The 1153433-nt window shown below is 40.7% G+C and overlaps 7 protein-coding genes, 2 long non-coding RNA genes, 3 other non-coding genes and 2 pseudogenes across 39 annotated transcripts; 7 read left to right on the top strand and 7 right to left on the bottom strand.

Annotated features, from left to right (window-relative positions):
• Positions 1 to 15932: 15932 nt before the first annotated feature.
• On the bottom strand, positions 15933 to 75677 carry Usp46 (ubiquitin specific peptidase 46). The gene is given in 10 exon segments (XM_047566705.1): positions 15933 to 19316; positions 20333 to 20411; positions 24140 to 24337; positions 26513 to 26561; positions 26564 to 26595; positions 33471 to 33547; positions 46719 to 46948; positions 48301 to 48514; positions 51491 to 51571; positions 75478 to 75677. Coding segments are annotated over 10 exon segments (1098 nt in total). The 5' UTR covers positions 75514 to 75677; the 3' UTR covers positions 15933 to 19214.
• Positions 75678 to 96986: 21309 nt separating this feature from the next.
• Positions 96987 to 100480, top strand: LOC124994602 (uncharacterized). Its single transcript, XR_007110522.1, has 3 exons — positions 96987 to 97195; positions 97477 to 97617; positions 99691 to 100480. It is a non-coding gene; the product is annotated as an uncharacterized LOC124994602 (long non-coding RNA).
• Positions 97887 to 98008, top strand: LOC124995172 (small nucleolar RNA SNORA26). Its single transcript, XR_007110647.1, has one exon. It is a non-coding gene; the product is annotated as a small nucleolar RNA SNORA26 (small nucleolar RNA).
• An 18860-nt stretch (positions 100481 to 119340) lies between the features above and the next one.
• Positions 119341 to 119468, bottom strand: LOC124995173 (small nucleolar RNA SNORA26). Its single transcript, XR_007110648.1, has one exon. It is a non-coding gene; the product is annotated as a small nucleolar RNA SNORA26 (small nucleolar RNA).
• Positions 119469 to 132319: 12851 nt separating this feature from the next.
• Positions 132320 to 140815, top strand: LOC124994659 (MAP/microtubule affinity-regulating kinase 3-like; annotated as a pseudogene).
• Positions 140816 to 218185: 77370 nt separating this feature from the next.
• On the top strand, positions 218186 to 222815 carry Rasl11b (RAS like family 11 member B). Its single transcript, XM_047566651.1, has 4 exons — positions 218186 to 218505; positions 219099 to 219155; positions 220432 to 220508; positions 221306 to 222815. The coding sequence occupies exons 1-4, from the start codon at positions 218364 to 218366 to the stop codon at positions 221774 to 221776; spliced, it is 747 nt and encodes a 248-aa protein (XP_047422607.1). The 5' UTR covers positions 218186 to 218363; the 3' UTR covers positions 221777 to 222815.
• A 5781-nt stretch (positions 222816 to 228596) lies between these two features.
• Scfd2 (sec1 family domain containing 2) lies at positions 228597 to 601335 on the bottom strand. The gene is made up of 9 exons (XM_047567173.1): positions 600390 to 601335; positions 587977 to 588145; positions 567513 to 567640; positions 541892 to 542067; positions 455535 to 455784; positions 268241 to 268386; positions 255361 to 255495; positions 239233 to 239352; positions 228597 to 229018 (listed from the first exon to the last, which is right to left on the bottom strand). Exons 1-9 carry the CDS (start codon positions 601225 to 601227, stop codon positions 228926 to 228928), a joined length of 2055 nt encoding a protein of 684 aa, XP_047423129.1. The 5' UTR covers positions 601228 to 601335; the 3' UTR covers positions 228597 to 228925.
• Positions 386574 to 387153, bottom strand: LOC124994881 (transmembrane protein 68-like; annotated as a pseudogene).
• Positions 574034 to 574114, bottom strand: Trnai-uau (transfer RNA isoleucine (anticodon UAU)). The gene has a single exon. It is a non-coding gene; the product is annotated as a tRNA-Ile (tRNA).
• Positions 601336 to 610825: 9490 nt separating the features above from the next.
• On the top strand, positions 610826 to 681011 carry Fip1l1 (factor interacting with PAPOLA and CPSF1). 22 transcript variants are annotated; one of them, XM_047567421.1, is made up of 19 exons: positions 610830 to 611167; positions 612307 to 612351; positions 612443 to 612482; positions 615979 to 616036; positions 617149 to 617252; positions 622170 to 622234; positions 622942 to 623049; positions 623432 to 623562; positions 623852 to 623920; positions 629700 to 629809; positions 635985 to 636092; positions 647108 to 647201; positions 649206 to 649362; positions 659744 to 659770; positions 661744 to 661798; positions 662737 to 662792; positions 670825 to 671038; positions 676958 to 677095; positions 677809 to 681011. In XM_047567421.1, exons 1-19 carry the CDS (start codon positions 611083 to 611085, stop codon positions 677954 to 677956), a joined length of 1812 nt encoding a protein of 603 aa, XP_047423377.1. In that variant the 5' UTR covers positions 610830 to 611082; the 3' UTR covers positions 677957 to 681011. The 22 variants fall into 22 exon arrangements, with proteins under 22 accessions (XP_047423396.1, XP_047423400.1, XP_047423398.1 ...); XM_047567440.1 differs by lacking the exon at positions 670825 to 671038 and having other exon boundaries at positions 610826 to 611167; XM_047567428.1 differs by lacking the exon at positions 635985 to 636092 and having other exon boundaries at positions 610829 to 611167.
• Lnx1 (ligand of numb-protein X 1) lies at positions 678743 to 842507 on the bottom strand. Of its 5 annotated transcripts, XM_047567418.1 has the most exons (14): positions 842444 to 842500; positions 809129 to 809196; positions 786830 to 786953; positions 777246 to 777389; positions 768650 to 769129; positions 716085 to 716326; positions 715445 to 715597; positions 711783 to 711985; positions 708767 to 709138; positions 696904 to 697038; positions 693710 to 693887; positions 691992 to 692220; positions 679882 to 680040; positions 678743 to 679495 (listed from the first exon to the last, which is right to left on the bottom strand). In XM_047567418.1, the coding sequence occupies exons 5-14, from the start codon at positions 769039 to 769041 to the stop codon at positions 679360 to 679362; spliced, it is 2199 nt and encodes a 732-aa protein (XP_047423374.1). In that variant the 5' UTR covers positions 769042 to 769129; positions 777246 to 777389; positions 786830 to 786953; positions 809129 to 809196; positions 842444 to 842500; the 3' UTR covers positions 678743 to 679359. The 5 variants fall into 5 exon arrangements, with proteins under 5 accessions (XP_047423374.1, XP_047423372.1, XP_047423375.1 ...); XM_047567416.1 differs by lacking the exon at positions 777246 to 777389; XM_047567419.1 differs by lacking the exons at positions 679882 to 680040; positions 777246 to 777389 and having other exon boundaries at positions 842444 to 842507.
• Positions 793397 to 799916, top strand: LOC124995030 (uncharacterized). 2 transcript variants are annotated; one of them, XR_007110599.1, is made up of 3 exons: positions 793397 to 793534; positions 796207 to 796285; positions 798115 to 799916. It is a non-coding gene; the product is annotated as an uncharacterized LOC124995030 (long non-coding RNA). The 2 variants fall into 2 exon arrangements; XR_007110598.1 differs by lacking the exon at positions 793397 to 793534 and adding an exon at positions 795517 to 795623.
• Positions 842508 to 1012893: 170386 nt separating the features above from the next.
• LOC124994291 (40S ribosomal protein S2-like) lies at positions 1012894 to 1013526 on the top strand. Its single transcript, XM_047566042.1, has 2 exons — positions 1012894 to 1013073; positions 1013119 to 1013526. The coding sequence occupies exons 1-2, from the start codon at positions 1012894 to 1012896 to the stop codon at positions 1013524 to 1013526; spliced, it is 588 nt and encodes a 195-aa protein (XP_047421998.1).
• A 97460-nt stretch (positions 1013527 to 1110986) lies between these two features.
• On the bottom strand, positions 1110987 to 1152651 carry Chic2 (cysteine rich hydrophobic domain 2). 2 transcript variants are annotated; one of them, XM_047567447.1, is made up of 6 exons: positions 1152180 to 1152651; positions 1135921 to 1135975; positions 1135718 to 1135789; positions 1116323 to 1116379; positions 1116097 to 1116156; positions 1110987 to 1112775 (listed from the first exon to the last, which is right to left on the bottom strand). In XM_047567447.1, exons 1-6 carry the CDS (start codon positions 1152296 to 1152298, stop codon positions 1112725 to 1112727), a joined length of 414 nt encoding a protein of 137 aa, XP_047423403.1. In that variant the 5' UTR covers positions 1152299 to 1152651; the 3' UTR covers positions 1110987 to 1112724. The 2 variants fall into 2 exon arrangements, with proteins under 2 accessions (XP_047423403.1, XP_047423402.1); XM_047567446.1 differs by having other exon boundaries at positions 1135634 to 1135789; positions 1152180 to 1152645.
• Positions 1152652 to 1153433: the final 782 nt, after the last annotated feature.

Below are 1153433 nucleotides of genomic sequence, written 5' to 3'. Positions count from 1 at the left end.
GTGGTGACACATGTCTGTAATCTCAATGGCTCCCAAGGCTAAGGCCGGAGGATTGCAAGTTCAAAGGCAGCCTCAGCAACTCAGTGAGACCCTAAGCAACTTAGCAAGACCCTGTCTCAAAATTAAAAAATAACAAAGGGCTGGGGATGGGGCTCAGTGGTTAAGCTCCCCTGGGTTCAACACCTGGTACCAAAATAACAACACCAAAGTGTTTTATCTGGGTGCAGTGGCATGCTCCTGTAGTCCCAGCTACTCAGGAGGCTGAGGCAGGAGATGGCTTGAGCCTAGGAGTTCAAAGACAGCCTGGGCAACATGGCAAGATGTCATCTCAAGAAAAATAAAATAAGTTATTACAAAACATTTTAAAACAAAAGATAAACATGTTTTTGATTGGAACCGGGGAAACCAAGGGCATTTCCATATAAAAGAGGACAGGAGGAGAACACCAAATGGCCCAGGGATGGGGCCACCAAATTACTACAAATTTGGAGCAGCCTGTGCAGCTGGGGCACCTTTAGGGGATGGACAGGAGCCCAGAAGGGTGCCTTCCCTTGGGGCCCTGCTGAGTGTCCTCCAGGCCCTGAAAGAGGCTAGTGCCCACGACGTGGGCCTCTGTAAGCATGGATGCCCCTGGCTGAGCCCTGCACCTGCTTGCTAACGAGTCTTGTGTCACGAGAGACCCTCTGTCTTTGCAGAGTGCAGAAGCAGCACTTGTGGAGAAAATGCTGACCGGATTACACACCAGCAGCATAATCAGTCCTGGGCAACCCTCTCTCAAGGCCCAAAGTGCAGCAAAGGAGGACTTGAGGACAGCAGCTCTTTCTGCTCTTTCCTTGGTTGGACACGACAGCATCCATCTGTGTCCAACACCCACTCTGTAGATTTTATTTCCCTAAAAGAAAAAAGATACTGAATAGCTACCTTTAAAATCAGTCTGTAGAACAGACTTCTCCTGATCCAAAGAGGCAATCTTACCCAAGAGTTTTTACCCAAGAGTAAAAGAATTAAGCTACAGGATGTTAACACAGTCTCTTTTTTGTTTGTTTACATATTTATTTTTTAAATTTTTTATTCTAATTAGTTGTACATGACAGTAGGATGCATGTATACATTTTGATAGATCATATATAAATGGAGTATGAATTCTCATTTTTCTGATTGTACATATTGTAGGATCACATCAGTCATGCAGTCATACGTGTACATGAGGTAATGTCTGTTTCACTCTACTATCCTTCCTTCCCCCAAACCCTTTCCCCTCCCTTCACTCCCTTCTACCTAGAGTATTCTTCCCTAGCTCCCCCCTCCATTATTGTGAATTAGCATTGCCTTTGTTTTTTGGGGGGATTGACTATTTCACTTAGCATGATATTCTCCAACTCCATCCGTTTACCAGCAAATGCTATAATTTCCTTCTTCTTTAAGGCTGAGTAATATTCCATTGTGTATATATACCACATTTTCTTTATCCATTCATCTGTTGAAGGGCACCTAGGTTGGTTCCATAGTTTAACTACCGTGAATTAAGCTGCTATAAACATTGATGTGGTTGTGTCACTATAGAATGACAATTTTAAGTCCTTTGGGTATAAACTGAGTAGTGGGATAGCTGGGTCAAATGGTGGTTCCATTCCAAGTTCTCTGAGGAATCTCCATGCTGCTTTCCATAGTGGTTGTACCAATTTTCATTCCCATCAGCAACATATGAGTCAGTTTACATATTTAACTTAATTGTTTTGACTGGGGAATTTTCTCTACATTTTCTTTACCAGGAAAATTACTTTTTCTTTTTTTTTTTTTTTTCTTTTTTTCTTTTTTGACTTTGGAGGGGAAAACTCTAGCTGCTTTCAAAATTTTACAAAACAAAACAAAACAGCACAAACATTTAAAAAGTGCTCATGAGGTAGTGAACAAATAGCCACAACATTCAGAGATGCAATCTCTGGCTTATTTTATCTTAGATTGCCTTGTATTGCAACTAATCGTATTTCACATTCTATCTGATGAGTTTGATGGGAAGATATTTGAAGCAGACAGTGAATCTTTTCAGTATTCTCCAATATACTCTGCCAAGTGCCTCTGCACAGTCACAAGCAATAACTTTGGGAATGAGTGAAGGAACAGTGAAACGAATGGCCAGGCTGGTTCACTGCAATCACAGTAGGACCAACTAGGCTTTCCCTTTTTTACTTTAATTAAAATCTTCTGGGGGTGGGGTATGGAAGGGAAGATTTGGAGAAGACTGAAGAAGGAAGATGGTAGGTGCATGGCACTTGAGCCCACCCTCCTCCTTCCCCTGCCCTTGGCAGACATTAATAATCAATTACAGGACTCTTGCTGGGGGTTGATTGGATCTCAGATGCCAAGTTCAATCAATCTGCCGCGGCTGCCCTAAGTGCTATGTAAAGAAGGATCCATTCACCTCCTGCGTGTTAGATCCGGATTTTTCAAAGCAACCATTTTGAACCACTTTCAGGCAGAAGAGCGGAGTCATTATCCACTGCATCAGAGGAATGCCTGCCGAGTGGCGAGGCGCACAGCTTGGCCGTCCAGACTTCACCGACCTCGGCTGGTGAGCCTCTGGGCTGGATGCGCTGGACGCTGCCGGGCGGCCGGGATCACCCGCGGGAGCCCGCGGGAGGAGCGCGCCCAGCCCCAGCGAGCCACAGTCTCTTTTAAAAAAAATGTCTTTAAATAATCCAGGCAGCTTCACCCTTTCCTATTTTGAATTGGTGAGTTAGTGGAGGGCTGGACTGGCAGTGCCGGGTTCAGCTAGCCCAGCCTACTAGTAACAAGTCAATACTGACGAATAACAGCTGATACTTTCTGACCACTCACATTCCAGTGCTGAATGTAGGCACCGTCACTGTGTTCAGTGACAGGCCTCATCTTATGACACACTTGTCTCATTTCATTCTCACAGCACTTGGACATAGGTGCTGTTATTATCCCCATTTTGCAGACGAGGAAGCTGAGAATGACCAGGTACACACAGCTGGTAAATGGCAGAGGCAACATTTAAATTTGTTATTTGTATTTCAAACCCTGTGCTCTTAACTTGTGTGTTATTTGGGGGAAAAGATCTATTCTTTCAGGTGAACAAAGCTTGGTTATATACCAACTCATCATTTGTGCTTATATTTGTCTTTTAAAAAATTTTTTTTTGTTTACAGACTGCATTTTGATTCATTGTACACAAATGGGGTACATCATTTCATTTCTATGGTTGTGCACGATGTAGATTCATACCATTCGTGTAATCATACATGTGCATAGGGTAATGATGTCTGTCTCAGTCCACCATTTTTTATACCCCCTTCCCTCTCATTTCCTTCTACATAATCTAAAGTTCCTTCATTCTTCTCTCACCCCCTATCCCCCTACCCGCTTTAGGTATTATCATCCACTTATCAGGGAAAACATTCAGCCTTTGGTTTTTTGGGGATTGATTTATTTCACTTAGCATGATATTCTCCAATTCCATACATTTATCTGCAAATGCCATAATATACTTCTTCTTTATGACTGAATAATATTCCATTGTGTATATTTACCACAGTTTCTTTATTCATTCATCTGTTGAAGGGCATCTAGTCTGGTTCCACAATCTAGCTATTGTGACTTGAGCTGCTATAAACATTGATGTGGCTACCTTACTGTAGTATGCTAATTTAAGTTTTTTGGGTATAAACCAAGGAGTGGGATAACTGGGTGAAAAGGTGGGTCCATTCCAAGTTTTCTGAGGAATCTCCACAATGCTTTCCAGAGTGGCTGCACCAATTTGCAATCCAACAGCAATGAACGAGTGTGCCTTTTCCCCCACATCCATGCCAACATTTATTATTGTTTGTTTGTGTTCTTGATAATCGCCATTCTAATTGGAGTAAGATGAAATCTTAGAGTTGCTTTAATTTGCATTTCTCTAATTACTAGAGATGTTGAAGACTTTGTGTTTATATTTTGCATCAGGGTGCCTGGATGGCCACCAGAACGAAGCTCCCCAAAAGGATTCACAGAAAAGCCCAGCATTCGGTTTTCCAGTCTCTAGATGGGAGAGGCCGTGAAAGAACGTATCTCACCAAATTGTTGCAGGAACCCAACAAGATCATTCATAAAAGTGCTTAGCTCACCCTCTGGCATACAGTAAGGGCTCAGCATATGTGTAGTAAGAGCAGCTAATATCAGCAAAACCGTACCCGGCAACATATCAGTTAGAATAGTTTACCAGCTGTTTTCTCAGCTATTTTTGCCACTGACCAAAAGACCTGCCGAGATTCTTACTTGGTGCTCACCGTTTCAGAGGTCTCAGTCCATAGAAGGCCACGTCCGCTGCTCTGGGCCCAAGGTGCAGCGGAGCATCCTGGCAGAAGTGCGCAGCAGAGGAAAGCCGCTCAGAAGAGGGCAATAAGGAGGTAGAGAGAGAGTTCCACTCACCAGGGACAAAATATGAACCCTAGGCACTGTCCTCCAGCCACACCCACCTGCCTCTACTGACCACCCAGTTCATCCCTGTTCCCAGATTAATCCACCAGTTAGGTCACAACTCTCGCAATCTAATCACTTCACCTCTGAATGTACTTGCATTGTCCACACATGAGCTTTTGGGGGACACTCATATCTAACCCATAACCCCCGTGCAGATCGGAAACACCCAGCAGGGACTCTGAGTGGGGCACTCTTGATGGAAGACAAGACAGAAGAGGGTCCTGGCCCCTTGGGAGCGCAGAGTGAGCCAGGGGTGAACAGGGACACAGCCCGGGCAGGTGAGGGCGGCTCCCTGCCAGGGGCTCCTGAAAGGACGAGATGGCAGAGACAGCCCCGCTCAGGCTGGAGGAGCCGCAGGCACAGAGTCCTGCCAGGTGGCGGCCTCACTTGGTATCAGCTCAAAGCCCCAAACCCTCCACGTGTGGGGAGGGAAGCAGAAGAGGGCGGCGCAGGGCCTCGGTCCCTCCCTCCCACGGAGCTTCCTTAGTGAAGCGAAGTTCAGATGAGCTCCACGCCAGCTCCTGAGAGAAAAAACGAGCCATGCCAGGGCCGCACCGGGGGCCCGACGCCGCTGGGCCACTGTCGGGCTGCGTCCCGGATCGTTCCATTAGAATCTCACCGTTTACATACCCTCGGTTGCTCAGTGTGCTGTGAACCAGACTTTAACCCACCGAAAACCCCAACGGAGGTGACCCGGAAGGTTGACTTATCTATATGAAGATCTCAAAAATGAACCCCCCCCCCCCATTTTGGCTTTTTGAAAAGAATTCTGGATATGGCAAAGCAGCTGTGTAACAAAGAGGGGAGAGGGGAGAGGGGAGAGGGGAGAGGGGAGAGGGGAGAGGGGAGAGGGGAGAGGGGAGAGGGGAGAGGGGAGAGGGGAGAGGGGAGGAGACACTATTTGAAACCAGGCTCTTGTGTATGCTTGAACTTTCTGAATCTCACATTATGAGAACAAAATTCAGATGTAAACTGGATGCTGAGCCTGTTACTGTGACCCATAACCCTCAATTTCAGAGTTTCATGTTCATTGAACGGCCTCAATGTTCTCATTAAGTAACTTTATAAAATCCCATATAAAAGGAATGTGCACTAATAAAATGCCATATAAAATAGCATCACCTAAAATAAAATAAACACCATACATATGTTCCATAAGTCCTACAAAAGGTTGCCCCGATCACTTGGACACTGGGGTGGGTAGGGTGAAATTCTAGATATGAGACCCACTTCTGTCCCCCCACTGCCTGCTGAGACCACCTTCCTCTTTCCCGCCCAGCCTCCTGTGCTTCTCTGAGATGCTGTCTGCAGACTCCCAGGAGAGGGGACGATTCAAAGAGCTAAAACGGAGCTCTCATCCCCTTCCTGCTGCCAGGGTGACCACAGTGACCCTGCTTCAGTGCCAGGACACTCACCACCAGCCCTCCAGACAGGACCAGCTCAGAAGGCCACGAAAGCCAGTCTGGCTAAGGAGGCAGGGCTTCTTCCCCTCCTCCCAGCGTGCAGAGTTCAGGCCGTACCAGGAGCTCCTGACGCACTCTGCCATTCTTTACTCTAGTTCATGGGTCAGTGAAGCCTGCTGATGACAAGCCGCGAGGGAAAACACCCTGGCAAGACTGCAGACAGCCAGAACAGAGCTGGCCCCATCCCTTGGGGAAAATTCCAGAAAAGGAAGCGGGGAGATGGAAAGGTGAAAACTTAGAAGAGAAAGTCAGACAGCTGGAGAAGTTTTCAGTTTTGCTTACATGTACCTAAGGCCACATCCTATAATCCATATTAGTCACCGAGAGCCTTTATCTTCATTATAATTTTCAAAATAAATGTGGTGGCTCCCGACACTGCAGACTCACTGCCATCGCATTTCAGACTACCTGGCCATCAGACAAGTGAAAGCCATTTCAAAAGTGCCATCTCTGAGTCACGAAGCGCTTCCACATTTACGGATGGCATATCATTTCAAGGGAGAGGGGTGATGGAGTAAGTGGCTAATCCCTACAGCTGGTTGTCAGCCTGGACTGAATTAGCACCTCATACCTCATCCTTGACGGGTCAGGGATCCTGCACCGTTGAAGGAAGGCTCGCGCTCTGTGTGGCTTTCCTGTCCCATCTGAAGATCAGTCTGAAAGGAGGTGGGCCGTAGCAGGCGCCAAGCCGAGTCATTCCTCGGTCCTCTCTCTACTCTTGCACATTTTTAAAATTCCCTGTCACAAAGAGTTTAAAAAAAAAAAAAAAAAAGATATCTGCCTTTCCTGAGATCTATTTTTAAAATAAATCCCATCGGGCAGCCTCATCTTGATCTAAGTGCAACATAAATCGCTCACAAACAAGTCCTGCCCAAACCCAGCCTTTCTCCCACTTCTCTCGAGCTCTGCTCTGCATGTTTTCTTTGCTGGACATTCTCACACTTCCACGAGTCACTTCCTCACAGCTCCTGTCCTCAGAACGTCATTGCAGACTTTGGGTCCGATACTTAACTCCCCCATCGATGCAAATAAGGAAGAGAAAAATTCTGAGCTTCGTATACAGTCCTATTACATAGCCTGCAGTGTGGAGTCAGCAGAAACGACTAGAAATAAATGTCTTTAGCCAACATGACGGGGGAGTGCTCCAAAATGCAAAATAATTTTCCAGAAAATTTAAAGCAGTAAATAAGCCCCTATTTCTGTATTACTCTTGGGAAGGTCTTAGAGTTTTTGTTGACAAAAATCAACAGCTGTTCCAAGATTTGTAACCAAAACTTGAAGAGCAGAAACGAAACCCAGTATTTGCTCTTGGGTAGGACTATGAGGACTAAGACCATGTTCTGTCACCTGAGTTGCCTTGCAGGGGACCCTCTCTTCATACCTCCCCAAATAGGAAAGGGGCTCTCAGACCTTACACGTAGACCCTTCCATCAACTTCCCAAAAATGTCATTTTCTTCCCTTCCTCCTCCTTCTTTCTTCCTGCCAACTGTGTGACATTAAGGAGCTAAACAGAAGCTGGACAACTGACTTCTGGTCTCCTGCCGCGGGTTCCGGCACCATTGCCTGTGCCCCAATCGTGTATCGGTTTTCCTGGTCGCCTTCTGGATACGGAGCTTCAGAGGTGAACAGGTGGCTCTTCATAGAGCTCAGTTCCTTCACCCCCTTTGAAGATCCCTTGTTCCACTGACCCATTTTACAGAAAGATGAGGACCCATGTGACTTCAGCCTTGGCTCGAATTCAAGATAATCATTGGCAAGTTTTGGTTTTTGTTTTATCTTTACAAAAACCCATGGACACATGGAATCAACACGGATGCCCCTTAACAGGTGAATGGATTAAGAAATCGTGGTGTATACACAGTGGAGTTTTATTCAGCCATAAAGAAGAATGAAACTAAGGCATTTGCTGGTAAATGGATGGAAATGGAGAATAACGTGCTAAGTGAAATAAGCCAGACTCAGAGACTCAAGGGTCAAAAGTGTTCTGTCACATGTAGAAGTTAGAGGAAAATAAAGGAAAGGAGGGCAGGATGGGATATCATAAAGCTATAGGGAAGATCAGTAGAGTAGAAGGAGATTGAGAGGAAGAGAGGAGGGATGGGGAAGGGGAGGAAATGCAGAATGAATTTTAAAAATCATGCTACGTGCACATATAAACATACCACAGGGAAATTCACCTTTATGTGTAAGTGGAAAGGACCAAACAAAGATGAATAAATAGGTGAGAGAAAGGAAGATCAGGAGAGTAGAGGGGGGAGAATGGGGGAGGGGGAAGTAGAACAGGAAGTGAAACTGATTTCCATGCATGTACGAATTTGTTGAGATGAGCCCAACTACTGTATGTAACTATGATGCTCTAATAAAAAAGAGAAAGTTTAAAAATGCAGTTCTACTTTCCTTCTGCCCACTCCTTTAAAAAAACATGAATAATGTATATAAATAAAAGACTTACACAGCAGCTCTTTTTTCCCATTTAAAAAAATTTGTTCTTTTTAGATACACATGATAGTAAAGTGTATTTTGACATATTATACATACATGGAGTACAAATTTTCTAATTAGGATCCCATTCTTGTGGTTGTACATGATGATGTACTGGTCGTGCAGTCATATATGGACAGAGGAATTCATTCTATTGTCTTTCCTATTCCCATCCTTCTTTCCTTCCCTTCATTCCCTTTTGTCTAATCCAATGAACTTCTAGTCTTCCCCCCACACTTGTTGTGTGTTATCATCTGAATACCAGAGAGAACACATGACTTTTGGTTTTCAGGGATTGGCTTATGTCACCTAGCATGATAGTCTTCAGATCCATCCATTTACTAGCAAAAGTCATAAAGTCATTCTTTTTTATGACTGAGTAATATTCCATTGTGTATACATACACAGTTTCTTTATCCATTCATCTGTTGAATGACACCCAGCTTGGTTCCATAGCTTAGTTATTGTGAGTTGAGCTGTTATAAACATTGATGTAGCTGCATCACTGTAGTATGTTGATTTTAAGTCCTTTGGAATAGCTGGGTCAAATGGTGGTTCCATTCCAAGTTTTCTGAGGACTCTCCATACTGCTTTCCAGAGTGGTTGCACCAATTTGCAGTCCCACCAGCAATGGATGAGTGTACCTTTTCCCCCACATTCTCACCAACATTTATTGTTGCTTGTATTCTTGATAATCGCCATTCTTACTGGAGTGAGATGGAACTCAGTGTAGTTTTAATTTGCATTTCTCTAATTGCTAGAGCAGTTGAACATTGTCATGTATTTGTTGACCATTCATTTTTCTTTTGAGAAGTGTCTCTTCAGTTCCTTCGTCCATTTATTGACTGGGTTCCTTGTGGTTTGGAGTTAAGTGTTTTGAGCTCTTCATATACGCTGGTGCAGGTGGCAAAGCTGTGCTCGGCAACTCTTCTGAGAAAAAGCAGGGTGTTCCAGGCCATTCCCACTAGAGGGCACCAGACCCTGTGCTAGAGTCCTGTCACCTCTGCGGCCACCGGCCTTCTCCACCCCTCACTGTCCCCCTCTCCACCCCCAGCCCTGAATTTCTGGAAAGTTCTCTGGCACACAAAACAAGATCCAGCAGAACTTGGACGTCATCCGTTGGAGCAAACCAGAATTCCTGAAATAGAAATATCAGCAGAGCTCAGACCCTGCCTGGAAGGGGGTCCTGACACCTCGAGGGACGCGGCTCTGCAGACAGACCTGAGGAAAATGGAAGTCCAGACTTCCCCAAAGTTGGAAGTCTCTCTTGGCTTCCAGACCAACACTGCCAACCCTTGGTCAGGAGTGGCTGTAGATCAATGTTAGGTTCCGCGACACTAATTACAAAACCTTTGTTTGTGCGTAAGGCACCTTCCCTTCTACCCAGGAAGAGGTTTGCGGTCCAGCACGCTCCTGTCTGGAGCAGACCACCAGCGAAAAGACTGCGTGGTGTTCACTGCAACAGGGGCCGCACGCCACCCACCGTGAGGCGGAGGACGGGGCCTTGGCCGGGTGCAGGGAGGGGTTGGGGTGCAGGGCTTGCTCAGGATCGGACTGTCAGGCGGTGGGACAATCCCTACATTGCCGAGGCCGGATGAGAGTGAAGCTAAGGTGGCAACCTGTCAAACAGCAGCGGTCACTCAGACCACGGACAGGCAGGAGGGGCGAGTTTGGCATCTTACGTTCACACCGCGCAGACCTTATGAGTCGATAAGATGATGGAGTGGGCATGTTTTTGGTCTCACTTCATCATGGTCACAACATGACCTTGTCTGAGGCTGGTGTGTTTGTGAGATTGTGTTGAGAAAACCCACCACCCAGCTCCGAGCGCCAGGCAGTTCCGGACAACATCCAAGGTGCGGCCGGCTCAGGCTTTTCCCGCCTCTCTTGAGTCTGTCCTCATGCCTGCGGGATGTCATGGAAGCGGCTAAAGCAGTGCAGGTGGCACCCAGGAGTTCTGGGTGATTTGAGTAAGTAGAGATCACATGCTTAGCATTGTTTTGCAATTGTGTCTGACTCTCCCTTGAAGTCCTGGGGAGAAGGGCCCCTTCAGCAAAGGCCACCTGTTAGCATCCCACCCCAGCACCTGTGCCGAACGTCTGAAATTCTATCAGAGATCAAGTGGGGTAACAACAGTAGGTTGCAAAATGGTAGGGAGACGAGTGGAATAGAAGAAGGAAATCCGGGAAGGAGGAGGGAAGGAAAGGCAGTGGACTGAAACTGACCAAATTATACTGCATGCACACAGGTGTGTATAACAATGAATCCCACTAATGCGGAAAATCATAACACACCAATGTAAAAAGCTTTAACAAAGACGCATCAAGGAAAGAAACCCTCAGACCAATATCCCTGATGATAGATGCAAAAATTCTCAATAAAATTCTGACAAATCACATACAAAACATATTAAAAAGATAGTGCACCATAATCAAGTGGGGTTCATCCCAGGGATGCAAGGCTAGTTCAGCATCTGGAAATCAATAAACGTAATTCATCACATCAACAGACTTAAACATCAAATGATTATCTCAATAGACTCAGAAAAAGCATTGGACAAAATACAGCACCTCTTCCTGTTCAAAACACTAGAAAAACTAGGGATAGCAGGAACACACCTCAACATCACAAAGGCTATCCATGCTAACCCAAGGCCAACATCATTCTAAACGGAGAAACTGAAAGCCTTCCCTGTAAGAACTGGATCAAGACAAGGAGGCCCCTTTTCACCACTTTTATTCAACATCATCCTTGAAACTCTAGCCAGAGCAATTAGACAGAAGAAAGAAATTAAAGGGATATGAATAGGAAAAGAAGAACTCAAACTATCACTATTTGTTAATGACGTGATTCTACCTTTAGAAGATCCAAAAAGTTCCACCAGAAAACTTCTAGAACTAATCAATGAATTCAGCCAAGTAGCAGGATATAAAATCAACACCCATTAATCAAACACATTCCTATACACCACTGACAAATCCACTGAAAGAGAAATTAGGAAAACCACCCCATTCTCAATAGCCTTAAAAACAAAAAATACTTGGGAATCAGTCTAACAAAAGAAGTGAGAGACTTCTACAATGAAAAGTACAGAACACTAAAGAAAGAAACTGTAGAAGACCTTAGAAGATGGAAAGATCTCCCATGCTCCTGGATAGGCAGAATTAACATTGTCAAAATGGTCATTCTATCAAAAGTGTTATACACCAATGCAATTCCTATTAAAACCCCAATGACATTCTTCACAGAAATAGGAGACACAATCATGAAATTCATTTGGAAAAAATAAGAGATCCAGAATAGCTAAAGCAGTCCTTAGCAAGAAGAGTGAAGCAGGAGGCATCACAATACCAGGCCTTAAATTATATTACAGAGCAACAGTAACACAAACGGCATAGTATTGTCACCAAAACAGAATACATAGACCAATGATACAGAATAGAAGACACAGAGACAAACTCACATAAATACATTATCTCATACTAGACAAAGGAGCCAAAAACATACCTTGGAGAAAAGATAGCCTCTTCAACAAATGGTGCTGGGAAAACTGGAAATCCATACATAGAAAAATGAAATTAAACCCCTCTTACCCTGTACAAAAATCAACTGAAAGTGGATCAAGAACAGAGACCCTGGACTAGAACAGAGACCCTGTGCCCAAATCTCCACCACGTCAGCTTAGGAACTGACACCTTAACAAGACCCCCAACGTGCCAAAGAAACAATCAATAGTGTGAATAGAGAGTCTACAGAATGGGAGAAAATCTTTACCACATGCACCTCAGATAGAGCATTAATGTCCAGGATATATAAGAACTCAAAAAGCTTAACACCAAAGAAAACAAATAACCCAACCAATAAATGGGCAAAGGAACTGAACAGACACTTCATAGAAGAGGGTATACAATCGATCAACAGAATGTTCATATGAAAAAATGTTCAATATCTCTAGCAATTAGAAAAATGCAAATCAAAACCACACTGAGATTTCATCTCACTCCAGTCTATGACAATCATCAAGAATACAAACAACAACAAATGTTGGTGAGGATGTGGGGGAGAAGGTTCACATATACATTGCTGGTGGGACTGCAAATTGGTGCAACTACTCTGGAAAGCAGCATGGAGATTCCTCAGAAATCTTGGAATGGAACCACCATTTGATCCAGTCATCCCACTTCTAGGTTTATACCCAAAGGACTTAAAATCAGCATATTACAGTGCTGCAGTGAATATTTACAGCAGCTTACTTCACAATAGCTAACCTATGCAACCAACCTAGATGCCCTTCAACAGATGAATGGATAAAGAAACTGTGGTGTATATATATATATATACATATATACATACACAGTGGTATATTACTCAGCCTGAAAAAGAATGAAAGTATGGCATTTGCTAGTAAATGGATAAAACTGGAGAATATTATGCTAAATGAAATAAACTAATCCCAAAGAACCAAAGACTGAATGTTTTCACTGATGTGTATGCTAATTCACAATGTGTGGTGAGAATAGAGATATTTTGGACTAGACAGAGGGGAGTAAAATGAGGAGAGGGAGAATGGGGGTAGGAAAGACAGCAGAAGGAATTGGATATCACAACCCTATGTACATATATGGTTATATGACCAGTATGATTCTACATCACATACAATCAGACAAATGAGAAGTTAAGCTCCACTTATGTATGATGTGTCAGAATGCATTCTACTGCCACGTATAACTAGAAAAAATAAAAAATAAATTAAAAGTTTTAAAAGAATCTGTAGGTTGCTCATCAGCTGGGGGCACTTATGAGGTTGACCTGGGCTCCACCTAGCCACCAATGTCAAATGCACAGACTGGACCAGGTGTTGAAAGGAGATCCAAGGTTAGAAGCTAAGCAGGGAGTCTTGAACACATTCTCCTCCGCTTGCCCCTCTGAGATTCACACTCCCCCTTTTCTTCTACATTCTGTCCAGGTTCCCATCTAAGAACAGGCTTCACAGTGAATTCAGACTTCATAAACCATTAGGTTCTTCAGATGGCATATGACTTAAAGTCCAGGTCAACTAATGAATGTCCTGGAAATTACAGCCTTCGCCTCTACTTCCACGTAGCCTCCTATGTACAAGGTGGCCCAGAAAACATGCCCAGGCTGCCAATTACAGCTGTGCCGTTCTCTAGGCTTCGGGGCAGCAGACAAAATATATGCAGAAGCAATTTCTTTTTAAGGCATTTCAAACAATTTATTCTATGAAAGAGGGAAAGGCCAAGAGAGCCTTTTTTCTTTTTTTTTTTTCACGCAGGTTTCCTAACTCACAAAAAACAAAACAATAAAATCTTTCTAATCTCCTCAGATTGGAAAGACAGCAATTCTCAACCTGGAGATGATCTCTGAAGTGCAGAGACCTCGTCTGCTGCGAGGTAGTGAGGCTCACTCTGAAATTTTTCTTGTTGATTTTTAGTTGTCTTGGCACAAAGTTCTCTCTGGCAAGACCCCTTAACAAAGACTCTGAAATATGGTGGCGGTTGAGTTGGCTCACGGGAGGACTTGGTTACAGATATTGAAATGGTGACTTCAACCATGATGGTATCTTGCTTCCAGCCAAGTCAGATCCAAGTCTTAGTTTTCATCCACAAGCCCCATCATGAAGAGGTGAGGACAAAACAGGACTGCAAGCTACATTTGCCTACCTCCCTCCTCAAGCAGAGCTTCTGTGGAATCCTATGCCACCTTCCATACAGCCTATATGCTCACTGTCGAGAGAGGAGATGGTGCAAGATGTCGCTGTGTAATTTATTCCTTGAATGTGAATGACATTCCAAAGTTGGCATTAAATACTTTATTATAATCACATGGGAAATGGACACAAAATTAGAAATCCTTTTTTTTTTTTTTTTTTTTTACAAAATCCAATGTCATTTCTGTCTCTGGTCTCTCACAACCACAAAGAATTCATCTTTCATTTATTTGTAAGGTCCTCATGTTTGGTTCAAAGCACCTTAAATCAGACGGGCACATAAAACTGCAAACACAGGTGGTTAAGCCGGTAAAATCACCAGTCACGTGGCTTCGAGCCGCTTGGGCCCTGATTTATTTTGGGAGTCTGGATAGGTTCTATTCGGTAGTAAACAATTTGTTAGAAATGACATATTTGATTCATAAAATCCACAGTTAGGATCTTCAACACACTGGTTCCTTTATCATGTGAATTAAACAGAAAAGCACTCAAGCCCCTTGCTACAACCTAATGGATTTATTGTCGTTTTAAAAATTGTGTTATCCATAGAAGGAGCTAGAAGGCAGGCTAGCACAGCACGAAAAGCAGGCGGGGGACAAAGCGGGGGTCCTAAGGAAGAAAGGAAGAGGCCCGCTCTGTGCACCACTTTTACCTTGGTGTCCTGAGGGTGACAGGCCTATTCTATAAATGCCACTTGACAGGTGGAGAAAATGAGGTCCAACAAAGCACATTCCCAGGGTCTTTTCTTTTGGCCTTCCTGGCAGACTTTCTCCAAAGCGTCCGTTCCTGGTCAGCCATGTTCAACTGTGTCCACCCCAAAATAGGATGGACAGGAACCAAGAAACCCACCACTGAACACCACAGTCCCTGGTGTTGTACCTCCATAAATGGGCCCAGGAAGGTATCCAGATGACAACCTCCAGTCCACGCATGCCCCGCTGGGAAAAGCAGCCCTCTGTGTGCTCACCGTAGCTTCCCTCTGCGGCCGCCTGGCAGGGACCTGTATGTGCTGCCTTCTGGTGGGCAGTGGTGTGCATCCAGCGGGGGGTTCTCCCCTCACAGGCCAAGCAGCCCAGGGCCAGACCCTACTGCCACCTAGAAGCCAGAGGCTTACAGAGCCCCAGAGCTGAAGCTACTTCCTTATTTCAGGAATGGATCTTTCATTTCATAATGGAAAATCCCAAAGAATCCACTGTGATGTCTAATTAGCTACCCCTAAATTCTATTCACTGATTTTTCCCAATGTGATGTTCCCCAGTTGTCAGCTTCTAGATTAATTCTGCTGATCTTTCTCACTCAAAACATGGTGCATTATTTCTAGAACACTGATTTTTCTCAACCTTGACAGTAGCACTGCCTTTATATAGTACAGTGACCAGAATCTTCTTTACATTTCTACTGTTTGAAAATTAAGTTTGCAACGATTCCCTGGACTCAAGGCCTGCCACTGACTCACATCTGGTAAGAGGGACTTCAGGCCCACGTGTGTAACAGTACCCGGATGTAATTCTCTAGGAAGAGAATTTCCTATTTTATTTATTTATTTATTCTTTTGCAAACAGTTTTAGAGGCAGGGCGTAAAATGATTGAAATTTCACGAGATTGACATTATTGCTTAAAGTGCTTAAATTGGTTACACTAAAAATAAAAGGTCAAGATTATTTTAAACAAAAACTACAAGTCTTCCTTTTCTTTTTTAAGCAACAAAATCAAGTGAATGCCACACAAATACAATAACTATTTTGGTTATACAGAAATGGAAGCCAAAAATAAATTAATGTGATACTAGAAAACAAATTTAATTATGCAGAAAAATAGGAAATAGTTTTCTCCGACCCATGCCATTTACATGAGTTAATCGCAACAGTGCCAATAAATGCCTTGACCGTATAATAGCAAAAGAGGGCAAAACATTTAGTGCACAGTATTTTAATACACGTGAATATACAAAGTTGATCAAAATGCAATGTTCAAAGATAAAATCCATCTGTAATAAAGCTACACTCCAATATCTAAAATAAGTCCTAAGCGCCAGTTAGAACACGGTTCTCTGTTAGGCTGTCCATGAAACTAAGGGTATTCATGAAAATAAATGCATAGGACCATTTCTGTCATTTTTTTCCACTTCAGTTTAAATGCAAAGTATACCAGGCCATAAAACCAAATGGCTGGCTTCCTATTCAGCCAACACCCTGATCACGTTGTTCCTTACACTTCATGCCAGTCCCCTTTGCAATGCCCTGGAATAGAAGATGCAGCGACAGAACAGGACTGGCTGTCAGCATTTTACCAAAATTTGCTTTTTTTAAAAAAAAAAGACTTTTGCCTACTGTACCATAATCTGCGCACTAAACTAGTCAGTGACCAATACAGCAAATAGGTCTTTCTATTTTTTTTAAAGTGTACAACACTGTAACTTCTGTTTGGACACCCAGCAGCGAGGGAAACGCAGCAGGCCTCCTCACACCTGCTGCAAGAGGACACACGGACACCCTGGCCGTGGAGAGAATACTGCTGAGCCTTTGTGCTATCACTGGGACCCTGGAATGGCCTCACGCATCCCACACCATTCTCTGCATTACGCCTGGAAGGAGGGGATAAAAAATAATAAGTGTTTGCAAGCTATGGTCTTTCCGCAGAGAGAAATGACTGGGTGGGGGGACGTAGCTGCCTAGGTTTTTGTTTTGCTTATTGAGACGAAGAGGTAAGAAATTACCATTGAGTTCTAAATATTAAGAAACTGGATGGAGTGTTGAGAGAGAAGCGTGTTTTGTTTCCTTCCGATCTTTTCTGCATCACACAACCATCTGAATGTCTGTGCAACAGTTTCCATATTTTAATTCCCAAAACGTACTCATGAACACTGAATTGTAACTGACTTTGTCTAGTCAAAGCAATCATTCCAATTAAATCACTGGGAAAAACTCTTTACACATTTTTTTAAAAAGTGAAAAATGTATTGAACCTATGACTTACTATTTATTACTCCTATAGAATTCCAATTGAAACATTTTTGTCTAATAAATTGGCTTCAAGAGTTGTTTCAAAGGTAATTTTAATAGTTTTTTTTTTTATGAATCACTTCCAAATATATTAGAGATCAACCATCATTTTCTTAAACTTTGTAACTTGCAGTCAAGTATATGGACTCTCTATAGTACAAACTTTTCCCTATATCAACCACCTTCAATTGGAAAGAGCCTCTTCTTAAAGAATCAAGACTCACCTCCCAGGTAAGTGATCACTGCATATGTTTCATGGAGGAAAAGAAAAGACAAAGTATTCATAAACATGAATTTGCCTCTAATCAAGGCAAGGTACATTTTCATCACTTGTATAAAACAATAACATGAAGATCACCCTGTTTTGTGTTCTCCAGTGAAGAGTAAAACATTTCACTTCAAGCATGAACAAATGAAGTGTTGGCATGCTTCAGTTCTGAGCAATAAACAGTTCAAGATATTTCAAAAATAAGAAATCCAGTTTTCATCTAGATAAAGTGCTATCCTTTTCATTGTTGCAAAATGGCCACTAACATTTTCAATTTCAGTTTTAGTTCACATTATGCCAAGAGTTTGCATGTTTGTTCTCCGATGGATTAGGTAACAAAAAATAACATGTTCACAGTATATTAAAGTGTATGGAAGTCAACCGACTTCCCAAAGGAAGCCATGATGTCTGACTCGTATTTGTAGGAAACCAGAAACCAGTTCAACAGCAAAACACCAAATTGACCCTTTTAATATAAGGTACCCATACTCAAATGCTCTAATAAATACGTAACGAGTGAAAAAAAAAGTAAAAGTAACTATAGTGAGATGAGGTTCTTCCAAAAAAAAAATCTCTGTCTTGTCAAGCATTCTAGGAGTCTGAGTCAGAGAAACAGCCGCCCTCTTGTCCACTCCTCCACCTGCCCACTAACACGTCCACGGACCCCCTCGCACCCCAGCTAACTGCAGCGCCCCTCCAGGGAGGGTTCTCTGTTTCTGCCCTGACTTGCCAGTGCCTCGGTAAACAGACAGAACATGTTTCTAAAAAATTTGGCTGTACAGAGCGGCTGATGGTTGCGAAGGCGCAGTGCTTTTGTGACTCCAGAGACGGAAGGACGGCGGTGCTGGCTGGCTGGCTAAGGAGAGATGTGCCAGAGGCCGTCAACACGGTGTCTCAGCCTTGAGACCACAGACTGAAGCGCCAGCAGGGCTGGAGAGATAGCTTGAAAAACTGAGCAGTGCCAGATACAGGATAAATACGACGCAGGACCTTAGAAAAGAAATGTCACCAAAAATTAACAGCATCGAGTTATTTTCCTGAAACTTGGTTTTGGTAGAAAGATAAGAAAAGCAACTTTTCACTGTCCACAGAAACTCCTTCCTCTTGGCTTTGCCTGCCCTGAGCTCTGTAACTGCTTAGCCCCTGGAATTCTGACAGCTAGGTAAGCACAGCCCGGTGCAGACGCTAGCCACCACGAACAGCTCCTCGTCACCCTGTGCCACGCGGAGGATGATGTTTAGTATCGAGGTTACTCACTTTTAAACATTTAAACAATTCCACTTGTACAAACTTAAAGCTATAGTTGCAGCCCTAAAAGGTGAACATCTACCCAACTCTTCTGTCCTTCTGTCAGAAAAGAGGCAGATAAGCTAGAAAGGGGTAGCAATGCTTCCAGGGAAAGTTAAAGGAATGCATTGGAAGGAGACCCCAGAAGCCGTTTAGGAAGTTTAGCAAACACTGAAAATAGACTGTGGCATTCATGGGAAATGCCACTGTAACTCAGCAGACATAGCTGAGTGGCATAGCACTCACCCGAATCCTAAAATTAGCAACTGTTATTCATATAAATCTTACTACAATCTGATTGCAGTTAATTCTACCTCAGACCAAAATAAAACCAAGAGTAGTGCTGCATGTAAAAAACCAACAGGAGAAAGTTTAACAGCCAGATCACTGAGTGGTAACGTTAGTGGGCCGCCGGGGAAGGAGGAGGTCTGCAGGGGAAATGGGTAATAGTGCTTTGAACAGTTTCCCCTGCTTGAATTAGTCCCACAGTTCCTTAAGTTTATTCTCTTGACTGATAGAATAAAATATATCCAGATTCTGAATTTTTTGATATATCTGACGTCAGGCCATAGAATTCTTCAATAGCTTGAGCATCTATTTTCTGCAACAAAGGAAAAATAAAACAAAGCAATTATTTACCATGATTTCTGGGGAAAGAAAACACTAATGGAACATATAGTTAAATATAAGAAACATTAGTTGTTATGAAATCACAATTTGTTTTTTTTTTTTTTTTTTTTTTTGGTACCAGGGATTGAACCCAAGGTTGCTTAATCACTCAGTCATATACCCATTCCTTTCTTTGGTTTTGAGACAAGGTCTCGCTAAGTTGCTTAGGGCCCTACTAAGTTGCTGAATTTCTGAAACAATCTGGAACTTCTGATAGCCAATGGATCATTCCACAGACTTGACAGAAAGGATATATTCATAAATTGCAAGTCACCAGGGAAGAGTGTCACGTATTCATTCATCAACAAATATACATGAACACCCTTTGAAGAAGTCAGCAATTCTGTCTTTCAGATGGTAAACTGGAGGGTCTGGGAATAACTTTAATTCATTCAGACCACCAGAGTTAATTTCTTTTAGTTTAGTGGATTAAAACAGACCATGTCATTAAGTGTAGAGTTCACTCCAGCTAGTATTTCTTTACAACAAAACCAATATATGAAATGCTTTGTTGTAATACAGATTTCTAGATCCAACAGACTGAAAAAAATCATACACATTTTAAACAATAATCAAAACAAGAAGAATTTTTTATTAAAAAAGAATTTCAATAGGACTCTGAAGTCTATTACTTGCCCTGTACCTGAGAGCAATTTAGACATGGTAGGAAACAAGAAGCATATGTCCTTGTAACTTATGGTGACACAGACAGAGAGGCTACATCTGTGGCATCAGGTAATAAGAACATAATAGCAACAAGTCCGCTATCCATATCCTCCTCCCTTTCCATGAAGAATGGGGATCAGCATAACTTAGTTTTGAAAGAAATTTAAGTTTTCAAAACAGATTATGGACAAGCAGGCCTATTTTAGAAAATACCCATACACGTGCATCCCCCCAGGTCCCATCTGTACCCTTTGCCTACTGGAGAACAATCCGCATACCAACCTCTACAATGTCGTCATCAAACAAAAGCCAGAAGCCATGACTTTTCACAATAGTAATATAATGCCCACGGTTAGGACCACTGGAAAAGAACAAACAAAAGAAAGTCACCAGATAAACGTTTACTTCTACATACAACTCTGCTTTGCTCTTTATGAGCAGAGTCTCACTAGGAAAAAACTAAGGTCATCAGGATAAAGAACTTGGTACAGGCAGGTTCAGGGGCAGGCACCTACAGGCCCAGCTATGCAGGAGGCTGAGGCAGGAGGACTGCTTGAGCCCATAAGTTGAGGTCAGCCTGGGTAACAAAGACTCTATCTTAAATAATAATGGTAATAATAATAAAGAAAAAAGTATTGCTTTGTCTACATCCACAATTCATGGAGGAGCACCTGGTAAGACAACCCAAAAATATACAAAGGGAATATGCTCTAAGGACTTGGATTCTGGGGGTGGGGGTCGGGGGTAGATAGGCTTTCAGATCCACAAGTATTAACAAAGAGTTTCTGTCTACCTGCCATGTGCCAGGTCCTGTTCTGGCTGTCAGGGAGAAAAACAGTGAGCAAAACCAAGTCCCACTTTCTTGGGACTGGGTGCTATGGTTTAAATGTGTCTCTGAAAGTTCATGTTAGAAACTTAACCCCCGGGCCGGGGATGTAGCTCAGTGGGTAGAGCGCTTGCCTCACATGCACAAGGCCCTGGGGTCAATCCCCAGCACTACCAAAAAAAAAAAAAAGAAAGAAACAAACTTAACCCCCAATGCTACAAGAGTTGAGAGGAGGGACCTTTAAAGGTAACTCTGCTATTTCGACAGCAGTTTGCTATGAAAACAAGATCAGCCCCTTCTCCCCCGCTGCAGACCTATCTATGTGATGCCTTCCGCCATGACAGTGTGGCATGAAGGCCCTCACCGGATGCAGCCCCTGGGCCTCGGACTTCCCAGCCTCCAGAGCCATGAGCCAAATAAACTTCTACTGCACATGAACTGTGATGCTCTGCTAGAGTAGCCCTGAAGGGACTGAGGTGCTGGGTACTGGGGGAACAGGCAGCAAACAGCCAGCAGTTAATGCATGTCAGGCGGTGATCAGCACACTGAGGAGGAGTCGGGGTGACTGGCCAGTGAGGACTGAGGGCAGGCGTTCCTGGCTAACAAGCAGTGAACGGAGGTCTCGCTGACAATGTGAGATTTGAGCAGAAGCAAATTTCCTTGAAGGAAACAGGGGTGGGGTCATGTGGCTGCATGATGGCAGTTTCAAGACTGGGAGATACCAAGCACAAAGGCCTGGGGCGGGGAGAGCCTTGGAGAGCACAGCGGCTGGAGCCAAACGAGGCCCGGGAGGACAGAGGAGACAACCAGTGAAGGGCACAGGGGCAGCGGTGCAGGACACATGGGGCATCATGGCTAAGAGTTCCGACTCAGGGCTGCGTGAGTTAGGAAGACAACTGGCACTTCTGAGGAGCAGGGCGATCTGAGTTAAGCCTTAGAAAGATGCTGAGGAACCGTAACACGTGGTAACAAGTGCTAAGATAGAAAGGTTGACGGTGAGCGCTGCGGCGGGAGTAGAAAGAACAACGGCTACATGAGATTTGCATCGTGAGGGGATTTTCATTCTAAATCTAGAGGTGTTTCCCAATGCACCCCTGAAGTTGAAAAGCTGAATCCCTCCACTCCTTTAACCACAAAAATGCTGCCAACAGTTCTGTCCCGTCTCTCAGCCTCATCCAGACACGCCTTCCCTCTCCCTCTGAGCTCCCGCCCACTGGACCTCTGTCCCCCCAGTGAGGCCTTTGTGCTTGCTGACCCTGCCTGAAGTGACTCTCTCCCATTTGTATTCTTGGTCTACTCTGTCCTTGGCTCTGCTTGAATGCTGCGTCCTATGATGGATGTCACCCGCCACTGTACCTGAAGAGGCGTCTGGCATTACTTGCCCCCATCTCCCTACTTATTCCTCACAGCACTCATCAAAACCATAAACGATCCCCAGAGGTTTGCTTTTTGGTGGTGTGGGCTCACTTCTCATGATCTGTCTTTCCCCCGGGACCCTATGCTTCATGAAGGCAGGCTCCTCAGGTCCTGGCAGGGAACCCAGGCCAGGGCCAGCCCTAGGAAAGCGCCTGCCAACAGGGGAGGAGTTTAAAGCATCCTAGTGGAAGCATGTGTGACTCGGCACCCACTCCCCTTGTTGCCACGGCTGCTTGGTCCTTTGTATCTCCATTACAGACAGGGATGACCCCAGAACCCAGCTCCCACAAGTCCCCCAAGCCCTCAAATGGGCCTCTGCCTTGCTCTGACCAGTGCTCCCAGGGATCAACACTGGGCACCCACAGAGACCCCAGCTGAAGGTGTCCACGTGCCCTGCATCTGAGTGCTTGTTTCCCCAGCCTCCCCGGCACAACTTGCAGGTCCACACTGTCCCCACCACAATGCCCCCCGCCACCAGGCTCCATCCCACCCAAGACCTCCCCCAGCTCTCCACAATGCAGACTCTCCCCAGCGATCAGTGACTGAAACCCTCTGTTCTTCAAAAGAATAGCTGCTAGAACTATTCTCCAGAAGAACACAAAGCTGGCTCATAACTGTCACTAGATCTAAATCACAGAGAGGTAAGAACGTATGAAGTTAACATGCTCAGAAACACAGGGCGCCTCAGATGTGAAGCTGCACTCTGAGCCCACTCACCCTAGCAGAGTGGAAGACGGACCAGCCCTTTCCCCGCACCATGACAGTCTCCCCTGGGAAATGGTTTGCTCAAGACGTACCATTGAGGCGGGTGGAGAGAGACTGGCTCTGTGACATGCCCCAAACTAAAGGGATGGCAAACTGGCAGATTCTCAAAATACTTTTCCCTGCTTATACCAAATTATAGAATAAAAACTATTTGTCTAAAAAACCTTCATCAAAACACTTTACTTCTCCATTTCTAGAAGCCTTCTCTTTTCTGATTGTATGCTTATTGGAGAATGTGGGGGAAAGACTTTAAATCGTCTAAAGAACATTTTTAAGGTTTTTTTTTTTTTTTTTTTGTACTGGGAATTGAACTCAGGGGCACTAAACTACCGAGTCACATCCTCAGTCCTTTTTTGTATTTTATTTAGAGATGGTCTCACTGAGTGTCTCGATTTTGCTGAGGCTGGCTTTGAACTCATGATCCTCCTGCCTCAGCCTCTAGAGCCACTGGGATTACAGGCCTATGCCACTACACCCAGTTAAGAATAGATTTTTAATCACTCCAAATGAGACAATATTATTAAATCTGATCTCTTGCTTCTAGTCTTTATTATATATAAGATATATTCTTATATCTTACAGTACTTTTGAGTGCATGTAATAGATATAATCTGGCTTTTTAAAAAATTACAATCATAGCATAAACTTTATTTTTCCATGTTATTTTAAATTTATCATAAGCATCACTGCTATCCAATGAAGACTTATTAAATCATGTCCTTTATTATAGAACAATTGGATTATCATTATTGTGATGCTATTTATGTGGATCTGTAGGTATGTTTACATAGTTAGGCACCATGTGATACGTCAATCGGTGACAGGTCACACATACAACAATGGTCCCTTAAGACTATATTGCCTGTACCAATGTGTAGGAGTATACTCTTCAGTGTCCACACAACAATGAACCATTTCTCAGAACACAACCCCACAGTTTAAATGACAGTAGTCTTTTTTTTTTTGAGGTGAGCAAAAAGTATGGATCACATTCCCAAAAGTGCTGAGCACTACAGCCCAGCACGAGATGACAAAGAGCCCCTGTGTTTATCACGGGCACCTGCTTCCTAGCCCACCTTTACCTGCCACAGTGAACCACCACGGCCACCAGGTCATACATGCGGTCCAGGTTCACGGCATCGCTGGAGGTGTTGAAGAGCCGGAGTTCCAGGGGGAAGACCACCCGGTAAGACAGCTTGGTGTACCTGTGGAGCTGCTCCATGTACTTGAACCGCTTTAGGTGCAGAGCCAAAATCATGGGCAGCTTTTTTACCCTCATCCTACGAAAGAGAAAATCAGTCGTACCCAATAACTGCTAGGGAATGAGAGCAGGCTGTGGCCTGTACAAACCTAAGGGGGTTTCCAGCACACTCCAAACTGGCAAAAACCAAACAGTTCACAGGAAGAAAAGTATCCAGCTGATGAGACTGACCTATGCTAATCCTTGGCCCATGAAGCAGTGTCTCAACAGTGTATCTCTATTTGGTGGAAGTAGATGCTTCTGAATTTAGGCACTAATAAAAACACCATGTGCAATTATTCTGTCACCGTCCCCTGCCTCCCAGAGTGTAATGTATTTGGACAATCCTGCCCCCCACCTGAGATACAGACAGAGGGGCTGAGAGCTCTTGAGAAAAGGAAGTTGGGAAGAGGAAAAGAAGGGATCAACTCCAGGTTCTGAAAGGATGCTTCTGGGTATCGGGTATAAAGGGGGCCAGACTTATGCTTGTCATCTTGGGTAAGTCCATCCCCTTCTGTGGATCTCAGTTTCCTCCATGTGCGTTAGCACACAGAAGTTTTGAGAAATCCTGCATTAAAGTAACTGGTTTGTTTGTTCTGGTTTGTTTGAAGCAGCATGTCTCCCACTCACATAAACACAGAAAGCCTTTTTTGATCATTAGCATTCCCCAACGGTCACAGCAGTAACAGCTTAATAGATAGCACTGCTGGAAGGGAGGGGCTTGGTTACCTTCCAGGTCCCCCATGTCATGAGTGTGCTGAATCAGGGTCAGTGTTGTTCAGCTTTGCACACTTTCAATGCATATTGTTTGAAAAGAAGAAATTGAGTCTATTGAGGAATCAGTTAAGGTAAAACCTGTTCGTAAAAATAAGCAAAATAAAAACATCAGTAGAAAAAGAAGAACTATGGGGAACCCTTCCTTTATAGGAACATATGACATTTTAATACATCAAGGGCCACTGGGCATGGTGGCACATGCCTGTGATCTTCGGAACTCTGGAAGCAGAGGCAGGACTGCAAGTTTCAGGCCAGCCTCAGCAACTTAGTGAGGTCCTAAGCAACTTAGTGAGGCCCAGTCTCAAAATTAAAAAATTAAATAAAAAGAGCAAGAGATGTAGCTCAGTGGTAAAGTGCCCCAATTACTGGTACAGGGGTAAAAAAAAACCTGCGGGGCTGAACAGCAATCTCCTTCATGCCTTTTGCCTTAGAAGACTGAGAAGATGGGAAGCAGAGACAAGTTCCCTGTCCACTGCCAGAGATCTACCTACCACTTCCACTGCTGCCCATGACACTGAGGGACCTTTTGTAAGTTTAATGCAATGAGCAAAGATGTTCACGTCTGGGTGGAGGGTTGGGGAGACTGCCAGAGAAATGATTTCAATCTTGACCCAGACCCCCAACGGTTTTAAACAGAAGTATTGGGCACCTGCGACCTACCTTGGAAACTCCAAAACCACCAGGAAGAAACACTTTAACTCACAGGCCGGGGTGTAGCTAGAGCACCTGCCTAGCATGTACCAGACCTGGGATTGATCCCCAGCACACTAATAACAACAATGACAACAACAATAATAATAATAATAGTGAATTTAACTTGTAGTAAAGCTTCATTGGATGACTAAAACATTGAGCATCTTAGCCTCAGGGGACAGATAATGGGGAACTGGTTATCACAGAGAGTCCAGAAACCATAACTGGCAGGTGCTGGCAAAAAGATGGGAACTGTGGGTTCTATATTACTTAGGAAAGCAACAATTCTCTCACCGCCTATCTCTGTAACTGATGTGTTCTCGATTCCCTCACAACTTCTTATTAAATGACGAGTTTTTAAAAAAATCCCTATAAATAAGAAGTACCAATGTCTAAGTAATACTAACAACAATAATATCAGGTGTCTACTACGCTATGTACTGTGTGCTAAACATATTGTATCATTTATCTTTAATCCTAAAAGGACAGGGATTATACCTGATCCCCACCTGTGTACCCAGCATACTATCTGGCACACTGTAGCGCTCAATACTGGTGGAACGTATGACTGGATAAAAGAGCAATCGGACAGACAGCTCTCCAAGCCAGCCCTCCTGTCCGCGTTCCCTGGTGAGGAAGGCAGCTGAATAGCTCCATGAAGCCCAGACTCAAAACCTGAGCCGAGTGCCCCCAGCCGGTTCCTCCCACGTCAGAAAGTCACTTCGGAGCTGAAGCCTTGACGTACCTTTTCTGGGCCTCCTGTTTGCTGCAACACGTTTCACAATAATATTTTGTTCACTGCACAGCGTTTCTGTGTTGCTGAAGTCTCTGGAGAGAAAAATATTTTCATCTTTTAAAAAGTCCAAACAGGTTGGGGATGTAGCTCAGTGGCAGAGCGTTCGCCTAACATGCGTGAAGGCCTGGGTTCCATCCCTGACACCGGAAAAGAAAAAGTCCAATGTACTTGGCATTCTACATTTTACACCCCTCTATCACCTGCAGAGTGACTTTTAGGTGAAAGCAGGGAAAACAGTAGTCAGAGAAGATCCCTCATAACAGCAGGGGCCAGTGTGCCATATTACAGCATGTCTACTGGGCTGTGTTGATGACTTCACCATGAGACTTTAAAATACAACTTTATTTAATGGAACATAGATATAAACTAGGGTCGTCAACAGGTTCAGGAAAAAAAGACCGAAAAAAAGACCAAAAAAAAAAAAAAAAAAAACCACCTCAGGACTGAACAGAGAATACCTGTAAGCTAGAAATTGAAAATTGTAATGGAAAACTACTACCCATAGTAAAAGCCCACCCTACCAGTCATCAGGTCTGAAAAAGGCAATCACATAAAATAAAAGATGCAGTAAATAGCAGTGAATAAAGAGAGGGTCAACACTTTCAAAGACCACTACAGTAAAGACAGTGGAATTTAAACCACATGTAACTTCCCTTACGCTGAACTAAGGAAAGCCCCAGTTATCAGGAAGCGACTGCCTTCCACCCACCCCTGCTCCCCACCGCTGCCCTACACCCAAGGGGAGAAAATCTCCAGCCTGCCTACTTTTGAGAACAAAAGTCATTGTGTCTGCTCTCTGTGTATTCATCTTATCACAAGGTTTTACTCTGCTACTTAAGAGTTTTCATTTTTTAAATGTCACGGCCTTTCATTCTTTTCTGGTCGAGATTCTACTTAACATTTTTGTGATCTGTTTCAAAAGACTAAAAAAGAACATCCAGAATATAATAATACTCTATGGTTTTGAAAATGCTTGTGACATTTCCTTATTCAGAGTGTCCTACCTCCAGAATGATCAGATTTTATTAAACCAGAAAATGGCATTTAAATGGGTGTTAATGACTCTACACAGAATAAATCAAAGGAAAACACAGATTGCTCATTCCTTCTATTCCCAGATTAAATAATAGTCCTCCAGATTAGGTCCTGGGGATTCACAGAGAATAACTGCCCTCATAACTCACAGTCTAAGACAGCCATGTGCAAATGAGTCATTGATCACATGAAATGCTTGATGTGGCTGAGACATAAAGCAGTGCACATGGGCTGGACCTTGTGGCGCACACCTGAGATCCCAGTGATGCAGGAGGCTGAGGCAGGAGGATCACAAGTTCAAGGCCAGCCTCAGCAACTTAGCAAGGCCCTAAGTAGCAATGAGACCCTGTTTCAAAATAAAAGGGTTGGGGATGTGGCTCAGTGGTAAGGCACCTCTGGGGTTCAATTCCTAGTACCCTCCCCCCAAAAAGGAATCACAACAAGCAACACACACAGTTCCTCTGCCTGCACCACTGGGGAGGAAGTCAACTCCCTGCCACGGCTACACGCTGTCATCAGAGCACACTGCTCTTCTGACCTCTTTGCCTCAGCCACTGGAGCCTCGGGCTGCGCTTATTTAGCCTTGCTGTTTCCTCAGCACCCAGAGCTCTCCTCCGAGGCCTGCATGGCTGGCTGTCCAGAGCTCAGTCTCACATCCCCCTTTGGAGAGGACCTCTCTGACCACCCAGCCCCTGCCATGTGGCTGTCTGGTTTTCTTCAGCCCATCTGAAACCGTCCTCCTGTTCACCTGGTCTCTTGCCTCTCCTGTAAGCAGGCAATGGCTTTGTACCACACACTGTCATATCCCTGGCCTGACCCATAATGGCACTTGATAATAGTTAGTGGCCAAATAATGAACAACAATGATAGACACAGAAATAAAGTTCAGGGAAAAGCACAGAAAAAGGAGTAATGAACACGGCTGGAGAGATGCAGGCCATCTCCCCAACGGGTAAAGGCCAAGTCAGGTTCCCGCAGAGGGAACGTGTGTGCGCCAGGGCTCAAGAGTGAAGGAACGCCACAGCGCAGAGGAAGGGGCGGGGGGCACAGAGGCAACGCGTGGACACAGATGGGCGTGGCCAGAATGGCCTCTGCCGTGAGTAGCAGTCCCCAGGACACAACCACGAGGCTGGCGTGGACCCCGTGGCTCTGCAGCCCACCAACCGTTCTCAGAAAGGAAGACACAATTAGACAGCACTTTGGAGAAATGCCACTTTGGACAGAAGGACTAGAGGGGGGTCGAAAGGCAGGGAAACCATTCAGAAGGCAATTAGAGTCAACTTCCAGATTTCAAGCACTTAGTTCATAAACAGACTCAAAATTAGCTGAATGAAGACTTCAGTTGAGTCACTGCTGTGAAACTGTGCTTCAGCTGCACGGGGCGGGCTGGAGTGGGCAGCAGGAGGCGAGGCCAGGCCTCAGTGAGGTTCCTGTCCACGGAACACCTCCCACAGACAAGCCGCTGTATCAGAACAGCCAAGGAAGCTCAGCAAAGATAAGGAAATAAACACTTTCTATCCTCATGTCTCCAAAAATGTTCTTTGTAGGCCCAGATAGGTAGAGGTTAGTGCAGGATAAGCCTCCCTGATCCCCACATCCTTAAGACTTCTGGGTCCAAGCGTTTCTGATAAGGGAGGCTCGACCTGTACTAATTTAAAGACCCAATTTACAAACCATCACCATCGTGCCCACTGCCACCAAAGACACGGTGACACTCTCATGGTATTTGAGTTGAGAAATGGAAAATGAGGACCATTCAGGAAAAGGGGCTGATAAGCAGTAAACCAGGGCAGAAGAGGTCTATCGGTCTAGGCCGATGGGTGCCAGAAGCAAAGTGAGCAACAGAGATGAAGGGTGTCTCCAGGAGAAAGTAAAGGGGAGGCAGACGGTAGGGCGCTCTTTGATACACTACCAGAGCTCAGAGAAGGTGGTGGGGCACCAAGCTCTTCGCATTTCTTCCAACAGAGTTATAGTAGCAAACATTATTTAAAGATAGACTTTAGGAACAAATCTATTAAGAAATGCACACCTTAATGAAGGAAACTATAAAACCTTATGGAAACACACACAAGAATTGATTAAATGGAGAAAGACCACGTTCCCACGTGGGAAGGCTCTCCTCTATCGCACAGACAGCTACCATGTCCAACTTCACAGGTCTATATTTGATACAGTCTCTGTTAAATTCTTAACTAATTCAACATGATAGTTCGAAAACTCATTTGGACAAAAGAAATTCTCCATCAGTGCTTTCTGATCATTTTCACATCAGGACCCACGAGGAACTGCATAAGCGTGAGAAGCACACTGAGGTAAACCTATGTGGATGCTCCGACCGTGGGCCGGGGGCTCTGCCGGTGCTGAGCTCTGCGCACCTCCCTGGAGTTGAGGGAACCATCACACCCCTGCAACCCTGTTCCCTGCCACTAGGAAGCTTCGCTCTAAATTCTAGAGCATGTGGGGATTGTTCACAAATCCCAATACTCAAAGCCCCCACTCCTGTGCCTTTTCACACATGCACCCCGATCAAATACCTGAGAATTTCTCCAGGTAAAACCTAGACAGGCATTGCTGTTCAAACTCCCCCAACCTCCAGTGTGCTGCCCCGGCTGAGAACAGCTGTTCCCACACGGCCCAAATGTCAGCAGGCATCTAAACACCCTGGGGAATCTTGTCAAGACACAGATTCTGATTGAGTCTTGGTGGGGACCTGAGATTCTGCATTTCTAACGAGATCCCAGGTGGTATCCAGGGTGCTAGTCTGTGGACCTCTGAGTAGCAAGGAACTAGAGCAGAGTTTCTGACTTGGCGGTATCTGAATCACCAGAATATGTTTTTAAAGATAGCGGTCCAGATTCCCTGAAGTTCTTGAACATGGTCTGGGCCTCTAGTTTTACCAGCTTTCCCAGTTGATTCTGAGATACCCTAACCTTTGAGAAGTACTAATTCAAGGGTTAGAACAATTTTTAAGAAAGAAATCTATAAGAAGGGTTATGTGTCAGATACTATGAAATACTATGTATCAATAATAACCAAATTGGAAACAGAAGCAAGAAACCAATAGATAAGCAATGGGAATGCATTGTATGTCAGAGAAGTTTCTCAAAATAAGTGGGAAAGGAATTTCTTTCAATGAATATTAATTTTTCAAATAGAAAGGGCTTCGGGACAATTACAAGGCTGCTTTCCTCGAACACAGGGCTCACGTCCTGACACTGAGAATTTTTAAGGGAGGGAAACAGAGGAAGTGGAAGGTGATTTTGGGGCACTGAACATTTTAAAGAGAAAAGTGCGTTTCTGTGATGGAGCCACAGGGAAGGAAGAAGGCATTCAATAGGAAGACAAAAACTACCAAAAGGCCTGCAAGGATCATGCAGAGGGCTTACCTTGTCTAAAACACAGAACTGAGATTCGAAATATCAGAATTATAGCTCTGCCAGAGCTGAATTTAAAGCTTCTTTAGATCTGTATCCTGAATTTAACCACTGTTTACACCATTTCTCTGCGGCTAAAGTTCAGTGAAAATACACTGTAATCTGTCACCTAAACCCCTTCTGAAAGGAGGTAGCAGGGATCTTTCATTCGGATCCCATACTTTTATTTATTTATTTATACTTTTGGCACTGGAGATTGAACCCAGGAACACTTTCCCACTGAGCTATATCCCCAACCCTTTCTTTTCTTTCTTTCTTTCTTTAATTCTTTTTATTTCTTTTTCTTTTCTTTGAGACAGGGTCTAAATTGCTGAGGCTGGCCTTGGACTCGAGATTCTCATGCCTCAGTTTCCCAAGTTGCTGGGATTACTAGTGTGCCCCACCATGCTCAGCAAATCCCACAATTTTAGTTTGATTTATTTTAAAAAGTTATTCAAATAACTTGAAAGACAAAAATAACACATCATAAGAGATATGTAGACATCTCAAGAAAATTTACAAGGCTAACTTTAAAGACAAATGGGGAAAAATATAAACCAAATAAAATCCTTACAGAGACCAAGAAAGATCAACATCATTCCTTCTCGTTAGTCTCAAAGACGGAAAAAGTTAAAGAGCCGGCTCGAATTACAAATGTGCTGGTGGGAATTCCTCTGGTGGACAGGCTGGAAGCGGCCCCAGAATTCTTAACGGTGAATGGCAGCAGCAGGCAGCTTCTCTCAAGGTGTACATGTGTGGGTAGACAAGACGAGACCGTCAAGGTCAAGGGTACCCTCTGTCAGGACACCAGCCTGAACGGCCCACTCAGACGTGGATCTGGCAATGTTTAGAAGGCATTTGGTGGCTCCTGCACACTCACCCATCCCAGCTGCGACCCTTCCGAGCGCCTCTGCCCTGCCTTCATCAGGCACGCAGGACCAACACATTCGTTTCCAGGAAAAGAAAGCACAGACGCAAGTCTGGGATAATTTCTTTACAACACAGCTCCCCAAAGGTCGAAATCAGGACTACCCACCTCGTCCTTAGCTTATCTCAAAGGGACAGACACTGCCTCTTGCCCTTTGGAACAGCCCAAGATTTCCCAGAAGGGAAAGGAACAGTCAACCTGCCCATTCCCAAACTGCCTCCAAGAGGGAGAATGGGCAGATAACGCCTCCCCCAGCCCCTCATCCGCCAATGTCCGTTCAGCCTGTGGTCATGAAACCTCGGGATATGGAAGTGCCTTCTTCCCCACAGGAAGGCTGGGAGCACGTGCCTGAACACCACCAGGCGGAAGAAAGAGAGGCCCCCAAGCACCACGCAGCAGGACAGCACACTCCCGGACACCTGGGCCTGCGGAGTCAGGGGCTGGACACCACCCTGCAGGGAGCTGTCCGCGGGGGCGAGGACCCTCTGTGCCCTGGTAACAGGAAGTGATCAGTCCCGGCTCCCAACCCGCCGCTCTTCTCAGCTGGGGGTGGCGACTCTGACCTGGAAGATGGCTTTCTACCAGGCAACCAGCACAGCAAGTCCCTTGAACCTATTCTAAAAGGTTCCGGGGAACCCAAGTTTCTGAAAGAACAGTCCTGTCACCTGAGCCTTACTGACACAGACCGACAGTGCCTTCTGACGACACTGAAAAGGCTGTGGCACTCTGCACGGGAGGCCCACCCTGGACACTCAGTCTACACAGGCACCTTGGCCTCAGCCACTCCCTGGGCTACGCGCTTGCTTCCATGCACCGGCCATCACCTGTGCGCCCACTAGAAGAGTGTAAGGGCCGCGGAAGCAGGAGCCTGCGGTGACAGTCACCCCTCTGTCCCCACGTCCACAACAGGGCCGGGCAAACTGCAAGCACCCACGTCCTCTTGTGCAAAGGGTGTGGGGAGTGAGAATCTTGTCTGCACAGCAACTCTGAACACATTTCAATACACGAGTCAATAGGCATAGGGACAGTGCTCCTGGACTAGCACACCCACCCTGGGCTCTCAGTGCTAACGAGGGAGGACTCCGTGAGTGACCTCCACAGAATACTAAAAAGGTGGGGGAGAAGGCAATCCTTCACTGGTTCTCAAGGGGCATGATTTTTTAAATAACAGAAGAGATTATCTTAAAAAAAGCAAGAGTAACGATAGGCATCTGTAGCACTTATTAACTTATTTACATAAGTGAGTGTATGAGAAAGAGACTGAAGAAAGCCAAAAGTGTACCTCCGCTAAAGATCGCAATTTTACTTTTTAAATTTAATAACTGATGACTTCTACCTGATCCTCTCTCTGCTCATAAGACTCTTCTCAGGACACATTTACTTATTTTGAATCTCTCTTTGGAAAGAAGAAACAGAAAATAATAGGATTACACTGGTTTAAGAGCAAGGAAGATTAAGTCCTGAAAATACAGGATCGTATTTCTCCATTTATTTACTAGCCTCAAAACACAGGCAGAACTCACGAGGTTACCTCAGACAGTGGGTAATGGAAGTGTTCTGCTCCACATCAACAGAAAGGTCAAGAAAGTCTTCATCTTTGCTACTAACCTAAAGGAAAGGAAGAAAAAGAAAAAGAAAAATGTATTAGGCACAAAGTACACAGCAGACACTGTAGTCAAAACTGTGCCCACACACAGAAGATCCGACGCCATCCCCGCAGTAAGCCACAGGTGGCGACACACACTCACTGCCAGCAGTCACCTCCAAACCACCTGATCTAGAGAAAACCCGATTCTCAGGTCAACCCCATCCCTACCACAATTAATCTTTAATAATTAAAACTCAACCAGATCTCTCTTCCTCCCCAGACGTCTGCCCCATTGTTTCAACACAGGAAGTACCAGAAAAACATCCGAAGAGCCTGCCCGGAGAATGACGCAAATGGAAAAAGGAGGAGACCTGGAAAACTTCCTACTCAGGTAATCGCCCCTCCTTTTTTTTTTTTTTTTTTTTTTCAATTTTTAAATTTGTTTTAATTAGTTATACATGACAGTAGAATGCACTTTGATACATCGTACATAATGCAGTATAACCGCTCATTTTTCTACATGATATAGAATCCCACCAGTCATATAGTTATACATGTACATAGGGTAGTACTGTCAGATTCATTCTGCTGTCCTTCCCATCCTCATATCCCTTCCCTGCCCTTCACTCACCTGTCCCTAATCTAAAGTAACTCTATTCTTCCCTAGCACCTTCCCATTGTGAATTAGCATCTGCATATCAGAAAATCTTTGGCATTTGGTTTTTTGGGGATTGGCTTATTTCACTTAGCATGATATTCTCCAGCTCCATTCATTTACCAGAAAATGCCATCATTTCATTCTTCTTCAAGGCTGAGTAATATTCCATTGTGTATATATGTGTGTGTGTGTATGTATATATGTGTGTGTGTGTGTGTGTGTGTGTGTGTGTGTGTGTATATATACACATACATACATACATATATACCACATTTTTCTATCCATTCATCTATTGAAGGGCATCTAGGTTGGCCCATTAGTTTAGCTACTGTGAGTTGAGCTGCTAAAAACATTGATGTGGCTGCATCACTGTAATATGCTGATTTTAAGTTCTTTGGGTGTAAACCAAGGGATGGGATAGCTGGGTCAAATGGTGGTTCCATTCCAAGCTTTCTGAGGAATCTCCATATTGCTTTCTATAATGGTTGCACCAATTTGCATTCCCACTAGCAATGTATGAGTATACCTTTTCCCCCACATCCTTGCCAACACTAATTGTTGCTTGTATTCTTGATTGCCATTCTGACTGGAGTGAGATGGATTTGCATTTCTCTAATTGCTAGAGACGTTGAACGTTTTTTCACGTTTGTTGATTGATTGTATGTCTTCTGTGAAGTATCTGTTCAGTTTCTTTGCCCATTTATTGATTGGGTTATTGGTTTTTTGGTGTTGAGTTTTTTGAGTTCTTTATATTTCCTGGAAGACTAATGCTATATCTGAGGTGCATGTGGTTAAGATTTTCTCCAACTCTGTAGGCTCTCTCTTCATGCTACTGATTGTTTACTGAGAAGCTTTTTGATTTGCTTCCATTCCATTTATTGATTCTTGACCTTACTTCTTGTGCTTTAGGAGTCTTGTTAAGGAAGCCAGTTTCTAAGCCTTGTGAAGATTTGGGTCTACTTCTTTTCCTATTAGGCGCAGGGTCTCTGTTCTAGTGCCTAAGTCTTTGATCCACTCTGAGTTGAGTTTTGTGCAGGGTGAGAGAGAGAGGTTTCATTTCATTTTGTCACACGTGAATTTCCGGTTTTCCCAGCACCATCTGTTGAACAGGCCATCTTTTCTCTGGTGAGTCAGTCGCCCCTTCTTTAAGTTGCTTCACCTTCTGCCAGTCTCCTGAACTCGCGCCCTGCCTCCTGCGCCTCACCGTTCAGGTTCTGGAGAGCCACGCCAACCACATGCTCGTCGTCTGCAGAGCCCTGTGCTGTCTATGGCAAGGGTCAGCCCTAGAGCTGGCCTGGAGCTCCAGCCCACGCAGCGCGCCCTGCTGAGCCCTGCAGGGGCTGAGCCAGCACACAGGCCCCAGCTGCTTCTCGGCCTCCACAGGTCACGCCACACCAGTTCTGAATCTCGTTCTTATTGAACTGTCTCTCCCTTACTTAAATGAGAAATTCCGAAGACTGGCTTCCGTAATAACCAAGATCTTGGCATACCAACATGCCTCAGATACGACACACCCAGATAACCACAGACTCAAGGCAGGCAGCCGAAAGCGCTGGAGAATGAGCACAAGCAGCAGATGGGGACACGCTCTGAGGAAGAATGATGGCCTAAGTTCACAGTTCTACCCCAGGCAGGGACATGGGGCCTGTTGGGGGAAATGTAGTCTTTCTGATCCGGGAGCCAGAAGTCTAAATCTGAGCAATGACATCCACTGGAAAGAAGGGATCGAGTCCAAGATGGTACAAAGGGATAGAGTCTAAGATGGTATGAAGGGATCGAGTCCAAGATGGTAAGAAGGGATCCAGTCCAAGATGGTATGAAGGGATCGAGTCCAAGATGGTACGAAGGGGAAGAGTCCAAGATGGTAAGAAGGGATCGAGTCCAATATGGTATGAAGGGGAAGAGTCCAAGATGGTAAGAAGGGATCGAGTCCAAGATGGTATCACCAACTTTGCCCACGTCTGGTTGACCACACCCCTGGCTCAGCACGAGTACAAAGCAGGTCAGCTGGGGGACATCTGACCCATGGCTTGAGCCACCCAATAAGCAGAACTTGTGGTTTGAGTCAAGATACTTCCTGCTAAAACTAAAGGCACTCAATACTCATTGAAGAAAAATAATAGAATCCAGAGTCTCTGTAATTAACAGTCTCCACGTCCTGAACAAGATCCAAACGTACAATATGCAAAGAACCAAGAAAATGGAAGAAATTCTTAAAAGAAAATCAAGTGAGGCCAATCCTAGGATAACCCAGATGTTGAGATTAGTAGATGGGGAGTTTTAAAGAAGCTATTATAACTATCTTTGGTAAAGTGAAAGAAAACACACTCATAAATAAATCAAAAACTATAAAATCCTGGAAGAAAAACAAAAACAATTTAAAAAAAAAAAGAATCAAATGGAAATTCCAGAACTGGAAAACAAAACACAATGGAAACTTAATGGCAGCAAAATGGAAGTGACAGGAAAGAGCAAGTGAACTAGAAGACAGATCAATAGAAATTATCTACTAAAATAATAAAGAAAAAACATCACAGTAAAAATTAGCAAATAGGGGCCTTTTTTAAAAATAATATTGTACATACAGAGTTCTAGAAGAAGAGAGAATAGAACAGGCTAACTATTTGAAAAAATAATGACTAAACAGTTCCCAAATTTGATGAAATACATAAATTACTAGATTCAAGGTACTCAAGATAAATCCAAAAATAAAAACAAGATAAATACAAAGAAGGCAGCCAAGGAACATCAGAGGCACATTGCTGAAATCCAAAGATAAAAGGCAAATCTTAACCATCAAGAAAAAAGGGGGGCTGGGGGTATAGCTCAGTTGGTAGAGTGCTACCCTTGCAAGCACAAGGTCCTGGGTTCAATTCCCAGCACCACGTGAAAAAAAAAAAAGGGTGACTTCATAGAAGAGAGCGATTCCATTGGCAGCTGACCTCTTAGAACCACGGCAGCCAGAAAAGTCTGAACAACACCTTTAACAGAACCTTCTATATCCCAATAACAAATTCTTCAAAAATAAGGCACAAAGAAAAAACTCATTACTGAAAATTTCTGCACTATAAGAAAAAACTAAGGGAAGTTCCTCCAGCCAAAGAAACTCAGATCCTCAAACAAGAATGAAGAAAGCTGGGTGTGGTGGCACACACCTGAAATCCCAGTGCCTCGGGAGGCTGAGGCAGGAGGATCATGAGTTCAAAGCCAGCCTCAGCAAGTGAGGCTTTAAGCAACTCAGTGAGACCCTGTCTCTAAGTAACATATCAAATAGGGCTAGGGATGTGGCTCGGTGGTTCAGCACCCTGGGTTCAATCTCTAGCAACAGGGCTGGGGCAGGGGAGGAGGATGAGGAGCATCCAAATGGTAAACAGATGTATGAACACAAAAGATGTGAGTTTTCAGTTTTTGTTTGTTTGGAGGGGGTTGGGGGCTTTTATCCTCTTATTTTACTTTTTTATAATATTTATGCCTCTTTAAAGAAAAGATGATCGTCCTGTGGGGTTCACACCATGCATAAACGTGATACGTATAACTAGTACAACATAAAGAACAGGGAAGGTGAGGGCAGAGGATGTGCTCCTACACATTGACAGGCCTTCTGCACTTGATGTGGAAGAGCAGCATTATCAATGGCGGACTGTGAAAAGTGAAGACTGTGGATCGTGATCTCTAGCACAACCACGAAACTTACGATGTGCACACACACAGGAAATACTGAGAACAGAGGCAAAGAGAAAAAGTCATAAGGAACTGTAAAAACATATATATTCCAATAATCCAGAAAGAAAAAGCATAAAAAGAGAAGAGAAATCTGAGAGAACAAGTAATAAAATGGTAGTAGCCCCACGCCCAAATATGTCAATAATTATAGCAAATATTAATGAATTGATAATTCCAAATAAAGATATAAATTGATGAATGGACTTGTTTTTTAAAAAGGCTAGACCAAGGGGCTGGGGAGATAGCTCAGTTGGTAGAGTGCTTGCCTCTGAATCACAAAGCCCTGGGTTTAATCCCCAGCACCGCAAAAAAAAAAAAAAAAAAAAAAAAAAAAAAGGCTAGACTGATTACATGCTGTCCAAAAGAGCTAAACTTTAAATATAAAAATACAGGTTGAAAATAAATGGTTGGGAAAAAAAATACAAAGACATGCAAAGAATGAGAATAAGTACATAAAGGGTTATATTATTATCACATAAAATAGATTTTAAGACAAAGTTATAAGAATAAAAGAAAACATTTTCTAATGATAAAAGGGTCAATTTATTAGCAGAATATAACAGGAAGGCTCCTCACAACAGAGTGTAAAAAATACACGAGGCTACACAGTATCCAACAATAAAAAGGAAAGAACTACTGACACAGGATCCTCCAAAAAGTCATGCAGATGAACAAAGTCAAGACCCAAAAGACCACATGTTCTCTGATTCCATGCACATCAAACATGCAGAAAAGGCAGACCCCTGAGGCAGAGAGCAGATTCGTGGCGGGCTGGTGCAGGGGATAGGGATCAAATGCTAGATCCAAGAGCTCTGTCTCACTGGTGTGATGGAGATGTGCAAACCCAGGAGATGGTGATGGTTACACAACACAGCAAGTCACTAAAAGATCGCTGAAGAGATGAATCTCACGGTGTATAAGTTGTCCCTCAACAAAGTCACTTTTTAAAAGTTTAAAAATTCATGAAGCAAAAATTGACAGAATTAGAAGAAATAAGACAATCCCACACAGTTAGATATTTTAACAGCCTTTTCTCAGCAGCTGACAGAAAAGCTGGGTGGGGGGAGATAGCCAAAGACATCAAAGATCTGAATAACTTTATCGACTGCCATATCTGACCAATAAAGGATATTACACCCAACAACTACATAATACACATTTTATTCAATTCAGGGGTTTTTGATAGGGGAAATTTTACAGTGAGTGAACCATGCCCATAATCCTAGCACCTGGGGAGGCTAAGGCAGGAGGATCTCAAGTTCAAGGGCAGTCTTACCAAATTAGTGAGACCCTCAGCAACTCAGCAAGAACTTGTCTGAAAATTAAAAAAAAAAAGGACTGGGGATATAACTCAGTGGTCAAGTGCCCCTGGGTGGGCTCCTTAGCAAAGGAGGGGGCAGGGGCAGGTGGAAAAGGGAACTAATTTTGCTTTAAGGGAACACTTAGCAATGTCTGGAAACATATTCCATTGTCACATCTTGGCAGATGCCACTGGCATCTAGTGGGCAGAAGACCCGGATGTTGCTAAATATCCTAATGCCTAGGACAACCCCCTCCCCAACAACAAAGAATTATCTGAGCCAAAATGTCAATATTCTGAGGGTGGAAGACCCTGTTTTCAAGGGCATATGGTAATCTACCAGGAAAGACCATGTGTAGAACACAAAATATATCTCAGTAAATTTTAAATAACTGAAAGGATACTAAATATATTCATTCTCTAACCACAACAGAATTAGAAATCAATGCCATCAGGACATCTAGGAAAATCTACAATATTTGGAAATAAAGAGCATACTTTTAATTACTGTGTGGGTAAAGGGAAAAAAATCACAAGAGAAATTAGAAACTATTGGAACTGATGGCAAAGAAAATATAACCTCAAAATGTGTGATATGCAGTTAAAGCAGTAAAGGGAAATTTAGAGTTTTATATATGTATGTTAATAAATGGAAGAGCAAGGACCATCTTTTCTATTTCAATGGTTCTATCTCTAGTATCTAAATAACTTCCAGTCTTTAGTAAATGCCCAATAAATATTTACTACATGAAAAAATAACTGAACAAAAGATGTCTAAATATGAGCAGAGGCATCTGAGTGGCAGAAATACAAATGATTTTTTTACATTCTTGTTTTAAATAAACCATGAGTTATTCTATTTTTTAATTAGTAATTTATTTGTTTATTTATTTTTACCTAAATGGACCTTCTCTGGGAGAAAACACAAGGATTATAGCCAACTGGAATCATACAGAAGTTAGCTAGCACCGCTTTGTAATGAAAAACATCACGAAAATTTTAAAAAAAAATTGTCCTACTAGGTGTAAATCTTTTTCTCTAATAATGGTTTCAGGAAGAGAGAGAAAAGGTAAAAATCTCATTCACTAGCTGAAGAAAGTTACTGTACCTTTCTCAATTGCAAATGCAAACTACTTCTAGATTTAGAGAGGTGAGAAAGTGCTACTCAGGTGAATCCACCCGGCGGGAACAGCCTTCCTCTCTGGACTTTTCCCTTTCCCTGCCCCAGAGTGTCAATCAGAAGCAATGAGTGATCCAATTTTTTTTGGGTATGGGGGGGTTGTCTTTCTCTCTCCTAAGAAAACTGCCAGAAAAAAAAAAAAAATGTTCTTCCTACATGCAGAGATTTGATCTCGGGGAAGATACAGCTTGTCTCCAAGGAAACATATATCACTAGGAGACTCCAATACTCTCAGCAAGAACAGGCCACATCTTATTCTCCTTCTTCCCCCCATTCCGGGCATGGAGTTCCCCTCCCACCCAAACATTCCAGTTTAAAAGGGACAGAAGAGACCCTACTTGCTCTTCATTTTAAAATAATTAATTAGAAATCAGTTAACAGAACAAATGAATGTACAGAACATACACATAAATCATGAGTTTTGCCAAATTCTTGAATGATTTTAAGTTATATTCAAATGTGCTTCTCAATCTCTGGATTCCCTTCCTGAGTTGGTGACAAGGTTCCACTCTGCTCAGCTGTGAACTAACAGCGTACTGGCTAGAGGTGGTACCAAAGGGTTGGCTGAAAAAGGAGGCCGCTATCTCCTATCTGAAACCCTGGGCCGGGGACTCTCCCCTGGACAGGAGATGGCAGCTCCGTGCATCACCCCGCTCCACTCTTGTGCCTGTGAAGGCCTCAGATGCCCTATCAGATCAGTTTGAACCTCTGCAAACAAAGCGATAAGGAGCTGCAAATTGGTGCTTGGAATGGCAGTTCCTTCAATAACATTTTGGCTTCAGCAACAAATGTAAATGGGTCTGAAAGTCATGGAGAAGCACTGAGGAATCGCAGATGTACAGAGCAAAAACTCGGCTTAAATAAAAGAGGAAAAAATTAACAACAAAATTAAATTCCAACTAGCCTAATAAATCTTAGGAAGCAAACAAAGGATAGATCAGGGAGCACTTAGCTACGGTGGAAAATCCCCAAGCCCCAATTCTTAAGTGCCTTTATCAAGGTTATCTGGAAAAGTCAGCACGGAATTACCCCCTTAAAATAGTTTCTCCAAATCTATTGCAGAAAGAAACCGTTTGTCTCCATAAATCCCTTGGCTGACATTTGCACTGCAATCATGAGCAGTGTTCACAAAGGGTGAGACCCTGGGGGCAAAATCATTGCTTTCTGAAAACCTAAAGACTGGCACAGGGTTTCCCACAAATGGAGGAAAAAGAGGCTGAGGAGGGACACAGCACAGCATCCCCAGGGGCTAATTTGCTGCTCAGGATCTAGGGCAGTTTAGTCCCACAGAGATATTTCACAGCTGTGGGTCTGGTCGATTCTGACTGAAGCTCTGTCTGCTGCTGCCTGCCACAGGCAAGGACCATCCTCAAAGGGACCTCCCTCAAAGAGGGCTCTAGGTCCCTCACCTCTGACGGAAAACTTGTCACAGTGGCTTTTCCTTAACACCAAGTCCTCTGCATTGTACAACAGGAACAGCCCTCGGGCAATGTGTTTTCTTAGAAAGCAGAAGGCTTTCTAACAACTAGAGCTTTCTAAAAACGGAATGCATCCTTGGGAGATTGAGTTCCCAGCCTCTGGATGGGGTCCATCGGATGCTGATGACCAACTGGCTGGGACATCACAGAAGGGACTGGGACGCTGGCAGAAGAAGGATTAGATGACTCCCAGGATCCCAGCCAGGAAGGACCTAAGAAAATGGAGGGAATGATACAAGTAACTTCAGGGAGGAAAAAAGTACTCTTGCCTCTAATCATCTAATCATTTCAGGGTGGAAAAAATATATATATAATATTTTAAGATTGTCCCATTCTCCAGAAAAACACAGCCACACACCCTCAAATACTTTCACAGACCAACTACAAACAGTTAGAATTCCATTTTAACAAATATTATGGTACCATTCACAGTTTTTGGAGGAATCCTCTGGCCCAGGCTTCCCGGTCCATGGTAACCCTCCAGGAAATAGCAAGCCAGGTAATAGCTTTGCAGAACAAACATTTGAGGATGCAATAGTGCATTTGTTGGGATTGGCTGCTGACTTGTTCATAGACAAAAGAGAAACTAAGCCAATCATCAGGGTCTTCTTGAAAATCTACAAGGAATACTGCCAAGTTAAAACTGCGAAGACAACCAAAGACAACCCCCACGCAAAAAAAAAAAAAAAAAAAAGACAAACAAAAAGGATTCGACCAGCGTGGTGCAGATTTCCTGGTTACAAATGTAGAAACTTGATGCCCCACTGTTCTGGTATCTGTATCATGAGCTCAGAGTAGACTGTACTATTCCTTCGCAGCATTTTGTGATTGTAATTACATAACCAATTATCCATTTGTCATTAACATGTCTGCATAGTGGAACTTCCAGAAAGGCAAGGCTCTCACTGTATCCTCAGTGTCTTCTACCTTTACACAGAAGATACAGGAAAAATTTTTTTTTTTTTTTTTTTTTTTTACTAAATAAGATACAGTTACTAGATTAGCAAAAAGGACATGTGAAAATATTGGGACAAACGAAGATGTGGAAAAATGAGAGTGCTCACGTGCTGGGTGTGTAAACTGGTATAACTGCTTTAAGAATCTGACACTTTCTAATGATATCAATAATACGCATATGATATAAACGCGTAAGTCTACTTCCATGTACACATCCTAAAGAAACTGAGTTTATGAGCACCAGGGCTTATATATCACAAAGTTCATAGTAGCATTGTTGATAATTGACCCAAACTGGAAAGAACCAAATACCCATCAACACTAAAGTGGATTAGTACACAGCGGTACATTCATTCAGCAGAATACTACATGCAAAGACAATGAATGAATAAAAGCATCATACAAAATGCAAATGAATCTCATGAGGGATATTGAGCAAAAGAAACCAAGAGACAAAGGCTACCGGGGGTAGCAGCAGGGTGGGGAGGGGAAGGTTGAGGATGTAGCTCAGTGGTAGAGTGCTTGCCTAGCAGGTATGAGGCCCTGTGGGGTTCAAACACCAGCACTCCTCCCCCCAAAAAAAGGTGGGGAGGCTCCATGGTCATTCATAGACACAATAAAACAAGCCATACATATATTTAAAGGATGTAAGGTAGGTAATGAGTTCTAGCAAACATCTGACAGATCAAACTGCGTACAAACTCTTCCAAAGAAAATAAAGAACTTATTTCATAAGGATGTTGATTCCAAAAACAGTACACTATGAGAAAGGAAAAATTCAAATCAATTTCACTAATAAAACACAATTACAAAAATCCTAAAAAAAAAAAAAAAAAAAAAAAAAAAAAAAAAAAAAATTGGCTTTCAAAATCTAACCATGTACATAAAAGATAAAAACCGAGTTTGGTTTATTATAAAAATATAAGGCGGGGCCAACACCAGATAATCTCTTAAAGTAACTTACCACCGCTTTAGAAACAATTTGGCACTACCTAGTTAAACCGGAAGCTCTATGACTCAGCAACTCCATGCCAGACAGGGCTACCCCAGAAGCACTTTGCCCATGTGCACCAGGAGACTTGTACAAGAAGGTCTGTAGCAGCACTGTCAGTAAGTCAAATACCATACACAACATAAAAGCCTGGAAAAATAAACTGTGGTGTGTTCCTACAACAGTATACTGCACAATGATGAAAATGAATGAACCACACTGCACACAGGAAATGGCTGAATCTTCCCATGACAAAAGCAAGTTCAGAAGAATAGGACTCCATCTATAAAAAAGTCATAAACATGCACAGTTAAATTTCTAGCAATAAACATGCGTATGTGGATAAAACCATCAAGAAAAAAACAAATACTAATACAAAATTGAAAATAGTGGGTTGAGAAAAAAATTAAATTGCAAAGAAGCACTTGGAAGACTTCAGAGTTATTGATAGTGTTCCATTTCTTACTCCAGATGTCAGGTATGTGGGTATTTCTTTATTCTTTAAAATGATGCTACAACCTTCCCATACAAGTCTTCTTGTGCACACGGTTAAAAGTCTCGCTGGGATATCCCCTTGGGAATGGACTTCTAGGTAGATGTGGCAGAAACACACTGCCATTTTACTACATGTTAAATAACACCACAAGGATGTTTCTATAGTGTGGAATATTCTATAGGACAACCAACCTGATTTCTTCAACAAATTAATTGCAAGGGGAGAAAAAGAGGAAGGTGAAGGCAAGTTGTAGATTAGGATGCTTACTGACCAAATGCAAAGTATGGACCATGTTTGAATTGTGATTTGAATTAACCAACTGATAAAAAAAAATCATAATCAAAGAAACTTGAGTGCTGAGTGAATAATGATAAAAAGAAATTCTTTTTAGGTATGATAACGGTATTGTACATTTGTTTTTAAATAAAAACACTTCTTTCCTTCATAGATACATGCAAATAACAAAGAAATTACAAATGAAATGTTAATTGAACTTTGCTTAAAAATAAACCCATTTGATCAGGGAGGAGGTGTATGAAAAGAGAGAAGATCAACATGGGCCAAAGTATTAGCAATCACTGATCCTGAACACTTGGGATTTATTAAGCTATTCTTTTATATTCATTTGAATTTTACTAGAATAGAAAGTATAAAGGGACAGAGAGAGGAATGGGAGAGAGAGAAGAGGAAAGAAGGGGATGGGAAGATCTCTAGATTAATATGTGAAGAATATTTGAGCAGGATATATTTTTAAATGTTCAAGTGGTTATCTTTGAGCTAATGTAATCACAATTTTTAGAAAATGTTACACATTTATTGTCTCTGCATGGGAAGATTACTAGTACTTTTCAGTCTCCATTTGTTTAGCTATGGTTTCTAATTGTTTCCACAATGACATCAGAATCTTGATTCAAGAACTGTTGAGAAGAACATTAGAAAGATTGCCAAAAACAAAAGTCTTCACTCCTTACACAGATGCTGATGTCTGAATCCACATTTCTTAACCATTTTGGGGTCACAACTTGTAAAGGACTACATGTTTAATCCTCCCAAGATTGATGTTGAAACCCTAAATCCCTAAAGTGATGGCATCTGGAAGTGGAGTCTTTGGGTTGTAGGGTGGTACCCTTGTGATGGGATTGGTGTCATTATAAAGAAGAGACAGGAGAACTTGCTTCCTCACTCTCTACCATGCGAGGACATGACAAGAAGGCAGCCATCTCCAACCTAGAAAGAGAGCCCTCACCACAACCAGACCATGCTGGTGCCCTGATCTCAGACTTTCAGACTCCACAACTGTGAGAAACTAATTTTCGTTGCTTAAGTCACCCATTACAGCATTGTGTCATAGCAGCCTGACCAGACTAACAGGTACTTACAGAATCTGTTGAAAGCACCTGTCTCTCTTCCCCACGAAATGCACAATCATACACTTTTTTTTAGAAAATATCAAGAAACTCTGAGACCCCTAATGAACCCATAGACTTTCTATGTTGTGTATGGATATTATGTGCCAAGCATAATTCTAAGTGCTTTATAAGTACTGATTCATTTAATTCTCCCAGCAGCCTGTAAGACAGTCTCTCTCTCTCTCTCTCTCTCTCTCTCTCTCTCTCTCTCTCTCTTCTCTCTCTCTCTCTCTCTCTCTCTCTCTCTCTCTGACTCACTCATAATCCCCAATTTAGAGATAAGGAGACAGAAGAGGATTAATTTGCACAGGGTTTCATGGCTACAGAATGTCAGAGCCAGTATTTAAACTCAGGCAGCCTGGATCCAGAACTGGACTCTTAAATGTCAATACATGAGGCCACTCACGAAGCTTAAATATAACAAGCAAATATGCCATTCTGTATCATGCTCTGAAGAACATGTTTTCAAATCCAATTAGCATTAAGTACCTATCATGTGCCGGACCTTTCCAAACATATAAGCTCACCCAATCCTCGAAACAGTTCTGTGAGTGACTCACCTCATCTACCCAGTTTACTGTTGCAGAAATTTTCTATTCTGGAAAAATAGGAGTCGATCTTCTGACTTCAAGCCCACTGAACCACAGCTGATTCACTTTAAATTGGGGCAATGGGCTGATCCAAATCACACATGACCAAAATCTTTTTAAGATAAATGTGATCCAATTCACTAGTGTGATTTTTAGACCCTCAAATTTATCCATGGCACAAAGCAATCCAGCATTGCAAAAGATCTGCCTCATCACTGCATTAGCTAGCCGAGACATCTTGGATGGATCCATGCTTCTAAAAGTTTGCACTTCAGTTTCATATTCACGAGTAAGTGTGTCCAAATATGCGAAAGGGAACTGCTAGTTCTATAGCAGCATGGTGCACTCACGCACAGCACCACCCATCCATGTGCATAAGCAAGTTTCATAAGAGCACCCTAATACTTACAGTTTCACAGTTCAAGCATCGGGTTTCATTGGTGAGCGTTCCCTGAAAAATCTCGTGGACCCAGGTGAGTTCCGGTTTATTATTCTCTGCAGGTTCATTCATGTTGCCATTTTTTAATTTCCCATTTTGTTTTTCCTGTTTCTTTTCTTCCTGCAGGATGTCCGCAATAGTGTTCAGCAAATAATTTAAAAATTCGTGAGCATCCTGCTGCATGTAGTTATCAAAGAGATCTGGAAAAGAGAAGGTCATTATTTCCATCTCTGGTTCTTGAAAAGCAAACAGAGATACACCAGTTTTACATGTCATACTTTCATTTTTATATTGAAAGGGTGGGCAGGTAAGGAATACAAATATACTCATCTCTATCATGTGGCTTCCATGGGTAAATTACAAAAGTTTTGTTCATCTCCATTTTCTGCTGCCACCAAGAACAAATTTCCCCTGGCTCCCTACAGTCACGTATGTAAAAAGTAAGCAAAATTTTTATTTGTTCTGTAGAAAAACAGACATTACCTGACAATATGTTTGCTAAAATACCAATTATCAACATGATATGATTGTAATGGTCAATTATTCATTGGGTAATTTCTTCAGGACCCTGTAATCTCTTCCCCAAAAGCATATTAAGCCATAGGCTAGCCAGGAAGCAGCTTAAATGTAACACATAAGGGAGATGAGGAATATGTGTGAGCGCATTATCTGATAGTCTTCCAAAACCAAATTACAAATGACTCCAGAAGACTCCTGCCGTTCCCTGCTATCAGGACAATTCACCAAGAGATGACTGCAGCTATGAAACTCCACTATTAATCATGTTCACAACTGGACTGCAAGCGCTGCCTTCCTTCTCTCCCTGAATTACTTTTATTCTAGTACATATAAACAACAGCTTCAAAAGACAGCAATCAAAGTGAACAAGGCTTTGTAAAATAAACATCTGATTAACCATGCAAGTCTGTTGGAGGAAAGCAGAATCTGGGACAAACACAAGTTGCCCAGACAAATAATTCCCTAGTCAAAAATATTATTAGTGCAAAACATCCACCAAAAAAGAGGAGATAGAAAAATCAGGGGATAGCAGCACATTTTTATCATATAGATATTGACTGGATATCCTTTAATTATCCTCGGCAAATTAAAATGAAAGGTATTATCTTCAAAACAGCAGAGCCTCTGATTAGGTAATATGCTCGTAACTTTATCACTTGTGACGAGTTTAGAAAATAGTACTATTTTATTCAATTATTGCATCAGCCTGTTTCATCTGATGAGTATCCCACTTAGAAGGCTGCCATGGACCCTCTTCCTCTTACAAAGATTCCACCCAGAATGGAGTAAATTAAAAAAAAAAAAAAAAAAAAAAAATTCTAACATGGGATGGGTCTCAATGTTTAAGCATATTTTCAATCCAGTTTTGTGTTAAGAGAAGAAATGACTTTTCTTCAAAAATAATATTTGAATAGTTGATGGTACTTATATTTTCCCTTTAAAAACAAAGTCGGCTCTTCATCATTAGGATGCACAGAACTGTCAGCATCCCTTATTCTAGAGCCTTAAATCCTGCACTCCCACGCCGACTCACCGTTCTCCTTCCTCAACCTTGAAATGAACTTCTTTGGTGGGATGACGCCGACCTTCTTCTTCTGCGTGGCGATGCTGTGGAAGAGGTCTGCCAGGCACGTCAGCAGGTTTTCCTTCTTTTTTTGCTGGGCCTTGTATGCCAACACATTCTCACGGAACGGCCGGCAGAAATACAAGGCCTGAAGCACGGAGTTACAGTAGCATGTGTTTCCAAACTGCCAAAGGACAAGAGGGGTGGCTCAAGTCACTGTCTGAGGAAAGCCAGCTCTGGAACAGGAGGAGAGAAGGAGAAGGCCAGAACCCACGAACCCACCCAGACTTCCCTGCATCAGAGCCCACCTGACCAATAGGGAAAGGAATCAAAGTGTACAGAAGTCGCCCCCTTATCTGTGGTTTGCCAGCCACGGTTTCACCTGCCTGGAGTCAACCACAGGCCATAAATATTAAATGTGAAATGACAGAAATAAATGACGTGTCAGTTTTCAATCATGAACCATTCTGAGTCATGTCATGAAACCTGACAGGTCCTGTGCCATCCTGCCCAGATCGTGGGCCATCCTTCTGCCCAGTGTGTCCACGCTGTATATGCTACCAGCCCAAACGTCACTCAGAAGCCATCTCAGTTACCAGCCCAACTGTACCACAGAGTTTGTGTTCCAGGAACCCTCATTTTACTTAATAATGCTTCCAAACCCATTTCTAAGAAACAAGCAGTGATGCAGTACGCTGTTTTAACCGTTCTATTAGAACATTGTTATTATAAATTAAACTTTATCACAGGTATATATGTGTAGAAAACAACATAGTACATGTCTGGTACTACCCATGGTTTCAGGCACCAACAGGGGTCCTGGAACAGATCCCCCACAGATAACGAGAGACTACTATATACAATTCTGGTGCTTCTCTAACCCATAAAAATCTCTAAAATGATAATAAGGACTCTGTCTATATAAAGAGTCTAATGAGACCCTCTGGTGCTTAGAAAAAGAGAAGGAAAAAAATCTACATAATATGCAGACCAAGAAAAGCAGCTGGCCAGATAAAAGATGCCACATTGCAACACATCAAAACTCTCATGACAGGGAATCTGAAAACCCAAATCAAAAAGAAATGGAGGCACTAGGAACCACCTGCCCAGCTGAATCAGCCTTAACTGAATGGGGGCTTGTTTTCCTCCTTCGAGAGTCCAGTGCCCGTGCCCACTGCCTCAGACCACAATGCCTCACTTCAGAGCAGCGGAGGCAAAGAGGTGTCTCCTAAAGCCAACCTCCCAGCTTCCACCTCTTACCTTCTAAATTACCCTCCCTCTTGTTTCTTCCCAGGTGGCAGTTGACCCAGTACAGTATCGCCCAAGTCCCAGTCTCCTATAATCAGATTAGGACCCACACAGTGATATTTTATACCTCTCAAAATCACACTGAGCTTATGATTACAGAGAGGACAATCATCATCTCACTGGGTTCCCAGTGACTAAGTCCAACTCTGTGGGAGAACACGGCTGAGACCATCACTTCAGAATTGCTCCTACAAAGTGAAATAAGCAGGAAAAAAGACCCTGAGGAGATAACAAGATCAACAGCTCAGAGTGCAAAGTGCAGTGGAAGACTCAGTGGGGCACAGACACCTTCTCAGGACTGGCTGTTGGCTCGGGTCCTCCACCTGAGAGTCGGACGGAGGCTCTGCCACCCTTCATGACATCTCCAAGAGAGCTGAGGTAGAACGTTTCCTACTTTTATATATTTTAATCTGCTTTGACACAATTATATAACAGAAGACGAACCTTTTACAGAGACGTTGGAACCACCATAAATTACCACATGAGGGATCATAAATGAAGCAAGTAATAAGTACAGAGGACACAGCTCTTCCACAAACTAGGAAGGGGCCTTAATTCTTTTTTCCTCCGCAGTCTGCATTTGTATTTTCCTTAGCCAGGGCAGAGTTCCCATGACTTGAATAACCATCTTCACAGAACTAAGCAGAGGCCCTGGGCACAAAGGCTAAAAAAATTGTAGTAAAATTAGAAGTCAGTATTTCACCCACACAATGCCCTATATTCCAGTGCTTTATTTATCCTTCTGCCTTCTATTCTTTCCTCTCTACTCGGTGTTTCACTTTTACCCAGACATTCTTCAATGCTTGGCCCTGATCCCGTGAACAACTCCTGGGAAAGAAAAGGGGCTAAAATTTACCAAGTGTCCACAACATGCCTCAGTCTCATCTCAGGGTCTGACATAGAAACTGATTCATCCTTTTCCCAACTGGGTAGAAACCATTATTATCCCCGCTTTACAAATGGGGAAATGCAGGTTCAGATCACACCGCTAGAGACCAGCAGAGGCAGAATTCCAACCCAGGTCTGTACTGCCCTGGAACAACTGTTCTTTCTGTTATATCCCAGGCTGCCTTTACTTGCAGAGAATATTTCCAGCCTACCCTAACACCGACTAGACCTGGGCACTGACAGCCTAGGTGCTGAGCAGTTGTTCCAGAAAACCGTGTGTTTATTAGTTAACACTTGACATCACTTCAAACTTCCATCCCAGAGAGTCAGGATCGGGCGAGGAAGGAAGCTCACGAGGGTGGGTAACATTGCCTTGCTCCTTGCTTGTCATCAAGCTACTGAGGAAGCAGAGCCTGGAAGTCCAGTCAGACACAAGGAGCTTCTGCAGAGTGCAAGGGAAGTAAGGCCAAGCAATTCTGAGCAACACGTGCTGGTTCTTCCTCACAGCTGCTGCTGTTCCTGGCACTCTACAGGTTACATTATGGGCTGGTCACTGCTGATGAGACGGTGACAGTGTCAGAACTCCGGTTATACTGATACACACAGAAACAAAGTCCGCCTGGAGAGCTCGCCCCACAATAAAGGAGGACATGCAAAAGAAGATTTGGCTACAAAGGCTAACGAAATCACCAGGAGATTATGTGTGCAAAGGAAATCCCTCAAAGTACAGGGCAGGGGGCATTCGAATCTGACCCAATAATGTCGTAATTAAATCCTTTTTTCTGGGACAGTTAATTTAAAACTTCCAAAAATAGATTAAAATGCCCCCTCTCCAACATGCGTCACTTCCACTAACTAAAGCACATTGACAATTATTTAAAAATTGGTAATGAGGAAGATGGCAGCAGAGTTGCATCAGGTACTCTAAAACAATTGATAAAAATAGTACACTTTAAATACTTACATTGACCAATCCGAAGTAGTGCTCATTGATTGGAAACTGCTCTGGACCAATGTCTTTTTCCAGAGCAGAGGCATTGGTGCCCTAAAAGAAAAAATAACAAAAGCTCTGTTGCATGTGAAATACACAAGAAAACAAGATGAAACTTAAGCTGTCTGCTACAGAGACAAGCCTCTCCTCCCCTGGTCGACAGGCTGGGGATGTTTGTGCTGAAAGAAAAGGTGTCAGAAGAAGACAGCAGGTTCGGTAGTGATGTCGCCTCTATTCTTCTTCATCTACTCAGCCCTGTTCTATGTGGCTCCCGTCATCCTCCACCAGGAAAGGAGGTGTGAGACAGGCCAATGAGCAGACTATTGCTAAGAACTTCTGAATAAAACATCATCATTCTAGACGGCTTGCCGAGGCTTTTAAAAACATGGCACGGAGGAATATATTACCACTTTCAAAGTCAAGTTCTTCGTTTTGATGAGGATTTACTGTATGCCCACTGAGCCAGACTCTGGTCTCGGTCTAGCATCGATAAGAGAGGGGAGAACAAAACGGACGCAGTGCCTGATTTCATGGAGGACCCACTTTGGTAGATGAAGACGGCCCGAGACACAAAGCGAGCACTGGACAGTTCATTAGGAGTGTGGTGCACTGGAGGCGAACACCAGCAAGTGTAATGGAGAACAAGCAGGAAGCAGGGATGGGAGGGCGGGGAGGGGGAGGAGAGGCATATGGCAGCAGAGGATGGAGAGCTGCACCTTCAAGGAGAGGTCAGGGAGGACACCTAGAGGGCAATGCCCCCAAAGAATATCATGAATACTGGAGAAATACAATTTGAAAACTAACAGTCCTCAGACGCATCAAATTGGTAAGCCAGGAGACCCTCTAGCATGGGAATAATAACAGCTACTGGTTACTCCCAGCGTGTACCAGGGACACTGCTGTTCATCCTTACAGCTATCTGACAGATGAGGCACTAATATGACTGCACTTAACAGACAAAGAACTTAAAACTCAGAAGGGCTGAAGAATCCGTCACAAGTCCAGTGAGGAAGTGGTAGAGCCACGGGGTAAAATCAGGAGTCACACTCAGAAGCCCCTGACCTTAAACAAATGCTACACAGGTTGATCCTACCTGGCAAAACACTGACCCAGCTCCACTAAGGGACAGTCACTGGCAATGGATTATCATTACTCCCCAAGGCCTGAATGCGTCTGCTGGGATTAGGAAGTGACCGAGTTCACTCCAATACGGTAAGTGCAGTGGCCCCTCATAATCTGCGAGGACTGGTTCCAGGACTCCCGCACAGATGCTTATATCCCTCCTATAAAATAATGTACTATTATCACACAATCTACCCACATCCTCCTGTATACTTTAAATCATCTCTAGATTATTTATACCTACCACAACGTAAGTACTACATAAACAGTCACTGCACTGTATTGTCTAGAGAATAACAAACAAGCAAAGAAAAAGGATTGTACGTGTTCAGTACAGATGAAACTTTCTTTTGCAATTGTTGACCTGTGGTTGACTGAATCCATGGAAGTCGAGCTCATGGATGTGAAGGACCAGTTGAAGTTTGAGGAATGATTTGGATCAAACTCCATTTGTTCTTCCTTAACTCTGTAGCCTTCTTAAATTCTCAGGCTATCACTTAAGACTCTGCTCACAGAAACTCAAAGAGCTGAATACAGACAGATAGATAAAAAGATAACACTTTTGTTGTTGTTGTTGTTGTTGTTTGGTACTGGGGATTGAACTCAGGGGTCCTTAACCTCGGAGCCACATCCCCAGCCCTTTTTATTTTTTATTTTGAGACAGGGTCTCTCTAAGTTGCTTAGGGCCTCCCTAAGTTGCTGAGGTTGGCTTTGAACTTGTGATTTGCCTGCCTTGGTCTCCCGAGCCACTGGATTACAGACCTGCACTGTGGTGCCCAGCTAAAAAGACATATTTTATTATAAAAACAATTTAAAATCTGCTACTACTACTTATTCTTAACTCATAATTAGCATCTCTCACAGGAAGAAATGGCCAAAAAGTAGGCTGAGAACTAGTGAAAATGGCCACTAGGCACCAAGAAAACATTAAATGCAAAAGAAAAAAAAGAAAACTAAGCAAAAGGAACAGTAACCCCTCCCCACCAATATCCTGTTTCCACTTGGTTTCTAGGTCCTTATTGCTGTCCCACCAATCTAAGTTCCTTCACCCATCATCTGAGAATGAGTGATGTGACTTTGAGTTTAATCTTCATTTGTGGTAAGGTACTTTCAATATCTTTCCTTCTTTTGTGTCTGTGTGCGCGCGCGCGCGCGCGCGCGCGCGTGTGTGTGTGTGTGTGTGTGTGTGTGTGTGAGAGAGAGAGAGAGAGAGAGAAGAGAGAGAGAGAGAGACTGACTAATGTAATGCCTCTTACAAGGCAAAATTTTTGAAATAACATTAAATTATGGCAGGATTTTATGGTACAGACAAAAATCACTAAAAAGTTTCAGTTAAGTTACCCTTCGATCATAATCCAATGTAAATAATGTGCATTAAATATACCCACAGCCATTTTTCAAGAAAAATTAGAATATATGGCTTAGAGCCCAGGAGAAACATCAGATACAAAAATACAGAAATATAGCACATAGAGATAGATCTCATTAAATCTTTATGAAAAAAAGTAATATATTTAAGTTAATGCATGATTTTTGCTAGTTGTTAAGTCTTAGGCTGTGTCTGCTCTTTTCTACCTATCTTATATTTTCCCATGTGCCAGGATGGGGACTCCTCCTGAGGGGAGAGTCCCAGGGGACAGCTCGTGGGGGCGGGGCAGTATGCTGGAGCACCACCCACAGCACAGCACAGCCCAGCCCAGGAAGACAGTGAGTGGCAATGTCCGGTGAAGCCTGCCTCTTCCCTGAGGGCAACCCTTCCTCTCCATCCCGCAGGTCAACCTCGACCATTCTCTCGTCTAACATACAAGAGTCTGGAAAGGTGAGGAGAAGCTGGCAGGGCCTGATCTTTGGTGCTGCCCCAGACCACTACACCCTCCCCTTCCTTGTCAAAATGTCCCCCTTCGTGAGGTCCATGCCTCCCACCAACTCCCTCCTTGTCCTTGTCTTGACCATGGAAGACCACCCCCAACTCATGGAGACATGCTCTGGATAGGTCTCCCAAAGACATACCTTGGACCTGGCCACCATCCTGAAATCCTCATCTCTCTTCAGCTGCCTCTGTCCACCCAAGCACAGCTCTGCACACTGACTTTAAGTCCCATCACGGCCACATTTACACCTCACGGAACTTTCACTCCTCTACTTTCTTATTCAGCTTCATCTATGGCTTAGGATTTCAAGTGCCCTTCTAAATCCTCCGTACCCTACCCTTTGACCACACCACCCAGCAGAAAACCAACCCAGTCTGAATCAATCATCTGCCTGCTCTAAACATACACCAGACAAATGTGAGATAGGAGAGGGAAAAAAAATCAAATATCGCTGATCTGACACACTGGAGCTCCAGATCCCAAGATCCCGACGCGCCCCGGGCCGTACTGCTCTCACACATTCCCCCACCACTCCGTAATGACAACTTCCAATGTTCCCCACGCTCCTCAGAACTTCAGCATCCCCCTGACCCCTCTCAACAGGAAAAAAAAAAAAAGAATTTTTTAACCAGCAGACAGGGCAGGGACTCCCTTAACCTGCGACTCACAAACCACATGCTTCTTGTTAACATTAGTGATGTCTCTCTTGCCTGCGGCTCTCTCCTTTTGGTTAGGGTCCATCTCATCAGAATTTAAACGCCCTTCAGCACCTCCCACATCAACCGCTATCCCCACCCTGGGACCACCTTGTTCCCACCTCTCCTACAGCACCCCACCAACTGTCCCTTCTGAAGCACATGCAGATGAACCAGAGGGTCACTAAGATTTGTGAGGTGGGGAGATGGGGGGTGAGGATAAAGCTGTGTTGCTGGAGTTGAGTGATGGGTCTGGGGAGGTCGCTACTCTACCATTGATACTTTTACAGTAGAGCCATGCATCGCTTAAACATGGAGACACGTTCTGAGCAATACAGCATTTCAAGTTCCTTGTGTGAACCAGAGTGCACTCACACAAGCCTAGATAGATGGTAGCAGATAGATGGTACCGCCTAAGGCAAAACTGGGCTGTGTGATATATACACATGGAACAGCCTATTACTCCTAGGGCCCTGATGAACCAAACACCATGAGAGTCAACCAAGCACAAGAGAAAATGGCACAATCAAGAGAGAACACTGCTCTCCTCAGACACCCACATCCCATCCCAGAACCTACGACAATGCTGCTTTACATGGCAAGAGGGGCTTTGCAGGTCTGAGTAAGGATCTTGAGATGCAATCTTATCCTGGATTTTCCGTTTGGGACCAGCATGAACCCAAGTACCCTTATAGGAAGGAGGCAGGAGGAGATGAGTCAGTGAGGAGAGGTAACAGTGAAATCAGAGGCCAGACAGAGACTGAAGATGCTATACTGCTGGCCCTGGAGATGGAAGAAGAGGCCATGAGCCAAGGAATGCAGGCAGCCTGATGAAACTGGAAAAGAGAAGGAAGCAGGTTCTCCCTGGAGCCTTGGGAAGGTGCATAACTCAGTCATGCCTGATTGTAGGGGACTTCTGACCTCCAGAACTATAAGATAACCAAGTTATGTCTTTTTAAGCTACTAAGTTTATATCATCCTTTCACAGCAGAATAGGAAATCAGTTCACCTCCTTCCCCATCTTCTACTCACTCTTCACAGTATTGTGTGTCTCCCTTACATATTCCAATTGTTATTAACAATAACAATTATTTCACTTGCTATAGGAATAACAATTGTTATTGAAATAACAATTGTTAATTAATAATAATGATTCCAATGAACAATTCCATAATTGTTAACATCTGCCCTGTCCCCTAAGCTATATACCTCAAAGAAGCAAAGATCGCCTCTGACCTGCCCAATACTGCATTCCCAGTGGCAGGCACACAGTAGGCCCACAATACGTGCAGACTGGATGCGTTGCTGGATGAATGCACAGGTGCAGATGGTTAGGGCTGAGCAGCTGTGAGCTGTCACGTGACAATGTGGACATGGCTGTGTGTGTTCTCCCTCCGGAATTCCAGGAGGCATCAGTGGTACCCTCCGGCACTTTCCATTCTCCCTTCCCTCTTGCAAATGAATTCCAGGAACTGGTTTCCAGGATACGGAACATGACTGATATTGACATTTGGAACCAAACTCTTGCCTCACATGCAAGTATTTTCCTTTGGTAAAATAAATCTTTTTACATCTTCAACAGAAATTAAATGTAAATGTCTGCATGATAAAATGGCAGGATGGGGAATGTCTAAGGAGATGATGATGATGATGGTGAGTGCTTGAAGATTAATTAGGCAGTGTCAATCAATTTTAAATGACCACATCCTTCAACTCTCTAATTCTTTAATTTATACTACATATATACTCATAGAGGTGGAAAGAGATACAGAGGCTGTTGCAAAGGCCCAAATAATGTAAGCTGGCTTCGGCGAGACGAGTGTCTGTCTCTTTCATGCAAGTGTTTAAGAGAATGTGGTGCCAGGGACTCAGGCTCCTCTTACCTTGTTGCTCTGCCATCTTCTAGAATCAGCTTCTAGCTTTGGAACCAAGAGGGCTGCTCCAGCTCCCACCACCAGAAGAGCCCTGCCAGGAGGGAGCAGACTACTCCTTCCCTTTTGAGGATGCTCCTGGCTGCTGCACACATTACCTTTGCTTACACCTCGCTGGCCAGAATCTATTCTAATCACGTGGCCACACTTAGGGCAATGGAACGTGGCAGAGGTGGTCTTTACCTAAGCACCTATGACCAGTTAAAATGTCTGTTACACTAGAAGTGAAAAATGGATGTTGAGGGGACAATCAGCAGTCAACGTGTCAGACAGTCCTAGTAGCAAGGTCTGTAACAGGAAAAATGAGAAGTATCTCATACTGGCTAAATAATTATAGTAATTCATGTGATGGAATCCCGGAGAGGTATTTTGAAAAGTTAAGTTGCTCTATAGGCACTGCTATGAAAATCTGCCCAGGATGCAGTGATAACCATGGTGTAGAGCAACGACAATGTGCACAGGACAATCCTGAAAATGTCATTCATTCCATCAACAGTGCTTTGTGCCCACTTTGTGCCCAGTACTGTTCTATATGCGAGGAACACAGGATGAAACAACAGATCAGACCACTGGATTGAACACCTACATCTAATGACAATTCCCCAAGGAACACTTGAGAAATTGTTACATTTTTTTTTGTGATTTTTCTTTGTGAGGCTTTTGTTTTTGTTTTTTGGAGACAGGGTCTTGTTATTGCCCAGGTTGCCCTAAAACTCCTGATCTCAAGTGATCCTCCTGCCTTAGCCTCCTGAGAAGTGGGACTACAGGTGTGCGCCACCATGTCCAGCTAACGCTTGAGAAAGGATTACCAAGAGAGGTCAGGGTCAGGGAGTGGCTGGGAGGTGAGCAGGTCATGAGGGGCTTTCCTTCTTATCATTTCAACTCTCTAAACTTTTTACTGAGCATGTATTATTTTTATACTGACTTTTTTTTTAATTTGGTTAAACCAATGCCCTGTGGACCGGTCACCTAAGGCTCACAGCCCGCGTCTAGGGTTGCCTCTGCCCTTTTGTTTCTTGCCAGTATTTATTTGCCTTTGACTTCAGCCACCTTGCCGAGCTTGGAAGTTAGTTTTCCTGGCTGACAGCTGAGTCGCTGATATCCGGCCTGCCTGTTCCAAAGTGCAGCAGAGGGGATGAGGCGGAATGGGAAACACCATCCCACCACATAAACTGCACGGTGCACCAGGAGCCCGGAGCCGCACTCCTACTGTCGTACCTAGAACAGTGGCACTGAAGGCTAACAGGAGGCCCTGGATGGCACTGTTATATGATCAGATGCTGAACAAAGAACAGACCCGTGCGGGTAAATCACAGGGCCTGGGATTACAAGAAGCAAAGTTCTTCTTTCCATCAGTTTAAAAAAAAAAAAAAAAGTGGTAACCTTTGAAAAACAATTGCAGCCAACTTTATTAAAAATAGAATCTGAGCTGGGACAAGTTCCAACAAGAAGACTATAAAGTCAGCTTTTCAAAGCACCTCTGAAAGCGATTCTGTGTGCTGAGGGTGCTACCAACACACAAAAGAAACAACAACAAAGACCCAGGAAGGATGAGTCACAATGCACACGGTGGGGACCCAGAGCAATTTCTTCATAAAACAATTTTTAAAAGCAACTTATAAGGAAAACAAGTTAGAATTTCTTCCTTGGGGGGCAAAATGGAGAAAGAGTCTTGCCCAAGAGAGGAAAATAACGGGAACAATGGTGTGACAAGGTCTGTAAAAACCATAGAGAGCACAGCCACAACACGCAGAGGGGAGACAAAACACAGACGCCAGGAAGATCCTTGGAGATCAGACACCCACCCAACACCTCCCAAGGTAGCTCCTGCATCTGCTTCTCAGGGCACTAAGCCTCTCTGTCACATTTATACCAAGAGAGGCCACAGAGAACATGTGAAGATGATATCTACACACAAAGAGAACAGGTCATTAGTTATAAACAGAAATCAAACAAAAATGACAGGAGCCAGGCACAGTGGTGCATGCCTGTAATCCCAGGGGCTCGGGAGGCTGAGGCAGGAGGATCATGAGTCCACAGCCAGCCTCAGCAAAAGCAAGGCCCTAAGCAAGTCAATGAGACTCTGTCTCTAAATAAATTATAAAAAGGGCTGGGGATGTGGCTCAGTGGTTAAACACCCTGGGTTCAATATCTGGTACCAAAAAAAAAGAGCAGGAGTGGTGAACTCTGCCGCTAACACCACATCTTTAAATCTACGTTCAAAAACTACTTATCAACCACATTTTCAAAGTACAGTGATGCATAAAGGACTAGTGTCCGAAAGCGCTGGTGTTCCTGGCCTTGCCATGGCAAAGGTCTCTCCACAGTCTCATGGAGAAAGTGAAGCACAAAGGAATTGATGCAGCCCAAGGTAGGGGGATGGGTCAGGAACCACCTGCAGGGCTCAAGGATGGGAAGGGGGAAGGGGCCCTGGGGCCTCAGATGTAATTAATAACAACAGATGGCTCATAAACAGCAGGTACTGCATCCCAACCCTTTTCTAAGGAATTTCTGCATATTTTACTCATTTTAATCCTCATACCATTCCCAAGGGATGTGCCATTATGTCCCTATTTTAAAGATAGGGACACAGAGGCACAGGGAGGGTAGGCAACCTTATTCTAGCTCACACAGCTAATTAGTAGCAGACCCGTGCTCCAACTCACACAATCCGGTCACAGTGTGTCCCCAGCCACTCCTGGCTGTGTTTCACTGGAACACAGCCTCTCACGCGTTAAGCCTCTCCTTGCGACCACAAAGACTAAACTAAACTAAAGCGGGGGCCACAAAACAAAGAAGGGGTTGCAGTGTTGTGCAGGGGCACCCCCTAAAACATTTTAGATGAGAACACACACATCCTCTTCCAGAACCTCTCTACAGAAGGCTGCAACCTAACGGGAACACACAACAGGCTGGGAGTAGGGGAGTCAGGACATGTCAGAGGAGGTTTTGTTTTGTTTTGTTTTGTTTTCCAAAATTGTTTCAAAGGCTGTGAGTTTTTATCTAGCCAAACAAGAAAAGAAAATAATGTTACATTTTAAGAGTTTTCTGCTAAAAAGCAAAGCTAAATTCTAAGGAGTGAACCAGTCTACAACTAATAACGGAATACAGAGAAAACTTGATTCCCTAACGTCTAAATTCTTGTATAGAAACGGACAATAATAAAACAAAAACAATAGGACACAGAGGGAGAAATTACTCTCATATGCAGAACAAAATATATTGCCATTTCAATATAGTTCATCTCTATCACTGGGGTCACTGGGGGACAGAGGGCAGCGGGGAGAATTGGAGTAAATTATAAGAGGGAAAAAGTATGGTTGTTTTTTTTGTTTTTTTTTTAATCCAAAGAAAGCTGCAGAGTATCTGACATGCCTTTAAAAGATACAAATGCAGACTGTAATGCTGAGTCTCTAGGTTCGAACTGTCCAGGCCAGGGCTCCTGCCCCTCGGCGGTCCCCTATCTGGGGCACCCTCCCTCTCCGGCTGTTCCTCCTCACCATGTGGCTTCAATGTCACTTCATCCCTGGCCCTCCCCTCTCACGGAATGCTGCCTGCTGCTTCAGAGCCCTTATCACAATGGGTAACACCATAATTGTTTGTGATTATTTAACATCTGTCTTCTCAGTCAACCACAGATCTGCAAATTACAGCCCACGGGTCAGATGTGACCCGCTGTTCTTGGACATCAAGGTTCGCTGGAACACAGCCCTGATCATTCATCTACCATTGCAACTGCTTTCACAATACAGCAGAAGAGTGGCATGGTTGTGATGGATATATTATGGCCCACGAAACCTAAAACGTTTACTGTCCAGCCTTTTGTAGACAAGCTGGCCAGCCCCACACTAGCCCATAGAGTGTATAATCCCTACAGGGCCATTATGTCTGACTCAGGTGCCAGCACCTCGTAAGTGCCTTGTGTGTAGAAAGAACTTGATAAAGTTGCTGACTGAATAAACTCCGGAAAGGGGAAGGATAAGCAGCAGATGCCACTCATCATCATTCAGAGAACTTCACATTCGTATATTCATTTAATCCCACTAACCCAAAGCAGATTACTCTTCATCTCCCCGTTCTACACATAAAAAATGGACGGAAGCTGTGAAGGCCACTCATCCACTTAAGGCCGAGCCAAGATTCAAACCTAGGTGGCTCAGATCCAGAATCTGAGCCCTCTACCACGCGTCAGGAGAGAGGATGCTTTCATTCACAATTTTAGTCATTCCTTAGCTGCAGGTGCAGGGCCCAGGCAGAGAGCCAGGCCTGGTTCTGAGCACTTACCCTTTGGCTGCTAGCTACCACATATTACCTAACCACCGGCACATCCCAGTGCGGTTACGGATGCCCGTCCTGCTGAGTTAGCAGACAGGTCACTCCAGAGCTCCTGTCCCACGGAGCAGCCCTGAACATAACCCACCCTTCCTGACAGGTCACTGATGTGGGCTCACCATCCCCACTTCACAAGTGAGGGAAAGGGGGTCAATGGAGTTTAGTACCTTGCCAAGGTTAAGTTAGCATGAGGCAGGGGTCACTGGCCACTGTTACTCTACAGCCCCAATCCCTGGCTGAATGGCAGTTCTTCTCTAGGCTTTAACAGGGGGCCAGTTGTCACAAGATGGTAAAGGGCATTTCATTCTGCACTGTGACAACATGCATTTCTACCCTTTATGATATTGAACGGGGGAAAAACGACTCAGGAAAAAACGTCCACATGACTTGACTTAATAATTGTAACATGGCAGCTAAATGTCTGCTATTGAAGAAGGTTGACCCAGGGATACTGACAGCATAATGGCCCGACATTATTAAAGGAAGGAAGGAAAGAACAGTATGGACCTGCTACAGGCTCTGTCGGCTGAGACCACTTTCCACACATTTAGAGACAGTACTCTGAAGTCTTCATAGAGGTCAACTTCAACTTAAGAACAGAACAAAGACTCACTCCCCTGGGTTCACGTGTCTGGTTTCTTTCTTTGTTTTGTTGTTAGTTTTTTGTTTTTTTTTTTTTTTTTTGCACCAGGGATTGAACCCAAGGTCACTTAACCACTGAGCCACATGACCAGTCCTTTTTATTTTGAGACAGGGCCTGGCTACTTGCTAAGGCTGACGCTGAACTTGCGATCCTCCTGCCTCAGCCTCATGGGAGTTGCTGGGATGTGCCATGGCCCCCAGTCCCAGGTCTGTTTTCTAGCTGAGGGCAGAGGAGGAGGAAAGGGTCACCCTTGACACAGAACACAGTGAGCCAGAAACAAGAACCACATTCTTTGCCCAGTGTTTCACAAAGTTACCAAGACGTCTTCTCCATAAGCTCTTCTCTTAAGCCCCTGCTTTACCTAGAGGTTCTCTTCCCTTCACTTTCTGGAAAGGCCACGCGGTGGGCATGGGATCCTGACAAGCCCAGGTCAAAGAAGCCAGAGCTGTGCATTTTCCTAGAGCGATTTCGCCCTCCTACCTCCCCATCACCCAGTCCCCCCATCCAAGCTCAAGGCCTCATCAATAAAAACCACAACTCCAGGGCTGGATTTGTGGCTCTGTGGTAGAGCGTTTGCCTAGCATGTGTGAGGCACTGGGTTTGATTCTCAGCACCGCATGCAAATAAATAAATAAAGGTTCATTGACAACTAATTAAAAAAAAAAAAAAAAAAAAAGCAACTCAACCCCAGCTCCCACTCACACAGCATCCCCCTCCCCCACAGCATAGGGAGAACTAACAGACTCACTGTGCCTGAATGTGTTTGATGGCACCCCTGCCCTTGGGAGCCATGCCAGTGTGGATCAGTATCACACCCTCAGAGATAAAACAAAAACATCCTGGAATGTACTAATTGTGAAATAGAAATATAAACTTCTGCACTTTCTCCCCCTACCCACATGGGGTTGCAAAGGGACAGGAAGTGAGCAGAGACCTTCTCAGGAGCAGGAACGCTACCCAAAGCATTAACACTCCGCCTGGAGCGCAGGTCCACAAACGGCAACGTCTAGATAATGAGTGGACAGAGCAATTTTGTATCTGTCAAGTTTAGTAACAAAAAAATTGAGGTCTGTGTTTTATTTATCTTTGGATTTTTTAATTCCACTTTGCTCCTGGATCCTTTTTTATTGCATTTTACAAAAGGATTGCTTGTAGGTGGAAAATAAAAATAAAGGTCCTTCCCTGCAGACTGAAAATAGCTGCCAACAGCAAAACATTTAAATGATATTGAGTTTATTTCTTAAACCTGTGATAGATGCTCAAGTTCACTTCTAATAAGAGACATACAAACTGAAAATACACCAAGACACCATCTTTCCCCCAACCAGCAAGGCTATGGGTAACACATTGCACACGCTCCCAGTGGCCGGCAAAGTGGAACAACCCCTCAAAGTCACACCCGCCAGCCTAGCTCTAGAAAGTCAGTTGACAGATACACTCCCACATATGCACCATGATGCACAAAGTCACTCCTTGAAGCCTTGTTTGTAAAAACCAGACTGGAAAACTAACTACATGCCCAGTCTGTGGGGCCTGGTTAAGTGAATTCAATACATTCAACCTGAATATCCCACAGCTATTAAAAAAGAATGAGGTGCTTGCCACAGGCTCACCTCCAAGATACAAAAACACGGTCACATGAGGACAGACTCAGATATATTATACATTCTACTTGTGTTTTCAAAAACTAGTAGAAAAATATAAACATATTTGCTTGTATATGCATAAGATCTCTCTAAATGGAGAAACATAACACACTGTAAATATTGGTAGATGCCAGAGACATGAATTAGATGATGGGTCTATTTTCAACACAAATCTTTTTGCACATTGTGAAATTCCTGCCATGTGAAGGCATATTACCTATTCAAAAAAATTTACTTAAAAACTTATAAGAGGGGCTGGGGTTGTGGCTCAGTGGTAGAGGGCTCGCCTAGCACGCATGAGGCACTGGGTTCAATCCTCCTCAGCAGCACATAATAAAATAATTATGTCCACCTACAACTAAAAATATTTTTTTATAAATTAAAAAAGAAAGTGAGGTTAGCACTCCATGTATTTCTCAGTTAGAAACGCCTGTGTTCACCAAATAACACCAAGAGGAATGATTCAATATACCTTTCACCACACTGTGAGCCCTCACAGATTAGGTAAAGAAAAACATCATATTACAAAAGCTCAGTCACGCACCATCCACACTGTGCCCTCCAGTGATACGTAGGCCAGAAATCACAGCTTCTTCCTTCTGTGCCCTCTCCCCAGCCCCGGTGGGTCTTCCTTGATTGGAGTCCTCATGTCTCACCACTACTCCCAGCAGGAACGGTTCTTATTTCATAGGTCCAGAAAGGTCTAGGTGACCTGCTCAATGTCACAGAACCAGAAAGCCACTGGAACCAGGGAGTTCCTAGCTCAGGGCTCTGACCACTACACTGTTTCTAGGCCTCAAACTGAGCACTAACCGATTCCACTGAAGCCCACAATAATCCAGGGAAGAAAGTTCTCTCATCACCCACGGGTGTGGATGACAAGGGTGTCTTTGAGAGGCAACATCAGTCTCTCACACCCTGCCACAGCATGTGGAAACCGTAACTAGACCCCACCAACTGCTGGCCTGTCTCCTGAGAAGTTCTCCAACCAGACTGGCGGTCTGCAATGCAGCTTAACAGGCAGTTACCTGAACCACCATAAAGAACCTCTATCCAAGTGAACGTCTCACCAACTATGGGCCCTGAATCCCAGGGAGAGGAAGACAACCTTAGGTGGCACAGGGATGAACATTTTTAACTTTAGCACTTATGTTTTCGATCTGTACCAGAAAAGTGCTAATCTAGCTCACTGAACCCATCATATTATAATTTTAGCAAAGAAGGAGGTCAAATTAAAACAAAGTGAACAGATTTAAGGACAACTATTAAGTAAATAAGTTCAGGTGAAAAACAGAGTGGAAACCTTGAAGCACAAAACTGGCATTTGAGAGTCAATGACCTAAGGAATTGGATCCATCCCATATTCTCTCTCTAGAGAAAAAGAAGCCTAGACTAACAGGTTCCCCAACCCCAGCATACAATGCAACTAGTTCTGAATGTCATTTTATTTGTTTTTAATAAAAAGGATCACACCATGTTGCCCAGGCTGGCCTTGAACTCCTGGGCTCAAGCAATCCTGACTCAGCCTCCCAAGTAGCTTGGACTACACAGCACACAACACCTCACCTGGCTATATAAATTTGCTCTCTCTTCTCCACACCACATTGCCTCTTTCAGATCAACGAGTCAGTATCCCCAGTTACCAAAGCATCCCCAAAACTTGCATTTATATGACAATGTCCTATGGTGGATTATTATGGTGACTCTTAGCTCTAGTTTGCCCTGAATAGTTTTGATTACACCTAGTATCTTGTTATTTTGAGCATCCCCCTTTTCACTTTAAGATGTGCCTGACTTGGGGAATAAATTACAGAGTCTCCCTATGATCCTGCTACTGTGTAGAAGTGATTAGGAGAGAGCCAGGGGCCTCTCTAGCCCTATTTCTCTAATACCCCCAAAACAGTAAGAAGGAACCCCCCTCTTCAGCTCTGTAGCACCTACAGCCAGAACCAAAGCAAGTGGGAGAGTTTTGCTTCTGCTTCCCTAAAGGCAGATAAAGTGCCCCACTCAATGCAGACAGCAGGTCAAAATGAGATTTCCTTGGATCCTGCAATGCCAACAGCTTTGCGCTTTCAGCAAATTGAAGGAAAATATTAAACCACTACAAAAATGAGAATTATTATGAGAAGTAGCATGCATGATGGTCTCACAGCTCAGAGTGCTTCCATGAACAAGAGCTCCTTTGATGCTCAAAAAACAGTTATGAGAAAAATAAAAAATAAAAAACAGTTATGAGGTGAGGAAGGTACTTCATTGTTTGCTTTTGCTATAAAGTGATGAAGAGGTACACTCTGAGATTTACCAAGCAGGATTCCAAATTCCAAACTCCTCCACTCTACAACTATCCAGAAGAAAATAATTATTTCATTTCGTACCCACCCCTGGCATCTTGCTGCTCAAATGAGCTCCCCAAACCAGCAGCATGCCCATCACCTGAGAGGTGGTTAGAAATGGCAGATCTCAGCCCCATCCCAAAGCTCCTGGATCAGAATACACAATTTCATGAGATCTTTAAATAATTCTATGAACAACACAGTTGGAGGAGCACCACTTGACTACAAGGCAATATTTCCATTACACAAGACCACAACTCTTTATTCACCTATCGGCAATGATTTATTGAACATCTACCACATATGTGCTAGGCACCCTGCTGCCCTCTGGAAAATCAACAACAAATAAGACGAATATAGCTCCTGCTCTCATGGAGTTGTCAGTCACATATGATGGCTTCTCAGCTTCATGTGCTCATCAGAATCAACTGTGGCACTAAAACATACAAACACAGACACACACACTCAGGTCTCTAACACCTACTCCAAATTACCTACACCTACATATAGTCAGAAACTATGAGACTGGGGCCCTTTAGATACTGTATATCAAATAAGTCCCCACTGATAGAAACACTTTGCAGAGTAATTTGAAAATATCTAATATATTAGTTCACTTCCCATTGATATAACAAAATGCCCAGGGTTGGGTAACTTACATAGAAAAAAGGTTTGTTTAGCTCACAGTTGTAGAAGATGAAAGTCCAAAGAGCATGGCACAGACTCTGGCGAAGGCCACAATGCCCAGTAAAGCGGTAGATGCGTATAGCCTAAGAGCAGCACTTCTACTTCCAGAGCTATGTCCTGGAGAAAGGAAGGCATATGTGCAAAGATGTCAGGAACAAGAACACTCACTGCAGTACTGTTTCCAGAAGAGAATGTTTAAGTAGCTATCAGATTATCCCTAAACGAGGGAACAAGCAAACCATGGTCATAAAGCAGTAAGAATGAATAAACTAGATCTCTGTGTCAAAATAATCTCAAATATAGTTGTGGGGAAAAAGAAAAAGCCACAAAAGGTCACTCGCAAGCTTTGATACACTGCTTATGGATTCACAAAGCCTAAGACATGTATGGTGGACACCATGCCAACCTCGTGAAAATAGTCTGTTCTGGGAGAAGCAGTGAGGAAACAGGGCAGTGGGGGGCGTTTCCAAGGGATTACATCTAAAAGGTTTTCAAAAAAGCAACCAGCTATGGCTAAATTTCAATATCTGTTAAATCTGAAGGGTGGGTATTTGGCTATATAATATATATTACATAATTTTTTCCATACTTTTTTTGAGTGTTGATGTTTTATGATATAATTACTTTTTTAAGTTTCTTTTAGAAGCTTCACAGGTGATGTGATCTATTGCCAGAGCTCAGACTCTGTTCTACAAGCATAAATTAAAACTGTGCTATTTAATATTTGGAAATAAATCTACAGAATGGCCTCAATCTATAGCTCTTGGAAGTTAAATTACTACCTTAAGTAATTTTACATTGACATAAAGAAAACTTTCGCATGGCAGGTAGTTTTGATAAGCAATGCTTTTTAAGAGGCCAAGGCAAACAAGGAAAATAATATTTCTCAAAGTGTGGTCCTCATGTCTCCTGTAACAGAGTGTGTGGAAGAAGGAACGCGAAGCAGGAAGGAAGAGTTATTTAAAATCCTGATTCCAGGATTCTACCTTGGACCCACTTAATCAAAATCTCTAGGGAGAGAATTCCAGAGTCTGAATTTTTAATAAGGGAATGCACATCATTCTTTGATACATCCAAGGCCCACTAAACATTTTTTTTTCTTTTTGTGGCAGTGCAGGGTTGGGGATCAAACCCAGGTCCTTTTGCATGCGAGGCAAGCACTCTACCAACTGAGCTATATCCCCAGTCAATACAAAGTATTTTTAAAGCTGCTGTAAACCATACTTTTAAATCCATGTGTGCTAGGGTTGTAGTTCCAGGGTTGCCTGGCATGTGTGAGGCCCTGGGTTCGATCCTCAGTACTGCACATAAATAAATAAATAAAATAAAACCATGTAGTTCTGTATTCAATAAGGTAACATTCACCATACTCTGACAATTACAATAAAGTACAATATTTTCCAAATATTCAAGACGGTAATTCCAACAGGACAGTCAAGCAAATCCTGATAAAAACTGGTTTCCTGTATAGTGTACTTAACCTAAAGGGCCACGAATTGTATTTTGGGAAGAAGAGCATATGTGGACTTTCTAAAAGAACTTCAAAAAGCAACCGGGTAAACAGGAAGATTCCACAAGTCCAGCCTTGATGCTGTGCTCAACGGAAGAGGCCCCTGACACAATTTTCACCAAAGCCAATTTCAATCAAAGCAATGGGACTTGAATGCAAAAATGTATCCCAAGTTCTCTCTCAACACTCAGGACATACGATCTGCCATCTTTCTGCTACAAGTTTTCAACACTCCAGGGTGACCTTCTGTTATCCATTATTCCTTCAAACTCTATCTTCTTATTCCTTCCTTCCTTTCCTGACTCTTGCTTTGTCCCATGTTCTTCCTCTTCATTGTCCCATTACCTGTGTTCAGACAGAAGCAACGCTGCAATCCTGACTCCCCAACCCTGAAGACTGCTCCGAGCTCCTGAGCTGCAAACAACCCAGCACAACAAACACATGAAGAGACGTTCCACCTCACCAGAAAACAGGAAAGTGCAAGTTTAAGCCCCAAAGACGCAATTTTACACCCAAAATGCCACGTCTAACAATATCAAGTGTCTGCAAGCACCTGGAACAACTGGAACCCTACAAATGCTGCTGGCTGGAGTGCAAACTGGTGCAACTGCTTTGGAGAGCAATCTCGCAACCTATTAAAGTGAAAGATGCCCACTTCCTTTGACCCAGTAACTCCCTCCAAGGAATACAACACAGAAATTTTAAACATCCAGACAGGGAGAATAAATTCACAACCATTCACGACCCTAAAACAGCACAAATGAAAACATATATGCCTAAGTGACTATCAACAATATAATGAACATACTGTAGCACATTCATATGAAGAAACATTATACAGCTGTTAAATAAACTATAATCGCATGTATCTTAATGGATAAATCTCAAAATCATAAACAATAAAAAAAGATTAGTTCAGTGATTCTCCTGAATAGTAAAATGTAAAAACACATGATAAAACACCAAATTCATAATAGTGGTCACTCTGGAAGAAAGTCAATGAATGGGGAAGGGCAGGAGGTTTTAATTATATTTGTAATATTTCATTCCTTCACTGGGTGGGGAATATACATGTGTTCACCCTGTTAATCTACATACTTTTCTGGATGCCTAAAATTGACCTCCACCCAGAAAAGGAATCTCACATCTGAGCTACCTTAAAACATTCAGAGGTTCTGAAAGTGGCATCAGGACTCCATGGGTAGGAACTATATTGGACCAATGTGGGAAGGGAAGCTTTCGGAACCAACAGGGTACGCCCCCCACCCCACCTCATGATCTTAAGATTATCCACAGCAAATAATCATTCTCTGAGCTGTGGTAAAATTCCATGAGAGGAGTTATATATTCCCAAAACTCTAACCCACAATCCCACAACAGAGACAGTCCAGAAAGCCTTTAGTGCCAGCGCTGGAGGTTGATAGAGAATTTTTTTATTTCAAAGTTTTTACTGGTTCACTGTTGGGTGGCCCTTTCTCTCAAAAAGACAAATAAGGCCTCTCAAACTCATAGACTAGCATTTGGTTGCACCACAACTGAAGGTTTATTACAAGAAGTTGCATTAAAATATGCAGACCAGAAAAGTTAACTAGACTAAACTTCACCAACTTTTACAACTTTTCAGTCAGTTTGCTTTGAGCTGGCTTTGTGGGTAGGCTACAAATAAAACCACCAAGAAGTACCTTTCTGACGATACTACCAAAGTTAATACCAACACAAAACCTCAACCAGCTTTAATAACTAGAAAGACTAGGCTGGGGAGGGAGAAAAAATAATACAACACAAACATACCCAAATGCCAAATTGGTGAAAAATAAATAAATAGGTTTTATGGTGTGGGTAAACTGAAACACAAAGTTAATATCCACAAAAGGCATTACAATCTTTAATTCTCCCTAAATGCGGGCATTCAATTTTGTTTTTTCCCTAGGATTCCAAGAAAAACAAAGAAAAATGTGCAGACCTAACTGTCAGGTCTTGACCTAACAAACTCCAGCAGATTAGACCTGTGGGGCCAGAAGAGCGGAATTTTTTTTCTTTAAACATTAACATACCTCACCTCAAGCTGCATTTTGAAAAACTCAACAATATAACGATTCCTAGTTGATACATTAGACTAAATTCATGGTTGCCAATTACCCTTGAGAATGGAAATGAATAACAAAAGGCAAGCTATCCTTTCTCCAAACTATGAGATTGACACATATTTTATTAGACTTTTCCAGGAAATTTGTATCGAATGAATAGGGGATAACATTTAAACCAAATCAGGAATGTCTGTATTTGGGAGAAATGTAATTTGATTACAAAACAAGGTTTGAGCCTTTACATGACACCAGGCATGAAATAAGTCATGCAACTTTTTATTTGGTTAATTAAAAAAAAAAAAAAAAAAAAAAAAAAAAAAAAAAAGCCTTTTAAAGGCACTCTAAAGGGCTGGGGAGATAGCTCAGTTGGTAGAGTGCTTGGCTTGCAAGCACAAGGCCCTGGGTTCGATCCCCAGCACTGCAAAAAATAAAATAAAATAAAGGCACTCTAAAACTGCAGAATGCTTGCCTGAGGTAAGAAGTTGACTTACAAGGATAAAAACTATATTTATAAAAATCCTCTACGTTTGTTTCAATTTTTGCTACTTATTAACTTTTTTATTTTTATTTTACTAGGGATTGAATTCAGACTGAATTTATCACTGAGCTGGGTTCCTGGCCATTTTTTAATTTTTCATTTTGAGACAGGGTCTCGCTAAGTTGCTGAAGCTGGCCTTGAACTTGGCATACGCCTGCCTCAGCCTCGGGAGTCACTGGGATGACAGGTTTGCGCCACCCCCCTGGCTCAAAATTTTCCTAATTTTAAGGTCACTTTATTTAAAAAAAAAAAAAAAATCAAACCTAACACTCAAACTGGTGTCAAATATTATCCTGGGGTTGTTCCATGGATGCTAAAATGCTGATAAGTTCAACAGGTTTTAAGTATGGTAGGTACTCATGATGTTGCTAACCAATTAAGAGGTGAATTTTTATAAAGACTTTTTGAAAAAATACTACTAAGATTTTTGTGACCAAAACATGTATGTGTGTGTGTAGTGTATGTGTCAGCTTTACAAGATGAGAAAAAAAAAGGTGCCTAGAAATACAATTTACCCAATGCCAGTATTAGATTCTTGTTTAACTGGAAAGATACTCAACAGTACAGCTTCCAGTTCTAACTCACAGTGACTATAAAAGTGTCTTCCTACAAAAGCCACAAGTAGAAAGTGTATCAATATTAAAGAAACGCCCCATTATATAAATTGGTCTTTCTATTGTCCTGCTTTGGGGATTTTGTTCAGCTTTATCTGTATGAATATCACACTGTATTAGAACTGTTTTATCTTTACCAATATTATGCCCACGAGATAAGGATCAGCTGGGCCCCTTAGAGACAGGGACTCCCCATGAGATAAGGATCAGCATAGTTCCTTGGAGACAAGGACTCCCCTCGTTCAATTATTAAGCTCTTTCATGTAGTATGTGCCAACACTAACACAGCAGGTACTCAAGAGATGGCCATTTATAGGTACAAAACTTGTAATCTATTTGATACATGGCATTTCCTCCAAAGCATACCATACAGCACTATTAACGAATGACATAAGGATGAGACGATTAAGCCAATTTGCATTGGTACAAGTCACATTTCATTTCTCCTAACAAATGCTTTCTCTTTAGAAAATTCCTCAAACAGAACACTCAAAACAAAACAAAAAGCAAAAAAAAAAAACAAAAACTTCCATTTAGGGCCATAAAAATATATAGGAAGTTAAATCCATTGGTCTGGACAAAAATCAGAGGATTATCAACAGGGGACATTTCCTCATGCTTGGTAGCAGCTAGAGCATTTTCAAAATTACAACACACCAGCCAAACAAGCTTTCCTATCTCCGAACCAGACACTGCTGTTTGGCCACACTGACTTGCACTAAGCAAGTTGATCAAGAATTACTATGGTGGGAATTCATATGGAAGAAGTAAAGGGAACCACCATTAAATTCCCAAAGGACAATAAGGCTTCAATGGGCTGGGAGGCAAGAGCAGAAATGAGGATATTTTCCATGTTCTCTATATCTTAAACTGGCACAAGAGTATAGGGAGAAGAGGTGGTATTCAGCTCAGTCACAGGAGGATTTGCTTTGTTTTGTTTCTGCTCTGCTGGGTCCTCTCTTCTCTGGTGGAAGAAACAAGTCCACTTTTCAGTGCTTCGTCTTTGGTCTGTTTGTCTCACCCACAAGGATGGTATCTCAACACCCTTTTGGGACACACATCCACCTGTTTAAAATATGCCAAATGGCCTGCTTTAAAAAAAAAAAAAAATGCAGTCCCCACTGGTTCTTACTACAACTACTCAAATTGGTGGGACCAAATACCATTAGGCATGGAAGGATCAGGAAGAGCACCCAGTGAGCAGCCCAACAGTAAGGCAAGGCCCAGAAAAGACCTACCTGGAAACAATTCATCTCTGAGTGAAGAGTCTAAAGAGAGGTCCAGTGAACATTTATGTCTGCTTGGGTGAAAAGACAGCAGTCTCATCACCAAGCCTTCTCCTCTGGAAATGAGTCTGGGAGGGGCTGATGTGACCTGAGCAGCCTTTTGTAAGGGGCGGGACTAATAATTCCCACCTGGGCCTTTGTGTACTGCCACAGAGCTTGCATAAGAGAATGTGTGGGTTGTTTATATTAGTGGTTGCTTCCATCCAGTAGGAGGAGGCATAATCTCCAGTCCCTTTCACAACTGAAGGTAAAACACAATGCAAAAGATTTGGACAATGACAGCTAGTCCTCTGAGTACTTGCTATGTACTCACTCATGAACCCCAGCAACTCACTTAAAGCACCTGTCCAGTGAGATGATAACCATCACCACACTTTTTGTATAGATTAAGAAGGCAAAACAGAGGGCAACCTGCTCAAGGGCAAGACAGGGAGTAACCGGCTCAAGGACAAGACAGGCAGCAACTGGCTCAAGGACAAAAGACAGGCAGCAACCTGCTCAAGGACAAGACAGAGGGCAACCTGTTCAAGAACACAAAGCTTTCACAGGTTAGAAGCAGGACTTGCACCCAGAAGTCTGACTTTGGAGCCCAAACTCTTCATCACTTGTTCAAGATGTAGTATCCAAACAGAAGGATAAAATGTTCTGTTTATGAATTACCAGGCACTCGCTTCACCCAGTGATCCTAAACTTGGTAGCTTTTTAAGTGACCACAGGAGGTGTCAACACTGACCACAGTACTGGCCTGCTTCTCTCATGTTCTCCCAGGCAGCTTGTCTCACTGGCTGAGTTCCAAGGAAAACAGGTTGTGACATTCTGCCCAGGTGTGCCAAGGAGCCCCTGATGCACTGAGGGGGGGAAACAATACGGAGGCTGGCTTCCTCTTGGGACATGCTGGCTCTCAAAGTTTCCAGCCTGCTTCAATATGGAAAGGTGTCACCACAAACAAGCAGGACAGGAACACTACCAAGAGCAGGGACCCTGTAGGCCTGAGGCCACCCCAGCAGGCCCAAAGGACAGCATTCAAGCTGCTGTGGTTTCACAGTCTCCTCAGGTGCTGGTTGCAGCAGAGAGACACTGAGAAGAAAAGCATCCCTTCTCACTGCACCAGGCAACGTTAATGCCACTCGACAGGAAGAAGCAGGAAACCTGTCTCCTTGTGGAGAAAGGAAGGAAAAAGAGGAAATGGAAAAAGCCTCCAGGAGCCACCCACATTATCCAACTCGCCCTGCATCAACCCCAGGCAGCTATCACTTTGGGAAGCCCCAGCCTTTGCTCTGCTGGCTGTGGCAATAGCCTTGCCCAATGGCGCTGAAAGCTGAAGCCAGAACTGGTGGGTCTCACTTGCACCCCTGAGCTAACACAGGGTTCCTTAATGATCCTCTGCCATGTGTTGATCTTGTATAACAGAATTTGGGGCAGAAGATTGAAATACGTGATGGAGGAAGGACACCTTACCCCAAGGCTTCTCAATCAAGCCTCCTCGGATGCTTTCAGAGGTCAACATTGCCAGTTTCAAGAGAGGTTTTCCCCAAACTGCCACTAAAAGACCATGTGTTCCCACTTGGAGAGGGCTGGGAAGAATTTTGGAGAGTGCAAGCAAAGCACACACCCTGAGCTGGAGATTGGCTCAGTGGCAGTGTGTCTGCCTAGAGTTCAGGAGGCCTTGGATTTCATTCTCAGCACCAAAAAAAAAAAAAATCCAACCAATAAAATCTTCACACCATGCACAAGGGGGGGGGGGGCGGGGCGGGGACCTTACCCCAAGCTGAGCTTCCTAAGGTTCTGACAAGTTAGGGTGCCAGCAGGGTACTCCCTGGGTACCTAAACTGGAGGTTGTTCCTACAGAAACTGAAACGGAGGGGAAAGCAATGGGAGATTCCCAAATTAAAGTGACCACTAGATCAAAGACCCAGGCCCCATTAGAGCCCAGTGATATCCCTTCGCGGTGTCCATGCCCACCAGCCTCCTCTGGATCTACAGTGAATGGGACACCATGGAGACCTCCTCCACACCCACCGTCCCCACCTTTGGGGCCCACAAATGCTACTGCCAAAGAACTTTGCCCCTCGTTCACAGGTAGGGAAACTGAGGTATCCAGAACAAATGACCATGCTTTCCTAAACCAGGCTGAAGTTCAGCTCTCTAACCACAATTTTGCACTTTTTTTTTTTTTAAAGCTTATTACATTTCAAATTTCTCCAGATACACCAACTGTCCTTACAAAATGAATTGTGAATTCAATCGAAGGACTAAACTCAAAATGAGATGAGGGCAGTGAGGGAGTCCAACACGGGCTAATTTACTGCAAAGGATGGGGGACCCCTACTCCCAGCTCAGCCCCACTCCCCTCCCCGGGGACCTCGAGCGCGGCCACCTCCCCGCCAGCGGCTTCCACCGCAACGGGAGGGCGGGGGCAGAGCGGAGGGCCCTGGGTTCGGCGGGCGGGCCCTTGGTGACGGGGCGGGGGGCTCGGGCGCCTCCCCCGCTGCTCGTGTGGCCGCCGGCCCGCCCAGCCCGGGGGCCGGGAACTTCTGACCGCGCCGACCGGACCCACCGCCCCCTCGTCCCCACCCTGCCGCTGCCAGGCGTGTGTGCGGCTCGGCTTTCCCTTTCTTTGCCTCGCCGCGCCTCGGGTGCGACCCCCGAGGCGGCGGCCACTCACCATATTACAGATGGAGGCGATGTTTCGGACAGTCATTAGTCTAAAGGTTGCAGCGATCCCGCACCGCCATCTTTACAAGGTGAAAACAGGACTGTCCATGGTGGAGCGCGCAGGAGGCCGGGCGGCGGCGAGGCGGCCTGGGGTCCGGCTTTCAGTTTGGCTGGGAGAGGGAGGCCGGGAGGGAGGAGGCGGCGGCGGGAGGGCGGGGAGGGCGGGGAGGCAGGCCGAGGGGCGGGGAGTGGCGGAGCGAGGGAGCCTGGGCCGCGGCCGGCGCGCGGGAGGAGGGGCGGCAGCGCCGCGGGAGTCCGCCGGCCGCTCCGAGCGCTCCGCCGCGCGCCCCGCCGGCCCGCGCCTCGCTCCCGCCCGGCCTCGGCCTTCGGCTTTTCCTTTGGATGCCCAGCGCCGCTCTGGCCGGAACGCGGGGCCTGGCCGGTGGTCGCGCAGCCGCACCCCGCGGCCCCCAGGGCGGACCTCAGCTACAACACAGCGGTGGCCCTCTGCCTTCCTCCCGTGGCGTCCTCGGGAGCCAGTGACCGCTCTAGACGTTGGCCACTGACCGACCCGGGCTGAGGAAACGGGGACCCCAGCCTAGGGCACGCGCGCCACGGAGAGGGCCGGCAGGGACACCCACCGCTCTCAGCCTGAGCCCTGTCTCTCTGCCTTATCTCTGTGCACCCCCCACCGTTGCCCAGTATCCCCTGGGTATTGTTTTTTGGTTTTGTTTTTGTTTTTTTGGGTGCGGGGTGAACATGAGAAGTAGGGGTGATTACGTCCAACTTTTAGTTTTCCCTCAGGGTTCCAGCCAGATGGCACCCGCGGGAATCCAAGAAGTAAAATGGGGTCAGGACATAGGAGTGGCCAGAAAGCCCTGGCCAGCAGCCGGCCAGCAGCTGCCTGGTAAAGGGTGCCCGGAAAGGAAAGCAATCCAGCCTGGGCAGAGGCCAGTCTGGACAGAGGCAGCAGTGCATTCAGGCAGTTTGCGACATTAGTAGGTATAAAGGAAAAGTCGTGGTTCTGGCCAAGTACAAAGACGAGTGGAAAGAAGAACAAAACTTGAACGCATCCTCCAGGAAAACATAATCTCTAGTTTTTGAGATGGGTGATGTTTCCCGTTATTCGCATTTCCCTCATAGAAAGTCATGCCTGCGGGCTCCAAGTGTAAATTTGTACACCACTTAGCAGCTAAGTTCATGTGAATTGAAAGAAACCATTTCTGGTCGTGAGAAACAACGCTACACCCAAGGTTGCAGTTCAGTGCTATCAATGAAGAAAGTTTGTAGGAGTGAAACACATGATAAATTCCCAAATCAATATATTTAATGACAAATTGAGTTAGAAGAGAAATTCATATAATTGAAGACAGCTTCTGTATAGCCAAGGGTAATGTTTTGGGTGGGAAGTGGTGTTACACACTTAAGATTTAAGAGTCGTTAATTGCTAATACCCCTGGGACCTGTAGTGGAAATAGAAGACAACACTGCAGACTGGAGATTTGGGGGGCCATGTCAGCACAGTTCTTTTCAATGGATATAGCATTGATATTAATGTTAATATCATTAAGCATTAATATTCCTGCTTAAGTCATCCAACCTAAATGTAATTTCTAAATAAATCCTGATGATAATAATAGCCAACTTTCATTTCTAACCATCATCAGTCTTGCTGTGCTTTCCATTCATGATCTCCTTCACTTGCCACCATGAGTCTATCAGGCGGTAGACACTATTACTTCCTGTTGCAGATCTCTAACACAGGTTTAAAGAATCAAGCATCCTGCCTACTTCTGTGTTACCCAAATATTACAGATGAAGCTAGTGTGCTAACCTAGGTTGGGCACCATTGATTGAGGAGGAGATGGCAAAACACCCAAACTATGATCAATCAGGGTACTGAGGCCCAGAAAAATATGAAGATTTGATAAATGTCACATGATAAGTTCAGGAGCAACCTCAAGGCTAACACTCAGGCCTCTGGCTTCAGTTTCACGGAAGGTCCTCTGTAAAGGCATTAATTCAAAGCTTTAAATGAAATGGAAATTTTACACCAGGATAAGATTTCAGTTTTCTCCCAACATTGGTACATGGATTGCAAAGTCCACTGGTTTGAAAAGACCATTAACACAATGAAAATTGAATAGCATCTGATTACTGAGTGCTACCTCAGCAAGTTAAAGGGTCCTTCTGCATGCCTTTCACAGCCTACAGCCTAAACCGAAGTGTTCGATATACACAACCAGATTAAAACTGGGGTAGTAAGTTACATACACAACAAATCAATTGAACATGGCTGAGCTTGTCCAACTCATGAATGATTAAATACATTTTACACTTGCACGGGGCTGGTATTCACGGGTCTTAACTAGAGAAGGGCTTAAGTTGAAGAATTATAATCTTAGCTTGGCTCAGTGAGGAAACATTATTCAGAGGGGATGAGAGGTAACATCTTGAAAATGTTGACAAGCTGATGAGAGAACTTTGAGGAAAACTGTCCCACATACAGAGAGCAGCTTGTATGAAGGTATAGAATTTAGGACTGGGAAAGGAAGGCAAATGGAAGGACAGGTTATGGGCTAAAACTAAGTAGCCTAAATTTGAGGGAGGCATTCTCTCCAGGTGGTGTGCCCCTGAGTACACAAAGTGTGGTCCTTGAACCAGCAGCCCTGGCATTAGCTGGAATGCTCTTCGATGCACAGACTCTGTTCCCATCCCAGACCTAAATCACCAATCAGTTTCTGCTTAAAAGCGTGAGGAGCAGGCTGGGGTTGTGGCTCAGTGGTAGAGTGCTCGCCTAGCACGTGTGAAGCACTGGGTTGGATCCTCAGCACCACATAAAAATAAATAAAGATATTATGTCCCTCTACTACTAAAAAATATATTAAAAAAAAAAAAGTGTGAAGAGTATTGCTTCAGCCAAGCATTTGTGGTGGAATGCTGTTTCTGCAGGCCCAACAATCATTATCCTTCTTCTAGTAACTGCTCCGGGATTCTACTCTGGGGAATGTTCCCTCCCTGGCTCTCGGAACTTAGGGTTTAGGTGTGTCTGACCTGGTCCCTGACTCCAGAGGAAGGCACATGACCAGACTCAGCCATTGAGAGTACTCCATGACTCAGTGACTGATTGGTTTGGTAAAGAGGATGTAATAATAAGCTGAACCAGTGAGAGTCAGTCCTGGGACTTTTGAGGAAAGAATTGCTCCCCTTCCTGAGTTTACTGAACTGATCGTATGTAAATCTAGAGCTGATGTCTTTCCATTGCCTGAAAATAAAGCCAGCACAGGAAAAAGGAGCCAACAGACAGAAGAGAGATCCTAATATCATTTACCCAGTTGCTGCCAGATCTAACTCCTGGACTTTTCAGTAACTCAAGCCAGTAAAGTCTTTGTTTTCTTTGGCCAGTTCCAACTGGGCATCTGCTACTCACCACTAAAAGAATCCTAACTCACCAGTGCCTCCCTGTCCCTGATATTCATTCTGAACTCATGATGGTCCCGTTCCTCTCTTCTGTACCCTCTAAACCAAACTTTCAAGTTTTGCCTCCTCCATTAGGCCTTCCCAGAGCGCCCCCAACACTCATACTTTCCCTGCCCCTACCAATGAACCTGTCCATCCGGATGGCCACTGGTGTTATACTTCCCTGTTGTCAACAGTTTTGCATCTGCCTCCCTCCTTTTTGCTCTCACACACTCAGTCTTTAGGTGTCCCCTAAGGTGCATGCCTTTGTGTTATGTTCTTATAGTACTGTCCATCCTCCCAAAATGGAACTCATTTGTAAATATGCTTATGCCACATAGCACAGAATGGAGAGCAAGGGTGGTTAAGCAGGAGACGATGGTGTCAGGCTGTCAGGATCACCTGTGTGACTGGATAAGTTTCTTAACCGCTCTATGCCTCAGTCTCCTTCTCTATAAAGTGAAGACAATTAAGAGTACCCCTCAGAGTCTCATTTCACTGTTTTCTGTAAAGTACAAAGAACTTGCATGGCATATACTAACAACTACTATCTGAGAGCCATTAATATCGTGCATGGGGTTATTTGATGAATGCCTGTTTCCAACTCCTCATCAGACATGAAGTAAGAAACAGGTCTGGTTTTGCTCCCTATACTACACCTAAAGAACCAGGGCATTGTCCACAGGAGCAGCCAATAAACTGAATATTAAATATTTGGGCAAGCATCTCTTTCCTAGTTGTCTGGAAGCTCCTGGAGGGGCGCAAGCTAGTCTTATTAATTTTTTTAAAACCTCATGCAGTCTCAAACACCATGTCTGGCACAGTAAACTCTTTCCTTTCTCCTTACTGCCAAATAGGCTATTGCAGCTCATTTGATATGCAAGTGTTAGTAAATGGTGGCTCTCTGACGGGGAAAAAAGGTTTTGCTGGCTGTAGACTTGAGCTTAGTTACCAAACTGATTTCTGTGAATTATATTTCAATTCCATACAGAACAGACGACCTTTTTCCTTAATCAGCAGGTAACCAATAGACATTAAAGACACACTCTGAGCTAGAACCTGCAAAAGGCATTGGAGATCCCCAGATAAAACAAGGCACTCCCAACACCACACTGCTGGGTTTCTGATGCAGTTTTCTTCCACATTGTTTATGAACATTTTTGCTAATTTTTATATGCTCTTAGTATTAAATAAGGATAACTTTGGAGTAGATCGTCACATTAGACTCTCTCCCATGGAGAAATTAAATCTAAAATCATGGTGTAGATGCATGGTTATATTTGTAGGTAGTCGAGATTCCCTAAGCCTTTGAAATAATTGGTTTATTTTGAAGAACTAATTGAAAAGGTCACGGAAGGATTTTTAAACTAGGTTGGGACATGATGAGATTTTTATTTGGTAATACATGTCGATTAGCTGAAAGAACAGTTTACTCTACTTGGCTACGCTATAGGAAAGAAGGACAGCAGAAGTCCGCTAGGCCATTGAGAAGTCTAAGACTCCCAGAACTGTTGGCAGCCCGGATTTACAGGGGTGGCTGTGGGAAGAAAGACAAGTGGACAGACTGAACACAGGTTTTTGAAGACAGTCAGCTGAATTTGTTGTTGACTGGAATGAGGGACAAGGACAAGTCCAAGGTTTCTACTGGAATGTAGACAATGTCTTTTTTGCTTGTTTGTTTTGTTTTTTGTTCGTATGATAGGGAATGCTTCTAGAGGAGGCTCAGGCATATGTGATTAGGGAGAAGTGAGATTGGCTTTAAAGTTGCTGACTTTGAGATAACCATGAAATAGTTATATTGATTAAACCCTTGACCATACAAATCTAAGGTTCCGAAGAAAAGTCTGAACTGAACAAATGAATCTAAGAGTAATTACTATACAGAAGATAATGGAGGACAGGCAATTGTGGATGAAATTGCCCAGGGAGAATGTATAGAGTGAGAATAGACAAGGGGGTGGTCATGGAGGGCTCCCCATGCAAGGATCAGGAAGAAGAGTCAGTGAAAACTAAGAGTGCTTCCAAAGTAGTTGAACCCCCCCCAAACATACCAAAAAAAAACAAAAAACAAAAAAACCCCACACACATAACATCGTAAAAGCCAAAGAGTATTTGAAGATACAGTAAGTGGTCAAATGTTTGCAGCTACAAAATTGAGGATGGTAAATAAGAATCGTGACAATGGTCAGTTCTTGAACAAAGTTTTAAGATGCATTTAATCCTTTTGACAATTCTATGAAAGAGGTTATATTAAATTCCCCATTTGAAAGGAGAGAAAGTGGAGACTCAGAGTTCAAGTAAATTGCCCAGAGTCATGTGCACATCATCTCTGAAGAGAACTTTGAATCCCATTACGGGCAGTCTAGGTGGAAGTGTTACGATAGAATGGCTATGAGAGTAAATGAAAACGAGATAGGATGACCCAAAGATGCTTGCCTCTGAAGGAAAGGAGTGGGAGAGAGTAGACAATAGAAGAGCTCAAAAGAACCTCCAGTGAGGGGCTTTCTGCCCACCTCTTCACCGTTGAAGTTAAACCTTACTCTCCCTTCAGACCCCCAGGCCTGCAGGCTCACAATGCCCCCACCTCTCCCTTCTGCTTCAGTCCACTCATTCCTCAGAGCTCACTTCACAGGAAGGCTTCCCAGCCTCATCTTCTCCAGTCAAGTTCTAGTCAAAGGTTTTTTGTTTGTTTGTTTGTTTGTTTGTTTTTTAAATAATTCTTTAGAAACCTTGAAAACCTGGCACAGTGCAAGGCACCTACTCGGAATGTTCCCAGATACTCAGCAAGTCATTACCGTACCTGAAATACTTGATAAAAACCCTCATACTCACCATCTTGCTTTCCTGGTGGTTTTCTCTCTCCAGGTTCTGGTCTGAATTAAATAGAACTGGCGCCCTCAGGGGTGTGACAGGGTGGAGCTCCGTAAATAAGACCAAGTGAGGAAATTGAAACAAGTGAGCTTCCCTAGCAATGAGATTTCCTAGAGAAGTTTGGCCATAAAATAAGGACAGATCCCAGAAAGAAGCTTGAAGGAGGTGAGGAAATCAGTGGGTTTGTCCATTTATATGTTCCTTTTATCAAAATGATTAGGTAGGGAGGCCCTGCGTTTGTCATTAAAAAGTGAGGGGCAAGTAGCAGTGAAGCTCAATGGGGGCACTTATTAGATGTGGGTAGTGGGGCAGGCAGAGCAAGGGCTCAGGAACTTAGAAGGGTAAAGTTTCTTCTGTTAGGTTGTGGAAATTGACAGGAGAGGTCTTCCATCTTCTCAGTAGAGCAGGTGAGAATATATTTCCTCCATTAGCCCCCAAAGGATTTGACTCTTCTGTTCACTGCTAGAGCCCTCGGAACTGCAGGCACATAGAAGAAGTGTTTGTTGAATGAGAATATGATTAAAAGAGGGTAAGACCAGAAGAAGGCTAAGCAAAGACCATAGGTTAGTTAAGGGGAATAATTGTTCTAAACAGATTTAGAACAGGCTTTCTTTTGGGGCATTTACATTCCTTCCATGTCCACAAACATTATTTAAAATTAAAAAAAAAAAAATTCTTTCTTCTCGCCAGATTTTACCCTGCCCTTGTGTAAGCTTTAAGGATAACCTAGGGCCGGGTCTGCTGTGCACACCTGTAATCCCAGAGACTCAGGAGGCTCAGACAGAAGGATCGTGAGTTCAAAGCCAGCCTCAGCAAAGGCGAGGCACTGAGCAGCTCAGTGACACCCTGTCTCTAAATAAAATAGAAAATAGGGCTGAGGACCTTGGATCAGTGGTTGAGTGCCCCTGAGTTCAATCCCCAGGACCCCCTCCCCCCAAAAAAGGATAACCCAGGACCACCTGGGAGAGCAAGACCTCAAGTGGCACCTGCTGTGAAACTTCTGCCTCAGAGGAGCAGCACCTGTCATTCTCTTTGGTCTACGACTTTTAAAGCTATCTTATGGCTAAGTATGAAAATCTCAATTTTTCTGTTTTAACGTTTTTAATTAAAACGTAAGTACTGAAAAATACATAAAACTTAATTGAATTATGTTAAAGCAGACAGACCTGTGTAATCACCATCCTGGTGAAGGCACAGAACACGCCCAGCATCACTGGAACCCCTCACCCCCACACACTCTCTCAATCACTCTCCCTTTCACCTGGGGCAGCCCTATCCTGACTTCTAACACTCTGGTCCAGGTTTTGTTTTGTTTTGTTTTGTTTTGTTTTGTTTTGTTTTGTTTTGTTTTGTTTTTGGTACTGGGAATTTAACCCAGGGACAATTTACCACTGAGCTACATCCTCAGCCCTTTTTAATTTTCATTTTGAAACAGGGTCTTGCTACGTTGCTGAATCTGACCTCAAACTTATGATCCTCCTGCCTCAGTTTCCCAAATTCCTGGGATTATAGGCATGTGCCACCATGTCCAGTTCATAGTCCTTTTCTCTCTCTCTCTCTCTCTCTCTCTCTCTCTCTCTCTCTGAGGTTTTATATAAATGAAATCTTGCAGTGTGTGCTCTTGTGTGTGTCTTCTGTTTCTCAAGATCATGTTTTTGAGATTCAGCCAGGTTATTTAAAAAAGCTACAGTTCTGGGTCCCGGGGTATGATTCAATGATAGAGTGCTTGCTTAGCATGCCGGAGGTTCTGGGTTTGATCCTCAGCACTGTAAAAAAAAAAAAAGAAAGAAAGAAAGAAAAAAATAATAATGGGCAAAGAAATAGTTAGAAATTATAAGCAATAACAGAGAAACAGCCAACTTTTAAAAAATTAAATATAAACTATAATGTTTGAATGTTCGATCAGATTTATCTAATTCAATCAATTTAGAACCCAAAGAGATCAACTAATTAAGATCCTAACCAGTTACAGACAGAGCCAGAACTAGAAGTCTGGTCTAAATACCCAGAGCCTTTTATAGCATCCCAGAATTTTATTCCACATACTTTTCTGAAGTCTAAAATTTCTCTTTAAACTCAATTTAACTTTGCAAAGTTCAGATTAATTTTGTAAATGCCCTTAGCTAACCATACAAAAGACCATTCTCTCCATATGTTGTAGTCATATAGCCCCGCTCCCTTTCCCTGACTAATCAGGAGGCAACTCGACCCTGAAACCCAATCCTAACGTGACATGCTATCTGACAACTGCTCCTCAGAAAGACCAAAGTGATCTGACTAAATCCCCCCTGCTTTCTTTGCCAGCAAGTCAAGGCTTGGAGTTTCATAGAGCGATCTGTGTAAATACTCAGGTCTCTTTCCCTCTGAGGATTCAAGAGGGGGGAACCACTCAGTAATGCGATCATTTTCTTGTAGGAAGATGTCACCATTGGCCCATAATCAATATAGCATGGAATTTGAGCTATGGCTCTGCACTGATCCATATACATCTGCCCAGAGCTGCTGGTGACAAATGGCTCACAACTGCAGAAGCCTGGCCTCTGGCTACTAACCAGAATAAGGCTGATTTGTCCCTCTAACGTTCATGGTTTGAATCTCCACTAACAGCTTCTGCAAACCAGTCATGACTCTGACTTTCATCTCTCATCTTGATTTGGCAAGTGTAAGTCCTCTTCTATTTTATGGTGGTATTAATTTAAGGTACTATATCATCCCCGCCATCAAAAGCTCCAAAGTAGTGGCCCACAGACACGTTTAGTTTAACTGTCACTGTTTATAAAATATGTTTGAAATAATGCCAACATTTGAAGTCCAGAAAGTTCACATAAAAATTCAGATTTGTCATATTCTCTTAACCATCAAAAACTTTAGCCACTCAGGGTCCACCTTTCTGGTATGGTCAGGAGTATCTGAGTGGGAAATGACCTCCTTTAGTGGGGACGTGTCTCCCTAGTTCACCAGCCTCTTTATTCCTTTATGCTACCTTCCTGGCCACCATAGGCATTTCAGTTTACAACCTCTGCCCTAATCCAATAGTCTCAAGTCAGGGTTCTGACTGGAGACAACAAAGCCAAGACACAGGCAACAACTTGAAGAATCTCACAAGAAGCCGAATATAATTGTCTCCCCTGCAGGGCCCTGCTGGATTGCCCAATGCTGTCCTTTGCCATGCCCTTTCTATGAGCTGGATGTTGGCATAACACAAAGTTGACTGGCATATAACAGGGCTGCATTCATCCAGAGAGATCAGCGTCTTCTGTTATGTACCATGAACCTGATTCCCATCCCCCCTTCCCAAGTACGTTTTCTCAGCAGAAAAATGCTGAGAGATGTAGTTTAGCTTTCTCTAATCTGCAAGAAATTCAATTGACCAGATCTGCAAGTTTGAATCCTTTTTTAAAAAACATCTATATTTTTCCCCTGTGAGTCAGTGCATTCAACAATGTTATTTAAAATTCAATAACTAAAGACAAATGAAATTATAAAAATGAATCATCACTTTATGGAAAACCAACTAAACTAATATTTTGTTTGAATGTCAAGCATTAGGAAACTTGAATAAAATATGGAAAGTGTGTTCCCTAGGGAAGATGAGCAATGCAAAAACAGAATGGATGACAACATCGATAATTGATATTTCAAATACTGATGGCACTTCATGTCCAGATAGTAGAGGAGCTGTGTTATCTGATGACATGATACAGATCATGCAGGGGAGGTCTCAGGGGCCAGGCAGACAGCAGCTGTGTAGAATCTGAGGCTGTGGATATAAGCAACACTTTCTCTGGCAACTCACAGGGGAAATTAGTTTATCCCCATATTGTACAGGATTTACAGGTAAAAGCTTCTGAGAGGTCAAGGTCCAGTGGGTAGTCGGAACCCAGTCATCTCCATCACCATGCAGCACTTCAGGGAGTCCAGCACTGCACGGTAATACTCTCATCTGTTGGGTCCTTCTTACAGGACCTAACCTGTCCACCCTGCCTTCTCTGAATCATCAGTGGTTGATCTTTGAGGTCATTTTGGAATAACTACTCAATGTGCATCCTCTCAGTCATTTATTCCTGAATTCTGATAAGGTTGCCCCATAAGCTGTCCATTCCACAGCCATTTTAGAAATCCCCAGGCAGTGTCAAAAATTCAGATTCCAGCCAGGCGCGATAGCCCATGCCTGTAATCACAACAGCTCAAGGAGGCTGAGGCAGGAGGATCCTAAATTCAAAGCCAGTCTCAGCAACTTAGTGAGATCCTAAGTAACTTAGGGAGACCCTGTCTCAAAAATCAAAAATAAAATGGGCTGGGGATGTGGCTCAGTTGTTAAGTGCCTCTGGGTTCAATCCCTGGTAACAAACAAACAAACAAAACAAAAAATCAGATTCCAGGGCTCCAAGAGGACTGAATCTGTTATGACTTAGGAATTAAACACTTCCTTTCAGTGATTCCTAAGTAAATCCCTTCCAGAAAAAGTCAAAATTCACTTTTCTTTTTCTGAAACCCATTTTTTTTCCCCTTGAAGTCCAAAAAAGTATTAATAGTTTTCCCTATGCCACATTACCTTTTTCTATAATTGCTTAATAAGGTGCATGGATCTGGTAAATGGAACTCCAATTGCAGCTTTGGGAGACTTTAAAAGACCCTAAAAAGCACTGCTCATCTAATAAGTGAACACAGATGCTTTTCATGAAATTAGGGAAAAGCAGGTGACAAAATGCATTATTTAAATGATGAAAATGTGTTGAAGCAAGAATGATTGTGCTTTGTTATGACGTATTTTTAGAGAAAAAGCTGTCTTACACCTTGTTCTTGCTTACCTTAAAGAAAATGGCTTCAGGTTCAGAATTCATATTTCCCTATCAAAAAGCATTCTCATTAATCTAGTCCATGTGTAAATTTAGAGGTCAATATCTTAAAGCTGTATATGCCATAATCTCATTCTTAGGGGCCATTCCACTTTCATTTCCTTTAAAGCTAAATCTGGCTACTCACTCACTGCAGGGTGACTGATATTCATCCACACACAAAAATTTTCTTGGCCATCATTTCTTCAAATGTCTATCTTCATCCCACAAGATACTAGTCAGGGGAGTAACTTAGGCCCTTTTTAGTATCTCTAAAAGTAGTATCCCCAACCCTATTTTTAAAAGTCTTCGTCAGTGACCTACCAGTTGCTCTTATGACATTTCCTATGAAATACCAAGTGTCATTAAAATCAAGATGTAAGGGGCTGAAGTTGTAGCTTAGTGGTAGAGCGCTTGTGTGAGGCACTGGGTTCGATTCGCAGCACCACATATAACTAAGAAAAATAAAGGTCCATTGACAGCTAAAAAAAAGATTTAAGGACACCTAGGCAGTGTTTCTGAAATTGTGTTCTGGTGTGTTTCTCTAAACTGTGTTCAGAATCCACTGATGTGTGTTAAACTTGCAGATTCCTGGGCCTGCTCTCAAGCCTATGAAACTCTTGGTGACATGGCCTGAAACTCTGCACCTTTGGCAAGCATGCCAGAGGATTTATTCCACAAAATGAAGTTTGACAATGAAGTCTTCAAAACATGAATTTTCAGCTGGGCATGGTGGTGCACACCTGTAATTCCAGCATCTTGGGAGCTGAGGCAGGAGGATCACACATTAAGGCAGTTTAGCATTTTGGCGAGGTCCTAAGCAACTTAGGGAGACCCTGTGTAAAAAAAAAAAAAAATCATAAACAAACAATAACAAAACAACAGCAACAACAAAACCCTTGAAGTTTCTCCCAAGTCTATGAGAAAAATAGGGAAGAGGAAAATAAGAACAGTATCAGGAAGGAGCAGTCAGACAAATCTTCCATGTGCACTCTAGGATAACTTACCTGATTTTTCAAAGACAAAGTCTTGTCCATCAACTGATGAATGGTTAATGCTACATATCTATACAGTGTTATGCATCTTAAAATGGACTGGAGTAGTGCATGACACTACACTAATGTTAACCCTTAAAAACATTAGTCTCAAGTGAAAAAAAGTCAGATACAAAATGCCATATCTTGTGTGATTCCATTGACATGAAAAGCCCAGAATAGGCAAATTCACAGAGACAGAAAATGTGGACACCAAGAGCTACGGTCTCTTTTTGGAGTAAAATGTTGAATGTGAAAATATTTTGAAATTAGATAATGGTGATGATTATGCAAAACTTGATGACTAATAAAAACCACCAATTTGTGCACTTAAAAGGGTGACTTTTACGGTACCTGGCTTATAAAAAAAAACTGTAAAACAAACAAAAATATATAGTACCTAAATTTATCTCAAAAATTGCTATTAAAAAAAAGTAAAAGGCCAAGTGTGGTAGTGCAGGCCTGTAGTCCCAGTGACTCAGGGGGCTGAAACAAGAGAGTTCCAAGTTCAAGGCCAACCTCAGCAACTTAGCAAGACACTGTCTCAAAATAAAATATAAAAAGGACTGTGGATGTCATCAGTGGTAAAGCACTCCTGGGTTCAATACCCAGTACCAAAAAAAAAAAGAAAAAAGTCATTTGCCAGGTGCTGTGGCGCACACCTGTAATCCCAGTGGCTTGGGAGGCTGAGGAAGGAGAATCCCGAGATCAAAGCGAGCCTCGGCAATGGGGGGGCGCTAAGCAACTCAGTGAGACCCTGTCTCTAAATAAAATACAAAATAGGGCTGAGGATGTGGCTCAGTGGTTAAGTACCCCTGGGTTCAATTCCTGGTACCAAAAAAGAAAAGAAGGTCATTTTACTGGACTAAAAGAGGCTTAAAAGAAACTTAAGCAACATAGTAAGTCTATGAGTAGTCCTTATTTGAATCCCAATTGAAACAAACAAACTGAAAAATGACATTTTAAGACAATGGAAGAATTTGAATATAAACTTGGAATTATTGTTTATTTTCTTAGTAATCATGCTGGCATTGTTGCCAGGTATAATTGTGTCTTTTCTTTTGAGATGAATATCAAAATATTTAAGGGTGAAGTGACATGACATTTGAGATTTGTTTTAAAATACTTTGACTGAAAAAGAGTGTTAGATAGAACAAATATAAAAAATAAATCATGGTTGATGATTGTTGGCTGGAAGATAAATATGCAGGAACTTGTCAAACTCTATTTTTGTATAGGCTTGGAAATTTTCACAATAAAAAGTTAGGAATAAAGGAACTCTGGGTTTTCTGACCACCTTAATTTGTTTTGATTCCAAGAATTTCAATTGTACCATTGAACACCAGTAACCTAACAATGAGTTTGAAGGGCAAATATTAGTAGGAAAAAGCTCAAGGAGAGAATTTTGAATTCCTCCACTAACTGGGGAAAATTGATGGACAAAATAGGAAAGGTACTGGGCTCCAAGTTTCTTCGTCTTCTTTTAAAAGGAGAAAGATTATTCAAATTCCCTCCTCAAAAGCCACTTGAAATTCTATAAGGATGAAATTATGTTAACCAAATAGTTAGTTAATACTCTGAGCAACCTGTTGTTTTCTCATCATCAAAATAAGTTTGTATTTTGATGTGTTAGATTTAATATTTTATCCATGGAGAGCTTTCTATGGTGATATGTTGTTTCTAGAACCTACTCTTAACTCTTGGTTGATTAATCTGCCTTAAAAATATATTGCATGTATGTCTATATATTTCTATAATTCAATGCTGAATGTTTGGCCAGGGAGTTAATCTGAATTACACTTTTTTTTTTTTTTTTAAATGCTTTATATTGAGCCCTGGGCCTCATGCATGCTAGGCTTTACCACTGAGCTATACCCCTGGCCCTATACTAATATCTTCCTTATACTAATACCTTCTCATTTGTTTTCAGTCACTCGTTTCAGGATCACAGTAGAGTGTGGCCTATATGCTTCATAATCAGAATCTAATTCTCTTTCCAAATGTTTCCTGACCTGACAGAGAACCCTTTTGCCACATGATAATTAGTACTTGGAAAGAAATTTTGTTTCATTTGAGTTTAAGCATGTTGCTAGCTATCACCTTGATGAGGCACCAAAAATCTTGGATACATGGAAGTTTGAGAGATCAAAAATATTCCTTTTTAGATTATTAATATTGAAGCGGTTGATTTTTACAGTGCCCTCTTTATGAGATCCATGGAGGAAATGTCTTTCAGGAATATGTTTCTCTTGAGTGTCTGATTTGTTTCTGATTTTGCATTGACTGCCAGGCAGGTCAGAGAAAATGTGTGGCCTTCTTCCAGCAAGCGTACCTCATGGGTTTTATTGTGTGTACTGATCCTGTACTCCATCTTATTTTCCCTGCACTTCAACTTTCTCACCTTTTTTTTTTTTTTCTTTTTCTTTTTGAGATGGAGTCTCATTAAGTTGTCCAGGCTAACCAGTACTTTCTCCCTCTAAAGCATCTGAGCAGATGTGAAATTTGAATTTCACTTTCTTTATTTGCATGGGCCCTACTGAGGGACTGAAAGGGGATCCCCCACTATGCCTACATCATTGTGTATGTTGGTAAAAGACAAAAAAGTATGATGTTTTGCATTGTTGTTCTTAAGAAGAACCACCCAAATTGGCCTCATCAGGTCTGGGTGCACTCTGTCATCCAAATCACATTGTATCTCTGGAGCGACCAATGCATGGTGAGCCAATAGTATTAGATTGATAAATGGACACAAACTTGTAAATGTGGTTCTGCCTGTACAAAAGGCCCACTTATAACACTGATGAGCCACCTTCGTTCTAAAATAAAGAATGTCAATTTTCTTCTGGTCTGCCTTTAGAATTGAATTAATGCTTGCCCAATGAACAAAAAATGCTTCCTTTACCTTGCTACTCAATGAAATTTCGCAATACCCTATCAATTTTGTAGATTAGTTGCTATGTAGGATACAAACCATGTTTTGGCCCCTGGCTATGTTGCCTTCTGTGTTCATACTGGCTGGTGGCTTTTTGTGACCTGATCCTATGATCAGAACCTACTGTTTCCACAACTGAGTCTACTAAGCTCTGGGGAATTTCTATCCCACAAATCAGCAAAACACATTTTGACATGAATTTAAAGTTACCTCTCTAGGTGATTGTATTTTTTTTTTTCAGTGAAGAAAAAATTGCCAAAACTTAGAAAAAGAAGAATTATAATAGCCAATATACAAAAACATTGGTCTTGGTAGAGTAATTGATGGAACAAGTTCATGATACTTAGGGCCAAATAAGATGCACTCAAGTCACTAACATGTCCAGATAACTCTGCAGGTGTCTCTAATGATTCCAGGTAACCTTCTCAGTACACCTAATGCCCCCTTTCAGTCTCCAGCCATAGCTAGGAACTCAGGCAGGGGATGAAGAGGAGGTTATTGTCATTCTGTTAGGATCCTGTGTGTGGGTTGGTAGGGAGGACACACTATAGAACAGGGAAAACATCCAAGGCTGATCATCCCGCTTCCTTCTGCTCTTAAAGGCTCAGTGATCGCCAATGCTACAGCTGCCACTGGCTCTTGATGAGATGAGAGTGTTATGAACAAGGATGGGAGGTACGGGCTCTACTTTCTTGAAAATACTGTATTTTATCCTCATATCATATTCTTGCAATGACAGATGCTCCCAGACTTACGATGGAGTTCTGTCCCCAATCAGCCCATCTTAAGCTGAAAATACTTCCAGCCGAAAGTGCATTTAGTATGCCTAACATCCTACCTTAGCCTAACCTGTCGTAAACATGCTCAGAACACTTGCATGAACTTAAAATTAGTCAAAATCATCTAATGCAAAGCTGATTTTATATTAAAGTATTGAAGAGCTCATGAAATATACTGAATACTGTGCTGAAAGGAAAAAACTGAATGGATGCATGGGTCCTCCGAGCATGGTTTCTACTGTGTGCATGTTACTTCACCATCATAAACTGAAAATCCAAAGTCTAACCATTGTAAGTTGGGGACCATCTGTACTTACAAAAGACTAAAATAGCCTTTATTTTGTTTTCTGTAATGTAAGTGGCTATATAAATAATGTATGTGCAGTGTCAAGGATATAAAGAAAAGTAAATAGACATGAAATCAAACCACCTTAAAAAAACTACCAGTGACATTGTAGCAACCACCTATTCACACACACACACACACGTATGTATATTACATATTTTATATTACACAGTATTTAGTATATTACATTTACATAGTGTGTGTGAGTGTACATATATATGGATACACATTGATACATATGTGTATTACAAGATACATGTGGTTTTATAATAGATGTTTTCTCAGCCTCACTCCTTCTTGAACACACTTCATTCCTTGTCCTCTAGATAACTACAGAAAGAACATGGCCTGGGGCTGCTACGCACGGTGGTGCATACCTGTAATCCCAGCGGCTGGGGAGGCTGAGGCAGGAAGATCATGAGTTCAAAGCCAGCCTCAGCAACTCAGCAAGGACCTAAGAAACTCAATGAGATCCTATCTCTAAGTAAAATACAAAAAAGGGCTGGGGATGACTCAGAGGTTAAGTGCCCTGAATTCAATCCCTGATACCAAAAACAAAACAAAACAAAACAACACCAAAAAAAACCAAACATGATTAGATGCTGGAGTTACGGAGGGAAGGAGAGATGAAGGGCAGCTCAAAGAGAGCAGCACTGGTGAAGGCAAGGAAGCTTTAGAACTTCAGAGCAGGGCTTCTTGAAACTTTATTGAGTTTACACACCACTCAGGGATTTTGTTGAAATGCAAATTCTGAATTTGCAGATCTGGGATGAGGTCAATGATTCGGCATTTCCAGCAAGCCTTCAGGTGAAACCCATGGACTACACTTTGTGAAGAAGGGATATAAATTGTAAATTACTGTGCTGTTCAATATAGTATCAACCAGTCACATACTACCATTTAAATTTAGTTAAGTGTAAATGAAATTAAAAATTCAGTTCTTATCTTGTGCTAGTTACATTTCAAGTACTCAACTGTCACTTGTGGCTACCATATTGGACAGCACAGACAGAACATTCCCATCATCGCAGACAGTTGTTCTGGACAGCGCTGGTGACAGTCAGGAAGCTGCGATTAGCTCAGCGTGGCTGCATCCTAAAGAGGTGTGTGGGAAGGGGGAGATGACAGAAAGACACGGGAGTTGGTCTGTTCCTGATGACAGTGAAGAACCAGTCAGAATTGCTAATGGCGATGATGACAATGTGGAAGAATTACCAGGAGAGGGAAGACTAACTCCAGTGGCCAGAACAAAGATCATGGAGTTAGAACTAAAAAACAGGCAGGGCATGGAGAGAAGAGGAAGATCCATGAATGGGCAATAGAAAGAATTGACTGACTGGAAGAGGATGAGTAAAAAGGAGACCAAGAGCTGAGGAAGAGCCAGAGTGTGGGACTAAGAATCTTTGTTGTCAGATTTATTTATTTATTTGTTTGTTTATTTATTTATTTATTTATTTATTTATTTATTTATAAACAGCATCTCATTCTGTCACCCAGACTGGCTTCAACCTTCAGGATGCAAATGATCCTTTTGTCTCAAGAACAAAGTTATTTATGAAGACAGAGGACACAAAAGGGACATGTAGGGGTGAATGAAGGCAGTGAACTCCATTTGAGGCAGGCTTACTTTGTGGAGTCTCTGAGACATCCAGATGACAACACTTGAAGGGCTTCTGAGTATATGGGACTCTGGTGTGGGGTGGTGGGAGGCAGGTAGACTGAGACCCAGGATTGGAATTCCAGAACTGCCATTGTATGGCATGGAAAAGTCACTCAAGTCCTCTTAAAATGATGATAATGGCATTTTTATGTAAAGAGCTAAATTCCATGAATAGCTCCTAAGTGCTCATTCCTTATTGCTAACATTCTTATCTCTCTTGCATAATTGCTTTAAGAATTAGAGATAACGTGTCTAAAATGTCTGGCACTCAGTACATGACTTTTATTACTGTAACACCTGGGAAGTTTGATCAGTCAGAATATACAGAGTGAAAAGAAGGAAACTGAGGAAGAACACAGCCACAAAATACAAAGGATGGCTACAGACAGATGTTAGAGGAACACCAGGGAACATGGACTCCGCAACTCAGAGGCAAGAGAAGTCAAAGAGGAAGTGGACTATTGGGTCATATACGGGAAAAGCTGGGTAAGTAAAGGACCATTGGATTTGGTCACTAGGAGGTAAACTTAGCAGTTTCAGGGAGACAGGAAGAAAGTCGAACTATGCAAGGTTGAGGAGTGAGCAGGGCTGAGGTGATGGAAACATGTAGACACTGTATTTTCTGAAGGTTGGTTAGGAAGAGGAAGAGCATGTATGGTACCTGGCAACTGGGGACATGTGATGGTGGTAAGGGGTATTCAGCTTCAAAGACAATGTATACACGCAGGTGAGCTAGAAGCCAGAGAGAAGTGAGAGGAGACAATAAGAGTAACGGGCGAGTCTGAGGGGGTGACAGGGATGGAGCCCAGAGCTCAGGGGTAGGGAATAACAGTCATCAAGGGGAGATGTACCTATTTTTTGAGCTAAGACGTTGGGGGACTATGAAGCCAGTGCATCCCCAGCAGGACTGTCAGTGCCTTTCTATCTGTGCTTTCCTATCTGGAATCCTATTCCTCTAGGTCTTTGTTTCACTTCTGACAGGTTAAATTTGGACAGATTAAATTCTCTTGAATAATCAGGCCCAATCATACACTGAATTGATCGGTTCCCTTTAAACTGTACTATGAGCACTTTTAATACCAAATACAGATTATCCTTAACTTAACTCAAAAGCCACTTACATGGATTTTGTGCCATCATTCTTGGTACAATTAACAAACTACCAGGGCCTCCTGCAGGTCTGGCCCCAAGCTACTCTTTTTTTTTTTTTTTTAATTTATTTTTATTGTAAACAAATGGGATACATGTTGTTTCTGTTTGTACATGGAAAACGGCATACCATTTGCGTAATCATACATTTACATAGGATGATGTTGTTTGATTCATTCTGTTATTTTTTCCTTCCCCTCCACCCCTCACACCCCTCTTTTCACTCTATACAGTCCTTCCTTCCTCCATTCTTGCCTCCCTCCCACCCCCCATTATGTGTCATCATCCACTTATCAGTGAGATCATTCGTCCTTTGGTTTTTTGAGATTGGCTTATCTCACTTAGCATGATATTCTCCAATTTCATCCATTTGCCTGCAAATGCCATAATTTTATTCTTCTTTATGGCTGAGTAATATTCCATTGTATATATATATATATATATATATATATATATATATATATATCACAGTTTCTTTATCCATTCATCAATTGAAGGACATCTAGGTTGGTTCTACAATCTGGCTATTGTGAACCGAGCAGCTATGAACATTGATGTGGCTGTATCTCTGTAGTATGCTGATTTTAAGTCCTTTGGGTATAGGCCAAGGAGTGGGATAACTGGGTCAAATGGTGGTTCCATTCCAAGTTTTCTAAGGAATCTCCACACTGCTTTCCAGAGTGGCTGTACTAATTTGCATTCCCACCAGCAATGTATGAGTGTACCTTTTTCCCCACATCCTCGCCAACACCTATTGTTGCTTGTATTCTTGATAATCACCATTCTAATTGGGGTGAGATGGAATCTTAGTGTAGTTTTGATTTACATTTCTCTTATTACTAGAGATGTTGAACATTTTTTCATATATCTGTTGATTGCTTGTAGATCTTCTTCTGTGAAGTGTCTGTTCATATCCTTAGCCCATTTGTTGATTGGGTTATTTGTATTCTTCGTGTAGAGTTTTTTGAGTTCTTTATTTATTTTGGAAATTAGTGCTCTATCTGAAGTATGAGTGGCAAAGATATTCTCCCACTCTGTAGGCTCTCTCTTCACATTGCTGATAGTTTCCTTTGCTCAAAGAAAGCTTTTTAGTTTGAATCTATCCCAGTTGTTGATTCTTGCTTTTATTTCCTGTGCTATGGGAGTCCTGTTAAGGAAGTCTGATCCTAAGCCAAGAAGTTGAAGATTTGGACCTACTTTTTCTTCTATAAGATGCAGGGTTTCTGGTCTGATTTCGAGGTCCTTGATCCATTTTGAGTTTAGTTTCGTGCATGGTGAGAGATAGGGGTTTAGTTTCATTCTGTTGCATATGGATTTCCAGTTTTCCCAGCACCATTTGTTGAAGAGGCTATCTTTTCTCCATTGCATATTTTTGGCACCTTTGTCTAGTATGAGAAAATTGTATTTATTTGGGTTTGTGTCCGTGTCCTCTATTCTGTACCATTGATCCACCTTTCTATTTTGGTACCAATACCATGCCATTTTTGTTACTATTGCTTTGTAGTATAGTTGAAGTTCTAGTATTGGGATACCCCCTGTTTCATTCTTCCTGCTAAGGATTGCTTTAGCCACTCTTATCTCAGTCCACACTTCTCCTTAAGTGAAATATTTTGGAATTTTTAAACAGCTCAAGCATTTTTCTGTTCTACCTTAGAGCTCTGGGCAAGTTGTTCTTTCTGCCGTTAGACAGTCAACCCCACCAGAGCTGCCTATCTTGATCAGTCAATCAAAAGAAGGTCAGTTTTTGGTTTCCCTTCCTACCCCAACTCCCACACGTGTGTGTGTGTGTGTGTGTGTGTGTGTGTGTGTGTAATATAGTGTTTGAAGAGCTCTGTGTTCAGACTGCTTGGGTTCAAATCCCACAAACACCAATTGCTAGCTGCTCTCTGAACTTGGGTAAGTTGCTTAATATATCCATTACTGCCCATACAATTTGGGGATGATAAAAGATATTTTGAAGATTAAATTTCTTAATAGATGGTAGACAGTAGCTCTCATTTTAGCATATACTCTAATTTTATTTGCCAAATTTGAGTCTGCCACCTTGAGAATGCTTGTAATGCTCACCTCACCCCCTGCTGATTAGTCTACTCGGTGAGCATTGTAAATGAACGAACAGGGAGCACAAGCCTCTCCGGGTTTAGGAGAGGTCAGGGGTGAGCCTGTTGAACCAGACATAGTTGAGCCCTGAACACACTCTGGGCTGGTGTAGTTCTAGGAGCGGGAAGCGCAGGGCTGTGTCCCAGCACTGAAGTAACAAGGGAGGCCTCCGCAGCCAAGTATCCCGGGAAGACACGTGGGTCTGAGAGAACCAGAGCCCCCACTGCCGAGGACTGATGGGGAACCTGATGCGCACGGTTCCCTCCCCAGGGATGCCTGAGGCTCTAAGAAGGCTATTCTGCTCAAGGTCTGCTCTTTCTACAGCCTCTGCAAGAGCCAGAGAAAGACCCCGGCCCCCTGAAGCTCCCGGCAGCCAATGGCCAGGCCCGCCCCAACTCGCCCCGGCCGCGACTTCCTGGGGATTGGCCGCCCACCCCGCGGCCCTCCTCCCCGCCCGCCCCTGCCCAGAGCCTTCCTGGGGATTGGCTGCCTGCTCCGCCGCCCTCCTGGTCTTTGCGCCTGGCGCGGGCCCCGGCCTTTCTGTCCCAAGGAGTTGATCGGTGAGTGTCTGTGGCCTCTGGCCTCCAGCTGCTAGAATGTTCTGTCCGTCCACAGGCTGGGTTGGGGCTGGGCTTGCCCCGCGTCCCCTCAAGCTTTGCCCGCCCCGAGCTCCGCTGCTCCCGGCGGCCAGAATGCAGGGGTAGAGCAGCTCTCGGCGGCCCGCGGGGCGGGCGGCCGTGTCCGTCCCGGGGCCGCGCGAGACACAGGCGCCGCGCGCAGCCACGTGGAGGTTCCCGGGGAGGACCCGACACCGTAACAAGTTTGCGCTTTGCTTCCGCAGGCTGATCCGCCGCTACTTTGTAGCGGGTCGCGGGGCAGGGCCTTTACCGCTGCAGAAAGAACCCCGACCCGGGCTGACCTTGGGCCCTGGGACGTTGTCCCTGACGTCTCAAAGATGCAGCGACCTCGGTTATAAGCGCAGGTACGTCCGTGTGCTTGAGTGAAATGTAAAGACCCAGTCCACAGGCACGAGGCCAATGGCGAACAGGGTGCTCAGGCCCGTTGGTTTTTGGTGCAGAGGCCGGAAACTGGCATTCCCTTAACAGAAAGGAAATTTTCTTTCACGTGCTCACTCAGTCCAACAACTGCCTCTAATGGGTATTCAGACTCGTTAAACCACTGAGACCCACCAGGCAGTACCCAGAGAAGAGCTAACAAAACAAACAAAACTCTCCCAAATCGCCCTTTCCTGTGCCCTTTTAAGGTTGATGCAGTGCTTTAAGAGGCTAACACAGAAGGGTAAAGGAAAGCTCCATAAAACCCAGAGAAGAGACTGCTAAACTCTTCTTTGGATCCTGTCTGGAGTTACAGATGAACTAGAAGAAATTTCGTTACAGTTTTAAATATCTTTATGATGTCTTTATGCAATTAATAGAACAAGTAATATATTTCTAAACTTTAATATCTTCAGGCATGCTTGGGGATACCAGATAGTATTGTCAAGTAGACGTCACAGTTTTGAGATGAGACTAGATTCTTCACTTGGCCAATTTTAAAGAATAAAGTTCATAGACAATTTGTTGTCTAAAGCTTGGTCCAGGATGCCAATCCAATAACCACGACATGGTTTTGAGAAAAAGGAAAAGAAATTTTATTGCTAGCAAGGGAGAAACAACTCCTGTCCCAGAAGCTGTGATTCTGCCCAGCAGCAGGAACTGAGGGCTTTTAAAAAGGTGATTGAAAGACTATGTTTCACCAGCTCTCTGCATGGAGTTATAATTCACTTGTTAATTTGGGAGATAGTCATTTCTGAGATCTTCTGGTACCATCCCCAAAATTGGATTACTTCATTCCTATGGTGGGTGCGTGCTCAAGAACAGAAAACTCTACCTAAAATGGGGAAGAAATGTAATCCTGTTTCCCCTGAGATTAGGTAGGGAGAGAGGAAGAGAAAGAAAGATGTCCATTCTAAAAATAATTTGCAGTGGCAGAACAGCAAGGGTTATATTCAAAGCATAAAGTAGACCACTGTTACATACAGAACACAGAGAGAACTGCCACCATGCTGGAGGTGGCCTGATAGCTGAAAAACCCAATTGGTGTGCCAGCTTTTGAGTTTATGGTTCTGGATAGAGCCTGGAGCAAAATATATGTAAAATAGGCATTGAAAAAGTACCAAAGTATCTTCCCATCCAGGTTACCCCACCTTCCTTCCTGTAACTTCCATTTGGGTTCACCCCTGAAAAGATAGAAAAAGCCTGCACTTGGGTAAATATGAGGCTTTTCCCAAACTGTCCTCAACCCCTCAGAAAAGCCGCAGAGTGTTTTCGTCCCTTATTTTGTCTGTAAAGGCCAGGTGGCCAACCCCCCTTCCCCTAGTGGTCAGGCTGACCCAAAAGCAAACTTTGCTGATACAAAAGTGAACTTAAAAATAACGACCACCCTCCTCTCGGTGGTCAGAGTGACCCAGAACTTAAAATAACATGTTTTGTGTGCAATTTTTTATGTTAACCAATCAAAAAGAGTACTGTAAAACTGCTTGCCTTTCATTATAAAAACCCTGCTAAACATGGACTCGGGCCTCTTAGCGTCACCAGTTACCGAGTGCGCGGAGGACCAGGCTTGAGCTTGCTAATAAATGACTCTTTGTTGCTCACATTGATCGTGGTCTCTGGTGGTCTCTGATCTGGTCTCTGGAAGGTGGGCACAACACCCCCACCTTCCCCTTTCCACCTCTGGGACAAAGGAATTGGCGGGAGGTGTTCCCACTGGGGAGTCTCAGGGCCTTTGACATCTGAAATAGGCCTTGATGGTGGTTATTAATGTCTAGTGGTTAATCTCCAGGTGTGGTTCCTGTGTTTGAATAAAACTGACCATTGATATTGTGATTTAGATACATTTTCTTTGAAGGTGGAAAAAAAAATCCAAAAGAGTAGAACAGTATACATAATGCTTGTCCTGGAAATTCATTGAGAAAAAAATGGAAAAAAAAAAAAAAAAACCTAAAAGACATTTGTTTAAAAGGTTATTTAAAAAGTTTCCATTCTTTTTATAGGTCAAAAACAAGTCAAGCCATTGAAGCTGGGATGCTCTAATGCTGGTATTTCAACGAATTAACTGGCAACACCGATTACTCTACAGTTAGGAAAATGCCTCTAAGGAAGTAAAATATTTTACATGTAATAACTGTATCTGTGCCCTGCCACAGGAGTTAAGAGCAGTAGGACTGTGACAGGACAATGTGGCATGTGCTTCATGTACCCCTTTCACTTAATTTTCTCAACTGAGGTAGGTACTATTCTGCCATTTTACAGATGAAAAAATGGGTTAGGTGGGGACTTGTCACCTGAGTAACTCTGAACAAAGAACTTCACATTTGTAACTTGTGACTGTGTAACTAGTGAGATCCCTTGAGATGTGGTGTTCCTGTATAACAGTAAAAACATCTAAAGAGATCGTGCCAGTTTGTGGGGGAAAGGGCCACAAAAGAGCTGTTAAAAATATACACTCTTTAACAGTATTTAATTACATTAAACCTAGTTTCCCACAAAGGGAGCATATGTCAGCATGTTAGGTGTTTCTGATGTATGTACCGTGATAAGGTATATAAAAGGGGGTTTTAAAGGACACGATGGTACTAGATGACTAAAATATATAAATGTTAGATGGCAGTGGGGAAGGGCATGTGATGATCTGCAAAGATGCATGGAGCCCACTCTATTACTAGAACAAACTCATTCCTAGTAATCAATTTACTTGTCCAACAATGGATTTTTTTTTTAAGTAGCCTGTTTGCCAGTTTACAAATAACTCATTTTCCAGAAACTTTAAATAAAGGTATTTAATATTTACTTTGGAGTCATTAATGCTTCTAACATTGTCTGACTTTACTAAGATTTATTTTTATGTTCCATATTATACTCTAAAGTCTGGTCTCATAAAAGTTCTTCAGGAATTTATTCAGCAAACCTGTTTGCTGGACATAATTGCTGGGAAGGGTGGTGAGTATACATGCATGCACCAAGTGGAAGGCATTTATAATTTCAGATAGGGCTGGCCAGTGAAGGGCTGTGTAGACCTGAAGGAGGAGGGATGAGGGAGGTACCAGCAGGATATATATTTAGAGGGAAAGTCCAAAGGCTTTGGGGAAGGATGTGTTTAAAAGTTTGTATGAAAAATTTAGCTGTAGAGGAGTGCCCTTATTGGGAGAAGGTCATGTTTTCACCTTTGTCTGACCAACCATTCCTCCTCCCACATAAGTGCTGCTTATCTGAATTTCTATAGCAGCCTATAATGGTCTTACAGCATTTGGAACTGTACATGGTATAGTTACATCTATACTAAACTCTGCCCCTTACTTCATAGCCCTGGACTAGTAGAGGTGAAGTTTATCTAGATTCCTACCATATGTGTAGGTTCTAGTTAAGTGCCTGGCATATTCAAATAATTTAACTTGGCTCTTGAGTCCATCGTGACAAATACAAGGAGCAGCAACATTCTTAATTCACTGTGTTGAATTATATATGGCATTCAAGTGAGCGGTTTAAAGCCACCTGTTCATAGGAATAGCAGTGTTAAGAGCCTAGGTTCAAATCCCTACATGTGATCTTGCATGTTATTTCTTGATCTCAGTATAACCTGGTAAATCCTTGTATGAAAATTGAGTCATCATGCATGGTGTGTATAACTGCTTGGTCAGTAGTAAGTACTCAGTAAATTTTATACTGGTAATCATTTTTATAATGTATGGTCATTAAATGAGAAAGTCACAATGCTGGTATTTAGTATTTGTATAATACTAGAATAGCTTTGGTCTTCAAATAAATCAATGTTTAGCTAGGAGCTAAGTACCGTTCTGAGTTTTAGGAGCACATTAGTAAACAAAGTAGGTAATAGTGGTTGTGACCATATAACTCATTGCCTACATTTCAAGTTCCCTGTAACTATGTGGCTACACACACCAATAGAGTAGATTTCCATTGCTGCAGAGTTTAACTGGTAGATTATATAGTGTAGAGATTACATAGCATAGCTACCTTGTTTCTCAGAAAATATCAGAACCTAGAAAGTGTGGTAGGCTGAATTAACAGTTTCCAAAGATACCAGATGCTAATCTCTGGAACCTGAAAATGTTAACTGGTTTGTAGATAGGATTAGATTAAAGGTTTTTGGATGGGGAGATGATCCTGGATAATCCTAGTGGGCCCTAAATGCAATCACAAAGCCTGTGTTGGCTTTCATCACTGTGACCAAAATACCCTACAGCTTAGAAGAAGAAGAGTTTACTTTGGACTTGGGGTTTCAGAAGTTCAGTTCATGATAAGCCAGTTTCATCACTATGGGCGCAGGGTGAGGCAGAATGTCGTGACCAGGAAGCAGGGAAGGATAATGTACCCTCCTAGGGCATACCCCCAGTGACCCACCTCCAGCCATGCCATACCTGCCTATGGATGACACCCAGTCAGCCCATTCCAAATAGGATGGACTGATTAGGTTCCAACTCAATCTATTCATTTTACCTCTGAATATTCCAGGATGACAGGAGCTGGGGGGGGGGGGTCCCTCATAAGGGAGATCATACATATAGGTGGCAGTCATGAAGACAAAGCAGATGTTTATAAAGATGCTGGCCTTGGAGTGAGGCAGCCATCAGGCTGGAAGATACAAGGAACACATTCCCCATTCCCCACTGTACCCTCCTGAGGCAGCATGCACATGCTTTCACAGTTTTGATCTTCAGAAGGGAGTGAATTAATCTGTTTCAAGCCACCAAGTTTGTGGTAATTTGCTATAGCAACCACAGATAACTTAATACAGAACGAAAGCTTAAGATTACAAACATTGCTGGGATTAAAACCACACCAGAGTGCCTCCAAGACTATTGGTAGTTGTGCCTTGTGAAAGGGTGGAAATAGAGCTTATCTATTCACTGGCCAATTTTTGAAAAGCCATGTGCAGTGAAGAATTTAAAATTTAGACTAATGAGATAAACGTGGCTAAAATGCAGAATAAGAAGTACATCAAAAACCAATTCTTGGTTTATTGGAATGTCATTCATGTATGCTTTTAATAAATCTAATTTAAACAGTTTAAAATACTAAGTTAAAGATTTTAGTAATGGAAACTAGATAATAGGAAAAACACTGGCAATATAATTTTTTCTTTGTGGGCCATATAGTTTGGTCAGCAGTATCCCAAAGGTGACATAAACCATTAAATTTTTTTCCATAAACTCTAACTGGTTTGGAAGTTTAAAAACAAATTTGTAGTGTACTAATAAAACTAACCTGGTCATTGATCACAGGGCTGACTTAACTCCTTTATATTGCAAGAATACTAATGATGGGAGACCACACTTAAACACCAGTATAGTAGAGACCAAAAAGGAAATTGGGGCAAAGAATATAAATTTCTGAAAGAAGTTCATACTCGTTGAACTCAAATTTTACTCTAATGGGAAGGAACAGCCCATGATTGAACGAGCTCCTTAAATATTAAGGGGTAAACGTACTGAAATTTTTTTTTATATTTAAAAAAAAATGATTTTCAGTTGTAGATGGACACAATACCTTTATTTTTATGTGGTGCTGAGGACTGAACTCAATGCCTCACATGTGCTAGGCAAGCACTCTACCGCTGAGCTATACAAACCCAGCCCTCTGAAATTCTTTTTGCATTATTTTCTTCGCTTATCAGAAATCCTTCTATCTGAAACCATTTTTCACCTATTTAGGAAAGCTACCCTTTAATGAGTGCATTTACAGCTGAAGCTTAGGGTATGACCAGCTACACTCAGTAATAAAGAAAATGTGAAGGTTGAAACAGTCCCTTTTTGTGGATGAAGACTATATATGAACTGTAGTAATGCCTTATGAAAACTCAACCCATGAAATTTGCGTAATTTAAGAAGGCAGGATCCAATACACTGACCTCTATTTATTTGCCTACCTTTTATACCAAATTTCATACCTGAACAGTTTATATAAAAATCTATTTAAAACAAATTTAGAGCTGGGCATGTGGTGCACGCCTTTATTCCCAGCTGCTCTCCAGACTCAGGAAGGATTAAACATGCCAGGGTAGCCTCAGCAACTTGGTGAGATCCTGTGAAACAATCAACAACAAAAGCATCAATGACTTCCATCCCCAGTACCATTTAGAGAAAGAATTAAAAAAAAAAAAAAAAAAAAAATTCAGATTATATAGAGATTAGAAAGTTTTGTAAATAAGGTCCTGATTTTTTCAGGGGTGGGGAGTACAAATGAAGAGTATGTTTTTACTTAAACTGCTTACTGTTCAGTCTAGTTGTTGCTGATGGAATTGAATTCCTGTTTCTACTACCTCCCACCTCAAAAAGAAGTTTCATTATAAATCTGAATATTTCTGCTTAAACATGGCTACTCGTACTCCTGAGATGTTTCCAAATAGTGTAAGTGCCCAGTCTGCAGGTAGCCTAGGGTCATTCACATGAGCTCACCTTGAAAAAGAGTAGCAATATCTGCGGTAGTTTGCTAGGCCCTTCCTAAAGGATATCTAGCCCAGCTGGGGTTACAGGGGTGTGCGAACATACCAGCTGGGGTATGTTCACACACCCCTGTAACCCCAGCTATGCAGGAGGCTAAGGCAGGAGGGTCTCAAGTTCAAGACAAACCTGCACAATTTAGGAAGACCCTGTCTCAGAGAGGGCTGGGGTGTAGCAATGGTAGAGTGCTTGCCTGGCATGTGCAAAGCCCTGGGTTTGCATCCCTAGAGCCACAGTAAATAAATAAGCATCTAGTCCCATGCTCCACTTTGTTACACCAGTTCGACAGGCTTCATGTTGCTTAAATCACATGTCTACAAAGCTAGTGAAAAGTATTTGAAGACACTAGCTTGCTGCTCCAAGACCAACAGATGGACTGTGTCCTAAACATATACCCAAGTGGCAGATTCCTGTGAAGCTGTTTTGGCTAAGCTTCCCCAAGATCATCAACCACAACAGCATGAAAAATAATATTCCCAGAAATTACTCATGTGCAAGTTTTCTTTCAGAATGAGTTTAATTATTTGTTTAACTTTTCAGTCATTTTTCTCATTTAGTTGACTATTTGAGCAAATCAAATTTCTGACCCAGGAAATTTTATGACCCTGTGTATTCATGGTTTCTGTGGGTGACTGGGTGACCACTTTGTGCGTCATCATGGATATTATTCTTGCTCTTTGTGTGTGTGTGTGTGTGTGTGTATGTGTAAATGGGGATTGAACCCAGGGGTTCTATGCCACTAAGTTATATCCCAGCCATTCTTTTTTTTTTTTTTTTTTTCACTTCACATATTTATCATTTTTTAAAATTATTTTATTTGTTCTAATTAGTTGTACATGACAGTAGAATGCCAGCCACTCTTATTTTTCATTTTGAGACTAGGTCCTCCCTAGCTCACCCAGGCTGGCTTTGAACTTGTAATCTTCCTGCCTTAGACTCCTGAGCTCCTAGGACTGTGCCTGGCTTATCCCTACCTTCTTTAAATCTTTTGTGCCAGTCAAAAATACTTGTTCTTCATGTCTTTTTTTTTGGTATTATGGATTGAACCCAGCAGTGCTTAACCACTGAGCCATATCCCCAGACCTTTTTAAAATATTTTATTAGAGACAGTGTCTTGCTGAGACTGACTCTGAATTCATGATCCTCCTGCCTCAGCCTCCAGAGCTGCTGGGATTACAGGCATGTGCCACCATGTCCGGCTGCTCTTGACATCTTTTTGTAAGCACAGACTACATTTAACAATTCAAGTGTCTCAATTGCAGATTTATTTAACTTTTATACTACTTAATATGAATTTTTTGCTTTCAATTATGAGTTCATTTTTTATAGTGAAAAAAGATAGTTCTATTCACACCTACTAACAAAGTTGTTGGCAACTTTGAAAGCACTATTGTGGTCAGATGAAATGTTATAATTTATCCTGGCAACAGCTGCTCCACAAATTTTCACAAGGTATACATGAAAATAGTAAAAGTTTCAGCAGAAGAGCACAAATAATCTTCAACAAAAGAGTACTAATCCTTGGAGCTGATGAAGGCTTCACCACCATGTTATTTCAGATTGAATGTCTTCTGTTTTCCAACCTTCAAAAGGATAAATTGGCATTTTCTCACTTATCAAATGAATAGGAAGCACATTCATTATATGTAGGCAACATACTTTACCCCCAAAAGAAACTAAGATGATAAAAACACATCCTAAAAACATAAATTCTCCTTTGTCTGGGCTATATATTTAGAATGAAATTAGGATTTTTGTCCTATTGGTATTGACAGGGAGTCTCAAATAAAAGATATCAAAATAATTTATTTCAAAATATATAATAAGAAAATGGATCTTGATGTCTCTGGTCTGTATAACATAACATAATATGTATGGTTGTGTCCCTAGGAACATAAATATTGTTCCCCAAATTCATCCTGCAAATACTGCTTAGTGTATATAGAGTTGAAAACAACACACATATGTTGAAAAATAGCATCTTTCAAATTTTAAATAGATATTTCACTTAGTTCTCAAAGTTTGAAAAGATTTTCACAAATTAAGACTGTACAATACACATGCTACAATTAGTTAAAACAAGCTTTTCCAGTGTTTGGATGTGACTTTAGATTATATCTACTAAGGTTTTGTTTTGTTTTATTTTTGGTGTGCATGTTGAAATACACAGAACATAAAATGTATCCTTTAACCATATTTAAGGATAGGATTCTTTGGTATTATGTATACACACAATTTTGTGCAACCACTACCACGATTCATTCCTAGAAGTTTTTGATCATTCCAAACAGAAATTTTTAATCATTAAGGAATAACTCCTTATTTCTCCCTCCCCCAACTCTAGTCCCCACTATTTTGCTATCTCTGTAAATTTTACTACTCTAAGAACCTCATGTAAGTGAAATCATATAGTATTTGTCTGGTTTATTTTATTGAGTACGTTGTAAGTTTCACCCATGTTGTCACATTTGTCAGAATTTTCCTCTTTTTCAAGGTCGAATAATGTTCCATTGTATGTGTATACCATATTTTGTTTATCCATTCATTTGTTGATGGACATTTGGATAATTTCCTCCTGGCTACTGTAAATGTAACTATGTAATTAGTGTGCAAGTATCTGTTTGGATCTCTGCTTTCAATTCTTTGGGTATGTACCAAGAATTGAAATTGTTGGATTACATAATTCTACTTTTAACTTTTCAGGGAACCATCAAACTTTTTTTTTTTTTTTTTTTTTTTTTTTACAGCACCTCCACTTCTTTACTTTTCCACTAGCAATGTACAAGGGTTCCAATTTCTTTCTATCCTCATGGGCACCTGTTATTTTCTTATGAAACTTCACAATCTTACACTAATACTTAGGGTATTACTTATAAGATACTTAGAGATGATTTTGAGTTGTTGCCAAATGCATGAATTTACTACATAGTTTCTTTACTGGAGGAATCTGCATTAGGACTACTTTGCATTGGAAAAGCACTTCAAACTATGTTACTGGAACACACTTGAACATCTTTACATTGGCAAAGAAAGCAACAGCTACAAAGAGGTTGGGAACAGAAGGCCACCAATTAAATAATTTAGGCAGTGAATCCCCATTAGCATGGTAACATACTGTACTGCAAGTACTAAAAAGTGTGCTATAATAGAACCGCAAGCTCACCATAACGTTTCATCCAAATATCCCTTTCAGCTCCTTTAGCTGAAGTGAGCTTAGTACCTGGCACAGCCTAATCGGGTTGCTCTACCACTACAGGTTCCTTCCGCCAAGTGGCAGCAGAGTCGCTATGGCCCCAGCGGAGAAGGCAGGTGAGCGCCAGGTAAAGACCAAGCTCCGGCCGCGCCTCACCTTGGTCTCAGGTCCAGGGTTTGAGAGGCGGCTCGTCGCGGTCCTTAGCCACGCCTATCTCCCCTCGAGGGCTCTCAGCTCAAGATCCGAAGCCAGTGCAGAGGTGTCAGAGGCACCATAGACCAGAAAACACCTAGGGCTACAAGACCAAGAGGCCCGGGTTGGGACTAAGACGTGCACCCTCGCGAGAGTTTGACACCTCTCCCCCCACCCTCCGCAGGTCGCGAGAATCCTGCGCGGCGCGTCTACCAATCACCGGGCGGAAGCGGTCCTCGGTGCACGTAATTGGTTAAGGAAGGGGAAGCTCGCGCTCCATTGGCCGCTTTTCCGGCTCCGACTCCACCCCTCGGCCTAAATCCCCGCCCTTTCCGCAAGTCCACGGGTTAGTGGAGAAGGTGGGTAGAAGAAGTGTCAACACGTTCCTTTGGTTCCTTATGCTCCTGGCCACCAGAATGGAGTCCCCTAGTGGAGTCCCTCACTCCTGGTACCTTAAACCTAATCCACGCCCAGATTCTGAAACGTGCAGTCTCCTTCCTAACTCCCGCTTTCCATCCTGCGTTCTATGCTGACCTAGTCCTAATCAGGGAGGTGGTTTTTACTTGTGCTTGGGGGGAAGGCAGAATCGCCTGAACTTTGTCAAATCGAGGTAGTTCTCTTCTTGCTATCAATACCTTATATTTTGCTATGTAGAGTAAACAGTATTATTTGGAGAGACAAGGATCACTACTAAGTTCCCTTAACTTGATAAATCATCAAAATAACCTCAACGAAATAGAACTGCTATCATTCCCATTTCTCAAACAAGAAAACAGATGGGAAATTTATTTATCTATCCGAATCCTGTTGTTTGTTCTGTAAATATCCACTGTACTCTGTCCTTTTCATCCCTATCGCTCTTGCTTTAATTCAAGCCTTCATAATTGCTTGCCTGGATTACTTCTATAAACAGCTTGGTTACTCCTCTCCTGGCCATCCTCTATTAATCTTCCCAATGCAAATCTGATCCCATCTCTCAAATCATTTTTCTCAGGTCTCTCAAATGTGAAATCCTCCTGTGGCCCCTTTTTGCTTACAAATTCTGGCAGAGACCAATTCTTATTAAAATACAACACACCTACAGGTAAGTGCACCATCACGAATGCACTCGGCTGATATCCTGATCACACTTATGCAACCAGTAACTAGCTCATGCAACAGAAAACAGTTACATTCCAGAACTAAACCCTCCCCTTCACCAAAAGGTGACTACTATCCTGACTTTTTAAGAACATAGGGTAGTATCCCTGCATTTGCACACTATGTGAGTGGAACCATTTTAACATTTAATCTTTTGTTCTTGGTTTCTTTAACTAACTATTATGTTCATGAGGTTGTCCCACATTTTTTTTTTTAGTATAGTCTGTTCATGTGAATGCTGTCTTGGATTTCATTGTGTGAATATACAATTTATTTATCCAGCCAAATTTGATAGTGATTCCCTTGGAGTAGTCAACATTTTGGAGCTATTAAAACTATTGCTGTCAGGCACAGTGGCACACATCCATAATCCCAGCAACTGGGCAGGCTGAGGCAGGAGGATGGCAAGTTCAAGACCAGTCTCAGCAATTTAGTGAGTCCCTAAAACAACTTAGCAAGATTGTATCTCAAAATAAGAAAATAAAAAGGGCTATGTACGTAGCTTAGTTGTAAAAGTACCCCCCGGGTTCAATCCCCAGTACCAAATAAATTGCAGTAAACACTAGTATATCTTTTGATGAACATGGTGAATAATGAATGTATTCCTGTTGGGTATAAACCTAGAAATGGAATTCTTGGATCAGAGGTTGTATACCATGTTCAAATTTAGTAGATATGTTAAAAGTTTTCCAAAATGTTTACATCTATTTTTGCTCCTTTCAGCACGTTTCAGTTGTTCACTCTTTTCATCACCACTTGGTTTTCCATTTAAAATTTTTCTTATCTGTTCTTTTTAATTATACATGAGAGTAGAATGTATTTTGACATATCATACATACATGGAGTATAACTTCCCATTCTTGTGGTTCTACATGGTGTGGAGTTACCACTGGTCGCACATTCATATATGAACATAGGAAAGTTATGTCTGATTGATTCTACTGTCTTTCCTATTTCCCTCCTCCCTCTCTTCCCATCATTCCTCTTTGTCTAATCCAGTGAACTTCTGTTGATTCTCCATTTTGATCATTTTGGTGGGTGATAATTGAGTCTCATGTCATTTTAATTTGCCTCTCCCTGATGACTGATGAAGTTGAGCATCTTTTCATCTATTTGTTGACTATTTAGAAAAATCTTTATAAAGTGTCTGTTAAAATCTTTGCCCATTTTTCAAAATGTCTTTTTTGTATTTTCCTAACATTTGATTATAAAAAAAATCTCGAATATTGAGTGAAGTTTAGAGAATTTTGCACAATAAACACCCTAAAACATATCACATAACATATCACATAACTGTGCACACCTCTAATCCCAGTGACTCAGGAGGCTGAGAAAGGAGGATCGTGAATTCAAAGTCAGCCTCAGCAATTTAGCAAGGCCCTACGCAACTTAGTTAGACCCTGTCTCTAAATAAAGTATAAAAAGGGACTGGGACTATAGCTCAGTGTACCCTTGGATTCAATCCCCAGTACAAAAACAAAAAACACCACATAGATTCTTCCATTAATATTTTATAAAACTTGCTTTATGACAGTTCTTTTTCTCTATCCATCTTAATGTTGTATTTCAAATTAAATTGCAGATAGTGATATATATATATTTAGCTTTCTAAATACTTTAGCATCTTTATCACTAACTAGAAATCAGTAGCTAAGGTTTCTTTCCATTTAAAATGTACATGAAATAAATATACAAATCTTCAGTGTACATTTGCTGAGTTTCAACAAATGTATTTACTTGTGTAACCCAAATTCTATTAAATAAATTCCATACCATCACCTTGGAAGGTCCTTCATGCTGCCTCCTATTTCTACTCTCTCAAGGCAACTGTATGCTGATCTTTTCCACCACTGTCGGTCAGTTTTGCCTGTTTCAAAATTTCATACAACTGGAGTCACACAGAACATCCTTTTGCGTAACATTCCTCTCAGCACACTGTTTTGAGATTTATCCACGTTTTGTACATGTCATTAATGCCTTCCTTTTCATTTCTGAGGAGTATTCCATTGGACAAATATACCACAGGTTGTTCATCTGCTACAAGTGCATTTTTAAAAAATCACTTTATTGAGATATGATTACTTCACTAAATTGTATATACCCAATGTACACAACTTGATGAGTTTGGAGATAATTATATACTCTTGAAACTATCAGCACAATCTCTGCCATAAACATATCTATCATCTCCAAGAGTTTCCTCCTGCCCCCATGTGTTTACATATATGTGTACACACATATGTGTATATATTGCATACATCTCTCACTCTGGGTTCCATTTCATCCTTTCGTTTTAATTCAAAAATATATTTTATTAGGTTAACAGCTTTTTATCAGCATAGAGAAGGATACAAGTTCTAGAAGATTCTAAACATTTTGTCAAAGTGATAGCAAATCTAATATACATAATATTTATATTTATATAAATTATAAATATGATGACATGTCAGTTTTAGTGTGTAAAATTATTATACTAATGTATCACTTCATTCTTTTAATGTTATCTTTTGAGGGAAAACTTTCTTATTTATAGAGGTGGGTCCAGATACTTTTTTTTTTCTATGTAGATAGTCGATCTAGCAAGTTTAATTTAAAAGATCACTTTCCTACTTGTTGTTATTGTAAGAAAAATGCAGCTCAATTTGGGTCCCAAGGCAGCTCAGATCCTTGAATCCAGGGGAGCAAGCACTCTGGGGTGCCAAGTCTGAGTCTCGGCCCAATGAATGCACCCAGAAAACCACTCTGGATGCAGGAACTCACACAAGAGTTTTTATTAGGCGGATGACCAGAATGTGTGCTCTCAGTGCTGGGAGAGAGAGGGAGAAAATAGCAAAGAAGCTTCTCTTAAGTAGTGGAATTTTGTGGGCTAACAATCATGGAGCCAATTGCTGACGAGGAAGTTCGTGGATTAACCATAGGACCAATGGCTGCTGAGAATATTTGCAGGTTGACGAGTAGACCAATGGCTGGCTAGGATGTTCACAGACTGATGATCAGGGTTGTAAAATGGTGTGTGTCGTGGCGGGCCAGAATAACGGCGGCAGCAAAATGGTAGATCTGATGCCAATAGTTATAAATCAAGTGATAATATGTGACATATTTCTCAATTCAACTGTTTCATCAGGTGGTTTGCATATCTTTACACCAATACCACACTGTCCCCATTACTATGGCTTAACTGTAAGCCTTGATAGTGTATCAGTGAACTGAATTTTTAATTTAAATCTTAATAGCCATATGGCTATCAGCTACCAGATTGGACAGTACAGATTTAGAATATTTCCGTTTTCATAGAAAGCTCTATTGGATAACACTACTATTGGTCTTTGGCAGCCAATACCAGAGTTTAATGTTAGGCTGCTCTTCAAAAATATCTATGTAAATTCTTTTTAAAAGGAATTTGGGACATGCTTCCCATAGATAGGTAAGATACCCAATTCTTTCAACCTTGAACTTTTAGAACTGAACTTGAACTCTTAGAAATGAAAATACTGTTTCCCATGTGGGAGAAGGTAGTACCTTGGAAAACATTTTTATTGATCAGACAAGATGAAATATGTAGCCCCACATCATAGGAAAAGATTCCTGAGGAAGCCAGGCTTAGTGGCACATGCCTGTAATTCCACAGACTTGGGAGGCTGAGGCAGGAGTTTGAGACCAGTCTCACCAGTTTAGTGAGACCCTATCTTAAAATAAAAAATAAAAATAAAATAAAAAGTAAAAAGGGCTGAGAATGTAGCTCAGTGTGGAGCACCTCTGGGTTTACTCCCCAGTATCAAAATAATAAAATAAAAAATAAAATAAAATAATAAAATATTCCTGAGATAATATAGTAGCCAACAGCCATAGGTCTAATTAAATTTTCAGTTTTTTTAAACAGTAGACTAAATAATGGTCTCTAAATATGTCCATACCCTAATTCCTGGAATCTTATGTGGCAAAAAGGACTTTGCAAATGTAATTAAACTAAGAAACTTGAGATGGAGAGATTATCCTGGATTATTTGGGTAGGCCTTAAAAGTTACTGATAGTGTTCTTACAGAAAGGAGACAGAAGGAGATTTGACTACAGAATAGAAGGCAGCAATGTGATCACTGAAGCCAGTGGCCATGCTGCTTGGCTCTGAAGATGGAGGAAGGGGCCTCCAGCTCAGGAATGCATGGAATGCTGCTCTACTATCTGGGAAAGGCAAAGAAACAGAATGTCCCCTAACCTCCAGAGGGAGAATGGCCTAGCTTACACCTGATGTTGGCCCAGTGAAACTGGTTTTGAATTTCTGGCCTCCAGAATTGGAAAAGAATAAACATGTATTGCTTTGATAAGTTCTAAGCTTTCAATTAATCAATTTAATAAAATGAATTAATTATTTCAAAGTTACCAGAAGTGGTACATTGTTTATATTCAATTTATGTTTTTATAGGTGGTCCACATCTGGGAATATGGGACATAATGGGTTAAGTCACCTTGTATTCATTTGCTGTAGTACCACAGGAAATTAAAGCACTCAGTAGCACTAGCCACATTTGAAGGGTATAATTTCAGACAGTACAGTTCTAGAGTCTTCTACTTGAAAGAGCACCATATGTGATCTTTGGCAAGATCTCTTGGACTCTACATCTTTAGGAATTTAGACATTGTGAAAAAAAATTTGCTACACTCACCCAACTTGAATTTGTCATATAACTGTTTTGCATGGGATAACCTCAGGACTACAGTAATGCAAGACCATTCTTTGAAACTACGATTCACTCCTTTTCACCAGTCGAGACCAATAAATGGCATCATTTTTCTCATGAAAACTGGAATCAAAAAGAGATGTTTCATTTCAGTTCATTCTTTGGAACACCAAAACATTGTCAAGTCAAATGCAAATCATACTTCTTTTGATAAATTCATCAATTAATAAGAAATAATGACTCTAATGTCCTAGCTTTGTTTGGTGTGCACATGTGAGGTCCAAAGATACTAGGGTGAACAAGACTCACCTCTAATCTACTTCAAAAGGTCCCACACAGGGACTGGGGTAGGGCACTTATCAACAATGCTTAAGGTCCTGAGTTCAGTTCCCAGCACAGAAAAACAAACAAGCAAACAAAGGCTCCACCCACAAAGGCCTTCAGAGCAGCACACTGCAGATCCAGCTCCAGGCCCACTTGTCTGCATGTGTAAGGGTTTTATAGCAGCTAACAGTTGTTAGCAAAGTGCAAGCACTATCTTCCTCAAAAACGCAGGACTGCCCGCTTCCAGCCCCATACGCAAACTGCTGTAGTTACTACTACAACACCCTATATCAATGCTCTAAGATTTAGCTGGGAAAGGAGGCTTGGGGCCTGCCCACTGGCATACTTTTAAAAAATATTTTGTGTTAAAATACACATAACAAAATTTATCGTCTTCACCATTTTTAAGAGTACAGTTTTGTGGAACTAAATACATACATGATGTTGTGCAATTACCACCACGATTCATTTCTAGAAGTTTTTCATCATCTCAAACTGAAACTCTATACCCACTGAACCAAAACTCCTTATGTCCCCTGCCCTCCATTGTCTTCTTGTCTCTGTGGATTTGACTATTCTAGCTAACTCAAATAAGGGGGATTATACAGTATTGTCTTTTTTGTGTCTCGCTTATTTTACTCGGCATGTTTTTCAACAACATTTTCATTCATGTTATAGCATGTGTCAGAATCCCCCTCCTTTTTAAGGCTAAACGATAGTCTATTGTATGTATATATCACACTTTGTTTACCCATTCATTTGTCGATGGACATCTGGGTTTCCTCCTTTTGCCTATAATGAATAATACTGCAATGAACCTTAATATACACACTGGTATATTTTATTAGTAGGCTACACAAACCTCTAAACCGGAATTTACACAATATGGAAAATAGGTTTAAAGTCTCTCCTAAATAGTAGTTATAAAATCTGGCCAAACATTAGAATTACCAGGGGTTTAAAAAAAGTTCCTTGTATTCATGCTGTACCCCAGACCAATTACATTAGAGTACCTGGGAGAGGGACCCAAGCATCAGTATCATTTGTAAATCTTACTGATAATTTCCAATGTGCAGTCAAGTTTGAGAATTAGTGCCCCAAATAAATGCCTGGTAAATACCATTTCATCTAAGGCTCATTTTCTTTCCATATAATCTTTAAATCACACTTAAGTTTCCCATATCTTCAAATCCAATTAAACTGAATCAATTCATTTTAATTTTTTGGCGGCAAGGGTACCAGGGATTGAACTCAGGGGCACTCGACCACTGAGCCACATCCCCAGCCCTATTTTGTATTTTACTTAGAGACAGGGTCTCACTGAGTTGCTTAGGGCCTTGCTAAGTTGCTGAGGCTGGCTTTGAACTTACGATCCTCCTGCCTCAGCCTCCCCAGCCACTGGGATTACAGGTGTGTGCCACCACGCCCAACCTGAGTCAAATTAATTTTCATATTTTCAAGATCTTCAGCTAAAGCACTTACACTTATAATTTGAGATAAGGGAGAAAAATCTCAGGTCTGCCTACATTGTTAAGGAAAAGTTTGCTTCTGTCAGGTGAGAGTACATGTAAGTCTGGAGGCATGGCTCAATGATAGAGTGCTTGCCTAGAAAGTGCAAGGCCCTGTGTTTGATCCCAGCACCACGGGTCGGGGGGGGGGGGGTGTTTTATTCAACTCATGAAACTGTAATCACATTTTCTTTAATAACTAATTCTAACACAATTAGTATTTAATATTGCTTTGAAAATTTCATGCCAGTGTACTTGTATACAAAAAAGAAGAAAAGTACCAGTATTTGTAGGTGATGTAATCGATACACTTAGAAAATCCAAAGAAATCAGCTAACATTTTCCTGAAGGTACAAAAATAAGTTAAAAAACAGATAAAAGTCAATAAAATCCTCATATGACCAGCTAAAAAATCACTTGTAATTTATAACAGTCACAAAAACTTAATTATTTGAAAGAACAAAAAGAATGCTGCTTACATTTATTTGTTTAATTGTAAAACATACTGGACAGTGCTTCAGAGAATGGCCTGTAGAACTGGCTGCTTCAGGAGTCATGCCAACTTCCACCATTTGGCATCTGTGAGAACTTGGAGAGTTACTTGACCTGTCTGTCTTACTTTAGCTGGAAGCTGAAGAAAGTAATGGTACCTACCTAATGGTGTTGGAAAGCTTACATGTGTTAAAAGTATAAAGTGCTTAGAACAAATACATTTCAGTGCTAGCTCTTAGGTTTATTACTGGGAGTTTTTTGAGAAAGGAGTTAAATATATAGAGAGCTATAGCATATTCTTGAATAGAGTGAGTTTATAGGCCTAAAGGATGAAGGAAGACAGAAAAGAAACAAGCTTTGGATGGCTGAATGCATAAGAAGTAAGTTCTGAAGCTTGAGACTAAATATTTTATATGACTCTTTTCTCTACTTAATTTACTTAATCTTAATCTACTTAATTTACAACTGCATGAAAGGATATAAAGTTTTTATATTAATACAATTGTGGTTAAATATAGAGAATGCTAAATGTAATATTAAGTGAAAATATTTATAAATATTCACATGGAAAAATAAATGAATTTAAATATAAAAGAATACCTGAAAAGAGAAGAGCTATTATTAGCTTTTATAGTCTATTGTGCCATAATACAGAATAATAGTGCTACTGAAAATTTTTACTCCAATAAATAAGAATTCAGAAACATGGCTCCAATTTTAAAAATAATAAAACAGAAAACATGAATGTACAAGGTTTCTTAAATCAAAGGAATAAAGAAAACTAACATATATTTTAATAATCAGATAGAAATTAGAACAATAGTCCAAAGACAAGAAATTAAACATAAAAGTTTAAATTAATTAGGAAACTATTAGGAAAGAATTTTTTAAAAATATAGCAATGGAAGAAAAGTCAACTTCTTTCTTTTATAGAGTTCAGTAGAGAAAGACTAGGACATCTGAATATTACACATATGCACACATGTGCATGTACACGCACACACACACCCCCAAACACACAAACACTGCAATTTTAATTATCTGTAAAATGGAAAACAAAAGCATCATAAGAGAATTGGAAGTTTTAAAAATCAAGATGACAAAAAATCAATCCACCCACCTTCTATCCTTCTATATCTGGATCGTAGTGTTTACATGAATCTACATGTGACAAAATGACAGAACTGTGGAACACTGCCACACATCTCAATGTCAGTTTTCCACTTCCATGGGGAGAATGTGGCTGAAGAGTACATGGAATTTATGATTTTTGCAACTTTCTTTGAAACTTAATTCAGAATAAAAATTCTTTTTTTTTTTCATGGGGGGTTTGGTTTGGGGTTTGAACTCAGGGGCACTTTACCACTGAGCCACACCCCCAGCCCTTTTTAATTTTTAGTTTTGAGAAGATCTCACTAAGTTGCTTAGGGTCTCAAACTTGGGATCCTCCTGCTTCAATCTCTTGATTTCCTTGGATTACAGGCTTGTACTATTGTACCAAGCTCAGAATAAAATATTTTTTAAATGTCATTTTAAAGCCTCAAATTAAATATGTGTGTGTCTGCATGCATGCATATATATATAATGTATATATATATATATATATATATGTACACACACCATGTATATATAAAATAAAAAATATATGGTGTGTGTGTACATACATAATTGTCTTGGTTCTCCCCACAATGGATTTTTTTGACAGTATTAATATTAGAATGAATAAACCTACCTTTAAGAATGTCCCCAGAATACTATTTTTTATGTAACTTGAAATAATTGTTATGAAATTTATAATTTGCTATAATGTTTATTAGTTTGTTTATATTCAACTTTTAAAAAGGAGGTGGACATCTCACTGCCATTCCTTCTATATAATCACATTCATTAGCTTCTAACTTACTCTTCCAGTTTTCTATGCCAATGGATATGTATATAGATTTTTTCTTACTTTCTCCTTTTTTATGAACTTACCACAAAACCAGATAGAATGAAGTATTCGGTACAATAAATACTTCCTCTACATTGTCCCTACCATTCTAGTCTCATTTGCTGCCCATGGTGGTAAGCTGGCTCCACTCACATCAAATGCCCTGTTAAGGCTAAACTACATTGTTCATGGGAAGTTAGGATAGCACAGATCATCTGCTTTAAATGGTTTGCAGCTTCCTCTCTAAGGGAAATAAAAAGTTACAGTCAGTTCTTAAATGTATAGGATGACTGTCCAAAGCTTATTCTTCAACACACGTTCAAAGGGCGAAATCCTTGTGTGTATGCATTGGATTTTCCCACCTTCAAACAAATGGAGGATTCTAAATTACCTTATCTATTTGAACATACTCTTGTCTATCCAGAAAATCTAGACAGTGTTGCTGGGAGGAAAACTTCTACTAACTTAGGTTCCAGTGGTTGGGGTTCTAAAAAAAAGATTAACAGATTAATAAGAAAGAGATTTATTATACATGCATGTGAAAGCATTGTACATGGAGTATTTTTCTGAATGGCCAGAGATGAGGGGTATGTGTGTTAAGGCTTCAGAGGGAAAGTATGGAAGGGTCAGAAAAGGCTTATTTTTACATTTAAATTCCTCCAGAGGTCCCCACATTCAGTTTCCTCCCTTACAGGATGCTCCCTCTGAGGAGGCTACAACAGCTGAGTTCTCAGAAAGGCTGAGATACACATCAAAGTTTAGACAAAACTTTTTTTTTCTTTTTTCTGCAGCTGCTGTTTGTTCAGATGGACTAAGTAGACATTAGGCCATTCCCAAGTGTTAGGCCCTTTACTCTCCCATCTGAAAATGGACACAAAGTTTCATAGACAAGGAGCTGGTTCCATTGCTGTAGAGAGAAGACTGGTTAAAGGTTGAGAGTTAAGTCATCAATGAAAGACAAGAACAGATTAGAACAAGGATGAATAAGCAGAAAAGAACAAACAGGAACACATAGACCGGTGTTCCACAGAAACAGTCTCCTGTTCCTGAAACAGCCAACTAAATGATTGTGCCTCATTTATTTGATGTAGAATGTACACTGTAGAATGGACATTACTCCTGCCTTATTTACATAGAAGTGTCACCATTTGCCAATAATTGCACAAGCTCTTCTGTGTTGGTGTATGTGGTTAGTGTATATAGGTCACAATTTTGGAATACAGAGGTTACTCTGTTAACTTTAGATTGATAGACTTCCAAAGTTTGCACAGTGACATGGAACACTCGTTCCATTACTTTGTAAATGTTTAGAATTGTTTTCTCTGGATCATTGTTTCCAAACCTGGAAAAAGTGTCCATATTGTTGAATGACTTTGTGATCAGTGGGTGGATTGTTTATGATGTTTATGATTGTTTATGTTGGGTGCAACTACGGTGGTGTTTCTTTATGCATGAAGGATCCCAAATTTGTAACCTGGCTAGCATTGAAGGTGGGATATCTTCTGGGAAAGTAACAGCTATCCAAGTCCTCATTGCCCTGACCATTTATTTGGTGGGAGCCCTTCATGTACCTTATTGCAGCATAAAGATACCAAAGTTGTTAATGGATAAGGTCAGAGTGGATACTATGATCCACAAAGTGGATAAATTTGAATCTATCACTTATGCTCTAAGTTATGTAAAAATATCACGAAGTTTCTTAAATTGTACGAAATTTTTTTCTGGTTCAGCTGTGACACCGGTCAAAATCCAAAGAGGAGTTTTGCAATCTTTTCTCTGGGTTTTTACCTGTTTGTGTCAATCTTTAAAGTACACAGGAAAAGGCGATTTGTGAGTTTTCTAATTTTTAAGGGCATGTCCAATTAGGGCCACGGTACCAAGCTCCTGGGAATCCTCCCCCGCCTTTGGCCACGAGCTGGCAATCTGGGTCAATTCATTTCACCAAAGGACAGGCACATAGCTGCGCTTAGAATTGAGGTTGCTGACCTCCACAAACGTTAGACACAAATTCCAGGGGTCCAGGGTCATCCTGGGTCAGGGTTCTTGAGGAAGCAAAGCGCAAACTCGTTACTGTGTCAGCCCTCCCGGGGGAACTTCCGTGTGGCTGGGCGCAGCGCTGGTGTCCCGCGCGGTCCCGGGACTGATAGGGTCACCCGCCCCCCGGGCCGCCAAGAGATGCTCTTCCTCTACGTTCTGACCGCCGGAGCAAAGCTCGAGGGGGCGTGCGGCGAGCCCAGCCCCTACCCGGTCCGCGGACCGACAGGGCATACCCCCAGCCGGAGGCCGGAGACACCGCCTGTTCTGCAGGTGAAAATGAGACCCGCGAGCCACTCAGGCCGCGGAGCCCAGGAAGGCAACGTGGAGCGTGGCCGAGACGCGGGGCTGGGGCGGGGCGGGCGGCGCGAGCAGCCAATCCCCGGAAAGACTGGGAGGGCGTGTCACGGCGGGCGGGGCCGCGGCCCGAGCAACCAATCCCCGGGAAGTCTCCAGCCGGGCGGGACTGACCCGGCCATTGGCTGCCGAAGGCTCAGCCCGCTGGGATTCTTCTGGCCCCTACGGTAGCTGGAGAAGTAGTGCACCTTGCACCGAGAATCCTTCTTGGAACTTCGAGCATCCCAGGCTAAAGAACCGGATTGATCAGGCTGCTCACCAGTCTTTGTGGATATGTCTTTAAACACCAAGCACACGTGATGACAGGGTGGTGAAAGCAGGTGCAGGAACATTTGCCAACTATAAAAGCAATACTCTAAAAATTCTGTATACATGTTTCTGTAGAATACGGACTACCCCATTTCTCACTATGCTTACTTGATTGACTTCTCTTTTCCTTCCTCTCCCTGCCAATTAAATTTACATTCTCCCCAAGCCATTTTTACCCAGTAAAATATGTATATTTCTTCACAGTGTAGTTGAGTAAAGCCAGAGATGAGGGGAACCACGGTTGTGAAATAAAGTAAAATAAATGCCCATTCCTCAGGAGCAACAGCCTCATATTGGGATGTGTTAGTTCATTTACAGAATCAATATATATGGTGAGAACCTACCACATGCAAAACAATGTAAATGGACCTGGGAGTAAATAGACAAAAATCCAAAACAGACCTTTCTCTTGTGGAGCTTTCAATCTAGTAGACAGAACAAACATGAATACAAGATTCATTTAAAAATGTAAAATTATTACTTAACTAGAGCTAAAATGGAGGTGTCAAGGTCCCTGTGTAAGGTTGGAAGGGATGATGAAGCAGAACATTAAAGATTCATATATGGGAGAAGGGCACAGTGATGCACACCTGTAATCCCAGAGACTCCAGGAGGATCACAAAGTCAAATCCAGCTTCCACAACTTAAGAAGACCCTGTGTTAAAATAAAGAATGAAAAGGCCTAAGGATGTGGTTCAAGTCCCAGTACCAAAAAAAAAAAAAAAAAAAAAAAAAGGTGTATATGAGGCAAAGAAGAGGAACTCGTGGTCTAGTTCCAGGCAGAGGCAAGAGCCTGTACAGAACATGTGCTCCAGGAAGGAGTTCAGTCCATTCCTCCAAGAGTAGGATGTCTGCTGTGACCACAGCACAAAAGCCAAGGGATTAGGTAGGAAAAAAGAAAAAACAAAAAAACTGGGCTGCAGGGGGGTTGTGGCCAGAGATGCTGGAGGCTATCAGATCATGCTGGACCTCGTAGACCTTACTAAAAATGCCCACAGATCAGCTACTAAGGAGGCAGAGGCAATAGGGTTGCAAGATGGAGGCTAGCCTGGTCAACTTAAAGGACTGAGGATGCATTTCAGTGGTAGAGTGTCCTGTGTTAAATCCCCAGTCCCCACCCCAACACATACACAAGCCCATAAATGATGCTCATTAATAACGTGTTGTAGAAATGATGTCCATAAAAAGTTGGCGTTTGCCAGATGAGCATGTGTTGGTGTTACTATATTATGTAATAGTAGCCAGTCGTCACAGTTTTTACATTCTCTGGACTCCTTCGGCTGCTCTATGTAGGTTTTTTATTCAATCCTCCAACTCCCTATCCAGTAACCAAGATTAAATTCCTCATTTTGCCTCTGAGGACCTGCAGCAACCTGCATAGTTGAACCCCAGAAATCAGCAAAGGGCAATGAGGGATTATGAAACACACACACACTGGGAAAACTGGAAATCCATATGCAACAGAATGAAACTAAACCCCTATCTCTCACCCTGCACAAAAATCAACTCAAAATGGATCAAGGACCTCAGAATCAGACCAGAGACCCTGCATCTTAGAGAAGAAAAAGTAGGTCCAAATCTTCAACTTCTTGGCTTAGGATCAGACTTCCTTAACAGGACTCCCAAATAAGAGCAAGAATCAATAACTGGGATATATTCATACTAAGTAGCTTTCTCTCAGCAAAGGAAACTATCAGCAATGTGAAGAGAGAACCTACAGAGTGGGAGAATATCTTTGCCACTCATACTTCAGATAAAGCACTAATTTCCAGAATATATAAAGAACTCAAAAAACTCTACACGAAGAATACAAATAACCCAATCAACAAATGGGCTAAGGATATGAACAGACACTTCACAGAAGATCTACAAGCAATCAACAGATATATGAAAAAATGTTCAGCATCTCTAGTAATAAGAGAAATGCAAATCAAAACTACATTAAGATTCCATCTCACTCCCATTAGAATGGCGATTATCAAGAATACAAGCAACAATAGTTGTTGGCGAGGATGTGGGGAAAAAGGTACACTCATACATTGCTGGTGGGAATGCAAATTAGTGCAGCCACTCTGGAAAGCAGTGTGGAGATTCCTCAGAAAGCTTGGAATGGAACTACCATTTGACCCAGCTATCCCACTCCTTGGCCTATACCCAAAGAACTTAAAATCAGCATACTACAGAGATACAGCCACATCAATGTTCATAGTTGCTAAATTCACAATAGCCAGATTGTGGAACCAACCTAGATGTCCTTCAATTGATGAATGGATAAACAAACTGTGGTATATATATATATATATATATATATATATATCTCACAGTTTCTTTATCTTTATATATATATACACAATGGACTATTACTCAGCCATAAAGAAGAATAAAATTATGGCATTTGCAGGCAAATGGATGAAATTGGAGAATATCATGCTAAGTGAGATAAGCCAATCTCAAAAAACCAAAGGACGAATGATCTCACTGATAAGCGGATGATGACACAGAATGGGAGGTGGGAGGGGGGCAAGAATGGAGGAAGGAGGGACTGTATAGAGGGAAAAGAGGGGTGGGGGAAAGGGAAAAAATAACAGAATGAATCAAACAACTTTACCCTATGTAAATTTATGATTACACAAACGGTATGCCTTTATCCATGTACAAACAGAGAAACAACATGTATCCCATTTGTTTACAATAAAAAAAAAGAAACACACACACACACACACACACACACACACACACACACACATTAAGATAAAAGGCTGGGATCAGGTGGGATCAGCTCTCTGCTGGAGAAGCAGTGTCTAAAGCGTTGGTCCAGCAAGTTTATTTATCAAGAAGTAAAGGACTATAGAGGCATTTGTTCTTTTTTAAAAAAAATTGTTTATTTTTACAGACTGCATTTTGATTCATTGTACACAAATGGGGTACAACTTTTCATTTCTATGGTTGTACATCTTTATATACTGTACACTAGGAAGTTACAGGCAAGAAACATACTTGTAGCTATTTCACTGCTGCAGTGCTTGGAGCTTCCTGAAGCACTTCAGGAAACCCATTGTCTAAAGCTACTGTTAAGCAGGAAGACTTAGAAGCAGCAGAGTGGGTGAAACACTCAATTGTCTTGTCATACTCAAAATTCCTCTCTCCGGGGAGCGAGGTACCTGAGATCAAGATCCAGACTGGTAAGACTCTTGCCCAGAGCCTCGTTGCTATCACTATAGCAGCTGGGCATCCTGTACCCATACAGAGGAACATTCCCAGGCAGCGGGTGTGCCACAGCCATGAAGCAATCAGGGATCCCCAATCTCAGTTGTAGCCCTCCACAAGGACCCATGTATTGCTAGTATTTTGGGAAGAACTTTGATTCCCTAGTCTAATAGAAGAGGTGACTGGTGAGCATATCAGGCATTTAAGCGCATTCAATGAGTGTAGAAGCTAGAGGCTCCAGTTCCATTCTGAACACTTGCACACGTGTGTGCACAAATGTCAGGGGCAGGCTCTGAGGGCCCCAGAGCCGCACCGTGGCCTGATCTCTAAGATGGCGCCTGGCAGCTTGCCAGACATAGCTGCACTCGTAAACAAGTTTTAGGAAGTAACTCTGGTTGGCTGTTGTACACGAGGCGATCCTGGTATCTGCCTGGAGACTGTTCCTTGATAGGCTGACTTTCCTGGTAGTCTACTCTCTGATAGGCTGATGTTCTCAATATAAGTCTGAGACTTGTGGAATAAAGCGCCTTTTTGGTTCCTGTGATGAGGAAGAGCGTATGTGTTGTGATTGTCCCCGCAGGCGGTGGGCGATCATATACAAACACATTTAGGAAATCTGCAATGGCAAGATGATAGACAGAATGACAGCATGGAATTTCAATTTCTGTATCTTTGAAGGTGTTTTTCTTAAATTTTTTTTTTTTTTTTTTTTTTTTTTTTAGTTGCAGATGGACAGAATGTCTTCAAGTGTTTATTTTTATGTGGTGCTAAGGATTGAACCCAGTGCCTCAAGTGTGCTAGTAAGCGCTCTGATACCAAGCTATAGCCCCAACCCCTGAAGGGCTTTTCTTTAAAAGTGATTGTGGACTCTTCTCCTTCTTCCTCTTCTTTGGGTCTGTCCAGGCTTGACTGAAACCTCCAGGACTGTGAGCTAAAGCAACCTTTTTCTCTCTCCTTTTAAAATTGTTTGTTCTATTTAGTTATACATGACAGCAGAATGCAGTTTGATACATGTACACAGATGGAGTACAACTTTTCATTTCTTTGGTTGTGCATGATGTAGAGTCACAGCATTCATGTAATTATACATGTGCATAGGATAATGATGTGTATCATTCACCATCTTTCATTGCCCCTGCCCCCTCCCCTTCCCTCATTTCCCTCTACACAATCCAACTTTCCTCCATACTTCTCTTACCCCCCCAACCCCTTGGTTATGTATCAGTATCCGCTTATCAGAGAAAACAATAGACCTTTGATGTTTTGGGATTGGCTTATTTCACTTAGCATGATATTCTCTAACTCCATTCATTTACCTGCAAAAGCCATAATTTTATTCTTTATGGCTGAGTAATATTCCATTGTATATATATATATACTACAGTTTCTTTATCCTTTCATCTATTGAAGGGCATCTAGTTTTGTCCCACAATCTATCTATTGTGAATTGAGCTGCTATAAACATTGATGTAGCTGTGTCACTGTAGTATGCTGATTTTAAGTCCTTTGGGTATAAAACGAGAAGTGGGATAGTTGGGTCAAATGGTGGGTCCATTCCAAGTTTTCTGAGGAATCTCCATACTACTTTCCAGAGTGGCTGAACCAATTTGCAATCCCACCATCAATGCATGAAGTGTACCTTTTCCCCCACATCCTTGCCAACACCTACTGTTTCTTGTATTCTTGATAATAGCCATTCTAATTGGAGTGAGATGGAATCTTGGGGTAGTTTTGATTTGCATTTCTCTTATTACTAGAGATGTTGAACATTTTTTTCACATATTTGTTGATCGCTTGTATATCTTCTTCCATAAAGTGTCTGCTCAGTTTCTTAGCCCATTAATTGATTGGGTTATTTGTATTTTTGGTGTAAAGATTTTTGCGTTCTTTATAAATTTTGGAGATTAGCACTCTAAATGAAGTGCGTGTGGTAAAGATTTTCTCCCATTCTGTTAGGTTCTCTTCATATTACTGATTGTTTCCTTTCCTGAGAAAAAGATTTTAAGTTTGAATCCATCCCATTTATTGATTCTTGCTTTATTTCTTGTACTTTAGGAATCTTGTTAAGTCAGGTCCTAAGCTGACATGATGAAGATTTGGGCCTACTTTTTCTTCTGTTTGGTACAGGGTCTCTGGTCTAATTCCTAGGTCCTTGATTCATTTTGAGCTGAGTTTTGTGCAGGGTGAGAGACAAGGGTTTAATTAATTGCATTTTGCTGCATATGGATTTCCAGTTTTCCCAGCATCATTTGTTGAAGAGACTACATTTTCTCCATTGTATGTTTTTAGCACCTTTGTCTAGTATGAGATAACTGTATTTATGTGGGTTTATCTCTGTGTCTTCTATTCTGTACCATTGGTCTACCTGTCTATTTTGGTGCCAATACCATGCTGTTTTTGTTACTATTGCTCTGTAGTATAGTTTAAGGTCTGGTATTGTAATACCTCACTCTTCCTGCTAAGGATTGTTTTGACTATTCTGAGTCTCTTATTTTTCCAAATGAATTTCATGATTGTGTCCTCTATTTCTAAGAGTTACATCATTGGAATTTTAATAGGAATTGCATTAAATTTGTATAGCACTTTTGGTAGTATGGCCATTTTGACAATATTAATTCTGCCTACCCAAGAGCATGGGAGATCTTTTGATCTTAAGTTTTCTTTAATTTCTTTCTTTAGTGTTCTGTAGTTTTCACTGTAGAAGTCTTTCACCTCTTTTTGTTAGATTGATCCCCAAGTATTTTATTTTATTCTATTTTTTGAGGCTATTGTGAATGGCATAGTTTTCCTAATTTCTCTTTCAGAGGAATCATCAGTTACGAATAGAAATGCATTAGATTTATGAGAGTTGATTTTATATCCTACTACTTTACTGAATTCATTTATTAATCTTAGAAGTTTTCTGGTGGAATTTTTTGGATCTTCTAAATATAGAATCATGTTGTTAGCAAATAGTGATAGTTTGAGTTTTCCTTTTCCTATTTGTATTCCTTTAATTTCTTTGGTCTGTCTAATTGCTCTGGCTAGAATTTCAAGGACAATGTTGAATAGAAGTGGTGAAAGAGGGTGTCCCTGTCTTGTTCCAGTTTTTAGGGGGAATGTTTTTAGTTTTTCTCCATTTAGAAAGATGTTGGCCATGGGCTTAGCATAGATAGCCTTTATAATGTTGAGGTATGGTCCTACTATCCCTAATTTTTCTAGTGTTTTAAGCATGAAGAGGTGCTGTATTTTATTAAATGCTTTTTTTCTGCATCTATTGAAATGATCATGTGATCTTAACTTTAAGTTTATTTATGTGATTAATTACATTTATTGACTTCTGGATGTTGAACCAAACTTGCACCCCGACTTGGTTATGTTGCACTATCTTTTAAATATGTTTTTGTATGGGATTTGGCAGAATTTTGTTAAGAATTTTTGCATCTATGTTCATCAGGGATATTGGACTGAACATTTCTTTCCTTAATGTGTCTTTGTCTGGTTTTGGTATCAGGGTGACACTAGCTTCATAGAATGAACTTGGAAGGGTTCCCCCTCCTTTTCTATTTCATGGAATATTTTGAGGAGTATTGGTTCTTTGAAGGTCTTGCAGAAATTGACTAAGAATCCATCTGGTCCTGGGTTTTTCTTGGTTGGTAGGCTTTTGATGGCTTCTTCTATTTCATTGCTTGAAATTGATCTGTTTAAATGTATGTCCTGGTTCTATTTGGGAGGATCATATTTCTAGAAATTTGTCAATGTTTTCAAGATTTTCTATTTTGTTGGAGTATAGATTTTCAAAATAGCTTCTAATTATGTTTTCTATTTCAATAGTGTCTGTCATGATATTTCCTTTTTCATCACAAATTTTAGTGATTTGAGTTTTCTCTCTCCTCTTTGTTAGTGTGGCTAAGGGTTTATCAATTTTGTTTATTTTTCCAAAGAACTAACTTTTGTTATGTCAATTTTTTCAATTGTTTCTTTTGTTTCAATTTCATTGATTTCAGCTCTGATTTTAATTATTTCCTGTCTTCTACTACTTTTGGTGTTGATCTGTTCTTTTCCTAGGGCTTTGAAATGTAATGTTAGGTCATTTATTTGTTGATTTTAAAAATTATTTTATTGAATGAGTTCAATGCAATGAATTTTCCTCTTAGTACTGTTTTCATAGTGTACCAGAGATTTTGATATTTTGTGTTAGTGTCCTTGTTTACCTCTAAGAATTTTTTTTTTAATCTCCTCCTGGATGTCTTCTGCTATCCATGCATCATTCAATAGTGTATTATTTAGTCTCCAGGTGTTGGAGTAGTTTCTCTTTTTTATTTTATCATTGATTTCAAATTTCATTCCAATATGATCTGATAGAATACAAGGTAATATCTCTATTTTTTTGTATCTGCTAAGAGTTGCTTTGTGGCATAACATATGGTCTATTTTAGAGAAGGATCCATGTGCTGCTGAGAAACAGTGTATTTACTTGTTGATGGATGGAATATTCTATATGTGTCTGTTAAATCTAAATTATTGATGGTATTATTGATGGTATTATTATTGATGGTTTCTTTGTTCAGTTTTTGTTTGGAAGATCTAGCCAGTGGTGAGAGAGGTATGTTAAAGTCACCCCATATTATTGTGTTGTGGTTCATTTGATTCCTGAAATTGAGAAGGGTTTGTTTGGCGTACATAGATTCTCCATTGTTTGTAGCATAAATATTTATGATTGTTATGTCTTATTGATTTATGATTCCCTCAAACAGTACGAAATGTCCCTCCTTATCCCTTCTGACTAACTTTTGCTTGAAGCCAACTTTATCTGATATCAGGATAGAAATCCCTGCTTTTTTACTGAGTCTATGTGCGTGATATGTTTTTTCACATCTTTTCATTTTTAGTCTGTGGATATCTTTTCCTATGAGATGAGTCTCTTGTAGGCAGCATATTGTTGGGTCTTTTTTTAAAAATTTAATCTGTCAGTCTTTGTTTTTTGATTAATAAATTTAGGCCATTAATGTTCAGGGTTACTATCGTGATATGATTTGTATTCCCAGTCATTTAGGCTTATTTTTGGTCTTTAACTTGACTTGGTTTCTCCTTTGATTGGATTTCCTTGAGTTCCTCCCTTTACTGACTTTCATTGTCATTTTTTATTTCCTCCTCATGGAATATTGTGCTGAGAATGTTCTATAGTATAGGCTTTCTATTTAATTTTATTTATTTATTTATTTATTTATTTTTTGGTGCTGGGGATTGAACCCAGGGCCCGTGCTTGTAAGGCGAACACTCTACCAACTGAGTTATCTTCCCAGCCCTAGGTTTTCTATTTGTAAATTCTTTTAACTTTTTTTTTTTTTTACCATGGAAGGATTTTATTTTGTCATCAAATCTGAAGGTTAGTTTTGCTGGATATAAGATTCTTGGTTGGCATCCATTTTCTTTCAAAGTTTGGTATATATTGTTCCAGGACCTTCTAGCTTTTAGGCTCTGGGTTAAGAAATCTGCTGATATCCATATTGGTTTCCCCCTATGTGTAATCTGATCCTTTTCTCTTACAGTCTTTAAAATTCTATCTTTATTTTGTATGCTGGGCATTTTCATTATAATGTGCCTTGCTCTGGATCTGTTGTAATTTTGTACATTTGGTGTCCTGTAGGTCTCTTATATTTAATTTTCCATTTCATTCTTCAGGTTTGGGAAATTATTTCATTGTAGAGATTTTCATTCCTTTGGTTTGTAACTCTGTGGCTTCCTCTATCCCATTAATTCTTCAATTTGGTCTTTTCATGTTATACTATAATTCTTGGAGGTTCTGTTCATGATTTCTTACCATCTTCTCTAGTCAACTATATTTTTAAGGTTAAATATTTTGTCTTCATTGTCTGATATTCTGTCTTCCAAGTTATCTAGTCTGTTGGTGATGCTTTCTACTGAGTTTTGTATTTGGTTTATTGTTTCCTTCATTTCAAAGATTTGTGTTTGGTTTTCTTCAGAATCTCTATCTCTTTATTAAAATGATCTTTTGCTTCCTGCAGTTGCTCTTTTACCTGTTTATTGGAGTGATCATTTATTGCTTGCATTTGTTGCTCTCTTATATCATCCTTTACTTTGTGGATCATTTTAATCATGTTCATTCTGAAATCCTTTTCTGACATTTTTTCTACCATGCTGTCAATGGATTCTATCAGTATAGCATCTTGGTTTGTTTGGGGTACTTTCTTCCCCTTTTTTTCATGTTGTTTGTGTATCTTCCCTTCTAGCAGTGCAGATCTGAGTTATTACAGTTTCCCCCTATAGGTTTATAGTGTCCCTGCAGGTTTCTAATACCTCACCTCTAAGGGGGAGATCAATATTAACAGTACTCAATACAAACAATATGCAGTCTTAAACCAAATAGCCCCTATTAATACATTAAATTTATTGTCATAATAAACAAATGATGAGTTTGATTATTAATTTATAGCATAAACAATAGGTTTGCAATAAGGTCTATAATTTCAAATGGTGGACAGAGAGGATGGGGGAGGGGTGTAGGATGTAATGTTAATGAGGTAAGAAGTGAGAATATAGAGGTACTAGATCATAGACAGAGTGAATGCAGAACCAAAGGAAGTTGGTTGTTAGCATGAGAAAAGGGAGAAAGAGACTCCAAGAAAGCAGATAAATAAGAGGAAAATAGAGTGAGAAAAATTTTAAAAAGGAAAAATAAAACTTAAAAATAAAAAAAAAAATCTATAACAAAATTGTAATATACTATTCGAACTTCCTGGTCTTCAGTAACCTGATGCATGAAAGGTACTTGATTTCAAAGATGATTGAAATGTGAGAGTGGGAAATGAAGGAAGGAAAGAGAAAAAAAAAGTGGGGAAAAGAAAAAGAAAGTCTGGAAGGAAATTTTAACAATTGTTTCTGTTGGAGTTCAGTATTCTCTCTGCCTCCCTTCTCTTCTGATAGGCAGGGTTGTCTGGAGTTGGCTGGCGACTCCACCCTCAGGACGGTGACAGTTACCAAGGTGGGAGGATTAGACTTGGAGGCAGGACTCCTGGGGGCAGGGTGTAGCAATTGCCAGTCCCTCTGGAAGACTGCACCACTGGACTCCCCATGGGGGTCCACTCGTGTGACATAGGAGCCTGGTCTTAGCCCCTGTCCTCACTTGCGGATCCCATAATTCCTTGTCTCTAAATTGTATCTCTCCTGTGCCTGGCTTTTCACCTTCCCAATCAGGAGCCTCTCTCCCTGGAGGTCCTGAGGACTGAGCACCAGGACCTATGTACCTATCTGGGAAAATTGTTCTGTATTCGGCAAATCAGGACCAGGCGTTGAGAGCTGAGGGTAGTCACATAGCTGCAGGCACTGGGCCGGTTGTTGTCCAGGAGGTGGTTGGGAGACTGGGGACTGAGGAGCTGGAGGACCCTGTTGGTCACTAAACTGGTGGGACCAGGCTGATGTTGGGTCCCAGCAAGTGCTCCCGAGTTGTCTCTGGATCCCCGAGGGTGCCGGGCTGGTTGGCTGGATGAACTGGGATCAAGATGCCCTCACACCTTTTCCCCACCTACTGATCCCTTGCAAGTCTCTCTCCTCCCTCTGCAGCAAGATGGTGGCTATTAGCACACCTAGCAGAGAAACCTCAGAAGCAACCAAGCCTGTAGGGCCCTTGGTGATGATCTTTCCTGACCTGGCTGATATCCCTGGATGTTAGTGGCCATGTCCCAAGTTGGTGGCAGCAGCAATGGCTAAGCTGTAGGTACCTTGATAATGACCTTCTAGTCTCTGGCCAGTGTCCCATAATGGAAGCTGCCCCAACTAAAGATCAGGAATAATCCAAGATGGGGACAGAGGTGTCCCAAAACCGGTGGTAGATGGGGAGCTGCAGCTTGGTGGCAGCATCCTGCACAGAGCAGGGCCCGGCTGTGGAGGTTCACCAAAAACCTCTTCCCTTGTAAGTTAATTATTTTAGGCATTTCACTAGAGCAACAGCTGACTAACAGAATCCAATTCTTTCTTCAATATAGGGTTCTATGGCATTGTTCTCTAGACACCTAAACTGCTCAGTTATGGTTAGTCTTACATAATCTTATGTAGACTAGTTAAGGCATTGTTTCTGTGGGTTATGTGGGATCTTGGTGTTCAAAGTGGAAGCTCAAACAAATCAGATGTTTTGTCTGTGTTTCTTGTTAATAGCTAAACAATCACTTTTGAGCAGAGTCTAAATATTGTGGGATTTGTGTTATGGACATTTGACATGAAAAAAAATCTATATTGTTGGAACTTGATATGAACCCATAGGCTGAACCCAGAAGTTTTGATCCCAGCATTGTATATAACCATTCCTTATGCAGTCAGTACCTTTATGACTGCATTGACTGCATAGCAGATTTTAGAATGTGAATCTTGGAAATGAGTAGACCTAGAACCGCTCCTTATTTGCTTTCTGCTTTTAGAGTTACCCAAAAGGGTAATTTTAACCTGGGCAAGCATCTTTTGTTGTGGATGGCATTTGAGATTTTTTTTTATTTTATTTTTTTATATTTTTTTGCAGTGCTGGGGATTGAACCCAGGGCCTTGTGCTTGCAAGGCAGGCACTCTACCAACCGAGTTATATCCCCAGCCCACTGAGATTATTTTTGATAACCTTTTATCTCCAACTCTTTCCTTGTTTCCCCTTCCCTTGCCCAGCCCTTATATACCCTAAGCCTGCCAGAGGTACCCATAGGCTTTTATTAGCTTGGCTAGTTGAGTAGATTTAGGAGTTTATTTTTTTCTTCTGTTAAATCATCAGAAGACATGGAAGATACTCAATGATAAACTTGCACATGCCACACACACTTCACATGGAGGTGGGCGACAAGAAGTCACCTCCCACACCGGGCACTCTGGAGCGTAGTGTAGAAACTGCTTAGCTTCCTATGTGGATGAGCAGCCTCACATCAGAAACTACAGACTGTTGAAAACGATTGGCAAGGGGAACTTTGCAAAAGTGGCATTGGCCCGACACACATCCTTACAGGCAGAGAGATTGCAATAAAAATAATTGACAAAACTCAGTTGAATCCAAGAAGTCTATAAAAGCTCTTCAGAGAAATAAGAATAATGAAGGTTTTAAATCATCCAAACAGTGAAGTTGCTTGAAGTTATTGAAACTAAAAAAAACAAAAACAAAAACAACAACTCTACTTAATCATGGAGTACGCAAGTGGAGGTAAGGTATTTGAATATTTAGTTGCATGTGGAAGAATGATGGAAAAAGAAGCAAGAGCTAAATTTAGACAGATCCTGTCTGCAGTACAGTATTGCCATCAAAAGTTGATCATTCACAGAGCCCTCAAGGCTGAAAATCTGTTGTTAGGTGTGGAAATGAACATTAAAATAGCAGATTTTGGTTTCAGCAATGGGTCCACTCTTGGCAGTAAACTAGACAGGTTTTGTGGTGGTCCTCCATATGCACCCCAGAGCTCTTCCGGGGCAAGAGGTAGGATGGGCTGGAGGTCCGTGTGTGGAGTCTTGGCATTATTCTGTACACCCTGGTCATAGGGTCGGTTCCCTTTGACAGGCAAAATCTGAGGGAACTTGGTGTTACAAGGGAAATATATAACCTCTTTCTACATGTCCACAAACTGAGAAAACTTTCTCAAATGCTTCCTGGTGCCAAACCCAACGAACAGAGTCACTCTAGAGCAAATCATGAAGGACAGGTGGATCAACACAGGGCATGAGGAGGATGAACTTAAGCCCTTTGTTGAACCAGAACTGGACATCTCAGATCAGAATCTACAGATGTCGTGGTAGGACTGGGATATTCACAGGAAGAAATTCAAGAATCTCTCAGTAAACGAGATACGATGAAATCACAGCTGCATACTTGTTGGGGGAAAAATCCTGCAGAGGTGCGGCCAAGCAGGGACCTCACCATCACCCGCCAGTCTCCTCACCACAAGGTGCAGAGAAGCGGAGACGTACAGGGGCCATGCTGGCCCGCCCATTCCTTCAGCTGTGGCATACTGGAAGAGGAGTCACACCAGCACTGCAGAGGGTGGCCTCAAAGAAGACGGAATTCCCTCCAGGAAATCAGATGGCAGTGCTGTGGGAGGAAACAGAATTGCTCCAGCCAGTCCCACGCTTGGCAATGCACGTAATTCCAACAGGGTGGGTGTTCCTGAACCAGAAAAGCCCCGCTGTCCCCAGAAGTGGCACAGCATCTGCAGGAATGACCCAACGGATACCCGCGTGTGCAACTGAGAGAACCACGTGACATTCAGTGATCTGAAATGGCAAGAACAGCACCATTCTTTTATTTTTTAATTTATTTTTATTGTAAACAAATGGGATACATGGTGTTTCTGTTTGTACATGGAAAACAGCATACCATTTGTGTAATCATACATTTACATACGGTAATGATGTTTGATTCATTCTGTTATTGTTTTCCTTCCCCCGACCTCTCCCACCCCTCTTTTCCCTCTATACAGTCCCTCCTTCCTCCATTCTTACCCCTCCCCATCCCCCGTTATGTGTCATCATCCGCTTATCAGTGAGATCATTAGTCCTTTGGTTTTTTGAGACTGGCTTATCTCAGCATGATATTCACCAACTTCATCCATTTGCCTGCAAATGCCATAATTTTATTCTTCTTTATGGCTGAGTAATATTCCATTGTATATATATATACCATAGTTTCTTTATCAATTCACCAATTGAAGGACATCTAGGTTGGTTCCACAATCTGGCTATTGTGAATTTAGCAACTATGAACATTGATGTGGCTGTATCTCTGTATTATGCTGATTTTAAGTTCTTTGGGTATAGGCTGAGGAGTGGGATACCTGGGTCAAATGGTCGGTCCATTTTAAGTTTTCTAAGGAATCTCCACACTGCTTTCCAGAGTGGCTGCACTGATTTGCAGCCCCACCAGCAATGTATGAGTGTACCTTTTTCCCCACATCCTCGCCAACAACTATTGTTACTTGTATTCTTGATAATCACCATTCTAATTGGCGTGAGATGGAATCTTAGGGTAGTTTTGATTTGCATTTCTCTTATCACTAGAGATGTTGAACATTTTTTCATACGTCTATTGATTGCTTGTAGATCTTCTGTGAAGTGTCTGTTCATATCCTTAGCCCGTTTGTTGATTGGGTTATTTGTATTCTTCATGTAGAGTTTTTTGAGTTCTTTATATATTTTGGAAATTAGTGCTCTATCTGAAGTATGAGTGGCAAAGATTTTCTCCCACTCTGTAGGCTCTCTCTTTGCATTGCTGATAGTTTCCTTTGCTGAGAGAAAGCTCTTTAGTTTGAATCTATCCCAGTTATTGATTCTTGCTTTTATTTCCTGTGCTATGGGAGTCCTGTTAAGGAAGTCTGATCCTAAGCCAAGAAGTTGAAGATTTGGACCTACTTTTTCTTCTATAAGATGCAGAGTCTCTGGTCTGATTTCAAGGTCCTTGATCCATTGTGAGTTGATTTTTGTGCAGGGTGAGAGATAGGGGTTTAGTTTCATTCTGTTGCATATGGATTTCTAGTTTTCTCAGCACCATTTGTTGAAGAGGCTATCTTTTCTCCATTGCCAATTTTTTGGCACCTTTGTCTAGTATGAGAAAATTGTATTTATTTGGGTTTGTGTCCATGTCCTCTATTCTGTACCATTTTGGTGCCAATACCATGCCGTTTTTGTTACTATTGCTTTGTAGTATAGTTGAAGCTCTGGTATTGCGATACCCCCTGTTTCATTCTTCCTGCTAAGGATTGCTTTAGCTATTCTGGGTTTCTTATTCTTCCAGATGAATTTCAAGATTACTTGCTCTATTTCTGTAAGGTACATCATTGGGATTTTAATTGGAATTGCATTGAATCTGTATAGCACTTGTGGTAGTATGGCCATTTTGACAATATTAATTCTGCCTATCCAAGAACATGGGAGATCTTTCTATCTTCTAAGGTCTTCCTCATTTCTTTCTTCAAGTTTTGTAGTTTTCATTGTAGAGATCTTTTACCTCTTTGGTTAGATTGATTTCCAAGTATTTTATTTATTTATTTATTTATTTATTTATTTATTTTTGAGGCTATTGCAAATGGAGTTGTTTTCCTCATTTTCCTTTCAGATGTTCCATTGCTTGCGTATAAAAATGCTTTAGATTTATGCATGTTGATTTTATAGCCTGCTATTTTGCTGAATTCATTGATGAGATCTAGAAGTTTTCTGGAGGAGATTTTTGGATCATTTAAATATAGAATCATGTCATCAGCAAATAGTGACAGCTTAAGTTCCTCTTTTCCTATTCATATCCCTTTAATTTCTTTAGTCTATCTAATTGTTCTGGTTAGAGTTTTGAGGACAATGTTGAATAGCAGTGGTGAAAGAGTACATCCCTGTCTTGTTCTCATTTTTAAAGGGAATGGTTTCAGTTTTTCTCCATTAAGAATGATGTTGGCCATGGGCTTAGCATAAATAGCCTTTAAAATGTTCAGGTATGTTCCTACTATCCCTATTTTTTCTAGTGTTTTGAGCATGAAGGGGTGTTGTATTTTGTCAAACGCTTTTTCTGCATTAATTGAAATAACCATATGATTCTTATCCTTAAGTCTATTGACATGATGGATTACGTTTATTGATTTATGAATGTTGAACCATCCTTGCATTCCAGGGATGAACCGCACTTGATCATGGTGCACAATTTTCGTAATACGTTTTTGGATACGGTTTGCCAATATTTTGTTAAGGAGCTTTGCATCTATATTCACCAAGGATATTGGTCTAAAATTTTCTTTCCTTGATGTGTCTTTTCCTGGTTTGGGTATGAGGGTGATATTTAGGTTCATAGAATGAGTTTGGTAGAGTACCCTCCTTTTCTATTTCCTGGAATACTTTGAGAAGTATTGGAATGAGTTCTTCTTTGAAGGTCTTGTAGAACTAGGCTGAGAATCTGTCTGGTCCTGGGCATTTCTTGGATGGTAGGTTTTTAATGGCTTCTTCTATTTCATTGCTTGATATTGACCTGTTTAAATTGTGTATGTCCTCCTGGTTCAGTTTGGGAGGAGCATATGTCTCTAGAAATTTGTCAATGTCTTCGGTAGTTTCTATTTTGTTGGAATACAGATTTTTGAAGTAGCTTCTCATTATGTTATGTATCTCAGTGGTGTCTGTCATGATATTTCCTTTTTCATCACGAATTTTAGTAATTTGAGTTTTCTCTCTCCTTCTCTCTGTTAGTGCGGCTAAGGGTTTGTCTATTTTGTTTACTTTTTCAAAGAACCAACTTTTTGTTTTGTCAATTTTTTGAATTGTTTCTTTTGTTTCAATTTCATTGATTTCAGCTCTGATTTTAATTATTTCCTGTCTTCTACTACTTTTGCTGTTATTCTGTTCTTCTTTTTCTAGGGCTTTCAGCTGTAATATTAGGTCATTTAGTTGTTGACTTTTCATTCTTTTCTGGAATGCGCTCCATGCAATGAATTTTCCTCTTAGTACTGCTTTCATAGTGTCCCAGAGATTTTGATATGTCGTATCATCGTTCTCATTGACCTTTAAGAATTTTTTTATCTCCTCCCTGATGTTTTCTGTTATCCATGCATCATTCAAGAGCATATTATTTAGTCTCCAGGTGTTGGAGTAATTTCTCTTTTTTATTTTGTCATTGATTTCTACTCTCAGTCCATTATGATCTGATAGAACACAAGGCAGTATCTCTATTTTTTTGCATTTCCTAAGGGCTGCTTTGTGGCATAACATATGGTCTATTTTCGAGAAGGTTCCATGTGCTGCTGAGAAGAAAGTGAATCCGCTCGTTGATGGATGGAATATTCTATATATGTCTATTAAGTCTAGGTTATTGATTGTGTTATTGAGTTCTATGGTTTCTTTGGTTGGTTTTTGTTTGGAAGATCTATCTAGTGGTGACCGTGGTGTGTTAAAGTCACCCAGAATTACTGTGTTGTGGTCTATTTGATTCCTGAAATTGAGAAGGATTTGTTTGATGTACAGGGATGCACCATTGTTTGGGGCATAAATATTTACTATCGTTATCTTCCTGATTTATGGTTCTCTTAAGCAGTATAAAATGTCCTTCTTTATCCCCTCTGACTAACTTTGGCTTGAAGTCCACTTTATCTGATATAAGGATGGAAACCCCCGCTTTTTTACTGAGTCCATGTGTGTGGTAGGTTTTTTCCCATCCTTTCACCTTTAGTCTGTGGATGTCTTTTTCTATGGGATGAGTCTCTTGTAGGCAGCATATTGTTGGGTCTTTCTTTTTAATCCATTCTGCCAGTCTATGTCTTTTGATTGATGAGTTTAGGCCTTTAACATTCAGGTTTATTATTGAGATACGATTTGTATTCCCAGTGACTTGGGCTTATTTTTGGTTTTTAAGTTGGCTTGGTGTCTCCTTTGAGTGGTTTTTCTCTAAGGTAGTTGGCTTGGTTTCTCCTTTGAGTGGTTTTTCTCTAAGGTAGTTCATCCCTTTGCTGACCTACATTGTTGTTTTTCATTTCCTCCTCATGGAACATTTTATTGAGAACATTCTGTAGCACAGGCTTTCTATTTGTAAATTCTTTTAACTTTTGTTTATCGTGGAAGGATTTTATTTCATCTTCAAATCTGAAAGTTAGTTTTGCTGGGTATAGGATTCTTGGTTGGCAACCATGTTCTTTCAGAGCTTGAAATATGTTGTTCTAATACCTTCTAGCTTTTAGAGTCTGGGTTGAGACTTTTAGAGTCTGCTGCTATCTGTATTGTTTTCCCCCTATATGTAATCTGATGTTTTTCTCTCACGGCCTTCAAAATCCTATCTTTATTTTGAATGTTAGGTATTTTCATTATAATGTGCCTTGGTGTGGATCTGTTGTGATTTTGTGCATTTGGTGTTCTGTAAGCCTCTTGTGTTTGATTTTCCATTTCATTCTTCAGGTTTGGGAAATTTTCTGATATTATTTCATTGAATAGTTTGTTCATTCCTTTGGGTTGTATCTCTGTGCCTTCCTCAATCCCAATAATTCTTAAATTTGGTCTTTTCATGATGTCCCATAGTTCTTGGATATTCTGTTCATGATTTCTTACCATCTTCTCTGTTTGAGCAACTTTATTTTCAAGATTAAGTATTTTGTCTTCATTGTCTGAGGTTCTGTCTTCCAAGTAGTCTAGTCTTTTGGTGATGTTTTCCATTGAGTTTTTAATTTGGTTTATTGTTTCCTTCATTTCAAGGATTTCCTTTTTTTTTTTAGAATCTCTATCTCTTTGTTGAAATGATCTTTTGCTTCCTGCAGTCTACAGTTGCTCTTTCAGCTTATTGGTATTATCATTCATTGCCTGCATTTGCTCTCTTATCTCATCCTTTGCTTCGCGAATCATCTTAATCATGTATAATCTGAAGTCCTTTTCTGACATTTCTTCTAACATACTGTCATTGGATTCTATTAATATAGAATCTAGATTTGTTTGCATCATTTTCTTCCCTTTTTTTTTTTTTTTTTTTTCATGTTGTTCATGTATCTTCCCCTCTAGCAGTGCAGATCTGGGGTATTGCAGATTTCCCCCATAGGCTTATAGTGGCCCTATAGGTTTCCAAAACCTTTTCTTTAAGGGGAGATCAATATTAGCAGTGCCCAATTCAGACACTATGCAATCCTAGACCAAATAGCCCCTATGAGGACAATAACAATATTGTCATAATAAATAGAATGAGTTAAAATATTATCTTCAGTAAAACAAACAGATTTGCAATAAGGTCTGCAGTTTCTAATGGAGGACAAAGAGGATGCAGAGGGATGTAGGATGTAGCTGTTAACTGGATAAGAGAAGAATATACAGAAGTTCTAGATAATAGAAAGGGTGAGAGTGTAATCAAAAGAAATTGGATGTTAGCATGCAAAAAAGGGAGAAAGAGACTCTGAGGGAACAGGTAAACAAAAGGAAAAGAGAGCAAGAAAAGTAAAGAAATAAAAAATTAAAATTTTTTAATAAGGAGAAAAAAGAAAATCTACAGTATAATGGTCATATAGTAATGAAACCTCCCAGAGTTCAGTAGCCTGATGCTTGAGAGGTACCTGACAATGAACTTTAAGCCTCCAGTAGGTGTCTCAGGATGGGATTTGCCCCACCCAAAGATCGGAGTTATGGCTTCCAGGATTATCCAAGATGGCCACTCTGGCTTCCAAATGTGTTGGCAAATGGGGAGCTGCAGCTCAGGGTGTGGACGTGGGCAGCTGTAGGTCCTGGAGGTGGGGTGCGGATGGTCAGGTAGGGGTCCTGAAGGTCAGGCGTTTGGTGTGGTTGCGGAATCCTGGAGGCCGGGTGTAGTCTGTCTGGGGTCCTGGTGATAGGGCACAGTCAGTTGGTCTGGGGGTCCTGGTGGCAGGGAGCAGTCAGTCAGTGTGAGGGCCCCAGAGGCAGGGAGTGATCGGTTGGGTTAAGGGATCCTGGAGATGGAGCTCAGTCTGGCCAGGGGTTCTATGGGGCCTGGCTGTTGTCTCAAAATGGCAGCAGCCACGTGTAACCAAACCTGCAGGTACTGTGACAGTGAACTTCCAGGCAACAGCAGGCAGCTGGTGCTCCACTGGCGGTTGGCAATCAGTTTGCTGACTGTTGTCAGACAATCAGGAGGTGAACCTCCTCTGCTGGGTGATGGATAGGTGTAAGGCAGGGGATGGACAGGCGAGAGGCAGGCAAATGGCGGATGATGGCAGACTGCAGGTGATCACAGTAGACAAATGGGGTAAACAGCAGGGGATCCATAAGCACAAAAACTGCCTCACCAAGAACACAGCACCATTCTTGATCAAGAACTCCAGTTGCTTCAACCCACAGAATCAGTAGTGCCACCACCTGGCCGAATCTTCTTCCGGAGAGGCACTGGTCCTAGCACTTTCCACTGCCAGCTTTGGGAACGGCCAACCAAAGCGTGCCAGGGCCTCCTGCCTCGCCCAGCTTGTCCCACGAAGCTACGCCACTGCCCCAGGCTCAAAGTGGAGGTGCCAACTCATCTTTTTCATAGTCGCAACGTCTCTGCTGAGCAAAAGGTCAAGAACAAAGAAGAAAAACTTCACTCTCCGCGCTTCACCTGGAGCATGAAAACCCTAGTCCCACGGATCCCAGTGACATGATGGGGAAATCCGCCAAGTGCTGGATGCCCATAGCTGCCTCTATGAACGGACAGAGCTCTTCCCGCTCTAGCCCGCCGGTGGTACCGGTTCGCAGAGAACCCGGTGCGGAGGGAGATGGAGGTGTGGACACGCCCAGACTCTCGGATCGGGTTGGGTCCAAGCGGAAATCAGGGACATCCGGAGCTCTGGAAAAGATTGCTGCCAAAATTGCCAATGAGCTAAAGCTGTAACCCAGTCATTATGGTGTAAATTAAGTAGCAATTTAAAGTGCTTTCCCCGAACACTGATGGAAACGTATAGAATAATATTTAGGCAATAACGTCTGCATCTTCTAAATCATGACAGTAAAGTCTGAGGACAGACGCACGCCTGGGAGCGGAAGCCGGCCTTTTCTCGGAATGCACGTGTGACCCTGTGCCTCTGTCTGGTTTCCATTGCCCCGGGGTCAGCGTGTGACACCGTCTGCGTGGGTCTCCTTGCTGGTGTGAGTGGAAGGTGAGTGTGCAAGGAGTGTGCGTGGGCATCTCCTTACTCTGCAGCCACCTTTGTTACCAGTACCTCTGTGGGAGATCATTTGGTGCTAAAACATTACAATTGCCAAGGAGCAAAATACTGAATTACTGCTAAGAGTTAATCCTTAAGACTAGTTGATAATTAACACAGGTTGACAGTTCATGCCTGTGGTTTTGTGTTTGTTGCTTTGTGTGTTTAAGTGCAAAAGTTTTAAATTTATAGTTGCGAACATTGCATGTGTGTGTTTTTCTAAGTGATTTCACAAGATAATTAAAAATTCAGTTTTTCTTAGTAAAAACAAGTGATTGTGGGATGGAATTTATTATGATCCTTTAAAATTCAGAATTATTTTAAGGCAGCCATATTGGAAGTTGCATATTGACCTACTGAACCTAAATAAGAGAACTTTCTCTCTCACAGCCCTGACATATTGGACTTTAACTATTCCTTTTTTCTTTTTTTAAAGGTTTCTTAAAATGATTGTTATCCATTATGCTTAGCATCCAATGTATTCTTTGAGACCACTCTCTAAATCATATTTTTATGATTCACTAGCCTGATTAGCATAAAGCATCCAGTTGAAAGTAGAGTTGAAGTGAACTATTTAATTCTACTAAAGAAAACTTAGGAAAGAGATAGACCTGCTGCTTCTCTAACACGATTTTAATGAGACTGCTTGAGTTGAGTACTGTTCTGCATAAGTAAGGATGCAAATCCCTTGAGGTTCTATTTCTGACTCTTCCAGAGGCTTTGCTATTATTCCCAGAGCAAGAGGGAACCTGTCACTATTTTTTTCCATCTGCAAAGTGCAGGCTATGCTTTCAGATTTTTTCATAGGAGTAGCAGGACTAATGAGCACCACAAATGACCTTGGCCTATTTTGTGATTGCATATGCATCCCCTATTGCCATATTTTCATAAGAAATGAGAATTCGCTAATTTTTTTTTTCCTGATGATTTAATATAAGGCTAAAACTTTAAAATCTGGAATGTGTAATTGATCAGCTGTGCTTCAAAATTCAGTTTCTAAATTTAAACAAGAGGAAAATAAGATAAATCTTTCAAGTGAGAATCAAAACCATAAGAAGGAAATGAACAGTTGCCTCACACATGGAGGTCTATTTCTTTTTCTTTCTCAGGAAGGTACTGTTTATTTTCAGTAAAATTAGCAAGAATATCTGAAATGCATTATTAAATCTTAAGTTGAATGAAACTGGGCTGAGAATGTAGCTTTGTGGTAGAGCGTGTGCAAGGCTCTGTGCTCAATCCCCAGCATCATACAACACACACACACACACACACACACACACATACACACTTTTTTTTAAATGTAAACACATGGGGTACAACTTGTTTCTCTGGTTGTACATGAAGTAGAGGCATACCATTTGTGTAATTATACATTTGCGTAGGGTAATGGTGTTTGATTCATTCTGTTATTTTTTCCCTTCCCCCACTCCTCCCACCCCTCTTTTCCCTCTATACAATCCCTCCTTCCTCCATTCTTGCCTCCCTCCCACCCCCCATTATGTATCATCATCCGCTTATCAGTGAGATCATTCGCCCTTTGGTTTTTTTGAGATTGGCTTATCTCACTTAGCATGATATTCTCCAATTTCATCCATTTGCCTGCAAATGCCATAATTTTATTATTTTTTATGGCTGAGTAATATTCCATTGTATATATATACCACAGTTTCTTTATCCATTCATCAATTGAAGGATATCTAGGTTGGTTCCACAATCTGGTTATTGTGAATTGAGCAGATATGAACATTGATGTGACTGTATCTCTGTAGTGTGCTGATTTTAAGTCCTTTGGGTATAGGCCAAGGAGTGGAATAGCTGGGTCAAATGGTGGTTCCATTCCAAGTTTTCTAAGGAATCTCCACACTGCTTTCCCAAGTGTCTGCACTAATTTGCAGCCTCACCAGCAACGTACAAGTGTACCTTTTTCCCCACATCCTCGCCAACACCTATTGTTGCTTGTATTCTTGATAATTGCCATACACACTTTTTAAAAAAGCAATTTGCTGTCTTCATGGGAATTTACTTGGGAAGATTATAGCAATTCATTTTAGAATGACTCTTGATCACACAGAGATCTTTCCATCAATCCTAATACACTTTTTCTTTTGTTCGTTTGTTTGTTTCTTTTTTTTTTTTTTTTTTTTTTTTTTTGTGGTACTGGGGATTGAACCAGGGCCTTGTTCGTGATAGGCAAGTACTCTACTACTGAGCTATACTCCTAACCCAAGAAATACAATTAAACTTGATTTATCGGGGCTCCAGGTAGTCAGAAGATTCTTGTATTGACTTGTCTTAGTGCATTTTCTGTTATTAAAACAGAATACTAGAGACTGGGAAATTTTCAGAGAAAAAAGGTTCATTTTGGCTCGAAGTTCTGGAGGCTAGAAAGGCGTGACTATCTGGTGGGTCTCTGGTGAGTGCTGCTCCATGCATGGTAGAAAAGCAGAAGGGAAGTGGGTACAAGCAGAAGAGCACATATGTAAGAGAAAAAGACTAAAACCTCATGAGGGAAGGTGCCAGGCTCGCTTTATAACAACCCACTGTTGAGTAACTAACTCAGTCTCTCCGGAAAGACATGACCCCATTCCTGAGGGCAATGACTGATCATCTCCAAAGACCCTACCGCCCAATACTGCTACATTGGAAATCCAATTCAACATGAGTTTTGGTGGGGACAAACCATAGTCAAACCATAGAACCATCCTCGGTGGCTGTTACTGTCCTATATGACTGTGAGAGAGCTCAGTTCTTACTTCAGCAATTGGGTGAGGCGGACATGATAATCGTACTTGTTTTTGAAAGACAGAGTCCAAGTCAGAATCACAGGGAATAAAATCAACCACTTCAAAATGTCGAGCTGGTTAGTGGGCAGTGCTTCATTCCTCATCCCTGCAGTTTCCAAGTGAACAAGTGTCCAACAGAATAACATGCTTGGCTCACCTCTGCTCCTTCCTTATTGCTTCCCAGGGAAGGAGGAACATCTCTGCCTGGCGAGTTTGAAGAGTGAACCAAATGGAGGGCAGCCAGGTCTCTGAGGCCTGCTGACCTGCAAGAGCTTTGGGGAATTCTGTTTTCTGTACCTGAGTCCATTCAACATACTTGCTTGGTGCTTCTTGCCATCTGCTATGAATATTCACTCTTTGGATCCTGGGATAAAGTTTATATAAAGCACAAAGGCTACCTCTATTCATAAAATCCCTCAAATCAATTCACCTCATTTCAGTAACTCAGAGGAGAAATCACCCTTTTCATGGATGCTGATTGTTTTAGTTCACTTTTTTTTGCTGCTGTGACAAAAAGACCAGACAAGAACAATTGTAGAGGAGGTAATGTTTATTTGGGGGCTCAAGTTTTCAGAGGTCTTAATCCATAGAAGGCTGCCTCCATTGCTTGGGGCTTGAGATGAGGCAGAATATCATGGTGGAAAAGTGTGGTGAAGGGAACCAACTCACAGGTGGTCAGGAAGCAGAGAGAGCTAAACTCGGCTTACAAAATATGTACCCCAAAGGCGTACCCCCAGTGACCCACCTCCTCCAGTCATACCCTACCTACCCACAGTTACCACCCAGTTAATCCTACCAGGGGATTAATTCACTGATTGGGTTAAAGTTGTCATTACCCAATCTTTTCACCTTTCACATATGAGCCTTTGGGGGACACCTCATACCCAAACCATAACACTGATATTCAGATAAAATTAGAAATCTGTCTTTTGCTCTTGCTTGGGTCCTTCTGTTCTCTTGATGGTTGTAGAAGTCAGAGTGAGTGGGAACAATGAAACATTTTTACTTTGTACCTTGCCAGCTGATATTTGTATTGAGACAGCGGTATGAGGATGTACTACTCTTAGGCCTAGCACCGTAGCTAATACTTATTTAATACTAAACAAATATTTGTTGACTTAATGAATCATCAAATTCAAAGTTGAATTGAAAATGTTGAAAAGCAATTTTAAGGGGTTTCATAATCCCCTTTAATCAGTTTCCCGTAACAGTAGGTGACTTCAGGGGTCTTATCAAGCTCCTTTTGGAAGACACCCTCATGGAGGCTGCTATGGTTCAGATAAGTGGCTCCCAAAAGCCCATGTGTTAAAGGCTTGGCTCTTGGGGTGGGAGCTGGTGGAATCTTTAGAAGGTGAGTCTTAATGAAAAGTCCTTGGGACATTGGGTTGTACCCTCTAACAAGGCTGTAGCACTACAGTTTCTTCCTCTTCCTTTCTTTGTCTTCTGGTCATGAAATGAGGTGCTCCTGGCAGAACGTGCTGCCTCACAAGAGGTTTGAAGGATGGGGTCCCTGGATCATGGCCTGGAACATCCAAAACCATGAGCTTTAATACCCTTTTATACCTTTTTCTCTGAGGTATTTGCCTCAGGTATTTTGTTATAATGACAGAAAACTAACACAGAGGCCGTGAGTATTCAGTATTTGTCACACAAAAGAGGTCATTACCACATAAATTTAGATCTCACACACATTCTCACACTACATAAGTAGAGACTTTGGATGGGAATAGTTTAAAAAGTTAGAGACCATCCTGGACTTTGATTGCAAAGAAAATGATGTCACCATTCTGAGACCAGAAGCTCTAGCCTGTGTCCCATAAAGGCTGCCACATTATGGTCCATTTAGCTGTTAGCTGTGCTTCACAGGTTCCTTTTGACTAAATATACATTTTCTAATTTCTTGGAGTTTTCACAACAGAAATGGCAACTGTCTACCTTGCTCCAGCTCCCTGCCACTCTCCTCCAATTGTTCATCTCCTTTCCTCGACTTCTGAGGACTCGTCATGAGCTGCCTGGGTGAAGTGTGGTCTGCACATCCCTTCATGCACTTTATCAGATGATAGGTGCTTAGTGAGCACTGACTATATACTGCCCCTGAGTTTTGTGCCTGTGGATACGATGATTGAAGCATGGTTCTAACTCTTGGGAGCTCATGGATAAAGACCTCACAGGAAGTGATGCAGTCGGGGCAACATCAGGCTTTGGGGAGAAGGAAATGGGGCAGGGAGCCAACCAACCTGGGAAGATTCCAGGAGCAAGACTGCCTTCTTCAGATTTGTGTGCCCCATAAGCACATCCGTTTATGAGGTGGAATTCAGAGCCATGAATACATCCTATACTCAGACCAAAAGGCTTTGGGAAGCTGAGCATGTTCCTGGGAGAGAAGAGTTATACATGGGCTCTGGAAAGGAAGGAAAGTTCAACAGACATTACAGAAAACATCAGGAGTTTAGGATTTTGGGCTTGGAAAGATAATTTATACATTTTTTCAGTGGGGACTTGTTGGTATCCTTTTAAACTTAGTCTTAGGGAATCATGGTTAAGTGGGGGAAAGGTCCATTGACTAAAATTCCTTTTAACACATCAGGAAAATTGTGTGTGTGTGTGTGTGTGTGTGTGTGTGTGTGCATGTGTGTGTGTTTGTGTGTGTGTGTTTGTGTATGCTGTAGGTATTGTTACCATCTTTCTGAGAAGGTTTGTGGTTTCCTAACAAGCTTCCACATCATAAAACACGCACTTGTATAGACAAGTTGAGGAAAAAGCCTGATTGACATTAATCTCAAATGTATTGCTGGGAAGGTCTTTTTGTTTGGACTGTCTTTGAAGTGAAGATCAGAGGTGATTCTTTGTCACCCACAAAACTTTGATGTTTGCCTGCATACCACTCACAGCCAGGATGTAAACACCAACATATACCTGCAAATCCACAATCAGTTTATGATTAGGTGGGAAATTTGTTAAGAAGACCTTAATTTGTTATTGTTCAGTTGTAACTTTGAAATGTGCCTAGGAATCCTGGAGGGAAAGTTAGCTCCAGAGCAGAAGCATTAACATCTATTAACAAAGTCTACTTAAAAAAATAAAAAAACAGTTTAACCGACTGCAAATGAATGCATCAAAGTGACAAAGAAAGGATTTGCTCTAGTACAGTTGGGGGTGGGGAGTCAGGATGTGAGTCTCACTGCTGGGCATACTGGACTAAGCCTGGGGTTTTGGAAGAGGACAAGCTCAGCTTTGAATTGGGTTCTGTCAATTATTAAGTGTGTGTCCTCAAGGAAATTACATCTTCTCCAGGGTCCTTATAAATAAAATTAAGATAATAATATTACTGTTAAGATTAAGTGAAATTACACATTTAAGGTGCTTAATATATAAGTAGATGCCTTAAGTGGTAGATATGGGATCTTGAGCACAATAGTCATTCCACAAAATTTTCATTCTTGATGTGGCATGAGTTTTAAATGTATAAAAATGTCCCAAAAACCTTACCTTACCCAGCTCTTCCTGATATGATATTGCCTTCTGTCCTTCCTGATTGCCATAGAAAGTCAAAGATAGCAGAATAGACTTTTCAAAGAATATGTTTAAGACCTGGTAGAGAACCCAAGCTCCAAACCTCAGTATTCCATACAGCCCTACAGTTTTCTTACATTATATTAACAAATGCATGGATGATTTGTGGTTATCATTAGCTCTTTCTTACAAATACTGTCCTCTCTTTAGTTAAGCCTGACATATACAAAAGGAGGTGAAAGTAGTGCCTATTCTTTAATCAATCGAATGGTCCTCCAATCTGTAAGAAAAGACCTATTGTGCCATGAAGCTTCAAGAGAAAGGAATGGGGGATTGATGGAGAAAAACCGCTGCCCAAACCATTGGAATAAGCGCGCGCACACACACACACATCCAAATATTCATCCATCTATCCATCTATCCTTCCACCCATCCACACACCCACTCACACATCTGTCCACCTGTCCACTAACAGGGAGGACACAGTGATACCCCACCTCATAGAGTTTACCTCCTGAGGATCCTTGAGGTGACTAATTTGCCAGCTAGATTGCCTTCATGTCAGATAAGCAAAAGGACAGCATTTTATCCCAAACATATGCCCCTTCTAAAAATTTGGAAAAAATGTAAATAAATGAAGAAAAGTATAATCATCTTTAACCTATTTCCTTGAGTTCATCAATTTGGGGGCGGGTACTGGGATTGAACTCAGGGGCACTCGACCACGAGCCACATCCCCAGCCTGATTTTGTATTTTGTTTAAAGACAGGGTCTCACTGAGTTGCTTAGTGCCTCACCTTTGCTGAGGCAGCTTTGAACTCGTGATCCTCCTGCCTCAGCCTCCCGAGCCTCTGGGATTATAGGCGTGCACCACTGTGCCTGGCTATCACGAACATTTTGATGTATCTCCTTGAGATTGTGTGTGCATGTATCTAACAGTGAAAGCATGCAATACCTATTTTGTCTGGTTTTAGTATTCACTCAATATTATATCATAGGCAGTTTTATATGCTTTTAAAGATGTTTAAAATATGATTTTCTGTGGTTGCATGATGTTCCATTCTATGGAGCTATAAAATTAATTTCTCCTAAACACTTAGACTTTTCTCCTTTTATGTTTTGCTACTGTAATTAATACTGCAATGACATCTTTAAACTTAAACCAAAAATTGTTCCCAAATCTCCAATTTTTTTCTTAGGAGAGATTTTTAGAAGCGCAAGTTTCTAAATCAATGAACATGGAAGTTTTGTGGCTTTTCCAAATTGCTATCAGAATGGAAAAGATTCCATTAAGGAACATCTGGATAAATTAAGCAAGAGTTGGGTTCAGTGGTTTTGGTGGTTTGCATTAATCACACTGACATTCCTATCTGAATGACGGTGTCTTCTTATAGGTCAGTTCTTGGACACAAGCTTTTTAAATGGTGGGTTTGAGAGGGTGACTCTGAGCGCTGCTACATACTGTGAACACTGTTTGAGTGTTTCTATTTCTCCTTTTCTTTCTGCTCACCTCTCCCATTTCCTCTTACCCTTCTCACACACAGCTTTTCAAGCCCCACCCCAACCCCTACTCCTCCATGTAATGCCAGCAACCCATGTTAACAAGCTGGTAGGCATCCTTTCATAAGCTTCCTCATGCTCACAAATCAGATGGACATTTGTATACACACACACACACACACACACATCTTATTACTTCACAGAAATCACATTCATTACACTCTTCCCCATAGAAGAGAGATAAATAGGAAGCAGTGTCTCTGATGGTGAGTTTAGCTGTGACTTTCTGGCCATCACCGAGGCAGTCCACTTAGAACCACCTGCTCCAGTCCTTTCAGTAATAGGTGCTTTGCTACAGTTTGGATCTTGAGCGTACCCCAAAGGCCTGTGGACAAAGGCGTGCCCCTGGGGTGGTACTACCGGGAGCGGTGGAGCCTTTTTGGAGGTGGGGTATAGTGGGAGATCTTCAGGTCGTTGGGGGCGTGCCCTTAAAGGAGACAGTGGGACCTCAGCACCTTCCAAGAGACGGAAACCCTAGAACAAGAGGGATCAACAGTGGTACCCTAGTCTGAGACCAAGGCTTCTGGAAACTCCTTCTAGAATAACTGGCAGAGTTTGCTTTGGAAGAGTGAAGAAGTGAGAGTTTGGTATCCTGAGATGATCAAAGCAGCAATCAAGAACCCATTCAAGACGAGTGGAGCTTGCATCTGCATCTGTTTCCTTGTTCTTCCAACTTTTATTCCATCCAAGCCACCATCTTATTGGGTGGTGCTGGCCATGCTGAGGGAGGGGCTCCACTTAGTTCACTATCCCACATTCCCGTCATTCCTAGACACACCCTTGCTGACACACCCAGAAACCTCTTAATCATTGGTATCTCTTAATCCAATCAAGTCGACAATTCAAATTAACCATTGCAGCCTCCAAAATTGAGAAAATACATTTCTGTTGTCTAAGCTGCTCAGTCTGTGGCATTTTACTAGTCAGCCCTAGAAAACTAACAGAAATGGGTAAACAATTGAATCAGTATTATTTATTAATCATTTTCCCTCCTTGAATTGAAATGCCATTTGATCAAGTATAAATTTGTATATATTATATATAATATATATAAATATGTTATATGTATTTATATATTATATAATATATACTTTGTGTGCAATACATAAATTATATTATAATATACATGACACATATAGTAAATATAAGATAAGTATTTTATATATTTGTATATATACACACATATAGTTATCAATTTATGAATTTTCTGTTCTATTCTTCCGTGTGTTTTTTCTTGTGTCTATACCATTTTATTGGTTTTATGGTATGCTACCCCCCACCTCTGTTCTTTCTTCCTTCACCACATGGGTAACTCTTTGAAAAATATCATCTTCTCCTGAAACACATGCATGTAGGTAGAAAGACCAAATAACACAATACAGCTTGTAATTAAAGCAGAAGCTTCTTTCCACCCCAGGAGTATGCTGATGACTAACAATTGACTCTCTCAAAAAGACAGCCAGCCTTGGTTGACAGTGCTTTCTCTGTGCCAGGTGTGCACACGCCCACTGTGGCTGGTTTTGAGCTGCCTCAGCAGGGAGCTGGAGGCATGTGCGATGCAGGAACCGGCCAGCTCCAGTTCAGCGCTGCCAGTTCCCGAGCCCCTTTTGCAAGCTTTTTAAAGCTGACTTTCTGATACTCACATTCATATCTTAAAGTTTTGCTTACATTATTAATTCCTGGTGTCTAAATGTTAGGCATCACCTATTGATTGGAAGATGGGATATCATCAAGTGTCTTTTCTATCTCCATCCTCTTACTTCCTCTCCCCGGGAAAGTTCCATCATGACTTTGTTTACGTGAATATTCAATATTTATTTTATTATAATTACCTTTTTATATGCCCAAATACATACCTTTGTAATGTGGTTATTATGGTTATATGCTACTTGCTCAGTCAAGGAATTTATAATTAAATGTCTTTTTGTAATTTTTTATTGTTGTTGTCATGCATTTTTAGATTTTTTTAATAACTCCTAATTAATTAATTAATTAATTAATTTTGTGTGGTGCTGAGGATCGAACCCAGTCAGTCCCTCACACGTGTTAGGCAAGTGCTCTACCACTGAGTTACAACCCCAGCTCCTTGTCATACATTTTAAAAACTTTTCTTTTCTTTTGGTGATTCAGTTTCCTCTCTCTATCCTGTTTCTCCCAGACTCTCCAAGAGTAAAACCCTATGTAAAGCAAAGCTGTGACCCTCAAAAGCTGTGATTTAGTGAAAATGTAAACTGGTATACTTGCTTTTGAGGCTACAAATAAAGACTGTTTCTCCTATTTTTTCTGGGTAGAAAAAATACAATTTTTTTTCAAGTGAAAATTACAACACTCCAATATATGACTCTGTGCTACCAGTGCAATCAGGGAAAACCCCAGGGTTAGAACTCAAAATAATATATACTGGTCACAGGTTGCAAATGCCTTTTGGCATGTGGCCAAGACAATTTCAAAACCACTCAGGAGGAAAGCATCAACTCAGGTCAGTCAGGATTTCTACTGATCAAGTGCAACAAAACAGAGGCTCATGAGAAAACATTAGCAAGCACAAGAAAAGGACTCATCATGAATGAAAGTCAGCAAGAAAAAAAATTAGATTCTCAAGGATTTAATATGCTGGAATTATTTGCTACAGAATATTATGCATAGTAAGCTTAAAGAAACAAAAGCTGGAAGTTAAAAATGAGAAAGGGACAGAAACATTTATAAAAAATTAAACTTGTTTGAGAAAGCAAAACAAAACAAAATGAATAGGACTCCAGAAAAACAATAATCACTGAAATTATACTCAATCCCTTTTCTGAAGATTTCCTGCCCCTTCATCTAATGGAGATGGGGATCTTCCCAATGCCAGGGCTGCCCATGTCCCTCCCACTGCTCTGCTCCCCTGAACTTGCAGATAATTTAAAATGTTCTCTTTGCTCTCATGTTGCTCTTTCTCCCTCTTCCCTAGAAACCTCCCGCTTCTTGTTTTAATTAGTTTTCCCCACCTTACTGCCCTTGGTAGCTGATGTCTTCTGTGGTTAAACATGGTTTGAGGGTGTCCCCTAGGGGTTTCCGTGTTGACAGTTCAGTGTGGTTGTACTGAAATGGTGGAACTTTTAAGGGGTACAGTCTAGTGCAAGGTGTTTGGGTTATTGGGGGAATCACCTTATGAAGAGATTAAGGTCATTCTCATGAGACCTTGAGTTAGTACTCAAGAAAGGTGTCATAAAAGAGTAAGTCTGGGCTGGGATGTAGCTCAGTGGTGGAGTGCTTTCCTAGCAAGCACAAGACTCTGAGTTAAAGCCACATATTCACCCAAAAATCAGTGGGCCTGGCCTTTTCCTTGCTCTCTGGTTTCCTTGCCATGTGGTCTCTCCCCCTTGCATATACTCCTTCCTTGATGTCTTCTGCAGGGGAATTTCACCAGAGCCTATACCAAGATGTCTGAACTTTCAGCTTCCAAAACCTCTTCTCTTTTTCTTCCTTTCTTTTTCTTTTCTTTCCGTTCCTCCCTTCCTCTCTCTCTCTCCCTCCCCTCCCCTCTCCTCCCCTCCCCTCCCCTCCTCTCCCCTCCCCTCCCCTCCTGTCCCCTTCCCTTCCCTTCCCTTCCCTATACCAGGGTTGAACTCAGAGGTATTTAACTACTGAGCCACATCCCCAGTCCATTTTTGTTTGTTCGTTTTTGAAAAAAGGGTCTAACTAAGTTCCTTGGGGTCTCAAAATACTAGCATTTGTTTGATAATTTCATATATAGCCATCTTTGTTGAATTTGAGGTTTTTCTTAGCAATGAATAATTTAGTAAAACATTGTTTTAGATGTAATCAAAATAACAAAGTGTAAGAAAGAACTGACTTCAATCAGACTTGGATAGTATGAAAATGAAAAATTTTTGCTGTGTATCTACTAAGGTAAAATATTTGAATGTCAAGGTTGAAAAACACCTTTTTTCAGTGTTCTTGTGAGGTTGGCTCTATCGTTCCTTGAAAAAATGACTATCATTTGCTGACTAGTTTTCAGAGTCAACATTTCCATAACAGGGTTTCTCTGTGTAGTCTCTGAACGTGTTTCTGATTGACATCAGAGCTCTCATCTGCATACTGTGTTCCTTTCCCTATGTTGTAATAATGTGGCACTCACTCCCAGATTGAGTTTCCTGTTTTTTCTGTAACAGTGAATTCACTTTACTCTAAATTGATGAGTGTCTCAAGTACATAAATCAGAGTATCTATGACCTCTATCAAGAGGCTCCAATCTGATTTAAAGTCAGTTGTCCTTTCTTACGCCTAATTATTTTGATCACATCTAAAATAATATTTTATTAAGCCATACATTGCTTTAAAACAACCCTGAAACAAAGTGAATAAAGATGTCTATCTAATATTACAAATGCTGATATTCTGAGGACCCCTAGGTCAGTATTCATTTTTGCTTAGGTATTTTTTATTTTGCATTACTGTAGAGCCCATTTAAGTATGTTTATTATAATTGTTGTTTTGGTATAAGACAAAACTCTAGTTACTTTAAGGGAAGAAGGTCAAAAGAGTTAGTTATTCCAAGGAAAGAATTTGCCATAAAGGTTTAGAAAATTCTTCATGTTGGAGGTGAATTTTGACTTTTGGGCATTGGCAAATTTGTGTCCAATATCCTTTCTATTTTTAATCCCCACAATTACCAAATACTACTTCTCAAAGTGATTGGAGAAAGACAGTTTCTCCATCATATCCCAAGTTTCCACAGACTCATGGGTCTCTAATTTAGCAGACTTCTTGTTTTTTCATTGATGTTTTGTCCAATGCTGAAGTTTTAACCATAATAGGATAATACATCTTTCATGTCTCAAAGATTGATTTTCCCATCTAACCTAGGATTATCTTGGCTCTTCCTAAATGTTCATCCTATGTAAATATTAAACTCAGTTTGTCAAGTTCCCCCCAAAAATCTTATTGGTAATTGAATTGAGATGACACTGTGTTATTGATTAATAGAGAGAAAGAAAAGCTTTGGAACAATATAATTGTTTGATGATTTGATAAAGACTGCCCATAAGAAAACATTTGAACATGGTATCTTTTGTGGGAAGGGAGAGATTTAAAATTCTTTCACATTTATAAGTTCTAGAAGATTTTTTTTTTTCCTCCTTTTTACTGTCAAGCATCTAAACTATCTTTCTGTTTGGGGAATTTCCTATTACATGACTCTTGCCAGAAAACTGGGCTTGTCTTCCAATATGATGGTTGAAATGATCAAACACCTGCTTTCCTCTGCCAGTATATATCTATGACAGGGAAATATGCTGTATGATCGGCTACGAGAACTTCTTGTATAGAATTTAAAATCTGGAACACATTAGCAAAGAATCAAGGACATTTGACTTTAACATTTTTTTCATGTGGCAGTGTTACAAGAAATAGTGTTACGTGTCTAGGGACAACAATGTCTAGTGGTATCGTGATGCCTTCTCCAATTACTGTGTAACTTTACCTTTGAATTTTTAAAAAGATTTATTGCTGCATTCAATAAACTAATATTTTTCTTTGACTCTTTGCATATATATTTATAACGAAGATTGGCTGGTGTCTTTATGCATTTTCTGCTGCCATAACAGAATGCCACAGACTGGGTAATTTATAAGCATTAAGAAGTTTATTTGGCTCACAGTGCTGCAGGCTAAGAAGTCCCAGAGCATAATACCGGCATCTGGCAAGGGCCTTCTTGCTGCGTCATAGCCTGGCAGAAGGACAAGAGACAACGTGTAAGACAGAAATTGGAATGAGCTCATTCTTTTTACCAGAAACCCATTTCCATGACAACTAAGCTACTCCTGCTATTAACAGCATAAATCCAGGAGGGCAGAACCCTCTTGGCCTCATCACCTATTAAAGACCCCCACCCCTTAATACCATTACAATAGCAATTACATTTCAACCTGAGTGTTGGAGGGAACCTTCAAATCATAGCAACTGAATTTTTCTTTTGACTAACCAACCTTTCCTTTGTTAAAATAGTCATATCTGTGTAACTAAAATGATTTTTACCATAGTGCAATTCATTGATGATGGTTCTTGCCATCTAGTGGCGTCCAAGATCCTGGCTGAAAGGTTTTACCAGGGCTGGTGGGAGCCATGGAGGGTTCTTCCTCTCTGGAGTAAGGAGTAGTGAGTGGCATGCCCTTTAATTTGAGGTTGAGCAGGTGGAGGCAAGTGTTCCTTGTTGGTCTTGTTCCTAAGGAGTTTTTCTTTTTCATAAAAAATTTGACTTTTTATTTTCATTTCTTCTTTATATTTTTCATTCCTTAGCATTTCCCCCGCAGGGAGTAGAGTCTTGCTTGCTCTTCTAATCCAAGCTTCCCATTCTGTTGGGATATCTCCTCCTTCACAGTCTATTTCTTTTTTATTTGCTGCTTTTGCAATCCTTTTCTCTTGAATAGTTTGTCAGTTTCAGAGTCTCAGTCCATAGATGGCCAACTCCACGGCTCAGTCCATAGAAACTTTTTTGAGTTTTTGTAACAAGCCAAAATAAATTTTGGTGCTTGAACAAGAGACCGGAGTAACAGAGTATGCTCTTAAGATCCTTTCACATGCTGGAAAAATTTCTCTCATTTAAATAAAATTCTTTTTAATTTTTTATGTGTTCTTTTTAGTTATACGTGCCAGTAGAGTGTACTTGACATACCATACATACATGGAGTAGAACCTCGCGTTCTTGTGGTTGTACATGATGTGGAGTTTCACTGGTCGTATATTCATATATGAACATAGGAAAGTTACGTTCAATTCATTCTACTGCCTTTCCTATTCCCATTTCCCCTCCCTTACATTCATTACCCTTTGAATTTTCTCTCATTTTAACAAGGGAAAAACCATTTTAATAACTTGCTCACACACGAGAGTCCCTCAAAAAGTGTGAGACTCAAAGAAGGATCAGATAATTGAAACTTATATAGCACCCTGAACTATGGAAAGGTGGGGCTTCTGGATGAATTTTAGAATTTCATATTTCCTAGAAAACCATCCCATGTTATACAAGTTTTCTATTCTATTGTCATAACTTTGTTCAAATAATACCATTTCTTCATCCCTAGCATATCTGTAGTTATGATTTATTTTCTGCCCTAAAACTGTTTATTTAGGTTTAAAAATAATAATAATCAGTGCTGCCCGAGGTTTATTTCTTTTATTGCTCTTTTCAATAACAAGTTTTGTGTTTGGTCGGTCACCTCTACTGAGTGACGTCCAGTTGGAGAGTTTCTTGGCTTGGAGTGGATGCCTGCTTCCTGCTGTAACCTCTAATACTCCACACGCTTTTTCTGGCATCTGGGGAACCAATGGTTTAGCAGACTTTTGGCTCCCACATCAGGCAAATTCCAGCTGTCTGCCTGCATAGGGTCTCTTGCTCTGCTTCTCAGTCCTTCAGGGGTATTAAAAACAGCCCTGAAGCCTGTAATTCAATCTGTCTGATGGCTACATGGGTTTAACCCCTGCTTATCTGCCCGGCTGTGATGACCTCTTTATGTTTGCTCCTGGAGATACTATTTTCCTACTTTTGAATAGAGGTATGTGTTTTAAATATTTTTTCAGAACACATTTGGTCCATCATTTCTAATTGTTTAAAGTAGGATAAAGATTTCTTTTTCCATCTGTCATCTGGACTAGAGGTCACCCATCTGTGTCTGTGTGTATGTGTCTATGCATTTGTGAGTATGTGTGGGTATGTATGTTGCTTACATACTGAGTTATTACTTTTGCTCTCATTTTTCAGAATTCTCTTGATTAAGAATGTATCCATTTGTCCTCTTTCACCACTTCTGTTCAACATTGTCCTTGAAACTCTAGTCAGAGCAATCAGACAGATGAAAGAAATTAAAGGGGTTCAAATAGGAAAAGAAGAACTCAAAACTATCACTATTTGCTGATGACATGATTCTTGATTTAGAAGATCAAAAAAATTCCACTAGAAAACTTCTAGAACTCATAAATGAATTCAGCAAAGTAGCAGGATATAAAATCAATACCCATAAATCAAATGCATTTCTATACATCAGTGTTGAATCCACTGCAAGAGAAATTGGGAAATCTACCCCATTCATAATAGCTTCAAAAAAAATACTTGGGAATCAATATAAATAAGAGGTGAAAGACCTCTACAATGAAAACTACAGAACATTAAAGAAAGAAATTGAAGAAGACCTTAAAAGATGGAAAGATCTCCCATGCTCTTGGATAGGCAGAAATAATATTGTCAAAATGGCCATACCACTAAAAACACTATACAGATTCAATGCAATTCCTATTAAAATTCCAATGACATACCTCATAGAAATAGAGAAAGCAATCATGAAATTCATTTTGAAGAATAAGAGACTCAGAATGACCAAAGCAATCCTTAGCAGGAAGAGTGAAGCAGGTGGTATCCCAATACCAGAACTTAAACTATACTACAGAGCAGTAGTAACAAAAGTGGCATGGTACTGGCACCAAAATAGGCTGGTAGACCAAAGGTACAGAATAGGAGACATGGAGACAAACCCACATAAATACATTATCTCATACTAGACAAAGGTGCCAAAAATATACATTGGAGGAAAGATACCCTATTCAACAAATGGTGCTGGGAAAACTGGAATTCATAACTAACAAAGTGAAATTAAACCTCTCACCCTGCACAAAACTCAGTTCAAAGTGGATTAAAGACTTAAGCACTAGAACAGAGACCCTGCACCAGTCCCAAGGGGCTGGGGAGATAGCTCAGTCAGTAGAGTGTTTGCCTTGTAAGCACAAGGCCCTGGGTTCAATCCCAGCACCCCCCAAAAAAAAAAAAAAAGTAGGCCCAAATCTTCATCATGTCGGCTTAGGACCTGACTTCCTTAACAAGACTCCAAGAGCTCAAGAAGTAAAATTAAAAATTGATAAATGGGATGGGTTCAAACTAAAAAACTTCTTCTCAGCAAAGGAAACAATCAATAACATGAAGAGAGAGCCTACAGAATGGGAGAAAATCTTTATCACATGCATCTCAAATAGAGCATTAATCTCCAGGATATATAAAGAACTCAAAAAACTTAACACCAAAAATATAAAGAGCCTAATCAATAAATGGGCTAAGGAACTTCAAAGAAGAAGAAATACAATCAATCAACAAACATATGAAAAAATGTTCCTCATATCTTGCAATTAGAGAAATGCAAATCAAAAGTACTCTAAGATTTCATCTCACTCCAGTTAGAATGGTAATTATCAAAAATATAAGCAACAATAAGTGTTGGCAAGGATGTGGGGAAAAAGGTATACTCATACATTATTGGTGGAACTGCAGATTGGTGCAAACAATTTGGAAAGCATTATGGAGATTCCTAAGAAAACTTGGAACGGAACCACCATTTGACCCAGCTATCCCACTCCTTAGTTTATACCCAAAGGACTTAAAATCAGCATACTATAGGGACACAGCCACATCAATGTTTATAGCAGCTCAATTCACAATAGCTAAACTACAGAACCAACCTAGATGCCCTTCAATAGATGAATGGATAAAGAAAATGTGGTACATATACACAATGGAATATTAATCAGCCTTAAAGAAGAATGAAATTATGGCATTTGCAGATAAATGGATGGAACTAGAGAATATCATGCTAAGTGAAATAAACCAATCCCAAAAAACCAAATGTCAAATGTTTTCTCTGATAATTGAGTACTGATCCATAGTCGGGGGTGGGTAGGGAAGAATGAAGGAATTTTGGATTATGCAGAGGGGAGTGAGGGAAGGGGTGGGGCAGTGGGGATACGAAGGATGAGAAAATGAGACAGACATTATTACCCCATATACATGTATGAAAAAATTTTCAAAAAATAAATCAAAAAAAGAAGAAGAATGTATTCCTGACTTAGCCCTGAGGAGCAGATAGATGTTACTAGGTGGTGAACTTCATCTTTGATGACCTTCCTCTGCAGCCCCACAAGCACCTCCCAGACAAAGGTCCTCACATGGAGCTGAGAAGGATCCTGTCCTGGAGGATGCTTCTGCACAGCTTCTCCAATAACTGCAAGAAGACTGTCAGGGTCTGTCCTGGAGGAACACGAGGCTCAAGAGTGATTGTGATAGAGTGCAGAGACATGTTTGGGTAGCCCTAGGATGGCAGCTGGCGTTGAGCCAAGAGGTGGCGCATAATTAGTGTTAACACTGTGTGATCTACTTTTGCCTGATTAGTTAATGTCTCCTCTGCGCTAGTGGTCAACAGATGTTCCTCATTCTTTCTTAATTGGTACTGTGGCGCATGCTGCAACCGTGCTACTTAATCCTAAGCTGATTGGCTGCCTTAGGTATATAAGACACACACCTATAGGAAGCACCTCTGATAAGCAGCACCTCTGACAGATCGCAGAACGCGGGGATCGCAGATGGCAGAATGGAGAACTAAAGCCACACCTCTAGGTCGCAGTTTGTAGGATGCAGGCCGCATGCCGCCTGCCGCACCTCCAAGAAGCGACCCACCTTTAAGAAGCAGTAGACCTTTCATAATCGTAGCCTCTCTGAAAGAGTAGAATCCTCCAAAATTAAGCAAAGTCTCTTTTCCTCTAAGCAAAGTCTCTTTTCCTCTAAGCAAAGTCTTTCTTCCTCTCAAAGCCTCTCTTCCTCTAAAACTAAAAGTAAGCAAAGCCTCTCTTCCTCTATAAACTAGCGAACAAACAAACAAGCAAGGAAGTAGCCCAGATAAAGATAATAGAAGTAGTTCAGTTCCAGTCCACCTCCGATAAATTACCGCGAGATTGTTGCTGCGGTCGGCAACAATAGAGAGTCTAACAAAGTGAAGTGTTCTCACTCTCCCGTTCTCTTCTTCCCTTGTCTTGCCTGTGTCTGGTCAACTTTGCCCCTTCTCCCTCTCTATGCTAGTATCTTTGCCTTTAGGATTTAAATTGGAGAGAATGGGTATGAGTGACAGAAGGGTAGAAGGGAGAGAGGAAAGAGAAGGCTTCCAAGAAAGAGAGGAGCATCCAGAGATCCAGAGGATTCATTTCAAGCAGGACCATCTAAAGCAGGAAGTTAGAGCGCTGAGACCATGGGTACGAATCGGATTCCTTCACTGTCCTTCCAAAATACAATTAATAACTAGAATTGCTTTATAACTACCTGGTTTCTTCACTTTTTTCTTTTAATGTGCTTAAGATTTAATTCAGCAATGTAAGTCCAGTGAGCAAATAGACACACCAGAGAAATGGGGCAGTTTCTGTTGCAAACACAATGTCCACATAAATGATATGCACATGAAATGTGTGACATTTATGTGATTTGGTATTTACTAATTTTGAAATCCGGGTAGTAAAGTAGTTTGTGTGGTATGATTCCTTTTATTAGCTATATTCTGAAACATTAACAGTGAGAGGCATTACAGAATATGTATTTTAAATGTAATTCCATTATACATATAAAGATGGCTGACTATTCCCTGCTTCTTAAACTTAGAGTTGTCACTTGGACCCAATTGCCCAATCAGGGACTAAATTTGCTAACCTTCAGATTAGGACATATAGCTAATTCTTACCAGAGGAATGTGAACAGAACTGATGTGTCACTTCTGGGGTAGGACTTTTAAGAAACAGGATTTGCTCTGTGTGTGTGTGTGTGTGTGTGCGCACGCGCGCGCGCACTCCCCTCTGCCTTCTGTTAGCTGGTTGCAGAGAACCCCAAGACAACGGGGCTATGGGACTGCAACTTGGAAGGGACTCAGGTCCCTAAATGACAATGTGGAGGAACGGCCATTGACTGAGAAAAAGTACCTTTTCTTTTCTTTTTTCTTGTGCTGGTGAGGGAACCCAGGGCCTTGTACATACTAGGCAAACACTCTACCACTGAACTACATCCCAGGCCAAGAATACCTTCTCAAACATTACATAAGCAAGAAATAAATTTGTTTTGCCATGTCATGGATATGTGGGGATTATTCGTTAGAGCAGCTAGTGTTATCCTATCTAATACAAATAATGCACATTGACCAACAATTACCATTTTTATTTTCTTCTTTTTATTCATATGTGCTTTTTATAAAATAATAAAAGTAACATTTGTAGGATTCCAAATTCTAGGTATAGCAAGGAATATCCTTACTGGTTTTTAGCTTTCAATACTCATATCATCTACATAAAGCTGGAGGGATCCATCGAGGAAGATGGCAGATTGATGAACTGCCTCTGAACATTTACTTCCTTTCATATGGAATCCGATATGAGAGAGTCATCTACGAGTTCCTAAGTTATTACTGCGCCAGAAGGACCAAGCAGTGTCAAAGATTCTTGGTCTATGTTGGTTACTACCAATTTTACTTTTCCTGTAGTTGAATGACATTTTAGGCATAGTAATTATGCATGACCATGGGGCAACTGATGACAAAGCACTTCTAAGGCCATAAGGATGATGTGCCTATTCTTTATCATGATATTTTGCATAAACAAAGGAAGCTGAATTTAATGCCTGATTGGTTAAAAAGAATTGCAGGTTTTTAGAAAAGCTGCATAGTGCTTTGAGGTTTTTTTGTTTGTTTTTGTTTTTTGGTACTGGGAATTGAACCAGGGGTGCTTAATCACCGAGACACATCCCCAGTCCTTTTTACTTTTTATTTTGAGACAGGGTCTCCCTAAGTTGTTTAGGGCCTCACTAAATTGCTGAGGCTGGCTTTGAACTTGACAATTCTCCAGTTTCAGCCTCCAGAGCTGCTGGGATTACAGGTGTGCACCACAGCATTCACCTGCTTTGGCCTTCATTTCAATGAGTTCTACTGTAGTGTCTTATCCCACAACTCCTAACAAAAAGCAGTAAGAGAGTCCAAAGGCAAACTCACTTAGCTGCCAGGCTCTGTGAGATCTCTGAGGAATTCCACCAACCACATGGTGCAAAGGTTTTAGTGGGTTTAAACTTTCACCAAGCCAGGCGTGGTGGTGCATGCCTGTAATCCTGGTGACTTGCAAGGCTGAGGCAGGAGGATCTGAGTTCAAAGCCAGCCTCAGCAACAGTGCGGTGCTAAGCAACGCAGTGAGACCCTGTCTCTAAATAAAATACAAAATAGGGCTGGGGATGTGGCTCAGTGGTTGAGTGCCCTGAGTTCAATTCTCAGTACCCCTGCTCCCCAGAAAAAAAAAACCTCATCTAAAATTAAAAAGTAGGTGAAAGAAAGATTTATAATTACTGGGAGTACCAGAAGAAATCAGAACAGTTTAATTGTTTGAAGTGAGAATTAAAGCATGCAAGGGAGCGGGGAGGGGAACAGGAAAGACAGTGGAATGAATTGGACATAACTTTCTATGCTCCTATTTGAATATATGACCACTGAAAGTTCACAGCATGCACAACCACAAGAATGGGTCCTAATTAGGATGTTATATTCCATACATGTCAAAATACACTCTACTGTCGTGTGTATCTAAAAAGAACAAATTAGAAAAATGAAAAAAAAAAAAAAAGAATTAAAGCATGCAATGAAAATTTGGGGAAAGAGTTTAGTTTTAAATATAGGGAAATATTTATTTCCATGGGCAATATCAGAGAAAATAATGGTCAGATGTCGTTTCTCATGGGCCAATGATCACCGTGTTCTCTTGTTTAGCATCTGAATGCGAACAGAACCAGATCTTTGTGGACTGAGGCTTTATGTCAAATGAATAATTTACCTACTGTCTGGCTGGGTCTACACAAAACCAAAATATCTAGATAAGGAGTGTAAAGCTATAAAAATGCCAAATGAAACCAGGGTTTTTGATGTTTCCAAATATCTAAGTGTTTGTACAGATGTTTCCAAATATGTAGATGTAGATGTCGTCTGTTTAGTTGACAAAACTCAGATGAGTACTGGACATTTTATTTATAGCATAGCTATTTTTAGTACAAAATTCTATCAATGTTTAGTAATAGATGATAAAGTAATTGCTTCAAGTTCTTGACCCCAGGAAATACCATGTATTCGGAGAAGGCTTTGGAAAGCCTTGTGTCCTTCCACGTTTCTTTTCCCTAAGTGTTAGGGCTGAACCCAGGGCTGTATGCATGCTAGAAGTGCCCCGCCACTCGGCTCGAGCCCCGCCCATTCTTCTAGGCTTCTATGGGTACCAGTTCTCCCAGCGCTTGAAAATCAGTAAGTCCCTAAATAGCCCTGAATTACGACTGCACCAGAGAGGCAGTGGTATGCCAAAGATGTGGAGAAGTTGGTGTGGGCTAGTGGACAGACTACTGCCCTGCCTCCAGCAGGTTCTCAGCAAGTACATGAGAAAATCTGTCAATCAAAAGAGAATGTTCACAGACTCCCTTTATCACATCTGCCTCCTTGTGAGCATCAGAAGAATTCATCAGAAAACATTTCCCAGGCTCCTATCTAAAACGAATCTTTGCATTTTGTATTCCAACCCCTCCCCTCTCGTTTGCTCAAAATGTTCTCCTAGCAGTTCTCTCCTCTGCATTGGCAAGTTTCCTCTTATCTTCAGGACCCTCCCCCTAAGCATGCACACATTCCTTAACACACACACACACACACACACACACACACACACACACAGAGAGTACCGTATTTTAATTATACTGCCTCAGCCGGCTACTGTCACATTTTAGAGCAACACTTTCAAGATCTGCCTGCACTCAGTCTCCAAGCTGTCTCCTCTCACTCTCCCTTTAACCTGCTCTGCATAGGCTTGGTCCTGTCTCCTCCATTAGGCCTGCTTTCAGCAGCTGACACTGCTCAACCGACCCATCCATTCTTGGTCCTCATCTTCACCTGATCTGTCTCTCTCTTTGTCTTATTTTTGGGATGCTAGGATCAAGCCCAGGGCCTCCTGCATGCTGGGCAAGTGCTGTGTCACTGAGCTACACCCCAGGCCACTTGATCTCTTTCTTAGTAGTACGTGACACCCTGGATCACCCTGTCCTTGATCTGCTTTCTTCTCCACTTTCTTCTTTCTTTCATTTCTAGGACATCAGATTCTCTTCCTTTTCCACTCCCATTAAAACGTACAGCTTTTTGGTTTCCTTTGCTGTTTTTTTCCTCTCCCTCCAAACTTTTAAAGTTAGATTATCCACAAGTTTAGTCATTGATCCTTTTTTCTGCTGTAGCTAAGTGAATTTTCTTGGAGATTATATTTAATCTCAAAGTGTTACCATCTGAATATTTGTGTCTCCCAAACATATATGCTGAAAACTTAATTCCCAATGTGATGGTATTAGAGGGGGGGTCCTTGGGATGTGATTAGGTCACAAAGGCAGAACCTTCATGAATGGGATTGGTGCCTTTGTAATAGAAGTCCCAGAGAGCTCTTGCCTTAGTTCATTTTCTGTTACTATAACAAAAAATCTGGGGCTGGGTACCTTATAAAGAAAAGAGGCTCATATGGCTCATAGTTTTGAAGGTTCAAAAGCATGGTCCCAGCATTTGCTTGGCTTTGTGAGGGTCTCTCAGCAGATGGTATCACAATGGCAGGAGCTTTGGTGGAAGAGACCATATGGGGATAGGGAAGCAAGTGAGGAGCAGGCTTTCTCTTTTTGTAACCACCCTCTCTTATAGGAGCCAATTGACTTTATAAGACTAGCATTAATCCTCCTGAGGGTGGAGCCCCCAGGGCCTAATTACCTTCCACTGGGCCCCATCTCTTAAAGGATCCACCACCTCCCACCACCACCACAATAGTGATCAAGCTTCCAACATAGATGGTTTAGGGGACATAGTCAACCCGCATCCAGCAGCTCTCTCCCCCCTGTCTGCCATGTGAGGACGCTGTGAGATGTTTATACATGAAGGAAGGATTCTCAGCAGACACTGGCTCTGCTGCTGTCTTGACCTTGGATTTCTAGTTTCCAGAACATGAGAGATAAGCTTTTGTTGTTTGTAATCAACCCAGTTTAAGGTATTTTGTTCTGGTAGCCAAAAGAGAGTAAGCCTTATAGTTCGAAAGATTCCATGCCTATGCCAACAACTCCTGAATTTATATTTGATTCTAGCCCTCTCTCCCAGTTAGGTGGAAGTTTGTCCACCTAACTGTCTTCTTGCTGTCTCCACTTGGATGTCTCCTGGATGATATGAACCCATAGTCCCCCATCAGTTAAAGGCAACTCCCTCCTTCCCAGTGCTCATATCAAAAGCCATGAGGCAAATCCCTGCCTCCTGAGCCCCACATCCAGGTCTCACTTCCCAGAAACCCTATAGGTGCTACTTCAAACACCCAGCCTCTGGGTGCTTTTGGCCGCCTTCACTACTTGCGGCCTAGTTGGAGTCTCCATCACCTCTCGCTGCAGATGTCTCTAGTCGGGCTCCCTGTTTCTACCCTTGCTTCCTATAGTCTATCTGAGACAGTGGGATTTTTAGAAAACATGAGTATGGTCGGTCGTGTTCCTGCCCTGTCAGAATCTTGAGGTAGCGCCTCCCTCCACCCAGAGCAAAGGGCCCCGAGTGAGCTGCACCGCTCCGGTTCTCTCCAGCCCCTGGTGATGGGGCCTCCTCCCCTCCAGCCAGGCTCGCGCCTGCTTACAGCCACTCTCCTGCTATCTCGAGTCCCACTCCTTCACCGCTTCAAGTCTTTGCTCATCTGTCACCTTCTCACTGGCACCTGCTCTGATGGCTCCTCTTAAAATTCCACCCTATGCCCCCTAAATTCTTGAAAGTCCTTATTCTGCTCTGTTTCTTTTTCTAATCTCCTGTACAGTTACTTGTTTTTGATGTGCATTATCTGTCTCTTCCCTCCCCCACCAGGATGGGGACTCCATGAGGACCAGGATCTTCCTCTGTTTTTTTCACTGAGTATTCCAAGTGCCAAGAACAGAGCCTGGCACACAGAGGACACTCAATAAATATTTGTGCAGTGAACTGAATCAATGAGTGGAAGAACCTGGTAGTAAGATTCTCCTGACGACAATGATGGTGATTAATTTTATTGAGCACCTACAATATGCCATTCAAAGGCCTTAGTCTTTCGTCTTATTTAATCCCCACAAGCCAAATGATAAATTTATTTCCCCTATTTTTTAGAAAAGAAGTCTGAGAAACAGAAAATTTCTATAATTTGCCCCAGGTTAAGTGACTGGAGAGTGGCAAAGCCAAAATTTGAACCCAGAGCTGCATGTTCAACTTCCCTGCCTTTTTTTTTTTTTTTTTTTGTGGTGCTGGGGATTGAACCCAGGGCCTTGTGCTTGCAAGGCAAGCACTCTACCAACTGAGCTATATCCCCAGCCCCTCCCTGCTATTCTTTCTGTCTTTTTTTTTTTTAATTTTTTTTAGTTGTTGATGGACTTTTATTTTACTTATTTATTTTTTATGTGGTGCTGAGGATTGAACCCAGTGCCTGACACGTGCTAGGCAAGCACTCTACCACTGAGCTACAAACCCAGCCCCTGTCTTTCTTGTTTCTTTTTGATACTAGGGATTAAACCCAGGAGCACTTTACCACTAAGCTACATCCCCAGTCAGTTTAATTTTTTAATTTTGACACAGAGTCTCCCTAATTGTTTAGGGCCTTGCCAAATTTCTGAGGTTGGCCTTGAACTTGCAATTCTTCTGCCTCAGTTTCCCGAGTTGCTGGGATTATAGGTGTGCACCACTGCACCCGGCTTCCCCTTATGGGTATACATATCTGGAGTGAGCATGTATGGGTACAACCTTCTGGAGGTAATTTGGCTGTAGTATGAGGAGCTTTACACAAAGTTATGCTCATACCCTTTATTCTAGAGAACTGATCATGGATATACACATGGGTCTATCTACACTATCGTTTGTTATAACAAACAAGCAGGCAAGCAAATAAAAAGCCAGAAAACCTAAGTGGTGCATAGGAGGGAACTGATGTAAAAAAGAAAATCATGGTTCATTTAGTAGAAAACTATATACCAATGATAAGGAGGGCTTAAAGGATTGTACAATGACACGGGAAAGACTCTTACTCACAGGTTAAGCAGAAGTGACAATAATAGCAAAACAGCATAAAGTTGGGTACATTTATAATCCTATGGTTTAAAATATCACATTATTCTTATGACTTCCTAATTAAAAAACACATCATTTATGCATTAAAAATAACAGAAAGAAGGGGCTGGGGAGATAGCTTAGTTGGTAAAGTGTTTGCCTTGCAAGCACAAGGCCATGGGTTCGATTCCCAGCACCCCCCCCCCAAAAAAAAAAAAAAAAAGACAGAAAGAGCCAAGTGTGGTAGTGCATGCCTATAATCCTAGCAGTTCAGGAGGCTGAGGCAGGAGAATTACGAGTTCAAAGCCAGCCTCAACAATTTAGCCAGACCCTAAGCAACTCAGTGAGACCTTGTCTCTAACTAAAATATAATAACAACTACGACAAAAAAATGCAGACTGGAGGTGTGTTAAGTGCCCCTGAGTTCAATCCCTGGTACCAAAAAAAAAAAAAAAAAAGACTAAATAGACTGAAAGAATGATACTAAAAAATTCATAACTGTTTTGATGTTGCAGTAGAAGTGATTTTTTCTCTCCTTCATAAATTTCTGTGTAACTGTATAATGACAGAAAGTTATTTTTAAGTGTCCTTTCTTCATCATTAATATATGCTTTTCCACTTATCAGATATATTTATAAGGTTTATGACAAAATCATACATACTTGGATAGCTGATATGAAAGATTAGATCCCAATGCAAAACTGAATGATTGTAAGTTAGAATGCAATAATTGTATTTCCTCCATCCCAGGCTAAAATAGTGGCACTGTATTATCTGGTAAGCTGCACTGAGCCATTTCATTTAAGCATGCTAAGTTTTTGCGGTTTCAATACATCTAGCTTTTTCTTCCCTCTTTCTTTTTGGAGATGTGCCAAAGGTAAGTGCTACATTCTACTTCTCTTTGGAGCATGTGGTTCTTGACAAGAGAGCAGTTAAGTATCTCATTCCATTATGGCCCAGAGCACCTGAGAAGTTGTTTCGAGAACTCTGTAAATAAAATGCATTTACACTGTGTTGTTGCATTAAGAAATTACTGTATTAAATAGCACATTCCTAAGCAAGTACTTACATATAAGTTGATTCTTTTAACTCGATTCCTGGGGAATTCTCTTCTTCACTCGGAAAACATCGCTGCTTTCCCCCACTTTTTTTTTCCTGATTATAAGCCCTTCTGAGAACTGTCAGAAATCTACTTGGTACAAACAAGTACTGTGGGGTTTCTTAACACCCACAATAAGGATAATGCCAGAATGATTCGTTAGCTTACTAAACAAAGAAAGAACAGGATGCGTTTAAATTTGCTCATGGAACAACTTGAAAGATCCCAAAAGGTTAAAGTTCCCCGATTAAGAGTCATGCAGCTTGAAATTGCTTTTTAAATATATAATTTCTGAGGCCCAGATAGAATCTTAGCATTCTTGTGGCTTTAGAGGTGAACTGTTTCAAAGGCTCGGGAATGAATTAGTACAGAGGCTGCGGAGAGCGTGGAAGAGCTGGCAGAGGTGCCGCGCTGGAGGGAACACACACGGCCACTCGTGCGTCACTCACGCTGGTGGGACTGTTCTCGCAGCCCCCAGGGAACTCGAGAACAGGAGGAGGACCCAGATGCCTGCCACCGGGAGTACATTCGGCACAGACCAACGTGGCCGGGAGGGGGGGGGGGCGGGAAGACTGACAAAATACCTGAGAAAAACAACCTAAAGGGGGGAGATTTATTTTGGTTCATCAGAGGTCACTTGGCTCCATGTTCTGGCCTGTGCTGAGGCAGGACATCATGGGGGGGAGGGCGTGGTGGAGCAGAGCTGCTCACCTCATGGTGGCCAGGAAGGAGGAGAGAGGGAGGGGAGGGGAGGGGAGAGGGGAGGGAGGGTGAAGGACAAGGGCGCACCCCATTCCCATGGACTAGGTCCCCCCACAGTTTCCACCGCCTCCAGGAGTCTCTCCAGCCATGAGTCCATCAGTGGATTCAGCCTTTGATAAGGTCGGAGCCCTCGCGATCCCCATTCCTGAGCATTGCCACACTGGGGACCAACCTCAACACGTGAGCCTCTGGGGGACACTGTGTGAAAACCATGACGGCCTCCCACCTCAAAACTAGAGAAGTGACCGCAGGCCTGAATTCCGTGTCTGGAACACAGGATGGGCGTGGACGGGGAGGGGCGCTGACCTCGGAGCAGCCCCGCCAACACAGGGCTAAGAGGAGAGTCATTCACGGGGGGATCCTGGGGACCGGCCACCAGGAGCAAAACACCCAAAACCCCGGGCCAGGGCTGGAAGCAAGTGGCCGCCCACCAGAGCTTTTCCACGCCTGCGCTCTTACCTCCCCGGTGCCGGTGCCGTCAGGACCTCTGCTCTTCTCTCTCCAGGCCTTTCCTCCCCCAGTGTCTCTGCAACTGTGGAAATGGCCCCCTGGTGGATCCTCACCAGGGTCATGAGCTGTAGGGAGCATTTGGACCAGACAGCCTGGGTTCCAGTCCCCCGAGGGCAGGGAGGGCCACCACTGTCCTCCCAGGAGGCTGCCGGAGACGGGCATTTCCGCTGCTCTGCTGGGCCTGATCACACCCATTTCTACTCCGGGGCAAGTGACCTATGCTAGGTCACTCAGCTAAGGCCTGGCCGCAGTGGGACTTAAAGTCAATTCCACTTTTCTCCCAAACTCCGATTTTCTTAATTCTACCATAATGCCACATTTGAGTTCTCGTCCTAATAGAAAATGTTTAAAATTTTCCATGAAATGTGAGTTGGAGGCCGTTACTCAGGCAGAAGCTGGTTTTAGAAATCCTGGTTTTTAGGTTTTCTCCTTCTTTCTCCCTCCTCCATTGTCTGTTCTTTGCTCCCCTCTACTCCTCTCTCTCCCTTTATCTATCCTATCCTATTCTATATCCCACTCCATTCTATTCACCTTTTCTTTCTTCCAGTCTTAAGGGAAGCCTTAGCCTCCATTCCTTAACATCTGGCCATCCACGTCTCCGATGTGGACAACTGAACTTTCCTCATCATATAGGTCAAGCATGGCCTCAATGCAAGTCCCCTGGATCCTGGTCCCCTGTCTGACCTGGAACCACCCACGCCATCCTATGGGGAAGTGCTGTGCCAGGCCCCGTGTTCATGGGCACATATTAAAGGCTGTCTGAAAACCTAGAAGGCGGTGGCACTGAGGACGCCAGCCCCTAGGGTGCCCCCACTTACACCCTCCGACCCACCGTGCCCTTTCTGGATCTTACTTTTTTACCATGTGAAGAGAAAATGAAGAAGGATGTTCAGATGAACGGATGAGGCAGTGGGCCCTTCCCTGGGGACCCTGGGTAAAGCAATTGGAAATGGAGCACACGCTTTGAAAAGGTGTTCTAGTTTCAAGTCTGGAGTTCTCCAGTGGACACAAGTGTGATCTGGGGCTTCTTCACAGAAACGATTACTGTGGGAACAAGAGAGGAAATTGAAGGTTATAACGGAGGCCTGTGGAGCGGAAGCGTGAGGGAAGGAGGAAGACCTGGTTCTCCTTAGGGGTCTGTGCTCCCCGCTCCCCACCCCAGGTGGGCAGAGCAAGTGCCACAGGCTTCTGGCCTCCTCTGGATGCTCAGGGTGGCTGCCTTTGGTGCCCAAATCTGCCAGAATCTATTATGAAACACCTGAGCCATAAAACAGAGGGGCTGAGGTTCAGGAAAGCCCACTCAGTCACTTACCAATAAATTAGCAGGAGCCCACTGGTGGATCAAAGGGTACAGTCAATCCGGAGGCGGTAATATCCACATGTGTGTGAAGACACTTTACTTCGTATCTTCATCAGATTCAGCGTTGCCTCCTCCAGGAAGCCTGTGCTGACTGCTCCCCACAAGGTCTCCAGGGTGGGGCGGTTCTTCCTCAGTCAGTATTCACTCACATAGCCAGCAGCACACCGACCTGTCAGGCTCTCTTCATCCATCCATCTCCACCTGCCCGAGAGCTCCCTGAGGCTAGGGGCCTGACATGGCGTAGGCCTTCAAGATTTGTGATCCTCCTTGGAACTGAGCCACCTAAAGACTTCAGGAAGTGAAGGTAGAGTTGTCAGTGGTTGTGTTCAAGGGCCAGGGAGCCAGACATCCTGGGGCTGGATCCTGCTACCGACCCATGGTAACTGTGGGGTTTTCGGCCTCAGTTTCTTCATCTGTCACATGGAGGTGTGATTGACCCCTGCCTCTTTACAGAATGTTGAACTAGCTGCTTATTTTAAGAGATTGGCTCAAAGTCATCCACTAGGCTGAGCAGGCAGCCCATGAAACGTAGTTCATCTTACATATTATTAGGTAGAGAAAGATTTTTGGAGCAAGAACAAACGGACTCTAGTTCAGTCCCTGCCTTTGCCTTGAATCCAGGTTTTAGAGACCGACTCATCCTAAATCCCGCTTCTCTCTGTGTGACCCGTGGCATGTCCAGCTTTCCTGGAAACTACATTCCGGTCATTAGTTTCAGCTGGCTGACCTGTGACCAGAGGACTCAAGGGCTTGTAGTAGGTTGCAGAGTTACAGCATGGATGTTGGAAAGATGGAACAATGTTTATTTCCTGGGTGCTTCCAGATCTCTACAGAATTCTCAGAATTAACCTCCCCCTAAAAATGATCACTCATTCCCACCCGCTGCTCATTCTTCTTACTATTAGTACCTCGTTAGTTCTCGAAACTCATGAGATGGACAGGATAGCCTCTGTCTTATAGCAAAGCGGCTGAGGGCCCAGAGAAGTTAAGTGAATTGTCATGACTGCCTAATGCGTCATGGCACTTGAAACTCTCGAAAGTGAAACCCGGTGTACTCTTTCACAACACAGTTTAGCAATGTAAGAAATAATCCCCTTCTTTAAAACCCTCCAGTACCAGAGCAGAGACTGTTGGTTTATCCACTCTCCCTTTCTTAATTAATAACAAAGCATCCAGCTTTTAAGGAGGCTCACGGGCACCTGGGACCAAGACTCCATCCCCAACCTCCCTAGCAGACAGTTAGAGGTATGTAATTAAACGGTGGCCAGTGAGCGAAAGTGGAAATGATGTATCCTGAACGAGAGAAAACACCCCTCTTCCCCCTTCCTGCCAACTGCCGTGTGGATGTGGTGGCTGCCCCTCAAGCAGCCACGCTGGACCATGAGTAGGGGGCCCACTGTGCTGAGGATGGCAGAGGAAAGAAGATGCTAGATTCCCGGTGCCGTGACTGGACACTCCAGTCTCTGTTGGGTTGCACAACACCGAGTTCATGTGAAGAAGAGATGGATTTCTACCTCCTTATACATCTGTCACTTTTAGGTGAACCTAACTTACAGGAAACATGTGATTTCTGTTGTACTGAGAAAAAAAAAAATTGCAGCTCCTGGGTTAGGGCTGCCCCAGCCCTGGCTTCTTCTCTATCCTCACCCCGCACCCATCTTTCTTTGGTCCCTGCATCTTTAGCCCACTCTCCTTTTCTCTCACATACTGTTCCTTCCACCTGGAATGCTGTTCACCTGGGTAACTCCTGCTCATCCCTGGGGTCCATCTGCAAGCTCACTCCTCATGGAGGTGTTCATGACCAAAGCTCCTTTTGTTCATTTTCTTTCCTGTTGTTGTTGTTGTTGTTCTTCTTCTTTTTTTTTTTTTTTAATAGCACCTGGGTTTTCAATGTGGAAACACACATTTCATTGGAGCTTATTTGCTTAATGCCTCCTAGACGTTAGCTCTAACTTCTGAAAGGCCTCACCACTGTTCCCCTGGCCATACATAATGCCCACCGGTGGCGGACTGTGGTCCCACCCATGTGCCCTTCTGCGCCCACCTCCTTGAATCTGGGCAGATCTGGTGATGACTGTCACTCATAGATTGTGGCATAAGTACCCTGTACCTGTTCTAGGGATGGTCTTTCGCTGGCCTGGGAGCTTCAGCTTCCACCTTTGGAAGTTAGCTGCCATGTGAGAAGTGCAAGTGTCCAGATGCGTCTGTGCTGCGTGAAGCCCAAGCCAAGTGGAGATGGCCTGGGGGTGAGGACACCACGCGGACAGGGAGAATCCAGGGAGCACTGAGGTGCTGGCCCGGGAGGGAGCCCTCTTGGGTGTCCAGCCTGGATGAGCCCTTGGCTGACTCCAGCCCAGCTGTGATCTGACTGCAGTCACTTGAGACCCCAAGCAGAACCTCCGAGCTGATCTCAGCCAAAGCACAAAGCTGTGTGCAGGAATCCTAAATTGCTCTTAAAAGCCGTTTTGTTTTGAGGTGGTTTGTTATGCCGCGGTCAATACCGTGAACATTAGCAGAGGAGATGGTTGGTAAGTCCCTGTCCCGTGAACGAGTAAATGAGTAATGACTGATTTTATTCTCAACCTTCTTGACTGCTGGAAGCTAAGGTGCACAGTCATCCTGAGACAGACCTAGCACTGGAATATCTTCCAGGGTAGAGATTTGGCCTGGGCCACCCCGCCTCATGGAGTCCTGTGATTTAAACCTTGCAAGACAAATGCCAGAAGAAGAGCAGGTCTGGGAGTTGAGGGTACAATATGGCGGACAGTGTTGGGGACATCAGCAGGTTGTCACCAGCCTCTTTGCTTATTGTGGTGTGTGTAATTTTCAAGTGACTGTAAACTCAGCTGGAGTATCTGAACAAAAGTTTAGAAGGGCAAAAGTAAGGAAGGACAAAGATGCAAAGGGACAGAGAGGTGAGCGTGCGGGGGGGGGGGTCACAGGCAATTTGAAGTATTCTCTCCCTTTTGCTCATCTGTAACGTCTAAGTACCCTTCAAAATATGTCTTACCATTTTGCCAAAAATAAGAAACAAATTAGTATTTAAGGACTTTGCAGAAGGCCAATACCACCAAGCAAACTGAAATAAAGACAAAACAATAAGACAAAATCCCAGGCACCAAAATCACATTTTCTTCCTCAAAGTTAAAATAAAACCACAGTATGATCCAGGAGTCCCGTGCACAGCCGGGTTCACCTCAAAGGAATGAAATCAGTATGTCAAGGAGTCGTGTCATTCAAGTTTGCTGTCAAGTCACTCAAAATAGCTAAGCTGTGGAAATGACCTTGTTAGTGTTCATCAACAGAAGACTGGATAGAGAAAATGTGGTCCATGTATGCAGATGACTACTAGTCAGTATTGGAAAAGAAGAAACACCTGTCATTTTTGACACCATGGGTGAGGCTAGAGGATGCGGTGCCAAGCCAGATAAGTCCAGAAATACAAACACTGCATGAACTCACCTACTTGGGGACACTGAAACACTGAAGTCACAAAAGCAGAGAGTGGCCCCTGGTTACCTGGGCTGGAGGGGACCTGACTGGGAAAGCGGCGATTGGTCACGTGGTACAAAGCTTCAGTTAGATCCCAGGAGTAAGTTTTAGTCATCTATTGTGTGGCACAGTGACAAATGTTAATAATGCTGTGCTATTTATTTCCAAATTGCCAAAAGGAGATTTTAGCTGAAGAAATCTTAGGTATGTGACGTGATGGAGATGAGAGCTTGATTTAATCATTCCACTATGTATAGGTTTATTAGAATGTCACATTTTATCCCATAAAAGATATAAAATTATTAGTTGTTCAGTTAAAAATAAAATTAAAATATCATTAAAAATGATATTCTCAAATTTTTTTTTCCGATCTTTTTTTGAAGGCCATTATATTGGGAAATAAACAAGTAAGTGTATCCCAAAGTAGCTTTAAAGGTCGGATAAGCATATAAATGGGCGTCAGGGAGGGGCGACGGGAGCCTGTTCCCGTCTTTGTTACCCATGGGGTATTTGCTCGGCTCAGGCCATCCATGTCCCCATCTAGCGTCTCAGCTCACCATATCCTCCGATTTATAATTATCCAACGTCGAGTTGCTCTTTGGAAACTATTTTCAGTCATTATGCTCACTGAGGTGATTAATTACACCTTATTAAGAGACCAATATATAATCTCTGGAAGTCTAACCTTTCTAACTCGGGGGGTGGGTAGCGATTTTCAACTCAGTCAGCCTGGGAGCCATTTAACTCTGAATCACCCACAGGGATCCTCCCCACGTAGGCAGCTCAGGATTTGGAAATCTGATGAGACAAAGATGAAAGAAACAAAAAAGCAGGAAAAAACAGTTTGGGAAGGGAATAACTCTACGTGTCCACTGAGGACTCCCAGGACTCTCTATAGGGTGAGTTTACAACAACCTAATCTCATTGTATTCTATAGGCACTTAGTAACTTCTTGTCCCTGGCTCTCTGTCACATATGGCATCCGTTCAGCAAGACTTTAATGAGCATCTGCTACATGCCCAGCATTGTTCTAGGTCCAGATTCTTCTGGTACTTCAATGCGTGAATCAGACGGAAATCCCTTTACTTCTGAAGCTTTCGTTCTGGTGGAAGGGATGCATAAGAGCAAGCCCCTTACATAAGCAAATAACAGAGTGTGTTAGCAGGTGATAAGCACTGTGGAATTAAAAAGGAGAATTAGAGAAATGCAGATTAAAACCACTCTAAGATTTTATCTAACTCCTATTAGAATGGCCATCATCAAGAACATAAGCAACAATAGATGTTGGTGAGAGTGTGGGGAAAAAGCACACTTACTTATACATTGTTGGTGGGGCTGCAAATTGGTGCAGCCGCTCTGGAAAGCAGTGTGGAGAATCCTCAGAAAACTTGGAATGGACCCACCATTTGACCCAGCTCTCCCACTCCTTGGTTTATACCCAATGAACTTAAAATCAGCTACTACAGTGATGCAGTCACATCAATGTTCATAGCAGCTCAGTTCACAATAGCTAGATTGTGGAACCAACCTAGATGCCCCTCAACAGAGGAATGGATAAAGAAACTGTGGTATATATACACAATGGAATATTACTCAGTCATAAAGAAGAATAAAATTATGGCGTTTGCTAAATGTATGGAGTTGGAAAATATCATGCTAAGTGAAATAAGCCAATCCCAAAACACTAAAGGTCAAATTTTTTCTGATAAGTGGATGATGATACATAATGGGAGGGGTTGGCAGGGGGGCAAGAGAAGAATGAAGGATCTTTGGATGGTGTAGAGGAAAATAGGGTGGGAGGAGTTGGGGGGAGGAAAGAATAGACTTAGACAGACAGTACTACCCTATGTACATGCATGATTACATGAATGGTATGACTACATCGTGCGCAACCATAGAAATGAAAAGTTGTGCCCCATTTTTGTACAATGAATCCAAATGCAGTCTGTAAAAATGATTAAAAATTACAAAAAAGTATAAAAAATGTAGAATAGGGTAAAGGGCATGGAGGACGTGTGTGTGTGTGTGTGTGTGTGTGTGTGTGTGCGCGTGTGCATGTGTGTGTGTGTGCATGTATGTGTGTTCAGTTTTGCAATTATTAACTGTGTTCAGTCAATTATTAACTGTCTCCCCCACCAAGAGATATATCCAAGTGGTAATTTCGGGAACCTGTAAAAGTGACCTTATTTGAAAAAAGGGTCCTTGCATACATAATTAAAGGTTTAAAGCTTTGAACATCCTGGATTATCCAGGTGGACCTTGAATCTGAGTTACACAGCCCCTAGCTAAGGGGAACTACAGCCACCGGAAACTGGAAAAAGCTGGAAGAAGCTGGGAAAGTCTCCCTGCAGCATGTGCGGGAGTGTGGCTCTTCCAGTGCCTTGACTTGGGCTTTTGGCTCCCTGGATAGTAAGAGAATAAACGTCTGTGGTTTTGAAACTACCAAGTTAGGGGTCATTTGTCTCTGCAGCCCTGAACATCTAACACAGGGGGTCAGAGTAGGTCTCGTGGAAAGGTGACATTTGGCGGGGTCTTAAGGAGTTGTGTGTGTTCTAGTGTGAGGAGTGACGCCTGACACAGAGGCCAGCAGCTGGAGCAGGAGGGCGGGAGGGACAGGAGCGAGGGGGCTGGGACGGAGAAGTAGCAGCAGGACAGGGGAGGTGGCTGGGGCCTGCTGGGCCTCTCGGGGAGTAACAGCGCCTGGGAGCTCACCCTGCAAGTGCTGCAGCAGGGCACCTGATGCGTGTCCAGCCCCGCGGGTCGTGGGTCCTTCACCTGCCCAACTCTGCCATCCCTCAGGAGGACGCCCTAGGCAGGTTTCGCTTCCCTGACTCCGTGGATGGAGAACTGTGTCATTACCACGGTGCATAATGAGAGCGTGTCGGGCTGGGCCAGGGGCTGTTCCCTCTGCCCCGAAGCCCACACTTCGTCCATCTCATCCCACAACCTTGCGAGCAGAGGCACAGCAAGGATGCAATGACCTGGGCACCAGTGACGAGTGACACCGGTTACCCTGCCACTTGCAGCCATCGTAACAGCAAGCTCTTACCCTGAGCTGCCGTGTACGACCTCATCTTATCTTCCCCAAGCCCCGGGAGGGAGGGGCCATTGGGATGCTCCCCACTTTGCCGATGAAGAATCCCAAACCAGTCACATGACTGGTAAGTGATGGCCGTGGACCCAGGCTCCGACCAAGGCAGCTGGCTCTGGAGCATGCGCAGCCCTGACCACCGACTGTCTTCTCATTTACTCAGCGATATTTGGTGAGCATAGGCAGAACCATTGCTCCCCCCAAAATGTCCAAATCCTCATCCTGGAACCTGTGACTATGCTAGTCTCCCTGACAAAAAGGGCCCTGCGGGTGTGATTGCATCAAACCGGGACTGTCCCACGGAACGCCCACTGTTTACATGATTCCTTCAAAGTGAAGTCTTCCAGGCTGCGCGACAGGTGCTCCATGGGAAGGAGGGTCCCAGAGGCCACGTGAGAAGGCTCACCCCCTGAGCTGCTAGCTTTGGGAAGGGGCGAAGGGCCTGAGCTCAGCACAGTGGGCAGCCGTCTGGAGCAGGAAAGGCAGGAAAATGGGTTCTTCCCAGCAGCCCTCAAAGGAAGGCCACCCCGCAGACCCTGCGGTCTCAGTCCCATGGGATTGTGGGGCTTCTGACCTGCAGGAGCTTCAGGCAGCAGGTTCAAGATGTTTTCAGCCTTCGTGTTGTGGTCATTTTTGCCTCCATGGAAAATAAATATGAGCACCTACTATGTGGCATCACTGCTGTGGACACCAAGGACACAGGAACGAGAATGACACTGTGGGACAAACCAGAAGCTTGTGAAAATGGGGGAGAGAAGCCCTGTGAGGCGGAGGGTCCTCGGAAATCCCTTCTCCCTGCAGCCCGAGTCCTGGAGAGGGGAAGGTTGCACCCCCTGCCAGAGCTTCCCCAACCAAGTGGGCACCTGCCTGCCCTCTGCAGGGCCAGGCCCTGGGGAGACCCTCGTGTCGCTCAGCTTGGGCTCCTTGTCCTCTGCCTGCAGAGCAGCACCCGCGGGGCCGTAGGCCGCCGGTGTGGAGTCCCAGGAGGCCGATGGAGACCCCCCTCCATTTGCTTCTCATGTCCCCCCCTTGCTCTGGGACAGCGAAGGGTTGATGAGTCTTGAGCGTGGACTCTTGTTTCAAGCAGTCTTGAGTCTGAATTTCAGCTCCTCACTCCTTGACTTCTAAGCCCATCTCCGCCTCTTCAAAATGGGCAAATGGACACACAATTTACAACTGCAAAGCTTTTGTGAAGAATCACTGTATCTATTGCTGCTGAAGAAGGAGGAGCTGCCGAGGGACAGCACTGGTTTCTCCATATTATCAGTGGTTGCTGAACTGACCCTGAGGTTTCTTACCTGTTGACTGTTGAGCCAATTGAGAAATGTGCTTTTTGCTTTAAAAAAATAAAAATAAAAAGTCCATGTGAATGTATAATAGTGATCCCTGGAGGCCGGGAAGGGTGGGGTGGAGGTGGTAAGAGGAGATTGGGTATTGGAGTCAGACAACCATAGAAAAAATAAGTTTCTGCCTTCCGCAGCACAGTGGGTGACTGTAGTTCACAAGGACCTATTACATATTTTATGAAAAACTGGAAGAGAGAAGCACTTGACCTTTAAACACGAAGAAATGATAAGGAGGTGGAAATGTGAATTGTTCTGATTTAATCAGTCCATGCTATATGCATGTTTTGAAATATCACAGGATTCCTCATTAATAGATACAATTATTACATACTAATAAAAATAAATCAAATTTTAAAACGTAGTTGGCCTCAGAGCACTGTTTGATTTTTAAGTTACTCATAACTGAAAGCGTTCCTAGGAGATACAATGAGCCTGCATTTAATATTCCCTTACCAGAACTTAACTTCCCCATGGAGTTAAATTCGATTCTTTCCACTATAAATGAATTCTTTTCCCTCTTCTTCAGTCTCAGTGGAGAAGGAAGCTTGTTGGTCCCCAATCTTTGTGTAGTTCAAGCTGTTAGACATGAGGTGGCTCTTGTCAAGGGTTCAACTTGCTTCCTCCAGGCAGATTGTGGGACCTATTTGCCTGACGTTAGCGGTGAGGGCCAGAATGTCGCTGCTTTGCCAGAACTCCTGGTGGCCTGCTTTGCCATGGCACAGACTGAGATGCCAAGAACAGGGAGGGTCAGCCACCCCCGCCAAGGTGGGCAGGTGGCTCGCGTCCTGCCACTGTCTTTCTTGGCCACGCCGAGCTGTCTGTCCTTGAGCCTTCACAGACCCACTCCTCACAGGGCCTGTGTGTCTGCGTAATTCTACCAGAAGGAAAGGGGCAGGAAAACGCAGGTCTGCCTCAGCCCCAGTGCCTGCGACAACTGATTTATGTGTCAACTCAGCTAGGCCCAGGTAATGTGGTCCAACCTTACACTGGGCCTTTCTGTTGGGTATTTGGGGATGAGATTAACATTTAAATCAGTGGACGGGGTAAAGCAGATTGTCCTCCACGGTGCCGGTGGGCCCATCCAATCAGGAGAAGGCCTGCCTGAATAGAACAAAAGGCTGACCTTCGAGCAAGAGGGACTTGCAGAGTGAGGGCTTGCAGACTTGAACTGCATCATTGGCTCCTGGCTGGCTGGGCAGCCTGCTAGACAATCTTGGCAGAATCTGGACTTGCCAACCTCTGTGATTGTGTGAACTAATTCTTTAAAATCTCTCAATCTTACCTGCCCTTCCCCTGCCACCTCCATGTAGAGAGCAGTTCCACTCTTATGGTTTGGATGTGAGGTGTCTCCCAAAAGTTCACATGTGAGACAATGCAGGAAGGTTTAGAGGAGAAATGATGTGGTCATGACAGCCTGAACTCAGTCCGTGAATTAGTCCTCTGAGAGGGATTAACTGAGTGGTGACTGAAGGCGGGTTCGCGTGGCTGGAGGAGGTGGGTCACTGGAGTCTGTCTTTGGGGGTGTATATTTTGCATCTGGCAAGTGCAGTCTCTCTTTGCTTCCTGAGTATCATGTGAGCTGCTTCCTTCTACTACATTCTTCTGCCACTCACTCACCTCGAGCCCCGAGGAATGGAGCTGGCCATTTGTGGATGGAGACCTCTGAAACCATGAGCCCTCCTTAAAATTGATTTTTTCAAGTCTTTTGGTGACTGCAGCAAAAAACTGACCAAAACACCCCCCTTTTCTGTGGGTGTACATTCCAAGGTCCCAGTGGGTATATGAAACCTTGAGCAGTACTGAGTGAATACAAAATCCTCATTGCTCCCAGAGTCCTCTGGATACCCAACTCTGCAGATGCTTAAGACCCTTAAATACGATGGCATAGTATTGGAATATAGCCTATGCGCATGCTCACAGATGTTTTAAATTATTTCTAGAATATTTAAAATACCTAATGCAAGGCAAATGCTATGCAAATAGTTGTTATGCTGCATTGTTTAGAGAATAATGATGAGAAGAAAGTCTATGTATGTTCAGTAAAGATGTAATTTTTCCCCCCATATTTTCATTCCCCCACTGGTTGAATGCACAGATGTGGAAACCCAAGAACACGTAGGACTGACTGAACTATATATTTTTTCCTATACATTAACCTACAATAAACTTTCATTTACAAAATAGGTATAGCAAGAGATTAACAATAATTACTCACAATAAAATTGCACAATTGTAATAATGCTGTAATAAAAGTTATGTGAATATGGCCTTTCTCTTTCTCCCCAAATATCTTACACTATACTCATCCTTCCTCTCGTGATGGTATTGAGATGCTACAATGCCTGTGTGATGAGACAAAGTGAAGTGAATGACAGAGACACTGTGATGTAGCATTAGGCTGAACATAAAGGTTACTTGAACATAAGCACTCTGATACTGTAGGAGTTGATCTGATAACTCAATATAGCTACTAAATGACAAATGAATGGGTGGGTAGCATATACAGTGTGGATACACTGGACAAAGGGGATTCACATCCTGGAAGGATGAAGCCCAATGGTGTGAGGTTTCATTACACTACTCAGAACAGAGTGCAATTTAAAATTTATGAATTGTTCATTTCTGGAATTTTCCATTTAATACTTTCAGATCATAGTTAACCAGAGGTCACTGAAAGTTCAGAAAATCTGAGTTGTTGGTAAGGGGAACTACTATGTATGCTTCTCCAGATAATATATGTATATATATTCTATATCTCCAGAGAACTCTGAAAATTATAATGACCTAAACCAATTTTCTGTTTCATTTTAACTTTATATTATGGCAGTTTATAAAATATACAGTAACAGACAAAATAATATTACAACCCCACAAGTTCCTAGCACTCAGCTTGACCAATAATTAATTTGTGACCCTTCTTTTTTTTTATGTTATATGCCTACCCACTTAACTACCTCCTTTATTATTTTGAAGATAAACCAGACATCAACACCTCATCTACACACTTTTTAGTGTATATCTCTAGAAGTTAATGGCTCTTAAAAATATAAACATAAGATCCTTAGCACACTTAAAAATAAAAACAATTCCTTGTAATTATCAAATATTTAGCCATACTCAAATTTCTACCACTTATCTTTTTGAAATTGGTTATATTATGCATTGTTTTTTTAAATATTCATACAAAAGTAGCATGTACTTATTGAAGAACTTTTGGAAAACAATGAAAAAGCACACAGAGTAAAAATCAGAACCACCAACAACTGCCGATGGCAGCCTCTGTGGTGTCATTGTACCAGTAGAAGAAGAGTCTTTCTGGTAGGCACAGCTTGTGCCAAGGTGCCAGTCACTGGTTCCCTCCAATGGATGCCACCGTGCCTGCACAAACTGGGCCGTTGAATGCTCATGGCCCGAGTGTTCCATCGGGATTTATATTTTGGAGTACAGCCTTCCAGATTTTGTTAGACATATACATAATTTTTGCATAATCGTTTTCATACCATACATTCTGGTTTGTAAGCAACTCTTTTCATTTAGTAGCACAACATCTTCCCATGTCATGGAATTTGCTTCCAAAGTGTGACTTTCTATGCCCATGTGGGGGTGCATGGTACGGCCAGACAACAATAGGCTTAAGCAAGGGCCCATCGTTTAGACTCACTCCCCGGGGAGTGCAATGCCTGTCTTAGTCAGACAAAACACAGGCGAGAACGTTGTGTCCTTCTCCATAGAACGTTCAAACAGGCAGGGAAATTTCTGCACGTGCATTGCATGATCATGAGGTTTTAAATTGGTTCCACCTGTTGGTTTGGAAAGAAACTAGAGGTATGGTTCCATTTAGTTCAATCCATGCCTTGAGGGGTCACAAGGGTGGGGGACTGTCCCCCGACATGTTTAGATTCTTAGCAAAAAGCAGACAGGCAAGAAAAAATGGAACACACTTATTAGGACAGTTATACCAAACTTATGTAAACAGGAGATCTGGATTTGGGAGACCAACCTAGGCTGATGCGTGAGGTTGACAGAAGGCAGCAAGGGTAGGGGTTCTCTCTGACTAGCACTGCTGGGTGGTAGGGCACCAGCTCAGTCATTCCTGGATGCAAAACCACCTAATTGCCTTGTGGGAAGCATCATCACAGACTCAAGGAGCTGGCTAATGGATTCTCGGAAAATTGCCAGCTCATAATCTCCATCTCTTGAGAACTAGGATAAACACTGAGGTCAGTTGCAAAGCATCCATTTGCCCAAATCCACAGTCCAAAGTCAGCCAAATCCCCAGCCAGTGTTTCCTAGGCTGGCTCTTATCATCTTTACTGAGTCCACAAAACTAAATGACTCAGTTTAATGGAGTCACTGGGACAGGGTGAGGTCATAGGGCAAATGTAAACCAGGAATTCCTAACCCCAGAGGCCACTCCAATTTTGGTGCCTTGAAACCCCTCCTATGAGAAGGTCACTTACATGCCAATCATCAGAATTGTATAGGACAGTCTAAAGAAGGATTAAGGGAGGCTGGGGATGTAGTTCAGTGGTAGAGTCTTTGCCTAGCATGCAGGAGGCCCTGGGTTGGAGTCCCAGAACCATCAAAAATAAATAAATAAATAAATAAATAAATAAATAAATAAATAAATAAATAAAAATAAAAATGATTAAGGGGTAAAATCTCTGATTGTGCATGAATATACAAATACATTTTGATAAGAAGCCCACGTCACTGGGCCTTGATTGAGTTTGAGGGGAAGAGCACCAGATTCTCCTCAAAGATGACTGGCACACTGAACATGGGCTTCTAGGTACTCTTGAATCCCAACCCCATATGGGGCCATCGTCTCTCATGCTTCCCAAAAAACTGCATTCTCTTCTAAAATGTCACTCAGTTCTTGTATCAGAAATGCTATAGGAAAAAAAAAGAAAAAAAAATAATCAAACATCATTGCCCTATGTAAACGTATGATTACACAAATGGTATGCCTTGACTCCATGTACAAATAGAGAAACAACATGTATTCCATTTGTATACAATAATAAAAAAATTAAAAAATTTAAAAAAAAAAAGAAATGCTATAGGATGGGATATGAGCTTCCTAGGATATCTGTAATAAAATGGCATAAAATAACAGAAATTTCTTCTCTCAGAGTTCCTGATGTTCAGAATCTGAAATCAAGGTGTTGGCAGGGCTGTGCCCCCTCCAGACACTTGGGGAGGGTCCTTTCTTGCCTCTTCTAGTGGCTTCATCGAGGTGTTCCTTGGCTGCCGGTGACCTGACTCTAATTTCTTTCTCTATCTTCCTGTGGCCCTCTTCCCTCTGTGTCCAGATTTCTGTCTTATTGTAGGGACTCCAGTCGTAGTGGAGTAGGGTCCACCTGGATGACCTCATCTCAACTTAATTATGTCTGCAAAGACCCTATTTCCACATGAGGTCAAATTCACAAGTACAAGGGTTAGGACTCCATATCTTTTGGGAGGACACAATGCAATCTATAATAGTTGGAAAGTCAAAAGATCCAAATCACCGATGCCTCGTGATCCTGAGCCATCACTTACCATTCCTGGGGCTCAGTTTCCCTCATCTGTCCTCACAGGCACCCACATGGCCTGCAGAGTCAGAGCTGTTGGAATAAGAGACCAAGTTCTTTCAGATTAGTCAGAGCATAGAGTCACAAGGAAAGGGACGCCAGGCTTGGAGCAGCAGCACAACCCTGAGAGGCAACACCAGGACAGTGTGGAGGGGGCCATGCAAGGGGCTTCCATCCTGGCAGACTGGGTCTGCCAAGTTGAGCATGAAGGGCACCAGGATTCCTCTGCAGGCCCTGGCAAGTCCCCTGGTGATGCCAGCAACCAGGTCATAAACTAAAGAGAAACCAGCCACTTTGCTATGTGACTCTTCCTTGGTCCCACAGGCTGTCCAGTTCTTGGGCAGCATTCAGGATAATCAGTCCCAAGGTCCCATGAGTGGTCAACTGCCCTTGGCTTCCAGAACTCATCATGAAACTGGCACTCGCAGGTGAGACCCAGTTGGCTTGGACAACAAGTGTACTCAGCCCAGACTAAATACGGCTCGCCTGGGCCCTGCTGACGTGTGGGGACAGACAGGGGGCACGTGGGCAAAGTCAGCGAGTGGGTGAGTGGGTTTCAGCTCTGGGTGAGACTGAGGGGACTTGACATGTTATTGAATCGAGGGCCGCAGAAGGTGAAGCCTGGGTCGCCACACATTCCAGGAATGCGGATGTAACGCTCTGGGTGTATCTGAGGCTGACAGGGTTTGACAGTCCCCATCTGGGAACAATAACAGTGAACTGCAGGCCAGGCCCTGCAGCGGCTGCTGCCTCCCTCCAGCTCTGCCTCCTTCACTCTTCCCTGCACCCCAGTGAGGGGACAGTGGAGAGAGAGGGAGTGTCCCCCCTCCACGTTGCCGTCCTGGGCTGCAGGCGGGAGGCCTGCAGGAGGCAGGGCGGGACGGCCTTCCCGAATGCTTGCCATTCCAGGAGCAGCGGGCTGAGGACGGTCGGCTTCCCTCCCTGGGAGACCTGAGAGGAATGCCACGGGGAGGCAATTTGGGATGCCAACTGATCACCCAGCCGGCCGCTGAGTCTCCTAGCTTCAGGTGGCAGGGAGGGGGGTGGCCATGTGTTTATGTCGCGTTTAATACCTCGGGCTTTCTCTGTGCTCAGGGGGGAGGGGGCTTTCATCTGTGAAGTTCAAAGCACCATTCAAAAGCTAATCCTCACTCTGATCTGAATCTGAATTGTGTAACTAAACTGATTACAAGTTTGGTGAATCGGGGTGCTGCGCCCCTTGGACAGATTTCCGCATACTTTGCTTGGGGCCAGGCAGTGAGGTGGGGGCTGGCTTATGGTACGGAGCAGGAGCAGGAGCAGGAAGGAACTCAGAGACCGCGCGGCACCGCGCGACATCGCCTGTTTCATAGGTGTGACTGTGCGTATTGGATGTGAGAAGGCATACGTGTGACTCCCAGTCCCTCCCGGAGCCCCAGAACAACACCTCTGACTGCTTCCTGGGCATCTCTACTGGCTCTTGGAACCAGCCTGCCAGACTGCCCCCTGACCCTGCTCCCTCCTGCAGCACTGCCCCTAGACCCCACCAACTGCTGGGACCCTGCCCTGGGCATTCGGGAGCCCTCATTCCTGTCTTTTTGACTCTGCCCCTTCCCGTAAGGACAGGCCACCCAGAGCCCAGGCCAAGCACTCTGTCCATGCTTATATTCCAGGAACTCAGGATTTTCTCCCTAATAGCTCTGAGCTTCTCCCAAGTCCCTTGCAGGTCTCAGCTTCTGAAGGGCACCATGTGCTGCCACCTCTAGGGTGGAGGGCAGGGACATTACAAGACTGGGATGCCACACGCCAGGCTCCTCACGGTGCAGGTGGCCATATTTAGGCCAGTGGCTTCCATCTGTGGCAAAAGGTTCTGGCCTAACCCCCGTGTTACCCAGCACCACAACGTATAATCCAGAGTTTTTAAAGTCAGAAACTGACCATCATGTTTGGAGCTCTCCTGTCATCCCAGGTAGATCCTTCTTGTGAATCTGTCACCAAGATCCCTGAATGCCACCTGGAGAATAGCCCTTGTATGCATCCCCTTCTCTCCATCCAAACTGCCCCTGCCTCTCTTCTGGCCTCTTCAGCAAAGCAGCTGCTCCACACCTGCCCCCCTTCAATTTGTTCTCTGCACTGGGACCAGAATGATCTCTTATCCTCTGATCTTGTGATTTCTTTGTTGTTCATGATCTGAATAACCAGTACTTGACCTTCAGCTCTCAACTTGTAGGTCAAGGACCTGCCAGGGAGCTGCCAGGGAGCTTCCTCTGGGGACCTTCAGCAGCTCCCACAGTGAATGTGAATTTTCTACAATGTCCAGTAGACTGTGAGCTGTGCGGGACTGTGGCATTGTTGGTTCTTGAGGCCACGACACCTAGTATGATGTCTTGGGCAAGTTAGATGCTTGACAAATATTTGTTGGATGAGGATCCAGAGAGACAGTGTCCCTGCTAGGTCAGAGGCAGACTAGTGGACCAGCCAGGTAACTTCTCAGACCACCAGTCTTTGGGAGTATTTGGATATTGCTGTGAAGCCAAAGCACCCTTGGAAATGTACTGGGTTCATTAGTGTCTCATCACCATGACCAAAATACCTGATGAGAACAACTTAGATGAGGAAAGGTTTATTTTGGCTTATGATTTTAGAAGTTTCAGTCCCTGGCTGGCTGACTCCATTGCTCTGGGCCTGAGGTGAGGCAGAATATCATGGCCAAAGAGCATGTCAGAGGAAAGTGTAAGCTCAGGGGCACGGCTAGCGGCCAAATAAAATCCGACAGGGACAGAAAGCGGCCGAAGCAAGCTTTATTGGAATTTGGGTCTCAGGCGAAATTCCCAGCCCCCCAGGGTACAGGTCAGGGTAGGGAGCCGGAGAAAATTGCACATGGCCCTGGCTGCCCAGGGTCTTTATAGGCTGGAATGGGCGGGGGTCCTGTGAGTGACAGGTGGAGGTAAGGGTCAGTGGAGTTTTCCTGCCCGTTTGATTGGTCACCGTGTGGCACGCTGCCCTTTGCCTCAGTTGCTCCGCTCTCCCTTGTATAGTTGCCCACATTCCGACCTAACAGAAAGCTGCTCAGCTTGTAAGAGGAGTTCACTTGATGCTTTGACTATATCCCTTGTCGCTTTGAAACTTATGTTTTTTTCTTTTTCCCAACTTTTCCCTGAATTTCTCCTTGATCTTCTTTTTCCCTAACCTTTTCCTCCCTGATCTTCTTTTCCCTGACCTTCTCCTTCCTGATCTCTCTTCCCTAATCTCATTTTCTCTGAATCACCTTTTAAAATCCCTCTGTTCCCCATGATGGGCCACAACCTTTGGGACAGGAGTCCCTGTGTTTGCCTTTGCTAGCAAAGCAATTAAGCTTTTTTTTCCTGTTTCTCAAAACCATGTCCTTGTTACTGGATTGGCACTGGGGACATGGACTGAGCTTTTGGCAAGCTAGTTAAGGAGAGAGAGAGAGAGAGAGAGAGAGAGAGAGAGAGAGAGAGAGAGAGGCACCAGGACCAGGATACATTCCCTGAGGGCACACCTGCCGTGAGCTACCTCCTCCAACTATGCCCCACCTGCCTAGAGTCTCCAACACTTCCCAGTAGTCCATTCAAATTATTAATCCATCAAAGGGACTAATCGACCGATGAGATCAGACTTCACAATCCAATCACTTCCCCAAAGCCCGACCTCTGAACGTTGCCGCACTGGGGACCAAGATTTCAACACATGAGCTCTTGCAGGACATTCCAGATGAAACCATAGCACAGACCAACGTGGAACTAACTCTGTTTGCCAGAATTCCCCTCCAGGGAGTGGTATAACACGGTGGGGGAAAGTCATTTGACATTCTCTGGGAAATATCTGAGTCACAAGGATATTAAATACAGTGAGTTATAAAGTGCTTTTTGCTAGGTGGCTGTGCGAACTTGGGGCAGATCAGTTGTTCAGGACGGCACAACAGAGGCTGGGCTGCTCCTCACAGCCCCGCTCCCCACTTGCTCAAATCACCCTCATCGTCTCCCAGGTAGCACCACCTCCTCTGCAGCTAGGTGCAGTTATGTGTCTGAGCTCTGCCTGTTGAAAGGGAAGCAGATTTGATGTGGAACTTTTGAGAAGGTTCTGTACAGGGGAGTGTGAATCTTCTTTGCTCTTCCTTGGTTGCCTGGAACATGAAAGCAACGGCTGGAGCTCCTGGCAGCCATGTTAGATCATGAAGAAACCATGACGAATGGATGCAACGAATTAAGCGTGAACCAGAGGGCACAGTCCCGCGCACCCAGTGTCTCCTAGGAGCTTCCCATGACCAGCTCCCTCCATCTTGGCAAGATGCGCCCAGTGCTGCCCGACAGTGATCAGCAAAGCAAATTCAAACACAAACAAGACCCTGCAGATGCAGAGACTTTCTCAGAAGTTTGGGCCTTTTCATTTGTTGTGAAGCCTGTTTTCTGGAACAAGTTAGTGATGGTTTCCTTGAAAGGGTAGATGCAGACACTACCCAGGATGCTCAGGGCACTCTGTACCGTTCTTCCAGGGCTCCAGGGTGCAAGGGAGAAGTGGGGAGCGAGGAACATCATTCTTCTGGGGGAAAAGGAACAAGGGGAGCCAGAGCCGCAGAGGTGGAACTTTCTCCCATGACATCCTGCTTCCGATGGCACCCATCATATGACCTTGATTTCCCAACATGTGACCTTGATCCCTGTCCATGGATGTGACCTCCTGAAGTGCTCCTGTGGACTTGTGACCAGACTGGGAGTCAGGAATGAGGTGCAGTTCACCGACTGCCATGGAAAGAAGAGCGTCTCCAAGGGCAGGAGCCAGGAGGCTCTGAGGGCAAAGATCACTCAGCTGGGTGGCCCTGAGTCCACTCAGTCTTCGTAATAATTCATAATAATAATAGCAGCAACTAAGAACTGTATTATTACCATGCTGTGCAATATTTTAACTTATTTTCTGACAGATACCCTGCTTTGTGCCTTGCACACTTCAACTCCTATAATTCTCACGACAACCTCAGGGTCATCCTGATCTCCAGTTTAGAGTTGAGGAGACTGAGGCACCAGCAGATTACACACAGGCCCAAAATCACCCGTTGGTTCATGGAAGAGCTGAAGGGGAGGATCCCCCAGTTAAGAGGTTTTTCCTGCCATATCCCAAGTGCTTTAGAAAAGGTGTCAAAGTCCGAGTTCCTTCTGAAGGGCACTCATTTTCTTCAGTGTCTCTGGGTGAGGGGTGCGTGCCCTTTTGCATGGGACCAGAGAAAGGCCTCAGTGTCAGGCTGGAGTCTCATGTAGGGTTGAGGGACAGGATCCCAGAAGTGGAGACAGCTTCACTTCCTTCCCCTGCTCTGTCTTTGTCTCCTCTTCCAGGAGGACCTTGAGGGGCAACTCAGCCAATGACATCCCCGGGGTGGTTTGGGTAGATGACCTTTAAATACGGAAACCTGGGGACAGGTGAAACTTTAAACAACAGGTGCACTGATAAAAATCTGGTGCTCATTTTTACAAACAGAATCCTGTTTGAAAGGCACAAGGTGTGTGTGTGTGTGTGTGTGTGTGTGTGTGTGGGCGCGCGCGCGCGCACACGCGCGCAGCTTGACTGTGGTGGGTCTTAGTGACTCATTTACAAAACCTGTTAGCAACTATCAGTCCCCTGCTCTAACTTCCTTGAATACGTTGGGTTTTGATACAAGTGTATTTCAATCTGAATGTCTCTGTATTTATAACTCTGAAATATAATCTGATGTTCTGAGGTGGAGGGTTCTAGAAATTATGACTCTACCTGAGGTCCTACCACAGGTAAGTGCTCAAGGGCTGAGAATAGATGTGGCCGCACCATTGGGACCATGGCTAGTGGGGTGGCCAGAGTCCAAGCACGCTTCACTGGACGGGCATTTTGGACCCCTTCTCTCTCTCTTTTAAAATCCTCGCTCTCAATGAGATCTCAGATCTTTGAATGGCGTCTTTTCTCTTAGTACCCCCTGGCACTTCCACCTGGATGTCCAAAGGGTATCACGAACTCAGTGTGTCCAAAATGGAACTCCCAACTGCCTTCTTGGAATGTCTCATCCCTGCTTCCCTTCTCAGTGCATGGAAACCGTCTTTCTACATCTCAGGACTCAAGCCCTGGAACTATCCTTGACTTCTTTCTCTCCTACTCAACAGTCAGCCTTTCAGAATCCTAAGGCCTCCATTTTCTACATGTTTCTAGAATTCAGCCTCTCTTCACCACTCCCACTGCCGCTGCTCTGGTGCAAGTCGCCATCTCCCCCTTGGGTCATTGCCATCACCCATGTCCACTCTTGGCTCCATTGGTCTACTTGTGACATGGTAGCTAGAATAAACTTGCTAAATAAAAGCGAGGTCACATCAACCCTCTGCTCAGAACCTTCCATTGTTTCCTCAACTCCTGGTCGGAAACCACGGTCCTGGCTGCAAGTGCCCTTGTGATGGGCTTCCCTCTCTTCCCACTGCATTGCAGACTTCACCTTCTACTCTGTCCCCCGCCATGACTCTGCTGCAGCCTCTTGCTCTTTTGTTGAGATGCCGGATCAAATATCATGGCAGAACTTTTGCACTTGCCAATTTCCACTTCCAGCAACTCCTTTTCCTCCATCACCTCCCCCTGACCTTGGTCACACAAGAAGCTCCCTCACTTCCTCTAGATTACTTCGCAAAAGCCCCCTTCTCAGTGAAGTCTCCCTGACCGAATATTCCATCTAACATTTTATCTTCCCCAGCACTTGGTACCTCCATTCCTCCTGAGGTAGATGCAGCCGTTGTCCCTTCTAGATTCTTTTCCAGCCAGTACACCCAGCCCACTGAGTCACCCACCCCACTTCTGTCTCAGTGAAATGATGAAGTAAGCAAAAGGAATTTATTCATCTGCATCCAGGTGTGAGGAAAGGTAGGAGGTGGGAGACATCAGAAGAGGCTGTTCTTCCTTGTTGGACCAGAGGTCAGAAAGTGTAATAGAGCTGGGAATGGCCACAGGCAGAGGGAAAAGCCCTTGTCTGGGTTATAACCCTGCCAAAGCAAGCTGAGAGCCACTGCCTGACTCATGCTAATGGTTAATTTTGGCAGTGTCCAGCAGGTGCCTTTAGGGCTGTGCTCCTGCCAGGCCATTCTGCCATTTCCCAGGAGCAATTCAAGGGCTAGAGACATGGAATCAGGCCGTTCAACTGAGGCCCAAATCTCAGAGGTTCCGCACTGTTGACTGGTCAATGACCTAGTTATCTCTCTGGGCTTGGTTTCTGGTCCATAAACATTCTTTGGTTTTCAATGATAGACAGTTTTTAAATACTGCTTTTCATGTGCCAGAAACCCAGCGAGGTACCAGGATCTTACATGGGCGCACATACTTTTACGGAGGAGGAAACAGAGGTACAGAGGCCTTCAGCAGCCCAAGATTGCAGAATTAGTTGGTGGGAAACAAGAGCAATAGGAAAAGTCTTTAGCAGAAAGGCTCCTATCAGGGTGGACAAGCTGCAACCATTTCCACTCTGCTTAAATTTGCTTCCAGCAAGAGCTGATTGGTCTAGTTCAGGTCATGTGACTCCCCCTTGGACCAAATGAAGAAAAATGACACACTATTTATCTTTTGCCTCACAAGCGATCATCCCCAAACTTAGTTGCTTAAGAAAGTAGTGAACATTTATTACATCATGGTTTCTGTGGTCCAAGAATTCAGGAGCAGCTTGGCAGGGTGATTCTGGATTTGGGTCTCCCAAGAGTTTTGGCAAACTGTTGACTGGAGTTGCTGTCATCTAAAGTCTTGACTGGGGCTCCTCACACATCTCTAATCATTCCCTGCTTCAAACGCAGTTTGCTTCGAAGATGTCCCACTCAACGTAGCTGAGTAGTTGGTACTGATTGTTGGCCAGAGGCCTCAGTTCCTTACTGTTTGGCTTTCTCCAGGGGACTTCTTGAGATCCTCATGACATGGCAGTTAGCTCCCCAAGGTCAGTGATCCAAGACAGAAGAAAGAGGACACTGCCTGTCTTTTATGACATTTGTCACTATTTCTATGATTTCTTTCTGGTTATGCAGGTCACATCTGTTCGATGTGGATGGGAGCATTCAAGTGTGTTAATACCAGAAGGGTTCATTCGTGGCGTCTTTGAAACCAGTTAACACATTTCTTAAAAAGAAAGAAAACAGAATATGTTTAGGAGGAGGGAAAAGATATTGTAAAACTAAACCAAAACAACACACACACACGCACACACACACACACACACACACACTTGCAGAAAAAACTTGTTTTCTACAAGTAAAAAGGGAAACTAATAGTATCTACTTCCTAGTGTTGTCCAGAGAATTAATAGTTGGCTGAATCCTTGGCACATCACAGGCAATAAACAGCTCTTGGTTGTGGTTGTGGTGTTATCTATATGCTAGTCACCTTCTGGACGCATAACATTTACCCCGTCGGGTTCCACCTGCGCTTTGCCGTACTTGGCATCTGCGATCACTTGCCACTGACTCCATCACCCAGAGCCCACCCGCCCTGCACTCACAGACTCTGTTTCCCACCCCCTTCCTCCCACCTGTCCCACTTTGCTGCCTTTTTTCCTGGCAATTTGTGAGCTACTCCATGTTGTCTTTTTTCTCTTTGAGTCTTTGTCTCCATGATTTCTCATCTTCCCCTTCACTATTTCTTCCTGTGACTAAATGGTTTAAATTGTCACCTGGAATTCTATCTGCGCCCAGATGTTAACAGGTCTTAAAAGGGAGAAGCCCTAAAATGCTTCCCTGTTCCCCTGGGTGGATGCAGGTAGGCTTGCCCAGGTAAAGCATGATCATTGTTACTCTACTCTCTACCATTAAAACATCATTTTATAGTTTACAAAATACTCTCAATTTTATCAAGTGGCAAAATCTTGTCTGGTAACGAACGGAGTAAAATCTGTTTAAATTCTAAAATCTTGCTGAAGTGCATGAAGTTGAATTCTTAGAAGTGTATCCCAAGGGGCCGGCTTGTCTGGTCCTATGGAACTTGCTCTCCCCTAGATCTGCTTTTTAAAGTTATTTATTTATTTGGTACCAAGGATTGAACCCAGGGGCACTTAGCCACTGAGCCCCATTCCCAGCCCTTTTTTTAAAATTATTTTTTATTTTAAGACAGGATCTCACTAAGTTGCTTAGGGCCCTGCTAAGTTGCTGAGGTGGCTTTGAACTTGAGGAATCCTCCTGTGAGCTGATGGGATTACAGGTGTGCTCCACCACTCCCAGCTTAGATCTAAAATCGTGCACGTCCCACTCCAAGAATCAGTGGCTTGCAAGATAGGCAGAACATGCTATTCATTCATTCAATTCTTTTTTTTTTTTTTTTGCCAACTTTTATATTTATTCATACTTTTTTTTTTATTTTTATAGATGGCATTTTGATTCATTGTACACAAATGGGGAACATCTTTTCGTTTCTATGGTTGTACATGATGTAGATTTATACTGTTCCTGTAATCATACATGTACATAGGGTAATGATGTCTGTCTCAGTCCACCAACTTCATACCCCCACCCCCTCCACCCTCTCATTTCCCTTTACATAACCTAAAGTTCCACCATTCTTCTCTCACCCCCCATTATATATCATCATTCACTTATTGGGGAAAACATTCAGCCTTTGGTTTTTTGGGGATTGGCTTATTTCACTTAGCATGATATTCTCCAATTCCATTCATTTATCTGCAAATGCCATAATATTATTCTTCTTTATGGCTGAATAGTATTCCATTGTGTATATATACCACTGTTTCTTTATCCATTCATCTATTGAAGGGCACCTAGGTTGGTTCCACAATCAAGCTATTGTGAATTGAGCTGCTATAAACATTGAAGTGACTGTGTTACTGTAGTAGTATGCTAATTTTAAGTCCTTTGGGTATAAACCAAGGAGTGCCCAAACAATAAATGGACCAAGGAACTGGACAGACACTTTACAGAAGAAGATATACAGGTGATTAATAAATACATGAAAAAGTGTTCAACATCTCTAGTAATTAGAGAAATGCATATGAAAAAACTCTAAGATTTCATTCAATTATTTTCAGTGAACATCACTAAAGAATCTCCTAGGGCCACATTCTGTGCTAGGTCCTGGGGACGCATCAGTGAATTCAGCAGACTCCGCTTCTGTCCTCACAGAGCCTAGAGTTTGCAGGACTAAGGGATGGTTGTTAGTGGGGGGAGTGAAAGTGATGCCGCCGTTTATGGGTGACGAGTTCTGCTCCTTCTAATGTTGAAGATTGAACACTAGAGAAGCACGCCAAGGCAAGCAGGTTAAGCAGGTTTTATTTAAAGGTAATAATACAGACTTGTCCCTTGTCCCGGCAGGAAGAAGGGGGCCATGGCTGATGTTCTAAAGTCCCCAGAAGTGAGCGCACCCTCCATCTTTTACAGGTTAAAGTCTCTTTTGTTCTCCAGTTCTCTCCCCCTTATCTCTCCTTCCTGCCCACTAGGCCTGGTTTTGCATAAAGTGAGAAGCATGGACAGGGGGAGGGCCAAGGTGATTCAGGCAGGTGAGGGCCCAGGGGGCATTAATTAGCAGCTCCTTGCTTGCAGTCCTTGATAAAGGCAGGTAAATTTGGTCATCAATGGGCTCCGGAGATCCTTGACATTCCATTCTCCCAGGGACAGTCTCCAACTTCCAGAGGCAGATGGCTTCATGGCTTCATTTCCTCAAATTGACCCGATCCCCTATTTCTACACTAACTACCTGTCCTTAATTCTGGCTTCATTAAAGAAACATTAAGCCAATAATTACCCAAATACTTCATTCTGTGGTTTAATTCTGATTGTAGCAGAGGAAAGGGCACAGGGTGACAGAGGAGTGTTTTACAGAATATCTGACCTGATCACTCTGCCCATTGGCCCCAACTTGCCCTGGACCAGGCCTGGACTGACCTCTGCACTCTGTTTCCCACACTCCCAGGCCAGCTCTCTTCCTGCTTGGTTTGGTCAATGACAGGCTGCGGGACAGGGCAAAGGGATAAAAGCCCAGATCCTTCTGTCCCCTCCTCCCTGCCTTGAAAGCTGCCTTCTCTAGGGCTCCTCCTTGTCCCCAGCTCCCACCCGGCAGGCCTGCTTTCTTGGTTTCTACGAGGCTCTGCTGTCCCTTCTCCTTTTGTCCCCCGCCCTGGGGTAATGACAACTCCTGCCGCTGCCAATTCCAGGTTGTCTCACCATCCTGTTTGGCCTCTTCTATCACCTGCGTGATACATTCCCTGGAATAAGTTCCTGTTTTATACACCAAGTGGCTTGTTTTCCTAGTTGGACTCAGACGACTGTAATTACCCTCTGTATTTTTAAACCCCAGCCACACCTTTGCAGCAGTGCCTGTGTCTGGTGTGGAGCTGGGCTGTGACCTTCTCACAGACGGTGCCTGGCTGTGCCTCATCTTAGGTCACCGCAAAAGTATGCGGCCCAGGGCCGTAGGCAGGAATGGCAGGCACACTGAATAGAAAGAACTCGGGTGGGACGGGGACCGGGAGAGCTACAGGAATGCCTTCACTTCTGAGATGAGGAACCATCCCAGGACCCCAGTTTCCTGATTCCGAGCCCTTTCCTCTTGGGACTCACCTGGTGCTTTCAGAGTCCCACCCATTAACCAAACCCATGAAATCGTTCCAAGCTCTCCTGGCTTCATGGTGAATTCACCAAGAATTATTTGTCCACCACAGTCTGTAACTCCCACCCTGAATGCATTACGGTTTCTGTTAGTGTCTGGGGTGCATTGAGGAGACACAGGGTGCTGTTATTTCAGTAGAGCAGATTTCCCAAGTCCAAAGGATCAGCTAGTAGCGGGACTGAGACTGAGGGGCAGGAAAGGGGTGACAGTCCTAGATTCGTCTCCCCGATGCAATCACCCATTGCACCAAGGAGCAGTGCCTTGGATTTCCCTGTGATGTGTTCCCTTGGTCTGGAATCGCTGCCGGAGCCCAAGGGAGGATAAGGACCAGTCAGCATTTTCTACCGGATACAAATGTTTCTCTCATTTAGCTCTCTGCATAGAAAGCCTGACCTCCTTAGAAATGGCAGCCAGAAAAATCCACACTCCTCATAATCCTACAATTTCCCACTAATCAGATGTCTAGACAAGAATAGTCTCTGCCCCCTTTCCTGTTTGCAAATCTGCCTTGACAAGTCATATCCTCTGACAATACCATTAAAATGTTCTTTATTTGCTCTGTGAGCCTTCTGAGACTTGATTGCTGGAAATGCTATCAGGTCCTGGATCAACTCAATTCTCTTAAAATCACGCTTTGATATTCCTCTGCTTAAATTTCATTCTCTGGAGAGGAGCTCTGTTAACAAGGCAATTAGCATCGCTTTGAATATAGTAGGGTACTGTGGGGTTTGAGGCCAGATGGCCCTGTGAGCCAAACCTGACTCAGGGTTACAGTGACTTTGGAGAGAAAGCCATTCTGTCTGTAGCTTGAGCCTGTTTAGACAACACAATGTGCTTCTTTGGTGAGGAAAATGTGTGAGAGAAGTTTGAATTTCCATCTATCTGTTAGAGACCAGGAGAGACTGCCATTGGATTTCTCCCCCTTGGTAGGCTAACTTTATCTACCAAGGGTTGCAAAATCATATCGTGAAGCTTAAAGCAAGATCTAACTTATATATTTTAAAATTAGCACTAGAATAATGGAAATCAAGAGCTGCCAGAGAATGAACACCCTGGCTTCTTGTTTGAGGGACTGGGGAATCCAGACATTGTTAGCCAGACCTGGCCACCTCCACCTTCCCCCAACTCTACCCGACTCTCCAGTAACGTCATCGGGAACTGGACCCTGCAGTCACAGACCGGGAGGATGGTGTAGCTCTCATGGCGGAAAACGGCCGCAGCAACTTCCTTCCACAATTAAAAAAGAGTGTGCTCTGAAAAGTAGCATAAGCCTGTGGTGCAGTAGGCCCCATTCCACAGTTTTGCTTTCCGCAGTTTTAGTTATCCATGGTCAAGCACAATCCGAAAAGATTAAATGGAAAATTCCAGAAATAAACAATTCATAAGTTTTAAATAACTTTTTAAAATAAGATGTTGTTAAAATGTTCTATTTTTATTATTATTGCGGTTAATCTCTCACTGTGCCTAATTAATACATTAAACTCAATAATAGGTGTGTCTATAGGAAGAAAGCATAGTGGAGGGTTGATCATGATCCATGATTTTGGGCATTCACTGGTATCTTGAAAAGTATCTCTCACACAAACGGAGGACTATATATTATAACCTGGCCTATACTGAAAAGATCTGATGTAAATTTTTAAAAATTCACAGTGAAAAGATGGCTCTTGTCAATCGCTTTAGGCCCACCCATCCTTCTTGGCACTTTAGCTGTGGATGAGTGGCTCATTTGTCCAGCCCTTGCCCAAGTTGGTGAGGGGGTCCTGTCCCCTTTACCTGGTCTGCTCTGGTCCCTCGCTGAGCTCTTTTGTCTTCCCTTGTCACCCCACCCCTCAAGTGGGACACCCCTTCCTGAGGCTCTTCAGGAGAAAGCTGAGGCAGATTCTAGTCTACAATGACCGGGCTAAAGTGAGTGGCCAGGCAGCATCCTGTGGCAGGCTCCACCCCTGAAGTCCAGGAGAGAGGAATTCAGGACCCCTGAGGCCTGGGGAGGTGGTCACACAGAAATTATCAAGTTTTCAAGGGCATTAAAATGATCTTTGGGCTATTTTTAGAAATCATCCCAAGAAGATATGTTCTGAAGTAGATTACAGACAGATCATAGTCTGCATTTGGATTTCCAGGTCAAACTTTTTTTTCCCCATCATCTTCTGGGTTTTGGGTACCAAGAGAGCAGGCTGTCATATACACACAGACTTTTATTTTTAAAATTTATTTATTTATTTTATTGGTGCATTATAATTGTATACATTGATGGGATTTGTTCTTACATATTCATTCATGCACATAACATAATTATATAACTTGGTCATTATCACTCCCTAGCATTTCCCCCTCCCCCTTGCCTCCCCCACTTTGGTCCCTTTTCTTTACCCAGCCATTTATTTATCTCACTTTCTGATTTAGTTTTTTTTTTTTTTTTAACTGCTCTAAACTAACATTTAATTTTAACACCTCAGTGATGATAGCCCTGGAAAATAGTCTCCCTCCACACCCAGCAGGCTTTGAACTCTAGTAATTTCAGGTATAAATAACAATGGCATGTTAGAGAATTGTCCAAAGATCCAATAACATCACAAAGGAAAAACTGTGTCTCAGTTTCTCTCTAGAAAGGGAAATGTCTTTTTTCTGAATGGTAGGGCTTTAGGCAAATTTCGTATATTGGTAAATTTGCTTGAAATAATCAAATGCTGTCTGGGAGGCAGCTCTGGTCAAGGCTTTTGGCCAGAGAGTCCTGCATTTGAACCTGGGCTGGCCGTCCCTCCACTCCGTAGTAGTGTGACCTGGGCTGTTTGACCTCCATCAGCCTCCATCAACCTTTGAAATGGAGAGAAGGTCCATGGTGAATAAGGTCCCAGTGAGAGAAACAAGAGCCACCGTGAGGAGCCGCTCTGGAGTCATTCACTGGGGCTCTTCTCCAGGGACAGACAACATGACCTGCCTGAACCCCAAGGTCACTCTCCTCCCTCAGCTTCCCTATTAGCAAATCCATGAAGGAGCCCAGTCATGAGGAACCCCCAAATAAAAACATGAATTATTAATTTATAAATAAAATAATAAAATAAATATGAATATTTATTTCTGGAATTTTCCATTTAATCTTTTCAGACCGCACTTGGCCCTGGATAACTACAGGCACTCAATACAAGTAGATCAGCGCCCTGTTTCTGATCCCTTGGAAGCACAGGGCTGATGGAGAGGACTGGCTGCATTCCTTGTTTCTCTTTCCCTTTTAATTTTGTCTCAGTAGAATGGGAACCAGGGAGGGAGCCAGGGCCCCCGACCTCACAAAGGGCCAGTGTCTGTGGGCTTGGCGTTGTCTGGAAGGCCCATTAGACTGACAGGGGGTCCTGCCAAGTTTTCATATGGTTTTCATATCAGCCGGCTTGTTTTGACTCCTGCGAGCTTTCTCACCACAATCCTTCTGGCAGGAAAGAAGCAGAGGCATTCTGAAGCAAAGGCTGCAATTGCAGAGGCAACGAAGGGACAAAGAGAAGAAAACACCTCCAGGGCTGTGCAGGATCCCCCAAGCTGTCCCCTCCAGGGGCTGTCTCCTCCCTCCCCTTCCAAGGCTCCCGGCCTCGGGCATGTGTTGGCCTCTGAAGGACTCAGGCTCCTTCAGTCATGTCTGCTCTTCCTTCCCAGAGGACGGGCAGGAGAATTTGGCAGACAAACAAAAGCCATTATCAGCGTCTGGTCTGGCGGAGGCAGCAGCATTTGGGGCAGTCCGCAGGCTCTGGGGGGACCGTGTGGGTGGGGCCCTTCATCAGCTACCCTTGGACAACTGCACTCCAGGTCATGTCCAATTTGGGCAACTGGTTTCCAGACATAAAGATGGTTGGAGCAGTTCAGGCTGTTTCTAGGTGCTGTGTGAATGGAGTAGACTCTAGATGGAGCTTGAGGGTACTTTGTAGCAAAAATAATAATGATAACAATTAATTATTAATTTAAAAAATAGTTTTTGAGCTCCTACTTCAAGCCCGGTACTTTAGTGGTCCCAAATGAAACAAAGAGGCCTTGCCAAGGCTTATTGTGATGGCACCGATGCAAAGCACTTTTCGAGTGTTATGTTAATTAATTTGCTTATGTGCTTTGTGAAGCAGATATCATAATTTCTCCCACTCTTCAAATGAGGAAACAGCCTCGGAAAGATATCTTGCCCAAAATAACATTATAGAATGGGAGCCACAGTTGGGTGGTGGGCTAGAAAATGAAGCCGGGACCCTCCCAACATTGTAGAGCTGTGCCCGAGACACCTACCAAGATCTCTGCTCATGCAGACGCATCTCACCTGGGAAGATGTGCAGTAGAGGCCTGTGAAATCCTCACTGTACACACAACGTCCTGCTGGGCTCTCAGGCTGTTGCCCTATAACCTGTACAGCTTTCACTTCTACCAAGAGAAGGGGGTGGGGTGGGGGGCAAATTCTCAGCCCAAAGCACATCAGCTGGAGCCTGGACTCCCGTCTTGCGACCTCATCTTGTTCTGAGACTAAGCCATCCACTCAGCCAAGCTCCTCCTCCACTAAGGCCCTGGCCTGCACCTCTGTCCGGAGCTGCAGTTCCTCTCAACTGAGGCTCCTGCATGGATCTGCTGAAAGGGATGGGAGGGAGCAGAGAGCCATGAGGTTCGGGCAGGTCATGCCATCTGTCCATGAATGAGTCAGTGGGTCTATGTGGTGGGAAATGCGAGGAGACTACTTATGGACTTTCAGTCCTCAGGTCAATTATCCGGCTTCAGGGAAAAGGGAGAACACCATCTCTGTTGCCCTCCTTGTCCACTCTGGACACTGCATCTTTACCATAATTCGGTTGTGACCAACAACTCCTTGGGCTCAGTTTTGAACCCTCTCCCTCTGACCGACGCCTTCCACTTTGCCAGGACAGTCGTTAGGAGGAGTTATGGGAGGAAAGTCATTCCTAAGCAAGTAAAAGTCCCCCAAACCTCCAGAAAGTATGAATAATTTCCTAAGTGGATTTTTATTGAAACCGCTCATTTAAAATGTGAAGACTTCAGGTACAAAAGTCATTTGTAAAATAAAGTTGTTTGTAGAAAGTATGAACGTCAGGTTCAAGGTTTTCTGGCTAGGTTTTCCCAAGAGACATGCAAAAAATATATCCTGTAGGGTACTGCGTTACCAATCCTCGCTCCCCTCAAAAACACAGTTTAATAACCACAGGTAGGGCTGGGGAGATAGCTCAGTTGGTAGAGTGCTTGCCTTGCAAGCACAAGGCCCTGAGTTCGATCCCCAGGACCGCAAAAAAACAACAACAATAACCACAGGTAAGTGAAGGAAGTGTGTAAAACACTAAACACACAGAAGCAAGGAGTGGTGTGCATTTTAAAAAATATATATCTATCTGTTCTCAGCAGACAAAGAAGAACTGATGGGTAGGAACAATGGTTCCTTAATATCCACCTCCCTTACTCTGATTAAGCCAATCTTTGAGTCATTAAGAAAAGCCAGAAAACTTAGTTTAACATAGTGGCTTTCTACTCTTAGTCATAAAAATATTTATTATCTGATAATAATTATCAGATAATAGGATAGTTATTTATTAGATGACAGAACAAATGCAAGAATGAATATGAAAATGTTTCTGAAATGTACAAAGCACTGTACAAAAGTGTTGCCATTGCTAAAATTATCAGATTCATACAATGCATCTTCTTTATTAATCTATAAATTATTATGATTTAATATATGTCTTAAGGAATATACAGCCTTTGAGTCATTCTTGGTTTAATACTACAAATAGCAATTGCAGACAGAGAAATAATCACATAATCTTTTGTAGACAAGATCCAGTGCTAAAATATGGAGTTTCTAAAGTAGCACAGGACTCTACTAACTCAGTATTTATTCATTCTTATTCTTTTTGTAAATGTGGCATGTAACATTTCAGAGAAGCTGACATCATGAAAAGGCAACATGATACCTAAAGGTACTTCTAAAGGATCAAGTAATCCACTTCCTAGACTCACCTAAGAAATGTGAAAGGAGGCACATTAAAATAGCCAAACCCTGCATTTTAAGAAAAGAGAAAGTTAAGGGCTGCCAGTGTGGCTCAGTGATGGAGCACATGCCTAGTATGTGAGGCCCTGGGTTCAATTCCCAGCATTAGAGAGAGAGAGAAAGAAAGAGAGATATTAAATCCAAGCCTCTCCATCAGCTGCCCAACCTTACTCGTCTTTTCATCTCATGAGAACATCTGCTTTTGACTGCAAGGTCTCTGTAAACTCAATGCTTTTAGTTAAGACTCTGTGGGAAAAGTTACAATATACTTTTTACATGCATTTTATATGCACTTTAAAAAAATCTTTCTGTAGGTGATTGTAAAAGGAGAAAAAAATGGGAAGATATTCATAGTTCTTTCCATACTGCTTTGTACCTTAAAAAAAAAATTCTTTGGAGTCTTCTTATGTATCTTTTTCTGAATGTACTCTATGAGAAAAACAGCTGATAATAATGATAATGACACTGTTTTCTTCTTGTTTTAAATACATAAATTACATGAGGCAAATGCTAAGTTATGAGTTGCTATGATGTTACATACATGCATACAATATAGATATGGGATAGAAATAAAACATAAATAGTATACCTATTCTAAATAATATACCTATTCACAAATATGACCCAAGTTACCCTTGCCTAAATTCTCATTCTGGAAATGATTTTTATTTTTTTCTGCCCAAAACAGGAATAGCTGTAGAAAAAAAATCTTTAATTAAAATCACAGTTCTGCCACTCACCAGCTGGGTGCCCTGGTCACATTATTTAATCCCAGACTCAGTTTCCTCATTAGTAAAATGAGGGAAATGACACTCATCTTGCAGGTTCTTGAGAGGATCACAAAAAAAAAAAAAAAAAAAAAAATGCAGAGAAAGCCCCGGTCAAGTGGCAATTTCTCAAGACGTGGTAAAATGCCTATATTCCCTTATAAGCAGAGAATACACTGTTTTGAAACATTTAAGAAGCTTACAAAGTATCTGCTCAGAGCTAAGGTTAATGCCTTACTTAACATTCTTTGTAATTTGAATTAGCACACTAGAGGAAGCACCTAGTTAAAAAAAAAAAAAAGAATGAAAGGATATCTCATCATTCCATTGACCAGTTTCTTAAAACTAAGCAGGTTTTGAGATCTGTCTTGATCAGCTCCTTTCTGTTGAGGTCACCCCTTGGGAAGCCTTATAGAGATGTCTTTCCTGGCTGCTGCCATGTTGAAACCATGTCTGCGGAGTTCCCTCATTGGACACTTGATCCTGGAGATGGCCAGTGGAAGCCAGAGGAGCCATTTTGAACAATGGGGAATGTTTACCAAGTATAAAGTACTGGGAGAAGCAAACACCGAGTGCTCCAGGGACATTGCATACGTAGCCTTAGATGCTAAGTCACACAAAGAGGATGGATAGAAAATTCTGCAAGTGAGCTAAAAGGTCCTGTCTCAAGAGAAGACTCCCCAAGTTCTGCTTAACTGGGTGAAAGATCTTGGTTAAGGAAGACACTACAGAATGCCTCTTTAAAAAAAATTTTTTTAGAGCATTATAATTATACATAGTATTTGGGTTTATTTTGACAAAATCCTACATGCAAGGATTTGATTTCAATCTCCCTCCCCCATTCCCCTTCCCCTTCCCTCCTCCCTCCCTCTGTTCTCTCTGCTCTCCTCTATTGATGAGAATTCCTCTTTTTATTTTGAGTTTATTTTGAGTAGTAAGAAAGGATCAAAGGGATTAAAGTAGTGAGCAAGCATAGTTTGGGTAACTTCCAGAAACGATCACTCTGTGGTCACAACTGTTGCTCAGAGGACCACCCTGTGAATGGCCACCGAGGTACCACAGCTGCGGAGCATCCATGGTAGTGTCATGGAGCTGAGGGTTGGAGTGCATCCACAAACACAAGAGAGTCTCTGCTTACCCTCCCTAGAAGTCCAGTTGTCCGCGATAAAATGAAAATGTCTCCAGGCGGTCTTGCCACTCCTCCATCCCTGGGTCTCCTCCACCCCTTAGCTGAACAGGTTCTTCTCCCTACACCAGAGGCACCACTCGTTAGTGCGTAGCATCCGAGGGCCATACTGAGGCTGAAACTGTCTCCAACGATGACCCAAAGACTATAGGACTCAACTGTGGGCTGGAGACAGCAAAGAGCGGACTTCACTGCTGAATCAGCTTCTCTATGGAAATCTCTTTTATGTTCCTAATAATCAGACATCTGCTGTGACGTCACAGCCAGCGTAATGCCATAGCTATCAGTGTGATGCTAGTCTCAGCTTCCCCACAGCATCTTCATGCTCCCTGGGCGCCAGGTTTGTGGCTGTTCAGCAAATCCTGCAGCCAACAAGAAGGGAAAGTCACCGTTTTGCAGAAAATAGGGCAAGGTAGTTGGTAAATTTTTACTGACTTCACTTTTCTCACTCAAGTAAGTGTTTAATGAGGTCAAGAAAAAGGTGTCATCACAGGTTGGAAATTATTTCCCACCATCGGCCTTCCAGAGGGAGCAAAGCCATCTCATTATCCATTTCACCGCACAGGCTCGAGAGTCGTGCTCCCGGCCACTTCGGATGTTTGGTCTCTCTCCAAATGGGCTGAGCCCTCCGCAGGGAAGGAAGGCCGCCCCCCTGGAGCTTTGTAGAGGAATCCGCCATCTGTCTATAAATGTATAAATGTGTTTTAATCTCTCTCTCTCTCTCTCTCTCTGTGAAAGATCTGCCTTCAACTTCTCTCACATCTACTCTGAGTGGAAGGATGTGAATGAGTGGACACAAACAAGCATTGTCCAGTCCCTGGTGTCTACAGGATCTGGCCGGAGCCTCGTGCATGCCTGTCCTGTGCTCTTCAGCCATTCTATGTTCTTCCAGCCCACAGTCTTGCTGGCTGGCAGGTTCCTATCTTGGACTCATCTCGGAACCTATATGCAGCTGCACTACAACATATATTAAGCCTGCAGTCCAGGCCACCCTGATCAGCAGCTCCAAGAACTTTGTTCATATTTATTCTACATGGTGTTCCAGAGGTTCCCTTTATATAGAAAACAATGTAAATGGGGCTCCCTGCAACTAAGTGATTGCACTTTATATATTTTGTTGATGAATAGATGAATGAATGAATGAATGAACGAATGAAATTCTGGCTGAACATGCTTTCTCTTCTTGGGCAGGAAAGGAAAAGTTTTTCCTTTTCATTAAGTTGTCTGGTCTAGCTTGCCTTTTCTTAATACAAACCTAACACATAGTAGACACTCCATAAATAGTGCCTGGAAGGTATCAGCCTCTAGGTTTTCTGTTCCCATGATCATCTGCTTTTCACTTAGACAATTTGGCTGTTTATTGGAGTTTCTGGACAAGACCACTTATGCAGACACCATCCTTCTTCTCCAGATGAGTGGCTACCCAGGGTTGGCCCTTCCCCCTAATCCCATCTCCCCTTTTCTCCTGCTTGATCCCACAGGTGGACTTTCGCTTCTGGAACATTGCTATGGTTGGAAACTTCTGAAACTCATGTCAAATTTTGATCCCCAGCATAAAGGCATTGAGAGGTGGCAGACCCCAAAATGTGGTTGGGCAGTTAGGGGATCAGTGCCTTTTCCACAAGGGTCCCCACTCTCTCCAAGCTGGATGGATTACAGCGAGAGCAGGTCGTAATAAAGCAAGGCCGCCTTTCTCGTGTTGTCTCTTCCTTGTGGGCCAGCCTGACCTTCCACTTTTCTACCACGTTATGTTGCAGCATGAAGCCTTTATCAAAAGGTGCCACCTTCCCTGGGACTTCCCAGCCTCCAGAACCATGTGCTTTCCTTTATAAATTCTCCAGTCTCAGGTATTCTGTTAACAACAACAGAAAGCAGATTAAGACAAAAGGGACTAAGCTCAGTAGTTTTAGTTTCCTTGTTTTCCAAGAAAAAACAAACATCAAAATTGGTCCATGGTTCAAGTCAACCTTTGAATAGTGGCCTGTTTCTGATGTTAGCCAAGGTCACAATATTTCTTCTCTTAATTCCTTATTTCCTTCTATCCCTGTGCTTCTAGTGGATTCTGGAGTGCACCTGTCTTGCAGATGGACTCTGAAAGGGGTGTCTTTTAGTCAGCTTTTCTGTTGCTGTGAACAAAAGATCTGACAAGAATAATTAGTGGAGGAAGAGTTTATTTGGTAGCTACAGTTTCAGAGGTCTGAGTCTGTAGACAGCTGACTCCATTCTTTGGGGCCCAAGATGAGGTAGAACATCATGGCAGAAATGAGGTAGGGAAAATCCACTCAGAACGTGGCCATCAAGAAGCAGAGAGAGTGCCACTGAGCAAGGACAAAATCTATACCCCAAAGGCATGCCCCCAATAACCCACCTCCTCCAGCCACACCCTACCTGCCTACAGTTACCACACAGTTAATCTCCATCAGGGGATTAATGCATGATTAAGACTCTCATAACCCAATCGTTTCACCTCTACACTTTCTTGCATTGTCTTGCACATGACCTTTTGGGGGACACCTCATATCTGTACCTGCAGCTGACTGCAGTGAGAGCTTTCTTGCATGTGGCCATCTTGGGCTCACCACTGAGTCTGGGTACTAGCAGTCACTGAGATTCAAGCCTGAACATGCTAGCTCCCAGCTGCCAAGTCCTTCCATAATCTGGTTACATCTTATGCATTGGGTTCAAGTTCCTTCTGTCCTAACACAATTCCTTCTGTCTACACGCCTTTCCACTCCCACCACAATGACACATCTGTTCCTCTTTCAAATTAACACTCTCATCAAATCTCATCCACCCTTCGAGGTCCAGCTCAATTTCCAGCCCCCAAGAAGGTTCCTATGGCCTCTCTAGCACTTATTGATCTTCCTCTTTCTCCTTAAATATAGGCGACTGATCCATTTTCATGGATCACAATGTATAATTCATTCTTTCCTCTGTAACCCTGCCTTCCTCAGTAGATTATAAATTTCCCGAGGACAGGGATCATGTCAAATTACTTCACTGACTTCCACATCGGCACCTATGCACATAGTAATTTAAACAAAACACCCGACTGACCCTATGTTATAGTTAAAAAACCTAATATTTGTCGGGTATCTTTCCTGGGAAAAATTTATTTTCTTAACTTTTGAAAAATCATCAACTTTTTTGAATGTTTAGCATTGCCGTGATGAGGACAGTCAAAGGTAAGTGTATTTGTTAGGGAATGAACTTTCTGCCCAAGTCAGAAGAATGAACCATCTACCCACGACAGAAATAGAATCCTGTCCTCCAAACCCCAGCTGGAGCCCGTTACCTCAACATAATCGTCACATGGACAGGACATATGAAGCAATTGAAGGTTCTGTTGATGATTAAACACTCAGGTGGAGCGGTGGCATTTGTCAACAGCCACCAGCGTTCAGCAAATGTGCTCCACGTCATTGAGCACTGGCCCTATTGTGAAGCATTATTCCTATTCTGAATGGGGCTGGCATTATGTAATAGAAGGACATAAAGTAGAAAAAGCAAAACACTAAGACATACATAAATGCCACTTTTCCTTTTCTAAGCACCTTGCAGGATGTCTAGCTTATGGTTGGAATTAGATTGAATTGGGACTTTTGGTCAAAATGAAGAGGTGATTGGACTGAATGCTTAAGTTAAATTCAAAAGTGACACTCTTTCTCCCCTCCTCCACTGGGAACAGGCAGAGACTTGGTTGAGTGACTTTTCTAGGCAACTGGCCCTAAACTTCCTATTCTCTGACTCTGAATTACATCAGGGTCCAGCTGCTGTTCTGTAGCTGTGATCCACTCAGCTCTAGGGGGAAATACAGAAAAAGTGATTTTTAACAATTTCAGGGCACACACACACACACACAACACACACACACACACACACACACACACACACACACACACACAGAGGCTCTGGGACACCAGCCTCCTTTCCAACCTGCTCTTCATCCTTGCATTTCACACATTCCATTCCAAATACAAACCTCCTCCAACGTGCGAGTCTCAGAAAAGATAAAAAGGGGGAGATCAAGGCTAAGGATAAAGGGCACTTTGCTGGGGGTCGCTAGACAGAGGGGCCTATTGAGAAGTGGGCAGCAGATTCTGAACTGTGGGTCCCTGGAGCCAGACTGTCTGGGTTCAGATGTCGTCCTTCCCACCTCCTAGCTGTGTCATCCCAAGCAAAGGCCTAAGGTCTCTGAACCTGGCTCTATCTCTGTAACCAGGGATGGCAACAGCATCTCTCAGTCTTGGTTTTTTGTGGCAATTAAATGAGTCATCTCACATGGAGCGCTTATCATGGTACCAGGCACACGTTCTGTGCTTCATGGGTATTAGCATCCCAGGGGGAGGTGCCCACAGGACAAAGTGAACTATAAGAAACTGTATCTGCCAGTTTCTGCACTGACCTTACTGTCACTCATGGATTTTTATGGCGGGCACGTGCTAGGAGTAGAGAATGCAGAGGTGGAGGCGATTGTGCAGGGCCTGCCTGTGTGGTTATGGTTCAGCACATGAACTCAGTCGAAGATGCTCTTAGCAGGAGGTGCCTCGCCCTGGGCGCTTGGTGAGCAGCACAGGGCCTGGCCCACAGGAAGGAATCAGTACCACCTCCCCCCTGAGGGAGGCTTCTCACAGATGTCCTTGACTCACTTTGCACTTTCATTCCACAGTCAACCACTCACCAAAATCCTAAGTAGACCCACCATCTTGGCTTCTTGAGATGCGCCCTCTCTCTGCTTCCCACACAGAGAACATTGATGCCTGAACCATAAGCTCCAGACTCCCATTTTCTCCTTTCAGCTGCTCTTTGGGTTCTTGCTGGAGCATTGTTAGCAGATGTCTCCCGCCTGCTCTGCTCTCCTCGCACCTTCCCCACCACTGCCCTGCCGTTCCGTGTCTTGCCCCCGATTCTGGGCCAGTGACCTTACTTCTATCTGTCTGAGACCCCAACTGGCCATCAGCAGCATTCTCTCCAAGCTCGCCACTAGGCAATCAATTCAACCCATCCTCTTCCTCCTTCTGCAGACTGAGGAGAATGAGTCAAGACCAGGCCAGTGTGAGGGCAGCCTGAGAACCCTCTGCCCCTCCAGCCTCTGCTGTAGCTTCCTCAGACTCTCTCCACAAGCTGCTCAATGCCCACAAGATGCTCAGATTCATTCATTCATTCTTTTGCTTACAAACATCCATTAAGAGCTAACCTGTGTGCTATGTCCTAACTGCTACCCTAGGTTCTTGGGACAGAGCCATCAACAAAATAAAATCTATACCTGTGTGGAGCTCTCAGTATAGTGTGGGGAGTTGGAAATAAACAACCAAGCAAATGATGTAGCATGTTGCATGGTAAGTGATCAGCCTGTGTCTGTGGTTCTGCATCTGAGGATTCAACCAAGTGAGAATCAAATATTTAGGAAAAACTTGTATCTGTACTGAACATGTGAAGATTTTTTCTTGTAATTATTTCCTTAACATTACAGAATAAGAGCTATTTACATAGTATTTGCATTGTATAAATTGTTTTAAGTTAACTAGAGATGTTTAAAATATATGGGAGGATGTACTTCAGGTTAGATGCGACTACTACACCTTTTTATATAAGGGAGTTGAGCATCCATGGATTTGGGTGTCTTTGGGGTATCCTGGAACCCATGAATACTAAGGGACAACTGTACAACAAGTTTGAACCATGAGTCAAGTGGTCCTGGGCCTATGTGAGCTGGTGACCAAAGCTGGAGGGAAATAGAGAGGTAGCTCATGCAGGAAAGGGGCTTCGAAGAGTCAGACCAATTCATAATGGCGAGGGAGAAGCTGTTCAATTTCCTGCTATTTAAACAAATTTGTTGAGAACTTCTGGAGCCAGCTGCTGGACAGTACAACAGCCTAGATATTGCTCTCCACAGTGTTCTGAGGCCTGGTGTGTGCTGTAACCTAAAAACACAATGGAACGGGTTGATAGTGCTGTGCAGTCCAAAAGTAATCATTCCATCTCTTGCTTGGGGATAGGGAGCAGAGGAATGCCCTGGCTCTTGGCTCCACTGCGAGTTTTTGGCAAATGAATACAAGAAAAGTCTTCAGCACGGTCTTTCCTCCTATCTCCTCATCTAGGCCCAGGTAATGAGGAATTTGGGAGAGGACTTGATGAGCTATAAATACGCTGCCTCCCAACCACAGATTAAAGGACAATGCAGGCTGGAAAAATAGCTCTTGGCTTCCCTCTCATCACGAAGATGTAAAAGCATTAAACGTGCATAATTTACAGGGCTCTTTCATATGATAGGTCTCATTGGATTTTTAATATATAGAGTGATACAAAATCTATCATAATTTATTTACCATTGAGTTAAACAGATCTTCCTGTTAGCATGAGGCACACGTTCACTGCAAAAATAAACAAATTTTGTTGTTGTTATTTGCTTTTAAGGTTTGTTAAGAATTATCTCAAGTGACCCTGAAGTTTTCCAATTTTGTAAGGTCCTGAGGTGGATAGCTTTACATTCTAACTGAATTAATAATAATTACTAATGGGATTCACACAATGTTCCCACAGAGATGTCCCTGAATACCAACCTTCATACTCCTGATACTTGGAATATGTGATTCCTCCACCAGCTGCATCGTGCCATGTGCAATTTCTATCTTGGGGTCAACTTGTCTCTTTATATAGAAACCATTGCCTTGTCAAATTAAGTAAGTACATGAGTCATTTGTGCATTTCCTAAAAACTATTACATCAAATTTTTTCTTATCTGCTACCTATTTTATTTTTTCATCAGAAGGAAAACATACTAACAATGCAAATATCATGGTGAAAACCCTAAACATCGGTGGCCTACTGCTAAATGAAAGAGTTTCTGGGTGGTGATTGAATTTCATCCTTGTCTAAGAAATGATTGCATCTTCCTTTGCATCATCACCAACCAAGTAACTTACACACCTCTGTGAACTTGAGGCTGAATGTGTATACTTCACATTGTGACTGTGATCATTTGGACACTAGGGAATGGTCTGAGATGGTAGCATTAATTAGGGTTTAGAAGGGTTCCGATGGTTACTATAATTCTGAGAGCCAGATAAAGCAACGACAATCATGTCTTTGGTGCAAAACAAGACTCTGCTTGTTTTGTAGATATAGTGTGAAATGGGGGAAGTGACACTTGTTCTTTCCTGGATCATAGGTGGATATTCATGAAAAGTTCTGATTTCTTTTTACTTCAGATCATTATGCTAAGGAGCTGAGGTTTTGGGAAGAGGACACCGTCTACAAAGACAATAAGAATTCCTACAGTGTCCTTAGATGGCTTTTTCTATATTCCCAGGGGCAGTAAGAGGACAAATATTAGGTGTGTCCAATCTACTTAGGAATTTGAGACCAAAGGGAGGATGGACTAAACAATTGACTTAATTGTTGGGATTTTTATGAACCTTTTCTTCCTGTTATCTTCTGATCACAAAATCTCGTCAAGTATATCAAGAGTGCCACTCCTGTGGACCCATCGGCCAATATTCATTGCTTTCTGCTCTTTTATTCTCTGGAAAAATGAAGGGTTAGCAAAAGGAAAGAAAGAAAGAAAGAAAGAAAGAAAGAAAGAAAGAGAGAGAGAGAGAGAGAGAGAGAGAGAAGAGAAGAGAGAAGAGAAGATAAGAAAGAAAGAAAGAAAGAAAGAAAGAAAGAAAGAAAGAAAAGAAAAACAGAGCAGGTGAACATGCTTGCACCGTTCTTGCTGGACAAAAGAAGATAATGATTCAACAGAATACTCTCACTGTCTACTTGACATATTATTAGACTTTTCATTTAACTAAGGGAACTCCTAAAAATGGCTTTATTAATAATGAAGTAATGTCAGTTCCTGACATTTTTCAATGTTTCAAAGGCATTGGGAAAAAAGGCACTGAGATTTTTCCTACTCCTAAGTGAAAACACAGTGGAAACTCATTAGTTGTTCCAAATATTGTTGAAAACTTGAGTTTATTCTGAGATATTGTCATCAGATTCCTTACAAATGGGTGATCTGTGTTCCCAGGAAAATGACTTGGGCTATTAAGACTTAAGTCATTAGAGTAGAAGAAAACCTCAGATTTTGCCCTAAATGAAAAAGAGAATTACTTTCATCTTTTCTTTATTATTACATTGAAATAGAGCAAGAGAGCAGAGGAAACCTTCCAGAAGAGGAGAGATAAAATCTGATAGAGTAACAAGGGAATATAACCATGCAACACTAGTTCTTCTTTCTTCCTGAGTGTGGAAGGAGGACTTGTGACCCTGTTTTGCTACCATGGAAACCACCAAGGTATGTGGAGGGTCCATTCCAGGCCCATCCTCCCCCTTTTGGAACTTAGGATCCCACTTTTTTCAAAGTTAAAATTTTGTAGTCAGGAGGTGATCTTTCTAGTGGCAAGAGGGGTGTGTGTGTGTCTTCTTTTATTTAGTTGAGTTCCTTAGCTCCTACTTTGCCTTTTAAACTTAGGAATTCTGGCTGACTTTCAGTCCAGACTTGACCAGAAGGAAGGTTGTCAATTTAAAGCAAAACCCCTGAGCACACTCCATGTCCCCAGAGCTCTCTGGTGTGGAATGTGTAGGCCTGTGCGATGTCGAACACACGCTTCATGCAGTCACTGGGTCTCTGCCGTGCTTCATTATATCAGTCCTGTCACTATTTGTACACTCAGAGATTTCTTTGAAGATAAGTTTTCTCAAAATGAAATTCTTCCCCTCTTTCATTCACAGGCTATTCCCAAGCCATCATTTCTTTGAATTAAAAAAAAAAAAATTCTGAATGTTAAAGCTTTTATTGCAAATCTTCCTCAACACAGATGCAGGGACCACGCCTCCCATGCATCCCATGTCCAGGCAGCTACGGTTCTGGAGTCCCTTCCAAATGCTGTAGATAGCAAAGCAAAAATGGACCAGGCATTTGGGAAGCTGTCAGCATGCCAAAGTCTGTCTTTCTGGAAGGAGGCGATGGGAGAGAAGATGTGTGGATGGTTTGGGGTTCCACCACAGAAATGCTCTGGACAAAGTTGGACAATCTCAAAGCAGGAATATTGTATGAGGGGTTCAAAACCTCAGGGGAAGAGTTGGAAGAGATACCCTATGATATCTTTTTATTTTACTAAAAAGGAAAAATAAAAAAGAATTAGACTTTTTTTTTTTTAAGAGAAGTTTTTGGTTTACCACAAAAATGAGAGAAAGAGACAGAGAATTCCCATATACCTTCCCCCAATTTCCTCCACACCACAACGGGATATTTGTCATAATCAATGAATCTCATTGACACATCATCATTACTCAAAGTCTATAGTCTACATTAAGCTTCTCTCTGAGTGCTGTATATTCCATGGTTTTGGACAAATGTATGACATGTGTCCACCACTACAGTATCATATGGAGTAACTTCACTGCCCTAGAAGTCCTCTGTGCTACACCTGTGTGTCTCTCCTTCCCCTTCACTGCAGGCAACCACTGACCTTTTTACTGACTATAGTTATGTCTTTTCCAGAATGTCACATAGTAGAATCATCTCTACATAGCCTTTTCAAACTGGCTTCTTCCACTTGGAATATTGCTTGTCTGGATGGACTAATGGCCTCAATTATAGGTTTTTATCCACAAAGGTGAAAAAAAAGGATGCAACAGCCTAATATCTGTAATGTCAACTGAAGAGAGATGGCTGAGCTGCAGAGTTCTGAGCGAGGGGCGTAGCTGATGCTAGGGACCCATCCTAGTGTGGCAGGATGTATAAGTGACAGTACAAGTGACAATGACCCATTGTGAACCAGTTGGTTCTTAAAAGGGACTGTGTTGACTCCTATGACTGGGGTAAATCTGAATTTTCAGGAAAGACTGGATATAGAGCCAGGAAATATGCCATTTGGGTTCTGTTCTTTTTGCCTCTTGGTTTTGCCACTTTCTGGCCTGGTCTCATTCTCAGGTATACTCACCCATGAGGTAGCCAAGATGCACCCTGGAACTGCAAGTTCACCTTCTACCAGCTGATTAACACCCAGCCAAACTTCAGGGAGGTATTTCATTGGACCAACCATGAATGAACTCGGGTTGCCGATCAGTACCAGCCACTGGAATGAGAACTGGGACTGCCACATCACCACTCACCAACATGGAAGCGGAGCAGGGAGCATGCCTAAAGGAAAATTGGGATGTACTTATTGAAAGAATGGAAAAGGATTCTGAGCAAGTGAAATCAAAAGATGTTCCCCGTGCCAGAGCATGAGAAAGCAGTAGAAAAAATGGATTCAATACACATGACATAAAAGCAATTGAAAATGTCCACGTCCTCAAACATCCACTTAAAAAAAAAAAAAACCCTCTTTATAGTCTTTTTAAATGTTTCACAGGACACAGTCTTTCCTGTTCTGGGCCTATGTGTTCTTCGGGCTGCTGGAGAAGAGTGGAGGAAATGGTGGGTTCATACTGGGCTTCCTTTCTACCCATTTCTATTGTGTTGTTGAGAGCTAGAAAGTGAAACATGACATTTCCCAGACTTCCTTGCAGCTAGGGTCATGGGTACAAGTTAATTCCATTCAGCAAAGGTGCTCAGAGAAGTTCTACGAGGAAAAAGCCAGGAGGAAGGCAGCTTTCTGTTGCTTGGTTGCTTTCTGCTGCCAGGGACAGTTGCGGAGATCTTGGGCTTTTCTGTAGCAGCTTCTGATGTGCAGTTTCTAGTTTGGTGGATTTTGAGAGACAGCAGCAGAGGCAGCCTGCAGAGTCCCCTGATTGTGGAAGAAGTAGCAGTTCTTAAGCACTGCTCTGGGGACCATGAGCAAAGAGCCTGTTATTTGTGCCCCTCCAACATTGAAAGCACGGCATTTGCTGTGTTTTTGTTGTTGTTTGTTTTCTCTCCCCCCCCCTTAATTTATTAAATCTGTTCTGTTTAAAATAGTCAAAGAGGTATTTGCTATATTCAAGTGGGCATAAGTCTTGAAAAACAACAATAACAAAAATATGTCCAGTCCTTGTTGAAGGCCTATATGCTCAGATGGGTGCACTGTGAGCAGCCCTCAGTGAGAGGAGCAAAGCGGCAGCTCATTTGGCTTCCATGGGGTACGTTCCCGTGGACGAAGGAGGATCATGTCCACTTCTTGGACCTCTTCTGTCAATATGCATGTCTCTATTTAAAATTCACCTGGGCTCTTCTTCCCATTTGCCCATTGGGAACTATTCTTTGTTCCTTGAATTTGTTCTTATGATGCAAGTGAGCTCTTTGCTTTATTCACTCATCCTTTCATTTCACAGTCTACAGATATTTACTGAGTATCTTCTGTCTATTGGCAAGGGATGTTTTTTCTATCAAATAGCCCACCCAGACCACCCTCCCCGACTCCTGGTCCCTGAAACAACCTTGCAAATCCACGTAGGCTTGTACGTAATACACAACCTTGCAACTCCTCAGACACCTTTTACACATGCCTCCTCGATTGCCACAATCCAGGCGTTCAGCCCTATAAGTCCTGGGTTTCTCCTATCAAAGCATTCTCTCACGCTCTATTGAGATTACTTGGGCACTTGTTTCCCAGGCTAAATGTAATTGTCATGATGGCAAAGATGTGTCTTCCTTGTTGCCTGTGTAGACCCAAGACTCATGGGCATGCTTATGGCTCAGGGGTTCAACAAATATTTACTGAATTTATATTCTGGTATCCTAAGTGCTTCTGGACACTGAATTATCTCTGGAAGCTCTCAGGGCAGAGGTCAGTTCTAATTAACCAAGGAGGTGATAGAAACTCCAGATGCTAAATTTTGTTTTTGAGGCAAAATCAAAACCTGGAAAACCATTTATTTTTTTCCTCCTGAAATCACTCAAGATTTAATCCCCCATCCTCATCTCTTTTATTTCCACCAGAGAGACGGGGATGGGGGAGGGAGAGAGAAAAGAAAAAAGAAAAAGAGAGAGAAGTTTAAACCTCTCTGTAGCTTTGTACCACAGGATACCATCTCATTGTGAATATCCTGGTTATTTTAAATATTTTTGATGGAACATGTTAACAGGCAGAACTGAGGCACTAAAGTTTGCTAAGCAGCAGTGGAAAACTGTCACTGAAAGGGATGATAGAAGTGTTGTGAAAGCAAAATGAGATTTTAAAATGCAAAATCCCTTTCCTACAGCTCTCAATAAATACCAGTTCTCCTGCCCTGTCTCCTTCCTTTTCTTTTATTAATTCTTTGAATTTCCAAGAAGGAATAGCACTGTGTCATCAACTGAGATAGGTGGGCTGTATGGTAGATGCTTGGAATTTAAATAGAAATCTTTTCTTTTTTCAATCTTTCTTTCCTTCCTTTCTTTCCTGTGTTCTTTAAAGTACAGCCAGATCATTTAAACCTAAAATAAGAATACCAAATTCAGCCTTTGTGATGCAGACAGAAAAATCATAGGCTTGGTATAGTTTCACAGTAATGAAAATCAAGCCCCAGAAGTTAAAATGATTCAAAATTCCTCTTGACAACTTTTGTCTTGTCCCGGGGGAAGGGGGGATGAAAAGCAGTTAAACAAATACTGTAGACTACATAATTATTTTACCATGTAAACATGATAGAATTGCAAACTTTTTTTGGGGGTGGGGTTTAAAAGTACATGGTTACCTGTAATTACGGTCTTGCTAAGTTTGATTTTATAGACCAGCAAAACTCAAGTTTGATTTAAACCACACAGAAAGACATGATGCATCTTGGAAATGTTCTTTTTCTTTCTGACTCAAATGGCTGCTCTTATTTCACTCTAGTGATTTCCCTGGAAGTGAACCTTTTATTATGGTTATTGCTAATGTTGTGTGTCTGGCTAATTAAGTTGCCTATCCTAGAAGGCTTGCTACCAAAGCAGTTTATCTTTTTTTTTTTCCAAAGACATAGACAAAGGTTTATTTAGGAAGTAGATACACATTCAAGGGAGAATGTGGGCTGTCTTGAGAGTGAGAAACCTTTGGAATAAAGCAAGGAATACACATTTAAGGGACAATGAGAGCTATCTCCAGAGAGGAGAAAGGGAAACAGCATTATTATCTTTTTATTTCCCTTAAATTCCTGCAAACCTTTAAACTATTAGAGACAAGAGTTCATCACCGTCTTCACTGGGTCAGGTTGGTAAATTCTGCCAAATACCTGGTCGGTTAAATCCAGGGTGGAATGGGGTTAAACTAGATGCCTGAGGTGAAGATAAGGGAATTGGTTTCTTACTTTTACATTTAAATCTTTAATGTGGATATACACAAAGTCACAGAATTTGTTGTAACGAGCTCGAGGATAAAAGACTCTGGGACTTCTGAGTTCCAGAAAAATTCGAAGGAGGGTGTGGGGTGTATGGCAGTGAACAGCCGGGAGACTGGTGATGTATTCTGCAGTCAGTTCCAGTTACAGAAGGTTGCTTGGAGGAGGAATTTGGCTCGCCATTGAAGATGCATTTCCCTGATGAGAATGGAAGGGCCGGAGCTGGATTTTATGAGTGCAGGACCCACACCTCCCTTGGCATCAAGCCACTTCCAATTAACTTGTGGTGTCTTGTGCCCAGAGACTAAGTACAGACCCTTTCTGGTTTCTGCCTCTGTTTCTGGATACAGAGTTGGTATCCACAGACACTGCATGTGGGGTAACTGTTTTCTTACCATTTCACAGCTCCTGAAGGAGGTGTGATGTGTGTAAGGCGCTAGAAAGCCTGTTCTATAATTTCTTCTTGATTTGCCTCTGGTGGTGCAGTACATGCGCTCCACCGTGTGTGTGTGTGTGTGTGTGTGTGTGTGTGTGTGTTCACGTGAGCTTGCGGGATCATCAAGAACCAGAGAACGTGGATCTAGAGCAAATTGGGCGATTCTATTTTGCCTCCAAGACAAATGCTACATTTTACGGGGGTGGGAGTAGGGGTCTTTGTCAATTATTGCATTTGTGGCTAAAATTTATGATCCAGGATGCCACTCATCCGTCAGTGCAAGCACTCCCCAAATTAGGAAGCCCTGCAGGAGAATGCGAGGGAGGTCCAGTTCCTAAAGGCTCACACCCACGAGGACCTAGACTGCTCTGAGCAGGTTCCCTAGGCAGCTACAGCGGTCAATTAGTCTCCTGGACGCTGGGAGCGGACGGGTGGGCTCGCGGGCTCAGGGCAGATGCCTGGGAATGCCCTTGGAAGTTTGGGGTCGCGGGTGCCCCACCAGGCAGACTACAGGATACTCCCACGCAGCCGCCGGGCCCAGCACGTTACCCAGAGTGCGAGATGCCCGCAACCCCGCAGCCACAGCAGCTGCCCCAAGCGGGCGCCGCTGGACCCACCCCGGCGCTCGCCATTGGCTGAGCGGTGGGCTCCGGCCTACACGTTGTTCTCCTCGCGCCGGCGGCCCGCTTTGGCCCGCGCCTCACGGGGCCCAGGCACAGGCTCCAGGCACTCGCCCCGGCGCGGAGAGAATGGAGCGGCGCTGTGGGCGGGGCCTTGAGCAGAGCGCCCAGGGATTGGGCGCGGGGGGCGAGGGCGGGGCCTGCCCTGGAGAAAACCAAGGGCGCGCAGCCGGGGCGCAGTCCTAGCTCAGAGCTTCAGCTCTCTCGACTTGGTGCCCGGTTCCCTGCATTTCTTATTTTTTTCTTCTACACCGCGAAGCACCCCATCCGTGCCCACTCCTGTGCTGCGCCCTTCTACCGCCCAGCAAGTCCGGTTCCGCACGCGTGGTTGCAGCCCCGGCTGGAGCGGCGATGCGCCTCATCCAGAACATGTGCACCATAGCCGAGTACCCTGCCCCCGGCAGTGCCTCCGCTGCCGATTGCTGCCTAGGGGCCGCCGGCCGCCGACTGGTCAAGATCGCCGTGGTGGGAGCCAGCGGCGTGGGCAAGACCGGTGAGTCCTCGCGTTCAGGGGTTGGGGGGCTCGTAGTTCCGGAGTAGGACGTGGGAGACCCGTGCAGAGAGGTGGGAGCTGCAACTGGACCGCTCTCCCGCGGTCCCTTCGGGGTGGATCTCAGACATCATCGCTTCCACCCTACAGCTTCAACAGATGAGGGTGACTGGGGTCCAGACTGGCCAGATGATTTCCCGGCCACTACCAGCACAGCACAACGGGGGTTAGAACTTTGGGGTTTTGAGCCTCGGGTGATGTCTAGCATAGAAAGGGAAGTTAGTGAACATAATCCCTCCCAGAGGTCTCTAAAATTAGGGGAACATTCGCTTCTGGAAGGCTTAGGTGTGGCTGAGCTGGACTCAGAGGAGGGGGGGTGGGCCACAAGACCCAGCTGGCGAGCCGTAATTCATCAGGCATTCTACCCCTTCGTTGTGTCTGTCTGGAAGAAGGGTCAAGGAAGTACAGGGTGGGAATTTCCTTCGGTGGGCGTCTGTGACTTTCTCTGGGGGAGTTGTTTTCCAGGTGGCAGTGGGGTGGAGACCCACCCAACTTCCAGGGTTAACCCTCTTTCTTTTCTCTTCTTTGACCCGCAGCTCTGGTGGTCCGGTTCCTCACCAAACGATTCATTGGTGACTACGAAAGAAATGCAGGTAAGGAAATGTGTTGAGGAAGAGGCTGTCAGGAATACCGCAGTGCCTCCCAGGCAGGTTCCTTCAGAGTGACAGTCTGAGGGCATCAGGATCCTGCCACTTCCAACTCTGCATGGCACTCCATGTCCCCCCACCAAAAAAAAAAAAAAAAAACCCCAAAACAAACCTGCCATCTGGCCTCATTCCATTCCAGGCCCATTCATCATTTTATCAAGTGCCTGAAAGTATTCCCCTTGGTATGTTTTAACTATAGGGACCCCAGTTGGAAGCACCCTTTGTACTCCAGGGCCTCTCCCTTCAAAACCCGCCTGCAAAAGTCATAAAAAACATTGGCCAGCTCCTCCCCCGCCCCTCTTCCTCTCTGCTGGCTGCCTTTCAGAGGTGACCTTTTAAAGCAAAGGCCAAAGGAGAGCAGTTGTAAACCTAAAGTTCTCTTAACAAAGAAAAACAACTAGATGGTAGAGTTTTAGAAGGAGAGTTCCTGAATAAATGAGAGGACAAATTTTTCAATCCCTATGATTAAGAATAGCCCCTGGGAGGCTTAAGGGCTTTCTACCTATGCTCTTTTAGCAAATTGCTTAAGTCCATAGAGCCTATGGAGTACCTATAGGGGATTATTTGAAATGAATTATATAGGCCATCCCAAGATAAGACATGGTAGCTTTCTGCTTTGATGTAGAGTTGATTATCATTGTGCCACATTTTTATTACATTTGATGTTAGCTGTACATTAACTAACCATAGTTGTTTACTAAGCCATTGTATCTCATGGTCAAAATATAAACTTATTGTCAAAGAATGGTAACATATTAAAACAGAAATTCCACAAAGGCTGAGCAAGAAAATGTTCTTTAAGGAAATATTCTAGGGCTGGGTATGTAATTCATTGGTAGAGTGCTTGCCTAGCATGTGTAAGGCCTTAGGTTCTTCTCCTCAACAACACACACACACACATGTGAATATATTTTCATGTGTGTACATATATTTTCCCCTAAGTATGGAAATTCCATTTAAAGTTAAACACATTTCCAGCATTCACAAACTTTGCCCTGGTTTTAGTAAATCAATTAACACAGGGTTAAAATTGCAGTTTGTCTTTAAAAAAAAAAGCAAAACCTGAAGTAAGTTCATTACATACAAATAAACTGTATCTTCTTTTTGTGCTTTGGAATAGGTTACCTTTCTTTTTCTTAACATCAAATAAAGAAGCCAATAATGTTTTAAAAGTTGCACGTGAAGGAAGAACATACTCTTTTTTTTTTGTTTGCCATCATAGGTAATCTCTATACCAGACAAGTCCAGATAGAAGGTGAAACCCTGGCGATTCAAGTTCAGGATACTCCGGGTATTCAGGTGAGAAGCATTGAGACTTACTGGGTCAAAGGGGAGCTTAACTGTGGAATTGTTCCGTTGTTCTCAGAGTATCTCAAGCTGGAGGAGGAGAAGACTTGGGGAGTCAGGTCTAGACTTTTACATGTTGTTTGACACATTAATTGTATCTGGCTCTTGGTCAGTATTAGCCTGGCCGAATTTGGGAGATTTGGGTAAGAGGCAGGATCCTTCTCTTAGGAGGATTCAACACAGCAGGAAAGACTAAACCAAGCACTTGAAATTGGCAGTGATTCCTTGCTATGGTTTAAAAGGTCAGTTTTTACATATGTGTCTTTGGCATTAAAAACCAAATATCTAGGTATAGTCTCAAATACTTGGAATCACTTTAATATTGTGAAAAGCTACTCTATAGACAAAAGAGCTAGTGGGGTTTTTTTTCTTTCTTTTTTTTTTTTTTTTTTTTCCCTCTCCCAAACTGGGCAGTTATCCAGGTTTAAATGCTTCCAGCTCCTATCTTTACTTCCCCAGACTTACTGTCTAGCCAGTTAATTTCCCATTTTGTGCAACTACAAAGTCTCTCTGCATGGAGTTCTCTGCAGGTCAATTTTCCACTTGAGTGTGGTGAGCTGCACTGTTATTTATTCCAACTCTGTGCAGCTGGATCAACATATTGTCAAGAAAGCTGAAGTGTGTGGGGATCTAACTCGTTTATGACCCGCAGCCCAGCACTACCGTGAAGGGCTCTTTTGAATTTGCTGTCCTTCCGAGCCCGGGCTCTGCACTCCCATTCACCCGCTACTACTGTCCCTCTCTTCCAGGTCCACGAGAATGGGCTGAGTTGCAACGAACAGCTGAACCGGTGCATTCGCTGGGCAGATGCCGTGGTGATTGTTTTCTCTATCACTGACCACAAGAGCTATGAACTCATTGGCCAGCTCCACCAGCACGTCCAGCAGCTCCACCTGGGCACCCGGCTGCCTGTGGTGGTCGTGGCCAACAAAGCTGACCTGTTGCACATCAAGCAGGTTGACCCTCAGCTTGGACTACAGCTGGCCAGTATGCTGGGCTGCTCCTTCTATGAAGTGTCCGTCAGTGAAAATTACAATGATGTCTACAATGCTTTCCACGTCCTGTGCAAAGAAGTGAGTCACAAACAGCAGCCCAGCAGCACGCCCGAGAAGCGAAGAACCTCTCTCATTCCCAGGCCCAAGTCACCAAACATGCAGGACCTGAAGAGGAGGTTCAAGCAAGCGCTGTCTGCCAAAGTGAGGACTGTCACCTCCGTCTGAAGCAGGCCACTCAAGGGGATTTGGTCTTCCTGGGAAGAGGACCTGAGGTTCTTCCAGTGCAGGAATGTTGGATGCTGGCGGTAGTTCATGGTTCCAGAAAGGGCTGGAGCAGAGGTGCCCAGAGGGCCTATGGAACTGCTGCAGAAAAGGAAGTGTTTGGAGCAGGGGGACAGGAGGACAGATGGATGAGGCTTGAGTGAGCCCACTCTGAATATGTGACATACTGTGTCTTTTCCTTTCGATTGAAGAGGGGCGCAGACTCGCTTTGGTTTTTGTTCTTTGCCTTATAAATGATGGTCAGTTGTAGTTTCACCAAATATATTGATGTGATTAATGATGGGAAGGAAAGAACAAATTAAGCTTTCATAGCCCCCCCTTTTTTTTTTCCTTCTCTGCCCCCCAACCCCTTTTTCCTACCAGGAGAAGAATTGCTTTTCTTTGATCAGTGTGTTTTGCATTTTTGGAACTCCGTTCCTTAGAGAATACCTTTCAAACCTGAAGGATACCCAGATTTCCTTCTTTAAGAACAAGGAGGAACCCCGTCTCCCGCCACACACACACACACACACACACACACACACGTGGAGTTTATGGGCCAACATGTTCTGTGTACAGTGGAAGCTCTGGTTTTCAGGAAGGTGCTGGCTTTCCTGACACGGGATGAGTGTGCCTGGCTGGACATGCGTTGAATAGCTGTGAACTCAAAAAACTGAACCCCAAACTGACGAATTGTGAGACTGTGTAGTTTGTTTTTTAACTGTTGCTTGAGGTACAGAAACCAAAAGACAAAAAACGTGTCAATTGATTTTGGTGTGATTTGAGTAAGTGGCTCATGGCAATGATGTTGGGTTGCTTCCTAGGCCTGGCTGAGTCGTGGCTGTGGGTGGCTAACACACAAAACATTATGTTACAGAGTGACCAGATGCAGTGGCTGCCCACCAAATCCCCTACACAGATGCACTTTAAAAAGCCACTCCTGCTTTGGCTTAAACTGTAATTAATTTATTTTATGTACAATAAATCTGATTTTAAAAGAGTAGACATCTGAATTGGTCTTTATTGAAATTTTAACCTTCTGCTCTTCAGACAAAACATGACTCAGTATCTTCTATTTCTCGGGCATGTTGGATCAGGCTTTACATCTTTCAGGGTTATCTCTTAAGTCTCCCAATAAACCACTGAGGTCATTCATTGGGTTGCCTTTTATGAGTATCTCCATTTTATAGATGATGAAATTTCGACTTACAGAACAAGTTGGACAAGTGAAGGACCACAAGCTGTGAGTGTTGTGAACTGCAATTTGTTAGCCGCTTTACTCTCCAGAGTAGCATCTATCTATCTATCTATCCATTGTCTTCATGGTCCTCCAGGTAAACCTAAGATAAATGCCTGCCTGCGAGAACCCGGCAGCAAATCCTCGAGGGCGTGAATGCTTCTACACAAGATCAGTGCTCCTCCATGCGGTTTGGTAAACCTCTTTGGGTGTGCAGTTCTAAGACATCCACTTTATCCTCCTTGGAAAGCTCACAGCCACCAATTTAGGGCTGCTCAGAGCCACTTCCACAGAGCTTTGCTGCCAGTGGGTGTGCTGTGACCACCTGGGCCCGGAAGCCCTTTTCATTCATGCCAGTGAGGTGAGCTGCCTTTGTTGGTGAACACTCACACCTTCTCTTTGAGTCGTGCTTTCACATACCTATTCTTGTTCGATCCTCAGGGTAACCCTGTGAGAAGGGCAGGGGAGGTGATGACACCATTTTGCTGATGAGAAAAATGGGCTCTGAGTTTTGAGCGGTGTCCTCAGGTTCACACAAAGACCTGAATCCATGTCTTCTGTCTATATTCAATGTTCTCATGACATTGCTGCATAGGTTGGGTGGTGGGGTCAGGGGAAGCAGCCATTGTGAATAGCTATTGGGGTCTAGTTTGACGTGGACCTAGACTTTCAAGTCTGTTTTCCCAGGGGAAAAAATCTGACTGATCTTGACATTGATGCTCCGGTGATGCTCCAACACTTCCTTATGTTCAGGGCAAATTTTATACTTGGGGGTCTCATTTCACCTCAAGGGTGCATATGTTGGGGGCAGGGAGGGAAAAGTTTCCAGGAGGAGACTAAAAGCATCCCAGTACAAAGGCCAGCAACCTCTGACTAGAGTCCACTCCCTTTATTTGTACTCATTCTGCGTGGTTGTGTTAACTGTGACCAGCGAGTGGGAGGTTCATCTGAATATTCTTTCCCATGGTCTCTTCCCCAGGTTCTGGAATGAAAGGAGGTAAGAGTTTACCTGTGGGTGGCTTTCTGTGGCAAATGTGCCCTTGCATTGGTCACTGCCACACTGCTTCCCCTTCCTTTCCACCAGCTCCCCACCTCTGTACGCATCTTGCTGACCTCTGCTCCGGCGCTGGGCGCAAGCTACACCTCTGCACCGCTGGCCTTGAGCCTCACTTCCTCACACCTGCTCAGGCCTGGGTCTCACATGTCACCTGCATCTTCCACCTTTAGTCCATCCAGAGGGATAAAGTGGTTTGTCTCAGGCTACTGGAGTGGGGAATGGGGAACAGAGACAGAAATAGACAGAGTCCCAGCTAGAAACCACCCAAGGCCTAGTTCTGCCACCATCTCAGGCTGACTTGACTATAGTTGTGGAATACACCATGTTTTCTTTTCTGAATTTGGCCTCATGTTTCATTATCTTTCTTGTCTCTTTTGTTATTAGTGTTGGTTCTCATCATTTTATCCCCTCTCTAAAATTTTCTAAACTATAAACACCTGGCGCTGCAAATCAGCCCTTTCCCTCCTGGGGCAGGAAAATCCCTCCTTTGCCCCTTGGCAATGGAAGTCAGGATGTGGATGTGTCTGGGTGTGGGGCAGAACAGAAGGGGAAGGAATTCAAATTTATTGCACATTTATAACATGCCACGTTACACATGGTCTCTTGTAATTTTCTGAAGAATCCTGAGGAAGGTAATATCACTTCCATTTTAAAGATGAGAAAACTGAGGCTCACAGATGACCCACTTGAGGACCACACAGATAGTGACAATGATTGTTTCCACTGTGTTTATTGAAAAATCTATTTGCTGGGCATGGTGGGAGTTTTGAGATAATGAACATTTTCTACAATTCCACCATCCATCTTTAGTTTCTTCTCCACAAGAAAAAATGGGAGGCTCAGAAGAACCAAGTAACCAGCCAGGCTCTGAAGCGGCAGATCCAGGAATCCTTCCAGATTCTTCTGATGCCACGACTTAAGCCCTGAGATGGCACACTAGTCCCAGGTTCTTGAGTCAGACGCCACCAGGGACCTGCCCTCCCACTCTGGCCTCCGTTCTGGGCCTGGGCCTGCTTCCTTGCCTCCCTTCTGCTGCTGGCTCCTCCCCAGCCCAGCCCCCACTAGGGGCTAGGCCACATCTGCTGTTGCCATCAGCCAGCTGCTGCTGGCCTCCAGCCCCCCTTGGTAATAAAGATGTTCAGGCGGGAGAGGGGGTGCGGCCACGCAGCCCGTCTGTCTTAGAACCAACTGGACCCACGTCTGTCGTGATGTCTGGCTTTCAAGTTTCCTCCCTGCCTCAAATCAAAACCATTCGCAGCCTCTGCGGCAGGCCAAGCCCTGGCTGTGCAGTCAAGGGGAGGCTGATTTGCCAGCCTGGCCAGCTCTTAACCCCAAGGTTTAGGAGCTAGGGGTGTGTTTACAGAGAGAGCCTTGTTTAGGAGAAAATGGATTTCAACATTCATCTTACACCCCAAGAGGGGAAAAAACAAATCTACTTTCTGGGCAAATGAACAAGCTTGTGGGCAAATCCCCACAAAGAAGTCGTTGGGAAACTGGGATCCAGTCTTGTCGGAGGGGAGATGGGACAACTCAGAAGCCTCTGTAGAGAACTCACGACAGGCCCAGGACCGGATAGGTGAAGGGCCATGGTCCAGAAGGAATCATGGAGTTTGTCTGGTTACAATAAATAATCCATGAAAACTGATGTTGTCAGCACTCCCTTTCAGATCTAAAGAGAAGATTCCAGAAAGTTCTTACTGTCCTTATTACTCCTGAATTTGAGGAGAGAACTGGATTACCCTTATTGCTGATGGTACAAGACCCCAGCCACCCCATGCCTCCTTCTCACATAGTCTGAAAACCCCTATCATCTTGTTTTGTCTCCTTAAATTCCTTTGAAAACAGAGATGGCGCTTCTTGATGTTTCTTGGGCAGGATGAAGACAATGTTTGTAATACTGGATTATTTGTTGTTGAGATTCGGTTTCTGGTAACCAGGGTAAAATAAATAATAGTGGTCTTGAGGGGGAGCTTGATGGAATTGTTTGTTATTAAATGCGGCTGCAATGCAGGCTGTAATGTATTTGCATAGGCCGGGCCCTGGGGACCTGCTAGGCTGAGGAGTTCTGGAGCTGTGCCAGACCCTTGGCTGTGCCGCTGTGTTTGCAGAAGAGCTCCAGAAAGAGGCTCACAGAAGCAGAAGTCAATGACTACAAAGTATTTACACCTTTATCTGCTGTGTTTATAAAAAGTGGCCTGTGAGGTCCTTGGCAGGAGATTTGCATATTTATGCTTGCTTTGACTCTGGTCAGCCAGTTCAGGTGGTGAACACTCATGCCAGGCCTGAGAGATGAGAACAGCACTACCACTCAGCTCTGCGTTTCAAGTCACCTTCGGGTGGCTGACATGGGTGGGTGATCCCCGCAGAAGGTGACGTAGGGTAGAGGACACGGGGATAAGTAGAAAGGAGACATGCCCGACAACACAAGAGTAGCCATAATTTAAAGTCCAGATTTAAAGGTCACCTTCACATACCCTGATCACAAACAGCACTATTAAATCAATTATTAGACCTTATCCACAGGCACACCAATACTCTGCTGTGTTCACATAGCAGAACAAAGAAGAAAAAGAATACCCTGTTCTGATAATGGTCAAAATGGCAGTAAATGACCCCGACTAGCAGAAGTCAACATGCCCAGTTACCCACACAAAGGAGAACTAAAAACACCCTCTTAGGTCATGTCCCTGTGCCATCGATCCTACAAGTGTAATGCGCCTGGCTAAGATGGCGCCAGCGCGTTCCTCTCTCACCTGGGTTCTACCCGTCTCTCAGAGCGTGAACTTCTTTCTTTCTCTCAATAAATTCAGTATGTGCCTCACTTTGACCTGTCCTTACATTCCTTTCTGTGACAACATCAAGCACCCTCATGGCCTGAGTGGAGGTCTACCTCCCTTTTGGGGATCCCCTGGGACTGGATCCCCAGTGACAAAGGGACACTTTTGGATGAGGGTGACATGGTAAATCAGGATGTCAATCTCAGATTCTCCATGACTATCTCTTAACTACTGTTAGTGATGGAGAGAGTACTATTGGAGACAGATGGGCCCGCCCGAGTGCTCAGACATTAATCACTGACCGTGGTGACTCTAGTGAAAGAGCTTACCACGTGCCACACTCCTGCAAGAACTCTTTTAACTCTGACCACAACCCAATGTAGTAGGTCCCATCGTCCTCCGATGTCATTGTCAACTAAGGCCAGGAAAAGTGAACCACTATGTGGAAGAAGTGAGATTGGAATGTAGCCATGAGATTGGGCTGCCAATACTGTTGTCAAGGTTATGTAGTCTTGGAAATGCACTGGACCAAGATAGCCTCCAGTTTTCATCTCAGGAGTACTTTCAAGCTTTTTTGGGGGGCGGGGCGGGGGGTGTGTTAGGGGCACTCGACTTCTGAGCCACATCCCCAGCCCTATTTTGTGTTTTGTTTAGGGACAGGGTCTCCCTGAGTTGCTTAGCGCCTCGCTTTTGCTGAGGCTGGCTTTGAACTCATGATCCTCCTGCCTCAGCCTCCTGAGCTGCTGGGATTACAGGTTGCACCACCGTGCCCAGCTCTTCCTCATTCTCACTGAAGACTTTTAGACTAGCAGGATAAAAAATAAATATATGAGATTTCTTACATTTTGTACCAACAAAGAACTAGAGTAAGGTGGAAGGCATACTTGGGCAAGAAAATGAACATCCATTTCATGAAAACCCAGCTTTGATTACATCTTGGAATAATTTCCAACTTTATAGTTAATTTTTTTTTTTTATTGTAGGCCTTTTACAGAGAACTAAAATCAGAGGAATGAGTGTCATGGTCTAGTTTTATTTCCTCCACCTGTTTAATCCACGCTAGTAACTTTTTCACTTTTTTCTACTTGTTTCAAACATCTTTTAGAGATGGCAGAAATTTCCATCGATTACACCTATAAATGTCTGGGTGCAGGGTTTTTAAAAAATTTTTCTTTTATTTTTCCCTAGGGTTCTCATATAATCTCACCAGGTGGGTCTGTGTTTTTCTGCTGTGGCCAGAAAGAAATTTTAAACTTACAGAAAAGATCTGTATTTCAATAGCAACTTGAAGCCACAAGGTCATGGGGTTGAGGTCTCCATCTAGACTCCGGGCTGAGATCTCCTCACTGGAGCTTCCTCTAGAGGGAGGGAACCTCTAGGCCAGGACAGGACTCCAGTCCCCTCTCTCCCACTGCTGTTCTAAGGCGCTGGCAGCTCTGCCCAGCCAGCAGGCAGGAACAATGTGGGCCTTTGTTAGGCAGCGTGATTTACAGCACACACAGGGACCAGCGCTGCCCCAGCGCCACCCCTCCCTCCCGCCTTTGCAGAATTGTTTCAGATCAGGGGAGACAGAGCCTCAGACTCTTCTGCAGTATTCCCTCCTCCGTTATGTAATCTCAAAGAAAAGTGAACTTTCCTCACGCCCATGATTCTAAAGTGCGCCTAACTTTTTCTTGGCCAGCGTCAGATCAAAAGACTCATTGTCATCCACCAATCCTTACCAACAGGCTTTTATTCAGAATTAATGAACTTACAGAAAGAATCACAAATAAAGAGTTAAGGATAAGTGGAAATTATCACCATTAGGTCAGCTAAAGAGAACTTAACACTTTTAGAAAAATGAAAAAAAAAAAAGATTTAAAAAAAGACATGAGCAATCCAAATAAAGTAAGTCATTGCTCAGTTATCAGGACTCTTCCAGCAGAATGTGGTCATACCCACAATTAGCAACAGGGATGCTGGTTTTGGAGGCATATCTGGAATGGGGACAGACGAAGTATTGGTATTTCCAGCTTGGGTAGGTCTTATCTTCTTAGCAGATGTCAGAAACCTAGGTCTGGATGTAGTCGATCAGTTGCAAATAACAACTCGGGAATGTTAAGTGGCTTCAGGAGTCTCGTGGACAGTAGGATCACCTAATAACAGGAAGGGCAAACACACCGCAGGAAATTAGGAAAGTCAATGCTGGGCTATCAGATGATGAGAAATAAAAATGCAACGCATGTCTTTGGAGGGGACGCGGAGAGAACCTTGAAGAAGAGGGCAGAGGGTGACAGGTGGACCACCTGGTGCTAGCGTCCTAAATGGAAGGAGGGATGCAGTCTGGGGAAGGTGGCCTGTGGGACAGCTGGGCTGTGTCTACTAGACCTTAACCAACTGTGCACCCAGAACAGCTAAGAGGAACCCTGGGGCACAGGAGCCGCTGAGCCCCCACCTTGCTGCTGAATTGAATGGGCTCTCATGGCCACTTTGCCATGCAGTAATTTGACCTCAGTATCAAGACTTCTCCCAGTTTCAGGGAGTCTTTGCTCCTCGAGGGGAGCAGAAGAAGGCATACCCAAGGTGGGAGATGCTGTTGTTGGGGATGACAATGACAATTCTATTAATTTCTCAGTATCACAAGCCAAGTGGTTTAATAACCGAAATCTCCTGTCTCACAGCGCTGGAGACTAGAAGTCCAAGATCAAGGTGTTGGCAGGGCTGGTTCCTTCTAAGGGCTGCAGGGAGAATCGGGTCGGTGCTTTTTCTCACTTCCCTGTGTTTTCACATGTTCTTCCCTCTATTTGTTTCTGCCACTGTGTCCAAACTTCCCTTTCTATCTGGACACACTCATTGAATTGAAACCCATGGGAAAAGTCTCATTTTACTCAATCATCTGCAAAGACTATATTTCCAAATAAGGTCACATTCACAGGTCTTAGGGGACAGGGTTAGAATTTCAGTATCTCTTTTTTAGGGGGAAACATAATTCAACCTGTAATAATCATGATGATGCTCACAGCTGATGTTCATTAGTTCTTATGCTGCACTAGGTCCTGAGGACTCTCTCTGATCTCCATTTAATCCTCCCCACACTCCTATGGAATAGTTGTATTATTCCTATTTTGTAGATGATAAAAACAAAGAACACAAAGGTTAAGTAGCTTTTCCAGGACACATGTATGTGGGTTAGTCGGGAGCAGCTGAGACCCTGGCTCTACGTATCATCCAGGTTCTGGGCATGGCTGCTTTGCTCCTCTTGTTCACATGGACCTTTGGGCTCTGTGGCTCCTTGTTGGGTGATGCTTCCAGCTCCCTCGGCCTGGACTTCACTCTAGGGTGGCTTTCTCTCTGGAACACAGGGAGAGCCTGTTCCCAGGTTGGGTGAGGGGTGTGGTATGCTTGGTAAGTGCTCAGTGAGGTTTTGCCCAGGCAGGTGCTGTACACCCCCTGGATAAGGAGGTGACTGTGGGAAATGGAGGGGGTGGTACTAGAGTTGGAATTCCACCAGCCAGCACCTGAGTGAAGGAGATTCCAGGGTGGCGGCATGGCTGGCTTCACCTGGTGATACTGCCTGGCCCTGCTACTTTGGAGGGGAGCAAGTTGGCCTGGACACTTCCCTGTCCCTTCCTCCCATCCCCCACAGTTGTCCCCACTCCACCGCTCACATTAGTGAAGTAACCAGCTCCCATTTCAACTGGTTCACCGATGAAAAACAAAGTCTACATTCCTATATGGAGGAAAAGTGGAAGAAACTAAGGGAAGAAAGGAGAAAAAGAGGTCTTTCATCATTTTCTTGTTAAAGAAACAACTTTAAACCGTCTAATAAAGTTTTGTCACTTTTTTTTTTTAAAGAAAAAAACACTAGTTATTGAAAGCATGCATTTTACTTGTTCATGAAAGAAAACTATTTAAAATAATATGTGGCTAGTGTCTCATGACTGAGTCGTATTTGGGCAGGAAATAAACAAGGAATTTGTGGTTCCCATTTTTCCTTGAAAGCAGGCAAAGAGTGTTTGAGACCTTGAGCGAATATTAGCATCTCCTTATCACCCTCACACGTGGCTTGGACACTGTGGGCCTGGAGAGGGTCTCTACTCATCCCAGGTCCGCACCAGACCTGGCAGGTTGAGTGGTAATGGCAGCTCGCAGGCCAGAGCCCACTGCAGACCAGAGTGGATCCCAGCTCCACCGCAGATAGGCTAGACATCCTCTGGAAAGTCACCTACTTCAAGCCTCCTCGCCTCGGCTGTCACACGAGGAAAAGAACGGCCTGAGCTCCCAGGATTGTCATGGGATTACATAAGCTTGTGCGTGGAGAGCACAGGAAGTGCTTGGCAAGTGTCAGCTGCTGTTTTACTTTTTTTTTTTTGATTGGGACACAGACCTCCTTTTGAATATTATGTAAGCTAAGAACTCTCTAGAAAAATACACATAAGTTCATACATAATATTTCAAATGCAGTTTTAGGAGAGGTTCATAGACTCCTAGGGAATCGCAGAACACAGTTAGAAAGCCTGTTTAAAAATGCACACATAAAGGCAAAAATTCTTTGCACACTCTCTGGAAGCAGAGTCTTCTGAGGTAAGAAAGGCCGGTAATGGTTAATATACCAAACGGCCTCACTGCCCCCCGGTGACTTGCCAGTCCCACCACACCGCCAGCCCCTGCCTTCTTTGGTTCCAAGGCAAAGCCGGTAGATTTCTCACAGGTGTGAGGGCTACAGCGAGTCTCCAAGGTGACAAAGTTTGCTGACAGGATTGAGGAACTTGGAGATTCAGTTGATATCAACATTTTAAGAGCAGCAATAACTGAACCCAAAGAATCTATCCGTCTCAGGTGGCATGCTGGGCTCCTGACCGTGGCCAACAGAGACTGTGGATTCACTTTCTACCACTGAGCTGGCACACAAAGACCAGGTTCCCCCCATAAACAAGCAGGTATTTACATAGTACCTCAGGCAATAGCTTTGTGAGTGCCACACCAGTGTCTGTGGCCTGCTCTGTGCAGAAGTGAAAAGAAACAGGTGGAAAACAGAGGTAGCTCATGAAGTAGATTAGGTGGCCTCTGAAGATGGGAGAAAGCTGGTTGAGCCCAAGGATTCTTCCTGGGAGGAGAGAGGTTAAGGGCACAAGTTTAGGAGCTTCCAATTGACCCTGGAGAAGTTGTTTCATCACTCAGAGCCTCAGTTTCCTCATCTGTAAGGTCTGAATAATGCTATTTACCTTGTATGATTTTCACAAGGATCAAATGTGAACATCTGTGTCAAACATTTAACACAGTGCAGACTCTGGAGGGGCCTAAGATGGTAGTTGCTATTACTACCTTCATCACATTGCCAGCATTGCTATCCTCACTATTTGCTTCCTCTGCTGCTCTCCCTGTGTAGCCCCTGCAGTCACTGAGGAGGTGGAGTTGCCAGAACCTTCTTCTCCACCAAGTGTAAATCTGAGGGTATTACTCACACGCTTAAAATCCCTCCCGCTTCCTCGCTGCCCTTTGATAAGCCCAGCTCTCCGGAGAGCATTGCAGGCCTTCAGAATCTGCTCATGGCTCAGCTCTCCACACCACACCCCTGCCTCCACACCCCTCACCATCAGTCCCATGTTCCAGCCACCCTAAACTATTAGCAGTTTTGTAACTGGCTTTCGGGGACAATTTAAAAAATCTGGAACAGAGTTTCCCTACTCTTTGCCTGAAGACATCTCCGTTGTCCTTCACTTTGCTGAGGTGACACCGCCTCCAGAAAGCCTTCCCAGACTACCCTCCCCCAAGACTGTGTCCCTGTGGTGGTTTATAGCTCACAGCTTTCTCCATTTCCTTCACTGGGCTCTGTCACTGCTTCTTAGCACGGGGCCTTGACTTAGTGAGTTCATAAAGAATTGATGAACAGAATCCAGGCAGCAAAGGAGGCAGGGAGTTCAGCAACGGTCAACAGGAAGGTTTTCCCTCAGAGAAGCTCTCGGAAAAGATGCTCCAACGGCTCTGGGCTTCACATGAGTTCAACAAAAGCCTACTTGTCTAAAATTCCTATCTGAAGAGCAAGCCGGGTCACACGGCTACCAGCCACACGTAGTATGACAGCAATCCTCAAGTACATCTTAGGCATTTTTGACATTCAGACTGCTTTTGAGCATTTTCAGGTTTTTTTCTAGTTTATTCAACGAAAACCATTTCTGCATAAATAGACTCCAAATGGGGAAAGAAAAAAGACATTCAAAAATAAAAAAGAAAATGCTCAGAAGAGCCTGAGACGGGCTATCAGATGACACCTGGGTTTTTAAAACTGTGGCCATCAAGTGTGTGATAGGAGGCAAATCAAACATGACCTCCAGTGTCCTTTCAGAGGTCGCCTGCTCTCAGGCAGTGAGAGCACTAATGCAAACCCCAGGAGGCCCCCGTCTGGGCCACCAAGCCACTCCTGTCCTGAGGTGTCTACTCCCTTTTTGTCCTTGCCCCTCTTCTCCTCCGCCTCCCCCTCCCCCTTCCCCTCCTCGTTCTTCTTTTTGGTGAGTTCTGCTCTTCTCACCTCAGGCCTGGGCACAGCTGCAGGGGTGGGAGTCTTCCTCACAGGCCAACAGAGCACGGGATAGCCACCCACCACACCCATCCTGTGCCACCCAAGCCTGGGTGACACCTCCCACAAGAAATACCAGCAGGCTGCAGATGGACTGACTGTACACCCTAACAGCAGAGACTGGGTGTTTAGCAGAGACGACACATTTTTTTAAGAGCTGAAATTACACCATAGCTGCAGGGCATCTACGATTTAGGTGTCACCAAGTGTGGCCAGCAGCAGGCAGTTCCATGGTGGAGTGCTGGGACATGGAGATCATTCATCAACAGGCATCTGGGACCAAGCAGAAATCTGACATAAAACACAAATGTGTTGGCTGCCCGAGCCAGGGACGGGGGACACCAGGCACCCCAGCAGCCTCTGGGCCCCCTGCTCCAGCTGCCCTGCTTCAGCACCAGGAGCACCAGGCCTCAGGAGACACCCCGCCCACTTGCTTGTGCCACTCTCCTGTCCCCAGTCCCCGATGTAATTTGCAGGTGCCAGCATCTTGCTGTTCTATTTCTGCTGAATGCGGAGGAAGCAGGGACGTCTAGGATTTGGAGCTCATAACCCTCTGATTTCTAACACCAGGAATCAAAAGAAGCAGGGAGTGATTTTGTTTTCTTCCTTTCTCTTTCTTTTCTTGAGAGATTTTTTTCCCTCAAAAGTAACGCACACAGGCACAGGCGCCAATATGCATATTCATCGACTTGAAGAACTGTTTTTCGAGCGCGTGCCATATTGGAGGCATCTCTCATGCTTCTTGCGTGTGCACACACACCCCCCCACACACTCACACACCTGTCTTAAGTGTAAAAGGATTTGATCTTCACACCAGTGCAACAATGGGTTTTCTGTTCTGGAAAATGCCTTGTAAACCATTTGATCTGCTTTCTCCTTGTCCGGAAGCTCGGTGTGCTGTGCTTCAGGACCCCAAGAGCTCGGAAGCACGAGATTCAGGTCATCCTTTCCCCCTTCTGAGTTTTTGTTGTTGGCGGTGGTGGTGCTAAATTCACTCACCTCCCTCCCTGAGGCTTCTCATCAATTTAAAAATAACCGGGAAGGTTTTAGAGCAGGGTTTCATTCTCCTTGAACCCCAAAAGTTGCGTGCAAATTTGTGAGTATTTGCATATTTCTGGACCTACTTTTTGTTCTTCCCCTACTACTGAGCCACACCTCCAGCCCTTTTTATTATTATTATTGTTTTACTTTGAGACACGGTCTCGCTAGGTTGCTTAGGCGGTCTTCACACTGGTGATCCTTTTGCCTCAGAGTCCTGAGTAGCGGGGATTATACGGATAAAACACTGTCCTGACCTTGGATCTACTTTTTTAAAAAATACGATTATTATGTCCTCACTCAATACTCAACTCTGGACATGTAGCGCTGCGTGGAGGTGGGGTGGGTGGCAGGCATGAGCCGCCTTGCAGGGTAGCAGGTGGCTGGGTCTGGTTGGCCGCAGGGCCTTCCTCTTTTTCCTGAGCTGGCTGCTCTCTGTTTTCCAGGAGGGTCCCTCCCTGTCATTTTCGTCTCACAATCACAGGTTTCTGGACTTGCTGCCACCGCCCTGCTGGGGATCTCAGGTGACCAGAGCTGTCTGGCCACAGAACCCCACAGCAGGCAGCCAGTGAGTGAGGAGACAGGGGCTGGTGCTTGGCTGGGGAGACTCCAGCCTGGTTCTTGTGGCTGTTTGGGGTGTGTTGGGGGAGTTGCTCTCCTCAGTGAGGTTAAGGAGGGGGGACTTTTTTGTAGCCAGGAAAAAGGACCTTTTCCAGCTTCCTCTTTCTCTCATCAGCACGTGCCCAACGACCACAGACAGTGAGCGCCAAGCAAACATGCCCATTTTAGTCCATCAGTCCTGGGACCTGCAGGAGGGAATGTGTTTCTGGTTCCCTACGCTTCAAGCTGTCCTTGTCACTCTTTGTGAGAGTGAGTTTGTTCCTGCGGGTGCCTTACAAGAATCCTATGGGCTTCCTTTGAATAGCTGATCCCTGAATGCTCTCCTCCCACAGGAACCTGTGCCATCTAAAGGAAGCTCCTCCTCTGTTTCCCCACAGTACCCACCTGCATCCTCTGCATGCTCACCATGAGCTGCAGACCCTGCCTCTTGTCAGTCACCCCCTGGTAGGATGGCACTTTTGAGAAAGCAGGAATGTATTTAGCTTGACCATTGCTCACCCTTAGCATAAACAGTGCTTGGCACAGAGTAGATGCTCAATAAACGTTTGTTGAGTGATCAGTTAATCTAATTTAGTAGAAATGATTTTAGGTTTCTACATTTAGGTCCAAAAAGCACCCACAAAGATATAGAATAGGAAAGATATGGATTAATAGCAATAGACTCAGACATGAAGTGATTTTAGTTGTCCATACTCTCATATGAATCAATATGTTGGCATGATTTGTATAGTCTGTTCCAGAAATTCTACTTTTCTCTTATGCTACAATAATATGAGAAGTTTCTAATGTTCAGTGTTGGACATTCAATGAACATGCATGAATGTCCACTAAGTGGCAGATCCTGTTTGAAGTACTGGAAATTAATAGTTAAAAAAGGCAAAGTCATGAGGCTGGAAGAGAAGAGATGTGTAAAGGAAGAGAAGCCCCAAAGGGAGGCAGGGTGAGATCTCAAGGGTAGGGATGGGGAGGAGGTGGCCCCATGTCCTCTGTACTGATCAGTCCACACCAAGCAGATGGTGTTTTCAGTTCCAATTGTGTGTGAGGGAGGGAGACAAAATGAGGCTGATGACAGAGCCACAATCACCAGGGGCTTCAGGTCCATGTCACAGTGTGCCAGTGAGGTGGCTGTAGGAACTGAAGAGGAGACCTGGGGTGGAGGGGCGCCAGCTTTGCAGGTTGGCGGAACTGTCAAGGGGAAGAGGGAAGAGCCTTATTTGCCGTGAAGTTCTGTGTGGCCCCAGAGCTGGACCCTGCACTGCTGAGTGAGCGCTCTGGGAGGCTGATGGGGCTGCGTTTGGCGGAGGCCAGCCTCGACTCAGGCAGGCTGCAGTGGGCGAGGCGCAAGTCCTCACCCCTGGAGACAGAGGACAGCAGGCGAGATGCTAAAGGCAGAACAGAGGCGCCAGCTCCAAGACTCATGTTACACTGAGGATCACATCCGAGCTGCTCTCCTGGCGGCTGGCCGTGCCTGTGATGGCCTACTGGTGACTGGATCCTGCAGGATCGCCCCTAGTTGCACGCACCCTTGACGGAAGTCTGAGTCCACACAGATCAAGGAGCTGGTCTGCACGTCATTGTGCGATGCTCAGCCGGCCAGGCCCGATTTCCAAGGTGCTTCCAAAAGCAGGAAACAAGTCTGCACTGGTTGCCAGGCCAGGGCAGCTGTGCGTCTGTCAGGGGTAGGAGAGGGAGATGCCAACACCCAGTGATCCCCTGCTTTCTCGAGCGCGGAGAGGAGGACACTGTGATAAATGACTCAGCCCCCTTGAGGCCCTGGGAATTTTCCCAGGGCCTAGTAGCTCTTTGGGGAGCTTTGGGCACAAAGCACAAGTCGCAAGCAGTCGAAGCTGCTCCTTAAGCCCAAAATTCTCTAAGAAGCTCTCTGGGCAGAAGACTGGGCACGGGATCAGATTGCAGCAAAGCCCGTGGAGATTGGGGCTGTGTTGCCCAACTCGGGCCGCAGGGCTTTGAAGACGCCTGCATTTATCCTTTCACAGTGGGGTTACCGTGTCTGCAGGCTGTTACAAGGCATCCTTGTTTTGGAGAGCTAAGAATTGGGTTCATGGAGTCAGGGACAATGAGAAGGGTACTTTCTGATTTTTTTTTAAATACGTTTTTCAAAAAGGCAACTGCTCATTAAAGAGATCCTTAACATTGCTGACAGAGAGGGTCCTAAATGAGGCAGAATTTACCAATTTATCAGAAGTTTCACCAGCTATGACCCATCACAGGGTATAGTAATGACAGCAGGAATGGTCACAGCCAATGCCTGGTCACTCCTCTGCTCAAGTACCTGGGTACCCAGTTCCCAGCTTCTCTAGTTGATTGTCTGGACACCAACAGGGAGCAGGCCTACTTGACTTTGCCAAGTGGCCCAGTCACTCAACACAGACTGCTCCATCATGCCAGATCTCCTGGAGTCCATACGTCCATCAAGCCACAGGGGTTACTGAGTTCCTGCTCTATGCTCAGGTCTGCAGGGCCCCTGATTTTGTCTTTAGGGAATTCATGTTTGGTTGAGGAGACCAGGCCGGCCAATATGAAGCAGTGTGAGCAGGGCTTCCTTGCACACTGTGGATTTTGGATGCCAGCAGAGATGCAGGAAGGGCTGGGAGCAACGGCAGGACAACACAGAAGGGCAGAACAGGGGCTCCGTGGCTGGCTGCGTGGCCCCTGCCAGCAGGGCGTTGATGCAGCACACAGACACGGTAGGTCTCAGGCAGCCAGCACTGGGTTGCCTGAAGCACTGCACCTCTGTTTTGCTTTCTGCAAGCCCAGCTTGCATTGCCCAGCTGTGTGTAGAGGTGCCACAAAGCTGTGACCTCCAAATGTCAAGAAGATAACGCCCCTGGAAGCAAGTCCCAATCAGAGATGGGAGTCCAGGGGAAGCATCCAGGCCCCCTGTCTTCTGATGTGACGATGCTAAGGCATGTCATACACCACCCCTTGGGGCCCCAGGAGGACTGCACCTCAGTTGTGCTCAGTATAACCAGCCCAGTAGTTCAATTTGCTTGGGCTTTCCTCCCCTCCTCTCCTCCTTTCCTCACCCCCTCACTGCTAGTTCTTGGGATCATCTCCCAAGTGAACCAGCAGCTCTTGTGGCCCTGTCCCAGCATGTGTTTGGGAACCCGCTAGGGCGAGGGTTTAAACCTCACCAAGTTACTGGCACTGCGTCCCCGGTCAGACTGGAGCCTGTAGAGGCTGGGGCGCTCCTTTTCTGGAAAGCTCTTTCCTGGGCCATGAACCTCAAATCCTCCTCCAGAGCAGGGTGGTGACTGCTCAGAAAGGGCAGATAATAACCGAGGCCACCAGTGCTGCCAGCCGCCAGCCAGGCACTGTGTCAGAAGCACATTCTGAAACTGGATCTGATTTGAAGCTAACCCACCCAGTTTCCTAAATGAGAAAACAGGACCTTCCTCTCACAGGTCCCTTGGCTAGTCAAAGGCAGAGGCAGGATTGGAACTTATGCCTGTTAAATCGAAAGGTCTATTCCGAACCTAGGGGCTGCAGGAAGGGGCAGCCTTCCTGTTTGGGGAATGGGCTGGGACCTGGCAGGAGGTATAAAGGAGAGAGCTACACACTAGTCATTGTCTTGACGATGTCTTGACCCCTAATGGTCACAGTTGGGAGGAGGTCTCTGGACCCCTCAATTACAGGGAGCCTAGAAAGCAGGGCAAATTCTTGAGTGACTGAGCACTGACTGGAGAATCGAAGTGCTGAGGAGTGACGATAGCAACACCTTGGCCTTGGAGCCCAGAGGTAGGAAGGATGGGGCCAGGAGAGCTCCCCTCCTCTCCTCACTGCACCCCACCCACTCTCGCCCACTTGGGGAGCAATTTACTCAAACAACACAGATTCAATTTAGGATGAGTTTGCCTGGTGTGGGAATTAATCTGTCACACGGGACTCTATCAAAGTCCTCTACTATGGGGAACAAACGCCATCCAGAGGGGTTGGGTCTGGCCAGGAGGCTGGCCGATCTTGGGAGGGCAGGAAAACGTGCTGAGGGCAGCAGAGGTGGGAAGAAGGAAGGCAGGATGCAGAGGGAAGCAGGCTGGAGGAGGAGCCCGGGACCCCTGCCGGCCCCCCACTCCTGTCTCTGGACTTTTGTTCTCATCACCCATGACTTCGTACCTGGGATCCTGGCTTCAGGGAAGCCACAAGGTCCTTGACCATTTTGGCTTCAGAGACTGTGATGCCACCCACCACGAAGAGGATCAGGAGGGGGTGGTCGCTGGGATGAGGCCGGCTCACCTGCAAAACAGAAGACCAGCAGAGTCAGCTGGTGGCTGCAGGACTGCCACGCTCGTCATGCAGACGGGACTTGGAGAGATTGTGATTTATTAGCCATCAGGTGGGCTAGTGCTTAGTGACTTCACTGACCAGGAAAAATGCATAACCTGGCACCCTATCACATCCATTTAAAGACTTTACCAAAAGAAAAGTTCCAGGAACTGGCGGCTACCAAACGCAGGGAAGGCCGAGGGACAGCACGCTATTCTCCTCGGTGCCGTTCAGGTCCCAGTGCACACTTGCTTCTCTTCTCTGTTGCGTGCGTACTTCCCTCAGAGCAGGCCCCACGGCCTGCGGCTACCACACTTTCGTATTTGTTTCCTGCTGGCTGTCTCCTGGACTAGAACAGAGACCTGCAGGGAGGCCCCTTACCTACCTGCTCTGTGCGACTCCCATGCACCTAGCTTATGGCTCAGAACGGGTGCTTACAAGTGTCTGTGTGTTAATCAGCAGTCAGAACTCTCGGCAGGTGGGGGAGCGGAGGTGCACAAAGAGGGAGGCGCCTGGGGACACCCTTAAGGACAGCAGACTAGCACAGACCTTTACTTCTTCAAACCAGCCTTGGTGGAGAATCCACACTGCATGGAACCTACATCAGATGCTACAGAGAATTCTTCTGGATTATATATGATTTCGCCAATGAAGCCAAGTATTATTTACCCTAAAATGAGAACGACTCTCAACAACCACTCAGGAAATGCAAGATGACCTATGGTCAGACTTAGCAAAATGACACGCAGTGGACAATAGGGGTTCCTAAGAATTGTGTTTTGAGTCCTATCTGGAAGTCCGAGTGGAACAACTGAGGAGTGGGCAGGAGGAATGGTGGGAGCCAAGGTCTGGAGCCAAGTGGTCATCAGACAGGTGGAGCAGCCAGGGCCCAGCCAGGATGGAGCCTGCCTGAAGGCACGGACGGAGGCGGGAGTGTGTTCACGCACTGGTGCTCACAGACACACAGGCTCTGCGGGCCTTGGAGCGTCCCAGGGGCACAGGGTGGGCAGTGGGGCACCAGGAAGCCTTGCTCTCCCCGCTCCCTGCTCCTTGCTCAGCTGGGTTCTGCTGCCTCCTTGCTTGCTTAAAGACACCTGCTTCTTAATATCTTATTTTAAAAACTCTTAAAAGGATAACATATTAAGTATCCCAAGTTACATAACTTACTTCTTGGATTCTGCAGAGGAAACTCATGGTGGGAAGGAAGAAAGAAAGGAAGGAAGGAATAAAAGAAGGAAGGAGGGAGGGAGGGAAGAAAGAGGCTGGGGGAAATTCTACAGGTCTTCAAAATAGGTAGTGGTGAATGTTGGAAAAAGTTAAAAAGCCTTTCATCTTTAGGAAAAGCCTGTCAACTCCTCACCCTCCTCTAGCATCCCCCCCTGTCTTTCTCCTTCCCTTTGACCTCTTTTCATTTGTTGACCTCTTTCTTCGAATCTACCACCCATACACCCACTTGGACCCTGCTGTTGTCAGGCTATCCTCCAGAATTGTTCTCACTGAAGTCACTAATGGCCATTATATCGTAGGAGTCAATGGGCACTTCTTTGTCTTTATCTAACATCTGTGGCATTTGTCACAATTAATGAGACTCTTTTTGGCTACCATGATACACTCTCTTGGTCTCTCCTCTTTCTTCCTCCCTCCCTCCCTCCCTCCCTTCCTTCTCTCTCTCTCTCTCTCTCTCTCGTTGGAGACGGCGCAGGGCCTCACCCATGCTAGGCCATTGCTCTACCACTGAGCAGCATCCCCAGCTCCTACTCTTTTTTCTTCTCAGATAAATTTCGACACTGCTTAGGGCTCCATCCTTGGCCTCTCACTCTTCTCACTCAACATCATCCTGAGGGACCTCATCTTCTCACCTGCCTTGGACAGTCTTTTATATACTTCCTAAATTTGTCTTCAGCTCAAACCTCTCTATGATCCTTGGACCTTGCCACCTGGGTGCCTCCCTGGCTTCAGATTTGATGTGTAGTCTTCCCTCCAATCCCATCCTTCTCTTGAATCTGTAACCAAATGCCACTTTCACAGTCACTTGAGCAGACACAGGGGAGCCATCTTGGACTTTGCTGTGGCTTTCGCCTCCCAGGTTGAGTCCTGTCCTTTCTGCTCCTCGCAGTCATTGATATCCCTTGGACTCACAGCACCGCTGACACCTTCACTAGGTGACTGTCCTGGCCTTCTGCTTGGTCTCTCAGTTCCTGGTCTGGACATTCTGCATTCATTCCCTTCATTTCTGCCTAGTAATCTTTCTAACGTGCCAATATTTAGTGCTGAGTATAGTGAGCACTATGCTACTCGTGTGCATTCTCTTGTTATAATTCTCAAAATACCTTTAGAAGTCAAATACAACTATCAGTGTATTTTGCAGATGAAAAGGTGGAAGTAATGAAATTATAGAGCCAGGGCTACATCCTAAACACCACTCAGCTTGTCACATGCTCAGATTCTCTGCACAGTTTCATGGCCATGAGGATAAAATTCAAACTCACTTACATGCCTCAGTTTATAAGGCTCACATCACATGGCTATGGTTTAAGTTTCTATTTCCTCTCCTCCACCTTTTTTTTTTCTTTCCTGGAGTCATTCACTGTGACTTGTACCATGGCTTGATGCTTGGTTATTTCCATTTTTTTGAATACTTTGCTGAACATGTGACATTTTATTGAATATAGGCACCAGAAAGTGCATTTGTCACAAGTGTATAATTTCATTTATCGTCATGAAGTAAATAAACCTGCATGTCCAGCACTTAGATCAAGAAGTAAGACCGGTACCTCAAGCCCCCTCCTGACACCGCCTCTCGGAGGGTAACCACCACCCTGACTTCTAAAGCTCTACGTGGTACTTTGATTCTTTTGCTCAACTATACGCCTGGGAGGTTGTCAACTGCAGTCCGTGGGTACTGGTAAGGCCACACCAGTGACTTTCAGCCTCTCTCTAAGCCCATTAAACAGTTTGCGTGTCACCATGTCATATTATCTCAGGTAGCGTTCAGCCTCCTCATGTGGAGTCCCTCATCCCTCTTGGCCTCCTCTCTTCTATTTTCTCTTAAAAGCGTCCCGTCCTCTGAGAAGTTCTCCCCAGGCATCTTTCCACCTCTGCCCATGATTCCTGACAGCCGCCTCTGTCTTGGCCTTGGAAAACCACACTGCTGCCCTGACATACTGTCTCCCCCGGACTCTGAGCTCCTGACGGGCAGGAACTGTGCACATTTACCTCGAAATTTCAGGGCTGAGCATAGTACCGAGCACATGGAAACATCCAGGAAGTGTTACATGAATAAAACAGAGAAAGAACAAATGCATGGGATGCACAGGTTAATAGGAGAGGCCCTTCTTATCCTAGAAAACTCTTATAAAGTGTTTAACTCATGGTTCTTCTGGCTGAAAACTGACCCTGAGATTCCTCCAAGCCCCACAAACAACTGTTGTTTTTCAATCCTGGGACAGAAACACAATTGACTCCAGAGATTCAGCATGGTACAATATGCTCCCCGTGACATATGCTTTCCATGAGAGTCTGGAATCTGTAGTACATGGCAAAAATCTTGGAAAGATGTATTGAAAGATGAAAAGGGGAAAAAGAAATGAACAGCAACAACAAAGAGCAATTCCCTGGAGGAGTGGAGGGAATGTTGGCTTTGTACAAATAAGTGGGTCTAATTAATGCATGTTGCTGTTTGCTCTTTGGGTTTCAGTTTAGATTTTTGTTTTGATACCAGACTTTCTCCTCAGACCATGTCAGGTCAGCAGGCTATTGGGAACTGGAGCCTCTTCCATCCGAATGACACATTCTTCATTAGCAGCTGTACATGGCTGGGTCCCATTTGTTAGTTGGTTCATGGTGTGACACACTTTGAAGATGAAAGATTTAAGCATCATTTCTGCCATCACACATGCACAGTAATAAAGAAAGTCAGTGTCTCTGCGCTTTCCTTTTCCAAAACCTTTGCCAGTTGTGACTCTAAGACAGCAGCTCTGGCCAGAGAAGATGGTTTCCTTCCATGTTGCATTGCTGCCTTTCCGCAGAGGCTATGAGGCGCTCTTCGCAGGTGTGGACCCTGAGGGAGCTCTTTGATGTCTAACTAGCTTCCACGGCTGGGCTGGTCAACAGGGTTTGCTTCTGGTTTCTGGGAGCTCTCCAGGAGCCCTGGGAATTCTGTTGTCACTTCCCCGACATGGTGTTCCTTTATTCAGTTTCTCTCAATCTGTGACTCACTTGTCCCTAGAACAAAGAAGGTCAGGTCCTCAATTCTCCAGAAATGGGCAGTGCCTTGTAGAGGCAGAAACAGAAGCGTGGGCCATAAAGACTCTGAAAAGACCCAGGCTGACTTTGAAGATGGCCCTTGACAAGGGCTTTTCTTCCAAAGGTGTTAGTAACATTGCCACCACTGCCACCAGATAGTTCAAGTCCAACGCTGAGCTTCTTGGTCATTTTTTGTCCATCCAACAAATATTGTTGAGGGCCAGATGCTGCTTGAAGTATCAGGGATTCAGCAATACACCAAACAGGGAAGAATCCTGGTGTCACAGAATGTTTTAGTGTTGGGATGAGGGGTGGGGTGAAAATTAAATAAGTAAACTGGTAAGTGAAGAAGGTGATAAATGCTATGGAGAAAATGAGGAGTGGGGAAGCACTATTCTAGGCAATTTAGAATCTATGAAGTAGGCAGAAGCCCCATTTTACAAAGAGAGACACTGAAGCTTAAAGGGTGATATGATTTAATTCAAGGTCACCAAACTAATATGCTGTAGGATTGAGACTGAAATTCAAGTTTATCTCTGTGCAGAGATATAAATGTCCTCCTTTGCAATCCACACACTGCCATTTATAAACCAATTATTCAAACTGAAAGTTAGTTCCTTAGAAACATTATCCAATTAGCAGGTCCCTGTGGACTTACTCATTCAGTCACATTGCAAAAGGTTGCCATGCTATTATGCCACTCTGCTCTTGATCTTGTCCTCTGCTGTATTTGCTGTAGTAGATGGCTTCCTCCTTCCTGAAACTTCTCCCATGCCCTCCACTTTCTAAGCCCTTCTAGGTTCCTTGCCTCCTCCCTGAGCTCTCCTTAGATGCTCGTCTCTTGCTCCACTTGCTCCATTACACACTGTACTCCCACCTGGTCTGGTCTCCTATATTAGTCAGTTTTTTTTGTTTTTGTTTTTTTGGTTTTTTTGTCATTGTGATCAACATACCTGACAAGAACAACTTAGAAGTGGAAAAGTTTATTTGGGTCAGTTTCAGAGGTTCGGTTCATGGTCAGCTGACTTTACTGTTCAGGGTTCAAGGAACATCATGGCAGAAAGGCATAGTGGAGGAAAGCTGTTCAACACAAGGCAGTCAGAAATCTAAGAGGGGTGGGGTGCACCAGGGACATACCCCCAGTGACCTACTTCCTCCAACTATGCCCCTCCTGCCTATAGTTACTACCTACTAATCCACTCAAATCACAAATCCATCAAGTGGAAATAATCCTCTAATTAGGTTACAGCTATCATCATCTAATCATCTAACCTCCTGCATTAGCACAGGAGCTTTTAGGGAACACCTCATATCTAAGTCATAACACCTCCAGTTCCTGCTCTTTTCTCCACGTCCTCCATGGGTACCCTAAGCCTGTGTACAGGTCAATGCCTCACACAATCTAAGGTTCCAGCTTGCTACTATTGGCCTCTGCCAGGCCACAGAGCTGTCTCCCAAGACCCTAAGCTGTATAAGCCAAAATGAAGTTACCTTCTCCATTTCCTGATTTCCAAAAGAGACAATGTTAACCATGTCCTCTGGTCACTCCAGACCAAGCAAATGGCCCTAGACAACTTCCTCTCACTTCCTGCCACATTTAATCCTTGCGCAGTCCTATGGAATCTCTCAGGGCTTCACCCCTGCCCCCTCATTCCCTCGACCCTGACCTTGGATCCTCATCTTCTCACCTCCCTTCCCCACCTGATGCTAGGTGGGTCCTTCTTTCTCTTTCTCTCAATGCTGCCAGGGCAATCTTCATGAAATGAAAAGTTGTTGCATATTCCTAAAAAACTGTCAATGTCACTTCATTGTTCATTGTTCCAAACCTCCAGCCCTTGTTGATCTAGCTTCTGTTTATCTCAGTCTTCATGTTCTTCTACTGCCTATGTGCCACCTTGGCTCTAGGCACTTGGAACTAAAGCAATGCCCCCTCCCATGGCAGTTCCTCACCTTGTTCCTGACTCCTATTGGTCTGACAAAACTCAGCGTTCCTGGGAAGCTTCCCTGATCCTGGTCGAGCCACTCCTCTGCGCTCTCACATCACCTTCCCTACACCACTCCTCTTTCCTCCCTACAGTCCTCAGTTTTCTTGCCCATTTCCCCAACAAACCATAAGAAACACGACCTAGCTGTGCTGTGGGGCATAGTCCAACCCATGCCTTCTTGTGACTGGCACACAGCAGAGGATCTCAAGACTTATTCACTGCCAGACAAAGCAAAGCATCAAATTTTTGTTTTTGCTTAATGATTTGTATTAAACATCTACCCCACTAGAACTTATGGAACACATTTAGCTAGTGTTAGACATAAATTAACCTCATCTCATAGAATGTAGCATAATTAAGAATAAAATATAAATAATAGTTATAAATAATGTGGCAAAGAGGAACTCCAGAACTTGTACTCATTTAATCAATAAACTTAAATGCTGAGATGGTTTCCTCTTGTCAGAAATGCTGCTAAGTATGATAGACTTAAGCCAATAGTTTCTCTCTCTAACTGTTTCTCTTGTGTGATTAAGAAGGAGATGGACTAGATGATTTCCAAGGTATGTTGAGCTCTCAAGGTCAAGGATCTGACATCAAAATTCACCTGAAGTCCAGTATTTCATTCTTCATTCCAAAGCGTTACTGACACCTGCCCTAGGTCTCTCTCCAGTCCACCAGACAATACCCCCCATCTGCAGGCTGGAGCAGTGTAGTTACAATGTGATCCTGCTGCCCCAGTCATGGTTGATGGGTCATGAATGGAGCCCAGAACCAGGCTGGACCTTTTCTTGAGAATCCTGAAACAGATGAGGCTCAAAGCTAGGTTCTCAAGAAAAACAAAGCCATGGGATGGCTGCTCAGCCATTCATTCAGCTACTACTATTTTTAAAAAAAATTTTTAGTTGTAGATGGATACAATATTTTATTTATTTATTTTTATGTGGTACTGAGGACGGAACCCAGTGCCTCACACTTGCTAGGCAAGTTCTCTACCACTGAGCCATAACCCCCAACCCCAGCTAGTACTATTGAGCATCTAAAATATGCTGGTCACTATCCAGCTTCTCTTACAGGGCACGCGAGTCTCAGACTACCTACTGTCTTCATGGTTTTTCAGTTCTTGGTCCCAGTCCTTCCTGAGGTCCACTGAATTGCTGTGCTTAGGACAGCCCTTCATCCTCATAGTAAATTGCCCTTTCTTGGATTAAGTTGCCACAATTTGTTGGCATATTAATTGCAAATGAAAAAGTTTCAAATGTAATGTTCTCACCACCACCAGTTTTTCAGGGCCTGCCTGAGCAGTCATTCATTTCCCCTTGTGGGTCTTTTTCTGTTACCACCTGGGGCAATGGGACTATTGTATCAACTCAAATACAAGACCCAGAGGTAAGCATTGGTGGCTTCCATGAGCTTTTTCATGAATCTCTTATTTTTTCCAGTTAAACATGACCACATAAGAAATGAAACAATAGCAACAGAAACTACAACTTTTAGTTCTAGATGGACACAATATCTCTATTTATTTACTTTTATGTGGTGCTGAGGATGGAACCCAGTGCCTCACACTTGCTAGGCAAGTGCTTTACCACTGAGCCACAACCCAGGTACCCACTTAAAGAGTACACAGGAAAGGAGGTGGAAGGGCCTCATGCAGTTGCATTAGATAAAACCCACCCTCCTCATGCTGATTCCAGCAGAGAACACATCTTGACAAATCATGTCCTCTAGTCAAAACAAGCTGAGGTCCAGACACATGGAGTAGATATAAAATATATTGTTTTCAGGAGACTGAACTCCAACCCACAAATTCCAGAAATGCACTTTAAAAGTGCTGCCTATTAGACATGCCAGTTTTAAATTAAATTAATGTGAGTATAAGGAATGTTTTGATTTATTTATTAGATTGCTATCAAGCTTCCCTCTAAAGCACTCAAGGTGCTCTGTGCAGAACTATATATAGAGAGAGCTGGGCTGCTTAAGGCCCTTCAGAGTTCTTCCTGCCCCATAGGAACCCTGTGGGCTTCCCTGGCTGCCCTCTGAAGTTGGCAGCCATATGGGGTGAGCCACCATCTATCCCCTGGCTGAGAAGTGCATCAGGCAGACCCAAACACTTTCTCAGAGCTGTAGGAAGAGCGACCTAGTGGGCATCCTTGCTTTTCTGCCCTGCCCAGCTGGTCTGGTTTACCTATAGGACTCCATGGAGCACATTTTGAGGAAAGTTCGGCAGCTCCATTTTTTAGCAGTTGATTTTGTACTTTTTTTTTTTTCTTCTCTTAGATTATATTAAAAAACATCCTGGACAAACAGCAAGTTGGCCTTCATCATCAAAACCTTTCTGGGCTCACTGATTTTGAGGTCAGGTTAGAAGTATGAATGATATTAATGTCTTCTAGATTGGAGAAAAAACTCCCAGTTGGAGGGTCAAGCAGGTATGGATTTAATGGCGTGCAGAATGTGTTTCTCAAAAGTGATCATGACCATGTTTCTGTTCCTCATGCTCTTGGTCCTTTTTCATCTCTTCTTGAACTTGGGTGGGCATTTGTGACTATCTTGCTACTGGAAGTGATGCAGCATGACTTTGAATGCTGCGTCATAAAACAGTACACCTCCCACTTGGCTGTCCCTCTTTGGATGCTTGCCTCTGGAACACAGCTGCCATGTGTGAAAAAGTCCATCAAAGAGGCCTGTAGGTAGAGGGACCAAGGCCCCCAGCACACATGCATGGTCGAGCTACCAACAGCCACTCAGCACCAACTTAGTGACCATGCAAATGAGTCATTGTCCCAGGAAAGTGCATCCTGAGCTCTGCCCAGAGTGCAGACTCGTGAACATAATGAATGGTTCATATTATTAGTCAATGTTTTGGGATGACTTCTTAAGAGACAGGAGATAATCAGAACAAGTGGGATGACAGCTTTCTCTTGACGCTCTGATTTACACAAGAAGGCAGTGCAAAGAGAGGTTCCACGAGTTGTAATATGACATAAATGAAGTTCTGACTTCAGTAGGGTGGACTCCAGCTGCCTTGGCTTCCCTGCTCATGGTGGATTTGTTTGATGCAGATGCAGTGAATTTTTTGATGCAGTGGATTTGTTTGATCTTAGACACAGGCATTTTTTCATAAAATGCCTATGGAAATGTACACAAATAAACTGGTTCTGGGAGCCACTTCTAAGTGTCTGGAATGGAGACCTTCATCCGCCCAAGGAGCTGAGGCTGCCAACAGCAGCAGCAGAGCTGGCAGACAGCTCTTGTCCTCTCCCAGCACATGGGGACTACACTGCTGAAGCGTTCCGGGCAGCCAGGGTCCTAAGTCATCTTGGCTTTTCCTCTGTGTTCTGTGTGGCTAGGTTCTTCTCCTGTGGCCTCTAGGTCTCAACTCATCTTGCATAGTACTGTACAGTATTTCATGGGAGAAATAGTGTCCCCCAAGACTGAGGAGGTTACTTCCAGCAGACACAATAAAAGAAGGGCACTCAACTTTTACATGGCTTTTTGGCAACAGCAAATTGCTAGTAAAATTTGCAATGCTTGAGACCTTCTTTGGGAATGAGGTGTCCTATTCTGCTCTGATCTATCCTATCCTATTCTATCCTATCCTATCCTATCCTATCCTATCCTATCCTATCCTATTCTTTTCTGTTCTTCTATTCTAATTTATTTCATAGTAGGCATTGAACCCAGGGGTGCTTTGCCATTGAGCTACATCCTTGGTCCTCTTTACAATTTTTTGTTTCGAGACAGTGTTTTGCTAAGTTGCCCATACTTGTGATCCTTCTGCCTCAGTCTCCAGAGTCACTGGGATTACAGGCAAGCACTACTGTGCCCAGCTCTTCTCTTCTACTGAATCACCACGCACTCAACAGTTTGGCTGTGTGTACAAAATGCCTGAGTATCAGCTGTTTTCAGAGATACAAAGATGCTCTAGGTGGCTGCTTTTTCAAGAGTTACAGCCTGACAGGGATCACAAATTTGTGAGACATCAGCAAACACTTACCTAGCACTTACTATAGGCTGTGTACTGTTCTGACTTCTGTGTATGTAGTCACTCATTTGATTCTAATAATGGCCCTATAAAGTTGGTGCTATTACTATCCCCATCTTATAAACAGGGAACCTCAAGCTCAAAGAGACTAACTGATGTGCCCAATGCCACAGAGCTGGGGGGCCCAAGTTCTAAGGCATGATCAGACTTCAGATGTGTCACATGACTCTATTGTAAACTAAAAAAAAGAGGCTAAACAGAAAAGAAATTTCTCAGATCTCCCTTGGTATCACTTATTGTCCATCTGACCACTCTTAAGAACTTTTTCCTCTTGATTCACCTAATTTCCCTAGCAAGTAAGCCCCATTGTTTCTGTTCTGTTTTCCAAGGAGGCAAAGAAGTTGGGAGAAATAGCTTTCTATGCTGTTGTTGTAGAAAGGGGATGAGACTGTTATCTGTTTTTGATAGGGGTGGAGGTGGTGGCCTCTGTCTCTGCTGTATACATGGTGGGAGTGTGATGAGCTCTGCTTGGGGTTATGTAACAAGGACCCAGTGACCATCTTTACCTTGCCTAGTGGCCACTGGGAAGGAGGACAGGGTTTCCACTGAGGGTCACTGGAGTTGATGGATAAGGCTGCTACCTTCTATACATAGCTTGTGAAATTATTGAAATGTAGCTTTGGACTTCAGAGCTATATAGTACTCCCCACTTAACTGACCTTTTGCTTTCCTTTTTTCAATTACCTAAGGTCAATTGCAGACTAAAAATATAAACTGGAAAATTCCAGAAACAATTTGGAAATATAAAACTGCACGCTGTTTTGAGCAGTGTGATGAAATTTTATCCTGTCCTTCTCTGCCCTACCCAGATATGAATTGTTCCTTTGTCCAGCATACCTACACTGTAGATACTACCCACCATTAGTCACTTAGCAGCCATATTGCTTATCAGACCAACTGTGGCAATATCATACTGCTTGTGTTCAAAACCTTTATTTTATTTAATTATGACCCCAAATCACAAGAATAGTTATCCTGGCAATTCCAATATGCCAAAAAGAAGCCTAGAAGTACTTCTCTCAATGGAAAAAGTGGAAGTTCTTGATTTAATAAGAAATGAAAACAAACAATTGCATGCTGACTTTGCTAAGATGAATGGTAAGAGCCAATCTACCCATGGAATTGTGAAGAAGAAAAAAGAAATCAGTGCTAGTTTTATTGTCACACTATAAACTGAAGAAGTTATGGCTATAGTGCATGATATGTGTTTAGTTAGGATGCATTATGTACGTAGAGGAAAAAACAGTCCATGAAGGGTTTGGTACCATCCATGGTTTTGGGGATTCATAGGAGTCTTGGAATTCCTCAATGAACTAATGGAGTTGGAAAGAGGAATCAGTGAGTTAAAAATGTGCCGCTTTCTGAGAGAAAATTATAACAGGACTGCTCTCACCTCTCTCCCACCTTTAGTGAGCACCAGTTATGGTTTAGATATGAGGTGTCCTCCAAAAGCTCACGGGTGTGACAATAAAAGAACATTTAGAGGCAGAATGATTAGATTCTGAGAGGTGTCACCTAATCAGTGCATTAACCCCCTGATAGGGATAAACTGGGCGGTAACTGCCCTATTCTTCCGCCATGCTGTTCTGCCTCAACTTAGGTTCAAAGCGGTGGAGTTGGCCATCTCTGGACTGAGACCTCTGAGAGTATGAGCAAGAAGTAAACTTTCCCTCCTTTAAAATAGTTTTAGCTGGGTTTTTGGTCATGGTGGTGAAAAAGCTGACTATAACACAGGCCTACGCGAGTGCCAAGTGCTGAGAAGGCAGAACGCAGTGTGCCTGGATCAGCCTTCCATGCTCCCAGCCGGAGCTGCTGCATTCTCAGTGTGACTTAGAAACACACTTACGTCATGAATGTGGCATACATCAGCTACCAGGTTGTGCTGTTTTACCTCATTAAATGCAACAAACTCTGATCTAGTCTATTCTACTCCTTTCATTAAAATAAAATGCTGATTACAACCCATTGAATCTGTGTCTTGTTCTGTTAATGTGCAATGGACCAAGTTGTGCTGAACACTAATCTGAAGAAAAACATTAATCTGGAGAAAGAAAGTTAACGTGTGATTACAACGCAAGGTGTGAGTGTAGCCACAGGAGTGTGTTCAGAGGCACAGAGCCCTGAAGAAGACACGTGTTCCTTCTCTTCCTGGCCGTGAGGGCAGCCACGTGCCTCCCGTGGGACTCACCGAGGCCCTGTTTCCCAGCACATCTCTCGCTGGTTTCTCAGTCTTCCTTGTCTTCTGCACAGTCCACAGATACTGCCTCTGGGTCACCCCACACTGACATCACTCATGAGCACCTCTAAGTACAGACACAGGGCAGGAACAGGCCAGCAGCTTGGATCCCTTCCCGCTGAAGCTGCATTTCTAGAATTCTCCCACTTGTACAATAGTACCCTGGGCACGCGAAGGGTTCCACATGGATGATTTTGTTTCACCAGCTCTGCCTCTTTTCCTCCTGGCTCAGCACTGGGGAATCTTGAGTGAGAAGGTGGGAGAAGATTCCAGAGGGACAGAACAGGGCGGCAAGTGACAAGAAAGACATGAGTGATATCTGCTGGCTATTGATCCAGAAAGAAGATGCCACGTGCACAGGCGACTCAACTGCAATGCACGCATTCATCCTCCTGGGTTGCACCACCCATGAGCCAGGGCCACGTCCCAGAGGAGACAGGGTGCCCGGAGACACTGGCTGTTGGAGAGACCGACTCAGCATAGACTTTATTCATCAGCTGCCTGGGCACTGGAAAGGGAAAGCATTCGAGCTTGTGAGTAATCCTGAAGAAAACCAGGATTAATAACATATGGATATTTAACTTCCAAAAAAATGCCTGGCAGTATCCTAGAGCCAAGAAATGTGGCTAGGAGCCTGGGCTTTGGAATAAGAGTGACTTAGGGACAAATCCTGGTGTCGCCACTTCCTTTGTGCCCTTTGGAAAGCACCTGAGGCAGAGGGAAGTGAGACACAACCCAGTGGCTGCAGCTCACTTGTATTGCTTGGCCTTCTGGGTCTCAGTGTCCTCACTGGTGAGCCAGGGATAGTGAGAGGACCCACCCCTACGGGTTGTCATGAGGATTAATACGAGAAAGGAAGGAACACACTGATCACAGGTTACCTTTATAGCTTGGTGGTAATAAGAAATGGAAAACAGGACAAAGGAGACTGGCAAACCACCACGGCCATGTGAGACTGCATCGTACATCCCCCTCTTTCCAAGGGCCTTAAAGTGGAATGGAGTCTCCACTCCCATCCACTGTAGTGGGTGGCTTCACCTCCATTACAAAGAAGTGTCTCCTTGAGAAATTAGGGGTTCCTCAAAACCCCTACTGGCTGCAAGTTTATCGTAATTATATCCACATCCTGAACATACAGGCCATAATAGCTTTCTTTACTGAGCTGTATGAAATGACAGGAAAATCCTGCCTTAGAGGCCTAATTAGAAATAAAACAAAATGATTCCTCCTTGGGGTACAGGGGTGGCAAGGGCTTTCTGACTAGCCCAGGGAGATTCTCCCCAGCCCAGGTGGACAGATGCCTTCCCAGAGCTGAGGACTGAGCACTGGATACTGACGCTGCTGGGAAAACAGGGTGATCTTCCTCCTCCTCCTCCTCCTTCTCCTCCTGCTCTTTTATCTTTTAACGTGTGTGGTACTGGGGATAGAACCCAGGACCTCACACACACTAGGCAAGCACTCTACCACTGAGCTACATCCCAGGTCCTTTTTATTTTATTTTGAGACCAGGTCTCACTAAGTTTCTGAGGTTGGTCTCAAACATGTGGTCCTCCTGTCTCAGCTTCCTGAGTAGCCGGGATGGCAGGTGCCACTGTGCCCAGCTCTGAGTCCTTCTTCCTAATCCACTTTGTGGAAACCTTCCTCTGATGTCAGCCTCCAGCTGCCAGGGTGTTTCTGCATGAACCCTGGCAATGGGGTTTTGACTGGAGAACTTAGGAAAGAGGGGCTCAGAAAGTGCCATTTCCCAGGGCTGGCCCAGGACGGTTCTAAACTCCCTCCTCGGCAAAGTGCATTTAGCACAGTGGAGCTTCTGATCACAGGGAGACATAGAAAACTAGAGTTTAAAGGGGAACTTTACAATGCGACATCTCCTGGATGCTCCATTTCATGAACAGTGTTGGAAAATGCATGGGGAAGTTCCTCCCACAGCACAATTGTGGAGCCTGCTTCTGTCCACGGTCACCTCTGAAAGGTACAGAGCCCATTAGCAGGTAAACCCATGTGATCCAGTTTTTCCCAAACATATGTGATCGTGGAATCCTTTTTTGCTAACAGAGGGACATCACTGGACGAGTAGAGTCAGGGTCTCCTCTCACCCGAAACTCGCCTCTTAGAGTGCAGGTGGTCAAACCGCCAGCTGAATCCTCAGTCAGACCCCTTCCTTCAGGGCCCAACTGCACCACAAGAGGCGGAGCCTATCGGGGAAAGGACACAGAGGACACTGGACCATCCTCAGGCCTTACTGACCAGGACCTGAAACTCCACACTTGTTATTTAGTCTCTCTTCAGAGGTGAAGGTGAGGAAGAGAGTGGTGAAGAGGAGAAGGTGGGAAACCATGTTTAGCCTGGAAGTTTCTGAACAAATTAGACTCCACAAAGGGCTACTTAGGATAGGAAGCTGCTCAGCGACTCTGGACTTACTGACACTCAGTACAGAAGCCCACAGATACTTTTAAGAAGCTGATCTGCATTGCTTCATAAGGAAAAGGAAAAAAAAGAAAAAAGAAAGAGGAGGAGGAGGACCTGTAGGAGTTGGAAAGTGCACCAGCCAGACATTGCAACGGAAGTTGCTGGTAATTGGGACCAGCAGCGCTGAGCCCTGTGTGTCTGCTCCAGCCGTTACTGCTTGGTTCAGTCTGATTGTCTGGCGTCTGTCCTTGGGCTTTTGGAATGGACTGTTTTTCTGGACTACGCATTTATTGAACTCTGAAAGGCCAGATCTTCTGTGGAGATTAATTCATGATTTCAAAGACTTTTTGAAACTGGCAAAACATTCTGTTATTTCCAAAAGTTATTACCACTGAAATCCTGGCATAGCCTGGGAGGTCAGTCTGTAATCTTGTTTAGATTCTTTTAAATTTAGAAACTTTATAGTGGTATAAAAATAGAAGCCATTTGTGTACTTTTCCTCCTTTCATCCCGGCTTCAAGGGCTGTTCAATCATTCTGACCCACCCCAGATATGAGCCAGGAGTTCTAGCACTTGTCACCTAGGATCTGCTAGACCTAAACACAAGTCATTCGCAAATGAGTTTTGGGGTGATGGTAGTCACAGGACTGTGCAGAGTTGCTCGTTATCCTATAAAGTGAGTTCTAGAATTAAGAGCAAAGGATTGTCACTCAGCCTGGTGAACAGCATAAGGATTTGTGGTTAAGTGAAAACATGGGCCACAAGGAGAGAAGGTTCCAGTGCTGTTCCCCCGCTGCGGGGAGTGGCTGGTGTGCACCACTTAGGCTGCACCAGGCGGTAAGAAATGACAGGGCTCAGGTCAGGACAAGCTGTATGAGGCTGCGAGGTTGGGCTGCTCATACCCAAAAGGTAAACAAAGACTGCCCTGATTTTAGAAGAGCTAAAATATAGACCGTAATCTGCGTGGCACTGGCCAGGACTATTGGGTGCCACAGTTTCGCGCCCAGCAAAGGGAATGTTCTTCCTCTCAGGATTACCTCTTCATGGTTGCTTACCTTCATGAACATGCTAAATCCAGTTTTAAGGAGATCAGTGAGGCCTGAAGACATGTGCTCAATATCCACAGGATCTGGCTTCTCAGGATTAAAGATTTCTTCCACGACCTGCTTCAACAATGGCTTATAGGTTGCCTGGAAAGAAAAATATTGTGCTGTAAGCGAAAGCACTTGTTTGGTTTGTCTGGAGAAAGGACACCTTTATCTGCATGGAGAGAAGCAAAGCAAATTTATTTTGATACTCAGCAATGGGGCTGTGTGTGTGTGTGTGTGTGTGTGTGTGTGTGTATGTGAAGACAATTAAATAACATGGAGTTTTTTGATATTCTCACCCCCAATTCCCTAGCACTATGTTCTGCCTCTTATATCCGCTTCTACAAGCAAATCTCTCTACCAGAGTTACAATCACAATTTGACTAATTGTTCAATCTTTTTTTTAGGGGGGCGCGGAGGCGGTGTACCAGAGGTGCTTAACCACTGAGCCACATCCCCAGCCCTTTTTATTTTTATTTTGAGACAGGGTCTGGCTAAGTTGCTTAGGGCCTTGCTAAGTTGCTGAGGCTGGCCTTGAACTTGTGATTCTCCTGTCTCAGCCTGGCTTCCATCTAGATTCAAAGTGACAATTTTATGTGTGAAGAATGCTGGAAAGCAAAGTCCTGGCATTTGATATAAATATGAAGATGGTTTCCAGTTTTTTCCTACATATTTTTAGAATTATGTTCCCCTCTGCTAGGAACTCGAATGTTTATTGACGATGTGTTGTCAACATCCAAGTTTACAGCAATGCCTTTTCAATTCCAAGCTTTGGCCAGAAAATGAAGTTCAAGATGACAAAATGAATCTGACCGAGGTCAGGGCAGAAAGCAGGCCACAGAGCACTACAGGAATTCCAGTAGAATAAGGGTAACGTTAGTTTATAACTCCTAGAGTTTGATAAACGATGCTTTCCTCTTCTCTGACCTGAATAACCCGTCCTATTTAGGTTGCATTTGGAGGCAGCTGTCTCATTGCTGTGCTTGCTGAGCAGCTCATTCCTAAGATTTTCCCCCTCTCTTTCTTAAGTTCTCGCTGGAAGTTCTCCTGTGTCTTCCGTTTCCATTAGCTGGGCCGCCTTCCTCCTGGTGTTGTTGATGCCTTTGTTGCTCAGCTCACATCTGGCACAGCATTTGGCAAATGCAGATGTGGGGCAAAGGCAGAAGAAACGTCTCCCCTCCATGCCCTCTCTGATCCACGGAAAGCCACCTTCTAACGGGGCACTGTCGGGTGCAGTCTGACTTGAAATCTGTTTTTCTCTTTGCACTGGCCAAATATGTGGCCTGCCTGTAGCTGTGGTCATGGGTATTTCATGTATCAACCTCATCCCTGTCTTCATCTTGTTTTTTTAAAACACATTTTAAATTTATTTTTCCTTTATTTCAATTCTCTGGAAATATCTTAGAAATAAAATAATATACAGATCATTAACATTAAAAATATCCATTTATCTGGAATATAGTTGGTTTATTCCTCATGAATAAGATGCAGGGAAAAGCAGTGTCTGCTCAGTTGAGGATACCACCTTCTACCTTTTGGATGTTTATTAGTCAAGCAGACCATTGTGTGCCTAAAGAGTCCAAGATGAAATAAATGATCACGAAGGGAAAGTGCTGAAAAAGAACATTGATAAGATAGGAATCTACATAAAGCTATGGATCAACCTTGTTAATAACAAGAGAAATTTTAATTAAAGCTATACCAAAATAGTTTTTTTTTTTTTTTTTAAACTTAGGCAAATATTCAAAAGTTAGAAAACACACACTTTGGATCAGACCCTCAGGTCACAAGCACTCTCCGACCTTGCTGGTTGGAGGGTAAATTGTTGCATTCAACATGAAGAACAATTTGTCAATACCCATCGAAACCACAGATGCATCTGATCTAGCGATCCCACTTGCAGAAGTTCATTTGTTGGACATGTTCATGTATGCAAGTGAGATCCAAAACAGGCTGTTTATCGTTTGAAATAGCAAAAGACAAGAAACCACCAGGGTGCTCATCACCAGGGAGCTGCTGAAAGAGTGAGGTACATCTACAGGAGGAAATGGGTGCACATGACGGGGGGACCTCTGTGTTGAGGTGGCCGAAATGGGTGCAGAATCTGTGTGACAGAAAAGGGCACGATGAGCCACACTGTATGGTGGGCTTGCATTTGTGCACAGTGACAGGAAGAACGCAACAGTTTCTATTTGCTAAATATGCAAAAATAAACTGGTGTAATTTGTGCAAACTACAACCAGCCATGTCATGGGTACCAGACACAGGAAGAAGGGAGGACTTTTCATTGTATTTTTTTTTAAGTATAGTTTAAAACACCACTATAAATAATAAAAAACAATCACCTCCTATTCTTTATAAATTAATAAATTATTTATGCATGGGAAGGAGATTAGGGTAAAGCACACTGAAATATTAATTAGGGCTATTTTATTTCTGGGCTTAGGAAGTACGAGGTATTTATTTCTTATTTTTCCTAATTTAAAGGTCTACTTTTACTTTTTTTAAATTTTAATATTATTTCTTTTCCTCAAGTTGAGTTTTTTAAATATATTTTTTAGTTGTAGGTGGACACAATATCTTTATTTTGTTTTTAGGTGGTGCTGAGGATCCAACCCAGGGCCTCACGCATCCTAGGAGAGCTCTCTACTGCTGAGATGCAACCCCAGGCCTCTACTTCTTGATTTATAAAATAATCCAACAAACATCGTTCTAAAGGTTAAAGCCCTTGGAGTGGCCTCTGAGTTCTGCAAATACTCTTTCTGGAGTAAATTGTCTTGGGAGCATTTTTATCATCTTAGTCCTTTGGGATATTATTCCCTTTAACTTAAATTTTAATCTCTTTAAAGCTTCTTCCCAAGGAGAAGGAATCAAATATTAAATTCTTCTTTCTTAGCAATAGATTCCAATTTTCACTCAGCCTCATTATTAGACTATCTTCTCCAGCCTTCTTTGCAGTGGAGTGTGGCTGTGTCCCCAAGTTCTAAGCAATGAGATATAAGTAGAAGAATCATGTGGGACTTTCAGAAGTCTTCTTTTAAAAATGGAAACATGCTTTTCTCTTCTTTCCCTGTTCTGCTTCCTGGAATGTGGAAGCGATGCCTGGAGCTCCAGCAGCCATCTTGGAAAACAGGACTTTTCCTTAGAGATGGAGCAGAGAGCTGGAGAAACCTTGGGCAGTGATGATTTCTAGAGCTTCCATAACCGTAACACAGACAGGCTAAATAAGGACCTACTTTACAGAGCAAACAAAACTGGGTGTTTGAGCTACTGTTTTTCAGATTCCTGCCATTGAACTGAATAAATTTCTGATACAAAGCATGAAGGGAAATAGAGACATAAAAGGCCATTCTTTACTTCTAGGAGCTTATAGTTATTTGTTTTATTAGCCTATATAAAAATTGGCTATAAAAAGTCACTTAAAGAAATACACAGACTGTCATATTTTAGAAAGAAGAAAATATACTTCCCAATGAGCACACACACACACACAAATGTTTGCTGTTTTTCATAGGATGCACCTTTTGCAAGGAAGAAAGCGATTCTGACATCAGCTCAGATGGTGGACAAAGGTGGCTCTGTAAACCAAGCTAAGACACTACACTCTGCTCTCCTCTGTGTCAGGCACAGTATGTCCAGGATGACAGGATTGTCCTCAGGGCTCCAGAGGCCCCAAGGTAGACTGGAGTAGCAGGCAAGAAGCCCCCCTCGCTCCGCTTTGGGCTGGACTTTGGGGAATGAAGTACCCTGAGCACGTCACACACCCACAGAGCTGGGTTCTCCCCATAGGGTGGGGCGAGCAGAGATTTGGAATGCTGTTCCTTTAACACCTTAGTTCTTGAGGTTTAGTGGAGAATGCTGGAAGTCTTTTTTATATTATTTTTTAAAAAAATAATAGGTGAACAATTATTTAGAATGAGAAAATAAGTAACAATTTAAAATACCATTATGGTTTAGATGTGGTCTCCCCCAAAAGCTCACGTGTGAGACAATGCAAGAAGGTTTGGAGGAGAAATGATTGGAACATATCATTAACCTAATCAGTGAATTAATCCCTGATGGAGTTAACTGAGTGGTAACTGGAGGCAGGTGGGGTGTGGCTGGGGGAAGTGGTTCACTGGGGGGCATAGCTATGGGGTCTATATTTTAATCCAGAGAGTGGAGTCTCTCTCTGCTCTCTGATCATGATGTGAGCTTCTTCCCTCCATCACACTCTCCCGCCATGATGTTCTGCCTCACCTTGAGTCCCGAGGAATGGAGCTGGCCTTCTATGGACTAAGACCTCTGAAACTATGAGCCCTCAAATAAACTTTTCCTCCTCTACAATTGTGCTGGTCAGGCCTTTTAGACACAGCAGAGAAAAAGATGACTAAAACAAACACAAAAAAAGAAATAGATAAAAAAACATATCACATAATCCAGAAAAAGAAATGTTTTTATTAACTGCGTGATGTGCCCTATAATACTCACTTCTTACATTTTTAGCTGCATTCTCTCTGGTTATTTATTTATTTAGTTAGTTTGTACTGGGAATTGAACCCAGGGGCACTCTACTGTTTTTTATTTTGAGACAGGGTCTTGCTAAGTTGCTGAGGCTGGCCTCAACTTGTAATCCTCTGGCCTCAGCCTCCCAAGTTGCTGGGATTATAGGTGTATACCACTGCACCCAATTGATTATCATTTTATATGACAACAATTTTAAGATATAATTTTTCTACAGAGATGTGATAGTTGTTGAGCTCTTGTCTCTCCACTTTTAATGTTCCCTTTTAGACTCAGTTCCGTGAAGCTGGTTGTTGACTGCAAACCACATTTGTGCATAGCCAATGGGGTATGTTAGTCTCTGTCTATAGGGGGCACTAGAGGGAGCCCGGAAGGCAAGAAGAGCAAGCAGGGTGGCTTCTCCCTGAGGCTGTTTTGCCTGACGGCATCACCCTGGCCAGGGCTGCTGACCAGTAGAAGTTGAGCTTCTTCTGGGCTTTCACGTCTTATGTTCCAGTAAATTACGTTTCTTGTTTAATCCATTTGGAACCTTTTTCTTTTTTTCTATTTTTACTTGTGACCCAAAGCATAGTAAATAATAGAAGTATTACTCATTTAAAGAGAAATTGATAGCTTTTGTCATCTAATGCTTAGAAAAAAAAAACCCACTAAAGTTTCTATTAAAACAACTACGTACAAAATGACTAAGCAATACTGTGTTTAAACAGCACAATTTGGGAACGGCTTTCTCGGTACAAAGCACTGCCTGTCTTATGCCTTATTAGGAAATACATCTGAACTTTTTCCAGTTAGGGTTTTAATATGTGAACCTTTGACTCCTTAATTTCAGCCACTTAGTTTGAATTGTTCTGATCCCCAAATCACGTTTGAAATCTGATTGGAATGAACTGCCTCGGCAGCGGCTTTTCAGAAGAGAACCTGGCTGTCACGAAGTTGTCTACTTAGCCAGGAGCTACCCACCTCTCAGCAAAGGGCCATGCGGAAGTTGAAGGGGAGAGGGTTGTCACTTCTCTAGAACCTACTGAAAGTTTTTCTCACAGGTTAGAAAGGGCCAGAGGGCAGATCAGTCACGTAGTTGGCTTCAACATTAAGAGGGTCAACCACAGTCATTTAAATTTTCCTAATCAAACACTCCCTAGCAGTTCACCTTTTTGGGAGGAAGGAGAGGAATTAAAAATTCAGACAATTTGTTCTTTCCTTTTCTCTTTGGTCATTCATTCCTTGCTTCCTTCACATCCTGTTTGAGTGGGTTGGGGTGGTCTTTGCTCTACACAACCCTTCGGAGACCCCACCACTGCCACCGAGTGACTCCAGCACTCGCTGAGGCACTGGAATCCCACACTGGAGACTTCACATCTCATCAGCAGATGATGACAGAGAGGGAGAGAGAGAGAGGGACAGAGAGAGCGGAGGAGGATTTAGAGAGAGATTCTATAGGCCCAGCCTGAAAATGTGTCACTTCTATCCATAGTTCATTGGCCAGAATTAGTCACACCTCCACATTTACCTACTAGGGAATCTGGAAAACGTACTCTCACTGTGAGCCCAGGACAAGGAAATGGAGTTTGGGGAACACAGTATTGTCTCTGCCACAGATACACTGTAAATTTTGAATGCAATATTAATATAATTATTTCCTTAACAATTGGCATGGTGCATGTGTGAGCAAAGGATCATTAAACCTTTTTTCCCTTCTGCCTAGGAATTTGACCTTTGGTTAACTTTCTAGCTGTTTCCTTGGAAACCTGATAAAGAAAGAATGTCAAACTATGTAGCCAGGCGAGAGTGCTTATGACAAAAATGACCCTGGCTTAGTGAACTGCGTTAGACTGGGAGAACTACAAATATTTGATAGAAAGCTAGAGTTCTGGGCTCCCGAGTACGAGGACTTGAATAATACTGGGGTGTGTCCCTTGGAGGAGCACTGGAGGCTATGCCCATGGACTCGCTGCTGAGAAGTGAGCTTCTGTACAACATGAGGTCTTAAAGCCAGGGGACTCCTCACCCACCCTCCTGAACCTAGTCCCCTCACTCCTGAACGGTCACCTCAGGACCAGACCACATTGCTCCTTCCTTGTCAGCTGCATGGCCTGCTTCATACTTCACGGGTGGTCACAAGGACTGCTTCAGGGAAGAAGACACCTGGTGCTCCTCCGATAGCAAGCTCTGTTCTAGTCCTAGGCAGACTGGTGCCGTGGGGTTATGACCACAGAGCCAACTTATCTGTAAGGCACAGGACCCATAGACCCTCAGGCTCACATTACTTTTCAGGGTTCATGAAAATGTCTTTATTTTTTTTATATCAAAAGGGAAAAAAAGAACTTTTAGGTCAAAATAATGTTTTGATATGAAATATTAATATATTTTCCTTTATATCAGTATAATTATACTGTATGTTTTAACATTTCTTGTTTTTATAGTGGAAGGAGCCCACAAAGACAAAAGTGGCCAGGGCCCATGGAGGTCATCACGTGGCCCTGCCTGCTGGTCTCACGAGGCTGAAGGTCTGGTGGAGCCTAGAGAGATGCTCTGCGAATGGTACAGGTGACACAGTCAAAGCTGCACAGCACTGACCTTATATCAGAAGCTCTTTTCTTCCCATTCTTTAAATAAGTAGTATATCCTCAAGAACTAACTGGACTAGTAAAAAGGCCATATTTAGGACTGGGGACACAGCTCAGTGGTTCAGGCGTAGAGTGCCTACCTGGCATGCACAAGGACCTGGGACTTATCACCAGGATCACAAAAAAATATATATAAAAACTAAAAATAAAAAAATCATAAAAATAAAAACTAAAAAGTAAACAGAAGATGCCATATTTAAGCAAAAGATGAAAAATAAAATACTCATGCCAATGTCCTGGATTAATCTTGTAGTGGAGATAAGTAAGGTGTGGTTACATCTAGAAGACTTTCATTGCCTGGGATAAGGTCCAGCGACAGACATTATACATAATAGTCTAACTCTAGTATCTTCCAGAATTTGGTGCACTTTAAACATGGTCCAGGATAACCGTTTCTAAGGAAACCTGAATTGTTGCCATGGCCCCCCCTCCTGTCAAGCGGGCCGCTGACCTGCCCGGCTAGACGTGCTGGCACGGGGCCTCCCTCAGTCTTGCTCCCGCAGAGGCTTGCTTCTCCCTCTTCCACAGAACTGACTCTGAACACCAACTTCTCATGGAAACTAGACTCGTAGAGGGTATTCATTTTGTTTCAATCCAAGAATGCCGAGGGAAACATCTGTTTGAAACTGCCTGTGACTATTCCATGGTTTATTTATTTTTATTTTTTGCTATACTATGACCTATTATCTTCTCCTTTCATCTTGTTAATGGAAATTGTTTTTCCATTAAATCAATGTTTCACTTGTTTATCTGTTCATTCATCCATTCATCCATCCAGCCCATCCTTCTATATCAAAGATTATTTAAAAAAAATTTGAATGTAGTCCTTTCAACTTCAATACGAAGCAACCAAAGTCTAAAGATATTAAAGAAATGTGCTTGAGTTTACAGGGCCAGTTAGAAGTAGATGTCAGGACAGGGCCACACTTCCTGGCCCTCAGTTTAGTCATGTCCCACGCTGATTCTTTCCAAAAAGCCAGTTATCAGGTCTGGGTTTAGGTAGGTAGAATTGGAAGAAGGAATCACAATTAGCCTGGGACATGAGCCGCTGCCAGGGCTGGGAGTGCCCATGAAAGAGAGGGACCTGAAGACTGTTCAAAGCTGTATTTTTCACCAGGCCCAAGAGGAATCAAACTTCCTGGGCACTGCTGGTTCTAAATGCTCCCGTTCAGCATGCCAGAGGCACAAGAGACAACACACATCTGTGCAGAGCTTCTCTGCTCTTGGAGACTTACGCCAAGGCCCACGCAAGAGCCGGTGACATTTTGTCAGAAAGGCCTCATGAGCTCCTTGCCCCCAGACATCTGCTGATGAGCTCCTGATGCTGCAGCTGAGGAACATGGGCTAGAAGTCCTGTGGCACCGGCACTGTGGGAGCCGGGGCTTCACTGGCCACGATGGACCCACAAACACGACCTTTTCAGACAAGTGGTGTTAGTCCTAAACAGCAGTAGCGGTCAGCTTCAGGTGACCCTGCATAGCTCTCATCCTGTCAAGGGAAAGATGGATGCTGCAGAGACAACCAAGAGACGGCTCTTCCGCTCGGCATTTTTTGTGGCTGTCACTGCAAATGTTTATGTAACAGTGATTATGTGTCAGATGCTGTCCTGAGAGTTTTGTATGTATTAACTTACCAAATCATTAGAGCATCTTTTTTCAGAGGGGGAACCAGGCATAGAGAGGTGAGGTGACCGGTCTAAAGTCACTTGGTTACAGGGCACAGCTGGTCTGTGAACACAGGTGCTCTGGCTCTAAAATCTGCTGTTAATCTCTGTGCTAACCTCCTTATGAGGAAGAATTGAGAACATATGAAGTAGCATTCTGGGTAAGACCCCCACTCTGGCATCCATCCACCTAACTACCTGCTCACCCAGTGGGGGCAGCACTGAGCTAGGCCCTGTGGACCCGTGGCGGGCAAGCACAGAGGCCGCTTCCAGCTTTCGGCATGTGCTTCAAGTCAGGAGCTTCAGCAGCAGCCTCCTCATCCCCACCACCCCACTCCCTGACGGTGGCGAGGTCCTGGCTCCCCGGGAGTGCCCGGTCTGGCCATGCACTGAACTTATTTCTGGAGGCCCAGTGCAGATCTCACTTCCCTGGCTCTTCCAGAGCTTTGGTGATCCCTTGTAGCAAACCCCTTCTCCTTCGAATGGCTGGAGTGCTGTCTGCTTCCTGCTCCTGAACCATGGTGGACACGTGTTCCTAATAGGACAATAGATGAAGATAAAATAAGACGCCCCTCCAGCGCCAGTGGGGAAAACAGGACTAACTCCGAGAGTTAGCACGTGTGCATCGGGGCAGGAGAGAGGGCACTGGGAGGGAACCTGAGGTGGCAGGGGTCCCAAGACCCAGGGAAGAGAGCCCAGAGCGCAGCACAGGGCAGACCTGGAACAGGAGCCGACGGTCAGACCAGGTGCAGTGCTTTCCTGGGTGTGCTGGGGAGCCCAGGGCATCTCAACTAGATTCTGCAGAGACAGCACAGACTGGATAGAAAGCACACATTTCTCCTGCAGCCCTGGGGTTGAGGACCAAATTGGGAGAAAAGACAGAGAGAAAATTCCCAGCCAAGTCCCATCTTTAAAAGTAGACCCAGCACTTTCTATCCCAATTCATCCTGTGGTCTGTAATAAAGAGGTAAGTATTCCACAGAAGAAGCACCTAACAAATATTTATTAAGCACCTGCTATGTGTCAGACACCTCTCCAGGCACTGAGGATAAGCAGTGAGCAAAACAGATCAAAAGTCCTGTGCTCACAGGACTTATGTCTGTAATTTAAAATTTTTTAAAATTTTAAAATAATTGAAGAGCCAAACAGGTAAAAATGATCCATAATCCCATGAAAAGGTTTTGCTCTAGATGTTTAAATATAAAGCAAGAAGTCAGTGTTCTTCCTTGCCTATTCAACTCTCCACATTCCCTAGAAGGGCTCTATTATAATTTTTTCCAAAATTTAAAAACTTATTAAACATACATACTCATATATACTTTTAATTTTATTATATCTTCACAAAATAGGATAATGCTTTACAGAATGATTCATTATGCTTTTTCTCCATCTAATCAATCAGAATCTGTTGCAGTTGAACTTCCCCAAGCAGCAGACCTTGAGAGATTCCACATGGCCCTGCCCAGCACACCCAGCTTGATCCCATTCATTTTATGACTGTACAGTATTTCACTGTGTGTTCGTAGCATTATTTCTTTAATTATTTATTTTTTTAATTTTTTACAGACTGCATTTTCATTCGTTGTACACAAATGAGGTACATCATTTGGTTTCTATGATTGTGCATGATGTAGATTCATACCATTCATGTAATCATACATGTACATAGGGTAATGTTGTCTGTCTCATTCCATGATTTTTCATACCCCCCCATTTCCTTCTACATAATCTAAAGTTCCTATATTCTTCTCTCACTTCACACCCCGCCACCCCATCATTCACTTATCAGGGAAAAATTCAGCCTTTGGTTTTTTGAGATTGGCTTATTTCTCTTAGCATGATATTATCCACCTCCATCCATTTACCTGCAAATGCCATAATATTATTCTTCTTTATGGCTGAATAATATTCCATTGTGTATATATACCACAGTTTCTTTATCCATTCCTCTGTTGAAGGGCATCTAGGTTGGTTCCATAATCTAGCTAGGTGATTAATAAATATATGAAAAAGTGTGCAACATCTCTAGTAATTAGAGAAATGCAAATTAAAACAACTCTAAGATTTTATCTAACTCCAATTAGAATGGCTATTATCAAGAACACAAATAATAATAGATGTTGGTATGGATCTGGGGGAAAAGGCACACTTGTACATTGCTGGTGGAGTTGCAAATTGGTGCAGCCTCTGGAAAGCAGTGTGGAGAATCCTCAGAAAACTTGGAACAGACCCACCTTTTGACCCCGTTATCCCACTTGTCAGTTTATACCCAAAGGACTTAAAATTAGCATACCACAGTAACACAGCACATCATTGTTTGTAGCAGCGTTATTTATTTAATACGCACATTATCCCACCCCTCCCCACTTCCTCCTAATGACTGTGTAGAGTCTTTGGTGATCATGTTGATGTTACTGAATCACTATAACGAGAAATAGATGCAATGGGGGAAACTTCATTTTCTAAAGGCCATGACAGCAGGACAGGGTTCTGAGGCCTGAAGGACTGGCAGCAGGGAGATCAATCTGGGCTGCTCATCTTTGTCCTTATCACACTCAAAGTTTATAGCTAATGCATGTTTATGTGAAAGAAGCTGGCCAAATCACTCACCATGATGAGCATAAAATGGAAAAGACCTCATTAAGTTAGTGGCTCATTTCCTCTTTGCTGACTAGAGCAGCCATTTGCTTCTTGACATCTTTGGTCTAAACTTTATCATACATTACCAGTTCTATCATTTAAAATATTGCTGATTTGTTTTTAAAATGACAAACCTACATGTGATTAGTAACCTGAGTGATTGTGTTTTCTGGCAGCGCTATCCTTGGATCTTTGTTTCTAAGTCAGGTGCTAGTTTCTATGGTCTTTAGTATCTTGGCAGGTGATTTTGGATGCCCATCAGCACCCAGTCAATACTTCCAGAACCTCCACGAGAACCATGGTACAGTGGAGCAGGAGGTTTCATGTTGGCTGCAAAGACCCAGCATCTGCCTCTGGCCACTGTGTAGCAGTGGTAAGTCACCTGGCTTTCTTGGATCTTGGGATGAGGTCTCTGGCTTACTTATGGGAATCAAAGGAAAAACTAAGTGCAGAGTGCTTTCCAAGCATCGGCTGCTGTTGGAACACACGGGGGAGAATCAGGATTGTGCTAGGCTGTCATGGGGAGGTTAGCTTGTCTATGTGCCCCTTACAGAGTTGACACTCAGAGGCTCATCTTATCACTGTGACACAGTTCTCACTAATAGCACATTCAACTCTCTAAGAAGGTTTAACAAATGCAGTGGAAGATGGAGGAGAAGATTCCCACAGTCAAAATTCATGATCTTTTCCATCAGAAACATCTCTTCTTCCCTGGAAGCTCATGCGTGGCCACCAGAAACCTCAGTTCTGTCTCTCTCCTTGTCCAGCAAGACTTCCCATGCTCCCTGGCTGCAGCCTTCTTTCACTCTTGACCTCCCCTCTGGCTCTTTCCATGCATTCCCCTCACTGGGTTTCCTAGAGCTCTTACCATTTCAGTACTGGCTTCTCATACTGTCTTCATACTCAATGGTCAAAACATTCTTCTGAGGTCCCTGACTCTCCCCAGGACAGCCTTGGGAGGGTTTTCATAGTAGTGTTTGCCCTTCACAAACTTCTTTTTCCTTGCCATACTACTTTTAGGTATTTTTATTATTATGATTGATCAAAATGTTTATAGACTGCTTAAATCCAGAAACTTAGGAATCATCTAAGGCCAGTTCTTCATTTGGTACCTATAGTGATTGGGTCCTAAAGAAGCCAAGAGACTTGCCTAAAGTGTACAATAAGCCTGTCACCGACCCCCAATTAAAAAGCTGTGGGTGACTCTCAATCCAGTGCTCATCCTATTGCATAGGGTACAAGTGAATTAAGAGACTTTCAGAGTCAGTGGAACCCCAAGCCCAGAACTAAAAGGGAACAGAAGTTCATCTAGAAAGAATCCCTCCTCTTGGAAGTTAAATGAAAGCTTTCCGTATAGTTGTAGGCTTTAAATCCTCAAAGTGCAACCAATTAGTCACCTTAGGACACATGTACTTGCCTGGTGGCTGTGATTCCCAGGGACACACACAGACTTAAACTGTTTCATGAGACTCCGAGCTCCGGCAGCGTCCCGAAGAGTGCTGAAGAGCTCGTCCACAGCAATTTTGGATTTGTGAAATGTCAGGTTAATTGCAGAGTCACAGCCTGTAACAATCCAGAAATATTTTCTTAGGTGAGCAAATTCTTAAATTAAGTTTTCCTCATGACAGCTGGAGCCTGATAACACAGTTGGGAATTTTTTAAGCCCCAATTTTGCCCTGGCTGCTCACCAACTGGGCTGTTTCAATCACCCATGAGCGATGAAACATATTGATTCTAAATGCCTCTGACAGAAGCGGTGCTCAGAATTGCCTGGGGTCGCAGCCGCTGGCTTCAGCCCCTAGACTACAGAGGTTTCATAGAAAGAAGCTCCCTAGGGGCTTCACTCTGCAGAACACAGCTTTGGGAACGTATGAGGAGACACAAAGGAAAATATAAGAGACCCCTTATGAGGCTCCCTTGCTTGAATTCCACCAACAGTTTCCATAAAGTCAGACAGAAAGACTGAAAAAGATAATAGAGTTGCTCCAATAGCAGAACTTGCTGGGATGGGCATCTGTCTGATGTGCTAACAAAGCATAAGGCATATTTCAAAAGGCAGCCATTCAGAGCTGATGGGACACAAAGGGGGCCTCACAAGAGTATTCTGGGCAACCATTCTATTTCTTTTTGAATTCGATGGACTCATTCTCTACTTTGTTAGAAGCTCATTCAGGAGAGAAAAAAATCAAGAATAAGACAGAAATTTAAAAAATAAAGATTAAAAATGTGTATTCTTGACCCTCCTAAATACATCAGATGAGCATTAACTCATTACTTCTCACATGGCCCTGGTGAGGTACGAGCTATTATTTTCTTCATCATAAGGATGAGGCAGCTGGGGTGCAGGTTAGGTAACCTGCCCATAAACAGACATTATCCAAACCCTGTCCATATCTACTGTGTCACCCTGTAGTTTTGGCAAACATTCATGTCTGCACATCCGTCTGTCTGTGTCTGTCCCTCTCGTCTTTGTCTCTCGTTCTTCCTATTTGGGGTTTTCTCTGGTTGTAAGCATGTCAAACCTGCACAGGGGCAGGCTGCAAGTGCTAGACAGTCCAGATGCACAGACATAACTCTGCTTTCTCATCCCTAGTGGGACACTTTTGAACTGTGGTCTCCACAGCCTTTCTGAGGGGCTCAGCCACCCACAGCGGCAATTCATTCAAGAACATCCCCTTGACCTTCCTTCCTTCCTTCCTTCCTTCCTTCCTTCCTTCCTTCCTTCCTTCCTCCCTCCCTCCCTCCCTCCCTCCCTCCCTCCCTCCCTTTCTCTCTTCCCTGCTCACTGTGCTCCGGGGCTAGCTTTCCAAATGCAGTAACTTCACTCAAATCCTTGTCTCAGGACTCCAAAGCCTATACTGCAATTGCACCCAGGCAGGCTGCACCTGGAGCTGTCCTTGTCATTGTTGCTTGATAGTAGCTTTATTAAAATGTAAGTCACTCCCCATTTAGAGTGTACAATCCAATAGCTTTTAGTATAAAACCATCACCCCCACAATCAATATTAGAACAGCTTCTATCACCCCAACAAGAAACTATTTAAAAAAAATCAAAGTATAGTTGTGCCAGTCCATTTTCAGCAATAAATCCTGATTTTTCCTTACTACTGCCACCTGGCAGCCACCAGAGTGCTTTCTGTCTCTATGAATTTACCAATTCTGAACATTTCATATAAATAGAATCATAGAATATGTGACATTTTATTACTGGCTTCTTGCATTTACTGTGTTTTCAGGGTTCATCTAAGTTGTACCATTTTATCAGTGCTTGATTTCTTTTTATTGCCTACCAATATTTCATTGTGTGAATACACTGAATTTTATATACCCATTCTTCAATTAGTGGACATTTGGGTTCCTTCTACCTTTTGGTTATTACAAATAATGCTGCTATTTTGCATGTACACATTTTTGAGTGGATACACATTTTCTCTTGGGTATATGTCTAGAAGTAGAATTGCTGTGTTGAACTTTTTGAAGAACTGCAGACTGTTTTCCAAAGTGAACTGCACTATTTGACATTCCCACCAGCAGTGTAAGATGGTTTAACTTTCTCCACTAATGCGAATTATGTATTTCCTTGATTACAGCTATCCTACTGAGTATGAAGTGAGGAGACACTTGTTGATCTTGAACAGATAACTTGTTTTTAGGGAGAAAAGATAGAATCAAACAAGTTTAAACTTAAAAGGAAAGTTTCTAACATTCATAGAAGCATTCAAAAGAAAACAACTCCATCAGGGTAGGAAGGTAGCACATGAGTAGCTGAGTCCATACTCTTAATTACTGTGACATTATATACAATAACTTTCAAAGATGGGCAAAAGTCCTCTGACTAATCTTTGTCTCCTTGCTTCCAGAAAACATCTGACTCATTGCTATTTTAAAAAGAATCAATGTATAGTTGTGCCAGTCCATTTTCTATTGTTATAACAAAATACCAGAGACTGAATACTTTATAAAGAAAAAAGGTTTACTTAGTTCATAGTTTTGGGTTGAAAATTCAAGATTTGGTGAACCCCTCTGTTCAGTCTCTGACAAGAAGCCTCTTAGCTACATCACAACATGGCAGATGGCATCACGGTGGAGAATGTATGAGAGAGAGAGATGACATGGTGAGATGGAAAGCCAGAGAATGAGGAGAGGCCAGTATTATTCTTTTGACAACAACTTGCTATTTTGAAAATGAACTCTCTGAAAAACCAGCATTAATGCCTTCCAGAGGTAGTACTCCCAATAACCTAATCACCTTCTGCTAGGTTTCACCTTTATGCAATTTTACCACCACTTGTATCACCACATTGAAAACCAATCTTCCAACACATGATCCTGGAGGACAACCCACACCCAAACCATAGCCCAGTTAGAGAAAGGCTCCCTGTGTTCAATAGACCCTACACACTGGGACCTATGAACTTCAAGTGGTGGAAGGGAGTCAACCGATGGAGGGAATTCAGGGGTTCACATGTACTCACTCCCTGGAACCCAATGCCAAACTTTGTGGGAAGGAGCAAGTGTGCAGTTTTCTAAGGAACACGTTTATAACTTGCTCCTGATTCCTAGTGACGTTCATTACCAAGAAAGGCTCAGATCTGCAGGTATAGACCATTGAACACTATACTATACTTGTCCTTGGTAAGACACAATAATTTGTGTGTCAGGTGCTAATCAACCAGAAATTCCAGAAGGGCATGGATTCTCACTCAATCAAGAGCTTTCTTTTTATAATTTTTCACACTGAATCATTTAAGATGTGAGAAATTATAGCAATGAGTCTAGAAGATTTAGATTATATATTACTTTCATAAATAACAAAAGGCACAAAAATAAGAAAGAAAATGCTACTATTCTAAGTATTATGCAAAGTGTTAACTCCTCTAAAAGATAACCTATCTAATAGACTAACATTTTTTATTTAAATCAATTCACTTTCTATAGACCTGAAAAATTAATCCAATTTTCCATATGGTTTTTTAAAATTTTTTAGAAAGAGAGGAGTATATTTATCCATTAAGCTGAGTGTCATAGATTATTTACTGAAAATTCTAGATTAGACATAGAACTTGTAAATTGTACATTGAAATTAAGCAAAAGCAAAAATTAAGGTCAAGTGTAGAGCAGGTTGTTTGACAGAAGTATTTCTAGATTACTGGTGAATTGAGCTCAAATGAATCCAACAGAAAAATAAAAAACTGCCAAATTGCTGGAAGGAAAACAAAGAAGTCCAAAATTGACCAATTGAAAAATAGTCAAGGATGTCCATTGTTCAAACCAACCAAACCAGGTTGACTTCTGTCCAAACTCTAACTCATCTGTTATCCCCAAAGAAGTGTGTGTATTTGGGGGACACTAGGTAAAGAGGATTTGTTTTTTATCAGTCTTCAGGCATTTTTCTACTTTTATTTCTCTTCACTAGAAAAGTTATTTACATTTATTTATCCAAACCCTATATTGAAAGTTACACATGTAAACTCTTTAGAAATATGGTCAGAGAAGATAAATGTCTTGTGGGAAATCACATATTGCTATCACTGGAAGGGCCAGAGTCCAGATTGTCCCTGACGGTGGATCTGAGCTCTCCATGTACACCACCTCCCACCATGCAAAGTCTCGTCCATGAATGGTGTTCAAGTTCATGTTGAAATTAATATATAAGAGGGGATGTGGATACAAGAGCTATGAAGTGGGATGAGTTATTATCTGAGATGATAGTAATCCCTATGATCACAGATCACTTACTCTATGCCAGGAACTAGTCTAACAGATTTACACAGCTTAGCGTGTTTAACCTCCACAGAAACCCATCATGGTGGTACCGTTGTCATTCCCATTTTGCAGATGGAGAAAATAAGTCATAGAGAAGTACCACAAGGTCATTCCACGAATCAATGGTAGACCTGAGATTCCAATCCTTGCAGGCCCACTCCAAAGGTGATCCTGTTAACCTCCACTACTCACTGCTGTCTCTCAGATGTTTTAAGATCACATTATAAAAAATTGATAGTAGCCAGGTGCAGCAGTGGCTTGGGAGGCTGAGGCAGGAGGTTGGCAAGTTCAAATCCAGCCTCAGCAAAAATGAGGCACTAAGCATCTCAGTTGGACCCTGTCTCTAAATAAAATATAAAATAGGGCTAGGGATGTGGCTCAGTGGTCGAGTGCCCCTGAGTTCAATTCCTGGTACCAAAAACAAAAAACAAAAAACAAAAAAACAACCCAATAGTATGCTTTCTTTTTTTTAATAAAACATTTAATTCACCCATAGGCTGAAGGAGTGGTAAATGTCTTTCTTCCAGGGAAGACCTGGGCCTGCCCCCAGGGTAGATGCTAACTGGTGGTTCCGGTGGAGACCCTGGCCCTTCTCTCTTGGCCACTCAAGGTGTGAGGTTTCCCAGGCCTGGCTGTGCAGGCTCCTTTGAATCTTTGCTCTGTAAGGTGCTGTATTCAGTTACTCCTAATAAGCCCCTGACAGCCTTCTTTATTAAGCCAGTTCCTGAGATAATGGCATTTTGTAAGGGTACTCTTAAGAGCACAATTCCAGTGAATTCTATTTAATCCACTTAGTTAAATAGGTACTAAAACAGAAGCTGATCCTAGCCCTTAGCTAAGCATGCTCTGTGTACTTTAGTTGCGGGCCTCTTGATAAGGGAGGCCCCAATCCCTAGGGTGTCCCTGTTTTCTTCCAAAATGGGGGGATGACTCATGCCTGCAGTTTCTTTCTCTGGGTGGCCTGGGCATCTCTTGGGCAGGGGTCCGGTTACTCCTCAGAGTAACAAAGTAGGGCTCCTGTGTCAGGCCCACCCTCCCTGCACCCCCTCCGACCGTCCTCCATCTGTTCAAGCCTCCTGCCTTCAGCGGAGGCGGGGCAGTGGTTTCCATGGCGCTGCACACTGCGGGTCCCCCAGCTTCAGCCACCACGATGTTAAAATGGAAAACCGGCTAAATCGCTTAGCGGTCCTCTTGGGTGGCTGCAATCAAGCTCTGCTCCTTCCTCTCGTCGGCTGGGATCTTCTACTCTGTTTGAAACAGGCTTGGAGCTTTCTGGTTCTTGGGACATCTTTTCACGAAACCTGGTTTCCTGGTTTGATTTTATTCCTTATGTATTCAAGAATGAAGCAAATAAAACATCTTGTGAGGGAGGCTGCTTCAGTCTGGACTGGAGCTGAAGTATTTCTTATCTAAGCCTTACACGCACACGCGCACGCACACACACACACACACACACACACACACACACACACAGGGCACGATCACTTGCGTGGCTGGATGTGTTGAGGAGCAGGGGCATGGCTAGATTAGGATTGAAATGTTTCCCTACTTACTGATATTATTCTCCTCCCAGTTCTCAAAGTCTTTCGGGCCCCCAATAACTTTGGAAAAAGCCAGTGTCAAAAAATAGACTGTAAGCCAAGAGTCAAGAGGCCTGGTCACGAGGCCATTTTCCCTTCTGGCCCAAGGTTGCTCTTCTTGTCCTTCTACTGGTCTGGAGTTGAGAGCACAGGCCACTTTCTTGTTTGTCCCCTGCCTGCTGCCTCTCTGCAAGCCACAGGGGGCCCACCTTGATGGGTCAGTTAGAGAAAAGATCTGCTAGGGGGTCTGACATGGCTGGAGAGGGCAGAGCATTAGGAGGTCACGACCCGCCTCATCCATCCAGCAGCGTGACAATGCCTTTTCTTTCTTTTGAAATGATTGTTTTTAAAATGGAGTTTTGTTTCTCAGGGATTTCATTAAACGTTTGGCAAATGAAAAAATTAAATAAAATAAAAACCAAGTAGACTTTAGCAAGTGGTGTCACATCTGAGATGGTCTAATGATGTGACTGCATGAAATGATTTCTGAGTCTCGTGTTCCTGTCACGTGCATAAGGCAAACAACGGAGGGAGCTCTCCAAGTGTTCTTGGGGAGGACAGGAGACTGGGAAAGTTATATAAAGGGGAGCACAAAAAATCAATTTCCCATGCATGTATCCATATCCATCCACCCATCCATCTCTATATACATATAAATATGTGTATGAATTTATTTTAAATTGAAACATAAAAGTCCTCTCATTCAGTAATCCTTTGATGAAAGGCAAAGGTCTTTTCTTTGAGTATTGTTTGCTGATTGCAGTTGTTTTTTAACAACATGCAGGATGTACCTTGTAGGATTTCTGATACACCATGTACTCCGTTCAAAGTATAACAGGCAGTTAAAGAAACCTCCAGTATAATCGGAGGGCAGAGTTGTTCTAGATTTTATTGTCTTTTGTAAAATCTTCAATCCTTTGTAGTTGCCTTTTTTACACCTAATCTGAAAGGTTTATTTTGCTTGTTTGTTTTTGTGGTGCTGAGGCCCAGGGCCTCACACATGGTAGGCCAGTGTTCTACCACTGAGCTACATCCCCAGCCCACAAAAGCATTTTTAAAAAGTGACTCATCTTTACTGGGTCTTTCGAAAACATTCAATTAAGTTTGTCACTAAAAATTTTCTTTCTGAATTTATATTTTATCACTATGTGAAAACATTTAATTAAATTTTGCAATTTAGTAAGTAGCATAACTAGCACAAGCAGGTTTGGGGACAAATGTAGCAGACTATTAAGAAGTAACTAACTGGGACGAGCAGACATGCATGGGCACACAGAGATGGCTTCAGAACCATGAGGGGGTCAGAGTTTTGGCATTAGTCATATTTTATAGAAGGATTACAGACATTATTTCGGTGACTGGGTTATGTGAAGGCATGTTAGGATACAAGAAATATGTGTGTGGGTGCATACAAATTTATATTTATTATATATATTTTTACAAAGGAAAAAAATCTAAACAAGTTCCTGAGGTTCCGTGTTTATACTATCCAGACAGTCTTAGCTATATCATCAATCTCATGCTTAATGACCTGGTGTGAGTTTTGAGTTCCTCTAATAAAAAAGAATTGTAATCTAAGTTGTCAGATTTCAGGTGGTACAGAACCCATTTTCTCCTTCATTGTAGAGGCCCTGAGCAACACCACATGGAAGGGGCTCCTCCGCAGGGGTGGAGTAATATTATGGTTTAGATATGAGATGCCCCCAAAGCTCATGTGTGAGACAATACAAGAGGATTTAGAGGTGAAATGATTGGGTTATGAGGCCTTAACCTAATTAGTGCATTAATCGGTGATAGTTGATTGGTTAACTGGGTGGTAACTGTAGGCAGGTAGGGTGTGGCTAGAGGAGGCGGGTCATTGGGGGCGTGCCTTTGGAGTATATATTTTGTTCATGGGGAAGGGAGTCTCTCTCTTTGCTTTCTAGTGCCATGTTTCCAGTTGCTTTCCTCCACCACACTCTTCTGCCACACCTCAGACCCTGAGGAATGGAGTCAGCCATCTATGGACTGAGACCTCGGAAACCATGAACCCCAAAATACACTTGTCCTCCTCTAATTGTTCTTGTCAGGTCTTTTGGTCGCAGCAGCGAAAAAGCTGACTAAAAAAGTCATGACATGAATATGCTCGAATAGGTGTATGAGGTAGTCTAACAAAATCTGCTCCAGAAATACCAAAGTGAGGCCACAATGGGTCCAAGACAGGTAGGCACCCACGGAGGCCGACTACTCCCGGAAGTCTCTACATAAGCCTCCCCTCTGGCTCTTGCCCATACTGGTCCAACAGCCCCATGGGTTTGCTGAATCCTGCTCTGTGGCCTGTAATCTCTTATCCTGAGCTTCAGTTGTTGCCTGAGTAACAACGGAGGAAAGCAGACAGAAAGAGGGACGAGCTCCAGTGGAAGCAAGACTCTGAGCTCTCTTCTGCTGAACTCTCGCTGCTGGTCCCTAGCACAGCACCTGGCCCACTACACAGTTCTTAACTAAATGAATGGGGAAAATAGAGAGGTAATAGGAAAAATAGTGGAATCAGAGTAAGCATCTGTGAAGCAACAGCACTGATTTTCTTGGTAATAAAGTTTATCTTGATGATAAACTACCTCTGCAGGAAATTTCAAACAAAGAGCTCCCAGCTGGTTTTGAGCAATTGCAGCTTCCATGGGGAAACAGATCAACTCCCAAAAAGGCTACCAGAGAAGAGCAACCTCAATTGGCTGATGAATTCTCTTTGTCTTTTCACACAAAAAATGAAACCACACATGGCTTAGGAATATATACCTATGTGACAAAACTGTTTTAAAAAGAAGAGAGAATGACAAATACAAACTTCAGAGCGGTAGTTACCTTTGGACAGAATGGGGGTAGGGATGTATTTAAGCAAAAGGACAAGACAGGGTGGTGGGTCCATGGGTGTTTATTATATAATTATGCTTCTTAACATATATGTCACCTAATCTTTTATATGTACCAGCTTTCATCTTAAAAATATAACAAAAACCAGTTCCACTGCTTTCTAAGCCTCCAGCAAATTCAGCTTTTTAAAATAGATGATTAAAGGAACAAATGACAGCTGAAATCTATTATTACTAGGCAGGTTTGGGATGTGTGGAGGACATGGGAAGACTTGTACGTTCAGGAGAGAATGTGACATGCCGCATGCAGCTGCCCAAGCTCGGAGGCTTTTGAGAAGAAAACATGTAGGAGGAAGAAGGAAGGAAACTGTCAAACACATGCTTTGGAACCTGCCCATTTTTCAGGGTAGCTTTCCCCGGCAGGGTGCAAGGTCAAGTTGTCAGGCCCAGAAAGCAGAAATCCTGTCTGGGGTATAGGCAGAAGTGTCAAGGAGGCAGCAAATCAGATGATCCTAGATCATCACAAAGCAATGAAATAACCCCAACTATTTCTAAAAATTTCCTCTGAGATAATTCTGAGAGATCTCTCCCAAGTGCTTCTTCTGACTCTCATAAAGGAAAGATGCTTGCTTTTTCCTAAGATTTTATGTGACTAAATAAGGATGCCTTGAGAACTTAATAGATGATGTGATACTGTATCACACAAATTAATACAATTTCATGTTAGTCATTCTGTTGTCTATTAAACTAATCTAAATACACTGTAGACAAAGAGATACTGATGTTCCCCATTCAGAGTAATTGAAATAGGTACAATGTTTGAGGCTATTTCTTTAAAAAGGTAGGCATTGGATTTTTGATCAGTTACATAATCTTCTGTTATTGGGCTCTTACCATGGGAAAATCAGATCTCTTTCATATCACTTTGACTTTGGGCTACGTTCCCAGTCATGAAACCTGCCATACAGCCACTTACACAGAGCATGTGTTCACAAATCTCACCATGCCTGAGGAGGCCCAGGAATGGGCACCTACCATAATCACAGCCAATGACTCCAACTGGCAGATCTCATTGTAAGAGCTTCCTAAAAAGTTGCTTGTTTTTGTTCTATTAAATTAATTCTACTGAATTACAAACTTGCCATTTATACTATAATAAATCCCCTTTCAAAGTGTGCTGACATTTCTGCTGGGTCTGAAGAGCTCAATATGGTTTGCCGACTCTCAGAGCTGCCCTGACAGGTTACCTGGATCTGGTTGTTTTCAAAAGCTTCCAGGTGGCAGAGCACTGGCAGCTAGGAACACAATGATAAATTGTTACTGTTGACTTCCCTTTCTGAACTAGGAGAAGACAAGGCACACAGAGGAATCATCACACCCTGCCCACAAGTAAGCACAACTGGCAATTTTTATGTCAAATTTTGCTTACTTATTTTTTTGGTAGGTGGGGGTGGTTGCTACAAAAGACAAAGCTGCAACAAAGAGAACACAGGATGGACAAAAACAGGGTAGGAAAAATGTAATCTGCTTATTTTATTGTTCTCTGAATTGGGAAGAGTCTACCAATCCTTCAATTACAGCAGGGAATAGTATTTCCCCAGTGCAAAGTTTCAGAGCCCATGGGCCAGTCCAGCAGGTCAGAGAGAAGGAAATGGAAGCCCAGATGCTCCTCCCATGGATGGTCCTTCCCAGACCTACTGGAGGCTGATCCTGCCAGCCCTCCAGAAAGCATATCTGATGTACCACTTCTTACAACCAGCTTGGTGCCGTTTTACTCTACATACTCTGATCCTCCTTGTTTTCTATCACAAGGATGTGTGTGTGTGTGTGTGTGTGTGTGTGTGTGTGTGTGTGTTTGCATTGATGGGGAGAATAGGAGTGCATTTTGGTGACTCTGATCAGCTGCAGCTGCAGCAGAAGCTCCAGAGTTCCCCAAAAAGACCACATGGAGGCCTTTCTGCAGGTGCAGGTCAAAAAGGAAGCTGTGAAGAACCACAGCAAGGTACACTGTTTCTGTTCTGGTTGATTCTTAGCCCATTTCCAGTCTTGTTACTGGTTTGAAAAGCCCATTGCACATGAAGTAAAAGAGATAAGGTTGTACTTTACTTAAGAAATGCCAATGAAAGTGGAATTAAGAGTGTGCAAATAATATGGTGTCATTTCTGGCTATGATGTGCTGCTGGGAAATGCTGTTACCAGGTTTCAATGAATACTTCCCTCTGAGTTATGCTTGTCTGCAAATTACACAAACCTGCATTACGCTAATTGTCCATTTGTAGAAAAGGGTGAAATCAGAAGTTCAAATCATGGCATATTTAAAAGCTTTTCAAATTACTGTCTGGCTGTCTCCAGCTCTTGTTCTCACTGTCATTTGGAAGATTTCTTTAAAACCCTTTGTTTTCCATTATGTTTCTTGAGCTGCAGCTCCCCTGAACTTGTTATGGGATTCTGGAAGCACAGGGGGACAGCAGAGTCTTTTTCCCTCCATATTTTGCGGGGAAGGAGAGGTGGTTAATAATATGGGATCATTTTCTGATCTATTTGGGAAAAAGGGAAGAATAAAAGGGAAGCTTATTGGCCTAAAGTTTCTTTCATCCCTTTTGTTTCTTAGAAGAATAGAAGAGCAAATGGCGTTTATTTTTCTTCCAGCAGCAGACAGATCAAATGAGGCCTCTCCCTCTCCCCTCCCCCGGGCACCCGGGTCCCTCTGCCTCACTCTAAGGTTCCCTGCACCTGTTGTTGTAAATCTCCATTGAACCGAGCCAGCATTGCTGTGCCTGAAATTCAAGCTCTCACTAAATGAGGCCCCATATCTATCACTTCTCTGTATTTTCTTTTGGAGGTAGCGTGGATTAGTGTGTAGGTTAGCCACGCCTGATTCAGAGATGGGATGCAGTCCAGGCAGGGCTGCTAATGGGCCTGTGGCAAGAGGAGGGCAAAAATCTCTCTTTGAAACAAGGAAGAACCTTGAGATGGACCCTGAAAACAAAGGCAGAGAAATCAAGGAAAGCTCCCAGGCGCGGCTGGGAGCTCAGGGCTCAGAGCGCACTCCGGTCATTGCCCAGCGGTTAGGATTTGGAAGGGGCAGGATAGACAGCACAGCTCGCCCTGCTTCCCTGCCTTGAGGAGTGAGCCAGGGCCCCCTGTCTGCAGCCTTCTGGGGACTCCGTACCTGGCCTAACTATAGCCTAGACAGGCTCCACGCAGCTTTTACCCGTTTCCCTCAACCTTTGCTGGAGATAACTGAAATGAATCCCCTGGTCTACAGGTGATTTAAATTCTGTCTGGAGAGATAACTTAATCACAAAGATGTAGGGTATCTAGCCTTTCACTTGCTTCTGAGCAGGGACAGTTTTAAGCCCACGGCTATTTTTACCATTGCTCTGTGGAGGTGATGAGGATGACCGTGAGCAAGCCAGGCTGGGCAGAGCTCTTCCCTTGGGCAGGATGGACAGGAGGGGTTAAGATACAGAGCCAGCTCTGTGATCTGAGGGCAGCCCAGAGAGGGCTCCGCTTCTCACAGCCCTGAAAGGGCGAGTGGAGTGAATTAGTTGAGAAATAAAGACTGCCAAAAGGTTAGAATTTCTTCTGGGCCTCCACTGTGCAGAGAGAGAGAAAAAAAAAAAAAAAAAACAACAACAACAACTAACCCAGAAGGGCCACCTAGGTGACATAGGGATTCTCTCCACACCAGCATATCACTTCCTTTCTGGACCCAGCACTTGCCTTCATCCTAGTGAAACTGTCCCTAGAGCTCAGACCCAACCTTAATGAACAGCCATATCCCCTTTACCCAAGGTTGCCACAATGGTTTCATTGTGAGCTCATAAAATGAGCCAGGACTCAAGCCCGCAACAGGTTTGGCGCCGCATGCAGGGCCAGGCACCCAGGAGGTGGTCAATAAATGTGACTACATTCAAAACATGGAATTATTCTGGAAGCAAAACAAGACAAAAAAATCCCTCCATGGAAATAGCTGGCTATGGCTTCTGGCTCCAGATTTCCAGAGGCCATTGCCCTGTCTGGTTTGCCTCAGAGCCATCAAGACAGGAGGGTCTGGAAGATGCACCAACTAGAAATGCACCTCCAGGGACTTCTGCAAAGCTTCCCACAGGCACAGTAAACATGTACTGAGCGCCTACTGTGTGCTGAGCATGCTAGTTGGGTTATCTCACTGTATTTCACAGAATCTAGATTAAGAAAGCACTAGAGAAGTTGTGCACTTCTCAGGAGACTGAGGCAGGAGGATTCCAAGTTCAAGGCCAACCTCAGCAACTTAGTGAGGCCCTGTCTCAAAATTAAAAAATTAAAAAGGTATGAGGATGTAGCTCAGTGTTAAAGTACCTCTGGGTTCAATCTCCAGTACCAAAAAAAAAAAGGACTAAAGGAATAAGGTAAGATAAAAAAAGTTCCAAGGGTTTTCATAGTAATATGATTTATAGTAAAAAATGGAAAATAATGAAATATCCATCAATGAGAAGATAAAAATGAATGTGTTTGATCTATTATTGATCAAGAGATGCTAGATTAACTGACAAGAGTAGGCTGCTGAGCAGAATATACAGTACATATGCTAAATAGTAATGTATCTTATCTTGTACACACACACCCAGATGTATTCATTTGTATATACAAGTACAGACTAATTTATTACAAACCATTATACTTATTATTCTGGACTTTCTGAAGTGATAGAAGTATTCTGTTTCTGTGTTGCCTAATACAAGTAGTCACTAGCCATATATGGCTATTAAGCTCTTGAAATGTGGCTGGTGTTTCTGGTGATCTCAATTTTAAGTTACATTTCACTTTAGTTAATTCAAACAGCCACATTTAGCTAGTGGCTACTGCGACCTACAGCACAACAGTAGAACATAAACCCAGGGAGAACAAAGACCTTTGTTTAAACACTGATGCATCTGAACCTTCTAAAATAGTGCCTGTGCTTGAAATGTGGTAGGTGCACAATAAATCACTGTTAAACAGTCACCTCCTAAGGGACCGTACGTGTGAATTGGAGGAGGCTTGCACTTTCTTCCTTATGTACCTCTGTTCCATTTTGATTTTTTAAAGAAGCATTTATTTCAGCATTAAGAAAAAAATAAAGACATGCCACCTCTGAAAAGCAATATACATCGATCTCCTTTTATTTTTCATGGCTGACCAAAGTACCACTGGCTCTGGCAGGTGGGAGAGAGGCTGGTGTGGCGTGATTTACACCTGGGTGCCCGGTCGACTTGCTCCCAGCGAACGTGCCCGGGAGTGGCAGCTCCACTCACTTCACCTATGAGCCTGGCAGAAGCCTCGGCCTCGGTTTCATTTTTCAGTCTTCAGTGCAGGCTTCAGGGTTTCCACAGCTCTCCGCAAGGTCAAGAGCGGAGGCTATATTTCCAGTGGGGAAGAAAACCTGACAGAAAATACTGTGTGGTTAAAGTGCGGGGTCAGGCACATTCCTCTCTGTTGTTTACAAGGCCAGTCGCGGGCCTGATTTATCACCTTTTGAAGTCAGTGTCTCCGTGGTGGGATCCTGAGGTACCTCTGCTCTTCGCCTACACGGCTGTCTGGCCTGTCTGCTGAGTCCCACCCACCACCCCTCAGTTGCTCCCAAGGCACAGGGATGCCACTGCGTGACCTCCAGCTCTGGCCGCCCCTCTGGCTCCCGTCCTATCTGCTCTTCTCCCTCCAAGTCTGACGCAGGAAGCTGACTCGGGAGCACTCTGCCACTCCGCCTCCTTCAGCTTGCAGACGCTGTCTGCCACATCTGTGTTTCCCAAACTTGGGTCATTTCTTAGTCACTGTCCCTTCTGCAACTCCTATGGACTGTCTGTCCCATCACTTACTCAGTCTGTTCCTGTAGGTTGATTTTAAACCAACTTGTCTACTGATTAGTTGGCTAATACATATTTACTGAGTGCTAACTACATGCTGGGCACTGGAGGCTTGGTGCCTGCACTTAGTAGAAGCGTAGTGTAAGTATAGCATCCTGTACTCTGAGGGGGGAAAACAGACGCCTGCACGTCAATATACAAACAAATTAATCATAAGGTTATTGGAAATAAGTACCCGGGAGAAAAATGGAGGTAGATATTTAAGAGATGGCAAAAAATTGGGCCTATAGGAGAAGGTGGCATCTTAGCAGAGACCTTGAAAAGAGTAGGCACACCCTGCAGATACCTAGGAGAAAGCTTTCCAGGCAGACAGAAAGCAGTGCAAAGGCCCTGAGGTAAGAACATACTTGGACTTAGAGGGTTCCAGGAGAGCAAAAAGGCTAAGTGGCTGGTGGAAGTGGAAAGGTCCCAGAGGAGCTCAGAGAGGTAGGCAGGGCCTCCTATAGCGTCCACCTAGAAGCCGGAGAAGGAGAGCGCACACAGGTGAAGATGGGAAGTATGGCATGCCCACAAGTCTGGTACCTTATAAGGCCGACCAGTGGCTGGAGAGAGTGGACTGTGGGCCCAGAGAATAGCAGGCCACCTGGAAGAGGCTGAAGTATAGTGCACACAAGCTCTGAATTTCATGTGCCCAAACCTTTCCAACATCTCCCCCATCCCTTCCTGACAGTAAGAACACAATGAAACTCAGTGAGGCAAAAGCTACATTAAATAACATGACAATCATCCAAATGGCCGTAGGAGAAAGCTGGCACATTAGTAAAAGGCTTTATCATCATCCGCCTCTGCTGTGAGAGGCTCAATATTGCAATGGCAGAGTCACCAACTGAGGGTGCGAAGGGAGGACAAGTCAGTGAGGCCCAAGGCTGACTGGCATTGCTACCGGAATTTGCTTGAAAGTGAGCTGGCGAGTGACAGGGAGGAAACCCTCAGCTAAAGGGGTCAGGGGCGGGTTCCCTCTGGATCCTGAAAATTCAAGATGGGTCAAGTAGCTTGCTCTTGTTACTCCAAGAAAGAATCAAGGATTAAACTGCTTTTTAAATTGCACAAGGTGAGAGCTCATGCACTGATCCATTCAGCATCTGCCTGCTGAGCACCTCCGGCCTGGCACTGTTCTGTACACCACACAGACCGGCAAACAAAACACAAAAATTTATACTTGCACCCAACTCTCTTTGTGCTTCTCCAATGAGCCTAAGACTGATAACAGGTAACATTTATTGAACACTTTCTACATGCCAAATACTAGTCTAAGTTCTTGATATATGTTGATTCATTTAATCCTCAGAACTGTCCTATGAAATAGGTGCTGTAATCATCCCCATTATACAGAAGAGAAAAACGAGGCACAGAGAGATTGAGTAACTTACTCAAGGCCACACAGCCAATTAATGGCAGACCATTATTTGAACCTAGGTCATCTAGACCCAGTACCCAGACTCTAAACTGTTATATTTATCACAACAGGAAAACAATAAACAAACACCTGAAGGACTATAAAAAGTATAGCACAAATATAATAAAACAGTTCAAATTTAAACAGTCTAGACAGAAAGATCAGTCTAAACTGTGATAGACTTAAGTTATGGATTATTTAGAAGATATGTACATTATTACATATTTACTTCATTATTTGCAAGAGATCCTAGGGCTCATCTGTAAGATACTAACAAGCATAGAAGTCTGCTTCCTGAACACTTAAGACTGGATTTCTGCAAAGTGCCCCTCACTAACCACACACCCTCATAGCACTAAAGTGCTTAGTTCCCTCCAGAGGCTAATCATGCCATTACAGCCTTCTTGGTTTTACTCATGTGTGCAACAAGCCTCACTTGATCTTGGTGAAATTAATTTAAATTAAGATTTCACTTCCAGGTCTGCTCATCTCCAATGCCGCCAGGGTGGTCACTGGTGTTTAACAGTATCCTGGGTCGCCTCTTCCTGGTGCATGGTAGATTTTCATGCTTTCCCATGTGAGAAGGACCATGGATTGGGCAGGAAAATATGAGTGGCAGTGACAGGTGCCATATCTAGTAGAAATCTTTCAAGGCCAGTATGGAGTTTACTTACTTCCTCATCCACCTGCCTTTGTGCCTATGGAAGCCAGGAGGCCTCTGGCTGTCTGGCTGGGTCCCTACAAATTGAGGGGGACACAGGACACAGAGAAGAATAATTGTTATGGTTGAGATATGAGATGTGCCCCTAAAGTTCATGTGTGAGACAACGCAAGGATTTCCCGAGGTGAAACGATTAGATTATGAGAGGTGTGACCTAATAGGTGGATTAATTCACTAATAGATTGACTGGGTGGTGACCGCAGACAGGGAGGTATGGCTGGAGAGGCTACTGGGGAGTTGATATTCTGTCATTGGTGAGCAGAGCTCTCCCCTTCCTGTTGCCATGTCCTGAGCTGCTCTTTCTCCATGTCCTTCTGCCATGATGTTCCGCCTAAGCCTGGGCCGGGAGCTATGGGCTTACGGGGACTGAACCTCTGAATCCATGAACCAAAATAAACCTTCCTCTTCTGCATTGACCTTGTCAGGTCTTTTGGTCACAGCAACAAAAAGCTGACTAAAACTCCAATCACTGCTGTGGTGCACCACAGTGGGCTCTCTGCGTCTGGAGGTTCTGGAGCAATGGGTTCAACCGACTGCGGAGAGAAAATTCTTAGGAAAAAAAATCGCATCCATATGTAACATGTATAGACTTTTTTCTTGTCATTATTTCTGGATAATACAGTACAGCAACTAATTACAAAGCATTTGTATCATAGTAGGTATTATAAATAATCCAGAGGAAATGTAAAGTATATAGGGGAATGTGTGTAGGTTATATGCAAATACTTTACCATTTTATATAAGGGACTTACTTGGACATTTGAGTATTTTGGTACCTGTGGGGGTCCTGGATCTCGAGAGACGACTGTACTGAGATTCTAGGGTTGTTTGTTATTAGCTCATCCTAACCAACACAAACACCAGTCCTCCAAATTCTAGATCAAAGTGGGAGAAAATGAATAAAGAATCTACATAGTTAACTGGAAAGGAAATGAAAACCTTAAATGACCCTTACTGTATTTTAGATAAGTACATGTTATTCACACCTAATCTTGGTAACACTGAGAAGCAGGTATTATCTCCATTTTATACTGAGGAAACTGAGGTTCAGAGAGGGAAGGGAACTTAGTTAAAGTCACACAGCTAGTTAAGTGACAGAAATGAGTTTAAATCCAGGTCTGCCAGAATCTGGTGATTATGCTATGCTGTCTCTAAAAAAGCATAGTAACTAGATTACTCCAAGGACCAAACACAGGAATGCCAGGAGGCAGGGGCATCCCGACGGAGTCCCCCAGCTGTGGACAACATACTTACTAGTTGTCAGGCACTGGGGTGGGATAACCAGCGCACGGAGCAGCTATGCTGACGAGTTGGTGGTGCTCTAGGCCGCAGTCAAGCACAGCTTCAGTGTGGCCTGAGAAGAGCTATCTTGCTTTGGCAGAGACTGGGTGGGACTTAGGAACACACTCCAAGGCACAGAAGGAAGGATAAAGGAACAGTTCAGGAGAGAGGGGAAACCAGGAAAGCAACGAGAAATAATGGCGAAATAAAGAAGTCCCATCGACGTCATTCTCGTCCTGTGCAGATGTGCACGCATTTGGTAAGAATGTGCCACATGCCTTGCCCCGGCACACTCAGCTAGGGAGGCATGCTGCTACTGCTTGATGACATCAAAGCCACCCGTGAAAGCCAAGTGCAGCTCCGCCCTGTCGTCCCCAGCCCTCTGTCCAGCTGGCTTAGGAATTCTCACCAAGCAGGCAGCACACACTCCCTAAGGGACTGACAGGCTTTTATTTGCTGGTCTTCCTGCTCATTTATAACTTTGTCATATTCTCCACAACTTGGACAGTGTCCGATGTGCCTCAGTCACTCAATAAATGTTGATTGGTCACTGCACAGACAGTGCAGAGGGTGGAGTTAGAGAAGTGTCTCAGAAAACTGAGAGGCTGCTGAATACCACTAGGTCTGATGTCCCTGACCACCAAGTAATGGACCCCAGAGTGGCTCAGGTTGGTTCGATTACCCTCAGTGAGGGTGGGCTGGGGCACCATGGAGATGTTGCAAAGTGTGTGCTAGTTCGAAAGCAGTTGAAAGGGCTGATTCCAGAGTCAATAGTATCCGAGGAACAGGGACATGATCTAGAGAGACATGAACATCTTGGTTGGAGGTTCTGATTTAGAAGAGATGGAATCATGTGATTATTAGAAGCAAGGCCTCTGGAGTCTAGGAGACTGGAACAATACCCTGTTCTCTCCAGCACTAGCTGGCCAAGTCACCTAGCTTCTCTGGGTTTCATCAATGCATTATGGGTGATAACAGTACTTCTTACATAGGGTTGTTCAGGGTGCAGATAAGTTACGTGGGAAGACCTTGAAGTGGTGCCTGACCCTCAGGGAAAGCAGCTTTGTTAGGTTACCTTTAGGTGGCACTCTCAATGAGTTACACCTTGGTTGAGAACAGAAGGTAGGGGGCCTAAGGGACAAGGAGAAAGCATTCCACTCCAATGAATATGACTCAAAGCAAGTGGGCCAGTGTGTCAATTGACATTGGGAATGTTTAAGCCATCCTGAGCATGTTGACATGAGAATATCCTCATCAAAATTGGATTTTCCTGTGTAGCAAAACATAAAGATGGCTAAGGATTTAACTTATATAAATCTACCCTGCAAGAAAAGAAAGCACACAAAGCAAGTATTAAGCAAAAGAGAATTGGGCATTATCTGAATATGCATTCCCCTCCTGCTACTAGAGAAATCTAAAATGCTACAGGATAATTCAAATGAAAGAAAGGTGTGGGAGTAGCCCAACAATTCTAGATGGTGTCCCGGGCACAGCAGGCTGGGACAACCGCAGCTCCTCCACACTAGCCATCAAGACTATGCCTCATGGAATGTACTGAATTCTAAATATCTCACATGAAAGAAATCCCATTAGTAACTCACGGCTTTAAAAAATCCCTGTTGAAGATAGGCATTAAGCTTATGCTAGGGACATGGCTCAGTCCATTTCATGTGACTATAATAGAGTACCTGAGACGTGGTAATTTATAAAAAACAGAAACTTATTTCCTCATAGTTCTGGAGGGTAGGAAGTCCAAGATCAAGGTGTCAGCATCTGGTTTGGACCTTCTTGCTGTGTCCTCATGTGGCAGAGGTCAGAAGAGCAAGAGAACTCACTGCCTCCATCAGGCCCCTTTATAAGGACCTTCTACTCAGGAGGGAAAGTGCTCCTGGCCATATAACCTCTGACAGGCCCAGCTCCTAACATGGTCCCACTGGTAACACCTGAACTTCGGAGGGTCAAACCACAACATCTATGTGATGGCTCTGTGTGATCCATCTGTTTCCTGTTCTCCCCGCCCTTCAATGCACCTAAAATAGAACCACATGGAGGGCTGAATTCAAACACATGGTCTACTTTTATTTTTAGCCCACTAAGAACATTTTATTTACTAAAGAATCTAATAAAATGAAAGCCTAAAACATAAAAGCACCTGGATATCTAAATGTCAAAGGTACAAACAATTATTTAGCAGATAAACCCTTAGAAATTGAAAAGGATAATAAGTACTAAAAATATTCTCCATAGACTTTATTTAATGATAGATAACACTAGTAATTTTAAACCCATTCTGTCTCCTTTAGTTGTGTCTGAATTTATATAGTTTTGCATAATTACTATAAGTATTATCTCTTAAAACTTATTTTATGTCAATGTAGAACAAGACTGAGAACTCTCATTCTTTAATCATACAAATGACATATTAGTACTGACTTTAAAAAAGATTTTCACCCTGCAATAATATTGAGTTCCACGCCAGCAGGCCTGTGGCTGGGGGAGAGGAGATTAGAAATGTGACAGCTTTCCTAACAACCATGTCTTAGAAATGTTAAGCTCCTCATGCCCTGTGCACTTAAGGAAGAGACCACAGGACAAAAAAGAATGATAACTGCATTATTCTACTCAGAGTCCGCGTCAGAGAACTGTGCGGCACTGCAAAGGGATGGCTGTCAGGACCCCGACTGCCTATATCTGCTGTTTTAAAGACACATTTATCATCTGAAGATTGCCCTCAAGAACAACATTGGCTGGCCTTCCTTACGTGTCTTAGTTAACCAACATTATGGATGAGTTATTTCAACTTTCTGATCTAGTTTTAAATACATTTCCATTGACTGGCAGTGTCTCCTAAGGCTTAAACAGAAACGTCCCTCTGAGCACAGTGACAGTGAGGCGAGGTAACCTCCAGGCCCAGTGGTGGGCAGGGGAGGAAGGTGGCCACTGTAGATGTCCCTTTCTGCAGTAACTCAACGTCTTTGGCTCCCCCAAGGGAATCAAAGCTCCTCGTGGTCACCCTGACTGTGGATGTTTCTTGACCACCTCGTCTCTCCTGAATCTCATTCCCTCAAGGGACTGTGTATTCCTGCCCCCAGGTAATCTCATCGACAATCTCAGTACTCAAGAGCTGGAAGGAACCATGGAGGTCATCCGATGGTTTCATGTTGCACACCGACATTTTGTTATTGTTGTTGTTAGTGAAGGTTGCTTTGCACAGGGTCAGTGCTTAATTAAAAGGGACTTGTTTTCCTGAAGGAAATTTCCAGGCATTAATGTAGTAGGAAGAATATTTTTCAGAAGTCATTGTCTCTTGTCGTCTCATCAAGGAATAGTCACCCCACCACCCTGACATCTAGCACAAAGCTGTTTGCTGTATTAGTCACCTATCTTGTACTCACATTGGGCTCTGGAGGCAGGACTGACTTGAGGCTACGTCAAGGCCTATTTAGTGCAGACTTAACCGTGACCATATGGGTGGACAAAGCATCCTCTGTGTGTGCGTGCATGCATTAATATGACAATTCTTAAAAGCCACTAGAATTAAATTCAAATGCAATATAGTTTTTTTTAGCATTAACATTTTAAAGCTTAATAATATCAAGTGTTTATAATAAATTGGTGGAAATGTAGCTTAGTAAAATCAATTTGGAAAGCAATACAGTGGCGTGAATTAAAACTATAAATGTGCAGGCCCTTTAACCTAGGAATTCTACTTTTAGGAATCTACCTTAGAAATAATCATACAAGAGCACAAAGAAACATGTAGAAGGGTGGTCACTGTGCATGGGATTGCAGTTGACAATAACTAGAAACAGTTCTAAACAGCACCAATGCACAATGATTAAATTAACAACATGGACTATTATGTAGCCAATAAAAATATCTGTATGGGGAAATCTGAAAAGAACTCTAACATATATTAAGTCAGAAAAGCAAGCCGCAGAACTATATGTAGAATATCATGCTAGATTTGCTTTAAAAAGCCTTATATATACTTTTACTGGGCTTGATGGTGCATGCCTATCATCCCAGCAATTCAGGAGACTGAGGTACTTAGCAACTCAGCGAGACTCTGTCTCTAAATAAAACATAAAAAGGGGCTGAGAATGTTGCCCAGTGGTTAAGCACCCCTGGATTCAATCCCCTGTACTACTACTACTAATAATAATACTTTTAAAAAGACATACTTTTAAGCATTCCTTTGCATATACATTTGTGCATACTTAAAAAAGTGTGGAAGACTGTATCCAATTGATGACAGGGGTTACTTAGGGAAAGAAGAATGGAATAAGTAAAGAGGGGACATTGAGAGAGACTTGGCTTTTATCTATATTATCTAAATGTTGGTCAAGGAGAATAAATCCACATATTCAAGCATTATGAAACTCACTTAACTATATGCTTAACTTACTTTTCTTTAAGGAACCTATCCCAGGAAATCCAGCTGCCTTATTTCTAGGGCTCTATCCTCCATTTAAGATTTTCTACCCTCAAATAATCTCTCCATAAACACAAAAATTTAGAGCCTAGTCTGGCTAAATCGTCCTATATCCTCTTTGTCATGGAAAAAAGTGGGAATGTAACACTGATCTTTACACAAATGTTTCTTTTTCCATCAGTGCTCAGTGTTAATCCATGGGAAATGTGTTCTTCTCTGCTAAGTCAAGGGGGAAACTCCAATTCGAAAAAAACAGCACCATCACCAATAAACAAAAGCAAAGGGACAGGATTCCTTATCAGCAGAAAGGTACAGCTCCCACTAGAACATGACCTTCTCACAGCCTCTAGTGACCAGAGAGCTCTAGGTGTACTTTCCAAGTTATGTAAAATAACACATTTCAAATGGAATGATTCTTCTACTGACTTTAAATTTAACTCTTTTTTTTTCTCTCCAAACTTTAAGTTATGGAAGGATTGATGAGGATTGTAATACTCCTTTCTCTTCTTTAAGAAAGAATAAAGAGAGTGAGTTTTGTACAACAAACTTCTGTGTATGGGGATCTGATTCTTATTCTTAAATTAATGATATTTTAAAAGAAAATCCTGCATCCTTTAAAAAATCATCTTCTAGCTCTTATAGTCTTAGGAGAAAATAAAAGTTGTGAACTTGGAATAATTCACAACAGTGGAGAAATGAAATAGGTTACTTGTAAAAAGAAAACTATCATAGATGGCTAACAGAGGACCTCTTGGATTGGTACCTGGGATCTGTATCTTTAGCATCATGGTCAGGTCTGAAAGTTAGCCTGCTATCTTTTCCTTCTTGGTGCAAATGCATCTTCTGAAGCTGTGATTATCAGCAATAGGTTAATCTCAGAAGGTCAAAAATATTCTCAAATTCTCATAGTAAAAAATTTAAAAGTTTTTCAATTTCCATTTAAAAATAAGTATATCCCATTGAGTAATTTTAAAAGGATGGGGAATGCCGTGTTTCAAAATTACCCAAGCATTACAACTCTAAAAAGGTTGGGGATATTTGACCCCCACTTACTTCTCTTAAAAAACACGTTTGGGGGCTGGGATTGTGGCTTAGTGGTAGAGCGCTTGCCTAGCATGGGTGAGGCACTGGGTTCTAGTCTCAGCACCACATACAAATGAATACATAAAAATTCATCAACAACTAATAAAAATATTTTTAAAAGTTTGTCTATACCTCAAATTCATATTCCTTCTTGATCAGGGAGGAGTATTGTTCTCATAAATCTTTCTACAGTTGGAAATACAAATGCTTTAACCATGACAATGACTTTGATGAAGGTCATGAACAATCATTACCATTTTTATCTCCTCAACTAAAAATATTACTTATGTTTCTATTGTTTTTCATAACATAGCTACTTAGTTTAATTTCTATAAAATCTTCAGAGTTAAAAGAAATAGGCTTTCATCCTTTAAAAATTCTCATTTTCCAGTGTTGGAGCCATTGAGGATAAAGGATTGGCGTTATTACCCAGGGACTGTTTTTCTTTGAATCTTAGGTATTTATGGTTGGAGAGCTGGGAGAGGCAGGAAAGTACACATCAGAAGGGTAATAATCTTTGGAATGAAATTGGTTGGGCACGTCAAATTCAGCAGACTTGAAGACACTATTGTTTCTCCTGATGCTATTTCTGAACCTCTTCTCTTGCTGATGCTTCCCAGCTGGTGTAGCCCTGCACTGAGCCTGGGTAAATGTGAGCACTCTCATTCAGGCCACCTTGGGATTCCAGCTGCTGGGCAGTGCTGGCTCTCGCCCTGTTCTTACAGGTGTTTTTCTACCTAATTACATATATTTGATCACTCGGCTTGAAAAAAAAAATCTTGGCAAATTATATTACAATCATTTCTCCTTTTAGCTCACCATTGAGAAAACTATATGCTGTAATGAACCTGAGGTTCAGTCACAGATGGTCATTCCAGGAAGCTTCAAATTCACAGAGACACTGCCAGGCAGAAGCCAGGAGTCAATTCATTGTTCAGACCAAGTTCTGGCCTTCACATGCCTGTGACAGATGAAACTCAAGTTCCATCAGGGATTACTACTGTAAAGAAGTATCAGTTCTCTTCAAATTAGTCTATTAATTTTAGAAGAATTTCAATGAAGGTCACAAAGTAAGGAGTATGTATGTAATTTAAAAAATTGATTCTAAACATTTATGGGAGAGTTTGGGACTAACAATAACCAATGCATATTTGAAGATTAACAGTCATTAAACATATAAGGTAATTAAGACAGTATGGTACTGACACAGAGAGAGACAAAGAGATGAATAAAACCAAACAGAGGGTCTATTAACAGTTCCAGGCATATATGTAAAATTGATATTCAGAAAAGATGGCACTGAAATTCCATGGGGAAAGGGTGAACTACTGATCAAGTAGTGTTTAAACAAAACCAATACAAAATTTCATCCTGGTTGTGGCTCAGTGGTGGAGTGCCTTGAACATGTGAGACACCAGGTTCAATCCTAAGCACCATAAAAGAAAACATAAATAAATTTTAAAAAGGTATTGTGTAAAAAAAATTCATCCCTACTTTACAAAGTACACGGGAAAAAATTTTTGATGCATTAAGACCTACAAGCAAATAACCCAAAACTTAAACCAATTTAAAAGAATTTAAGGAAACCATGAACAAAGTGAAAAGACAAACCTAAGTTAGTCTAAGACACTTGTAACATAGAAACAAATGAAGAAATCAATAAAAAAATCAATAGGAAAATGATAATCTTCTGAGTAGACAGGTAAAGAATTCAAACAGGCAAATCACAGAATGAATGGGGCAAACTACAAGTAACACATATAAATTTTTTTAAACACAGATTCAGGGAAATGAGAATGATACACATGTAAAGCCTGATGCTATCCAACCCTTTGGGGACAGACAGCAATGGCTAGGAACTTAGTTTGAGAGTGCTGTATTGCAGAGAAAAACTGGGAGAGGAAATGGGACAAGGGGCATTATGTCCCTAGAACATGCAGGGCTTTCTGACTCACTTTCTGTTCCTTCTTTACCTCCCTGGAGCATGGTTCCTAATATGCAGAGTCACAGCAGTCTCAGCACCCCCACAAAAGTCTCTCACCCCTACAAGATCAAAATATGACTGATACACCTGTGGTACGACAGAAGAAATAGGTGAGGTTCAGTAAGAGGACCTGGATTTATAGTAGCAGAACTTTGGAAAGACTTTTAAACTGCAAGCCTCAGTTTCCCCTGAAAGATCTACAGTGGCGATGAGCTAATGGAACTGCAGCTTAAACCCTACACAGTGTAAGTCAGTGCCAATATCTGCTACTAGTGATGACCCGCCAATCTCTTCACTGCAACCAGTGGCTCACGCGTGGGAATACCATGATGATTTCCAACTCCTACTTCTATGTGTGAAGTATGCATCCCAGAGATGCAGTCACCAGCATAAGCAGCCAACAGAACAGGCTGGAGCCTTTCTTTTTCCTGCCAGTGTGTAACTTCATGGGGGTGGACAGGCTGAATTTAAATCAACAGGCGGGTTGATTCTTTTTGTGTCTATTTCCAGAATGGTAATATATATTCTCTTTCTTCCATATCCTGCCTTCTATTTTCTTCTCCCTACACAGGCACTTTGAATACCAATTTATTAAAAGAAGGCATCTTAAGAGATGGCTTAAAAAGACTCTTGCATCATCAGACTGAATTAGAATTCTGAGCAAAAAGGCTTCTTATGAAACAGCATGGACAGCCAGAAGACTGGACCTTGACAGATGTTGCAGGGCCACTAACTCTCTGTGAGACTGGGACCACATGACTTTGCTGGTGCTCTATATTCTCAGGACAAGTTCATTAGGACAATAAAATATCCTCAGAATACTAGTTGACTACATACACACACACACACACACACACACACACACACACACATCTAATACTTCTGTTCATATATTAGCAGTAGGATCTTTTCCAGTATGTACATAATGAAAATCTGGTGCCAGGTTCAGAACCAGGAAGCCAGGGAGTGTGTAGGGCTGCTCTTCATGGGTGCATTGCATTAGTCTCTGACAACTATTTGTATCTGCAGCTGTCTCTGAAAGCAGCCACTTTCCTTTTTGAAGTCCAAAGTTCACCCCTTTCCTTTCTGACTTAATCAACAGGTGTTCTCTCATGAATGCTTTTCTGCATGAACTGTCTTTTTTCAGGGTTCTTTGCAGACCGAGTTTTTTCTACAAGATCACTGACAGGCATGGATAAATAAATCTCTCCCAGCCACTGGCTCTGCTCTGAGAATTGCAGTCTGTTGTGCTCACCTTAGTCTCCTCTTTTCTCACTCCTTGGAAGATGCATGGGTATAGGGGTGACCTGGAAGGACCAGACCCAAATGCTTCATGGAAATAGTGATACCCCAAATCTTTTATCCTTTGATTTTATCCAGACCTATACCACCAAATCACTGGAGTGGGCAAGATGTCATTGAGCCTTGGTGCAGAATCCAGGAGGGTAATGGGAAGTGAAGCCTGGCATTGTGGCACATGCTGGGCGTGCTGTGTAAAGCTGCTCTGGGCAGAGGGGGTGGGCAGATGGGACGGCAAACACATATGTATGCCCAACAGGACAGCAGGCGCTAGCAGACAGGGGATGAGGCAGATAAAGATGCCTTTAGATTAAATTTGGGGCACAGAACAAAGAGGTTACCCTGAGCGCATGAGCACGGCGGGATAATACTTAAAGTATTAACGGACTGCTCACACATGCATGGATGCACCTTTCTTTTGACCTTACAACCCATAACTTCTCTTAGATGTTGAGTTACAAAGTGATGTCCTGAGGATATTGAGGAGAGTGAAAGAGACAAGTCAGGCTTCTTGTCCCTGAGACTAGAGAAATGTCCCTGAGCTGTGGATGGTGTGGAATTGAATGTGGTTGGGGTGAAAGGAGAGGAAAAATGATGGGGACACAAAGCGTAACAAATGTTACAGGCTCCTAAAGAGGAGGCCACACTCTCTATACATCTTTTCAGCAAAGGTTTGGGAGAGAGAGAAATTGTGAATACATTTGTAGGTCTATAGATCAAAGGAGTCTATGCTTCACTTCTTGGTGACTCAGAGAAGAAATGACTGTGAGACATGTCACATGAGGTCACAGTATTTTCCATGGCTCAGCAGTGCCTGTGGCCCAGGGTGGCATGGTTGCAGATGAAACCTGGAAGAAACTCTGAGGACCCTGGGACCCACTTGCTCAAAGACTGCAGAACCAAACGGAATTCAAGAGACTCCAAGAGACAGTGAACTGGCTTTGAACAAGTCTTCCAAATAGGAGCCGGGTCACCCACCACGACCCTCCAGGCTGATAGTGGAAGACCAATGGGACAAAGGTTTTCTTGGGGAAACTGTCAGAAACAGATACCAGCTCTTTGTAGACTTGGCTTCCAGAATGCAGAAAAAAATGGTGGGGGCCCTAGACTTGCTAGAGAGGAAGTTTCTACAACCCAGGGAAATAGGAACCCAACATAAAAATTCAAGAAGTTAGAGAAAAATATTTAAGGTTGCATTTTCTATATACCTAAACATTTATCCTGAGACCAGGGTTCACCACACGGGTAAAAATTAACCTATAAAAGGTGAGTCTAGTTTATGATGAACTCACTCTAAGAAGAGGTTTTGACTGACTTATTATTTGTTCACTCTCTCCTCTCCTTCATTTCTTCCCTTCTTATTTGACTCACCAAATAGCCAGGAACCAAATAGCACTGTTTTACCCTAACTATCTGTTTTCTTCCCTCAAGATTTAGAATTTATCTTGCAGTGGGAGAAGAAGGGAGGGACAGAAACAGGACATTGACAACTAGATCTAATGCGGTGCAGTAAGGTGTGGCAACATGAATACTGTGGCCTAGGAGCAGAGGAGGGCTGTTCATCTGACAATGGGAGGTCTTTGAAAATGGATAGCTCTTGCCTGGTCAATCAGAATCCTTAAGAAGACTCACTAACAATCCGAAAACCACAATCTACTCAGTAATTCTGAAAATTTGGGGAGATTTACTATGGTGGAAACATCATCTGCACACAGAGTATCCATGTGACCCATCTTGCCCTGCCCCTTGCAGTTAGGAGAAGTCACGTGATTAATTCTTGTCAAGAGGCTATATGAAGTGACACCCCAAGAGATGGTACAATAGCCTCCAGCACAGCTCCTGTCCTTCTCCACCATGGTGTCTGTGCAGGCCTCTGGATGTGCAGCTGTGAGTCCAAGCCTCCATCAGGCCAGGTCCCACTTGCTCAAAGACTGCAGAACCAAACGGAATTCAAGAGACTCCAAGAGACAGTGAACTGGCTTTGAACAAGTCTTCCAAACAGGGTCACCCACCAGGACCCTCCAGGCTGATAGTGGAAGACCAATGGGACAAAGGTTTTCTTGGGGAAACTGTCAGAAACAGATACCAGCTCTTTGTAGACTTGGCTTCCAGAATGCAGAAAAAAATGGTGGGGGCCCTAGACTTGCTAGGAACAAAAGCTCCACTAAGCCACACTGCACATGTAAAAAGAGCAAGGCATAAGTCTGTAATTGGATTGAGTCTTTGGACTTTTGGGGTTAATTCGTTAATGCAGCAAAACTTAGAGTATCCTGACGGATGATAAAATGTATTCCAACATTGTTCAGAGGAGAGGGTGCTCTCAGGTCCTAGGTGACCAGTATTTTAAGAGCAAACTCCTAAAAGAAATGGTGGAGTGACAGGGAGTATAATGAAATCTGGACAAAAAGTAACAGCTGGAGTTGGGTTCAGATGCCAGGCTGAGAAAGAGAAGCCTGAAACGGAGCCAGGAGACAGCAGCAAAGCAGGAAAGCCACTTCTTACCTCGGCCTGTCTAAGTAATGACCAGATGCCATTCCCTACTCCCACCCCTGCCACTTCCCTGCCCCAGATGTGCACCCCACATGGGGTGCAGGCAGTGACACATGCCACAGCCAGGGATCTCTTGAGGGCTTATCTGAATACAGCTGCTGTCCCCTGTAGCCCTCTGTAGTCTCCTCCAAGGCAATGAGCAACTAGGGTTTGCATCTTTGGGAAAGGCTGACAACTGCAGAGAGAGAAGTACTACAAACACCTTAAACAAGACCAGTTACTCTGGAATAAAGTTTGTCTCCTCCCTCTCCCAAATAATAGGCTTTAAAAGCATTTTCATTATAACCTCAATGGCTATTTCAACAGTATCTTTTGAAATGCGTGGCAGCCACATATGGAACCAGAGAGGTGACTCAAGCAGCAGGTTGCTGAAGGCGTTTTCCTTTCCTGATACCTAATTCCTGATTTAGGAGGAACAGGAAGGACGAGAACTTTGCAATCTGTTGGTGATAAGGGCACACATGCTGAAACAGTCCCACAGAGAAACGACAGTTCTTTCACTCCCCCAAACATTAAATGCACCCTATTTTTTTCCCAGATAACAATATAAATCTTTATGGAACCTAACTATTCCCTGGAAATGTCACCAAAGAGTAAGAAATTGGTAATAAAATAACAACCAGCATCTTGAAACCTGTAAATGTATGTTTTCACTAGCTACAGAATGGGGGAATAGTGTCAGCAACTTTACTGTCCCACAGGGCCAACAGCTTACTCTACTGGTTAGGTTGAATGCAAAGGCTTGTTGGAAAGTAACAGCAAGTGAGTAAGAGTAACAAGAAGGACAGGGTGACAACCACAACCGCTGCGTTAGCTGAGCATTTACAAAGTGCTGGGAGCAATATAAAACTAAAGAGGCCTTTAAACAACAGCAGCAACAACCCACAAAGTACTGTGTGCTCCATGTATTTCCACCCTTGGTCCTCACAGGAGCCTTTGAGGGACTTACTATTATTGTCTCCACCTACAATTTACCTACAGAAGTTTCCAAAGCTAGACTAGTACAGAATGTGCACCCAGCTGAGTGTCACACCTGCAGATTGGCTGTCAGTCGATGCCATTGACCATGACTTGGAGTAAGAGGACAGCCAGCCTCAAGCACAACAAATGGAAGGAAGGAAGCTCTACAACATCCACCACATGAAGAGAGTCACAGGCAGTACTGGTCACGGGCCTGCCAGGTCCGCGTCCCCAAGCTGAGTGTGGGCAACACCCGGGGGTGACTGGTGCATCTCATCACCCCACACCTGGGCGCTGGAGCAGGGACAGGCAAGGCTCGGCAATGCCACATGACTGAGCCTCCCAGGGAATCATGGCCATTTGTTTGTCTGTAGGTGGCAGTCACGTGTGTGGCCTAAGAAAGTCCTTTCCCCTGTCAGGGGTGGAGACTGCTGATTTTCAGCCATTTCTGAACTACCAAAACAGCAATTTCAATATGGTTCAAATGAATATTTTCAAGTTCAGATTATAAAGATAAATTCTCAGAAGAGCGGAACCATAGCCACCTGCCCCGAGTCCCTGCCACTGAAGAGTACTGTCTGATGGTGACAGAAGCCTGGTTGATTGTCAGGACATGAGAGAAGCTCCCTGCTAGGTCATAGCGTTCTGTGTCCGGTGCTGCTCTGAGTGCTCCTCATAAGCCTCACGCCAACCCCACAGCATTGGGATTTAGCATGTCCCCTGCCATTAGGGAGCAGAGGCACAGAGAGGTAAGGCATCTTGCCTGGGGTAACACAGCTAGTAGGTGGCACAACCAGGATTCAAACACAGACAGCTGGATGCAGGAGTCGGTCGGGTCTTAGCCACTAGACCACAGGCAAACACTTGAGTAGGCAGTAAGTGCTCACCTGTCCTTCATTAGAGACTGCTAATAGCATCAATCAAATGTCCCTGCCCAGCCTTCTCATTTGGGGGATATTGTGCTTTTGTCGTTGAGTTGGTTTTTCGAGATAAACTCTAACATAGGTCCATTAGTAATTCTCTACTTGACGATGAACTTCCCTAGATACGTTGCCAGCTCCCTCCTGACACTCATGGAGCTCCTCACACTTTAAAAATCTTCTTCATATTCATCTTTGCATTCGCTCCTCACAGTCCAATTTCATATATTTCACCCTAATACCCATGGGCGAACAGATCTAAAGCCCAGAAAAGCAGCATAAAAAGAAAGAAGCAGTCTAGCAAAAACTGTAAGGGTGAGTCTGAGGGAAAGTAAATAAAATAACCATGACTCACACAGCTGCATCAGCATCAAAGAAATGCATAAATTAAGTCCAGGATCTAATTATGTCCTCCAAGCACAAACCCTGGCTCAAGGGGTGGTGGGCTTGCAGATGTACACACTGACTAGGAAGTGGGAAGAGGAGGGATTCTTCAGGGCCATGAAAGATAGATGGAAGGGACTCTGCCCCAACCCCCAAGCCACGCATGGTGCGTACTCCTCTTTCATCTGCTGCTTTTCTGCCTGTTCCATTTGATCCATAAAGTAACCTCACCCACCCGCCCTCCTGCTCCTGACGTCAAGCCTTCTCCCACACTCTACCGTATTCCTGAGACTTTCCTCGCTTCATCTGGTGGCCACTTTCCTCCCGCCCTTTGAGCTTCACCTTCCAACTCCTCTTGCACAAAGGCAACTGGAAAGGGAGCGAAAGGGGTCGACTTTTCACCTTGGGCACTGTTGTTCCAGAGTGTTCCCTCTGATCTTGGATGGGATGGGAGGGCTCGGGAAAGGGGTTTCCAGGACTGCTCTCTGCTTAGGTAACTAAGGCACAAAGAGGTTAAATGATTTGTTTCAGGGACAGCATCAGTAAGCAACAGAGCTACAAGTCCAACCAGGCAGTCAGACTCCAAAGACCTGCTCTTAGGCTTCTTCAGAACACCCATGAAAACTCTCATTTTTCCATAACTGTGTTGTAGGACATTCATATGAAGACGCTGGCAAGTCGGGCATAATGGAGCATACCTATAATCCCAGCAACTTGGAAGGCTCAGGCAGGAGGACTGCAAGTTTGAGGCCAACCTCAGCAACATAGCAAGTCTCTGTCTCAAGCTAATATTACTACTACTACTACTACTGCTAATAATAATAATAATAATAGACTAGGCACATAGCTCAGTGGTAAAGAGACCCAGGGTTCAATCCCTGGTTAAAAACAAAACAAAACAAAACAATACCCCAAAACAAAGAGACTGAGAAAAGACCAGGGCAGCTGATTTACCTCTTCGATTTGTAACAGGAAAAAATAATACATTTATATACACCAAAATAGAAAACCATGCTTTCCCATGAAGGTACTAATGGAAAGGCAGTGGTCACTAGTGATGATTTGGGGATGAGAAAAATATCCCTTGCACTGACTGAGATGGAGACCTGTAATTCAAGGAAAAGCAGCTCTTTGGCTGTACAAATATTTCCCAGGACCATGTCACCCTGAACTGCTGCAACAGGCCAGGTACCTGCCACTGTGATTGGCAGTGCGATGAGGACTTCACGACAGGCACTGACATTTGCTGGTGAAGTGAAGGCTGCAGTGGGTTCAAATCCTCCTTCCAGTCTCAGGCCTGAGATACCACAGGAAGGGCCTTGGAATAATCTTCCACAGTAGGAGCTCTAAGTATGGAAGAAGCCCAAGATCACTTCTGGAGCTTAAAGAACTATCATCCTTGCAGCATGGCCACCTCCCTACAGCAGGCCAGCATTGCCTGTCACATTTAGAAGGAAAATCTCCATCTGCTTGGAGACTGGAAGGGACATATGGCTGAAGGGCCAGAGGATAGTGTAGTGGCTTCATAAAAGAGACCACAGCAGAAGTCAAGGGGACTACATTAGGTAGAATTCTTATTGCAGGTGACAGAAATCCAGCTTAAATCATCCTAAGGAAAAGAGGGGAATGTACTGGCTCAAGCAACCAAGCCAAGGGAAGGACAGGTGGCCAGGTAGGTCCTGGCACACTGAAATTAGACCCTGGGTCCTCCCAGGCCCTTTCTTCTCTTTTCTCTTCTCTCTGGGGATCGGCTTACTTCTCGTACACACTGGTGTTTTCCATGCTGCCTGCAGTTCTCATGAGCATATCTTCCCAGCTTCATGGTTAAGAAATAATGTGCTTCCTTTCATGTCAATTAGTAAAGTCCTAGACAAGAAATCCAGATGGCCAAGTTCAGTAGCCAAAAAGGTGAGGCAGTGTGATAGATAGCCCCACTAAAATCTAATGGAGAGAGACAGAGTGGTTCCCCATGAAGAAGCCTCAGGAAGCGGGGTGTAGGGTAGGTGATATCAAGATGCCCAACAAAGGATCTTCAGTCCTGAGCCTCAAACCTCTGCAGTATGGGGGAACGCTGCCCCAGGGTGAGTAGCCAGAGGTTGGCCAAGGTGGAAGAGACAATGTGCTGGAATTTTAGCAAAATTCAGCTGGAGGTCAGAATGAATACTTCTTCATAACCCAGGTCTTCAAAGTTTTGGGGAACTCCTAGGGTCTGGGGAAATTGAATTCACAGGAGACAGGAGAGCAAGTGGATCAGAGATACCCCAAGAGCCTCTAAACTACCCTGGGTTGCATATTCAAAGGCTGCATTCCAGAGGAAGTAGGCTTGCAAACAAAAGGGTTGTGAATGTAAGGGACAGGTGGGGGCCCAGCACCTCCACCTGAGCCAGGAAGAGCTGCTCTGACAGCTGGCCTGGGATGCACAGCTGGGTCCGCAAGTGCTGGGTGTGTGATTCTACTTACATCAATAACCGGGGCACACCGAATAAACATCAGATGAACATGAAAGCTGTAACATCTGGGGAACTGTCACCATCTGCCACTCTGAGAGGCACATTTAAAGAATCAGCAGGAGAGGAGCAGTATGTGGTCTGACTTAAAAAAAAAAAAATGTTGGCAGCTGCTGCCAGCTATCAGTTGCTGAGAATAGCAGTGGTTCTTCCTGACGTGGCAGTTTATGGGCTCTCACAAATCCCGGGTGACCCCTCACAAAGGCTGAGGCCCACATACCACACGGCTCCAATGGCCATCACTCACCAAGCGCATTCACCAGGTTTTGTTCTCATCTCTTCCGCTGCTTCACAATGGCAAGCACACCAGGCCCCAAAACCAGAGAAAAAGAGAGGGGAGGCTACTCATGGAGATGTCAGCAAAAGAATTCTCCCTGCTGTCTGACTTCGACTCGGTCCACATTTCATTTTGTCTACAGAGATGAGACTTAAACCTACAACTCCAAGTGCTGGGCCAGGTGGCCCAGGTTTAGATGAAAATCTAACCTACTGGAGGAATGTGTTTACATCAGACCAAGGTTATATCGACGTCTTCATTTGTTAATATAAATCTAAGCTAGCCACTGCAAGCAGGACTCAGAGGGCTGTTTTTACCAACTGGCTAGCTGGTGCAGTTTTTAAGGGAGTCCCATTAAACCCCACACACGGCCTCCTTGTGTAGCAGAACAGTGAAGGGGATTATGATCCAATGGCCATCTCCAGGCACTCCTCAGAACACAGGCTCATTGTACACAGAAATCGAGTCAGACACAAAGGAAAAAAGGTTCATTTTCTCTTATTGCATTCAAATTGTTCCTTTAGACTGGGCACGGCTACTTTTACTCCCCAAGGTGGGGAGGAAAAACAATGACACTTTAAGTCCAATTAGAAAATACACCCAGCACACACATTTGATCCCAGTCTTTATAACAAGGTCATGAACTTGGGCTTACATATTAAAATCTGACTAGGCTAAGAGACCCTTTTGTCAATACTGCAAAGTGGGCTCTATGTGTGTGTTTATTTATGGTCAGGAAGGAGACTAATTGGGCTCTTATTCCAATTCTGTCACCAACCGGTACTTTTCTCACTTCTTAATAGAGGAAGGGAAGGTGCTGGACAAGGTAGTTTTCCAAGGTTCTTTTCAGAAGTAACATTCTACAACATGATAGCATTTTTAAAGACTTACTTACATTGTTATATCATGTACATGTATGAATACCTAACAGTGAAACTCATTCCCCAGTGTTGTCCCTTTCCCTCACCTTGGTCCTTTTCCTCTACTCTATGATCTCCTTCTGATTTTCTTGAGATTTCCCCCTGCCCTACACCTTTCATTTCCTTGTTTCTTTCTAGTTTCCACATCTGAGAGAAAACATATGACCCTTGACTTTCTGAGTTTGGCTTATTTTGCTTAGCATAATGTTCTCAAGTTTCATCTATTTTCCTGCAAATGACATAATTTCATTATTCTTTATGGTTTAATAAAACTCCATATATATATGTTTATACATATATGTATATACTACATTTTCTTTATCTATTCATTCACTGATGAACATCTAGGCTGGTGCCACAATTAAACTATTGTGAATTGTGCTGCTATGAACATGAGTATCATGTTTCACTATAGTATGCTTTCTTTTTCTTTTCCATATTTTTATTGGTGCATTATAGTTGTACATAATGGTGGGATTTATTGTTATATATTCATTCATGCACATAATATAATGATATAATTTGGCCAATATCATTCCCCTATTTTCCCTTTCCTTCTCCTCTTCCCTCCCTTGGTCCCTTTCCTCTACTCTACTGATCTCCTTTGGATTTTCATGAGCTCCCTACCTCCTACCTTTCTTTTCCTTTTTCCTTTCTAGCTTCTATATATGAGAGAAAACATAGAACCCTTGACCTTCTGAGTTTGGCTTATTTTGCTTAACATAATGTTTTCAAATTCCATCCATTTTCCTAAAAATAACATAATTTCATTTTTCCTATGTGTCTGAATAAAACTTCATTGTGTACATATACCACATTTTCTTTATCCATGCATCCACTGATGGACAACTAACTAGGCTGGTTCCGTAGTTTGACTCTTGTGAATTGGGCTGCTATAAACACAGGCGTGCATGTATCACTATCGTATGACTTTGATTCTTCAGGATAGACACCAAGGAATGGTTAGCTGGGTCATACAGTGGTCTTTGAGGACCTCCCTGCTGATTTCCACAGTGGTTGTACTATTTACAATCCCGCATGGTGGCCTTTTCTATGTGCGTGAGGAATACTCATAACTGGCCTTTCACTGCAATTTCCCCTCCGCTCCCCCAAACTGACTTCGTTCTGCTTATCGCCAGTCTAACATCTCTGTGTCTGCAGGTGATGGACTTCCTCATAGCCACCACAGGCTCAAGGAAAGAGTCAAATTTCCCAGGAGGGAGTCTCTAACTTGGGACCAGTTGAGTCGTACATCAGTCACCCACTGCCAGAATGGCAGGAGGAGATGTGTGGCCAGGGCTGAGAAGAGGAGTCTTTGTACTTCTTGCTCCCAGAAACACCTTACATTCCATCCCAAATGGTATCCATGCCTTCTGGAAAACTACAGGTAAGTACAGTTCAAGCAGGGAGCTAATTTACTATATATAACAAGAAGCTGATAATCATACTTCAGTACTAAACTGAATTTATTTATTAGGCAACATGCAAAGTACTTTACATGTATTATATGTAATCCTATTAATAACTCTTGGAAATAAGTAACATTATTTTTCTGATATACAGTAAAACACTAAGGATTAGAGAGGTAAAGTAACTTCAAGAGGTCTCAGGGTTTGGTGGTGGTCAAGTTGGCACTGGGATCCAGACATTCTCACTTGAGTCCACATTCTTAATCACAGCTCTATAAGAGGCAAGAGCAAAGTTCTGGATGGGGTGTCAGGAGACCTCCATAGTAAGTCTTAGTCTAATGGCTGTGTGATGTCCAACAGGTCATTTTACAACTGTTAACTGCAGTTGCTTGGTATCTGATAACACGAAGTTGGACTATATCAGTGTTTCCTGGAATTTGGCGTACAGAGCACTCTTGCCAGAATCACCAGATCTGAACTCTACTCCAGATCTACAAAATCAGAAATCCTGGGTAAACAGATTTCTGAATAAGAACCCAGGTGATTTTTAAGCATTAAAGTCTGAAATAACACTATATGTGATTCATAAATCCAGCTCTATTAGAATGGACCAAAGTTTCCTTTGGTAAGAGACTCTTCAAGAAGATAAGCTTTACTTTTTCATTGGGCCCAAAGTTAATCCTGAAATATCTAGAATATTCTTTTTTTTGTGGGGGGGGAGGTTCTGGGGCTTAAACTCAGGGGTACTCAACCACTGAGCTACATCTCTAGCCCTGTTTTTTATTTTATTTAGAGACAGGATCTCACTGAGTTGCTTAGCTTCTCGATTTTGTTGAGGTTGGCTTTGAACTTGTGATCATCCTGTCTCAGCCTCCTGAGCCACTGGGATTACAGGCTTTGCCACCATACCCGGCTTAGAATATTCTTTAGATCAGCTTTATACAACACAAAGATTTTGCTTCTTACCCGAGAGACTAATTCTTCATTCTTTAAAGGGTTGAACCATACCAAACAAATTCCTCCCATTTAAAAGGAATGCAAAAACAAGATGACATGACCTTAGCTGAAAGAATTTTCTTAAAGTTGTTTTGCAAATAGAAGTGAATAAACATATGGAACTAGTTACTGAGGAAAGGGTCACTGGATCAGAGACTATTGACAACACATATGGGAGAGGGGTGCATTCCAAATTGAAACACACACACACACACACACACACACACACACACACACAAAACAGGTAAAATTAGGCTGCAAGTGAACAATGTGAGAGCAAATAGATCATGTCACCTTTGACCATGGTCTTGACTTTTTCTCCTAGTTTATGTTGCTGTTGTCTCCTGAAAATGCCCCCTTCACCCCTTTGTCTTCATTCTTTCCTTTTGGTCTATTTATTTTTGTCCCTCCATGCTGAAACTGAGGTCAAGAGGGATAAAATAACCTGCACCCTGTGCTCCTTGTAATTTCATCATCATACTGCCTGACACGTAAGGATGCAAAGTCTCCTCAACAGAGACCTTGACCCTGACTAGCAAGGTGGTCAAAGGCCTGCATCAACCCTGCAGCCACCAGACCCAGGGGCTGCCTCCTGATCCATTTCACAGAGACCCACTCTTCCTTTACCCCCGCATTCATCCCTCTTCCTCAAACACACACACAGACACACACGCGCGCCCACACACCTGCGCGTGTACGCACAAAAGTCATCCTCGACCTTAAAAATTTATCATGTATCAATGATGTAAAATAAGTCCCAGAATCTATGAGCAAAACAATATTGTAAAGATAAATAAGATGTGGTCTCTGCCTTTAAGGATCTTAGCCCCTAGTTTTAGAGTAGAGTAGGAGGGCTAAAGGAAGTACGTGTGGTTGGAGTTCACGTCATAGTGAGCAGTCTGGTCACAAAATGGGCTTCTGAGGGAAAGGGGACCTGAGGCTGGACTTGAAGGAGAGACCAAGGTTCAGGAAGAGGCGATGACTGCATCCATTCCCTTTTCTATTGATAACTGCACTCTGATTTTCATTGAACTTACCCTTAGCTCTTGTGATTCAGGTGGGGCTGGACTTGACATTGCTGACTGAAGCATCCTATCTGGTCACTTGAAGGATTCAAAACAAGCCATATTTGCTTAAACCACAGGCAAAGAGAAGCTCCCCTTTATCTGGGGTTTCCCATTCAGAGGAACTAACCTCAGGGCTATTGGTGGTCATTTTGCTACAGCCTGCAGAGGGGAGACCTAAAAGGGAAACCAACATAGAGGAAAGAGGAACCAAGATGGAGATAGACTCAGAGGACAAAGATAGAGGGAACCAGATGTATCCCTGGATCTTTTAATATGAGCTGTTTGTTTTACCTTGATTTTTGGTTGTTGTGAAATGGTCTTCCCCACAGTTTGATGGTTGTAGGTGAGATGAAGGTGACGTGATTAAGAAAAAGCACAGTTGGACTGGGGAGTGTGGAAGAGGTCATTCTCTTTGGTCACCTCTCAAAAAGTGGCTGTCCTCCATCCATGGTTTTCTTATTTGAAGTAAGATGTTTGAATGATAGTTGTGTTAATACTCTAATGAGACAGTTTAGGGGATACAGCACGACCATGAGCTAGCCTGAGAAAGCAGTCAGAAGTGTGTGTACTTGCCTCCTTCCCTCCTTTAATCAACCACAGGAAACCTGCCTCACCTGGGCTAGTTCTCCCAGGCAATGGTATCTGGCTGTCTCTGAAATGAAGTCTAATCCCTTATCCTCAGGACAGTTTACCCAATATTTTACTATCCTCATCACTGTGAATTTTTCTTTTCCAAATTAATTATCTCCATGGTTGGCATAGCTGAAGTTCTGAGCTTGGATGAGATTCCAAAAGGAGAGAATAGCAGGAAGGACCAAGGCCTGAATCCACACAGAAGTGACTTGTTTACACGTGGCTCATTGATTGCCTTCTTTCTCCTCCCCTAGCCCAACTCCTGCAAATACTGTTTTTTTTTGTTTTTTTTTTTTTTTTGTTGTTGTTTCTTTTTTCTTTTTCTTTTTAGATCAAGAAGTTCCTAAACAAACACAAGGAAGTGTGTTTTACCAAGATGACTGACTCTCCAGAAGTACTCCATTACTACTAGGGCACTTTAATTACCCTTATTAAAAAGAACAAAAGTATTTCCCTAAGTTTGCAACTTGCTATGAGGAATGTCCTGGTTGCTAATAAAAACAAACAAAAATCCCCCAAACAGACAAAAACAAAAAACGAATGAGATTACTATGAAACTATGTGGGGTCATTGGTTTTTTTAATTGAAAAAAAAAAAAAAAAGTATTCTCCCCATCATCATTCTTCCTGCTGTTGTTTTCTTCTGATGCAACATGAGATTGGAGAAACAGTGACATAATTTTGGGTCACTCACCCTTCCTGTTTTAAAAATGTTTCCATACACTTAATTCTTTTGCATTAAGAATTTGCTAAAAGGTCCTTGAACTGCCTTCTCTTCCCTGTTTCTCAGAGCCAGGTTCTCAAAGTCACCCAATCAATCTATCTTTCTCAGAGCACCATGTCCTAGACTTGGTTGTCTTCTTCTCCTCATTCTTCTTCTCCTTTCCTCTTCCTGCTTTTTTAACCACTTCTCATGTTCCTTATCCAAAACTGAACTACTGCAAAAAATATAAGTATCTGAGGCTGTTACAAATTTAACTGTCTCTCCAACAGGGTCTGGGGATGTGGCTCAGTGGTAGAGTACTTTCCTAGCATGTTCTAGGAAGTTGTAGTCCCTGGGTTCAATCTCCACCATACACAAAAAACTCTTTATCAGATGAATTAAAATTCCTTCTCTTCTAGCTCTGATGATCTATTTGGTTTTTTCAGGCAGAGGGGAAGGGAACTTCTTTGAGACAGGTGTCTCTTCTACAACTCCAATTAGCAGCAATCAGTCCCCCTCTCTCAGTCTCAGATTTAGGGCAAGAGAGGGTAGAAGGGAGATGAACATGATCCAGGCACAATATATTCATGTATGGAAATGGCACAGTAAAAGCCATTAATTTGTATAATTACTATGTGCAAATAATCATAATAAAAATAAACATTTTGTAGACAAATAAAATAATATGCAACAAAAAACAGATACGGGGGTGAGAAAATTTTGCATTCTGATCTCATCATAAATTGGACATGACAAGCATCAGTAACTGGAACTTGAAAGTTCCATGTTGAGTAGCTATCTGAATGATTAATCAAACTCATGGAAATCAAGAGATATTTAAGAAAAATTAGACCTGGGTGTGAAAGATTAGTCATATATTTGTCCTTCCCACATTACATTATTCTTTTGTGATTGAGAGAAAGAATAATGTAGAGATTTTATTGAATTATTTCCACGGAAAAGCTCAATGTTGGATTAATTAAAACCAACACATCTTTCCCTAGATCGGGTCACTTAGCAATATTCTGGGCACCAATTTTAGAAATGGAAAGCCTCCAAGTTGTTATGTTCCAAGATTTTTAAGTTAATTAGTACAGAGAAATTATTTTTATCTATGCATCATGTAAAGATTCAAAAACTAGGTCAGGCTTTTTTCTGTCTGCTAGTTGCTTTAAGTTCTGGACTAGTTAAAGGCACAGGAGCTTAGCAGAAGGGTGAAAATGTATATATCACCAGATTGGGTTGGTTCAGAGTTAATTTCAGTAGTTAGTAGGGATTGCTAACTGCTTTGACCATCAGGTGCAAAACTGACAAATTAGAAAAAGGGAATCTCTTATTATACTATTTGGGACCTCATATTTTCTGGAAACCAACATCTTTTTCAATGGCCTCTACAGTCCCCTGGTCATGTCCATCCCTGCTCCTAGGTACAATTTGTAAGAGTTGTAGGCTGAGTGGCTTGGGTTTTCATTTCACTTAATGAATGGTTCAAAGCTAAACAAAATCATTTGCAATATGAAGACAATAATATCAGCTACTATAATCTACCTCAGAGTGTCATGAGAACATGGAGGATTCCATGTTGGAGGACTCAGAGGTCACAGAAAAAATGAACTCAGAATCAGAAGGGATCCTTGAGTCTTTTAATACCAAACTCCCATCCAATTTAGTTAGTGGTCCAGTCTTCACTTGATTACTTCTAAGGAAGGGACAATTGAAATAGGATGGTTTCAGATAAGCATTTGAAATAACCCATGTTAACTTGGTCTGTAATTTAGAAAATGTACCAGTGGAGATTCCATTCCACAATGGAAAATACCTCACAGAAGCTGAGAAGAGTTACAGAGATGACCTAAATTACATGATTCCTGATCCCAAATGCAGAATTTATGGTGATTCATAGACATAAAACAAAAGATTCACATAATAACCAAAGTTGCACAAAGACACATACACAAGTGTTATTCCCTGATATAACTCTTTGCTCAAAAAGCATTTATTGAATACCTACTATCAGATATAAACATCATGGCTGCTGGAGACCGAACTGGAGAATATCAGAAATTTTCATGCTTCTATCCATGCCATTTCTGCATCCTGGTGCATGTCTTTCTTTTTGTGGGAGCCATATTGAAAACACCCTAATTAGTTAAGTAGATTATAGAGGCTCAAGAGGGTCCTGATATTGATACCTTCTCTAGCATATTACCAAACTTCTTAGATTTCTTAACACTAGGGCACACTATTTGCTGATTTCCTACCTCAGTCCAGGCCTCACGGCCCTTTGGCAGTCCCATCCCAGTGCTCATAATCTCTTAATTTGCATAATCTCTTAATTTGGACCTGTAAGTTAGTCATACTAGTGTTCATTCTGTCCACACTGTGCCATGTTTTCCTATATCCTCCACAATTTCCTTGCCTTTTTATCTCATCAGTAGGTCAGAACCTGTGCTTGCCCAATTTCTATAGTACTGCGTAAATTTCAAAATGGTGTCAGCATTACTGATATGTCAGCTCCTGGCAGGAGTGCAGCAGGGCACACATTGGGTTATTCTCTGCCCACTTCTGTTCTTCCAGTCCTCCTCTAGTGCCCTCTGCTGTAGCCAGCATGCCTGGCTGGATCAGGCCTGTAAGCAAACCATATATGTGGCCAAAACTGCTCTGATTTGATTTCATCTGGTTTGACAGCTGTTATAAAAGGACTGTGGAAACTCACGATTCATTCTTCCCTGGTTATGGCAGGAAGATCATAATTTGATTCCTTCTTCTGTCATGTACTGCTCATAATATTTTATTGTAGTTTCTTCGTATGATATTCTGTGGTAATAATGCTACTGCTATTATGGGAATTAAAAAAACAACATAGATAAACATGCCAAATACAGAACTTTGTGAGTGTTAAAAATGTGTTAAACTTGGATTCAACTTATAAAGGCTTTCTAGGGACTTTTAGGGATGAGAATTCTAAGTGGCACAATCCTATAAAAATGACATCTGAATGATTTATGGCATTGACACCTGACAGTTCCATTCTGACATATTTGGGTTCTCAGACTTCATGGACATACCACACTACCAGGATTCTGGGGCCTAGGCCTCATGCCCTGCTTGGTACCACTCTGTCCATTCCTAAATTGTCAGAGTTGTTTTGCTTTAAGGAAATGTCCAAAGATGCAGGTTTTGTAATTTTACCTATTTGAAATTGGAAACAATCTCAAGTGATTATGTCTGTTTTTGTGCCTTCCTCCTACACAGGTACAAAATGGGATCAGTGGAAGCACAGGTCCATGACCACCTGGATCCTTTTCCAACCAGGGCCAGTGATCATCTGTTTCCTTACCACTGTGACCAGTCTTCTAAATCCTCAAGTCCCTTTCCTCCTTGTCACATTACTATCCAAATCACATTTATAATCTCTGTTCTCAGGTTTATAATGATTTCTCCAAAAATCACAACTATCCTTTACTCTAGTTAAAGTAGCTTCAAGTCTTTCCATCTTCTGCATATTTATTTTTTTAAATAAATTTTATTTTGTAGAATAATTTCAGATTCATAAAAAAAGTAAGTGGGAGAATTGAGGAGATGCTGATCAAAGAAAGCAACATTTCAGTTAGATAGGAGGAGTAAATACAAGGAGTTGTACAATAGATATTGTATAATCTATTGTACATGATATCTACAACATGTACAACATGTTGACTACAGTTAGTAACAAAGTCTTGTACTTGAAACTTGAATATTGCTGAATATAGATTTTTTCAACACACACACACACACACACACGCGTGCGCTAAATATGCAAGGTAATGAATATGCCAGCTTGATTTAATAATTTCATAACAAATACACTACTTATATATTTATATACCATATATATGCTATATACTATAAATATATACAATTTTATGTCAGTTAAAAATAATTATAAATTGGGAGTGGTGGTGCATGCCTATATTCCCAGTTATTTGGGAAGCTGAGGCAGGAAGATCAAGTGTTTAAAGTCAGCCTGGGCAACTTAGCCAGACCCTGTTTCAAAATAAAAATTTAAGTAAGGTCTGAGATGTAGCTCAGTGGTAAATGACCCTGATTTCAATCCCCAGTACCTTTCCCAAATTTAAAAACTGTAAAGATAGGCTAGATGCAGTGGTGCACACCTGTAATCCCAGCAGCTCAGAAACTGAGGCAGGAAGATTGTAAGTTCAAAGCGAGCCTCAGCAACTTAGTGAGGCCCTAAGTAACTCAGGAAGACCCTGTCTCTAAATAAAATATTAAAAAAAAAAAAAAAAAGGCTGGGGATGTGGCTCAGTGGTTAAGTGCTCCTGGGTTCAATCTCTGGTAGAAAAAAAATTGTAAAGATGTTACAGAGATTTCTCATATACCTTTGTAAGCAGTTTCTCCTACTACGGTACATTTGTTACTTTTAATGAATGAACCAACTTTGATACTTGATTTTAACTAAAGTCTATACTTCATACAGACTTTGTTATTTCTAAAAAAATTGTGGTAAAAATATGTAACATAAAATCTACCATATTAAAAATTCTAAGTGTACAATTCAGTGCATTGAGCACATTCACAGTGCTGTACAACCATTACTGCCATTCATCTCCAGAACTACTTCCATCTTGAAAAATTAAAATTCTTCCCATTGAACAATGATCCCTGTCAACCCCTGACCCCATCCTTCTGGCAGCCATCACTCTAATTTCTGTCTCTATGGGTTTGAGTACTCTAGGTACCTTAAGTAAGTATAGTCACATGGTATTTTGTCCTTTCATGACTGGCATGAGTGCAAGATTCACCCATTCAGCCGACTTTGAAAAGGCGTGTTCCTGCACATGCTAGATCTTCTACCATGCCTTCACTCTTCCTTCTAACAGATTATCCACCCCAGAGTCTGGCCTCTTCTACATGGAAATTCAGCTAGCTTTTAGTTCTGGGACTTCCCTAAATCTCATTTAGAATCTGAGACCTAAGAATCCCTCCTAGATGATAGTTTTGTTTTATTTTATTGTGATTATTTTTTGAGATGAGTTTCTTACTAAGTTGACCAGAATGGACTGGAACTTGTGATCTTCCTACCTCAGTCTTCCAAATGGCTGGAATTATGGGTGTGTGCCACTGTGCTCAGCCTAAACTACATCTTTAAAATGCTAACTAATGGCAGTCCTTGTTCTAAGCAATTTTACACATACTGTTTTATTTAATCTTCACAACGTCCTTGAGAGGTAGGGACCATCTTATGCAATTCCATTTCACAGATGAGGAATCACAAGCAGAGGCAGGTTAAAGAATTTATGAGAGCAATATGGGGCAGTCCTGCAATCAGAGTCCAGGCAGCTCCAAGCATCCTGTGCTCTCTGTTAGTTCCTGCTGGTCCTGGCTTTCCATCAACGAGGGAACAAGTTCAGTTCTCTGTACTCCTAACATATCCCAAATAAACTCACTTCTTCATCAAATTACAGCTACGTCTGATTCCTCTTGGAAATCCTCTCTGTCAGTTTGGGTCTGGGGGTGCCAGGTTTTCCTGAGCTATGCCTGAGCTTGCACAGCCTGCTGAACCCTGCCCTTGTCCAACTGGGCCCTGCATGAGTCCACCCCTTGCCCTTTCCCCTCCCTATTCCACTCCTATCAGTGTTGAGCCCCATCCCAGCTCTAACATACCTTCAGTCAGGGTCCTCTAGGTCATTCATTTCTTAATGTAATTATTTAACTACAGGCCAGGTGACTTTTGTGTCCCATTAACAATTTACTGAATAATCTAGAAGGTTGGCAATACACAATAATTCAATCCAAAAGTCACAGTGGTCCTATGACCTGGACATGGACCACTGTGTGCCAGGTATAGAGCTAGGGCTGAACATACAGGTGTGTCACTCAGCTATGCAGACAGGGCTGCTGCTTGGCATTTTAAATGCTGGACACAGCATTCTCAGTAAAAGGCATGAAGTCAGAAGCAGCAGCAGGGAGAAGATGGGGTGCTTAGGATGACACCTTGCATTTAAAAGGAAGCAAATCAGAACATGAGGCACATTTAGTTATATTATGGAATTGTGCTGTTAGTGCCTGATTTTCTGATCTGTGGCCAGAGGGCAAACAGGTGATCAGATGTGTGTGCCTGTGTATGAATAGCATTGATGCAGTTGCAGCTAGCTGACATGGAATATAGAGTCTACGATAAATTCTACACTGCAACAGAGGAGGGCTGAGCAGAGGGGGTCGAGAAGCTAGCCACAGGACGGTGAGCATGACAACACTCTGAGTTATATTCCATCACTGCAAGGCAGAATTGGACAGGGCAAGAAGGAAGCTACTAGTCTGGGGACTGGAAGCACGCTGTGTGTGTGTGTGTGTGTGAGAGAGAGAGAGAGAGAGGGAGTGAGAAAGAGAGAGAGAGAGAGAGAAGCAGGGAACGTGCACATAAGAGATTTCGTGTGCAGGCAACCAAACGTTACTCAGGGATGGTGCCATAAGACATTCACACACGTGTTCTAAAATCACGTAGACGCTCACTGCTTCTGTGAGTAGGAAATGGTTTAGTGAATTATGGTTCATGATAGAATGTAACACATTTATGGGATCATAAAGGGCATTCTGAATGTCCATCTCCTCCTTCCAGGCACACGGTAGACGTCCAACTGTATTCCCTGCAGTTGACCTGGTGGTGTGATTTCTCGGGCTGGTGGAAAGCGGGCTGAGATCATGGGTACTGTTCCAGGCAGAGTTTTAAACAGTCTGTCTGTAATTTGCTGTTTCTTCTCCGGCGGCTGCAGTGATTGCAGAAGGGTGTGTGGGGATGGGGCCGGGCCTCTTGAGAGCAGGAGTGACTGACAAGCAGAGCCCTCTGCCGACCTGAGTTAGAGATGCAGAGTGAGTGAGAAGTGAATGTAGGTGTGGTAGGCCTCTCAGACTTGAGGGTTAGCCACGAACACGAGCTGTGAGCACCATTGGGGAAAACATGAATAGTTGTGAGCCTGGTCTAGAAGACAACATGCACAAGTGAAAATCATTGTTAGGCGGGGCCAGGTGGTGCACACCTGTGATCCCAGCAACTCGGGAGGCTAAGGCAGGAGAATCGAGCCAAGCCTTAATACATTAGCAAGGCTCTAAGCAACTTAGACTCTGCCTCAAAATAAAAAATAAAGAGCTTGGGATGTAGCTGAGGAACACAGTCCCCCCTGGATTCAACCCCCAGTTCTGGAGGAAAAAAAAATCAGTTAGAATTTCTAAAATGGGCACTTTCCTTTAATATGGCCGTATTTTCCCATTTAAAGTGTTTTTAAAGGCTCGAGAGCTGTAGGGATATGAAAAACAACTGGAATGGTTTCTAAGATTCTATTCAGGTGCAAATTTGAACTTAAGGTAGAGGCTACAGTGAAGAAAGTCGTGGAGGAAGCTTCCAGCCATGGCTGCAGAAGTGTACTACTGTTTAAATGAAGAGCTCCCACCTGGCCGGGAGGGTCGCTCTAACAAACCAAATGTGTTAGGGGAGGCATTTCCCTTGTCTTCCAGGGCCAAGCAGAAAATGCCTTCCTTGGAAGTCATAAGAAATTGTAGCTCTCCTCTCCCTGGCTCTTTCTCTAATCACAAGTGTCATCTAAACTCAGATGGCCACTTCCCAGGGCTTCACCACCGCCTGAAATCACAGCAAGTCCAGCAGAAGGAAAAGGCAGCTGGACCACAAATTGAAAAGACAAAGCTTGATGACCCTCAGAGAAAGCTGGGCTCAGTGGAGCCACTGGGCCAACGCACCCCTAGCATGTAAGGAACTGGCATTCCTAAGGACCCAAACACTTGAGAAATGTGACACCTTGTCACTTTACAAGCACTGGATGCCTCACTGTGGTTATCAGGCAGGGAGCTTCATTCATAGGTGAACCCAGAGCCTACAGCGCATCCCAGCTCTGTTGTATACTCCCACTGGAAGGGATGACAGTTGAGATTTTAGCATAAATCCTAACAGGCAGCCTTGATTTGAATCCTGGCTCTGCCATTTACTAGCTGGGTAACCATGGACAAATTACTTTACCTCTCTGTGCTTTAATTTTCTTATCTGAAAAATGGGGGTAATAATGGCACCTGCTTCTTAAGGTTGCTGGAGGAGTAAAGGAGTCCTATCTGTAAAGTCCCAGCATGGAGCCTCACACACATAAGCACTGTGGCAGGACAGCTCCTATTGCTACTATCATTCTTACCCAAGGCCCTGGAACTCCCTTGAAGTGGCAGCTTTATTTTGAACTGTTGCCCCCAAAGGAGAGTTAATGCTGCATACTGCCCTTGGCAGTAGAGAGAATCTTAAGGGGCTGTACGTAAGTTATGATTCTTGGAAAAAATTCACTATTTTTGTATGATATTCATAGCATTATTAAGTGTCTGAAGGGGCCACTTACACTTGACTGCATTCTGTGGAAGAAATTCTGTGCTATTATAGTACCGTTTATGAAAGGGAACATCTGCTAAGGGACTCCTTCCTAACAATAATAAGGGTCTACCCATATTCTAGGCTAAGGTAGAGCGGTTCAGGTACAGAGGTCACAACCCTTTCCCTTTCACAAGGCTGGGGAGGTGAGAACTTTGTGGGAAGAGACAAAACAGCGTTATCAAAGAATAATGGCTGTGGCCAGCAGGGGCGCTTTGGGACCAACTGATCTCACAGGGCCAGACTATAGACCAGAAAAAAGACAGGATGTCTAGCAAGGAAAGACTGAAAAAGAGGGTGTCCGCTTTGCTTCTAGATTATTCCATCCAGTTAAAGATAGAAGGATTGGGGCAGACCCTGTTCAGGAATGATGATTACATGACTGGTTAGTTTCTCTTGTTCTGTGGTTATTAGGAAGATGAATATATACTGAACAGGAAAACGGATATAGAGGAATTATTGGGACCCACACAGCCCTGCTCCTGATTCAGGTGTATGTGTAAGAAGCACAGAAGCCAGCACCTTCCATGAATTCTTACAGCCTGCCAAGGATAGACAGGCACACAAGCTGTGTGTGGCAGATGAGAAAACGCTCAAGCAAGGGTGTTTGACGTGCTGCTGGGCAGAAGCCTGAAGTCATGTAGGAGATGAAAGGGGCTTGATTTTAAACTAAGATTCAGGGTGACTTCTTTACCTGCTTATTTTCTGTCTGTACCCAATAGCTCTATGGAATCAAGAGCTGCACTAAACAGGCCATTTGGTTCACTGCTGTATCTCCAGCCTTAGGGCAGTGGTTGGCACATAGGGAAAGCTCAGTAATTCCTCTTGAGAAGGGCGAACAAAGGACTGAAAGAAGTATTGTGGAGAGGGAAGCAGGAAAGCCAATGTTAACCAGGGGAGAAATAGAATCAGGAGCCTTGGGGCCAAAAGAGCTAACTTAGAGGTTGGTTCCAAAAGGTATAAAAGGTCAAGGCTGAGGCAACACTGAAAGTACCTGTGGAGCAAGAGAGCGTCCTCATAGATAGACAACTCCACCGGAGCCCTGGCCACTGTTCTCCCTGAAATCTGGTCCTACTCCCAGATGACCCTCTAGACACTGCTAAGGAACATTCTCAACAGAATCTGGGAGAAAGGCTACATTATACATATATCTGAACTCAACCTTCCCATGTGGAAAATGGGGTGATACATCTTTCAGGGAGGATCAAATGCAAGAACGTACGTGAAACACCTGGCACAGCACTTGGTGTGCCTTTAGGCCCCCCCAAAACAGTAGCTATTAATCTTGTTTTAATGATATCAAATTGTACAGATGGTTTATTTCTTTAAAATTTGTTTTTAGATTGTTTTTGTAATCATTGGATGCTTATTTTGATTCATTGTTTTAGAAAAATAAAAGGGCATATTTTGCTTTAAAATAAGAAAACAAACAGAAGGAAGAAGCAGCAGTGGATAAACGTGGTAGGGACATGAATCGTGGGGAGCATGTGTGTTTCTGGAGCGGGTCTTGGAATATGACCAAGGCATCCACTGCTCTCTGATTCGAGGAAAACAACACTAAAAATGTGACATTTGAAAAATAAGTGTCACACTCAGAGTGAAGCAGGGACAACAATTTCTTTTCCCAAGAAATATGTGTTTCCAACCTCTGTAAACTATCAAACTGGCTGTTTTTCTTTGAAAGTAGTTAAAAGTAAGATAAAGTAGAAAAATGTATTACTGGATTCAAAAGAGCTAAGGAAATCATCTGGTAACACACCACCTGCCTATTCCTGGAGATGGAGACTTCTCCCAAGCTGGCGGGTGTGACCCACACCCCCAGTGTGTAGGCTTGCCAGGGACATATGCAATGACACAACCCACATTTCCTTTCTATCTCTTCAATTTTCAGGATGTTCAGAAGTTGTCATTACAAAAAGATACATACATGAATTGTTGATTTTTTCTTGTGTGTCATTAAACCTTTACACTCACATGCCCTAAAATGAGGTACTTCAAACGTACATTAGCACAATGAAGCACTCTCTCATCATCAATAGATTTCATTTATATGCACTTAAAGGTGCATCCAAATCCACTTCAAAGATGCCCTGAGTGACTGAAACCATTAATTCAGAAATAACAAGGTCAGTCTTGCCAGACAGAAAACTGCCATAGTAAAAAAACCAGAATAGGATTATAACTCCTGTCCGGGCACTGAACTCTCATGCCTCAGAGTATGTTGTTATTGGCAACACACAGTCAGTTCCAATTATTTGCACTCATAAGAGGAAGAGACACATACTTAATGGAAAGAAAATGGCTAATCTAAAATCATGTTTATTTTTCCTTTGAAAAGAAATTAGAGACACTTATTTAGAAACAGAATAATCTGGTTCCCATCCCCCGTGCCTCCCTTTAATGCCCCCACCCAGGCCAGAAACCTGGAGTGGATAGGACTTCTCCCTTTCCTTTGTTGTCCTGACCCACACACTCTTGGTTCCTCAGTACCAATCACTGTCCTCTCTGCTCTCCACATCTAGGTTTTCAGCATTCCCAGATTACTTCTTGTGTTCTGCTCAGATCCATGACACACCACAGGTCCCAAGGCACTGTTTATACAGACTACAAAATGGAGGGCCTCTCCTGGAGTGGGGATATGACAGACTAGCCCTCAGCCTTCCCTCACTCTGCCCTCATAGTCATCTTTTAAAATGCAAATATGGTTACGGTGCTCTATTTCTTAAATCCTCAAAAAGAGATTAAAATGGTGATGTTGAAGATGATAATAAGACCAGGTCCCTGTCCTCGACCCCAATTGAGAATTTTACATGTTTTAACTTGTTTAGTTTTCACAACTGTCCGGTGTGTCAGCACTATAATTATTCCCATTTTACAGATGAAAAGTGAGGTTCAGATTTGTTGGGTAATTTGCCAAGATCATGTAGTTTCTGTGGCTCCTTTTCTCTTAAAGGCAGAAAAGCATAGAGCAGGGCTCAGGAGGAGGCCAACCTAGGCTGGTGTCTCCCCAGCTGTGCAAAGATTGCATGAGTTATATCATGTAAAGAGGATTTAGTGAGGTCTCAATAAAGTTAGCTAATAATGTCATTATTTGTTTTTTAGGACACAGTTCAAACTTTATGGAGCACATGTGGATCATACCAGGTGCTTTGTGACATGGCACCTGTCTCTTTACAGCTTTGTCTCTGTCCACAGGCCCTCTTGAACTCCAGCTATTTCCAGAAAACACTGCTGCTGCACTTACTGTTTCTCTGTATACCTGACTCCTCTCTCCTCCTCTTGAAATGTTTTTTTCTTTGCCAGGTAAATACCATTCATCCATAATGCTCTGCCTGGTCCTCCATACTGACAGAAGAACTTAGTTGGCCCAGAGCTCATAGAACCTTCTCTTATTACTTTACCCAGTTTCTCACAAGATTTTTTAATTTTTCTGGCATATGGACCTTCCTGCTAGACTGTGAACCTTTTGAGAGGTTCTACTTATTATTTAGCCTATACTTGGTATGGTGCCTGGCATCTGGTAGATACTCAGTGAAGTGCAGAAACTGGATAGGATTGGTATAAAGAAGGCTCAGTTTCTAAATAAACCTATTTCAAACTTCACCTTTGTTTTTATGGTACACTGCTTTAAGAGCATCTACTTAGTTATTATCTGTGATAGGCAATGGAAGAATTCTGGTCTGAGAATCTGAGGATCTAAGATTGGAATCTTGACAACACTGTCTTGCTGATGAGAACAGTATAAATCCTGAAAATGCACTTTTAATAAAAGATGGTTAGAATTCCAGTTTGGATACGTGCCCACATGTAAATTCTGCATTTGGATAGAAACTAGTGAGAGAGCATCTTTCTATGAAAGATGAAGACTCCTGCCTGCTATAATTGTAGGCTTTAAGACTTGTTGCATGGTATAAACATTCTCTATTAATTGAAAACATTACTGGTTAACATATACATCTCAATTTCAAAGTACTGTATATTCCTGTACCATACTTGGAAAATATTTTTCCATTGGGCTTGTGGCTAACCTCTCATATTATTTCAGGATCAGTGCATGGTAGAGGTTCATTAAAAGACAAATTCAAGAGAACTGCTGATTTTCAAGGGAAACAGAAAGGTCATTCCTGGAAAGGAATAGCTCCCTATTTCAGAGAGGAAGAAACCAAGGCTCAGAAGATTAAGTGAATTCTCCAAATCAAATCACCTTCAGGCATAATCGATAGCACATAAGAAGGTCCTGAGTGAGAAAGAATGTGGAGCGGGTACAGGGAGAGGCAGGAGAGATGGACAGATTTGGGGGCTGCCATCAGGGGTGTGGGCTGCATTCTGACATAGTTGAAGGGTTTCACACAAGGAAACACTAGGTTCTGATCTAAGTTTTCAAATACAAATATAGGATCACACTGCTGCTAGGAGGGGAAAGGCCAGCTGGAGGCTCTTAAAGTTGTGCAGGTATGAGATTATGGGGTCCAGCTGAGAATGTGATGACTGAATTGGAAAGAAGGGATGGATCTGAGATACATTTTAGAATTGGAATCAAAAGGATTTGTGGGAGGTAAGAAAGAAGGAAGGATCAAAGATGAATTTTATGTTTCTGGCTTGGACAGATGGTGTTTCTGTTTATGAGATTGGAAGATACAAGTACAAGGAATGAAGATGCTGGCTTTGGACATGGTTATGGGAGGCTGGAAATGGAAAGAGTGCAGCAGAGGTTGAGATGCGTGGTACCTGACCCTGAGTAGGCATGATGGTGGTGATGTTATCACCATCAGTGCGCCCATCACTACCACCCATGGAGAGGTACAAAGGCCAAGGGGACAGGTCTGCATGATGATAGAGTTTGGACAAAAGCCAGTTTGTGACAGGCACCTTTATTAGTGAACTGATGCAAATGTCTCAAATGCTCAGTATAAAATGGCATTCATTGAAATGATATGGTTTTGAAGACTCTTTTTATAACTAGTCAGAAGCATGCTTTGGATTACAACTAGTACTGATCTAAAGCTTGCAAATAATTTGTTACTAAATTTTTCCACTCTTCCAAAGTAAACAGCTTTGATTCATAATAAATAAAAAATAGCTCATCAGCATAAATACTAGCATTTCTATTTGGTTATTATTTAGATGATATCTATTCTTTAAAAATGGATACATTTACAACATAGTTCTAAAAGTGTCCCTCACTGTCAATGCAAAAGTGTCTTTCATTTTTTCACTGTTATCTTAAGAGAACACACCTTTCCCACCTCCCCAAATCCCTCCTTTCCGGAACATCTTGATTTTGGGCAGGTTAAATGCTTGGCATTCCTCTACTGCTCTCTACTGTTCAAAATCACTCAGCAGTCAGATACATGTGCACACAGCAATGCATTGGGGAAAAAGTAGCAACCTTTATTTTCTCTATCTATACTTCAACCAAATTTATTTTAGAGAGATGTACATGACAGAAATAGTCAAGATAATGGTCCACATGGGACAATAAATACTTTAAGAAAATACATCTTTATGGAATTCCACTGGGCATTATTTATGGTCACTATTCCCTACTCTCTCAGACAGGGTATTTTTATCAAGCTCCAATGTGAACTTGCTTTATTGTGATGGCTTTTGACAGTGTTATGGTTCAACCTACACAAGATATTGTTTTAATCCTTCAACCTAAGGATTGAAACTCTGCATGTTTGCCAGAGTCTATGAAAGTTCATGAATAAAGGACTAAAAGGCATGATAACTCTTTGCATAGCCACTAAGGATACCAGATCCTAGAAAACCAAAGTTGAATGTTCAATATATACATCTGCCATTTTCGATGCCTATAGAATTGGTTTCAATAATGGATGCACCTAAAAGCACAATATGGCAGAGATTTGTAATAATACTTATGACTCTTCTTTTGTGTTAAATGATTTAAAGTGGCAGGGGGAGTCACATTTTAAAGCAGGCAAAATAATTTCAAAACTGTAGTTGTGTGTGTACTTGTTTATACAAATGTTCGAAGGCAATGTATTTACTATAGCTGGAAATTTATCTGGAATTTTAGTGGAAATTTATCTCAAATGCCAAGATCTAAATTAAACTGCTTTGACAATCTACATTTTCTAGAAAATTGTTATTTTTTTAAATTTACCAAATAAAGTGACTCATAGGAGGTCTGTGCTCAGTTCCAAGAGCTGAGGGCTCGATTTCCTTGATCCTTTCAATAATCTGTCTATTTTAAATTACAAAACCTAATAGTTCCTATGTTTAAGACTTTGAAACCCATCTAGATCATGAAAATGGTGACCTCTGCTGGAAAAAATCAAGAGAAACTGGAGGCATAAACCCTATCCTTTGTTTCTCGTTTGGTTTCATTATCTGGAATGTGAAAAAAAGAACCATTTGCTTGCTTTTGGAGTAAATCTAGTATCCTTGCCTGCCAGAAGCAGACTCTCTAATTAAGACTGATGCTCCATCTGGTCTCTTCTGTCCTGGGGAATTTAGACTGTTTTGTGGGACATCTCTTTACCCAAGAGAAAGTCTCACCCCAATTATTGATTTCTCATTGTTCGCTTCCTTCCCTTCCTCCATCTCTACCTCTCTCTCTCCCCCTTCCTATCTTCCTTGGTGCATATGGATTACTGGAATTTAAAACTAAAACAAGTCACAGAGTTTGATTTTAATCTGGGAAGACATGTTACATTCCTGCAATCAGATTCTGGGATAATCCCTGTATCCTTGCTATTCACTTTTTAATCTGAGTTGCTTTCAATGGGTTTCTCTTCCTTAATATCAAATATTAAGACAAGATATGTTTAAAATTGTCATTTTAACAAATTCTGGGGGAGAGATATCTTACATAAAATAACCTATGATATTCTGCTAGCATTTCAAATTCTCTTAAAAGAAATATCATCTATTATATTTGATTTTGCTTGATTGACTTTAGAAAAGTCGGTTATTTTTCTTTTTAAAAATTATTACTTTATTCTTTATGGCTGAGTAATATATTGTACAAATTTATGAGTACAGAGTGATAATTTGATATAGTATCTAGTATAGAATGTATCTAGTATAGAATGATCAAGTCAGTATAGTTAGTGTTTCCAACTTCTTAAACATTTAAGAATTTTTTCATTTACATATAATAATATGTATGAGGTACAGAGTGATATTTTAATATGTATATACAGTATGCACTGATCAAATCAGGGTAATTAATGTTTCCATCTTCTTATCATTACTTTGGGTTTGAAGCCTTTAAGTCCCTCTCAGTTATTCAGAAAATATACAATAAGTCATTATAAACTCTAATCCCCAGCTGTTCTGGAGAGTGCTAAAATCCATCACTTCTACCTACCTATGTTGGGGTGACTATTTTTCAAGCCCCCACTCTGCTTCCTCCCCACCTTCCCAGCCTCCAGTAGTCACTATTATACATTTTGGTTGATGTTTAAAAAAACATCCACATATGAGAAAGAACATCAAGTATTCGCCTTTCTGATTCTGACTTACTTTACTTAACATAATGTCCTCCAGTTCCATCTACTTTGCTACAAATGATAGAACATTACTCTTTTTTATGGCTGAATAAGATTCTACTATATATATTCTACTATATTTATATATATATAAAATCACATTTCCTTTATTCATCCATGAAGGGCATTGTTTAGGTTGATTTCCTATCTTAGCTGTTGTGTTGCAGTAAACCTGGGCATACAGGTATCTCTGTGGTATGCTGATTTAAAGGCCTTTGTAAATATGATCAGAAGTGGGATAGCTGGGTCATATGTGGATCTAATTTTTAGTTTCTTGAGGAACCTTCATACTATTCTCCATAGTGCCTATACCAATTTATATTGTTATCAACAATATATAAGAGTTTCCTTTTCCCCACACCCTTACCAGTCTTTCCTTGTTCTCTTATTGGTGGAGTAAATAGGATTATCTGTTTACCACTTCTGTGCAAAGCAGCTGTGGTCCTTGAGTCCATGGAAGAGAATGTAGGTGAATGGTGGAGCATTCTAAAAGCAGTTGGTCTCAGTCCCACTGGGCCAGGTTCCCAAACAGAAAGCCAGTGATTTGTTGTAAATATGACCCCTGGGGATGAATTACTCCAAAGGCACTTTTTGTGTAAGACTCTAACTTTGAAAAGGCAGACACTGTGTCATACATGTTCATATTGAAATATAAAAAAAGAACACGTATGATACTAAAATCACTGATTAAAAAAAAAGGTGAAGAATTTGAGTGTTGGCTTGTCCTGCTGCTTTATAAAATAATGACCTCAGCACTCTGTGTCAAAGACACCATTGCCAAGGGTACTGTTCGAACACTCCTATGAGTATCTAATCCCCTTTTATTTCTTTGTCAGAGAACCAAAAAGTGCCATAGGGTGATTGACACTGGAACCAAATGCTTCCCAATGGAACTGAACTGGTAGAAGCGCTTACAAAGGTTTAAGTTGCTCTGAAACCAGGGTCCCTTGAGGACATAAATGACCTAAGAGTGACTATCATATGATAGAATAAATGCGAAACAGTTTATAAGCTGTGATTCCTAAACAAGTCTGAGTAGTTCTTCTTGTGGTTGATCACCAGTGACAAACCCTTCGGTCAGCAGAGGCCTAAAGTCATCTATCATTCTGATATAAAGGGAGAGGGGCTTGTGCAATGTTTAACCTCAGCTTCCAAGTATTTGAATTTGAGTCCTCTTTTCTTCATGGGCTGTCTTCAACTTTCCAAAACAGCTTTAATGAAATGCAGCTGGATTTCTGTACCATTCCCAATAACGTAGGAGATGGGGGAAATTATTTTTGCTTACTTGCCCACACCTTTTATAAGGCAAAGTGCAAATGAACTATCAAAACCTTCTGAAACTTATTAAGCTGAATTCTGTCGCCAGTAACACATTTTATAACTTAAAAAAAAAAAAGCTATGGGGAATTTTGAGCAGGACATGGGTACTTAAAAACACAACCCACTCATTTAATTGGGAACCAGACAACTAAGCCTCAGACGATTTAAGTTTTAAAATTTCTCCTGGGGTTTTAAGGGTATTGATCATAAAATACTTAATATTGTTCGAGTGCGTGACTGCTTCCTGGCATCAGGAGTAATCCTTGCCTTGCTCTTATACAGCTCAGAGAGCTGTACAAAATATTCAGCATGCATTAGTGAAAAACATATGAACATCCAGTATTCTTCAGAGTAAAGTTTTGGGAACCTTCCTACTGAAGCAAAGTCATTTTAGTTATTTCCAATAAATATTTATTTCATTTGGCATGGTGCTTAGCTCCATATTTTATTAATTAGTCTTATGTTTCATCCTAAATATTAAAATAGAAGCCTTTCAAGTTACTAAGGATCCCAAATGCTTTTCTAATGAAATGCTAATTTCATATTGGTGACTTTGGGGATTTGGGTGTTGATAAATTTGAGGGTGTTTTGGAGAGGTGTCTACTGCCATGTAGCAGCATATTATAAAACCATGACAGTTTTATTCTATTAAGAAATCACACCCTCAAAGGTGTCTGGAAAACTTCCTTTAGAAGACTGTGAAATGCCAGATGTAAATTTTTTTCATTAAAAAATTTAGTTTAGGAACACAAACATCAAATGTTTATGATTTTAGAAGACCCAAGTATCAGTCTGGAATTCTGGGTCAAAGACAGCAGGTTAGGGTCAAGTTAGGTTTAAAAAAGTCTCTCCAAATATGTAACAGATGATGCTCCGCAATTCCAATTATGTTCACCTATTCTAGAACAAAGCCCTAAACACACTTGGGAATTTCCAATCAGATAAGCAAAACACCAAGGAGAGGCAGGGCTGTATGTGGAGATTTTAAAGGTTCTGAAGAGATCTCCAAGGAGTAACTTCACCTAAAGCACTGAAGAAACAGAAGTGGCATGTAGTTCTACACATTCTGCTTTTGCTCTTCTCCTTCTTGACATTGTGGTGGTGGGGACACACCCAAGCAGATCTTATTTCAGTGACCTTCCTTGGGTAAGTGGGTGTCTGGGGCTGAAGGCAGAACTAGATTCCTTCTGTAGCTGATCCTCTTTGCAACCCTAGAGGATACTATACACCTTCTTCCCCTTCTCTCCCTTTCTTGGCTACACAAAGGAAAATAAACTAAGGTTTTCTTAAGGCTGTTGGTCATATGTAAAGTTTTAAGCTTCTTTTACGTTCTACTTTGAATATCAGGGGCAAGTTCTGTGCTAAAGATCTCACTCTACAACTTCCATTGCTAACCATGAAGACCCTGAACATGGCATGAGTGAATAAGTGTTTTCTTAGCCACCGTCATGGGATTGCAGAAGTACCTAATTTAAAAATTTATGTCTCTAGACTACAAGGAAGAGTTCAGTATTTATGGGAAGAGAAGCAAAATCAAAATTCTAAACTATATGAAATTGTCAACACTTGGACATTTTTTACCTATGAAATAGAAATTTCATATGGCTCAATGTAATGTTTTGTGAGAATTTAGAGTTTGATATATAGTGTCTTGTAATTTTTAGTTGCAAACTAACCAGAGTTTGAAAGGATTTTTAAATGAATGATCTCTGTATTGCTCCCTTTCCCCCTTCATTGTGCCTCCACAATGCAGTTGAGTAAACTCCCATTTTCTATAGGCTGTTCCTCTCCCCAAACTTTCCTCTTCATGACAATGCTTTTTTAGACCTTGCTCTCCTTTTGCTCTCCTTTTCTTGGAGTCTGCAGAGCACAGGTTCGTATAAGAGTTTCTTTTTCAGGAGAGTTCACAGGAAGGTGAGCCATCTCACCTGAGACGGGGAACACTGGAGATTGGCAATCTGCCTTCCTCAGCAGCACCTCTTGGAAATTAGAATAATTGATAAGTTTGTCACTGAACTAACTCCAAGTCATTGTACTTCTGCTCACATTCACTTACCTTTATCCTTCATTTACTTAAACTATTTTTTGTGCTTATTTTACTGTTAACTGAGGTGATGGTATATGCAACTAGCTGCCATCCACAAAGATAAACAACAGACAAAACACGATGCAATGCCCTCTCATCAACAGCTGCAATAACTGGAATACCATTTCTCTCCGCAGAGGGACCTGCAGCTGAGAAATCAGGAGCATTGGGGTATCTCAGAATATCCTCCCAAGGTTCGTTTAGAAGAGCCAGGTGCAACACCTACCAAGACCAGAGAGTGGGATGTCGCTCACAATAGCGGCATTCCTGCCCTGCCTCCGCTTCTGCTTTCTGAACTCTAGCCTTGCAGAAGTCAGATGCTGCAGTTTTCTCAGCTGTGGGAGGAAGAAGAGAACCCTTAAGGGAGGGAAGAGAGAAGCAGCCAGTCACAACTCCCTCTTCACCTGTTGGGGGGCAGAGCTGGAGAACTCAACTGCAACGCGGCTCAAAGCCCGACTACCACAAGGATGGACGTACAAACTATGAACTCGGGACCATTTGCATTTTCTAAGTGTGACCAGAAAACTATGGACCAGAAAGCATAGATTAGCATAATTATCCATTTCTCAAATATCCATTCTAGATTAAGGAAAGAATCAGGCCCATTGAATAATTTAAAATAACAGTGAGAAATCAAGTAAGTTGGTTTATGATTTGATCTCATGAGCCACATTTGTGCAATGCACAGGTTCCATATTAAGGAGGCCTCTATGATCTTGTGGCTCTGGAAAGGATGTAAATTCAGAGGATCAAGAACAGGGGAAAATGGCTGCTGCTAATTCTCAGGTTTTTGAACATTATAAAATCAGGCTTCAACCTATGTAATACTTTATGTTTTTAAAAGCTGCCTTGCCCTAATTTTTACCTTAATGTTGAGATACATAATAAGACATTTCTGAGGGATGCCACACCTTCATTTTAATAACATTTCATGATGTCTGTGGCTGAATTTATTCTCTTTGTCAGTATATCCATTTAGGTACACCCACTCAGAGGCAATAGAGGATACATGTCCCCTTACTTATATGATAAATTCACTCCAAAATACTTTCTTGTTTATTCTCCTTGAATTAATCTTGCTCTCTTCCCCCTTTTAAAAAATGCATTAATACATTTTCTTTTTGTGGAGAGAGGTACTGGGTATTGAACCCAGAGTGCTTTACCACTGAGTCACATCCCCAGCTCTTTTAATTTTTTTATCTTGAGACAGGGTCTTGCTAAGTTGCTTAGGACCGTGCTACGTTACTAAGGCTGGCCTCAAACTTGTCATCCTCCTGCTTTAGTCTCCCGAGTTGCTGGGATTATAGGTATATATTACCACACCTGGCAATACTTTTTCTTGATTATAAGCATTGCTGTTCATTACATATTTGAATACTTACTATGATTTGATTTACTTTTTTCCAACTTTATGAGGTGTAAAAGTGAAACACGTTCAGTAGTGATTGCATTTTGCATTCTGATCTTTTCCTGGACTAGTGATGCTCAGTCTGATACTGTCTTGGGATGCTGGGCAGTGGCAGCGACCTGCAGCTCCTAGGCAGCCATGGATTATGAAGGGAAAGAACAGAAACTCTACAATGTGCTGAGTTACTCAGTGATGATGTTTGGTAGACTAATTGCAATAACATTTTCCCACTTAGGGTATCTCCAATTTTGATGCATTCACCAGGATGTAACCCCATTGAAAGTTGAAGAGCACTAAGTATTTGATATATTTTTATCTCTAATAATCACAATAATCCCAGGGGGGAAGGAGAAGAATCCCTGTTACAGGAGAAATTGGGACCTTAGAGAGTCTAAGTTAGTTGCTCCAAATGATAAAGTTAACACACCAAGAAGCCCAGTCTTTGACCTGGTGTCTCCAGTCCCTATTCTGTTTGTTTCTGAAGGATGAAGAGAAGGGGCAGGCATTTTAAGAGAAAAAGAGGAAACCTGAATGACACCTGTAGTAATGTGAATGATTCATGGATTGTTTGGTTACTCCTTTAATGTCTTTTTGTGAAATAAACACCTATGTATTGATCTGAAAGGGATGTTATGAGACCAGCATGGCACTATTGATAATGCATACTGAGGAGAGATAATATAAATAAACTGTCTTATTAACAGCATAACTTCCGTTTTGTCTTTATCCACAGGGGGATTTCCAATATCACATATAATACATATTACACAATATAATATCATGCTGTAGTGTTTCAGCATTTGAAATATTTGAAATATTCTAACTTAGGAATTCAACTTGTGATAAAGACCCTAAGTTTCCCTAATGTGTATGCTTCAAATAAAATGCAAAAAAAAAAAAAAAAAAAAGGACAAAAATGCCATGGAATGCTTCCGGAAATGCCTGCAGCAGAGTAATTTCTATCAGAGAAACCCTTTGCTTCTTTGTCAGATGTAGTCTAATGATGTGTGTTTTCCATTTTTTGACGTTGAATTATATCCACCCTGATTTCTGTCTTCATTTTTAAAATTCTCCTTTCTTCCCAATCTTCCCAGTACATTCTGTTTTTTCAAAACCCTGATTTTCTGGTGGGTGATTCATGGTACCCTCTGTGCCCTCTGGACGCCCCCTCCCTGGGCTCTCTGCTCTGCGTCTCGGGTGGGCGCTCGCCTCCCCCGTTTTCCTTCTCTGACTCTCCACCTCTGCCTTGACTCTGCACATTCTGGCATCGCCTCCCTCCTCCTCTCCCTCTTATCCTTCATGCCTGCTTCAACTTTTGCTCATTATTTCTGCATGTGTAAATAGGTGGAGGTGATCCATCGTTTATCTGAATGCTCTCAGATAATCTCCCGTGGCATGGTGTGGACAGTAGTTAACTATGGCAGGCAAATCTAACATGCTCATTTATTATCCTCCTGGAAGGAGTGCTGAAGCAGGAGTCAAAATGAAAGAGACATCCTAACATGATTCAGTGGCTTCTGAAGGACAAACCAGCTATAATAAGAAAGCTGTCTTCTTACATTTAAGGTTGACTGCAAACATGCTTCTAATGAGACTAAAGTGCTGTAATGATAAGTGAGGACCTGGCAGATACCAACCCCCACATGCTCAATGTATTTCATTAGCTTGTTTCACCATTACTATGAATAATAACTTGTTACTGTGCACTTCCAGTATGCCAACCTGTTATTAATCCTTTTTAACTATTTAAAGTGAATTATCTATCAAGAATACAAGTAATAATAAATGTTTTTGAGGATTTGGGGAAAAGGGTACACTCATACATTGCTGGTGGGACTGAAAATTAGTGTAACTATTCTACAAAGCAGTATGGAGATTCCTCAGAAAACTTGGAGTGTGACCTAGCTGTACCACTCCTCGGTTTATACCCAAAGGACTTAAAATCAGCATACAACAGTGATACAGCCACATCAATGTTTATAGCAGCTCAATTCACAATAGATAAGCTTTGGAACCAACCTAGGTGCCCTCAACAGATGAATGGATAATGTTGTATATACGCCCCCAAGGAATATTACTCAGCCATAAAGAAGAATGAAATTATGGCATTTGCCAGTAAATGGAAGGAACTGGAGACTACCATGCTAAGTGAAACAAGCCAATCCCAAAAAACTAAAGTTGGAATGTTTTCTCTGATATGCAGATGCTAATATACAATAAGGGGCAGGGGAGGGAAGAATAAAAGTACATTGAATTAGACAAAGGGGAATGAAGGGAAGGGAGAGGGAATGGGAATAGGAAAGACAGTACAATGAATCGGACATAACTTTCCTATGTTCATATATGAATACATGATCCGTGTAACTCCACATCATGTACAACCACAAGAATGGGTAGTTATACTCCATGAATGTATAATATGTCAAAATACATGTACTGTCATGTATAACTAAAAAGAACAAATAAAAAAATAAAGAAGGTGAATTATCCAGTCGGAGATTCCTCATAGGGTTGCACAGTTTGTGTAATGCATTAAGTCCCAGCAGGGAAGACAGCTGAGGTGGCCCACCAACCTGTAGGTATTCTCACTGTTCAGATGCAAAACATGAGGCACAGATGGGTTAGGTAACTTGACCTAGTGGAAGAATCATGCAAATTACCAAGTTAAAACAGTCTGTTTGAATATAAATGACAATAGCAAATGTATACTATATTGTCCCTCAGCAAAGCATAAACAAATTGAGGGAAGATACTGTGTCTATGTTACTCATTTTTGTAGCCAATGGTGTCTTAGAATGAATGACAAAAAAAGAGTAGAAGTCATGAAACATCTAAAGGATTGGTTTTTCTAACAAAAGAGAAATACAGAGATCCTGGAGAAACTGATCACTATAGTAGCTCTTAAGCATGAGCTTCATCTTTACTTCCATCAGAAAGAGGGCTGAGGAGGAGGAAGTACGTGAGCCTGGGCAGACCCACCTGAACTTGCAGCAGACTGGGCTGCAGGTGGACATGCAGGGCAGGTGGCTGGTGTGCACAATCGGGAGATCATGCTGGTCAGGGGTAGAGCAGGGTAGGAAAGGGGCGAGGGAGGTTGGTAAGGCTACTAGAGAGCATCCTGCAGGGCCAAAGAGGGGCCGAGTAGACGTGGTCCGTAGGAAAGCGTATTTACAGCAGTGTAGGGAGGCTCAGGAGCTAGGTGACTGGTGTCCGGAATGCTTGGGAGAGGTAAGTTTAATAACAACAGCAGCTTTGCACTGATTATTTGTCAGGTTCTGTCTGAAGCACTTTTTGGGCATTATCTAATTCCAACCTCACCAAAAACCTCTGGGATTGTACTGTTACTCCTCCTGTTTAAAAGAAGGAATTGTAACTACGTAAACTGTCAAGGACTTAAGGGCAACAGGAGGCAGACTATGGATTCATTCCAACATCTGCTGATTTGAGAGTCCACATTCTTGTCTTCCCTCCTTGGGCAGAGAGATTTGGGTTCAAGAGAAGAACTCTTGAAGTACAGACAAAGGATGGAAGGCTCCTGAACTTGGAGGATCAGGGAAATTACGCAGGTTTTGAGGAGGGGCTCAGCTTTGGGGAGCAAGACTGGTACCTCAAAATAAAGCTCCAGTGAAAGTCAGGGCAGAGGAGGTGATCACCAGAAAGGCTGGTTACAAGCTCCACATGGAACAGCCTTAAGATGTTTGCATGTTGCTCTACCCAACTACCCACAGAGGGAAGTGCTTATAATTCTAAGAACAGGATCACTTCTGGAACCTGCAGTGGAACCTGGCCTTGGAAAGGGGGTGGCCTGTGCAGGCAAGGAGCCATTTTGTCATTAAAATTTTGAGTTCAGATTGTTCTATCTCCCAACTTTGGTCCCAAAGCTATCTCAAACACTTTTGGAATGAGGTGGAGTCTAAACCTAAAAAATGTACATCTGCATAGTGAATACATTTCCCCCAGGCAACCTAAAAAAATGTGTGTTTTTTCTTTTAATTGGACATTGTATTTATGTGCTGCAACTAAGTCATCCAAATACCTTTAGTGACTCACTAGGATGCATATTTAAAAGCAGCTCTATGTGTTGGTCTCCGGTGTGTTTGAAGGCTCCATGTAATTTTTTTTTAACACGTGCTTCTTCTGTCCTCAAGATGACTACTTTAAGAATGAAGAAACAGACAGTGGCAAGGGGCTGGCACACACGGACTGTCTGATGAAAACAAAATGCCACTCCACAGATGCTGGGGGAAAGTTGGCAATATTGCTGGAGCTCCACCCCAAGTTTCCAGACTATGATGATAAAAACGTCTATAAAATTAATTGAAATCATAGTAACTGTCTAGGACAGGTACTTTTCTTTTGACACTGAAATTATTCATAGACTGCTTTGTACTTGGCAATCATTACCCTCAGGGAAAAACATTGGAGATAGAACTGTGGGAGATAATTGGGAAATGTTGAAAAGATGACCAGCATGGGGGTAAGGAACTGCAGGCCTTGGTGGCTGTGCCAGAGTGAGGGAATACGGCCCACATGCACCTTGCCTGCCCTGCATTGATCCTCCTGCGGCTGCACCAACCCTAGACAACTGCGGGGCCACTGTGGTCAGAGGGGCAGCCCCCCAGAGCCAGGAGTGGGTCACTCAGGAGCCACTCCTGTGGCATTCTCAGGCCAGCAGCTTTCCTGAATGGTTGGCAGAAAAGATTTAAAAATACCCTGAGGCCTGTGGATCACAGACAGGGTGCCTGAGGAAGCCCCGGGGTTCTGGGCCAGTTTTGCATGAACTGTGATTAAATCTAGGGAGTTCTTTGTATCTTTTTCACGTTGCTTTTTTCCTTCACATTTCTACCAAGCCTTCACATTTCACCAGCAGCTTACGTTATGACCACCCTGAAATTATAAGGGAAGGTGGGAAGAATAAGGGACCTAGTGCCAGAGAACTAGATTGTACCTCTGGTTCTGCTAGCACTTTGGGCAAGCGCCTTGAACTTTCTGGTATCAGAGTTTTCCTTGGTCAAAGATAGAGAGTGGACTGCAAGAGCCAGTGCTCGGGGAGGAATCTGGAGATCATCTGGCCTCTTGGGCACAAGGACCACCTTTTAGAGATGAGGAGAGCAAGGCGTCAAGTAGCCACATGCTCCCCTGGTCAAAGCTTGTGGCCACTGAAGTCCTGTTTGCTGTGGGATGCCACAGAACAGTCTGACACAACTCCTGCTCTCATTGTTTATGAAGCAAAGATGCTCACTCATTAACAATAGGAAAGAATGAGTCTCTACATCCGTATAATGTCATAAAGTATATTTATTGTCATCATCCTCATCATCATCTCATAAAAAAATAAAACCTTTACAAATGCCTACTGTGTTAATGATATCACCAACATCTGTTGCTGGAGAAGTTAATTTACTTATAAATGATAACTTCTGTAAGAAAGGAAGCAAACTGATACCATATCGTAATTACTGTGTTTACTTGCATTTCTTCCTCTAGATTTGGTTTCTTTCTTTTTTTTTTTTTAGGTTTTGTTTCTTAAGAGCAAGAACTAACTCCTACCTCCTTTCTATTTGATTAGCACTGGCCTGGCCTTAGTAAGACAGAAAGAGAAATAAAGTTCAGAGATAGTGTCAAAACATTCCATCTCTTTTCTCACCACTTCCAAAATGATTTTTGTTGGAACCTCTATTGAAGCTCTGCTTATTTTTGAGGAAGTAGAGTCTCTCTCAACCCATCTCCAACCAAAGGGCCATGGAGCAGGTGGCAGAGGGGAAAGGAGAGAGGGAAGGGGTTTAAGGAAGTCTGAGCTGGGAAGGCAGGTGTTGTATGTGACCATTGTGTTCCCCTGTAGTGTCATCGCCCATGCACCAGCTCTGAGGTTGCCACTCCTGCCCAACCTGGGAGGACTTGGTGGTCCTGGCAGCAAGGGGACTGAGCTGGGTTCTCGCTCAGTGCCACCCTGAGCCAGAGTGATATCTATTCTAAACAGCATTAAACAATGGCTGGATCCTGGGGCTGCCTTTCAAGTCACTGTCTTCCTCTAGATCTAGTTTAAAGTGAATAAGGCCAGACGACAGTCCCCTCTGATAGAGGAAGCCTTTGTTCACTCACATCCCAAGTCAGACAAGGACCAAAATTCTAATTAGAAATTTTCATGCTGAAAGAGACAGAGGGATCCGTTCCAAGCCTCTAGCCTCTGGAACTAGAGCGAGGTCTCAGACACTTGATGTGCGACGATAACGGAGTAATGATAAAAACCCTCCAGCTGGAGCAGCCTCCCCTCACGCTCTCTGGGGCCCCATCCCTGTTTCCTGTGCGGTGCATATTGGAAACACATTGGAGCTATTTCCCCCTTTAAAATGCTGTCTTATGTTTCAGCTTTCAAGATGTCCCAGCTTCTGCATCACAGCATCTTCACAAACCAACTCAATGTGTTTCATGTTCGCATGCAGAGGGCTTCCCTCCCTGCCCCTTCTACGGAATAAAAGGAAGATGCTGATTTCAGGGATAAGTAGTTCTAGGGGCAGAATCTGGGGTGAGAAGAGGGAGAAAAAAATGGAATTCTACCTTAGCCCATCTCATCTTGGAAAACCAGAACTCTGTGAATTATTTATGATTCTCCTGACCCTCACAGCAATGCAGGCTGTGGTTCTTGCCAAGAACAAATTAGGCTGTCTGCATCTATTGCTCCTCCCAATCCAGAAGATCTTGTTTGAGGAAGAAGCAAGGTCAGCAGCCAGGACAGAGGATCAGCCCAAGAGAGGGAGAAGATAAGGCTGCATTCCAGGGCTTCTACTGGAAACATGACTCTTTGGGAGTACAGCAAATCTTTTTTTCAAAATCCAGAATGAGTACTTGGTTGCATTTTTAAGTCTAAAATGCTCAGAATACCAGTGTCATCAGGCACATTTCAAATGTCTGACTTTCATCTTGCTTTGGGGTCATGCATGATTCCAAGCAGGCTGTTAAAGAGGTTCAGGGACCTTGACCTTCCCCCAAACCCAGGGTCCCTCTCTATCCTGCAACACTAGGACTGCATCCCACTGAGCCCACCTCAGAACCTTCCCCTGGGCTCTTGTCTGTGTACAGTCCGTTGCTATTGTTGGCTCCATATGTAGCATCTGAAGGGAGCTCCAGGCTTCCCTCCTCCCACTCGGCCCCTGAGGGAAGCCCGCTGGAGTGGGTTGAAGGGATGAGTGCTCTTGGGGAAACAGGGTGGGCCCTGTTTGGTAGGGGTCATTGGAACTTTCTGTGGCAGGAATAAACAGACAAAATGCCTTCTGTGGTGTGCTCTCTTCTCTTCCCAGAAGCAGGTGCAGAAAGGTGGGCCTCTTGCTTAAGTGTGGCCCACCTTGAAGCAGAACCACGGGGCAGGAGGTCTGCAGTAGAGAAGGAAGTGAGTGCTAGTCCAGCCTTCAGAGAAAGGCTCTCTAAGAGCTCTTGTCATTCTCTTTTGGACCTTAACAATGCTAAAATATCACAAAGGTCAACCCCAGGGCCTAGGGAAGAGGTCCCTTAACCTGGTTGGGAAGAAGGCCTTAAGTTACAAGAGACCTCAATGCATCTGTGTGGTATAATCCACTCACCAGCACAGACAACTGGGGTGAGACAACCTTCCATCCACATTCTAGGTGGTCCCTGAGTTATAAGGTGGCAGAGAAAGGTGCCATGAGGACGAACCCTCATCTGGTGCAAAAAAATACCAACCAAATATACACTTCCTATGATTTCCCTCTGAAATTTAATTTGAGGGTATTTGGATTAGCGATAAAGAGTTAATACATGGAATAGATTCTTAAGAAATTGACTATTACTTTCCAGAACAAATATGATCCTTTGAGAGTGTTAGTGAGTAAGATCCTTGGGGACCTGCTCTCATGAATTGACCAGGATGACACAGAATTATCTCAGCTCTCTGTGCCTGAAGTCTGTTCACACTGCTCTATTGCTTTGATGCCCTTGTTTCAGAATCAGGACAACAGAGAATTCAATCCAATACAGGCATGAATTACCATGATTCCAAAATTAATAAAGGATGAATTAATGCCTTTATATTCCATTTAATAATTTTTATCAGATTGCAGGATAATTCCATTCCTCCTGACCAAAGGGAGAGAATAACTAAAATGGTAGGAGAAGGGGAGGTGACACTAATCTGAAGGAACTGTGGGAGGTCTCTACACAAATGGGGACATTATTTTTGTTGTGGTTTCTACCTTCATGACAAATTTATCAAAACAAATAGGACTGAGACATTCCACATTCAACACAGCTGACTGTAGCTGACAGAAAACATTCTTCTCTCTGGACCCCTGTGGTGAGGGGTTGGGACACCATACTATAGAGTGGGAGGGTTCTTGTTCCCTGGCAACCTTTGTGGGTCTAACACTCTGCTCTGGTCCCGGAACACAGGTGCCTTGGGGTGAAGCCTGGTGCCCTGCTGCAGTCCTGCAGGCTCTGTCCCAGAACCCATCCAGCTTCCCCTCTCTACTTTCCCATGGTACAGAAGCTGAGGCTGGCCCTGAAGCTCCTTCCTCACAGGGCTGGTGCAGATGATCTCTGCTACTCAGAAAATTCTTGTCTCTTTCCCCTTTATCTTGCTGGCTCCTGCTTACACACTGGGTCCAGTTTGGGCATCACTTCATCCAGAAAGCCGTCTCTGGAGTCTTAGCTGTGCTACCACTGAAGAGATCTTAATCACAGTTGTACCTTTCCCTCATACATGGTGCTAAGCAACTGTATTTTTTATGGTGACCCATGGTGTCTGTAAGTCATTGATTTTGATTTCCTTCCTAGGTGGAAGGCCCAAGACATGCCAGGGCTGTACTTGAAACCATGTGCCATTCTCTCTCTCAAAAGGAGAGCTGGGCCTGGATGCAGAGGTGCACACCTGTAATCCCAGCTACTCGGGAAGCTGAGGCAGGAGGATTGCAAGTTGGAGGCCAGCTTGGGCATCTCAGTGAGATCCTGTGTCAAAATAAAAAAATAAAAAGGGGCTGGGGCTGCATCTCAGTGGAAGAGTGGTTGACTAGGATTCACGAGGCCCTGGGTTTTATCCTCAGTACTGTAAACATAAAAGAGCAGATGGCTTGCAGTGAGTGTAAACCACAGAGTTGGGGGGTGACTTATTAGATTGGCATGCCTGGGTGTCAGAAGAATAAAAGGCCTCTGCTGTCTGTACACAGTGGCCCCACTGCTTGTGTATAGTTCTGGCCGGGAACAATTGGTTTACCGGCTTCCTTTGTCAAGGCAGGTATGGGGCTACAGCCCCTCAGCTGCTATATCTGGCTTTCACCTGTTGCAAATCAGGAGAACTTTTACGATTAACCTGGCACTTAGATAATAAAGGAAACACTGATCCCACAGTAGTGATTTTGCCTCTAAATCACTTACATATATAGGAAAGGAGAAAGTTATTTGACCCAAGATATCAGAAATACAAATGATTTAGCTTGATTTAGCTCATTGCTGGTTAAACCTGGAAAAATCTCCATTTCATATCCCTGCAGTTCTACGCTTCAGGTCTGCCTTTATGATGCCATTCTTAGGTAAGCTATGACCTTCTGAAATCACCTGAAGAGAGGCCCATGTGTGGCCTCATGATCTGCATAGTTCAGCAGGTTGTTGTTGAGAGGCTCAGTAGTGTCCAGGAGGAATTCCTTTCTGTCCTCTCTGATCCCTCCTGGACTATGCTGGGCAGTGAGAGGGATAGCAGTCTCTGATCTCCTGGGACCCTGGGTGGCCTCCTGTGTGGCCTATTTACCTATGTGTTCCTGCAAGCATTGGAGACTGCATTTGTCTAAACTCCCATTGCCCCCAGCATCAAGCACAGTGCTTGGGTATAGCTGATGCTCAAAAAGTGTTGATGGGATGTTGGAGGAGACAGCAACTGTGAGGTCATGTGCTTTCATAGGGGGCTCCCTTTGGTGGTCAGGCTGTGCAGATTCCAGGATGGGAAAGGCTAGAAGAGTGTCACGTCTAGATGGCCTATGGGCAGCCAGGTGGTAGTATGTGCCTGAGTTCTGTCAGAGGCCCCAAACAGATTTTGCCCCCAATATCTAAATACCAAAAGATTTTTTTCCATGCATGGGGATTTCCAACATCTCTTGAAAAATCAGATTTTGCATCACTGAGCCCTCATTCCATCTTGGCATCAGGGACTCCCTTTAGTTGGAACAGTCTCCAATCCTCAAACCTTTTGTGTTTATACTATCCATGTGGCTCCCTGTGGCATCTGAATTTGCCTCTGTTCCACTAAAGGACAGGTTAGAAAGCCACCCAGATGTGTGTGGAGGAGCAAGGGGAATCTTAATTTGAGCCCAGAGTCTCAAAGTCCCCAGGACAGAACACCAAACTCCTCAACATCGAGTCTTGGCCTATTTTTCAGGCAGTCCGTTGCTCCTGGTCCTGGCAGTATGTATTCTCGTGCAGGGCTGGGAGGTTTTGCCAGCCGAGAAAAGCAAAGCTCCCTTGTGGGAAGGAAAACTAGCGGTTGTAGAACTGTTATGTGAATATAGTGACCATTTGACATATGTTTGCCGAATGATAAATTTCTCCTCAAACACAAAAATAGACAAAATATTCATATCGAATCATTTTCTCATTGACTTTCTTTGAATTGGAGAGATGCTACTATATTGGGACAATAACACTAAAATTTAATTATGTTGGACCCAGAGGGAAAGAGAACTCTAGAGCCTTCCTCTGAAGAGATAATGTTCCTTCTTGAGTTGCATAACTGAAGCACTAAAAACTGACGTCCACAAAGGCCTTTGTATCTAATCAGGGCACTCCTTGAATTCAAAGCCTCCAGCAGTTCCCCACTACTTCCAACTAGATTTGACATAAAAGACCTTTTGGAATCAGTCCCATCCTACCTTCCAAGTCACCCCTCCCAAATCCTTCCATCCCCCCATCACACACACACAGAACCCTCAGCAACCTGTAGCCTTGAATGTACCATGTTCTCTGACACCTCTACACCTTGTCCACCTGGAAAACTACTCATTCCTCAAGAAACCACTCCTCCAGGGTCCATCATAAATGTCAAGGGAGAGGGAGGTGGTTGAGGGCCCTTGAGCACTTTGTTGACATCTTGCCCTGAACTCTGAGTCCAGGGCTATACTCTAATCTTCTTAGATTAGGGCATTTTGTTAGCTCACAGTAGGAATCCAATATGTATTTTTATCATATGAATAAATTTTGCAATGCCATTAAAGTGAAAGAACAATGGAAAAGAGAAACATGAAAATCATTCTCTACCCCAAGATGAATATGCATATTCTTTATTTCCTATGTCTGGAAACCAACTATGATTCCTAAGCTGCATTTCATTGCAAAGGCTGAGAATGCCTAGTAATTTATTCTGTATCAGTTAAAATTATCATTAAAAGAGTCTTCCGAGTTTTTCCACATATTTAACAAATGCCAAAATTACAGATGGGCACATTATTTAGTAACTTTATAGGAGTCTCCCCTCATCCTTGGTTTTACTTTGTAGTTTCAGTTATCTGCAGCCAACTATGGTCCAAAAAATTCCAGAAATAAACAATTCATAAATTTTAAGTTGTATACTATTCTTGGAAGCATGATGAAATCTCACTTTATCTTGCTCCATCCCACCTGGGATGTGAACCATCCATTTGTGCAGTGTATCCATGCAGTATACAGTACGTGCCCAGTAGTCACTTCATAGCTATCTCAGTATTCAGATCAACTGTCTAGCTGTCGCAGTGCTTGTGTTCAAGAAACATTTACATAGTAGAATAGTGCTGTAACACAATGCTGTCTTTCATTTCATTTTATATCATCACACAGGTATTGCATTATCTGACAGAATCACAAGAAAGGTGAATAGAGTACAAGAAGGTATTTTGAGAGACAGAGACCACAATCACATAATTATATCACAGCTCATTGTTATAACTGTTCTATTTTATTATTGTTGTTAATCTCTTACTGTGCCTAATTGATCAGTTAAACTTTATTTTAGGTATGTATTATACATAGGGAAAACATAGTTTCAGGCATCCACTGGGGATCTTATAATATATATCTATGGATTAGGGGAGATTACTATCATGTAGCACCACAGACATATATAAAAGATGATATAGTAAAACATTTTCTACCTCCTTAGTTGATAGATAAAGAAACTGAAGCCTTAAGAACAGGTCTGAGAAACCAAGGGCATAGTCCACCATGCACAAGGCCCTGGGTTCAATCCCTAGCACCACACATACACAAAGATAAATGTAAAAAATCAATAATAAAAAAAGAACAGGTCCGAGGTCATGCAGCTAGCTGACAGAAGAACTAAGACCAAAATTGAGTTGTAAAATTGAGTGTTCCAGAATGATCTAGAATTCTTCGATCATTGCAGCACTTAATCAAGAAGAGTGAATCACACATTATAATAAATGCTGCTTTCTTTGTATTAAAAAATGAGCATTTTTGATACTTCTCAAATATAACCCTTTGCTATAGTGACCAACCTCACTGCAGTTGTGCAGTGTGGTGCTGTGGCCACCTTCTCTTGTTGGGAGGGAGCACATGGTGGTAGAGGAGACTACAGCTGTCTCCCTCAAAGGGCTGTGCTGCAGTGGTAATTTATGTGTGTAAATTGTTGCTTTCTGTACTAGGACAGTCAAGAGCATGCATAGGGAGGGCAAATTAACCCTAATTACTCTAAGGAGTTTACTCTAAAGTCATTCTACTTTCCTGCCTATTACTGAATTGTTTTTCTACCATTTTATTCCTCTTTCTTTACTTGGCTTAAGTTTTGCTTTTTTTGCAATGGAGAAAAAAGATAAAATTTTGATCTTTATATTTTTGTAGAAGGAGTAAAGGATGTTGAAGAATATGCCCTTCATTACAATAATAGAAACAAACTAGTTTTTCAGAGGGTAAATTAGTAAGATTTCTAAAAGTTTAGCAATTTAATCTTTTAATAATGAAACAGGTTTATGGGGCAATAGTATAATAAAAACTATATAAAGTATAATTAAAAAATACACCCCAAATTGACTTAAATTCATATGTACTTATGTGTATGGCAATGTATGCATATGTAGGTATATTCAAGGAGAAAAGAGAGTTGACCTTTATTGGGCAACAAGCACTGTTCCAGATACTTCATAACATCTCACGTAATTCTCACGGTAAATTTATGAGAAATGATCATGTCATTTTACAGATGAGGAACTGAGGGTGTAAGTGTTTATGTAATTGGCCCAAGCCAACATAAGAAGCAAGCTGCAAAGCTATAACTTGAATCCAAGGCATCAGCCGATAAAGTTGTTTCCATTCTATGTTCATAAGTGGACTTGCAGTTGATGGGATCATGGAATAATTTGACAGCTCGGTCACGGCTATCAAGAAGGGCAGGAGGGGAAGAGGAAGGCCAGGATGGTGTGGTTCAACAAAGGGAGAATCAGAGAGGCACTAAGAGGCTGTTTGTGAAAAATCTATGTTTAATGGGGAGCTGGGAGGGGCTTGGGGGTGGTGTTACAAAGAATGCTGACTCTTTAAGTGTAAGAAGCTAGATTTCCAAGTCAAACAGGGAGCCAGAGGTGAGGACAGTAGGGGAAGGCAGATTTGCCTGATGGTCTTGGAAGGGATGCCACTGCTGGGCAGTGTCAACTGCTGCTCCGACATGGTGTCCTGGACAGTGTAACTTTCCTCCTGGTAACAACTACAATCACGAACACCACCATTACCAGTCTTGCAGTTATTTAGCATCTGATTCAACGCAACCCTTCTTGAGTGCTTCCTAATGAGCCTCAATACGGTTTTAAACAATGGGTCTAAAGGTACAGGCAGAAGGACAATCCCTACCTTCTGGAACTTACAGATACTTAAACAAGTATATGAACAGATAAATCCCTGCTTTCGAGGACTTAAAGACCGGTTAAACACACACAGACAGATCTGAAGATGTCCCCTTGGCTTCCTTTCCCTCCCTTCCTTTGTCCTGTAGGCAGGCACTGTCTTTAGTACAGTAAGGAAGACCTCCCTCCTTATGAGTCTTAGGTTCTAGAGGTGGCTAACCATGTATAGGTGTTTACATGTAAATTCAAATTAATTAAATTACAAAATTTGTTCCTCAGTTGCACTAGCCACATTTTAAGTGCTCCACAGGAACATCTGGACAGTGCTACTATACTGGATAATGTAGATGCAGCACATTTCCATCACCACAGAAAGTTCTGTTAGCTCTGGTTCTTCAGAGTCTAGCACTGAGCCTGGTAATAAGCACTATTAAATAGTTGTCAAATGTTATAATAGTATGATAAGTACTGTAACAACATGTCCCAGTATGGAAATAGTAGAGAAGAAGAAGTACTTTAAGTACTCAAGATAAGTACTTAAATAGGAGTACTTTGCTTACGTACCCAGAGGAGAGATGATTGGTGCTAGGATTTGAATCTGATATACATCTGGTCAATAGAGGCATCCTGAACCATTCTAAGGGGACAGTAGCAAAGGATTCCTTCCAAAGCTGAATCACAACTTTAATGATAGCACTGGTCAGATGCTTCTGGATGAGTGAGCTGGAAAGTGAGGAAGGAGAAAGGGCACAATGATAGCTTTCAAATCCCTAAGGAATTCTCATTAGGAGGAAGTCAACAAAACACAAGCCTCCTTATTTTAGGAAATAAACACTTTGCAATAAATGTCTGAAACTGTCCTGGTTCTTAAGTATTACTATGATCTTCAAAATGAATGCTCTGTGAGGCCTTCCTTTTAATCAGCAAATATGCTAGTCAGAGCCATCTATAAAAAGAAGCAGTATTTAGGTGGCCATTCCTCAGCCACAGAAGGAAGCCGAGTAACAACACACGCACGCTATGTGGTCTGCGGGAGACCTCTGGGGTCTGATTCAGAATAGCTCTCGTCTAGAGCTGTCCAATCTAGTGGCTATCCCAGTGACATGAGAACCAGAAGATTGGTGAGTATGCAAAGGAGACGTAAACAAGTGCCGCAGGGAGGCCAGGTTAGGCTGACTTCAGTGACCAGTGTCTGCTGACCAGAGACATGAAGGTAATTATCTTGCATAAAGATGACCTGGTGGATGGCCACCCACCCACTGTCACTGTAGTCAGAATCCGTCCTATAACTAATGTTTAGATAGTACATGTCAGGCATTGTTTAGTTCATTAAGTTCCTACAACGACCCTACAATAGGGGTACAATTATGATCCCTTCTGACAGGTGAAAGAACTGTCACAGAGGATAAGTAACTTGCCCATGGTCATATAACCACATAAGTAGTCAATCTGGAATTTGAAAGCATTGACCATATGATGTGTGGTTGGGGACAGATGGGTCAAGGAGGGAGGGTAAGATGGTGAGAGGATTCAATACATAGGTACATGGTCAGAGGCATTCTAGAAACTTTCCAGGGTGATTTCCCTGCCTGGCACCGTGTGGACAAGCTGTGCGCTGTGTAAGTGAGGAGGATGGGGAGGTAGGGAAACTGCTCACAGTTGCGGGTATTTTTAGGAGCTAAGCATCTCTCTCACCCATTGGGAAGCTCACTATTCTTAAGAGAAATGGGGATTTCTATTCTTAACCTTGGCCACGACTCCACTCCCCAAGTCCATGGAGACCAAGGCAATAGATGTTGAAGAGATCGGCAAGTTCTGTACTTTTCCACGAAGTCCTAAGAGGATGAACACCATTTACCCACCACTGCTGATCTCTGCAGATGGGAAGTCCCTGGCATGCCTCCTGGAGGTCAAGCCCGGGACCCTGTTCAGCAAGACCGAGAGCTCCAAGTGTTAGCCACCTCTGTACCATAATCACCGGCAGGCATTCATGAAGAGGAGTTTATGCGCTCTCCCTAAGCTCTTCATGTTCCTTCCCTTCAGGTTGGCAGATTGCCCACTACAAATACATTGGTCACCTGGCTTGGGAAAGATGATTCACTTTCTTAATTGCATTTATTTCATCCAAGGTCCTTGAGTTCCATAAGAAAGGGAAAAGCTATAAAAGGATGGAATAATAAACTTAACCATCAGAGACCCAAAAAAATCACATTAAAAAAATAAGGCTTATGTGCACTTAATAGCAAGCTTCTTAGTTGTGAGTTATAGAACCATCCAGATTCTGCTGAAAATTCTCAATTGTGTGTGCATATGCAAACATAAAAGGCAGGGCATTCTGCTGTCCACTTCACAGTAACGACAGCCACACCTGCCTTTGAATACTCTCTACTTTGTGCTATATACTCCATCCCACACTCCAGGAGGAATGAGGGGGTGGGTGGGCTCCTGGGACAACCTTTCCCTCCCCAATCCTGCCTCTTTTTCAACACTCACTGCCTCACACCATGATCCACCTCGGGGGCCATCGGGTCTCCCCCATGTGTCCTACAGTCCTGTGTACACCTGACACCCAAAGTTCCCCATCATTCCTCACCACACCTGCTCCCAATTTGGGCTCTGCACATCCCTACTTGCCTTCACCTACCTCTGTCCAAGTTCCAAATCTCCGTGCCTGCTGGGATTCATGTCCATGGGGAAAACCTCTGTGTCCTCAACTTCTTTGGAACTTCCCTTCACCTTCATGCTTACCCCAAAAGCAGCCTCTCCCTTCTTACAGCACCCCCAATCAGTGGGTCTTCTCTCCCCCAAGGTTCATACCATAGTGTCTTTCACTAGGCAGCAGAGGCAGCACTGCCAACAGCCGTGAGGGTTCAGGGATGTTCCTGGATTTCACATTTGGCTTTACGAGTAGACTGTTTTAAGGACAAGGATACCCTCACATCCTTAGGGAGTTACCTAATCTACCTTAGCTAACTAAGCAAATCATTTTCTTCAAATCCATTAGTTTTTACCAAGTATCTTATCTGTGCTAGGTGTCAAGGCAATTTAAAAATATAGACTGTGGAGTTAATGTGGGGAATGACTAAGGGCATGTGAGTGGTTTCCAAAAGACCATATGTCAAAATTATTCTCATGCACGAATCTCAGACTTGATGCCACCAGAAGTCAGGAAGGAGCAGGGATGGAGAGACAGCCTGGTGAATCCTTCATTAGTGAACAGCATGCATCCCACTTGAACAGGGCGGTGGCTGCTAATCTCTGGCCAATTGTGTCGTGGCCTCTGGATGCCAACAGTCAGATTTTTTTCTAGGAATGCCAGAAATGCAGATTTTAAAGTAAAACAAAAATTTTTAGTGGTAACTGGTAATTTGAAATTTTAAAAACTGTGAAAAATAGCTTGGTATTGTGTTGAGTATGAATTCTGGAGTTAGACTCTCTAGGTTTAAATTCTAGCTCCAGTACTTGCTCTGGGTGTATAGGGAACAATTTATCTAACTTTTCTCTATGTCAGTATTTGTATCTGTAAAATAGAGATGATAATAGTTCCCACCTCCCAACTCTACAGTCTGCTAGCCAGGACCTCGAGGTACTCCGTAAAAGTTTGGTAACTGCCAATCATCTGCCAAATGTCAGGCTGCCAACTGCAACCTCCACTCATTAGCCACCCTTCCTACACACCTGTGAAACACCAGCTGTAAGCACCAGGAGCATTGGTTTTAGTGCATTTAAGTCAGTATACAAGAGAATACTTTGAGATGCATAAAAGAGGGGCATTTTGTAAGACTTAGGAGATCTCAGAAATAGATTCATGTGGAACAGAGAAACTTCCTTAAGAACGTGAATTTGAGCTGTTCTCTAATGAACGGTGCTATTGGCTAGAAAGCAAAAAAGAACAGAAGGAAGGTAGGTACATTAGTTAAAGCCTCTACAGGAAACAGATGACACATTCAAACTGAGTAATTTGAGGAGAATTTAATAAAGGACTATTTAAATACGTGTGCAGGGTTTAAGGAAACTAACAAGCAGAGGTTCAGTACTCCAGGAGTAGCCATAGGCCAGGCCTCGGTCTGAAGAGCCAATGTAAAGAAGAGTCACAACACAGAGAAAGCAGCTCAAAGGATGGGTGGCCTCATTCTCCTACTAAAATCTATAGCTGGTAACTCTCCTTTAGCTAATCCCAACAGAAGCCACAGGACAAGGGAGCCCATGGTGCAGTCCACACAGGATAACAGCCTTCCTTTCCTCCCCTTCCCCATTCCCGCACAAAGCAGAGTCCAGAAGAATGGGGAGAGAAGAACCAGCACGAAGAGAGATGAAGCATAAGGCGAACGAGAAAGTTGGTCTGAGCCTCGATTATTTAATCTACCATATTCATTTGCTCTTCCTTAAGTCCAATAAGTAACAGGAAAAACACTTTCCAATGTTGGAAGGACATTGTGGCTGTGTAAACATGTTTGGAAAGGTAGGGAAGTAAGAGAAAGATGGAAGTCAGCCAACGGGTCAGGAAACAGAGGTGCATGTATAAGACATTTTCCAAATATTAGTGAAAAGTATCTGGAGGTGTCGGGGGAGACCCAACACAAGTATAAAACTTGAACTTAAATGCCTAGCCAGGTTTTTGGAGACAAGCTATAGAAAGTAGCTGATACTGTTTTAATGGGCATGAACTCAAACTTCATGGAATATAACCAGCTTCGAAATCCAAGAGAAGTATTTTCCAATTCTGTATCTCACCTTCATGCAGAACTATCTACTTGATTTAGTCAAAACTTAAATAAATCCTTTATGTACTTTTTCCTTCAATGGTGCAAAAAAGATATGTGATCCTGACAGAATAATCTACACACTCATGTGAAGAGCTGGGTCTAATAGCAGCTTCAAAGCACTGTGTGCATGATAATTTTAGATTGTCAGCTTTTCCTCCCAACTTACCTTTGATAAACCTGTCACCATCTATAAATGGATATAAACTACTACTCTTTTTCTTCTAGTACCGGCTCTAGAGCAACATATTTCACCAAGTTAGATGGTGCTTCTTCTATCTTGGACTTACTTTCTTCCGTGGACCTTAAAGATTTTGGAGTCCAATTTTCCCAAAAGCACTGTCAAAGTCCTCACAGAAACTAAATGAACAAAGGATTCCAAGGTGAAACAAGTTGGGGAAATGCTGGTTGAGACCTACCAAGTTGACCAAGTTATCTTTAAGGCGTACATAGTATTCAGAGGTCTTCAAACTTGCTAAAGAGTACCTTTTTATTCAGCAAGCACCTTATAGGACAGGTCTGTTGCTGAATATCCCATGGAATCTGGATTACTAAAGAAGAAAGTGGGGTCCAAAGGAGTGGAATGTTTGCCTGAAGACGTCACAATGATTGTGGCTTTCGTCTGCTTGTAGTGATACTGAGATTTAACGTGGACCTTACGCGTAAGTTTCCTTTACAGGCACAAGGAAGTTCGGCCTCCCTTCCTACAGACTGAAGAATCCCAGCTGTTTTGTTTTTTCCCAATATGGCAGCTGTTCTCATCACCATCCCTCCCGGCTCCCCATTTTACTTGCATTTCTCAGAATCTTGCCTGATTCTATCTTTTCTGAGGAACAAGGCCAGGAACAGCATGCACATTCCAGGTGGGAACATGAGATGGCTCTGTACACGTTTTTGGTCTGGGGTCCTGCACCTTTCCCAGGGACCCCAGCATTCCATCGGCCTGTGGGAGCTCAGTGTTCACTGTGCTTTCTTAGGCTACAAGGACAGCCTCGAGAGCATCATCTTCTAGTCGGGGTTTATGTCTCATTTCCTCCCCTAGATTAGGCTACAGACTATCTTATCCTACCTTGTATCTCCACAGTATCCATCCTCCCCCATGATTATAAGTTTCCAAAAGTTTTGCCCTTGCTTTGTTGAGTTGATATTTTAGAAGTTTCTTCCCTAGGTATTACCCTGCTCTGGTCTCAAAGAAAACACATTTGTCACATTTCTGTCTCCCTCATAAGATCTTCTTAATGTTTATACCTGACAGTTAACTTTACCTCCTAATTTACAGTTACTTTGTTTAAATTACTTAAAGTTGTTTTGTATAAATTGGTTATGGGGGGGTGCTGGTTCTGCTACCTAAGTATGACAGATTTATATCCAATTAGAGATTGCCTTTAAAACGAATGATGGCTTTTACACAATAGCAAAGATGTTGGCAACGAAAGGCACAGTCAGGAGAACACACAGACTTCTGCTCACTGTCAAGGCTGACTGCGGAGTCCAGCTGCTCCTTACACTACAGCAACAAGGACAGAACATTCTTGGCAGGAATACCTGTCCTTGTGGGCAAGTTGCCTCTATTCAGACCTCCCAGTACTCAGCACAGTTCTGGGCTCACAGTAGATGCTCAATAAACATGCTTCATGGAAGCATGAGTGAATAAAGAATGAACAAGAGAACAGAGAAACAATATGGAAAAGAATCATCTTAGGTGTGGGATTGGTCTCAGCTCACAAGCAAAATTTTTGGTTTCTTTTACTCCTTTTCATGTTCTTTGGGATCCAACCCTTCAACACATGTTTTTATACTCTGAGGACATTCCTCAGATCCCAAATACAGCAGGGGGTAGTCCAGTCAGTCATGTCCTTAGCATAATGAAAAATTAACATTTTTGCACCTCTTTTGTTCCAAGGAGAACCGATGCCATAAAAACATTAGTGGCAAACCCTGAAAAATGCCTTTAGGAAACAAAGGTTCCTATAGAGTACCTGGAAAAAGTACTCAGTTCAAATACTGTTCTAAAGCACTAAATACGTCTGCTTTAATATTTTACACTTCAACTATTTTTCAAAAAGCAAAAAACAAAACAAAACAAAAACAACAACAACAACAAAAACCCCAACACCAGGCAAAAAGACAGCAGAAAACTGCTGGCCAATTCATGGAACAATTGTCATATTCTGTATATGTTTCTATGAGGATACTGTTACAGGGATGTGCTCACAATAAAACCTTCATCCTAAATCTCTGTGCACCTTATGAATTTCACTCCATCTTAGTTTTTTTTTCCCAAAGAAGTCCCTCAGGTTCCTTTAATAATACCAGTAAAAACCTCCAGCCTCCCACAGCTGCAGAGGTTTACTGTCCTGAGAGATTTTCGATGTTACAATTCATGCTTCCAATCAAAACAGTGACAGAGTTGACATGATTTACCCAGAAGAAGGACTTGATTAGGGACCAGTACACTACCAAGCAACTATTAAACAACTACAGGGAATTTTTCATATGCAATAGTTTCTTTGTTCACAACAAAAACAAGCCAGAAAGAATTTCTGAAGTGGAAGCTTGTTTTTAAGGGTCCTTGAGTGCACTGCTCACAGTTGGGTGAAGCAGGCTTCACCTATGAGATGCACTGGCTCCTTAAATGACTCCGACCTTCTCTGTTCAAATGGAAACCAACTGCACTTCTAAAGAGTAACAAGAACACCCATCCGGGAGGTCAAAACTGGGCTGGGAGACACCTCACTGTGCAATGTTTCAAGCTTCTTTCTCTGGGTTACGAGTCTGATCTGCAGTGTATCATCAGTGACAACCTGTGGCCCGGAATTTAATTCCTTGATGCTTTCATAACATTATCATTTCTTCCTCCCTAGAAGGACAAATAAGCAAATAATATGCTGCATTAGAGACTGAAATGGATATTGATTTGCATAGAGAGAAGATTCTGGGAAGACAAATGCAGGGATTTTCCACCGAGAATAATTAATTTTGGAAAACCGGTTTTAGACTTTTTAAAAAATCTTTTAATTTAAACGGCTTAACTCCTTCTTTAGGATAATTTGAAAAGAGTCCATCCCCCACTCACTGCCTACAAATTTCCAAAAACAACAGTTAAAAAAAAGTCCTGGCAGAAGTCAAAGGGTCAATGGATCCCAAATAGCTTTCAGGTTCAAGTATGCAGCATAAACAATGAGAAAAGCCCGGCCTTGTTATCATGAGTCACCCCTTGACAAGAGATTCCAAACCATAAAATTGAACAACTGCATATGTAGCCCTCTTGAACTGCCTGACTTACAAATCTCAGGGGGGCAAATCTGAAATTTGGAGAGGCCGGGATCTCATTAGCATAAACATAAACACACACACACACACACACACACACACACACACACAGAGCAGAGGCGGGGAGGTGGATGCCAAGACTGCTGTGATGCCGGCCAAGTATGCTGGTCCTCCGTAAGGTGCTCCCTAATTCCAGAAGAACCCAGGGCTATATGATGTCTGGTCTGGGCAGAGGCCACACGAATGGGCTGTTTGAGGTAATTCTCCTTAAAACAAGATTTGAAAAAGAATCTTTTCTTGTTGTCTTTTTCTTTCATTTCTTTGTTCACATAGGATAGAATCTTTGCACCTCTCGACCCTGCTTCCTTTTCTTAGCATTTCAGAAGAGAGGAACTTGTGTTGCTCTCGTACTGCTCACAAGCACGCTCCAGCCAGTTGGCAAAAAAGGCATCTGCATTTATGGAGTTAATTGACTTCTTATTAATTTTGCTCAGATTCTCTCTTCTACTTCCCTCTCCCTTCTTTTTCTCCTTTTTTATTTTTTCAAGAGAGAAAAAGCTAATGAAAACCATGTTTATGTGCTCAAAGGCACAGAGGAAATTCATTACTCTGAGGAATAGCACACTCCACAAGTGAAATGAAAGTAATCTTATTTATGACAGGAAGGGGCCCCCACTAGACTGAACTGCGCCACACCGAGATGACCGCATAGGAAGGAGGCTGCGTTGCTCCCGCGCCACTTCCAAACAGCAGCCTCGCTGACAGTACGTGCCGAGCTTCTGCCTTTGAGAACGGGTGGCAAATCCAGAAGAACAGCCATCTCAGATATGAGGAAAGAAAACCTGTTCAGAATGGATCATTCTTCCCACCTTTCACTATCTTCCTGGGACTCCTTTTCACTAAATTTCAAAAAGACACCACATCAAACTGTCAGTGCGCAACTTTTATCCCGGTAAACACAGCAGTACTAGTCTCTAACTAGATGAGTTTTTTTCCCTGCAAATTCATGAGCCTGTGTGAACAAGTGCTGGAACTCCTTAAATAACTCACTTCAAATGTCCACTTGTGCCTTTGTGACCAAGTCTCCCTTTCCTTTTTGAAAATTCCAACAGTGGTCTATTTCCCTTTTTACTATTTGACCTTTTTCCATGTGACTTTTTTATCTCATTCTTTCAGTTAGTCAACAAAATTCTTGTGCACTAAAGTCTGCACAGTGAAGAGACCGTCTTTTCACTTTTTCTTCTAGACAACTCGAGTACTCTCTAGAATCTTGGTTAACGTTAGTGGGACCTTGGCAGTGATAAGATGGTTTTGTAGTGTTTGTAATGCGGCTCCTGAGGATGACTTTTGCTGGAGGATCCTCTATGATCATCAGACCCACCCCTCATTTATAGATAGGAAACAGGCTCCAGGGAAGATCCTGGACTGCATATCTTCCTTTTTATTTCAGAGGATACACTTTTTTATACTCCAAGAAAGTTTCAATGTTTACCACTGAGAAAAGATATTGTGAGTTCTACACAGTGACTGTTCCTCTATGTTCTCAACTATGTAAAGAGTGCTTTTCTTTTTCTTCAGCATAAAATAAAAGGCTCTGTGAAAAATATCTGGTATTTTGAAGTAACATATAGAGAGGCTGCGTCACACAGCCAATGGTAATTATAGTAATTATCTAATTTGATCAACACATCTTTGCTAAGCTCTGAGGTACCAAGCAAGGGTTAGGAGAAAGGCCCTGGAGGAAAACAGACACACCCCCTTTTCCATGTGTAGGGGAGATTAGGGACACACTGTGTCACATTATGGTGTGGTAAATGCCATGATGCAGAACTGCCAGGCCACTGTGAGAGAAGAGGCTTCCTCCAGGATGAAGGGAGGAGTGGGTCTGGACAGAGTGGCAGTGATGCAGCAGGCAGAGGGAATAGCTTGCGAAAGGTCTGGAAAAGAAAGTTTCAGAATTTTTATAAAGTCAATGTCAGTGATCCACATTAGAGGAGGTAAGAGAGGAATTACAGTCAGAGTCTGGTTTCTACTGGCCACACCTAAAATCCAAGCGTTCCTTCCTGGCCTTGCCCAAGTTAACACTTTTAGCTTGGTATGTCACATTTTTTTGTGGCTATTCTCCCCTCACCCCAGACACTACCCTCAGTTCAGTGCCGCAGCACCCAGGTGATCCACTCACTTTGGGAGGGCCCCAAAGTCAACATGCTGCATTTATCAAGCACCTCACATGACTGCTCTCCCCACGCGTACACTCAGCCCTCTGTGTGCATCTTCCTTCACTAAGGCCCAGATCACATGACAGTAGGGTGCCCTAGGTTCCCCTGGAGGTGCAGGAAGAACTATTTTATCCATTTTCATAACTGAGCATAATGCCAAGCACATAGTAGAAGATGTGTAAATGTTTATTGAACTAATTCATGAGTTTAGTGGGACACAATTCAATTCTCAAAACAGGTAAAAATGTACCTTTTTTTTTTTTAAAAGTATCCTGGGGACAGAAAGAGGAGGCACTATGGACTGAAATGGAGCAAATTAAATTCTGTGCATGTATAATTATGCCAAAGTGAATATAACTATTATGCATAATTATATATACTATACTGCACTAATCAAACCACTTTAAAAAATGTAAAAACTTTAAAAAGTATCCTATACAATGTATTTTATGTGGACGGTAAAGGAGCAATTGAACATGGTTAGGGATCCCTATCCTATGAAAATGAGCATAACTCAGCACTCCTTGATGTTTGGGTACACAGGCCTATTTTTGCTCTGAGCCCACAGTGTCCACTAGAAAATGTTACTGGTGTATTACTGGATGGCAGATATTTTGAATAAAAAGTAGACATTATAAGCTAATGATTTAGCAAAATAAACCAAAAGTCAGCAAGTCAGGAGGGAGAAGAGAGGAACTATGTTAAAATGTCCAGTTTTGTTACAGGGTCTGTTATTCGCTACCTCAGTTTCTCATTAGGCAAACTTCACTATATTTACGGCAATTTTAAGAGTAAACACAGAATAGCACAGTATAAAAACTAACCATATGCTTGGATGGTCAGGACTCAGGCCACGATTATGGATGTTACGTCTCTGATCTACCACCGTTGGTCCTTAAGCACCCATCATTCATCCAGCATTGCTGGGGACCTACTGTATGCCAGGCACTGGGATGTGCGTTGGGAATACAGAGGTGAGCAAGACAACAGTTCTGCCCTGAAGGAATTTATAGTAAGGGAGCCCAACAAAAAGTCATAACTAGCCCAACCTTTGGAAGAGGCAGCAGGAGAGCCAGGCAGGCTTCCCCAGAGTGGCCATATCTCTCAGGTGTCTGTGGTCAACATCGGGCGGGTCAGATAAGGCCTAGGCGGATCAGCACGCGTCTCCCATCACCATTAGAAAAATAGTCCCCGAGTCCTGGGCATGTTCCAGAGTGGTAACACAGCTCCACGTGCTCAACACTTGGTGTTCAGGCTACACTGGCAGGCAGAACATTTATTAAAACACATTCTTCTTTTAAAAACGTGTTAAGGTTGGTGAGGGGAGGAATGAGGAGCAAATTGGTGAACAGTTTGGAAGCTTTGACTTCCTTGTGCAGTAACCTGTTCTGGCCACAAAGAGGCACTCTGGATTAAAGAATGAGCGGGCGTCTCTTTCCCAGCAACTTCTGCGAGGGACTTTGAGCGAAACATGGGTTTATCTAACATCAGAAGGCCAGCAGCTTTTGTAGGAAGGCAGATGTTTGTCCAGCACAAAGTACAGATGTTTTTGACTGAAGTTCCAACATAAGTCTTATTTATGAAGGAAGAATTAAATGAAAGTGGAGACGGAGTTTTTTCCTAAAGCTAAAAATAACCGTTTGTTTTTTTTTTAACCCAGTTACCTGGGGGTTGTGGGTTACGCGGGGGAATAAACTAAACTAAAACATGAAACAACAATAACAACAAAAACTCTCACAAGTTAAGACAAAGCTCAGGGAATAATGAGAACTTTTATGAAAAGGACACACTGCTGGAAGCAGCTCTGATAATATTCCCCTTGGCATTGGTATTGGATGATCCTATTCAAACAGGAATCTTCCTTAACCTTCATGTTGAACTAGCCAATAATCTCATGTTTGTAACATTACAGTCAGTTGCCATGGAAATAAATTTGTTGTCACAAACTCAGTTTTTTGGTTACAACTTCTGGATCATACAGGAGCACAAAGCAAGAAAATCCTATCTATCCTGTGCTAACATTTTTATTTTTGAAGGTTCAAGCAGATTTAGGAAAACTGAACAAACTGCATACTATTATAGTATGAATTTTTAAAGTCTTCCAAATCTTTATGCAAATTTTTAAAACTTCAGAGCATTAAGATTTTTATTTAGCTGCAATTCCTGAGCTCTTTAACCATGAGTAAGCACTCTGAATATTCTTTGTACTATACAAAATAAGTGAATTGTGCTAGAGATGAGTAAGAGGATATAATCAGAAGATAAGTGAAAGAAAACTTATATTTTTCATTGTTTTAGTTTTAAACTGCATTTGCATGATTAAAAAAAAAAAAAAGGCTCCTAGAGGACTTGAAAAACCATGAATCCTAAGATTTCCCAAGTATTTCTGGACATTAAAAAATGACCAAAATATCTTCCTCCTGCTCCCTATCCTCATTCCTTCCCCTAAAAGAGAAGCAAAAGTTCTTGCTATAATAATCATATTGGGTGGGCACCATTGACTAATTATAACACAATAGGCTATTTTCTGCTTCCTAAAAATAAGGAGGGCAATTATCCAGTGATGGGGGTGTTATGCAATGGTACCACATGGACCACACTTCACCCACTAGAAATCAACGTGGAAAACATTTAAATCACATATGAAAAACTAGAGAGAGTGAATGAAAACAAGTTAAGTAAAAACACGCTGTGTGAAAGAGCGAGGTAGCTTGCCCAAATTTCTGATGGTGAGTGATCTGTTTTATATCTGTACTTAACATGAAGGATGAAATAGTAAGTGCTGCATGGGTTGTACAAACCTATATAAAATCTTCAAACAATATTTGATGGAACTTCATCTTGGAAACGTTAACCACTTAGATTCCATCAGAATATAGCACTTTAAGATAACCAACATTAGTAAGATAATGTTCTTTTAAAATTAATTTGCAGAAAAAATAGTGGGCTATTTGTTGTAGTATAAAGAACACTGGGCTGGGAATCAGGAGATGATTAAGATCAGCTGTTCAAGTGTAAGTTTTGTTCCGTGGGGAGGTCACTTTATCTCCCTGGTGGGTATCTGTCTGGCTCTTATCTGTAAAATGAAGGGGTAGAACTGATGATTTTTAAGGCCTTTTCCAGCTCTATTGGTTCAAGATTTTAATTGTTACAACCAAACTCTTAAAGTTGTATTGTACCAACATGGCAAAGAAAACCAGCTGAGAGTTACAGGATGAAGGCTGGGGAGGCAGCTGGCTAAAGGAAAATTTTAAAATAATTTTTATATACAATCCATCCTTTACTCAAATCACCAATAATCAAGGCACTAGTGTTCGGATCACGTCCCATTCCTCCTGCATTTCTCTGTCCATTGAGTCTCCCAGTTTACGGGAACATTACTCAAGCCCTCTCCTCCCAACACTCCTCCCCAGCTGGGTGACCTGGCTTTCTGCTTCTCCAAGAAGCAGAGGTTATGAGATGGAGCCTTCCAGTGCTCCTACCTCTCATCTTCCGACCTCTGCTCCTATGCCCACATGCTCTCCTTCCCTCCTGTGTCTATGGATAAACTGCCCCTGCTGCCAATGAAAATCAAAGTCAGACAATGTCACTTCTCTATTCAAAATCTTCTGTGACCTACTTTTCATGCAGAGTCAAAGCAAAAGTTCCTATGAAGGCCAACTAGTTCTACCTACCCTGAGCTTTGCCATCTCTCCTCCAGATCCTCCTCACTCATTCTAACCTCCTGACTGTTGTTCCTGGATGAGACTCAGCTAGCTACTGCTTGAAGGCCTGGGCATTTTTTTTCCCTACACCTAGTAAGGGGAAGAAAAAATTCCAAAGCTTCATGTCCCTGACCCCTCCATGTCTGTTCAGATGTAACCTTCAAGGAGACCTCTCCTGACTTTGACATATAAAATAGTATACCCCTAACCCACTCCATACCTTCCCTGCCAATTCTCCCTGCTCTCTCTCCAAAGCTCTCACCAGCATGGGAAGTACCACAGGCTTCTTCACTGTCTTCCACTCCAGAATGTAAGCTCCATGATGGCAAAACTTTATTTTTTTTTTTTAACTGATTCAGCCCAGCAAATAAATGATCTGATTAATTTCTGTGACATTATTAGGCATTTAAGAAAAGTTGGTGAAAATTTGATATTGTAGAATAAACTAAGCATTATTAACTATTATAAATTTGTTGTCTACAGGTTACTAAAATGGAAACGGAAAAAGGTAGCACCTGTATACCTAGAGAAAGGTAGGTCTAAATCTTTGAGCAACTCAGTGTTGCTCTGAATAACATGTGATCCAAAATAAGGCAAAAACAATGCTTCTGACAAGCATCGTTCCTGACGGCAATAATCCAATGCTCTCACACTTCAGAGGCCAATTTCCTTCTGGTGATTTCTCCTCAATTCATCCTGAGTAGACAAAATCACTCAAGTCAGAGTGATTTATATTCAGTCAATCAATTTTCTGTCATCAGGAAAACTGCACTAGGCCTATGAAGTGCAGTTTTCACGCTTGGAGTTCCCTTTATTGTTAGATATTTCTGGGAAATGTACCAACCCTGGGGACCAAAGAGCATCGTTTGGGATGCTGAGGATGTCTAAATATAACAAACTCATACCAGCCCGATTTTGCTTATTAAGAATAATGTAAGGCATGTGCTCATGCAGGGCACATTTGAGATAGCTGTGTCTATTCTTTTTAGCCTTTAGACTGAGGATGGTCACAATGAGGTTTGTTGTAATAGCTACGGTACTTGTAATGACCAGATACCAAGCAGAGTACTCCATGTAGCTATAGAGACCAGAAAACATCCAATTTCTACTTGGTAAGTAAAGAATAATACTCAATGCTGAAATGATTTTGGTAAGTCAGGCCCTCTTACATCTAGATGGTGGGAATAAATGGTAGCAAATATCCTGGAGCTAAAATGGGACCCATAGTCATCAGGAGCCTTAAGGATTATAACCTTTGACCTCATAGTTCCGTTTCCAGGACTTTATCCTAAGGAAGTAATCAAAGATAAGGACAAATATTTAGGCACAAGGATGTTCAAAAGCTGGAAACAACTGAAATGTATAAAAATAGAAAAATGCTTAAATAAATAATAGTAAATCTTAGAATATAATGCAACTATTAAAAATAAATTTTGAAAAACAAATAACTCAGGAAATACCCCTGATATAAAGGTTAATTTGTATTTAAAGCCTTATTTGTGTGTGTGTATATATATATGTGTATATATATTTTTATAATTTGTATATATTTATATACACATTCCTATGAGCTGAAAGAGACTTACAAAAATATTTAGAGTGATTATATGTAGATGATGGGATTAAAGTTAATTTAAAATTTTTATCTTCATAATCTTCAACCATATGTAGATATTGCTTAATTACCATTGGCCTGATTATAAAAGGATACATTGCTTCATGATCAGGAGAAGAACGATGAAGTAAAAATTCTACTTGGATTCAAAGCGATCGGACAACCTTGACCCTTGATAAATGTATGATTATATCAGTGTTGCTAAAATCCTCTCACTTTCTCAGGCATATTACTTTTGTCAAAAAAATCACTTCCAAACAAAAGATACAAAGTTATACAGCTGTACTACTCGGCTGCCTGCCCCCATCTTCCGGGTGGGTTCTCTGGTAGTCACTCATTGATTTAATTTAGATTAATATGGTGGGTCTTAGGTGACTGCTCTGCTGTGGATCCCAAGCAATGCTAATTATTATCATAAAGAACATGCTAGTCAGGAGGTTTAAGATTCAGGCGCAGAAAACTCTGCCTATGTTTCTGTTACTTGGTTCACCAAATTACAAGGGTCTGGCAGTCAGTAGGAAAGACTCCAAACACAAAGATCGGCGCTAGGCTGCTAAGATCTTGCTGACCCCACCTCAGAGCCAAGAATTGCAATGCTGTTTTCTCCTCCCACGCCAAAATCATTAGCAATCAGCTTGTCCTGGTTGATTCTTTTACATCTATCTTTGAATAGGTAATAGCTCTTCCGGTGCCCACGCACTAAATTAGCATGTCATTTCATGACTTTTCTTCATTGTAAAGACCTTTAATGTATCAGTACAGCACTGTATTTGCTAAAGTTAATTCATATTAATTAGATGGTATTCTCTTTTAAATCAGACTTCTGAAAGTCATATGGTCCAGAGGGGATGTGAAAGCCAGTTACACACATCTGGGGACTAAATGGTTCACTGTTCCAAAACAATTTTGCAATAGAAAAACTATTCAGAGCCTGTTTAGTAACTTATTAGAAATAATTTTCAGACAGCATCAAAAGCCCAGATACAGAGAAAGGTGAGGGCACTGTTAGAACCTATCCTTTGTCTTTCCTCTCCCCATCTAGTCAGTCACTAAATCCTGATGATTCAAATTGCTACTGTGGACCTGGAGTATGTCTTGTGGTAAAGTACTTGCCTAGTATAAATGAGGACCTGAGGTCAGTCACCAGCCCTGGAAAAAACAAAACAAAACAAAGTACCTCTAGTATCTCTATCTGCCATAGAGTGGTGCCCAGAACAAGTATTCCTGAGACATGATTCCAGATCCTAGAGACTAAGTAGCTAGGTCACTGGGGTACTTTCCTCTTCTTCCTAGGCCCATGAGAGTCCCTGTTTCCAGCCTCTCCTTCCAGTAGGAAGGGCCCTGTGACTGGCTGTGGGTGCCCGTGACATGAACACTGTCACACCTAGCCCTAAAAACCTGCCTGGTACTGTGGTGGAAGCAGGCAGTACAGAAGATGAAGGCTGGGTTCTGGGTTATGCTTGCATGAGGTTAATTCTGAGGACCTGCCACAGCCCTTTGACGAAAATTTGGTGTGAGGGTCTTAATGCCAGGGCAGATGGTTTGCTTTAGTACAAGTCAAAATTCTGTCCCAGGCATTCCTTCCAGAATTGCTGCTGCAGCCACCTCATCATTTTTCCCTAAATTGTCCAAGCCAGCCTCAAAGTGGTAACTCTTTTAAAAGTCCTATATTCTTTTAGAAATAATAAGCATATGCATCTCTCAGATGATATACTCATGAAGTAAAATTTTCAATTAAAGCAGAAAGCCATTTTAGAATGACAAGCATGAATTGAGATCCTTTAATTAATGATGGTCAGCTGTTAAATGTCTGAAGCCAGTTTTAAATGATACTGAAGAGCTTCAAATATCTGTCAGTTTTTAAAAAAAAATTTCAATTGTTTTTAAGCTTTTTCTTTAAAAAGACATCCTAAAATCCAAAACACTGAACTTCCTAATCCTAACTTTTTACGAAACCTTTTTAACTACCATGTTTTTTATAATAAAAACTTTCAACATATTTTAGTTTTGAAGGCTGTGTTTAAAACTATGGAAATCACTAATTTTTTTCTAAACTTGCAAATCACTTCCTGAACGGAAACTTGCTGTATATTATGAACTTTAAAAGATGCAATGGCTTTTCTCCTTTGAAGCCTTTATAGTCTAGTGGGAGAGGGAAATACAAATAAATAACAGCAATACAACGTGGTATGAGGTAAGTTCTCCAGGGGCACACAGAGGGTGAGGGTGTTGGGAAAAGCTCCTTGGAGAAGGTGACATTTGAGATCTGTCAGGATTTGAAGATGTGGGGAGAACAAAGGAAGAGATGGATGGGAAGAGCCTTGTTGGACTTTTTGACTGAAATTTTTCCAGTATTTTTTTTTCTTTTATGTACTTCAGTAAAATCTTGTTTTGTTCACATAAACAGTGCCAACAGATGAACATGGTAGTTGTTTTCTGTAGTGCTACACTTGGCCTAGAGGCCATAAGACAGAATCCAGGTGACACTCTATGATGACTGGTGCCAAGCCAGCAGATGGAAAACATTACTGGGCTCATTCTACCCCAATGACTGGATGCCAGCATCCCCATGTGAAAAATGAGGACGGGGGTCACAGGTCCATGCATCATAGAGCATGATGGTTAATGCCACTGGGGATGTTGTCAAGTGATTTGTGTGATTGTCGGAAGCCCTTCTACTATGCTCTCTTGTTATTTAAACTTTGGGAGAAGGGAAAATATTGTCTCTAGTAGGTTGGAAAAGGAAACTGAACTATGTAAGGATGTCAAGTGCAAGTTAACTACTGAGAGATGCATGTGAAAAGGAAAAAACATTGAAAAAAATTTTTTTCTCACTGGGACATGGACTTTTAAAGTTGATAGTGAGGAGGAATATGACAAGCACAATATCTTTCTCTTCTCTACCCATAAGTCAGTCCTGAAAACATGCTGGAGTCCATAAGGTCAGAGCCTCAAAGGCCAATAGAGACCAATATTCAATCAGATAGCAGGTACAGAAAAACCCCTGTGTTCTGCTTATTCTTCCCTATTTTCCAAAAAATCTGTATATTATATATATGTATCTATAATGTCATAAATAGCTCTTTATCTTCTTCCATCTAACAAACTGGATGTCAGAAAAAAATAATAATTGGGAGAATGGCTTAACAGAGAAAGGTTAGGCCTTGGAGTTAGAGGTCAGGTTTTGAGTTCCAAATCTGCATGACCTTGGCAAGTTCAAACTTTTTCCTCATATCCAGAGAGGGGATTAATTATTGCAAAACTACCTCATATGGTAATTTAAAGATCAAACTAGAAATGAGATAGTACTTAAGAGACTCGCTGGTCAACTAGAAAAAAGTACAAGGAGGGTTAAGTTTTTCTTCTTAAATAATAACAACAAAATAATAATTGTAAACTATATGTATGTAGAACTTTTGACATTTTTATTTATTGCCTTATCCACAGTGCCTGGCACAGTGCCTGGCAAAGAGCTGGTGTGTGAGAACTACTTATCATATAAATAAACAAATGGGCCTAAGGTAAATCTATAGATTAAGTAGTGCTTTTACAGGCTTTTTTTGAGAACCAACCAAAAGGCAAAAGAAAGCCACATTCAACCTCTGAGTACATCAGTTAACTGATTTAATTTATGGTGCCCATGGGTAGTTCTATCTTCTTGAGACTTTTGTACATTGAGAGTTCAATAAATATTTAGACTCAGGGGTTATGGGTTTAAATGTAGAGTTAGACTTCAGGGAAGAAAATCCTTTCCTGAGAAACTATATCTAATTTTGAATTGCTAGTTCACTTTCCTGTATCTCATTCCTTCCTTCTGATTTGAATTTTCTCCCCCAAAGATGAATATTGCTGGCACGAGAAGTTGAAATCTGCAGTTGAATTATGACTCAGATTCCAACACTGTACTTGGAAAAATTAGAACATTAGCTTCCAAAAGCATACTTTGGGAAAATGAATCTGGATCCATGTGAACTCTATAAATTATTGCTATAGCCATAGGAAGTACCAAGAATCCAGGAAGCACAGGGTCTACTTTGAGGGTATAATCTAGGTGGGCAGGATGCTATGACATTAGTCCCCACTCCTTTTCTAAGATCCCAAATTCTAACCAATCTTAGTTCCTTCTTTTCATTGACTGCTAGGAAGCTCTGTGATGAATCTATACCTATTTCAACCCTAAAGGACTTTATGGACTTTACTTTATGGCTTTCATCTTATGCTTTATAATTACATTCAGTGGTCTTCTTTATCATGCCTTTAGCTGACTTTTATTTTCTATCTTATTTTCTTCTTGCCTTGGTATTATCATTGATTTTATAGTTTGTTTCTCTACAAACCACTTTGGATCTCTTTTGAAATGAGACATATTATTAATAAATACAAGTCCAAGGGCCAATCTGGGAGGTTTCTAAGAGTGGACAGCAGCCCTGAATGTGAACTCTGCCCAACTGGTTGTGGCATATGCTTACCATGTGAGGATAATCATTTAAGGGGCAACTTCATCCTACATTGGGAATGCCTATTTGGATGGAAGATTGGGGGTGAGAGGGAATCCCTGTTGATGAAAATCCAGAGTTCTAGAGACACTGTAAATTAAGTTAATCTGAGGCTGGCTTGGAATGTAAACTCCACAATCAGCTCTGGCCTTTTTGCTGGGCCTCCGGAACCAACCAACCAATGGAAACCTGATTTTCTCTGTGTGTCTGCTGCCATTAAATACTTGTGGTTGTGTTTCTAAAACCCTAATGGCAAATCAGTCATCATAAGGAAGGCTGAAAATTCACATACCTCCCCAACATGAAGGACTCTAGGCTAAATTTTTGTCCCAGAAAAGTCCTCCAAAGAGTTGATGGTTGGTCAATCTTTTCTTATTTAAAACAAACGACAACAAATGCTGAAAACCCAAGGTTCTTTATCTAGCTTGTTTCAGGTAACAGATAAACAGACAGGATTTAAAGTCCTGTTTTTAAAAACAGTATGATTGACTTGGAGGAAGATACTGAAGGCAAGGTCTGGGGGAGGGGAAACAATATGGAATTGGCAATCAGTAAACATTTGATGCATGAATGGTTAGATGAATAAATGGTAGGCCAAGACACTATCAGTAGTTTAAAGATTTTTGGTTTGGCCTGTTTTGAAGCCTGGCTATGTAAAGTCAAATTGGGACCACTATTTTTGCTGAAATAAGATAAATAAATAAACAAACAAACAAAATTATTATTGTTCCCAGCAATCACTGGTAGTATTTTCATTAAAAGGCTAATTTGAAATACCTCACAGCCATTTCCTTTGGCATCAGACACTCCAAATAAGTTGTTAGCTGACCCTTGGGATGATGTTCCTGTGAAAGAGTTCCATTGTCCCTTTAACTGTCCTGTAACAACCTCAATAATCACACACTGGTCCAGATTATCCCAGGGCCCAAGCAATTTGAAGAAAGCAGTCTTTGGTATGATTTCTGAATTTCTCCAGAATATCAGCTTAGACTCTGCTAATATGCACTACTCTTGGCCCACCAGTTACACTATGCCTTTATCTGGTCATTGCTAAATGGGGCACATGTGATTAATCCAACCTGTGAGCATATCATAGCCCTGCTATGGGGTTTTGCTGAAAGCTTCTATTATTACAGCTAGGAATAAAAAGAATGGAACGAAAGAAGAGGAGAGAATGGAAGGGAAGGTGGTTTAGTCCTTCTGGGTGGTCACCTCTGAAATAGAAAACTGTACTTGCACAAATCCTCAAATCATATTTATGCACTTAAAAATGTCTTTATTTCCAAGTTCTAGATGAAGCACAGATGGGGATATCCATTTTACAACAAAATGAGAAAAATCAACAGTAAAGCAAACATTTCTGTTAATCCATAAAACTTTTTTTAGCTTAATTGATACCAAATAGCATAGATACTTCAAAACCAAGAAACACATCAAAAAAACCTGAATATTCTGTGTTACTAAGGAAGAATGCCTAGTAAGTTCAATTTAAAGACGATCCTGAGAGTAGGCAGAGAGCTCATTCCCAATTTCTATCATTTTAAAGTACAAATTTCTCTACTTAAGTTAGTCCTTTTCACTTTTAGGCTTTCTCAGTATATTCTATCATGATACCACCTATTATCCAAGAGCAGAATATTCAATACAAATGCTAAAGACTCAAGTCAAAAAGAGAAATAAAAAGCTACTTAATTCATGCAGGAAAAACAACCACACTGAAGTTCTTTGAAGACAAGGACCTTGTCTTACCTCTGATGGCCCACGTGGCCTCCTGCTGAGCACCATGGTGGACACAAAGCATTTATTTAATGGGAGGCATGTCACTGATCTTCTGGATTGAATTTGAAATAAAATTTGTCAAAAATCTAACTTTTGTTAAATATATGCATAAATCTAATATACTTGATTTGCACAAGGCCAATTTCACAGATTAAAATTTTCAAGAAATCTTTTCACTTAGACTGAATTATATTCTTAAAATCTTTAAATAAAATAGATGGAATACATGACTAATGTTTTAATTTTCTTTTTGCCCCTGCACAGAAAATATTTCACAACATTTTACAAAAAAAACATTGCTATTAGAAAAAAAAAAAATTCAAAAAAAACCCCAAACCAGAATTCCTTCTGTTAATCTGTTACTATTTTATCACAATGTCCCCTTACCACCCCCCACAAACTGTTTAAGTTGCCCCTGGGTTCCCCTTAGAGATACCAGGGAATTCTCTGCTTTGAGGAATAGAATAAAGGGGTCTTTAAACCCCCTTAAATATCATCCAATCCAAGTTCTTCCTTTATAGGAAAAGGAAACTTGCCCAGAGTCCACTGCCAATCAGAGGCATAACTGAAGTTCCACAGTGCCAGAACTGTCACTGTGCTTCCAATGACGAGCACGATACCTGGTGCACAGCAGTCATTCAGTAGATACAGTTGGATAAAAAGATAATTTTACACGAGCTAAAAAGCCTGCCTTGGTTCCTAGTCCAGGCCTTCCACAGCACTATGGACAAGCCACCAGACCAGTTTTGCAGCGATACACTGAATGAAACATAATGATACCTGGGTCCACTGCCAGTGTTAAATTAACCTCTTGTCAGTTGGTATACACTGGGATTAAGTTACAGTGAGACCTCTACAAGTTCATACTAGCTTATCGTTGTGTTGCTATTTGCTAACCTCTGAGTTCTAAGTGATCACACTAGTATTCAGATCCTTTTGGATGTCTGAAATACTTTATAACTTTTAGGCAACTAGAGTAGTCATGACCGCTACTACTTGAAGGTCACTGGAATAGGGTGTAGTACAGGGTGAGTGGAAGAAACTCAATGAGATGCAAACTTAAACCACTGGGCAGTGGGGAAAATCAAAAAAATGGAGAATACAAATTCCAAAGCTGAAAGTGATTACTAAACTCTTGCAGATTTTTCCTACTAGTAAAAGTGTGAAGTTTCAAAATAACTCCTCTGGTCAAATTAGACATGTGTGTTTTGAAATAGCAATGAATCAACTGTCACCCTAATAATCTGACAGAATTAACAAAGACCAATGTAAGAGATTCCCTTAATTCCTAACTAACTACACCCTCAGTGAGAGGACCAGTTACTATCTGAACCAGCCTCGTCTAGAACCATAGGCTTCTCTCCCTGGAGTGTTCCAAACTCAAGAGCTCTGAAAACACTTCTCTCAGTCTACCCTGTTCTTCCCATTCTTGTAGGCCTTGTTTGTCTGCCCTCTTCACAGTCTGCTCAGCTGCCCAGCCCCACGTCTCTCCATTGTGATTGAGCACTCAGAAGTCATTCACAGAAAAGGTCCGGCCCAGTTTTTAAATGTCCTGGGCAGTGATGTTGGAAAAGTGGGCCAGCAAGCCTGTGTTGGTTTCCTGGCAGGCATGGATAGGGTGACTAAAGAGGTCTTGCCCAGCCCCAACACCTATAATTCCATGTACTCTCTTAGTATGTGCCACTCTGGCAATTCTGTAAATTCCTCACCCAGAAGTCTCAGGTGTTGGGGTGATTTGTCGAAGAATATGAATAGTAGATATACATATATTTAAAGAAAAGTAAGTAAATTTTTGTGCCAATTCAGATTTCATTATTTTCTTCTTTCTGGATAGACTAGTGGTAGCAAGCATTAAGGTTTTAAGAAAAACACAAGAGAAATGCTTGAAGTGTTATCTATTAGCTTCTTTTTTGGAAAATTAGACAAAAAACTATCACTATTTTATTGATAAAAAATATCATTGCACCTTGGTAAAGCTAGAGATCATACAATATTTTTTTGTGAATCATATTATAGTATTACTTACCTGATCTGTGGATATACATTCTCTGTCCAACACAGAGAGGGCCTATGTCATAGTCTTCTACGATTCCCTCATAACATGGCTCAGTGATGCATGCTGAATATAGAGGAAAGAGAAGAATGGGAAGGAGAATGGGAAGGATGGAGGGGGAAGGTAGAAGGAAGAAAGCTCTTTCCCAGCGTTCTAAGTTTTCCTTCCTCAAGCATTTAATGAGGTAAAGATTAAAGGGGAGTGACTGCTTGACTCTTTTCTAGTTTGCTGAAGTAACTTTTTTTCTGAATTCTACCACAGAGTTGATTCAGTCACTTGACAAAATGTCCTTAGGGCTTATGAGGGTTGGGAAGGTCCAGTGTAAAAAGTTGGCAAACTGGAGAGGAAATACAGGTGGGTAGGTATGTTATTTTCTGAACCATTTCATTGATAAATGTATGCTACATGTATTTTACACCTTGCTTTGACATCCTGCTGTTTGAAACCCAAAATATGTCAGTTTATAATACTCTGTTCCAATACAAGAAAAAAAGGTAAGAACTTCATAACAAAAGGAATTCTATTTTATTATTCAGGGCTTAAACAAATATCAAATGTTTTTGAGCTATAAATTTTTTCCTTTTGATGTGGGGTGTGTGTGTGTGTGTGTGTGTGTGTGAGTAAAGGAAAATCATTCTATAATTTTACACTTTACCTATTAGGAAGAATCTGGAAAAGTTTAACACCAATCTTCATCTTTGGAAAAATCCTACCAAAAATATTTAAACTCAAGTGCACACACATTGCTTTTCATTAACTTTGTTCTTCACGCCCTGTTCAACTCCAGCGAATACGTGTCCTATTCAATTGTTGTAAATGACAAGAAGAAAACAAGGCAAAGCCTTTTGGTAAGCATGGCCCAGAGAATAGGATATAAGCCCTAGTATTTTCTTCTGTATCCTTTGGAACATCTTGTGTGTGCACTGTACTTTGGAGACCTGCTCCTTAATTCAAGTTTTCATGACTTGATTTTAATTACAAAATGCCTTCACTATAACTTTATTATTCTATAAACAAGAACATCATCTGAATGGGATTTGGTAGCTTCCTTTCTTGGAAAAAATTTTGAAGCAATATGGTAGAGCTTTAAAATTCATAACTCTGGAACAGAATGAAATGTTCACATATATGAGGAACTGATTTTGATAAATACACAAAGGCAGCTCAATGGAGAAAGGAAAATCTTTACAACAAAAATCTTTACAACAAAGGGTGCTGATATTATTGGATGTCTTTAAGCAAAAAAAAAAAAAATCCTAATCAATACCTTATACCTTACATGAAAATTAACTATAAATTGATCATAGATCTGAATGTAAATGTAAGAGCTAAAACTGTAAAATGTATAGAAGAAAGTACAGGAGAAAAATCTTGGAGGTTTTAGGTTCTGCAAAAATTTCTTAACTGACATTAGAGCCATAATCCATTTAAATGATGAATTGGATATCATAGCATTTAGAAGATGCAGTTGAGAGAACAAAATGGCAAATGTAGTATGAGAGAAAATATTTGCAAAACTCTGAGAGCCATGATAAAGAACTTGTATCAAAAAATATATATACATAAAACTCAATAAGAAAACAATCCAGTGAGGAAATGAGAAAAATGGTCTATAAGATGGTATAGATACTTCAGAAAAAAAATCTGGTAGTTTTTATAAAATCAAATATACTTACTATGTGACCCAGTAATCCCAATCTTGGGCCTTTACACAAATGAAATTAAAGCTTATATTCACATAAAATCCTGTTCATAAATATTTATAATGAATTTACTTATAATTTCAACAACTGGAAACAACTCAAATGTCCTTCATTAGTATTGGGTAAATTAATTGGCATCTCTACACAATGAAAGACTGCTCAACAATAAAAGTAAATGGACAACTGACACACAACACTAGTGGATCTCAAATGCATTATGCATAGTGAAGGAAGCCATATTCAAAAGGTCGTTCTGTATTATTCCATTTTTATGATATTATGGAAAAGGCAAGATTTTAAGAATAGAAAACAAAACAATGGCAAGGGCTGATAGTGGGAGAAGGACGACCACAAAGGTACAGTATGGGGAGACTTTTGGATGGGAGTTCTATATCTGGATTGTGGTGGTCACATGATTGTGTTCATTCTTGGAACTTTATACCAAAAAGTAAAGTTTACTATATATAAATTAAAATGAATAACAATATTTCATGTAAATACCTAACAATTGAGGACCATTCAAAAGAATTATGAGAAGAAGGAATGAAATATTCCTGTCCAAGATGAATAGACTTGTATTCACTTGCAAGAAAAGATGTCTAAGAGAAAGGTGAGTCATAGAAGTTTAGGCATATGGTGAGTCCATTTGAAGGAATATATGCACATGTATGTTAGTAATTGTATAGGAAAAATTTGTAAACATATTCTCTAAATAGGGAGAAATTTTCTAAAAAATTGGATGTTAAGGGATTTTCATTTTCCATGATTTATCTATTATTATAATATATGGAGTTTTAAAAAAAATTTTATAACACAAAAGTATAAAGATATAACATCTTCTATCTCAAACTGGAGATATGCAGGTATTTTTCAATAAAAACAGAATTTAACTGATTTCATGCCAGTCACTTAAAAATGTGTTTTAGCAATAATTCAAAATGGAAGCTTGATTTTAAGAGTCAGATTTGAAAGTAAGATTGGCAGTTTCCCCTTGAGCCAGCATTTGTATGTCATTTAATGAAACCAACTTGAGAGTACATTATGGAAACATTTGGGTTGCCAATCAGTAATTGCCTGCCAAGTTTAAAAGAATGTTTTATGTAACCAATGAAAAACACAAACCAATCTGAGACCTATCCTGTAAGCACAGGTGCATGTAAAAGCACCGCTTGTACAGCCCCTAAGTCTTTTTGGACACTTAGGTTTTCTTGGATTTGAAGTTGTCTTTTCACACAAAAATGTCTAATCCTTTAAAATCACATTCATCCACTCCAGGCCAGAGAACTCATCCTGGTCAAGGCCAAGGAAAAAGATCTACAATAAACATGACAACAATCCAGCAATGAATGTAATGTCACGGTTCAACCAAACCCTGGGAAATAAAGATCTTGGATATTTTCTTGGAACACTACACTTTCTTGTAAGCCAGAATATGGAAGTTTTTATTAAGACTGCATTCAATGAAAATAAAATGGTGGTGCAGCAGATCTTTTTAAGAGTGTTGGCCAATGTTAGACTGTAAATGTAATATTTTTGAAAATTAATTGAAAACACAAATTGACTCTAGAAGAGCCACATGGTTCCCAGAATTTTTCTTAATAAGAACAGCATGTTATAGAGATACTTCTGAAAAGAAAAAAATGAATACAAGTCTAGAAAAAGTCATGTTTTCTGATTTACTAAGCTATTTACTGGCATTCACTAGAATCCAGTGAGAGAACTCCACCTCCCTACAGTTGACAAATCCTTTCATGAGTCTCAAGAGGGTTCCATGGACCAGAGAGCCTTCCCAAACGAAATAATGTGGCCCAGCCTCAACTGAAAAGGCAACTGCATCTTCTTGGATACAATTCTTCAGATTCATAATTGGGCTTCTGTATGTTTCCTTAACAAATATTCACTGAAGAGCTTGTTTTAAACTGTTGTCATTGTAAGGCAGTCTGGTTTTGATGAAAACAGAACTGTTTCACATAGCAAACGTGCCTTTTGTCTGAAGCCTCTGAGCCTTGTCCATTACCAGTTTCACTCTTAAGTATAACAGGACATGGGAAAAGAACCCAGAAAAACACCAGGTTCTTAACCAAAAAATATAAATATGTAACTTTAATATTGACAAAAATCTTTTCTAGATTCTCTCTCAAGATGGTAGGTTGGTTGGAATTTGACATTTTTTTTCTCTAATTACACCTTAATTTTATAAGATGGGGTTCCTTCAACTCAAAATGTAATTTACTACATTGCAATATAATGAAATAATCTGAGATTCTATGTTTCATATGGAAGCTTGCTAGTATATAAGGTGGAAAGTATGTAGCTATGTCTAGCACAAATAATGTACTTTTCTTCGACTGCTTTTGTGGTGGAAAATTTCTAAAAAAGCTCTCAATTATACAATGATAACAATCCCTATTGTTTGGGTTTTCTCTAGTCTGTGCAAACTTCAGTCATAAGAGTTCTTAGGCCTCTTAGGAGCAGGTTCCCAGCATTGCCAATAAATACTGTACTTTTTAAGTGATTTAGACCTTACTGATAAATTTTATAAAAGATCTTTATCAAGAGATTATATTATATTATTATATTAATATAATAATTAATTTTGAAAACAGAGTTTAAAACATTTAAACTTGTTGGTATAAAATCTTTGTGAGTGAGATAAAACCCTTGCTGAACTTAAATAAATGCTCAGGTTTTAGATGTTTACTCATTTCCCTTATTTGGTGAAGGGAGTTAAAAAAAAAAAAGTAAACCACAGGGTCTACTCAGTCTATAAATCTGCTATTAGACATATGCTGTGCGTATTTTCATAAAGACTTTTATTATGTGGTCTGCACGCAGCATAGCCATGCCAGATGGGTGGACTGGAATATAAAACACGTCTCTTAGAAGAAGCTATTATTGGGTCAGTAATGTGCTAATTAAAAGGGCTTATGCAACCATCTGTGGGATCCCCAATGGCAGAGGCTTATTTCTAGAACTGTCCATGCTGCTGCACCCTATGTTGCCTCCTATAGTTTGGGATGCCTGAGACATTCTCACTGATGGTGATTGGAATAAAGTGTCGGAGAACCTGGTGGATTCATAAGGTGTTTTTATATATGATGAGGATTTCTAATCATTGCATATAACTTGGTAGACTTTAAGAGTTTTTATAGGTTTTGTTGTTGTTGTTGCTTTAACAACAATTCTATGCAGAATGCATCAACATCACATTATCTATTTACCACTCCATGTGAAACAGCATTTAAATCAGGAGATGTGCTGTCTGGTGTGAGTAAATAAGTGAATAATTTGCACAACCCAGTCTCCATGTGTAAGTGCAAGAATTTAGTTTTGCAAGAGTATTGGGTGAAGATAAGAGTAACAAAGAAAATGAGCCACACTGTCTTTGCCTTTGAAAATAAAAGAGGTCACTTTGTACATGTGGTTTAGGGTTGGTTTGATATAACTCTTAAGAAATATATAATTGTTGCTTCAAAATCCCTGTTTCACTATTTTAGTGGTAGCACAATTACTTATAATTGTTGGTGCTGAAATACTTAGTTTTATTCTTGTCAGGCATTCCATAGCATAGCCTTATTTCCCAGGGTCTACTCGGCTCTTCAATTTTATTATCCACTATCCTTAGAAGTTTCCTTATTTTTTATATATGTCCTATTTTCAGTATAACAGCATGGTGCATAAATGTTCCACTTTGTTAAGACAAGCTGCAGGATAAATAGGCTCTGTCAAAAAGATAAAGCATATCTCAACATACTTAAGAGCCCAGACCTGGTCTCATGGGTCTAATTAAAGCATGGACACAGTACTTTAGCAGAGCTTGACTATGCTTCCGATGGATGATTTCTGGGCCCTTTAGTAATTCACAACTCTGATGTGGCTTGCTAAGCCAGTCTTGATGGGGACTGCTACATGGCTTTTCTCTCATTCTGAATACATCATGATGGTAGAAGTACCAATTTCCCAACCCAAATCTGGAAGTGCATGAAGCCATTACATTGGTTTCAACAATCTGACATCATATCTCTTATTATGTGTGTAAATAAGGTTTCTTTAAAAAAATAAAAAGCCACAACAACAATGTGCTCTCATTCCCACCGGGCCACAATAAGCCAGAGTGGAGGGAGATGCCAGTCCTTGTGATATGACTTGGCTTGATTCAACACACCATGTTTTTTGCCTTTCAAGATCCAACAGAAAATAAAAGGAGATATGTACTAGCATTCCTGAAACTTTAAGGCAGGATCTAAATATCTTCATAAATAAATAAAATAAAGTGTACAGGAAAACATATATGGAAAAGTTTAGGTATCAGATAAAATATTCTCTGAAAATATATTATACTTCCATGTATTAAATTACTCTCCTCTTCATTTTGTCTCAGTCCATATTTTCCATCTGAGTGTTAGTCCACTGCATTTTACTTCCCTCTATTTATGCAAATGTTAGATTTCCCAAAATAGCAACACATTGGAGCCTGAGAATCCTTGGAGCTTATCTCCTTTCTTGGAGCAACCTCTTGTGCTTTCTTCTTGGTACCATGCTGTTGCCATCCAAATGGGACCCCTGGTTTGTCATGGAGCAAGGTTGGGCTGAACAGTCACAGTCAGAGGTAACATGTCTTGCTCTGTCTTTTGAGGTAGAAAAATCAGAAAGCATCTAGACTTTATAAGTTAGAACAGTAATGGGGCCCCAGCACTGTTTCTAAAAATAAATTCCACTTCACCATTTCTGACCATGGCAGAAGGTTTGGCGACCAACAAAACACAATTATGTTAAACATTAATCAAGGAGCTTCTTATTAAACAAAGCAGGAGTGAGAGGAAAGGAGGCTAGGAAAACATCTCCATAAAGCTCTGCTTCAAAGTGCTGAAGGCAACCCCAGATCAGATGGAACCAGGAAAGGCGCTGTGGGGAATCAGAAGAAGCCCACATCAGTGAAGAGTGCAGTAAAAGTGATGGCTGTGAGCCAAAAGGAGGCAGGAAGCAGATGGCAGTGAAATTAAAGTGTCATGATCAGGCTGGAGCTCTTAGGTGGCTGTCAACTAACAAATATAAATGATTAGGGAGATTTGACATGGAAGAAACAGTATTGGGAAGAAAACCCAGCCATGTGTAACTCTAAATGATTGTTGACTGAGTTGCTGTGAACTTTCGTGCATTTGTAAATAAAAATCACTTAAATTTCGGAAATATGAAGTGAAGAAAGGATAATTACTTGGAAAAAATTTCTAGATAATTATATCAAAACATGAGGATTAGAGTAGGATAAACATGTTAAACTGTGTTCAAGGTCTCATCTTGTTGAACACAAAGACAGTTGGCAAAACAATATTATTTTTAATATCATCCACTTTTGTATATAACATATTACATATATGACATATGTTATATATATGCTATACATATATAATATATATTTATAAGTGAAAAAGCTTTGTTAGAATACATACCAGATATTTCAAGTAGTAAATGGGAATAGAAAACATCTGTGTATTTGTGTAGTATTGGAAAACTAAAAAAAAATGAATGCCTTTAAAAACTTTTTTCAAATAAAAACTTATAAAAACGTAAAAAAAATTTCCCATAATATATTTGCAAAATAAGGACTCTCTCTTATTTTTGGACATTGATATGAAGCTGGGGAGGGCACTGGTCTTGGCCATTTCCTCCCGAATCTCCTCTAACAGGCAATCTTTACTCCTGAATTCCCCTGTCAGACCTGCCCAGGGTCTGAGGTCCTCCCTCCCTGACAGCCTTTCACAGTTGTTGGATGACATCATGGCTGATGATCTCCCTGCTCCATTCTGCTCTCCCCCGTTGGACACACCCCACAGGCACTCTTCCTCCTCCTTTTGAGAACACCTCTCTCATCCCTACCCTGGAATCCATTGCGAAGCCTTTTCTACTTTTCAAATCATGATTCTCTCCTGATATTATAGACTGTGTAGGAAGCAGGTGTGTGATCCAAGCTGCGTCTATTAGCATTGTAGCCTATCATAAATTCTCCCCTGTCCTCTCTTCTTTTTGAGATTATAAGCTGTTTATTTTTAAAAAATTGTTATTGGTGACCATCCCTCTTTATGCTGTGTACACTAGCTCGAGTAGGTTTCTAAGACTTGTAACCACATTTCCTAACTACTACATTTAATGATCAGTTTTCTCACTTCTAGTATACTTACGTAATGTACTTTATTTTATGGAAAGTCCTGAAAGGCACACTGAAAAGAAAGTATCTATAAAGAAAGTACTATTTTCCAGTGATTTTCATCATAAAAAGACAAGGTTGGGGGCTGGGGAGATAGCTCAGTCCGTAGAGTGCTTGCCTTGTAAGCACAAGGCCCTGGGTTCGATCCCCAGCTCCAAAAAAAAAAAAAAAAAGACAAGGTTACACTTTTAAAAACTTTGATCCCAATGAAAGAGGGCAGTGTTAGGTTTGGGAAAAAGTACTGATTTGGAGCCTGAAGACCTGGTTTTAAATTCCAGGTATGCCACTACCTGGTTATATGACACTGGGAAAGCCAAGTTACTATTCTGGGACCTAACTTGGTGATTTTTAAAATGTGTGGATTTTAGACTAATTTATTTCTAAGGTTCCTGCAATCCTATAATTCTAGATCTGCTTAGGGCTGTTTTGCCAAAGACTATGACAGTGAATAAAATGTACGATGTGTTCAATAAACATTTTTAGCTTGAATAAATTAGTAAGTCATTAGAAACTTCAAGCATATTTTTGAGTATTTAGAAGTAAATAAATGAAAATTTTTAATCTTGTAGACAAAGGAAATGACTTCTTTTTCTGTCTCCTTAAACTCTTCTGTAGTTTCTGGGATTTTGCTTTCTTCCCTCACCAGCATTTTAACTCCTCCTAGAAGCACCCTCTCCTTGTCACTAATTCCTCCTGCCAAACCCAAACTCAAGATAAGCTCCTTCTCCTATCCTCCTGTCCTGTATCTGAAATGCTGAGTGACAGGCATTAAAAAGTACCATGCAAGTATTGGTACCAAAATAGACAGGTAGATCAATGGTACAGAATAGAGGACACGGACACAAACCCAAATAAATACAATTTTCTCATACTAGCAAAGGGGTCAAAAATATGCAATGGAGAAAAGATAGCCTCTTCAACAAATGGTGCTGGAAAACTGGAAATCCATATGCAACAGAATGAAACTAAACCCCTATCTCTCACCCTGCACAAAAATCAACTCAAAATGGATCAAGGACCTTGAAATCAGACCAGAGACCCTGCATCTTAGAGAAGAAAAAGTAAGTCCAAATCTTCAACTTGTTGACTTAGGGTCAGACTTCCTTAAAAGGACTCCCATAGAACAAGAAATAAAAGCAAGAATCAATAACTAGGACAGATTCAAACTAAAGAGCTTTCTCTCAGCAAAGGAAACTATCAGCAATGCAAAGAGAGAGCCTACAGAGTGAGAGAAAATCTTTGCCACTCATACTTCAGATAGAGCACTAATTTCCAGAATATATAAAGAACTCAAAAAACTCTACACCAAGAATACAAATAACCCAATCAACAAATGGGTTAAGGATATGAACAGGCACTTCACAGAAGAAGATCTACAAGCAAATCAACAAACATATGAAAAAATGTTTACCATCTTTAGTAATAAGAGAAATGCAAATCAAAACTACACTAAGATTCCATCTCACCCCAATTAGAATGGCGATTATCAAGAATACAAGCAACAATAGTTGTTGGAGAGGATGTGGGGAAAAAGGTACACTCATACATTGCTGGTGGGGCTGCAAATTAGTGCAGCCGCTCTGGAAAGCAGTGTGGAGATTCCTCAGAAAGCTTGGAATGGACCCACCATTTGACCCAGCTATCCCACTCCTTGGCCTATACCCAAAGGACTTAAAATCAGCTACAGAGATACAGACACAACAATATTCATAGCTGCTCAATTCACAATAGCCAGAGTGTGGAACCAACCTAGATGTCTTTCAATTGATGAATGGATAAAGAAACTGTGGTATATATATACAATGGAATATTACTCAGCTATAAAAAATAATAAAATTATGGCATTTGCAGGCAAATGGATGAAATTGGACAATATCATGCTAAGTGAGATAAGCCAATCTCAAAAAACCAAAGGACGAATGATCTTGCTGATAAGTGGGTAATGACACATAATGGGGGCTGGGAGGGGGGCAAGAATGGTGGAAGGAGGGACTGTATAGAGGGAAAAGAGGGGTGGGAGGGGTGGGGGGAAGGAAAAAACAACAGAATGAATCAAACATCATTATCCTATGTAAATGTATGATTACGCAAATGGTATGCTGTTACTCCATGTACAAACAGAAACAACATGTATCCCATTTGTTTACAATAAAAATAAATGTAAAAAAAAAGAAAAAAAAGTACCATGCAATAATAATATATTTTGTACATGTTTATTTGTGTTCATCTCCACTAGTATAACATAGGCCTATGAAACCATGGATATTTATTTCATTCGCTGCTGTTTCTGCAGTGTTTAGAACATGGTGCTTCATAGGTACTTAATAAATGCTTGTTGACTGAAAGAAAGAAAAGTCATTGTGAATATGGGTTTGAACCATTTGGGGTAGAGACATAAATGTGTGGATTTTGAATGGGAAATAAAGAATGCCAGGAGAGGGGTGGGGCACTTGTCATTTTTAAAAAGAATAGAAGCAATCTAGCATATCCCTGAAAAGGTGAAGGAAGGAGCCAACTTTCATTTACTAAGGTCCCTGGGTTTGGCTCTTGGCTTGAACACAGGCCAGATCCACCATCACACCACCCACACCCACTATCCCTGCCTGAGGCAGAGACCAGGAGGTGCAAGGCCCTGGGGAAGGAGCAGTCCTGGTGAGTTTGAGGGACTTACAGAAGCTTGTGTAGCTCAAGACGACTGAGCAGGGTAAGACTAGGAGGAAGTGAGATCTGAGAGGTTATGCATCTTGTGGGCCCCTAAGGCCACTGGGAGACTTTGGTTTTTATGCTGAGGTTGTAAGTTACTGAGGGCTTTTCAAATAGAGGACTGATAATGTTCTATGTATGTTTTGAAAGGGCAATTTTGGTTGCTATGATAAGAAAAGATTATAGGAGAGCAAAAGCAGGAGCAGGGAGACCAGTCTGGAGATAATACAGTTACGCCTGTTCGCCTGTTCGACAGATGTTCCACAGTCTGTCCAAAGCCACCGAGCCAAAGTCGAACCCACGCTATCCTTCCCAGATTTACTTCTTCATCTATTTGTTACACCTTTAAAAAATAGCACCACTCAACACCCCGCTGCCTAAACCAGAAGCCATTTACAACTGACACATATTCCATTGGCTCTCCCCCAGGTACCTCTTGGAAGCCATCCCTTCCTCTTACCAATGCAAAGGCCCTCTTCAGCACTGTCCTGAACACAGCAGTATCCTCCTGCAGGGTCTTCTTTCCAGTGTTGCTCTCAGCACAGTGACTTTCCCAAACCCAAAGGTGACCACATGAGTCTCCAGCTTCATTCTTAAAAGAATAAAATCTGTTCTGCTTAGCAGGACATGCAACGCCCTTCAGGAAGTAGCTCTTGTCTAGCTGTGCAGACTCAGTCCTCGCTTCCTGCTCTCATGTGTCCTCCTATCCCTAATCATAGAAGTTGTGACACAGTAGGTCCTAGATTTCACTCTTCCTCCCCCTCCTCCTCCTTGCTTATCTTTCTAAATTTTGGCAAAATTCTCTCAGTGCCTCAGATGAAGCAATGATTAAAGTCAGAAGGTCCTATAGTGTTATGCTACAGTTCTGTCTCTGACTTACAGAATGAATCGATTGGGAGACAGGAGTACTTCTGTTTCTTTTTACCAGCCCTAATTTGCATTCACCTGCCTCCTTACCCCAATTCCCACCTCCTCTCCCCTCAAAAGAAAAATTGCCTTAAGTCTGGGGTGAGCTGAGGAACTTACAGTCACCTGATACAAACTAATTTTAATAAAAATGTACTAAAAATAAACAATGCTACTATAATAAAATATTCCGTAAATCTGCACCTGCTTTCAGTGGATAGTAGCAGGAGAAGCGCCACGCTGCTCTTGGAGACAGCGTGGTGCCCCAACACGTCACGGCAGCCAAGTGAGCTTCACAGATATTCAGGCTACCCAGAGAAAAATTCAGGCACATTTAGAGCATTTTATTTTTTCCTCTGTACTAAGTTTTATTAATATTGTTGCTTTGACTGCATGTACTCAACTGGAATTCATTAACATTTGTTTTATATTACAGACTTTTAGTTATTAGTATTCAATGTAATATGGTACTGTTATTTGCTTTTCTAACCCCATAGGAACACCACAGGCAGGGGCACCTCATTTGTCAATGTAATTTGTGTTTTCTGGCTATGTACTATTATGCCAAGGCCAATACATTTCTTATTAGATATGTAAGTCAGATTTAAAGTGTAATTTTGAGTGTTTGTAACATATTACTGTATATCTAGAACTTGGGTTTCACACACTATACAAATATGTTATATATACAAATATCTTTTTCATTCTCTGCGTAATGAAACATTTAAAATTTTATTTTCTCCCAAATTTCCTTATAAAATCACATTGCTTCTTATAGTCTGTGGCTATCTGGCTTAAGTTCCTATCAGTTTAGAAAAAAAATTAATATGCCTTAAAATGCTCTTCCAAGGGAATTCTCTCATAGTCAACATCTACATCTTAAGAAGTTAAATAACTATCCATGGAATTAAAAAACTTCATAGCTTTATACATCTGGAAGGTCCCTCAGATCACTTAGCTGAATACTCATTTTAAAGATGAGGGAACTAAAGATCAGAGAGCTCAAGCATGTCTCCAAAGGCTGCATAGTCATTAAGGTACAGAGGTTGAACCAGAAACCAACTCTCTGGATCTTTAGTTTTGTTTTCATTTTTCATCTACTGTGAGGTTGAAAAATCAATACTTAAAAATCATTTCAGTACAAATTTTTAGTGTTTATAATTTGAGGATGGGGCACAAATTATTCTAAAACATGTATCATTTTTTAAACTGTACAGGTTATTATTTTGATACCCAGAAAAACCACTAAAACAGAACAAGTTCCAGAAAGTAATGTTCCAACTAGAAATTTCTGGTTTTAATGGTACCTGACAGTCCATTTCAACAATGTTGTGTGTTATAGCAATAATGTATATAGTAATTACTTCCCCAAGTTTTGATTTTTCATATTTCATTCAATAATTACTTGAGTGACTACAACATTCTAAGAATTGTTCTACAACTTGAAGAGAATGAAAAGAGAAAGAGAAATTCCCTGCTCCCCTTCTATCCTCAAAAGTATAAAAACATAATTCTCTCCCAAACATTTTCTCATAGATCGCTTCCTCTTGCTTATTAACTGTCTGCTCCTCATCATACTCCCGCCTCGTCTGCACACATCCCAACTAGTGCACACACATGCACACACAAGCCAATACTTCTACCGTCTCACAATTTTGAAATTCAGAAATTTCCTACTGTTGGCCTTGTGGTTCTACTTAGGTTGTTTCTACCCCAAAAAAGCCATGGAGGACACAATTATTTCTTCTCAAGAACTCTATAAGACTTGCTTTGCTATTTTGTTTTCCTTGGCATGATGAGGTTAAAACTTTTTTGGAATAGGAATCTCCAGGTGGGTAACTCCTGGGATTTAAAATGATGGTGTTTTGCAGAGGCTTCTGTTTCTAAAAAAGCGACTGTCCCCAGGCCTGACAGGCCTCCTGCCCCAAGCAGTCACAAAGCGGGAAGCGTGCGCTGTTTGGTGATGGCTGAATACGGCTCAGGCACTCATTCAGCCTTTCCATAGACCCAGGACTTCTGGGGTAAGGTAACTTGAAAATACTTCACATGCTCTCTAATTAAACCTTAGTGGCTCACTTTAACCTTTACAGTGTTGTTTTGACCTAAAAAAGAAAAAGATAAAAATACGCTATCAAAACATTAATTTGGGAAGTCTTTTTTTAGGTTGCAGAGTGAATCAGGTAAATAGTAAGTGAGAATTAGAAAACATGTCCCAAAGACTAAGTGCAATAGAATGGTTTCCTTGCTTTCAATGCAGGTCAGTTTATTTGACACAGACTACATCACAGGCTTATTTCCATGTGAAAAGGCATTTTCTTCTTGGGAACAAATTTAGACCTTTGAGAGTCTAGAGTTTATCAAGAAGGGCAAAAAGCATAATTATGATGCCAAGAACTGTAACTTTGTCTGGCACTCACAATCTTAATGTGAGTGGATGAGGAGAAGAAATGTATGACTTGGGGGAAGATTGGTAGTAATAATAACAGCAGCAATAACTGCAAACACCTGCACAGTGCATTCCACGTACCAAAACGTTTCATAGCCTGGTCTGAAACATTTCATCCTCAGAACAATCCTGATGGTAGGTCTACAGACTGCAAGCTCCCACTGCAGAGCTGGGATTCAAGGCTGGGAAGCTTGAATTCCTGGTGCTCTAAACCATGATGCTGACCCCTCATTGCCATTACACACTGCTACCTCCTAAATGACAAAATGCCATGTAAATGTGAGCAGGGAAGCCGCAGGGTATGGTGGACAGGGAAATGCATGGGTTGGAATCATGGATCTTGCTTGACTCTGCCCCTTGCACCAAGCTGTCTCATCTGAGGTTTTTGGATAATAAGATCTATGCTGACCTCCTGCCAGAAAATTTCATAAAATATTTTAGAAAACAACCATAAAATATTTCTTTAGAAAAGTAGCATACAAAATGATCTATACAAACCGTGTAAAAATGCACAAGCAAAATGTTCTTTTTTTCACCTGAGGGATTATGGGTCATTTTGTTGTTTTCTTTTAGGTCATTTTTGTTTTCTTTTGGCATTTCGATACTTTAAAACTTTCTTCATTTGACATGTTTTCATTCATGTCTTTACTCACTCAGCAAATGTTTATTTTTGCTGTATTGTATAGAGATTAAAAAAGAAAAAAAAATTAGAAGATATTCTAATGTATGTACGAAAATCCACAAATATTCTAATATGACATGTAAACATAGTTGTATAAAGTAAGTAAACAATTTTTCCTTTAAAATTCTATCTTTACTATTGTTTCTATGGCTACTTTTAAAATCAGAAAATTTTAAAAGTCTTAAAAATACCATTGAGTACTTACGAGAAGCAAGATCTTCCGGGAGATACTTTATTCTCCCCAGTAATGGTTAACAAATGAAATGTCAATTAGACATTTTCAAAATGGCATGTGAGGCAGTCACTGGCTTTCTACTGGCTCCAGATTAAGTGGCGGCAATGCTTGCCAGCAATAGTCTGGCTAAATAGCTGATGTGATTAACTGGATTGAGACAGATAGTAGAGAGGCCATGAGGAACATTTCAAGATGACAATGAACTCAGAATTGGATTAGATTATTCGACTTCAATAATACAGATAACATCTCCATGTCTGGAACTGAAAATTACTACCCATCCACTGGAGCCTGAGAGTTTTACATACAGTGGTGGGAGGTTAAGAAGGAAGAACAAAAACCAGGAAAAGCCACACAGATAAAGCACCTGACTGCTGACACCATCACTGGCCTCACTCCAATCCACTCTCAGCAGTGAGATCAGTGTTTTGTAAAACACAGATATGGTCGTGTTACTCCTCGGTTGAGACCCCTTCAGTGGCTTTCCCTGCTTTATTACCCCCAGATGTTTTATTTTCATGGCCCACTAGACCCTGGGTTGTCTGGCTGCAGCCTCCTTCTCTTTGGGCTTTGGCCGTGTTTCCTTCCAGTTCTAGAAACCCAGTGCACCCTCTCTTGCTTGCTCTAAAAGCTGCCTATGACTGGCTTGATTTTCTGTCATCTGTTAGGTGACAGCTTATCCACATTTGCTTAGAGGGACCTCCTCTGAACACTTCTTCACTACATCAGGGCTCCTGATATGTGCACTCTCATACCATCTGGTCTTTAGAGCCTTTATTACAATTTTACAATTAAATGTTTATTTGTGTGATTATTATATCAGTTTCTGTCTCCTGGTTAACCTGCAAGATCCATGTAGTCAGAGATCACATCCATCTTGTTCTTTGCTCTGTTCCTTATGCCTGGTTCAGTGGAGGTACTAATGAAGACTTACTGAATAAAAGAATGAATACATGTCATTTGCAAAAAGTAAGACCAACTTTAGTACATTTCATGTTCCTATGACTGACTGGTGAGATGCAGCCCCTTATATTTTTCTTCCTGGTACTTGGAAGACATTTGTCAGCCTCCCTTCCAGCTGTGCTCTGGGGTATACAGATGTGCTCTGACCTACAAAACACAGGAGTGATGCGAGCTCCTTCCAGACCTGGCAACAGAACATCCGGTCCAATCTTCTGTACCACTCTGATCCCCAGCACTGTGGTGGGAGGCTGAAGACTCCAAGCTGTGAGACCCCCTAGGGCCAGGAGCCCATGCCCCCGAGTTACCTCTTGAAGAGGCATCACCTAAAAACACCATGTTTCACTTACGTGATAAAATAAAATTTTATTAGGGCAAGCTGCTTTAATTTGGGTTTTTATTACAGTATGGTTAGTTACACTTACTAGTATAATTGCTGGGATCACTAATGTGCTTCTCCACCTGGATGTAAAGCTAAGCTCGTAGCACTGAGGTAGACCACTGAGGTTTCAGTGTTCACCTGCCTAAAGTTAAAATCCTGACATTTACCCCAAAGAAGACTGATTAAAGAAGAAAGTAACGTTTTTTATTTAGTTCTCCTGGGTGCTTCCTCACATCTTAGTCAAAGGGGAGGAAGTTCTCAAAGTCTAGGATGCAAGGAAGGTAAAATATACAGAAAATATCTAAACACGTCAAAAAACGAGATGAGGATGGGAGAATAATGGCCCCTCACCAGAGCTCATTGTCCTGGTGGGCCCAAATCTGGGGCTCAGATCCCCAAGACCGGCTCCCTCTCCTTTCATGGAAGTACAACAGGGAATCTAGTTTAAAAAGGCATAACGTATCATATAACTCCCCTCCTTAAGCCCTTCAGAGGTTTCTTTGACCTTTGTAATAAAATCCAAGATCCTCACATGATCATATAATCGTCTCTGTCCCTGCCTTCTACTCTGTCTCCTCTTCTTCTTCATCCCACATACACCTACTCTTTCAGCTTCTGGAATTTCCACCTTTACAACCTCTGAATATGCTGTTCCTTCTGGTTAATTCCCACCTAGTCTTCAGTTCTCAGCTTGTCAGGCACTTCTTTAAGAAAGGATTTCCCAATCTCTAGAATAGGACACAATCTTGACTGATTGCTCACTACAAATTTCTTGTCACATGTCCCAAAATCTGGCACTAGTAAGTTTTCAAAAATCATTTAAGGGCTGGAGATATAGCTCAGTTGGTAGAGTGTTTGCCTTGCAAGCACAAGGTCCTGGGTTCAATCCCCAGCGCCGCAAAAAAAAAAAAAAAATCATTTAATTGATGGGATGGAATCAAACTAAACTAAAAAGCTTCTTCTCAGCAAAGGAAACAATCAATAACATGAAGAGAGAGCCTACAGAATGGAAGAAAATCTTTACCACATGTACCTCAGATAATCTCTAGGATATATAAATAACCCCCAAAAACTAATACCATAAAAACAAATAACCCAATCAATAAATGGGCTAAGGAACTGAACAGACACTTATAGAAGAAGAAATACAATCAATCAACAAATAAATGAAAAAATGTTCAATATCTCTAGCAATTAGAGAAATGCAAATTAAAACTTCACTGAGATTCCATATCACTCTAATAGGAATGGCAATTATGAAGAATATAAGCAACAATAAATGTTGATGAGGGTGTGGAGAAAAAGGTACACTCATACATTGATGGTGGAATTACAAAATGGTGCAATCACTCTGGAAAGCAGTAGGGAGATTCCTCAGAAAACTTGGAATGGAACCATCATTTGACCCAGTTATCCCACTCCTTGCTATATACCCAAAGGACTTAAAATCAGTATACTACAGTGATACAGCCACATCAATGTTTACAGCAGCTCAATTCACAATAGCTAAGCTATGGAACCAACCTAGATGTCTTTCAATAGATGAATGAATAAAGAAAATGTGGTGTATATACACACTGGAATACCACTCTGCCATAAAGAAGAATGAAATTATGGCAATTGCTTATAAATGGAAGGAGCTGGAGAATATTATGCTAAGCAAAATAAGCCAATCCCAAAGAACCGTAGGCTGAATGTTTTCTCTGATATGCGGATGCTAATTTACAATAAGGAGTGGAGTTCTAGGGAAGAATAGAGGTACTGTGGATTAGACAGAGGGGAGTGAAGGGAGGGTAGGGGATATGGGGCTAGGAAGGATAGTAGAATGAATCGGACATTATTACCCTATGTGCATATGTGATTACGGACCAGTGTGAATCTACATCATGTACAACCAGGAAAATGAGAAGTTATACTCCATTTATGTATAATGTGTCAAAATGCATACTACTGTCATATATAACTGATTAGAACAAATAAAAAAATAATTGATGAGTTAGAAAGCCATGGGAGTCTAAAGAGTAACAAATAACTGAAATACTCTTGAACAGAACTTTATGGTCTTCAATGTTCTAGCTAATGACAGATCCTTACTCCTTTAGGTAGGACCATGGGACAATCCCCAGCTATATTCCACATGATAACTGGGACTTATACAATGAACATTTTGTAAAGAGGACTAAAATGAAAATGAATAAAAAGTACATTCTTGGTTTACTTTCAGGTAACTAAAGGTCAACATGTGAAGGAAAAAAAAATTAGTCACAAGCGGTCCTAGAGAGATCTTCATATGATACAATGTTACAAAACAAAGCTTCAGCTACGTGCAACATCATGAATGGGTTTCACATGAAATAATGAAGGAAAGAAGCTGGAGAGCACATATTGTATAATTCCAGTTATTTGAAGTTCAAAACTGTCAAAATTAATATACGGTGATAGAGGTCGGAAGGATGGTTACCTCTGAAGGATGTGGAAGAGGGCTGCTGTGTAGTTGGGAAGGTTGTATGTACATGTGAGCGCATACATATGGAAACTTCATTAGGCTGCACACCATGATCTGCATTTTACTGTTTGAAAGTAGAAACTGCAATGGCTCTCACAGTTGGGGACAAAGCCTAAATTGCAAGTCATACAAAACTCTTGTTATCCAGACCCCTAGATGTCCTCATCTCAATTCCTGATGCCCCACATTCACACACAGTGCTCCAGTCACACAGTTCTCATCCATTGCCACCTTCATGATTTTGTGTTCATTCTTCTCTCTGACTGGAGAGGAATAGGCCTGCTATCCACCTGACACCTTCCTACCCACCAGGTGTGCTAGTCAGCATCATAGTACTATAACAAAATACTTGAGATGGCTTAAAATGAGGAAAGCCTTATTTTGGGTCATGGTTTCAGAGTTTTCAGTGCATGGTTGGTCAGCCCAGTTGCTTTGGGGCCTGTGGAGAGGCAGTACCTCATGGCGGTAGTGTGTGACAGATGCTGCTCACTTCATGGTGGCTAGGAAGTCAAAAGGAGTGGGAGAGGGAAGAGAATGTAGGACCCCAATGACCCCTTCAAGTGCACACCCCCATGTGACCAGAAAACTTCAAAGTAGTTAAGTTAAAACTTAACTTCAAGAACCCATACATTTATCATAAATTATTAAGAATTTACAAATGAAATACGATCATTTTCTGATTAGGCATGTAGCAAGTTACTAATTAAATGTGACACAACAGATTGTAAAACAATTGACAATTTAAATACACAAGTTCTAAGAAAGATGCTTACCAACATGATTTTTAAAAATACTTATAGAATCTATAAAATGTAGAAGACAGCACCATAGACACAAACATATTAATACAGATATATTAAATCAACTTCTAGTTGACCTTTTGTTTTTTATGAAAATATTCTAACAAAGCACTCATAATGTTTCCTGAAATTCTTTGGTGTTTATCAATCAAAGCTTGAACAGCATTCTTTGTCTTTTCAGCTAATTCTTCTGCTGTTCTCTTTGGATCACGTGGAATGGGATCATCTAAATAGGTTTGTAACGTCACTGGAAAACCATCATACATTGGAGCAAACAGATAACGGAATTTTTCATAAAGCCACCTAAATAAACTTGCTCCTCTAAGTGATCTACATTCTTCTTGAATATTTTGTGTAAATATAGGAATAATGGGCACTTTTGTATCATCAATTGTAACCTGCGCAAAGGTTTTTTGATTACCCCATATGATGTTGTAGTTTTCATCACTAAGCTGGGCTTCTTGAACTCCACCTGACGAAATAGCTAATAAGGGACCACTCTTCAGAATTTCAACACATTTTTCTCTTGGTCCATGTAGAGCACAAAATACATCAAGTAATAAACTAAACCCTGGAATTTTAAAGACAAAGTGATCAGTTACTACTTAGCAAGTTCTATCTTTGTGGATAAAAATTTTAGCCATGAAGTAGTAAAAAAACCTATGGGAATAATTACATGATAAAAAATTGTAACTGCTGGTCCTTCCTTTGGTAATTTTTCCATCCCATGAACTGCATAACCAGCACCATCCTGATTTTCTGGCTTTCTCATGTAATTAGCCATGCCAAACTGCCGCAGGTTCATCCCACAGAGTTGCCACTGTTTTTCCTGCACCATCCCATAAATTATGAGAATAAGCTCTTTTAATATGTTTTCCCTCTTATACATGTACAAGAAAATAAGAGTAAGGTAGAGAAGAAAGATAGTTAAATAAGGAAGTATTAAAAGAATTAGTGGTATAAAAACCTCAAGAAATAGTTTGCAAAATTCATATAGCCCTCCAGTTGCTCCACACCAAACCATTCTTCGAGTATGTGAATCAGGTCATGTAGGGTATAGAATCCCGTACTGAAGCACAGGTTTGTTTTTTGTCTTTCATTTTTCTTTAGGTGAAAATGACAAAATTCTATCCCTGTCTTCACTGCCACAGCAGGTCTTTAATTTTGACACAGAAATTACATAAATATCTTCTCCCAAGCTTCAGTGTATATATTCTCAGACGGGGAAAGATAGGGGCGGCTCGCCTTCACCTTCCAGCCGCAGCAGGAATTCAGAGGCTCAACAGCGAGGTGACAGGGACAGATTCTCAGGGCCAGTTTCCCATAAGCAATCAGTGAGGAGGAAGTCCTGGCGGCACTGGCCTCCCCTGCGTAGTTTTCATTCCTCTTCTAATTTACAACAACTGGCACTCTGTATTATAGTGGAATTTTTAGATGTCTGCTTTCCCCAAGCTTCTAGAAGGCAGAATCTTGCATAAATTAGCTCTGTATCCTGAGCTCCTGGCCTAGTGCCCATCAAAGAGAAGGTGCCTGACAAATATTTGTCGAACTTGAATAGAAAAAAAAAAAAAATAGAGATATAATGCGTGACAAAGACTATATTACAGTTTTAAAAATGTTTGATTTAAAGAAACAAATCTTTTAGAGCATAAGAAGCTGAAGACAGGCAAATCAAAATGAATAGCTTAGGAGGCTTGGGTTGTGGCTCAGTGGTAGAGTGCTTGCCTAGCACCTATGAGGCCCTGGGTTCGATCCTCAGCAGCACATAAAAATAAAATAAAGGTATTGTGTCCACCTACAACTAAAATAAATATATATATGATGTTAAAAAATGAATAGCCTAATTACCAAAAATAAGTTTTTTTAAAAAATTTAAAGTCCAACTTTAAAAAAGATAAATAGGTTAAATTTAATAGGAAGATAAACAACAATGATTGCAATTATGGAGTCTATGTTGGTGGGCGTAGGACATGAGATAGGATATTCACAGCAATAATAGTGATAACAGCTAATTGTGGTATCCAACATTGATTGAGTGCTATTTACTAGAAATTTGCATTCATTATCTGATTTAATCTTAACAGTAACCCACTGAAGGTCTGCCATTATTCTCTGTTTTATCAGTTTGGAAACTGATCCAAGAGGGTAACTTGTTGGAGGCACACAGATAGGATGTGGTAGAATTCAGATCTAAACCAGGCCCATGACACTTCAGAGCCGGGGCAGAGGGACTATGGCAAGGATCCCTCTCAAAAGAGCCTCTTGGAGCCCGCATCATGGTGGATGACAAGTAGAAAAGGGACACAGCCTGTTTCCCCTGTGTCTACCCATAGAATTTAAACCTCCACCACTACTAGAGAGCTACCCCTGGGAAAGAGTGCCTCAGAGACCCAAGGGTTTGGAAAGTAGCCTCAAAACAGGCCCATTACGAAACCACATGTGGCACTGTGTAGTGATTTCCTGTAAGGTATTCATCTTAGTACACATTAGGACACAACAGAACCACCCTGGAGGAACCCACAGGATGAAAGATCTGAAGAAATAGCTACTGGTGTCCACGTGCAAAAAAAAAAAAGATTGATGGGAAGAAAGAAAACACCAGAACTCACCAGTCTTATGACAGATACATGGGTCCTATAGCAATCCACAACAAACATTCTGGTAAACGCCCTGGCACAGCAAATACCATCTGGTTTATTTTGGGCAGATCTTGGGTATAGTATATTTGGTGTGGCTTCCTAGGGTTTTGGGTATTGGAGAATGTGTCCATTTTCTTCGTCTCCCTCCTGACTGGCTGAAGTGAAAATCATCTCTCTGGCCAAAGCAGACCACCATGGGGAGAACCACCAGCCTCACGGAGGCTCTTCATGTGGTTTGTTCCTAGCCACAACACTTAACTGAAAAGGATGTGTAATGACGGGCCCCAAAATGAACATGTGTATCGCTGGCACTTTTACCAATCATGTTGCCAGATTTTTTTTTATATGTTATTCCTCAAGGTAGCTTCCAAAACCAACATTTCCAGGGTGTCCTGCTACTCTGTAATATAACTAAGTTTTTTTTCAGGTCATAGGGGAAGGCAAACAGACACATTTTTTACATTGACAGGTCTAAAAAAATAACAATGCACAGCCTGTACTATACAATAGGGCCTTGTATTTTTACAGCTAAGCTGCATTAAAATATAGTGAGTGGATCTAGACTAAATCAATTTAATGACCTCAGGTGAGGACCCAGGGGGATGTCCATTCTTACAGCAAGTTCCGACCATTCAGCCTCAGCCACAGTTTAGCACTGGGCCCCATCAACATCTCTAAAATGTTAATGTGAAATGTGTATGTTTTACCTCTTAGAGAAAGGACAGTTCCTGGACTTAAAGAAAGAGCCGATTTTATATGCAAATGCTAATTCTATTTTAACCACAACAAATGGGCTTAATCAAACATTTTATAAGCATTATTCAGTCAGAATGCAGAATCATACATGATGTACATTTTGGGCAACAACAAGTAGTGTAAACCACCATGACAGGAACTTCGAGATTGGATTCTCCATAATATAATGTGTGTTTCTTTTTAATTTGGCTTTTCTAGTAAGGAACCATTTCTGGCTACCAATAATTCATGTTTCAATACTTTCCCCCATATTCTGCAGTTTTAGATTCTTACATACACTACATTACAGTAATGATGGGGAAGGAGAGGGGACATTTAGTGGGGAAGACTATAAAGAATAGAGAAGGAAGGGTAATGAGGACATAGACGGAAATACTGGGAAAGGGGGCAAAGTCAAGTACAGCTAACCAACAATATCAGGGACAGGGCACTTGCTACCAAGGCAGGGGGCAGATGTGATATGCCATTTAGAAGGAAGGTCACTGGAGGTTTTTCGTTCATTTTTCAAATGTGGTAGAACATAAAAATGAAGCCATAAATACCTTGTGCTGTGTTAGCAGCCTAAAAGTAATCAATACTAATATTGAGCAGCTTCAGGGCAATGCAGAAACTAGCAGGAACTTGATGTCAGCTCAGAGTGGAGACTGCTAATGGCTAGAAAATTACTCAATAGTCTCCATCCAAACCATCCCAGAATTCAACAAGAAGAAAGTCATTCATCCTCAGCAGACAACTTTCCAGTGTAAATAGTACTATCAGATAAAACCTGACCAACCAATTTATTATTAACTTAGCTAATTAGAAATATAAATTATTTTAACATTCTACCATAAATAATGCTCAGTCAGGTAGCAGTAGTAATTTTAGTACCATTATAGTTCTATTATGTTTATTTTTAAAAGAATCCTATTTCACTTATAAGTCATATTTTATAAGTATATTTCCACAAAATTGTGAGGGGCAAAGAAGGTGATTCATTTGTGTTAACGAAAGAATGTCATATTCAGCAAAACAATGTTTAAAAATATTCATTTGATTGTAATAATTTTTTATTTTTATTGATTTATTTTCATGGTACTGGGCGTTGAACCCAGAGCCTTGCACACAGTATGCAAATACTCTACCATTGAGCTCCATCTCCAACCTAACACAACGTTTTTAATAGATGAACCAATCATACAACTTCATAGACAGCTGACTGTGTCTTCAGTTCAAATACATACTAGGCCCCAGGAAAAATGGCAGAAGTTTAGCACCAAAATCTTCATAGCAGTAGTGTCATCTGGGGAGCTTCAGAATTCTGCTAGTCCCAGGTCACACCCCAGGCTAAGGACATCAGAGACGGTGGAAGTGAGACCAGGCTCCACTAGTTTTAAAGTTCCCCAGGTGATTCCAATTTGCAGTCAAAGTTCACAACAGTTGTCAAAAAGGAAAGTAAAATCACCTCCAACGATCTGTCCTTAACTGAATCTTTTGGATCTTTTAAGTCTGGATCAATTGCTTAGGAAACAATAGTGAGAACTTTTAGTTAAGTGTGTAAGACTGAATATATAAGCTCATATCTGTTTATTTTCCAGCCCCTAAACTGCCAGTGAAGCAGTAAAAATGTTACTAACCCACGAGGACAAAGAAATTGGGAAGGAGGTGAACTTGATTCAAGGTAGACTTGGAAGAGAGAGAGCACACAGACAGTGGTAAGTGACTTAGAGATGAGGAAGCCACCATGTGGCATGCAATTGAGTGCCACAGCATCTCAGAAATGACCAGGACAACTGTGGGTCAGGGTACATAGTAGAGCTCAGTGGGAAAAGTGGTTGAAAGTTTGTATAGGAGCAATTTAGTGCTTTGGATTTCTTCCTCAATCAATTTCAGCGAGGTGACTGATCTCTCCCTCACCTCCAAGGAATAGGTAGATCCTAAATAAAATGAAACAGAAAGCTACCAAAACCAAGGACCCCAGAAACAGAAGAGGTTTGTGTTGGTTAAACCCTGCCCCCCACAACTGTGCAAAGGAAGTGTCTCAGCCCCTTTTAACAAATCGGAAACACACAGCTAACATCATAGGGGAAAAACAATTCCTTTCCAAGGCAATCGAGTGACTCCATGCCTGAATTTAACTGCAGGTTCTTTGACAACTTACAGCGGGGTGGAGGGGATATATTTTTCTGTCTTCTAGAATTTTATTTCCTAATTAAAAATATAGAGGGTTGCAAAAAAAAAAAAAAAAAAAGATACCTAGTACAGGACTTTTTTATGCTACAAATAATGAGAAATTCCCCAAAACTTTGTTTATATGGGTTTTATCTACTGCTGTTTAGACGTTAAACCTAAAAATAACATGTAACAAAACCATTACATGTTAACAAAGTTACATATTTTTATATCTTTAAAAACCATATTTTCAAAAACAACAAAAATAGTGAATGGCATTGTTTCAAATTTTTTGCTCAATAGAAGGCAGGTAGCTTCTCTTATTTCCTTTTAGATTTAGTCTGTTGTGATATCACCCCTCAAGCAGTCACTATGCACCTCACGAAAATAAGAACCAGAAAGGCAGACTATGTACAGTCATGTCACTTAACTCTGGGGATGCATTCTGAGAAATGTGTCCTTAGGTGTCTTGTCCATTATGTGTACATCATAAGTATATTTACACAAACCTAGATGGTTCAGGTCCATCTCTGGATGCTACCTCTTAATACAAACAAGAGGCATGGTGAACATGGTATTTGTGAGGCTGCTGGCAGTGTAGCACAGTATGCTACCGTTCAGTAAACAACTTTTAATAAGTAGAAGTACACCCTAAAATGATGATAGAAAGTATAGTATAGTAAATAGCTAAACCAGAAGTCTTGATGATCATGTGTACAGTTCAAGAACTGCTGCTGTACTGGTTCACACACACAGAAGGAACTGGGAATTCAGAATTTATCCTACGATTACTTTTGAATAGCAAAAATATATTGCATTATATTTTGGTTAAAAGCATTAACCAAGTACTTCTTTGTAAATAGCATATAATATAAATATATACTAAATTATACAAATAGAAAATTTAAAAATTTAAAATGCATTATTATTTTTATAAGCCTGTTTCATCATTTTTTTATTTAAAATGTGCTAAGAACTTTAAAAGAATCAGAACTTTCTTGAGTTCTACATCTGTTAGCAGAGAAAAACATAATATTGAACATTTTGTCATTTCTAATACTAATGGCTAATATTTTTGAGCCCTTCTCTGTGCCTGGACTGTTCCAAATGCTTTCTACTTGTTCCCCCACTGAGTCCTCACAATGGTGCGAGGGGGTGGTACTGAAGACCAGAGAGGGTCAAATAACTTGCCCAAGGCAGGACTGTTAGCATTTGGACCCAGGCAGAGTCTAACCAGTGCCCCTGCTCCAAACCACAAGTGAATAACTAATCCTCCTCTCCTGCTTGGCAGAATACAATGCAAATAAGGAGAGGGAAAACACAAATCAGAAAGGCTTTTAAGATTATGTTGGGCCCATAATGTAGCTGGGGGTCTATGATTCTGCCTTCTGTTGCCTTTACATTGTGGGTTCCTTCAGGGCAGAGTTCTGCTTACTGCAGTTGTGTTATTTATTCATTTGGAAAATAACACCCTATGTGTGAAGTGCTTCAGGGTTGGGAGATCAGATGGTAGTTTTTAAGGACTTTTTTCCCTGGGGAGGTATGTCACAAGAAATTCTCATAAAGGCAATATGTCCCCCATCTTCATTATGCAAATCTGATTGCCTTAGTCTTCCTTCAGTAACTTATAAAAAACTGTGACATTAGTATACAAGTTGGTACAAAAAGGGAAAATAGGTCACTTTCCCAAAGCCCACAGAGGGCTTTGTGGACAGAGGGCTGATGTTATTATATCCAGATGTGGTACCAGTCTTTAGTCCAGGGAGGTAGCAAGGTACTATTAGGTGATTTAAAATATATATTACTATTGTAATTATACGAGATAGTATGCAAAACCATAATAATAATAGTAATAGTAGTAATAATAGGAAGAGGATGAGGAGATGGAAGAGGAGAAGATGGAAGAGGAGGAAGAGGAGGATGAGGAAGAGAAGGAAGAGGAGAAGGAGGAAGAGGAGGAGGAGAGGAGGAAGAGTCACCGCTCATGGGAAAAGTTATGTTTGCAGCAGAACTATTATTACTTCCTGGTAGACCAGAGCTGATTTGGAAATTGTTCTTTACATTTCTGCTCAAACTGATATCCTAGTTATCAGAGAAGCAAAGGAAGAGTTACAGGTATTTTTCCTGAAGTATCACAACACATCTACTAGCTAAACATTTTTCTTCAGCTGGGGAACTCAGGAGTGAAGAGACCAGTACTCTGATGAACAAAACCAGGACCTCTTCCTACTTGTGCAAACTTTTTAAAGCTTACTCAAACTTTACAACTTTTATCACATAATAATATAAATATTTAATACAAGGGTAAAATTGTGACTCAACAGTAACACACAGAAAAGTATTTTTACTTCAAGTGAAAGATGCAGATCACATCTTTGATTCAACATAAGAAAACCTGGATTTTGAATACCTTCCTGGGATTTAGTCTCTTGGGTAACAAAAGCTGGCATGATTACATGTAGCCCATATAATTTAATAGGTACACAATGATATGAAAACACCACTAAAATGTGAAATGACCTTGCCCTACCAAAAAAATCTTTCATTTTGTAATTTCCTGAGTTCTTTTCACATTGAGATGTCAAAGTTGAAGTTTTAATTTTAAAAAATATATGTTCACAGTTAAAATACCTAAGATAAGGTCCCACTCATAAAAATAACAGTTTAACATACACTTGTTAATAACATGGTAAAGATTTATTTAACAGTTTCATATTCTTCACTATTGGAAATATGATCGGGAATAATTCTTTTGTTAGGCTTTAATTTTTATTTATAAGTACTGATCTCATGGCACTCAACTTCAACGATGAAAACTGTTTTATCTATTTTTACATTAGAAATTCTAACCTTCCTAAAAAAATAAACAAAGCAATTATTCTATATACAATTTATCCTTCAATGTAACAGTTCTCCAAAGGCAGTAAGAAAAGCATATTTTCTTAGAGGAAATGTATCCTAAAATACATTTAAAATAAAAATTCTGATTTTAGAGTGAGATAAAAAGGGAAGGAAGAAGAGGGGCCTGATTTCACTTTCATAAATTCAAATACTATTATCTCCTTTAATAGGTAATAAGCTCCAGGCATCAGGCTGGATTTCCTATCATTTGAGGCTTATTATGAAGAAAATTGGTCTCATGCCTCCTTTCTTTCCTTCCTCCCTTCCTTTCTTTTTCCTCCCTCTTTCTCTTCTATCTCTCTCTTTCCCCTCCTACAGAAGTTTGCTGTTTATATGAAATATCAGTGTCGACTCGTTTACTTTCATTCTTTGGAAGTGGCTCCCAACACATCCATTTTTTATTGAACACCTGAACGCAACAGGGAAGCTGCTTCTTATTGTTAGAAGATTCTAACAATATCTTGTTACTGGAAATGGCCTTTTGGAAATTGGAAATGGGGGACACAGAATTCATTACTTGGGTGAATATCCTGAAGACATGATAGAGCTCACTTATGCCTTATTTTCAAAACTACAAGCCACATTAATAACTTTCTGAAACAACCTTTGAAATCCTGACAACAATCCAAATAACCGTCCTAGCTCTCTGAAGGTCTTTGAAAGAGAGGAAGGGGCAGTAAGGGGTAATGTTTGAGGGTTAGGCTCTGTTACTCAATAAGCCCCATCCGAAGATACACTAATGCAATAAAGTGGGGAACATTTTTTATCTGGAAAAAGATATAATCACAGTCTTAAAATATATTCTTTCAAAGTCTGAATTCCAGCTCCATCACTTACTATTTATGAGCCTTTAGACAAGTTTACTAACTTACTTGAGCTTCAATTTCCTCATTGGAAAACACAGGCATAAAAAAGGCAATGATTTCACAGGGTTCAGTGAGGCAATTCATGTAAGGTGTTCAGTTTAGTGTCTGTCACACAGAAAGGATTCAATCAATCATGATTTATAATTAACAATGCTCTTAGTGTTTTCTTTTGGGACACCCATGATTTTCCATTAGAATGCATGATTCTACAAGTTTACTTATGAAAGCATGTTTCTTTTTAGAAAAGATTCAATTAGGTTTTCCAACAGTCACAGCAGTTAAAATTTAATCAGAAAAATACAGAAAATACCTTGAAAGTAATAAGAATACCTTCAGCAGAAGCTCATCCCAGCAGAATAATTACTACACAGATGAAAGGCATGTAACTAGCAGTGGTCAAAGATCATGGATAGCAGTTAGCACAATAAATTCAATACAGCTTTCATGTGTTAGGAATATTTATACTGTATATAAATTACTTCAAGGATACAGACTAGGGAAGTAACCTGGGGAAAAGGATAAGAGAGAAAAAACTTTGTATAAATTTGAAAGGAAATCTGGAAAAAATAATGAATACTTCTACTGTAAGAACACTCACTACACAAATAAGAAGTCAGATGTCAGATCAGGAGAGAGCCTAGAAACCTCCTCAATACTGCTGAGAAACTATCATAGCAACCACAAAAACACTCCGCCTCATCTAATAGAATATATTATTTTTCTTAAACTATAGTCATATTTCAAGACATTAAATACTTATTGTTTTTATATTATTAATATCACACCTCAAAGTATAGTCATAGCATATTTTATGTTAACATTATTCAATAGCATCACTATTCTAGTTCAGAAAGTTTTATTTTAAAAGAAAGAATATATGATAATTTTCTATTTGGTTTCTGGTACCTATCTTATCAAAGTAAGAGTTTGTTTTCTTTTTAACTTAAAAAAAATTAAATACGCATAATGCTTCCTGTTGCCATTCTACTACCATACTATGGTTCATTTTTTAACACATGCACAGTATAATCCTCAATTTGCAGAGGTGAATCAGATTGCTAACTGAAGGTTTTGAAAAGGAAATGATCAACCGAGTCCTTGAATAAGTATCCCATATGTTTCATATCCATATTCTTACTACTTTATTCACTGAACACCTTTCACAGAATAAAACTTTAAGGAACATAAACTTGTGGCAAGAGAAGACAGAATATTCTGAAATTATGCTTTGAAATAAAATCATTTCCTTAACACCAGGAGATTTAATGCTACCATTTCACCATGAAAATAATCACAGATGAATGTTCTGACCAGGACTAATTATCTTTGAAGTTCCCTAAGTTCAAGAAAAATGGTACTTGACAAAATTTTACCTTATCAAAAGGTTACATAGAAAACAACTTGTGGGCAAAGCCCAATCTTTTTCGGTTAATATCTAAAGTCAAGCTGTAACCTTAAGCAAAATTTAAAAGTATACAAAAATCATGTTAGGACAACCTAAATTTGAGAGTTTGACCTTTCATCCTTATTTTACAGTTAGCAAGATGATGGAATAACTTCTGGGTGACAGTAGGCATTTAGTAATCAGAATCAGAATAGTCATTGTGTGTGCTTTTTTCCTTGTGATTGTTTTATGACATGTGTTCAAATTCTGTAGCAAAAATTGCAGCTGTAAAAACAAATTTTATAGCTGATACAGAACACCCAAAATAAATATAATAAGCTCAGAAGAACATTTGCTTGCACCTGGATGAGTCCTGTGGGCTGTTTGGATGTTGGAACATTAAAAATTGAAGACTGTTCAGTGATCTGGGAGCCCCCATCCAATCAACAATATTAAACAGAGGCTTAGCACATGCTGTTCCTACTGCCTGGAAAACCTTTTGCTCCCTCTGCCTAGTTCACGCCAACTCATCCTTCGTCTTGGCTGATGTGCTATTTCCTTGGGGGCAAGGTATCTGACTTGCCAGATTCAAACCTTCCCAGTACTGCATGTACCTTTTCTCCACAGCACTTGCCCCAGTTCCAACTTCACATTATAAAGTGTGTTTATTGGCTCAGTTCTCTCCCATTCAACTGCAAGCCTCAGGAGGGAAAGGGCCATGAGTGTGTTCTCACCATTGCAGCCCCAGAAACTAGGGCAGAACTGGGCACATACTTCAACATGTGTTTATGAAGGATGACAGAGACAGGGAGAAGTCATTATTACTTAGCTAGTTATTACTGGTCAGTTAGGTAATGATGATGATCAGCCTTCTACCTCAGAACCAAGCCCAGGAGAGTGGCGTACCATCCACTGATCTTCCTTGGTTTCCTTCTAACTTATATCTCCTTCCCCTTAAAGCATCTTGCTGCAGGGAACACGGATGGAGAAAGAGAAGTCGGGACTGGCGTGGAGATCTCCGTCCCTTCCATCTTGGCCTTCTAGCTCTTGCATTTATCCCAAACATGCTTTACCCTCCTGGACCTCACACCTTGCTTTTGGGCAATACAATTAGTACTGGTACTCACATTTCAATAAGGGCTCTCTGGGGGCAGGGTCATAACCCAAAGAGTGGCTTCACAGCACTGCAGCAGCCTTACAGAATGGGCCTGGGTACGGGGCACAGCAAAACCCCCAGGGTCCGCACCAACATGCAGGCATTCAGGGGTAAAGAGACTGCTTGGTCCTTGACTAGGAAAGGGGCAAGGGCTGACAGAGGCCAGGAGGAGCCGGCCAGGAGAAACAGCAGGAGGAAGCAGCCCTCAGAGTACGCAGCCAGTCCTGTTCTTCCAGAGGACAGTCAGAATCATCTGGCTCCTAAGTTCTGCTCTGTGGCCTGTTCAAACTCAAGTGTTACTATGTGTTTCCTGACACAAGCCGATTGTGAAGAAATTAAAGATGGCCAAAGCAGTGCAAATGTAAAGGGGCTTTTAAATTTTTCATTAATAGGCTTTTTTTTTTTTAAAGAGAAGTTTTAGTCTCACGGAAAAACTCAGCAGAAAGTACAGAGAATTTCCATATGCTGTCCTTCTACCAGTTTCACAGTGTCTAAAGTATCTTTTCAAAAGATAAAAATGTATCTGCCAAAAATAAAATGTTCTAAAATATGTCCCTTTTCTTTTCCAATTAACTGGTAAATTTTCTATTTTAGTTAGAAAATAAGCACTAATTAACTTATTTTAAATGACTTAATTTTTAATTTATTTTAGTTTATTTAAAAGAGAGAGGAAGGAACATAATCCTCCTAGTGAAAGGTAACTTAAATACAATATTTTTCCTATATATATTGTTAAAATTTTAAGTACAAAAATAAGATAATACTCTACATATTAAACAGATGATAGTTATCCATTTAAAAGAATATCCTGACCACCTTTGCACTTCATTAATTAGTCTTCAATGCCATTTTTAAAGGCAGCATAATATTCCACCATGGAGACCCATACCTTTAACCTGTATCTCTGAGCTTAAGACATTCAATATTTATGTGTGAAACTACAAGTATCTATTTTCCCCAATTCATTCTCTTATACATCTATAAAGAACACCACTTCATAGGGTGGGAAAATGAACACAGGGAAACAGTAGATAATTTATTTCAATCTTTATACAAGATCCTAGTGTTGGCAAGGCAGGAGAGAAGAACAGCTCTTCCTATGACCCTGGTTTAACTTAAGACGGATGTGTAGGGTCCAAGGCCAGCAAAGCAATAAATAGGTTTTGGCAGCTCACTCTCTCTACCTTGAGTAGTATTACAGTGTGCCATTGGAGTGGGTCATTTAGAACAGGAAGCCAGGGACACTGTGTGGTGTTCTCCCAGGGCAAATTCACAGATACCTCATAGAAGGCCTTGGCAGGATTCTCAGTAGGCACAGAGAAGCATAGAAGTGGCTTTATCTTTGAGTCTCCAACTCAGCTGAAGGATTCACTAGGGAATCCAGAGAAAGGGAACGCCTGGGCTTGGGTTAAAAGAGCTGGTTTATTCTTGCTTGTACAGTGCACAAAAGCTTTACTGATCTGCCCAGCAGTCATCTGCTAATCTCACACCTTAGGATAAGTAATACCCACACATCCTCATTAACACTGAGTCCTCAACTCTGAAGGGAAGGATATTGGGGAGGCAGAATTTCTAATTCACATTGAATTGAGTTTCTATATTTTCACATCTTAAGACAATTCAGCGTAGCTATTGCAATTCAGCCCATGCAGGCAAAGCAAAGAAGCCTCATCAACAAAAGCAGCTGTATATCATGTTTCCCAAACACTACGCTTCAAAATCACAGTAGTCACTTGGGAGGTGTACAATTTTACCTAAGTGGCTGTTTTATTTTTAGAAGACAGAACTGTATGGTGAGGAAAAATTGCTACCTTTATTTATTGATTTTCTTATAACTTTTCTCCAAAATGGAAAAAACTTGCTAGCGAGTTTTTCTCCTTAGTAATAAAAGTAATGCAACATGATACTGTAAAAATCCATAGATTTTAAAAAAGAAACTCCCCAAAGTAAAAAAAAAAAAAAAGAAAGAAAGAAAGAAAGAAAGAAACTCCTTTAACCCCATTATCCAAAGATAGCTGCTATTAGAAGGTTGGGTAGCTGGTGTACATTGCTAGAGACTGTTTTCTTTCTGACACTTAAATATTTGAAAAAAACATTAGACACATTTATTTTGTAATCTTCTTTTCCACTTTAACATCTTACATATATATCTTCCTGTGTCAATCAAAATTGATTTTTTATAGCTGCAAAATTAACTGTTATTAATACTTGCAAAAGAACTGACATATTTTTTCTTCAGCAATTACATTAGTAAAACCACTTAAGGGGAGTTATGTGTTTCATGTTGACATCTGACTATTTTCTGAAGAGGGAAATTTCTTAGTAGACATTAATTAAAATAAATAACCCAACCATTTATAGCTACAAATTTGTGTATAAACAAAGAAGACTATGTACAATAAAAACAAAAATAAAACAATTAAAATGTCTAAAAACAATTTATTTTCTTAGTATTTGTTTTTATCAGTTGTTTACTTTTGAAATGAATTAAATGAGAATTTTTGAGATTTTATGTATTGTTCAACATGTGTTACTTAAAACATGAAAATTAAAAGATCAGATGCTTTGTACAAAGCAAGAGTATTAAAAGCAAAAATGCAATTAAACTAAGAAAAAAGTTCACTGGACTATATTAATTTGAAATTAAATTATTAGGAAAAGCAAAAGTCAATTAATTCTCAAAAGGAACCTTGATTGGTATCCAAAATGATGAAAGAAGAAAAGGGTGTAGATAAATTTTTAAATTGTTTGAGAATCTTTTAAATAATAGATCATAAGTAGAGTCCATGAAAAAGAAGTCTTTGACTTATGATGTGTGAAGCAATTGATTTAACATGGCAAATTAAAATAATAAGCAATTATTATGAAATGATATCTAAGCTGTGCACATGGCAGCACCAAATCTGCACTGCCTGACTGGTTACCTCCTACCCATCTTCTACGGCACAATAGTAGATGACCTAGAAAGATGCTTTTCATCTATAGGTTTACATACTAAAAATGACTGACTCCACTTTGGAACTATGCTTCTGTTTTCATGTTTATAAATTATAAATACCTCATCAAGATTTTGGTAAAAGCCATATATATATGTTTTCTCTTTTCAAAATATATATCCATATTATTGAAGACATCCAAGATTGTCCTGTTTGCCACTCTCCCTTCCTGCTTAATTGTGGGACTCTTAGAATAAAGACTACATCTCTTAGTTGTGCTTCTGGCTAGACGAGCCATATGACTAACTTTTGGCCAATGAAATACAAGCATAAGTGCTGTTACTTCCAGGAAGTGTTCTTAAACATGGTCTTCTTTCACTCCTGCCCGCCTGTGTCCTCTTTTTTTTTTTTTTTTCCTGTTGTAGCATTTTGTTTTTTTCATTTTTTCCCATTTTTTATTTGTTCTTTTTAGTTATATATGACAGTAGAATGTATTTTGATGTATTGTACATATATGGGGTATAATTTCCCATTGTTGTGGTTGTACATGTTTGGAGTTACACCGGTCGCATATTATATGAACATAGGAAAGTCATGGTCTTTCCTATTCCCATCCACCCTCCTTTTCCTTCATTCCCCTTCGTCTAATCTAATGAACTTCTGTGTCCTCTTTATTGCTGAATTGAATGTAGATATGACAACCTGGAGCTTGAGCTACTTTGGAATATGAGAAGGAAGTCATAAGTTCAGTAAAGCAAAACAAGAAAACAGAAGGAGTTTGGTTCCCTAATAATTACTGAACTGTCAAGCTTGGTTTAGATGGTTTATCTTGAGTTTGAATGTTTGAAAGGGAAATGAACTTACATTTCATGAAGCCACAGTTACTTTTGGTGCTCTGTCACTTATTGCTGAACTGGAGATCAACAGATGCCGATGTAAACAAATGTTTGCATATAATTGAAGGGGGTATGTGTCTGTGGACCCCAAATTTAGACTATTATTTTAGGAATATGCATAGGATACACTGAGCACCACTAGTATCTGCTCCTTAATTAGCAATTTTTTCATATCCACTTTATATCTTGATCTTCATAATCATCGATGAAGTAAACATTGTTTAAAATGTCATTTGTTTATTAATTTAAAAACAAACAAAAATCCTAAAGCTCAACATATATCTCTTGTCCAAAGTTAAAAATGGAGTGAAAACTATAATCAAGGTGAAGGATTCCAAATCCCATGCTATATCATTTCTAATAACTGTAGTACATGTATAGGTATGCCCTTCTTTAACAAAAAAATAATTCTTAAAAACATGTAAGAAAGGCAAATGCATACAACTTAACTGTAGGAATTATGTTGAAAAAGAGAGTTTCTATTCTCATGTAACTAAAAGGGAAGTGTAGGGATTATAAAGCTTTTAATTATATCAAAATTGTTTCTAATTTTTGGCATCAGATAGTAATACAATTTTCACATTATTTAAAACACAAAAAGCAAATTTTGCTTAATGTACAATGCTTCAATATCACCCCCAAAAACCTTTCTATGAGTGTCACAGGCTGGTAACCAAGCCTTGAGCATATAGGCCCTTGGGGAATATTTAAGATCCAAACCATAATAAGAATGCTTGAGAATTACATGAGATAGTACATGTACTATGCTTAACCAGGACCTGTCACACAGTAAGTAGTGAAATTTTTTGTATTAGATGGATCCAAGACCAATAATCCATAGGCTGGGCTGAGTTAGTCAGATTTTATTTCTTGGGAATTTGAAATTGGGATGTAAATGAGTTGGTTAGCTGTGGAGAAGTGAAGTGTAAGATTGTGTAGAATACAAACAATTCTACATATGATACTCCAATGCCCTGAGTGACTGGGTTTATCAAGAAGCAGAAGCCAAGAAAGGAGAAAATGATGCTGGTCTGTAAAGGGGACAGGCACATACCAAAGTGTTTGTGTACTGTCCAGAAAGAGACTGCCTGAATGAGACTAAAAAAGGTTAGAGCTCTCCTTAAGATTGGCTGCACTTCCTGCAACTGGATTCCAGAACATTCTCCATTATTCTTTATCATCAGTACCCTTTCTCTTGATCTGGTTTGGGATTCTAATCCTTGTTGTTTTAGTCATCCCTTCTGCTAAATATTCAGACATGGGAGGAAGAAAAAGTCACATCTGAGATGACTACCAACACCTTCCTTAATGACTTCTTGGTAAAAGTCAGTCCTACTGGGGCTCCTTTTAGGCAAATTCATCAGGTATAACAAATCAAACTGGATTCTCTGGTGGTCATTGGAGCACTAGTGGAAAGGGATATTTCTTTGTTTCAAAAATTACATTTGATATCACATTTTACTTAATGGGGTTATGTTGTTCTTCACATTTATTTCATCTTAAAATCTGAGAGAGACTCAGTTTCTTTCTGAAGGTACTCTGCATTCTTATTACATAATGCAAAATCATTTCTTAAACCTTTATAAATGGAATCATCTCTATTGACTCTAGCAGCTTCCCAGTTATTCTCACTGTCAAGTAATAATAATCTGAATATAAATGTAGAAGGGTATATAATCACTTCCTACATTGTATGCTTTTAATGATTCTATTTTTACATATTATGGATTCTTAAAATAGGATTCACTTGTGCGCACATACGCATGACAGAAATATATGTGTTATTTTCCCCTCTGTAAATGTACAAAGATGTGAAAGTTATTCATTTTCTATTACTTGGATAAAGTGAATTTCCTGTGTCTAATAAGGCTGATTGGGTCTCTATAATTTACCTGTGCTTTGTTTTGTGCCTAGTGGTAAATCCTGGCTGAATGAGGCTGGCATTCCAAGCATTCCAAATGCTGCTTACCCTAGGAACTACATTTGGATTGTCCCTCTGAAAATGAGATCCAGATGCTGAAAAAAGGAGAAAACATTATTTTTCTTGCCAAAAGACTTGTAGATATGTGTGGACAAAATGACATATACGTGTAGGGATTATTTATAAGAAAAAAATAAGAGAAGCAGTTATACAGCAAATGGTAAAATTTCTTAGTGACATTGAATGAAGTCTGAGCCTCAATAGCATTGTTCTCTTCAGTCTTAATTTTCTTGCATTACAAGAGAAAGCCTCTATGACAGTTATAACTTTTCACAAGGACAAATGAACTGGTTACTCTAACCACTTTAATTCTTTTCTAAAGAAATCTTTTATACAATAAAAACATTCAGTTATTTTCTTTTAGTTGAAACAAAAAAAAAAAAAAAAAAAACACCCAATCTTATAAAGTAGGTGTTCTCTACAGCATCAAGGTTGATGAAAACCATCCCCTTGAACAGGAAGTTCGGAAGACAGAATGGCAGGCAAGAGCTGACCCATCTGTGTGGAAACATGTCACCATCTTGCAAGGCCAAAACCACTGACAAGAGCACACCATTATTTATGAGAAGCCTCTGCTCCCTGGCTCTTGTCAGGCTCATTCCCAAGCCGCTGCTGGGCTGAGCAAGTGTGCTGATATCTGCCTGGCCTTGTGTCCTCTTTACTGTCAGGAGCAGAGGTGCTAGTGAAATGTTAAGAGGAAAATGAGGTGGATGGACCAATCACTGGCAGAAGAAGGCATTTAAAAAGCTGTGAGTTAAAAAGGACCTGCCAACTCTGAGCATTTAAATACAATTCTCCATCCAATTTAATGAACCTTCAAATGGTGATGAGCAAGGGGCTCAGGCTTCTCAGCAGCATTTCACTACACCGGCCCAGAGGAGGCTGCTGGCCACACCAGGGTTTGTCCAATGTTTATCTCATTTCCTTTTTTTTTTTTTTTTTTTTTATTGAGAACAAATTATTTCTTCATTCTGCACCAGAATAGAATAGGCTTGATAATAGCATTAATTTTAATTCATGAGAAGTTATTTTGTATATTACTTAGTCTGCCAAGAAAAGGTTGCAGAGTCTAGTTCAATTGTAAGATGCATCTCATCTGAGCATCCAGTGGCATGTTATAAAACTTACACTGTTCTTATGAGAAAGAACCTTCCTTTGTTCTTCTGAAGAAATCTAGTTCTACAGTTGAGGCTACATGTGTAGGTAATCAGCCTAAGAATGACCACATTTAATTTTAGATTGCACAGTGTGGCAGGAAAATAACAACAAAAATAGAAAAGATAGATAGAGGTGAAGGAGGCTGAGAAGTCCTATGATCTGCCATATAAAAATGAAAGAACCAGGACATCTGGTGGTATAATTCAATCTGACTTTGAAGGCCTTAGAATGTGGGGATGAGGAGGTAGGGCAGGGAGAGGCAGGACTGACCACCTTAAATATGAGTCTTAGTCTAAAAGTCAAAGAACTAAGAGCTGACCATCCTTCTCAAACAGAGTTTTGTTTTTTTTTTTTTCTTTCTATTCAGGCCCTTGATGAATTGGCTGGTGCCTACCCTCACTGGTGAAGAAGATTTTTATTACTTAGTCTTCCAATTCAAAAGCTAATCTCATCTTCAAACAACTGCACAAGCACATCCAAAAATATTGTTTTATCAACTCCCTGAGCATCTTTATCCCATCAGGTTAACACAAAATAAACCATCATGCTGAATTAAGATGGAACAGTATAAGGTGTAAATCAAGTAAGAATACAGCATTGCCATGGATCTGAAACAGGTTTCCACCAGGTAGCATACAATTAGGCACCTATAATACCTAGGCAGAGGGGTCAAGGTAAACACAAAACTGAGAGTTTATTGACCTCAGTGTTGTCCCTGCTTTCTAAAATCTACTCTTTCTTCATCAGGAGGAATTCTGATCTGGGCTAGAATCAAAGTGCAGGGGAGAGATTATCACAGTGCATGTGATCATCCTAATGTGCAAAGGGTTTTCAAATAACATGAATTCAAATTGAAATGTTAGAGTATTCAAAGTACCTAATAATGATTACTATATGGCTCTTGGTACAAGAATCATTAGATCCTCACTAAATGCTTATATTCCATTTATATCTTGTTTTATCACTTGTATTTATTATCCAATTTCAAATTCTCAACCAAAAAGATAAGAAAGTCATTCTCTCCATTGCAAATCACCATGGGCTAAGACCATAAGATGGATATATGGCATATACAGATACATATTTGTGCTACATAGAAAACATAAATAAGAAGATTTATATACATAAATACACATTTTAACATATACATAAAGAAATTCCTTTCTTCACATGGGAATAGTTATGTATTCCTGTTGCATAACACATATAGACAGATGGTAAAGATTAACATATTTGTTTAAAGGTAACACCAGTGAAGCTTTGCCTTTGGAAAAAAAGACCATCACATAGACCAAGTATTTTAAGAATGAAAATTTTCCCTTCCTACCCATTTCTTTTGACAATTTCTTCTCAGTCTGCTAATTCTGAGTTCTCATTTCATGTTTAGATTTATAAGAAGTATGAACATTTTTAATAACCAGGTTCAGTCTGTGTTTAAGGGTAAAACAAACATTTTGTAGATAACGGATTAATAATATCACCTCAGTTTTCAGTCTCCACTCAAGAACCTAAGATTTTTCTAGTTCAAAAGGCCTTAGAGAAGACACTCAAACAAAACTTTTAACTTTCTTGTATTATAGGATATTTTAGTACAATTAGAATATGTTATGGCAACAGAAAGCAATTAAATTATACACTATAATATAAATATTGAAGAAACTCAGAGTTTCAAATGAAAATAACATGTAGAAACAAATTTTAAATGTCAGATTAAGTTTCCACTTACTCCTTCAAACCATCCAAAGTGACAGAAAAGAATCTATGGGTAGGAACCCTGATAGAACTTTCTCTGGCCCACAAAGAAATGAAGGAAGGCAATCATTCTTAATACTCACTGTTCAAAAAGGACAGGGAAGGGGTGTGGGAAGCCTTCCTTTAACCTCTGAGAACTATTTTTATGCAATTAGGAGATATGTCAACAACCGGATTTCAAAACCTCAAAATAAACATACCATTGGGGTGCACTGGCAATGATATTTTAATATAAATAGCTCTTTAGGGAATAGAAAAGTTAATCTGGTATGGCTAACCACTCCACAAAGGCATTGGAAGCAAACACACAATACAAAATCACCATGTTTCATCACATCCAAGACTCCATCAATTGTACATTATGTCTCAAAGACTAAAATTTGAAAAAAAAAATGCATATTAAAATAGATAAAATATAGCAAGTATGTGATAACACCAGTTTTAGGGATTATCTAGTGTATTATTTCAATTACTTGTTTCAAACTGTAGTCTATTTCCTAATGTCCTGTAAATGCAAGACATAATTAAATCTATGCTTAAACACACTTGAAGCAGAATTTCAGGCAATTATCTTACTATGTGGGTTAAAAAAGACTAGGTGATCTCTGTATAATCTATCATATAAACTCTGAGAGGAATACTTTTCTGTCATACATAACTCATACTCTTAAGCATTTTTACCTTTTAATAAGACTTTAGGGGGAAACTCTGGGTGTGTATTCATTGCTATATTGGATTACGTGTTTTGTTGTTAATTGATTTTTATAGGCTCCCTGTGCTGATTTTTCTTTTCTTTTAAAAATATATTTAACTTCTTTTTTTCTTTTGTTTTCTTTTGCTCTGTGCTGATTTTAAAAATTGAGACAATTTACATATGATAAAATTCACCACTTTAAATTATGAAATTCAGTGAATTTATCATATTCACAAAGTTGTACAGCTGTCACCACTATCTAATTCCAGAATGCTTAAATCACCCTTTAAAGAAACCCAGACCCATCGGAGTCATTCCTTCCCCCTTCCCGCCTTCCTCCCCTCCTCTCCATTCCTCTGCCAACCCCTGGCAACCACTAATCTTTCTGTCTCTATAGATTTGCCCATTCTGGACATTTAATATAAATGAAATCATACGATATGTGGCTTTTTTGTGTGTCTGGCTTCTTTCATTCAGCATAATGTTTTCAAGGTTCATCTATGTTGTAGCATGTGTTGATACTTTATCAATTTTCTTATATTGATATAATACATTTTGCTAAACTATTCACCAGCTGATGAAATTTGGGTTGTAGCTAATTTGGAGCTTTTTTGATTAATAAAAATGGAACAGTCATCAGTAGGACTCCTGAAGCTTGAGAAAGAATACCAAGAATTAATAAATGGGACAGCATCCAATTAAAAACTTCTGCACAGCAAAGGAAACAATTAAGAGAGAACCTGAATGGGAAAAAATCTTTACTATCTACTCTTCTGACAAAGAATTTATATCCAAAATAGATAAAGAGCTTAAAGAACACCCCCCAAAACCCAATTAATAAACCCAATTAATAAATGGGCAAGTGAACTAAACAGACACTTCTCAAAATAAGAAATAAAAATGGCCAACAAATTTATGAAAAAATGATCAACACCTTGAGCAATTAGAAAAATACAAAACTACACTGAGATTTCATCTCACTCCAGTTAGAATGGCACCATCAATAATTTTTAAAAAGGAATACAAACAATAATAAATGTTGGAGAGGATTTGGAGAAAAAGGAACATTTTCACACTGTCGTGGGATTATAAATTAGTGTGGAGATTCCTCAAAAGACTAGGAATGTAACCACCATATAATCTAGCTATACCACTCCTTGGTATTCATCCTAAAGAACTAAAAGTCAGCATACTATAGTGATACATGCATATCTATGTTTACAGCAGCATAATTCACAGTAGTCAAACTATGGAACCAGACTAGGTAACTATCAATGAATGATTGGATAAAAAAAAATGTGGTTTATACACACAGTGGAGTTGTATTCAGTCATAAAGAATGAGATTATGTTATTTGCCAGAAAATGGATGGAAGTTAAAAACATTAAGTTAAGTGAAATAAGCCAAACTCAGAAAGTCAAGGATCACGTGTTTTCTCTAATATGTGGAAGATAAAGAAGAAAAAGGAAAACAAACACGGGGTGGGGGATCTCATGAAAATCTAAGGGAGATCAGTAGAGTAGAAGAAAGGGACCAGACAAGGAGAAGGAGAGACAAAGAACAAATAATTGGGAATGATATTAGCCAAATTATATTATTATATTGTGTACATGTATGAATATGTAACAATGCAGACCACCATTATGTACAATTATAGTGCACCAAAAATAAGAAAAGAGAATGGGACATTCATGTACAAGTTTTGTGTGTACATACACCCTCAATGCTCTTGGGTATAGAAGTGGGTTGCTGGGTTAACACCTTAGAGTAGAATCACTAGGTCATATGGTAACTCCGAGTTCAAATTTTCTGAGGAATTGCCAAACCATTTTCCAAAGTGGTTGCAGTATTTTATATTCCCACCAATGATGCACGAAGGTTCTAATTTCTCCAAATCATCATCAATATGTGTTATTGTCCCCCCATTATTATAGCTATTGCTATAGGTATGAAATGATTCTTATTGTGATTTTGATTTACATTTCCCTATAGGTTAATGAAGTTGATCATTTTTTCATGCACTTATGGTCATCATTCTTGGAGAATGAATGCATCCAACTTGGCTAAGGGATGCCAAGAGAACTGATGAAACATTATTTCTATGAATTTATTTGCAGAAGAGATAAGCATTTGAATTAGTAGATTGAGTGGAAAGATGTCCTCACAGTGGGGTTGACCATGATCCTATTCACTGAGGACCTGAACAGAACAAAAAGCACAAGAAGACCAAATTTAGTCTGTGCTCAAACTGGGACATCCATCTTTTACCCGGGGACATCAGTGCTCCTGGTTCTAAGGCTTTCAGACTCAGGTTAGGGTTTAAAACCATTGGCTCACCTGGTTCTAGGCCTTGAGGTTTAGACAGGCTCATTTTTTTGGTTTTCTTGAACCTCCAGCTTATGGACCAGAGAGTGTGGAATTCCTTTATAACTGCTTGAGTCAATTCTTTTTTTTTTAATTTTTACAGACTGCATTTTGATTCATTGTACACAAATGGGGTCATCTTTTCACTTCTATGGCTGTGTACAACGTAGAATCATACCATTCGTGTAATCATGCATATACATGGGGTAATGATGTCTGTCTCATTCCACCATTTTTCATACCCCTCCCTCTCATTTCCCTCCACATAAAGTTTCTCCATTCTTCTCTTACCCCCAGCCTCCCACCCCCATTATATATCATCATCCACTTATCAGGGAAAACATTCAGCCTTTGATTTTGGGGGATTGGCTTATTTCACACAGCATGATATTCTCCAATTCCATCCATTTATCTGCAATTGCCATAATATTATTCTTCTTTATGACTTGAGTCAATTCTTTATAATAAATCTGTCTGTCTCAGTATATACATTCTATTGGTTCTATTTCTCTGGAGAACCCTGACTAGTACAGATTTTGGTACTGGCAGTGGAGTGCTGCTATAATAAACACCTAAAAATGTAGAAGCAACTTTGGAACTGGGTAATGGGTAGAACCTGGAAACATTTTGAGGTGCATGCTAGAAAAAGGCTAGATTATCAGGAACAAAAAAACTATAAAAATGATCCTGGGGAGGGCCCAGAAAGGAAAAGAGAAGAGCTATAGAGAAAGCCTCAATTTCCTTAGAGAATACTGAATGAATTGTGAACAGAATGTTGGTAGAAATATATGGATTATGCGGAGCTGTTCTGGTGAGGTCTCAGGCCAAAAGGAAGAAGTTATTGAAATCTATAGGAAAGTCCATCCTTACAAAATGGCAAAAAATTTGGGGAGATATGGTTCATGTTCCACTAGTTTATGGACAGTGGAACTTTTGAGCAATGTATATTACAGGCATACCTCATTATATTGCACATCACAGACACTGTTTTTTACAGACTGAAGGCTTGAGGCAAACAAATATTGAGCCAATATATCAGTGCCAATGCTATTTTTTCCAATAGCATTTATTCATTTCTTGTCTTTGTTACACATTTTTGTAACTTTCACAACATTTCAAACTTTTATGGTGATCCCTGATGTAATTGTTTTGCAGTGCCACAGATCATACCCACATACAGTAGAGAATTTTATTGATAAATTAGCGTGTTCTGCCTGCTCAGTCAACCAGCCATTCCCCTGTCTCTTTCCCTCTTCACAGGCCTTCCTATTCCCTGAGATAAAGCACTATTGAAATTAGGCCAGTTAACCCTACAATGCCTCTAAGTGTTCAAGTGAAAGGAAGAGTCACTTATCTCTCCCTTTAAATCAGAAGCTAGAAATGATTTAGCTGGCAAGAAAGGCATGTTGAAAGCCAAGATAGGCTAAAAACTAGACTTCTTGTGCCAGAGAATTAGCCAAATTGTTAATTCAGAGAAAAAGTTCTTGAAGGAAATTAAAAATGCTATTCCAGTGAACCAATAAATGATAAAAAAAAAAAAAAAAAAAGCAAAATAGTCCTATTGCTGATAGGGAGAAAGTAGTAGCGGTCTGCAGGGAAGATCAACAAGCTACAACATTCTCTTGAGCCAAAGCCTAATTCAGAGCAAGGTCCTAACTCTCTTCAATTCTGTAAAAGGCTGAAAGAAGTGAAGAAGCTGCAGAAGAAAATTCTGAAACTAGTAGAAATTGGTTCATGAGGTTTAAGAAAAGAAGCCACCTCCACAACATTCAAGTGCAATGTAAAGCAGCAAGTGCTCCTATAGAAACTGCAGTAAAATTTCCAGAAGATCCAAATAAGATATTGATAAAGGTGGCTACACTGACCAACAATTTTTCAATGTAGAATGAGAAGCCTTATGTTGAAGATGTCAGCTAGGGCTTTCATAATCAGACAGGAAAAGTCAATGCCTAGCTTTAAAGTTTCAAAGACAGGCTGGCTCCCTTATTAAGGGTTAAATGCAGTTCGGGACTTTAAGTTGAATCCAATCCACATATACCATTCTAAAACTTCTGGGTCCTGAAGAATTACACTATCCCTACTCTGCCTGTGTGCAAAGCCTGGATGGCAGCACATCTGCTCACAATATGGCTTACTGGATATTTTAAGCCCACTGCTCAGGGGAAAAAAAAAAGATTCCTTTCAAAATATCACTGCTCACTGACAATGCACCTGGTCACCCAAGAGCTCTGACAGAGCTGTACAATGATGTCATATTTCCATGCTGTAATATACCTCAAAAGGTGAGAGCTACTGTGGGCAGTTAGTTCTCTGATCAATCTCAGCAAAGTAAACTGAAAACCTTCTAGAAAAGATTAGCTTTTCCAGATGCCATTAAGAACTTTAGTAATTCATGTGAGGAGGCCAAAATATCAACATGAACAAGAGTTTGGAAAAAGGTGATTCCAACCCTCATGGATAACTTTGAGGGATTTAAACTACAGTTGTGTTAGGAACAACAAAAGAATTAGAATTTGTATTAGTCAGTTTTCATCACTGTTTAAAAAATACCTAAGAAAAACAACTTAAAAGAGGAAAGATTTATTTTGGCACACAGTTCCAAAGGCTTCAGTCCATTGTCAGAAGGCTCCATTGCTTTGGGCTTGAAGCGAGGCAGAACCTCAAGGCAGAAGGGTGTGGTGGAGGTACGCTACTCAGCTGATGGCAGCTGGGAAGGAAAGAGAGAGTGAGACAGAAACAGAGACAGAGAAAAGAAGGGGCCAGGAAAAATGCATAGTACCTGAAGGCATGCCCCCAAGGACCTACTCCTTCCAACCAGGTTCCACCTCCTACAGTTCCCACCATAGTCCATTCAGCTATGACTATTTGCATGGATTACTTCATTTATGAGGTCAGAGCCCTCATAATCCAATCACTTCCCTAAATCCCCATTCTGGTCATTGCTGCATTGGGAACCAAGACTTCAATGCATGAATCTTTGGGGAACACAACATATCCAAACCATAAGAAAATTGGAAGTAGAGGCTGAAGATGTGACTGAATTGCTATAATTTCATATAAAATTTTAATGAATGAGGAGTTGCTCCTTTTTTTAATATTTTATTTTTATGTGGTGCTGAGGATCAAACCCAGAGCCCCACACATGCTAGGTAAGCGCTACCACTGAGCCACAACCCAAGGGTCCAGGAGTTGCTTCTTATAGATGAACAAAGTGGTTTCTGGAGAGGCAATCCACTGGAGTCTGTAAAGACACTATTGAAATGACAAGAAAGTATTTAAAATAGCACATAAAATTAATTTATAAAGCAGTGGTAGGGTTTGAGAGACTTGACTCCAATTTTGAAAAAAGCTATACTCTGGGTAAACTGCTATCAAATAGCATCATATGATAGAGAAATATCTCTCATGAAAGGAAGAGTCAATCAAAGTGGCAAATTTCATTATTGTCTTATTCTGTGAAATTGTCACAGTATTCAAATTGTCACAGTGTCAATATTGAATATTGAACCCCAATATTCAATAACCATTACCTTGCTCAGATAGCAACCAACAACACTGAGACAAAACCCCACACCAGCAAAAAGATTATGACTAGCTGAAGGGTCAGATGATTGTTAACATTTTTTTTTTTTGTAATAAAGCATTCTTTAATTAAGGTAGTACATTTTTAAGACAGTGCTATTGCATTCTTAATAGACTACTGTATAATGTAAACTTTAATATGTATTGGGAAACAAATCCATGTGACTCATGTTATTGCAATATTCACTTTATTGTGGTGATCTGGAACTGAACCTGCGATATCTCCAAGTATGTTTGTATTTAGCAAAACCTGTTTCAAAGCAAAGAACTGAAAATGAGGCTTGGCTCTTTCTCACTGTTTATAGTAAAATGAAAGAAAAGGGAAATGCTTAAAGATGAAAAGCAAAAGGAAGTGGAACATTAAGATTTGCAAAATTCTCAACCTATCTCACTGCAAAAAACAACAAAAACAAAAAACAGACAAACAAACAAACAAACAAAAACCCAAGAAAACAAAGGGTGTGGTCAAGGAACCACTTGATAAGATTGTGGATCAGTCATCTCAACAGAAGCCAAGAGTGACGACAGAAGAATGACACTGAGTAGATTCAGAGATCATCAGGATGCCTCCTTGATTTCAGAAGGATGTGTATTGAGGGGGCCAGATGACCTCCATCCAAAATTGTGAGGATAGGGCTGCCCAAAACAATGAGGGCATAGATACCTAACCCTCTGGGTCCCAAGCCCTTTCTGGCAAGGCTGCACAGGCAGGATCGTACCCAGTAGCTCTGCTGTATAGTGGATCTGGAAGATAGTGCATCAGTCCAAAGGAAATGGTTGTTGAGCTGTAAGATCTCAAGGAGTTTGCCTTGTAGTCTGAACCTATTTAGGATCCATCACCCTTTTCTTCTTTCCTATTTCTCCCTTTTGGTAGAATGTCTATTATATACCTGTCCCACCATTTTGTTTTGGAAACATAATTTGTTTGGTTTCACAAGTTTACTGCTTAAGAGAAATTTGCCTGAAGATGAATCATACCTTGAAATGTTGCCCCTACCTGATTTAGATATTTAGGTGACAATTTGGATTTTAGACTTTAGAATTGGTGCTGGGTGAATTAAAATTTCTGGGTCTGTTTTGTAAGTGAGGACATGAAGCAGGTGGGGCAGTGGCAGATGCTAGATTAGCTGTGTGTCCTCCCGTAAGTCATGTACTGAGGTTCTAATCCATGATGCTGTGGTGGTAGAAGGTGAAGCCTTTGGTAGGTGATTAGGTAGGTGAATGGGATAAGTGCTCTTATAAAAGAAATCCTGGAGAGTTTCCTTAGCCCTTCCACCTTGTGATGATTCAGCAAGCAGGTGCCATCTGTGAACTTGAGAGCAGGCCCCCAGGGGACACTGAATCTGCCCACACTGTGACCTAGGACTTCCCAGCCTCCAGAACTGTGAGAAAAATTTTTTTCTGCTATTTATATACCACTTAGTCTTTGGCTTGCCCATGTTAAATTGTAGTATCTACCGTTCTGTTGAGTTATAAGAGTTCTGTACTAGACCATTATCAGATATATGACTTGCAATATTTTAAGCATTCACCTTTGTGCCACTGTCCTTTGAAGCAAAAAAGTTTTCAATTTTGATGAAATCAAATTGTGCTTCCCTTCCCAACCCCTAGTTCTGGAGGTTGAATCCAGGGGCACTCTACCACTTTGGGCACACCCCCAGCACTTTTTATTTTTCATTTTGAGACAGGGCTTCACTAAATTGCTGAGGTTGGCTTTGAACTTGCAATCTTCCTGCCTCAACCTCTTGAGTCACAGAGATTATAGGTGTGTGCTATCATGCCCAGCAAATTATGCTTATTTTTGAAATCAAAAAATTCTTTATGCAATTTGTCATTATGAAAAAAGTAACTAAAAATAAAAATATAGGGCTTTTAAGTTATTCACCTGACAAATAACTGACTAATAAAGCAGCCTATAATTTCTCTACTGGCACAAAAGGGATAAGTTCTCTGTTTAATTCTATAGTTGTAAAAGAGATATCTATGAAGTAACAAATTAAAAATTTCATATTCAGAAGATTAATTCATTTTTTCATAAGATCATAAGTCATTTATAATATAAGTATGTATATGTGTGGGTGTACATGTTTGTGTGTGGATATATATATGAAAATTGCTTAGAAAGGCATTAAAATAAATCTGATTGAGCCATCTTTAGATAACCTATCTGTTTAACCAATTTCCATATTTTTAAATTAGTTTTGGAATCTAATTAGCATTTTAACTAAGTGCCAATATTAATCCACAGAACATCTTTGCTTGGCATCATTTCTAAGGTTGTAAAGATATACAAACATATTTCCCCTATGACATTTCAGAACATGCTTAACCATTAAAATAAAATTAATTTAAAGATATCTGTGCCAATATGTATGATATATTTGTTTATTCTACAGAGAGCTCTAACAGTCAGAGTTTCACTTTGGTAGTTATAAACTATGCTATAGTGACTTCCAAGCACTGTACTGTTTTGCAATGAAAAACAAGTTGGAGAAGCTTTGAAGGTTTTTCAAGAAACTGTGATGTCTGGGTGGCAAGTGGGATTTTGCTAGGCCCAAGGGACATTGTGAAACTGTCTTCCAGACCATCTGTTGCTTTGTATCTACAATTCTTCTGGAAGCCAGTCAAAAAGAGGATGACAAGTGAAAACTCTTTTGGCAACAAAATAAAAAATAAGAAACTGAAAACAAACATCTCCCCATAAACATTTGGACTTTCTGCTCGATCCAAATCACACGTGGCAATGCTTTCTAGAAGATACACATGTTGAACTCAGCTGACAATGCTGTAAGAGATACCACAGAGAATGAAAAGTAACCAGCATTGGCGCCTTATCCAGAAGCAGGAAGCAGCAGGTCTGTTTTTCCTTTCAAGACAGAAGCTCCTTGAGGGCAGAGATGAAACCTTCCACATTAGGTATTCTTAGGACCTCAGTGCTAGGTAAATAAATATGTGAAAAGAGGGTACAGGAAAGAATCATAAGATCTGGATAGGAAAGAAATGAGCTTGCATGAGAAGTTTCTACAGTTTGTGATTTGGGATGAGAAAGATAACTGACTACACAGTGGTATTCCAGAATGAGATCTTTAATAACTATTCCTTCACTTACTCAGCAAGTACTTGTTAATCTAAAAGGAATAGTCTTACATAATGAGAATACAGCTATCAACAAAACAGATCAAATCTCTGCCCTCATGAAGCTTACAATTAAAGGCTAGTAATTATGGAGCACTGAGGTGGGCTAAGCATTTTACTCAGGGCTCCATATGTCTTATCTCCTCTGATCCTCACATCAACCCCATGTCACTTCCCAATTTACAGATGGACAATTGAAGTCCAGGAACCAGTCCAGGACTCAGACACAGGCCTATCTAAGCACTCTGTCTCTTATCTTCACTACTGTACAAGCCATCACTGACTCAACATGTCAACCCCAAGGCCACACTCATAACTGCTGTGCCATACTGCTTAATTTTGGGTGTGAATTATACAAATAGGTATTATGATCTTAAAATATATTATAAATTGTGGTCATTAATAGATGAGAGGGAATTTCCAGGTTTGTAAAGCTTAAATCCAAGGGTTCAAAGAAGGCAACTTTGTACCTCTGATGATTGTTGAAAGGGCAAGGTTAAGAAACATAAAGTTGAAAGAGATGTTCAGGAGGATGGGGAGCTCAAAGCTAGTCTCAGGAAAAGCAAGGTGCTAAGTAACTCAGTGAGACCCTGTCTCTAAATAAAATGCAAAATAGAGCTGGGGATGTGGCTCAGTGGTTGAGCGACCCTGAGTTTGATCCCTGCTACCAAAAAAAAAAAAAAAGAAAAATCTTCATAATGGGAGAGAATAATGTTATGAGTTTTTCTGATACAGAAGGAAGCTCTCTCCCATTGAAAGGTAAGAATTAACTCTTAGTACAGAGGAAACTATGTAAAAAAAGAATTCTGGTAGAGTGGTGCAGAAGACTCAAAAGTCTAACTAACAAGAAATTAAGAATATAAAGCCTTAAAAAAATCATTTGGATATATATTATCTCTGATTATCTTCCCCTAATTCAGACTTTGGAAAATACCTTATAGAAATACTAACGTAATCCTCTAGGGATATCTACATAAATCTTATTGCTAAATAAAAATAATGATTTACTTTTCCATAAAATGTCAATTTTGTTCCAACCTCAATGGTTCAAATTTAGGACATGTAAAGACCCTCCTGAGTGCAGAGGCTACAACTTTTGTAAAAATTGCTTTGGCATACCTGAGGGTTTCTGAGAAGAGAGATGTACTCTTACATCTGGGCTATGAAAGAATGCTAAGCTATGGAGTCTAATGCTCTTAACTCCATTTTAGCAATGTCACATCTTGCATGTTAAGACATTGTAGGTCATATTCATTTTCCATTTACAATAACTTGGAGCTCTGTCTTTAAAAAATTCTTTTAGTTTACATTCTGCTGGGATATCAAAACTTTTAAAAGGTATACTGATTCTGTAATTAAAGAAATAACAAATCTTCCAGAGTCAAAATCAACATAATTGCAGGTTTTTAGGCAAGAGGGGAATAAAAGGAGACATCAAAATTAGAATATTATTCATGCAAAATAATTCCACTTAATCAAAGCCACATTAGAAATTATCACATTAATAGGCCATATTACAGCCCATGCTTGTGATTCATTTCATTTAATAAATATTTACACAATACTACATGCTAGGCCTTGTGCTGGAAGCATATATACACAGACACAATAACAAAATCTCAGCCTTTGTTAAATTTACAAGATGGCTGATAGAACACATGATATGACACATCATAAAAAGCTCCCTTGTTTTAAAAACATCTTAAAAGGGAAATGATCTTAATTTTGCTGGTTGAACTGTAAAATGAAACAGCAACACTGGGAAATACTTTGGCAATTTCCATAAGAAATAATCATATTCTTATCTGACAACCCAGCAATTACACTCTCATTCATTTATCCTAGAGGACTGAAAATTTACATTCACACAAAAAACTGAAATGAATATTCACAGCAGCCTTGTTTGTAATAGCCCAGAATTGGAAATAATCCACACATCCATCAATAAATGAATAGTTAAACAAACTGTGGTGTATATATGCCATAAAGCTCTACTCAGCACTGAAAAGGATAGACACGGGATGCCAAAGGAACTGTTGGAACATGACACAACTTTAATAGATCTCAACAGCATTTGAGGAAAAAAGCCAATCTCAAAAGGTCATTTACCATATGATTTCATATAAATAATATTCTTGAAATGACAAAATTATAGAAAGAAGATTAATGGTTGCCATGAAGTAAGAAAAATGAAAATAAAAATATAGTATGTGAGATAGCAATAAGTATTATGATAAAAAATAAAGGAAATAAAAAAAATAAATAAAGCCAAGGGCTGATTTGGGGACAAGGAGTTATTGCTATTTTGTGTAAGCTATTCAGTAAGACTGCTCTGAAGGAAGAAAGAGAGTAGGCCAAGCGGTTCTGAGGAAGAAAAGATAAATAAGATTTACATTTAACAAAAAGAATGGGGAAAATTTTTTATAAAAAGAATGGGGAAGAAAGATACATGTATTTGTGTGTGTGTGTGTGTGTGTTTGTGTGTGAATTATTTATGCAAGGAAATGTAAGATACTGAGTTATCTGGTGTCTCCAAGAAGCATAATGGGGGTGGTAGAGCTAGGCAAGTTGGTTGGAAGGAAACCATTTCAACTGTATGTAATTTTTAAACTTTGAACTATGGGACTAAAAATGAATAGCATTGAAAATATCTTTATATTTGAAATAGATTATTTATATACTAATATAAATAAGGGGAAAACATGAGAGAATTAGAAAATTTGGCTTTAGTGGGGATATAACTTTAGACAAGCCACATGTCCCTTTTTGTGGTAGGGGTAGGAAATATAACTCAGGGATACTTTACCACTGAGCCACATCCCCAGCCCTTTTTAAAATTTTTTATCTTGAGACAGGGTCTTGCTAAGTTGCTTAGGGCCTAAGTTGCTGAGACTGGCCTTAGACTTGCAATTCTCCTACCTAAACCTTCATGAGTCTCAACTTTTTCATTTGTAAATGGGACTCTTGTAGAGTAGCTTTACTTTTAACTTAAATTAATCTCTGTTATGCTTTGCATTCAATCCCCTGTTTATTCAAGCATGTGGTTTGTATTAGTTTGCTAGGGATCCCATAATAATTACCACAGACTGGGTGGCTTAAACAAGAGAAATTTATTTTCTCACAATTCTGGAGTCTAGAAGTCTGAGATCCAGGTGTTGATAGGGTTGCTTTTTGTAAGGCCTCTCCCCTTGGCTTGCAGATGGCCATCTTCTTCCTGTGTGTTCACATGGTCTTTCCTCGGTGTGTATCTGCATCCTAATCTTTTCATACATGGATACTAGTCATATTGGATTAGGGCCTACCCTAATGACCTCATTCCATTTAAAATTAACCTCCTTAAGGACACAATCCTCAAATAAAATCACATTCTGAGGTACTGGGTGTCAGTGCTTTCACATATGAATTTGGGAGGGTTGCAATTCAGTTCACAACTTGGCTCTAGCAACTCTGCTCTTTTGTTCCAACATCATCAATTTTTTTACTCTCTAACAAATCATTTCTTTTTCTTTTATTTCCTTTAGGTACAGTACTGAGGATTGGGCTTGGGGTGCTCTATCACTGAGCTGCAACCCCAGAACTTTTTTATTTTGAGATAGGTTCTCATTAAGTTGTCCAGGCTGGCCTCACACTTGTCATTTCCCTGCCTCAGTCTCCCAAATTACTGTGATTACAAGCATGTACCACCATTCCTGGCCAAGAGATCATTTATATTAGCATAAAAATATGTTTTTATTTATCTTATATATATGTCATATATATATGATAAGAGAAAAAAATATATATATATACACATATTCCACTTTCCCCTTACAACCACCTTATTTCTTAGGTCTCCTTTACAGCCTAAGTCTTTCAAACAGGTGTTTATAGTCAATGTCTCACATACTTGTTTTCTAACTATTAAATGCAGTCTCACAAAGCTTTGTCCCTTTGCTCCACTGAAACCGTTATTGCATATGTCAGCAATGAACTTTATGTTGCATAATACAGTGGTCAAAAATCAGTCCTTATCTTCTTAGCAGCATCATTCATATATTTTAACTTGGCTTTAAAGATTACATATTCTTTGGTGAGGAGGGTGTGCTGGGGATTGAACCCAGGGATGCTTTACCACTAAGTCACATCCCCCAATCCTTTCTATTTTTTGTTTTGAGAGAGGGCCTTGCTAAGTTGCTGAGGCCGACCTCAGACTTGCAATCCTCTGCTTCATCCTCTGGAGTCACTGGGATTCTAGGCATGTGCCATTGCCCAGCAAGATAACATATTTGATTGGGCTTTCCTTCTACCTCACTGATTTCTCTTTCTCATCTTCCACTGTTGGTTCCTTTATTCTCCCCTTCCAGTTCATGTCAGTCTCTGATCTTGCTTTCTGTCTCTAACTATTCTCACCACCTTGGTGATATTATTCAGTCTCATGACCTTACATAACATCTACATTCCAACAGGCCCTTCAATTTCAGCCTTGGATATCCAAAAGATATGTCAATCTCAGCATGACCAAGGAGAATTGATGCTTTTCCTTCAAAAACTACTTATATACAGCCTCCTTCACCCTAGCTGAGTGTAACTCCAATCCTTCTAGTTGCTCAGATCAAAAGCCTTAGGGTCTCATTGACAGCTTTCTTTCCTTTATGCTGTATATCTAATCCCTATCCAATCTTTAGGGTATAACCCTCAAAACAAATACAGAAACTTGTCTCTTTGAACATCCTTTACCACCACGGTCCGGGCTCTACCACCTCTCACTCACAGCACTCTGAAAGCCTCCCCAGAGCTCATGCTTCTGCTCCTGTTCTCCTCTCCAGTCTCTCTTCAACAGATGCACAATATGATCCTATAAAAATGTCAGATGTGACTTTTCTTCTTAAAATGCCCTAATGCCTCTACATTTCACTAAGAGTTAAAATCATAGCCCTATAAATGGCTCACAGACTTCATGGTATGCCATTATCTTCCCCTTATTTTGCTCATTCTATTCCTTAAACTTTCCTGACTCATCCCTGCCTTAGAAGCTTTGTTTTAGGCCTTCCTTCTTCCCGGAAAGTTCTACCCCCAGAGAGCCACTTGGTTACTCCCTAAACCCTCTGAAATCATTTTTCTAATCTCATCTTCTCAATGAACTCTTCCTGGCACTTCTCTTTAATACTGCCCATCTGTGTGTACACATGTGTGTGCACTGCATATGAGCACACATACATGCTCTCCTGATTTCCTTAACTCTATACTATTAGTTCTTTCTATAGTCTCAACTCCCTTAAACTACCGTACTACTACTTTTCCCTGTGTCCCCTCTCATCTTATAATACACCTTGTCATTTACTCATCTATCCATACACGTTATGCTTATTTCTTCTTAAGTTTCTCCTTCCGCTGAACTGTAGGCTCTATGCGGGTAGGGATCCTTGCCTGTGTTGTTTATTGCTATACCCCAGGCACCTCAGTTAGTGCTCAAAAACTTTTTAAGTAAATGAACACAAATAGCAATATGATTGCTTCTTTCACTTGTACCACTCCTATTAATGTTAAATACATGAATAGTAAAAAATTACAAATCTTCACTAGTTTTCCAAAATTACTAAGGTCATCTACAGGACTATTTCTGCAATCTCTTTTTCCACCTGGGATCATAAAATTTCACAAAGCCGAGAATTGAAATAGAAAAGAGTAAGTTATCATTACATTCCTCTTACCTTGTGCCCACTAAGCATACATTTGTTAGCTCTTTATCTCACTAAATATCCTTTAATGGGTGTTAATCTATTAAGGGGTATTGCTACTTAATAAAATAAAAGGATTTGTTAGTAAAAGATGTATGAATGTCATAAAATACTGGACAAGACACTGAATTGAATCTCTTTCTACTTCAGTGGACATAGAAAGTATGGGGCTGATAATGTAGTTTAGTGGCAGAGTACTCGACTACCAAGCACAACCCGAAGCACAGGAAGGAAAGAAGGGAGGGTGTGGGGAGACAGAGAGAAAGAGAGAAAGGTAAAGGGGAATAACTAGTTTGGAAATACCAATAAATTATTAACCCAACAAAGGAAACCAGAAAGGATATGGATATCAGGGAACTACTGAAAAATAATAATAATAACAATGCTCTGATATCTGTTATTTTAATAACCAGAACCCTTAGCTTTCACTCCAGTAGTGAAATGTACAACCTGGCTTAGGCAAGTTATTTAGCATGCCTCAGTTTCCTCACTTGTTCAATGCAGATAATAGCAACTACTTACTAGGGCTTCTATGAAGAATAATACATTGTTTGAAATAGTGTCTGGGTTTTAGTCCTCTATTATTATTATTGTTTTGAAAGCACTTGCAATGCTGATGATTTGAATGTTATCTGTAACCTTTTTGTATTGACATTTCTCTTACAAAGACTGTTCATTCACACTCTTCATTTCAGCACCTTTAAGTAAAGGTGCTGACTTCTGATTTCACTTTGGCTCTCATAAAACTCATGTCAAACTATGTAAAAGGAGGCATATGTGCTTGAAAATTATTTTAATTACTTCATACTATTATTTCTGGAAAGTCATTGCTATTGGGAGAACTTTATATTTTTATACAAACCTACATAGATACTTTTCTACATGTTTTAGGACTAGTACATGAACAATACAATCATGGTTTTTCCTATTGTGTTTCACTTATACTGAAAAGTCTGTTTTGGGCAAAAGTAAATAAAATTAAAGACTATCAGAAACTTTTTTAAAAAAAAGTAATAGAGCCTGGTACAGAAGTGTACAACAAATATTGTCTATTATTATTACCTATTAAATTCCAAAAATATTAACATTTTAGTGATGGCTTTGAAGTTGTTAAGAATCAGAAGTACCATCACAGTTAAGAAAGGTGAAATGAATTACACAAGCAAATAAATAAAAGTGCACATACACATGTGTGTAGTGAGAGAGATGGTTTCTTAATCTGATCAGTTCATCCATGCTAGATAGCAAAATTTAATTGCCTTCAATAAATTAGGTGTTGAAAGGTTATTAGAACTATATTATATTATAAAAAAGATGCTTTTATAGGTATTTTGACAAAACATCTGTGAGAACAGGATCTGGATAAGGGATAAATGGATGGAATGAAAAACCAGGTGCACAAGGCTCCCTATAGAACCACATATGACCTCAGTCCAAACTCAGCAAGAAGATGAGAGTGAGTTTCTGATTTTACTTCAGCATTATTCTAAAAATTTGTGGGGTTTTTTTTTGTTTTTTTTTTGTTGTTTTTTTTTTTTTTGGTATTTTTAGTATCTATGTTTGGTAGTGAGTGCAAGGCATACCATTGCTAAAAGTGAATTATAAAAAAAAAAATAGTTTGCAAGTTTTCTTAAATCTCATGACTATGCAAATATTCAGAACTTTTGCATAAATAATCACCATCCCTAATCTGTGCTTCAGAATGAATCATGCAACTCCACAGCTGTGAGATTAGGTATAGAAAAAAAAGATCTCTACTTTTGGCACAACTTCAAATGCCTAAAAGGTGACAGAAAAATGTCAAATACAAAGATTACACTGAAGTACTACAGCTCCTGTGGACAGGAAGAAAACTACCAGTACTTTGTGTATGGCAAAATACTTAACCTACTTCACCTCTGGAAAGGTTGGCTCGCAAAAACTCAGAACCAGTAACTATTTGGGTTTGCAGAAGTCACTCCTATGTTATTGAAGAGTTGTGCTTCCATATGCTGATGCACCTTTAAGGAGACTGGGGCCTTTCTCTGGTCCTGTTCCTCCCTTTGATCCCATCAAAACATTTCTGTTGCATTAATCCAAAGAGCAACCCACAGAGTTTCCAGAATGATATTCTCATTTGATAGCAGTTGTTCTTTTAAGTTCTAGATAATGAAGGGTTTCTGTAGATTCCAGCTCACAGAACATGTGTGAAGTTTTAAACTTATCTACTGATGCAAAGGATGTTACTCATGGAAGAAATATCTTTGAGGCTAGCACAGAGTCTGGATGTACTGAGATAGTTTGAAATGACAAAAAGAATGTACTATGCAATGATTTTAAATGGAAATTTTTAAAAACTTACAATGGTAGAGAAAACCCTATTTGCAATGACATAGAAAAAGAGATAATATTTAGAAATAAACTTTAAAAGTTCCAAAATACGTGACTAAAACACTCATGTAAAATACAAATGCAGACTTAAATGGATGAAAAGACATTTCTGGTTCCAGTCAGGATGTCTCAGCATCGATAAAAGATGTTTGTTATCATTAAGCCAATACATAATTTTGTGAAATCCTAACTTAAAAAGAAAAAAAACCCACCTTTTTCCCTGCCTCCTGGAAAAAGGCAAATTGATTTTACTACATCTTTGCTTCATACAAAAAAATAACCAAACCAGAGTATTTAGGAAAACAATGACAAGGAAGAGTTGTGAAGAAGGAATATCCATACCAGAAACATTAAAACCTACTAAAAACTCTCTATAACTAAAATGGTATTGTCCTGGAGCACAAAGAGATACACAGACCAGTGAAACAAAAATCCTAAATCCAGAAAGAGAGCTAACTGCAGATGGAAGTTATTCTAGTATTCTAGTATATAATACAGGTACATCTTAAAATGCAGGGCCAAAGTAGAACTTTTTTTTTTTTTTAATACAGGGGATTGAACTTAGGGGCACTTCACAACTGAGCCACATCCCCAGGATTTTTTAATATTTTAATATTTTATTTAGAGACAGGGTCTTGCTGAGTTTTTACAGCCTCTCTAAGTTTCTGAGGCTGACTTTGAACTCCTGATCCTAGACTTTATAACAAAAGGTGATGAGACAACTGAATAGCTATTTGGAAAAAGAAATTTTTATCCATTTCTCATGCCAACCATAAAAATGAACTCCAAATTGATCTGATATTCTAAAAATACAACTATATAATTAATTTTAAATAACTAACTTACTCTATAACCTGAAGGTAGAAACATTTTCTAATTCACAGTTAAAAGTCAGATATAATTTTTTATATTTCACTATCAAAATAATGAATAGCAAAATATAGGCAAAGTCATAAGGCAAATTTTAAAAAATTACAAATATAGCATAAAGAACTAATGTCCCAAATTTATAAATAACTTTAAAATTTTGATGAAAAAGAGACCAAAAGTACTATAGAAAAATGAACAACATGAATAGATAATTCACATAAAAGATTAAAAATTACTTTAAAAGATGAAAATATATTCAACTTCGCTTAAAAGAGAAATCCATAATATAATTACATCAAAATACAATTTTCACTCAGCATATTGGCAGAAAAAAAAAGGATTGATAATACAGTCTGTTGGTGAGACTGAAGGAAGACAAGCCCTCTCGCGTGTGACCAGTGAGAAGGCAGAAGTTTACAACTATGCAGAGGCATTTCTCAATAATAAAACTACACACATTAACCTTTACCCCACATATCATGACTACAATGACCAACTTAGAAATTTACCTTGATAACATACCTTCAACACATATGTACAATATTCTTCATTAGATCATTATTTGGAACCATAAATATTAAAAAATATCTAAATTTCAAACATAGGATGTGATTGAATAAACTCACACAATGGAAAACTAGGTAGATGTAAGAAAGAATAAGAAAGTTCTCTGTAAACTGATACGGAATAACTTCCAGGATATATTATTCATTTTAAAAAGTTTCAGAAAAAATAGTAAACAGAGTTTGGTACTTTTTATATAAGAAGAAATAAGACACCATAAATTTCTCTTATTATTTTTGCAAAAAAGAAACACAGAAATAATGGATCACAAACCAATGAAACTGGTTACCTACAAAGGGATGAGGTGATAGGAACACAGGATAGAGAAGTGAGTGACATTTGTGATTGTACCTTTTTATACAGTTTTAAATATGGAAGAATGTTACTCTTTTACATATTGGAAAAAATATATAATTAAATCAATAAGCATAGGTGAAAACCCTAAAGTTGAAATACATACAAAGTGAATCCTGACTGAATAATAACCACATTGGGAAAGATGGGTCGGGGAAAGAACTAATCCAAGTAACATTAGAATGTAATGCTTTGATTAATACCCTCAGTCTAGGGGGAGGAAATCTCCAAGTAAATCTTAAACTATTTTTAGTAGAGTTTTTTTGGGGAGTGGGGATGACAAGGTACTGGGGATTAAATCCAGAGGTACTTTACCACTGTGCTACATCCCCAGTCCTTTTTACTTTTAAGACAGGGCCTCACTAAATTGCTGAGGCTGACCTTGAACTTGCAATCCTCTTGTCTCAGCCTAAACAGTTCCCTAATATGAAGACGAACAACTAACATCACCAAATATCCTATATACATACACACACACACACACACACAAGCTCTGACCTTGGGAATCAATGGGAGAAAGTTTGATAAGAAGCACAGTATTTGTATGGTCTCAAAATAAATAACTTTGAACTGCCTATTATTCCCAAGGGAGAACAGTAACTTTATAATAGGAACAAACTAGACAACATCTTGACCATGTGATCAAAATTAACAACACAAATGAAGAGGGTGGCTCTGGATACATATCCTGGGAGGCCACAACTTCACTTATGTGCTCTTCCAGGTGAGATGAGGGTGAATCTAAGCAATTTAATAAATGGATGATGGTGGGAGCCAGGTTTGTTTATTGTTAGTGTTCAGATATATAAGGAGATGAGGCTATGATCCATCCATCCACATAGGTAATGGATTACAGTTGGAGATATCAGTATAACTAATGTATGGCTTAATCTGGAGACAGATGGTTTCATAAAGAAATATTTTAGATATGTGCACTGACATGGGTCTGATCATATATATATTTGCTGTATAAGCTAAGAGGATCTAAAAGGGCAAAGACTTCCTAGTAGTAACAAACATATTTAGCTCTTGATCTTGATTTCCAATACTCTTCAGTGAAAGGAAACAGGCCTTCTTGAATAAATAGCTGATTCTAGGACTAGGGCAGGAAATATACAAGATGAGTCTAGATCATTTTGTTGTTCTGGAAGGAAGGAAGGGAGGAAGGGAGGAAGGAAGGAAGGAAGGAAGGAAGGAAGGGAGGGAGGGAGGGAGGGAGGGAGGGAGGGAGGGAGGGAGGGAGGAAGGAAGGAAGGAAGGAAGGAATGTAGGTTGGGAAGGAGGGAGGGAGGGAAAGAGCAGGGAGGAGGAGAGGAAGATCCATAAGGTGGAGAACACAGAAACTGACAAAGACCTCAAAAAGCCAAAGATAGAATATTAGGAACAACAAAAAGAAGTATGGGATTATAACCCAAAGTATAGAACTATAAAATATAAATGCCCATTAGTCTATAGTAAAATAAATAAATAAGAAAACCTCTTGTGTAGAAAAACTCCAAACAACTTATGTAAATATTTTGTGATCAAGGAGGCAGAGCATAACTCTAACTTATTAGTGTGGGCTCCACATAATGACTTCCTTCCAAAGAGTGCAGTATGTAAAGGGGAAGGAAGAATAAGTGTTTCATGGAGAAACCTGAAAACAGGAGTCTAGCAAGTATCAATGCCACATTGATACTACATACCCTTGATACAATGCAACATAAGGATACATGATGACAAAATGTAACATGGTCCTGGAGCAGAAAAAAGGATATTAGTTAAGTATTAAGGAAATGTAGAAAAATTAAAGACTGTTGTTAAAAAAATATATCAATATCTGTTACTCATAGCAAATGTGCCACACTAAAGTATGATGTTATTAATACGTAAAACTAGACTTAACAAGTTTGAGAACTCTGTATTAGCTTTGCAATTTTTCTGTAAATGCAAAACCATTCTAAAAAATAAAGTTTATTTAAAACAAAAACAAAATCCACGCCAGCTGAACAGTTTGTGCTAATCACTACTGCAGAATATTAACACATAACAAAGACCACCTGGCATTTCCTCACAGTTCCCTTCTCATAGCTCATGGGGTCATCCAGCATAGCATAATTAGAGATTTAGTGGTAAAAAAGGAAATAAGGCAGAATATGACCAATAAGACATATTGTTACTGAATTTTCTGATACATATAATTTCAGTTCTTTTAATCAAAATCTTATTTGGAATTATTCTAAATTATACTTATCTCTGGTTTTTTTGTTATCTTTCAAGCAAAATTTTGTGATGCTTAGAAAGGCAAAAATTAGAACAAACTGTATACTAAAGATTACTAGGTAGGAAAGATATTCTGGATCATAAAGTCCTGGAAACCAAGATAGTCTTTGGACATATAACTGAGAAACAAAAAGGACATTAATTGTATAAGTTGAATTTTTGTTCTTCCATCACCACCCATAGCAATATTGTTAATTTTACCATTTAAAATTTTTAATATTTGATTTGGGTTTCTGACTGTGTTATCTGAAATTTTTTATTACAGATTATATTTCAAGACCCTTGTGTTTCAGTTTATCATGCTGAAATCTATGTGCTATAAAAAGGTTAAGATAAAACACCATTCATCCTTCTTTTCTTGGATGTATTAGGAAGTAACTGTGTGCTTAACACCATGATGAGTGCATTTGAGAAAAATACAAGTATAAAAAATGAGTTCCTCAATGTCAAGAGGGAACAGACTACAAAGGGGAGTAGGGGGTTAATCTAAGACAGATGGGCTTAAAACAGCCACAGTGAATGCAGGTCATTTAGTACTGGTGGACAGAGACTGAGGAAGGTTCATGAACCAGTGGATACCGAGCTAGACCTGGAATTTTATGTCAACAGAGAAGATGGAATGGGGCTATTACACAACAATTTTAAAGACTATATTCTGAATCACTTTGCCATATTGCCCCAAAATTGATGTCACTCAGGAAGTGTTTGATGATCAAATGGATTGATGAAGAAAGAAAAAGAGAACAGAGAATAAGAAAGGAGAAGGGATGCAATGAGGAAGGAATAGGGGTCAACTAAACTCTCTAAGGTACTTTAACCAATCCTAACATATCTTATAATACAAAAGACTCTAGCCCTGAGTATAAATCAATTCAAATTGGAAGCATTTAAATATGATTTTCAATTTTTAGTTTAATTTCACATCAGTATAAAGTCACCTGGGATTTGCTGTGCAGCTGGCATGGCTCTAAGGTGAACAAATGACAGTGAGTCATGACATCTGCCATCAAAGGGTCTGCAAGTTCCATCTGAGCCAAGGCAGAGCTGTGAAAATTTGCACCCTTTCTCTATTCCAGGCACATACAATAGACTTCAAAATATTGTGCTGAAGTAGTGCAACAGAGCGCAAGTCTTGGAACTCTTGGAACCAGGCTCAGATTTGAATCCCTACTTTGGCATTTAGAAGCCAAGCTCTGTTCTTTCTCCAAGTTTTGGTTTCCTCACTCAGAAGAGATGGCTCATAAGTTTCACATAAGATCCTGACCAATCTCTAAGCCCTGCTTCTCTAATCTACCCACTTCTCTCAACTGTCACTGCCTAAATCAAGTCTCCATCTTCTCTAGCTGTACTAGGACCACAGCTTCCCCATCAACCTACCCTTATTCATTCTTCATCCTGCCCACTCCTATCTATTCACACCAGCCATGGCATCCTATCCAAAATACACGCCTGATTCTCACTCCACTTAAACCCTCTTATTGACTTCCTGTAACTCTTAGGACAAATGCCCAATCTCTAAACTAGCTCCCAAGGCCTGCGGCCAGGGTTATCACTTCAGTCACATTTGCCATGTCATCTTCTTACCACCCCAATTCTTTGTCTCCTGCTTCAGAATTCAACTCAAACATTGCCTCCTAAGGAAACCTTCCCTGACCTCAGGACCTGCCTGGCAGATTTTAGTGCTGCTCTCCCCAAATTTTTCATTTTCCTCCTTCACAGGAAGAATGGTAGGACTACACATTTCATAGCCCAATTTAATTGGGACCATGACCTTATTGTGGCCCCTGAGGGATAAGCAGAAGCTACCTTGACACATCTTGGCAGGAAGTTTAATCACCAGTCCTGTTTACCTTGCTCTTCCCTTCCCCTATGGAGAATAGTCATGGGTTAGTGACTGCTCTGTCCATATGTGCTGGAGTGAGGAGGATGAAAATAGCAGTGGAGAACAGAGCTCTCGGCCCTTCTGATGGTCATGTAGGACAAGCCAGAAATAAGTTTTTATTATTTCAAGCCACTGAAATTTTGAGGTTGTTATACCAAAACAATCTATCCCATCCTAATTGGTAGTCTTCAGTGAGAGATTTCACTAGACGGCTCTCTCCACTAACAGTCTCCTCTGCAATACTTCTCACAACTGTGCTCACATAAAGGTATGTGAGTCGTTTGTTCAATGACTCCTCCTGCTAGAAGAATATAACCTACGAACAGGATTTGCCTGTTTACTTCTAGAGCTGTAGGAACTATCATAGCACCTGACACAATTCTCACTAAAGGTTGGACAAAGGAACAAATTCATTCCATGACATAATGTATATATAAAACAAATTTAGAAAGATTTCAGTAATAATGAGGTATTATTTCTCCTTGCTTTTGTTATTATTGTTGCATAACAACAACAAAAAATTAATTAGAGGCACCTCAGTGTAATGATTAAGAACTAGACTCTGAAATCAAATTCTCCAGGTATTTGAATATTGGTTCTACCACTTATTAAACTGTGTGACTTCAGTCAAGTTACTTCAACTTTCAATTCTTCATTTCCTCTTCTGTAAAGTATGGGACAATAATTGTATATACTTATCAGAATGTCATGGGCAGTGAATAAATTTTTAGTACATCTAAAACTATACTTGTACACACTTAGTACTATGTGTCTGCTAAATGCATGCACATGCATATGCGCACGTGTGTGCACATACACACATGGCATACATAATTATGAACATAAAAATGTGTGTTTAGGGTTTTTGTTGAACTATATACCCAGACTCCTTCAAAGTAGATGCATAGGGAGGTTCTGGGTAAGATGAAGTCAGCATACTCTAATTTTTGTCTTCCACTAAATTCAACTACATGATTTGGACAGAATATATAAGCTCAGTATGATAAAGAACAGACTTTAAAGTCTCATCAAACTTGTGATGAGTATACCATTTCTTCCCTTCTGTTTACCCCAGTCTGTACTCAATGAAACCAAAATGCAAATTAAATTTGATTTTGGATTTCACATCAGAACCATAAGGCCAGAGGAAATGGAACTTTTCTAAAGTGCTAAAAGAATATACATTCAGTGAAAATAGTCTTCATAATTGAAGGTGAAATCCATATTTTTCAGATAAAAGAAAAAAGAATTCATTGACAACAGACTTGTTTTTAAAAGAATTGCTTTAGAAAGTTATTCAGAGAGAAGGGAAATGAAGTCAGGGAGAAAGCTGTAACATTAGAAATTAAGGCAGAACAACAGACATGGTAAATATCCCAGCAAATATAATAAATTATTATAGGCAGATCTTTAAAATATATTCGATAATTGAAATAAAAATGTATATTAATGAACAGAATTTAAATGTAAATACAAATAATATATAAAAGAATTACAACATAAAAGAACTTCAGTAATGTTTCTACATTATACTTGTAGTAGTAAAATATTGACTGTCAGCAGACCATGCTAAGTATGTGTATGATAATCCCTAGCAATAAACCAAAAAATACTATACAAAGAGATAAAATTGAATGCACAATATAAAAGTTAAAATGAAATACTAAAAAATGTTCAAAAAACCTAAGACCAGTCAGGAAACAGAAAATAGAAGAATGAAAAAATGAAATAAACAAAAATAATAAAATAGACCTTAATCCAAACATTTCAATAATTACAACAAATGTAAATGGTCTATACATACAAAGTTAAAATACAAAGATAGTAGACTGGGTAAGGAAAACTAAAAGTACTTTAGGTACAAACTGGAGCACAAGAAGAAGAAAATAGGCAGTATAATTAGGAGACTTAAGAACTAACTATCTCATTCAAGAAAAAACTGAAAAAAGATGATAAGACTAACCCATAGATGAAAAGATTAGGACAGAATATCTTTAAATTTTTTTAAATATACAGTAAGAACCTGCTCTTTAGTCAAGGTCAGGTCTATCCTAGAAGCTTTCACACTCATGGAAGTGGTAGAAGATTTACTTTCTTCCTGATTCCTAGTGGACAAAATTAATGATAGAGACACCATGACATATCTCCAATCACCATTAGAATACAAAAAGAGAGAGGGCAGACTTATCCTCTCATTGGAGGTATCTTTCCTAAAGCTGAACCCATACTGAAGTTGTAGGGATGCTATGGAAGGAACTCGGGGAAAGCAAAGCCAGTCATATTACCACTGTAATCTTGTATTTTATTACTGATGATTGGATATGGGGCTGACAGGTTATTTCCACTTTGAACTTCCAATGTTAAAAAATTTCCCTGACATATTTACATATATCCATATATCTCACATATGTGTGTGTGTGTGTGTGTGTGTGTGTGTATAGTATAGCAAGAAAAGATAGTAAAATTCTCTTCAGTAGGTTTGTACTACCTATAAAAAGATCTAAAAAAAGAATTTCTGTTCCAGGACAAAAATAAATGCCTCAGAAATTTTTCATTACTTCTTATGACATAAAGGATATATTTCATTTAAATCTGGCCAATATTTATCTTCTGTTTTTATTTCTTTTGGGTACCTACATCTCTTTCATTCTAGCCATGAGCATTGGGAGGGCTAATTACCCCTTTGACTCAGGATAAAGATGTGACATTGGCCTGATCAGTCAGAACTCTGCATTCCAAGGCCATGAGTTTGGTTAAAAAATGGGAACATCAGTTACCATGGCTCCTTAGAACAGAAGCCAGGCATAGTGGTGTACTCTTTTAATCCCAGCAGCTTGGGAGGCTGAGGCAGGAGGATCACGAGTTCATAGCCAGCCTTAGCAACTTAGTGAGGTTGTAAAGCAACACAGTGAGACCCTTTCTCAAAATAAAAATCTGTTTTACATATTAAAAAGATAGTGCACCATGATCAAGTGGGTTTCATCCCAGGGATGCAAGGTTGGTTCAACATCAGGAAATCAATAAATGTCACTCACCATATCAATAGACTTAAAGTCAAGAATCACATGATTATTTCAATAGATGCAGAAAAAGCATTTGATAAAATACAGCACCCCTTCATGCTCAAAACACTAGAAAAAATAGGGATAGTGGGAACATTCCTTAACATTGTAAAGGCCATCTATGCTAAGCCCATGGCTAATATCATTCTAAATGGTGAAAAACTGAAAGGATTCCCCCTAAAAACTGGAACAAGGCAGGGATGCCCTCTTTCACCACTTTTTTTCAATATCGTCCTTGAAACTCTAGCCAGAGTAATTAGACAGACCAAAGAAATTAAAGGGATACGAATAAGAAAAGAAGAACTCAAACTAACACTATCTGCTGATGATATGATTATATACTTAGAGGAACCAGGAAATTCCACCAGAAAACTTTTAGATCTCATAAGTTAATTCAGTAAAGTAGCGGGATATAAGATCAATGCACATAAATCTAAGGCATTTTTATACATAAGTCAAGAATCTTCAGAAAGAGAATTTAGGAAAACTACCCCATTCACAATAGCATCGAAAAAAATAAAATACTTGGGAATCAATCTCACAAAAGAGGTGAAAGACCTCTACAATGAGAACTACAGAACACTAAAGAAAGAAATTAAAGAAAACCTCAGAAGATGGAAAGATCTCCCATGATCTTGGATAGGAAGAATTAATATTGTCAAAATGGCCATACTACCAAAAGTTCTATACAGATTCAATGCAATTCCAATTAAAATCCCAATGATGGACCTTACAGAAATAGAGCAAGCAATTATGAAATTCATCTGGAAGAATAAAAAACCCAGAATAGCTAAAGCAATCCTTGGCAGAAAGAGTGAAGCAGGGGGTATCGCAATACCAGATCTTCAACTCTACTACAAAGCAATAGTAACAAAAACGGCATGGTATTGGTACCAAAATAGACAGGTAGATCAATGGTACAGAATAGAGGACACAGACACAAACCCACATAAATACAATTTTCTCATACTAGACAAAGGGGCCAAAAATATGCAATGGAGAAAAGATAACCTCTTCAACAAATGGTGCTGGGAGAATTGGAAATCCATATGCAACAGAATGAAACTAAACCCATATCTCTCACCATGCACGAAACTAAACTCAAAATGGATTAAGGACCTCGGAATCAGACCAGAGACCTTGCATCTTATAGAAGTAAAAGTAGGTCCAGAGCTTCAATATGTCGGCTTAGGACCAGACTTCCTCAACAGGACTCCCATAGCACAAGAAATAAAAGCAAGAATCAATAACTGGGATAGATTCAAACTAAAAAGCTTTCTCTCAGCAAAGGAAACTATCAGCAATGCGAAGAAAGAGCCTACAGAATGGGAGAAAATCTTTGCCACTCATACTTCAGATAGAGCACTAATCTCCAGAATCTATAAAGAACTCAAAAAACTCTACAGCAAGAATGCAAATAATCCAATCGACAAATGGGCTAAGGAAATAAATAGACACTTCACAGAAGAAGATCTACAAGCAATCAACAAACATATGGAAAAATGTTCAACATCTCTAGTAATAAGAGAAATGCAAATCAAAACCACCCTAAGATTCCATCTCACCCCAATTAGAATGGCGATTATCAAGAATACAAGCAACAACAGGTGTTGGTGAGGATGTGGGGAGAAAGGTACTCTCATACATTGCTGGTGGGGCTGCAAATTAGTGCAGCCACTCTGGAAAGTAGTGTGGAGACTCCTTAGAAAACTTGGAATGGAACCACCATTTGACCCAGCTATCCCACTCCTTGGCCTATACCCAAAGGACTTAAAATCAGCATATTACAGAGATACAGCCACATCAATGTTCATAGCTGCTCAGTTCACAATAGCCAGATTGTGGAACCAACCTAGATGTCCTTCAATTGACGAATGGATAAAGAAAATGTGGTATATATATACAATGGAATATTACTCAGCCATAAAGAATGATAAAATTATGGCATTTGCAGGCAAATGGATGAAATTGGAGAATATCATGCTAAGTGAGACAAGCCAATCTCAAAAAACCAAAGGACGAATGATATCGCTAATAAGTGGATGATGACACATAATGGGGGGTGAGAGGGGTTAGTGTTAGGGTTAGAGTTAGGGTTAGGGAGGGGGGCAAGAATGAAGGAAGGAAGGACTGTATAGAGGGAAAAGAGGGGTGGGAGGGGTGGGGGGAAAGGGAAAAAATAACAGAATGAATCAAACAACATTACCCTATGTAAATTTATGATTACACTAATGGTATGCCTTTACGCCATGTACAAACAGAGAAACAACATGTATCCCATTTGTTTACAATAAAAAAAAAGTACAAAACTAAAAAAAAAAAAAAAATCTGTTTTAAGGGGTGGGGGATCTGGGGATGTAGCTCAGGGGTTAAGTGTCCCTGGGTTTAATCTCCAGTACAAAAAAAAAAAAAAAGGAAATGCTGGGGAGTGATATTGGCCAATTACATTATATTGTGTACATTTATGAATATGTAATAACAAACTCAATCAATATGTACAACTATAATGCACAAATAAAGGAGGAAATAAAATAATTAATAAAATTAAAATATGGTTAAAAAAGGAAGAAGAATAATTATTAATACTAGGACTCTTATTCAAGCAACCAGGAGTGAAATAGCTTTAGTTTTAACTTGTATATGAACCTGAAGGATATATAAGAGTTAGGATAGGCTACATTATGTTATACTAAAATGCTTAAACCGCAATGACTTAAAGCAACAAAAGTTACCCTTCACACTATGTGTCCATCATGGATCAGCAGGGAAACATTCCACTAAATGAAGACACTCAGGAACTTCACTCTTGGAGGCTCTATCTTGACACATGCTCCCGCAATTGTCAAGGTAGGAGAAGAGTGAAAAATGCACTGATTCCTAAAAGTCCTGCTCAGAAGCAACACATGCCTCAGGGCACAGCTTATTAGTAAAATCAAATCACATTGCCACACCTTGCTCCAGGAAACAGAGGAGCATAATTCTACCAAGTACCCAAGAAGAGGGAATGCTGGCAAACATACTTGATGAACTACTAACAGTTACACAGGATCTATTACATAGGAGAATACTGGTGGAGGTGGGAAAGATGGAGTTCTGATATTTCTGGGCGTCAGAATCCAGCTGTGCCTAAAGCTGGATGTACTTGAACTATTCAGTTATGTGAACATATTAACTCCCTTTTCTGTTCAGTTCACTTGAATTTGCTTTCTTATCTAACAACTAAAAGAACCCTAAGTCACATACTTCCCAATGAATAACAGAGCTAGCACAGTATTTTGGTGTTTTGAGGAAAATGGTAGAAGGCAGACAGAGGTTAACCGATCACTGAAATACCAACAGATCATTAAGTAACCACAGAGCCTCTAGGTACCACCAATTTGTCAAAGATAACCTGAAATTCTGTAGGGAATAAAAGTTGAAGCTGTTGGGGAAAAAAAATTGCATTAATTCTTTTTTTATTTTTTAAAAAAAATTTTACAGACTGCATTTTGATTTGATTGTACACAAATGGGGTACATCATTTCATTTCTGTGGTATGTTGCATTAATTCTAACTGCACCTAGACCAAGTGTCTGCATCTTAGCTCAGAGATCCTGAGAAATAACCATGGAAAGGAGGGGTTTTCATTCTTCACAGAGGTGAGTAGCACTCTCCCCTAGAACCGAAGCCACAGAACCCAAGGGAACCCCAGACTGTGTTGACTGCTCCTGTGACCCAAGGAGAGCTGACACAAGAGGGACTGTACTTCAACTCGCCACTTCCAATGATCTAGACAACTGGTCTCAGAAAAATTTTTGAAGTCTTGATTCCTGTAAGGTTTACTCCAAAGTATCCATCAACTCAAGAAGGGACATATCCTTGTCCCACATAGCTTTGAATTGAACTTGGGTTCAAGTTCTGCCTTTGCCACCTCTCTACTGGACGTTTTTGGAAAGTTCCTTAACTTACGAGCCTCAGGTTCCTCATCTGGGCAGTGGGGCCAATAGCACCTACCACCATTACTCAGAGGTAAGAAGTGATTTTAGAAAAAGGTAAAGTGTTCTATATAAGCCGGAGCATCAAACATGCCTCCAGCTTGTTTCCTTTCCTGTGCTACTATCAGGTTTTTTTTCTGGAGGTGAGGAAGGGGAGGCTGCTGGTGTGCAGAGAGACTAGGAGTTTTGTGTATATTAGAGAAAGAATGGGTCAAGCTACAAGATCTGGAAAGTTCAAGACTAAGTTTACTAACCATGGTTTGTACTTTTATAAAACTTTCTTTAACACAGTTTTTGATATGCTCAAACATCATAGGCAATTTTGTATAAATGGTATCACAACAAAGAACTTCTTCAAACAGCAAGAAAATGGGAGTAATCTAGATCTATTTTTCCATCTAATCAGACTGATGGAGATTATAAATAAATAAAACATCAAGACAAGGTAGCCCTTGAATGAAAAATCTTAGATTTTTTTTTTCTTAAGGAAAAATTCCCAGAAAAAGCACATTGGATTTTCATTACAATTAAGTTATACTCAATTCACCTAAAACCCACATTTATTGAGTATTTACTATATGCCAGATACTATGCAGTATAAGACATAATTACAAATAGTAATGTCTTTACTAAGACAATCTCTTTGAGCCAAGAGCAGTGGTGCATGCCTGTAATTCCAGCAGCTTCGGAGACTGAGGCAGGAGAATCAGGAATTCAAAGGTAGCTGCAGCAACTTAGTGAGGTCCTAAACAACTAAGTGAGGCCCTGTCTCTAAATAAAATATAGAAAGGGTTGAGGATGTGGCTCAGTGATTAAGCATCCATGGGTTCAATCCTCAGTACCAAAAAAAAAAGACGATCTCTGGGGGCAGGTACTTTTTCTAGCTTTATGCTATCCCCAGAACCTCCTCCCACCTGTACACGGCAGATGCTCAGTAAACAAGGAACGGCTGATGAATGATCAGCTCAAGAAGCTCGTGGTCTCCTGGGAGTTAAAAGTAAATAACATCTGTCAAAATGGTGACTGCATTTCTTCACTTAAGTAGTTACTGATTAGATCGAGAGCTGTAGTGGTCAATTTAATTTGAAGGGAGATAGGATCACAAAAAGAGGTCATTTGAATATTCTATCAGGAAAAAAAATGTGCTAAGAAAGCACTTTGAGAGCATGAGATCCCATAGTTAGAATAACAGAATATTCTTCCAGGTTCTGCCTAGTGTAAGGTGTGGGAGACAGCACACTATTGACTGAAAGCCTACTGTGGGCAGGCTCCTCCTCCTCTCTATGAGTGTGGTGCTCCACATTCCTGACTCCCAGAGTGGGAACTGAGAGGCCAGCATTGCCCACACAGCAGAACTGGCAGTGACATATTCAATTCTGACTCTGGAAGGCTTCTCTCACACTCCCTTCTGCCATTTAGCCCCACATATTTCTTCCTATAGCCTGCAAGGCATCCACTTTTTTTTTTTTTTTTTTTTTTTTTTAATGGAAAACTTTTGATTCAGTGGAAGTCATATCATGAGGTACACAAGTCACTCTGGGAGTCAATTCTAATTCCGATTGAATGCACTGTTTCTTGTGTAGAGACTTAAAAGGAGACTTTAAATAACTAGAAAACAAGAGGTCAATATGAACATTTTCTTTACAATGTTGACCCTGAATCAAGTGTCCATTCAAAATAAGTAAGGAGTGGATCAGAGAGAGGTGGCAATGAGGTCAGCAAAAACAAATTCTGGGACTCGATGGGTAAGAAAAAAAGTAAGTCTCCTTAAAGTTAGCATATGTTGTTCGCCAGTGTTTGGGGTAGGCAAGTCTTACACCTCAAGTATGCTTTTACCTCAGAACTTTGTATAATCCTCTGCGTAAAACAGATATGCTGAGGTATTTAACAACACAGAGGAAACCCAGAAAACCCAGGGCCAATCAGCAGTGACATCACACAGCATTCCAAAGCTGGCCTCTCACGGCAAGGGGCAGAGGCAGAAACCAGAGCTTTGCTTTCCTTTAGCAATCAGGGGCTAGAGAGTGTTGGGGTTTTAAAGAGTCATTAATTTGGGAGGATAACCACCTTCCTTCAGCCTCATCTTTGGTCCATAACCAGGAAAGTAATGGACTACTTGAATGCATGCCTGAAGGGCTCTTACTTTGTCATATCAAACTTGAACATACATCACAGGAGATGAACATATCCAATATTTTTACAGTCTGATGACAAAGGACTTTGCAATTCTCAAAATAATAAATGCATGTAAGAGAAACCTAGCATACCTTAATATATGCAATTTTATTTGTCAAGTATACCTCAATAAATTCAGGGGAAAAAAGAGAGACAGAAAAAGTTCTTAGTAGCTACATTATACATTATACATCTATAATTATAATTATACATCTATAATTTAAGGCAGATATCACTACTGCAATCATGACCCCACTATCATGACTGCCATTTACTGAGGGTTCACAATGTGCCAGGCATTGTTCAACAATGCTATCTCCCGCACCCAGAGGATACCTGTTTTGGAGATGAGAAAATTAAGCCAGACATATGATACAACCTACTCATGGCCATAATACAAAAAAATAGCAAACCCAGGATTCAATGCCAGGCAATCTAAGGAGCCCCAGTTCTGAACCACTGTGGTAAGAGCAGTATTAACTTTTATGTTGACTGGTAGGGCAGGGCCCTGGTGTTATTAACAAAACAAAGGTTCCAAGTTCCACCAAAGTCCTCTGGGGCCCAGAGGCACAGAGGTCCCTGGGAGAAATAGATAGCATCAGGTTAGAGAAACTGTGCAGCCCAGCTGAATCCAGGAGGACATTTGCTTGGATGAAAAGAAAGAAAATTTGTTGAAATTTTATAAGGTCACCAAAGTTTAATGTCCCCAAAAGGGCTTTGGGATACAGTGGCCAAGGTATCTCATCACAAAATAAAAATAAAATCCTGTTTTTCATGGAAATGGAAAATTGCTAGTTGTTATCCAAACACTGCATGTATTTAAAGAACGTCATTAATATTCCCAAACTGCCCCATTATGTCTCCTCTTCCAGCCAAACGAATGACCCTGAGTCCCCAAGCACTCAGGGGTTCTAGTCGTAGATTCATTTATTTAACAGATGTTTGCCAAGTGGCACATCCTGTGCTTGATACATTGCTGGGCCTCTGAGGACACTCATGGCTGTGTAGATCTCGAGTTCCTGTTTGCAAAAAAGTGACAGAATATTAAGTGAACCATTTCCAAATTGGTCAGAACTGCTGTTCTTTGTATTCCTCCGTTCCACTAACAGGAAGGTGGAGGGAGCACACTGCAGTGATAGTAAAGCAGAGGCCACCAATTGCACGGTGCCAGGGACCACAGGTATACTGGAGAATAAATCAAGGGACAGATTCTGGGGCAGGGTGGGAAGCACAGACTGCTTCTAAGAGACAGCCAGCACCCAGCTACAATCATTCCCACATTTTAAAGGAAAAATAAGTAAGTGCATTAATTAATTAAAATCCAGCTATTCATGAGAATCTCTCTATTCTTCAAGTTGGTCTTTGGATTGAAAGTTAACCTGAACACTGTGTAGGCCAAGCAAAACAAGGCTCAGAACAGCGAAGGCTTTGTGGTTGTGAGTCTAGGATCCAGTTTGCTTTTGAGGTGTAGAAGAGAAATTCTGTCAGAATCTGGAGAATGCTGGTGTGCACCACTCCTTCAGGTCCCTTCCAAATTCACAAAAGAAGTGACCCTGTGATTACTGGCACAGCTTTCAGAAGATTGTGCTCACCCTCACAGTGATGGACTGCAAAGACAAGGTTTGTGCCATCTTGACTCCGGGTACAGCAAGTGACAGTCCAGCCAGTTGTCTTGTATGACATGATAAGAAAGTGCATGTGACTACAATGAGTAGAGCTATATTGCCAGTGTGGTGTTTAAAAAGCAGGCATTAATCAATAATACCTGCATGAGCAGCTACCAAGGTAACTCACTTTTCTTCTTTTCCAAAACGAGTGCTTCCTTCTTAGATGTCAGTGCCATCATCACATTGTGTTATCAATTTAAACTCAATTTTACCTACTGGGATCACCTAAAGAATCACTTCCCAAGGGTCACAGACTTTGGTGCTAAATAAAAAGGACTGAGGGGAAAAAATCCTGGCCTCTGACCTCTGAACCCTGACATGCTGCCAACTCCAGTTTCAGCTCACTCACCATGAAAGGGAAGGAAGAGTAAGAAGAGTTCTTATTTTGGCAGGAGCTTTAGCCACTAAACAACTCCATCACAACAAACAATGAGAGACAAACAGAACAAACAGATGAGCAGGAACTGCTGGAGTGGTTCAGCCCAGAACCAGCCTGCAAGACAGCGTGGAGATGAAGCGGCCTGGCCTCGACTCCACCGGCTTAGGGTTGAATTCTCGCTGTTGAGCCTAATAGTAGTGTACATTAGATACATCAAGTAATCTTCTATAAAACCAGTGAATTAAATGAGGTAAAACACACAGGGCATTTTATAGGCTCCCACTAAATGGTGGTTCTACCTTTTCTGTTTTGTTTTGATTTGTTTATAGTGCTGGGGATTGACCCCAAGGTCTTATGCATGCTAGGCATGTCAGGCAAGTGCTAGCTTACTAAGCTACACTCCTCAGCCTTACTTATTTTTTATATTATTATGGTAAATGTGTAACTTATTCATATAAGAAAATTGAGACTTATTTCTTCACTGTGAGATTATTCACAATGTATCTATAATTTACATCTAATACTCTCCTCCAATACTCATCCAATGAAACTGCTATAGAAGGACTACTTTGCTGACTCACTGTCCATCCAAAATTATCACCACAATCCACATTTTCAATGAAGAGTACAATGCTGGGTATCTATCATCTAGATGCCAGTTGATTCATTTTCATTTCCACCACTGTTGTAAGGTATGCTTCCTTCCTCTTCCTTCCTTTACCATTCCTACCCTATCCCAACCTGATAAGTAGATACAAAGACATAATCTTCTAAAGAAATAGAAAACAACATGCACAAACACTTGACCACTAAGTTTAAGCAATACTAGTCTAAGTGAAAGACAAAAAGATTAGGCTGCGTACTAGGACAGCTATCTTTCCCCATTTCCAGCACTGAAAAAAAAAAAAAATCTGGTTGCATAAAAATATCAAAGCACAAAACAACTGTGTCACTGTGTCATTAATGACTGATATTTGTTTTCACTGCATGAAATATTTTCCTAAATATTTTTCAAATAACAGTTTCAAAACTCTGTTTCATAGCTTGTGGCTTCCTTTGATGTTCCATTTTCTTCTCCAATCAACCTTTTTATTCTACAAAGTCAAGTCCCTCTGGTAAACTTGAAACATATTTGCCCTGTTGCAGAGAGTCAGAGCAAACTCAGAAACTTGAGTGACAGCTTCCTTCTTATTCTCTCTTTCTTTTGACTAATAGTCATGAAGAGCCTACTATGTGCCTCCAGACAAGGTTGGTTTTTGAGGAATCATGGTGAGCAAAACTCATGGAGTTTGTGGTCTGGGAGGGAAGGCAGTCACTAACTGAATTATCACACAGCTATATAATAAACCGTGTTCACTTTAAAACATATAGTGGTGTTAGAGCTGGTCTGCAGTGTCAGAGACTGGCCTGAGGAGCTGTGACTTGGGCTGAGCTCTGAAGGGTTAAGTGAGCTGGGCTGGGGAGGTGACTGCAGGGAGCTGCTTGTGCAAAGACCTCAGGACTGAAGGGAGCATAATATATTTAAGGAAATGAAAAGTCTGTGATTAGAACAAAGCGAACGGAAGAATAAAATGGCCTGAGAGTGAGAAGGTGACCATGGGAAAACGACATTCTGCTGCTCTGAAAAGTCCAGTGCAGAAGGGCGTGTCACTTTGGTCTAGACACAGAGGACCCAGTGGGTGTAGCAGTGTTTGGTAACTGTTCATGGCTCCTCCCTACCCTGGAGAGTAATGACCCAGATATTTTTCAGCCTGATCATGTGCATTTTTGCTATTATTTTAGGCAAAATATTGATTTTTTTTCACTGCCAAATTGAAAAACAAGAGCAATGTCCTAAAAAAATAAGCCACTAAAAAAGTCAGTATCTGGGCTGGGCTATATAGCTTAGTGGTAAAGCATGTGCTAGCATGTACAAGGCTCTGAACTTGATTCTCTGTACCACACATACGCGTGCATGCACACACACACACATGCACAGAGTCAATATATGTATGTTCTCAGAATATTTTATGATTTTTCACACATTGAATCTGAGTTTCAAAAAATTTAGCAAGATTTGGCTCAAGAAATAACTGAAAAGATAATAACAATAAGGAAGTAATTAAGGAACTGATATTTTGACTTATCTTTGCATAAGCCCTACCCAAAACCTCCCAACAAAAATACCCTAGTGGCTTTTGTTCTGTTCTAAACTCTGTGTAGGGGCTGTTCAGATATATAACAGCTTCAACACCTCCATCCTAGTATCTGGCAGGGCTGCTGCTCTGAAATGCTATAATCACCCTAAAGTCAAAAGCCATTAAAAAAAATGTCCATTCCTACAATAAAAGGTTTGTACTCATCTCCGATGATGTCATTTTGTCTGGACTCCTACATTCCCAAGGAGAACAACTTGAAATCATCAGGAAGAGTGTGCAAACTCCCCAAGTGTCGGTCATAAGGTGTGGTATGTGCAAGCTTTCTGATTTCTTTTAGGTATGAGATTATGAAAGGAAGAATGGTGAAGTGGAATAGTAGGCAAGAGATTAAAACTTAAAGAAACAATTACAGACTAAATTTATACTTTGGAATCAGTTTCTGGGAATCAAATTGAAGGCATTCTACATTATTTAATATACAAAAAAAATGTGTTTCACTTCTTGTTCATGAAAGAGATGACCAAAATACTACAAACTACACAAGTGTTATTGTTTACTTGGTACACTGTTTCTATAATTTTACAGAAAAGATCTGCATCTCCAGTTAAAAACACATTTTAACTGTGAAGAAACTATTCCTGGCCAAAGATTAAATTTCTCGAAAGGCAGGGATTTGTACAGAAAAGGAACCCCAAATCCTACACCACTAGATGAAAAGAACTGTTCAGATTTAGCTGTTATTTTTCTCACCACAACAACAAAAATAAGGAAATAGTCTGTAATTTTAGAGTATAGTTTGAATAAAACCACAGTTTCTAAAATTAAAGCCCTAAACCATTCTGCATTTTAGAAAATGTAAATTGTTAATGAACACTGTACCATATCAGTTTCCTGTTCCAATTGGCTCTCTGTTAGGTTGGCAGCAACTCAAGAGCCTGAAGAAGAGGTGCAGGCATATGTTTTGTGTTTTAAAAAAAGAAAAGAGGAGGGGAAAAGAAGGGGGCTTCATTTTATAAACACTTGAGTGAAAATTACCATTCCATTTGGGACCAATTCTATCCAGGTGTTAAGAAGGAATAAACAGGCAACACATGAAGGCAGGAAAAGTCAGGTTTCTATGGGAATTGTGTTCTTGGTTACACTTAAAACTAAATTTCAAAATACAAATCCATATCACTGAGGTTGCACATAAACATTCTCCTTTCAGTTTTTTAAAATGTTCATTTTCCATTTTCATATCACATAAGAACCTTTTAGTGTCTTTTTTATTGTTTGTTCTATTTAGTTATTCGTGACAGCAGAATGCGTTTTGATTCATTGTACACAAATGGAGTACAACTTTTCATTTCTCTGGTTGTACAGGACGTAGATTCACACCACTCGTGTAGTCATACATGTACACAGGGAAATGATGTCTGTCTCATCTCCCCATCTTTCCTTCCCCTTCCCTTCTCCCCTCCTCTCATTTCCCTGAAAGAATGAATGAATATTGGACTATTGTGTCTTTTAAAACATTTATTTTTTCTGCTGCAATTTTAGGCTTAATAGTTTGTTATCTAAATGTTTTTCCACCCATCCAAGATCCTAATGATCCTCCTTTTGGGGTTAGAGAAACCTCATTATTCTCTAATTAAGTGTAATTTTACTTTGCAAGAATAAGGTCTCTTGGAACTTGGGACACAGATGTTGGGACACCAACATTCTCAACGACTTCCTTTCCATTGCTAGTTTTGTGATCTTTATGTTGATAATACAGTTAGGCATATATATGTGCATATCTATATAGATATATAGATATATATCTCCTAGGCACTATGACCTTAGTAGATCAATTGCAAAACAAAGTCCCACTTGAAACCTTCATCTAGGAATACATCTGGGATATCTCTACTTACCAATTGATTTTGTACCAAATATGCATTAAAATAACAACAGCCATTTTCTCTGTAGTGAGTTTAGAGGTATTTTTAAATTTTATTCTGTTCCTATTAAACGGCAAAAGATCTTTCAAGTATTCTAGCAAGTATGTCTTCTGTAATCAGGAAAAAGTTAATTATAAATATTTTTAAGGAATATGTAACACTCCTGCATGGAGTTTTAAATTTTATCTAAAGGAGAATCCCTGACCTTCTAAAACTTACATTGCCAGAAGTACACAAAGTTACACACAGCCATCACAGGCACAATTTCAGCACCTTGAGGGTTGAGAGGCAATCACAAGGTGAAAGCACCCTTAGGTCTAAGAATTATTTTAACTGACAATTGCTCTGACACTGTTTTCTAAGACGCTGTCTAGAGAAAATCCTAGACAATTATTTTCAGGGATGCAAACATCAATTCTTCAAGCAGTTAATCAGGTGTCAGTGGTAATTTCTTCCATTTATAGGCAAAACAACAAATTCAAGAGAGGAAAGAAAAGAAAGTACATTTTTTAAAACATAAAGATACAAACCTGGTTTATTAGTGAATGTTCTTAGCATGGACATACCTAGTTTTTCTATGTCAATAACTCCTAACTCCTTCTTTTGTGGAATCATTCTAACTCTCATTCTATGTAACAAAGATGGGACTGTCAATTACAGTACTAACCGCAAGGCCCATTTCTCCAAATTCCAGACCTCACTGTCCCTTCACCTTTTACACACACACACCACACACAGTCTGACCACATGACTTGGCTTTGCCCAAAGGTACCCCATCCCCTGCAATGTGACTGAAAGCCAGTCAGCTTCCTTTCTTGGGATTGAAAAAGAGCACTCCTTTTCATGGGTTGCTATTCTGTAATGACATAAGCCAGGAGTGGCTGGGAGGTTATGAGAGGTCATACTGAGGCGGTTGTGATAGGAAAGAATGGGGCCAATACCTAAAAGGAAGAAAAGTTTACAAGATGCAGAGTCCTGATCACATTGTTGCTCCTCTCCCCGCTCTTATGTATAGCTCCCCCCCACTTCCTCTCTCTCTCTCTTTCTACTTCCCAAATAGGTAAATAAAAATGCAAACCCCAACCAGGAAAACATGTATCAAAAGTTTTAAATCCAAGTGCCCTGACTTGAAATCATTAAGCATAAAATAAACGATTCAGTACAACAAAAAAGGAAAAGCACATAGCAATAATTAATAAGATGAAACTTACATGTAGGCCCTACATTATTCTGTTTCCAAATGTTCTACAATGAGAATGTATGATTATAATAACCAAGAAAAATCTTAAATGCATTAATATATAAAAGTAAATTTGAGAATGTTAGCCTGATAACAGAATGCAGGATAAATCCAGGGGAGGTGGTCATGGGCCAACATGCATCTGGGAATAAGGGAGCACCTTTGGAGAGATGTGAAAGTATCTCAAAGGAAACAAAAAGGGGCTGCAAGGAGCAGTCAATGACTAGGGGGTGAAGCTGAGTCAATGGTTCCATTGCTTCTCTCCAGAAATGATGCTGGAATCCCTGAAATGACAGAATGCATGGGAGAAGAGCTGATTTGAAAGTGGGGGAAAGTATACATTGATTCTGGTAAAAATTAAAAAGCATATGGAGCTAGAATGGTAAACAAAGACGATACTTAAGATTGCCTAGTACAAGAACCTCTTTTTATGATGAGGATACTGAGGCAGCAACTAGCTAAGTGACTAACTTGTGAGTTACAGAATGACAGGCATATTTACAAGTATAAATTGGACCTTCTCCTCCCCACTGTGTTTTTTTCAGTCACATAATCCAATTTCTCCTACTTGATTCTCAGCTATGTGTTCAAGAAAACTACCCGTGTATGCCATACATTCCATTTCTTCTTACACAATTGAGAAATGTATACATTTAATATATAGTTAATAAGAATCAGTAATGACTAATCTCTTAAAGAATTAGATAATCACATTCACAATTAAAGTCATAGGTCTTTCAACAATGGAGAATATGTTCTGAGAAATGTTAACACTGAGCAATTTCACCATAGTGTGAATTTATATAAATCTACATGGTACAGTTCAATCACTCAACATGACCTCTTGATGCAATCAAGAAACACAGTAAACAAAAGATGGGATTGCATGGGACCACCATCACACATGAGATCCACTGTTAACTGAAACCTTGGTGTGTGGTGTGTGACATTGTTGGCACTGTGTGCAGACATGAAAATTAGTGACATGGACATTATGTCACAAGCATTTGTGCAAATATAAACATGAGTACGAGAAGATCTGTTCTAGTGTATTAGTTAAGAATGATTGTTTTTTATGATATACCATGGAAAAATGAAATATTTGAGAAAGTAATATGTAGGGATCTCTTAACACATTAGCACAATTGCTTTACAAGTTTATTAAGTTACCTTAATAAGCAGCTCAAAATTTCTTTCTACATAGCTTAAGATATATTTTAAATATGTACTAAACATTTGAAACTTCATTTGATATAGATGTTTAGTAATATGTGCTGTGGTTAACTATTTTAATATGTTGGATAGTAAAACGAAATGTAACAGTTCCAACATTTCTCAGGGGAGTGATTTAGGGCAGACATATGTTCTTCATCAGAGTTTCCAGCAGAAATCTTAGAAATCAAGAGAAAAAATAGACCCTATTATACCAAACAGTGTTGCAAACTACAACAGAAAACAAAAGCCTTCAGAGATGTTTTGTTTTGGCAGGCCTGAAACAAGAAATCTGAAACACTAGAAATAAAGGTTATGTAGGTTCCTTCACAGAAAAATCTAATATCAGCATGCCATAATAAATGGGACTCACAAATCTGAACCAAGAAATGAGGTGAAATCTTCTGAAATAAATCTTTTTCCACATTTTGAAGTCTTCCTTCAGGTGAGTAGGTGGATTCTACTGTCATAGTTTTATGCACTGTCACCTACTGTCACAAGCTAAAGTTTCCACTCAAGTGTGGGTAATATAAAGGTTGGTGCTGAACTTTTAGGATCACTCTTCCTGTTACCATAGTAACATCCTTGTTGTTGCCAGGCCAGGAGGTATGCTTAAGGTTTAAGGAATAACTTCTCAAGGGATAAACTTCTGAAATCTTGAAAATTGTGTTGTAGTGATAGTACCCTTAGGGGCAGAAATACGTAGAAATGCATATTCTGAAATTTGATGAATGACGGAGGGAAAATTGTGAGAGGAAGGAAAAATACAGAGGCGATAGTAAAAGATGACTACAAGGAGAAATTCTTATTAACTCCTCATTTTTTATAATTCTCTGTTTGGAAGTACTTCATAATTTATTAAGAAGTCTAACTTTCTACAAGACGATGAAAAAATACCTGGTCCAGAGTGAAAACTGTTTTGTTTGAAAGCATACCTCCTCTAACATAATAAACAGAATGTCAATGCCCTGTGCTAACAGAGATGAAGGCTTTTATAATCAAATAGCAGTTATAAATAGCAATAAAGGTTTTATAGGGCCTAAGTTTACCTGAATTTTTCAAAAACAAAAGATGCACTGTCATAAGCAAATGATTGCAAATAGGCTTTTACTGTTCACTGAAGAATGTGGCTTTGTTTTTCATGGATACGAGCATATATGTGTTTTCCACTGAAAAGTAGACCTGAAAATGTCATGAGCTTCCTTCCACGGCCCAGAGAAAAACTGACCCTTGACTCCTTTCTCATTCACAGCTTATGAGAAGACTCCTTTGTGAGATTTCCACTAGGGCATGCAAGAGAACCCCAGCTGAAGCTCACTGAACTATGCCTAGCTTAAGTGTCCTTAAGAACAGTATCTTCTCTCTACTGATGGGCACCTAGTTTGTTTCTCCATCTTGGTTGCTGTCCATAAAGCTGCAATGAACACCAGAGAGCCAACATCTTTGAGGCAATGGAATATTATTCAGCCTTAAAAATGAAATCCAGCAACGGTAACAACATGGGTGAATCTGCAGATATTACTAAATGAAATAAGCCAGTCATAAAAGGACAAATACTGCAGGATTCCACTTACATGAGGTATCTAAAATGGGCAAATGTGTACAATGAAAGAGTGGAATGATGATTGCCAGTGATTTGGGAGGGAGTTAAATGGAGATAAATCAATGGGCATAAAGTGTCCATTACACAAGATAGAAATATTCTAGAGATCTGTTGAATAATAGTGTGCCTATGGTTAACAGTATCAGACTGTAACTAGAAAATTTGTTAAGAGGGTAGATCTCATATGTGTACTTACCACAATGAAATAAAAATTTTAAAAGAAAAGTGCTTTCTAAACTGAACTCACCTTCCTCATTTGTTAATATGTTGTTGATTTAAAATAAGGCAATGAAAGGAAACAATCAAGAACATGAACAAAGAGCCTATAGAATGGGAGAAAATCTTTGCACCTGCACCTCAGTTAGAGCATTAATCTCCAGGATATATAAAGAACTCAAAAAACTAACACACACACACACACACACACACACACACACACAAAACCCAGTGTATAAGTGGGAAAAGGAATTGAACAGGCACTTGACAGAAGGAGAAATATTATCAGTCAACAAATATATGAAAAAATGTTCAACTCTCAGCAATTAGAGAAATGCAAATTAACACTACACTGAGATTCCATCTTACTCCAGTCAGAATGGCAATTACCAAGAATACAAGTAACAATAAACATTAGCGAGGATGTGGGGGAAAAGGTAAGTTCATACATTGCTGGTGGGACTGAAAATTTGTGAAACCATTCTGGAAAGCAGTATGGAGATTCCTCAGAAAACTTTGAATGGAACCACCAATTGACCCAGTTATTCCACTCCTCCATATATACCCAAAGGACTTAAAATCAGCATACTATAATGATGCAGGCTCATCCATGTTTACCACAGCTCAATTCACAATAGGTAAACTATGGAACCAACCTAGGCGCCCTTCAACAGATGAATAAAGAAAATGTGATGCGCACACACACACACACACACACACACACACCATGGAATATTATTCCGCTTTAAAGAAGAATAAAATTATGGAATATAGTGGTAAATGGATGGAACTAGAGACTATCATGTTAAGTGAAATAAACCAATTCCAAAAACCAAAGGCCAAATGTTTTCTCTGATATACAGATGCTAATTTACAATAAGGGAGGAGAAAGGGAAGAATAGAAATTCCATTGATCAGACAAAGGGGAATGAAGGGAAGAGAATAGGAAAGTCAGTAGAATGATCATATATGAATACACGACCCATGTAATTCCACATCATGTACAAACTCAAGAACAGGAAGTTATACTCCGTGAATGTATAATATGTCAAAATATTCTGTCACATATATCTAAAGAGAATAAAAAATAAATAAAACAAGGCAATGGACAAGTGAGATAGAATAGAGAAGAAAAACTTTAATAAACAAAATGCTTTGAAGTCAAAAATTTTGAAGCCTTTTAAATGACTTTTAGAAATCATGGTCAAGCATAAACATAATTTATACATTTTATGCAAATCAATGAGGAGTTTTTTTATTATTCCAATTAAGAGTATCAGGAGTCCCCATGTCATTATTTTATGGCAAAATTTTGGGTATTATAAAGCAAAGGAAACATAATTACAGATCTATCTAGAAAATATTAACTTCACAGAACTACACTGAACCACACCCTCAAGTCCCCTTTCCTTTGCTTTCTCATGGAACTATAGCACATCATTTCATCCATCTGGGATCTTTCAGATTTCTAGTAAGTTCTGAGCTAGAGATTCAGTTACAGATTCAAAAATCATTCCTCTTTAATCAATATTAGAGCAGGGTCTCCAACATAAAAATTGTGAACTTCAAGCCCACAAGTCGAACCCTGTTCAGCCTCAGTGCACTCAAGCATCTTCATCGTCTGTGCATACCCCCAGGCGAAAGGTGTGAGATACTATCAGAATAATAATCACCTACTTACAACCCCACATGGACCCCAAATTAGTTCACACGCATATCACCATTTTACTCTCTGTAAAATTGCAAGCAGTCAATAGGCACCTATGTTTAGTGTCAAGTTCAAGATGAGTGATTTGCCCACAAACATGCAACACAGCTAGGAAACAGCAGAGCCTGGACTTTCAATCAAAGATCCAAATCCTACATTTTTTTCTGATAGATCTCCCTGTATGATGACATTCCAAAGCCCATACAGACCTTTAAAAATAGCATTTGATTTCATTCTCTGAAGTTCAAATGGTTTTCCTTTGTTTTCTCTTGTGACTGCCCTGCAAACATTAACGTATACAGAAACTGATACTCTCTTTGAACTTGGCAGAACTGAGAAAGCATAACATTAATCAGCATATTTAGGCTGTACCACTTTTCTTTTTACAGCTCCCCACTCCCAACCTCCCGAGAGCTAATCCTTGCTGTTTTGTGTGAGTAGGAAAAAAATAAAAAGGATTTTGCCCACCACTTTACAAATATCCCCAAAAGTATATTATAAAGAGAACAGATTAAAAAGAAAATAGTGTGCTACCGTTGACCGACATGCTATAGTTTTGGTTTTGCCAGTCACAATTTCTTATTGTCCTTTCCACCCAAAGAAAGAAAAGAGCAAAATGGAAGAGACTGTCAAAAATAAATTACATAATGATCAGGAAAAAAAAAAGGAACTATGAATTTTAAAAACAGGACAATTATTGTCAAAAGATCTTAAAATCAACAGAATTTAAATTTTCTATTTCTGTTTCAAAAAACTAGACAATCAATAGATTTCAATGGCTAGAAATAATATTTCAATTTCTTTTTAACAATGCAGACATGAAGAGGATTCATGTATGAAAATAGGGAGGTATGGAAAACATCTACAAGTACCTAATATAGACAGATAAAAAAGCACAGGCAATCTCCAAAATATGAATCAGAATATTAATTCTCTGTTCAGATACTAAGAACCTGATGGAACAGTTGAGCAAACATGGCATAGAACAACATATGTACCCAACCATGAGTTACAGAATATGGTAGCTTCAATGGTTACAATGATCTTATTCTTGCAAAGCTCATGTGGGTTCATGCTTAAACACCCGGGCTTCATATCCAGCATACCTGGGTTCAAATTCTAGTTCTATCAGTTAGCAGCCAAATGATGACAACATGCTTGAGTTTTTAGTACAGAAAAAGTTACTTTCTTGATCCTATCAACAGTCAAGAGGTAAAACTGGAACATCACATAAAAAGGAGAGTACTTGTATTGATTATTTGTTTTCAAAAATTCTTTTTAACAAAATTTTCATCAACCACAAAATATGCACAAAGCATAAAATAAATTCTGCCACTAATAACAAGAAAGTCAAGAATATACACTGGAATAACAAGCTCAACATTGTAGGCAAGTTCCTCATAAAAGCCAGGTTAACCTACCTAGTGTCAGGACATGCTGAGCACATTTGGAAGGTAATTCAATTCTTCCAATACGTATTGAGATATCCCTGCTATTTTACAAAACTGAACCACCTGTACTATGCTATTACTTTTTATCCTGAGATGTAGCTTACACATTCTCCATATCCATCTTAACTGTAAATATAAACCCTTCTTTTTAGAACATAAGGCTTCCCAACATATTTAGTAAGGGGAATATCCACATTGGCCATGTAAAAGTCTGTCTTCAGAAATAAAGTCCTGTTGGTGTTCACAGAGGCTGATAAACACGTATATATGTGTACGCACACGCACGCATGCATTAGAGTGGTTAGTTCACTTGTGCTTAAGTTTAAGTAACACAACTTCTCCACCCTGTTTAAACTGTACACCCAAATTTAATCTAGGCAAAAATGTATATTTAATATTATAAAATATCTCTAAAATTTAAGGATATTAAAATTTACACAAATTCTTGTTTTTTAATCTTCAACTCTGAGCTTACAAAAATTTTCCTAACATAAACATGAATGCACAGAAGTGTTTTAAAAACAAGAAAATGCAATATCCTGAGCAACCATAAATAAAGAAACTAATAACGAATGTACTGTTGGGTCAATGAACACCTTGAATGAATACTCTTACAGCATGACTTTAGTTCCAAAAATAACATAGTAACATATAAATGTTATAAAAATCTATCCAAATGACCTCAGTTCAACCATACTATCCTTGTTGTCTGTTTCTGAAATTATGCTCTTAAGAATAACTTCCAATTACATTCACCTAGTATTCAAATTTAATTTAAATTAAAGCTCTGTTCTAAGTACTGTACAAGCCATATTAAATCTTCCTAAGTTAATATTCATTTATAGCCAAACAAACACATGTAGTCACATATAATGCTATACTTAATGAAATGGAAACAAATTCCACAAGTTTTGCTTAAGTAGATTTGAAGCTGGCCAACAGTCCCTATACTAAGCAAGGAAATGTTTCATTTCTGTGGAAACTTTTCCATCTCATCAGGGTTTCACTTTCCATAACCAACCACAGGAAAGGTTAGCAGTGGGCACAGAGTAAAGCACATATGCAAGGGACACCAAGGTTTACACCACACAGTCTGCTTCTGAGAAGTCTGGAAGCTCTCCCAGGGAGGCCCAACAGAGGACAAGGTGAAAGCTGGAAGATGTTCAATCTGCCTCAGGTGAGCCTTCCTGAATGGAGGGTCTTTATACACCTGAACATAAACACACACACACACACACATACACACACACACACACAAAGGGAAATTTGCTATGTTTTTAAAGTACTTACGTTTTACATGTAAGTTTTAATAACTTCTTATTCTCAGACTTGGGCTCAATCCATAGGAATGGAAATATGTTTTATACAAAATATAAATGACTACATTGAATTTGACACAACATAACACAAATGGATGTTTTTATGAGTTGTATAATAGGTCTTGTTGAAAGTAAAAACAGATTTTATGATATCTCATTATATATTTCTCCAAAACTGGCATAGACATCTTACTGGAATGTTAAGGCATCATTTTGGATAATACCAATTAATTCAAATTGAAATGAAATATGAAAAGGCAAAATATAAGACTACTCGTAAAAATGGCAATTTTCAATTCTGTAACACTGTGTAACATCTTTAAAAAACAGTGTCAAGTTTGAAATGACAATCTCAAGGAGAACATGCAATAGAAACCCTGTGTATAAAATGTGCTACATTTTCCTTTTTCCTTAAAGACAACAGTATCCTCATAAGGAATATGAAATCTGACATGCATTTAGAAAGAAAGCCATTTCACTACCACAAATGCAAAAGAAAAACACCACAGTGAAAACCTGACCTTATAGGTGGCTAGCATTCATCAGGCTCAAGGGATTCTGAATGATGCCAATGGAGATGCTTAAATCCTCTTCTTGAAGTAGCCTTCACTTTAAATCTGTTTTCTGTATCATTGGCGTTTATGTTTAAAAACCTTGTCAAACACTCACCTGTGATTTTTTGAAGCAAAGGTGACAACTCGGACTCCTCACAAAAGACCTGAGCCAATGCTTTCTTCACTTTTTCTTCAGTATCTCCCAGGTCTTTGTCCACAACAAATTCTCCAGTGACAGAATAAATATATATAAGGAGGATCAGCAGCTCCTCAGGGTTATAGTCATCATTGGTCCTCTGGGTTGAAGGCTTAATCATGGGCAGCAGTTGACTTAATACAGTAGATATTGATGATTCCCCAATGCTCTGAAATAGAAAGTGATAATAGAAAAATATATCAATCTCATACAAAGACATAATTTATGCATCACTTTAGTGCAAAATTAACTTGCAAACAAGACTATGATATTCACTGACCACATTATTTTTTATTTCTGTTTATTTGTCCTGGAGAGAATATTCCAAGAAGTTTGGTATAAGAGTTTTTGTTTTATGAGAACTAGTTTGTAAAATGGCTGGCTACTATTGCTTAAACAAATAGGAATCCACTAATATTTAAAATAACATGTTAAGTACTCAGACACTTCAAATTTTAAATAATAATAATATATTGTAAAATCATGTGATTTGTTAAAAAATTAACAAATATGGCAGATCTATATACCCAAATGAATGCTGACCCTCCTTCGAAGAATCACCTTTTTATTCTTCTTAATATTCTCTGTGTTGGCAAATATTGGTCAGAATATTTACAACATCAAAGTCATTTTCTGCTAAATCTTATTAATAGGATAAAGGAACAAACTGGGTAATGTCACTTAAGGCTCTAGATTTATTTGAGTGAAGGTGAAGGTAGTACACATTAAAATTTAAAAAAAAATATTTTATCTCTCCATCAACTATTTGAGTGATTATTTTAGCAGAGAATTCTCAAATTCTTTGCATGTGATTATAGCATTGCATTACTAGAGTAACTACATAACTCCCAAGCAACTAAACTCATTTCTAACATAAATTTTTGGTGAAAAGACAAATTCTCATTTTAAACAGCATAATTAAACATGAATAGACAAATTCTCATCTTAATGTAATTTAATAATTTAATAATAATTTAATTTCACTTATAATATAAAATAGCCCCATAAAATGAAATTCCACTATTGAATTTACATTTCAATCAGGGGCCAAATTATCACAACTTGCAACTTACATTATCCATTCGCAAATTTAAAAAGCTAAAGAAGTAAAATATACAGTGCAGGAGCCAATGGTAAGGGACCTCAGGAGTGAGCGTGGGTCATGTTCATGCGTGCGTCACGTTCATGCGTGCATGTACGTGCAACCACAAAATAGTGGCATAGGTCCAGCCATGTGAAGAAGAGAGCATGAGGATAGGGAAAGACCTGCAGAAACTCTCAAGAGAAAGTTAACAGCAAACAGCTGAATGTTGTCCATACTGGAATGAGCACCCAAATGAGCTTTTCTATTCATTTCTACACCTGGACAAATCTGGATAGATCATGTTGAGGTCAAGGTTGACAATTATATTTTGTATACACACACACATACACAGAGAAAAACAGCTGTTGCCATTTATTTCCACTAAAAGTCTTGGATGTTCATGGTGTACCGCACAAAAATAAAATGCTAAGTCTTTGGACTGGATAAGGTAAAAATGGAAAAGAACAGAGATTTTACTGGCACTTGGTGACAGGAATGATTTACCAAGTATAAACAAATACACTCCTCACAAGTAACAGGGCCGAAAGGCTTGGAGGCATTCTAAGACTGTCCCATAGCCCGTATCTAGAGAGGAAACCTCAGAGGTTCTTTCTTTGCTTTACTAGCTGCCAAAAGTAATTTAAACAAAAGGAGCCATATGGTTGGCCTGTTCAAAGAGGGCCACGGAGGCTGCCGCTTGCATTTTTGCTTTTCACTCTGTTACCAACTCCTTGGATGTCGATGGGCAATTTCCTTCATTGCCTTATGTCCAATTTCTAAAACTCAGGTAAATACCAAAAGAATGGAACCTATAAGAGCCCTATGGTTCTCTCCCCAGAGTAGAAAGTTTTTCTAAAAGAACACTGTAAAAAGTAAATCAAGGTAAGATAATCATAATCATCTGCAAACTTTCACACACTAACATCTGACCTTCTGGACTTCATTTTCAAGTCACTGGCCTATGATAGGTGCCAGAGAATAGAATCCCCCATTAGTGACACTCTAGTAGACTTATATTGTACACACCAATTTCAAACTTACATTTGAAATCTGCTTAATGCAACCCCAGAAACCAAAAATTAAGTTGAACACAAAGCCAAGACTACAAACCAGTTACAAAGAGGCATGAAGTATGGTAGGAAAAAAAAAAAAAAGATTCCATTTCAGAAAGCCAGATTCAATCCTGATTGTTTCATTAACTAGTTCCTTAACCTCTTAGGATCTCTTCATTTCTAAAATGGCATGATCTGACTAGAGAATAGTAGAGCAATGAGTGACATTTTGCCCAGGCCTTCATTTTCATTTTCTTCTCTCCTGCTTCTTTTTCACTTTACCATTGGTAGTAGATGGAAGCAATTTGTACTTTTACTGTTCACTACTCAGCAAAATTTAAATGCTCAACAAAGAAAAGTTTTATCATAGATGTTGATGAACAAATTCAGAAACAGTTATTGGTACATGTGTAACATGGATTGGCATATATACATGTGTTTCCTAATTTTGTCCACTGAGATGATCTGAAAGTCATGGAACCTCAGTAGCAATGAGCAATCTGGTAGTCAGACTTTGATTTCTAATATCGTTCTCCAAGAAAAGAAACAAAGGATCTCCAGAAAAATGTCTGATTCCAGAGATGAGGCAGGGAAAATATGAGATGAACCAACTTTAGAACCAGAAGTCAAGGAAGTACTCTAAAAACAAAAGAACCAAAACCTGTCAAAAAGACACAGGAACCAACTAAAAGACTTCCCAGTGACCAAAGGTGGGAAGATTTGAACATTTAATAAATGAAGTAGGGCTGGGGTTGTAGCTCAGTGGTAGAGCACTTGCCTAGCATGTGTAAGGCACTGGGTTCAATTCTTGGCACCACATATAAATAAGTAAAATAAAAGTCCATTAACAACTAAAAAATATTTTAAAAAATAAATGAAGTAGTATTTGTGCATAACCTAAAGTATACAGTAGACATGCATCAATCCATATCAATATAAATAATTGAATTAATAAGTATAAATGTGGAGAAAAGCCTTCCTTTAAGAACTCCAAATTACTTATGTAGGTACTCTCCCCCTCAGGAAGTACGGCTTATTTCTCCCCATCAACTGTATATGTACTTAGTCACTTGCTTCTAAATAAGAGAGTAGAGAAATGACAAAAGCAAAATAACTTGACTTTATCTAGGAGAACAAGGTTAATATAACCAGTGATATCATATTACCATCCCTAACAATGGACTTCACTTTTGTAATATTCTTTCCCCAGACCCATAACCCCAGTCCAACCATGACAAAAACATCAGACAAATCCCAACTGACTACACTGTATAAAATGCCTGACTACACTCCTCAAAATTGTCAAGATCATGAAAAATAAGGATCAGTTGAAAAACTGTCACACAGCAGATGAGACTAAGCAACCATAACTACTAGATTTAATGTGGTATACTGGATGGGATACTAGATCAGCGATAAAAGGAGTTCAGGGAAAAATTAATGAAATCTGAAAAATTTCGAGTTTATAGTTGATATTAATATAACCATATGTTGGTTCCATAGTTTTAATAAATATACCACAGCAATAGATTTGCTTCATCAGGTTGTTCTGAAGATGTAATGATAAAAGCACGCAGTACAGTGCTTGGCACAAAGCCTCTTGTAAATATAAACTACGATTACTATGCGTACCACCACGTACTGCCCATGGGCTCCTTTCTTACCCAGCTGACCTGGTCAAGATGGTTGATGAAGGAACAGCACACCTTCTAGGAATAGAAAGTTGTCTCAAAGGAGGGAAAGACAGCCTACAAATACTGGGTTTGAAACCACAACTTGGAACTGAACTGGAGCCCTTAGTTAAAGGTCAAAGGAAATACAAACATTATTAAATACCACCACTGAAACAGAGAAGCACAACAAACCACGACCAAAATGAGGGAAAAATGGCTTCTTTGTAAAGTACCTGGGATGAAGTTTCTCAGTCACTTTTATATAAATGGGCTTCCCAGGAGTAGGGAACTAGAGCTGAGTCTAGAGTGACAAAATCTTTTGTTTATCTGCAGTCTGGGGCTCCTGTTATTCTTGAATCAGTCCCCAATACCGCTACACAAAAGCCCTCTGTAAAATGTGTGTTGTTTTTAGAAAAGCTGACTTTTTGGTTGAATTAAAACACCTCTGAGAAGTCAAGAGTCAGTCTCTGTTCTGGCATGAGCAGCATACTCCATATGACTGCAGGGCAGGCCAGGCCAGGCTGGCCCCACACCTGTTTCTCTGAGGCCAGAACTGGAGACAGTCAGTGAAGCTCCAAGCCACTCCAAGCCATAGTTACAGAACCTATCTTTGAAATACCTCCCAGCCATGGTGTCCCAGGTATATGGGATGTTGCCAATAAGGACCCAAGAAAGTACTCAAGACCTTTCTGCCCCAAAGCATCACTTGCCTCAAAACTTGTCACAAGGCTTGAAACTCCTATAACTAAAACCAGTCTCTTTCTTTGGGCAATGGGCTTATTTTATACACTCCAGCAAAATGCTAAACTGTAAATTAGTATGTGAGATAATTTTGGATGTACTCATACATCAACAAATACTTCAATACATATATATTGTGCACACAGTATGTTCCAGAGCCTGTGCTATGCTCCAGTAGTACAAGAACAAAGCAAGACACAAGATTTAAGGAGCTCACTGGTGAGTGGTGGTAGGAATCAACTGCTGTGACAGTCTTAGAAATAAGTTATTTAACAGAGGTGCGCATTTAGTTTAGAAACACACCTAAATCCTGGAAGAGGTGCACCTCAGCCAAGTCTTAAGATAGCATCTAATACTAGGGAAGATCAAGGCTCTAAGAAATGAGCAGTAGAATGGGATCCTCCCTTCATTCCTTTGACAAATATTCAATATGCAGTTACTAAAACTGTATAATAATTACGGTCCTCAAAGAAGCCCATGCCCCAGGCCCTAGAATCTGTAAATATGTTACTCAATATGGCAAAAGGGACTTTGCAGATGTGATTAGAGCTACAGATCTTGAGATGGGGAGATAAACCTGTATCATGTGAGTGGGTCCAAACTAATCACATGAATTCTTAAAATAGAGAACCTTTCCCTGCTGTAGTCAGAGAGAGATGTGATGATAAAGGGTTAGAAAGATGCAGCGTTGCTGGCTTTGATGGAGGAAAGAGACCACAAGTCAACGGAGGCAAGTGGCCTGTGGAAGCTGGAAAGGGCAAAGAAACAACCTCTGAAAAGGAATACATCCCTGATAAGGTCTTCATGCTAATCCAGTAAGACCTCCAGAACTGTAATGTAAAGGATGTCTGCTGTCTTAAGCCACGAGGTTTGTGATCATTGGCTGGAGTTTCAGTAGGAAATTAGTACCAGTGGTTTGTGTGAGGTAGGGTGTGAGTGACTGCACCAGAACACTTGAATGTTTGTCCCCTCCAAAACTCAAGCTGAAATTTAATTGCCATTTAAAAAGTACTAAGAGATGGATCCTTCAGAGGGGTCCTCCTTTGGTAGTGGTGTTTGTGTCACTATAAAAGGGTGAGTTCTGTCATCTCTTGTTCACCTTGGCCCTTTGACCTTCCACCAGAGGATGATGTAGCAAGAAGGCCCTTGCCACACGCAAACACCTTGATACAGACTTTCCAGATTCTAGAACTATGGACCAAAATATTCTATTCATTATTAATTACCCTTGAGTGACCTAGTATAGCAGCACAAAACAAACCATGACACAAGGCTCAATATATACTTGTCAAATGGCTGCATGAACAAACAAGAGCAAGTATGAACAGGACCTCAGTGGTACTTCTTCCTTCTGTACCACTAGAGCCAGTGAGTACCTTCAGAGATGTGATAGAAAGGGAAGGCTTCGAGACACTTCAAATTTAAAACTTGCTACTTACCAATTTTGCCTACAACTACTCAGTTCAAAACCACGTAGTCTCGTAAGCTAGCATTCATCAGATCCAGAATGATCCCATAGGACAGTGGTTTTCCCAGTGAGGCCTTTAGACCCCTGAGATACCCAAGACCCTTTCAACAGGTCCATGAGGTCAAAATTATTCTTATAATACTAAGACTTTCTTTGTCTTTTCCATTGTGTGGACACTTGTATTAATAGTACAAAAGCATGGTGGGTAAAATTGACAGTAACTTAACAAAGATCAAGTCTGCAGATAAGAAGTATGCTGTTGCTGTACTCTCCACCACTCTGCTATGTACTCACAATTAGAATTAAAATTCTAAAAAAAGATGGCTTCACTGAAGAACTTAAGTTTCACTAAAGAGTGTCCCTGATGACAGTAAAAATTGTTAATCTTAAGGACTCTCACTCCTTAAACATCTCTTTCATATTCTGTGACAAAAAAGGAAACCATGTATGAAGCACACTTTGCTGCATATTACTGTACAGTGGTTACCTCTAAAAAAAAGCCTTGGTGTAACTGTCTGACTTGTGAACTGAATTCACTGCTTCTCTCCTGCAAAACCACCATTACCTGAAAGAATGATGGACAAAGTGTGATTGTTAAGATCTGGGTATTTGGCAAACATGTTCCCAAAATTGAGCAAAGTGAGCCTGTTCCTTCAACAAAAACAACTGATGCCTTTATTGTCAATGTCAAAACTCTGTCTTTTAAGCAAAAATTGGAATGTTGGGAACTTGTATCTGTCATTGCCAGATTCTCTTTTCTTAAAGGCTTTTCTGATAACATCGGTTGTGACATGAAAATGTGATATTTTTGAACTGTATAATAAAGTGTATCAACAGTCAGAAGATCTATAAAATTCAATTGACCAATGCTTTCCAAATGACCAATTCATAATGTAAGAAGGTAAGGCACAGGAGAAAGATCCATCCAAAATAAAGGTAAGCCAGTGTATCTGAAGTAAAAGAGGGGGCTGGGATATAGCTCAGTTGGTAGAGTGCTTGCCTTGCATGCACAAGGCCCTGGGTTCAATCCTTAGCAACACACACACACACACACACACACACACACACACACACAACTAAATAAATAAATAAATAAATAAGTGAAAGAGTAAAAAAAGCTCATTCATGGTTTCCAGTTCCACATGACAACTTACCTTTAAGAGATCACTATGTGTAGAGTCTAGATATGGTATCAAAAAAGAATATCCACAAACATCTGAAAAAGCTATCAAAATATTCTTCCCTTTTCCAACTATGTAACTGCACAAGTCTGGATTTTTTTCATGTACTTCAACCAAAACAACATATGGCAGCATATTGAATGAGGAAGCAAATGCAAGAAGTCAGCTGTTTTCTCTCAATAAGACATTTAAAAGATTTTCAAAAACATAAACCAATGCCACACTTGCTTATTGTCTTTTGTTTTGGAAAAAGTTACTTTTCATAAAATGTTATTTATATTAGCATATACATGACTTATTAATTTGTAAAGGAATAAAATGATACTTTTAATTTTTTATTTTAATTTCTAATTTATATATTCATATTAATATTTAATAATTTCAGGATGTTACATCTTAAAGGGAAAGTTCGTTATTTTCTACTTCCCATAGGTGAACTGTAGAAAATATGGTGGCAAACCAGCTTCAACTATGTTCTTAGAGAGGAAGGCCAAGCAACAAGATAGAGGGAAGATAAGTTCCTACACCAGGACTTCTCCAAATTTAATGTGCATATGTATTACCTGGGGCTCTTGTTAAATTCATTAGGTCTGGGATGGGCCCTGAGTACCGTGAACTTCTCACAGTTTTCCAAATTGATGTCTATGCTGCTGGTCCATGGACCATATTCTCAGTAGCATCTGGACTGGACCACCCAACTATTTCTAGACCAAAGAATGAAAGTGAAATAAACTATCCTGTTTGAGGCACTGCATGCATTCTTTTGATATAGAACACTTTAACACTAACTAATAGAATTCATAAGTGCATTATCTCTAGTCAAATTTTTCCTTTGTTCCCAACCCAACAATTTATTAGACTTTTCCATTATATATCTTACCTGCAAATTTCATTCACAGTGTCTAAAACTGAAATCAATATTCATATTCTAAAATTAGATCTTCATTCTGTATAACTTATATTATCATTTGGTACCTTTATTCTTCCAGCTGGTCAGGTCAGAAATTTGAACTTTTCCAGTATCTCCCTTATCCCTCCCACATGAAGTGATGATTTTAATATCCATCCTCTCTTTTCCATCCCTTCTCCTACCACCAAAGTTGCCAACTGTCATTACCTCTAGTCATGATTTACCTTATTTTAAAACAAAAATCTGATCAATTTGGATTTATTAGTGACAATAAAGGCCTCCTGATAAAGCCCTTACCAGAGATACAGACATTCCTTTTACCTTCGTGGTCCTCATCCATCAGCAATCCTCTCTTCATAGATTCCAATTCAGCTTTCTTAACTATTTCCATTTGTCCCTGTGCATTTGCATAGGCTTATCTCCCTGCCTGGGAATGTTCTGCCTCTTCCCCACCTGGTCTCAAGAGTCAACTAAAGTATTATCCTCTCTGACCTTCCCTTTTTTGATTAATGTGTCCAGTTAAGATATAAAAGAAAAGAAAAATAAGCAAGTATGGCATTGGTTTATGTTTTTTAAAATCTTGTTCAGAGAGGCTAATCTCACAATACTAATGTTTTCCAAGTTTAATCCCCTCAAGGAACAAATTGACATTCTGGGTCCAAGGAACAAATTATTCTGTGGCAGTGAGGTTTAGTGAAATCCTCATGGCCACAAAAATAGATTCCACAAACTCTCTTCCACTGCCAATGCCACTAGAGGAAAAATGTGGGATATTTATACAATGGAATACTATGTAGCCATGAGAACGAATGATCTACAATTTCACAAAACAAGAAAATGGATGCATCTAATGGATACAATGTTGAATGAAAATGTTAGAAAAAAAATAACATATTATATAATACCATTTGTTTAAACTATCAAAACCAGGGGAAAATAATCTATGTTTTTAGAAATCTCTACCCCATGGGAAGAGGGAGTAACTGTGAGGCAGCAAAAGGGGCTTCCAGGGTAGCTGGTAATCTTCCAGGCTGATCACGGTGCTGATTACACAGCTGTCTTCAGTTAGTAAAAATTCACTGAGCTGTACTTTTCTATATTATATTTTACTTCAATAAAAAGTTTTTAAAATACCATTATACCAGGCCATATTTCCTGTGTCCTGGGAAGAACAGAGCTATCTACTTAGAGTTCTTATTACAGATTAGCATTTATCCAAAGCAAGAGCAGGAAAACATAAGAAGCTTACAGGATTCATCAAATAATCTCATGGGCTGCACATACCTTTGGCTAGGGGGACAGGGAAAGGTCCTGATTTCAGAGAGCGATGGAAAGAACAATTTTAGAGGCTGTTCAGTTTAAAATGCACATATGTTTCAGGGGGAATATAAACTTTTTTGTAATGTTTTTCCCCATCTCTTGGGAAATGATGTTATGCTGTGCTTCAAACGGAAGTGCCAAGTTTAAGAGGCTGTGTTCTGTAAACAGGCCAGTGGGGCCTTAAGTCGCATGAAATGAGGGACAAGTGACTTCTGCGAGCAGAACAGAACACCACAGGGAGTTGGGAACTGTGCATGCAACAAAACCGCCAGCCATTTGTCTTTATCTGGCCACCTTTAATGATTTAAGAGCTCTTGTTGTCATGTTATCATCAATCAATGACAATGATGGAGCAGCCTCTAAAATCCAGAGTTTTTAAAATGCAACTATCCGTGACCTAAATTTCCTGTGGTTCTGTTGGCCCCAGGTTAGGCCTGTTTGTCTATCATCAAGGGAGCCAATATAAATAATAAAAACAGGTCAATGCCGGGCCTTCCAAAGCTTCTACAAAAATTTAAAAAAACTAAATCACATTTCTCCAATCAGTGCCTATGTACGATGCCCACTCTTTGCTGGAACTAGTGTAGATTCTGCCCCTAATAACAAAATATTCCACAAAATGTGTACATTATCTTAAAACCTGTTTTGTTTTGCTTTTCTTCTTTCCTTGCTTGCTTTTTTCTTTAAAATTTGGCCACGCAACAATTTTGCAACTCTTAGCAGGCAACAGAAATGATGTCATTTTGCTGACTTTATAAAAGGAGCTACATTGCTGGCAAATTAGGAGTGACAGAAGACAAAAATACAAATTTTAGCTCTTTTAATGGAGAATGTGATAGCTTGTTCCCAAGTCCTTGCTAGAATTTCACTTCCAGAATCCACACAGCAAAGCAAAGACTACCAAATGGTTTCTGAGGAGGGAAAAAACGGCCAGTAAAAAACACCAGTGTAAAAGTTGTCTGTGCAAACCAGTTATCTTAAGTGCTGTTCCAGCACATTTCATATCATTCACTGGGAAAGTAGAAAAGGGCACTTCAATGGCCAAGGCCTCAGGCTCCTTTCTGAGAGTGACCAGCAACACAGAAATGCTACTCAGCAACAAAATGCAACTCAGAAACCTGCCAGCTCAGCAGAGCTGGAACAAGGTCCTGTAGTCCCCGCTACCACTGCCCCGGAAATGTTCCAGGCAGAATATCTTCAGGCTGAATCAGTCTAGTAAGAAGAAATTCTGAAATGTTCTCTCCTCCAGAGGGCAAGTGTGGACAAAGACCTGAAAGGGAGAATGGAGACCCAACGGCAAAAACCATAAAGACAGTAAAGTTGTCTTTGGTGGTCTTCCCATTTTCTGACTTTGGTTCTCTCTGTCCCCACCCAGAACTCACTGACTTCTTCCTATAAGCAAATAAAGCATTCCTCCTCCAAGAGATGAATGACAAGGTGGACAAACTCATCCAAAAAAGTATGAATTTAAAAAGAGGAGAGAGGGCTGTGGTTGTGGTTCAGTAGTAGAGCACTTGCACTAGCACATGTGAGGCACTGGGTTTGATCCTCAGCACCACATAAAAATAAATAAATAAAATAAAGGTATTGTGTTCATCTACAACTAAAAAGAATATTTAAAAAGGAGATGTTGTACATTTTTTCTATATTTGTTGATTATCTTTTTTAATTTATTTTTGTTGTTGTAGATGGACACAATACCTTTATTTTCAACATCTCTAGCAATTAGAGAAATGCAAATCAAAACTACTCTAAGATTTCATCTCACTGCAATCAGAATGGCAATTATCAAGAATACAAGCAACAATAAATGTTGATGAGGATGTAGGGGGAAAAAGTACATTCACGCATTGCTGGTGGGAATGCAAATTGGTGCAATCATTATGGAGAACATTATGGAGATTCCTCAGAAAACTTGTAATGGAACCACCATTTGACCAGTTATCCCACTCCTGGTTTATATCCAAAGTACTTAAAATCAGCATACTACATTGATGAAGCCACATCAATGTTTACAGAAGCTCAATTCACAATAGCTAAACTATGGAACCAACCTAGACGCCCTTCAACAGATGAATGGATAAAGAAAATGTGATATATATATATATATATATATATATATATATATATATATATATATCTTATGTGTGTGTGTGTATATATATATATATATATATATACACACACACACATAAGATGGAATATTACTCAGCTTTAAAGAAGAATGAAATTCTGGCATTTGCTGGTAAATGGATGGAGTTAGACAATATTATGCTAAGTGAAATAAACCAAACCTAAAAAACCAAAGGCCAAATGTTTTTGGCCTTTGTTTTCTCTGATAAGTGGTTGATGATACATAATAAGGTGGGTTAGAGAAGAATAGAGGTACTTTAAATTAGGTGGAGGGGAGTGAAGAGAGGGGAAGGGATTAAGAAGGATAGTAGCGTGAAACAGACATTATTACCTCATATACATATATGACTGCATGACCAATGTGATCCTACAATATATATAATCAGAAAAATGAGAAATTATACTCCATTTACATATGACTTATCAAAATGCATAAATGCATTCTATTGTCATATATAACTAATTAGAACAAATAAAAAATTTTTAAGAAGAGGGAGAGAAAGAACTTAAGAGGATGTGGAGCTAACTCCTCAATGGTTACACCCCTGCTTCAATGGTAGTGGGGCAGCAATTTGGCATAGAAAGTCTTTCTGGATCTACCTCAAATCACATTTTATAGAAATTAACTGAAGAGTACTTATTACTGTTCTCCTCTTTTAAAAATGCACTGATATAGATTGAGAAGGTAAGCATCTCATTTTCTTGTAATATGAAAGCTACAATTCAGTTCCACTATGCCTCTTAGCCATAGCAAAGCATTTAACATCTCTGAGTCTCGAGTTCTTGGTACAAAATAGGACAATACCTCAGACCTCACTGTGCTGTCATGGAATATAAAGAGATGAGCTTAAATTTTAAAGTGTTATATTTTCTTTTATAACTACATTTATTACTATTTTATGAACTTCTCTCCAAAAAGATGTTTCTATGTAGAGAGAGATGGGTGAACCAGATATATTTGCTTGCCCCTCAAGATTCACTAGCCTGCTGCCCTCCAGCTGTCCAACCAAGCCTTGGCCATTTGTTCAGTGGAGTCTGAGCCACTGCTGCCCTGCCTCACCCAGCACTGCTGAATCTAGACTTCCCTGGGGACAATTTTGACATGGTTACATCATGCCCACCACTGTGCAAGCTATAGCAACTCCACACCAAAATCTAACCCAGCTGGCTCTCTGGAGGCTATGGATTCCTTCATGACCACCTAGCAGAACCAGAGGACACCATCTGGAAGTAAGCGTGGTTGACATTCTTTGTGATAAACTTTAAGAACAACGAGAGACAAGAGACAGAATAGAACTGGCAGATAAAATCCTCCCCTAGACTCCCCCCTGCTACTTCAAGCAGTAACAGTGCTGTCTAGTCTTCTTCAGGTTGCCCCATGATTGAATAACTAGTGCTGTTTCTTGTGAAATGATGACCAGTGTAGTAATGTATCCTCGGTATTTGCTTTCCTTTCTTCCCCATCAACTTTCCTTTTCCCCTTACTCTTGTTATTCCAGGATTCCATCCCATCTCCTTTAAAGCATTATTATACAAAGTTTGCCTCAGATTCTGTTCCTAAGAAAATGGGACAAAAACGGGGGGATCCAAGATGGCGGACTAGAGGGAGGCTGCGTTCCTTGTCACTCCGTAACTCCGGTTTCAAGCAGAGGATATCTGATTCTTGGTGAGGCAGTTTTTGCTGCTTATCGATTACCTGGTGTTTACCCCATTTGTTTGCTGTGATCACCTGCAGTCTGCCAGCATATGGACGCCTTTTTCGAGTGCAGATTGCTCACAGTCAGGAGCCTATCATCCACCATTTGCCTGTCTCTCGCCTGTACATCGCCTGCCTTACACCTATCAATCACCCAACACATGAAGTTCACCTCCCGATCGTCCGACAATAGTCAGCAAACTGATCGCCGACTGCCAGTGGAGCACCAGCTGCCTGCTGTTGCCTGGAAGTTCACTGTGACAGTACCAGCAGGTTTGAGTACACGTGGCTGCCGCCATTTTGAGACAACAGCCAGGCCCCATAGGACCCCTGGAAGGACTGATTGAGCCCCGTCTCCAGAATCCCTCAGTACGACCGATCACTCCCAGACCGACTGATTGCACCCAGCCTCCAGGATCCCACAACCACACCAAACACACCAGACCTCCAGGACCCCTGCCTGACCAACCGCATCCCACCTTCAGGACCTCCAGCTGACCACGTCCACACCCTGAGCTGCAGCTCCCCATTTGCCAACACATTTCGAAGCCAGAGCAGCCATCTTGGATAATCATGGAAGCCGTAGCTATGATCTTTAGGTGGGGCAAATCCCATCTTGAGATGCCTGCTGGAGGCTTGGAGCTCATTGTCAGGTACCTCTCAAGCATCAGGCTACTGAACTCTGGGAGGTTTCATTACTATATGACTGTTATACTGCAGATTTTCTTTTTTCTCCTCATAGAAAACATTTAAGTTTTTATTTCTTTACTTTTCTTGCTCTCTTTTCCTTTTGTTTACCTGTTCCCTCAGAGTCTCTTTCTCCCTTTTTTGCAAGCTAACATCCAATTTCTTTTGATTACACTCTCACCCTTTCTATTATCTAGAACTTCTGTATGTTCTTTTCTTATCCCATTAACAGCCACATTCTACATTCATCTGCATCCTCTTTGTCCTCCATTAGAAACTACAGACCTTATTGCAAATCTGTTTGTTTTATCAAAGATAATATTTTAACTCATTCTATTTATTATGACAATTTTGTTATTGTCCTCATAGGAGCTATTTGGTCTAGGATTGCATAGTGTCTGAATTGGGCACTACTAATATTGATCTCCCCTTAAAGAAAGGGTTTTGGAAACCTATAGGGCCACTATAAGCCTACAGGGGGAAATCTGCAATACCCCAGATCTGCACTGCTAGAGGGGAAGATACATGAACAACATGAAAAAACAAGGGAAGAAAATGATCCAAACAAATCTAGATTCTATATTAATAGAATCCAATGACAGTATGTTAGAAGAAATGTCAGAAAAGAACTTCAGATTAAACATGAGTAAGATGATTCACGAAGCAAAGGATGAGATAAGAGAGCAAAGGCAGGCAAAGAATGATAATACCAATAAGCTGAAAGAGCACCTGCAGGAAGCAAAAGATCATTTCAAAAAAAAGATAGAGATTCTCAAAAAAAAAAAAAAAAAAACAAACAAACAAACAAACGGAAATCCTTGAAATGAAGAAAACAATAAACCAAATAAAAAACTCAATAAAAAGCATCACCAAAAGACTAGACCACTTGGAAGACAGAACCTCAGACAATGAAGACAAAATATTTAATCTTGAAAATAAGTTGCCCAAACAGAGAAGATGCTAAGAAATCATGAACAAGAATCTCCAAGAACTATGGGACATCATGAAAAGACCAAATTTAAGAATTATTGGGATTGAGGAAGGCACAGAGATACAAACCAAAGGAATGAACAACCTATTCAATGAAATAATATCAGAAAATTTCCCAAGCCTGAAGAATGAAATGGAAAATCAAATACGAGAGGCTTACAGAACACCAAATGCACAAAATCACAACAGATCCATACCAAGGCAAATTATAATGAAAATGCCTAACATTCAAAATAAAGATAGGATTTTGAAGGCCGTGAGAGAAAAGCATCAGATTACATATAGGGGGAGACCAATACGGATAGCAGCTGACTTCTCAACCCAGATTCTAAAAGCTAGAAGGGCCTGGAACAATGTATTTCAAGCTCTGAAAGAACATGGTTGCCAACCAAGAATCCTATACCCAGCAAAACTAACCTTCAGATTTGAAGATGAAATAAAATCCTTCCATGATAAACAAAAATTAAGAGAATTTGCAAATAGAAAACCTGCGCTACAGAATGTTCTCAACAAAAAATTCCATGAGGAGGAAATGAAAAACAACAATAGAGGTGAGCAAAGGGGAGGAACTACCTTAGAGAAAAACCACTCAAAAAGAAACCAAGCCAACTTAAAAACCAAAAATAAGCCAAATGACTGGGAATAAAAATCATATCTCAATAATAACCCTGAACATTAATGGCCTAAACTCAAAAGACATAGACTGGCAGAATGGATTAAAAAGAAAGACCCAACAATATGCTGCCTACAAGGACTCATCTCATAGAAAAAGACATCCACAGACTAAAGGTGAAAGGATGGGAAAAAACCTACCACGCACATGGACTCAGTAAAAAAGCTGGAGTTTCCATCCTTATATCAGATAAAGTGGACCTCAAGCGAAAGTTAGTCAGAAGGGATAAAGAAGGACATTTCATACTGCTTAAGAGAACCATAAATCAGGAAGACATAATGATAGTAAATATTTATGCCCCAAACAATGGTGCATTCCTATACATCAAACAAATTCTTCTCAATTTCAGGAATCACATAGACCACAACAAAATAATTCTGGGTGACTTTAATGCACCGCTGTCATTAGATAGATCTTCCAAACTAAAACCAACCAAAGAAACCATAGAACTCAATAACACAATCAATAACCTAGACTTAACAGACATATATAGAATATTCCATCCATCAACAAGCGGATTCACTTTCTTCTCGGCAGCACATGGAACCTTCTCGAAAATAGACAATATGTTATGCCACAAAGCAGCCTTTAGGAAATGCAAAAAAATACAGATACTACCTTGTATTCTATCAGATCATAATGGACTGAGAGTAGAAATCAATGACAAAACAAAAAAAAAAGAAATTACTCCAACACCTGGAGACTAAATAATGTGCTATTGAATGAAACATGGATAACAGAAAACATCAGGGAGGAGATAAAAAATTCTTAGAGGTCAATGAGAATGACGATACAACATATCAAAATCTCTGGAACACTATGAAAGCGGTACTGACAGGAAAATTCATTGCATGGAGCACATTCCAGAAAAGAATGAAAAGTCAACAACTAAATGACCTAACATTACGGCTCAAAGCCCTAGAAAAAGAAGAACAGAATAACAGCAAAAATAGTAGAAGACAGGAAATAATTAAAATCAGAACTGCAATCAATGAAATTGAAACAAAAGAAACAATTCAAAAATTGTCAAAACAAAAAGTTGGTTCTTTGAGAAAGTAAACAAAATAAACAAACCCTTAGCCACTCTAACAAAGAGAAGGAGAGAGAAAACTCAAATTACTAAAATTCATGATGGAAAAGGAAATATCACGACAGATACCACTGAGATACATAACATAATTAGAAGCTACTTTGAAAATCTGTATTCCAACAAAATAGAATCTACCGAAGATATTGACATTTTCTAGAGACATATGCTCCTCCCAAACTAAACCAGGAGTACATACACAATTTAAACAGATCGATATCAAGCAATGAAATAGAAGAAGCCATTAAAAACCTACCATCCAGGAAAGGCCCAGGACCAGATGAATTCTCAGCCGAGTTCTACAAGACCTTCAAAGAAGATCTCATTCAATACTTCTCAAAGTATTCCAGGAAATAGAAAAAGAGGGTACCCTACCAAACTCATTCTATGAAACTAATATCACCCTCATACCCAAACCAGGAAAAGACACATCAAGGAAAGAAAATTTTAGACCAATATCCTTGATGAATATAGATGCAAAGATCCTTAACAAAATATTGGCAAACCGTATAAACCGTATCCAAAAGCATATTAAGAAAATCGTGCACCATGATCAAGTGGGGTTCATCCCTGGAATGCAAGGATGGTTTAACATCTGTAAATCAATAAATGTAATCCATCATGTCAATAGACTTAAAGATAAGAATCATATGATTATTTCAATTGATGCAGAAAAAGCGTTTGACAAAATACAACACCCCTTCATGCTCAAAACACTAGAAAAAAATAGGGATAGTAGGAACATACCTGAACATTGTAAAGGCTATTTATGCTAAGCCCATGGCCAACATCATTCTTAATGGAGAAAAACTGAAACCATTCCCTTTAAAAATGGGGACAAGACAGGGATGTCCTCTTTCTCCACCTCTATTCAACATTGTCCTCGAAACTCTAGCCAAAGCAATTAGGCAGACTAAAGAAATTAAAGGGTTACGAATAGGAAAAGAGGAACTTAAGCTGTCACTGTTGCTGATGACATGATTCTATATTTAGAGGATCCAAAAAACTCCTCCAGAACACTTCTAGACCTCATCAATGAATTCAGAAAAATAGCAGGCTATAAAATCAACACACATAAATCTAAAGCATTTTTTTTTTATTGTGAACAAATGGGATACATGTTCTTTCTCTGTTTGTACATAGAGTAAAGGCATACCATTTGTGTAATCATACGTTTACATAGGGTGATGTTGGTTGATTCATTCTGTTATTTTTTTCCCCTTCCCCCACCCCTCCCATCCCTCTTTTCCCTCTATACAGTCCTTCCTTCCCCCATTCTTGCCCCCCTCCCTAACCCTCACTCTAACCCTAAAACTAACCCCTCCATGCCCCATTATGTATCTTCATCCACTTATCAGCGAGATCATTCTTCCTTTGGTTTTTTGAGATTGGCTTATCTCACTTAGCATGATATTCTCCAATTTCGTCCATTTGCTTGCAAATGCCATAATTTTATCATTCTTTATGGCTGAGTAATATTCCATTGTATATATATGCCACAGTTTCTTTATCCATTCATCAACTGAAGGGCATCTAGGTTGGTTCCACAATCTGCCTATGGTGAATTGAGCAGCAATGAACATTGATGTGGCTGTATCTCTGTAGTATGCTGATTTTAAGTCCTTTGGGTATAGGCCAAGGAGTGGGATAGCTGGGTCAAATGGTAGTTCCATTCCAAGTTTTTTAAGGAATCTCCATACTGCCTTCCAGAGTGGTTGCACTAATTTGCAACCCCACCAGCAATGTATGAGTGTACCTTTTTCACCACATCCTCGCCAACACCTGTTGTTGCTTGTGTTCTTGATAATCGCCATTCTGATTGGGGTGAGATGGAATCTTAGGGTGGTTTTGATTTGCATTTCTTTTATTACTAGAGATGTTGAACATTTTTCCATATGTTTGTTGATTGTTTGTAGGTCTTCTTCTGTGAAGTGTCTGTTCATTTCCTTAGACCATTTGTCGATTGGATTATTTGTAGTCTTGGTGTTGAGTTTTTTGAGTTCTTTATAGATTCTGGAGATTAGTGCTCTATCTGAAGTATGAGTGGCAAAGATTTTCTCCCACTCTGTAGGCTCTTTCTTCACATTGCTGATAGTTTCCTTTGCTGAGAGAAAGCTTTTTAGTTTGAATCTATCCCAGTTGTTGATTCTTGCTTTTATTTCTTGTGCTATGGGAGTCCTGTTGAGAAAGTCTGGTCCTAAGCCGACATGTTGAAGATCTGGACCTACTTTTTCTTCTATAAGATGCAGGGTGTCTGGTCTGATTCCGAGGTCCTTAATCCATTTTGAGTTTAGTTTTGTACACGGTGAGAGATATGGGTTTATTTTCATTTTGTTGCATATAGATTTCCAATTTTCCCAGCACCATTTATTGAAGAGGCTATCTTTTCTCCATTGCATATTTTTGGCCCCTTTGTCTAGTATGAGGAAATTATATTTGTTTGGGTTTGTGTCCGTGTCCTCTATTCTGTACCATTGATCTACCTGTCTATTTTGGTACCAATACCATGCCGTTTTTGTTACTATTGCTTTGTAGTACAGTTGAAGTTCAGGTATTGCAATACCCCCTGCTTCATTTTTCCTGCAAAGGATTGCTTTAGCAATTCTGGGTTTCTTATTCTTCCAGATGAATTTCATGATTGCTTGTTCTACTTCTGTAAGGTACATCATTGGGATTTTAATTGGAATTGCATTGAATCTGTATAGCACTTTAGGTAGTATGGCCATTTTGACAATATTAATTCTGTCTATCCAGGAACATGGGAGATCTTTCCATCTTCTAAGGTGTTCCTTAATTTCTTTCTTTAGTGTTCTGTAGTTCTCATTGTAGAGGTCTTTCACCTCTTTTGTGAGATTGATTCCCAAGTATTTTATTTTTTTCGAGGCTATTGTGAATGGAGTAGTTTTCCTAACTTCTCTTTCTGAAGATTCATCACTTATGTATAAAAATGCATTGGATTTATGAGCATTGATCTTATATCCTGCTACTTTACTGAATTCACTTATGAGTTCTAAGAGTTTTCTGGTGGAATTTCCTGGTTCCTCTAAGTATATAATCATATCATCAGCAAATAGGGATAGTTTGAGTTCTTCTTTTCCAATTCGTATCCCTTTAATTTCTTTGGTCTGTCTAATTGCTCTGGCTAGAGTTTCAAGGACGATATTGAATAGGAGTGGTGAGAGAGGGCATCCCTGCCTTGTTCCAGATTTTAGGGGGAATGCTTTCAGTTTTTCACCATTAAGAATAATATTAGCCATGGGCTTAGCATAGATGGCCTTTACAATGTTAAGGAACGTTCCCACTATCCCTATTTTTTCTAGTGTTTTGAGCATGAAGGGGTGCTGTATTTTATCAAATGCTTTTTCTGCATCTATTGAAATAATCATGTGATTCTTGACTTTAAGTCTGTTGATATGGTGAATTACATTTATTGATTTCCTGATGTTGAACCAACCTTGCATCCCTGGGATGAAACCCACTTGATCATGGTGCACTATCTTTTTAATACATTTTTGTATGCGATTTGCTAAAATTTTGTTGAGAATTTTTGCGTCGATGTTCATTAAGGATATTGGTCTGAAATTTTCTTTCCTCGATGTGTCTCTGTCTGGTTTAGGTATCAGGGTGATATTGGCTTCGTAGAATGAGTTTGGGAGGGTTCCCTCCTCTTCTATTTCATGGAATACTTTGAAAAGTATTGGAATGAGCTCTTCTTTAAAGGTTTTGTAGAACTCGGCTGAGAAACCATCAGGTCCTGGACTTTTCTTTGTTGGTAGGCTTTTGATGACTTCTTCTATTTCATTACTTGAAATTGGTCTATTTAAATTGTGTATGTCCTCCTCGTTTAGTTTAGGCAATTCATAGGTCTCTAGAAACTTGTTGATGTCTTCGAAATTTTCTATTTTGTTGGAATATAGATTTTCAAAATAGCTTCTAATTATGTTTTGTATTTCAATCGTGTCTGTTGTGATATTTCCTTGTTCATTCCGAATTTTGGTGATTTGGGTTTTCTCTCGTCTTCTCTTTGTTAGTGTGGCTAAAGGTTTATCAATTTTGTTTATTTTTTCGAAGAACCAACTATTTATTTTGTCAATTTTTTGTATTGTTTCTTTCGTTTCAATTTCGTTGATTTCAGCTCTGAGTTTAACTATTTCCTGTCTTCTACTACTTTTGGTGTTGGTCTGTTCTTCTTTTTCTAGGGCTTTGAGCTGTAGTGTTAGGTCATTTATTTTTTGAGTTTTACTTCTTTTATTAAATGCGCTCCATGAAATAAATCTTCCTCTAAGTACCGCTTTCATAGTGTCCCAGAGATTTTGATACGATGTTTCTTTGTTCTCGTTTACCTCTAAGAATTTTTTAATTTCCTTCCTAATATCTTCTGTTATCCATTCCTCATATAATAGTATATTGTTTAATCTCCAGGTGTTGGAGTAATTTCTGTTTTTTGCTCTTTCATTTATTTCTAGTTTCAATCCATTATGGTCTGATAAAATACAAGGAAGTGTCTCTATCTTCTTGTATTTGCTAACATTAGCTTTGTGGCATAATATATGGTCTATTTTAGAGAAGGATCCATGTGCTGCTGAGAAGAAAGTGTATTCACTCTTCGTTGGATGGTATATTCTATAAATGTCTGTTAAGTCTAAATTATTGATTGTGTTATTGAGATCTATGGTTTCTTTGTTCAATTTTTGTTTGGAAGATCTGTCCAGTGGTGAGAGAGGCGTGTTAAAATCACCTAGTATTATTGTATTGTGGTCTATTTGATTTCTGAGATTGAGAAGGATTTGTTTGACATACATGGGTGAGCCACTGTTTGGGGCATAGATATTTATGATTGTTATGTCTTGCTGATTTATGGTTCCCTTAAGCATTATGAAATGTCCTTCTTTATCCCTTCTGATTAACTTTGGCTTGAAGTCCACTTTATCTGAAATGAGGATGGATACCCCAGCTTTTCTGCTGGGTCCATGTGCATGGTAAGTTTTTTCCCATCCTTTCACCTTTAGTCTATGGGTATCTCTTTCTAAGAGATGAGTCTCTTGCAGGCAACATATTGTTGGATCTTTCTTTTTTATCCAATCTGCCAGTCTATGTCTTTTGATTGATGAATTCAGGCCGTTAATATTCAGGGTTATTATTGAGATATGATTTGTATTCCCGGTCATTTGACTCATTTTATTGATTTATTTGCTTATTTTTGACACAACTTGGTTCCTCTTTATTTGAGAGTTCCTTTAGGATATCTCCTCCCTTTGCTGATTTGCTTCTTTGTTTTTCATATCTTCTTCATGGAATATTTTGCTGAGAATGTTCTGTAATGCTGGCTTTCTTTTTGTATATTCTTTTAGCTTTTGTTTATCATGGAAGGATTTTATTTCGTCATCAAATCTGAAGGTAAGTTTTGCTGGGTATAAGATTCTTGGTTGGCATCCATTTTCTTTTAGGGCTTGAAAAATGTTATTCCAGGCCCTTCTAGCTTTTAGGGTCTGGATTGAAAAATCTGCTGATATCTGTATTGGTTTCCCCCTGAATGTAATTTGGTTCTTTTCTCTCACAGCCTTTAAGATTCTGTCTTTATTTTGTATGTTAGGTATTTTCATTATAATGTGCCTTGGTGTGGGTCTGTTGTAATTTTGTGTATTTGGAATCCTGTAAGCCTCTTGAACTTGATTTTCCATTTCGTTCTTCAGATTTGGGAAATTTTCTGAAATTATCTCATTGAATAGGTTGTTCATTCCTTTGGTTTGTTTCTCTAAGCCTTCCTCAATCCCAATAATTCTCAAATTTGGCCTTTTCATGATATCCCATAGTTCTTGAAGATTCTGTTCATGATTTCTTACCATCTTCTCTGTTTGTTCGACTTTGTTTTCGAGGTTAAATATTTTGTCTTCAATATCTGAGGTTCTGTCTTCCAGGTGTTCTATCCTATTGGTTGTGCTTTCTATGGAGTTCTTAATTTGGTTTATTGTTTCCTTCATTTCAAGGATTTCTGTTTGGTTTTTTTTCAATATCTCTAACTCTTTATTGAAATGGTCTTTTGCTTCCTGTATTTGCTCTTTTAACTGTCTATTGGTGCATTCATTCAATGCCTGCATTTGCTCTTTCATTTCATCGTTTGCTTCCCTTATCATGTTGATTATGTACATTCTGAACTCCCTTTCTGACATTTCTTCTGCCATGCTGTCATTGGATTTTATTGATATAACATCCAGATTTGTTTGAGGCATTTTCTTCCCTTGTTTTCTCATATTGTTCAGGTATCAGTGGACTGCAGAGATGTTGCAGATTTCCTCTATTGACTTATAATGTCCCTGAAGATTGCTAGTGTATCCCCTCTTATCCTTCAGTAGCCTGAAGTCTTAGAGGAAGTTGATACTTCGGTGTTCCCCTAGGTAGCTGCCTCTCTAGGGGTGGTGGTCTTCAGGTGGGGTATATTCCCTGCTAGAGGGCAGAGGTGCCTCTACTTGTTGACCAATGGTCATCCAATGGGGAACTAGACTGCGGGCTGAGGCACTGCCTGTTTGGGCCTGTGTCTCTGGTTTTACCGTCTTTGTGGGAAAACCTCACTCGGCGGGGAAGACCCACCGGGTGGGGAGGTCTCGCTAGTCAGTTCCCCTCCTAGAGGTTCCCCTCAGTCCACAACTACCACCTGGGCAGGGCAGCCTTCCCAAGCAATGTTTCCAGGGGCCTGGACCTACCTCCTGGGCTTAGGAGCCCTGCCCTTTGCAGACGAGTCTCCTTAGGTGGCCCCTCCTCAGAGAAGCTGCCCGAAGTCCTGGAACCTTCGCTCCACCCCTCAGCTGGTCTCTGTGTAGCTCTCCTGGGCCTGGGAGCCTCACCCTTCGTAGACGAGTCTCCTTAGGTTGTCCCTTCTTAGAGAAGCTGCCTGAAGTCCTAGAACCTTCACTTCGCCCCTCAGCTTGTCTCTGTGTAGTTCATTCAAGAAAAGGTGCCTAGGTCCCTGGACCGGACCTTGCTATGCACCTAATCGCCTGGCTATGCGACCCGCCCTCTGACCAGTCACTTGGAGCCTCGTACATATGTTCCAAGCCCCAGTGACCCGTCGCTCGTCTCTTCCTCCAGACAGCCACCCGGTGCTCTGTGTGGGCGCTTGGAGACCAAGCCACTCACTGCGTACCTCCACCTCCTCTGGGCAGTCCCCTCCCCGTTGCTCAGGCGGTTGCTGGATCCAAACAACTCGCCGCCTGGGCAGGGCAGCCTTCGCAGGCAACGTTCTCTTTCTCTGGCAGCCGCTGGAGCCCTGGCAGATCGCTTCAAAACCAAACGGTGTGTCGCACAACCTCCTTTGCAAAGTTCCCGGCTTTCTGAGTTCACTGCTCCAGCAGGGGAGGTGTGTCTTGCCGCCTGGGCAGGGCAGCCTTCACAGGCAACGTTCCCAGGGGCCCAGACCTCCCTCCTGGGCTTGGGAGCCTCACCCTTCGCAGACGAGTCTCCTTAGGTTAGAGAATCTGCCCGCGGTCCTGGAAACTTCAATCCGCCATTTTTCGCTCCGCTTCGCTGTCCGTGTTTTCCGCTCCGGCGGGGGAGGGGGCGTCTCGCCGAGTCACTCTACTTCACAAAGTTCTCTGTGTTCCGGGGCTACTGCCCCATCGGGGACGCCTCCCCTATGGGAGAAACTCACCCGGCGGCTTTGAGTTGGTCCCAAGTCACTATCTCCTCTTTTGAATCTTGAGTCCTGGAGCAACATGAAATGCAGCCGCCCTCTAGTCCGCCATCTTGAACCTTCTCTCCTCTAAAGCATTTTTATACACAAGCGACGAAACAACTGAAAGGGAAATGAGGAAAACAACTCCATTTGCAATAGCCTCAAAAAAAATAAAATACTTGGGAATCAATCTAACCAAAGAGGTAGAAGATCTCTACAATGAAAACTACAAAACATTGAAGAAAGAAATTGAGGAAGACCTTAGAAGATGGAAATATCCCATGTTCTTGGATAGGCAGAATTAATATTGTCAAAATGGCCATACTACCAAAAGTACTATACAGATTCAATGCAATTCCAATTAAAATCCCAATGATGGACCTTACAGAAATAGAGCAAACAATTATGAAATTCATCTGGAAGAATAAGAAACCCAGAATAGCTAAAACAATCATTAGCAGGAAGAATGAAGCAGGGGGCATTGCAATACCAGAACTTCAACTATACTACAAAGCAATAGAAACAAAAACAGCATGGTATTGGTACCAAAATAGACAGGTAGATCAATGGTACAGAATAGAGGACACGGACACAAACCCACATAAATACAATTTTCTCATACTAGACAAAGGGGCCAAAAATATGCAATGGAGAAAAGATAGCCTCTTCAACAAATGGTGCTGGGAAAACTGGAAATCCATATGCAACAGAATGAAACCAAACCCCTATCTCTCACCCTTCACAAAAATCAACTCACAATGGATCAAGGACCTCAAAATCAGACCAGAGACCTTGCATTTCATAGAAGAAAAAGTAGGTCCAAATCTTCACCTTATTGGCTTAGGATCAGACTTCCTTAATAGGACTGCCATAGCACAAGAAATAAAAGCAAGAATCAACAACTGGGATAGATTCAAACTAAAAAGCTTTCTCTCAGCAAAGGAAACTATCAGCAATGCAAAGAGAGAGCCTACAGAGTGGGAGAATATCTTTGCCACTCATACTTCAGATAGAGCACTAATTTCCAGAATATATAAAGAACTCAAAAAACTCTACACCAAGAATACAAATAACCCAATCAACAAATGGGCTAAGGATATGAACAGATGCTTCACAGAAGAAGATCTACAAGCAATCAACAAACATATGAAAAAATGTTCACCATCTTTAGTAATAAGAGAAATGCAAATCAAAACTACACTAAGATTCCATCTCACCCCAATTAGAATGGCGATTATCAAGAATACAAGCAACAATGTGTTGGAGAGGATGTGGGGAAAAAGGTACACTCATATATTGCTGGTGGGGATGCAAATTAGTGCAGCAACTCTGGAAAGCAGTGTGGAGATTCCTCAGAAAACTTGGAATGGACCCACCATTTGACCCAGCTATCCCACTCCTCGGCCTATACCCAAAAGACTTAAAATCAACATACTACAGAGATACAGCCACATCAATGCTCATAGCTGCTCAATTCACAATAGCCAGACTGTGGAACCAACCTAGATGTCCTTCAATTGATGAATGGATAAAGAAACTGTGGTATATATATATACAATGGAATATTACTCAGCTATAGAATAATAAAATCATGGCATTTGCAGGCAAATGGATGAAATTGGAGAATATCATGCTAAGTGAGATATGCCAATCTCAAAAATCCAAAAGGCAAATGATCTCACTGATAAGCGGATGATGACACATAATGGGGGGTGGGAGGGGGGCAAGAATGGAGGAAGGAGGGACTGTATGGAGGGAAAAGAGGGGTGGGAGGGGTGGGAGGGAAGGAAAAAATAACAGAATGAATCAAATATCATTACCCTATGTAGATGTATGATTATGCAAATGGTATGCTGTTACTCCATGTACAATCAGAAACAACATGTATCCCATTTGTTTACAATAAAAATAAATTTAAAAAAAAAGAAAATGGGACAAAAATACATAGGCTACAAAGCTGAGTGAGGCAAGAAGAAGGATCCTAGTACCTCTGAACTGTTTGATTTTGAGTATGGGTGTGTGCGTTTGTCTGTAACTATCTACTTGTATGAATTTTGAAATAGACAATCTTGAGGACAAAGGAACTCTCTGCCTGCACTTATGTAATTAATGGAAAAAATAGTGCTCAGTGTGATATGAAAGGATCTAATTATCGTTTTAAGTCTGATGGAGATTTAATTATTGTTAAAAGATCTAATTATTGTTTTAAGTCTGAGGGAGAGCTATGGAGTGTACTCTGCACACTGACCTGCATGGTCCTGCATGATCAGCCCTGTCTCCCTTTATCTTAAACCACTCTCACTCCCCACTCCTTCCCTTCTGTTTGCTCCAGACACACTGCCATTCACCCAGTCCCCCTTCTCTTCTTTATATTTCTTCATAAAAATTTCCACCATCTTACTTTCTATATGTGTTATTTATTGACTTCATTTATTGTCTGTCTCATCACTCTAAAATGCACGGGAAGGTCAAGATTGTTTCCCATTTTGTTCACTATTTTATATCCAGTGTCTAAAATGTACCCAATACATAGTAGGAACTCAGTATTTGTTGAATGAATGGATGACTGATTAAGTGAAGTCTTTGGTGATTTTCTCCAAGTCATCTTTTCTCAGATGTACTTTTAAAATATTGGGGTAAATATATATATATGTGTGTGTGTGTGTATGTATATGATTTACCATCTTGATTTTGTTTTGTTTTCCTTGAAAGATCTTTTTTTTATTAGTGCCTTATAGTTATACATAGTAATTGGATTCATTCTGACAAAATCACACATGCATGGACTTGACTTTACTTTAGTCCCTGGTGGCCCTGCTTTCCCTCTCCTCCCTTCCCATTTTCCTTCCTCTATTCATCTTCCTTTTACTCATGTATTTATTTAATTTTAATTGGTGCCTCACAGATATAAAGGTGGAATTCACTATAGTATATTTATGCATGCGCATGGAGTATGCATTCCACATTTCCTCCCCTTTCTCATCCCTGCTCCCTCCCTCTTGATCTATTTCTTCAACTCCACTGATCTTCCCTATATTTTTATGATATGAGACGTGCCCTACCCTTTTTCCCCCCTTATTTTGTTCTAGCTTCAGCATATAAAACATTCAACCCTTAATTTTCTGTTTCTGGTTTATTTCACTTAGCATGATGCTTTCCAGTTCTATCCATTTACTGGCAAATGCCATAATATCATTATTCTTTATGACTAAAACTCCATTGTATGTATATATGAATGAATGGATATACATCGCATTTTATTAATTCATTCATCTATTGATAGGCACCTGGGCTGGTTCCATAACTTGACTGTTGTGAATTGTGCTGCTATAAACATTGATGTGACTGTGTCACTATAGTATGCTGATTTTATTTCTTTTGGACAAATACCGAGGAGTGGGATGGTGGTCCTATGGTGGTTCCATTTCTAATTTTTTGAGTAATCTTCTTACTGCTTTCCAGAGTGGTACAGTCCCACCAACAATGTACAAATGTACCTTTTTCACCACATCCTCACCAACATTACTATTTATTATTATTTGTATTCTTGATAGCTGCCATTCTGACCAGAGATGAAATCTTAGTAAAGTTTTCATTTGCATTTCCCTAATTGCTAAAGATGTTGAATATTTTTTTCACATATTTGTTGAACATTTGTGTTTCTTTAAGAAATGTCTGTTTAGTTCTTTGTCAACTTATTGATTGGATTATTTGTTTTTTAAGTACTAAACTCTTTGAGTTCTTTATATATTCTCAATAGTAATCCCCTCTCAGAGGAGTAGCTGGCAAAGATTTCTCCTATTCTGTAAGCTCTCTCTTAATACTCTTGTTTCCTCTGTTGTGCAGAAGTTTTTTAATTTGATGGCATCCTACTTATTGCTTCTTGGTTTTATTCCTTGAGCTTTAGGGGTCTTTTTAAGGAAGCTGATGTCTGCACCAATTTGATATTTTTTAAGTGCACAGTCTCTCTGTAAATTGAACTACTCTACCTCCCTTATAGAAGTGAAAATAAATTTTTTCTCTTGTAACTTATGGTTTATTCCACTTAGCCTAGTGTCTTCTAGGTTCTTTCATGTTATAGAATGTGTCAGAATTTCATTCCTTTTTAAAGTCAAATTATATCCCATTGTATGTATATAACATAATGCTTATGTGTTCATTTGCCAATGAACATTTAGGTTGTTTCTTCTTTTTCATGAATAATGCTTCTATGGATATTGGTGGTTCAGATGACTTTCACTAAAAAAAACAGAATGAAACATCAGAGATCATGACATCCAATCCTTGCCAATATATCAATTCCCTTTCTTTGCCAGAGTGATGAAAGGGAACAAAATCTATGAAAAAGGCTGATTGCTGAATAGAAATCATTAACTCTGCATTGGTACTATCTGGTACACTACTGTCCTTTTTCCTTTATGTGTTCTTGGCACCTCTGTCAAAAGTCAATTGATAGGCCGGACATGGTAGTGCCCAAACCAGTAATCCCAGTGACTTGGGAGGCTGAGGCCGGAGGATTGTGAGTTCAAAGTAATTTAACAAGACCCTAAGCAACAGCAACTTAGCAGGACACTGTCTCAAAATAAAGTGCTGGGGATGTGGCTCAGTGGTTAAGCACCCCTGCATTCAATCTCTGGTACCAAAAAAAAGAGTCAATTGATAGAAATGCGTGGATTTATTTCTATGTTTTCTAACTAAAGATATCTGACATGATTTTATTCCTCTTCAACTTGTCTAGAGTTTGTTGTTGCCTAACACAATCTATCCTGGAGAATATTCCATATGCAGTTGAGATTATTCTGTTACTGTTGGATAGAATGTCTTGTACATGTCTGTTAGTCCATTGGTCTAAAGAATGATTCACATCCAATGTTTCTTCATCATTTTCCATGTGTATAATCTGCCAATTGTAGAAAATCTGGCAGTAAAGACTCCTACAATTATTGTTCTACAATCTATCTTTCCCTTCAGATCCTTTAATATTCCCTGTATATATTTAGGTCTCCAGTGTTGGGTGCATATACACTTATACTAACTACATCCTTTTGGTGAACTGACCCTTTTTACCATTGAATAATACCCTTATGACCTAAAGTCTATTTTGTCTAAACATAGCTACCTTTTTTCCAACACTTCACTTTCAAATTATGTGTGTTGTTATGTGTGAGGTTAATTTGTTGTAGGCAGTTTTTTTTTTTTTTTTCCCATTCATTCAGCTAATCTGTGTGGTTTCTTTAGGAATTTAATCCATTTACATTCAAAATATTTGTGGACAGGCAAGGACTTACTACTCCATTTTGTAATTTGCTTTCTGATTGTTTTGTGGATACTTCCTCTTTTTCTGTCTTACTATCTTTTTTTTTTTTTTTAAGGATTTGCCAGTATTTTATTTCTGCATGATATCTGAAGTCTGAAAAAGTAAGAATAACTAAACAAGTTCCAGAGACTCTGGACAATTTAGGAGAAGAAAAAATAATAATTGGAAAAATATTTATTCTCTAAAGGGAAAAGTAAGGCATTCAAATATATATGTACAATATATGCATAGTCACAAAAAAACATATATTAAAGGTTATTCTCCAAAGGTGCTTGTCTCTGGTATGATTTTTTAATTAATTTATTTATTTATTTATTTTGCTTAACATATAGATCTTTATTATGTCTTAAGAAGCTGGAGATCTGATATCACCAGGCCAACATTCATAGTGAACAAGCCCCTGGGGGAACATTTGCTCTTCTCTCTGGAGCATTTCCCTGGGTCTGCCTGGTTCTCTCCTCTCTTATTTCACACTCAGCGCCCCCCCCCACCCCCGACTTCTCTCAAAGACCTCTTGGCCCAAAGCACTGGCATTTACCATGGCCAAGTCGAGTACTAACAAGGCTCTTCATTTGGAATCCCTTTCCCAATGTTTGGTCCAAAAATAAATCATGCCCCTCTCCTTAGGGAATCTAGAAAGCAGTGGAAGAGACAGGGCAGCATCTACATCATTCGATCTAGCCTTACGTGAGGTCCCTAAATCTTCTTGCCCTCTTTAGCATAGTCAACATTTGCTAGTAATCAATCTTATACTTTCATTTCCTTGATAAATCCCATTTTGTCCCATCATCCCAGATTTGGAATACCTATAAAGACTTAAACATAATATATAATGGGGTTGGGGAGTGGGGGGTGAGAGAAGAATGGCACTTTAGATTATGTAGAGGGAAATGGAGGGGCAGGGTATGAAAAATGGTGGAATGAGACAGACATCATTACCCTATGTACATGTATGATTACACGAATGGTATGAATCTACATCATGCACAACCATAGAAATGAAATAACGTATCCCATTTGTGTACAATGAATTAAAATGCAGTCTGTAAAAATAAAAAATAATTTAAAAAAGATATTAATAGTAATCAATATGATTAATAAAATAATTATAATTGTTTTATATAATTCTATTATACATATATAATATATTATAACATGGTGTGATATATAGTAATATTATATAATTATATATTATACAAAATGTGTACATTATATATACACATATATATAATACATAATTCTATATATTATGTTTAAGTTTTTACAGGTATTCCATATCTGATGGTTTTCTGTACTACTATGCTTTGAATTCTTTGTATGTATGTTTTGTGATCTACTATAGATTTTTGTTTTATAGTTATTACTATGGATTTGGGTGTGGTGAATCTTCAAGGACTCATGCATTGGAAGTTTGGTCTCTAACGTAGCAATGTTGGAAGATGGCAGAATCTTTAGGAGATAGGCTTAAACTGGGGGCATTAACTTTGAAAGGGATTCATGTATTTCTCATGGAATACTGGTTAGTTCCTATAACAATGTGTTGTTACAAAAGAGTGAGCCTGACTCCTGAATTCCTTTCTGTGTTCCTGTCTCGACATATAATCTCTCCCTCACACATGCACTCTTATCATAGGCCATCTGCCATGCTGCAGTATAGTCAGAAGACCCTCACTAAAGCCAGCAAATGCCAGTGCCATGCTCTTAAACCTCCAAAACTTGTGACCTAAATGAAACTCTTTTGTTTCTAAAGTACTCAATCTCAGGTAATTTGTTATAGCAACAGAAAATAAGCTAATGTAGTTAATATGAGGCTTACATAAGCCATTTTATAGTTATGTTATTTAATCTGATCTGTATTTGATCAAATACAACAATTCTACACTTTCATTAAGTATCCTATACACAGACATACAAGTAAACCATATAGACGACTCAGATCCTAGTGACTTTAATAGTGGAATTATAAAGAATATACATTTGAAATGTTCAAAGAAATAAAAGATGAAAACAAAATAATTAAGGGAAGAAGAGACTAACAAAAATAAACAGAAGTTAAAAAGAAAAGATTAAGTTTTTAAAAGTGAAAAATAAAATATTTGAAATAAAAACTCAAATACTGACTTCAAATATAAAATAGAAAAATAATATAATAGGTGATAAATCTGAAGATATTAACAAAATTATGGCAAAGGAAGAAAAGACAAAAAAACGCAAAAATGAATATTAAGAGGTCTAATACATACTTAATTGGATTCCAAAATTTTTAAAAAAATATTTTTTAGTTGTTAATGGACCTTTATTTTTATGAAGTGCTGAGAATTGAACCCAGTGCCTCACACATGCTAGGCGAACACTCTACCACTGAGTCACAACCCCAGCTCCCTGGAATTTTTTAAATGGAGAAACTAATGTCATTTGCTTGTAAATAGATGGAACTGGAGAAGAACATGCTAGGTAAAATTAACTAGACTCAGAAAGTTGAGGATTTTCTCTCATATACAGAAGCTAGAGAGAATAAAGGAATAAAAAAGGATCTTATGAAAATAGAAGGGAGAATAATAGAGGAAGAATATACAGGTGGAGTAGGGGAAGAAAAGGGAAGTACTGAGGAAAGAAATCAATCAGATTATGCCATGTGTGTATGAATATATCATAATGAATCCCACTTTTATGTATGCTTATGACGCACCAGTTAAAATAAATAAATAGAATGAAGATCAGTAGAGGAAGGTAATCAGGGGGAGGGAGAAGAGGAGAGAAAGGGGAAGATTAGAGAATAAAATTAAGTAGATTATGTTATGTGCATGTATCAGTATGTCACAGTGAACCCTGACAGTACTGATGCACTATAAACAAAAACATAACAAAATGGAGAAAAAACATACACTGGATGAGATAATGTATGAGAATTTTCCAGAACTGATGAAAAACATAAATCTACAGACACAGGATATACAATATATGCCAAGCAGGGCAAAGGTAGAGAAATCCAGAATTAGACATAAAATTGTGAAATTGAAAAACACACACTTACACACACAAATCTGAAAATCAAACAAAAATGGATCACATACAAAGGAATTGGCATTATACTGACAACAGATGTCTCAACAGTAACAACATAAGTTGGATATAGTAAAATAAAAAGTGAAAGTACTAATCATCGTTGTTCGCTTAGCTCCTATTATAGTGCTAAGCATATTCTAAAGAACCCAGAAAATACTGGTAGAATAAATTAAATCTGTTCTCCATCTCTACTTCAATCAAATGATTAAATTAGGCATTGGGAAGAATAAAGTGAGAATCCCATTAATGAAATCTGAAAATGGCTTAGTTCCTCAGGTTGATAAGAGTCCTAGGGTTGGTGGCAGGTTACACAGTCACTTACAAAGTGAAAAACATCTGCTAATATAAAACACTAAGTCCCCACACCCCCACACCTTTCTCTGTGTCCTCAGTCGAAAGAAATGCCTTTCAGTCAGTACAGTTAGCCTTTGAGTCAGTACAGGGTTTTTTTTGTTTATAAAAAAAGATTCATATCATCCATGAAAATGTTTCTACCCATGCAGGCAGCATAGACCACTTTTTGCATGTTTGTGACAGATGAATGTATCATGTTGACTACAGAAAGTCTTGCTCAGTTCCAACTTCAGTTTACTTTGGGGTTTCATATTCTGCTGACTACAGACAAAACTTTTTCCCCCAACAATGGTTGCATATTTTAGCCATCCCCATAGAATTCCACAGGAACCTGAATTGAAATACAGGAATTCAGAAGGTACTCTAACAAACAGCAAAAATTTCAAATCACTTTCAGAGTTAATAACTTTTTCACTGAAGTAAAAGGCAAATATTATTGGAAAAGAAATACATTTTATTTTTTTAAAACCATGTAATATGATATATTTCAGCTTGGTTTGAATTTTTTAATTTCCTGTTTTTAGAAATGAAGAAATTGGATGTATAAATTCACTTGAGACAAAATTGTAATATTTTCCAAGTTATTCAAATATAACCAAAAATAGCCAGGCATGATGGTACAAGCCTGTAATCCCAATGACTCAGGAGGCTAAGACAGGAGGACAGTAAATCCAAGGCCAGCCTCAGCAACTTAGTAAGACGCTGTCTCAAAATAAAAAATAAAAAGGATTGAGGATGTGGCTCGATGGTTAAGAACTCCTGGGTTCAATTCCCGGTACAAAATAAAAAGAAACAAAATAGCAAAAATACTACTAAATTTAAAAATTTACTTGCACATGAAATAAGACTAATTATTTTCATCTGCAAGTAATTCAATGAGTTTGTATGATTACTGTGTAGTTCTGAAATCTTCACATTCTCTGTAGCATTGATTTAGACTGAAATTAACTCCTAAATTAACTGAAATACTACCATGAATCAGATACATATTTGTTACTATTTATGCCCTGTTTTTCTCAAAAAGATGTAAAGCAAAAAAGATCAATGACTGGTTTAGAACACTTTGGCATCCTTAAATTTGCCTCCATGAACTATTTTATCAGATTGCATAACTATATGCCCTAAGAGTTTCAAAAAAATGGAAAAGCACTAATCTAACAGGTAAGACAACTATCCCTTTTAGTGACTTTGGATTTATCACTAAAGTTCTCTCCTCAGGTATGAAATGGAAGCACGGCCAAGAGACTCCTCAAGGTTCCTGGTTCTAGCTTTATAGTCACATAAAAACCATGGAATCTTTATACCTTCCAAGTTCCTGAATTTCTTCTTTATTCATTAAAGATCCAACGCCAAAACTGTGAATTTATAATTATGACTACTATTTTTCTCCTGTTCCATTCTTCAGATCTACCTGACACATAGTTGCCCACTTTCAATTTTTTCCTATTCAAATAATTTTTTTTCACTTTCTTTCATAAAACAGGTTCATTCAATTGGGAAACAGCACTCAATGCTGAGATAATAATGGAATGCACTGAGATAAAATTGTGTAATTAAATACTTAGATTTACAAAGTAACACAGTCAGACAGAAACACATCAACCTATAAATAACTTCTTCCAAAAGTTGTAATTTAAATCATAGAATATATTTTACCAAGTCTATATATACTAGAGATATTTTTAAATTAGTAATGCTTGAAAATACAGATAATATTCAAAGGAAAATTAATTTTGTGAAGTGGTAAGACATGATACATAGTTTAAACACATTGTTAAATTCTCCTTAAATAGCTTGGGGTTTGGCTGGGCACTGTGGCATATGCCTGTAATCCCAGCAACTTGGGAGGCTAAAGCAGGAGGATCATGAGTTCAAAGTCAGCCTCAGCAACGTAGCAAGACCCTGTCTCAAAATAAAACATAAAAAATGAGCTGGGATGTGGTTCAGTGGTTAAACGTCCCTGGTTTCAATACCTGGTACAAAAAAAAAAAAAAAAAATCTATCTATATCCATCTACCTACCTGGGGAGGGAATGGGATCATCACCTGGCCAGCAAACCAGTAAGCCAACACAGAAATGCTCCACTTCCACCAAACACTAAAGCAGCTCTGCTTCCTCCCACAAGCTTAGAGGAAGGAACTGGACAGGGAAGGAGCAACTGCCATGGCAAGCGAACAGGCCTCCAAGGAACAAAACCTTCTAGACCACTGTACTGAATGCCCTGTCACTTAGGTGGGTCAGAGAGAAACAACTTCAACTATATTGACTTAATGAAACAAAAGTTGTTCTTCCATTTCTATTTCTTGCCTCCTCTGCCCCAACCCCTCTCTTTTTGGGAAGGGGGTCTGACTTTGCTGCCTCAGCCTCCTGAACAGCTGGACTACAGACAAGCACCACCACACATGGCTCTTACTTCCTTTTTGTTAGCTTTTCCTCCCTCCTCTTCCTTCTCTATACCATTCATTCTTAACATTTATTTAACCAGCATGTGTTCAGGCACTGTGTGACAGACAGAGGTGATATAGTAGTGAGTGAACAAGGTTATTTCCTAACATAGCTTAGTGTCAGGGACCAAGAAGAAGTTCTCATTCTGAGAACGTTCTGACCTTTACGATAAGCAGCAGCGCCCCTCCCCCCTCCTGGCTGATAGTTCTGACAATATGGTGCCTATGGCGCTGTCCCTGCTTCTCTTCCGGGATTTCACCTTCCCGCGGGCGCGAACTTGCACCCTATCAGGAGCCCAATAGAAGAACACAGCCAACCAGCCTGCACCTCGTCATACCCCTCATTCCCTCAGGATATAAATACCTGTGTGAACAATAAAAATTTGCAGCTTGATCAGAATTCCTGTCTTGCTGTCACTCCCTGTGTCTCTTTGTCCCTTTCATTCCTTCTCTCTTAGATTCGCCGTCCCTGTTGATGTCCCGCGGGCCGGGACAGCTTAGAGTCCAGTGGGAGATAATAACACAGACAATTTATAAAACAGAGGTTAGTCCTAAGATGGCAACAGCATTCCTGGTGTTTTGGTAAAATACAATGGGGTCACCCAATCCAAAATTGGAGTATCAGGTAAAGAAAGTTTCTTAGAGAAAGTAAAGACCATGTAGGAGTTAGAAGCAAGAGAGGCAGAGAATAAGAAAGGAGAAGAAATTATAATTTTCTTTTGGAAGTCAAAGTAAATGGAGCAGAATTTATTTTTTTATCTTAGAAAATGAAAATTAACATTTAGCAGAATTATAGTGAGAACATTCCTTTGCAGCCTTATGAAATTTTCCATCTTCCTTGCATTTTGGTTATTAGGATGATGACTACTACTTAGTAGGTGTGAGTCAATGCCTTTAGGAATGAAGTTGTACTAGTTTCTGATTCTGCATCTTTTAAGTGGCCTGAAAGTATAAGAGGCTACCTGCTCTTGGTTTCATATCTACATATTTTCATATCAAAGAAACATAGAACAGTTCATCTGAACATGCATAACAGTTAATCCAAGAAAGAATTAACAATTCTATCAGCATTGCTTGATTTAGCAAATGCCTTTCAAAAACTGCAGAATTAACTAGGAAAAGTGACCTGCTCCGAAGAAATATCAGTCAACATATGCAATTTATGTCCCTGACTTATAATAGTGTAACTAGTATTAAGAGTTATTTTAGTAGAGACTTTTCCTTGTGCCCAAATTCTTAATTTTCCTTACTCAATAAAATAACTACTTCTTTAGCTTGGCATGTGGCCACCTAGAAAACAAACGTACATTTCCCAGCCTCTCTGACAATAGGTGTGGCCACATAACCAAGGTCTGGTCAGTGGGATGGTGAGATGTGGTGATATGTGCAACTTCTTAGTCACGATCTTACAGGGAATGTGCCATGCCCATCATTTCCTCTCTGTCCCAAATTTTAACCTGTGGAATAAGGAGATGGCTGTAAGCTAGAATAGCTATTTGGGACCACAAAATGTAAACAATGTGTACATTAGAACAATGAAGCCAGGATTAAGGACAGGTAGTTAGTATAGAAATAGGGGATCGGGTCAAATCGAGGAAATGAAGCCATGAAGCCATCTGCCTCTGGAAGTGGGAGACTGCCCCTGGAAGAATGGAATGTCAAGGATCTCCAGAGCCCATTGATTACCAAATTTACCTGCCTTTATCAAGGACTGCAAGCAAGGAGCTGCTAATTAATGCCCCCTGGGCCCTTACCTGCCTGAATCACCTTGGCCCTCCCCCTGTCCATGGCTTCTCACTTTATGCAAAACCAGGCCTAGTGGGCAGGAAGGAGAGATAAGGGGGAGAGAACTGGAGAACAAAAGAGACTTTAACCTATAAAAGATGGAGGGTGCGCTCACTTCTGGGGACTTTAGAACATCAGCCATGGCCCCCTTCTTCCTGCCGGGACAAGGGACAAGTCTGTATTATTACCTTTAAATAAAATCTGCTTAATATGCTTGCCTTGGCGTGCTTCTCTAGTGTTCAATCTTCAACATTAGAAGGAGCAGAACTCGTCACCGGTAAACGGCGGTATCAACAATAGTAGCTGGGATCCTATCACCAAGAAGTTGTATTACTAGCCCTAGACTACTGACAGATTTTTACAATGAAAGAAAATAAAATGTGTACTTTGTTTATGCCTACTTTATTATAACAGCCTAAGATGTGCCCTAACTAACTGAATCACTTTCTGTCCTGTTTCTAAAGGCCTTTCTAGATGGATGGTGAGTTACTCATAAGCAAGCTTTTGGCAAGAAGGAACCAAATTCATCAATCTCTCACTTTTGTACTTATTGTCAAATGCCAATAGTGCTATGTAGAAAGAAAACTCCTTGTTTGTTAGCAAGAGTCCTTGTGAAAGCTTGTGAACGTTTTTCTTGCTCTAATAGAGGTTGGCTACCTAGAAACAACCTCTCTAGCCACTATGATATGTTGACTTTCCTGGAGAACAAGCATTTTCTTTTTAAATGGATTCAGTTTGATGGATTTGACTCATTTTTTTCATTAAAACAAAAACAGAGAGAGACAGCGAGGAGAAAGCATTTAAAAAAAAACAAATGAAATATAAAAATGTCCTTTCCAAACAGGAGCCATTGAACATTACCAGTAGCTAACTGACTATCATACACAGTAGAATAATAAGAAAAATATTCTTTACTTACTTCATGCCATAAGGGCTGACTCAGTGGGACATACAACCCAAAGGGAAATACAGACGGCAATGAATTTCTCTTGAAATGACAGACCTTTGCAATATTAAATTAACTTAATAAGTTCACACATATATAAACTATATTACAAGACATCATATCTTACTCCTTTAAGTAGTAATGAACCATAGCAATTTTGACCTACTATAATATTTTTGTACCAGCAAACCAACAGCATGGCTTCCTTAAAAATGATGGTCTGAAGAGGAAACTAACATTTTAAGTATCTTACAAAAGTAACTCCCAACTACTTTGTTTTTTTTTTTTAATTTGTCCTAATTAGTTATACATAACAGTGGAATGCATTTTGTCACATCATACATAAATGGAGTATAACTTCTCATTCTTCTGGTTGTATATGATGTAGATTCACACTGGTCATGTAATCATATATGCACATAGGGTAATAATGTCTGATTCATTCTACTATCCTTCCTAGCCCCATGCCCCTTCCCCTCCATTCACTCCCTCTTTCTAATCCAAAGTATCTCTATTCTTCCCCAGCCCCTAACTTATTGTGAATTAGCATCCACATATCATAGGAAACATTCAGCCTTTGGTTTTTTGGGATTGGCTTATTTTGTTTAGCATGATAGTCTCCAACTCCATCCATTTACCAGCAAATGCCATAATTTCATTCTTCTTTAAAACTGAGTAATATTCCATTGTGTATATATACCACATTTTCTTTATCCATTCATCTGTTGAAGGACATGTAGGTTGGTTCCATAGTTATTGTGAATTGAGCTGCTATAAACATTGATGTGGCTGTGTCACTGTAGAATGCTGACTTTAAGTCCTTTGAGTGTAAAACAAGGAGTGGGATAACTGGGTCAAATGATGGTTCCATTCCAAGTTTTCTGAGAAATCTCTATACTGCTTTCCATAGTGGTTGCACCAATTTGCAGTCCCACCAGCAATGTGTGAGTGTACATTTTTCCTCACATCCTCACTATCATTTATTTCTTCCAGTTACTTTTTGAATTACAGTAACCTATATCTTTATTTCAAGTGATACTATATTTGGCAAAATGTCTTGGCAAATTAAGTTTTTGAGATTTAAAAGTTTTAGTTGACCTCATAGAGAAAGTGGGGGAAAGCTTCCCAGGAAGATCCAGGACTGTGCTAGATTCTATGGACACCAGGATGACCGCATTATCCCCATCGGAAAGAATTAAAAATCTAATGGAAGGAACAGAGGAACAGGCTTTCAAACCCAGCCATAAGGCAGTGTGGTGTCTTTCCTAACAGGTCTATATAGGAGCACAGACGACATATCAGTTCTGTCTAGTGAGAAGATGGAAATCTCCACAGAGGAGGTGAGTTAAAAAACAGGTCTTGAGGCTTTATATATGCATCTTCAAGAATAAAGGAAGGGTACAGGGACCAGGGCAAAGGTTCTCAGCCTGAAGCTACTATCCCTTTAGAGGGCATCTGAAACTGGGGGCAAAATATATTTGGTTGACACAATGACTAAGGAGCACTATAGGCACTCATGGGTGGAAGAAAGTGTGGCCAGGGGCACTAAATATCTTTCAGTGCCCTAGACAATCCCACAGAACAATGAACTGTGCATTCCAAGTGCCAGAGGACAGAGCATATGGGGTTAGATGGTGTGAAAGGAGAAGCCTCTCCAAAGTGGCCTTTACAATTCTCCTCCTCTCTCTCCAATACCCAGCCTTCGCTTTCAGGGCACCATCACATGGCGGTACACCATATATCAAGGGGACACCATTCAAATAAAAAACATCACAGATTCATATAGGGATTGTGGCAGTTTTCAGGCAGAAATACTGGCATGTCTGGAGGAAGGAGTCTATCCTCACTCCTATAAACGTATCACATGAACTAGTAGCAGTCCTGTGGCTTTTCCTCTCCAACTCCACAACTATCCAAGGAAAACTGGCCTAGTGGGGGAGAAAGTGATGGTTCTGATGGGTATGTACAGAAAGGAGAAGAACAAGGAGATGGTCCACTTTCTTACTGCGACCCATCTAATGAACCATCAATGTTAAAGATCACCAAGGGCTGCAAATAACATCCAGTTCACCAACATTGCTCTTCCCCATGAACCTACTCTCTCTCGAGCCCTGGTGACTTCTGTTTTCAAGGTTTAATGGAGAAGTGCTTACAGTCATCATCCATTTGACCTTGTCAGTACTTCTCTCAAAATTCATTCTGGGCTCCAAGCTTCCTGCTTCCTGATCTCTGATGCTGACTACTGTTCCCTGTCAAGGGGTCTACCTCTAGTTAGGAGGGACCTCCAGACACCCAAATCAGCCAGTAACAAAGACACAAAACATGGTTTTCAAATATTCTATTCACTGCCTGAATTAAAGTAGAATTACTCCGATTTATCATTTTGGGCAACTATTTTAATTGCTGAATAATAAAAGGCACATGTACATATACACACATCCCTGTGCATGAAGATATTTAAAATTAACTATTATTATAATCTGTAACTGAGATTGTCAGATTTTCTTAATTAAACTTCTAAGGTTAATGAATAATTTTCAAAATAAAAGCATGCTATATAAAATTTGATAAAACTGGCTCCAAGTTAATTAAATTCATTTTCCTTCAGTAATAACCTGCCCTCCTTCAAACACAACATAAATAGCTTCATAAAAGAAAGGCAGAAAGCCATGAAGCATACAAAACAGCAACTACTAACATAGAAGATCAAGAGATACTCTGATCTGTAAGTAGGAATCTACAATGGGGGACTTACTCGGCAATCAGAGCACTTTTCAAGATTTTATTGTGATCATGAAAATAAACACTTAACTTAGCTTTTGACTGCACGCCTGTCACATCCCACACACTTTACATGTATTAACTCATTTGATCTTAACAGCCATGTGATAGGGCTCTATTTTTCTCCCCATTATATAGTCTGATTTTTCCCATCCTTCAAGGTCCTTCCTTAATTATTCCCACCTTCCCCATAAGCTCAAAATCTTTTCTACCTCTCCTTTCTCCACTCTGTTATGTTTATCTCTTTTAGAGAAGTTATCATGGTTCACCCTAAGACTCCTTCTGCATGTCTCTCTCTTTCCATTACCTCACAAGTTTCTGGAAAGGCTGACGACTCTACCTTATTAATTTATTCATGCCTGCAGTGCCTAGCAGAGATTCTTGCACAAAGAACAGCCCAGAAAATGTTTGTTGAACTAACACTAGCATTATTATGGGAAAAAGAAGAAAGGAATTTAGCTGCAGCTTTAAAAACAAAGAAAGAGTAATGAATAAAAAGCAACAAGCAATTATTCTCTGTCTGCACACCAGAGAACAAGAGATCCCAGAGATTATGGGATAAAATATTTAAATATGAGGTAAGCTTTAAATCATAATTATAATGAAAGAAAATACAGGTGAATGTTTATATAATCTTATGTGGGAGGCCAAAACATGACACTAAAAGCAAAATCAAGAAAGAGAGGAATTAAATAAATGATCAAGAGAGCCAATTCTGAGTCAGACCATAGGGATTCAATACCCAACTTGGTGTTCGTAGAGTCAGTTTCTTCTTCAGTAAAGTAAGGGTGATAACAGTACCTGACACACGCAGTGGCAGGGTGGAACGAATGAGATAATGACTATGAAGTTCTTAACCCAATGCCTGACGTAATGTCTTCCATAAATTCTTAAAAACAAGCTAATGAAGGAAGAGCTAGATCTGACTGTATAAAAAGAACATCTATGTCCTACAATAACAATAAATAAATACCAAAGGAAAAACATGAAAAAGATTAATATTCTAAATATAGGAATAGATTTTTCAAAATAACAAGATGAAAATTCCAATAGAAAAAAGAAAAAGAGAGACAAAAATAGGAAAGAAGAATGTAGAATTTCAAAGAATATTAATATGTAAATGAAATAATAAAACATTAAAAAAATCCATGTTATTTAAGTAATTAGAATGCATTAGTTAAGGTTTTTGCTTGTTCATTTTTTTTCCATTTTGCATATTAAATTAGCTATGTGATATGGTATAAAGCAATGAGCATGCTTCTAGAACTTTGTATAGAATTTAAATTGGCATATTTCCAAGACATATTAAATTGGCATATTTTACCAATAACCACCAACAGCCTTAAAATGTACAAACCTTTGGGCTAGGAAATCTAGGCATTTATACCAAGGAAATAATCATTTATTTAGAAGATATAAACTGTAAACTTCTTTATAAGAGTGAAAAACTGGACAAAATCTAGTGATCCAACAAGAATAGTCTATAAATTATAGCACCTTTACCAAACTGTAAATGCTATGATCTTGTGGAAGATACATAATGCCATTAATTAAAAAGCAAATTATAAAATAGCATTATCATATGGTTCCTTTTTCATTAAAACAACAATAACAAAATGTGACTAGGTTAAAGAGTGTATATATACATACACATAAAAATATCTGAAAGAAAACACATCAAAATACTAACAATAATTATCTCTAGGCAATAAAATAACAACATTTCCTAAATTTTTTGAAAAATATATTTTTATAATTAAGAAAATCATAAAAATGACCTTTTCCAAAAAGAAAAACTAAATGTTAGGAGATACCTGTGAGTCATCCAGATACCCCTGACAATAGAACATATCTTCAATGGCGGCTGCACTACCCTTCTTATAAAAGGCATATGGTAATGCGCTTCTGCCCACAGGTCATATGGGTAAATAAGCAGTGTAAGTAATCAATGGAAAGTTCAACTAAAGACTAAAAACAACTATTCAAGGGGACATCCTATGCTTCATGGCTAAATGGCATGAAAAAAAAAGAAAACTACACAGTGCTAGATACAGTTAAAACCTTAATCTCATGCTTACTCAGCAGCAAAAAGAAAAAAACAAAACCAAACATTAATTATCTAAGATTTAGTGATCTGTATGGTTATAGTTCCAGAAAGACTTCCAGTGTGTTTATCTATGCTGTAACTCATTTGCTTTCCACAAATTTAAAGGAACCTCTTGGTTAACAGTTCAAATGTTTGGTCACAGTCAAGGGGGAAAAAAATCCATTTGAACCTCCTCAGAAATAAAGCAAAAGGCAAACATTCTCATGTTTCCAAAATGGCACATATACACATGTGCACACATGGGTGTGCACATGAGCACACACGTGTGTTTTATGGTTTTCCAACTTCATAATAAAGCCAGTGTGAATACAGCACATTTAGCCCCATCCACCCCGTATGACAAGGAAGGAGCAGGCACAGCCCTGTGTTACCAGACTGTACATTCATGAATGCTTACAAAGACTACTGAACAAAGGTCCAAAAAGTAAAGCGCTGTGAGAGCCATAGCATTGTAGTATTGACAGCAGCTTACTAACTCATGCCTTTTTAAACCAATGAGACAAGAGATATGCTTAAGGATCCTTAACATCATCTAATAAAATAAATGTTGAATATAAAACACCAGGGAAAAAATGGACTAAGTAAATAACTGCTTAAATTGTCCATTCATTGTCTATCCCAGGTACAGTGATCACATGTTTTATCCTGCCCAACATCCATTGTCTCTACTCTGGATATAACACCCAGTTTTCCTTTGGAGAACTACCTATTACATTTTGGCTCATATGGTAAATGTCACCTCATTTTCTAACTTCAGGAGTTGATATGAATGGTCATGCAATAAATTCATTCCCCAAGATAGAATGAATATTCATGGGGCACATGGACTTGAACTATTCTTTAAGTTCTTGGGAAAGAAGCAAATACCTTCTGAGTTCTATGCTGGGAACATATAAGCCTATTACTGTTGGAGACCTCTTTGTTACCACTTAGGAAGAGTCTATCAAAAACTGAAAGTAACAAAGAAGGAAAGAGAACTAAAAACAAACTCCTAATAAGTCTTTTTTAAAATCTGGATTCAATCATGTCTGAAGCTGTTAATGACCATTTGATTTAAATTTCTGTCACATGAAACCAAAAGGAGGCAATAAATATGGGAGTAAAGGAGGTTGGAGATTGTCTCTTTTCTCCCCAATTTATCTACCTGTCTTAGTCAGTTTGGGCTGCTACACAAATCCCACAGAGTGGGTGACTTAAACAATACGCTTTTCTTTCTCACAGTTCTAGAGGCTAGAGAGTCTAACATCAGGGTGCTAGCATGGTCAGGTTCTGGTGGAGCCCTCTTTCTGGTTTATAGAATTTGCTTCCTTTTTGTTGTATTCTCCTGTGGGAGAGAATCTTGTGAGCATGCACATGTGATCTCTTTGGCCTCTTTATAAGGGAAAAAATTCCATCATGAGAACCCCACCCTCAAGACCTCATCTACACTTATTTACCTCTCAAAGGTCCACCTCCAAGTACTATCACATGGGCAGGGAAACAGGTAGAGCTTCAGGATATGAATTTGGGAGGGCCACATTCAATTGATAACATTACCCAAATTGTTTTTAGATACACAAACAAAAGTAGTTTGGAAGAGGTTATTTTATGCTACCTCCAAGAAGATCCACATTGCCTTCATTATAGCAGAACACATCACTAGAATGTTGGCTACATCCTTAAGTGCATTTTGCTGCTTACCCTAAAGACTAGTTTAGTGCCTATTCAGACACCACTCAAGAAATATTTGCTGAAAAATGAAAATGCAAATTAACTTTTCCATTGACACTTTCAACACAAACTAAACAATAAGATGAAGGATAAAATAAATGTATCAGCAACATGATACAAACATACAAAGAAGGGGTTCAAATTCTATATGGAAAACCAGAAATTCTAGAGTCACATTCCAATTTTTAATCAGTCTGAATCCCTACTCTTACATTCAACTTATCTCCTCATCTTCTCTTTAACTCGACCTTCAACAAGCACAAACTACTTTACTAATGGGAAATAATCTCCCTAATAATTGGTCTCTTCTATTCAACTACCTGAAGAAACAGCTCTGAAATGTTGGTAGAGACACACACCCCTCTGTGTGTGTGTGTGTGTGTGTGTGTGTGTGTGTGTGTGTGTCTGTGCGTGCGTGCGTGCACGCGTTATGTATGTGTCCTTGTCATTGCTAACCAGGCTCCAAGGAGCTGTCTGGCCTCACGTGTTCTCCCCTGCTTTGCCCCAGCCACATGTCCTCCAGGTTCATTAAAAATACTTGGCATCTCTCACATCAAGCTTTTGCTATGCATCTGCACACAGATGTCCTACGTAGCTTACTCTATCTTTGCCCAAAAGTCATCTTCTCGGTGAGGCTTTCTTGACCATCCTATTTACAACTGCAAACATCTTCACCTCTAACTTCCCATTGAATAGGCTTTACCACTTCTATAACAATTCACGTACTGATTTTCATGATTTTTCTATCTCCTCACACTGAGGGTAAAATCTATGAAAGCAGAGATTTCAGTCTGTGTTTTGTTCTCTGTTGAAAATCAATGCCAAGGAAATAATAGATATTGAATAAATGAATGAAGGGCCATGAAACATGATAACTACAACTGGACTGGATCATGAATGCTCTGATCAATATAAATATTTTATAATCCAGTGAACTACAGATTATGACTATGAACTCTTACAGAAGTTAAAACCAGAAAATTGCTATAAATGCATTTAAAGCCAGACTTGCTATAAAACTCTTCCTGACATTACAGAAATTAAGACATAAAATCATTCAAGAAATATGTTAGTGAAGAAAAACTATACTGATAATCAGCATAAGGTTTACACTTACTTTGCTTAGATCTAGAACAATATTAAATATAAAAATGTGTAATATTCATTTGCAGAAAGATCAAGTCTGAAAATATTAATAAACCATATTTTCTTAGCCAAGTCAATCTAATGTTATATGGCCTCATATATAAATTAAATCAGGTACCATTAAATCAGGAAGACATTTTGCGACTCCACAGAGATTTTTCCAGTGGAAAACCCTAATCAGAAAGGAGTTTCCTGGGTGTAAAATTTCTAATGTCCCCTGCCTGTAGCCTTCCCTGTTCCTCCAGGGTTCTCCTCCTGTGCTGCCTTCCACTCAATGGCCTTCCTTCCATCACAGATGGATGGAAAGATTAGCTCTACCCTGACTGCCCCAAGTACCTAATCAGAGGAAGATTAATGCTTATGTCAGGGAACCTAAGCCGCAGGTCCTGGGAGCAAAACGTTTTATTTAATAATAAGAGTATTTTAAAATTAGGAAATTTCCCATTAAAAAAGCTCAAACTTCCATCTTCTCTTTAAAAAATTTGCAAATTCAAGCAACACTGAAGCTAAACAGCTGCATATAAAGAAGAGCTAAAAACTAATTGCCCCCTTGAGATGAAAACTCCTGATCTCAAGTTCACTGCTGTCCTCATGGCTCCCTACTCTCTTACATCTTGATTTCATTGCCTACCTGCCTGGCTGGGGAAGAGCCCTGCCCTACAAGGTCCATTTTAGTTCCTTATTGCTCATCAGCATGATCAGGACACGTCCTGCATCCTGTTGTGGGTTTCACTAAACTCCTGCCCCTTTTACATTAGATTTTAATCTCACTGAAGAGTAACATGAAATCAAGGTCAGAACTGAACTGTCTTCTTCTCCTACTGACTCTGACTGTGTGACTATGTGCAAGTTACTCAATCTCTCTCCCCTAATCTATGAATGAGGATGGCAATTCCTCTCTGCTTTCTTCACAGATTTGTTGTGATGTTTAAATGGGTAATAGATATGAAATGCTCTGCAGAGAAAACGTATAAGTGCTAATCTTTGGATAGTATTGCATATTTTAAAAATATTATAAAACGACAGCACCTGATATAAATCTTTAAGGGTGGTACATTGAGAAAGTTTGATTATCTATTGGTTAATTGCATAAAAAATTATCAAGCATTATATTACATACAGAGGATACATAAAATATTCATATTAAAAGTGATTTCTTTATTTTACAAAAATAGTAAGCATAAATAACATCTAATTTGTCAGTGCTAAACTGGGAAATGACTAAATTTCCTGAGAACTAAAAATAAGTTTAAGGTCAAACAAGTTCAGCTAAATAGGTTTTCAGGAAAAATATACACAACCAAAAAAATCTATCTAGGAATGAAAAAGGAAAGAAATGAGCAAGAAAAGTCTGTAAAGGAAACAAAGAGGAATGCTGATATTAAAATACGTGTAATGAGCTGAGATTCCTACTACCTCTAAAGAGACCCCAACAGGATTTGTTAAGTGGTTAACCAGCTTTAAGATCCCAGACAGTCAAGGTTGCTGTGATTATCTGTTACAAAGAAACAGACCTTCAGAGTACAAGTATTTTCTAGTAACAGTAACAAAAAGACAAAAATAATCTAAGAAGTCCTTGAGGCTTCCTGTCACTACATCCATCACTTAAATCTACGGACGTTGGTAAATTGGGATTCAAAATTAATCAAAATGGTGCACAGGTCATTGGTCAGGTTTATTTAGTCATCAAAAAAGCTGGCCTAATTAACCAAATGGATTTTGAAAAATGTCTTTTCTGGAAACCTTCACCTCATCAACAAAGGGAACTTTGAAGACTAAACAAAACCAAGAGCAGTTACTCCTGTGCTGCACTCTACTTAATTTCAGATCTCCGTTTAAGGTGGGGGAAAAGGACAATAGGGTACATGTTGGGATTTATTTTGCTTGTCTTTTTAAAAATATAGAACCTTAAGTATGCTTTTATTTCTACTGTTTCAAACAAATATTATTCTTATCAAAGGAAAACAAGGTCCATAGGATTTGATGCAAATAGAACAGAGTGAACTATAATGAAAGCAACATCCTCCTACCTCAGACCTCCCCAAGTCTGCTCCTACTTCTCAGAGGAAATCATTTTTGTTGATTATTGGTTTGGCTTTCTCTGAAGATTCAGCAACATCAAGTGATGTGTCATAATTATACCACTTATTTTATAAATCACACTTTTCACTATGATAAATTACAATTTAGGTTACTTGTATTCCTGCCTCACACATATAATTCACACATATGTATACAACATATATTTATATTACAGCTTTGGTTTCTCTATTGATTAGCTTCTTAATTTTAAACACTGAAAATATTGTTACATCTTTGTTTCTTCTTCAATCAACTAGACCATACTTCTTATCCCACAGGTTTTGTTAACCAGCTCTCTATTGCTGTGACAAAGTACCTGAGAAAATCAACATAAAGGAGGAAAAGTTCATTTTGGCTTGTGGTTTCAGAGGTTTAAGTTCATGGTCACTCGATTCCATTGTTTCTGGGCCTGGGGTGAGGCAGAACATCATGAAGGAGAGCAAAGCTGCTCATCTCATGGCAGTCAGAAAGTAACACAAGAGAGGAAGGGGCAGGGGCCCAATGAACTCTTCAAAGGCACACCCCCAGTGACCTACTTCCTCCTACTAGCCCCACCTCCCGACTGCACCACCAGCTGGAGACCAAGCCTTCAACATGGGAGCCTTTGGGTACATTCCAGATCCAAAGTACAACACAGGTAAACAAACTAACAAAAGGAGAGTTTTCTCCTCCTCTTCCTCTACCTCCTCTCACTTCTAATACCACTTTAGCTCATACCTCAGATATTTTTTTCTTTTGGTCCATGCTTATGCCAACCATGAAAAGAAGAAACTCACTATTATCTATCACAACCATTTTGGAACTTATAATAACATAAGTTATGGCTGGTGATGCATTTGTGCCTCACTTCTTTTAATTAATGAAATTAAATTTACTGAAATTTATTAATGCATAAAGAACAGCACCTGATATAAATTTTTAAGAATCTTTCCTGTTTTCTTTTAGCACAAAATACAGTGGAATGAGTCAAAAAAGGACCAAAAAATGAGTAATGTAATTACACGAGGTTTGGAGGGTTTTTTAAGAAAATACTATATGATGAAGACTAACTGCTGCTATTCATTATATTCTTTTCTTCATGTTGCAGATGAACATGGGTCAAATTTCTCAATGACCTAAATTTTAATCAAGGTAGTAGTAGTTAGAAATGATTAAGAACTCTTTTGCCTTCAACTTAAGGTCAGTGTGTATCTTTGAAATAAGAGACCTTCCACGCCCAGTAAAATTCTACCATTAGAAAATATTACAGATTTAGGGTAACTTAATTGTTTGGAGGGATAGATCACAGACTACCTGCAGAAAAACAGGATTACATCATAATCCTCTGCCTCCTTGACCAAATAAATAGTTATCTTTGTCACTACCTAATGACCTCTGACACAAGCTACCTTATATCCCCTGAGCCTCCAGCCCAGTATACAACAGAAAAGAGTCCATTCTCAAATTCAGGGTCCTAATATGGGTATCATGGCTAATTAAAAGTCTATGAACCTTGCTGGGTATGCTATTATTCCAGCAACCTAGGAAGACGAGGAAGGAAGATTGTAAGTTTGAGGCCGGCCTCAGCATTTAATAAGTTTGTCTCAAAATAAAAAATAAAAAGGGCTGGGTATGTTGCCCAATGGTACAGTACCCCTGGGTTAAATCCCCAGTACCAAAAAAAAAAGTCCATGGATCTCAATGGGTCAGCATTGGACATTAACAGGATTATAGATTACAGATGTGATGCAGAAATCTCATGTGACATTAAAAACAGAAAAATGAACCTGTACTATGTAGTGATAAAAAAGGCCAAGAGCTTGGGCTGAACAATTGGTTACCATGATCACTGCCACACACAGAGGTGTGACTTGAGCATGTGATCCAAGACTTGGCATACCAATTTACTCATTTAAAAATTGAGTTATTTTAAAATGATGTATGTAAAGCACTTAACACAGTACACAGTTATTTATAAAAACCTCACATAGGCGACCCACTAGTGTTGTTGGTCAGAAAGCCTTAGTTTGACTTGACCAATTTTTTAATGTTGAACTATATCTTCCACCTCTGCACACCTGATAAGGTCAAATGAATGACTTGCCTTTTCAGAAATCTGCCTTTACCTCTAAAATCCATCAGGGCAAATAGGCCTGGTAGGCAAATAGCCTTAGATGATCCTTCTTTGAGCTGCACTTCCTGAGACTTTAACCCCCACAGTCTTCCTGCAGGTCCTAGTTTCATGTGGTGTCTCTCAAATACTTTCAACATGTCACTTCTTATAGTCAACCTTTACTTTTAAGGTACATTTGGAAGTGACTAAGAATGCTAAAAACAGATGTGCTATCTTTCAGATAGACTGAAGAAATCCTAAGAAAATACTGATTAGGAACTACCTGGATTGTAACTAACATCCATTAAATAGTAGCTACTATTAACAAGCCCAAATAAAACAGGTTTTGGTGCACTGTTAGACAGATTTGGGGGCAAAGGAAAGTATATTTCTATGGAAATTTTTAAGATACTACAAATGAGATAAAACTAAATGAGAAGAAAACAGAAATTTAGTTCAGAGACCTAAATTCACCATATGTGAAATATCAAATAAATAGCTCCTCTAATCTCAAATGGTAATCTTTCCTTTCAGCCTTTCTCATTTTATTGGACCAAATATTTCAAGCCTCATCTGGGTTCTATTACATTCCCAAAGACAATATGATATCTAGGCTAGTGTTTATATATAAAAATCATTTTAAATCAGAGGATGATATAAACTGATAGCCAGGTTCCATTATCCTCATGACTTTTTATAATTATATTTTCTTTTAAAATCCTGAGTTGATCATTTTCTCCTTCGGCACAGAGTTTTTTGGCTCTACTCTTGATGCCAACTTAGTCTCATCGTGAAAATAAATTAAAAGTAGGTGGTCTGGTTAGTTTTCACAGTGCTACATTTTAATCAGGCAAAGAATTGAAGAAGACGATTGTAGAATTGCTGGCATAGCTTCAAACAACAGCACATGCTGTCCGTTTTACTCACAATGAAAAAGCTCTTCAAGAGATTTCGATAAAGGTTTCCCTCCTACTTGCAGTCCACATTTGTAATGTTTATATAAGTGGGGGATATAAATCTTTCTCCAATGAACCCCATGGTTTTTAAGGCAGACTTCTTGTTATAAACTGCCTGTTTCCGATTTGCCTGCCTAAGCAAGCCAGGCAAAGCCCATTCGCCAGAGACTGGAACTAATTTAATGTGCTCCAGGTTTAAGCCCCTGGCCTCTGCGCCTTTACAGGGAGATTTTACACAGTGGATTACTGCTGACTTTAACAATGATTCATATGATAAGTGGCTTTCGATTTGTTTTTTAATGTCAGAAAATATGCATTGGCAAAAGAAATGTCATGAAAATCATTTTTTAAAAGCAATACCCATAAAAGAAGAAAGAAAGAATTCAACTTTCCCCCAAAATAAAAGGCAGTCTAAATGTTTTTCATGCCAAAGGCTTGTTTGCATGAATTTATAGTTTGACTCAATGCAAAACAATACAAAGTTGTTTACAGTTACATTTAAGATTGGATGAATTCCAAGATATGATTGGTTGAATCGATATACTTTACAAGATTTGTTATCTGTTATTAAAAATATCAAAGCCACACTGACGATAGACAAAAGCATCATTCTTCATCCAGCCTCAAAAATTCAATGCTTTTTTCAAAGATGCAAAATTCCTTGAAACCAGCACTAATTAAAGCAAAAACACATTCACAAAATTTTGAGTAAAATCCATCACCCCCAAGCATGTCAGGAGAAGAAAGTTTCCTCTGGTTTAACTCAAAGGAACAGAGTAGCAAAACATTAAAAACAAACAAACAAACAAAAAACCCTAAAAAACAAAAGTGTGTACTCTGCTATTATTCTAGATTTCTTTTTTTAAGGGAACTGAACTGCTCTTCCAAACATACTTTTAAATGCCAAATGTAATGAGATATACTTGTCCCCAGTGGGTTGGTTTCTGTTTTCCCCTTGATGTTCCCCTGGAAGGGCCACACAAAGCCTTACAGTAGGGGGCAGTATTGTAACATCATGCTCACACTTGAAAGGACCAAGGCCAGATTAAAGGAGGAAAGAAGGGCCATTATTCTTTATTAAGATTTAACTGTGCTGGCATAATCACCCTCATTTATTACAAAATTTCAGGTTTTCCCCTAAAGCCCAAACTACTTTTTCACCGCCTACCTATTATAATTAGATGTCTTAAATTATACAAAAAGCAAATTTTTTAGTTAAAAAAATACTTAAATATCTGAGACATGCTGATTGTTGTTTAGCAGTGGAAAGAGAACTATTTACTAAATGCCATATTTCAAAGCATGAAAACTTTTCCAATTGCAAATATCCAGATGTTCTTTATTGTAAATACAATATCACATTGGGAGATGGTTAAAAATTGAATGAATGAATATTTCACCTGGGTATAAAATGAAATACACAGCTAGTTTGTAAACACAAGCCAGTGTACCTCATGCTAATTAGATGTTAATTTCAAAAACATGGGGTTAAAAAAAATATTTACAAGTGCAAGGATGTCTTCATATTTTCCACAGATAAACTTTTTCTTTCCATCTGCCTAGGATAGTTCTTGGCTGGTGTATTAGGAAGTATGGAAACTGAAACTGTTTGTACTGAATGCTTGGCTTCTAATACTTACAGAGCTTTGGGATTTGCAGAGAAAAAAAAATAAAAAAAAAAAACAAAGTCTTTGCCAGGTCCCAAGAATAAAAGCTATAAAGATATATTATTATAATTTTCTTAACATACTTAATGGTAATCTATATGAATTTCTCTTGATTACTAAAAATTTGAGTGATTGAAACTTTTATTTAATACTTGAAAGTTTCAAAGTTACTAACAACTAATTATTTGACTTTAGAACAATCAAACATCCTACAGACTTAGCAAGTTTTATGTTTGTCTTCAATTTGAATTCAAAGCTTTATTTGCTTACTTGCTTTAAGAGACTAGGGTGTTATAAATTCAAATGAGTTTTTTTTAATTTCATAATTCTAATACAAAATTGAATATAATTGTTTACAGATACATAGGCTGATATTTTTAAATGTGTAAAAGGAGATGCTAAGAATACCAAAACTGTTCAAAAATCTTAAGAAACCAGCAAGAATTTATAAAATCATATCTAAATAATCTCAATTTTAATTCAGTAAGTTCTTCTTACTATGGTACACTCCATCCATTTGTGTAAGTTGTTTTGGTGGTGAGGGTTTCTCGGTTTTATGATGTGTGGTGTGTGGGGGCATGCACACTGTGTGCATAGTGTTTGTTTAAAGATACTACGAGACCCTACTATACTGCAACTTGGAGAACAGGATCACCTATACGCCTTTTCCCCAAAGTTTTCTCAATTGTGCTGATAGGCTCTTTTTCAAGACTTAACAGAAACACTGGGCCTGTAATTACCACCACATTTCCCTCAAATTGAGCTAAACATTTAACTTGCCAGATGGTACATAATTCTTCATAATTATTGCAAGAAAAGAACTTGTGACAGTTGCAACAAAGAAATTGGCTAATGGAAGAGCAGCAGGTATGCATGTCCCTGAAACATCTGTTTGAAACTCTGGGTCATTTGAAGAGTTTGTAAAAGGATCCCATCTTCTAATTAGTTTCTCACCAACCAAAATATCACTGTCAAGATTGTTTGAGGGGCCAAGGTTCTTCCGCAGCACAGCTGATGTAACTGCTCTGTCCCTCCAAGGGCAAGCACTTGTTTTATCTCTGGATGATGGCATTTGTGAAGAAAAAGAAGGCAGCATTTTCTCCTGACAATGACACATTTACTTTATTATTGAACTCATTTCCCTATCACCTATAGTCCAAAAGCTTCCTAACACACTATATAAATGCTGACTTTCTTGCCTCTCCTCCTTTTTTATGTACCTGATGAATGAGTGAGGAGATGATCACAAACAAGGTATGAGCTTTGGATTAAATGGCATAAGAAATCAATTTTGCCTTTGTCCTTGGTTCCTGGCAAAAAATCCCCCAAACCCTGAAGAATTTCCTGAGAGATAGAAATGTCTTATTATTTATAACAAGCCCCTTTTGATCACACCTGAGTTTAGGCTAAATGATGGCTTCTTGTGAGGTCCCTAGATGGTGTCAGGATGGGGCTAGTCACTGGAAAGACCAAGTAATTAGAAGGCTGGAACTTTCAGCTCCATCCCCTAGTCTAGCAGGAGGAGAGTAGAGCTGGAGATTGGGCTCTACAAAAACTCTTGAACAAGATTTCAAGAACTTCTTGGACATGAGGGCGAACTGCTGCAACATCTCAAACTGGCTGCAACATCTGTCACCCCACTAGTCGCCAGGATTGATTCAGCTGATCTGGCTGGCTAGGTGGGTGTCCATTTTCTCCCTCGACACTCCATGTACACCCTCCCAAAGTTTCATGATCAGTTTAAGAGGACAAAGAGGTCACTCTTCCCCAATAGAACTGTTCTTTGGTCAGGGGTATAGGAGTAGCTCTGCTCTCTGCTAGAGCCTCCAAATAAGTTCTCATGACCTCTGCCTTGTGCACACATAAACTTGCTTAAGGGTGGCCTGATGAGGGGAATAGAAATTCACCACCCCCAAACCATGCCCTATTCACCTTTTTCACTTTCCTGAGTTGTATCCTTTATTTAAAAGCTGGTAAACTTAAGTATTTTCCTAGATTTTGTAAGTTATGTTAGCAAATTATTGAACTTGAGGAGGGTGTCCTGGGAATCCCCCAATTTATAAATTGGTCAGAATAAGGGGGTGGCCAATGACCTGACAACTAGCATCAAAGAAGAGGCCTCTTGTGGGTCTGAGACCCTTAAACTTGTGAGATCAACACTAATGCCAGGTAAGTAGCACCAGAGATGAATCAAATTATTGAATACTTGGTGTCCAGAGAATTGGATCAGTGCCTGGTATGAGAAAATATCATTCTGGCACACATTTCCTGAGTAGGAATGGGTTAAAGCCAGGCCCTCTCCCACATGACTGATAACATGAGTATGTTAGTCAGCTTGGACCATACCAAAATACCATAGTTTGGTGGTTTGAAAACAGAAGTTTTATTTTTTCAAAGTTGTAGTGGATGGAAGTTTGAGATCAGGGTACCAATATGATCAGGTTCTGGTGAGTGTTTTTCTTGTTTTTCCTGACTGGCAGATAGCTAACTTCTTTCAGTGTTCTCAGTATAGGGGGCAGGGGGACACAAGTGCTTCGGTATCTCTTAGAAGAGAGAGAGGAGCGTCACATCCTTATGACTTCATCTAAACCTAACTACCTCTCAAAGGCTCCATCTCTAAATATTGTCACTTTGGGGATTAGAACTTCAGCAGGAATTTGGGGGAGATATAGTTCAGTGTATAGTGCTAAGGCTATTGGCCAAAATCAGAAATACAGCTTAAAATCAGGAATAATTCCTCCGAGGGGTGGGTGTTTATTCTGCACCTGAATCAAAGACACTGAATGAACCCTGGAGTCAGGATAATATAGGCTTGTGTTAATCCCTACTGAGCAACTTCTGTTCTTCTTCCCATCCCTCCACCTCCAAACTTACCCTCAACAAAAAACTCACTGTAGAATACATGAAGTAGCACAAGTAGGAATCTCTGGAAACTACTATTAAAGTGGATTGCAAATGAAAAAAATTACTGTGGCATCTTGATATAATCATATTTGAAAGGAAAGTATAAGCACTGTCACCATGACTAATAACAGAGACTTTTCCTCTACTTATGGTAAAAGCAATAATTTGTTTCCTGTTTGGAAAGTAAGAAGATGGAATCACTCTGCTAATAACCAAAAGAAGTTTTTCTCCACAAAGTTGAGTCTCTGGTTTAGGCAAAATGGGTTAAGATCAGATCCTCACTGCTTATTTATTGAGAAGTAAATGTAGATAAAAGTACATTCTATCTTAATGGCATTTAATCTACATTTGACCTGTACAGCCTCTAATTACTCAATCTGAACACATACACATGCTCAATGAGCTCACTTTAGTCACTCAATTCTGTATACATTTAATTTTTCACAAATTCATCATAAACATGTAAGTTCACTTTCCATGTCAAAAGCTTAAAAATTTAGAAAAGGGTGAATATTTTAGAGAAAACAAAATTGACATTATCATTTATAAATAATGATAATTGAATTTCAAAAGGAGAATCATCAGATAGTCCATCAAATTTGCATTTGACTCCAGTGAGATAGATATAATAGAAGATTTGCAAGAAAGATTATCAATTTTAGAAAGATAAAAGGAATTCAGCATTAAGATGGCAAACTGAATGCATATACATAAATATAGTCACTCAAATATCCCTACTAAAATCACCAAAAAGAACAAGGTTTTATTCTTTTTTTTAATATATTTTTGTTTTTAGTTGTAGGTGGACATGATACCTTTATTTTTATTTTTATGTGTGCTTAGGATAGAACCCAGGGCCTCACGCATACTAGGTGAGCCCTCCACCACAGAGCCACAATCTCAGCCCAATGTTTCTTTATTCTTATTTTTTAATAAGTATTCTTTATTCTTTATATTTTTTAATAAGTAAGTCCATAAATACAAAGAAATCTGGAGAGGATATTATAGAAACAAAATTTTAGATGCTGGAAATTTAATGGATAAGTGCTAAAGGACTTAGAAGAACCAAAAAAGCCAATTTCTAGCTAATAGAAAAGGTGAGAAACAACCCTATTTAAACTAAAGAACCCTCACAGGCTCAGGAAATGGCAGCAAGAGGTTCCTCTGAAGTTAGAAGGGAATTGGGGTAAATTAAGAGTTAAAGGGACAAAGTTGTCTGAGAATCAGCTGATCCCTAAGTCTCTCCAACTCTCCTTGACACTCAGAAACTACCTCTCTCTTACTTTGACAGCACACCAAGGGTTAATTCTCTAGAGACTATAAGAAAATTGCATTTTAGGGGTTTCTTTCTTTTTTTTTTTTTTTTTTTTTTTTTGGGTGCTGGGGATCGAACCCAGGGCCTTGTGCTTACAAGGCAAGCACTCTACCAACTGAGCTATCTCCCCAGCCCCTAGAAAATTGCATTTTAGTCTAGGGATTGTTTGTCAAAAACTTAACTGAAGATACACTAAAACCTGGATACTGACACTACTTTCCCTTTCTTCCACATGAATCCCCAAAGATGCTGGAAATTGGAAGAGCACTCTTTGGGGGACTATTTTTATCTCAGGAGGAAAACCCTAACACTGATTTTGATGGCATTATGGTTTAGATATGAGGAGTTCCCCAAAAGCTCATGTGTTAAGATAATGTAAGAAAGTTTAAAGGTGAAATGATTGGGTTATGAGAGCCTTAACTTAATCAATGCATCTACCCACTTGTCTGGATTAACTGGGTGGTAACTGTAGGAAGGTAGAGTATGGCTGGAAGATGCAGGTTACTGGGGGCATTCCTTTGGGTTTTGTATTTTACCCCTGGTGAGCACAGTACTCTCTTTGCTTCCTGATTGGCATGTCCTGAGCCACTTTCCTCCTCCACACCATTCTGCCATGATGTTCTGCCTCACCGAGAGCCCAGAGCTATGGAGTAGGCCATCTATGGACTGAGACCTCCGAAATCCTGAGTGCCAAATAAACCACCCGCTTCACCACCTTCCAGTCCTGCTAAAATTTTTCTTGTCAGCTCTCAGGTCATAGTGACCAAAAAGCTGACTAAAACAGATGGTTCACCAACAAACAACTCATCTGATCACCTACAGTAAGCCTCAAATCCATAAGACCACAGAAAGTTCAATTTGTTCAATCAGCTTTTTTGGCTTCTACTCCTAATTCTTACCACCAGGGATTATACAGATCTGAAAAAAAGTTTCTAACATAGAAACTGAAAAATAAACACCTTAAATTAAAAAAAAAAAAAAAGCAATGTAGAAAAATGATGCAGGAGAAAAAAAATGTCAAAAATAATTACATCCTTGAAACAAGGAGAAAATGTCATATTCATAAAAAGTGATGCTATTGTAAAAAATAATATTCAGAGTACAGACATATGCACACATAAACACCCTCCCAAAAATCTGTGTGTGCACATGTGTGGTGATAGGCCTCACTCATGCTAGGCAAGTGCTTTACCACTGAGTTATACAATCAGCTCTAAGGACTCTTAAAATTAAAAACATAAGAGCAAAAATAAAATTAAAAGCTTAGAAGACAAAATTGAAGACATCTCCCAGAAGAGCAAAAAGAAAACAAACAAAAGCAATAGAAACTAGGGGAAGAAAAAAAATTTAAAAATTAGATGATCAGTTAAGGAGGTGAAATCCAATTAATAGGAATTTAAGAAACAGAAAATAGAAAAAATGGAGAAAGTGAATTTCACACACACAATCAACACAATCAAGAAATTTTCCCAGAATGAGAGAATATGCAATTCTATAATGAAATAATACCCAGCAAAATAGATGAAACTACGCCTACAGCCTGCTACATAATTATAAAATTGCAGAAAACTGGCAACAAATGCAAGACCTATAACTTCCCATAGAGGGAGAAAAAAATGTGTTAAAAAGGATTCGACATCAGAACAGATTCAGGCATCTCAAAAGCAATCCCGGAAGCAAGAAAACAATGGAGCAATGTTTTAAAATTCCAGAGGAAAATTATTTCTGAGTTGGAATTCTTTACTCGAATTATCAAGATCTGAAAGGGTATATTCCTCTTTTTCTCAGGAAATTACTAGACAGTGTTCTTCATAAAAATTGGGGAGAAATTAAGATAAAGGAAGATATGGATGGAAAAAACAGGGGATCCAACAGAAGGAAGAAGAAAAAGGAATCTGCAAATAGAGAAGAAAGAATATCTGATTACAACTGTACACTAGGCATATAAGATAAGCCGTTCAGACTGGACCCAGGGGACAGGCATGATGAAGGCTGTCATCACCACTGTACCCTTTACCACTCTGCTGTCTGTTCAACCTGCCAAATGACTAAAGGATGTGCTCTACTGAATCAAGGGAGTAAACCAGGAAAGAAAAGTGATCCAAGAAAATATGACTCAATTCCAGGAAAAATGCAATTGAGATTTGAAGGATGAGAGCAAAGAATGATAATGCCCAGGATGAGAACTAGGCAGAGACAGAAAGAGAACAGAGGTTAAAATCAGAAACAAAAGCAGAACAGGACTCTTAAAACCCTGTCCCTAACGTGATTAATATTATGGAAAATTATAGAACCAACAAGAGAGAAAAAGACTACTTAAAGATGTCCCTAAAATTACTACTAGATATAAGGCAAATAAGGCAGTTATTAATTCAAGAAAAATAGAACACAAAAATATAAGCAGAATCATAGTGTATTACAAAGCTCAACTGAATAATATTTACATGGTCATTACTAACACTAATTATTAACATCGGTTCTCCAAAACACAGCTCAAATTTCAATTTCAATTGTCTAGGGATGTTAACAGGGAGTAACTGTTAAAAGTATAAACTTCACTGCTAACTCTTCAATCCACAAATTACTGCACAAAACCCAGGTATGCATCAAGATCAGTGACTGTGTCACTTCTTTCAAGGTTGGTAGTGACTGGTCACTGCCCATCTGTTATCCAGGTCAGACAGAGACAGCAAAGTGTGTAACTGTGTGGCCTCAGTATCTCTCAGTGATGAGCCCCTATGACATTTTTACCAAAAACAAAAACAAAAACAAAAAAACACTGAAAGGGGAAATTGGTCAATGAAGATCAAAGTATAGCAAATAAAAAGTGATATCACTAACAGTGAAACACAAATAGAATACAATTGAGAGAGTGAAGGCACACTCATCCACATAAAAGAAGAAATTGGTTGTAATGAAGAGGATGAAGAGGTTTCAGAGAAGAAAATGCAGGCAAAAAGATCTCAGATGGAAGCCAATCCCAAGAAACCAAAGGTCGAATGTTCTCTTTGATATGCAGATGCTCACACACAATAAGTGGTGGTGGGGACAGAAGTTCATTGGATTAGATAAAGAGAATGAAGGGAAGGGGGAGGATGGGAATAGGAAAGACAGGGAATGACTGGACATAATTTTCCTATGTTCATATATGAATACACGACCAGTGTAACTCTACATCATGTGCAACCAGAATGGGAAGTTGTACTCCATGTATGTATATCCAAGTATGTATATGTCAAAACACACTCTACTATCATATATATCTAAAAAGAATTAACTGAATAAATAAATAAAAATCTCACTTCAATGTCTCAGAGACATTCACAGCCTTACAGTGTAAAGGATAGAATGTTGTAATACTAATTTCCCCATATAAGTACATTCAAGAGTCAATAAGTTTTTAATGTTTTGACAAAAAAAATTTAAATGGAACAATTATAATTTTCACATTGATTATTAACATCACTGTATACATTTTCAGTTAACAGTCCTCGCTATAGTCAAAGTGAAGACTGTATTTGATTTTTAAAACTGTATGTATGTATTATTTTGGCAGATTAATAACACCTGGAAAAGTCTAGGAATTTAATATACTTTTGAAAAAAAAAAGTATTAAGACAGGGCTGGGGTTGTGGCTTACTGGTAGAGTACTTGCTGGGCATGTGTGAGGTGTTAGGTTTGATTCTTGGCACCAAATATAAATAAATAAATAAAAGAAAGGCCCCACCACCACCACCATTTTTTTTTAAGAAAAAAAAGTATGAAGACAGGAAGGAAGGAAAAAAAAGTGCTAACATTTCGAACTGTTGTACTGATAAAACCAATAATCCTTAATGTCCAGAAAGGGCCAAATCTGAAGAGATCCTGGACCAATGAAAACATGTCTCAGTAGTTTCAAAATCAATATTAGAAATGTTAAGTACCAGCCAGTTGTGGTGGTGAATGCCTCCAGCAACTCGGGAGGCAGAGGTAGCAGGATCAGGAGTTCATAGCCAGTCTCAACCAATTAGCAAGACCCTGTCTCAAAAAAAGGGGCGGGGGACCTGCCTGGGGATGTAGCTCAGTGGTTAAGCTCCCTACCCCAGGTTTAATTCCAGTACAAAAAATAAAACAGCAAAAAAGAAAATTTTAAGTACTTATATCTGGAAAGAACTGCTTTTTACATATCTCGTATAAAATGAAAATTCTCACATTGAAAAAACAGCTTATCAGTGCAGTTAAAAGTGGACAATTTAGATATAACAACAATGTTTTCACAGGCATTTGTTGAATAATTCAGTATATGCCATACGCTTTCCTACAAATTATTTGTTAACATGCTGAACAATATTGTGACACTGCTGTTTATATAGTCAGTCCTCCATAACCAGTTTCCAAATCCAAGGATTCAACCAACTGTAAATTGAAAATTTTCAAAAAAATTCCAGAAAGTTCTAAAAAGTAACACTCAAATTTGCCACTCATTGTGCACTAGGCTGAATCCATGCTAATGAGGTGCTATGCAGGCACACTCTGTGGTAACCCCTGCCATTTATGAGTGTGCCTGTACTCAGTATGCATGGAATTTTTTTCCTGTTATTGCTCTCTAAAAATACAGTATAACTGTATTCACGTAACATTTATATTGTATCAGGTATTATAAATAATCTATGGATGATTTAAAATATATAGGAGGATACACATAAATTATATACAAATACTACACTATTTTATGTAAGTGACTTGAGCATTCCAGATTTTTTGTGTCCTAGGGCAGTCCTGGAACTCATCCCCAGGAGATACCGAAGGATGACTAGACTTTAGATGAGGTGGTGGCAGCCAACACTTCCCCTTTGAGTAACTGTCAGACTTTTGGCTAATATTTGTGTTCAGTATATTCCTGGAGAACTGAAAGCTGGAGCAGGAAAAGGTGATGGTTCTCCTTAAAGACCCAGAGGAGGGTCAACACTAACCATCAGTTCTTCCCTGAATGTAAGAATGTAGTGCTAACAGAAGGGTCAGAAATCATTGATATTGAACAAACTTCATTATGTGGCCTCTGATTCATTAATTCATTGATACGTGTCTACTTGCATATTCAATTAACAAGTTTTCACAGAATATCTCCAATGACCCAGACACTGTGAAGAATGATAAAATTATGGCATTTGCAGGCAAATGGATGAAATTGGAGAATATCATGCTAAGTGAGATAAGCCAATCTCAAAAAACTAAAGGACGAATGATCTCGCTGATAAGCGGATGAGGACATATAATGGGGGGTGGGAGGGGTTAGCATTAGGTTTAGGGTTAGGTTTAGGGTTAGGGATAAGGAATGTGGTAAGAATGAAGGAAAGAAGGACGGTATAGAGGGAAAAGAGGGGTGGGAAGGGTGGGGGGGAAGGGAAAAAAATAGTGAATCAAACATCATTGCCCTATGTAAACGTATGATTACACAAATGGTATGCCTTGACTCCATGTACAAATAGAGAAACAACATGTATCCCATTTGTATACAATAATAATAAAATTTTTTAAAAATCATAAAAAAAAGACTAAGAAATATGACAAGACATGCTCTCTGTCCTCAAGAAACTACACCATAAGAAAGCAAAACACCTGTGTCTTTAGAGACCATATATTATTTTGAAAGTAACTTTAAGGTCTTACTCCATTTTTTTAAAATACAAAATTGAAAAGAGTAGATGATGCACTTTGAGTGTGGCTTATGCAAAGAAGAGAATGAGGAATGCCAATCAGCAAATGGTTACCTAAAGACAACCTGGCACTATATTAAAAGATTGGGTAAGCCCAGCACAGTGGCTCACACCTGTAGTCCCAAATACTCAGAAGGTATAGGAGGAGGACCACAAGTTCAAGGCCAGCCTGGGCAACTTAGCAAGACACTGCCTTAAAAGCAACAAAAGTAAAAAGGGCTGGAGATGTAGCTCAGAGGTAGAATTCTCCTGGGTTCAATCCCCAGTTCCACCAAAAAAGAGGAAAAAAAGAACAAAAAGAGAAAAGAAGGGGGGGGGGTGACAGGAGAGAAGGGGATGGGGTGAGAGAGAGAAAGGGAGAATTATGGATGAATAAATGGATAAATCATATACATTACACATTTTCAAAATGTTGATGCATGTATGCATGTATCTTTTTGGTGCTTCTCTCTTTTGAATTGCTTTCCAGTTAACCTGCCCCTGACCACTGTGGATACCTTCAGAAAGTAGGATCACTCATCTCAATTAACCCTTTTGCTATTTTCATAAAATCTTGAGTAAAAAATCCCTCCCAGAGAGACATCTGTATTGTAGACTCCATTTGCTTCTAATGCTTGGTGTTCTGGTCCCTAAACTGTAGATAGCTAGAAGAACAAGTGTGTGAAGGTGGAAAAAGCAATGGGTTAATACCTAAGTGTGGTTGGGAAGCTTTGCTTTGGCCAAGAGTTCTCAAACTGTGGTCAGGGAACCACTTAGGGACTTTTCCAGGGGGTCCATGAGGCCAAAATGATTTTCATAATAATGCTAATACATTATTTGCCTTTTTCATTCTGATGCTCTCAGGAGCATATAGTGAGGTTTTCCAGAAGCTCTGAGAGTGTAATAAAACAAATGATTGAATGCAGAAGTGGGCAGGAGAATCCAGCTGTCTTCTATTAAGCCAGGCATTAAAGAGATTTGTAAAATATAAAACAATGCCATTCTTCTCACTAAATATTCATGTTTTGAAAATTGTAATTATTTTCATTAAATAATATATTCATGTTAGGCATACATAAGATATTTTAATGAATAACATTTATTCTTATAATATTTAATGATAAAAATTTTTTAAAGTTCTGCTTTAATTTCTAAAATGATTAATATCAGTAGATATAAGTCATATAAACAAAAGCTCCTTGGCATTCAGAACAATTTTCAAGAACATAAAGGGGTTCTATGACCAAAATGCTTGAGATCCACTGAATTAAACCATATACTGACAAGTCAAAAACGCCAATTAAGGATTATGAATGTTAGGTTTATCAAGGACAATTTCTACCTAGGATTTTACTATTTCACTTTTGCTTTTCCTTTCCCTCTTCAGTTGCCTTATTATTATTATTATTTTTTTTTTGGATAATATATTCTCCAGCCAAATTCCCTCCAGCTGTAGTTTAGAGTACTCAGTCAAGCACCTGTTCCTTCTATTGGAAAATAGTTTCTGAACTTAATACACTTCACTGTTGAGAAACCATTCCCTTCCTCTCAAAATAAAATGCTCCTTTCCTTCCCCAAAGTTGGTTAAGTTAACCACATAGAATAGCCTGTAAAGGACCAGGACTGGCAAGAGTCAAAACAATATAAATGTGGGACATATGTTTAGTTAGGTTGGTGTACTCTTCAGCAGATCCAAGCTGACCCAAACATGAAGCAATCACCTGGCTGGCGAGTATTTGCTCATCTCCCTTCCCAAACCAACAACACAGTCCAGGACAGGCTGCAGACAGTGTCCAAATCAAAAGAGGGAAAGGAGCTATTGCACATGAATAGAGAACAGCACAATAAAACATTAAGGAGACATCTAGGGAGTGAGGGAGTGTGGGGGGGGTGGTAGGGGGATCAGATTTAAGTATAGGAGAACTGTTCATATTATAAGTGGGCTTTTAGAGTAGTTCTTGTGATATGACTGTTTCAAGAGACAAAATGATCTCATGTAATGGTAGCAATTTTCAAAAGGAAACCAAATGAATCATTCAAATCCTACTTCCCAAGTGAACCTTAATTCATTTACAATAATAACATCACTACGTTTGGTTTGGTTTGTTTTTTAGCCAGTACATTTTATTTCTTTTCTATCTTGTTAGCAAACAAAGTTGATTTTTTAAAAATTCTACACATGAGAGAAAACCAAATAGTTAACTAGGTGTAGGCAGAAAGGCAGCCAAGGGACATGTTCAGCTTATATGCACCAGAATGGCTTGTTCTACTTAAAATATGGAAACACTTCAGTAATAATGATAAATGAAGTGCGTATAAACACATATGGCACATATAAATACCTTCCAGCAATGATAATTACATTAAAATTATTTAGTAGGCTTAGTATAAAAAGCATTATAAAGTTTATATATAAAGCCAACCCAACTGCATATAAAATTTTAGATATGATTATCTCTAGCATAAGCATAAAGACACGAGTAAAGACAGAAATCAAGATCACTATCCTTTTAAGTTTTATTGCTGCAGGTGTATAGGGAAAAAAATCCCCTTGATGATACACAGCACCAAAACAAGACCTCTAAAAGCCACTTTGGAATAGAGGAAGAAAAAATGCCTCTGACTTAATTCATTTCTCTTCAAGGATGTGAATTTGATACAAAGAAGGATCTGAAATTGAAACCAGAGTGAGCATGACCTCCAAAGCCTATCTGCTTTCAGTCAACCTTGGTTTAAAAAAAAAAAAAAAGATCTTTTTGTAAAAACTTTTAAGAGTTCATATACAAAAACTTCATGCTAGTTCAGGCTAAAATACACTTAAGATATTCAGACAAATATCAAAGCATAAAAGAGTAACAGGGAATTTAACTTCAAATTTTCTCATTTATCCAACTAATAATGTCTTGTTTTTAAGGTCTAGTATTATTTTATAACATAGTAAGATCAAATATAAATGAAAATAATAATAGTGGTTACTATGACCACCAGAGCCTACAAGGCCTCAAACTTTGCCCAGACATTCTTCCCCCCACACCTCCAAACGCAGCTCCTCCACTTAGCACACAACCCAGCAGTGGCCTCCAACCTGCATGGGGATTTTGTCCTTCCTGCTGTCTCTTTCTAGAGCATATTGTTTCTTTATTTCCATTGCTCTGGGCCTAGGTAAGCCAGAACATCATGACAAAAGTTTGGAGAGGAGGAATATAGCTCAGAACATGGCAATCAGAAAGTTCCCACTGGGGACAAAATATCAACCTCCAAAGTCACACTCCCAGTGACCCCCCTTCTCCAGCCATACCCTACATGCCTATGGTGTTACCACCTTGTTAATCCACTGTTTAGGTTACAACTCTCATAATCTAATTGTTTCACCTCTGAACATTATTGCATTGTCTCGCACATGAGTTTTTGGGGGACATCACATATCCACACCATAAAAAGAACATTAAGTTAAACAAAATAAGCCAAACTCAGAAAGTGAAAGGTCCTATGTTTTCTTTCATATGTGAAAGCTAGAGGGGAAAAAGAAAAAGAAAGGTGTGCGTGTGTAGGGGTCTCCTGAAAATCAAAGGGAGATGGATTGGTAGAGTACAGCAAAGAGACCAAGGGGAGGAGGAGCAGAGGGAAAGGAGAAATACTGGTGAGTGATACTGGCAAAATTATACTGTTACATCGTAAGCATCTACAAACATGTAATAACGAATTCCCCCATTATGTACAACTATAATACAGCAATAAAAACATGAAAAAAGAGTAAGGTCGTATTAATCACTGCAGACTCTCTTCAAAGAAAAGAGGAAATAAAATAGTATCACATTAGACTGATAAACTAAGGAGCAAAGAATTTAAAGACTGAAAATCAGTCCCTTTGATTCCAATCAGAGTTCTATTGAGACTAACTTGCATGTCTTTAATTTTGCCAAGATCTCTCCTTATAATAAAAATTGTAAAATTAAATTAGAACCCCACTCAGTCCATGTCTTATGAATTAAAAGACCTTGCTAATAATTTTTTCTTGACAATACTACCACAGTCTGGAATGATAACATTACCCCATCTCTAACTCCTTTTTCAATGGTGATTTGCAATATGAATTTCAATCTAATGGATATTATCCAGATTGTCGTGATTTTTTTATGATTGCACTGATTGCTTAGCTATTTTTTACTTACTACCCATATAAATTTCAAATCAAGATTTATTATACTATATGAGAAAATCAATTTCAGATTAAAATAGCACATCCAGAAGACAAAGTGGAGGAAAATAATACCAGATTAATTTTGCTGGAAGATGGTAATGGGGAATGAGGAGCAGGGAGAAAGTGGAAGCTCTGTACCTCAGGCAACACTTCCAGGGCTTCCAGCAAGCACCATGGGAAGCCACCAAAAGAGGCAGCAGAGGAACCACAACAGAAAACTCTGCTCAGCCACACATGGAACTGATTCTGCTATGTCTCTTTGTTCCTGGGGTACCTGACATTACTTTGAAAGAGTCAAATTTCAATATCAGCAAGTTCCCTAACCATATTGTTTTCTCATTAGGAGCATTACTAAAACAGCTTTTCACAGCATTGCTTAACACGTTGAAAATCTGTTCCTATACAAGCATCTCATCTGGATTATGTCTTTCCCCTCAGACCCTTTTGTTTTTTAACACAGGAAAATGTACAAATTTTAATCTGTTCTAAAACAATGAGAGAAGCAACAATGACTCAGTGAGTTAAGGAAAAAAAGGAATATAAATCTCAGTATTGAAACCTGGAATCCTGGTTGTGTCCCCGCCACAGTATTTAGCCAACCTAGAGAAAACCACTGTATACGTATACACTTCAACATTCTTCTCAAGGCTTATACTAAAGAAATTATATTTAAATGATGCAAATGTACCACTATGAGTAGTTGCCAAAAGGCTATTATTTTTATGAATAGGAGAGTGGATAGTAATGATAAGTTTAAAAAATATTGTTACAAACTTTTGTTAATAAAATCTGGAACTCACTTTTTTTATTTGAATTTTTTGCTTAATAACTTATTGTGATAACTACTTCAATGACAGTTCTGGAGGAAGGAAAAAAAAAAAAAGACTTGGAACTTCAACACCAATTAAATTCGTTAAAAGTTGAAGAGTTTTTCCAAATAGCATTTCCCCCCTATAATATTAATTCCAAATGATTTTCCCAGTACAAGTCAGTACTAGTTCTGGTTACCATATTTAATCATGATTTCAGAGATATGTCAAAACATCAAAGAAATATCATCACAAGTAATATGCTAGGAGAAAAGATCTGGTGCCAAAAAGTTTAAAGCCCTAATTTGTATTGTGTCCTATCTGGTTATTGTTATCTTTGCAAAGTAATATAACTTCAGCTTTATGCATTTAATTTGGGACCCAGATATTTGCAGACACGGGCAGTAGCAGATTCTACAGAAATATATTTATACAGTCCCTCAAAAGAAGTTTTGTTTTCTTCCCCCCAAAAGAGCATGGACTGGTCACCAGATGTGGAGCCCATATGGCACATGAACACAAGAGCCCTGGGACAGTAAGAATGGAGCTAATAAGCTCAACAGGCAGGAGCAACCATTCTAAGATGATGGACAAATGGTTGCCTCAATTGACTTTCTGGAAAAAAAATATAAATCACATTATTTTTAAACCTAGAAATATGCCTTGGCTAGTCATTTCTCCAACTCTATCATTTTTTTAGTTTGAAAGAAAATTTATCCACATGTAGTTTATTACATGGTCTGAATTCTGTCTTTTTCACATGAAATTTGTGTTAAAAGAAAGTAAACTGAATCAGGAATAGATAGGAAGATTGCTTTAACTGGTGAAGAGTTAAATTTTATTTGCTTGAACTTTCAAGGATCTGTTACAGCAAATCAGTTACTAAGGCTTGTATATTCTGTTCCTGTCTTAACTTTTTAATTCAATCCTTCCTCACAAACTGTCAGCCCTTTCTCCACAGAGGCGTACCTTAAAAACCCAGCCACAGTAAAAGATCCTATGGCCTACTGTGTGCTATCAGGACTGTGCCTTTGTGTATGTGGTCCTTACTACCCTGCATGTCTTTCCTAACCACCCTAACTAGAAGGAGGTCTCCTCCTTCAAACCATAGTTTAAGTGTTAACTACTAATGGAAAATGTGTTTGGCTTGCCTACCCCAAATTATGTCTTTTTAACAACATTTAAAATGAGCCACTGAAAATAAATTCACCAATACCTTTCTATTGGTGAAGGGAACAAAGGTAAATACTGATGGCAGATGACATTTATAGAGGTCTCTATGCCAGACACCATGTTAATTGTCTCATGAAAATATCATTCAAGGTTATAGAAATGATATTTTAAAAGTTCTTGCGAATGTGTAAAAAAAATACATTACAGATCCTGCAGAAACACAAAGGAAAAAAACCACTCATTTCAGCTGAGGTAGGATGAAGATGGTGACAATTTCTTCACTCCTCTCCCTTGGGAAATGAAATTTAATTTTTTTTCCCCTTTGTTCTGGGGTGGTCTCTAGAAATGCTGGAATTTCCAAGGTCAAGTTATAAGAAGTTTTGCAGTTTTTGCCAATTCCTCCAAATCAATTTCTCTGGGACACTTGGCCTCTACTTGAGAAGTCTGACTACCCTGAGGCTGCCATGATAGAAAGGCCACTGTAGGTCCTCCAGCCAACTCCACCCTTCTGTTCCCTAGGTATCCCAAACAGGGGCAAGCCATCTTGGGTCCTCCCTCCACCAAGTTACCTCAGTAGATGTCATGGGAAGCATCTACTGATGCCCAGGTGAGTCCTGTCTGAATTCTGACCACACAAAATCATGAATATGACAAAACTCTTGCTTTAAGTCACTAAGTTTTGGGGTAATTTGCCGTACAGCAGTATATACCTGGAAAACCTATTGCTCATGAAAAACTATAATAATCATTTTGATGTGTTATCCAGTGTTTCTACTAATTCTTTCTAAGTACCTAACCTCCCTCTACTATCTTCATGTTTTTAATTATTTAACAGAGTTGAGTTCATCGTATATATGCACTTTTGTTTTTCACATCCATACAAATAAACTGTTTTTCCGTTAACATAACATTTCTCATCATTAAAAATGTTCTTCTAGTGCCCAACTTGACCACATTCATTCTGTTGAATTATTTTATTTTTCTTACCCATACATGTCATATACATCAATCTTTGTCTTCATGGAAAATGCTGTTTCCATTTTGTTTTCACATTAACACAACAAAACAACTTACAAAAAACAAAGACTACGTGATCCTACACAGACTAACTAGTAAAAGGAAATATTGTACTCTCTTGTAAAAACACAATAAAAATTTCCAAAAAAAAAATCACATGAATAGATAACAAGAGAAATAGCTCCATGAGTCAAGGTGGCAATCTATCAATTTTTAACACATGTTTTCCCCTGGAATAGACTTTTTTGGGGGAATTTTATTTTGCTCATTTACTATTTTTTTAAAATAACTTTAATTGGAAGATTTTTTAAAAAATGTTTGCTACATGTGTGTTAGGGAAGGCTCCTGTTAAAAATATATTGTGTGACCAATATGTCACTGCCCAGCTGTTTTGTTTTTTGGGGTTTTTTTTTTTTTTTTTTTTTTTTTTTGCACAAATATAAAATGACATGTCACTCTAAAACACTTCCATAATGTTTGTAAAATGACACCACACCACCAGACTGCAAGTTATAAGCTAGTACAGCTCCCATGGCAAGCAGTGCTCAGAGCACCCACACATGGTCCTCCTCAGGAGCGCCCCTCTGTGGAGCTCTGTATCATTACATGGTCATCACTTCAGGCATCGGCAAGCTTTGGAAAGAAAAATCCAGACCACTCAGCACTTCACACTTCTGCTGTCAGCTCCTTAACTCAGAAGTAAAAAGTGACAAAGGAAACTGCCAAGGCACACACATGCACTCAGACACTTAGGTAAGCCAGATTCAGCCACAGTCCTTGTATCCCTGGCCAGAAAGGCACTGGAATATTTCTTGAAATATTCCTCCAATTTTTGAACATTAACAGCCCTTGGCCAATACAAAGCAAAACAAAACACCTCAATAAATAACTCACCTTAGCTAACCTTTGAGAATAGGAAAAAATGGAAAACAGGAGAAGTCTATGCCCACACTCAAACCTATAGTCTAGCCTCAGACTCACTAATGTTAGGCTAAATTCTAACATCCTCAGAATCACTATATCAGAAGTGTGCCAGGTATTCAGCCATCAAGGGACAGGCCACATTCATACTTAAGAATTCAGAATGCTTAAAAGAGGAAAAAAAAAAATCTCAACAACCTTTAGGGTGACCAGCATGGTACAAACAGAGAGAGGGAATGGCTCAGATGGAACATGGGATCAGGGCAGGGACACATACTCCGTTATTATTTCCCTTTTGGTCAAGCAAACTGGAATGGGTATTCTTCTTGTTTTCCCCCAAATGAACACACCCACATTTACTTCAGTCCCTGGCATAAAGTCTGTATTTGAAACTTTTTTGGTTGACCGGCAAAACACTTAGAACCAAAATTGTTAGCCTTGAATTTACTTTGCCTGATTACTAACTCTGACTTCCAGCTGGAATAACACATGATATCATTGCTTCTAGGGCAAGCCCAGTTTAAAAGCAATAGTTCACATAGCCTATACATTTGGCTCTCACTTTCTAATCAGGTGCTTGGCACAAATTCACCTAACTTCAAATCTGGCAATGTGCCCATCCTGGGTAAAGGAATAAGAAGTTCATGGGTATTAACTTCTCAATTTTTCCATTTGTCTCTCTACTTTATTATTCAGAAATACAATATTTTAATGTGTTAGAGAAGAATGATACTAAAATATTCTGCATAAAACAGTAAAATTGAGATGATAAATATTAAGAAATGTGTAAGCCTCATAAAGTTCAAGTAAAAGCTTGCTAAGGAGTGAAACTTAAGATAAAAATATAACTTAAATACCAAACATTTTTAATGAAAATTTTATTTTTAATTGGTGCATTACAATTATACATAAAAGTAGAATTCATTGTAATATGTTCATACATGCACATGACATAGCTTGGTTAATTTCATTTTGCTGTTCCTTCCTTTTCCCTTCCCTCCTCCTTTCCCCTCATTCACTTTCCTCTACTTCACTGTTCTCTCTTCTACTTTCATGAGATCCCTCCCCTTTTAAAAAATTCCTTATTTCTTTCTAGCTTCTGCACGTAACAGAAAACATTCAACCCATGATGTTCTGCATCTGGATTCTTGCACTCAGCATGATACTCTCCAGTTCTATCCATTTATCAGCAAATGACATTTCATTCTTCTTTATGACTGAATAAAACTCCATTGTGTATTTATACCACAATGTCTTTATCTGATCATCTATTGGGGGACAGTTAGACTAGTTCCATAGCTTGGCTACCGTAAACTGTATTGCTACAAACATTAGTATGCACATATCACTACGGTATGCTGATTTTATTTCTTTTGGATAAATACCAAGGGATGGGACAGCTGGGTCATTACATGAGTTCATTCCAGTTGTATTAACATGCAGTTCCACCAATAATGTGTAAGTATACCTTGTTCTCTGCATCCTAACCAGCATGTATTATTATTTGTATTTTTGATGATTGCCAATGAATACTAAACATGTAGGAAACATTGCATTTTAGTGATCCTGGTACTCATAAAATCATCAATTTAAACACATATAAATTTGAACTTTTATTAATGAGTTATATAGACCCTTTAATGTTTTGAGAACTTTTTTTTCCTCATACATGAGAACAAGTATGAAAGTGGCCAACAGCCATTCTGATACCTTCCCCCAGGACAATTATTCCACTAATGCATAGTAGTGAAGGGGCTGGCTTGAGCATCAGACAGACTTGGCTTTGGCTTTTAACCTGGCTCTGATAATAGCAGGAGAATCATGGTCAAATTCATAGCCTGTTCAACCTCTGCTAGGAAGTTCACAAGTTCAAATCAGCAATTTAAGAAATGTATTTAAGAAAAATGGTTGATCAGAATCTCAGACTTTCTCTCAGGGACAATAATATTGATACAGAACTTAGGTACTCAGACCAACCTACAAGATCCTGTTTGGGCTTGTACTAATGTGCCTGTCTGTAATCCACATTACAAAATAAGTCACATACATGTGCAAAAGATATTATATGTTTCCATTTTATAACATCGCTGTCCAGAAGACAGAACATGCTCAAGATATGGCTATTACATTGATTAGAACAGAACGATTTCTTTTGGAAAGGTTTTTCAAAGTTTTCCTTACACATTTGGATATGACACCTCTTGCAAAGAATTAGAGGACAGAGGCTTCCCTGGACAGGAGAGAAAGTGATTGGAAGATTTATGTTTCTGAGAACTAGTAATGTTTATTAATTCTCATACCTATAAATGAGAAAGTGCCCCCCAGGTATTCTGAATTGCAAAAAAAAAAAGGGGGGGGGGCAAAAGTCCTGTCACTTAATAAGAATCTAATCATGTGAGAAATTCAAGAACAAATATGTTAGGCTATTCAGATTTCTTTAATTCCTAACATTCATCTGCAACTCTTCTCAATGAATTTGTCTGGAAATTTTAAAAATTCCAACAATTTAGTATTGTACTAAGATAAATAAATCTTCATACAGTATGAAGATGCACACCTATACTGTATAAACATACAGAGAGAAGTAAAACTAGGTGATGGAATGTCAGGTCTGTGAGCCAATACGTCTCAAAATCAGACAACCTTCTCCCAGTCACAGGCAAACCTTGGCCAGGCCAGACCTCCAATGAAGGCACAGGACAGACTGACCACCCCCTGCTCCCAGCTCACTCTAAGTGGAGAAGGAAGCAGTAGCTGCTACGCAGTGAGAGCAGATCCTAACCCTGGAGAGTGGTTCAGGGCCCCTCCAAGAATAAAAGCAGAGTTGAGCCTACCCAACCATCCCCAAATTACCAGCCAGACAAAACACCTCTGTTGCTAGGAGAGGCAAAAGTGTGCTTAGGAAACCCTTCGTCATGGAAATCAGGAAAGGAAGAAGGTTGTTTCGCTCCAATACTTGCCTCTGCAGTAATTTTGGAGCAGTTTTGTGAAAAGGAACTTTCACAATTTGCCTTCTTAGGAAAAATCCTATCAAAATGTCTCCCTCATCTATAAAGAGTACCCAGGTCTGGCTTAGGAAATCAACTTTTTCTGCCTCTTCCCTCACCTTTTTTTTTTTTTTTTTTCTTCCCATGGGATATTACAGATGTGTTTGCAAGTGACAGCACACCATGGTGTTGAATGACTGAATACCAAGGTCCTTGTCCACAGAAAAGTAACTGGTGAAAACTTCCCAGAAAACTCAATCCTAATTATAAATAAATATTCAAATACAGGACCTCATAAAGGGATGGTGAAGTCAGGAGTGGCACAAAAATGAGCTATTTTATTTTCAAGCCAAGCCAAATGACTTCAGAGCTAATAACAGCATTAGAGAACTCAGAAGATAAAACCCACCAAATTGTTATAGAACAAGCAGACACAGTATTATTTAGTTTGGGTGAATTTAGTTTGTTTTAGAAAGAGGTAATCTAAAATTTAATATATTTTAAAAATGAATCCTACCTGTTAAAAATGACTTTGGCAACTAATAAAATAGCATGGCCTATTTTTCATTGCAAAGAGAGATAAAACTTAAAACTAAAGCAATATTATACCTGGATTATCTTGAGTGGCTTTATATTTCACTTATAATTTAAAATCATTTTCCAAGTTGTATTTTTTCATGCAAAATATAAATTGTTCCTAAAGAAATAACTGGAAATGGATAATACATATATATTTAGAAAGCATGTGCTTTAGGAAGAATAAACATAGCTGCTTCCTTTACTCCATAGTCTGCTAGCATTTTATAACCACAGTAAATAATACTATACTCCATAAAAGTTTTTTCCTGTTACAATTAGCATAGAAAATCAGCTATACATTGCAGGTTTAAAGAAAAGCAATGCTGACCATTATCAAACAGTAAATATAAAAAGACAGTAACCTTTTTCAAAATGACAGACTCCTTCTTCCTCAATAAATTTTAATTTAGGAAAACAATATTAAGGTGAGAATGTTATTAAAGAATTACTCACATAAAATAAGTTGGCATTTTTAATATTTTTGGCTTGGATAAAAAATAAATAATAATAATTACCATTTATTGAGCAATTGCTATTTGCCAGGCACTGAAACTTAGGGATGCAGACATGATTTCACTCAACCCTGAAATAACTCTGTGAGGTAGGTGAGGAAATAAATTCAAAGGCTTTTGCCAACAAATTTTGTAAATCTGTACTCTTAGAAAGCAAAGTTATGGGAACAAGAAGTTCTGATGTGCTATTGCATAGTAGGGTGACTGTAGGTAATAATAATTTACTGTTTCAAAATGTTAGAAGAAAGGATTTTGAAAGTTTTCACCATCAGGAAATGATAAATGAGGAGACATGTTTAACTTGATTTAAGTATTATGTAATTTATATATGTATCAAAATATCACATTATCCCATCAATATACAGTTGTATGATTTTATGTATTCATTAAAGATAAATTTAATTTAAATAAACTAAAAAATCAATATGATGCCCTAATTATAAACTTAAAAAATAAAAGTAATTTAAAAGAAAAAACAAAGCAAAGCTGCTGTGGGAACACATTCATTATTAACATCATAAATGTATCTGTGTTCAGCTAAACTTGTTCCTTTTTGAAACAGAAACACAGTGATTTGATAATTAGCACACACATACCCAATGCCTAAAATACTGTCTGTGTATTGGACATTGAAGGTAAAAGAGAAAAAAAGAATCATGAACATACTTTATTTCCTTTGGCTTTTAAAAATTTATTCTCCACTAGTAAATATTGGATTTTTTCATAGAGCTCCTCCTTTGAACATATAAAACATATAAAATGCTATTTAATAAAATTCCTAAGTCAACCACTTCTAGGAATCTAAGTCAAATGGGAGTCTTATGAACAGCTCTACTGCTAACTCGCATGAGATCACCAGAATCGTTGACCCACGAGCTAGCAGTGAGTAGAAGAGATTCTGCAACACGTTTTGAATTGTAGATTTCCAAGACCAATTTCTTTTTCTTAGCCAAGTTTGCCTGTAAGGTTACTTAGGCCATAAAGTCAACACTGAGCTTTCAGTGATGGAGGCCTGGTAGAAAGTAGTAAAAATTAGTCTCCAAAGAAATAAACAATTCTCAACATTGGCTGAGATTTCTCAGTGACTCTCAAGCCCTTGGGAAAAGCTAAATGTTGCCCTCATGCTCAAAATAAACTCAAAAGCTCCATTTTCTAACCAAAGTCTGTAAAAGGGACAGCCGACCATATATTATGACCTGTTGCACTAATGGATGAGTATATACTATATAAAATAAGCATGCTCATAAACAAAGAGCAATTATAATAGCCAGTTTATGAGTTTGCCTATGCTAAAACCCTAACTTCCAAGGACCCAGAAATGACTAACATAGTGCTAGCCAGGGTAATATGCAATTATGATGAAAGTAGAGTCTTAGTATTTTAAATGTTTACTTCTTTTCCCCAGTCCTTTTTTTTCTTTCTTATTTATTTATTTATTTTGCTGGAAGACACCAAATACTGTGGTTACATCTGATAGTCTAACAGCCTAATAGGGAACAAAAGATTCTGAATGTTAAATTAGAAATATTAAAATACTAAGATTTTGTCAGATTCCTTCAGAAACCTCTCATAAGTTGTCAGAATATCTTTCTTAGGAGAAAAATTCTATCTAGTCTTGTTTAGAAGCACTTTTATTTGGTTTGGGAGCTAACTTCTCTCACTTTGGAGCTACATTCTCCAGGGGCAGGCAGCAGTAGAACAAAGGGTATGTGTCCACCTGGTAGGGCAAGGGTCAGGAGGGAGGTCAAACAAGTGGCTTAAAGCAGGTTATCAGAGCAAAGAGGATGTCCATAGGGAGAGGCAACCAAGCCTAGTGCAAGAGACCAGAGCCAAAGCTAGTGAGGAGGTCTTCTATGCACAGGTGTGCCAGGGCCTAGTGTGGGATACTGAAACACAAGAGGATGGAGGGGACATCCACATGGAGGATGGGGCAGTGTACAAGAACCTGAGCAAGGTGAGGAAGGTGTCCACATGACTACTAGGGACCAAGAGTGGTAAAGAAGACATCTGGAGAGAGGGTCAGAGAGATGGGGCTGTGCAGCAGCAGCCCTGCTTGGCTTATCAGAATCAGAAGGTCTCCATGCAGAGGCTGGGGGACAGCAACATCCCAAGACAGAGTGGCAGAGCCTAAGCAGGTGAGAACATCCAAGCAGGGGAGCAGTGATGGCAGTGGCCTGATGCACAGTGCCAGCCGTTACAGAGTAAGCAGTGCATCTGTGCTGTGGGAGCACGATGGGGGCTTGGTGTGGGGCTGGAATCTGAGAGGGAGGCGGAGGCAGGGGCAGCACAGCGAGACCGCAGAGCTCCAGCAAGGACAGAACGGCATCAGTGCAGAGGTTTCAAAGGGGCACCTCTGTGTGGAGCGAACCAGGCCATCTATGTGCTTGGCCACCAGCTGGAGCAGAGAAAGCGAGCCCAGGTAAGGAGAGGGCATCCACGGGAGCTGGCAGCAGTTCTAATGCAAGACTGGTTACACACAGCAGGAGTTAATAACTCAATATGTTGAGGATAATGGGAGACAGTTTCCTCAGAGAACCTGAGAATTAGTGAATGAAGATGAGGTTTGGAAAAGAAAACCGGAATGAACCCTGTGATACTAGATTAGAATCATGATATTACTACGAACTCATGTTTTACAATAGTGATATAGATAGAAAAAAAATATAAAGAATAATTGATGAATTCACAATTATGAGACATTTAAAAATACCTGTTAGAAGAAAGTCAAGGATATAAAGAATTAAAGAAATTATAGTTCTGACTCACCCATGCAATTTTTAATAATGATTTATGTTATTATAAATAATAGCAACAAAACAATAAAGATACTTCCTCAGGAATATTCTACTTTGAAGCAACTGATAATTTCTTTCTTAAAAAAAAATCTCATCAGCCCAGATGTCCATTGACTGATGAATGGATAAAGTAAATGTGGTACATATATACAATGGAATTTTATCCAACCATAAAGAATGAAATTATGCCATTTACAGGAAAATGGATGGAACTGGAGAGCATCACATTAAACAAAAAAAGCCAGACTCAGAAAGTCAAGTACGATATGTTGTATTTCATATGTGGAAGCTAGAGGGAAAAAAAGAAAAAGAAAAAAAGAATGGGGTACATTATTTAGGTATAAGGAAGCCCATTAGGGTAGAGAAAGAGGATCAGGGCAGGGAGGAGAGGAGAGTAAAGGGAGTAACTGAGGAGAGAAATCCATCTAATGATTTGATATGCATGTACCCCTGTATTACAATAAAACCCACAATTCTCTATTATTAATATGCACCAATAAAAATAGATAAGAAATAATATTATAATAAATAATAAAAATTCCAGAGAACAGAAAAAGTTAAATTCATCCTGATTTTACTAAAGTGCTATAACTTTTTTTCAAAACCAGACAATGGCAACACAATTTTTAAAAAGCATATGCTTATTTCACCTATGAGCACAAATTTAAATAGTTTAGGAAATTATTAGAAACTAAATCTAGCAGTGTTTGTGTGTGTGTGTGTGTGTGTGTGTGTGTGTGTGTTGTGTGTGTGTGTGAGAGAGAGAGAGAGAGAGAGAGAGAGAGAGAGAGAGAGAGAGAGACCAGGAATACAATGAGGATTATTTAACATTTAAAATTTAAGTATAAATCATCACATTAACAGATTAAGGGAGGGTAATGAAATAGTCATTTAAAATTTCCAAATCTACATAACATAAAGTTTGATACTGGTTGAATTAACAAACACAAAAACCTCAGCAAGCTGGAATTAGAATGGAATTTCCTTAGCCTGATGAAAAAGAAAACAAAACCTCAGGAAATATAATACCTAATCATAAAATCCTGGAGCATTTCTTTAAAGTCAGGAACAAGATGAAGATGCCTAACATCACTACCGTTTTTTAACAGTGGCCTAGTATTCCTGATCAATGTACTCAAGTAAGAAAGTGGTAGCAAAAGTGGAAAGGAAAAAAATGAAACTGCCATTATTTGCTTGTGATATTATTGCCTACATGAAAGATCTAAAAAAATAAATGAAGAACAGCAAGAAATAAGGAAACAAGTTTGTTGGGATCATAATCACTATTCAATAGCTGAACTATTCCTCTATGCCAGCTATCAACTTCAGAAAACTGAATTTTAAAAAATCAAATTCAAGATAGCATTAAAGTCTTTAGAATATCCATGCACAAATCTCAAAAATCTCTTTTACAGAGAAAAGCATAACACTGGACATTTGGACTCAAAATCCCTGACCAATAAAATAGACTAGAAACTGAAAACTATAACAATCTACTTTACATGGCATCTTAATACCTTATGTATCAATGGGGGAAAGATGTGTTGGCTAAAAAATAACAGAACATCAACTAAAATGACTTAAATATTAGAATAATCATTGTTATGGTTTGGATAAAGGTGCCCCCCCAACCACTCTAGGTGCCCTTCAACAGATGAATGTATAAAGAAAATGTGGTACACATACGCAATGGAATATTACTCAGCCTCAAAGAATGAAATTATACCTTTTGCCAATAAATGGTTGGAACTAGAGAATATCATGCTAAGTGAAATAAGCCAATCCAGAAGAACCAAAGGTCAAATGTTTTCTCTGATATGTGGATGCTAATTTGCAATAAGGGGTTTGGGGGCTAGTGAAGAATAGAGGTACTTTGAATTAGTGATAGGGGAGTGGAGGGGATGTGGGGTAAGAAGGAGAGTAGAATGAATTGGATGTTATTACCCTATGTGCATATATGATTACACAACCCATGCTAACTCTATATCATGTACAACCAGAAGAATGAAAAGCCATACTCCACTTATGTATGATGTGTCAAAATGCATGTACTGTCATATATAACTAATTAGAATAAATTTTTCAAAAGACTGAAAAGAAAAAGTTGGTAGGCACGAAGTTACAATTAGATCAGAGCTAGAAGTTCTAGGGTGTATTGCATTACAGGGTGACTGTAAACAACAGTAACATGCTATACATTTTGAAAAGTTGGAAGAAAGGATTTTGAAAATTTATACCATCATGAAATAACAAATGTTTGAAGAGCTAGATTATGTTTAATCTGATATAAACATTACACAATCATACATGTATCAAAACAAAACATCACATTTTACCACATTAATATGTACAATTTTAATGTTTAATGTATCAGTTAAAATTAATTTAATTTTTTAAAAAACTTTACTCAAGGGCTGGGGATGTAGCTCAGTTGGTAGAGTGCTTGCCTTGCAAGCACAAGGCCCTGGGTTCAATCCCCAGTACCGTGGGGGGGAAAAAAAAACTTTACTCAAATGAGAGAAAAGCCAATCTTGCTATCTTGTTTATACAAGTAAAACTTTTAAAATAAAAAAAAGGTGCCCCCAAAAGCTCCTCTGTGAGCACAAGGTGTAATGATTAGATTATGAGAGCTGTGGCATCATCATTGGGTTCATCTATTTGATGGGGTGATCATTTGGAAGGACTAACTGGGTGGTAACTGTGGGCAAGTGGGACATGGCTAGAGGAGGTGGGTCCCTGAGGTGTTCTCTTGAAGATGTGTCTTGTCCTCTGTCTTCTTCTGTTTCCTGACTGCCAGAAATGAAGCAGCTTCCCTCCACCACCCCTTCTGCCATAGTGTTCTGCCTCATCTCAGGTCAAGGAGGTGGCTGACCATGGACAAAAACCTCTGAAACCAGAGCCCAAAATAAGCTTTCCTCTTCTACATTGTCCTTGTCAGATATTTTTGTCATAGAGACCAAACACAATTATCATCTCACAGGGCAAGATATTTTGAAGTAAGGCTCAAAGCCATCATTGAGGACCCAGACTCTGTTCTGTCTTCCTCAGGATACTAGTGAGCTTCCCTTATTATCAAAAAGTGTGTAAAGTGTTACAAACATATATTAGAAGACAGAAAAAGTGACTTGCTTCTGCATTGCATATCTTTTCTATCCAGGCAAGAGAAAACCCTCTTTACAAACACCTCCATTGAACTTCCCTTTGCCTCTTTTTGGCTAGAACTGCTAAATCAATTACCAAGAATGGAAATAAGAACAAAGTAATCTGAGATCAATCAGGATTTGCCTGAACCATGTGGGAAATGGAAATTGAAATAAAATTGGTATTCTGCCAACATGAGAAAGAGAAAAATGACTATTAGAAAAGTAAACTATGGGCTTTTCTCTCCCCCTGACTCACTTTCTTTCTCCTCCTCACTTTCCACTCTCTCTCTAGTGCGCACCCTTTCTCTTTCCCTTTCTTTTCCTCTCATTTTCTCTCTTACCCTGCAGGTTTGCTTAATAAACTCCCTTATGTGATTTCCCGTGTCCAGCGTGGTTTTCGTGGGATTCCTTAATTGGTGCTGTGACTCGGGATGGGTCCTTCCACTGCCTCTTAGGCAAGTGGAACCCCATCTGACGTCCCAGTGCCCCCGGACACGGCCCCACCTTCCATTTGCACGGATGCTCAGCTTTTTGCATGCAACACTGGATTTCAGATTGGTGAGTTCCCTTAGACAGGTCCCTACTCTAGACCACTTAAACACACCTCTGCTGACCTGAGAAGCGACCGTCAAGTGTCCGGGGCCCTCGAGGCAGCTGAGGTGTGGGGGTACCACCAGCCACAACTTTTATAGTTATGGCTGGCCCCGTAACTTTTTTAAATCATTTGAATTAAAAGTATTTGGATCCAAATGTTTAACATCAATTTTTCTAGGACTTTTCTTCCACAGGAAAGAGACGGCAAATACTGTTGGTACACTTGTCTGATCTGGTATCTTGGATTTTTTTACACTAGTCTGATATCTTGGTTTTTTTTTTTTACAATAAGATGAGTGAATTAGAGTTGACATGTATGGGATTACTCAAAAGTGTTTGTTAGAGACATCTGATTAATTTACAAAGTTATTCCATGGGGTAACATACTTAAAACCATTATTCTTTGTATATTAAATGTGTTCATATTTTCCAGGTATACAAGCCTTTAAAGCAGAAAATTTATCAAGCTGCTATTCTCCAAATTAAACTTGTCTGTAATGGTAATTTTAAACTCATCATTTAATGTTGTATTATAAGACCTGTCATCAATAGGGTATATGTAAAATTTGTTACACTGAGATAAAAGAAATTTAAATGTAAATGTATTTCTAAAAATTAGAGCTGATTTGTTCAAAGGTTAATATCATGAAACATGAAAGCATTTTGCCACTTTGCCACACAAAAGTAAAGTTAAAAGTTCTCTCAGCCTTTCTTTAATTCATGTTTTAGATATAATGTTATATAAAGATTGCTGACATAACTCTTTAGATCTGCATTTCCATCAGAGAACAGAGCTCCATCTGATCTCAGCTTAATCTTCAAAATCTTTGTATATAAACCTTTATTTTCTAATATTCCTTTGCCCCTCACTGAACTTGAGAATTTGGTCATGCTGGTCATGGTAAAAGAGAAAAAATTAGCTTCAGGATTAGAACATTTTACCCAAGATTTGTGAAAAGCCCCACCTTACCTGAGATAAGGCTCTGCCTCACAACCCTGCTGCACATTAGAATGGCTCCAAAGTAAGCCAGACTTTAACTCATTTAAAGTTGTGTTCAAAAGTTTGATGTTTGTTGTAAAGATTACTGTGATCTCAAACAAGGGATATAATGAATAACGCAGCCAAAATTCAAGATAGCTATTGCACAAACTGAATGTTTTACTGTTGTTGATTCCATTTTGTATTTTCCTTGTAAACTCTGTTGCCTGATTAATATTTTGCAGAAGTACACCGTAGATTAACTTTGAAATAAATAGTAAGCCATCACTTATAGGACAGATAATGTAGACCCCAATTAGATAAAAGGGGGTAAATAACTGTAAAGTTATAGACATTGAAGTTAAAGCCCAGTAATCTTACTTTATGACTGGTGAGACTGGCTTGCTTGATGGTTAAGATCAAAATTAGAGATTGAAATTAAATACAGAGGTCAAGAAAAGTCCATATTTGGGTCTTGCCCTCAAAGTCAGCCTGAACCCAGGGAACAAGAGGACTTCTCTAAGGAGCTTTGCAACTCTGGGTAGGTCACACAACCTCCTGATCAAGGAGATAGATGAGGCCACTAGAGGATGAAAAGCCACTCAGTGTACCTGCTGCAGAGGAGGGTCAAGGAAAAAGGGAGACATCCCTGGTGCTTCCAAGGGAAGCCACCTCATCAAGGAGACCCTGCCTAACAGAGAGCACTAACACTAAGGCTCTCAAGTTCTCTATGAGTGACCCCTATGGGAACTCAGCTGACTCTTTAACAGACAGGAACAGGTCCCTTTAACCAGCTTGATCTTAAACACCTAGCAAAACAGTTAAAACCAAAACATAGCCATTCTTGGGCATTTAAAAGAAATAATAGTTAAATGTAACTTAAGAAGTATACTTGTGTTAGCCCACTAGAATAAAGACTAAAAGCAACAAAAGAAAGATTCTTAGGCAAATGTGCCTGATAACTATCAAGAGAAACTGCCAGAATCAGAAGTTTTTAGTAAGTTTAAGGCCTACAGACACAGGTAGGCTTAATCTATGTTTGCTAGTATCTCTACTAAATGTTGTGTTTACATTCCTGATAACCTGGACAATGTTAACGTTCCCAAATAAAGGCCTTGTCCTCTAGTCAGTTTAAGGCCTACCGCCAGCATTTGCTAGGCTTTGTTATGGGAACAACTCAGTTCTTCCACCCCTTGGTGAGGAATTATTGACTTCTGTCATCTTTATGATATTCATTGGCATGTTCCAGATTCTGCAACATTTATATTGTATTAATCTCATTTCAGTACTCATGTCTTCTTGTTCTTCTCTCATAGAAGCACCCACCCCCAGATGCCTTTACAACCTGCTCTTCCCAGCCAGACTTCTACCATGGACCCCTGTATTAACCCGATTTCTAAAAAGGGAACTCCAAACTGCTTGCCTCATGCTGCCCCCTTCCAGCTCAAAGAAGCCAGATCGGTCATCACCCCCTTTCCCTAAAGCAGTAAAGGGGTTAAGCCAGAATTGGGTACAGGCAGTTAGTGTAGAAATTGGGGATCAGTTAAATCAAGGAAATGAAGTCTATGAAAGCCATCTGCCTCTGGAAGTCTGGAAGACGAGCACTGCCCCTGGGAGAATGGACTTTTTACATCTCACCTGCAAAACCAGCCCTAGTCACTTAGGCAGGAAGGAGAGATAAGGTGGGAAAGAACTGGAGAACAAAAGATTTTCTTATAAAAATAGAAATAGGGGAATGTAATACAAAGCAGCTCCCCCGCCCTTTCCATTGCATCACAACCTAGCTTGTCAGTCTGAAAGCTGCTCTCCCCGTCCTTTCCAGTGCAGCCATTTTCCCTGCATCCCAACTACTGTCAGTCTGTGAACATCCTAGCTAGCTATTGGTTCATCAGTCAGCTTGCAAGTATCCTTCTCCGTTATTGGTCCCCTGTTAGCCTGGTGGAATTCTTAAAGATAGCTTCACCCCATTTTTCTTTCTTGCTTTTCTCTCCCTCTGACTCACTTTCTTTCTCCTCCTCGCTTTCCACTCTCTCTCTAGTGTGCGCCCTTTCTCTTTCCCTTTCTTTTCCTCTCATTTTCTCTCTTACCCTGCAGGGAGACACTCTGTTTGCTTAATAAACTCCCTTATGTGAAAAAAAAAAAAAAAAAAGGAAAGTAAACTACAATATTATGGAGTAATCCATAAATAGTATAAGATTAGGCTATCTATATGGAAGACAAAAAATAGGTACTATTTATACCATGAATAAAAATAAATTCTAGATGGATTAAAAATTCAAATGTCAAGAATAGAGGTTAATCTTTAGTGGAAATTACCAAACAATATACTTAGAAATTAGAGGTAGAAAAGGATTAATAATGTAAAACATAAACACAAACCATAGAGGATAATATTTTTAATTAAACTATGTTAAAATTTAAAACTTTTATATAATAAAATAAACAAGAATTAAAGTCGAAAGACAACAATCTGAGAGAAGTATTTACATAATATAAACTTTAAAAAGTCTAACATATAGGATATCTAAAAACAGCTTTTCTGTGACCCAAAAGATAAAAATTGGCATAATACAAGAATGAATGATTCATAGTAGATGAAAATTAAATGGTAACATAAAATATAAGATGATCAGCCTCATCAGTAAAGAACTGCAAATCTATACAAAGAGACAGTGATGAACAACCATAAAAATGGTTTATTTTTATTCATATCATTTTTTTTTTTTTTTTTTTTTTGGTGCTGGGGATCGAACCCAGGGCCTTGTGCTTACAAGGCAAGCACTCTACCAACTGAGCTATCTCCCCAGCCCTCATATCATTTTTTATTCATATACATGAGTATGTGTACACTCACACACAAACACACAAGTTGAAGAGCTTAACTAAAAAACATCAAGGTGGATTAGATAAATAAATTGTATATTCATGGCAAACAAACTAGATCTTTAAGTAAAGTGCATTGGATTATCTTAAAAATAAAATATTCAAAGGAAAAAGCAAGTAGTTCAGGGATATTTATAGTAGTATATCACTTAGGTAAAATAAAACCCATAACACAATATTCTGTGTTATTCATGAAAAGTAAATACTTATAAAAATATAAAAGCAAAGAATAGAACTTGTGATTACCTCTGGGAAAAGTAAATGGAGAATTAAATTAGAGAAGGGGTCAGTAACAAGATGCCTCAACTTTATCTCTAGTTGTATTTCTTTAATGAAACAGATAAAAGATAAATATTTTTCAATGGTAAATACACTGAGTCTATATAGAGTCCATAGACATTTGTCCTTTCATGTAAGTTTATATTGTAAAGTACTTTATATTTAACAATGTTATAATTTTTAAAGCACACTATAATTTATACTTTATAATATAAAAATATATCTTTTAAAAAAATTTTCCTCCACATATGAATCTCTGCACAAACATTACAAATGGAGTTCATCTCTCTTCATCTTTTGCTAAACATCACTAAGGCACATGCTCTATGTTGCTTAAAGATTAGAGATTAAGTAGTATCTGAAAAAATGCAAATAGCAGTACTATTTTAAAGGAAAAATGGGAAGGATTGAATAAAGATGCCATGAAGATCAAGAAAGGTCCAAGTGGTATAAAATTGAAAAGAAGTTTCCCAAGGTGAATCAAACACTCAAAAAATATTCTTAGTATTGAGAAGTCAAAGATGTAACTGTCAAAAAAAATTTAGAAATAGGGCTGGTAAAAGTTTCTACTCAAATTTTAATTTGGAGGTACTTATTGAATGTGATACAGCACATATGTCAACAATACATTACTAAGACTATAATACACATCAAAGTTTTCCCTGTAAGTCAAAAGCTCCCATAGCAACATACCTGGAGAAGGAGCCTTTCAAAAGCTAGAAAGTTGTCCCACTTGACTGTCTGCGGGTGTTTCAAAGTTTGAACTGTGGCCAGCCCAAGCTGTAGGAGTCCACAATGATTCCTTAGAGCTTTGAGATTGTTCTTGAAGAGTTGAATATAGGATGTGAGCTGCCCTGGCGTGACTCTCCCTGGAGAAACATAATAATTAATCAGTGTATCCTGTTCTGAGAGTAGGAATAACAATGAGAAGATGCCATGAAAAATACCATTGTCCTATATTTGCACAGAACTTCAGAATTGACTGCACACCTTCCTAAACTGTTGTAATTCTTCCAACAGCGGCAACAGCAAAGATGTTACCTGCATTTTGCAAGTAAGAAAACAGATGTTAAGAGACCTAACCAAGGTCGTATTGCCAACAGAATGCATTTTAAAATCCTGTGATATCCTGTAAACAAGTTTTCAAATAAATATCAGGTTTATGTGACTATAGCTAAAACTTCGGAGTACCACTCCATGACACATGATATAGGAATCCAGGAGGCAAAAAGGTCACATTCCTAATCATGTGTATAACAGAAAATAAGAAAATAAATATGTTCTATCTGTAGCTTAAGTTTTATCATTGTTATCAGTGGATTCATAAAATACTCATGAGGATAAAAGCTGTCTGTTACATGGAACGAAAATGTGTGGAGAAACTGGATGGCAAAAACACTAGATAATGAAATACTGGGAAAAGGGTTTGGTATGACATGTAGCACATTTGCTACACTGGCCACCCAGATGTAGAATAAGAGAATCCAACCTCATAAAAGGTTAGAGACTGTACAAGATGCACATAGACACACAAGTGCACACACGATTTGTTAATTCATTCCCCCAGAGCCCCTAAGTCCAACTTCTGCCCACAGCAGTCTTTGACTGACTACTCATTGCCACTCTTCAATCTGTTAAACTTCATCCCTACCATTCACTGGTGCTGTGCACAGAGCCTCTGGGCACCAGATTCCCACCATCGGGCATAAAGAAGGCAATGGGGTCAACATAGCTGCAACTCACGCAAATCATTCCTACACATTTTACCCACCTCCTGCTTATGGGCTGTTTTGTGATACTGAAATTCAAGTATGTTTACTTGTTATTTCCAAATACTTGGCAATGACGCCACCTGCATTTATCTATCACTGTACAGTTTACACAGTGCTTTTGACTCTCATAGCAACTCCAAGAGCAAACAAAGCATGTACTCATCTATTAATCCCACTGGAGGCCCTGGTAGCTTAGTATCTTACAGAGTTAAACAGCAGACATCAATTAATAAGTGGTTTTTGCTAAAGAGCATTATACATAAAAAATAAAGATCTGTCACAAGCAACTTGATAGCTGACTGCATGTCCTTGTATATTTTCATTAGTTTTTTGAAGAGATTAAGAATTTCAAATTTCCTTATTGCCAATTGATCAAGGCAAGCATTTGAAGAAAAAGAACACCGTGAATAAAAGATAGGGAGGTGGGTCTCACTAGTATTTTTGGTCCTTTGTCAAAGCATGAATTTATTCCTGATTCTCAAAGGAGCAAGCTGATAACTTGCTTTCTCAGGTCAAATAGAAAAAAGCCTCCATACTTTGTTTTCTCACTCAGCTTTATTAAAGTATTGTTTACCTATAGTAAAAGTTGCCCTTTTCTGGTACACAGTTCTATGAATTTTGACAAGTGCATACAGTTGGGTAACCACTACTACAATCAAGATATAAAATATTTCTATTGCTTCAAAAAGTTTGCTTTTTTTGTAGTCAATTCCCTCTCATCTGTACTCCTTGCTAAACATTTATCTGCCTTTATCCAATTTCTGCTGTCAAGTTTTGCCTTTGTTGAATGTCATATAAATGGAATCACATAGTCTGTAGCCATTTGAGTCTGGCTTTATTCACTTTAGTGTAATACATTTAGATTCATCCATGTTGTTGCTTGGATTAACAGTTTGCTCCTTTTTCTTTCTAAATAATATTTCATTGTATGGTCATACCACAGTTTAGCCATTTATTTACCCATTTACCAGTTACAGATCATTTGGGCTATTTACAACTTTTAGCAATTATGGATAAAACCTTCATGAACATCTGTGTACATGTTTTCACGTATATATTTATATGTGCAAGTTTTCATTTTTCTTGGGTACATTTCTACCAGTGGGTTTCTAGGTCAAATATTTAAGTGTATCTTAACTATAAGAAACTGGCAAACTGAGCTTCAAAGTGTACTGTCTCTACATTCTCACGCACTTGGTATTGTCACTTTCATTTTAGCTATTCTAATAAGTATATAGTAGTATCTCATTGTGTTTTTAATTTGCATTTTCCTAATGACTAATGGTGTTGAAAATCTTTTGTGTGCTTAATTGACATCCTATATGTTTTCAGGTAACATGTCTGTTTAAATCTTTTGCCCATTTCTCAATTAAGTTGTTTAGTTTTCTTATCGATGAATTTTAAGTGTCTTTCATTAATTAATTGATTCAACATGTATTTTTGCTCTTGCTGATAGGAATCAACCCAAGAACATACCAAAAAATCCCCATCCTTGTGGAAAGACAAATGAGTATTTGACACTCTCATAATTAATTCAGCCTATTCCATGCTATTTTCTCTTACATGACAGCCTTTTGTGTAAATGATTAACATTTTCTTGCAATGATATCCTCTGACAGTTACTAAATATGCAGAAAATTTACACAAAATGGGTTCAAATCTTAAGACTGCCAGAAGCTTCATTTATTTGTTTATACACTGTGCTGCAAGTGACTGCAGTGTGGCTCCTGAACACACAGAGTACAGCCCATCCGTAGAGGCACTCATCTAACAACCACACAAATAATGACTTAATCATGATGGGATTAGTGCTGCTAAGATTAAAAAAAAAAAACCTCTGGGCAGTACGAAAAACTATATGTGAAAACTGCCTGCCTCTCAAACCCCATCTTCTCAACTGAAAGAGGAAGAGTGAGACTCAAAACACAAACAATTCACTTGTAATATAAATGTTTTAGAAAGACTATAGGAAATGGAAATCACCAAAACAAAAGTCATCAGAGGATCTGTTTATATTTTATTATAATAAACCATATGTTGTTTTGGTTTTTTTATTGTTGTTGTTATTGTTTTTGTGTGTTTTAGGAATCAAACCCAGGGTCCTGCACATGCTAGGCAAGCTCCCTAGTACCAGCCATATCCCCAGCCCCACCATATGTACATTTTAAAGGGAAGAGAGTCTTCAGTTAAAAAACATAGACAAACTTTGCATTGTTAGCATTTCCTGCCTAAGAATCAGACTCTTATGTAATGCCACCTTCCCACATAAGACATGTGATCTAAAGAAACAAAATGGGTATATTTCATAATAGGAAATGCCAACAGCAAAACACTGTGACTCCTGCACTTCTCTACCATTCCTGCTCTATTTTGTTCCCTTTGCACAGTACATCCTTTTCACACAAACACACCTCTAACAATTCACTAGATATGTCATGAAAGCAGATTTTCCTCTTAAAAATTTAAAACATGCTAACTGAAATTTAACAAAAAATGTATTTCACAGAGATGCCTTAAAATATAGGCTGTGACATTTTCAAAATTTTAGTTTAATCATAAACTTACCCAAAAAATAGAAATCAGTGAATTGGCTACCAAAAAATGTTGTAGTAAGATTAATGACTTGAATAGAGATTCTTAGTTAACATCAACTAAAACAATGAGCGACTAGAACCAGGTGTTGAAAAGTAAAGGGCAGAATATTTATCCATACCTTACTTTAAAAAAAAGGAAAAAATTAACTTGTCAGGCAGATTTATATGGTGGTTTTAAAATGTCAACCCAGAAGGCTTTGCAACACATTTTTAAGAGCTATAAAAAAAAGGATTATTTTATATATCAAGGCTGCATAATACTAACTTTTTGAAAAGTGACAATTTCACATTTGAAAAGTGGTTTTCAAGTAAGAAATGTTATTGGGCTTTATTGTTCTTATTTTTTTCATTTTAAAGAAAGAAGTTTCTGATTTCAATTTAGTTAAGAGAAAAACACAAAGCTTACCACCAATTCTATAATTAAAAAAAATAATTATTAAAATATTAAAATATAATTATCTTTTAGAGGAAAGGGTATAGATCTGGAAAATAAAAGAATTTAGTATTGTATTTTAATATTCTCTATAACCAACCCTTCCAATATTGAATTCAGTTAAATTCAAATGCATTATGGAGATTATTTTTCCCATTACTGCATACACAACAAATTATAGTTTATTCAACCTGTTTTGTGACTTAGTAAGATGAAGTAAATCTTAATTATCTACATATGTATAATTCTTTATTGCCATTTTTAAAATAAAGGGTATTTTGTTAGTGCCATGTTTGATTTAATCCCATAAGTGTTGTGGTGGGAGCAAGTAATCACCAACAAAAATTTTGTCTAAAATAATACATTTAGCTATTTAAAAAAAAAAAACTCTTGATATAAGAAATAACCATATTGTCATTGCATATTTTTCATTCATCATATTCCCACAAACATGAATGAAAACCCAATGTGTGCAATTTGAATAAAGAGACTTTATATTATTAAGACACTCATCCCCAGAAATCAAATATTGGCATTTCATTTTTCTCCTTCTCAATCTAATGTGATAAAAACAAAGCATATGGAAATATTTAAATGTAATATGCTCTTCTAAGACTGGTTTATTATTTCATACACAATTGGCAAACATAAATAATGTTAGCATTTCACAAAAGTTACACCTGTTGATTTGTGATTTTTCCCCATTATTTTAATATTTTGTATCACCAAATAACAGCAACTGAACACAAAGTAAATGAGCACAGGTGGATTCTGCAAGCCACAAAAGAAACAGTACTGCATGAAAGTGCCCATTCATTCCCAGCTCTTCCTCTTGGCTCTGCAGGCCCCATACCCTTACTTAAAATGTTTCCTGTTTGATTTGCCCTGATCTTCAGTTCATTTTGCTTTTGCTTCTATAACTAAACAACCTCAGCTCCTCTCACACCACCTTACAATGAGCTACCTTCAACTCTTTCGCTCACATCAAGTCCTACATTTGCTCTAACATTCATGTATAGAAATTGACTATGTACTAGAATTTTTATTAAGATTTTTGTTGCTTTTGTTAATGTTCTGATTTTTGAATAGGCTGCTGCCAATGATATATTTTTTTCTGATCATGAGCCTTGATACCTAGTATGTGATTTTGCAAAACACAAATTTTCCCTTCCAAAGGAGGCAACTCTATTAAAATTAAATTAAATTCACTGCACCATTACAGAAAATTTGAGTGTTAATTCAACAGTTAAAAAAGAGAGACAGAATTTTGTATATGAAGAATGGTTTACGAGTTTTGTAAATAATGTACAAAAGGCTCAAAAAGCTACCCTGAGCACATGTGTTTACATCTACTCCTCAGTAGATCCCACCAGAATGATCCACTAGAATCATAGAAAGTCATAAAAGGGGTAGGAACACATACTAACCAAAGGATCATGACACAGCCCAAAAGCAGACAAAAGAGTTTAACACACCTGTTCATTATCTTTATAACTTACATTATATGCCAGAGTTTCCTTTTTTGCTGTCAACCACAGAAAGTATCATATGTCTGTTCAAATTCTAAGAGGATATTAAGTCCCGTATCCTTCCCTTTACTTCTTTTTCCCCCTTTCATCTTTTAAATCTTCTTTGTTTTACATTTACCTGTCCCAAATTGGTAGCGTTTACATTTTATTCCATAACCATAATTTAGAATTATCTGCTCTTGCTATATTGGATTCTAAAAGTTCAAACTCAATTTATACTATTTACATCATTGTAAAGTATGTAACTTCACAATAAAGCTCTGATTACATTCACTTATTCACATAAGAAGATTTTGTTTGTTCTTAGAATGCCCAATCATGTTTTCTGTTCTTTTGCATTTTTATTATCTTTAAAGCTTTAAACTCTTCTAATCTCAAATACACTATCCTATCTTTGGATTTCATGCTTTTCCCCACTCCCTGAATACACCATTGTGGCAGATTGTTCTCTAGGCCTATCTGTATAACCATCAGCCAGAATTCCTTCATTGCTCTCTTTAGTTGGGTCTCTGGTTTCTTTAAGTCGACAATTTTTCTATCTTAATGAACCATGTTGTTTTGGTGAATATCCTTAAGGTGAATGGAAAGCAAAGTATTTTCTGTCAGAAGATTATTTTTTCCTGCCCTCACAGTTCATGACAGTGTATCTGGATCTAGAATACTTTTTTTTTTTTTTTTTTTAAAGGCGAGAATCTGTTTTACTGGAAAGAGAGGCAGTGAGGTGCACAAGATAAAGCATGAATCTTGGTTAACTAACAAGATTTAAACATTCCACAATGTGTACGCACATTCAAAACACTGTGCTATACATGATACATATATACAATTTAAGCTATCATTTAAAAAATAAATTTTAAGTAATCTCAAAACAAAAAGAAATCAGACTTGAGTGTAAGATATCTTGGAACAACTGCCTAGATTATTCTTCTTTGCGGGATGGTGCTGGGGATTGAACCCAGGGACACATCTCCAGCCCTTTTCTAAAAATTAAAAAAAAAAAAAAATTTGAGACAGAGTCTTGCTAAGTTGCTTAGGTCTCACTAATTTTATGAGGCTGACTTTGAACTTACCTCAGCCTCCCAAACTGCTGGGATTAGGACTGAAAATAATGCATTGTTTCATTGTCTCTCACATTGAGGATTGCTAATGAGAAATGGTGTTGCCTCATTCTTGTTTTATCTGCAGATGGGCTTCTCTTTTCCATCTTGGGGCCTTTGGGATTTTCTCATTCTTTAGTATCTGGGGAATCAGTGATTGTGTTTATTTAGAGTTTTTAAAAATTCTTTATAGTCACTTCTCAGTAAGACTATTTTATTTGAAATGTTTTCTTCACATCTAGGGAAACTCACATTTTTTCTTTGCTAATTTCCTATCCTCCACTTCCTCTCTCTGAAACTTCTAATAGGTTTTTGGCCTCCTGAATTCATTCTGTATATCTTTAATCTTCTTTATTCCTCCCATCTTTTCAATGTCCTCCTCTTTCTTCCTACATTTTAGATTTTCAGGATTTATCTTTAAACTTTTGCTGAATATTTTATTTCCACAATGATATCTTTAATTTCTAAGAGCTCTTTTAAAAAAGAAAAAGCAGCTTTACTGAAATATAACTCATATACCATACAATTCACCCTAAAAATGTACAATTCAGTGGGTTTTGGTATATTCATGAGTTGGACAACTGTCAATGCTACATAATTTTGGAACATTTTTATTACTTCAAAAAAAAAACCCATACCCAAATGAAAAAGTATTATTCATAATGAAAAAGTATTATTCATATTAGAATACTCATACCCAAATGAAAAAGTACCATTAATATTAGAATATAACCTGAGCAGAACATCCATCTGGGAGACATCACTGAATTTAGTTATACCAAGAAACAGAGAAGCAATAGAAATGAGAATAATCAAGTAGTAATAATTGAGCTCTGGCTTTTTTTTTTTTGTATAGTAGAACTATTATTATGTATTTTTAATCTAATGAAATATAAATTTCTGAAAGTCAAAAGAGGAATGTAAGTGTACTAATCGATGAAACAAAAATCATCATTATCATCATCATCATCTGCTGCAACCCCCATAAAAGACTTTACCTGGACCCTGCATCAAAGAGGAAGTCAACTTTCCAGAACATGAGCTCCAAAATCAGAAGCCTCAGGTATAAAGGAGTTGGTAAGTGTGAAACATAATATGCAAACAATAAAGCATATAAATCTTAACTACAGAGTTCAAATCATTTTTACTTATGTCTGTCCATATAATCACCTCCTGGATCAAGGTGTAGCACATATCCAGCACCCTAGGAAACTCCCTCGAATGTTTATCCAGTCAACAATCCCCAAAAGGTTAATTAGTACTTTGATCTCTATTACAATAGATCATATTTTGTCTGCTTTTGAACTTCATTTTAATGCAATTCTACATTATGTACTCACTTGCACCTGGCTTCATTTACCCCACATTATCCAAAATCCTTTTTGTTATATGTTTTATTGCTCTACATGACTATACTAGTTTCTTTATCCATTCTGCTGTTTATATTTATAGTTTGGAGACATTATAAATAATAATATGAACATTCTAATCCATGTCTTTTGGTGAACATAAGCACTCATTTCTACTGGATACACACCCAAGCATGGAACTGCTGGGTAAGTGAATATTAAGCTTTAGATGATACGTACAGTAGTTTCCCATGGCTGAACCAAAATCCTCATCTACTTAAAATTTTATTTGATATAACACAACTTAACATGATTTTTAAAATACATATAAGATTTAAAATGAAGCATAACTATATAATTAAGTTTCCTCATAGTATTTTTATGCTGGGTAGCCAAATTCTAATAAGAGGGAGAGAGAAAAATGAGAATGGAAACCACATTACCATACTATTAGCATGTACCTTGGTTTTGTTTTCTCATTTTAGTTCATTTTTTAAAATTTACTTTCTTACTAATTATATAGACAGATAATGAAAGGCAAAATTTAATTTAATTAAAAAGTTACTCCAAAAAGCAGGTGGTGGGGGTAGTGGAATGAAAGAATTATATGTTCACTTTTTTACATATATTATCAACTGAGTTTTTGATAAGCTTGAGCTAGTGTTATTTTTAAAATAATCTCTTGGCTCTAAAACAAAGTAACGTCTGTTTCATGTAGAGTGGACAGATATTTATTTTTCTCTGGGAAATTTGACTTTATTACTATCACTGATTTGTGCAATGGGTAAAGCATGGTCTTTCAACAGATAAAGAAATAGAGTAATAGTAACTGCCTGTTTCTCACTTCAGTTGAGGCCAAAGGGTAAAGAAATATGGTTAACATACAGGTGGAAAGATTTAGGTCAGACCTGGGGGGAAAAATCCTGATCATGATGACTATGAGACATTGAAACAAGTTATTAAAGGGGAAAAGGGGAAGAAATTACAAACCTTCCCCACAGGGATTTGAAGGGCAGTATACACAGCCATCTGTATAGTGAAACTTGGATAAAGCCCAGTTGTGAATTAATGTCCATTTTTATAACACCATAAATATTGAGGAAAGTTTTCTGGAATGTCCTTTAAGTAGGATATGATTCTTATTACACAAATTTTTTAGCTCTACGACCATTACAATAATAGTAGAAGAAGAAACTAATGTGAAAAGAACATTTTAATTACATAAATCAATTTAATTCCATGGGTCCAAAATTGAGAAATCTGCTACATGCTCTATTTCCAGGCTATTATGGAATAAAGTAACTATTGCAGGATCAGGGGTTACAAACAAAAAATAAACAGCTCTCCCTGAAGTTATACAGAACAGTGAAATATAAAATCACCAGAAACATTTATGGTTTGGCTTTCTATGGAAATGTAGCCTTCCTGAAGCTAAGTTAAACACTGGTTCGACGTTTATAAACCAAGCAGAGAGCAAAGAAGAGAAGAAATAGATCCTCCTGTTTATCCAGGGGCAGAACACCAAGTTGCCAGAGAAGAAGCATTTCTTTGAGGGGTCCACTCTGACTTGGAAAGGAATTTCTGCTCTTAAAGGAGAATCTCCCACCCTGTAGCCTTAGACCTTCTCACCACATCATGCTTTCAGAATTTTAACTCCTGCCCATATCATCACATTCAGGATCCCTTATGTTGAGAAAGCATAAGAGGATCAATAAGCAAGATGGCCAACTAGAGGTGCCCAATGCTTGCCCCCTCCTCCCTGGCCCAGAGAAGGATCAATATAATGAATAAACAACTGCTCTCTGAAGAGAGTGACTAAATAGAGACTACTGGAGTACAGTACAGGAAGGAAGCAGCAAAAATCCTGTAAGCACAAAACTCAGGATGGCCACATAGAGAAGGGAAGGAAACATTTCATCTCTGTTGCCCTAAGCCCCAGTCTGAACTAGAAGGGTCTCCTCCCTACAGAAAAAAATGGTATCCAGGAGGTTCCCAGCTGTTCCTGTTACTCCCAGACACTTGCTGTCTCAACTACTGAAGAATCCTGCAGGCCTCACAGGCCCCGAGCTCAGCTTAGGAGCTGCCTGGAACTGCCCGTAGTGGAGTGCAGATCACACTCCTCCAGGAAAGTTCATATTGTGTCCTGCTCACAGTGGCTCAAGCCATCCTGCTCCAAAGGACCGTAGCCACTGCGTCCCGTCATCCCTAAGGCTCTGCCATCACTGCACCATGTATGCACATGTGGCAGAGCACCATTTCATGGCCAAGCTGTCATTTTCAATAGTAGACAGTTTCAAAGAAGTACAGCCCTGTCCCCTGCAAGACCAGCCTCCCAGAGACCTGCAGCCTTAGTCCAGCACAGCAGTTGTGTCCCCCAGAACCTGAAAGGATGTGGGGTGCTTCTCCTCATGGAAACAGATCCTTGTCCAAGCTGTGCCACTCACCCTCTGGTCCAAACAGCTGCAAAGCCCTTCTTCTTGGATCTGGACTAGTCCTCCAGTCTGAACTAACGAGGAGCTCAGCACTCCGGGTAGTACAGCTATCATTTCATTTCCTCTGTTCCTTCCCTTGTCAGAGCACAAGACACAGCTGGACCCTGCCATTCTGGGTTTTTCGTGCTGCTACACCCAGTCTCAGTGCCAGACTCACTTCTGGTCCCATCGCCATGGGGTCTATAGCTACAACTATGTGGCACCCCTCTCCTTGTGCTCCACTTACCACTGCGCCCTACTGGCTCCAGAGCCCAAATTGTAGCTGTGCCCTGCTACCCTAGGTCCAAGCCTCTGGAACATTCCTTCTTCCCCAGAGTTATTCCAGTGCTGTTCCCTGACCCCCAGGATCAGAGTCACAACTACACCCCTCTCTCCTATGCCCCAGCTACAAGAGAATGCCCCAAAGTCACAGTCCCCAGTTTTGTGGAAAAGCTGCATCCACCCATGTATCAGAAATTGGACCTGTGCCCACACTGCAAGTATCCCAGTACTTCAGCAAGACACTAATCCCAGGGCCCCGTGTCAGAGTAGCTCTAACCTTCTATGCCCTGGAACACAGCACTACTGTGGCTGCATGTGGGTTACATCAGACTTGACACCAAGAAAGGTCCCCTCAGTTAAGTCACCCCTCCATGGGAAAAAGAGAATTGGAATACCCCAAAAATCCTTGCTGCTGAGAAGTCTAAGAATCTACCCTGCCACTCCTGCTGCCAAAAACTCCTACAGTCTGGGCCACTAGGGCACCTATAGTCATTGCTGACATTGACCCCAGCTGAAGAAGATGCATGAAGACAATTCTACTGTGTCCACCTGGAATCAGAACCAAAACAACCTACCAAAAGACAGTCTAGGACCTAGCTACTGGGGAAAGTCTCTATGAAAGCCATTCTATCTTTGGAAGGGGAAATTCTTCCATTAGATGCACAGGTACCAACACAGAGGCATAAGAAACATGTAAAAGTGAAGATGCCACCCAAGGAACATAATACTTTTCCAGTAATGGTTCCAAAGAAAAGGAAATTCGCAATTCCTAAAAAGAAATTATAAATAATGATCTCTATGGAAACTAAGAAACTCAGTGAAATACAAGAGCATACAGAGAGGTAATTTAATCAAATCAGAAAAATAATTCATGATCTGAATAAGAAATTCAACAGATAAATATTATCAAAAAAAAAAAAAACCAACTGAAATCTTGGAGCTGAAAAATGTGATGAATGAAATAAAAAATAGAATTTCAACAGCAGACTAAATCAAACATAAGAGGTATTTGTCAAGTTAAAAATAGACCTTTTGAAATAATCCAGTCAGAGGAAACAAAAAAAAAATACAATGAAAGAGTGAAGAAAGTCTACAGGACTTATTGAACAGTATTAAGAGAACAAATATTATGAAATTATGTTATTTTTAGAGGTAGAAGAGATGGAGGAAGGTACAGAAAATTTATTTAATGAAATATTGCTAAAAACACCTCAAGACATGGGGAGAGATATGAACTCTTCATCCAGGTCAATGAAGGTCACCCAAAAAATCCTCATGGAGCACATTATAATCAAAATATCAAAAGTCAAAGAGAAAATGTCTTTTCTTTTTTTGTGGTGCTGGAATGGAACCCTGGGCCTCATGCAGGCCAGGCAAGCTCTCTGCCACCGAGCCACACGCCAGCCCCAAAGGGAGAATTTTAAGAGAGGCAAAAGAAAGCATTGAGTGACTTACAGAGGAATTCCACTAGATTATTAGTGGATTTCTCTGAAGAAACTCTGCAGGCCACAAGAGAATATTCAAAATGCTGAAAGAAGAAAAACCTGCCAGCTAATAAAACTATATCCAGCAATGAAGATGAAATAAAGTCTTTCTCAAACAAGAAAATCTAGAGAATTCCTTACCACTAGATCTGCCTCAAAAGAAATGCTTAAGTTCTTCAACTAGAAATGAAAGGACAATAATTACTATTATGAAAATAAAGAACATTATAAAACTCATGAGAAGTAAATTCATAGTCAAATTCAGAATACTCCATCACTGTAAAAGTGGTGTTTAATCTTTCAAATCTCTAGAACAACATTAAAATTCTCAAAAATAATTATAGGGACAATAAGTTATTAAGGAAAATACCACATAAAAACATGTTATTGTGACAGTATACAAGCTCTGGGGTGGTGGTGGGGTAAAAGTCTAGAGCATTTGTATGTGATCAAAGTTAAATTTTTATGAGCTTAAAATAGACCATTTTTACAATACAATGTCTTATGTTAGGTAATCACACAGGAAAAAAAACTACAACAGATACGCAAACAAGAAAAAGAAAGAAATCAAAGCTTAGCAGTGTAGAAAACCACCAAACTGCAAAGGTAAACAGCAAGTGAGGAAGAACAGAACAAAGTGTCTACACAACAAACAGAAAACAATAAAATAGAAAGACTAAATTCTTACCTATCAATAATAACCTCAAATGTAAATGGTATTAAAGTCTCTAATCCAAAGACAGAGTAGTTGAGTGGATTTAAAGAAAAAAAAAATGATTCAACTATATGCTGCCTACAAGAGACCCATTTTAGCTTTAAGCACACACATAGACTGAAAGTGATGGGAAAAAGGAAGATATTCCATGCAAGTAGTAACCAAAAGAGAGCAAGAGTTGCTATATCTAGGTAAAATAGTATTCGAGTCTAAACTGTTGCCAAAGACAAAGAAGGGCATTATATTTACTTACAAAGGGGTCAGTTAATCAAAAGGACATAACAGTTGTAAATACATATGTGCCCAATATCAAAGAACCTAAATATATAGTATAAAAAGAAAATATTAATAAATCTGAAGAGAGAGACAGGTTCTAATACAATAATAGTAGGAGACTTCAATACCCCGTTTTCATCAATGAATAGGTCAACCAGACAGAAAATAAATGAGAAAATACTAGAATTGAACTAAATGTTAGACTAAATGGAGTTAACAAGTGTTTGGTGACAAAGGGATAAAGAAAATGTACACATATGCATGCTAGTACACAATAGAATATTATTCAGTCTTGAAAAAGGAGATCCTGTCATTTGCCACAACATAGATGAAAGTGAAGGACAATATACTGAATGAAATAAGCCAGACAGAAAAAACATTGCATTATATAAATTATATAAAGATTCCTCTTTTTAAAGAACAGATATACAGAAATAGAGACTTAAACAATGGTTACCAGGAGCAGGTTTAGGGAGAGGAAATAGGAGGAAATAGGTCAAAGAATACAAAACAGTATATATTTACAATGAGCAAGTCTAGAAATATAATGTATAATATAAAGACTATAGTTAATAAAATTTTATTATATTAGAGATTCTTGTTAAAGAAGAGTTTGGTTCTTTTATCACAAAGAAGTAACCATATAAGAAATATATTCAGTTGGTTCATTATACTAATGACTTAACTATCCATATATTCCTATAATGTCATCTTGTAAACCTCAAACATACATAAAAAATCATTATTTTTTTTAAAAAAAGACAATAAGAAGAGATAGAAAAAAGAAACATCTATTTAAAGGTACAGAGCAAGAGGTTAGATGCTAAAGGAACATTAGAAATTCAGATTCCCATTTATAGATGAAGAAATAAAGAAACAGAATCAATATAAGTTCTGCTATAGGTAATGGAGTATAGATGAAGCATTATTTAACAATCTTAAGACTGTCTTTTTCTCTAGATTCTCTTCTTCCTCATATCTCCTAAATGAATATATTCCTTAGGACGCTGCATTCAGCCCTCTTACTCAGTCTATCATCTCACTTGGATCAAACTTATATGATATGTATTTCCTTCAGAAATTCATAACTTAGGTTTCAACATAATCAACTAATTCAAATCTCTACTTTCACTTTTGGAAACCATTACTCCAGTCACACATTTCCCAACTAAGGGAACAATTTCTACAGATGGAATGATACCACCCCTAGATCTGATCTGGTAGAATATTCTTCATATTCAGCTGCATGACTTTTGGTCATTATTTTCATATTCACCCAGAAGATAATAATTTCATCATGCGATATCCTCATTTTACTCAATATCTTGAATTCTTCACAAATGCTACATTTCACATAAGATTTAACAAGTACTAGAGTCCTTCCTTTGTAGATAAATTCAGCAAAGTTAAAAAAATCTGTTCATTTGAAAACAAGAAATTTTACATGTTTTCCACTTATTACAAAGACCTAATACATAGTAAGAACACATAATGTTTTTTGAACAATGGAAAATAGCCTGTCACCTCAAACTCTGAATAGCATCTAGAGAAGAGTTCGACAACTTTCTTTTTATATTCAATTGATTCCACTGATCTCTAGGAAATTGTACCAATCTAAACCCCAGAAAATATTACCTGCTTTTAATAATGGTTCTCAAAGACACTCTACAAACCCCTGGGTTCCTAAGATACTTTCTAGCAAAGACAAACAATCTTCATAATAATACTGAAGTTTTATTTGATTTTGCTTCTACATTATTTGGTGGGTGAAAGTGCTGATGCTTAGCACAAATGAAAGCACCAAATTATACAAGTAGCCAGCATCACTTCCAAATGACCTTCATGAAACTGTAAATGTTATTACTTTTATCAAATATGAACCCTTAAGAGGATATTAATATTCTGTATAAATAAATGAGAAATATGCAAAGCAGACTTCTGGTGCATACTGAAATATAACAGCTATCTTGAAAGAAAGTTCTGGTATGGTCACTTGAGTCATGAACTTAACTGGGCATTTTTCATGCCAAACAGAAGAAAAAACTAGAAGACATGTTCTTCAGACATCTCCTTAAACATGAATAAAGTAAGCCCGTCACTTTGAGGAAAACTACTGACATTTTACATTGCCAATGACAAAAGGCAATTTTGGGCATGAAAAACTAGAATTTTGGAAAACTTGTATTTGTTGCTGCATCTATATATTCCTAATACTCAAAGATTTTTCTAATGATCAGTGGTAATATCAATAAATATGATTTTATTATATTGTATAATATGTGTCAGCATTTGGAAAATTGATATAATTTAGGTAAACCAATATTTTCCAAGAGACTAAATACATGAAAATACAAAATAATGTGTGTAAATGATTCACTCCAAGTGCAAGAGAGATGAATGGATTTTTTTTATTAGAGTTTTATAGTTACACATAGTAGTTGGGTTCATCCTGACAAACTCATATGTGCCTGAAGATGGACTTCAGTTCAGGATCTCCCCTCTTCCCTCCCATCCTCCTTACTCTCTCCCATTCTCCTTCCTCTACTAGACTTCCTTTCGCCTATTAATTTGTATTTGATTGATTCTTTATGTTATTCTATCCTTCCCTCCCCCTTTCCTTTATTTTACGCAAGCTTCTGCATATGAGAGAAAACATTTGACTGTTGAGTTTCTGAGTCTGGCTAATTTCACTTGGCATGATATTCTCCATTTCCATTCATTTGCCAGCAAATGCCATAATTTCATTCTTTTTAATGGCTGAGTAGGACTCCATTGTGGGTGTGTATATCACAATTTCTTAATCCATTCATCTATTGACAGATGCCTGATTTAGCTATTATGAATTTTGTGGCTAAAAGTATTGATGTTGCTGTGTTGCTGTAAAATGCTAATCTTAGGTCTTTTGGGGAAACACAGAGGAGTGAGATATCTGGGTCATATGGTGATTCCATCCCTAGTTTTTTGAGGAATCTCCATATGGTTTTCCAGAGGGGTTGTACTAGTCTTCAGTCCCACCAACAATGTACAAGTGTTCCTTTTTCCCCACAACCTTGCTAGCATTTGTTGTTCATATTTTTGATCACTGACATTCTGACTAGATTGAGATGAATCTTAGTGTTGTTTTGATTTGCATTTCCCCGATTGTTAAAGATGTTGAACATTTTTTCATATATTTGTAGGACATTTGTGTTTCTTCTTTTGAGAAGTTTCTGTTTACTTCTTTTGCCCATTTATTGATTTGGGTTTTTTTGGGGGGGGTAATTTTTTTGAGTTCTTTATATATATTCTGAATAGTTAATCCCCTATTGCAGGAGTAGCTGGTCAAGATTTTATCCCATTCTGTAGGCTCTCTCTTCATATTTTCAATTGTTTCCTTTGCTGCTCAAAAGCTTTTTAGTTTGATGGCATCTCACTTATTGCTTCTTGTTATTTTTTTCTTGCACTTTGGGGGTCTTATTAAGGAAGTCCTTAATAAGCACCTATAAGATGGAGTGTTGACCCTACATTTTCTTCTAGCAGTTGTGAAGTTTCTGATCTAATTCCTAAGTCTTTTATCCATTTCAATTTAAGTTTTTTTGCAGGGTGAGAGATGTGGGTCTAATTTCATTTTTCTACATAGAGCATCCAATTTTCCCAGCATTTGTTAAAAAGGATATCTTTTTAACATTTGTTTAAAAGACTGTCTTTTCTCCAAAATATATTTTTGGCAGCTGTGTCAAATATCAGATGGCTATGGATATAAGGATTTGTCTCTCTGTCTTCTATTCTGTTCCACTGGTTTTCATGTCTTTTTTGATGCCAATACCATGCTGATTTTGCTGCTATAGCTCTGTAGTATAATTTCAGATCAGATATTGTGATACCTCCTGTTTCACTTTTCTTGCTTAGTATTGCTTTGTGTATACTAGGTCTTTTATTCTTCAAAGTGAATTTAAGATTATTTTTTCTATTTCTGTAAAGAATGCCATTGGTATTTTGATAGGGACTGGAGATGAATGGATTTTAATGTAACAAAGTATGGGAAAAAATCAAAGATGTTTTTATATTCCAAACTTCAACTACCCTATAAGAAACTACCTTTTGTAAAATTAGTGTAATATCAGAGAGTGTCTATGATTTTCTGAAAAGGTTTTTAAAATACTGTTCGAACTATTTATCTTTCTATTTTTTCTTCATATGTTTCATCCAAAATGATATAGCACAGTAGATTGCATAAAGAGACAGATGTGAGGATGAAGACAGTCGTATTCTGTTAAGCTAGACATTAGAGATATGCAAACATGTGCAATGCTGCCGTTCCGCTCACTACTTTAGAAAACAGGTTTTTTAACAAAAATGTTAATAGGTAATGGTTTATTATCTTTATACAAATTAATACATATTTCTTAATTTCTAATATGATATTAATACATATTTGTTCATTTCTAATGTGATATTTTCTACCTATACATCCATTCATTCATCTATCCCATACAAATCAATAGATATAATCCACATAAACAAAAGCCTCAATAATTCCTCAATAATTTTTTTAAAAATTGTAAGGGGGTTCTGAGAGCAATAGTTTGAGAACATATGTTCTAAATCAATATTGCACTTGGTTTCCACAGGAGAGTAATAGAAAAAGCAACCCATTAAATAGATAACAAATCTTGACACTGTTAATTAAAAAATTTATTTATTCATTTCATAAATATATACTGGGCATACAGCAAGTTCAAGGTCCTGTGTTAAGTACAAAAAAAAAAAAAAAACCTAAGAAGCATAGGGAAGGGTTCCAAACCCCAACTACTCAGTCTGGTGGTAACTGCTGTAATAGCAGTACAAACAAAAACAGTACTGACAGGAATATAAAATGTCCAGTGTCTCCAGTATATACAATACTAGAGATGATGATATGGGCTCAGAGATAAAATGGAGAAAATATTGGGAAAAAATTATAAAGTCCAGGAGACTGAGTTGTAGGAAATCAGTGTTCTTGTTTTGGAGGCGGAGTGAAAGTAGGGTAAGGCTTTAAGATTAGTAGCAGTCATTAACGAGCATCTATATGCAAGGCACATCCAAGGATACAAAGACATCGACAGTCTTCTAGAAAACTAGAAGTAAGGAAGAGAAGAGACTTGAAACAACTAGGAAGAGGAAGCTGTCAAAAGAACAGAGACATATGAGGACAATAGGAAAAAAGTCCAAGGAAGAAGATATGAATAGATGGTACAGTGACATCAAGAGGAAAAAGAAAGTAAAATTGTAAACATAAACAATAACACATATAACTTAAAATAGAAATATTAATTGTTTTTTAATTCCCCACCATACTTACCACCAATCCATTCACTGAACCAACAAGTATTAAGCCACCCACTATGTACCAAGTTCTTCAAATGGCCAATAAAGAACATGACATAAGGTTTTGGATTGACAAAATTTAACTATATTACAGTGCAGCAACTGCTAAGAAAGCATCAATAAAAGAGCTGTGGGTCCTAAGCAGTCAGAGCAATTCAGCCTACAATGCAGGGGGTGAAAAGCAGGGAAGGAAGGATTAGCTATAGCTCCACAGAGACAGTGACAACTGTACCAGGTCATGAAAAATAAGATGGGTTTTAACAGAAACAGCAAAGATGTGCATTTGTGTTTGTGTCTGTGTATGCATGCACCAGGGACCATGTGTGGAAAATGAGTGTTCACAGAGTCAAGGTGGTGGCAGGAAAGAGCACTCTCAAGCAATGAAAATGAGCAGCTCTTAACAAAGAGACTTCTTACAAGAGTGGAAGCTGGGGGAGTCCACAGTGTTAGTGAAAACCAACCAGGGAAGGGCAGAGGAATGCAACCAACTGCATCCTGGCAGGAAAGAGACCCGGCAAACAAGACCTTCACCCCACTGATAGGCAAAGGACAGGCGAGGCTTAAGGCAGCCCATAAAGGTCAGCCTCCAGAGTCACAGGTAGAAAAGGATGCAGAGTGGAGTTAGAGGGACAAGCAAATCAAAGCCAGCAGAGACCTGGATCTGCAAAAGCCCATTTTGGGAATGGGGGGAAGAGTGGAGGTTGAGGCCAAGAGGCTCAAAAGCAGAAATTTTTCATAAATGGCATGCTTTAGGGTTTGTACACTATCTTGAGCCAATGGGGACCCCTGGAAGGGTTATAAGCAGGGGGATGGCATGATCATATCTGCATTTGTAGCTCTTTAGATGCCACCCCACACCCAAAGCATCAGATTCTATGTCTAGAAAGAGTCCTAATACAAAAGTCAGATAGACTCAGGTTTGTATCAGGGCTCATTTGCTGGGTGACTATCACACAGGGCTCAGCCAGAGGCAGTAAACACACCAGCTTTTGAACAGAGAAAATCTAATACACAAACCTCTTAAGTGGGGAACTGAAAAGATGAAAAAACTGCAGGGTATAATGGAGGTAACAGCTGTAGGAAGCAGTCATTACCACTAGTGGAGAAAGAGAGAAAGGCTGGGCTGGGCTGGGCTGGGCTGGGCTGGGCTGGGCTGGGCTGGCACCTCTGAGGTGTGGATGCCACGAAGCTGTGTGGTGGTGGAGCTGCAAACTGGATTCAGCTGCCGCCACAGGAAGGCCAGACCAAGGCTGTGGAGAAGTACTGTTGGCGTGACCCAAGCAGAGTCTCCGGCAAGCAGTCAGGAAGGCCCAAGTTGCTTCTTTACCCTGGAGCTTCGCAGCTTCCTCTACGCTCTTTATTGGCACAGTGTAACAGTGAGCCAGCCAGAAGAACAGAAGTGTACTCTGCACAGTCCCAGCCCCACAGCATGGCGCACAAGGGGATCAAGAGACAAAAACTTAACAACTGGCACAATAATCCTGGAAAAGGGAGTCACCCTTCTCGTTCTCTTTTCCTCATTGGTGAAATTGGAGTGAAACATGAGTACCAAATTCACAAAATTTGGGGGAATATTAAGTGAACTATGCAAAACTTCTGTTATAGCACCTGAAACAAAGTAACTACTTGATAAAATTTAATTCCCTTCCCCATTCCCAAAACTGGGGTAACAACTAGAACATTAAGAATGAATGAGAATTGATAATCTGTGTGTGTTCTACAAGGCATCCAGATTTTCTCATCTTTGTAAGTCACTAATATCACATTGCATGTTGTTCTTACTAGGTTTTAACCTACCCTTTTTGCAAAGTTTGCCAATCTCCCCATTTCCCCATCTGTATTTTCCTTTATCTTTCTCTTTTACAATGTCGCTCACACACACAAAATGTGCATGCATACATGCTCCCCTTAACTCAGACAAAATTCTCCACAATGTCAGCAAAAGACATAAATGTAATTAAAACACAGCTGTGATCCAGCCAGAACTGGGCTAAGTCAAGTACCAAAACCAGGAAGCAGAATACTCTCAATAATGTTGGGGGGGGGGACATATATCAAAAAAATTTTAGAGTGTTTTGATTTATTGCTGTTTTTCAAAGCCAGTTGAAATTGCTAAATGTTAAAGGTTGGAAACAACAGCAAGCAAGGCATTGGTAGGAAACAAAAATCACTGATCCTATCTGGAATTGATTAAGAATAGGGGAAGGCCAAGACAGCATCTTTGTTCAGCTGAGAGGTTAACAAACTAGAGCTTTGCTAGTGGTTCAGAACTAGAGGCAGCCATGATGGTACAAGATGGGCAGGCCTGTTGTTTCACAAATGGTTCAAAGACTTCATCACAGTTAATTTGGAAAACAGAAAATCATGGTGAATAAATGGGCTGACACTAAGGTTCCACAGAACTAGGAAAGCAAATTAAGAAGTATCACAGCACAGTGGGTCAGATTATGATCTGGAAATGCAGCTCAAGAGATTTTTCTATAAGAGTGTGGGCCACAGAGGCAAGGGAACCCCTAATACAGTCAAGGTGAGGTGGGGAAGAAGTGACGGTATGAATGGAGTTAGAAGAAGATAATCATAACTAAGGTGAAAGTGGAAAAACTATTTAGAACTCTGCATAAAGAAAGACTCCGTAAACCAGCTGCCAGGGCACATACCTGTAATCCTAGCTACGCTGGAGGCTGAGATAGGAGGATTACAAGTGTGAAGTCAGACTGGGAAATGGTAAGACCCTATCTCGGAAAAAAGAAAGAAAGAAAGAAAGAAAGAAAGAAAGAAAGAAAGACAGAGTGTGTTAAAAGAAGGTAAAAATTCAAATACTCAGCATAAAGCCTAGAAAATGGCAAGTTAAGAAAATGAATGAGCACATTTCTTTCAAAGAAAGGAGAAGTCATTTAACTTAATGAAGATTTTCCCACAGACAGCACACTAATTCCAATGTGCTTCAAAGTGTTAAGTACCACTAGGATCTGATCTTGCATTCTCCATCGCTTTCCTGGACATATATATTTCCTCCATTTTATGGATAAATAAATATGTTTGTCTAATAAGTGGCAGACCTGCGATTCAACCCTGATGGAATTAACTTTGTACTCCATCAAAATCAGGAGAGCCAAAAGTCACAGAAAACATACAAATACAAGAAAGAAGCAATAACCTAAAAGATGGATGATGTAAAGAAGTCAAGAAGAAAAAAGACTGAGAAAAAAATGTCCTTAATTTCAGTGGTCTGGGAGATTTTTCAGTAAAAAAGTGTCAGCACCTAGACTACACTAGATTAATAAACAATAAAATAACAAAAAAACAGGCATCAATAGAGAATACTCTCAAGAATCACAGCTGTTAAAGAAAGGACAGTATTATTAAGAGATCTGTTTCACTTCAGCTCTAACAAGATATTTCTGCCACAATTTATACACTGGGGAATGAGTCCCTTCTTCAGAGAGCTGTAGGACAGACTGCTGAAGATCTCTTGACCACCATGACCACCATGGTACTCCAGAGAAAAAAGTCTCTGCAAATGTATCAGAGTTCAAGACAGGCATCTTCTACTCATTTCTTCTCTAAGTGGTCATTTTGAACTCAAACAGATTCTTAGCATGTACTTGTTTCTTACTTGCAGAATATATTTTTCATTATAAAAGCCAGTAGGAAAAATACAATTCACTCTCAGTGTTTAAAAAAAAAAATCACTCTTCTGAAACATACTGCTTAACTGACAATTTAATAACAAGCTCTTAGAAAGATGGCATATGTTTATATGTGCAATGATAAAATGAATTTTATTTATTTTACCAAATAAACTTTTATCATTTAAGAGAATGATGTTTATTTCTCTTGGTGCTCATAATGTTTTAATATGAACTTACCTTGTACTGAGAAACTTTATATTTAAGATCTGAGGTTTCAGTCGTGAGATCCTTTCTCATTGAATTTACACAAGAGAATCCTTCGTCTAGAATTAAAGTCTGTTTAATGTCTCAAAAATACCAGAAGCCTCTATTGGAGTCAGAAAAATTTATACTTCGGTAAGATTTATAGAAGGGGATGGAAGGACAGCGCATAATTTAAAGTGCATTTCATAGTATTTCCTAGTTTTAAATGCTGCTAGGCAAAGCATTTCAGTCATTAAGAGAACAAAGCATGATTTTTTTAATGATAAGCTGAATGATAGGGAGTTTTCAAAATTCAATGTCATTATGACTAAAACTTCCAGCTCTTTTTCTTACTTGCATGGCTATATACCTGTTTATATATGGAAATGAGACACTCAAGAAATTCTGGCTAGTGATACTAAGCAGAAATATGAAGCAGAAATAGCCACACAGTATTATTTCTTACTTAATTATAGTTGGCACAAAGATAGCATATGAGCCAATCTTGCTAACAATCACATAGTTGTTTCTTTCTTTCTTCCTCTGGGCTCCCTCTCTCATGTACCGAGTTTTCAGATAAAGAAAACCATTCTACCTAATACTGGGGGGCCGGCAGAAAATGCAAACATTGACATTTTATTTCCTCATGGGGTAACTGTCTTTTTTAAAATTTCTGGTTCTTTACAAAAGTAAAGTTTCTTGATTTTTTGAGGGTCTTGCACTGAACCGTAAGAACTGATTTATGCTCTGTGATAGCATCGTAAGGTTATGTCACTGAAACACAACGTAAACTAACTTTATTGTTAAGGCCCCTTGTGCATTCCTACTCTTGTTGATTCACAACATAAACCAGTTCTTATTTCAACATGTTCATGAAAAAGGAACTCTAGAAAGTAAATACATGTTAGTAATGTATACCTAAGACTGGAAAGAAAAGAGGGAAAGAAGGAAAAAAAGAAGAGAGGGAAGAAAAAAAGGAAGGAGGGAGGGAATTAAAATTGGTAGCCAAATGCCAGAATGATTTCAAAACAGAAACTTTATTTTTACCCCAAACAATATGTAGGACTTCTGGTATTGGTTATATGGAATTAGCATGATTTTATAAATAAAGAGCATATCCTCTGCAGTCAGAAGGCTTGGATTTGAATTCCAGCCCTAGTCCTTATCAGATGTATGATCTTGAGTGACTTAATTTTTCTGTTTGTTTCCCCATCTGAAAAATGGGATATGTGAGTTGTTCCTACCTCACAGAAATTATTGTAATGATTAAATAAGACTACACGTGTAAATAATTAAAAACTCTGGCACATTGTAAATACTCAATAAATGTTAATTATTATTTTCATTTTTCTTATCATCACTATGTTCTTTAAAGTTCTCACATATAGTCACTAATACACTAAAAGTCATGATTGCATTTTTATGTTATGACCTTATAACTTTTTTCTTCTTAGGTTCATCCACATTGTTCTATTTCCAAATTTTTTTTTTCTATTTGAACCTGATAGTTTGACTTTGTATCATAATTAAGAACTTAGGCTACATACCATGAAAGAAGTTTGCAGACTCCTCAAAAAACTATCAATAGATCTACCATACTATCCAGTTATTCTACTCCTAGGTATCTACCCAAAGGAAATGATATCAGTGTGAGAGACATATACCTGTATACCCACATTTATTGCAGCAGTATTCACAATAGCCAAGGTATGATGCCCATCAACCATGTTGATCAGGCTAGATGCCCATCAACAGATGAGTGGATTAAAAAAAATACATGTATATAGACACAATGGAATGTTATTCAGCTATTAAGAAGAATGAAATCGTGTCATTTGGATGAACTGGAGGTTATCATGATTAAGCAAAATTAGGCCAGACATAGAAAGGTATCACATTTTATTGAAAAATAGAAGACAGGCCAGGCGCAGTGGCACACACCTGTAATCCCAATGGCTAGGGAGGCTGAGGCAGGAGGATTGGGAGTTCGAAACCAGCCTCAGCAAAAGTTAGGCACTAAGCAACTCAGTGAGAGCCTGTCTCTAAGTAAAATACAAAATAGGGCTGGGGATGTGGTTAAGTGTTTGAGTGCTCCTGAGTTCAATCTCCAGAAAACCTCCCCACAAAAAAAAAAAAAAAAGAGAGAAAACAGACTATCAATGTACTAGTATTTAGTAGGTACCAAAAAGCAGATTATAAGAAACTGTATTTTTAAAATAATCAATTTTTGCAAGTTTCCAGAAATAAATTCTACCTATTAAACCAGAATGAATAACCATATTTAAATATTTTCTTATTAAAATTATTTAATATATTTTTTAAATCAAAGAAAAGTTAAAAGCCAAATTTCTTTTCTAAAATAAAATATTGCTTCTGTGCTTTTTTGACTTTTTGATCAAAGGAAAAAATAATATTTAAAACAAATTTCAGCTGGGGATGTAGCTCAGTGGTAGAGCACCAGAGTGCACAAGGCCTTAAACTCAATCTCCAATATCACAAAAACAGATTAATTAATGAATTAATAATGTTGAAAAAACTTAAATTTCATCATAGCCATAGTCTTCCAAAGACAAAGTTGGATGTTAAACAGGGAGAGAGAAACATGCAGTATGTGATCCATGGTGAAGAAGTTACATTCACGTGACTGGACAAAGCAGACTGCTCTTAGGGTGAGGGGCAGAGATGGAACACTTCTGTCTGCTCAGTTGCTTTTTCAGTATAATAATTCATTATTAATTCAAAACCAATGAAAGAACTTTCATCTACCATAAGTGGACAGGGGAGCAAAAAGGGAGTAAGGGTGGAATAGAATTAAAGGAAGATAGTACAGACTGATTTTGATAGTTTAAGATCAGTTAAGAAACTAAAAGAATCATTCTTTGTAAGCAAGAACTTGCCTCAAGTTCCCAAGCAGAGTTTAAGAAAAGTCATCAATGCCAAGTCCAAGGGCAGTATACACATATTTCCTCCCTATTCTTTCACCAGTTCACAAGTGTATTCGATACTTTCACCTAGATTCTACATTGGCTAGACTGGTCCACAGTTCAGAGCAGGCTTACAGAAGCTTCTTGGGTGGAGTAGAAAGGCTTACCCATACTCATCTTGATTGGCAGGTTTTCTCTGCTTGCTGCTTCCACTAGATGTCTCCGAACTTCCATCACTGCCTCTTTAAGCTTGGTGTTCAGTAAGGCTTCCCACAGAGCTTTTGCAGCTGTGTCACTGAAGTAGAACCACAAAAAGAGCTTCAGAAAAATTTCTACCAGAAAATGTAAAGGGTTGAAAGCACTTTTGAGCATTAAAACAGTTTTTCTTACTGAAAGGCTTGTTAAGATTAGGGTTCAATAAGGAATATCTAATTTGTTTAATTGGCACAAAATATTGAGAAATTAAGGAGATAATAAAATCAAGACAAAAAAGGAAAGAAAAGCTATATTGTGCCATGAGATGCATGGGAAATTACATAAAAATTTTTTTTTGAGATTTTTTTGTTTGGAAGTGCTTCAGACTATAATTCAACATTGCTAGAATAACAAAAATATTAAGCAAGTCAAAATTAAATATTTGTCTAAAAATGATTTATCAGTGATTATAACAGTGTATCAATTTGAGATAACATACTTTTCTGAGAAATACAAAGCAATCAACAATGAGAATTCCTGTTCAAAAATTACTCAATAGACTTCCTAATTAGTAGGCTTCCTACTGAATGAAAATCAGGACTGACAGCACTAAGAAACCATGGGCTGAAGTATTCCACTTTGGGCCTTAGGTTGGAAGGATGGCCCATAGAGAAGCCTTTACAATTAACTGTTGATAACTGCTCGAAGCACTGCATTATGCAGGGTCTCATCTGGGCTCACTTCCCCAATGGCCCTCTGTCTTACCCAACATGCCTCGTCTAAATTATAAATGAGTACAGTGTTCTTTCCGGAAGATATCTGCCATGTAGCCAAGTATACACATTTGTAGTAACATTTTCAAAACAGAATATAAAGAAACAAAGATGACTTTTGTCCCTTTCTAAGGACTTCTTCCTCTACTAACTTTCCTACTATCCAGTTAGCACTATTTTGAAAATGAATGCATTTTTTAAATTTTTGTTTTAAAAGTTTATCTATTAAGAAATTAATTTAGCTTTAAAGTTATACCTAATAAAATGCATCTTTCAAGTTTGAATTTGAGCTAGAATGATGAAATTTTATAATTTAGCACTGATTTTTATGCCTGGCACACAATAATCTTTCCTTAAACAGTAATTGCTTTATTATCATCTATTTTCCCATAGGGAAATGACAGCACTATTCAACATACTTTTGTTTTAATCTAATCAAAACTTTCATCATGATAACTCTTTTGATGGTTAATCTCGGTTGTCAACCTGACTAGACTGAAAGATGACTAGAAAATTAGTAAAGCATACTTCTGGGTGTGTCTTTGAGGGTGTTTCCAGAAACAATTGGCATGTGGGTCAGTCAAACGAGGGAAGAAGACCAACCCTGAATGTGGGCAATATCATCAGATAGAGTGGGGGCCCAGATGGAACAAAAAGTAAAGGAGGTGGTAAATTGGTCACAAGCACGAGCTAGGTTCTTCTTGAGCAGTTGTAGCTTTTCCTGCTGCCATCAAACATCAGCCTCCAGGTTCTTCAGCCTTCGGATGTGAACTCACACCAGCAATTCTCCAGGGAGTTTCCAGACCTTCAGCCTGGACCAAGGATGCATCATTGATCTCTCCTGTTCTGAGGCTTCTGATTTCTTAGACAGAGAAGTTACAAGTTTTCCTAACTCTCCAGCTTATAGATGGACATTGCAGGACTAGCATGCAGGACAATCTAATAAACCCCCCCTTTATAATGATATATCCATTCTGTTGGTTCTGCTCATTTAGAAAACCCTGACTAATACAACCCTGCATCTATTACTAAAAGTAATTTAAGTGAGCAAGTAAACTACCTGACAAGCTTGGTATCTGGTTGGGATTTAGATTCTAAAAACAAGCTTTCAATGATTTAGTCTAAAAGAAATTTTTAAAAAAAGGTGTGATAAGAGTCATGATCAACACTTGCATAGATCTTTATGCAAATCTAATCCTGTCTGGGAGGACAGGGGCTAAAGGAAGGATTCCAACTGGAAATATGATGAGCAGGTACAACAAAACACAAGCTCCAAAAGCAGCTGAGGAAGGAAGTTATAACTCAACTGAGGAAGGAAAAGGGTAAAGAAAGGCTGGAAAGAAAATATAAAATTTTAGTCACAAGAGAAAGAGGGGCATTTTGGAATATACAAAGTCCTAGGACTGTTTTGTTCTATGCCAAGATACAAGGGGAGGGGCAGAAGAAGTAAGGGCAAGAGAAGGATGGAGTCATACTATGAGGGTCTTGTATGTTTTGCCAGGTCTTTTGACTCCAATCTGTGATAGGACACCAAGGAGTTTGTAATCAATTTCACACTATAAGAACAACAACATAGCTTAGCAGTTTTGAACATAGTCTTTATCATAATTCAAAAGTAGGTCTATTTGCTATGGGGTTTTCAGAAGACACAGAATTTTTCTAAAGCTCCACAGGGAACAGAAAATCACCTTAGAGTTCTGAGGGGTTAAGTTTCACTCCCCAGTTTCCCTAACTTATGGTCCATAATCATACCTTACTTTTATTCTCAAAAGGACCTCTCCATAGACCACAGAGCTTTCTCAGAGAATCTCCCCAGAGTAGCATGTCACTACCCCTCTCCCTTCCATAAGACTATGTATCTCTCTAATATAGTTTGTCTCCAAGATCACAGTGGGTTAAGTAATGCTGTGGTTGACCCATTAAATTAGTAGTGTAGAATTAAAACATGGGCTCCGGAGTCCAACCATTCTCCTTTTCCCACTCCAAATATATGACCTCCTATATCATCCTCCCAAGAACAGGGAGCATTCTTCCTGAAAACATCCCTTTATTCCCTGGTATTTGCTGACATGTCACTTCATCAGAGAGGTCCCCCACTGCTCTAGATAAAAGAGTGATGAAGCCCATCCCACTACCTTATCCTAGCACTCTCTGGCCTCCTCGCTTGGCTTTACTGCTCTATATGATCCTTACTACCATTGGACTTACGTGTGTTTCCATGTTTATTTGTTTGTTGCATATCTTCCTAATAAAAGGTGAGACCCTTCTGGGAAGTCAGGGATTTTAACTCATGGCTAATTTCCCACTACCTAGAATGAGGCAGACCTGTGTAAAGTATACTCAATAAATAGTGAATAAATGATACTTGCTAATTATGTACCTTTGTGCACATAATTCTTTCTCAGTTTTCTCATCTATGGAGAGGAAAGTAACAATAGTAACTTCATAGAGTTGTTGTAAATAGTAAATAAAATAATGTACCTAAAGCAACTCCTGATTCACAATAAATGTCAAATAGTTGTGCGGTTGCCACTATGGTTGTTACTATTACTGTTGTTATGGATGATATGGTCTTATTTTAAATTCAGTATGCTCAAGTCTTAGCAATATATTGTGCAAATTCACTTAATTTCATTGATTATTTTTATTCATAAGACCCTGATTAATGTGCATACATTATACTAAAAGTCACTAGGGGCTTGTACTTTCTGCCTCTTGTCTATTAAAACATTTTAGAAGAAACAAATAGGCCCCATGATCTCTAACACTGACACAGACAGGGCACATTTCCTTGAAGATTGTTTTGTTTGTGTAAATAATTCTTACTATCCAGAATTATGACTGACTTCCCAATGTCTATTTCCTGTCCTAAACAGTTTCCTAAACATCATACTAACCTCCACATCACACACAGTCATTTTAAGTTGACCTAATGAACATTCGTGAACTTAATCCAGGTTCTCTGAATGACTGATACTGAAGACAATCGAAGCCATACTAACTGGTATCTCTTCTGTCCCCCGCAAAAACTTCTTCACATTACTCTTTTACTGCCACATGGTGGTTCAGACACACACTCCTAGGTGGGTAGCTGAGTTAAATGTGAGAGTTAAGTCGCTATCTTTCTCTAATATGATCTTAAAATTTGATCCAATAGGCAACATTTCACATTATTGGTGTTTCACATGAAATTGATTCCTGATGCAGAATTTTATAAGTCCAGAAAAGGTCACTGAAATCCATACTATAATCATATAAGTGGATTTTATGTAATCCTCTCCAACTGTGCCAAACTTTTTATCTAATGAGGAAATAAGCAAAACCCTGAGAGAGCTTTACCTGATAGAATGGAAGAGAGTAAAAAGTGAAGATCTAGATGAAGTAATGAAGCAGGTAAAGCTCTCTCAGGATTTTGTATTTTTTGTTTTGAATAATATCATACTGTTTCCCTTTTAGTCATCACTAGTCACTGTCACTTTGTTATACAATGCTAATTATTTTCCACTTTTATTCAGCTTTCTTTTTTTTAAACATTCAGCTTTTTCCTGTTTCCCTCCAAACAAAAACTTTGCTGAATTTTCAAACATTCTACTTACATATCATTTATATAACTGAAAAGGCAAAAAAAAAAAAAGTCTAAATTGCTTAGAGGTAATAATTTCAATCTAGCTTTTATTTTATGTTCATTATAAACCTAGGAAAGAGAGTAAGGGAAATATCCTTTAGTGACCCATAAACTGAGACTAAAAAAAAAAATCACTTGCCTAACATCTCATTATTAATAAAAATACTTCAATAGAGCTCAAGTTCACCACTGGAAGTGCCAAAGGGCTGTTTTGGTCACTTTGGATAATTCAGTTAATCTTCCTGGGACTTTACATCTCTTCATAGGTGTAACTCATTATAGTTTTCATCCACTGAGAGCTCACTAAGTCATAGGCAATATGACTACTTTATCTCATTAAATAATCATCTCCCAATATATGTATCATTGATCCCATTTCATAAATGACAAAGTTGGTTCTTAAAGACATGAAATAATGTGTCCAAAGTACACAGTCAATAAGTTAGGATTTGAACCCAGGTCCCTATAAACACCAAAATTCATATATTTACCATGATTCTATACTATCCTGTAATATAAAGACTTGAACTAAAATGCGAATGTCTGAATGTTTGGGTTCTTTGGGTCCCAAACTTTATATATAAGGTGTCCATTATGTCCTAGAAGTTCACATGTGTGAATCTGCCTAACTTTACAAAGCTCAGCAAAAGATGGGTAGATATCTCACACTGCTTTTATTAAAACCCTTTTTCTTTTTCACAAAGCTAGTGACATTAATAAAAAGAATTAACAAAAGAATATTCCCAATAGCTCTGTAGAATGTGAACCAAACAATTTTCTACCTTCTTCTGTTTTTAAAGTTATATTTTTCAAAAAGATAAACTTAATTCATTGCAGTTACTGGAACATAATTTTATTTGTTATAATGGATTCCCTGAAGTATACAATAATAAAGTACTATATTTGCTCTATAAAAAATTCACTATATTACTATGAAATGCAATTAGTTTCTATATTGTCAATAACTACATCCAGTACCAAATACATACTAAATGCAAGTCTTTTTGAGAAACTGATTATGTTGTATCCTTAGAAATCAAACTATTTTTGATTTTCATCTTTGAAGATGACAAACCAATAACATACACATAATTATAAACTGCTAAAAGTTGTTTTTTAAGTCTTTTGAGAGACTTCTCTATATGATGATATGGCCATTTCAGGTCATTCCTGACTTTTTATTCACCAGTCTTGCTCAACTCTTAATGAAATCTTAGAAGTTGCCTTGGTTCGGCATGTATGAAATGTCAAATGCAATCCACTAGAAACAAACAGGAAATACTCATCACCAAATAAAACATAAAGCAGACAGCAATTTTTAAAAGGTGGCCAAATGATGAATCACGGTACTACTTCAGTCAACTGGAAAGCATACAATTAGGAGACCGATGAAGAAATGTGAATGCACACCTTCATCTTGTGACTAAACTCAGAGAAATAGCTTTTTCATGGCATGCACGGGAAGCTAAGCTTACTCACAGGATTTCTAATGACAGTGACAGTATTCCAACAGAAACACAATGACAAAAAAACATTTTCAACTAATTTTAAACAGAAAGCAAGCTGAGTCATTGTTTTATACAGCAGGGAATAACAGCTTCCATCAGTAGTAAGCTTAATAGCTCTTAAGGTAGTTTTGTCCATTAAATTACTCATCTTTCCTCTTAACTACTTTTTTAAACAATTACTTCATTTTTAAGAAACTTATCCATTAGGCAAAATTAATATTGTCAAAATGGTCATATTACCAAAAGCAATATACAAATTCAGTGTAATCCCTATCTAAATGCTAATGACATTCTTCACAGAACTAGAAAAAAAATAGTCCTAAAATTCATTCAAGAGAATAAGAGATTCAGAATAGCCAAAGAAATCCTGAGCATGTTCAAAGTTTAAGTCTTTACCTAGAGGAGAAGTAAGAGTCACTGAAAGAATTTCCCAGGGCAGCAACTAGAATCAGATTTACTATTACTTGTACAGCTTAGTGAATACATGCACTTCCTGGCCAGTGAATATAATCTATCAGGGTTTTTCCTCTAGATGGTTCTTCTTTGGGGTTTTGTTCATTTCGTTAACAAATATTTTTTTTTTTTTTTTTGGGTGCTGGGGATCGAACCCAGGGCCTTGTGCTTATAAGGCAAGCACTCTACCGACTGAGCTATCTCCCCAGCCCCAACAAATATTTATTAAATGCCTACTATGCGCCAGGCACTGTTCTTGGGACTGGAATACAGCAGTGAGCAAAAAAAACATAAAACCACTGCTGTCACATGTAATCCATGTACCGGAGTTTATTTTCAGCATGCGATAAACAGAAATCTTGAGGAATTGAGATCTTCCAAGGTTCCTTAGAAATTATCTCATCTACCTTCTTTCTGAGAAGGAAACTGTGACCATGATAGACTGAGTACCTTCAAGGTCATAAAGTTTTGATGAAAGACACCATACCAATATAAAATTATCAAAAACCATACAGAAGCCCAGCACGGTGGCACATGCCTGTAATCCCAGTGGCTCAGGAGGCTGAGGCAGGAAGGGCAAGTTTAAAGCCAGTCTCAGCAAAAGTGAGGTACTATGAAACTCAAGAGAGATCCTGTCTCTAAATAAAATACAAAATAGGGTTGAGGATGTGGCTCAGTGGTCAAGTGCCCCTGAGTTCAATCTCCAGTCCCCTCCCTCCCCGCCAAAAAAACTGCACAGACGCCACTCAAGGACACACACACACGTACACAATCATCAACAGAAACAGCCTTTCATATGTGGTTCAGTAATTGAAAGGAAAAGAACTATTTTAAGTATAACAAATTTTTGTATTCACTGTCACATTTGTTAAAATGTCTCCATAACTATCAAATACATTGTCAAAAGAGAAAAGAGCAATTAAAAATGTAAAATATAAAAATCTCACTGTAGTAACATTTTGGGAAGAAGCAGAATACAATAAAAAAGCCTGAACCTTCACACACAGAGTTCATTCTTTGGAGAAGTCATTTCTATCTACCTTTCAGGTCTCATTTATACTATAGGAAAGTAACTTTCACCAATTCATTCAGTAAGAATAAAGCACTATACTAATTTAATCTGTATTGTTCTAACTGGGGGAAAGGATGTTATTTCAAAAGCATGAATAAATGTCTATTATCAACATTTAATTAGCATAATAAGCTTGTGAATTATATGCTTTTGGTTTGGTATCCAAAATTTTAAAGATGTTCTAAAAGAATGCAGGCTCCTTCTGCATTAGCCTATAGCTAAGAGAAAATCCATCTGTGTGATTGGTTCCAGATTATAAATGGAATGTCTTTAACAGTATCAAAATCACAACCACGTGTTCAGAAAACTAAATAAAATTCAGTATAAACACCAGATTTATGTTTGGAACAGTAAAAGAACAATCTCCCATTGATATGTAATCAAGGTTTCATCTCTTTCCAATATATACTCAGTTTCATCATTTCTTCCTTCAATATGAGGTTTTCATTCAGCACTGTCACAGGCCTGTGAAACCTCTTACAAAGTAGATCAAAACATAACAATATATGAAATGTTTAGCCATCGTGTAAAATAATTAAGGCTAATTGGACTTCATCTCAGGGCAAATAAACTTTTTCAGTCCTATTCCTACTCCCTACCAGTTCATTAAGGAAAATCAACACAACTCATTAATAATGTCCTCTTAGCAAATAATAAAGTGTAGGATAGACTATACTTCATATGGATTTCTAATCTAAATGGTTTAACTCAGTAGGAGGATGTTAAATCACTAACACTACTAGCTTACTTGAAAAAAACACACAATCACTTTCTGCCTCCAAAAGATTTACTTTGAGTTCCTGCAGGTCACCTCCCTAACCCACTCCAAAGGCCAGCACTAGCTCCACTGAGAAACCCAACTCTAGACGCAATTGGTTACATCTCTGTGTTTGGCGCACATTCAAGACATGGAAAGTTAAGGATTAATTCACGTGTCAAAGAACTCTAAGAAGTGACAGTTTTATAGTGACTCAGAAGAAAACTCATCTGCCTGCTTTACCCATCACTTCACTCCATGAAGAAGGGTCATTTGAACATCACCATAACCTATTGTTCTATTAAATATACAGTGGTTCCAGGCTCTATCACTCTGTTGGGCAATACCATTGTACCTAAACACACATATATATGAAACTTCAAAGCTACTAAATTGGGAAAAGTTGATTTGTCAAAATTATTAAAGTCTTGATTTTTCCCTCATTGGTATTGTTTGGGTTTTGGTTCAAGTGGATTATGAATTTGTGTTGCTCCTATTATATACTACCTTAATGCCCATAGATTTTTTGTTAATGTCATGCCACCTCCCTGAATACTTTAGGAGTACTGGGGTTAATAGAAATACAATTCTGAGAAGAGCATAATATACAGTAGATCTTTCACTAAGAGGGGTTAGAAAAGAGGATTTATTTTGAAGTTTTATTTGGGCAGCAAGTACATTATTTTTGCTTATTATAAGGATGAAGTAGAGCTTGGAGAAGCTAAATTATTCACTTTAAAGTCTTTTTGGCTTTAAATAAGATAAATAATTGTGTGTGCATTCATGTTTGTTTTGTGTGGTAAAATAACAGGACATTGTTTGACCCATAAAAAAGGAATGAGCTCTGTGTTGTTTAATTTCTCTATTCCACAATAGCCAAGTCTGAGAACCACTTCAAAAAGCTCAAAGAATAAGGAATTAAGATGAATCTTCAAGTTTCTTCCCGGGTTCTTGTAGTGAAAATTGCCCTACTAGTAAAGGAGATTCAAGGCAAAAATCCAAAATGAAAGGATAATAGGCACACACGTCTGGAACATCTTCTGTGAGGAAAAGCAAAATTCAGAGGCCGGAAACAACTAACACTCATTTTCGTTTAATCTCTGGCCTAGCAGCACATCACCCTCTAAAAATCTCTTTAATATAGTTCTAAAATGTACTTGAGATTTATTTTAAACAGTATGGCAAGACATAAAGACACAAAAATGACTGTCAGGAAGAAAGAAATTTTTATAGTCACAGATCCCTTGAAACAAGAGGCATGCCAGGCCACGCAGGGCCATGCCAGGTCACGTGGGGAGCCCGGGGCTGGGGAGGAGGCAGAGGAGAGGACGCAAGGTAGGACACAGAAGCATGCCTTCATGTGGTTTAGTGTCCGGTGTGGTTCAGTGTTTAGAGTTTAGAGTAATTTCAGTGGGCTCTAGGGAATAGGGGCTATACCCCAGTTGTTTGGTACCTAACCCTGGGGACATTAGAGCAGGGAAACATTGGCCTGGAGTACAACACCCCAGAGGAGGAGGTGGGTGCGCCTGGATTGGTTAGATCGCACATGAAAGGCACATATTCAGGCTGGCTGTTTGCTTTCTCTAGGACCCAGATCAGAGCATCAAGAATACAGAAAATAGGAGAAAACTGTTAATATGAATACTGATACTAATTAACTATGTATGAATAAATACAGCCTGGGAAAGTAGGTAAGTGGAAACTGTGGCAGATGAGAAAGGTCTCTGACTCATCTCAATGACAGATATGACCCCCCAACCAGCAATCAGGGCCTCTTCTTCAACCCTACTGGACCTTGCAATGCCCCTTTCTCACTAGAGAAACTAAATTTCTCTCTCACTTTTTCTGTCTCTGATATTCACTTTCCTTAAGTACCTGATAAAACCTAGAAAAGTAGTGTGTGTGTGTGTGTGTGTGTGTGTGTGTGTGTGTGCGCGCGCGCGCTCATATATGTGTGGCAATAAAAGAAGACTCATTGCCTTTCCAGGGGAAACAGATGACAAAACCCCTCAACATAGTACATTCCTAGAAGGATGTATATCTCGGAGTTGTGACCTAGCAAAACATAAATGATTAACAAAAATAATTAATGTACTGTTCAATCATATCACGAAGAATTAGGAGAAAAGGAGAAAAAGGTGAAGGAGTAGGAAAATAGAAGAAAGAGACAGAACTAACTGATCTTCAAGAGTTACAATCTAGATCAGCATTAAACCAAGAGGGTTCTAGACTCATTTTGCCAATTCCAAAATGTCTTGAATAAATAAACTAGATAAAAGGGATTTTGGAAGGCACCTTGTGAGACTCACTGATAACAAAGCTTTCAATAAATAAGTAAATAAATCTGAAATCCCAAAGGGAACACACGTGCTCTGAAGGAACTGTGCAAGGCATTTGACTTATTTTTATCTTGGGTCTTACTGAATAAGATAGGATGGACGGATAGTAAAACAGGCAGGCAGTTAGGGCAATGGCCCCCCAAAAGGCTTCTCTAAATGTAAAGGCCATGAAATTAACCTGTATAAACGTTCCAAACATTCCAGTCAATTCTTTTGTCCTGGAGAGGCAAAAAAAAAGGGGAGCAGGCAAGACCTGAGTGAAGGCTACAGATTCACAGTCTAAAGGGGCACAACCAATCAGAAGGTCATGGGCTGAACCAAAAGCCTTAATTAACACTTTCCCAATATCTGTTTAACACAGATGTAGACCAATAGACTTGGCTCTTTTCCAGTACCTGATTAGTATAGATTTTATAACCATATTCACCCCTAGACTAGTACACTTAGGTGGCAACCTGCTATTAGGTTCCCTCTCACCAGTGAAAGTGCCACTTCTTTTCTTCTCACTTAAATAAATAGTACTCTTATGCTCCCTCTTCATTGTCTGTGGATTTCATGCTTTGAATGTTCAGTGAGCTGCTGGGGTCTGCTGCAATACTGGGGGCATACCTGCCACTGAGACCTGCAGCATACCACTGCTATAGTAGCGGAAAGAATTCAGCTTTGCCAACTGTGATCCATGGAGATGACACCAACAGGCATTTCCCTGCTCTGATTAGCTGATAACACTAAAATGGGCTTTCTCAGCTGCAGAAGCCTATGACTTAGGCAAATTCCCTCTGGCAATTACAGCAGCAAAAGAAGAGAATCTGATTTCGTCTGTAACTCCATATATTGCTGGCATTATTATAACCAATTTTCAGATGAGGAGGCTGAGATTCAGAGAGCATAGGTAACAGTAACACTTCAAACAATACTTGTTAAGAGCCTTTCAGGATACTGAAGTGCATGACTGATAACTCCTTCCCAAAATCAATCCTGGAGGAACTAAAGATAAAAACACCAAAGAAAGAAATTAATGAAAACCTTAGAAGATGGAAAGATCTCCCATTTTCTTGGATAGGCAGAATTAATATTGTCAAAATGGCCATTCTACAAAAGGCACTACACAGATTCAATGCAATTCCAATTAAAATCCCAATGACATTCCTCATAGAAATAGAGAAAGCAATCATGAACTTCATCTGGAAGAACAAGAGACCTCAAATAGCCAAAACAATCCTGAATAGAAAAAGTGAAACAGGAGGTATCACAATACCAGACATTAAACTATACTACAGAGCAATAGTAACAAAAACAGCATGGTATTGGCACCAAAATAGACAGGTAGATCAATGGTACAGAATAGAAGACAGAGATGAACCCACATAAATATAGTTTTCTCATACTAGACAAAGGTGCCAAAAACATACCATGGAGAAAAGAACCTTTTCAACAAATGGTGCTGGGAAAACTGGAAATCCATATGCAGTAAAATGAAATTAAACCTCTATCTCTCACTCTGCACAAAACTCAACTCAAAATGGATCAAGAACATAGGAATTAGACTAGAGACCCTGCACCAAATAGAAGAAAAAGTAGGCCTGAATTTTCATCATGTTGGTTTAGGATCAGACTTCCTTAACATGACTCCTAAAGTGCAAGAAATGAAAGCGAGGATCAATAAATGGGATGAATTCAAACTAAAAAGCTTTTTCTCAGCAAAGGATACAATCAATAATGCGAAAAGAGAACCTACAGAGTGGGAGAAAATCTTTTCCACGGGCACTTCAGATAGAGCACTCATCTCCAAAATTTAAAAAGAACTTAAAGAACTTTACACCAAAATTACAAAGAACCCAATCAATAAATGGGCTAAGGAACTGGACAGACACTTTACAGAAGATACACAGGCAATTAACAAATACATAAAAAGGTGTTCAACATCTCTAGTAACTAGAGAAATGCAAATTTAAATCACCTTAAGATTTCATCTTACTCCAGTCAGAATAGCTATTATCAAGAACACATGCAATAATAGAAGTTGGCATGGATGTGGGGATAAAGGCACATTTGTACATTGCTGGTGGAGTTTCAAATTGGTGCAACCAGTCTGGAAAGTAGTATGGAGATTCCTCAGAAAAATTGGAATGGACCCACCATTTGACCCAGTTATCCCACTCCTTGGTTTATACCCAAAGGACTTAAAATCATCATACTACAGTAATGAAGCCACATCAATGTTTATAGCAGCTCAATTCACAATAGCTAGATTGTGGAATCAACCTAGATGCTCTTCAATAGATGAATGGATAAAGAAACTAGTATATATGCACAATGGAGTATTATTCAGCCATAAAGAAGAATAAAATTATGGCATTTGCAGGTAAATAGATGGGATTGGAGAATATCATGCTAAGTAAAATAAGCCAATTCCAAAAAAACTAAAGGCCAAATGTTTTCTCTGAAAAGTCGATGATACATAATGGGGGTGGGTGAGTGGGGGGAAAAGAAGAATGGAGGAACTTAGGATTAAGTAGAGGGAAATGAGAAGGGGGAGGGGGCAGGGGTATGAAAGATGGTGGAATGAGACAGACATCATTACCCTATGTATATGGATGATTACACAAATGGTATGAATCTACGTCATGTACAACCATAGAAAGGAAAAGTTTTACCCTGTTTGTGTACAATGAGTCAAAATGCAGTCTGTAAAAATAAAGAAAAAAAGAAACAAAAAGAAAATCACCTCAAAAAAACAAGACAAAAACACCAAGATAAGGAAAAGTCTATAAAAAAGCAGCAAACCATGACCAAGCTAAGTTTATGCCAAATATGTGAGAAAAAATAAGACAAGGATGACCAACCTTTACTCTTGTTCAACATCATGTGCAACAATATAAGAGAAATCAGCTTTTCATTGCTAAGAAAATATGATTTTAAAATCACATTTTCAGTTTTATCAAACATCAACAACCAAATTCTCAAAAATTCAAAACGTAAGTCAACTTTAAATGTTATGAAATTAATACCCTAATCTATAGCTTCCTAAACATGCAGTTGACAAGTTGATTTTCCCAAATCCATAGAACTGATCAATTTTCATTACTCTGTATTTATATTAATATAAACCAGAAAAAATATATAAGTAGCACATGAAACCCATGACTATACAATACACAGCTATCATTTCTTAGAATAAGGTTAAAAAACCACCAACCAAACAGAAACTTACTTTCTTTACAAGTTAGTCCTAACCAAACAAAAGCTCCTTCCTCATTTAGTTCCAATAGGTGGTGCTTCAAAAGAGAGGTGTCCTGATGGAGCATCAGAGGTTGAGTGTCAAGCAGTCCAACAAAATCTAGTATGGAGTGCCAAAGCCAGAGAGGTAGGGAGGAATCTTCAGGGGGAGGGTTGTCTGCAGGGTGCAGGGTGTGGGAATCCAAGCAAGAGAGAGGCATCTTCGTGAAGGGCTCAAGGGGCCTGCTGGGAGTGTCAGAGCATAACCAGGATGAGGAGGACTCCATGTGGAGTAGTGGGTAGCAGCAGTTTGACTCAGGGAGGCAGAACCCATGTGGGACAAGAAAGGTATCCATGACTCAGATGTCCAAAATGAAGCAGAATGGGGAGGACACTCACACCAGGAGTATGTGTACAAGGGCAGTGAGAGCCCAGAACAGGTGTCCACCTGAGAGGGGTAAGGAGGGGTGTAATGCCAGGGCAGGCCATCCCAGAGTATCAGAACGTGAATGGCACAAAGGAATCTCCAGGCAGTGTGGGGCGGCTGCTGAGGCTGTCAGAGACTAGGAGTAAGACTGGGAGTTAGACTCTGTGTAAGGACAGAGCACTTACACAGAAGAGAGGAAGAAGCAGTGCCCATGATAGTCGACTGGTTAAACACAGGGTACTGAGCAAATAAGTAAATATGTTGAGGGGAAGCAGAGTCAACTTACTGGTCAAGAAAGGAATTACATATACAGAAAGCAAAAACTTAATGAATCCTTGTGATACTGGCTTGAAACTGAAGTATTATTGTGAACTCATGATGTTACTCAGAAATCAACGTGTGTGTGTGTGTGTGTGTGTGTGTGTGTGTGTGTGTATGAATTCCTTAACTGTGTTTACTGTAAGGACCTGGAAACAGCAACACTCCAAAAGCAGCAAGTACACTGAGCACCCAGATCTTGGTTTCTAAATAGAGTTCTCCACTAAAAGGAGAAATGACTGGTTCCAGGACTATAAAGGAAAAGTACAAATGTACCTGAACTATCTGATGCCAGAAAGTAAGGGAATACTCAAGGTTAATGACGATATATCAAAAGGACACAGAAGAACGGGCCCTGTAGTGTATGGCTTGTTTCCCCTGATAACCCTGTGACTGGGAGCAGCGGCTCTCTGCCACTGCCTCACATCACAACAGAGTATCTTACCACATATCATTAGCCCGGGAAAAGATCAAAATTCCAAATTCAAAGTATAGTTTCTGCTGATTGTATATTGTTTTCACATCATGGTAAAGTCAAAATGTTTCAAGTGTTTAAAGAAAAGAAATGTCAACCCAGAATCCCATTGAAAGGTTCACTCAAGAGTGATGGGAAATCAAAATATTCTCAAATGAATAAAAGCTAAGTGGTTTGTTTCCAGTGGACCTACTGTAAATAAATGGTTAAAGGAAATTCTTTAAACAGAAAAGAAATTAGAAGTCTTGAGACGTCAGGAAGGAAGAAAGAACACAATAAGCAAAAATAAAGGTAAACACAATAAGCTTTCCTTCTGAGCTTTCTAAACTGATGGTGGAAACAAACTTACAAAAATGTCTGATGAGATTCAAAATGTATGTAGAGGAAATATTTAAGATAATTTTAAGTGTGGAAGGGTAAAGGAAAATAAGAGGTAAGATTTGTACACTTCTCTCAGATAAAATGACAACACCAATAGATCATGAGGCTATAATATATGTAAATATGTACATATTATGTGCAAATATAGTGTGTGTATATGTACATATATATATGTAGCAATTCTACATATCAAGTGCAATTCTAAAACATGCTCAAGTAACTTACAGGAAAGCTAGATAAAATAAATAGAAATGAAAAACAGTGGATAAAAAGAACACAAGAACAAGGGCAGACTCAAGTCCTAACATAAAGACAGTTCCACTAAATGCAAGCTGTTTAAATACCTTAATTAAAGACAGAGATCAACAAAATGGATTAAAAAATATGACCCAATCATGTTGTAACACATTTAAGTTCTCAATTTCACATTTGCATTGGCAGTAACTTCAACTGCAATTACAAACAGCCTATTATGAAAATTATATTAGCAATAAATTTTTATTATGAAGGTTTATATCATAGTTAGAAAGTTGCTTTTTAAAAGATTATTCCACTGCAGGCATATTTGTTGCCAAATACCCATCTGTTTTGCATTTTAGTACTAAGTTTTTTATTCTCACTCTGGTGTCATTGAGAAGTTTCTGGAGAGTTGTCAGAGGTAGTAGAGGTTACTGCTATTTTGATGGACATACAGTATATTCTAAGAAAACTGACTTGTTTCAATTCCTTCTTTGCAGAGGAATTCATTGGTCCAATCAAGTCTTCCAAGCAACTGAAAAACTACCACCTTCTACCAGTTACTGCTTTATGCCATTTGTTTTGGTCAGTTTTTCACTGCCATGACTAAAAGACCCAGCCAGAACAGCAGAGAAGGAAAGGTTTATTTAGGGGCTCATGGTTTCAGAGGTCTCAGTAATAAGAAGCTGACTCCATTTTTCATGGCTCAAGGTGAGGCAAGATATCATGACTAAAGAGTGTGGGGGAGGGAAGCAGCTCATGCCATGATCAGAAAGCAGAGAGATTTCACTTGCCAAATACAAATACATAAACCAAAGTCACACCCGAATTCCTACCTCCTCCAGCCACACCCTACCACTTTAGTTCCACTCAGTTAATCCCTATCTGGGGATTAATTCACAGATTGGGTTAAAACTCTTACAACCCAATCATTTCTCCTCTGAACCTTCTTGCATTGTCTCACAGGTGAGTTTTTAGGAGATACCTCACATCCAAATCATAACACCATTTTTGCTTATAATTTTCTCACCACCTCTTTTTTTGGGGGGGGGAGTGTTCGGGGGATCGAACCTAGGGCCTTGTGCTTACAAGGCAAGCACTCTACCAACTGAGCTATCTCCCCAGCCCCACCACCTATCTCTTTATCATACACAACCTCACTTTCAGTCTCACTATTTCATCAAACTTTTCTCATTTTCTTCTTTATTCAGATCCCTCTAGAACTCATCTTTGAGATTTGTGACCACACTGTCATCTTTAGATGGCACTCAGAGTACATTGTCTATGATTACACTTGTTCCTAAACTATTGAGAAGAAAAGAACACAAATGGAGACAAAGAATTATAAGAGAACACACATAAATGAACATAGTCTAAGTGCTCAGAGGCAGAACTGAGTCACAGCAGAGGCTCAGTTAGGATGAACCTTTATTTTAAAGGCAAAAAGAGGCTTAGAAGTCATTTAAAGCAACGTCCTCATTTTATAGATGAAATAATGAGGTATAGAAAATGTTCCAGGATTACAAATGACAGGAAAAAAGCAATTTAATTTAATTTAATTTGGTTTAAACAATAATGTATGCACCCACATAATATGAGCTCCGAGAGTATGGGGGAATCCCATAGTGTTCTTTGCAGCAATCTTGATCATGTTACCTTCCATGGGTTAGCATCAACTTCTGGGCACGAGCAAGATGGTAGCAGCAGTTTCAGGATTCACATGAGAGTCCTGTGGGGTTGGGGGAGTATAGCAATAGGAGGTTCTGTTTCTTGAGTCATTTTTAAGAAGCAAAGAAACTAATTTATACTTCCACCAATAGTATAAAAGTGTTCCTTTTCTCCACATCTTCAGCATTTATTATCTTTTTTTTTTTTTTGGCACAGGGGATTGAACCCAGGGGGTTTGACCACTGAACCACATCCCCAGTCCTTTTTTGTTTTATTTAGAGACAGGGTCTGAGTTGCTTAAGGACTTGCTAAATTGGTGAGGCTGGCTTTGAATTCGCAATCCTCCTATCTCAGCCTCCCAAGGGATTATGGGCATGGGCCATTGACCCCGGCCTTGTTTGTATTCTTGATGGTTGCCATTCTGACTGAAGCAAGATGAAATCTCACTGTAGTTTTGATTAACATTTCCCTAAATGCTAATGATGTTGAACATTCTTTCATATATTTGTTGGTCATTTGTATTTGTTCTTTTGAGAAGTGTCTAATTAATTTGCCCATTTAATAATTGGGTTTTTCTTTTTGAGTTCTTTATATATTCTGAATATTAATCCTCTGCCAAAAGAGCTGCTAGCAAAGATTTTCTCCCTTTCGGTAGGCTTTCTCTTCACATTTTCAATAGGTTTTTGCGGGGATAGGAGGTTGGAAATTAGTAGAACCACTATGGAAATCAGCATGAAGTTCCTCAAAAGACTAGGCATGGAACCACCATATGACCCACTATACCACTCACTCCTCAGCATTTATCTTAAAGAATTAAAGTCAACATACTATAGTGATACTTGCATACCCTTGCTTAAAGCATCACAATTCATAATAACCAAACTATGGAACCAGACTAGGTGTTCATCAACAGATGAATGGATAAAGAAAATGTATGTATACACAATGGAGTTTTATTTAGCCATAAAGAAAAATGAAATGTCATTTTCAGGAAAATGGATGGAATTAGAGACCACTATGCCAAGCAAAATAAGTCAAACCCCAGAAGATCAAAGATCAATGTTTTCTCTAACATGCAGAGCTAGAGAGGAAAAAGGCAAAGAAAGGTGGAAGAGGATCCATGAAAATCAAAGGGAGATCAGTAGAGTAGAGGAAAGGGACCAGGGGGATGGAGAAGGGGAAGAAAATTAGAAATACTGAGGAATGATATTACATTGTTATATTGTGTGTATATGTGAATATATAACAAATCACATCATTATATACAATTATAACATACCAATAAAAAAAGGGAAAAAAGAAGCAAAGAAATCTGAGCAAGTCCTAATAAGACTCTCTATTGTCATCTGCCCATTTCTACAGCAATCATTGGCAAGGGATCTGGGACTTCAAGACTGACCTGGCTGACACTTGAACTAAGCTTAAGATAGAATGAGTGCTAGACAATCAAGATCAAATAAACTGGCCATATCAAAACATTGGTTATAGATCTCAGAGATACCTTTATTCTAACATTTGTCTTACCATACTCCTAAGAATTTGTGTCTTTTCCTGTTCATTAAAAATGATGGATTCAACACTTCTCTCTTTTTGCAAACTTCTCTAGGGAGCTTACTTACTCTTTTTCTATAGTTGAAAGTGGTGCCCCCATTTCTAGCTCTGTCCCTATACCACTTAATATGTGACTTAATGTCTCTTTGCCTCAGTTTCCTTACATATAAATTCTAATGGAATAACACCTACCACATTGGGTTACTGTGAAACTGAAAATGACTCCCCAAATATAAGATGCCTATGGTCTCTCTTCTCTAAACCCATCACTACAGACCCTGACAACATGGTTTCTATACCTGTGTTCATACTAGTCTCCTCCTCTCTTCTATGCCCCTCAAGACATAATCAATTCAAGCATCACCCTTTCCACAGGCCCAGACTGCCCCTACAAACACTACGTTATCCTGATACTTCACTTATAGGAATTATAATTTATAGCACAAATTAGTCTTGATTTCATATCATTTTGGTTTTTTTTTCTTCTTATACCTGGGATAAATCATGATTCCAAATAAGAGAAGGGTTCCTTGAAGGCTAGAATGATCCTTGATATACCTTTATGTCTTTCATATTACTTAGCTGAAAATAAGACTCATAGTAAGTCCTTAATGTTTAACTTCTGAAAAACTCTCTGAATAGTGATAACTATTTACAACCACGGTTATTTCTAGGTTTGTGTAGCTGCAAACCCTTGGCCTATGCTTTTACTGTATGTACAAGCATTAAAAAAAAAAAAAAAAAAAAAGACAAAGTCAGCCAGGGTGCAGTAGCACACATTTGTAATTCTAGCTACTTCAGAAGCGGAAGCAGGAGGATCACAAGTTTGAGGAAGCCTGAGCCATTTACTGAGTTTCAAATTAATTACATATATGATAGAAAATTCCAAATGTTTCTATTACTGTTATTAAGCTTTAAAACTATTATGCCAAAAGATTCTGTCTTATTTAAAAACAGAAATAAAAGAAACAGTCTTCTATGCCTTTTTCCCTTTTGGTACAATTTTTAAAACAATTCTTTTGAGAATAAGAATGATTCTGATAAGAATTGTTGATGAAGGACAAAGTGAAGAATGTGACTACCACATTTTTTTATTGTTGTTTCTGGAGAAAAGTTCTTTTATTTCTGAAATACTATATGATTTCAAGTATTCCATGTTTTTTCTTTCATTTCTTTAAGCATTTAAAAACATAAACCTATAAACAAAAACTTGTCCAATTGATGGCCAAGAGCATAAAATTTACATATTAAAAGATGGCACAGGTTCATAGCTGTATATGTTGCTTTTTAGTCATATGGGAAAAGCAAGTGGGAAAAAAAATTGAGGAAGCCTCGTCTCAATTCCATGTGAAACTACCTAGGAAATGGAGATACATCGACTGATTCAATTGACAGTGGGAACAAGTTTATATCATCTCCAAGTGGCACACCTATAAAATGCCATATTTTCTGGCTAATTGTTATGTTTAATGGGTGTGGTTATTTTTAAGTTAAAAATGTTTTTTGCTAAGGTTATCCATTATGAATTTTTCAACTAGACCAATTCGTCATTGTTTCTTTGTACATGGATACTCAGTTGAGGATAAGAAGAAAGGGAAAAGGGAGAACAAAAGAACAAAACTACATATCTTACTTGGTTTGTGCAAGACAGCCTGGTGCAATCACATTCTGGTTCTCCTCCCCATGCTGGAGTGCAGTGAGCTCTACCATATTAACCATCACGTCATTCGTGTGACCTGGAAGTTGTGGAAGTACGGAAATGATCTTCTCTACTAAGTTATCTCCATGATGTCCAACAGCTCCTGTTTGAGCAGAAAGAAAATGTAAATTCATAAACTGGAAGGAAAAAGTTAATTGGATAAATGCTTTATAATATCTCTTCAATAAAAAATAGTCATTTTTAGTTTCTGCTATACAAATCAGTTACATAAACCTAGTATTTGCCCTTTGTAATACTTATCACATTAATTACCTCATTAATTTGTGCCTCGTGAGGACAGGCATCACATCTTCTTTGATTACTTCTATTTCCCTAGCACCAGCCCCGTGCTACATATATCAGGTATCCATAGTATTTGCTGAACAAATTTTCAGCATACAGTAGTCAGTTAACTAAGTATCATAGATGATGCTACCCTGAAAATTTAAAGCTGTATTTTATTTTTATTGACAAAGACACTAAAATCCAGGACTTGGGAACCTCCACTATAACCTCATCTTCATAATGGCAAAGGCCCTGTTTATCTAGTTCACCAGTATCCACCATGTCTAACATGGAAATTGGTAGCTAATTGTCTCACTAAATATTTGTTGGATAAAGGAAAGAATAAATAAGCAAATGATAACAGCTAGCAATGATGCAACGTTTGTTGAATGTTTTCTGTTCTAGGTACTCAACTTTCCATGTATTAATTTTATTAATGAATGAAATAACTCAAATTAAAACTCAAGACTAATAACACAGGTCAGTGCTTTTTCTGTGAAACCAAATTATCTTTCCAAAAGTCATCACTGTTTGAAAGACATTATTCCATCAAGGGGTGGGACTTGTCATTCATTTCAAATCAAATAATATTTTGCTTCCTAATGTCATTTTTTGCCCAGTCATATTAATGGAACAGAAAAACTAGATAGGAAAGCCCAAACCAGGAACCCAAGGTATTATCACCATTCCCATCTTCATGACGACAGCTAATACTTATTGAGGGCTTATGATGTACCAGATGATAAGTTCCATACTATACATTTACTGTTCACTTAATTCTTAGAACAACTCTAATATGTAGGTATTATCATGCTCAGTTACATAACAGAAGATTAATTTAAATCACCTTGTCAAGATTAAGTAAATAATTAACTTGTTAATTACAAAGCAAGAATTCAAACCCAGGAGTCAGATAATTCCAAAATCCATGTTCTTCATTAAAAAAAAAAAAAATAGCCTCAGAGAAGTAACTTAAGATAGAGCCAGCATGAGTGTTTCTAAGGTAACTCTTGCTGTTAAAGAACAGAGTTCTTGTATTATCAGTAGAGTATTTATTTATTGAGGGCAGAAGGAACCATGTCTTATGTATGTTGCTGTAGTTTAGGGTCATTTCCCCAACAGTCAGACTAAGAGCTTCTTGTTAAATACCAGGTGAATGTGTAATTACGAGAAGCCCTGGGATCCAAAGAGGTGTCAGAAGTGTCTAAGTGAATTATGTCTTTAAGACCAAAATGGAGATATTGCCTCATAACATCATAAACATCTATCTGTCTCCACTAGTTTCATCCTCACTTACTGAAAACTTTTATAAATATCCACTTATCATCAAAATAACTTTTCTTTGAAACTGATACCCAAATTCTGATCTCTTCTCCCACGCTATACTTAATTTTTCCTCTTTTATTATAAACAGATGGTATAAATGGGTGTTCTATGTGTGCTCTTTCTTTCCCAACGTCTTTAGCCTCACAATCTGATGTCACTCAGTCCTCCTTCCAATCCGTACTTAGGGACCTTGGCAATTCTCAGTTCATTAAACCCTCTGCAAATTGAAACTGTTGATACTCTTGAACTTTTCTGAAGATGAGAAGTCCAGATATAAAATGCTTGTATTTTTCTTAAGCTTTAATAGCTATTAAATTTATGTGACCAAAACATTACATCCTAAATGATCACAAGTAAAGAAAAAGGGTTTTTTGTTTGTTTCTTTGTTTTGGGTACCAAGGATTGAACTCAGGGGTACTCAACCACTGAGCCACATCTCCAGTCCTATTTTGTTTTTATTCAGAGGCAGGGTCTGAGTTGCTTAGCAACTCAATGTTGCTGAGGCTGGTTTTGAACTCATGATATACCTGCCTCAGCCTCCAGAGCAGCTGGGACTACAGGCATTCGCCACAACACCCTGCTTGTTTGAGTGCTTGTTTGTTTGTTTTTTTTGTACCAGAGATTGAACCCAGGGGTGCTTAATTACTGAGACACATCCCCAATCCTTCTATTTTCATTTCAGATAGGGTCTTAGTTAAATTGTTGAGGCTGTCTTTGAATTTATGGTACTCCTGCCTCAGCCTCCAGAGCCACTGGGATTAAGGTGTGAACCACCATGCCCAGCTGAGAAAAAGCTTTCTTAACTTGTGAAATATTTATTGAAGCAGTTCTTAAATTGAGATTTTAATTCTATTGTATTTATGCAGAATTTCTAAACTTCCTGTGGTGAATATATATCCCTGTTGTAATAAGAATAAAAAATATATTGTGTGTACACACACACACACACACACACACACACACTTACATGCACATAAATATCCTAAAATCTTAACTAGATATATATTTAGATGGTAAGATTATGGTTGATGTAAATTCTACCAAAATTTGATTTCTCCCCAATATTTGCTACAAAGAGCACAAGAGTCACCTAATTTAAAAAATTTATGTTCCATAAAAACTGTTCAAAATATCACATCACAGGAATACCAAAATGATGGTCTGACCTGACTATGATGACTCTACTGCTATTTTATGAGTACTGTTTCTCGCATGTCCAGCTCAACACTCGTTTTCAAAATTCAGTTAGTGCCATTTTCATGACTTAAATATGAACTAAGTATTTGTGCCTATCAATGTCTTCAGCATCTCCTTTTATAAAATGAACAACATGTCCAGAGTTTCATTACACTTACATTTTCAGGGAACTTAATTTTTCCTTTATTAGAGAAAATTAAAAATATTTTTTGAGATACTCTAGAGTAAAAGTCAACCAGAACCCAGTTATTTCTTCCCTGTTTGAATCTCATCAATAGCAATGTGGTCCCTAGTCTGAGTTAAGAATGGTTTAATTCCCAATGCCATCTTTTCCAAGGAAATGTAAATAAAAAATAGACACATGGGCTCAAGTGGTTCCTTCCTCCACTAGGTTTATTCTTGTTTTGGTTGGTTGTTTTGTGTGTGTGTGTGTGCTACTCTTTTACTAATCTGAAAACTCAGAATTGGTGCAACTGACACTAAAGTATCTTTGAACCCCAGGATTTGAGATCCTACATTAATAAGTTACTGCTTTAGGATCAACTTTTTAGTTAACAGTATCAGAAAAATACCAGTCTTGTGGATCATAATGTGAATACCAATATTAGTGTCATTAGAAAGTATGCAACATCTTCACTTGCCTCTACTTATAAAGCATAAAGTAAGAACTGGGGAGCCTTGTGGAGTGCAGTGGCACACACCTGTAATCCCAGAAGGATCATGAGTTCAAATGCAGCCTCAGCAAAAGTGAGGCACTAAGCAACTCAGTGAGACCCTGTCTCTAAATAAAATATGAAATAGGGCTGGGGAAGTGGCTCAGTGGTCCAGTGCCCCTTAATTCAATCCCCAGTACAAAAAAAAAATTCATAACAGCTCAATCACACTGTAGTGAAGCTCAACAGATAAAAAGGCAACAGCAGTCATTTCTACATCTCACAAACAGGATTTTTTGGGGGGGTTGTGCCCATTAGTCCTTTCTGATGAGACAGAACTGCTACCATATATTGAGAGTCTATCTTAATCCCCACACTTCTTACATACCTGAGTCTGTATAACATAAATCCGATCATGCCACATCACAGCTCAAAAACCTCCAAGTGGTTTCCCAGTGCTCTTTGACATTTATTCTAAATCCTCCTTTTGACCTATAGTGCATTCCCTCTGCCCATCTCTCCAGCTTCATCTCTTATCACTGTTCCCCTGAATCACAATACTTCAGCTACACTGGCTTCCCAACGCTCCTCAAACATGTCAAACATGCGCCCACCTCAGGCCCTTTACACTTGCCATTCCCTGGGTCTAGCCAAAGATAACTACCTGACCTGCTTACTCTCTTATTTTAGCCCCTGCTCAAATGTCACATCCTCAAAGAAGACTTCCTTAACAATGTTATCTAAAATGGAAATGCCATCATAATAATCTCTAATCTCTTACCCAGCATATTAGTTGTATTTTGCTGTATAACATATTACTCCAAAACTTAGCACCTTAAAACAAAATTTATTTATTTCACAGTCTCTATGTACCCAGAAATTCAGAGTAGCTTAACTGGATTCTCACTCAGAATCTGTCATAAAATTGCCATCAATATGTCAGCTGGGGCTGTGGACATCTGAACACTTGACTGGGGATAGAGGATCCACTTCCAGATGACTCACTCAAGTAACTATGGCTAGGAGGCCTCGGCTCCTTACTAGCTGGTGGAAGGAGCTCACAACATGGCTGCTAGCTTCTCCCAGAGAAAGTGATACAAGAAAATAAAGCAAGGAGGGAGCCACAATGCCTTTGTGATCTGGACTTAGAATATATACACTGGCATCTCTACCAGTGTTAATCTGAGGGGGCGAGTGAGTCACTAAATCCAGAAAATGCTAAAGGAGTAGGCAATTTAAGCTCTATTTCTTGAAAGAAGATATATCAACCAGTAGGCCATTTAAACTGTTACACCTAGCTTCATTATTCTTCATATCCTTTGTTACTACCTAATATTATATAGCAGTTTGTTTTTCATATTCTTCCCCTAACAAAATCTAAGCTTCATAAATGTAAGAACTTTGATATTTTAGCATTATTTCTCCTATTCCTCAAGAAATGATGTTCGACGCATTTTATATATAAGAATGATTTCATGTCCTTTCCAAAGGTTGACATTTTCTCTTTATTACAAATGAGAAAACTCTTCAAAGGCTCAATGAGGACCATACAGGCAAGTTAAGTCCCTAAGCCAGGAAATGAGGTTATATGGTATAAATTTAATGTCTGCAACCTAGTTAGTGCCTGTGTGGCCTTCCAATTGTGCCTCAGACCTATGCTTATTTTAAACAGTACCATCTAAACTCTAAAATTGAAGATATTAGTTGGTTAGTTTACATTTGTGGAAAAGTAGATGGGGAAGAAAAAATTCAGTTACTTTTTAAGTTGATGCTTCAATGAGGAACACTGGAGTTAACAACTATGCTTAGTATCTGAAGCTGCCCACTTTTGGGCACCAAATCAGTACCCTCTCTACTATCCAGGACAGGGATTCTGAAACTCCCCACAGTCACACAAATGAGCGAGTTCATGGGCACAGGCTCTGGAGCAAACTGTCAAGGTTCAAATTCTGCCCATACTACTTACTAGCTGTGTGATCTTCTACAAGTTACTAAACTCCTCTATGCTTCAGTTTTTCCATCGGTAAAATGGAGATCACTATAATACTTACCTTAAAAAAATATAGTGAAGATAGTAGGTGTTTACATATGAAAAGTACCGAAAAAAACTGTATATTCTCAAATATTAGCAATTATCAATAGTATCAAATTTCAATACTTTAATGGTTAGATAACTATATCTTAAAGAAACAATACCTCAGAATATCATAATCCCAGGATCAAAAACCACTTACTGAATTGAAAGTTAATCTTTAATTGAAAGACTTTGATTTAAAAGTTCATATGAAGCTAAAATTCAGAAAAATTGGAGAAAAAAATTTAATTCCCAGAATTACTACCCCTGCCTACCTTTTGATTCTGAACTTGAAGACTATTAACAAAGCACTCTCTCTAGCCGATCTCAAGAGCCAGACTCTAACTTCTAGAAATTCATGAATCAAGACTTCCTTTTAATTGTGTCTGGAAACAAACCAGAAGCCAGAACAGACAACAGAATGCTGTTTAAGTTCTCTGTGTAAATACGCCTGAAGTCCAAGTACATAAGCTCCCGGGTAGCCTGGACATGGTCAAAGTAAGGCAGAATCAAAGGGACAGAGAAATATGTGGCCACTTACTTCCCAGCAATGTTAACAAACGTTCCACATGCTCTAAGTCCTGAGAGTTTGTCAACTGCTTCAGGAGGGCAAGGACCTTGTCTGTTTCCCTAACACCCAGAACAGTGCTTATCACAGAGTAGGCACTCAATATATATTTACTGACAAAATTAGATGAAGTCATATAACTTTCAGCAAAGATGATGCCAGAAAGAAGAGAAAAAAAAACTTGTCCATTTTGTAAACATGGTATTAACATTCAAATATTTATTACTTATTTGAGGTTTTTTTGGTACTACCAATTTCACATCTGAGTATGTAAACCTTCAAATGGTAAATTATCAATGATAACAATTAACCACATAAGTTTGTATATAAATTAACATCTAAATTAAAGACAATGTTTATTTCCTTTTGGTCTTTATAGGAAATTACTATAGTGGTTTAAACTGAAATTCCAGCTGAACTCAGTAGTGCATGCCTGTAATCCCAGTGGCTCAGGAGTCTGAGGAAAGAGGATCACAGTTCAAAGCCAACCTCAGCAACTTAGCAAGGTCCTAAGCTACTTAGCAAGACCCTGCTTCAAAATAAAAATTTAAAGGACTGGGATGTGTCTCAGTGGTTAAGCACCCCTGGGTTAAATTCCTGATATATATTTTAAAAATCCAATTTGAGACAGTCTAATAATTTTTGAATGATTTCTTTATTTTTAGAAACCGTTAGTATAATTTTTTTGTTTGCAGCAGCTATCACTAGCTAAACCCCAACCTAAGCCATAATCTGATGTAATAATCCTTACCAAACCTTTATAATGACTTTTTTGTTACACTGACCGTCTGGAGCTCCCCAGCTCCCTGAGCCTGTTACATCCAGCAGGGTGGATCAGTAAGAAGTTTTACCCAGTACTCAGCACTTTTGCAGGACCAGCAGCATCCACACCAGCACACTCCTAGACCCTGTCACTTGCTTCCACTAGGCAACGGTATTAGGTGATTGTGGTCTCAGAAAGCATAGAATTTCTTTACTCAAGAGTAAAGAAGTATTTTAACATTTAAACAATAGAATTTATAGTAGTTATTTGCCAATTGAAAATATGCCCTGTATATTACTAATATAGAATCATCATACTATGTTGAAACATCTTTGCACCAAATGAATCTTTTAGCTGATCATTTGAAAGATAGTTTGGGTGGTTAACCAAAAGATATCTATTAAAAAGGACTTCAATTTAAAAGGTATTAGGTGTTATGGTTTGAATATGAGACATTCCCTGAAAGCTCATATATAAGACAATGCAGTAATGTTCAGAGATGAAATGATTAGATTATGAGAGTTGTAACCTAATCAGTGGATTGATCCATTTGATGGATTAACAATTTGAATGGCTTAATGGGTGACAACTACAGGCAGGTAAAGCAAGGCTGAAGGATACAGGTCACTGTGGGCATGGCCTTGAGGAATATATTACCACTGGCTCCTTGTACTCAAGCTCTCTCTGCTTCCTACCTCTGAGGAGCTGAGCAGCTCTCCTTCACCATGTCCTTCCACCATAATGTTCTGCCTTACCTCAGGGCCAGTCAGTTGGCTGACCAAGGACTGAACTTCTGAAACTGTAAGCCAAAATAAAGCTTTCCTCCTCCAAGTTGTTCTTGTCAGGACACAGTAATAATAATACTGATAAACTCTCAGGACTTGAAACATATGGAATGTTTGTTAAAACTGCTGGGAAGTGAGTGGCCACATATTTGTCTGTCCCTTTGATTCTGCCTTACTTTGACCATGTCCAGGCTACCCAGGAGCTTAGGTACTCAGGCTTCAGGCATATTTACACAGAGAATTTAAACAGATGAGGACACAGTAATAATAATAAACTGGCCCAAATTAGAATCTACCCTCCAAAGTCTACTCTCCTTTAGTCAGTAATAATCCCAATCTCTTCTCAGGAGCATATAACATAATTTTAAAAAGAGAAATAGATCACAGATATTTCCTGGCTATGTTATACCAAAAGGAGATTGATTTCAGAGGGACCACACACACTGGGCCCCAGCAACACCCTTTATCTCGCTCCGGCTTCATTATTTCACCAGGCCATTGCTACTGCCACCTACCACCACACACAGATGACCTCACCCTATTCAGGAGATTCCCTCTCATCCTCATTCATGCCCCAGTACCCCCTGGCCCTACCCAGTGCCCTGCTCCCTGTGGGGCACTGACCTTGCTCAGTCCCACCTAAATGCTTTTGAACTTCATCATTCAAGAGCTATGATGGAAACATACACAGTATAGTTTTAATGTATTTGGAAAATAGCTTAGCTAATTCTTGAAGGTTCACTCATTGCTTTATCATCACACGTTGTATAATTCTTTCAGTATTCTCTTAAGATTAATAACTTTCTAGTATCTCCTAGATCCTTGACAGAGTGGTTGAATTCTTCTTTCTCCTTTCAATTGCTGCCTTGAATCTACACAGAAAAACCTCCAATTTGGTCCCTTAGAGCAACGCCCCTTTCAATACTGAATATTGTTTCACATGATTTCATGTACCTAATATTTCCACCCATATCACCCTGCCTAACTAGGTAACTTCACTAACTTAAAAGACACTCTGGAAGTGAGATAACTAGCAGAAGGAACCTTAATAAATGTACAGAAAGTGAGAACTTCACACTAACAACACTCACAACTCTCACTTTGATAATTCAAAAAAAACAAAAGATGCTGAACTTGGACATTTGTAGAAATACCGATGCAGTATTTTCACACCCTGATAGCTACTTAATGTTTATACTTTTGTCCAGTAAGAAACAAATTTTGAGCCTTAATTTCTTTGTTGTGAACTTACCTAACTTGTGAGAACATCAAACGAGGTAATGTGAAAGTGATTTTTATCCATAAAATACTCACATGAATATGACTAGTTACTATCACTATTTACTTTCTCAAGTTTTACTATGTGCCCAAACTACAAAATCAAAAAATATCAAGAATATGTACATCTTAGTGCATACCATTGTATCTGTGGGTGTGACTCAAAAATCTCAAAAGCAAATAGAACGTGTGCTACCTTGTATGAAAGTCTAGTTGGTAGCAACCTTTAATCCACTCTTTCATTCATCATTCAATAGATATTTATTGAATTCCTACCATTTCCAAAGTTCTCTTCTGAATGCTGGTAAATAAACTATAAATAACATAGAGCCCTTCCCGAAACAAGCTCCCATTCAGGAGGGAGGAGACAGGCAATAATCAATGGGCAGTGTCAGGCAGTAGAAAAAGCCATGACAAACAAAGCATGGTGAAAGGGTTACAGAGGATAAAACAAGTGGTCAGAGAAGGCCTCTGAGGAGCAGGCATTTGATCAGAGACTCAAAGAAAGTGAGGTACAAAATCATGTGGATACCTGAAAGAACACTCCAGGCAGATACGCAGAGGAACTTCAAAGACCCCGAGACTGGGACATGCTTGGCATGTCTGAAGAGCGACAAGTTGGATGGTGTACCTGGAGGGTAGTGTGTGAGGGGAGATTAGAGAGAAGGCATGACACATGTGGTCTTGAAAACAATGGTAAAGATAATAAATGTAATAGTAGGTGTAATAGGAGGCTATGTCAGGACTACAGGCAAACAAATCACATGCCAAATTTATGCATTGATTACACAAAAAACTGGCTTCTTGGGCTACTTATCTGTGTATTTTTAAATTTTTAGACATTTTAAATTATTTGTTTACTTTTCTAGTACTTCTTTGAGTTTCAAAAAAAGGAGCACTGATATTTGAACACTGGACTTGCTGATGTAGAAATCACTGGGGGCCTTGACAAAGTGTCTGGGAAGTACTGGAAAATAAAAACCTAATTTAAGGGGAATCAAGAGAAAATTGGAGCAGATGATTGTGGAGACAGCAAGTATATAAACTCTTTCAAGTCTATTATAAAATGAAGCAAAAAAAAAATCCCAAAATGGAACTGAAGTTGGAGAAGCACTCAAGGGTCAAAGGAGATGCTCTATCTTGTTTGGATGGTGAAAATTCAGAGAAGAGGAAAAACTGATGATCTAGATAAGGGATATTTTACAAAGGTAAATTTATGAAAAGTAAAACCAGAGAGGATCCACATAGGTGAAAAAGTTGATGTTTGTAGGAGGGACAGTACATTCCTTTTTTTACTAATGGAAGAGGGGGATTAAAGCCAGTGGCACTTTATCACTGAGCTACAACCCCAGCACTTTTTGTTTTGAGACATGTCTCACTAAATTGCTGAGGCTCATCTCAAACTTACCATCCTCCTGCCTTGGCTTCCCAATTAGCTGGGATTATAGGTATGCACCTATGCACTTGGCTACTTGCCTTTTTAATGTGAAGGAAGGAAAGAAAAGTACATGGGTACAGATATAGAAAAGGTGATAGAGGGTTGGGATGTAGCTCAGCAGAAAAGCGTTTGCCTTGCATTCACAAAGTCTTAGGTTCAATCCCTAGTTCAAAAAAAATATATATATATATATGTAAGTATATAAAAAGAACCCCACCAAAAAATAAATAAATAAGAAACGATGGTAGATTTGGTGATAGAAGATAAAAGATAAGGAAGTTTTATGATGCTTCTGTTTTCTCAGAGATACTACAATCAAAAAAGTTGAGGGTGAGTGTGGAGAAGGAGATCTAGAAGCTTGCCTTGGAGAAAGTATGAAATGATTGCTATTACATGGTAGTTTTGTCTTTCTATGGGTCCTTATTTTCTCTTTCTTGACTGCTTTATGCTATCGCTTTTCCAGGGCAGAAGCTATGCTTACTTCATTTGTTCTATATGTGGAAAAAAAAGCATGTGCAAGGATTAGATATCAAAGACAAAAAGAAGTCATTGCTATGATGCTAGACAGTCAGAGTACTGGATTCTTAGGAGGAAATGCAAAAATATACAAATTTCCTGATTAATTATGAAATAAGTCACAGTTTTTGGCATAAAGGAATAGGTATATAAACATATATACCATTCATTAAAAATCTTAACAAGCATAGACTCATCAAGTATTATATTTTTAATCCTCTATGAGTTCTATTATGTTACAATCATTTAAATTACAAATATTTAAATTACAGTGACACATTGAACACCTGGCTTTCCCAGTCACATAATTAAATTTCCACCTCAGTACTACCATTACTTCCCATTTTATGATCTGAAAATTCATTTTATTAAGGTAAAACTCAAATACATGTATTATTGTTTATATAACTTCCTTCAACCTTTTTACTTACCTACTAAAGGGAATGCTTACCAATGTTAGTTTCCCAAGTATTCTTCCTGAACTTGGATGTGGCTAGCATTTACTACTAGTAGCATTTTATCTACCTAATCACAGAACAATAAAGCTAACCTTTGAAAATAAATGCACATGTCAAGTATCACAAAGTTTTTCCTTCACCATTTTCAAGGTTACATTTGCTCCTGTGTGTATAAACATTTAATACATTATTATGATTTGAGACTATGTACCCCATTGTCAGTGGAATGTAAACTAAAAACAAGAGCCAGGAGTGGTGGTGTACTCCTGTGATTCCACTTACTCAGAAGGCTGAGGCAAGATGATCACAAGCTCAAAGCCAGTCTCAGCATTAGTGAGACCCTATCTCAAAAAAAAATAAAAGAGATAAGAATGTGGCTCAGTGGTTAAGAACCCCTGGTATCAATTCCCAGTACCAAAACCAAAATCAAAACTAAGAACAAATCAATAAATACCTGAAAATATTTTATAACTTTTGTTTCATCTTATTTACTAGGGATATTTATGGTTAGTGTCAACTTTAGCATTTATTTAAAGAAAACTAAACCTCAACTGTCTATGATAATTTCAGTTTTGTTTTATAGTTTTCCTTTCCCTGGGTCATATAACACTTCCCCAAAAGATCAGAGTCCTCTTATGAAGGATTTTTGTAAATGTTGGCATCTTCAAATATGAGAAAGCTTCCAGGTGGACAATTCTCCATGTTAGCATAATTCCACATTCCAGTCTCATGGGCTAGAGGCAGTTGTTTTGTTTAATATGGCAATGCATATTGAGGCTATGTTTACCCATTACGCACTCAACAAATTGTATTGTAATTGCTAACTTTCTTTTCTTGATCTCCCTTCTAAACTAAACTCTAAACTCTGTGAAATCAAGGACTGTGTCCATTTAGGTCATCTTTGTATCCTCAACCTCACATACAGTAAGAGGTCAATAAAACATGCTGAATCAATGAAAGTTCCTGCACTGTGGAGAGTGAATAACTCTGTGGCAATGCTACTTACCTGTGAGATCCAGAGTTCTATCCACAAAGACCACAGATGCCCTGCCTGTAGCATTCTTCCTTCTGTTCTTGGCAGGCGCATAATTGGCCAGATCTGCAGCGATGACCCGACTGAGGGAACCCACAGCAAAACATTCTTCACGTACCCCTAAATGCTCACACAGGGAACTGAGACCTGATACCAGGCACCTGATCTGCAGCAGCAGGTTTGGGGTCAGGGTAGAGGCATCCACCTCACCCAGGCTTCCCAGCCTCCTCTTGTCTGGTCTGGCACTATTAAGGAGATGTACATCCTGGGGTAGCAGTGGGAAAAGAGAAGCAAAGGCCGGAGTTAAAGCAAGGTATGGAGCAGCAGGGGCGAGCAACAATGGGACGTGCAGCACCTCCGCCGTGTAGTTCATGTTTCCCATCCACTCACACAGCTTCTCCTCCAGTTGCTCGAACACTGGATGCTGCCCCTCTAGCTCGGCCGCTGCAGCCGCTGGGACATGGTTAGCCGTGAGGTGAACTGCGTGGCTCACTGCTGTGACCACCACACAATACTGGAAGTGACTGCGGCATATTATGTCTCTTATAGTCTCCACAGTCCGACCTTTCAGCAGGCAGCTCAACACAAAAACTGCCTTGGGCTGCTTGACTCCACCACCAACTGCATCAGGCTCGAACTCCCTCAGCTGACACGCAGGACCACCCACCGCCTCAAGGAGCCGCATGGATCCACAGCCCCAGTGCAGGCTCTCGGCGCAGGCAGCGTCCAGGTAGACCACAGCCCGTTTGACTTTGGCCAGCACCTGCTCCCAGCCTTGCTGGGTGAAGGACAGCACGCCCAGGGCGCTCATGGTCGGAATTCTCAGACTCGTGGAAACTCGGGTGCAGGAACTTCTGGCAGAATTCACAGCTTCCGGAAATGGGGTGTCCTGAGACTTTGACAGTCAACACAGTACACGTGGTCCTGTCTCTGACGTGCCTGGTGACCGCGCACTGTGATGACGTAGAACCAAGCACTGATTGGCTAGTTAGGGGAGGAAGGGTGGGCGGGACTGGGAAGAAGGGGGCGGGGCTCCATGGCTCCGGGCTGCCACGAAAGTTCCGGAGAAGAAAAGAAAAAGAACTGAACTGCGCTACCTTTGTCCCCCTCTCTGTCTGCTCAAGTTATATTTCCGTGCTCCCTGAGAAGTCTTAGGAATAATAAAACCTAAACTGGAGTTTAATATCTTCCTCGGATATGCACACATCTTTGAAATTACAGCCACTTTCCCCATTTAAACTCTGAGAAGCAGAGAACAAAAACAACTGCTGTGTGATAATTAGTAGCTTATAGATTGCTACCACATGTATTATCGCACACAAGCCTCTTAATAAACTCACTGTTCTCAATTTCCCTTTCTCCATCTTTCCTCCCACATCTCATTGTCTCTAAATCTTGATGTGCTTCAAAACTCCTAGAAACTAGCTTCTCCTCTCCATCCTTGCTATCACCTCAGTTTGGGCATCATCACTCACCTGGACTAACACAATGATCACTTCCTGGTTTTCCATCCCTTCCCCCTTCGATTCAGGTTTCTTCCTAATAAACTAAGGTGGTCCTTCCATTTTACTGCTTAAAAACTTTACCTGGTCCAGTTGCTTACAGGATATATATACAGACTCCTCAAAAATTACCAAAATCCTTCATAATTTCTCAATTTCTCTGCATTTACTCCCAGCCTGGAACATTGTGTACCTGTACAACAAAAATCAACAGATTGAACTCAGAGCGTTTCATGGGCTCAGTTTGTTCAACCAATACTTATAAAGCACCTAAGTGAAATCCCTGTGCCAAACTTCGAAGATGAAATGGTTAATAAATCATGTGATTCACAAAGAATTTTCACCTGGTAAACTCTTACCCAAAATAACCATTCCAATTATGGAATGGTTATGGAATGGTTATGAAGTCTTTTGGTAGAAATTGATTGTTCACCTCTGGATTTTAGAAAAATAGGTTAGTCACCAGCAACAACTACCCTGTCCTCTTCTAAGTCTGCTAAGTACTTGCAATATCACTGGGTTAGGGTTAGTTTTAACATACCTATTTTCCTTAACATATCTATTCTATGAGATTGTGCACTAGAGACCAAGGAATCCCCCAGATTAGAAAATAGCAGGTTCTACAAGTGTTTGATGAGTTTCAATTAATACCCATATAATATTCAGCAAACTTTTAATGAACATGTACAATATTCAGGATATAAAGGGAAATAAGCTACATCCTTGTCTTCAAAAGAATTAAAATGAAATAAAAGAACTCATACCAAGTGCAATAAAATGTCATGGAAGCAGGCTGGGGAGATAGCTCAGGGGGTAGAGTGCTTGCCTTGCAAGCACAAGGCCCTGGGTTCAATCCCCAGTACTGCCAAAAAAAAAAAAAAAAAAAAAGTCACAGAAGCAACGATTTAAAAAATATACATAGGAGTTACTAGGTAGGCAAACAAATTCTGATTGAGTGAAAGAAAAAGGGAAGTGGTCAGAAGAAGTTTCACATATAACATGAGTTTTTAGTCATCTTCAAAGAAACCAGGTGTTTAGCAGGTGGACAGGATGGGGAGGACCATTCCTGGCAGTCCAGGCAGAAAGTGCAACATGAATAAAGTTGTAGAGGCATGAAACAGTAAAATGTGTTCTTTGGAACTACAAACAGGTTATTTTAGCTGTAGTGCATTGCATGAAGGTCTAAGAAAAAACACAAACAAAGAACTAGCAAAGGAACAGACAAGATCATGGAGCATCTTATTTTCTATTCTAAATAGTAGCAGCCAATTGGAAACTATTGAAGTCTTTTGGTAGAAATTGCTCCTTCGCCTCTGGATTTTAGAAAAATAGGTTAGTCACCAGCAACAACTATAGGTAAGCATTGGTAGGGATAATAATAAAAGAATGGCAGTGTGGTATATAAAGAGAGGTTTAAAAAATAGTGCCAAAAGGCTTGGTGAGTAACTGGCAGAAAGGAGGACACAGAAGGAGAATTTTATGTTAGCACCCAGTTTTCTGGGTGAATCACTGGTAAATGGCAGGGACTTATATTTGTAAAACCAAAACAGCAGCAGATTGGGGAATAAATATGCCGAATTCAATTGGGACATGTTTTTGATTCACTATGGGAGCATATCACAAAATTTACCATATTAGCTGTTTTAATGTGTACAGTTCAGTGGCATTAAATAATTCACACTGTTGTGTAACTAATGTCCAGAACTTTTTATCTTGCAAAACTGAAATCCTGTACACTTTAGACAGTTCATTTCCTCTCCAACTTCTGGCAACCTTCACTCTGTTTCCACGAGTTGACTACTCTAGACACATCATATAAGTGGAATTGTACGGTATTTGTTTTGTCATGATTAACTTTGTACGGTATTTGTTTTGTCATGATTAACTTATTCTAGTTAGCATAATGTCCTCTGTGTTCATCTATGTTGTAACATGGGAATTTCCATCCTTTTAAAAATTGATTTTGTGGTATGTATTTATAGTACCTATCCATTCACCGGTCAGTGGACATTTGAGTTGCTTCCACCTTTCAGTTATTGTTACTAATACCACTCTGAATGTGTGTACAAATTTCTGAGATCCTGTTTTCAATTCTTTTGTGTATACATCTAGAAGGGAAATTGCTGAATCATACAATAATCCTATTTTTAATGTTTCAAAGAAACATTAGCTCTGTTGTCCATAGTATCTGCAACATTTTATATTTCCAATGACAACATACACACAAGGGTTCCAGTTTCTTCACATTCTTTCCAACACTTGATATTTTCTGTTACTTTTAAAGTGGTCATCCCAATAGATACAGAGGCATATTGTTATTTTGGGTTTGTGTGTGTGTGTGTGTGTGTGTGTGTGTGTGTGTATGCCAGGGATTGAACTCAAGGGGCACTCGCCCACTGAGTCACATTCCCAGCCCTATTTGGTATTTTATTTAGAGACAGGGTCTCACTGAGTTGTGTAACACCTTGCTTTTGCTAAGACTGGCTCTGAACCCTTGATCGTCCTGTCTCAGGCTCCCAAGCCTCTGGGATTACAGGTGTGTGTGCCACTGCACCTGGTGGCATATTGTTTTGAAGGTATGTGGGTGGACATCTGGGTAGAAACATCTAGTAAATCATTGGGTAAATGATTCTGGTATTTGGGGAGGCATAATGGTATGCTTGAGATAGCTTTAAGAGAGCATGAAAAAGAGAGATAATGAAATGATAGAATTCTGAGCAAGCTTTTTGGGTGGGCAGAAGTCCAGTCTGCGTACAAAACCATGGGGGAGATGTGTTTCAAGGATAGAGGCAAGGGTCAGAGAAGAGGAAAGGGAGATGGAATCTGAAAAGAATCCGCAGGATTTGAACCTGTGCAGGAAAAAAATTACAGACACGATGGGGGAACAGCAGGGGTGCAGAATGAGTCACTGGATTGGACAAACAGTGCCTAGGAACAATTTCTATAAGGTTGGACCAATGAGGGGGTTTGATGAGGAAGGAACAAAAAAGAATACGAAGTGAGGGTCAAAGAAAGTAGCCCAGCCTCTAAAATTCAGAGATTTTTATAAGATCTAGGGCATGGCCCTGAATGAATGTGAACTGAAGTGACTGAATCATGAAGATTGTTGAATGGTGAAATTACAGAAGGTCAAAAACCACAAGATGAATAATCCATTCAAGTCAGTCATTATGATATCAAGTGACAGAGGAAAAGAAGACTTTTCCCCATATTACATCCCCACATCATCTGTAAACAAGGAGCGTTGATAGGGGTATGGGATAGAGGTGGTGAGTGTGGAGTTATGAGCTGGAAAGGAGGATTTTCACAGGGAAGTGGAACCTCAGTGGTCTGGTAGTGATCCACAGAGACAGGAAGATTGCAAAACTCTCTCCAGGCTCCATGGTACAATCAGGCAAAAGATAATGGTGGGCATGTAGTATAGAAAGATGAGAAATTATGTCCTTGTGAGTAAATTGGATAATTGAATCTCAGTTTAAGTGAAAAGTAGGGTCATCTCTCTGCTAAATGTTTTCTTTCTTCTTTCTCTTCTTTTTTGGGTGCTCTACCATTTTGGCCACACCTCTATTTACCCCCAGATCCTTTCTATTAAAATATAAGATTATTGGTATGCACATAAAATGGAACAGAGGTAAAGACTGAGTTAAATGCAGAGTTGGGAATCAGGTCTGCAAGAACTGGAGAGAAATAAGCACAGAAATTGTCTCAGTTCAGGCTGCTAAAGCAGAAATGCCATACACTGGATGACTTGAGCAATAGAGATTTCTCACAGTCCTGACGTGAAGGCTGGGAAGTCCAAGATCAGGTTGCTAGGATGGACCAGTTTTGGTGCGAGACCTCTTCCTGGTTCACAGGTGGTTGTCTTTGAGCCATGTCCTCATGTTGTACACAACAGAGAAAAAGGGAGCAAGCTCTCCTGTGTCATGAAGGACATGATTTTCCTCCCCCTCAAGGAGGGCTTATTTTCTTCCCAAAGCCCTTCTTCCAACACCAGCATATTGGGAATTAAAGGGTTTCAACACAAACATTTTTTTGGTGGGTGCGGGGACACATACATTCAGTCCATAATAGAGATGTGAGGGAATGACACTAAAAAGTTGACAAAAGATGACGAAGAATGAGGGGAGAGGGGAGATTCCTAAAAGTTGCTTAATGCATAGCACGTATAGACACGTGAAACTTGAGGAGCTACCAGACCATGAAGGAGCTTGTAGGCCACAAGGATTTGCATTTGGATTTGCACTTGACATGTCAGAGGAAGCCACTGAAGGTTTTGTGTTACCTGAATTTCATTATAGTGGAGATGAAGAGAGGGCAGATTTGGGATATATTTTATAAGAAGAGCTAATAGGCCTTGCTAATGAATTGTACAGAGTGAGAGGGACAGATGAGAAAAAAAAGGAAGGAAAGGAAAAAGAATGATTCTTTGGGTTTGTGTTGACATCACTATTTGGATAGTGATTACTAATACAAAGAAGGGTGTTTTAGTTACTTTTTTCTGTTGCTTTGGCCAAAAGACCTAACAAGAACAATTAGAGGAGAAAAAGTTTATTTGGGGGCTCACAGTTTCAGAGGACTCGGTCTAGCCAACTCCATTCCTTGGGCTCCAGGCTCCAGGTGAAGCTGAACATCAGAGCAGAAGAGCCCGGCAGAGGGAAACAGGCCAAGCCATCACAGCAGGATGCACAGAGAGACTCTGCTCACCAGATACAAAATATATACCCAAAGCCACACCCACCAAGACCCCGGCTCCTCCAATCACAACCCACCTGCTTTCAATTACCACCCAGTTACTCCCTATCAGGGGATTAATTTACTGACTGGATTAAGGCTCTCATAACCAAATTATTTTACCTGTAAGCCTTTTTGCATTGTCTCACACATGAGTTTTTGGGAGACACCTCATATCTACGCCATAATAATAGGGAAGCCTGAGGAATATGGGAATAGGGTAAGACAAGCTTGGGAAGGGAATTCACAAATTCTGTTCTGGGCATAAGTTTGAAATGCCCATTAAATATCCAGAAGATTCATCTGATGAAATAGTTGGGTGATGCTGAGTGTCCTGAGCTTAAGAAATGAAAACTGCAGGTAAGGATTCAGGAGTCTTCGGCTCCCAATGATGTAGGTGGTATTAAAAGTCATGTAACTGGATAAAATGTCCTTGACAGGCAGGGTAGGCAGAAAAGAACCCCCCCAACAAAAGTGCTTTCTTAATTTCAGATGTTATGGTGGGAGTAGAATAAATTCCTGCTAACATGATCTGCTCAAGACCATCACAACTACCTTATTAAAATGTGAGTAGTACTTCTCTGTTCAAAATAGTCAGCAATTACTTCCCATTCCTAATAAAATCAAATGTATTTCTCTTCACCTTATTTCTAGGTCCTCCATAAGCATGATCAGTGCTTGGCTTAAAGATTCACATATCCCTTTCCGTGTGATGGACATTGTGAGAGAGGATCTGGTGACTGCACAGATAAAAGAAAATCGTTCTCATCCTTAAAGGGCACACATAGTTTACATTAACAGTATAGATGTGAATAGGAGACAACAGAACTCTCTAGAAACAACTAGCAATACAAAGGGTAAGTTAAAGGATGTTAAGATGCAGAGGAGGATGTCTTACTGGGGTTAATTCATCACTGAAGTACCAAAAAGAGGAAAGCTCTTCATATTTGTAATTATTCTGGTTGGTCAAAGAAGGAAAGACCTAGAAAACTAAATAAAAACAAACACCAACCAAAAAAGGCCTAACCCATAACATGACACTTCCTGACCTCTAATTGGTCAATTGCTTTGATGTCTGCAACCTCAATTAACTTTGTTATCCTTTCAAGAACAGGCTATAAAACATCAATTTAATAGATCATTTTACTGACATGTAAACTAAATAATATTGAAATTTAAGTGACATATCTAAAGTTGGCAGCAAATAGAACAGTTGTCTTCACATGCCATATCCATGCAAAACACCTTTTTGAGTACTGCACTTCCACGTGCTGGCTACTGAGTAAGACCTTTTTATTTAATTTTCAACTCTTGTCATCCATTTAATCATTTTAATGAAGCATTCCTTGAGAGTACTTTTCAGAGATAGATACACTGAAACTGAGTATTATCATCATTATTTATTTATTTATTGAGATGGAGGGTCTTTCGATGTTGCCCAGGTTCAACTTGTGGGCCCTAGTGGTTCTCCCTTCTCAGCCTCCGAGTAGCTGTGATTACAAACAGGCACCACAATGCCTGGTTTATTATTTTTGCCAAGAAATAACATCACAAAAAAGAAAATAAAATAGTAACCAATATAATCAGAATAAAAATCACAATACTACTATTGTGGTTTGATAAGATTATAATGTATGATGTGGGAGGAAGTATATAAACTATCTCCAACTACTTATCTTTGAATACCCCCCACCTCTCCCTGCCCCCCACCTCTCCCTGCCCCCGACCTCAGTGAGTAAGGAAATAAAGACACCTTTAACTAAGGAAGCATAGTCATGCCAGAATCCCAGTTTGGAAGCAAGGAAGGAAGAGGCCTTTTATTTAAAAGTGGTTATTAGTGATTTATGGGCTTCTTTGCATGTAGATATGTTCATTTTCAAAGCTAAGTTCAAATGCTAACCTCTACCATGAAGGTGATCTCATGCATCAATTATTCCTCGCCAATTCTTCAGTTCAGTTGAAGCAATGCCTTGAAGGGCAAGCTGCTTTCAGGCAGCTGGAAGAAAAAGCCCCTCAGCAAAAGGCAATTGGGTGTCCCATGAAATCACCAGTCATTAGAGATTTTTAGAATAATAAAGAAAACCTTCATTCCATTTCTTTCAGCAAAGCCAAGAAGATTCATTTGGTGTTTTGCACCATGTGAGAAATGAAGCAACAAACAAGATGCCCTGTTTGAGGGAGGATTTGGTCTAGTGAAGAGTTTGAGAAAAACAGATATGTAGTCAAATAATTACTGTACAATGTGATCAACCTATGCCATAGAAGCAGCACAAGGTCTAGAAGGATGAACTCTGCCCTACATATTCCCCAATACCACTGGTCTCATCTACATTTTGTTATCATTTCAATCCGGGTACATTTGTGTTCTATGAACATGCAAAGAATTCTTCTACCTCAGGACCTTTGCACTTCCTAATTCCTCTGTTAATCTATTCACCCAGGAATCCACAGGGCTTATATCAAGTCTTAATGCAGGACCCTACACTTACATCATCTCATTAGTATGGCTTTTTCTGACCACGTGATACAAAATTGCACTCCATTCTTCTTCATCACATTTCTCTGGACCCTCTTATAGCTTATTCTTCATGATCTTAATATTTTTGTTGTTGTTGTTGTCTCTCTTAAAAGAATGAAAGTTCCACCAAAGGAAGGACTTCCTTTTCTCTTTTTCTTTTTCTTTTTTAACTCTCTGCTATAACTATGTAGTTTTAAAGAGTTCGTGACCCTCAATAGACTTTCCACAAATATTGATTGCATAAATAAATAAATGGGAATAGATGAAGTAGGATTCAGGAAAGATTTTACAAAGGTAATTATACTTCAACAGACTTTAGAAGAATGCAAGGAATTGCTCTCAACAAAGTAGATAGAGGTGTGTTCAAAGATAAGGAGAATTAAAACCACATGGCTTGTTTAGACAACAGAAGATGGTGTGGTATTGGTGGGGTGTAAACACTTCCACATTTTCCTTGAGGGAAAGTTAATTGCTTACCACCCTCTGTTTTTCTCAATAAAGAGAGCTTTTTAAGGGCAATCCTGTTTTACTCATGTATTCATTTTCCACCATCTTAGAGTAGGCATTCAATGTGAAATAAAGAACAATATTTATTCATTAGAGAACATATAAATGTCCATTCATTGATTTATACAATCAAAATGGATTTCTTTCTGTTGAAAAATGAGTACCCACCCAAAACTTGTAGTAATAAAGGAATCTTATAAATATCTAGTTCAGCTTTCCCACTTTGTAGGTTGATTACCCAAAGTCACACATCTAACTAGTTAAGAACTGGAACTGTATTTTTAACCCATCCAATATCATCTTTTCCTTGGAAGGTGTGTTCTGAAAAGTGACCTGAAAATCTGGCATTATCTATTAAAATATAAACTACCCATACTTATGATTTAGCTTGGTGAAACACTTGAACAAACCCGGAAGAAACAAGGAATCTTCATTGTAGGATTTCATTTGGCAAAGATTTGAATGCAATCATGTGCATCAATAGCGAAGTAGCCATATTTACTTTGTGAAAGCCATGCTACAGATTTTTAGAGCATTAAAAAGGGACATATATTAAATATACTAAAATTAAAAAGATCTCCAAAACCCTGGTAAGTTTAAAAAAAAAAAAAAGCAAGTCGCAGAATTGTAGAGTACTATGACTTTTAAGACTCAACTTCAAGTTCTCCCAAGACACCTAAAGTAAATGTACAAAAAATTTCAGAACAATGTACACCAAACGCAAGGGTGACATCTGAAGTTGAGGGTGGTGGATGAGGTGGTCTTCGACATCAACGAGAATGTATTGTTCATGATAATTCTGCTTTGACTGGCTTTTAAAATTAATTTTTCGAGACACCGAGTGTAGATGATTTCTTCTCTAATGAGCAAGAGGGGCCCGACCCGCGACGATTCGGTATCCTGCCTGCACCATATCAAGAATGAGACAGTCTGGCCTTCAGCGAGACTTAAAGAACTAAATGCGAGGTCAGAGCCGGCAGCAGCAGCCGCGGAGGGAAACAATGCTGCTGCAAAAGCCCAAGGCGATTGGAGGGAAGGCGGGGGGAGGGGAGCCCAGCAGACGCAGGACGCCGGCGAGAAAGCCACGCCGAGGGCGCCGCGGGACTAGTCGGGGCGGGGCCGACTACACTGCGCATGCCCAACCGGGCCCAGGTGCCGCGGCCACGGAAGCCCGGCCACCTAGAGACGCCGCGCCGCTGGGGTGCCGCTGCGCGTGCGCAGACGGGCCGGCGCAGGAATCTTCATCTTTGCCGCCTTCGCCACCGCCTTCCCTGGATTTGAGTCTCGTGCTTTTTTGGTTCGCTCACCGTCGGGTTCGCGCCCGCCTCGCGCCCCGGGACAGCGAATCTGGGGAAGGGGTTGGAGGGGGCTGTTGATCGCCGTCTTTAAGTTGTGCGCGGGGGCCGCCATGTCGGCCGGCGAGGTCGAGCGCCTAGTGTCGGAGCTGAGCGGCGGCACCGGAGGGGATGAGGAGGAAGAGTGGCTATATGGCGGTACGGAACTTCCTGTCCCTGTCTCTCTCCCGGTTCTCTCGGGCCTCCCCTCTCGGCCGGCAAAAGGCCGGCGTCCCGGTCTCTCGCGCCGCCGCCGTGAGCCTCGCTCGGATCCCGTCGGGCCTCCCTAGGCCGAGCGCGGCGTGCGCGCCCCCCGCCCCCCTCCGCGCAGCCCTGGTCCGGCTTCCCCTCCGCCCCTCCCGCGGTGGTGGAGGACTGGGGGCCCGGGCCCAGCTCGGCTGCGAGCCCCGCTCGTCTTCCTCTTCCCCGGCTTCCAGGCCGCTTCGCCTCCGCGCCCTTTATTCTTGATTTTCCCATCGATTTTGAGATGGGTTGGGTGCATCTCTTCTTGCCCGGTGGTCACAGGGTGCCCTTCCTGTCCTTTGCTTTCAGAAACAGTCATTCTGTAATAATAGCTAAATAAAGTTAATGCTGTGAAACTAACGTCTTGTTTCTTGATGGTCAGTTTGTATGGAATGCACCTGCAAGGGTACCTCCTTGTCTGAAAGTCGTGCTTTAAAATTATTAATTAAGAGACAGGAAAAAAAGAGATGGAATGAATACATTATGGCCCATAAAGAAAACCCTGATTGTCTCCAGTGTTAAGGTGAAGTTTTTGTTTTATAAGAGACTACTTTTTAACCCATATCATAGAAGTACCTCATGACCCTTGGGTTTATAATTTCCGGCGTCATCTCATGTATTTTTTCTAATCAAAATAATGCTTCTGGTAATTTTTGAAGGGCACTTATTTAACATCTGATTTTAAACTTTCATTAAGTCATATTCCTTCTTGTCTGTTAGTGACTCCAGATTTGAAACTTAGTAGTTGTTCCTTGACTAAAACGTAAATTCCCTATTGTTTTAGAAGAGTGTAATAAATCTGCATGTTGGGCACCATGCAGCTCCTCAGTGACAACTTTGATAAACTTGTAAAAAAAAGGTTCATTATCTTTGGTTGAGATATTTAGCATTAATACTCTGAAATGTGAATGTGTGGAATTTCATTTATGAAGATCTGGAAATCTTCAGTACCTCTTAAGCTCATTTTTATAGCAGTAAAGTCTGATTTTTTTTTCCATAAAAGACATATCTTGTTTAGTAATTATAAGGTGATCTAACTTTGGATATGCTTATAGGCCCATGGGACGTGCATGTGCACAGTGATTTGGCAAAGGACCTAGGTTAGTGCTTGTGATGATCACTTCAGATTTTCATAATACTGCTTTCTTTAAGTTTGGTTTATTTATTCATTTTATTTATTTCATTTGGTAGACGAAAATGAAGTTGAAAGGCCTGAAGAAGAAAATGCCAGGTTAGTGAAATTTCCTGCTGATGCTTGTACAGATTGTGTGCTAAAGTGATTCTGTAAACAAATTGTCAAGATTGTTGTGATCATTGGCTTGACTATGACATTTTGATTGAAGGTTGGAGGATATTCAAGACCTACTGTTATACTTCAAGACCTAGTCCTATACTAATTCCCTCTTATTTGCTAGTAGCTTACAGGATAGTTTTTTAAGTTAGGATTTGACTACTTTTGACTTAAGTAACTTTTAAGTGAGCTTAATAGGGGTGTATACAGCATAATCTCTGCACTACTGAGGAAAATACCATAAATTTAAATAAGGAAACCATGAAAATTATTGCTTTACTTTTTAAAAATTTTCAATGCTTTATTTAAGTGCAATATAGAATTAACTAATTTTTGGAAAGGTTGATTTCCTTTGTTAAGTTATCAAAAAGGTAGAGATAACCTTTGTAGAATATATAAGGGGAATGAGAAATTTACTTTAAATTTCAGAGCAACTCAGACATACAGGGTACATGGGTATGCTAACTTTACTCTGACCAGATACCTTAGTATTCTAAATAAAGGAGAGAATCGTTTTAAAAAGAGCACTTAAGGAATATTTGGGTTTTAAAAAGGGAGGAAATAACTATACCCAGTAGGATGACTATAAACAAAAAGGTAAAGTAAGTGTTGGTGAGGATGTGAAGAAATAGGAATCCTCATTGTTCCTTATTGGAATACCTCTGGGGAGATTGTAAAATGGTAGTTACTTTGACAGTCTAATGGTTTCCTCAGTGAAACAACAAATTACCAAAGGATCTAGCATTTCCACTCAGAAGTGAAAATATACATCCACACAAAAACATGCATGTGAGTGTTCTTAATTCTTCCACTGTAGTCAAAAATTGGAATATGGTGTACCCATATAATGAAATACTGTTTGGTGCAGCAAAAAGAAATGAACTATTGATTATGTGTTATAACAGAAGAATATCATTTGTATGAAACATGCTAATTGTAAAAAAAAGCCACTTAGGACAACATGTTACATGATTCCTTTCATATACGTTCAGAATTAGCAGATCCAGAGACAGGAAGATTAATGGTTGTATGCTGGAGGAAACTGGAGAGCAACTGCTGATACATAGAATATTTCTTTTGAGGGTCCATGTACATGTTGTAGAATTAGATAGTTACGGTGGTTGCACTGTGAATAAAATGTTAAAATCCATATAATTGTATCCTTTAAGTGGATAAATGTGAATTACATCTCAATAAAGCTGCATAACAAAAAAAAATGGATAGAGAAGTGGAAGTGGAAATAGGAAGAGCAGAAATTAGTTTTTCCTTACCCAAATATACCCCTATATTATTTATTTCATTAATTTGTTCTGTGAAATTTAATCATTTAGTTTTGAAATTTATGTATTCAGCTCAATTTCAAAACCTATTTTCAACCACAAAGTTGGGATTAATGTATAGTTATAAAAGTGATTAAATATTTAATTGGTTAAGAAATTTGTTGATTATTGGGTATAGAGCTGTAATCAAATATAATCTTTATACCATTGGTTTTTGTTAGTTCTTAGCTATAATTCTCAAAATTTGCTTTCTTATTAAACTTTAATTCTCTAGTATATAGCTTGTTAACATTTATCGAAAGAATCCTTCTACTTAATCTTAGTGTCACTGTCATAAGTTATTCATATTCCTTGTTAAATAAAACTTCCTTTGGAGAACTATTGCTTGGTACATCCCTGCATTGCTCTACCTAGGTTTCTGCTATTGCAGTTTGCCTCTGCTTCTTTGTGACCAGTTCACTGCTGAAGCCTCTGTCCTTAAACTATTGCGTTACACTGTCTCTGGTTCTGTCAGTGTTTAATCTATCCAAGTTTTAACTGAATTTAGTATACTGTTTTGTGACTTAAAAAAGCAATTGAGGGTTTCTCTCCTGTGCATGCGCACACACACATACATACACCAGGAAAAAAGTAAAATTTATATCTGGCTATTTAGAAATTTATTTAAGCAGGAAGTGAATATATTAATGAATTATAATAGAAATTTATTTTTCCTTTTTTGAGGTACCAGGGATTGAACCCAGGCCCCTGCACATACTTAGGAAACGTTCTATCACTGACCCATATCCCCAGTGCCCTGAAATTTGTCTTCTTGAGTTAAGCATTAGGAGGAGGAAAGTGTAACAGTTTTCAGTTTCTATTCTTTGCTTTGCTTTAGTAAGGGATAGTGTTCTAAAATGCCACTGTAAAGGTTAAATTGACTTATAGAAGCTGCTTGAGAAAGAACAAAGTTTAGATGAGCTAACCCAAATGTAATGAAAAGAACTAAACTAAGTCAACATCTGGAAGCTTTTCTTAGAAATGATACTAATTTTTTTCTGGGATTTGGGCCAAACCATTTCATTGCTTTGTGCTTCAGTTTTCCTATCTATGAAGTGAAGTATTGGGTAATTCTCACTGTTGAAATCATAATTATTAAAAATATAAGAAACCAATTACACTATAGTACTAAAAGTATTATTTGTTGATTAATGGCCATCTTGAGTCTCTTGACAATGTGTTTGATTGTTACATTGTATATAGTTTTTGTTGTGAAAGAACAGGACTGTTAATATCACATTGGAGGATTGTCTTACATGAAGATTAATTTTTAAAATTTTACTTTTTTTTTAATATAACAAAAGAGATATCCAAGATTGATGAAATAGGTAACCAGGCAGAAGTATATTATGTTAATTGAATACTAAGATAATGCTGTATCACAAATCTGAATTTCATGGACATGAAGGAAAAGGAGAAATTGTTAAATAGCTCTTGGCAGTTATGATAGTACCTTGCACATGAAATGTGCTTTAAAGATTTATGATAAAAGGAAAGTTGATTAAGTGTGCTGCATATTTTTGAATGTTAAAACTTGAATCTATCCCATCATCAGATTGTAAGTCATTAACAAATTATGGAGGCATTTCCATTCTCCTACTTCAGTTTTTCTTCACTTTGGTGGTTGTGATGCAGGGATTAAACCCAGGACTTTATGCTTGCTAGACTAAACATTCTACCACTAAACTACACCCCCTAGCCCTTTAATTGCTGAGTGCTTGTTTTATGCAAGGTATTAGGAATAATCAGGAATAAGACAGGCAGAGTTTACCATCCTTATTCTTACCATCCATTGGAGACATTGATTTGGCAAAATTTATCAAGCGTAGTGTAAAAATATTAGTATAGCTGGGTGTGGTGGCGCACACTATAATCCCAGCGTCTTGGGAGACTGAGGCAGAAGAATGCAAGTTCAAAGCCAGCCTCAGCAAAAGTGAGGTGCTAAGCACTCGGTGAGACCCTGGCTCTAAATAAAATACAAAATACGGCTGGGGATGTAGCTCAGTGGTTGAGTGTCCCTGAGTTCAATCCCTGGTCCTCCCCACCGCCCCCCCCAAAAAAATTAGTGTAATCTGTCTGTACTTGAAGTATCTCATGTGTACTTATTTTGTCTGTAGTGCTAATCCTCCATCGGGAATTGAAGATGAAGCTGCTGAAAATGGCGTACCAAAACCGGTAACATAATTCAGTTACTCTCCTGTTTAAAATTTTTATCAATAACTTCACAATTGACTTAAAAATAAGGCCAACATTTAACATAATGTGCAGTATCCTGTGTGATTTGGCCCTTCCTTACATCTCCTACTTCATCTGGTACCATCAGAAGCACATGTAGGAGTTAATGAGGGGGAGAATAAATAGTGGGAAGAGACTTCAGAGGAAATATAACATGCAGAAAGGTTTGATGGCTATTGTTTTCAAAGAACCGAATAGTCATAGACCAACTGAACAGATTGTAGTTTGATTTTCTTTTTCTTTTTTAAATTAGCTTATTTTTTTTGGCAGTGCTGGAGATTGAACTAAGGGCCTCACACATGCTAGGTATGCACTTCACCACTGAGCCAAATGCCCAGCCACATAGTTTTGATTTTCAAAGCAAACATTGAGTCTCACAACCTAAGTTTAACTATTACGAGTTTTTAGCAGTTCTTTTTTTTTTTTTTCCATAGAGGTGATAGACCCTGACTTCATGCCTATGAAATTGGAATATTTTGCTTGGGTGATATGCTTATTTACTGTTACGTAATGATGTACATAGTAACCTTTTAGAGCCATAGTAAAATCTTCATAAATGAACCCACTTTAACTCAGAGAGGTTTAAGGATTCTCAGGCAAGAACTCTTCTAGGTATAAATGAATGCCAAGAGTAATTCAGCTGTTCCTTAACTATTTGGTACTTTTTAAGCTTGACACTGAATTTTAAAAAATTGTTTTCCTTTTATTCATATTTTTGTCAATAATGCTTTTTTAAAAATAATTTCGTGGATCCCTTATATTGCCTTAGATCCTTTTATAAGAGGGGCAGTCATAAATAGTAAAACAAAACAAAAAAATGAGGTGTTATTTACCAAGAGAAGGTGATGCTGAAAAAAAGACATTGGGTAGAACATCAAAGTTATTTATAAATGAATCAAAATATAGGTAGCAGCTCTATGAGCTTGTAACTTTTTTCTCTAAAACTATATCTCAAACAAGATGGTTTTATTTGTAGTCATTAAAAAAATAATAAAATAGAAAAATTTTGAAATAGCTTATTCCATGTGTTTTATTTTTTGTGTTGGTTATAGAAAGTGACTGAGACTGAAGATGATAGTGATAGTGACAGCGATGATGACGAGGATGATGTTCATGTCACTATAGGAGATATTAAAACAGGAGCACCACAGTATGGGTAAGTCATTTTAATTAGCTAATATTTACGTGAAAGCGGAGTAGCTAAGATACTGTGATCATATCAAATTGTCAGTGGTTGATTTCATTGTTTTACGTTTTCTATCTTAATGTAATATGAAAGAACACCTGTTACAATTTTACTATGCAGATATTTCTTTCCTAAAGGTAAAGTTAGTTAGTTAAATGGAAGTAGTTTTGATTCATGCATTTAAAGTATTTTCATAAAACAATTGAATGCTATGAATATTTCAGTTAGAATTGGAAAACCTTAAATTGTAATTTGCCTCTAATTCTTTTATTACTTATCCAAATCGTAATTTAGTTTTAAATTTTTGTCTAGTAAAAACAATATCAAATGTATTTCTTTTTGTTCAGATTATTTTTCAAATTATCCATTAGGCCAGTGCGTTGGTGTCAAGTTTTATACTTCATAAACTGGACCAAGTAAATGACTGTTTATGATTCATTGAGCACATAGAAATCTGAAAGGGCTGAAAGGGAATGCTTTAAAGTATAGATTGAGATTCAGTTGTGGTGGTAGAATTAAAGTCACTGTTTTTTTGTTTTTCATATTGGTTGTATATTATGATTACTAAAGCTTGTGCATTGGATGCATAAAATAACCTCATTAATTTTACTGTAGTTTATTAAACAGGGTTATCTGGAATCCATCAATATATCTATATACTTCTTACTACTCCATTTCTTCAGTAGAGCCATTTTTTACAAAATTATTAATTTCAGGAATCTTGGATGTTGAAATTCAGTAATTGTCATAGTCAGCTTTGCATTATGATAATGGGTATCCATTTGGTTTAAAAATCTTAGCAACTTTTTAGCAAACAGGGTAGAGAAGAGGCTCAATCTCTTATATTGGTGAAAATTCTTAATGTGCTCTTCATTCCAACTTGGGAAAGTAAATAATTACTTTTGGATTGTAATACAATACTAGTAGGTCTTCCAGTAGGCTTTTACCATTTGAGTTGTGATAATCATTGCATGTGTAGCAGATTTTGTTATATTGACTTATTTTAAAATATTGACTTATTTTTAAGTTTCAGGGAATTTAAAGCAAATGGCAATTTTTAAAATGTGATCAGTTTCTTTTTAGTAGGAATTGCATGCAAATGTTAAATGTACGTGTATTTTCATAGTACTTTTATCTGAACTTTATTACAGCACTTTTTAGTGTCATGAATTAATAGTTATGCTTGTATATGTTCATCACTTTTAGACTCTCAACTCATTTAGAGTAGAAATTATGGTCTATGGATTTTCCTTTTCCTCACATTGCCTTACATATAGTAAGTATTCAGTAGATGTTTATCGAATAAATTGACAACTGTAGATTTTTTTCCCCCTGCAACATTTGATAATGAAAATTTTAAAATATTCAAAAACCTGAAGGGAGGAATTGACCTTTGTATACTCACCCATCACCCAGATTGTACTATCTGCGCTTTGCAATGTTTACATTAACTCATGTGTGTGTCTGCCCTTACCTTTATCTGTTTGTTAGTCCATCTATTTTAATGCATTTCAAAAGTAATTTACAGGCCTTTTTGAAGAATGTAGTTTGCTTAATTTCAGTATCTGGAGATATTATAAATTGAAAGTTAAGCCAGTTTAGTATTTCTTGAACACAAATTGCCCTTTAAATTTGCTTCTGAAAATTCTGTGCACAAAGTATTATTTTCTCACTGACTTTCTTTCAGTTTTCAAGGGAAATATCTCCAGATGCTAAAATGGAACAAAGTAGAAAGTACAAAAATAGCATTTTTTTAAAATATAAAAGCAACCAACCTTCTATAAAAAAATAGCATTTTTTAAGGTAACATGTTTTTTTTTACAAGTTCATTTTACATATAAAGTTTAAATCTCAAAAGTAGAATAATTTATCTTACATGGGGAAGTAGTTTGTTAGCTATCTCTGAGTCATCTATTCATTTATTCAGTAAACTTTTTAAAGACATAATTTGGCATTGTATAAAGTAGCATAGAAAGTGTGCCTACATTAAACCATCAGTGGTTGATTGCATTGTTTTTACATATTCTATCTTAGTCATTATACAAAAAACTCTTGTTAAAGTTTCACCATGAAAATTTTTCTTTCCTAAAGATAAGGTTAACTATTTAGGTATAGTTACAAGGAAACAACAATTTTTGATTTCTGAACTTATTAACTGGTGATGGAAATACAAAAGTTAGTAGGTTTTTGTTTTTAGAAGTAGGGAGGAAGTCAGTAAGTAAGCAAATACTTTCAGTGCAACATGATGCTAAAATAGAAGCACATAACAATGATTTGAAAGCTTTGAGAGGAGAGTTGCTGAAAGCCCACAGGTGTTGAAGAGATGATCCTAGATGTAACATTTGAACTTACTTGAGTGATTCTTGATAAGTCTTAGAGGGCACTGCTAATAAAATAGACATAGTAGAAGCATGGCTTAGAGGAACTACATGGTTGGAAGATAAGGAAAGGGATGGTTGAAACAGCTTATGGAAGGAATTAGGATACCTTACCCTTACGAAGCCTGTAAAGGTTTTTAGGCAGGACACAGATTATGTGAAAAGATAAATCTGAGTAGCAGTAGTTGGGATGGATTTGATAAGAACTTTGCTAATATACTCGTATTTGTCCAGGTGAGATGATAACTTTTAATTAAGCCAGCAGCAGTAGTATAGAGATGAATAGGAAAACAAAGTATATTTGAGTGAGTACTAAAGTAACGTGGTTTATTGGTTGGTTGTGAATAAAGAAGAGACTATTGACTTAGTGATTTAAAGGTTTTTAGAGTAGTTAATTAAGGGCATATGGGAGGAGCAGGTTGAAATACTTTCATTTGACATTTATTTTAAAGTTTCTTGAGAAAATGCAAGCCCATTAGATCCAGCATTTGGTGTAGCCTGAGACTTGTGGGAGAAGGGACATGTGTAGATTATTTAAGTGCAGTTTTCCATATAGTTAAGCTCCTCTGCACTCAATGTCTAAAAGGCTTGGTGGCTTAATAAAGAAAAGTGATGTTTTAAGAGGCAGAAAAAGGAATGAAGTTGCTGAGTAAGAAACAAAGAAGTTCATTTATTGAACACTTATGGGTAAGCCATTTATAAATGTTTATCCTGTAGCAAACCTATTAGAGGACAGTTTAAAGATAATCCTTGATATTTGTGCACTAGTCTTTCAAACTAGAACTTGTGTTCATCATACCGTGTATATATATGGTCATAAATATACATATATATATACACACACACATCATATATATTCCTAAGAAGCCTTCACTGTGCTGAACTTAGGTTGTTGAAATGTAAGCATCATGAAAACTGAAACCATGTTTGTCTAGCTCCTCATTTTCCCTCCTTAACCTAAAAACATGTTGGACTTATTTTCATGCTCAGTAGACATTTTTTAAATGAATTGATCAGTCCAAGAAGATTAAACATTGCTAGTTGGTAATAATATTGCTTGAGAGTAACAATTTAATTTGGGCTACTTTATGCTTTATGCGCTTATCCCAGTGGAACTATAATTGTTTGATACAATTATTTGTATATTTTATTGCCTTTGCACTTTTTTTAAAGTAAAAAACCAAAAATGACAGTGGTAATCTAACTGAACCTAAGTTCCATAAATTGAATAAATTGGAGACAAAAGATACAGGTAGTTATTAGGCAGATAAAAAGCAATGAATCATCCAGTCTACTTGACTCACCAAGAAAACTGTGAACTCAACCTTACATAAAATTTATAAAAGGTTTATGGGGTCTAAGTGACTTGGCCAAAATTATACATCTAGTAGTTGACAAAACTTGTATTTGAACATGGGTTAGTCTGACTTGTTGTTTTACCACATGTATTAGGCTACATTTTAAAAAGTGCTGTTCAATAATTTTTTTGAAATGTATGTATTCATATAACCACAGCCTAGATCAACATATGAAATGTTACGAGTATGCCAGAAATTTTCCCCTTGTTCCATTTCAATTGTTAACTATATACCACCAACAGATACTTTTTTGGTACCAGGGAGTGAACTCAAGGGTTCTTAACCACTAAGCCACACCCCAGCCCTTTTTATTTATTTTTTGGGGATGGTGTACCAGAGATTGATCTCAGGGGCACTCAACCACTGAGCCACGGCACCAGCCCTATTTTGTATTTTACGTAGAGACAGGGTCTCACTGAATTGCTTAGTGCCTCACTTTTGCTGAGGCTGGCTTTGAATTCAGGATCCTCCTTTAATCCTCCTATCTCAGCCTCCTGAGCCTCTGGAATTATAGGCATGTGCCACCATGCCTGGCCATACTCATTTTTAAATTTCATATAAATACATTTTTTAAAAAATATTTTTTAGTTGTCAGTGATCCTTTATTTATATGTGGTGCTGAGAATCAAACCCCCTGCCTCACACATGCCAGGCAAGCATTCTACAGCTGAGCCACAACCTCAACCCAAATGCATTCATTTTTATGAACAAAATACATAGGCATTTGAAAGAGGTTTTGTCAGTAGCGTAAAATGTGGGAAGCACTAAAGACCACTGGGTTTAGGAACAAGGTGGAAAAATTTTAGTCTAGCAGGATTGCTATATGTTGAATAAGTAGGAGGCAAGAGAGTGAAACAAAGACATATAAACTATTCTTTCTTCCCAGCCAAATTTCTGGTAAAGTTTGCAACAATGGGATGTCGACTTAGTGTTAGGGAAACTTTAGAGATGGAAACAGATCAAATTTGTACAACATAGTTGTCTTTTATCTTTTGTTAAGCAGGTGACAGAATTTTTATATTAGTGTGGAGTGTTTTCTAAAACGTGTGAGTCAGTTTCAGTCTATTTACTATGTGGGTACATAACATTAAATATCTTATTGGTTTGTGTACTTTCTCAGTATAATATTTATTTATTTATTTATTTTTTAGGAGTTATGGTACAGCACCTGTAAATCTTAATATCAAGACAGGGGGAAGAGTTTATGGAACTACAGGTAAAATTTTTATTTGCAGTTGCATCAATAGGAAAAAAGGCTCATATCTTAAATAGGTCATAAGTAGATTTTAATAGCTCTCTTTTTTAAAAAAAATTTTTTTCTTAAGTTGTCTTTTTTCTTTAGTTGATCTTTTATTTTACTTATATGTGGTGCTGAGAATTGAACCCAGGGCCTCACACATGTGAGGCAAGTGCTGTGCCACTGAGTCACAACCCCAGCCACTGTAATAGTTCTTTTAATGAACAGTGTTTAACTATGTTTCACAGACATTTGCAAACTTTTTCTGTAAAGGGCCAGATAGCAAACATTTTAGGCTGTTCTAACCATATAGTTTGCATTTATTTTTTCTTTGATTTATTTTACAGGCTTTAGCAAAAGTAAAACTTTTCTTCACTCCTAGGCTATTCAAAAGCAGTGATTTCAAAATGGACATTTATGTTATGTTACTTCCTATTGTCGTAGTAATCCCTTATAAGTAATATGTCCCTAATCTTTCCATTCAGTTAATTGTATAGTTACACCATAGAGCTTGAGGTCCTCTACTTTTATTTATGGTGAACATTATTCTAATGTTTGTTTGGAACCTTCACCAGTTTTTTTGTGCCAAGAGTACAGAAAGGTGTCAGTGTTTTCTCTTGGTCTGTGGTATCTCCCACCTTCTTGGTAATGTAGTTCCTTTACCATTTTGTCTTTCTGTGAAATAGGAACAAAGGTCAAAGGGGTAGACCTTGATGCACCTGGAAGCATTAATGGAGTTCCACTCTTGGAGGTAGATTTGGATTCTTTTGAAGATAAACCATGGCGGAAACCTGGTAAGATTATTGTGGATTATATAAATTTCAAAAAATTTATAGTTTGATGTTATCAGAAACATATTTTTGAGCATCAACTTAGGTTATTTTTCTTTCAAGGTAATTTTTTTGTCTTAAGCAAATGATGAGTAATAAGGACTTGTATTATTAAATCTTTCTGTGGTCCTGAATAACTAAATGTTGACTTGCATAATTATTATAGTGCCATTTCTAAAGGAAATAATTTTGATCAAAATGTTCTGTAGTTCTTGTTTTGTGGCAGTAATTGTGAGAACTAATATAATTAGAAGGGGTGGTACTTTTATGTTTTAGTAGTTCATTGTATTTTTGATGCTGTATAGCATTTAAATATTTGCATACTAAAAGTACATATTGTCTTTAGGTGCTGATCTTTCTGATTACTTTAATTATGGGTTCAATGAAGATACTTGGAAAGCTTACTGTGAAAAACAAAAGAGGATACGAATGGGACTTGAAGTTATACCAGTTACTTCTACTACAAATAAAATTACGGTAATTAGTAAATATTCCAGAATATGCCTGCCTGTTTTTACTGGCCCACTTTTACTCCCCAAATAAGTCACGTTTTCCCTATAAAGGTGGTTAAATGTTACATGATAATTTAAAATTTTCATTCTTTTCACTGTTTGTTTTTTTCTCTTCCTTTTCAGAGTTTCTTAATAATGATTATTTTATGTTCTTAGTTTCAAGTCACAAATGAGCCACAGCTAGTTTGTCTTTATATGGCCTATCAATTAAAACTTGTGTGGTATCTTAATGGGGAATATGTTATTTAACTTAGGCCGAAGACTGTACTATGGAAGTTACACCAGGTGCAGAGATCCAAGATGGCAGATTCAATCTTTTTAAGGTGAATTTTAGTAAATTATCCTTGGTTGCTCTCATTTTTTGTTCTTGAGTCTGCTCCATACCACTACTGAAGGGTCAGATTTAAAGTAGAAATAGCTATCTTTTTTCCCAAACCTTCAGCTTCCTGGTGACTTACAAATTTGCTGATTGTTTTATCTCCACTTTTGCAAGCATGTGAATTTTTAGCCTATCATACTAACAAATGCCGAGTTAAACTATTCTTTGCTATATGTTGTGGTTTTATTTTGAGTACAGCACGTTTATTTGTAGGAGATAAAAGTTGATGATTACAGTTTAAGCTGTCATTGTAGCTTATGCTCTAATTTTTATCAGCAGAATTGGAAGCTTATTTTTTCTAATTTTCTTTAAAAAAAAAAAAAAGGTAAGAATGGTGGTATGTTTTCTATCTGTATGACACTGAAATCAGTGTAATGTCTCTTGTACATCAAAATGTTTTCAAGAATTTTACACATTTTCTGAGAGTCTCTAAGACCCCACATTGCTCTGATTTTTAAAATTAACACTTACAAGGAGTTAAAGTAACACTTATGTGAGGAACTTGAAGGTTGATATTACCACTTTAGGTATCAAGTCTGACTTCTGGCTTCTCCATGCCATGGTATGATCATACACCCAGTTTAAAAGTTAATATATTTTCATACTTGAAATTTGGTTGGGTAGTCTTCTCTTTCTTTCCCTTAATATTTGATTCTTACATTGAGTGACAGTGGGATGAAGATTGGGAGTGACTTTTAGACTGGGAAAAATACTCATGGAACTTTTGTGGTCTGCATATGTGGAACTCTGCCCCTTTTGGGACTGCAGCCCTGTCCACCAAAATACTGCCTTATGCAATACATGTGCTATACCCGCAGATGTAGCCGCTCTGCTGGACACAGTTCTGTATAGAGAATTAAATTTTAAATTTACATCCTACTATGGGTAAGTATTTAGTTCTTGTTCTGTTGTAAATATTTTGAAAGTACTTGATAAGGTCTTCCATATTTTAAAGGGTCATCAGGTTCTTTTTGGTGACATTGTCTACTTAGGCGTTGAGTATTTTGTTGTACTTGATTATGATGATGAAATAGAAAAGTTGTCTTAACTCATTTGTTTGCAGTGGTGTTTTTTTTTTATTCTAACAGAAATGAGACTTGTAATAAACTCAGCTTCTGTGTACTTTTTCATTTTCTTTTACAGTAGACTTTTAAAAACAGTAAAAACTCAGGGGTTGGCTCTTACGGATGGTAACCTGCTGTTATATTTTTAACAGGATATGTTTGTGTTTATGATTTTTTTTTTTTTAATTCTGAGTAGTATGTTTTCTTTAAGTTGGTTTTTGATGTTATTTTTGGCTTCTGACTTGGACTTTTCTCAGATGTTTATTGATTGTTGGCCATTCACTTCAGAGTGGGCTACTAAAAGTTGATTGAAAGTTCCTATAGGATTAAGCTTTTTTCACATTAGTATCTTTAGGTTGTTTGCTTTTTCCCCCTTCTTTTTGTGGTAATAAGATTTTTTAAAGAAGGCATTCTAGTATTGTGCCTAGAGGGTATATGCCTGGCTGATTCAAATCTTGTGGGAACTGAAGTTTTCAGTTTCTGAACCTTTTGGGGTCTGCCATATCTGATCAATATGTCTTTGCTTTCTCTTAGCAACTCAGGATTCAGCTTTCTGTTCTGTTCAGTTAGTTACTATTTCCCTCATCTGTTTTCAAAGTTTTAAATGTCATTGCTCTCCCAAATTTTTTGTTCTTGTGAATTGAAACAATATTGTGATCATTTATGACTTTGCCCTTTTCCTTTATTCACCCTACCTTATTTGGTAAATGTTTTGCTAGGTTATTAAAATTTTTTGATAGTTATAATTTTGAATAGTTATATAATCATTTAAGTATACCACTATTTTCTTAAGTCTCTTCTTTTAAATATTGTTCACATTAAACTTTTATAAATGCTGCTGTGATGGACTGATGAAAAATTCAAAAAACAATTCCCAAACTGTTGATACTTGGGTAGCATCATTTGACTGAATATTTAACTTTTCTAGTTCATAGATTTTAATTGTTTTGTTTATATTTCAAGATCTGGTATGGATTTGTTTTTAGAAAAACAGTCATAGTGCATTTTAAACTATTAGGTCATATGAAATAATAATTTCATTATATTCTGGTTAGACATGTTTTGAGTCTGTGTAATCCTGAGTGGTGGGTCTGAAGATTAATAAGTGGATAATGATAATTCAGTTTGATGAGAAAGTTTGCTAAAATGTGAGGATTTTCAGAATTGTATCATATGATGAGTATATTATGAAGAAATTAAGGATAAAAGAAAAGTTAGGAAGCATAAGAAATTTTTGTTTTAAAAAATCTGCCCTGCCTGACGTCCTATCTTTCTCGCCTATTATAATTTTTTTTTCTGTGCTGCCCTCCATTTTTCTCTCTTGTACCCTCTCCCACCTCTCTTTCTCAGCCTTCTCTCAATGGGGTCATAATAGACATAGGTGCCATTGTCTTGTAGTTTATCTGTCTTAATGGGAAAAATAATAATACCAAAGATTATATACATTTGTGTGTGTGTGTGTGTGCGCGCGCGCGCGCGCGCACGCACTCACTCACGCACACACATGTGATGCATGTGCTTGAATTGGACTCAGGGAAACTACCACTGACCTACATCCCTGGTGCTCCTCCTCCTCTTTTTTCTTTTTTTTTTTTGAGCCCCGGTCTGAGTAAGTTGCTCAGGCTGGTCTTGAACTTGTGATCTCCTGCCTCAGCCAAAATTACTTTGGTTATAAACTCCATGTCTTTTGAAGGATTTAGAAGAAGTGACATTTAAGCTAAGTTCCAAAGTCAGATATTTATTGAGTTGTTATTGCATACCAGATATTGGTCTCTAGGTACTTAAGATACACATTTGTTATACATAGCCCATGTCTTCAGAGATCCTGTAAACTGGCAACAGACAGTAATCATAAAATAAGATACTTTCAGGTAATGATACCAGTGAGAAATTCTATGGGAAAAAGTGATAGAGATTGGGAATGGTGAGGGAAGGCCACTCTAATGAGCAAATTTGAATGACAGTAGTCCTCCCATATCTGCAGGAATATGCTACAAGACTTCTTGGATCCTTTGATAAAGTTTCCTATTCATACCCTTGATAAAATTTAATGTATTAATTAGGCAGAGCCAGACAATAATAAAATAGAACAATTATAACAATATATTGTGATAAAAATTATGTGAATGACCTCTCAAAATATCTCACTGTACTGTATATCTTAGTAACTTCAGCATACTTGTATTTTCTTTCCTTACTAAATCTAGAACATTTACTTTTTTATTTAACGGAAGCATATTACAGCTTCTCTTTGCATATCCAACTTGCCAGCATCACTACTCTTGCTCTTAGGGACTATTATTGAGTAAAGTAAACATTAGGAACATGAGAAGTGTGATACCACCACAGTTGATCCAGTGTTCCAGATAGGTAAATTGTTAATATACAAGTAGCATAGACAGTGTGGATGTACTGGACAAAGGGATATTCATATCCTAGATAGGATGAAGTTAGAATGTTCAGGATTTTATCTACTGTCATTGCATAGTTTACAAATTATTTAATTTTGGAATTTTTTATTTAATATTTTTGGACTGCTTTTAACCAGTGGTAAATGAAAATACAGAAAGTGAAACCATAGATAAGGGATTGGGAAACTGCTGTTCTTGATTAGAAGGAGAAAGTCATGAGTTCTGTAGAGAGGGCATTCCAAACAGAAGGAACATCTAGTGTAAAAACCCTTACAGAGTAGTAACTTATATGAAAAAGGACTATGCCCATTATCAGTGGGCATAGTAAAGATGATTTGGGGAAGAATAGAGGAAAACAATGTCAGAGTAGTAGACAGGGCCCTTACTATGTAGTCCTTGTAGGCTGCCAGGTCTTTGATCCCCCCCACCCCCCACTTGCGATAGGAAGCTTGGGCAATTTGGGGCAGTGAAGAGACAGGAGTTGACTTAAACTTGAATTTTAATTGCTTTGGCTGTATATGGAGGATGGATTTTAGAGAGGTAAAAGTGGAGAGAGAATTTCATTTAGCAGAATGACTGAGATTGTATTGGTGGGTTGACTTGGGTTTTAGGAGGAGTCTTTATAATAAATGGTGGGATTTTGTATATGTTTGAAAGGTAAAGTTGACATATTATATGCTGACATCGTTAATACTTAGTGGTGTTTTGTTTTCCTTGAGAAATTTAGTACACATTAGAAACATTTATTTATATGAGGAAGACTCAGAGAGGATCAGATAGGGGAAAATCAAAAGTTCTTTGACCAAGCATCTTCAAGATGTCAATTAGACAAGTAAGATGTTGGATATAAATTATTGTGTTCATTGGGAACATAATGTCAAGTCTGAGTATTCCTGATGTCCCTAGACAGAGCATTGTTATATTTTTAATGTTCCCATAGCATCTTTTTCCTATATTTTTCATAGCATTTATCGTATTACATATTTCTAGGTCTTTTTGTCCCTGAGGTTTGAGATACTATTGTATCTCTCTCTGATGTCTCAGCTTCTGGTACATAGTAGATACTTGGTGGTTAGTAAGTGGTGAATGAATTATGTTTAGTTTTCCAGTCACCAAAACCTGTCAGTTTTACCTGTCTCTATCAAATGTATTTCAGTTGTTCTGCCTCCATTGCCTTAGTGCTGATCCTTATCGCCTTAGGATCAGTGCATTTTAAATAGATGTGCTGGGCACTAACTAATATAATTAATAAGTGGTCTAACTGTAATGGCTTAAAAACAAGGTTTTTTTTTTTTTTCACATAATTAATGACTTCTGGAATCAAATGAATTGTTCAAATATAGTAGAGTCAAATATCTGAGATTCTCTTGGCCTTTACCTTTGGGAAAGGAGAGCGATGCTGAATTTAGATAGAATAAGGACCATAGAATGGGCCTAAAATATAGTGTGATGTTACTTAAGTGCAGGACAACTTTGTTTAAATTATCAATTTAATGATGATTTTAAGATAGAAGTTGAGATAAAAGCAAAAGAGCATAAACATCAGTCTAGAGGAGTATGACTAGAATGTATTCAGAGGATCTGATAGGAGCAGAAAACAGGAGTAGACAAATCTTTGACAAATAATAGATTACATGAACACTTGGTTTGGAAATTAGTATAGAGATTGAAGAGTTATGAAGGAGACAGAAAATTGACATTAAGCTTTTAGATCTACAGAACTGGCAGATGGTGGTACTGATAATGGTGATGGGAAAATGGGAGAAATGGTATGGATTAGGGGCAGAGTATTTGTATTCATGTTGCAGTGAGTTTAAATAGAAAATGGGCAGAATGGCTAAAATGACCAAAATTGTTTTAGATGAGGGGAGTGAACACAGATGGAAAAACTTCTTTAAGACCTTTCTTGAACTCTGACAGATGGAGTCATAACTGAGTATTTTGGACTCATCTGTATAGATCAGAAACAATTTGTCAAAGTTCCAAGAGTTTTAATTTATTGAGCATCTAAGTGACAAAGTTAACATTTTAGTAGTTGTAACATTTTGATCCCATAATCCATCTTGATGCCTTTCACCTAAGACTAATTTAAAATAAGTTAATATTAATAAGAATTTAGCCATAAATAATTTTTTATATATAACTTCAAATAAAATGTATGAACTTATTTAACATCTTATTTTTCATATTAAATAAACAAGCTAATGTTCTTGATTTTTTTTTTTTTTTTTTTTTTTTTTTTTTAAAGGTACAGCAGGGCAGAACTGGAAATTCAGAGAAAGAAACAGCACTTCCATCTACAAAAGCTGAGTTTACTTCTCCTCCGTCTTTGTTCAAGACTGGACTCCCACCAAGCAGGTTAGTAAGACAGTTGTAACTCAATTATTTTAAGGCATTGGTGTCTTTTATATTGTATTTGTGCTGTAGTAAGTATGAAGTTAATTTCCCAGTGTTCTACCAACAAAAACTAAAACTTTGTACTTTTGTACAAAATGAATTCTTTGTGAAAATGTAGTCTGGGTGCTGTTGCATCTGGAAGAAGAAGAAAGAAACCCTGGGTAAGCAAGGAATGAAGCACAGTATGTAGTTATATGAAGATGGTAATCTTATACTCATTAAAAGTGGTAACGATCTTGCTGTTGTCTGTGCATACTATTCTTTAAGATTTATTTGACTTCCTACATCTAAGTGTTTTGCTGATCTTAGTAAAAGAGGTGGTAGTAATGTCAGTCTGAACAATCTTTCAAATTAAAACCATTTTTTCTTTTGATTTTATGTGGTAATACCTAATTTTGTGTTCACAAAGTACTAGATCTAACAGGCAAACATGCTGGAAAATGTCCTTTTTTACTCAGTTGTGATAAATGCTTATCTGTTTCCCCATTACAAGGAAAAGGGCAAAGGATAGGCTAAGTCTTTAGAAGTTTGATGATGACGGTAGTTTAATCTTGGGTTAGATAAAAAGTGACTGAAGTCTGATCCTGAAACAGGTGAACCCTGCAATTTCTAGTTCTCAGCCAAGTTATGTACCTATTGCGTTACTTGTTTAAATTTATTTTGTACAGTATTGTTTTTATTCTATAATTTTTTATTGTCATATATTATACTTCATAATATATCAGTACAGGAAGAAACCTTGTAGGAGCATATAGTTTAACCCTTAGGTAAAGATTCTTGATTTTAGCCAAAATTAGTTGTCAGAAAGTGAACCAAGATTTTTTATCAGTTGCCTTAGACACATCCGATTGTGATTATAAACTAAATGCAATCTCATAAAATGATAAGAACTTGGGATATTGATTTTTTTAATACATAGTATTCCTTTTTTTAAGGGATCAACTATTATTCATTGAGTTTATGATGTTTTGTAGTATAGTTAAAGAGCTTGGAATTGGAATTACACTTCAAGAGTAATTACACTTCTGGCTCTGAAACTTAATAGTTGTGTGTCTTTGGGTAAGCTCCCTTATTGTGTTAGGCTTGAATTTCTTAATCTCCAAAATATAGTAATAGCACTTCCCTCACCGTATAGTTGTATATGTTTAATGGATTCATTTATGTAAAGTATTTCAGAATAGTGGTCGGTATGTAGATGATACTCTGTTGATGTGTGCTGCATAATTAAACTATTTAAAAACCAGTATCAGGTTTTCTGTATATTGCTTTTTGTTTGTTGTTTAACTTTGGGTCAGATTATATATGACCTTGTCCTATTATAAGAACTTTAGCTTTTCCTATCATTGAAATAAATGGGGAGCCATTGTCAAATTTTGAATGGAGCAATAAGATAATCTGATTTAGGTATTAAGTCTCAGTTGAGTTGCTTTACTTTGAACATCCTATAGAGTGATTAAGAGAGGAAATGGTCCAATTGGGAAGTTATAGCAATTATCTAAGTATGAGAGAGTGATGATTTGGACTAACATGATAGTGGTGGAGATGGTGAGAAGTGATCACATACTGGATATATTTCAAAAGGTACACCAGTAACCTATCTTGTTGGATTTAGTATAGATCTTAGAGAAAAAGAAGTCAAGCATGAATACAGGGTTTTTGCTGTACTTAACGCAAGTGGAATGATGGAGTCATAGTTACTGAAACAGAAAAGATTACAGGAGGAATGACTTCAGAAGGGGAAGACTTTAAGAGTTCAGTTTAGGGCGTAATAAAATTGAGATGCCTATTCAGCATACAAATGGAAATCTGAGTGGGATTTTGGAAATGTGGATCTGGAGTACAGGGGAAGAGTATTGGCTAGAGATACCAATTTGAGATGAACGCTGTTTAGTATTAAATGAAGCTGTGAAATGGAATTAGACTATAAAAGAATTATCAATAGAGAGTAAGAGAACAGAGCCTTGAGGTATTCCTTGCAGGTCAGAAGAATTAGGGAAGTCAGCAAGAAGAGACAAGGAGGATTGACTAGTGAAGTATAAGAAAACCCATTGTATGTCTTAAGGGTGTGTTTTAAAAAGGAAGGATCAACTACCAAACATTAATTATTGATTGGTCAAGAAGATGAAGATTGAGAATAACTATTAAATTTTCAAATGTGAAGGCCATTGGTGATCCTGTCTGGGATCCTTTCAGTGATGTAAAGATTAAAGACTAGAATGGGTTTAAGAAAGAATGGGAGGAGGGGAGTTAGAAAAAAAAAAATTCTGAAAAAATTTTCAAGACTAATTTTTTGGTGGGGGCCAGGGCCAAGAACAGTATCTGGAGGGAGGTGTGGAGTCAGGAGGTTTTTTCATGGTGAAAGAAATTGAAGCATTTTGTACACTTAGGGTTAAGTTACTAGAGGAGAAATTGATGATGCAACAAGCGAGAAGCGGGCAGTTGTTGTAAAACAGTGTCCTTAATAAGACCAGAGGGGATAGGATGTAACATTGACATGCTGAGGTTATCCTTAAAGGAGGAACGTGGACAATGCACAATTCAGTCATAGTAACAGGAGAGAATGTAGGCTCAGGGGCCTGGTGTATGTAGGTAGGTGGATAATGGAAATGGGAAGTTTTTCTCTCATCCTTTTCAAGTATGTGTTGAAGAGTACCTAGAGTTTTTAACAAGAGTGTAGATTATACCGGGTAAACGTGTACTGAATAGAGATGGAGACAGTAAGGACATATGGATAAGAAGAGATGGGAGAAAACAAATGGGCAAGGAACAATAATAACTAGGTAAAGGAAGAATGGAAAAATTAGCGGACCCATCCCTACTAAAGAAAAGATGAATAATTATCTCTGCAACCCTTAGTAACAAAAAATACCTAGCATGTGAATGCTGTTACTTTTGCGTATAAAGGACACGACTTACTAGGAAAAATTGTTCACTGGATTCATCTTCATTTGACCAAAAGGATACTTCTTAGTCAGTGTGAAATTATGAAAAATTATGGATTTTTAAAAAAATTAATATAATTTTCATTCATTTTATTTGGGGAGATTGGGTAAAATCTCTGGAAGTAAAATTTTATTGACTTTAGGGAGAAGAGAATAACATCATGTATTAAAATATAATAGAGGCTACAAAATAGGTATTTGAGTAATGAGCTATTCTATTGATGTAATCACTATATTTCCATTGCTAAAATCTTAGATTGTCTTATGGATTTACAGATGTTTGTATGTTTGCACAGAACCTTTTTAAAGAACATTTTTTGTACCTCACTTGAAGAAGACTGAGGTTCTAATTTCCTATACTGCCCAGCAAATTGTTACACTTAAAATGGTAGTATTTACTATATCAGAAATTCTGCTTCATCTTTAAAAGGTTTTTTATTATTTACCTTTTTTGAAGTACATACATACAGAAAAGAGACATTATCAATTTACAGCTTGATAAGTTTTAACAAACTGAACATACCCATGAAAATCATTACATGGATTGATAAATGGAACATTACCATTCTCCTAAAATTCCCATTTTGCCTACTTCATTTGTTGTTTTTATTTTCTTAATGTTTGATTTTGACAAAAATTCAGACTTCCAAAGAGTTGGAAGAAACATAACAAAAAATTTCCATATGTACTAACATGTTGTACATTATTTGCGCTATAACTTCTCAGAAACATTTTTCTTTCTGAACAATTTGCATGTTAATTGTTACCTTTATTTCCCTCTACCCTTAAATATTTTGCTGTTTTTCTTAAGAGCAAGGACATTGTTACATAAATCATAGGGCACAGTTATCAAAATGAGAAAAATCTAATAATAATTTTATCGATATAGGTTGTAAGTTTTACCAATTATTCCACTAAATCCTTTATTGCAGTTCTTTTCTTTCCTTCTGGATTTAGCCTGGGATCATTCATTATATTTAATTCTTTTGACTCTATTTACAAATCTGGAAAATCTGCTCAGCCTTTCATTGTATATATTGTGGCATTGAATTTTAGAAGAGTACAATTCAGTTGATTTGCAGATGATCCTTCAGTCTGAGTTTGCCTAATGTTTCCTCATTATTAGATTTAGGCTTTGCTTTTGGCACAGTAGTAATATGTAAGTGAGGTTCTGTCCTCAGTGCATCACCTGGAGATACATGATATTACTTTGTCCCATTATTTTATTAGTGATAATAACTATTCACTTACCTTGTGGGTGGCATCCTTCAGATTTCTGCACTGCAAAGTTGATGTTTCCCCCTTTGTACTTAATAATTTTGTGGGGAAACTAGGTGTAAATACCTCATTCTTTTACAAACTTCCCAAGAATTTTGGCATCCATCAATGGGTTTTACTTAAGTTACTACTATATTGACTGCGAAATAGTGGTTACAAATGATTATCTAACTGTATTTCTCTTCATATTTATTAGTTGGAATTCTACTTTGAAAATGAGGTTTCTCATCTACCTCACTTATTATCGCTTAGATTTATTAATTCTTATGTGTGATAGAGAATGTATGTGTGGTTTATAAATAGGGCTTATTTGTGTATGTGGTGTATAAAGCATATGAATGATTTATATGTACTCTAATTCATTTTGATGGTCAAATTGTACCAAACTAGGTCAGTGGGAGCTCTCTGCAAATCGGCTTCTGTAACTTTTTGACGTGTTACTATCTTCTCTTTTTTTTAAATTCTTTATTATTTGGCATTACCAAGTTATTCCAGGCATATCTTGTACTCTCCCTGCTTTTTCCCAAGAAGCAGCCCTTTCTTGAAGGCACTCTGGTACCTCTTAGTGGGAAATGGTAATTAAAAAATAAGATCAGAGTGCCAGCTATGTTCATTGTACTGGAGTATCATTATTTCCAGGCCTTTTCAGCACCCAGAGGGAAAAAAATTTCAATATGGAATTGTCATATATATGTTCTTTTTGCAAGAGTTTAATCTCAAAATTATGTTTCTTTTACATTCAGTTCAACACCACAGTTCCTAATTCCCTTCTCTTCATTATACCTTGTTACATCTTCTTTTTCTCATGGAGAGAACTTAATTCTCAAAAGCTTTATAAATACTTATTTGATTGATCTTCAAATACACATAAAATGGATTCAGAACCTCTACACTTACATTACAAAAAGCAAACCCAATAAATAGAGTTCAAGATTTGTTTGCATTTCCTTTTTTTTTTTTTAATTTTAGATTAAAGGTGCATAGTCAAAATATTGTGTTCAAAAGTTTCCTTCAGTGGTTATTTAAAATATAATTTGTTTCATTATATCCGTTTTCACTTTTAGCACTTCTTTTTTCCCATGGCTACTGATGATAATTTTATTTTTTGCTTGTGTTAAATATTAAAAACTGTTTCAAAGGCAAGGGTATCCAAAGGTATATAAATACTTGGTCATTCTTGTTTTATTCTTGTGAGATTTCATTTCATTTTGTTTCTGATTTGTTTTTCCTGTGTCTTTTTTTGCATAGAAAAGTAGATATATAAGTATATATATTTTTCTGGTTTCTTTGCATGAGCATTTTATTAATCTCTTAAAGGATTATCAAGAGTGTAAATAGCTAAACTTTTTATGGGTTATGTCACTGGGGCTAAAATTAACTTTGGAATTTTACTTTGAAATGGAATTTTAATAGAATATATGTAGTGTATAGGTTTTTATGAAAATAATTACAGTGTTATTCTTAACTGATTCCACTAACAATACCTATATCTGTTACTGAAAAATGTAGGGAAAAGAAATACCAAAATTTTGAATAAGATTTTGTGAAACTGCAGAAATTAATGTTATTAATTCATAGTCACAGAAATTTATTTCTTGATAATGTATTTTAACCTGAACTAAGTGCTTGGTACTTTTTATATTTCTACATTTTGACATCATACTATGTTGAATATTTCTAAAAATATTCTAAAGTTTATAATATATTGATAACACATCTGTATTTAAATGTCACTAATCTTAGTACCACACAGGTATATTATATGACTTGAAAAGAATGATACTATAGGAACATGTTAAAGAACTTGAGAAAAAGCATGTCAAGGGGGAAAAGGAAAAAAGAAAAAGAAAAAACAGAACAAGGGGGGTCAGAGACAACAATATATAAGAAAAAACATAGAAAATTTATCTCACCAGAAACAGCACCTCTTCTCAGTCTCAGACAAGTACTGCCTCCAGAAAAGCCAATTCAAGCGTTGGGAAGTGGCAGGATCGATATGGGAGGGCCGAATCACCTGATCTAAGGTAAGGCTATTTTTAAACATTGGATACTCCCTGATGTTTAGATCATCAGTGTTGTTTTGTCTCATTAGTAAGATAACAAATTTTGATTAGTCTGTACCACATTTTTACCCCCTATATTATGTTCTTTCAGAGTATAGTTAAGAGTTTTTCACTTACCTTATTAATGAAGACCTAGCATGTGTCTTGCCACTCATTCTTCTGGCTTTTTATAATACGTAATAAATTGCATTAAATCACATTAATGGGTGGTCAGTAAATATTTTTCTTTCCCCCTTGCTGCAGGTTATCTCTTCTTTTTCATATCATGTCCTATTAAAACATTCCCAGGTGTTTTTTACTACCTATAGAATAAAATCTAACCTTTGTGACAGTATTTAGGACCTGTAAAATTTGACTGTACTTAATTTTTTCAATCTTTTTACCAAACAATAGTGTATAAACCTGTTATTCCAGTAAGTGGGTCTATCATCTGTCCTGGCATGTACTATTTCCCTTATTGTTACGCTTTGACTCATGGTTTACTTCCACAGAATTTTGGTTTGTTTTCTAAATTTTATAGTTATAAAACATACAAGCTTAGCAGAAATTATCATTTCTCTAGGCATGTAAAATAAAATAACTTTATTCCTAAGGAATATAATGAGAAGCAACTGTTAGGATGTGAAAATGCATTGCCAATAGTAATCGGTCTGAGAGATTATGCTTCAATGCCTGACCTGAAAATAAAGACCAAGATGGCTTCCAACTGTAATCTTAGAAGTTTTAAATAACTGTTGTATTGTAAGGGTAATTTTACTGTTTTGTTTTTGTTACAGAATTTTAGACTTTACTCCTATACAGCTTGTTTTTTAGAGTACTTTAAAAACTTATAAATATATATCTTATGATGATGCCTTTGATCATAATACCTTAAAAAAAGCAAAAGGAAGAAACATTGTCAAAATCTGATTTCTTAAATTTTTTTTTCTATGGAGTCTTAATTATAAATTCCCCATGAGTTATAAGAATTTCTAGTCAGTTTACTTTAATAGAATTTCTTGTTAGGATAGAATAAACTTAGATATTGTCAAAATAGATACTCCTCTCAGTAAAAAAAATTTTGACACTATAAAGAATATTCAAACTATAATAACTAATACAGAAAAAAATGTGTTATCTGTATTTTCAGATTAGTGTTGCTTTAGCAGGTTACAGAATGAAAGTTTATCTTATTTTAAGAGTATTCATGACTGTCTCATATGTGTTGTATACTATAACTTTATCTGTCACTAAAATTCTACTTGAGAAATTTCAAGAGCTATCTTGAGTAAAGAAAACTTTTAACAAATGTGGACTAAAATGCATGAACTTTTTCATACTTGATGTCTCTATGGAATCCAAAATTTTAATACACACTAATCATATAATTTCTCTATTACTAACCTGATTTAGTGCATGGAGAAATACTTGGAATTGTCTTTAAAGTGGTCAGTAACATGAACAACCTATTTAATAGATAGTAAGAATTTTAATTATAAATCCATTATTATGCTACTATTGATAAAGAGCCATCTTTGTATATAAAGATTAGCTAATTTTCTTAACTATCTCATGGCTAAGTTTTGGATTTAGATCTTAAGTATAGTTTTTATCTAACTCCCTTTGTGAATTAAATAGTTCCTGAAGTCTCTTATTTCTTCATTCCCATGTGTGTAAAATGGTGGGGGCTAGGCTATGTAATCTGGATTGCCTGCCTATTCCTATGGTCCTTAAATTCTTTTATTTTCTGGTTAGTCCCTGGTTTACAGTGGAATAGGAGAATTTGCCCTGATTCACAGGTAGTTAAACAACACAACCTGGGCTAGAATCCCTTCAGTGTAGGCAAGTTAATCTTTGTGGGCAGTATCATAGGAATACAGGACATTAGTTTTAAAAACTTGGTATTTGTTCGTTTTGCACCATTGTTTTAACATCTAAAATTCCTTTTATATCAATCATTTACTTAGAATTTTAAAAAAATTATTTTGCTTTTGATATAATACTTTATTTCTTGAAGTAAAATGGCTGGTTTATAGGGAGAATATTAGTTCTCCTACCTAAAAATAATGCATCTCAGTTCTTAAACTTTCCCTGTACTCCCTTCTTCCCCTAAAAATGATGCTTTGGAAACACAGAAAACTCTCCATTCTGCCATTCTGACTTGGTGATTATCTTGGGAAATATATGTAATAGGAAAGTGGACACTATTTTCATACTTTTGAAAATTCCAAAGATAAATTCCCTAGGTAAGAACTTATTTTCTCTCTTTAAACATTCATTGTGTGCATTTGTATGTAGAGTGTGTATACACACACACACCTACTGTTAAAATGGAAAACTAGATTCCAGCTCTTGTTTTTTTTCTGTTTTTTTTTTGGTACCACGGTTTGAACCCAGGGGGACTTAACCACTGAGCCACATGTCTGCCCCTTTTTAAAATATTTTAGTTGTAGATAGACATTATACCTTTATTTATTTTTTTGCAGTGCTGAGCTATGCCCCTAACTCCCTTTCTATTTTTTATATGAAAACAGGGTCTTCCTAAGTTGCTTAGGGTCTCGCCAAGTTGCTGAGGCTGGCCTTGAACTTGGCATCCTCCTGCCTTAGCCTCCAGAATTGCTGGGATTACAGGAGTGTGCCACCATGCCCAGCTCAGCTCTTGTATTTAATGTTTTTGAGAAGTGTGGACTTTGAGGCATTTTTTAAATCTGAAGGTTGAAATTCTTTTAATAAGCTACTATATTTGAAGCCTTGGACTTCTAGCCTCACACTAATAACTCTTAATTTGTAAAAGAATGTTTTTCAAACATTTCAAATGGTATTCTTTAAGCTAATTCTGTATAACAATGGCATATTATTGGTATAAGTTTGCTTCATAAATTCAAATTTGTAAGACTTAGGAAACCAATTAGTAAGAAGATTTGAAGCAGTTTTAGTAATCACAGAAAATTGGAATTCATATTATTCATTGATTGTTGGCTATCACCTACCCTAATATCCAGTTTATTTCTGAATTTCCATTTTATAGTACCCAATTCTTCTTCTTTTAGATAATGAGTTTCAGATTCTGGTTTTTGTTTTTTAAGTTTATGTTCTTATATCAGAATACTTTTTAACTGATTCAGATTCTTCAATGGAGATTACTAAAAATTGCTTTTAAATGTTGAATCACTAATATATTGAAACCTGCTTGTACCTTGTATAATAGAGAAGCACAGAACTTGTAATAAAACTGGATGTTTAATGCACATTATACCTAAAAATCACTTCTTCTGTTCATACATAGCTGCTTTTATGCGTTGATGAGACAGACCTTAGGGTACTTGAGCACTGTGCATGCTGCTATAATTTATAGCATGTAGGATTTTGTGTGATTGGATTGTGAAGGCCTTTGTTATTTTTTAAAAAGTTTCTTGGAGAGCTGTGATTTTTCACTGTCACTGATACATTTTAAAGCATGAATTTAAGCATAAATATTGCAGGTAAAACTTTATTGCAAGTTCTTTACAAAAATGAATAAACTTGATTGCATTAATGAACAGTTTTATGCCCTGCAGTGAGTCAGTTTGAGCATATTTCATCTTTAAGCATTCAAAGCCTTTAGTTGTAAATAGAGCTTAAAAAATAACTTAATTTTTCACAAATTCAGGCCCCAGAAAGTTAGTGTGGAAAATATTGTTTTCTGGAAGAAGGGGAAGGGCATACTAAGTTGGGAAAGTCGCAGTGGAGTTGGGTATATAGAAACTGAATCCTGTTGCTGTAACTTTAGTATGCAAAAGAGCCTTTTGGCACTTCATAAAAATGAAGTAAGTTGAATTTATGCCTCATTTGCAGTCTTTTTGTAAAGATTAAATAACTTCTAAGCTTGTGAAAGCACCTACTTTAAGGCTCATAAGATAAAGTTAGGCACCCAGTTAGTGTTGGTTCTGCTTGGTTCTCTGATTTTTTCTTTTTTCTATTTTGAAATGATTGTAAATTTTTTGTGTAAATTCATTTTGTAATTGGTTCTTTTTAGTTATAACATAAGAATTCATTTTGACATGATTATAAAAGTATGGAATATAATTTTCTCTAATTCAGTCCTCAGTACTTCCCCTTTTCCTTCCTTTCTCCTTTTCCCTCTTCCTTTTCCTCTACTGATTTTTTTGCTATTTACTTAATTTTTTTAAAATCAGTGTCTTTTGGATATACATAATTATGAAATTCACTGTGGTGTATTCATATATGTACATGGGAAAGTTAGGTCAGATTCATTCTGTTCTTCACTTGTCCTGTCTTTCCCCTCTTCTTCTCAATCCCCTTCCTCTACTGCACTAATCCTTCTTCCATTTTGATTGAATCCTCTCCCTGCTTTTCTTGTTTTGAACTAGCTTCCACATATCAGAGAAAATATTTGACCTATGACTTCCTAGGTCTGACTTTTTCACTTAGCATGATAATCTCCAGTTCATCCATTTCCTGGCAAATGCCATAATTTTATTCTTCTTTATGACTGAGTAATACTCATTGTGCATATATACCATGTTTTCTTTGTTCATTCATCTGTTGACGGTAACAGGCTGGTTCCATAGCTTGGCTATTGTGAATCTTGCTGCTATAAACATGGATGTGACTGTGTCCCTGTAGTATGCTGATTTTAGATCTTTTGGATATATACCAAATAGTGGGTACTGGGGATTGAACCTTGGGCATACTACCACTGAGCTACATTTTCAGCCCTTTTTAGTTTTTATTTTGAGATAGAGTCTCACTTAGTTGTCCAGGCTGTTGTGGAATTTTAGATCTCTGTCTTACCCTCCTGTGTTGCTGGTTTACAGGCATGTGCCACCATACCTGGTGATCTTGTTTTTATCCCAGGCTTTATCCATCTCTTTAAAACTGGTGCTTAGAAAAAATAAATTACACATCCTTAAGATAGTTTTGAATTCTGTGATTTGTTATTTGGAAGTATGTTATTTTTCTAGTTAGGATTTTTTTTTAATAAATCCATCTGAACACTAGAATATATTAAATTTTCTTTACAAATGTGTGCACTGTAGAGAAAATTGTACTTGTGAAAGCAGAACACAAGCACAGATATAGAAGCAATATTATGTCAGTTCACAAAAAAAGATAAGTATAAAATATGTAATGAGTTATGTCCTTAATTAATAGATCTTGATAGTATGGCTTTGTATTTATTGGGCAGGGCAGTAAAGCATTAAATATTAATTTTCAACAACTACTTTAAATTCCTTCAAGAGGAGAATCAAATATCTGTAGGTCTCTTCTTTGAACGTGCCCTTTATGTTGTAGTGTTCACTTTGGCTGTATGTTGAAATTACTTGGGAGACCTCAAAAAAAGTATTGATGCTTAGGCCCTGTTTTAAATGGTGTGGTGTGCACTCTGGGCATCAGGATTCTTTTTTTTTTTTTTTCCCCCTCCATATTTTATTGGTGCATTATAGTTGTACATAATGATCAGATTTGTTTTTACATATTTGTACTCACACACAATATAACAGTTTGGCCAGTATCACCCCTAGCACTTCCCCACCATCTATGCTTCCCACCCCTTGTATTTCCTCTACGAATCTCCCTTTGCTTTCCATTAGATCTGCCCCCTTTTTCTTGTCCTTTTTGTCTCTAACTTATGTATATCAGAAAACATAAGTTCCTTGACCTTCTGAGTTTGACTTTGCTTAGCATAATGGTTTCCGGTTCCATGCATTTTCCTACCAGTGACATCATTTCATTTTTCTTATGGCTGAATAAAACTTTTGTGTATATATACTACATTTTCTTTATCCATTTGTGTGTTGATGCTCACCTACGCTGGTTCTATAGTGTGTCTATTGTGAATTGTGCTGCTGTAAATAAACATGGGTATGCTTATATCACTACAGTATGACTTTAATTCTTTAGGATAAATACCAAGGAGTGATATAATTGGGTCTTATGGTGGCTCCGTGCCTAGTGTTTTGAGAAACCTCCATAATGATTTCCATAGTGGTTGTACTAATTTACAATTCCAACAGTGTAAAAAGCGTTCCTTTTTCTGCACGTCCTCTCAACATGTATTTCTATTCTTGATGACTTCCATTCTGATTGGTGTGAGATGGAAATCTCCATGTAGTATTAATTTGCATTATACTAATTGCTAATGATGTTGAACTTTTTTTCATATATTTGTTGGCCATTTGTATTTCTTCATTTGAGAAGTGTCTTTGTAATTCATTTGGGTATCAGGATTCTATGAATAATTCTGATGTACAGGCAAAATTGAGAATCATTTTAATGTAAAGTCTTTTTTTAATATTTTTTAGTTGTTGATGGACCTTTATTTATTTTTATTTATTTATTTGTATGTGGTGCTGAGAATCGAACTCAGTGCCTCACACATTCTAGGCAAGTGCTGTACCACTGAGCCATAACCCCTAGCTGGGCATAAACATTAAGATCAAATGCTGGCTAGGCATTTTGGATTTTGAAATAAAATGATAGATTAGCTATGATAAACTGGCATAGCATTTTATAACCTGTAGAATTGTTTATGGGCTTTTCACTTAATTTATATTCTCTGCTTTTTGAAAGTCTTTTGTTGGTAACCACTGTCAGGTGAATTATGCTGCAGAGTGATAAATATTATCTAAGCAGTGTGATATTTGTTTGCCCAGTAGAAATTCTATGTGTAAAAATATTTTCCCCACATCCTTCTTGACTCATACTTTTTCCTCCATCTAAAATATCCTTCCTTCTCATTGTCTGACTCCATCCTGTCTTTCAAAGCTCATTGCTTTCCTTAAAAAAGATGCTTAAAAAGATGTTATACCAATTTCTGTGCAAAACTGTACAGCCATCTCTTTAGATACATGATCTAATTTAGACATCATGCCAAATATATCTGTCTTTAACTTGGTGATATGAAATCACTACATTCTAGTTTTTTCCCTAGAGAATAGACCTCTGAACTGTCTGCCACCCAATTCTTATTAGAAATTCTACTATGAGAAAAATAGATTTCCATAGAATATGTGATTTATCCATTCTTTTAAGATAGTGATTCTGAACTTTTCCTTAAAGCAATAACCTGTTTGAAATTTTGCTGCAAATTGTGGTCTCTTGTTTGAAACTTACATGTATACACATGCATTTATTTAGGTTCAGGGTCTCTTGATCCTCATTAGAGAACATGTGTGCTAGTTAGGAACTTTTGCTCCCAAAAATATAATTAAATCTTAAATCAAGCCTGATCATTAAGAGGGATAAATACTCAGACCACATTGTTTTGCTTGCTTTTATTAACTTGTGTGTTGTTATGCTCTGCATAGCATTGAGGAACATTTTGAGAAATAGTTCTGAAATTCTTCGCTTTTGTTTTTTGTTGTAATATTGGAAACTTTGTCTTTATTTCAGAACTTTTTTAGAGCATGAGGTTACAATCCATTAGTGGGTTATGAAGTCAATTTGGAAGTTCCAACCAGTATTTACTGGTTTTATATTTATTTTGCTTTTTTCCTGTTATATGAAAGTGTTTGCATAATTAGATTAGATTTTTATGTTTTGTTTTTATCTTTATAGTATGCATCATTTTATGAAACTTTTGCTTTAGGTTTTATGTAATATGTTCTGAATTGCCACGCAAAATGTATTTTTTACTGTATTTTGTGATCAACAATGTTTAAAATCTTGCACTCTCATACTTTCTCTTCAATGGACTCAAAGACCAAAGTTTTTCTCCTTATTATCATCTATATGGGAATAATAATAGTTATTATGAGGAATAAATATATGTGCTCCTTCTAGAACAGTGCTTATCTGACACATAGCAAGTGCTTAATAAAGACTGCTATTGCCAGGAAAAGCAATCGTCAGAGGAAATGGTTTGTTTTTATCTTGTGTACATTAAAAACTTTTGTATAAATAATGTTCTTTGCTTTGACTGCTGAAAATAAGTAGCTCAGAAATCAAATTATGGCAAAAGATTAGAAATTAACCTTTTTACTATCTTTGCTTCGCCCCTAGTTTTCTGTTGAAAAATTTTGTTGCCTCTCTGCAAGCAACCCTTTAACCTTTCTGAGACATCAGAACCATTAATATTTGACATTTAAATTTTATTTTATTATAATTTTAGAGATATTTTCATATTTACCTGTTCCAGGAGGGAAGCTCTGTGAACTTTCATTACCTATATAATCCATAGACTTAGATATCTAGTATAGTCAGTTTCTGTCTGTCTCAAGTTTTTACTGGATGGTTGAGTTCAGTTTAGAGAAGAGAATTGTAGCATTAGCTAAACTACCTTATTGAACTAGTTAGTAGGCCCAATACAACCTGTAGTACGTGGAACTTTTAAGTTACAGATTTTCTCATAGTGAAGCTCTACTAAATGTTTTTATGCAATTGAAATAAAAAGCTGTCCTTCAAGAACTGTCATAGAGGGCTGATGATATAGCTCAGTAGTAGAAGTCTTGCATAGCATGTCCAGGATTCTATCCCTAGCATCAGAAAGGGGGGAAAAATACTTACATGGAATAATACAGTTCATTATTGTTTTTCAAAATGTAACGTGAGAATAACATCAAATTTTTAAATTATTTGTGCTAAATATTATGGTTTTTTTTTGGTCAGTTAAGTATATCCTGTGTTTCTGTCATAAGACATATCTGAGTAAATTTCATTTCTCATTGATTTAAGGTAAATCTGAATGGTAAAAATGCCTGCGCAAAGAGGTCTTAATGAAAATGTATGAAATTGAAATTTTATGAATTTCCCACTAGGAATATACATTTCTTAAGAATACTTTCTCAGCGGTATGTTATTAGAAATAGTATATGCCATTTTGAATCTTTAGTGATCAGTTCATTTAAAGCTGAAAAAACTAATTGGACTTTTCTGACCATATTTAAGGTAAACTTTAAGGTGAATATTCTTGTCTGTCCCAGGCTTTTTGAAAACCTAAGGCCCTTAAAGATCAGTGGTAAAAAGATCACTTGTCAAAGCATTACCCCTTAACAGATAAGTTAGAGTCTTATGTCTAGCTTTAATTTTCATTACTTTTAACAACTTGGAGAATTCCAATCTAAATTGTAAACCCAAACACAATTGGAAGAATTTGAACTTGATGGGAGTAAATTTAAAAGTGGAAAGAGAACAAATCCTGCAATTGGGAGTAGCAAAGAATAGGAAATGAAACAGTACAGTAGATAAACAAATTTTGACAATGAAATCTAGGTAACATGGTGAAGGAAATCCTGGCTTAGCACACACCTGTAACTTAGAGTATGTTAGAATGTGAGAGGTATGTGTATCAGAGGACTGATATGATACAAAGTCATCGTGGGCATAGGTTTTTAATTATTCTAAGTGTTGGTACAAAAATTCGAGAACTTTTTCTTTTGTCTTGGGGGTGCTTGGATTTTCCCTGTATGTGAATGTTAGTGTGGTTTCCCAGTTATATTGGAGGATATAAGTTAAGTGAAATCACTCCTGGCTTTTGAGATCACGAGGGAACCTAGGAAGTTAGTGATCCAGGTGTAAAATTAGAAAGGCTAAACTTGTTTAAAATTTTATTTAAAGTTGTAGAGAAGGGAAGACTTAAGTTGGCAGGAAATAGTATTGACTATGTACTCCTCATTTCGACTCTGGTTATATACTTGTAGTAATAAGGTTGTCATTTTTATGAGTAAAAAAAATATTTGGAGTATTTTAAGGTTCACTTGAGATAGACTTTCGCTAATCCATTTTTTCCAGAAAAGTTTTAAATTTCCCAAATGTGAATGATCTGCTAGAAGGAAATATATCTCAAAGGAAAAGATCTTTTAGGCATTGAGATCAGAAAGATTTCAGGTTTGAAAGTTAGTTTTGCCTTTTAATTATTACTTAATGACTTCACTCTCAACACCAACTTCATCACATATAACTTGTACAAAAATTTTAAGTTGAGGATTTTTGTGAGGTTAGGTATAACAGGTTAGGTATTCAATAAAATAGTAACTGTTGTTTATTATTAATCATTTTAGGAAACCAATCTGGTAATTGTGGAATAGTCTATGGTATTTTAATTGCTTCACTTCTAAAATATTTCAAAGGTGGAATTGTTTAGATCTGAACAATGAAGAGAAATTCTACTTTGGACTCACTTCTCATTGCCTATTTCTACAAGTGATTTCTCTGTCTTGTTAGGCATATATACTTTTAAAAAAAATTGTTCTAATTAGTTATATATGACAGTAGAATGCATTTTGACACATCATACATAAATGGAGTACAACTTCTCTTTTTTCTAGTTATATATGATGTGGAATTACACTGGTTATATAGTCATATATGCACATAGGCATTATGCTTTTACCTTCAACTACACAGTAGCTTTTTGACATTATTTTAATTTAAAAAGTTTAACTTACTAGGTTTCCTATTAAATTTACAGCATTGTTTTGTGGTAGACTATTTTCCCACATACTCACTTATTTAAACTTTAAAGGGATTATAAATAGAACTAAAGATAGGGCAGACTTTTAAGTGTTTAAGTTTTTCTATTTAAAGCCAAATTATCACAAGTGAAAAACTGGTTTTCTATTTATGTTTTCTAATGCTTGTAATATATTATTAGGGAAAAATACCCTGCTGTTTTGAAATGAGCATTATTTCTTTTAAACCCTTTTTTAGGAAACTTTAAAAGTTGGTATGATGGAATTAGGATATTCATTAGACAATTTTTAATTAAGTTTGTCAAGCATTTGCTATCTGATCCAGTTCCTTGACCATAAATTCAGGTAGAGACTTAAACAATAATAAATTTAGAAGAAAAACTATACAAGGATTTAAAATAGAACGTTATGGTCATTGCTGGGTGTGTTGGTTCTAGTTTATTAATAAAACATTTTTTATCACAGTAGAAAGTAGCGAAATCTAATTCTGTGAAATTCACTTTTTAAGTTTTATTCTTAATAGTTTTATTATTTTCCAAACATATAATTAGTTGAAACTAAGTTGATTTAATTTTTATGTTACAGGAGATTACCTGGAGCAATTGATGTAATTGGTCAGACTATAACAATTAGCCGAGTAGAAGGGAGGCGACGGGCAAATGAAAACAGCAACATACAGGTTTAGTATTTCAAAATCAATTATATTTTAACTGAGGGAGTATAACTGTATGCTAATTTAATTTATTTGGTGAAATTCATAATGTTGTGCTATGTTGGATGCCTTAGATTCTACAAGGAGATTGAAAATGTGGAACTATCTACCCTTATAATTATTACAGAGGCTTTTCCATGTAGAATTTATAATTGCTGGATCTTTCTAGTAAGGTTTTTCTTTTTCCTTGTTATAAACAATATCTGTATATTCACTGATTAAAACGTTGGGAAAAATTGATAATTTTGTCACCTAAATGTTGCATTTCACATTCTGGTATACCTCTTTCTTATTATTAAGCAAAATTGGGATGCTATTGTGATTTTATTTTTGTGTATTTTTCATCTAAAATTAGTTTTATTTTTCCATATTGATCTTAAAAATAGAATTTAAGATCTTTTTATGAAAGCTTCATTGTATATGCCATAATTAATTTCATATGACATTTCTGAGGAAGTAGTTTCTTTGTTTCCAAGTGGAAGTAAAAGGAGATGAGTTATGAGTAAATTGACAAATAATGTTAAAACTTCAGTAACTGAGACTGCCAGTTTTTCAGCGTAGCTATACTTTTTCATTATTTGTTAGTTTTTTTAACACCTTAAAAAATGTCCAAAGTGTTATGAATTTTAATCTAATTAATTATGTAAGATACTCTTTTTAATATCTTTAAAGGTAATTATTTCTGAAGTGGAAAGAGGCCTCTTTCTTCTGCCATTAAAATACCATGATTTCTTAAAATAATTCTGTACCCTATTTTACAAAATATAAAATTACTGTATTTAAATATCCAGAAACTTCACAAAAGAGGGATTATATGTTTAAATGATATGGTTTTGTTAACCAAGATTCAAGAAATGTAAATTCAATATAAAACATAAACATACAAAAATTGCTATTTTCCAAATCTATTTGCACCTCAGAAACCCTTAGGCAACTTGTTAAGTGTCCAAATTTCTAGGTGCCATTTTGCTTGCTATTGTATTTCAGTAGGTTTAGAGTGCTTCTGATGGTGCATGTTCCTTACCTGTTCACACAGCTTAGCATTTTGCCAACACTGCTTAGTTTTTTAGGAATGAACCTTAGTTATTAAAGTTATAGGGCTTACATGAAAAGGTAATTTACTTTTACCGACTGAACTCTGTTACTTGTAACCTATATGGATGCTTTGTTTTGCAATCTGGTAGGTAATGATAGGCCCTAGTATGGTGAAATTCTGACCTGCTGCTATGTTAATGATGGCTGATTGTTTCCTTAATTCTAATCTTTTAACTTTTACCTTTGGTTGGGTAGCACATATACTTGCTACATTGTGTTTATAAAGTACTTGTTTCTTGTTTGGAATGTTTTTATTAATTGTTTCTTATTAAAAGTTTTCTTTGGCCCATTGCGGTGGTGTGCCTATATTCCCAGTGACGTGGGAGGCTGAGACATGAGGATTGCAAGTTTAAAGCCAGCCTCAGCAAAAGTGAGGTGCTAATAAGCAACTCAGTGAGATTCTGTCTCTAAATAAAATACAAAATAAGGCTGAAGATGTGACTCAGTGGTCGAGTGTCCCTGAAGTCAATCCCCAGTACCTGCCCCCAGCCCCCAAAAAAAGATTTCTTGGTAATAATCTACTTAGGAAGCTTATTAAAGCCTAGTAAAGGCTTTAAATGTGAACCTTTGAAAAAGCATTTTGTGTGAGTGAAACACATGTTACAAATGCATATCACACACAGAATTATTACCCCCCAAACATACATATATATAAATTAAACTTTATTTCTGGTCAAAGAGGGAGGAGTCTTTTTTTTTTGCGGTACCAGGGATCGAACTCAGGGCCTTGTGCTTGTGAGGCAAGCACTCTACCAGCTGAGCTATCTCCCCAGCCCCTAAACTTTATTTCTTAAGTTAAATGAAATTAATTTACTAAAATTAATCTTAGATAAGAATATTTACTCATCTTTCTAATGAACTATGCTCTAATTTTAGGTCCTTTCTGAAAGATCTGCTACTGAAGTAGACAACAATTTTAGCAAACCACCTCCATTTTTCCCTCCAGGAGCTCCTCCCACCCACCTTCCACCTCCTCCATTTCTTCCACCTCCTCCAACTGTCAGCACTGCTCCACCTCTGATTCCACCACCAGGTAAATAGCAAAAAGGCATTTGACTTTGAAAGGAAAATAACCTATGAGTGTTTCTTTCGAGTTCACAGTGAAAATATATATCTGAAAAGAATGTCTTAATTGATTGAATTAATAAATGTATTTAACAGATTCACTCTGAAACAGATTCTGTGTGTGTGTGTGTGTGTGTGTGTGTGTGTATGTCTTGCTATTTCAGCATAGCAGAAACAATATTCTAAAATAGAGAAGAACATTCAGATACTGAAATTGACCCCAAAATATAGTAATCCCCATACTAAAGTTGCTAATAGTGTATGTTTAAATCCATACTGAATTGTAAACCAGATCTTAACTTGTTTTGAAAAAATTTTAAAGATACTTTCACAATTGGTGTAGGTCCAAAAAATTATATATTCCTGTGAAGAGATTGCAATTAAAATTTGTCTGGTAGTCTTCTTTTTTTGCATGTTGGTTTCCTTTTCGGAGACTGCTACTAGGTGCCAGGTACCTGGTATTTCCTACTTTTGAACAGAAAAGTAATTTTAATTTTTTATCATATTTTTAGCTGCTTTAGATTAGTAAAAACTGCTTCAGTAGTACTAGAGAAAACTTTTATAATCCCCAAGTTTCACATTTATTTATATTTTTGATCTTTCATCCAGTGATTTGTCTAAGTTTCTTTCCAGTAAGTTTCAGTATTTTTTCCTTTTAGCCAACTTTATTGATCAAGTTTGATTAATACTATAATTACATTCTTCTTATGGAGAGTGCCAGTATTAAATGATAACAGTGCTTATCCTAATCAAAATTACATGGCAACATGTATTAGAATTTGCTTTCTATTAGTAAAATCAGTTTGTATAGACAGAGTAATATACTTCCATTCACTTTACATTTGCCAGAGAGCTGTCTTTTCCTTAAGATACTAATTATGATCAGAGTGTAGAGTCAAAGGGTTTGAATAGTCCTTCCTTAATATTCTTCCCTTAACCTCTAAATATCAGCATCCTCTCATCACTTTTGATTTCCATCACCTCAACCCTCAGAAAAGTTGAGAAAATAATACAAAAAAGATTCGTGGCTTTTAGAGAATCTCTTGTCTCAGAATAGAGGAAAAGAAGACCAGGATAGGTTAGATGTGCTTGCTGTAGGCAACTTAATTTCTTGAGTTCATGACTCTCTTATTTTAACAACTAAATTGAGGTTAGACAGTTGTGAATTGAGATTGGACCTATGGTTCTTGGGTCTTTACTGTGCTGAGAACTAACCAAATGAAAAGGGGACTTGGGTGATTCATAGTGAAGACTTAATGTGATTCATAAATGAATCTTTTGTCCTCTGAAAAAAAGAGATAAAGTGTATAGTTTTTTAATGTATTTGATAAGATGAAAAATGATTAATATTTATGATAATGGTCCTTTTTTGAATTGCTTTATAATCGTAAACTTTGGGTACTAAGGGTGATTTGAAAATAATTTTCTTTAAAAATTTTTATTTTAATAAAATTCTACACATTTGTGGGTACAGCATGATGTTTCACTCAATTTATATTGTGGAATGATTTTGAACTATTGAACACAGCCATCACTTTATATATTGATAGTGTGGTATGAACATTTAAAAATGTAGCAATTTTAAAACACATTTATTAATTAGTCATCATTCTATACAGTAGGTCTCTAAAACTAATACTTCCTGTGTGACTGATACTTTGTACTCCTTGAACAGCTTCTCCCATTTTCCACCCTTGTCCCAGCTTCTGGTAACCTCCATTCTACTCTCTGCTTCTATGAGTTCAACTATTTTTAGATTTCACATATAAGTGAGATAATGCATATTCGTCTGTGCCTGGCTTATTTCACTAAGCATTGTGTTCTGCAGGTTCGTGCGTATTGTAACAAATGATACAATGGAAGAATTTTTCTTATTTACTAGCTAATGGTTTGTCTTCAGATGGCTATCATTTTTAAATGTTCAATACTAGCTATTTAAGTAGGAGAAAAGTGTTTAAGAATTAGTGAAAAATAAATACTTTGCTAGTATTAGAATATTCAGTAGCTTTCCGTAGGATATTGCTGATAGGCGTTGACATTATCTGGTAGTTTACTTTTTTTCCAAATTGGTAAAATCACTCATTTCTTTGCCATTTAATCTGTTTATAAGAATAATAAATCTTTGAATAATGTTTAGTTAACTGATGACATTATCCTATAGAGTACCATTATCTTTTTGTTGCTTAGTCTTTTTTATTTCCTGAATGTTAATTCTCAGTTCCATGCTTCCTATCCAGATTTTCACTGATGCTTATTTTTGGATTATGTTTCCCGGCAGTCTTGACAGTGTTTAAGGAGTACAGATTCAAGTTGAATTCTAATGTTTATTTACATAGTAACATGCTGGAGGTGGAGAGAATACCAAGTTTATTAAAACTGAATATTGGTTAGTTGAGACTATCTGAATTACTCCTTATTTTTACTAGAGCATGAGCTGTTGGAGAGAATATAGACTATCATTTTCATCTGTTTTTCTCTCAGTGCTAGTCATAATGTCTTGTGTACACATCACATTCCCTAAATGTTAGCTAATTGAGTTAACAAATTTAATTTTTACATAACACCAGAGATGATTTTCAGTCAACAGTTAGTACATTAAGTCCAAATTTGCACTGGCTCTCAACAGCAGCATGGCTGCATAGGTAAATACCAGCTGAATGTAGGCCTGCTGAAAGCAAGTTGCCCTGGGCCACAAAAGCACATGAATATACCATGTTCTGTAGTTTGTTGTCATTTAAATCACCTTTAGGCTAACAAGCAGCCAATGAAAGAAAGCTGTGACTTAAGAGTCTTTTTAAAAGTATTATCTTAGAACTGTGGTTGTTACTCAGTGGCAGAATGCTCATGTAGCACATGTGAGGCTTTGGGTTTGATCCTTAGCACCACATTTTTAAAAAATCAATAAAAATAAAGGTATTATGTCCACCATCAACTAAGAAATGTATTAAAATATATTACCTTAAAGGATACTCCATTTTTCTTACAGAAACCCTGAGTTTCCTTTTTTGGTTTCTTTAGAAATATTGAAAAGGAAAAAATTTGGTGAGGAGGTGATATCAGGGATTGAATCTAGAGAGGTTTAACCACTAAGTGACATCCCCAGTCCTTTTTATTTTTTATTTTGAGACAGGGTTTGGCTAAGTTGCTGAGGCTGGCTTTGAACTTGTGATCCTCCTGCCTCAGCCTTCTGAGTAGCTGTACTTATAGGCGTGTACCACCCATTAGTGGAAAAAGTTCTTTGAGAAATGATTTAAATGTATTTTAATGTTAACTTTGTTAACATTAGATTTCTAATGCATAACTTTTTAAGACTAAAGTTTTATATGTGATAAGATATACAGTAATAGTATATGACGTCCATATTTTAGTTTGCTGCCAGTTTTGTTTTGTTTTTATAAGTAGCGTGACTCTACATGCAAGTTTGCCTGGAATAGACCTACCTTACACCTATCCCAGCATAATTATCACTGTTAATTCTCAAACTTGCCCTCATTTGGAGGATAAAATTTATGGTCAACTCCGCTTGGAGGTTTACAGTTTATAGCTTGTGACATAACAAAATAGTTCTTAACAATTGAGATGAGGAGATAATTCTCACCCAAGATTTTTACTGTCAAATAGTTGACAGATGTATTGCCTTCTGTCCACATAAGCACATATCAGCAAACATGTGAAACCTTATTAATAAACAGGGGGACAAAGTATTTCTGGCCACAATAGATTTATAGGAAGATTAGAGGAGATTTTGTATTAGAGTACAACAAAGATGAAAAGACTTTTGAAAATGCAAAAGTATTTAATATGGTTCCTTGCAGCCATACTGACAGTGGCTTGAAAATAATTACTGGCAAATCATGATATTCTGTTATTTTCATTTTCTAGTGAACCAGAAAATAGACCCAGTTAATGTTTTTTTTTTCTTTTTTTCAGAAACACATTAGAGCAATTTCATGCTTTTTTTTTTTTCTGAGTAATAATAGAAATAATAGCTAGTTACCACTGAATGCATACTTTCGAAGGCACTGTTTTGAATATTAGCTCATTTGATTCTAGAACAGTTACTCTGATTTTATAGATAAGTAAACTGGGGCTTAGTGAATTTAAGTAATAGCTAGAAATAGAACCAGAATAGAACCAGAATTCTAATCCAGGCAATTTGCAAGAAAGACTATTTTCTTTCTTAACTATGTTGAAATGGATTAGTACCTCTCAAGAAAACTATTATTGGCTTATGTGTATTCACAGCAATAATGTGTCTGAGGGACACCCCCCACGCTCCTTCCCCAAGCATTTCCCTGAGTCAGAATGCTTTCATATGTATTTCTGGGTAGGGAAATGACCAGGAATTATTATTATTTTTTAATCCAGTTAACTAAAGTTTTATTGTTTGTCTGATTTATATTAATAAGTCTAAGCCTAACTGAATAAGCCAGTTTTAAATTCTTGTTCATTAGAAGAAATGTTATAAAACTGGAAAAATTGATACTATAGGCTAGGTGATCTGGTTTATGTTGTTAATTTTAACTATTATAAGTGTGCAGGTCATTGTGTAACCATCACCCATCATCCTAAAACTTTTTCATCATCCCTGACAAATATTTTACCTTTTAAGCAATAGCTTTCCCAGGGTCCAATCCTCAACCACTGTTAACCTGTATTCTACTTTCCGGTCTCTGTGAATTTGTTTATTCTAGGTACCTTATGTAAGTTGAATCATAGCAATGTTTATTCATCTGTGTCTGGTTTGTTTTGTTTCTAAAATAAAAGAATTTTCATGATTTGAACTAACTTTATAGTAGGCTTATAATGTAGGCTTTTAAATGTTAACTTACTTTAGTGTTGTATTATCTTTGTTTTTCATAATGAAGTATGTTGAAAGATAGAAGTCGAGGTTAATTTGATTCATTTTTTGTTGTTGTTGCATTAACTAATATTAAGACTGTTCTATAGGTCTTGAGAACAATTGAAATGGAGCCCAAGAGTAGAATTCTTATGAGTTGTAAAAGACTCTTTATAGCTCAACTACTCTGAACAACAATTTATCCCTGCTTGAAAAGCTGGACGTGGGATTTACTTGTTTATGTAGATTTCAAATACAAAAAAATTCTACATTTTAGAAGGAAGTTGATTCCTTCATAAAAGACTATTGTCATGTAGATCAGTATATTACCTAGTCATTGAATACTGCTAATTGTATGAAGTTAAAATTTTTATGCCTTAAATATCTTGATTTTGGGTTCATCATCAAAGGTCTGCATTCTCTTTATGTGATTTCTTTGTTTTCTCTAGTTCTTTAACACTATTAGCATTTCTTAAACTTTGGTCACATACTCTTAGAACTCTTAAAAATTACTGCAGACCCCAAAGACCTTCTATTTATACATGTTATATCTTTTTTTAAATTACAAATTAAAACTGAGAAATTAAGGTATTTATTAATCAATATAAAAATACTTATAGCCTGTATGTTAAAGAACTTTTTTATGAAAAAAGTAGTAATTTTTTCCCTATAACAGTGAAAAGCCTCTGATGAGAAGTGGTGGTTGGTTTTAAACTTTTGTAAATCTCTTACTATGTAACTTTTTAGAAAAAGTGAGAACTATTTGTGCATTCAGTCTATAATGATATCGCAAATTCTGTAGCCTTTGGAAAATTTGACTATATTTATAAGAGAATAAACATAAAGAAAATATATTAGTATTTTTATGAAAGTAGTTTTGACCTTAGGAAGATGTCAGAGACCCCCTGGGAATGCCTGGACAAAACTTAGGGAAGTGCTGCTTTGGCAGAAGGTTGGCTTATATTAGATGAATGTTATCAACACTCTTTGAGTTTTGTCCTTTTAATTGAGAAGTTGTTTTCTGGATGTAGCATTCATTAAACTATGGTGTGGTAGCTTTTGGTGATACTGAACAGATTTCATATTAATTGGCACTGTTTGCCAAAAATATACACATTTTCCAGAAGTACTTTTAAAAAAGAATTTCTTCAAATCTTTGAGAACTGTACTCATTTTCTCTTTTGTTGTGTTTAAACAAGAGTAAAAACAAAAGCCAGTCTGCCATTTTTAGTTAACTCAAAAGTAGGGAATGATGCTGATTATATGTAAATAAATAGTATTTTCTGAAACAATTAAAATTAATTTAAATGTAAATTTCAAGGGGATTAAAAGCCTCTTTAGGATGTTGGTTTTTAACTGTCTTTTTCCCCCATGGAAAAAGACCCCCTTATGATCGTTATAGTTTGTCCATTTTAAAATATAAAATTATTTTACTTTTTTGATATGCTCGTGACTTTTTGGTACTTTAAGTTTTGTGACCACAGCATTAAGAAATTGTTTATAGTACTTTACATTTGATATATTTTTTTAAAGGTAGATAGTAGTTTGTGTGTGTGTGTGTGTGTGTGTCTAATTTTTAAAATCATGATACATAGAAAAGCATTTCTTATAGAAGGTGGTAGCTAGTCTACAGCCATACCACCCTGAATATGCCCAATCTTGTCTGACAGAAAGTGGTATTTAAAAAATTTCATAAACCTGACTTTTCACTCAACTTCTTTGTGCAAACTTTCTGAACTTGATGACTTTGAAGTAAAAATTGTGGCTTTAAGGGATGAGAGTTTTCTACTCCTTGCACTATAGTACTGACGGTATTTGGAATTCACTAGTGAGAAATAGGAAGCAGAATTCACATAATTTTGCCATTTTTTTCTTCCTTTTGAACTTAATAAAGAGAAGATAGTTATTATATTGGTTGCTACAGCATGAATTACCCCAAAATGTAGTGACTTAAAACAACATAGAGGTGTTACCAGTTTTTCTGGGTCAGGAATCTAGGAGTAGTACAGAGGTTTTCTGCTTCATGGTCTCTCGGACCTCTCAGTCATCTCTGAAGATTTGACTAAAGCACTGTTCTTATAGCTTACGCACTTGTTTATTAAAAGGACTCAGTTTTTTCTAGGTAGTTGGGATGAGAGGGTTTCAGTTCTTGCCATCTGTGGCCTTTCCAGCATGACATCTTACTTCATTAAAGCTTGCAAGCCAAGCTGAGATGGCAATAGAAAGAGTGCCATCAAAATAGAAGCCACTGTCTTTTATAATCTAGTCATGGAAGTGATATCCTATCATTTTTGCTATATTTATATATTTCATTTGTTAGAAATAAGTCAACGTTCAGCATATGCTCAAAGGAAAGGGCTTGAATATCAGTGGTTATACAAAAGAGAGTATAGCAGGAAGCAGAGATCATTGAGAGCTGTATTATAAGTTGACTGTCACTTAAAAAGTTGATGATGAAATACATAGAGAATGAACTTATATTAGACAATCTTTGTTCAGTTTGGTATGGGAGTTGTGGGGAGAAACTGCAGAGTTCATTTTAATTTTGTGGGAATTTTTAGTATTGGTAAATTCTTCCTAATACTATGTTTAACAGGAATACTGCTTTTTCGTTTCCTTGCCCCAGTTCCTCAAGAAGGATTTCAGGTTTTCACCCCCTAATATCACATGTATATGCTTTTGGTTTAGCAACAATTTGTAATAGAATATATTTAATATATTTAATCTGTTTTGAGTTTCTCAGCAGTGAAATTAGAGACGTTTAGAATCTAATCTGCTGTTTCTCAAATTATGGTCCCAGGCCAGCAACATGATCATCTCCTGGAAAATCTGTGGGGATCCAAATTTTCTGGTCCCACCCTAGACCTCCAAAATCAGAAATTCTAGGAAAAGAGCTCAGCAGTCTTTCCAGGTGATTCTGGTACAGGTTGTGATTTCAGTACAACTAATCTATTCATTCTATTAGAGTTTGAATTACTTTTCCAAAAGACTTTGGTTAGTACTAAGAACCTTACTTTTACTACTTTCCAGGAAAGGGAAATAAGCCTGCCCAGGAAAGTTAACATTTTTTTCCTACTTATTTTACAGATAAAGGATATAGAAAAGAAACTAAGTACTTGACTTTTTCAAGTCCATTAGCTAGACTAGGCAGTTTGTGTTGGCCAGGATGGTAGAGGTGTTGAAAGGAGAGAGTGCAGGAATTTTTGAGATGCATTTCCTCTTCCTTACATTATTTGTCTTTTAACAAAAATGAAATACTAAATAGCTATTTTTAAATGAAAATTTTATTTGCCCAATATTGTGTCAGATAGTAAAATTTTTTAGTTGTAGTTTGAAAGTGTATTTGATGGTTGTTAAGGAATTGGTTGTGTAATGTTTTAACTTTATAGTCCTGTTTCAATGAACATTTACCAGTAGGCATTGAAATATAATCTTAGGTGAAACAGAACTCTTTCTAGTTCCCATGCCAACTTTCTGATGTATATAGGTATTTTTCTTTGAAACATCTATATAAAGCATGATTTTTCTTTGTACTTAGTTCCAGTTCACTTCTTAAAAAATCTGTCCTATGATACTAGTGTTGTAAGATTAAACTGAAAGGCAAACTAATTTTAACTTCCTTAATTGTACATTTAATTTGGTTGTATGTCTTTCATCTTTGTTTTATGGAAATGTTACAAAATTTGAATGTTTTTGAGGACTGAATCTTGAAGGGGCTAACTAGTGATTTCTTGGTTTTTCACATGAATTCACATTTTAGTAAACTGTAGTAAGCACTAACTGAAGTGATACATGCTGTCATGCTGTTCATATATTCATTTAGGTAAAGTTATTAGGTTTAAAGTATCACAAAGTAGATGACTGAGTTTCATCATATAGACTTTTCTCTTACATACCAAAGAAAGTAAATCATGTTTTTAGGTGGGGAAACTAGGTAAAATAGTGAAGTGCAGTAGTGTTCTATAAAATCTGTACTGTTCTAAAGAGAATTATGTAATAGTATATATTAAGAGCACTTGATGCTTTGTCGTCCTTTATTTTCCATTTAAGTTTGGAATCTGGTATTCTGTTAGCTTGTTATTGTCTGCTGAATTCTTTTAGCTTAGTGATTTGGGAATAGCAAGGTAACCTCAGGATGGATGAGAATTGTCATTAACTGTGGGTTAGTTTGGCATATTTGTGGAAGCCTAATGATTTTTGAAACATGGCTGCTTTACCTGACATTTTTAGTCTTGTTGATTTTGTAAGCTTAGCATATTCTTTGATTGCATAGGTGGTTGAATCATGTGCTTCAGTCTGTATTTTAAGGCCATTTGCTGTTTTAATATCTTTTTCATATGAACCTATTATTCTGATAAAACATGGGTATCCCAACATTTTAAACTAAACTATTAGCAGGTTTCCATTTTCAATAAAACATCTGAAAGTGATTCTGTTTTCATTTTTTTGCATGCATTTATTTAATGAATTAGATTCCCCCCCATCTTTTTGACTAATTTTGATATAGTTTTTAAGATGAAATTTAGTAAACCAGTCCAATTGTGTTGAACTTATCTGTGGTATAAAGCTTTTCATGAAAAAGTTGTTTTAAAAATTTTCCTGTATTCCTACTTAGAAATCTGTTATTTTTCTTTAACTGAAAGTAGTTACAATTTTGCATGCCACACAAATTGCCTTTCTTGTATCTCTTAAATTTAAAATGCAGAATTTAATTTTAGTTCTTAGTAAATAAATTTTACATTAGGATTTAAGGGCACACTTGACCAATGTAAACTGAGAATGTTCATATACAATTTATTAAAGTTTATAATGTGTGCAAATAATGAGTTAGAATCACTGTATTTGCTGACACTGGTAGACGTAAATCATCCACATTTATTTTAATGTGCCCGTATATACATATATATACATGTACATATATTCCCTTGCTATACCCCTTTTAATATTTCTGCAAATCAAGAAAAATATTAAATATTGCCCCACTCTGCCAAAAATAATGAAACATTGTATAGTAAAAAATGATGTCTCATCGACTTTTTATTTCATTCATTTGAATGACCCACATTGAGCTTTACAAAAGTAAATAATATCCATAATCATCAGAGTTGCTTACACTACCTGTAGTATTAAAGAAGCTCACCAGTTTCCCTACTAAAATGTTAAGGTACTGAGATCAGACATTGATTATCAAATTTAGTTAGAATTAATATTTTGGAGTTTGGTATTTGTGTATGCACAAGGGTGCATTTTAACTTACTCCTAATTTCATTTGTGATTACAGCTAGTGGGGGATATCTTGTTATCAAGTTGGTAGAATGGGTTTTCATCAGGGAGTTGGATGTTATACTGAATTGTTGGTCTGCAAGAAAACAGAACGCTTCTCTTGAGTGACTAAGCCAGGATAATGAGGCAAGGGGTTTTATTTCAAAGTTTGTTTTGGTGATGGCATAAATACATAACAGGTTCTGAAATCCAGTTACTATATTAAATTTCATCACTTGTTTTTTAGGTATTCCAATAACTGTACCACCTCCAGGTAAAACTTTTTTCATGTTTTCTCCATCATTGTTAATGAACATGAAATTTCAAGCTTATAGGAGGGACAGTGTCGATGCAGTTAGAATATGAATAGGCCTATTGGGATTTCAAGGTCCTATTTTCAGCTCTGCCTTTGCTTCATTCCCGTTTTAAGATACTTAGTTTTCTTATACCTACTTGTCTTACCCATTTCTATAGAAATAGAGATTCTGAGAAAATTCTCACCTTATCAATTGGTGAAGAAAACAGTATGGGATATAAATAAAATTTTTATTTAAAGTCTTTTTAGATCAATTAAATTTTTATACGATATAGTGACTATAAGAGAAGAGAAAAATAATTTATCTTGACTTTTTCATGGTTTCTGATTTCTTTACCCTGGTGGCAAAACTCAGTATCATGAGAAAATATGTTCTGAATCACAGAGCAATTAGTTGGATTGTTAACTGGTCAGTTGGTCGTTCTTAGAGTGGTGATTCATTGTTCATTGTTAGAATGGTATGGTCTTTAGGAGTAGTGCAGTTTTTTTGTTTGTTTTTTCTTTTCGTCAGATATTTCTTTTTTATTTTGTGATAGCAAACCCTATTAGCAAGCATGTTAATAAGTCCAGTGTTTTAAAAGAAAATGACAGGTGATAATGCTTGGATCTAAATTCAGAATGGCCTGAATAAATGGAAGTAGCGAAGTTTAGATTGCACAGGGTAGTATATGTGATAGAGTCACTGACTGTGTGTGAATGTGGCTAAAAAAGACTTATCAGAAATCAAAGGATTTGATGTGTCCTTTTAGTTTAAAAGGCAATGTGGTTGTGAGGCTGTGTAACATAGGATTGTGGACTCGAGGACTAATGTGATAATTGCTAACTTGCTTATGTTGATAATTCATAGAGGAGTTATAGATCCTAAAACTGTACACAGTGGAAAGCATGATAAACTTGGAAATATTTTGAATCAGGACTAAAAAGATTTAAATGGAACTTTGAGAAGGGATAAGAAAACAGGGATTCATTTTTACTTAGACTACTAAAAAGGAGGCTTAATGGAAGAGTTTTCAAATATGTAGAAGGTAATAGATAATATGACAGTGGAATACTTGTCCTCATCAGGACAGCAGATGTATTGTGTGAGGGATTTAAATTATATAATCTAATGAATTTCCTAATAGTGAGAGTTGTTAAAACTTGGAAGGAATTGGTATCATAAGTTGTGGAATCTTAAAGTCTTTGTTGTGATGCTATATTGCCTATCTGAATTTGAAAGTGTAGAGTAGATTAACTGTTAAAATCCCTTTTAGCCATATTCTATGGTATTTCACTTAAGCATTACGAATTATTGAGAATGCAGACCTCATGATATAAAAGGTGCAAATTATTGTCCTCCAAACAAATCCAAAAACTCCATTATGTGCCTTTCTTTGTAAAGTAATTTGTTGGGGTTGTGCTATTTAAAACATTTTATGGCGGATATTCTCAGCTTTGAGCAGTTATATTTACTGGTAAGATTTTATTTATAAGTTACACATTTTTAAGGGAATTTTTATACATCTAGAACTCAAGATTTTTTTAAAAGAGGTAAATGCTGTTTTATTTGCTTTTCTTCTAAAATATTTCAAGTATAACATATCTGATGGCAACACTACTACTGTTTTTTATATGGAAAAGGTAAGGCATTGAGACTAACTCTCATACTCACAAAATGGGCTGTGTGTGGTGCTGAAAATAAGACCGGGTGTCCTGACTCCCAGTTTGTGTTCTGTGTTAGGCCAGACTGTATATTGAAATTTGTATTGCTCCAAAAATCTGTTTATAAGTTTAAGCTCCATTTTTTTTTTCTGTCCATTTAAACATAGAGAAGCACGTTTATGTCCCCAGAGAAATTTAGTGATACTCAGCAACTTTGTTTTTCTCTTTACATTAAACATACATTGTTAATTTTTTTAAAAATTTTTTTGTCTTATGATTGAATGTTTCAGGTTTTCCTCCTCCACCAGGTGCTCCTCCTCCATCTCTTATACCAACAATAGAAAGGTAAATCACTGTGAATACTGTAAATTTTTTATCATTGTGGTAGCCTTTTGACAGAAGAATCACATACATATATCTTGGTAATATAGTCAAAGATAATTTTATGAACATAGCACCTGCCTTTTAACAACCGACAAATCTCGTTAATTACTTTTATATAAGACATTAGCCTGTTGTCAAAATAGGGCAAAGAAAACGAAATCATAATATTTTGAAGTAATATCTTTGGTTTTTGATGCATGGGTTAAAGAAATCACTAGATTGTTAAAAACTTGGGTATTTTTGCGAAATAGAATTTACTAGAAATCATGAGTAATACATATCTCTTACATAGTTTATGTCATCTGGAATGCTGACATAAATTCTCATGGGTGGCAATATTGTGTTTAACAGCAGAGGGTTAAACAGTTTTATTTTATAACTTTGAAATCACAGTGTTGTCAGGCAATTTTCATAACCTTTTTGAGACTTAGTTTCACTTTTTACCATAGCGGTTGATAAAGATTAAAGCTCCAGCACAATTCTTAGTAGATAGGAATCACTTCCAGATGAAATCTGTTATTTCTACTGTATGCTCACCTAGCGTGCACAAGGCCCTGGAGTCAATGCAAATACTGCAAAACAAAAAATAGGCATTAGGTTTAATATTTTTGAGGTTAAAAGCCTGTGTTTAAGTATTTAAAAATAAAATTACAGCACTGTCATTTATCACAGTTGAATAAAAGTTTTGCCAGGCACTGGGGTTTATGCCTGTATTCTGAGCTATTCAGGAGGCTGAGGCATAGGATTTCTTGAGCCTAGGAGGTGGAACCATTCTAGGCAACATAGCGTGACCCTGTTTCATAAATGTTATAATTCTACCTTGCTGTTTTTCCATTTGTACCAAACTAGTCAAACTAATTTGCAACAGACATAAAAATACATTTTTTTTCCCTCAACAGCGGACATTCTTCTGGTTATGATAGCCGTTCTGCACGTGCATTTCCATATGGCAATGGTAAGTTATTAGTTACCCAGATTCATATTCATAATTAGTCGCCCAGATTCAACTTGAATCAATAAAGTACATAAATATTTGAGACAATAAAAATGTGTTTCTGTGGTTTAAAATAACATCTTAAAGAGCAGTGAAAAAAATATTAACTGAAGAAATAACTAGGTTAAACATCTGCCAGGTTACTTAACAAAATAATTTTTCTTTATTTGTTGCTTATACTTTTAAAGATTAGTAAATAGTAGCATAAGAGATATTTGCTAATTTGTCTCATATTCCTTGTCTGTCTGAGTCATAGCATCTAACTAATGCACTTATTTTCTCCCCACTACTTTAATTTTTTTTATAAATAATCTATAATTTCTCTTTTTTGTTCACTTGTAACTATCCATTCCAAATTTTTTTGATAGCACTTTTATTCATTTATTTTTAAAATGCTGTGCATTATACTAAATTTTAAGGCTACAGCGAGACATGGTGGTTACTTTCATCAAATTGATAGACTAGAAATGAAATAGCTTATTGACAGAGAAGTATTCTTGGGAGTTCAGTGGAGGGGTCTTGCTTTCCAGAGGGGTGGAGCAATAGATGATTTGACTTCCATGTAGTTCAAAGATAGGGGATGTGAGAACATAGTAGGCTTCATGTGGGGATGTACAAGCATATCTGAGAGATGATACAGGTTTGATTCTAGACCATTGTTATAAAACAAATGTTGCTATAAAATCACACAGTTTTTGGTTTCCTAGAGCATGTAAAAATAATGTTTACACTGTAGCAAGTCTATTATTTGTTCAATAGCATTATGCTTAAAAGAACCTTAATTTAAAAATACTTTATTGCTTAAAAAAGAAAGGAAAAAAAATTATCTGAGCCTCTGTTGGTGCAGGGTCTTGACTCAAGGATGATTCCTGCTGTTGGTAGTTGGTGAAGGTTGGGGTGACTCTGGCATTTTCTTAAAATTAGACAACAGGGATTAATTTAGTATTCCTTTCGTGAAAAAAAAATCTCTAGCTTATGATGCTGTTTGATAGCACTTTACTCACAGTAGGACTTCCTTTGAAATTGGAGTCAGTCATCACTAACCCTGCTGCCGCCTTCTCAACTAAATCTATGTACTATTCTAGATCCTTTGTTATTTCAACAGTGTTCACAACATCATCACCAGGAGTAGATGCCATCTCAAGGATCAACTTTCTGTACTTCTGCATAAGGAATGGTTCCTCATGCATTAAAGATTTTTGGTGAGGTTACAGCAATTTCATCATATCTTCATTCTTTGTTTCTAATTTAATTCTCTTGCTATATTCATATCTGCAGTTATTTTCTTCACTGAAGTCTTGAACCTCTCACAATCTTCCATTGAGGTTGGAATCAACTTCTTTCAGTCTTCAGTAATGTTAATATTTTGATCTAACCAATAAATCACAAGTTTTCTTAATGGCATCTACAATGGTGAATCCTTTCCAGAAGATTTTCAGTTTATTTTGCCCAGAGCCATCAAACAAATCACTTTGGCAGTTACAGCCTTAGGAAATGCATTTCTTAAATAAGACTTGAAAGTTAGAATCACCCCCTTTAATCCACACGGAATGGAAGTTTTGTAAGCAACATGAATTTCTTTGTGAGTCACCATCAGAACTCTTGGGTAACCGCATGCATTATCATCAGTGATTGAGAGAAATATTTTCTAAGCAATAGGTCTTTATAGTGGGATTAAAATAATCAATAAACCATGTTATAAACAGATTGCTGCCATGCAACCTTTGTTGTTACATTTATAGAGCCCGGACAAAGTAGGGTTAGTGTAATTCTTGGACCCTAAGATATCCGGAATGGTAAATGAGCATTGACTTCAACTTAAGTCACCAGCCACATTAGCCCTTATTAAAGAACCAGCCTGTCCTTTGAAACTTGGAAGGCAGGCATTGGTTTGTTCTCTGCAACTATGAAAATTCTTGATGACATCTTCCATTAGTAGGCTGTTTTTAGTTTACGTTGAAAATCTATTGTTGAGTGTAGCCACCTTCATCAACTGTTGTAGCTAGATGTTCTGGATAACTTGCTGCAACTTTTGCATCAGCACTTGACACAACACCTTGCACTTACATGTTATGAAGATGACTTTTTTCCTTTTTATTCTTTTTTTCATTAAACCTCATGTATCAACCTCTGCTAGCTTTAAGCTTATCTTCTGCATCTCCTTCACCTCTTTCAGCCTCTGTAGAAATGAAGAGAGTTAGGTCCTAGCTATAGGTAAGACTTTGACTTAAGGAAGTATTATAGATGGTTTGATATTCTATCCAGACCACTAAAACTTGCTCCTTATCAGCAGTAAGACTAAAACTTCTATATTTGTGTGTTTATTAGAGTAGCACTTTTATTTTCCTGTAGGAACTTTACCTTTGTATTTATAATGATGATATTTTCTGGTATAAGAAGCCTAACTTTTGACCTAAGCTTTCTGTGTGTGTTGTTTTTCAAGTTTAATTATTTCTAGCTTTTAATTTGAGAGACCTGTGACTCATTCCTTTACTTGAACACTTAGAGGCCAATTTAGTATTAAGTGGCCCGATTTCAATATTTTGTCCTGGGAAATAGAAGAGAGCAAGATAGAGTAGCTGGTCAGTTGAGCAGACAGAACACATGTTTATTGATTAATTTTGTCTTATTGATGCAGTTTGGTGCCTCAGAACAATTACAATAGTAACAAAAGATCATTGATCACAGTTCCCGATCATTAGAAATAATGATAATTAAAAAGTTTGAAATATTTTGAGACTTACCAAAGTGCAACAGAGACATCAAGTGAGCTCATGCTGTTGGGAAAATGGTGCCAGTAGACTTGCTTAATGGAGGAGGGTTACCACAAATCTTCAATTTGAAAAAATACCCACAAAGCACAGTAAAGCAAAGTTCAATAAAACAAGCTTTGCCTGTATGGCCATGTTGTGGAACTTGGACCTTTTTTAGAGGATCATGAGAAACCAGTTTTAAAATTCCTTTCTGCCTATTTCCTGTGAGAATATTGTGGATTTATAGGGTGTGTATTAAGGTTGGGATGATAGTGTTGCCTTCTTGGATTGGGAGGAAAATTAGAAGTTGTTGAGTGTGAAGGTAAAGTAGGGTAAAATAATTTTGTCTACATAGTTCTTAGTTAGGATGACTCCTCTCTAACAAAAGACAGATATATCTCATGTAACATAAGATATCCAGGAAATGAGAATCTCAGAGAGGTGACTTTTAAAAAAAAATGTGGCATAGATTGGCATCTACAACAAAAAATAGGAAAATTTTAGGGAAGTGACAAGACAAAGGAGCCAGTGTTGGGCAGTCTATGAATAAATAGTAGATAAAGGCTGGTTGGTCAAGTTTGTTATGTTGTTTATTTTGGTGTATTCTTCAGTGTGGTAAGGGCTTAAAGATATCTTTAGATGAGGGTCTTGGTAGAGAGGGTAAGAAGAGCACCTGTGCCTTTTGTAAATTTTATACACTTTCTAAGCAAATGCGGCAGGACAAAGAACTTTTCTTTTATCTGCTTCTTATTTGCATTCAGATCAAAATCATTCTTAAACCCATTTATCATTACCTCTCTCCTTTTTCCCACAGTTTTACAGTTTTTGTTCCTCTTTATTTACATGCTTGGCCTCAGTTTCATGTGCCATTAACGCTACTGTGTAGAATATTAGTACATCTTTGTTTTGTTTGGCTGGACATCTACTTAAAACATTTACATTCTGTCCTGCAACCTCAATTACCTGCACTCTAACAGATTTTTTATTCTAAAAGCTAAGAAATAAACAACGTTTACATTGGTATGGCTGTGTAAACTTTGGGCACTGCAGAGATAAATTTAACACCTAAGCCCCTCAAAGGATCTATATCCTATGGCAAGTATGTAAACTCAAATTACCATCTTTTTCTTATACTTCATCAGTTGTATAGAGTCATACTACATCTTGGTTTGGTTCATAGTTGTATCATAACTTTCTCTACCTCAAGTACCAAAAGATATTTTTTAATGCCTTTAGCTTTTCAAAAAAGTTTTAAGTTTTGTTTTTCAAATGTAAGTTCTTAAACCATCTGGAATTAATTTCTGCCTCTGGTATTAAAGATTTAATTGTCCCAGCATCATTTATTGAATAATCCTTTGAGGGCCCTACAGTGTCATCTTCATATATCAGATTTCCAAGTATGTATGAATCTGTTTGGGAGCTCTTTAGACTACTTAATTAATTTGACTAGCTGTCTGCTAATAATGCCATAACCTCTTAATTATAAATTTCATAATCTGATATCTGGTGCAGCAAAATTTATCTATCTTATTCTGCTTCGTAAGTATTGTACTTTTACATATGCACTTTGGAATCAAGCTTTACAAGTTCCTCGAAAATCTCTCTTGTGGTTTTGATTAATAACTAACATTTATATAGTGTTCTTTGTAACACTGTTCTAAGCAATTTGTTTATATTAACTTGTATAGTCCTGACAGCCTTTTAAGTAGATAATAGTCGATAATACTGTTATCTTCATATTACATAAGAGGAAATCAAACACTAGATTAATTTCCCTCAAACCACACATCAAATGGCAGTGAGAATTTGAATTGATAAAACCTGACTTCAGAGTTCTTGTTTTTACTATACCATACTAGAATCACATTGTGCTATAGATCAGTCTGTGTGGACTCCAAACCTCTGCAGAACCGCATGTATCCCTGAACGAGGACTCCCTTCATTTATAGAGATCTTAATGTGTTTTGATAAGCAACTATAATTATATCCATACACTTGCATATTTTGGGTTAGATATAGTCCTTAGGTACTTAATACAATGTTGCTGCTATACGTGGTATATACATGTTCTATTTATGTTTGCTTGAATTTAGTAGTAGAGTTGGTTATTTTTTATATTTATCTTGTAGCTATTTACATTGCTGAACTGTCACTAAATCTCACTAAATCTGTCTATTCAGACAGTGTGACCTGCAGATAATGACAGTTTTCTCTTCAGTTACCTATTTCCTTACCTTCACCCTCCTATTTTTTCTTTTATTTCTTTTTTTCATTTATTTTTAATTATTGTTAATAGTAGTAGTAGCAGTAGTAGTAGTTGTGGAAGTATTTGACTTTTGTTGTTCTCTTGTTCTGACCAGGACCCTCCATATAATGTTGAAGTACTGGAAATAAAATTATCCTTTTTCTTTTTAAAGGGAATACTTCTAGATTTTTACGATCATGTTTTTAATGGAACCGTATATCAGATTAAGAAAATTCCCATCCTCTGCTACTTTTCCAAGGGCTTTAAACTGTGAATGCGTAGATGTTGAATTGCATCAAGTGTTTTTTGAGATTATTGTAATGGTTTTTCTTCTCTGATCTGTTAATGTGGGAAATTAAATTTCTACATTTTTCTAGTACTAAACTACTGTTGATTGCTATGATTAACCTAACTTGGTCATGATTGATTATCTTCTTTTAAATAAGCAGTAATTGTTTCCTAATTTTTTTTGAAATTTTTTTTTTAGTTGTCAATGGACTTTTTATTTTTTTTTTGTATGTGGTACTGAGTATTGAACCTAGGGCCTCACACCTACCAGGCAAGTGCTGTACCAGTGAACCACAATTCCAGCCCCTGCAAATATTTATTTAGAATTTTGGCATCTAAATTCGTTGAAAACTGACCTACAATTTTTCTTTATTTGTATAAAGGTATACAAGCCACATGGAAAAAGTTAGAAAATAATCTTTTTTTTCCCTTTGTTTTCTGGAAATTTGGATGACATATTGTAATAATCTATACCTTATAAATTATTAGAATTCATCTGTAAAGGCTATTTGGTCTTATGGGAAGATTTTAAATTACTGATTTCAATGTCTTTTAAAGTTATGAGATTATTCAAGATTTCTTTTTCTTCTTGAGTCACTTTTGTTTGCTAAAGTATTTTGTTTTGTTTTTGTAGGGACCCATTTCAGCCAAGTTTTACACAGTGCATTGTAATAAAATATATAATGTTCTCTTTATTGTTTAATCTCTGCAATATGTAGTTGGTAGTCCCTTTTTGGTTCCAGTATTGTTTATATGTCCTTTTTAATCTTGCTAAGTGATTATCATGCTTTGTCTAGTCTTTAGAAACCAACTTCTAGCTATTTACTTTTACGTGGTGACTTTCTACTTATTCGATTTCAATTCACTAGTTCCCTTCTTTTGGATTATTTTGTTCTTTTTTTAAGTTTGTAGGTTGGAAGCTTAGCTCACTAATTTTCAGTCTTTTCTAATAGTGTTTCAAGACTAGATTTCCTTCTAGAATAGTTCATATTCCTAAACTTTCTATAGATTTTTATTTATTTATTTATTTATTTTGCCTTAGGTTAAGTTTCTAGCAGTTTATATTTAGGAAGTTTTTTGACCCATGAGTTACCAGAAATGTGTTTTTAATTTGTAGTGTATGGATGTTTACCCATAACTTTTTTAGATTTCACTTTTAACATAAATGGCACGGTAGTCAGAGAACATGGTGTCTATCATTCTTATCCTATGCATATATATTTTAAAAGTTCCTAGGTGCTTGACAACAAGTACTTCTTGTTATGGGCAGTATCCTATGTTAAATTCATTAATTCAACCTTGTAAACAATGTGTTGCTAAGATCTTCCCTATCTGGACAGATTTTTTTTTTTTTTTTTGTCTGCTTACCTAATTGTCAATAATCAAAAAATTATCTCCCATGGGTTTTCCTATTTTAGCATTCATTCTAAAATTTAAGGTGATTCTGTTAGAACAAATTTAAACTTTCAGGAATCTTTTTAGTGAATTGCATTTTTCATCCTCATGTAATCATTTTTTTCTTTCTCAGATGATTTTTTAATGAATCTGCTTTATCATTAATATAGTTACTCATCTGGGAGATTCAAGTATTTTAATAATTTCCTTGTTTTTTCTTCCATCTTTTTCCTTTCAACCTTTCTGTGTGTTTCTGTTATGTTCAGGATATAGTTAGACTTTTTAAAAGTAAAAATCAACAGTCTTTGTCTTTGAACTGATGAATTCCGTTCCTTTTTAATCATTGTGATATTGAAATATTTGAACTTGTTTCCTTGCTCCCATTCTTTCCAAGTCTTTTTGAATTGCCTGAGTTTTTTGTTAAATGTTTTAATTCCATTTTTTTCCCACTGTTTTGAAATTATAAATTTTTTCTATTTCTTTAGTGGTTCCTCTTGAAATTTATTATGCATAAATGATAGCTGAATTCCCTTCTTCATCAATACAGAGACCTTAGGACACCCTTCTAACTTACATCCTATTGTGATTCATTGTTTTAATTTTATTCTTTAAAAATACTCTACTATTGATTAGTTTATTTTATTTGCTTATATGATTAGCATTTATTTGTTCAACCATTTCTTCCTTTGATCTTGCAGCTCTCTAGAGTAACTTTCCTTTTTCTCATTGTCTTGGATCTTTGTTATTTACCCTTTTTCATAGTTTCTGATAGTATATCTTGTTTTCTTGAAGTCTTTTAATACCTTTTTTTGTTTATAAATACCATTGTTTTATTCTTAAAGTATAATTTTGTTGAGTATATCTTTGTAGATTGATAATTATTTTCCCTCAAAACTTTGAAGAGGTCCCAGTGTATTCTGTTTCCACTTTTTACATTGAGAAGTTTGTGGTTTAATTCTGATTCCTATTTATCTCGCCAAATGAAGGGTCTTTAAGATTTATTAGATCTTTTTAGATTTGTTGCTAGATTTTCATTCAATATTGGGGGTATTTGCCATCTGATATTTTTCTTTACTGTATATAAAATAAAAAAAAATTAGGACTGGGGATATAGCTCAGTTGGTAGAGTGCTTGCAAGGCCCTGGGTTCAGTCCCCAGCACTGCATGCATGCATGCATAAATAAATAAAATAAATTAAAAAATAGTGACACAGTTTTGGTGGGAGGGTTTTTTTTTTTCTTTTGTCTTTTCGTTTTTCAAGTACCATAACTTTTGTTTTTAATTACAATGATTTTTCTCTTTTGTTTTTTAGTTGCCTTTCCCCATCTTACTGGTTCTGCTCCTTCATGGCCTAGTCTTGTGGACACCACCAAGCAATGGGACTATTATGCAAGAAGAGAAAAAGACCGAGATAGAGAAAGAGACAGAGACAGAGAGCGAGATCGTGATCGGGACAGAGAACGAGAACGCACCAGAGAGAGGGAGAGAGAGCGTGATCATAGTCCTACACCAAGTGTTTTCAACAGGTTTGTTGGGTGTGCCTGAGTTTGTTCATGCATGTTTCATTTAAACTTTCAAATTAATATATGGGGTAAAGAAATGAATTCCATTTAACTTGGAGAAGGGATGCTTGAAAAGTTCTTAAGAATAAGCCATTTTAAAAATCATGTCTGTTTCATTCTTAGAGGCTTCCCATTACCTAGAGCAGCAATCTTCAAATTTATTTGTTCACTTATCCCTTAAAAGAGTTTCATACCTCCTTGCAAATTTAGATCTTACCATCTGAAATTTTAGTTTAAATAGTTGACAGTGTAGATATGATTTCCAGTGTATTATAAATGTTAATATTTAAAAATAAAAGTGTCACTCTTTTTTAAATATGTCCAGTGGATTTAAAATATTGTGGTTTTGCCAAACACTGTCATCCTTTTTTTTTGGGGGGGGGGGGTGCTAGAGATCGAACCTAGGGACTTGTGCGTGCAAGGCAAGCACTCTACCAACTGAGCTGTATCCCCAGCCCAGCCTCCATTTTTTAAAATGAATAAGTAGATTTTCCTTAATAATTGGAAATTTACCGTGGTAGTTTTTTTTTTTTTTTTTTTTTTATTGTGCTTGAATTTTCACTTCTGTGACATTTTTCCCAAAGAATGTTTAGTCTTGAAAAGTTTTAAATTGATTATCCTGTCTTTTCTGCAGTACATGTGTGTAAATTAAAATGTTTAAAGAAACTTATTTAATAACCTGAGTATCTTACCCGAGTATCTGAAATGGTTTTTCAAAAATTTATCCTGATTTTAATTATCGCGTTTTTATAAGTAAATATAATGAAAATATGTCCCATAAATGTGATGGAAGAACTTTTCCTCAACCCCAATTAATATATGTATCCATGGATGAATATTATTATTGTTAATGAATAAATGGTCTTTCCTTAGGTAACTTCTTTTGATATATAGAGGTAAGCACTGAGAAGTCTTGTTTACATATATTAGGCTCAATCTATTTCAGTGTGACCTCATCTGAACTTGATTATCTGGGCAAATACCTTTTTTCTAAATAAGGTCATATTTACAGATAACCAGAGATTAGGATTTGAACATATTTTTCTAGGGGTTGCAGTTCAACCCCATACATATGGTTGGTAACTAAAGTCTTTTGATTTCTCAGTTTCTTTTAAGAACACCAAAAGTGGCAAGACTTATTAAAAGACTACCAGTTATACTTGTTACTCTTTCATATACTTGTTACCCTTTGAGACACTGTAACTTGTTTAACTTAGAAAAGGTTGGGAAAACCAAAGTACTACTAATTTCAGTACATAATTGCTAAAATATTGTTAAAAAGGAAAGCAGTGGTATATGTGTTAAAGATTTATTTTCATGCAGACCTTGGAACTGCACATTTTCCTCATTCCATTTATGGAAAAGGGCTGTCTTGCAGCTTGATTGGCAATAGACATTTCTCACTGTCAAGCCAGACAACCAGTTCACGATTTCTGTCAGAACAAAGTCGGGTTTCGTTTTTCTGTTCAGATAAATGAGTTAGTCTGTGTTCTGAACACAGTTGTCACAGAGCCCAAAATAAGAAGCTGAGTTACCAACACTTACTTTGCTTTGCTTTGCTTTTCTGGGGCTATCATCCATAAGGATTTTTCCTTAATTTGTGTAGAGGAAATTATTATGACTTGCTTCACTACTCTACAATGTATATGAATTTAACTCAGGACATAAGCCAAAATACTCCATTTTTGTACTACTTTGTCATTGACAGGAAGAGCCAAAGTCCTATGGAAGTTTTATGGTTCCTTAAATAACATAGTTCTTACTGAGGCTGATTTTTTAAGCCATGGTGGTTTCTGTGTCCTGTTCCAGTGTATAATGGTAAAATTGGTGAAAGAAATATCTTTCTTTTCTAAAAGGAGAAGATGGTAATAGAGAAGTGGTTAATATCTTTAGGCAATTCTGATTTAGGAAGGAATAAATACTGACAGGATCTGGAAATTGATTTTCTAAAAATTTTTTTGCCATCGAAAATAATTTGTATGCTGATGGGGTAGTACTACCATATTCCACTGGTCTAAAGAATAAATGTTGAAATTCTTTTTTAGGATACACACATCACTTTATAATCTGACCTCAGTGCATCCTTGAATGTTCTAACTTAGATTCTCTCACAAGACAATACATTGTTTCTAGCTATACTTTATGATGTTCCTTTCTTTTAAGCCTCAGAAGCTTCTTTCTCTTCAAATAGGTCATGCCTTTTATCTTCTCTGTGTTGCATTGAACTTTAGACACAATTATTTACTTCACATGTTCCCTATGAACTTTATTTTCTTTAAAACATGCCTTTTGTTAAGGCCCCTTTAAGGGCATTAACCACCATTTTTCATTTCTCTATCCTAAGCACTGTGTATATTAATGCCTGGCACATAGTGAATGTAAGTGAATAAATGTCTTACAATATAATACAGTAGAGAAAGAAAAATTTTTTAAAAATTGTTTTACCTAGACAAATTTTGAAATGAATGAATTATCAACCATTGTCACACTCAAAGCATTAATTTGTCGTTTTTCTTATTAACATACCAGTGTAAAATGAAGTAAGTGAAAGATAACTTTTTCATGCTCTTTTTATGGGTAAGATAAATATAAAGTATTAAGGTATATAAATTTTAATTTTGGATAAAACAAAGCAATTTATCAATTCAGGGTGTAAATTTATGCCAAATTTAGGCAGTATTTGTTCTTACTAGATGTGTTTATATAATTGTACACTTTTCTATCCAAAAAGATCCTTAGAGATGATCTAGTCTGTCTCAACTTGACAGACAAGGTAACGGAAGCATAGAGAAATAGATATAATAGTAGAACTTACTATCTACTAGAGAGGTGGGTTGAAATAATTAAAATCCTTACAGTATTAAAATAAGGTAGTAAAAAAAATCTGTAATTTTTCATTACCCCTTTTTCTCTCTTTTCATTTCATTTTTTAAAAATATAATGCATTCTTTCATTCATGTAACTGACATTTTGAGTCCCTGTTCTAAGGTCAAAGCAGTACCATGTGCCAAAGATACAGAAATAGTCATACATTATCCTTAAAAATAATGCTTAATGTAAAACTGACTAGGACTGGTTGTTAGCTTAAAAATTTACATAAAAAGAATGTTCAAAAAAGAACTGAAAAGGAATTCTTAATCTCTTTTCCTGCCTTTGACTCCTGATAACAATCTGACTTACACACAATTGAGAGTATGATTCTCTTAAGGTAAAGCACATTGCTTTCCAGAAAGCTGAGTCATTTCTAATATAGTTTGAACAATATATTTGAGAAGCAATTTTACCTCTAAAATGTACATGTTCAGAAGTAAGGAACTTCGTGCAGAAACTTAACAGGAAAGAAGATTGAAATGAATTGCATTGGTAGAACTTATGTATTTTTTTTGCATAAATACACAGTATTTTTTGAAGATTTGAGAATAAGTTATTTGACTTTTTGATTTCAAATATACACTTTTTTTTTTTTTCAAAACTTGTGTTAATAATAGTTAAATCATGTTTGAGTTTCAAGTTGCTGAGCCGTAGGGAATTAGAAGTCAGTGTTTACCTAAATTTGACTAAAAGTTTAAGGCCAGAAAGGCGAAAGGCAGGGGAATTTTGTACGTTCTAAATCATTCTAGGTAAAAAATTATCCTCTGCAAAATCCAGGGTATATTAAAGTAAAAGTTATTTGTTTCTGAAGACTGACAGAAATATCTAAAATGCAGTGTGGTGTGTAGATGTGTTGCATTGCAAATTACAGGGTCATTCTTTTGAAAATTATAGACCAGTTTTGACATCTGTTTTTTAGGCAGCTTAATTGTGGGCCAGAAAGGATGTTTAAAATGGCTGTAATGATTTCCAGGCCCAGAGAAATCTTTGTGCTGTAGCCTCTTATCGGAAAAGGGATGAAAGTAGGAGGGTCTTCATATTTTACCTATAGGACCAACTCCCCACCATCTATTGTGAGGTTCCCATCATAGAGCTGCCTTCATAATCTAAAGACTGTAAAGCTAACTAACAGGAGTTGGTTTTAGGGTAGGAGGGAAAAGAGATGGTTACAAATGACAAATTATGAGATAACTGACCTTAATTGTTTTTTGTAAATCTAGTTGGAATCATTACAAAAACAGCCTTATTATGTTCATTGGCTGTGGTGCTAGTTTTTCTACTTCAGAGATGAGCAATTATTACAGGGTCAGTAACATTTATTAAAAAAAAATACCTTCTGAAAAATTAACCATTAAATTTACTAATGACTCCCATTTATTGATTGCCAACTCTTATACCAAGCACTTTGTTGTTAAATGTGCAGAAATTCTGAAAATGATTATTGCCAATTTTACAAATGAGAAAAACCAAGGTTTTAGAGAGTTTTAAGTTACAGCCTGGGTCACTCATATAGTAATTGCTAGTCAGGATGTGATCTGGGTATACTCTTCCCTACCCTCATGGCATGTTGCCTTTTAGTTGACATGTTTCCACCTTCCAAGTACAAAGTACATATTTATACTTAGGAAAAAATAGATGCGTTTATGTATGTATATAGGCGTATGTGTATAATGTACATTTTCTGTTGTTTTTATAAAACATTTTTAAAATATATTCCAAATAATTTGGTAGCAGTATGCTTTGGCATTAAACACAGCTTTACTGGATCATTACTTTGCTGGGAGAACCCAGATGACTTGTTCTTTTATACGGCTTATACTTTGACGTGATTTTATTACACCTACTCAGATTCTTGAATATTGCAGTGCTTCATGCAGATTAATAGTTCGTATTAAACATATTTCTACAAACCAAAATTCTTTAACACAGTGTTCTAAAAGACAAATTTACTAGAAAGATTGGTGGAGTAGAGGAATGGGGTTGAAGGGGAGGGAGGAGGGATGGGATAAGGGAAGAACAGTGGAATGAATCTTACCTACCTAACTTTGCTATGTACATATTTGAATGTACCACAGCGAATCTCACCATTCTGCATATCCACAAGACAGTTTTTAAAGTGTAAGTAAATAGCAGAAAAATGAGTAGGGGGAAGGGAGAAAGGGAGGGAAAGGGGAAGTACTGGGGACTGAATTAGGACAAATTATATTCCATGCTTTTATAAGTATGTCAAAATGAATCCCAATGTTTTGTATAACTAAAATGAACCAATAAAACTTTTAAAAACATAAATTTATTTAATGTGAGAGAATTTACTGGTATTATGTTGTAGAAAGTTATGATTTCTATGCCATCCTCCCCCAATACTTGAAGGATAAGAGAAAGATGGAGAGATGAATGTCAGTTAAAAGACATGAAAGGAGCGACAGATCTGGGGAGGAAAAGAAAAACCACTCTCTTAACTCCCACCATCAGTTCCAGTTTCCAGTTTGTGAATTCTGTTCAAAATTAAAAAAAAAAAAAAAAAATTGAAGCTGTAGTTTACACTTATGTAATTGGCATTATTAGTCATGTGCACCCCAACTCCCAGAGTTATAGTATGAAATAATGGGATGTCAGAGTGCAGGTATTTCCAGTCTTCATGCATTCTCTGTGGGTGTTATAGAAGTTGGTTTGATGTCTCTGTTTTTCATATTTGTACTTCCCCACGAGTTGAATGTACTTCAAATAATTGATAAGCCAAAGTTTTAAGATCTGCTTTCTATCATGTAGCCATAGTGAACCATATATTTTTAGAATCTTCATTGTGTGTCCAAGACTTTACAAATAATGTAGGAATTTTTATTGGAAATCTGATATATACAAATAGGCTTTTAATTCTAAAAGGAGCAAAAGAAAATAAAGCTTGCTGATTAAAATTTAAAGGAGTTACAGTTCCCATTTTTTTAAATAAATATAGTCATGAAGAATATATAGTCCCAGTGTTAAGAAAACTTGTTTGCATTTCTGTTGCAGTGATGAAGAGCGATACAGATACAGGGAATATGCAGAAAGAGGCTATGAGCGTCACAGAGCAAGTCGAGAGAAAGAAGAACGACATAGAGAAAGACGACACAGAGAGAAAGAGGAAACACGACACAAGTCATCTCGCAGGTAGTGAATTACTTTGAAGCCAAGATACAAACTGATTTGACTTCAAAAAGTAAAAGCAGACATTTCCAAATACCCAGTAGAATATATGTTTCTATTTGGAAGATTCAGAATAATCTGTTGAAATACTTGTTTCCTCATGAGCTTCAACAAAGATTTTTAAATCTTAATAAGACTATATTTAGTAACCAAAATCCATAATGCCCATGCAATAAAAAATTTTGGTTTATGAGAGATTTTGGTTTATTACGTTATCTCATTTGGAGAGGGGAATTTTTGGTTTATGAAACAATCCTTAATAGTAAGTATAATTAAACAAAACAATGTTTGTTTTAAAGAAAAAATTCAGGACTTGTAGTTAAAAAAAAATCATTTTAAAATTATCATTTGCTGAAAATTGGCCCTATAACATTGTACTTCTATTTTGATAAAGTGCTGCCATTCCCAATTTCTATTTAGTCTTTCAGAATAAAGTAAATGGGCCTAAGAATCTGGGAAATTACTGGTAAAAATGACCTTATAATATATTCTCTGCATGAAAGTCTCATAAAAACTGATTTCTCTGCAAAATGTGTTTAAGAGTAAAAGAAGGGGTTAAATTATCTTAAACTGAGTTTGGTCTTGAGAATTTTACTAAAATGGGTTTTTTTTTTTTTTTTGGTCACTGCTTATGTATTTAAACATTTTAAATTACAACAAACTTTCTTTTTCTTTAGTAATAGTAGACGTCGCCATGAAAGTGAAGAAGGAGACAGTCACAGGAGACACAAGCACAAAAAATCTAAAAGAAGCAAAGAAGGAAAAGAGGCTGGTAGTGAGCCTGCCCCTGAACAGGAGAGCACTGAAGCTGCACCTGCGGAGTAGGCGCACTTTTCGTCTCTTGTGTATATTAGTACCAGAAATAGAAACTATAAATCTTGTTATTTTTCTGGATAATGTTTAAGAAATTTACCTTTAATCTTGTTCTGTTAGTATGGAAAGTTAACTTTTTTTCCCAAAATAAAAGAGTGAATTTTTCATGTTAAGTTAAAAATCTTTGTCTTGTAATATTTAAAAAAAATAAATAAAAGACAGCAATGACTTTATATTGAATGAGTCACTTAGCAGGGGATTTAAAGAGCTTTCTTTAGCTGTGCACATACACAGTAGCTAAGGCTGGTCAAGGATCTACCTTGGCCACAGGCTTCTTAGAAATCCACCACTAGTCTAATTAGAGGTTGCACTGCAAAAGGCATCAAAAGGCCCCTCTGAGTCTTTAACATACTGCTGTGGCAGTCCTGCTTAAGCATACTAAAAGAACTTGTACACATTTTTTTATATCATAATTTTTGATAACAAGTTTTCAGTGTTATAAATTTGTGTCCATGGTAAAACTAAATGGGATACTTTTATATCCAAATTAATAAAATCTAGAAGGCATTTGGGTGACCTGTAAAGTAACTTTTTCTCTGTAGTTTTTAGCAGGCACATGTATAGACACTCTTCACTGTGACACAAAGTTGAATTGCCTCATGGTCAGCTCTGAGCCAGGGTCTAGCTGTTTCACCTTTCTTGAGGTGTTTTCCAAGACTTATTGGTAAAGTAGCATGTGGAGTTTTTTATACCATTACTAATTATATTGTGAATAAAAATAATCTTCATGATGGGAGATTTAGATTAGTCATTTCTTGTTAAAACTAAGAAAACAAAAGTTTATAACTGAGCATTTTAGGGATAACCATAAAAGTTATTATGTCAATTGCGGTAACAACTTGGTGTTTCAAGAATGAATTACTAGAATCTTTTAAATGGTGATAATGAAAGTAAACAATACAATCACATACAAATACGACTATAATTTTTGAAAAATATTTTATTTCTCATTTGATGAAATAAATGTTTCTCAGCAATGCATTTTTTTAAAAAAAATCCTCTGGCTTTTAAATTAAAAATCCCCATATGTACTCTGGTATATAAGTATATACCAGATTTTTTATTTAAATCACTGACTTGAATTCAGTGGGTCATATAAACCATTTTAGTTGGACTTTTTAATTGAATGTAAAAATAGAAACTTAAAGTGGTAATGAGAAATCTTTCACACTGAATAAAAACTATTAATAGTAGTTTTTATTTTGAGAATATTCTCTGAGGTGTAACTGGCTTTCATTAGATCATACTTTTCTTGACATTTTTACAATGTATTCTTTAAATATAAAAGTTGATAAATATATTGTTTCAACTTAGCCTGTGTGTGATTTTTGTTTTTCTGAGGCCCATCATTGATTTTATAAAAAAGTGCCAGGCCAAGAAACAATAGTGAGGGTAATTCTTCCTTTAAGTTCTTTCAGCATCCTTGCCAAGCAAGCATGTATCATGCCTGATGTACTTCTACCATTGACAGCAAGAAGAATATCACCACATCTAAAACAAAACAAAATAAGATACATTATTAACATTTTAGTCCATTGCTAAAGTAGTTTTTGTTTGTCCTAGTTTTTGCTACATTTTAATTACATATTACTTCTAAATTGAGGATTTTCCCCCTCCTCTCTTAAATTCTCCAAACTCACTATTCATTCAGCTGTGTTAGAAGGGATGCTAAAAGTATAGGAAGTTGCAGTACTGGGACCAAGAGGGGTGTGTAATTTTGGATTTCTGAGAAGTTAAATGCTACACAATGTTTAATTTCTTATACCCTCCCCCACAAAAAGTACAGTACCTACATACATTGTTTCAAATGGGGCCAAACTTTTGCATGTAGAAAACAAAATATTTGAGTAAGTTTCTTGATAAGTAGTGGTTATTACCTAATTCTTCCATCATTGTATGCTGGTGTTCCTTCAACAATGGATTTGATAAAAAAAGGTTTGTTTCCATTGTATTCTTCATAACCTCCTACAATGCAGAAGCCCAGGCTTCCAGCTGTGTTTCTTCGTAATACAACATCTTTACAGTTATATAAGTACCTGAAATAGAATGTAATCAGTGTATCTGCACAGTTAAAACTTTTAACTGTTAAAAATTATTGTGATTTCATCTCCCATTCCTTTTATTGGCTTTTTTTAAGGCCACGTAGCACTGGAGAGGCCCCATTCAAATTCTGTCATAGCTCAGTCACCTTCATGCTGTAAGCCAGCTTTTTAAATTGATCTTCTGTTTTCCATAGCTGAAGGCCCTTAAAAAAATGACATCACCTATTGTGTTCAGTCTTTATGTCTTCTGGGAAAGATAATCATAAGCCTGACAAGTTTGTGCATTAGCAAAAAGTTGAGTATGCCTGAACCCTTATTGATAAAATGAAACATTCTTGTGAATATCTTAATTTTATCTACTTGTGGATGTAAATTTTTAATGAAGGCAAAAATCCTTTGAATAAACAATGATTATCAATGAAGAAAATTTTAAACCTAAACTAATGAAGTTGTGGAATTTTCTTGATCTTTGAAAAATATTAGTTTATACTAATTTAAGCTCCGAAGCATGCAGGCATGAAATGAAATAGAGGCACATTTAAAGATTGTAAGAACAAATCATATTGGAGGAAAAACAACCTGGCATAAACTGAATTAGAAGTTATAAAAGGAATGGGAGAAGGAAAGACCACACCTCTTCTGTAAATGAGTAGAATCCTCAAAATAGAAAATGAAATTAAAGAGAATCTTTTGCTATTCAATGGTCATCAGATCAGTGTTCACATAGGTGCTGGCCAGGTGCAAACTGTTCCAGTTACCATAGAGACAGAGGTGTGTCAGGAGCTACAGTTTACTCTGAAACTCCCCTTGTCTACCTTGTGTAGCTGTAGTTCCAGAACTGGTCTGACAGGAAATTAGCATTTTCATTTTGATAAAAATCAAGATATGACTGTTTTGTTTATAAATTGTACCTTAAAATATTCATTAACTGCTTTTTGACAACCAATAAAAAGTCTCTTGTGAAATATTTAGTGATTTTGGTCATTACATGTGCTACTGACCTTGTTTGTCAATGTAACATGACACTTCATGATGTTGCTGACTTTCAGAGGCTTTGGGGTTTGTTTGGATACCTTTAGAATGTGCTAAAATTTAACACCATACCCAGTTTTGATTTGTATCCATTGTCATACAACATTTACAGTAATTCATTTTTCTTCACCAAGATGATTGCAAAAAGTATGAATTTCATACAGTGAGAAAGATACCTTATATTTCTGCTGTAAAATATTTGCTCTGTTTTGTAGTAAACCTTGATGTCAAGTAGCCAGTTCATCCTATAGGAGCTGTGGTCTTTGGATACACATTTTACATAATGGTCAGTGCTCAGTACAAAGCAGGTAATTGCCCGTTCCCCAAACCACTAGCATTATACTCTCACCTGGGAGGCTATGTGTGTAATTTTGGGGAGAAAGCAAGCTCAGAAGCATGCAGGCATGAAGTAAATGGAAGTTGAGGCATACTTAAAGATTTTAAGGATAATTCATAGTGAAGGAAAAGCAAACGGATGATTCCAAAAAACCTTGGATGCTTCTTTTCAAAAGTCATGAACTAGTATTTGTCTTAACATTTCCCAGTTGTGATTCTTTAAAATATATAAATGGGTGCATAGACCACTACTTAAAACTAGTGTTTCTCATTCTTTTGATTGCTGCTTGTGGTTGGTTTGGTTTTGTTTGTTTTTTCATTAACTATTTCCTGGGAACTTACCTGACCCTTAATACTTTATTTCACACAAAAAAAACTATAAACAACCATCTGAAACTTACATGTTCTGGTGTAAAAATTTTTAACACACTTAATAAAGTGTGTTTATTTTCCTAGACTCATTACAAAGCAGGTATCTCCTTGGGTCATCTTTGGGATGTTTGATATTTGGATATTGCCATTCTCTAGATACTGGGAGCATATTGGTGAATAAAACAGACTACTGCAGCATCCATCCAAGTACATACCAGTGTTACAAGTTTTGTTGTATTTACAGGGTTTTCTTTTGTGTTGTCTAGTACTTAACCTTTGTTGTAGCGACAAGAGCTCAAAATGTTAAGCCCTTTCAAGGTCAGGCCTTAGTTGGTACTTACTGGGCGTTGTTTTCTTATGTCGCATTATTTCACTTCCCAGTGGAAAATCTGGCAGCAGCTGTTTTTTTTTTTTTTTATTTTTTAGTGTGTGTGTGTGTGTGTGTGTGTGTGTGTGTATACATATATTTAGTTGTGGATGAGCCTTTATTTTTATGTGGTGCTGAGAATTGAATCCAGTGCCTCACACATGCTAGGCAAGTGCTCTACCATGGAGCCACACCCCAGCCCTCTGGCAGCTGTTTTTGATCAGTGGTCTTTGGGATTAAGTGACTTAAATCATCTGAGTATAAATGTGAACTTTTTTCCTATTCTGAACTCATTCGCTAAATTTAGGCTTAAGACGTGTCATAGTATGAGGAATAACAAGATCTTTGGTCATTCTTTCCCAGTGAGAAAATATGGTCACCTCAAATATAAATTCAGCTCTATTGAATAAGTTGAATATGGGGAAGTGTTAAGTTGCTTGGCCTGGGTAATACTTATTGCCTAGTCTGGGGAATACTAACAAAACTGGCTAGCCTCTTGACTTAAGAACACACTGGTTAGCATTAGAAAACAAGTCCATTAACCAAAGCTTATTGTAAGATCAGTGTATTTGTCACTAGTTTGAATTTTAAAACTTTTCTCATGGGGTTAGAATAGCAGAGGTTGGAAAGAGAGTGAATGAAGGATATTTGGAGCTTGTCCTGAGTGCAGAAAATTGAATCTATAACCAGTATTTGTCCTTTAACAAAAGGGTTGCCTTGTAATTTTTCTAGCCCTGTTTATCCAGAAAGGTTTTAACTTTTTAGCTCGAATTTGCAGGTAACCATTACTGTTAACTCAGTGAATTCAAGTGTGCAGTACAGAGCTTTCTATTATGATTAACTTACCCCAGCTTCTCAAACAGCTACGTCTCAGCCAGTGGTGAAGGACCACCTTTTTTTTAAATTTCTAGTTTATTGAAGATGAGTACTTTAAGTATAATGAAAAGTAATAGCTCATATTTTTATTATATTCAAATATAAAACTGTTTCAAGGAATCTGAATTACAAAAACAGTGGTTCACTTAAAGTGTTTATAGATATACACATGAAGTCTCAAGTTTTCAAATCTGAGTATTTCAATGAAATTGACACAGGGGCACTAAAATAGGTTGGAAATAATCTAGAGCTTATATGTTAATATATTATTGTTATATGCTATTCTTAGACATACATGACAATAGAGTGTATTTTGACATATTGTACATACATGGAGTATAATTTACTCTAATTAGGATCCCATTCTGTTATATGCTATATTTTACGTTTTTATAGGTGTTCCACATGTGGGACAATTGGACAGAAAAGGTCAACGTATACAATCATTGTTACAACTTTTTGTTAACTCAGTTATTTTCCGAAAGTTTTGAGAGAGATAGTACCCATATTGAATGCCTGTGTGCACATCTGGAACAAATGTGTACAGCATTTTATGTGAGGTTACCTAATGACTAGGCAACCATCTTGAGGATGGTGCTATTTGCAGTAGATAAAGGATATTCAAACTATTTTTTTACTATTATGGTAGAAAAATGAATCTCAGATACATTCATGAGAACAAAGAAAAAAAATCTAAAGCAATTTTAGTAAAATTGGATTTTAAAGTTGGAAAGCAGGTGAAAATTTAACTTCAGAATTCATCTTTATCCAATGCTAGTTGTTATAACAGTTTATTTTAAAAAGTTAGTTTTATCTCATTGTGAATTCTAGATTCATGAATTTCCTTTGTGTCAGTTTTCTGAAAATCTATAATTATCAAATCCATAAGATGTTTGGTAATAACTTTATGCCGATGTGCAATATTAGAACTTACCTTGCCACCTCACTGATAATTGCTATTAAATTACATCATGACAATTTATGGAAACTATTCTAAGCTTTTTTCATTTTGCCCTTTGATCTTACTGGCCATTGAAAACTATCTTGAATTTCTTCCTTGCAGGAAATATTGAGCTCAGTAAAAATACCAAAGATAATCTGGCAAATAATAAAGTTTGACTATCCAGTTTACATCTTTAAAAGGTGGGACTAAACTGACTTCTTAGCTTGCAGAAAAAAAAAATATTCAATCTCTCGTCTAAACATTTTTGAAAGAACTTTTCTTTATAACCCTCTTATTCAAAATGTGATAACTGTTCTTTATGATTAGTTTCCTTATTTCATAATAAAGAGTAAACTAGAATCTAATGCATTATTAGCCTTTACAGAGCTCACAGTTGTTACCATATCCCTGAGCACATTGTTCAGTTCAGCTGATATCTTTTTCTCATAGCAGATTTTCTCCAAGGAAGCACTGTATCAAGTTACATTAATTCAGGTGCAGGTTCTTTAATCTGGGTAAAGACTGCAGAAAGTTTGCCAATCAGAGCATTTGCACCAGCAAAACATACTCCTGCCTCAAATGTAATCATCCAGTTTGCTGACAAAAATAAACCTTTGATAGTGTTGTATGGTTCAGTTAGTTGTGTTTGTTGCCAAAGAACTTAAAAAAGAATTTTCATGTCACAATCATGTTTAAATTGTACATCTACTAAAAGATTTGCCACCATAGTAATACCTATGCACCAATTAAGTTAAAATGAAACATATGTTGCTGGCTTTATTTTTCTATAAGTTGATTTTCCCTATCATTAGTCCCAGAAAATGCTACTTTTTTTTTTTTTTGACCACAGACTTACCCACTGTTTCCAAGCAAACTCTATAGTCTTCACGGATTCCTCAACAATGTATTATATTTATTTAAACCTCATAACTCAACATACTACTTCATTAAGGAAGTCTATGAAGTATTGTCTGTATATGACATAGTAGTATCTGCTCCTCCTCACTGGTACTAGAGGATTGAATCCAGGGCCTCACACATACTAGGCAAGTGCTGTACCACTGAGCTGCACCCCAGTCCCTGGATCCTGACTTTTTAATTTAATACTTTTTCTTTCAAAATTTATTTTGGTTTTGAACTAATTTTGTGTATAAGTGGCATTTATTTATTTCATTGCTTCATCAGCCAACACTTCTTTGTAAGTGGTTTCGCCATGTTGCTAACGATCTCAGGTACAAAATTAAAGTTCCATAGATAAGTAAAAGCAGTATGAATTTTGCCTTTATTTAAAAAAAAAATCACTTGAATCATTTGAAATCACTTTTTACCATTTATTTTCAGAAAAGGTATGCCTTGTCTTAACAAAAATCCAGTGAAATATGATTCACAATAAATAGGAAATTTATTTCCCTAATCTGGCTCATAATATTAAAACATTTAAAACATCTTTGATTTTTAAAAAATTTCAATGATTGCAAAATTAGAATCATCATCTCACAGATTTTTGTAAGATTTGGTAACAACTGAAAAAGTGATTTTAAAGGTGCTGTTGGTAGTATTGAAGGGTCCTGTTTTGCATAACTAGTATGCCACTTGCACAAGTTAACTCACCAATCATGTTCAAGATGAGTTTGCTGATCATATGCCAGAATAATGTAGTCATGTCATTTGCTGTAACATTTCCAAATGACCTCAATTTCTGTTCTTATCACAGATCAATAATATAGTTTGTGTATCAGCACTGGTTTCACCCACTGCTCTAGATAGTTTTTGAAGATGTAAAATGCATAAGAAATACTACATGTTTCTTTAAAAAGTTACTTTTAAGGAAAATGTTAGGCTAAGATTCTGCCTACACAGGAGGATAAAATTTTAAATTCTTTGTTAAATTTTACTGTAGTATCTTTCCATCCTTATTTGTATCATTACCAGTAATGACTACCCCCAAATCTCCTTTCAAGTATTCCACACTGATCCCCCTCTGATCTTTCCAAGCTGTTTACTTAGTGCCCCATTCTAACATGTTTGACATTATTGTCTAGGTGGTGAAGGAAGGTCTCTAAAGAGGTGCCCTTTAGTCCATCACCTGAACCCCAAGAAGCAGGTAGCCATGTAAAGCATGGCCGAGTATTTCAGGAAGGGAGAGCCTGAGAATTGAGCTTTAATTATTTAAAAAATTGAGCCAGTGCCCAAAAACATTATTCTTTAGTAAATTAATCAGATTAATGAACTAGACATTATTACTTTATAAAATACTTTATAAAAAATGCATGGGAAACAAACTAAACTCCAAAGTAACACAACCATGAAGATAGGTGCTGCTACAAGGTTGTCTCCAACTTCTGATGATTCTTTGAGTCCCTACTCAGCATTGTCCTCCAGTTCCTCCTTCCCCTGACCAAAATCTACTTCTCACACCTCTATCCCCTTGCTCACATAGACACATAGTCCTTTTGGTTGTTGCTGGTCTGTGCCAGATCTGTTCTTATAAGCTTTTGTGTTAACTGATCTCCCTGTCTGAAATACACTGCCATGCTTCGCTGTTCCGCTGATGGACTACGTGGCATCCCGAAGCCTTTTCTTAACAGCCTAGACAAAAGTAGGAAACAGTCAAGATTCAACTAAATATCTGTTAAAATGGGTCACTAAGTAAATGATCTGGGAAGTTCTGATCCCCATCAGAGTGAAATGCTTGAAAGGAGATCTGGAGGTAGTCAGACAATAAGGTTGTGATAAAGACAGGACCATGATGCTGGAAACTACAAAAAATAAAGCAAGAAAGGACTCTAACATGCCCATTGAATTAATCCATCAGCGGGTCCTTGGTGATATTGATGAGTTCAGTTTTGTGGCAAAAGTGGGAGAGAAGTTAGATGCATTGAGTTGAGTGAATGAAGACAGAAGTGGATTTATTTCACTTTTAAAGAACTTTTCCAGCTAGAAGAAAAGACAAAGCTGGAGGGTTATGAGATGCCTGGGATTACTAAACATGGTGACGAACATTTTGAACTGGTGAAAAAACAGCAAAGAGGAAGAGACTGAAACCCACAGAAAGAGATGATCTCTGAGAAGGCAGGAGGACAAAATCAGAGCACCACTGTTAGGAGAAGGGCTTCCTTTTTCACAGTTCCAGGACAGAAAAAGGGAAACTGGATGAGGACTAGATACAGCAGGAGGTATGAAGACAGAAAGTTAGTCCAGGAGCAGGATGTTAGTTTGCAAAGTAGAAGGTGAATGTATCTGTTGGGAAGAAAAGGTCAGGTAGAGATGCTGGAGGTGTAAGTTGCACCAAGTACTTGGGACATAGATGCTGAGGAGACCAAGAAGAACTGACAAGAAAAACATTATAAGACACTTGCCAGCATTGTGGACCCACCTGAAGGTGGTGATCATGAATTTAAAGGGTGTCAGTTATTTGACGTTCACCCACAGTGTCCTGATACCTAACTGTAGGTTTGGAGAAAATGTATGCCATTAGATAATTCTGTGGTTTTACCAGGCAGATGGTCCAAAAGGGTACTGCATCAGAAAGTGGAAAATACTGATTTAAAAAAAAAAGATGATTGCAGTGAATGCCCACATCTAAGTCCAATGGATATTTTCCTGTTCTTTAATTGCTTGTTCCTTCTTGGTATCCTTCAAGGGTCCCCTTTCCCCAGTCCCCTACTTAATAGACCTCAATATTCCCTCAGTCCTTACCCTATCCCATCTGTATATTGATCCTGCCCCAATCTATCTTTATCTTAGACTTTCCTCCAAAGTCTGGTCCCAAAGTGTGTGCCTTTCAGGGAGTCAGAAGATAAAAATAATTTTCATAATAATAGACATGATTTTCCTTTTTCACTCTGATTTTCTCATGAGCACACAAATGGTATTTTCCAGAGATCACATGGTGGGTGATACAACAAGAGACTGAACACAGAAGAAAATACAAAATTCCAGTTATCTATTACACCAAGCATTAGAGAGGTCTTCAAGTATCATAAAATAATGCCACTCTCACCAATTTTTTAGAAGATATTTTTCTCATAAAAGTTGTTATTTATATTAACATGATATATCATTTTAAATGATTTTAAATATTCCTTAGACTAATTTGTAGTAAGGTAAATATGAGATACAGATAAATGAAAACTTTAAGAAGTATAAAAACTTTTGAAGTATGCAGACAAGGAACATTTGAGAATTGCTACCTAGACATTTAGCAAACTTGTATGTCCCACTGGTATCTCAAACTCAATGTGTCCAGAACAACTACTATTCCCATTCTTTCTTAATGTGACAAAATAATTGCACTACAAAGAGTATCAGCCAAAGTATCACAACCAGCCAAAGCCTAGACATGCAAGCACAGCCAGCCAGGATCAGCAGCGCCATCCAAATGACCCAAGAACAGAGTGCAAGTGCATGTGCACACCAACCAACCTACCCCAGGCCAGAGGAGCCCCCAGACTAACTGATCAGCGAAATGATTCTCCTATGCTACAGAGGTTTTGCAGCACAACTGTGAAAACAATTGCTATTTCCTGCTCTCCTGTTTTCGTCATATGGTCCAACCAGACAACACAGACCATCCACTCCTCACTTCCCAAGCAATCGTTAGTGATAACTTTTACAATTCATAATTTTAAATAATTTATGATAACATTTTGTTGTCTATTTCATTTGGTTTAGAATAAAGTTCATGAAGGCCATTCCTAGTATATAGTACGTTACTTCATTTTCTCATTCAACAAATGTTTACTAAGCACAGTCACTTAAAGACCTTTAGGAATATTAAGCATTCTTTTCTTAATGGGAGGTTCCCCTCATTATTATAGCAAATGTATTAAAATGTATTTCATATCCCATATTAAATATAGATAGGTCTGGACAGGTATTAAAAATACTTCAGTAATTTTGCTCCTGAAATGATTCAGCCATGAATAACTCATTTGATTTTTGATTGATTATGACTTACCAACAATCATCCCATAGGGGAGGTGATGGGGCGGGGGAAATGACAAGAAATTGGAGGCCTAAACTGTGAGCAATGATAAAAATTATACAGACTCTTCTGGTGCTATTATATGAAACACCAGGTAAATGACCAAGCCTGTGTCATTTGAATTCCTCTAGAATTGGCTTTATGGTAGAGGGAAAAAAATGACATAACTCAAATTATTAAAGCTAAATATAGGCTTACCTTCCTATTGGGGATGTTCCCTAAACTTATTAGTGTACAGAGCTTAAAATCATAGAGTCCAAAATAAAACTGCCTAGTTCAACTTGAAGCTCTGCCTGTTAATAGCCATGCAGCTGAACAACTTCCTTAACCACTCTGAACTTAGTTTAGGTTTAATGTCAGGATGCTCCAATACCTAACTCACAGAACTGATGTGTTGTCAGTGGGTGAAAATGTAAACATGACACTCTTAGAAGAGTGCCTGGCATACAGGAAGCATTAGCCACTGTGCCTCTTCGTTACTACTCCACAGCATGGCCGTGCCTGACGATGTCACTGTTTCATAACCTAATATGAAATACTTTTGTCTAAAAAAAAAAAAAAACCTGATATCTGCTGCTTTGCTAGTTAATATAGAAAATTCTGATTAAAATGCTTTAAGAGTTTCAGAAGACTAAAAGGTTAAATTCCTAGGCAAGAGGAGAAATGAGTTAAGGCATATTTTTATCACACTAGTTCAGATGAAAGCATGAATTGAAAGTCTTCCAGATGTGGGTCATGGGCCTTGAGAGCCAGCAAAGAATAAATCAGAAAGCTGTCCGTGTTTTCCGTATTGCCTCCTATTGGATGGAGGATGACAACTTGTGTAGCTGGGAGCCTGCACCTGGAGCTACTACCCAGCGGTCACTGGCACGCAGTGCTCTCTCCACAAAGGCACTATTGATTATGCACACTGCTTTGAGCTGTATCTCTCACTTTTACTCTCTCTGCCACCACCTGTATCTACACCAGTGGCTCAGCACAGGCACCTGTAGCTCAGTGTGCCAACACCACCCTCTTCTCACACTCTGTATATTTTGTCTTTGGCTTGGCTATATCATGACAGGATGGCAATGGTTTTCCCAATTCAAGACCTGCTGAATGCTGTTTTTCTTCATGGCTAGAAAGCCTTAGGGAACTGTCTGAACTATACATTAGGGAAAACAGGTATGTAAGAGTACATATGCTATCACTCTGTGTGTGTGTGTGTGTGTGTGTGTGTGTGTGTGTTGTATACATATATACACGGGCCAGACTCAGCATACCACCTGTATTTGTTAAGAAAGCTTTATTAGAACACAGAGCCTTTCACTTACAGATTAAATATGGCTGCTCTTCAGCTACAACAGCAGAATGGAGGCATTCAAAGAGACTATATGGCCCTCAAAGCCTAAACTCTCTGGCTTTTTTCAGAGTCTGCCAGCCTCTAGCAGAGGCTCTCTCTTGGAAAAATTCACAAGAAATTGGTAACACTGATCACCTCTGTTGAGTGGATCTGAGAGGACCAGGGCGGGAGAGAGACCCACCGTCCACTCTTCGAACCCTCTGAGTTTTGTACTGTTTATTATATTAGTGCAGGGACAGGCAGGAATGGAGCAAGTGAAGAATCTCCAGGGTGCTGGAAGTCAGTGCTGTACGCTGGCATTAGAACGCATTTCCCTTCGGCTCGCCTCTAAGAGGAAATGAGCAGATCCAGATCCAGCCTTAATCCAAGGCCAAATGACAGAAAGCAAAGGACAGCAGGCCATCCCTGAACGGTGCTTGGAGAGAAAAGCAGCCCACACTGCCCTGCTTTACATGAATGAACAACGAGAGACCTCGATTACATGACAAAATCACTTTCAAACAGAAACTAAATCATGACTAAGATTCAAGTTTCAGAAACATTTTTAGAAATAAAATTCTATTTGAAGTATTACTCTCTTCTTCCACTCAGCTTCAGCTATAAAATGTTTCAAGATTTTTAAACAGCATCAATACCCGATTTTCAACTTTTTAAATCATTTTTTAAAAAGTATACTCTTTTAAAAATAATATATCGAATAGTGAAGGCTCAAAGAGAAATCTAGGTCAGTTTGTATTTGAGACAGGGAGGTTTTTTGGTTTGTTTGTTTGTTTGTTTATGAAAGGGACCTATCTCCACTCTCAAGAAAAACATTCTTTCACTCATCTAATCCTGTGCCCATAGGTCATCTTCAGCAACTCCAGTATTTAATATGTAATGTTTAAGTCACACATTGGGAATTGGTAAGTAGTCTTCTGAAAGTCAGTATTTACTCTCTGATGCAGGTGAGCAAACACCAATTTATCTGTCCTTTGCATATTTAATTTCTGAACAGAGCCATTTAGTGGGGGTGTCCCAAGCCCTTCACTATGTGAGACGACTTCATACTTCACTGAAGCATTCCATTTACATCCCACTAAAATGACAACCCAAAACTTCTAAAAACCTTCCCAGGAACAGGCACTAAGAAGGGCACAAACTGAGAAGCATCCCTGACCAGCACTGCCTTCTGGGCAAAGGCTAAGTGTTCTGCTGTGTGGCTTTACGTTTCCCGGGGTTTGTGTATTCCCATGGCCAAATGAGAGAGGCAGTGGCAAAACCACAGTCAGCCTCCATACAAGTTCCTGGAGCTGCCAATAGCAGATTAGGCAAAGGTGAAAATTCCCCTGGACAGAGGCAGCTCAGCTCCCAGGTGTGTGAACACAGGCTTGATGTCCATCCCCTCTTGCCTGACTGCTGAGCTCCTTGCTGCATGAACAACGTATATAGCTGTACATGGCTCCTCTGCAAATCTTCAGTGTCAGTGCCTAACCATGTTTGTGTGTCCAGATCTGTGCTCCTGCCTTAGGATCCTATGTGCATGTTCAGTAACCAACAGGAAGACAGAATTATTTCAAACAGTCCCATAACCAAGACTGGGTCTCATTAGGATGCTCGTGCCATGAATCAGCCCAAGAGAGTAAAAACAGTGGTTTAAGAAATGTACTCATTTTCTCCCACGCCCCCAGAGGGATGTCACATTGAAACTCACCGTGGTAATTCCAGCCACATGACCCAGGATGGGGCCCAGTCGCCAGGGGGGGTCATGTTGTGGTTAGAGTCTAGGGCTGCTGGGCTGCTGCCGTCTTCTGCGGGCTCCTGTTCTTTGACTTCCAAGGCTCTGAGTACCACGGAGGAGGATGTGCTTTTCAATAAGGCAACTGCCTCGCTCCGGCTGACTTCCGTGAGTTCAGTCCCATTGACACTCAACAAAATGTCACCTGATGGTCAGACAAGCAGAAGCCATCCTTAGCGAGTGCCAACAGGACCCGTCTGCTTCAAGTACACAGGGGCAAGGACGCGGGAAGGCAGAGGGCGAGGCGTGTTTCATTAGTCCCTGGCCTTGACCTGAGGCCGTCCTCACAGAGCAAACGCCGGTGAGCTGCGCGGGCGTGCTCATGTGCTCTGGGAAGTGTTTGGGGTTTTCTAAAGCATAGCTATTGGTGTTTTTAGCTTTCACCTTAATAATGAAAGAAGGGAGATAGAATAGCTTTATTCACTTCTCAATCAAAAAACCCCTACTTTTCACTCCTTTTTGTTTGTTTTTAGCACAAAATGGGAGCACTTGGCAAAAGCCCTAGCAATTCACGGAAACTGGCTCGGAGCCCAAGCCCAATAAATATGGATAGACCAGATGGTTAAGAAACTACCCCTGATGGTGCTGGCAGAGGACCCAGAGCAGCTAAGAGCCCTTTTGCTTAAAGTACCTACTGTGTGCAGGACTATCTCCATACACTCTAGCTCGCACTCCTTCAGTGATTTGCTTGTCCGACTACATCATTCCACACACAGGCACTTGCAGAAAAGCAAGAGAAATTCAAATACGTCCTCTATCGTCATTTTCTATTCTTTCATCTCTCCTGTTTTTTTGCTTCCCTGTAGATTATCTTTTATTCATGCAGAATAACCACAGCAGGAGTAAACAGGCAGGAACATGCAGATAGGAAAGACCTGGAGTCCTTGCTGACACAGGACAAAGCATCATAGGGTGGCCAGTTAAGGTCTTTGACACGCCATACCCCGTGGCTCTCAGGTTGAGCAACTGGTCTTCAGAAACTTCACATATCGTCTCTTGAATCCAAACTCTTAAAGGTGGAATTGTTCATCCACCTAAGCTAACCCTCCATGGGTACTGACAATACTGTTACCCCTATATACTGGTAGAAGTAATTTTGGCACTATTTACTTAAAGTAGCCCAGGAAATGTGTGATTAAAAGAGTGAAAAACTTTTCTCCAATGGGAAAGCACCTAGAGTGATACCACTGAATCAAAATCCATCAAATAATTTCTCCTCTCCAACCCATAAAATGGAACAATTCATGAATTAGTTTCGTCACAGGATCTCTCCAACAAAGAACCACTTAGAATGAGCAGAATCGAATTATACCCTAGAAGCAACTGGCTCATAACTGCAGCACTGCCTGCTAGTTCCTGGCACAGTCTGGCGGTTCTAGCTTTACCAGCAGACTAGCCGGCCCATATCAACCCCCAAGGACTAAGGAGTGAACCCTGGTCGGCAGCTATGGTTAAACTAATCATGGTCAGCCGGTAACTGATGTCCTAGCCAGATCCCTCTCACCTTCTCTTCATAATTCTTTTTTTCTTTTTTTGTCTTGGTAATTCTTGAAAGAGTTGTTTAACCCAGCAAGCTGCTAACTTCCTCTTAATGCTCTGCCACCCCAGTGTCTCGATCGTCTTGACTTTTTTACCTGTTTTGATTCTCCCATCTCTGCTTATGACTCCTCCAGGTTCAACGCTGATGACGTAGATAGGCAAGTCCCATTCCCTGTGCGATGCTCCCCCTGCAACGGTCATGCCCAGAGAGTCACTGGGGTCTTTTCGGACATTTACCACCTTCTCGTGACAGGTGGCTGCAGGATGGAAGGGCTGAGGGCACAGACAGAAAAAGATGGTGCATGTGTTCACAAGGGGGTTGTCTACAAGCAAAAATGACCAAAGTTGTAGACATTATGCAGATAGATCAACATGATGGTGGTCCTTGGTATCACAGAGACAGACACACAGAAAGAACTGTCCTTCTGCAACCTCTACAGCAGGTATGTGATCCCAAACTCTACAGGTGAACTCAGGGAGAGTTTACATTTGGAAAAGTAATAGTAAAAATGGGAGAAGGAACAGGTTGGAGACCAGGGGAGAAATCTGAGGGATACAGAGTTAACTGCATCTAAAATTGGTCAAATGAGTCCCCCATTCCTGATTATGAATCAACATTTCAAAAACCCTTATCCTTGAGGAATATCAGGAATGTTTCGTAAATTGAAAAATGAATGACCCTGACTTCTCTCTTCCTCAGTGCTTACTGGACAGCCCTGCCTGCACTGAGCCAAGAGATAATTAGCTGATCATCGAGGAATTCAACACGAGGAACAGAAGGAACACCACAAATAAGAAACTTCAGTCAAAACATAAAAAACTAAGCCATATATGTCCACATACGTCCATGTTTCCTGCATCTCTGACAGACATTTGCTTTTCCAACCAGAGAAAGTTTCTTGACAGTGATGGAAAAAAACCTCAAGTCTCTCCAAAATTCCTTGACACGCAGTTTCCGATTTTGGGTAGGGGAGGAGGAAAGTATGATGAAAATAATCTTTTATTTTTCTTTTCTCCCCACTCTTCCCTCTCTACTTTGAAGACCTCAGAATGTTCCTTAATGCTTAAAAAAATGATGAAATATTTCAAGCTGATTAAAAATAATCATACTGCCCAATACATGGGCCGCCAAGTATTTATCACTCAGGCTATACAAAATAAATATATTTTAGAATATTTGCTTTGGATTTTTTTTTTTTTATACCGGGGATTGAATTCAGGGGCACTTGACCACTGAGCCACATCCTGAGCTCTATTTTGTATTTCATTTAGAGACAGGGTCTCACTGAGTTGCTTGGCACCTCGCTTTTGCTGAGGATGGTTTTGAACTCGCAATCCTCCTGCCTCAGTTTCTGGAGCTGCTGGGATTACAGGCATGCTCCATGGTGTCTGGCCTAAATTTTTAAAATAAAATTTTAGACACCTAAAAAATGTATTCAGAATAACATCATAACCTACCACGCACCCTGCAACTCAAGGTGAAAAGCGAATATTCCACATATGGCTAACGGGCCTGAGCGCCCCTGGTCACACGCCCTTTCCTCTCCCACAGAGGTCACCCCGTGCCTATCATTCCTTGACTTTCCAATGGGTCAAAAGCTTTTCTGTTCCATAAATCCTGGTTTGCCTTCTTTGGTATGTCTTTGAATCATTTAAGCTCCTATTTTCAAAATGCCACACTGTTTCCTAAATCAAACAGAACTTGAGTCAGAACATAAAAAAAATTAAGCCACCCAACAAGCCATATGTGTCTCAGTTTTACATTAAATATACCACTCTTTTTGAGAGGACATTTCAGAAGGCAGAGAGGACTCTGATGAAAAGAACGACGGTTTCCCAGCAGGCCAGTGTGGACGTGTTTCCAGGAATTCAGACACAGGACAGAGGGTATGGCAAAGCGGGCAGACCGTCCTGGCCTTGCTGTGGCTCGTGGCAGGTGGCGGGGACCTCACCACTAGTGGTTTCACGAGGTAGAATGTAACATATTCTACTTAATTCAACTACGATCAGTTAATTAGATAAAAGCTTTAGTTAATTAAGCCAATACACCAGTTCTCCATCATAAAAACTGTCAGTTTGATTTAAACATGTTTGCAGTATTTATTAGCAAGAAGATGTCAGGGAGTCCTCATCTAGAAAATGTTTATGAAGACTGTATTTGGTCTGTCTAGGTTTCTTATTATAAACATGGAATTTAAGGATTCGTGGGGCATGGCTGGCTAGAGATTGGGGAGGAAGGTATAAGATCTTATAGTCTCTGTAACAATATAAAGCAATCATGCTCCTTAATTAAAATTTTGAATATTGTTTCTGCATACATTGCTCAAAAACTGAACTTTTGGATATATATGTGTGTCTACATAAATATTGAAATACATATGTACACACATACACACACACACACACACACACACACATATATATATATATATATATATATTTTTTTTTTTTTAAAGTTAGAAGTGATATATTGAAATGAGATACCAGGGGTCATGACTGAAAGAAGCTCACTGTCATCACACTATAATACCAAAGCTCTTGGACTCTTAATTTTGGACTCAGCAAGGTTCTTGTTGTCTTGACACGCACCCAAATGGAGAGGGGCTGCCTCTCACAGAAGCTACAGAGAGCAGTACAAGTTGGGTTGAGTCACCTCACTTGAAGGGAGGCTGCAGGCTGGTGGCCTGAAAGATTCCACCCACAGATGCATTCTGCTTGATCCAGGATATTTTTAAGATTTTTCTGATTTTGAATGTACCAAGATAAGACATGTTCTCTGGCCCACCCCAATCCCCACCACTCCCTAATGTTCCATGAACTTCAAGTGTTTAAATTATCTTCCTGGTTCTGTTGTAAGACACAAACATATTTAAAATAGCAGGGAAATAATTACTTTCATTTCCAGGCAGACCGGGAAACCTAAAAACCAGAAACCAAGCAAACCTCTTGTTTCATTTCAAAGTAAATGGAAAACAGTCCTTAAACAGAGTGACTCTTGGTAAAAACAAGACATGTATTTGGCTTAGACTAGAAATTGGGTCCCCACATGAGGTCTGTAAGAGCAGGTTTTAAAACTCTCCCAGCACTTTCCTTGCTCCTGCTCAGATAGGAGACACCTGTCATCTCATCGAGTCTGTTGATGGGACTTTGGCCCTTAAGTTTTACAAGCATTACAATGTTTCTTCAAGTGACAAAGTCCAGAGGTGACACTTAGAAATATGAAAGTGTGCAGCTTTCCCAGGAAACAGCTCCTTGCAGGAGCAGTGGACACGCTCCGGCTGGGCCTCACCTTAGGAGTATTGCTCCTCTCGCCTGGGTCTGGGGACCAGTTGCCATTGCTGATCCAGCTGGCTTCCTGAAAGATATCTGGGCTGTGCTGTCGAGTCTGGCGGGACACGACGAGGTGAACGCGCCTTTCACTGGCCTGGGCGAGAAGATACAGCTGTTAGCCACTCTCGGAGCTCATGTGCACAGCACCTGGAGCCAGCCACTGACCAGGATGTGACTTTGGTTGTACCTCTCTTTATGGGAAAAGATATTTCTAGTATTCTTTTATTAATGTCAGTTCATATCCTGCAAGAACATGAGTTATTTCCTTGAACCTTAATCCAGGTAAAGCACATTGTTCCAGGGGAATCCTAGGGAAGACCTATGCAAATCTTTAAAGAGATGTCATCAGATGGTGCTAGTTTGTTTTTAACCAATGGCTCTACTGCATACAAGCCATGTTCAAAGTCATTTCTGGATAGAATAAAGTGCTCAGTATAACAGAAGCCCAGACAAAAGGTCTAAGATCAAAGGTAAATGGTAAAGAAAAAGAAATGGTATCAGTGACAGCAGCCCTGTCATGCAGGAAGGGAAATCTTGTGTCTGAGAGTCTTTGGGTGTTGAAAAGGTTGGGAACTTCAGATATGCAGAGAGGACTAGTTAGGTTCTAATACGGCCTGGTCCACTGTCTTGATTCTTTATTTTTTGTGCAACTCCCACTAATTCTGCCTACAGGTCCTCTCTGCTACGTACGTTGATATATTGGACGGAGCATTCAGAATAGCAAAAGATTCCTTATTGGAAAGGTCCATTGCCCATGGTAAATGTACAAATTGGCTTTCTGCCACAGATCAGTTTCATGCGGGTCTGATAGAGAGGAGCCTTATCCCAGACTTGCTGACCCCTGAGGTTTCAGATCTGCAGGACAGACAGACTAGGCCTTAGACCTGTGAGACTTACAGAAATAGTGCTCCCTCATTGGCCCAAGCTGAAGTGGCCTGCTGATCTCCCCTGTCACTTCAGTAAAAGTTGACAATGGGAGGGATGTGGCTAGAGTTGATTAGAGAGGTCTGCAAGAAAGACCAGGTGGGACAAGGAAGATGGAGAAAAGACAAGTAAGGTTTGGAGGTTCCTCTCTGTTCCCTCCCTTGACCATTAACCCAACAGAAGAGGACACTGGTCCGCCTGCCTCCTTCCTTCACAGGTATGGTTATGGGGCCATGGGAACTTGAGGTCATAAAAGGAAAGCATGGAAAATCCCTGCTCTTCTCCATTAGCTCGGATGATGGGAGTTGGAATACTAGTTTCCTGCCCACCATGGGTTCCATGTTTATTCCTACCAAATTTCATACACTTAAATCCTAACCAACAAGATGATGGTATTATCATGTGGCCACTTTGGGAAGGGAATTGGTGCCATTATAAAAGGGGACTGTGGGAGCCTGCTCTGCCACCCAAGTGAGGATGCAGCACCTTGATCTTCAGAACTGTGAGAAATAACTTCCTGTTGTTTTTAAGCCACCTGGTTTAGTGTACTTTGTTATGGACTAAGACACTGCCTCTCTTCATTCCTTCCCAGGGCACAAAACCCAACCCACCTCTCAGGAACCAAGCCCTTGTTTTTCAAACTTTAATCAATATGAACCCAAGCCAATGAAATCATCCGCACGGTTGTCTAACACTGATCAGTCCAAATCGTCATGACTTTGCATTCTTATATTAATAAATATCTCTTCTCAAGGTTTCTGCATAACTCAGGGGTCATCAGTTGGGTGGCTGTAAATGAGGTGGAATTTTTAAGATAAAATTGCTAAAGCTCAATTAGTATGTTGAATGTCAATATCACAATGGATGGTCTTCCAGGTAAGTTAATTCATTTCATATGGATTTAGAAAATCCAGGTAGGTATGGTAGTATCCACTGTAATACCAGTGACTCAGGAGGCTGAGGCAGGAGGGTCACATGTTCAAGTCCAGCCTCAGCAACTCAGGAAGGTCCTAAGCAACTCATCGAGACCCTGTCTGTAAATAAAGTATAAAAAAGGACTGTGGATGTGGCTCAGGGTTGGGGAAGGGAGTAAGGAAAGGAGGAAGGAAGGTTGGAAGGAAGGAAGGAAGGAAGGAAGGAAGGAAGGAAGGAAGGATGGAAGGAAGGAAGGAAGGAAGGAAGGTAGGAAGGAAGGAAGGAAGGAAGGAAGGAAGGAAGGAAGGAAGAAAATCCTACAAAAAATGGGGCCTCAAAACTAAGTTTGAGTCCTTAGCCGGCTCCTTTGCCCAGCCGAGCCAGCTCCTGTCCTGCCTAGTCACTGCCTACATGCCCTCCCTTTGTTTGCCTGCCCATCTTGCATTCCCTGGTGTTTCTCATCACTTATAAAGCCTGTGTCAGAAGAGAACAAAAATAACAAGCCCAGGAAATAATCATGAAGATGCTGACACACAGAACTGTACAGTATTAGCCAACTGCATTCAATCTTTGGAATAATAGCTGGGTCTCTTTGGCCTGCAAGCCTGGCTTATCCTAATAAGGCTATCTTTGGGAACTCTGAGGCAAAAATCACTAAAAGATAAGCAGCAGCAAACATTCAGGTCAAAACTTCAATCACTGAGCCTGAACTTGCTCTTATCTTCAGGGAAATTCTGCTGTGGCGTAGGATCTCTGCAGCTCGTTGGTCTCTAGGCCCACATACCATCCCATGTTCACCCTGGACAAGGAGCAGTCGCATGATCTAAGCACCTCATTAGAATCGAGAACATTTGAGACTTACGTGTCGGGTCGGCTTACCAGGCAAAATCAGAATGGCCAAGGAGCAGCCTGCGAGAGTTATTCAATTCACATTTTCGAACACAGATTTCTCACTGTGTTTGCAAATGCTGGCTCTGGTATTAAGTTGTTGGCAGGACTAACGCTCCAACAAATAACTCTAGTATCAATTTACTTGGAAATAAATTCTCTGTGAGGCTGGATCTGTGGCTTTTACCAGCCACCTTGTAAATTGCTCACAGGGAGACTATTCGAGGCACTTTCTTTGGTAGTGTTTGAAGATAGAAGGTGGAAAATGGGCTAATGTGTTTGTCCTGGCTCTTAATTCTCAGGAGCAGCTGGATTAGGGTAAAGAAATGGCCCAGCCCCAAAGAGTCCTTTCTTTTTTTCCCTCCACTAGTGGGAATGTGATGTGAGTATAGAAGAGCGACCAGGAGCAGAACAGAAAGACTGAAGGAGAATGGTTTTTTTTTTTTTTTTTTTTTTGTACTAGAGATTGAACCCAGGGGCACTTAATCACTGAGTCACATCCCCAGCCCTTTTCTTTTCTGTATTTTATTTACAGACAGGATCTCATTGAGTTACTTAGAGCTTCCCTAAGTTGCTGAGGCTGGCTTTGAATTTGAGATCCTCCTGCCTCAGCCTCCTGAGCCCCTGGGATTACAGAAGTGTGTCCCTGGGCTCGAAAGGAGAATGATTCTGGATTTGATACCTACAAAATATGTACCAGGAGGACAGGTGTAGTGGACCTGTTATTTTAATGATAAAGAATGGCTAGAGAGCCAGTGAAGAGGTCAGGCAGAGCAAAAGCTGACAGATCATCCGCACAGGGAGGTGTCAGCCTCTCAACTGGCCAAGGGCTTCACTATTCATGTGTAAAGGAGAATAGGAGATTAGACAGATGTGCTTTCAGTGCTTTTTTCTTTTTATGGATGCTCAAATAAAAGATGCTAAGTAAACTGTATCTAATTTGTGTGATTTCATTCATTGTCTTTCTTCTGCTAGCTTTATAAACTTTCCTTTAAAAAAAAAACTTTCAAGTTAAGAGTCACTACCTTCCCCCCACAGTGCTGCAGGGCATTGTTCTATGCACACCCTATGGGAAGATCCAAGCTGAGGGTCGGGCCTCAGGACTGTGTTGCTCTGAGTAGGTGGAACAGGCGCACAGTTCCCTGTATAGGTCCACAGGAGGTACACCGACTGCAGGACTCCCTCACACAGGCAAGCTACTGCAGGAGTGGGACTTACAGGGTCTGCTGCCTAGAGAGCTGGTCTCCATGAATGTTCCATCCATTACTATCAGAGGTTTTAACGATCTTCTTAAAAAAAAAAAAAAAAAATTCATTCTGCATTCCCCAATGGCTTCTTTTCCAAAAATTCCAGAATGAGACCATCTGGCTCAACTGATATTCAACATAAGCTGGTGGGTTGGGTCTTTCTATGCTGTCTGGCTGCCCCTTTTAGCTTCGCTCCCAGCAAATGTTTAAGTATCATGCTCAGCTCATCCATCTGTGCACACAGAGCCCTGGGGAAGTGGGGAGCATGGATTCAACTAGAAAGTCACAGATCTGCATCATCTAGTCTGACATTTTCCCTCTAGCCCAGGGTTCAATTCCCTTACAACTTTCCTTCCAGTTGTGGCGCAGCTCATGAGTCAATGCCCCCAGGGACAGGAAGTTCACTGTGTGCCCATTTTAGACAGGACTAATTAGACAATTTGTCTTCAGGTTAACCTTAAACTTGTCTTTCTGTCCCTTGCCATTGGTTAGGCCCTATAGGATAACCCCGAATTAATTTCCACGTGACAACCCCATTTCAAGACAGCTCTCATTGTCCTTTCTTAGCTCTTCTCCTTTCCAGGTCAACTCTTTATCCTTCCTCCAATATTTAATGTTTTCAAGTCATCTCAAAAACCTGGTGAACGTTGGACTCTAATTATAAAGTTAGGTGGAGGTGAGGGATATGTAGAACTGGAGTTCTAGTCTGACCAGCATAGTAGGGTCTTTTTGCTGATGGGCCAGCTGCACAGGGGACCTTGTTGATGGAACTCCCATTTTGCATAGAGGATTGTCTCTATGTTTCATGGGACCAAGAACTCCATAGATGCCTGTCTTGATAATTTTTGATTAATTCAAAGATGACAGACAGGTCTGCACCACAGAACACATTCTAGCCTCACAGCCTACCTCTGACCCGTGGACGGTACACAGACCTTACACGGCAGTACAGACCGCTAGAGGCCTCAGACCCAAATGATAAACTAGAAAAACAACAAAGTCACCAACCATTCCTGTTGATTCAATTGCATATACATACTACACAACAAGGTGTGGGAACCAAGTCCTTACCCTTACCCTTCTCTCCAGAGAGCAAAAGAGCTTCTGGGGTGGGGGGAGTCCTTCTCATTGAGCAAAACATTGGGGGGCTTCAGAAATGTAACTCCAGAATAAGCTAATGGTATGTGGCAAGTTGATACTCCCTATAAAATGAGCATGGTGGAACCAAATCTGGTATGTGTGGATTATTTCACTATTGAAAATTTTAGCATCTAGCACAGGGCTTGGCACATTATAGAGGGAATTGAATGACTTCTGCTGCAGCTCTTTCAGTGAATGAAAAGCAATTAGAGTTTGGGCGAGAAGAAAGGAAATTAAGGAGGTTTGAGGAAAAGTGGGGATCTTTGGGTTTGACCAGGGTAGAAACAGAGAATTAGGAGAGCAATTTGGTTTATTTTTCCCACTGTACCACAGCTCACCCTTACATTCTCAGAAACACACATCTTTGAGGTGAAAAGAAATTAATGATGATGGAAATACAGATGGTGACTTACTCAGGGTTATACAGATGTCAGTGGCAAACTCAAGATAAGTATTTAGTTCCTGATTTGCTGAATTTGCTGATTGTTGAGTTAATAGAGTGAATCTAGTCCTCTGCCCCAAAAGCCATTTCTTTTCCAGTGTCTAGAGGTTACTTGCAGGATTAATTCTGTTCCATGGTTTAAAAAAAAAAAAATGCATGTGGCCACTAGGCAGTGGAGCACACCTAGAATCCCAGCTACACAGGAGGCTGAGGCAGGAGGATCAAAAGTTTGAGGCTAGCCTGGGCAACTTAGTGAGACCCTGTCTCAAAATAAAATAATTTTAAAAGTGTTATGGATGCAGCCCAGTGGTAGAGTGCCCCTGGGTTCAGTCCCTGGTATTACAAAAAGCAAAACAAAAATATGCATGCGGAGGTTGTGTGTGTTGGAGAAAGGGTAGTGAATTGTCAAGATATCTTGTCGTTCACAGTGTATAGCTGTGCCTAAGAGTTGCACTTATAAAATTCTGCGTTGAAAAGTTGTACAACTTACCAGGTCATAATTTCTTAAAAACACATGGAATTTGGAGCTGTATATAAAAATCATTTGGACCTTGAGAATTTGGCTCAAGGAGATTTAAGAATCTATGTATAGTTTAGTCTATGTGTATTAAATTTACTACAGTACCATGGAAAGACAATTTAAGTAGGGATTGGATTCCATATTAGCTGGGCTGATCTGTAAAAATCACACACAGACCTATCAGGTCTTATTTCACTGGTGGTTCTTACTGGCTCCATGGGACTTGAATGTTTAAATTACCACAAAAGTTCTGCATTTTTTTTTCCAGGTACACAGCAGAACTCATGAGCTGGAATGGTGGATTTAGAACAAACCTAGGTAATACGATAGGGCATTACTTGCCTTCTGGCTTTGTCTAAGACCCCGCTGCATTCTTTTTAAAAATCTGAAGTGCCTGGTTGTCAGTTCTTCTTTGATGAAATAACTTTCCATTTAAATATTAACTCTCCCGAGGAACAAAAAGCACACATCAGTATTAATGAAAACCCCTTGTTTTATCATCTCTACTAAGAATTTTTTTCAGCATCTGCATCAAGTCTGGGGTTGTCCAAAAGCAAAACCCACAAGAGGGATGTGCGAATTTGAAATGCACAATTACCTTCTTTCTTTATTAATTATATATATAAGTTATATTTATTTTTTAAATAAATATGTGCACACAAATTTAGAATTGCCAAGGAATGAAAGCATCCCCAAATAGGCATACCTCTCAGAATAAAAGCCTCCCATGCAAATGGGCTGGATGTGTGCAGATCCTCAGTTTGGGATGTTGAGACCTCTGTTCTTCCTTGTGTCTCAAAGCTTTAGTCCATTATTTCTTTGTTCTTTATTTTGGTATGACATCAAACATTCCCTAAAACACTGTCTCTTCTATACAGTTACTCCAATAAGAGTGCTCAAAACACTTGATAAATTAACAACAGTGAAAAATCAAGTTGTACTCACTAAGTCAACTGTTCCGTGTTGGAAGTTTCTGTCTCTTTAAGGGTTATCTTCTCCGTGGGCCTGACCATCTGTCTAACACTAGGGTCTGGTTAACCCAGGCTGCTGCTGAATAAGCTGAGGTCAGGGCTCAACATATGTAAAGCTGGTCAGATTTAAAACAGTTGCGGCCTCTCTGTAATAACTCTTCCCTGAAGTAATGCAGAAAAAAGCAGAATGTGGGGTACTGTGGGAGAGAACATGGTCAAGAGGACATGTTGTCTGGGAATTTCTCTGTGAGGCAAATGTGATTCATGGAGTAGACACAGGAGGGCTGCAGAGCCAAGGACTGGGTGGAAATCTGAGTCTCAACCTTTGAAGGGTATTTAGTTTAATCCCCCCAGCCTGGTGTGTGTTACAAGTATCACATAAATAAAACCCACTCTTTAGAAACAGCAAGAGATTGCTTAGCTGAGTTTTTCCAGCATTCTATTTTTTTTTCATGTCTTTTCCAACTGACTTTGCCCTAGTTTTTTTTTTTTTTTTTTTAAAGAAAAGTTTTTCCTGCTTATAAAGCACATTGGCTTTGTTTAGTAAGCAAAAGAATCTTTTAGGAATTCCCACTGTTAGGCAAGATTTTATTTCATAAATTAACTTTCTCAGGGAATTTTTTTTTACTCTTCTGTTATTAATCTACAGAAGTAAAATGCCATATGCAATCAAAATTTTTCCAAATAACATGAGTAAGAGTTTTTCTTTTGCTGATTGCGAAGTACAGTTGGCAATAGATCATCGGAATGTAAGTTCACTGATTGACCTGCAGAGGGTGCTAACAAAGGTGACATGAAAAAAAAAAAAAAAAAAAAAAAAAGACGAAACCCAAAAACAAACATTGATGATCTCCTAAAAGTTCTTGTTTTGAGAGAAAAAAAAAAAAAAAAAAAAAAGAAAGAAAGAAAATCATGCTAAGAATGGAGTTTCTTCATGGAAAAAATAAAACAGACTCTTTTTCATGCATAAATGTTTCTACATGGTCTATTTTCTGTTCTCACCTACTGGCTTATGCAGACTAGAGGCCACGCATTTCAGACTGACTTATGCTTAAGATCAGAGTCAAGAACATGTTCCAAGCACTGTGAGACCAGCAACTGCATCTGTCTGGTTCATCACTATAGAGCACATCTCTGGGTACATAGAAGCTTCTCAAACAGTAATGAATGAACAAATTTGAGGAGAGATTATATCTTAGGGACAAATAGCATGTAAAAGTAGATGCACTGCTTGTTCTTGTTCACTGGTAAATGGTTTAACAAGTCCTCGTGAGGTGGAATTAATGTGCAAAATATATCTTATATATATGTACATGTTTATAATTTGACTTCACTTTTTAATTCAACAAGATTTACAAACCACAAGTAAATGTTTATTTATTTATTATTTTTTTGTGCCAGGGATTGAACTCAGGGGCACTCAATCACTGAACCACATCCCCAGGTCATTTTTGAATTTTATTTAGAGACAGGGTCTCACTGAGTTGGTTAGTGCTCACTAATTTTGCTGAGGCTGGCTTTGAACTCATAATGCTCCTGCCTCAGCCTTCCAAGCTGCTGGGATTACAGGTGTGTGCCACCATGCCTGGCAGTAAATGCTTATTGAATGCCTGCTCTTTCCAGGCATTGTGCTAAGTGCTTGGGATACAATGCTCCACCATATTTTATCATCTTAGCCTGGCAGGTAATCATAAAACAGCTGGTAGATGGCGGATTCTGTGTGTGCATGGGTACACTATTTTAAGCAAGATTGTTAGGGAAGGCCTCTCTGAGAAGAGACTCGACTGAGGTATGGGAGTGAGTTAGATGGATATGAATCTTCTACAGAAGACTCTTCCAGGCAGAGGGACAGCAAGAACTTAAGCCCTGAGGTGGAAGACTTCTCAAAATGTGGGCAGAGTAGGAAGAAGGCAATGTAGCTGAAAAATGGTTAAGTAGGTGGAGAACACCAGAAATTCTCCCCTTTGCTTAAGAAATGAATTTGGAGAGAGAACTGAAGACCAGAGTATGTATGTCTCTGCCAGCCATGCCAAGGATTTGTAATTTTAACCTAATTATCTGGAGAAGGCCCGAAGGCTCAGGGCAGGAGAGTGGCGCAGCAGGGCTGACTTTGTAAAGCAGTCATTCTTCCATGGAGTGTGGAAGCAAGGAGGCAGCGGCCCAGACTGATGTGGATGGCAGCCTGGCTGATGGAGGCCATGGAGGTGGTGAGAAATGGACTGGGAGAGAAAGACGCTCAAGTACATGAAGACTCCTTTTTTCTGAGTGACTGGATAACTGGTGTCATTTCTAGAGACTGGGAAGGAGGAAGAGGCGAAGGTTTGGCCATGGTGGAGTATGGAGAAGCGAAGGGATCAGTTTCGGACATTACTTTTGAGATGCCTTTAGACATTCACTTTAGATACCAAGTAGGCTTGTAGATAAGTAAGGGTGGTGGTCACACAAGTAAGCTGGGGCCAGGCAATATGAATTCTGGAGTAAACCCAGAGAGGATATGCCTCTGGTAACTCTGCTTTTTCCTCTCTGCCTCCTCCACAGGTACGAGCTCAGGCCCTCTTTAGCAAGTGAACATCCATCCAGGAGGCTGAGCATCACCTTGGACCTGGGGCTCCCACCAAGAGCCACAGCTCAGGGCCCAGCACCAGGTGTGCTTCCTGCCCTCACACGCAGAGGGAGTAGGACAAGTCCCCATGCACCCTCTGCCTGCCCAGGTTTAAACTGACACAAATACAATGTACTGCTCAGTTCTCTTGGAAGAAGAGGGATAAGTACATGCACGACAGTGACCAGAGTTGCCAACCCCTGGAAGACGTCTACAAGTGGGTGCCAAGGTGGGAAGGAAAGATGTGTGCTCGATGGTCAAGTCCTGAGGCAGCGCTGGACCCTGCAGGGTTCAGTACCTGCTGCTGACTGTCTACCTCTCTAAGGACAGATCTTTCTGAAAGATCACATCACCTTCCTTCCTAGGACCATCGAGTGATAGTCCATGGCTTTGGGGATATTCTTGGCCTTAACATGGCTCATAATACTGTGACCTGCCACTTCTGCCTTGTGTATTGCTGCTGTTTTATACACACAGTATGCTCCAGGTATTAGCCATTTCCCTAATGGGATATGAGGGAAATGTTCTTTTGTGTTGTGTCTTATTGGGAAGACCTTCAGGTTTATCCACCTAGAGAACTCCTGCCTATTCCTGAAAGCCCCAAGATCTCCTCTGCCATGAAGAGTTCATCTCAGCAGAGATCTTTCTTCTGCACCAGCAGGATTTAATTTCTCTACTGCAGAACTCTCACACCATATGTCAGTCATTAAGGGAAAGTCCACCCCCGTTTGAGAGTGGGCTCCTTGGGGAGAGCAACACCTGTCTGTTCTCTGCACCTAACCCAGGGCCAGGTAAGCGGTGGAAATGTAATACATGTTTGATAGGTGAGGGGAATAATTGAGGTTAGAGCACAAGAGCTCAGAAAATATCTGTCCCTTTAAGAATAAAACTGTGAGTTCAGACAACATTATTGAGACACCCAACTGTCTGCAGGAACCCCCAGAAAATTATACTGAGTGAGAAAAACCAATCACAAAAGCTTATACGCTGTATGATTCTGTTTATGTAAAATTTTTAAAATTCAAAATTACAGAAATGGAGAACAGATGAGCAGTTGCCAAGGGTGAAGGAGGAGGCAGGGTAGGAGGGTAGTAGGTGTGGCTATAAAAGGGTCACTTTTTTTTTTTTTTTTTTTTTGGTATCAGGGATTGAACTCAGGGGCACTCAACCACTGAGACACATCCCCAGCCCTATTCTGAGTTTTATTTAGAGACAGGGTCTCACTGAATTGCTTAGCATCTTGCTTTTGCTGAGGCTGACTTTGAACTCATGATCCTCCTGCCTCAGCCTGCCGAGTCGCTGGGATTACAGGTGTGTACCACCATGCCTGGCTAAAAGAGTCACTTTTATAAGGATCTTTGTGGGGATGGAAATATTCTGCATCCTGATATGTCAACATTAGCACCCTTGTGATACTGCATGCCATTTTTGCAAGATGTTAACACTGGGGAAAAGAGAAATGTGTATAAGGGATTCCTCTGTGTTGCTTTTTACAACAATTCAGAATTATTGTGTTTTTTATTAATCCAAAATTATCTCAAAATAAAAAATTTATTTAAAAAAAAGAAGAGAAAGAAAATTCCATGATGACCCAGCCACAGTCCATAAGATGCACACTAGTGATGAATGAAATCACATCGATCAGATAAGTGCATTAAACCATGTTAGTCTATTGCAAACTCTTTTTGCCCAGAAGATGAAGAATTTGAACAGCTCTCTCATTAGGACACTACTTCTAAGTTCATAGTCAAGGCTCCCATGAGCTTTCTAGGTCACCTGGCCTTAGCTTCGCCAACCCATTGTACTCTGTCCATAAGGTCCCACAGCTTCTTGAGGGAGTTAATACCGTAGGCTGTCTTGGAGGTGTCCAGAGGTATCTGAATGACTCCTGGGTCTGCGTCTAGCTTTGGATACATGGTGACTGGACCTTGCTAACCTTCAGTGACCTTAACCTCGAGAGGTTGCAACGCACAGCCACCTGTGTTCCGCTGTAGCGGGAGCAACACATGGGAGTGTACAACCCGAGACACAGCAGTTGCTCGCATAAGGTTCTTACCTGGGTGGAAGCCTTGTCAACCCTGTCCCTTCCGTCTAGACTGCCTGAAAGGAAGGCCCCGTGGGCCCTGGTGATGAGAGCTCCTGCTCACGCTGGGGGCTTCTGACTGTGACCCACCTGAATCAGATGAGCCGCGCTTTCCGGGCTGCCATATCGGAGGTCGTGTCCATTGATGGCCAGCACGCGGTCGTTCTCCTCCAGCTGGCCGTCTCGGTCCGCCACGCCGCCATCCAGCACGTTAAAGATGAACACCCCAGGTTCGTCCACCTTGCGCACCAGTTTTATTCCCAGCTGCTCCTCGGGGCTACTTTTGTTGAGAATCACGTGGAAACTGTCATCCCGAGGTCCATAGGTATCCAACACGTGTCCGTTGCTCCTGCTCCGGAACTTCTGCTCCCGCAGCACGGTGAGCCGCAGCGCCCGGCATGGCTGTCGCAGGAGACGCAGGGCGTAGTTGTGGGGGACGTTGCTGATGTCCATTCCGTTGACCTGGTAGAGTGGAGCATCTGCAGTCAACAACCCCTGCCATGAACCTGACTAAGAGGCCCAGGCTCGCCTGTGCAGGACCCTGCGTGAGATCCCCAGCCCCGCTCAAAGTAAAGAAGTAAAATGCCCAGGTCCTCAGAAGACCCGGGTGCTGTTCCCCTCGAGACTTCCCAGCTCTCTCCCCTTATCCTGTGTCCAAACATCCCCGTCCTCCTCTGTGACTGGACACCCTCTGTCTGCAAACTTGTCATCACACAGGCTGCACATTTATTTACAGAATCCCAACCTTCATTTCTGTTTTCTGCCAACTTTTCTAGCTGGTAGGAGGGGAGGAAGGAAGAAAAAGTAGGAAATGACAAAAGAAGAAAGGAATCTTTCCATCCAGCTCAGTCAAATGATTACGTAACCAAACTCTTGTTCTTTTTTGTGGTACTGGGGACAGAACCCAGGGCCTCATGCATGCTAAGGACGCTACTGCTGAACTCCACCCATAGCTCCAAACAATTACATTAATGGTCATTCAAACCAAGTTGAGTTCACATTTTCTTTTCAAAATTCTTCAATTGGATTGTTCTCCCTGGGACCCAGGATGCCCACACAGGAACTCCTTTTCCCATCACTGTGTGTGTGTGTGTGTGTGTGTGTGTGTGTGTGAGTGTAGGGGGGCTATATAAGCCTGAATGTGTGTGCATACGTATGGTTGCAAGTGACAAAATATGTGTGAAAGAAAGAATGTGCACATGTGCACGAGGGTCTGTGTGTGTGTGTGTGTGTGAGACAGAGCGTTGTGTGTCTAAGTGGTGTGCATGAGTGTGCTTCCAAGTGCATGAGTGTGGTAATGAGAGTGATAACGTGTGTGTGAGTGTATGTGAAGGTATTAAGGTGGTCATCTTGCCTGTGTTCCTCACCCCCCAAAAAAGGTTGGCGGGGGGGTCCCCATGTAATTTCAAACACACCAATGTGAAAGGAAGTTTTTGGGCTCTCTTACTACAGGCTAGATCACCTCACTTGCTACTTAAGTGTCGTTAAGCATGGCCCTTTCGTTTGTGTCTCTCCTGCTGTTGGTGCTGCAGCAGGCTTTCTGGTTTTAATTACTCCAGCTACGCAGGCCCCTCCTGGGGGCTGCAGCCCCTAGCCTGAAGTACCGCTCTGGAAGGAAACAATTCACAGCAGCCCTGCACTCGGATCTTGGCAGGGGGTGGGGGCCCACGAAGGAGCAAAGACCTTCTTGAATTTTAGAGTTTGGTAAGATTTCTTGTACTTGCAGCCAATTATTAGAGGCGCCTGGGAAGAAGCTTCAAAAGGACCTTCCTGAGGGACAGTCACCAGTTCTCTGCTGTGTCTCCAGAGAGGAGCAGGAGCTCCCCATGCAAACACAGGCCACCGCCTTTGTCCAAGCACAGGTAAGCAGAGTATGGGGCCTGCTTCCCCCATTACACCCAGGCCGAGAGGTCAAGGTTCCCTGAGAAGAGTGCTGGCAGCCCTATTGCCTGCAAGTGCCAGCTGAAGACCACAAGAATCAAAACGCTTTATTATGCAACCCTCCCGGGCAGCATAGTTTCCACCAGAATGGGGAGGCAGCCGCACAGAGCGTCACAGATTGCACTGCGGGCCGCCCCCTGAGGTTGTGTCCCACCTCAGAGGCCACTGGGAATGTCAGCATTTCTGCAATAACTGCTTTAAATTATTCCTCCTCTTATTCCAATTAGTTTGCCAAACAAACAGCTCACGATGTGATAGGAGCTTGTCCCTTAGCAACCTGGAAGGGGTGGGATGACACTGTTATCTGAGTATCGGGAAATATACGAGCAGGGAGGGATTTCTTGTCACTTCTGGCACATGTTTGACTTCTGTCTGATAAACAACTCTTACTTCATCCTTTCTCTTCTTCTGAATATTCCTCCTTGAAATCCTTCTCCGCACCCAAGCCTTGGTGGACAGTATGCCTAAGACAACTTACTCCTCCATCTGTCTTCCCTGCAATGTCTCAGTTGGTAGAAGTCGCTGAGGGATTGCTTTTATTTTCATGGAGAACCATTAAACCATAGAAAATTTACTTTAGAAGAATATCTGAATGTGATTAGATAAAACACAAAATGTTCCATTAATCTGCTCTAAAAACAATTTAAGAAAATAAATGTTCCAGTTTTATATTATTTAAATGCAGGAGGAGAAGGAAGGGGAAGAAGAAAAAACAAACACACAAACAAACAAACAAAAAAACGGTAGGAGGGAAAAGGAAGAGGGGAGAGAAAGTGATAGAGACAATATAGTATAGAAACAGAAATATTTATAAACCGGAAGGGGGAAGAGAGTGAGAGTGAAAGACTTTCTCAATTATTAAATCTCACATGAAGTTATTACAAAAAACTATGGAAAATGAATGTCCACATTTATTCTACTATTTTCCCCTCATCCATTCGTTCATCCATCCATCCACCCACCTACCCATCCACCCATCCATCCACCCACCCGTCCATCTGTCTGTCCATCCATCCATCAACCCACCTGTACATTTATTCATCCATCTACCCATCCATCCATTCGTTCATCCATCCATCCACCCACCCACCCGTCCATCCATCATCTTCTCTGAAGGGTTTTTATAGTAAGGACCTTATCACAGCCCCACAGCCACAGTCTCTACCTTGAGGATGATGTCTCCTGGCAACAGCCGGCCATCTCTAGCGATCACTCCATCACGATAAATGTGTTGGATAATGATATGGACCAGTGGGGTTTCACTGCCTCCCACAAGCCTGATGGAGAGGCTTTCGTTGGGATCCACTCGATTGATCTTGATGCTGGTAATTTCACCATCTGGAATCAGGTGATACAGCCTTGGAAAGACTGAAATGGGCAAAGATAGTATTTATTTAAGACACCTTCCCACTGGGCATTTCCAACCCCTCTTCTTGCCAAACTAAACTGATCATTGTTTCTCTCGTGCGTGTTTTCCACTTTTGCAGCCTTGGTGCCAGGGTGAGTTTCTCTGCTGGAATGCTTTTCATCCTGGACCCAAACCCAATTTTCCTTCAAGGCTACATGAAATGATCCCTTCCAATTACATTCTACCCTGATCCCGCTATCCCTTGCTTTCTCTAAACATACCAATGCCATATTTCTTATGGCATTCAACCTTTTATTATTGTTATTCATGCCCATTTCTTATATCCCCCACTTGACACTAAAATCCTTGAGGGCCTGATTTCTGGCTTCTCCATGGTTCTGTGGAAAGATCTCTGCAGGCAAGAGTCTTTTGCTGATATTTACAGGGTGAACAGCAATGGATAAGTGAATGAATGAACGTCTTTACGGAATGGACTGCAGTTTATCTAAAATGGATTGCAGTTTCTGTACTTGCTAATTCAGGGACAAAAATAAAATAAACCTGCTCTTCTGCCTTCTTCCATCATTTTAAGGATTCTTTCCCCTGAAGACCCTGCTTTTTAGGGTTGGGGAATCCGCAGTCCTCTCTGTCAGATGCCACTGTCAATAGTGAAAGTCTTAAGACCGATTCATATGTAAGAAGAGTCCAAGGCTTAGCAAGTGGCTTCTGGAGGTTCATCTCTGAGCTGCCTCAATGGAGTCAGAGCTAACACAAGATTCAAAGATTATGTAGGCTGGTGTTTCCAAACTTATTTTTTTAGCTGAAGCATCTGCTCATCCCATGAAAACTTTCATAGTTCCCTCTCACCTCCCATCTCCCATCCTGTTGTGACCAGGTAGAGAGAAATAGCTGTGATGGTGGCTGTGTAGTTTTTTCTGCTCCTTAACTTTTTCAAGTGCAGAAAGGGGAAGGAACCCACTAGTTGGAGGCTGCAAAGTCAGGCGATCCTCAGAGCCAGGGCCCAACCCAGGGTTCCTGATGACTGCTGATTGCCTCCCTCGGGCTTCCAGCTATTCACAGCCAGGCAAGAGGCCACAGGGACTTGTCCTATAGATTGATAACCAAGCAGTTCACAGTGGGGCACAGTTTTCCATTTCAGTTTGAATTGAAGTATGAGAAGGAGAAACAAGTAAGTATTAGGACCCAGCCACCTGGTCAGGTGGGCAGAGTGACTCCCCTGAGTAGCCTGAGCCTGAAGTTAGGATGCAGAAGGATGAGAAGCTTCTGTCTCCTGCAGCTGCTCACAGCTGCCCTTACCCTGAGACCCTCCTTTAATATTGCCATCTGGAAAGATGGAACATTGTGGACCTGGTTCTAGATAATTCATTCTTTGTGACTATTTTTGAAATCTATGACTTCAGTCCATTTTTTTCTAATGAACTTGACTCAGGAACCATATAGAAAAAAGAAATCACAGTTATTTACAAGTATTACAGAGCATGGTTAACAAGGTAATTTAGTGGCCAGAGCAAGCCTGAGACATTGTAAATGTGTGCCCTTAAACTCCGCTCAGATTTAATTTAATGGAAGTGACTGGCTTTGCTATAAAGCAGCCAGTGGCTGTCTTAATCTGTCAGTTCTGGTGCTAACATTACTTGGGTGATTGAATTCAATCAATGTTTCAGTTACTCTGATTCCATTAGGTAGTCTACACCACAGCATCTGTCAGAACATGTCTAGGAACAAGGGAATGGAGAGTTTTCTTAAAAAATTATTTTGAGCAAAGAAAGATTTGGAAATAATCATCAAAGCTGCTGATCCTCCCTCCCACATCCCCCTCCCTTGATACCTCATTCCCAACAGAGTTACAAAAACCATACTCCCAAACTTAAACTGCTCAAAGATGTCTGCTTTCATAGTCTGAAAGGACAGGCCCAGTCACACTTATAAATGATGTTAATTAGAGCCACACCAACAAGGCTCTAGTGACTACAATGCACTAAAGTCATTTCTGAACTGTCAAAATTGCATCAGTCTGGAAAGAAAAGAATTTGTTCAAAATTGCATGCTAACTGGAGGATTAAAGCACTTGACAATTATTATTGTTTACAATGAGTTCACTGTATGGTGGCACCGAGCTTAGCAATTAGAATGGGTATTTTTAGTTCTTGTAATAGTAGCAGTATGGTGAGGGAAAGAGGTAAAGTACTTACAGGACTGTAATAGGCTCAGAGTAGTTACAGGGCGCACAAGCGTACACACACACACACACACACACACACACACACACACACAGAGAAACAGAGAGTGAGACAGAGAGAGACACAGAGAGAACACACACAGAGAGGTGATCCTAAGTAGCAAAGAGTGGGTTTAAGACACTTCCTCAAGAATTTTCTGAGGACATAGTAAATAAAGTGGTTTGGGCTCAACCTCTCAACCCCCAGGAGTGAAGGGCAGGATAAGCTGGTGGTTAACAGAGTAGTTCCTGGAGCCAGAGGGCCTGAGTTAAAATCCTAGTTCTGCCATTTCATTTTTCATCTGGGTGACTCTGGGTTAGTTGCTTAATCTCTCTGGGGCTCAGTTTCCTCATCTGTAAAATGGGAATGATAATCCTCATCTCTTAGCATTGTTGTGACATTTAAATGGCTTAGGACACTACCTGGAACATGGAGCTCAGCTTTTATTTAAAAAACTATTACTATTACTATGCTAAGCTTGTAAAATGAAATGAGAAAAATTAGTAAGACATTATTTCTTCAACTCCATTTATACTGGCAAAACCACATAGGATCTAATATCTAATAACTTTCTTGGGTTTTCTTTTCTTTTCTTTTTTTACTGGGGATCGAACCCACAGCCTTGTGCTTGCAAGGCAAGCACTCTACCAACTGAGCTATCTCTCCAGCCCCTCTAAAACTTTCTGTGCATGGATTCTAGCACCATATTCAAAGTTCAGCAAGATGATATGGAACAAGCTAAGTAAACTCTCTGTGCCTCAGTTGCCTTCATCTCTAAACCAGGGATAAATAGTAACTTCCTCATGGTGTGGAGGACTGAGGAAATGCATGCAAAACACTCAGAACAGCACCTTGTACATAGTTGTAATGAGAACAAATAAATATATCATTTGCTGTTACTGTGTGGCAGCACTATTTCAAATGATTTCCATTTATTAACTATACTTATCATTCTTTCGATGCATTCAGCTAGCTCCTTTTTTAAAAAAAGAATTTAACCTTTATTTTGTTCATTTGTTTTTATGTGGTGCTGAGATCAGAACCCAGTGTCTCACCTGTGCTAGGCAAGTGCTCTACCACTGAGCCACAACGCCAGCCCTCAGCTGGCTCCTAAAGGAAAGGGATCTGACACCCTTTCCCTCATCTGTAAAAAAGGAGAGCATTCGTTTCTGACTTTAGTTACAAGAGAAGGACATGGACGCCCAGCCCATGTCCAGCCTTCTGGGGGTCTTCACTTACCTTCAGGGGCATTGGGATTTTCAGGATGTTCCCTGCCCTGGTCTGCTTGGTTGGCAACTGCACTCCCACTCTTTGTCCTTCGAAGAACGCTCAAAGCTCGATTAATTTTTTTAAAAGATCTACTTCGAATAGTGGACCGCTCAAAGGGCCGAGCTGAGGAAAAGTGAGATGCGAGGAACTGTAGTTAATAGAAATCTTCTTCCCTGTACACATCTGATAAGATCCATTACAACCTAACCAGCGATTACCCCTAGGTAGAATTTGTTTACCTCTACTTTCTAAATTTTCTACAGTGAAATATATGTAGCTTGTTTTAAAATCAGCTCTCCCCCGAGGGATAAACTGAATGTAACAGCACTTTTCTGGAGCAGGCAGGGAAGGCCCTGGCACGGTGGGAGTGATAAATCATCTAGTCTCCCTTCACCCCCTTTCACCAAGTCAGAGTACACAGTTTTAATGACCTGAGATGCTCATGGTTTCATTTCACTTTGGAGAATTGGACATTGAGTGGCTGCCAAAACTACCAGAACCATTTCCCTTAAAAAAACATTTCCAGAACTTTCCACCGTGAGTATTCCGCAGAGGGCAATCCCAAGGCAGGCCAAGAGCCCATTCCCCGACACCCACCCATTTGACTCACCCCTAGTTCGGTTGCTCCGGCCAGAGTCAGAGGGACTGTTTGCTGGCTGGCTGTCCTCGGCCGTCGACACGTAGGCAGGGTTGTCTAGGCCAGGCTCGTCCAGCATTAAGGAGATGGTGGCAGCTGCAGAGTCCTCTGGGGAGAGCGCCGTTGCTGTGAGGCTGGCGCAGCCGTCCGGGTAGCCATCTTGCGAGCGCCTCTTCCTGTCTTTGGTCAGACCATAGTGGGAGGCACCTTTACAGCTGAGACAAGACCAGCAGGGAGGTCAGAAAGGCGTCCGCTCTGCGCCATTGTTCAGTCGGGCCTCTTCAAACACACATGCCTGCCCTATGTCCCCTTCCCTTTTCACATGTAGGTACTCGATATACAACATTGCCACCAAATGGATTAATGACCCGAGAAAACAGAAGATGCTTATTGCATTCTCCTGATGTAGCCTCCACACTGGTTGCTGGAATGCAAATCTGTGAAAGTTGTGATGTCTACATGACTAGCCTTTGAGGATGGTGATCTTTAGCTGTTTGGACTTGGTAAGTCCTTCTTACTGGTATTTATTTTGACCATGAAGGCTCTTAGTCATACTCTCACTCCTTTCTTTTGGGTTTTGCTCCCACAGTATTGAACACACATACAAAGCTCCTCCCAGAATCCATATTTAACTGCCCATGGAAACAAAAGCACCATTGCCACAAAGCCACAGGAGTTTACTCAGCATCACTATTCTCTAGGGACAGGCTTGGTGGCTTCCATCTCTGCCTCTGGGTTGGTCTCCAAGGACCTCCCTTATTGCTCAGAGAGGCCAGGACCAGGGGATGTTATGAACTGGAAAATGTCATTCATGGTCACATCTTCTAACATTGGGAGAATAAAACAGCTTTTTATTTTTATTTTTTTTTTTTTTAACAAAAACATATTTGTTTCTGTTCATTCACCATCCATACATGTGAAAAAAACAAACTAACTTCGTAAGACCAGTCATTGATGTAATAGGGAGAAGTAGAAAAAGAGGATACTAAAGCTGGGGAGGTCAAGCTTTGAACTGATCTAGGCTCATATTTTGCCATGACTGCATTTCTGTTGTCACTGGCAAAGTCATTTCAGCTGACAGGAAAGGCTTTCATCAGGAAATGATGGTGCTTTAACTATCTCATTGCACTGTGGTGAGGGTAGACAGCTCCCATAGTTGTAAAAACAGAAATCATACCTGTGAACTCCTTTAAGATGTGGCCTCTTCCATGTATTAGACATGCTAATTAGAAGTCATTCTGATCAATTCATCATACAAAACCCTATATGATTATTTAAAATAGACCCTTGTGATCCTATAGGAAATGATGCTTCACATTCTTGAAAAGGAATAGAATCAAATGTTGGCCTATAGTTGCTCTGCATGCATGATGTACCCTATCCTTAGAACCACAGAACTGGCAGGATGGAAGGTCCTATTGTCTGGATCAGAATCCTTGCCCTGAAATTTTCTAAACTGAAGGGATGTGGGAAATTTCTTTTAACCTGGTTAAACTTTCTAATCTACACTTACTTCTTGGTATAAGGTTTGGTTGATACTGTTTGGTCAAGAATTTAGTACCTTGCTAGGTACACAGTAAATGTGAATTGTAGTCCTTTCCATTATCCAGCTATTTTAAGATGCTCATTTTTTTTTTCATATTGTAACAAGTGTGATTGATGAGGGTGAAGTGTTTGTTGCCAAGCAGCAGTCAGGACATGGATGTCACTGATTGAGCGTGGCCCACACAATCACTGTCTTGTCATTGGCATTGTGTTTGCTTCACTCTTGGCACTACACCCCTGAGATTAACTGCCACTTAAATGTCTTAGAAAAGCTACATTTTGAATCAGCATTGAAATGAAAAGCTACTGTACGTATAGAAAGTCTCAGAAACAGAGCAAAGGGGTATACATTTGATATTGGTGAAGCAAATATTCATCCTCAGCAAGTCTGTAATTCCCTATTTTCTTGCCAAGGAATAAGCAAATGCTTTATTTGCTTAGAAAGACACCTCCAAGGAGATGAAGAGTGCTGTTACATTTCATTACTGGGATCATCAAAAAGGATCGCCTATGTCATATCAAGCAACACAATGCAGGCAGCGGAAGTTGCCAAATCTGCCTAAATGGATTTCAGAACACAAGAGTCTGTTGTGAACAATCCTGTCACCATGGGAACAAACATCTTTAAAGATGTTTCAAGACCATTGAAACAGTGGAACATTTTAAAATTTCTTTTTCTTCTAAGACTTTCAATATGATGTTTCTTAGAATCAGAAGCATCTTAGCAGTGATGAAATGTGATTTTAATCTTAATAGAAAAGGACTAGGATTATACAACCCCGTACCCTCATCTTCTAGAAGAGAAAGGCTGGTCCAAAGCCAGCTCATACCACTCATGCCGCCCACCTGGGAAGAGTTCAAGCTCCCTGCTTGAGTCGTGAGATTTTATCATACTGACCAGCTACTTTGGCTTGAAAATATTCTGCTTAAAAATAGCAAAGTAGTTGATATGGGAAATTCAAAAACTGGAGGAAACATTGTGTGATGGAAAAAATAGAAGCCAGTGTGCATTTGAGCAGCTCCCAAGTCATAAATACATGAGTGGAACACTTCTATGCAGGCCAGCAATATTTGGTCAGCAAGGCACGGGAAGGAAGTTCCTAGACTGCTTAGCGGATCTGGAAACAGCCTTTCTTTTTGGGGGGCAACAGTTGCCTTTGACCATGTGCCCTGCCAGAGCAGGAAATTAATTTTCCAATTGGATGAAAGGCTGGCAAAGGCACAAGCATGCTTTTCTTGGGGAGGGACATGGCATATTCCAGGGAAAGAAAGTGGCATCTTATTCTTCTGCCTGATCACTGAAGAGGGGTGAGGCATTTTTTAAAAGTTCTGAATCCTCAAGAATTATGCCATTAAAACACCACTGCTGTTTCAAATACCTGGGGTTCCAGGAAAGGAAAACTTCATACAATTGGCAAGAAGCTTCCCTTTGGCCCTGTGTCATAGCTGTCTTTACAAAGGCTGGGGAGGATGCAGAATTTAGAGTGAAACAGACTCATATGCTTTGTGTAAAAAAAAAAAAAAAAAAAACTTGTTTAAGCAACTCATCCTTGTGTATTGTTAGCTTGCTCCAGACTCTTGGCTAAGCCGGAATCTGAGGCACAGAGTGATGGATGGAGGGAGCAGCTTTGTACTTACTAATTATCTCTTTCGTAGTGACTAATATTGGGGCTTCTTGATTTACAGGCACAAAAGAGGGAAGAAGAGGGGAAGAGCTGATTATCATTGGCCAGTTCAGGAACATACTGTGAGCCCTGGGTTGTGTTCAAAGCAAGCAGGATTTATGCTCTCTTTCAGTTATCCTGAGCGCTAAGTACTCTCAGGTGGTGATGGCTCTGAACTTGAAGGATGAACACAAGGAACACAGAAAACCACTTTCCAACCAAACCACAAACTTTGGCTGTTTGAACATCCATTAAAACAAGCAATTCTATGGAGTGTTGGGGGGCAGCGAGCTCCTTTATCAAAGCAAGCAGAGGCAGATCAGGAAAATGCTAACCCTGGGTAGAGTGAGATTTTTGTCTCTTTGGGGGGAAGAAAATTCTACAAAATTCCTTGGTCTGTGAATTCACTGTTAAAGAAAGTTAGACGTGAAGCAGGACAGACCCCAGACACAATTCACAGATGTCCTGAAGGACGTCCTCTACAGAGTTGGGTCAACAGCGCAGCAGCAGTTGGTTTGCAGGGAATGGCGAACTGCTGATGGTGAACTTATCCGCATGTGACAGAGGAGCAAGAGTTGTCCACAAGAAAGTGACCCTCAATACCTTCATCATCATTGTCAGGGCAACTACCCAACCTCCCCTCCGTCTAACTTCTACACTCTCTCTCGGTTCACTTCGGTACCAGATAAACCACTAGTGTGCTCCTCTCTTGGAGTTCATTAATCACCCACTCTGATCTTCCTTTAAACCTGAGCTTGCAAACTCATGTGCTTTGAGAACAGGAGGGAGGAGGGGCGGGGCGGGGACCATGGTGGGCGGTGCTGTCGGGAGTTGGACCCAGTGGCTACCATAGAGCTTTGCTGATTATAGCCTTACAAAGGCCAGTCCAGTGCTGCTGGAGCAAGCAATTTGGATACGAAAAAACATTTTTTTTTTAATGTGAAATCTCTTGATTTTTAAATGTTGGCCACAAATTCAAGAATTTTAAAAATACTGCGTGGTTCAAACAAAACATATATAGGAGAGATCTATCTCCAAGAGATGGTGCATTCTAATCTCTGGTAATAAGAAAAAATGGCCATGTGGTTAGCAATGCTGCCCTCCTCCTCCTCTGCCCCCAGTCTCTTTCCCTCCCACCTGTGTGAGGTATGTGGGTGAGGTGTGTGTGTGTGAGGTGTGTGTGTGAGGTGTGTGTGTGAGGTGTGTGTGTGAGGTGTGTGTGTGGTGTGGGTGAGGTGTGTGTGTGTGTGTGAGGTGTGCGGGTGTATGAGGTGTGTGTGTGAGGTGTGTGTGTGTGAGGTGTGTGGGTGAGATGTGTGCATGAGATGTGTGTGTGAGGTGTGTGAGGTATGTGTGAAGTGTGTGTGTGAGGTGTGTGTGTGTGTGAGGTGTGTGTGTGAGGTATGTGTGTGTGTGAGGTGTGTGGGTAGGATGTGTGTGTGAGGTGTGTGTGGAGTGTGTGTGTGAGGTGTGTGTGTGTGTGTGAGGTGTGTGTGAGGTGTGTGAGGTGTGTGAGGTGTGTGTGTGTGAGGTGTGTGTGTGAGGTGTGTGTGAGGTGTGTGTGTGAGGTGTGTGTGTGTGAGGTGTGTGTGTGAGGTGTGTGTGTGTGTGTGTGAGGTGTGTGTGTGAGGTGTGTGTGTGAGGTGTGTGAGGTGTGTGAGGTGTGTGTGTGGGGGGGTGAGATGTTGTAGAGGTGAGATGTCCCCTGAGGACAGCATCCCTTTCATTACCTGCCCCACCCTATTTCCAATCCAGTTTGGAGAATTTGGAGATCGAAGTTTCACTCACAAGAGGACTAACAGCTTGCCGGAAGCTAGTTTTTAACTGAAAAGGGAGAGATTCACCCCTTATGGAGGTACACTGTCTTTCCTTTTGGCAGTGGAACCAGGATTAGGACACCGGAGAGAAGCCAGTTTCCCTGTACAGAGCCGAGTGCGAGGCTTTTGCTGCTCCACGGAACAGGACGAGTGATTCTGAAATGCTGCTCCAAGTGGGGTCCCCTCTACCCGGAAGGGAAATGGTGTCACAGGAGGGAGATGGTGGCTGGGAGAGAGCAGCGGCTCTCCTTTGTGTTCTTGGGAAGGCAACAGCGAAATAGGCTGTGGAAGGCTCAGGAACTCAGGGTGCTAGGGCCCAGAGTCTTTGTCAGGGTGCTGGTGACCCCAGAGACTGAGATGGGCCTCAGTGTGCTCAGCCCTCAATTCCTTCTCTGGGCCACTGCCTTCACCCTAGTCCTCTTGCATCACACCTTCTCCTGACCCCGTTTCCTGTCCCAAGTCTACGTCCCTCATTGCCCACCATCGAGTGCACTGTAACCACACCAACACCATTTCTTTTGCTCATGGACTTCCCATGGAAATGTTTCCCACTGCTGTTGGGTTTGGGTCCCACCTCATGCTGACATGTGGGCCTTTCCTGATCCATCGAGTTGTTCTACAGAGTCTGTCAACCCAGAAGGAGGTTGGCAAGAGGAAGTGAGCATCGTCCATCTCCCATCTTGGAGTATGCGCTGTGCTTTACGAATGTGGCCTTGATTAACCCTCCCACCTATCCTGAGGCATTGGTTGTACCACCTCTCTCCACAGATGAGGATATGGAAGACAGAGGGAGAAGAGCCTGGTCCAAGGCCACAGCAAGCAGCTGGGATCTGAATCCAGACTGCGGGTTCCGAGTTTTCTCCCCCAGCCTCTGGCCCAGAGCTTCCCCAGGACTCCAGATTATTTATCAAAGCACCCACTGCACATCTGCACCTTGACATCTAAAAGGGATCTTCAAATAACACACACACCCTGACCCTCCCTGCCACACCTGCTCTTCCCACATCATCCTTATTTTATTAAATAGCACCTTATATCCTTCCATTGTTCAGGTCCCAAATCTTAGGCTTGTCCTTGATTCCTTCTCTCTCTTGACACCCAAATACAATCCAGCAAGAGATATTCAGAACTTGCTAAGTTGCTGAGGCTGGCTTTGAACTCATGATCCTCCTACCTCAGCCTCCCGAGGTGCTTGGATTACAGGTGTGCGTCACCACTCCTGGCTCTATCTATAATTTGTGAGTGAAAGAATGACTTTCCCTAATACGAGAATTAACTCTGGCTCCTAGACTGTAGAGAGAATCACATGTTGCACAATCCTGATCCAAAATGCTGAAAAATCTGAAGCATTGTCAGCAATGTCCCAAGTGAAACATTTCAAATCTGAAACGTGATGGCTTCCAGTCAAAAGTGCATGAACTAAAAATACTGTATAAAATTGCCCTTGAGCTATATGTATGAAGTGTATATGAAACAAATGAATTTTGTGTTTAGCCTTAGGTCTCCTCCCCAAGATGTCTAATTATGTATACGAAAATATGCCAAAATACTAAAAATCTGAAATCCAAAACACTTCTGGTCCCAAGCATTTTGGATAAAGGACTCTCAACCTGTATCTTAATTGACTAGTTATGTTCATCAGATGACTCGGGCCAGTTTTGCTTCTACCCAGATGAAGCGCCCCCTTGGCCGGTATAGCCTCAGTGTGAAGACTGCACCCCATCACTGTGGTACACAGCCTCTTTAAGCTGAGGGTCCTAAGTCATGAATGAGGCATGAGAACCAGGTGTAAGACGCTGACCTTCTTAGAGGAACATTTACTTGAACAATTAGTCCCAGCACATTAATTTTTATTTATTTTTTTGGTGCTGGGGATTGAACCCAGGGCCTTGTGCATGCGAGGTAGGCACTCTACCAACTGAGCTATATCCCCAGCCCGCACATTAATTTTTAAAATTATTTGAGGAACAATATTTTAAAGCCTAAACTACACCATCCAAACAACAAGTTTAATGACTCCAAATTCCAAATGCAAAAACGATTACTGTACCCAAAATCTGTGATAGGAGAGCATTTCACAGAGAGATTGGAATTTATTAGTCTACAATTAAGCCCATGGAGTCAAACTCTAAAAATGCAGGATCTCTCTCTTTAGGACCGAGGTGCCTTCCCCAGCCTGGTGCTTGGGAAGAACAGGCTCCTAGATTCCCATGTCTTTCGCGGCTGCTGGTTAAGACACATCAACTCTGCTAACTGGTTAGCTCTGGGCAACCACAAGGCTCTGAGTAAACATTTGTTGAATTGAACTGAGTAACAGTCACCCTTTTCGTGTTCTGTTTGTTGAAATTACCACGTTGGGGATTTCAGGCTGCTCCCACACGGCCCTGATAACACATAATTACTTGTGGGTGATTGTGATACTGATGGGCATCTCCCTTTCCCTCAGGAAGATCAACATTTCCCTTTTCATTTCCATACACTCCAATCCAAGGCCAGAGAGAGGGGGGCCGTGGGGGTGGGGAGGTAGAATTATTTTTCAGTTGGTCTTTCTTTTGTTCGCATACTTCCCTAAAAACTTTAATAGGAATTTATTTGATCTGGGTTTTAGAACCTTGTACTAAAGAGTAATTTTGCCATATACCATCCCCTTTGATGTGTTATGCTGGTACAGTGGGGATTTTTTAGAGTAATACCAAAATATAATTTTTTATTCAATGAATGCTTATGGAGAGCCTCCTCAGAGAGATGTACAGTGGAGTGGAAAAAGCACAGGCTTTCAAATTTAAAACATCTAGGTGGGAATCCTAGGTCTGCCGTCAACTAGCTCTGCAAATTTGGGCAAGTTCTTCAGGCCCTTTGCACCTCATTTCCCATATATAGAATGGGCACAATAATTTTTATTTACCATGAGGTTTAAAGCTTCATTAAAATTGCCTAGCGTGTGGTAGCAACTCATTAAGCAGAAACTAGTGTAATTATTATGCCTCAAGGCATATTCTTAGGCTGCATCTTCTTGCATTTCTTTTGGCTAAGAATATTAGGTAGAGTCATTCTTCCATGTTCAGATGGCTTTTTGTCCCCCTTTGGTTATAATCTGTGTTCCCTGGGATAGACCCACATGGCTACTTACACAGGTGCCAGAAACTGTACATGAAAACACCTCCAGCATTTGTGGTAGTCAGGGGTGACCTGTCAGTTAATAAGTAGAAGAGGTCATCCGCTGGGCAAACTCTTCAGGGGTCAGCTTAGTTCCTGAGTACCAGCTAGATTCTGAGCAGCCTCTGTGCTGGAGAACCAGTGTGCCTCTTATGTCACCCCAGCCACACACACTGCCTTCCCTCACTAGCCCCTTTCTTCTGCCTCCAAGTCACTGGAGCGGGGGAGATGTCCCCAGTGGGCAAATGTTCCTAGTTCTTCCAACCACCCCTGTTTCACTAGCTAACAAACGCCAGAACACCAGAAAGGGAAAATTCTAAACAACCTGGAAAGATGAGTGGACCCAATGCCAAGTCAGGGGCAGCCGGATCCCATCTCTTAGCTTGGTGGGAAGAGGGGTGGAAGGGGCAATGTGCCCTCAGGGTAGAGTTCACTCAGGTGACAAATGGACCAATGCCAACCTAAGCAAGCACACTTAGCTCAGTTTTGCCAAGATACCGATGTTTGCAATGGGAGGAATCATCCAGTGCTGGGCAGGCATGAGAAAATGTTGGCCAGTCTCTGAACAGGGCCAGTTTCTATCTTGGAAGGTAGAAGAGAGGGAAAGAGGAAGTGAACATTCTTCCAGCTAATGTTAAGGGCTATCTTTTTCGGTCTCTATTTTCTATTAGTTTACAGAATTAGTATCTGTAAGAATCTGCTATTCCATCTGTTATGGTTTGGATGTGTGGCCCAAAAGCTCACTTGTCAGACAATGCAAGAAGATTTGGAGGAGAAATGATTGGGTCATAGCCTTAACCTTATCAGTGAATTAACTCCTGATGGGATTAACTGAGTGGTAACTGGAGGCAGGTGGGGTGTGGCTGGAGGAAGCCATTAACTGGGGGCGTGGCTATGGGGTATATATTTGTATCTGGAAAGTGGGTTCTCTTTCTGCCTTCTGATCCTCATGTGAGCTGCTTCTTTCTGCCACATTCTTCTGCCATGTTGTTCTGCCTCATGTGGAGACCCGAGGAATAAAGCTGGCTGTCTGTGGATTGAGACCTCTGAAACCGTGAGCCCTTAAATATATTTTTCCTCCTCTACTATTGTGCCGGTCAGATCTTTTACTCACAGCGACAAAAAAATAAAAAACTGAGTAAAACACTATCTCTTAATCTTTCAGATCTCAACCCACAAATCAATGACAACATAGTCATCTAACATTTACTATCATCTATGAGCTAAACCCTGTTTTACACACCGGATGTAGTAATCCATCCAATCCTCACACCATCCATACGAAGGAGATTCTGCTACACACCCACTTGGCCTGTGAGAAATCAAGGCACAGAGATGAAGTAACTTTCCCAGGGTTAAGTGACAAGTGGAAGGTCTGGGGTTTGAACCAAGGCAGGCAGCATTTAACTGGGCATGCACCTCAAGATGGTAAGATGCTCTGCAGCCTGGTGGCTGATAATTGGGAGGTGACTGCAACGTGGGAGGCAGAGAAAAAGCAAGGAAAATTCGAAGCAGGCTATTTTGGACACTTTGCTTTTGATATTGTTTGTTGCCAATTACTGAGTGACTGCTGTGGGGGACACAGGTAGCACCTGCTGTCAAGCATAGCCTGTTCTTATCAAGTTGGCATCTTGGGGCCTGGGGTGACAGGCATGAGCAGGCTGTGACCATCATGCTGCCTGTGCCTTCACTCCGGCCCTGTCATCAGGGCCACTTGCCAGTGGAGCATGCTTGCTAGGTCCCCATATGCCCTCCAACTTGTTTTCTCATTGCCATTTTTCCTCTCCAAAAATAACCTAATTATCTCTGGGAACAGGCATGGCCTCTGAAGCCTAGAGGTGGAGCCTTGGAAGGATCCTTGTCTCCGTGGGGAGGACCAGCAGGCACCTTCGTGTGATTTATCCATTCCACCTCTAGAGGGCGCCCTTTAGTCCAGGCTTTCGCATATTCCTACGCACTAATAACAGCATCTGCCATGGTTGTAAATAATGAGGAGAGGAGGCAGAGGTGACCATCACACTGGCTGGTATACTATTCTCTCCCCCCGCCCTCTTTGGGACCAGGGATTGAAACCCAGGGGCACTTCACCACTGAGTTATGTTCCCAACCCTTTTATGTGTTTTATTAGAGACAGGGCCTCGCTAAGTTGCTGAGACAGGTTTGGAACTCGCGATCCTCCTGCCTCAGCCTCCTGAGTTGCTGCGATTACAGGCATGAGTCACCACACCCAGCTCTCTCCTTTTAATTACAGTGCTCATCACTGTAACCAAATGAGCTGTCTCCTCTGACACTTGATCTTTATCAGCAGGCATAGTACTGGGTTTATCCTAGTTAACTGCCCAATTTTATAGGTGTGGAAAAACGAGGCTCAAAGAGGTTATGTAATTTACCCCAGATGACACAATATTAAAGCAAAAGCTGAAAGTTAGACACAGCTCTGACTGGGATTTTAATGCAGATTTAAATTCTCTACATATCTGTCAGGTCACAACTAATACACACATAGGCCTTAACCTGGGTCAGGTTGGCCTTTACCCAGTTAATTCTTCCAACAGCAATCTAATGACGTAGGCATGATTATTACCCCCATTTTGCAGATTTGAAACAACACATAGGTTAACTTGTCCAGGGTCAAATAGTTAGCATCTAGGGCGACTAGCAGTACTGGACCTGGTTTTTTAAAGGCAGATTTTCAGTTTTAAAATTGGTCAGTGCCAGGCAAAACAAATGAAACCCCTGAAGGGTTTGCCCAGCGGATGACCTCTTCTACTTATTAACTGACAGGTCACCCCTGACTACCACAAATGCTGGAGGTGTTTTTATGTACGGTTTCTGGTACCTGTGTAAGTGGCCATGTGGGTCTATCCCAAGGAACACAGATTATAACCAAAGGGGGACAAAAAGCCATCTGCACATGGAAGAATGACTCTACCTTTTAAGTGGCAGAGACAGAGTTTGGCCTCAGGGTTGTGACTCTGAATAAGACACTCTTAATTATGATGCTGCAGTACCTCTTCTTCCTTTCCCTCTATTATTGCCCAAAGATTTCACAGAAGCAGAAACCGGCTCTGGAGGGGCCCTCCTGCACCTCCCAGCATAGGCTCCTGAGCTGCTCTCTTAGATGGCTCCCAAATTGCCATCCCCAAACTGCTGCCTCAGTGCGGCCCCTCCCGGCAACCCTGGCTAGTCCAAACCTTACGCAATTCCAGAGCTTCCCGCAACTGAAGGATCGACCCCCCTGTTCAGTTTAGGACGAGCTAAGCTGATAGCCAGGAGTGCCTGATAAATACCAGTGCTGCTCCCTGGGCTGAGGCTGAAGAATTCCAAAGGCGAAACCAGATGTGAGGTTGACAGTGGTTAATGAGGGAAGGTGGAGGGCTTGGGCACAGTCCACATGCCAGGTCCATTCCTCACAGAGACGTCAGAGTAGTTTATCCGTTCTGTGAGTCTCTGACATCTTTGGGGTCACTGAGTTCTTTCCCTAGACACTTTGCGGGAGGGGAGCAGATAATTCCCATGCTACAGATGATTTGAGTTTTCTGTCAGCTGCCATGGATGCATTCAGGTATGTAGGTGTGGGGGGCAGTAAGCTGCTGCTTCTTCTTCTTTTTTTTTTTTTTCTTTTTGCATTGTTTTCTTGTATCTTTATTCACTGGATAAAATGAATAAAGTGTTTATCATTTATTATTTTGTCACCGAGACATAATGTACCATAGCATCTGTGCAAATGCACACATTGAGGCACGTGCTTCTAAGAGTTAGAGCATTTTACCCAAGTTGTCAGGGAATTTTGTTGCTATGTAAGGACAAGATGAATCTTTTATCTATAGATGCTTTCAAAAGAGACCCATCTCTTAGAAGATGCAGAATCAAAATACAAATATTGAGGATGTCCCCACATCTCTGCCATGTCCTTCAATGTTATAGTTTGAGTATTTGTTTTAGTTTTCGGTTATCTTCTGATCCTGTTATCCTTATTTAGCAGGTATCTCTCATATCTTTTATACAATCATGACACATCAGAGCAATATACTAAGGCAATTCTAACCCAGCAACATCTTGGCATGACTTTAACTTCAAGAAAATATAGATTTATGATAAAATGGAGCCTATTTAATGTATGTATGTGTGTGTGGCCCTAGTCAGTAAAGAGCTATTTAATTTTCTACAAAATATCCCCCCCCCCATTTCTTTATTGGTGCAGTCTGCTTCTTTTGAGTTAACTTTTGTTCCCTGCCATTTCTGGTTCCATTCCGAGTGATTCTACTTAATTTTTTTTTTTTTTTGAACTGGGGATTGAACTCAGTCACACTCAATCACTGAGCCACATCCCCAATGCTATTTTGTATTTTATTCAGAAACAGGGTCTCACTAAGTTGCTTAGTACCTCCCTTTTGCTGAGGCTGGCTTCGAACTTGCTATCCTCCTGCCTCAGCCTCCCGAGCTGCTGGGATTAGAGGTGTTCATCACTGTGCCCGGCCTCTACTCTCTACTTAATTTTAAAACACTTGCAAATGACAAAAGCCTAGCTCAGATCAACTGTGGTTTCCATTTCAGGATTGCTCAGGAAGGGTTTTTAGGGTAACCGGAAAGGGTGTCCAGGTGCCTTTATGGTTGGTGTTTTGTTTTTGTTTTTAAAGCCCTCATGTTTCTGTAAGGTCTGTACCATCCCAGGGGCTGCTCAGAGTCTGTCACAGTCCCTGTGATGGAGGGAGATGGAGGAGATGGAGGTGTGGAGGAAGGTGGTATGGCCCTCGAGTGGAAAACATTCCCAGACATATAAAAACATTTCCTTCAGTCCTCCAAGAGCATTCCATTGCACTCCTAGAATAACCATGAAATGCCAGAGTTTGTCCAAACCCTTTCAGGGCTGGGTGTCACAGACTCCTACATGCACTACCTGACACTCGGATATGGAAAAATTGTGTTCTTCCTCCTCTGTGTTTGAGAACATGTCACGCAAAGAGAGGCGGCTCTTTTTGCCAAATCTTTTCGCATGAAACAAAAATCCTATATTCCCATTTTGTTTGCTAAATGAGCTTCCTCCTCCCTTTTAATCTATTCAATGCAAACAACCTTCCTCCTTCTGGAAATCATATTTTATTTTTTCTTCAACACTGTGTTATGTAAGTGGCGGGAGCAGAGCCATGCTTCTCCCGTTTGCAGGAAATGCCAACTCATGTTGACTTGCTGGATAACTGACAACCTCTTCTTTCTCCATCCTTCTTCATTTCTCCACCGTTTGGCTACTGCCCTGCTCAGTTCCTTTCGTTGGGCACAGTCACTGCACTACATGGGCTTCTTTCAGTCAGGCACAGCAATAAACGGTCGCTCCTCACCTCAAATCCATCTCTACCACAGGCCTTTGCCCAGGCTGGCTTCCCACCACAGTGGCCACCATCCAAGTCCTACCCCTTTATCCAAGGCCTGCCTCACATCTCGCTTTCTCCCACTGAAGCTTCACAGTACGCCTGTCCCCCCTTATCACCTGGGGATAGGATCCAAGACCCCCAGTGGATGCCTGAAACTGCAGATGGTACTGAATCCTACATATATTATGCTTTTTCCTATACATACATGCCTATGATAAAGTTCGAATTGTAAATCAGGATTGGTAGAAGATTAACAACAACTAAACACAGAACAGTTGTAACAACCTGTTGTGATGAAGGTAACATGATTGTGGTCTCTCTAAATCTTATTGTATTGTACTCACCCATCTTCTTTTTGTTAACCATGGGTAACTAAAACTTTGGAAAGCAAAACGTGGATAAGGGGTGGGGGACTGCTGTAATCTCTCTCTTCTGTGAACTCATTCATTCATTCATTCATTCATTCATTTTTTTTTTTTTTTTTTGTATTTTATTCAGAAACAGGATCTTTACTGAGTTGCTTAGCGTCTTACTGTTGCTAAGGCTGGCTTTGAACTCTGGGATTACAAGAGTGTGTGCCACCCCTCCTGCTAGCACTTCTTACTTTCTAACAAGTATCTATTAGTTACTTATTTATTGTCTCCCACTTAAGAATTGGAAGCTTCCTAAAGATTGTCTCATTCATTGATGTGCCCGGGCCCATAGTACTGGACCTTCAGTGCTTATTAAACATTTGTTGAATAAATTAATGAACAAATTCTGGACGGATGCAGAGCAGAGAGCCTAAACAGTTTGGGAACTCACGAACCAAAGGAGAAACCCTGCAGATCCACATATCCTGGCACCACATGAGGATCCACTCCAGGGCTGCTCTGCTGATCCAGTTCCAGATAGAACTCTGTGGCTGGGGATTGAACCCAGGGGTGCTCAAGTACTAAGCTACATCCTCACACCTTTTTGTTTTGAGATAGGGTCTTGCTAAATTGCCGAGGTTGGCTTCAAACTTCCAATCCTCCTGGCTTAACCTCCCAAGTTGCAGGTATGACAGCTCATTCGTTCATTCTACAATTCATTTGTTTCAGGGTTAAACCCAGGGCCTCATGCATGCTAGACAAGCACTCTAACCCTGATCTACATTTGTAGTCCTTTCTTATATTTAATTTTTTTGGGGGGTGGTACCGGGGATTGAACTCAGGGGCACTTTGCCACTGGGCCACATCCCCAGCCTTGTTCTTTATTTTATTTAGCGACAGGGTCTCACTGGGTTGCTTAGTGCCTCACTTTTGCTGAGGCTGGCTTTGACTTCACGATCCTCCTTCCTTAGTATCCGGAGCTGCTGAGATTACAGGTGTGTGTCACTGTGCCTGGCCTTATATTTAATTTTGAGACAGGGTCTTACTGCATTGATGGGACTGGCTAATGAATTGCCATCCTGCTGCCTCGGCCTCCCAAGTAGCTGGAATTATAGGTATGTGCCACCACACCTGGCTTATTTCATAAATATTCAAATGACTACAAAAATCTACCAAATGTAGGGCACAGATTAGGTGCTCCTAAGATTCTACCCCTGTAGAAGTTAGTAATCTAGCATAGGAGTAAAACAGGCAGATAAACAAGGACAATGGGAACTACATAGTCGTCTGCCTCCACGGGTTCTGCATCCATGAACTGCACCAACTGTGAATATATATATTCAGGAAGAAGATTCCAAAATGTTCTGAAAAGCAAACTTGAATTTTCCACGTGCTAAGCACTACACTGAATCCACTGGAATGAACTACAGGCATACCCTGCTACACCTGCCCCCTGCCATGTCAAAGGTCAAACTCCCTGAGACCATGTCCTGTATGTCTTCACTCATGCTTGTAGTATTGTTTACATGGAAACTATTCATAAAACACTTCCTCGGTTTTATGAGAATCAAATAGAAATAGCTCCTTTTGTTCTGATTTCAAAACTGAGGTTCAGGGAAGACATTTTTGAAAATACAGAAAAATAAAAAGAAAATAAAAATAATTCGTAAATCCACCCCCAAATAAAATTGCTGCTATTCTATCAATATTTAGTCTTTCAATCTTTTTACATGTTGACAGAAGCACTAGAAGTTGACTTCTCATAGTTTCATTTATTTGCATGATATAGTTAAGATACAACCAGGCAAATGACCCATCAAGAGGAGCTGATATGATCACACAATATTTAAATAAATGGGTTTCTATGGCTTAAAACAGCCACATTAAGGGGTTTTATTTTTTTCCGTTTTCTTACATGATTAAAACTTTCAGATGAAGTCTACTGGAGCTTCTGTCAGATCTAACTATAAGCCTGAGACCTGTGCAGGGACGCTGGTGATGCTTGATGTGCAGCATGTCTCAGTGAACACTTGTTCAATGATGATGCAGGAATATTTCAGTAACTAAGTTCTTGATTCCAATTACTGATGTAAAAATTAGTCACTCTATTCCTGGTTCAGAACCTCACTTAAGAATTGAAATAATTTAGCGTGGCATAGTGGCATAGACCTGTAATCCCAGTGGCTTGAGAGGCTGAGGCAGGAGGATTGCAAGTTCAGAGCCAGCCTCAGCAATTTAGTGAGGCCCTGAGCAACTTAGTGAGACCCTGTCTCAAAATAAAAAATAAAAAGGGCTGGGGATGTGGCTCACTGGTTAAGCATCCCTGGATTCAATCCCTGGTATCAAGAAAAAAAATTGAAATAATTTTTAAAAACACCCTCCACTTTTTAACAACCTCATTTACTTTCACACTCACTTCTACACATACACTCCGAACCATGCACACTAAGGTTATAAAATTCTCAAGGGAGGTAAATGTCTTAAAGTACTACTTTCCTACCACACGTCTCCATGATTTCTGATCAGCGGAGTGGAGGGTTTGCACAACTGGTGAAGCTTGTGCCTCTACTACAGACTCTTCAAAACTCAGTGTCCAGTTTTGAGTCCTATTACTCCGAACCCTAAACATGGCCATACCTACTATTTTCTCTCACTTGTGGGCTAAAAGGTTGCCTTTTAGGTCTCAAGTCCTTTGATTCTTTTTTTTTCTTTCACTTCTCTAGAAATTTAATAGCCTTGTGGAAAAGAAAGCAAAGAACAGAAAAAAGAAAAAAATATATATAAAGTGAAACACAAACTCTGGCCATCTGCCAACCTCTCAATTTATCATTCAACTTATTTATAACTAAAATCTATCACCAGAGAATGCACTGAAATCAATAGGGTCAAACATTTCAATCTGTCCCATTTTTCCAGAAGGAGTAAACAGTATCCCCAGATTTATTAGGGTGCCATAGACTTCCAAGTTGCTTCAGTTGAGCTTTTGCCCATCTGCCAAAAATGGAAACAGGAGATGGGAATGTGAAGCTGCAGGGGATTAGTGCAGTGAGCAAAGACGCAGTCTCCATATGATGGAATTTGGAGCTAACATCCTTGGCATCTGAACTTTCCCAGATACTGGAAAATTTTATTAAGATATTGGGCATTTCATTTACTATGAGTTGTTTATCGTAATATAACTGCACAGATTTCCAGCTACATTAAAGAACAGGACCCTCTAGGAATGTCCCAAGGAGACCCCAATCCAGGTTTGGGTTTATGTTCCTGACAAAGAGTAAGTAGAGCATTGCTCTAGACACTCAAGTTTATCTTGTGAATCTTGGAAATGATTATCTCAAGTTGTGTTGAGTTTTCAAATATAAATATGCACATTTCATACAAACCCAGGTAGTGCTCTATGGGAAAGGGATTTTCTGATTCATAGGTTAACTTGGAAGTATAGGTTGTGCATCTCCAAATGAAGACAGGCCCAGGTACATTTCAGAAATCACTCTGCATCTGGGTAGTTTAAGATACTTGAGACAGTTCCCAGGCCCCCTTACTTTGCTCATTTTTCCTAACATACTCAGTGAGGGCTCCATCTCATTATTCCCCGCCTTCCTGCTTGCCTGGCAGTGAGAGTGTCTTGTTAACTACAGGAGAGGACTGAGTTAAGATCCACGCTGAGAACGGACATTCAGAAGACGGTTTTTTTTCCATTGACTTAACTGTCATCTGGCTAGTCAGCCTATTCTTAAATTGACCATCAATTCAATGACGTAAGACTGCTATTTCACATAAGTTTTCTTCCCCCAGAACACCAGGAGATTTGGATTCCTCGTCTACTCTCTTAATGTTCATGGTATGGATGTGTTTTCAGAAGATACAGTTTGATAAGCAACAGTCCTATGGTGTAAATTAAAGTGTTCTGTTTTTCTGTTCTGAAGACATAGTCAACAGGCTTTCACTGGATAGCACTATGGTCATGATCTCGTTGAGATTATGATGAATTTGAAGAGCTAGTGATCAAGAGTGGAGGTTACCTGTCCTAAAAATAAATAAAGAGCCAATGAAAGCGATGGCAATGACAGCAGACAAGACCCTCAGGGGAAAAAACATTTGTTAAGCCCTATACTCTCATCTCATGTGGTATTTATCACATTTAATGCTCACCACCAAATCCAAGGACCAACATGGTGCTGCTTTTCATTTAACAAATAAAAAAATAGATTCAGAGAAGTTAAGAAGGTCACCCAACATCACACAGCAGGAAGGATTTTCCTTGAAGACTCAATTTTAATACAACTAGTAAATGGTAGACAAGAAATGAAAAACAAGCCAGAGTGATGGCAAGCCCATATCAGTCAATGTCATCAGTCAATGTCACCTCTTGGGCTCATCAATTCTTAGAAAGCGAACTACATTTCTGAGGAGACCACAAGTAAGATTTAAGCAAAATAATATAGTTGAGCAACTTGGGTCCTGCATATAGGAGCCCAGTTGAGGAGCTGAGGGGACTGATATCTAGTCAGTGCCCTGCTTCCCAAGACGTGTGCCAGTAGGGGATATATTTACCAAGAGGAATGGGCCCTTTCTTTGCAAAAAAGCTCTGTCCATGCCAAGGTATCCTTTTTCCAATTTCCATGTGATTTGAAGGAGGCTTTGCATGGAAGAAGCCTTATAATGTACAACTGGGGATTTGTGCGTGGTTTTAGAAGCTTCCAGAAAACTCCTGTGTACTGGATAGGTAGTAATCTACAGTTATTAGCCCCCTGCAACCACAGAGCCTTCTAATACTTACACACCCTGGTTCTTTGGTTCCACTCTCATTTAGAACTCCTGAAGCTACTCAGCATGGACTAGCTTCCTCCAATTACAGATTTTTAAAACTTCTTAACAGCTCTGCTACTTATTCAAAGTCCCTTAATTCTGCTTTTGTTTTTCTATGGTTTCAGCCCAACCCACCTTATCTAGTTAACCACACAGATCAAAAGAACACTGGCCCGGCCCCCTGTCTGCAATTCTGGCTCTCTGGTGGCCTCAACAGATCTCAGAACTACTTCTGTCCCTCAGTCAACAAAGTTCACTGGCCGTGATCCACCATGTGGTGAGAACTGTCAATCAGGCTGGTGGAGACAGAGAGCTCAAAACTGCCATTTCAAGGACTCAAAACTGCTTAAAGCTAGGCTACTCAGTCATAGAAAGTTCTTGGATGGAAAATATGGCCATCAATGCTACTGAGCTGTGGCTGCAATGGCCTGCCTTGCTAGGGAGAGACTCCTGGGGCAGGGACGGAGCTGTGGGGAGACCGGGAGGGGGCCACTGGCAAGCTGGACTGCTAGTTAAAATAATGAAGTTCTTTGTGAGCTCAGCCCCAGTTTTGGGAAATACCACCTGAGCAGTGCCAGCCCGTTTCTTGTCATTTAATAAAAAGGGCAATTTGCAAATTGGACCCTGCAAATTGCCAGTATCTATCTAATTATTGCTTAATCAAAATAATTACTTGGTTATTGGCCCTCCATTTTTGAAAATGCAGGCTATTTATCTGGAAGCTGCCTAAAGGAAAAGAATTATAGCCATTCCTAATTTATGAGAGTTCAAATTAGAGTTTGGACTTTATGATGGTGTAAAAACCATATGCATTAAGGAGAAACCGTACTTTGGGTTTTGAAGTTTGATCTCTTCCTGGGTTCTCCATCCATATGTGGTACCATCTTCTCTTGAGATGCTAGGTGGCGGCAGCAAGTCTCTGCTCCAGTGGGCCACATGACCACAGAGGGACACAATGGACACTCTACTGCTAAGCAAGGACACATAGGGTTTTGGCCGTCACCAATGCATTCCCAATTTACAATGGGTTTCTCAGGATGTAACTCCATCATAATTTGAGAAGTATCTGAATAGCATGTTTGGGGGATTATTTTAGAAAACAAAAAAACATTTAACAATTTCCACTAATATACATCGCAGTCAACAAGAGACCTCTTCCTGTTGGTAATATGAACAAACCAAAACGCCCTCACCAGACAATTGCTTCAGTGGACACGTTCTTATGTAGTCATCTCCATGTTCACATAAATCTTACATAAAATTATGTGTATTGGTTAGTACATCAACAAGACATAACAGCTACTTCTGAACTATCTCCCTAATTCTGAATTCTGTGTCTGAATTTCTAATCAATTAAGTCACCAACCCTTGAAATGCAACTTAACATCCCGATGATTACCTTTTAAAGAAATATTAAAGCCCAATGAAATTGTTGGCCCAGATGCTGGTAAAGAGAGTCTGAAGGAATCCACAGCTTCTCACAGAGGTGCTTGCCTCTGGTCACACCAGCTACCTGCCCTGCTCTGGACACCAGCAGCCACCATCTTGGTGCTTCTCCATCTGCTCTTTGAAATGCCCCTTTCCTTGTCATTGCCCAACAAAACTCTCCCTTTCTATCTTCAAGATCCAGCTCAAGAGTCAGCTTTTAAAATCTTTCCTTTAACACCAGAGTAGAAGTTCAGCAGGCTCTCCACATCTGCAGGTTTAACTCATCTGGTGTTGAGAACACTCAGAAAAATAATGCATCTGGATAGAACACGACAGACTATTTTTCTTGTCATTATTCCCTAATCGATACAGTGTAGCAACTATTGACATAGCATTTACATTGTGTTAAGTATTGCTGGTAACCTAGGTATGAGAGAAATGGAAAGATGTATATGAACTGTGTACAAATATTATGCCATTTCATAGAAGGGCCTTGAGCAGCCTCATATTTCGGTATCTTAAGGAGGTCCTGGAACAAATCCCTCACAGATACTGAGGGACAACTATATTTTCTGTTTTTGAGTCTTTTAACCTCTGGTATTTACCAGTTGTGAATTTGTCCATCTTGCCACTTAAACTCTCAACCTCTTATTGGTAAAAACGGTATCTTACAATTTTTATATCTGCAGCAGATGACTTCACAGAAGGCTCATGGAGTTTGTAGAATGAACTAAAATACAGAGCAAAGGACTGGGAGCGTAGCTCAGGGCGAGCACTTGCCTAGCATGTGCCAGGCCTGGGTTCAATTCCCAGTACCAAAACCAAAATAAAATAAAAAGACAAAAAAAAAAAAAAAAATCGAGGGCAAATTCCTTTTTGTAAGTATGCAACCATCATTCTAAAGTAATAGAAAATGAAACCTAAATGAGGAGTGGGGAAATGCATGAATTAGACACCAAATACATGCTAGATCAAATAAGTTTTCAGACTCTTTTTTTCCCCCAAAGACAATAAATAAACAAACAAACCCAAACAGTGTTTATAGACATTAACCATGTCACTAAGAATTTAAAAACAGTTCTGTCTTGTCGGCACCAAGATCAACTTCATTTCATCCTGGTAAACTGATATAAAAATTTCAGTGAATGGATAGTTTTCCATCTATATGTTCAATGAATTAGCTAATTGCCAGGTTCAAGGTATAAATAAGCTATTTTTCCAAGTCGAGGCTTGCTTACTTATCCGCTGCATTACTTTCTTCTAGTCTGGGAATTCTTCTGCCAGACGTGTTTTCCTAACGTGCAGTGGCGCTCACTATCCAACAGCTCACGACCCTTCCGAGCGGGGCTGAAATCCTCATGCCCAGACCCAGTTTCCACCAGCCTCCTTCTGACTCCTCCTCACACAGGCTGTGGCCCGGGGCCACTCATGGCCCCACTGGTTCCTGTCAATGTGCTGCAGCCCTTTTCACACACCGTTTTCATGCACAGGAAATGCTTCCATCCACACATTCCCTGGTTTCCTTGCATTCCTCAGCAATGTCACCTTCACTCAGCAAAGCCTGAATTTTGTGTCTTCACTGGATCAGTGGCAAAGCCTGCACCCACATGTCTAAAGGGCCAGGTGGACCGGGCCATAGTGAGCCTTGGCAGGGGCAAGGGGGAACCCAGGGCACTGAACTCTGTGAGGACAGAACTCTGCAAAAGCTGCTCCCTCACAGACTGATTTGGTATCTTCCCCAAAAAACAAGGGAGGAAGAGGAAGGATTCTAGTCTCAATTCCAGGGCAAAATACATTTTAGTCCTTCCCCCACCTCCCAGTACTGGGAATTGAACCCAGGGTGCTCTATCCCTGAGCTACACCCTCAGCCCTTTTTATTTTTTATTTTGAGACTGGGTATCTCTAAGATGCCCAGGTTGGACTTGAACTTGCCGTCCTCCTGCCTCAGCTGCCCGAGTTGCTGGGATTAGAGATCTGCTCCACCACGCCCAGCGAAGTTCACTTTTTCATTCATTCATTCAACCCCAAAATATTAATTTTGATCCTACTATGTGCTGAGTCCTGGGAATAAAGTCTTATATTTTCTAAGTTTATCTAACACTTGGGATTCCAGATTGTTTATGTTCAATCGTCTTTCCTATCTGTTTCCCTAAAACAATCCAGAATAGTTGCTGAGCTTTTTCTGTCTGTCTACTAGGTACGTTTGCCCTTTGAAAACTTCTCATGACCCACTTGGAGGTACTGTCAGTCAATCATGTGGGCTTGCTTAGGGGTGATATCCAAAATATTTAAAAAGCAAGTGTAGCCTGGACAGAAACTAGTGAGAGCAGATAACTGATCAAATTTGGCTTGAAAGGACTGACTTTGTCAACCCCTGCTTCATCCTCCTTGGAGGAAGGAGGTGGGTAGAGCATGTGATAGAATCTAGCCAATCAGGACATCCAAAGAGATTTGGTTCAGGATTGACAAGTGACAGACATTGATTCAGAGTTGGAACCATTTAGAGTTGTCTCTCAATATCCTGGGACCTGGTTCTAGGGCCTCCCTCTGAAACCAAAATCCATGGATGCTCAAGTCCCTTATATAGAAAGGCATACTATTTGCACATAACCTATTATCCTTCCATATAGTTTATTTTTATTTATTTATTTTTGGGTACTGGGAATTGAACTCAGGGGCACTCAACCACTGAGACACATCCCCAGCCCTATTTTGTATCTTATTTAGAGGCAGGGTCTCACTGAGTTGCTTAGCACCTCAATTTTGCTGAGGCTGGCTTTGAACTCACAGTCCTCCTGTCTCAGCCCACCTAGTCACTGGGATTACAGGCATGTGCCACGGTGCCTGGCTTCCATATACTTTAAATCATGTCTGGACTACTTTATAATTCCTAATATAATGTAAATGCTATGGAGATAGTTGTTCTACTATATTGATTAGGGAATATAAAACAAGCAAAAAGTTCAATACAGATATGATTTTTTTCCCATATAGTTTTGATCTATACTTGGTTGAATCTGTGAATTCAGAACCCCTGAATATGGATGGCTAACTGTATGTTTCATTGGTGGGAAAGAAAACCAGCCTGTGAGGTGGCAAGGGAGAGCCACGCTGATGGATTCCAGGAACCAGTGATGTCTAGATTTTCAGTCTGTAAGACATGCTGTCTTTGCTGGTTCATTGGCGTCTGCAGCTTAAGAGTCCCGCCCAATACACACTCATGTGCACACACACACACACACACACACACACACACATACACACTAGCACAAGAAAACTTAAAACACCAAAACTTAGACAATGCACTGACACAATCTAGGAGATGGGGGTGCCAGAGCTGTATGTAGAAACCCCACAGCTACACTGCCTCATGAAATAGGACAGATGACAACTGATGGGGTGGGTGGGGAGAGAAAAGAAGGTTTTCCTTCCATGCCCCTCTCGGCTCCCTGGTCCTGAGACCTAGGCAGAGTTTACCAGTTAAAAAATGGAAATGTGGGAGCTGATTTTTAAGAGAGTATACTAAGTCATTGCATTCACACTTTCAGACTCATGCAGAGACGGTATGCCCACGGAACAAGAGAATGAAAAGACACAGGGAAGAGAGGCAACAATGGCACTACATCCTGGAAGGGACAGTCTGCCAATAAGACACAAAGCTACCGTCCTTGTTGGACAGGACCGATCGCGGGACCGATTGCGGGACCGATGCGGGGAGGCTCTGGGAGAAAAGTAGGCATGATGCTAACAGCTTCCACACGTCATGAGTGCACAGAGCCCACGAGAACCAGGAGGCTGTGGCAGCACAAGCGCCACCTCAGTAAGCAAGACGTTCCCTGCAGAGGTCCTGCCACACAAGGGGATGAATGGGGCTTCACTGATGCAGCAGCTGTGGGCCAGAGGCCACATTAGCCCTGTTTTCAAGTGCATGATTGGCCAGGGAAATGGACACACACACTACCGGGACAAACAGTCTCAAAAGGGCTTCCCTCATTTATAGATGGGCAAAGAGAACATGATTTACATGGGGCCCGTGAAAAAGTGCTGCAAAGACTAGGCGAAAATGTAGTGCACACAACAGGGAGTCTCAATAGAGAGACCTCAATACAGAGAACTTTCTACTTTTCAAAGAAATGCAAGAGGTCAAGGCTGGCATGTTTAATTGAGCCGAAATCACATACTTCCCTCCATCCAAAAATGTTCTAAGCTGATTGCAATTACAAAAAACATTTGCCTTCATATACAAAAACTAGCAAACAACAATAGTTGTGTTAGAGTGATGTGGTTACAGATGCTTGCAATCTGCTTTACAAGCATTAAGACTAGATCATGTTTTAAAATATACAGAAAAATCATAAGTACTGTTAAGAGAGACTAGTGACAACTGAAAAATAATTGTAACACATATAATCAAACAATTGATAACTTTAGCATATAAAAAGTATATTAAAAATTTCCCCCCAAAGCCACTGAAGACAACTAAGAAATATTGAAGAAATGGAGATGGAAAAATTTGTGCTGGACAATCTCTAAAGCCCCTGAAAATCTTATAGTTCTGTGCCTCAGCCTGGCTCAGACATGTGTCCTTCTCATACACTACACCCAGAGTTCCCTGGAAGAGACCCGCAGAGACAGGCAGTGGTCAGGACAATATTTAGTTTTAGAAGTTTTTAGTATAAATTATTTTAGTTTGAAACTAGTTGTTAGGTTTTGCCAGCTCTGATGCTTCTCCGCCATGTAAACATATAAGCTCAGGGAGAACATAAAGGGAGGCCTAGGCGCTCATAATCATCATGTAAACTGTGAACGAGGATTCAATGTGAGACTGAAAAGCCCCACGTTTGTAATACGTTTGAACGGAGTTGCTGTAAAGCCATGATTTTTACACTTCATTTTTCTTGACATTGAACCATAATTAATGCTTGGAGTTCTGAGAGGGATCTTGGGACCCTTAGATCTTCGGGTGTTGTTACTCTTTACTCTATCACAACATCCTGGTGATGTATTTATTTCTCTCTTCAGGAACGTTTAGGGGACACAGTATGGCTGCTTTGCAGACTAGAAACCACTTTCTGCCTCAGTTGTTCTCTTTGTTGGAAAGGAGTTCACCAGCTCTGGTACTGTTATAAGAAACTCACAAGTCAAAAGCATCTATTCAGTTTTCCAATGAGGAACAAGTAAAGACATTATTTCTAAGTAGAACGGTGCAATGAGTTATATCCTAAAGAAAGGGATGGATCAACAATACAAATACCATCAATATATTCAGTGTCCCCTTCAAGAAAGCACCTGATGATATAAGTCCATCAGTTGTAATAGCCGGAATTGCCAAGGGGACTGACAGATGGGAAGCCCTTGAGCTGCGAGGCTGCACCCAGGTTTATTTTAGACAAAATGGTCATTTTCCATAACAAGTCACACAGAAAGCCCTTCCCTATTGAACGAAGCAGCCCTTCCACGCGCAGTCCTTTGATAGTGCCATAGAATATTCTCCTCACTCCAGTTGGAAAATAACATCCCCAGTATGACCATTTAGAGAGGAAGTTCCAACCGCAGGAGACAGACTAAACAACAGAATTCCTGAAAGCACTGGAATCACTCATGCTAGAAAGGCAGACATCAGATTCGGCTTTGCTAGTGCCCAGCTTCCACCAGACAGCAGGGAGATGAGTTCCTACTACAGGAGGCCTCATCTGCAGGGGGAATCAGGTCCAGCCTTCCTTCAGGGAACATTCTGACTGTCCAGGTGTCATCTGTACCTACTGGGCTGAGTCCTTCTGAGCCCTTTTGTATCCAAAAGGTCCCAGCAGGGGTGTCTATTTAGTTGTTGTGGGGTTATGTAACAACAGCATGGGCATTACCTCCAAAAGGCCCCCATCATGAAGCACATGTGCTTCCTAGATCCAAGAGCAGCCCACTTAGCAGCAGATAGCATGGTCTTGTTCACTGGGTCAGTGAATTGCCTTCTATGTAGCTCGGAGGGCCTGGCCTGGGAAGGACAAAGTGCTGTTAACCCTAGAGATGGCCACAGAAGTGGAGCAGAAGCACATGGGGCACTGAAAAGGAAGAAAAGGTCCAGTGGTATGAAAAAGGCCTTGCTGCAGGAGCTGATTAAAAACAGAATCTGGGCCCTCCTCCCCCCTTAGGGATTAGAATCCCTAAGACAGGGACCTCTGAAAATGTCCAGAGACTTTTCTGATTACCACCATTTGGGAGAATGCTACTGGCCTCTACCCAGAGGCCAAGGATGCTGCTAAACATCCCACAGTGATCAGGAGAACCCCTATCCCTACCCCAGAACAAAAAATTACATGGTCCAAAATGTCAGCAGGGCCAAGGCTGCCTGCTAGGGAGGAGAGGGAGACCAAGCATCTGTGGTTTTACTAGTTTCCCAGGGCACACTGAGGTTTGAGATCTCTGCCCATGCCTTGGAACCAGCAGTCAGATCAGGGTGAGGGCCATGCTGGTGGGCAGCTGTGTCCATGGCAAAAGCATTAGCCCAAAAGACAGTCATGGCCTACTTTACAAATGTACCCATGGAGGACTTTCACGATGGAACTGCATGCGTAAGTTAGCATCCGGTCCAGTTATCCCAAGCACTGCACCAGCGTAGGCTGAACGACTCAGAGATGTCAACTTCACTGCTGATTTTCCCACCAGTGCTTCAACAGTCTTGCTTTAAACTGGCTCTTGGAGAGCATGTGTGGGTCTTCAAGTGCACCATGCTTCTGGGGAGGGCCTATCTCCAGCCTCCATTATCACTAGCTGATAATGGAAGAGGGTAGAGAATTCTAGACTCTGCATTTCGGTCACTTGGCATGCAATGCAACAGAAGAAAAAGATGTGAAAATGTTTAATAGAAACATCTTAACGGTCTTCTAATGCTCAAGAAAGTACATGTCAAGAGCCAATAATGCACGGTCTCTTTTGGTGTCCCTAATCATCAATCATGTTCTCTGGTCAGGCTAGATAGCTGGGGGCCTCAGTGTCCTTGCCCATTGTAAGGTTTAACTCACAAATCATCACAAGGATCACTGAGAGAATGTTGCGGAGACAACCTTTTAAGAAATTACAATGAAAAGAAATGACTGCTTAGAAGCAGAAGAAACTGACACCTTAGCATTAATGGGTTAAAAAGAAAATGTTTTCCTGTTGATGATAGGAGGTATTTATCCTTTTCTTGGAATAATTATAAACTTCAGGGCTGGAAGGACTCAGGAGAGACAAAGAAGCAGATTTTTCTTTCTGCATTGGAATTTAAAGTTTTAGATTTTTTTATTTTAAAGGAGCAAAAAAGCTATAACCACAGTCATGTGAGATCCACCAATATTGCTATTTCCATTATAAACTAACTCTGTTTCTTGGGGTTATGTGGACCCCCTAAACAACTGAGAACCCCCTAAACAACTGTTTGGGGGGCTTCCGCATGACTCTTTTTGCTCTTTGTACCAATTCTACTGTAATGGTTGTCTTTCTCCTGCACTGTTATGATTTCCAGGACATATTTGCATTTTTTTCTTTAAATTTTTATGTGCATTTATTTGATGGTGAATTTATCCCTGTGCCACAAGTTTCTGTTTCTTCAGTTTCTTTTGGGAAATCTTTTTCTTGTATGATTCTCCTTTTCAGGTTTAGCAACAATTCTTCCTTTTCAGTAGGATCATCTCAACATGGCAAGGAGAGCTTCTGTATGGGATATTCCGTGAGTTCCGTAAGTACGGCAGTACATCTTGGCTCCTTTTTTCACCTGGATATGCTCAAATGACCAGAAAATGTACACCTAAACTCTAACGTTCAGCATTCTCTCTGTGCTCTTAAGCATGTGCTGCAAAAAATTCAGTGCTCTTTTATGGCCACTGACCCCATTCGGATCGCTATTTAGCCTGGGCACACCCGCCAACTCCACATTGTAAAGCCAGAATGGCGCACATTGCTTCTTTGAAATGACATCTTTCAGATACTGGTGACTTTTTGAATATGCATACCTTGATGGTCTGGGCCTCTGGATTTGTGTGATTTTATGGAATATTCTGGGTCCAGAGAGTAGCAAACCATTTTCACAGGTGATCTCAAGACATCTACAGGCAGACAAACCTAAACCTTAATGTTGCCACAAATGAAATATTACCCCTTGGCCCAAAATAACAAACTGTTTTCCTCTGCTTCCCTACAAGGGCAGACGAGAAGTCAATCTGGTAAAACAAACGGGCTCATTTTGTTGTAATGAAATTGAACATTAGTTATTTTTATGATGACTTTTATCAATCTACTCCATTAATGAAAACTTGAAAGCACAGTATTAATGTGCTCGGAGGTAAATGTTACCATCAGTTATGAAAACCAACCCAATCCCTTGATATAGGTTGAAATGAAATGTGGGGGTGAGAGCCACGGAGATGGGTTGGGTTTGCTTGGCTCACGCTCAGCCTGGTCGTGGAATCAGCTCCCCAACCCCTGCACTATATGTGTGCCAAGTACTTCCTACTCAGTCACCCCTTTCCTCCTTCCTCCATCCTGCCTCCCTCCCGGCCTTCTCATTCATCTATTGGTTCAGTTCAAGAACAGAAGGGGCTGGGCCTCACCTTCTTCTGCCTCTGGTACCGAACCTGACAACTGCTGACAAAGGCACCGTCACACCCACTGTACTGATGGGGAAGCTGAGATACCGAAGCGGTACACTTAGTCAAGGTCAGTACTTTTGCGAGTCTCTAGACCTCACCAAGTCAGTCTTGTGGTTAATCACTTGACCCTGACTTGATGTCAGTAAGTATTTTGCAGCACCCTATGCTGCCTTACCAGTGTTTTATTGGTTATTACACTTAACAGGGCAGCACTGTTTTCTTTAATTAAGCAGGAGGACATGGGTAGAGAGTAACCAAGGTCATTTCTACGTAAACATAAGGCCCTCTAGGAATGCACCTCCTGTATTCTCAAGGGTCAGTCAGTCTCAGTGGGAATTCCATGGGAAATGCCTACTCATTTCTTCCAATGACCAAAGCTCAGACAAATGGACAGATTTCACTACACAACTCCTTTGGAAGAGGCCTCTAACACAAAGGCCACAGTCACCAGAGGTGTCCCTGAGGAATTTGTAAAAAAGAAAAACACAAAAACAACCATAGTAAAGTACCCAGAAGAGGTACAGGGTGGAACAGTGCCCAGGCCACAAGCAACTCCTGGCTACAAAGGTTTTCTCTTTATCCTCGACCTTCGTCCTAGAACACGGTGTGTTCTAAAAAGGCACACGACAAAAAGGAGTTGGGCAGCCCTGAAGTACCAACTCTGGGTTAGATCTCAGGGCCACTATGTTCTCAGTCTGGGACTTCCATTCCCACATCACTTCTTTATAAAAAGATTTACAGATACCCAAGTGACACAGCTTCCTCCAATGAGTGTTCTCACTGCCTCCCCAGAGTCTTTGATCACTGGGAGGAAGCCCAGCATGTTCATGACAAGTCATTCCTTTGTGTGTCTGTAATTAGTTGATTCTCTTCCTCTTCTTAATTCTACACCTACTGATGTATCACTTGGTTAAACAATAACACAAAAGCTGTGATCAATTACATTCATTATAGTATGCTCTAAATATTAGCATTGATGTGGAATTTCTGCTCCCGTCCCAGGATCTTTCTTTTTCTCTGTAGGTAGCAAAATCCAAATACCCCTAACATGGTGATAACAGTGGTCAGTTTCTCATTACTCAGGAAAATATGCCTTTTTGTTTATTTTCATAGCCCGAGTCACTATACACGCTGAAAGGTGAAAGGACGCACCTCTAGAACTGTATTCTTTGCATCTTAGGTTGGTAGTGGGGAAGGTATACTGATTTTCTTGTCAAAGTTCATTAGCCTGAAAACATATGATAACATATTAAAAAAGGAGGTGAGCAGACAACTGGCATGAACATCTGGCACCCAGATGAGTCAAACACCCATCAAATTATAAAGGAAGGAACTACCATTATGCCTATATGTACTTTTTTTTGGTACCAGGGATTGAACCCAGGGGCATTTAAAACACTGAGCCACATCCCCAGTCTTTTTTAAATTTTATTTAGAGATGGGCTCTTGCTGAGTTGCTTAGGGCCTTGCTAAATTGCTGAGGCTGGCTTGGAACTTGCGATCCTCCTGTCTCAGCCTCCTGGGCCACTGGGATTACAGGGGTGTGTCCCACACCCACCCTATATGTACTCCGATAATGGTGAATAGCACCCTTGAAGACCTCCTGTGTGATCAATCTAATCTGTTGTCTGAGGGCTGAGTTCTCTGCTCCGAGTCTAGCCCTGTTCTGGGTGGAGGAGGGAAGGAGGTTCGAGTGTGTCTATCCCAAATGGTTGGACACAGATTCCTTGGGAAACATTGATTAGTTTTATTCCTTCCTTGTTAACATAAACACAAACATAGAATGAGTAGTTACAAGGGAGAGGGACATGGTCACTTTTATTCATTAGTATTCTCTCATTCCATTACATGAAACCAACTTTGCACCAAACACCAGGCTCTACTACTAGAATTGTGAGGCTCTTGGTGTTGCCTGGGGCCCATGCAGGTGGCCAGCCCTGGGGACTTCCTCTGCACTACCTGTCATTGACCTGCCCCCGAGTCTCGCTGCAGCCTCCCCAACTGAACCCTGTAACACCAGGGAAGGGAATGGCTTTGCCACTGACATCCAAGAGGGCAGCTTTCCACCAGTTGCTCTTCTTCCACCTAAACACACCGTCTGCTCTATCCAGTTGCTTGTTTTCAGGAGGCAATGTGGGGGGGCCAGGGGAGCTGCGCCTGCACCTCCCTTATGGAAGTCAGAGTGTCCTAAGGCTGGGTAGCCTGGCTGCTGTCAGTAGTTGCTTCTTGAATTATTCTCATTCTGAATATGAGATTGTAGAGGACAGAGTAGGTAAGGAAATGTGCGTCGCATTTAGTTTCAATCAGTCATTGGCTAAATTATAAATGCCTTATTCATTCATTTATTTATTTATTTCTGTGGTGCGGGGGATGGAACCCAGTGTCTTGTGCATGCTAGGCAAGTGCTCTACCACTGACCTTTGGCCACAGCTCCTAAAATGCCTTATTTAAAGACAAAAATTGATAATCACAAAAATGTCCTCAAAAATCCACTCCCACCCAGAACACAGGAAGGGTGCATGTGTCACACACAGGGTGGGCTTTTGGATTGCTCCTAGGGATGGGACCGCACGCCCTTCCACTAGACTGGCCAGGAAGCCCCCGGGTGGAGCAGGACCTCTTTGGCAAGCCAGGTCTGGGGCAGCGTCTTCTGCTACCTAGAACAACTTTCTTGTAAAGCTCTGCCACATCTGGAGCTCCACCACCTCCAGGGGAACACAGGCAGGAGGCACAGGTGGGGTGCGAGATTGGAACCCCAGGCTTCTTCTCGGCATGAACTGGGGTCATCTCTGAAAAAAAAACTTCAGAAACAATGAATCTGGGCCAGCCCTAAATTTTGGAAAAGTCAGAATCGATCAGCTTGCTCTGTCAGATGGCTTCAGTCTGGTGTCATGGCATGTGTTTGGTTAAAACCTCTTCCCTGAGTAGCCTGAGTCTCACTTGATGCATCTGTGATTCAAAAGCTTGATTCAAAGAGCCTTCAGACACAGGTGTTCAGCTCACTGGGGACACTGCGCACCAACTCAAAATGCAGCAGCCATTAGTGTCTGCTCTCATTATTTTCATGGCCAGGAAAGGCTAAACACGGACACATCGGAACAAGAACTCTTTTTGAAAAAAAAAAAATGGTAATCGAAGACCCTCAACAGGGACAACATGTTCTGCCCTTCTGGAAGTAATCAGAAGGAGCAAGCCAAGCAGCCGATTAATGTTCTTACAGTCTTGCACGGCCAAGTGCAAGAGATCCGAAGGGTTGAAGGGGATCCAGAAAGAGGACAAAATCAACTTGGTTCCACTGAAAGTGGAGTCAGGTCCAAGGGCTTAATATGTTTTAAGGGTTTTTGTTTTTGTTTTACTTCAACTAAGTTAGATTTCCTGACAAAATCTGATCAGTATGTAATCATCCTGCTACATCAAAGAGGTTCACGGTGCTTTACATCAGCCATCCACGGGGCTGCGAGGCCCCCTGCCAAGTGGAGCTGCCAGATGCCCAAGGCCAAGGTCTGGACTGAAGAAACGTCCATGTGTCTCCTTCCTTGAAGATCCCTAGCAAGGGTTCCTACCCTTCTGGTCCTTTAATCACACAGAACCTGAGAAGTGGGAGTTATTTTACCCTGTGCCTATAAGAATAATAACAAAGTATATAGATATTTGCCCACTGAGTTCTGTCTGGGTTATTAAAATGCTCAAATATTTCCCAATCTTTCTCTTTCCAATGACTTGTTTATTTGTAAGATTATTAGTACTTTGAAAATATTTTAAAAGTATAAAGTTTCTACCCTACTAACATGAGCACATGATTTATAAGACTATTCTTTCATTTGCAGAAAATGATCTAGTTCTCACTTGCTGGGTTTACCCCCAGGCTGATCTCTTTAAAAGCGGACGTACACCAAAGTTTCAATACCAGGACTGTTGTTACCTAAACTCACACCATCTAAGACCTTGTTTACTGCCTATTTTCCAAGTGTGCTTTCAGAAGACAGGGACAGTGGCTTCCTGTAAGCTTCTGGGGTGTCCCCCACAGCAAGTCTGCTCCATCTTTGAAATCAGTCTCAAAGTACTTCATTTAACTGTCTGTGCCTGGGAAATTCATGGAAAAAGCTGATTTGGCCACATATTTAGAAGCAGAAATTTAAAATTTTGGGTTGCTCCGATTGTTTTTGCTCTGGCTACTATCAATACTAAATCTAATGCTATTTGAATAAAGCAAAATGGCATAACAATCACCTCGTTCTTGCTAACAGATGATACCACTTGAGCACATGCCAACACCAAACCCAAACCCAGTGCCACTCCAACTTGTTAAGACACTTGTTAAGAATAAGAGTTATTGCATCACAGGCAGAGCCTTCTACAGGAGTAGCCATCGACAGAGAGTGGCGACAGGTTTAGATGTCCTCACATACTGGGGTCAAACATTTGTCTTTAGTAAAATAAGGGCATTGGATTAGATTCTAAAAATAAATGGCAGGAGTTTGTTCTGTGATTTCAGGATTCTCCAGTGAGTGGGTGGAGGTCTCAACCTAGTTAGGATACCATTAGCAACTGGATAAACTTCTGCAAAATGCTCTCCAAAATCATGTGGACTTGGCAAGATCGTGTTAAAAAAGAGGCTGGGCTGAGTAAAATCATTTCTCGGAGGAAAGGTGAATAATTAGTGCCAAACTGTTGACATCGTGGAAAGTTCTATGCTTTGAGAGACTTGATAGTTTCTACAAAGCTGATCCCATCAGCACATTCCATTGCTCTTTCTTTTTTTGAAAGAAATTTATAGTACATGTTTTTTTCATTCTAGTTTCTTACTATTTATATCAAGTAGAAAAAGTAGGCAGCCATTCAGTCATGTGTCAGAATCCCTTAGGATCAAGGAACAGTCCCGAATACTGGAAGCAGGAACAATAAAAGGCCAAAACAATGGGCTGTATCAATTAAGCTCGGCAGAGAAAAACACATGTGTTGAAACAAAACATCTTAACACTTTAGCAATGGCTTTAAAATCCATAAGCTCATCCTGAGTCATAAAAAATAGGACAAGCAGCTTGACAGAATGCAGATCTACAAGTAAAAGAGGCAAATGCTAGAATTAAAACCCCTAAATGCTAAACTCTTTTAGTAGTACAAATAAGTGAAATCTGAAGAATTATAAACTCATGCGGATAAGTTTGGACCAAAAAAAAAAAAAAAATAGGTAAAGGAATATCTGGCAAACACAAGCACACATTAGTCAGCTGGACACACAGCCCTGGGGAATAAAAGAATTTGACTAATATGCTTACTGAACAATGGTGTAGTAAAAATGAATAATTATCTCTGAAAAATTACCTCACACTCAGGGAGATGTCTGAAAATTGGGAAAAGATCAACAACATGTGATAGTATGCAGAAGGAAAACAAAGAAGGAACAGTGAAAAATTAGCGTATGATGGAAGTAATTGTTGGTTTAAAAAACTGTAGAATATTACAGGGAAGTAAAATTTTAAATGTTCAGAAAGCCAGGGCTGAAAGAACAGAGAACAATTTGCACTTAAATTAGCAAGACAAGTTCGTTTATGAGATTTTCTTGCAGACCCCACACTGTTCCTGTAATTCAGAATGTAAAAGGAAGGGGATGGTGAACCCAATGTAGTGTCTTGGGCAGGATTTTATTTTTACTAGTAGGGCAAAGATACAGAGGGGAAAGAGTGCTGCTGAAAGGGACAGAAATCACAAACCAAGGTCATATGAAGCCCAGCAACGGGAAGGCGCTTCATTGGCTTTCATAACAGTCTGCCACCACATTGATCTCAACATCTGACCCATGACCTGGGAGTGAGTATCACAACATTTATGGATGATGCTCATGGGGGGAATACCCCAGAAGACAGGAGAAGGAGTAAAAACAAACGGGGTTAGACATAGACACATCTTCAATTAAATAGCACGCATCAAAAACACAGATATGAACAAGTTGGAGAAATTTAGAAAGCAGCACAATTTAGAGATGAGAAAATGAAACAGGGATTCACTCTGAGCAGAGATGCCAGAGAGGCAGGGAGGCAGACCTCTGGTCTCTCCTCCACTTAAATTTATGTTCCTCTCCCCTGCTTCTGGAATAATCTGGAAAAGGTGAAAGCAAGTGGAAATAGCAGAAACTAACATTCAGAAGCAAGTCCCTTCTACATGCCTCTCATCTGCTGCTCACGGACACCCTGTCATTAGAGGCCATGGTCGGCGCCCTGCAGAGCAGACCGAGGCTCAGACTGTCCTGACTTCCCTGCTGTGCTGGCTTGTCCTGACATCTGAGGCCTTCACTGGTCCCTCCCATCTTCCTTCTGGCACCTGCCCTAATGCCACTTTCTCACCTGGCATTCTTACGTAAAACCGCATCTCTTTACCCTGGCTACTTTATTTCAAACCACTTATTCCATCTGATATACTAGATCTTTTCTTGCTTATTGCCTTCTCTCTGGTAAGTTTACTGCAGAAGTCCCAGAGCCCAGATTATGCCCAATATCCTGATATTTCATAGGTATCTGATAAATGTTTACTTCTAAGTTATAGTCTTCCCAGGAAGAGCGTTTTTGTTGTTGATGAATGAATATGCCTGCCTTTCTTTCTTTTTTATTTTATTTATTTATTTATTTTTTCTTTACTACCTAGTTTAAACTCTTTGTTCAACTACCAGGAGGTTACCTGGTTTAGAAAACAAATACTGAGGCTCTTCCAAGAAGTGGGAAATGTCTTGCTGAATTTTTTTTTCAGAACATTAATTTGCTTCCCCTGGACAAGGCAAACCTGTTTATGTAAAACACTTTTAATTCACAGAAATTCCCTGTCTCTGCTAAGTGTCAAAGAATTTGTGTTAAAGAATTTGAAGGCGAATCAAAGTATTGGATTCTATGGAGGTCCCCATGCCTCAATTGAATCCTCACCCTAAAAAAGAAAAGGAGAGGGACTAATGTCCAAACAAACCAACTGAAGAGTGAGTGCTACATCAACTGCCCTGATGCTTCCTTAAACGACACTAAGCAACTGAATGGGAGATTTTAAAAAATCAAATCAGCCATATTTCTTGTCATTCTGTAATTAAAGAAATAACACTCTAGTCACAGAAAACACTGTGTTTCTTAGTCTCCTTCACTCCCTGGTCCTATGTTTGAGCCCCAGACACCAACCACTCCTACCTAGTTACCATTAGGCTTCTAAAACCTCTGAAGTAGATTATAAGCATTTGGGGGACTCTCCACAGAGAATTAGCACCTCTCAGGAGTCTCATAATTCTTCTATGATTTTAAAACGATCCTAATTCCCTGATGAGTTGAGCTGCTGTCCTGAGAAGAAGCCAAAGAAGCTGAAAAATGGGCATCTCAGGTAAGTAGACATCAGTGCCGCTGCTGGAGAGCTCATGGGTGTCTTTTCCAATGAGAGAAGTGTACCCGGAATGAGGAAAGGAAGCTGGCTTGTTCAATAGCAAGATGGACAGGCAAAGCTAGCAGAACAACATGCCACCAGCCAGGCACCGTGCTAGGGTTTCACATGCATGAGCTCACTGAAGTCCCCACAGGACCTCCGTGGGGCTACTATGAGGATCATCACAAATCAAAAGTCAAGACAACTGCCCAAAGACATGCACCAGCGAATGGCAGAGCCAGAGTTGGTCTGGCTCAAGTTCATACTGTGATCACACTGCACGTCCCCAGTGATACCTCTGGCCCATCAGGGTTGTATCATGGGAAAGAGAGACTTCTACACTTCTGATGGTGACTGGATACATTTTCTATCAAAGCAGCAGTGGGATCTTAGAAGAATTATTTAAGATGCACACACAATAGGAATTCTTTGATCCTCTTTAATCTATCATCAATCATGAAACCCAAAATGTTTTTGGCGAACACTTTTAAAAAATATCTTTGGGACCTCTTATAGTCGGCTCTCTTGGGCTACTTCAGTGGGAAGGTAACTGTGCAAGCAAAAATCTCCATCTTCAGCATCATTTTAACTGGTCAGAGAAATGATCTAAATCTTCTACTAGAAATGTTTAATCTATAAAGCAGTTACTTGTCTGGTTCAGAATCCATCTTTGCCCTTCAGCCTGTCCCTAGTAAATTACAGGTCTGGAGCAACATGGACGCACACCCCAGTGATGCTATCCATCACCATGGAAACAAAGTGTGGTGTAGTGAGGGAAAAAAATAAAAACCTGGTCCTGCAATCAGGATGCCCGCTTTCCAGGTTGGTTACATCACCCAGAGGAGCTTCCTTCAACTCACTGAATCTAAGTTTTTCTCATTAACAAGATGGGAATTCACTGCTTTGCTGTGAATTTATTTATCATCACCATGGATAATGTTTATAGAATGCTTGCAATGTTCCAAGATCTACTGAGTGGTCCATGGGTATTACATCTAATTCTTATCCCTGTGAAGTAGGTACTGTCATTAAGAGTTCTGATTTAGGAATGAGAAGCTTGAGGTGTAACTGAGGCTAAGTCATTAATCTAGCCAGGGTTACACAGTTAGTCAGTGACCAGCCAGGATTTGAACTCAGGTTTAGGTGGTTTTGGAGGCCACATTTTTAATGACTATAAACTGAAGCTGTGTTATGACAGGACTCTGCCCTTCCTCGTTGCAGCCGTTCTTTGTACATGAAACCCTTAGAATCACGTAAAAACCTTGGAATGCTACATTCAAATGTAACGCTTTATTGTCAGATGGCCCCAGGTTGCATCTGTACAAAGCTGACCAAAGAAGTGCCATGACACCATTCTCTGAGCATGCCCAGGAGGTCAGGCTCCTTCAAGGGACACTCAGCTCCTCATGGATGACATGCATGGTCACATGTCTCACTGTATCACATCGATGGCATTGCTTTGCCTAAAGCTGTCAGTTGAAAAATTTAACAACTAGCTCCAGTTTTATTGCTTCCTGAGGACACATTTCATACAATAATGAACACATTAACATTGTTTCCAACAGAACGTCATGACCTGTTCAAGGTCACATAGCCTATTACTGAGAGGGCTGAGTCATTTGAGTAAACGACTGTGCCTCAGTTTCTTCATCTATAAAATGGGAGGTTTGGTCTAGATCACCTCCAAGATCTCCTGAAACTCTAAATAGCTATTGTTCTGGGCCACAGACTCCACCTGCCAAACAGCACACTGGGCTGAGTCTTCCTCTTCAAGTGGAGGAAGCGGGAAGCTGGGCAGGAAGGAGGAAGTAAGAGCCACAATGTCAAGGTAACTAGAAATGAGCTGAATAGCTGAGGAATGACTCCTGGGGAGGAGGAGGTAAGAATCAGGCAGGTGTGATCAAGGCGCCTAAGAATCTGCTGGGCAGGTAGGTATGGGCCTCATCTGCTGCCAAATGGCTCAGGTCAAGAGGCCAGACTTCACCTAACACTTCTTTCTCAGCTCAGAGAGCTCGCCTGCTCTTCAGTGAGAGTGGGAGGAAGGCGCTCAGTGGCTTCAGCAATTCCACTTTTCGGATCTCAGTCCACACATGCTCTCTGTGGATGAAGTTGAGTTATCGCCAAGTTTCATCAAATCTAAGACTCCATCTATTATAAAATGTACCATTATTTTACAGGTCACCAGGATTAAAAAAAAAAAAGGAAAGAAAAACACAGTCAATTTTCTTTATGTTCAGCCTCCTTTCAGAGATATTAAAGTTTGTCTTAGGATTGATGAAATACTTTCTTGTAACTACTGACCATTACTAATAAAACACACAATTTAAAGGTTTCCTATGGGCTCAACACTGTAATAAACACTTTAGATGATTTTATTAAATACTCATGACAATTGGTGCGGTAGGTGTCGTCACTCCTATTCTGGGACAAGAAAAATTCAGAGGCTAAGAAATTTGGCCCAGGTTGCCCAGTGGGCAAAGATGGTATAAGGGTTCTGAGTGTGCCCGCCTCCAGTATGTGCCTGGTCACTCATTCACGAGGTCATCTCACCTCCAGCCTTGCAACCACTTGGTCATGGTTGTCAGGGTGACCAGTGGACTCACTTGCTGTCTTAGGGCCCTGGTCCCTTCCTCTCCTACTGCTGTGGGCAGAGCTGCTAATGATGGAAGCAGGTGGGGAGGATGCGCAGCGCCTTAGGGAGACTGTTCCGGCTGACTTTGCGAGAGTCAAACAGGAGAAATGGGCTTCGAAGGGCACCAGGTGCTGCTTCTCTAGGAAACTCAACGGGAAGAACACAAGGGGCTCAGGAGGAAAGCTGAAGCTGCGACTTGAGGGCTGGGGCAGGAAGCAGGCCTACTGCAAGTCCGAAGGTCAAGGGTTCCAGGTTTCTGGCACGCGTGTGCCCCTCCCAGGTGAGGCGAGGGGGCCTACCAGTACGGCATCCTTTAAATGAATGTCTTAAATGATTGACATTTCAGGTTTGGCAAACCTGGCTCCTTCCAAGCCCACCCCTATGCCAGCAGAGGTGGTGGAGAGTGGGGTGGCCGTGGAGAAAGCAGAAGGACAGAGGGGGACATGTGGGCACGAAAACGGAGGATATTCCTCTTTTCTCTCCTCAAAAGGGAGTATGACTAAGAGAAAAGGATGTCTGTTTCTTTGGCCTGAAAGTTTTACTTGGCCTGTAAAAGTGGGCCATTTCCTGCCCCGTTCCTTCCAAGACCAACCCCGCAGACTGACAGTAAGAAATGTCCTCCATTAACTTGGAAACCCTTGTGTTCCTACGCCAAGAGTTCAGAGGGCTTGTTTCTCAAGCCGCCGTCTCCAAAGTGTCAGGAATGTGGGGAGACTTCACTAGAACGCCTTTTTTCTAGCCTTTAAAAACATTTTAATGCATGTCCTGTAATGGATATATTAATGCAATAATACATGTGTGTAATCTATTGATAACTATACATATATATGATTATAAATCAATGACTATGACTATATGTATACAAATGCATATCAATATACATATGTATAGGTAACTATACATAACTACATACAAATAGATAACTATATACATGACAGGCATATGAACAAGTAGCTTTATTGATATAGGTCTATGATCAAAAATTTGGGAGATTGCTCACTGTAGGGAAAAGACATTTCTCCATTATCTTTAGGTCCTCCCCTTTAAGTTCTTGGTGACCAAGTCATCAAAAACACTCACCTCAGGTAAAACTGCAGTTAAATTCATAAACGTTTCCATATTCAAGGTTTTGGATCATTCCTTCTTAATAATTCCCTCAACTTGGATGTTAAATTAAAATCATTGTTTTACTTTTTCTCTTTCAGTTTTTAGTCTAGTATTTGCAGTTTTCCAAAGCCAGATTCCTCAAAATTTAACTCAAGAACTCTTCTGTATCGGTGGCATATAAAGAAGAAAGAGGAAGAGGAGGAAAGACTTAAGAGATATGCCAAATGATTTCAAGATCGTATTTAGCTCAGGATTCAAAGAAAGTACGGTCAGAAAAATTATGAGACTACAGGGAAATTTTGAACTGACTGGTTTGATATTATTTGGGTGTGCGATTAACATTGGAGTCACATTTCTTAAGAATTTATCCTTCAGAGATTAAATGCTGGATTTTTTTGCAGATAAAATGATAAGATGTTTTCGTCTGGCTTCAAAACAATTCAAAGGGATGTAGATGAAACAAGACTGGCCATATAGAATATGGTTGTAAAGTACATGAACGTTCCTTATGCTCCTATTTTTGCATTGTGTGGAATTTTCCATTATAACAAGTTAAAATGAAGAAGAAAACAAATCAATCAAACATGAATTGGTGAGACTTTCAAAGAAAGCTCAACCTTGCCCTTTCACCTGACAGAGTCGTGGGACTAGACAGGAACCATTTGCCACGCACAGCAATGTGGGAGTGAAACGGCTGGGTTTTGATGGGGCAGGAGTTTTCCAAGGGAGAACATTTTCCACCAGAAAGTGGAGCGTTTGGAACTGGAATTTCCTCCCTGCTGGCAAAAGGGAACTTGTTGACTCTTAAGGAGAAAAAATAAGACCTTGAAACAGGATCATGATACTCTTTGGACATCAAAGAGTCATTACAAAGCAGCATTTTGATGAGTGCAGTGTAAATAATCAGGAACATGCAGCTTCAATTTCCTTCAAAATACACAAGTCTAAAAAGTTGAGGGAAAATGTCCCATGAAAACACATGCCGAGCTGAAATGCTTCTAAAGACATTGAGCGAGTCACTGAACCCAAACGAGACCTGGCTTTGTCCCCCAAGAATGGACCTCAATCCTGCTGGAATATGGTTTCTCCGCCTCACCCCATTTCCTCTGTAAACTCTACCTCTTGCCTAATCCAAACTCGACTTCAGATGCTCAAAACATATGACAAGAAAAATCCAGAGATCTGTAGCATTTTTTTTTTCTATTCAATATTGGTGGAAAAGGAACAAATTCTTTGAGACTCGATTTGGAAAACATTTACCGGCAAATCCATAAAGCTCCCCTGGTTTGTTTGAAAGCACCGGGGGTTAACACAGTGAGACGAAGGGAGGGAAACAGGGCCGAGGTAATACCACTGCATTCTCGTTAGTCCTCCCCGCACTGGCTCACGGAAGAAAGAGACCAACTTTAAGCAGGCAGGCATGCCTGTGTGGATCTCCATGAGGATAAAGCGTTCAGACAGACGCTTTCCCAGTGATGTAGTTCATGGTCGGACACCTGGCCCAAGTCTGGCTGCAGTCAGCAAGGGAGGAGAGGAGTTTGGCTACAAGGCCTTGAACTAGAGAAGGGAAACTGAGAAGCTAGGCCGCCTAGAGTGACAAACAAAACCAAGGTGAGCAATTGTCTCACCTGAAAGCCCAGAATGCCCAGCTGGGTTTGATTTAAGGCTGTCTTTGAGCCGTGAGCCCCAAAGTAATGTCCTTGTTGCATGGAATCAGTGCCAATTGTCAGAGGTGTGTTCTGCAGGTTGGTTTGGCAAAGTTCTCCTAGAGAGAAGTGGTGGGGTTGGAATCCTTGGCCCTACGACACTTGATGAGTGCTGTGTGCCCCTGACTCCTGGGGCTGACCCCAGTTTGCAGGAAGGATGCACACAGAGTCCCCTCCACCTGCCACGCACAACTCCTGCTGCTCTTGGCAATTTCTCCTGGAGTCGTCACCCTTGCACAACCCTGAATGATTCAAGTTGCAGAACTGGAATCACTCCTTTTCATTTTCCAAGTACAAAACTCCAGTGGGAAGAAGCCATCCCTATTGGGAACTTCGAAGTCACAGGGGTCAGGGAATAAAGTGTAATTTTTGTCTCCAGATTCTGGCATGAATACTGTTCATAGCGATTCCACTTACAAACCAAAAATGTTTATCTGACTCTAAGCTAGATAGAGAGCCGGCATTTCCTGGCTTCCTGAGAAGTCACACAAAGCAGTAGCGCTAGTTTCCGGGACTGGTGATCCTCCAGCAGTCACGCTGAGCTGTCCTGTACATAACCATGTCCCTACAATGAAGGACTGGTGGGTATATACTTGCAAAAGCAAAGCCCCAGCTTACTGTGCAACCACTCAAAGCTCCTTTGGTCTGCCCCATAGGCACAAAGGTCACAGCACCCACCAGGAGTGACAGTGGAAAGTATTCTCAAGGGTAACGAGAACTAGGAATTTGAAAGGTGGCAGAAATATATATTTAAAAATTGCAGTATTTTGTAAATGGCTCTCGTGGGTTTTCTGGGTATACCATAAAATGTATCACATACTGCACCCCCTCCCAACACTAGAGTTTTTCCCAAGAATGTTTGCTAAACTAAATATTTAAAAGTACAGGAGATCACTGATCAGGGCAATGGCAATCTTACTTATTCAAGTACAGAGCTGTGTTCTGAGACGCCCGAGTTGCGGCTAGCTTGGATTGTGATGAGCAAGATCCATGCTCCCCACCATAGAAACCAAACCAGAGTGTCCTTCATCACGGTTTGCAATGCTTACAAATTGACTAAGATGTGAGGCAAATCCATGTCGCTCAGTTCAACATAACTAAGTGAGTGCAGAGCTTTGCATGTGACACCAACATCTCTCAAGCCCTCCTGAGGACTCACCAGGTAGGGTGGAAAGACAAAGCCCAGCACAGAGGACACACTGCTAGTTGGAGGGAAGGGGTCTTGAAATGTAGTGCCAAAGAATCATCTGGGGACTCGTCTGGCCTGGTAGTGGTGAGCCCCTTATGAGTCACCCTAAGAGCTCAAGGAGCAACATAGTGGCCCCAGCCCTAAAGACCCTAGTTTTACTGGGGTTTAAGGCTCGAGAAGTTGAATTTGATAAACAAAATCAGCCCCCAATTCTGATGGGGTGGTCCTCAGAACCTACACCTACAAGTTCTCATATGCCTGGCCCTACATTGGCCAGAAACACGAGGAGGTTTATTTCCTAAATTTCTTTGGGATCTCTTTCAGAAGGAGAGTTGGTGAGGGCCTGTGGGGAAGAGAGCTGGCCTTTTCCCCTTGTCATGCTCTCTGCATACTCTGGAGCATCCCAGACCCCTGCCCCTTAAGGGATGGACTGGACTCCACGCCAAAGGCTCTAGTTTAGGCTGCTTCTGTCAACTCACTCTCCTTTGAATCAAGGTCCCAGGTGACAAAGGTCATGTTTATAGAAGGAGCTGCCCAGGGTCATAAACTCTTGGCCCTTAAGGTCAAATCAAGCATGCAGAAGTGATCTGTTGACTGGGACAGGATGTCTTTGTTTTGAATTGAAATTATTTTAGATTGAATTATTGAATATTATATATATGTATATATAGAGTAATTTTTGCTTGCCTCCTGCAGAGTTTGAGAACCCTGGACTGCATGCTAAATTTGAATCTGTTTCCTGCTAGTTCCAGTGTTCTACCTGGGCCCCAGGGAACAGAAGTGAGTGCCTTGTTAGACAAAGGGAAGATGCAAGGGGGTCTCTGGCTTTGCAAGCACAGGGACACAGGGCCAGTTTCACCCAAGGTCAGAACTCAGAGCTCAGATGAGAAGAGAAGGAAGCCTGGCAAATCCACTGAACTCTCCTGCCTTCAAGATCCCAGTGGCCCATGGTGGATAAGAGAAGAATCTCTCATTTCAGGGACACACAGTCCCATTTATTGATTGAAGTTGTTTTTCAAAGTTTTGGTGACAACCACAGCCACACCCCAACCTTTCTGCCAGTGTTCTTTACCCTGCCTGAAGTGCTTTCTCTTCTGCCCCTGATTCTGCCCAATTGAGCCCAATACATCTAACTCCAGCTCAAATCCCAAAGATCTCTAGGAGCTGGAGGTGGACAATCTTTGCCTCCTTTCAATGTACTACCTGCATTAATGCTGAAAGGTAGAGTCCCCAAAACAAATAAGCTGTCTCCAAGGACCTAGCTCTATTTATCAAGCGTTTATTGAGCAGCTACCGTGCTAGACAAATTGGTTAGACTAGCTAATTACAAAAGAGGCACTGGCTGTCACCACCTAGTCACGGGTGGCATCACCATCTAAATATGACCAGTCATGTGTTTCTAATCAGGGTTCCATGAACTCTGTTTAGAGTTCCTGTTTTCATTTGCCTACTGACTCTAATTTATACCAATTCTTGCTATTTTTACCTGTCTGGTTAACAAGGAGGAGTACAATTTTGTAAATGCTCCAAACACTGAGGTACACAGAGCAATACTTTTTATGTGATCCCTAGAAACTGTACGCACTAGTCTGCAATCCTCTCTCCACACGTACTAACAAAAGGAGTCAGAAAAAATATTTATTTTAGAGGTTGGGGACGTGAGTCATTTCGTCTCATAAAATGGACATAGGTCGTACAGAAAATGTCTTTGTTTTAGAGAGGTATAGTGAAGTACTTCCGGGTGAGATGTCATGATGGCTACAATTTACTCCAGACAATTTTTTGGCAAAAAATAAAATAAATGAAACAAATGAAGCTAATTAGTCATGGTTAAATTGAGGGGATGGGAATATGGGTGTTCATGGCATGGTTCTGAATTCTCCATATGCTGAAAAATGATCAAAAATAAAAATAAAATGGGTTTGTGTGTCTATCTATCTATCTATCTATCTATCTATCTATCTATCTATCTTGTGCATAGGGGTTTTTTTCCCCTTTACTGATATTATACCTGTTTTCAGGTGTGGAGACTCTTGCATGGCCCAATAAAGGGACGATGTCTGCTCACAAGTATAAATACCCTGTCGGGGAGGCAGAGCTATTCGTGGCAGCTCTGTTCTTAACTGCTCTTTGAGTTCTATTTATGGAAGGAAGACACATCTATTGAGAAAAAGCCAAGTACGAAAAAATCAGCGTTGGCACAGAAGCAGGGAGGGAAAAAAAAAAAAGCTGTGCTGGGGAAGCACCTGGCCCAGGAAGATGGTGTTTTCCTGGTTCAATCACAGCCAAGCGGGAGCTGCCGGCGGGGCAGCGTGTCCCAGCGCGTCCCGCAGAGGGAGGATGCATTCCTCCAAACGGACAGACCAGCCAGGAGCAGACTGAGGTCCCACCCCAACACCCCGACACACAAGCACAGGCAGGCAGCAGGCAGGGCAGGAGAGGGGACTCACAGTTCCGAATACAGGAAGTGCAGGTTGCCCACATTGTCAATGTAGTTGGCAGGGCTGAGCCAGGGCAAGACCAGCAGCAGGAGCGCCTTCATCTTCCCGGCTGGGCGCCGCTTCCTTCCTGCCACCTTCTCTCTGACAGCTGCAGGGCTGTGCCAGCCCAGCCCCTTTAAGCAAACCTGTTCATGTCCCCACGATCAGTAGATCATAACGAATCTGACTTAGACCTTTAGATTAAGCCACGCTATAAATCATGGGCCTGTAAGAGGATTATGTCCTCTGATTCTCAGATGAGGAGATGGGAGATTGGAGGGACCCACCATGGTTGGCGAGAGGGCTTAGGCAGAGAGCAGGCAGGCTGATGCCCGGCAGAGGGCCCAGCCCCCCTGCAGGATGCGGACTGGTTCTTGGGGAGCAGCTGGTACATTTACATCACTGGCCTGGAGCTGCCAGGCTGGGGGTGAAACCGTGTCGGAAGAGGGCAGAAGTATGGCACATTCAGACCCCACAGTGTGAACGAGCAAAGAATCCAATCTGTCCTGCAGCCTGCCAGAGCAAGACACCGGAAGAAATTAGCATCTTTGGAACACAGCCTGGAGGGCCGAGCTCAAGTGAGTCTCCCACCCTGTGACGCAGCAGTGGCTTAAATACTGGCCAGCTCCCCCTCCTGAGCACTGCGCGTCTATTTAGAATCTGTATTGATGACATTTCACCGAGCACCGTCCTGACTACACTGACGTGTGTGAGAGATGGGATGCTCCCTTGCCGATTTAAAAAATTGGCTCTGTAGAGGAATTGAGTGTGTCCTTCTCTTTGAGAATGACAAGCACCTGATAGGCATGAAGTTCTGTCCAAGCAACAGAATCCTGTCCTGTGAGGAAAGTTGTCACCGTTCCTCCCCCTCCTCTGTAAATGGATGAAGCTCTGTCACTAGCTGCATGACCCAGCATCTTTCATTGAAGCTCCTGAGTCTCAGTGACCTCGTCTTTGTAATGGGACTAGCAGTACCTGGACCAGCAAGGACGGGGCCCCATCATCTCTTCCAGCTGTGAGATCTGCACCCGGAGTTGTGGCAGTTGCCCTCCGGGACTTCTTTGTGCGTCCAAGCTCTGGAATGCTCCAGACGCCCCCAGAGTCCCTCCTTCTATCCCATATTTAAGAAGATTAAACTCCATTTTACCAAGTTGAGGCTTAAATCTTAATAGAGATGGCTCACAGGGATAATTACATTAATGACAGCCAAGAAGTCCTGGCAAACTACATTTGATAGGAAGAAGACCAGAGAAGTCTGCAGGATGTGATCAACTGTGATCAGCATGTAACTAGAAATTTGACATCAGAGTTCTGCAAGTACCTGAGGAAGTAATCAAAGAGTTTAAATACAAAAGAACCCTCAATGGTGCAGACTGAACTTCTATAATTTAGATCAGAGATAAGCAATCTAGATAAAGATGATATGTAATAATTTCTAATATTGTTGAGGCCCGAATTTGAATTGTATTCCAGTATGACTGGGATGCAGGTGTGAGTCAGAGATGGTGAAAATCAGTAAAAAGGAGGTCAGGTTTGGCATTTGGGTACTGGAGTCAGAGAAGCTTGAGCTTTTGCCACATACTAGCTGTGTGACACTGGGTAAGTTGCTTAACTTTTCTGAACATCTGTGTCCTCCTCTATAAAGGAAAGACAATAATAATAGCACTTTACTCAAAGAATTGTTATGGTGGTGGAAAGAGATTCTGCTGGTAAAGAACAAAGGCCTCACTGAATATTGTTATAAATAGTTATTAATGATAGGGAATAAACCTAGCTGGCACCTACCTCCAAAAGGCTTATTATTCTCTTCTTATCCCTTTTTTCCTCCTATACTATTAGGAACATAGCATGTAATAGTCTTTTCCTGAAAGTGGAGTCTCACGAAGTCCTGGGACATGCTCTTCTTTGATGTATAGGACCTAGTGCCTAGCTTATATCTCATAGGTGACATGACCTAAGTCACAGGCTGTGGACTTCATAGTGGTATTGGATTGTACAATCTTGGACATGTCAGATTGCTCCGGACATTCAATAGGTCCTCTGTGGAAGAAGACAGTACTCACCTAGTCATCTTGTACTTCAAGGGAATAAAACTAGTAATGAACGTGAATGCAATATAAACATTAAGGTATTATTTTCCGTATTGTTTTACATCACTACTGCAGCCACTGCCCCATGCCTATCCAATATCTAATCTCTCCTTCTTTCTTAGAATCAGGTTGTTGTGGTTTGAATGTGAGGTGTCCCCAAAAGCTCATGTGTGAGACAATGCAAGAAGGTTCAGAGGAGAAATGATTGGTTTGGGAGAGTCTTAACCCCATCTGTGAATTAATCTCTGATGGGATTAACTGAGGGGTGACTGAAGCGGTCGGGTGTGGCTGGAGGAGGTGGGCATGGGGGGCGTGGCTTTGCGGTACATATTTTGTATCTGGCGACTGGAGTCCCCCTCTGCTTCCTGATCATCATATAAGCAGCTTCTGTATGCCACACTCTTCCACCATGATGTTCTGCCTCACCTCCAGCCCTGAGCAGTGGAGCCTGCTGTCTATGGACTGCTTTGAAACATTGAGCTCCTAAATAAATTTTTCCTCTCCTAAACTTGCTCTTATCAGATCTTTTAGTCACAGCAGCAAAAAAGTTAACTAAAACACTTGGTGTTACATGAGAAAAATAAAGCCACTACCTGGTTAAGCCATCACCTGCCAGATATAATCCAAATTGGCACAATACCCTGGGGCTAAAGCCCCACCTTCCAATGATCATGGAGTGTTCTCTGGCCCTTGCCAGTAAACAGTCCCTACTGCTATCCTATTTGTTCTTAAAGGCCACCTTGGACATTGCCTATCACCTCCCGTTTTCTTACTTCTTTTCTCTTCACTGCACAAGGAAAGAGGTAGAGGCCAAGAGGAGGCTGGGTTCAGGGACAGAGTGCATGGTAAGCACATGAGCTGAAGCATACTTGTTGTACAGGTGTTGAACCAGGCAAGATGACTGAGACTTGACCTGTCCCCTGGTGAGTCTCCCCTAGAGTGCTTCGCCCCCAAGTGAAATCCCCCTTTGCCACAGAGCTAGCTGAGGCGGCTTGGACCGAACACACTTCAGAAAAGGGCAAAGGTCAACAGAGGTTGCAGGCAGAGCTTTGGAGAAGAAACTCCCAGGACATTGGGTGCAAAGTTAATCAAGGAAATATTCCCAGAGAACCTCCAGCCAGGTGTGTCTTGGGCCAATTACAGCACATTTGCATTCCCCACTCCTTTCAAAACACTGAACAATGATCTCTTTATTCATGTTAGTAAGTACTCAAGGAGGGTCAGCTTTATTATCTCTCATTTTTTTAGAGAGAAAGAGAAGTTGAAGTGCAATGTGACTTGCCCTGTGAAACAATCCAGTCTGTGCGTTTTTAGCTTCTCTTCTTTACCTTTTAAAGGTCATTTCCTCAGAGGCGGAAACCATGGCTTGGGTAGATTTCTCTTTCATTCAGAGCCTGGCCTAGTATGGAACTTTAGTAAATATCATATATGCAGATGACAGTATTACACAATGCAAACATGGTCTTAGGTCCAGGATGAACCTCACTCAGGACAGAGGAAGGAAAAGCTTTGCCACCATGCACTGTCTCACTGGTGGTCTTCACTGAGAAAGATGTACTGGGTGGACCCTCTGTAGTGGCCCCACTATGTCCCTTGGCGGTGTGCGTTGGTTAGGAAGCTGCCATTCAATTCAACAAACCCATCAACGTACTGGGAATTCCCAGGAGAAGACCCATGTCATGGGAGTCTGCAAGGTTCTAAGAAAGCAGAAGTCAACAGAATTTGCCAGAAGATTCCAAACACTAGCTCACATGCTCAGGGTTACTCCCAAAGAAGAGCTCTGTAGTGTGAAATGAGAAAGCGTTGTCCCTGTGGCCAAACATCCATCCAGTCACGCACACCCATGACCAGTCCTAAAGATTCTGCTCGGGATTTATACTCAGGTTCTAAAGTAGGGAGACAGCTCTGTTTACAAATGACATGAATCCTGGGGAAAACAGGTAGCATTTGTTTAAAAAGACCATGCTACCTGCCCACACCCTGACTTGAGTCTACTAATGGTCAATTTCGGTTAGGCAGGAGAAGTCAGTTCAAGAGACCTACATTAACACTGTTCATGCACTGTAAGCTTGAGAGTCACTGACAGTAGATCTTAAGTGTTTCTACCCCCAAAATAAATAAGCCCATGAAGTAGCTTGACTGAGCCACTGCACAATGCATACGCATTTTAAAACATGATGTTGGACACCATGATTTTTTTTAGTCAATGAAAAAAATTAAACATTTAAAAGTGATTTCGTTTACCTGCATATTTACTGAATAAAGTGATATTAAAGAAAATGTAAAATTTATGAACAAAAGCACAAATGTATGACAATCGTCCTAACAGGTGAGAGGCTTCCTACAGAAACGTGAAGAAGACACTGGTCTTCCGGGCACCTCTTAGCTTCCCAGTTCAAGGGGCTGCAGAGGTAGTAGTGACAGTCTCCTTACTCTGTCCCCCCAAGGGAGGAAGAGGTAGTCAAGGCCCAAGAGGGATCCAGAGCCAGGTTCTAGATGATCTCTAGATTCTTAGTTCTTGCCAGTGAGTTGTCCAGGGACCCGAGGGGTGCACATGAAGCATCTGATGACTAATACACAGGATATATTTTGGGAAATGCTGGCTTTGACCTACTTAGGCAGCCAGAGTGTGGAGAGGTTCAGGGGCAGGTGTTGAGGCCTACGCCTCCTTGAGATGAGAACTATCCTCTCCAGAGAGCTGCCTGGGGGCCTGTGAAGGACTCTGTGGCCACAGCTCAGAGGTGACAGGATTTCTGTCAGTCTGGGGTTCCTTCCTCAGTGTTGTTTTCCCGATGTGCACACCACCATCAGCGGAGCGATGGGCGAGCCTCCCTCCTAAGCTTCCCTGAGGCGAGGCGTGAGGGTCACACTGCTGTGTGGTGGTGAATGAAATCCCGGCTTGGCTGGGAGCAGCTCTGGTGCACTGAGTCCTCTCTCCCTGGAGCCCCAAGGGTCTCCGACAGGCTCCTCCCAGCCTCTGCTCTGGCCTCACTCCCAAATCCATGTGCCAACTTACCCCTATTTTTAGGTACACTCTAGGCCCAAATCAGCTCTTGAAAAGGGATGAGGAGGAGCTGTGTTTTCACTTTCTCCCCAGAAAGGGCCTCCATTTCTTCCCTTTGCTCTCTCCTAACTCCTGGAGTGGGCAGAGTAATGAGTCCCAGAGATGTCCACCTCCTAATCTCCAGAGCCTGTGAATAGGATCCCTCACAGGGTGGAGAGGACCTTGCAGATGTAACTCAGTGAAGGAGCCTGAGATGAGGAGTCTATGCTGGGTTATCCAGGCGGCCTAATGTAATAACATGTATCTTCACAGGAGGGAGATGGGAGGGCCAGGTCACAGATGTGTTTACAGAAGCAGAGGTCAGGGAAAGAAACTGGAAGACGAAACGTGGCTGGTCTTGAAGATGAAGGTGCCAGAAGCCATGGCAGATAGCTGGAAAGTGTGAGGAAAGGAATCCTTCCCTGGGGCCACAAGGAACACAGCCATGCCAATCCCTTGAGGTTCGTCTGGTAAAGCCAGTGTGATTCCTAACCCTCAGAACTTAAGCTAACAAATTTGAGGTGCTCTAAGTCACAAATTTGTGATCAATTGTTACAGCAGCAAATAGAAACTAATACAGCTCCCCATACAAATGTGCAGGTTGCAACATGTCGGGAACAGGAGAATGTGATGTGGGTATGGGGAGCAGAGCTCTACCAGGACTCTCTCTCCTCGTCCTCCTCACCTTCCCACCCAGTGTGACCCTGAACTTGGCCCTGTGTGGACCAGCACCTGATAGCATCTATACCACCTCTAACCCCGGGCCTACTGGGTACCTTCCCACCTAGGCAACACGTCCAGCAAAGATCACAAATAGACTCCCTTTCTCCTTCTCCTTTGGCCACCCTTCTTCTGGGGAGTCAGGAAGGTGGGGCATCCTAGTCTACACCCCAGCATTCACAGACAGTTAGCTGCCTCCTGCAAAGCCAAGTAAGAAGCATTTGACTCAAAAACAAGTTCACTGGCATAATTAGCATGGGAAACATGGGCTTAGTATTATTCTCAGGTCCTTGCTTTTGATACAAACTTGCATGTTAGAGAATCCATGTATGACCCAAAAGACAAAGACTCAGATCTGTGACCTGCAGCAAATGACCTTTAAAAAAATACCTGCACCTGCTCTTGCCCTGGTCACAGCAGAATCCAATCCAAGATAAACACCAGGCTCCAAATTTCCTCTTACAAAATAATCGTGGTATTATTGTTCACCCTTGATTAAGCACCCTCAATGTCCTCGGAGAGTTCCTCATGTGGAACACAACCCAGGGCCGCCTGCCCATGAGGCCATGCCCACAAAGCCTGCCCGGAACATGACAATGAAGTGGCAGACAGGTGGAGCAGGTGACACCAGCCACCAACAGCAGGAGCACACTATAAATCTGCCACCAGTGTGGGTGCCCTGGACCCACAATTAGCAGAACCCAATACCTGGAAGGCCAAAGTTCATCTTCTCAGAGAACGGCTGGGCCTTGTCAATTCTGGTAGAGAGGAAGTTCTAATAGTCCTGGGTGAAGCTGGGAGACAATTTTTTTCTTAGGTAAAAAAGGAAGCCATGCCCACCAGGAAATCTCTGGGAGAACATAAGCCTCTCCTTCCAGTATCTTCCACATTTCAGCATATAAACATGAAGCAAGCCTGTCCCAAAGGACAGCATTATATGCTTCCATTTTTATGAGGCACTTAAGGGCAGTCAAATTCAGACAAGGTGAAAGGGCAGCTGCCGGGTCCAGGGTGGGTAGAACCAGGAGTTCTCATTGCATGGGGCAGATCGGCAATTTGGGAAGATGTGAAAGTTCTGCAGATGCATGGTGGTGACAGTCACAAAGCACTTAGTGCCACTTAACTGTACATTCAGTAATGGTTAAAAATAGTGAATTTTATGCTCTATATAATTTTATCACGGCTTCAAAAAAAAAAAAAAAAACCATAGACATATACACACAACACAACTTGCCATGGCCATTTCTTCACACTGATTCTCAGCCATAAACACCTAGAGTGTTTCTTATTTTGAATGCATTTTTCATTGTTTGCAAAGAAAAAGAGAGGCGCAGTATCCCATGGAGAACCCAGGGCACTAGAAACCCCTTCCCTAGCGGGGAGGGCTTGCCAGCTGGCAAAGGGCAAGACCGACCTGGTCTGGAAGTGGTGCTGGAGATCACAGCGCTGCAGCACCTCGGTGCAGTGCTCCGAGAAAGGGCAGGTCACTAGCAGCTTGTTGAGCAGCTTGTTGACCAGGATGCTGGACTTCTTGCAGTGCTGCAGGACCACTGGCTTGCGGTCCACTGGGCAGAAGTCCTTCTCCACCAGGAAGTTGGTGAGGCACACGGTGCAATAGGTATGTCCACAGGGAGTGTCCAGAGGGTCCAGCAAAGCTTGCAGGCAGATGTGGCAGATGAGGTCATCGTCCACGTCCTCCGTGTAGGTGTAGCAGTGGTTTTCCTCGGGGGAGTGGGCTTGGCCGCACACCACGCACAGGGGATAAGGGCTGGGGTCCGGGTCATCAGCAGGGTCTGGCTGATTCATGGCTGATTAGGGGACAGCTGGACAGTAAACCCAGTAAAGCAATATTTCCTCAGGACAAGTCAAGGTCTCTTAGGTGCCATCCACAAACCTGGAAGAGAACAAGATGGTTCATCTTTGCTTTAGGGCACACAAAACGCTGAGGCTGAGCGTGAGACCCTGCGACCAGTGGACAGGAGCTGAGCTCCAATCCAACCATGGGGAGCGTCCATTCCGGAGTCACGAACAGGCAAGTGGCCTTGCCTGGATGTGCCGCAGTCTCACCCTCCACTCCAGCGGGAGCGATAAGTCCCCATAACATCCTCGTGTTGGTGTGCTAACATCCACCTGGGTAAGATCTCTGAAATGCCTATTGTAGCTCAGAAGATAAACCTGAAGAAATGTGTTCTGTTAATGAAATTAAATAGGCAGTGATTTATAAAATTCTCTGTCAGATCAGGACAAGAATAAAACAATTAACTCTCTGGCGGTTTTCTCTTAACATTTCCCTATCTTTCTCCAAAACTCAGAAACTGGAGAAACTCAGAGACTTCAATTAAATCATCTGAGAAGAAAGAAGAGGCACGGGGTCTTTTGCATTTTTACTGTGGGAAGAGCAGAGTTTCCTTCTGCATGCATTTCCCTCGCCCTCTTGCCTGCTTAGTTGTTCTGGTGAAGTAGGTTCTGGACACACACCTGGGTTCAAATCCCACCACCACTGTGGGCCAGTGACTTTGGCCTCTGCTTCCACCTCTGTAAAGGGGAATAATTAAGTCTTACTTTCCAGGACTGATGTGAGGGTTAAACGAGCTCTGCTTCATAAAGCTCTTAGATTGCTGCCTTGCATTTATTAGTGCTTAATAAATACTAGCTACTATTCGTACATGCATTTGTTGCAGAATTCATTGTGTCTCCACTTGACCACGTTGGACCAGAAACTGAAAGCTACAGTTCCCATAAGGGATCTTTTTAGCTTTGTTCTAATAGTGCTCGTCTATTCAATTATATATATATTTCAAATCAACAGAATACTAGAAGGATGTGCATTTTCCTTTACTACAGATGCAGGCCCCAAATAGCAGGGCTTTCCAACATGCTTGATTTGCAAATAGGAAGTCTCTTGGACAGTCGATAAATATTTTTTCAGGTACCAACTGTGAGCTTGGCAATGAGTTGGGGGTAAGACCTCAGAGAGGGGCATGAAGAATGCATGTGTCCTCTCAGGGAGTCCCCAGTCCAGAGGGGAGGTGACGCATACAAAAGTAACAGAAGCCCAGGTAATACGCAAACAAGGACTCTGGGTCCACTTGCATGGCAGGTGAGGATCCTACCTCCTTCTCACCCCCAAGTCAACCTTCTTCTTTTCCAAAAGTAAATAAGAAAACCTTAAACTTTCCACAAGAACACAAAGACACACGAGTAACCTAACAGGAAACTAACTGCATTTGGAAATAGCAGGACAGGCATAAACCGTGCTATATCTTTTCTCTCTTCCAAATAAAGTCCGCGGTTGTTTGTACAAACACAGCCTTATCTCAGAGGGAAAACACACTGACTTCAAACTTTCATTGAGTCAGCTTCGTTGTTTACATTTCTGAACTGCGCTAGGGATGCCTGAAAGAACCCTCTGGACGAGAGGTTGGAGTAAATGCCCCCAGTGTGAAAGCACTAAGAAAGCACAGCATTTTACTTAGTATCAGCCAGGACCACCGAAGGCAAAGGCAGAGGGCACAGGAAGAAGTTTTCAGTCAAATTTCATGGACGCCTGCACAGCTGCTATATGTCCACAAGGCTAGAAGGTACTGGAACTTCACCGGAAATGCTTTAAGTGACACTAGAAACAGTTAAAAATATACAAGAAAATGGAAATGGGCCACCCAAAAGGCTATCATCCCCTGCAGGGGAAAAGGTTCACAGATGGTGAACTGAAGCTCTGGAGCTCGTGAGGTTTTTCTGGAAGACCTCGGTCACGTACTCCCACGTACTCGGGTCCTGTCCATTCCTTCTCCTCCTGCTGTTGGGGACAGTCTATAATAGGAAATCAGGCTGCTGTTCCGGTGCCATCACTGAAAACATAACCTCACGTTTCTGAATCATTCGTCTATCAGTGAAATAATGGCTTGAACCAGATTTTTAGTATTTCAGCTGTTCCAGAAGATGTCAGATGTCTCAGGTTCCTCAGGGGAGGGGAGGAAGGAGACAAGGAGAATCCTTGGCTCAGATGAGTGTCCCCCAAAGGTACCCGTGTGAAGGGCCTGTTCTCCAGGTGGTGATACTGGGAGGTGGTGGAGCCTCCTGGGAAGTCACTGGGGTGCTCTCCTGAAGGGCAAGGAAGGACCCTCGCCTTCTCACTCTGTTTCTTGGCTCACAATCTGAGCAGTTCACGTGTTTCCACTATGATGTGCCACTATCACCAGAGACCCAGAGCAACTGGGTCACCTGATCTTGATCTGACACCTCCAGGACCATGAGCCAAAACAACCCTTTTTCCTTTTTAAGTTAATTGTCTCTGGTATTTCATTATAGTGATGCAAAGCTAACTAATACAGCACTTCATCCTACTCCGTCTCAGCTCAGCTTGTGTTTCATTGACACATCAATACTAAGGTTCCTCATAATATTCTGTTTGAGGAACCATGACTTAAGACATAAAAATTGTAAACTGCCAGACTAGTATAAAGTCCCTTTCAGAAACAGGATGTCTGAAAAAATTCTTTTTTTTTTTCCCGACAGTTTTCTCTGCTTCCTAACTTTTTTTTTGGAGCATCTTCCATGTGCCAGGGACTATACTAAGGGGCCTTATTATATTCTATTATTTAATCCTCACAAACCCCCAGGAGTTTCTGTTTTTAATTTAACTGACAAGGAAACCAAAGTGTGGTATGTAAGCAATTTGCCAGTCACACCCAAACAGGTAGGAAGCCAAACAGGTAGGACTGTCTCACTTCACTTTCTGCTCCTAACCATTCCACCACTTTATCTCCCAGCATCTTCCTTGACTAGTCAGAACCCCAATAATGTAACTAATTCAGTGCAAAAGATTTGGGGAATTAGAAGGTTTGAAATCTCTTGAGGACTCACTGCAAGTAGATATATGGAAGATCTCGGGAGAAAAAAATTCTTTGGCTCTACTGAGCATGGAAATGCCTGAGACAGAATGAAGGGAACAGAGAAGCTAACATGGCCTCAGCTCCAACTGCAGCCTCCCCTCCCCTCCCCTGCTCTCCCTTCCCTTCCTCTTCCTTCCTCCTTCTCTCCCCTTCTGCCTCTCTCCTTCCTCTTTCTTTCTCTTTCTGAGAGCAGTTGAATTCCCTGGCACTTACCCATATGGTAAACCAATTTCTTAATGTATTATTAATATAAACACTGATGCATAGATTTTCTGAATTTGCTCTAGACTAAATAAAGCCTTTCGTGAATCAAAACAGATGATGAGAAAATGGACTGAAGAAGTGGTTTGTACTCTAAAGCAAAGAATTAGGTAGCCATTTAAACACAAGGTCAACATCATTCACCTGCAGTCCATCCTTCCAGTGTCTACCTTATAAACACGGATGATGCTTCATGTCCTTAGACACATAGGAGCCTTGCTGACGAGTGGAGGGGAAATGGTCACAAATCACGGAGGGAACAGGTAAACTGTTTTCTGCCCTAAATAGTGAGAGAGGGCCTGTCGGCTTTGAGACCATTTCAATTTACTCGATGTGTCGGCCTGCAGCACTCCTGGCCCTGTCTGAAGGAAGCAGAGAGCGCTGTCACATGGCTTTCTGTAGTTCAGAGTGAGAGAGCAGAAAAGAGCCTGTGTCGTCCTCAGATGTGGGGGAGGGGGAGAGGTGGCACTTTCAGGGTTACTGTGCCTTAGGAAAAGCCCTCTCCCTCTCCCTTCTAATTTGGGGTAGAACAGAAGCCGAGGGTGATTTTTACAGATATGTGTCATCAAGGCCATCAATATAGGGTTGAGAAACGCCAGGAAGAATAAAGCAGAAAGAATAAAGGTGCTTCCCTTCCCACCATTTCAAGGTCTGGCCCGACACCTGGACAGAAGCCTGATTTCCGCACTCTGAACTTCATGGCTGTCTTGGTCATTTTTCCGCTGCTACAGCAGAAGTGCCTGACTGGGAAGGGCCAGAGAAGCCTGGCCGGGGCCTTGCCCTCAGCAGAACATGCAGATGGGCAAGAAAGGGCGGAATGGGGACTGAACTGAACCGCTCCTGAGAGAACCCCCTTTGGCCATTCCAGAAGGCAGGGTGTTTGTGACCTTCCCTTTCTTACTACCGTCACAGTGTCACTTAAATTTCAATATGTTTTTGAGGGATGCTTATAACACGGGCTGACAACAAAGACACAAACCAGGGCAAAACAACCAGAGTTGGTGCTGTCTGCAACCTAGAGGGCTCCTCAGATTGTATGGAAATTATCACTTGCATTAAATAGATTTAAGAACAGGCTTTGGAATCTGGCCTGCTTGGTAGGAGAAAGATTTCTGTATAAAGCCCATCAGAACAATGGGGTCCCTGGTATGCTACTACCCTGCTAATTCTCTTTTCAGTATATCCTGACAACAGAAAATGGTCATCCGATACAGTTGCCACTGATAATTTTGCATTTTCCTCCTATTGAAAGAACTGGATTTGATCCTAAATCTTCTCTGAAATTGTTGCTGAGTTCCTATTTTCTACCAGTAAAGAGGATTCCATATTATTAAAAAGAATCCATCCACCCACACTGATAGCAGCAGGTCCTGCTTTGGTGCTTTAACCTTATTAAAAATGAAACATTAAGCCAGGCACCGTGGGACATGCCTGTAATCTCAGCGACTCGGGAGGCTGAGGCAGAAGGATTCCAAGTTCAAAGCCAGCCTCAGCAAAAGCAAGGCGCTAAGCAATTCACTGAAACCCTGTCTCTAAATTAAATACAAAGTAGGGTTGGGGATGTCACTCAGTGGACAAGGCCATGGAGTTCAGTTCTTGGTACGGCTGTCCCCCCCAAAAAAGAAACATTATAGCCACAGATACTGAGTGGAAAGGAAAATTTTAAGGAATTGTCCTTTAAGTGAAGCAGGTCTTTATTACTTCATAAAATAGACTATTCTGCCTTTGAACAGCCCTACTGGGGAGAAAAGTTCACATAATGGGCAACATTTTGCCTCCATATAATTCCACGTGTACCAGTATTACCGGTGCTGCTCTTCAGAGCACACCAGGTGCCTTAGTCCTAAAGTCCTGCAATACTGATATTGTGCCCTCGCCATGCCCACCAGCCTAAGGGTCATCCAGTGTTCCTCCAGGTTTCTAGATCCTACAAGTCGCCCTGCACAAGCTCCCTGACTTATCGGTGTCCCTCCCAGGAGGCTTGGGCAAGGTGAGCTCCTCAGCCCCAGGACGCTTCTCTACTCCCTGGACCTGACAGCCAGTTAGCCTAGGCTCCACCTGCCTTCTTGGAACCAATGGCACGCCTGGCTGCTCCTGAGTGGGCAGAGCAGGGCGCTGCCCTGAGGCCTGGAGGAAATGATTCCTGGCTACAAGGGAGGTGAAAAGAAAATATGTATGTGTGTACATGCCCACACACGTGTGTGTTAGTCAACCCTCTGTGTGTGAAGGATACAAATTCATGGATTCAATCAACTGTGGACAGAAAATACGATAGAATTCTTGCATTAATTCTAAACAGGTACAGACTTTTTGCCTTATCTTTATTCCCTAAAATAGAGCACAATAACTATTTACAGAGCATTAGATTGTATTAGATATTATAAATAATCTAGAGATGATTCAGAGTGTACAGGAAGATGTAAGAAGATTATATGCAAATATTATCACGTTCTAGCTAAGAAATTTGAGCATCTGCAGATTTTGGTATCCACAGGGTCCTGGAACCAATCTCCCTGCAGATATTGAGGTCAACAATCTATCTACCCATGCATGCGTGCGTGCGTGCGTGCGTACGTGCGTGTGTACACATGCGTACATTCATACACAAGTGAGTGTGTATATATATCCAGATATACACATACACATACATCTTAAGGGTGATAAGGCAGAAATGTTTACACTTTTAAAAGCAAAAACAAGAGCTACGAACACAGTTTAGAAATGCAAAGATATTTGTGGCTTTAGGTGGATTTATATAAACACAAGAAAGTATTCAATGGCTAAACAGTTTAGTATTGGAATCCACAGTGCATCCTCATTCCCGAGAATAATATGGTATTTGGGGAATTTGGAGCACTCCTATTTGTTTGTAAGCATTCCTTAATTCTGATAAATCTCATTTCAAAATGTACTGATACGATAAACAGCACAAGAAAAAAGAACTGGAGACCAAGTCAACAAACAGTCAATTCCAGATAAGTTTTCCCACCCAGGGCACAAACACAGATTGATATTCACTGAAATTCAAAAGCAAAAAAAAAAAAAAAAAAAAAGTGATAGGTCAAGGGTAATTAATGGAGAGCAATGGAAAGAACTGGAAGACTGCAGCTCTGACCACCTCCTCCAAAACAAGAGAAAGAAAAAAAGATGCACAAATATTGGAAAGTGTCTGAGGAGGTAGCTAGTTGCCCTAGACCATAAGAGTGTCCCCTTGCCTGGGGAGGGGCATCTGCTGGAAAGCCTGGCTAATGGCAATTCTGTGCCAAGACAAGCATGTTCAGAAAGATGCACTGAATACATTCCAAAGAGCAGACACATTTATCCCATTAGTGCTGTGCTGAGCCAGCTGCAGTCTGAGGCGAAAGGAAAAAACATGTCTCCGTATACATGTTTTTGTATCCTTCTAATGGTTAATTTTTTCCAGATCATTAAAGTAGTTGAAAAAATGTGGGAAACAGGGAAAGTAGGTATATTAAAACATGTCATTTAAAGCTTAGATATTTTACTTACACTAAAAACAGAACTTTTGAGATAGTTTTACTTTCCTGATTTGCAAAAGCAGCAAACGCATCGATGTTTTCGAAACCTACCTCTTTGCTTATCTTACTTTTGAGGAAACTCCAAGTTGGACAATTTCTCTTGACTAAGCAATGATTGTAAATATTTCTTAAATAACATTACCTTCAGAATCTTCTCCTTATTTTTAAAATTTTATTTCTTATTTTTGGTATCAGGAATTGAACCCAGGGACACTTAACCAGTGACCACATCCCCAGTCCTTCTTATTTTTTATTTTAAGAAAGGATCTCACTACGTTGCTTAGGGCCTGGCTAAGTTGAACTTTGAACTTGCCATATTCCTGCCTCGGCCTCCTGAGTCCAGGACCATAGGCATGTGCCAACACACCCAGCTTAATCTTCTCCTTAAAGTTTTGATCTTTTGTTCATCTTTTATTTTTTTTGCATTAATTTTGATTTTTAAAAAGACTTCATTAAAATCATGATTGAAATTTTTGAGAAACTTCAATCTCGCACCCCAAGGTGGGTGCCTGGCTTGCCTCGCCTTAATCATGACATTGTCGCTATTATATTTAGAATCCCAGGTAGAGAGCATTGCGTCTCAAAACTGTAGCTTGGATCCAGCTGGGATTATCAGTCACCTTTTTGGATCTCCACATTTTCCTTTCACCTGACCTAGATGCCAGCCAGGTGCAATGACAAAGACCACAGAATTGCCAGTGCTTCACAGATGTGCCACTAACCTTTAACCAAGGTCTAACCCCTGATTGTGGTTCCACCTTACGGTTATACTTGATAGAGGTGCCAGGGGAGCAGTTTGCTGAAGGGTTCATGAAGCAGAGAGAACGACCTGCTTCAGGTAAGGGCAAAGAAGGTGCCATCTAAAGCCAGGTCCCTCTAAAGGTCAAGGAACGACCGGAGGCTATCAGGGCTGTTTCATGCCTTTCGGAGAGCCTAGTCATGAAATCGACAGTTCCCTCATTCTGGACATTGCACAGAGTGTAACCCTGGACACACAGTGTGACTGCCCAATGGTCGTGTTTACTTTGTCATTTTTTGACTTCAAGTTGTTCAAAATCTTTTAATCCCTTCAACCGACCTAACATCTTACAATGTGTTTCAAACACACACAGGCTAACACTACCTGAGATGTTTTCACAGGTAACTTTTAGCTTCAAGAATCTGAGCTTAAAGCTGGGCCTGGTGCCACACCCCCTAGTTCCAACCACTTGGGAGGCTGAGACAGGAGGATCTCCTGAGCCCAGCAGTTTGAGGTCATCCTGGGCAACTTAGTGAAATCTCATTTCAAAAAATAAATAAATGCTTGCACTGAGCTTACAATTTGTTGTTGATGATGCTTTAAAATTTGGATGAAACACCTTGGGTCAGAAAGATTGAACAGTTGGTTTCATGCTGGTCACTGGGTCTATACCTCAGTGCAAAGATCACAATCTCAGGAACACCATGCTGAGCAGAAATACACCTGTGGAGAAACCCAGAAGTTGTGGTCAGTACCAGCAACTTCTTCCCACAGTGTTCTGGTCTCTAAAATAATTCACTAATTCAGGCATGTTTCTGTCACCACTGCCTCAGCCTGAAACAACTCCTAAATTACGTTATCAGAAGGAAAGCAATTACCAAAGTTAGGGTTAACTCTTTCTTTCTCTACTAAACAAACCAAATTCTTTATGGTTAAACATAGTAGTTAGGTTCATTGCGACAAACAACTTTTTTTTTTTTTTTTTTTTTTTTTTAATAAACACCGTTTGTGAACTAAAATACACAAGCAAACAGACAAATGCTCTGTGGGCTCTTCCCTAGTTTGTAGACTCACACGTAATCAGGAAGAATTAGATGCTTCAGTGATCCGAATAAAAAGGGTCACACGGGCTGGGGATATAGCTCAGTTGGTAGAGTGCTTGCCTCAAGAGGCCCTGGGTTCAATTCCCAGCACCACAAACAAAAACAAAAACAAAAACAAAGGGTCACACAGCCAGGAGCAGGGGCACACCACTCAGTGGTGATCCCAACCACTCAGGAGGCTGAGGCGGGAGTTTGAGGCTCGCCTGGGCAACTTGGTGAGACCCTGTGTTATGGTTTGGATATGAGGCATCCCCCAAAAGCTCCCGTGAGAGCTGTAACCCAATCAGTCCATCCGACTCTGAATGAACCGACTGGGGGGCAACTTCAAGCAGGTGGGACAAGGCTGAAGGGGGTGGGTCACAGGGGCTTGTCCTGAAAGGGTATATCTTCCTGGAGGCCCCATCCACCTTTCCCTCTCTCTGCTTCCTGGCTGCATGTGCCTCTGCCACACCCTCCTGCCATGATGCTTGCCTCACCCTTGGGCCCAGAGTAATGGAGTTGGCCCACCATGGACTGAACCTCTAAAACCATGAGCCATAATAAAACTTTTTGCCTTTAAGTTGTATTCTGGTCACAGCAATACAAGGCTGATTAAACACCTTGTCTCAAAATAAGAGGCTGGGGAAGTGGCCCAGTAGCAGAGCACCTCTGGGTTCAATCTCCAGGACCCACAAGAAAAAAGAAAAGAAATAAAAGGGTCACGCATGGGATATGAACTGCCTTTGAACCAAGAGCCAGGGTTGGCATGGGGGGTGGTATGCCTCATGTGCATGTTGAGGGGACATGTGCACGGCAGAGGAAGACAGGGAGCAGGTGCTTACAGGCTGCTGCAGAGGTTGTGGTTAGCTCTGCGTCTGCTTAACATCTACGTCCATGGCCTCAAAGAGAGAGTAAGTGACTCATTAATGAAATGTGCTAATGACGTTCACCTGCATAGTGTTTTCAATGCTAGAAAGGACAGCAAAAAAGGGGGGATCTTTAGAGTCATCAGAATTATGTCAGGAAATTATGGGAGAGTTGAACTAAAAGGAGACAATGTAACACATCTGGAGTCAATAACTGAGAACACAGATATTCATAAAGTGGGGAAAACAAGGGAAGTGGTTAAGTGAAAAGACTCCCAAGTGACTAACCAATCAGATACAAGTTTTAGAAGCCAGGAAACGCCTTTCAAGAGGAGGTTAGAGAAGAGCTTCGCCTCTCCTGGATTTTACCACCCCTCCCCTGGGGGGCAAGGCACACCTTTCCTTCTTGGATTTGTCTGAGAGCTCTAGCAGACAAGATGTCCTTCTATGCCCTAGTCTATAAACATGGTGAAAGAGCAAACAATAAAAATGAAGGCAGGGTGGTCAAGCACTCTGTACACGCAGAATCGCACAGGATCCTGGGAAGAGCTGATGTCAGAGGAGAAGCACTGAAAAGAAGTGAGCTGGCCCTCTTCCACTCAGGAAACACTTACGGGTCTTTTAAAAACAGATAACTAGGTTTTATGGAGAGAAAAAGGAGATGAAGAAAGGTATTTGAATTCTCAACATTTCCCTGCTATTTCCATTATCCAGGTGTTCACTGATTGCCTAGTCCAGGCCTGGCATCTGTCTTAAACTCTGGGAGTTTCCAAAGGGAATTCAATTTCAGCTTTACCGAGTTTAAATCTAAGTAGTAAAGATGGTAAAACACCACCAATGGCAACAGGATGGTCCGCCAAGGTAGGAGCCATGGATGGAGGAACTTTGGAGGAGAAGGAACAGCGGTGGCCCAGATCAGTCGAGGAAGGGTAATAGAATAGGGAGTTCCCAGGGAGGGTCATAAAAGGTAGACAGAATTTGAACAGATGGGAAGAAATCTGAGTGAGTGCAGGGACCTGAGCAAATGCACCAACCAAGGAAGAGGAGTGTGCCCACTGGTGCCTGGTAGTCACAGGTGACAACTTTGAGCTGAAGTTTTAAAATTATAGCAGCAAACATAGGATTTTGAATTAGGTAAGGATCTTAGATTCTTACCAAATTGGGAAATGCTCTTCCAAGACATCTAAAGGACGACCTATCAGCTTCTGTTGGTGATGGACACCTTTTAGTCTTCTAATAGCCGGATACTTCCCTCTTGTTACTCTGACCTTTGGCCTGTGTTCTGCCTTTCAGCATAACATCTAGCACAGACTCCCCCCAAACAAGGCAGCCCTCCTCCCCCAGATTAAAGACAGCATTGGTGGTTTTTCCTTTGTCTTTTCCTTTCATCTCTGGTCCTTCCAGTTGAATTCCTGGGTAGCCAAGTAGTAGAAAAGGATTCTAGTTTGTTAAGGTTCCCTTTGAAAACATGGGGCCTGGAAGGGAACAATAATTATTGTGGTTTGGTGAACTCAGAATTAAGGGGGAGTGATCACTTCCTTGACCAGGATTCTACTCACCTATAATTCCATGCGGCCATTGCTGATTTCTCTCCGTAGATCTAACACAGAGTTAACTAGAAGAACTCATTAGGTCTTAGAGCACAAAATCCCATGTAGAAATAAATTATGACCGTGGTGAAGGCTGCCCACTCTAACTTTCCTTGCCTGTACTTTGCAGCTCCCAAGAGGATAAAAAAAAAAAAAAAAAAATCACTCCATAAATAGTTGGAGGGTCAGAATGGAAGAGAGTGGGTAAGATAATAGCCCCTCTAAGGTATGTCCACATCTTAATCCCACAATTGGGAATGTGGCTTATTGGGAAAATGGGTCTTTGAAGATGTCATTGACTCCACAATCTTGAGAGGAGATCATCTTTGATGATCTCAGGAGTCCCTAAATCCAACAATAAATGTCCAGAAAAGAGACAGAAGAGGAGACAAACAGAGGAGAATGTAACAGGAGGACAGGCAGAGATTAGAATTATAGAGCTGCAAGCCAAGGAATGTCTGGAGTCACCAAAAGTTGGAAGAGGCAGGGGGAGATTTTCCCCCAGAGCCTTCAGAGGAAGAAACCTGTCCCTGCTGACATCATGATTTCAAACTCCTGGCTTCCAGAACTGAAAGAGTAAACCCAAATTGTTTTTAGCCACCGAGTTTAAGGTAATTTGTCATGGCAGACCTAGGAAGCCAGCACAAGGGGGCTGTGTATTTCTAGGCAATCCCACAGGAATGGGTGAACATTCCCAATGATCTTCTCCAACACTCCTCAGGATGCCTTCAGGACAGGAAAAATGTTTTGAGATGGCAGCCACTTAGCTACATAGCTTAGGGGTAGCAGTTCTTATCTAGTCTAAAAATGTCATAGTTTCCTTTTAATCCACTAATAAGTTAGAATGCAGACATCTTCAGTGATGACTGTGGGACCAATTTGCAAGGGCCTCAAGGGGGAGAAGGGCCATGGATGGGATGGCTTAGTGTGCCCATGCTATGGAAGACGTAATACAGGTATGACAATAATACTTAACAACGAGTTTGAAAACACCAGGTGACTCACTCATTAACATGAGTATGCAGGAGCCTTAACATGCAGCATTCTATTCTAAAAAAAGCCATGTGACTGACAAAAGCAGTCATAAGCAAGTTATGCAAATCATCTTGACGAATAGCAGAGGCATATTTAGACCTCCCCATCATGTAGTTGCCAAGCTCTGTGCCAAGAGGCTATTAAAAAAAATTCTTGGAGAGTTTTCACTATGCTGTGGGTGAAGGCTTTTGTGTCCCTGTCACAAATGCATTCAATACAAGAAGCAAATAAAGAGTCATTTGAAAATAATGGTGGAATTTAAGTCCACACGTTCCAAATCATATTCATGATGTTAGCAAATAAACAAAATGGCGGGCTGGGGATGCAGCTCAGTGGTAGAGAGCTTACCTGGCATGCCTGGGGTTCCATCCCCAGCACTGTCAAAAAAAAAAAAAAAAAAAAAAAAAAAGGAGGAAGAGGAGGAAGAGGAGAAGGTCACTGTTATCTGGGATAGAACCTACTGACACCATTGGAAGTGTACTTGTCAACCCACCATGTCAAGGAACATGGCTCAATGAACAGGAAGGACTTTTTTTTTTTGGTGGTGGTGCTGAGGATTGAACCCAGGGCCTTGTGCATGCAAGGCAAGTACTCTACCAACTGAGCTATATCTCTAGCCCGGAAGGACTTCTTTCAGAAAGGTATGGGTCGAAGTATAAGGAGATGGAATAGGAATGAAGGGGCTGTCATAGAAACTGCACATCTCAAGTTCAGAGGTCATCTTATCTACCCTCTGTCTGGAGAAGGAATTCCTTTTCTCCTTTTGTTTTTAGAATATAATATAAATTAAAATAATAATTGTTACCTTCAATGAGCTGTTTATTGCATGCAAGATACTGTGCTAGGTACTTGATGTATATCTTCTCATTTAATTTTGAAGTAATTTTGTGAGATTCCTAATAGATCCTTCATTTTATGGGTGAGGGTATGTGTGCTGAAGAAACACAAATATTCTTTGTCATCCATCCATTCATCCATCCTTCCATCCATCCATCCATCCATCCGTCTGTCCTTCTGTTCATCTGGTAAGCATGTACTAAACACTGAATATACCACAAAATTGTCACTTTCGGTGACAAGGAACTTATTACCCCAAAAGCTAACCTTCTACCCTTTGGACATCTCTCATTCATAGAAAGATCCTCCTCATACTGATCTGAAGTGCTGGCTCTGTCTAACTAACCAATAGGTCACTGTGGTGTCCTTGTGCCACACAGAATGAGGTAGGAGGAAATGGCCAATGTTGGAGGTCTACCAGAGACACCCTTCTGCTCCTGATTTGACCTCAGTGCAGTTTTCTGTGCTTAGGAACTTTCACAGTTTTCATGGCGACCCTCCTTCTTTGGTGACAGTAGATGGTTAAATCTCATTAACTCACAAAGAGTGACACGCAGTCTACCCTCCAAATAGTTTTGAAAAGCCATTGATAGTTTGGAGGTACTGTCAGAGGACAATAAATGTGCCGCCCACGTAAAAGTGAGTCTATGTAATACCAGCACATGAATATCAGGAATAGTTGCATATACCGGGAAGTCCAGGGACACCGAGGCACTGAGCAACCACACTTGAGAGCCTGCCCGACTCGTCCTCTGCTGGCAGCATCTTACAGATGGCCTTTTGAGTGGCCAAAGTCCTAACAGACCTTCTTTTCCCAACCTTAAGCCAGGCATCCAAATTCAGAAAGGAGATCATGGCCACGGTGTCAGGTCCAAGAGGCTCTGGGAGGTGAAGTTGGGAATCTCTGCAGCTGAGGATCACCATGCCTCACGTCACAGATCCTACTGCCCACAGGTCTGCAAAAGCCAGCCTTGCAGCTGGCAGCTACCCTCCCGTAGAGGTCCCAGGTAAACAGGATACTCTCTGTTAACAGATTTTCTTCTCAGCCTTTGAGAGAAACCTCTTTTTTTGTCTTTGGCCCTCAACTTATTATCATTTCCATCATTATATCCAGACTGCAACATGATTAAGAAGATTGTTACTGTAGCCAATTTAACACTTTTTTTTTGTAATCAAATAACAATAGTTAACACTGACTATTTACCTGCCAAGCACTTCACATGTAACTGTTTCAATTGTTTGTTACAACAGCATTGAGTTCGATAAACATGCCATTTACCAGATGATCAAACTGAGGCAGAGCCACACGCCCGTAATCCCAGTGGCTCTGGAGGCTGAGACAGGAGGATCGTGAGTTCAAAGCCAGGCGAGGCACTAAGCAAGTCAGTGAGACCCTGTCTCTAAATAAAATACAATACAGGGCTGGGATGTGGCTCGGTGGTTGAGTGCCTGAGTTCAATCCCTGGTACCCTCTCCCCCAAACAAAAACAAAAACAAATACAAAAACAAAAAAAACTGAGATACTGAGTACCACACAGAGGCTAGTAGTTTACCTGGCAGAACTGGATCATGAACCCAAATCTGATTCCACCCACTATGCCATTCTTTCAAGAAATAATGCTAGTAATAGCTGACATTCTGCCAGGTACCATTTACATATTTCAACCCATTTCATCCTAGCAACAACCCTATATTATGGCTGAGATAAAGCAGGTTAGTGAACCTGTTTCAGGCTGGGGGTGCGGCTCAGAGGTAGAGCTAACATGTGCGAGGTCCTGGGTTTGATCCCCAGCACCTAACCTGCCCCAGGGCCCACAGGCAGCACGTGTTGAGATTGGGTTTTGAACCCAGGTGATCTGATGCCACAGACCAGGTCACTGCTCCACCTAGAATTTAGATGAATAGGATTACTATTTCTGCCCCCTGGCTCCAGTCAAGCTAACCCACTTACCTAGGTGGGAAGTCCATCGAGCATCTGCTGTGAGGACCAACGATAGGGTTGTAAAGCACCCCATCTTAGCATCCTTTTTGGGGAAAGACATAGACAAGGAAACAGATGGGCAAGGAAGTCAAGGTTCTTCCCCAGAGTCCCCTAAGCAAGACAGCAGTAGGTTCAAGGTTTGAAGTCTCTGTCCTTGGCCCACTACTTCCTGGAAACGTGGAAACGTGTTATTTCTGGATAGGGTAAGACTAGGAGAAACTCGCAGGGGTCTGAGAACACCCTGTTCCTGTGCAATGATGCAAGGTCGCTGAAGGTCACAGGATACTCCACTAAGGGAGCACTCATATGCAATGGATCCTCGAACCTCCCTTCTACAGTACAGTACAGGCTCCAAATCTGCTGTCTGTCCCCTCTGGCTGCCATCTGCTCGTGCAGGCATGGTAGAGGGTGTTTATCTGCAAGATTGCAGATGACCAAGGGCCCAGTCCATGCTGGAGATAGCATAATTGAAAGCAGACAGGGCTCCCTGCCAAGTCAGATTATAGCAAATGACAGTGGCACATTTCCCCCGAAGGCCTGCAGGGAGCCCATACTTTGTGTGTCTGGGTGAGAGCTGTGAGGTGGGAAGGAAGGAATAACCAACTTCCCAAAAGTTTTGCCTAGGAGACTGGTGGAACACTGTGGCCCGGCTCCTTTCATGACCTTGTAGGCACCCTCCCTCCACTGCCTGTTTTATTTCTCAAAACTATTAATATTGGAGCTAATTACTTGCAATTAATTACAATAACAAGAACCATCAGAGTTCCTAACATTGCAACCACAGATCTTTTATCTCAGTAGGCTCGACTGTGTCCACACACCCAGGAGAGTCCCTTCAGGAAAGATGAGCCTGCCTTTACTTGGCACTGGCTCAGCCCCAGGCACTGGTTACTCCTAGCTCCTCATATTTTAATCATCTCCTTTATTTCTCCTGACTACAGTATATCCTAGGGATTAATCTTTCTTGTTTACTGATGAAGAAACTGAGGGTCAGAGAAGCAATTTGCTCAAAGATGTCAGTGGAAGAGATTATACAATTTTTCCATCAGATTTTATGTCCCTTGATCTAAGGGGTGGAGTTAATATAGGAAGTTTGGACCGAAACTCATGTATGGGTTATCCAAAAACCAACTACATTGTAGATGTTCTGACTCTGAATTTTAGTCTGTCATTTTTTTCCCTTCTAATATCAGGGGTCATAAGGTTCATGGCTTTGATTTAGTAGCTAGATGCTGACACAGAGTGATGAGATGATTTGTTTAATCATAAGTTAACTGTTGTGAAAAGAACTAATCAACCATAGGAAACCAGGGGGAATACAAGGTCCTGGAGAGGTTCAGGACTTTCAAGACACATTTTTAACCAGAAGATAGGACTCAGGAGATCTTTTTCTCTCCATTGACAAAGCTCAGAATCAAGCGAGAACATTATTAAGATACAAGCAGCAGTCTCCACCCAACACTCAAACTCAGGGCACAGAGGTCAGTTAATAAACAATGTGAGGTACCCAGGAATAGGAGAGAAATTGACTTCTTAGGATTAAGAAGCAACTGCCTGCCTAAGGAGAAACATTTCTTAACCTGTTTCAATTCATACTCTTAGAAAATGAATTCATAATTCAAATTTCTGGGTGGATAAACAGTAGTGTAATTCCTAACAGATTTTTCCCCTTGCAAGCTTATTTGTCAACTTAAATCTCAGAAAAGGAGCCCATAAAGGAATCTGGAATGAAGTCTTCACAAGTTTATTTCTTTCCCCAAGTTTCCCAGCTCATCGCAGTAGGGAACTGGGTTGGGAGACAGTTTCTTGGCTTCAACTAACAACAGTGTTGAGTGTGGCTACTAGGCTGTCAAGAATCAAAGCAGTACAGGCCACATGATCAGGAGAAGAAAACAAAAATGGATCCTAGAGATAAAATTACTTTGAACAAGTCAGGCCCTGGCAGAACAAATCTCCTCTATAGATTTCCTATTAAAAGACAAGGAGAAAAATCAAAAGTGTTTCCCAAAATTAAAAGTCAGAACTAAAGTTACAGTCTTGTGGCCTCGAAGGGATAATCTTTACTTGAACCAAAGGTCAACAGACAGCCAATCTGAGTCTGAAGGTAAACACTTCTAATCCAGAGTGCACAATGTTTTTGCAAAGAGCTTTCAACAAAGAGCAAAGAATACGTAGACCTTTTCTGAGAAGAAAGGGAGGAAAGTGGGAGGGGGGCCTTCCGAATAGGTCAACAGAATTCAGTTGTCTGAGGAACACGTCCACAGGTTTAGCTCTCAATTGTCTCTCAAAGGAACACAGAAAGTTAGGCAGAGCCAAGCAAAAGGAAGGCAATTGAACTTTTTCAGCCCTGGGGCCTTCCAACCCCTATTAAACGAGATGAACAGGTCTGCACCTATGTTCTAAATTTCAAAAAAAAAAAAAAAAAAGAGTCTCTCCTCCACTCCTTTCTGGGGTTTTACCTCATTTGTGTACAATGAATCAAAATATGTCTGTAAAAATAAAAAACATTTTAATGAAAAAAAAATCAGATCAACTTCGCAGACAAGCAGAGGCTGGGTTAATGATTAGAAAAAACAAAAAGGATTGAATATCTGACCGGAAAGAACTATACTGTGCAACCAGAATGTCAAGGACATTGTCTCCTCTCCTCTTGAAAAAGCTTCACCCAGGACTAAAGCATTCAGTTTATATTTTTTTATTCAAATTCCCCATTCAGTTCCCTTATGCACCAGTGGACTAAACACCAAAAGAGAAAAATGGAGTTTCGGCTCACCTTTTCAAATGTTTGGGGCTCCCAAAATAGCAGTCACCAGGCAGCTCTCACCCCTTGTGGCTAAACCGCGCAGCTTCTTGGGCTGCCTGAGCTCTGATCAGCCTCAACTTCGGTGCACAGGTGTCTGGAGGGAGGAGGAAGGCATTGGTTGGTCCAGAGCAGGAAATGTGTGACATCACAGGAGCCAGGACAGATAAAGCATTGCTGAGACCTTAGCATTGAAACAGTCAGTAGGTCCCGCCCACCCGTCATTTACCTGAATACCTGCAAGCAGGTAGGTGGCGTCTCTTGGAGGACAAATGAATCAGTTAGAGCAATTTGCCAGATGGAATTTACTTTCTTTCCTGAGCACAGCACGTGTCCAGCCCCGTGTACTTGGACGTGTACTGAACTTAGACACCTGATTTTCCCCCCAGGCCCTCTTCACTCCCCACAGCAGCCATTTAACCCATTAAATCCCAGGTTTTCAATCCCATAAACATAATAGTTATTTCAAAGTTATGATGCATGGTATATTTGTGGTTCAATTTAAGTTTTTATGGGTGTTCCACATTTGGGATGCTGGGACAAAATGAATTAAACACTGAAATGAGACAGTAATTTAGTGGGCACAAAAGAAAGATAGTGACTCCTTAGAAATATCCACTGAGTCCCCAAAGTCTTTTTTTTTGGTGGGGGGTGCTGGGGATCCAACCCAGGGTCTTGTGCTTACAAGGCAAGCACTCTACCGAGTGAGCTATTTCCCCAGCCCCCCCAAAGTCTTTTTGAATGGCATCCATTTAAATCCCAAGTGATTCTCTGTTCTAATATCAAGACAAATCGGAGGTGACATTTCAAATTCGTTGCTTAAAAATCTAAATCTGATCATTGTCACCAGTTCTAAAGTCATTTCTAAACACCTTTTCCTTACTTCCTTCCCCCACCCCCAGCACTTCAATTCCACGTGGGGGAATCTGTAAAACTTCAGTCATTCCTACCTGGGCTCGCTTGGCAGTTAGAGTCACACGGCAGTTACAGTTCACTGTAAACCTGCAATTAGGAGCTTTTTTTAATGATTCAGATTTGAATGATAGAGCAGTAATAAGGCGATGTTGTCTGCTGCTAGAGCCAGGAAGGAGGAGTCAGAGTTATTTCGGTCCCAAGCTGTGTGTGACCCTGGGCAAGTCACTGCTGCTTCAGCCTTTCCAGCAGGGAAGGGAGGCTAATGCTGCGACTCAGCTGGCACCTGAGCGGCAGCCATGAGGAATCCTGACTGTTAAGCCCTCTGGCATCTTGCGAAGAGGACTGTAAACAATTCCTATCATCCTACTGAATCCTTGCCTATTTTCCAATGACCCGCATCAAGCATCCCCGCACAATTTATTTACCCTCTGGAACGCGCTGCCTGGGGGGAATTAGGGACTCACCCTCCCAAGAGGATGGTCTGCTTGCCCAGATTTTTTTTGTTTGTTTGTTTGTTTCCCTTGAAGAAAATAAATGTTGAAATATATACCACCCCTCTATTTTGCCTCTCTCTCCTCCCTTTCCCCCTCCTCCTGATCTTGGAAATGCTTTGGGTCCATGCGTTTTAATAGAGTACTAGGTAGAGGTTGGGGGTGTTGGTTGGCGTTTTGTCTGGGGGAGGGGTGGACGAAGAAGGAAAGCTGGGAGGGGTTAGGAAAGGCAGTCTCGATCCCATCCCCCGGCCTCCACCTGGGCTGCAGCGGGTCATTCGATAGCTGGTAAAGAACGGGGGAGGGGCGCGCAAGGCAGGGACGCGGGCGGGGCGCGGGGTCCAGGCGCACCCTGGGTTCTTCACCCGCAGGGGACCGGCTCCCGTCTCCCCCGACAGGTCTAAACCACTTCTCCACTTGGGAGCTTGGTGCCTTTTGAGGAGAGTTAGAAGCTTAAAAAACAAAGAAACAAACAAAAACCCAAACAAGTTATTCATGCCTTTATCCAACAGAAACTAAGGTAGACGTGGCTGCGCCTTTTTTATGCAAATAAAAAGAACCGAGAAAAAGAAACCGTTTTGCTTGCAGGTCTTTTAAAAAGGGACAAGGATCAGACCACCAAAACAAAGACTTCGACTTTTCCGCGACCGGGTGTCCCTGGGGGCCGAGGGCGGGGCGGACGAGCCCGTCCACCTGCTGAATCATCTAGAAGGCCACGCCTCCAGCAGGCCCGGGGCGGGCTCCCGCACCCCAGTGTGGTGTCAGTTGCTACTCGGCTTTTCGGAAGGTTGGGGATCCGATCTGGGACCCGGATGTCAGACTTAGGTTCACAACATTGGCCCTGGGGTGCAGGGGGAGTGAATTTTCAGGAGGTGACAGTGCATAAAATTTCACTGAAAGGCCTGGAGACTGTGGGGTTTCATTTACTGTATACCAAAACCCAGACGGAAAGAAAGGAAGGAGAAAGAATGAAAATCGAGAATAAGTATTAAATTTGGCTTGGAGCTAACGCCCAGGTCCAGTGTGTAAAGGAAGAGAAAACGCTGAACTGTTTCACACGTCACCATCCAAGACGGAGCACTATTCTTGGTACTTCTGGCTTTAGCACCATCTTCAAAGGCTATACAAAAATCAGTATGGGCTTCATTATTCTATTAGGGCTGTTGGATTATCACGGAAATTATATTTCTAAAGTACTGGGGAAAAGGTGAAAATAATAGTCACAAAAGCTAACAATGAGTAAGTGTTTGCCAAGTTCGTTTTCATTCCAAGCACTTTATATAGCTGACCACCTAAATCAGGTCCCAGTGCTACTTGGGTTGCACAGCTGGGGAAACCAAGGCCTGTATAAGCTGAGAACTTGTTTCTGAAGGCTTATGCAGCAAGAGGCAGGACCAGAGCAATTTTTAACCAGGGTCCATATTAACCGCTGGAAAGAAAGGGGGGAAGGTTCTTGTTGGATGCACACTGGACAAGGCCTGGACCCTCCCTCCTCAGCCTCTTACCTATCGGTTGTTTAGAAGGAAGTGCCTTGTAGAAGTAGGCCTGGGAGTGTCCTTTCTGGGAAGGAAATGTGCAGTTGCAATGCAGTTACAAATAAATTAGCAATCTTTATATATCGAGTATGTCTGTATAGGACATATGAACATGTGTATACATTAACACCTATATTTGAGAAACACCATTATCATTCCTGGTGATAAGATCATTCTTAAAATCATCTTTTTTTAGGCCTATCAAACCAACCCCAGGAAGTAAGTTCAGCTTGAAGGATCACTAGAGAATGACCAGCTATAACTCTGTGACATCTTTTATGGTCATTTCTCTATGATTTTAGCAGTCTCTTTAAAATCTGGAAGTTTTATCATAACAGCCATAAAATCACAGAACTGTATCAGTTGAATAATATAAGACAAGTAAAATTAAGTTCGGTTATAAGCATTACCAAGCTGAATGCTGTAGACCAGGGCTGGCAAACAGTAGACACACGCTGCTTCATTCCCTCCTCCCCACCACCCTCATTGTCATTGCTAAAAGGCCAAGGTACTCCGGAGCTCAGAGGTTAACTCTGAACCTTCCAGCTGCATCTCCAGGCACAGTAGCAGTTGATATTGACCCCTAAGACCAAGTCATTTACTACCCCTAGTATGACATTAAGTTGGAGGGATAAGCCGGAAGGGAAGAGTTTGCTGTTGCCAGTGACGCAGGGGAAGATTTGGGGACAAAAGAAATATGAGTTGGACCTTGGAGGACTTAGGGAGATGGTGGAGACAACAAATGATTGCAGGCAGGGTAGCAGTTTGGGGGCGGGGGAGGGGGAGGGCCTGGAATGATCTAGGCTGTGTGCGTTGGTAGAACGTGTGCCTGGTGGGTAGGAGAGGAAGGCGAGACAATGCTGGGGCCAAGAGGATCCACTGGATGCTGAACTTGCACGGGTGAGATGGGACCAGATTATCAAGAGCCTGGACTTTGTATTTTTCATGTCTTCATATTACTCTAGGCTGCTTTTCTCAGAGAGAAATAAGGGAGAAGGAAGGAAGGAAAGAAAAAATGGACCGATCTTGGGGTGTTTTCTTAAGAACGATGATGTTTTTAGGTTGCACCAACTTCCATGAGTTTCCGTTTCTGCCACCCATGGTTGTCTTTCTCTTGCTGCCTCTATATCCTAGAAACATGGTTCCTCAGAGAGGCAGGTGGGAAGCATTAGAAAGCTCTGTGAACTCAAGGTTGGGCCTGTCCTACTTAACCAGCCAGCTCACTTGGCTTTTTGATTAGTTTGAATGCCTTTATGCATCTTGACAGGGAAATGGAACGGGGGCGGGGGGGTCTGATTTCAAAGCTCTTTATTTCTAGATCCCCACGATGACTGTTGGCACCCTCAAGGATTCCTTCTGGCGATGAATCTACTGCTAAGACCATACCTCGTGATTCAGGAGAATTATTTAGCCTCTGTTTTTCTTCCTACCCCTGCCCAACATACTTGTAGAGTTGTTCAAGATGACTGGGTACCACAACAAAAATGAACATATCTTGTCTGGTTTTAATAGAAGCCATCTCTAGAAAAAGCCTCAGTTACATAATTTCTGGAGATATTCAGCATTGTGAGATGAAATTGCTATATATACATTGCATCACATAGGCCTCAATTTTGTTTTGAACTAGTACAGCTCCAAATCTTTCATTGGCTAATTACGAGTGCTTAGCATGATGCAAATGAGCACATCTCAGAGGGGCAATTATGGGAAATAATAGTAGTAATCATAAATATCAGCTGATGTGATAGATACCATCTGCTTGTGTAGCTATGAAACAGATTCCCTTTCTCTCACAAACTCACAGCGCATGTGTTCCTTGGTTTGCAGATGTGCCTCTAGAGTACCTAATAGATGTTTAGCTTAGGAGAGTCAATTTTCTGGTTTGTGTGCTCTTGTGGGGAGAGGGAGTATCTCAGGAAAATGAGAATCCATTCATTTATTGAAGATGGCATACATTTGTGAATATTTACTATGCAGATATGTGGCCAGCGCTCTCTTCCTTAATAGGGGGAAAAAGAACCTCATTGTTGGCTGTCTCTGTAATTGTCACAAGATGTTTATCTTGTGACAGCTGTAAAATTCTTTATGTCCGTATAATCTCTTTTCTGGTATAAACCAGGCAAATTGTTCTCAAGCAGCTTTTTTGGTGGTGGTGTTTGATGTTTTGAACTCATCATATCTTGTGTCTTTGTCAAAGAAGTCAAATGTCCCTTCTCTGTTAACTTTGACCTAAGTCTAAGTCTCAGAACTTCCTCATCCTGGTAGATAACCCCTCAAGCATCCTTAACCTCTCCAACTCTGAATTACCTTAATTCTTCTTGAGGCATTGTTCACAGCTTACCCCTTAGTTCTTATTATCCTAAAATCTACCATCTCGAAAAAAAGAAAAAAGATATATAAGAATGCACCCCTTTTCTGTGTCCTCTGACCCATTTGAGTTTTTTATTCCCTTACCCATATTTTACCTTCCCCTCTGAATTGACTGTGCTGTGTGGGTCCCGGACCCATGGAGGCTGCCGAGATCCCCTCTTCCCTGCTATGTTCTTATCTCACCTCCTTGCCAGCATGCTCGCCTTCCTAAGGACTGGGCAAAACCACGTCGCCAGACTTCTCTCATCCTGGAAGCACAGGGATCAGTGCCACTATATATCGATGCTATGCAGTGCCAGCTGCATTTGCCACTCCCCTTGGCAATCTCCCCAGGGATATTCCTGGTTGGTCCCTCTTCCTTCTCTCTCAGTAGTCATTTACCCTCAGTCCTCGGCCTTGCCTCCATGCTCGGCTCCTCACCATCTGACCCCTGGATGCCTGTCAGTCTCATCCACGTGCCCCAATCCCTTCCATGCACAGAACAGCAGCCACTCCCCAGCCCCCATGCCCTAGGAACACCATGTTAGCAGAAGCACTCCCCTGTCCCCATTGCCATGGGAAACTGTTTGCTAAGCATGCTGTGCTCCACCCTTTACTCACTCTGCCCCAAGAGTCCCAGATTGGTAACCTGGGGAAAAGCAACTGGCAAACTTGGTTTTGCTCCTGCTCTTTCTGTCTGGGGAGTAATCCTGAGTTTTCCTCTGTTGCTCCATGGGCTGAATCTTTCCTGTTTGGAAGCTGCCATGCCAGAGCTGCCCAGTTGGAGTGAGTCTAGCTGTCTAGCTCCATTTCCTTGTTCCAGGCTTATTCTCCAGTGTAGCCATTAGCATTTCAAAGGTGACATTTTGACCTCTATAATTACTCTTCTAAATTTTCCTCAACCTGGGTGGAAAAGAGGGGCAGTGTTCATTGGGGTTCCCTTTGGAAGCCCCCCAAAACCTGATCGTGGCTCCCTTAACAAGCAGGCTCTCTTCTCGGCTCTTTCCCATGCAGCACCATCCTATCAGCGTTCATTTGTCATGCCTGAATGGCTGTTGTGCACTTTGCCTGTTATCTTACTGAATCCTGGCAGAAATCCCATAGACGGTGTTATTAGCATAAGAAGAAACTGAATCTCTCGGAGGTACAGTAACTTGTCCTACATGTCTGGCTGGTTCCAGGCAGACACGAGGCTGTCTCCCAAGCTGTTAGGAGTACAGTCTGGGCAACTCCTGCTCCATCTCTGATGCCCTCGCCTCTGCAGAACCTTTCCTGACTTCCCCTTGCAGATATTGGTGCCTGTTCTGCGCTCCCTGCATACTCTACTTGAGAAGTTATTTTATTGCTTGTAATTTTTAAAAAAGACTTTCTCCTCTCTAGACTGCAAGGTAAGGAGCATGACTTCTTCTGTCATCTCAGGGCTTAGTTCAATACCTGGAAGGGACACTGGAAGCCTTTAATTTCAGTTGAAAGGACTAGAGATGAAGGGCTGGGGATGTAGCGCAGTGGTCAAGTGCTTCCCTAGCATGCAAGAGACCCTGGGTTTAATTCTAATACCAAAATAAGCAAATAATAAAGAACTAAAAATGAATATGAGACAAAGAAAAGAATGGAGGAAATAGACGTTGTTAAATTAAATCCTGAGTCTTTTCCCGAGAATCGGACCCTTACGTTTAGGGACAGGAGTTCTCTATCACATGTAATTTTCACAAATACACACGATAACCCGGGACTTTATTCACACATTCACTCATTTAAACAACAAATGCATTGATCACCTCCAATATGCTAGTCCATGTCAAGAATGAAAAGCTTCTGCCTTTAAGAAACTTATTACATAGTCAACAGATTTATAGCCAAATGAAGTGCAAGGTGGAAATTACCATGACAGAGGAACACGGCAGAGGCAGTTAGAGGAGACAGGGAGGCCAGCTTGCTGCTTCTAATTTCAAGGCTCCAAATTTTTAAAAAGAATGTGCCTGCGATCACCCACCTAACAAATGGCAGAGCTAACATTTGAGTGCGTGCTGCTAGACTGTAGAGCCAGTCATCCTTCCAGACCACAGCATAGTCTTGCCTTGTCCCTTAGCCACAGGGCCGGGCAGAGAGGGAGGCTCCTGGGAACAAGGACCTACGTACTCATGCTTCTGGATTTGAAAGTGTGTCACCCCAGAAGACCTAAACCTCTTAGGGCATCATGGCTCACACTAATGTTAGAGGCAGGTAGTACCCTAAGAAGGTACAAAGACCAGCTAGGCTTCAGACTTGGTTTCTATTTCATGCCCACGGTCAGGGTTGACTGGCACCTTGGCAAGAATTTGAAAAAGATCTGCTCAGTGCAGGTGACAGTAACATCTGGATACTGAGATGGATTTAAAGTCCTTTAAGGCAGAGCTGGCATCTCAGTAGACCTTTTCTTAAAATATGCACACCTGAAACACTGTAAGTTTTTAAAGTGTTCTATAACTTCAGTCCCTTTTCATTCTCCTTTTGTATGTTCAGTCTTCAGGAGAAAAGGATAAATTGCCATTTTCTTCACATCCACCATCCACACTCACTGGGATTTAAACTGTCTAGTAGAGGACTCTGTTCAGGCTTCCAAGCACAGGTCTTCAAACATTTTCTCAGGGGGTTGAAAATTCATAAAGTGACTTAAGGACACATACACAGAAGAATGTAGTGGAAAGGGCAAAAGCAAGACAGAACTGAGTTGCTGGCTCACTTGGACGTGAGAAGTACAGGAGTAGCCAACATTCTCGGTGGGGAAGTGTTTTCCTTCCAGTGAACTTTCACTTCCATGCAAGAAAGGGCAGGTCCTCCAAGATAGGAAACACAGCCAGAGAGCCCATCCCCATGGGTCTCCTGAGTCAAAGAATTAAGGAGCGGATCATGAAAACCACTCACCAGCAGTGGGCGGACAGCCTCTCAGTCAGCTTCTGAGCAACAGGTTCTCTGCAAAGGGAAGCTCATTTGACTTTTCTCCAGTCATAAGACATGAAAGCACTCCTTTTCTAATTTGGACAATTACACTGGATGGGGTGACCTCTCTTCTTAGCCTTTCTTAGAGCTGAATTCTTCACCACCAAGAGAACCCAAATGAACAGGTGCTAATCCATGGTCAGGCGCTCAAGGCAAACAAGGTTAGGCCTCCTGGTAGCCGTTCAGCCACAGTGAGGTAGCAGAGCAGTGGGCGAGGACTTAAGCACCATACGGGAGGGCTTGTCATTTGTTTCTGGTAGCTCTGGGCCCAGGAGCAGCCACCTCCTCCCAATGTCCGTGTGGAAGCTGAACTTCCAGTCCAGAGTTTACATTGTCACTGGGTAATGAGTACTTTCCTTGCACCTGTCCTTTGCCCATTATTAGAGTGTGGGGTATTATTATCCTGGACCTGCTCTGGAGTCCCCCATTACTAAGCAGCTCAACTAATCCTGAATGGGAACTGTCAACTTTCACTGCAGTCAAGGGACCACAGCATAGGTAAGAGAGCAGAAGCTCGTTCCTCCTGGGATATAAGAATATCAGAGAAGCGGCTTGTATTTTGTATTCAGATCCATTCAGCTTGGTCCAATGACAGTGTATGGAGGGTTAAGAGCTAGTTGCAGTGTTATTAACCAGTCTGGGTAGTACGGGCCCCAGATCTCCATGTTCCTTGTTTGTGACGTTTTAATTTGAGCCTTTGTCAGTATCAGTGCCAGCCATCAGTCCAGGGTGGCCAGACTGGTTCTTCCAGTTGCAGCTGTCCCCCTAAAACAGCACAGTCCCCTCCTCAACCACTTTCTCTTAGTCTGCCAGGAGGTAGACTGGATGTACAGCCCTGACAGGTCCCCTGCAGCTGTACTACCTCCCCCACATGGGGTGACTCTCACTAAAATGCCGCCCCCGGGCGACCGGTCCTTCTGAGGGATTAGGTTGCACCAGCACCAACACCATATCATCCATTCACCCACAGCACTTGTGAGTACCCCATGAGTGTGGGGTCCTTACTCTTCAGTGTCACGAGGCCATGGGTTTTGACAGAGAGGACAGAAGTTATGCTAAAGATGTCCCCTCTTCATCTCAGCTGTACAGACCAACTCCTTGGAGTCTGAAGTTGGGAGAAGATCTGTGAGGTTCCTGGTTTGCCTTTGACTCACTTCAAGGTAACATCTTCTCTGGAATGAAGGAACCAGGAACTGCATACCACGGTCACTGACAAGTCAATCCCAAGCCAACAGTCACACTAAAGTCAGTCTCTCCCAACTGGGTACCACTACTTCTCCCTGTCTCTTACCCCATGCCTGCAAGTCCTCCCACTTGGTGGCATCTGTAAATGGGCTGCATCCTTCACTCCTGCTTGAATGGCTGCATCTCCTCTTGTCTTCCCCTGGAGAAGATTACATGAGAAGTGGCTCTCCATCAGGAAGCCTTGGATTCTCCTGACGTATAGAGTAGGAAGTGGAAACTGAGGTCTACTGATGCACATGCCCCGGGTAGTGTGAGAGGCATTCCTCTCTGCAATGACGTGGGGATCAGAGTCAAATGGGTCAAGTGAGCTCTGCTGCCTGTGATCTTGACATCCACCTCAGGATTAGTCCAGGTCCCGTGAGCAGCAGACACCTACAGGAGATTACAGGCCTGCAGACTTGATCAGGGGAAATAACCTGCATGAGCGACCTGGGATATGGGGTGGGATGAGCTGCCGACTGCAATTTGAAACCAAGGCCAGTGAAGGAGAAAGAGGAAAGACTGGGCGGAAGTGTGCTTGGGCCAAAGGACTGTCGGATCTGTCCATGGTAGGTCATCTTGCTCTATTTTAAAGCCAGCTAAATATGCCTGAAAGCCTAGAAAGTCGATCCCTTTCTTACTCTTTCAAGTGTGCCTTAGCACTGGCTGTGCATATGAAGCTCTGAAAGTGCTTTCGAGACTAGAAAAGGAAAGGAAAACAGGCAAAACTTACAGAAACAAGAAGTTCAGTGGACCCACTCATCCCTTGTCAAAGCTTCTTCTTCTGTAATAAGATCCTTTCCTGTTGTACAATTCTACAGTCACGTGATCAACAAAATTCTTAATGATCAACGACAGCAGTTTTCCAATAGGTGGAGCACCACAGTGTCAGAGTGTCAAGGCTACAGGTGAGCCAGCCCTGGCTCTGCCGTTCATGGGGCTCTGCCGTTCATGGGGCTGTGCAGGATCCACGGTAGCTGTGGCACCACCTCAGGATCACAGAGTGCTCACTGCATTTGAGAATTGACTCACTTTTTTATTTTTATTTTTTTTTGTATTTCTGATTCCTAGCACATGGAGAAACTCAAGAATGACTTTCTTAGATGAACGCACAAATGAGCAAAATACAGTCTGGGAAGAAAAAGAGAAAAGGAGATTTGGTATAAAATGATATGAATTAGCAGAGTTGGATTCTAGACAGGGTAGATGGCTAGCTGGTGACCCCTGGGGTCTGTTTCACTTATTTATTCCTGACCTCTGTTCTGATAGACTGATGGCTGTGCTGTACTGATGGTTAAATATTTTGAAAGCCACCCATAATTATCTGGGCTATCTTATTGCCTGGAATATTTGGGAATAGTTTCACAAATGGAAGACAATTTCTTTCCTTTCTTTCTGGGGATCGAATAGAACCTTGTGCATGGGAGGCAAGCAGTCTACTAACTGAGCTATATCGCCAGTCCTAGGAAAATTTATTTCTGATGGCCATTTCCCTGCAACAGAGGGCCACCAGAAATACTGACAATTCTTATAGATAGTAGTGGTGCAGAAACAGGGAAGCTGCCCAAATCTACTTGTAGTTCCATGGATTTGATGGAGAGTAATATAATCAAATTGTTGCCAAGTCCATTTGCAGTTGCTAATGAGCTGCTGATTCTTGTTCTACCCTTCCTAGGAAAAAATACATGATTCTTTTCCTTCTGCCACACTACATGTGTACTAGAGGCTAAAGCTGGTGCACTCTGTATTTGTTCTCTTATCACAGGCGTAGTACTTCTTACCCTGGATGATGTTTGAAGACAGAACTGAGACCAAATGAAAAGTGATGTGTCATTAAAGTCCTTGTCCTTACAAGATGCTTGAGGTAAAGGGGATGTTCAAGGAAAACTGGTGAACTCTCTAGACTTAAAAGTTAGATGAGCAAGAAGCAAAACTGGCAGAGCCATGCCAAGGTGGGAACATGGAGGTAGGAAGAAGGAAAAGGAAGTAACCCAGAAGCCAACTGACACTGGAGTGAAGATTCTGGATTCTCCTAGGCAGTGGTGTTGGGAGTCAGGCCAGGTTTTAACTAGACCTCCAAAGGGTGTGCAAGGTCATATCTGATGTCTGGAATATGCTTAGGCTCAGTTTATTTGTTTCTTTCAACCAGAAACCAATACAAGCCTAAGTCAGACAGACTAAATTGTCTCTCATGTAATGAACTAGAAGGTAAATTCCCCAGTCTAAGGATTTGTGCTCATGTTGGATTGGGGGTGAGCCTTTTGGGTGGGAATGAGTCATAGGCTACCTCTTCTAAGAAAAGAGGGTGCTGGGACAGGAAACTGGAAAAGAGGCTTCTCTGCATGTGCCAGATTCCAGGAGTGACATGCTCTCTTATTTGAATCTAAATTCCCCTTCCAGATTAATGGAGTGCTGAAGTTTGTGACATAGGGTACACGCTCTCCTTCCTTCTGAGTTCCAGTCTTCATTTCTTCTCTCTTGCATGGGAAAGTCTCCAACCATCTCACTTGAACACACACTATCACTGGGTCCTGCATTCTCCCTTTGGTTATTCTACACCATGTGTTCAACTTTGAAAAAGGTCCCTTTCATAAACTGTTTTCAATTACCTGACTTGACAAAGGCACCTGCTTCCTGTGCAGATTGAGACACTGTCCCCCTAAACACACCCAGTCCTCTTTTCTTTGTGCCCAGGGCTTGTAAAAAAGGAAAGCTAAAAATCCTTCCCCCTCTGTGGCCAGCAAGTGCAGAGACAAGATTAGGATGAGACAGGCAAAAACTCAAATAATGATCAAATCAATGGAAATCATTGCATAAAACTAAAACTGTAAGAATAAAATCAAATAAATAATAAATTAAAGAGAAGAAATAAAATTAGGTACAGTTGTTTCTAGGTATCCAAGGGGGATTGGTTCCAGGTCCTCCTGCAGATACCAAAAGCCATGGATGATCAAGTCCTTTATATAAAACTTCATAGTATTTGCATATAACCTCTCTCATCCTCCTCTATACTTTAAATCATCTCTAGTTAATTTATAATACCTAGTACAAAGTAAATGCTGTGTAAATAGTTGTTAAACTGTATTTAGGGAATAATGACAGAAAGGTCTGTACAGACATTGTCCCCCTAAAAAGCTCATTGTGAAACAATGCAGGAACATTCCGAGGTGAATTGTTTGGGTTAGGAGAGAATGAGTCCCCTGACAGGGATTAACCAAGCGCTAACTGAAGGTGGGTGGGAGTGGCAGGAAGAGCGGTCACCGTGGGCCTGTCTTTGGGGTACATATTTGATGAACTGAACTTAGTCTCTCTCTCTCTCTGCTTTCTGATCATCGTGTGAGCCACTTCCCTCTACCACACTTTTCTGCCATGATGTTGTGCCTCACCTCGAGCCCAGAGCAATGCAGCCTGCTGTCTATGGCCTGAGACCTCCGAAACCAAGAGCCCTCAAAGGTACTTTTCCTCCTCTGCCATTGTTCTTTTCAGGTCTTTTAGTCACAGCAGCAAAAAGGCTGATGAAAACATACATATTTGGTACATATTGTCTTTGAACATATTCAATCTGAAGTTGATTGAATCTGTGAATTCAGAACCCGTAGTTTCCTCAGGTCAACTGTACAGCCGCCATTGTGCTAGCACCTTGCGGAACATGGCCTTTCCCTCCACTCCAGCACTGTGCGCGTGGAGCCAGGTTACCAGCGACATCTCTAAAGCCAAATATAATGGTGATCCTCAGCCTTAATCTACTGCTTCTCCCTGCTACCCGGCTGCAGCCCCGCTGGCTTCCTCGCCTTTCCCTGCACATGTGAGGTGCACCCGACCTTAGGAATTGATACTGCTGTTATTTCTGCCTGGACTACTCTTTTCCAGATGCCCACAGAGCCACTGGCTCCTGTCCTTCACTTTTCCTCAACAGGGCCTGTCATGACAATTTATAACTGCAGCCTACCCTCTTGTACTCCCGTCCCACATACCTTGCTCAACTGTTCTTTTTCTCCCCAGCGGTTAGCGCTTGTACCATACCATATTAACTGCTTATATGTTATGGGTATGGTTGATCACCTGCCTTCTCTCACCCAATTTCTTGAGGTCGGGTGTCTTTGTTTAGCACACCAATGTCTAGACTAGAGTGTAGAACATAGTAAATGCTCAATTAATACTCACTGAATAAGAAAATAGCAGAGAATTTCCTATTATACTAAAACACACGATTTAACTATGTGCTGTTAAAATGGTGAAATAAGGGGAAGAAAAGAGGCACTTGCAGAGGTAAAGAGATCTGAAATATAATATTAACATCAGCAAAGGTGGGATTTGAGTGTATAATTGTTCAACAGAATAAAAAGAGGAAATTCTAGCAGGACAAAGGACACTTTTTATAAAGAAGATAAAATGACCCTCTGACTGTGTGCATCCAACACCAAACATTGAAGAGGGGAATGGAGAACTGAAGTCAAATTCCATGCCATGTATGAGTTTGTGGGGATGAACCCAACTACTGTGTATAACTATAAAGCTCTAATAAAAATAAATGAATAAATAAATGTACCTGGAGCATAAGAAGCCCACTAAACATCTACTAGTAGAGAACAAAAGCTATTAGAAATATAACAACAACTTGATTTTTAAAAAGTACAATTATAGTAGGTAACCTTCAGATGTCATTAGAATAAACCTGAAGCTGTGATCAGGAAATAAGATAAGACACAGATATGCTAAATTAATGGAAGACAATTGAATTATCTATGAAGTGTTGAAAGAATATGAAAATAATTTAGAACCAAATCAAGTAGCAAAAATATGAGTTGAATCTAAAAAAAATGATACAACAACATCCTTCCCCTCATCCTTCTACACTCCTCAGAAAATTGTTTGAGAATATGGAGACCCAGATCACAAAACCACAGCAAGTCTTGGGTCCCCATTAGAATATAGAGTCAAGCCTCCAGGCCAGCTAAGTGCCATACCTAGAGTAAGCATGGCCTTACTTGTCCCATATTCTAATGACCAAAGGAGTCACAAAGGCCGCCAGACTTACAGTGGTGGAGAAAGAGATTCCACTTTTAGATGGAGAGTGGCACAGACTCTTGGCAGAGTGAGGGATGGGAACAGTGGTATGGCACTCATTTGGGAAATACAGTCTACTGCAACAGATGATTGGAATATTTCAAAAGAAATTTTAACATGTTATCATTTTTGTTTGTATAAAAATTTTTTTGGGGGTATACTAGGGATCGAACTCAGGGGCACTCATCTACTGAGCCACATCCCCAACCCTATTTTGTATTTTATTAAAAACTGGGGTCTCACTGAGTTGCTTAGCACCTCACTTTTTCTGAGGCTAGTTTAGAACTCGAGATTCTCCTACCTCAGCCTCCTGAGCCACTGGGATTACAGGGGTGCGCCACCATGCTTGGCTAATTTGTATAAATTTAAGGTGTACATGATTGTTTTGATATACATATACATAGTGAATGAATTATTACAGTCAAGCATATTAACATATTCATCATCTTAACTTGTGTGTGTGTGAGGTATGAGTACCTAAAATATACTCTCAGCAAATTTCCAACATACTAACTACAGTATTTAAGTTGTATGTTAGATCGCTAGACTCATTCATCTGACAGAACTACAACTGTGTAGCCTTTGACCTTCATCTCTTCATCCCCCACCCCCACTCACCTGGTGCTCTTTCTACTCAGTTTCTATGCATTCAATTTTATTTCAGTTACCATACGTAAAGGAGGTCACGCAATATTTTTCTTTTTCTGACATTTCACTTAGAGTAATGTTCTCCAATTTCATTCTTGTTGCTGCAAATGTCAGTCTGTGTGTGTGTGTGTGTGTGTGTGTGTGTGTGTGTACCACAATTTCTTTATGCATTCATCAAGCAATGGACACTTTGGTTGTTTCCATAGTGTGACTTAATGAACAAGGCTGCAATTAGCATGGAAGTCAGATGTGTTTATCAGGTGGTGACTTCATTTTCTTCAGATACCACCCCAGGGAAGGGGTAGCTGGGGCATATGATAGCTCTGTTCTTCATTTTTTTGAGGAGACTCCATAATGTTCTCCAGAACAGTTGAACCAATCTACGTTCCCATTAACGGTGACCAGGGTTCCCTTCTCTTGGGACCCTCACCAACGCTGTTCTCCCTTGTTTTTTGGTTCACTGTCGTCCTAACAGGTGTGAGGTGACCTCTCATTGTGGCTTTGATGTTTTCCCCTGATGACTTGACGTTCAGCACCCTGTGGCCATTTTTATGTCTTATTTGGAGAAATGTCTGTTCAGGTACTTTGCCAGTTTAATAAGTCAGATTTGTTTGCTCTGTGCTGCCGTGTTTTGTGAGTTCCTTGCGTGTTCTGGATATTAACCCCTTATCAAACACATGGATCACAGATGTTCCTCCAACCCACAGGTTCCCTTTTCATTTGGTTCACTATTTCCTTGGCTGTGCAGAAGCTGTTTAGTTTGATGTCGTTCCATTTGTTTATTTTTGCTTTTGTTGCCTGTACTTTTGTTATCCTATATATATAAAAAAAAAATCAGTGTATACAGGAAGACCAAGGTCAAGGAGCTTTCCCCTTATGTTTTCTTTCAGGAGTTTCATGGTTTCAGAGCTTATATTTAGGTCTGTAATCAATTTCAAATTGACTTTTGTGTATGGTAAGAGTTAAAAGGCCAATTTTATTTGTTTTTTTTGCATGTGAATATGCAGTTTTCTACCACCATTTATTGAAGAAACTATTCTTTCTACATCATATCTATCTTCTTCGTACCCCTGTTGAAAATTAGTTAGCCAAATATGCTTGGGTTTATTTGGGGTCTCTACACTCTATGGTGTCTTTTTTTTAAGAAAACCAGTACAATACTGTAATATATTATGTTTATATCACAAATTTATGTGCAGTTAAACATGTTAAAGAAATTTAATAATTAGGTTGTAAAAGTTCCCTTAAAAAGGATTATATTTTGTGCTAGGTTTATAAATTAAATAACATCTTTAAATTTAAAGGGTAAATAGGAATTACCTTTTAGGATATAAAATGCTGGAAAAAAGCATCACTAACACCCTAAGAAAAGGAGAATGCAAGATAATTTACAAAATCATAATTTTTCTTGGGCCCATTAAAGAGTTGCAGCTGTAGGACCAGGTGGCCTGAAATCTAGGGAAAATGCCACCATGCCAACTAGCTCATCTGAAGCAGAGTACGGGAGAACAGATGTGCCATAAAAGCAGGTATGAAAAACTAGTAATGAACTTCTGAAGCTAAGTCTGGGCTCGCATGAGAATGTAAAAACTCTAGAGCCCCAGTTACAAGGGGAAGTCACATTCACGTTCAAGTTCTTCTCATAGCAAAGGACATCAAGCCCAGATCCATCACTGATTTGCTGAACTTTTTTTTTTTTTTTTTGGCACAGGGGATTGAACCCAGTGGCACTTAACCACCGAGTCACATCCCCGACCCTTTTTAATTTTTTATTTAAAGACAGAGTCTCACTAAGTTACTTAGGGCCTCACTAAGTTGCTAGGGCTGGCTTTGAACTTGCAATTCTCTTGCCTCAGTCTCCCAAGCTGCTGGGATTACAGGCCTGCACCACCACGCCTGGCCCAATTCACTGAACTTCTGAGAGAATACCAGGCAGGATAAATCCCTGCCTCTCCTCCTCATGAGAAACAATATACCCAGACGCATCACATTTCAACTGTTGAAAACCAAAAATGAAGAGAAAATCATGAAGAAAGAGAAGACAGATGGCAATCAGAGGAACAAAAATAAGAATAATAGCAGATATGTCAAACTATCAATGTCAAAAGACCATGGAAGAATGTCTTTAAAGTGTTGAAGGGGAGAAAAACTGTCAACCCAAATTCTGCACTCAGAGAAAATGTCTTTCAAATATGAAGGGAAATTAAGACCTTTTCAGAAAAGGACTGAGGGCATTTGTTATCATCAGACATGGGTTACAAGATCTCTTAAGGGAAGTAGTTCAGGCAGAAGGATGTGCTATCAGACAGAAACCTGGGTCTACCTAAAGAAATGAAGGACACTGGAAATGTTAAAAATGGATGGACGGCAGAACTCAGAATGCCTAAAACCCTTTGGGAGTACATCTCTAATTCAGTCTGATTGCACAGGTCAGCTTACCTTCCCTGAACTGCCTTGAAAGATCTAAAGTGTACCAACAATGGCTACTTATGTACAACTTGGAAGAAGACCTCTTAGGCAAGGAAGAGGGGGGCCAAGTTTACTGAAGGACCAAAGGTTGGTCAAGTGGAAGAAAATAAATAGTGAAGATAAGAAAAATTCAAGGAAGTAAGATGAGCATTGAAAAATCTATTAAAATAGAGATAAGGAAGAACTAAATTTTATAATTTATAACTTTAACCATTTGAAATTTAATTGAAAATAAATTAGTACCAGAATAATATGCTTTAATCCACAAGCCATCCTTGAAAACACCAAAAAAACTTATAGTGACTTGATATATCTCTTTGGACTGTATTGGAATATTCTGGAGAAAAAAAAAAAGGAATTGACTAATTCTTTTTACTTATATAGTAAACATAGCATCTTCTATGGGCTAATTTCTATTCTAAACACCTTATGAATATTAAATAATTTAATGCTCAGAACAACCCCATGAGGTAGATACTATTATTTACATTTTTACAAATGTGCTCAAGGTCACTTTATCTGAAGTCCTTACTTTTTGTTTGTTCATTTGAGATGAGACTTTTACTAGCTACTCAAGTTGGCCTTACAGTTGGCTCAAGCAATTCTTCGGCCTCATCCCCCCCAGTAGCATGGGCTACAGGCATGTGCCACAACCCCTGTCTAAAATCTTTATTTTAACTGGTGCGCCATGCTTCTTTCCAACATGATAAATAAGTAAACTCCCATATTCCTGTTACAAAAATTTGGATCATTTTTCACATATCCACAGAACATTTAAAAAGACCGACCACGTACATGGCTACAAGGAAAACTTCAGAAATTCCAAAGGGTAAAGACTTCAGTTTATGTTATCTGATCATAGTTCCATAAGTAAGAACAATTTTTTTTAAAGTTGACAAAAATAAATTGAAAATTAAGAAATACTTTGAAAACATTTAGCTCAAAGAGGAAATATAGAAATTACTGATAATGATGAAAACCATGAAAAAGAGAACTTCATAACATTCTTTGGGAATCTGTGAAAATTCTATAACCAAAAATTCTATAACCAAAATGCTTGCCTTATGAAAGACTTGAGATGAAAAATTCTATAACCAAAATGCTTGTCTTATGAAAGACTTGAGATGAAAATTAAACTAAATCTCTGTCCTAAAAAAGTCAGAAAAAGAATAAGAGTGACTGATAAAGGTAAAAGCTTAAATTAATGAAACAGGAATCAGAACATGTAGAGTATATGAATACATTTAAAATTTTGTTATATAAAAGCATCTAAATACTTACACATATATGTAAATAGGTTTAACTTTTTAAAAAGAAAAAAGCAAAATTATAAAATGATTGGGAAACAAAGAACAGATATTGAAATGACTAAAGATATTAAAAATAATAAACTATAAAACTATGACAACGAATTTGAAAACTGGAGTAAACATTGGAAAAGACAGGAAAAACTATCTATTTTTGCAGATGATATAATTGTAAACCTAGAAAACCCAAAGGAATGTAATAAAAACATCATTAGCCCTCTCTACTCTAGAAATTAGAGGTAGAAAAAATGTATTTAAAATAATGAAAAACAAAAAAATCTCTGTGAAATGCTTGCAAATAGATGTGATAAAAAGGAAATTAACAACAGAGTCTTACCAAAACATGCAAAAGTGGAAATGAAGAAATGGAAAGATGTACCATAATCTTGGATGGGAAGACTCATTTTCATAAAAGCATTAGGTTCCTCAAATTATGTGTGTGTGTGTGTGTGTGTGTGTGTGTGTGTGTGTGTGTTTCACTAAAAATCACAAGATGGATGTTTTTGGTTTATTCATTTGTTTTTGGTAATTGGATAAAATGACCTTGAACTTTAAGAGAAAAAATTAAATACCAAAGAAAAGATACATAAGTTTGGAAAAATAACTAGAGATGGGGCAGAGGACTTCCTTAGAAGTTATTAGAACCTTTATAAAACCATTGTATTCAAGTAAGTGTCTTTTTAGAATCCAATTTCATCAAATATTCAATGATAGAGTACAAATGATAGAGTGAAAAATATTAGAAGGTAAAGTAAAACTCTGGCAAGAAAATCCAGATTATATATACTCTATGGAGGCAGAAAAAAATCTTTCTAATCATAATTGAGAAGTCAAAAACTCTTAGAGAAAAGACAGTGATGTTTAACTGTAAAAATTATAACTTTTTCTGTAAAGATAAAGTAAAATACAATAAACTACAACAGATTTGTAATCCAGGTAATACATGTTCACTTTGGCAGTACATATGATAAAATCATATTGCAGATAATAGATTTAATTTTTATAATATATGATGAAGAAACAGGGGAAGGTTGCTTGGTGTTTTTGTTTGCTTTTTTTCTTCTTCTTGCAAACTGTAAAAGCTAGAAAATGTTTCCAGTAATAGACTAGTTGAATAAATTACAGTATATCCATCCAATAATATGGCCACTGGGAAGAATGAATCAGAATTTACTGGTTGTCAGGCAGGATTTCAGAAGGTATGGTTGACAGAGTGAAGCACAATGCAGGGAAAATGTACACTCTGGTCCTGTTTTTGTGAAGTAGACAACGATCGGAAAGCACCTGAGTGTGTCTGTGCTTGTACGTGTTCACAAACATTGCATCGCATGGGCAAAAATAGGAAATATACTTACTAGATTCTTAAGTGGGTTTCTGAGTAGGTGGTGGGTTGGGACTCAAAATGTCCCCAATCAAAAGTGAAAAAAAAGGAAAGCAAACAAATAAAAAGACCACCCACGCCTGCCTGTACTCACGTACCTGTGCTTGAATCGATCATGTATATGGATTTATGAAAATACATGAATACATACAGAAATCACTTCTCTGACAGACAACTTATGGAGTTCTAGGAAATTTGCTGTGCATTTGTGATCCTGTTGCTACACATTCTTCAGGAAAGGATTTCTGTGTGATTCTGAGACTTTATTCTATGACTCTCTCTCCCATGACACTGTTCCACCCTGGACGCAGCACTGAGGAAAGCATCCGGCACCCCTCTGGAAGTGGGCATCCCTTTGGGGTTTCCACTTTGGCTTCTTGTCCACACTTCTTTTTATGAAGTGACCCTCAAGTTAACCCTTCTAGGCAGAGCAAGTCAGGCCACGTTAGGCATATTTCTAGGCTTACCAGGCTGTGGTGGTTCATTTTGCACACCAGAGAGGCCAATGGGGAGGGGCAGCTGGGAAAGTGACCCGTTGCTCCTTGGGCCAGAGGTCTTAGATTTTTAGGGTTGTCTAAATTGTGAAGTTCTTCAGGGTCAAGTAGAAGTAAAACCTAAGAAGCCAAGGACATTAACTTGAGCTTCCTTTAGTCAGCCCATGCCATTTGCAGCTCAGGAGTCCGTCTCCTCCTGGATGCAGATAGAATGTTCGAGAGTGCCACATTCCAGGCTCACAGCTGCCTCCTCCAGCTTCCTTGTGGTGGAGCAATTTCCTTCACTTCAAAGAAAGCTCCAGGTGCTGGGAAGACTCCAGGGGTGTGGTCCAGTCTCAGACTCTGGCTCCTTCTCTTTACTGAAACATGCATTCTCTTCCTTTTATTCCAAGTTGACTTTTGGAGCTATTCCTAAATTCATTCATCTGCTTTTGAACTCTGAGAGTGAGAAAGAAATGTAGTTTTCCCTTTTTTTCCCCTTAAGCCATTGACCCTAGTGTTGTCATGACACTTCAAATTAAGTAACTGCAGAAAGAAACCGGAGGGATAAATTGCACATGCCACCGAAGAGAAAACGCCACAACTGACAGGGTAATAAATAGGGCGTGGGAGAGTTGGCCTAATACCTGGTGGTTTGTTGTGCAGTCCTTGGCAATCTAATGTGTCTTCACCCAATAGAGGTGGGACAACTTCTGACTACCTGGGCTGGTGTTGAGACCCTGGAGTTCCAGAAACTTTGCATCTTCCATTCTCGCACTCTTGAGACTTCAAGATGACTAAGCTATAAAGATGCTCAGACTAACCAAGGGGTGAATGAGAGAGCTTAGGAAGAGAACTGAGGCTCTAGCCAATGACCAGCACCAACTCCCAGACATGAGTGAGGCCATCTTGGACAGTCCAGTTAAAGGAAACCTCCACAGTGATCATAGGTAAAACCTTTAGCTCACCAACCCTCAGAACTGTGGCAAATAATAAATGATAGTTATTTTAAGGCACTGAGTTTTGAAGTAGTTTATAAACAAAACCAGCAACACCTGATTGTTACAGGGGCTTGGGCATATTAATTCGGCATTTATAGTTTTCTAGTTTTCTGTGTGTAATGAGCACATTTTTTATTGTTTTCCCTGAGATTTTTTTCTTAGGAACCTAGGAAAACACATTCCCTACACGGTCACAAATAATTCCTGTGTACTGTACGCTGAAGAGCTCACAGGAGACAGAAAATTGCAAAGGCAGACACAGCATCTCACGTCTGCTCTTGCTGTCCTGTTCCCAGGGCAGCAGCGTATGGCAGTGGGAGGTCAGCATATGTGGACCAAATTAAGCATTTCCCATGACACCTGTGCCACTTTCATCCCGTTTCCTGGGCACTTGAATGTGTCACAAAATGAATGGTCTGGTTGTTTAGCTTACCTGGCCAGCTCTGCAGATGTTCCCTGTAGCTTCATTTCTCCATATCCGTGGCTCTCTAAGGACCCAGCCTGGAAAAAGAGAACATCTTTCCAGTTAGTGGAGGACTGAGCTCATTAGTCAAGAGAATAGTAGTTGTAGTAAGATCAGCGGTAGGGGCTAACATTTACTGAAACCTTATAAATATGCTGGTTGTTATGCCATTCATTTTGCATGAATTAGCTAATTCAGTCAATCAATTCTTTGTTATTTCCATGAGGACACTGAGGCAGAGATGGGTGAATTGATTTTTTTCAGTTCTTACTGTTACTTGGCAAAGCCTCAGCTCTTCACAAACATCCTGGCTCTACGTGCAGCTAGCTGTGAAGATACAGAGATTTAAACTAAAGAATACCAAAATAGTAATTTATAAAAGTTCCCTAGCTAGAAATCACCTGTAAGTTACAATCTCTTAAACTTTTGAATATCACATGTACTTCCCATTAATCAAGAAACAAGAATATTGAGCATATAAAGATGTCTGTGTCTGTGCCAGTTACTCTAGAAAGTTATAAAATAAACTGTAATCCAAAAAAAATCATCTGAGACTATTGGCTCTAAAGGGGTTTATACTATTTTGAAGAGACCAAACTTACAAAATGAAATAAGCAAAGGAATTCAGAGATCTCATCTCCTGCAGGAAGAATCTAAGTCATATTTCAGGTTTCCCTTTCTCCTTCTTGGATCAATATCACAGATTTCATTTTTGGATGTCAAGGCACTAGAAGATGGTACAAGAGGCCAAACTAACCTGTGTTAGCAAGTAGAATAATCTCTAGAAAAGAAAATTTACTTTGGGATTTAAGATGATCAAAACTGATTACTTCTCAAGAGGCTTAGAAACCCAAAGCTGTAAACACAGCTGGGGAAACACTTGAATGTGGGTCCATAAAAACTCCAGCAAATAATCCATCCTCCTGGCTCATGACCTGCACAGCACTCCCTGTACATGAGTCTATAGGAAAGCAGTAAATGTTGGTGAGGAGAAAAGAAAAATGTATAGAGACATGCCCACCCACGCCATCTTTGTGTGGAATATAAACAACTTCCTTGTTTTGCTGAGATAAAGGCAAGAGTTATAGTCCACCCAGCACAAAGCTGCAACCCAGGGCTGTTGTCTAACCAAACCTATACAAATGGGATTTGTTCTCTCAAAAGTTAGAGTGTGGATGGAATTATTTTTGATTGGATGAAAGTAACTGTTCTGTTTACTTGGCTAGGAGATCACAACAGAAATGGAACCAATTTTCTTTATGCAGAAAAATTTTGACTGATCAAAACTTTAATTTTTCCTGGAAGGCTAGATATCTATATATCAACAACAATTATCTCTGGTAGAGGAATTAGGATTGTTGGCTACTTCCTTGTCTTTGCTTATTGGTGTTTTTGATGTTGTTTGGAATAACATCTGTTGTGTTTATAATCAAAAAATATTATGATTTTTGTAAAAGAACCAACCTACTTAATTTTCTTACTATAGATATTCCTAAATCATTTAATTAAATTGCCCCTAACTACTTTGCTTATGAAATAAATCCTTGTCTGACTCACTTTAAAATAATTTCCCCTGCTAGTAGAGTTCTTATGATCACTGTATCTAGAAATACATATCAAGGTTAATGATATTTTGATGCAGGACTTGAGTCTTGGAAAAAAGTTACTCTGAAGAGGAAAGAAATTATGCCTTAAAAATTTCTTTTTCAGATGACTTGCTGTGTAGTTCATTAGCAAGAGACACAAAAAGTACTTTCTAAAATAATAATGGCTCAGAACCTTGCTCTTTGAGATAACAAGGCTCTGTTTTCGCAGGTGGCCTTCTACTCAAAGAACAAAAACTGGAAACATCCATTGAATTGCCCTGTTTACGTGTGTTGAGTCACGCTAATGGAACAGAGCTAGGCAAGCCCTGGGTACAGAGCCCTTAGGTGAATGGAGGAAAAGACCAGCCTCAGCTTCACCCATTCCCAGGTGCCCATGCAGTTCATGTGTCTCTCCAAAGACTCCTGACCTATTACAGAGGACCTTGAAGGCAGCGCTGGCCAATAGAAAGATAATGCAAATTATGTACAAAATTGAAATTTCCTACCAACTACTTTTTAAAAAGTAAAAATAAAATGTCAAGTTCATTTTAATATTAGATTTTATTTAAATAAACATACCCAAAGTAGTATCATTTTAATATTAAAAGTGTACTGAGACATGTTACATGTTACATGTTTTTTAAGTGCTTGCTTTTTTACACTTTTAGTATCATTTTCTTTGGAAAAGAGCTCAAGAGCCACATGTGGCCAGTGGCTACCCTATTGGCAGTACAACTCTACAACTCTAAGATGAAAATCTTACAACCAGACAGGATTATAGGAGATTATAGGATCTTATTTATTTATTTTATTTTATTTTTTTGGTACTTAGGATTAAACTCTGGGGCTTTTAACCACAGAGCCACATCCCCAGCACTTTCTATATTTTATTTTGAGACAGGGTCTTCTAAGTTGTGTGGGGCCTTATGAAATTGGTGATTCTTCTGCCTCAGCCTTCCAAGTCTCTGGGATTACAGGTGTGCATCACTGTGCCTTGACTTGGATTGTAGAATCTTAAAATCGTTTTTGCACTGAGCTATAATAGACATACTGTAAAATCAATCCTCACAAACAGAGAACACAGTGGTTTTTAAATTTTGCATAAGTTCAATGTTTAAAATGTCATAGTGATAATAAATATTTAAGCAGATCTTAGAATTGTTTCATTAAGTTTGTCTCTAAATATTTTTAGTTCAACAATTGTCATCTTCATTGATTTTCTTTTGTTGACTTTAACTGTTTTCTGTGTGTTGGCTTACTTTTTCAAGGATTTCTATTAAACCTTGTTTTGATACCTTCCCACTTAATTTTCTCTCTCTTTTCTTCTGTATGAGATAATTCCCTGCTGCTTTAGTTCTTTCAGGCCTTTTAAGTTACTTAACTTGGCCTCAAACTGACTCATCTAGAATTTGGACTAAAATACTGTTTCCCTGTGCTTTGCTTCCTGTTACACAACGTACAGGTATCTGCTGGGCTGCCTGGGCACCCCCAGGCAGCATTGGCAGTGTCCTTGGCCCATGGTGCAAGTACCAGCCACCGAGCTCAGTGGTTTTTAGTTTATTCACAAGACTGTGCAAACATCACCACTACCTATTCCCACAACATGGTCATCATCCCCCTCAAAACCCATACCGTTAACATGGCTCTTCCTTGCCTCTTTCCCCAGCCCTAGTAACTCCCAGTCTTCTTCCTATCTCTATGAATTTGCCTACTTGGGACATTTTGTATACATGGAATTATGTAATCTGTGATCTTTTGTTCCAGACTTCCTTCACTTACCATAAAGTTTTCCATTTTCATATATGTTGTAGCATGTATCAGGACTTTGTTCCTTTTTATGGCTAAATGATATTCCATTGTGTGGATATATACCACATTTTGTTCAGCTATTCATAAATTTATGGGGCTCTTTGGCTACTGAGAACTGCTTCTATGAACATTCACGTAAATTTTGGGAGACCATGTTTGCAATTCTGTTGAACATAAACCTGGTCATATAATAATCCTGTGTTGAGATTTTGGATGAAATACCAGACTATTTTCCAAAGTGATTGCATCGTTTTACATACCCATCAGCAATGCATGAAGTTTCCAATGCTCCACATCCTTGTCAACCCTTATTATTGTCTGTCTTTTTTATTATAACCTTCCTAGTGGGTTTAACAAATCCAGGGTCAGCTGCTACTCTCACGGGTTAAGAAAATATAAAAACTCTGGTTACAAAATACAAGAGGAGTTATACTATTCCTAAAGATTTAAAAGATTAGGGGCTAAACTCACATTTGCCTGATCTACTTGTAAAGCAAAACAAAACAAAACAAAATAAAAACCACCTTGAGGCTTTATGCAAAAGATTTTATTCTCTGTTCCATTAGCAAGTGAGGTGAGTTGCTTTTGTAATGATAATTAATAGTGATATACAGTTACTGAGTGCTTTATCTATATTAGTTCATAGAATTCTCACATTAACCTGGGGGTAAGTACTATGACCGTCATCTGCATTTTATGGATGTGTACTCTGCAGCTTATTAATGAAGAGCTTAGAGTCTACACTTTTAGCCTTATTTATTAACATCCCTTGGCAGGAAGTTATTGAAGGTCTCCTCTAGACCTTCTCAAAGCGTGGTTCCCAGGACAGCAGCAGCTGATTACCTGAATGCATAGTAGAAATGCAAACTCTTGGGCCTCACGCAGGTGGGATCTATCATCCTGTGTCATAACAAGCGTTCCAGCTAACTGATGCAGGCTAGTGTTTGTGAACTCTGTTCCTAGAACAAACATAACGTAGACCAACGTTTATAGAAGAACTGTGGGGCAGACCCATTGCAAGGTGTTAGGTACATTCAGTTTGAGCATCCAATGCCGAAAAAGACATAACTGTCCTTTCAGTGTTTAGATTCAAGGGACTTTGACAGATGGGTGGATCAGTGTTAACTTGGAGTGTAACACATTCTAAATCAAGTTGTGCATGTGATGATCCACACAGGGAAGGCTGAGTAAGCTTCCCTGTGGAAATGACTTAGAAGCAGTCAATAAACTTGGAAAGCCAACATCAGTTTCAAGATGTCAAGAATACTTGCTGCTCTCGTTACTTCCAAGAAAGGATCCAAATTCTACAGTAGGCCTTCAAAACAGTAACTGAACCTTGCTTAAGTCTCAGCTTTTATCTCCCTTGTAGCTCCTTGTTATCTCGTGTGGTGCAAAAATGCACACTAACAGCACCTAGGGACCTGTTAGCTTTGTTAGTGAGACAGAATCTCAGAGCTTGCTTCTGAACTAGGAATCCGAATTCTCATTTAACAAGATCCTCATGTGACTTGGGTGCACATGAAAATTTCAGAAGCTCTGCTCTGGGGACTGGGAAGGATTCTCAGTTTTCCATCTTGCCAAATGATAGTACTGTGCAGCACCCTCTGCTTGGGATGTCCTTCCCAGGATGTCTGATGGAATCAGACAGAAAGTTAAGAAGACTGGGAGGTGGCTACAGGTTAAGGAGGAAATCTAGTTTCTACTTCTGAAAGATTTGCATTATGATTTCTCATTATATTTTGGTGTACTGAAACTCACCTCAAAAGGCAGAAGTGGGATGTGAGACAAGCCCTGGTGGAGATCTGGGTCCTAAGTCGAGTGCTGATTAGCAGTGAATTGCTTTGGGTCTCTTTCATTTCAGACCCCTGAACTGTTCCCTTACTCCTAAATGAAGGAATTGGAGTGAGGGATCTCGCTATATGCTCTCCTTACATATACTCATGGGTCTTTTTAAGCATGAAAATTTGAATATTTTTGGTAAGTAGCTTCCTTTGGAAATTAAGATTTTATTTGAACAGTCCTCTTGAGATTAATAATCATTTCTCACAATTTTATAGGCAAGTCACACTGAGTTATCTGTGTCTTGTATTTCCCCACACATTTTTTTTTTTTAATCACTAATTGTATAGTCGTTTTTCATGAGAAGGAAAGGATTAAACAGAACATGCCTTGGAAAGATGCAGGTATGCCGGAAGCCAAGAAGAGTGAATGTCGATCAAGAAAGTTGGCATTTGCGATAAATCCGATTCTGTTCTGAGTGATTAAGTTCTTCAAAAAACCTATTGACTTTTCAAAGGGTGCGTGGTTTAGAAAATACTGACAATTTTCAAACCACCAGCCTTGCATGTTAATGCCCCGGTGTCGCGGGAGGGAACAGTACTAGCACTGTTGGCACACACTGGGCCTCTCAGCACTCTTGAGCTGGGCCACCTGATCAGCGTGGAGGGACGGCGGCACCGTTTCCTCCATCACTCTCCTGCCCGTGCCGGCAATGGACCATTATCTCTGATTCTGACATCTGAAGAGAGAATCTGAATGCCAGGAAGGAAGTTTTCCAAATCAGTATAAGAAACAAAATCCTCTTATTACAACAGGATACAGTAAAGAAAACAAGGGAGGAAGTTCACCAGAGGGAAAGGTTTAAGACTGTAAACGAAACATACTTGAGAGCAAAACAAGACATCCCCAAGCCGGGGCAGTTTCTTGTGTTTACTGGGAAAATACCCATTGCTGGAGAGATGAGAGGACGGGAGAGGGAGAGACACAGACATGGCCCGTCTGGGTCACAGGACTCTGCCATCCGACCTGCGTGCCTAGGAGTCACTAGCGTTTTCTTTCTCAATTTCATTTCTCTTAGAAGAAAAGTATTATTCTTTGGGAGGGAGTTTTAATGAGTTTTGCCCAGAGTGAATACAGTGGCCGAAGATAGGTGGAAACAGAGTGTCCTTTCATTAGCCAGAGATGAAAAGAGATGTTTTATGGTGATATTCGGCCATAAAGAGCTCTAGTGACTTATTCTGGCTTGGGGCTGGAAGAGATGTCAAAATGGTGCTGATCTCATCCCTAGAGGCACCATCCAGATCTGATCACGTCGTGGGGCTGGAATTCACCAGCTAACTGCATCTCAGTTATGCCAGAGGATGGGAGCATTTAACTCACACAAAAGAGATTCAACTCCACATTGCATGAAGGACAGAAGATGAGATGAGAGTCACGTGTATTTATCATCTTTTTGTCAAGAGAATTGTGATTTCCTGGTAGGAAGAGGGTTCTGATAGAATAAAATAGAATTTTAACCAAGTCTTAGTTGAAGTTACTTGAATGTGTCTCATTTTTGTCAGAGCTACAGAGCGGATAGCTATCAAGGGATTTATGTGCAGGTCTTATATAATCCTGATGCAACTCCATGAAGTAGCTCTGTCGTTGGTCCCATTTTGCTGAAGTCCAGAGCAGTTAGTAGCTTGCTTAAAGTTGCACAGCTAGCAAGTAGTCAAGCCAGAACTTAAACCTAGGTCTGTCTGCACTTGGAGCTCAAGTGCTAGGCTTTTTTTAATCTTTATTTGTTTATTTATTTTTATGTGGTGCTGAGACTCAAACCCAATGCCTCACACGTGCTAGGCAAGCGCTCTACCACTGAGTCACAATCCCAGGCCCGAGTGCTAGGTTTTGAACTTCTTTTAGTTTAAAATACAGGCTGGGTTGCAAGATCTCTATATAGGTATGTTCTGATTTCCAAATGACTCAAGACAGCGAAGCTCTGCATACACTATCTTTGCTGCTCACCTCTGCAAACTGGGGCATTTGCTAAAGCTGCTTCAGGGGCTCCTCTCTCTTCCTCCCCAACTAACATGGTCAGGTTTCACTTGTTTAGAATAATTCTTTACTTGACTCTTCTGTACCTTTTAACATTATTTATTTCTCTTTTTGTCCACAACTGATGGCCTCTTCAGTCGCAGCTTCCCTAACTACCCTCCCGCCGGGCTGAGACTGTCCTGGCACAAATCGCTTTCTAACCGCCAAAGTCTGGGGCCTTTCCAGGGGGCCCCTCACCTTGACCTTTCGGCAGCATTGGGTCTTACAGACCACCCACTTTTTGGAGGACTGCATATGCATATTAAGCACACACAGATTTATTAAATGACTGAGTAAGTAAAATACTCAAACATTTTCTGAATTCTTAAATACAGTGTAGATATGGTGAAAGGTCAGGAAAACTTTCTTTCTCTTTTTTCTTCTTTTTCTTTTAATCATATAAACATAATTCTACATTTAAAAAATACTCATGAGAAAGTGATTCCAATTAAAGGACACTGCCCAGCTTTGCAACAACAGCTCTGTTTTGTAGAGTAAGGAATGAATTCTATTGTTCTAAAGAGATTTATATATTTTTTAGATTAATATTTTAGAAGCTTGTAGGCATATCATATATAATAAGTAAGTCCAATGGAATCATTGGCTTACATGTAAGAGAAAAAGCTCTCAAACTCACGGGAAAAACAGAAGAGAAAATCTTCAGAACTTTGAGTTAGGCAATGGTTTCTTACTGCAACACCAAAAGCACAAACAACAAAAGAAAAAAGAAACTGGTCTTCATCAAAATCAAAAGCTTTTGTGCTTAAAAATACACCATCAAGAAAATGAAAAGATAACCCCTGCAATGTGAAAACATAGGCAAATCATATATCAGAGAAGGAGGGATTATTTATATTCAGAATAAATAAAGAACTCTTACAACTCAAAGAAGTGAGCTGTATTCATCCATTTTCATTGCTACAATGAAATTCCCAAGGCTGGGTAATTCATAAAGAAAAGAATTTTATTTAGCTCAAAATTTTGGAGGCTTAAAGTCCAAGATTGGGTAGTCCCATCCATTTGGTTTCTGAGGAGGGTCCCCTGGGCTGTGTCACATGACAGGTGGCATCATGGTGGGAATGTGTGCAAGAGGAAGGGATCGCATGGCAAGACTGGAAGCTGGAGAGAAGGGAGGGGCCAGTCTTGCCCTTTGATCACAACCCTCCTCGATGTCTTCCAAGGGCAGATATCTGCAATGAGATATCCCCCAATCGTCTAGGCACCTCCCACTAGGCTCCGCCTCTTAAAGGACCCACCACTTCTCTGCATCACCACACTAAGGGCTGAGCTTCCAACATATGAACCTTTGGAGGACTTACTCAATTACATTCAAACCACAGAAAAAGCCAATTGTAAAAATGAGCAAATGATTTGAATAAAATAAATATTTCTCCAAAGAAGATACACAAATAGCCAATAAACCCATGACAAGACGTTCTACATCATTAATTATGAGAGAAAGGTATATCAAAACCACAATGAGATATCACTTCATACCTACCAGGATGGTCTAAAAGAAAAGGAAGGCAGGAAGGAGGGAGGAAGGGAGGGTAGGAAGGAAGGAAGAAGGAAAATAAGAGTTTAAAGTGGTCTGGCCATTGTGGAAAACATTATGGAGGTTCTTCAACATCTCAAAATAACTGAAGGCAGGGACTCAAGCACATATTTGTACACAGAGGTACGCAGCAGCATTATTCATGATTGTCCAAGGTGCAAGCAACCATGTGACCAGAGATGGAGGACTGGATACGGAGCGTGGTACATACTCATGGTGGAATACAACGCAGTCTTAAAAAGGAAGGCCGTTCTGGCCTAACGAGAGTAGTATGGAAGTGGAATAAGGAACGATGAGAGGACCTCTGTGTTGTCTGATTCCACTTCCACAGGGTCCTTGGACTCATCAAATTCATGGAGGCAGAAAATAGAAGAGCAGTTACCAGGGACGGAGAAGAGGGATAGGAAGCTGCTGTTTAGTAGATAGGGAGTTTCAGTTTGGGAAGAAGAAAAAGTTCTGGAGAGGGACAGTAGGGGTGATCTGCATAACATATGAACGCTCTTAATGTCACTGAATCAGGCATGTAAAAACAAGTAAACAAACAGTCTTGGTGAGGATGTAGAGAAACTGGAACCCTCCTTCATTGCAGGGTTTGTAGAATCATGTGACCACTTTTGAGTACAGCAGTTTTGCAAAAGATTAAGCAGTGTTACCATATGAACCAGCATTTCCATCCCTAGGTGTGTGAGTGTGTGTGTGCACAAGAAATTGAAAATATATGACACCACAAAGCACAAATGTTCATGGCAGCATTCTTTGTAATAATCCCACAATGGAAATGACCCAAATTTCCATCAACTGATGAATGGATAAATTCAAAGTTTGTATGTACAAAATGGAATATTATTCACCAATAATAAGGAATGAATACTGGCATATGTTTCAACATGAATGAACTGTACGATCATTATACCAAGTGAAAGAGGGCTGATACAAAAGCCATGTATCATGATTCCATTTAAAAGACGGGTCCAGGATGGGTGAATACATAAAGAAAGTATATTAATAGTTTTCAGGGACTGAACCAAAGAGGAGGAATGGGAGAAGACCAAGTGGGCCCAGGGTTGCTTTTTGGGGGATGAAATGTTCTGAAGTTTGATAGTGGTGATGGTTGTACCATCTTAAATGTATTACAATCCACCGAGTTGTTTACTTTAAACAGGTGAGTTTTATGCTATGCAGTTTATAACTCAATATGTCTTTTTAAAAAGATAGAAAGTAAATAGGAGTTTTCTGCCTGCATACTAGTACTCATTTCCTCGTTAATTCAAATTTTTGTTGGACACACCGAGCCAGGGACTGGGTGAGGTGCCGGGCATAACTGTGTTTTGAAATAGTCACCTGCTTCAGTGTGGAGTCGAGATCGCTGGAGCTTCAGCAGCTGTATAGATAGTTGACAAGATTAGGGGGTAGCCAAGATAGAAAATCTTCTCTTCCCATTCAAATGTCATTTCTTTGCATTTTTTTTTTTTTTTTTTTGGCATAAATAGGTAAATCAAAGAAAAGAAAAGAAGCTGTTCTTCGGCTATTTTGTGATCCAAAGAAATCTCCTAAGTTCCTTAGGGGCTTCAGGAAAGTGCTTTCTAATCGTAAAAACCAAAGACTTGAGAATAAGTTTATTTTTGAAATCTAATAAAAACCATACGATGCGCCCATCTTTGGCATGAGTCTGGAATGGAAATGGATGGTAGATTATAGCAAGACCTCTGGGGAAACGTATTCCTCATATTTCTTTGACAACACGGGAGTGGGACATGTTGGGGGGTGGCTCCTCCTGTTCCCTTCAGCTATATTTGCCCCAGGTACACTCACTGGGGTTCAGTGGGGCTGTGGCTCAGGACACTTGCTGCTATTCCCAGTCTTTGTCTCTCAGGCTAGTGGTGTCCTTGGGAGAAGGAGAACTTAGCTAGCATGAGAAGACTTCCCCGGATGGTGGATAAGACCAGGTCTGCCACGTTCCATTGCCGAGGAGTCTGCCATCCGCCAAACTCTCTTGTCATGTCCTTGAAGGTACAGGGTGGTCCTCAGCATGTAGTCATCATCCTTCCTGGTGGATGTAAACAGCTCACTAACATATAAAAGAAAAGCTCAGCCAAGTGTCGGTAAATAGATTTGAGTAATCCTGTTGAAAATTTCACTTTTTTTCCCAGGTAACTTGGACGGACTTCCACATCATTTCCATGAAAATTGCTGCTAATGACCAGAGAATTTTTTTTTTTAATCAACTAATTGTTGAATGAGAGCATACCTTTTCTGTGTGCAGGTCAGTCCTGAGTCAGCCCTCTGCAGATGGATGCCACCATCTGTATACATTGAAGGCTCTGAGCCTCGTCAGATCCTTGAAGGCTCCCTTTGTTATCGCTGCTCTTCAGCAGAACTCTAAAAGCACTTGGCGCAGGGCCCCTAGACCCTTGCCCGTAGCCAGGTCTCCGTCGGCACTCTTTCCACGAAGATTCAGAATGACGGTGCAGTGGCAGGGCTCGGCTCTGGGTCCAGTGGAGCCAGGGTTCATATCATGGCGACTTTGGAGTCTGTGAGGGAACTGCGTGCAGGAGCAGCCAGAGGCAGTCAGGGCATCCCTTTACAACCCTCCAGCCGCAGAGGCCGCTTCAGGTTTCAAGTTGGAGAGCAAGTGAAATTCACTAGAAACCAAATCAGCTCTAGAATTTCTATTAGGCGAAGCTTGGAGGCAGCCATGGGTGGGAAGGTTGGGAGTGTGGAGTCTGTCCCTTGGACTGTCCTCGAGGCAGGCACACGGGGCAGGACGTTCACCTGGGCCAATAAGGGGGCTCCTTGAGGTGAGAGGGGCGTCTCCCGCCTCCTGCCCAGACATCCCTCCACGCATCTGGAACTGGAAACAGGACAGAGAGCTGTGCCTGGAAGCCAGAACCAGGGTGGCAAAGTCCTTCCAACCAAGGAACAGACTGAGTTTGGGCTGACTCTCCCAGAGGGCCAGACTTCCAGGGCTTAAAGTTCGCTCTGGCTCCTTCTACCCTCGCTTTGACCACACCGTCTGCCTTCCAGACGGCTTGCCCAATGCTTGTCTGCAGCACCAGCCACTGCCCTGCCCGGAGCTGATCAAAACCACCAGCAAAGCCATTTGCCTCAGAGATGGGGCAACAGCGCTGAACTGGAGGTGCGGGAGGGGCTCAGATCTGGGGCGTGGGAGAAAAGACATTGCGTCTCGGTGTTTGCTCAGCCTTTGGGGTGGTGGAGGTGGGGGTGTGGTTGGCCTGCAAATCATCTCAGCAGATGTCACCTGGAAGACACTAGGCCAGCATCCCGGCTTGATAGAGCCTCCCTTTTGTTTTTAAATATTATAGACACACCTCGGATTTTAAGATGGATGATCCTATTTAAAAAAATGAAGGTCCTCTGTGTGAATACACAATAAAGAACACAAATACATCTATTTTTTTTGTTCCTCGAAAATACTATTCCACTGAAAAACCAAAATCTATACAATGTACCTAGATTGTTTCTTTTATTTCATTGGCATACACACACACACACACACACACACACACACACACACACACCACACACAAATAAAGCATCTTTGTAAATTTTAGTATTTTCCCATGAAAAGTTTGTTGGTTAAAAACATGGTAAACGCTATACAGTTTTTCCCTTTATCCTATGCTACACAGTATTTGAGGAGCTTCTGCTTAAAACAGAGGCTTTTAAATTAAAAACAAGGCACAAAAACATCTTGTCACTCAGAACTGGGTGCTTATACAGTCAATCTTCATTATTTGTGGATTTCATAGTTGTGAGTTTGACTATTCCATAAAATTTAATCATAACTACCAAATCAATATTCATGGTGATTTTGTGGTCATTTGGGGACATGCCCAGAGCTGCAAAAATTTGAATCACCAGATGCATACATTGCAGCTGAGGTTGAACCAGATGCCGTCTGCTTTCTTGTTTCAACAAGTGCCCTTTTGTCAGTCTATGTAGAACTACATTTTCACATTTTTGTGCTTTCTGCCCATGGTGACATCACCTGTTACCCCTTCCCCCAGTCACCACTTCTTTTTCTCCTTCTCCTCCTCCTCCTCCTCCTCCTCCTCCTCCTCCTCCTCCTCCTCCTCCTCCTCCTCCTTCTTCTTTTGTATTGTTGGGGACTGAATCCAGGGATGCTCTGCCACTGAGCTACATCCCCAGCCCTTTTTATATTTCATTTGGAGACAGGATCTTGTGAAGTTGCTAAGGGTCTCACTAAGTTGCTGAGGCTGCCCTCGAACTTGCGATCCTCCTGCCTCAACCTCCTGAGTCACTGGAATTACAGGTGTGCACCACAGCACCCGTGTGGTCACTTGTGCTGAAGAGCTGTCTAGTGTCCTCAAGTACAAGGAGTCTGTGAAGTGCCTCACAGGGCAAATACATATATATCAGGTAAGCTTCATTCAGATATGAGGTAGAGGGCTATAGGGTGTTTGATGTTAGGGAGCCAAGAATATATATTAAATAAGCTGTTTTTAATTAAACACATAAAACAAGGTTATATATTGGATGGTTGATAAAAATGTGACCAGAGGCTCACAGTAAGTGAACCCTGTAGCTCTCCTAGGAACAATGGTTCGGAATTTGATAATTTAGTGTTCACAGCGACATAAGAGAACTCAAGTATCAAGAATTTACTGAGGTCTGGGGAGATAGCTCAGTTGGTAGAGTACTTGCCTTGCAAGCACAAGGCCCTGGGTTCAATCCCCAGTACTGCAAAAACAAAAAAAACAAAAACAAAACAAAACAAAACAAAACAAAAAAAAAACTGAGTCACGTATGTGACTATATGTAGTTCCATATCATGTACAAACTACAAGAATGGGAAGTTACACTCCTCGTATATATGACATGTCAACATACTGTTATTTATAGCTAAACAAGAACAAATAATCAATTTAAAAAAAAGAAATAAATAACAAAGAATTTCCTGTGTCAGCCTTAGAAGTGGAGCAGGGGAATGAAAATAAGGCATAAGAACCCTCTCCCAGGTTGGGGCAGGTCTACTCCTTGCAGAAGCCAGCTTGGGGAGAGCAGTCCCGGTGAGTCTACAGGGTACTAGCCAGAACCTTGCAGGGGTTCCCCTGGCCAGAGCGTGGTCCTATGGACTGGGTGGATCTGGGATGTGTGTGTGCTGGGCATGGTGGAGAGGGGCATGGGTCAGGGAATTGAGGGATGCAACTTCTTGGAGACGATTTTAGCAGCCGATGCTCCTCTTTCTGGCCTCGTGTGCGGTGAGGGTGATGGATGGTTCTTCTAATCAATCAAAACTTGACTTGAAAGGAGGACAGGTGGGCCACTGAGGGAAAAGGGTGGTACTGGGGCATGTCTAGGGCTGCATTATCACAGGACCTTGCTCAGTGTCAGGGTGGCCACCTGACATTGTCTGCTGCGATGGCTGAGGCTTCAGAACTGACCTGGGCACTCAGAGAGGGACTTCCCGTGACCATCAGAACAGGGGTTCCTTCTGCTCTGGGTTCCCACCCTTCCTCCCCTTCACAATCTGAGGCTGGCAGCATGTGTGCAGAGGATGCGGTTACCATGCCCATCTCTCCTCTGCTGGCCCGTTGCATCCGTACCCCTCTGGCTGCAAGTGCAGCTGCCCATGACTTACAGTCACTGCCTTCTCCCAAACCAGTGCTCCTCTGAGGTGTCCCTCCCATCCCCGTCCCTCTCCACCCTGGCCAAAAGGGACAGCCCACAGGCAATGACCGACTGACATTACAGAAATCTGCTCCCTTGTCTCAAAGCAGGATGGATTCTCAGGTGCAATTCACGCTCCCCTGGGGGTCAGGCTAAAGCTGGAGCGGCAACAGCTATTTCCTTGCTTAGAATTGTCCCCTACTCTGTCCTGCTTCCATCACACCCTTTCTCCTGAGAGCATTTCCCCAAGAAACCCTTTGTACAAGAATCCTTATCTCAGGCTCCATTTCTAGATAACCTGTCCTAAGATAAGTGGGTGATAGGGAGGGAGGGGCAGAAAGAATATGAACTTTGAAATCAAATAGGTATGGGTTCAGCCCCAACTTCATCAGTGATTAGCTGCAGGAATGGAAGAAGTTAGATGGATTCCGTGAGCCTTCATTTCTGCCTCCACATCTGCAGAATGAGCACACAGCCCTTGCAATGAGGGCGTGATGCCCACATTGCATGCAACAAGAAAACGGATGTGGAAATGCATGGCATGGGATAGGGCTGCAGTGACGTCACCCTGCCCTGCTTCCTGGAACCTCAACACCACCGCCCTCCACAACGCCCTCGGGTCCCCCATGCACAATGATTTTTGTGCTCTCGCCATGTCCTCTCGTTTCCCTTGCTATCTCCTTTTCCCAGGATTTCTTCACCTAATTTTTTGTGCAGTGCTTTTCATTTCCTTCACCATGATGAACTAAGAAAAATGCACGGCAGTACCCAAGAGCGCAGCTCCTCGTTCTGTGGGCGATACACAGGGAAGCTCCGTGAGGTTATCAGTTTTTGTCAGCTCAGCAAAGTTAGGTTGGGCTCATTTTTGTCAGCAGGACTCAGGGGGCTGGTTTGTGGCTTTTCTTGAAATAGTGTTTAGCCAGGGAAAGAGATATGCTATTTTCCTCACAAGATGAAAATCAAGGCCATTAAAAACCAATCATAGTAGTGCTTGACCTAAGATCCCTCATCAATCTTTCGTCCTCCAAGCCAAATGGTAGTCCAGAAGGGAGCTGATCCCCACAGGCAGGACATGAGACAAGAGTTTCAGATTCAGCCACAAACTGAATTGCATCACCTCCTTGAGGTCCAGTTTCTCTATCACCAGAAAGGCCCGACAGTGAAATACGTGCCAGCGACTCCACAAGGGACCTGCTAGGATTCATAAAGGCTTTCTTGGGAGGCCCCGGAATCCATGCAGAAACTGGGAACAATACATCTTGACACTGATATTCTTGTTACTGACACTCTGGAACCATTGCAAATCCACTCACCAGGTCATCGAGTATACGGTGCGCATGTCCTCCATGGTGACACCATGAAAAGGGTGGGGAATCTGAAAGGCACACATTAGCCTTGTGCACCCATAGTCAGCCACTCAACTGGATTTTTGTTCCAATTATTTTAATCCAAGCCCAGTAGAACAGCTGAGACAACTAGCACTGTCCATCTCAGCTTTCCAGTCTTTTGGCCCTGATACCCTGCCTTTACTGGAGAGCTCCTCCTTCACCCCCTGGCCCTAGCGCAGCTGCCAGGTGTGGCATTGGTCACCCCACTCACCACCTTCCATGCTAGAAGGTGGGTGCAGGACCCGGCCTCAGCGAACCAGAGTCCATTTCTCCCTGGTCACCGGGCGGATTGACTCAGTTAATGATTCCTTCCCCCGCATGTTTGAGCCCTCTGTCTTGTAACCAAGAGGTTACGGTCGTTTCTGTCACATGGGTGGGGATGGGAAAAATGATTCCAATTCCCTCGAAGGCAGAATAGTGCAGTGATCAGATGGAGAGAGAGAGAGAGAACCAGCCTTGCTGGAACCAGATCCCCTCTTATGAACTTCCCTGTTTTGTGAGCAACAACATCCCTCTATTTCTTTAGTTAGTTTGAATCAGAGTTGCCTCACATCACTCACTATAATGTTTAAAAGAATCTCATTTAAAAAATATCAATTTCCATTTAGATGAATGTTCTCCTTCCTTACACATCTTATGGTAAAGAATATTTGCCATTTAAATAGAATGAGTCTATTCAGCATTAATACATGGTAATTATTCAATATTACCACAAAGAGAAATAGGACGGATATCTTGTTGTAAGTTACTCATCATTTAATGTAAAAACGGTACTGGGAAGTAGGGGCATGATTTGATACGTGTTCTGCAACTCATCTTAAAAAGTTATCTTTTTTGAGGGGAGGTGCTAGGGATTGAACTCAGGGGCACTTGACCACTGAGCCACACCCCCAGCCCTATTTTGTATTTTATTTAGAGACAGGGTCTCACTGAGTTGCTTAGGGCCTCACTTTTGCTGAGGCTGGCTTTGAACTTGTGATCCTCCTGCCTCAGCCTCCTGAGTCACTGGGATTACAGGCATGCACCACTGCACCTGGCCTTAAAAAGCCATCTTCTATTCAAAACATTGAAAGCATCCAAGAGATTGAAAAGGACCAAGTACTCATCTTAAGTCTTGGGTATCTCAGGGTTTAGCCTAGTACTTTTCATATCAAGGAGATTGTGTGTGTGTAATTCAAGTTTGTATTTTCTCACATCTGTTTTACATGCATATATATACATGTATCTCCTTCTTGTCCTAACTGCAGAGCTGGGAAGATCCATCAAGCTGTAAATATTTACTGAATGTGCATAAAACAGCAGTGTGGTCTGATGTGGCGCAGGATGGGGAACCGGGAGTATTAGACTCTGGCTGCATCACTCATTCCTGGTGTGACCTTGGGCCCGTCAACTAAGTATCATTTACGTAAAGGAGATACTAATCGTTACTGGTCAACACTCCAAAAGTAATAACCGCTGAGAACAATGCCTGCTATTCAGAGTGGAAATCAAAGAGAATCTCCCAGAGGCCGCACATCTATTACTGTATCTTTCTTTTTCTTCTCTTTTTAAGCCGAGGGAGTGGTACAGCTGAAGGGATGTAGCATCCTCGCCCAGCTTCGGGAAAACAAGGCTTGATTGTCTCAAACACATGAGCTCACAGCTGCTGCCTATGCAGGTCCCTGTGGTTAGGATACAACGTGACCACAGCAGCCAGGTTTAGAAATGTCCCTCAGAGAAGATCTCAGGAGAAGTGATGGCAAGGGAATCATGATGGCATTTGAGACTCTAGTTAGACCTTCCTGTCACTTAGAATGCAAATCGGGGGCCAGGGCTGTTGCTCAGTGGTGTATCAATTGCTGGTCTTACATGAGGCCCTGGGTTTCATTCCCAGCACTAAAAAAAAAAAAAAAAGAAGAAAAAGAAAAGACAGCTTTGAGCCAGAAGGACTTAGTGTTAAGCTGATTTTGTCTTTATCTTGTGATCTTTAAGCAATTCATTTCACCTTTAAGTATCAGGTTGTATAACTGTAAAATAATGATAATACTACCCATGCTTAGGTGTGTTGAAGCCGTTACACAAAATGACCAAGAGGCACCTGATAAACTCTGACATCCTCTCCCCTCCCATTTGCCCTCTTCCTTGGAGAGTCATTTGATGCAGGACAGCAGATAGAGCCACCTCCCTACCTTCCTCTCTGAGCAAACTCGCAGTAGCCTTTGGTCCTGCACGCCCCGGGAGCCCTCTGTCACGGGTCCCCATTAGACTCTGGGAGCATTTCTTGGTTCTAGTTTATCTCTTTCTGTCAAGGAACAAACAACCACACACCAGGAAACATGTCTCCTGGTTTGGAGTGAAGGCATTGTAAGCTTTTTCTCCTATATGGAACCCAGGTACCCACTCTTCACCCCAAGAAGCTGCAGCAGCCACCACTGAGGTGAGGGTTTTGAGATCACAGACGGAAGATTCTTGAGCTGTGTTAATCATTTAGGATTGGATAATTTTCCTAGTTATTTCACTTTCCTTTACTGCTGCTAGGACAGGATATGGATGAAAGCAGTTCAATAAGAGGAATTCCAATTTGTACTGACAAAGAATCGCATAATGCAAATAAGAGAATCCCAGGAATTAAACCATGTGCCACCTCATGGACACAGGACCCTAGGCGTGGAAAAAGGACAGCCCTGGTCCCAAAAAATTTGTGGGTTTTTTTTTCTAAGTTATGGTTTTCAAACTGCTTTAGAAATTTCTTTCCAATGACCAACATTTTATGACCCACTAAAATAATTTGTTTGTGCCAGTCATTGCCTGAAAAACCTATAATCTGAGTCAGCAGGAGCCAGGGCACTGCCCTTGTGAAATTGGCTGAAAAACTTGAAAGTGAAAGAGTGATCTACCCAGACAAAAGTACATACTCATAAATAATAATTCCTGCATTTGCAAGTGTTTTGCACTATACATTTCTTTTTGCATGTGGTTTACTTTTTCATGCCAAACCAGCAAAGCTGCAACATTGTTCAATCCTCACGCAGCCTGAGGGAGGCATGGCTAGTACTGTATTTCATCACTTCTAGGAGGCCAAAGGGTGGGCTGTGCACCCTTATTTAATGTACCACCCAGAAAGAAAACAAAACGCTGTCATTGAAACTACAATGCATCGCCAATTGCAAAACAAAACAAAAACCCCACACGGTTTCAGAGATGTTAAAATGTAAAATAATGAGTGGCTTAGAATTGATGGGATATAGACTTCCCCCTTTGCAGATGAGGCCATTTATGCTGTGCTCAAGGTCAGGCCGCTGATGGGGTCTAGACCACCACTCAAACGCAGACTTTCTGATTTCCTCCCAGATGGATTCCCCTCAACCAGACCTAGCAATTTTGAGGGCAATCTTGGGAGCAAGACAGAAAATTCCTGTCACATATTCTTCAAACTAACACTTTAGAGGAAATGATTTTTCACTGAGACATGGCAGCCATCCTGGTAATGACTTTAATAAGACAGGACAAGCTATTTTCAAAGGGAAAAATAAATAACCACCTGCCTGCTGTCTTCATAATATAGTGCATTAATACAACACAGGTATAATCAATACTTACTTGCAGATTCCATTGTTTAAAATTTGCCTATTCAATAATTCTTTTTTGGGGGGGCGGTTATGGGAATTAAATCCAGGGGTGCTCTACCACTGAGCTACATTTCCAGTCATTTTTATTTTTCATTTTGAGAGAGGGCCTCACTAAGATGCCCAGGCTGACTTTAAACTTGCAATCCTCCTGCCTCAGTCTCCTGAGTGGCTGGGATTATAGGCATGCACCACTGTGCCGGGTAATAAAATTTAATTTAACTCCAATCAATACTCAAAGTGCTTTTGTGGTAATTTATGGTTGAGCTCAGAGCAGTGAAAATTTGACTCTTTTTTCAGAGGGTTCTATTAATAAGAACCCTTTTTGTGGTCTATTTCCTGTCATGTTTTTCTCATTTTTGTGCCTTCTACTCGTGATTTCACTATTTCAAATGGCTCTTCAGCATAGTGCTGAAGCGTTGTCTAGGGTTCTTAAACTTAAGAAGGTTGTAGGTGTCTTAAGGAGCAAATATTCACATTAGATAAGCTTTCTTCAGGCATGAGTTACAGGACTGTGGACCTGTGTTCTGTGAGAAAATCCCACAAAACCACTCTGGACATGGGAAATCACATAAGGGAGTTTATTAAGCAAACAGAGTGTCTCCCTGCAGGGTAAGACAGAAAATGAGAGGAAAAGAGAAAGGAAAGAGAAAGGGTGCAGCTAGAGAGAGTGGAAAGCCAGGAGGAGGAAAAGCAAGTGTGTAGAAGAGAGAAAGCAAGAAGGGAAAGATGGCGGTTGAATTCCGCAGGGCTAACAGGGGACCAATAACGGAGAAGGATACTTGCAAGCTAACTGATGAACCAATAGCTAGCCAGGATGTTCACAGATTGACAAGTGGTTGGGAGGCGGGGAAAATGACTGCAACAGAATGGGCGGGGCAGCAGCTTTATACATTACATGTTCAATACTAAGGACTTAATCATGTGTATTGAGAAGGCTTCTTCAAACAGAAACACACCTTAGACAAGGCTATGTATTGATCACTTGATGAAAAGCTGGTGACCAGACACTTGCAGCAACTCAGCCTATTTCTCCCTAACCAGAATTGGCTGTGCTGGGGTGCTAAAGTGTCAAAGGCCTATTTCTTTTTTTTCTAGCTTATGAGCGATTCATGTCTCATGACCGCAAACCCAGTGGGGAAGACAAGACAGAGGAATAATCAGGAGTTATATGTATATTCACATACTAAATAGACCAAAAAAAAAAAAAAAAAAAAAAATTGGCCCAATGACAAGATCTAGAAGGAGACACAGAAATCTGATACGGCAGTGTGGTAGGAATATACATTTTTTACTTTCTTTTGTTACTGTTTCTATTAAATCTTTGGAGATTTAGGTGTTAAAAACAAGAGTGTCAAGTGAGTTAGCAGCTCTCCAGGAAGCAGGTTTGGGGAACGCAGTCCAGAGAGTCACAAGGAAGTGGCTGCAAATCTTTGTCCCCCCTGCAGTGCCTCTTTGGCTGCAAAACAGGCTGACTTGTTATAGGAGCAGCCTGGAGCTTTGAGTCAACCTTTTAGCCTGCTCTTTGCAAAAACCACAGGAAAAAATGAGAAGGAAGAGGAGGAGTGAGAAAGATGGTCTGTGGCCCTAGTGCTTTCTGCCAAGGACAGAGCACTGGTAAGTGTGTCAACACCCTCACACCTCTTTGCTAAATATGAAGGTTCCAAGTGCTTTTGTTTTAAGCCTTGATGTGATATTAACAATAAAGAACCACCAATTTGGAGGGACATCCTGCAACCATAATCTTGGAAAATACACCAGTGTAGGGGGAACTTAATGGTGAAAACAACCAGTAAGACCGCTATTATAAAAATACTGAGCCTTACTGGTGTGCAAAAGCAAACTCCACACACTGTCTTACAGAGGGAGTGGAGGCCTTGGAAGGTGGATTCTTTCCTTGCTTCCAGTGACTGATTTTCCCCAAACGTACATTGGCTCGTTCTCATAAGAGTTTTGAAAGCAAATCCAGGTTTCAGGTTTGACTCACATGAGCTACGCTTGGATAGTCTTTGTTTTCCCAGTCTGGTCGGCACTCCTTCCGGCCTCCCTCAATCCCTGGCTAGGACTGAGGCCTGGCTGTTGTTGCGGATGAAAAGGTATTGGAAGCCCTGCTGCTGTAATTGGAGCTTGCACCTGCAGACCCCAGCTTTGTAGGCGGCTCAGCACTGGGTCTGTTCCTTCAGTGAACACTGGGATACTGCACAGTTCTTTTGGCTTGAGTGTGCTGGAGGGAATCCAAGTTGCTGGGCCACCTTCTCTGCTCTGGGGGAGTGGGGGCCACCCTCTTCACTCTCTAGGAAGGAGGGATCTTAGTTGTGCAAATATATCCAGTGTTTTTTGATCTCATTGCTTTTGGCTCCAAGAAGGGAGCTAGCCAGATAAAAGATGCCCTTCAGGGACAGTGTACCGTGGCATAGTAGGGCTCTCAAGAAGCGATGTGTTGTTTATGAGTTTCTCACACTTCCTTAACAATTGCCAGACAGTGCTGAGGAGTGATGGCCACAACCCCCAAGTTCAGCCCAAGGAGAGAAAAATGGTGGAATTTCTCAAGTGGACCAAAGTGACTATGCCTCTGTCCCCACTCCTAACACCCAGGAGTCCAACCCAGTGCACATATTTAATATCACAGTCCTAATGAATTTTTTCATACATGTATGCTCATGAAATTATCACCACAATCAAGATCAGGAGCGTTTCCATCACCCCAAAAGTTTCCTCTGGTCTCTCCACCATATCTCCAGGCAATCACTGATCTGGTTTCTGTAACTCTAAGTTATCTGCATTTTCTAGAATTCTACAAAAGTGGAATCAGACAGTGCACATCCTCTTTTTGGGGTGGCTTCTTTCACTCAGCATGACAATCTGGGGACTCCCTCGTACTGTGTGTGACAACACTCCTTTTCTTTTCACACTGGAGTACTGTTGTATGGCATGGACACAGCACGGTCACAGTTATTCCGTCACCTCCTAATGGGCACTTGGGTTGTCTCCAGTTTGGGGCTATTATCAAAAAACCTGCTGTGAAAATACACGTATGACTTTGGATAGGTGTAAGTTTTCATTTCTCATAAGTAAATATTTAGGAGTGTAATGTTGGATCATATTGTAGGTGTACACTTAATTTGTTAAGAAACTGTCAAACATTTCGAAGTGGTTGTACCATTTTCTTTTCCCAACAGCAGTGCCATTTCCTACAAACCCTGCGACACTTGGTATAGCAAGTCTTTCTTAGTTGTTCTAATAGGCATGCAATGGTATCTTGCTATGGTTTTAATTTGCTTTTCCTTAGTGACTAATAATGTTGAGATCTTTTCCCGAGGCTACTTGTCTGCATATCTTCTTTGGCATAGAGATTGTTCAAATCTTTTGACTCTGAAATCGGCTTGTTTGTTTTCTCTTTACAGGTTGAGCAGCCCCAATCCAAAAATTCAAAATCTGAAATGCTTCAAAATCCAAAATCTTTTAAGTGCCAACATGACACCACAAATGGAAAATTCCACTCTCAACTTCATGTGATGGGTGATTGTCAAAATGCAAGAGTGCTACAAACATCCTATAAAAATCGCCTCCAGGATATGTGTATGAAATGTATGTAAAACACTAGTGAATCTACCCCCAAGGTATCTCATTATATGTATGGAAATATTCCCAAATTAGAAAAAAATCCGAAGTTCAAAGTACTCTTGGTCCCAAGAATTTCAGATAAGGGTGCTCAAACTATACTGAGTTTTGGAGAAACCATTGTACATTCTCCCAGGGTTATTTTTTTATTTAAAGAATTATCCTGGAATGGAAGGTATTGCATGGAAAGTCTTTGTGAAATTTTTGGCACTGATCAGAGCACATGGGGCACAATTTGGGAGCCCAGGGTCTTCTAACCTCATATGCTCCCTGTGTGCTTTGATCTGCCTTACAAGATACAAGCAGGGCACGTCCTATGTCAAGACAGGTTCAGGCCACTTCCACTTCTTACAACTCATGGGATATTAACAATGAAAGAAATCTCAAAAGAGAAATGTAAAATGATATATTTTAAAAGTATATTTGGAACAAATTAGTGATTTTGAACATATGTTTAAAATTCAGCAAGTATATAACATTGGAGATATTTTAGATTTGAGGCCTACTCTGGGGCTGGGATGAAGGGCTCTTCCTGCCATTGACCACCTTATGATAGGCCATGAGAAACCAGCACCAGCTGGGGCCCTTCTCACACAGACTCTGCAACCCTAAAGTGGTATCTGGCATGGGTACTCTAACCCTTTGTGCTTGGGAGGGTCAGAGGAATGCTGCAGGTATGGCTATGGAAGAAAGGACCATCCCCAGAAAGTTCTCAGACTTCCAGTCCAAATGGTAATCCTGACCCTACAGCCCTTTGGACGGACTCTTGCTCCATTCACCTGCAAGTTGTTGGTGCCTGAGGTTTGATTGAGGTTGATTAGAGTCCCGGTCTTTTCTGTTAAGTTTGAGGCCAAACTGATGCCATATCTAGAGTCCAGTCCACTTGAAGAATTACCAGAGACCACCCTGCTGTCCAGGAAGCTCCATGCCTTGGGGACTCTGACCATGGCCTCTGAGGGGCTGTAATCTCCCTGTGCCTCTGCAGGGAGGGTGCTGGTGCTCCAAGGGGCTGATTTGATGCTCCAAAGGCCATGTGACACTGTCTGGAGACATTTTTGGTTGTCAGATGTGGGAGGAGCTACCGATATCTGGGAGGCAGAGGTCAAGGGTGTGACTAAGTATCCTATAACACACAGGGCAGCCTCAACGTCAAAGAAGTATCCAGCCCCAAAGGCCAGTCCTGGGAAAATTGAGAAACCTTGATCTTTATGATGGAATCAGCTGACACCCAGACTGGACAGAGTGTGACTGATGTGGAGTCTGAGATGGAGTCTATGTTCACTGATCAAACAAGGGCCGTGGGATAGAGGAACAGTCACAAAGCTTGAAGGGAACCAAGGGACCAGTTGCTCAAGACCTCATGCCATCTCACTTCTCCTTTCCCTCACCTCCCTTCTGTCTCCTAAGAGCTTCTGAGTGTAACAGACCTGATTTCAAGCTCAGGCTTAGGGACTTTGGGCAAGATTCTGGAGCTCTTTGTACCTCGGTTTCCTCATCTGAAAAATGGGGATAACAACAGGACTTTTCAGAAATCTGAGACTGAACCATGAGAAACCAAACTGAGTTGAGTTTGAGGTGCCTGGCCCACGGGAGGGACTCAGAGACGATTAGCATTACTCCAAAAATATGACACCCACCAACACCAGGCCCCCTGCCATGCGTGTTTCCTAGCCACTCAGCCCCAGTTGGTGACCAGTTTTTATTTGTCTACTAAAACGTTTAAAGAACTTGAAAAGTCTTAGTAACAGTGACCCCTGCCCTTCAAAAACAAAACCTGATGGGTAAATTGAACTCCTTGTTTTGCACTTCGGTTTAGAGATAAAAGACAGAAATGGAAAGCGATTTAAGTACCTGTGTTGATATATGCCTATAAATTAGTTTACAGTCCACCATAAGAGATTTACAGGATGAAGTTTGTCAAGAAACACGGTACCATCTCTGGCCGCAAATCCTCGGATGATCGTGGCTGCCCTTGCGGGACCTAGTGGGATTCCATGTCAAATGTTCAGGAAGCCTCTCAGGTGGGGCAGATGAATTTGACACCTGAAGGGCCTGTTGCCAGATGACCAAGCAGAGACCACGAGGCTCCTGCTAGAGGGAGCTCTGGGTATTCTGGAAGGTCATTGTTACAAACCCCGAGAACTAGTTCTGTGAGGTTGGCTCAAAGGGCATATTTAACCAGAGTAACAGAGAGGTGTGGCGAGGGGGCGGAGGAAGTCTGGGAAGAATTGTGAGCAGCGCAGTCAAAATGTTCTCAGTTTTCAAAAGAGAGAGAGAAACAATACCGGCCTGCCTGGCCCTCAGACCGCTGTGGCATTGTTGCCAACAGGCGGGGAGTGAGCCCAGGGAATCTCCAGAGAGCCAAAAGATAACCCAGGCCAAGGGCTCAACCAGGCAGCACCCAGGCCAAAAATAAGGGCAGAAAAATTGACTTCATTCTCTTTGGCCTATGTGTTTTCTCTTGGGCCAGGAACACATTTGAAAGTGCAGATTTGCTCTGCACCTGGGGACACATGATGTCCCGAACACAGTAGGAATCCAGGCTTCTTTAGCAACTCTGGAGAGGCTTAGAAGACTTGAGCCATGAGAGAGCTCCCAGGAACATTCTAGAAGGCAGTTGAGATTTCCTGGCCTTTGGTCACCAACCCAGGCGTGTGGCAGAGTCCTCTCTGATGCAGCTGGTGAATGAATAGATTTAGTAATTTCCTTCCTTTATGTGGGTCATTCTCCACACTGTATAGTCATTGGTGATTGTTTCTCCACAGGGCTATTCCAGAAAACAAAGGAGGTTTTCCCTACTTAAATCAAAAGATCAAGGGCCACAGAAATGGTTTTTTGGTAATAGGCTAGTGCGAGGGCGTGCCACCAAGAACCACTACTTTCTCCCTAACTAGCTGCATGTGATGGAGCTGGGCATGGTGGTGCATTCCTGTAATCCCAGCAACTCGGGAGACTGAAGTAGGAGAATCTTGAGTTCAAAGCCAGCCTCAGCAACTTAGCAAGATCCTGTCTCAAAAGAAAATATAAAAAGGGCTGGGGATGTGGCTTAGTGGTTAAATACCCCTGGGTTGTTCAATCCCATACCAAAGAGAGAGAGAGAGAGAGGAGAGAGAGAGAGAGGAGAGAGAGAGAGAGAGAGAGAGAGAGAGAGAGAGAGAGAGAGAGAGAGAGAGAGAGAGATTTATGGAAGGAAGCTGTTTGAGTGACAGGCACCCTGTCCATTCTTCTAATGCTGCATGAATTGTGAACTGACGTAGCAGGAGTACTGCGTTACCTTGGCCTTTCACACAGCTTCCCACCAGGTTTAGCTTAGATGAGGTGTGCCCTCGTCTCTGATCTGCGGACATTGGAGAGAAAGACTGCCATTTTCCTTCTCTAGTGCTTATTTTAGTGTCCCACTAAAGGGTTTAAGGAGTGATTGAGATGATGGGACATACTACACTCCTGCGCGTGTGTCAATCAGGGTGTTGATCACTGTTTTACTCAGTTCCTTTCGTAAAATCTGGCATGGTCAATTTCTACTCTCAGCTCAGGAGAGAAGAGCTTTATACCTAAAACAGGGTGGTTTTATTTCTTCTTTTCAGCAAATGAAAGTGACATCTCTGCACATGTCTTACTTTTTCTCTAGTTGCCAGGAAGCTCAGTTGAATCCGATGCCCAGCTATACCAATGAAGAAGAAGCTTACATCAACCCTGTTGGGTTCTTATTTCCTCTGGTTTTATCACTGTTTTCTTATTTTAATTTGCTCTGCTCCTAATTCAAACTCTTTTAATATTTGCCATCATTTTTTTGCAGAACTCACAGACTCATATTTCCCCAATTGCTGGGCAGATAGTGGTGAATGATTGAAGTGGGTGGGGGTACAGGCATGGTGGGGGCTGGCAATCTGAGAGTCTTCCCTGGATATCCTATTAAAATAACCTTGCCCCCTACCCCATTGTCAATCTCTATCCCTTAGCCCTAATTTACTCATGGCATTTATAATTCCCTTTAATTGTCTTATTAATCTATCTATCTGGTTGCTGTTTCTTTCACCTCCACTATACCCCAGTACCTAGAATAGTGCCTTGCACAGAATCGTCACCCAATCTGTTTGCTGAATGAATGTGAGGCCAGTGGGGTTAAATTTTCCTGTTTTAAAAGAATTTGAAATTTAGATTTTTATATGAAATTTCCTAAACTCTTTGTAGATGTTTAGTGACTAACAGAAGAAAAAAATTAAAATTCTGTGCCGGCCAGAAATGGGCCATGCTAGTGTGTGGCCTTGGTTCTCCTTTCTGTTTTCCAGTTGTGGCCTCAGTCCCTTTGTGGAATGAAGTGATATACAAACAAATGAAAACACACATCTGGTGTATGCTTTGCAAAGCTCTGTCACCCACCATTAATTTTTTTAACTTATTATTTCATTATTGTTCTAATTTAGCATGAGTAAATTAAGATGCCTCACATGGAGATGAAGTGAACATGTGTGTTTAGAGGTAGAGAAAGCTCAAAAGCTCAAAAGACTAGGAAAGGAACCACCATATGACCCGGCTATACCACTCCTTGGTGTTTATCCAGAAGAACTAGTCAGCATACTATAGCGAAACATGTATACCCATGTCTCTAGCCGCCCAATCCCAATAGCCAAGTTATGGAACCAACCCAGATGCCCGTCAAAGGATGAATGGATAAAGAAAATGTGGTGTGAATGTACACAATGGAGTTTTACTCAGCCATAAAACAGAATGAAATGATGTCCTTTTCCAATAAATGGATAGAATCGGAGAATAGTGTGTTAAGTGAGTCAGACTTAAAAAGTCAAGTGTTGTCTGTTTTTTCTCATATATAGAAACTAGAGAGAAAGTGGGGGGGAAAGAATCTTCACAGAAAGAGAAAGGAGACAAGAAGAGGATGGGGCAGGGGGTGGGAGGAGGAGGGAAAGCAGAGGTACTGGAAATGAAATGGACCAAATTATGTGATGTGTTCATGTCACAAGGAATCCCACTGCTTTGTGTGATTATAATACACCAGCAAAAATGAAAGAGGTGGAGGAAGCTTTATGAGTCAGGAAGGCCTGGGACTGGACTGCTGGCCAGGCAGGTTACCTGGCGGGGAAGGGTCCTGGCTCCATCTCCTCTCTTCTTCCTGGACCGAGTTTAGGTAGATGCTCTACCACCTGTGACTGTGCCCTCAAATTCTGTTTCAGCTCATGCTGGTCTATTTCTATAACCTGTCACGTAGATCTGGGCTGTCAGGGCCCAGTTCTCCCATATACCACCTTGGGCTCACCAAACACCCATAAGAACCACAGCCTGAAATATTTCAGTAGCAGGTTTATGTGCTCTCACACTCACACTGAAAGAACCAGCCTGTTGCATAGCATGTCTTCATTTCTGTGTCTTCCATAGGATGCTGACCTTAGGTGTGTTAGGAGGCCATCTCCTTGTATAGTTCATTGGTGGAGTTGTCTGGTCTTTGTGATTTAATAGAGTGTCTTAGCTAATCTTTAAAGGAAGCTTGACCAAGTTCTGTTCAAGACTTCAATATATGTATATATCTATCTATATATTTTTTTCCTCTGAAGAGCCTTAAAATAAAATTGAAGTATAATGATTCAGTTCTCCACCATTTCTAGGAAACACTGAGATGTGGAAATTTTCTTTATAAATCCTAGGACTCTTTTTCCTTCTACAGTTCAATCATCTTCCCCTAAATCATTGGTCCACCTTCTTAATAAATGAACAAACATCAACAACAAAAAACAACCCAGTCCAACTCATTGCCATTTTTAAATTATGGTAAAATACATGTAACATGAAATTTACCATCTTAATCATTTTTAAGTGTGCTTTCAGTAGTTATGTGCATTCACATTGTGGTACAACCATCACCTCTGTCTCCAGAACTCTTTCCAGTTTGCAAAACAGAATCCCTGTTCCCATTAAATAATAACTCCCCATTCCCCTACCTGTCCCTGAGCACATTCTGTCTCTGTGAATCTGACTACTCTAGTATCTCATGCAAGTGGAATCATGTAACATTTGTCCTGTTGTAATTGACTTTATTTTGCTTAACACAATACCCTCAAATTTCTTCCAACTTAAGGCAAGTGTCAGAACTTCCCCTCTCTTTTAAGGTTGCATAGCATCCTATTGCATGTATATAACATGTTTTGTTTATCCCTTCATCTGTCAGTGGGCACCTTTTTTTTCACCTTTATTATGAATAATGCTGCTATGAACATAGATATACAAACATCAGTCTGAGTTCCCACTTTCAAATCTTTGGGGCACATACCAAGAAGTGGGATTGCTGTGTCATATGACAATTCTGCTTTTAGTTTTTTGATGAACTGCCCTGCTGTTTTCCCCAATAGCTGTACCAATATACATTCCCATCAACTGTGCACAGGGGTTCTAATTTCTCCACATCCTTGAAAACACTTTAGTTAGTTTCTTTTTAACCATAACTGTCCTAATGAGTGTGAGTTGGCTTTGATTTGCATTCACATAATGATTAGTGATGTTGAGCATCCTTTCATGGGGGTCTTGCTCATTTGTGTATCTTCTTTGGAGAAATACCTCTGCAAGTCTTGTACCCATTTCTAAATTGTTTTTGCTCTTGTTGAATTCTAGGAGTTCTTTATATATGCTGGATATTGATCCCTTATCAGATATTTGATTTGTAAATATTTTTTTCCCATACTGGTTTGCCTTTTCACTCTGTTGATTGTGTCTTTAGATGCACAGATGTTTTTAATTTTGGTATATCATTGGCATTTTTCATCTTTTTGGCTCCTCTGGTTCTCCAGGGATTTGGACCATAAGGAAGAGAGGACTGCCTCACAGCTTCAATAGCAGGGGCCAAAAGGCCATTGCTAGAAGACCACCATGGCCTACTGAAAATAGACTTTTAGAACAATTTCAAGAATTACCCGATGCCTCATCCTTTCATTGAACTTCAGGATGAGTTCCCTTAAGCTTCAGGGTAGCCTTGGTTGTTGTTGGGTTGTCAGGAAGATCATAACCATTACTATTGGTCCAGAACTCACTGAGTGCACACAAAGACTGCCCCTAACGATGAGAAACCAATAGAAGAGAGGTCTCCTGAGCGTGCAGGGCAACACTGGGACCTCTCACGGCCAAAATGATGAAAAGGTTATGATACATCCATTCCCCAAAATGTATCAAAGAAAAACAAGAAGTCATAAAATGAGTCTAAACATTTCTGATTTCTCAAAAGATAATGACTTCAGTTTCTTTTGAAATGCCAAAAATCAATTCTTTTAATTTTCTTTCTTTTAAATAATTTGTTTTCTAAAATTATTTTTACTGCTCCTGCTTTGCTAGTGCCCTAATCCCTTTTTGATCCACCTATTGGAAAATCATATTAATATCTAAAAAAAAATTATCTATGATTCATATGCTGTGCATTTCTGTGTGTATCATGTAAAAGAACTAATTTAATCAGGTCAGTCCCATGAGGTCACTGCTATCACAGCCCCCCAATTTTACAGTGAAGGAAACTGAGCCACAGAGCATTAACTTGCCTAAGATCAAGGAGCTAGTAATAAGTCATGGAACCCAGGATTGGAATCAGAAAACTCGACTCTAGAGCCTCTTGACCTAAACTCTACGCTGCGGGCTTTGGCTTGCTGTGCATGGCCCACCTCGACCAACAGACTGTCCAGCTCGCCTCTGACCCTGGCATCACCGACACTGGTGGAATTCACCACCCATTTCTCCCTTCTGCCCTTCACCCCACTCCCTTTGCCTCCCTCCGGCCCTTCCTTCCCTATCAATTCCTGCCCATCCAGGATTCCCCGGGGGCATCTCATCTCTCCCATGGCATCTGGGTTAGGCGCTCTTCCCTGGCAAGACAGTTCTCATTGCTCTTGGCCATGTGGAATTGTCACCGACTGCTTGTCTGCTGCCTGGTAGATGGAGTGTCCTTTGAGGGTGGAGACCACAGTTTTAAATCTCTGTATCTAGCTGGGCATGGTGGCGCATGTCTAATCCCAGCAGCCTTGGACGCTGAGGCAGGAGAATCACAAGTTCAAAGTCAGCCTCAGCAATTTAGTAAGGCCCTAAGTAACTCAGTAAGACCCTGTCTAAATAAAATACAAAAAAGGGGGTGTGGCTGGGTATGAGGCTTAGTGGTTAAGTGCCCCTGGGTTCAATCCCTGGTACAAAAAAAAAGAAATCTCTATGTCTCAACCTAGTGACAAAGACTGGTACCTGGTACCTAGTAAGTGCTTCATTTGTACCTGTTGTTGCGTAAAGGAGAGAATGAATGGGATCTTGGCAGAAAAGAAATAGGAGAGGAGATTGCATAGAGTAATTTGTACCCTGAAAATGCGGTTGCTACCCTAAGCAGATCCGAGCATCCCATGTCCTTGTAAATGAGGGCAGTACTAAATGGGGTGGAATAAAGGGCATGAGCCTCAGCCCTCCAGGGCCTGGTGCCCTACATACCTGGAGAAGACTGTCCTGCCCCACAAAACTCAAAGATGTGACAGCATAACACAGATCCTTCTCAGAGTTACATCCTGAGTAATCCACCGTAAGTGGATAATGTTACAAACTGAAGAGGCACTTAATACTCCTGACCTACTGCCCATCCCAGCTTGGCCTGGCCCACCTCAAATGTGGTCGGAGTCCTTCCATGAGCTGAGAGTCAGAACGTGGTCTCTCGCAAAGCCCGTTTTATAATAACGTGTTAAATATGACTGAATATGGTGTTGAAAGTGAGAATCAGAATGCTGCATGAGTACCGGAAAGTACGGTTTCTGCTGAGTACATATCACTTCCACACCACTCTAATTCTGAAAAACGGTAGGTCAAACCGTCATACATTAGGAACACCTAACACACAGGATGGACCACAGTCCTTAAGGTCATTCTGTGGGGCCAAGCAAGGCAGGCACCATGCGGGAGTGGTGGAGGGATGTGGAGCTCGGAGCCCCTGGTCAGAGCAGGGAGGAGGAGGAGAGGGCTTGTGTGGCAGTAGGCTCTTGGGATGCAGGGCATGAGCCAATAAATTAAGCAATTAAATTTATTAAATATACTCATATATATTGAATTATAATTAACATATTATTGTATGTTATTAATGTAATATATTAAATAAGCAATTATATATATATATATATATATATATATATATATATATATATATATATAGCCTGGCTCCAATTAATGTTAAAGAAGGTTCCAACATGGGAAGAGAGAAAAATAGAATGAACTCTGTGATATTGGATTGGACTTGGAAGTACCAGAATGAATTTATGGTTTTCAATACCTGAAGATCACCATGGAAATAAATATACATGTAAATAGAAAACAAGGCTAGGATTTGAAATCAGATCTACACAGGGCTTCTCGCTGTTTTATGCTGCCTCCCGACACACACTGCTGTCTGTGAAACGTCCCACCTCCCCATGACAAGCTGCCCGAGCCTCCAGCCCAGCTGTCTCACACCTAGTGGACCCCCACGCCCATCCCATCGCCGTGCTGCACGCAGCTCGTTGCACAGCTAACTCACATGTTTCCATCAAACAGAAGGCAGGGCTCCTCTTACCTGTGTCCCCAACCCCTCCTTTGGAGCCACGCATGCTCATGGTCTTGCTGTAAATGTTCACTCCACAAACACCCAGGGAGTTAAGTTGTTCTGAATTGCTCTCCCTCAATCTACTCTCCTCTCTGTGCTACACCCAAGCTTGCAGCTCTCCTTTCAAGAGCCCCCACCAGCCCCGCCCGTAGCACTCATTGGGCATAGAGTTTTCACTGTGACATAGGACTCAGTGTCGGGGACAGTGTCTCTTTTTGCAACAACAAAAACCCAGTCCTTCTGCAGAAATGAAACAAAATGTGCATGTGAATGTGTTTTGAAAACAGATGAAAAATAATGTTATATAAATCCAATTACCCTTAGTGGGATTGCATACATTTTTACTGATCTGTTTTGCAAGTTAGTTTCCATTTTTTTTTTAAAGCAAAGAAGAAGATTTCCATGAAATCAGTGTGGAAAAAAATCTGACACAAAAGCACAACCGTCTGACACAAAAGCAGAAAGTTTCTAGTGTTCTGAGGAAGGTCCCTGCCTAGGCGTTCCTCAACAACTTGGGGATAGTGTGCATGTGTGTTGGGTAGGGCCAGGGTAAGAGCCTGGGCAGGGGCAAAGTACTCTGAAATTGCATCAGATTCCACCTCGTGGAGGAACCAGGCCATCTTACCTTTGCTGGGTAGTTTTCCAGTTGTGTGAGACCTTGGGGACAATCCACCTTGGAACTGTGTTTTTCTGGCTCAGCAGCAGCTCAGGAAAATCTCCTTCTCTCTCCTGAGTCCCATCTTCTGGATAGGCATGAAAATCACCCTCCTCAGAGTTCAGTGAGTGCATCCCCTGCCCTAATGCAAGACTTGGGGAGCAGATCCCCAATTCTGAGAGCAACCTGTGGGCATCTTCCAGGGAGAGCACTTCACAGAAAGGCACTTGTTAGTATCAGAGACAAATATGTGCTGGTTTGGATGGACGAAGGCTCCCTTGAACTTCTTCTTTTCTCACCAAAAGCCAGGGTGATTTGTTTACCTTTCAGGCTGCCAAGTCAGTCCTACCGCGCCCCTGGATGTTGTTTTCCTGCAAGCAATGGGAAAATGAGCTTGCAGCTAGGGAAGGGAAATCAACAAGGAAATAAACACAGGGTCACTGTACCTTCAGGCTGTCATTAGGCCTGGGACTTCTTTGTGCCAGGACCAGTTTCTAAATAAGCAGGAGCTACTGACCCATAGGCCTCAGAATCCTGGGTATCTTTGTGCTTTTGAATATGCAAAGAAGTGTGCACTCAAATCTGTATTAGACAAATCAAGCAATTCTGACTTTTTCTAACACCTTGCCAAAACTTTCAAAGATTTTCCATAAGCAGTGTTGTCATAACTGAACATTGGCCAATATTTGTAAACAAAAAGAAGGAAAAAATGAACACATTTATGGCTAAGACATTTAATTCTAAAGGTATAGAATTATTGCTTAAATAAGGGTTTCTTCTGTCCGCTCTTAAACAGCATCACCATCAGCAGCAGAAGCAGTAGCATCTTTGCTTACAGTTATTGAACACGTACTGTCTTCCAGGTCCTGTGCTAATTACCTGTATTATTTTATTTGATTCTCAGCGCAATCTTTAAAAGATCATTCCCATTATGTAGATGAAGAAACTAAGGGTGGGAGGGGTGAAGTTGCTTGCAAAGTTACCCAGCTAGTTGAACATTTAAAATGACATTTCTGGAAGTGTGCTTTTCCAAATCTTGCTTTTCCTAGTGGTTGGCTTAAGAATTTCTGGGGACTGACAGTTTTGTGATTCACCAAAAATTGTGCTTTAAAAACTGTTAGTCCTGGAAAAAGAATTCTTTTCCATCATGGAAGTAGGACCCATGTAACTCAGGTACCCGCTGGCCTCTCTAACCACAGCTGGTGCTGCTGGCTGCTGTGATTCCGAATTCCACACGAGGACACTGTAAATCCCTTGGCCTCTCTGTGTTTCCGCCATGGCCGGGTTTGTCCTTCTGACTTCAGGAACCTAACTGTTACAAGATTCTTTTAATCGATAATCCATGGAGTGAATTAAAGCACGTTCCCAGCATGGAAACTTCAGCTCGGCAAGAAGAAACCAGCACTTGTGTTCTCAGTCCTAAGATCAGACTTGGACTTTTTTTTTTTTATTGTCCTCTTCTGCACTTCCAGTTGTGAGCAATTAACTCTCCTGTGCCATGGCTGTTACCCAGGGCAGCTGGCTGCTGGTCAAAGAAAAGTAGAGCAGTTCATTAGGAGGCAAAGTGATGCCCTCCAGTGGGACCCAAGCTGCCATTTGCATAAATATGCAAGTTGTGACATCAGAGCAGTTGTTCCCCTGGTCACCTTGGGTTTGGTTTGGTGGAGCTTTGGGGTATTTTACCCTAAGGCCACATAAGCCTTCTAATTTGAGGTTGGTCAGCTTTTTTTTTATTCCTCACTGGAGACTAAAGACTTAGGTACTGAAGTTAGGGTAAAAAAAAGTAGATCAGAGGGAGGCTGGGCCTTTAGTTTAGATGTTATTTCATTTTTTTCCCAGTGTTTTACAGCTAAGTGTCGTCTCTGAGTATGATTGCAGACTATGATCCTGGAGTATTTTTTGTTTTTTTTTTTGGCATCAGGGAATTAAACCCAGGGGTGCTAAACTACCAAGCCACATCCCTGCTCCTTTTTAAGAAATATTTTATTTAGAGACAGGGTCTTACTAAGTTGCTTAGGGCCTCACTAAATTGCTGAGGCTGGCTTTGAACTTAAATCCTCCTGCCTCAGCCTCCTGAGCTACTGGGATTACAGGCGCATGCCACTGTGCCCCACATGGTCCTGTGGTTTTTTTTATGAGGAAAGGCAATTTATATCAGTCATGTGCACTGCTTCAAACTTATTGGATAAAATGAAAGACCAAAATGTTGGAAAGGAGCCCAAGTAATGGCAACTGTCAAGTTCCTCATCTGCTTCACAGCTTCTCACCATTGGAGAACAATGATAGGAGGTTTGGGGAATGCTGAATGTTTGGGGTTTTTCATTCAGAAAGGTAAGGGAGATGGATTTGATTTCTCCTTCCTCTCCTGTGAGCATCTGGATAGGTACTGATTGATTTGGTTCCAAGAGTTGAGTCCATTCTGGGAAAGACAACAAACACGCACACCTCCAAAAAAATGTTTTTTGCATGATCATGTAACCAAGGCAGCTGACTGTTTAAAACTGGAAACAGAGAGAAGTCACGGATGAGAAACAGGACGTATTAATTTAGCTGTACAAATGTGCCCTTTCCGAAGCCAGAATTACTCACTGCTGGCAGTCCACTACATGGAGGCCGGAGTCTGTTCAAACTCCACGGCTTGAGAGTGTCACTTCCACTTGGAGTGGGTCTCTCCAGTGAGTGGCAGGCTCCATTCAGCAATGTCCAGATGCAACTAAAATCCTAATCATTAAGGGAAAGCAAATAGTTTTACCCTAGAAGGAAAAGTGGCCCTTTCTTAGAGGGTCTCAGAAAAGTGACATGCCCAGCTAAAGCTAACTGAGGAGAAAATTTCCTTATTTTGGAATTTTGAGGGTGGGATATTAAATCTGGGAAATGTAAAATCTCAGAGGAGGCACTTCTGTGTTCCAGCTGCAAGAAAGAAATCAGAACCCAGTGGACTGGGGATGAGGTTTAGCAATAGAGTGCTTGCCTAGCATGCATAAAGCCATAGGTTCAATCCCCAGCACCACACACTCAAAATACAGCAACAACAACAGCTGTGAGAGAACCTGGGCTCTCTTTCTCTCAGGCTCAGTCTCACTCTCATGTGAAGCTTAGGGTAAAGGTGGGTTTATTGTAATCGGAGGTGGAAAGTGGTTTCTTTGAACCATTATGAATTGATTTCCTTCTCCATTCTAAGCCCATAGCTTGGTCTACCCACCTGTAGCTACAGATGGGATTGACAGGGAGGAGTGCAGAGCCCCACCAAGGTTCAGACACCATTGCTGCCCCAGCAGATCCCATATTGGTTTCTCTGGGTCAAGTTCAGAGCTCTCTTCTGAGTTTCTGCTGCCTCTCAGGATCTCACAGTCATCTGGAACTGCACACACCCATAGCCAACTCTCTGTCTTCTCTTCCTGCCCCTCCTCCTGTGTCCCCATCTCAGCCAAGACCCTTGCATCCATCCGAGTGCTCCAACCTGGGAGTCACCCTCACTCAGACTCGTCCTCAAATCCTACACATGTCCTAATCCCTCCTCCAAACTTTATAGCAACTTCTACCACTGCTCTAACCCCACAACCATAGTGATCTGAGCCTCCTGTGGATGTCTCCCAGTGGGTTTCCCTGTTTCCCTTCCTGCCCCCCATCCCTCTGCCAAATCCACACTCCACATTCCCACCGGGCTAGACTTTTGAAAAAGTAATTCCCATTTTGCCACAAGCCTATCTAAAGGCCCCAAGCCTCTCCACCGCACTCAGGATGTGTTACAAGATCCCCCAAATGGTCCACAAGATTTGGCGCCATGAGTCTCCACTAGCTTCTTCAACATCACCTCAGCTCCCTCCCTTCTAAATGCAGTGACTCCGGGCTCCCTGCTGGTGCCTCTTGAATGCCCCCAGCTTTCCTCATCTCACAGCCTTCCATGTTCCTGGGCTGGTCTGTTGGACCTCCACCCGACTCACCCACACTTTCTTCATGCCTAACTCTCATCTTTTCAAGTCTTAGCTCAAATTTCATTTTCTAGAGCTACTCCCTGCCCTCATTTCCTTTGTAGCACTTAATATTTCTTGGATGTATATTATTTATCTGCCTATTTGCTTAATTTTGAACTTATAGTTAACCAAACCACACCTTCCCCTCCATCCCCAACTAGGTTTCCTTCCATGAAGGAAGGAAGAGGGTCTGTTTGCTTCACAACTGTCTGTCCCTGACCTGGTACATAACAGGTTCTACATTTTTCATTTAGGAATGAGTAAATGATTGAGAAAATCTTTCATCATCTCAATTTCGGTCATTTAAGGAACTTGAGATTTTATTTAGCTGTCGAGAAGAACTTGCATCTTCTTGTTTAGATGCAGATACAGAAACGGAGCGTTAGCAAATAACTGCTGTCTTAGAGAATCTACGCAAGCCTTCCCTTCCAAACTGCCAGTTCTGTTGTTTCTGGGAGGGTTGTTCCAAGGCCCAGAGAGGGAGCAGAGGGAGCCGCAGGGGGTAGGCGTCCTCCTAATGTATTTCTGGTTTTCCATTTTAGATTTTGTAATTCATTCTTCAGGAAAACAATAAGGCAGAAGGAAAATTGTACCGGTATAAAAACTTTTGGTGGCCAGCTTTGGGAAACCAAATATCATTTAGCTTTGGAACACCAGTTTAAGGGGGAAAATGTGTTCCAAATTCTAACAACTAACATACCCACCTCAAGATCACTCAGAACTAAAACTCTGAGCAGAATGTCTGTTTTGTGTTTTGTATGAATTTGCGAAAATACAGTGACTCATCACCCAGACACACACCCCCGACTCTCATGTTAATTTGGGTCCTGGTTAACATATGTTGGACAGCATTGGGAGTGCCTACAAGCTAATTTATTCACACAGGGATTGTATTTATTTGTGTTGAGGCAGAGCCAGGAAACACTTATTTTCTTATCCATGTTAGGAAGGGACTTCCTGTAGATGAGGGTGGTGAAATAGGGAACCACTCTTTTGAACTACCCAAATTCTGAAATTGCTTCCCCCTGTAGGAGGAGTTATGATCAGTCTAATTGGTGAGATGAGGGGTTTCTGACCAATCTGAAAGATTAGGAGTCACTAACCAATCTGATTGGTGAGACTGGGGAAGCATGTTCTTATTGGGTGATATGTCGAAAAAGCAAAGGCCCCCTTCCCTCTTCCCGTATGCCTGCCTAGGCTTGGCAGGCAGGGAGGAGGGGCCTGTCCAGCCTCTAATCTCCCTATTTTAAGTTGACCACCTACTGACAGGAATGCCAGGTCAACTGAGTCATGTCTCTATTCGCTTCCTTCCATTTTTTCTCCCCCATCACTCTTTGGTGGATTAGTCAGACCCATATGGATTCCATAGTTCAGGAAGGGCAGGATAAAGCTTGGAATTACTCTCAATTCAGTTCCTCAGAAAGCTTATATAATATTTAAGATCCCTGGTTGATTTTTTATTTCTGTTCTCAACCAGAATGGGACTCCCCACCCCCAAACCCAACGTTCAGTAATTTGAATTGTACTTTCAATTGTTTCTTTCACAAACAACTTTGTTATACCTATGTATAACATGTTTGTGAAAATAGGTCTCACACTGGAATTAGAAAGTATATAAGACAAGTGCTTGCCTCATCTGCAAAATTAGTGTGAAAGTCTTCCTACATTTTAGATTTTGCAAGAAAACTTAGGCAAACTCCCTCAGGAATTTTTATTATGTCTTTATCATTGAGTTAACCCAGTTGAATATATATCCATGTGTCCTATCTTTACTTTTGTCAACCATCTAATAGTTTTGTGATGCTTCGCTCACAAGAATTATTCTATTATGTCATTGAGGGAAACCAAACTTAGAAGGATGTAGGTGGCTTGCTCAAAATCATAGTGAGTCTTGGAGCTGGATATATGGACCATATGGAAGCTCTCAAACCTTCCCTCTATGTATCCCAAATTGCTTGCAGTGGCTAGTTTTTTCCTGAACAGTTCTTGGGAAAACATGGCTTACAATTTCTGGGGAAACAGTCCTTTTCTTATTTATATACCTAAGATGTCCCACCTGATTCTGTCTTGAATGGGATTTTGGGACAGAGGTTGGACTAAAAGCAGTAAGGAAAAAGAAAAGAAGTTGCTGCATCAAGAAAAATCAGATTTCATTTGCAATATCCCTAAGTTTTTAATCAGAATAGGAATTAAGAGATTCTAACAATTAGGTTTGAATTTATCCATTAAATTACAGATTTTAGAAATTTTAAGCAATCTGTTTATAATCCCTAGGGGTTAGGAAAATGTCCTCTTTTTATCTTGCTTCTTTATTTCATATTTTTATAATTTTTATACATTTATTTTTTATTTTTATTTTATTTTATTTTATTTTTTTATTTATTTTTATTTATTTTAACTATTTAATTGTGGTGCTAGGGATCGAATTCCTGACTGTTTTTGAAGTCAGACATTTCCCTTTGAAGTGAAACTGTTTCTTCCAGGACTCTGTGCAAAGCCATAAGATTAAATATTGTGCATCCTGGAATCGTCTTGGAGGAAAGACCCAAGCTGTTGTCTATTAGGCCAAAGCTAGCACCTCCTTGAGGATTTTGTTTCCAGCCCTGAAGATGCTGTCAACACCTAGTAAATCAGTAAAAAAAAATTTTTAAAAAAGCAATAAGGAACATCACAAATGAAAAGAACAGTATGAGAGGCTCTGTAGGCTTCTTACCCTCCAGGAAGAAATTCATGGATTTATCTCAAACTTTGAGGAAAAAAAAAAAAAAAAAAAAAAAACTACCAAAAGGGCAATTATCTCTATTTACAGTGGACAAAAGCCTTTAGACTCCTTATTTTGAAAAGGACTGGCCAATCACATGGATTAACTGATCGGGTTCGTTGATTTTCCGAACCTCATGGCAATGGAAAGAACTGGAAAGCGCATAGCAGCATTTTGTTTTAAACACGCGTCCTCTAAACTGGTTTAGACAGCTGAGCCCCATTTTGTGTTTGTTTTTTCAAACAGATTCTTCATGTTCTAAACCAGATCCAGCTGTATGTTCTAATTGCATTTCAGTGACTAGGTTGGATGTTGACTTTTTGGGAAAATCTCATTTAAAAGGAAAATGGGTGCCTAAACCTCACTGCGGTTGTGCTGTTACTTAGTCCCAGCGTGATGCTTCGCCCAAGAGTGTTCATCTTGGTAAACAGAGCCTGAGCTGATGTCCTGGGCATGTCCTGTGGCTACAGGAAGGACAGTCATTCCACATGCCCTCTAACGACTCTCAGATGAGTTGATCTTCCCCGCAGAAATACACGCATGCGAGCAAATGTTTTGAAAGATCAAGAGGAATTATTTTTTGTTTAAAAAATTAGAGAAGTAAAATAGCATCAGTGAAAACTTCAAATGAGTATGAGAAAAGGCCCAAAGAAAACAGTGTGAATCTGCTCTCCTTTAACATCCAACAGCAATAACACACACACACACACACACACACACACACACACACACATCCTTATTCCCAGCCTCTGGGAATTATCTTTCATTAATCTCTCTATGCTACAATTGTTTGCACTTGTATTCATTATCTAATGTTACATAATAAATCATTATAAAAATTAGTGGCTTAAAATAGCACTAATCACTTACTGACTGTCACAGTGTTCTGTACATCAGGAATCAGCTTCACTACATAGCCTGGTGTGGGGACTCTAGGGAGATTGTTGGCCAGGTGTCAGCAGAGGCTGCATCACCTGAAGAGTTGACTAGAGTGGGAAGACCCACTTCCAGTGGCTCAGTCCCACACCCACAGGGAGCTGGCTGTGGGTTCCTTTTCCTGGGGGTCTCTCCATCGGCTGCCTGCATTTCCTCTGGGAGTGGTCCCTGCAAGGACTGATGCAAGAGAACAAAGTGGCAGGTGAAAGCCTGCAATGACCTAGCCCGATGAGTCGCACATCGTCCCTTCTGCTCTGTCCTATTGATCATGTGGGCTAGCCCAGGTTCAGTGTGGGAGGGAGCCACAGAAAAACACAAATCTCCGAAATGAGCATGATTGCAGTCTTTTGGGGTGATGGCCACCACACAGCTCCTGTTAAGAGGTGGACTCTCTCTCCCCACACCTTGAATCTGGGCAAAACTTACAACTCACTTTGATCAAGAGAAAATGGGAAAGACATGGGCATCCCCCGTCAAGGGGAATCTGAGTTTTCACTCTTGGTTTCTTGGGGGATGTAGCTGCCAAATGAACAAGACTGGATTCACCTCCTGGAGGATGAGAGGGCAGGTAGAAGAGAAAGACCAGGCGGTTCTGGAGAGGCCCTAGCAGTGCCTGTCTAAGGGTCACATTATCAGTGAGCCCAGTTGATCCCACCTCTAGCTGAGATGAGCTGTCCTGTCTGTGCCCAGCTCACACTACACACTGTAAGACACAAAAGGTCTCTCGGATGGTTTGTTACCCAGCAATAGAGAACTGCTACAATGTGATAAATGGTGGTTAATGTGTTGTTTTTAAACTTAACACACTATGGGCATCTTTTCATATCAGTACTTATAGTTTCTCTTGTATTTAAAAAGAAAGTTTCAATATGGAAATTTCAAAGTATAGAAGTGCTACCATTATTTTATCAGTCACTATTTTTTTATTTGTTCATCTTTTTAAATTTTTTTTTAATTTTTACAGACTGCATTTGATTCATCGTACACAAATGGGGTACAACTTTTTGTTTCTATGGTTGTGCACAATGTAGATTCATACCATTCGTGTAATCATACATGTACATAGGGTAATGTCTGTCTCATTCCACCATCTTTCATATCCCCTCTCATTTCCCACTACATAAGCTAAAGTTCCTCCATTCTTCTCTCACCCCCACCCCCACCCCCATTACATATCATCATCCACTTATCAGGGAAAACATTTGGCCTTGGTTTTTTGACTTATTTCACTTAGCATGATATTCTCCAATTCCATCCATTTATCTGCAAATGCCATAATATTATTCTTCTTTATGGCTGAAAAATATTCCATTTGTATATATACCATGTTTCTTTATCCCTTCATCTATTGAAGGGCATCTAGGTTGGTTCTACAATCTAACTATTGTGAATTGAGCTGCTATAAACATTGATGTGACTGCGTTACCATAGTATGCTAATTTTAAGTCCTTTGGGTATAAACTGAGGAGTGGAATAACTGGGTCAAAGGTCAAAAGGTGAGTCCATTCCAAGTTTTCTGAGGATTCTCCACCCTGCTTTCCAGAGTGGCTGCACCAATTTGCAACTCCACCAGCAAAAATGTGCCTTTTCCCCCACATCCATGCCAACATCTATTATTGTTTGTGCTCTTGATAATAGCCATTCTAATTGGAGTAAGATGAACTCTTAGAGTTGTATTCACTATTAACGCACATTTAGATATGTCTCCAGAATGTTTTGCTAATGTAAGCAATGGCGTATGAACTTTATATGTTGCTCACATTTACTAAAGTGGAATTGCCAGCTCCAAGGGATTAGCAATGCCTTCAAATATTTTAAATGTCAATTGAACTTCAAAATGGTTGTACAATTTCATCCCACTGACAATATAGCTAATGTTCGAGGAAAATCTTAATAGCTTGTTTATGTCCTCTTTCTGAATTTGCCCCACTTTGAAGCTGGGGCTTGGGCAGCAGCTGAGAATTGGCAGTCACTCTGGCATTTTCTCTTAAGCTGCAGTGAGAACAGACCCAGACGCTCCATGGAGAAGCGAGGTGAGTTTGTGATGGGGGGGTGACGCGAGCTTAGAGGAGGTTGCCGCCTCTCATAGAATCTGGACATACTCTTACTGCATCTGAGGGTCTTTAGAAATAAGTTGAATAGGCAAGGCTGCCAAGTAAAAGCTTTTTTTTTAAAAAAATAAAAGTATGCCAGAAACTGCATTAAATCTGAAGTATTAAAGATAACAATAGTGATTAGGATCTTAGAAAAATTTAACATTAAGGTCTTAAATCAAATTTGTCCATCAATTACTTTAGCCAGAGCTTTTGGAAGCTCCCCAGGTCCCAGAAACCCTCTGTGACTCTAGCTGTGCAAATAGTAATGATGCCTAACACTCACCATGTGACAGATACTGTTAAGAGGGCTTTACAGAACACTCTTCATTTTAATTCACATAGCAGATGAAGAGGGCATTGGAATAGCTAAGTCATCTGGTTAAGTTTACAGTGATAGTAAGTAGAAGAGTCAGCATTCTGACTATTTGGAACCTAGTCTAGAACATGTCAATTTGTACTTGAGGTAACTACAAAGAGCAAACTCAGTATCTCAGTAACTTTGACTCCTAAATTAGACAAAGAACTAGGCTTTGAATGCAAGGAAGGTTACCAAGCAAAGAATGCAAATCTCTGCCCTTACAGCTTTGAGGGCAAAGGAGGCAGAAGTTCAAGGTTAACTGTGTGCTAATTTTAGAATTGTGGAGTCTGGAACGCCAATCAAATTCATGCGAACACTGTGGGGAAACATGCCAATAAGGTGGAATGTGGCAGGTGAGAGTGGACAAGCTTTCCCCTCAAACATTTATTATTATTTACAATCTTTGTTCTTATAGAAAAATAAAATGAGATTGGCAAGAATTTTAGAACTGTGTGCTTATTTGCTTTATTTATTTTAAAGTCTCTTTATTTTTTTTTTCCACACTAAAAATTAAAGCATCCTCATCAAAGAAAATGTTCAGCCATCCAGAAATGGATACAGGTAAAATGAATGTCCCTGGTCCCTCTATCACCAGCCCCTCGTCAGTTCCTTTCTGACCCTGTGGCTCTTCTAACCCACTTGTAGAAGTAACCAAGGGGTTCATTTGCTGTGTGTCTTTCTAAACATTTGTGTGTGCATGTGCACATAGAAAGAGAGTAGATTATCTTAAAAGAAAAATCCATTGCTGTTCATTCCGGAGGTGATCAGTACTTTCTGCTACCATGCTAGAACATCTCAGAAGGATGCAAAGTGAACTAGCTCAGTGCGGTGGCTCATGCCTGTAATCCCAATGACTTGAGAGGCCAAGGCAGGAGGATCACAAGTTTAAGGCCAGCCTCAGCAACTCACTGAGGTCCTAAGCAACTTAGTGAGACCCTGTCTCAAAATAAAAAATAACAAAGGACTAGGGATGGGGCTCAGTGGTAAATACCTTTGGGTTCCATCCCCAGTACAAAAAAAAGAGAGAGAGAGAGAGAGAGAGAGAGAGAGAGAGAGAGAGAGAGAGAGAGAGAGAGAGAGAGAGAGAGATGGGTTTATGCTTGGGATTCCCTGTTTGTGCCCCTGGATTCTCTTGACACTGCAATACCAATTTGAATTAATTTCAATTTACACAAACACATGTGGCTAGTGGCTACGTTGGACCACATGGTCTAGGAGAGACCTGGTGGAAGAAATCTGACAAGGAGAGCCATGGTCCCAAGTTTCTTCCACCTGCTCTCCTTTCCAGTGCTCTAGCCCTGATCTAGCACAACTTGGATTCTGCAGATGAGAACCGTTAGGCACAGGCATACTCAGCAGAGGTCAAGAGAGAGGGACACTAGCATCTTGAAGTAAATAAAAATTCTCTGTACCACTGACTGGGAAGCTGATTGAGTCTCTCTCTTTGTTTTATATGAGCAATCACATGGACAAATTCTGTGCGGTAGTCTTGTGTTGAGTCAAAAAAGGAAATCCCTGCCTGGGTATCTCAGGCGACTTACTGGTCTCATCCTAAATGACTCAGGGACCTTTGATTCTTGTCCATAGCTGGCACCCAGAATGGAGCAGCTGGTTGTCATTTCTCTTTTTGCCCTTTCCTTCTTTCCCCCTGTGCGAGGGCTTGAACCCAGGTCCTGGCGCATGCCAAGCATGCCCTCTACCACTGAGCCACACCTCCGAGTCCCCTGTTCTCTTTTTGGATTATGTCTAAAAATAAAGTTTCAATCTCTATATTTGTTTTTTGAGTTTTTTAATACAAGATCTTCAGTAATCATAATCAGCCCTAACGAGCTCTCTTTGTCCCAAAGAGACAGGAAGTAAATATCTGGAAAGTCTGAAGATGATTTTGTGGGGAATCAAGAGGTACCAAACACCCTGTTCTTGGAACCAAAATGGTATGATGTGTAACTGGCACCCTCACATCGAAATCTGTGTACATCTCTTCTCAAACGCTTGTGTGGCCAGAAGATACTAATTTGTTTAGAATCTTGTTGAAATTTCCAGGCATCCTTAAGGCAGCAAACATATTTGAAGGTAGTAGATACATGGGGATCTTCCTTTGTTTCTCAAATGAAAAGGAAAATGAAAACTGAAAAAACAAACTCATTTTTTTAATTAAAAAATAATTTCAACTCGTTATTTAAAAATGAAACAAGATAGGCATGGTGACTTACAACTACAATCCCTGCTACTCAGGAGGCTGAGACAAGAGGATTGCACCTTCGAGGCCAGCCTCAGCAACTGCAAGAACCTGTTTCAAAATAAAAAATAAAAGGGGCTAAGGAGGTAGCTTGGTGATAGAGTCCAACAAAAATAAAAAAGTAAAATAAAATAAATAATTATAAAATAAAAAAATTTAGAAAAGAAAACAAAAGTAGAAAGAAGAAAGCAAACATCACCAAAACCATCACCCAAAGATCACAATTAGTAATTTTTTTTTTTTTGAGATGGTGTCTCGCTAAGTTACCCAGGCTGACTTTGATCTTGTGGATCCTCCTGCCTCACCAGAGTACCTGGGATGGCAGGTGTGCACCATAGCACCCAGCACAATTAATAAGACTTTTATGACTAGAATTTCAGACATTTTTCTCTGCATGTTTGCACAAATATATAATTCCATTCTTACGTTTGCAGCATTTGGGGATGGTGCAAAAGCAAACCCCATTTCCAGACAGAAGGGATAATCAATCGCTCATTAACTTGGCCTAGACAATGGGTCAGAACATTGCCCTGCCCCTGGAATCCCATCAGGGCACAGAGCCATCTCAAGTGGGCATCTGACCACCAGCCCCTTCAACTGTCTACTTTCTTTTTTCCTCCTTCCCCTGCTGCCTCCATTCTCTTTTCTACACCCTGCATTTTCCCCAGAAATCCCAGCTCCATCTAGAGGCCCAGGGCCCTATCCTGCCTCATCCTGTGAGGGTTTCTCTCCTTACTAAGCAGAGGGAGATGCAATCTTCATGCACCCCAGGGAAATAAGCTGTGAGGGCTGTGCTCATCGTCATGTTCATCTCAGGATCAAAGCCCTGGCCTCCTGGTGGCCCGCATTAGTCAGCTTTCTGTTGCTGTGACACAGTACCTGAGATAAACAACTTGAAAGGAAGAAAGGTTTGTTTTTAGCTCATGATTTCAGTCCGTGGTCAGTCGGCTCCTTTGTTTTTGGGCCTGTGGGGAGGCAGCACATCATGGAGGGAAGCACTTGGTTGAACAGAGCCACTTACGTTATGGTGACCAGGAAGAAAAGAGAGAGAGGAAGAGGCTGGGTTCCCAATCTCCCCTTCCAGGGTATGCCCCAGTGACATGGAGTATCATATAATAACTCCCATTAGGTCCACCTTCTAAAGGTCCCACCAACTCCCAATAGCACCACAGATTGGGGACCAAGCCTTTCCCACATGGCCTTTGGAGGACATTTAAGTGGCCCCTGCCTTGACACTTGAACTACTCTCCACTGGGAAGCTGTGCAATGGGAATGTGACTCATTCCAATATTTTGAAGATTGGGAGGGCCATGAATAAAAATAGATTTCTATCACAATTTTCTGTCAGTCAGGCCAGACTCCCTACATGGTGTTCCCTTTAAGCCTTGGGGTTTTCATCTTTAAAATGAGGATTGCTGGGAAGACGATGAGATACATGTGGCAAGATAAAGAGCGCAAAAGAAAGACGGGTCTCCAGACAAGTGACGGATTGCTCTCCCAAAGGTTTCTGCAAGTGTCCACTCACTGATATTCCAGGTCTGGTTGCTAGCTTTCCAAGTCCAGAATTTGGATTATTAGTTCATTCAGATAAAGCACTGGGGTGGGTATTAGCAAAGGGGAATAGACTCACATCATCAAAACTCACTGCAGACTGAAGCATGAACCAGAACACACTTTCATAAAGAGTTAGAACTAGTGCCTGACTTGTTGATTGGACAATTTGTAGGGAAAATAAATCATAAGCTGAAGATTCCTGGGCGAACCACAAACAGCCAGGAATTTGCTGGTGATCTTAGTTAACGTTATCGAACCCTGACAGGCAGCTACGGCCCCTGTGGCTACAGTGCTGCCACATGGACGGCCTGGAACACAGGGTTTGAGGCAGACTTTTTCTGCAGAGTGCCTGGATGAGCAAAGCCCGCCTTTCCAGCTCCCCTCCTCCCTGTCCTTAGAGCTGGGCAGTGAGCAGTCATGAATGTATTAGCATTTCTCATTAGAGGGCAGCAGAGCTCCTACTTAGATCATCATCCTAGGTAGGGCATTAATCCTAGCAGAAGTCACTAGTTGTTGCTATCAGAAAGGGTGCCATCGAGAAAGTTAAGAAAATACTGAATTAAACAGGTTAAAAAAATGAACTGTCATACTTCTCAGAGGCTTTGAACGTGAGTATGTTCACTGCTAGATTCCAGCACGTTACAAAGCAGGACTCACCAGACCTCTAATGAAGCAGAGGGACAGGCTTCCACAAGCCGCCTCACTTCTTCACTCGGGTTCTCTGCAAAATGAGGTAACAGTACCTCCCTCCCAGGGGTGTTATGAGGAAGAAGTGAGTTAATAGATATAAGGGCTCAGAACAGTGCACAGCACAGATTGAGCACCATGTGTCTGCTATTGTCATTGGTAAACTGAATTTTAGATGACTTCCACAGCTGCTTATACTTTTACTATACATGTGTACACCCTTAGACATATGTGGTCCTTTTCTGTGCTTTAAAACTCTGGATAAATGGAATTATACTGGATTCATCAGTTTGCAACTTACCTTTCTCTTTAGTATTTTGATTGTGAATAATATTGATACATGTATTTCATATTGATGTATTTCCAGTTTATTCATTTGTATTGTTATATAAGATTCCACTGTATAAATCACCACCCCATAATTTTGTGTATTACATCAAAATACATTCTAAAAAGGACCAAGAGAAAAAGTTTTTACTCCAAAAAACAAATACTGACTATTCTACTTCTGTTGGGCATGTAGGTTGTTTCTAGTCTTTGCTCTTACAGATAATCATATTGAACATATTCTTGTGCATGTCTCCTTATAGGCTTTGCATTTCATCTGTCAGGACGAATTCTCTGAGTTTTTTCCAGTTGAATTCTCATAGAGTAATCTTATTATTAAGTTCTTAGGGGGATCATACAGATTATATAGCATACTGAAAACATGATGCCTGACTCAGAAAAGGGGCCCTGTTATCCCAGATCCTCTCGTTCATCTTCCCAATCAGAGCATGAACCCCAAGGAGAAGAGGAAATGGGAAAACTTGTCAGGTTATTTTTCTCAGCGGTCTCCTGACCTTGGGCAAGTAATTTGGTCTTTGGGTCACCCGCTGGCTCATTTGCAAAGTGAGCCATTACCTCTCAGGTCCTTCTCAGGCCTCTGTCTTCTGCCTCTGTATTCCACAGGATCTCCAATGGTGTTGGGACAGAGAGAGCACTCAGTAAATACTTGTTGATTGAAATGCGGCCAAGGTGACAAGAGGCACTTTTAAATAGTTGTTCCATGAGTGTCAGAACAGAGTGTTCCCATACAGGGAAGGAGACAGAGACTCATATAAAGCTTTTGGGAAACCTTAAAATAGGGAAAGTCCCCCAAAGCAGACATTGGCTCAATTATCATAGGAGAAACATCAGGAAATTGCATAATTTTGTAGGAACCAGATTAAAAATGCTAGCAGAAGGGGACATTCCATCTTCAAGAGACACAAAGCAGGAGCCAGGAGGCAGTTGTTACTCAGAGAGAAATAACTAGGAATTTGACGATCTCTAAACATCCTCTCCCCCATCAATGGTTTGCTGTCTTTGAAGATTTTAAAAACAAGGACAGAAGGTTATCACTTCCACCAGCAGACAACATGTTCTAATGTCCCCATCTAAAAGTTCTCGCCTTTGACCTTAAATTCTCCTCGAATTCTCCTCCCACGACTGACTGCAACATCCTCTCCCATGTTTTACCTCCTCACCCCTGAACAGAGCACAGAAGGTCTTTTGGGAGAATAACACAACCAAGTCTCCTGTGGACCCGTGAAGAAGTCTTCAAATGTAAGGACACAGCTCCTGTTGGGGGGTGTAGGGTGGAACCAAAGAAATACAAAAGAGAAGTGGACAAGGGAGAGACAGACCCAGATCCAGAATATGGACATGATTAAACCAGAAAACAGAACATTCCCAACTGTGGCTAAGACTGCTGCTGGTTGTCTCCTAACATCCATTCTTCCCTCCTGAATAAAACCTTAAGCTAGTGTGTTTTCACTGCTGCGACTATGAAAGAACAACTTAGAGGAGGAAAAGTTTACTTTGAACTCATGATTTCAGAAGTTGTCTGGGGTCAGTGGGCCACAGGTAAGGTGGAGCATCATGGCTGAAGGGCCTGGTGGAGGAAAGTTGCTCAGCTCTTGGAGACTAAGGAAGCAGAGAGAGAAGGTGAAGGGGCCACAGAGAAGATGAACCCTTCCAGGACATGCCCCAAGGGACCACCTTCTTCAGCTGTGGCCCTCCCATGGGTGGTTACCACCCAGTCCATTCAAACTAGGATGGAATAATCGAGTTACAGCTACTGTGATCCAATCATTTCACCTCTGAATCTTCCTGTATTAACAAAGGAGCTTTGGGGGCACACCTCGTACCCAAACCATAACAACCAGGCTCATGGAAGTTCGGGCGAAACATCAATTTTCCAACCTACTTTGCAATTAGGTGTTGCTATGTAACTCAGATCTGGCGAATGGAATTGGCGTGAAAATGATGTGAGTAAATTTCTAGCACTTAAAAGGAAGAAGCTGTGTTCTGCTGTCTTCTTCCCTGCCTTATGGCTGGAATGTAGATCTTATGGTGGCAACTAGAGCATCTCACGGAGTCATGTTACAAATTGAGCTGTGTCCCCACCAAACTCAAATGTTGAAGCACAAATACCCAATGTGCCTGTGTTTGGAGGTAGAGGACAGAAGGGGGGATTAGGATGAGAACCTAAGGGTGCAGTCCTAATCCAATAGGACTAGTGTCCTTGCAGAAGAGCTGGCACTAGTTTTGTGCACCAAGAGGAGAGGCTGTGCGGACAAGTGAGAGGACAGGTGTCTGCAAGGTAGGAAGACAGGTCTGAGCAGGAACCCACCCTGCCGGCACCTCAGCTTTGGACTTCTAGCATCCAGAACCGTGAGAAAATAAGTTTCTGTTGTTTAAGCCACCAAGTTAAGACAGGAGTTAGGCATTCTGTCATGGTAACCTAATACAGGCTCAAGATGGGATGATGAGACAATAAAATTAGAAAGACCCTGGCTTTATGAAGTTGCCGTAAGAGCCCTGTACCACCTTCCTGAGCCTCTACATAACAGCACACATGCTTCTACTAAGTCACTGGTATTTGGGGGTCTTTGCTAAAACATCCAGTATAATACAGCAACCTCCTGGGTAAAGGAAGCTTGGTGGTTGTCCTGGTTTGGATATAAGGTGTCCCCAGGAAAAGCTCATGTGTTAGGCAATGCAGCAAAGTTCAGAAGTGGAATTAGATTATGTCAGCTGTGACCTCACCAGAGGGTCAGTCCACTTGATGGATTCGTAATTGGAACGAACTACTGGGTGATAACTTGTAGAAGTTGAGGCCTGGCTGGGGGAAGTAGGTCACTGTGGGTGTAAACTAGGACTGCCTATTGTCCCTGGATTTTCTCTCCCTCTTCTTTCTCTCTCTCTCTCTCTGCTTCCCAGCTAAGCACCTTTCTTTCACTATGTCCTTCTGCCATGATGTTCCACCTCATCTTGAGCCCACAGAAATGGAGCCAGCGGACCATGGACTGAACCTGTGAAACTGTGAGCTCAAAACGAACTGTCCCTTCTCTCAGTTGTTCAGGTATTTTTTGGTAACAGCAACAAAACTATGACTAACGCCTTGGTCAAAGTGAAACGTCCCTTTACTATATATTTGTAATTAGTCATAGTGTTTAAAACTATATGGAAATATCAGTTAATAATTTGTCCATAATAGAGTAAATTATTTTCAAACATATCCTTTTTTGTCTTGCAACCCAATTAAGACCCCTAACTAGATATTTATTACACAACAACTATTTGGACTGAGATGATATCCATGAAAAATATGCTCTACAAACTGGTATATGACAGGGATGTTCTGGTACTTTTGTTAGCTACCTGCATTTGATTGAAAAGGAGATGACACTTGCGATTAGGAATGTCTGACTGAAATAGGACAAAATAGGACAAATGCTACAATTTGTATCTAAAATGTCCCCCCAAATCCCATGAGTTACAGGCTTGGTCAGCCGGTGGTGCTATTGGGAGGTAGTGAAACCTTTGGGTTTTTGTTTTTGTTTTTGTTTTTGGTACTAGGGATTGAACTCAGGGGCACTTGACCACTGAGCCACAATCCTAACCCTATGTTGTATTTTATTTAGAGACAGAGTCTCACTGAGTTACTTAGCACCTCGCTTTTGCTGAGGCTGACTTTGAACTCATGATCCTCCTGCCTCAGCCTCCTGAGCCGCAGGGATTACAGGCATATACCACTGTGCCTGGCTGGTAGTGAAACTTTTAAGAGGTACAGCGTAGGGTGGAAAGAAGTTAGGTCACTGCAGGATGGTGTGCCCATGAAGGGGATTCTATGACCCTGGGCATTTCTTCTCTTTCTTTCTCACTTCCTAGCATGTGCTCCCACTATAACATAGGCCTAAAGCAGCAGGGTCAACCAACCATGGACTGTAACCTCTGAAACCATGAGTCAAAATAAACCTTTTTTCTTTCTAGGTTGAACACCTCAGGGATTTTGTCATAGTTATGGGAAGCTGACCAACATAGGCAGGTAACCAAGATGTTTGTGATGCTTCTGATCCATAGCCTTACACACCCTTAAGTAATCAAGCTGAGAGTTGAAAATCACAATCTACAAGTGTTACCAGAAACCTCACAAAAAGGGTGCATGATGATGGAAAGGATTTTGTATTGAACTTAGATTTACTATACTGGTTAGTTCATTGTAATAAAGAACTCAGGGTTTAAATCAGTTCCTTTCTTCAGTTAGACTCTGTGGAAACAGATGCTAAAATTTATCCTTAAAATATCCTAAAAGCAACAAATTTAATATTATTGAAATAACTGTTCAAAGTTGATAGAAGGGATATGTTGAGATAATTTATGTTTGGGTGTATGGAAACCCTTCCTATATCACGAATCTGAAAGATAGCCTGGTGGCTGTGGGATATTTACACAGTGCACATGTGTGTGTATATACAATACGCTTACGAACTCTCTACACCATTTGTCTTCCACCGCTCAAAAGTCCTCTTCAGAATTGGGGCTACCTCTGCATTTGCTTATTTCCTGTGACATTTGCTATTTCTCTACATCTGGCCCCGTCCCTTCCCTCCTGGTTTACAATAACCATTCCACCCGTTAAAGACGTATGGCTAGCCACCCGCTCTGACTCTTAATAGTGCTCTTAAAATGGATGGAAGTCTTTGCTAAGAATTTTAAGGATTCACAAAACCAAATGTAAACTTTCCATTTGTCAGTCCCAGAGTGTGGGAAGCTGACCTCTGAAATCTAGTCCACATCTTATTCCTCCATCTTAAAGAAGTTCCTTTCTTCTATTTTTTAAAAAAATTTTTAATCTTGAAATAGGTTCTCACTAAGTTACTGAGGTTGACCTTGACTTCCAGATCCTCCTGCCTCAGCCTCCTGAGTAACTGTGGTTATAGGTGTACACCATTGTGCCTGTTTGTGCCTCAGTTTCTTACTGAATGCCAGGCCTTGTGAATGCCAGACAGTAGAGATAAATGGTATTCATGCCTCCTCCTCTCCCAGCCATTAGTGAAGGAGTTGAGCTAGATGGGGTTTTGCTCTCGCTGCTATCATTACCTCCCGAGCACACCAGTCTTTCCATTCCTCTGGTGTGCTGTCTTTGGCCTTTGCTTAGTGGGAGGCCCTGGATACTAGGGTTATTTTTTCTGTGACCACTCTTCACCCTGGTGTCAGCTACCCCTATTGATGCTATAGAGAGTTTCTCATTCCCAATTCCTGCCCCTGATTTGTTTCCTTTTTCTTTCTTTCTCTTTTTCAAGCTGGGGATTGAACTCCGAGATGCTTTGCCACCCCTGAGCTACATCCTCAGCTCTTTTTATTTTTTATTTTGAGACGGAATCTCACTAAGTTGCTTAGAGTCTCACTAAGTTGCTGAGGCTGGCCTTGAACTTGTGCTCTTCCTGCCTCAGCCTCCAGAGTTGCAGGGATTACAGGTGTGTGCAGTGGTGCCTAGCTGTTGCTTGTTTCTTGATGTACCTTGAATGGGTGATGGTGGCAGAATCCTCAGTTCCCCTGGTTTAGCCTCAGTCTCAGGCAGGGACTGTGGGCCTTGGTCTTGAAATGAGGGTTTCTCCCCTTATGGCCCATGACCCAACCGTCTGTCTCGTATGGTGTTTGCTCCTGGGCAGGCGAGGGTCCCCTGTACCTGCCCCATGAGAGGAACCCTCTGCTTTGCGTTGGCGCAGGATCCTGGCCCATTGGTTCTCTTGCCCTTCCTCTCTGGGAGGATGGTTTTTGTTTCCATCTTCCCCCAGAAGCAGTGGATCTTCTCCTCAATCCTGGGGGTCAGGAAGGAGGCTATTTGCTGTCACTCAGGCAGCAAGTGGGTTTCCCTCTACTCAAAGGAGCTCTTGAGGACAGAAATGTTGCTGCACGTCCCCCAGTGGCTTAAGACTTCCGCTGTGTTTGACAGAGGGCTGGGGAGGGCGTGTGGACTCTTCCAGGCCGGGGCTCTGCGGGGAGCTGCCTCCACTCTCCTGTCCTGCCTTCAGTCTTCAGTCTGTGTCAGAGGCCAGGGGAGAAGACTTGAGAGTGAGAACTCCCCTGTGTCTGCAGCTCGCGGTACAGCCGGCCGCACCAGGTCTTCCGGAACATTTCAGGGTGTCAGCTCCTCTCGCCTCACTTCTTGGGCAACCATCTTTCCTCTCTGTGCACTGTCGAGATCGAAACACCCAGGGAACTCCTTCCTCCCGGCGGAGTCCTGTCCCTTTTTGAAATTCAGTTTCTTTAGAAACTCTGATGGGCCTAAGACATGCAATGGCTGTGTGGTGACGTACAGGATCCCAGCTTCTGCCCTCGCCTTCCCTGTACTCTTGTCCCAGTGTCTGCTGGACTGATCTTTTTAAAACTCACATCAGATCATGACGTTGCTTTGCTCAAAACCGTTCCACCATTCTCTAACGTCGAACCAAAGTGCTTCAAATGCCCGACAAGGCGTCACATCATCTGCCCCCACCCCTCTCCAGCTGCTTGGCTCAGCCTGCTTGCTGTACCTTGCCCATGTCAGGCACCTCCCAACTGTACCACTATGCGATGGCTGCTCCCTCCCTCTGGAACTTTCTTTCTCCTGGGTATGTGCCTAATTATCCCTTCCTTCCCCGCTTCGGGTCTGTGCTCACAGGACTCTCCTGACCATGCTATTTCTATTGCTACTCACTTCTACCCACAATTCCAATCCTGCTTTTTCTTGTTCCTATCATATCTTGTTCCTAACATTTTCTAACATACTACATAACTTACTTATAGTTATTGTTGTTATTATGGTACTGGGGATTGAATCCAGGCTTCCCACATGATATGCAAGTACTCTTCCCCTGAGCTACATCCCCAGTCCTTTTATTTTTATCTTAAGACAGGCTCTTGCTAAATTACCCAGTCTGGCCTCCAACTTGTGATCCAACATGTCTTTGTTTATATGTGTGCTTGCAAAATGAACAAGCTTCTTTTATGCATGTGGGTTTTAGTGTTTGCATATTGTATTCCGTGATAGATCTCATGAGGCACAACCTCAGCATTTACTTGCCACTGTCCCAGTGACAGATGTGCAGATCACTTTCAGCAATCCAAGCCATAAATAACACTGCCATCAGCATTTATTCATTTATTCAACAAGGAAGAATTCTTCTGCTTTTGAAGTTCACAGTCCAACAGAGAGAGACAGAAAAGAAGCAAAAAGACTTAATAAAGAAGTAAACTAGGAGCTGGGCATGGTGGCCCACACTTATGATTCCAGCTTCCCAGGAGGCCGAGACAGGAGGATCACAAGTTGGAGGCCAGCCTGGGCAACAATTAGTAAGTTATGTAGTAATTCAAATTGCTCTTCCTTCCATGAGTCAGACAGAGGTTCCCTGTGGTTTCACTCCTTAGATGGGGAGCCCGTGGTGTAGACCAGGTAAATTATACAAGAGCTGAGAATGAGAGGCCAGGACTACCAGATTCTGGACTCAGAGAGGCTACATTGTGGTGTCTGGAGTGACCCTGGTCATGCCACACAGCTGCCCAGCCCGCTCTGCAGTGTGTGCTCCAGGCCCGTAACTCCCTTCCAACAGACAGGTTTCCTGTCTCCTGGTAAACTGTTTTTCCTCCCTCTTCCATCTTCTACCAATAACCTGTTTTCAACCCAAGATGCAATTCTCACGCACACTCAACTTTCTTCTTTTATTTTTTCTTTTTTGGTCCTGGGGATTGAACTCAGGGGCACTTAACCACCGAGCCACATCTCCAGCCCTTTTTTGTATTTTATTTGGAGGCAGGGTCTCACTGAATTGCTTAGGGCCTCGCTAAGTTGCTGAGGCTGTTTTTGAACTCACGATCCTCCTGCCTCAGCCTCCTGAGCCACTGGGATTGCAGGCATGTGCCACCTCACCTGGCTCACTCAACATTCTTTTTGCTGCTGAAGATCAGTTATGCACTCTGAGAGCTTATGTACTCACCAGCACACACGAAGCAGCGAACACACCAAATAAAACAAATCTGAGAAAAGAGGCGCCAAGCAACTGGGCCCTGTCCTGTGTGGTTCAGGTATTCTGGAGTCTTCCTGGAATCCAGCTTTGCCTTTCTCTGAGCAGGAGACACACGAGTATTCATTATGAAACTCTCCTGTCTGCATGGGACATATAGTAACACTGTACAGGTCTTTACCTCATCCAGTTCTTTGGGTGTGCGTTTTACACTATTCTTTTAATACACCAAACCCTAAAAGAAATGATTTACCACCTTTCATAAAGAGATGCTCAGGGAAGGGTGGCGAGAGGATGGAAGGAAACTTCAGCAGCTTTTGAAGGAAAGACCTGGCTAGGGCTGGTCCTCACCTGCCTAAAAGCTGCATGCAGCTGAGGAGAAGAGAGATGGGGCTGTGCCTGCGAGAGTTGGAGCATGTCCCCCAGCATTCATGTGTCGAAAGCTCAGGCCTCAGTGTAGTGATGTTATGAGGTGGAGGAACCTTTAAGAGGTGCAGGGTCTGGTGGGAGATCGTGACTGGCCCCTCCCCAGTATCTCTCAGCTCTGTCTGGCTTTGAGATCTCTCTCTTCCATATGCTTCTGTGCTTACCAGAGCTGAGATGATGCCAGCACCATGCCCTCCGGGATCTGAGAACTAAATAAACCTCTTCTGTATAAGCACCCAGTCTCAGGTGTGTTGTTATAGTAACAGAAAACTGACTAGCACTGTGCCCTTCAATAGAAACACCCAAAAAGCTCCCTGAGGAGTATTCCAGCAGAGGAGGAAACTGATGTTAGAATTGAATCAAAGGCCTTTGAGGGTGAAGTTGTCAAAGGACATGCACAGGCTCAAGATGAAGGGGTCGGAAGGTCATCAGCCAATGTGCTTCCAATGTGCTTACAGAGCAAGTCTTCTTGAGGTTTCAGGATAGACGAGCTAGAAACATATGGATTCCATTTCCCTGGCAACTTAGATGTCTTTCACAAGGAGGGGGAAACTGATTAGAATACATACACTAGAGGTAACCCTTAGTCCCTAAACTCTCCAAACATATTTTAAGCTATTTTGTTGATTTCAAAAATAAAGTGATTTCCTAGACAGGAATATGTTCTTAGCTTGAGTAATAGATAGTAGGATTTCCTTCCTCCTAGGTAAATTTTTCTGAAGGTAGCAGGTCTGGCCAAGGCTCCAGATACCTGCAGCCTGGGGAGAGTTTCTAGGAACTGTAAGTCATTACCGGCAGCTACTTCTTCCTACTCTCATGAGCTTTTCACTCTTCTCTTGTTCTCTAGTAAGTTTGCTATATGTGCATCTTACAACACAGGAAAAAATCCTGAAGAGAAGAGGTGAGAAGTTATTCATTTGTTCAAAACCATTTTTCATGCATTTATTTATTTATTTATTCATACAACAAATATTTATCAAATATTTGCTTTATGCCAGACACTTGACTGGGTGCTGCTCATTGCATTGTCTGTGTGATTTAGACTGTATTAGTTTACTAGTGCTGCTGTAACAAAGTGGCACAAAGTGGGTAAACAACAGATGTGTATTGTATCATGGTTCTGGAGATCAGAAGTCCAAGATCGAGGTGTTGGCAGGGTCGGTTCTTTCTGAAGGATGAAAGAGAATCTCCAAGACTCTCTCCTACCTGCTGGTGGTTTGCTGGCAGTCATTGACTTTCCTTGGTATATAGAAACATCACCCTGATCTCTGCTTCATCTTTACATGACATTCACTGTGTGTGAAAGCCTGTCTCCAGATTTCCCCTTTCAATAAGGACATTAGTCACACTGGAATGATGGCTTCATTACCTCCACAAAGACTCTACATGGTCTTTAACTCACTCAGGATTTTGGACTGTACAATGATGCTGAAGTAATTTGCATTCAGTAGCAACAGTAGTTCAACTTTGGGATTTTGATCTTTTTCCAGGCTAGTGAGCTACAGTTAGACACTCACTCATGATGTTGGGTGGTGGCAGTCACACCATAATGAGGGGAACCACCAGAATCCCACGGTGCCCTGGGTGGCTAGCTAGGATGTTTGGTAGGTTAGGTGCATTCAGTGCATTTTTTATCTTAAAATATTTTCAACTTCTGATGGATTTACTAGGATGTAACCCCATCCTAAGTCAAGAAGTACCTGTATCTCCAACTAAGGTCACATTCTGAGGTTGGTGGGTTAGGATTTCAACAAATGAGTGTGGAGTGCACACAATTCAATCTGTGGCATTGACCAACCATTATCAGATGGACTGCTTTTCCCTTTTACCCTTCCCTTTGAACTGCAGGAGTATAGTTTCTCTGCACAACTCTGTTTTCCCAAACTTGGGAGCCACGAGGATCCAGCAATGCTGCAAGAAATAGAAATTCTATCCAGGAGGTGTCGGTGGACCTAGAGATCCTTTTAGTAAAAGAACCTACTTTGATTCAGAAAATTAGCTGGTTTCATGAAGTCTCTGATCCTTTTAAAGACACAAGGTAGAAGCATGTACCTGGGCAGAAGTGTTGCTTCAAGTGCCAAAGGTTGGCATCTTTTTTTTTTTTTTGCATTATGTAAAATATGATTTGAATTTTATTCTCTTTCTCTATAACCAACAAATTGTAATAATTTGTCTGGGGGAAACAAAGGTGGGTTGAACAAAATTAATGTCACCAGATGGCAAGAGAAATTCTAAAACTATAATTTTTAGATTTCTTTAGCCAGATTTAAACATTTGCTTCCTATTCATAGAATCAGGGAATCAGAGAAATTCACAGCTGAAAATGTCTTTGGAAATCAACTCATGGAACCTTTGCATTGAACTCAGGAAGCAGTTAGCCAGGAGAGAAGGCTTGTTCAAGGTACTGGCCATGCTAACAATTCCCATGTGCCCAGCATGCTGAGCACTCCCTGGAGATTGTCTTGTTTTCCCATGTGGCTGGTAAGCTGAGAGGGGAACACAGGGACTTGCCACCACCACCACCTGCCAGTGGGTTCCTGGTAGAGGTGGGGTGTACAGCCAGTCCTCCTGGCCCAGTGTCTTTTCACCGTCCCACCTGACTTTCTGTCTTGCCTGACCCCCAGCCCCGCTATGCATGTACTGCTGGAACAATCTCTGTGAAGTACAAGCCTAATCAGAAATTTTTGTTTTTCTTTTTACAAACCTGCAATCATTTTTTTTTTTTTTTTTTGCCTACCAAAATTCTTCACTTGCTGTTGAATGTCCATGACAAAAAAAATTCTACTCCTGTTTCTTATAGTTTCCTTGCATCTACTGCAAAACTTTTCAGCCAAACTCAGCAATAAGCTTATCTCTGAAAGAAGATGTTATTCTCTAGACCTGGAGATCTATTCTGCCATTTTCCTTTAGAACTGTCTTAAAATCCCTCTTTACATCTTTTCTTTTTCTGTAACAGATATTTTCTTAGAGGCTGCCAACTACCTGTCAATATCTGTTCTCCCTTTTGTCTTCTAGAAAAAGAATCTCTGAATTTTAGGCACAGAGATCCTTGGAATGAAGGCATTTCCTGGCTTGTATCATGACATGGTATGACCATGTAGTTAGTTCCAGTCAAGATCTGAGAGCAAAAGTAACGTTTACGGTGACTAGGTCATATGCAAGACCGGGACGCGGCCACTTGCTCTTTCTTCTATTCCCTCTGGATAGCATGCAGACCAGGTGAATGTGCTGGGGAGCGCTGTGTCTTTGGTCATGCAAACAGAGGCATGGGGCAGCAGAGCCCAGTTACAAGGAGCCTGGGTGCCACACAGTGGATCTCTCAGACTAGCTGGGACTGGCTGTGCTCTGACCATTGTGTGTGAGGAAAAAATGATTTCTATCTTGTTAAAACCACCGCTTAGTTTTGGTTGTTCCTGGCTCCCTTTGCACAGCAGCTGACCTGTATCCTTACAAATGCATTCTTATTTCTTTGACCACCTGCAAACCTTCAGATTTTTCCTAAGGCATTTCTTAAATTCACCATGTAGCAGGATAAATATGGGTGTTAAATTAGACAGCGTTGGCTTTGAATCCAGCTCCGCCACCTCTTACCTGGGCCACTCCGGGCTCATTGCTCAGTCCCTCTGAGCATCAGCTTCCTTACCTGTGAACCCGGGAGCCGTCATACTTGGGGTAACTTTCCGCTCTGCTGAGCCGCCTCTTGATGATTTTTATCAGGCTGAAGGGACCCTCGTGAGTCACTAGGAAAATACCAACCACAGAAACCAGCATGTTCACATCTGCTACTCAGGCACCGTCTCCCACAGAGCAAGCTGGAAATGCTGACGCATCCTTCTGCGCTCCCTTTGCTACAATTTGGGCAGCCCTGGCCCCTCTGATTTTGGATGCAAGGCTGTGAGTCACCCTTTCTCAGTCCAATTCCCCACAAAAAGAGATTATTGGAATTCCATCTTCCCAGCTCATTCTTCGTATGTTCATTGATGCTCAGGGTTACAAGCCGCTCTGAGGGTCGAGGGTCGTGAGGTCCAATGCTCCTGATAAAATTTCTGGGGCCCTGCTAAGGACGTCCCTCCACTGCCAGCCTCTCCAAGGGGCATCTGGCCTCTGCTGAATGTCTCACCTTGTCACAGGGCAGCCTGTTCTGTTTTTTGGACAGCACAATTGTTATAAAGTCCTTCCCAATCTTTTCATTCTGTCTCATTTCTGGAAGGCCCACCACTTAGGAATTTTAACTCCCAACACAGGATGGGATAATTCAGGGGCTGTGCTCTTTGGAGAGCTAGTCTAATTCCTTAAATATATCCTCGAAGATGTCAGTTTTGAGGGACTTGAGGCAATCCCTCTTCTGCTGCTGCTCTCTCCATGTGGCTAGTGATTTCCACATGTTTTACTTACTGCCTCAGTAAATAATTTTCAGCATGCATTGTGCAACATGTATATTTTTATTTATGTAATTATATATGTACTCTATATACACGTTAACATTATAAAATTAGTGGCATATAAAATAGGTTTTAAAGGAAATAAAAAAATGTGAGTGGAAGTTCGAGTATTTTTGAACAGGATGGCCTTGCACATCCCTTGGGCTGTACACATCTGTCTTTGAAAACCATCGACCTCTAGAGTATTTTCCTCACAGCACGGAGGCTCCTTATGTCTTTTGTTCGCTGCTGAACCCTACTGCTTATAACAGTGCCTGTCACACTGGACACTTCTAGCAAATGTTTTTTGCATCATAGAATGATTCCCAGCCAGCGCATTCCTATTCGCAAATAATATTACTATGCCATTTATAGCATAGGCTCCTTGTTTCCAACTGTCTACCAGACAGCTTCAACTGGATCTCCTTCACTATTTCAAACCCAACACCCTCCAAGATCAGCTCTATAACCATTCTCTTGTCTTTCTCTTCTCTCTCTCTCTCTCGTGGTTCTGAGGGTTGAACCCAGGATTCATGAACGCTAGGCAAGTGCTCTACCACTGAGCTGCATCCCCAACCCTCTTTAAGTTATTTTCTGGGCAGGTTCTTGCCCAGTTGCCCGGGCTGGTCTCAAACTTGGAATCCTCCTGTCTCAGCCTCTGGGGTAGCTGTGCACCAAAGCACCATTTGGTTTTCTCTGCATGCTTCATGCCTGGTGCTGTCTGGCTACACTGGTAGGAGCTAACCACACAATCAGGCCGAACAATCATACTCTCTTTATTTAATCTTTACTTTTTTTGAGACAAGGTCTTGCTAAGTTACCCAGGCTAGCCTTGAACTCCTGATCCTCTTGCTGAGCCTCCAGAGTAGGTGGGATGACAGGCCAGCTCTGATTTCACTTTTCATTAAGCACCCTGTATCTCAGGGGCCACTATCTACTGCCTGGCAATCCTGACGTATCTGCCATCCAACCTCTTTTCCTGTCTGTGACTATGACATACCTTCTCCTCTCTTCTCAAAACTCCAGCGTGCTTCTACTTCCTCACTCCTACTGAAGGTTTATAAGACACCTGGAGAGGATTCCTGTTGCTGGGACCCAATCTACCACCCTCGGAGCAGTTGAGTTTCTTTGTTCCACATTTCCGCAGTGAGTAGCACTGTCCCTGTTCCCGAGAGTAGCCCCCCACTTCCATTTTCCATTCCTCTTGCTCACCTACGCCTATTTTGAACTCGAGGGTGCTTTACGGCTGAGCTACATCACCAGCCTTCTTAAGTTTTTTGATTTTGAGACAGAGGCTTGCTAAGTTGCTCAGACTGACCTGGAGCTCTCCGTCCTCCTGCCTCAGCCTCCCGAGTAGCTGGGATTACAGGTGTGCACCACGTGCCTGGCTCACTCACGGCTTTGACTCCTATAATTCACCCACTTTGTCCTACATTGCTAATGTCCCCCTTTTACTGAATAATTCCCACCTGCACAAAAACACGCTCTAAAAAGAACACAAAATAAAATCCCCTTGACCTCTAGCCCCCTCCAGCTCTCACCTCATCAGGGTGACCCGTGATCGCCATCTAACTGGGTACATTCTCTGCTCTTGCTTTTCCAGACCTCTCAGCACCCTGTCACACAGGAGGTCACTTCCTTCTTCTCCAGACAATGTCTTCGCTTGGTGTTCAGATCCATTCTTTTGGTTACACTATGACCTCCACTTGATCACCTTTCCCTTTCTTTTAAGCCTGAATGCAGTTGGGTAAAAACTGACAAAACATTTGCTCTCAAGAAGCAAAGGGGATCCAGGTATGGTGGCACATGCCTGTAATCCCAGTGACTCAGGAGGCTGAGGCGGGAGGATTGCAAGTTTGTGGTCAGCCTCAGCAACTCAGCAAGGCCCTAAGCAACATGGCGAAATTCTCTCTCAAAGTAAAAAATAAGAAGGACTGGGATGTAGCTCAGGGGTAAAGAGTCCTGGGTTTAATCCTCACAAAAAAAAAAAAAAAAAAAAAGAAGGAAAGAGTAAGGGAGGCAGGGGCGTGTTGCACACCTATTATCCCAGCTACTCAGGAGGCTGAGGCAGGAGGAACACAAATTCAGGCCAACCTCAGCAATTTAGTGAGATTCCCCTCTCAAAAAAAAATTAAAATGGCTGGGAATGTGGCTCAGTGGTAGTGCTTGCGTAGCATGTGGGAGGCCCTGGGTTCCATGCCCAGTACCGCAAAACCAAACAAACACAAAGCAAAGAAAGAAACAAAGGGAGGCAATTGAAAAGCACCCAGAAACTACTCCGGACCGGGAACTCACGCAAGAGATTTTATTAAGCCGACAGGCAAAGCGTCTGTCCACAGGGTGAGAGAGAGAGAAAGTGAGAGAGTGAGCGAGAGTGAGAGTGAGTGAGAGAGAGGGTGAGGAGGAGAGAGAGTGAGAAATGGCGGGGGAGCTTCTCTTAGGTAGTGGAATTTTGTAGGCTAATGATGATCGGACCAATGGCTGCCAAGAACGTTCACAGGTTGATGAGCCGACCAGTGGTTGGCTAGGATGTTCACAGACTGACGATCTGGGCTGTAAAATGGTGTGTGTGTTGCGGGGCGCAGAATAATGGTGGCAGTGAAATGGCAGATCTGATGCCAAACACAATGACACAGGATGCTAAGTGCAATGGAATCCAATAACAGAGGGAGTTAATTTGAGGCTCAGCATGGGAGCCGCCATATTGAATAGGATGTCAGGGTTGGCCTCATGTTAGCGCCATTTGAGTTAAAAGCTTTAGGAGGGAGGAGTGAGCCCCGTACACTTTTGGATATGAGCAGGAACTAGATCCCACTTACGTTTTAATACCCAGCACCCAGCACAGTGGCCAACTCCTTACCCAACAGGCCTTCAGAGACAGTGAGTAAATGTGTGAATTGAGTAGTCCAGTTAAGCTAGAGCTTCTGAAGTCAGGACTCTGCTTTTCTAGGGCCAGAGTTTGCAGGACATTGTTTGTAGTGCGTAAACTTTGTTTTCTGGTTTTGCTAATTGCAAGACCCTGGGGCTACATCCTGAGGACAATGTGGGCGTTTGCACAGGAGCCGGCACAATCAAAGTCTGATGGTGAAATTTTCATTGAAGTCACCATGGACTTAGGAAACCTGGTTTTCAAAAAATAAGCAGAAACTCCGTGTTTCTCCAAGGTGAGCTGCCTTAAGGTAATCAAGCCCCTGAGAACCCCAAGTGCATCTTAGGATGCAGTCAAAACACATTGTGAACCTAAACCAGGTCTCTGCCCCCAAACCTGTCTGTCTAGTTCTAATTTGAAGATCAAAATATAAAGGAGATTTAAAAATATCTGAAACCACATTTGGATAAGATCATTGAAAATGACAAATTAGCAGGCAAATTTATTTATTTACTTAATATCTATTTTTAAGAAAGAGACATGAACAGGGAGATGTTGGGGGGTAGATATTGGGTTCCTTCAACTCAGGAAAATTGGACTCCCAGAGTTGTTGTGTGATGGGCTGACAGATCTGGCTCCATTAGAATGTTATAGGCCAGACTCTAAGGGAAATGACTAAACAGACTCCATTTTGCTCTGAGACTCCATGTTATGTAGGAAATAAGTTTCTTCCTTGGGAACACCCCACCTCAGTACCCAACATCAGTTACTTAGTGTGACATGTTTAACAATACAAAATGACAATTCCTATGTAAAGAAAAATTGCTGTCTTTTGATTCCTATTGCTCCTAAACAATGTACCAGGTGAACAGTGATTGTGTGGATGTTAGTAACCATTCTTTAGTTTGTACCTAGGTAAGGGTCATTTTGGCCCACTTCCCCCTCTGTCGATGATCTCATGATGTCAGTTTGTAATTTCGAATCATAGCAACAGACACTTATGATTGATATGATTTTTGGTAGCCATTGTGTGAGACAGTCAGCTGGCCAGCTTAATGAAGACTCTCAAATTTGGACTTCTCAGGGGTGACCAGTCTGTTCTTAAGTTGTGCCCCATAACAGTTGAAAGTCCTGGTAAGATAATATCCCCCAATGCTTGGCACCAAGCTGACCGTAGTGTGATGCTCAGGAAATATTAGTCCACACTTTTCCACAAATAATTCTCTTGACTGTCTGTCAGGGTTCTGAATGTTCTGGGTCCAGGAGACTTCTCATGATGACAAGATAATTTTTCTCATCTGGAAACCTCAGGGCTGCAGTATGACATTTATGGGCCCCTTCCTCCATAACAATATCAATATGAGCTTCCTTTTTGATATCACTTTAATGATTTCAGCATTGTGTTTAATTTTTATTTCAGGAAAATTTTAGTAGATTTTTCATAGGCCAAAAAAATTTCATGTTTTTTTCTGCCTGATACGAAAATAAAAACATTTTTTAACATTGAAAGTTTTTTTTTTGGTCCCATTTTTAAAAGATATTAAAACATTTTCATGCAACCCTAAGGCATCATGGGTCCTGCATTTAGTGGGTAATTGATGGTAAGAGACACTGAAAAGTGAGGAGTGGAGTCCAGCCACTTGAAGCTGTTTGAGAAAGGGGTCACTTCTAAGGGAAGGCTTCCCTGTCCCCTAAATGGGTTTCCTTAGCTCCTTGGTCTTACATTTTCCTACAGAGGGCCAGTGAAGGGAGGGAAAATATAAGATTTGTCCCTTGCAACTGAAGGTAAGTAAAATAGCAATCTGTGACTGGGTTGGTAATCTTCAGCTAAGGTGAAACAGAGCAAAGGACTTGTGTAAGGAGGAAATGAAATATTCCCATCCAGGCACACCCAGGCCTGGCGTAAGACCTGTCCCTGGTCCAGGGGTGATGAATGCACACAGACCGAGACTGTGGCACAAACCAGTGGCACCCAGGCCCAGACTCAGTGTCCTCTAGGCAGAAGATCAGGAGTCACCACGGCTCAGGAGAGCCAAGCCAAACTGAGAGTCTCCATCTACTCTGGGAGCAGGTGACCCTGCACTATGAGGGGACATCAAAGGGATTAATAAGACCCAAAAAACCCACATTCAATGTTAAAAAATGTTTTGATTTTTGTCTCAGGCTGAAAAAAATGAAATTTTTATGGCCTATGAAAATCCATTAACGGGCCCCTGGTGGGCCACTTTTCCAAGCCTATATTGTGCATCTCCTGTGGACAACATGAATTGGTGTCTCAGGGACACAGGGCAGGAACCAACACTGCTGGGACCGAGTTAACAATGGGAACCTTCTTCTCAACCTCCCCAGAGGTCTCTGGATGTCTCTTCTGCTTTTGTTTTTGTTGTCATGCTGGGGTTGAACCCAGGGCCCTGTGCATGCTATGCATATGCTCTACCTCTGAGCTCCACCCCCTTCCCCCCGGATTTCTCTTCTTTCTCTGGAGGATGAGCCCTGGTGGCTTACATTCTTCCTTACTAAGCTGTTTTCCCAATATCCTGGGGATACAATAGATGAGGAAATGAAGAATATGCTCCTCTGTTATTGTCTTTTAATTTCTTTGTTTTATTAACATTTTATCGACAATAGGCATGATGCTCATTCATTTAATAAATGCTTATTGAGGACCTACTATGTGCCAGACACTGTTCTAGGCACTTGGAATATAGCTGTAGAAAGAAAAAAAAAAAAAAACCCACCCTTGTGGAGTTGACATTCTAGAGAGGAAAATAGATAGGACATAATACCACAATATCATCTGTGGTTTCTAAGATGGCAACGATAGAGGACACTGTTATTCTTTCTGCTGCTAAAGAAAGAAAATATACTGCTGATTAGTTGATCATAGAATGCACCATGATTTCATGTTTGCTGAAATGTGCAAAAAAATCATGCAACTTATAATTGGTTACATGTGGGAAATAAATTACAGTATAATAGGTGGTTATGAAAAAAAGGAAGCGACAAGGCTGATTTGGAAGGGCATTGGTGACATTGAACAAAGACTTGAAGGAAATGGGATCATTAATTTAATGATGACTTAAAAGAACAGTTTTACTGAAGTATAATTTACACATCATAAAATTCATCCTTTTAAGTGTATGAACCAGTGAATTTTAGTAAAGTTATAGTTATGCAAACATTACCAAAGTCCAGTTTAGAACATTTTATTATGGTAGGGACAGTTCACATGGGACTGTCTTTCTTAACGAATTCTTAAGTGTGCAGCTCAGTACTGTTAACTGGAGGCCCCGTGCTGCCCAGCAGATAGAGCTCTAGAAATCAATCATCTGGCGTAGCAAAAACTTTATACTCTCCAGTTGTCCATGGCCCCTTCTCCAGCCCCCGGCAACTACCATTTGCTCTGCTTCCATGTTAACATCCATAGCTCAGGTGAGTCACGCGGTATTTGTACTTCTGTGCTGGCTTATTTCACCTGGCATATTACACTGCTCTCGGGGTTCATCCATGTTCTCACAATGGCAGGCGTCCCTTCTTTTAAAATGACTGAGTAGTACTCCATTGTATGTGAGTATCACATTCTCTTTAGTCAGCCATCCATTTAGGTTGTTTTTACCTCTTAGCTGTTGCGAATTATGTGCAAAGAACACTGGAGTAATAGTCTTCCTTCCAAGTCCTGATTTTTTCAATTCTTTGGAATAAATACCCAGAAGTAGGATTGCTGGATTATACTGCATGTCTATTTTTAATTTTTTGAGGAACTTGCGTGTTATTTTCTATGGCAGCCGTACCAGTTTACATTCCTACCAAGAGTGGTGTATGGGTCCCGATTTCTCACGTCCTTAGCCACACTTACCTTTTGTTGTTTTGGCATGGACCTTGTCACGTGTGTGAGACGGCATCCACTTGTGGTTTTGATGGCATTTTCCTGATGACAGTGAACCTGAGCATCTTCTCCTCATATACCCATTTGGGTGGTGACTACTGAACAGCTGTGACCTCCAGGAGGGCACACATTTTGCTCATCCCTGTGTCCCCACTGTTCAAATTGTTATCATTGGGGTGTCCAGGTGGGTCCAGGCCCTTGATGTCCCAAACTAAGAATTGAGCAGGACACACACAAGTAACAGGTGAAGTGTAGATTTATTAAGCATGGAGGTGAGGGTAGCACTCCAGGAAGTAGAGCAGAGAGGACCGAGCAGGAAAGAGAGGCTCTAGGCCCCAGTGTCTGGAAATTAGTGTCTACATGTTGGGCCGCGAGGCGTTCTCATTCCTGTACGACTAGATTGAAGACCTTACCCGATTTGCTCCCATTGGTTACTTTATGACACCTGATTAGACTATTGTCCAATTTCCCCCTTGGTTACTTTAGAAGACCTAATTAGACTACTGTCCACTTTACCCTCATTGGTCATTTTAAAATATCAAACCTGTGGCATGATAAGTCCTCAGTGGCTGTTGTGGTAATGGGACTTATCGTAAACAAGAACGTGACTTGTCTCCCTGTCCCAGTGGGATCTCCTACCTAGCAAACTGTCGGCACACAGTAGGTAGGTACTCAATACATATCTGTTAAATGAGTGAGCAATTATATACTAGGAAGTTATCATTTAAATATGAGGTGTCCCCCAAAAGCTCATGTGTGAGACAATGCAAGAATATTCAGAGGTTATAAGATGTTTAACCTAATCAGTGCATTAATTCACGAATAAGGGTTAACTAGGTGGTAACTGTAGGAAGGTAGGGTGTGGCTGGAGGAAGTGGGGATGTGCCTTTGGGGTTTATATTTTGTCTCTGGTGACAGGGTGTGGGGGATTCTCCCGCCACATCCCAGGTGGATGAGGGAAAGAGTTTCTGTCAGAGGATAGTGCTAACTATTGATTAATTACCAAGAAACTTATCTAATCAAGTAAATACAAGAGCCAATAATCTTTTCAAATGGAAGGGGGCATGGTGAATCGGGCCATGCCAAAATCTGGCCTCCAACAAGATGGACAAGCCCACCTTCACCTTTATTTATAGTCCCACAGGTAAAGGGTCCCAGACTGGGAGGGGCTTCTGTGAGGAACAGGATGGGGTGGAGTTAGGGAAGCCATTTGCTTAGAGAGTTAGCATTTCCTCAGATGGTGAGCCAACTCTGTACAGGGCCACCTACCCCCGGCTATCTGAAACAGTCTCTCTTGACTGCCAGTTCCTGGGAGTCAGACCTCTGTCACCCAAGGCTCAGTCAGACCTCTGTCACCCAAGGCTCAGTCAAGCCTGATTCTGCTAAACATGGATGGCTTCCCACAACAGAGCTCTCTGTTTCTTTGTTGCCAAGTCCTGAACTGCCTTCTTCTGCCATGCCCTTCTGTCATGATGTTCTGCCTCACCTCAGGCCCAGAACAATGGTATTGACTATCTATGGACCTAGACCTGTAAGGTCTTTTGGTCACAGAGAAGAAAAGGTTGGCTAAAACACAGGTACTTCACTGATATGATTTCTGGATTTTTAGCAAATGCTCAGAGGTAGACCTTATTGTGCCCATTTTACAAGTGGTAAAACGGAGGATCAGAAAAATTAAGTAACTTGGCTCCTGGTCACACAGTCAATCAGGGAAGACAAAGGAGTTGAACCCAGGTTTTTCATCCTCATTCCTGACATCCCCTAGGCTTCTCTGTTTCTCTCCAATTTAATATCCATCCTGTGCAAATTGGGACCTCAGGCAAATAGGGTGTTTGGATAAAAACCAGACTCACAGAATCAGGATGAAACCTTTGGGAACAGAAAACCCAGTCCACTGCCTGGGAAATGCCACATTTTGCAAAGCTGCAAGCTCTTTGGTTTTTATTTCAGATCTTTAGTGTTTGTTGCCTTCACTTCAAAATCCATTATTTGAGTAAATTATAACTCCCTGTCCCCAAAGAGAGGATTTTTATTTAAAAACAAAGCAAAACAAAACAACTCTTTCCTTGTTAAATAGTTAAACTGGCAGCGCAATTATTGAAAACAAACTTCCTTTGATATTTTATAAAGCATGAGGCCAGATAACAATGGATGTGCAAATCTACTACATCATTCTAGGATTTAGTAAAATATTCCATGTATAGAAACACATCTTGTATAAAACCTGTTAAGCCAGTATTGGCTTAATTTACAACTACATGTAATTTGGAACAACTGTTTTTCCTTAGTCAACTGGCTACCCTATTGTTTTTTAAATAAGAATTAATAGAAAGTCCAAATTCAATTCCCCAAGAAAGCCATGTTTCATATCAAGTCTTGACTAAGAACCACTTCCACTATGAACTGAGGTCTCCTTCTCTACCTCTCAGTGGGAGGATAATCAGTGGTTAGGCAAGGTCCCTAAAGGCTTGAAATGTCACTTTCAGACATGAGGGAGAAATTAAACCTGGTCCCATGAACTAACCATTGGCAGAAGTCAGAATTCTCAAGATCCGAAGGCCTCTGTTGTTTTGCCTTGCTCAGGGGAAAGTCCAAAATGGATTCTACGAACTAATAGCTCTTTCTTTTCCTTTAGGTGAGTGGTATACCAATGTTGACTAACCTGTTCTGATGGGCCTTTGAGTTGCTTCCAGTTTTGAGATAAGTGGAAAAGTAGCTACCAGACACAGGCTGGGTGAGCAGGTCACAGTTGGAGTTCTATGGCTGAATTGTGTCCCTCCAAATTCATTTGTTGAGGCCTTAGCCCCTAATGTTACTATTTCCGGAGACAAGGCCCTTATGGAAGTAATTAAGGTCAATGAGGTCATAAAGTCAGGGCCCTGGTCCAGTAGGATTAGTGTCCTTTTAGAAACAGACATCAGAGTTTGGTTTTTTTTTTTTTTTTCTTTTTTCCTGTCTGCATGTCAGAGGCCACGTGAGGGCACAGTGAGATGGCACTATCTATAAATCAGGAAGAGTCCTCCGAGTTATGCTCACACCCTGGCATGGATGCCCAGCCTCCAAATTTTCTTTTGACTTTTTTCTTTCCTCCCCCACTCCTTTAACTAGTGCGTTATAGTATAACAGTTGGTTTGATTTTAAGAAAGTCATTCACACATGGAATTTGATTGACGCCATTGCAGTCTCCCTCCTAGCCTCCAGAATTTTGAGAAATCAATTTCTATAGTTTAAAACCCCTCAGTCTACAGAATTTTGTTATGTCCTAGCAGACTAATACAGGTAGATTGGGGGTAAGGCCCTATTGATCCAAAAGGCATAAGAAGGAACCTTTTACATAAGTGAGATGGAAATATTCCATATCTTGATTTAGTAATAGTTACACAATGTATATATAGACAAATTTATCCAACTGTCCATTTCAAGATCAGTACATTTTTGTGTATGTCAATTTTATCTAAGTTTATTAAAGTCTTTTTAATCCCAATCTTTCCCAATGAATCAGTATTTCAAAAAGATCACAGTATAGTCTTCACGCCTTTGAGCAGATCTGGTAGAAAGGAAATGGATGTTTATTATTTATCTTGTATGTGGGTTCTGTTATCTGTGGAGTCAACCAACCATAGATAGAAAATATTAAAAAAAAAAAAAGACCAATTGCATCTCTACTAAACACATACATTATACATTACACATTTTTTCCTGGTCATTATTCTCTAAACAGTACAAGATGACAAATACTTACATTGCATTTATATCTCTAGTGATCTAGAGATGATTTAAAGTACACAGGAGGATGTGCACAGATTCCATGCAAACACTAGGCCATTTTATATAGTGAACTTGAACATGAGTGGGTTTTAGTATCCACAGGGTCCTGGAACCAATCACCCCAAGGCACCGAGAGATGACTGTTTATGTATGTTTTCGTGTGTCATAAATAGCTTGGGGATTGAGCAACTTACCCAACACAAGCAACTCCCAGATGCAGATCTGGATTCAGACCTGTGCTCACAGACTCCCACCCATCATCCTCTGCCTCCCACACGGGACCTGACAGCAAAGCCGCTCAGAAAGGGCATGTGCAGCTCAGCCCGGGCACCTTAGAGCCAGGAGGCAACTCTGGGCACTGTCCCCGAGTCACCATCTCTGCCTAATTTTGCTCCTACTTATGCCGACCATCCCATCCTTCAGAAGGAAGCTGAAGAGAGGGCCACTGCAGGGAGCCGCCTGCGAGGATGGAAGCAGCTCCGAGAGAGGAGCCACACAAACAGCTGGGTAGCCGTGCCAAGAACAACAGGAAGCTGGCGGCCGCACCCCGGCTAGTTGCAGCGCTGGCCTGGAGACCCAGGGTTATGCGCTCCAAAGGGCCTTCTGCAGATGTTACATAAACAAAACCTCCATTGACTCCAGTTCTGGGCCTGGCCTAAAATAGTCCTGGGGCTGGATGCCACAGTTTCTCTGTCAGCCCTCAGGGTCCCTCCTGGGGCAAGCTGCTTCCCTCTGCTGACCACACGTGCGGACACACTCTGCAGCGTCCTCAAGAGGCCGGGGTCCTCAAGAGGCCATTTCCCCTGGGAGTACCCAAGCAGAGCTAGTTTGCTTGCTTTCCCTGGCCCGTCAGACACAGGCGTCCTGCTAAGACCTTGGATGGCTACCAGCCAAGGGACACGTCTCCTCTCTCCAGGGAGGCAGGAAGCTGGACTGAGGCACAGTGGGCTGGGCAGTTCTCTGTCTCTCTCTCTGTCTCTCTGTCTCTCTCTCTCTCTCTCTCTCTCTCTCTCTTTCTCTCTCTCTCTTTGCCTTCCCTCTCCACTCTCCTCCTTGTGTAAATGGAGCTTGGAAACCCCAAAAGCAAACTCTCCAGGCAAGAGCCACAGTGTCCTTGTCAGTCTTTCCATTTGCACTCCATCTCATTATGAGCTCCTCTTCTTCTGAGCTCCTCTGAGTTTCCCCAACTCCATCTGCACTTCAGCTCCTTCATTCTGCAGAAACCACTTCTTCATGACTATCTGGAGACTCAGATCTGTGCCACAGCATGGGGTCACTCTGGGCTTTGCCACTTCAACACAGGCGCCTGGAAGCTCTTATCTTTTCTCCTCAGCCGCCTGCACTTCCCCAGCATCTTAACTGATAAAAATAACCAAAACAACATTTGCATCTGAAAAGGTATTTTTATCGTATGCTAACTATCTGATAAAATAAATAAATAAAATGCAAAGCATTTGATCGTTTTTCAAATTCTCATTCAACAGTCCTGTGAGATTGATATCATTATTATCTCCAGAGAAGAGAAGAGACGAGCAAAGTGAAGTTTAGAAAAACTATAGGAATTGTCCAAGTTGAGGCAGAAGAGGAACACAGATGAGTCTATTGGACTAGTTTCCCTGTGTTAAGCATCACATTCACACGCCCTGGGCATAAGATGGGACAGTGTCTTGTCCACTGTCTTCCTTCTGTCCCAAGTTCAATCTATTATATCTGATATCATCATAGTTAAACATAGCCAACCAATATTCACTAAGAATGTTCTCTGGGCAAGATGCTATTCAAGTCTATCCCAGGCCGACAAAGACAGACAGAAAGGAAAGTGGGTGATGTATGTGAATATTTAGTTTGTATTTTATCACTAGTTGCACTTTGGTACTGAGAGGGCTTTATGTTTTCCTGGATTAGAGATTCCCAGACCAGGTCTCCAGCCTGGAACTAAAGTGTTACCAACCTGAAGGAGGGAAGACTAGGAAGGAGAGGTAGCAATGTGGAGAACGAGAGGATGCCTCAGAGGCCCAGGCTCGGGTGAGAGACCAGAACCAGGCTGGGGTGATCCAGCGGAGGCTCACCTTCTGGAGAATCAGGGCATTCTGAAGATTTTGGTTCAGATCCTGATTTTCTTTACTCTGGGGTCTTTGTAAGGTCAGCTCTAGGATGACCCCTTCCTGGCCACTCCCCACCCCTGAGTTAAGGCAATTATGCTCTTAGACTGAATCAGATCAAATCAAAGCCTTGGTGTGTCTCAAGAAAAACAAAAACAGCTTTTTTTGTGGGTTCCCATGAATTTATTTTTTATTCATTTGTTTTATTCACCTATCTACCCATCCACTCATTCATTCCAGAAATATTTCTTGAGCATCTACTCTGTGCTACTACTAAGCTCTGGAGGTGCAGAGATGCATTTTTAAAACAATGGAATATGATCCTTGCCTTCCAGGAGTTCAGATTTGAATGCAGGAGATAGAAAACAGTTCTGCAGCAGAACGGTAAGGGCAGCCATACACGCAACTGCAGGCTCTGGCAGCCTGGGTGAAGTCCCTGGCCCGGCCTGCATGCCAGGTGCTAGTGAGGCATGTGCATGCCCATCTGCACCAGGGCAAGAGGAGGAGGTTGCTGGGGACAGTTATTTCCTTCTCCTGAGCCTCCCTTCCATGTTCCCAGCTTCTTGCTCTCCCTGCCCCGCTTCCCCATCATCTCCCCACAGGAAGAAGAACAGCTTATCTGATTGGAGGGTTTGTGGTTCAGGGGAAGAAGCTGGGACAGGGTGACTTAGTCCTTTCCTGGTGGGGATCATTCCCTTCTGCTTTTCCAAGCCATAAATTTTACAGAGGCCAGCTGTTGTGAGAAGGTGCTGCTTGTGGCCAGGTGAGTGAGTTCGGTATAGAAGGAGATTCTTCGAGGTCCATTTGGCTTATATATTTAACACCATATGCAACAACTCCGCTTTTATCAGGATTATCTGATTTGATCTCAGTTTTCCTGAGTCCTGTGGCAGAGCAGAAAGGTTCTATTTGTTGGACTCTCTTGAACCCCAGTGCGGATGATGCTTATGTGTAGTACGTAAGTGGATGGTGGCAGCGGCTCCTCACTCCGACTTCATCAAGAGCAACCTCCATTCCAAACCTGAATGACCTTGAGCTCTGTAGAGAGGAAGCACATTTTCAGAGACTTTCCTTCTTCATTCCCTGCTTTAGGATTCCTTCTGACTCAGTTGTCCTGCAAGAGAAGAAAAAGAACATGCAGAATAGATGGGCTTGGTGGTGGACACCTGTAATCCCAGCAAATTGGGAGGCTGAGGCAGGAGAATCACAAGTTCAAGACCGGCCTGGGCTACTTAACCTTTAGTCTTGTCTCAAAATAAAAATAAAAGGATTAGGGGTGTGGCTCGGTGGTGCCTCTGGATGGTCCTTTTAAAAGTTTGTAGCAGCTCTACAAAGGTCATGAAACGTCTTTGTCCAAGTCTGGAGCTCCCACCGACGTCCCAGGAAAGAGACTCAGCACAGCTGCTTCTTCTCATCTTGGGTAGTCTTTATTTTGGAAGGGCTCCTTTTGTAAGTGTGTTCTGGCTTGGTTTTCTGGAACACCTTGCCCTCTTGTTTCTCGTGCTTGTCGACTTCCTGTGGAGCTACATTTGGGATTATATTTGTCCCTAGAAGAATATCTGTGATCATATCCTGCCCCTCTTAGGAGGCAGGTTCTGTTCTATGGTTTTAGGACACTGAAAGCGGCAGAGTAACTAACATCCCAGTAGAGGGCGCTGTTTTAAACAAATTCCCCAGCTGAAGGGCAAGTCAGTCGGCAGAGCAGGTGGCCCTGGTGCACTTCGGAAGCTCCATCTATTAATAGGGTGGTTGCCTGTTTAAAAGCTCTGAGCAGAACTTTTGCAAGGTGGTATCTTGAGTTTTGTGGGCTGCCCAGAATTGTACATCTTGCCTCCATCAGCAGAGTTTGGTTTTGGCCCAGCGTCAGTGCCACAGTTAGACGGCCTTGTAGAGCCCATAGATGGCCCTGGCTGCAGCTGATGAGGGAGCTGGGCGATTTCGCTGACGTTGCACATGCACACACAGGACAGCGTGGCTCATGCTCATGGTCTTCAGAGACGGATCCTGTGTCAGAGGAACCTATAACTTAGTGGGTTTGTTAGTGACAGGCTTTGAGCAGTGGCCAGGAAGGAAATACAGTAAAGGAGAATCTTGCAAAAACATTGGAGATTGTGTTCACCTAACCCATCCAGTTCCCTGTGGGCCCTCAGACTGGGCCAAGTTCAGATCCTGGACAGCCCTTGTTATGGTAAAGGCTTTTATTAAATAAACCTCTATGACCAAGGCAATTATGAAATGTGGAAAGTATCAAGCAAAAACAATAAAAACATACGTGTGGGTGCGTGCTTTCGTGTGTGGGCTTGTCTGAGAAGTTACTAAAATCGATTATGGGCCAGGAAGGATATGGATGGCAGAGAAAAGCGAGCCAGCAAAATTAGTATCGTTAAGAACTCTGCAGTTATCCACAAGTGGAAAACGCAGCAAACCTGTTGGGAAATGAGATGGAAACAAGATGGTATATAAGTTTTGACCATGAACATCCATTTTGCTAGGGCTGCCAATACAAAGTACCACAGATTTGGTGATATAAAAACCGTAATTTTCTTTTTTTCCTCACAGTTCTGAAGGCTGGAAGTTCAAGCCCACAATGCTGGCTGGTATTTTCTGTGGATGGTCACTCTCTTGCTGCTTCTGTGTGTTGTTTGCACACAAGGACCTGGTATCTTTCTCTTCTCATAAGGACATTGGTCACATTGGATTAAACACATTCTAATTTAATCATTACTTTAAAGGCCTAATCTCCAAATATGGTTATGTTCTGAGATACTAGGGGTTGGCGCCTCAACATGTGAATTTGATGGTGGGGATGGGACATGATTCATGGTAGAGCACCAAGCGTGTCTATGAGGTTGAAGAAATGGTATTGACTGCCATAATGCCAGTTGTTACAGCTGATGAGTTCTGGAGTCTTAGGACCTGGCACAATTAAAAATGTGTTTCTCACACCCAAGTCCATTTCCATCAGCTAGAGGCTGTGGGATAGCTGTACAGAATTCAGGGACCCACCTACCATCTTTAGCACATGTAGTGTCCAAGAATGCTTTGGAGTGAGGGGTCAGAGGGAAGTGTGGAGATGGCAGGCCACTGCTGGTGGCCTTGACCCAGAAATCATATGTCACTTCAACTTACGTTGTTTCAGCAAGAGCTAATCTTACATGCCTACCTAAGTGAAAGGGGCCTGGGAAATCTAAGCTCACCAAGGGGAAATGAGTTGGATAAACGTCTAGTTATTCTTTGCAGTAATGAACGAATGAATGAATGAATGAAGTCTGACGGGTTTCAACACTAAAGATGAGCCAGTTGTTCTGGGCAGCTATTCAAGAGGCCCTAGAGGGTCCAGCAAACATGCTTGAGGATAAGAGCATTAAGGAATTCTTTGAGGTTCTGAAGACCATGATAAACCTGTTGGCTTTTTTTTTTCTTCCGGTACTAGGGATTGAACCCAGGAGTGTTCTACCACTGAGCTACATCCTCAACCCTTTTTAGTTTTTATTTTGAGACAAGGTCTCACTAAGTTGTTGAGGCTGACCTTGAACTTGTTAGTCTCCTGCCTCAGCCTCCCAAGTTGCTGGGATTATAGGCATGCAAAATCATGTCTGGCTTAAACCTGTTCTTAAGTGGACCTCCCCAACTTTTTCCATGGCCCACATAGAAAGCGATAATTCCCATATGGCATGTTAGGCTCTATGGATGAGACTATTCAAGGCCAGAGGTCTGGGCGGGGGCCCTATTCACTCCAGGTGGCTACCCCACCATCACGAAGGCTGAGGATCATATGCCAGTAACTTATTTGCTCTTGTACCACAGCTCACAGGTGTGGAAGTTGGTGTCCAGAGAACAAGGTCTGTGACATATGGAAAGATGTGCAGTGCATTCTGTTAAGACCAAACCTGGTGCCACTCTCATGGGATGAACAGAGAGGGAAATTAGGCACAGCAAAGACTGGAGGAAGCAGAATTTCCCTGGAAGACTTGACAAGATGATAACGTGTTGGGACTACAGATGTTCCCTTTGCCCGGGGTGTGAGAAGGCCACTCTGGTGAGCAGGATTTGAGAGTGGAGCTATCCATTTTGCTATATTTGGAGTAAGTCTTCCTTCCTTCTCCTGCATAATTAATTGGAAGGGAATTACAAAGGGAACCCAGGCATGGACATTAATATCCATCAAAAGACCCAACGAAGGAGAAGAAAATAGAATGTAAGTTCTCTAACAATTTAGCCTAAGTCCCAGATTAAAAAAATTTTACACATGCTGTCTTTGGTTTGCTTGAAATGTTATCTACTTTGAACAAGCAAGCATAAGACTCATTTATAAATGACTCTGCTAATGCTCACACATGATAGGAAAATGTAATGAGAACACAACACAGAAGGAGGTAGAAAACCAATTAAAAAGTTCATCTGCTTTTAACAAACACTGCACTGAAAGAAGTCAGCTTGCATCCCTGTGATTACTGTTCCATCAGAGACTCTTTGCAATGTTATTAACCTTGACCATCTTAAATTACAAATGCCAGATAGTACTTAAAACTGATTTATGGTATACTTTGAGATTAAATGGTATTTTTGCCTAAACACCAGTTTTTTCACAGAAATTGTTCTTGTTTTCCACTGAAGTTATGAAAAATAATTTGGAGAAATCTTCTATTAATATTTTAAAAGCAAGAAAATAACTTTCAGGATAATATCCAAATCCTCTGTCATTTCCTTTCTCCATTTTCATCAAATATGGGAACGTTTAACCACACAGGAAGAAGTTGGTGGATTTGGAAAGTTGCTGAGTTCTCTTATTTGAATCAATCCACATTAAAAACACAAGCTGTTGTTTTATTAGCAAGTGAGGAATAACCATAACTCAAACTGAGGGCACATGGAAGAGGTTCTATATAGCCCAGTGATTCTTGAACAAATGAATGATTCTAACAGAAACCCAAGGAGAGACTGGGTAGAGCCAACCCGTTCATCATCAACTCCCTGTCACCCTCAAGATCTAGAGTCAGAGGATCATTAGTTCCTAGACCTATGCATCACAAGGAGTGCAGAGATGGTATCAGAAAGGATAAAGGTGAATGTAATTTTAGTAGCAATGTATGTTAACAAAAATAGACCCAGTATTTTATCAATAATGTTACCTACAATGAGAGCAGAGTGAATATTTATTTAAATTGTAAAAAGGGAGGCAATTTTTAAAAATTGTGTACAGGGGTAGATGTAGCTCAGAGGTAGAACACTTGCCTAGTATGTGCGAGGCGCTGAGCTTGATCCCTAGTACCACACACCCCAAAAAGTACAGTTGACTCTTATTATTTAGGAATTCTGTATCTGTGAATTCATCTGCTCACAGAAGTGGATTTGTAATTCCAAAGCTGATACTAGCAGCACTTAAGTCTCTACCCATAGACATGCGCAGAGCAGCAAAAACCTGAAGGACCCATAGTGCACATTCCAAGCTGAGGTCCAAGGAGACAATGCTGAGTTTTCAGCTCTTATACCACAAACAAGTGTCTCAACAAGTGGTAGGTGTGGTGCTGTCTTTTATTGTTGTTTGTTTCTGGGTTTTTTTTTTTGTTGTTGTTGTTGTTGTTTTGCATTTTTGTGCTTTTGGTTGGTGACCCTGCCATTTGAAGTGTCCCCCAAGTATGGAGCTGAAGTGCTGAGGTGCTGACCAGTGTTTCCAAGCACCAGAAGACTGTGATTTTACTTGTGGAAATATATGTAAGATATGTGCTTCACTCAGACAAGAATTACAGTGTTGTCGGCCCTGAATTCAGCGAAAATGAGCCAACGATTTGTATTAGGTGGTGTCTTTAAAGGAAACACACATAAAACAGGGTTATGTATTGATTGATTGGTGAAAATGTTGGAACCAGAGGCTCAGAGGAACCTAACCTTCAATTCTCCTAGGAGCAATGGTTCAGTATTTGCTAATTCAGTATCTGCAGAGATTTTATTGAATACAACTAACACAAATGAGAACTGACCAAGAACAGTAGTGAAGGCAGCTATGGTAGACACAAGAGGCTCCACCCAGAACTTTCAAGAAGGCCTTGTTGCCCAGCCCTGGGGAATGCGGTCAGTTAGCCTCCAGCTAGCAGGGTCCCTCTCAGCTGCAGAAAGCCACCTTGCCTGAGGTCATAGTCTTCTCAGGTCTTGGCTGCCCTCCTGGGTGCAGACCTTTCTTGCTCCAGACTTCCCCGCTCCTCTCTGCATTGGCTTCAGCTTTGGGCCTGCACTGCTGTTTGACTTTTCCCTCTGCCCAGTTCTGTTTCCTCCCGCTCCTTCAATGGGTGCTGATCTGTAATAACCATCCTACATCCAACCTTCATTTCAACTTCAGCCTCTGAGGAAGACAACCTGCTATGGTGGTTCACGGTGAGGGCAGAACACAGAGAACACTGCTGAGGCCTCCCTCCTTCCTCTCCTGCCCTCCACAGATCATCAGCTTATATGCTCTCATCTTCCTGGTTCCAGACTCTTGATCTACATCCAGAGGCAGATACACACCCCAGTCCAGGGCCACTGCTGAAGGCTGTCCTGCTCAAGGACCCACTTGGGGGACATGAACCGAATCCATTTTGTGCTCCAGTTACACAACCATGAGTCCTAGAGAGGGTATGTGCTTTTGGGGAGAAAGGGACTCACTCCTAATTGGTTCCCAGGAGCTTAGGGCTAGACATGGTGGTAGTTGTCCCTTGCCTCATCCTCACCTGGTCTGGTCCTTCCTCCCTCCCTTCCTCCTCCTGCTCTCTGGACCATGCTTTCTTGAGCAATGGTGGCTTTGTTATCCACTCCCAGCCTCAACATCTTCCATTATTTGGTCTCCTCACTTGGGCTCCTCTGAGAGGAGAATTCATGAGCTAAGGACAAACTCACTTCCCTTACTAAGATTTCTGAAAGGTTTTTCCTTTCAGATACAGCACTTACGCCGTCAAGCACCTGGGAGAGCCAGCTCCCACCCGGTCCCCTGCTAGGCTCCCTAAATCATACGTGTGTTCTGCATGCTAAAATAAAGACGGCACGACGGCTCCCTGGAACGCACTTCCAAATAGCCGAGAGAAATTTATAAAAATAATAGCTAATGTTTACTGGGACTTACTCCCTGTCAAACACTCTGCTGAGAGTTTTATATATTTTATTTCATTCAATCCTCATAACACCCTGAAGAGGTTGGTATTAATAGTCCCATTTAGCAAGTGAGTAAGCACAGGCTTGGGGAGTTAAGTAATTTGGCTTCCACCTCAGGAATGGACAGAGGGGGGTTTCAGATGCGCTTTTGTTTGACTCCAGAACTGCAGCGAGCATTCCGCAGCCCGAGGAGACTCAGGCTCAGCCCGAAGCACAGGTTCCTGCTGCCAGAAACAGCAGGAAAGACAGCAAGCGCCAGGCAGATGGACAGGCCTCCTGTTGCAGCGAGGCGAAAATGACGCTCTCCTTTCCTCTTTAAAGAACTCAGCGCAAGCCCCTAATTGAACTGGGATGGAGATCTGAACATTCAAGGTTGATTGCCTTCATTCTAACCAGGTACCTAATAATTTGTCATCATTTAAAGGCCATTTCCTCTGCACCTGCATCCAAAAGGCATCCGGGGTCCAAGGTTGTAAGGAAGAATTCCGCAGACCCCCTGATTTTCTCCGTCGATCCATGCATCGGGCTTCCAACAATGTGGAGACCACGGCCTCTGGGGCTGGAGGGTGGGAAGGAGAATGAGGCAATCGCTCCCTGACAAGTCGGTCTCTTGACATTTCAGACTAGGAGGTGAAACAAATGTTTGAATTGAAATTAAAGACTGAACAGTGCTGTGATTTATGTCATTTCACCCAGGAGAAACACGAAAATCGACAGTTTTCAACGGATCTCTGCTTGTATGTTTTGTCCCTTTGCAAAGATGAGAAAGACATGAAATTCCATGCCCAGAGTTTTAGGGCTGAAAGTGACTATGGTCAGTATAGTGATGGAAAGAGATTATTCTGGGCAAGGTTCTTCTTCTCTTCTTTCTCCAATGTTTGTCAAGAAGAACGATTTCTATGGATAAACTTATTCTCATGTGAATAACCTGATTTATTAGCACGTCCATTAGAGACCCACATAAGGATGTCAATGACATTCCAAGCTTGAACCAGACACCCCAGCTTTCAATTTGTCCATCTGCCATGCTGGGTACTAGAGCTCTGGGTCTTTTCCCTCAGAGATCCTGGGATTTCCGAGGCCTTAAATTTCTAGTCCTCACTTCTGGACTCAGCTCGTTGAGCCTGCTGGCAAAGCATCCCACACAACTTCAGCTCTAAGGAATTGCCTTCAATCTCAGGCATCTTTGGAATATACTTTTTCCTGTTTAAGAGAAGAGGTAGGAAAGGCAGTAAAATCAGAGCTCATCTCTAAGAATTCTGGTAGTGGAGCTTGGAGGTTAAGATTACAGGAAGGAATCTGGATAAAATCCTGCCTCTACTGGTTGTTTGACCTTGCACAAGTTCCTTGACTTCTTTTTTTTTTTTTTTTTTTGGTACCAGAGATTGAACCCAGGGCTGCTTAACCACTGAGTTAGGTCCCCAACCCTTTTTACTTTGAGACAGGGTCTCACTAAGTTGCTTAGGACCTTGCTAGTTTGCTGAAACTGACTTTGAACTTGCAATCCTCCTGCCTCAGCCTCCCAAGTTGCTGGGATAACAGGCATGCACCACCATGCCCAGCTCCTTGACTTCTTTGTGAGCCTCAATTCCCATCTGTAAAATGGGTATAATCTTATATACCTCAATCCATGGTTGTGAGGATGAACTGAGATCATGCACGTACGTGAAGCCCTTTAGCACAGAGAGGCACTCCATAGATGACAACTGTTGGTGGTCGTAGAAGAGAAAGTCAATATCATCACAAACTCTCATCTAGAATCCTACAACCACTGTGAAGTAAAAGAAATCACACCCAAAAGGCCACCTGTTATGTAATCCCATTTCCATAAAATGTCAAGAATAGGCAAACCATAGAGACCGAAATTAGATTAGTCTTGTCTAGGGCTAGCAGTTGGAAGAATGGGGTTTGACTGTAGTAAGTATGGCTTCTATTTTGGGTTGATAAAAATGTTCTGGAACTAGGTAGTCATGTAGTTATACAAATTTATGGATACATTAAAAACCACTGACTGCAGACTTTAAAAGGATGAGTTTTATGTATGTGAATGATACCTTTTTAAAGTTACATTTTAAAATAAAAAATCTATTACACTGTTCAAATCATGTACTTTGAAACTACTTTATTTCATGGACTCTCTACTTCTGCAGTCCTGGAAGAAGAATTAAATGTCAACTCCCTGGAAGTCTAACTCTTTATAGGTAAATCATTTGTTATATGAAGATTGCACAAGAAATGTCAACCTAGCGCCATTTTGGCATTTGTGGAGATCATAACAGAGTTCTCTTGGCATTCTCTGTGAGACTGCTGAACGACCTAGATTTATGGGCATAAAGTGCCAACCTACCATTCCTAAATCAAGAGCATTTCTGCACCTTAGTTCATCTGGGAGACATTCCAGGTGGTAAACAAGAAATTTCCCCTCCATCTGGGATGGAAAAACAAAGGCAGGAAAAGAAATTAAAAGTCTAGTGGACTCATGGTGACTATTTGATGTATCACAGCCATTGGTTCTAACTGAGTGTGTGTGTGTGTGTGTGTGTGTGTGTGTGTGTGTTGTGGGGGGATAAGTAAGGGAACCTTGCTAAGAGGGAAGGGGAGGAGTTTGGAAGGAGTCAATATGTACTCCAAAACTGGAGTGGCTTAATGCTGGAATTTCATTGAGTCCATTCAAGTTTTCCAAAGAATGATTGAAAAAAAAATGCAGTGTGTTTGGATTCACATCTCAGACAGGGTTGTCGGCACTGCTTAGGGATGATTTCTTTTGGCATGAATAAGGTTGCAAGATTTTGATAAAAAGTTATTTCTTCACTGTTTGGAGTGTCCATATAAATTTGTGGTCTTTCATTTTTCTTTAAAACATGATTAAATATGCTTTAAAGAATCAAAGACTTCTGTCTGGGTTTTGAATTTCTTCCAGATTTGCTGCTGATTAATATTATATATGTCAGGCTGGGGTTTTGTTTCTTCTTTCTTTTTTCTTCCTTGGTTGCTCAATAGTGCCCATCGAGATTCTTTTAAAGGAAATAAAAAAACGTTCATTAAAAAGGGAATCATTTGTTCATTACATTAAGACATCAAGATACTTAGCAAAATCTTTATCGGGAACACTTTATAAAACTCTTTGCTGGAACTGCTAGGGTGAGTGGAGAAGCCACAGGAGAAGCTGAGCGAGGACACAGGGCAGGAAGAGAAGGTGAATATTTAATAGCTTTTCATGGACTAGCTTGGACATGCTGAGCTCTTTTTGATCTTTGTTTTTATTGACAGTGTCCTGTCAGGTGAGAATTCATTGAGACTAAATGTACTACATACCATATTATGTGCCAAGAACCCTTAAGAGACAATACAGCAGGAGGGAAAATATGTCACATAGACGACCTGAATACAAAGAACAATGGCTACCATGCATTGACTGTTCTGTTCCATGTCCAGGCCCTTGACTGGGAATTTCATTATGCATCACAAAACCCAGTGAGGTCTTTGTGATTGAGTCCATTTTACAGATGAAGAAACTAACAGTTTGCAAGATTTAAGAACTGAACCCAAGGTCAAGCAACTTAGGTTTGTCTACAATTTGAACCAGGTTTGTCTAAAATTTGTTTCATGCTTTTGACTATGTCAAAAATCCTAACAGATCTACCTTCTTGAAACTGGTTAACTCCCTTTTTCCAGGGTTATCCACTGCTTAATTTCCCTGTTCTGAGAGGAGGTCTTCTTTCTGGAGCTTAGTAAAGTTTTCCTCTTATTGCCTTCCACTCACAAGTGACGCTGTCACCCAGGTCAGAACCTGAAAGATATTCTAGGTGTTCCCTTTCCTCAGCCAGCACAAGGAGAGAGTGAGTAGTAGAGATTCTACCCCTTCTATTTCCCGGTAGCCTGTCTTCTAAAGCCACATCTGCCACGATAGCTCAGAGGTTCACCGTTATACTTCTCTATTTCTGCCAGCCTTCTAATTGGCCTCCCTGCCTCCAGTCTTGCCCCTCCAGTCCATTTTTCCCAAGGTGCTTTCACTCTTAGAGTGATTTCAAAAAAAAGAAAAAGAAAAAAAGCGAAACCAATTCTGTTGGTTCATTACTAAACAAATGTTCACTCCCTTTACACTGCTTTAAGATGAAGTTCAAATATCTTAATATTCCTTCGAGTGGCTTTCCTATTTTAGCTTTATCTTTCTAGGCTTATTTACTAAGGAAGAAAAAGAAAATCCCTGGATCAAGATTAGATCTAGTTGTCAGTGACAGAAAAATAGAAATAAGAAAGGCACAAACTATCTAAAAGATGATTCCTTTTCTGTTCATCTGGCATGGAGCATTCAGTCATCCAGACCCAGTTTCTTTCTACATTATTTTTCCACTTTCTTCACCATGTAGCTTCCACAGTATCGGCCACCATGGCTGCCTGAGATCTAGTTCTTAGGTTCACATTTTAACCCACAGGAAAGAAGAAGAATCTAAGAAAGTCTTGCAGGCTGGGGTTGTAACTCAGTGGTAGAGTGCTTGCCTTGTATGTGTGAGGCAGTAGTTTCAATCCTCAGCATCACATAAAAATAAATAAAATAAAGATATTGTATCCATCTACAACTAAAAAAAATTATAACAAAAAAAAAAAAAAAAAAAGAAAGTCTTGCTCTTCCCTTTGTGGTCCCTTCCAAGAAGTTCCATTTAGGAACTTCCATTGAGCTCCCATGTAACATTGTCACATGGAAACATCTGCTGCAAAAGAGATTGAGAAATGCAGTGATTGTTTTGGGCAATCACTATGTCCATCAAAAAAAATTGGGGATCCCGTTACCAGGACAACAAGGGATCAAAGAAACTGGGGGCAACTGGGAACCTCTAACCCCTTCCTCTCAACTATTGGCAGGGGCCTCCGCCAAAGCAGATCTGTGTGCTCTCGGTGTGCATGTCGCCCTGTCCCTTCCTAGAGCACAGATAATACGCAGCACATGTGGTCCTCCTGTGCCTCCCCATTAGACAGAGCGTTTCTCCAGGGCACAGATGACTATCTGGCACTGACGTTCCAGGTTTTTGTTTTCCGTGTCTTTAAATAGACTGATCTGTTAGCTTAAATGTAGAAACATAACCAGAGATGTCTGAGAATGTGGATACAGGTTATAATTCTTTATAAGAAACATGCACTGATGGCCGGGAGGGCAAACAAAGGAGAAGGAATATGTTTGCACGGAGGAGAAAAAAAGAAAAAGCAATGTGCGCTACAAGAATATCCTGACGACTGGCCCAGGGACTCTCTGAGGAGGTGACATTTGATCTGAGACCAGAATTAGAATTAGAAAGAGCGAGTCATGCTCAACCTGGGGGAAGAGCCTTCCAGAGGTCAGCCACGACAAGGCCCTTGAGGCAGGAAGGGAGGTGACATTTTCAAGGACAAAAGGGAACATTATGGCTGAAGAGTAGCAAGTGGGAGGGGTGTGGCAGGGGTGCAGGGAACAGACCACCTGGAAGGCAGCACCAGACAGAGGTCTCGAGTATGGTTCAGGAGCAGACAACCTGAGTGACCCAGGCTCTACCACTTATTGACTGAGTCTTGAGTAAGTTACTTAGTCTCTCTGCACCTTGGTTTTCCCACCTGGTTAAAGAAGGGTATCTTTCTAGTGCTGTTGTGAGATGTCAATGAGTCGACGTGTAAAGCACAGTGCTGGAAACATGGCGGACACTCAACAGGTCTTGACTCCTTCCCACCCGTCCTGATATATGCCAGTTTCTTGCTATGCCCATTTTTTTTTTTAGTATTTTTCACTTCCTTCTCCTTCTTCCTCTTCCTCTTCTTTTTCTTCTCTTCCTCCTCTATGCTGGGGATTAAACTCATAGCCTTGCACGTGTAGACAAACGCTGTACCACTGAGTCACACCCCAGCCCACAATCTTTCCAGTGTCTTAGACCCAAACCCATTATGCCCAGCTCCACAGTTAATTAGTTGCTTTCCCAGGATTAGATTTGACTACATACAACAACAACAACAGCAACAACAAAACCCTCAAAATGTAGCCAATTACACATATGAAACTCAAATTTTCTTGAGTAGAAACCCTAAGGTAGGCAAGCCAGGGCTGAAATGGTGACATGGGGGACATTAAAAACTCTGATCCTTCCATCTTGCCTCTCTACTATCTTTGTCTCTGGCGAGAGATGGTTGCTGGAGTGGACCACTGTGTCCACATCCCAGAAAGATGGAAGGTGGAAGTGGAGAAGGACCAAAGGCCAAACCTCTTTTAAGTACATTTCATGAAGCCTCATCCAACAAGCTGCTGCTGTCACCTAGGCCAGAATTATTTACCTGGCCACACCTAATTAGATCAGTGGCTATCAAATGTAATTTTTTCCAGCCTAGCAGATTGCATGGGACTCAGTTGATAATAAACAGGAGAAAAATGTTCACTGGGGTAGACCCAGTTCCTTTCCCCCTCACCCAAATTCCAATCTAGACTCTCCTGCTTTGTCTCCTAGGCTACTTCTCATGGGCTCTCTGACTATAGGGCTCCTCTCTTCAACCTGTTTACAGATGAGCTGGGATGTGGTATTAGTGTTAGTGACCCTTCAAAATTTGTTTATTGAGACTTAATCCCCAATGTGACCATATTCAAAGGAGGGAACTTTTTAGGAAGTAATTAAACCAGGAGGGCAGATTCCTCCTGACTGGGATTAGGAGCTTTATCAAAGAGGCCTGAGGGAGTTTGTTGGCTCCTTAATCTTCTGCTCAATCCCTTCCTGGACCTGACTTTTCCTTCCTCCTCCAGCAGAACTTCCCTTCCTGTGTTCCTCACACCAGCCCAGTACCCACCTTGCACCTCTCCACTGTTAAGCTCCACAGTTGCTGATCAGTCTCTTCCCAGTGCCTGTAAGGATGCCTAGCTCGTAATCAATGGTCAATGACTCATTGTCAAACGAATCGGTGAATCAGTATTTGTTTTTTTTCTTGCCACTTCTATGTCTTCGCTCATGTTCTTACTCTCTAAAATGACCTGCTAAATATCTACACGACAGGTGCTCAGGCAGCCTTCAGAAGCAAACACCCCTCTGTGAAGCCTGTCCTGACCCACTTGCTGGAAGTAACTTTCTCCTTCTCTCAATTTCTGCAAACTCCTAGTGCTTTTAGGAATCACGAGACTCCTAGAACACAATCCAAAGTGACCAGGGTTTCCATGCTCTGAAAGAAAAGCAGGTTGGAGAGTACTCAACAGGGAAGTTATATGACAGATTATCCTGGTGACAGCATTTGGAGGGGAGTAAGAGAAAAAGTGGACAGAAGACTACTGAGGCAGTCCCAGCAAGAAGGGATTGTAACTTTGGTTTGGGTGTTGGCAGGGAAGAACTGAATGGATCTGAGATGATTACATAAAATCAGGACTTATTGATGTCTGGACAAGGTAGTTGAGGCAAGGGAAGGGAGTTTTCAAAATGAATGCTTCAGTTAGTTGCTGGTTCATGCAAGAGGGGAATAGTCCCATCATTCTCTGAGCCCTGAGCTCTGAGAGAGGACCAGGCTTTGGGGTTTAGTTTTGGTCATGTTGGTTTTAAAGGACTTGCAGACATTTGAGTTCAGATGTCAAATAAAAGGGTTGATACATGGGTTTGGAACTCAGAATAACATTCTGGGCTGAGGATATAAGTTGAAAATTGTCAGAACAATCTGGTGTTGAAACTGTGGTTATGGTTATGATTACTGAATATTAAGAGAGTAGGGAGGAGAAGAGAAGGATTGTGACCAAGTTCAAGGAATCCAATATTGAAAGATCAGAAGGAAAAAACTGAACCTGGAAGGAGATAGAAAGGAATGTCCAAAGACCCTGGAAAAAAAAATCAAATGACAATTGTATTGGAAAACCAAGGAAGAGAGTGTTTTAAGGTGAAAGGAACGAGATATTGGAGAGAGGTTGAGAAAGCTGAGGACCAAAAAATCCCCATTGAGGTAGCATTATGTGTGCACCGGGTGACCTCTGAAAGGTTCGTTTTAGAGATCTGTAAAGCCAGGTAGAAGGATGCTTCCTTCAGATTGGTGGTGGGGAGAAAAAGCAGTGATAAAGAAAGGGAGATCGTGAACGGAACTGTGGAACTCTAGGTCAATGCTGGATTCAGTGAGGTGGATGTTAAAGATTGTCCCCGTGGATAATGAGACACAAGGATTTATAGGTTCTTTGTCTCGTGAATTTGAAGAATGAGATTCACGGACAGCAAGGGTGACAGCAAAGCAACAAGACTATTAAAGTAATGAAAGCGGAGCTCCGGTGGTAGGGGAGGGGTCCCAGGGAGAGTTGCCACCAGGTGATTGTTGCCTAGAGGTGTGTGTGACCATGTTAGAGAGGAGCTAGGTGGCCCCGAAGACCACAGGCTAGAGAGTTGAAAGAAGTAGGTCTTTTAGTCCAGTCATACCAGGTCACCTGGTGTTCACAGGCTCCCTGTCCAGTCAGGATGTTGATGCTGTGCTTTGCCTCAGGGACTGGCTCAGGGTGTCTGCACACCTTCAGGCTCCAAGGAGTCACTGGTCATGAGCTGTCTGCTCCATTCGTGGTCAATGGCAGAAATGTGGAACAACGCGCAGTCTGAGGAGGGGCCCTAACACATTTGCCTAACACATCTCTATCTCCAGCTCTCCATAAGACTGAAGACCAGCTACGGGATTGAGCAATACGCAGGTCACGGGTGTCCTTAGGAGAGGCAGACATGGCGGGGAGTGTTAGGGTTGGAAGGCAGGTTAGAGGAGCTGAGGTTAGAAAAGAAGGACGTGGAGACTGATGGTGGTGTGGCCTCACTACACCTCACCAGCAGTGCACGCTGGCTGCCTTCTGCCTCTGTGCCTGCACCCACATAAGGGCTCGAGGGGAGACTCACTTACCCCCCTCCCCCACCCAGCAAACTGGCCCACAGATGGAGGCGAGGAAGGGGAGACAGTGAAGACCTGCTTCTGCTTTTTTCTGCATCCCAAAGGCAGCTGGTGCTTTGGATTTATCTGTTTTGACAGAGACCATTCCTTCTATACTAGGCTTCTACATGTGTGGGGGTTTGGGTTTTGTTTTTTTTGGTGCTGGGGATTGAACCCAGGGCCTTGTGCATGCGAGGCAAGCACTCTGCCAATTGAGCTATATCCCCAGCTCCTGGGTTTTTTGTTTGTTTTGTTTTCTGTTTTTTGTTTGTTTTGTTTTCTGTTTTTTTTTTTTTTGGTTTTTCAAGCAGGGGTTCTGGGGATTGAATCCAGGGTTCAAACCTGACCACTGAGTATAGCCATAGTCTTTTTCTTTTTCTTTTGAGATACAGTCTCACAAGGTGGCCCAGTACAACTGTTGAGCAATACAACTCTGCACAATTGCCAAAGAATCAGGTACAAAGAGAATCCCATTTAAATTGGAATGTAGGAAGCTCATTTTTATTGAGCACATATTATGTGACAGCCACTGAGCCTCAAGTCCTTTACTCCCCACGCAATCGCACTCCATCGATGCCATTATTTACCCTTTTATGAACAGGGAAACTGAGGCTTAGAATGATTAAGTAAATTGTGTTCCACCTTTGTATGGAGCTAGGGTTTAAGCTCAAACCTGTGCTTCTCTTAGCACACGATGTTGTTGCTTCCTTTGGAAGTACAAATAATCAATGAAAACCCTTCGAGTCCTTCGTACACAGCATGATATTCAGTCAAGACACAGGTTCACAGTAGGAAGAGCTGCTATCAGGTCACAAAAGAAAGGGAAATTTATGCCACAGTCGTCGCCAGTTCTTATTACACAATAGACGTGTTGGCTAACTGGAGAGTTAATTGTATTGAATGGTTTTCTCATTAGTAAGCATTATGGAGGGGAAAAGGAAGCACATAAGGGGCTGGGGTGTAGCTGAGTGGTAGAGCTCTTGCCTCGTATGTATGAGGCACTGGGTTCAATTCTCAGGACCACATAAAAATGAAAAAAAAAATAAAGGTATTGTGTCCATCTACACTAAAAAAGTATTTAAAAAAAATGGAAGCACACAAAATGACAGGCCCTGACCAGTTGTGCTGGCTCTCTCCTCTGCCCTCCTTCCTCCGTCATAGGAAGTTTCACCTTCCTCACTTGCCCTTTGCAGCTTCACCTTTCTGCCCTCCTGTCTGGCTGACTGGAAGATTCTCCCCCACCCCACCCCCCATGGTAATTAACGCCTCCTCCTAAGCCTGGCTTCCATGTCACTGCCCACAGGAAGTCCTTCCCAACACCCAGGCAGAGCGGGCCATTTGTCTTCATGGGTTCCCAGCACTTGGTTCATCTTCCTATCAGAGCGAGTCCCACACTATTGTTCCTAAGTGAGCTGCAGGATGGCCCTGTTCAATTGTTGAGCAAGCTTCTGACTCAGCCCTCCGCTAGGGTCTCCTGGCCCTTAACTCTAGATAACACTGAATTGAAACCTGATTTCATAGATGAGACACTTCCCAAGGGCTCGCCAAATTCTGGGGGAAATTTTTGTGGTCTTGCTAATTCTGTTCTCCCATCTTAACTTCGTCAAAATTTCTTTTGCTGCATGTCTTCTAACTATTTCTTTGTTTCTGCTTTGGAATCAGCACCCACATCGCTTCTCTTGGACAGTCCTCCACCCAAAACGATCATGAAAAATAAGACATTTTACTGAAGACCCAGAGATCCCAAGGAAGGGGGCCATACCACAGAGCAAGCATCCTAAAATCAGGAATTAGATCTTTCTGGAACCCTACTGCCTGCCTCCCAAGTTACATTCCTACCTCTTGTGCACTTTCCAGCTCCTCTCTCTCCACTTCTTTGCCGCCACCCTACTTCCTATTTCCTGACCCCTCCCCACCTTTTTGCAGGTGCCAAACCCCAACACTTGTTTTTTCATGTAGAAGGTGCATCTTATCCTTTCTGCTTGGGCTTCTCCACATACCAATGTCCTCAGGGATTCTCCAACACAAACACTTGGCAAACTCTTTTCCCAAGAAAAGACGCTTCCCCCCTTAAGAAAAATCTCAGCCAACAGTTATGGTAAATAATTACACCCTCCTTGTCAAGAGCAGGGGTAAGCACACCTTTTCTGTAAAGAGTCAGATAGCAAATAAGGTCATAAGATTTCTAACCCAGCTACTCAACTCTGCCATTGTAGCAAAAAAGTGACCATTACATAAAGGAATGAGAATATTCATGTGCTGGTAAAGCCTTATTTATAAAAATAGGCAGGACTCACAAAAATAAATAAATTAAATTAAATAAATATGAAAACAGGAGAGGGTGGGGAGGCATAATTGGTTCACAGACCATAGTTTGCCCATGAGCAGGATTCAGTTGCTGATCCAGAGAATGAGTGAATGAAAAGCGCCTGCCCTTAAATTGTTTAAAATCAAGTTGGGGAAAATAGGTTAGAAATGTGAAAAGGTCACTAATATTGCCAGACATGGTGCTGTGATCCCAGTGACTCAGGAACTCAGCAGGAGGATCGAAAGTTCAAGTCCAGCAGGGGGCTACTTAATGAGAAACCCTGTCTCAAAATAAAATACATAAATAAATAATAAATAAATGGGGCTGGGGATGTGCCTAAGTGGTAGAGAACCCATGGATTCAATATCTAGCACTTTTTTTAGAAAAAGAATCACTAAATTTTAAGAGATGGTAGATGATAACTTCCAGGGGAATGATTCAGATTATCCATACGGGTATTTTGATGAAAGTTTCTTAATGTGATGTCAGTGAAACACTAATGACTTTAGGGGAAGTATTTTGGTGGGTTAAGTTCATTTGTTTTAAGGCCAGCAGTCATCAAGGACAGGGTCAACATCTGCAGCCCAAGCTAAATCTTACCCGCCACCTGTGTTTATAAATAAAGTTTTATTGAAATACACACCTGTTTATTTACATATTGTCACTATCTGGCAGAGTGCAATAATCTCAACAGATGTGTACCCAACAAAATTAAAAAGATTTGCTATCTGGTCCTTTATGAAAAAGACTTGCTGACCCCTGATGTGGGACATTTGCATTTGTAACATGGGATTTAGTCTTGCACGGATTTTAGAAATGAATCCAGGGGTCAGCCTGTCACTTTCTAAGTGTGGCATGGACTCATTACTCACCTCTCAGATTCTAGTTTTCTAACTTGTAAAATAGAATTAATGCAAATTTCACAAAGCCACTGTAGCTGTTCAATGAAGCAACATGTAAGTCACTGAATACAGTGCCTAACCCACACAAAAGTATTATTTTCCTTTCTCCTATTTTCCCTTCCCATACCAACTGATTATAAAAGAATACTGCATTCATCTGGGTTCAACTATTTGAGTAATTCCTGAACAATAGCAATTGCACTTCAGACAATATTAAGGCAGGCAGTCTATCACACATAAAGAATATAGAGGTTCTTTTAAAGTAAACTTTAACAATGTTGCTAAGTTAGCTTGTTACTCTTTTGTTTACATGTGGCATAAGACCAAGGCAAACTGGTTTTGGAAAAAGAACATTTATTGGTTCATATAACTAGAAATTCTTGGATTGAATCTTTGTCCATGGTAGGTCCAGACACTCAAACCACGTCATGGGGAATATGTGTTTTTTTCCTCTTCCTGGCACATTTCTCCCCTGGAGCAGCTATGCTTAAGGCTTAGCAGGAGGGTCTACAAACTGTAGTCCTGGGACCAAATCCCACCCAAGGGTAGTTTTTGTACAGATGAGGGCTAAGAAAATTTTTTTTATATTTTTAATGTTTTTTTTTTTTTTTTTAATTACAAGGCAACTATGCTAGAAAAGAGATGGATGGTGAGCAAAGCTGAAAATAATTATTATCTGACCCTTTCCAAAAAAAAAAACCTATTTACTGACATAGCAGCTCCGGTACCCAAAGAGCTATTCTTGTTCATTGTTTCCAGTAAAAGACCAAGACTGCCTTCCTGGACCCTGTTTCCCTGCACTGTCTGCTGGATTGTTCTCATCAGTCTGTCTCAGATATCTGAGGGAGCTGGATCAAGGGCTCTGTGGTTCTCTCTTCATTTGCCCATGAACTTCAACCTTATGGGCTTCATTGTTCACTTCTCAAAGTTCTACTGAATATAATCTGCTTGGTCTGTATGATGGTTCCTTTGCTCTTATACTTCTTTCTTACCTTCAGTCACTGCAAAGGTTCTGACTTAGTATGCTGTCTCATCTCTGAGTTTGGGGAAGATCTATTCCTATGCCTGCTGGCACTGGCTCCTGTGTTTGGACTTTTTTAAATCTTGATTTCAGATTCATCTTATTTGGTGTTTCGTCCATGGAGTTCCAAGTCTCTGGTGTGAGGGCAAATCCCCAGCGCTTCCTTCACCAGGAACTTTGGGTGCATCCAAGAACTGTTTCTATGCTAACTTAATACACAAAGGTCTCCAGCACCATATAGAGATTGCAGCTTTAAACTCCACAGTTAGTGAGCGAAGGCTGGAGTTTCATTTTTTTTTTTCTCTCCCCTCAGAGCTCACACCAAGGAATGCAAACTTCCTTGTCATTTCCATGGTCTTTTTCTTTTTTGGAGGCAGAGGGTGGGGATGGTGGTAGGACTTTTTCCTTTTACCCTTTCACTAAGGATAACAGCATTATGTGGGATATCAATTCTTCCTTCTGCCTCAGACTGACCATTAAATCTCAAACTCCTTGGTTTGTGAGATCATCAAATACCCCCAGGTATCTCTGGCTCCAGTTCGCTGGGTTATACTCTGTTTTTTAGTTTCCATTTCATTTTTGGCTCCGGGGATTTCCTTTTCCTTCTTTTGAGCTCAGCTGGACATTTAGAGGGAGGCTAGTTCTGTTTTATACTACTTTTCCAGGTGTCTCCTAGCAGGAGGTTTTTTGTGTAATGCAATCCACCACCTTGACCAAAATGGAAATGCCATTAGGCCCATGTGACCCTGCTTGTAACACTGTGCCAGCATCATCTGCCACTTACAGACACCTTCCTCTCTACTTTTATCACCTGGAATAGCAAGCACTGTGTGAGGTGCTTGAAAGACGTGTATAGAGAAGACCCCCGGGGGGTTTCGGGAAGACAGAGCATGCCTGCTGGTGATGGTTCCTGCCGAGGTACTTGCACTCACACGTGCCTGGTGCGAAGGTGCTGTGGAGCAGTGCGTAGTCAGAAGAGCGTACACTCGAGAATCACACTAGCTACATTCAAATTCCAATTTTTCTACTTCCTAGAAAGGTTACATCGGGTCAGTCATTTAACTCGTCATTTCCCAGTATGTGACCTAGGGTTTGTGAAGAAACCTGTCTCAGGGAGCCCTTGTGAAATGGGATAATATACAAAGGGCCTGGCCCCCAGGGCAGTCTGCTCTGATAAAATGTCAACTGTTGGGAGTTGAAGGGTAAAGATCAGACCTGGAGAAGAAGTCTGTCTTCACAAAACTCTCCATCGCATAGGGACACCAAACCCCATCAGGACAAGCCTGCCCCTTCCCAGAAGTAAAATAAGGGAAGGGATGAAGGAGAAGCCTGAGGTCCTCTTCATAAATGAAGAGGATTTTGGCTTAGCATTTAGGAGGAAGAAAAAAGCGGGATTCTAAGAAAGGGTCTTTGAAATGTAGGTTTTGGGGAGAGCAACTTGAAGTTTGTGCATTGACCCACAGATGGGTCTCTGTGTTTTGCCAGGCTCAGAGATGTCACCCTTTCTTTCTTATGGAGGCTGAAGGAAGATAAGCAGAGCACATTGACCTTCAACCAAGGTGGAAATGGAGCTGGGAGGAAGTCAGCAATCTCTTCCATTATCACCCAGGATTGCCTACACTACCCGTAGGCATCCATCTATCTACCTCTTATCTGATTTCTAAGTATTGAAGTACCACATGATTTTCTTAGGAATATCTACTTCCTCTTTTTTTTTTTTTTTGTATTGGCATTGAATCCAGGGGTGCTCTACCACTGAGCTACATCCCCAGGGTGTCCCTAAATTGCTTAGGCTACCTTGAATTTATGATCTTCCTGCCTCAACCTTCCAAGTAGCTGGGATTACAGGTATGCGCCACCATGTCATTCTTGAGAAGTTCTGATGCCAGGACATTTATTCTCAAAAGAACAGAAAAAAGAACAAAAGACCATCAGAATTTACCAAGCACTTTCAAGAGAAACTTGAGCTGAAGCAACATGTAAAAATGTCTGGAATTTAAATACATTTCTGCTAGAATCAAATTGTAAATACTCTTGCAAAGATTTTTTTCAAGTATTGTAAAAACATTTGCCTATAAGCATTTGCAGGCAAATGGATGAAATTGGAGAACATCATATTAAGTGAGATAAGCCAATCTCAAAAAAACCAAAGGACAAATGATCTCGCTGATAAGCAGATGTTGACACACAATGGGGGGTGGGAGGGGGGCAAGAATGGAGGAAGGAGGGACTGTATAGAGGGAAAAGAGGGGCGAGAGGGGTGAAGGAAGGAAAAAAATAACAGAATGAATCAAACACCATTACCCTATGTAAATGTATGATTACACAAATGGTATGCCTCTACTTCAAGTACAACCAGAGAAACAACATGTATCCCATTTGTTTACAATAAAAATAAAAATTGCCTATAAGAACTGTTATTTGTACTCTTGTATTTTTAAATGGATTGTTTGGCACTGACAAACAGGTGTGCTGATTAGGAAGCGGTCCTTGAGCTTTTTCCTCCTGAAACATGGTCTGGACCCTCAGAAATATTTTCTTACTCAACAAGTGCTTATTCAGCAGCCTGGGAGGCAGAGAGAGGAGATTATGGCCAGAAATCACCAATGGTCCATTTAATTTTCTTTAAAAGTCACATAACATTTGTAGAAAGAATTATTTATCAGCTTTGAACAAGAATTGTGTAGGATTCAGGCTGGGGATATAACTCAGTTGGTAGAGTACTTGCCTTGGGAGCACAAAGCCCTGGGTTCAATCCCCAGCACAGCAAAAAAAAAGAATTGTGTAGGATTCAATTAGATTCAGATTTTTAAAACTTGCTATAACACTGGCAGTTTTACAATTAAAATAATTTTTCTGCTATATATTTGGGCACAAGTAGAAAACAGTTCACACAAATTATTGTGATCTGTATTCTTCGCATGTAAACACACTGAATCTTTTAGTTTTTATTTTTTTCTTTTCAGGAGGCCAAAGTCTCTACATTGTGACAACTTTGAAGGCTTCCCTGCTCTAAGCAGTGCAGAGCTAGAAACCATAGTTGAAGTTAAGAAAAGTACACTTTGCCTAAATAAAGGCAGGAAGAGATCATTTCAAACACTGACAGCTGTCTGTCCACTGAAAGTCAGTTGGTTTTGACAAGGAGTAAGCTCATCATCCCAGAGAGCAGCTGAAGTCATCCTTAGGAATGCTGTTGGCCGATTTCTGAGTCAGATGTAGGATTCAAACACAAGATGCAGCCAGGGCTGTTGGTGCAGACCTGTAATTCTAGTTACTCAGGAGGATGAGGCAGAAGGATCGTAAATTCCAGGGCAACCTGAGCAAATTAGTGAGACCAGTCCTGTCACCAAAGCACACCAAACCAAATCCACAAGATTCTAGACCTAGCCAACCTTAAGTCTGAATAAAAACTAGAATTGTGGTTCATGTCGGTTGTCCTAGTTACTTAGGAGGCTGAGGCAGGAGTATCATTTGAGCCCACAAGTTGGAGACCAACCTGGGCAACAAAGCAAGATCCTGTTTCAAACAAACAAAAAAGAAGGTTCTATGATTTCATTTTTTAAAAATGCAATTTCCATTGTACTTGAAAGTTTTTAGTTGAACCTTGTACATATGAACTCATTGATTTTTTTTGAAAAATGGAGGTCACTTTTCCCTGACTTTATAATATAAATATAAATATAAATAATATAGATTTCTGAGGAAAGATAATGAAATAAAGACTTTCCTCCCTCACTATTTAAAATTTGAATGAAATCAATGAAACCAGCACAAAAGGACAAAAAAGAAAAGAAAAATCATCAGCAGCAAGTGGATAGGTAAATATGGGTAAAACCTAATTCCATCAAAAGTGCCAAACTTTGAAAGAAGCAAACTAGTGGGGTGCATTGCTTCTCCTGAATGCTTTGGGTTATAGAATAGGCTTGAACAATATGAAACTGACATGCTGAGGCCCAAAGAGAAAATGATGAAACAAGAGAATGATCTGGAAAAAAAATGGATAATGTAGTCCTATGGAAACACATTAAAGAGCAAAATAACATTATTATGGAACAGATAAATAAATAAAAATTGCAAAAACAAGAACAGACACAACTCAAAGTAAAATTACACAGAGAATGCTTGGAGCTAGATAATGAATGCATGAGGAAAGGGCGGAGCAATTTGAGCCTAGTTGTTGCTAAAATAGATGACCTACAAATAGGATGGACTAAATATGCAAAGTGTGACAGTAAAAGGAAAATTATGATGAAAGCGACAGTGAAAGAACCTTTTGAAATGGAGTTCGGAGCAGAATGTATGCGCATCTCAAACTGTGGCCTGAAATCTTCATGTACAATGAATTTATATACATCAGTTCACCTGACTGCAGCTTCTGGAGGGACCAGGTAACGACACTGCAATGCATTTTAAGAGGTTATTGGACTCTAATTTGATGGACATTTCTATTCTCTTGATACATTCTTTTCTTATCTTCTACCATCACCAGTCCCTGTACTTTCTCAGCATTTCAGTATAAGTGTCCTACAAAGGAATGTTTACTGCTTTGTCAAAAGTAGCACTGCTTGCTATAGAAGCTCCCACCTCTCTGACTTCTTTGGAACACTGACACAGAATTCTTTAAACCAGTGTCTCCCAAATTGCAATTCCTAGGACCTCAAATAAAGTTCTTTCACTTCTGCAGTTTCTGAGTTTGAACTGGTTGACAAAAGGAAATAAAAAGAAATAAGGAAATTTCTCTGACCAAAGGAGAAATGAATCTGCAGACAGAAAGGGCACGCCATGACCCAAGAAAAACAAATACTAGGTGATCAACTCTGAGACATATCCTCATTAACTTATTAGATTTCAAGTACTTAAAACAAAAAGTCCGTTGGCAGAGGACATAAAACATAAAGGAAGCTAGTTAGATTGTCTTCTCACTCTGATCATCAATACTCAATGCCAGGATACAAAGAACATCGTCTAGAATTTCCAAGGGAACATGTGTCTCAGGACTATTTCACCCATTTCACATGGAGTCCTGTTCAAAGCCATAGATAAAACATTTTGACCTATAAAAGAATTCAGGGAGTATACACCCCTGGGTCCTTCTTGAGAAGAATTGTTCAGTGATGAAACCCAGTCAATTTAGAGATTAAAACAGTAAGAAAATCATTGAGAATGGACAGATTGGGAATAAAAAGAATTTGTTATGAACATAAAATTCACTTGAACCTGAAACTGATGATATTGTGCAATTATGAAAGAAATGTTTCCCCAACAGAATGTGAATATTTTAAACTGTGATATTGTGAAAATAGTAATAAAGCCAAAATTGGGAAAGGAGAGGTGGGGAGTTGGGAGGAAGCACAAGCCTAAAGATTTACTCATCCTTCAGATCCATGAGTCATTGAATACTGTCTAAAATGGAAACATGTTGCTAAAAAATGACTCCAACCTCTTAACATTTTGTATAATTTCTTTTCTTAACCTTATTTTTCCAGGAAGGAGTTTTAAGGAAAATCATATCTCTTATGGTAAAAAATGTTGAATTAAAGAACAAAACTCTTTCAATGTAGTTTTATTTTTCTAAGGTTAAATTCAAGTAATATTAAATCTATTATTTTATTTAAAAATAGTGTGTATAAATATGGTCATATTTCTGTAAAAATAATTTTCTGCCTATTCTTTTTCTCTTTCTTTGACTCTCTCTTTGGTACCCGCTCCCCCAACTTTCTTGGTGCTCATTTCCCTCCACAAGGCAGCTGACAGACTTCGGGGGACTCTGTACCTGGCTCCAGCTCTAGCCGTGGTAACATTAGTCTGAGGATAATCCCATTTCTCCTGGTCCCAGGGAACTCAGATTGGAACCAACCAGAGTGTGGCACCTTTCTGCTTCAGAATCAGGAATGGGCTTGTGACTGCTCAGGCTAGGGAATCTTGAGGGTTGGCTTGGTGGAGATTCTAGGGAAAGAGTCTTCTCAGCTTTGACAGGAGGCTCACCACCGGAAACTCCCCCCACCTCTCTCTCCAGATTTGGTAGTTTTATGGTGCAAAATCTATGGCTGCTGCAGACATTTTTATTGCCACAAGTGAAAGCAGCTTGAGACTCGGGCACCCACACAGAGGAGAGAGTCCTTGAAAGCCAATCAGCATTGGCCCAACTCCCTGATCACCCAGTCTCTGGATGTCAGTCACGTGAATCAACACATTTTCATGTGTTAAAGCAATTGGATCTTGACCTTTTATTTTTGGAACTGAAATGATTGTAATTGATATATCTGCTTAGGAAGATATGCATATCATTCACTTGATGATAGTCATTTTGTTTTTGGGATTTTTGTTTTGGTTATTTTAAAAATGATTCTTATCTTCAGTCTTCTCTATTGCCTAAATATTTTATAATAAGCATAATTCATTTTTTAAAACAAAAAGGCCAGTATTCTTATATATTAAATTGGTAAACATGAAAGTAATATGTCCTTATTATTTAAAAAAAAAAAAAAACCAGACAAATTCCCAACCAGGTGCCAGAAGTAGAATTAGGGAGAGAGAAAGAATGTTCTCTGATCAGAAAATGTAATAAAAATTATTTTAGAAATAATTAACCTCTTTACCATGCTAAGAAGTTTACATGGGTTATCTTGTTTTATTTTTAAAACATATCTATAAATTAGGTGTCATTAGTTTTCCATTTTATAGACAAAAAGTGTACACCCTTCTGCAATTGCCTAAAACTTTGAAAAGAAGCAAAGTCTTTAGCAGCATAATTAAAGATCAAAGGTTTATAACATGAACATGATGAAGAAAATAAATTATGCATATGAAAAATGTTACTCAACAAGTAAATGGAGAGAGCAGTCTTCTGGTCTGGTAGGCATGGGAACCAGAAGACTGGAAATCACTGGCTCTTAGAAGTGCTCAGGATGCCAAACCCTGCAAAACCGAAGGCCTGGGATCAACCACCACCTAAGACTGGCCCTCTGACATTTTAATATAACATATTCCAAAGTTAAAGTTCCATGACGGGGAGAACTGAGTTTACTGTTTCAGTGTCACGTCCCTAGAGTCAACATAGCACAGAGCAGGTGTTCCATGAACACTGTGAAACAGCAGAGAGAGAAAGGGACAGGAAGGAAAGAAGGGAGGGAAGAAAGGAAGAAGTGGGGAAGGAAGGAAGGAGTACGTGGGTTTCTCTCTGATCTACCCACTCGGATCTTCTGCAAGTTGATACCACCATTAAAAGGTTTGTACACATCTTCCTCTTCCTCGCTCTTCCTTCCAGGAAGACACATGATGTGAGGAGCTTGAACTACTACTGCCTCGGACCATGAAAAGAAGCTGCATTTTGAGAATGACAAAGTAACAAGGTGGAATCCTAGTTAAGCCCCAGCTAAAGCTCTGGACTGCCTCCCAGACTTATGTTTGGGACTGGGAGTGGCGGGGTGTCCATCTTGTTTAAGTTGTTGTATTTTGGGGTCTCTGGAACAGCAGCCTGGTTCTCGACAACTTGACTAGGTCAAATCCTAACACATTCAAATAGAAACCATCGTTATAGAATCATTGACATTTCCTTAACTTATTATTTATTCGTTTGAAACACTAGATTTTTAGAGACTCAGCTGCCTTAAGGGAGTTTATTGGGTCACATGATTAAAAAACTTCAGGGCACTCTGCATCCCAGGTATAAATTCAAGGGTTAATGTATGTGGCTCAGTCTCTCTCTGCTCTGCTTTTCTCTGTCTTGTGCTAACTTCTATGCAGGGCCTCCCTAAAAAGTGATTCCTGAAAGCTCCTGGCTCCCTGTATCTTTGGAGACAGAAGTTTCAGGGGGACCAAACTCCTTATTCCCAGGTTTCCATGAGACCCTCAAGATTGACTCTGATTGGATCACATGCCCATCTTTGAGCCAATAACTGTGGCCCGTGGTTCAGGCCCAGGACCCTCATATGCTCAGTTGGGAACAGTCAACTTCAAAGGAGCCCCGTGCACTGAGAGTGGGAGAGAAGAGGATCCCCGGAGGAAGTTCTAGGTCCTCTTAACAGAAAGAAAAAGGATGAACATGACCGGCAACAACCCCGACTGTCCACTATATTTATTTATTCCTTAATTCAACAAATATTCACTGAGTACCAAGAACCCACCTGGCTTTGTCTGTGGTGTTTCCTAAGGTTGAATTCAAGTAATATTGGATCTATTATGTTATCTAAAAATAGTGTGTATAAATGTGCTCATATTTCTGTAAAAATATTTCTGCCCATGTCTATTTCTCTTTCTTTCTTTCAATCTCTCTTTGGCACACATTCCCTTTCTTGATGTTCAGTCCTTCCACTAGGGAAATGGTGACAAAGAAGACAAACTCCCGCCTTCTGTCCTAGTCCAGGCTGCTATAAGAAAACATCATAGGGACCGGGTGACTCATAAATAAAATAAATTTACTGCTCACGGTTCTAGAGGTTTGGAAGTCCAAGAGTAGTTGCTGGCATGTTTAGTACCTGATGAGGGCTAGCTTCCTGGTTCAGACAGCACCTTCAAACTGGGTCCTCGCATGGTTGAAGGTGCAAAGCTGCTCTCTGGGATACACACGCACACACACACACACACACACACACACACACACAGATATACCCTGGATTTAACCCAGGGTAGAGACCATTGAGCTACATCCCCAGTTCTTTTTAATTTTGAGACAGTCTTTCTAAGTTGCCCAGGTTGGCCTTAAATTTGCAATTCTCCTGCCTCAGGCTCCTGAGTCACTGGGATTACAGGCATGTGCCATGACACCTAGTCTGGGGTCCCTTTTATAAGGACATAAACCCCTTTTGTGAGAGCTTACCTCACCTGACACTTGTTTCTTTTAAAAGAAAAATATGTACTTTCTTCTGGGATATTACAAAACTAACCAGGGACTCTAGAGTATCCTCTCTCTGTTTTGCAGAGCTGGGGATCGAACCCAGGGCTTTGCACATGCTAGGCAAGTGTTTTACCACTGAGTCACATCCCCAGTGCCCCTGGGGTATACTCTAGGCTCACAAAGAAGAGATTTGGACTTGGATGCTGTGGAGAGAGTCAAAGCTGGGTGGGGTTTTGGTTGTGAGGTCAAGAGGCTTTAATAAGGAGCCAAGAGAAGGTAGACGTGACATCCCAACTGCTTCTGCGGAGGCTCTGTGCGTGTTCCGAGGGAGTCGTGACATTCTGAGGAGGACTCAATTACTGTCCCACCACCACCGCCTAATCTTGCAGTAGACTTTAAAGGGCTGGAAGAAATACACTGCTCTACATATGGGCACCAATTAGACTTTTATAGGTCTAGGAAATAAAATACTAACTACTACGGTGGCTCCTGATGAACAGAGAGGGGGATTGTCTCCGGGGAGGACGGAAGCGTTTGCCACAGCTTCCTGTTCTGCCGGGTGCTCTGCACAGTGCCAGCTTGTTGTTTTGACAAATTTATTTTCAATAGTGCTGGGACATATGCTTATAATTTGAAGAACGGAGGCACAGGAGATAAGGCAGAAGTTGTTACTGAAAAACGAGCCCAGCGAAGTTGTGTCCTCGCTCCATATTTCAAGATAGGTCAGTTGGTCGCCAAAAAGTGACTCGGAGTCAATGCAATTGATTCAGAGATTAGTGCAAACTCATGACATAGGCATCCACCATATTTTAAATGTCACATGACATTGACTTTCTGCCCATCTGCTCAACATTGGTCCTCTTTTCTCCTACCCACCTGCCATAACTTGGTAAATAGTGACATCAGGTTTTAATTTTACTTAAGCAAATGGGGAAGAAAGAGAATGAAAATAGTGGCATTTTTGGTGGTGGTTGAGGGGTGTTGGGCCGCAGGGTGGGGAAGAACTGGGAAATTGTCAGCAGTGAATTTCATGCTTGTCCAGTATTCACTAGGATGTTTGGGGAGACCTGTCAGGTTCTTACTGACAGAAGGGCCAACTTCCTAGTGGGTAAGAAAACTTTTGTTCATGTTCTTTTGACTCAACTTCTTAAAAGCAAACCAGTCTCTGGTACGTGTGCTTACAAGTTGCATTCTCTCTTTCTCTGAGTCTCAGTTTTTGTCATCTGTGGAATGGGGTTAATAACACAGCTCTTGGGGCCATTAGAGAGTTTGATGCTATATCCCATAGAAAGCACCAAGCCCCCTGGCAGGTGTAGACGAAATACAGGGAAAGGAAGCCATCCACGCACACAAGATGTCCCGTTGATAAGGCTGTTCATGTTGCCTGGACTGTGGTCCTTCCACAGAGAGGTGTCCTAGGCTGCGATGTCACTAGGCTCATCTCAAGAGCCACCCAGGTGTTTAGGTGACAGAATTGTTCAGAGCAACCACTTCAAACCTAGACAAAGACAGCTCCCCTCGATAACCAGAGCATCTATCTATTTTCCAGCCCCACAGAGGCCATTTAGATAACGCAGGCAAGTCTGAGACGTCCAGTGGCTGATAGTGACCTAAAATAGGCAGATCCAAGGTGAAATAAAAGCCCTCTGCTGTCCATCAGTGTCAGTGGCAGCTGCGTGTGGAAGGTGGGTGCAGGGGCTTCCCACAGAAAGCCAGAGCTGTCTCTAGAGACAGGGAGGGGTGGAAGCTGCTCACACGCCTCTCAGGTCGTCTGTCTTACATGGAGCTTGGGGGGCGCCTTGCCCCGCAGCCTCACTCCACAAAGGAAGAAATGGAGGTTCAGGGAGGTTCGGTTGTCCCTCAGCATACTGTGTCGAGGAGGCAGAACGCGGAATGGGAACTCAGGTCTCTGCCACTAGGCCCCGTGCTTCCTGGGTCACCCAGATCGGCTGGAGCTTGAGAACAGCTTTTCTGGGCAAGTTCCAGAACAAAGAAGGAGAGAAGCTCCACACCAGCAGAGAATCGCCAAGAAGAAAGAGAAAGGGGAATTCTTCTTTTTTTTGTAAAGTTTAAAAGTGAGGAGGGATTTAATTTTAAAATACAAAATTAATACACATTCATTCAAAAAATGCTGGACAGTTCAGCACTGTGTAAAATAAAAATTAACCATTCCAGGCTTCTCGTCAAACACAGCCTTATCCCATCCCGAGAGGCCAGGTCTGTTAATAATTTTTAGTGTAACTTTCAGACATTTCTTAGACACTTAGAGTGTTTGTACATACTTTTTAAGAAACTCAGATGAGGTCACACAATATATACTGTTCTCCAATTTGCTTTTCTTTTTGTTTGTTTTACTTAATGATATACCACAAACAGCTTTTGGTGTCAGCGCTTGAAGATCTCATGGCTCTAAGGGGCTCTAGCGTGTCTCGCCATGTGGGCGAAGCGTGATTTATTTAACCAGTTTTCTAAAAACAGGCATTCAGATTGCTTCCAGCATTTTCCCACGAACACAACCTTGTCTTCTGAATGTCCTTTCCATGAGCACCCATTTGGACGTGAACCGCCACATGTGCTTTTATTGTGAGTGGCTAGCTTTTATCTTCTGTGCATTTTCAAGCCTTTCTTTTTTTCCCTTCTGGTTTATAATAGTTTTTTTTAGATTTTTTTTTTAGTTGTAGGTGGATTTTATTTGCTTATTTTTGTGTGCGTTGCTAAGGATGGAACCCAGTGCCTCACACTACTAGGCAAGCGCTCTGCCACTGAGCCACAGCCCCAGTCCTAAATAATAGTTTTTGGTAAACTAAATACATTAACATGAGTGGCGGGTGTATTTCCTAATTTGTTTGTCTTTGGGCTTTGTTTATTTTTCTCATTTAAATTTTTGCTTGGTTGAGTTTATAAATCCGTTTTTTATCTCTTCTTGGTTTTATATCACTTGGAAAGAAGGTCTTCAGTGTTATAATAAAATACTACCTTTATTCTAATGCTTTTATGGATTTTTTTATATGCTGCAAATAATATACCAAACTGGAATTTATTTTAGGTAAGGAACGATGGAGGGACTCATGTTCCTCATTCTCCTTTCTCTCTCTCTCTCTCTCTCTCTCTCTCTCTCTTTTTTTTAACCCACCACTTATTTGTTCTTTGACTGCTGTTTTAGTTTGGATCTGAAATGTCCCCAAAGATCCATGTGTGAAAGATTTGGTTACAAGCTTTTGGTGCTGTTAGGAGATGGTGAAACCTTTAAGAAGTGGGACCTAATTGGAGGAAGGTAGGTCTTTGGGAGCCTGCCCTTGGGATACTGGGACCTCTGCCCCTTCCTCTCTCTCTTTCACTGTCTAACCAGCAGGTGAGAAACCTCTTCCACTATGCACCCCTGCCATGGTGTACTGTGCTGCCACAGGACCAACCAAGAATGGGCTGGAATCTCTGAAGCCTAGAAAAGAAAATCTTTCCTCCTTTAAGTTGATTACCTCAGGTATATTGTCATAGTAACAGAAAACTAACAACTATTTACCTGAAATAGCAATGTTTTCACAAATCAAATTCCTACTCATATGCAGGTGTTTCTCTGACTCTATTTTGTTCTGTTGACCATTGTGTTCAAAGTACTAGTATATTTCTGCTTTAAATATTATAGTTTTATATTACATTCTTGGTTTCTAATAAGGCTAGTCTCCACATAATTCTTCTATAAAATGAAGTTCATTTGTTTGCCTCAAAGAACCCTTGATTATACCTCAAAGAAAAGACATGTTTAAGGATGACCAGGGATTGTACTTTATTAAATCTGCCCCACACAAATTCTTCAGGTTTTGGCTCACATAAATTAGCAAAGTCTTACAATGTTATAAGTTATTTCCTCCTAGGTTATAATGTGTTCCTGAGCCCGGGAGCATGTTGCAATTGGATACTAGTTATTGGAATGGTAGGGACAGAGGGCGGCTGTGGTGGGTCATGGGGAAAATGAGCAGCTCCTTGAAGCTTCCTGTCCCAGTTCAGACTACCACAGGGTTTCCATCAAGGAAGGCTGTTCTCAGAAGGACCGAGAGGAGGCTGAATAGCAGGAGTCTTGTCACGTGGCGTCCAACCTGACACCCCCTCCAAGTATCAGCGACTCTTGCCCCATCCGTTCCTTAATTTTCACACATGGAACCTGGAGAGGCTGTGAACTCAACACTGCAATTCTGAGAGGCTCCCCATTAAGTTTTCTGTTTGATTTCTAAAATATCAGCCTGTGGCCACAATAAAAATTCTTTTAGGGCAACCATGGAAACTTCTTGTCCTCAGACCATGACTTGAACTGAGAATTTAAGGATTTTAGTTTGTCGTTTGCTTTCTATAAATGTTTCAATGCCACTGTGGAGGATCCATCTAACACCACAGGGTCCCCACCGAGGGCCTTTTGTTTCTGTGCCCAATTCACCAAAATTATCATAGCTCCATCAATTGCAAAGCTACTGCATGCCAGGGAGAATTAGCATCCATTTCCCAGTGGAAAAAGTGCATCACTGCACTTAAACCTAAAGACATGATAAAATTAATGCCAAATCTCCTGGTTGAGGCTCTGCCTTCTGGAACCACTCCTGACATCTGTAATTCTGTATCATTAAGGTGATACGCATCAGTATTTGAACAGAGAAAATTTAATATACAAAATTGTTAGCTATTAAAAAGTAGTTAACTACTTAAGGAGAACTAAGGAATTCAGGCATAGGAAAAAGAAGCTATTACCTCTTAAGTGGAAAAGCATAATGAAAGAACTGAGAACATGAAAGAGGACCCTCTTCCAGGTCTGATGTTCAGCCCTCAGTGGGAACGGAGCAACTGCAGAGAAACGTGTTTGTACCTGTCTAACTGCCAGAGTTTGCACCCAGCTGGTCTGCAGGAACAGCTTGCTAAGTGACTGAGAATCTCACTAGAACTACAGGCAAACCGTGTAGCTGGGAAGCTCACTGGGCAGCAGGGATCAGCCCCCTTGGTACCAGAGGACTGGAGCTGATTTACAGGAAACCACCTGCAGCCGTACTGGCTGGTGGAGCTGGTCTTCTGGAAGTAGTCTTCGGGGTGCAGGAGCAACTTGGTGGAGATTAAGCCTCTGCTGGCAGCTGTACCACAGGAGGAGGAGAAGCACACCAAGACTGCAGAGCGAAACCTCTTCCTGTCTGTGACCCTCCAGGGTCATACTGACGAAGCACCCTCTCCTGACAAAAGCTAACACAGAGGCAGCTGGAGAGGAGAAATGTTCACAGGGCCCAGCTGCACATCAGGAAGCCAAGCAAAAATGGGTGGGTTTGGTGGTGAGAGGGAATCTGGCACACTTGTATGGACTTCATTTTCCAGTTTCGGAATCTCTGTTCTGATGTTCTAAATGTCTTCCTTATCTAACCATCTGCTATTAACAGGAAATGCCCACCCCCTCCCGCAACCTGGTGCTTCATTTCTTCAGCTTTCCTCTCCCCTCCACACACTGGCATTAGAAATCTGCCATGTTGGCAGCTCACGTGCTTGTGGTCCTCTTTCAGGAAGAGCTCACGGGATAAATGGCCTCTTTATCTCAAAAGACAAAAGAGTGATAGAATAGTATGAATCCCAACAAGTACACTTCTCATAACCAGAATCAAGGGTGAGAGAGTCTGTCCCCGTGAGTTCTAACTTCAGAGTGACCTGAAAGGAAGACTTCCAGTTGAAATCATGAGTCTGGGGACAGTTGAGATTCTTGGAAACCAGCCACTGCAGGATTATACCCATCTCAGGGGTAATACTGGCCTCCCACTGACACAGGCTGACCCCAGGCCAGCATCTCCTGGAAACTTATCAGAAAGGCACATTCCAGACCCCGTCCTAGACTCAGCAAATTCGAGTCTCTCAGGTGGGGCCAGAAGCTGTGTTTTAACATTTAACAAGCCCTTTAGCTGTTCTCATGCAGACTAACACTGGAGCGCCACACGTTTAGACAGAACTAAAGTCAAGTGTTGGCTTCTGCCCACTTAAAATCAGTGTGACTTGGGCAAGACATTGATCTAAGCCTCGGTAGCCTTGTCTCTGACATAGTGCCCTTAGGAATCATTTATAGGCCTGTCGCATAAGGCTCAAAACTGCTTACTTTTCCCAACCACCACATAGAACCTAATGAGGAGTAAATGGACTCATGTTTTTTGTTTGTCTTTTAGAGATGGGGTCTTGCTCTGTTGCCTGACTGGCCTCGAACTTGTTGGTTCAAGCAATCTTCCCGTCTCAGCCTCCTGAGTAGCTGGAACTACAAGTGTGTACCACCAAAACTAGGTAATGACTAGTCCTTTTACAGGGTTTAGTATAGTAAGTACCAGGCATATAGTAAATAGTGTATGCTTAGTAACACTAACTGGTAAAGCCTCAGTGGTAGCAATAGCAGTGGTAATACTACCTAAGACTTGTATCTTACTTGCCTCGTACTAGGCATGCTGGTGAACCCTGTACCTAATATATTTAATGCTTCAAACAGCTCTCTGAGATAAATATAGCATAATTATTACAACTTTTGGAATGAGGGAGCCAAGGTCCAGAAAAGTTAAACTTCTTCGTTAAGATTGTATAGCTATTGTGTGCTAAAGCAAAGGTGTGGAAACGGGTGTCCTTCCTTTCTCCTCTCCTTTTCAGTGCTGGGGATCGAACCCAGGACTTCATGCACGCTAGGCAAGCACTCCACCACTAAGCTGCATCCCCACTCCTGTCTACGTAGTTCATTTTGAGACAAGGTCTCACTAAGATGCCCAGGCTGACTTTGGAGAAGGGAGAGAGAATATGCCATTTTATATTACAAATTTTAAAGAGAAGCCTCCGCCCTGCTCTTTTCCCCTGAAAACATCCTCTTGCACAATTTGTGGACAAAGAAATGATAAGCAACGTTTTTATATCTTTTTCACTGGTGATGATCTGAGAGAGAGAGAACAACATTATCAGTTAGTGTCACTGGAATTGGTGTCTTTGGGAAATGCCCAGCATGACAGATGAAAGTGTCAATTAGTGAGAACTTAGAAATTTTTGGCAAACTTGAGGGTCTATAAAAAACTAATCCCAAGTGGGCCTGGGAGAGGGCAGGGGAAAGCATGGGTGGCTTAGTCTGCTGGCCCAGCACACTGTGGACAGCAAAGCCCTCCAAAGAGCCCAGGCCGCAGCAGGCAGGAATTGGAGAGGCTGTGCCGGAAGGTGGTGAAAGGGGCAAGCCCCCCCCTGCTCCTTCCCTCACAGCCTGTAGGGATGCACCTGGAATGTGGCCTTTGGCAGGTGCAGAGAGACTTCAAAGACAACTACAGTTTCTGAAGATGTCAAGGAATAACAACCACAAAAGACTGAGGAAGAGAAGAAAGGAATTCCTAGCTGTGAGGAATAGGTGGGCCAATGAGTGGCAGGCAGTGAGACCCCTTTGCTGGAGCGTGAGAAGGTGGGCGGGCGAGGCTCAGTTCAGTTGACAGGTAGGTGTCACTACCTACTATGGGTCAGTTACTCTCTAGGTTTCAGTGAAATAGAGATAAATGAAACACAGCCTTGTCCTGAGAAATTGCCAGTCCAATATGGGAGAATTGTAGACAGATAAATTACATAGAGCATAAAAAGGGGCATATGAAGGTGTCTTGAGAACACAGATTGGGTCATATAACTCAGCATAGGCCCCAAAGGAACTTGTGAAAGTTTTCTCAGAGGAAGTAATTACTGAGCTGAGTCTTCAAAAAAGAAGGAATTTATCAGTTAGCATGCTTTTGTTGCATCTTCCAAAAACTAAAAAAATAGCCTATGTGATAAGGATACTTATTGTGATACAATGTCTAGAGTTGGTTAATTAGATAGCTGGACAATGTTATCAAAGACCCAGTTTCCTGGCACACCTTTGTTTTGCCACCTCCCTGTGTTAGCTGTGTTCTGGGATCACCCTCCTTCGTGGGTCCAGGATGACTCCAGAAACATCGAACATCACATCTGCGCACATCCATGTCAAGAGGAAAGAAAAGGTACTTTTTCTGTGAGTCCTTCTTTGACGGAAGTAAACCTTTCCCAGAAGCCTCCCCAGAGAATTTCTCTCATATTTCATTGTCCAGAATGGCTATTCATGCCCACACCTAACCGAATCCTTGCAGGGGAACAAAAGGGAAAAAAACCCTCCAAAATTAACTTAGACCATGAGGATCCACCACCCAGAGAAGAGTGTTTAACTAAACAAAGGCAGTAAGGCCCCAGATTGTAGTGAGCATTACATGAACTCTATTTAATGGGCAGGAGTTACTAATAACCCCCTTTTTTTCTTTAGTAGATTCATTAAGTTATGATGAACACATTAAAATTTTCACATATTTAAAGTGCACAATTTGATAAGTTCTGACAAGTATAAATACACTTGGGAGACCATTGTCACAATCAAGGTAATGAACATGACCATCACCCACTGTTTAAGTCATCTTCTTCGCTGCTGTGACCCAAAGACTCAACAAGAACAATTGTAGAGGAAGAAAAGTTTATTTGGGGGTTCATGGTTTCAGAGGCTTCAGTCCATAGATGACTGACTCTACTGCTCTGTATCCCAGGTGTAGCAGAGCATCATGGCAGAAGAGTGTGTGGAGGGAAAGCCACTCAGAATATGATCACCAGGAAGCAGAAAGAGGAAGTTTTCCTCTCACCAAAGACAAAATATAAACCTCAAAGGCAAGTCCCAAAGACGGACCTCCTCCAGCCACACCCTACCTGCCTACAGGTAACCACCCATTAATCCCTATCAGGGGATTAATGCATGATTAGGCTAAAATTCTCATAACCCAATCATTTCACTCCTACACTTTCTTGCATTATCTCACACCTGAGCTTTTGGGGAACACCTAATAGCTAAATCATAACACCCACAAAACCTTTTTCCTCCTTCATGTAACTTTCCATCTCTATAGATTAGTTTGTATCTTTGACAATTTTTACATACGGAATAATCATGTGGTATGTACTCTTTTCATCTGGATACTTTTGCTCAACAAAATAATTCTGAAGATGACTCATGTTTTTGTGACTATTAGTGGCTCATTTTTTTCATAGCTTAGTAGTACTCTGTTGTAAGGTTGTATCACAATTTGTTGACCCATTCACCTATTGGAGGACATTTGGGTGGTTTCCAGTTTGGACTATTACAACAAAACTTCTATAAACAGTTGTGTAGAGGTCATTGGATAACCAAATGCCTTTATTTCTCTTCAACAAATCTCTAGGAAGAAAATGTCTGGACCATCTGGCAGGTTCCTGTTTAACTTTTTAAGAAACCATCATTTTTTCCCAGTTGATTATGATTCCCACCTGCTGTTTGAGCATTCCTGTTGCTCCACATCCTCACCACTTACAGGGTCAGTCTTTTAATTTTAGGCATTCTAGTGGGATCAACAACTCCTTTTTTTTATAATAAATTCTTTGTCACACCCCTTCTATGCTTCTAAAATAAAATTGTTATCACTACTACCTGTAACTCAAAAAAATGACACAATGCCTTACACGAATTGGAAAAGAAATAAAAAGAAAACAATGTCTAACAAAATAATATCTGTTTTAGTGTGTGGATGAGGGGTATAAACAAGAAGGCACAATAAAATAGTTACTGCTCATAACTGCAAGTGGAATCCTGTGGCTGATCCAGTGACAAACACAGTTCAACACAGGTGTCCCTGGCAACACCAGAGGCGACATTCTCTCTGCCATGTGATGTTTCAAAATGGTGAACAACTTTCCTTCAACCCTAGAAAAACAAAGTGCATTCTTCCTTCATTTTCCCAGTAACCGCATATGTGTAAACTTGAATGTTCATTGAAACTTATGGAAAAGTCATGCTGTGTTTACTTACAAAATAAAGTCAGGTTCTAGGCACAGAAATGAACAAATTTCTTTTTTAACCTACAGGAATGTCCACTGGATCACTAGGAAGTCATATGATTGTGTTATGAAACTTAAAAATCCAGAAAGGATAGTATTTGCACAATTTGACTATGGACTATAACTTATTAATGCAAAGCAGAATCGCATCATCACTAAGTTTCCTGAATGAAACTTTTGCAGTTACATAGAGAATGATTTTTTTACGAGGAAAGATAAACTGAAATGTGGAGGGATGAAGTATTATGACATCTGTAGTTAACTCTTGAATGACTCAGTCAGAAAAAAGAGACAGAGAAGGAGCCAGAGCTGGGTGCCTCTTCACTCAGTTGACATTCATCACTGGTGGGGACCCCAGGGTGTGCCCTGGGTTAGGGATCAGGAAAATTTATGAGCTTTTGAGCTAAGCAGAGATTACCTTCTGCTCTGAAGCATGGTGCCCAGATTAGAAGCTCCTGGGGCTTGACAGAAACGCAGGCCCTGAGGCTCTGTCCCCCAGCTTCTGAATCACAGTCCATGTTCACCCACATCAAGCTGGGAAGCAGTGCCTTAAACTCTGGATTTTAAGCTGTTTTTAAGGCTCTTGAGTGGTGGGTTGGGGAAGGAGAACCACCTTTATTCCTGCTTCCAACAGGTTCAGCTCCTTGGGTTCCACTTACCCTGTGGATTGAAGAAAAGGTTTGAAACATGAGAAGCCTGTTTTGTGGCTCTCTTTTACCAGTGAGAAGCGGAGGCCCACAGAGTTACCTGTTTCTGGGGAAGTCAGAACTAAAGTCCAGTGCTCTGGGTTTGTTTTTCTCAATGGCACAGGGAGAGGCTGGCCTAGGCCATTATTGCTGTCCCTGAGCCACCAGGCCCGCAGGTTAACCTCGAGTCCTTTGGTCAGCAGATCCCTGTCGCAGGGAGGTCTTATCAGTCTCTGACTTATTTCTTTGAGGAACGTCTCCATGGCCCTTGTCACACTCTAGGCATGTGCTAAGAATTTTTTATATATTACCTCACTGAAGCCCCATGACAGCCTGTGAGTGACCAAGGTGCAGCAGGGTTCATCCTGTGATTAGTGCAGGTGACCTCAGGCAGCAAGCAGCTGGGAGAGGCTCAGATGCCTGGGGTCTTCCTCAGAGAAGAATTTTGTTTATCTTCAGTGCTCAAGGCAGGTGCCTGTGTGAAAAACAGGCAGATCCTGTGAGGGACATGAGAGTCCCCTCAAGTTTCTTCTGGGTTGGTCTTGCTGACCAAGACAAGGCTGCTGGGGAGGCTGGGCACAGAGAAGGTGCTGCAGGTGAGGGGCCAGCATGGTCAGGCCCAGGCTGTCCTGCAGGCTCCTGGGAAACAGGAACAGGGTGGAGGTCTGCAGATCCCTGCAGCCTAGCTCGTTCCTGGTCTAATGCTGTGTCACCTTGCAGACTTCCGAGTCATTAGCAGGTACTTAAAAATGGACCCACTAATTAAAAAGAAAGAAGAAATTGGCCCAGACCACAGAGGCTTTTGTGGGAGCCCCTGCCTACCATCTCCCCAATACTACCACAAAATAGCACCCCCCAACCGCCCCGCCCAAATTCTGTGCAGGTCCAAGAAAACCTTTCTAATCTAAACCAGAATTAGCTCCAGAGTCTGGGAGGGATTTGTTAAATTTCTTCCAGTAACTGGTGGAGGGCCCGACATGATGGCCATGCTTTTCCCTCCCAAGGACTGCCTGAGACGTTTTGCCACAAAGGCCTTTACAAATTACCATCTACCTCTTAGGCAAGCTGTCTTTATTAATTCATGATCTGAGACATTATTAATTTATTACTTAGCTTTGTGTAGTGACTTGTCTTTTAAAGGCCGACAATTAACCACTTCTCCCTGCTCCAAGTCTTGATTTCACTTCCTTTTATGTTTTTGCACATATGCATGAGTTTGAAATAGTGAAACGACCCGAAAGGATATATGAAACCCCAAATTGGTCTTTCATATGTTCAAAGAGGGCAGCAAAACCAATTTAAAGGGAAATATTTTCATCTAATTGGAAATGATTGTGGCCTAAGCTTCATCTATTTGGATACAGCCATTCCTCTGCAGGGTCAAGAGTGTGCCTCTGGGTGAGACAGGCAGCTGCCACTCAGACCAGACAGTACTTAGGTTGATCCCAGGTCCTGTTGCAGCTGACTGATTAACACAAACCTAACAAAAGCACCAAAATTAAAGAGCAAGTTGTAAACTGAATATTCTGTTTTTTAAAATTTTCTGCTATCATTTAGTAACTTGGAGAAAAGAAACATTGAAAAGTCCACTATTACCTCTATCTTAAAGGACTTTTTAAATGCTATATGCCCTTCATAATTACTCTAAAGATATCATGATGAATCTGAGATCATTCATTAGCTAAATTTAAAACTCTGAGGATTGGCTATCAATCTGCAATCTTGTAATTGGTTCCAAGAATCTCACCGTAGGGGCCAAATCACGTCCATTCACCGTGCATGTCTCAGGGTCATACAGTGAGCCCCAACACTCAGGGAACCTTGCTTGTGCTGCGTTATGGGCTGAGTTGTGTCCCCCACAATTCATAAATTGATGTCCTAACCCTCGTACCTCGAAACAAGACTGTATTTGGAGATAGGACCTGTACAGAGGCATTTAAGTCAAAATGAGGCCATTAGGATGAGCTCCAATCCAATATGACTGGTGTCCTTCTGAGAAGAAGCAATCTGGATACAGATAGCTGCAGGAGGAAGGCACATGAGGATCTGCGACAAGGACAGAGGCCTCAGAAGAAATCAACCCTTCTGATACTTGACCATAGCCTTTTGGCCTTCAGAACTGTGAGGAAATTAATTTATGTTTCTTAAGGCTCCCAGTCTGTGGTTCTTTGTTATGGCAGACCTAGGAAATGGATATATGCAGTTTTCATTCAGGATCTGAATTTACTGTTTAAGCTAAGGAATAATACACTTGACCATGGAGAGTTATATGTGTTTATGGTGAACAGAAATAATCTAAGAAGAGAATTTGGAAGGCATGGAAGGCCACAGAATGAGTTCATGACTGTCAGATAATCAGGTTGTTTTCCATGCCTTGGTCACTGGCCAGGTGGATGTCAGACCCTTAAGACAAGTTTCTTCTCTCATAGGCCAAGAGGAGGCAAGTTAGGCATGAGCTAGAAGTCTTTGAATTTCCTGCCCAGAGAAACTGATGAACTATGGAAATGGGCTGCTAGAAAAAAATGTGGGTTGATGATTTGAAGAAAAATATGTATCTCAAACTGGGCGTGTTAGGATATTTAATGTGAGCTACCATAACTGATATTCTTCAGGACTTCAGAGTCTTCACTTGGGAAAGTTGACACTCTTTATATAAAATTCAATGTGGCTCAGCATGGGTTTTCCTCCAAGTGGTGACTCAGGGATCCAGGGATACAGGGATCCATCTTATGGAAGGATCAACATGGGGTTTTCAATTATCCTTCTATCTTATGGAAGCTCATTATGTGGCTTTCAAGGTCACTTTGGTTGAGGAAAAGAGAGAGAGAGAGAGAAAGAGAGAGAGAGAGAGAGAGACTATACACCAGATTTTAAGTTCCTCCACCCAGATGTGACACATATACTTATGTTCTACAGATTCTGACTAACTTCGTGGGAAACTGGGAAATGCAGGGGAGCACATAAAGAATATTTGGAAGCTCTAGACGGTCTCCAGCACATTTTGTAAACTTTCTTGATGTACTAGATACAGTGCTAAGAACTTTATGTAAACTGTCTTGCTTGATCTAATTTTTACATATGTGGAAACTGAGGCTTAGGGTGATTAAGTTGCTCAGGTCACAGGAATATAAATGGTGGAACCCACCTGGAGATTCAGGTCTATTTCCAGAAGTTCATTGTCCTTGGATTTGATGGAAATTTTTGTACTAACACCTCAGAGCCCTTAACTTTAGTTTTATTTGTCTTCTGAATCACTCTGAAAACTGAAGCAAAGATGAGTGGCCAAAATCCTGAAGTACTTGAAATGATTGTCCACCGTGTCCCTCTTATCTGGGTAACCTGAAGATACAGGGGCTTGGTTTTAAGGTGTGCTGTGGGACTTGTTTTATTTTGAAAGCTAAAAGATTTCACCAAGGTAGTAATTCCTCGCCCTATGCTTTGATTTACTTTAAAAGGAAGATGTTGAGACATCTCACACTCTTTTAACAGATTGTCCCTCAAATGTCAAAGAAATAAATAATGGAGTGAGGGGATGGTGCACAGCTCACTTGGAGGAATCTTCACAGACACCCCAGAAAAGAGGACACTGCCCTCAAGATAACCCACAGCTCATAAACTAAGAAGAACTGTGGGATGTCAAATGGTCAAAAAAGATCTGAAAAAATATTGGAGCAGGGGAAGGTCACGGACGCCAAACAAATCAGAGCCCCAAACATTGATCGGAGCCATGCCCTCGCCTGGGGGCCGGAGTTCCTTCCCTCTGTCCACTTGCGCTGTGATGGATTATCAATTTTAAATCACTGGCCCTCTCTAAACTATGCTGTTTGGTTTTGCCCCAAGACCTACGCACCCATTGAGTTATTGAGTCTAAACACTCAATAACTTCACTAGCACCATGATTTTACTTTGTAAAAATTAGAGACGTGCTCATATGACTCAAAGCAGAGTACTTTTGACCCCTGAGACTTGCCCTTGATTTGACCTTGTCTTCAAGAACCTTCCTGGAGACAATAGGGAAACCTCAAATATTCAGACTAATTGCGTGGTGGGGGAGGATAGAAACCAGATGAAGGTAATGGAAAGTCTGAGTTATAAAAGAGTATAATAAATACCATCCTATTTTCTCCCAGTTATATTCGAAATCAAAGTCTTAAAAGGCAAAGGATAGATACTCCCAAAGATCTGTTCCCACATTGGTGCCAGTCGGTCGTTTGGGGCCCTGTTTTTTGCTAGTGGGAAGCAAAATGAAATAAACCAGACCAGAGTAATTATTTGTTCACGGGGTTAAATTTATTCAGCTTTAAAATTCTGATATTATTTGATCCCTACCTTTTGCTTTTTAAGTTAGTCTTTCTTCAATAAAATGAAAATGGAATCTATTTTTAAAAATTTGCATAGCAAAGTTAAAAACTTGACAACCTTTTGTCAAATTCCTGTATATTTAAAAAATTTTACTCATCCATAGAACCTAGTAATGCTGGGCTCAATATCTTTAGAGATTTATCCTTCTTATGAAAGAGTAAAAGTCTGTTAATATTTTTTATGTCAATATCTTTTATGATGAAGGCAATAAAAGTGTTGAAGAACTTTCGCTGTTGTTTATAAGGTTTTGTGATAGTCAGACCTCAACTCCAAACTTGGTTGCATCATAATAGTGGTGCGAGACCTTGGGAAAGTCATGTGATATTTCTAGACCTCTCTTTCCTCATCTGTAAAATGGGAATAATAACAGTGCAGTGTCTAATGCTTAGTGTTAACATAGGAAGTCAATGAGAAAGTGAATGCAAAACAATTAGCACACAGTCAATGCTCAGTGGACATTAACTGTTCATTTTATTGACATTATTATTATTATTAATAAACAAATGATGACTGGAAATGTGTGCACTTAGCAGTTGTTGGGTAACTTTCCTTTATGTCACCAGTTTGCCAGGTAAGCCCTGTCTTCGGGATCAAACTGACCTATCCCCTATTACATGAGCCCGGTTTTCAGATTACAGTATGTCAAGTAGTGAGACTTTGGGGCCCATTTCTTCCCCCTCCACAAACAGCCAAGAAAGCCCTGTCTGCTCTCTCCACCCCCCTTGGACTCCCTAGAACCCAATGCCTTCCAGGTGCTCTTTGCGTTGCTCAGAATCTGCAGAGACTCAGGAAAGTGGCAGACAGAGGGAGGCGGTAGCCCTGGTACGGTAGCTGTGCACAGATGCTCAATTGAGCTTCGGGACAATGTTCGTGTGACATTATTTTAGGCATGAGGCAATTAGCGTCGAGATGGTTGAAGTGACAGGGAACGGTAGAGTTACGGAGGAAGAGACCAAGTCTGAGAGCGTGTTTAAAGCCATGTTTCTTCACTTCTAAATCACAGCACCCTGTAGGAACATCATAACCTCCTCTCAGCTCGGCCAGCGGGCACGTACGCACATGTCCACCACCAAACCTGGAGGGGAGAGTGGATCTTCGGGATTGGGTTAAGTTTTCTTCAGTGTCCAGCATCACCTTCCACATCGAGCCCCCTCCCTGCCACTCTTTTGGCATCTTTTTCTCACCCCTCCCCCACCCCACCAAACATTCAGTGACCTCAGCTTGTTCCATTCCAAGCCTTGTCCTCTGCTCTCATAGCACCTTGTACTTTTTTTCCCCAGATCTTATCACAGACAAAATTTTCTCTTGCCCCTTCTAGACCCTAAAAACTCAGAGGGGCTAAGTGAGGTTTTGCTTAGCACTGTATCATTATAGGCCTTCAATATGTAAATGAAGGGATGGATGGATGAATGGATGGATGAATGGATGGATGGATGAGGTACCTACACTATTAGCTTTATTCCATGGAATTCTGGGATTGGGTCTTTTGCCCCACCAAAATACATTGGTCCTATTTCCCATTTCTTATTTCTTTGTTCTCTGAGTCTTTTTAATTATTTTTAAGCATATTTGAATAAATGTTCTCCAAAGTAACATATGTGCATGTTAGCAGGAGACTTTATCAAAAAAGTCCACTTGGTAACCCTTCAATTCAGCAACGGACAAGCCACTCAAGTATCTGAGGGAGGGTAGAGTGGATGCTTCAGAGTGAGGCTTCTGGAATCAGACCCCAGTTCTACCATTAGGTAACCACATAACATGGCCATGATGTGACTTCTTTCATCAGTTTCCTGCTGTGTAAAATTGCAGTGATACTATACAAACCATAGGTTATGGTAAGAGTTAAATAAGATAATCCATCCAGAACCCCTAGAACAATGCCTACCTCAATGAATATTAGCTTATTATACTAACCAATTAGCTTATTATACTAGCTTATTATAACTATACTTATTAACTAACCACTTTGTTTTCTCACCTTGAACCACATATCTGGTTTGATCACATACTCCATTGATCAGATGTAAGCATCTCTCTCAAAATGCAAGTCAAGAGTTGACTTGCCACTATTGAGAAGGCCCACAAACTTTGTCTTTGCTTGAGGCCTGTTTCTCAAATGGCCCTCATGAGCACAATAATGTCCCCTGGATTGGCAACTTTGAGGAGGGCAAACAACTGAAAATTCTGAAATATTTTGTTGTTGTTATTATTATAATTATTATTTTAAGTTAGCTGTATGAAGAAGGTGGATTTCGCTGAACTGAAAGTCTATCCAGGGAGCCCAGATAAAAGGCAGAGGAGGACCCGTAGACCTGTGTTTCTTTCAGGGGCATATATTTATTCTGGGGCATAAAGGCCTGTTCCTAAGGCAACATGAGCCTCACACCTGACTATTGGCCCCAGAACCACCAACAAGCTGTGCTGTTGTGCCCTCCCCCTCCAGGACCCTCTTTCCCATTCTCCCATTTTAGAGTGTGTTTACCTTTGTGACAAACCATATCTCATTACTAATGGAGGCTCAGGGCAGATGAGCAGCTGCTGTTTCTCACTTTGCTTTACAAGACCTCAAAAGCCTCCATTAAACTTCTTGGACAGAAGTGTCTGAGGGACTGCAGATTACACATCTGTCCCCCTGAAGGTCTTATTTAGGTGGAAAGTAGAGGAAAACAGAAAGTAGCAAAAGAGGATGGAATCCTAGGAAGCAGATATGGATGCTGTGACTAGAAGCCACAAGACCCACAGAGCAGCATCCCCTGTCCTTTCACTGATACATGGGTGCCCTTCAAGGCCTAGGGAGGGCTTGCAATAAGCCAGATCCTGGGGTGTGTGGTGGGGGCAAGAAGTGGACAAAATCCAAATGTCCTGGGACAATGATCTCAGACCTTTTCCAAAACCATTCTGCTGCTTGGAAAACAGTGCATATTAAATCAGAGCCCTGGATGTCATGTGTGGAAATGGTTTCTCTTCTGAGCTGTTTAGAAATATGTCTGACCTCACTTCACCTGGTGTCAACTTGAAGAAGAGATGACCAGAGAGCAGGTCATCTGGCTGTGGACTGACCACCCTGAGGAAGGTTCAGGAAAATTCTATGGAGTTAGCCTGCTGCAGAGACAGGAAGAAGGGAAGCTTGCTCTTTCTCTCTCCTGAGTTCCATTTCTGCCACTGCCCTATTTTTAACCCACTCTCCTACTCGCTCCTGAATTTCTTCCATCACAGAGTAGTTTCACCAGCTGCTGGAAGATAAAACTGTACTTTGGTCCTTGCACCTGGTAGGCACTTGGTAAATATTTGTTCAGTGAATAAACCATTTTTTCCTGAGAGTACCCATTATTTGTAAAAATTTATTTAGTCTTCCTAAACCTCTCATTTTTATTACTTGATTTCATCCTCAAAACACGTGTCTTGGGTTGGCCGCCACTGGGAAAGAGACATGGGGGCATTAGTGTCGCCATTCACCAGGTGAGAAAGACTGAGGTGCTCTTGGTCAAGGTCATGCAGGCACTATTTGGAGAAACAGGCACAGCAGAGAGGTTTCTGGTGGGTTTCTCAGTGGTCTTTCCACACCACCAGGAGGCCCCACTATCAGGATAATAGCTGCCATTTATTAAGCAGATACTACGTGCCAGGCACCAGGCTGAGAGCTGCCCTCGGGTTATCTCCTTTAATCCCACACTTCAACCCTCTGATAGAAGTACTATAATTATTTCCATTTTACAGAGGAGGGAAATGAAGTACAGAGAAAGGGTGAAAGTTAAGGAGGGCCATAAAGGTATACAGTGAATGAACAGTGCAACCAGAAGGATCCCAAGGTGTCTGGCAGGAACCCAGGCACTTGACCACTGTAAAATTACTGTCTTGAGATGAACATGATGTAAAATTACCTGCCAAAGATTTTTTTTAAAGGGAAAAACAGGGGAAGAAGACATGTTTACTCTGAAAGGCTGACTTCCTACTGATGAGCTTGCAGATATTTGGGGACCAAGAGAGGTGAACAGGGCTCTGTAGAAATTTCTCTGCCCCCACCCACAACCCCAGTCTTTGGAATCAATTTGGTTGAGACAAACTTTGTAGGGAAGACCCAAATGCATTCTGTTTGAAGTAAAAATTCTGGGCTATTGCCCAATTTTTACTGATCCTGCTTATCTCTTGCCAAAAGATCATCGGCAAAAAGAATTTATTTTTTTCCCAAGATCCTGTAAATTCCACTCACTGTCTCCAACTCATGTCTCTGCTCATTTGGTGCTGGTCTGATTAACATAAATAAGATAGTTTTAGCCTTTAGTTCACATTATCTTCCTCAATGATAATACATTTCCAAAGTAAGAGTCACCTAAAAAAATAAGCCAAATAATATTGTCCCTGAGTGAAGAATCACCATCACTTTCCTCATGATGCTCTAGGTATAATCCTCATTATTATCAAAAGTCAACTTGGAGGCTTGGAGAGGATATTCTTTTAAAAACTTTCAAAGAAAAAGAATATTTCCTGCCTGTGTTAGTATTTTTAAGGTAACAAATGGAAGATACTTAAATAAAACCACCTTAATTAATGGAGGAGATTTCTTGGTTCATTTAACTAGGAAATCAGGGGGTGAGTAGGCCTGAGAAACTTCTAAGAGGCAAAGGACACAATTTGCCCCCTCCCTTTCCTTTTCTGTCCCCATCAACTATCTCTTCCTCTCTGGTATTTGGGCCTCTTTCTCCCATTATGGGCAGAGCAGGGTGAAGAAAAACCTGGCATCAAAAAGCTTCAGACTTATCATTCCTAATGAAAATTTCCAAAGGAAACCAAGGGTCCCTCCCACAGAGTGTATAAATAACCCCAAGGAAGGATCCTAATTGGTTCCTGGTAGTTCCTGGTAGTTTACGCTGGGCCAATCTTGGAGGCTGCTGGAGGGTTTTAGATTGGCTGGACCCACAACACCCTTTCCCCCTGTTGTTGGTGTTGTTGGAGTGAGTGAGTGCTGTGATCAACAATCCTCTAGAACTACAGGCAGTGAGAACAGGTACAGAGAGGTGGAAGCTGTAAGTGGAAACTGGCTGTCACACAGGACGTTCAGAGCTAAAGCCTAGTGTTAGGGTCGGCTCTAAGCACACTTATTCATTTGAGCTAAGTAGAGGGTTTTAGTTAGAAATACAACAAATAATTTTATTATGTTGCCAGAGTCTACTTTCCCAGTTACACATGTGCACATGTACGCACATACACATGTGCACACACACTTATTGAGCACCTACTGTATACCAGAAAGACACACAATACTATGTTTAGCAGAGCACACAGACTCTGCCACATATCAAATGTGTGACCCTGGGTGAGTTACTGCTCCTCTCCTGTCCTCAGTGTCCTCATCTGCAAGGGAAGCAATGGTCTTCCATATCTTGGAGTGACTGGGAGGATAATCGTGTTCATAGATAGGAAGCAGTTGCTATGGTTCCTGGCCCATAGCCCATGCTCTAGAAGTGCCTGCAGTTATCAGGGTTAGTATTTTGTGACCTTGGTAAGCTGGATCCCATCTTCAGGCTGTTCCTTTGTAAAATGGGAGTGATGTACCTATATCTAAGTGGGAGATCAAGGTAAGAATAACACATGGAGAGCACCAAGCGTATTATGAACAACAAATCTGGCCATTATAAGGTGGAAACGTATTTGCTTTACAACTGCTGGCCGCATTCCTGGACCCTGGCCATGAAGAGACAGCCCACCTTGTTGGCGATTCTCCTCCCACAGTGTGATCCAGTACTGCTCTGGACTACTCAGCAGTCCCCACGTGTGTCCCGCGGTTGGTCTCCTGTCCATGGTAAGTTTAACATTTGATCTAAATAGCAAAGTAAATGTACGTTTTTGGGGGTGGGGTGAGGACCAGGGATTGAACCAGTAGTACTTAACCACTGAGCCACATCCCAGCCTTTTCTACATCTTATTTAGCGACAGGTCAAGCTACGTTGCTTAGCACCTTGCTAAGTTGCTGAAGCTGGTTTCGAACTGGCAATATTCCTGCCTCATCCTGAGCTGCTGGGATTATAGGTGTGCGCCACTGTGACCAGCAAGTCAATATACTTTTGATGGTTACAAGAAAAAAAAAAAAGGGAATTTCTTACCAATTGAATGATAGTCGACTTTTCTCTATTCATCATTCATATTTCCAGTCCAAAGCCATAGAGACTTGTTTGAAATTTTAGTCTTAAAAACTAACCAATAAATATTCCTTGAATCACAACCAAGAGAACTGATGACAAGTTAACCACACAATAGCAATGAAGATGGGACCCAAGCTCATCCTTAAAATTGTAAGGGTTCTTTGAGAGAGGATCCATGGCTGTCTCCTGCATGCAGCTTTGTCTTAAATAATTTCCAGTAGGGTTTTATCACTTTGTCTACTTTCTGATGGCAAATTACCCTTAAATTTCTTTTCCCGCAAGCAGAGTATCGTATTAAGTTTAGATTATGAACTTGGGCATAACAGTGGGATAAAACAAGAGCTTAGCCACGTTAGAAAGTTTTGTCCATTATTCTCTTATGATGTCTTTATACATATATCTTTATATATATATATTTATCACTGAAATACCAACTGTTAGTAACAATGCAAGACAGTAGAAGGGAATCTTGGATCAGAAAGGGGGAAAGTTGGGCATAGGTTTTGTTTTAATAACTTTATTGAGGTATCATTGGCATATGATCAGCTGCACACATTTGAAGTGTCAACTTGATAAATGTTGATATATGTATAAACCTGTGAAACCATCACCATAATCAAGAAAAAGAACATATGGGGCTGGGCACAGTGGCACACACCTTTGATTCCAGCAGCTTGGGAGGCCGAGACAGGAGAACTGCAAGTTCAAGGCCAGCCTCAGCAATTTAGCAAGACCTAAGCAACTTAGTTAGTCCCTGTCTCAAAATAAAAAGGGCTGGGGATGTGACTCAGTGGTAGAGTACTTACCTAGCATGTGCAGGGCCCTGGGTTTAATCCCCAGCACTGCCAAAACAAACAAACAAACAAAAAAATCTATCTATCTATCTATCTATCTATCTATCTATCTATCTATCTACCTATCTATCTATCTATCCCACCCCCAGAAGTTCCTTATGGGATTTTGATGTCTCTTTTTCTTCCTCCTAAAATGTGTCCAGTTTTTTTCCAAAGTAAAGGAAGACATTGTTTCTTTATAATTAGAAGAAAAGACTTTAATATACAAGGGAACTTAGAGAAGAGCTGGGAGTGGGGCAACAATTCCTTTATAAAACTGACTTCATTTATTTCTTTATTTACTGGCAGTACTGGGGATTGAACCCAGGGATGCTTTATCATTGAGTCACATCCCAGCCCTTTCTATTTTCATTTTGAGACAGGGTCTTACTAAGTTTCCAAGGTTGGCCTCGAACTTGTGATTCTCCTGCCGTAGCCTCCCTGAGTCCCTGGGTTATAGGAGTACACCACCATGCCCTGCTTAACACTGAGCTTCAGATCTGGGAGAGAGCCAGCCACCCGTTATGTAGAATGTCTGCTTTAGTAGCTGCAGCTCTGCCGTGAAGGCACTTTTGAAGGTGACTGTTCTTCAAGGATTTCTGAGCACCCATGGATGAGGTTCATCCAATTTGATGGGGCTTTGTGAGGCCTTATTATTAACAGATGGGGAAGCCAAGTACATGGATCCTCTATGACCTTTCTGGAGTCACTGGGAAAGTCACCAGCGAAGTGGATGACTCTGAAGATGTTGTCCCTTGACTTCTGAATTCAATGAGATCTAACCATCCCAGATAAAGCTCAAGACATGTACTTGGGGAAAAAAAGAAAGATGAGATTAAGGGAACCATCCATCCTCCTCTGAGTCACCGCAGCTTCTGAGCTGGATCTCTTGTGAAGGACTAAAGAATTATGAAACGTTTGGCTCAGCAGGAGGAAGGAGTGTTCACCAGATTGTCTTGCAAAACGCAGTGCAGGAAATTATCCATCAGGTGGGAGAGGATAACACTGCAATTCCATCCAGATGAGCCATGATCAGAAAAATGAGAGGTTCAGGTTGAAAAATGAAAGAAAGCAAAATGAAATCAAGTGGGATGGGAGGGAGGGATGAGGGAGGCTAGGAGCACTTGAAAATGTGCCAACTCCATGCACACCTGGACCCTAGAGCACATTTTCCCTATTATTCCGTCGCAGTGCTCTGATTCACATCTTCTAAATTCTTTGGAAGACCAGGAGTGGATTAAAGGGAGGGGCATCAAGTAATAAGAAGACAGGGTGCAATGTGTAACTGTTAAAATGGACTCAGTATAACCACATCTAAATAACCATGCTCTATCAGACATGAAAGGAACCTACCCGATTCTGAGCCTCTTCCTCTGGAAAGCATAGAGATAACCAACAGGGGATCTTCTCACCGGATTCAGAATTCAGAAGGCGGTATGAAGCAGTGGGATTAGACTATCCACCAGAGAGGATCAGTAGACAAATTGGGCCCACAGAGCTCCAAGTAGTTGTCTTTCCCTCCTTTCCCTTCTTCTTCCATAAAAGCTGATAAATTGTGTGCAAAGACTGGGCATTCAAGAAACACTGTATTTCTACATAAATGGAAAACCTGCCTCCAGTGTAGGAAAAGACCTTTCCCTTAACACTGACCCAGCGAGCGAGGCTAGCTCGACCCGAGACTTGCTTCTTTGGGCATAAAGTTCAAATCCTGCCATTGTGGGTAAGCTTGCTTACTGCTGCATCCGGGGCTCTCTCAAACCCGGGGGTTGCCAGACATAGATGCCTACCATGAAACCAGAAGCCTCAGCTCAGGGGACATGGCCGTTTCAGTTCTGCCTCCTCCCAGTGACCCCTTCGTCTTTTCTTACTTTTTTAATGTTCTAATTTCCATTGATCATCTTTTAAGATAAAAGTAGAAAAGTCGAAATGGGCACCCACGGGGTCGGGGGTGGAGGCTTACAACGTCTACTCGCCATCACCGTCTTTGCACAGATTCAAAGTCACAGGGACAGCTGGCTTCTCTGAATTCCATGGCAGGGGCATGTGCTTTACTGAGTGAGGTTATTTAACACCACAGGACAACAGGGAAACCTCACCAGTATAAGGAGTACACGCTGTTTGACTAAGTCTCAAGTGTTGCTCCGCTGTTTGTAGCTGCCCAGAACCTATTTTCTTTTCCTGGATTGATGGAACTTTGATTTTTCCTTCTGGAAATTTTATTGCCCTCATGCCGCAAATAGAGTCATGCACCACATAACAGCATTTAGGTCAGTGATGGAGAGCCTATAAGATAATGTTGCCTAGTGACACTGTAGCCATCTCAGTTTGAGGAAGTACAGGCTTATGATGTTCCCCAAACAATGAAATTGACGGACCATACATTTCTTTGAACATATCCCAGTTGTGAAGCAACGCAAGACTGTATGATTAGCTGGAGATGCTGAGTCCTGCTTTTGACTGAGTACAGACATACTAGTGATTGGCTAGACTTGGCCAATCAGAGTGGTGCCTTCGCCTTGGCTACAGTGATTGGTTCATGAACTCGCACAAGACCAAACCTAAACCAATAGAATTACATTCCTAGGCTTTCATTGGTATTACTGGCCAAGAAATACATGTTTTCCACTAGACATAGAAAACAGGCAGCTGGTGAGGCTGGGACTTTTGGGTGCCATCTCACATGGGTGGAGTATGCCTGAATGAAAAAATTGGCTCAGAAAGTGGCTGAGTCCTGAGCACAAAAGAACCTCCCTAGACTGACCCAGGTCTAGAATTGGTATCCTTCCTAAAGCATTTCTGAAGCCAATAAACTCCCTCTTCAGTTTAAGTCCATGTGAGACGGGATTTTCACCACCTGAGCAATATTTCTAACACTGACAGAGTCTCATTAGCTCTGAACCCCTCGGCAATAAGCCAAGCGTGGAAGGAGTCTGGCCTGGGCGCCTGGCTGTGTGCCTGTCTCCAGTACTACTTTCAGATCCTGGGCTGGTGACTTGATCAATGTGGGCTCACTTGTTTCATCTGTGGAAGAGGTTTCTAGAAGAGAGGAGCTCTAAATGTCTCTTCTTAGGCCATAAGTCATGGCTCTGTGATAACACTGTGTCAACACTTCAAGTTAATCTGAGGTTCTGTCTCCAACTGCCACCTCCACAATCCAGTGACAGATGACACTGATTTATTTTAAAAGTTGAAAAGCAAATCAAAAGAACCAAAGTATGCTTTAAGTTACTAGCAGATAGAGCAATTACTAGCAGATAGAGCAAGACTAGCTCTAAAATATTGCTATGATGTAGATTCCTCCAGAAGTGTGTAATGAGGTGAATAATGTATTAGTACATCAACCATTGTAACCCTTGTATAGATTAGTAACAAATATTTTGTTTTAAAAAGGCCTCTCCCTCCAGTTTTGATGAGCTGAAGTAAACGAAGACCCTAGTTATGTCAACAGATGACACAAGTGTCCAGAAGCGATGCTGTCTGATCAGAGGAGGGGGCAGGGAAGCTGGTCACACCCCAGTTCTCCCTCCTCAGGTCTCCATGACTTACTTTGATGAGCTAGCAATTCTCAGAACTTCAGACGTGGGCATGGAGTGATGTTTCAGAAATGCAAATGGACTACGAAATTCTCCTTCCAACCCTCCATGGATTCCTGCTGCCTTTGGGATAAATTTCAAAGCCATTGGTTTGACATCCAAGCCCTTCATGATGTGAGCCTTGCTTTTAATTCCATATTGCAGCACGACCCACCCCATCCTCTTGATGTACCCTCCCTGCACAGGCTCACTCGGTTAACGCACAGAGCACACTAAACCTTCGCCCGACCCCTGCCGGGGAGTGCATGCTTTCCATGTTGGCTGTTGGAGCGCACCTTAGTCCTGCAGTTCCGGAAGACGCAGGACAGCTCCTGGGCACGTTTGCCCTGACTCTGTGCTCAACCTTCCTTTCTTCCGAGCCCTGCAGTCTGCGTTCCACAGGCTCCTGTATCCCAGACGTCCAGCTGGTTGGGTTAGGCCAGTGGGGAGCGCTGGCCAAGTAGTGAGACGCAGAAAGAAGGGAGAAGGCCAGGTATTTCCCTTCTTGCTCCCTTGGGCAGCTTCTGCAGCAGCGAATGTCTTCTTGGTAGTCACAGCTCTTGCCAGAAGCCCACTGTGGCAGAGGTGGCGGTGGCCTCCTGCTGCCACCAGTCTCTGCGTGGCCTCACCATCTGTGCTTAGCTCCCAGCCTCTCTCCACCACTGAGCTAAGCCCCTGCTTTCAATTCCCTGTTGGTAAATGCATGAAGTGTCCATTTTCCTGGGACCTGGCTGCTCTCGGGGTAGCATGCTCTCGTTCCCAGGCCTCGGCCTCACCTGCCTGTAGGTGAACCCTGCTTCTCCTGGAGGACTCTGTCCTACCATGGCCTCCTCTTTGAAGCTGAATTGGTCTCACTTCCTCAACCCTCCTCTCTTATAATAAGAGGTTTATTCTTGGAAAATTCCACCACAGACTTGATTTTCTTAGAAGCGAGCACATTCTTTTATTCAAGCTATCTCAAACCTGTCATAAAGAAGATGCAGGTATTCATTGAATGACTAATGCGCACACATATAAAGAAGCATTTCAAATCTGGGGGTAAAATATCAATGTACACTGTCTTTGCAGCAGAGGCTGTAAGTTACCCACCCAATAATCATGTCCCACTTTGTACTGCTAACTGAACCCTAGTTCCATTTGGAGGGTCCCTGAGTCTGACTCTAGGAAGTGTTTGCTTTCCAGCATTCATTGCAGCTTGAGATGCCCACACGACAGTGCCATTCACTAACAAGTAGAAGACCACTGGGGAGATTTTCAGAAAAGTTGTGCTATCCTGATGAAAGGAAAAAGCCACAGCTGCTGCCACTCTTTCTTCTCACCCTGATTCTTCCATGCCTTGAATAACGATGTGATAGCTGGAGCAATTGCAGCTAACACCAAACTATGAGGCAATAAGTCTGAGGGGGATATCCAACATATTTAGAATATTGAAGCAAAACATAGAAAAAGTGGGGGTCTCATGAGGCATTATTGGATTTTTTGACATGGGAGAAAAATTCTTCTTTTTAAGTTATTGTTCTTTCAATATCATGTTACTTTCAGTCAAATCCATTTCTAATAGATAGGATATATTATTTGGGGACAACTTATTATTCCTTTTTATCATCTTAGACAGTTATAGATTATCTCATATCTGTGGCCAATTGGAGGATCCCAAAGAAAAATAGTAGGGTACTGGGGCAAGATGGTTAATTTTATGTGTCAACTTGGTGAAGTCACAGTGTCCAGCTGTTTGGTCAAACACCAAATGAGATGTTGTGGTGCAAGTATTTTTAGATGAAATTAGCATTTCAGTGAGTAGCCTTTAAGTAAAACAGGTCAGTCTCAACGTAGATAGGCCACATCTAATCAGGTGAAGGTCTTATAAGAAAAGATGAATGAGGTCTTTGAAGGAGAGAGAATTCAGTCTCCAGTCTGACTTTGGTTTTGAGCAGCAATATCATTTCTTTCCTATGTTTTCAGCATGCTCTCTGCCATACAGATTTTGGACTTACCACCACTACAAATATGTGAGCTAATTTCTCGAGATAGCTCTCTCTCTTTTTCTCATGTTCTCCCTAAACACACACACACACACACACACACACACACACACACACACACACACCTTACTGGTTTTGTTTCTCTGAAGAACCCTGACCAATACATTGGGTATAAAGAAACTCAGGGGAAGAATGAACTTTCACTAGGAAACAGATGTCTACTTTCATGGAAACCATTAAGAATTGTCATTCCAAATTTTATTAGCTTCCAATTATTTTTCCTGCTTTTTCTCTTGCTTTTTTTGATAAAGAAAAATTGGAGGTCTCCTCACTTGCTCTTTTGATCAGGATCAGCCCACCCTCCTCCACGCTCCACGTGGCTGACCTCAGCCTTTGCTTTCCTCCCTGTGGAGTTGTATGGTCAGAGCCTGGTCCACTGGCCCAGGGCTTCTCAAGCCTGTTTTCTACCAAACGCCCAGGAAGTCTCCTGGCCCTTGGTTCACAGTTACTGATGTCTGTCCATCATCCCAGGGTTTCTTGGTTGCTGTTAGAGTGAAACTGCAGCCTGTCCTCTGTCACCTGGAATAAAAGTTACAGGATGAGAACAAATTATCACCAGAAATAAATGACTTATGAAATTGGAGGTTAGTATTTGAACTTCTGAGCATCTTGCTGGGTGGACTTGCTGGAAAATGACAGCATTTCTGAGCTATGGATGGAAGACCGTATTGAAGTGCACGTGTTTGTCTGGCCTGACCCGTTCTTCACCCAGGCCGCTCACTCTGAAGCAGGCTGGCCTCAGTTAGTTCCACAGGTCCCGGGCAGTCCCTCAGACCTCCAGGTTCACTTTAGCTCTTTCAGCCATTACCCTTCCCTCTGTGGCCACCACTGCCATCCCCTCCTCTCCGAAGAGTCAGAGGAGACAGGAGCCCCTTGGGAGGCTGAGGCAGTAGGATTGCAAGTTTAAAGTCAACCTCAACAACTTAGCGAGGCTGTAAGCAACTCAGCAAGACCCTGTCTCAAAAGAAACAAGAAAAAGTTCTCAGATACTTCCCAAAGGCTTGCTCAAGCAAATGGGTCATCTGTTCAAAAAAAACTGTGTATGTACACACACACACACACACACACACACACACAAATATATATATATATATATATATATATATATATATATATATATATATATATTTTTTTTTTTTTTTTTTTTTTTTTTTTTTTTTTGTACCAAGGATTGAACTCAGGGGTGCTTAACCACTGAGCCACATTCCCAGCCCTTTTTATTTTTTATTTCGAGACAGGCTCACTAAATTGCTTAGGGTCTTTAAGTTGCTGAACCTGGCTTTCAACTTGGAATCCTCCTGTCTCAGCCTCCAGAGCTGCTGGGATTACAGGTGTGCTATCACACCCAGTTTAAAAACAATTCTTTTTCTAACATTTAAAAAAATATGAGGCTTGGGGTGTAGCTCAGAGGTAGAGCTATTGCAAGAATGCATGAGGCCTTGGATTTGATCCCCAGCACTGCCGAAAGAAAGAGAGAGAGAGAGAGAACAAGAGAAAGAAAGAAAGAAAGAATTATTAAAAAGAGAAGAAGGAAAAAGCACATGTGAGGGAGACCACATGTGACCTACCGAGCCTAGAATACTTGTTTTCCGGCTCTCCAGGGGCTGCTGGCCTCTCTGTGCTACAGGAGGGAAGGCTTGGCAGTGGCATTGCAGGCCTGAGTAAGGGAATGGAGGGATTTGTGGTGTGGACTTTGGCCAGCCCTGTTCAAAATAGAAAGGGAAAAAGGAGATGCAAAGATAAGTTCTGGAAAGTTTAGGGCTGAATAACTTGTCGGCAGGAAACGGATGCATTGATAGACATCTGTGGCCAGGGAAAGCCTAGTGACTTTATTATCAAAGATTTTGTTGAAAATTAAATACAAGGTGCTTCTGTTAGCAGGTACTTAACTAGATTCTGCCTGACACACTCATCCCACCTTGCCCCCACAGCTACTCTACAAGGTAAATGTAGTTACTGTCCCTATTTTGTGAATAAGAAATCAAATCTTAGAGACTGAATTGGTCAAAGTCACAGAGCAGGTTAGAGGAAGAATCTGGACTCCAATTCATGACTTTGTCACCAACGTGTAGCCACCCGCCTTGTTCGCCTTCCTTTCTACAGCTGGTTTTCTTCTACCGCTGGGGGAAGGCCCCCGTGTCTCAAGCCAGCTTACCCAGGCTTCCCTGCCCTCCTGTTCCCCATCCTTGAGTTCCAGTCCTCTGCAGCCCACTTCCTCTCCCAACGCGGGACCCATGTGGGGGTGGCAGGAGACAAGTCCAGTCGCTGAGCTGTATTATGCAACCATGTAATATATCCCAGTCTTTGGGAAGCTTGACAAACTGGAATATGTGTTTAGATTTCTAAACTCAGAGACATTTCAGAGCAAAGAGGACCTGGCTGTGTCCTCCAGATGGTTACAAATGGTTTTACTCTTGGGTTTGGTAGAGTTGCAGCTGCTGCTGGAATACAGCTGTTTACAGAGTCTGGGAAAGGAAATGTGTAGGAGAACATCAATGTCCTGGGGCTCCTTCTTTCTCCCTCAGGGAGGGAGAGCCACCTAGCTCGTGAGTTTCTGATGCAAGAACACACCCATCAGGTTCAAGAAGAATTGACTGAGGAGCTGCAGAGAGTTTAAGGCCCTATCCCTGCTCAAGGACAAGACTGCTATGCAGTGTGCCAATGAGTATGTATGAGTTTCCTGTGGTTGCTATAACAAGTTACCACAAATGAGAAGGTTTAACATAACAGAAATATATCCTTACAGTTCTGGAAGCCAGAAGCCTGAATTCAAGTTGCTGGCAGGGCCATGCTCCCTTCAGAGGCTCCTGGGGAGAACCCGATCTTTACCTCTTTCAACTTCTGGTGACCATCTGCCTTCCTGGACCCAAGGCTGCATCACCCCCAACCCACCTTCATGGTCACCTTGCCTCTCCTGTTCTCTCTGTCTCTCCTCTGTGTGTCTCTTATAACCACACTTGTCACTGGACTTAGGACCCATCCAGATAATGCTGGAGACCTCCTCATTTCAAGACCATCAACTCAATTATGTCTGCAAAGTCTTTTTTGCCAAATAAGATCAATTTGTGGGTTCTAACATTAGGACATGGACATATCTGCTGGGGACCCCATTCAACCCATGCAGGGGAGAAGTTAGTGTGGGAAAGAGAAAAAGAGAGGCCCCAGGCAGGGAAGGATTACACAGGATTCTGCCGTCATTACAGTTAGCCATGATCACATTTTTTTTTGCCCCAGGGGAAATGTATTAGTTCCAATTTGTAATTAATATTGTCAAAGATACAGCGGCTCCCACAGTGCAGGTGCTTACTTAGGTTTATCGTGTAAGGAGAGGTTAAGAGACAGACATCTAAGACAATGAGGCTGTTCCATTATTGTTTGGGACTCAGCCACCATCTATCCTTCTGCTCCTTGTCTACACATCCAGATGTATTTCCAAGGATTCCATCCTTAAGATCACCACATGGATCAACCAGGCCACTGGAGCTTCAGCCATTGCATCTACATCTCAGGTAGGACGAAGGACAAAGAGCAGGAAGAGCAAATGGTGTGTGCCTGCTGAGCCAGCTCACTTCAGGAGCTTCACGGAGCACATGGGGTTTATATTTCATTGGCCAGAGCACCATAACTCCTAACTGCAAGGGAAGCTGGGAAAAATTCCTCTGTATATACGTGTGTGTGTGTGTGTGTGCACACGTAGGTGTGCGTGTTATATAAAATCTAGCGCTCTATTGAAGAAAATGGAGGCCCAGTTTGCCAGGTAGACGTGGAGAATAGACACGGGGAGGCAATCTAGAGTGCCTACACCAGGGGCCTTCAAGACGGGCAAGTTTTAGCATCCACGTGGCAGAAGTTGAGAACGCAACTGAAGCCTCCGTTTGTAAAAAATAAAAATAAATAAATGAATAAATCTATGAACGTAGCTGACATTTTCTGAGCACTTGCCTTGTGCCAATCCCAGGTTCATTAAGCTGCTTCCCAAACACCCTTTGAGGTCAGTCTGCCTCTTACAGGTTAAGACAACAACAAAGCAAAACAAAAACCGAGGCTCAGGGAAGCTGAGCCATTTGCCAAGGTCACCCATCTGGGAAGTGGCAGAGTGAGGCTGTGACCAGGTCTGTCTCCCCAGCTCGGCTCCAGGACTGCACTTCTGGCACCCCTTCAGGGGGCCTGTCTTTCCCTTTCCTGTGTCACTTAGAAGGAGCACGGACGTGGCGGCTCCCTGGGTCCTGTTCCTCTGCTCCTCTAAAAATGTCCCTTTACCCTCCCTGCTTCTACTTAGCTCAGGCCTAAGTCCAGGTTCTTCACTGACCACCCAGGCACATGGGCAGGGAGTGGACTCTCCAGACTGGGCACGTTGGCCCCCACGACACACCCAGCACAGGAAACCTCTGCTCCTTCACGGCACCTGAGCATTCTGTTACTGCCCCCCTCCATGCCTTTGCACCAACCACTGCTACTTTCTGGAATGTTCTCTCCTCTCTCTGCTTAGGCTAAGCTTCAGCAGCTTCCACCAAGCCCCAGCGCAAGCCTCCTTTCGTCTGGATGCCTTCCCTCTCTGTTCTTGCTGACTGCCGTCCCCGTCCGCTCCTGGTGCCATTGATTCTCTCCCTAACTCTTCCCTGCACAGCTCACCTGGCCTTGGGCTGCCTCGTGGAGTCCGTATTTTGGTGCACAGGAGGCTCTGCATCTTTTAGGACATGCGCGTTTTCAAGACCTGGATGCATCGCATTCACCTGTGTGTCCACTGACTGAGTTCCCCAGCGCTGCCACCACTGCACAGCCACCTCCCTCCCCTACCTGCAACAGGGTCACGTGCCCAGGCTCAGTGAGCTGGGGACTCGCTGAAGGGTCAGTTGGCCGGGATGCGGAGCACGCGGAGGGGAAGCGGTCGGTGCAGCAGGAGCAGGTGCACCTTGTCCTGCTGTCGCCTCCCCTTTGCTCCTGGGTCCCGTCTGAGGCACAGCAGCTGCAGCGCTCTGAGGACGGGTTCTGCCAGAGGTGGGGAAACAGCACGGGCTTGCTGGGCCACTGTCCCTTCGACCTTGGCTCACCCCATCCAGCAGGAGGAACTTACATTAACATCCGGGCGCTTCCCCTTGTGGGACTGCTCGCAAACCCCAGGCTCTCCCGGACTGCCCCGGTCAGCTCCAGTGAGCCCACCTCCTCGTCCACGGGGCGGAGGTGAACCAGCGTCCAGGAGACCCTGGACAACGTCTCTGCCTCCAGCTTCCTCTCGTCCCTGAGCCATTTTTCTTGAACTTACCCTGGTGGCTGACTTCTACCCCTCATTAGTACCTCTGAAAAGGCCTCCAGCAGAGTGAACCCCGAGGGACCTTAGCAAGGACACGAGACCAATGGCAGAACACGGCATTGTGTTTTCCTGGGCTCTTCTGATGATGAACAGGGAGGCTGAGCCCCAAGCCTCCAGTGAGCTAGCTGCCTCCCCCAGCTTATGCCCTGAGCCTCTGAATTAGCTTCAGAAATCAATATTGGGAGGAACCGTTTCTTTGACATGTGAACTGGGTTAATCCACTTAATAATCCCCCTTAATTCTCAGTGGCATCAGCTCTAGTGTGAGTGACTGTTTAACAGGTTTGGGGGAGACCCACACTCCACCCCGTTCAGATTCTCTCTCCCCTCTGGGGATGAACCCAGGACCTTGCATAAAGTGTAGGTGCTCTACCACTGAGCCACACCCCCAGCCTCCCATTCGGTCTCCACGAGGAGAAAACGAAGAGCTGATGTGACCCTGGACTGTACCCACGGATGCTGCTTTAAGGCTCCGAATGCCCAGTCACTGGGCAACAACCCACAGCTGACTGAAAAGGTTTGCGCTGGCCCAAGCCGAACCCCAGGATTAGACGTGTGCTCAGGTCCACAGTGGGGGAGGCCCTGGAGTTGTCACTGAGGGCACTGAGTGTCCGGTGGATCTGGAGGTGTCTCAGTCCCTTCGGGGGCTGGCTCGGGAGCGTCTCAGTCTCGTCTTTAGAGGCTACCTGGCCCCCCTCCAAGTCCTGTGATCCTTCCTTTGCAGAAGCCTCCCGCTTCTGTCCTCATCACCGCCACTCCAGGGAGGCGTTGTGTTCTTGCGCCTGGATGGCGAGGAGGTCAGAAGCATCTGCCTTCAAAATCCTCTCCTATTCACACCCTTCTTATCTCACCTACCCCTTCACTCTGCCCAGTCTGTCTTCTCTCTCTCTCTTTTTCTCTTGAAGATTAAATTACAAATCTCAACGTAGAGCTCAATGGAGTTTCACACAGGTACACACCCTTACTAACACTACCCCAGCTCACTATGGAACATTCCAGCATCCCAGCAAACTCCTTTGTGGCCCTTCCCAGCTAATACCCTCCTTAAGGTAACCACTGTTCTGATCTCTATTGCTGTAAGTCAGTTGTGATTATTTTTTAAAATAATCTTCATAGATAAGGGAGAACTACTGTATCAAACTGAAATAGAACAGGCACAAAGAATTCCTACTGTGAGACTGTATTTATGTGAGGTTCAAAAATGTTCTAAGGCCTCAGCTGGACGCCTCAATCACAGAGAGTACTGAACTCTGTATACACTGCTTCCCCTGCACCTCCATACCTATGATAAGGGTTAACTTATAACTTAAGCACAGTAAGAGATTGACAGCAACAACCAATAATGGAATAGAACAATTATAACAATATACTGTGATAACAGGTTGTGCTCTGGGGCTATTATTAAGTAAAATAAGAGTTCCTTGAAGAAAACCTTTGCAATCTGATAGCCAAGGCAGCCACTGAATGGCTGACAGGTGGGTAGCATATACAGCGTGACTACACTGGACAGAGGAATGCTTCTCGTCCTCAGTGGGATAGAGCAGAATGGTGCAAGGATTGATCACACTACTCACAACAGCATACAATTTAAAGTTTATGAAATGTTTATTTCTGGAGTTTTCCATTCGATGTTTTCTGATCACTATTGACCATGGGTAACTGAAACCACACAAAGAGAGCAACAGAAAGTGAAGATTACTGTACTTCCTTCCCTCAGCTTTGGGTCTTCAAGTTTCATCCACGTCATTCATAGAACATCAGCATTTCATTTTTCTTTGCTGTGTAGCATTCCACCAGATGAATGCATATGCCACCATTTAGTTTATCTTTCCCCCGCGGGTGGTCATTGGAGTCGTTTCCAGTTTGGCAATCACAAATAGCAACTAAAACTACTACAGACGTTCTCACCAAAGTCTTTGTGTAATGTCTTTTCCTGTCCATGTTCCACTCAGGTTTTCAATTTCCTCCCTTTCCCCTTGTTTCTTCCTCTCTGCGGACACGCTGAACCCGAACTTTTCTAACTTAAAAGAAAACCAGTCCCTCCTTGAACCAGAATCCACCTCTTCACCCTCCTTCCCCTCCCCTTCTCTTGTCCACCAGGTTTCCCCGGGTCACGTGGTGACTGCTGCCTCCACATCGGCAGTGCTCAAGGAGACATGAGCCTCATGGGGCCATTCCTCCCCCTCCCGGACCCTCCCCTGACCCTCCGCCCCTCACACTCCCACACGGCGCGACTTACCCACTGCCGCTAATGACGAAATGACTCCCAGGCTGCCCTGGCGCTCCCAGCCCTCAGTCTGCAGACCCACCGCTGCCTGCCCTCTGACTGCCAGTATTCCTGCCAGGGCCTCCTCCAGTCCCTGCCGACGATCGATCGGCTGCAGAGGATCACCATTCCCTGAGTCCCTCTGTTTGTCCTTTGAGCCTCCTTTATGGCAATTAGCACTCTCTGCCTCACACTGTAGTTACTTGGGGGTATGTCCCAGTGCCTGGCGGGGCCTGGAGTCTCTGGGTGCATGCCCTGTGCCTGGGTCACCCCGAGCTGCCCCAGCACACATCTCAGTGGGGGCCTGAGAGGACTTCTTATGAATGGGCACGTCCTCCCTTGTCTGGATACCAGCATGCTGTCTCTGAAACACCTCCCAACAGTGTAAACCTAATGCACAACGTGAAGACATCTACTCTGCATAGTGGTCAGATCTTCCAGATGGGAGAGGGAGACCCTGTCAGTCTCCATGTGTGAGGCCGTTGGGGTCACGCAGGCCATGCAGGGCAGGCTGGACTCAAGCATCCAGGCAGCTTGAAAGGCCCCCCTGGCTCTGACTCAGCCTTACTGACATCACCCCCCTTAGAAGAGGGGGCGTGGGCAGCACCCGACGGGCATCTCAGGGACCCGACGGGCCGACCGCAGCCAACTCGGCTTCGCGGAATTTCCTTGCCAGGCCTCCCAGCCTGTTTTCCATCCCACTCTTCACTACTGGCTGACAGATGGTTTTTCTTCCTGATTTCTGTCTGTGTGCATCAGGGCGTGATCAAAAGGAACCAACTTTCTCCTCCAATTTTCCTCTTAGTCTTGAACGGTGACCAATATAACCAAAGCCACGATTTACCGAAAGTGAGATGTGTGTGACATCACATCTGGATGCCGAACACTACCTAGTTCTGTCCCCGCAGAATAAGCCCGAGGCACTCGGCCCTCCAGCCTGGAAAGCCCTGCCCTTGGAGGAACACCGCCTTCTTTGTAAGACCCAGGTGCTGGCACTTGCCCCCCTCCGGGGACGCCCTGAGCAGACTGTGAGTGACTTGCTCCTGTCCAAGGCACACGGCTGAAAGGGCAGCATTCTTCGTTTGTCCAGAATGAGCATGTGGACGAAATGGGAGTTCAGTGACATCTTAATCCAGAAATATTACTTGTCACTGGTCTGAATATCGCTCTTGGATTTTATCCTTAAGGAGGGAAAAGGATGGAAAAAATCTGCTTGGGAGGTCGTCTTCAAAGTGACACTTATAAGGATGAATCACTGACATTCCTGGGAGGAAAAAGCAAAGGATAGTTGGGTTTTTGTTTAATATAGAGACTAGTTTGTTTATGGCAGTTTTAGGGTCACAGCAAAGTTGAGTAGAAAGCACAGGGAGCCCCTCCCCCGACGCGCCCTCGCCAGGCCGACATCCCGCCCCAGCCCGGGACCCCGAGCACGACCCCCGAGTACGACTGAACCGACCAGCGTGCCATTATCCATCGGCGTCCGCGATCTGCACTGTGGTTCGCTCTTGGTGCTGAGCCACGGGTTTGGACAAGTCGGTAATAATACGAGTTTGTCATTTTCCTACCCTGCCGAGGAGGAGCGCCCCGAATCGTTCATGCTCCCTCTCTTTATTCTTCTCCTCAACCCAAGTAACCGCTGAGGTTTTTGTTGCTCTGCCTTTTCTGGACTGTCACAGAGTCGGAATCGCAGGGCGCACAGATTTTCTTCTTCCCTTAGTAATGTGCATTTAGCTTCCTCCGCGTCCCTTTGAGGTTCGGTGCTCGTTTCTTCCCAGTGCTGAGTAACCCGCTTCAGACGCTCCGCACTTCACGCGCTCGCCTATTAAAAGCCAGGCTTCTGCTTCTAGAACTTCAAGAGCATCTGTGTCTGTTGTTTTGTGTTTGGCAGTTATGAATAAAGCTGTCATCTACGTCCATACAAGGTTTTTGTGCAGATATGTTTTTTACTCCTTTGGGTTAAAAAAAAAAAAAAGGATCTTTTGAAACAAACTTGACAGACACCATCTCTCACACCCACTATTGTAAACAGCTCCAGTGCAGGCGCAGGGATTATGTGCTTGGTGGAGGGACACAGGTTCCCTGCGCCAAAGCCGAGGATGTGAAGAAGGTATCTCTACCCTTGTTCATGGTCCGAGAGGTCGACACATAAAGTCCCTGAGAAACAATAGAATTCAGCATGTGCTAAAGGAGAATTCTAAAATAAGGGCGTGGGAGTTGAAAAGCTACCCATACTTCAAACACAAAATAGAGGCAAAGAAAAGAAGACGTGGGACCTCTTTTGAAAGTTAGTCCTTAAGATGCTGAGTGACACAGGAGAGCAAAGGCACAGTCTGGGTGTCCTCCCTGCCCTTCAGCATCTCCCTCCCCCGCAGCCTCCTCAGTCCAGCAGAGCACACTGTCCGTCCTGAGCATCCCCACAGAAGGGAGAGGTGACCTACTGAGCCACGTCACGTGGGCAAGTTAACGGGCCTAGGTTCAAATGGAAATGTATTGTCCTGTGGACTGGGCCGAATGGCGGTCCCCCAAAGATATAGCCACGTCCTGGAACGTGGGATGTTAACTTATTTGGAGAAAGCCTCTTGCAGATGTAAATAAGTTGATGATCTTGAGATGAGGAGATCACCCCGTCACCTAGATGAGTAGTGTCCTTATAACAGACACACGGAGAAAATAGAAGTAGAGACAATGGGACCAGAGGCAGAGAATGGAGTGGCGGGCCACCATGAACCAGCCACCAGAAACCGGAAGAGGCAAAGACCAGCTCTTGCCTGGAGTCCTAGGGTGGGCCACACCTTGACTTCAGGCTTCTGGCTTCCGAGCTTCAAGGGGATTTATCTCTATTGTTTAAGCACCTTGTTTGTGGTGATTTGTTACAGTAATTACAAGAAACAAATAGATCCTCCTAAGGACATTTTTCACTTAACCAACACAATATATCGATTGATAAAAATTGTATTAGACTTTGTCATTCTTTTTGTCCCTCCAGCCTCTGAAACCCCACCCAATGTTTATGGGTATGATATTGTTTCACGTAGTGCAATTAGTCTATAAAGTCGAAGTTCTGGATGAGCCTGGAAGTTACACTCAATCCACTCTTTTCTATCATCTTTGTCTCCTTCATTAAACCGAGAGTTCCTTAAGTGCAAAAATGGCATAACATTTAAAAGCACATGCCAGATAGCAGGTGTGCCGTTGATAGGTTTGAACACAAAATAAGAGTCCTCCACGGATTGAAGGGAGACCCATCACGCTTCTAAAATTAAAAATCCCTAACAAATCTTCCTTCCAGTCTCTCCCTTTCTGATTTTCCATACTGTAGCCGGATTCACTTTTGTGACATGTAAATATGATGACTGTTAAATATTTTCAATGCCTCTCCATGGTATACAGACCAGAGTTGAAAATTCCTTCTCAGAACATGGAAGGAACTCTGCAGTCTGGCTTCAAACTTCCTTGTAGGCGAGTCTGTCAGACTGCCATTCCCAATCCCTGTCGCTCACCAGACTCTGCCTCCCCACATCACAGTCTCTCTCAAATCCTGCAAGCCCCCAGGGCTCCATGTTCTTTGAGGCTTCAAGTGGAATCAAGCAGAGACACTCAGTAATCCCCAGGCACAGCACACCACTTCTCCTCCCTCCCCTGCACAACCCACTATGCAGAGATGACGCCCTGTGTCCACCAAACCATTTCATATTCCAGTCCCAAAGCATCTAGGTGGGGTCGTATGTCGAGTTCTGGCCAGTGGGATCTGGGTGCACACCATACACTTCACTTCCTGCTCTGCCTTCTGAGGTGGCCTGTGGGGATTCCCCATGATCTGACCCTCCCCTGACCATCTTCTGGCTGCCTGTGGAAGACCTCCTGACCCCAGGGAACTGGGGAGCCATGAGATGAATCCTGGGTTCCAGAATCACCCTCTGGAAGACAATGCATCCAACACTCAGTTAAAGTGAGAAAGAAATGTTTTAGAGTGTTAGTCACTGAACAGGAGCTATTTGTGACAGCTTTATCTGATTCTAATTCATCCTGCTTCTATCCATTCGTCCTTGAACAACAGCTGAGTATCAATTTCTGAGTTGCTCTCAAGTCTCCTAAAAGCTAATCACACTCTTCTTGGTAATTTTATAGTACTTTGTGGTTTTAACAAAAACTTTAGATATTTCTTTTTAATGATAGAATTAATAGTTCACAGACTACTTTAAAATAGTTTTTTAAAAATTAATTATAAGCCTATCATTAAGTTTTGCATAATTACTTTGTTCTTAACACTCATATGTTTGCCCTCCCCTGGATTATGTTTGTGATCCTTCATCAGGCCCTGTTACCAATGAACAAATCATGTAACAAATATTCTTGTCCTCATGGGTTATCTTTCTCTTAGATAGGACTATAGGGATTATTGTGCATCTCACCTCCTTACAAGCACCCTGTGAGGACCCAAGGTCAGGGATGGGATGCAGCTTGTTGATTTTTCCATCACTTCACACAGAAGATGCTCAGTGCTGGTTGGTGCAGAGATAGGCCTTCAGTACAAACATGCAAAAGGATATCTCCAGCTGCCTGACATCTGGGCACAGTTTAGCTTAAAGCTCTGCATCCGCTATAATAAAAACTGGCCTCTCTACTGCTACCAACCCAAGAAGGATGCCAACTCCATGATTGTTATCCATAGAGACACATCAAAGTCCCCTGCAAAGTTAAAAGCAAAACAAAACACAGAAACTTCATTTATAGCGCCTGCCCCAGATCAACTAAGTCAAAATCCCCAGCATTTGTCAAAACTCCCCAGTGATCTGAATGTGCGACAGGATGGCGAACCACAGGAGAGGCTGTGAGATTTGAAGGAACATCAGGTGAGAGGACCTGGAAGGTCTTTCTTCTAGTGGACAGGAAGCAGCTGCTTGAGTTCTTTGTCTCTCTTCCCCCTTTTCCTATATGTAAATGGCACCCACTCATCCAGGTTCTTTCCCAAGCCATTTTGACACTGACCTGGAAACAGTCCAGAACCAATATTTGAAGGGATATGGAAGGGATTTTTCATGGTGGATACTCAGTATAATCCTGAGAGCTACACACATACCGAAGCCCAGAGAAGGAGAGACTTTGTTCTGCTGACCACTGGGCTCCAAAGACCAGCACCATGTCCGAGGATGCTTGTTATAGCACCTAGCCCATTCTACTGGATCCACTTCTTGAATCTTCTCTGAATCCATCCCCATTCTCTCAGGAATGAATACAACCATCGCCAACAAAGTATTTTTAGTATTTGCCATTCCCAGAGGCAAGAGATGTGGTGGCCTTGTGGCGGTCACTGGGAGGACTCATCTTGCAGATAGCAGTGCCCAGGCAGGGAGTCGCTGCAGGCTGGCAGCCGAAGCTGGCCCAGCAGTCTGCCACTCTAGGAGGCTGATCTCACACCAACCACTGCCAGAGAGGAAATGAGGGCTGTCCATCAGGCTCCACTTAATGTACAGTGGCTTAAAACGGAGTCTATTTTAAATGGATCATCTGGTTTAAATTCGTGTGCTGAAAAAGATAAATACCATCCTCCTCAGAACATCAAAGTCGTCATCATCTTTTCCTCCACCCCTAGATAATGGAAATACCAAAGCCAAGTCCTTTTGTTCTTCAGGAATGTTCAGACCAGGAGTCCTCACTGTCAAGTCTGGAAAGAAGCAATTTTTACATGGGATCTTGAAATACTCTTTTTATAAGTCAACCATTCTTGTTTTCTTGTAAATTGCGAGCACTGGTTTAGTTAAGACACACTATCAATTAAAGCTGATAGCATAACGTAATACATAACTAACACTTTGAAATTCCCTGGTGGTGTGTTTGGGATGAATGTTTCACAACCTGGCCTCTGTACCATGTAGTAAATGGGAAATGCTTCTTAATGTGTGGAAACATAATTCAACTATGGGGTACAGTCTGGGGTACATTAAGCAATCAAGAGCTTATTTGCTATTTGACCCTCATAAAAAGATGTTTGCCACCATTGGTGCTTTTCCCTGGAGGAATCATTTCTGGAAATCAAGAAGAAACTCAGCTCTTTCCTGCTTATTGGTACATTATAATTATACGTGTTGGTGGGTTTCATTGTTACCTATTCATACATGCACACAACATAATTTGGTCAATTTCATTCCTCAGTACCTCTCCTGTCCCTTTTCTCTATTCTCCCAGTCTCCCTTCTATTTTAATGAGATGATCCCACCCGCTTTTCTTTCCTTTTTTCTCTCTAGCTTCCACATATGAGAGAAAATATATGATTCTTGATTTTCTGATTTGGGCTTATTTTGCCTAATATAATGTTCCCAAGTGCCATTCGTTAAAAGAAACTCAACTCTTGAAGAAAGTCAGGGAGAAGTTAGATGACATCTCATTTCACTTTGTACAAAGGGGGAACCATTCTAGTTTGCCCTGAAACCTCAGCCAAAACTCTGAAGTTGCCGTCTCAGTTCCTCCAGGGAACAATGCGCAGAAGACTCACTTTTCCTTCTACTGTTCTACGATCCCTCATAACATGGCCCGTCACCTTGGCTTGCATCTTTAGTTCCTCATCAGACATAATGAGATTTATTCCCCAAATGCTCACATTCTTATTCACACTCTTTAGAGGCAAAAGAAGGTCTGTTTTACCTCCAACCTAAAAGTACCTTGCAGGACTTTGGGTCACTAGGAAATCCGAGAATTCTCTGTGAGAGCCAAGTATCCGTTGAGGTCTTCCAATATAACTCAAGGGAATGTGAAGCCTTTCTAACTGGATTGAGCAACATTTACAAGGGGCATCTGGGTAAGAAGCAGTAAATAGCTTTAGGAAAGGGGCAGGGTTATCTTGAATTTGTAGGTCTTGCAAATATTTATGCAAGGTGCTAAAAAGTAGCATCTTCTCTTCTTAAAATTATTGGCCAAAGTGGGCTTATGACATTACTTTGAAAGTAAATATTGCTGCAACATTCTAAATAGATTTATTAGACCTGTCACCAGCGGCCAAATATTTATGTAAGCTCTGTGGGTTGAAAAGGTAGTTTAAGGAGACTGTTTTAACCGCAGCTTTGTAAATGTTTAAGGTAACATCCTGTCTCTTTGAAACCTTCCCACCTAGCCATATCATCATATTTATAATGAAGAGACAACGTACTTGGAGTGATGCATTATTTCCTGCCTTCCAACACTACACTTCTGTCCTTTAATCAACAGCTGAACAGAAACAAGAAATGGTTTCAGAGAAAGATCCTTCCATGTACTACCTGGGAAGAAGTCACTGAAAATGTTAATAGTGGCAGTGGAGAGAGGGAGAAGTAGAACTTTCGTGGAAGACGTAAATGAAAGGGAATAATTTTAAATGCTGTGATTAAGTCTTGCTTAGAACATCCAGATGATTTAAGGGCTGCATTCATCTTTCTCCACTCTTTTATTGTTGCATTACGGTTATACACATGGTGGGATTTGTTGTTACATATTCGTACATGCACCCAGTATAACAATATAATTTGGCCAATATCACTCCCCAGCATTTCCCCCACCTTCCCCATCTCCCACCCCTTGGTTCTTTTTCTCTACTGATTTCCCTTTGATTTTTAGGGACTCCACTCCCACTTTTCTTTTCCTTTTTCCTCTCTAGCTTCCGCATATGAGGGAAAAAAAAAAAACATATGGCCCTTGATCTTTTGAGTTTGACGTATTTTGCTTAAACTGATGGCTTCTACTTCCAACCATTTTTCTGCAAATGACACAATTGCATTTGTCTTTATGGCTGAATAAAACTCTAATGTGTATATATGCTACGTTTTGTTTATCCATTCATCCATTGATAGACTTTTTCTATAGTTTGGCTATTGTGAATTGTGCTGCTATAAACATGGGTGTGCATGTAACAGTGTAGTAAGATGACTTTAATTCTTCAGGATAAATTTAGAGAAGTGGTCATTTGGGGGTTCCATGCCTACTCTTTTTAAACTTTTAATTTGTTCTTGTTAGTTATACATGACAGTAGAGTGTATTTTGACATATTATACATACATGGAGTATGACTTCCCATTCTTGTGGTTGTTCATGATGTGGAATTACACTGGTCATATATTTACATATGCACATAGTAAAGTAATGTCGGATTCTTTCTACTGTCTTTCCTGTTCCCATCTTCCCTCCCTTCCCTTCATTCCCCTTTGTCTAATCCAATGAACTTCTATTCTTCCCTCCCCTTATTGTGTGTTAGCATCCTCATATCAGTGAGAACATTCCCATGCCAAATTTTTTGAGGAACCTCTATACTGGTTCCATAGTGATCATACTAATTTTCAGTCCCACCAACAGTGTAAAAGTGTTCCTTTTTCTCCAGCATTTATGATTATTTGTAGTCTTGATGACTGCCGTTCTGACCGGTGTGAGATGGAATCACAGTGCGGTTTTGATTTGTATATTCATTTTTAAATCAGTCTGTTTTGCTATATATGTGCCTCATAACTACTAGTGAAGTTTGGTCTCCAAGCCTGGTCTGGTTATCAGAATAAACTGTGTGCGTGTGTCCAGTTGAGTGAATTCTGGGCTTCACTAAGCTCTGATCAGTCCCTTGTGCTTGTGGTCCTGTTGGTCTCAATATCAGATAGAGATACATCAATGAAGAATCTTTGAGTTCCAAATGTAAGAAACCAAATTCAAATTAGTCCAAACAACGAAAGGCCTGCTTGCCTTGGCTAATACAATGGAGAGAGCCAGGGATACAGCTTCAGGTGTGGTTGGATTCAGATGTTGAGCACTGTGGCTAAAATCCTTTGCTCTACTCTCCTGTTGACTGGCCTTACTCAGGCAGCTTTAGCTGCTAGAGTAGAAAGAGGAGCAGCCACAGTTCCAGGTTTTTGTCTACCAGCTTAGTGCACCACAGACAGAAGCTTGGCCTGGACCAGAAGATGTGCCTCTTCTCCACAGTCCTTATGACTTTATGTAGATTACTCAGTACCAGGGACAGCATGTAGTAGTCATTGTCAGCTGTGATTTATCCCATCAATTAAAAAAGGAGAAGGTGTGATTATTGAGGGGAAAAAAAATCTGAGTAAAGTTGCTAAAGAAGGGGTTTGACTAATGGATGGGAAAGACAACCAAAGCCTCCTACAGTTAAGCATGACCATGAGAGACTCATTTTCAGAATCTAAAGATGACACTATGGTACGTGTGTTGAGATATTGCTTAGAGACCAGAAGCTACCTGTGAATCTTGTAGTCAGTGACCTGGCCAAGACCTGACTTCATGCAGGAAGAGGATGGGGGAGTCAGCAAACTCATTCATTTCTGAGTTAAAAAAATTACTCATTACTGAAAATTTCACCAGATCTGCCCAAACTTGCTCATATCCAGAAATAATGAACCTAATGCCAGAGTTAAGGACTAGGATAATTTATCACCAAATGTGAACCTCTTTCTCCTAAGTGGCATGTGAACATTCAGATTCCTGGACCCCCTCGTCATACTGTCTGGGTATGGGATATCTAAATTTTGATATGCTGGATATCTGCATTTTAGCATGCTTCCTAGGAGATTTTTTTATGAGTTGGTTTCCATGATAAAATCTGAGAGTTTGGGGGGTATGAGATATATGCTTCCCCTTAATTCCATTTGGAACTTACTTCTACCTTAGCAGGTGTTAAATGCACAAAAGGCAATGCCCCCCTAACATTATGACTAAAGTATGGATAAGGTATTTAGGAAAGTAAGGTTAGTGTAGATTATATTATTGGCCCTCAACCCTTCACCTCAAGACCCACATTCCCTGACCTCATGTTGGCAGAGAATATCTTTACCTCTTGACTTTGAGTTCAGTTGTGTGACTTGCCTTGGCCAGTCAATGTGGACAGATGTACATGATTTCAGAGAAGACTTCAGAGACCTTCAGTGTGTCCCCTTGTTCTCTCACATTTCCCCCCAGAGCACCAAGAGAAGAAATGAGTTGCTGCATTTTATTCTGGGCCCAAAGTGCACACATGGGGAGCAGATCTCTCCAGGTAAGTTTAGCTAGACCCACAAGTTGAAACACAGCCTTCCTCAGAAGCCATACCTAGTTCCGTTGGCTCCAAGATCACTGACAGATTCATAAGAAAAGGCAATTCTCATTTTAAGTCACTGAATTTGGGGGTGATTTGTTGCATAGCATTGTTGTAATAACAGCCAGTAGCCTCGACAGTCAGGGGTTGGAAATGTCTTTGTGGGGTTGGTTTGGTTTGCTTGGGGCTGATCCCCTGACAATATTGAAAAAACCAATTTGCAGGACAAGCCATTGCAATTTCACTAGAAGGATCTTTCTGGGGAATACGTGACCCTGGCTCCACCCCAAGGAGATGAGGGTGTGATCTGTGTTTACTGGGGTTTTTTGTTTGTTTGTTTGTTTTGGTACCAGGGGTTGAATCCAGTGGTGCTTAACCACTAAGCCACTTCCCCAGCCCTATTTTATATTTTATTTAGAGACAGGGTCTCACTAAGTTGCTGAGGCTAGATTTGAACTTGCCATCCTCCTGCCTCAGCCTCCCGAGCTGCTGGGATTACAGGCGTGCATCACTGCACCTGGTAGAGACCAGTGTTTACTGCTGCCACCACTGCTGTCCACAGCAACTGAGCGCACCTACTGTAGGCCAAGTGCAGCCTGGGATCGCAAGGGGTATGAGAAGGGCCAGAGCTCTGGGAAGGCGACCGCTTCATGGCAGGGCCACACAGGGCTCTTGTTTGAAATATCATCTTGAGCCGTTGACTCAGATTGTCAGATTTCTCTCAGGGATCGCTAGATGAGAAACAAGATCCATACAGGAAAAAAATTCTCCCCACCCTACCTGCCATCCTAATCTTTACACCCAGCGCGGAGGTTCCCCAGGAGCAAGAAGTCAGGAGGCTGGCTTTGCTGTGGGTGATCATCAATGTCTCCCAGTCCTGGGGGTTTCGGGAGAGCAGAGCCAGAAGCTCACCTGAGGTACTCGGTACAATCGAAAGCTCTTTCCTCCTCTAGTCTTACATTGGTTGAGACTGCTCCCCAGAACCAGCTGTACAATTTGCAGGGCTAAATACACAATGAAATATTAGGAGCAATTCAAAAAATTATCCAGAACTACAAGAGAAAACCAGAGGCCATTCAGCAAGTATGGCCTCCTCTGAGCAGGGAAGCTGCCTGCTACTGCAGAAGGGCAACTCAGCCGCTGCCTCCGCCTGTGGTAGAGGAGCCACCAGCAGAGTCCACTCCCGGGTCCAATACAGACAGCCCCTCGGTGGTTCGCTCAGCAGGCAACCACTTCCAGACCTCCCCTCAGGCGCTGCCTAAGCCAGTGAGGGCCAACCCCAGGAAGAAACCGGGCTTGCCTCCTGCCAGGCGACTCCAGGTGCCCAATGACAAGGGTGGATGCAGCAGTGATTGGGAACCATTCTGCAATCCCCGCACCCGCCTGCCGGGATTTTGCCCGCAATCATTTAGAAGACATTTCTGTGAGCCCCCCCAAGGTGCTTAAAATGCAGTCCAGACGTGGCTGTGGGTTTGAGCGATCACAGCTGTATTCAAAGGTTGCGTAAGAGATCACAGCAGCTTTTCTCCTGAGGCCCGGAGTCCTGCCCAGGCTCAGGACAGCATGGAAACACTCATGCAGGCTCCATAAAGGTAAGAGAATCACCCTAAAGCCTCAGGCGCTTCGGAGGCCCTGGGACACGTACACACAGAGGCGGCTCATCACGGGCAGACATTTGGCCAACAGGCCTTCCTTTGAAGTCCTGGCAGAGCTGGGGTGAGCTCTCTGCTGGAGAACATGTGGCTGTCAATGGGAGGAAGGGTAGAGTGGAGGCCCCTCCCTCCTCCCCCAAAGTTGAGCTGGCTCTTCTTTTCCTATGGATTCAGAGCTTCTGCTGTTGACCCAAAAGCTCTGATGACTGGTCTACTCTGTTATCTTTTAAAAACCTCAGGGCAGGGCTTAAGGCCATGGAGAAAAGAGCCTAGTTTGTGTTGCTCGTATTGAAGGAGATAAGAAAGAGGAAGGTTTGGGTAACAGTGGGATGGTCAAATCCAGTGGTTTTCAAAGTGTGGCCCCCACACCCCCAACCAGCAGCATCAGCGAACTGCAGACTCTCAGAAATGCAGATCCTAGGACTTGCTCCTAACTGCAGCATTACCCTAGTGACCAGCCTCTCTTCTGCTCTCCGCAGCCACCAGGAACCACAACTGTGCGCTCAAGTTCAATGAGATCAACTTTTTGGATTCCATGTGTGAGTTCTGGCTTATTTCACTTGACATAATGTCCTCCAGGTTCATCCATTGTTGCAAATAGCAGGATTTCATCCTTAGGGTGACTACAGTTGACAATAAAATATCAAATGTTTCAAAATAGCTCAAAGAGTGGATTTTGAATGTTCTCACCACAAAGAAATGATAAATGTTTCAAGGGACAAATATGCTAATTACCCTCATCTGATTATTACACAACGTACACATGTATCAAAACATCACATTGTATTCTAAAATATGTACAATTATGTGTATCAATTTTTTAAAAAGTGAAATGCAGATTCTAGATGTCACTCAAACCTACTGAAGCAAAAACCCTGAGGGTCGAAATCACTAATCTGTTTTGACAGTCCCTCCTGGTGATTCTGATGCACCTCTGGTTAAAAATAGACCTTCATTGCCTGCATGCTAGATTGCTAAAGATGTCACAATGGAGTGCAGCAGACTGGTGGCTTACACAACAGAAATTGGCTTTCTCATGGTTCTGAGGCTAAAGGTGCCACCATGGCTGGTTTCTAGGGAGGCTTCTCTCCTTGGTTTACAGATGGTTGCCCTCTTACTGTGTCCTCATGGGGCCTGCATGGATGCCAGCACCCTGGTAGCTCCCTCTTCTGTTGTGGACACCAATCCTGTTAGATTAAGGCCCCACATTTATTGCCCATGTTGCCCAAATCCTCTCTTTGTCTCCAAAAAGAGTCACATTGAGTGTTAGGGCTTCAATATATGAGGTTGGGAGGGACCCAAGTCGTCTGTAATTGTCTACTATCACATCACTAGTTTTCAACACTGTGACTTTTAAGGACTAGAATAACAACACACAGCAGTAGTTCAGCATTTCCATTTGCCAAGTACTGTGCTAAGTACCTTACATGCATGAGTATCCATTACTATCCCTATTTGGCCATTTGGGAAATAGGCTTGGGATGAGTTACTTGCCAAACCTCATAGATGATGGCAAAACCAGGTCCTAAACACCAGAAGTCTGGCTTCAGAGTCTGAGCTCTTAACTCCTAGTCAGGAAGTAGACGCAGGTCTCCGCCACCATTCTTATCTGTTGCTGTTGTTGTTATCAGCATATTATGCACGTATTTATTCTTTTATATAGCTGTGTAGCATTACATTGGTGGATATTCCTTAATGTAATCAAACATTCCTCTAATGTGAGAAATTTAGGGGTTTTTCCTAGGCTTAATTTTTTGTTTTGTATGTATTTAATGTGCAACATGATGTTTTGATATACATAGTAAAATATTTACTATTTCAAGCAAATTAACATATCCATTATCTCATATAGTTACCTTTGTGTGTGTGTGTGTATGTGTGTGAGTGTGTTAAAAACCTAAAATCACTCTTTAACAAATTTCTAATATGCAATTCAATAGTATTAATTATAATCCTTAAGTTAGTCAGTTTTCTATCACTGTGACAAAATACCTGAGAAAGTCAATTTATTTTGACTCACAGTTTGACTGTGAAGGTTTCAACCCATGGTCAGTTGGTGCCACTGTCTTTGGGGTCTATGGCGGCAGAACATTATGGCAGGGAGCACATAGTAGAGCAAAGCTACTCACCTCATGAGAATGAGGAAACAAAAAGTGAAGGGTTCAAGTCCCAATATTCCCTTCCAGGGCATTCTTCCACATGACCGGACGACTTCTGAGTAGACCCCACTTTCTAAAATTCCACCATCTTTCAACAGTGCCATGGGCAGGTGAACAAGTCTTTAATACGTGAACCTTTGGGGACATTCCAGATCTAAATTGTAGCAGTCTTCACACTGTCCACTAGGCTTCTAGAGAGGCTTCCTACATAACCACAGCTTTGTCTACTTTGACCTGCATCTCTTCCTCCCTCAGACCCTAGTAACCCCCATTCTATTCTGTTTCTATGTGTTCAACTTCTGTTTATTTTAGATTCCACATACAAGGACATACAGTGCTTGTCTTTCTGAATCTAGCTTGTTTCACTTAGCACAATGACCTCCAGGTTCATCTACGTCACAAATGGCTGGATCTCCCTCTTTTTTAAAGATGAATAGTATTCCATTGTTTATACATGCCAAAATTTCTTAATCCATTCACTTATCAATGGACACTTAGGTTGATTCCATATCTTGGCTATTGTGAATAATGTCACAAGGAACCTGGGAGTGCAGACATCTCTATGAGGTGCAGATTTCATTTACTTTGGGTATACTCCCAAGTGTTCACTTTTTCCCTTTTTCCCACACTTTCACCAACACTATCTCTTGTTCTTTTTTTTTTTTTTTTTTCAGTGCTGGGGATTGAACCCAGGGCTTTCTGAATGCTGGGTAAGCGTTCTATCACTGAGCTACACTCCCAGACTATCTCTCATGTTTTTGATAAGAGCCATCCTAACAGGCGTGAGGTGACATCTCACTGTTTTTAGTTTGTACTTTCCGATAAGTGAAGTTGAGTGCATTTTCATATGTCTGCTGACCATTTTTCTGTCCTCCTTGGGGAATTTTCTATTTTAGTTCTTCATCCATTTTTAATTGAATCACTTGGTATTTTCCCATTAAGTTGTGTGAGCTCCTTATATATTTTGAATATTAACCCTTTATCAGACATAAGGTTTGCAAATATTTTCTCCTACTCTGTGTCTCTTTTTCTATTTGGTCTAATGTTTCCTTTGTTGTGTAAAAGCTTTTAGTTTGATATAGTCCAACTTGTTTATATTTGCTTTTGTTGTCTGAGCTTTGGCTGACAGCCAAAAAATTAAGGCCAATATCAAGGAACTTTTCCCAGATGTTCTCTTCTAAGGTGCTAGTAGAAAAATTTGCTAAGCCGACATTGACTGCTTGTTATTTTTGAGAACTGGAAGACAATAAAACTCAAATTAAGATTAATAACACAGAATCTACTTGCTATAAGTCAACTGCTTATTTAAACAGGACTCAATCACGAGGTAGTCATGTTTATTTTATCCACAGCATGGGTAAAATGTAAGAGAGGAACTTTCATTGATTCCTCCAGTTTCTGAAACATGAAGGAAAGAGACAACACCAGAGAATTTTCAAAAACAATGACTTTTAATTTTTTTGGAGCAGAAGAGAAACTAGTTGCAAGGAATCTAGAGTAGGAAGTTCCCTGCATTAACAGTTAAAACATGGCAATTTCAAGAGAGACAAAGAAATGTGGAGTCAAGCTGCTTCCTAGGTTCAAGAATCCAGCATCACAGATCAGCAGGGATATGGCTTGTGCCTCAGCTCTAGCAAAGCCATTAAAGAGGTATACTAGAGGAGAAAGACCTGAGTTTCCTCCATAACAGATTGCTACATTCCCTCTCATTATGGATCCCTAAAATTACTCTGTTGTGCCTTAATGAGACACGTTTGGTGTAGAGGATGCTCCCAGTAACAGTATCAGTTAATGTGTACCTGTAGCACTTCAGCAACTATGCTGAGCTCTTCACATCTTTGTCCATACCAGCCCAGATGCAGAACCACAATTTGGTGTGACACAGTTCAAAATGGGATATGATTGAAATGCAGGACCATCTCCTTCTTTATAATGGCAACTTGCATTTATTGACAACTTACAGTGTGCCCGACCTTCTTCTGAACACATTACAGATCATTATCCTAACTGAACAGTAAAGGAAATGGAAACACATGCTGGGTACTGCATAGCTTGTTAGTTCCCTGTCACACTGCTAGTAACTTGTGGCACCAGAATTCCCTCTTGGGCAGTCTGGTTCAAAAGTCAGGGCTCTTACCTAGACTTACCTCCTCTCAAATGCAACCTGAAATGAAGTTTAGTGAATAGAGAAGTGTGTCAAACACTTCTGCTTCAACCACCAACAGAAACCAGCATCTAGAAAGGAGCCACAGAAGTTGACCTGGTTTGGCCCATGGTCACAAGCCAGAGAAGGTGTCATCATCAGTAGATGACATGGCCAAGGTTCTTAGGAAAAACAAAACAAAACTTGATGGAGTTTATTCAACCAATAAATGATGGCTAAATCAACAAGCATCTATTAAGTGTGTGTTCATTTTGCTGAGTCTGGTGCCAGAAGAAGCTCCAGTAGCTTTGTGGGGCCTCCTCACTGGGGTCTGTTTGGACCACCCCAAGGCTGGGTCTGCCATCCTGTGGGAGCCTGGCTCTTACCCACAGACTCCCAGGGCTGGCACATAGTTTCTTTACTGGTGGTTGTGTTGGCCTGGGCCCATGGGTAAATGGGAGGCCTCTCTGAACACACACGCCGGCTCCCCATAGATCCTTGCAACTTAGAACAAGGTTGCTTCCAACATCCTAATGGAATACCCACCCCCAGAAAGAAGGGCTGCAGGCAGTGGCCCTTGTGGGCATGACTGGGTTATGGGGATACCTACAGCCAGGGGCCAGAGCAGACATGACCAGGGAACCAAAGAACCAGGCCCTCAGCAGGACTTGGTGGGAGAACATCTCTTCCAGGTCTTGCTGCTGTTCAGCACGAAGTGAAAAGGCTGGTGAGGACACCACTGTGGGTACTTAAGTGACCCACCCACTGGGGAAAGAGACCTCTGCTCCCTGGGACCAGAGAGAATGGTGTTCCCTCCTGAAATGTCTAACAGCGCAAGTGGCGTGAACTAGCAGTTTGCCTGGGAGAGGTGCGTGCTTGCAGAGTTTGGGGCACAGAAGGTAATGATTTACACCTGGGTTTGGTCCAAGTGTGGGCCTGAGTAAGGAAGCTGGTGGTGGGTCATATCCTAGGGGATCTTACATGAGAGGTCCTCCTGAAAGGGTGAGGTGGTCCCAAGAGAGAACCACCCAGAAGTCAGAGACTGGGGCAGGGGACAATCACGGCTAGTTAAAAGAGGTCCCTCTTCAATGTACCATCAGATGGGAAATCCTCAGTGCTGAGGGTTCCAAGGAACCCAGGAGACAAGCAAACTTTGGAGCATGCAACACAGGAAGAGCCCTAATGCTAAATTTCTACAACTTTGCCCATTTTCCCTTTTTCCTCCACTCTCCCCACCTCCAACACCCAATCCTGACCCTGAGAAACTACACCTTACAGTAGAGGAGGCAGTGGACAAGGAAGAAGAAATGACCACGTCCTTTCTACGGAGGCAGGTCAGAGCTGATTGGGGAGAAAACATTCTTATTGGATAATTAAAGTTTTGATATTGGACAGGACTGGACCTGTAATATCTGAAAATGACCAAATATCCATGGAATCTGCCTGAGTTTTTACTCAAGGGGCACTGAAGAAGAATTCAAGTCCTCTGAATTTTTTTTTTTTTTTCTTTTTGTGGTGCCAGGGATTTGAACCCAGGGCCTTGTGCTTGCGAGGCAAACACTCTACCAACTGAGCTATATCCCCAGCCCCCTCTGAGTTTTTTGATGGAAAAGAATGGGAAAGGAAAAAGTTGCTTTCTGGTTGGAATTTGGGGGGGCAGTACCAGGGATTGAACTCTGGGGCATATTTCCACTGAGCCACATCCCCAGCCCTATTATTTATTTTATCTAGAGACAGGGCCTCACTGAGTTGCTGGGTGCCTCGCTTTGGCTGAGGTTGACTTTGAACTGGCAATCCTCCTGCCTCAGCCTCCCGAGTCACTGGGATTACAGGCGTGTGACACTGCACCTGACTGGTTAGAATTTTTGATATTTATTTTCATGCCACCATACATAAACATGTATGATTCTCCCTCTCTCTCTCTCTCTCTCTCTCCATATATTTCAGAAGTACAAGAAAGTCCAAAAAGGCAAGTCAGTATTGTGTGGTTCAAAGATGAGTTTCCTACAACAATAGTTGTAGGAACGTCAGTTCCATCCAGGTTGAAGCCAATGCCAAGGTTACTTCTTGGGTTCTTTGTAGAGAGATCATGGCTAAGTGACATTAAGAAGTCAATATGTGACAAGAACAGAGAAGATGAGGGGTGGTATTTTTGAGTAGGTGTTCAGACAGAAAACCCATGTGGTCAACACAGGGCCCAGTACTATTTTGTAGCAGGTTGACAAGTATTCCATGTCTTCTAGTGGACAATTCATGGGCTCTCTCGCATTGTCCTTGGAGCCACTGGGACACACAGGTAGCATTTTCAAGTAGTAAGCATTTCCATCATGTAAGGGAATGTCTTGCCCTCCATACTCATAAAGCATAATCAAGTTGCCCTCTCTTGAAAGACTCCATCCTTCACAGAATAGATATTTTGAGTCACAGACAACTTATTTTCTACTACAGCCTGTTTTCTAATATAATCACATGTTAGCTTTTTGTCACTGTGACCAAAATGCCTGACCAGAACAACTTAGCAGAGGAAAAGTTTATTTTGGCTCATGGTTTCAGACATTTGGTCAATGGTCAGCTGACTCCATTGTTCTGGGCCCAAGGTGGGGAGAACATCATGGCAGAAGGGAATGGCAAAGGAGCACTAATCACCTTGAGGGGGCCAGGAAGCAGAGAGAGAGGGAGGGGGCCACAGAGAAGATGTGCCCTTCCAGGACATGCACCCAGTGACCCACCTCCTCCAGACATGCCCCACCTGCCCACAGTTACCACCCATTCTGTCCATTCAAACAAGAATGGGCTGATCAGATCCCATCTCTCACAATCCAATCCAATATTTACCTCCAAATATTCCTACATTAATACAAGTGTGTTTGGAGGGTCACCTCATATCCAAAGCACAATAAATCTCTAATTCAAGACAGCAGAAAGACCTGTATAATGAAGCAGAATCAATGTCATTTTCTATAGATTAACATATGCATACTGAATTATGGATTGTCCTTCACTCTACTCGGGGATTTCTTTAGAGAATTTTTAGTAGCCAGCCCTAAAAATATGTTATATACTTTTAGATTATATATATTTTAGATTATCACCAAGAATTCTTAAGATTGCACATACAGTCCCAGAAAAAAAGGACAAACTGTTTCTTAAACACTGTTTCAACTTTGTGATAATACTAAGCCTTGTGCATTAGCTAAGTTAACTCTCAGAAACCCCAGATACAGGGTTAAAGAAGAGGAGTTTACTTCTCTCTTATGTAAGAGTCCAGAGGGAAGCAGGTGGTCTTGTGCTGGTAGTTGGCTCAAATCCATGACTCTTCCAGGCATCTAAGTTTGGGGTCTCTACACTCCTCAGAGTCTGGCTTCACTTTGAGTTCAAGAATGCTGTACTGAATGCCACTGATACCACTGCCCAGTGGCTGGAAGATGACCCAGATGGTGCACATCACACTGTATTAGCCCAAATGTGGCCACAAGTCTGCATCCAGCTGCACACAAGGCTGGGAAATATGGTCTCTCACTAGACACCCTTGTGCCCAGCTGAGACACAGGGATTATGTTTCTAAGTGAAAAATGAGAGATTGAATATGGAGAGTGACAAGGTGGGGTTGACAGGAGTCTCTTCTGTGCCTCCTTCAGTAATTGCTGAATGAAATGAGAATTTCACTGGACAAACTTTTATTGGGTGCTTCCTGTGTGCTAATGTTCCAGTTTACCCTAAAGATAATTTTCCAGGAAAAAGTCCTTGTTAACATAAAACCTTTAAAAGGAAAATCCCAACCTATCCATAAATAAGCCAGATTCGCAAATAGGATCATCACTTACGTATTTATTTGCAGGAAATTATACCAGAGGCAAAGTCTTTCCTTTCCACCTGGTTTCAACTGAATTAAAATGTTTTGAACACCCACAGGTGATATGGCCCTGCTGAGTTTGTGGTGGCGTACAGAGCTGGTGTAATATTCACTAGGTGCTTGGAACCAAACCATTTTGCATTCTGGCAGGAAAAGTAACGTCAGGACTGCAAGTGTTTGTCATGAGAGCGTTGCTGTATGTCACTCTCTCCTCATTTTCATACTGCACATTTAGTCCGACCCAAAACAAATACTCTAAAATTGCCCTGTAGAGAGAGGTCTAGGATGGGAGGCAGAGGCTGGGGGTAATGGTGGCTCTGCTACTGAACAGTTGTGTGACCCACGGCAACAACAGACAGGGCCTAGGTTCCTGGTTCCTTAGTTCATCTGGCAAGCATGCACTTGCCACCTGCAATGCAGGATCAGTAGTCCTGGGTCCACGGAGGTATTCTCCACGTCTTATCTATGCTCCAGGTGATCCGGCCTCTATAGACAACAGAGGCATGGCTATACCCTCATCCCATAAACACAGTAGACAAATACTGGGGACACTGGTGTTTGTGACAGAAGCTGCTAATTATTTCCCAGTATCTATTCTTCTGTTTTCTTGTTGAACTAGAATTCCTGATTTTGAGTTGGACATGAGGCTACCCCTTCAATTCTCTTTGGTAGCAACTAAGTGTGATCCTGCAACTAAGTTCTGGCCAGTGGATGGTGAAGAGAAGCAATATGTGCAATTTCTAAATGAAAATGAATGAGAGTTGTGTCCTTCCATTCATTTTCCCTCTTTCTGCTGGCTGATGTGTGCATGGTGATGAGTCATCTTGGACCATGTGGAGGAGAGTGACACTCAAAGATGGCAGAGAAACAAGATGAAGGAGCCTGGTACATACCCTGTGTTAGTATTCTATTTCTCTATAGTAACTCACCCCAAACTGTAGGGGCTTAAACTAATATCTATGATCTCACACATTCTCTCCGTCAGGCCCAGGGTGGTTCTGATGGTCCTCTGGATCAGGGTCTTTCACAACATACAATCAAGGGATTGGCCTGGATTCTTGCATCTCAGTGTTCAATTGAGGGAGGATCTATTTCCAAGCTCATTCATGTGGCTGTTGACAGTCTCAACTGGCTGTTGATTGGGGACATTAGTTCTTTGTGTTTTCTGGAATGTCTGCCCAACTATATCCCTTTCATCTTCTACCTCTACCTTACCTCCCATTTCTGGAGAACTCCATGGCCATTTTTGTAATAAATCCCTGGCTCCACCCAGTTGAAGAGAGGGTAAACAGACAATCCAAGGTAGGCCAGATCTTTCCCAATGGCATTTGGATTTGGGATCCCAAAACCCCGATTAGTGTCTCTTGAGAACTGGACTCTGGGTGAAGCTAGGGTATGCATGTGGGAAAGAGAGGAAGCCCATTGGCAGAGAGACAAGAAGAGACAGATGTCAGCAAGCAGACTTCAGAATGGACTCAGTTCCTGGCTTCCTGTTCTGGGCCCTTCTGGAGTCAGTTTTAGCCCCCATCCCCAGGTATGTGAGTGGTCTCCACTCCATTCCAGAACTGTTCTCTGTGCTCCTCCCTACCTTTATAAAGACCCAACCAGCTTGAAATTAAATACTGTCTGGCTGAGAAAGTCCTTTGTTGAGTTCCACACCCATCCCATTGCCTCATGCGGCTCATGGCATCCTGGAACACTTTCCTATACTCTACCAGGAAAAATAATAAATTCTTGCCTGACAGCACATATGATGGGGTTATCCCAGCTCACCCTGGAAAGAATGGTGCAAGGGAGGCCATTGCATTGACACATGTCTATATGTCTGTGTGCTGAGTCATTGTTTTGTTGGACGTCAATAGAAGCAGAGGTCTTTGTGCAAACAGATGACAAAGAATCAAAGGAGCCATCCTTTCTTGCTTTAACCCCTGCATACTCACATGCTGCTTATCTAGACTGTGTGTCCTTGTGTGGGGTTATTTGAAAGAGCCCCCTAAGCTCTGAGCAGTCCCCAGCTCCTTCCCTGGACCAGCTTTTTTCTTGCTCCTGTTCAGTTCCCTGATGGCACTTGAAGAGGGAGCCTGGACTCTGGGATAGTGTCCCTCTCCACACATTCCTGCTGTGTGCTACTCTCTGGGTTGTTTATTCTGGAATCCAGGCCAGGGTGCTGGGGATGGGTTGTATTTCTTCGGTGGAATTCTGCACTCCCCTTCCCAAGTCACACTCTGCATTCCTTCAATGCCTCTTCCAAACTGGCGGGGTGTTTTGCTGCAAAGCTATTGGCTACACAAACCCAGGAAGAGTTTGTCCTCAACCTTGTCTTAACAGTTGACCCTCTAGTGTGGAAGGGGCCAATGCGGGACATGGTAAACAGGAGACAGCAGGCCTGGCCTGGCCTGGGGAGCTGAAAACATCAGCCACCATGCTCAATCCTGCCCCAGATCAAAACCTTCTGGGGCGCAGCGCCTCCCAGGCTGGTTCAAGGAGTGTTCTAAGCAGTTTGGGATTGTCAATATAGCAGGATGAATTTGTCCTAAGACACCGGCTCAAGAATTTCATAGTTTCTGAGGCTGGTGTGATGAATGAATAGACAGATGGAGGACAGGCAAAAGTTAGAAGGGAAAAAATGGTTGACTGATGGATCCACCAACACCTTTTTTTCAAACGGATACTTGCCCCCATGCTGCCTCAGATCCCCAATCCTTCCTGCTGGGCTGTGTTTTTCTATTTGTATAATTTCCAGCCTGCTATACTTCACTTTCAGAGTCAACTTGTGTTAGCTTTATGAAGCTGTGACCAAAAACCCAACAAGATCAACTTAGAAGAGGAAAAGTTTATATTGGCTCATGGTTTCAGAGGTTTAGCCCATGGTAAGTCAATTCCATTGCTCTGGGCCCAAGGTGAGCCCAAACATCATGGCAAAAGGGCATGAAGGAGGAGCACACTGCTTACGGTAGCCAGGAAGGAGAGAGAGAGAACTGGAGGGGCAACGGGGAAGATGAACCCTTCCAGCACATGTCCCCAGTGACCCATCTCCTCCAACCACGCCCCACTTGCCTACAGTTACCACCCAGTCAGTCCATTCAAACCAGGATGGACTGATTAGGTTCCAACTCTCTCAATCCAATCAATTCACCTCCAGACATTCCTGTGTTAACACAGGAAATTTTGGGGGACAAATCCTATCCAAACCCTAACAGAACCTATGGTGGAATTCAAGCTCTGTGAAGGCAGGAAGTCTTGCTCCCCAATGGATCTTCAGCACCTACAGTGCCTGGTACATAGTAGATGATCAGCAGATACTTGGTGGACAAATGAATGAATGAACGAATGGATGACTTTGCATGATTTTCTTACTACATTTCTTTTTCCACTTTCCTGCTATTCTTCAAAGAGAGAATGCCCTCTCTTAATCCTACCAGTCAATCCTATTTGTCTTTCAAGTGCTAGCACCAATGCCACTTCCATAGTATAGCTCTGCCATTAAGAGCCAGGCTTCCAGAATACAGATCCCTCCTCTACTGCTTCTGAGGTTCCCTGGTGCCAGCTCTGGACTGCATGCTCAGTCTCCTTACCTAGTGAGTTCACTGTCAAGATGAAATAACGTAATGTCCAGGACATGCTGAATTCACACATGTCCCCTGGTATTCCCCAGTTGGGTGCCTTCTCTCCCTCCTTTAAACACCTTATGTCACCGAGTCTTTGAAAAACTCTTCAAGTTTTCTCTTGTCTTCCAGCTCTTCTTGCACAGTGGTGTTTTCCTCGACAGAAGCTCCTTCCGATCTAGAGCTTTGCAAATGCAGACTCCGGAACTTTCCCCTCCAGTATTTCTATGTGCTGCACTTGAACAGAGATGTCATAGTGCAGGAGCAAACATGGTTGAGAAGGTTCGAAGAGAGTTTCCTATTCTGAGGATGGGCTGGGCACCCTGGGAGGGCTTGAAGGATAGGACTTTGTGGTGTGGAGACACAATGAAAAATAAAACAAAGCAAAACCAAGGAACGCAGCATCTCACATCTTGGGCTGCGACTTCATGAAAGTTTTCAGAACAGACCTCAGGAGTAGAAGTCAGTCTGTGAATCAGAACCCCCAGTTCGAAGGGAGCAAGAAGCAGTCCCAGGCATGAGACTGCAAAGGGTTGGCATCTGAAGAGGACCTGCCCCTCCCTGTGACAGGGATACTCTGGAAAGGCATTTGTGATAAACACGGCTGTGTTTCTGCAATCTGGCTTTTATCCCTTTAAAGATTCCTGAGCGAGGGGCAATTAACAGAGCTGGGGGAGCCAAGAAAGTGCACTGTGAATATAAACAGGTTGACAGGACATTTATACAGCAGCAGTGGAGTAGCGTCCTTGTTCCCCAGGGTGGTGCAGGTCACAGGGAGAGTTTGAGACTGAGCGATGCCTTCTTTTGTCTTCCTGCTGGGAAGTGTCCTCCACCAGGCATGAAGGATGCTGACTGGGTTCCAGAAAAGACTAGGGGACTGGTGGGATTGCAGAGTAGTGACGGACAAAGGGATCTTCACACTTTCCCACCCAGGACCACCGAAGCTCCATTACGGGAAGCAGAAGTCACTGTCTCACTTTCCCCCTCAACTTGACTAAGATACAATGGACCATCTCCAGCCCCTGGTGACCACCAGTCTACTCTCTTCTCCCATGAGTTTGACTATTTTAGATTCCACATGTGCAAGAGATGGTGCAGAATCTGTTTTTCTGCATCTGGCTCAATTCACTTAACATAATGTCCTCCATGTTTGCCACATAGTCACAAATGGCAAGATTTCCCTCTTCTGAAGACTGAATAATATTCCAGTGTGTGTTCTTTTTTTAATGCATTCATCCATTTCTTTGTCCATTCATCTGTAACACTGAGGTTGTTTCCACATTTTGACTTTTGTGCATAATGGGACAATGGACATGGAAGCACAGGTTAATTATCAGGGAACAGCAAATCAAAACCACATGAAATATTGCCTCACACCTGTTGGAACACGTGTTGTCAGAAAGACAAAAGATACTAATGAGAGCTGGGGAGGGTGCGGAGGGAAGGGAAGCCTGCGCTCTGCTGGTGGGGTGTGAGTCAACGTGGGCTACATTTTGAAAAGCTGAAGGAGCCGACCTGTGCCCTCTGGGTTGCTCATGGTCAGGATCCAGCAATGATGGACCGGATCCTCAATCTTCTCTTCCCCTGTGTGCCAGCCAGGCTGGATCTTTGCCCTAGAATAGGATTATAAAGGTCTCAGAGAATATGCATGTGTGTTTATCTCAGGGACAGGCTGACCTGAGATCCAGCAGGGGCTCTTCCATCTGTCTTGACAAGTGACTGACTTCTCCAAGGCTTTTTTCTCTCTCTATGAAATGGGAATAAGTGGCTATGACCTCAGGGGATTGTCTTTAGGAATAATAACGATAAGCACAATTCCAGGGAAGGAGGGCCTTCGATCATTACTGAAACATGAAATCCATGTTCTGGGGTGGACGTGAGAGGGACCCTGGTGTCAGAGAAGGGAGAGGAGTTGATCTTCAGAATCCAAGTGGAACAACGTCTGCAAGCCCCACAGCGGGCTTCCCTGTTTGAAAAGAGGACGACTTTTGAGGAGAGGCTGGGTCTGTCCACTGTAGTGATGTGGTGATGCTTTCAGAGTTGCATATGTACTTCAAAGCACATCAAAGGATATATTTTGTGTGTGATTTATTGTGTTTTTGTGATAGCTCAATGAAGCTGTTAAATTAAAATAAATTTAACTTTTAGAACTGCAACAAAAATACCGTAATAATAGTGATTTTCAGGCAGAAGAGTACGTGGGTGTATGGGTATGGGCGGGCGAAAACTCCCTTAGGAAACCACACTGTTCCCACACGACTATTCCCGTGCTTCCCCTAAGATCCCTCCTTTCTCTTCCCCTTTGTCTATCCAGATCCTTCATCCTTTAAGCCCCGGATCAAATCCCGCCTCCTCTCAGAAGGTTTCCTAGACCACTTGGCCCCACGGCAAATGGCACCGCCTATGCCCCTCCTGACCCCACTCGCCAAGATTTCTCAGATCAGTTGCCTTGTGACAACTCATGTGCTCATGTCCTGTTACTAAAGTCATGTCACTTCTGTGTCTGTGGCGATGGGAAGCTTTTGGAGAATAGGAGACATCTTTTGTGTCTGAGCACATAGTACTTGATGACTATTTCCTGACATAGTGATAAAATTCATTGTTCCATCCTAGACTTGAATCTCAACACCACTGACTCTGAGGAATGACCCCAAATCCCTTGTACCACATACTGCTGGTCATGAGCAGGCCATCGGCAGAGCCTTGACCATTTAGTGTTATTTCCAAAGGAGGACGTTGTTTTAGTTGTATTCCTTGTATAAATCCAAAATGGCTTTTCACTCACATCTAAAGGTTCTCCGACTTGAGAAACTCAGATGCCTTGTTTGAACGCAGCACAGTTTAAAATACTCGTTCCAGCTCTTTCTACATATGAACCGCATAGTTCTGGTTCCCAGCCAAGTATGGGCCCCAGAATGCCGGGCGCATGGGAACAGCTCCCCCGCAACACCAGCGGCAGCCCTGATCCTGTCCCATTATCCTAAGCCCTCTGATTTTCTGTTTGCTTGTTTTCAGTTCTTCTGGAAGTCAAATGGCGTCTGTATCACATCTCTCAGAAGACAAATGACATTTATAACCCCCTTCTCCTCCTGCAAATGGAGGGGTTATCTTGGGAGTTCCCCATCCTCACTCTCTGGAGTCTCAGGCAGCCTTAGGAGGGCTAGGGCCTGGTGCCCTGCGCGTCAGTTCCAAGGCTGGTGCTTTGGCAGCCAGGGAGCCTAGACCCCAACCTCCACATGAGGCCCACAGCTGAGAGTTAGCAGGACAGTTCTAAGTATCCTCTTCCTGTTTCAGAGGGCTGCTGGCAGGTTTTAGAAAACCTGCAGCTTATTTATGTCTGTAGTCCTGGGCTCCCTGCCACACTCCTTTCAGGACGAGAGTAGCCCTGCTTAGAATTAGTATACTAAGCTTATAGGGCCTGCTCCTTCTACCCCTGCCGCCGTGAGAGTAAGAAGCTGGGCTGCGTTGTGGCCCCGCTCCAGCCAAGGGAAGCTGTTGCAGGGCTGTGCCTTGGGAAGCAGCAAGGAGTGGTTTGTTTTTCTGGTGTCGAATGGAAGACAGAGAGCAGCTAAAAATACAGGAATATTTAGGAGGAAATGCTTTTCCACCAAAACAATCTCATGTGGTTTTGTCTTTCCCTTAAATAATAGTTCTTTGCTAAATGAACTGTTGACATTAGCATTTCCTAAACTGGGCTCCATAGTTTCCACAGGTGTTTCTTTAAAAAGGAAAACAGGGTAGGTAGAGTGTTCCATGATCAAAACGGTCCAAGAAATAAAGGTCTGGAGAACAAGGACCCAAGGACCAACTCCAGGGACCAGGGAGAAGGACTTTCAGAGTCAGACCTGATTCAGAACAGGCAGCGACGAGCCGTGTTCCAGACCAAGGGGACCAACAAATTGGGAAATGAAAATATTCAGGGAGAAAAGATCCCTGACTTGTAGTTCAGTGCAGATGAATTTTTATTTGTGTAATTCCATGAAAATTTTTTCCTTTCTTATTGCTTTCAGGGGAAACATTGAAAGCAGCCTTCTTGTCTGTCTCCCCAAAAGTCCACAATTGCTTGAGCACACATATTTCCATGCAAGCACACACACACTTCTTCCTTGCTAGGAGAGCCTGATTTTTGTGTAGGTGTCCCTTGTAACACACTTTTGGTAAGGGAAAAGGACCCTCACCCTGTCTCGGTAGGTGGATGCTATTTATCCTTAGGTTCTACATCCATGAATACAAACAATTGCAAATCAAAAATATTCAAAAAAATATCACCTCTGTACTGAACATATGCAGACCTTTTTGCCATTATTCCCTAAACAATATAGTATAACAACTATTTATGTAGTATTTACATTGTATTAGGTATTACTAGTAATCTAGTATTAATTTAAAATAAATGTGTCATATGGAAAATATGATGCCATTTTATGTAAGGGACTTGCGCATTCTTGGATTTGGGTATCCTAGGAAAGTTCTGGAACCAAACCTCAACAGTAGCCAAGGGAAAACTGTTATTCCTTCTCCCTTGCCATGGATTGTTTGGGCTGGGTCATGTCACCCAGTACTAACAAACCAACCTGGAAGGAAATTCTTTCAGGGATTCTGGAAAGGTTTTTCTCTGTAATAAGTAGACACAGGTGCACAGGAGGAAATGGGAAATGCCCACTCCTTTCTTGAGTGTGGTTTTTCTTTTCTTTTTCTTTTTTCCTTGTTATAGATGCATTAGAACTATACACAACAGTGGGACTAGCTGTTACCTATTCACACATGCACACAATGTAACAGGATAATTTGGTCAATTTCATTCCCCCTCCTGGGTGTGGTATTTCTACATGAAACTCTAGGAACTACACAACCATTGTGCAACCTGGCAGGGGAGGGGGACATCCAAGTCCTTGAGGATGGAGTTAAATGGCCAAATTAACCCCGGAAGTACTCGCTCCTGTGTTCAGTGACATCATGGACTCCATTTCAGCTTAGATTGTGTTTAGTTGATTCTTCAGGGCCTGACAGCCTAATATTTCATGATAAAGAGTTTTGCCCTTGAGAGACCAACAACTTGGTCTATAACGCACCTACCCCAGACCTTGGCCAAACTCTTGGCTCAGCCTTCTCTGGGTGTCCAGTTTGACATTCAGGCTGCCCCTGGGCAGTGCCTTCCTGCACTCTCCTGCTGTTCCCTCCTTTGTGTATGCTGTCCCTAGCCCACCAACTTCAGTGGCCATTTACCATGGTACAGGAGACTTGGCAGACTTGGGTTTTCATCTTGACTCTACACGTTTGTTGCAGTCTTTATAAAAGTCATTTCACTTCTCTGAACTTATTTTCTCACCTGTACATCAAGAAAAATACATCTTATAGATCTATTTTAAAAATTAAAGTGATGCTAACAAAAAGAGCTTACCACAGTGCCTGACATGCAGTAAGTGGTCTGTAAGTCACAGTCTGAACAATGAAAATAAATAGTCTCTTCAATTAAAATTAGTAATTACTTTGGCTGGGTATGGTGGCACATGCCTGTAATCCCAGTGGCTTGGGAGGCTGAGGCAGAAGGATCACAAGTTCAAGGCCAACTTCAGCAACTTAGTGAGAACCTGTCTCAAAAGAAAAAATAAAAAGGGCTGGGGATGTGGATCAGTGGTTAAGTGCCCCTGGGTTCAATCCCAGTACCAAAAAAAAAAAAAAGAAAAGAAAAGAAAAGAATCAATAATTTCTTTGGATTGACTAAGCTTCCCTAATTCAGGTTGGGTCATTCAAACAGCAGGGGTTAATTGCTGTTACTTAACACAGTACCCCAACAAGGGACAGCAGTAATACGCACTGTCTTATAATTTGATATTCTCTAATTATTTTTGTTACTTTGTTTAATGTCTGTGTTAGTTTTTTTTTTGATGCTGTGACTAAAAGATACAACCAGAACAATTGTAGAGGAGGAAAGGTTTATTCAGGGGCTCACAGTTTCAGAAGGTTTAGTCCCTAGAAGGCCAGCTCCATTCCTCGGGGTTCAAGGTGAGGCAGGACATTGTGGTGAAAGAGTGTGACAGAGGGAAGCTGCTCACATAATGATCAAGAAGCAGAGAGAGACTCCACTTGCCAGATACAAAATTTAGACCCCAAAGCCACGCCCCCAACTCCCACCTCCTCCAGCCATACCCTACCAGCCTTTGGTTACCACTCATTTAATCCCGACTAGGGGGTTAATTCACTGATTGGTTTAAGGCTCTCAGAGTCCAATCATTTCTTCTCTGAACCTCCTTGCATTGACTCACACATGAGCTTTTGAGGGACACCTCACATCCAAACCATAACACTCCCCAAAAGAATCCTTTTCACTCTCAGTATCATTCCCATCTGACCGAACCATTCGAGGTTGAAGAGAGTCAATAAGTGCCTTAGCTCACGTGACTGATGTCTTGTTCCACCACCTGGCTTCCTCTTCACATCCACGTAGCCCACCACCCTGGACCCCTCTTAGCTTCTGAAGTTTTGTGATTGGCCTCTGTGACTACCTAGATTGGCTGGTTTCCTTCTGCTTAGTAACTTTATATCACTATCGCTTGCAAATGTCCAATGGTTCTGAGAGTGCCCCAGTGTGGGAGAGAAGATAGCCAACAGCCCACTTCCAGCACCCTCTGTGAAGACTGACTTGGCGGCTGCATGGAGTCCATGCAGCTCCTGTTTTTGGCAGTCGGCTGGGTGTTCACACACTTCTTAGCCTTTCTTTGTTTACCCAGGGGGTGAGACTCAGTGATAAGGAGTCTCTAATGAGGTTGGTGTGACTAGGAGTGGATGTGTGCTGTTCAAACTGTTTGACATTTTCTGGAGTGTCAACAGGGTCCACTGTGTGGCTGTCAAGAGATGCTCACTCAGGCAGAGCGTGAGGGAGAAATTTCTATTCAGAGAAAATAGAAAATAGGGATTGGTTAGAAACCGAATAAGAAAATCTTAGATATTCATTACCAAATGATTAACTGAGTTTAATGATTGACTCAATGGCTTGGGAATATTGATCAAGTCAGTTCTTACTGGTGTTCTTACATATGATGGTCTAAATTGCTCCTTCCCAATAACCACCCATGCTTTTAGGAGTTTTTGTTGTTGTTGTTGTTTGTTTATCTTCATTTTTTTCTAGCATCTACTTTTTCTAGCACCTGCCTTGGTCGACCTAAGGCAGGCACTTAAACATGAAGGGCTGGTTTTCTGTGGGTGTTCTGCAGTATTTAAACTGGGGCTGGAGGTGATCCCCGTTAGGGGATCTCTGGAATGAGTGACTCTAATACCTTCCCCATTGAACTAAATTACTACTTGCATCCTTTTCATTGCCAGGACCTAGCTGTGTAAGTGTTGGCTGGATGTCAGGTTATCCCCAGGTTCTTTGTGCCTGGGGGTGGGCTGCTTGTGTATCTCTTGAGTTCATTTCACTCTTGCAAGGTTCAGAGTACTAGCATGACCTCTTTGATATACATTATTCTTTAAGGAATATCTCAGTCTGGATTTCCCCAGAGGCAAGAATTTGAGTGCAAATAATTTATTTAGGGGTTAACCACAGGAAGCACCAGTAAGGAATTAAAGAAGTGTGATATTGTGAAATGTATATTTGATGGGTTTCCCCCTCCTCCCATTTTCTGGCCTAAAATCCTTGAAATCTCTAAAGTGACAATTGTCCTTTTAATGTTAATGAGTTGACTGATGACTGTAGGCCCCTAGGAAGCTTTGGGATGGGAGCTGGTCACAGGAAAGACCAAGGCAGCATCAGAGGGTGAGTCTTTCCATCCTACTCCCAACTTCTGGGGAGGGTTAAGTTGATCTCCAGTGGTCCACGGTGTAATTGATCATGCTATGTAATGAAGCCTCCATTAAAACCCCAAAGGACAGGATTTGGAGCACTTCCAGATGGCCGGACACATGGAGGGTCCTGTAGGATGGCATTCCCGGGAGAGTGTGGCAGCTCTGCACCTTTCTCCCATGTCTTGTCCTATGGGTCTCCTCGTCTGTATCATTTGTAGTATCCTTTATGATAAACGTAAATGTGTTTCCCTGACTTCTTTGAACCACTCTAGCCGATTAACAGAAACCAGGGAGGGGGTTGTGGGAACTCCAGTTTATAGCTGATCAGTCAGAAGCACAGGTTAAATCACCTGGGGCTTTGATAGGTATGAGCAGTAGGAGTCAGGCTGTGGGACCTGAGGCTGTCTCCAGGTAGACTGAGTCAGAACCAGATTGAACTACAGGGTGCCCACTATTGTCTACTGTAGAATTATTGGTCATTGGTAGAAGTCCACATGTTTCTTAGTGATCCAAAGTCACAGGAGTCTTCTGTGTTGCTTGTTGAGTGAAAAAATAGAAACAAACACTTTGGTGTTTTCCCTCTGCATCGGGAGAAGACGTGAAACCCAGAATGTACGGCAGCCCACGAGGAGTGTGTCCTCAGCAGGTCATCACTGTGAGCAACTGGAGTGCAGTGCCACCAGGGAGCTCTGGGGAGACAGTATCGATGTACAGGTATCCCAACCAAGGGGCTAGGAAGCTGGGGAACTCACCCACAGTATCATCTCCCTTCTGTCATTGCTTGAAGGGTGATTCCCGGGGATTTTAACTCTTTGGCATTTCCGGTGTCCCCTGTGCTCAAGCCGAGTTTAACACTGCAGTCAGGAAGAAGTTCATGGGAACTTTGCAGGTGTTCACAGCAAGTGGCCCCAGGTGTGCAGAACAAGCCAGGTGATGGTCAAGGGGAAGAGGTGAGGGTCAAAGGTGGATAAAGCACCAACAGCATGTGCTAGGAGGTCACTGTCTCTGTGACTCTAACTTTTGAATTTTCTTTGGGATTATAGCCACTGATTTTCTTCATGGCCCTGTGGGGCGAGTGGAAATACTTTTACATTCCACCACCACAGCTGTTTCTGATGCCGTAACTCTAGTCAGCTTTTTTATATTGGAGATTACTTAGAAGACTATGGTGAAACACCTCTTATAAAGTGTCAGTGAGTTACAGGAACTTAGGTTACAAGTGAATTAGAAAAGTGTTCTTGTGGAGTTTCAAAGATGCTATTTAATTTTTTTTTTTTTTTTTTGGCTACAGAATCTATGAATGATTATTGATTCTTTTGCACATTCAAACAACTCTGTTTTAGTTTGTATATGTTTTTCTTCTCCAATTAGATAGGCCCTTTGACTATCTAACACAATCTTGAATGTACGATGTTGTATAAATATTTGACAAGAGAAAATTATTACTAGTTACCTTTATGAAGTATATACCTGAAAAAAAAAGTTTAGGTTATGAGGACTCTGTTAGTCAGCTTTTTATCACAGTGATAAAAATACCTAAGAAGAACAATTTGGAAGAGGAAAGATTTATTTTGGTTCATGGTTTCAGAGGTTCAGTCCATGGTAGGCCAACTCCATTGCTCTGGAACCAACGTGAGTCAGAGCATCATGGTGGAAAAGTGTGACGGAGGAGCACTGCTCCACTCATGGGGGCCAGGAAGCAGAGAGGGAGAGGGAAAGGGCCTCAGAGAAGATGCACCCTTCTAGAGCATCCCCCCAGTGACCACCTCCTCCGGCCACACCCCACCTACCTACAGTTACGACCTGGTTAGTCCATTCAAGTTATGGTAGACTGATGAAGTTATAGCTCTCATAATCATTTCTCTGAATATTTCTGCACTAACACAGGGGCTTTTGGGGGACACCTCAGGTTCAAAATATAACACGAACAGCCCTAACCACTGAAGAAGGCAGGCTCAGCACAGTTAAAATAAAAAAGATGTTGAGAGAAGTTTCAGGGGGGAATTTCTTTCCCCTGAAAGAAAGATTAGAAGATTCTATCAGGGATATCAGTTAAAGATGTTGAATTGAGCACATGCTTTAATGCTTACTGCCTCCTGTAATTCCACTAAAATAATAGTGTAAGGATGAAAAAAAAGGCATACACATATAAGAACAAAGAGTTCCAGAGCAGACAAGGGCTGCACAATTGTGGGAGCTGGAAAGCAGATGGATGAATAGTCACTGATCCAAGAAATCCTATATGGAGAGAGTGGGGACAATTCAGAGTGAAGATTCCATGAAAGTCTTACACATTGGTGGCATCGGCTCTTCTAGATGTTAGGAGAACAGTGATACTATAACAAGTGGTGTCGAGTGAAAGGCTGTTTAAGAAGTCCTTAGGTCCCTCGTATTCCTTCTCTTATCCCATGATCCTGGTGACAAGTTCTCTTTCACACTGAAGGGAGACTGAGAATGGACTTGGAAAAGATAAATCTTAGGCTCTGGACTAGAACACTAGTCACAACTGAGAGTGAAAATAATGGGGTAAAAATAGAAAAATCAAATGAATATTTACTGGGTGTTGAAACAACTAGTTAACTAGTCATCTCCCCCTACTCAGCTCTTAAAACATTGGAGACTAGGTTTATCTCCTCCATGCAGAAGATTGGCAGAAGCTTCTTTGCAGAATCTAATCAATTCACAAGAAAAGACCTAACAGTCTTAGTGCCTTTCCCAAAGAAACATGGCCTATCCAGATCACCCTACAGCAGGTTCACAGTTAGTGATGGCCCACGCCTATAATCCCAGTGGCTCAGGGGGCTGAGTCAGGAGAATTGCAAGTTGGAGACCAGTCTCAGCATCTTAGCAAGGCCCTCTCTCAAAATAAAAAAAGGGGGCTGAGGATGTTACCCTGTGGTAAAGTACCCCTGGGTTCAATCCCTGGTACCAAAAATAAATAAATAAATGACTCCGCTAACTCAAGAGTTTCAGCCTGTACCCCACTATCACACGTGAGCACACAGCCAAGTAGATGCATGGGGAGAGCCTCAGGTACAAAAGATCAGACACAAAACCAACGGGCAGAGGTAAGCAAGTCAGAGGAAAAAGACGAAGGTATGGTTAATATCCTCAGAAAAGAAGGTGGCTCAGCCATGAAACAGGAGCAGAAAACTCCTGAAATAAAGAATGAAGAAGAGGACTCAGACCTTAAGGGTAAGATCTCAGAAATTTTTAAAAAAATCAAAAAGAAGAAAAAGAAAAAGAAAAAAAAATTCTAAAAGGACGAATCAAAGATTTCCAATATCCAAATTAAAGGAGTGCCATAGAAGAGATGGCATCCACACAATAATTAATATGATGTCCCAGGACTGAAGTGTATGAGTATCCAGAGTGATAGACAAACATCGTGGAATCTCAGGACCAGGTCTAGGAGACATTGTCGGTTCCTTGTCCAAGTCCCCTTTACAGCTCATGTATCCAGATGCTTGGAGGGCTGGCTGCTATCTTCATCCATTTTGTGTTGCTAGAGCATACCTGACACTGGTGTTTGTAAAGAACAGAGATATATTTCTTGCAGTTCTGGAGGCTGGGTAGTCCAAGATCATGGCACCAGCATCTGTTGGACATCTGGCTGCACAAGCCCACAGGTAAAGCAAGTGTGCTAGCTTGGGTCCCTCTTTCTCTTTATAATGCCATCTCAGGGCCCCACCCTCATGACCTCATCTAATCCTAATGACCCTCCATGGGTCCCACCTCTAAAGATCATTAACATGTGAATTTGCGAGTTGAAGTCTCAACACGTGAAATTGTGAGGAGCACCTGCTAGCCACAGCAGCTGCTAAGGACTCACAGCTCCCTTCTCTGGAGAACTGCCTTAGCAGAGCAGAAGCTATGCCTTCTGGGAGGGTCCACCCACCATCTGCTTCTGCTCAGAACCCATAACAAGTGATCGACTGACTTTAAGGTTCAAAAGTTCAGTCACCTTGCCTCCAAAGGGGGACAACTCTGTGGGACAGTTGCACAGCACCCCTCAGCTCACCGGGAACCTCGACTCCAGTTGAGACCAGTTCTTCATCTCTTCCCCAGGGTCATTGTGCATCCCTTACCCCCTCACCTGGGATTGATCCCACAGTTAATCACATGCATTTCAGTCCCCGTTCAGTCTGTGCCCCAGGGACCCCCATCTAAGACAAAAGGAGATAAATGGAAGATTCTAAAAGATTCCAGAGAGCAAAACCAAGTTTTATGAAAAGGACCAAGGATCAGAATGCAGTCTGCCTTCTCAACATCAGAAGCTAGAAGACAATGAGCGATTCCTTAAACACTCCAGAGGAAAAGGGCTGTGGGCGTGGGAGTCCGCGGGGAGTACCAGAGATAAAGGAAGGCAGGGGTAACAGATGTTTTCAGAATCCAAAGAATTTTACCTCCTACGCCCTCTTCCTCTTTCTCAGAGGTGCTGCAGCAAAATAAGGGAGTAAACCAAGAGGCAGACATGAACACAGGAGAGAGGAGCCCTTGGAAGGGAGAGTCAAAGGGCATCCCCAGGGAAATGAGGAGGGACATCCCCAGGTGACAGCTGCCAGCAGGCCTCAGGGTCAGGCCCAGCAGGTGCTTCCTAAGTACATGAAATCCATAAAACACCTCCCAAGTAAGAAGTTGCTTGGCTTATTTCACTTAGCATGGTAGTCTCCAATTCCAGACATCACTACCCTATGCACATGTGTGATTACAGGGATGGTGTGAATCTACATTGGGTGCAACCATAGAAATGAAAAGTTGTACCCCATTTGTGTACAATGAATCAAAATGCAGTCTGTAAAAATAAAATAAATAAAATAAATAAATAAGAAGATGCTGAGAGAGTTACTCGTCTCAGGAAGAGTTGGGGCATGCAATGGTGAACTTGGGCAGCTTGCTTAAACTTTCTGATTCTTACTTTCTTGTTCATAAAACAGAAAAACTAGCAGTAGCTTCCCACAGGGTTTAACTAGCTAACACAGCAACCTGGTATGAAGTGAATACTTTACGTGTTTGCTAGGCTGTTTCATCTTTACAAATGCAAAAAGACTGGACAAACAGGGCACAACAGCCATATTTTGGTATATGTGATTGTGGAATTATGATATTAGGATGGTTACAATTGTGGACATTTTGATCTACTTTTAACATGCTTGCATTTGAAAAGGTCATTTTAAACTGGGCTCAGTGCCCTGTAATCAGTGACTCGGGAGGCTGAGGCAGGAGGATCGAAAGTTAAAATCCAGCCTCAGCAATTTAGCGAGGCCCTAAGCAACTCAGTGAGACACTACCTCTAATAAAAAATATATATATATATAAAAGGACTGGGGATGTTGCTCAGTGGTTAAGCAGCCCTGGGTCCAATCCCTGGTACCAAAAAAAATAAAGGAAAGAAAAGGTCATTTTAGTTGCACGCAATGGTGCATGCCTATAATCCCAGAGACTCAGGAGGTTGAGGCAGGAATATTGCAAGTTAGTAACCAGCCTGGGCAATTTAGAGAAATTGTTTCAAAAAAAGAAATAGAAAGGATTCCGGATATAGCCCAGTGGTAGAGTACCCCTGGGTTCAATCCCCAGTACAACAAAAATAAATAAATATTTAAAAAATTTAAAATTCATTTAAATTTTAACATTCCATTGAATGAATGTTATAGTTTAGATATGTGGTGTCCCCCAAAACTTCATGTGTAAGTTAGTGCAAAAAGGTTTAGAGATGAAATGATTGGATTATGAGAGCTTTAACCTAATCAGTGAATTAATCCCCTGATAGGGATTAAATTGATGGAACCATAGGCCAGTAGGGTTTGGCTGGAGGAGGTGGGTCCTGGGGCAAGAGCATGTCTCTGGGTTATATATTTTGTACTTGGTGAGAGCTCGCTCTCTCTTTCTGCTTCCTGGTTCCATATCCTGAGCTGCTTCCCTCCACCGCACCCCTCCACCATGATGTTCTGCCTCACCTCAGACCCCGAGGAATGGCGTCAGCCATCTGTAAGACTGAGACCTCTGAAACTGTGGACCCCAAAATAAACTTTTCCTCCTTTAACTGTGCTTGTCAGGTCACAGCAGCTAAAAAGCTGACTAAAACAATGAACATTTTCTTGTTTTTTTATTTTTTTCCTGGCTTGCTTCTTAATGAATTTCCAAGCAGTGATGTACTGAAAGAGCCAAAGGAGGGCGTGCACCAGTAATTCACCTAAATACCATTGAAAATACACTCAGAAAAACAGATACACCACCAAAGGTTTTGAAGACAATTATGCTCATGGAAGTACTAATTAGAAAGGACTTTTATTTTTCTATTAAACAGTCAGAAAGGATTTGGTTTCCAAGAGCAGGGAAGAGTGGATTCAATTATAAGATACTTAAGGGAATATTGTCAATAATAAAATTAAGACTATAAAGGTGACATAGCCACATGTACACATGGAACCATGTAGAATGTTCTGAAGGAAGGTATTTCTATGTGTCTTGAAACAAAACTGAAAGTGCCTGAGAGGTGGATTTCCTTCTCTCTTTCCAGCTCCAATTTTTTGGAACTTCTTATTCTAGTCTGTTCCAAAGCAGACAAAACTGGCTCAGCTCCATCACTTGAGAGCTGGCTTCTAAGCACAAAGTGGGTGCTGGGGGGACACAGTGCAGCCCTTTCACATGGGAAAGGTAGCCACCATCTCATGCTTTCTCCTTGTGTGTTCCCAGGAGCATGGAGAGCCAAGCCTGAACTTGCAAAAATCTGGGGAAATTTATGTTGACACTCGATTCCACTTCTGGAAAAGCTGAAGTCAGCTATGATTCTCAGCATTGTGGTCATTCTCTGCTTGAGCAAAACTTCAACATACCTTGCAGGCAAGTGCTTTTCTTTCCAGAGACCCAAGACATTCCAGCCATCTCCTTCCCAAAGCTGAATGGGTTTAAACGTCCAGGCCACAAGGACAAATTTTCCAGGGTTTCCACTTGGAAAAATCCAGAGTTGGGTGAATCTCCTACCTGTTAGGTTCTGGCCGTAAGAAAACACTTTATATAATACTCCCTGGATTAAATGCACCATTTAAAATTTGTTTTCTCCAAAGACTTCAGTGTCTTTTAGGAACTGGTTAAACTTGGCAATTTATATTCCATGACCTATGCCTTTCCAAGGGGAAGATGGTAAAAAGAAAGTAATGAAAGTTCTTTGTAAGATTAGAAAACCCTTGGAAAGGAGATGCAAATTAAAGGAAACTTTTGTTATTTTATTTTACATAAGAGAATATGGTCAGCTAAAGGAAACAGAAGTAGAACCTACTGCTACATAATTCAGAAAATTTTATCTGTATTTTCCCTGTCTTTTGCTTCATAGTTTGTCTTTCTATCAAGGGGGAAATCATTGTTTATTTATGCCCTGACCTAGTTAGAGAAAAGGGAATCAGGTGAGAATATCATAACATCAAGTATTTTGTCTCCTTGAACTTGATTTTGTCAAAGGAGACAAAATAGCAGATAGAAAGGATGAACAAGCTTAGCATGGGACTAAAGGTAATAAAAATTGTATTACATTTGGGATTTTGTTCAGTAAGCAGATTTTAGCTGGTCTTGGTACAAAAAGGTGACTAAGTGAGATGATAGACAAGTTCGTCTGTTTCCCTGGAGTAACCATTTCACCAACCGTATTTATCCCACAACATCATGCTATAAACATCAAGTACGCACAATACAATATATCGGTTTTATAAAAAAATTCCTGTCTGTCATTGAACTACTATCTGAAAGTGCTCTACCATATTGCCACTCCCAGACCTTATTTTCCAAAGTCATAATTCCTTATAGGGCAGCCTCGACTCAGTTAAAACCATTCCTTGGAGAGTTCTTAGCTCTTAGCCCAAGCACCGCAGTGCCCCATTAGACCTCGGCACAAACGTTTGTTCACATGGCTCCTGACTCAGCTGTGTGTGTGTGTGTATTAAGATTAGTGGCAAGGGTTACTCTGTGTTGTTTTCTGAAGCATCTTTGTGCATACTGTTTTTTTTGATATTTTAAATATTTTCATTAGTGCATTACAATTCTACATAACAGTGAGGTTCACTTTGACACAACCATAGGTGCATGAAATACAATTTGCTTCTTAGTGCATATTGTGATTGAGCACTACAAACAACGGAGTAACACAAAGGGAGACCCTCTGCATCCCCCTGTATCAATAAGATGGTCCTGACCCTGCAGGCAGGACGAGCCCTCCACCCTCTGTCCACCAAGAGAAGTCAGAGGCGATCTGATTCACCATGGCCAATGAAATTAGACCACCCCTGAGAAGAGTCCATGAGGGTCACACAGGTCAAGAGGTCCTCATCAGATATAGACATCCAGGCCTCATGCTCTGTGACATGGTAGTATTCAGGAAAGCTTTGAAAATCTGCTATTCCTAAAGTGCATCTGATGCTAGGTAAGTAAATACACTATAAAAACTGGAACATCTGACTCGCCATCTTAATGTGGCATTTCCTTAGACCTCATGTTGACTGATCAAAGAAGCAACAGCCTGAAAGTTAGAAACACAGACTCCCAAGCCTGACTTTCTGGATTTAGATCTCCACCCTGCCACTTACTAGCTGGGTAACCTCAGGCAAGGCACTTAACCTCTCTGTTTATTTTTCTGTAAACGGGAGATGCCAGTTGTAACTACCACATAAGATTGTTAGGAGAATCCACGTTTTCAAAGTACTTAAACCAGGGCCTGGAAAGTGCTATGTAAGCATTTGCAGGATTAAATTAAGAAGATCTGCAGAAACAATTTCATTCCTGGTTCCATGTGTTTTCATCCCGAGGTTCCGTTTGATTTTAAAAGTCATTGAAAGCTTCTTACTTGTCAAAGATCTTTTATCCTTATCTTTCAAATTAAATTTATGCAGGTGGAACCAACTTGGCCATTGGAAGCAGAAGTGCTGAGCAGAGATGTGTGGTAGCTTTAGGTTAAAATATTAATTTAATGCTCAATAATTACAGGATTTGGGAAAGTTTGGGACTTCCCCAAACTCTACTTATACAGCAGTAAATTGGGAATCATATGAACCTCTAAGAACTATTATGAAAGCATTTAATCTGATGGAAAAAAAATAGGTCTCATAAGAGCTGCTCTTTTTGCTTTAATCTCCCTGTAATCAACCGGTTTCCTTAGAATCCCTTAAAGCCTGTCAGGCTCACTGATTCATAGTAGATTCTAGGGATGTTTTCTGATGTAAACAGTTGAAATTTAATTTAATTTATTTATTTATTCATTTTTTGGGGTACTGGGGATTGAACTCAGGGGCACTTAACCACTGAGCCACATCCCCAGCTCTTTTGTGTATTTTATTTGGGGACAGGGTCTCATGGAGCTGCTTAGGGCCTCACTAAATTGCTGAGTCTGGCTTTGAACTCATGATCCTCCTGCCTTAGCCTCTGGAGCCACTGGGATTACAGGTGGTCACCACCGTGCTCTGCAAAATTTTATCTTCTTTAGGGTTTCATTTTTTATCATGTGTGTATCTGTTTGCTCCACTTGGATCAGCCTTCCTATGACTCTTTCGAGATCCGAAGAGTGGGTGGAAATTGTCTTGATTGTTAAGAACAGTTTAGAATAGTACATGTCAGAAAAATATTCCAGACCTGGATGTTACTCTTTAAGATCTATCAGTAAAGTTAAGATTGTTTTACACTTTTATTGTCAAAACTCCGCACCATTAGGCAAATGTCACGCAGAACAGCTTGTCTGTTTCAAAAGAACTTTTTTGCAAGGTGAACTTTTAAAGATCATATCATTTTTCAAATTTAAAATTGCAATTTAAAATGTGTCAAACTGACCCATGACATTCAGCTACCCAATGTCTGTCTCGCATATGTTTCTTCTTCACATGGATTATTTTTTTCTCTCCAAGTCAAGTTTAAGACCCCAAATCCTCCTTTAAAACCCATTTAGAATATTGAGCAAGTTACTCTCCGTGGGGTTTGCTGACGCAGGGACGTCTGTGTTTGTTTTTACAAATGAATAGCCGTTCCCTTACTTCACTCTGAATATTTCCTTGGAGAATTTACCAAACCGACAAACTGTCCCTCCTGGAGAAAAGAATTCAGTAACTGCTCTGTGTGTGCCACAGTGCACTCTGTCCCAGATACACACACAAATCATCAGCTCTGGGACCCGAGACCTGGCCCCCATCTGCAGAGGTGCTCCCAGCCACAGAGGTACCAGTGTCCCCTGGAAGCCCCGTGCTCCCCAAAAACACAGAACAGTGTCTGGGGTTACTATGCTTTGGCGAATTGCCCCTCGAAGGCCCTGTGTTAAAGGCTGTGACCCCCAACCTGTGGCACTTTTGGAAGGTGGTGGAGCCTTTAGGAGGTGGGGAGGTGGGGTTATGTGAGAAGTCTTCAGATGGTTGGTGGCCGTCCCTGGAGGAAGAGGGTGGGATTCTAGCCCCCTCTTCTTCCTTTTTCTCAGATTCTAGCTGTGAGGGCAGTTGCTTTATTCCACATGACCCCTGCCTCAGGCCCCAAATCAATGGGCCACCCCACTCAGATTGAAGCTCCAAAACTGCAAACCATGATAATCCTTTTCTTTTGGGGGGGGAACGGTACTGAGGATCTAACCCACAGGCACTTTATCACTGAGCCACAGCCCAGCCCTTTTTATTTTTTATTTTAGACAGGGTCTCACTAAGTTGCTGAGTGTCTCCCTAAAGTGCTGAGGCTGACCTCGATTTTGAGATCCTTCTGTCTGAGCCTCACACGTACCCCACGATATCCGGCATGCACCTTTTCTTTTTATAAGTTCATTGTCTCAAGTATTTGTTCTGGGAACGTAAAACTGATTAATACAGTGGCCAAGAGGCTAGTAGAATCTTTGGAAATTAGTTTAAGACGTGTTGAAAATCACACTTCGTTTCTTGAAATCCAATTGTTCATTTACATAGATAATAGACAGAAAAACAATCAGAGACATAGAAGTTTATTTAGGAAAGCAGAAGTACATTTGAGGGAGAATGTGGACCATCTAGAGAGGGAGGAGCCTTTGAGGTAGGACAAGGAATATACTTTCAAGAGAAAACGTGCGGTGTTTTCACCGGTGTGTGCGTAAGTCCAAGTTCATCACTTGTATACTCTGAATATGTGCAACTTGTTGTGTATCAATTATACCTCAATAAAGATTTTTTAAATTTTTTATTTGTGCATTATAGTTGTACATAATATTGGGGTTCATATTGACATCATTATACAAGCACGAAATTAAATTTGCTGCAGTATTTCCCCTTTCCCTCCCCTCCTCCCTCCCCCTGTTCCCAATAAAACTGTTTAAGAAAGAAAGAAAGAAAGAAAGAAAGAAAGAAAGAAAGAAAGAAAGAAAGAAAGAAAGAAAGAAAGAAAGAAAGAAAAGAAACCAGTGAGCTTGCATGTGAGTATGTGTGTGAGTCTGGTCTCCATCTATATGATCACACTCCCAAATCAGATGGAGGATTTGGGATCGTCTGTCACTAGTAGTATTTACTCTTTCTTTTCACCTTGCTAGCACAGATTATTTAGAGTAAGTTAGTGGTCTGGAGAGGATGTCTGTAAGAAAATGGAACCAAGTTGATGTGCAGCAGAGGTTGGAAGAAGCCAGCTGCCCACCACGTGCATCTGTCAAGCCTCCCAGTTCTGCAAACAGAACTAACTACAAATGCAAGCTATTTTCAGGTAATCTTAAGCTGATTCAACAGCTCCAACTTCTCTTTATTTTTCAGAATTATAAGGGAATTTTACTAATAGTATTTATTTTTTTTTTTTTTGGTGGTGCTGGGATTGAACCCAGGGCCTTGTGCATGCCAGGCAAGCACTCTACCAACTGAGCTTTATCTCCAGCCCCTACTAATAGTATTTTATTTGTACTAATTAATTGTACATGACTGCAGAAAGTATACATTTTGATAAATCATACATAAATGAAGTATAATTTCTCATTTTTCTCATTGTACATATTGTAGGATCACATCCGTCATGCAATCATATATGCACATGAGGTAATAATGTCTGTTTCACTCTACTATCCTTTGTACCCCCACACCCCTGCCCCTCCCTTCACTCCCCTGTACCTAATCTAAAGTAACTCTATTCTTCCCTATCCACCCCCCTTATTGTGAATTAGCATCTGCATATCAGAGAAAACATTTGCCCTTTGGTTTTTTGGGTTTGTCTTATTTCACTTACCATATTTTCCAACTCTATCCATTTACCAGCAAATGCCATAATTTCATTCTTTTTTAAAGTTGAGTAATATTCCATCATATATATATATTGAGTAATATTTCATCATATATATATATTATACCACATATTATATATATATATATATATATATATATATATATATATATATATATATACCACATTTTCTTTATCCATTCATCTGTTGAAGGGCATCTAGGTTGGTTCCAGAGTTTAGCTATTATGACTTGAGCTGCTATAAACATTGATGTGGCTGTGTTACATCAGATTTTAAGTCCTTTGGATGTAAACTGAGGATAGCTGGGTCAAATGGTGGTCCCATTCCAAGTTTTCTGAGGAATCTCTATACTGCTTTCCAGAGTGCTTGCACCAATTTACATTCCCACCAGCAGTGTATGAGTGTACCTTTTCCCCCACATCCTTGCCAATATTTATTGTTGCTTATATTCTTGATAATTGCCATTCTGACTGGAATGAGATGAAATCTTAGTTTTGATTTGCATTTCTCTAATTGCTAAAGATGTTGAACATTTTTTCATATATTTGTTGATCAATTGTATATCTTCTGTGAAGTGTCTGTTCAGTTCCTTAGCCCATTTATTGATTGGCTTATTTGTTTTGTTGTTGTTGTTGTTTTAGTGTTAAGTTTTTTTAGTTCTTTATATATCCTAGAGATTAATGCTTTATCTGAAATGCATATGGTAAAGATTTTCTCCCAATCTGTAGGCTCTCTCTTCACATTATTGTCTCTTTTGCTGAGAAGAAGCTTTTTAATTTGAATTCATCCCATTTATTGATTCTTGATTTAACTTATTGCACTTTAGGGGTCTTATTAAGGAAGTCAGATCCTAGGTCGACATGGTAAAGATTTGGCCCTACTTCTTCTTCTAGTGTTCGCAGGGTTTCTGTTCTAGTGCCTAAGTCTTTGATTCACTTTGAGTTGAGTTTTGTGCAGGGTGAGAGGTAAAGGTTTAATTTCATTTTGTTACATGGGGCTTGCCATTTTTCCCAGCACCATTTGTTGAATAAGCTATCCTTTCTCCAGAAAATGTTTTTGGCACCTTTGTCTAATATGAGATAACTGTGTTTATGTGGGTTTGTCTCTGTGTCTCCTATTCTCTACTGTTGGTCAATGTGTCTGTTTTGGTGCCAATACCATGCTATTTTTATTATTATAGCTCTGTAATATAGTTTGAGACCTAGTATTGTGATATTCCTATTCACTTTTCTTGCTAAGGATTGCTTTGGGTCTTCTGGGTCTCTTATTCCCAAATGAATTTCATGATTGCTTTTTCTAGTTCTATGAAGAACATTTTTGAGATTTTTAATAGGAATTGCATTACATTTGTATAGCACTTTGGTAGTATGGCCATTTTGGCAATATTAATTCTGCCTATCCAGAAGCATGGGTGGTCTTTCCATCTTCTGAGGTCTACTTCAATTTCTTTCTTCAGTGTTCTGTAGATGTCATTGTAGAGGTCTTTCACCTCTTTTGTTGGATTGATTCCCAAGTATTTTTTATTTTTGAGGTTACTGCGAATGGGGTAGTTTTCTTAATTTCTCTTTCAGTGGATTCATCACTGACATAAATGAACATGTTTGATTTATGGGTATTGATTTTATATCCTGCTACTTTGCTGAATTTGTTTATCAGTTGTAGAAGTTTTTTGGTGGAATTTTTGGGATCTTCTAAACATAGCATCAGGTCATTGGCAAACAGCGTAGCTGGGCGGTGAGCTCTGCAGATCCGCAGCTGGGTTTCAACTTTTCCTACCTCCCTTTCCCAGATCCCACCACACTGTGGTTTCTGCATTTCCCTCTGCTTCAAATTCTCTAGCTCGTTATCTTCCCTTGCCAAATTCTCCCTAACCCCGACAGCAGCCTTTGCCTAGCTGACTGTCCCTCATCTTTTATGTGACAGTCTAGACACCATTTCTTCCAGGGAAACTTTGGTGAACCCTCCACAAAACTGGGTTGGCCGACCCTCCTCTGGCCTCTCTTAGCAACTGTATACACATTTTGTAGCATTCTCTGGTCGCCTCTGGGATTGAGTCTGTCTCTTGATCTGTGTCCTCTACCAGACTGCATAGTCCACAGAGGGAAGAAACTCTCTCTCTAGTGTGCCCCACTGTCTCCCCACAGCGCAGACCAGAACTGCTAATGTGACAGTTGTTTGATAAATACTTGTTAAATAAGCGAATCAGCCTGTCAGTGGGTCAATCCTAGCCTCGTTACAAGGTGTGACAGTAAGACTCTTAACGCCAGATTCCCAAATCTCAATTTTCCCAAATCTCAAATTTTCATCTGCCAGTCTTTCTGATGAATGACATACTACAATTCAGCTACTCAGTCTCTGAAGTTATCTTCCTCAAGCCACAGGGGTGTGTCGCAGAGAGGGGAGCCTCTAATTCACAGAAAGAACATACAACTTCATGTCGCCTGCTCTGTACTTGCACGTCATCCACGGAGGACTAGGATTCACATTTCCTCCTCATTCGATTTTATATCTAAATCATCAGATTCATAACCACTTAACTGGGACTGTCCTCAGCCTTGCCGGGAAACCTGCTTCCTGTTCTCATGACAAGTCATGCATGCTCTAGGTCTTTGAGAACCTCGCTGACATTTTTTAGACTCGTTGCATAATAAAAGACAGATACACATGGTCGCACTCAGGCTCAACGACACGCATGTTCTCCGCTGTTCTTTTACTAACTGAACTGAAATCTTACCCCACTGCCAAATTCGTATTCTAATAGGATGACAAGGAGCTATTTCCCTAAAGCAATAATGAATCAGTGTGTGTCAGACAGGACTGCACCGCAACACCCTTCCTGGTTGGAAGGCCAAACTTGTAAGCTGGATGGATTCAGAGAAACAAATTACTCCTGGCTACAAAAAGAGATGACTGTGTAGTTGACCAAGAAAAACACAGAAACACCCCTTGGAGATGAATTACTTGAAATTAGGAGGCTTATGTTCCTGGGGTCAGATAGCAGGGCTACTACCCCCTTAAGACATGATGCTAGTGTTAGTCAGACATTTCCAGGATTTGTGCTTTGTGGGGAAATGTGTTGACCCCGTTGCAGAACACTGCTCCAAAAACGCATCCTAAGCACATCCACTGCATAACAAGGCTTTGGAAGAGTATCAAGCAAAGGCTTTTTCTACAACCCTTGCTACTCTGTAATAACCAGAATTGTGGGAAGAGTGTTTTGGCAGTAGGGGATGGTTCAGGAATGGGACTGTAGAAAGGACTCCCACCCACTACTGTAGGGTCATCAATGACCATATGCTTTGCCCTATACTGTTCTTGGATTTATCCAAAACTCAGCAAGATAATATATTTTCTCTGAACAACAGCTTGCCCTGCTGCCAAAGCTCATAAGTTGCTCTCTGCCATAAGTGCATAGCATAAGTTAGAGAGTGTCAAAGAATGGAGAGGATGACTTGCAGGGAAGGCTGGTTTATTAATGGAGGCAGTGCTAGTCACAATGGCAAAATCTCTGCAGCCTTATACAGTGGAATTTTTAAAAGCCAATCGGGTGGGAGGTGGGAACATGGAGAGGTTACACTCTGAGACCCAGGATGATGGAGGCTCAACCTTTATCATATGGCTTCCAGAGTCACCCTGGGTGTGGGCATCCAGTTGGTCTACAGATGAAGATGAACATAGGCGATCATACAGGAGGGTTTTTTTTTTTTTAATTTTATTTGTTCTTTTTAGACATACATGACAGCAGAATGCATTTTGACATAGTATACAGACATGGAGTATAACTTCCCATTCTTGTGGTTGTACATGATGCAGAGTTACATTGGTTGTGTATTTATATATGAGCATAGGAAAGTTATGTCCAATTCATTCCACTCTTTTTCCTATTCCCATCCCTCCTTCATTCCCCTTTGTCTAATCCAATGAACTTCTGTTCTTCCCTTCTCCACCTTTATTGTGTGTTAGCATCTGCATATCAGAGAGAACATTCAGCCTTTGGTTTTGGGGGAATTGGCTTATTTCACTTAGCATGATAGTCTCCAGTTCCATCCATTTACCGGTAAATGCCATACTTTCATATGGGAGGTATCTATGGGCCAGGACTGGAAGTGGCATAAAGGCTTTTACTCATAGACTCAGGACCTTGGCCCCATATAACTGCATGAAAAGAAAGGCAAGAGGACTGGCCATGGGTACAGGAGGTAAAGGAGACAGGTTTTGGTGAATACACACCATTCTTGGTCACTGCCCAACATTTTAGTCACCAAAAATCCATTTCTCTTGTCTTCCCACATCAACAACAAACTTTTCCTCTCCCTAGGGGTAGTGACTCAAAGTTCCACTTTAAACTCCGGAATCTCCACAGAATGCAAACTCCTAGGTCATCTCCATATCTTTGTGATCCAGTTACCCATAAAGTAAACACACACACACACACAAGCACAGGTGTACGTACTATACGACGGGGAACAGAGAACAACTGCTTTGAAAACTCATTCACAAATAGGAATCATGGTAAACACTCAGCAGTCATTAGGACACAGCACTGATGAACTCCTACGGTGCAGGTATCATGAAAACCCTTCTCTGTAAGTAGGAAAGCTTATTTGATTAGATCCTGATTCTACCATCGAAGAAGAACATTAGACAGAGGTATATTTTTTACCATGACCCATGACTCTCCCCTCTGGGACATTCTCCCTCATCTACCTCATCTATTAATATTCTATTTTCCACTGTTTTTTCACCTCCTAAGTTCTATCTGAAGTGGACATTGAGAAGTACGCCCTCTTTAGGGGTGGCCCAGTTGTCAAAAGTTGTTCCTGCAGGTCGAAATTTTGAGGTTCAAATGTGGTTTCAAGCTTCAACTAGAAAAGGTTTTTTAATTTAGGTACATGATTCTTTTTTTATATTTCTTTGGCAATAAAACTTCCTCAAAAACATAGTAAGGTTTCTATATATCTATGGTTCCAGTCTCTTCCATATTAGTTCCTAGATATAATTCCCGAGTTTGATATGTATCTTTCTTGATCTCATGTGACTCTCTCTTAATGCAGTGTCTACAAATTTGAAGTCATTTGGCTTGGATAGAAAAACCACACATCTAATCTAATCTGACTGTAAATCTGAATCTTCATGGGCTGTTATTGCTTAAAATTTTTTCTCAGTCTTATTTCTTACTGTTTGGAGTTTAGATATAGATGAGTTTTTTAATCTTTCAAAACCCCAAATATCTGGACTCTGCAGATTGTGTTTTATTTCCTCTCTCAAATCATAAAATCCTTGTCTGAACTGTTCTTTTCCAGTATTTTGGTAAATGCAATCAGTCACAACCAACACATGCTATTAATATTCTATTTTCCACTGTTTTTACTTAAAAGTATGGGTTTAGTTCTTCCTGCTACATGAGCCAGGCACAGTTTTAATAAATGCTTTGCCACTACAAGTCATGGATCCTGTAGTTGGTTAACTTTCCAACCTCCAATAACACTGCCTGCCATCTGACTACTAAAACAATATCACTTAATGGACTAGTTAGTTCATTTATATTTAGTGTAGTTAATGATATATTGATATTTTATCTATTATTTTACCATTTACTTTTTATGTGACCCATTTATTCCTTTTTCTCTCTTTTCCTATCTGTTGGGACTAATGACAGGTTAACTAACTCAGGCTGACTCCTTACTCCCTGGCGAGTGAGCAATATCAAGGCTCAAAGGCGGTTTCAAAGGTTCATGACGATAAACCGGACCACCGTCAGGGATTGGTTAACAACAGTTCCACGAACGTGATCAGCTCGTGCTTGCCATATAGTCCAATGGGACTCTCGCTGTGTGAACCCCCCTGCCTTGCTGACCTTTAAGCTGATTGGTTCCTGCCTAGCCCCTACCCTACATAAAAGCTGTGTGACTTCCTCAATAAACAGTTCCTGCTGTGACGGGTCTCCCTGACCGTCTGATTGTCCTCCACCCGGAGGGCTGGGAGTGGGCGGTCAGTCGGCCCTACCTATCCCGGTCTGACCTTGTTGGGGAGTGTCCCCTTCCCTTGTTGCTGGTTGAGAAGAGCAAGGGGGCTTAAGACCCTGACACCTATCTATTTTTAATTTTTTTTTATTCCATTTTATCTTAACTTGATAATTAAGCACATTTTAGTCTTCATTTCAGGATCACTTAGAGGTGAAAAATGTATAATAAGCTTTTTCTCTAGTAAAATGAGTATTTTGGGCTGGGGATATAGCTTAGTTGGTAGAGTGCTTGCCTCACATGAACAAGGCCCTTGGTTCAATCCCCAGCACCACACACACACACACACACACACACACACACACACATACACACACACACAAAAGAGTATTTTTACCATTTCCCATACAATGCTAAAGCCTTAGGAGGCTTTTAATTCCAGTTATACCTTCCTATCTTTTGCATTATTGTTTTCCTTCATACTGATTATATGTACACACACACACACACACACACACACACACATATATATATATGTTTTCATTTGAACTATCTTCTACTTCACTAACCACATCTACTGTGTCTAATCTGCTATTAGGTCACCTAATGAGCTATTAATTTCAGTTATTATGCTTTGCATAATCTTTTATTAGATTCATTTTTTCCGAAAAGGTGTGAAATTCTCTTTGATCATCTATTTTCCCTACTCTTTCCTCATTATCTTAACTATAGTAATCATGGTTATTTTAAAGATCTTGTCAACTACTCCAGTATAGATCTGTTTTCATGATCTGTTTTGTCTCTTGGCTTTTATTCCCATTGTGCTGTCCTTTGGCACATCTAGCAATTTTTAAAAATTATATAAAGGACATTAAATATGAAAGGTTGTAAAAGCCCTTTTGGTGGGAAAGACTTGAACTCACCACCAGGCTTCCTGATAAGTGAGATAAGAGTGATAATAAGTGAGATAATATTTACATTTGTGTGTCTGTTACTTGCAGCCCAAAGCATTCTAACTTATGCAAATTTAGGTACACACAGCGAGGGAGAACAGCAGCTTAGAGGCATGTGCCCAGAAAGGCAGAGTTCTCCCTATCAAGGAATAATGTGAGAAACGTAATTAAGAGTTGGCCACCTCCTTGGTGTGGAACTGATTGCACTTGAACTGGCCTGTTCCATCTAGGTGAAGTTCTGTGCCCATGGACAGGACCAATTGTAACTGTACAGGAAATCATACCAAGCACCACTGCCTCTGGATTCCCACTCTGCAGGTCATGGCCTGGGAAGAGCTAGAAGAGGAATTACAAAACAAGGAAGGCAACCAGAATGCCTGCCAGAAGCAAGCGTTTGAGGTCACCTGTGTCTGGTTATGGGTTGTGACTCATTAGACCAACCGTAGCTCTCCTTTGCCTAACTTTTTCCACAAGAACATAGAAAAATCGCAGCCAGAGAGATGTTGGATGATACCTTCCTATGCTCTCATTGTAGAATATTTCCTTATTCTCTTGTATCTTTCCATTCTTAGCCAAATGCATGTTTGGCTGACCCAATACTAATCAACCCTGAAGTGGGAAAGTACTCAGTGCTCCCTATGGTCTCATGTCAGACAGTGGAAAATTTGAGATCAGTGTTCTCAAAGAATTCTTTAAAACTCGAGAATCCAGGTTGAATTGGAATATTGTAGGACCTTCAGATGGATCTTCATAAATATAGGCAGACCCCTTCCTAGAGTGTCAATTTGATAAACCAGGTGCAGTGGCACATGCCTGTAATCTCAGCAACTTAGGAGGCTGAGGCAGGAGGATCAAAAGTTCAAGGCCAGACTCAGCAAGTTAGACCCTGTCTCAAAAATTAAAAGGATTGGGGATGTACTCAGTGGTAAAACTGGCTCTGGGTTCCACTCCAGTACCAAAAAAAAAAAAAAAGAAAGAAAGAAAGAAATCAATTTGAGTAGCAGCTTCAAAATCAATAACCATATCAGGTTAGTTTTGGCATTCCCACTTTACTGATGGAAAAAAACCCTTTCTGCTGATCCAAAGAATTTGCATTAAATACTAATCAAAACATGCTTGAAATGGACTAGGGATTAATGATTGCAGCATCAGTGCAGCAATAAATTGCATGACACGTAGTATCACTTGGGGGAGGCTCCAGACACAGGTTTGGCCTCAGTCGAGGGGACACCCTTGGTCAGCCCCAGATCTTTTGCCCTGTGGGAATACAGGCCCAATCTCCAGTTCTCCCATTTTCCAAAAAACGGCACCAATCTGAATTTTTTTGTGCAATTGAAATCTTGTTGTTAAGCATTGGCAACTACTAAAAAGCTTTTCAGCTCTCTATAGCCAAACAAAATACAGCTGTAGGCTGGAGTCAGCTTGTAGCTGCCTGTTTGCAAACTGCAGTTTCTGTCCTGGGTGGCTGGGAATTAGTTTGGGTTCTTTTGTTCTCTTAAAGAAACATGGCTCCTTCAACCAGAGGCCAGAGTGCTTTAAATGGTCATTAACGGTTCAATACTGTGGCCTAACCACTGCCCACCCACTGTCCCTGAGAAATGCAAACATCCACGGCATTACTCCTGGTAAGAGTTGTGCGTAAATTGTGAAATGACTATTCTGTGAGACTTGAGGGTCCCCCTCGACACGGGGGTGCCCAAGGAAGAAGATATAAGAGACAAGGAAGGAGAAAGAAACAGGCTCACCTGCTGAGTGCTGCCCACCCTCTGAACCCCTGCTGTCCCCTAATTGCTGGCCCTTGTCTGTTTTCACCATTGGGAGCCCTGAAGCCCGGCATGCAGAGCCCTGGACCACCATTCTTCATTTCTGATTTCTCTCCTCTGAGGAGATAAGGACGACCCAGGGCCTCTCGGTGTGTTTTACATCAAAGGCCGCTAAAGGGTCCTGACAGGCTGGATGTCAGCGCTGTAAATAAACCATCAATCACTCTGCCATCTCATGGACACACTCTTCCCGGAGGGCATGAACTTTCTCCAGGTCACTAATATAAACCACATCTTCCCTGAGCCAACGGGGAGGCAGAGTGGATGTCGGAGCTCAGAAAGAGGCTCCCTCGCCCATAGGCCATCACTTTCCTCGTAAGCCTACAGGTCACTGCTATGGTCCCAGCAGATTGTAAATAGTCTATTAGAAAGGAGATGGTTGAAATGATCAAACAAACGTAGTCGCGGCTTCGGGAACATGTGCACTCGAGGACAGCCGCTTCCACCTCTTCTGAACTCTTCACCTCTAGATCAGGTACCGAGAGAAAAGTCACAGAGACACCACGGGACACTAATGATTTTGCCATTGACCCAAAACAACGCCCCTTTGGCAGACCTCTGTGGCTGAGTTCTAGGAATCAGAGCCCAGGGAAAAGACGTGAAAAGTCCTTCCAGAGGAGAGTTTCTCCTCTGAGAATGGTTTCAGCTTCGCCCAGGTTACCCATCAGAGGCGGCATCTCTCCTGAAAACTCACTCTCTCACTGAGCTTCTTCTGTGTACTGACGCTGCTCGAGGCCCAGTGGGTCACTAACATATTTAGTCAGTGATAAAGTGGTAAAGAACATAAAGGAGGAAGGGTGTCAGCAGTGGGGGAGGGGGCTGAGTAGAAAGATAGGCGCATTCCTTGTCCAGCAACCAAATGTGGTAGGAGGCACTGTGGGGGAGGGACAGTGAGCAAAGAAGTAGAAGGGGTGGTGTTGATGCATGAAGGACCCTACGGCCCGCCTGGAGAGGTGGGTCAGCATGCCAGAGTCCTTAAGAAATTATGGATGTTACCCTAGAAGCCCAAAGCCAGAGGTCCAAGAAACAAGGCAGGGGGGAGGGCCAGGGAGTGTCTGCCAGGACAGGTTTCTTCAAAAAGATGAGCGTGGGCAGTTGGGAATAAATTCTGCGTCTAGGTTGCATCAGGAGATCAAGCTCAGCTCCTTCCCACCAGGCCTCTGGGAACAGAGGAGGATTTGGTCCAGGGCTGGGATCCCCTAGCTGAGTTGTCAGGAAGGGAAGACCACAAAGGGACTAACCTGAGGTCAGAGTTGGAAGGACGGGCAGAAAGATATGGAAGGGGACTTCACGCTCGCTGGTTCCTCCACCCAGTGTCTTCGCTTGTCTGGCTGGTTTTTGTTAACTAGGCCTTGGCTGATGTCCCCCTGAAAGGGGTTACCCGCTCCTTCCCATCCCTCCCCCACCTCTCTCTGGCATCTTTATCTCTTTATCTGACATCTTTTGTTCCTTCAGCTGTTTAAGTGTCTGTTGTATGGTTTCGACCTCTACAAAGTAAGTTTGATGCAGAAACTGTTGTTGTTTCCTGCTGTACCCCCACTGCTAAAAAGCCCCATTGTCCAAGGTAAAAGCCTAACAGTACTTGTTGAGTTAATAAGTTTGGTGCCTACTCTGGACAAGGCTAGGCCTTTTATGTGATAATGTGATATTGTGTTTGATTCCCACAATAGTGCCATTAGATAGGTATTTTCATACTCATTGTACAGATGAGGAAACTGAGCCCCAGAAAATCAAATTAACTTACTCAGTATCACACAGCTAGTAGGCAGCAACCAAACTCAAGTCTGCCTAACCCTGAAGTCGGCATATTTTATATTTACTACTTTCTTCCTATGGGGCAAATTAGGAAGTAAAATCAGGAACTTTAAAGATCCAGATCAGGTTAAGATGTGTATGACACAGTTAAAGAATCAGGAAATCAATTCAGTTGTTCAGTGATGCCCAGAAAAAATAGGGTCAAGACGAACTCAGGTAAGGACCACACCTGCTCACGTTTACCTGCTAGGGCAGGCAGGAGTGGGGAAGGCTGTCACTAATAGAAAGATGAACAACAGACCTTTACCCACCCACCTGTGTCAAGAGGGTAAGACAGCCAAGAACAGTTCCAAGGGAACCAGGGCTGGGTGCCATCCCGACACTACCTCCTCCCCAAATTCCAACAAATAGAGAAGAAAAGAGTGGGAAAATAGCATGCTCACATATGACTTGGGTCATGCCTCAAGGCAGAAAGGCTAACAGCAGTCTTCCTCAGACTATTCCATGAAATAGAAAAGGAGGGAACCCTTCCAAACTCATTCTATGAAGCTAGTATCACCCTGATACCAAAACCAGACAAAGACTCATCAAGGAAAGAAAACTTCAGACCAATATCCCTGATGAGCATAGATGCAAAAATTCTTAAGAAAATACTGGAAAATAGCATATAAAAACATTAAAAAGATAGTGCACCCTGATCAAGTAGGGTTCATCCCAGGAATGCAAGGTTGGTTTAACATATGGAAATCAATAAACATAATTCATTACATCAATCGACTTGAAGACAAGGATCATAAATAGATGATATATAAACATGAAACAAAGTTGGCCTGAGCTGGCTCATAATGTCCAAAAGAGGAACGGTAAGTAGGGTCACCACTGCTGGGGCTCCAGACTGTGGCAATGGTTGCTGAGAAAGACCCTGAAGGTCCAACTGTCCTAGTACCAAACAGCAGTATGATCATTGTCAAAGCAAAGGTGGTGACAGGGGTGCCATGCCCTGGGTGCTTGCCATCCTGTTGCAGAATTATATGTGGCTGTAACTTGATTGAGTGCTGCCATGAAATGACAGAGCCAGCAGTGGCAATCAGCATTCAAGCCAGGGACCAGCCATCTGCATCACCTGCTTTGCATAGAAGTAAATGTGTAGATTCCCATGATTCCCTATAAAGGTGTGTGACAATAGGTACCATGTACTGAGTATTTATCGTGTGCCTGGTAGTGCAAAGCAGTTTATGTAATCTTTAATGCATAAGCCTGTATTCTTATTTCCACTTTACGTAAGGAAACTGGGACTCAAAGAGGTAAAAGAAAAATTTTCAAAGCCACAAAGGGTGAAGCAAAGATTAAAAGTCAGATACATTAGATTTCAAACCAGTATTCTTTCTACCATACTAGAGGTTATCAGATTCAACCCACACACTTGACACAGCTTTCACCAATTCATGTATGAAATGAGAAAAAAAAGGACAGTATCATACTTATCTTAATTCTGCATCAAGCACTTTAAGAAAATGATTGCTTAACATACCTAAGGAGAAGAAAACTATGATAGTGATATGAGAGTGTACCTTCGATTTAAAAAATCAAGCTATGACTGAACAAAGCTCCACAGTGTATATACCATATTTTCTCTAATCCATTCATCAGTTGATGGACACCTAGGCTGGTTCCATATTTTGTCTATTGTGAATTGTGCTGCTGTAAACATGGGTGTTCATGTAGCACTATAGTATGATGAAAGAAAATGAAATTATGGCACTTGCAGGAAAATGGATGGAACTAGAGACCACTATGTTAAGCAAAATAAACCAAACTCAGAAGGTCAACGGTCATATGTTTTCTCTCATATGTGGAAGCTAGAGAGGAAAAAGGAAAAGAAAGGTAGGGGTGGATCTCATGGAAAATAAAGGGAGATCATAGAGGAAAGGGACAGGGATGGGAGGAGGGGAGGGAGGGGGGAAGTGCTGGGAGTGACATTGGTCAAATTATATTGTTATATTGTGTGCATGCATGAATATGTAAACAAATCCCAATATTGTGTACAACTATAATGCACCAATAAAAATACATGGAAAAAATCAAGCTAGATGACGATTTCAAAATTGTAGTATATGATAAAGGCATGTCTTGGAATTGAAGAATAAGGAACATGTTGGTATAAGATTCCAATTCTCATAACTTAAGAACTGCATATTATTGTGAGTTTTATGTTATTCTCATTTTAGGTTTTTACCTCTTTCTACAAAATCAGAGGATAATAGATGATAGTGGCTTTTTAAAAAAAATCTGTAACCAACAAAAATTAAAAATATAGCTCTCTCTGATCTCTTCTGCACTTTTCCTTTTACTACTTGAAAATTCCAATGTTAAAAACCAATACTCCCACATGCTACCGTGTCCCATTCTCAATGACAGATGTCACAGGCTGTGAACTCCTAAGTAAAATCAGTCCATAGAAGTGCTTTGCTTGGGCCACAACAGGTTTGAAAATGTTGCACTAACTGCAAATAAAAGAATATACATGTAACTCTGGATTTCTGACTTATTGTTAAAATTCAGAATTGGGTTATAGTAGACGTACCTCAGGAAACAGATCTGGGTGGTTGTTGCTACCTGTGGAAGAGGTGACTGTCTACTTGGGCATATTCTGTGCCACTTCCTGTTGTACAGTATCTGCACAGATTGCAGCACTGAGGGCGCCCCATGCCCATACCTCTTGGCATTCAGGCCCTCGGGTGGTCCTCCTCTACACCCCTGTAACTGGGCTGGCCTGTGAAACAAGCTTCAGTCGATGGGACAATAACAAGTTCAAACACAGGCAGAAGTTTTGAAAATGCCTGTACACAGGTATTGTCTTCTCTGGCTTCTGGGGGCCCTGAGACCACCAAAGAGGCCATGGGCAGGGGAACCGAGGCAGCAGTCTGACTAGCAACCTAGCAGCACCACAGAGGGTAAGCCACCAAGGACTGTGACTGTGTGAATGAGCCCAGATAAGATCAGCAGAAAGACTATCAAGCAAGCCCAAACCAAATTGCACCAATAAATGATTGTATGATTGTGTATATATGTGTGTGTGTGTATATATATGTATGTAATTTTATTGGTGCATTATAATTATGCAAAACAGAGGGATTTATCAGACATGCACACAACAACTAGGTCAGTTTCATTGACAAATCCCTCCCTTCCTGTCCCCTGCTCGCTCCCGGCAAACAAATACAGGAAGGCCTCCAACAATGGTGCCCTGGCAGAGACCAACCCCCGACCATCAAGGAAGAAAAGAGAGGAACCAAGACAAGGTTAACTCTACTCTACTGGTCTTAACCCACAACAAATCCATTTTGAGATGTTCTGTTATAACCTCACTCACCCACCTTAACTCCTAGATTATGAAGACATTGAAAGTCTGTTACTACCTTAAGATAGCAAAACTCATTCCACACACAAACATGTACACACACACCACACACACACACACACACACACCTATTGACATTCAATTATTAAATAAAAGCAGGGAATTTAAATTGTTCACATAGCCCTGTGAACAGCACCTGGCACACAGTTGGCACTTAATAAATATCTTCTGAGTGAATAAATGAATTCACAGATGTTTTGCAAAATGACTTAATTTAAGATGTACCCTGGAAGCGGTCACCACCCTGGGACTTAGGCACTGGAGGAGCCTCTGAGATAATCTCCAGGTGGTGTTGGGACTCACTGAACACCCATTCTAGCCGCACCGCTGGTCTAGACCCCCTGCTGTGTCTGCTAAACCCGTTTGGAGCAGCAGCACATGTGAGCCAACTCAGGGGGATGGAGGGTTGACAAGACTGGTAATAACAACCTATTTGTCATTTACACTTAGCTTTCCATTGGTGTTGACAGAGATCTAAATGGCAAGGGGACTTTCCTACCAAGACTGAAGGAAATATGGTGTAACTGCGGGTGTCAACTGAAGGACCACCAGCCTGGGAGCTGGATCCTATTTACTCACTGAGCCAATTGTGACTGTTATTTTTCAAGGGATTAAAAAAGGAATGCAGAGGGAAGGAAAACAAAATTCTCTGAACATGCTGAAATGAACACATACCATCTTATTTTACCATAAAAAATCCTCAGCAGAGTCCCTGCCTCCTGCCTTTTGCCATAGTCTTGTTCTTCTTTCTTTTCTCAAAAATAAGAGGATGTACATTAAATTAATCAAAGACTGTTCTGGAAAAATACATAGCAACCTGGAAACTATATTGATAGAAGAAGTGGAAAGCAACCTGGTATTACAAAATTGGAGTCCTAGATTTCACTGCAAAAAAGACTGCTTATCGATTTCTTTGTAACTGGAGCCATCAGTCAATCTGAACTGCACCCTAGCTTGCTCATCTACGGGATGGTGGAAACAAGAGCTGTCTACCTGTTTCACAGGGCCTTTGAGATTAAATGAGATGGCCCAAGTAAAAATGTCATTCAAACATTAATGACTGTAAAATCAAAATGGTAGGAACGAATAGGAACAAATACAGGAAGGCCTCTAACAATACTGCTCTGGCAGAGACCAACCCCCGACCATCAAGGAAGAAAAGAGAGGAACCAAGACAAGATTAGCAGGGTGGACTCAAAGCAGAAAGACGTGGGTCAGGCCAGTTCAGTGAACAGGAATGGGACACAGTGATGCTAGGGACCTGCCACAGAGGACACTGGGCATGGAGTGAACAGTTGCTCTTCTTGCCTGCATGGTGTCCATTTCCCCTGCATGGCTTCCTTTTGAGGACTTTTCCATTCCCACAGCCTAAGAGCTTTCCCTAGGAACAGACCTGTTCTAATCAGAGTCTCTTTGTGAAGAAAGGAAATCTACTGGAGTAATACAAGAAGCGAGAAATATTAGAATTGCTATATAATCCATCAACCACTGCATATATATCCAAAGGAAACAAAATCAATATGTTAAAAAAGATTATCTTTACTCACAGGCCTATTGTAGCATTATTCCCAATTGCCAAGACAAGCAAAACATGGAATTGCCAAACATGTCCATCAGTGGATGAATGGATAAAGCAAAGATGGTACACATACACACTGGAATACTATGCAGCCATAAAAAGAATGAAATCCTATCACTGTGGCACCATGAATGAACTTGGAGAATGTTCTGTTAAGTGCAATAAGTCAGGCACAGAAAGACAAATGTCATAGGTTCTCGTATGTGGAAGCTGAAAAGTTGATCTCATAGAAGTGGAGACTAGAACAGTGGTTACCAGAGGCTGGAAAGGGTGTGAGGAAGCAGGGAATGGAGAGGAGCTGGTGAGTGGGCACAGGTGTGTCCTTGGGTGAGAGGAATGCCCTAATGTTCCACAGCACAGTAGGGTACTGACTGTTGAAAACTGAGTACTTCAAAATAGGTAGTAGAGAGGATTTCAAATATTCCTAGCAAAAAGAAATAAATGTCTGAGAAGATGGTGATACTAATAACCATCTGATAATCGCACAACACACACGTCCTGGGTTGCCATACTGTGCCCATAAATATGTACGATTACCGTGTGTCCACTAAAAACTAAGAAGAAAGAAATGGGAGGTGCTTGCAGTTGAATACATTCCTTAGGAACATCCTAAAGATGCCATCCACCTGTCCTGCTGCCGAGGTCTCCAAGGCCACTCTCCGGTCCTTTCTGAGCCCCGACTGGTCCCACTAGTCAACTCTTCCTTGATGGTATGAGGGACACAGACTCCTTCCAATATTTCTTCTGCTGCTAATCAATATACCAAAGAGTACAAATGGTCAACCTCGGTTCCAGGTTTCTTATCTGGGACAGGCGACCTCCACCTCTTGCCGCTCCTGGTCTTGCGGCCCTGCCCTAACCTGCTTGCATCTCTGAGTTTTCTGACATAATCTGATCTACCGCTGGCCTCCAGCAGGGAGGTAAGGGGAAAAACAGGGCCGGGCACACCCAAGGCTGCCTTGCAGGAGTCGCTTCAAGCAAAGTTAACTCTGGAATTAAGAACAGAGAGGGTGAGCAGTGATGGTCCCTCATATCTGATAAGGTCAAATTGTCACTAGAAGGTCATGTCCAATTTTACATTCCACAACTGTAACAGAGTCTGAGGAAAGCCACAGTGAAAGAAATATGGCAGCACAGGGATATAGTTACTATCATGGCCTGCCTCGGCTCAGAGCCTTGTTCTGCCTCTGGTAAGCATAAGGGACATGCCTTGGGAAAGTTACTTAACCTCTCTGTTCTTCTTTTACTCTGTCTGTAAAATATAGATGATCATAACAAATAGGTGCCAATCTCACAAAGCTGTTATTGGGAATAGATAGTTTGATATTTCTAAATGCTCCTATAATCGTGCTTGGCACATAGCAAGAGCTACATGAGGGCTTGTGTTACAGTTTGGATGTGAGGTCAGAAGCTCATGTGTGAGACAATACAGGAAGGTTCAGAGGAGAAATGATTGGGCTGTGAGAGTCTTAACCCCATCAGTCTTAACCCCAGATGGGATTAATTGAAGTGGTAGGGTGTGGCTGGAGGAGGTGGGAATTGGGCCATGGCTATGGGGTATGTATTTTGTATCTGGAGCGTGGAATCTCTCTCTCTCTCTGCTTTCTCATCACCGCGAGCTGCTTCTCTCTGCCACCCTCTCCTGCCATGATGTTCAGCCTCACCTCGAGCCCTGAGGAATGGAGCCGGCCTTCTATGGACTAAGACCTCTGGAATCATGAGCCCTCAAATAAACCTCTTCTTTATAGTTGTGCTGGTCAGATCCTTTTAGTCATAGCAGCGAAAAAGCTGACTAAAACAGCTTGTTAAAACAAATAATAAAGGTTTCCCCTAAAGGGTTTTGACTTCAAGGTGGGTTTGCCTGGAGAAGAAGTTCGAAAAAGAATGAGAGAGAGAATTCTCAATAACACATGTGAATTTTGCCAAGTTAATCACATGCCTTTTACAGAGAGTCAAAGGAAATCAGCAAACAAGGCCCTCAGCATGTGATGTCAGTTATATGATTGGCCCTGACTTACTTTGTCTGAAGTGGGTAAGGGTCCCCTGCAGGGTACCAAGGCATTGGTCCAGTGGCCCGTGGAATGGCAGGCAGTCTTGAAACAGACAGCAAGGATGGGTTCACCCCTACAGGTCAGCAGCTCCGGTGGGTCACTTGGTAGAGTCGGGCACATATCATCTTGCCATCTATGTAGCAGGAGGTCGGCTTTAGAGACATGGCTGGGTCATAAGGTCTCCACCTGCATGAACAAGACTGACTGCCCTCATGAAAGGGCTTGGTAGGGGAGTCGGCCTCTGTTGCCCTGCTGCCTTCTGCACATGGTATTTCTCCCCTCAGGAGGATACAGCCTTCAGGCCTCCATCTTGGATGCAGAGAGCAGCCCTCACTAGACACCAACCCTGCCAGTACTTGACCCTGGATTTACAGTCTCTAGAACTGAGAGAAATAAATTTCTGTTCTTTATAAATTATCCAGCCTGTGATATTGTGTTACAGCAGCACAAGCAGACTAAGACACCGTCTCAGTCACTGACTTCCTGTCTCACTCAATAGTGGAACATCCTCTTTCCTTTCCCTGGGTAGTGGACATGCAGGTGGTAAGTGTGAGATGTGGACAGTCACCAGCAGCCTGCCCTCCATTGGGGAAATATCCCTGATTCAAGGTCAACGCCTCCCTTCCAAAGAACACCAAGCGCCAACCACCACCCAAGGGAGGGAAAACAGCCAGCCTAATTCCCCTGGAATTTTTTTTTTTTTTTTTTTTTGGGTGTGTTTTGAACCTCTGCTCTGTGAAGCTAGATTGTGGTACAGAGTAGGAAAAAGCAAATAAAAGAGGGAACCATCAATGGTGATCCAAGAGAAGACTAGTGAATTACTAGAGCAAGAATGGCTCCTGGCATCAGGTTCAGTTTCATGGTTCCTGTTTGGCTAATCCTGTTTGTGGTTCGGGCTGTCAGCAGTCACTTTGCTTCTCTGGCAGATGGTTTTCCCTGTGCTACATGCTGAAAGAGGGCTGGGCAGAGATTTTTCTCTCCACTGATTTAGATGCGAAACAGGGACCTGCCCATGATAGAACAAGCAGGGCTTCCATTACTCCCACCTCATTTCATCCACCCTGTGTCTCCAGAACCTTCCCCGACCCCAGCACCCAGCAAGCTCATCAGCCACAGCCTTGCCCCTCTCAGTCTCCAATTATTCCAACATTCCTCTCCCAAAATGTTTTCCCATTTGCTCTCCGATCCAGCCCATGCAGTCCCAGGCTCCAGGAAGTTTATTTTAAGACCTCCGTAGACCCTCGACATTCTTATTTCTGGACACCTCCCCCCTCATCAGAGCAGACATTCCAAGTGCATACATGTCCATCATCAAATGTAATTTCTACGTAATAAAAGATGAATCGCTTCACAATTGACTAGTTGACCTGTGATTACTTTTGTGGATATTTAATTAAACATTGTAAATTATAATATTGCAGCTTTCCTTTTGTGTTTTTTATCCAGAATTTTTTCTCAAAGATAAAACATGAGATTTGCCTTTGGAAATCTCGTAGGCCTTAGGTACTATGCCTGTAGTGATAAAATAGCCCTGTCCTTCAGTCAAGGACAATGTCTAGAAAGGTATCCATTTCCTTGCAGTTTAGGAAGCTAAACTATGCATCTGAAATGGTAAAGTCAGGTTGAGGGGTGGTGCAGATATCAGGGTGAGTTAAGCGGCACATGGTACAGAATACAACTGACAAGGTAAAGATCACAGATCAGATTTTATCGGCATCATCATAGATCATTAGATCATTAGTTGGAGTAATATTAGCCACCACTTATTAAGTACTGCTTCCTGGATGTTTTGTTTAAATCATCTCATCTAAGCTTAGAACTCTATGCAATCAACCCAAATGTATTTTTCTGTGAGTCAAACAAGACTGATGGAATAAAGAGAGGCCCAGTTGTATTTGACAACTGACTCCAAGGCACATATATATTCCACTGCCCCACACTGCCTGGAACTTCCCTGTACTAACTAAAATCACCAGACCTGGTAGGGCCTGTATGCATCTGTGATGGTTAATTTTATGTGTCAACTTGATTGAGCTATGTGGTGCCCAGATATTTGGTTGAACATTAGTCTGTTGTGTCTGTGAGGATGTTTCTGGATGAGCTTAACATTTAAATCGATAAATTGAATAAAGCAGTCTATTCTTGCCCTCTCTAATTTTGGTGGCTCTCAGTTAATCTGTTGAAGATCTGAATAGAACAAAAAAGGCTGAATCTTCCCTAACAGGGAGCTCTTTCTGCCTGACAGCCTGAGCTGAGGCATTAGTGTTTTTCTGTTTGGCACTCGAACTCATCGGCTCTTCTTAGTTCTCAATTTAGCTGTCTTTGGACAGGAACCTTTCATCAACAATCCCCCATCTCCAGCTTGCCAGATGCAGACCTGGGGACTCCTCAGCCTCCACGTTCACCTGAATTTTCCTTATAATCTCTCTCTCTCTCTCTCTTCCTCCCTCCCTCCCTGTTTCTCATTCTATAAATATATAAATAAATGGATACATTATATTACATTATATTTCTTAGTAGTACCCAAGTGCAGTACCCAAATCTTCGGCCTCCTCATGACACATTCTGCTGAGGGACTTCTGTAAACACTCTGTCATGCAGAGTGTGGGGACAGCAAAGTCTGACTACACCTTCTTTCTCCTGTTAGGAAAACAATCAAGCATTAGCCACCACATTATTATTTTATTTTTATGCAAATGAGCAGAGAGAGATGCTTGACCCAAATTGTAGTTGATAGACTTAGAAGGCTTTCTAATTAACCCAGCAGAGTGTGATGAAACAGGATATCAAGGGGCAGCAGAGGTGTCCATTGTCTCTTCTTGGAGTCTGCATCTGTTTTGAGAATTGCTGCTATTTTGTCTGCCATCCAGAGGGCAGATCCTAGTAGAAATGACAGGTAGGGAAGACAGCTCCTGTTTGGACACAAATTCCTTTGCAGACACCATCAACTGCACCCACATCCACCATCAAATATAATTTCTGTGCAATTGTGTAATTGATGAATTGAAGTTGACTAATTGACATATTGTTTTTAGAGATACTTAGTTAATTGTACTCGGTTGTAGCTTTCAGCTCTTCTGCTCAGAGGACAGGTGCAGAACTTGGGACAGAAGCACTGCTCTATATGGGGGGTGCAGAGGCCTGCTCTTGGCCTCTTGACAATTAATTCCAGAAAGGCAAATGTTGAGCCCCTTTACTGTGGGTGGGCAGATGTTCCTGGGGAGAGAGCGCTATCGGCACCCAGCAGATAGCTCTGGTCTAGCACTGAAGGTGGAAATAGCTTGGCCTAGTGACCAGGATGATGATCCTTATTTTCCACCCTGAGACAAAGAAACTAATGGCAAAGAAAGAGGAAGGCAGCTTGCCCAAAGTCACCCAAATGGTGAGGATGATGAAGAGGAAGAGGATTACTAATTTTTTTAGAATAATTATTTTATTGATTGATTTACCTTTATGCAGTGCTAAGGATCAAACCCAGGGCCTCACACAGGCTAGGCAAGTGCTCTGCCATTGAGCCCCAGCCCCAGCCTGAGGAGAACTATTTGACCCACTCAAATAGTTTGACCCACAGGAGGGGCCTTGTATACATTCACTCTATATGGACATAAACTACTTCAAATCCTCACAGCCACCTGGAACTACGTGCTCTCCTCCTCTTAGAACTGAGGATACCAAGTTTCAGCAAAATTGGTGAACTTGACCCCAGTTGCACAGTCTCTAGTGGGTGGAGATGAGACTTGAACCCACGTCAGCTTAACTCCATAGGCTTAGGCCTCCCATTTCAGCATTGGAAGTAGTTTGGGGTCTTCTTTTTTCTCTTTCCCATATCACAGCAAGTGAGACGGCTAAGCCAATGTGATTGACAGCGCAGCAGCCATGGTCTCCTCCACAGAGCTCTGGATCACATTATCCCTGAGTTGCTGGTTAGTGGAGAAGCGTTTTTTATAGGCTTCTGTTTTTCACTCTGCCTGTCATGGTAGTTACCCCAGGTTGACATAATGCAGCACTCGCTAGTTTAATTGTTGGGAACCTTGAAATTACCCTCCACTCCTTTCCAAGCCCATGTGCTTGGCCTCCAAATTGAAGACTGGGCTGTTCTACCTCCTACTTATGTCTCCCCGGCCCTGGCTGCTCCACTCTGAGCTGGGAAGGCTCTGCTTTTAAGCACACTGTTGGCCTCCAGCTGCGGCTGCTATCTTGCTTTGTCTGATGAGGCCAAGCGATGGCCACGCTCATGAATGGTTAGTTAGCTTCACCACTGTCTCCTGTGTTTATGACTCCCTGCCCAATACCCAGTGACAAACAGTCACCCAAAGCCATGGGCTTGACCCCAGGTGACCTGCTGCTTGATTGTCTTCATTCCAGTGCCTGGGTCAGTGGACAGAGAGGCCACAGCTTTCACTCAGCTGGTAATTGAATTCTGGGAGAGTTCATGGGCCAGTTGGTAGAACTGGGGCATTGGGTACATTGATGGCACCCGTGGGGAGCAGCCTATGGCAGCCACTGTTTTAGAGCAGGACCCTCAGAATACTGTATTTGAGGAACCCTGCCTACACAGTGCCAGGAAGGTACAACGACCTCTGAGAAGGATTCCTATCCCGGGGCACCCAGACCTCTCCCAAAGCCTGGAATTCAACCAGCAACTCCCAAGCCTTGGTTTCCCTGTAGCCATGGCCTCCCTTAGCATAATGGCCTCCGATTCCACCTATTTCCTGGCAAATATTTTTATTTACATTCTGAATCTGCATACCACATTGTTGTTTTTTTTTAAACATTGTTGTTTTTTTAAACAACATTGTTATTTTTAGGTCTCCTTTCTTTTAAGGAGACCTAAAGTTTCTTGGAAAAATGCCCAATGGGGATGAGGCAGGTGCAGTGTGAGGGCCCACATGGGGGATGTGGCAGATGAGTCAAGGCCTCATCTCTGTGGGGTCCTGCAGCACAGAGGCTGCTGGGCTCATGGAGGCAAAGCTGGGGACAAGTTGCAGGTCCCCTTCACCAAGCTGGGCCATCTGCTCAAGTACCTGAAAGTCAAGTTCCTGGAAGAGATCTGTCGCCTCTCCCTGCAAGTCAGAGTCTCAGGTCATTGACTCTCTCTTGGGGCATCCCTCAAGAATGAGGTTTTGAAGATAAGACCTGTGAAGAAGCAGATCTGTGCTGACCGGCAGACTGGGATCAAAGTGTTTGTGGTTATCAGGGACTGCAGTGGTCATGTGTGTTTGAGTGCGAGGTTCTCCAAGGAGGTCACTGCCAACACCCAAGAGGCCATCACCCTGGCCATGCTCTCATTAGCCCTGTGTAGATCACCACTCCCACAAGCCCCTCACCATCCTTTGCAAGATGGCGGGCACTGCAGCTCTGCACTGGTGAACCTCATCCTCGCCTGCAGAGGAACTGGCACTGACTCAGCTCCTGTGCCCAAGAAGCTGCTGCTGATGGCTGGCGTTGAGGAGTGCTACACCTCTGCCAGGGGCTACTCTGCCACTCTGGGCAACCTTGCCAAAGTTGCTTGTATTAGTTAACTTTTCATTGATGTGACCAAAATACCTGATGGAAGTTAGAGGAGGAAGGATTTATGTGGGCTCACTGATTCAGAGATTTCCGTCCATGGTCCACCAACTCCATAGCTTCAGGCCTGAGGTAAGGCAGAGCATCTTAGCAGAAGGGCATGGAGGTGGAAGGCTGTTGAGCTCAGGAAGCGGAGAGACAGAGAAGGGAGTGGGCCTGGGACAAGATACAGTACCCTGGGTCATGCCTCTGGGACCTTCTTCTTCCTCCCACGCCCCACCTGCCTATACTGTCCACCACTTCCCAGTAGTTCATTCAGTCATCAGTAGATGAATCCACTGACGAAGTCAGAGCTTCCATGAGCCAGTCACTTCCCAGAAGTCCCACCTCTAACATGCTGTACTGGGGACCTAACCTTCAACACACAAGTCTTTACGGGACACCTCATAGCCCAACTGTATCAGCACCTTTGATGCCATCTTCAAGACCTACAACTACCTGGCTGTCCAACTCTGGAAAGAGGCTGTGTTGACCGAGTCTCCCTCCCTATCAGAAATACACCCACCATCTTGCAAATCCCACAGCAGAGTCTCCTGCAGAGGTCCCAGGCTCCAGTTGTGACTATAACATAGGGCATTTATTTAAGAAAAATAAAGTGAATGAAACCTGCTGAGAGAGAGTGTGGAAGAGACTTAAATGAGAAACACTTCATCTGTGTGCCCAACAGCTCCCCTTCCCAGTTCTCTCCATTTCTTTGGGCATATCCTTTTACTATCTGGGCCCATTTTCCTTCTGCCTAAAAGACTTCCTTTAACATTTCTTGATATGCAGGCCAGCTGCTAATGACTCCTTTCAGATTTTGTAATCCTCAAAAAATCTATATGCCATTTTTATTTTTAGAAGTTTAGTTGTCATTGTGTTTTGTTTCGTTTTTGCTTTGCTGGGTATAGAATTCTGTAATCCCTGCAGCTCAGGAGCTGAGGCAGGAAGATTGAGAGTTCAAAGCCAGTCGCAGCAAAAGCGAGGTGCTAAGCAATTCGGTGAGACCCTGTCTCTAATTAAAATACAAAACAGGGCTGGGGATGTGGCTCAGAGGTCGAGTGCCCCTGAGTTCAATTCCCAGTACCCCCCCCCCCAAAAAAAAGAATTCTGGCTGTCAGGGACTTTTCTTATCTTTCCCTGTTTCAATGGTATTTCTCCTCTAGCTTCTCACTTGCATTCTTCCTACTCTGGTAACTGTTGTCGTTCTTATCTTGTGTCTTAGTATGTATTCCTTTTTTTCCTTTGGCTGCTTTTAATATTCTTTAACCTGGATTTGGAGTAATTTGATAGTTACATCCCTTGGGGTAGTTTTCTTCATGTTTCTTGTGTTTTAGGTTTATAGTTTCCATCAAATCTGGAAATTTTTCATCCATTATTTCTTCAAATATCTTTTCTCCTCCCCTTCTTTCTTTCAGGAACTCCAATTCCACACATGAGGCCACTTGAACTTTTCCCACAACTCATTGATCCTTCTTTCCAGTTTTCCAAGCAATGATTTATTACATAGAGCACTATAAGCACATGCAACAAAAGGAAAAATGGGAATACTGGACCTGTGCTTCAAAGGACACTATTAAGAAGGTGAAAAGGCAGCCCATAAGTGGGAAAAAATATTTGGAATTCATATATGCCAGCATGATCTAATGTCCAGAATATATAAAGAACACTTGTGACTGAACAATAAACAGACATCCTAATTTAAAAATGGGCTATAGAGTTGAATAGACATTTCCTTGAACGGTACATCCATGGCCAATAAACACATGAAAAGATGTTCCACATGGTTAGTCATTAGAGCAGTGCAAATCAAAACCAAACTCACTTTACACTCACTCGATGACTCCAATAAAAAATCAGACATCACAAGAGTTAGAAAGGATATGAAGAAATTGGACCTCTCAGACATTGCTGGCAGGAATGTAATATCGGGAAGCTGCCTTGGAAATCAGTTGGGGAAGTCCACAGAAAGGCCAACATAGCCCAGCCATGGTGACACATGCCTGAAGTCCTAGCTTCTAGGAGGAACACTGGGTAACAGAGCAACCCCTTATCTTAAAAACATTTTTAAAGGAAATAAACAGAGTTAACAAATGACCCAGAAATGCCACTTCTAGGTCTATATCCAAGAGAATTGAAAATATATGTCTCTTCAAAAACTGGTATATGACTGTTCACATCACCATTATTTGTAACAATCCCAAAATGGAAACAGTCCATATTTCCATCAACGGATGGATAAACAAAATGTGGTATATCACTACAATGGACTCAACTGTCAAAAGGAATGAGGTACTGAGCTGGTGCTATAACGTGAATGACCCTTGTAAGCCTTATGCCTGGGGAAAGATACCAGACACAAAAATACCACAAATTGTATGATTCCATTTGTCCAAAATGTCCAGAATAGGTCAACCCATAGAGACAAAAAGTAAATTCCTGATTGTCAGGAGTTGGAGGAGGGGGACAGACTGCCAATAGGTATGGGATTTCTTTTGGGGGTGATGAAGACAATCTAGAATTACAGTACTTCCCCCCGCCCGCTTATCCACAGTATCGCTTTTCATGGTTTCAGTTACTCAGCCAACTGTGAGCCAAAAGTATTGAATGGAAAATTCCAGACACAAACAATTTTGTAAGTTTTAAATTGCATGCAATTCTGAGTAATGTGATAAAATCTCATACCATCCCGCTGTGTCCTCCCAGAATGTGAATCATCCCTTTGTCCAGCCATATACTTCACCTGCCTATTAGCCACAGCAGCTACCTGAGTTATCAGATGGACCAGAGGTGGCACAGTGCTTGTGTTTAAGCAACCCCTCTGCAGCAACCTACTGCTATCACAATGTATGTGCCACCCACTATACTTCATCTCACCCGGATAGCATTGTATCACTTCCCAGCATCACAAGAAGTGAGTACAGTACTCACTCTCTGAGAGACCACGGTCATGTAATTCTTACTACATTAAATTGTGATAGCCATTCTACTTTATTATTAGTTATTGTGGTTAACCCCTTACTGTGACTATCTTACAAATTAAACTTTATTGTATTACGTATAAGAAAAAAACAGTATAGATAGGGTTTGGAACTCTGTGGTTTTAGGGACTCACCAAGGGTCTTAGAACACATTCCCTGAGAATAAGGATGTGATGGCTACACAAAATATACTAAAAATTGCTGAATTGTACTTTCCAAGGGTAAGTTTTATAACAGATAAATTACATCATAATAAAAAATAGAGGAAAAAATCTTCAGGCCCCAACTCAAAGTAACTGAATCAACACAGGTATTTTAATAAGATCCTCAAACAACATGAATGTTTATTAAAGTTTGAGAAACACCATTCTCTGACACTGGCTCTCACACTTAGCTGTAAACCGGGATCACCTGGGGGAGTTTTCGGATTCTTGCCCTGACATGGTTATTTGCCTTTCTGTGTCTTACCTACCCAACTCGCCCAAGCTTCTGGGACATGACGCGATGGTGTTCACTCCTTGCAAGATACCTCTGGGTCCTCAAACACACAGGTGGCTGATGTGAGAGTGTGGACTCTGGGCCAGCTTGCCTTGCTCAAGTCAGGCCTACCCCACTAAATAGCCCTGAGTCTTTGGGCAAATCACTTAACATTTGTGCCTCGGTACACTAGGGACAGCAATAGTACTTACTGCATAGTGTTGCTGAAAGGAATCAATTACTGAATGTATATAAGGCACTTAGAATAATACCTGCACACAATAAGCATTATACACATGTATACATGCCCGTAAATATATATATACATATGCAATAAACATATGTGTTAGATATCATTATATCATAATACTGTATATTATTATATAATAGCAATTATTGAGTCCTGTCCTTATGTCAGGCACTGAGCTGATATTTCACATTATTTTATGTAATTTTCACCATAAAACTAAAAGAAGGAGCTCATACAACATTAGTAAGTTAGTAAGCATTTTTCACCATATACCTGGCCCCAGTGAGACACTGAAGCCAAGGAAGTCAAGTGACCTATCCAGTCATAGAGCTAAAGGCGGGAAGCCCAGCTAACCCCAGAATTTAGGCTATTGCTCACCAACTTCTGTGGCCATGCATGCAAAAGTCAGTCACCAACTGGATACAGGTCTGTGTGGGAGGAGAGCCAGGGATTCCAGCATAGATCCTTTGGGGTGACCCTTTAGACTAGACATCTGATCACCAATAAGGCAAAATGTGTGCGGCCCCAGCCTGGAGGAGCTGGGCGAGAGAGGAGAGCAGAGGGCCCCTGTGATGGTACTCTGGCTCTCAGGGCCCTGCAGCGTCCAGGAGCACTCCCAGGGACTCCACAGCGAGCCTGCAGCACCTCCTGTGTTCCATCAGCCACCGTGCAGGAGGCCCCAGCGCAGGACCAGGCCAGCACAGCCCCATGACCAGGCTCAGCTGACAGGCTCACACAAAGCTTATCACCCAGTCACCCAGTCCCCTTTGTCTCTGAAGCAGACAAATCCTCTGTCTCTTTTCCCAGTGACTTTATGGACCAAAGCTGCTACATGCAAAAGAAGAGAGAGATTTAAACAGATCCAAAATGACCATGAAGAGTGACTCAGACCTGGGCCTCCCATTCCTGTGAAGATCCATGGCCTCAACTCCATACCACTGCACACTGTCCAAGGTTCCCCATGTCCCCTTCCAAAAGTCTGAAAAACAAAGTCCCTCATGGGCTTTTGCTGCAACCATCCTTCAAACACTAAGGATGTTTAAATAAACACGGTCGCTGTGCTCAGATTTCAAAGTGGGCATTCCCAGCCCCAGATCATCCCTTAGACGACTGGCTGTCCTGGTTCCGAGCAACAGCTGGGTATCTGGCCTCTGCTGAGCTGCTCTCTAACTCCACTAGCCCTCTGCCTCCAAAAGGAAAAAGAGGAGAAGAAAGGAAAGGAAGGAAAAGGAAAGACTGGTTTCTTTATGGCAAGCACTGCTTTATTTCAGAACTGTGGCTTTTCTCCCTCCTAAAATTTCTTCTCATGACTGCCCAGCCAGAGGTCTCTCTCCTAATGGAATTGCTGGAACCACTTACTGTCCATTAAGATGCTAACCTGCTGCAGAGAGGAGGGAAGAAAGAGAGATAGCTAAGTGAGTGAATGGACGAAAAAAGAATGAAAGAGTGTGTATATGTGTGTGTGTGTGTGTGTGTGTGTGTGTGTGTCGGGGCTTAGGAATGGTAGGCAGGGAGGAAAGAGGGTGTGAAACTCCAGAATTTTGTTTCTATTCTGCTTTCACAAAGTGAGGAATCACCAGTCTGGTTGTTTGATTAAATTTTAATCACGTTGGTTTTCATTTAATCTTTACTTTCACAGCCTTGGATGGGCACCAAGACTGGAAGTCACTGTAACACTGTAACATGGGTCTATGTATCTTTTATATTTTTAAGTTTCAAGATGATTAGATCAACGTTGAACTCTTATTAAGATTCTAAAATTAGGTGGACCACTTAAGATCGCCGCACCTCAACCAGGGAGATTTTTATGTCCTCATTTTCTTTTTGTGTTGTTAAGTTATTGCCTGAATGTACAGGTTCTGGTCTGATCCAGAGCAAAGAGAGGCTGGCCTGGTTAGCCCTACGAGGGAGGACAGGGGTGGATGGCAGATGCCAAGAGGGACAGTCCTGTCCTAAGGAAGGCAGTCTGTGAAAAGACTGTGGACTTTAAAGTCAAAATATCCGGACTAGCTGAGGTGCAGCTCCAGAGCAACTAGCCTAGCAGGCGAAGATGCCCTGGGTTCCATTCTCAGCCCCACAGAATGGATGCGCAGGTGCTGGTTCTAACCCTGCTTGGATCACTCGCCAGTCTGACTTTCTTATTGGGGTCAGTCAAGTAATTTCTATGCACTTATGTGTTCTCTTCTCCAAAGGGGGCAGATCCCGTCTTACTTGCAGGGAAGATTAATGAGAACATGGAAAGAGGGTGTTCGAGATTTTCCCTCATTTGAGGTCTGTGGTTCACTGGTTTTCTTCCTTGCTTCACCCAGCTACCTTAAATGGACTGGTACTATTTTCCACCGATATTTATGCCTCTGAGTAGCATTTATGGGTCTCAGATCAAGAGACTCAAATGAATTTTCTCCCAAGTCACAGCACATTCATTGCTTCGATAGGAGCAACCACGTGTAAGAACAGTAACCATGATGACGTTTCTTCTGCATTGGGCCAAGCACACTGCAGGCCTTGTAGCAGGAATCCCTAACCTCAGCACTACTAAGATTTTGGACCAGGAAACCTTTTGCTGTGGGCACACAGTTAATAATAATAGAATATACATTTCAAAACTGCTAAAAGAATAGATTTTTAACACTCTTGACACGCACACACAAAAGACATATTGATGAGGTGATAGATAGGATAATGAGAGTAACTGAATATTTCTACAATGTGTACATAGATCAAAACATCACCTTGCATCCCACAAATACATGTAATTATTATTTGTCAATTTCAAAAAAATTCAAATCTAAGCCAGGCATGGTGGTACCCTCTGAAATACCAGTGACTCAGAAGGCTGAGGAAGGAGGATCACAATTTCAAGGCCAGACTGGGCAACTTAATGAGACCCTGTTTCAAAATAAAAAATAAAAAGGACTGAGGATATGGTTCAATGGTACAGCACCATGGGGTTCAACCCCAGTACCAAAAAGTTGATTGATTGATTGATTGGGTGATTAGTTAAAAATCTAAATTTGAGACAATTCATGAAAGTGAGGTCAGAGTGCCTCCTTGCCTCCCCACCCTCCCTCTAGCTGCCCAGCTGGTCCTATTCTGCCCAGTCCCACATGCATAGGAAAACTGTGTACTGCTAGTATTATTCCCACTTGATAAACCAAGGCCTAGGGGTTTGTGTGATTTTCCTAAGATCAAAAAGCAGAGTGGCTGAGCAAGGAATTGAACCCAGGCCTCCATATTCCAAATGGGGTATCATGTCACCTCTTCCAACATGCTTTCTCCAAATAATGAAAATTAATTATCATCCTCACCTTCAGAAAGATGCAGATATATATTCTGGCCCATAATTAAAGAGGGACTATGTGCTACAGTGTGGTACTGGAGGGAAACCATATGGGTTGAGGTAGGGAACAAATTTTACCTTGACTGAACACTATAACTCCCTCAAGGTCAGCACCCTCCCTCTTGTCCTGTTCTTCGTAAACTCTGCTCTGTCAGATATAATGTCACTCAGGTAATTTGAGCCCAGTAAGAATACATTCATCCAGTCCTCGTTTATAGTATTGACCTGGTTCTGGGCACTGGGCAACAGGCTGGGGATTCGTAGACACCTCAGATATTCTCTCTGGTCTAAAGACATTCACAGTTCATAGCAGAGACAAGAAAAAAAGTGGCAGATGCTACCATGACATAGTGGGCCATTGGGCATTCATTTAAGATTAATTCCAACAATAAAAGAAGACCAAATGTCCACAAATAAGAAACTGTTCAAAAGTAACAAACATCTATAAGATGGAGTTCTATGTAAATAATTGTAGAAATTTGTCTTTATTTAAAAATATGGATCAATATGTTTTAGATGAATAATCAGACTAAAAATAGCATGTGAAATATGCTCAGCATGTAGATCTATGTGTTAGCTTTCTGTTACTGTAACAAAACAGCTGAGATAAACAACTCATAAGGAGGAAAGGTTTATTTTAGCTCATGGTTTCAGAGGTTTCAGTTCATGGTCCCTTGGACACTTGAGTCTGTGGTGAGGCCATATATAATGGTGGGGAGCACGTGGTAGAACAAAACCATTCACCTTATAGCAACCAGGAATTAAAAGAAATAGACAAGAAGGGCTGGGGTCCCAGTAATCTCCTTCAAGGACAAACACCCAAGGACCTAACTTCCTTGCTCTAGGGCCCATCTTTTAACACTTAGAAATAGAGCCAACCTGAGAACCAATCCTTCAACACGTGGGTTTTTGGGGACATATTCAAACTATAGCAACCTATAATACAAATAATCTAAATGCAGGAAGAAATGCACCAATATAGAGCAGAGGTTGTCTCTGAATGATAGGATTGTGCATTGTGTCTGTGGGTTTCTCGTTTGTGTTATTTGTACTAATTTTCAGAAATACCCCATTTTACTCTTGTAATAATAAGCCCAGTAAAGTTCATTTTAACCACAAAAAAAGTCACGATTCACGGAGGAATGCTTGTTACAATGTGCAGCAAAAAGAAGCAATTAAAAAAAATTGTGTGAACAATAAGCTCTCTACTTTCTATTAAGAGTGGAGGAATGGAGGGAATAAAACCTCGAAGGGTAGAAAGAACTCTATCAACTTGTGACAGGTGTTGTCTTGGGGGAGTGATTTTTTTTAATCTCTAGTTTTCCTACAATTTTTTCCCAAGTTCTCTACAGAGGGAATGGTACCAAAACACTCAGTGATCCAGCAGGAACTACCCAAGTGATAGGAAGGAGGGAAAGGTTATGGTGAATCTTTATGAGCGCGTCCAGGAAACTTAAAGGCACACAAATGGAGGGGAATATTTTGGCCTCAGACTCCCATAAAATGTGCATTTTTCCACTTAAAGGAGATTTAAACACCCTCCCCATTGCCAGAGCACGCTTGCACACACATACACACACACACACACACACACAAATGCTATTTTTAAATTATCTTGGCAGAGTTGAGTGGCCTAAGAATGCAGATCAGAGTCAGCTAGGGCAGAGGGTCAGCGGTAGCAACACGGCCATCTTTACTCCACAAGGGCTGACACCTTCCCAACAAAATGTTGATTACTGAAAACTCTTGTTCAACAAATATGAACTCAAAGTCAATAACTTTCTACAGTGAGTGCTTAGAACTCAGATCAGTCTGCAGCACCCCAATGACACTACCATGGTCTGAAACAAAACGGAGTCTGCCAGTGTGTCCCCAAAACTGGTGATGAGATTCATCCAGGCTGTCCCAGGTCACTTTTGGGAAAGCCACTGGCTCTTGGGTGAGGAGCATATGGAAATGGTGCATCATTCAAATATCAATAATCTTCAACAAAACTTTTGCAATTTCATTGAGTCCTTCATTAAAGTACCACTTCCGGAATGGTTAGCTATCCTTGCTTTAATGAATTGGACTTTACATAACAATAACTATCAAGATTCCAATGCCCAAGTGAGAAAATAAAAATAGTAAGAGCCACCATCAAGGTTTGTATTTTCCAACAATCCCTTTACGTTATCTGAGCATATTCCCAAAGCAACTCCATGAAGCAGGTAACATTGTAAACCTTGTTTTCCAGAAAACCAGACTTTAAAAGGTGACATAATTTTCTCCAAAGCTACTCAACTAATAACTTGAACTGAAAACTTGAAAATTGGAACTTGAACCCAAATCTCTGTAACTCCAAAACTCACAATTTTTAAATTTTTTATTTTGAAATAATTATAGATTTACACAAAGTTGTACAAATAAAATAGGAAAATCTCATGTACTGTTCATTCAATTTCCCCCAAGAGATACATTGTAGTAACTATAGCTACTTAAAACCAGGAAATCTTTTTTTAAAATTTTTTTCAAACATGTATATAGGGTAATAATGTCTGCTTATTCTACTGTCCTTCCCATCCCCACCACCCCACCCCTCTCCATACTCTCCTCTGCATAATCCAAAATTCTTTCATTCTTCTCTACCCACCCCCCACTATGGATCGCATTCGCTTATCAAAGAAAACATTTGGCCTTTAGTTTTTTGGATATGACTTATTTCACTTAGTACGATATTCTCTAGTTCCATCCATGTACCTACAAATGTCATAATTTCTTTTTTATTCAGAACTAAGCAATATTCCATTGTGTATATGTACCATATTTTCTTTATCCATTCATCTCTTGAAGGGCATCTAGGTTGATTCCATAGTTTAGCTATTGTGAGTTGAGCTGCTATAAACATTAATGTGGCTGCATCACTGTTATATGCAGATTTTATGTCCTTTGGATATAAACTGAGGAGTGGGATAGTTGGGCCAAATCAAAACCCACATTTTAGCCACCAAAGTATGCCATAAAAAACTTTTTAAATCCATAATTTCTTTTGACATTTGATTTTAAGATTGTTTGGGTCTGAATATGGTATGTTATGCATGATATTCTTTCACTGATAAAAAATTTAAATTGATGTGGGAAAATGGTACCTGCAGTAAAATAAGCACATATTAATTTTTAAAGCACATTCTAAGTTCTTTATTAAAATTAACTCCTTTATTTATTTACTTATTTATTTTTGCAGTACAAGGGATTAAACCCAGGACCTCAGGCATATTAGGCAAGCATTCTACTACTGAATTACATCCCCAGCCCCTCTTTACTTTTTGTTTAGAGACAGGTTCTCCTAAAGTTGCCCATACTGACCTTGAACTTGGGATTGTCCCACCTCAGCCTCCCAGGTGACTTGTATTATGAATGTGTGTCACTGCATCTAGCTTAAAATTAATGCATTTAATCATCACAACCATCATGTAAAACACTACTATTATCTCCATTTACAATGAGAAGACTAACTCTGGTAGGAATAAAATAACATCAAAATCATACAGGAAAAGGCAGATCCAAAGTCTGAACCTAGGGCTACCTGATCCTAGAGCCCATGCTCTTAGTGGATATTCCATATCTAGAATTCATACAGCAATACACACATAAATAAGAATGCAGGCCAAGTTAAGACCAATGGAGTGAGTAGTGAAAATGATTTTCACACCATTATTAACTTAAGCACTGTACAGGCAACAAGTCAATGGTCCACTTACACCCATCTATTTTTCCAGAACTTAATATACTGCAGGCAGATGGCCCATGCACAAAACATCGAGTTTCTTTTTTCTTCCTCCTTTTTAAATAGCTGGTTCAGATTGGAGACATTACAATGTACTACGATGCCATCTCCAAATCATGTTTTCTCCTCATTCTATGTTCTTTCAAAAAGCTTTATTCATTTGTCTGTCCCATTGAAAACCAAACTTTTTTTTTCTTTTTTGCCTTACACTATTGACATCACACGGAAGATAAAAAACTTACAGAGAAATGAGATGAACGGTCTTCTGTTCCACTTGATTAAGTGAAAAAGCAAAGTCACCTTGAACTTGGCCACTCATCTCAGATAGCAAGAAGCTCCTCAGTAGAAAAGACTGACCCAACCGCGGGAGCTAATGAACACTGAGACCCAGAATTCTCTCTGTTCGGGAGATCCCTCCGCACTTGCCTAAGTGTTTAGGAGGTCTGGGCCAAATGTCACGGGACTCAATGTCCCTGCCCCTTACTGGACTATAAACTGTCATGGAAACTTCTAATAATTACTCTTCACATTTGTTATCTTAGAGACTCTACATGGTGATAAGTCCTGAATTGGCCTCTGTGACAAGAAAGACAAAGAATTATAACAGTTTAAATAAAGGTAGAAGGAAGTTTAAATTGTCATCTCTGTATGGTTTCACCCAACGGAATATCAAAACACCAAAAGGAGGACAATACCCTCTGTGGACAAAGTTGCAGGAAAACACACTTGCAGGGTCGCTGGTAGGAACAGGAGCGGCTGCACCATTCTGAAAATGAACCTGGTGGTGATGTTTCCAAATTCACAGCATGTATTCTCTTCCATTCAGCATTTCCACTTCTGGAAATTAATCCTCCAAAAATGAGAAAGTCGTTATATAAGGATACCTATGCAGTAACAGTAGTATGGAATTCTAATAAATTATTTTATTTTTTATTTATTCTTTTTAGATACACATGACACTAGAGTGTATTTTGACATATCAAACATACATGGAGTATAACTCCCCATTCTGGAGGTTGTACATGATGTGGAGTTACACTGGTCATGTATTCATATATGAACATAGGAAAGTTACAATCCAATTCATTCTACTATCTTTCCTATTTCCCATCACCCTCCCTTCCCTTCATTCCCCTTGTCTAATTCAATGAATTTCTGTTCTCTCCACTGCCTCTCTTATTGTGTGTTAACATCCACATATTAGAGGGAACATCTGGCCTTTGGTTTTCTGGGATTGACTTATTTCACTTAGCATGATATTCTCCAGTTCCATCCATTTACCAGCAAATACCATAATTCCATTCTGATTTATGGCTGAGTGATATTCCATTGTGTATACATACCACATTTTTTTTATCCATTCATCTGTTGAAGGGCACCTAGGTTGGGTCCATAGTTTAGCCACTGTGAATTAGCTGCTATAAACATTGCTGGGGCTGAATCACTACAGTATGCTGATTTTACATCTTTGGGGTATACACAGAGGAGTGGGATAACAGGGTCAAATGGTGGTCCCATCCCAAGTTTTCTGAGGAATCTCCATACTGCTTTCCATAATTTTGCATTCTCACCAGGAATGTATGAATGTACCTTTTCCCCCACATCCTTGCCAACATTTATTGTTGCTTGTATTCTTGATAATTGACTGTAGTGAGATGAAATTTCAGTGTAGTTTTAATTTGTATTTCTGCTAGAGATGTGAACATTTTTTCATATATTTATTGACAGACCATATTTCTTCTGTGAAGTGTTCAGTTCCTTAGCCCATTTATTGATTGGGTTATTTGGGTTTTTTTTTTTTTTTTTTGATGTTAAGTTTTTTTGAGTTCTTTATATATCCTGGAGATTAATCTGAGGTGCAGGTGGCAAAGATTTTCTCCCATTCTGTAGGCTTTCTCCACATTCTTGATTGTTTCCTTTGACTAAGTAGCAATTTAGAAAAAATGTGTTACATCCACATCTAATGAACCAAAGAAATTTCCATAGTACATTTAAGGGAGAAAAATAAGGTGTGGAAAAATACACATAACAGAAAAATAAACATAACAGGTAGCAGAGGCCAGGCAAAATAAAAATTTGAGGAAAATATTTTAATCTAAGTAAAAATACAGACTAGACAATAAAAAAACCCCCTCAGTTTCATCACATGTAAAGTGGATATAATAATAATACACCTCTCAGAGGGCTAATATGCTAATTAAATAAGTTGATGTATTTAAAGAGCTTAGGAAAGAGCCAGGTACATAGTAGTACTGTCGTTTTGTTATTCTTAAATTCTAGCTATAATACTACAAAGGTGCACATATTAAATGTAAACATATTAAATGGTAGAAGATAATTGAGGCACACGATACATCCCTTTGATCTTTGATTAGATGAGAGGATTGTCAGCACTCCTTAAAGATTTCTTTTCCTTTTTTTCATATTTCTTTCTTTCTTCTTTTTTTAATTTATTTTTTGCTTTTTAGTGCAGTGCTGAGGATTGAACCTAGGGCCTTATGCATGCTAAAGCAAGCACTCTACCACTGGGCTACATCCCCAACCCTTTTTATTTTTTATTTTGAGACAAGGTTTTCCTAAATTGCCTAGGTTAGCTTCAAACTGAGATCCTCCTGCTTCAGCCTCCTGCGTAGCTGGAATTACAGGGGTGTGCAACCCACTTCCCCTGGCTAGAGATTTTTTTGCAATTCTTCTTTTGCCATGAATTACTATTGGGAGTATAATAGGTAATTTAATCTCAAACTCAGCCTCCTTGGAGGGACATACCTTCCCCAGAAGGCAACTGGGTAAATTTTCCTGTCCTAACTCTAAAAACCATTTCTGCTTATCAATATCAAATAACTTGTTTAGTATTGTATTCTGAAGGGTCACTTACCTTAGAATGTCTCCCTTGGAGTAGTGACCATCTATTTAGATGCTAACACGAAGACAGTTTATATAACAACGGGGTTTTTTTTTTTTTTTTTTTTTTTTGAGAACTTGCAAAAAGCCAGAAAAGTTAAATCACACTTATTTATACATTTAATAAATAAATGACTTCTATTGAAAAGAATGAACTTACATGAAATTGGGACCGTGCTGGTGAGCCAGGATGAAGAATGGCCGTCTGTCTGGGTAAAGCCTGCTGGGAGTACACATCCCTCCTTGTGTCTCTGTAGAGGCATCAGGATCATCCTATTCATAAATCTCAGTATATTTGAGGACACCCTTCAACTTTATCTTGAGATAGAGTGGCCACATTCTGCTGGACGTGGCCCAATCTCTCTGGAGACGGGCCATGGACGTAACATCTGGAGAAGAGCCTGGCGGGTGCCAAGTCCAGAGAAGGATCATTTCCTGAGGCTTCTGTGCTCTGTGCCTGTTCGTATAAATCTTTGTCTTCGTTTTAGCAGAAGAGCCGTCAGGCATGATCCTTTCTTAAAGGAATCTTTACATTCAAAGAACAGAGGAAACCCACGAGTTAAGAGTCTTTATTTGCTAGTGGTAGAAATTGGCTGTAGAACCAGAGAGGTTAAATTATAAATCTTTGGCAAAACTTAGCTTTCTCTACGTCATTCTCCTCTGGGACTAGATGGGAAACAGCTGGATGTTGGAACAGAAAAACCACTGGAAAAAATCACGTTGGTCGACAACACTTCTCCCAGACCTTCCACGGCCGATTCCTGGGCCCAGTCTCAGTTCCCTTGTCACTTCCCGAGTCTCTTTCAGTGACACTGGACCCCATGCCTCCTCTCGGACAATCACCCTCTTCCTTGTGCACTTAGTGCTGTTGGGAATTCTTGTGTTTACTTGTTCACTCCCTCTCTCCCCCAAGAATGTCAGTGTCCTGAGAACAGAAGCCTTGCTGGCCTCTCGCAGTCCCATCCCACTGCTGAGAACAGTGCTGCACATAGTAGGTGCTCAACACGTGCTTGTCTCATGACTTGAATGTGACTGAATGATCACTGTGCTTTTCCACTTCCGTTTTTCTTCCAGTGTCTCTTCAGTAGATACAAATCTAGTTTATGATCATCAGAACAATATTTATGTGAACAAAGAAAAATTAGCCAATCTGAAAACCTTAGAAGCTTAGAAAATTGAATTAGTGCCGTTCCCCGGGTCCTGGAAGGTGGAGGTTTTGTCTTCCTCATTTCCATACATCTAGCCTCTGACACGCAGTTTGGCCCATGGCAGGCGATCCTCAAATAGGGGATCTGTGTGGATTATGGGCCTGGTGCCAGACCCATCTATTTATTTTATTACTCATGACCTATATTTTTAAATCATTCCCATAACCCTATGACACTGACATTTTATAGACGATAAATTAAGTCACATTTTACAGATTAAAAAACGGAGGCTTAGTAACTTCCTTATAAAAAATTAAAATAAGCCAGGTGCACATCTGTAATCTCCAGCAACTGGGGAGGCTGAGGCAAGAGGATCACAAGTTGGAGGCCAGCCTTGACAACTAGCAAGGCCCTAAGCAATTTAGTGAAAATTTGTTGCAAAATCAAAAATAAATAGGATTGTGGCTCAGTGGTACAGCAGCTCCCCTGGGTTCAATCTCCAGTACCAAAAAAATGAATAAAAATTTTAAAAACACTTGCTAGTAAGAGGTGAAGCTAATGTTTGAATCCAAGTGTGTCTGAGGCCAAAGTTGCTTGATTGCTGTGCCTTACAGTCCCCCAAATTCCCATAATGCAAAGCTACTGGGCACGTGTTTTTAAGTGGGATGATAGAATCAGCAAAGCTCTTGTCCTGCAATCTGCCTACTCAAATTGTAGCCAGATTCCCATCATATCCAGGATTGAGTAGTTGTTCAATAAATAGTTCTCAGTTGGGAGAAAAGAAGGAAGGGAGGAAGAAAAGGGAGGAAAGGAGGGAGGAGAAAGCAAGGACAACCTTCTTGCTTGGCCTTAGGAGCGGGTCACCTTGACACCACGGAGCCATAGGTCCAGCTTCCAGCCTCCATGACAGGTGCTGCTGGCATTCCAGGGAGTCCGAAATGCCTTCCCTGCCAGGGGCACGTGTCTACCCTACACGCCACACCTCTGGTCCCACCAGCATTTCTACCTGGCATTAGAACTGCTAAAGGAGACCCAGGACCTGGTCGGGTGGGCACTGTGACCTGCTGGGGAGGGAAGGAACAGAGAAACACAGCCTATGGGGAAAAGGCCCTGTTTCTCTCCCAGCTCTGGCCCCTTGGTCACACCAAGACCCACACTTGAGGAGACCGCAGGGCTTTGGGTGTAACTCGGTGCATAACTGCAGGCTTGCTCTACTCAGGGAAGGCCTCTCATTTGAAGCGGTTTGGCGATTCATTGCATTTATCTGCCTTTGTCTCTGCAGGTGTGAGCTGGAGGGGATCTCTGCTCTGTTTACTGCTGTAGAGGCAGGCCTGCCCCAGGACCTGGGCAGGTAGGAAGCACGCCATCCTGTTTATTCATTTATACACTCAAAATGTATGAATCCAATGCAGTTCATAGTCTTCTTTGCAATTCCAAACTCCAAAAAGCTCTGGACACTGAAAGATTTCCTGGAAGCTGGCAGCAAGCTCACTGGACAGGAACTCCTGATCTAAACAGATATGAGGCTCTTTCAAGTCCTTATTGATCTCCCTCAACGTGAATATCCATATACTCTGCATGTTTCAAAGCAGATGGGCAAATGTGTTTGATTATGGGATCCTACCCCAGACTCTGCGAGGGTGTTCTGTAACTTAGTGATACGTACCATATGACTTTTCTAAATTCTGAAAAATCCTGAATTCCCCCCAACATTTGGTCCAAAAGCTTCAGCTAAGGGGTTGCTTGTGGTAGGCATGATAGGTACTGAGAATACGGTGGTTGGGTAAAGTCATCAAGGTCATTGCTATTATGGAATTTACTTTTTAGTTAACTAGTTAATAACAAGGAAGCAAATAAATAATGAGAGAAATAAGTGTTCAGAAGAGACCAAGTCAGGAGAATGGGATTAAGATGTGATGGGAAATCAGAGCAGTCCTCGCTAAGAAGTCCAAAATGGAGAGAAGAACTTCATGTGAACTGATTTCAAGGTCCTTCATTGACTCATTCTTAGAATAGGGACCAAGGGACCATGTCCATTCCTACTCAGGACCTTGGCATGTGCTGTCTCTTCTGCCTGGAAAAATCAGTCACTTAAGCTTCCGGAACTTCAGCTTTGCTCAGGATCACACAGACTTTAAAGTGCCAGGGCTGGAGTAAAAATCCAGGCTTCAGAATATAAAATCACTTTGGGGACCTGTAAGGGAAACACCCAGCCTGTAGCAGAGGTCCCGAGGATCCGGGGGAAGTTCTCCATGAACTATATGGGACACCACAGCTGCTATCACCGCACAGTGTCTGCTGTCCTGCAGCAAATGAAGACTCAGACCAGACAGGTTCTCTCTGAACCAAGAATGCGGAGTGTTCCCCAGGGGCTGGCACGTCTCTTGGACTGCCCAGCCAAGCCCCATGCCCCCTCCACCTGGGGCTTGAGTGTCCACACATAAACAGACATAGCCCAGGCACCCTGCGGATCCTCAGCATTGTGTCTCCAGGAACTATAGGCCCTCCGGGGAGCCAGGACCCGCCCAGCCCAGCCCCATCTTCCCAGCCAAGAGTGTGGCCAGTAAGCGCCCAGTCCTGGGTTGTTTGCTGTTACTGTTGGCGTTATTGTGGGGCTTCCCCTGGTCTTCCGTTTAAGAGACTGTGGAGGCCGCGATGGGGGCCACGCTCCTGCCTGGAACGAATGCGCCTTTATTGCGGACCAGCGCGGTGAGCGGAGGCGCGCCCGGAGCGTGGTGATAAAAACCGGGAAGGCCGGGCGGGCTACCCCCGAGCATGACCAATCGCCGAATGGGGGTTATTGGCTTGGACATTTTATTGTGCCATAACATGCCTCCTTTCAGCTTTAGATGTCAGCAGCAGGCGACAACCTTGATGACAGGCGGGTGAGGGCCAAAGGAAGCCGTGGACACCACAGCTTGGGTCTCCCGGGGATGCGCCGAGCCTCCTTGGCCAGCTTCTCAAACCTACTGCACATGCGCAAGAACACAAGTCTGCCGGGCAGGAGCACCCCTCTTGCTGGGCAACACTCTATTTCCCCCATTTCAAAAAGATGCTGGTCTGCTTAAGGGAAGTGGAAGTTGATAGAACTGTAGGGAAGAATGTCTATTTTGTCTGCTGTAACTTTGCATCTGTCTCTGCTAGGGTAGGGATAGTATTCTAAAAATTTCCAGTCCACTTCGGTGTCCTTCACAAGACCTCTGGGAATGAACACGCCTCATGCACCTGCAAGGGACTTGTGCGTGCATCTTCTGTGCTCTGTCCAAGCTCACCTGGTGTTCTCACCTGCTGGCGCTTCCGTGAGTTTAGAAATGTGTCAGCATGGTCACTGCTGGACCCAAAGTTCCCATTTACAAAAATACTTCCACACCCACATCTTCTTACAGAAGTGCTGGAAGGGCTCTGAGAGATAATCTACCAAGACCTCCTAAAAAGCCCTCCTTAGTTCACAAAATAGTCTTTGGACTTTCCTCTTAAAGAATGGCATTTCCCACACTTTTTCTGTCTTTGTTGACTTAAGTTCAAAGTCAAATCAGAAAATCTGTTTTGTCAGACAGCCACTCACTGCTAACGGTTCGGAGAGTCTCCATGCCTAGCTGATTGCCTTACGCAGCAATCTGTCCCCTCTCATGGACACTGGCAGCTTTGTGCTTCCCACTTATTTATTCAGCGTTGGAATGGTTTTAGTCAGTCTATGGAAAATGTCCCTGAACAAGGGGACCCCAGGACTGGAAGGGATTCCTAGACTAGTCTATCAGCACTGATGTGTGGCAGATTCCATGTATTCCTGGAAAGGCCAACTACTTTGTCATCACTCTGGATGGGTACTTGCTCAACCTGTCATCTTGGACCTACCAAGCAAGGTGAGGTCAGCTAGTGCCAGCGCATGGCAGCTTGGCCCCACTGCGTCTGGGCTCAGGGAGGCAATTGCAGAGGAAATAACTCTCTGGTCCACACCACGCTTCCCAAAGGGGCCCGTAGGAAGCAGCACTAGGGATATTATGAAGCACTCATGTGTCAGCCTGGCCCTGCCAGGACCGCTGGGGATTGAAATGTATTCCAACTGTAGTCAGAGAGGAAGCCTTGGATGAGAGGAGAAGAGATCAATCCCCAGCATGCTTCCGGCCCCTCTCTAGCAGCCCCCAGGACCGTTTGCAAAGCACCAGCCTTCCTCAAATGGGGAAATAAACTTTTAGTTTCTCTTTCCAGTCTGCACCATAAATTAACCCTGTAAACTGGCTTTTCCCCTACTCTTAACCCCAGCTCAGTTCTTCTACCACTAATCCTCGGAGGAGAAAGACCTCAGAGGAGTAGAGGACTGTAAAAGTCCAGGAAGTTACTCTACAGCATTTCATGCACATTGTAAATAAAGAAATTTACTAGGAAATTATTTTTTTAATCCCTTAGCTTTTGAAGCAAATGTCCATTTTCTCATTAATAAACAGAAACGTCCTTTCCTTCCATCTACCTGTGTTGGACCCAAAGACTCAAACTTGCAATTTCATAAGGAAAGCATCCTAACCCAGCACTTTTCTTCTTCAGGAACAGTCATAAAGGTTGTTCTCTACAAGCAGTCCCCAGGGACGATAGACCTTTCTGTCACTTGTTCCCTTTCTTTATTTTTCCCCCCATTGGATAATAATTTTTCAGTATCAAATCTTTTGGTGTCAGTATTCTCAAATGATTTCAACACCCTCACCATTCCTAATCAGACCACTCTGGAGTTCTGTCTAATTAAGTCTCTAAAGACAGGACAGAGTCCCTAGTTTCAGATTTTAGCTCCATGTGTCTGAATGGAAGTCCTCAAAGGGATGCACATTCTTGCCACTGCCTTGCTAAAAAATTTCCCACTTTTATCTGCCTGATTCTATGCACATGGGCATAAGCCAATGCAAATCGTCCATCAAAGGCCTGTAGAAGAAAGAAAACAACTACATCAATCTATTTCCTGATTTTGCTCTTTGATGGATATTTTCCTACTCTTAAATCAACCTTACCTCTGATAATTTGAAAGCTATCCTTGGTGAGAGGGTATCATTCATGGATTAGAAGAGTCCTGACATTCCTTTTGGAAAGGTAATATCGCTGGTTTGATGAGATAGGAATGAGAAATAGCATTTTTACGGGGCTTTTCAAAGGATAGTGGAAATGGAAGAGTTCCCTGGGACCCCTTCCCAGATGGTGACTTTATCTAACCGTGTTTTCCAAACTGCCAATCAAAGCACATAGTCTGAAAAGTACAAGTTCCTTTCTGGGCACAGTGGAGCTGAGTAGATCTATCCATAGAACTGTCCTAGGGAACAAAAGACATCAAGTTGCTGTAACTGGGGTCGAAGTCTAAGAACAAAATTATATGAGGCAGATTCCACACTATTTGCTGGAATTAATCCTTCCCTTTCCACACAGAACGCTGTCTCTGCTATCGTCTCAGGTACCCTGATGTCTATTTGAGCACATAGCAGATGCACGGGTATATATTGTGATTTATTGATGGGCTGCATCCTTACAAATATTATCTTTAAAACTTTCAGACCAAAGTAAACAATTTGCATTTGGGCACAGAGCCAACAGGACCCTAAACTGTATCCCTAAAATAACATATTCCTTCCTCTGTTCCTTCACCCTTGATGTTGTCTTCAGCCTACTCTAAACACTGACACATTTGCACAAGAAAAAAAAAATGCAAAGTGTGACCAAAGAAAGGCAACCTAGAAATTAATTTTTAATTCCTAGTTATGAAATTTCTACTTACGCCTATAAAAAATTTATAAGTTTTTCCACAAACAGAAATGCCTTTCCGCTACTAGTATTGCTTCCGTTGACTCAAGCACAGTGGCACTAGATTCAGTTCACAAAATCCCTTCTTTTACAACTCACAGAACACACTTAGGAGAGCTGACCAAATTATTTGCAAAGAATTCCTCAAGCTACTCTGACAAAAGCCTTCTCTTCCAAATGAGCGGTTAGTAAACGTGAGAGGTGATCTTTTCCGTTAGTGCTGACATGTCACTTACTGCCTGGGGTTTTATCTTGAGCTCACTGGGTAATCCAAATGGAAAAGGGAGACCTCCAACAATGGAGTCTCAACTTCTACTTTGGGGGGGCGGGGGGCCAGCCCTGAGCAACCCTCATTAAATGGTTTCTGGTGCAACGTGGTGGTGGCCTTGGACACACTGAAATGTCTGTGGTGCCAAAATAAAGATGTTCACAGTGCTGAACCCTCAGTCCTGCAGAGAGCAACTGAAATGGAAGGACTCGCCAAGGTTCAGCTCAGCAAGACCAAGTTAACTCTTGTCTGTCTGACACGCTCTGAGGAAGTGGCAGAAACCCAAGGTGGACAAGAGAGGGCAGTGTTCGCTACATCTTTCATCCCCACTCGGCTTTCTGCTCTTTATCGAAATGCAGCTGAGCCAAGAGAAAACTATGCCCAGCATTTCATAACACAGGAAGTGGGGAAGTAGATTAGATATTGTCTCTGCAGTCGCCACAAAAGGAGCACCACACTTGTAAAAGTCATTGTTTTTTCCTTCTAGGCAAAAGCCTGGCCACTGGAGAGATGGTGGTGGTGTTTTTGTTTCTTCAGTCTGATTGGCTCAGCCTCTCAAAGAACATAACAAAAATACCTGTCATATTTTTCCAACTATCACAGGTCGTCAGGACGGATCATTTAGTTCAGCCTATTCATTTTGCAGACGAGGACCAGATTTCTACATTTATCATTCGCTGCTCTTTGTGCTCAGATTTTATCAGCATGTGGGGAGGGAAAGTCAGATTTCGCTCTTGGAGGTATTTAGAGAATTTGTAGTCGTTTCAAAATAAGATCCATGCATGCCCCATGCTTGGAAAAAGTCAGGTCCTCAGAAGAGAACGCTGTCCCCTGCCCTGGATGTCATCATGTTGGGTTGAACTTGGCTCACATCTTTCCAAAGAGCTTATGTGGACGTGCCATTACACTCAATACCAAGGATTGCAACTGAAGCACCCAAAGGTACACGTTATCAAGTTATCTATCTATTCTTAGCTAAACATCTACTGCCTTCTCCTTTGGGGGAAGGACTTCCTAAATCTAGAGTGATTCCCTTCTTTTTAAAAAATTTTTCAGTTGTAAATGGACAAAATAACTATATTTTATTTAGTTATTTGTATGTGATACTGAAGATCAAACCCAGTGCCTCATGCGTGCTAGGCAAGCACTCTACCACTGAACTACAACCCCAGCCGGATTCCCTTCTTCCTATAAATATTTTTGAGCCCCTGATACATATAAGGCTCTGTTGTTAGGTACACAAGGTGACAAGGTCATAGTTCTGGCCTTTAAGAAACCAGCTGGATGTAGTGGTGTACATCTATAATCCCAGCAGCCCGGGAGGCTGAGACAGGAGGATCCCAGGTTCCAGGTCAGCCTCAGCAAGTTAACAAGACCCAAAGCAACTTAGTGAGACTCTGTCTCAAAATTTTAAAAAATAAAAATAAAAAGGACTGGGCATGCGGTTCAGTGGTTAAATGCCCTGGGCTTAATCCCTGATACCAAAAAAAAAAAAAAAAGATAAAAAGACAGGAAAGGAAGAAGGAAGGAAGGAAGGAAGAAAGAAAGAAAAGAAACTAAGCATCAAATAAGAAGAATCTGGGTCTGGATTGGGGGACCTAGCTCAATGGTAGGGCACTTGCCTAGGATGAGCGACTTCAATCCCCAATACCACAGATTTCTTTGATTGATTGATTGATACTGAGGATTGAATTCAGGGGCACTGAACCACTGAGCCACATTCCTAGTCCTTTTTATTTTATTTTACTTTTTATTTTGAAGCAGGGTACTGCTAAATTGCTTAGGGCCTCACTAAGTTGCCTCAAACTCATGATCCTCCTTCCTCAGCCTCCTGCATTGCCGTTGATTACAGGCCTGCAGCACTGCACCCAACTCTCAAATGCTTGTTAAAAGAAGAACCAAACAAGGCCCTAATTAACCACAACACAAAACAGAGTAAAGTCTGTTTGGAGGAAAAATACAAGCAAATGGCAAAAGAAAAAATCATATTCATCTGGAGCCAAGAACAGACAGGAAAGTCTCATGAAGCAGCAAGCCTTGGAGTTGGGCCCTGAGCCCCTGCTGGGTCTCCAGAGGCACACAGACGTGTGGGGAAGAGAAGCCCAGGCCTGAGCAAAAGCCAAGGTGTAGGAGAGTGCGCACCAGCTGGCGGCGCGAGCAGTCCGGTGCTGCACCTGAAAGCGGAGGAAATTGACAAAAAGAAAGGCAGGAAGTGGCCTGTGTGAAGCACCCGTCATCCCCGCTGCTCAGGAGGCTGAGGCAGGAGGGTCACAAGGTCATCCTGAGAGATTCAGCGAGACATTAGCTCTAAATTAAAAAATTAAAAGGGTTGGAGATAGAGTTCAGTGGTAGAGCAACCCTGGTTTCAAACCCAGTACTACAAGAAAAAACAAACAAAAAAGGGCAGGAGGTACTAGTGAAAGCCACACCACACATGACAGGGCACAATGGCACACACCTATAATTCCAGAAACCCAGAGGCTGAGACAGGAGGATTGCAAGTTCAAGGCCAGCCTCAGCAACTTAGCAAGACCCCAAGCAATTTAGTAAGATCCTGTCTCAAAATAACAAGTGAAAAAGGCTGGGGATGTGGCTCAGAGGTAAAGCACCCCAGGGTCAAATCCCCAGTACCAAAACATAAAAATAAAGCCACACCATGAGCTTCGTTATCAGGCCAGTGAACTTGAGTCCAAAGGGAAATGACAGGAACACACTGGAGGTTTGGGGAAAAGCAGGATCGGAACTGGAGCCAATGTTGGGAAAGTGCATCTGACAGCGAGGCAGAGCAGAAGGCGAGGAGGTCAGCTCAAGCACAGTCCCTGCAGGAACAGCTGTGATGAGGTCTTTGGGTCTCCGCGGCACAAAAGCAGAGATGAGGACCCGGGAGGAGGCAAGGCTGGGTGGATACCGAGAAGTGAAGATAGACGGGTGAGGACTGAAGGTCATGAACAGCACACAGGGGCGTGGAGGGCAGATCGGACTTTGGGCTTCGGTGTTTGACATGGGCACTGCAGCAAAACAGCCATGGAGAGGTGTCCCGCGAGCCAGAGAAGGCCAGGACTGGTGCACACGGGAGGGTCAGCAGAGTAGACTGCAGAGGAAGCCGGGGAGATGCCTGAAGGTCACCCCGCAGAAGACCATCCTGACACCCAAACGAGAAAGGTCTAGTGGAGGTGGCGGGCCTCTCCTCTGGTACCATGCTGGTGGTTCAGTTTTCATGAATCCTGTTTGGGTTCCACTCGTCTCAATGACAATGGCTCTGGAAATATAATCCCCATAGGAAAGACAGTGGAATGAATCGGACAGAATTTCCTATGTTCACGTGTGAATGAACCACCAATGAAAGGCCACACCATGTACGACCACAAGAACAGGATCCTAATTAGAATGTTATACTCCATGTACGTATGGTAGGTCAAAATACACCCTACATCATAAATATAATCCCAATATAAAAGTAAGGATCGATGTGGAACATGAGTTAGTCTTCCTGGAAGAAACGAATGGGAATTCTTCTTTGCTTAACAAAGGAATCATTCCTGTAGAGGTGTTTTGTCACTGAGTCCCACTGGAAAGGCCCGAGAGCATTTTTAAACATGATCTAGCTTTTATATGATCAGTCGAAACAGCTTTCCCAGCAAATGTTCATTAAAAAGCCAGGTATGCCAATATTTCAGGCAGACTTGCTACTTTATTCTTGAGTACATGGAAACAATGTTACTGGAAGAGAAGCTAAGACCTTACATGGCAGTATGGTGTGTTGGAAAGATCTGGAATCAGGTTCAGATCCAACTGTGCCTCTTCACTGTGCTGAGCCATACGTCTCTAAAACAAGAAATGTTCTACCTAGAGTTATTGCATTACATAAGGTTGTTTCTATGAAATTGCTTTATACAATCTCTGGCGCAGAGTAGCTTGATGAGGGGTTTAGGCTTCCTTGTGGCCCAATGGGAAACCTCTCTGGTCCACAATCATTGTCACCTTCCCTAGGCTTCATCCTGCCTGTGGGCACTGACATGGGGTGCACCATCTCCCGGTTCTTTCTTTTTCAGCTTGGCTCTCCTGAAGGTTTTTCTTTATCCACAACTTATCTGAGTGATCCAGACTGCAGGCTCTGCCCCCAACTAGAGGACTTGCATTGCGGACCTGACCCAGGGAGCCAGGACCACTACCTCTAGGGGGCGCTGAATTCCAAACGGCGCCTGCCACCACAGGACTGGATGATGGATGCTTCCTGACTCCCGGTCTCTCGGCTTCTGGGAAAGGTCAGACAATCCCCACAGTCTTGACGTTACTGAGCATGTACAAGCTGCATAGCACTATTCTGGGTCCCTGGTTACAAGGTACTGTACTTTCATGACCAGTATTTTCTTTTATCTCCACCCCAAGGATGAGTTTGTGGGGAAATAATTAAGCTGTTAAGAGCTCAGGACTCCTGAGCTGGGCAGTTACTCATTGTTTCTGTGACTCAGTTGCCTCCCCTGCAAAATGAGGCTAAGAAGAGCATCTACTTCCCATGTGTTATTGTAGAGTTTAAATAAGGTGGTAGACCTGCGAGAGCCCCCAGTACAGAACCTGATGCACAGTGAACACTTTATTTTTATATTTTTTTATGTGGTACTGGGTGTTGAACCTAGGGACACTCTACCACTGAACTACATCCCCACCCCTTTTTAATTTGATTCAGGGTCTTGCTAAGTTGTTGAGGCTGCCCTCAAACTTGCAATCCTCCTGCCTCAGCCTCCTGAGTACTGAGATTACCGACACACACCACTGTACCAGCCTTCTTTTTTTTTTTATTTTTAATTTTTTAGTAGTATTTTTGTTTGTTTTTCGTCTGATTTTTTGGTGCTGGAGACTGGACCCAGGGCCCATGCATGCTAAGCCTACTCTCTCTCACTGAGCTACGTGCCCAGTCTCACAGCAAGTACACTAAAAGTACTTTACCAATACTCTTCCCAGGAGAAAACCAGGGCTCAAAAAGGTGAGCTCAAGATCGTACCTCTTAAACGACAGAGCTAGACCTTAGACTGGGAGCTCACTCTGTAACCAGGCCACGCATGATGAGATCACAAAAGGGGAAAAAAGTCTCTTTTTTTACTACCTTTACGAAGAGTTTTCCCATGGGGCAACCTCTACCAGACTCGTTCCTCTCCTCTTCAAAAGGTTAAAGGTCAGGTCATGCCAAAAAAAAAAAAAAAAAAAAAGGTGTGTATTGTGATGTCTAGCTGCTCCCTCCCTCCCGAGCTTGGCTACTCTGCCTCTCAGGTCTGCAGTTAAGTTCTCTGATAACCTCATTATTTCCACCTATCTGTTTAGCAAATACTAATTGAATCAGCATCCTATTAAGCCCCAGATGAAAAGACCACCCCACCCCAGGTGACAGTTTAGTTCGTCAAGTTCTTATTTACCAGAAGTAACTGAGTTACCAAAAGAAATTATGGAACATTCTTCTCTTCCAAAATAAGATCACTTCTTAATCAGCTGCCTGTCTAGCTAGCTTATCTGGAAGACAAGACGGCAAAGACCTGGGAGAGATTTGCAGCTGATGCGGGTGGGAGGGGAAGGCTCGTTTTTTTTTGCAATTTGACCAAGAGCCCAGAGCAGAGCTCAGAAGTCCCCTCCCCTCCCATGGAAAGCAATGGACAGCCAGGCGGAGAAGAGGCCGGATTTGGCGGGATGGAGGAGACTGGCACCCCAGCTCTGCCTCTCACAGACAGCGAGTCTCAGACGCGGTCCTGAACTTTCTTGGTGGAGCTTGGCTTCCTCATGAGACTCCTCATGCAGGTGTAGTGAGGGTGTACAAATGGGCCGGCCACGGGCTCAGTGCAGAGCCTGACCTGGGAGCACAAAGGCGAACTCTCCTCCGTGGCTGGGAAGGCGCTGCCCACCCAGGCCTGGCTTCTGCTTCTACAGGATGGCAATCTGCTGCACCAGGGTTTCAGAAGGTCTGAGCCAGGCTGTGGCTGCTGACCAGTGAACCAAGCTGTCTGCCTTTAGATTGGTAATGCCACCAAGCTGCTTATGCCATCAGGTAGCCAAACATTTCTACCTTGTCCATCTTTGCCTGTGGTCCAATCCTAACAGTCTCCAAAGAAAAATCAGACTGTGTCATTCCTCTGCCCCAAATCTTCCATTGGATAGCGACCTCTTGCAGCAGAACCTGTAATTATTATAAAGGAAGTTTGTTGCTTGCCCTTCCTCTAGACAGACACAATCCTGCACCAAGGCCACAAAGCCTCGTGCCATGAACAGCCTATACACTTGTACGGAAGCCACTTCACCTCTCACTTCTTCCCCTGCTCCTCTTCTCCTCATCCTCTCTGATGAAACTGCACATGAGTTCTTTGATCATCCCATGGGTGCTTCTGCCTCAGGGCCTTTGCACTTACTATCTTCTGTGTCTGGAAGTCTCATTCCCTGAGTATCCTCTTTTGCTCTCTCACTTCATTCCTTTCTCGGCTGCACCATCGTCTTTGAGTGAGGTCTTCACCGTTCCCATGTTTAACACTGCAGCTCTGCTCCCCTGAGAGAGGACTTAGTCGTATTCCCTGTTACTGCTTTACATTTTTCATAGTGCCTATCACCACTGAGCACATTATATTACTCACCATGTCATGCATTTATTTTATGATCTTTTCCCCTGCACTGAAATAGATTGCACAAGGATAGGGAGTTTTTACTGTCGTTCACTGCTGTATCTCCTGTATCTCCCCAGGATGTATCAGGTCAATGAATGAATAGTCCTGAGAACAAACCAATCAGCCAAAGAAGCCTCTTCTCCTGCCTCCAGCCTCAGCAGCGGCGGAGTCAGCTTTCCCCTGAGTACCAACATGAGCCTCGTTTGATTGCTGCTGCTGTCTCCCCAAGACCGAAGCACCAGGCCCAGGGAGGCTGTGCATCTTGAAAGGATCCCCGGGGAAGCCCTGGGATGCAGTAGGTGCTCAGTGGACATAAAAATGATTCGATGACCATGTCATCCTGCAGCTGAAATGAGTTGCTGCCCACCTGACACAGATGGTTCCCCCTGCAGCACGGTGGTAGCGGAAGGCCTCGTTTCAAGTTGGAGTCTGCTTCTCATCATTGTTTGTTGTTGAGTGAGTTACTTAACTTGAATGCCAATTCTTTATTTAGTTCAATGGAAATCATGATGCACACATAGTTGGTATTGTAGGGCTGTTGTGAAGATCAAATGAAGGATCAAATATGTGGTGGAGATGCTGAGACCTTCTCCCATGGCCAGTCTCCCTTTCTTCCATATTAAAACAATTGTGAGCGATGCACGCCCTTCCTCCCAGTGAGGGACTACATTTCCCAACCTCCTTGGCTGCTGGAAATGGTCATGTGATTTAGTTCTAGCCAATGGGGTGTGAGCTGAAGGGATGTATTTAATTTCAAGCTCTTGTCCTTAGAAAAAGGGCTGTGCCTTCATTCTTTTTCCTAAGTAGAGAAGGTTATGAGCCAGCTTGGGCCATGCACACCCCCTGTCACTTCAGGAAGCAGAGCTGGTATACAAGCTTAGGTTTGTATGTGAGAGGGAAATAGCATTTGTTTAAGTTACTATTATTTTGGGTCTCTTGCAGGCAGTTAAAATATATATTCTCATTCACCCCTGCAACAAAAAGCACTTACTAAACATCTGTTGTGTGATGGGTAAATATTAGGTGCTGAGGTTGAGGCAAAAGGATCCTTTCCCTTGAAGGAGCAGACGGGGATTCAGCATATGCAAGTCATTCCAGCACAAGGTAGTAAGAGAGCCAAGAGCACCAGTGGAAGACTCGGCAAAACTAACCTAGCCTGGGCCTGGTTAGGTCACCCAGCCAAACAAGTGTGCTTGAGCAGGACCCAGCATGCTTTTCTCACACTCACATCTCCTGGTAATCTGTCAGCATGTGAGGACTGGATTTTAGAGGAGCACAGATTTAAAAAACCCTGTCATTACTGAGATCTAAATTATGTGGAACTTTGCATGGGATCCTGTGGAGACAGGCAATCTTCCAGTCATCAGTATAGGACTCTGGACTTCAGTTTACCTGTGACATTTGTTAAGCATGCACAGTATTTTAAAAATGCAATACAGCCGGGTATGCTGTTGCACACCTGTAATCCCAGTACTTGGGAGGCTTAGGCAGGAGGATCTCAAGTTCAAAGCCAGCCTCAGCAACTTAGTGAGGCCCTAGGTAACTTAGCAAGACCCTGTCTCAAAATATAAAGGTCTGGGGTGTGGCTCAATGGTTAAGCACCCCTGGGTTCAATTCCCAGTACTAAAAACAAACAAAACAAAACAAACCCACACATACACTTGAATGTGCTTAGCAGCGCTATCCACAATAACCAAACAGTAGAAGTAACCCAAATGCCCATCCACAGATGAATGGATAAACAACCTGTGGTGCAGCATGCAATGGACTGCTATTCAGCTCTGAAGTGGAATGAAGGAGGGATACATGCTTCAATGTGGAGGACCCTCAAAACACCATGCTAAGTGGAGGAAGTCGGACACACAAAATAAATATTGTATTGTTATATTGTGTGCATGTATGAACATGTAACAGCAAATGCCATTGTTATGTATACCCATAACGCACCAATAAAAAATGTGGAAAAAAATATTGCATGATTTCACTTACCCAGGAAATGTCCAGAAGAAACAAATCCACAGAGACAGGATGCAGACTGGTGACTGTCGGGGGTACAGATAATGATAGGTACGGATTTTTACTTTGGGGTCAGGAGAATATTTTTGAAACCGAGGTGGTGGTTGTATAACATTAGGAAGGTACCCAGTACCACCAAGCTATTCACTTCAAAGTGGTTAATTTTATATTATGTGAATTTCACCTCAAGAAAATTTCACCTTAAAAAAGAAAAAAAAAAAAAAAAAAAGAGTTCATGAGCTGAGCATGGTGGCACACACCTGTAATCCCAGTGGCTTGGGAGACTGAGGCAGGAGGACCTCAAGTTCAAAGTCAGCTATAGTGAAAGCAAGGTGCTAAGCAACTCAGTGAGACCCTGTCTCTAAATAAAATACAAAATAGGGCCGGGGACGTGGCTCAGTGGGCAAGTGCCCCTGAGTTCAATCCCTAGTACCCCCACTTCAAAAAAAGCTCATATACAACTGTGTTCTTGTAATCTTTATATACAGCCTGTGAGGTAGATACTAATACTGTTCTCTTGAGAAAACTGATCCCAGAAAGAGTAAGGGGTCCCATTCAAGGTCACACAGACATTAGACTTGAAGCTGGGGTCAGATGAACTTCAAAGCCTCGTCTTTTTGGCTGGGTGTGGTGACGCACGCCTGTGATCTCAGCAAGCTGGGAGGCTGAGGCAGGAGGATCGCAAGTTCCAGGCCAGCCTGTGCAAGTCAATAGCCCCCGGGCCCTCGGGGTTGAGTGTGGAAACTACAAAGTTTTCCCGGGAGAACCACATGGGGAGGGCGTGCTAAAGGAGAGAAGCCCAGAGCAGAGAAAGGGGTCAAGGCAGAAAGGTTTTGGGGTGTCTTCAGGGTCTCAATTGAGTGTGTACAGAACTAGGAGTCTGGAACCTCTGGGCTGCTGGAATAGTGACTTCTCAATTCCTTCTGTCAGAGGACAGCCAAGGACATGGAAGGTGGTGCGGTGAGGGCCATGGATAAAGACTTAGAAGATCCCAGAACAAACATCCCATTTCTCTAAAGTGCCTTCACTCTGACTCGGCATCGCGGGCCTCGAGAGACGGGCATGCAAACCCGTTTTGAAGAAAGAGCACGTTCCAGGTGCAGCCTGGAGGGTGCAGGGCGGTGTTACCTGGCCGTGGGGGCGAGGTGGGAAGAGAAGGAGGTGACGGCGAGGCTGGTGGTGGAGAGAGACATAGGGAGGACAGGAGTGTGGCTGGGTGACGACATCACAGGGCCTTGAGCACAACAGGTGTCCTGGGACAACTCTGGGTGGGCGGGAGAGGCTCCAGGGGAGGCTTGGGGAACGCCCACCCTGGCAGCCGCTGTGCTTCCCCAGCTCCTCCTGCTTGCTCCTCTTCAATGCCATAGCGCCTGCGTTGGGGGCCTGGGGCCATGTTAGTGTAGCTGACACCTGGTTCCGGGGGGTCAAGTCCACCTCCGGTGTTGGGGTTCTGGGGAGCAGCAGATTTGACTCCTGGGAGACTGCCGAGACACGGGCATTTGCTTTTAAACTGCCCTCAACGTGCTCTTAAAGCTTCTCCGTCCCCACTCCAAGTAACCCAGAGCCCAAGGACCCAGATGGCAGGGACTTGCTCCCTGGAAGTCCTTCCCTGACTGCTGCGCGGATGGGCACCCACTCAAGCCATTCAGCGCTGTCCTCACCATTGTGCTTAGGAAGGCCCAAGGTGGCCTCTCGGGCTGAGTCCATGGGGCACTCCTGGGACCCATGCACCCCAGGGAAGAGGAGGCTGGAAGATGCGAACATGCAAAGAAGCCAATGGCCTCAACCCTCCATCAGCTCAATTAACTTGATCCTTGATGCAGATCACACAGTCCCAGGGGAAGGTGTGTCATCCTCTCGGCCACCTAGGCCTGCGGGTTTCAATGCGTTACCCAGGTCCTCGGGGATAGCTCAGATCCTGGTGCAGTTTCAGCTGGTCCTGAAGCGGGGCTAACATCTGTGGGGAGATGAGATTCAGCTGTGTGAGATAAAGACCACTGGATAAGCCTTTTCTTCAGACATCCTCAGTGCTGAGTCCTTTGAAGGGCTCTCTCGTGCCTGGTGTTTTAAATATAGTATTAAATATGAGTAAAATATTTATTGAAAAAAAGATGAAAAGAATTGAAATTAAATGGAATACCAACAGATGTGTGTGTGTGGAAGAAAATAAGATGGGGAATATTGGCAAGTGGATAATAAGTGGGAGAATGGTCGTCTGGATGTTGTTAATGTCTCCAGAAGTTTCCTGTCAGCCTTCATGTGAGCTATCTACAGGGCAGTGGTTAAAAGTTCAGGCTTTGTGGGCAGAATGTTTAGGTTCATATTCCTGCTCTGCCACTTAGCTGTGTAACATGGGGCAAATACCCAACCTCTCTGGACCTACTTTCCTCCTTGGTGAAAATGGAATAATACAACTATGTACTTGACTGGTTACTTTGAAGGCTTGTGTAAACCATGGGCATCGTGGTTGGTCTGGTCTGGTCCATAGCTCATGCATGGCCGCTGCATTACATTTTCATTGTTTTCAAAATATAAAAACAATAAATGAAGCATTTCTATACAGAAAGGATGCTTTCCCCTCTGAAGACTTAAAGCATCTCCCTAAACGGGTCCTTTGAGCCATTAAATATATATGTCCTGCTCCCCACCAGGAGCAGGCTACTGCCTCAAATACACAGGGGCTGTGATAGAAAAATAGCTACGGTGTTGTCCTGACCTTTCCTATGACAGTGTAGATTGTTTCTAGAAAATTGCATCTTTAGTCCCAAATACTGCCACAGGAAGATTGCCCACATTTCAGTTAGGATGATAAACTCCAAAAGGCCGGTTGTTAGTTCCCCAGCTCCTAGCAGGAAGGAAAAACCAATGTTAATCACAGTAACAGCGCTCACTGATGTTTTCTGGGGCCCCACTTTATGCAGGCACTCTGCGAAGTATCTTACATGCTTATCTCTGTACCCACCTCTGAGAATCTTCTTTGCAGCCCTGGGTGGCAGATGCTCTTAGCCCCATTCATCAGATCAGGAAATGAGTCCAGAGTAGTTAAGTAAAGTTATCCCCAAGCCAGGTTCCAGGCCAGGCCTATCTGGCTCCAGAGTCCCTTTCCTTCCAGCCCACAGAGTGCCCAACTAGTTCTTGATCCTTTGCCCTATTATTTCTGAGCCCCAAAGCAATGCATTTCAGGACCTTATCCTTTCCCTAAGTTCTCAACGTCCACTGTAAATTTCACCTGCTAGGACTTGGGCCTCTCTCAGGCCTTCCCCTGCATTCTTGACACCCCTACTGTCATTGTTGGTGATTTCAAAGGGTCTTCACTTCATCCACTTGCTTTGGGTTGAATGTGTCTCTCAAAAGATCCTTCGTTGGAAATTTTAATCCCTACATTCATTTTGCTTTGTTTTGCAGTGCCGGGGAGAGAACCCAGGGCCTCACACCTGCTAGGCAAGCCCACTATCACTGAGCAGCCCTCTCAGCCCCTCAAGCTCCTGTTAGTGGCATTTGGAGCTAAGGCATTTGGGAGGTAATTAGGATCAGGTAATGTTATGGGCACGGGGCTCACAATGGCGTTCGAGGCTTTATAAGAACAAGAAACTAGATCTGAACTTACATGCTGGCTCTGTCTTGCTGTGTGATGGCCTCTGCCATGATATGAAGCAGCAAGAAGGTCTTCACCAGATGTTGAACAGGTGCTGAGGCCATGCTCTTGAGATTCCCAGCCTCCAGAACCATAAGCTAAATAAACCTCTATTCTTTATAAATTATCCAGTCTCAAGTATTCAGCTATAGCAACAGAAACTGGACTGAAACACAGTGGTTTACAACCTGGGGAGTTTCCCCCAGTGGGTCCTTAGCCATGTCCAAGGATATTTTGGAGGAGAGGGTATGCTTTAGGCATTAATGGGCAAAGACCAGAGAAGCTGCTAAATATCATACAATGCACAGAATAGCCACCACAACAAATGAATACCAGGCCCAAATTGCCAGTAGAGCTAAGACTGAGAAACCCTGAAAACAGCTCTCGGTTTCTGTGCCCCAGTCCATTGCTCCTAGAGTCTTTCATTCTTAAAGCCACAAAGGCTCACTCACAAGTTGTCCAGACCTAAACCTAAGAGTTTTCCTTAATGTGTTCCACACAGCCCACCTCCCTACCCTTTTTATTCTACAGGACTGGGGACTGAACCCAGGGCCTTGGTGAGCATGCCAGGCAAATGCTCTACCACTGAGCTACCTCCCATCCTCTTTTGTTTCCTATTGAGAAAGAGTCTTGCTAAATTTTTCAGTTGGCCTCAAACTTGCCATCCTCCTGCCTCAGCCTCCAGTGCAGCTGGGATTGCAGGCATGTACCACCATGTCTCACCCTTCTGTCACATCAATTTTTAACTGTCACTATTAAAGAAAGGGCTTAATTCAGTGGTATTTGACTCATACTTCACTCCTGATGGGAGATGAGTTAGCGCACCACAGTATCCATTTACTCCATCAACACGTGTTTAATGGGAGACCACCAAGAGCTGGTATTCTTATCAGCTGTCAGTGGAACCTGGGAAGTCTCTGAGCTTCTCACGCTTTCACACAAACACATCCTAGCACCAATGGGCAGTTCATTTGATGGTGCCAAAAGATTTTGCAAAAACTCTAAAGAAATGTTTAAAATTAAAATAAAATTTTAATGGCATAAAGCAAAAAGAAAGCCAACCAGAGGACACGGAGGCAGAGCTCAATGCACAGATATTCACTGGAAACCCCATGTGTCCCATGCTGTGTGGAGAGCGTTGGAGACTGTCTGGGTCTTGGTCTTCAAGCCGCTAAGTGTCTCTGTACTGGAACACACAGGGAGGAGAAGAGAGACTGCTTAAGCAAACACCAGAACCGAGAAGTCCAGTTGAGTGCTGGTTGCCTACTGACCTCTCAGGAGGGTCTTGCCTTTCCCAAATCTACAGAGAAGCCACCATGAGGTCACAAAGGTCATCCTACTAAGAAAGCCAAGAACTCCGAAGACGCAGCTTGTAATATTCCTGCAGCTCCTCTAGCAGGCCTAGCTGCTCCCAGAAACCCACTCAGGAACTTTCTTCCAAATGGCCATCCCTGATAGGACACAGACACCAAAGCCTGGGAACAGAACCTCCCAAGAAGTGATCCCCGATGCAATTCTGCCTTCTGGACACAGAAAAATCATTCCAAGGTGTAAGCTCAGGGGCACGCTAGCGGCCAAATAAAATCGGTCAGAAAGCGGCCCAAGCAAACTTTATTGGAATTTGGCTCTTGGGCACAATTCCCAGCCCCCAGGGTACAGGTCAGGGTAGGGAGCGGGAGAAAATCGCACTGGCCCTGGCTGCCCAAGATCTTTATAGGCCAGAATGGGCGGGGGTCCTGTGAGTGACAGGTGGAGGTAAAGGTCGGTGGAGTTTTCCTGCCCGTTTGATTGGTCGCCGTGTGGCGCGCTGCCCGCTGCCTCAGTGGCTCCGCTCTCCCTCATACAGTCGTCCAAATTCCGACCTAACACAAGGGATCCCAGATGGCTAAGGAGAGTACTCTGTATGTAAGCCACACCTGACGGTGCCCACAAGGCCAGCCACAACGTGCTCGGGAATATTTGGGACTCCATGTCTTGGGAGTAAGCTGGGTCTTCACAGGGCCGAGCATTCTTCTTCAGTGGCTCAGCTGCCGAGCCATGGGTTAGAATCCCAGGAAGGTGACCCGAGCAAGTCCTCCAACTAGAGAGCATCTTTTTTCTCATTGGTAAAATGAGGGCAGTGATGTAGTATATGGAGTTCCTGTGGAGGATTAAATAAGCTTCTATACTGAAAACACTCATGATGGTACTTTACATAAATTTAGCTATATGTATGCTAGTTAGAATTTTATTACGATTATTATTTAGTTAAGAGTTTGGTTCTTGATAATTGTCATTCTAATTGAAGTAAGATGAAATCTTAGAGTTGTTTTAATTTGCATTTCTCTAATTACTAGAGATGTTGAACACTTTTTCATATATTTACTAATCGCCTGTGTGTCTTCTGTAAAGTGTCTAAGAACACAAACAATAATAGATGTTGGCGTGGATGTGGGGAAAAGGCACAAGCACACTTGTACATTGCTGGTGGAGTTGCAAATTGGTGCAGCCACTCTGGAAAGCAGGGTGGAGAATCCTCAGAAACCTTGGAATGGACCCACCTTTTGACCCAATTATCCCACTCCTCGGTTTATACCCAAAGGACTTAAAATCAGCAAACTACAGTAACACAGCCACATCAATGTTTATAGCAGTGCAATTCACAATAGTTAGATTGTGGAACCAACCTAGATGCCCTTCAACAGAGGACCATTCCTCTGTTGAAACTGTGGTATATATACACAATGGAATATTATTCAGCCATAAAGAAGAATAATATTATGGCATTTGCAGGTAAATGGATGGAGTTGGAGAATATCATGCTAAGTAAAATAAGCCAATCCCAAAAAAGCAAAGACTGAATGTTTTCCCTAAAACACGATGATATATAATGGGGGTGGAGGGGCGGGGAGTGAGAAAAGAATATAGGAACTTTAGATTATGTAGAAGGAAATGAGAGGGAGGGGGTATGAAAAATGGTGGAATGAGACAGACATCCTTACCCTATGTACATGTACGATTACACAAATGGTATGAATCTACATTGTGTACAACCATAGAAACTAAATGATGTACCCCATTTGTGTACAACAAATCAAACTGCAATCTGTAAAAAATAAAAAAATTAAAAAATAATTAAGAAAAAGAGTTTGGAATATAATAGACACTTTAGGTATAGGAACTAATAAGACTTGGTCTTAGGTGAGACCTAAAAATCTTAGGTGATCCTATAAATCTCTGAAATGCTGGGATTCTTCGTGAGGTGCCTGTTTGGTGGGGTTGAAGCTCAGTGGTAGAGGGCATGCTTAGCATGTGAATGTGGGGTTCCATCTCCAGCACCAAAACCAAAACCACACAAGCCAACAAACAGAAGTGAAGACTGCCGCAGCCATTAGAAAGACAGAGGGGCGGGGCGGGGCTCAGTGGTAGAGGGCTTGTCTGGTATAAGGGAGGCCCTGGGTCCCATCCCCAGTGCTGCAAAATAATAATAATAATTGAAAGAAAGTGGCAGAAGGAAAAAAATCTTACCCAAAGGAGCAGACGCCCACTATTTGCCACACACTCAGAAAGACACTAAAAAGTAAGAAAGTTCTTACTTTTCTCAGTGGTTCTTGGAGATCTTAGGTTCACATGCACCCTTTGGAAATTTGCCTAAGGAGCCCTAGTTGCCAGCAGGGACACACGGCTTAGCTGCATTACAAGGCTGAGCTGCAGCTGTACACCAGGAGTGAACTGAGAGCCTCACCTGGCTGGGCGACCACGCCCAGCTGGAGGGGGTGTGTCCTGCCACCGGCAAATGCTCTGAGGAGTTGCACCCATGAGGCCTGAAGACCATGATTAGATTGCCACAGGATGAGGTAGCAAGATAAGAGCTTTGCATTATGCTCTTTGTTTTTAAAAGTAGTGAAGATAGCTCGGGAGAGACACCTTCTCTGATTATAAAATCCTGTTTCCTTGTGAAGCCCATTCCAAAGGTTCCCCTTGTGACTGGAATCTCTGCAGTTTAGCCCCTACCTTCTGGTGAGCCTGGCTCAGGGTAACTTTTCCAGCCTTCCCCTGGCTCAGAGGAGGCCTGCCCAGGCTGAATGGAGGAAGGCCCGGCAGTTCCCCTGTGTGCAGATGCGAGGATGTTTGGGGACTGAGATGGTCACTCTTTGCCACCTTCCTTGAGACAGCTTGCTGTGTTGGAGACTGACCACAGGCTGGCCGAGTCCCAGGCACCATTAGGTGGACATTACAGGGCTCCTTCCCTGCGACCTCCTGGCTAACCCTCCAGGTCTCCACAACTGGAGCCACCTCCCCTGTCTGCAAAGCCTGGCTGTCCCCTGGCTCATTGAACCCTCCACCTCTCCCGCCCTGGCCTGCTGTGTTCCCTCTGCCAGAAACCCTCCAGCTCCAGCACTTACTATCTGCATCTGTCCACACCACTCTCTGCCTCAGCTCCCTCTCTCCAACTTTCCCCCAGGACAGGACTAGGCACTCCCTTCTCCCTGAGCTTCCCTCTGGGGATCTCTTTGCCCTCTCTGGAAATAAGGGATGCACACAGCACTTCTCCCACACCGGGTTAACTCCTGGAGGTCTAGCGATGTGCTTAACTTATTTTAATTTCTGGGACATAAGAGGATCTCAAAAATTGTAGAAAGACTTTTTTGGTACTGGAGATTGAAACTAGGGCATTTAACCACTGAGCCACATCTCCGGCCCCTTTTTATATTTTATTTAGAGACAGGGTCTCCCTCCTAGACTCAACAATACTTTCCTTGAAGAGTGTGAGCACACTTCAGACATTTTTAAATAGAAATACTGGATAGACAACAGATAAACAAAATAAATACAGATCTGCAACTTCTTCCTGTCCTTTGTCCTCCTTTAGATACTTTAATTACTACCTTATTTTGCTTAACATCTGAAAAATTCATGTAACTATGCAATAAGTATTTATTGTTCACCTACTATGTACCAGATGGCAAGCAAGACACTGGAGATAAAGCAGTTATATATTAGTGGACTTAAAATTTTTTTTTTAGTTATAGATGGACACAATACCTTTTATTTATTCACTTATTTATCTATTCGTTTGTTTTTATGTGGTGCTGAGGATCGAACCCAGGGCCTCACGCATGCTAAGCGAGCACTCTAATCTCTGAGTGATAACCCCAACCCCTGGGCTTTTTCTTTCTTTTTATCTATCTATCTATCTATCTATTTATTTATTTATTTATTTATCTATTTATTTATTACTTTAGCAAGCCATACTATATTAAGCATCTTTTTACATATATCTTGGGGTACTTGAACAAGAATTTCCATAAGAAAAAGTCCTAAATACTTGCTTGGAAGGTGGTTCAGTGGTAGTGTTTGCCTGCCATGTAAAACATGCTGGAAGGAGGAGGAGGAAGAAGAAGAGAAAAAGAAATGAGAAAAAGGGAAAAAGAGATCCTAGAAGCCAAACTACTCTCCAAAACCAAAAATAAAAAGGCATGACAATTTATATTTCTACCAACAAAGTATAAAACATATTCATATACAATATACATCTTAGTCAATAACAAATATTTATTTTTTGCATGCTTAGTCAATCTCAAGGATGAAAATTTACATGTTTTTAAAATTACTTTTAGGATTGCTGTTTTTTATTTATGCAATATATTTTCGAATTGCTTGTTTTAGTGAATTTGCCTGTTATCTACTTTTCTGTTTTTTGGAATATCAGATTCTCATTGATTTGTGAAAACTTTTTATATATTATAGCTCTCAAATCCTTTGTCATGTGTATTGCTAAAATCTCCTCCAATTTTATTATCTTTCAACCTTCTTTTATGGTAGGCCTTCTTGAAAAGAAATTTAAATTTTTGTACTGTCAGATTATCTTTTGCAATTTCATTTTCATATCATGCTGGAAAGACTTTATTCATCATGGTCAATAGGCTGATCAAATTTTGACTTATGGAAATGGAATCCATTCTATGTGGAATATTATGCTGCATTTAGGGGGTACAAAAATACCTTTATGAGGCAATCTTTTTTTTTTTTTTTCTTTTGTAGTACTGGGGATTAAACCAAGGGGTACGCTACCACAGAGCTACATCCTCAGCCTTTTTACATTTTACTTTGAGATAGGGCAATTCACTAAATTGCCCAGGCTGGGCTTAAACTTGTGATCCTCCTTCCTCAGCCTCCTGAGGGGCTGGGATTACAGGCGGGCCACCAGCATGCCCAGAGAGGCAAGCCATTTTTAAATTCTGTAATTGCAATCGAAAACTAAACCAAATTACGAAAACACAATAGGGAAAGGATACAAAACACAACATCCACTTAAAAGTGAATATCTACTTAATTGCTTTTAAATACATGCTTTGTCTTGTTTTGGTACCTGGGACTGAACTCAGGGGCAGGTCACCAAGCCACATCTTCAGCCCTTTTAATTTTTTATTTTAAGACAACGTCTTACTAAATTGCTTACAACCTCCCTAAGTTGTTGAGGCTCACAATCCTCCTGCCTCAGCCTCCAGAGCTGCTGGGATTACAGGTATGCACCTCTGTGCCCAACTAAATACATGCTTTTCTATTACAGAAGTAATAGATATTTATGACAATGGAGGGTTATATAATAATACAAGGAATGAAAGTTTCCCTCATAATGAAATTCCTCTGAATAAGCACAATTCATATCCCTCTACTTTTCTTTCTGGTCTTCCTTCCTCCCTTCCTTCCCCACTACCTTCCTGTCTTCTGTACATACATGTGTGTTAATAAAACTGGGCTCATCCTCTTCCGGAATGGGCTTTCTTCCCTCCATCTCAGAGTGTGAATTTGGGGGAGGCCTTAACCATCGCATCCTCTATTACACAACCTAAGGCTGATAACCTACCCGTAATTTTTCCTTAAAGAGAGTCTTGACATGATAAGAGACACACCCGGCCTTTGGTTAAGCATCTTTTGGTCATCCTTTGATCTGTTATCATCTCACCCTGTTTTTTGTTTTCTGTTTTGTTTCACTTTGGTTTGGTTTGGTTTTGGCTTGGTTTGTCCCAGGTCGCTGCTGAGCGGAGTCCCGCTGCCTCCGGCGCCTTTGCACCTGGCCTTCCCTGAGGACCGCCATCGGAGCCTCGCTCTGGGCACTCTCTCCCCGGGATGCAGAGGCGGCCTTTGCTACAGATCCCGATCGCTCTCTCCCACCACCCTGCAAAGACACCTTTAGTCTCTGACGGGTCTCTAACTTCTTGTGTGTGCCTCCCAATGTATTGGTTCTGAATTCCTGTCACCCCACAGTGGATCCTCGGTCCCCGACAAATCCCATCGCTTCCAGCCAGATCCTCGGAAGGAGGCCTGGTGGCCACTGGAACGGCAGAGAATGCAGCTAGGTGGCGCTCACACCCACGCGGTGCTGAGGAATTGTGAGATGTTAAAGATGTTTTTCATTAATCTTTAATCTTGGGTTTACAGTCTTGGGAGGAGCCAGACCAATAGACTTAGGCACATGAAATAATAGCAGAGAAATTGTAATATTTGAATTTTTCAAACAAACACACACATAATGAGTGCAGCATGCTGCGTGCTGTTCTCAACCCTTAACAGCACCCCCTAAGAGACAGGCACCCTCCTTTTCCAGAGGACGCACTAATAGAGTGGTTTCCCAGGGTCATGGGTTGGGGTGGGGTTGGGAACTGGGGAGGCAGAAGTCAACTCAGGCAGCTGGCACCAAAGCCACCCTTACAATGATCTGGCTGGAGAAAGAGGCCAAGAGAGGGACATCAAATTAATAGTGGAGCTGGGAGTATTGGGAAACTATACTATTTTCGTTCTATACAAAGTTTTGTATTGTCAAAAATTATTTCCCAATCACAAACTATCATGGCTACATTTTTTTTTTTTTTTTTTTGGTGCCGTGTATTGAACCTGGGGCACCCTATGACAGAATCACATCCCCAACCCTTTGCATTTATCTTGAGACAAGATCTTGCTAATTGCTCCAGCCACCCTTCCCTTTATGATCCTCCTGCCTTGGCCTCCAAGTAGCTGGAATCATAGGCAGGCACCACAGCACCCAGCTAAATTGCACATTTTTTCAAGTTCGCAAAATCCTAAAAAGGTATATACTTTACCTCTAGTATCCCCTTTTTTCTACTCATCTGACTGCATACTTTTTGTATGAACATCTCATATGACAATTTTGCAAAATCATCATCATAGAAGTGAAAGAAATCCAATTTAAAGTAATTTTTAAATGCCATTGTAAAAAAAAAAAGCAATACAATGGTAAGAAAAAATGCTATTATATTGACTGAGCTACACAACTGCTTAATCAAATTACCCTTAAACTATGTATAATGACTTGTGGATGAATATGTGAGTGTTTTGTTCCAGGAACACTTAGATTGCTTTGCTGCAGTTTTAGTGCTTTTTAAATGTCACTTTTTCTAACATTGCCAGACTTCATCAGGATAAGTGAATCAGATATGCTAAGATTGATTCAATATGTTGGTAGACATTAAAATGCAGCTTGGCATGCACAAAAACAATAGTTCTTGGTTTATAGTATTGCTACAGATGCATGCTCTACACACACGAGTTCTAATCAATTCTATTTTGCACTGATTCCTATTTTAAAGCACGGTAGTGTGGCGCATCGTGATTGTATACACTGCATTATTGAATCTCTTCCTGAAGGTCGTTACTGTCTTGACTAGACCTCAATGACAACCAAATAGTTCACTCGTAATTTTATACATCTGATGACTGCCAGAACTTTCCATAGACTGTCTTTGCAGGCTATGCATTTTGACCCTTTTCTTCTCTGTTTCCCACACATTTCCAGTATCAGGCTCTGCAGGATATATTTAAATCCCAGTAGGATGGGAGATGCCAGGGAGTGTTCCCTGAGCCTGAGTGTTTCTGGAAGTCATGACCAGGGAGCAAATCACAATTTCTTAACTGTACATAGAGGTGAGTGTGGACCCTGTAAGTAGATCTCACTGAACTCCCAGCAAATACGTCTCTACCTCAACCTGTCCTTCTCTGGCTTCCAAGGCCTCTTCCTCATCACACACCTCCTCAAGGAAATCGATGGAGGAATCAGCGGGAAGGGGACACATTCTTAGCCTATTGTGGTTAAAATCTGATTTTCCTTTTTTGCCTAAAGCTTATGACCATGCAGGCTCAGGCAAGGGCCCTTCTGGGATCTCGGGAGGTGTCTTTACCACCAGCAGGTCCTAATGTTACGCTTCTTCCCTTTACCATCCATCTGCTCCAACCGTGGCGGAGATGGTCGCTGCAACAAGAGCTGTGATCAGCGAGAATGGTCAAGAACAACTTCGCAGGGAGGCAGCGTTGAGCTGGGCCTGGAGACTCGGGGAGGATCAGTCGGCCGAGGAGCTGGAAGGCCTGAGGCCCAGTGTCTGCAGCCTGCCGGAAAGCAGATATGCATGTATGTGAATGCGAAATGCATCCTCCTGCCAATGAAAACATTTTCCCACCACTGGCTTAGAGCTCCTAGGGAGAGCCAATGGCAATACATTTACACATCACCAAAGAATGAGAAGCCAACTCTCTTCCCGGCCCCTTGTCCCCGTCACAATCAGCAGATAATCCCTCCCAAGCCAGGATCAACCCGAGCTGGAGGTGTTTGGCACACATGTGTGCACCAGTCGCCTCCTTCCAACCTGGGGATCCAAGAACAGGGGTTCACACTCCAGGCCCAGGAGGCCAAGCCAGGAAGCGGCCTGAGACACAGAAGCCTGAGAATGCTGTTCCACCTGCAGGAGGGGGACGGGAGAGTCCCATGCCCGGTCCTCCCCCACCATCCCCCCCAACTCTGTTCCTCTTATGCCATCACATCCCAGGGGCTCGGCAGGGATGAGGGAGGGGGAGGGTTTCCTGCCAGGGGCAGCAGCCACCCCCGTTTGGAAGGCTCGGAGTTGATCTTGGCCATGCTCTTCTGCCTGTGTCTTTAACATGCTGCATTTAATTCTCACTTTTGTTCTGGAATATCAGAGAAAGTTTCCCAGGAGGCCTTGATGGTGATGACTCTTTGGAGGATTCTTCAAGGAACTCTGAGGTCAATTCAGGGTCAGGCAACAACAGCCACAACGCAAGGGCACTGCCCACCACCCAGTGAGGTCATTTTGTCCACCCACTTTTGTTTAGCATCTAGTGAATGCCAAGGGCGCTCTGGGAGCCAGGGTAATGGAGCAGCTTTGTATTCCCAAGTTCCCCTTTCCTTCCAGACCATAAATGTGATTATCTTCATTTGGTTTCCTGTAAGTTTATGTCTGGGAAATTTGGAATTTGTCCTTTTTTGGGGGATGGGTGGTACAAGAGATTGAACTCAGGGGCACTCGGACACTGAGCCACATCCCCAGTCTTATTTTGTATTTTATTTAGAGACAGGATCTCACTGAGTTGCTTAGAACCTCTCTGTTGCTGAGGCTGACTTTGAACTCATCCTCCTGCCTCAGCCTCCTAGAATTTCTCTTTTACCCAAATTTCACACAAATTCTGAAACTCAGTGGTATTAGAACCCAGGCCAGTGCCACTGCATGGCACCAGCGACCCCTCTTGCCATCAAGCAGCCCTACTGTTTGCTGTTGCACTAGCTCAGTGCTGGCCTGAGTCGGGGGTGGGCAGAGAGAAAGAGAGACAGTTAAGAACCATTAATGGGCACTAGGTTAAATTGATTTCAGGCTCTGGTTTAAAGGAGGAACCTAGCTGGGTGTGATGGCATACCTCTGTAATCCCAGCAACTGGGGAGGCTTTGAAGCAGGAGGCCAGCCTCAGCAACTTATCAAGACCCTGTCTCAAAAAAATAAAAAGTGCTGGGGTTTAGTTCAATGGAAGAGAAACTCTAGGCTCAATCCTCAGTACCACTAAATGAATGAATGAATTAATTAATTAATTAAAAAAATAACTGAAGTGCTTTTCTCTTAATTTTAATCTGTGTAGAAAAACCATTGACTAAATAATTCTTACTTTACTTTTATGATGCTCACACAATCCTACATCAAACCATGTTCTATCTTGAAGTCCAAGTCCAGCTCTCTAGCCGACTTCACTGACCTGTCTCTTAATCATGGCTTTCACCTGACCTGCCAGATCCATTTCTCCTAAATTCACCTCCATCCCTACCCACCTCCCGCCAACTCTCTTGCCCCTCTTCTCTGGGAGATAAGAAGACATCACCTCAGCCCTCCCTTGATGATCTTCCATTCCTTGACATAGGAAATGTCACCCTCCCTTGATCCCTTGACAAAGGAAAACAATATTTATAGCCCTGGAATAAATGACGTGCTCATAGCCAGAACTCCAAATGGCTTGTTGAAACAGCAACTTCTAATGCAAAGCAAAGTTATTACCAACAAGTTTCTCCATAAACTACTCACTACTCTATAAAAGTGATTCCAGTTCTCACACATACACACACACACACACACACACACCCCTCAACTGTTGTGCAATCTTGTTCTTGTTTTTCAGATTGGCTCAGCTAAAATTGTGTCCAGTAAAGCTCAGCATGGTGACCTCATCCAAGTTACTTGGAAAGGAAGAGCTCGTCATTTATATCATCACTTTTGTTTGTTTATTCATTTTTATTGGCAGGTTATAATTATACAAAATAGTGAGATTCATCTTGCCATATTCATACATGTTTATAACAAAATTACTTCTGTTTTATTTTATATAGAAAAAATAAGATGGGGGAGAATATTATCAGATCCCCAGATTACAGAATTTGAAGCCACAAAGGGGGAAAACAACTAGATTAGGGGAATTATTTTTAGTTGGCAATTTGAGAGTTTAGAAGTGCAAGAAACATATGGTGCATAATCAAATCATTTGTGAATTTATTATACTGGGCTTTTGCAGAGATGTAAAAGTTTGGTTTAAGACAATGACACTTCCCTTGTCCTTATGCAGATTGGAAGACAAGATAGATCTCTGAAACTCAGTTTTTTCAATCAATAGTCTTAATATTAAAAACTCTAAAATTAAGATATTTCCCTACTCTACTGGGGAGATATACCTAAAAAGAACAAATTTTTAAGAAGTTTTTCCCAGTGACCCAATGCTAATTCAGACCTCCAGACTTTTTGAGAAGAATCCTTGTCATTCAGCTGGGATGTGAGCAGGTCTGTCTCCTGACCTCACCCGTCTATGCTTCCCTCATGTCACATGGAACCTGGCTGCACTTTAAGGAACTAAATGCAGACAGGGTTACAGAGGTGTCCATGGAGCCTTTGAAATCTTGGATAACTTCCCCTAAAGCTGGGTCAGTGATTGACAGGGGGGTACTTAGTGTTGGTGCCCTCTCCAGAGAGTCTTGTGCACTGGGATGCTTCAGAAATGGAACGGAGCCCAGACACAGGGACTTCTAACAGGCTCCCTAGATGCCACCAATTCTGAGAAGTCTCCATTATGCTCAAAGCTCCTCCAAGGCAGAGAAGATCTTCATCCATCCATGTTTGTGTTGTGAGGCTGGCCACTCTGCCAGACATGTATGAAGCACTCAATCAATATTCACTAAATTGATCATAACTGGTATTAAATTCCAGTTGGAATTTAACATTTTAACGTCTTTTTTAACCAGAAAATGAGTAATTGAAGGAGCTTCCTAATCTTAGCCAAAAAAAAAGGATATTCTTATTAAATTGATTTCAAAGAAAGACAAAAAATCATGAAAAAAAATTCACAATATTCATTGCTACAAATTCAATTGATATCAGGAATCACTAAAAACAAAATTCTTTCATGCTGCCTAAAGCAAAATACATATCACTCTTTCACAAAAACCAGAGGGAGCAAAGGGGGGAAAAAGTTCAGATTTTACGACATGGAATATTTAAAACTGAAATCCAGACCTGGGAGCAGCCCAGAGGTAGAGCACTCGCCTAGCCTGTGGAAGGCCTGGGTTCAACCCCAGCACCCCCAATATTAAAGGAAATCTGCCTGGCCTTGCAGCCACCTCCAGTTCTTGCTGTCTTGTTAGCTTCCCCTCCTCTCCCCTGCTCTTTCTCTTGTTCCTGGACTGTCTCTTCTCCCTGGCTGTATCGCTCTGTCACCCTCTTCTGCTGTCACCCTTCCTCATCTTCTTGGAAACAATTAATGAATGAAGGATTTGAATGGTCTGAGTGGGTTGTGGAAAGGATGAGGCTAGAATGGCAGAGAAGAGGACGGAAGGATCCAAGGAGGCTTCCTGAGGGACCCAGGCCTGGAGTGTGGACTGTAGCTTTGTAGAGAGTGGAAGGGGAGAATCCTAGACTGGCAGAGCCCGCTATAGTTTGGGTCTTAAATGTCCCCTCCAAGACCATATGTTAAAGACTTGGTCACCAGCTTGTGGCACTATTGGGAGGTGATGGACACTCTTGGAAGTGGGGTCTGAAGAAGGAAGTTAGGTCATTGGGTTGTATCCTCGAAGGAGATATCGGTACTCATTTCTCTCTTTGCTGCCCAGTGCCATGAGGTGAGCAGCTCTTCCATGACATGCTGCCTGATCACAGGTCCAAAGCACCAGGGTGAAGAGACCCTGGGCTAAAACCTCTGAAACCATGAACCGAGGGAAACCTTTTCTCCTTCTAAGTTAATCATCTCAGGTATTTTGTCATAGTGACAGAAAGCTGACTAACGCAATGCCCTTAGAACACTTGCTGTTTGGAGGATCACAAGTTCAAGGCCAGCCTCAGCAATTTAGCAAGGCCCTAAGCAAGTTAGTGAGACCCTGTCTCAAAATTAAAAATAAAAAGGGCTGGGAATGAAACTTAATAGTAAAGTATCCCTGTGTTCAATATCTGGTATCAAAAAAAAAAAAAAAATGTGGCAGAAACTGCTTGCTATTTAGACAGGAGTTCTTAAGTTCAGTTCAGCTTAACAAAGATTCATATGGTTAAGAGTACAGACTATGCAGGCATACTGGTCTCCAATAACAGCTCTGGAATACACTGCCTGTGTGATCTTAGGCAACGTATTTCTTCTCTGTGCCTCCATTTCCTTATCTGTAAAATGGGGATAATAAGAGTTGATGTGAAATTTAAACAAATGTAGTCATTATTATTTGGCCATTATTGCTGTCTTTTTAAAAGTAGATGAAAACAGGCACTTACAGTTTAGTTTGGGGGTAGTGAACAGAATAATACAAACAACTTATAACGATGTCTCTTTTCTATAAATCTGATTATTTTTGCTTTTGTTTTTGAAGCAGGACACAGTTTACAGATACAGTCATCCCTCTGTGTCCAAGGAAGATTGGTCACAGGCCCTCCCCTGATGCCCAAATCTTCAGATGCTCAAATCCCTGATATAAATGACATAGCATTTGCATATAACCTATGCACATCTTTCCATGCTCTTTAAATCAGCTCTGGATCACTGTACCTAGTACAACATGAATGCTGTGTAACACAATGTAAATGCTTAAGTAGTACATAACTGTATTACTTAAGGAACAATGACAAAAAAGTCTGTACATGTTTACAACAGAGGCACTTTAACAAAATTGAATCAGGAGTGGTTAAATCTACAGATGCAGAACCCGTGGATTTATATAAAGGGAAAAGTATTTGTTGAAGCACCTTGCCAACTACTTTACCTAATTACCTTAATTAATCCTCACAAAGCTCAACGAGAGTTCTATGAGCTCTATTATTACCCCTATTTTGCAGATGAGAAAACCAAGGCTAGAGGAGTTAATTAACTTGCCCAAAGTCCTACAACTGGTGAGGGGAGGTCAAACACTAGAGCTCAAGTCTCACTCCAATTCTTAAGCCCTTTTGCCACACCAGGAGATGAGCAGAGAGCTTCCAACACACCGTTAGTACTGTCTTCGCCTGTGGTGAAACTCTGTTGGCCTACAGAATAAACTAATTCCCGGACACTCTCAGACCCCACCCAGATGACTCACCAATAAATCAAATGACAGTGTCATTAGAGAAGGTCATGGAAACACTCAGGATCTTTTCAAACTACCCAGGAAGAGAGAGCAAGCTCTTGGGGATGAGGAAAATCTTTAGCTATCTTGGTTTAGCTATGACTGGTTGCAGGGAGTTCGTGCTGGGTTCGGGTGGGCTTAGGATGCACTTCCTGGGCTCCCAGACACACCATCTTGGGGCTCCTGTTTTCGAGCCAGACAAGAATGAGTTTGGGAGTAATCCATCCACTTGTCAAACAATGCAACCTAAACTTTCTACCAATCAAATGCCATGCAGATTGTTTCTCTCTATTGTGTATTCAGCAATGGCAAGAGTTTTGAGGTCTTGGTCCATTCTGACTCATTAGGTCCCACTCCCCAGGAACATTCCAGAGAGCTCTGGGGAAGAGCAACTATTCTGGGCCCCAAAGAAACTTGGATTTGGATAATGTCCAATATCATACAACCAATCTTCTTCTCTTCTTTTTTGGGTGTTTAAGAATGTGTTAATAATTCCCCAGAGAAATTGGCCAGGATTACCTAGTCATGACTAATGAAGCTGTCATCTGCCACCCCTTCCTGCTGTTTAATAATGCCTTCCAAAGAGTGCTTTATGAAGATGGATCGTATGGTAATGCTGCACCCAAGAAACTGGCACAATGTCAACGAAAACAGAGGCCAGCTTATTTTGCATGCCACTCTATTTTTCATTATATTTCACAATAACTTGTTATTAAATGAAAATGAATTTGCCATTAGGGACTAGATACTATTTAATAACCGTTCAGTCATGTTTCGTGATTTAATTTTTTTTCTTTGTAACTAGAGAAGCAGCCATGTGAGTACATGTCACTCTGGATTAGGTGAGGTTGGATTTTTCTAGAACATTTTTTAAAAAATTTAAAGTTTATGGAAGTTCATCTAAAACTTCATGTGATTTGAAGCTTGCTTTGCAAAATTTTGACTCTGAATTGACCATTTTCAAAACGGTAAAAGTAAGGTAGTTTCTCTCCCTATGTTGTATCAAAAAATGATGTAGAATGGTGAGAGGAGAAAGATCTGGTTAGCAAGCATAGTGGCGCTTCCTGTAGGGGTTACAAGACTTTCTAGATAGTAGACTCCTCAGCCTCTCTAAAGAGTATTATTAGTCAGTGTTTTTGTTTTGTTTAGTAGTTTTGTGTGGTTTATTTGTTTTTGTTTTTGTGGCACTGGGATTTGAACTCATGAGTGTTCTGCCACTGAGCTATCTCTTCCAAAAAATATTTTTTTATTTTGAAACAGGGTCTCACTAAGTCACTGTGACTGGCTTCAAACCTGCAATCCCCCTGCCTCACCTCCCAAGTAGCTGGGATCACAGGTATGCACCACCTCACTCAACTAATCAGTATTACTTTGCAATAAGAAATAAACCCCAAAACTTCAGTGGCTTAAAATGATGAAGGTTTTTATCATCTTGTGAGTCACATTCACTGCCTGTCATGGGTTATCTTAGAAGATAGAATGATCAAGTGCCCACTATTTGGAATGGAGACAGACAAAACGGGAGCTCTGGCAGGTCTCAAATAAGCCATTCAAAGCTTAACCTTGAACTGGTCACATTGCCCAACCACAAGGAGTGAGTGGGGTTGTGTCAGTCAGCTTTCCATTACTGTAGCAAATATCTAAAATAAATCAACTTACAAAAAGAAAAGGTTATTTTAGCACAATTTTGGAGTTTCAGTCCATGACTGAGTGGCCCTGGCTCTCTTTGGGTCTGTGGCAGCACAACCCGATGGGAGCACATAAGGGAGCAATCCACTCACTTCAAGGCCAGGAGGTGAGGGAGGAGGAGGGTCCCACCTTCCCTTCCAGGGGCACGCCTCCATTGGCCAGAAGACCTCCCACTAGGCCACACCTCTTAAATTTTCCACCACTGCTGTTGAAGAAATAGCTCATTTTGGAGCGCACTCACCTAGCATGTGCAAGGGCCATGGTTCGAATCCCCCACACCTCAGGGAAAAAAATAATTTTCCACCACCTCACAGTCGCACCACCTGGGATTACAGGGACCAAAGCCTTTACAACATGGGCCTCTGGGGGATACCTAAGAGCCAATCTGCCCCTGGGGCTAAGAATTACAGTTTCACTCAGTACTAAAAAGCAACACCTGCGTATCTGGTGAGCAGTTTTAGTGAGTATTAATGTGAAATGAAAATGAAGATTTCTGACACATTCAAAAGTTCAATTAAAAGATCTTGCACCCCGGGGAAAGCCTGTGCTTCCCATTGCCCGCTCACCGTGGTCACAGAGGTGCCGTACTTGTGAAGATAGGTGTTGGGTCCCAGGACATGGACAGGCCCCTCTCCTGCCTCTCCACGGGATTAGTCGGTCCAGGACTCGTTGACACCACACAATCTGCAATTCTAGTTCATTTCGATCAAGTTATGTTTGAAAATTGCTTTACGAATCATGATTACCATTTAAAGTTCAGATGCACATAGGCAATTAACAATCCCCCTTTACCTATACAAAGTCCAAGTTGGCTTTGAACATAAACTTTTTTTTCTTTTCAGTGCTAGAGATTGAACCCAGGGTTGTCAGGGTCTTGCTGAGTTGCTTAGGGCTGAGTTGCTGAGGTTGGCTTTGAACTCCTGATCCTCCTGCCTTAGGCTCCCGAGCCTCTGGGATTACAGGCATGTGCCACTGTGCCCAGCTAAATATGAACTTATAACATGAAACATCTTAGCATTTTTGAAATAAACATTATCAGGTCTGAATTATTGTACTAACTATTGCCTCCTTTCAAAAACCGGGGACCTCATCATTTATATATAACAATTTTCTTTTTAAAAACTTTTTTTTTTTTTTTTTGCAGTGCTTGAGATAAAACCCAGGGCCTCATGCATATTGGGCAAGTGCTCTACCACCATACTACACCCCAGTCGTATATATAACAATTTTACATAAGCTTTGCAACTGGATGGTGAGCTCAAAAGAAATGGTACAGATTCTTTGAAAAGATGAATCCAAAAGAAATTGTATAAGGTGCTCAGATGACTATTCTGTGCAATACTTTGAATAAAAAACTATCCTCACTGAAGAGTGAAGCTAAAGGCTATTTCCTTAGAGAAGAGCAAGTATTTTCCAAACTGTCTCACTAGAGCTTTTCTCGGAAGCTTGGTCTAGGTTCCTCCAGAGACCACCTGAGCGCAAGTGAACAGGTTTTGTACATAAAATTTTGAGGTACTTCTCTGACTATTTTTTTAAGATAAATTCCTATTGGAATTATTAGGTCAAAGTACATTGACGTTTTAAAGGCATTTACACTGATTACTCCAAGAGAGGTACAAAATTCACACCCACCCGTGAAGTTGAACCGTATCGTTTCTTGTTCCACTTCAATGACTTCATAGTTAAATTTTACCTTTGTATTTGGGCTCAAAGATTTGGACCTCTCTTTCCTGAAATTGGATAAATACACAATACTCTTTCCTTCTTCTCTTTTGGGGTTTCATTCTTTGAATTTTTTTTCTCTCTAGTAAAGCAATGCACAGTGGTGTGCACAGTGGTGTGCTTACTTCCTCATTGCTTGGAAATACCTCTTCCCCTTAGATTAGTTTCTATTTATCTGTTTTTATATATTTATTATTATTATTATTATTATTATTATTTTGCACCAAGCATGGATTGAACCGAGGGGCACTCAACCGCCAAGACACATCCCCAGCCCCTTTTTGTATTTTATTTAGAGACAGGGTCTCACTGAGTTGCTTAGGGCCTTGCTAAGTTGCCGAGGCTGGCTTTGAACTTGTAACCCTCCTTCCTCAGTCTCCCGAGGCCCTGGGATTAAAGACATGTTCAACCTCACCTGGCCTATTTTTATTTTTTTTTAGTGTCATTTATTTATTTCTGTGCAAAAACTAATAAAGTATATAATATCTATTGAGAGTTCATTGTATCTGGCAGTATAATCTCCTGTCCCTTTCAGTATTCTTTTTGGAAAAAAGTGAAATTAAAAAAAAATTACAGAGAACGACATAACATTACCTACCTACCACATAATTATTAACAAATGCTAACATTGTTACATAATTGCCTCCAATGTGTTTTTTTAGGAAGAGAAATAAAACACAATAGATGGATTCAAAGTCCCTTATGTGGTCCCCAACTCACTATTTCTTCCCACCCCAGGAGTAGCCATGAAGTTAACAAGGAACCTTCCCACATATGCTTTAAAACAGTGCTTTCATACGTATTTGTCCATAAATAAAGTACTATATATTTTTTGTGAGTTTTCACTTATTCTTTCAGATGAGTTTTAGAATTATCTTGTCAAAATCCCTGTAGACTCCCTTTCTGGATTTTTATTGCAGATATATTGCTTTGGGGAGAACTGACATCTTTATGTTATTATCTTTATATCATATTATTAGTTTTTCCCTCTAGGGACAAAGTATGTTTTTCATTTATTCAAGCCTCCATTATATTATTTACCTTTGCAAAATATTTTTATTTCCTTCTTGTAGGTCCAGCATATTTCTTGCTAAGGTAATTTATTTCCTGTCTAGGTAATTTATGATTTGCATTGATGTCAAGAACAGAATTTTATTTTTGTATTATAATTTCAAACTCATTATTACTGAGATAAAAGAAAGCAGCTAATTTTTTAAATATGTATTTTGTAGCTGGCCATATCACCGGAGTCTTATTATATCTAACACTGCAATTTTTGAATTGATTCTTTTGTGTTTTCTTGGTAGACAATTACACATTATGTATAACACTAAAGATTTTTAAATAATGATAATTTAGTCTGCTTCCCACTGACACTTCATGTCTCATTCTTATCTCAATGAATTAGCTAGGACTTCTGGAACAACATTAAATTACAATAATGGTTGACAGTATCCTCATCTCATTGCTAATCTTAAGAATCAGATCACATTTATATAAAGTGTTGACTGTTGTTGGAGACAGCCTTTATCGTGTTTTTCCTTTTAGAATAATGAAGGGCTTTTCTCTCCAATCTGTACATATTTGCAAAGACAGAGTGACTTAAAAAAAAATTGGAAGTTGCTACATTTGTTTTGGTAATATTTTAGAAAATTAAAGATCTAGCTATCTCCAGCATCTCTCTGTTTTACTCATATAGGGAAGAGTGTTAGGTGCTGGTTCTGGCTTTGAAATTAGTTCATGGTTTTATTTTGATCACGTTCTCTTCCTTCCCTGGGCCTTGTTTTCCTTCCCATAAAAAGGGGAGGGATAAGATTATTCTCTCCCTGCAAAAAATCTATTTTAAATTGTTTATGAGTTTAGGTCCTATTTTAATGAAAACTTACTCTTTTAGTCAATTAATAAATTCTTACACCTATAAAATGGACAGGCCAAAGAAAATTAAAAGCCTAGTTTGAGTGCACAGAAGAATGAACTGAAGCCAGGCATGGAGGCAAATGCCTGTAATTCTAGCGACTACAGGAAACTGAGGCAAGAGGATCCCCAAGTTCAAGACCAGCCTGGGCAACTTTGCAAAGCCCTGTGTTAAAATACAATAAAAAGGGCTGGGGATGTATTTTAGTGGTAGAATGCTTGCTTTGCATGCACAAAGCCCTGGATTCCATCCCCAGTACAGCAAAAAACAAACAAACAACCAAAAAAACCAAGCTCAAGATAAGCACACTGTGAAACCTGCATTAAGTTCATGGCTAAAGACTTCAAAATAACTATTACTACCTGTAAGGAAAGAACCAAATGAAGGAAATAGAGAGGGGAGGCAACTCAACAGTAACACAGTTTATTCAGGACCCGTGGAGGGGGCCCCGTGGAGACTGAGAGCCCCCTTCTGCTCATAACCCGGGACAGACGCAGGAGCAAGAGGGAGGAGGCAGGGTTTGCAGTTTAGGCAGTGCTAGGAGGTTGTCAGGCAAGGGTCCATTCTTTTTGAGTTTGTTTTTTTTGGGGGGGCAGTTGGGGCACCAGGGATTGAACTCAGGGGCACTCAATGACTGAGCCACACCCCAGCCCTATTTGGCATTTTATTTAGAGACAGGGTCTCACCGGGTTGCTCAGCACCTTGCGGCTGCTGAGGCTGGCTTTGAACTTGAGTCTCCTCTGGGATTACAGGTGTGGCCCACCTCACCCAGCTCTCCTCTCCATTCTTTGAGGTGGTCATTGTTCCCTGTTGAACTAGGTGTTTTCAGGATTCCCGACCCAGATACCAATTTCCTCTCTTTGTACGGTGACGGACTATTGTCTGGGGTTTAGGTCAGCCTGAGCCACAGTGACCGTGAGGTGACTCTTGTTCTAGGAAGGAGGATGGATTTCAAAATGGCATTGCCTGTGTAGAGTCTTTCCTAACACCACCTACTGAGTACTTCTGATGTCCCGTGATCCGTGTTCCTGGACCACTTGAAGTGCAAACTGTTGTTTATAACAATTCTATGATTTCAGTAAAATCATTCCCCCACTTTATAGATGAGGAAACAGGCGGCGGGTGGGAACTGCGTCGGCTAGCTCACTCTAAGTCCGGTCCAGCTTTCCCCCAGGTACCGTCCTGACTGTACTGCTTTGCCTTGAAAACCTAACTCCAGATATCCCTGTCCCCAGCCACCCGGTGAAGATAGGATTCTGGATAGGATTTAGCTGACATCAATCAGCTGCTTTGGCCTAAGACATGGTTTTTTGTGTTGCTGGTTTGTTTTGAGATGAGTTCTCACTTACTATGTTGCCCAAACTAATCTCAAACTCTTCTTGGTTCAAGTGATCCTCCTGCCTCAACCCCCTAAGTAGCTGGGACTGCAGGGACACACTCTGTGCCTGGCTGAGATGTGACTTATGAGTGCAAAGAGGCAAGGAGAGGGCCGCATGCAGTTCTGTTCCACATGTGCAGCTCTGGACCCTGCAGTTCTAGGACTGGCTTCCTGAGCTCCAGACCACAGTGAAGGCAGGGGGTCCTGGACCCCCTGAATCCTCAGACCGGGACACAGAAGGCAGAGCTATGCAGGGGTGCCCTGTGCCTTTCTGGAAGCCATACGACCTGTCCCTCTAGCCCTTCCAGCAGAGTCACAAGCATCTAGCTCCCTGATCAAATCCCTCTCTGCTTAAACCAATGAAAGCTGTTTCTGTCATACACACTTCGGCTCACCTAATCTAAGAGTGGAATCTTCCAAGTGCACAGGATACGGGAGCAGACATTGGATTTGGATCAGGTGACTTGGGTTCTAATCCCACCCCTGAAGTTTAATAGCCGGGTGACTTTGAAGTTTCTGTACCTTCCTGGGGCCCCACTTTTTATCTTTGATGTGAAGGAATACAGTGTCTCTTCTGGCTCTAACATTCTACCATTATCTTTGACCCAGAAGGAAAGTAAACACCCACGATGCAGATTACCTGCTCAGCAGGTCAGGAGTGTCATGTTCAGAGCTGACACTAGCAAGGCTGTTGTCCAAGTCTCCATTCCTCTTCGCTCAACCCATTTGACTGGATGCTCTACGGTGGGCATGGAATGCAGACCCTTCTCCAGATAAAGACTTGAATTACTGGAGTGTCTTGAACATTGGGGGGACAAGGTCGTCACACTGGGAAGGGGTGACACCAACAGGAATTGGCATCATTAGGAAACCACTGAGCAGGCCAGCTGAAGGTTACAAAGCCTGTGGCTACTACAGATCAGACCAAGCAAAAGGTCAGGAAACTGGAAAATCAGGACAGGACCACGAAGAATTCGGGGGGCAGAGGTCAGTCACAGCCAGGGGTAGAAGTCAGGGAGTCTAGCCTGAGGTCGAGGAGCCTACCATTCATAAAGCTCTGGTCCAAGCCAGGAGACGGGGAGGGGACAGGCCTCACCAGTGAGGAAAAAGAATTCAGAGTCCAGGCTGCCAGGTAAGATGAGATCCCCATCCACTCACCACCTGCCTGCTCTGCTTCAAACGTCTCTGCACCCAGGGCTGGAGGCCTTTATCCAGAGTGGAAGGAAACTCAGAAATGGTGGTGGCCTCAGATTGACTTGAATGAGTCAAGACCTCACGGGTCATCCCACAGAACAGACCTGGTCTCAGAACAGAAGCGTCCAGCCCCCAGAGTAAACAGGGAGTGTTTGCAGAAGTGAGCAAATTGATACATCTTGGACAACAGTTCTGGCTGGCTGAGAAGGAAATTTTGAAGTGCAGTTGGATTCTGGCAAATTGGGATGGGGGAGGGAAGAAAGAGAGCTGGGTCGGGTGGAAGGTGGCTGTCTTTCAGGGAGCTCAGAGACACGCTTGTAGGGTGTGCCAGGCTAGCTCAGGTGCAGGTAAGAGCTGACGGAGTCTTAACCCAGACCCCGGGAGTTGGTCAAAGCAGGCTTGTGGCGAGCAACCTGCAAACTCGTTTATTGCAGGAGAAACCATACATTTTATAGACTTTTAACCCAATCACAATGTGCTATGGGGGATCAGACCACCAGGCCCCTATACAGGTTCCCTTGGTAACGCTAGGTAAATTTGGGGACAGTTGTTTACTTTCCTAAGTGACCAGAGTGGAATGCTCCTCTCCGTAGGTATTCCTGACGGGCGTGAATGTGTGAAGGTTTTCCTTTTACACACTTGAGACATTTACAGCTGCTAGCCAAGACTTAGGATTTCTCTCAACACACACTCTCCCTTTCCTCGTGCCTGTGTGCCCACTGGCTCCATGCTGACAGTTCTTCTCCACAACCTTCAGCCCACATCAACTCTCGTGCTGCCCTTCCTAAATCTGTTTTCAGGTAAGTCCTTTTCGGCAAGAAAATTAACGAAGAAATTCATAATCATATAGAAATGGCTGGAAGAACATAATTTGTTTCCCTTCCCAGAGGTTGTTGCCCTTTTTATTTTTTCCAGTGCTGGGGATGGAACTCAGAGCCTCCAGCATGCTAGAGCTAAAGAGCACTGATGAATTTAGAATATCAGGGAAATATTGTGGAATAGGAACAGGGTTAATGGACTCTTTCCCTGAGGGTGTACAAGTGGTCGTCATTATTCTTGGGTTCCATATTTGTGAACGTGGCTCCTCAGTAAAATATGGTAACTCCAAAAGCAACACTTGGCAAGGACTTCATGGTTATTCACACACATAGATTGGCGAAAAATATCTAATTCACCCAGTGGACCTGCTTCTCAGTCCCGGTTGAACAGGCCAAGTTCCGCCATCTTGGTTTCACCTCATACTCTAAACAAGTGGGGGTCCTCTCCACAGTCTAGGTAGGGTCAGATATTTGTGCTTTTGTAGATTTCACTGTTTCAAATGCCACCCCCCCCAGAGTAGTGCTGAAGCTCTGTCTAGTGTTCCTGAGGGCAAGAAAGCTGTGATGTGCCTTATAGGGGAAATGCAAAACTCGTGCATTAGGGAAGCTCCACTTAAGTCAGAGTCATAGTGCTGTTGGCCTCAAGTTCAACGTTAATGAGTCAACAATATATATTAAATAAGTTGTCTTACACAGAAATGCACATAAAACAGGGTTATGTATTAACTGAATAATGGAAACTGACCAGAGACTCCCAGGTACTTAACCCTCCAAAGCTATAGTTTTACCTTTTCTAATCCAGTATTCACAGTGGTTTTACAGAACACAACTTCTTGAATAACAAGAACGAACTGTACTTGTCCTGTGTCCAGATACTAGCTTTTCCTAACACCATCCCTAGGAAATGCTTGTTGGGTCCTCTTAGGTGATTGCTGCAAACAAATAATAAAAATCCTTGGAAACATTTTTCAAAATCTTTACCATTAGCCTTTTTTAAAGGCTGGCCCCCGTCCTCCTGGACGAGTCCTGAATGTGATAGCTTACTTTGGGTGTGCTGCTCTGGAAACCGAGGTAAAAGGCAGCCCTGTGACCATTCTGTCTGCCTGGTTCCCACCATCTGGTGAAGGGATTTCTGACGTGAGCACAAAGTCTTGAAGGGGCTCCTGAGATGAATAATCTCACAACAATGTTTTCACAGACTTTCTTCACGGACTTGAAGCAGGAAGGCTGGTCTGGGGCAGAGGTGGGTACCAGAGGTTTATAGCTGAGTTCTTGCTCTACTCTAGCAGATTGGGGGTGGGGAGTTCATTCAGTCACCAACAGAGGAAAATCCTTCTGTTTTTTACAAAATCATCCTGACTGGAACTGGAAGCTGATGACACTCTGGCAAGACTAAATTCCAGGGGCAACAGGAGACAGCAGCCCCTCTGAGGTGCCTGGTGGAGGACCTTTTTGAAGTCAAGGGGACACAGCCTGGATGGGAAGCCTGTGCTTGTGCCTCAGCAGTGAGGCCAGATGGGCCACTTCTCAAACTGCTCCTCTTGTGAAGATTTGAGGAGCTCATGTGTGAGTTGCCAATGTTGCCCTTCCTGGAAGAAAGACATTTCAAGATGACAGAATCTCTTTTTTTCCTTCGTTTTTCTTTTCTGTTATGTTGGGGTGGATTTCTTTCCATCCTTCACTGCTCTGCTGGCCCTTAAATGCCACATATTCTGAACGCCACTTCCCAGGCGCACATTTCTCCTAGAAAAGAACTGAAAGGCTTCCCAGGGAGGCCTGTTCCGGCCTGTGCTGAGGGCAGCTCCCGGCCTGGCCTCCCCAGGGCCTGGCCTCCCCAGGGCCTGGCCTGGGCCTCCCTGCCGCTCGGCGTTTGAGTGGCCAAGCCCAGGGAGGAATCCGCAACTGGGGACCGGCCGGGGTCACAGGCCTTCCGGTTTTCTACTTAGAGACACGCTTTCTCACATGGGGGTCAAGAGTCAGGGCCTCACAAATGCATCCTTGAGATGAGCTGCTAGAAATGTTTTCCTCCTCAGAGTCCTTTTCTTTTCCCTTGAGACACTGAGAGTCTGAACCCCAGACCTTTCAATCCCTCGACAGACGCTCTCAACCACAAAGCGCTCCATGTTGAAATGACTTGCAAGTGACCGGCACGGCCGCCTTCCCTCAGCAGGCTGCTTGGGCGGGCTGCCCGCACCAAGGGAGAGCAGAGTGGGAGCCTGGGACCACTGCAGCTCTGGCCCGCGTCCCCAGCAGGCCTCCTCCCCGGCCTCGGCCTGCCCCGCCAGGCTGTGCGCTCCTTCTCTGCCCATGTGGATGGGCTGCTGGCTCAACTTCCTCTGAGGAGCCCATCTGAGAAGTCTCACTTGGTCTGTGGCCCTGAGGTGGAGAAGCCCAGCTGCCGCTCCCCAGAGGAAACGGGAGGGCCACACCACTGACAAGCTGCCCCAGAGCCAGGGCGAGGCCATGCTGTGTCCCACCCCAAAGCCAATAGAGGAGACACATTTGGAGTTTATCATAGTGCAGATTTCCTTCTCTCTTTCTTCAATTTAAATTGTGCAAACAGTTTTAGCGTGTGTTAAAATGCGTGTGTGTGTGTGTGTGTGTGTGTGTGTGTGTGCACATGCGCACCAGGTTTGGGACTCTTTTGGAAAAGAACAAAGTTTGACCTTGAGGAAGTAAGTAAAGGAGAGTGCTCAGCCAGGCAGGTGAGGCCACTTCCTGTCCTCTACGGAGCAGGAGCCATGAGCTCTCTGTCCCTGGACTTTCTCCCTAGACCTCACCCTACCTCCGTTTCCTGCACCCCATTCTGTCCTTCATCCTTAGGCTGCCTGAGGCTTGTGCGTCCTGGTTTTTCCTGTGGGGTCCTGGATGTTGTAGGGGGTCCACAGATGTCCCCGGTGGGTTCCTGACACAGGGATGCCCTGTTCTGTCCTAGGTTCGTTCAGGCTCCAGTCACCCAAAACTCTCCTCACAGCTTCTGTCTTTTGAGTTAAATTTAACAGAATTTGTTTTCTTACAAAATGCAAATGTCCTCAGGGTGATATAGCACTTTTAAAATTGTGACTATGATTGTGAATATGGAGATCTTATCATCCAAACACCAAATGGGCATATTTTACAAAGCATTTTCCTTTTTTCCATTCAATAAAATTTATTTTCTAGAACTTTTTTCTATGAGCAACATAAATCATAAACGTTGCACAATTTTATTTTTACAAAACAAAACTATAAAAGGAAATCTACCCCTTTCCCCGAATCCTGCTCCCAAACCACTTTGCAGTAAGTATGACCATGATTAACAGTGTGTACTCATCCCCCCGGGCGCTTCTTCTATGTGCAGGTACCTGAGCTTCTGTGTCCTTTTCAACAAAAATAGCACCGCACTTTACAGACTGCTGTGGTATTTGGTCTTTTTTTCAGTCCCCGAATTAGAACTTCCCGGAAGAATTTTTTTTAGTTTATGAATATTATGTGAAAGATTTTCAAAAGTGACATTTCATTTGCTACACATTAAATATCTCATCATTATTTGTTTTTATTGTTCCTGGCCTTTGCCAAGCAGAATAAAATGATAGGACGTCAGGGATTTTTTTCCAGGGCAGAGTGTCCCATCGGTGGCCCCTGCAGTTGGGGATGTATTTCTCCAGTGGTAGGATCTGATACAGTGACCACTAGCCACCTGGGCCGACTGAGCACTTGAAAGGTGACCAGTGTGACTGAGAAACTGAAAGTGTAATTTACTTAATTTTAATTAATTTAGATGCCAACTTAAATAGCTACATGTAACTAGTGGCTACTGTATCGGATGATGTATGTCTAAAAGATTTGAGATGAGTACTAACTCTTCTACTCCTGGAGGAATGATAGAAACTTCAAAGCCAGACTTTTGAATTCCCCATTTCCTTCCATTTGCCAGCTGTGTGACATTGGACAAGTTACTCAACCTCTCTGAGCCTCAATTTGCTCATCCATATAACAATAACAGAAATATCTTTGGGTTGTTAGGATTCAGTGAGTGGACATTTGTAAAGCAACTGAAATGGTACTTCAGCAAATATTAAGTGCTCAATGAATTTTATATACATAATTCATTTCTGAATGAGGAATAGAGGGGGAGAAAACAAAACTTGAGATGGGGAAGGGAAAAGACTGGAGAGAGAACCTTGAGTTGAATAAAAGGGTGCTTTATTCCCCCAGTTAAAAGTGGGTGGGTTGTGTTAACAAACCACCACAGCCTCTCATGCTGCCTAGACTTCACCTTGACTAGTCTTTCAAAGGTAGGGGAGGCGGAGGAGTGAGCCAGAGCTTTCTGTCTGCAAAGTGAACTCCTGTAGCCCTTGATTAAATTCCCTTTTTTCCCAGCGGGCCCCTCCCCCACAGAACCGCTCATAGTCCTGGGACCAGCTTGATCCCGCCTGGGGCCAGGCAGGACAAAGGCTGGCTCAGGAGGACCACCAAGCCCAGGTGGCTGCTGCCCCCACTCTCCAGCCAGCAGCGAACAGCAGGCACAGTGTTCTTGGCCCCCAGGGTAGTGCCTGTCCTGCAGCTGTTTTAAAAGGGCAAGAAAGAAGACTCGAATTTTGTCACACAAGCAGGACCCTTACTCCAGAGGAAACGCGGGGTCCATCCAGTAGGACGAACGGAGGAAGTCCCGACGGATTAATACCCTTCACACCTCCCCAGCAGGGCCGAGGCTGGGGTGTGTGGAATGTGCTTCTCTGGCCTGAGACACCACCCTGGGCAGCAGAGGCCCTTGGCCTGTTTATCCCAACCCCTGCCCAGGGAGGCTGGGGAAAACCCATACGCTAACATGTAGGTCCTCTGAACATCCAGCTTCCCTTATCATATAAGTAGCATTTAAATCAGAGGAATTCGGTGAGAATGCTCTTGGGTCAGCGTGGATTGTAAAGATTATAAAGATTACCCAGAAAGGCACCCTTGGGAAAAGGCACTGACCTCAAGATGGCAATCGGGACACTCACCAGCATGAGCCTCAACTTCCGTTTTCATAAAATGTGGGAGATCTTGTCCCAGCTGAGCCCAGGGTCCCTCAGACCCGTGTATGTAGGCAGCCCAGGCTCTCAGAGCAAGACCATCCTCTCCACTTGGTGACAATTTCCCAGCCAGGAGGCCACCAGGCAGCCCTTTTCAAGAGTCGTAGGATATTGTTGCTCTTGCTGCAGCTTCTAAGAGGGCCGGTTAGCCCAGCGATATCCCCAGCCATCCTCTTCCCTGGGAGCCAAACCCATCCTTCCAGGCCTCGGCAGCAGTTCCAATGCCCTCGGTTGCTTTTGAGGTGGGATTTCCTTTCACAGGCCCCATTCACAGGCTTTTGGAAGCCTTCTGTCCTGGTGCAGTGAAGCAGGCTGCCTCTTTTTCCACCAAATGTCCCAAAGGGAAATGACATTCACCCAGAATTTGGACAAACTTTTTTAGAAGAAGAAACAGTGCGAACATTGCCCAGATCCTTGTTACTTAACGCGTTTGAGAAGAAAACTGCAGGAAGTGGTAGATTGGGGACATAAAGGACATCATTTGCCTGCCTTATTATCTCATTTTTCAGTGGGGCTAACAGGACAGCTGCCTGTTATTACCGAGCACACCAGGAAATAGTTAGCTGCCAAACAGAAAAGAACGAGCAGGGATTAGCAGCCCCGTTCATGCCACACAAATAGAATTCTTGCACCTGGTAGTCATGCAGTTAGATTTATCATCTTCGTAGGGTATGTTACTTAAATCCCATTTACAAAGAAACAAAACAACCCAAAAAGGCGCCTTAATGTCATTGTAATTATGATAAGTATTAGTAACCATTTTGCAGTTTTTAGTCTAGATTAAATTAATTGGCGGTGGCTTTCATTTAATCGCACTAATCTCTTATTTGGTTTCTGTAATGTTGTAAATTTGCTATTCTGTCTTGCAAATCTAAAGTGTTCTTAAAAATGAAAGATCAATAACAGTTTAATCCTCCAGAAGGTTGCTACGGTTGATGGTGTTGTGTAACAATAAAGAGTCTCTTTGCAAGGTGGCGGAGAAGTGACATTTCAAAGAGAGTAAATCATTTCCTTCTCGGTTTCATTTTCCAATACAGGAGGGTGGAAGGGATGGGTGGGGGGTCAGCTCCTTGAGCTGCTATTGGAGATCAGGAGCCCAGAAGCCCAGAGCCAGAGAGGTTGCAGGTCACAAGAGGCTTTAGTGACTTCCTGTCCCCACCAAAAGTGAATTTGCTTCTCTCTTACCAAGCCCCAGAGAAGAATCTAGTAAGAGGAAAAAACTGGTCTTGGATCCCTTGAAGTTCACCCCTGGTACCACTAAGGGAGGTGATCGGGTAGCAGAAGTGGAGCCCTCCTGGGGGGGGCTGTGCCCCATAAGGAGAGCTATGCGAGCTCTCTGGGTCTGCTGGCACCTTGGTCTTGGATTTCCCAGTCTCCAGAACGGTGAGACACAAATGTTTACTGCTTAAGCCACTAGCCTCCAGCAGCGTGTTGCAGCAGCTTGACATAAGGGAGCACCTGCCAGGGCCGCTGGGTGCCAACCCCCCGTGTGGAGAAGAGTAAGGCCAAGTCTGATCTGTGGCCCGGCCCAGGTGATGGCTCCAACTTAGCAGGGAGGCCTCAGCAAGACCGGGGAGGACACGATCCCCTGTGGGCAGGAGTCAGAGACAGTCTGTACAGAAGGAACCAGAACAGAGGCGCCCGAAAGGCTTGAGAGGGGAACTGCAGGACTTCAGCTGTGACCAGGACTCGGGTGGTCACAGAGGAGTGGAAGAGGCTGGGGACAGGGGCAGGAGCTTTCAGTGCCCTTGAGCAGGGGTTCTTTGTTCTGCTGGCAATAGAGAACTGTGAGCAGAAGAGTGAAATAGCACTGGGGGTGTTTGGGATCAGTCCCCCAGCACGGGGGGGTGGGGGGGGCGGGGATGAATTTGAAGTAAAGGAAGCTGAAGAGGAGAAGATGTAGGAGACTGACAGGATGCTCCGAGGAGACAGCCAACGGCATCCCAAGAGAGGAAAAGAACAAGCAGGCCCCGAGACCGTCAGCACTCCGCTTCCACAAGACACCAGTGGGCACAGAAAGGGGCTCGATGCCCACTCAGGCAGGGGGGAGGAGCAGGCCGTGACTGCACATGTGGGGTTCAGTAGAGCAACGGAATCGGGAGTGGGGGCTGGGTTAGCTCCCCTGGGCTGGTCTGAGGCGCTCTTGGCTGTGCAGGTCAGTAGCTCAGGACAGTCTGAGCATTTGGGCTCCAGTGACCTGGGGCACAGGGGAGCTTGGGAAGGGCAGATTCAGGGGCCACATTAGAACTCTTCTGTACTTATCTGAGCAGAGATAGATGAATCCATTGAGTCAGTGAAATCCCCGAGGATCATGTGGAGTGAGAATAAATGCAGGCTGAAGATCAAGGTCAGAGCGCACCACTCAAGACCTGAGGCACGGAGAGGAACTCGCCAAAGAGTGTGGTCCTGCAGCCAGGGCACATCGCACTCTCCAGGAGAAAAGACACGAGCCACGGATCACCCGCCAGGCAGGCTGCGTGTCTGTGGAGTTGACAGTGATCTTTCGTCAAGCAGTGTTGTTAGGGGTGGAATCCTTGTGGGGGGAGCAAGGGCACCAAGTAGACTGCAGGACGGCACTGCAAGCCACACGGAGAGGGGACGGGAGGGGATCTGGAGAGCAGAGGGTTTCTGTTTGTTTGTTTTTTGGTTCCAGGGATTGAACCCAGGGGTGCTTAACCACTGAGCCATATCCCCAGCCCTTTTTAAATGTTTCATTTAGAGACAGGGTCTCACTAAGTTGCTTAGGGCCTCCCTAAGAGGCTGGCTTTGAACTTGAGATCCTCCTGCCTCAGCCTCCCAAGCTGCTGGGATTACAGGTGTGCACCACCATGCCCCGCCACAGAGATCTTTTGTTTGTTGAAGACTGTAATGCAAAGAAACAAATACCTGCAAAGAGAATGGGATGAGGGAAAGGTCTCCATTTAAAAGATGACAAAACCGGGAGCAAGTGTATGTGACCTTGGGAAGGAACCAGGAGACAGGTGTGTCAGGATGGAAGACCAGGTGCAAACCTTTCCTCTGAGTCAGAAAGGGTAGCTGGGGAGAGCAGTGGAAGTACCTGTGGCTTCAAGGTGTGTTTGCACGGCCACCTGTCTCCTCTTCAGGAAGAGCTCCTCTTTGCCTCCTGACCCATCACCTCCCATGCACACCCTCTACGACCCCCCCAAGAGCCCTCTCTCTGAAGACACTGTGAGTGATGTTTCTCTTCTCAGGTCCTGTGCACTTCTCTGCTCTCTGCTCAGGGGACACAATGCTCTTCCTTGTGTTGTTATTATTTGTAATCAGGATGCATCCCCATTACCAGGGAGGACTGAAGTCCTCCATCATTTCTATGCCCCCCAACTTCCCGGAGCAGTGCATTACCAACACTAGGATTCAATAAGTCTAAAGAAAAAGTGCATAACCTGCAACGAACTTCAATCCCTGTCAACTTCAACCACTTTCTGCCACTATCAGTTTCTATTTTCTAAATATATAAATTATTTTCATTTTAGCTTGAATAAAATGTACTGGGAAGATAAATCTGCTGTGATCAAAGTCAGACATAAAAACATTTAAAAGATCTTTGGCACCCAGGGCAAATGATGTAACCTCTTAGAGTATATTTTCTTGATCAGTAACATGAAAATAGCAAGAATATCTACTTTACAAGGTTGTTTTCAACCATCATGCAGTGGTGTACATGCAGTGATTAGCACAATGCCTCGCATATGGTAAGTGCCTAATTACCAATCAATATTACTATTATTAATAATGTAGTTAGTAATAATAATAGCTATTATTAGTCAGCCAAATAATCTGAGTTCTATTTCAATTAGGTTCTATAATTCTTTCTCCATTAGTGAGTGTAAGTAAGAGTAGACCTGATACATAAGATATGTGCATATTTAAAATGCTTAAGATATGTACATATTTAATAATACCCCATAGCCATGAGGTTAGGGTTAATCCTACATTTAAAATTTAAAGTAGGAAAAAATGTCAGAACTTGAAACAAACAAAGTATCACTTCTATGTTTCATTATAAGTATTTCTGATTTTGTTAGTGGCTACTTTAGCTCATTCATTTGTTCACAAATGTTTCATGGGCATTTAGAATGTGCAAGTTGCTCTGGAAGGTGTTACAGGGGATTATGAGGAGGAATACGCCACAAACTTTGCCCTGGGGTGAAGGTAAGATAAACTTAGGTACACTTGCAGTATGTCCCGTAACAAGGTATGGGCAGCCCTCACCACCTACGGATTTTACCTTCTCAGATTCAGATAGGAAATATTTGGAAAAAAATTGCATCTGTACTAACATGTATAGCCTTTTCCCTCTTGTTATTGCTTCCTAAACAATACAGTACTATAATTATGTATATGGCATCTACATTGTATTAGGTATTATAATCAATCAGAGATGCGTTAAAGTATATGGGAGGATGTGCATAGTTCTATGCAACTACTATATCATTTTATATAAGGATCTAGAGCATCCTTGGGTTCTGGTATCCTGGGGGTTCTGGGACCAATCCTTTGTGGAGACTGAGGGACAACTGTACTGAAAAAGAAAAGTTTCAGAAGGGAAAGAACCGAGGAAAAAGGAAGTGGGCAGAAACAATACCCACCGCCATCAAGCCCACAGATTTAGAAGCAAAGACATCAAGAGCTTGCCTTTTAGCATCCTGGATTAAGAAAACCTTGCTGTTTTGTCTGGGTTTCCCTCTCTCCTTGACGCCCCACAAAGGTGGAGAATGGGACAGACCTGACAACGTTAAGTACCCACCGGGCATCAGTAGACCAGTGTTCAGGAAGTTTCCATTACTCAGCCTGCTGGGTTCTCAAACTAGGTGGGCAAAGTCATTTCTACAGGGAGGGCTGGTGCAGAATCTTGTCTCTCTTTTCTTTTTGTCCCCCAAGTACCAGAATAGTCAATGGAATCAAAGTCTCCTGGTGGAAAAAGACAAGACATATGTTTGGGCAGTCTGTGGAAGTCCAAGCCTGGCTTAAATTTGGGTGTCTGGATGTTTGGGTCCCAAACATCCCCATCATCAGGAAGGCAGCCTTGCACTGCAAGGAAAATATGTTCTTTAAAGCTAAGCATCATTTTAAAACAGAATTCTGCAAGCCATGTGCAATCTGTAATACAGGCTTGAGCTCCAAGTTGTTTGAGAGGAGACAGTGAGCTAACAAACCCTTGTGATTCTAAGGACACACAGGTCAGCAGCCATCATGGAAGAACTTCAGACGGGGGTCATGGGTGACTTAGCCACCTCCTCTGCCTGTGATGGGATTCTGGAGGCAACGCAGGTGGTGGCAGTGACTGGAAGGGACCACCCTAGAGGCCACTGTGCAATCAGCTGGCCAGGTATCTATAGCTTGTGTGCTGGAGAATTTCACAAATGAAGCTGAAGATGTTGTGGCTTTGAAAGTCTGGGTGAGAGGTGAGCCTCGTGCTTGAAAAAATTATTCCTGGCTTCAAAAGGTCTCTAAACTTATAGGGTACAGCTGACAATTTGAATTATTTATGTCAACATGAGTTTAGAGTCCTTCAAGGGAACTCTTAGAGCATAATTGAGACAATTCATAGATACCTGGAGTTTTCTAATTTAACATGAATTTATTAAAGGAACAAATTTTAACTAATTCTAAAACCTAGTTTTCTTAAAGTATTAAAGTTCAACATAGAAATGTTATTATTCTATTTATAAATCAAGTAAAGTTTAACCATCATTTTCAAGGGAATTAAATTTCTGTCAACTAAAGCTATAGGAACTAAATTCTACTAGATGATCTCATTAATGTACTTAAATTCCCTTACAGATTTCAAACTGCACTTATAGTTTTAATATATTAAATCTTTTTTAGGACTTCAAATGCTTCTAACAAGCAAAATATTTTCAAATACTTATGTGACTCTAGGAAAATGAAACTATAGTAACTCAAATTCTCTTAAGCCTTCCAAAAGGCTTTTAAATCTTTATACCTTTCAACTAAAAATTACAAAATACACTCTTTAAGTTGAGATCACAATTCTCTAGCAGGCCAAATACTCTTTTACAAATATTTGAAATAGCAAACAAACACACGTTGTCCTTGAGATTTATAAAAATCTCTTCCCAAGCTTATATAAAAATACTAAACCTATGGATTTGGTTTACTTCACTACCTCCCTAGCTCAAAGCCCGAACAGGATGAAGTCCCATTAAGAGCAGTTTCACTGTCTCACACCAGTGGAAGTCACTCCTTGGGCAGGACAAACAGGGTTTTGGCTGAGGTGTGAGATTCCTTACTCAGACCTTACAGGCGTCTCATACTCAGTATGAGATTTGGTTTGCTCCATGACAATGAACTTCGACATAGTAAACTCTTCATCATTACCATCAGCAGAAATAACTCCAATTCCATGCCCATTAGAAGATGCTGGTCACCCCCAATTTTAAAACACATCCTTACCTGGCATATCTATACGCCAGACACTGCCTCAGTTAGCTTACCACTTTATTGGTCAAAATGATTTATTTTTTTGTTTGATCCTATTCTGAATGTTTTCTTATTCTTCCACTCTGGTCCTTAGAATTATTTAAATGAAATCCTACAAAATTCTTTGTCTCTCTCTCTTCCCTTTCCCTGGCTCTGCCTATCACTTGGTCCCCTTCAATTGACCCGCTTGGTCTTACAAGGTGAGGGAAAGTTGATACGGTTCTGTTCCGCTTCCCAGTAAATCCATATGAAGTAGTTTTGTTTGTTCCAAAGGGCTGCACCCCCGTTCAGAAGCAGCAGAGCAGGCGAGGTGGACCTGGGCTCTGTATCAGGGCCTCTCAAGTTGCAATGTGTATAGAAATCTCCCAGGATTTCATTCGGGTACAGAGTCTGATGTAGGTCCCTACTGGGGCTCCAGACTCTTCATTTCTTTTTTTCTTTCATTTTTTTCCCAGTACTGGGGAATCGAACTCAGTGCCTTGTGCTTGTGAGGCAAGCACTCTACCAGCTGAGCTATCTCCCCAGCCCAGATTCTTCATTTCTAAAGAACTCTGTAGTGATGCTCGTCCATGGTTTCTCTTAATGGAAAGGCTCTGCATTGTTGATGGTTTATGTTTTGCCTGGTCAATGGGGTGCCTAATTTCTGTAAGTTATGCACCCAAATATCCAGTTTTCCTTCATCTTCATTTTCTTTGGGGGGAGAAGATAATGTGGATTGAACCCATAAGTCCTTTACCACTGAGCTATATCCCTTGCACTTTTTTTTTTTTTTTTTTTTTAATTTTGAGACAAATTCTCCCTTAATGGCTGAGTCTATTTGGCCTCGAACTTTCAATTCTCCTGTCTCAGCCTCCCTAGTCATTGAGATTACAGGTGCGCACACCATACCAGGCCCTTCTTTCTCTTTTATCAGTCAGTGGTCGTCAGATCACTCTTGTATTCTGTCTGTCTCTTTGTCTATCTCCCACAAACACACACCTCTCTCTGACCCTCTTTTCAAACCTGTCAAAGAAATATTATACTTTAGTAACTTGAAAAGTACTGTCCATGCAGAATTGGAAAGAAGCTGTAGAGAGAGGACTCCCTGGGATGGTTAATAGACCTATGCATTACTCATAGCAGTTACCATTGATTGTGTGCTAATTACATGCCAATCGCAAGCACTGTGAATCTCATAATAAAACCCAATTGAAAAGGTATAATTGTTTACATTTTAGAGGACAAGAAAACTGCAGCTCAGAAGGGTTAAGTAACTTGCTGCAGGTCAATGCGCTGGCACCTGGCAGTGAAGTAGATGTCCACACATTCTGTGAAGCTCATCCCACCAGGCTGACCCTGTGACTTGCCCTGACTGATAGAACGTGGGGGAAGTGACTCCCAAGCTTTGAGCCCTGAAGGGTGTTCAGCTGCTGCTCTGGCCCTGTGAACACTCACCTGTGAACAAAATCAGGCTCACGTCCTCGAGAATGAGATTTCATGGAGAGAGGCCCAGTTATCCCAGTCATTCGGGCCAAACCAGACATAAGAAGCCAGTGAGGCCACGTGGAACCAACCAACCCCGGTGATCTGCAGCTGATTGAAACACCTGAGTCATAGACAGAGACCCACCATCCCAGCTAAGCAGGCTGAAAAGGCCTACACATCAAATCAGGAACAAAGAAATAGTAGTTGTAGTGAGTCACTAAGTTATAGAATGGTTTGTGATAGAACAGTAGATAACAAGCCAAAACTGGAATTCCAAGGATGTGTGACGCTAAACCTCTTCTGACCCCAAAGCTGGGTCCACCAAGCCCTAACCACGTTCCATCACTGACATTGGTCATGTTCGTTTCCCTGAGTTCTAGCTCTAGGCCTGGCATGACTATGTGTCCTTTCTCATTTTCCTCTGCCCCACACCATCACCACCCTTGGACTGACTGTCTTTCAGTTGGGTTGGGTTGCAGTTCAAGCCCACCCTTTCCATTTTTCTTTGAGCTGTCTTTCTGGTCATCTATATTTGGGAGTTCCTGTTTTGGTCTTCCTTTGACTTTCCAGTTTCATGTTTAATAAATTTTAGCATTCTCAAAAATCTCCTGTGTAAATATACACAATGGAATACTATCCAGTCATAAAGAAGAAGAATATTATGGCATTTGCAAATAAATGGATGGAATTGGAGAATATCATGCTAAGTGAAATAAGCCAAGCCCAAAAAACCAAAGGCCAAATGTTTTCCCTGCTAAGTGGAGAATGATATATAATGGGGGTGGGGAGGTGGGGAATGAGAGAAGAATGGGGGAAATTTAGAATATGTAAAAGGAAATGAGAGGGAGGGGGGTATGAAAAATGGTGGAATGAGACAGACATCATTACCCTATGTACATGTATGATTACACGAATGGTATCAATCTACATTGTGCACAACCACAGAAACTAAATGATGCACCCCATTTGTATACAATGAATCGAAATGCAGTCGGTGAAAAAAGCTAAATAAAAAATAAATAAATGAATAAATTTAAAATATTTAAAAAAAATCTCCTGTGCATTTTATTAAAACGCAGGTTCTGGTTTAGGTAATCTGGGGTGGGACCTGAGACTCTGCATTTCAGTAAGCTCCAGGTGACACTGATGTGCCAGTCTGAGGATCATGCCTTAAGCAGCTAGGTTCCAGGCTACTCTGTGGAGCAACTATTCTGTTGCTCCCACATTCATACAAATAATGATCAGAGCCAGCGAGGATGTTGGCTGGACTCTGCAGCCAAAGAGGGAGGCTGGTTGTGCACCTAGAGGAGAACTTTACTCCTGCATAGGAGGGCTTCAAAGTCCTGTGCAGCTGTGAACCCACCCTGTTTAACCCAGGCAACAATGTTAAACAGAGGAAAGGAGAAAAGAACAAGACTCCATTTTCAAGGCTTCATTCAATAGTACGACCAATATTTACCAAGAACTTATCCCAAGCACTACATAGTGATATCCAGATAGGAAACCCCAGGACCTCCTCTTGTGTGGACATGCACCCCTGAGCAGATATTTTAAAATGAACCTTTCACTAGTCTCCTGTTTTAATTAGTGGAAACCTGAGAGCCTTAGACAGCATGCTGACTGATGGAATTTGTTTACAACCAGCGGTTTGAGAGCTTGAGTTTTGGATCAATGCTAAGTTTGAAGTTTGAGAGCGTGTTTGGTGTTCAGCTATCTGTATACAGGGCAGTGATGGTCTTTAGGAGTATGTGGTGGGTGGTCCACACCCTTTAATAACAATCAGGGATTGTAACCCTGTATGGTGAGACCTAGATGTCTCATTTGATCTGAACCCCCACAGTCTTTCCTTAGGGAATAAAGTCCCCCAGAAGAGGATGTTCTGGGGCTCCTTGGATAGATACCACTATGTAGTATCTGGCACAGAAGCATAATAAGAATTTGTCATATTGCCAAATGTATGCCTTGGGAATAGGATCTTCTTTTTCTTTCTCTTTCTTTTTTACTACTGGGGACTGAAGCCAGGGGCACCCTACCCCTGAACTACATCCCTAGTCCTTTTTATTTTTTGAGACAGGGTCTCCCTAAATTGCTCAAGTTGGCCTTGAGCTTGCGTTCCTCCTGCCTTAGCCTCCCAAGTTGCCAGAATTACAGGTGCGTGCCGCTGCATCTGGGAAAATCGTTTTCCTTTATTGCTTTTCCTCTTTTATCTGCTGATGCCCGCTAAGACAAGTGCTGTCTCTGCCTGATCAGATGGAGGCCTCCGTTTGCCTGGGGACCTTTCAGTTTTGGCATTCACACATCCCTGGGGTGGTGAGTAAGGGTCATTCTTAAGTCCTCCCACCAGTCAGGGTGCATCTCGTTTCTTTTTCCCTGGGCCTCAGCCAGAGCGGGATGAAAACTGTCCTGGGTTTACAGTGCCAAGGTCTGCCTCTGTGACGATGAACTCTAGCTTTAATTAGCCTAACACAGGTAAGCTCCTGAGAAGCAATGGGGCCTAAGACAGATGCATGGGACAAGCTTGGGGCACTGCAGGAGTGCGTCCGCCAATGGAGACTAGGCCGTGTTACTCCAGGAGCACTTAGGGAGGACACCCATTCTAATCTGGGAAAGGACAGTGGGAGTGGGGACAGAAAAGGATTCCCTAAGTCATCACCTACTGTGGATAAAAAAATGAGTAGCATTTAGCTAAAATTTAAAAAAAAAGAAAGAAAAGAAAAAGGAAGGAAGGAAAGGGGTAAAGAACAGCTTGAAATCTGGAGAAAAGTCATTGTGTAAAGTAAGTTTGAAGGACAAGAATCAAATCAAGTCTAAGTGGCAATGGCGGTTGGATGCATGTAGGATGTTCCGCTTCCGTTCTTTCCACTTGGGCTCACTTGTAGAGAGTGAATTCCACACTGGGAAGCTTCCCCGGGGAATATGTAACTACACAATGCTGGGCTGACACGACTCTCTGCTGCTCCTACAAAGGAAAGATTTGCTGAGATAATTAAGGAACTACCAAAAGCAGGGGATGTATTTCATTATCTTCAAGAAGGCATTTTTTAGCATTTTATATGCAATGATATTATGCAGTCAATTAAAATCTGCCTCATCTAGCTATCTGAGCAAGTTGTGGCTGAAGATCAGTTGGGAAATACTTAAGTTATAAAAAATAAAATTTAATTTAATGTACAAGGCCCCATGTTCAATCCCCAGTAGCACAAAAAATTAATTACACAATGCAGATTTTAAAAAATACTTTTTATTAAAACTTTATTAAGTCATCTGGACTTCTAATCTATCTGATCTGTGACATTTCACAAAATTTGATGAATGCTAAATTTCCTGTGGTCGACTTAAGTTTTTCTTTAGCTTTGAATATAGAAAGGAAAATTTCTTAATTCTTCTGTTAATTTCAGTTTAAGTTGAACTATAAAAAGTTCAATCAAAATAAACCATTTCAAAGAAACTGAACAGGCACTTCACAGAAGAAGAAAAACAGTCAACAAATATATGAAAAAATGGTCAACATCTCTAGCAATTAGAGAAATGCAAATTAAAACTATGCTGAGATTCCATCTCATTCCAGTCAGAATGACAGTTATCAAGAATACAAGTTACAATAAATGTTGGTGAGGATGTGCGGAAAAGGATACACTCACACATTGCTGGTGGCACTGCAAATTGGTGCAACCACTCTGGAAAGCAGTATGAAGATTCCTCAGAAACTTATAATGGAACCACCATTTGACCTAGTTATCCCACTCCTTGGTATAATACTCAAAGGACCTAAAATCAGCATAGTATAGGGACACAGTCACGTCAGTGTTTATAGCAGCTCAAGTCACAAGAGCTAAGCTATGGAACCAAGCTAGGTGCCCTTAATGGATAAATGAATAAAGAAAAATGTGGTGTATATACAAAATGGAATATTAGTCAAAACAAGAATGGAATTATGGCCTTTTGTCGGTAAATGGGAAGAACTGGAGAATAGCATGCTAAGTGAAATAAGCCAATCCCCCAAAAAAACCAAAGGCCAAATGTTCTCTCTGATAGGTGGATACTAATACACAATAAGCGGGGGAGATAGACGATCACTGAATTAGACAAAGGGGAATGAAGGGAAGGCAGAAGGGATGGAAATAGGAAAGAGAGTAGAATGAATCAGACGTAACTCTCCTATGTTCATATATGATTATACAACCCGTGTAACTCCATATCATGTACAACCACAAGAATGGGAAGTTACACTCCACGTATGTATGGTATGTCAAAAAACATTGTACTGTTATGTATATCTAAAAACAGTAAGTAAAAAACTTTCAAAATAAGTCATTTATTAATAGAAAATTTAGGCCTAGCCTCTCTATCCCATTGTCCTATGAAGACTTTATTAGTGAAACAATTTGTTTTTGAAAGTCCAGCAAAGGGTTTCAAGGAATCATAACATGCCAAGCTGGAGAGAGCTCAGAAATCTCCAAACTCTAGGTCCTCTTTATTCCACTGAAGTAACTAATGCCTCAAGAGATACAATGATTTCCCCTAAGGTCACAATGCTCTGTCCAAGTGTCAGTACAGTGCCACCTTCTCTGCAATTCAGTAAGCTCAAAGGCTTTCAGAAACCAATATTGTTGTTTTGCTTTTTAAATTTAGAGCCCAAACTTAATAAATAGCAAAACTGACCTGTACCTACCTGATACCTTGTATCCCACTTAATATGAACAGTTACAGATTTGCATTAAAGACATATGAGTGTGTTGGATTGCAGAAGGTTTTCCAAAACCTTGGTGTGGGTGTATAAACATGTACCATACAGCACTTCTACAGTCTAAAGAATTCTGGATTATAAGACATAGGTTTAGTGGGGTTTAGATAAAGTATTACAAATCCTTAACAATTGCAACTTAGTACTGGGCATCTGCTCTGTATCAAACATGATCCTGAGATTTTAGTTTTATTTTCACACCTTGACACATTCCACTCTGACCTCACCTCCCATCTTTCCAGCATGCTCCTTCCAGCACTTCAATACCTCCAATCCTTCTAGACCATTGGGCTCCCCTGCCTGGGTCCTTCCCCTCTTTATATACCAGATCCTATTTTCTCCCCTGACCTGATTGACTATGTCAGTTTGTATTAATTACCCACTTCAGAACCCCTCAAACACCTTGCCCTTCTCTGGCCTGTCACACTTGCTTAGCAAAACAACTCTGGAAAAATCCAACACTTTGCTGAGACTGGAGTGGTTGATGTGTCTCATGAAAAGTTTGACTTGCAGACTGGTCTCATTTTGAGTTCCTTATCATGAATCCTTAAATGGGGAGAGGATGTGGAGGAAAAGGAACACTTTTATGCTATTGGTAGTACTGCGAACTAGTACAACTACTATGGAAATCAGTATGGAGGTTCCTTAAAAGACCAGGCATGGAACCACCATATGACCCAGTTCACCACTCCTCAGTATTTATCCTGAAGAAATAAAGTCAGCATCCTACAGTGATACATGCATACCCATGTTTATAGTAGCAAAATTCACAATTCACAATAGCCAAGTTATAGAAAACATCTAGGAATCCATCAAGTAAATGGATAAAGAAAATGTGGTATGTATACAAAATGGAGTTTTATTCAGCCATAAAGAAAAATGAAATTATGTCATTTGCAGGAAAATGGAGACCATTATGTTAAGTGAAATAAGCCAAACTTGGGTTAAGGATCATGTTTTCTCTCACATGTGGAAGCTAGAAAGAAAAAAGGAAAAGAAAAGTGGGGATGCAGGGATCTCATAAAAGTCAAAGGGAGATCAGGAGAGGAAAGGGACCAGGGGGTTGAAGGCAGGGAGGGAGGGGAAGTGCGGGGGGAGCGATATTGGTCAAATAATCTTGTTACAGTGTGTGCATGTAACAACAAATCCCATCATTGTGCAAAACTACAATGCACCAATAAAAAAAATGGAAAGAGAAAAAATAAAAAAGTAAAGTGGATCCTTAATGTTGCCTGCATTCATAGTCCTGCTTGGGACCACAGCTGCCTTGGGTTTTGGAGTTTTTTTGGATTTTGGAGTATTGGCATAGATTTTACTGGTTGAGCATTCCTAATCTGAAAATCCAAAACCTGACATGCTCTGAAATCTGAAACTTTGAGAGTCATGTGGCAGGGAGGTCAAGAAATTTTGAATCTCAGCATTTCAGATTGGAGACTTGGTGTCAGGAATGCTCAACCTGCATGTCCTTGTCCATTCACTCTGCCATCCTCTGGCCACTTGATCTCCTCTCTCCTGCATCACTGATTCTCACTCCACTGGATCATTCTCACAATTGATCATCGCACACAAATCTGCTGTTTTTCTTCCATAACCACCGGCCAACACCAGCGATGTTTAGAACTCGCTCAGAGAAGCTGTCCCAGTTGTACAACCTGAGCCGCAGGGTCTCTCCCCTGCATGCCACACTGGATCCTTAGATCTTTGCTCCCCAACAGGGCTGGCACACTCCTGCCTACTGGCCCCTGCACTGGCTGCTGTTTTCCCTGAGTGCCTGTTTCTAGAAGTGCAGAGGGCCTGCTTCCTCGGGGTGGAGAGAGGGTTGTTGAGGGGGGAGGGCTCAAGCATCGCCCTTCCAAGTGCCCCCCCCGCCCATCCCATAGAAAATTGCTACCCACTCCCAGTCGCCTATGTCCTACAACTCAACTTCCCAACTTTTGACCTGCACTACTATTTTCTTGGCATGCAGAACCCCTAATGTATTATATATGCTGTTTATTATACTTATAAATTTTTTTGTTTGCTTCTCATCCCCCTACCCTCCCTAGACTTGTGCAAAAGTCACAAAAGATAAAGATCTTCATTCTGTTCACTGACACACCCCAAAGGACAGTACCCAGCATGTAGCAGACTTCTGGCACATGCCGAACAAATGAAATATTTTACTTAAACATCACAAAAACATGCATTGGGTTTTATATCATCCTATTTTATAGAGGAAGAAACTGAGGCTGAGAGAAGTTTTTTAAGTGTGCCCATGGGCAAGTCACAAGAAAGGACAGAGCCAGGAACCAGTCTTCCTGACTCCACAATCTGCTTGCCAAATGGCCCCTCCATGTGACCTCCCCAAATGTGCCTGCCTCATGATTTGGAATAAACATATTAAATTATATTCATAATAAATAAGCCACCATTCATTGCCTTAGTGTGTCCCCTTGGGATACATGGCAGCTTGGTAGTTTTGATCTAAGATCAAATACTACTCAATTTACTTACTAGAAGGTAACAGACAAAAAGCAGTCTATTCCCAATCAAAGGGGTAGATCTTCATTTGTTCATTTATTCATCCAGTCATTCATTTATTTATTGAGCACCAAGATGCTGAGGCTATACTGTGACTCTGATTTGAAAGCAATCAACAAGACAAATTTCTCTTCTTCCACCACTCCAAAGAAAAATATGTCCACATCATTGGAAACAAAGTTCACAATCCCAAAAAACCAAAGGTTGAATGTTTTCTCCGGTATGTGGATGCTAATTCACAATGGGGGGGGGGGGGGCGCTGTAGGGAAAAACAGAGGTACTTGGAATTAGGCAGAGGGGAGTAAAGGGAGGGGAGGTGGTCTGGGGGAAGAAAGCATTGTAAAATGAATCGGACACTATTACCTATGTGCATACATGACTACACGACCATGTGATTCTACATCATGTACAACCAAAAGAATGAGAAGTTATACTCCATTTATGTGTGAGTGCATTCTACTGTCATGTATAGCTAATTAGAACAAATGAAAAAAAAAAAAGATGATCATTTCTTTACAAGGTAACTAACGAATGCCCCTCCCCCAGCGTCAGAGGCATGTGTGAGCTGCGGGGTGGATAGTTTGCTAATTCTGAATAGCTCTGTGCTGGAATTTGGAAGGAATGTGTGCAGAGCTCCATACGAAGCTCCTTTGGCTTCAGGGACCATTTTAATTAAATTAATTATCTCTAGAAGAAACACTTAGAGCTGTTTAGTCCTAAACAATAGGTACTTGTTCTCATTTCTAATAGGAGTCACATTGTTCAGAGTCCTCTTAGTGAGCTGAGGACAATACCACCACCAGATACTTCAGGAAAGCTCCCTTCCTTGTGCGCTGCCTCTGAGTCTTGTGAGGGGCTCTTGGAGAAGACCAGAGATCCTGGCACATAAATGTGCCAGATCTACAACACACACACACACCCCTTATTAACTTCCCTCATCTGTCTTGCATTCGGATGTGGATCCCGGGACTGCCTATAATCTGCATTTCCAGGGAAAAGGGCCCCACCCTAAATGGCCCTTAGAAAGACCCTCAAGGATAAGGCAGTGCCACCTCTGTGTTCTGTTCTCTCCTTCTTCTCACCACTTCCTCCTAGGATGTCCATGCTTTCAAGAATTCCAGGCTGATGTTTTTAAATATTGAACATTGAGACTCATGCAAAAAAAGAGATTTGATCTGACTCACTTGTGCCATTCTGTCTGGTCTTTTTGCAATTGAAGTGCAAAAGAAAGATAAATCAAGCACCTCACTCCTCCACCTCATTCCTGGCTCTTCACAGCCAGCCAGGCTCCCCAACCTTGTCACTAAGAACAGAAATGCAGGAAAGCTCTTTTTACCCCCAAAATTCACTCTTCAGAGCTGTGTATTATCTTTGAGGGTGCATTATTCCTTTGTGGAAAGCTTTAATACTTGCCTGGAGTTTGTATTTGCTTTTTTCCTAAGTGGGGTCTCACTATGTAATCTTGCTCCTCCTGCCTCAGCCCCGGGTAACTGGGACAACAGGTAAACACTACACTAGCTTCTGCATGGTGGCACACACCTATAATCCCAGTGAATCTGGTGACTGAGGCATGAGGATAGCAGGTTCAAGGCCAGGCTCTACAATTTAGCAAGACCCTCTGCAATTTGGCGAGACCCTGTCTCAAAAATAAAAAAAATAAAAAAGGACTGGAGATGTAACTCAGCGGTAAAGTGCCCCTAAATTCAATCTCTAGTACCAAAAACAATAATAGTAATAACTACATAAAGTAAAAAAAAAATTCCAATTGAAGGTGAGACTGCTGGAAGCCTCTGTGCTGTGATAAGCCCTCCTCCCTGAGCTTCCCTCTTAGCTACATTTAATTTTATTTAACTCCCTCCAGTCCTTAGCAAAGTGCCAGTCATGCAGAGAAGAGGGCGTTGACCTTGATTTTTTGGTCTCTGCCAGTGAGTGAACACTGGACAAGGCACATAGCAAAGAACACTGAAGGCAGTTAATAAATAATGGAGATTGATTGACAGTGGAAATATTAGAAGTCCCAGAGTTAGGTTTACTGAAACGAACACAAAAATAAGCACCGGGGCTTAAAAAACTAGCTTTACTAATAATACTATGAAATTGCTGATGGAAAAGATGGTTAAAGCCCAGGCCACAAGCCAAACAGGTTGGATGATCTATAGTTAATGTTTAGCAAGTAGGACATGGTCCGCAGCATCATAATGATTTCACTCTGCTTTAAAGTGATAAATAATAATGACACTCAGAAGTACCTTTAATTTACTTTTGGTACATTCCAATTCAGTAATAATGGGCAAGTAATTTTCAAAAAGAAGAAAAACTAGCTTATTTTATCTTCCATCATTATTTAAAGAAAAAAGCAATTTTGTTGTAATCAAAATCTCATGACTAGGGCTGGGAATGAGGCTCAGTGGTAGACACTTGCCTAGCATACTGAAGGTCCAGGGTTCAATCCCCAGCACTGCAAAAAACAATCTCATGACTAATTATTAATATTTGTTACTTTTCTTCTTCAACTCCTATTCCTTTTGGCAAAACCATTGTTTAAAATACAAGTTCCAAATCTTTTCAACATCGTTTGTTTGCAGATAACAATCATGTGGATAGACCAAATGCAAATGACAAATTTTTTACAGTTGTTTTAATCTGCTCTGCTTCTATGTATTTCATACCATAACAATATTGACTAAAACACTTTCTCCTTCTATTGGTAAAGCAGCAATGCACCACTGTAATCTCAGTGACTAGGGGGAAGCGGGAGGGGACTAAGGAAGGAGGATGGCAATTTTGAGGTTACCCTGGACAATTTAGCAAGATCCTTTCTCAAAACTTGGAATGGAACCACCATTTGACTCAACTATCCCACTCTTTGGTTTATACCCAGAGGACTTAAAATCAGCATACTACAGTGATGCAACCACATTAATATTTGTAGCAGTTCATTTCACAACAGCTAAACTGTGGAACCAAACTAGATGCCCTTCAGTAGATGAATGGATAAAGTAAATGTGGTATATATATACAATGGAATATTACTCAGCCTTAAAGGAGAATAAAATTATGGCATTTGCAGGTAAATGGATGGAGTTGGAGAATATCATGCTAAGCAAAATAAGTTAATCCCCAAAAACCAAAGGTCAAATGTTTTCTCTGATATGTGATATGCTGATCCATGATGGGGGACAGGCAAGGAAAGAATGGAGGAACTTTGGATTGGGCAGAGGAAAATGAGGGGAGGGAAGGGGGAATGGGGTGGGGGAAGATGGTGGAACAAGACAGACATAATTACCCTAGGTAATGTGTGATCTCATGAATGGTATGACTCTACATCATGTACAGCTAAAGAAATGAAAAGTTGTGCTCCATTCATATATAATGAGTCAAAATGCATTCTGCTGTCATGTATAACTAATTAGAATAAAAATTTAAAAATAAAAAAATTGTGTATTGAAAGGCAAGTATCCCAGAATAACTAATACCTTATTAAAGAACTACAAATTTGGAACTCTGGCATTAATAACTTCAAGATTTACTATATAGTAGAGTCTATAGTTAAAAAATACTGTATAATATACTTAATATTTGCTAAAAGTCTACACCTTATTTTGTGTTCTTCCTATTATCATCAACATCAATAAATTAATGGGGGAAACTTTAAAAAAACTTTTTAAAAATTCTCTCTCAAAAATAAATAATTTAAAAGATCTAGGGATGTAGCTCAGTGGTGAAGTACCCCTGGGTTCAATCCCCAGTACCAAAAACAAAACAAAAGCAAAGACTTAGTAAAAATGTCAGCAAAAATAAATGTCATATCTGATTAGAGAAATTCTTAAGTCATGAACTGCTAAACTTGAACTTAACCCATGAGTTACTTGTTTCCTAAATAAACTGTCTTAGATACAGAAGACTTGTCATATTTGAAAACAAATTTTGAATAAGGAAAATAAACAGAGGTAAATAAGAGTAAGTAATCAGTCTCTGATTTCCCCACACTTTTTCGGGGAAGAGCCCAGACGAACCCAGGGCTTTGAGCCCATGTGCTCTACCTCTGAGCCACGTCCCCAGCTCCTGCTTTCCACTTACAAATGTTCAGTAAGCTTCACTTGGCACAGACACATTTTATATTAGAAAATACATCCTGATAAAGTTCTCTTGTTTTACTCACTTGAATTTTTAATTTTTTTTTTATATCTACCTCACACAATTCGAAGCTGGGATTTTGTGGCTGGGAAGGAGAGCACTGCACTCTCCATCTCTCCTCTAACTACTTTGGACAAACACAGCTGGGCAGAAATGTTCATGCTGCTTTTGTTTCATGTGTTTTCCCTCATCGGACAGTCTGTGTGTGGGCTAAAATTATCATCTATCGGATTTACACATTTTTAACATTGACTTGAACCTTTGTCTCATCTTCTCTTCACATCACACAATACCATTTAGCCTTTTATCAACCACACAAGGCAAGTGTATTTGTTTACTTAAATCAAAGGTAAATCAAATGCTTAAGTGTGTGGGCGGAGATTTTTATAACAAGACACTGTCTGTTTGCTATTTTTGCCTATACTGATGAGCTGTGATGCTTATTCAGACATTCTCACCCTCCTTTCACTCTGAAGGGGGTTTGATTTGTTTGTCTGTGGTACTTGGGATGGAACTCAGGACCCTACATACACTAGGCAAGCACTCTAACCTTGAGCTACACCCCCAGCCTTATATGAAAGGGTTTGGAGACTTTTTGTTTTAGCAGTGGCTGGTCTAGTGAAGGAAGGTACAAAGGTTTTCAAAGTAAGGAATGAGTTATAAGGCCAGGAATGAAATATGTATGGGGAACTCCAGAGTCTTGGGAGAAACAAGACACATTTTCCTAGGGTCCAAGTCACTCTGACAGGAGCCTGGGGTATAGCTCAGGGGTAGAGTGCATGCTTAGCATGGACAAGGTCCTGAGTTCCATCTCAACAGATAAAGAAAGAGAAAAAATTGCCAGTTGTGGGGTGGCGAAGGGAGAATCACTCGAGTCCAGGAGTTGGAGGTCATTTTGGGCAATACAGTGAAATTCTATCTAAAAAAAAAAAAAAAAAAAAAAAAAAAAAAAGCTGAAGGGCAAGAACAGTTTTATATTAAAACAATATAATTACAAAATTTATTTATTTATTCAGTCAATCAATATTTCTGGAGTGCCTCTGATGCGTCAGGCAACACTTCTGCTCCTGGGAATATAGTCCAGGGAATGACAACGACCAGAAGAGGCCTTCAATTCCAGGGAGCTGATATTTCAACAGAAGACATACCACATGATGGAAATGGGAATGAGATAAATCCAGACAGTGAAAGTATAAAGAAGAAAATAAAATAAGATAACGCTCCAGTGATGGGGATGGGGTGGGGACAGTTTCCCTGCATTTGGGAGGAACACCTGTGCTGAGACTCATGTTATGGGAGGAGTCCGTCAGTCCAGGCTGGGACAGCACTGAACCGTCTGAGGGAGGGCTGACTTCGCCTTTTTGAGTAACTAAAAAAAGACAATGCAGCCTGACTACGGCAGGTGGGACACTGGTGGTGGCCAGATTGTACAGGAAGTTGGAGGAACAGGTCAGAGGCTACAGCGGTAATTCAGGTAAGAGCCAACAGAAGATCACAGAAATTTAGACAATAGTGCAAGCAACAAATATGGAAAGAAACAAATGTATTGAAGATGCACTTTTGAGGTTGAATGAGGGGTACAGGAAATGGAGGGGAAATAACAACTCTGTTTTTTGTCTTAAATATTGGAGAAAAAAGAGAGGACGCTATAAGGTGAAGGCAAAAGAACGAAGAACAAACAATTTTCACATGGAGAACCAGTCCAAAGGGCAACTCTCTTTTGTTGTTTTTGTTTTTGCTGTGCTGGGGATTGATCTCAGAGCCTCAGGCATGCTAGGCCTAATGCTGAGTCACAGATAGCATACCAAACTATTCAAAACTTTAACCTCATGTGTCCAAACTATTCAAACTTGACTTTACCCCTGAGTTCCATCCCCATTCCCTCTTTAAATTTTTTCACTTTGAGGAAGGGTCCTTAAGTTGCCTAGGCTGGCCTCAAATCTGTGATCCTCCTGCCCCAGCCTCTGAAGCAGATGGGATTACAGGTGTGCACCAGCTACTTTGGTCACTTGTGTAAAATGCTTATATCACTCAAGTAGAGAATGGTCATGTGGCATTTGGGGATCTGAATTTATAGCTCAGTGGAAAGGTCAGAGCTGATGAGACAAATTGCATACCAATGGTGTATAAACCATGGAACTACATGAGATCAGTAGAAAAGAGAAATGCGGAAGTCTTGGGCCTAAGCCCTGGAGCTCAGCAACATTTAAGGTATAAGAGGGGGAGCTAGAGCCCGTGGAAGAAGCAAGAAGCAAACACCCAGGAGCACTACTGTCAGAGAAGCCAAGCCCAGAAAATGCATGCAGAGGATGAACTGTGAAAATGTCACCCAGTAAGAGGGCAGTGGCACAGGAGAGGTGAGTAGCAATCTCGACAAGCAGTTGGGGGAGGTGGAAACATAAAATAACAAGTCTGTCAGGGCCCTGCTTTCATGACCTAGCAGGAAACATAGATGTTTATAAATAACTACACTTAATGAGTATTTCAGTTCAGTTATGATAAGCTATGAAGACTGACCAAGGCAATAAAGATAAAATGGAGGTGTGGGAATGAGTAGCTTTTTAAAACTGTCTTTTAAACTTTGGTAAAAATGTTCAAAGAATGTGTTGTTAGAAGTTTAACATTCTGACTTATCTTTTTTGAATATCATAAATACTAACTCAAATTCAAAATCTAAGAACAAATATATTTATACAGAAAAGAAGGAACTACTGACCAATGAAGTAGAAGTAATACTGCTATGTTAATCTAAAAAATGAACCAACCCAGCCATTATGCTGGCGTCAGAATGCATGAGAATTGGGTCAATATCATGGTTACCTCGGGAATAGTTTTTAAGCTTAGCTCAGTGTGCCAAGTGATGAGAGGAGAAAAGCAGCCCTGGAACCCAGAAGCTGGCGTGTTATCTATCAGCTGAGCCTTGAAGTTCCCCTACTGAACATAAATTTTATCTCCCAGGCAAGGTCACTCTGCAACCATGATGAAATGAGACAAACAGAAAAGACCTGTTCACATCTTGTCTAAGTACAGACAAAAAACAAAGTCACAGTGCAAAGCACAAGACAAACGTTCCCTTTTAGCACTAACAGGAGTGACTGCTGCTCTTGACTAAGTACAGCTTAAACTTCAGTTCATTCCCCCCACTGCCTGAATATGATCCATTAAGAAATCCCATCATAAAATTACCCAACTTCCTGAGAAAATCCAAATCTAGTGCAAACTAGCTTCCTTGAACGCTTCCCAAACCACTCAACATGAGTTCAAATCCTATAGCCAGGCCTTTTCAGCACCCATGATTCCCCATGGCATGTGCTCTAATTTCAACAAATGATAAACCCAACTTTGTTCAATCCCTGTGTGCTTCATTGCCAGCATAACATACGTTATTTAATTCTTAAACAGCTATTTCTTGAAACAGATGCTTTTTAAAAATCCATTTTACAAATGAGGAAATAGAGGCATGGAGCTCTTAAGTAACATTTCCAAGGTCACACAGCTGGAAGACGGCAGAGCCAGAACCAGATTCCAGGTTTAACCCAAAATGATTCCCTGATGATGCTCCAGGTAATTATCTAGAATTGTTAGGCCAGTCTTTCATTTTAACAAAGAGAAAAGCAGTTTTTCTATACCTCTATTTCTTCTCTATTACCTGTTATTTGGTCTTGCTGCTAAATAATGAGTTCTTTAAGAAATTGCCATGTTGGCTCTACAGGTTAAATCAGGCTAACATTGCAGTTTACTGTCAAGGTCAGCATGAGCTTTATTTATTAATGATCACGTCCACTCACATGCTCAGCATCCTTAAGGTTAGAACTGAAATTTCAGCATGAAATATGTCTCTTCTCCCTTTACTGGCCTTAATCTCTTGAAGTTTCCTCATGATTCATTAATTTGATAGATAATTATTGTGAACCAGATCATCTCTCCCTATTTTTGTCATGCAGAACCCCTCAGTTTTTAACACATCTTTACACCTCTGCTTTCCCACGTGTTAAGTTTCAGTTGGCGACTTTTTCTCCCAATGCAAAATGTTCTGCTTCTTTGTAGTCCTACCATGTCCTGTGTGTTCCCTCACCAAATCAACTCAAAGGATGAACCCCCTAGGACATTCAAGTGTCTCCAATTTCATTAGTAACACATTTCCAGCAATGATTCAAGAAATCTATGTTGATCATTTATTTAATAAATGGTTCACTAGCCATAATTGTATACTAATAATTTTCAGATTATTTCCCTAAAATCTATTGTGGATTAAAATATAAATAACTGAATTTCTTTTTGCTTATCTAAGCACAGACATTCAACAGGTCTTTAGGTTATGTAGTATCTATTATCTCTTGAAGCAAACTATATTTTTTCAGTCTTTGTTTGCTATCCCAGACTACTGACTATACTTGATTCAGGGATACAATGTAATAACAGCCTTCTTGAAAACAGAAAGAAAATAAATACTATTAACAAAAACAAAACAATTCACAATGGAGTGATTACTTAGGGGAAGCAAACTGAACAGAATGGAAACCAGCCAATATTCTCTTTTGAATTAGGAATTGATTAAAAAAAATCAATAAAACCAGTCCTTAAACCTAAAACATAGTTGTTGGGAATGACAGAAATAAAGTCATACAGCTACAATTATGTTTGAAATAACTGAGAGGCAAGTTGTCTATGTCAATGTAACAGACTCTCCAGTTAAAGGTAGATTTTTTAAAACTGAGCTGTATTCCTTTATTGTTTCAGGAAAGGTGATTAGCTAATCAACTATTTAAAAACTATTAAAATTGGTAACAAAGAAAACATGCTTACAGTGGCACTAAAATATCGATAATAATCCAGGCACAGTGGTATATGTCTGTAATCCCAGCAATTTGGGAAGATGAAGCAGGAGGATCACAAATTCCAGGCCAGCCTTAGTGAAACCCTATCTCAAAATGAAGAGAGCTGGGATGTAGCTCAGTGGAAGAGCACCCCTGGGATCAATCCCCAGTACCAAGGGATGGGGTGGGGATATGAATGTCAGACTTCAGTAATCCTACGCATCAAAAGGCTAAATTCTTCACTGATAGCTGATTCTTCAGGAAGAGAATTCCAAAATGATATTTTGCTGAGAGTGCTCCAAACACCCAAAAGAAAAAAAAGAACATTCATAAAAGTATTTGAAACTGTGATTTTAAAGCATATTTTAATCAAAAATATATATGAAGAGCCAGGCACAGTGGCACATGCCTAAAATCCCAAGTCTATGGAGAGCTGTTTTACTACACAGCTGAGCAATGACAACTAGAGTACGTCGGGAGGCTGAGGCAGGAAGATCTCCAGTTCAAAGCCAGCCTCAGCAACAGCGAAGCACTAAGCAACTCAGTGAGACCCTGTCTCTAAATAAAATACAAAATAAGGCTGGGGATGTGGCTCAGTGGTCAAGTGCCCTGAGTTCAATCCCCGGTACTCCCCTTAAATATGTATGTATCTCTAAAGTTGTTGTTTTTAAGATGGTAAAATTTCAAATTGCACAAGAAGTTCTTAAATGGAAGATTCTGGTCAAAGGCATTTGGTCAGTAAAAACAATTTTAGATATTGTAACATACACTATCGTTTACCACATTTCATCTTTATATGACACAATTTTACTCTTGGAGAATATTTTACCCAGTCATGGCCAAAAACCATGATGTCATTATTGCTGAGGACAAAACTAAAAGTAGGGCCTTTCCTGTCATTTCTCAGACACCTGCTTGTCAATTACCCTCAACTGGCAGCCTGCTAGACAGCCAGCTCCCTTCAGCTTCAGTTCTCTGTGCCAACATTTCAATTCGTTGTATCAGTCAGTCACTATTTCCTTCCATCACACTTCCAAATTGTTATAACTTTACAGAATTTCCCCCAAAATAACCTGTTTGGGAGAATGGCAAAGTAGGATTGAACAATTCTATCCTGACATCAAATATTGTGTTTTTATATTGCTGCTTATTTTTAAGAGGTTACTTTCTATCCACATGGATGTAAAACTAGAATGGCAAGTCTGTGGAGAGCTATTTTACTACACAGCTGAGCAATGATGCCCAAAGTACCCTTCATTATCCCTGAGCCCTTATTACATAAGGTATACTATGTGGAGCTTAAGTGCATAGATTTATACATAAAGTAGATTTCATTGAAATTAATGTTAGGACACATTACACTTAGTTTACACTTTAAAAAGGAAATCAACAGTAAAGAGATACAGGATATAGTTATCATTATTCACTTGATTGGAAAATTCAGTAAGAACACTCCCCACCCTACCTCCCCTCCCACCAATCAGTATTTCTAGTGCTTTTAAATCAAAATGTTAATGAAATGTAAATTTTTTAGCATAAAATTCATGAATGTTTATCCTTTGGCTGCATTGTCAGGTCTTGTAGGAGCCCTTAAAAAAAAAAAAAATTATTACTACCCAGTCTCTCATTGCCCTTTTCCTTTCCAACTCATCACCATCAAAGAAAATGCATTTGATAACTGTAATTAGTATGGGGGCAGTAAAACATAAAATAATTTTAATTTAGAAAACAACACACCTCTTGCATTTCTTGTAATGAAATCAAGTTTCTGTGTTCCAAGCTATTCATCATGAAAAGAATGTGTTTAATCTGATGTAAAGTTGGCTACCCCACAGTCTAGTCAAGCTGTAGAGTATTTAACTCTGGGTCTGGTAGGCTGCCAGCCATTCTAAATGTTTTCACACGATGAGTAATAAATAATTAAATGTCTAAGTCGCAGTTCTCAGATCGGGGGCAGTAGAGAGAACTAACATTACATCACTTACAGAGAAGACAAGCTATGTTTTAAGGGGTGGGGCCCACAATGTGCCTTTGGGTGCTGTGGGTACAAGCAATGCTGAGTCGGAATCAATTCTGATGAGGCTTCTTCATGTGGATTTCAAGTACTCACTTTAATGATTTTTATCACTACCTTTTGGAAAAGAAAGATTCTGTGTATAGTATTTACTGCAAGAAGACCCCTTGTTTGTGATATGCCTAAGGTCATAAGACTGAAGTTTTTATTCTGCACTGTCACTAACAACCTGTGACTTTAAACAAGTGACAGACCTCCTAGGTTTAATGTCCTTTCCATCCTTCTGTTTCTCTTATTTCTGCCTTTTTCCCCCCTTCTCTTTCCTTTCTGTTTTTTGTTTGTTTGTTTGGTTGGTTGGTTGGTTTTTTTCAGTCCATTTGGTTCTCAAGCACATCCCTGTTTGACACCTCTGGGGTTTCTTCCAGATGAGAGTCCACATTATTATTATTTTTTTAGATGAACGGGGACTATGGTTAAATGAAGAACCAGTGCTAACAGAAAGAGAAAAGAATACATTCCCACACATAATTTCTCTGGAATTCTCTTTCTTGGCACAGTCTAATTATTGATGGCTTAACTATGTAGTGCTTTTATTTATGGATGACCTAACTCATTTTTCCTCCAGGTAGTATGCTGTAGTTTGGATCTTAAATGTCCCTATATGTTAAAGGATTGTTCTTCAAAATGGTGCTGCTGGAAGGCAGTGGAGCATTCAAGAGGTGGGGCCTAGTTGGAGAAAGTTAAGAGCATTTGTGGGTGTGCCCTCAAAGGGGATTGTGGGACCCTGGTCTCTTTTCTCTCTCCACATTTCAACCTTGAGGTGGGCAGCTTTACTCCATCATATGCACCCCACCATGATGAGCTTCTCTGACACAGGTCCAAAGCAACAGGGCTATAACTAATCAGGGACTGAAACCTCCAAAACTATAAAATAAACCTTTTCTTAGTTATCTTAGGCATTTGTTATAGTGGAACAAAGGTAACACATATTGAATAGAAAAAAAAAAACACTGGTCAATCAAGGCTGAGTGGTTGATCTTATTGTTACAATCTACTACAAAATCACCATCCAGCTGGGCTAGAGGTGTAACTTAGTGGTAAAGTGCCTGACTAGCACATGTAAAGCCTTGGGTTCTATTCAAAAAACTGTAAAAAATAAATAAATAAATAATTTAAAATTACCATCCATCAGGCACTAAGTATTTTACTACCATAAGACTAAAACGCTGGCTTTGCAGAGCCCATAAACCTAAGAATGCCTCTGGTAAGTTCTCCATATTTTAGGAAAATAATGAGTTTTTGTTACATGTGTCGCATTTAGAATAAAATCACACTGCTTATGTTTTATGTTCGTGAGCAGGTATACCTACCTCTCCGCAGGCCAGGTTTTCCCAATGTAAGAATGTTAAACCTTAGCGTAATTTAAAAGTCGGTTCAATCCATTAATTCCAACTTTTAGAAAAATCTATTACTATAGGAAAAATAATGTCTTATTTATAATTTTACCAAAAATTCTTAGCTGTTTTTCAATTCTTAGAGTTCTTAACTTTAATATTATCAAACAGAAGAGTGGTACCACTAATATAGAAACCATTGACAAATACAGCCAGAACCACTATAAATTTTTCTGTTATTCCAAAATTCAGGCTTCAGGTTGGAGCTACTTTTGTGCGTGTGCATTGTAGTCACAAATAATAGTGGGGTTTATCTTGACATATTCATAAATGCACATAACATAGTTTTCTTCACTTTAATCCCTAGTGCGATCCATTCCCTCTACTGTGTTGTTCTTCCCTCTATTTTTAATTAGTGTATTACACTTACATGTAAAATTGGAATGCATTGATATATTCATAAATGCACAGAGCATATTCCCCAGTCTTTCCCCTTTGGCTCCCCTCCTCCCTCCCCTTGGTCCCCTGCTTCTACAAACTGCTCTCATTTCCATTTTCATGAGACCCCCATACACACACACCTCTTTTTTATTCCTTTTTTCTCTCTAGCTTCCACACATGACAGAAAACATTTGATCCTTGACTATGATTCTGGCTTATTGCACTTAGCATGATGTTCTCCAGTTCCAACTATTTATGGAGTTCCTTAATTTTAAAAACTTTAAAAATATTACAGGAAAGAAACCAAGTATTAAATCAAGATTTTGTGATGAAAGACAAAAATTGTCACATTTGGTCTGGAAATTGGGATTGTATCTACTTGAAGCACAATGGCTGACAGAATCTTTTGGAGAAAAAAAAAATCTGAAAAGGAAACAGTAAATATGGGAATTAAGGATTTTCTTTTTCAGTTTTTAAGTAGAATTCATGTTTTCCAGTGATAGCAGAATGTCTACTCCTGGAAAGCAGAATTTATTCATCTTGCCCAGATCATTTGATAATGAAGAACCTACAATTTACACTTTTGTTTTGCTAATTTAGCAAAATGTTTTGATATAAGTAGTTGTTTTTCATCTCCCCAATAACAGGTAACAATTGAGATGCTTTGTGATCAACTTTTAATTTCTTCAGACTTCCCTAGCAATTTTTCATGGTTTCTATATCATTTTTGACATTCCCTAATAATTTAAAATATCTAAAATGTCTTCAAGTTGTACAGATGTAATATTTGTGCTTTGATTTTATTTTTAATTTTTTGGTGGTACTGGAGATTGAACCCAGGGCGCTTCTACCACTGAGCTGTATTCCCAGCCCCTTTTTAAAATTTTGAGATAGGGCTTCACTAAGTTGCTGAGATTGACCTTGAACTTTCTACCCTCCCAAGTCACTGGGACCAGAGTGCCTGGCTGTCCTTTGATTTTAAAAATTATGTTCCCACTATGCGGTCTGAACAATGTAAGCCACTAAAGGGGTAAGACATAGAAGTCTTTAGCACCTTCATGTACTGCACTGGGTAAAGACACTTGAGTTGGCCTCTTCTATTCAGAGAGACTATTTGGGTTTTATAGTAAGAGAAGTCTTTCTTTGCCATCCAGAATGTGATACAACTGAAAGTGTGTAACTGAAATCAATTTGATCTATTTAATATCCTCTTCCTAGGAACATGTATGAAGATTTGAAATATGCTAGTCTTCAGAACCAGAACTTGTTCAACTATAGCACATCTTTACAAGAAAACTTAAAGTCAGAAAGTTTTGGAAGCATTCTTAAGTCACGCTTTAAAAAAAGGACTCAAAAAGAGGAGAGAACCACCTCTTACCTCCTCAGAAGAGTGTCTCACTTTTTAAATGGCCCTATGTAGTCAGTGAGGTAATCCATGTGCCAGCCCTGGTTTCAAAAGTGGGTGGTCTTTGCAAAGGGAGGTGCTCACTCACTCTACCTCTGGCCAGAGCCAGTTCCTGCAGCTGGACTGAGGGCAGCCCAACAGACTGCACTCGGCACATTTCTTCATTTCTCACTTGAGTGCCCTTCTTTAGTTCCTTTTCAACTGCCCACTTTATATCGGCTTCATTACACCACCGCTCCATTTGTAATGTAAATTGGGAAACTCGGGGAAGTTTTTCTTTTGGCCTTGTCTACGGAAGAATACCAAGAGGTATTCAAAACGTATTAACACAAATCAATGGCACCAATAAAAGCAAAATCTCCTTAGCAACATAATCTTGATTGCAAAAGGAGAACTGAGAGCATTTAGCAGAACAGTGGCCCACATGGAATACGCATTTGTCTGGAAGAATCCAGCACAAAGCCTAAAAGAGAGATTTTGAAAAAATCCAAAATTAACTCACAGGGAACAGTTACTCTTTTTTTCAAAAGTACACAATTGGCTACATTAAATCTATCGTGTGCTTTTGGCTCAGCAACATTGTATCACACCGCTTTGCAAACTGAAATTACAACACCCTGCATGCTTCACATGAGTTACAGGGTGTTTTTTGTTTGTTTTGTTTTTTGAGTTTTTTTTCCTTGGTTGATTTCTTTAGTAAAGCAAACAAAAAAGTCTCAAGAAATATTCATCTCACACACAATACAAAGAAAATTGAATGGGTATCTAACAATGTATAAGACTATAGGTACAAAGGGTTAGGCTATCTTACACTTTCTCTGATGGATTCTAAGACAGTAACTACTGCAAGCAGCAATGGCATTTTTCCTGGAGTCTCCATTTGTGGAAAAAAAAGAAACAATACACTTCTAAGAATACTCACATTTATGTTAAAATGAAAAATGTGAATAAGTGAATAGAAATACAAAAATAAATAAAATTTCTGAGTTTTTAAATGTTCCATATATAACCAATTGTCATTTGTCTTTTAACTAAAGCAATCCAGGTAATGGAGGTAAAAAAACATCTTTAGTGTCTACTGTAGAGGTGTCTCAGTGAACTGAGTCATAGTTACTCTACCATAGAATTATATCTCCATGTGTATATGTTATATGTGTATATGGAACTATTTTATAAAGGTTCACACTGGAATCTGGGTCAAAATGAAAAAAACTTCTGTGATAAGTCATTGGATACAATGCAACACACAAGCTTTAGTAAATCCTGCTAAATATGTGCATTTACAGGAGTAGTTATTAGAATTATTTCTGCCTCCACCTGAAAGATTAAAAACCTACACAGGATCACTGATAATACTATTTAAAAGTTGTCTTCATTTTAAAATTTAGGGATAACTACAATAAGAACTTGGAGGTCCTTTTTTTCCTATTCTTTTGTTGTTGTTGTTTTTGCTTTTGCAGTACCAGTGATAGAACCCACAAGCTAGGCAGGCACTCTCCTGCTAAGCAACATCAACCCCATTTTCCTAATTCTTTTTTCTAACCTTGATGCAAGTTCATGAACACATAATATGAAACTTTCTTTAAATACACTATACAGTTCCTAAGTTTATATTCATAAGAATGTCAGTTTAGTTATTTGATCCCCAGATATTTGTAGGTCATGTCTACTAAAGGTTGAGTGTGTTTGTTTGTGAGTGTGTGTGTGTGTGTGTGTGTGTGTGTGTGTGTATACATTCATATAGTCATTTTAACAGACCTTATTAGTTTGGTCAATTTCTTTTAAAGTGAATTTATCCCTAAGTTCCAGCTCCCTTTTCCAATTCCACATAGGCTGGCCTAAGATTTCATTACATTCTTTGGCGACCAAATGCTGTGAATATTTTAGTTTTGAACATGGAATTGTGTTGAAATCACATGCTGCAATAGCATCAGTTAAAAACAACACTTAACTAGAAAAAGCAAGCAAATTTTAAAAATAAAAATAAAATCCTCTAGTTCAAATTAGTTCTCCATTTGTTCACTTAAAAATCCCAATCAACAAGGGCTTAATTTTATAAGACTAAATATACAGCAACCAACAAGGCACCAAGCCACAACTATTAACCCATCTACATTATTCTTCACAAGTACAAAGGCCAACAGATTTTCATCTAACCCCCCCATATTTTTCATTTTAAGTAAAACAGACCATGTTTGCTTTGATTTGTTAATAATGAAAGAAAAAATATAATACACACCTTTGAAATTCAATCTTATATTTTTGCCAGTATTATTTTCACTTTTTAAAATGTTACTGGACTTAACCTGAATGTTATTAGAATTACCTAAGGCATAGTTTAAAAGGAATCTTACTCTTGGTTCTGCATAACTGATGACCCATCAGAAATTCTGCTTATTTGAAAACTATTCCATGCTCATTTAGGTACATAGGAACAAATTTCTATATTCTTTTATTCAGTAGGTTTTTCTAAAACTTGTCCCATTTAAGTTATAAAAGATAATTAGAAATACACTTCTTTTATTTTTTAAAGTAGCCTCTTATTGAAGGATAGGACAGTAGAGGAAAACTATTTACAACAATATTTTTCATTTTTTAAAAATAATATCAAATGTGATCATATATAAGAATGTATAAAAGCATAAAAATTGAGTGTAATTTCTGACCAATGCATAAATTTCACCTTTGCAAACCAGTGCAAGATAAAAACGCAGTTGTTTCTCTTAGCCAGTAGATGTTAGCAACTTGCCTTCTAACCATGACTACCTTGCTTCTACTGCCACAAATGCTAAGCTTCTCAATACTTAACTCTTCTAAAAGGGCACAACTCTAATAGCTTCAAAAAAAAGTAAAAAGAAATAGAATTTAAATAACTTTGATAACTTGAGGGAAGACAAATTCCTGTTTATGAAGACTTTATAGCAATGTAATAGAATCATTTTAACTGCCTAACTAATAGATTGTTACTAGAGAGGATCTTTATTGCAATAGGTTTCTTGGGGAAGTAGAAGACTCTTTCCTTCTAGACTTTAAATGTACATAGCATTTATGTTAAGAGAAAGAACTGAAACTAGTTTTACTAAATCAAGAATCAGTAGAAGATATAATAGGAAGCAACTCTGCAGTTTAAGGATACATTGTGTCTCAATATAGGAAAGTAGACAAAACACTGATCTCCTCCCAAAAGCTGACTGATAATATATGTTTCTTTAAAAAGCAACAACAAAGCAATAAATAAATTAGTTGCCCAAAATTAAAAGTGTCCTCTGTGGCTAGGTCATTGAAATATTTCTAAGATCAAGAACCACTAAAGCAATTTAGTATTTTTCATAAAGAGGAAAAAAAAAAAGCAATCTACTCTAAAGTTAAGAGCACCATGGTTATGAAAGAAGAGGGAAGGGAACATTAAAAAAAAAAGGTGATTTCAAGTATCTTAAAATGTTTTAAATGTCTAATTAGAAAGGATTTTTTTTCAAGTATTATATTTAATATTTTCCTGACTTGTAAACATATATAATTACATATTCGGAGTACCTAGCCACTTTCATTTTAAATGCAAAAAATGACAGTAACTCGAGTTTATGCTGACTTTGAAAATGAGTCAAAAAAAGCTAATCAATCGTTACTATTAAATAGGTATTTACTTTTATATAGGTTTTAATAAGTAATAGGAAAACGATTGAAATTATTGTTTCACAAGGTAACACCATGAGTCTTGGGGTGTGGCTCAGCAGTATAATGCTTGCCTAACATGCAGGAGGTCATACATCTGATTCACCATACAAAGAGAGAAAGAAAGCACAATGAGATAGTCACAGCATCTTTTTGTTTTTGAAAATGAAAATAAAAGCAAAGAGACCAAGTAATTTGATGATCTTGTAGAACATCAGAAATGAAAGCAAGATCAGGATCAGTATCCTGATTTTGTTTTTAACATTAAGATGATTATTGTTTCCATTTGTAATCTTGGGGGAAGATATTGATCCCTATTATAGAATGAAATAAACAGAATTATGGTTAATAATATATACAATATTTAGGCTCTTCTTAAATTGAATCTAAAAATCTTTGTTAAGTGTGCAGAACAAGGTAACTTAAGATTTAAAGACATACTTCAAAACTTATATAACATGAAGTTGGCTGTATCAATAAAAGAAAAGTTGATTTCATTTTTAAAAGGGTTAAATATTTAAACAAACTACAGAGGGATGATTAATGGTTTGGTTTAGGACTGGCCTATTCTTTCCTCACCAAACCCAGACATAAATTAATTCCTTTAAAAACTGGTTTGAGTAGCAGTCTCTGGTTCATCCTATTCCCTTCTCTTTCTCCCCTCCCCCACCCTGAGTCTGAACAGATAGGATCTACTGAGAAGAAAAACACCAACTGTACCAATTAAGAAACTCCCTTTTTAAAAAATTCAAGTATCATTTCTGCAAAATTGAGGGTGTGAGCCATTCTCATACCTTAATGTAACTTATTTTAACTGGTCTTCTAAACACATAGCTAAGAATGCAAAAGAAATAACTTACTCACTGGGAGCTTTGTGTAAGAAAGATAAAAAGGCAATTCTGAGCTATGTCCAGGTGCTTCAGAAGGACAGAAGGAAAGAGGGTCCAGGATGAGATGCTGAAGTTTGGTCAAAGACAGTTTCAAACATGTTGTAGTTTTTCATTTAGTACTACTGACCAAGAGCAAGTTAAAGCAAATATTCACAGTGAAACATCAGGCATGCAGCTAAAGGGTATAATTGTGAGGCCAAATATCATGAAATTTGAAGTACTCTGAATACGTCATAATGTTATATGAAGGTAGTAGTCTAAACTCATGTATCTATAGGTCCAACTGTACATAGTACTACTTAAAATCATTTTGCAACCAATGACTGGAATGGAAGGTTATCAAAGTCTTACATGGCTGGCCTGTGTCTACTAATATAGAAGTTCTCTGTAAATAACACTGAAAAGGCAACCATGGGGAAAGGTGTGACTCTTCCTGATTTGAAAGTACTCAATTACAAAACTAGTTTTCCTAATAAGAAAAAGATATAACTGTTTATGATTATTTAAGGTTTTATTAAATATATTTTGTGGATTTTAGGCTTAAATTACATGTTTATATTTTAAATGATGAAATCTGGTCATTAAAGAGTCTTAATTAAGCATCTGATGATGACTTTAGATAGGTAAGGTGACTCCTTACCCATCTACCCACCTCAGAGGCTCAAAGTGTCACATCAAAAGCTAAAAGTGTCAAATCAGTTTACATCACTCATTAGGCTTTGAAGTGTCTATTTTAACCCAGATATCCAATGTCACTTACTAAAATACAACAGCATTTGCAAAGTACCTTGTTTGAGAAACAATGTTTCTGCACAGGAATAGTGACTATCTATAAAATGCCAGTGAGGTACTTTAAAAGACCCTAAGTTGTTCACTTAACCTATATAAAATCTTTACACTGGATTTTCTGTCAGTATCCTATCTTGGCCAGTTTAGAAAGTACCTTTGATTCATGTCTCACAAACTTTAAATCAGAAAACAGGAGCTGAAGAAAAAAATCACCATTTTAAATATTTTCTTGGACTAGTGTTCACATAACATGGGCAACTTTGACATTTCTAATTAACAATAACATGGGCACTTAAATTCATGATTCAAGAAATGATAATATATTGGAGGAGCCTTACAAAAATCCAAGCATGAAATTCTAACAGCTCAAGGTGTTAAATGGCTTATGGTAATACAATATATTAAGCACTCATCGTTCTTTTCTACACCCACATTGGAAATGTAAGTGCACATTTCCAGGGAATCTTTAAAGCAACTGACTAGCCTCTCTCTAAAACTGGAAAAGCTTTTTGAAATTCTATTTAATATCTTTCATCAACTATGAAAATTATCTTACATTAAAATATTCTTATAAGAATATAATTTTGAAAAACTACTATTGACAAAAGACTAACAGTGGGAAGAAAAATATTTCTAAGTAAGTTCTTTTTATAAAGCTGATCACTACAGCACACTATATGGATTTACAGTTTTTTACAGGAAACACTGTGTTGCACAGTCTACACAGTCATTACATTTTTCTGCTCTTTCTGAACTCTGAGGCAGATTTAGTATTATAGGAGATACAGTATTTTTCACACTGAAACCAGACAAATACTGGAGTTTTTGAATAGCGTTACTTTTAATTGCACTACTTTAAAGTGGCAGGGCACACTTCAGACACAAGTTAAATAAAAGTGGAAGTATTTGAATTCTTTGTATTTAGACTCTTCACAGGAAAAGTAGTCTATAAATTCAAGTTGTTAAATTATTTGGGGGACAATGGAAACAGATCATTCTCTGATAAAAAAAATTAATCCTAGCTTTTAAGATAGTTCCTAATGTCCAATATAGTATATAGGATGTAAGATACTGGCATTTTACTATTCAAATTTATATAGAAGTACAGTACTCTGGAGAAGTACAAAGAAAAGCTTTTTTAAAAAAATACAGGTATATAAATTAATGAAACTGGTATTTAAAAGATTTAATACAAGAAAAAAAAGGTATTGTATAGTGGTACCAATTCTTAATACAAATTATTAAGCATAGTTTATATAATTTCAAAAGTTATTCACATTATTGCTCGATACCACAGTTGTATGGAACAAACTCTTGACACACATTAAAACTTGTATAATTTCAGGCTTAGAAAAACAAAAATTTACACATAGGCCATTTAGAGATCTAAAAAGTTTTTAAATGCATGGAAGTTATCTATAATCAAAATGAAAAAAGTATGTATGTATGTATATATTTTAAAATAATAAACTAATATGATTCAAGCTTATATGTCACACTCCCTCTCAATCAAAAAAGTACACATAACTGACTGAAAGTAAATGTACAGATAAAAACAGTACTAAATATGTCCTCCATTTCTTAGTAATAACCTGTTCTAAATACCAGTGGGGTATTAAACAACAGCTTACTTTCAATCTAGAACTTTGTTTTGTTTTCCAAACTCTTCCATTCTAAAAACTATATTAGATTGGGAGGAATATTTTTTTTCTTAGAAATTTTTAAAAGGAGTACTGTCATAGTTTTGTTCATAAGATATGATGAACAATGAAAATAACCCAAGTAAGGCCATTATTAATATCATCTTGATCAAAAATATACGCAGATTATGATGCTACTGTATTTTGTGATCCTGAGCTCTAGTAACCATTAGATGCATGCATACCATTCATTTATTTGCTATTCTAATAAAAATAATTTAATTCTGCCTTCCTCCCTTTGAAGACAAATATTTTCAAAACTTTTTGATAGGTCTTCATAATGTTAACAGATATATCTGCTGTAAAAAGAACATTAGGAATTATATGACAAAGGGTATGTTACATTCCAAAAGGCTATTAAAGAAAACTTATTATTTCAAAGTAATTTCTATGTTAAATTTAAAAAGGAAGAAAAAAATAATACAAAGAGTGTGCTTGCTAGAATAGATAAGTAGCGCCTTACAGAGGTGTTTTTCTATGTTAAGGAATTAATAAATAAAGGATAGTGTGTACCTTGGTGATAAAATAAAAAAGGCTGGCCACTTTGTATGCTAAGTTCAAATGTATTTTTTTGAGAATACAAAAAAGTAATCCTTGAAAATCAGAATACATAACAGAAGAAAGCACAATAACTTAAGTATTAAACATCTGTATGAAATAACTTGCAAAGTTTGACAAATATGCACACACAGAACATGCGGTTATTTGAAAAAACAACAAAACAATAACAAACAACAACAAAAAAACACCACACAATTCTGTAGAACCAATGTTATGTCACCACCAGGAGAGCACCAAGCAAGGCACCATTGGAAAGACAACATACTTGGAAAGTCTCTATAAATAAAGTAAATGCTAATCTGGTCGAAAAATCGGTGTCTTTGGTAAAAATTCTATGAGGATGACCTGTAAAAGGAGAAGAGAAAGTTTTAAAAAGATTTAAACAGATTTTTATCCTAAAACTTCACTTTTATCACTTAAATTTTTTTTGAAAATCCATTCATATATCAAAGCTACAACCTAAAAAAAAAAATTACAACTTTTATTAAAACAGACATTTATTTGATACCCCAGGACCTCATCATTGAGAATTTTTCTTGTCATTTCTGAATCTTTGTGTGAAATCTTGAGTTCTAAAGAAGGACACAAGTAAGTAAAATGCGCAAAGTCTGAGAAGGTAAGTGGAGGTGGGTGATATAGACAGTGCACCTGATACACTGGAGGAACGCACACACTGGCATGCATGTGAATGAATGAGAACTGCAGATGGAGCATTTTAGTTCTACTTAATTCCAACAATTTATGAGGTATTATCACCGCTGTTTTACAGATGAGAAAACTGATAATCTCAGAAGTTGTAACATTATGGACTGTGAAGTCACTATCTGAACAAGAAGTTTGTTTTAACTCCAAAGCCTTGTCCTTCCTATTGTATTATATGCCTATAGCTGATCCAGTATTTTCCTTCAGGCTTCTTCCCTTTTTCAACCCAATTCTATACGTCTTCTTTAAGTTCTATTTGCTCTCATTTTACCATACATAACATGTGATCTCTAGATAAAGGATATTGGTCTTTTCTACCTCTTTCTTTAAAAGACCTTTTCTTCTTGGGTTAGCAAAATTATTTAAAATTTGTTCCAAAGAACTTTTAATAGGAAACTAAAAGAAAACAAAAACAAAACACAGTGATACATAAATACACAAGTTGAGCACAGCAAATTTTTATTCTGATATTGAGCCATCTTAAATTCCAATCTAACTCTTTCCCTTGTTCCATCTCTGTATGGACTAGATGCTGACTGAAAAAGCATTTAATCTGAACAATTTCCAAGTTTGGTGAGCTCCTCAATTGTTTTATTCAGAAATTGTATTTTGATATGATCTCCGGATCTGAACGCACTTCCATTTGGGCCAGGAACTTTGTATTCCCTTGCGTTCTACTGGCTTCTTTTCCAGATTCTTCCTAAATTGCCCAAGCTGGACTCAAACTTGGGATCCTCCTGCCTCAGCTTTCTGAGTAGCTGGGATTATAGCTGACTGAATCACACCCAACTGAATTATTATTAGTTTTAAAAAAGTTTATCCTACAAACTTTTTTCCTTCACCAACCACTCACAGAAATTGGCTTGTTTTTTCTAAATCATATCCCTTTATTGTATCTGAATAAAGAAAAATTAGTATAAAATTGGTATTTTTTTTTTTAGATTATCTCCAAAATACAATCAGGAAGAATTATTTTCCTTTAACTAATAAATGGCTTTTCCATAAGTTATATAGAAAAGCTGAGGGAAGGAAGGTTCACATGAAAAAAAGTCTTGAACTCCTTGGATTAGGAGGCACTCTCTTCTTACTAGAGTACATGCTATTCTGACTTTTAAAAATTACCCTTAGGGACTTTTGGAAGTTACATTATTTCCACTTTTAACTATCAAAAATATATACACTCTGGGAATATCTAGAAAAGTCACATTCTTTGTTAGCAATTTAAAAATTTTTTTTGTTGTATTACTCTTCTAAATATCTTCAATGGTGTGAAAAATAATATAATGGTTTTAGAAATGCTTAATTATCTAAAAATTCTAGGTAAATTAAAGGAAACTGTTTTACAAACAAGCATAAAATTCAGAATGTTTTAGAAGGCTACTAAATTATTTTATTTTGGGTAAATAAAAGAATGTCATAAAAATAAAGAGACATTCATATAGCCCTACTTGGATATTACAGCATTGGAAATAACTTTTTTTTTTTTTTCCTTTTAGTGCTGAGGATAAAGCCAAGGCCTTGAGCATTTTAGGTAAGTGCTCTATCACTGAGCTATACTCCCAGCTCAGAAATAACTTAGATAAGTTTTCTTTTCCAAAGTAAATTCAGAAATGCACAAAAAATAATTAATGCCTCCATTTTAAGCTTATTTGTTGGGGTTTATAAATGTAGCAAATATTTTTAACAAAACTCCCTTAAATCTCCTAAATATTTATCCCTCCTCCCAAACTGTATACATAAATCCTCTTACTACTTATGATAAAAATATGACTAATATTTTCATAGGTCAACCTTAAAACAAGTTGCTCAAATGTGCTTTTCTTATGATTATAAAGAAGTATCAAGTGTCTTTCTCATCATCATAAATTAACATGTTTGATATAATAGATGAAGAAAATCTACATTATTCGGTTCACTGAATAGAGCTAGTTTATGAAAAAAAAAAAGACATTTAAAAATATCTTTTATGTTCAAGGCTAAAAATGGGATTTGATGGCATGATAATGAAAGAACCGGAAAATGCTAATAAAGAAAAATGATTTTATGATAATTTCCAACTATTTAAACACTGTTTTAATCAATTTTTTATACACACACACAATCTATGATGGTTATATTGTTTCAAAGAATAGATAAAATTCATCAGAAATGTTATACCAGGTACTTCACAAAGGCTGTGGTTTTAATTTTCAACAATTAACTCTTCCTTAGATTTTTTTTCTTTTAAGGTAATAACCTTTCCATATTTAAAATAAGACACTGAAGTTCAAGGGAGAAAAATAAAAATTCATAATTTCCTATAGTATTTTCAACTTTTCAAGAGGAAAACAATTGTCCAAGTAAATCAAGGCATCAGTAAATTAAAGTTCTAAAATAAATTGTACATACATTCAAAATTAACTATCTCTAAAAGAATAAACACATGATGATTAGCATCTCCTTTCCTGCTTACTTTTAAGATAATTTTCACAAAGCAATATTCTAATAACACTTTGAAAGATTCTCTAAAGGGTACGGAGGTATACTGGCAGTTAAAGTCTATAAAGGCTAAAGGTTTCTTAAGCTCCAATGACTTGGCTGAAAGGTTTTCTTCCATACTTGGAAACTTGATTAGCATTATATAAAAAAGCCATATCTGACTTGCTGCGTAACCAAAGTTGTGGTTATTCTTTATACAGCATTTAAAATTTCACACTCCATCAACACACGTTCAGCCTATTTTATCTTGGCAATTAATTTATTATTTTTCAGAACACAGTGAAGCCTTGTTTTCAAGTCATTCATAACTTTATAAATCAGTCTTGCACATGAAACCCATGCATCTGTGAAGCGTAGAAAATCCTTGCACTCAGGAGATTAAGCTCCTGACACCTTTGCTGATTAATAATCATGGAAAGAATAAGATCAGAAGCAAAATAAATGATCATTTAATAGAGAAACTCACAAAACAGCCCTTTAACTTACATATTCCATCATGTTATTCGTTTCACATTTCCTTTTGCTCAGTCTCCAGTGCAAGCACAGCTAGACAAGTAGGAGAGTAAAAGAAGAAAAATGAGCTCTATTTTATTGCAGCACACAGACTAACCCATTTGTTCACCTTTCATATTTTTAGTTCAACAAAAGCATCTGTTTCCATACTGTGCAATTCAGACCCCAACATTACGAAGCTGCTCCCTGTGGTACTCACCTTGTGGTATAACCTATTGTTTTCCCATTCTAATAACTTCTCAATCGATCTTCGTGTCTGGAAGACAAATGAGGAAAAAGTTTACTCTTGACTGGTTTCAGAAAAACTTTGTTTTGCAGCTGCTTTTTGTGTGAAAAGGGGAGAAGTACATGACAGTGACTGAGTATAGGATGTATAGGAGTATCACTATCAATGTTCTAGCATGAACTAGAAACCTCAACTGAAACAGTACTTTTTAAATAAACATATACTTTACATGCATATGTATTTTTTTAACGGTTTCAAATTTAGTAGCCTCTGATTTTAAAGTATCAAAGCCTAAAAAATTAGTTATCTACTAAATGTATAAATTTAAGTTCCCACTTCTTTCAAATAAGTTTTTGCAATATTTAAATAGTAACAAAAAGTCCTTAATACTTTAAAACAAAGGTAATTTAAATATTAACTAACAAAATGCAAAAGGCCTTTAGGGTAATCTAAAAAACGAAATAACTGAACATTTATAAAGAAAAAAAACACTGAATTATAAAAATCAAACTAATTTTAACATCATACTTTAAAATAATGTCTACATTTAAAAAACAGTATATTAATTATTCCAGATAGAGTTTCTAAACAAAGCTAAAATTTTGTTCGAACCAACATAAAAGTAGCGTCTGGTAGTCAAACCAAATTCCTAATCCAATGGTACTGTTTAAACAATCAACTGAGAAATTTACTTCACTCTATTGTTGCAATATATATATATATGCAGCAGGAAATGTTTCTTGCTTGGAAGGATGAATAAAGGAGAGGATAATTCATGATGCCAGGTGTTAGGATGAGACCAACACAGCTGCAGGTGCAAAAGTGATAGTATTGCCACAAGGATCAACTGCAACTTGGTGCAGCTGCAGTTTTCTTGAGAGGGAAGGAAAAAAGCATTTATTGCTATTAATATGGTACAACTGTAAATAAGAACAAATAATCAAATATGAAATGCCTGTCAAACAAGGATGAACTAGGTGAAAGGATCAGCTGATTTTCAAGTTTAATGTTACATAGTAGAAGGTTAATATTTAAAATTCTACTGTAATCTAGTTCTAATATTAACTTTTAGCAGGCTGAACATGCTAAAGACATACCAAAGTCACATAAGTGCCAATTATAATTCATAGCTACCAACGAATTACCACTACTGTCTTAAATTTTCCAAGCTTAGGCCATAAAAATCAGAAAATCAACTACCTTTCTGGGTGATAATACGCCAATGACTAATTTATTACATTACTTTTTTTGAACAGTCTTTTTGGCAAGAATTTTAAAGAAAAAAAAAGTGCCCTTGTTAACAATGATCAGCAGACCTCACTTGTTTCTTTGTAAAGATAGCCTTTTAGAGGCAGCTCTCCTTTTAAATGAAAATAGGGCAGCAGTTATGGTCACACTTTTTGTTAATTTAGTTGCCAGTCAGCCCCAAATCAAAAGAAAATAAGGCTGCAGAGTGTAATTAACATTCAGTTCAGTCGTTTTGTCCCTTGTCTAGCCCCCAAGCTTTGTTAAAATTGCCATCTGAATGCTGAAGGCTGTAGGGAAATCGATTTGATTCTAATCGCACCATGAAAAGAACATGATCTAACTGCTTTCAGCCCTCCGTAAATCTGTACTAGGTCTTTAGCACAATGCAACTTCCAATTTAAAAAGCACTGAATGTCTCGTCAATGACTTTGTGAAGAAAAAAGAACAAGGAGCAGACATAAAAATTCCAATAGTTGTTTAAGCATTAAAGTTCATTTGCATCACAGCGAACCTGAAAAGGGCTGACCTCTCAAACCGCCTCTCAGGTCTATGAAGTTGTAGCCTTGACAAGCTCACATTGACAGAGCTCATTGACTCTGAAAGGCTACTCTATCAATGGTGAAAAATGGCAATAGGTTCTACTATGAGCAGGCATCTGCCTGCCCACCCGCTGCTAAACCAATGGTAAAACCGATTCAAAACCTGAATCTACCTTGTAATCTTCCTTTCTAGGACCTTTTAATAATAGATTAAGATTACTATACAATTTGAAGTTTTACTTTTACTGACGGTTTAAAGGTGGGAGGTGTTGAAAGAAACAGAGTAGGGAGAGAGAACTAGCTTTCCAAGTTCATTGTTTCATATTAACATATAAAAATAGAACCCAAAAGCTCAATGCTACATTTTGCAAATATTTATTACTCAAAGAACATAATATTGTTACCACCATCATCATTGCATCAGAAATTTAAAACCAAGAAAATCTACATTATGAAAATGGATCTCATTATGATGTATATATATACATATACAAACACAATTTAAAACTTTAAAATATTTACTTTAAATAACTTACATCAACTACCAGTATTTGAATAAAAAGTAATTACATAATTACAAAGTATGAACCTCAAATTCCAAAATACTTATGTAGGAATTCTGAATTTATTCTTTGCCTCTAATTAGGAGTTTGACGATAGGGTTTGTTATAGTAATTGTGTCTTACAATATTTAAGAATTGTAAACCAAACAAACCCTGCTATGCTACATTCTGAATAAGCATCTAAATATACAATATTTCTACATACTTGACAGTCTGAAGTAAAAGCTGTGAATTAGCACCATCTAATCTTGCTATAAGACTTCTTTCCTGCTTGACAGGTGAAAAAAAAGGCACTTGCACGTGCAGCTTAATTAATCATTGCACTTGACATCTCAATGATTTACAGTGAGGAGCAGGTGAGAACATACAAAACCAGAAAGAACCCTTGATTTGAGTGGAACATTTCTTGCACACTAAGGTGACAAGTATGTAGATTCTAGCAGAGATTTAAAAAAAAAAAGAAGGAAAGAAAAGAAACTGTGCCACAAATTATTTGTTAGTAGCAACAAAAGCTCAAATTAAATGGAAAAAAAAAGCTGTAACTACTGAGAATGTTTAACACTCTGCAATTATTTTTAGTTAACAAAATCAAAATATATTTTCAAGATTAAATACAATACCAATTTGACAGATCGTGAAAAAATATGACACTTAAGCATTTATAAAAGTGATTTCAAAGCTTTTAAATTTCAGTGAAGAGAAAACACATTATAATCACAGTCATTTAGAAATAAAAGTTAAGAGTTTATGTCCACAGGGCTATCAGAGAACTATTTCTAATTTCAACATTGCCAAACTCTATAGTAGCTGACAAGCAAACCTGATAAAAAAAATCTGTTCTGGAATTTAAAATGTTTATATTGACCTCCAAGTTTCAAAATAACTTAAAGCAAATTAAACCATTAGAAAAAAAAAATATGTATAGATCTGCCAACATAAAATACCAATAAAGCATTATCTTTCTAGGCCAGCTTTTAAAAATAAGTCATCTTAATTTTCTTTAAAGAATTTAGTGCTTGTGAAAAGCACCGAATTGATAGTCCTGGGAACTAAGAATCTTCTATTTAGCTGAAAGAACAGGGGAAAGGGCAGTGCAGCCTTCAGTCCAAGCTTCCCTACAGTGGGCCTTAATCCTTTTCAGTGCTCACACCCTGGGGGTGAGAGGACAGGTTAGTGGTTTTCTTACCAAGGAATCCACGGTCCTTCTGCTTAAGATGATCAACAAAAAATTTAATTTTATGACGGCTTCTTTAATTAAAAGCACCAGGGCCACCAACTTACACCAGGTAAGCAAAACAACTTTTTGTGAGCATGTCATTTCACTAACCTGGAAGAGGACAGTTTCAAGCATCTGGATTCCCACCCATCTCCCTTGACAGTTCACTTTGAAGGCCCCCTTTTTAAAAAAACAACACATATTTCTTCATTTCAACACTTTGGTGATTTTATTTTCCTCACTGTTGAACTAGTTCCAATACAGTCTCTTATAATAACAAGAGATTTAAATAATCATTTCAATTAATGAAGACATTAAATAGATTTAAATTGAGTAATAAGCAGTAGTACCATAAGGAGAACATTTTGGCTTCTACTCTTATTATGCTTGTCCCCTTGAAATGTTTGATAGAACTGTGGGAATAAACCAAAACACAAAAACTCCAAGAGAAGTCAAAGGATGTGAACAATTCACAAAACAGCTAAATTAATCAACAATGTGAAATATGACATATAAAGTAAGCTTACAATAATAAAATAGATATGAAACACTGAGAAAACCTAAATTACTGAAATACAAAACTAGAATTTCCTAAAAATTTAAATTTGATTTTAAAATATGTTCACAATTTTTCTTAACTACCATAACTTTTTTCCAATAGATAAATTATGTGCCACTAGTCATAAATAAGTCTTTCAAGGCAGCAAGGAACCATTTAGAAAATCTTGAATGTATTACTCCTACAGTGTTAACACTATTACTTAATAGTATATCTTTATTACCAATTATTAACTTATTCAGAATTCATTAAAAGGGGTCTTTTCAAACTTTTACAATCATTACAACCATGTATAAAAGTTCACTACTTAAACCTATAATTAAAACATATCTGAATTGGATTTATTCATAACATCACAGAATGTCAAAGCAAAATTTCAAATGTTCAATTCCTTATTTAAAACAAATTTGAATTTTAAACTTCTAAAAGTATAATGCATTAAGCTTTAACTAAAATAATATTTGAATGTTTTTGTAATCTTATTTTTAACTTTCAAATGGAATTATATATATATTTAGACATCTCTGCAAACTGAAATTGCTAAAATTGTGAAACAATAATATTTTTAGTTATAAGTTATTAGAAGGAAACCATATTATGATTTGGAATTAATTATTTTAACTTTGGAAAACTTAAGAGAAAATTACTTGATTTATTTGTTTGTTCTGGATTAATATTAAATCTTATATTCCAATGATGTGCAGAAAGTTAAATGTCTTAGCTCAATATTATGACATATGAAAAATCTGCATGACCAACCAGATAACAAGAATATGTATGAATTCCTCAAAGGAATTTTTAACCAAATTTCCTTCCTCTATAAAAAAGCTCCATTTAAAAATTGTAAGTGAACACTGAATTTCAAATAATCTAGATATACTAAAACATCCACTAAGTACCATTAGAATAATGTTTTTAGTAATGTTTGTTAAAAAAATAGTATTGTTGGGGCTGGGGATGTAGCTCAGGGGTACAGCACTTGTTGAGCTTGCTAGAAGCCCTGAGTTCCACCCCCACAACTGCAAAAAAGAAGAAGAAAAAGTATCACTGTTAGATAGAGATAAGCTAAACAACTGTTAAAGTTTGTGTATCAAAACTTGTGTATCAAAAATACCCTCAACAGTGATCTTGAGTAATGTATGATTAAACCGAATTTCATCAAGAGTTTATGAGCTAGGCTAGAGAGTGGCTCATAACGTTCAAGATTATACTATTTTATAAATGATGAAAGCTAAAGGACTCTTTCTCCAGAAGAAGAGGAACGTATGCACAAATATAAAATGCTGCACAAAGTTTCAAGGGAGACACTAAACTCAAGTAATATTTGAGATAATACTAATAATGTTTCAGAAAAACTAATAATGTTTCAGAAAATCAAATTTCAATTGAAAGCAGAAAATTTGAAGAACTATGCATAAGACAAATGAATTTCACTAAAATAAAAAGTACTAGTATTAGGGAGTTTCTGAAAAACTAAATATAATTACAAAAGGATGAATCAGGACTAATGGGTGGTAAAATGTCTTTAAAAAAATCAACTGTTGATTGATTAAAATAGACAACTGGAGAAACAAGAATGGATAAATGGATTAGGAATCAGCATTTGTGGATCCTGACATTGTGGTCTGACCCATGCTAGGTATCTTCCTTTTGTTACTTTATTTATTAACCTGCACAACAAAACCTATAAAGGAGCTTGCATTACTTTCATTTTACATATGAAAACTAAGTCTTAGGTCAAGTAACTTTAAAGCTATATTAGGAAATAGTGGAGCTAGGATTTGAAACTAAGATAATATGGTCTACAACCTCATGCTTTTTCCATGGTTATATTATGGAGCTATGACTTTGTAAAGAATTTGTCAAATATAACAGATGATCTTGAGATAAATAATATATCTATGGAATACAAGTTATATAAGTCACCAACCAAATTATTACTTTGAATAACTTACTTATCCTAGAATTATGATTAATATATACAAGAAAACAGAGGATAAAGATGGATGGAAAAAATAGAGAATTACAAAAGGGAAATGAAATCTATAAAATACGAAATGGACACCCTAGAATTAGAAAGAATAATATTCGATAGTAAAAATTTCACTGGTTAACAACAGACTGGTGACAGAAGATAGGCAAATCTTCCTATAAACTACCACAACAATACTATATATTCTAAACATTCAGAGAACTGCAAGTCAGTCAGCTTTGGGAAAGACACATTTTCTAAGGATTCTAACACATCATTAAAGTCCCATTGCCACCTCTGCACATTTAAGGCTCAAACTTACACTTTTATCAGTATTCTCGTTATAATGAGACTTTAGCAACATTTTTATTCTAATTAAAAACAAATTAACAGTGCTATTCACACTAATGACCTCAATTTATGTAAGAACCAGTTTTCTACCTTTCAAGGCCAGAACATTCTTTTTTTTTTTTTTTTTCCGTATTTTGGAGGGAAAATCTTTATTTTATTTTTTATGGGGTGCTGAGGATCATTGAACCCAGTGCCTCACATGTACAAGGCCAAGTGCTCTTCTAGAGCTAGCCCCAGCCCTCAAGGCCACAACATTTTAAAAAATGAAATAGCAATAAACATATTCCTGTAATTTAAGAAATCTTTTACAAGACCACTTTTGCAAACTGACTGAAATAAGATTTCGAAAAGATTAAGCCTATTTCTTTATTGCATTTTATAATGGGGGATAGTGAGGAAAAGGCAAAAACAACAACAAAAAAAACCTAACACATAGTGTTAGATAAAAGAAAACCCGATTCTTCTTTCCATCTTTCCAACTTTGCATGGCATTATTACCTGTCATTTTCAATCACTCTAAGAATAAATACATGTTTCAAAAATGAATGTAACATCAGTGAAAAAGAGCTATACCAGAAAACATGAGCACCTATTTGCTAGGGAGTGGTAATCTAATAAAAAATATTTCAAAGACAGGTCCATTCATTTTCATTTATTTTTATAAGAACTAAACAGGCTGAAAGCACACACAAGTAAGTGATGTTGTTTTATAACAACTCTTAGGTGCCCATTTGTAACTCTGTATAAAATCTTATTAAAATGTACTTTTATCCTATATCCTACCTGCTTAACAGTCTCTTTCCTTCGTTGGTTGTATCTTCAATAAATACACAAAACAGGAAAAAAAAAAGGGCTGGGATATAGTTCAGTTGTTAAAGCGCTTGCCTTGCATGCACAAGGCCCTGGGTTCTATCCCTAGCACCACGAAAAACAAACAAACAAAATAGAAAAAATTATAATGATAAAAATGATGAAAAACTAAACAGCATTGCAAAGTGACAAAACAATGCTACATAGTGTTGCTATTTATCAACTAGATAAACTTCAGTAAATTATAACCTACTATTATGGACATGAATTTTCTAACTTAAGAAATCTTTCAAAGCTCTAAATGTCTCTACTTTGTAAAGTGAGAAACCTCAAATAGGTTACTTGATTTCTGAGTCTTAAAATAGGAATAATATGAATGTCTCTACTCCTGAAATTTTGGGAAGTATATAATACAAATAAATTGATTAACTCAATGCCTGGTATACAGAAACTACTTAATGATTACTAGATGCTACCATGATATTTACCACATAGGATTATTGTGAAAATTAAAAGAGAATATATATATTTTCTGCCTTGCAAGTATACAATAATTATTCTCCTCTTCATTTGCTTCTTAAAGTCTATTATTCCACTCTATGTCAATACAGATTTTACATTTTATCCCAACATATATCAAGTTATACAAATATCAGGAATTTAGTGATTTGGAGTAACTGGTATTATAAACCAAGCACTACATCTTAAATTACATTACATGTAAATGTCCAAGATCTAAAATTATGTGATAGGCTTTCTTAAATGTAAAACTAAGATATTTCTAATTTAACTATACAAACTTAGAACTCAAATTTGTCTTCCAGGTTTACTTGATGGAAATTTTTGCAAACTGTATTTTAAATTGCTAAATCTATCACTTTACATTAAAGTAGTATTAAGTTTTCCACTACAACAAAAATCAGGTGTTTCAGAAACCTCATAAAAGCATGTCAAAGCCAAAAAAGAAGAGCAATGAAGATTAAGATCATCAAATGAAAGCCATTATAAATGTGTCATATTTACTAAAATAAAGCAAACTGGATAGCATTCTTTTTAAAAAAGTTAACACTACATCTTCAATCAATAACAGTACATTACTAGAATATACTTCATTCATTATGCCTTATTCACTAGAAACTTTTCAGTAGTCCTACTTCATTAAAATTTCAATAATAATCTTTCAAATTTGTTTTGTTTTGTTTCATTTGCAATATATTAGAGGCATTTTTCTTTATCTAATTCTTACTCTGAATGTTCAATGCCTTTCTCATGGATGATTCAGAATTACTGACTACAAATGCCTAAGTCCCAAATATAGAGGAAATCAGCTTGAAAGTTCTCAATAATTTTCAGTATCATCAGTATAACTGCATATATTTCAAATTCCTCCCATATACAAATACACTTAGTTTTCTGCTTAGTTTCTCCTGGTTCACTTTCCCTTGAACTTCTTTAAGACTTTCAAGGCTACATGCTGCTTCAAAATAAAAAATAAATCCCCACTCTTTGCCTCTTCCATTTAATATTCTGTTTGTTCTTCCATCTAATTTTCTTAAAGTTATTTTATTCTTGGTGCTGGGATTGAACCCTGGATCTCACATGGGCAAGGTAAGTGCTTTGCCACTGAACTACCCGCCCAGCCCTCCTCTATTGTTTAGATTCTCAACTCCTAATATACCCTAACCAGAGTAACTTACGATTACTGGGTAACCACATCCGAGATTGAGAAAAGGTACTCAGAAGTAGTCCTAAGTATACTAGAACTTTAAGTAAACAGTTAAAGTCTATTACTATTTATTGTATGCACACACACACAAAAACACTTTAAAAGTGAAAACAAGGTTAAGTTGGTATATAAACAGTCTAAAACTTTTGAGTTCTTCACTGAGAAAAGATAAGGACTAAAAGCACATATAAACAAAGTCTATAAAGTCAGGATATAATAAATACATATATGCAAAATCTTAAGAAAAATGATAGTTACTTAGAATAGAATACACATCAAAACAATAAAAGCAAAATTCTCTAACACAACAGAGTAAAATTCTGAAAAATGTTTCTTCATAGAATGAGCCAGGTCAGGCACAGTGGTACACACCTGTAATCCTACCAAGGCAGGAGGCTCACAAGTTCCAGGTCATTCTCAGCAACTTTGCAAGGCCCTAACCAACTTAAGACTCTTTCAAAATAAAAAATAAAAATGGCTGGAGATATAGCTTCATAGGTTCAAGCCCCAGCATAAAAAAATAAAAAAATAAAAAATTGAGACAGGCTGAAAGCACACACAAGTAAGTGACCTTCACTTACTTGAATACAAATTTTCTAAGCTATAACAGTATGAATTGGGCACAGTCAAGAAGCAAAGTATAAACAAAACTAAGCTTTTGCCGAGTAAATGTCCCAAAATCTATTTAATAAAGCTAAAGCATTTTATTTATTTGTAAGCTTCGCTTAAAAAGACATGCTGAAATACTGAGGTTTACTGTTTTATTGTCTTCTAAGTACTAATTACAACTTGAAATTATTTTGTATTTATTTTATTGCTTTTGTCTACATTTTAAGTCCACAATAGGAACTACATAACAGCATCCAAAACAGTACCAAGCCCACAGTGTTATTTCAGGAATATTCACTGAATTAATGAATAAATACAATCCAAGAGGCTAGAGTTGTATCTCAGTGGTAAAGTGCTTGCCTAACATGGGTACGACCCTGGGTTTAATCCTCAGCACTGTGGGGGTGGGGGAGTGGTGAAGGGGACCCAAAAGAATAGTATACTGGCAGAATAAAGAAATGGTAACCAGGGCTGGGGCTGTAGCTCAGAGGTGGAGCACTTGCCTAGCACATGTGAGGTACTGGGTTCAATCCTAGCACCACATAAAAATAAATAAATAAAGGTATTGTGTCCATCTATAACTAAAAAATATATTAAAAAAGAAAAAAAAATGGTAACCAGCTCACCAATTTTATAGAACAAATTTCTTCCTTCCTTCCTTCATGGTACTGAGGACTGAACCCAGGGCCTTGCACATGCAAGGCAAGCACTCTACCACTAAGTCACATCCCCTGTTCTTAAATGATTATATGAACTTGACCTCAGTAAGCTATTACTCAAAAAAAAAAAAAAAAAAAAAAAAGAAGGAATAAAATGAGGAAAATGGAAATAAATAACTGGGGGGAAAAAAGAAATAGTAAAATGAAAGAATTAAATCTAGCCACATCAATAATTACAAGAAATACAAATGGTCCAAAATCCCTAATAAAAAGGTAGCAATTATCAGGCTGAATAAAAAAAAAGACCCAACATTGCTGGGTGTGATGTTACATGCCTATTATCCCAGCTACTTGAATGGCTGAGGTAAGAGAATCTTTTAAGTTTAGGCCAGCCTAGGCAACTTAGTGAGACCCTATCTAAAATAAAAAAGGGCTGGTAGAGTGGTTGCCAAGCATAGGTAGGGCCCTGGGTTCAAATCCCAGTACTGGAAGAAAAAACAAAAAACAAAAAATAACCCAACACTACCTATACAAAATGAACTTCAAATAAAAGGCACAAATAAACTAATAAAGGGGAGAAAAAGAAACACCATAAAACATTAATGAAAGCAAAGTTGGAATGAGTCTACAATAATATTTATGAAAATTTTAGAGAAAAATAAAGGTCAATTCATAATGATTAAGCAGTCAAACCATGAAGTAGACAGAAAAATTCTGAAAAATTAGGAAACGAATTATAGAATGTCAAAATACATAAAGCATAAACTGGAAAATAAATAGAAAAACCCATAGTTATAGTTAAGAGATTTTAATACCCCTTCTCAGTAACTAACTGATAAAACTAATGGAGAAAAAAAAAATCAATAAAAATACCAACCTCCTCAAAAATCTAAGAATGAAAGCACTATTTGACCCAGCTATCTTGCTCTTCAGTATATTCAAAGGATTTTAAATCAGCATGCTACAATGACACAGTCACATCAATGTTTATAGTAGCTCAATTCACAATACCTTAGCTAGAGCTAGGGCCAAACTAGATGCCCTTCAACAGATAAAGGGATAAAGAAAATGTGCTATATATACACAGTTAGTAATTAAGCAGAACAACTTCATGACATTTGCCAGTGAATGAATAAATCTGGAGACTATCATGCTAAATGAAATGAGCCAGTCCCCAAAAGTCCAAGTCCAAGTGTTTTCACTGATATGTGGAAGTTAATCACAATAAGGGGGGTGGGGGTGGAGAACAGATACTCACTAGATTAGACAAATGAGAATGAAGGGAAGGAGGGATAATTTTCCCATGTAAATATATGAATACACCATAGTGGATTCCTCTATTGTGTACATCTACAAGAATGGAGTCTTAATTAGAATAGGTTGTATTCCATGCTTGTATAATTATATCAGAATGAATTGTCATGTATAACTAAAAAGGAACAATAAAAAAAATAAACGAATTTGACTTAACTGACATTTATTAAAAACTTCAACCAATAAAACTCACACATTCTTTTTAAGTGTATATGGATCATTTTTCAAGACAGTTTGTTATTACTAATAAGTCTCAATAAATTTAAAAGGATTCAAAGCATACAAAATAGATTATTTAACCATAATTAAAATCAGTAACAGAAATATCTCTAGAAATTTCCCCAAATATTGGGAAATTAAATAAAATACTTCTAAGTAATTCATTGCTCAAAGAACAAATCAAAAGGAAAATACAAAGTAGAATGAATTAAATGAATATTAAAACACAACATATTAAAATTTATGTAATACTACTAATGCAGTACTGAGGAAGGACATTTATAGCACTAAATATACTAGGGGAAAAAAAGGTCTCATCAAGATCCCTTATTTCTACCTTAAGAAACTAGAAAATGAAGTACAAACCATACCCAAAATAAGAAGAAAGGAAATAATAAAGGTCAAAGTAAAACCAATAAAATATAAACATGAAATGAAAAGAAACAACTAGCAAAATCAAAAGGTGAAGGAGATCAATAAAATTAATAAACCTCTATCTGAACTGGTCAGAGAAGAAAAAGAAAGAAATTAACAATTTCAGGAATGTGAAAGAAGACATGACAAGATAATTAGAAGAATGATTAATAATTATGACTATGTCTATAATTCAACACTACAAATTCCTCGAACAATACAAACTATAAAGTTTCACTATGATAAAATAATAACCTGAAAAGTCCCATATCAATTAAAGAAACTGAACTTAATGGGAAAAAAAAAAAAAAAAAAAAAAAAACTTCCAATAAGAACATTCCAAACCCAGATGGTTTCACTAGTGAATTCTTCCAAATGTAAAAAAATTAATAATAATATATATTCTGCAAACTCATCCAGAAAGACTTCTTTCCTAAAGAAAGAACATATCTCAGTCCTTTTTTGAGGCCCTCATTAACCTCTTACCAAAGATATTTCAAAAGCAAACTACAGAAAGGTATCCTCCATGAACACATATGTTAAAAAAAATTTCTAAAAACTTTTAGCCTATCAGGTTCAACAAAAACATAAAAAGCAAAATTATACATGACTACTTGGGGTTCTTTCCAGGAATGCAAGATTGGTTTAATATCCAAAAATTTAAGGTAATCCAGCATATTTCTAAACCAAAAACCACACAACCATCCCTTAAGATGCAGAAAACCACTGGACAAACTCATATATTCTTGACATCCTATTCTTAACCTCTGTTACTGATTTAAAACAAAACAGGGGAAAAAAAAAAAAAACACTCCCAGGGAAAAACCCAAATATTTCAGCAAACATACAACATAAAACTTGCTCTAGCTGATAAAGGACATCTACAAAACACTTATAATTAATATGATACTTAAAGACGAAGATCTGAATGTATTCCCCCTAAGGTCAGGAACAAGGCAAAGGTATGTTCTCATTACCTCTAATCAACATTTTTCTTATGATTCTAGCCAGTGTAGTGAGACAAGAAAAAGCAACAAAAAAGCATACAGATTAGAAAAAAATAATACTGACTTCCACCTCAAGAAAAAAAGATAATAAATTAAGTCCCAAAAAGGAGAAAAAATTATAAAAATAAGAACAAAAGTCAATGGAAGTATATAAAAAAAAAAAAAAAAAAACCAGAAAATCAGGAATAAAGCAAGGAGTCCACCCTTACTACTCCCATTCAACACTTTAATGGAAATCATACCCAGCAGAAAAGAGAAGGAAAAAAAAAAAAAAAAAAAGTATACAGATTGGAAACTAAGAAATAAAATTGTCTCAATTCTCAGACAACATGGTTATTTATGTAGAAAATCCCATAGAATCTTCAAAAAAATGCTTGGAATTTCATGAGTTTGGTAAGAACATTAGTACACATAAATCGACTCGTTTTATATATTAGCAATGAACAATGAAAAAGTGAATTTTTAAAAAACTTATTTAGTTATAGATGAACACATACTTTCATTTATTTATTTTTATGTGGTGCTGAGGATGGAACCCAGTGCTTCACACGTGCTAGGCAAGTGCTCTACCACTGAGCTACAACCCCAGTCCCTAAAAAGTGAATTTTAAAAAACAATATCACTTACAAACACAAAGAAATTCTTACATGTAAAGCTAACAAAATATGAGTATGATCTACATGCTACGCAAAAACTATAAAACACTAATGAAAAAGAATCAAAGACTAAAGAATCGAGAGGTATATCACATTCATGGTCTGGAAGACTTAGTATTATTAAGATGTCAATGCTACTGAAATTGATGTATAAATTGAACGTAATCCCAAAATTCAAGTTGTTTGTGGATATTAACAAACTGCAAAGAAAGTCTAAGACATTCCAATAAACAAAATAATCTTGGAAAAAAATATGGAAGATTCACTTCAACCGATTTCAAGACTTACTACAAAGTAACAATAATAAGACAGTGTGATATTAAGATCAAGATAGACACAGAGATGAACACAACAAACACAGAAATAGACCTACACAAATTATGACAAACGTGTATTTTTGACAATAGACATGAAAATGGAATGGAGAAAGAACAGTCTTTTCAACAATGGTGCTGAAAAACCTGTGGCGTTTTATACAAAAAAATAAATAAATAAACTTTGATCTATTCTTCATACCTATGCAAAAACTGACTCAAAGTAGATCACAAACCTAATGTAAAATGGAGACGAGATCACTGGAGGAAAATCTTCGTAACCTTGCTTAACTCATAAATATGATACTAAAAGCAGAATTCTTTTTTTTACAAGTAATAAACTGAACTTCATCAAAATCAAAAACATTTGCTCTGCCAAAGACATTAAGAGATTTTTTTTTTTAAAGACAAAATGTGGCCTAGAAAAATATATTTGAACATAATCTGATAAAGGACTTGCATTCAGGTCACATCAAAAACCCTCAAAAATCAATAAGAAATAATAATTTTAAAAATTGAAATAACTAAAACTTCAGTTATTTCAATGAAAACTTTGTTTTTAGTTTGTTTTTATGGTGCTGGTGATGAACCCAGGGGCCTCTTGAATACTAGGTAAAAGTACTCTACCACTGAGTTACACCTCCAGTCCCTCACACTTTAAAAAAGAAGATGTACAAATGGCAAATAAGCATGTAAAAAGGTGCTCGATGTCATTATTTATGAGGATAATGCAAATTAAAACCATAATGAAATGCCACTACTTATGTGTCAGAATAACTAATATTTCTAAAACTAACATTACCAAGTTGTGGCAGGATGCTGAGCAAATAGAACTCTCAAATATTACCAGTTAGACTGAAAAATGGTTCAACCACTTTGGAAAACAGTTCAAAAGTTTTTTATAAAATTAAGCATACACTTACCATAAGACCCAGCAATCCTACTCTAAAAATAAAAAATTGGGTTCACACAAAGATATGCACATAAATGTTTTTAGCTAGCTTTACTCAAATCACCAAAAACTAGAAACCACCAATGTCCATCAAATAGTGAGCAGATAAACAAAATGTGATATATCCATAGAATGGAATACTATTCAGCAATAAAAAGGAAAAAACTATTAATATATAAACAAAATAGGTAAATTTCAAATGCACAATGCTAAATAAAAGCTAGACTCAAAAAGCTACATATATTACATAATTTTATTTATAAAATACTCTATAAAAGATAAAACTGTAGGCACAGACCACAGATTAGTGGAAGCCAGGGTTTACGAGGTGTAAAGGGTGTAACTACAAAGGGAAAACACAAAGAACCTTTTGGAGAGAACTGTGATGTATTTTGATTGTGGTAGTACCTTTACATAAAACTCTGTACATGTATCAAAAATCATAGAACTGTATACCAAAAATAAATTTTTCTGTATACTAAAAAATAATTTTCTTTTCTTGTGATACTGGAGATCAAACCCAGGGTCTCACACATGCTAGGCATTACTGTACCACTAAGATATATTCCTAGTGCAAAAACTAATTTTTGAAAATAGCTAAGGTCATTTTTAAAAAAGAAAGTCAAGTCAGAAGGTTGTTAATAACAATAAGGTCTTGGGCTGGGGATATAGCTCAGTTGGTAGAGAGATGCCTCACATGCACAAGGCCTTGGGTTCAATCCCCAGCACCACACACACACACACACAAGAAGAACCCAATAACAATAATAATAATAATAATAATAATAATAATAAAAATAATAATAGGATAGATTAAAACCTCTGAAACGAGAGGTCATAAAAAGGGCAATAAGTTGAAGATGAGTTTCAAAGGAAAAACAGAAATTTAGTTACCCAAATTAGTGAAAAATGTCAGAAAAATAAAAATGCTGACTTGAATATAAACTATACCTTTGGTCCTAATTTGTGTTGGAGTCTGAGACAATTCTAACTATATAAGAGGATTCTACATCACAGATAAGGAGAAAAGAGAGGTGCACAGGCTAGTAATCAGGCAGGGTTTTAGACTTTTTAAAATACTAATACCTCTAAATGAAAGATTCTTTTTTATTTTTTATTTCATTTTTTAAATTATTTATTTATTTATTTGCAGTACCTGGGATTGTATCCAGGAGCACTCTACCACTAATTATATTCCTAGCCCTTGTTGATGCAAGACTCAAACTTGCAGTCCTTCTGCCTCAGCCCCTGGAATCACTGGGATTATGAGCATGCACTACTGCACCTGGCTCTTAATATGCAGTACCTAGAAAGAATTCTGGAAGTCTATGAAAGTAGGTAATATAAAAAATTCATCTTCATTTTTAAACTCTAGCTAAAATGTACCATATTTCCTTAGACTGTAAATATATATAAACAGGATTTGTGCCTTTACCACTCACAGAAACCATAGTCTTCCTATTGTATCATGTTATCATGGATCAGTTACTATTTTCTATTGTATGCATTATGAAAAAACAATTTTCAAAAATAGACCTAAGATAGTTTTTAAAAAGTCAATTTAGAAGGTCTAATAATAACAGAACAGATTAAAAACAAGGTCTCTGGAAAAAGTCATAAAAACAGGGCACTAAGGTGGGGATGAATTTCAAAGGCAAGGCGGAAATTAATTTATCCAAATTGGTCACTAACATCAGGAAAATGAAAACATTGAACTAAATAAAAGTGTGCCTTTGGTTCTGATTTGTACTACAGTCTAAGCCTAATCATAAATTTATTATTCTTCTTCTTTTGGTAGTAGGGATTTAACCCAGGGGTGCTTTACCATTGAGCTACATCCCCAGTCCCTTTTTAAATTTTGAGACAATGTCTCACTAAGTTGCTGAGGCTGGATTCAAACTTGCCATCTCAGCCTCCTGAGTCACTGGGATTATAGGCATGCACCACCGTGCCCAGCTATATCATAAATTTAAGCATCATATATTTAGAAACCATATCTTTGTAGCTTTTTAGTATTTTGGTAATTATTCTGCTCCCATCTTACAAAGTTCCTGTTTTCTTTTTCTTTCTTTCCTTTTCTTTCTTTTTTTTGGCACACTGGGGAGGGAACTCACCTGTACTCTAGCACTGAGCTATATCCCTCAGTCCTATGTCTTTTTTATTTTGAGACAGGTTCTCACTAAGTTGCCTAGGTTGTCCTCCAATTTCCAATCCTCCTGCCTCAGTGTCCCAAGCAGCTGGGATTACAGGCATGTAGCACTGTACCTAGCTCAAAATTTCTTTCTCCAGGGCCTCTAATACCCTGCATATATTCATGAAGTATCACTATCTCCATGGTTATAGAACAGTTTACACCCAAGACAGGGAAATGCACAGCTTTTTTTTTAAAGCAACAGTTGCATTTCTTTAAGCTCACTAGATAGTAGTGTGTATAGTATAGATATGCAAGTGCTCTACCACTGAGCTATATCCTCAGCCCTCCATATAAAATTAAATGCATCAAATAAATGTTCCATCTAGTCATACATATATATATAAAGAGATCTTATACTGAATATTATAGGGCTAAATAAAATGTACTTTCTGAAACTACAGATAGAACTAGCCTAACAAAACACATCTAACTTATGTCTCGAAAAGAAATTTAACAAAGGTATCTCCAAAAGGATTTTAAGTTGATAATATGTGAGGAAGTGTAAAATGTTTACTTTTGTCTTCTAAATACGCTATACACACATTACAATATCTCGCATCGGTCATTTAAAAGGTGAAAAACACAGGATTCCAAACCAAAAACGAAAAAGCTGGACCTTCAAGGTTTCTATAGTAATAAAGGCCTCTGCTTCTTTGGGTTAAATGACAGCAATTACCAACCAAGTGAGATACAGCAGTTATTTAAACAATGTAAATGTTTAAAATGGTAGAGGGGAGCGAGGGGATCAAAATTAAAAGGGCAGCAATTCAACTATGGATCAAACCACCAAAGACAAAAAAAAAAAGTTTTTTTCTACAGTCTAAAGATAATCTAGTGAGAACCTATGAAAAAGAGAAATATTCTCAGAGATAAGTAAATATTATAAATATAAAAAAATATTACAAGTCATTTTCTTATAAAGGCATTATTTCCTTCCCATCAATAAAATGTACTAGTTTAAAAAAAATTGAGATATACCTCCTATTTTAAAACAGAAATCAAGAACCAAATAGAATTTTCTTTTTCCATATTTCCTTACCATTATTTGGTGACAAAATGAAATGTGTAAATACAAAACAATTTAATTTCAAAGGAACACTTTCATTTTCATGTGCATATACCATTTAAAAAGTTTAACAAAAACATATAGTATATCCAATCTTTACTAATTTGCCACATATCCACCAACCTCTTAGGAATCTTTTATTATAAGTTGTCAAAATTTTGAGTTTTTATATTATTTTTTCTGATTGTATAGTTATTATGTGCTCATTACAGAACTCTTATAATACACAAAAAGAAAAAAGAATTCCCCATGATCTTACCAACTAGAAATAACCATTAACCATTTTATTTCTTCTGTGAGTACTATAGTACTTAGTACAAATGTTACTAATCTATACTTTTTGACCACTTCTTTTCAGTTGTTCAGCTAAGAGCTTTACAAACACTACTTATTGTTATAATAATCCTATTCAAGTAGTAGGTGAATATTACCAGTACAGTTGTATCAGCTAGGGTTTAGAGGTTAGGAAATATGCCCATAGTCACAGAGATAAGTGGCAGAGTTGAACCTAGCATCCTGATCACTATACTGTATCATCATTAATGTATATATAGATGATACTATATTCTTCTCTTTGTTCCTAAGTAATTTCCTATATCAAAAAAATTATAATATTAGATGGCTATTCAATATCATTTGGATATATAATAATTCATTTAACCTCTCCATCAGATCAGATTATTTCTGTATAATATTCATAATAGTGTGATTCATTAAATACAAAAAATAAAAATTATGGCTGGGGATGTAGTTCCCTGGTAGAGTACTTGCCTAGAAAGCATGAGGCTCTGGGTTCAATCTCTAGTACCACCACAAAAATAGAAAATGAAAATGAGGTACATGCAAGACTTATTTAAGTACTCTAAATTTACACTTAAGTATATAATTCAACTTACTCTTTTACTGAGGCATATAACTGGCCACATACTGCAACCTAATGTGCAGCAGCAACAAAGGCAGCCACAAAGAAGCCAACGTACATTAACAGGAAGGTTCTTCTTCAGACAACTGTTAACTCTGTTGATGCTGGCTTTAAATTCTTCAGGAGCTACCTAAAGAAAGAGTTTAAGAAATAACAACATTGAAAAATTAACAAACATGTCTCATACTTTTTTCTAATTTTCTAGAAAAAAATTTTAATTTTGAGACATATAAAGAGGAGATAAATAATTGAGCCACTCACTTTTCCAGTTAATGATGAAGGGAATTCTGATTCAAATTTGTTGCTCAGTCCAAATCTATTTTTAAAAAAAAATAAGAAGAAAATGTTATTATATATCACTGTTGTAAAAAAAAAATTAAACATTTGGACTAGCTCCATGGCAGGGGCTTACAATCCCAGAGACTTGGAAGGCTGAGGCAGGAAGATCACAAGTTTTTTGTGGTACTGTGAACTGAACTCAGCCTGATAATTTAGTGAAACTGTCTCAAAGTAAAAATAAAAAGGGTTGGCAGCAGGGCAGGGGAGGGGGAGGGAGAAGGGGAGCCTAGCTCAGTGATACAGTACCCTGAGTTCAATCCCTAGTACCACAAAAATAAATAAACAAACATTTAACTTAAAGTTCAGAAAGATCAGTAGAATGCAGATTTATATACAGAAGTTTGAGTCATAATGAAAGTATGAGAAACAAAAGCTTCACAATAATCAATTTATAAAGTGTAACAAGCAATTATTTTAGTCATTGAATCAAAACTTTTATATGAGACTGAATGTTAACTAATCAGCAGTATATAAATAAAAAGAATAGATGAATAGATGATTCATTTAATTTGAGCTACGACCTCCACCTTAAAAACTTCAAAAAAAACTTCAAAACATGTTTTTTTTTTTGGTGCCAGGGATTGAATCCAGGGGCGCTTAATCACTAAGCCACATTTCCAGCCCTTTTTATTTTTTATTTTGAGCCAGGGTCTCCATAAGTTGTTTAGGGCTTAAGTTGCTAAGGCTGGTCTTGAACTTGTGATCCTCCTGCCTCAGCAACCGCAGCCTCTAGGATTATAGGCATGCACCACAAAGCATATTATCTTAAATAGATGTGATAGCAAATTTTCTAGTTTTGAATGTTAGTGGTAGAGATAAGCCATGGTTTTGAAGTTTAATAGGTGTCCTTGGTAGATACAAGTAATAAGAGAAGGAAAAAGAGTGGGGAAGAAGGAGTAGACAGGGGAAAGGAGAGAAAATATAAATCAAAAACAAAGTAGGCCCTGACAAAAACAAGAATTATCTCAGGTGACACTCAATACCTACTTGTCTGTGTATTAGATGGTATGAAAGAAAATGTAGATAAATGCTCTATCTTCATCTATTCCTATTATATAGAAGATCTTTTCTCGAATTATGATTAAAATACTACATGGCTCTAGGAGTAATTAGCAATTTTCAAAGATTATAAAAAAATAATAAACAACATACTCTGATCTTACCTATTAGAAATCTACTAATACTTGGAGAAAAGGGCATTCAAATTACAAATATTGAGCACCTTCTATGTGATATGTCCTGATGATCCTACAATGGGAAGCTTTTGGAACTTTTTAATAAAAATAAATAATGTACAAGGTCAATTTACTTTTATATAATCTGAGATAATTTTTAAAGTTCCTGCAAAACCACCTAGGCAAAGCTTTGAATTCAACTTGACACTTATGTAGGAATTGAATCTTGAAATAGGCTTGTTTTATTCATATTCCACATACTTCCATTACACTATGTCCTCCTTCCCACGATCTAAGCCATAACTCAAAGTGTAAACTAACCTGTTACCCTGCTTTCTCATTTCATCCAATTCAGACTTTCCCTTTCTTGATATAATCTCCCTTTAATCTTTCCTTTGAAACCCTTCATCTGTTGATATGTTGCTACCAGTATACCTCCTTGTATCTTTAAAAACAAACTAATTAAAAGTCCTGTTGAAGTGACTCTTTCCACTGAAAGAAGATCAACAGAATAGAGGAAAGGGATCAAGGGAGGGAGGAGGAAAGAGAAAGGGGAAATACTGGAGAATGATGTTGGCCAAATTATATTGTTATATTGTATGTATGTATGAACATGTAACCAAACAATTCCACCATTAGGAGGTAGGCTTGGGGGCACAGGCCTGTAATCTCAGTTGCTCTGGAGGCTGAGGCAGGAGGATCTCAAGTTCAAAGCCACCCTCAGCAACTTAACAAGGCTCTAAGCAACTCAATGAGACCCAGTCTCTAACAAAATATAAAGAAGGGCTGGTGATGTGGCTCAGTGATTAAGTGAACCTGGATTTAATCCCTGGCACAAAAATAAATAAATAAATAAATCCACAATTATGTACCTCTATAATGCACCATACAAAAAAAAGGGGGGGAGCCTCTTCTTAGAAATTCTAAACTGTAGCATATTCCTGACTTCATCAATTCTGAAGAAATTAACCCATCTAATTCAGCAGCTTATTCATTATAATACAGTCTGGATATTGTTATCAGTGGGACTGTATCACATGAAATTTCGAATCGTAAAATTCTCTTACTGCTACTATTAATCATTTCATTTCTCCCATGCTTAACAAGGTTTTTTGGTATCTGGTTGTACCTTACTGGTTTCCACCCCTTGAAATTTCCCAATGGTTCCATTTCCTTCCCTATCTGCCAGAACTACATAGTCAATCATTTTCATTTGTTGTTTTGTTTTGTTTTGATGAAACTTGCAATTGTTTCGACACACTCCAACAAACATCCATTATCATTTCTACAGTGTCTTTTGACAACCCAGGTTCAATTAAACTGTTTATTTTCTTCACTTCAATTCTCATTGCCTGGAGCTATTAGAAAAAAATCCACGTAACTTATAAATATATTATTTTTAACTTCAGTATTATTAAAGCAATCTTTTTTTCTGTCCTAATCAATTACCTTACCCATACTGCACACTTTTTGTTTCTCTTTATACACTCAACTTTATCCTCACAACTCAGTTTTTGCAGATAACACAGTAGTCAACTCCAAGTGAAAAAAAAATCACTGAATATAAAATGCTTTACCTTCCTTCCTTCTCATTTTTAGATTTAGCCACGTCTTCTATATCTTTCTCCCTCTCTCGTTGGGTACTGGGTATTGAACCCTGGGCGCTTTACCACTGAACCCCAGCCTTTTTAAAATTTTATCTTGAGACAGGATCTTGCTAAGTTGCCCAAGAAGACCTCAAACTTCTGATCCTCCTGCCTCAGTCTCCCAAGTAGTTATAGGCATGCTGCCAAAGGTCTTCAGTATATTTACCATCTTTCCTGTGGAGGAAAGCTTCCCAAAGCTAACCATTTGTTCCTCAATGAATCTCCCTCAATCCACTGTATCACTCCCTCTCTTCATATACAGCCTACAGAGCTGCATAAATCGACATGGCCTGAATGTTTTATAGGTATTTTTTTCTCCCTCAATATATGATAACATCCATCTCTTCTTCTTCCTCAGGGTCTTGAAAGATTTCTTTAGATTCACTATCTTTACCCTCAGATCCCATTCATTATGCAAACTATCACAATCCAGGCTTTCAGCTGCATCAGTAATTTACTGATGAAACTGATCTCATCAGAGCAGTTAAAAAACAACTCTTTTCAGCAAGTCTTTTTTCAGAGTATGCCTTCTCCTAGCAAAGAGCCTGACTGGGCATCAGAAAGTCTTAGCTGGCAAAGGTATCAATGAAAACCCCTTTTGCTAGATCTTTCAACTTTGCCAAAGCTTCCCCGCCCCCACAAAGTCAACCAAACCAATACTCTCAGGTCAAGTTTTACCAAGATCATTGCATTTTATTAAATTGATAAGAAAAACTATACTGCATGTTTGATAATATAACTGTAAAATATCATCTTTAAAAGGTTTTAATTTTATATAAATTGCTAAAGGGTTTTTTTCCTGCTCCTCCTCCCCTACCCTCTTCCTCCTCCTCCTTTTTCTTTGTGGTACTGGGGATTGAACACAGGGTTGCTTTCCCACTGATCTACATTCCCACCCTTTTTTAATTTTGAGACGGTGTCACTAAATTGCCAAGGTTAGTCTCAAACTGGCAGAGTAGCTGGGATAACAAGTGGGTGCCACCATGCCCAGGATAAATTGCCTAGTTTTTATACAACCTTGGGTTTGTTTTTTTTTTTGTTTTTTTTTTTTTCAATTTGGCAGAAAACAAGATTTAGAATGAAAATAGGATGAATGTTTCAGTTTAAATTAACAGCATTACTAATTACTCCTTCAAAATGGTAAAAAAAAAAATTCATTAGAAGATAAATATACAATTGACCTGGGACTATATTCAAAAAGTCAAATTTTATCCCATAAAGTGATAATATGATGTGTTGAGTGAAGTGTAACAATTCCAACATTGGGTAGAAAAGTGAATTTCCTCAGACTCTAATAACCTAACATTCTATTAATCCAAAAAAAAACAGGAGTAGCACTTAATTTAAAAAAATATAATTCAAGGTAGGCAGCATCTTAATTCAGTTACCTACAGAGACTAATAATAAGTAAAATAAAATTTTAAAAAATATTTTATTTTGGCAAGAAGGTCTTAAGATGGAAAATACCATGTATTATATCAATAACACTATAAATTATCACCACCATTCCAGAAATTAATTTGGCATTAAAAATAGTTATACTTTTGTCACAGTAAGTTCTCTTTTAGGAATTAAAAAAAAAACATGAAATATGGATAAAAATTACTCATAAACAAGTCAGTGAAACTTTATTCACAAAAATATTAACTCAGGACACTATAGTAGATAAAGTATCTCAACAGATTTTAAGACAACCACTAAAAATGCAATCTTCAAACTAATAACACAAAAAGTACAAAACTATTTTGGCAGATCTCAATTGTTTAAAAAAAAAAAAACTAGCCAAGTGTGGTGGCACAACCTGTAATCCCAGTGACCAGGAAGGCTGAGATAAGAGGATCCCATGTTTGAAGTTAGCCTCAACAATTGGTGAGACCCTATTTCAAAATAAAAAATACAAAAGGGCTTCCAATATTGCTTACTATGAAGTACCCCTAGGTTCTATCCCCAGTACTGCAAAAAAAAAAAAAAAAAAAAAAAAAAAAAAAAAGGTGGGTGTCAGGAAGAACCTTACAAATTGCTATAATCTTCAGCAAAACAATCTAATAGTGTGTAAAAAGGATATTAAAAAATATTCCTGAGGCAGGGTGCAGTGGCGCATGCCTGTAATCCCAGTGACTCGGGAGGCTGAGGCAGGAGGATCACAAGTTCGAAGCCAGCCTCAGCAACTCAGTGAGACCCTGTCTCTAAATAAAATACAAAAAAAAAAAAGTGCTGGGGATGTTTTACTCTGGGGTCAGTCCCCAGTACAAAAAAAAAGAAAAAAAAAAAATTCTGGCTAGGGATATAGCACTCACCTAGCAAGTATGAGGCCCTGGGTTCAACCCAGTACTGTAAAATAATATAACATAAAATAATACATATGCACGTATAACATATTCCTACCTTTTGACCCAGTAATAATAATTAGTTATTATTGGCAGTGTTAGATATCAAATAGGTCCTTGCAAATGTTACCATTGAGCTACATTCCCTAGTCCACTTGACCCAGTAATTTTACTTGTAGAACTGTATCGCAAGAAAACAGATGGTGGCAAATATGTCAAGTATTCTGCAGTGCTGCTTTGGGGAGAGGTTATTAAAGACAATTTGTTCCATTTGTTGTTTCATGATTTTTAAAACAGGATCTGTTTTTAAAGTAATGGTAAACTTGATAAATAAATAATGCTTTTTATAATAAGTAATACAATCACAATTTTTCTTCTGTATGAATCTTTTATTTTGTATAAGTAGGCATTTAATCATAAGTAAAATAGGGAGGTTTAGGGATACTAATCAAGTTTCTGGAATGCAATTAGATCTTTTCCATAATTCAGGTTCACATAATCACGAGTCCTTTTTAGTTTTTAACTCTTCTATGTTCCTTGTGCCTTCTCATATTATATCTTTTAGAATTCATTACTCCACTATTAAGTATATATTTTGAAGTTGTGAATTTTGTCTTAAATACAGAACTATAAGAATCTAACTGCTTCATCTTATTTTACCCATAGCCAAAAATATTTGTTCAGTATTTATTTTCCTTTGGAGTTGTAGTCCTATTTTTAACAATGAATATTTCAAAACTATAAAAATGTCTTTCAACTATATTAGATTGCTTATAACAGATTGATCAGAAAAAAAATAGTACAAAACTATGTTTACAAGATAGAAGCCCATTACTGTGAATGCCTAACTAGGGTCTCTCTACATTCTGGCTAGTTAGACCAAAAATGGGCATTTGCTTTAGGAACAGCTAATCCCTGGATTGGCTAATAGCACATGGGATGGCAGGGGCCAGGTCAACAGGGCCACCCCACAGATAACCTTAACTAACTCAATCAGATCTCTCTCTCAAGGTATCTGAATATAAGACAAATAGTTGCAAACATGGGTTAGAGTTGCATTATAGAGAATGAGTTTAAAATTAAAGTAAAAATACAGTAAAGCCATAAATAACTGAAGTCAAGAATAAATAGAAACCAACAGTAAGCAGAAACTATGAGGTACAGGGAAAAGTGGTCTGCCGGTTCACAATGCAACAGCAGAAGCTGGAACTGAAAGTTGGTGAATCACTGTGACAACAACACTAGACTAGGGAGCAGAGGATACATGGTGCTGACAAAATGACAGAATAACTACATCACCAGAGCAGCACTACATCCCAAACAATAATTTTTCAGTCTCCTGGGGCCTGGCTGTAAAATGGCAACATTTCCTATCTTTCCTAATAATCCCCAGGCATTCTTACAATAAATTTCCACTGCTTAAGGAAAGCGGTTCTATTCTTTGAAACCTAACAGACCTAATAACTCATACTTTTTAAGAACCCATAATAATAATGATAGTGGCAAATGTTCCAAATAAGTTGTTAAATGAAAGATGCAGAAAACAAAATATTAGTATCTGAATTTTTTAATAAAAATATTTACATACAAACAAAAACAAAAATTGAATCCATGAAATTATTAACAGTAGTTATTCTATGTAATGGCATTAAAGATATTTCATTTTATATTTCAACGGTTGTCACAATTTCCCTCATAACATATATTAGAATTTAGATACAAAAACAGGTTTCTAGAAAAAAATAAAAACAAGCAGGAATCAATATACCAAAATATGATATGACCTTTGCCTCTTTGTGATTATAGATATTTTATTTTCTGCTTCACTGAGAAATACAACTTCTCAATTTCTAAATAATCTTTGTTTTTTGTCTGTTTTGTTTTTTGTGCTGGGGATTGAATTCGGAAATTCACACATGCTAGACAAGCAATCTGCTACTCAGCTACATCCCCAATTCCTTTTTAATTTTATTTTGAAACAAGGTCTCACAAAGTATGGCCTGAAACTTTCAATCCTTTTTTTTAATCAGGATTAAAACCTGATGAAAAAATAGATGACTAAAGAGTTTGGGTTTTAAGTCAGAATAAGGAAACGTATGTGCAATTGACATATCTAGAATTCAAGATAATACTAGTTTTAAAGTATATTTTAGGGTATTTTGAGGATATTTTAAAGATTATTTCAATCTATGTTAAGTATATTATGAGGAACTAGAAATTAAAGGGAAAAAATTAATTCCTAGTTCCACATACAGCTGAATTTTAGAATCTAAAAGCTAGAAGAAGAGACCATACATACAGTCCAAACATTTTAGTTTACAGATGAAAACTGATGCAGAAGAGGCGATAACTTAGAGTTTCATGACCAATTAATATATGAGATCTAGGCTATGGTCCTACTCCTGAAACTAATAGCTTTCTCTGTATGAACAGAAAATGTTAACCCATTTGAAACAGAACATTTTAAATTCAGAAACTGAGAATGGGGAGGGCTTCTTTTTCTATCAATAGAAGTTATAAAATTAAAATTAATGAAAAACACTAAAGTTCTTATAGGATCAAAGAAAAAATCTGTTTTTCAGCTTTTCACATTTGTACCTAAATTCCCAAGATACATGTGACTTTGTTACATGTTTGTGTTAAAATGAGAATACTTAACTTTGTTGCTTTGGTTCAATAAATACAAGAGATAATTAGGCAAACAGACTGTAGCCATGCTACCTAGATTGAAATCTTGACAATGCCACATACTATGTGTCACTCTGAACAAGTTTTTACCTTTTCTGAGCCTCAATTTTCCTACTTATCCAGGAGTGATAATACTACTAAACTCATGAAATGAGTTCATACATAAAACACCACATACATATATGTGGCATATATAAATCTTAGCTGCTTTTATATTATAAAACTATGTTTTTTATTATGGTGATCATCCTTTTAGTAAAATGGGTAATACTATCGTTTAATAACCACTATGGATAACCTGATAGATTAGATAATGCCCAGATCTCAAAGACTTCACAAATATCATCAAATAGCTTACCAAATAAAACTGCCAATGATTGAACTGGCTAATGTTAACTGTAAAGATTTTCCAAATTTTCAGCAACTAAGGGAGGTTTGAAGAAAATGGGACACACAGGGGAGATGTAGATTCATGAAAACCATGTAATAGTGAAGAGTTGACAGCTAACATGGGCAAGTGTTTGGCTAGGAATCCAAACAGGCAAGACAGAAACCAAACCACAAAAAAGGCACTGTGGTGAAGATGGAAGAACAACAAAGAAAGAACAACTGAATTCAAAAATCTAGGTTTAGATATAGACTAGATATTACTTTATGACAGCATATCTTCCATCTGGTTTTATTTGCCTCAGATAAGGCAACAGACTTCTCTCAGTCATAGATGGCCCAAAGGTCAAATTCTATCACAAGGTGGGCATAGTGCACATGCCTGAAATGACAGCAACTCAGAAAGCTGAGGCAGGGCGATCTCAAGTTCAAGGACAGCCTTGGGCAACTTAAGGAGACCTTGCCTCAAAATTAAAAAATTAAAAAGACTGGGGATGTAACTAAGTGATAAAGCGACCCTGTGTTCAATCCTCAATAGTAAAAAAATAAAAAACACATACTTTCCCAAAGTTGTTTTTTTATTTGCGTGTGTGTGTGTGTGTGTGTGTTTGTGTGTGTGTTTCAGAACTAAGAATCAAACCCAGGGCTTGTGCTACATACGTAGCCTTGTCCCCAAATTTAAATATATAAATACACACACACACACACACACACATATGTGTGTGTGTGTGTGTGTATATATATATATCAATGCTTCTAGGTTCATTTCCTAGATGAGACAGCTGCTATAAAACAATAAAATCTTAAATTTTTCATTCTTATCCAAAATGGTCATTCAAAGTTTCTCCCTTTACAAGAGAAGCTTATCAGAAGTTTATATTCTAACAAGTCTGGTTCATCTCAACTTATGACAGTGGGAGCTCTATGAAAAAAAGAAAAGGACAGCACAGAAGGTGGATGAGGTGGAATTCTAAATAGGGAGGTGGGAAATATTCACTTAAGAAGGTAGCTAAAAAAAAAAAATTTCAAGAGGATGAAGGACCTACCCTCTGGATATTCTGGGAAAGTATTCCAGAAAAGTGAACAGTCAGTACAAAGACTGAATCAGGAATATGCCTGGAGTAATTCATGGAACAGAAAGGAAGCCAGTATGACTCACAAAGGTAAGCAAGTGAAGAGGAGTCAAGAGAAGTAACCAGGGGCCACGGTGCGTCTTGGAGGCCATTAAAAGGACTCCAAAGGAGATAAGAAGATTTTAGAATGCTAGTACAGAAAAGGGACATGATCTGATTTATATTTTAATAGAATCACTATGGCATACATACCAAGGGATCTATAAGGAGGAGAGGCAAAGGTGGCAACAGGGGAAAGTATTAAGTATAAAGCAGAAGAAAGAAACAATGGCAACTCACAAATGGCAAAAAGGGGTCAGATCTTGAAGACAAAGCCAACAATTTCTTGAAAGCATGAAACAGAAAAAAAAGACAAGGTTATGCTTAAAAAAAATTGTTCTAAATAAACAGGATGCTATATTTGCCAACAACTAAAAATTAAAAGGCTGCAGCTGAAGCTGATATGAGGGGAAGATTATGTCAGTTTTGTATATTATGGATTCTGACATACTCAACCTGTAACAAATCTGGATTCACAGAACTTTTATCTTCCATAGATATGACAAGACCTATGAACATATGAGCTAGAAACTTTGAACTCAAACTGAACACAAATTATACAGATGGTAAATGAAAACGGCACTATTTCCTACTGTTGAACTCTAAGTTCAATGGGAATTAGATTTCTAGCTATTTGGGGAGATTGTTATGGTATAGATCTGGAATGTCCTCCCAAAGTCTCATGCTGAAAGCATGATCCCTACTGCAATAAGGTTCAAAGGCAATTAGGCAATTATTGGATCATGAGGGCTCAGACCTCATTAGTGGATTAATCCATTTGATTATTCCATTGATAGCAGAATGGACTACTCTGGGGTGGGACCTAGTTGGAGGAGGTAAGTCACTGGGGATGTAACCTGAAAAGATTTGTTTTCTCCCCAGCCTCCCCACCACTCTGCCAGCTTCCTGGCTGTCAAAAGTTGATCAGCATTCCTCCACCAAGCCCTTTCGTAATGACATTCCCATCAGGCCCCAAAAAACAGAGCAGGCTGACCATGGACTCAAATCTCTGAAACCATGAGCTGAACTTCTCTAAGTTGTTCTTGTCAGGTATTTTGATCAAAACAACAAAAAGCTAACTAAAAGATGAAATCATAACTATGAAAGAAATACAGATTTTGATGCCTACAAATCATGCTTTAAATTTATCTTGCTGTCTCAATATATGTCTGTATATCAATGTGGTTCAAGAACTAAGGAATGTGGGAGGGGTTAGTTTTAGGGTTAGGGAGGAGGGCAAGAATGGGGGAAGGAAGGACTGTATAGAGGGAAAAGAGGGATGGGAGGGGTGGGGGGAAGGGAAAAAATAACAGAATGAATCAACCAACATTACCCTATGTAAATTTATGATTACACAGATGGTATGCCTTTACTCCATGTACAAACAGAGAAACCACATGTATCCCATTTGTTTACAATAAAAAAAAAAAAAAAAACCTAAGGAATGGAACTGAAAGTGTACTCTTTCCACCCAGAAGATACAAGTGCCTAGAACTGGAGATCTATATCTATATCTATATAGATACAGAGATATGTCTTAGAATAAGTCTAAAAATTTTAGTTCTGTGACCACATTCTGAACAATGTTTGAGTTCATTCAGTTCTCTGAAAATACAGTATCATTCATGAGAATATATGTTCTATAACATTCTAGCATTAGCATTTTACTATTTTCTATTCCTTTTTCTTGTGGATTAAACCCAGAAGTGCTCAGGATGCTAAGAGAGGATCATAAGGTTTGAGGCCTGTCTTGTCAACTTAGCAAAACCCTGTCTCAAAACAAACAGATTTAAAAAGGGAGCTGAGGATGTAGCTCAGGGGTGGAGCACCCCTAAGATCCATCCCTAGTGTCACCACAAAGAAATAAATAATAAGGAAGGGCTGGAGGTGTAGCTCGGTGGTAGAGTGCTTACTTAGCATGCTTGAGGTATGAGTTCCAGCCCCAGCATGATACACACATCAAAAAAAATCTCAAAACAAGAAATTTTATCTTTAAAATTGGACCATGCCTAGCTAAGCACTATGGCACCTGTCTGAAATTCCAGCACTTGGGAGGCTAAGGCAGGAGGATGGTTTGAATCCAAGAATTCAAGATAAGCCTGGGCAATACAGTAAGATTCTATCTCAAAAAAATAATTAATTAAAATGCTTGTAAATAAAATGGAATAAGTCTCATCTATTATGTTGGGTGGGGGAAAAAGGTAGGAATTATGACATTTTAATAGATCATTTAATTGTAGTAATTTTGTAATTTGGGCAAAACATGTTCAGTTCTTACTGCTAACCACAGAATCTAGTAGCAGTCTTGAGATAATGATGAATTTCAAGATAGACAATATTTTATTACCTCTATCATTTGAAAGGTCAAAAAACAAAGTGTTCTTGCAATGTCTATATAAAGGTCATACTGCACCCCAAAATAGTTTCCAAACTTTTTCATTCAAGTCACATTATTCTAAGTCTTCAATTTTCCACATCTCACTGAGATGAAAAGAAGAAAAGGGTGGTATTCCATGGTCATTAATAAAAGCTGGTGCTGAATGATGAGAATTATTTTTGGAGCTGGGAAGAAGATTCTACCTCAGAAGAACATGAAGACATGATAATTTAGTAAAATTAGAAGAATATAACATTAGAAACATACCTCTACAAAATAACTCTAAGACACAGCTTAAGTTTGAAGTCAAAGATTATACATACACAAGGAAAGCCCAAGTTTGAATTTGACATGGAGATCTGTAAAGGAAGATGGGAACGAAACGGTAGTCATAATGACAACTTGTCTAGAAAATACTGGTCTCAGTTTACTTTCTAAATTCTAACTTTTAGATTAGCACATCCCTTAGAGTTTATCATACTTATGAAAAAATCAAAGTCTTCAATAAATGATCAATATATTTTACACAAATTTCTTCTGATATAAAAAATTACATAATTTAAAAATATTAGCTAATATGGTCAACAATACCTAATAAGTTAGTAACTTTTTTCCTCATTTTCATTACAAAATATGAGAAGCCATGGAAAGAAAATGACTTAACTGAATTGTCAGTTCAAGACTTTTAAGTTACATGTACACAAATATTATTAAATAATAGAATTCTGAGTTTCCTTCCATTCCTTCCATTACCATTTTTCCTCAAAATATGCTTCTAATACTAGATTTTTCCCTTTTATTACACATAAACCTAATAATGAAGAAAAATGTTACACTTACCCAGAAGAATGTCAAGAAAAAATACTGATGATGATAAAAGTAGATGTCTAATTTGGGATCAATATGAAAATATTGTATTAAAATCCACTTTAAAGGAGACTTTGTTTAGACAAATTAGACATTTCATGTCCTATGCCCCTAAACTCTGATTATGCTTCAAAACTAAGCTGGACCTGCCTATGTGGTAGAAAATGGAAGATAACTTTTTCACATCACCACAATGACATGCTAATCATGACACATGAAAATACAATGATTTCTAAAATAAAACAAGGGTAATACTGGAATATATTAAAGCAGAAAAAAATGTAGAAATATTCGACCTACTCAGAATTTCAATCTGTAAAAAATATAGAGATAGATCTATATGCTTCCAGAATGACTTGGATTAGATGACTCAGTTTATACTACCATTCACTTTAAAATTGGTAAGGGAAGACTGTTCTAATTAGTGACTTAGTTAAAAAAAAAAAGTGGGGGTGCTTATAATCTTACTATATCTTTTAATTACCCTTCCCATTTATATTTAAAGGCAAGGAAAACTGAACAAGCTCAAAAGTTATAGTAACACATAAGCATCAATTTCAAAAACATTTACAGGTGCTAACTGGGCTATCCAATGAGAACTGTGCTTGACAGTCAAGTAAAACAAAGTTTTATGCTGGCTACAGGAGTGCATGCTTGCAAACACTGCAACTCAGGAGGCTGAAGCAAAAGGATTACAAGTTTGAGGCTAGCCTTAGCAACTTAGCAAGGCCCTGTTCCAAAATAAAAATAAAAAGAGCTGGGGAAGTAGGTACTAAGTGCTCCTGAATTCAATCCCCAGTAACAACAACAACAACAAAAATTATATTTAGATCTATCTTGTTATTACAAAACAGGCTTAAGTTTTCAGTACAAAGATTCTTATTCTAATTGAAATACTTCACTGTAATTTAAGGTCATACAAGTTCTTTAAAAATGTAAATATTAGATTAAAGTGAATTTGTTAGGTTTAAAAATGGCAATTCTGATTTCTTAATACAGTATTTTACACTTGTGTTTCTCAAAAGTTGAAAACTGTATCTGAGAAGGATAATTAAAAACACTATAAACACGAGTATTTACTGAGCACAGCACTAAACACTGTGATGAATTCTATGCATGTATCATCTTATTTAATTCTTAATAATCTTAAAAAGGTAGGGACTGTAACTATCCCCATCTGAAATGAAGAGACATAGATAATAATTTACTCAAAAAGTGGCATAGGTAGCTTTGAATACAGAGCCTAGAACCAAGGTAATTGGGAGAAGACGGAAGTGGTCAAGGAAGATTACACAAATATTAACTCCTAATGTAGAATAGCATACAGTTTACTGATGGCAGTTCCTCCTTATATCCTGGAATAGCAGTTTTCAATCCTGTCTAGACTCACCTGCAGGATTTTTTCTCCAACTATTCATATATGGGACCCTCACTCAGATAACCTGGCCTTCAAGTGACCCAGAGAGGGCCACAGTCAGGGTTCTTTTCTTTTCTTTTTTTTTTTTAAACAAGTTCTCCAGTTGACTCTAAGGGGGCAAATAAGATTGAAAACCACTAATATTTCTTTCCCACCTTATTAACCTCTCCAGTCAACTACAATCAAATTTATGGATCACCTATTTGGTTTGGAGTACTCTATTATATCTTCCATTTATCCAACAAAGTGCTTAGCTTTTCTTCCCCTTAAACAGAGGAAGCAATACTACTACAGTTGTACCTTTATTTCTTGCATTGCTGGGGACCCATCCTAGAACTTGGCTCATGCTAGGCAAGTAATCTACCACTGAGTTACATCCCAAGCCCTAGTTGAACCTTCTAAAACAAAATTTTAGCAGCTTTCCTTTGACATCAGGAATGTGAAGGAAAGGCCAGAGGGCATGAAAAAGTTTGGATGCTTTCTTAGGTTTAAAATGAGGCAAAAAAAAGTCTTAAGAGTCAAACTAAAAATGAAATGACAGCTTATGACACTAAAAAAGTTCTGTGAAATATGTTAAAAAATTTAATATATAGCTGGGCATGGTGGTACACACCTGTAATCCCAACCAATGCAGGAGTGCAAATTTGAGCCTGGGCAACCTGGGGATACTGTCTCAGAATAAAAAACAAAAAGGGGTGGTGATGTAGCTCAATGATGGAGTGTCCCTGGGTTCAATCCCTAGTACCACAAAATAAATAAATAATATTCAACTTTATTTCTTAATTAAGTTGGAAAATGACAGTTAAAACACTTAGTAACTGTTATTGTGGTGATAAATTCCATGGTCTTGTCATGATGCTGTGAGTGATTATGCAGTATTTTTACCCGGTTAAGTCACCTGAATATAAACTAACAGGTGGTAAAGAATTAAAGCATTACATAAGCATTCCCAAACACCAATAGGCAGGTCAAAAAGTGTATTGGGAAATACAAGGATTCTGCTGACAATCTTATATGAGAAGTTTTACTGTTTCACTAAGTTATTCACAGCACATCCCACTCACCCTATACCAAAATATAATGAAAACAGTTCCAGACATTCTCAGACTTGCTGGCTCTTTTAGTGAAAAGGTGAAATGCAGAGGCATAGGACAAGTATGGAAGTTTGGTCTGTGATTTGAACAAGTGATCTAAAATGAAAACGAGTATCAATACTTCAAGTTGGACAAAACTCTGGACTTCTCAGAGAAACATTACAAAACTTCCTGTTTCCGGACAGCTCATTATTTGGTCCAAGTCTTCACATTCCTTTATTAGTCATGACCTTTTCAGAAAGCTTTCATTCCTTATTGTTTGAATAATTTGGTACTTTTTATGTTGCCAGCAAGACTTACAGGAACACTTATCAAACGAAGAAGCCAATCAAGAGTTCATGCCACAAGATAGGACTACATTGCTGAGAGCTCTCAGTAACATGAAGATTGGAACTTTTTTTTTTTTTAATTCATTGTAAACAAAAATTTCGGCATACCTTAAATTTTATGCTCATCTATATATTTTTATCTCATATAATTACAGGAACTTGCACTAGCTCCGCAGACATTAACTATTAAGAAACAGGGAAGACTTGTGGGTATGTGTGAAACAGATACACGACAATAAACCTCATTACCGAGTGTCACTGGGGTCTTGCACAGGCCCAGATCTGGCCTCTGAGCCACATGTCACTAGGTTCAAGGCACAGAGAACCACAGGGTAACCGGGCGAGAAAAATGAGGGGGAGGCACCTCATTAATACGTGCACTTGCACCCCGCAGCTGAAGGGGTGGCCCGAAGGGCAGACCCTAAAGAAAAACCTTTCCTATTGGGATCCAGCCCATCGCCCAGGCCTGCAGGGCCTGCTGAGGGGTGTGGGGAGGCGGGGGGGAGGAAGGGCAGGGTCTGTCCCCTCTCTGGAGACCTAAACAAACGAAAATAAAGCAAGTTCTCACTTCCTGGTCGCCTGCTCTTCCCGAAGGTCCCCGACACCGGACGGGCACCGGGGGAAGGGGGCTCCCGGGGAGTCGGTGGGGCCCACCCAGCCCTGCACCTCCCGTCCTCGCCCTCGCCCTCCTCCGGGCCTTACACGGTGACGTGACCGGAGCCGCGGACCACCACCGGGTCCGGCGAGTACTTGAGCAGCTGCTCCTCCAGGGCCCGCTCCTCGTCCTCCTCCTCCTCGTAGATCTCGTCGAAATCCGCCATCCTGTGCCTCCGAGCCCCCCTGCCCAAGGGGCCTGACTCCGGGGGCTGGCGCCGGGGTTCCGGCTGGCGAGGCGGCGAGGCTGAGGAGTCGCTGCCGCCGGCTCAGGCCGCGGAGTTCGCTCTCGTCTGTCTCGACTCGGGCTAGTGAAGGGATGGGGTCCGGACCGTCGCCACCGCCTCCGCCATTACCATCGGCAATAACAACAACACAATGTCAACATCCGCCCAGGGGCCGACACCTCCACCAGCACCGCCACCGCCGCAGCAGCAACTCAGGCAACCACAGCAACAGCCGGAGCCACCCGCAGCGGGACCAGCCGGCTACGGCATCGCGAGACTTCCCGGGAGTGGGGGCGGGTGCGTGCGTGGGCGCGCCGGCTGGCGGGCGGGCGGGCGCGCGCACGTGAGGCCTCGCGCGCTCCCAGGACACCGTCCTCCTTCGCTTGCACTCACCGGCACGCCGTGGCGCGCGCTCCCGCCGGCGCGGCCCCGCCCTCCAGCCCTTGGGTCGCGGACCCGGAAGGCGGTGGCTGTAGGGATTGGAGGCTATGACCTCGACTTGAGAACCGAATTCGGAGTGTCCAATGGGACGTACAGTTCCCCAAAGTAATCTCTAACCCAGACAAACAACCGAAAATAAAAGCCCTGGTTGGAATAAAGAATTTATCATGCGTGTGATCGCCAGTTATCTAATAATCTCGCTTTTTGTCAGTTTGGGGTTTTTTTTGGGTATGTGATGAGAACCAGCAGTCTGTACTTTCCCAACATGAGGAGACCAACAAGACACATTCTTGTCCACTGATCTGCAGGACTTTCCAAAACAAATTCAAATATCTTGTCCCTTTTTAATCCTTTGAATATTGTCCCATATGTGAGGCCAGTGGTGCTGACATTTATTTCTTTCAAGAATCTGACCAGTTATGCTATGAAAAAAAATTGACAAATTCTCCAGATTCCAGGTTAGAAGATGCAGCTTCCTGGCCCAACTCCCTCACCAAACATAATCTGTTTTCCTCTGTTAAAACCTTAGTGAATTTTGTTTTATTTCTGATCAAGAACTTAGAGAGAAAGAGAGAGGGAGAGAAATGCAAAGAAGGGACAGAGGGAGGGAGAAAGGAAGAAAAGACACTTGGCT

Source organism: Sciurus carolinensis, chromosome 10 (genome assembly GCF_902686445.1).
Source record: "Sciurus carolinensis chromosome 10, mSciCar1.2, whole genome shotgun sequence".
NCBI lineage: Eukaryota > Metazoa > Chordata > Mammalia > Rodentia > Sciuridae > Sciurus > Sciurus carolinensis.
Note: the sequence above shows the minus strand (reverse complement) of the source record. Positions and strands in the feature narration are given on the sequence as shown.

What these genes read in the sequence shown, in the direction of transcription:
- Rasl11b (XM_047566651.1), top strand. Translation starts at nt 218,364, where the DNA reads ATGCGCCTCATCCAGAACATGTGCACCATAGCCGAGTACCCTGCCCCC. An exon ending in CAGCGGCGTGGGCAAGACCG is followed by an intron (nt 218,506 to 219,098) that starts GTGAGTCCTCGC and finishes TTTGACCCGCAG; the next exon opens with CTCTGGTGGTCCGGTTCCTC. An exon ending in AGGATACTCCGGGTATTCAG is followed by an intron (nt 220,509 to 221,305) that starts GTGAGAAGCATT and finishes CCTCTCTTCCAG; the next exon opens with GTCCACGAGAATGGGCTGAG.
- Scfd2 (XM_047567173.1), bottom strand. Translation starts at nt 601,227, where the DNA reads ATGAGCGCCCTGGGCGTGCTGTCCTTCACCCAGCAAGGCTGGGAGCAG. An exon ending in CTGGGAATCACAGCCACCAG is followed by an intron (nt 255,496 to 268,240) that starts GCAAGTACATGT and finishes TTTTCTTTCCAG; the next exon opens with GCAACCTATAAGCCATTGTT. An exon ending in GATTTAGCATGTTCATGAAG is followed by an intron (nt 239,353 to 255,360) that starts GTAAGCAACCAT and finishes TCTGTTTTGCAG; the next exon opens with GTGAGCCGGCCTCATCCCAG.
- Fip1l1 (XM_047567421.1), top strand. Translation starts at nt 611,083, where the DNA reads ATGTCGGCCGGCGAGGTCGAGCGCCTAGTGTCGGAGCTGAGCGGCGGC. An exon ending in TGATTTGGCAAAGGACCTAG is followed by an intron (nt 612,352 to 612,442) that starts GTTAGTGCTTGT and finishes TTCATTTGGTAG; the next exon opens with ACGAAAATGAAGTTGAAAGG. An exon ending in TGCATTTCCATATGGCAATG is followed by an intron (nt 662,793 to 670,824) that starts GTAAGTTATTAG and finishes TTTGTTTTTTAG; the next exon opens with TTGCCTTTCCCCATCTTACT.
- Lnx1 (XM_047567418.1), bottom strand. Translation starts at nt 769,041, where the DNA reads ATGAATCAGCCAGACCCTGCTGATGACCCGGACCCCAGCCCTTATCCC. An exon ending in CAGCACCACTTCCAGACCAG is followed by an intron (nt 716,327 to 768,649) that starts GTCGGTCTTGCC and finishes GTCTTGTCTCAG; the next exon opens with CTGTAAAGGTGCCTCCCACT. An exon ending in AAATCCCAATGCCCCTGAAG is followed by an intron (nt 711,986 to 715,444) that starts GTAAGTGAAGAC and finishes TGCCCATTTCAG; the next exon opens with TCTTTCCAAGGCTGTATCAC.
- LOC124994291 (XM_047566042.1), top strand. Translation starts at nt 1,012,894, where the DNA reads ATGGGGGATGTGGCAGATGAGTCAAGGCCTCATCTCTGTGGGGTCCTG. An exon ending in TCTGTCGCCTCTCCCTGCAA is followed by an intron (nt 1,013,074 to 1,013,118) that starts GTCAGAGTCTCA and finishes GCATCCCTCAAG; the next exon opens with AATGAGGTTTTGAAGATAAG.
- Chic2 (XM_047567446.1), bottom strand. Translation starts at nt 1,152,298, where the DNA reads ATGGCGGATTTCGACGAGATCTACGAGGAGGAGGAGGACGAGGAGCGG. An exon ending in GGCTCCGGTCACGTCACCGT is followed by an intron (nt 1,135,976 to 1,152,179) that starts GTAAGGCCCGGA and finishes TTTTAAAAATAG; the next exon opens with ATTTGGACTGAGCAACAAAT. An exon ending in ACAATAGGTTATACCACAAG is followed by an intron (nt 1,116,157 to 1,116,322) that starts GTGAGTACCACA and finishes CTACTTGTCTAG; the next exon opens with CTGTGCTTGCACTGGAGACT.